Source organism: Cervus elaphus, chromosome 7 (assembly GCF_910594005.1).
Source record: "Cervus elaphus chromosome 7, mCerEla1.1, whole genome shotgun sequence".
Lineage (NCBI taxonomy): Eukaryota > Metazoa > Chordata > Mammalia > Artiodactyla > Cervidae > Cervus > Cervus elaphus.
Window position 1 is genome coordinate 37273041 of NC_057821.1, and position 1153433 is coordinate 38426473.

General features: G+C 40.5%; 3 protein-coding genes, 2 long non-coding RNA genes and 1 other non-coding gene across 18 annotated transcripts; 2 read left to right on the forward strand and 4 right to left on the reverse strand.

The window, feature by feature from the left end:
- Positions 1-46148: 46148 nt before the first annotated feature.
- LOC122697548 lies at positions 46149-79878 on the forward strand. Its single transcript, XR_006342105.1, has 6 exons — positions 46149-46284; positions 55865-56022; positions 57921-57966; positions 76140-76306; positions 79105-79232; positions 79628-79878. It is a non-coding gene; the product is annotated as an uncharacterized LOC122697548 (long non-coding RNA).
- Positions 72366-652468, reverse strand: CDKAL1 (CDK5 regulatory subunit associated protein 1 like 1). Of its 7 annotated transcripts, none has more exons than XM_043908415.1 (16): positions 652391-652467; positions 651521-651564; positions 643773-643947; positions 642462-642574; positions 554690-554774; positions 491361-491457; positions 472807-472855; positions 450000-450120; positions 388365-388468; positions 307159-307325; positions 267884-268029; positions 212890-213070; positions 183320-183382; positions 97335-97418; positions 93753-93917; positions 72366-73311 (listed from the first exon to the last, which is right to left on the reverse strand). In XM_043908415.1, exons 3-16 carry the CDS (start codon positions 643940-643942, stop codon positions 73120-73122), a joined length of 1737 nt encoding a protein of 578 aa, XP_043764350.1. In that variant the 5' UTR covers positions 643943-643947; positions 651521-651564; positions 652391-652467; the 3' UTR covers positions 72366-73119. The 7 variants fall into 7 exon arrangements, with proteins under 7 accessions (XP_043764350.1, XP_043764348.1, XP_043764353.1 ...); XM_043908413.1 differs by having other exon boundaries at positions 651521-651578; positions 652391-652457; XM_043908418.1 differs by lacking the exon at positions 652391-652467 and adding an exon at positions 652170-652188.
- Positions 315995-316101, reverse strand: LOC122697948. The gene has a single exon (XR_006342269.1). It is a non-coding gene; the product is annotated as a U6 spliceosomal RNA (small nuclear RNA).
- A 37423-nt stretch (positions 652469-689891) lies between the features above and the next one.
- On the reverse strand, positions 689892-773227 carry E2F3 (E2F transcription factor 3). Of its 4 annotated transcripts, none has more exons than XM_043908422.1 (7): positions 772715-773227; positions 703169-703280; positions 701743-701944; positions 700206-700364; positions 696757-696871; positions 694852-694987; positions 689892-693491 (listed from the first exon to the last, which is right to left on the reverse strand). In XM_043908422.1, the coding sequence occupies exons 1-7, from the start codon at positions 773093-773095 to the stop codon at positions 693229-693231; spliced, it is 1368 nt and encodes a 455-aa protein (XP_043764357.1). In that variant the 5' UTR covers positions 773096-773227; the 3' UTR covers positions 689892-693228. The 4 variants fall into 4 exon arrangements, with proteins under 4 accessions (XP_043764357.1, XP_043764356.1, XP_043764359.1 ...); XM_043908421.1 differs by having other exon boundaries at positions 701743-701962; XM_043908424.1 differs by lacking the exon at positions 772715-773227 and adding an exon at positions 771478-771874.
- A 154565-nt stretch (positions 773228-927792) lies between these two features.
- MBOAT1 (membrane bound O-acyltransferase domain containing 1) lies at positions 927793-1035651 on the forward strand. Of its 4 annotated transcripts, none has more exons than XM_043908425.1 (13): positions 927793-928089; positions 987516-987661; positions 988538-988615; positions 994469-994564; positions 1005479-1005534; positions 1008057-1008111; positions 1010083-1010266; positions 1012357-1012549; positions 1017845-1017948; positions 1020319-1020383; positions 1022334-1022466; positions 1025376-1025527; positions 1034135-1035651. In XM_043908425.1, exons 1-13 carry the CDS (start codon positions 927994-927996, stop codon positions 1034259-1034261), a joined length of 1485 nt encoding a protein of 494 aa, XP_043764360.1. In that variant the 5' UTR covers positions 927793-927993; the 3' UTR covers positions 1034262-1035651. The 4 variants fall into 4 exon arrangements, 3 of the variants coding, with proteins under 3 accessions (XP_043764360.1, XP_043764361.1, XP_043764362.1); XR_006342106.1 differs by having other exon boundaries at positions 927866-928089; positions 1025416-1025527; positions 1034135-1034269; XM_043908426.1 differs by lacking the exon at positions 1017845-1017948 and having other exon boundaries at positions 927866-928089; positions 1025416-1025527.
- A 93274-nt stretch (positions 1035652-1128925) lies between these two features.
- Positions 1128926-1143732, reverse strand: LOC122696780. Its single transcript, XR_006341860.1, has 3 exons — positions 1143660-1143732; positions 1143106-1143206; positions 1128926-1128991 (listed from the first exon to the last, which is right to left on the reverse strand). It is a non-coding gene; the product is annotated as an uncharacterized LOC122696780 (long non-coding RNA).
- Between the last annotated feature and the right edge of the window lie 9701 nt (positions 1143733-1153433).

A 1153433-nucleotide genomic window follows, 5' to 3' on the forward strand; every position in this document is an offset into this window, starting at 1 on the left:
TTGCTAGTGTGCAAGATGAGTGAAATTGTGTGGTAGTTTGAACATTCTTTGGCATTGCCTTTCTTTGGGATTGGAATGAAAACTGGCCTTTTCTAGTCCTGTGACCACTGCTGAGTGTTCCAAATTTGCTGGCATACTGAGTGCATCATTTTCATAGCATCATCTTTTAGGATTTGAAATAGCTCAACTGAAATTCCATCACCTCCACTAGCTTTGTTCATAGTGATGCTTCCTAAGGCCCACTTGACTTTGCGTTCCAGGATGTTTAGCTCTAGGTGAGTAATCACACCATCGTGGTTATCTGGGTCATGAAGATCTTTTTTGTATAGATCTTTTCTGTATGTCACCCTCACAAAGTGAATTTTATTCCAATGCATACAGTGTCCAAGATTTTTTTGTTGAGGAGGACCTACCTCCTTGCTTACATGCTTGATTCCATTTAAGAAACAGAAAAAAAAAAAAACAAAACTGTCTCCTTATACTGAAAAAGAGTTGTTATTACTTTTTTGTTTTTCAATGCTGATTAGAAATGTGGTCAAATTACAAAAACTACCACAATATTGTAAAGTAATTAGTATCCAATTAAAATAAATAAAATTAAAAATTAAAAAAAAGAAAATGTAAGAAAAAAACCACATTATTGAATCAGCATACACTCATTGAAACTTCAAAATAGTGCTGCTTTAAGGGTGTCTATCTCATGAGTTTCACTGCATGAACCTAAAGAAATAAAATGTTCTCTGCAACTCAAAAAAAAAGAAATGTGACCAAATTAAATATAATTTTGAGCTTTTCTGCCTAAAAAGATCTGGAGAAATTTTAATTTGCTGCGTCCCTGATGAGAGAAACGTTGAGTGAGACAGCGGGGTCTTCTCTTGCTCTGCAGCTGTGGTGACCAGTGCGATGGGGTGGGAGGGAGCCTGTTCTCACAGGCACCTTCCACTGGTCCTGCTTCCAGCCCGGGTCAGGGAGCAGAGCCTGGGTCAGCTGATCTCCTCCCAGCAAAAATGTAATTGCCCGTAGGGTTGCCAGATACAATACAGAACACTGGGCTGGATCTGAATTTCAGATAAACAACAAATGTTTTTTTTAGAATAAGTGTGTCCCAAATATTGCTCAATCTGGTAATCCCTAACTGTTGCCTGAGGCAGAAGAATTGTGGAATCATGTCTTTTTTTTTTTTCTTTAGAAGATGAAACATAGCCATCTTCTAGTTCAACCTCCTCGTTTCATGTATGAGAAAAAGGAAAGCTACTTGTCCTCATAAACACTATGAGAGTCAGGCTTAGAATCCCCCCAGAGTGCTAAGGTCCTACCAACAGCAATTCTGGCACAGCAATTTCTTCTTCTTTTTTATTGAAAAAGCTACTGAATTTACAGTACCTTCCATTTTTCTGAATATTTTTTCACATAAATACAGGAAATTATTGAGCTGCTGTTTTTCTCTGTGTGTATGTGTGTTAGTCGCTCAGTTGTGTCCGACTCTTTGCAACCCCATGGACTGTAGGCCGCCAGGCTCCTCTGCCCATGGAATTCTCCAGGCAAGAACACTGGAGTGGGTCAGCCGTTCTCTTCTCCAGGCAAACTTCCTGACCCAGAGGTCAAACCCAGGTCTCCTGCGTGGCACTGTTTTTGTACTGAAGCCTTTGTATGTCTGTGGCCAACAGAAACAGCCAGCACTAAACGGTTCGTTAATGATTACCTAGACCTGTGCGGACCACAGGAGGCGAGGACAGGAGCGGACTTTGTGTGAGGTCAGTTACTTCACGGGGCTTCCACCATGACTGAACTTGAGACAATGAGGTCATCAAGCCAGGAAGGTGTAGAATAAAAGGAAGAAGGAAGGAGGCCCATCTGGAAAAGGCTTTTACCTCAGAACTCAAAAGCAAAGTATGTGTTTTAGTCACAGTCTCATCCTTTGCCCCTTGTCCTCTGACCTTCGCCTACCTGCAGATTCAAGGCTGCCCTTGACTCCTTCCGCTTCCATAGCTGGGGCCCGTGAGGACGCAGCCATCTATCACAGTAGCTCCCTGTCTTCTCTCAGGAGAACTGGGCCTGGGCATGGGTTGGCAGCAGATTGCTACCTCAAGGTCAAAGCACACAACAAAAACATAATGCAGCACAATTAAAGCTGGATTCGAAAGAAGGCTGGGAGCCCTACCATGTTTTAGGTGCATACGGGGCAGGGGAGGTGGGGGGGGGGACGACATTCAAAGGCTTCAGTTTCATGAATATAAGGCAGGACTTCTCCCCCTTTCCTTGTCTTTTCAGATATTTTCCCCTTGTGGTATGAGACACTTTGTACCCACTGAACCTTCTGAAAAGAATGGTGGGGACAGGCTTTGTCTGGTCACTTTCTTCCCCCACCGTTCAGAGCTGGCCAGCACACTGCAGCTCTGCAACAGGCCAAGCCTTGATGCCTGCAGATTATCTTTGGAGCTGATATTCATCATGCCCTCTTCTGTGATTGGCACGCAAGGGACTTTCCCCTCTGTGCTCCCTAGTTAGTGCTGAATCTTCTTGGCAAGGCTGATGGTGACTGCACAACTTCACACCTGCCAGTGCTGGAAAGTTCTGGAAATATGAACTCTGTGCCAGACATTCCTCTGGAGCACTTCACCCCATCCAGTTCCTCATTCTCCCGGCCGTTAGCCCAGTCACCAATTTCTTGTACTTGGTTCAACTTTTTGCAGCGAAAAGTATGCAAAGAATGTAGCTGAGAACGAAGTGGCTGCCCAGCCCTCGGGCTCCAGCTCTGGTTCCCTGGCTGTTGTCAAGACCTCCCCTGGGCAGCAGGCCTCGCATTTTCCCAAGCGCCCTCACAGCTGTTCCTGCCTCACTATTTGGGCGACTTTCACTTCACTTCACTTCACTATGAGACTGAGTGGGCAGATTCAGATCAGGCAACATGTTGTGAGGATTTCCCTCATGACAGGTTCATACTGGGCCATTTCATCTATTTCACCTAGTGGTATCCTGCTGATCATCCTACAAAGTCAAGAGAAGTTACCCATCATACAGATGGAATGCTTGAGAAGCAGAGAGAGGAATGCCCCAGGACTGAAAGCTGACTCTTCTGCTGCATGACAGCTAACTTACTTTCAATTCTGTGCTCCAAACAGACATATGGATTGGTGAACAGAACAGAAGAGAGAGCCTAGAAATAAACCCACATACTCATAGTCAATCTTCGACAAAGGAGGCAAGAATATACAGTGGGAAAAAAGGCTCTTCAGCAAGTTGGGACAGTTGGACAGCTGCATGTAAAGCAACAAAGTTAGAACACACCCTAACAGCATGCACAAAAATAAACTCAAAATAAAACAAACATATGACACCATAAAACTCCTATAACAGGTCATAGGCAAAATGTTCTCTGATATAAATCATACCAATGTCTTCTTAGGTCAGTCTCCCAGGGAAATAGAAATAAAAACAAGAACAAGAAAAAACAAATGGAACCTAATCAAACTTACATACTTTGCACAGCAAAGCAAACTATAAACAAAATCAAAAGACAATCTACAGAACTGGAGAAAATATTTGCAAAAGATGCAACCAACAAGGGCTTAATTTCCAAAATATACAAACAGTTCATATAACTCACAACAAAAAAGCAAACAACCCAATTTAAAAATGAGGAGAGCAAGATAGACGTTTCTTCAAAGGAGAAATTTGTTGTTGTTGTTTAGTTACAAAGTTGTGTCTGACTCTTTTGCAACCCCATGACCTGTAGCCTGCCAGGCTCCTCTGTCCATGGGATTTCCCAGGCAAGAATACTGGAGTGATGCCATTTCCTTCTCCAGGGTATCTTTCCTGTATCCCAGGAAATTGACCCATGAAGTGAACCTGTATCTCCTGCATTGGCAGGTGGATTCTTTATCACTGAACTACCAGGGAAGTCCAAAGAACAAATGCAGATGGCTAATAGGCACTTAAAAAGATGTTCAACACTGCTAATTATTAGAGAAATGCAAGTCAAAACTACAGTAGGTACCACTTCATGCTGGTCAGAATGGCCATCATTAAAAAGTCTACAAATAACTGATGTTGGAGAAGGTGTGAAGAAAAGTGAACCCTCCTCCACTGTTGGTGGGAATATAAGCTGGTACAGCCACTGTGGAAAACAGTATGGAAGTTTCCCAGAAAACTTAAAATAGAACTACCATCTGACCCAGCATTTCCACTCCTGGGCGTACATCCAGACAAAACTATAATTAAAAAAGATACATGCACCCTTTATGTTCATAACAACACTATTTACAATAGCCAAGACACAGAAACATAGATGAGTGGATAAAGAAGATGTGGTACAAATATACAGTGAAATATTACTCAGCCATATAAAAGAATGAAAAAATGCCATTTGCACCAACATGGATGCAACTAGAGATTATCATACTAAATGAAGTGAGACAGAAAGACAGACAAATGCCATATGTTAACACTTATATATGGAATCTAAAATATGACACAAATGAACCTATCTATGAAACAGAAATAGAATCACAGATATAGAAAAGAGACTGATGGTTGCCAAGAGGGAGGGGTTTGGGGAAGGGATGGAATGGGGGATTAGGGTTAGCAGATGTAAGTTTTTGTATATTGAATGGATAAACAACAAGGTTCTACTGTATAGCATAAAGAACCATTGATGTATTCAATATTCCATGGTAAACCATAATAGAAAAGAATATTAAAAAAAGAATCGTGTGTGTGTGTGTATCAATTGCTTTGCTATACAGCAGAAATTAACACATTGTAAATCAACTATATTTCAATTAAAAAATTTGATAAATAAATTCTATTAAAATTCTTTCATTAACTGATCCTCTTCAAATGTATGTTCTTAAGTACTATTTCCATAGGAGTGCTGAGTTAAAGTATATGTGTATTTTATTTTTTTGTAAATGTGGCCAGGTTACTTTCCTAAAAAGTTGTGATAATAATTCACATTTCAGCCAGCAATGTGGGTCCAAGAGCACCCATCTCTTCCATATCCTGGCTGGCTTTTGGTGTTTGTTGGTTAGTTCTGTCATTCTAATAGGTGTAATGTGACAGCTTATTGATATTTTAATTTGCATTTCCCTTGCTATGGGAGGGGGGGTGGGGGGGAGGCTGCATATCTTTTTATGTTTGTTGACCATTTGAATTTGTTCTTCCTCAAATTCTCTGTAATTGTTTAATTATTTTTCATCCCCCTCTGGAGTGCAAGCTCCACTAGAGCAGACACCAAGTGTGTCTTATTATTCTGGTTGTTAGCTCTGGATCCTAAGACAGTTGCTGGCAAACAGTAAACACTCAATAATGAGTTGCTTAATGAATAAGTGAATATCCTTAACCCAGTCATTCTCCTCCAAGTAACAATATGAAAGAAATAACAATAGCTGTCTGTAATGACCTGTCCATGAAATTTTCAGAATTAAAACAGGTAATGATATTTGATACACAAAATAATAACTATGACAGTGAAGGTTTCTTTAGTGGATGTTAGTATGTTGTATGTTGAAACTTTTTTTTATAATTTACCCTGTTTAATCCTCACAATATATTGAGATTAAAAAAGCAATTATAATACTGTATACACAATATAATTCTCATTGTTTAAAGAAGTGGCTTTGAATGCATTGACAAATAACTGGAAAGATATATACCAAATTGTTAATAGTAGCTTATTTCTGTGATTTTAAAACAATAGATTATTTTTAGCTTCTTTTTTGCTTAAATCTACTTTGATCTCAGTCTTCTTCACCTTTTGAAACAAGAAAAAAATGGAAGAAAAGCAACTCACAAATAATATTCTATTATCTAGTGCTTTCTTCTTGTTTTTAATAAAGTATATATATGTATATAGAGTTAAAAATATACATACATATAAATATGTATATAAAAACCAAATAAAGTCTGACAATAAAGACTAAAGCTGATAAATACCTAACGAAACAGCTCATTGGCCACCTCATTTTTCCTAGATAATATATGTCCCGGGGCTTGTTTCCCCAGGAACGAGGTATATTTGTCTCCTCCGTCTTGGAGGGTTGACCTAAGGGGCTATTAATCATTCTGTCGGGAGCTCAGAGAGAACCCTCTGGAAACAGAGAGAGGAGTTACAAGCCTGTCCAGACTCAGCATCAATGATGGAGACGCCCGGCCACTGGCATGGAACCCAGCACAGGCACGGATAGAATGATGGAGAGTGTCATTTCCTTTCTCGCCACCCTGAGCCGCAGGTGAGACCCCCGCCAGCTCCACTCACACCCTCAAAGCAGTTCTTCCCCGTCATGTCGTATGAAATCGAATGAGATTTTTCTCTCAGTGGAAATCAAGACTGGAATCCCGAGGGCAGAGGTGAGAAGCGGTACAATGTGAAAACAAAGAAGCCATTGACCACAGAGCATAAGGAGGGTTTCCTCTGAGCATCAGAAACAACCCGCCACCCCAATCAAACAAGTAAATCAACAACTGAAATTTCAGAAAAACCTACTCTGCCACTCTGGTGTGTTTCACCCTAAATTCCCTTTCTGTATTGAGCAAACTCAATAGAAGCCACACAAATGAATCTCCCCATTCTCCGCTCTCAGAAAACTCAGGCCGATTCCAGTTTTGTGAATGGAAGCTATTTCTAAACACCCTGTGGACATCAAGCAAAGCCCAGGCCCAGTCCTGGGACTTGAGGAATGCTGGGTTAAGACACGATGTGAATGCCACAGGGTCAGGCCCCGAAGATGCACAGTAAGATCCTTGACATAAGTGTAGATTCAAGGTGTTTAAAAGAAGAAGCAAATGTAAAAGCACATGATGAATATTGTGGCTTCATCTGCTGGTCTCCCCTCAACACACATAAGTAGGAATGGAAAAAATGGAAGATGTTGGTAAGCTAACAGACTTCCCAAGTCCATCCAAGAAGCCGAATTCCTTCACAGCAATTATTCAGATGATGTTTTTGCTTCGATGTTTTCTGTTTACAACAACAACAACCACAAAAACAAAACCAACCTCCAAGAGCATTTAGCTCACAGATGTAGAAATCTCAGCAACTTCTCATGCTTTGCCAAGCTGCTGTTGGATCCAAGCATCCTTGTGAAGTGAGTGGTAACAATAAATATCTTTTTTTTTTTTTTCACACGAAGAAAGGTCTATTTTACCCAACACTTCACTCACCCAGGAAATCACAGTCAAGTATTCAAATCTGGATTTCTGTTTCCCACTTTGGTTTCTAGCACACTGGGCCCCCTGCCTTCTTTTGGACTCCGTGACTTCAGATATTTATCATTGCAGGGACAAACTTTGCCAAGAGCATCTTGGTTTCAGGCAGAAAACAAAAATAGATGCACTTCAAAAATGATCCAAGTGGCGCTCTGGTTTTGATTATTGTTTATCCCCTCAACCATTAAAAAACAAAAATCCTGCCGTTTGAAATAATCACCTGAATCCCCTGAGAAGCATGAAAGCACGTTAGACAATTAAACAGGTTCCCGGCATCACTAGGGCCAGCTGCGAGTGTGTGGGTAGCCGCAAGCAACACAGTGCAGCCGGAGGGACTGATCGGAGGACGCGCAGCAGGTGTAGGCAGCATCGTTTTTCCCTAGAAGAAACCACATCTCCAAGTCACTTTGATAATATCCCCAAGACTACTTGTCAGCAGGAGGCTTCTAGCACTGTTGTTGCGAGATGCCTTTTGTGCTGAGGAGACGACGTGGGCTTTGACCCCCATCTTGTTTTTTCACATTTAATAAATTAGCAGAAAACAGTTAGGGGACAGTACTCCAAAGACATGACTCCAGAACTTTCTTTTCTGTGATTATCCGCAGCGTAGCATGTGCCCGAGAACATGGACAGGCGGTACTGCTGCAGTGTGATAATCCTGCCACCAAGGAGCTAAAAGGAGGCTTCAGGTTCTGAGCATCTACCGCTATCCGGACAGGGTTCCTTGGTGGCACTGCCAGGGCAACACAGAAGCAGCGCCATAATGCAAGAAGAACTCTTCCGCCTCAAGTAGGTACAGTCTGCTCTGCGTAATCATGGGTTTGGTGTCACAGATGGAGGGCCAACTATACTACATCATTTTAGATAAGGGACTTGACCGTCCCCCAGTTTTGGTACCATGGTCCTGGAACCAATCCCCCATGGATACAGAGGGAGGACTCTACTGTGACTATAACTCTGTGTTCATAAAAAAGTTATGGGTATAGGAGCAAAGATGGGTATTGCATGTCAATATCAGACGGTCAGAATAAAAGGATGCAAATGTATAGAGACACCATGTATAGAGAAAGGTGAGCAGTTACAGGAATGAAGAGCAAATCCACCGCAGCTCTCGCAAGACCAGCCAGGAAATGAGTTTCAGGAAAGGCAGGGGCTGAAGGGTGTTGACAAGAAACATACATGACAGTAGACAAAAAACAAACAAACAAACCAGAGGTGGATGGAAATGGGGCAGAAATGAAGAGAATCTAAATGAAACTAGAGGATCTTCTAGAGTTCCCCAGGCGGAAGGATAATCTGCAGTTTGCTTGACCCAAGTTGGAAGTGAGAGATCAAGACAGTTCAAAAGAACTCAATGTTAGATCCCAGAGCAGCAAACTGCAAGCTAACTCAGATGCTTGCTGCATCCACGTGGGGAAGTCCTCTATCCACCCAAGTCAGTGGATAAAAGAAGAAAATCCACCTTAAAATCTACTTTTAAGCTAAGCCTAAAATTTCTTTCCAAACAGGTAAGTTAGATTTCCATATTCCTCCTTTCATAACACACAAGAGTTCTGAGATTATAAACTGAGGAAAATCCTTCGGAGGCCGGCACTGGAATCTACTAGGAAAAAAAAAAGGGTGGGGGGGGGGTTCTTCTAAATCCAGGCATAAACAGAAATGAAAATCTGTCCCACGGGATTGATGGCATGGATGGTATGGAAAAGAAAGTTTTCTCAGATTCTCAGAAAGATGCTTTTAGCTCCACAGAAGAGAAAATGTCCAGCGTGGACATTTCCTGTCCACATTGGATGTGGATGTTCCTGACAGCATCTTCCAGCTTTACTTGAAAGAATTTCAGCAGTGTTTTTGAAACCTGGAGAGTTTCCAAGCACATTGTATGGCTTTTTAAATAAGTCTATGTCCTATAGAACTAGAATATTCCTCTCGTACCTGATAGAAACACTCCCATTACACTTAGGCTGTAGTCGGTGCCAGGGGGGAGGGAAGGGCATCGGTGTTAGGTTTTGGGACCAGTTCCCAAATTTATTAGCATTGCAACATGGGGAAAATCACTGAAACTCTCTGACCTTTAGATTTCCATCTGTAACCTGCAAGTGATAATACTGTCTTATGAAAATCACTGGGAGGAATGTGCCTTGGGTTGCATGCAAGAATGTGTTCAATGGATTTCAGGATATAATACTGAATTTCCAGCAGCACGGCAGATGAACCTGATGCAGCCTCGATCCCTCCAGTTACAAAGATACTCAAATGTTGGATAAAGCAGAACACTTACAAATACAGAGGGAGAGCTGAGCTTGACGGAAAACAGGTGAAATGGCCAGGTGCCAGAAAGGAAAGAAGTCAGAGAAATGAGCAGAAGCTGATGCAGAAGCAGTCCCCTGGGTTTTCGCTGGGTTTCCCAAGTTCCTAGATGTCGACTTATGGGTTTCTGGTGTTCACGGAGATAAGAGGTAGAGCCTCTGCCTGTAGATGGTGATGGGAGAATACAGTCCACAGTGAAGAGCTACCCTGGCCATTAAAAAGAGCTGTACTCTCTGCTCAGGCTACCATAACAAAATACCACAGCCCGAGCGGCTCATGAGAAGTTTGCATTCACACACTGTTGGAGGCTGGAAGTGCAAGATTAAGGTATTGGCAGATTTGGTTTCTCCTGAGCCCTCTCTCCTTGGCTTGCAGATGGTCACCTGCTCCCTGTGACCTTTGCATGGTCTTTCCTCTGTGCATCCGTGGTGTCTCTTTCTCTTCTTATGCTGACATTTGTCATATTAGATTAGGGTCCCACCCATATAACCACACGTAACCTTAACTCCTCTTTAAAGATCTCTTCTCCAAATACAGTCACATTCTAAGGTTCTAGGGATTAGGGGCTGCACCATACGAATTTTAGGGGACACAGTTCAGTCCATAACAGAGGCTGACAAAAACCCTACACAGAGGCTCAGAGAGGCAGTAAGAAAGTTTAAGAAACTTCCTCACCATTTATAAGGGGCTTTGGATGAAAAGGGTGTGAAGATCACCAGAGAGAAAAGCCCTTGTAATATGTACAAGGTGTGGATGTACATATCCTCACTGGATGTTGTGAGAACTGTACACTAAGAAACTGATATAAAATGAAACTTCTCAAACACTACCAGAGACTTACCAAAAAAAAAAAAAGACTAATCAGAGCAAAACTGTTACAACCCAAGATATGACACATGTATGCTTTGATCCTGCTAAAAACTGATTAAACAACAACAACAAGCCACAAAAACTACAGAGAGAATCGTCAAATGGAACAGACCAATTGGGCTTCCCTTGTGGCTCAGCTGGTAAAGAATCCGCCAGCAATGCGGGAGACCTGGGTTTGATCCCTGGGTTGGGCAGATGCCCTGGAGAAGGGAAAGGCTACCCACTCCAGTGTCCTGGCCTGGAGAATTCCATGGACGAGAGTCCATGGGGTCGCAAAGAGTTGGGCACGACTTTCACTTTCTTTTTCAGTGGTTCTCAAAGTGTGTTCCCTGGACCAGCAGCATCAGAACTACCTGAGCAACCTGTTAGAAGTGCAGATCCTTGGGCCCCAGTTAGACCTTCTGAATCAGAAACTTTGGGAGTGGGGCCAAGAAATCTGTGTTCCAACAAACCCTCCAAGGGATTCTGATGAAATGTGGGAAGCCCTGCAACAGAGGAGTGCCGTGCCGCAGTAGCAGCAGTTGTTGGACGCATGGTGCTTCCAACAACAGCTCCCTTCCCCCGATGACACCACCAGCTTAGACACGCATGCCACCCCGGGCACTCCCCGCTGCCCTTCCCTGCTGGCCTGCTGTTCACAGCCCCAGGTCATTTCCTTTCGCTCCAGAATGCCTTTCCCCCTCGCTCATCAGCTCTCCCCGCAGTCCTAGGGCATAGTGCATAGTTGGTGCTCAGAACATTTTTTAATGGAAAGAATAAACAAGAGGTGCATGTGCTGTGGGGCTATGTTGTCTTAAAAGATGTTAGCCTTACCACATTTGATATTTCAGATGGGGGTGGTGGTCAGCTACCTCTGACATTGCTAAACCTAGACAGCATACCTCTGAGGCAAGGAAAGTAACTCTGTGGAAAGAGACTGTATCAGTCAGCAAGGGTTGCCCTAACAAAGCACCACAGACTGGGTGGCTTCAACCTCAGAAATAAATTCACTCATGAATTTGGAGGTCAGGAACCTGAGATCAAGAGGCTGAAGTAGAGGATGAAATGAATCTGGAGACCAAGATGGTGAGAATGACGAAAATGAAGATGATGGCAAGGAACAGGGCCATACCTAGCTGTAAAATCTCTAGGAATAATAGAGATTATATTGTAACTTTGAAGACAGAGTCTTAAGAGAGCACTTCAGTTTGCTTCTGCAGAGAATGATTTAGAAACCAAATGAAAAACATTCACTAATATGACTGTTAATGTATTTTTTAAAAAAATGATGCCACCCATGTTGATAATCCTATTACTCTAACTTTATGCAGAACACACATCTTTTACTTAAATTCATCTGAACTGTCCCAAAATATAATTTGCAAAGAGCTACAGACACCAAAAATATAACATTTTGAGGCATGTGGTGACAATGCTATTTGCCTTAGTTCATTGCTTGCTTATATAAGTTCTGTTTTTGTCTATTTTTACTTTTCAGAATTTGTGACTTTAAGTACTAACACATTTGATTTAATGTGTTGGAATCATTGTTTCTAAATTGGATACTGCAGTACTTGACTAATGGTTTCCTTTTAAAGAAATGGATTTACTTAAAGGCAAGATAGCATGGTCTGGGGGTAACACAGCATCAGCCCTCCACCCAGTGTGACTCCTAAGATGAGCAGGACAGCACAGTCTAGAATGTGCCTTGACACGTGATCTGGCTGCATCTGTACCTCGGTGAAGAGGCAGAAGGATGCTGACACAGGGCAGAGGACGGCGTTTCTCAGAAACTTCTGCAGCCGTGTATCACATGTGTTTGGTTTTATTTGGTTTTTGTTTGTTTTATCTGGGTTTATTTTAAGCTCAATATTGAAACGAACTATAAGTTAAAGGCTCATACATCTCAGGTTGAGTGTTACTGTTTGATTATTATTAAACAGATCATGTTCCTAGTTTTAAAAAGACCCAAACTATAGTTTATATGATTTATTGGCATTTTTTTGCTGAATAGGCTTAAGTCAGAAAGTAGGTTTTTAAAAAAGCAATAAAGCAACATGTCAACACTCAATGTTTTCATAATAAAAATAGACATTATGGTGCGCTTTTTAAAAAGGGGGGTGACATACTCTGGTTTCTCTTCAGATCGTATAAATCTTTCGCCTTTTAAAAAGGGGGGTGACAGGGTTCCCTCTGAGAGCTGGGATGACCTGCTCCCATACCTCGGGTATTCCTTGGCTTATTCAAGGTGTTCTCCTGTGTCTACACCCCATCTTCCCCCTGGAGGGCTTTCTATTCCCAGGATGTTCTGTTTGTAAAGACAGCAGTCACAGGGACTCACTCGACTTCAGTAGGGCCACACCATAACTCCACTAGTCTGCAAAAGTACTTTTTCCAAATAAGGCCAGCTTCTGAGGTCCTGGGGGTTAGGCCTTTAACAGAGGCCTTCAGGGAGACAAAGTTCAACCCATAACAGATACCATCCGCATACTGCACAAAATTTTAAGTTATATACAACCGTAAAACAAAAACCAAGGCGGATATAATGCATGGACACATAAATGCACAGTGAAAAGTATGAAAACACGTGCGGGAGGGAGAAGACGCGCTTCAGCACAGCGCTTCCCTCCAAGGGAGGAGGAAGGAAGCTGCGCTGAGGAGGGCTCAGGAAAGGAGCGTGACTGTCTGCACCCTGCAGCTTTTAAAGCCTGAAGCCGGCGCAGTTCAATGCCAATGTTTGTTTAGTGTTGATGGTGGGGTATTATTTTATCTCTTCATTTCCTCTCTCTCTTTTGTTGGCATGTCTGATATATTTCAAAGTATCTTGTTTGTTTATTTCAGAAGGTAGCATGAAGGAAGAAACACTGGGTTGGCCAAAAAGTTTGTTTGGGTTTTTGTACCATCTTATGGAAAACCGTGAATGGACTTTTCAGCCAATCCAATATTTCTTCCTATAGTGAACATGACATTAAGACAAGCCCCAGTGTACAACAATATGAACTTTGCACCGGTGATGACATCAGGGGGGTGCTCAGTGGCAGGTGGCTCTATGAAAGGACAAGGAATTGAAACCAAGGGCCAGGCCAGGCTGCAGGGGCATAGACACGTCCCATGTCAGGCCACAAGTCACAGGAGATGGGGGATCAGGCAAGTTAACATGTGCAAAACCCAGGGAACCCCATCCAATCAGTAGGGAAGGTGAGGCTGAGGCATAGATGTAGGTGAGATCCAGGTAAGCCAGGCCTGGAAATTCAGTCCAAAGAGACAAGCATCCAAGATGCAAACTTGCTGCAGGCAGTAAGCTCAGACTGGTGGCTGGAACAGGCACCTGGCAGGCAGGACTGGATTAGGAATTTTGCCTTAGAATACTAGTCAGGGAGTAGGGGTTAGATTCCTACAGTTTCACAAGAGATGCTTGGAAAGTGAATGGCAGAGATTTAGCAGTGGCCCCAAACCACCTGGTACCTGGGTGTTTAGGTTTCCCCACATCCTGAGGCAAAAGTTAGGCAACAGATCTAAGTGGGGCAGGGGCAGGGAGGGGAGATGTGATATTAACCCTGGCCCATCTCTGCCTCACTCCAAAGACTGAAATGTTGCCAGGCCCAGAGTTCAACACTGAGCCCAGATAACAAGCATTATCTCACTTAATCTTCACAACAACCCCATGGTACTATTACCCTCACTTTCCAGATGAAAAAGCTGAGGCTTAGAAGGATGTCATAACTTGCCAGTAGACACAAGGTGACACAAAATCAAGTAGATGGCAAGAGTGGGGATACAATCGCCGTCTGGATTCCAGAACTCACAGTCTCAGGCCTCCTTTCATTAACATCAGAAATACTGACCTGACCCCCGTTCAGCTGCTAGAGATACAACATTGAATAAGTCAGAGAGGGGCTCTGACTTCCTGGCTCTTATGTTCTAGAAAGTAGCTCAGCACCCCCATCTTAAATAGCAACCATAGCATTAGATGCTTTTTCAGAACATGCCCCAGTAAACTTCAGTCATTCAGTTCAGTCACTCAGTTGTGTCCGACTCTTTGTGACCCCATGGACTGAAGCACGCCAGGCTTCCCTGTCCATCACCAGCTCCTGAAGCTTGCTCAATTTCACGTCTGTCGAGTTGGTGATGCCATCCAACCATCTCATCCTCTGTTGTCCCCTTCTCCTCCTGCCTTCAATCTTGCCCAGATCAGGTTCTTTTCCAATGAGTCAGTTCTTTGCATCAGGTGGCCAAAGTATTGGAGTTTCAACTTCAGCATCAGTCCTTCCAATGAATATTTAGGAATGATTTCCTTAAGGATGGACTGGTTGGATCTCCTTGCACTCCAAGGGACTCTCAAGAGTCTTCGCCAACACCACAGTTCAAAAGCATTAAGTCTTCAGCGTTCAGCTTTCTTTTAGTCCAAGTCTCACATCCATACATGACTACTGGCAAACCATAGCTTTGACTAGATGGACCTTTGTTGGCAAAGTAATGTCTCTGATTTTTAATATGCTGTTTAGGTTGGTCATAACTTTCCTTCCAAGGAGCAAGCATCTTTTAATTTCATGGCTGCAGTCACCATCTGCAGTGATTTTGGAGCCCAAGAAAATAAAGTCTCTGTTTCCCCATCTGTTTGCCATGAAGTGATGGGACTGAATGCCATGATCTTAGTTTTCTGAAAGTTGAGTGTTAAGCCAACTTTTTCACCCTCCTCTCTCACTTTCATCAAGAGGCTCTTTAGTTCTTTGCTTTCTGCCATAAGGGTGGTATCATCTGCGTATCTGAGGTTATTGATATTTCTCCCAGCCAATAACCTTAGCCTGACTTTTCTTTTTTTTTTTAAGTGGAGAGGGTGGGGTCTGGGGAAAGGAAGTACAGGCAGGAGGACCTACTACACGGAAAGGCCAGGATTTCTAAAAGACACCTCTAATCATTTTTGATGTGACAAAACTGTAATGATGACCTTTGAGCTGAAAGGAGAAGGAGGAGGCTTGTATGGATGGAATGCCCACTGACAGGGAGCCCCTGGTCTGGCTGAGGTGCGCTGTGCTTATTATTCTGGCCTGGGGAGAAAAGAAGTCAATTCAAAAATTGCTTGTTCATGTCATGGTAAATCCTTAATGCTTTTAATGAAAATTCTTCTCCTTCATGAAATATTTTCTATTTTAAAGAAGAACGGCAAATTAATACAGCATTTCCAATAGCCTTTAAGTCAGGTTTAATTGGGGCAATTCCCTCCAGTGAATCGAAAGATGACATTCGTCTTCATTGCCTGGGTGGAATGTTAAACTGGAAGCAGGGGGGAAATGTCAACGTAAAATAATGCTAATAATTATTCTGAATGTTACATTCTCCTTGACCTTGGAATTTAAAGGGCCAAGATGAAGGCTTTTTGTCAAAAGTCAAGAAGTCATCTAGAGACGCTGCTGACATTTATGATTAATGTAATCTGGGATTATTAGGAGAGAAATGCAGAATATGATTAGCTTCATAGGCTCTCAGTAATTCATTTTTATATCATTATAGAAACCATATAGTATATGGACATAAAACAAGCTGACATGTTGTGGATAATCCTAATCTCTAGAAATTTAAAAAGGAAACCTCTAAAGATAAGTAAGACTTTTTAATTAAAGCTGCAGTGACCAAATAATTAAATTTATAGGTTGGTAGTAGAAAGAGAGAAGAAAATGACCCCAGTCTATGGAAAGATAATGATTTCTTATGCACAACACACATGTGCACACAAAAGAAGTCAAGCCTCTGTCTGTTGGGTCCTGTCGCTTCAGAGAATTTTCTGGTTCATTTGCGGTGACAAGAGAGAGTGTGGCTTCCTGGGCACTGAGCGAGCAAGTCAAGTGCTCCCTGAAAAAATGACACTAAGAGCAAAGCGCCTTTGTAATGGGGAAAGATGGCTTTCTGTTTTTGTTGAGGAAAATGAAGCTCCTGTTTTAAATAAAGCTTTTGGTCCAAAGCTCTAGCTGAGAAAAGTGCAAAGGGGAAGGGGCACCCCCTCTTTGGGACCTGGTTTCCTTGCCCCCAGCCCTGCCCCCCACAGCACATTTCATCCCATTCTTCTCCTCCTTTCTTCCTCAGCCAGAAAGCAGGAATGCAGGGGGGGGTGGGGCAGGCAAGGAAACTGATCCTTAGGAAGAAAAATAAGCTAATAAGAAAGACTCACATGTACATTACAAAGAAAAAAGAACAAATAACTGTTTTGAGAGAGAAAGAAATATAAACCGTTTTAACGCACCCATTTTAAAATTAAAAACTGGAAATTGGAAGCTTTACACCATACACTCAAGAAATATATATAATTCTGTTACAGGTACAAACAACATATACATATGTATCAGATGTGTGATACATGTATGGTAATTCTTCATCAACTGTTCCCAAAAAGGGGGCAGATGAGAGGTGGCAAGAAAACAGAGAAAGAAGAGGTAGGAAAAAGTGAGAAGGCATGTGCAGGAGAAAAAAATGTGGAAGGGAGAGGAAGCCAGAAGGAGGAAGCACAAAGAGAGACCCACATGGAGTGGTTTTCCTTGTATATCCTAGTCCATCCTTTATCGGAGGTGTTTTTGATAGCTTTGATTTCTCCCCGGTAACTGAGAACAGGCTCTCTGTTTTAAAGTCTCACTCTCATCATCTTGCCCCGAGTACGGGCAGATTTCTACGTTGGTGCACATATCGATCAATTCCATGTACAGAATCTGTGTAGGTCAAGAGAAGGGCTCGCTCTTCCAGGGGGTCTGCACTGCCTGCATGACCCTGCAGGTCTTCAGCATTGTAAGAAACAATTCAGGGGGAATTAAGAGAGGCATTATTTGAAAAGGGCATCAAATGAGCATTTCTTATGTTGTACTGAATGTACCTGTGAGAACAAATGAAAGGAACGTACTTGCAAAACCCCAATAAGGTTGAGAAAACTGTGTTTGAAAATGTCTCTGAGTCAGTATGGCTGATGAAGGACTTGAGCGGACTTGAAAGCATCTGGGATCAGAGATGTAATCACAGTTTGCTCTACTCATTCCAAGCCTCCCCTAACCCACCCCAGATGTTGCCATCTTAAACAAACACCCAATGGACACCATCAGTACCTTGAAAGGCACAACACAGATAGACATGGAAAAAGTCTCTAAAACCTGCCATTGCTGCGTGGCAGCTGGGAGGCGTAATGGTGACCACTGAAACCTGGAGAGGAGCTCCATTTGATTTGAACAAACATTCTTTGTGGACCACGTGCAGACACGGCGCTAGGCCCTGAAAGAGGGTGACAGGTAAGGTACAGGGTTTGTTGTTCTCATGGTCTAAGGGAGGAGACAGACATGAAACCAGCTGTGAGAAGACACTGGTCTGAGTGCACAAACGTAAATACTGAGCACCAGGGGAGGAGGAGGGGAGAGACACTCATCCAGTGTATCTCTGGGTAGGAGAAGGGGAGATAAGGCTTGTGAACAGGCAACTCTTGAGCTGAAGTTTTAAAGAAAAAGGAGTTGGCCAAATCAAGATGGAAGAGTAGGGTGTCTGAGCAGGAGCTGGGGTGGGTGGGCATGAATGGGGACTCCCACCCCAGGAAACTCTGCAGGAACATACAGCTGCCCTCTTCCCAACAAATGGCACCAGAGTCCATCCAGTGGCTCAAACTAGAACCTAGAAGTCACTCTGGATCCCGTTCTTTTCCTCACTGTTCACATCTAATCATTGATTCCTATTGAAAATTTCAAAGTGAGAAGACACTCATTTACCATTTAAAAAGACTACTCTCTGACTACCCTGGTAGTCCAGTAGCTAAGACTCCACATTCCCAATGCAGGGGATCCGGGTTCAATCCCTGGTCAGGGAACTAGATCCTACATATTGCAACTAAAAAAAAAAAAAGATCCCATGTGATGCAACTAAGACCTGGCACAGCCAAATAAATAAATATTGAAAAAAAGATTACTCTTGATACCAAATAGAAGATGGATTGGGGGGGGGGGGGGAGAAGAGGAACTTTAGCCTTATGTGTATAATTGAAGAAGTTCATCTAGTCAAAGCTATGGTTTTTCCCATAGTCACGTATGGATGTGAGAGTTGGACCATAAGGAAGGCTGAGCACCAAAGAATTGATGTTTTCAAGCTGTGGTGCTGGAGAAGACTCTTAAGAGTCCTTTGGATAGCAAGGAGATCAAACCAGTCAGTCCTAAAGGAAATCAACCCTGAATATTCATTGGAAGGACTGATATTGAAGCTGAAGCTCCAATACTTTGGCCACCTGATGTGAAGAACTGACTCATTGGAAAAGAACCTGATGCTGGAAAAGCTTGAGGGCAGGAAGAGAAGGGGGCAACAGAGGATGAGAAGGTTGGATGGCATCACTGACACAATGGACATGAGCCTGAGTACCCTCCGGGAGACAGTGAAGGACAGGGAAGCCTGTTGTGCTGTAGTCCATGGAGTCTCAGAGTCAGACATGATTAGTGATGAATGACAACAGTATAGTTGAGGAGCTGTGACCCTCCACAGCTGTTTAAGAATTCTGAAAATATAACCATAGTATCTAACTTTCAACTCAGTTTGACAACATGATTTTTATGATTCCCAAGAACTATATGGTAACTGCTGGACTAAAAGGTTTCTTCCATTCCACATAACTAGAAAATTCATCTCCATAAAAGAAATCAACAGCTACTTCCATTCCTTAAAAGAATTTATAAACCACAGAAGTAAAGATCTCAATACTTAATCAGGATATACTATTTTCAGTTAGAAATTATATTTCCAACCTGATAAACCATCTTAATCATCAAGTTTGACCCCAAAAGAATCCCAGTTGTTTTCAAACAAGCCACCCTCCTAGGGCAAAGGTTTGTCAACTTGACTGTTTTAAAAAATCTGAGACAAGTTCTAGCTGTATTTGTTTTAAATAGTCAAAACTGGTTTGAGCAAAAGAAACATTTGACCAACATTGTTTTAATAAGCTTTTAGTCTCAGAGTGATTAGGTGGTAGAAGCCATTGGGATAGAATTTCTAGCATGTGTATTTTTTAGAAATCAGATGTGACTTTCTTGTTAAATGATATGTTTGCATGTGTTGGGGTGATGGAGGGGCAAGGCAGAGAATTTATGTATATATTTCACGCATTCAGATCATCACCAAGATTCTAATGGAATACTCCTAGAATCTCATTATTCCTGAGGTTATGGGCCACACAAAATGTAATTAAAATACATGCAAACCAGCCACATTATAATCAACCTTCTGTTCAGTTTCCTTTTATAAAACAAAAGAAGTAATAGCATTCCTTTGGTTCAGTTTCTAAACTCGCACTGCTTTAAAAAATGACACTAATTTGGATACATTAATACACATTAATGTAAGATCCCATTAAGCAGTCATAGAGAAAAGCCAATTACTCTCGTTTCTGACAACACATCTTTTCCTGGCTAGCCCACACCAGCTTCAGCCAATTCAGAGAAGGAAGAGATAACAGTTACAGTCTACAGAGTTAATTCTCCTATTGCCCACTAAATACATTCTCCCACAAAAATTGCAAAAGGTTATCTCTAAAAACCACAGTGGAATTCATAATATATTGGAGGTAGATGATAAATATTCTGCACAAAAATTTACTTTTAGAACTAAATATATGTCATCGGCTTTGGTACCAATTACCCAATACTTTTGGAAACTGAGTTGGCCAACTGTACCACTTACTGCGGGGTTAAGGGTTGATGCCAGAACAAACTCCAGATATGTCAAATGTTTCAAAAACCAACTAAGAGATAAAGGAGATTTGAACACTTTTTCCCAGGTGTATTGAGATATAACCGACATAGAACACTGTGTAAGTTTAAGGTGTACAATGTGTTGATACACTTACCATAGCATTAGCCCACCCCTCTATCACATCACATATATGTAATTACAATTGTTGTTTTGTGATGCGAACATTTAAGATTTACTCGCTTAGCAACTTTCAAGTATACAGTACAGTATTAAGGATAGTCATCACACTGTACATTAGATCCTCAGAACTTACTCATCTTCTAATGAAAAGTTCATACCCTTTGACCCACATCACCCCATTTCCCCCATCTCCCAACTCCAGGGGATCTTCCTGATCCAGGGATCAAACTGGTGTCTCTTGCATCTGCTGCACTGGCAGGCAGATTCTTTACCTCTGTGCTACCTGGGAAACTCCTTATTATTTAATAGTAAGAGTTTAAAACAATATCCTCCAACTACAAGCCCTCTATTATATACACAAATACATGATTTACAGTGAGACATATATATAAGACATACTTATAAAATACTTGAGATTTATATAAGATATTTTATAAGGTATAGAGATATTTATCTATAAGATAGATATCATGTGTGTGTGTGTGTTCTGGATAGAAGTCTTTTATTAGTTTTGCAAGCATTATCTCTTAGTCTGTGACATGGCTTTTTATTTTCTTGTGTCTTTTGGAGGGCAAACATTTTTAATTTTGATGAAGTCTGATTTATCAACATTTTTAAATGGAAGGTAACTTTGGTGCCTAAGAAACCACTGGCTAACCCAAGATCACAAAGATTTTTCCCTAAGTTTACCTCTAGAGCATTAGCTCTTACATTTGAATCTGTAATCTATTTTATTTTTTTTGTGTAGTGTAAGGTCTAGGTGGAAATTCCTTTTTTACTTAAGGGAAAAAAAGTTGCTAATTGTTCCAAAACCATTTGTTGAAAAGATTGTTCTTTCTCCCACTGATCTGCTTTGCACTCTCGTCAAAAAAGACTATAAATGTAAAAGTTTATTTCTAGATGCTAAATTTCTTCCATGGATCTATATGATTATCCTATGCCAGTGCTATAGTCTTAGTTACTATGCCTCTACAGTGAGATTTAGAATTGGATAGTGTAAGTTGTCCAACTTTATTCTTCTTTTTCAGAAGTGTCTTGGCTATTCCTAGGTCTTTTAACTTTTACATACATGAAGGATCAGTTTGCCAATTCCTACCCCAAAAGGAAAAAACTGATGGGATTTTGATCTGGATAGTGTTTAATCTATAGATCACTTTGGGGGAGAATTGTCATCTTAACAATATTGAGTGTTCTAATTCATGACCATGGGATGTCTTCCTACTTATTTTGATTGTCTTAAATTCCTGACATCAATGTTTTACAATTTTAAGTTTTAGAGACATGCTCTTTTGATATTTTTTTCTGAAGTATTTTATTCTTTTGGAAGCTGTTATCAATGGAATTGTTTCCTAATTTCATTTTTAATTATATATTTCTAATACATAGAAAAAACAATTGATTTTTGTGTACTGACCTTTTACCTTGTTGTTGTTCAACAGTTGTGTCTAACTCTCTTATTTTGGAATCCTGCTAAACACTCTTGATTAGTTTTAGTAGCTTTTGTATAATTTCCTTAAGATTTTTTATACTGGATTCTGTTTCTGCAAATGAAGACACCTTTACTTCTTTCTGATTTAGACGCCACTGACTTTTTTTATTGCTTTATTTCACTAGCTAGAAACTTTGGTATGTGTTGAATAGGTATGGTAAAAGCATTCAGTTTACTATTAAGTATTACATTAACTATAGATTTTTTATACCTACCCTTTATTAAGTTAAGGAAGTTCCCTGTAATTCTTTGAGTTTTTATAATGATTGGGAGATGGATTTGCCAATGGCCTTTTCTGCATTTAGTGATTATCATTAATCATGTGGGGAAGTTGGTCCTTTATGTATTAATATGGTGAAAGCAAAAGTTGCTCAGTCATGTCCAACTTTTTGCAACCCCATGGACTATACAGTCCATGGAATTCTCCAGGCCCGAATACTGGAGTGGATAGCCTTTCCCTCCTCCAGGGGAATCTTTCCAACCCAGGGATCGAATCCAGGTCTCCCACATTGCAGGCGGATTCTTCACCAACTGAGCTATGAGGGAAGCCATTAATATGGTATGTTAATTGATTTTCAGACGTTACACCAACCTTGCATTTCAGACATGAATCTTACCCATCAATGAAGTATCATCATTTTTTAGATGTTGCTAGATTCAATTTGTTAACATAAAAAGATTTTTGCATCTAGGATATCTTTGATTGGCTTTGTTATCAAGGCTAATGTCTTCAAAGAATGAATTGGGAAGTGTTCCTTTCTCTTCTACTTTCTGAAAGCATCATCTAGAAATGGTATTATCTCATCTTTAAATAACTGATAGGATTCACCACTTGGGACTGGGGGTACTTTATTTGTAGCAAGATTTTTAGTTACTACTTTAGTTTCTCTTACTTCTTATCCTTCTATTCAGGTTCTCTATTTTCTTCTTAATTTTGGTAATTAATGCCTGTCTAGGAATCTGTCCATCTTTTAGGTTGTCTAGTTTATTAGCATAAAGTTCTATAATATTCCATTTATAGTTCTTTCCATTTCTGTGGGGCCAGTGATGTCCCTTCTTTCATTCCTGTTTTTAATGGTTTGTGTCTTCCCTCTTTCATTCCCGGTCAGGGTAGGTAACAGTTTACCAATTTCCTTCATCTCTTCAAAGAAGCAACTTCGATTTCTCTGGATTTCTTTATTGTGTTTTTGCTGTCCATTTCATTGAGTTCTACCCTTTATATTTCTTTCCTTTTGCCTGCTTTGGGTTCGATTTGCTCCTCTTTAGCTGGTTTATAGTAGAAGCTTAGATGATTTATTCTGAGAACTGCTTTTCTAACATAGGTATTTAAATCTGTAAATTCCCTTCCAAGTACTATTCTAGCTGTATTCATAACTATTGGTATGTTTTAATTTTCACTCAGTTCAAAATACTTCCCTTTTGATGTCTTCTTAGATCCATGTGTTATTTGTAATTCTGTTAATTCCCAAATAACAGGAAATTGCTAAATTTCTTCCTGTTAATGATTTCTACTTTAATTCCATTAGGGTTGAATAGTTCTAATCTCTTTATTCTTATGAGATAATATATGTTCTATCCTGGAAAATATTCCTTTTATATTTGAAAATAATATATATTAATTACTGTCTTTGGGTGGAGTGTTCTATAAATGTCATTAGGTCATTTAAGTTTAATAGTGTTGGTCAAATCTTCTATATCTTTGATCATGCTCTGTTTATTCTATTAATTATTGAAAGAAGAGTATTAAAATCTATGATTATTCAATTTGGCATTTTTTCTTTTCTTCTGTCAGTTTTTGGTCATGTATCTTGGAGTACTGTTGTTATATATATGTAAGCTTATATTGTCATATCTTTTTCATGTATTGATTCTTCTATCATTATATAATGTCCCTCTTTGTCCTTTGGTAATAATTTTTTATTAAGGACTACTTTGTCTTATAGTAATATGGTCAAACTCTCTTATGATTATTATTCGCATAGGATATCTTTTTCTACCATTTCACATTCAGTCTATTGTGCCTTTGACTCTAAAATGTATTTGCTGTAGACAGAATATTGTCAGCTTTTGTTCTTTAATCTATTCTGGCAATCTCTACCTTTTAATTGGAATGTTTAGTTCACTCAAATTTAATGTAATCATTAATCTGGTTGGACTTATATTTGTTGTTTTGCTGTTTTCCGTATTTCAAGCCTTCTTTATTTCTCTTTTACTTTATTTTGTGTGAAATAGATATTTTCTAATGTGCCATATTAATTCCTCTTTTTAATTTCTATTTTAAAGCTATTTTCATAGTGGTTTTCATAGCTCTAGGCATTACACTATGCATCTTAAATTAGAACAATATACTCCAGTTTAATTCCGGTAAAATATAGAAATTTTGCTTCAGTATATCTTCATTTCCTTCCTCTTTCTATATGTTATTACTGCCACACATATCATGTGTATATATATTATAAACCCATCAGTACAGTGCTGTAATTATTGCTTTATACAATTCTAAATGTCTTTTGAAGAACATAAAAAAATACATTTACACAGTCTTTTATATTTACCCATATACTTGCCACTTCCAACCCTTAGTTTTATTTTCTTCCCATGTGTTCTTTACCTCAACCCTCTCTTCTACTTCTTTCAATTAGCCCAGCCACAGAAAAACATGTTAGTAACCAACCAAAGAAAACATCCTGAAACAAAAGGCTGTCTAGAAGTCTCATGTTTGATGTAAGTCAGAAAAGAAGAAACTTTTCAAAAACGATTCAAGCGCCATCTTCCTAAATAGCCTCTTCCTAGAGGCAATCTTTCTGTATAAGATGAAAGAGCATTTTAGCCTTTGTTTCACATTCTTCTGTTTTGAGGGTAACTTGCAACAACTTATGAATCTCATCTTTGAATACTTGCTGATTTATTCCTTCCCACAGATATTCTTGGCAATCTCATTTGCTGAGCTTGCTGTTCATTTCTAAAATCCAGGTGTTTCCCTTTACCTCTCAATAAGCTGATTCATTTCCTAGGTGTGATTACTTGGACTATTCTTCCTAGATGTATTTGAATGACAGGGTTAGCAAGAGGATATCTTTCTGGCCTGCAGAGACCAAACCCAGACTTAAATCTATATTAAACACTACCCTGGAAAAAAATCCTTCCACTTTCAAACTCTTTCGACTGTAAGATAATTAATTGAACTCTTAGACTTCTAAGTTTGCATCCCAAACAGAACAGTAAAATAATTATTCTTGGACCTGTTAAAACTTGATGAAATGCTTCATTAAGATTATAATTATAGTTTCGAGACATCATTAAGGAAATATTCCAACATGTCATATCCGTGTAATTATATGTATAAACTTAAGTATGCAATTGATTCATAAACAAGCACATAGTTGCTTTCTATGTTTTCTTGTTGTTCTTGTTCTTGCTGTTACCCCAGTGGTTTGGGGTTCCTTAAAATACTGTCCATATATCTTTTTATCAGTTTATAATAGAAATATAATGTTTATAGGTGTAAGATTCCTATACCAATTCCTATACCTATACAGTAGGGTCTGCTTAATTCACAGTTGAAGGAGAAAGAAAGGAAGGAAGGAAGAAAGAGAGGAGGGAGGAGGGGGAGGGAAGGAAGGAGCGAAAAGAAGAAGAAAGAAAAATTGTAAGCAATGATATGTGTGAGAATTGGGGAGAAATAACCTGTGCCTGAATCCTTTCTTTGATCTAATTATACCTGAGAGAGTGAAACCTTGGAGCCTTGAAGAGAAGGAAGTAGAGAATTGGGGTCAGGGTAAAGTCTAAAGAAATTGTATACTAGTCACTGAGGTGCTTTAATTAAAAAAGGTAAAAAGGACATTCTTCTCCCTCTAAACAAAAGGCCTATTGAAATGGAAACTAATGATATTTTCAGGAAAATAGAAGGGGTTTGATGCGGAAAATAACTAACATCCTACACAGTAATATTTTGTTATTGGCAAACAGAAAGCAATAGTTCAAAATTTATCAAGCTTATCAGTTCCACCTAATTAAGGATATAGCCAGAGGGTATAGTAAACAAAACTCTAATAACTGACTTCTGAGCTACTGGCTCCAGTGAAATCTAATATCCTTCTTGAAATGTACTTGGTGGTCTCTGCTCATCTTGACCTTCGTCCAAGAGGCGACCACATGGAAACACTCTATTTCTGTTGAGGTCAAGGATGGAACTCTTTAGAGATTACATTTTTGTCCTCAATGGCAGACTCTTGTCTCCAGCCATAATTTTGCCAGGGGATGCATGAAATTTGTATGTGATCCTTCAAGGAAAAAGAAGGTCTATACAATCTGGAGGAGGATAATTTAATCTCTATCTCAATTATAGACACCATTTGTTTCAAAATGAAACCCAACATTTTCCCAGAAAACCTCCCCTCTGAACTGAAAAGATATTTCAATGTGAAAGTTAAAATGTTCATCAGAGTGTTTAGTCAAGTGTCTGGAAAGGGTCTCTAAAGTTACAAACACTGGAAATAATAGGTGAATGCAAATCTGAAGACCTCAGCTTCCTCACTTCTAATCCTCTTTCACCTCTGCCCTCAATTCTCTTTTTCATTTTTTTAAGACAAAATGGACTTTATTATTTTTTCTGAGTTAAAGAATTTTATTTTATTGAAAATATAGTTGATTTACAATGCTTCAGGTATACTCTGTCTTTTTCCTTGGAAGTCACTTCTTACCCTCTTTTCAATCTACAGTCAGAAAGGAGAAAATATTATAGACTAAACACTTGTGTCCCTCCCCAGTTTCTTTGTTGAAGCCCAACCCCGAATGTGATGGTGTTTGGGGATGCGGCCTTCAGGAAGTCATGAGTGTGGGACCTCCATGATGGGAGCAGTGTCTTTACAAGAAAAAGGTTTGACCAGAGCCTCCTTTCTCTCCACCGTTTGAGCACAGAGTGAGGAGGTGGCCATCTGCCAGCCAGGAAGAGAACTCTAGAGCTCTCACCAGAACCCAGAGGGCAATCTGCTCTCAGACTTCCAGCCTCCAGACTGTGAGAAATAAATGTATGTTGCTTAAGCCACCCAGTATATGGTATCTTCTATGGCAACCCAAGCAGACTAAGAAAGAGAGATGCCCTTAAGAAGGGCTGGTCGGCCTTAGACCACAGCATCTAAGTCACATGGAGATGTGGGCAGACACAGGAGCCAACAGCCCAGAGGGGCAGGGCAACTCAGTCAGGCAGGCAAGACATCTCTGCCCGATGTGGATACGATGACTGGAAGGACCAGGCTGATAAATGAACGAAAGGACAGCTTTGGAAACCAGCCTTTTTCTGTAGGTCGTAGTTTCTCATGTGAAAATGTTAGAGCCGCCTAAGATTAAATTAATAATTAAAGAGTGTAAGTGTGTGCATGCGTGCGTGTGTGCACACATTTTCCTGGGAAGAGTTTTTAAAAGATTCTCACAGAGGTAAAGAATAACTGCTGTGGGTAGAGAGGAGTCAAAGAACATTTTTTAACCTGGAGAAGGTCATGACCCAGAGTCTTTTCTCCTGTATTACAAAGAAGAGTTGGGAATCTGCCACTCAAGTATTACTTGTAACAACCATCCTCACTTCCTTTTAAGGAAGCTAGGATTTTTTTTTTTTTCTGTCAGTTTTACTCTCTCAAAGAGATACTGAGTTGGCCAAAAAGTTCTTTCAGATTTTTTTAAGATGGGCTTATACTTTACGAAGTATTAGAAATTCTTTATAAGCCAATACCTCTAGGAGTAAAATTCCCTTTGTTCTCCACTGGACCTAATATGCTCTCAAGATGAGGAATCCTGTTTGTTAGGCCCAGATATGCCTAGGAACGTGTTCCGGGCAGGTGGTGGAGAACCAAAAGTTCCCTCCTCCAGCTCAGAGTTCACTTGATGGTCCAAAGAAACCACATTCCAGGGGCCCATCTGCTACTCTGTCATCCTGCCTTTTCATCATGCAGGACATGGAAGTTTCCGGCTCCTAGTCCATCTGCAGGGCTCGCCCTCAGTGAAACTGAAAAGTAAGAAAAGCTTGCCTTCATTAGGTTCTGCAACCTTTCTGGCTTTGGGCTTCTAAAAATTGAGTCTGACAGCTAAGTAGTTTGTGGTTTTCAAATCCCATTGTCTGTCTCACTACAAAATCTTCCTTTTAACCAAGCTCTCCTTGTCTTCTGTTTTATGGGCATTTCCAGCTCCTCCTCTCTCTCATGTCCATGCTGAAAAGCAAATTCACCACCCGGTCTGGGACATGCATGCCTTTGGAAATGTGCTACTTCTCCCAAAAGTGCTGAAATAGAGAAAAGATTTATAGAAGTAGAACAAGAGACTCTATCAGAGGGTAATAGTATCATAAGCTATTTGGAGAGGTAGGACATTTTTTGACTGCCTAAAATCACACGAGAGGGTCCTGCCTATAGGCAAAATTTGACTTGGCCATAGGCACCTGTAACCTGGGAGAATTTTCCTTTAACATACAACACTGTTTGGGAAAAAAGTGGAGAACCCCGACTCCAAAACAGTTATACAGTCATCACCACAGGATCTCCTCAAATATGTATTCTAAATCTGTTGACAATTCTTCTCTGTGTACTAATATGTATATACAAAGAATCCATCTACTCTGTACTAAAAAAAAGGCTGAAATAGAAAATTTTAGTTCAACATGCAAAATGATTATTTTTTTAAAAAATGCAGATGTCATTAGACTCATAGTTCCAACCAGGCATGTAAAAGATCATTTTACACCAGGACTCCCACAAGGAACTCTGAGCCAGGAACTGTGGGCTCATTTTTCTTATAAGCCAGAGAACTGTTTTAAATCCCTTCCACACAATTTGCAGAAGTCTTGCTAATGCAAACCATATAGATGGTAAATGACACACACAGAATGACTAAGCCTTTTTAAAAATATTATTCCTTCAATATCCTTGAGAGCAGGAACCAAAAAACCATTCTGTACCTTGGAGAAGCCCAAAGTCAAGTCCTAGATCTTTCTCTTCAATCACCGGGGAAAGTTAATCTTCACCTTGATTATTTTGAAAAGAGTGGCAGTATTTAACCATCCCCACTTTAAATATGACATGGTTATTCCCACTCTGCTTCACTCTGGCCAGAAGAACATTGCCAAGTTTTTCTGTTTTTCCAAAGGCTGAACAAGTATGGCTTACAAAAATTCAGTTTGACAGTTAGGGAGTTTGAGGACTTCAAATCACATTGCATGTCTTGCAGTAGGATTCTAACACTGTAATCAAAACATGTCTCTGTGAAATCTAATTTTGACCAACCAGTTACAAGCAATGGGCATTATCAAACAGGAAATTCCATAATTCAAATAGACCATTTATCCATTTTCTGCATTTCAGAAAAACCCTTGATGGGATTTGAATTTTTTCCAATTTTCTTCTACATCATTGATCCTCTGTGGGACACACAAAGGCCGTCTTCTGGCTTTAAAGTCCATTATCTTCACAAGGGGCTCAAAATGTCTGGCCTTCCCACCAGGGTACTAGAAAAACATTCTCAAATGGTCTGAAGTGCTTTTGGCTCTAGATGGTAAACATGTTTGTGGCCCCCTTCTCTTGAAAAGAACCCCTCAAACCCCCTCAAAACAACAAGGATGTAGAAACACAAAGTTTTTGTTTAATGAAACCAGAAGATAACTGTAATGGAAACAACACCATATAAAGATAGATATATATGTACATATATATATATATACATATATATATATATATATATATAAAGATAGAAAAGGAAGGAACAGTAAATACTTTGCAGATAAGGGAGGATTCAAACTGAAGAGTTGGCAGAGATGACAATGCTGAGAAAGCAGCTACTTTGCATTACTTTGCATCTCAGAAACCCAGAAGAGCATACTGGAAACAGTTTCAGTCTGAAGGACATATATATGAGATATGAGATAAATACAGGGAAATTGTTTGGAATTCTGTATAGGAAACAAATTGACTCTTGCCGCCGCCTCAGCCTTTACTTTATTGAGGAAAACTTCCAAAATGGAGAAAACTATAAACATATAACTGCCCTCCCCCACAAAAGACTCAGGAAATAAAAATAACACAGAAAGTCAAAGAAAACTTAGACATTACATTCATGAAACAAGAATGAAAGTGAAAGTGAAGTCGCTCAGTCATGTCAGACTCTTTGCGACCCCATGGCCTGTAACCTGCACCAGGCTCCTCCGTCCAGGAGATTCTCCAGGCAAGAATACTGGAGTGGGTTGCCATTTCCTTCTCCAGGGGATCTTCCTGACCCAGGGATCGAACCCAGGTCTCCCACATTGCAGGCAGACACTTTACCCTCTGAGCCACCAGGGAAGCCCTGATAAGATATATTTAATAATCATAATAATAATCAGCATTTAAGAGCTGATTGGAAGCTAAAATATATGAGAGCCAGACTTACAACTTTAATAATACAATTAAAAGATAGGGAAGACTTTAAAAAAAAAGATAGCGAAGACTTTTTAAAAAAATGATAAAAATGGAGAATAGGAAGAAAAAGGCAAGAAAATTAAGGGTTGGACAATAATGTCCAATACCCAAATAATAGAAATTCCAAAAGAAGAAAGCAGAGAAGATCTTAGGGAGATATAATAATACAAGAGAAAAACTTCAAAATTGAAATAAATGAAGCTGAATCTCCAAATTGAAAATGTCTACTAAGTTCATATTTTTTAATGACCCACATCAAGATGCATTATCATATTTCAGAACATTAGAAACAATAGATCCTAAAGACCTCTAGAGAAGAAACTAAGGTTACCTGCAAAGGAGCAGAGGCAGAGCAGCGTGGGGTACTGGGTTAGTCTGTTTGAGTTGCCATAACAAAGCATCATAGACTGGGTAGCTTAAACAGTAGAAATCTCTCTTTTCCTCTTCTTATTAGGCCACCAACCCTACTGGATTAGGACCTCACTTTTATGACCTTATTTAAACTTAATTACCTCCTAAGAGCCATGTCTCCAAATATAATCACATTGGGGGTTAGGGCTTTCACATGTGAATTTGTGACAATTCACTCTCAATGGCAAAATTAGAAACTGGAAATTCTGCCTCAGGATGAATCTTACCTCAAGTCTCCCCCATATCTGGCTTAGGTGATCTTTAGGTGAGATTTTAGGTTTTAGACTTTGGAGTTGATCCAGGAATGAGTTAAGACTTTGGGGGCTTTGGGATGGAGTGAATGTATTTTTCACATTGAGAAGGACATGGATTTGGGGAGCAAGGAGCAGAATACTATAGATTGAATATTTGCATCTCCCCCCAGATTCACTGTGTTAAAGCCCTAACCCTCAGTGTGGCTGTATTTGGAAATGGGGTCCCTAAGGAAGTAAAGTTAAATTAAGTCATAAGAGCGGGGCCCTGATCCAAGAGGATTAGTGTTCTTATGAGAATTGGCACCAGAGTCCACTCTCTAACCATAAACATGTGCTTAACAAGAAAAGGCCATGTGAGGACCTAGAGAGGATGTGGCCATCTGCAAAGCCAAGAAGATGCTCACCAGAATCTGAATCAGCCAGAACCTTGATCTGAAACTTCTAGCCTCCTTATCTATTGTTTAAGCCACCCATTTTATGGTATTTTATTATGCCACTCTGAGCAGACTAATTCACAGTCCAATGCTCTAGTGTGTTTGTAGTTGAATATAAGGTTTTCTAAGTTTATCTTAACTATTTAAGAAGTGCTTTTAAAGTAGAAAATATATTGTGTCATGGATGGAGAGCAAATAAAACAAGAGCTTCCTTAATATAATACATAAGTACAACTTAAAATTGCTAGTGCTAAGTGAATATATCAAATAGCAGTGAAAAGAAGTGAAGCAAAAAGCAAAGGAGAAAAGGAAAGATATAAGCATCTGAGTGCAGAGTTCCAAAGAATAGCTAGGAGAGATAAGAAAGCCTTCCTCAGCGATCAGTACAAAGAAATAGAGGAAAACAATAGAATGGGAAAGACTAGTGATCTCTTCAAGAAAATTAGATACCAAGGGAACATTCGGAAAGAGATGGGAATACCAGACCACCTGACTCGCCTCTTGAGAAACCTATATGCAGGTCAGGAAGTAACAGTTAGAACTGGACATGGGGAAAAAAAAAAAAAAAAAGAACTGGACATGGAACAACAGACTGGTTCCAAATAGGAAAAGGAGTAAGTCAAGGCTGTATATTGTCACCCTGCTTATTTAACTTATATGCAGAGTAAATCATGAGAAATGCTGGGCTGGATGAAGCACAAACTGGAATCTAGATTGCCGGGAGAAATATCAATAACCTCAGATATGCAGATGACACCACCCTTATGGCAGAAAGTGAAGAAGAACTAAAGAGCCTCTTGATGAAAGTGAAAGAGGAGAGTGAAAAAGTTGGCTTAAAGCTCAACATTCAGAAAACTAAGATCATGGCATCCGGTCCCATCACTTCATGGCAAATAGATGGGGAAACAGTGGCTGACTTTATTTTTGGGGGGCTCCAAAATCACTGCAGATGGTGACCACAGCCATGAAATTAAAAGATGCTTACTCCTTGGAAGGAAAGTTACGACCAACATAGACAGCATATTAAAAAGCAGAGACATTACTTTGTCAACAAAGGTCCATCTAGTCAAGGCTATGGTTTTTCGAGTAGTCATGTATGGATGTGAGAGTTGGACTATAAGGAAAGCTGAGCACCGAAGAATTGATGCTTTTGAACTGTGGTGTTGGAGAAGACTCTTGAGAGTCCCTTGGACTGCAAGGAGATCCAAGCAGTCCATCCTAAAGGAGATCAGTCCTGGGTGTTCATTGGAAGGACTGAAGCTGAAACTCCAATACTTTGGCCACCTGATGTGAAGAGCTGACTCATTTGAAAAGACCCTGATGCTGGGGAAGATTGAAAGCAGGAGGAGAAGGGGATGACAGAGGATGAGATGGTTGGATGGCGTCACCGAGTCAATGGATGAGTTTGGGTCAACTCCGGGAGTTGGTGATGGACAGGGAGGCCTGGCTTGCTGCAGTCCATGGGGTCACAAAGAGTCGGACACGACTGAGTGACTGAACTGAACTGAACTGAACTGAGACTTTTGCCAGTGGTTTCAAAATGAAGGCTCATGATATGAAGCACTTAATATGCTCCAGATTCTATGTGAATGTCCTTGGTACACTGATACTCATATTTAATTGTGTGCATTTTTTCTAGGAATGTGCTACATTGTCATGACCAAGGTACTCTGATTAACACCCTTCTAGAAAGACAATGCAGCTTCCTTGAAAAGTTATCCTGCCCAGGTAGATAAATCATGTTCACAGTTCATGAATCACTTTGACCCACACAATGTTCACTTGCAGACAGGAGCCAGTTTGGGATCTTGTCCTAAGAACTGCAGGGACGGGCCAGGGAAAAAATGCCAGTCCTAGAAACTGGAGTGGAAGTGGCAGCTCACATCTGGATGTGTGATGGTGGAGGACGCAGGACATTAGTATTCAACACTGCTAAAACATTAGACTTTCCGGCAAGCACCACGCAAACAGATGCCATGCAGTGCACACAGTGATCTAATTAAGGGCATGGGCTATTTCTCCAAAAGGAAAGGCAATTACTATCCATTGTAGTTGTAACAGCTTGGCTTGTGCAGAACACTTTAGGAATTTGTTACAAAATCAGAGAGTATCTATGATTTTTTTTTTTTCATAAAATCTATAGAAGATATAAAGAATCAGGCAATAACCTGTGTTCTCACTTTCTCAGTTTAAGAAGAAGCTGGCATTTTTCTCCTCTGATGTAACTGCTGGAGTTTGAGAAGTGTCTTGAAAGATGACTCTGATGGGAGTCTCTTAATACACAAGGCTGAGTTGATTAAAACTGACCAACATGTGTGTGAACTACAGAACAAAATATGCTTCCATTCCTCTGGCCTGGGATGTTTATCTACCCTCAGAAGTTCCCAGATCATCTCATTTTTTAGACAGAAGGTGTCTGATTACACATCAGAATAGCTCTTGTCCTCACGTGAATATGGGTTAGAGATGCTTCTATCTATACCAGCCCAACCTCTCCATCTCAGACCTACTGCCAGGTTCTCTGGCTGTGGGTTCTCCCCTCCTATATTCTGTCCCATTTCCCAAACTCAACAGTGCCAATCATACTGGGAGTAATGGTGAGACCTTGGAGTAACAGAAACCCACACACAAGAATGTCTCTGCTAGGGGAAGATCATTTGCATGCCTGAGGCAGAATTGTTAATGAACATCGACAAAGCTCTAACCAGAAAGGCAATGGGACAGAGCCTCCACACACATACGTTACCTAAGAGAGATTTCCTGGACCCTTCTCCTAGAACCTTTCCAAAAGCAGTCCACAGTCATGCTACTGGGGACCAAGTTTTCCCCAGAGAAATGCCAATGCCAGAACCAGTAACAACATCTCGTGGCATTCAGTACATTCACTTTCAAGACAATCACATCTTTCAAACACCTTTTTGTCTCAGCATTTTAGAAGACGATTCAAAATCAAGAATCTTCCAGAACAAGGAGGTCATTCTTATGATGTGCTACTTGGTTTAGGACTCAGTTCAGTTCAGTCGCTTAGTCATGTCTGACTCTTTGCGACCCCACGGACTACAGCACGCCAGGCCTCCCTGTCCATCACCAACTCTCGGAGTTTGCCCAAACTCATGTCCATTGAGTCGGTGATGCCATCCAACCATCTCATCCTCTGCTGTCCCCTTCTCCTCCTGCCCTCAATCTTTCCCAGCATCAAGGTCTTTTCAAAAGAGTCAATTCTTCGCATCAGGTGGCCAAAGTATTGGAGTTTCAGCTTCAACATCAGTCCTTCCACTGAACACCCAGGACTGATCTCCTTTAGGATGGACTGGTTGGATCTCTTTGCAGTCCAAGAGACTCTCAAGAACTTAGGACTAAGTGGTCATTATTACTAATACAGTTATCTATTAATTGGTGGTAGATACTTAAAACACTTTCAGTTAATGTTGCTGTTAATCAATGTCAAAAGCACATAATCTGTGTCCATCACCTGATGAATGGATAAACTAAATGTGGTCCATCCATACCACACACTATTATTCAGCCATAGAAAGGAATGAAATACTGATAAGAGGCAGACCCGAAAGGCCACATATTATATGATTCCACTTATATGAAATATACAGAATAGGCCAATACACAGAGACAGAAAGCAGATTAGTGGTTGCCAAGAGCTGCAGGGAGAGGGAATGGGGAGTGTCTGCTTAGTGCATAAGGGTTTCCGCATCGGGTGATAAAAAGTTCTGAACCTAGATGGTGGGAGCAGATGTACACATTGTGAATGTACTTAATGCCATGAAACTGCAAACTTGAAGATGGTTAAAACTGCCAATTTCGTGTTCTATGTATTTTATCCCAAGTAAAAACAAAAAAGATTTAACCTCTGGGTTTCTGTTTCCTCAGTTATACCCTTAGATCTATTGTCTTTGGTACATTATGGGAGATATAACTCATTTTGTGAAAATCTTTGTGAATGGAAACTTTTGAAATTTTTTTTTTTTTTTTGGCTGCACAGCATGTAGGATCTTAGTTCCCTGGGCCTGAGTTCAGGGACTGAACCTGTGCCCCCTGCATTGGAAGCACAGAGGCTTGACCACTGGGGATGTCCTGCAAATGGAGACTTTTTTGGAAGAGAACTGTAAGACCTACCGTACTGAGCACATACTCAACGGCTGAAGAAATCCGTGACACCGGGCCACTGGGATGATACTGAAGCTGACAGCTGCACTCTCCCGGGCATGCTCCCCTCAGTGTCTCTCGTTCTCTCTCCACCCACCCCCAAGACAGACTGCTACTCACAGTCAGAACGCTATTTAGAAGCATCAACAGGCAGCTGTGCCCCTTCCTAACAGATTCTAAGCACATGATGTGCTGAGAGCACAGGATGATTTCTTTCACATGATTGAGCTCCACAGGGTCGGTCTTCTAGACCATTTTGTTGGTTTAAAATACATCAATGCTCAAGCATTGTGAAGTCCGCCCCTGTGGGGAAAGGGGGTCAGTTTGGCTCACTGTGCCGAGAATTTTCTTTTATTTAAATCACCTAAATTTCAAACCACATCTTCTATTTCTTTCAACATCAGGCATTAGCATGTCACTTGCCTCTCTGTTTCTAGGAATAAAGACTAGAAATCTTAATATAAAACATTAACTCAGTCGGCTGGACTGGCAGAGTAATAGATCTTTGGATCTGCAGTGGCAAAACCTTGCCGGGGCTTCCTCAAGTCACAGTAAAGCACTGTAATTCTTTTATTGAACCAAGAGCAGTTAAGTCACAAATGTATCTATGCAGAAAGCAATTGTGGCAGCAACTCAAATAGATGACTTCAGGAACCGTTCAGTACTGGCACTGAAGGGCCCTGATGGTACAGGTAAAAATAATAGATTGGATTAGAAACCACTGCTCAGACCCAGAGCAATCAACGACACCTCAGCACTCTTTTTATTTGAGCTCTGATCGCTCTTACTTCACATGCAAGGCACACTACATTAGCGACCAGATGGTATTTTCCTTTTCCTGCCGGACTTTCTAGGATTTCCAAAGACTCTTGCCTGAATTAGTTCACTTTCTCTGGCCAGCCTAATAAAGTTACAGCTGACAAGCCTGAATACAAGGGAAAATGAATCCCAACAGATAGCACAGCTATTTATTGGGCTTAATAAGAAAAAAGGCGAAAGAAAAGAAAAAAACACAGCTTAGATATCAATATAGTCAATACCTTTGGGTTTCATTTTTTTAACCTCTGAAAACTCATAGAACCCTACAGGTCTGGAAGCAATATCAGAGGTCAACTACTCAATGTGCCAAAGTAGTTATCTACTGCTACTTAACAAATCACTCCCAAACTCAATGACTTGAAACATTCATCATTTCACAGTTTCTATGGGTCAGGGATCCAGGTGCAGCTTATGTGAGTCTTCTGCTGTCAGAGACTCTCACAGGCTGCAGTCCCAGTGTTGGCAGGGCCTGTGGTCAGCTGAGGACTTGACAGAAGATACTGCCCTCGATCACTCAAGAGGTTGATGGCAGGAGGCATTTCCTCCTGGGCTGTTGGACTGAGGGCTTTGGTTCCCCATGAGCTGGTGGCCAGAGACCTTACTCTATTCCTTGCTTCCTCACATGGCAGCATGCAATATGGTGGTTGGCTTCATCAGGCAAGCAAAGGGGATGGCAAGAGAGAGAGTATGAAGACAACAAAAGTCATGGTCTTTTGCAAAGTAATACAGGCAGACCTTGAAGATATTGTGCATTTGGATCCAGACCACGGAAATAAAGGGAGTGTATCAATAAAGTGACTTACACGAATTTTTTTGGGTTCCCAATGCATATAAAAGTTATGCTTACATTATATTATAGTCTAATATATGGGCAATAGCATTATGCTTAAAAAAATGTACAGACCTTAATTTACAAATATTCTATTACCAAAAATTGCTAACCATCATCTGAGCCTTCAGAGAGTCATAGTAGTAATATCCAGATCATGGGTCACAGATCATCACAACAACTATAATAATGAAAAGGTTTGAAATATTGTGAGAATTAGCAAAATGTGTGTGGCTAAAATCTAACTCATCAACTTAAACAAAAACTTCTAATGAATTAGCAAGATAATAGACTCAGATAGACATGGGTGGCAAAAGGAAAATTGAAGCCTTTGTATCCCAAAGAGGTAGAATGCCCCCTGAATCAATCTGCTGGAAAGGTTATTTTTAATCAATACAATGGTCAGATTGTATTGTGGGAGTGTTAACCTGTTTCAGTCCCTTTCCTTTTTCAGTTTCTCTCTCTGCCATTTACACTCTTCCCAGACACAAACCATGAGCTCTCCCTTCTGTGTAGCTGTCCTCAGCTTCCAGGCTGATGGTCAGCACCCACCCAGCGGGAGTTCAATGTTTGTCTTTGGTTGAAGGGTAAGAATGAGAAACAAAAAACGCAATACCAACTCCTAACTCCAGTGCATTTTCAAACGCCCTGGAGCAAATTCAATATGCTCACTTACCCTCAAATCTGAGCCACTGGTAGATGATGAACACAAATCCCAACCAAAGGTAGAAATACCCTGACAAGACTGATGAGAGTGCATTTGGGTGTAGTTCTCCAAATATTCTGCTGAGGACCAACCAGCATTAGCCTTTCAGAGATACATAGATGACAGTGTGTGTGCGTGGGGATATAACAAACATGGATCCAAACTTGCATTCAGATTCCAGAAGTGCTTTAGGCAAATCTGAAGTTCTCTGGAGTATAGAAATATTTACAAGGCAAACCTAAATTAACACACAAGCTATAGGCTGACGACTTCCAGAATCCATGGGGCCTCTCAGTTCAGTTCACTCAGTCGTGTCCGACTCTTTGCGACCCCATGGACTGCAGCACACCAGACTTCCCTGTCCATCACCAGCTCCCAGAGCTTGCTTAACCTCATGTCCATCGAATCAGTGATACAATCCAACCATCTCATCCTCTGTTGTCCCCTTCTCCTCCTGCCTTCAATCCTTCCCAGCATCAGGGTCTTTTCAAATGAATCAGTTTTTCGCATCAGGTGGCCAAAGTATTGGAGCTTCAGCTTCAGCACCAATCCTTTCAATGAATATTCAGGATATCCTTGCAGTCCAAGGTATTGTCAAGAGTCTCCTCCAACACCACACTTCAAAGGCATCATTTGTTCAGTGCTCAGGTTTCTTTATGGTCCACCTCTCACATTCCTACATGACTACTGGAAAAACCATAGCTTTGACGATATGAACCTTTGTTGGCAAAGTAATGACCCTGCTTTCTAATATGCTGTCTAGGTTTGTCATAGCTTTTCTTCCAAGGAGCAAGTGTCTTTTAATTTCATGGCTGCAGTCACCATCTGCAGTGATTTTGGAGCCCAATCTTGGGCTCCAAGGAGCCTCTAGGCCAGTTCACAGGTAACTAAGTAATGATAAAGCATTTTAACTTTTTGAAAGATAGGTGCTTTAAAGAAAAACCTATTAGCCAATGAAGAAAAGAGGGTCAAAGAATGGTTTCCTCTCCTGTCTTTCTTTTCCCATTAGGAGGGAAAGCATGTTGGGCTTCTCCAAATGTGGGCTACATACATTCTCCACATGGTTTGTCAGCTGGCCTCTTTGTGAGACTCAAGATTACAATGAGGCCAATCCATGCCTGTCTCTGGCCTGACTTAATAACTTAACTAATTGTAATTGACTAAACTCCAGGCATCAACTCACACATGTCAAGACTCATTTCTATCACCATCTTGGATCTATTGTAGTCTATAGCGAAGCATGCTGGGAAATGTCCGATGGGTCACCCAAACATGGCAGATCCTAGGTCGATATCATGACCCAGAAGATGAAGCCAGATGGTCCCAAGGCCAGGGCATAGGAGCGGGGAGCTGAGGTCAAGCAGGCACTGTAGGCTGAGTGAATGAGGTCACTGAGCCCGGGCCACTGTGACTGCACGTGCTTAGTATGGGTGAGTAAACCCACATCAAGGGTTTTAAAATAGGGCTGATCGCACACTAGTGAAGCACACCACCCAAACCTTCTGAATGTCTTCAGATCCAGGTATCTCTGGTCTCTCTAACCCTCATACCTGGAATTCATTGCTTTGGGGGAGGAGGGGAGGAGGGGCCTGAGGCAGTCTTGTTTCAAAAATATGAATTTGTCTAGATCTAGGGGGTGATGAAGATGTAAAGGGGTAACACACCGCCCAGGGCAGTGGACAAGCCCATTAGCACCCTCCGTCACCATCAAATAGGATTGTCCTGAGAAACCGACATGGAAAGAGATCATGTATCTTGGCAAAAGAACTTTTGAATTTAAAAAGTACACTCCAACTCATTGGGACTTCTGATTCCTAATTCGATACTCTTTCTAAGGACCCAGCTATTTTTACTTGCAAATTATTAGGATGCAATGTGTCTCTCCATTGCCCTCCAGCAACAATTATGAGACTGTGTCATTTAGAGACTTCTACAAAACTAGGCCCATGAGATATTTCTTGAGTAAGAGTACTATGACCAGAGACTATTTAAAGAACTAGAAACAGGATGGCAAACAAGAGAGGGTTCCTCACCTCAAGAAGATTGCCCTGGGGGCTTGGAGCTACATTTTCATGCATATTCTCTACCACGTGAAATCTTCCCTTGGCTTCCTTTTCTTGAACTCCCTCAATGACAGGAAGCTCTGTTATATATGAGCTGAGGTATCTCTTCTCCACCCCCAGCCCTTCCCTCAGCTCACATGGAGGGACATTGAGCCCAGCCAACAACCTTTGCCTCAAATCTCTGCAAAATGGAAGAGCCTGTGAGCAGAGTCTGTCCCGAGCCCCGTGCGTTTGCTGGGACAGATTTCGCCTCTCAACACTGTATTTATTACTGGGGTGTGAAACACAAATCTACAGATGCCTGTTCCACTCGCCTGCTGTTGAAAGCCTGCTCAATAATTTAGCACTCCCTCCCTTAAGGACAGGATATTTGGTTTCTGTTGGCTGTTGCCTAAGACAGAAGATGATGTGGGATGGGTTCCGAGGTATCCAGACCCCTGCGTTCTCTCTCTGGACTCCCTTGTGGTTGGTTCTTGCAGACACTGGTTTGCAGCTGCAAAAGCAACAGCTCCTTAACTCTTGGCCAGACATTATGGCTGTTTCACAGATACCTTACTCTTCTGTCTCCCCATTCCATTATCACAGCGAATTGATGACTACTTAAAAAAAAAAAAAAAAAAAGCTGTCACAATAGGAGACCAAACACTGGCAACAGATAAAACAAAAGGAGGCACCGAGCTCTTTAATTAAGGTTTGCGAAGGCATGTGAATCCTCGCTCTTAGTTAGCCTGCTGTGTCTCTGCCTGATTAGAGACGATGCATCTGCTCGGTTTCCTGGTATCCATCTGTACTGCTACGAAGGAATGTATTCGGGTCGCCCTGATCCTCAATGAGATGGCTCAAAGGCATCAGCTGTAGATAGACTAATGGTTATGCGTGTTGACAGAGTGTTTCCTGCGCCCCTTGCTGTGCTGACATGCAAGATCGCACCACCTTACACGTACCTGAAGTTAACCCACATCTACACAGACAGCCCAAATGAAGTGCCTACTGCCGGGATACCTGAACAGTTTTAGGATGACCCATTTCTCTGCTGTAGTGTTCAAGACTGGAAATAGGCCTCAATCACACTTTTTTCAGAAGCTCCGCCTACCTGTTCTGCCTGGGCTCCTGCCATAGAATTTCTCCTTGAACAGATTAGAAGGACCAGGAGAACTGGGATCTTCCTGCATGTTACAATGGAAGGGACTTCTCATCTCAATGTGTCCTGAAGGTGTGTCTGTATATCTGAGGATTTTTTATCACCAAGAGAAGGGCAGCCAAGACCTAAGTGGCCACTAGTCAGAGGTGTCTGGGCAGAATATGCTGCACAACTGAAGTGATGTTGGCCCTGTATGATTTTTGTTCTCCCAGGGACTTTATTTCTCTCATTTCTAAAAATGTCGTAGCACTATGTGGATCTTAAAATTCTCTACTATACCATTCTGTGATTCAACATCATTAGCTTGGGTTCAGAACAGAACTTGAAACCACTGAACTGACCCATGTACACAGACTTAGACATCGGAGATTTGAAAATATTTTTCTAAAGCTGGTAAAACCCAAATAAAGTCTGGAGTTGCATTAATAGTGGCTATCAGTGGTTTTTTAGATTTGACAAATGTACCATAGTAATGTGAGATGCTAACAGTAGAGAGAACTCCGTGAGGGTTGTGTGGGAACACTGTAATATCTTTGCAACTTTTCTGCAAATCTAGAATTATTAAAAAATGAAGCATTTATTTAAAAACATTTTAAATATATACTTTCCTCACTTGGGTGTAAGTGAAAGAAACATTGAGTTTAAACTAAACAGGGGTATTACAAGATGACATTTTGTCAGCCCTTTCATTTCAGAAAAGACAGGTTAATTCTGCTATTGCCATGAATGCAATGTTTGCACCATCAGATCATGGTCACTTCTTGAAAACTTTGTACTCCCTCTCTTAATGTGGGGAGGGTCTCAGAATTTGAAGAATTCACATTCTTGGAAAACTCCAAATCGCATGCCTTGAACTATGACAGTAATTAGTATAAAATACAATAAAATATTAGGAGTAGGACAAACTCCAGGGGGAATTTCCCTTAGATAATGACCAAACCAGGGAACCTCAAGTGAAAAGCCTTCCAAATCCTGAGAGTTTATCGGCAGGTGTGGACCAAGCATTGTTGAGTCACTGTATACTGGAATTCCTACTACCTGTTCACACTAGCATGTCAGTTAGGCTTAAATTTGGTGCAATCATCATTAGGCTAGCCGTTTCTTTTCTTTCTCACTTAACCACCTTATTGAACTCATAGTGGTAGCTTCAGAAGAGACTTAGAATGGTCTGACCCATTCTCTTCCTGAGTCCCTCAGGCAGATTTCAAATGAAACAAGGACACATGGGCACAAATACTTTGAATAAATTGCTGCAAGATTATAAAGTAAAATTACTACTGATATCACGACCAGCCACTTGGCTAAGGTCATCCAGCTGCACAGACCATGGAAGATTCTGAACTCCAAAGAACCTGGCATGGACTCGTTGCACTTTAATTATGGATAGCAGTGAACCCCACGTGAGGAAGTGTTTAATAAACGAGCAACCCATCGGAATGGGAACTCTTCAGTCCCAAGCCAGTAGACAGGCTCGCTTTCCTCTTCAAAAAGGGCAAAACCTGAAGAGAGAGCATTTGTTTACCAATTTGAAAAGGGAGCAGAGAAAAGTCTGCATTTATTCCTGGGGGAGAATAATGTAACTGTTATAAGCTGCTGTGTTACATCAAATTAAAAGTAATTTTTCTGAATTAAGCTTCCTTTTGGAAATTTAATTCCCAACTGAGTATTTATATGCTGATAGTTTTCGCAAGTACATACACTGTAAACTGCTTCACGTGCCAATAGCATCAACCAGGACAGGAAAAGAGGCGTTCTTTAGATAGTCATTTTCCTCCCAGTCTTACCCTCTCCACACCCCCAACTTCTAGTCCTTGTGATCTCACGAAAGCCCAAGCCAGCTCCTTTAAAAACAGATTGGCACAAAATAATCAAGTTCCATGATGAATATCAACAAAATCCATGGCCATGAATGGGAATGAAGAACATTTCATTTCATATTTAAAATGTTAAATTGGGTACTTACAATTCCCCTGATTTAGCTTTTTTAATTAAAAAATTCAAGCTTTATTCAACATTTGCATATTCATGCCTCTATAATGTGCACTGATTGCATTAAAGGCGGAGAAAAAGCATGTAAGTGCAGTACAAATATAGTTACTCATCAAGTGCACCATCTATGTGTGCATAGATAAATATTTCCAAACAAATTAACATACACCCCAGCACAGGTGCCCTGGCCTCACAGCTCCCTCCAGCTATTTCAGTCCCACTTTCCTTCCCACCAAGTTTCCAGAGCCAGAGCACCAGTTTAAAATTTTTATAATTTGCTGATTTGTAGGCTTGGTGGGTCCCTTTGCCAAAGGCTCTGATCAGTGACTAACCCTTCTGATAAGTAATAGACAGGGAAGAAAACATTCAGCTGCACTTTTTACTGAAAAACCAAAAGTATGGCTTCCACGATTCAACAAAGACTCCCAATGTCTAGTTTGTGGCCTTCAGTCACAGGAAGGGGCATTTCCCATGCCTGAGAAGAGAATGCCCCTGACCAGGCATGGCTGGCCCTGTTAATGGCTCACCAATTGCTGGGGTCGCCTGCCTTCACGCTTACGGAATCATGACTGTCTGCAGCTCCAGTGTCCCCGGCGCTCAGAAGTAGGTCATGCTTTGTCTAAGCCAGAGGCTGGAAAACGACCCCTGGGTCAAATCCAGCCTACCACCTGGTTTTGTCCATAAAATTTTATGGGAACACAGACCTACCCACTCATTTACTTGCTGTCTGTGGCTGTTTTCACACTCCAAGGACAGATTTGGGCAGCTGCAACAGAGAGCATATGGCCTGCAAAGCCTCAAATATTTACTGCCTGGCCCTTCACAGAAAACACTTGCCAAGCCCTGGTCCAAGTCAACTCCAGCCCAATTTCCCAGCATCCCTTGCAGCTAGAAAGATGTTGAGTTATACTCAATAGATGAGGAATAAGACGTTACCAAGAGCTACCTTTGAAAACACAATAGATGATAGACACATTCATGGAAGTAAGAACCACAGAAGAGCATTTGAATTGGGGAGCTGAATGCAGGAAGGAGGATGTAAGTCCAGGACAGCTGAATATATGATTTGGGGTACTTTGGCAAAGTACAGTAACTACTTCAACATACAAGGCTAGAACTCAGAAAAGAGGTCTAGCCTGAAGACCTCTAAGGTCAACTGGTCCGTTAACTTTAACTCAAAGAGACTCTTTTTGGAGCTTATCCCCTGTGAAACATTACCTCCAATTAAAACCTTCTGACACTGCCTCCTCCTTATAACTCTGTCTTAACTTAGTTCCTCTGGCACCAGCCTGTCCTGCTCCTCTTCCCACCTCTCTCACTGTTCTTCCATCTTCTGTTAGTTGCTCAGTCATGTCCGAGTATTTGAGCTCCCGTGGACTGTAGTCCGCCAGGCTCCTTTGTCCATGGGATTTCCCAGGCAGGAATACTGGAGTGGGTTGCCATTTCCTTCTCCAGGGGATCTTCCCAACCCAGGGATCCAACTGGGTCTCCTGCACTGGGGTCAGATTCTTTACTGTCTGAGCCACAAGGGCATCTTTGTCTGCTCACATGTTGTCCTTCACTCCTTAAACTGGGAATTCCTTTAGGATTTATCATCAAGCTTTTTTTATTTCCTCAATATTCTCTTTCTGAACATTCTCACCAGCCTCCCAGCTCTCAAGCAAATGACTCTTCAAGTTGACATTTCCAGCCTGGACTTTTCCCTAGATCATGATCCACTGTTAACTGGTTGCATATCCCCAAATGGGTGCCATGTTGCCAACTCAAATGCTATGTACCTAAAATATTTATTGATGTTGCCGCAAACAGAGAAAAGACACTGGTCATGGAGTTGGAATTGCATGTTCTGAGTCCTGGCTTTGAGTCCTACTGTGTGAGCTTAGCAAGTTTCCTCATTTCTGAGCCTCAGTTTCACCATTTCCATAGGCTTCAAAAGAGGTATGAAGTTCCATTTATGGCTGTGGATGAGAATAAACGGTAAGAGAAACCTAGAAAGGGTGGGAGAAGAGGATGGTATTTCAGCTTGAAAAGCATGTGGGGAACTTCAGGAATCTACCTGTCCTCTTTTCATGGGGACTATGTGGTTTGATTTGAGTATACACGTGGGTAGAGCATACTTTGCCTTCTGGCCCCTTGTTGAGAAGAAGACAAAGACCTGAACACCACTTTTGCTTCTGTCCTCTGCTCCCAGCTTCATTTCATATGTGCTTAGTTGCAACCCAGTTCCAGCCTCAGCTCTGGTGTCCGTGACCTCTGCTAGCTGGTGTGTATCCAGCTCACCTTAACGAACCTCTGGCCCTTTCTGAAGCCTGTGCATCCACGTTAGCTCAAATGCGATCTCAGGTTTGCCTCTGCTTTTCTCAGGCTTAAACTTCCCAGATTTAAACCACCACCACCACCAACTGTAAATGAACTTTACAAAGAGGCAGACACTTAGAGTGGCTTTATACCAAATCAGAGAATACAGGCAAAATATCGGAAGCAACCTTCAGGGATGTTCTCTTACGCTGTGGTCAGCTGCATCCCGGCCCTTCCCAGCTGTGGCATAGTTCCCGCTGATCACCCTAAGATGCCCAACTGAAAATGTCATGGCAGTGAGCTTCTTTTGTCCCATTTCTATTTCCTATACTCCAGTTTTTATTTAGTGTTTGCTGAAAGATCAGCTTCTAGCCTTTACATGTGTCCTGAGAGGACTCCTTTGCCAAAGAAGGCATTTTCTGACTCCATAAGCACTCCAAGGGCAGGTTCAGAATACTTTATTCATTTCCCTTTGAAGATCTTTCCATGGGAGCCATCATTTCAGAGATCTACACCCTGGTCTCTCTGTTTCTACTCCCCGAGAACACGAGAAAGCAAACTTGACCTGAGAACAAGAAACAATTTCAAGCCAGGGTGGTTCCCAGCAACAGAAAGTAAAGATGGAATCCCGCATCGCTCTCTCTCAACTGTTGGTTGAGGACTGGGAGCTGCCCGGGAAGATGGAGTTAGCGTAGACGCCCCACTCCTCCGCGAGAGTCCAGGGGCAGAGTTCTTTCTTTGTAGTGATGACAAGATAGTTCTGCCAGTTAGTGCGAGGCTGCAGGCCTGGCATTTGAACAGGAAGTGAGGCCAACCCTAAATGAAATCACACTGTGAATAAAGGAGGATTCAAATAAAAATCGACAGCGTAGTTCACAGAGCTCGTGGGTGGCTTGGCTGCCTGGAAGTCACTGCAGTCGCTCGCCTTGGATGGGAGGCCTCTGGAGCGCTTGGCTGAGGAGGTTGTGTGAAGCGAGTTTGTCTGCACTTTGTCGTGCCTGTGACACGGAGAAGGTAAGAGGGGCTGGTGAGAAGGCTGACAGGCTGATAAGTTTCTCTGGAGACAGCCTGGAAAGGCTGCCAGGAATGCAGGAAGCGGAATGTTCTAATTTCAAAGCGCTACTCCACATGCTGTCTAACTGCAGCCATATGATTTTAAAATAACTATTTCAGATTAGTACTACAGAACTCTGGTCCCGCCTTTGCTAACTGGTTGTATAACCTTGACAAATTGCTTCACGTCTCCAGGCCCAGGTGTTTAAAGTGGGCATTTCCTACTGCAAGAAGAGAGAATAAGGGGGTTGGGGGTGAGTAGGAGATTGACAAGGGGGTGGTAGAGAGAGATGAGATTTGGCTCCTGGATTCCTGGGTCCAGTCTGGGGAGCCCTAAGCCCTGAAGAACAGAGAAAGTCAGAACAGGACTGAGCTGACACGGTTCCCAAGAGGTTTTAGCTTATGGGCCACCATCTCAGTGGAAACATTCCCACAAGCAGTGGGTTATGAACTTTCCAAACAAGAAGTCCAAGTCCTAAGCACCAGGATCTGTGAAGGTGATCTTATTTGGAAGAAAGATCTCTACAGATTAATTAAGGGTCTCAAAATCTGATCACCCCGGATTTGGGTGGGTCCTGCATAAAGTGACTAGTGAGTGTTCTCATAAGAAAAAAGACAGAGTAAGGGTTTGAGAGACTCAGACGCGCAGGGGAGAAGGCCACGTGAAGAGACAGGCAGGGATGGGATTCTATAGATCCAGGTCAGAGAAGGCCTGGAGCCACTGGAAGCTGGACAAGGCACGGAGGATGCACCCCTGGAGACCCCAGAGGGAGCGTGGCCCTGCTGCCAGCTTCATTTGAGCCTCCTGGCTACCAGGACTGGGGGAGACTATGTTTCTGTTGTTTTAAGCCACATGATTTGAGGTAATCTGTTACAGAAGCCCTGGGAAATAAATACAATATCCTTGAGAGTCCCACAGCCAAGCATCTCTTGAAACAGACTTCCTTCCTCCCCTTGGGATCCTAAAGATGTTCATTTAAACCAGATTTGAGTCCCAATTTAAACATGGGCAAGGGCAAAGAAACATGTTTCTCTTACACTATTAGTGGCTCAGTGGTAAATAATTCGCCGGCCAATGCAGGAGATGCAGGTTTGATCCCTGGGTTGGGAAGATCCCCTGGAGGAGGAAATGGCAACCCACTCCAGTATTCTTGCCTAAAGAATCCCATGGACAGAGGGGCCTGGCAGGCTACAGTCTGTGGGGTCACAAACAGTCAGACAGGACTTAGCACAGCACAACCCTACTAAAGTCTATGCTATTCCCAGGAGAAAAGAGACCCTGCTGCTTTAGTTTAACTCCAAGATGAACACCAAAGTGTCAGAGGTGTTGGAAGCTGTCTCCACCTCCCCTCTCTCCGCTAAAACCTTGCCACAGACTCCCGAAGGTGGCAGGGAGCCTGCTTCTCTTCTGCGTCCCTGTGGTTCTTAGTGTGCAGAGTCTGGCTTCTAGAAGCTGCCTGAGGAGCCAGCCTCCAGTTCTCGCCTCCACTCCCCAGCTTTCTCCCTCATGCCACTGACTGGGTTCATTAGGTGACTGTGGCTGTCTCTGATGGCTATGAGTCTTTGCTGCATACTAGCTCATCAAGAGGTGGGAACCAGCCTCCATCTTGCAGACGCAGGAGCGGGAAGCCCATTTGGGGTTTAGGTTTGGGCCTTTCGTTTCAGGGAGCACGTTGTCCAGTTTCCCAGGGGGCGTGTTTTGGCTAGTGAAACTGTTAACTCTGTTACTCATCTGACTGCTAGTGTTTGTTCTCAATTAACTGAATTGAGTCAACGAGGGGCACGTGGATACTCCAAACACTCCGGCAAGATCACATAGCTATTGAGGACTTGCCAGGCGCCAGGCACTCAGTTATCCATGTTTTTGGATTCTTGCCTCTTTTCCCTCAATGCAGATGGCTTTCTGAGACTATCTCCCTATGAACCAAAGAGAACCTTCCATCTTATCTTTCAAGCACATGTTTCAAATTGATCTCCTCCACAAAGCCTCTAGAAATAATTTCAAGGTCACAGACACTACATCTCTACTTTGAATTTCTTTATATTTATAAATGTCATATATTAATTTTTAATATGTCTAAACACCCTGGTTATTTCCTACATATTCATCATTCTACTCCATATCTGTTCAAAGTTATCCAATCAGGAATGATCTTTTCCCAACATCTCTCCTGTCCCTATGAACTTTCCCAAATCTCAGGTTCTCTGAATGGAGTTTCAATTTTGTGTCATTTTATCAACTTATTCAGCCAAACATCTACTGAAATCCTACAACAGGCAGGCACAATGCAGATAAAGATAAATAAAACATAGTTCTGGCCCTTGGTGCTCTCAAATTCCACTGGGAGGGAAGTGTCAATAGGAAGTATTGTTATAGGCTTTACTTTATATTTACTTTACTTTGGGAACAGAATCATGAAAACTGAAGACAGAACAACTCACTCTGCCTAACAGTCAGGAAGGCCTCACAGAGAGGGGATGTGCAAATAAGGCTCTTATGGATGGACAGGAATATACCCGACAGATTAAGAGGGAAAGGAATTCAAAATGGAAGAAATAGTATATGCAAAGGCATAGAGTCATCAGTGGACCAAGCACCACCCAGGAAACAATGAAAATCTCCAAGGAGCTGGAGTTGCCACGGAGATGACTGGCAAGGGATTAGGTTGGCAAGGCAATTGGCAGAATGAGGTGAGCCGAGCTAAGGTGTTCAGATGTTATCTGGTCAACAACTGGCAGCCAATGGCAATTCCTAAAATCACCTTTAGCTTTAAGATTTAAAAAACTAGAAATTGAGAATAAATTTCTGGTTTGAAAATTATGGCTAAGGTGTGCACAACACCCAGGATAATGCTAGACACACAGAAGGCACAAGATAAGTCTCTACAGAACTTGAATTCCTACAGAGCATGAGTTCAGAGTCAGAAGGGAGGAACCATGGAAAGAAATGCCGAGGCCATATTTATCACTTTTCCAAATCTTAGCTGCCATTGGTGATTCTACCACAGATAGGATGCTCCACAATGATACAAACAGAAGTCCTTTTCCTCGAAAGGACAACTCTGTGCTCACAGAACTGAGTACCTCTCCTCTGGTCCCACTGACACTCACTTTGTAGTGAGGAGATGGCAGAAACCACATTCACACACTCAGTTCACACTTGGGGAGGGCCTGTCATGACTCCCCCCGCCTCTTAACATGGTTGATGAAATGACTATCCTATGTCTAGAAATAAATCTGGAGGTGGAGTAATCAGATAAAAATATTTTGAAAAATTAGCCACAGATAGTTGAACATTTCTGTAACACTTTCTCAGATTTTTTTCTCTTTCTTTTTTCCTTCTCCTTCTTCTGTAAATAATGCAATTAAAGGAATTCCTTAAGGCATGGGTCCCCAACCTCTGGGATCTAATGCCTGGTGATCTGAGGTGCAGCTGATGTAATCATAATAGAAATAAAGTGCACAATAAATGTAACGTTCTTGAAACATCCTGAAACCATCCCCCCACTGCTGGTCTGGAAAAATCGTGTCCCATGAAACCAGTCCCTGGTGCCAAAAAAGTATGGGGAGTGCTGGCCTAAGGGGGGACTTGGTTTCAAACCTCCAGGCAAGAATACAGGAGTGGGTAGCCATTTCCTTCTCCAGGGGATCTTCCCTGACCCAGGGGTCAAACCGGGGTCTCCTGCATTGCAGACATATTCTTTAGTGCCTGAATCACCAGGGAAGCCCTCTGTAAAAAGGGCTATTGTAAGGATTAGATAATATGCAGAATAGACCTAGAAAAGCGTCCTGTACAAAATAGGTACTTAAAACCCGGTACCTATTATTATAACAAACTCATTTTGATACTCCAATCTCTCAAACCTTTGGATAAATTCTAAGACCAATATACATACAGTGTATCAGGGTGACATTATGGGGCATTATCCAAGAAACCTTCTTGATTTGGTTCCACTTTGACTCTGAGAGCCAGATCTATGTTTTCAATTTCAATACTGTCTTTTGTACTAATTATCAGTGAGACTCCAGTCTCAGGGCCTTCCCTGGTGGCTCAGGGGTAAAGAATCCAGTTGCAGTGGAGGAGATACAGGTTGGATCCTTGGGTTAGGAAGATCCCCCGAAGGAGGAAATGACACCCCACTCCAGTATTCCTGCCTGGAGAATCCTGTGAACAGAGAAGCCTGGTGGGCTATAGTTCATGGGGTCACAAAGAGTCAGACATGACTTAGGAACTAAACAACAACTCCGGTCTCATCTCCTTCATCTTTACTGTAGAACTGTGTTCCTCAAAAGGGGCTTTAGCTTACCTTCTCCCTAAAACAAACTTTTGGGCCACTGATCAAGCTCTGGAAATGGTTTAAAAGCATTTTAAAACCATGAATCAGGCCTCTGAAATAATGTATTCTGCCACAGGTGAAATCATCCAGCTCAAAGATAGATGAAACAAGTTCTATTAATTATAAGTGAGTGGGGAAAAAAAATCATCTCAAGCGCGTTCTGATTTCCATTCAAAATCAAAGCAGTCAGGTTTTGAACACAACACACTCTCACCCTTCCAGAATTGGCAGGATAGTATGACCATAGACAAGGACTCACTGAAAATAAAACCCCCAATAAGAGTTTGAACAACTCACAGGGCAGCCCCGGGCAGAAAATTCATTACCTCCAGAAGAGCTTCTCCCTCCTCCTCACAGCACCCTCCAACCCCATCATCCACAAATAAAAGGTATAATACTCACCTAGCTGCTGAGAGGGTCCTCAGAGAAGGAACTGAAGACCTAAAAATATCCAAGGATGAAAAAGTCCTTTGCAAATTTCTGCCGACAACTAGTGCTTTGTAAGCGTGTCATTTTTTAGTTGCTAAGCCGTGTCCAACTCTCTGCGACTCCGTGGACTGTAGCCCACCAGGCTTCTCTGTCCTTCACTGTCTCTCGGAATCTGCTCAAATTCATGTCCACTGAGTCGGACATGAATTGGACAATACAGGGCTGTAGAGACTGAATTATTCCTCTGTCTTAATCATTGTCTTTCAAAAGCATCCTCTCCATGGTCTGTCTACAGGCTCAAACGATACCAATGCTGAAATCCCAGTTTTTAAGAGCAGGAATGGTGATCCTCTGCAGCTCCCGACTCAGCACCCACGCGCTTTCTGCTGAGAAAGGAGCTGCCTTCACATCGTGGTTCTCGGGCGGGCTGCACATTGCCATCACCTGCGGAGCGCAAACAGCTACTGAGGGCCGGGCTTGCTGGGAGCATGGTGGTTCCCAGACGTTGCTAGGTATTAGAATCACCTGGGAGCGTTCACCCCAGAGCAATCACATGCTTTTCTCTGGAGGTGATACCAGGTTATTAGGAGTTCTTAACACTTCTCAGGTGATTCCAACGTGCAGTCAAGGCTAAAACCCACTGTGAGACATCAGTGGTCTGGGGTGAGACCTGGCAGTGGGATTTTAAAAAATACATATTTATTTAGTTTTGGCTGTGAATGGTCTTAGTTGCAATGTGTGGGCTCCTTCCTAGTTGTGTCTGGGGCACAGGCTTCAGTTGCCCCCAGGCATGTGGGAATCTTAATTTCGCGACTAGGGATTGAAGCCTCATTCCCTGCATTGGAAGGTGGATTCTTAACCACCAAACCACCAGGGAAGGCCCCCTGGCATGGGATTTTTAAATTCCATCTCCTTCATCCTTGCTTGATCTCACTGCTCACAGAATGTGCCCAGCTTTTAAACACTACATTTCCCAGCTTTTTGTCTGGATGGGAGGGGAGGCTGCAGAATGGATGTATGTATGTGTATGGCTGAGTCTCTTTGCTGTCCACTTGAAACTATCTGCTATACTCCAATATAAAATAAAAAGTAAAAAAAAAAAAAAATTACCCACTAATTTCCCAGCTTCTTGCAAGTATGACTGGATGGACATACGATATGTTTCTGACCAATGAGCTGTAAGCAGCAGTCACAAAGTGAGGATTCTGGGAAAACTCTTCAAAAAACAGCCAGATCCACAAGAAGTGCTTTTGGCCTTTGTCCTCCTTATTCTTGCCTGAAGCACAAAGGCGAGGCTACAGAATAGATGCCCATCTCACCACCCAGAGGACATCACCACCACACACTAAGAAGGTCTCAGTAGAGATCTGAAAAGAATCTGGGTTCCCGAAGCCATAGGGAGCCACTTTACCAGCCAATCCACAGACTTCTTGTATGTGAAAGTATTCCCCCCTCACTTGTTTAAGCTTTTTCTCCCTCATATTCCTGGACTGTGTGATACGCCCTCCGAAGAAGAAAGGGACCAGATGAACTAACAGGAGATTTCCACAGCAGAGGTAACAAGGCAGTCTAGGTGGAAAGTGTGAACTGAAGATAAAGTAGGAAGAGAGAGAAGCATCGTTAGCAGAGCACATTTATATTTTAGAGACAACCTTCTTGGAAAACACAGGTTTTTTTTCTATCCTCTTATCACCTGTTAGTTACATGACTCTTTTTGAAATTTTCTTGGATCTGGTTGCTTGTCAATTTTCATGGCTCCAGAATTAAAGACCATACATACCATTTTTTCATAATATAAGGTGGCTGAGATGGTAAAGAATTTACCTGCAACGCAGGAGACCTGGGTTTGATCCCTGGGTTGGGAAGATCTCCTGGAGAAGGGAATGGCTACTCACTCCAGTATTCTTGCCTGGAGCCAGGTTTTGGACAGAAGAACCTGGCGGGCTATAGTCCATGGGGTCATAAAGAGTCAGACATAACTGAGTAACTAATATTTTCACTTCTTTATCACACACACACACACACATAATGCAAAACAATGAAAGCATTATTTTTCTAGCATTTCTGAGCACAGATATTTCTTTAATACCCCCCAAAAGGCATGCTGCTAAATAAACACTATTAGCTCTTTGTGGATGAGAGCGTGTTTCTTTCACCTTCATATTCCCATCGTTTAATAGAACTTAGCACATAATAGATACCATTAAGTGTCTGGAAGAAAGAAAGGAGGAAGGATGTATATGTCAGGAGGAAAGAAGGAACCCATCCTTAGAGGGCTGGAAAGTAATGAGGAACAGTTTGTAAACAATTTCCCATGCTGGCCTCTGGTGGGGAGGCTGGTTTAAGGCAGTTTTGTTGTTATTCAGAGCCTATATAAAAGGATTTTAAGAGGACATTTTAAAAGTCAGGTCTTCATAAAAAAGTATTTTTTCATTACAAAGCTCAACTCCTCTCTACTTCTAGGTTTCTTCCCTGAGTTTTATCAAGTGTCCCTAGGTATTTCCTTAAAGAAAACATGACCATCTTCAACTTGTCTTTGTATCATATTATTCGCGGGTCCTGTCTCAATGCTATATGGACTAAACTATTTCCAAATTTTGAGAACTCTAAATACTATTAATTATGCTCAGTGAGACAACTCCTATAAAGTGCCTAGTGTGTGTCTGGCATAATGAAAGAAGCACATGCCGGCCTCCTTCCCCTTTCTTTTTTAACTAGTGACAAGAATCGGGACTTACAGAGATGCTCTTCTACACCTGCTGTGTGTTACTGAAAATGCTTTGAAAAATTATCAAAAGCATTTTTTGAAAATAAATTGTAAGTTGAGAAAATGTTTCTAATTGTCCAATATTTTCATTTTTCTCCTCCTTATTATCTCTTAATCTTTAATCTTTCCTGACAGTAATATGACTGGTTATAACTATACAGGTCATAGCATAGGGAGAAGGTGGTTGACAGCCACGAGGATGACAGTTTTGGAATATGAATGAAGGACAGTGAGCCAAGAGCCAAGGATTCATTCTCCTGGTGCTTTCCTCATATGAATGGGCAGTGGACTTATGACCTTTTCTTCCCTTAATTAATATTCTGTGGCTCATGACATCAGACATGTGCTGGTATTGAAATCTCTTAGGAAAAAGAACTAATAATGAATAGAAAAAGTAGATTCATTATTTTGTAAATGTCAGGAATAGTGATCACAGGAGGATACAAAGATCCAAGAACCTCAGGCACTTTTAGAAAGTAGGTGGGAGAATTCGTCTTAAATAAAGGACCTCACAGACAATTCTCTTCTCAAAAATCCATAGTTGTACAGTAATATAATAGCAAATGCTAATGTAAGTATTCTTTATAAAATACAAAGGCCAGTGTTTAAGAAAACTTACTTTGGAGGATATGGTTAATTTTAAGAGCTTATCGAAATAAATCTGCTCAGAGAAGTGAATCACAATTTAAAGCAAATGCCTTCAGTAATTTGAAAGTTATCCCCAAAGCTATTTAAAAGCTTTCCGTCAGTTCAAGCCCTGCATTCATACACAGAAGATGAATTATAAGATTGTTTGTTAAACAAAATTATTTGACCAAGTGATTTTAGATGGGGCAATGATTCAACAAATTAAAAAAGGAACAACAGTTGCTAGGCAATTAACACTACAGTTTTATAACAATAAATGTAGTTTTAAGATATTCCAAATAATGTTATAGAAGTACACATTACAATATCAATATTTACAATATTAAGACATGCATCCAAGGATATTAAATTCCCCAAATCCACTAAGAATTTATCCTTGCTAGTCACACTCAGAATAGAACATTGAATACATACCAATGTATAAAATAAGGCATTTGTTGTCCACAACAATTGCCATTATCTGTTTATTTATTGCTTGCCATTTATTAACATGGAATGAGAGAGAAAATTAGTCCATAAGGTTGGCCAGATGTTGCCTTAGCACTCTTTTCAGTGCTTTCTGACCTACTACCCACGGTCAGGACAAATACAAACATGACAAATATAGAAAAAAATACGTCTAAAATAGATAAAATATACAGCATCTGGGATATACTGAGACACCCCATCAGCTATCCCAGACCTCCCTTAGATACCTTACAGCTGAGGAAATCCACATTTTTCCAGGCCCAGGTGGGGACCTGAGTTTAGTCCTTTCCTTGGATAATGAAGTTGTGGGTAACTTGAGATGTCACTGAATCAGCCAGTGAGTGCTGGGTGGTCATTTCTAGTTTATCTAGGGTAGCATTAGAGTAGCAACATTCTTATTTATACTGGGTCAGTTAGTTGGCTACCGTCTATGGGGTCGCACAGAGTCGGACACGACTGATGTGACTTAGCAGCAGCAGCAGTTAGTTGGGTAACTGAAATGTATGGCTAAAGTGTGGAATAAGAAGTGACTTTAAAATATACACATGTCCAATCACACTGCACCATAAAGGTGAGGCTTCTACCTTGTAGCTAGAGACCACCTGCAACTAAATTGCCTGAGAAGCTTGCTTAAGATGCAGATTTCTGGTTTGTAACCCACACCTCCTCATTCAGACTCTGGGGAGCAGAGGGGAATATGAAGGGAGGGGCACAAGAGCCAAGAATCTGCATTAAAAAAAAAATCTCAGGTGATTCCTACTGTTGGTTTTAAAGTCTGAAAGAAGCTTTACATAAGAACTGACTACTGCAGGAATTGACTACTATATAAGAATTGACTCTTGTAAGAATTGACTATATCACTATTATAAACAAAGTATGTTTACCTTAACAGAGAACATCAACAATACCACGAGGAAGAAACTGGTTCATTCAAAACGAGAACCTTCTGTAAGACACCTGCGTGCTGCAGCTTAGTTGCTCAGTTGTGTCCTGCTCTTTGCAACCCTTTGGGATAGCCGGCCAGGCTCCTCTGCCCATGGGATTTTTCAGGTAAGAATACCGGAGTGGGCTGCCTGCCGTTTCTTCCTCCAGGGGATCTTCCCAACCCAGGATCACATTCGCATCTCCTGTATCTCCTGCATTGCAGGCAGATTCTTTACTTGCTGAGCCATCAGGGAAACCCTGAGCTGGTCTCTTTCACAAATCAATGACATGGATAAAAGGGAAAAAGATTTGGGAATTCCCTGGTTGTCCAGCAGTTAAGACTTGGCCCTTTAACTGCCATGGGCCCTGGTTGGATCCGTGTTGGGCCACTAAGATCCCACAGCCTCAAGGTGCAGTCAAAAGAAAAAAAAAAAAGGAAAGATGCTAAAACCAATTTACAGGGACACTTCAGATATATACCAATGAAATACAATGGATTTTGTTTGGATCCTGATTCAAATAGACCAAAGGCAATACAGTATTTTAAGACTATTGGGGAAGTGTAAATATAGACTATTAATTGGTTGTTATTGAAGAATTAATGTTAATTTGGTTATGGTGATAATGTAACAAGATTCTGCTCTTCATTTTTAGTAGTATACTTAAGTTTTGATTGGGGAATGGAGGGATTATATGATTCACGAACCCCAAATGAAGTAGTCTGTGCGGAGAAATAACGAAACAGCTGTAGCAGAAGGTTGACGGCTATTGCAGATAAGTTGTATCTGCATGGGACTTGTTGTATTTTAAATTTCTAGATATGTTAGGAAATTTTTAAAGCAAATTGTTAAGAAGATCTAAGGAAATGGAAATGCATACTCCAACAGAATGAGTTACCAGAAGCAGATTTGTAAGAAAACCGTTTGACAGTTCCTCAAAAAGTCAAACATAGAATTACAATATGACCCAGAAATTTCACTCCTAAGTATATACCCTAAAAGGGTAAAATAGGAAATAAAATAGGAACTAAAATACATATGCACACATATTCATAATACCACCAGTCAAAATAGCCAAAAGATGGAAACAGTCCAAACAACTACCAACAAGCGAGTGGACAAACAAAATGGTATATACATACCACTGAATATTATTTAACCATCAAAATTATGAAGTTCTGATACATGTTCCAATGTGGATTAAAAATATTATGTGAAGTGACATAAGTCAGACACAAAAGGACAATTATTATATGATGCCACTTAAACGCAGTATGTGTAATGGGCATAATTCATAGAGACAAAAAATAAAACCGAGGCTACAAAGAGAGGAGGGATGGGAAAATAAAGCTATTGCTTACTCCGTTCAGAGTTTGTCTCTGGTGATGAAAAAGTTTTGGAAATACAGTTGACCCTCAAATAACGCGGGTTTGAATTGTGCAGGTCCACTTAAATGCAACTGTTTTTCCAATCGTAAATACTATAGTTTTGATACTACAGGATTTGTGGCTGGCTGAACTGCGGATATGGAGGAAAATTACAGATATAGAGCAACCTCAGGCACTGGGAATCAACTCTAAGTTGTGTGTGGATTTTTGCGCTGAGGGTTGATAGCCCTAACCCCAAGCTGGTGAAGGGGTTCAACTGAACACAGAAGCGGAGGTTGTACAGCATTGCAAATATACTACATGTCACTGACACGTTCCTTTTAAAGTAATTTTATGTTATTTGAATTTCACTCAATTCAAAAACAAAAGGTGGAAGTCAGCCCCCCAAAAGCTGAGAAACAGGTGTCCTACCTCTGTACTCATGGAAAGCATTGGCTCCAGACACTGCCTGATGCTAAGTGATCATTCTACATAAAAGATGAATCCGAGGATTACTTTCCATCTGTTACTTAATCTTAGTAATTTCCTTGTCTTTGTATGCCTTCTTTCAGGTGAGCTTTATATTTTTCCCTCTAAAATGTAATTTTTATTCAATGTCATAATTATTTCCCCTCCTTTGCATAATTATTTCCCCTAGGTTCTTTTGAGATCAAATTGTGGACAACACGACTGAGAATGGACAGGTGAGGTTTTCCAAGGGGTTGGCCTTTGTTGGTTACCTGGGGTATGGGAGCTATTGGAGCATCCTGAGGGGTGATCACAGGAGCTAAGTAGAAAGGTTGCAGTAGAAATTTAAATTTCTCATCGTCTAACTCCTCTGTCCCAGAAATACTGATGTGGCCAGTCTGAGGCTAGCCATGGACTTTCACCTATAGACGACCTTTTCATTAAATACAGCTTTAAAAATGTAGCTGAAACAGGTCTTAATATCATTCCCAGAAGGTTTATGGGTTTGGTGTGGAAATTTTAGAAAAACTCTTTCAGAAGATAAAGATTAACTTGGAAAATAAGATGATAAAATCACATGGTTTGGTAGTTGTAGAGAAAAGACCTGCTTCATAATTTTTCCTTTGAAAAACTGATGAGATCAAAATGAACCAAGGGTATAACTGGATAATGTGAAAACAGTGAACAAAAAGTGTCCCTGCTCGGGGCTGTGTTGCTGAGTGGGGCACTCAGGAAGGAGGGAATGAAATCAGGGTGTGGGAGATACATCTCCCAGCTCTGCTCCATCAAGGTTCCTGACCACTGAGAAATTCTGTAGCAGAATGGGTGTTACTGGGTAACTGCCAGCTCTCATTGGCAGGTCTGCATGTTTCTTCATCAGAAAGAAAATGAGTTTTACCCGCGTGCTTCCGCTTGTAAACTGCATCAGGGTCTGGGGAGTAGAGTGAAAGAAAGACTCAGAGGGATTAACTCCCTTCTCTGCTATATGGTTGTCTATTTTCAAATGCAAGGAGGCTACAGAAAATGAAACAACAGGCTCATGGAAAATGATCAGATCCACAAACATCTGCAGGAGTGAGTAGCTGATGGGGAAGCAGGACTGAGACGTCGGTTCAGGGAAGACGCTCAGCCTGACGCAAGAATGCCCTGGATGCTTCTCTATCATTTCTCTTGTCTCCTCTTTTCCATTTTACTTTTTTTAATCAATTAGTGTAAGCCCCAAATCCAGAGCCTTCTTCACCAGTGCTAAGTAGAATTTATTAACACCTTTTATTTTTCATTTTTTAAATGGTAACTTTCTATGGATGGCAAGTGATAAAGGTTTCCCATTTGTAATAAATGTTTTCTTTTAAAATAGATAAACTTAAGTTTCCAAAGTAATTGATTAAAAGCAAACTATTTAGTAAGCAACTCTGTCAATGGTACTTGACTGTGACAGAAGTCCTGAGGTTTGGGAAACTTCATAACTGAGAAAAGCCTTTATGTTTGGTCATAAAAGCTAATATTTAATCAGCATCTACTATGGATAGGCCACTGTGTAGAGCACTTTTCACATCCGATCCATCACAAGTTGCTCAGTAGTGTCTGACTCATTGTGACCCCATGGACTGCAGCACACCAGGCTTCCCTGTCCTTCACTGTCTCCCAGATCTTGCTCAAATTCATGTTCATTGAGTTGGTTCATTCATGTTCGTCCAACCATTTCATCCTCTGTCACCCCCTTTCCCTACTCTCAATCTTTCCCAGCATCAGGGTCTTTTCCAATGATTCAGCTCTTCGCATCAGGCGACCAAAGTATTGGAGCTTAAGCTTCAGCAACAGTCCTTCCAATAAATATTCAGGGTTGATTTTCTTTAGGATTGACTGGTTTGATCTCCTTGCTGTCCAAGGGACTCTCAAGAGTCTTCTCCACCACCATAATTCAAAAGTTGGGAAAGTAATGCCTCTGCTTTTTATTATACTGTCTAGGTTTGTCACAGCTTTCCTTCCAAGGAGCAAGCGTCTTTTAATTTCAAGGCTGTAGTCACCATCTGCAGTGATTCTGGAGCCCAAGAAAATAAAATCTGTCACCCTTTCCCCTTTTCCCTTTCTATTTGCCATGAAGTGATGGGACCAGATGCCATGATCTTAGTTTTTGGAATGTTGAGTTTTAGCCAGCTTTTTCACTTTCCTCTTTCACTGTCATCAAGAGGCTCTTTAGTTCTTCTTCGCTTTCTGCCATCAGAATGGTATCATCTGCATGTCTGAGGTCGTTGATATTTCTTCCAGCAATCTTGACTCCAGCTTGTGATTCATCCAGCCCAGCATTTCTCATGACATACTCTGCATTTCCCCTTCAGATCACAGCCTTGCTGCGGTGAGGGGGCTTGCCTAACTCAACGAAGCTATGAGCCATGCCAGGCAGGGCTACCCAAGATGGACAGGTCATAGTAGAGAGTTCGGACAAAACATGGTCCACTGGAGGAGGGAATGGCAAACCACTGTGGTATTCTTGCTATGGGAACCCCATCAACAGTATGAAAAGGCAAAGAGATTGGTGTTATGAGCCCCATTTGACAGAAAAGGAACTTGAGCCTTGAAGTTAAATTTTGTTGTGAAAGATAACACAATATGAGGAGAAGCCAGGACTAGAACTCAAGTCTAATGCCCAAATGTCTGAGTTTTCTGTTAAAACACACTGCTGCTTTTCCCTTGCAGGGTTGGGGCAGAAGAGAACAATGAAGACCTTTTAGAGAACTGTGGTAAAGGCCATGTGCTTCTGTGTCCTTTCCCAGGTTAGGGCTCAGAACTTGTTCATGTTCTCATTTGGTTTATACAATAGCAAGGGCCCCTTTCTTTCTTCTTCTTTATTTTTGGCTGCATCACAGAGCATGTGGTATTTTAGCTCCCCAACCAGAGATCGAACTCACGGCCCCAGCAGCAGAAGCCCAGAGTCTTAACTGCCAGACCGCCAGGGAAGTTCCCCATTTGCATTCATTTTCTTCCTAGTCTGAACACTTCTTCCCCTCCCAAGCCCTCTTTCTGCTCCATCATTATGAAAACACCTGTCTTCCGCAATCTAGTGCTATAACAAGTTATGCTGGAAGGAGGCAGTGCCCGCTGACCTCAGAGTGAATTACAACATATCAAAGAGTCCGAACCTCTGTTTCCATGAGGAGGAACTCTGTTTTTGCACTCATACCCCAGCAAGAGATTAGCAGCCTGAAATCACTTTGACAGTGTCAGTTGCTCTATTGCAGACCACAGGGAATTTTAATTCCAGCCTGTGAAATTGTAATTGCTTCTCAAGGAGAAGTGAGGAATCCTGGGTAATGGCCACAGCCGAGCTCAATGTCAGAGTTGCCAGTTGCTGCCACATCACATATTACTTGCTGTTATTCAAAAATCACTCCAGTTTTCCATATGGGAAGTTGGACTGGGGAGTGAAAGTAAATTAACAGAAACTGTCAGCTGCTCAGAACAGCATGGACAGCAGTGTGACAGAGGGGACTGACCTCCCATCAAAAAGAGTAACTTCTTCTCTTTTTGGGGGGGTTAAGATAAAGAGTTTCACAAACAAATTTCATTACTTAAGGTATGCACCTAAATGGTATCATTATTAAGCAAAAAACTATCTCGTCTTTGGCATGATAAGATTAAAGCTGCCAATTTCTATTCACTTCTTCCAGGAAGGAGCTGGGGGCGGGGGTGGTGGTGCATGGGGGAAGTGGCCCAAAAGAGTAATTAAAATAATGAAGATAGCAAGTCCACGTCAGGTTGATGTTTGCAATGGATTAAAATTACCTGCTATCAAAGTTAAACTGTCTGAGAAATTGCTTCCTGCCTATGTTTGGAATAAAGGGAATTTAGAACTACCACATCTGATTACAAAACACTGAGAGATAGAGAAAATTATCAGCAAAGGAAAAGACTTGTCACCTGCCACCTTCTGAAGATGGGGGGGTTCTGACGAGTACTAAGTGGTTCCAGAATTAATTTTTTTTTCTACAGAGGGTCAGAAAGAAAAGAGAAGGGGCTAAATAAAATTGCTTAGGTAAATAGCTACAATCTGTGGCTTTTTTTGTTCTAGATGGTAGAAACAATTCATATATGGGCTTTACTTTTCCTCATTTGATCATTTTTAGGGTAAATTTTAGGCATGACATTTCACTCGTCCGATTATAGGAAACTTGCCCTTAGAAGGTCCATCAGCAGGGATACCTTCTGGGAAAGGTCCTGCTGCCCTACTCTCTGCTGGCCCTTGCCTTCAGTCTCTCCCAAACTCTACCCCGACCTCTCTGCCTGGCTAAATCCCCTCATTGTTTAGCAACCTGGTTTATACTCTGCTTGCCCCCTGATCTCATGACATCTGCCCTTTCATTGTACTTAGCATTTTTTTTTTTTTTAATTTTAATTTTTGGGCCATGCAGCATGTGGGATCTTAATTCCCCAACCAGGGATCAAACCTGTGTCCCCTGCATTGGAAGCACAGGTCTTCACCACTGGATCACCAGGGAAGTCCCTTAGCATTCCTTAGGAAGCCTTTGAGGGCCTCCCCAGTCCATATTTAGATGTCCCTCCTGTGCTCTGATGATTCCCTGTATTTTCTACCTTCAGCAGCTGGATTGCAACTGCCCCCCAGCTTCCCAAAGGTAGGGATGGCACTGTCCCGTTCACTTTTTGCAATTCCAGTGCCAAGCACAGTGCCCGGCACTCAGCACCAAACAACTGCCAAGCTGTCCTTCTCCTTCAGAAAGTCTTCAACCTGCATCCAGAAGGGATCCTGTTCCTCCCAGTGCCCTCAAGTTACCGTGAGCACCTCCCATGTTCATGGTCTCAATGCATCTGTGGGTGCCCTGCCCACCCTCTACTTCAGAGCAGTAAACTGGTTGAGAACAGGCTGTAGTACCAGGTTGCCTGGGCTGTCATCTTGGCTCTGCCATTTACCTGCTAACGACCTTGGGCAAGTCACACCTCTGTGCCTCAGTTTCCTCATCTAGAATAATTGCTTGGAGTGACTACGGGGATTAAATAACCTAATGTATTCAAAGTGCTGGGGAAATTGCCTGACTATGTAAATGATAGCTACAATGACGATGCTGTTCTTTACTTTTACTATTACTGCTACGTGCATCAGAGGTATTCTGGCTAAGCTTCCATTTGCCTTGATTCTTGTGCCAATCCAACCAATCCTTAAGCATCATTTCTAAAACTAAAAATGGCAGGGAGGAAATACACTCGAGCTTGAGGAATACACATTTTATAACTCCACTCAAGTTTCTTCTTTTAACTCAGCTTTTTATAAGCCCATTCCAGTGGAGAGATAAGTCAGTCTGGGTCGATTCAGCACAGGGCCCCCCACTGCCTCTTCTGGGGTTGGGAATAAGAACTGAGGGGATGGAGACAGGTGCAGGGGACATCTCTGGCCCCAGCTGGAATTGGGTTGCATAGCATTCTCTTAGCCATGAGGGGGGACCTCAAGAGACCCATTGTCTGGACACAGGTAAGTCCCAAAGCGTCTCAACACCAAAGAGAATACTTGGATTTCCTGTTCAGAAATGCTCCAGACTAGAGGGGTGGATCTTAGACAAGTCACCAAACTCCTCCTAAGCTCAGTTTTGCCATCTATAAGGTCAGGGGGTTCAACTCTATCGTTTTCATGAGCCCCTCTTATTTTAATTCCAGGCTGACCTGCAGGGTTCACCACCCCTACTTTTCCTGCAAGCCCAAATCATGGGTGAAGCAGAAAGACGTGCGGCAATCCCAGGCTTTTATCAAGCAATGAGAAAGGACAGTCTTTCTGCGTAACTTATTCAAATTTCCAATATGACTGGAGGAAAGCTTAAACTCCCTGACACGCTGCAAAGAAACAGACGCTGTTTGGGACTGATTACCAGAAGGCAGCCGCTGGTGACCTTCCAGGGGTTTACACTTCAGGTATAAGGGGTGACTTCAGTGTTGGGCTGCTACGAGTTTTGCTTCAAATATTAATTGGAGTTACTGCAGCTCCTCAGATAGACAGCTTGACTCTGCCACACAGCGTGAGGGAAAGCTGGTGTTAAATTGCTCCCCCCAACCCCCACTCTCCTTTCCATTTGTGTGTCCAAAGGCATTAAAAATTTTCTTCAACCTGAAATAACAACATTTTTAGTTAGTGAATGTTCTTGTAGTTGGTATAATTCTGACTGCCCAAGGCAAGCTGGTTTGGTAAGATTAATTTTTTTTCAGACTGGGATCCAACCAACGTGTGCTTTTTGTCAAACTGCTTTGGAACTTTCAACCTCTCTAACCTCAAAAATCTTGGAGGATGTTGTGTTAAAAGGGGAAAAGGAGAAGATGGATCTTAATTGGAGGCTTGTGAATCTTATCCTGCCTGAATAGGGTTAGAGATCTTACATGTGAAAGAAATGTATAAGAAGAAAACCTACTGGAAAATCAGAGACCAAAAAAGACATAAAAACAGGAAGGGTGAAAGACGGTCAAGGGCAACAGCTACAGCAGACCTTTTCAATGACACAAAACTCAACCCATCCCGAATGTCTCTTCATATAATACATTTAAAACTGAATTTTAAAGCTCCTTTACTTTCTCTTCAGGGGACCCAGACTCTACAAGTTCCATCTGCTTGTTAATTTTCTGTTTAACTTCCAATTTTATTATCAGGTATGGAACCAAATAAGACACGGCATTGACTATTCTCCATTGATTCCCGGGTGAGAGAAAGTGCTACAGTCGAGTTTCCTTCCTCAGGCCCAAAACATGGAGTTGAGACCAACTTGTAACCTAGTTTCTCCTTGTTCTGAGGACATGACAAGTGTTACCACTTCCATGGGCCAATAATAAAAAATCTGGAGTTTTTCTGTGGAGTTCGGAGTGGAGGGTAGTGGACCATGAAGCTTCTGTGGCAACAAAAACCCTTCCCTTGTATCTCAAATGACACCAGGTAAGGCTGCAGAAATCACACTGACGGAAACCTCCAAAAACAGAGAAACAAAAAACCCAGGAGCATCTGCTGTCTAAGGTCACAGCCTGCGATAGTTATCCCAGGTGGCTTTTTGGTTAAGGATTCTCATCCATGTGTTGAGAACAAAGCATGTGAATTCTTAACTGAACTGGTGTAGTAAGAGAATTTGAGATACAGGAGATCAAGACCAGAAAGCTGGAGTCACTGATTGGAATCGCTGCAGATAAGCAGAGTAAGTAGCAGGTGCTGGAGGAGCAGACGGTTGCTAGGTCCCCAGAAGCTCCTCGGTGTAGGGGTGCCAAAGCAAAGATTAAGGATCAAACACGCTGAACTACAAAGACAGGAGCTGGACTCTTACTGAGGCACTCTCTTAATTGAAATACTGATGGGATCCACACAACCAGCTCTAGTTACGTGTTACGGCACCAACTGTAAAATAAAGCCCCATATCAGCAGTACCAGTGTCAGGAAGAGCAACGATAAGAACTATCACCCACTGGCTAAGTGAGCCTTGGCAAATGGTTCTCTTGAAAATGGACAAATTTGAAGCTTGGCAGAAGATAAAAAACTTAAACCCAAGGACAGAGATTTAACCTTCCCTAAGTCTTGCTTTGTGGTCCCTGAAAAGTGATGCATGTTTTCAAAAGTGGCAGAATAGGGTGAGGTAAGGGGAGCCCATAGACCCGATCATCAACAGGAGAACAGGCCACCTTCCAGACTGCTAATCTTTCCAATCAGGAATCTCTTCAGAGCTTAGAAGCCCATTTAGAGTCCTACAGTGGCTCTTTGACTATCAAATAGCCTAAATTCTTCAGAATGGGATAAAAACTTGTCACCACCTGAGCTTCTTTTTAATGTAATTTCCAGGCACTTCTCTTATATACCTTTCACTCTAGCTACACTGTTTCTCAAACTCACCATACATACATTCGTAGACTACAATGACATTTTTATTTTGGTAAAATATGTATAACATACTATTGATCATTGTAACCATTCATAAGTGTAGAGTAGATAAACTCATAGAGACAGAAAGTAGAATAAAGGTTACCTTCCATATCTGGAAAAAAAAAAAAAAAGGCCGTTTCAAACCTGAATGTATTGAATCTGTAGCTTACTTTAGGTAGTACTGACATTTAAACAATGTTAAGTCTTACAATCCATGAACAGTGGATATTCTTCATTTTGATATGTAAAAATGTCTTTCAGCAATGTTTGGTAGTTTTCAGCACACAAATTTTTACCTCCTCTGTGAGATTTATTCCTCAGTATTTAGTTCTTTTAAATGCTGTCATAAATGGAATTGCTCTCTGAATTTCTCTTTAGATTGTTCACTGCTGTTGTGCAGAAACAACTGATTTTTGTGTTGATCTTGTCATCTACAATTTGGCTGAATTTGTTTATTAGCTCTAGCAAATTTCTTGTGGATTCTTCGGAATTCTCTATACATAGCATCATCATGTCATCAGCAAATATGGTTTTCCTCTTCCTTTTCTTCCTTTTCCTTAGCTAACAGTTCTGACTAGGATTACTAGCACGTGTCGAATAGCACCTGTGAAAGTGGGTGTTCTTGTCTTGTTCCTTATCTTAGGGGAAACCTTTTGGTCTTTCACCACTACATGGATATTTCATAAATATCATATTGAGGAATTTCCCCCATATTCTTAGTTTTCTAAGAAGTTTTTGTCATGAAAGGGTGTTGGATTTTGTCAAATGCCTTTGCTGGATCAGGGGAGATGATCACAGGAACCACCCCCCTCCAACCCCCGTTTTTTTAAAATTAATGTGATGTTACATTCATTAACCTTACATTGATTGGTTTTATATTGAACTTGTATTCTTGGAATTAGTCCCACTTGGTCATGGTAAACAATCCTTTTGATATGTCGTTGAAGTTAATTTGCTCATACTTTGCTGAGTATTTTGGCCTCTATATTCATCAGTTCAGTTCAGTCGCTCGGTTGTGTCTGACTCTTTGTGACCCCATGAATCGCAGCATGCCAGGCCTCCCTGTCCATCACCAACTCCGGGAGTTTACTCAAACTCATGTCCATTGAGTCTGTGATGCCATCCAGCCATTTCATTCTCTGTCGTCCCCTTCTCCTCCTGCCCCCAATTCCTCCCAGCATCAGGGTCTTTTCCAATGAGTCAGCTCTTTGCATGAGAAGGCCAAATACTGGAGTTTCAGCTTCAGCATCAGTCCTTCCAATGAACACCCAGGACTGATCTCCTTTAGGATGGACTGGTTGGTTCTCCTTGCAGTCCAAGGGACTCTCAAGAGTCTTCTCCAACACCACAGTTCAAAAGCATCAATTCTTTGGTGCTCAGCTTTCTTTATAGTCCAACTCTCAAATCCATACATGACCACTGGAAAAATCATAGCCTTGACTAGACAGACCTTTGTTGACAAACTAATGTCTCTGCTTTTTAATATGCTATCTAGGTTGGTCATAACTTTCCTTCCAAGGAATAAGTGTCTTTTAATTTCATGGCTGCAATCACCATCTGCAGTGATGTTGGAGCCCCCCAAAATAAAGTCAGCCACTGTTTCCGCTGTTTCCCCATCTATTTCCCATGAAGTGATGGGACCAGATGGCATGATCTTAGTTTTCTGAATGTTGAGCTTCAAACCAACTTTTTCATTCTCCTCTTTCAGTTTCATCAAGAGGCTTTTTAGTTCCTCTTCATTTTCAGCCATGAGGGTGGTGTTATCTGCATACCTGAGGTTATTGATATTTCTCCTGGCAATCTTGATTCCAGCTTGTGCTTCCTCCAGCCCAGCATTTCTCATGATGTACTCCGCATATAAGTTAAATAAGCAGGGTGACAACATACAGTCTTGACGTGTTCCTTTTCCTATTGGGAACCAGTCTGTTGCTCCATATCCAGTTCTAACTGTTGCTTCCTGACCTGCATATAGGTTTCTCAAGAGGCAGGTCAGGTGGTCTGGTATTCCCATCTCTTTCAGAATTCATAGGGGGATTTTAATTTGCAATTTTCTTTTAGTGTCTATCTGGCTGTAATATTAGGGTAATTCTGGCCTCATAGAATGAGTTAGGAAGTGTTCCTTCCTCTTCCGTTTTTTTGGGTAAGAGATTAAGAATTGATGTCAATTATCTTTAGATATTTGGTAGAACTCACCTGTGAAGCCATGTGCTCCTGGACTTTTCTTCGTCTATGCTAGTCAGGGATGAAGCTCTAGTGCTTAAAGAAAACAATTCCTCCTGCAAGGTATTTTCTCAAGAGAGCCAAAGCCCACAAAAGAATTTTCCCAGGAACCCCTACCAATACATTTAGTTCAGTCTTTTGCTTCACTGTTTAAATTACTTCTGGTTATTTCAAAATAAATTACACCTGCAAGAGTGAAAAATATATGAATTCCTATTGCAAGGGCAAAGATTCACAAGATAGCATGAGGAACTACTTTCAGGACTGATCATCAGAGTAATTCCAAAGTGACATTTTGAGGGAGATAGCAATTTAAAAGTAAGCTGCAGTGTGTAATTAGGTTCATTACTTCATTACTTATGTATACATTATGTGAATGGTGTGCTTCAGGTCATAAAGGCTGGGTTAGAGCATATCAAGTCATAAGTACACAACTTGCTTTATTATCCATTTGAAAATCTTGAGGTCTGTTTAAAAAACACATGTGTTATATAGCTCTTTATAGAAACTGGGAGTTAAAAATCAAAGGTAAAAGCTTGTCCTCAGAATTGGACGGTCTGGGATAACTCTCTAGTTATTATGATTAACCAGGCATATTAAAATCAGATTAGATAAACCCAAGAATTAAACTTCCTGGTTCTTCAGGCTTTTCTGAACTCACAGCTTTCCTTTACCTTGATCCAAGATTTTTGGGGGTTTTTTCCCTCCACAATTTTTCTAGGCACTTGCCTCATCAGTACTTATAAGTGTATTCAGATGCCCATAAATTAAGAAGACCATAAGAAACCAAAAGAAACTTTGCTTCAACTGCTGCAGCTGGGATATTTTGGCTATAGAGCTCTAGGAAACAGTACTGGTATGAAATAATTGACAGAAAACTAATGAAGAATAATAGTGTCTGCATTTCCTTTTATCCCCAAGGTAGGGTGGAGGAGGGCATGACTTCTAGACCTCCCTATTAATCTCTTTGCTCTTTTCATCTTTGGCCATGGAAAAATCTGCTTCTTGATCTTAGATTGGCCACCCAAATCTGTGTAGCATTCATTAATTTGATCTCCTCAAATACAGCTGCAACCCATTTTCTTTGAATTTTTCTTCCTCTGCTGCATTTGTTAAAATTAGACTGTAAGTCCCTTGAGGCAGAGATCTTTTTATTCCACATATAATTCTTTTGGCCATGTGTTAATATCAAAATTTAAAACACCTACCCTTATTTATAAAATCGATTTTCATGTTTAAACTGCTAAAGGAATCATGAAAGGGGAAGAAAGGATGTGTCCCAAGGACACGCTACTTGATAAATGTGATCTCATTTCATCTTTCGAAGACCCTGCAATGGAGTTTTGTTCCTATTTGACAGATGAGGCTCAGAAAAAAGAAGTGGTCTGGCTGCAAATGTAAACCAAACTTTGGTTGATGTCAAAAATCTCATGCTCTTTCCCTATACTGTCTTCCTCAGATTTGTACTGGAGACAACTGAGATCTGAATCCAGTCGATCCAGGCCCTTAACTCCTTCATGGTTCCTTAACTCAAATTCTACAGTTTCAACACTGCAGAAACCAAAGTAAAATAAGTAAAGTCGCTCAGTCATGTCCTACTCTTTGCGACCCCATGGACTGTAGCCTTCCAGGCTCCTCTGTCCATGGGATTTTCCAGGCAAGAGTACTGGAGTGAGTTGCCATTTCCTTCTCCAGGGGATCTTCCCGACCCAGGGACCAAGCTTAATGGTAAAGCAAGTGTAAGTTTATTAAACATGTGCTATTGATGACTTAGCTTTTAACAGCACTTTGAGAAGTGATTAGGACACCAGATTAAATATAAATTTGGCATGGATGCTATAGATTAGGCTGCATCGTAGAACAGAGGTGCCCAAGCTTTCTTAATTCAAGGTGCTCCTAGGCCAAAAGAAACAGCTCCATTTTCTTTCATTAAGTAGGTAGGGACTAACAACTTAATAAGTACTTCCATCTTAATATATTACAAAAAGTGTTTAAAAAAATATACGTGTAGATTGAAATAAAGATATCTTTATTTCATTCTAAAATTATAATTATCTGCATCTATTGGGCACTGCTCAACTTCTCAAAGTTTGAAATAAAATCACATTCATTTCTTGTTAAAGATTGATTTTTCACTTCATACCTGCTTTTTCTCACAGCAACCACCTAAAACCTAGTCTTAGAAAGATATTTTTGTTGTTGTTCTTTAGTCGCTAAGTCACGTCCAATTCTTTATGACCTCATGTACTGTAGCCCACCAGGCTCCTCTGTCCATGGGATTTTCCCAGGCAAGAATACTGTAGTGGGTTGTCATTTTCTTCTCTAGGGGATCTTCCTGATCCAGGGATCAAATCAGCATCTCCTGCTAGGCAGGTGGCTTCTTTACTATTGAGCCACCCGGGGAGCCCATGGTAACATCAAAAAATGTGCACTTTCATGTCGGAACTGTAAACTATTTTGAGCTATTATTCTACATGGAATCTGACAGATTCGCTCTGTTTCCTTCAAAAATTTAAAATATCCCATAGTTCTCACTACAGCACCTTGGGATGCCTAGGGTCAGGCGAGCCTTAAGAAAATCATTTACTTCCCTTCTTTTTTCTTCCTTCTCTCCCTCCTTTCTTCCCTTCTCTACCTTTCTCCCTTCCTACATTTTTTTCCTATGCTTGTTTTATAATGCTAAAGCCTCTTGAAGCTTCATTTGTAACTCTAATTCTTTCTCCATGACATCTTATATTTTACACTGAAATATGCAACCTGGAGTGAAATCAATGGAAAAGCCTATGTTTTGACTGAACGACATATGGAAATCTGATGTTTAGACACATTTCCCCAGCAACAAAGCAAAGTTTTCACCAAAGAATTTTTACATTATCTTATTGACAGTCTCACATTTGGTGCATCCAGCAAGACAGAAAGAGAGAGGGAGAGGGAAGGATGAAGGGAGAGAAAATAAACTTGCATGATACATCTTTTAAAAGTGCATCAAGTACCACACACATTCTTGGAGCAGGACAACACAGAGGGCAAGGTTGGGCTCCCACAGAACCCAGGCATCCACAGGGTCAATCCTAGATACACAGTTATCGGCTCAGGTCAAGTCCATATGGAAGATGGAGTCAAGGGAGTAGGAGGAGTATCCAGCCCAGGAGCATATAGGCTTTGGAGTCAAGCTGAGTTCTGGTTCTGCCTCTACAACTTAGTGGTTCTGTGTCCCTTGCAAGTTACTTAATCTCGTGGGCTTTAGTTTTTGTTTTCCCTCAGCAAAATGAGAATAACAATACCTATCTCAGGGCTGTGTTTTCAGGAGGAACACTTGTAAAGTCCACATCATTTTGTCTGATGCTTTTAAAGGCTAGATGGTTAATGATTATCAGTATTGTCATTATGATGAAAACAGGGCTAGGCATGATGAGAGACAACAGAGACAAGATCAGCTGAAGAAAGTCAAAGGTGCAGAAACAGTGGGGAGAATGGCAAGGTACACGTCAACAAGTGGACACATACAGAATTCTCAATGACTGCTGACGGGAATGGAGATTGGTACAACCCTTGCAAAGCACCATTTGATGGTGTGCACAAATGCAACACCACTTCTCGGTTTAAGTTCACACAAATGCATACATATGTGGACCCAAACATACGTTCACAGCATCATCATTCCAACAGCCACAAAATCAGAAACAACTCAAAAGTAGGATGGATAATTACAATGGGGTATATTCATACAATGGAATTGTATTCAGCAAGGAAAGTGAATGAACGACTGCCACACACAACCACCTGGATGTGTCTCACGTGCAAATGCTGAGCAAAAGAAGGCAGACACACAAGACAGCACACGCCATGTGATTCCATTTACATGAAACTCATGAACATGCAGACCAACCTATGATGTTAGAAATAAGGACTGTAAGCTTTTGGGGGTCAGAGCTAGTGACTGGGAAGGTGCACGGGCAGCCTCCTGTCTCCAGTGTCAGAGGTGACGCTTTTCTTCTGCCCTGGATAGTGTGACTCTAGGCTTTCGGTGGTATTTCCACGTCTGCAAGGTTTTCATTAAATCAGTACTATGCTGGAACCCACTGTTTATTAATAAAGAAATGACTGCACGTATCTCAAAAAGGAAGCACCCAGCAGCCTCCCTCCAATACTCGGCTAACACTTCCCCCTCTTCCTGCTGATGGAACAGGATGATCATAAGTGGCTGAGTCACTGCAGGGCTCCCAGAGGGTCAAGAGCAGATCCTTGCATTTTAAATGTGATCTCTTCTTAGAACCACATACCAGGTTTGGGAGGTATGTACTGAAGTCTTTGATTTTTTTTTTTTTAAACTCAATGACTGATGACATAATTTGAACTTAGATTCCTTAAAGACATAAAAGAGGCTAAAACATTTTGGGATAAAACCACAAACTGAAGAGGGTGGAGATTTAAAATGAAAACTGTCCTGTAACCACAGGGTGCCTGATGTTCCTGTGACTATACAATCCAAATAAATTATTTCAACGCTGATAGTCGTGAGACTTGTTCATCACACCAACTGCTTTTATTGTGACAGAAATCACTTCATTTAGTGAACACCAATGACATCAGGTAGAAATAAACAGTTGATGTAAATAGATTAAAAAAAAAAAATGCCAGAAAAGAGGCAGAGCTTGTTTTAGACAAATCCAGTTTTTGAAAGTTTGTGGGTTATTAAAGAAGGGGGTGATTCCTCAGATTTTTCAAAATGTTGTCACGATTCTTTCATTGGCAGGCTCTTCCTGTGCATTCCGAAAGGATTGAAGTTCCAAACACAGGTTTCCATATAAACTTTTCCGTAACACATCTGTTGTGGAAAATAAAAGCTTTGTAATATGGGGCCCTAAACAATGCATAAAGAGAAAGATAAGATTTTAAAATGTTTATTGAAAATGGAAAATTCTTCCTGCATGAGGAAGAGGTAACCAGACCCACCATACAAACAGGTTCTGACTTGAAGACTGGTGATTTAAAGAAAATGCAACCACTTGCATTTTTTTTTTCCTAAAAATAAACCCAAGGGCGCTTAATTGAAAAGATATGCTATGGCAGCCGTTATTAGATTTTAGGTCAAATAACCAATGGGTCCAACTCAATGTGAGACAGGGAAGCCTCATTAAAGACTGTGGCTGAAGAGCCATTAGTGAGGCCAGTATAAATCATTGCCCTTTGAAAACTGATGTGGTTGCTCTCCTTTTCTTTGAAGGTTTGAAATAGAAATTCATTCTTCTTCACAGATGCTTCAGCTGGTTGTGTTTTAATTATAGACCTTGACTAAAAGCGCAAAAAGAAGAGCAAGCAGAGCCAGGCCCACAGACATCTTCAGTGCAAAGTCCCGGTGCAGGCTTTGCAATCGTAGCACCATTCGGGAACTGGCCGAGTCTCGTTGGGTTGCAGCTGAGGTGTGGGATACTGAATTCAGGTGGTTCCCAAGCCTATTTCTGAATTCCTACGGAGAGAGAAACATAGAGGAAAGCGAAAGGTTTTAAAGACCAAAAAAGAAAAAAAAAAGAAAAAAAGCACTGATATTATATCAATTCAGGAAAAGATCCCTAGAAGGAACTAATTTTTTATTGTGATATAATTGACATATAACATTGTATCAGTTTCAGTTGTACAACATAAGGATTCAATATCTGTGTACACTGAAATGAGCATCACAGTCGATCTTGTTACAGCACACTTACAAAATTCTTCCCTAGTAATGAGAGCTTTTAAAGATCTATTCTCTAGAACTTCCAAATATACAACGCAGAATTGTTAACTATAGTTACCATGCTGTACTTACTTCCCAGGGATGTATTTCTAACTGTAAGTTTGTATCTTTTGACTCTCTTCACCCATGTCTCCCACCTGCCACGCCCCTGTCTCTGACAACCACTGATTGGTTCTCTGCATCTATACAATCGGTTTTGTTATTTTAGATTCCATGTCTTTCTCTGACGCATTTCACTTAGTACAATGCCCTCAAGGTTCACTCGTGCTGTTGTGAATGCCAAGACTTCCTTCTTTTTTATACCTGAGTAATATTCCATTGCATATATAGGCCACATCTTCCTTGTCCATTCATCCATTGATGGACATATGGGTTGCTTCCATGCCCATGTCTTGGCTACTGTAAAAAACACTGCAATGGACATGGGAATGCAGGTATCTTTCTGAGTTAGTGTTTTTGTTTCCTTTGGGCTAATACTCCAAGTAGAATTGCTGGATCAAACCATAGTCCTATTTTTAATTTGTTGAGGAAACTCCATACTGCTTTTCAGAGTGACTGCACCCGTCTACATTTCCACCCACAGTGCACGAGGGTGCCTGTTTCTCCATGTGCTCACCGGCATTTGTTAGTTCTCATCTCTTTTGATAATAGCCATTCTAACAGGTATGAGGTGATATCTCATTGTGCTTTTAATTTACATTTCCCTGATGACTAGTGCTGAAGAGCATCTTTGCACGCACATGTTGGCCATCTGTATGTCTTCTCTGATAAACTGTCTACAGTATTCAGATCCTCTGCCCATTTTTAAATTCACTTTTCTGTTTTGGTATTGAGCTACATGAGTTCTTTATATGTTTGGGGTATCAACCCCCCCATCAGATATCAAATATACAGTCTGCAAGTATTTTCTCGCATTCGGTTGGATGCCTTTTCCTTTTGTTGACGGCCTCCCTTGCACTGCAGAAGCGTTCTAGTTTGATGTAAGAAGCAGTTATCACTTACTCCTTCACCACAGACGCATTCAAACACCCACCACAGTCAGGTGGGCCAAGTCAGGTATAAGCGAGGGTTCCTTTCCTTTAAGGGTCAGACCAAGTTAATAAATTTCCAGGTTATACTCAAACTATATGGGAGAGACAAAGAGTGTTTATGGAGCATCAAGGCAGAATTCCTGAAGGGCAGAACTGATGTGGAGTTGCATCACAAAGGAGCTTAACTTTGCGGGATATAACTGTATTCACTCAGGCAAAGAACAATGACAAAGGAAAAACCAAGGAAGCAATTCTATTCAGCAAACACCCCGGTTGTAGGAGGGCTGCTTCTGACCCTTGGGGGCACCTGAAGGGGTCTGGGTGGCCAGAGGTATCCACCCCACACGCAGCCCTTCCTTTGACCCTGGGGTGCCATATAACCCTCTGGGTGACCCTCTGGGTACCACACATGGAAAGACTGGGAAACCCAGCTCGGTGGGGGCACAAGGAGCCAGGAGACCTGGCAGAATTTTGAGGTGGTGTCTGTTCCCTGAGGCATCTCTGCAGGTGGGGGGAGGACGGGGTCCCCTGGCCACTCTCAGGGTGGTTCTAGGGTTTCAAAGTGTAGTTCTGATTCCATGATGTAAGATTCCACCTGATGCCCGGGCCTTAGAACCAGTGCGTCCCCTGCTGAAACCTGAATAACATTTTGAGAGACAGAGGTGGGGTTGGGGGAAGGAGAATACTGGGTGGAAGGAATGAACCAGGGATGGGGAGGAGGGGGCGACCCAGGGGCATGACCGCGGAAGAACAAGAAATCTACGGACGCACCAAAGGTCTCTGAAGAGCCACTTCCCTTTGCTTATTCTTTCTTTCCACACTTTCAAACAATCCGCTGGTGACGGCTTCGGCCTCTGCGGGGGACGGCAGCCCCACTGTGTACATCAGAAGCGCTGCCACTGTGCTTCACAGAGGCGACTCTGGCAGGAAAGCAGGGTGGAGTGAGGGGAGGGCAGAGAACGCGGGTCGGGAATCCAGGGCAAGTTGTGGCGGGAGATGGGGTGGAGGGGGATGAGGACCTGTTAGGATGATGCTGGGAGGCATGGAAAGGAGGGAACGACAGACTTCTGATGTAGAATCAACAGTACTTGAGCTCAGCCGAGCGGGTAATGGAGGGTCGAAGAATAGGAAGGGGGAAATGAAAAGAACTTTCACAACCCAATTTCTACCAGCAAAGATTTCCATGTGAAAGATATGGAAGAATTTTCTTGCTTTGACTGCAGGAGACTAATTGCAAAATTTATACAGCTTTTGATCACACGGATAAATCTCTCAATTCCAATGGCAGTCACACCATCATTTCCTTCTGGGCTCCCTGGGGACCTGGGCTGACCCCCCTGCTGTCCCTGTGCCAGGGGGCCCAGACAAGGAGGCTCACAGCTGGTCAGATGGAGACACTGTCCCCACCGCAGAGACACCTGCACCTTGACACGCCCTGGGAATCACTCTCCTCTAAGATGGGTGTTCTGTGTGGTATTCTGGAGCTGGGAATATGATGACAAGCTTTCATTTCTGATTGGTTTGAAATAGCCCCAAGGTCTCGAGGACAGCACTCATATGGATAATGGCAGCCTTGGGAAAGAACGTGTACTTCTGCAGCTGAAATGACAGAAGCTCTGCAAGTTCCTCAAAAGCAGGGAGGTCGCCTAGTTCATCGCTGGGCTCTTGGAACCTCCACAGCTGCAGACACAGAGCAAGTATGCAGCAAGTGCTCAGAAATGAATGGATGGATGGATGGATGGATGGGTTTGAGGATGTATTGCAGATGAGATCTAGCTGGTCAAAAACAGGCTCAGCCATGTCTCTGGTGATCAATGGGCATAACTATACATGAGTCATGAGTTGTTGCCTCTAGCAATTAAAGCATCACTTTCTAAGCTTAGCTTTACAAGACCAGAACTAAGAGGCCGATTAATTTCTCCTAGGCCTGCGTCCTTTGACCTTTTTAAGTCGCAGATGGCTTTGAGAAGTCAATGAGGACTACAGACTGTTCCCCAGAAAAATGTGGAGGCGTCAGTGCACATACACACGCAGCCTGGCTCACACCTGGCAGATAACTCCAGGGGGTTCACAGATCCAGATTCCGTGGGGCCTGATGCTTTCTCTCAAAAAAAAATCAATTCAAAATTACGTACAGGCACTTGGAGCAGGCCCCTCAAAGTGTGAGGTCCTGAGTCTTAAGCTCTACTAGCTTCAGGGAAGATCTATCCCAACCCTCAGCTCTGAATGCTGGACCTTGGTTCTGTGTCCGCAATTCCAGAAGCTGCCACTCGGTGATCACTGGTGTTGCACCAGGGGTCAGGCTGCCCTGGGGCAGGACTAGGTGAGTCTCCAAGCTTTAATCATTTGTGTATGCTTAGTCACTCGGTTGTGCCCAACTCTTGGTGACCCCATGGACTGTAGCCCACCAGGCTCCTCTGTCCATGGGATTCTCCAGGCAAGAATACTGGAGGTGAGTTGCCATTTCCTTCTCCAGGGGATCTTCCTCATCCAAGGATCAAATCCACGTCTCTCATATCTCCTGTGCCGGCAGCTGGATACTTTACCACTGAGCCACCTGTTTCGTTGGTTTTATGAAGATCTGCTGGAGAAGGGATAGGCTACCCACTCCAGTATTCTCGGGCTTCCCTTGTGGCTCAGCTGGTAGAGAATCCGTCTGTAATCTGGGAAACCTGGGTTGGGAAGTCCCCTGGAGAAGGGAATGGCTACCCACTCCAGTATTCTGGGCCCTGGAGAATTCCATGGACTGTATAGTCCATGGGGTCACAAAGAGTTGGACACAACTGAGCGACTTTCACTTTGTAACACCTTCTGCTTCACAAAGCTACAAGAATAGGTAAAGTATTTGTGCTCCGAGTCTGAAAAAAAAAATCCCTTTGACTGTTAACAAGAGTTTCATAAAAATTTTTCCTCTGCTCCTTCCAACTCATTTGCCATAAAATTATGCTCAAAACAGAAATGGCACCTATTAAACTACTATTGTATATTACCTGGGGCTGGGTCTGCCTTAGTCATTCTTTCTCAGGCACCGATGTTTTTTTCCGCTCCCACGCAAACATTGAACACATTTGAACGTAACTGACCCTGTTATGTTCAGCACTCTCCTGTCCTGGAGGGACAGGCTGCGTCACAGGAGCATATGGAAGTGCAGTGGCATCCCTCCACAGCCACAAGAAGCCCCCTGACCTGCCACTCTCTCTGAGATCAAGGTGAGCTTGACAACAGGGCAGCAGAGAGAAAATGCAGCCTGTCTTTACCATGCTGTGCTTCTGTTATTATCTCTGCTCAGTCGTATCTGACCCTTTGTGACCCCATGGACTGTAGCCCGTCATGCTTCTCTGTCCATGGAATTCTCCAGGCAAGAATACTGGAATGGGTTGCCATTGCCTTCTCCAGGGGATCTTCCTGACCCCAGGATCAAACCCAGGTCTCCCGCATTGCAGGTGGATTCTTTACCATCTGAGCCTCCAAGTCTTCACTCTGTACCAATTCATGATCTTGATTAAAAGAATCTGATGATATGTTTTTAAATATGATTGAAAAAAATTTTCTCAGATGACAGAGTAATTGGTAGCCAATTACAGTGTAGCTTTGTACATTTCAATTGTCAATTACCACTCGGATACTGAAGGAAAAGTAATTTGGAAATAAAGGAAATATAAGGACTTTCTCATAAAGTCCAAGTTCCTCTAACATGCAAATGCACAACTATTGAAGTTTCCACAGTCAGAAGCAGCATTCACAGATAGAAAATAATGTATATAGTATTTCCATGCTGTACTGAAAAAAAGTGCTTATAGGTGAAGTGATGATAAATAACCAGTAGCAAGATAAAGTTTAAACACACACATGTGCATAGAATAACGCACATAACTGACTTTAGAGAAGAAAAACTCGGCATAGTCAATAGTTCTGGAAAGTAAACAGAAGGCTTGAACCTTCCATAAACCTCTTAAACATTTTCAGAGTTATTAACTCTTGAAATTCAAGACACACTTGTTTCTCTCAAGCTATATTATAACAAATACAAGAAATTTTATTATTTCCTATAACCAAACATCAATGCTCAGATTTATAATTCTTAAGAAGTCAAATTCCATTTAGAAGTGCCTTTACAAAACAGATAGAAACAAAGCAGGATATGACCTTTGCTCAGTCAAAAAGATTCATGTATTTATCTAGTCATAGTAGATTAAGGACATATTGAGAAAGTGTTAACTTTAATTAACATGATCTTTCCTCCTTGTAAATCTCACTGTTTCACTGATTAATTTCTAAACATACTTACATCCAAATTCTTAAACATATTCTACGAATTTTCAAAGGTGTAGCTTATCAAATCCTATTAAAGTAATAAATCTATTAGAATAGAACCATGAATATATACTAAAAAAAAAAAACTCAAGAAACCAAAACAATTTTGATGTTCAGAAACTTCAGGAACCAGATAACACTTTCCTCCAATATCTAATATTGTTGTGGTGCTATTTTCAAGGAAACTAAAAAGGAAGGAACCAAGTCACAGTCAACTCCAACTTCCTTCTCCTTTTCACCAAAAACATTTATAAAGTGAGACATGGATGCAGAACCAGAGGCATAAGGATCCAGCAAGACAGGCGGAAGGTAAGCTCTGCGTAAAAACACTAAGGAGAAGAAGCAGTGTTTCTGGAACGTTCCCCAAGTGTCCAGCACATGTTTTTATTCTCCAGGCCATCTCTCCTTTAATTCTCCCAACCAATCAGTGAAGAAGTTAACATGAGTTTCTCCCAACTTGAAGTACTTGCCCAGTTTATAGAGTAGGTGTAAATGGGGAACGAGGGGAGAGGCATGGCTTTAGTCATATTAAGTCTAGCTTGGTAGTTACACACCAGAGATGCACTTATAATGCAACGCAAAGAAATGAGAAAAATCAAGGCACTGCTTAATTATTAAAACAACCGCCAGTATCAAGATTCCTACCAAAGTGAGTCTGTCCACTTCACAGGGAGGTAATGGTGTTATTCTGTGTTTCCCTACAGAATGCCTTTCCGGGAAAACCAGCCTCAGGTCCGGTGATTTCACATGATCTGTCTTGCGGCTCTGAGCCACGCTGAGACTCCGTAAACGTGACCGGTGGATGGTCTGTCATTGGGTTTTCTCTGCACGGGTGACATGCACACGTCCCTAATCTGCTCACATTAGAACAAGTTGCAAAATGTGTTTTAATGAGGAACAGTTGGTCTGGTTCTGCGCAAATAAAAGACATCCCTGTAAGAGAGCTGCCACCTGTCTCCCCATCTTGCAGCGCAGCTTCTAAATGAATTCTTCAGCCCCTGCCACCTGCAGGTGCTGCCAGGGCCCAGAGACGGCATTCCATGTGCCAGTCCCCCTTCCTGGACAAACAGACAACCTCGTCCCTGTGTTTGTGTCATTATCTGATGCCAGGACAGACGGGATTACTGGGGCCAAGGTACCTTTCTCCACTATTCTTCGAGACATTTCTCTAATTGGGAGCATATTAATACCATGTCACTAAGAGGGTTCACTATCTCCAAACCAAACATGGGAGCATTTTCTAGCTCTTGCAGTCTCCGGAAAGAATGCTACACGTATAGTCCATTAGTGTTATAGGTACATCATCATGTAAGAGGGTCAACAAATGAAACTGGGACTCTATTACACCTGTTTATTTATTCTGGGAGAAAACTGACATTGGAAAACCTCTGTTGCAATTACAAGATGACAGCACGGTACTATCAGCCTTTGGGCGCCACTCTGGGGCATGAGCAATTCTAAATCAGCCATTCTTCATGTGTCATTTCCCCTCCCCCTCACCTCAAATGTGTACTTGCTATCAGATCATTAAAACTGCAAGGAAAATGTTTTCACCTGGACCACATACACACTTAAAAAACTCACTATGATCTTAGTTTTTTTCATCTTATTTTGGTGATCGAGTAAACACATGGCTTTGCTAATAAGGCCAAACGTAAATTATTAAACTATCTACCATAGGATCAAATGCATTTCAGATTCTACTCTGAATAATTCTAGCTTGACGTCCACCAAAGGAATAGATCTGATGTGCCCCTGTGTGGTCTCGGTGACCCCCCCTTGTTAGGTGCCCGACCTGCTGACTTGAGGGGCACCAAGTGAAAAAAAGATACATAATCATATCAAAACCCAAAGCTCGGCATCTGCCCATCACCTAATTATTTCCTGTAAGATCGCATTTCATCCTACTCAAGAGATCTGAAAACAACTCTTAAGCTCTGAACTTCTCTTAACGAATTCAAAATATTTCTTGTGTGTAAATCTTCTCATGGCCCAGAGGCACTGTTACAGCTTGAAGTGGAAGCTAACAGGGAGGAAGGAAAAATCGTTTGATATCTTATAACTCAAGATAAATTAGAGTTTAGAATGTTTTTTTAACTGAGCCTGAACATATGGCCTACACAGAAAATCTATCGAAACCAAATATGTGATCAATGCAAGGAAACTGTCTTAAAATATACATTATGCAGTGCAGTACACGATTGGAAAAGAAATTCAAGATCTCCTAATTTTGAAAAGTTTGCTTAGAAATATAAAATTATCTTCATAGCAGAAAATTATCTCTATCGTAACTGCATTTAATCCCCAAAATATAAACTTAGGGAGGCACGTCTTCACTCGAGCATCCCTAATGGGCACTCTGCTGAGAGAGTCCCAGGAAGAAGGGATGAATGGAGGTGACTACCGAGTCTCGCTGCCTTCTCAGCCCTCCATTGTGGCCTTCTCTTTGAACGCTTTCACCTTTTTTGACCTTCTTAATCTTAGCACCAAATGTCCATTCAAATAAACCTATACTTTCCTTATTTTCAACTTCTTACACTTACCAAAGTAAGGAGCAGGGTAGGGTAGAGAGTCAGATTCAAAATTAATAGTACAGTTCTCTCTTCTGCTTACTAAATATCAGCCACAGATGTGTACTCACACACACACACACACACACACACACCTCCACTCCAAGAGGCTCGCTTAGAACTATGAAGCCTGGGATTACAATGTTCATGACAGTAGCAGAAATCAGAACTCATCTATTCCAAATTATTGGCTGGAAATAAGCAAACTGCTCCACAGGTGTGGTAAAGTTAAAGAAAAAGAAGGGATGAATTGGGTCAAAATGCTTCGTTGACAATTAAGTCCTTTCCATAATCTCTTAAACCACAATCGAAACCATCCTCCTTCTTACATGGAGAAACTGGGGTGCAGATGAACATAACAATTGAGTGCCTTAAAGTTAATCTTTAATCAATTCAACTCAAAATAATTACTCTTAAGGATTTTGTCCAAATAGGTCACCATGAGAGTGTTTTGGCAGATGTTTGGGTTTTAAACAATAAGAACAACAAAAAAAATGGGTGATGTTACCTGCTGTCACAATCAACTCTGTCATCCTAAGTATTATCCTCAGTGCTGCTGGATATATGGTTTTAGAATCAATGAGGTAAGGGCTATCCTAACAGCACAAATATATTCATTCATTCATTCATTCAAGAGACACCGAGTGAGCAGGCACTATTTCAGAAATTCAGGCCAAAGGCGTGAACAAAGCAGAACAGCTCAGCCCTCATGGATGGGACTCCTGTTGTATTAGCTAGAGACAAACACGTAAATATTTGCTATGTCTGATGGTAAGGTGTACCATCAAGAAAAGCAGAGTAAGCACAGTGGGTACTAGGTCTGACGGAAGGTGGGGGAAACTATTTTACAGAGGGCTCCTCAGGAAGCCTCGTGGATAAGGTGCTATTTCAGCAGCGAGCTGAATGGAGGAGCCGACAGACATGTCACACAGGCATTTAAGAGAAGCATGCTCCACGTGGAGGGACAAGCAAGCGGAAAGGCCCTCCGGACGGAGCAAACTGGGTGTGCTCACATCCAAGGAGCGGCGTGAGCTGGGGGCTGGCTCAGCGGGTTCGACGGGGAAGAGGTCGATGATAATAAGGTGGAGAGACCAGCGGAGTGTGCAAGGCACAAGGCTTTGGAGGTCACAACAGGGCCTTTGGCTTCCATTCTGAGTGTCATGGGAAACCCTAGACTTTTTTTCTTTTTAATTTGTGATGAGATATATATATAACATAAAAATTACCATTTGAATCATTTATAAGTGTACAGATCAGTGGCAACTATGATTGCCATGGTGTACAACCATCCCCACTGTCTCTAAAACTTTTTCATCACTCCAAACAGAAACCCTACAACCATTAAGAAACAACTCTTGTACCCACAACCTCTGACAACCTCTAATCTACTTTCTGGCTCTACAGAGAGAGGCTCTGCTTATTCTAGATCTTGTATATAAGTGGAATCATGTAATATTTGGCTTTTTGTGTGTCTGACGGGTCATTTAGCATAATGTTTTCAAGGTTCATCCTTGTGGTAGCATGTATCAGAACTTCATTTCTTTTTATGGCTGAACAAAATTCCATTGCATGTATATATATCAACATATCAAACACATTCTGTTTAATTCATTTATTTGTTGATGGACACTTGGATTGTTTTCAGCTTTTGATTATAGTGAATAACGCTGCTATGAACACTGGTATACAATACAATTGGCATACAAACAGAACAAGTATTTATTTGGATGCCTGCTTTTAATTCTGTTGGGTACATATGTTAGGTCATGGAATCCTAGATGGTTTTGAGCAAAAGAGAGATGATCTGACTTTTATAGAGGGTAAAAACAGGGAGACCAATTAGGCAGATTGTTTGTGTTTATTATCAGATTATACAGTACAGAGCATGGAAAACCACCTCCTACAAGAATATTTTTTTAAAAAAAGCCTGTAGCAAGTAACACTATCCTACACCCTGGATGCTTTTTGACAGTTCAGAGGAACTGACATCATCTGAAGAAGAGCAGAAAAGAAATAGCACTCGAAGTCAATGAAAAGGGGAAACTTAGAAACATGATCACAAAGTATTTATTTTAGGTATTTAACTATACTTTTTTTTTTCTTTTTATAAAAATTTTTAAATTTTTTTTCATTTATTTTTATTAGTTGGAGGCTAATTACTTGACAATATTGTAGTGGTTTTTGTCATACATTGACATGAATTAGCCATGGATTTACATGTATTCCCCATCCCGCTCCCCCCTCCCACCTCCCTCTCTACCCGATGCCTATGGGTCTTCCCAGTGCACCAGGTCCGAGCACTTGTCTCATGCATCCAACCTGGGCTGGTGATCTGTTTCACCCTAGTTAACTGTACTTTTAAAAACGCATTTGCAGTTATAATTATTACTGAAAAGGCCAATGACCACCTCCTCTTCTCATGGTATATATGTCATGGATGTGATATTAGCGTCTCAGTTAACCGGGCCCAAATCAATCTCCAGTGATCATCAGCATGCCACCAGTCTTGTACCACGTAGTCACAGATCCCTCCTCCGTGCCAGCACCACTGGGACCCCCCATGCATTATCTCATTTCATTGCCAGAATTACTCTATTGAATAGACTCTATCACCCTCAATTTATAGAAGAGGAAACACCTTGAGATGGTAAGTAACCAGTCAATGATCACACAGTTATAAGGGACAGAACCCAAATCCCAAATCTCTGTAGACAGATCACAAAGTTAATGTGCTTGAGGGATATACTAGTCTTTCAGTGTAAATATCTGCAAGAAAGAATCCCCAGGAGCCAGAGGCCTCCAGAAGGAAAATGCTGACCTTGATTAAGTAAATCTCCAGTGTGTTTTTTGGCTTTTATTTTTTTGTCCTTTGGACTTCTTTCTCAAGTGGTGGCAAATTTGAAAGTTACCAGATCTTACTTTTACAAGTTGACTTCCTACCAGATAAATGTTGACTTGACACATGGCTTGTACATTTATGTTTCTCAGTAATTTTATACAATGGCATCGCAGAGGTTGAGGGACAGGAGAGAATTTCTTTCTCTGAAGCCCTTTAAATATAAAACGTGGCAAATTATGCTACAAAACAAAAGGTATTCATGGTTCTATTATTTTAGGCACAACTCAAAGTTAGTACTCTGAAGACAACAGGAGAAACTGGCTGAAAATTTATGGTTAGAAGCATGCCTGGCTGTAAGGTACTCATCGTTACAGTTTCCATGAAAAGAATTTAAACTCGCAAGATTATTATCAATTTAAAAGAGGCTTTTGCAATCTGCTTATCAAGATGTCAAATGACTTCAAAGAGCAGGTTGGGTGGCTTGACTGCGATTTTTTTTAGCCTTTGAAGAATATACTAATGTCCTAAGTTGAAGGAACTGAAGATTATCAACCTATCACGCACTGTTAACCTCCTGCCTCTGGTCAAGGAACCCTCCCTCCTACCATGCGTATCAGGGAGAGTCAAGTTCATTCAACAAATGTGTACAGAGCACCAGCTCTGAGTCAGGCTCCGTGCTATGACCCAAAGCTGGCGGTGAACGGAGCAGACAGGGCGGCCCTGCCCCTGTGAGCTTGGCTCACACAGGCAACCTTCACCATGACACTCGTGCTGAAAAACCTTCCAACGTGCATGGCAGAAACTTCCAGTACTCCTTCATATCTTATTCATGCAGAAGTGTGTATCTCCTAAACTCTAGGCCACGTGAATACTTCTGGCCAATGGACATAAACAGAAATACCCTACGCCCCTCCTGTGCTGAGGCAGTGAAGAGCTGGCTCTCCAGGCAGTTGATCCGGGTCCCTGAGTGCCTGTGTAGAGCAGACAAACCCTGATTCGAGATCATCCAATAAATGGTACTAGATGTGTTGCAGTGAAGAGTAGGAAATAAACCTTTTCTGTGTTAAGCCTGAGATTTCAGGGTTAATGTGTTACGGTAGCACAGCCTAACTTACATAGACTAATACGTGTGCTTTACTGCATTGGGTTGGCCAGAAAGTTCATTCAGGTTTTCCTGTAACATCTTATGAAAAACCCAAATGAGCTGTTTAGTCAACCCAGTGTAATATGCTGTTGTTATTGTTGTTTGGTCCTAAGTCATGTCTGACTCTTTTTTTGATCAGGCTCTTCTATCCATCAGATTTCCCAGGCAAAAATACTGGAGTGGGTTGCCATTTCCTTCTCCGCAGGATCTTCCCAACCCAAGGATCAAATCTGCATCTCCTGCATTGGCAGGTGGATTCTTTACCACTGAGCCCCCTGGTAAACCCAATATAATCTGCTACTTCACTTCAAAGCCCAGAGGCCCACTCTTTACAATGAACATTATTATACACTTGCGCCCAACTGCCCACGTCTACTTACAGATGCCCAAAGAAAGACAAATTCATTCCTGCTCATTCTGTCACTGACTTATGTTCCTTTGGCATTGAGAAGAATCTTCTCCTTCACTTGCCTGATTAAGTCCTTCTTACCTTCCAGTCCAGTTCTAATCCCATCAGACCCATGACACCCTCTGTGGTGAGAACTGTGTGAATACCCTCATCACACTGGTGTTCTCCACACTGTAAATTCCACCTCACTGATACAGATTCCGGGAAACACATTCCATCTTCCCATGCTCCTCTGTCCTTCTGGTGCAAATCTGAGGCCCTGGTTCTACACTCAGATGCAACAGGTCTGAGACCTGGATTGTGAAGCAAGCTTCGTGGGGCAGTAGACAGGAGCTTGGGGCTTCTGTCTTGCTGGGGCAAGAGGGGCAGAGGCAACATCTCTTACCAGCAGCTTCTATGTGGTTTGGGTCTTATTTCTGGAAAACTTAGCAAGGACTCTGCTCTGCAGCCCTTCTAATTATTCTGTGAACTGTTCAGTATCCCTTTTTAGACCCCTTTCTGTTTAACTGTTTTCTGCCGTCTTTAGAGAACCCTGATCCATATGTTCACTGATCCCTCAACTCTACAAAGGTCTCCCATCTTCCACTTTCTATGATCTGCCATCATCTCATTTGTCACCTTATATTTACAGGTTTTGTTCAAAAAGCACCTGCCTGCCTTTCCCAACTACACTTCCATCTCCTTGAGGGCAAGGATCACACCTTAGACTTCTGACCCCAAGCAGTGACTGGGATAGTGCTGGACTTACTTTACAGACTGATCGGAGGACCACTTAATTTATCATCCAAACGAGGACCCCTCAGAGAATGAAAAAAGGGCACTGTTATTAATTACACCAGGACTGTGGGTCTATGGGGTCGCACAGAGTCGGACGCGACTGCAGTGACTTAGCGGCAGCGGGTGTAAACCAGGACCGTCCCAGACAAACCGAGACGTGATCATACTCGGCACTGCTCACTGATGCCTGAGTAAAAAGCTCAAGACTTTTGAAAGGAAAGGAACATAGTCCAAACGAGAGCACCAAAGAGCAGCCCTGCACACCTTAGATCTGGTGAGCACCACCTATGAAACGGGCATCACCAGAGCAGTGACGGCACATTGGGGAGCTAGTGCACACCCACAGGACCCTCTCTCTCACTCCAATCCCCCAACAAGGGTCACAACAGAACACAGCGTTACCAGAAGAACATCCAGACTAAAATCTCCTCAGAAGCTAAGACCATATTTATTACTTCTATCTCCAATATGCAGTCCAGTGCTGGGATAACACGTTCAATAAGTGCTGAGACATATCCTAGGGCCAGGCATTACCTGTGGGTTGAACGTGTGAGTCATTCAGGCTCGGGAGCCTGCCCCCCGCCTTTGCCTCGAGCCCACTGCCCCTTGCACTTGCTTCCCCACATGTGGGCAGAGGATGCAGAGGACCCAGTCCCACCCTAGGATCCCTCTTCGTGAGTATGCACAGCCGTGTCAAGAACACTGTGAGTGTTCTTGCTGCTCCGATCCAGGCTGGAATAATAAGTAGAGGTAACACAGGTAAGAAGCCTCAACCCTCAGCACACAGTAGAGGCTCAGTAAATGGCAGCTATTATTATCATCACTGAGGTAGAGTCAGTTCCTTGATGCATGCAGTTCCCCTCACCATGCCCCGGCCACAAGCCTCGGGAGGGGGAATATGATCATGAGTGATTGCACAGTTAGTGATACAAGTGAAATGAAAGCTAATTGTTTAGCTTCTGCTTGCTCTGACCATACTGTGGATGGTACTCAAACTGGAGAGTGGAAGGCACTGCTAACATACTAAAGGCCTTTTGAACTGACATAGTCATATGAGTTAGGCTGTAATCCCCAAAAAAATTCAGCTCAAGAGCACAGAATAAAAGCTATATATCCAGACTGTGAAACCCAAATACGCCCTAACAGATCTACAAATGAAACTAAGTAGAAGCCACAAGAAAGGAAGAAATGGAATATTCAATGTGCTACAGTTTTCACTGTGACACCGACTTAACATGTGGGCAATGAAGAATTCAATTTTATATGAAGTTAAAAAGGAAAGGAAAAAAAAAAAAAGCTAGGGAAAACTGCTTTGGGATTAGAGCCAGCATCTTGGGGGATGGAAGGAAAAATAGGAAGGAACACGCCCTCATTTGCTTCTAACACGGTTAGCTGATCTGTTTGAAATTAGATCTACTTTCAACTGTTTTAACTTAATTATTAAGCCATTTCTTAACCTCATGAATGCAGTTTTCATGCACTTTCAAATCTGGCCCTGAACTAATAGACCCTTTTACTTCAGTGGTATTGGAAATGAATGTTAGATGGAGAGGAAAGCATTTTAACGATGCTTTTCTAAGGGTCAAAGCTCTGAAAATATAGTATAGTTTGTACATAAAACTCAGTACACCTGAGTATCCTGCTGGCCCTTTGTCTGGTAATGAGGCAAACCACGCCACCCTTTAAAACTCCCGCTTCCTCTCTGCGGGCAGTCGGCTGTGTTGGTGCTGGGCTATCTGACCGCTCAAGTGAATACATTACTAGGATCAAAGTCCCGGCAGATGAGAAACAGGCGACAGCCGGGGACCCTGGGGCAGCCTTGCCTTCCCTTGTGAGAAACAGGGCTGGTCCTGGTCTCCATTCTAGAATATTCTTCTTTAAAAGGCGGTGTAAGGAATAAGAGAAAGAAACGCCTGGCAGTAAGAACAGTCAGTGTTGTAAGATTGTTATGAGTCTCTCTCTGGGAATCTGTCATTCTCTCTGTGTGGAGGAACCCTTAAATCGATCTGGTTTCATCTGCCATTCTGTACGAGATCAATGGCTGATGAGCACAATGTTTGCGATGATACAAGACTGTGCAATTTTTAACTTCATTGCCTAAAGTAAAATGATGCCCTAGCATGTGCTGCAAATTATAATGATAATTATTATTAATTATCAGTGACCAACATTTACTGTGACAGGAGCTGACATTTATTGATTGCTGAATCATTTCTCTGGAAATCCTATGAAGTGGGGACTATTATTATTCCCCAGTTCTAGAGGCAAGAACTAAGTGGGAAAGAGGTTGAATAAGTGGCCCAAGCTGTGTTTCTTATGGTAAAACAGGGATTCAAATGCAGATGATCAGAATACAGAATCCATATTCTTATTTGCTATACTGTGCTGGGTGGCGGAGACCAATGGAAGCAATGTACCACTTAGAACAGTAAAGACATTAAAATAAAAGCCATTAAATCACTGATTTTTTAAGGAATACTTACTGCATCCCTTTATCGAATACTAACATACATATTATGCAGCGGGTATGTTGTCCACATTATCTAATTTAATCTTCTGCAAATCACTTATCTCCATTTTACAGATGGAGAGACTTGACTGAAGAAGGTGTGCTGTACACCATTGTGGGAATTGTGATCTGAATCCACACCTGACAGACTCCAAGTCTCAAGCTCTTTTCAGAAGTTACCCTGCCTCTTCTTTCTTTAAAGTGATTCTTTACAAATATAAAGAAACCTAAAAAGAGGAAAACTGCCTACTTCTAAGTTTAGAATTAGGAGAGAATTTTATTTTTTTCTCTCTTTTTCAAGGCACAAAATAGCTCTGACTTCTTGACTGTGGATCTAAGCAATGGGAGGATTCAAGTGGTGTGTGATAACAGGGGCCACAGAAGGAGGATGAACATCAGCAGTGAATCTGGCTCGTCTTAACAAGAAGCAGCAATGCTCACATCACCTGGTATTCCTAAGGCAGACTCACAGCTCAAACACCTCATAGAACAAGGGGAAGACGGCTAACACTGTACATTTTCTCATCCTTTTTTCCCTCTTTTTGTACCTAGTGTAAGCTCGCTCTGGTATATAAAAAGTCTGGTATTACTACATTAAAATAGTAAAACCGCTTTTACAAATATCAAACACTCCTCCCCCACTTCAGCACCATTTTCCTGGAAAAGTGGGTCTCAAACTTCAGTGTACATCTGTATTATCTAGACAGCCTCTGAAAAAAAAACAGAGGACTAGGTCCCTCTCCCAGAGTTTCTGGTTCAGTTTTGGGTTGTGGCCCATGAATTTGCATTATAACAAGTTCCCATATACCGCTGATGCTGCAAATCTGGGGACCACACTTGAGAATCATTATCATAGTCGTGTCCAACTTAGTCATGTCCAACTCTTTGTGACCCCATGATCTGTAGCCTACCAGGCTTTCCCGTCCATGGGATTTTCCAGGCAAGACTACGGAGTAGGTTGCCGTTTCCTTCTCCAACTATCATAGAACATCTATGAAAATGTACATTTCCTCTGCTTTCTCCCATCTCTTCTTCATCCTAAGAACAAAGCTGCCTGACAGTGTCCAGAGAAAAATGCACGATCTGTCCTTTATGTTTTTACCCCTTTGAGCCCTATAGTGCTTTCCGTAGGATAACTATTACATAGTTTTTTTTTGTTTGTTTTCCTGAAATTAATTATCCTTAAAGAATACTTATTCAAAAATGTTCCCTATTTGGTTAGAGGTAGCATTTTTGGCTCCCATCTTCTCTAAAAATAATCAGAGAAATTTGTCTCTCTATCCTAGTCTCCTCTTCTTCTTGTATTCCTCTAACCAAACTGAAAAGAGGAATAGCAATAACGATTAAAAAATGTTACTATATGCTGTTTTTATTAGAATATAATTTCTTAGAGGACAGTTACCTTTTGACTCTACAGACGCTTTCCTTTTCCACCATGCTATGGGTATTTATATAACTATCATTGTTTGAAAATAAGTAGGCCTTATTTCTATTAATATTTACAGAATTCAAAGTCCTGCCAAAGGGTAGGCATTCAATCTGTTTTTGTCAGATGAAATATTTCAAACACAGAGTCTTAGAGACAACAGAGGTCCAGAGAACCTAAGTGATGTACAGAAGGTCACAGAGTCTATTACTGCAGAGGCCAGAATCCCATGATCCAGATCTCGTAACTCCCACCTGGCCTGTGCATTCCCCCAGTCTGTTGTACCTCTCCCAGTTTTATCAGAAGTCAGTGGTGCCTAAAGTGAAACAAAATAAGGCCAAAGTAGCGTAGGACTAAAGACTTAAAGAATAATCATAATATTCTCAATTAAGGAAACACATTTACTATGGGAAACACTTTTTTTTTTTTTAACAGTATTTTGCTTTAGATGTTTTGGCTTTTCTAGATTTCTTTATAATGTGACGAGGAGGAAGCATTTACTGTAGAAAAACTCAGGAAGAGCCAAGAAAATTTAAGAAGATAGAAATTCTGATGGGATTAGTTTCTTTGGCACTGAATAGATTACCCTATCAGAGAAATTCACTCTGCGCTCAACCCCCCCCCCCCACCCCCAGATTATGTGCACTGCATAATCACAGCTAACTAATTAACAACCAAAGGTCATCTTCAGAGTCTGCTGTTTCTAAAGCAGCTAGATTTAGCAGAAAGGGGAGATAACCACTTAGTAACTACTTACTATGTCCCAAGCCTAGTTTTAGGTGGTTTACATACACTATTGAATGCATTCCTTTCAACAACCCCATGAAAGAAATGATTATCCCCATTTAACAGACTAAACCAAAGCTCAGAGGGGTAAATTGACAAGTCGAGATGCAAACTCAGGTCTATCTGACCCCAGGGTCACATTTCATCCACAGAGTGAAGCTCATTTTTTCACTGAAGAGTTCCAGCACCTTTATCAGAGCTCAAAATGTCTGAGGCAGGATTATAACCTCTATTGCCTTCCTCTAAATCCTATAAAAATGGAAGCTGTTCTTCTGTTTAATCTATTTTGGTTCATATCATCAGCAAAAACATTTGTAACACCAGGACAAATGCTTTTTTGAAGAAGGCTTTTTGAACCCCGAGTTTGGCATATCTTTAAAAGCAGACAAATAATGAAGCGGAAAGCTCTGTTCATTAATTTACATGAAGTCACAAATGGTGATAAAGGGCTTGCCGGATGTTCCCCTTAATGTAAATGCACAAATCAATATTCTGAACCCTTTGGCCTCATGCCTGAGATCAACCTATATTTCCTAGAGGGGCAGAAGGGCCAGCAGTCAAATGACCTTTATCCTCATCTCACATAGGACTTTAGGGTCAACCCAGCCCAGAGGAGGGCTGGTCGGGGAGCTGATGACACCATTTCCCAGGCTGGAGGGAGGCAGAGGAGAATAGAAAAGGCTGGCCCATGGCATTTAAATGGGGCTGCCCTCTTAGAAAGTAACATTCCAGTGAAGGAACCAATGAAAGGGTGCTGTTTTTCCTCATTTGTATATAATTATAATGTGATGTTTTAAAATACCAGCAATTTTGATAGGCATACATGAAGGAATTAAATCAGGCAGGTTTCTTTGAAATAACACTCTGGCCACTGCTGCTATTTGCCATAAAATCCTTTTCACTGTGGCAATTTAAAATCAACCTTGTAAAACAGACCATGAGGAAAAAGAGTTTTTTTTTTTTTTAAAGTCACTTGCTTGAAAAATTTCTGAAGTATTACCTAACATATCAAAAGCAATATAATTTAAATGCTGGATTTCATTGCTCCTTCCTGGTCATCCATCCAAACCCCCAGTATGATGTATGATTTTTTTCTAAACAACAGAAAGCATTAATTTCTATGCTTATCAAGTTGGAGAGTTCACTCCTGGTCAAGTAGGCTGACACAATTGGCAGGGTTTCGACAAAAGCTGGCCGACATCACTCGGTATCAGTTAGAGGGCTGCACCCACAGAGTCTTCACGTCCATCACTTGGTATCAGTCAGAGGGCTGCACCCACAGAGTCCTCAGTCAGAGGGCTGCACCCACAGAGTCCTCAGTCAGAGGCCTGCACCCACAGAGTCCTCAGTCAGAGGGCTGAACCCACAGAGTCCTCAGTCAGAGGGCTGCATCCCCAGAGTCTTCACGTCCTTGTCAAGCTTGTGAGAAGTGTCACTCACTTTCGGGTTTCAGAGACTGTCATCACAATAGGTAAGAATGTAGATAATACGACCTTCTTTGTCACTATTCCTAACATTTAATTAGCATGCCTTTGCCATCTCTTTGGGGTGGGGTGGGTGGGGGGCAGATAATACATCTACTAAAACAAAACTGGAGTTATACAGCCAGATAAATATCACTCATCATTTTTCTGAATGTTAAGTCATTGCTCTACTTTTTATTTTTTTTGGAGCACTTAACAATTGTGTTGAAGAAAGGACATCAAATGATGCTTAGAAACGTGATACACATTTTCATTTCACACTCCATCAGCTTTTACAGCTGTAGCTCAATGAAATGTAAGAGAGAGCCTGGCAAACAGCCATATTTACCAAGGTATAAAATAGGGGTCAGGTTACTTTTCTATACAAAGAAAAAAAAATGTTTAATTTTCACTCCACATGACTAAAGCAGATACTCAGCTAACACCCTAGAGAAAGGCACCATGACCACATACACTGACACGGTTTAATGCCTGTTTAACTGCAGGTAGGTGTTTTTTTTTTACTATATTATAATCATCTTCGCAAAGCATGAAAATGATCCTTTCCTTACCCGCTTCCACTCAGGATCTACTGACACAGAAACACACTGGATCAGATCATCTTTGGTGTTAAATCTTTCACCTGGAAATAATGGCTTCTGCCCTCTGCCTCTAGCCTAGAAGCAGAAAGAGCTTCCTCCCTCCGCAGGCAGAGAAGCAAAGCTATAGGCATCAGCAAAAAATGCATCTTTCTAATTCGGATTTCAATCTGTCAGAAAGGATTAAAGCCTCATGCATATATAAAATGGGAACTGTACAAGATAACAGAAACATGGTTGGAAATCGCAGAGATTCCACAGCTGCCTTTTTACTAGCTGGGCAGAGAGGAAGGCCACTTTTACCCACCTCTGTTAAACCCGAGACTTCTCCTCTTGCTAATGGTTTGCTGATGGATGGCGTGTATACTTTGGCGTCCGAAACTGGCTGCCCCTTCATAAAATGTTTTCCTGATTCATAAATGTCCACTTCGACCATTTTCCCCATGAATGTGGGGTTCTTTGGCACTAAAACCTGAAAAAAAAATGACAGAAGAGTTAGTTTTTAAAAATAAAATTTTATTTTAGAACAGTTTGAGATTTACAGAATTACTGTTAACATAGCACAGACAGCTCACACACCCCAGGCGCAATTTCCCTCTCATTAACATCTGACGTTGGTATGATACATTTGTCACGATTAATAAGCCAATAATGATGCATTGTTGTTGTTCAGTCACTAAGTTGTGTCTGACTCTTTGTGAACCCATGGATTGCAGCACGCCAGGCTTCCCCGACCTTCACGATCTCCCACAGCTTGCTCAAATGCATGTCCATTGAGTCAGTGATGCCATCCAACTATCTCATCCTCTGTCATCCCCTTCTCCTCCCGCTCTCAATCTTTCCCAGCATCAGGGTCTTTTCCTATGAGTCGGCTCTTGAGGTGGACAAAGTATTGATGTATTACTATTAACTAAACTCTATACTTTATGCAAATTTCCTCACTTGTCCCTTAATGTCCTTTTTCTCTTCGGAGATCCCATCTTAAGTGGGCTCTATCTTCCAGATGCTCAAAAATCTGGGTATCTAGCAGACAAGGAGGGCATTTCTGGGAGGGGTGGGCTGCAGACAGTGCTCACTCCTCAAAGGATGGCTGTGGTTCTAAGGCACGTGGAAGGCATGCTCGGAACCCCTCAGGCATCTGCCAGTTACTTTTGAACAGCCTTTGATATCCTGCTCTTGGCTGATCTCAGGCAATGAAGAAAACTGGGACAACACCGATGAAGCCCTCATACGTTTGGAACCTTCCAAGTTCACTGTCAGAGTCATGATTTAAGCAGCCACTTTTAAATTGAGGTCTCCACGTTTGGTTGCATGTGTGTGTGTGTGTGTGTGTGTGTGTGTGTGTGTGTATGTACATGCCTGCTGTCTTGGGGGGAGAAGAACATTTCACAGCCCCCTTTGCCAAAGTTCAAACCTTGGTGTTTGGAGCTAAATGACTTCTTTAACTGATGGTTTCCATCATTTCTTTCACTCTGTTATAAAATGCATGTTATTTGCTAGTTCTGCGTCCACACAGAACCAGCTCCTCTGAAGGGTACTTTGGCTGGCTCACAGGAACCTGTCAGATGGTCTCTTTCCACTAGAGACTGCAGATCAAGGTACTTGTTTACCTCCAGCAAATGTTTTCCCTCCTCTGGGACTTACGGGTAGCCCGTATGTATTCTGTTCTCCCTGACACTTCTATTTCAGAATTGGAGCTACCTGCCAATCTTTTCAAGTCAGAATCTAAAATAAACAGACTAATTCTGATCCAGCAGTCTACTCTGATATCTAGATACAATCTTCACTTCTGGAGGTCATCTTTTGTAGAAAAATAATTCCTATGAAATCTTTGATAGGCTTGGTTGTAGAGACCAAAAAAAAAAAAAAGTCAGATGAGAGCCAGAAATTCCACATCCAGTTTCTCCGAGAGGCTAAATTGGATCTTGGTCTTTCTGAGTTTGATTTTTTATGACCACTGAGTACACTGCTTCATCAAAGTATAGGAAAAAGGTCACCTGGGTGGTGGATTACTCATGGCAAGCTAATGAACTAAGAGAGCCTTAGTGTCAGGATATGAAAGCCCTTTTAAATCAGTTTTTATAAAACAAGAAAATCTCTAGAGTAAACTGTCCCTGGGAGATCTGGTACTATTCTGGGGGAAAATAACTCTCCTTGATCTGCTGCCTTGATCTGAATGAAGGGCTCAGTGTTTTTTTCCCCCTCCGGTTTTAATAATTGGAAAAAGCTCCACTGCTTTAAATTGGAGGAAACAGCTAATGAGGCATGCCATCGCCTTTAAAATGAAGGGGAAAAAAAGTTCCCTGCTGAGGCAAAAACCCAGATGGCAAGAGAAAGAAGAGGAAAGAGGCTACCAAAATATAATCCAGCTCCTCCAGAGAGCTGAGCAGAAGGCTGACCTGAAGAGGAAGAGGGTTCTCTGGAGTCAGTTACTGAGATGGAAAACGGGGAAGGCTCAGCTCAAACATGGAGGGCTGGGATCAGTCCTCAACTGGCTGGCTCAGAAGGTAAAGAATCTGTCTGCAATGCAGGAGACCTGGGTTCAGTCCCTGGGTCGGGAAGATCCTCTGGAGAAGAAATGGCAACCCAGTCCAGTATTCTTGCCTGAAGAATTCCACGGGCAGAGGAGCCTGGTGGGCTACAGTTCATGGGGTCGCAAAGAGTCAGATGCAACTTAGCAACTAAACCACCACCACCACCTCAAGTGTAGTCTCTACTGGGGCCTGAACAGGGCATGTTCAGCCTGGGCCTTGTAAAGCTCTCCCCTGTTCCCTGAGAACCCAGTGCCCGGTGTGAGATGAGTCCACATGGAACACCCATGCTGGAACCCCCTCCCACTCCTGCTTCCCTGCTTCTAACACAGGCGGTGGGCCTCACTTGCTCATCCCTTACTGGGGTGGCCCATACTGGCCTGAAGAGGCTTCCCAAGCCACGATCCTCAGGAAAAAAGTCCACTTCTCATTTGATGAGAGAAGAACAAAAAAGTAGGAAAACCCACCTGATATTAAGAAAATATAATCCAGGGATGACCCACAGAATCCCTCTCCCCTAGGAGTGTCTCTAACCCGGAGGGGCCTATGGCACTTCTGCCTTGCCAGGGCTAATGGCCCCTGAAGGAGGCATTGTTTGCTTTAGTCACTTCTGAATTGCTTTACCCCCTGGGGAAGTGCAATCCCAAACACTGAACTAGAAGTCTGGCTGCTGGCGCGGCAAAGCACGTTGCCTTAGACGGGCAGGGACTGAGGAGTCCCTTCAGGTGGGCCTAGAAGAAAACTCTCAAAGTGAAGCTAGCTTGATCCTCACTCTGGTCTCCAAAGTTGTTCACACAATGTGAGCTGAGTCCAAGGAACACACTCTTTTCCTTTTGCCCTCAGCACTTTTCATTATGATGGAAGTTAAAAAAAAAAAAAGGCAATACAAAAAAATAAAACCCTGAAACTAAAAAAGCCAACCAATAGACAACCAACCAAAAGCCTGTGTGAGCGCTGAGACAGGGAGAGGAAGTCCCCGCCCTTCCAGGCTGATGTCGCCGGTGCAGACATCCTTCCTGTCCCCTGGACAGAACTTTTCCCTCCATGGTGCCAGGCTGTGGGAGGCTGCGGTGGTCAGACCTGCCTGTTAAACTCCCCAACACCAGAGGCTGCTCCCATCAAAGACGAATCAGGACTAAAACACACTTACTCCTTTGGATAGAATGTTTTGTAGATTAAGCCACAAAGATAAGCCCCATGTTAGCTTGGCTGGCTTGATGCTATAAAATAGCCTTCCTGCCACAAAATGCTATCAACACGAATCTCTGCTACTTTAAGTCTCTTTTGCTTAAAGTGATTTACTTTCAGAACTCCTTCTCATTTTGGAGAAATCCTGAGAGCGTGGGAGTGTCTCTTACCTGCTCGTAGAATCGATTGTGCGCAACATAAAACTTGGAATCAAAAGATTCTTCGGTGACTAACACTTGTTGTCTCTGACCAATCTGCGGAAAGAGGGGAGGAAAAAAATAGGAGCCATCAGGCAAATGTCTGAGAAGCCAAAACAAACGCCAACCCAAAGAGTTATGGACCAGTAAGTCACGTCTTTTAAAATTGTTTCTGAAGATTTCTTTTTTTAAATGTTGGCCATTTTTAAAGTCTTTGTTGCACTTATTACAATATTGCTTCTATTTTATGTGTTGGTTTTCTGGCTGTGAGGGATGGGGGATCTCAGCTTCTCGACCAGGGATGAAACCCACACCCTGTGCACTGCAAGATGAAGTCCTAACCATTGGACCACTGGGGAAGTCCCAAGTCGTGTCTTCTTGAATTTAAAGCAGATCCAGATTGCTAGCTACTTAACAGCCAATACAAGAATCACTGATTCAAATTTCCAGAAAGGCATTATTACTTATGTAGTAATATGAAATTTGGGTAGAAAAAATTTTATTGTCTTAGAAAACTATGAAGCAAAACTTGGTCTTATGTCTTCCTTCAACAGAAGTTAGATAATTAAGGCTTCTGAGACATACAAAAATCTTCTAAATATCACTTTGTTTCTTGAAACAAAGTTGCAAAACAAGCCAGAACAAGCTGCCTCTAATCCAAATTCATGAAAATATTTTGGCAATATGAAAGACTGGTAATAAACACTAATTTGAGTTATGGGGGATGTAACACTATAGAAAACGCCTCAAAAACTAGTCATTAAGTCTTTGCACCTAAACACTTCATACACTGCATGCAATTCTGAAATTATTGATTAATTCAGTTATTTGCTTAATATATACATTTTCTCTCTCATGGGCAACTGTCTCTTTTTTTGCTGCAGCTGTGACTGCATATTCATTTTATTTTTTTAACAGGCTATTCTCTACAGGATCTGTATTTAAGATTTAAGTATGCATTTTTAATAACCAAGGAGTTAAATTAGCCAAAACGTTGGTTAAAGCAATGGGACCATTCTAAATTATTCTACCATTTCCAAGTTTATTCCACTGTGAAATGCAACATTTAAAGTATCAGTTATTTATTTTTTCTTTAAACAAGGTTGTCAAAATGGCTGATATAGCAAACCAGCTATATTAGATGATTATGCCTAGAATCATTTTTGCCACTGCTCCTTGATAAATACTACCCTCCATGTTAAAGTACACTGGCAAGATTTTTTGGGACAAAATCCCTTTTCTCATATGTAGGGACTTGTCACCATGTTCAGGCAGTTACCACTTAGGAAACATAAACACAGCTGCACTAAATAGACCACCTAACAATTAAAAAGAAAAAACTGAACACACCAAACTCCTCTCTCCATTATACAGTGTCAATACACTATAATTTGCTCTTTTTTTTTTAAACTCTATCATTCAAATGTAGCCACTTAGTAAGGTCTCCAAGACGACCCATCACAGACTGATGTAGCTCACTCCTTGAAAACCACTGAAAGTTCCCACAACATTAACCTCTTTTAAAAATCAAGTTACAACAAAAGGAAGTTCTCCTAACTTCTACTTTGAGCTTTAATGGCCCTGTTTATTAAAAAACAAAACAAAAAAACAAAAACCCAAAAACTGATGAATACTGGGTTTCACTGAAGTATATTCTTCTGGAAGGAAACTTAGGATGTTTGCACACATTTCACAGTGTGAGTTGCTTATGACTTAGGATAAGTATCTGTCAATGGTTCTTAAGGAAATCTGCAATCACACTTCATCTAACGTTAAGTTTTCAGGAAATTAACAACAGTACGAGACTGCAAAGCCACCAAAAACGAATGCTGAGGCTCTCCTCTTGTTAGAATCAATGTGGATGGTTGCAGTTATCATTTTGGGGGTTATTCCATTTTATCTGGAAGACTAACCATGACAGTAATACATACACATAGAGTTAGAAAAACTTGCTGTGTTTATACAGAACAGGGCAGGGCATTTGACCAACCATTAGAGAACAATTTGTATGGAGTATTTAACTATTTGCCAATGGGATTCAGGAAAATTGCGATGGGAAGTCATTTATAGTGGCAAACACCTCTCCAGGGACCCTTTTGGTCCCTTCAGCCATTGATTTTGTCTCATTGGCTCTTTAAGTTCCCCAAAAGCTACTGAGCAAAGATGAGCATGAGCAACCTAGGACTTTGACCAAAAATTGATGCCATCTATCCCCACCCCCTGAGACTGCCCTCCCTGCCACAAAAATAAATAATAAATGCTCTAATGCAGTACTTTTTAATGAGTGAACTGAACATCAAATATGACTTTTAAGAGAATCAATGATTTCAAATAACCTTAAAAACAACAAAGTTAAGGAAGTGTGTAGAGGTCCCTAGGACTACCATCACCCAGCTCTCTAATATACTAAAGGCAGAGGGATCCCCCAGGAGACGGATCAGCCTGGCTCACAGAAGGACAGGTGCACACGGAATCTTCTCTGAGATTCTGCAGCATCTACTCTCTGCTGACGTTCTGAGATTCTGTGAGGAGGAGGCCTCTTCCCTGGATTCTCACCCCCGCTGACAGAACCTCCCCTAGCAACTGCAATCTCTGACAGGAATGCAAGGCTACCTCACTGGCTTTGAGACAAGCCCCTCGAAGAGGAAGTTAACAGAATGACTGCTTGTGTGATTTAAAAAACGAACAAACACCTGAGTTTATAGAATATATGTACAAGTGTATATATATATATATATATATATATATATATATACATACAAGCATATACACGCCCATAGAGAGAGGAAGAGAATACTAAGGAGGTTGAAAATACTTTCAATACCCTCTGTGACTGGTAGCACAATATGGCTACTCAGCAGGAACGATTAAGATGCAAGTGGAACTGTAAACCCACAGAAGGATCCAGAGGGTGACTCCCAGATAACTGGAACTTTCAAGGACTGGATGGAAGGGGAAAGTGATGGAGGGAGAAGGAAGGGTCAGAAGCAGGAATGCACAGTTCCAGCAGAACCCTGGGGAGAGGACAAAGTGTTATTCAAAGACATCAAATGCCACATATTCAAACTGGAGAGTGGTGCCAGAGGACATGGGTCTGAGTAGATTATTTTTAAGATAAAAGAAATTTGGCTACATTTTGGGCCTTTGATTTCCTCACAGGATAAAAAAAAACGAGAGTTTGGTAGAAGTGACATGGAGGTGAGAGGCGAGCAGACCAAAGAGGAAGTGGATTCTGATTTTTAGAGGAGCTTTTGGTTCCAAAATTCTAAGTCGTCATTCATAGTAGATTTGATCTGCTGACAAGGTTTCAGATGAAGGAAATTTGTACTCTGAATCCAGGCTGTCCCTTTTCTCCCAGTCAATGCATGCTTAGAGCCGTCTGCAAACTAGAGTCACTTTCTTGCTGCCCTGAAAGGAACAACTTGATTTTAATACCCACCAGAGAAACATTGACCAAGTCTCTCATAAAGCTATCCAGTGACCTGTACCTGAAGAATCCTGTTAAAATCTTCCCAACAAAGTCCTTTTTAAAAATAATTTCTTTGCCTTTTGATTTGCTTTACCGGTACATAATCTATAGCTGATTTAATAAAATACTTCTTTAATTTCTAAAACATTTTAGATTTTAAGAAGTTGGGCTGGGAATACAGTCTCTTGCACTTCTCAGTTTCCATTTATAAAGTCTGACCTTCAGGACACGCGTCAGAACTTTTCAAAGTGGCTGTCAGACCTGGCACCTGCTGTAAGCAGCCAGACGTACTCTGTAATTTATTCATCAGATGTCAGTGAAGACAGTGGCTTTTCCTAGGACATACACAACTTCCTACAGTCCATGTGAACCTGACTTCAAAATTACATTTTATGAGAAATGAACTGCAGAAATGTTGCAGGGAGGAAGCCAATTCTGACTCCACGTTGGAAACTTTCCTTGACTTGCATTTTGTTGCTTTTATTATTATAATCAATACTCCATGGCTTATTATTATTGATACTCCATGGCGTGCCTGGAGGACCCTGCCCCTCTGTTTGACTGTAAACTAAAGTGCCTTTGTTCAGCTCTTGGAGAGACAGTTTCTTCCTGCCCACCTGTGAATAGATTAACACACCCCTTCCAAGGGGTGTGGCCATTCCCTTGGAGATGTTTGGCAAGATGGAAGACCCTGTCACTTGACTTCCCCAGTGCCTCTCCCTCTCTGTTCTGCCTTTTGACTTTAGTTCCTCATTGTTTCTTTCTCTCTGAGCTATTAAAGAATCTGGCATCCAGACCCCAATAAGATGGTTATTTTGAGGTGCTAGCCTGCCATCTTCTCTGTCTTCCAGCTCCTCGATTGAAGTCTCTTCCTTGCCTCAACACCTCAACACATCTCTGGGATCCACTGGAGCCTGTTGTAACAGAAACAGTCCTATGAAACCACCCCTCCATTTCACAGATGGGGTCACTGAACGTACAGAACAAGCCCACAGGATCCTGCATGACTGCTGATCTCACAGAGCTGATGGGAACCACGGTTCCTCCTATGAAGGGGGGAGGTGTAGGTGGGGGTAGAACTTTCCAGGCTTTGTTGGAAAGATGTGAAAAAAAAAAAAAAAAAAAAAAAAGCGCTTCTGCTTTTTTTCCCCCCCAAATACAAAGGCAGAAAATAAAGAATGCATTCCCTTGAATAGACAAAGAAGCTCAGAACCTGAAAGGGGCTTAGCAAACTCTGATTTCATGGAGAGGAGACTGAGGTTCAGCCAAATGCACTGATCGGTTCAGTGGCCGAGAGAAGTCTCAGAAGCATCCTTGCTACTAGATGTCTCCTATGGAATTCCTAGCTGCAGAAAACGTACAACATCATGGCTCTGATTCTGGAGTGTGCAGCTTTCCTTGAGCAGGGGAACATCTGTCCAACAAAAAGCAGCAAAGCAGTGGCTTTTTTTTTTTAATTCAATTTGGGGGCAGATTTTTCAGTCCGTTATATAATCAGCTGGCTGTGTTATTTGTGTCACATCTATGCTTCAAATTTCCCGAGTGCCTGAAGTGGTGAGAAACATCAGTTCTAACCATATGGGCAGATAACACACAGAAAACACACTCTTGCATGAAAAAAGCAGAGGTTTCCAACGGAACTGGGTTGCTGAATGAATGCTCATTCAAGTACATTCTCTTTCTCCACGGGTCCTAAAACAAACAACATTCTGCACGGCTATTTCAGGATGGAAAGAGAGATGTAAAAGAACTGCTTCAAGACAGGCAGATAATACTGAAATTTAACAAAGGCATTAAGAGTACTTGGGTTTTTACCTTTAACCCAGTAAGAATTGTGACTTGTATAAGCATTCCTTGAACTAGAAGAAGCAGAGTTTCTTTTAAGCCCATAATGTGGCTTTAAAATAGAAACTTTATGTAAATTTTACTTTTCTCAACTTTTTTTTTTTTCCTTCTCACTTTTGTTTTACTTAAACAGAAAACCTTACGTGTGGCTTTGGAAAATAATTGCAATTCACTTTCTAATCTTAAAGGGTCAGGTTACAGAGATTTCAATAATTCAATATAACTGCTCAGAGTACCCAAAAACATTCATAAAGGACAGATGTATATTAGACTTCTGTAAGAGAAATATTTATTTCTTGAAAAGAGTTATAAGAAGGTAGAGGAATTATTTTGCTTCCTCTGAAAAGTTTCTAGCAATTAATTTTTCTGTCCAGTTGCCTTAGGTGGAGAAATGGAGATTAAAACACATGTATCAAAAGCTCTCGTAATTATTTACTGCACATTTCTAATAAACTTGAATTTTATCTCTGCTTATCCTATATAATATTTTGACATGCTACTTTTGTAGCTAAGTTTTTTTTTTTTTTTTAATTGTAGATAATAAAATACAATTTTTCTACCTGACTGGTTTCTGAATGCATGACTCTGGGAAATGTCAAATGTCTTTCTTTAGCTCCAGTCAAATTAGTTTTTTTTTTTCCCCCTAAGCTGCCTGGAACATGTTAAACACAAGGCTGTGACCTTAAACTCTGAAATAATATTTCTAGTGTCTGCAAAAGCCTGCCCTCACATACACCTTTAGACTAATTACTGCAGTGTAATGTTGCCAGTGAACCACTGTAATTACACTTGGAGGAAAGTATGGTCTTGTTCTTTCCTAGCTAATGAAAATGATAACCTTTCCATTTTGATTCATCATTCACAACAGGCAGAGCATGCGATGCTGGGTCTCCAGGGCATACAGTAATTTTCCTGACTGTTTATGCACACTTCTGTTTTCTGGCCCTGCAGAAGCTGGAGTTAAAGAAGCAGGCATACTTAAGCTAAAAACAGTCAACAGTAATAATAGCAATAACATTAAAATTTAATATCATCCTTATCCACGATGCCATTCTATAAGAAAACAGGGCCGTGACATGGGAATGTGTGTCAACACGATGATAGCACAGAAGACAAGTAATGAGCCTCTAAGTCCAGTGTATTGAAAATGCCTGCCATCAGTTTGCTGGTCTGCTTAAGGATTCCCGAGAGACGATGGAGGACAGTTCACTGTGAAAGGGGCTGGACTTGTATCCGACTCTTAAACAATGATGGGAAATACATTCTATTAGATTTCTTTTTAATACTATCCTCTGTGTGAAAAAAACACATATTCGCTAGCTATTCTTACTATTAGAATTAAGTGTGTTCAAAGGGAAAGAACGCTCCTTTAATGCAGAATATCCATACCTCTAAAGTGTTTATATATCTAGTAATTGCCGTGAGTATCTTAGTGTCTCTATTATTCCTTCTTCACATTTCAGAAATAACCTAAACACACACAAAAAACAATCTGGCTTGCTCAAAGTCCTTCCTCCCAAAGCAGTGATGAAAGTTACAAAGACCAGACCCAAGGTGGTTCTGCTGAATCGAATCAGACAATGAAATTTCTTCTAATAACGGCCCTTGTGTTTTTGTCTTCAGTTGCTGGCTGATTTTCTTCTAGCTATGTGCCCATCCCAGTAAGAGAAAGGCAACCAAAGGGGTCTCTTCCCAGGTGGAGGCAATTTCATTCCTAACAAAGGTTTTTTTTTCTACTGTTGGTTGATCAGTTCAGTTCAGTTCAATCGCTCAGTTGTGTCCGACTCTTTGCGACCCCATGGACTGCAGCACGCCAGGCTTCCCTGTCCATCACCAACTCCCGGAGCTTACTCAAACTCATGTCCATCATGTTGGTGATGCCATCCAACCATCTTATCCTCTGTTGTCCCCTTCTTCTCCTGCCTTCAATCTTTCCCAGCATCAGGATCTTTTCCAATGAGTCGGTTCTTTGTATCATGTTGCCAAAATATTGGAGTTAGCCAACAATAATCAGTATAGTAACAGTGCTTTATTGATATAGTAATTCTCAACAGCAAATAGTTACATGACAAAGGTTGACCTGATTCCTTGGCTGCATTAGAAATCTGTACCTCAGCGCTGATTGAACTTCCAATTTGAAAACCAATCAAGTTTTAATTATCTGCCTGGAGATTTTTGGTAATCTAGAACGTTCTGAGGTATTATCTGCAATGCTTTTATAGAATGTTTTTTAATTGTGATAAGAACATACAACATGAGATCTATTCTCTTAACAAGTCCAAATAAATTGCCTTTCCTTATCACATATTTGGCACAAGTACATTACACGTATTTTTCCCAAACTAGGCAAGCTCTACAATGCCCATGTGGTATAGGAAAGAGCTCAACATTTAAAAACTATCAAAAGTGCTAAAACCAGATGTCGCCAGTAAAATCGATTCATGAGATCTTATTAATGGGATGACCAAGCGGGGGCCAACGTAGGATATGTATGTGGAACCCTTTTTTATTAAGATTTCAGTTCCAAGATTGAACACATTATCTCCATTTGCTTCTGCCTTCCCAATCTTTTCCCATTGGTCCCTATCAATCATTGCTCAGCATGTCTGGGCCACTGTTCTTTGATGAGCTTTTCACATAAGTGCAAAGGTGACCATACTTACATCTTAGAACTGTTGAACAGATTACCTCCTTGGAAAGCATCTTTAGAATTTTTTGCTTCATTGGTAACACAATAAATAATTCAGATTACAAAAAGAAAGGAAGGTAGGCAGCTGAGTTTTAGAGAGAGATTTAATGTTAACATATAACTCATCAAGTTTATCTGTAACTTTATTTTTTTTTTTTGGTGATTTTTTTTTTTTTTCCAGTGGGTTTGTCATACATTGATATGAATCAGCCATGGATTTACATGTATTCCCAATCCCGATCCCCCCTCCCACCTCCCTCTCCACCCGATTCCTCTGGGTCTTCCCAGTGCACCAGGCCCGAGCACTTGTCTCATGCATCCCACCTGGGCTGGTGATCTGTTTCACCATAGATAGTATACATGCTATTCTTTTGAAATATCCCACCCTCACATTCTCCCACAAAGTTCAAAAGTCTGTTCTGTATTTCTGTGTCTCTTTTTCTGTTTTGCATATAGGGTTATCGTTATCACCTTTCTAAATTCCATATATATGTGTTAGTATGCTGTAATGTTCTTTATCTTTCTGGCTTACTTCACTCTGTATAATGGGCTCCAGCTTCATCCATCTCATTAGGACTGGTTCAAATGAATTCTTTTTAATGGCTGAGTAATATTCCATGGTGTATATGTACCACAGCTTCCTTATCCATTCATCTGCTGATGGGCATCTAGGTTGCTCCCATGTCCTGGCTATTATAAACAGTGCTGCTATGAACATTGGGGTGCACGTGTCTCTTTCAGATCTGGTTTCCTCAGTGTGTATGCCCAGAAGTGGGATTGCTGGGTCATATGGCAGTTCTATTTCCAGTTTTTTAAGAAATCTCCACACTGTTTTCCATAGCGGCTGTACTAGTAAGTTTATCTGTAACTTTAAAATTGGATTTTATCCTGACAGGTGCTTTTAGGCGTGTGGTAAATTAAAGAAATAATCTAAAACTGCACTACCCGGTAGAGTGGCCACTAGCCACAGGTGACTGCGGAGCACCTGAATGTGGCAAACCTTCAATGAGATATGCGGGAAAACATACACCAGGACAAAAAACAGCAGTCTCAAAAATTTAACGTAATTAAAAGAGTGTGCAAACTAACTTATTAATTTTACATTGATTACAGGTTGAAGTCGTTAAAACTGATAAACAGAAACCTCAATTAAATTAGTCAAGAGGCCGGGAGGGGAAGCTCTGTGCTTTACGAGGATTGTACCACCCAAGAATAAAGAAGATTTCCTCTACTTTCCTGGCAAGAGCTCAGCCAATGTGAGACTGAAACAACGCAGCCAAAAAAAAAGTTACAATAGTGCTCTGAACTCTCAATTCCTCCAGGGAACTCTTCGCTTCCTATAGCCCTCCTGACTTCTTTTCGCCTTCTTTAAAACTGGAGCCCCTTATACAGAGTGAAGTAAGCCAGAAAGATAAAGAACATTACAGCATACTAACACATATATATGGAATTTAGAAAGATGGTAACGATAACCCTATATGCAAAACAGAAAAAGAGACACAGAAATACAGAACAGACTTTTGAACTCTGTGGGAGAAGGTGAGGGTGGGATGTTTTGAAAGAACAGCATGTATATTATCTATGGTGAAACAGATCACCAGCCCAGGTGGGATGCATGAGACAAGTGCTCCGGCCTGGTGCACTGGGAAGACCCAGAGGAATCGGGTGGAGAGGGAGGTGGGAGGGGATCGGGATGGGGAATACGTGTAAATCTATGGCTGATTCATATCAATGTATGACAAAACCCACTGAAATGTTGTGAAGTAATTAGCCTCCAACTAATTAAAAAATAAATAAATAAAAAATAAATAAATAAATAAAACAGTTCTCTTCTCCTTGCTTTGTGGAGACTTGCATGTGGCTCCATGGTTGTGGCTTCCCAGGTGGCGCAGAGGTAAAGAATCTTCCTGCCAATACAGGAGACCTAGGTTTGATCCCCTGGGTCAGCAAGATCCCCTGGAACAGGAAATGTCAACTCACTCCAGTATTCTTGCCGGGAAATCGCATGGGCAGAGGAGCCTGGAGGGCTACAGTCACAAAGAGTTGGACACAACTGAGTGACTAAGTACCCACACATGCACCACGGTTGTAGGCACCAAACTTGCAATTCTTTGTTGATCTGTAATAAATCTATTTTTTTGGAGAAACAAATGGCAATCTTATCTGTTGTATGGCAATGAAATAATGATTTCTGATATGCTGAGTTAAATAAAATATATTAAAATTTATTTCACCTAGTTTTAATTTTTTTAGTGTAACTACTAGAGAATTTAAAATAACATCTGTGATTCACATCCATTGGATAGTGCTGTTCTAAAACATTACTATGTGATTTTTAAAAATTTAGCAGAAATTCCCCCTTTCACTATTTAGAACCAGATTAATTTTTTTCCCGTGATTTTTAAAAATTTAGCAGAAATTCCCCTTTCACTATTTAGAATCAGATTAATTTTTTCCCCTTTAACTCACCCCAAACACCCTTATTTGCACTAATTATGTAAATACAATGCTTTAATTTTAAAAAAGAACACCTAAATATCTATAAATTTTAGTTAAACGCAGGGATTTCAAACTACTAAATTTCTCTTTTTGACCTTTAAATTAATCTTGTTTCCTTTTTTTCCTGGTCAACCCTAGCCTTTCCAAAAGCTTAAGGCATGATCAATTTGCTGGTTGTTTTCCAGGTAATCAGGGCAACCAAAGAAAGGCCATCTAAAATTTCCAATCTGTCATTTCCCATTCTGTGTGGCTGCAAGAGCAACCATATAAAAAACAATGATGTTTGGCAGAAATAGACCATTCTCAAATTCATTTTTTAAAAAGCCCAAATGAACATCCAAAATCCCTACCGCCTTTGGTAAGATCAATCTTTTGTTAGCAACCCTATTACCAAAGAACTCAGCATAGATGGGAGCAATAAATAACACGTGCGGCGCACCCACCATCTTTCAATCATATGCCAGTCAGGATGGAGGCAGAGGAAGCAGAAAGGATTAAGCAGAAATCAAAGACAGCCAAGCTCTAATGGTGTCTAATTAACATAACAAAAGACACGGCTACAATCTTTCAGCAGTGGGCAATACATCTCATTAAAGAAGCCTGAATAACAATTATTCTCTCCTGCTCCCTCCCAGCCCCACCCCCTTCGTGCTTCTTGGCTTAGCTCAGGGAGACCCTGAGAGCTGGGCTTGAGAGCTTCTGCCTTCTTGGCCAGGCATTATGGCTGCAGGCAAAGAGGCCACTTGTATTGCTTGTGCACCTGCATCTCAGTGCTTTATTCTGCTTTCCTCTTCTGCTGTGGAAATATAGCTTCTCCAAGCACATGGCAAGTCCTACTATAGGGCTGTTTATAGGTATACAATATTGAGAAGTGGCAATGGCAACTTAAAAAATAAATACCAGTTCCCTCCTGAAATATCTTTATTTAAAGACAATTGATCTGTTTCTCTTTCCTCATTCTGTTTTTCCCCTCCCTTTGATATCACTATCCTGTTTCAGAGTTAATGAAGCTAAATTGAAATTCGACCAAATTTATTGCAACCAGTAATTAGTCTGAGCATGTGTGCATGTGCACGGGCGCGCACACACACACACACCCACACCATGAAATTTAAATGTCTGGTTCAGACCTATCCCTTCTCCCCATCTTCTCTTGATCATAGACAACTGAGAAAATATATGAAATTCAACACAAGGAAATTGAGGTTGCAGGTGAACACGTGGGTAGTTTTTGTATAAATTTAAACCAAAAATAAAAGATTCTAGTTAAACCAAGGATAAAAAAATATTCTTCCAGGGTGATCACTAAGAAAGATGAAAGTGTCAAGTAATCCTATGTATTTTTTCATATCAATCTACTTTGGGGGAAGGACTGAGTATTGAGAGGGTAGGAAAGAGAAAATAATGCAGTTATTTAAATTGAACAATTTCCAATTCTGAGCTGTAATTTTTTGGTCAGTAACCTTTCAAAAAGGAATCTAGTTATGAGGGCTGCTTTGATTTTTTTAATGGCCTTTCCTGCCAAATACGAGAGTCTACTTAAACCCAAACACCACTCTAGGAAAAGCTGTTGATCCCAGGGGTGGACAGGGACCTCTATAAGTGTTACAGAGACTCAAGAACAGAAACTGAGCCAACGCATCAAGCAGCTGGGAAAACCTCCTCAGCCTGTGTAGTACATCTGGATTGTCCACACAGTGGTAAAGTCACTGCCGTGCAGGGACTGAGACCTTGAGAATATTCAGGTCGTTCACATCATGAATGGCAGACATGGAGTGAGATATTTTGATGCTACATGCAACTCTGCATGTGGCAGCATACAGTTAAAATAAAACTTGAGAAGTCACTTTAATCTTAAAAGACCCTTCTCCTTCTGGTGAACTACTCCACATTCAAGAGCCAGTTTCCACCTCCCACCCGTGAGGAAGAGTGAGTTTTTAAAAATCTTCTCTTCCACTCAATTTTTCCTGTTTAGTAGATCACCTTATAGCTTTAAAGAAAAAAACAAAACAAAACACCTTCTTGTCTATTTCTACCTTAAAGTTTTGCAAAAAAGTAGTATGCAAATATAACACGTTATTATGAAGTCTATCCTAATTTACATTTTAAAGCATAACAATTTGATGTTTTAATTCCCAGTCAGTAACTAGATCTCTGGAAACCATCACAGTCTGAATCTATGGTCTAATATCTTACAAAACTTTCTGGGTAGACTGGTAGAATTTCATTCTCTTTTAAGACAGAGCCCTGGCCAACAGAAAAGCTTGAAGAGTACTAAGCAGGGAATCAAGAATTCTTTTGTTTCCCACATGAAGGAACAAGATAAAACCCCAGAAGATCAACTAAGTGAAGTGGAGACAGGAAATCTACCCAACAAAGAGTTCAGAGTAATGATTGTAAAGATGATCCAAGAACTCAGGAAAAGAAAGGATGCACAGAGTGATAAATTACAAGAACATTTTAGCAAAGAGAAGATAAAACAATCAAACAGAACTGAAAAATACACTAGAAGAAATCAATAGCCAAATGAATGCAGCAGCAGAGCAGATCAGTGAGTTGGAAGGCAGAGTGGTGGAAATCGCTGTCATGGAACAGAATAAAGAATGAAAAGAAATGAGGACAGTTTAAGAGACCTCTGGGACGACATCAAAAGCACCAACTTTTGCATTATAGGAGTCCCAGGAGGAGAAGAGAGAGAGAAAGGGCCAGAGATAATAGCTGAAAACTTCTCTGACATGGAAAAGGAAACAGTCACACAAGTCCAGGAAGTGCAGAGTCATTCCAAATAAGATGAGCCCAAGGGGGAACACACCAAGACACATAATAATCAGACTGACCAGAAGCCTGTGGTTTGACCTCTGCCACTAACAAGCTGTTTGACTCCACAAATAAATGACTCTGGGGCCTCAGTTTCCTCATCTTAAAGGGGGTTTGAAACCAGTCAACTGAAAGGCTGCTTCTGGTTCACACATCCGTGGAGGCAGCAGTGCCGGCAAGGTGTCCTGCAGTGAGGGCTAAGCGCCCGCAGTGGGAACTGCACTTCAGCAGGCAGCGGTCGTGGGGGCGGCCGCAGGTTCGAGCATCCCCTGGACACAGGCGGGCTGGCCCTTGCTGCACACCTAGCACTAGGCTAATCACCACCGCTCCTTCCCTTCACTTCCAGGGCCGACAGGTAGCCTGGAGTTAATAAAACTTGCCAAAGGCAAGGTTGAACAGAAGAATGAATGGGAGTAACATTTCAGGTATTCAGTTTACCTGTCTGAAAGAAACAATTACAATAATTACCTGGTTTGAATCTTGAGTTGTCTTTAGATTAATGACCTAACTTGTGGGAGTCAGTATGTGTGCTGGAAAAGTTGGATGACTCCTGGCATTACAGCTGATGGGACTCCTGTTCCCGCCAGAAGTAAATTCCCAAATTTCATGCATCTTTCATTGGCTGTAGAAGGTAGATCTGTTAGCTGAAACATATTTATGAGTTCAACCTTACTCCTGGATATCTTGATTGAAGGAGTCAGGAGAAAAATTTAATTTTAAGTAGAAAATCATCTTGGGGCTCTATTCAATTACTGCTGCAGAATAGGCATAAGTTTTAGAAAGCAACGCCGTATGGATGCAGGACTATTTAGCGTCTATAAATGGTGGCTAAACAGGCTAACAAAACAGAAGGATGCAGGGGCAATTAGGACCCGGGCCTTAAGGACCCCAGGTCAGTGTCTTACTGGGCTTGTTGTTACCTTTCTTGAGGAAATCTGCCCCCAAAGCAGAGATAGCTCTGTACTTCCTTTTCAAAGCCATGACTCGAAAGGATTTCAGAGAAGACAGAACACATTTAATGGGAAAAATGGAAGAAGACTGTCCAATATTGATAAACCTACAATTTTTCAGTAGCTATTGGAAAGATGAATTATGCTAAAAAAAGAAAAAAAAAACAACACCCCAAGCAGCTTCTTGTCATTTCTAAAACATGATCCTGTGCTTCCTGAAAGAGTTAAGGCTATATAAATATTTATCATTCTTCTTTCAAAAGGATAAGAAAAATTCCTTCTGCATACATGAATTTCAGATTGCTAGGCAAACATCAGGATATGGTCAGAGGCCCATCATCTTAATGAGGATATGGTAGTGGTAATTTTTTTTTTTTAAAGCTTGCTTATATGTGATCAAAAATACCCTAGAGATTTTGATTTTATACTGGGGCATGCACAGACCCATGAGCAGTTAATGCTTTCAGAAGCATATGGGTGGGATAACAGGAATACCATCAAGGGCTTACAGTGGGACTAGGGTGAAAGATTCATTAAAAGTGATAAATAGGATATGCCTTGCTTAATGTCTTGCAACTGCAAATTTAATACAGCAGGCCAGTGACTATGCATTTTAACTGTCTTTATTTTTAAGAGAGCTGCCAGATTTTAATTACAGATTAAACAGTTATTTGCAAATGAGTACCTCTTCATTAACATATCAGAATCATAATAATAAACAATTCTGTTACCAAACAGTGCATAGGGCAGTGGGAAGTTTAAGAACAGTACATACACATGGCCCTATAGCAGGGCAAACTATCCTACTTACGGTAGGCGAGCTGATACCTTAAATTTTTTTTAGGGGAAGTAAATAACCTAGATGAAAGCTCACAAGATTCTACATTTTATGAGATCAGAGATTGTGCTTCTTTTATTTACAGCTATATCACTAGTGCCAACACCATGCCTGGTTCACTGTAGGTGCTTAATAAATGTTGAATGAATGAGTGAACTAGTTTAAAGAGTACATATTCGTATTTTGCAGTTACACTCAAGCACTGATATTTTGTAAAAATTTGCTAAACTGGAATCAAATTATCAGTGAGGTTATTCTCAAACAATTTAATTGTCTAGTTTATTCCAAGGAACATAGAAGAAATACATTTTTTCTGTTACCACCTTCATAACAAACTATTGCTGTGTGTGACTCAGTCATGTCCAACTCTTTTGTGACCCCATGGACTACAGCTTGCCAGGCTCCTCTGTCCATGGGATTTTCCAGGCGAGAATACGGGAGCAGGTTGCCATTTCCTCCTCCAGGGGATCTTCCCGACCCAGGGATCAAACCTGCTTCTCCTGTGTCTCCTGCACTGGCAGGCGGATTCTTTACCACCGCGCCACCTGGGAAGCCCAATAGCAGCTGCAATAATTTTGCTGACATAGCTTCTTATTTAATTTTATTAAAGACCTTATTTTTTTTAGGGCAGTTTTATGTGCATAGAAAAACTGAGCGGAGGATTCAGAGACTTTCTGTGTATCTCCTTGTCCGACAGAGGCACGGTGTCTATTGATGTAAAAACGTAGGCTCACAATGTGTAACAAACGCACTACTCTGGTGAAGGATGACAACAGCTCCCTGTTTCTCATTTTCACCAGTACTTTTGTTGTTTCTGACTCGGAGACCGAGAAACACAAAGTGGAGTAACTAGCTCAAGGCTAAGTGAGTCAGATACAGCTCCCCGGGCACCAAGCACCCCAGCCAAGTGTTTTCTGCAGTCTCCAACGCTGCACCATCCTTCTCCTTATTTTGAGTCTGGAAGAGAGCAGGAAACAAGGCCCTCGATAAGAGGTATAAGAAAGTCAAGGTCACAAAGTGTATGATGCTGAAGTGGAATAATTTCCTTTTTAGGGAGGCATAGTTCATAGGCTACGATATTCCGTCACAAAAGTTTTATCTCTGAGTTTTTAAAAATACAAAGTAATTTTTTATGAATAAACAATTACTTCCAAATTCTTCAGCTTGCCAGAAAGCTAGTAGGCAAGAAATAGGAAAAAAAAAAAAAGTTAAGGCTAATTACTGAAATATACCCACCCTAGAAAATACGGTTCTCATGCCCTCCCTCCCCCAAACTACTTGCTTTAACTAGGCAGCTTCATGTTCAGTATGTGACTTTGTTTAGATTAGTCCTGAGGTTAAATAAGGCCTCAGACTAATAAATGAAGGAAACATCTGACTATCAACAAGCACACCCATGATAAAGAACTGTTAGGCAACTGACTTTATAAGTCTATTTTGGGTTATGTTTCTATTATGGTCTCATTCATTCTCTCTCTCTCATTCTTTCTTCCCCTGCCCATCATGCCCCCACCCATGCACCCCACTTCCTCTTCCCTCTTTGAAATCCCAGACCTTCTTTGCAAAGATATTGGGGCCTTTTCACACCCTGAAAAGAGGTGAGGGAAGATATGCAGCCATACTTGACAGCATGGAAGTCACTTCCCTTCTAATGAGTCTCTCACTTGCTCTGTCCTAGGTTAAAAGATAATAGCAATGCTGGCGAGGAAGCTTCTAAACTTGTAAAACTCATTGTGACAGCTATCCTCTCACACTTTTTCAGCTGAAATGTTGTTTGTGTAAAAATTCAGAAAAATGTGGCAGGCTGGACTCACTCCCTAAGCTGTGTGCTCTGCAAGGGACCCAAGCGCTACAGAGAGAACATGGAACCTGGCTGGAGACCAGAGCTGAGCTCTCCTGTGTTTTAAAAAGTCCTCTCTGGTCCTCAATCAGAGGTAAGTACTGCCAGTTCACTCAACAAATGAGAGCAGATGTGCTTTCTTAAGATAGTGATGCCTGCTCCATGAAAATGAGTTGCTAGTGATGCTGGTATCACCATTACAACTACAGAGGACCAGGGATTGTACAAGTGAGGAAGTTATTTCTGGAAGCTGCCTAGGATTAGAAACTTTTTTGGGTACCATTTTTTATCAAACAATTCCTTCTGCAATGGCTTTTGACAGGATCATCTTTGACAATGTGATTCCTCCTTGCTTTCAATTAAAAAGCCTTATATACAACTTAGGGCTTCCCAGGTGGCACAGTGGTAAAGAATCTGCCTGCCAACACAGGAGACACAGGTTCAATCCCTGGGTCAGGAAGACCCCCTGGAGTAGGAAAGGGCAACCCATGCCGGTATTTCTTGTCTGGGAAGTTCCATGGACAAAGGAGTCTGGTGGGCTACAGCCCATGGGGATGCAAAGATCCGGACATGACTGAGCTGCTGCTGCTGCTAAGTCGCTTCAGTCGTGTCTGACTCTGCGACCCCATAGACGGCAGCCCACCAGGTTCCTCTGTCCCTGGGATTCTCCAGGCAAGAACACTGGAGTGAGTTGTCATTGCCTTCTCCACATGACTGAGCATGCACACACATATACAATTTAAAATTAACGCTAAAAGTGATTGTGAAAGTGTTAGTCACTCAGTCGTGTCTGCTCTTTGCGACCCCAGGGACTGTGTAGCCCACCAGGCTCCTCTGTCCATGGAATTCTTCAGGCAAGAATACTGGAGTGGATTGCCATTTCCTTCTCCAGATGAGCTTCCCAACCCAGGGATGGAACCCTGGTCTCCCGCCATGAAGGCGGATTCTTTACCATCTGAGCCATCAGGGAAGCCCTAAAATTAACACTAAAACCAAGTTTTTTTTTTTTAAAAAGCTAAAAAGTATAGCCTCTTCTTCATTATTTGAGCTCAGAATCTACACAGAGCACATCTATATTATTAGCACATTGATGTCTTTTCCACTATCAGTGCAATCGCAACATCGATGGTGAAGGATTTACAAAGAACAATAGGCACGGGCTTTGTGCAAGAATTTTATATTATTAAAAATCATAAATATATCACCCCTGTCATATGGTTTAGAATGATGATAAGAATGTAATTTCATGACAGTTTCCCATTCTCTCTCATCTTACTCTCTCCCCAGTAACTTGCCCTCACCTTGGATACTGTATGATGGCACCTTGAATCTTCATTTCTTATTTTTTTCTGCTGTTCTGTGCTTGCAGCACTGGCTACTCCTATCTTGTAAGTGACATTTCCTTACTTAGTTGACAGACTAGACGGAACATCAAGGGGTGACAAAACAGGTTGAGGTCAAGTGAGATTCTGACTTTTGTTTGGATAAGCCATTCACTTATGCTGCCTATAAAATGGGAAAAGCTTACATCCAACTACCTTAGAATTAAAGAAACATACACAAAAATAGCAGCTAAAATACTATGAAATATATTTTAAAATGTCACTCCTCATATTGGTTTATTCAACACTTCTAGTTAGGTTGCTAGGCTCTAAGAAAACTTTTTAATAAAAAATAAACTATCACTCTATGTGTTTGCTTTCATTATCTTTTTGGAAAATCATCAAATATCTCAGTAAATGATGATTCTCCAATTTCCTTATGGAACAAATGTTCGAGTAGATCCAGCAGTTATCTTTGAGGTAATGTATCATTGTCTTGCTACTAAAAGATGAAAATCTTAATACCTAGCTGGGCTGAAAATCATATCACACTCTTTAAATCAAGTCTTTGTTTTTGTAAGTCAAGTCTTCTGGTTTTGCTCAAAACATCTACTTTTTATATATTCACGTTTAGAAGTTAACCAAGAGAGTAGAAAAATAATTTAAAAAAAAGAAAAATAATCATATGAGGTTTCCAAACAGAATTACGCAAGCAAATCAAATCTATGAAAAATAAGTAATCGTTAGAAACTAGAACTAGTTCCTCTTTGTGTTTGATAACAGATATACTTTCTACAAAATAGGATTTATGAGTGTGTGTGTGAGGTGTGTTCAATTTAGCAAAACAGTAATTATCATGATATATACAAACAAAATATCCTAAAAATGGAAATAAGCCAGTGTATTAATATGGAGGAAAAAAAAACCCCAAAACCTCCACAGTAAAAGGCAAGAGACCTAGTTTTAAAAACAAGGCCCAGGGAACTCTGCACAATATTCTGTAATAACCTAAATGGGCAAAGAATTTGAAAAAGAATGTGTATATAAATAAGCGAATTGCTTTCCTGTACATCTGAAACTAACACAGCACTGTTAACTAATTATACTCCAATATAAAATGAAAATTAACAACAAATACATATTAAAGTGGAGCACAAAATAAATTTCTAATAAGAGTATTTTTTAGCTGTGTAACAACAGTTTCAAGCTCTGCCATACCACAGAGCCACCACTAATAATCAAATGGATTAACAGCCTCTATTTTCTGTCTCTCAGATCCATTTCCTATAATCCATCTAGAGAGATATTTTAAAAACTCAAGTCTGGTCATGTCGCACACCTCCATTAAAATCCTACAATGGTTCCCCAGTGCTCTCAGGAGAAAGCTATCACATAAAGCCATTTTTTATTTTTTAAATCAGTGCACAGGAGACCATGTAATAAAGATGTCATAATTTATTTGACTACTTCCCTATTAATAGACATTTGGCTTGTTTCCAGTTTTTGGCTATGAAAAACAGCAATGCATACCTTTCTGGACACATGGGTGAGCATTTCTCTAGGAGTGGAATCACCAGGTTGAAGGAAGAATATTTACAGTTATAATTTTCACATATACAACCAAATTGTCCTTCAAAATGGCTTTATCAATTATACCTTCCCATTTGGCATACAGGGCTTTCTTTCCTAGACCCAACAACATGGTATGTGCATGCTTGCTAAGTCACTTCAGTTGTGTCTGACTCTTTGCAAATCTATGGACTGTAGCCTGCTAGGCTCCTCTGTCCATGGGATTCTCCAGGTAAGAATACTGGAGTGGGTTGCCATGCCCTCCTCCAGGGATCTTCCCAGCCCAGGGGTCGAACCCAAGTCTCACATCACTGGCATTGGCAGGCAGGCTCTTTACCAGTAGTGCCACCTTTGTCGCATAAAAAGTAATGAACTATTTTTGGTGTAATTTTCATCTAGTTGCTAGTGAGATTGAATATCTCTCATACCTTTGTTGAATGCAATTTGCCCATTTGCCTATTAAGTTGCAATTACTAAAGTACAATGATTAAGTATGGATGTGAGAGATGGATCAAAAAGAAGGCTGATCACTGAAGAATTGATGCTTTTGAACTGTAATTCTGGAGAAGACTCTTAAGAGTCTTTTGGACACCAAGGAGATGAAACCAGTCAACCCTAAAGGAAATCAACCCTGAATATTCACTGGCAGGACTGATGCTGAAGCTGAAGCTTCAATACTTTGGCCAGCTGATGCAAAGAGTTGACTCAGTGGAAAAGACCTGATGTTGGGAAAGATTGAGGGTAGGAGAAGAAGTGGGCAGTAGAGGATGAGATTGGTGGGATGGCATCACCGACTCGATGAACATGAGTTTGAGCGAACTCTGAGAGACAGTGAAGGACAGGGACACCTGGCGTGCCACAGTCCACGGGCTCGCAGAGTTGGACACGACTTAGTGACTGAACAACAACAAAATATTAAAGATATTTTCCCCTGATTTCTTGCCTATCTTTTAATTTTATCATGTATTGTATAGAAATGCTTACTCTTTGGTAGCAAAATTTATCAAAAAGTCCTGTTGGCCTTTTGATTAAGATTATATTGACAATATAGAATAATATGGGGAAATCTGACAGTAGCATGATATTAAACTGTCTACAAAGGAAAGTGTTATGTTTTATAATTTAAATATACCTTCTATATTTTTCAAAAAAATCAGCTTTCATCCTAAAGATCTTATCATTTGTTACCGGATTTATCTGTTGGCATATGTATTGCTTACTTTCTATTGTGAATGGGATCTTTTTCCATTACTTTCATTTAAACAGTCTTTTTCTGTTACTTTTAGTTTTGATGGGATCTTGTACCTGGCTCACACCCCTTAGTTTTTCAATTAATTCTCCTGTACCTGTACACTTGTCTGTATGCTCTACCAGAGTAAAACTTTCCTGAGAAAGGAGATGACGTCTATCTTTTCACTGGCATGTTCCTACTATCTAGCATAGATCTTGGCACACAGTGGGGAATCAACAAACAGTAGTTGAACTGAACAGAATTTAAAATGTAAATTCACATATGAGTGTCAGTTCATGTTCATTCCTCTCCATGATGGTCAAACTTCTTAAATGGAATGAACTGAAGATTCTACTATCTTAAGACTTATTAACCTATTAAAATACATATGAAGATTAAAAACACTATGCTAATCAGTAGATCAAAGAGAAAAGAAAACCTCCAAATAAGTCAATTTAAGAATAAGATTAGAACACTACATACTAGACAGGGAAGAAGACAACAAATTGACAAATATGTAAGTTTGGCAATTAGAGAAATAAGAACAACAACAACCCCAAGGATGGCCACACACTATGAAATGCAGAATAAAGGAATACAATTAAAGCCAGAAATAGAAAACATAAAAATATGAACAATTAATCATTCAAGCATATTTTTGTTCATGTTGAGGGGGGAGGAGCTCACAACACTAAAATGAAACACAGCAACAAATCAATACTGAAGCAGACAAAATGTTAGCAAACCAGTCAAGATGGGGGAAAAAAGAAAAATGAGGAATGAAAAGGGCAAGAGAACATTATATACAACTCTGCTAAAAAAGGTGAAAAAGGAAATCAGTGTAGGACGGATTGTAGGACTGTATTACAAAAATTGACTCAAAATGAAAACTGATATGCATATAAGCAATTGAAAAGGTTATTACATAATTTCCTCTTAAAAGACTATGCAAAAAAAAAAAAAAAAGACTATGCAAAAAAGCTTTTTAGCAGTCAACTCAACCTTTTGAGAAACAGGTAACCTCATGCTAGAGAAACAGATCCAGAGCATCGAAAAATATGCCAAATCTCCCCATTAGATTTTTAGGAAGTCAGCATTACTATCACTAGAAAAAACCTGAGGAAATAATATGAAAAAGGAAGATGAAAGATGAGGTATCTTAATCTCAATACAATGTAATATGTTGGATAAAAGGGCAGGTTCTGGAGCTGGCATCCCAGTTGGCCACTCACAGCTGACCCTTGAGTAGCACAGGTATTAGGAGTACCGACCCTCCGTGCAGCTGAAAATCCTTGAGTAACTTTAGTCTTTCCTCCACATCTGTGGTTCTGTGTCTGCAGATTCAGCCAATTGTGAATCATGCAGTACTGCAGGATGGATTTATTGAAGGAAAAAAATCCACATAGAAGTGGACCTGTGCAACTTGAATGCATGTTGTTTGAGCATTAGCTGTGCTAGTTATGTCACTTTGAGTGAGTTATTTTCCTCTGTGATGCCCCAAACTGTGAGGATTAAATAAAATAATCCTCGTAAAGCATTTAGTATAATGGCAGCCACAATATTTTAAGGGGATGACTGCGGACAGTCCTCCCTTGAAAATATGTAAAATTATGCATTTTGTCGGTATGTCAATTTTTCTGAGTGGAAGGTTAATGGTTTTCATGAGATTTTCAAATGAATCATGACTTCCTCCAAATTAAGACCCACTGTTACACATTAATCTTACTTTAGAGTACAGATGTAGAAAATCTGGATGCAATATAAGCAAAATAAATACAACAGCACATTAGAAGAATCATTCTTCGGTACCCCCAAAATTAATCTTTGAAATTGAAGGCTATACTGGGTTGAGAATGTACAGTGGTCAGCTTTTCTAGAAAACAATTTCATAGCATCTATCAAGAACCCTTCACTGAGTAATATTTATGCTCTTTAGCCTAAAATTGTGCTTCCAGAAATACATTTACTGAAAATGGATATTGGGACCAAAAAATGTGTGTTATATGATGCTTATTATGGGGTAATTTATAATAACAAAACATGAGAAACAATCTGAGTGTCCAACAATAGATGAATAGCCAGCAAACTGAGGCATCCACTCCAGGTTTAGTGTGTAGCCATTCCTGACTTCACGAACTTCAAAGACACCAATGACGTTCACAATGTAATTTCTTAAAATTAACTTGAATACAGAGTATAATGCCAGCATCATAAAATAAAGGAACATAAGCTAAAGCAAGTAAATACACAAAAAAAGTGCTAATGGTTAACTCTGGGTGGCGGGATTATGAGTGACTCATCCTCTTCCTTCCTTCCCTTCCTCCCTCCTTTACAGATGCTCTACAACAGGCATTTTAAAAACAATCATATAAAGCTCATTTAATAAAAATATCTTACTCATAGGGGCTTCCCAGGTGGCTCAGTGGTAATGATTCACCTGGAACAGGAGAAGCAGGCTCGATCTCTGGGTCGGGAAGATCCCCTGGAGGAGGAAATGGCACCCCACTCCAGTATTCTTTCCTAGAAAGTCCCATGGACAGAGGAGCCTGGTGGGCTACAGACCATGGGGTCCCAAGAGTCAGATGTGACTGAGCAACTAGCAAACAAGCAACAGACAAGATGTGTATCGTACTAACAAAGGTGAGCAAACAAATGGATCATCAGAACACCCACTCCCCGTTTTGTAACTTTTGCTTATAAAATTGTTTGAGCTTTCTATTTAATATTATGATAATTAAAGAATACTGACAATGAATGACAGGAGCTGCAAACAAACCATTACCTTGCAACTCTCCTAAGCAGTGAATTAATGTTGGCTTTGCAATAGAGTCTGTTTTGGTAGATTGTGGTATCAATACTTTCTCAGCCTCTGTAAATGGCAGGAAGTTTTCCCTACCTTTCCTGTGAAAACCGTGAAACATATTCATGGCCTCAGAAATATTTTAGAAACTGGGTCATGATTTTTTGCTCCAAACTTCATGAAGTAGAAAGGAAACCTAAAAAAATCCTTAAGTAGGTAATACGTATGAAATAAGATGACTAATAAAACTATTAATTCTTTTGCAACCTTCCCTTGTAACTCTGGCCTTACTAATATTAAACGATTTCCTGGTCAACCAGCCCATCCTCCATGACAGTGCGGTACGCTCCTGATAATCGCCTCGGGTGATCGGGCATGCTTTCAGGCACCTGATCGGACACACTGAGCTTCACTGGCAAGTTCCACAGGTCATGGCTACTCTCATTATTACTTTTGTTCTCTCACTGGTAGGTATGTGTTCATCTACGTCCAGCAAAAACTTGATGGCTTTTCTATTTTCTTTCTTTTCTTCATCCTGTCAGAAGACTGACCAGGCCACGGAGGGTTAGGCTAGGTGTGATATGAGGTCTCGGTAGGGACACAGGTGCTCAACATTGGTATCAACATTATACTGTGATGGGGCGAACTCTGTGAAACATTCTAATCTCATATAGATTTTTAATGTTGAACTTGTAGACCGTCTTATTTTGTTTTTTCCTATATTCCTCTCATTGGGATAAAAACTGTCCTGTGTAGGTTCCTCCTTTCTCTAAATAAATAATTTATTGCCTCTCACATGGATTTCTCACAAGTCCTCACTGATTTGGAACTTTGTTTAATAGCCCAAGAGATCTAGTCACATCACATCAGCTCTTGTCTCAGATAGGAAAGAATACACTTACATATTTATGTTTTGGGGAAGGAGGATATTTGTAAAGAGGAAAAAGGAATCTCTGAGAAAAAGACGAGAGAAAGAGAGAGTGGGACGAACAGGAGTAGAAACCAAGATGGAGAGAGACAGAAAAATACTGGGATGGGATGGGGAGGGAGGAGGGAGGGGGTTCAGGATGGGGAACACATGTAAACCCGTGGCAGATTCATGTCAATGTATGGCAAAACCATTACAATAGGAAAAAAAAAATACTGTAAGTGCTCTTGGTTTGGGGTTAAATATATTACCTAAAAGAAAGCTTCTGAAAGCTTGCTATTTACCTGGGCTATGGAGACATTAGAAATTGTTTCTATAGCTCTTGGAAATCACCCTGATTTTCAGAATATTCCCTTTAGCCCTTAGAAACAGATGGTATGCATTTTTATTTTGAAATTACTCCTATCAACTTTCCCCAACTGTGGTGTATTACTTTCTGATTTGTAAGACAACAGCTTTGAGTCCAAGGAAATGTCTACTTACAAAAATGTCCTCGTGTGTAGCTCTGTCAGTTAAGCATTAAAGGTTCTTCCCCAAAGTGACTCAAAACGAGTCTCTCTGTAGCCTCCATGTTTGCCTGTAGAGCATCTGCTCAAACGAGTTGTCTTCCAGGCTGGCTGACACTTGACCACCCTGATCATGACCCCATCTTGCTTTAATCTCAAATGCCCTTTGTAAGCGTCACTGATGAAGCAGCTTGAGTGCCCGGATGTTACCCGCGTGGAATTCGGTTCTTCACTGAGAGTCGCAAGTTGAGTTCAGTGGTGTGAGAAGTTGTCTGTTATCTTCTCAAAGGATATACTGACGGACTTCATTTCATCTTCTGCTTCTGTTGTTCTCAAGCCACCAGTCAGCATGCTTCCTTCGGTCACCTGCAGTCTGTGGCCACAGACGGGCCACACCCCACACATACAGCCTGACAAAACCGCACCAGGCCTCAGGCTAACTGTCAAGCACTAATGTGCCGCCAACTGTGTGCAGCCATTTATAATCCAGCACACCTTCTAGGCATCTATCACACATGACAGAGTTGAGGGTTTCTGAAGACATCCGTAGAAGGCAATGCAAGAAGGCCTCAGAAACTCACACATGTACTCCGACATCAGCTTGTAGGCCCTTGTGTCTCCCTGAGTAAGGTGCATAATGCCTCATGGAAAATACAGTTTATTAAATTAAATCAAATAGAATCTCTAACAGTCCTGATTTACTTCAATGGCAGAGAAGAACATGTTAGATAAGGTCTGCCAACTGGCCATCCATGTAAACATACTCATGAGTTTGGTCCCTTAGTTTACAAGCTTTGCAGCAGTCATCTGAGAGGGTAAATTCACACTGTGTCAAAGGGAGGTCACAGAAACAGAGTATAGAGACCATAAAACTGTTGTGAGTAGTGCATATACTTTACCACAGTGAGGCCTAAGATTGTTAAATAATTCTAGTGACCTAGGCAGAATGATAAAGTTGAGTAGCCATTGCTAGGTAAGATCGTCATGTCTATTATAAACTAGCTGCTGTCTTTGTTTCCAAGCTAGTTAAATATTTTCTGGTATTTATTAAATAGCCCTTCATATGAATTAGTTATGGTTACTTTTAGTGGCATTTTCATTACAAGTGATTAAGTCAATCAACTGTCAGCTTTGACAGTGCATTTGGAAGAAACATTTTGGAAAAGCAATTCAAAAATTAAAACTGAACAGCATTACAACTCAATCTCCTCCCCTGGCTCAAAAACTCCACAAAAACTAAACCCAAATTCATAAGAACCAGAGGACAAACAGCTTAAAATAGCCCATAGGAGATGCATAGCTTGGCAAACCACAGCACCTCTGCTATTTTTCTGTTTCACATGACTCTCACCTACATTATCACATCTGTTTCTCATGACAACCATCTGAAGTTCAGATGGCCTTCTATATCTGTGGGTTCTGCATTAGCAGATTCAACCAACTGCAGGTCAAAAATATTTGGAAAAAGAATTACAGAAAGATCAAAAAAGCAAAACTTGAATTTTATGTATGCCTAGAAACTGTTAGATAGCAGCTGCATTGTATTTACAGTTATTTGCATTGCACTTACATTGTATTAGGTATTATTAAAATCTACAGACCACTTAAAGTATACAGGAGGATGTGTGTATTTTATATGAAAGTATGATGTCACTTTTATATAAGAGACTTGAGCACCCGCAGATTTTGGTGTGGGTATTATGTGTGTGTGTGTGTCTGCATGCATGTGCGCGTGCATTCTGTAATTCCCAAGGATACCAGGGCATGACTATATTATCTCCAGGAAACTGAAAAGGAAACCAAGTCTCTCACAGGTTAAGGGATATGCTCATAGTCACCCAGGGCTTACCCAATGGCTCAGCAGTAAAGAATCTGCCTGCAAATGCAGGAGCCATGGGCTTGATCCCTGGGTCAAGAAGATTCCCTGGAGAAAGAACTGGCAACCCACTCTAGTATTCTTGCCTTGACAATTCCATGGACAGAGGAGGCTGGCAGACTACAGTCCACGGGGCTGCAAAGAGTCAGAGACAACTAAGCATGCACACACGCATTGTCAGTTGTATGGGTTTTGTATCTTCCACCCTCACAATAGACCGGTACTGATGCAGACAATAAATAGATGTTTAGTAGCAACATATGAGATAGTCAAAGTGTGGTACCCATGTATTTATTAGCTCCTGCTTCAAAATCACTGTAGATAGTGATTGTAACCATGAAACTAAATGACACTTGCTCCTTGGAAGAAAAACTATGACAGCTTTTCTAGACACCGTATTAAAAAGCAGAGACAAAGGTCCAGCAAAGCTTTGCCAACAAAGGTCTATATGGTCAAAGCTATGGTTTTTCCAGTAGCCATGAACGGATGTGAGAGTTGGATCCTAAAGAAGGCTGAGCACCGAAGAATGGATGCTTTCAACTGTGGCGCTGGGGAAGAGTCGGTGGGAGGAGAAGGGGACAACAGAGGATGAGATGGTTGGATGGCATCACTGACTCAATGGACATGAGTGTGAGGAAACTCCAGGAGACAGTGAAGGTACAGGGAAGCCTGATATGCTGCAGTCCACGGGGTTGCAGGAGTTGGACACGACTTAGAGACTCAACAACAACCACCTTCACTGAAGTTATTTAATTATTCCTCTGTTTTAAAAACCCATACTCCCAATAGTTCACAGGTCTAAATTTTTCTTCTCCAATAATAATTTTTGACTATGTTCTCTTTGATTAGTCTATTGAAAGCTAAGCCGTTGTCCATCTGAAGATTTTTCAGTAGTTAAATTTGAAATGAGGACAGTATACTTGTAGTAGTGTTTGATTTGGCTGATGACTAGTGTATCAAAGGACGTGGCCCATCAAAAGGGATGAAAGCAATTAGCCTTTAACAAAACTTCCATGTGAGGAGTGGAGCACGCTCTCCTCTGCTGCTCCTGTGAGTCCACCCCGCTGCTTGTCTGCCATGTCATACTATCTGCTTTAACGTTATCCTCAATCTCCTTTTCCTGCCTTAAAACTGGCAGGAGGATATTCTTTACAAAGCCCAAACCCAGTCACCTAGAGCCTTTTAATGGGTGCCCCGTCACGTTATCACAGAGTAAAGTCCCAACTCCTCTGCTCAGTTTTCACCTCTCTTTACTCTTACGTGTAGCAGCTCCTTTGGGGGCAATACTGAAAAACTACACACAGTTCCCTGAACTTCGTAGGCTCTCTCACACTCTATACCCCCACATTGACTTCTTTTCCCTAATGCAACTGTCAGGTCAACTCCTAATGGTAGTTAAAGTTAATTCTGTGCCAGGCACTGTCCTAAGTGCTCAGTGAGTATCACATGAGTCATTTCAAATGTATAACACTTAGAAAAAATTGTAAGAGGTAAGGACTACATCTACCCTCCATTTACTTATGAGAAAGCTATCAGTGCAGGCAGGTTAAGTTACTTTCTGAAGGTCACGCAGGTGGTAAATGGAAGCACTAGGATATGAATCTGGGCAGTCTGCTTCCAGAATGTCCTCCTAAGCTCTGAACTCGACTTTAGGTTCAGCTCAGGTTTCTCTTCCCCTGCGAAAGGTCCCTTCAGTTGCCTGCCTGCCCCAGTCCTCAGGTAGCTAAGGCCCTTGCTCTTCACAGGTATCACCCTGACAGCGTTCTGTCCGCTCTTCGGTAAGTGTTCTGTGATATGCAGTGCTGACCCCACCAGCCTCCCTGTCTGGGACAGGGGCCAGTGTCCTCTTCACCCTCTCCTTGGTATCTGCCACAAGCCTGGGACATAGTCCATTCTGAAGAAACGCATTTTGCTTGAATAAAATGAAAAATGTTCTTACAATGAGAACAATACATCAACACAGCAGTTTATTGATCTAGTCTCTTCTGATGGTTCTCAAGATGGTTCTCAAATCTGAGTGTTTTTTAGTAGTTCCTTCTCCATAAGGCAATATCAAGAAATCTCATATAAATATGAAAATAAAAAGAACCTACTAGCTTATTTATCATGTCAGACCAAATAAAAACAATCTGATATTTTGATTAGCAATCAAGTATTTTTTGGCTCTTTTGTTTAGACCCCTAAACAATACTATTAATACTTCTTTTACTTTACCACCACACAAAAACTTGAGCACCAAATTTTAGGTGAGCTGGGCAACAGAGAAACTGATTTCAGGAGTGGAGTGATTGCTCAGACACTCTTAGAAGAGTTGAGTGATTTAAATAAGAAGGAGGCGGTCCCACTCCTCATGAAAGAGAAAGTGGAAGGGAAGGGATGTAAGAAGTGTTCCTTGTTGTTGCTAAAGCTATGGTCAGTAGCTTTGCAACAGGGTTTTAATCAGGAAGGAAGTTTGCTCCTCTGAAGGGTCACTTGGAGAAGGAAGAAAGAAAGTGCTTCCATCCTGCTTAGCCACATCTTAGCTGTCTGTTCCGTTCGTTTCAGTTCAAAAAATCTTCCGAGTGTGTGCAAAGGTTACAAAGATGAAGAAGTCAGACAGATTCCTTACCTTGTGGAACTTTCCAGCTTAGTGATGGAGACAGATGTAAAAAAAGATTCTTTCTGATATAATGTGCCCATGCTCTTGAGGAATGCAGTGAGCACTGGTGTGAAGCACAGAGACTGGTACACTGATGGTGAAGCTGGTAGTGAAGTGTCAAGGATGAATAAAAATTCATCAGATTTCAACACTGCTAATTATTAGAGAACTGCAAATCAAAACTACGAGGTATCACCTGATGCTGGTCAGAATGGCCATCATCAAAAGTCTATAAACAACAAATGCTGGAGAGCGTATGGAGAAAAAGGAACCCTCCTACACTGTTGGCAGGAATGTAAATTGGTGTAGCCACTATGAAAAACAGTAATTCAATTTTTAAAAAAAGAAAAACAAACCAAACCTCCCCAAATTAATCAGGTTTACAAAGGTGGGAGAGCTGGTTCAAGCAGAAAAGAAGCCATAGAAGAGGAAAAGGCATTCTGATCTAGTCTCAGGATTGAGAAAATTTTGACCCTGACTTTATGAATATAAGTTTCTCGGTTTATATTATACCATCATTGATGTATTTTTCCCCAGCCAGTACTTTTAGGAATGAATGCCATCCAGCCAATTGAGTTCTGAGACAGGAAATGGTAAGAGATGATGGAAAGTAGAGGGGGCCAGTTCAGGCCTTTGTGTTGTGGTGAAGCTTAGATACCAGTGGGTATTATAGGGTATTAGACAGAGCAGGAATACTAGGAAAGTTGGGGAAGCGGGCAGAGGAAGCTTCTAAAAAAAGAAAGAAAACCAGTTTGTTTATAAGGTTAACCATTTGGTTTTCTTACTTTACAAGTAGGGGCATACTTTTGTGAAGATTTAATATTTATGATCATAATCATTTCAAAATAGGAAGGCACTTTAAAAAGTATCTCTTCAACAGTGATTTTAAATTTACTGTATTGTACTATCCTTGTGTTAGATTGGTGAAAACATCACCCTGGACCAGCACTGAAGGTTTAAGAACACTGGGACAGACCATCCTGGGACTATAATTTAGACAGAGCTACAGAGGCAAGACTGCGAGCCGCAAGCCCAGCTAATTAAAACCACAGAATCACTATAAGACCACAAAGTTTATGATGATTTGCTTGAGAACTCAATTCCATATGCCTTTTCCTGATATTCATCTAACAAATGTCTGTGGCTTCCAAGCCTCCATGGAGTAAGGATTTTGGCATTTGGTTGGAGAACCATTAAGGGTTCAGAATGGTAGGGACTAAGGTGGAAGAGAAACAGCCAAGGAAAGAGCAAACAGTGGTGACTTGAAATCAAGGGCTACTCTGTCCCCAAACCACACAGGGTTCCTTCTGTGGCTCCACACTGGTGTTTGTTTCCTGTTATTGTGAAGACCGAGAGGCCAGGGTGCAGCTCAAAGAGGTGAGGAGTGTACGTGAGGCCTCTGCAGTGTGGAGAGGCGTGAAGCGGCACAGGGTACTAGAGAAACCCCGGAAGGAGCCAGACGCAACCCGGGCCAAGAGACCGCCACGCCCGCCTCTGCCACCTGGAGAGAGGCGTCTTTTTCACAAGGCGGGACCACCGAGGAGTAGAGAGGAGGGGGAAAGGGCCATTTGCTGGCTCTCTACATCGGGCAGGAATTTAAGGCCAAACTCCGTGTGTTTTGTGAGACAGATGTCCTGACTTCACTCTGTGGGTGTGGTGAGTCCACCCTGATGGGCCCAGGTGTGACATAGGAAATGCGACATCAGGAGTCTTATGCCAGGTCCATGAGAACAAACGGGCGGCACGGAAACTACAAATGTGATGCTCAGCCTGACTGATCCCTGGAGTTTTGTTTTCATTTTCAACATAAGAACAAAACCACCATTAAACAGAACTCATCCAACTTGAATCCTGGGCCAGGGCTGGCTGTACGCAAAACAGTAGAATGAACTTTACAGTTCTGAGCCCCATTTACTCCCTTCCCATGAAAACTTTTGGTTCCAGGGTCTCTTAAATTTTAAAATGTTGCCTCTCTTGGGGAAATATTTATTTTCATGACCCCAAAGAGATGCAGCTTTATGGGGAATGAGGAGTCTGTAAGGAGATAGGATGGGGGCTTCCCAGCTGGCTCCATGGTAAAGAGTCTGCCTACATTCAATGCAGGAGACTCAGGTTTCATTCCTGGGTAGGGAAGATCCCCTGGAAGAGGAAACAGCAACCCACTCCAGTATGCTTGCCTGGAAAACTCCATGGACAGAGGAGTCTGGTGGGCCACAGTCTATGGCATCATAAAAAGTTGGACACAACTAAGCATACATGTGGAGAAGGAAATGGCAACCCACTCCAGTATTCTTGCCTGGAGAATCCCATGGACAGAGGAGCCTGATGGACTGCTGTCTACGGGGTTGCACACAGTCAGACATGACTGAAGTGACTTAGCATGCATGCATGCATTGGAGAAGGAAATGGCAACTCACTCCAGTATTCTTGCCTGGAGAATCCCAGGGACAGAGGAGCCTGGTGGGATGCCATCTATGGGGTCGCACAGAGTCAGACACACAGCAGAGCACACATGACCACACACAAGGAGACAGGACAGGACAGGAAGTATCACCTATCTGTTGCCCTGACAACCATGCCACTAGGAAGGCTCTGGATGTTCTCTGGACTTCTGGGAGAAAACTGTAAATTAAGGCTCATAATCAGAGAGGCAAAATTTCAAGGAACTTTGTGAGGACAGTAAAGTTCAGTACCTTACAATATCCACAGAGAGAATTTCAGTACCAAATATATTAATATGCATGGGGAAAAAAGTCCTAAAAAATCAAAGATACCACACTCACTGACACTCTTCAGACAGAATTTTTAAAAACAAAGGTTGAAACTGCAAGGACAGAAGATGGCTGTTCAGTCTTCCAAACCATTCCCAAATTCACGCTGCCGAGTCCTGGGGCTGTTTCAGTGTGTTTCTTGAGTCAATAATCAAATTGAAAACCTTTCTAAGATTTTAAATTGGTCTGGCAAATTAGTCGCTCACATTTTTGGAATTTGAAACCAATCTCTCCCTTCACTACCAAGGCACATCTCCATCTCCAATGACGACTTGCTGCAATTAACACTGTTTCAAGAAAAATATCAGCATAAATTAGGGAACTCAGGCAAGCAGAGTCTTATTACTTATTAAAAGCCTCATGCTAGGCACAATAGGCACTCGCATTCAAGTGCTGAATTAATGAAAATGGCACTATGTACTTTCCATTCAAACACATCTTTTCCTTTGCGCCGCCATAGTTTAACTTCTTTCTAAATGTGGCTTTTAGTAGAAAATGACAACAATTATGAGCCCTTTGAGATTTAAAATCTGAAACTCAAATTATCCAGCCTTAATAAAAGCCTAATAAATTCCTTTATGTGTTATATTATGTCTGCTTAATTACTCCAATCCCATAATGGCAGCAATGGAGAAGCAGAGTTTATAGTCAGCTTTACAGAAGAGTGATTTTTGAGACTGTTTCCTCTAAATTTAATTTTTATGTGTACAATGAAAAACATATATTCAGAAACATTTTAAATCTGAAACTAAGATTCCTTCTATTAATATATTAAGTGGACAAATTCTCCTGAAAGGCAAAAGTGATTAAAACCACCCCAAAGTTCTTTATCACAAAACAGTATATTCTCAGTTTGGTGGGCAACTCTTCATTATTGCTAACGGTTTATCTCCTGCAGTGACTGGGAAGAGAGATATTGGTCCAACTTGCTTGCTGGAACTATCATTTCAATAGTGTTTTGCTACAGAACATAAATAATCTTTTAATGAAGCAGGAAGTCACTGTTACTTAGAAAATGGCCTCTGCTTATCTGCTGCTGTTTAGGAAAAAAATAGCAAGCAACATTATTTTCGTTCTGATAATGTCAATCTTATACAGTATCTTTGGAGGGGAGAAAAAAATGTAGCCTCGTCAAGCATGGGAGGAAGATGGGCCCATGTATATAAGGCTTCCATAATCTCTTAGCTCAGAGGAGTGGGGTATTTCATTATTCTGCACTTGTGACACGCAAATTGAGCTGGTGACACCGCAAGGTCATTCTCTGTCCATCTTGACCCCACCTCCACCACATCCCCTAGGCTTCCTATATTACAATTGACTCCTGTTTTTCCTAAACTTGCATTTTCTCATTAACAGCTATTTTCTTGACTGAATTAGCCACTGGTTAAGTAAAAATATATATGTATCAAAAACTACAGTGAATAAAAAAATCATTTTTTTTTCCTCCTTGAAACTAAAAGATGAAACAAAAATGAAAAGGTAGCATGCTTAGATGTCATTTTAAAGCCAAAAGATTCTTACTGATCTTTCCCTGGAACCCTCAAGCCTAGGTCTAAGTGTGGTTTAAAGTGGATCTACAAAACTATTTACAGACCACAAACATGCCACATACTGCCCAGATTGGCAAAGCAATCCCTGAGAGAACTGTCACAAACGGACAAAAAGCAAAAGGTAATCCAAAACTATAGGGACAGATCCTGTCCATCTGGTGTCACGGTGTCTTTTTCTTTTTTAACATCTCTTGTTCTGAAAATACACGATATGAAAATAAGCAGGTCTCACTGGAAGAATCTTTTCCAAGAGGTGCTAGGAAGTCAATGATCTCCCTCTCTTGTCTCTGATGGAAGCATATCCTCAAACGTGATCCTTTGCTTGAAACTAGAGGGAATTTTTTGATTCCCTCGTGGTTCTGACAGTAAAGAGTCTGCCTGCAATGCGGGAGGCCTGAGTTTGATCCTGGGGTTGGGAAGGTCCCCTGGAGAAGGAAATGGCAACCCACTCCAGTACTCTTGCCTGGAGAATCCCATGGACAGAGGAGCCTGACGGGCTACAGTCCATAGGATCTCAAAGAGTTGGACACAACTGAGTGACTTTACTTTCACTTTCTTCTTCAATTTCAAACCCTGCTTGGAGCAAGCTTTTTAATTTTTAAAAGGCTAGTCTATACTGCGGACTACAAAATGAATATACAAGGGAAGCAAGTTCTCAACAATGATAATTAAGTGAATTAGGTGTCACTGTTAAGAGTGATTGTGTGGGGGCGGGGGGAGGAGAGAGGGAGGGAGGGATGGGTTGGGAGTTTGGGGTTATAAGATGTAAACTATTATATACAGAATGGATGAACAACAAGGTCCTACTGTACAGAACAAGGAACCATAATGGAAAAGAATATAAAAAAATGTATACATACGTATAACTGAATTGCTTTGCTGTACCTCAGAAATGAACACAACATTGTAAACTGACTATACTTCAATTTATTTAAAAAAGGGTGCATATCTGTGAAAACTGTAAACCAGGGTGACTGAGGATATATTTTCACAAAACAGAAAATACTAAGATGTGGTTGTCTTCATTCCATTCTCCTGCAAGCTTCCACTGAGCACGTACCATATGCCAGGCTTTGGGCTGGGCTCTGCTGACATGGTGAGCAAAACCAGGTATGAGCCCTGTCCTTACGGAACTCAGTCTAGTGAGGGAGATGAACCATGATCAAACAATGACACAGGTATAAAACAGTAACTCGGATGCGTGTTTAAGAGGCGTGTCACCTGTTATTAACAAGGATGGTGATCTGGCCTTGGCAGACAGGTCTGGGAAAGGTCCTCTAAGGAAGCTCTGGGGTGAGATCACAAGGTAACCAGGAGCTAATGGTGTTAAAAAAAAAAAAAAGGGGGTGAGCAGAGCATTTTGGGCAGAGAAACAGCACAGAAGGAACAAGGTTTGCATGAAGGAGCAGAAGAAGGTGAGGTGTGCTCAGAGCAGAGAGCCAGGGGTGCACGGGAAGAGATTCAGCTTCATGTACAAGGGCTTTCCATGGAATGGAAAGTCCTCATAAAGTTTCAAGCAGAAAAGAGATATGATCAGATTTATTGGTATGCAAGATCATTCTAGTTTCCCTTCAGTGAAAAGATGTGAGAGGGAAACAAGAATGAATGCAGAGGGATGAGGAAGCAGGTGACTGCTGAAGTCCAGGTGAGAGAAGAGGGCTGCCCTGGTCAAAGATTTTAAGGAGAAATACACAAATGTTTCCCTGAATCAGGGTGGCATTTTTCACTACTGGCAGATTTCCTCTTACCTGAACAAGAGAAGTTGCATTCTATCCTAGCAATGAAAGCATCTTTTGGAAGCACAAAACTTCATCCCAGAAAGACAAGTCATATATAATTACATGTATGATTACAGCCATGTAAAACCAAAAATACATAATTATGTATACATGTGTCTAATTGAAAAAAAAGAAAGTCTAGAAGTTGAAGAGTTTAAACATCCAGTGGGAAATTCATGTGCGTATTTAGCTATTCTAGACTGAGTTTTAAAGGATACAAGATTCCTATTTATCCAAATTGAATCACTCGGATTACAGATTGTATACTTGTAGTTAGTGATGAAACGCACACTGAATTTCTAGACTTACACTGTCAATACTTTCATGAGTGCTATCACAGATGATTTGCTTTTAGTTATTCACTGCTCAGAAGAAGAGTGATGGAAATATGTTAAGAAACTACCAGCCAGCCAGAAAATGGAGCACACTTTTGCGGTCTGGTGAGGGAAACAGTGGGGCAGAAATCTGAGTATCAGCAAAAGGGTTAACCAGTGCCTACAGCCTTCATCTCGTGCATTTCAGAGTTTCCCCCAGAGTAAAGCAGGAACAGCATATCAGATCCCTGCAGATGCTGAGAGCTGAAGGTAACGGAAAGAAAAGCTTTGACATTCTGTCACTGGAATGACAGGACAAACTGGACTGTAATAAACAACAGTTTGAGCACAATAATTTGATGTATTGGGACCTTAAGCTTCTTCAGATGCTGAACTCGGCTTGGGCTGTGAGATAAGAGGACAGCATTTACCCTCTTGGGTAAAGCAAGGGTGGGTGAAACCAGAGAAAAGAAACCTCCTTGGGCAAACAGAAATCAGTTCACCAACATGCACAGCTTCATGTTCAATACAGCTTCGGTATTATATACACCAATTGACATAGAGACCACATACAATATCCACACATGTTACCAACACATGTAAGCCCTCACACTCATGCCTATGTATAAAATATAACTTGTCCCTTGTCCTAATAGGAAATGAGAGTTAAGCCAGAAAGAAAAATAAATGCTCATGAGGAATCTTCACATGGAAAGTGCACTATACCACTATTCAGCTCACCCACTCTCATGTTGCTCCATAACTATTACAAATAAAATGTCTCTGAATAACATTTCTTTTCCAAATAAACAAGCACATGCAGACACAGACTTCGACTGTGAAGATTTAATTCACAACAGAAGGATGTTGCTTATGGAGTGAGAAATGGAATCACAGTCCCTGTGGGCACATCCAGGTGTCTGCCAGTTTTCCATAACAAGGCTGAGTGATGTGCTTGCATTTCTCAAAGACTGTTTTGTTCTGGGAAGGCCAGTTTAGGTGACTGCTAGATGTCAGAATGAAACAGAAGTATCACCACACTATTGATTTTGGTTAGGATCACTCAGAATCAACAAAGCAGCTTGCTTTGACTGGGGAAGATTTGAACTTTTTAAAGATTTTGACTAGTTTTTCTTTACTTACGTAAAAAAATTTTTGAAAATGACAAACAAAACAAGACATCAACACAAGCATATGGTTTTGTAATTATAAGATACACTGTGCTTGTGTAAGCAAGAACAATGAGAAAAGACAATCTTAAGGACAATAGCTAACATTTATTAGCTTTCTATGACTGTGAAAGGCATTGAGCTAGTGACTTTATATACATCCATCCTGTTTAAAACCCTGCAAGGTACTTGTTATTAGCCTCATTTTAATACTCTTGGCTCAGGGCATGGAAACAAAATTGTCCAAGGTCATAGAGCTCAGAGTTGATAAAGCAGGGCTCGAGCTCCTGTCTGCTGCATTCGGCCAAGCTCAAAAGCCCACATCTTTCCACTCTACCCACTGTCTCTCAAAATATCACTGTAGAAACAAAGAACAAGGTGCAGAAAAAGAAAGCAATAACGCATATTAGAGTCAAAGGAATACATGGCTAATCCTACGCTTAAAAAAACCCACCCAGGCAGAATACAGACCCTTCCTCTAGACACAACTTACCAGGATTCTGTTTTCCACCTACTTCACATGGCTTAATATTCTTCAGAGGATTCCATGCCAAAGCAATGACAAAGGTGATGCATGCCAATCTTGCTCCTCAGGTCCCAGGGATCTCTCTGCACCAGGCTAGCTATCCGAGCTCTACTGACCCCACCAAACGCTTTGGTGGCTGCTCCTCTTGACCACTGAGACATCTGCATCTTGAGCACACACCATCTCCGTTCTTCACCATCCATTGCCCTTTCAATTCCTTTCTCATGCGTTTGTCCCACAAAGTGACACTGGAAAAACTTCCTTTCTTCCACCCTTCTACAAAAGTGCTATGTGTTTGTTTTAGAAATTTTCAAAAAATTCAGAAAGGCCACCAAAGGAGAAAATGGAAACCACCCAGGATTCTGTCACTTAGAGATAACTATTATTAACATTGTGGTATGTGTTAACAGTCTTATTTTTTTTTCTAAGCAAATGTGTAGTAATTATTATTTTAATAAAGTTGATATCAAAGATATTGTTTCTATTTTTGACACATCAATAAACATTCCCCCATCATTAAATATTCCTTTACATGGTTTTCACTGACCGCATGGCCTTATCTGTAAATGTAGAGTATCTATTAACTCATTACCTATTTTTGGATATTTAGGTTTTTTTTTTTTAACATTTCATTATTACAAACAGTTCTGTAATGAACATTCTCATAGATTTATGTTTACTCAGATTCACGACTATTTCTTTTAACATATTCCTCAATACACTTGGAAGGCCTTGATATGTCCTGGCAGGCTGTCCTTCTCACAGATTTTATGGATTTAATTCCCTGCCAGACTAAGTACTAAGACATGGGAAATGGGTCTTTTGAACACAGTGAATAACCACCAACTTGCAAAGTGACGTATAAGTGAATTCACTAATCCATTCAACACATACTCGTTAGCCTTCTAAATGCCCTAGGTACTGGGAATATAGCAGGCAGACACAGTCCTTGCTCCTAAAGAGCTCTCATTGTATCAAGACAGAAAATGAAGGAAGCAATAACAATAAGATGTAAAAAGTGCAAAAATGGGAGGGAGGTCTGAGAACAGAGAGGAAAGACCAGGTTGGAAAAGTGTCTGGAGGTAAAGGGGGAGGTATTGAGATTGGCCCAATGTCCTGAGCGTGGTCGGATTTCTCCATGTTCTTCTCAAGTCAGGTCCCTCATCCTTTCTGCCATCACGATTTCCCTTGTTCTCCCGTGTTTCCTATTTCTAACTTGTGTTGAGCTGAAACAGAATATTTTATTTCAAAAGTTCCCTCCCAACTATAAAAGAAATCACTATTAAATAGTGTATCTTTTTAAAGTTGCGCCCCTACAACACCCTGCCACCCTACATACACATTGATTAAAAGGCAGAATAATTCTGGAGAAAAATTAGGTAAAACAAACAGTTATTTAGGGGAAAAGGTTTTCTAGAAATTATTTAGATATAAATTATAGTTTTTCATGGCTAAGTTTCTAGATATATTGGAATCAATAGGGTAAAACAGTTTTTACGAACATAAATGGCTACCAAAATTGGTCAGTAGTAAATGGCCTAAAGGTTTAAAAGGAAGCAATCAAAACACACAGTAATTACATTCTCAAAATAACATCACCATCCCTGTAGTTTAATATTTTACACAGGACAGCATTTAGTAACCGCTGAAGCTAATAACTTCTACGAAGTAAGCTGCTTTTCCATTTTATGCAGACAAGGGCGCAATGATTAAAACTATAAAAGTTATGTCTAATGAGTCCTAGTTATCCCATTACTTTAGAAACAAAGCACTACTTCTGAAGAGCAAATATATGCGGATTGGAAAATGTATCAAGACTTTGATAAGATTTTGGTCTTATAAAATATATAATGAAGAAAAAAAGACGACATATGGAGCCAAATAATATACAGACAATATATATAGATTCTATATCTCAAGATATAGATCAACATATAGATATCTATATCTCAGTATATAGATATCAATATATATTCATACATAGATATCAACACATATTGATATACAGATTAATAAATTACTCATTTAAGTATAAACTACTTTTTTATATTTAAGAGAGAAATAAGGGTGTTAGAAAAAATGGATTTTGAATCAATTTTAACTACTTAAAATGGGTTTTATAGACTTCCCCAATGGCACAGCAAGTAAAGAATCTGCCTGCAATGTAGGGGATATAGGAGACACAGGTTTGATCTCAGGGTCAGGAGGAAAATGGCAACCCATTCCAGTATTCTTGCCTGAAAAACCCCATACAGAGAAGTCTGGTAGGCTACGGTCATAGGGGTCCCAAAAAGTTCGGGCATAGCTGAGCCACTCAGCAAGAGCTTGGCTTCTATATGTATCACTTCTTTGGAACTCAGTTTTAAGGGTATACATGGAAAGCAAACCCAAATGTTCTATCACATGCGTGCTTGCATGAGGACGGATGATGTATATGGCCACATCCAGTACAGAACTCTTCCAACCTCTTCACACGTATTAAATTATTTCACCAAGAGAACCCAGTTAAAAAAATATAGATATATTTTTATATATTTATATAAAACATATATTATATATAATATATATTTTATACATATATTTTATATATAATTATATTATATATAATATATATTATATTATATTATATAAATATAATATATTGATTTTGAATCAATTTTAACTACTTAAAATGGGTTTTATAGACTTCCCCAATGGCACAGCAAGTAAAGAATCTATATTTTTTTACACACATATACATGGACTTCCCAGGTGGCACTAGTGGTAAAGAACCCACCTGCCAATGCAGGAGACACAGAAGACTCAGGTTTGAGCCCTGGGTTGGGAAGATCCCCGGGAGGAGGGCATGGCAACCACTCCGGTATTCTGGCCTGGAGAATCCCTGTGGACAGAGGAGCCTGGTGGGCCATGGTCCATAGGGTTGCAAAGAGTCAGATACGACTGAAGTGACTTAGCATGCATGCACGTACATATACATACATACATATATATATATATATATATATATATATATATATATATATACACACACACATACACACACGTATATACTTTTATTATTTCTGTTTTGTGAATGAGGAAACTAAGGTACAGTGCAATTATATATCTTTCCGAAGGGTACACAGCTGGTAAAAAAGGCAGAGCTGAGAATCAAAGCCAGGCATGACTATATATGAAACACAGATGTCATCTGGGGTCTTCTTGCTCCTTTAGATCTAGGCTCCAATGTCCCACATCTTGTCTTATCAAAAAAAAAGGTACAGTTCCTTCTCCCCATGACTTTCAACATCTAGGGGTCCTGCATTCTCAAGGTCACATCTAATTTCCAATTTCTGGTCTTCTGACTCAGTTTTGTGATTAAGGGCACAGAGGAAAAAAAGTACAAATCACCTATTAATTATTTAATTGAACTGAATATTAATTATTTCCCCACTTCATTCCTCTCTTTAATCACTTTCTTCCATTTATACTGAAAGAAAAATTTCTTCTATTTTTCTACTGCCAAGCACTCAGTTCTATCTTTCACAGTCGTGTTTCCTTCTAATTCATGGCCTCAGGTTCTTTTTTCATCCATAAAACTGTTTCTCAAAGTAGTTTCCTAGATAAAGCTATTTCCTTTCCTAAGAGAAATTCTTTTCCAAGCTGAGAGAGTGATACCCTCCCCACCTTGCCCTATATATGCACACAAAGATAAAGGTGAGACATCTTAGATTTTGATTAATAGGAAATATTGCTATTGATGCCATACTGCTGCCATAACAGAAGAAACCTGACGTATGTTCACTGACATCAGAACAGAAGCAGAACCAACTCAAGTTTAAATGACATTACGTTAATTCTCTGAAGTCTTAAATCCATACAAGAGCAATCATTCTTCTTTGAGAGTCCATGGTTAGAAATGACAACCCTCAGTGACAAAAAGAAATCACATGCCTCCACCCTTCCAATGAGGTTGTCAATATGTATAACAAGTGTTACAAAGTCATGTCAAAACACCATTAGAAAACAACAGGTTAGGAATATAATTGGAGGCATACACAGATTACTAAACCATATGTATCTGATTCCTAAGAAAATGAATTTTCAAAACATCACCTACTTCTGAACCAGTGAGTGTGAATTATTTCCATGGCTTTATGTTCTAGAGGAAACTGAAGAGAGAAGGAGAAAGAAAGGATTTAAGGATACATTTTTGAAAACAAAACGATGTTTCATAAATCACTGGCATCCTAAGAGTCAAATATTTCTTGAGCACCAGGAGTCACTTAGATGGAGATGTGTTTGGTCCCCCAGGAGCTGAACAGACCACAGCTTGAGGGGCTGCAGGAGGCGGCCCTGTGCTTAGCGTCCCCTGTCAGGCAATGACCATGAAAGACAAAACGCAATTCAGTTTTGAAAAAACAGTCTTTGCCTTCAAAATGTTTCTACCAAAATTGAAGAAAAACCACATGAAGCATTCTGGATACATGTAAAATACACTTCAGAATTTGGGACAGGAAACAAAGGCAAGTTCAAAATGAGATGTGAGGCTGGCATGGGCTCATGGAATTGCAAACACTCTGCAATCCCCAAGCAAGCAGTGTCATTAGCCGTCACTGTGTCACTTGGATTTGACTCAGGAGGTGTTTGCTGAATGACTGTTTGTGGGGGTGATACACAGAACAGGTTACCTGTTGCATCGGTTTGACAGCTGTCAGCTACTGAAGACATTCTACCTTATTCGAAGCTATATATATATATATATATATAAGCTTATATATATATAGCTTCGTGGGTATATATATACCCACGTGGATTACTTGGCCCAACGCCTGGGACCCATTGAGTATTCATTCATGTTTAGTATTTAATGGTCATTAAAGAAGGTGGGCTTCCCAGGTGGCGCTAGTGGTAAAGAGGCCATGTGCCAATGCAGGAGATGCAAGCGTTCGATCCCGGGGTCAGAAAGATCCCTTGGAGTAGGAAATGGCACCCCACTCCAGTATTGTCGCCTGGAAAATTCCATGGGCAGAGGAGCCCGATGGGCTACCATCCAAGGGGCCACTAAGAGTCAGACATGACTGAGTGAGCAAGCACACAAAGAAGGCAGGTTAACCCGGGGATTAGTAGGCCCATCAGAAAGCAAAAAGGAAGGAGTCCCAGAATTGGGGAAACTAAAGGCTCCTGGGGACAAGCGAGAGAATTCCAGAAAGCCGGCAGAGACCTGACTGAGTCGAGGGGAAGGAGGAGAGGAACCTATTTGGGACAGGAAGGAAAGGAAAGCTCACGAACGAAGCGCAGGGTTACTTCCCGGGGGAGGCAAGAATACTTAGAAAGTCACAGTGGTCTCTGTCTTCTCAGTTAATGAAATAATGATACTTATTTTTAAAGTGCATAGGTCATGGTCAGCAAAGACAACATTATTATCTGACCAGGAATAAAGCTGGACTGAGTAGAATCTGAGCCTTGAAAATAGAGCCTGAAAGTGACTGCGTGTATGGGGAGGGGGTGGCATGCTAGCGAGAACTAAAACATCTAATAAATTAGATATGAACTGTATTTCCCAAACCAGTGCTGTAATTGTTCAATAATTTTATCAAGAACTGTGCTAGGTACTGCGGGGAATTGAGAGAAATGTAAGATACGGCTCTTGTCCCTGAGAAGTTAAATAACAACCCAGGGATACTTCATGGTAGAATGTGAACAGATGCCAAAAAAAAAAAAAAAAAAAAAAGTGAGAGAGATAAGGGCAAGAAGTTCCATAACAAGAACTACATTCATTACATGTTACTTCTTTTCACATTAAATTCTAATAATTATCTCTTCTGCCCTTTTTTCTTTTTTCATTTTTGCTGCTGCACATTTTGTTGTTTACAGTCAATAAGAAGTCATTTTCCGGCTTTCATCTTGGAATAGTTATTTTAGTACGCATTTGAGTTCTTTTGTTTGTGAAGAAATTGCTTCTCCTCAAGGTTCACTGAACAAAACAAGTCACAAAGCTTTGGTTGAAACAGGGTCATTTCTTAAGTAGACAGAACAGATTCTTTTAAGAAACATTCTGTGCAAACACAGGCCTGTTTCCAAGCTATACAACAAACAAAAGCCGTCATTAATGTCGGTCCACGCTGGGGCTGGGTCTGAGAGGGTTAAGGTAAAAAGCAAGTTATTGTTACTTCTCCTTCAGTTCGGTAAGGCTTTTCTGTAATTCTCCAGAGCTAGGCAGCTGACAGCATGGATTTTTATTGAAGAAATGCTATGACATTTGTTCTAAATGTCACATTTCTCCCCCACAACCTAAAAATAGCATGTCACCATACCCCTACCCCTAATAAAATTGTTGGCTTGGAAATGACATTGATAAGCAAAATGAAGCATATAACCTTTTCTCCCCTTTCCTATAAATGTTTTATTTATTCCTGAGTAACATTTGGTATCTTTTGGAGGCTGAGATCAAAGGGACAACGCAGTAAATTTTACTGCCGGAGTAGTCTTTACAGTACAGGGTTGTCATTTTTAAAGCTTGTTTCAGGCTGGGACTGCTGTCATTTGAGTAGTGATCTAGTGACTGACAGAAAATATCTGTAGAAATAATGTGTGCTCTCATAGTAATGTGACATTTTATGAGCAGTTTGACTGTTTTCATTACTCTGATTTCAGTCTGGTGAAGAGTGAGTGAGAAAGCCAGCAATGGAATATGGAAAGCCAGTCAGGATGAAGTTGATAGGATAACCTTGAAATCAGGCTGCTGTATTTAATAAGGCTCAGTGGCAATTATCTGAAAGCGTTTTACATATTAAGTTGGCAGGAGTACTTAATCTGATCAGTTCCAAGGTTACTGGTTTTATTGATAAGAATGTTTGGCTAGCTGACACTTGAGCCAGGTTTCAAGGAACTTTATGGAGGCTTTGACTATACTTGCCCTCATCATCTTAACTAGGTTTTAAGGGTGACAATTTGGTTATATAGAGAAATGCGCATTACAAAAAAATTCCTGTCTGAACCATTCCCTTCAGTGGTGGGATTCTGTTAAAAAGAACATATTGCTAGAAAATACAGTCCTGGACCAAAGCCATGTAAACAAGCTTCCACCAGATGCTTTCAAAGGCATCACTGGAAGTTTTGACTTTTAGTGTTGCAAATGAGGGATACCTGTGTACCTTGTTTATGAATACCCAAAAGCCATTTTCTCTTGCTCCTCAAAGTGTGTGCTGTTTGATAAATGTGCAAGTAGTGCAAGAACTCTTCAAATGAGTGTGAGATCCTTACTACTCCTTTGAACTGGGATGTTCAGGACAAATATCTCCTGGCTTTTTTGGTGACACACAATCTGGAATTTCCAACTTCAAGACCGGTGGATGGGAAGGACTTGCTTAAAGAATGAAGATAGCCAACTACCCAGTGTTTACATCTTTACATGGCTTCTTTACCACCAGTGTACACAGTCTCTTTCAGAAAGCCCTGAAGCTGCCAGCCCTTAATAAATTTTCAAATACTTTTATTAGCATAATGTAGGTGGTAATGATAAGCTGTAAGGTTGTTGGGGAATCTGTAGTTTCACAGAGGCTCTAGGATATATAGCTGGCAGAACGCCAAAAGGCCATTGTATATACAAATTACTGCAACCAGATCAGTGCTATTTTCATTGTATACTACCAAGATCATTTTATCATATAAATTCTCCTTAGAATGTTTTTTTGTATATAAATGACTACAATTTCTGTTTTGCTTTAACTGCTAGTCCCTCAAAACTGACACCATAAGCTCCTTGAAGGAGGCTATCTTTATCTTCCATATCCCTAAGCACACAGCAGACACTGGTGTTTCCTACACAGAACGAATGCTAATGTCTCTTCTGCCTCCAGATATAAAATTGCATCCGCGTATTCTCGGACTTAACCAAAAATTCAGTCTTCATATAGTTTTTAAGATTTTAGTCATGAGTGGCCATCTTTTCCATTTGCAAAGTATGTAGCCTTGGTTTTGGACAACAGTCTGCAACTCCAATTGTGTCTCATCTCTCCCCCCACCCTTCAACTTTATCCTCTATTCCTGTGGACATTTTATCAGTACACTACCGTTCTCTGAAATTATAATCAGATGCTTTAAAAACCTCTGATCATTCTCTGTAGCTGTGAAAACATAATCAAAGTGTTTGAAAAAGACTGCTGTGGTAGTTGCTAGCTAAAAAAGGAAATCATGTCCAGAAAATCTGTAATTTTTTCAAAAAAGGATAAAATAATTTATTGGGGGCTCAAAAGTATAGCACTGTGATTCTGTGCTTTGCTCAGAATATACAAAACACTGAACAATCAATGCTTCTGAGTTTCAGAAAATAAAGATCTATTCTTCTGTATATGTTCTGAATGAGGTTATCTAGGGTATTATTGTTGTTGTTGTTATTAGATGGTGATTATCTATGAGATCAGATTTTCTTGAAGGATGAATTAAGACTATTTCCCAATGTAAACGTTAGCAATAATGTGAAGCACAGAAGGGCAACACCAAAACCTCAGTCGTACATGTCTAGCATTTAACTTCATAACCCCTCAGTTAAGACACAGTCTCTTCCTTTGGTTCATTCATAAACATTCCCATCTTCTTGTCTGCCTCCCCATCCCCCTCCAAAACAAAACATTTATTAACTGAAGCTTCCAACTGTGACAGAAATTACAGTCGTGTTAATGGTACAGATGGTGTACAAAATGCAATCTAAAAACATGATTAAAAAACTCAGGAGTTAGGTAACCCAAGTTCATCTCGGATATGGCTGACCAGACAGCTCTCAGGAAGGAAATACACGTTTTTGGTTAATTAGTTTGCTTTTATCCATCCCTGTAATTAGAACATGCTTTCCCCCTACTTAATCCTCAAACAGTCATTAGATTTAATAAACCTTTCTCGATTGCCACAAATGAGAAAATGAATTAGTTAAAAAGTAAGCATTAAGCTGGTATTAGCAATATGATTGTAACATTATGTGAATAAAAATGTTTTTGTTTAATTATTCAAGATTAAATATATCATTTTATAGCTTGTTGCAAAAAAGTGTACCAGGCTTCCTGTTTCTTTTCTTTCTTCCTTATGTTGCTTTATAAGGTAGTAAAAGCATTAATACTGCCTCCACAGATTACATCCCACCAAATGGAAGTGATTATTAATCATTCTTTAAAAAAAAAATCAAGCCATAATTAACTTCTTCTCAAGTCAAAGTAGAGTCAGAATCCCACATGACTAAGGAGAGAGGGTGGTCCTGGTTGCAGGGCACTAACCAGGGAGCTTGGCTCAAATGACTTGCAAGGCTCCTGTGAACTGACAAGGGAAGTGGAGATGCAGTTTAGGCTTCTTTATTCCCACTAGTTTAGGCTCTAAGTCCTTGTGTGATGGTCTGATCTTTCCGAGGTCCAGACCGGTCCAGAGAGGCCTCCTAACTCCAAAGGTCCCATTAATCCCCACCTGGCTCTACTGGCCAGTTTGGTAAGAAAGTTACTCACTCACACGGTGCTACTTTCAGACGACTAAAGGTGAAAGTCATTTTTTAAAGTGAAAAACAATACACCATAAAGTTGAGGACCTAATTCCAGACTTTCATCTTGCTGAGCGTTCTCTGTACTGAATGAAGTCACTCTGTGTTATATGTCAAGAAGCATCTCAATAAAAATGACTTGATATTTAAAAAAGAAGCCAAGTTGGTCCTCACCTGTATCGTGTGATACAGTCACAGCGAAAACCAATCTGCTGAATGGGAGGTTCTAGGGCATCGACAGTCACCTCTCTGCCTGTACTGGCTGAAGAGCCTTTGGCCATGGTGCCCACAGCCATGACGGCTGATGGGCATGGACAAGTGTGGGCTCCCCGAAGTGTAGGTGTGGATCTAGAGCAGACAGGAGAGTGCAGGAGAAAGGAGGTTTATTTTCATCATAGGAAAACAGCAAAGACTTGAAGACACCTGGGTAGGAAAGTGAGTTCAAGAATGTCTTAGTGAGACCAGTCTATTCCAGGAACAATGCTAGACTCTCTAGAAATACGTCTACCTATTTTCCTTCTCACTTCAAAACTCACAATGTTAAGAGTGGAGGCAACTGAGTCCAGTCCAGTCTTTCCATATTTACTCTGAGTTGAACCTACCTTCAAATTTGTATGGTAGATTGGAGAGGTTAGGGTCTGAAATCAAAATCATTTGTTCCTCTGGGCTGTGGGACAACAACTGCAATATTTTGGGGTAATCTTAAAGGAAGAATGGTATGCTGTGGAGCTGATAGCTGGTCATGTCAGCTACCTGATCATGCTAAATTTCAGAGCAGGGGAAAAAAACCCAAGACCCAGAAAGTACATGCTGGCACTCAGGCACCTGCCTGGTCCCTGACTCCCAAAGCCATACCCGAGGATACGTTTTCTTTTACTGGGCGATTGTATTGCATACAGTCCAGACCCAGTAAGGACAGCAGGAAGACGTAATACTGAATACTAGTTTGGAAGTGCAAAGTCTCCAAGTCAGTTTTCACATGTATTTATTTTAATAAAAAACATTACATTTTAGTCCACCATAACCTTTAGGAAATATCACCCTTTATGCTGCCTAGTGTATCAAATTATAGAATCGGTCAGAAAGCAGCCACGTGATTTTAGACAGATACTCAGCTTCTCTGGGCTGTGGCAGCCTCAGTGCAAAATGAAGTGGTTAGATAAGACGATCTCTATGGTTCTTCTAATGCTAAAATTACTTGATTTCACCTATTCCCTAATACCACAGACTGCAAATCCAAATTACTATTCTTTGTTGAGATTAACTTGGAATGCTCCCTAAAAAGAGGTGAGGAATCAAGTTAAGAAAAAACTGCTCCTTTACAAATGAGGTAGAATAAGAGAGATGCATGTCAAGATGGATGCTTGACCTAGGGGTTAATAGAGAATTCCAGTTTTCTGGGATGTCGCAAACACAGGAGGAAAAAAGAAATCTCTTCTCATAATAATGTTACAAGCTTTTGGAATCTTTTTTGCTTTTTAAGGAGTTACTACAAAGGAGATGTTTATTCTGAACGTGAAAAGTTCAGTTCTGTAAATGAAGACATTGACATGATTACTTTAAAATTTTTATAGACTTTCTGCTCTTCATTGTTAAAAACAAATACGAAAATCTGCACACTTTTAACAGTCAAGACATTGTTCTGAGAAGGCAAACGTAACTGCCTGGGAAGAGAGGCTGTGACTCCAGTATGCGTATAGGAGTCCTGCACACGCAGCTCCGCAGACCTCACAGAAACACGTGGAGGATGTTAAAATCTTCAAGGCTCCAGGCAACTGACGGCGACGTGACCACCTAGCGCTCAAGCCTAGGGAAAGTGGAGAGCTAATGCTGGTCACTTCATGAGGTTGAAGCCACTGTGTGTAAATCTCTGATTGAGAGTAAGAATACTTGAAACAGAAAAGCCTCAGAAAATAATGTGAAGTGATGGCGGGCATTCTCCTGGGTTGCCTCCTCACTGGGGTCCCAGCTTGCCTGCACCCGTTTTCTTCATTTTGAAGAACTGACAGGTGATTCAGAGTGACCCGCCCCATCACAGAATCCATTCCTAGCGCCTGTGAGACACTGGGCTCTCCGCTCATGGCTCAGACCTTACCAGTGGGTGGTTGCTTAAAAACAGTTGTTAATGGATGTAGGCAACTTTACTTGAGCCAAGGGGAAGAGACCTGACACTTGCTTGACCGAACTCTACATCATTTGACCTTCACAGGTCGGTGGGATTAAGAAGACCAATTGCAACTTTATGCCCATTCTTTTTTTTTCCCCCATGGATAAGAAAACTGAGGTTCAAGGAAGTGAGAGATTGAAGAGAACAGGGCTTGGTGGTGCCTTGTGTAAAGTACTATACAAATGAAAGTAATTACTAGGATGATTTTGGCATATCTCTGTAAATGAAGACAAAATTAAAACTTCACCTAGAAGGGGTATGCTATTCTTTTCTGAATATGACTACTAAAATGTTGGTGTTTCCCACCTTCAAATTCCCTCTTCACTTAGCCACCCATGAAGAGGTGTGCCTCCTCTGTGGCAGACAGCAGGCCGGTCAGCATGGGGAAATGCACTCTTCTATGACCTGAGCTATTCCAGACGGCCTGTCACTGGGCATTCAACAGAAAGCAGCAAGACACACAATTACCCTCCTGACAAGGGTCCCTGGGGACACAGGCCTGGAGAATTATGGCATTAAGAAATGGGGTTTGGTACAATCAACAGTCTTTCAAAAGGGTTGACTCTGTGTGGAAAGAAAACAGTATTAAACAATTACGCTGCACATAAGCTTTCTCTAGAAGAGTTTATAGTTGATCATTTTTATGGTTTAATAAAAATGTATTTGCTTTCACTTATTACAACTGCACCAGGAAACTGAAACACCTAGCAAGACACCAGCTGAAAAAAAAATGAAAGCCTGGCAAATTTAAGAAGCAAAATATCAAGTTCTAATTTAAATAACATCAAGCCGATTTTGTTTAAAAACAAACACAAAGCTTTTGTGTGAGCTGTTAGTCACCCTCGTTTTTCTGCCATTGAAAAATGAACAGCAGGGCTTTGGGGAGGAAATACTAATATTAAAGGTTGACATGGTCCTACCTTGCACTCATGAGACATGAGTCATCCTTACAGACACACTTGCTTTGATGATACACATGAAAATAGAAAAAAACAACCCCTATAAAACAGAGATATGTTCAAAGAAAAACAAACTTTTAGAAATTTATTACTGTGTGTGTTTTTAACTTCCCCAACTAAGGGTATACTGACCTATCCTGGTTGCTCTTATTTTTGATGTCCTGGCAAAATTGTTTTGAGCTTCTAAAAAATAAAATATGACTAAATGAAATATGAACTTACAGATTATTGTTTCTTCATTGGAAAATAAGGATTAGGCCAAATCAGCAAATTAATTATGTTCCCAACATTTTCGGCCTGATGGAATGATTATTTGGTTGGCTACAGGCTGTCGGATCATGCATTCTTCTCTGTAACAAGGCAAATTAGATATTTATGCTGCTATTTCAAACAAAGCAGACATGTTGTCTGGCAGGAATTTTTTTTTTCTACACTAGTTAGAACTCTTGTGAGCAAAGCTTACGAGTTTTGTCATGTGGCACTTCTACCCCATCACGCATAAACAATCTTTATGAGGGTCATACTGTTTCTCATTTAACAGTCAATAAATGTACCACTGCCATTCCCGTCTCTGACTTTTTGCAAGAATTTTGTAAAAATAATGTTTTCTTGCTTTAATCTGCACACAAACTAGTTCATGTTTATTCTTGACGAATGTCTTACTACAATTTGTACTTCCTGTTTCTCTGAGAGAGTTCTGTGTTCAGGCCTATGCTTTGGCTCAAGTTGTCAACACAACTGTTCACCTCTGAACCTTCGTAATACCGGACACAGTGCTCCTCATATCCTCAGCATGTCAGCTTCCACCTCCCGTAACCTGCTCAGTTGTTGCCAATGAGAGTTCTCAGCTGATGAATCTAGCCAGTCTCACTTAGTTCTTGAGCTAAATCATTGTCAGCGTGGAGGGTACGTTGGTGGCCACTAGCTCACTAGGAGGTAGGAGCTGAAATTAGGTGTGCTAAACCCTGCTGCCTGAAGTGAAAATGGAGTATCCCAATTTCTGTGGAGTCTCAGCTCTCTGGAAACTCCTGACAGGTTGACTTGATCCACACAAATTCTTTCTTTCTTTCTTTTCTGTTGGTTTTCTGATTGGTGACCCCATGGACTATAGCCCGCCAGGCTCCTCTGTCCATGGGATTCTCCAGGCAAGAATACTGGAGTGGGTTGCCATGCCCTTCTCCAGGGGATCTTCCTGACCCAGGGATTGAACTCACATCTCCTGAATTGCAGGCAGATTCCTTACCGACTGAGCTATGAGGAAAGCCCTAGGTACGCAGAGAGGTCCCTAATTCTAACCCCGTGGCTCTGTCTCAAGTTCACTAGTCCCTTGCCAGCAGGGGAGGAAAGGAAGGTGAGAATTAGCAGGAAGTTCCTGCTTTGGCATCACCCAACTTGAAGTCTGGTGAGAAACAAATTCATCACTATTCCGGGATTGCCTGGACCAATGATGCTCAAATATCTGAGGTGAAGAACAGCTTAAAAAAATTTTCCCCTCTTTCCTCTCTTCCTTTCTGAAAAATATTTCAGATGCATCAGGAACCAATTAACTTATAAATTACTTTGTCAAATTCTTAAATGCTTATTCCCACCTCTGTACATTGCTCCTCTGAGATCAAAATGTTTGAGGATCTGCTGGATCTGATGACCTCACTTAGAACAGCATGGGCCAGGCTTCTTATGCTCTTGGGTCCCACGTACAGTCTCAGAGCTACTGAGTGAATCAAACCTGAGCTGGCCCCATTGGAAGGATAATTTTCCATCCTTTCTCCTGACCTCATCCCTTCCCTCGCCGTCCACAATGCCAACAGTGCTGATACCCTCATATGCCTCATGGCAAAGGCTCATCCTAGTTATGAAAGGTACACAATAAATATTTGCTGAATGAACTAATTCCTGTGTGAAAATTGCACTGATTGATTCACGCACTCAAAAAAGTCTTTATGAAGTGCTCAGTATGTGTCAGGCACTCGGTGAGATCTTGGGACATCCAACTTATTCTTAAGAAGATGTCAGTCTAATAAGAGAGACAGGAAACAAACCCATGACCACAATTTCATGGGGATACACGTCACGGCAGAAGGATGGACACATATGACAGTGCCACTTATGCCAGTCTGGGTTTGAAACAAGCAAAGGCTTCCTGGAAGAGCTGGTGCCTGAGCTGAGTCCCAGTGGGTTAGAAGGCATTCACCAGAGGAGAACGCAGGGCAAGAGCAGAGGAAACAGAACCTGCAAAGATAACGAAGCAGACGGAGCTTGGCATGACTGAGAATCAAGTAGGGGAGTAAAGCTTAGACACAGCGGGTAAGCGGCAAGGCGTGAACACAAGGTGTGAGTCGGCGGCAGGGAAAAATAGGGAATGCAGTGCTTCCTATGAGCTCATGACCACAAGTTTAAGCCGTGCAGGACTGGGCTGTGCAACACTCAGGATGCTGAGCATCCCTGACCCTGGGTACCATACGTCAGGACATCATCACAGTATGACAAGAACCCTGGTTGAGAACTTCGGGTAGACACATTATTTGGTCAAGAAGTGGCTAAGTCTCTTAAGAAGATGCAGTGGAACCAATTAGTCTGAATTAAAAGTGTGATCCTAAATCATGTGTTCAAGGAAGATCACATCAGTCACGTCCAGGTTTTTCCCAAGAAAAATCACATCAGATTCCTCCAGTGTTTTCATCTGGCCTCTACAAGGGGGGAATCTGTAAATAACTTTACCGTAAATCCAATTCCACTCATCAAGTATCTACTTAGAACCTATTAAATGTCAACCTCTGGCCTAGTTTCCTTTAAAGCATTTGAAAATGTAAGACATGGCCTCTACCCATGAGAAATTTATAATCTAGTTGCCAAGACATAATTAAGCATACACACAAGGCGGTATATAATCCCATGCTTGACAAGAGCATTATTCATATGTTTCATGGGAACATTTAGCAATTAAGTGGATTCCTCTTTACTCCTTCTCCTTGATCTTTCATATCTGACCACATCCTCTATCAGAGAAGCGTAACAAAGAAACAGAAAGTCGGCAGAAAGCAGAGATTACCACCAACTCCCTACCAGTCTTCCCAGTCTCTCCCTTACTAGGGATTTTGGAGAAGATGCAATCTTAATTTACCTAAGAGGAAACAAAGTTATTCTTGCCTGTAACATATATCCTAACAATTAACATGATTTTCCTATATTCTCCGTAAGTGATGATTTTAAGAAAAGACACACTACTACCGGTTTCGCGCTGAAGGTGGAGGTTGTTTTTCTCTGCCTTCTCCAGTGCTATTGTGTCCTTCTTAGGATATGCTGGTGACCAGAAATAACTCCTTCTGGTCATTGTGCTGCTGCTGCCATCCTCTCTTCACCCTAGTTCTCTTCCTCGATGACACTGTATTTTCCTGAACTACATGGTCACCAAGTGTTACGGGTTCTGCCTGAAAGGGATAGCTGCCAGTGATTTGTGCATCTCTTTGCTGGGATCATAGTCATCAAAAGTAACCTCCCACTGGGGAGAAGGCTAATTTCAAGTTATCATTTTTATAGATTGCTAACTGATCAGTTCCAGAAAGTCTGTTAGAAAATAAGAAGGTTCATTAACACAGGTGAGTGAACAATTAGTTATGAATACTTGGGCTTGAGTCCTTGTCTCTTCTATTAAAATGAAAGTAGCCAGGGAGATTCTCACATTGACCCTTTTCAATAATTTATACCTGGTAATGGACATGTTTAGCATATTCTTTCCTGCAAGTGGCTTGACTGTGAGAGGTGGAGGAGTTTGGGAGCAATGAGCAGGTCAGGCAGAGAGGAAAAGGGGAAGGTAACTGCCACAAGAGGCAAACTTGACTTCACAACCTTCTCCAGGTCTGGGCTGGACTTTGAATTTATGTATAAAAATGGCCTTGACTGAGTCAAGCCACGATGTGTGTGTATTTTCATTACGATGTATTTTTCTCAACTGCCATGGAAAGGCGTGAGAAATACAACATGAAAATATTCAATAATTCAGTATTTCTAAGTGTCTAGACTCCTGAGCATATTAAATAGTAATTGTTCAGCAGGAAGGGAAAGGAAATGGGTAAGAGGCTTTATGAGCACTTACGTACAATGAATCGGTTGTTTTGAGAGGTTCATTTCTCACAACAATTAGAAACTGTGCTCCTCTAGCTTACAGATGACCAATGAGAGGGTCAGACAGACTAGGAAATGCACCCAACGTTTCATAGCTAGTAAAAGGGAAAATGCACTTTTCAAGCTAGGTTCACCTAACCTTCAGATTACTTTTTGTCTCTCCTATTTGCTATGCTGTCCAGATGTTTTGCCAAATTTAGATTACAGAAATGGGGAAAAAATTATGTTCGCTAAAGGATGGGCATTTAAAAAGCTTTGGGTTGTGGTTGCCTGGGTTGAAATGTTAAGTAATGGTTTACTCCAAACTCACACACCCGCTGATAACACTGGTTACTATGCCGGAGCTACTGACTTTGGAGAAATTGTTTTCTTTTGCATGACAAAATCGAGATGGCAATAAAGTATCTACATAGATCTTCTGGGGTTAAGGGCATCAAGCATCATTTGAAATAAAAATATGGTCTTAGTAACACATTTGAAAGTGAATTGCTTTGCTAATGTTAAGGGAGAGAGAGGAAAATGAATAAAACAGCAAGAATGAAACTGAAATGAGGCTGAAAGGAGGGAGGAGGATCTGTGAGGAGAACAGGGCACACTTGTATGTTACATGGAGCTCTTCTAGGAATGTTTATAAACAATACATGTGGAATGAAAAGCTGAATAGCTCTGATATTAAGACTTTCCATTCTTAGGAAAAATAGGGACACCTTGACCTATATATTATTTGATTCTGACAAGCGACTTCCTATCTTGTCTAACCTTTCTATTAACCGTGCAAGAAGCTTTCCTTTCAGTATTTTTTCTGCCATCTGAAAAAAATGAGCTTTAACAGCCATCAAGCTGTCATTATGCCCTGTGAATAGATTCTTTTAATAAAGAATTCTAGTGAAATTACTGCTTAGGAAAAGAAAACCAATTCACAGTTTTATATGTGTCTTATTTTTTAAAAAACCCTACATCATAAAATGAAGACTCTTTCAAAAGATAAATATCCCATATATTTAGAAGACTTCAGTCTATTTACCATTTCAAGACTTTTTCATGCTTAAACTACCTTTTGAAAATAGTTTGAAAATAGGTAACAGATTGAAAAAGAAGGTAAGTTAAGAGTAGTTCCTTTCTTTAATATTATAAATCTACCTGTGGCAGTGAAGGTCAAGTGCAGGTTGTAAATAACTGAAATAACTCATAACTAATACACAGGTTGACCAACTATTATCGAAAACAGCTAGCTTTTTTTAATAGCAAGAATGTGTATTTTCAACATGAAACTAAATAATTACAGCAAACTAGGTTAACTATGACATGTAGAATTCTACAGAGCCAATGTTCTTTCCCTATTGTAAATGAGCCTTGATGACCTTTTGTTCACATTAATGCTGACAAACTCTGCATAATACATGACTGTCCCATCCTCTAGCTCCTCCCAATAGAGTTTTCTGCTTTTATTCCAGTCAGTGCACTTACTCCATGTCGATGGATGTGGCGCAGGGCACACATTAGTCAGGGGTCGGGGTGAGGGGGTGGAAATGGTAGACACGTCTGGACTATCAATAACCTTGGAGACCTTGGAGACCTTGGGGAAGATACAAGGGCAAATAATCTATTGTGGTAGAGAAGAGACAGCTAGGAAGCAATCCCCCAGTATTATCTTTATGATTTGAGATAGCATCAAAAGACGTAATACATGAGAGTATTTCCTCTATCAAGGAAAAAGCACTGGGAAGTTACCTGCACAGGCACATGCTGGTTCTTTGATTACAATTTAAGCTGGATGTAGAAACCCACAGAGGTACACTGGGACCATTACCCTCTTGGTGAATGAATACAAGGGCCATGACAATTTTAGATAAACTTCTAAATGTGAATTTTAGGGGGGAAATGTGGGTAATTTTAGGACTTGGGAGAATGAAGAATACATTGACCTGAATCAAATAATGAATGAGCCTTGATCCCCACAACTGTCTTCAGGTGTGAAGCTGGTACAGAGTTCCTTGTGCTTTCGAAGTTTCCTACGATGTGGTTCCTTTGAACTGTATCTGTAGCTTGCTATGAACAATGTTACTATAATAGAGTCACTGGTAACAGTGGTGTGAGTGGCACTGGGGTGTGGCTGTTAGAATTAAAATTAGCTGCTCACCTCTCTCCTCCTCACCACGTGTTGAGACCTTGGCCTACATGATTCTTTGTTTCCAGTGCCTTGCTTACAGCGACTGAATAAACAAATGCAAATTTTATAAAATTTCATATAATGATTTCTGAGTCCCGAGTTAAATGGGGACAAAGCTGGCATCAGGGCAAGACTTACTGTTTACAGACATTAAAATTCGCCCTGTGATATCAGGCTCAGCGCACAGAGGCACCTGATTTCATCCAAAGTCAGAGCAAACACAAAATCCAGCCTTGAATGGAATTTATTTTTTCCTGATTTGCAGAATGATACACGTTCCTCCAATAAGCTGGCAACATTAAAATGTGCCTAAAACTCAACAACAAGTAAATGTTTATATATTCATGATAATGCCAAATCAGGATAGTGTAGATTCATTAAAAAGTCACAGATTTAAAAGTCACTTGTGTTCTTGTATTTACTATTTGAAAGAGGTTTATTTGGCACTCTGGGACTTTATCGCCTTTTGAATCAAAGTCTAACGATGAGTCACGGAGGAAGGGGAAAGCTGTCTAGTTTGTAACTTGTCCATCTGTTCGTGCCCTCTCTCTGCGTGGCCCCGGTTCTCCGAAAGAGAAGTGAAGCACTGGGCTTAGAAAGCTGTCTTTCTGGCATTGCCTTCCTGAACCAATGAAATGTTTTGCTCAGAAGCCCTACCGTTTCAGTCCTGTCCAGGCTTCAGGATGAATGTCCTTCATTTTAAAGAAGCACGGTCCAGTAGTTTAGATGTTGCTTGAAGGAGTTAAATTAAGTTTTATTTCACTAGCATATGGTCCTTTACAGGAAAAGAAAAGTTTTCAACCTCTGCTGTAAACTCTAAAGGGATTTTATACAAGAGGAGGAACCCAGGCACCAGGAAACACATGTGTTCATCATTTCACTGGTTTTTAAATTTACTGTGATGTAGGACGGGTATGTATCACTGTGCAAACTCTCTCTCATGAATATAACAGATGAAATCCAGGGAAGTTTCATCGACACAAATTATAACACATATATTTCTCATGTATTTAAAAGTTAACATGTGCACATTATACCATTTGACCCTCACAAACCATGTTTAATAAATCAGGTTTGAATTAAAGATATTTCTTTTTTAGATAAAAAGCTCAGTGAGACTATTACGTATGAGAAGGATGATTATATATTTTCTACTCTCTAGTTTTTCAATGCAGTGTTCTTAATAGTTGAGTGTATTTTTAAAAATCAATTAATAGAATGAATTAAGAAATAATGGGATGTAAATTACTGGAAACAGGCTGGCCAGTTTGAACCCATTTTCAGTACTGTTCAGCTAGCCGAGTGGCACTGCCAAGATATGAATCCTGCCTTCCTTTAGCAAAATTAGAGTTTTTCACAAATTCCTAGAACTACATCGGTGTCCTCATGGTCATAGATCTGTTTATCACAGATTTTCTACTCTCTAGTTTTTCAATGCAGTATTCTTGGCAGTTGAGTGTATCTTTTGAAATCAATTAATGGAATGAATTAAGTAATAATGGGATGTAAATTGCTGGAAGAAATAGCTTAAAAGAGCTTTAAAATAAGAAACAGATGAGATGAATATTTTATGTTACTGTTTTAAGTTTTAAAAACTACTTTTTTCTAGCTTTATAGATAATGTTACCTCAATATCATAAACCCTTTGGATGTCCATTTGGACCCATGGATTACATTTTATACAATTTCTATTGGTATTACTCATAGTGCTCATGTGACACATTAAACCTCAATGAAATGACATTTCAAACAGAAATTGCAGTTTACGTCTTTCTCAACAAAAAAACACGGTATCAGCCTTGTGTCCCATGTATTCTTCCAGGACTGAGCCGTGTTAAGAGTTGGGGTGTATGCAAGGTTAAAGTGAAGCTTTAACCTTCACTCTTTCTTTAGGAGTAGGATTCATTAAAATACATCCTTAGAATTTAAGGCACACATTAAGAAGACGTAACCACTGAGGATTACTGTGCTGTTAGGATAAAATGTAATTAATAAAACACAAAATGTGTTTTAAAGTTATGGTTTTAATTTGCAACCTTAAGAAATATGCTCTTGCAACTGTGTACAAGGGAACTTCCCAAGAGAATTCAAATCCTCTTTTACCCTTCCTCTTCGAGGTGCTGAAACGATTATGATTAATGCATACTAAATCTCTCTTCACTGGAAAGGGTCTAGCAAATTTCTAAAACCAAATTTAAGCTACAGAGAAGTACGATAGTCTGGAATCTGGAACAACTTCCTCAGACTTGAGAATTTCTATCCTCTCTCTTCTTCCCTTCGATGTTATGACACAGCAGGAGACAGAATGTGTCAAAGGTGGGCCCAGCCGGAGGCAGCACAAAAGAGCGGGCCACATACAATCCCAGCGATCCCAGCAAATGGATGACCTACATTGGATGCAAGCAGTTCACAGGAGAAAAAGTGAATCTGTGTTGCAGCCTGCATTTAACCTGCATTTTAAGAAGCAGTTAGAGAGATATACAAAGTAAATACGGGCAAGATAAGTGCTATAAGCATGCAGTGCTCTAAATTCATAGGCGACATCAGCAAAACATATATATGTTCATGTAAATGTGCACATGGCCTTCTTTCTCTTAATTCCTCAATCTTCACAAACAAATGTACTAGTGGGAGGTTAGCACAAGTAAAAACAGCATTAATGGGTCGCATATTAATATTTATGCTTTACTATATAAAGACCTTGCATACATTATGACTCTGTTTTGCAAGCTGAATGAATAACTAATGTTACATTATGTATGGGTACATATTAAACAGACGTGTCTACACTTTCTTAGTTCAGAATATGATTAATGCAGCCTATCAGAAGCCAGATGGTGCAGAACTAGAACCATCAATCAAAATGAAAAGACCACTGCGTGCTCTCCACAATGAGGTTCTCACAAATGGAGATGCTGTTCACAGACCCTAACTGGTAATAGGCAGAAAATGCCAAGAACATAGCTGCACTGTCCCACTGGGATAAAAAGGCGCAGCTCAGGCTTGGCGGGATACAAAATCTGGCGTGAGCACTCGTCGCTGGAGCCCTTGAGCATCAGAGCTGGGAAAACCCCAACAACCAAACAGTCTGTCCTTAAGGTTAGCAAAAAAGAAATTCAAAAGTTTTTTCATGATTTTAATAATGTTTGCGCTGATGACAGTATCTGTCAAACAGCATCCACTTCCCATCTGATTTGGGATGGGCCGGTGCCATGTAGCAACACAGCAGCTGCCACTGTCTGCCGGACACATGAGCTGGCGTCTCGCTTCTCTCGCACAGGCTTTATTATAAATAACCCCAAATGCTTTAGCATTACTTTGCAGCCTTTCTCCATGGATCTATGGGAAACAATTTTAGTCTCTGTTATGTTTAATACTAATGACTATTTTGGGGGCAGCTGTAGGCAGAAAGGTGGTCGAAAGATGTTTCCTGTTCCTTTAACAGCTTTACATAAAAATAACTACAGAAAAAAAAATAACTACAGAAACACAAGGTGCTTTGTTTTTGTAAATGGATCATGTGTGCTTAGAAAATGTTAAATAATCCCCTCTCACTGCAGGACTAGGAGAAAAAATTTAAAACAAATATATATAATAGCCACTGAAATACCATCTCGGAATTCTAATTTTCTAGAAGTTAGAGGAGGTAGACAGATGTGCAGCCAAGAAGAAAATTCCAGGAAATGTATACTCCTTCCAGAAGAGTTATGCAGCAAAATGAGATATTTAAATTTGTTGAAAACCACAAATTTAAAAGGCTAATGGAAATAAAAATATTTGGAAAACTTAAATGTGTTATCTAAAGATATTTCCATCTAAAGATAAAAATTATATTATGACCTTCACAGCCTGACATGTGAGATAATTTGGAAAGAGAACAGCCTACTTTAACTTTTGTAGCAATAATGGAAAGAGAAGTGATTATGCATATTTACATAATTAAGACCCTGAATAGAATTGCAGTACTTAGGAGATTTTTTAACTTTTTATATTTCTATTTTCAATATTTTGTTGCTTTAACCCAGGACTAACATGCAAAGTTATGTAAAATTCTGTTACCATCTTTCCCTTAATAATATGACCATTTCTTACATTGTTATAAATTCTGTGTAAATAATAGTTATCAGCTGGGTATTATTCCACTGCACTTATATATTATGATTTACTTATATAATTAATTTTCTTAATGGCAAACATTTGAGTTTTTTTTCTCTCTCTTTCCTATTATCATTAATAATACAGTGAACATTTTTGTGAAAAGTGGTGTTTCTGTCTTAAGAAATATTTCCTTGGAATAGATTTTCAGAAGCAGAATTGCTGAGCTAAATGACATGAATTTTAGGGCTCTAAAATTTATATTCTCATTCAGCACTTGGTAGTCTCTATTTAAAAGTCTTCATAATTTTATGGTTGAAAATAATACTTTATTATAATTTAAACTTGTACTACTTTAATTACTGGCTAGGTTAAGAATTGTTCTGTGGTTAAATAACCACATTTCCTTTTTAAAGTCTTATTGATGTCTTAGAAAATGTGTCACTCTTATCTACTCATAAAATAAATCAAAGATACTCCTCCTTGGAATACTGAATTTGTCTAATTCTTTGAAATCAGTTGAGATTACTTGAAGGTAATAAGCTTTCAAGTTTATGTATTTATTATCCATATTATTTTAGTATAAACTAAATATTCCCTTATTTAAAAATAAACATTTTTCACTAATTTGGACCTTACATACATTATGACTGTTTTGCAGGCTGAATTAGTAACTAATGTAACATTATGTATGAGTACATGTTAAACAGACGTGTCTATACTTTCTTAGTTTAGGATATGACTAATGCAGTATCAAGTCTCCCTGGAAACTATCTCAAATCAATGAAACTTTAATGTAAAGAACTAAACAGTCTGAACTGATCAAAAACATTTTAGAGTAGCCATCTAGTTTTCATTAAAATTTTTCAGTGTCAGGAAAGTTGAACATTTACCTCTCTGAGTAATTCCCTCCCATGTAATGTTTCTCTGTTTGACGTCTACTAAAACTTGAATATTGGGTGGTTTGTCAAGCTCCTTTTGACTTATTTATGGTGACTTTCTCTTCTATACAGAACAGCATGGACCACACCAAAGTAATGAAGATGCATGGTAATAGCTGAATGGAAAATAGTTGTGACCTTTTTTAAGGTTAACTTATGCATATAGTGAATAAATTGCTCTCCATTAGGAAAAAAAAAAGAAAATTGTTGTGATCAACACATACAACATCACACCATCAAAAAGGCCAACAAGAAAGTGGAAATTAAACTGATACAGAAACGGTATATCCTTCTAGAACTACATGTTATTGAGATAAATGCCCTCAAAGATGGTGTCTGTCCTCCATTGGAAGTTCCAAAATTCAGTAGTGTTTATATTTAAAGCAGATAATACAGATAAAAAAATCAGAGTCTGAAAAATCTAGAGGCATCCAAATTTTCTCCAGCCCAGTCAAAGACTTCTGAAAGGAAAGGAATATTTACTCCTTTTACTCCTCTTAGAGAAATCATATTATATAAAAGGTAGACAATTCAGAAGCACAGATACCTAACATTGCATCATACTGAATATGCCATTTTGAAACTGCTTTTTGAACTCTGTACAGTCATAAGCGTGACTTTGTATGGCTAGGTAGTCTTTGAGAACACACTCTTTTTCAGTCCACTGTGGCAGGTAGCTATTGTAGAGGGCAAACCAGGGGGAAGAGGACTGATAGCTTATAACAGAGAAATCAAATTTACTTCTAAGTGGCAGGTCCTTGCTGTCTTGGCACTGGTGATTTCTGTCACACCGTCCTCTCTCAGCCGTAACCACTGTATTCCTTGGGCTATGGAGAGGTCTGCCAGGGAACCGAAGGCTTACCAACTAGCTTGGCCAATTCTGTGACCTTCTACCAGAAGAAAAGCCAAGAAGGCCACCACAGTTGCTTCCTTCCATACAAATCCCAAAGAGGCCTAGGTAACCCGAGAACAGTAGGTGTGCTGTGATACTGTACCACGAAAACTGATAAAAGGCTAAGTCACCTGCAAAGTCACATTCACACATCAACTGCACGTCGACCTGAAGGGCTTAAACTGTTAAGTCCAGTTTGCTACAATGTGGAGTTCACTGAAGGTCTGAATTCCAGAGTAACTGGAAATAAGGAAGCTCTTATTCTGTAGAATGCAAATATTGAAAATCAGTAATAGCTACAAACAAAAGTATACAATGATGCCCCCAAATCTCCAAAGCACCTTGTGGTAAGGTGAAAGGCCTCTCAGACCAGGAATTGGCAAATCTCACTGTAAGGTGTAGTCTTATCATTAATTAGCTAACTGCCAGGGCATGCAACCCCTGTGGGCCACAGCTTTCATATCTAAATTAAAAAGAAAGAAAAAAGAAGGAACTGCTTATTAATTTGACCTTAACAATTCCTCTCAGTGCTAACATTAATGCTTCGAAATATATACCCTATTACTTTGACTATTTAAGGGATAAAGGTAAAAACCATCTACTGCCAATGGATTAGCATGTAAAATAATCTAAGTAATCTTATTTTGGATTATATCTACAGTTATCAGTACAATTTATTTTTTTCTCCTTGCTCTTTTTTGGGGGTGGGGTGGGGGAAATGGTAAACTAGAGTTAGCATCCTGCAAGACAATACTGATTATACAGAGGAATGGCTGGACCACAACAACTAGGCTGTGATATGCTAATATGGCAACACACATCTAAGCAGCATTCTAAGGCAGGTACTGTCAGTGAAAGTGTGAATTATGAAGTCTACTTTAGGTTCACACATGTTAGTTAGCTCTTTGGCCCTTCACAGCACAGGCTTTTCACTGTTACGCTATCCCGGAGTGCCTCAGTGCTATACTAAAATGACTTACTTCAAAAATATACATATAACAGAAACTATCAGTTTACAGAGAGAATTGAACAATTATTTTCACTTCTCTCCTTTAGATTTCAAGCTGGTTAGATTTTTATCTAGTTGAAGGGCCCTGGTGATACTTTCTTGTATCCAATCACATGGATGCTTTAACTGCCATAAAATTACCTCACTGCTGATATTCTTTAAAAGATATCTAATTATAGCAATACAAGTTTACTGGTGGATTTATTTTTTAATGTTTATTAAGCACAACATTTGGAGCACTGTATCAATCTCTCCAACATACATTCTCTTTTTTATTTCTTGTAATAATCCCATGGGAGTAGGTATTATTTTTTTAATCTCCATTACAGAGATGAGAAAGTTGAGGCTCAGAGAAGTTTAGCAAACTGCTTATGTCACACAGCTAATAAACGGCCTATTAAAACCCAGGCTTCAGTGTTCTCTTTTGAAAACTGTCCAAAATAGTTTGAAAGCTTACTGGGTTTTATAAATTTGATGGTACAATAGCCCATTATGCTGTTCAATGCCCCTTAACAGGAAGATTGATGGGGTATATTCTATTTAGAGATTTGCCCTAAGAAAAGGTTGTCACTCCTCCTGAGTGATATACTTTCCGTTATTACAAAATGAAAGCTGTGCATTTAGCTGTTTATCTATTTGCCTTTGCTTCCCAGAAGCCCAGGCTCTTATTTTCAACTGGAGCAATGACTCAGACTTTATGGGCAAACAACACAACTCTTCTTATTCTGTTCTAAAATGTATTACGTACTTTTATATAAGCCATGCTGAAGCTTCAGATAAAGCCAAAAAATAAAAACAAAACAGGCTTTAAGTAATGAAGGCAATGTGTCAGTAAAAGAGAATAATATTTTAATTATAATGATACTTTCTTTGGTCAGGTAAACTCAACCTGATGAAACAGTGAAATAAATAACAATTAACTTTGTTTTTTATTATATGCTTTAACATGTATCACCTCATTTGATACAATAACTCTATGAGATAAATAAGACAAGTATTGCTTGTATCTACATCTAGCAGTTAACAAAAATAGTGATCAGACAAAATAATGTATCCAACATCACGTGATGAAGCACTGATTTGAAGTTGGTTCTACAGATTGAGGGCATGAGGAGAAGGGGATGACAGAGGATGAGATGGTTGGATGACATCACCAACTCAATGAACATGAGTTTGAGCAAGCTCTGGGAGACGGCGAAGGACAGGGAAGCCTGGCGTGCTGTAGTCCATGGGGTTGCAAAGAGTCAGACATGACTGACTGACTGAACAACAATAACTTCAGACTCTATTTTATCATAATTCTAATATTTAGTGGAGCAATTTTATTATTTGTAAAAAAATTAAACTTATAAATTCAAATGACAGAGTGATTTCCTATATTGCTTATAAAAACAGAGCATATTATAACTATGTTTTGGCATTCGCTTCACTAGAAAATCAAAATGGTCCAATATGACCCAGCAATTTTACTATATCCACATGTATGAAACTTCAAATTAAATATACATTGCTCAAATGTGGATGAAATCCTTATAGACAGACTATATTATGATAATGTAGGGACTGTGAACATTTGTTGTTTGCCCTAGCTGCATTCATTCTTTACTCCTTGGGGAATTCATTGCCCCTTCATCTCTCATGCTGCAGCCAATGTGGTCTGAGTGAGTCAACAACATCCCTTGCCGCCCGGGGTGAGAACACTGACTGGCTTCAGTCAATAAGCACACTGACCCCCAAGTCAGGGAAGTACATACAATTCAAACTGATCAGGTTTGGTGGCACTTCAGCTGGATGTTTCGGGACAGTGGCTTTCTCTCTCCCTTACATTAGGTGGTGTGAGGAGGGGGCCTGCCACAGCCACTTTGCTCACTCCAAGGCGGGGAGCTTGAGGATGGCTGATACATCAAACCCTGCCAAGTGACAGAGCAGAGATTGCTACTGGTGACTCCATGTGAGTTCTGAATCAAACCTGGCTTAATGCAAAAATCTACCTTGACAGTTCAATTAAGGAAGCCGATAAATTATACATATAAATTGTCTCTTCGTTTAAGTCAGCATGAGTTGAGTTACTCACAACATTACTTTAAATAAAATATCCAATAAGTCAATTAGGATCCTTAGGGATATGTCACATTATCAAATTAAGTACAATGTGGGTAAAACTAGCAAATCAAAATTGTAGACTTGGGTCTTCTGTTTGAGCAATATTAACAGAAGACCAGTTCGTGACTGGGCTCTGTGTGTGTGTGTGTGTGTGTGTGTGTGTGTGTGTGTGTGTGCATGTGTGTGCATGTTACAGGTAGTGGTGAGACAAGAGGACTCAGAAAAGTGATAAAGGTTTAGGATACGTGCCAAGAGAAATGAGAAAGGGAGCTGACTGCTGATGTAGAAAAGGATAAGACTGAGGGTTCAGCTGAGACGGGAACGCATAACTTTATAATGAAGCCAATTACGCTCATAGAGAACATTTGGAAGCAATGTAACACACACATACACACACACACAAGTTGTGCAGACATGTGGGATGCAAGCATCAGTACATTTTAAAGCACCCCCATTATTCTAATTTGCCATCAAATTTGTAAACCTTGGGTGTGGAAGAGGCAACACACCCTTGTACACTCCACTCAGCCACAGAAGAAAGCAAACCCTGCTTTCAAACCATTCTCCTTAATTTTATATAAAGGTAGCATAACTGGGAACAGAAAAGATAAATCTTAAATATGAAATACAGAAATCCAGTGGGATCACTGCTTGTCCATACAAGCTTACAAATTTCCCATGCGTGCACAGATACAGATGCTTCAGAGATACACAGCCAAGAGTATGAGACAATCAGACCTTGACAAAACATTATGTTCATCTCTTAAATTACCATTTATTAAATATCTTCTGTGTGTCAGCCATCCCTAGTCCTTCAGGGCTGCAGACCTCACAGACACAAACTCTGTCCTCAATAAGTTCAGTCATCCAGGGGAGACAGAAGGACCAAGAGTCTGGGGGAGCAGGTGGAGAGGGAAGAAGACAAGGATGGCTTCCTGGAGGAGGTGACTGGATTTGAGTTTGGAAGAGGAAAGATACAACAGGGAAATGAAAGAGGAGCAGCTCCCAGAAATTGAAAACAGGAAGTATAGAGACATGGGGGGCAGAAGGAGCGTGGGGTACTTGGGAGAGGCATGTAATTCTGTTGGCCCTGGGAGGGCTGGAGAATGAGGTAAAAGGAAGGAGCAACCAGCCAGAAAGGGCCTTAGCTATCTCTCTGGGGCTTTGTTCTGTAAGTGACTCAGGGCTGTGGAAGTATTTCATGCAGGGGATTAACACACTCTGAATTGTATTTCATAAATATCCCCATCAAATTGGGAACTACATACATACACTGTGTGCGTGTGTGTGCTCAGTCATGTCTGAGTGCTCAGTCGTGTCTGACTTTTTGGGATCCCATGCATGTAGCCACTAGATTCCTCTGTCCACGGGGTTTCCGAGGCAAGAATACTGGAGTGGGTTGCCATTTCCTTCTCCAGGGGATCTTCCCAACACAGGGATCAAACCTGCATCTCCTGTATCTCCTGCAGGCGAATTCTCTGCCACTGAGCCACCTGGGAAGCCCCATATATACATTGCTATATATAAAACAGATAACTAATAAGGACCTACTGTACAGTACAGGGAATTCTACTCAATACTTGTAATGACCTATATGGGAAAAGAATCTTAAAAAAAAAAAAAGTGTATGTATAACCGTTTCACTTTGCTCTATAGCAGAAACTAACATAACAACTATACAGCTATACAACTACAGTTACACAACTATAGTTGTAAACAACTACACTACGATAACAAAATAAACAATCTACTATTAAATTTAAAAAAAAACAACACACAATCAATCAACCAGGTGAAAAAAGAACGCAGTAGAAGAACAGACTGGGGTTTGGGAGCACAGTGAGAATGCAAACAGGGAAATCAGGCTGAGGCAAGTGAAGAAACTCAGGCGAGAACTGTCAGAGGCCCCCATGAGGGTGTCTGCAATGAAGACCATGGTCAGATCTAGAGAAAGCACAGGAGGAGATCTGGGAAAATCTGGCCAGGCAAAGGTGGCGGGTAAAGGGGGAGGGAAGAGGCCAGGGACTGCGGCTGAGGAGCCAGGATGACCTGTTGGCATTTGTCAAGGCGGTAAACACAGAGGAGGTGTGCTGGGTGTGGAGTGGAGGGAGGGGGTAAATGCAGTCCAGGATGTGGTGAGGTTAAGAGATGATTCAAAAGGAGATGGCTTGGAGCCTGCTGCATGGATGCTCAGGTTCCTGGGAGCATCCACGGGCACGCAAGGAACAGAACACTACTGTGAACGGGCGAGAGCTACCTTCGTCAGAGACACAAACGAGGAGCAGCCTGCAGGGGAGACCGGGGAGGTGAGGGGAAACCCTGGAAGAGATCAACAAACTAATGTGTGTGTATTACACTATGAACCTATTGCCTGAAAATCAGCAAATTATATCCTTAGATGAGGGTTTTGCAATTCTTAAGGGACGTTTTAAAATACATGTGTGTTCCATCTTCAGAATTTGTCATCATACTTAATCTGAAAAAGCTTCCTCATCCCTGAATTAAAACCATGTCTTAATTAAGATGAGTATATTTGCATATTACAACTGAAGTGAAGACTGGTGGATGTTTACACCTATGAAGTCCAAAAAGAGAAGCTGAACTCGGTCGTCAGGCAGAGAGGCATCACTGACCGACCTGAAGCCTCGGCAGCCGCTGACCTTCGGTGGCGCGAACTCAGTGACAACTCAGTAGCCGTTCTCTTCTGTTGTTCTAACCTCACTACAGATTGTGACAGCATTTCAGCAGGAGAAACCAGGTTTGCCTCAATTTTTCAGAGCAAACTTTCAGGTTTTGACCTTATCTTCTTCAAGTAAGTGAAAGGTAAGTGACTCTAAAGTCAGATAAACCCATCAGCAAATGGGACTGTGATAAAAAGGGACTTTTATAACCCGTGGGATTGACCTCCAGCTACACCGAGATGCTCATACAAGAGCAAGAGGCCCTCTTTCCTTCACTAAGGACCCGAGAGCAGGGCCAGGCTCTGCTGATTTAAGAGATAGCTGAATTTTCAACCCAACTGTCACTCAAACACTCAACTAAATTTAAGGTAAAAACATCCACATTTAATTTTTGAGTACGGTTGAAGCCAAACAATTTTAAGGTCACTTCTAAGGTGGGAACAATTACCCAGAAGTTGGCTATTTGCAGAGAATTAAGTTATTCAAGCTAACCTTGATATTGCTTGCGTGCTCAGTTGCATCTGACACTTTGTGACCCCATGGATTATAGCCCACCAGGCTGCTCTGTCCATGGGATTTTCCAGGCAAGAACACTGGAGGGGGCCATTTCCTTCTCTGTGGATCTTCCTGACCCAGGGATCGAACCCATGTCTCTTTGCATCTCCTACATTGGCAGGCAGATTCTCAACCACTGTGCCATCTGGGAAGCCCAACCTTGATATTAGCCAGAGCTTATATTTTTGTCATATCACACATGCACCTCTCTCTACACACTTAAATACACATACCCCACAAATATTTATAAGACACATACACACACTTGAAGTCTATATTTCATATCTCCTGTATTTCATAGGTGGTGCTAGTGGTAAAGAACCTGCCTGTCAACGCAGGAGATGTAAAAGATGAGGGTTCAATCCCTGGGTCAGGAAGATACCTGGAGAAGGAAATGGCAATCTGCTCCAGTAACCTTGCTCGGAAAATTCCATGGATGGAGAAGCCTGGCAGGCTACAGTCCATGGGGTTGCAAAGAGTTGGGCACAACTGAGCTCACACACACACAGAGCAACTATTTACATAGAATTTACACTGTATTAGGTATTATAACTTATATGCAGAGTACAGCATGTGAAATGCCAGGCTGCATGACTCACAAGCTGGAATGAAGACTGCCAGGAGAAATATCAATAACCTCAGATATGCAAATAATATCACTTCAATGGCAGAAAGTGAAGAGGAACTAAAGAGCCACTTGATGAAGGTGAAAAAGGAGAGTGAAAAAGCTGGCTTAAAACTCAATGTTCAAAAAACAAAGATCATGGCATCTGGTCCCATCACTTTAGGGCAAATAGATGGGGAAAAAGTGGAAACAGTAACAGATTTCATTTTCTTGGGATCCAGAATCATTGCAGACAGTGACTACAGTCATGAGATTAAAAGACGCTTGCTCCCTGGAAGAAAAGCTATAACAAACCTAGACAGGGTATTAAAAAGCAGAGGCATTACTTTGCCAAAAGAGGTCCATATAGTCAAAGCTATGTTTTTTCCACTAGTCATTTACAGATGTGAGAGTTGGAGTGAGAAGGCTGAGTGCTGAAGAATTGATGGTTTTGACCTCTGGTGCTGGAGAAGACTCTTGAAAGTCCCTGGGGCAGCAAGATCAAACCAGTCAATCTTAAAGGAAATCAAACCTGAATATTCATTGGAAGAACTGATGCTCCAGTACTTTGGCCACCAGATTGTGAAGAGCTGACTCACTGGAAAAGACCCCAACGCTGGGAAAGATTGAAGGCAAGAGGAAAAGGGGGCAACAGAGGATGAGATGGTTGTATGGCATCACTAACTCAATGGCCTTGACTTTGAGCAAACTCCAGGAGCTGGTGAAGGACAGGGAAGCCTGGCATGCTGCAGTTCATGGGGTCACAAAGAGTTGGACATCACTTAGCAACTGAACATCAAGGTATTATAAGCAACCTAGAGATGATTTAAAGTGCATGGGAGGATGTGTGTATGTTATATACAAATACTATTATCATCTTGTATCAGGGACTTGAGCATCTGTGAATTTTGGTACCCTTGGGCAAGGGGGCTGTCCTGGAACCAATCCCCCATGGAAACTGAAGGATGACTATACTGCAGTTTGACAATGCAAACTCTAAAAATGTAGGACTTACACAAACCTTGTTAGTTCTTATTAGAATCATGTATGTGCTAAATTGCTTCAGTTGTGTTTGACTCTTTCGCGACCCCATGGATTATAGCCTACCAGGCTCCTCTGTCCGTGGGATTCTCCAGGCAAGAACACTGCAGTGGGTTGCCATTTCCTTCTCCAGGGGATCTTCCCAACCCAGGGATCGAACCCACATCTCTTATGTCTCCTGCATTGGCAAGCAGGTTACCACTAGTGCCACCTGGGAAGCCCTAGAATCATGTACAGATTATATAAAACTACTTTTTTTTTCAACCGAACAATAGTCTGACTATTGTTTGGAAAAAAAAAATTATACTAACAATATTCTGAAGAATTCTTTCTATTCAAAGTTTTTAGCTTTATAAATATAGGTTTTTAAATGTTTACACTGAGCTCCATAGGGCTCTGCTATTTCTGGAACTAAAGCAGGTGTTTTTTAATAAAGTCTAGAAGTTTCAGTGAGTATGGAGGTGGCTGGGGGCGGGGGGGTGGAGTGCGGAGAGAAGAGCCCAAAACCACAGAACCCTAAGATCCCCAAACGCTGCTACTCAGAAAAAAATGAAGATTTCTACATACAATTCTGCTGAAGCTTTGGAGGAGGCAGCAGATTAATTTCTTCAATCAACACGCATTTATAGAGCACCCGCCATAGGCCAGCACTGTTTCCAATGGAGGAGAAACAGCATTGAACAAAACCAACAAAATCCCTGACTACATTCTAACAATAAATTTTGCATTAATACTAAAAATAATTACAGCAGCAGTTATTCATTGAGAATGTACTATATGCTTAGTACTAGTGGTGGAGCTGACATTCTGTTAATTATGATTTTACTGCAAGAACAATAATGGACATTTTTTGAGCACTTATTGTGTGCCTTCTGGGTGCTATTCCAAATGCTTTTCATTTCATCTTCAGGACAACCCTACGATGCAGGTACAAGCAAATTTCACTGATTCTTAACTGCACATTTCTCCTTTACATTTTAGCATTTCTCAGTTTGAGATGCATCTTCTAATGAATGGTGTCTCACTATTATAATAGCTAGAGTTTTTTCTTTTCTTAGGGTTATATACATTTTCATTTTGCATAGGAGAAAATGGAGATAAATACAGCTTCAGTTTCTTGGCAAAGATACACAGCTGGTACGTATTGGGTTGGCCAAAACGTTCTTTCAGGTTTTTCTGTAAGATGGTACACAAAAACCTGAATGAACATTTTTTTTTTTTTGCCAAGCCAACCTATGTGTCAGAATTTCAAGTTTTAAATGTGGAGACAGCTACATAAAATCAAAGATTCAATTATTCTATTTTTTGTGGCTATTTCTGACAACTGAGTCACTACACTCAAAAAAGAAATACAAATGAAAACTACAAGAAGATGTCTTTCTCTAACAGGAAAGGATTTTAAAAGTCAGTTGACAAAGTATGTCAGAGCGGGTGTGGGGGAGCGACCTTGTTGATGAGCATGTACATTGCAACATCTTGTCTAGTGGGTATTTGGCAATTCCTATCGTGATTTAAAATGCACACACCTATGATCCTGTCATTCCACTTGTAGAAATTTATCCTACAGTTAATATTCATACATGCGTGAAATGACATGTGAGATTATACACTGAAGCAATGAGTATAAGATCAAAAGATCAGAAGCTATCCGAAGATCTATCAGTAAGAGTCTACTTAAATAAATACAGTACACATCTGGAGCAGCACATATACATCAGTTTTTTTTATAAGAAGGAAAAAGGCAGCTCTTCACATACAGATTGAAATTATCTTCGAGACACATTATAAAGTGAAAAGGAGAAGCATTTGAGATGGGCGGGAAGGAGGCTCAAAAGGGAGGGGATATGTGTATACCGATGGCTGATTCGTGTTGAGGTTTGACAGAAAACAAAATTCCGTAAAGCAATTACCCTTCAATTAAAAAATAAATAAATTTTATTTTTTAAATAAATTAATTAAAAAAAAGAGTATATATATACATAAAGACACATAGGAAGGTATGTGTTTTTATATGCAGAAAGCAACTTAAGGTATACACAAAGAACTTAAAACAGTGGTTGCCTCTGGAGGGGAACAGGGATCTCTAATAACGGGTTAGGAGGGAGACTTTCTTTGAATATGGTATTAAGTGCATGTATTACCTACTCTATGATTAAAAACCAAGAACAAACAGTGCGTCCTCCTGCAGCGGTGGTCATTACTACTGGAACATTCCAACCACACAGTGTCACGGCCAGGGCACCAAACCGGCAGCTAGAAGGCTGCGTTTTCACCCTGTGTTTGCTGTGGGATAACGGGTAAGGGCTTGGTATGTTATGGTATGCAGAGCAAAAGAAGAACAAAATACACTTCATACACACAGCACATTCGATTCTAGTCCATCAGTCAGGGTCTTCCCCTGCAGGGGAAAGAAAAAGATAAGATATGATCTTTGTCCTGTTGACACTCATGGTGTAATAGGAGGAAACAGCTATGTCAGCAATAAATACATAACAGAACAAAATGACTCTAATGCAGCGTTTGTTGCCACCTCCTCCTCTTGCCCCCCTGGATTCTAAGCATTTTATCCCAGGTATTGTACCTATTGTTCCATGTATTGTTCCCTAAAAAACAAAGCAAGCAAACCTCATGGTTGTTGAATGGAGCTGAATTCTAAGAGCATGACAACTCAAATAATGAAGACACACGCCCGTCATAGAGGCAGCATGAGAACAGTTTCCCAGGTACATCAGAAAAGATGCAAAGATGGTAAAAGGAAACTGAGTTTTGAAGTAAGGGGAAGAATTCAATAGGACCAGAGAGACTTCCTTATGTGTACAAGAAGTGGAACGGGGAGGGTGGTGGGATTACAGGAGCTCTCTAGTTTAAGAAGGGGGAAGGGCTGGACACAGCGTTGATTTTTCATGTTTCTGTCTCCAAGGGAAGGGTAGCGAGTCCCAGAATACGTCACCATGTTGAAGATCCCAAGAATTATCACCCATACAGCTCCAAGCAGGAACATGTTAGAGGGTAAAAAGCAAAAACATCTAAGAAACTGTGTGGAGAGATGTAAAAGTAAGTGGGAATAGTAAGGAGATATAGTACAAACAATGGGTGAGGAAGATATTTAGCTCGCGGGGAGAGAGACAAGCTGAAGAATAACCAAAGGAAGCACCAGGCCCTGGAGGTGAGGGTGTATGTGCATGTATGTGCATGTTGGTTACTCAATCGTGTCCGACTCTTTGCCACGCCATGGCTGTTGCCTGGCAGGTTCCTCTGTCCAAGGGATTATCCAAGCAAGAATGGAGTGGGTTGCCATTTCCTTCTCCAGGGGAGGCTCCCAACCCAGGGATCAAACCCAAGTCTCTTGTGTCTCCTGCATTGGCAGGTGCATTATTTACTATTGTGCTACCTGGGAAGCTCCTAGAGGTGAGGGGAGGGAGGCAACTGTAGAAGTGTTAACTACATCATAGCTTTAAATTAGAAAAATAAATAGTTGATAAGAAATAAGAAGTGAGGGATATAGACAAACAAGCAACTTTAAAATTACCCCCTCAAAAAGAAAAAAAAGGGCCTAAGTTGAACGAGAGATCCATGTCAGATGATTATAGTTTACAGCAATTAAAAATGGAATAGTTTCCTTACTCACGTGTGTGCCATATAATGACAGAGCTACATTAAAAAGAACTTGAGTCTTCAAAACTCCTTTATTTTTATTTGACACACGTGCATTTAAAATACTTCTGGAATTCTGAAAAGCATCCAAAGCTAAAACGCTGAATAATGAAAAATATTAACAATCACGAGAAGAAGCTGGTTAACTCATTTTTTCCTCAGATGCTAAAATTCTCTAGATTTCCAATTTCAAGAGAAGAGTGTTAATATATATATTTTAAAAATGCCACCAATGCTAACCGTATTTTTTTTTTGTTTTGCTAACTGTTAATTATGTCTTCTTAATCTTGCACAGAAACCCGAGAGAGAATGAATTACTGGCCCACGGAAATACCTTCACTTCACTACTCTTTGTCAAGAGAATTCTGGAAAATGTGGAAGTCACAATCTGTATTGAAGGCTGGTGATCATAGGAGAGTGGTACACAGAATGAGGTCTGTACCTGTTGCTAAAAATGTGCTGAGGAAGATAGAGGCCAAGCCTGGGAAGAAAACTCTGCAAACAGCATCCACCCTCACACCACCAATGAAAAGATTCTCAACCAGTTGAAAACTTGAGCAGCAGAGCTGTAGATGAAAAAAAAATCAGGAGTAGCTTACCCGTTTCTCTAGTGGATGCCCGCATTACTTGCTTTAAGCATCACTGGCATTAATGCTTTTTAGTGTCAAAACATCTCAATAAAAAGAACTTCAGCTGCAGAGAAGTCATTAACATATTTTACAACAAAATGTATTGCTGGAGAAACAAGGTACTTTTCAGGGGGGATCTGAAAACTCTTCCTTGAAAATAAGCTATGAGCACTTTTTAATTTTAACTTCTGTGTCTTCCAAGCAATTTTCCAAACAAGTTTCCTAGGTTAAAACACAGTCACAAGATTTTAGAGAACAAAAGTTAAATGAGTAACTTGTTTTATCTTCTTCATTAAAACAGTAAATGTTTGAAAAACCATCTGACATTGGTGTCAGTCTTTGCAGGGAGGCCAGGCACATTATACAAGGATGGGGTTAAAAATAGGAAGAAACTTGCACATATCCTTCATATTATATATAGGGGAGGTTTTAAACTCATTTTTTAGTTCATTCTCTCTGGGATATTCTTTTCCATCTTTCTATCTCAATTTGCCAAAATGTAAAGTGTAATAACATACAACTGGGGTTGCCAAATAAAAACAAAACATCCACTTACATGTGAATTTCAAATGAACGAATAAATTTTTAGTACAAGTAAACTCCAAATATTGCATGAGACTTACTTATACTAAAAAAAAAAAAAAAAAAAGAAAAAGAAACAAACAAACAACAACAACTTGTTGTTTATCTGAAGTTCAAGTGTAACAGGCATCCTCTGTTTTCATTTGCTAACTGGCAACCTGACATGTTGCAAGGACTGATGCTGAAGTTGAAACTCCAGTATTTTGGTCATCTGATGCAAACAGCTGACTCACTGGAAAAGTCCCTGATGCTGGGAAAGATTGAGGGCAGGAGGAGAAGAGGGCGCCAGAGGATGAGATGGCTGGACAGCATCACCAAAGCAAAGGACATGAACTCGGGCAAACTTCAGGAGGTGGTGGGGGACAGAGAGGCCTGGTGTGCTGCAGTTCATGGGGTCAGAAAGGGTCAGACGTGACTGGGCGACTGAACGATGATGACAACCCAACATGCAACAGGCCTAATGCGTCAAGTGGAGGGCTGGCTAAGTATGTTGTTGGGCAAGGCTGGTAAGGGATAGTGCCCGCTGGTGGTCAGACACAGAGAAAAAGGCTGGGGCAGGGTGTGGATCGGGACAGAAAGAGGCTGGTGATACATCTTAGCTGCACGCAGAGGCTGACGGTAGAAGACCAGCCTGGGGGGTGACGGGTGGGGCAGAGGGAGGCGAGCAGCTCCGGGCTGGCCGGTACACGCACACACGCTGATGCAGGTCCTCTCCCCTCCTCTGCCGATTTCCTCCTCACGCTAGTGAATTTCACAGAGGCAGCACATAACAACGACAGTGGAAAACGAGATACCCTTAGACTTGATAAATAATTTAGAATATAGTAACTGCCACTTCTATGGAGATTTTATTTTTTTACTTGAGATATGATTGAAACACATTATGTTAGTTTCAGGCGTACAACATAACGATTCACTTTTTGTATATACTGCAAAATGATCAGAGTGGGTCCAGTTAACATATGTCCCCATACATGTAAGATGTTTTGCTTTTAATGAGAACTTTAAAGATTTACTCTTTTGGCGATTTTCAGATACACACTACAAAATTATTCACTCTAGTTGCCATACTGTACTTTGCATCTCCATGGACTATTTATGTTATAATCAAAAGTCCTATATTTTGACTCCCTTTATTCATTTCTCCCACCTACCACCACCACCTGCCTCCGGAAATCATCAATCTATTTTTTTGTTTGTTTTTTAATCTATGAGTTTATTTTGCTTTGTTTTAGATTTCACATTTAAGTGAGATCAGGCAGTATTTGTCTTTCTCTGCCTGACTTATTTCACTTAGAATAATGCCCTCAAGGTCCACTAGCAAGACTTCTTTTTATGGCTAAATAATATTCCATTGTGTGTGTGTATGTATACACACACACTTGTTTTCCTTATCTATTCATCCATCCATGAACACTCAGGTTGTTTTCATGTCTTGACTATTGTAAAGAAGGCTGCAATGAACAATGCAGTGTATATCTCTTGTAGAGTTAGTGTTCTTGTTTCCTTTGAATACATAACCAAAAGTGGACCTGTTGGATGACTTGGCAGTTCTGTTTTTGATTTTCTGAGGAATCACCATACTGTTTTCCACAGTGGCTGCACCAAGTGACAATAGTGTGCAAGGATGCTTTTTCTCCACGTCCTCACCAACACTTATGTCCTGACTTTTTGATAATGGCCATTCTAACAGTGTGAGTTAGTATCTCACTGTGGTTTTGATTTGCATTTCCCTGATGATTAGTGATGGATGATTAGTGATAAGGGCTTCCCTTATGGCTCAGCTGGTAAAGAATCTGCCTGCAATGTAGGAGACCCCGGTTCGATTCCTGGGTTGGGAAGATCCGCTGGAGAAGGGATAGGCTACCCCTCTCCAGTATTCTTGGGCTTCCCTTGTGGCTCAGCTGGTAAAGAATCCATCTGCAATGCCGGAGACCCTGGTTAGATCCCTGGGTTGGGAAGATCCCCTGCAGAAGGGATAGGCTACCCACTCCAGTATTCTGGCTGAGAGAATTCCATGGACTATATAGTCCATGGGCTCCCAAAGAGTTGAACACGACTGAGAGACTTTCACTTTGATTCCTCTGACTCTGATGATCAGTGATGCTGAGCATCTTTGCAGGTGTTTGTCGGCCATCTGTATACCTTCTTCTGTAAAATGTCTATTCAGATTCTCTGCCCATTTTTTAATTGAACTGTTTGTGAGTTACTTTGCTACTAAGTTGTATCAGTTCTTTATATATTTCAGAAGTTAATCTCTCATGAGATATAAGATTTGCAAATATCTTCTTCCATTTGGTAGGTTGCCTTTTCATTTTGTTGATGGTTTCCTTTGCTGTGCAGAAGCTTTTTAGCTTGATGTAGTCCCACTTGTTTATTTTTGCTTCTGTTGCCTTTTAGACTTTCTTTTGATTACTTTTTATCAATACTTTTACATTGAATGCTAGCAAAATATTTGATCAAGAACTTTGCTTCTCCTTATTCCTGATATTTCCTGGGAGCAGCTGGGCAAAGAGGTGTGAGGTAAGAGAGCATGCTATTAAATAAAACATTCTTAAATGAGGACCTGGGGAACTTTCTGACTTCTAATTTAGAGCCCCAGCTGCCTATAAAAGAAGTCAGAAATGCAGCGGGGGTCCTGATAAATGAAACAGGTTTCCAACCTGTCTTGCTGCCATTTTCCCATCTCCATGTGACTTCAGTTGATTCCCTCCTCAACCTTTCTCTGGGCTCGAGGCTTATAGGCTGGCTTGCCCTATTTCTCTGGCTTGGATATCTCCTGCTGTCTTGGCCCTAAACACTCCAACCTTTAGCTGAAACTTGTACCATACCCATCCTCACAGATGGGAGCTGAGAGGAGAGCAAGGTGAACAGGCTCTGCAAACAGAGTGCCCAACAGTGCTTAATAGTCATCTGTTAGTCTCTGATGGTAGAAGCCCTGATGTCCAGCTTACATTAAGTTTCCCTTGCCCCAGGCTGATGGTGGATTTATCAGACTGGGGAAGAGTGAGGTGAAGGCGGTAGTTCTCAGCATGTTTGTCTGCTCTACTGTCTGCTTTATGGGGAAGCAGTCTATGGAAGCCCTGATGCTTCTCCCCTGGACTATTTCTGTCCTCTCTTCTTATTCCTTCTCCTACCTCTGTGTCTACATAGAGTTTGCTTATTTAGATTTAGATTTGCAGGTGGAGGGTAAGAAGGCCCATTTTGACCTAGAACTTGAGTTGCGCTCATCAATCCACCTTTATTAGAACCTCTTAATCTGCAGATCTGCAGTGGCTTGTGGCGCAGGGATGCTAAGCGTGGACTCTGGAGCTAAACTGTCCTGTCACTTACTAGCTGCGTGACCTTGAGAAGTTTCTTAACCTATGTCTCAGTTCCATCATCTGTAAAACAAGGGATACTGCTGAGTTGGCCAGAAAATTTCTTAGCGTTTTCAGTAAGATGGTACAGAAAGCCCTGAATGAACTTTTTGGCCAATCCAATAACAGTACTGATAGAGTTGGTATGAAGATTAAACGTGTATATGCAAAGCTCTGAGACTAGTACCAGTTACATGGCGTGTGCTTTAAGTAATGTAATGATGATGATGATGATGATAAACCAATCAGATTCCAGTCTCCTTGCCAATCCTCAGAGAAACTGCCAGAGCAGAATTTCTGACATATATGGGTCCCTGGATATAGCATTTTAACACACCACTAAAATCTTCGTTATTTACATAACCTTCCATACAACCTATCCCTGAAGTTACAGTAATAAATCAATGTGTTAAAAAAAAAAAAGTTTAATTTTTAGAACAATGCCATGTTAGAAGGAAAAGAGAAAAATACAATGGTACAATATCAAAGTTAGGCTCCAGGAAACATGACCTGTTATTCAACTTGAATCACAAGCTGAGAAAAGCTAAAAATAAAGAAAATGCTTTTGGATCAGGTTGGCATGGATCAGGAAGCAAAATGGTGTCTAGAGATACCTATTCTTAAAGCCAGAAATAACAGAACTATATCTGCCTCTTTGGTAACAATCACATGGTTACCTTGAGCAGGAAGCACAAATTTTACACCAAAAGAGTTCTTTAGAATGTCCATTATTTTGAGACTGAGTTACTCATACGACTATAGTGTAGAGTTCCTGAGGCCAATGACATGAGTTTAATATTTACTGAAGTGCTCACTTCCCTGTGTTCCAAGGCCATAACCTGAGCATGGTTTTAGTATGCTCTATGCTTTTTAGTCTACTAAAACTAAAACTATGGTTTTAGTATGACATGTGACAAATGTAACAATAAGGGAACTTAATCAGACGTTTATCCAATTGTTCCTGCTATTTAGCAACATCCCCCAAATTACTTTTTAAACAACTTTTAGTCTTTGCCAAAGATGGGGACTAGAGTTAAGTGCACAAATGGCTTTGCCCAATCTGCTGCAGAGAACCATTTTAAGCATGGCATAAACATGGCAAATCAATAACTTGTCTCTTCCTCTGCATGTGCCATGAAAATCTGGCTATCAAAAAGTGCTGGATCCATTAAGAACTGAAGTTGCTATTTCCAGACAGCAGATAGCTCAAAGCCCAACAGGGCCAGCAGGCAATAATCCAAACTCGCGTCTCCTTCTCTAAATGTACAACCCAAGGCACTCTGATGCCACTTCACTCCAAGAACAGGGCACGATGAAGCTTTGACAGCTCTGTAGCTGCCTCCGGATTGAGTCAACTGGCTGTGACTCTTCAAACATAAAGAACTGGATAAAGTAACTTCTATCTTAAATTACTAGACAGATGTGATTAATGGAAAAATGTAAATCAGTAGATGATTTTCTGAAATGCAACTGTTCCTTTGGCTTAAGTTGTGATACGTGGATTTATGAAACTTGATGCCATAGAGATTGACTAGTCTCTTAAGGGAAGAAAGGACGGTATATAACCAAAGACTTCTTTCTCCCAAGACTTCTGAAATAGATTGGGCTTCTGCCCAAATGAAGCTGCAGAAAATGTAATTTTACACTTTCTGTTACATAGTTCATTATACACTAGTAGGTATGAATTCCAAGAAGTATTTGTGTTCACAACAGTTCTTAAGGTAATCTTAGGAAATGTGGATAAGGGAAATACATGTCAATTATTTTCGTATATTTAATACTGCAGGTAAAGATGCACTGTCCTGGACTTCCCTGGTAGCCCAGAGGTTGAGAATCAGCCTATCATGCAGGGCACATGGGTTCAATTCCTGGTCCTGGATTCCACATGCTTCAGGGCAATGCTACAATTACTCAGCCCGGCGCCTAGAGCCCGTGCTCTGCAACAAGAGAAGAAACCACACTGGGAAGCCCATGCACCATAAATAGAGGGAGTAGCCCCACTCACTGGAACTAGAGAAAGTCTGTGCACAGTAATAAAGACCCAGTGCCGCCCACAGTAATGAAGAAATTTAAAAAAATGCATTGTACTGATTCACTACTTACAAGTATTCACTCAAGTTATGCCTAGAATAAGCTTTAGGATAAAAATATAATGATTCTCAAAGGCTTTAATGAATTTAGAGTATCTAATTAAATAAATAAATAATTGGGGGGAAGACAGATTCTACCGTTCTCCCCTCTTATGCTCTCATATGTTTTCTGTCCCACCTGGTTAATTTCTTTACCCAATTACCAATACGTGTTCAACCACTCTTTGACTATTTCTCATTTATTAAACCACTCTCTATAGTAATACATACTTCATTTATCCAACGTGATTAACAACCAGCTCTTCCTAAGAGAGTTTTCAGGATAAAGACAATTTATTCTTAAAAGATCAATGTTTGCAAAAATAGATTATACACATCTCTACTATTTTTTAAAGAAAACATCTGTTTCCTGAGGTAATTTAGGTCCAATTATTTTACTCTGGGACTACAAAAAATGTATTATAGGGATATTTGGATTCATGTTAAGTGGCCTTGGGCAGCTGCACGTTTAGAATCCCTCTGTTAATGACTTAGAGCTTTTACAGCCGACCTTGTCCTTGCATTCATTTTGCATGCTGCCACTTCTTAATGGAGCTCTGACTTCTTGAAGCAATAACCACCCTCTTTTTAACTGCTGCTAGAGTTGACTGTGGTTTGGGAAATCAGGCATCTATGTTTGTTAGAACTTTTTTTTTTTTTTTTTAAAGTGGACCGTTTGTGAATGGAGAACTGAAGAACAAATGAGGCAGGGAGAGAGAGAATTAGATGATTGTGACAGTCTGGACCTAGGCTGGCTTACTTTCAGGTTCTGGGTTGTGTTTTTGACAGCTAAGATCACTACACAAAAGACCTCCAGTTGAGTGATTTTCTGTCTATTCATATGCTAACTTCTCAAGTGTATTCAATTCACAGGCAGCTGTTTTTTGGACACACATGAGTCTGTTTACAGTTCAAGCGATACATGTCTATGTTTGCAGAAAAAAATCATTAAAACAACCTGGTCACCAAAAGACAAAGAAAAGTTTACTTCACCAACACAAATATGTTTCTACTCATGTGTGTCCACTGATTTATGTAGAAAATTATTCAAACAACAACAGTCACTAAAAGAAAATGAGAAGCCCACTTCACAAAATACAGAAACTGTAACCATGACAATCTGTTAAAAAGACTCACTTTTAATGGTCGAGTATATATTAATTCATATAAATTATCTATGTTTAGGAAGTACTGAATTTTGCAGATGTAAAAACCACTACAGACCTAAACAGAATTGTGAACCTTTTCCTTTCCAAGTATGCTCATATTTTATAGTAGCATTTTACGATAGCAAATTATAAACATCTGTGTTTAGCTGATAAACCTAGACTTCCCCCAACACGTAATTCTGATAATATGTAACAAGAAAGAAAAGAAGGCAATAGGAAAGAGGGAGACATCTTATATATGCATGGCAATATTTTCTTCAGGTCAGAGACAAAAAGCATATGCGAATCTGCATAGCTTTAATAACAACGTTCTCATGATAACCTATTCCACTTATCTGTGACTTATCCAAAGGAAAAATGCAACTCCAGGCTGGCTGTCCTTGGCCTGGGAGACCTTTGGTCCTATAAGCTTGTGGTTAGCTGTGATGTGGTTTCAGAAATTCCAAGCTCTGTTTATTATGTGTTTATTAAAACAACAGAGGAAAGAATATAACGTACAAAACACAATTGGATTACCTGCAGCTACTGGATTTCCTTTACCAATCCCTTTTAACTAGGAGAGAGAAATGAGACTTAGGGTTTGGTCAAGCCTTTCTGTGTATGTTTACGAGAATTCCTAAAAGCAATTTTTAAAAAAGATGAACATAGGACTAGAGATAACAATCCAAAGCGAAATTTTTTCAGGCTCCAGCAAAATTTGACTAAGAATATAAAAAAAACAAATCGAATATTTTCCTCAAGACTCATTCTGAGTGCTCATTTTGCCCTAAGCTCTATTTGCTTTTTGCAACAGCACTTAGAGAAAACCAAGTGACCATTTACAACCTAAACAATGGCTTTCAAGTCTGATTAAGAAACGCACCTGGCTTCACTCAAATAACAAATTTGTTTAACCTGGTGACTTTCCTGTGTCTGGGGTCAGGCAGGCGCAGTCTGGGTTTGGTGGAGAAAAGGAGAGCAAACATAAGTGACTCACTGAGAACAAAATGGTGGGACTGACTCCCCTTTGTCATTACAACTCTTTTTAACAGTTTCTTGGAGGCAAGACTATCATTTAAGTGACCCACTATAATTTGGGATGAACCCCCAGAAAATTATGCCAACTTTAGAACAGGATTTGCATTTCTGAGTTTACTCAGCATTATGAACCTTCTGAAATGCTAAGTATTCCTTCTTTGGTACAAATTTACTTGATGTAAAAGGGAAAAATTAACAATTAAAAAAATCTAGCTAGAGAAGAACAGAATACCATAATACTCACTCCTAGGAGTAGACCATAGTGGGCTTTTTTTTTTTTTTTTAAACTTCTGGCATCATTTTTACTATGGAAAATTTCAATCATATAAAAAAAATACACAAACTAGAAGGATGAACTCCCACAAACCAATAATTTAGTTTTGATAATCATCAACACAAGGCCAACCTTATTTTTACTGTGCCCTACTCACGTCCCCCTTTTAATTCTTTTTTAAAGCAAATCCCAGACAGCCTATATTTTATTTTATATAAGCTTTCATTTACGACATATGTATATATTTAACCTGAAAGATCTTTCCAGAAAGCTCACTGAGCGTGAGATGTTTAAATCAATTTTAACCACATCTTACAAAACATTTTACACTAAAATCTATCTGCCTAGAAAACTAATTTGAATATAATTGGGTAATTAAAAAGACAAGGTAACTCAAATCACAATCTTCTATTATTTTATTTATGGAGAAAAAAGGAACATTCTAATATTGAGAAAACAGTGCACCTCACTCAATGCCCATGATTCAAGAGACATGGTTAAAACTAAAATGGTTAAACTTGCCTGGAAGGAGTTTAGAAAAACATGAGGAGGTGAGTAAGGGGAAGGAGAAATTTTCCTAGAAAATTTCCCCCTTTTTACTGCACATATAGAATAAAACAGAATGCCATCAGGCTAAACCTTGGGTGCTTCAAAAATCACTCATCAAGCCTTCCAGCTACTTAACAGTAATTTATGACTGACCTTAAAGCAAAGATCAAAGGGAACTCCATCTAGCATTTATGTTCAATTCCTCACTGCCTGATGACTAATTTGTAGAGGAATGAAGTCTTCACAGAGGAAGCCAAAATCATCTGAGGTGACTTTGATACAACGCCACAAAGGATATGAAGAGGAAGCCAGGAGAAGCTGTGAGTGGCTAAGCTCCATTAAGAGTTCTAATAAAAGAATAATGGAATTTCCCCTAACAGTGAATTCAAAAAATGTCAGAAGTGGGCAAAATTAGACAAGTCAGGCAAAACCTCTGGTTTGTCACAGTCTATTGCTGCTGCTGCCGTTAAATGTTAACTTCAGCCACTGTTGCATTTATGTTAATTAAATGACACTGTCTAAAAAAAAAAAAAGGCAACTTTCCCATCGGAAATCTGGCCAATCTCATTCTTCTGGCTGTTGTGTTACTTATCAGTCTGCACCTTCCGCCTGCATTGTCAGACACTCCTGGCTTGCTCAAGTTCTTTCCAACAAATTGCTATTCTGCAGTGATCGATTTCACTTGAAAAATTTAACTTGAAATGATAAATGTTTAGTCTTGTACATCACTGTGGTCACATGGAATACAAACATCTCTCTTAGATTTTTGATGCTTAAGTTAACTGGTCACTATAGAAAAACCAGGAGCTATTAAAATTCTTTCAACTTCTATGAACAACTGGCACATTTTTCCTCCTGAATCCAGACATCTCTGTATTCTCAAATGAAGAAAGTAGTTTTCACACTCCTTATTTTGGCTAGTTAAAAAATCCCTACCACATGTCTCTTTGTAAATTCATAGATAAAGATTTAAGTTTATATTAGCATTTCAACCATGCAAATGTTTTGTTTGCTTCTGAAATCACGTCAAATTAACAGATTTATCAGAACCTTACAAGATATAGAAGATTTGAACAAGTCTCAGGATATTTTCATATATTTCCCCATGAAGATGTGGTATTGCGCATTTTCTTTAAAATGTCAGTGGGCTTTTTTTTTTTTTTTTTTTTAAGGATTTATGTTTTACAAATATATAGTGAAATATGTGTCAGTGAGAAGAGGCTTAAGAATTCTTCAAAGACAGGGCGTGGAGAGTGTGGGGTATAAATGCAACAAGACTGGCTGTGGATCTGTGAAGTTACTGGATGGATGGAGGGCCAAGGTCATTAACCATGTGGTCTTCGGTACAGCAAAGCTCTCAGGAGTGAATATTTCAGTTATAATTCTAGGCACTGCTTTCTGTTAGAGGTTTTGTTTTTTTTTTTTTTTTTAAGAAATATAACTTTCTGTCAGGACCAGTGGTGAACCGAGAGTTGGCAGATAATACTTCAACTATCTTCATCAATTCAAAAGCCAAGTTCATTTACTACACTGTTTGGAAAGGAAAAAACCCACTAATCGAAAAACACGCCCAAATCTGTCTTTTCACAGTCTTTGAGGATTCAGTGACAATATGTAACCAGATTTTAATGTGAATACAGAAGAATATTTTAGTTCAGAAATACAAATTTTCTCTCTTCTTTACAAGAGATACAGAGTTAAAAATTAAAACGAAATATAAATGTAATTGGTAGAAATGTACTTCAAAATCACTGTGTACTGGTGAACGTTGTGCTCTATGTTCAGAAGGACTTATATTACCCAATTACACTAATAACATGCTTCTCTTACCTTGTGATCATATGGGTTGTATGAATGAAATATCCGAGAAAGCTCCTTTGTTCTTTGCTTTTTCTGTGGGAGAAAACACAAACCTTTGAGTTGACAGGTGGCAAAAATACACACACGTGTGTATATATCTAAATGTAGATCTCTAGCTCTCTCCCTCTATCTACTTTATGACATTATTTTGAGATTTTTCCTTTGCGCAGGCTGAGGACCTACACAGTTAATTTGGGATGAATGGATACAAGCAGAAACCAAGGCCACTTGATGGTCATGTGGATCACTGTCACAGACCAGCCAGGCAATCTCTTTCTGGAAAGTTTCATAATTACAACTCTACTTATTACAAATGCATAATTCAGACACTAAAATGAAAAAAACAAAACTATGAGAAGAAAGAAAATACATTTAGAACACTTTCAATTTCACAGCAACACCAACTTCTGTTACTCTGAGTTGGGCATGAGTGAGTCTTCCCTGGAGGCTCAGTGGCAAAAGAATCCGCCTGCAATGCGGAAGCTGAAGGAGACAAAGGTTGGAGCCCTGGATTGAGAAGATCCCCTGGAGAAGGGAAGAGCAACCCACTCCAGTATTCTTGCCTGGAGAAGACCACGGACAGAGAAGCCTGGTGGGCTAGAGTCCACAGGGTCACAAAGAGTCGGACACAACTCAAGTGACTTAGCATGCGTGCACGCATACATATATATGACTGCTATAGATATAATGGTGTCTCACACACAGTGGGCCCTCAATAAATATTTGCTGAACTAATGAATAAACGAATATACCTGAGATAAACAGGCACATACCAACTGTATCAGTAATGACAACATGTGACTCTCATACACAGTTACGAGAAGAAAAGCCCCCTTCCCTTCTCATGATGTTTTCTTCATTACAAGAAGCATCTCCATACTCCTTACTCCCAGCATCTGTGATAATGAAGGGTGCTGTTCTCTTAGGAGAGGTGACTGTAACAATCAGCTTGTTTACTTTTGTTTTACTGATTGTTTTGTTTACTAATTGTTTAATCAACGTGTTAACCCACTGTGATCTGTCCACCTTCCCATAACCACTGTGAGAAATTTTGTGGATGGTTCCAGACCTTCTGTGCATGTATCTTCACACACAACTGATAACTTTTACTTTCAAAGAAAAAGGATCATTCTGTACACATTCTTCTGAAATTTACTTTTTTCCCACTTCACTATTTATCCTTGCCAAACTTAAGTGCCTGTATATCCAGCACTGTGATCCCTTAAGAGTTCTAAAATCCAAAAACTCCTGAAATCTGAACTTTCTTCCTGCAATGCATTTCAATTTATAAATATAATGATAATCTTTGCACAAACATCTAGGCCAGCTTGTGAGTGTGTGTTTTTTAAAAGGATAAATTATGGAAGTCCAGTTGCAGGATCAAGGAGTAGGCATGTTTATTACCTTGATAGGAACAGCCAGGCAGACCCCTCCTCCAGAGAGTAGACCAACTTTCCTCTCACCAAGAGTGAATGAGAAAAGGGATTATGGATTAGGTTGGAAATTCTTAATTTCTCTTTGCCGTTTAAAGGTTAGAACATTGATAAATTTAGAGAAAAGACATTTTAAACAACAGGTATTAAACACCATCCCAGCTGTGGATTATAGAATGCATTCATTTCTTGTATTTAGATTTTGTGTATCACAGAGTTAGCCCATTTCAGTTCAGTTCAGTTCAGTTGCTCAGTCGTGTCCGACTCTGTGACCCCATGGACTACAGCATACCAGGCTTCCTTGTCCAGCACCAACTCCCAGAGCTTGCTCAAACTCATGTCCATTGAGTCGGTGATGCCATCCAACCATCTCATCTACAGCATTTTAAAATTCTGTCATGAGAGTGGCCAGTCTGTCCTTAAGACTACCCGCATCTGGCTTCTGGGTCTACTCTGATGTTGTTGATCCTTGCCTGGTAGCCATATTTCGTGGGGAAGGATTTCCTTCCTTTAAACTCCAGTCTCCTCCTGAGCACATACATTGCACCTCCCCAGGGTGAAATCCACGTAGATCTCCAGCATAGGTCCTGCGTGACCTTTGGCATCTACCTGGTTGAAGAGTCAGAGCTAGTATCAATGAGGTCCTTGTGTTAGAGTCATTTGTACACACTCACGGGTTTCGTACAGGTTAGTTCTTTACTTCGGAACTGTCTTTGGAGCCCAATTCAAGTAAGCAGTCCTTCAAATCACTTGGCCTGTTTCCACATTCTGACACTCACTAGCAGACATCCCTTCCTGCAGCTCAGCCAAAATTCCCACTTCCCCTGCCCACCTGCTGACCACCTGGCTGCCCAGTAGCCTAACTCCATTTCTCTGGAGAGCAGAGATGTATGTTTAACTGTATGGAAACAGTTTCATGGCTCTCCAAGCCCTCGCATCTGTTCTGAACAGGTCACCTGCCCGCCAGAGTTTTCATTAGCTTCTAATTTTCTCTTTCCTTTCCATACACCCACTTAGCTGGTTTAACAGTTTTTGGCTTATACTTCAATCAGAAGAGAAATGACGGATATTAACACTTCCTTTGGTAGGAGACAATATAAAACACTGGGGAATTTTCTTTTTTTTAAAAAGGAAATTATGCTAGAGAAGATAAAATAGGCGGCATATCAGTATTCAGCTTAGGAGGTGTCCCCAGGACTGATCAGTCCAAAAATGGTAAAGCTACCAGTTTGAGTCAGCAAGTGGATAAGAGATAGGCAGAGGTAGTTTGGTGTGGCCTTTTTATGTGGGTTTGGATTTTATATCTTTATTTTGATGCTAAAACCTAAATATACCTTCTATTATTTGGGGAACAAAGTAGGGTATAAATAAATAGCAAATAACACTATTCAGATTAAACCCCAAAAGAAGACAGTGAAGAAAGAATGCCCTTTTGTCTGACAACAAATTTACTATATACAACTACAGTGAAGTCTTGGCTGTGACTATGGAAGGTTATATATTATTAGTCTAGTTAACTGAATACCACTGCTGTTTTCCCAGTGAGGTCAGAGTCATGTAGCCCAGAGCTGCATCTTCTGGGATCTAGAATAGGGGTTGACAAATGATGGCCCCTGGGTCAATTCAGCCTATTGTCTGTTTCTGCAAATAAAATTTTAATGAAACACAGTCACACTCACTTGCTTATGTATTACCTATGGCTGCCTTCACACGATAACAGCAGAATTTGAGTGGTTACAACAGAGACTCTATAGCTCATAAATGCTGAAGTATTTACTCTCTGACCCTTTAGAAAAAAGTTACAGAAACAGCCATCTCTGATCTATTCATAGAATCTCTATCTTTGACCATGTCCATTTCTGGCAACAGTCCCATGACCCCAAACCAAATGAACAACTACTTGCCTAGCAAAATTCCTTGTTCCTTTTGCTCACTGAATGAAGACAGTTCAAGAATCAATCATAACCTATACCCTGACATATCGGGATGAACATATCAAGGAAAATATCAATCAGCTGTTTTTTCAGAATTGTGCATTCTGAGCATTCTACATTCAGACAGAGAATGTTACAATTGTTTTTCAGAGCATGCTTAAATAGATATAGTGCTTTTGGAGCTTTCTGTACCCACATTATAGCTGTTGGTGACAGAAACTTTGAGAAGAGACCCTTTACTAAGTTCTAGCACTGAAGTCAAGTAGAAGGTTTTGCGGACAAGTAACTAAAGTAAGCCAGTTGCTAGTGAGCCAGTTTCTCACATGCAGACCGTGTTAACAATACGAAGCTACAAGACCTGTTACGCCTTGCTATCAGCAGTTTTAACTGAAACTAAAAGCTGAGCCAAAAATGGAATAATTAGGTATTTTCCTATTGCATCACAGTGTGTGTCTAAATTACCTCCCACTTTTTCGCCTGTTAAAACAAACATCTCAGTCATGCAACCACCTGTTAATTCTCCAAGTGTTTAAAAAGTAAACATGTTAAACAAGTTGTGTGATGAACTTGGAATGAGGGTGGCCAAAGTACAATAAGTACGGCAAACACCTCCCCGAGAACTGGGTAAGGTGCCTTCAAGTCCACCTCATCACTAATCTCAAGGTCCAGGTCACAGAGATGTGCGTGCACGCTCAGTCGTGTCCGACTTTTTGCGACCCCATAGACTGTAGCCCACCAGGCTCCTCCGTCTGTGGGGTTCTCCATGCGAGAATACTGGAGTGGGTTGCCATGCCCTCCTCCATAGGAAGCCAGAATCTCACTCTGCAAGGACAGAAAACACCAATGACCCCTTTTATGTCCATGTTTAAACTCCCTTTCAGACAAAACCAAAAAAAATTAAAGGTCCTACGGGAGGATTTTTTTAACAGTTCAGGTTTGCAGATAATGTAATTATTTCAGTTTTCATCAAAGATAACAACAGAGCTCAGATCTGAAAGGCATTCCACGCGTGATGAGAACCTGTATTTCGAACAAGATCAAAATATAATCAATTGAGTTTTAACAGTATCCACCAATTTTACTTCTCCTGGTTCCCCAAACAAATTCAGTGCTTTCTGGGCCCATTCTCTATTTATAGATTAAAGTTTTCTAAAATAAAATAGTGCTGAGTATAAGGTAAAACTGTAATAACTCTACATATGGATTCTCAAAAACAAGAAAACCTACAAGCTTTCAAGGAGTTTTATGTGTTAAGGTATGTTCTAATAAAACACAAGTGTTTCAGCAGGTCTTCATCATACTTTGTGGTAAGAAGACAAAAGAACAAGTTTGAGTTTCAATGGATTGACTGCTGGTTTCTGGTTCTGTCTACAAGGAACTTGGAAGTTACTGTTCTGAAAAATCAGCAACTCGTCCTGGACCCAGACGAGAGCAAAGGACACACGGAACGCTGTTCCCCACCCTCCCACCCTCAACTGGAGAGACCAATTAGCAACCGGGCAGAGAGGTCCTTGCTGGGACCAGGGCTGGGGCAGGGAGACCCGAACAGTCACTACTGGAAGCTCAGTGCTCACAACTTTGGGAGTTAAGGACTCCAGTGGGATCCAGTTGTAGGGGGGCCCCACAAGACTATGAGATTTACCAGCAGAAGCCCCACAGAAAAATCAGAGAAAAATCCCCTTGGGCTTCTGGCAGGAGGAGGGGGAAAAGGAATCGTTTTGGAATACACCAGTGCATTTTGCTCTTCACAAAGTCTGCTCCCAGGAGAAGCTAGTTAACCAGAGCCTAACCCGCTAGGGTGTTACCAGAGCCTAACTGACCTCGGAAGGGAACACACAGCTCCAGCCCACCTCACCATCCTATCCCACCTAAAGAGAGACAAAAACACTGAGAAACACTTGTGAAGATCACAGTGCAGAGGCCTAGGCTAACTAAAAGACTGAGATGCAATCACAGGAATACAGAATACTTCCCCTCACACATATTTTGCCATATTATTAAAGGCAGTTCCTTTTAACCAGGACATCATATCTGATGATCAAGAAACATCACAAGGTATGTCAAAGGAAAAAAACACCCACGATTTGAAGAGACAGAGCAAATGTCACAACCAGACATGGCAGAGACGTTAGAATTATCATAAAGCAATTATGATTGATACACTAACATCTCTAATGGGTAAAGCAAACAGCCTGCAAGAACAAATGGACATTGGAAGCAGAGAGATAGAAATCCTAAGGAAAAAAAACAAAAGAAATGTTAGAGATCAAAAATCATGTAACAGAAATGAAGAATGCCTTTATGGGTTTATTAATAGAGTGAACACAGCTGGGGAAAGAATCTCTGAGCTAGGGGATATTTTGATAGAAACCTCTAAACTGCAAAGCAGAGGATAAACACTGAAAGACAAGAGAATTTCCAAAGACTGTGAGACAAAAGGTATCACACATATGCTATTGGACTTAGAGGAGGAGGAAAAAAGAGAAAGGGGAAAAGACAAAACACTTGAAGTTAGAATGACCAAGAATTTCCCCTAACTAAGGTCAAATTCTGGAAGATTCTGGAACTAAACCACAGATTCAGAAAGCTCAGAGAACATCAAGCAGGACATGTGCCAAGAAAACTACACCTTGGCATATCATTTTTAAATTACAGTAAATCAAAGATAAGAAAAAACATTGAAAGATGCCAGAAAGGAAAAAACACATGACCTGCAGAGGAGCAAAGGTGAGAGTTACATTAAACCTCTCCTCAGAAACCGTGCAGGGAAGGAGACAGCAGAATGGAACATTTGAAGTGTTGAGAGACAGAAACCCACCAACCCAGAATTCTGTACCCTGAACAACGATCCTTCAAAAATAAAGGGACAGTGAAGACCCATATCACACATGGGTGTGAGAGTTGGCCCATAAAGAAAGCTGAGTGCTCAAGAATTGATGCTTTTTAACTGTGGTGTTGGAGAAGAGTCTCGAGAGTCCTTTGGACAGCAAGGAGATCAAACCAGTCAATCTTAAAGGAAGTCAGTCCTGAATTGGAAGGAATGACATTGAAGCTCCAATACTTTGGCCACCTGATGCAAAGAACTGACTCATTGGAAAAGACCCTGATGCTGGGAAAGGTTGAAGGCAGGAGAAGGGGACGACAGAGAATGAGATGGTTGGACAGCATCACCTCCTCAATGTACATGAGTTTGAGCAGGCTCTGAGAGTTGATGATGGACAGGGAAGACTGGCATGCTGCAGTCCACGGGGTCACAAAGAGTCAGACACGACTTAGTGACTGAACTGAACTGAAGACTCTTTCAGACAAAGAAAAATTGACGGAATTGGTTAAAAGAAACTCTTTACAAAAAAGGAAAATAATATAGGTCAGAAATGAGAGCCTTAAATAAATGGATCTAATAGGCAACAGTTTGTTCAAAATAATAATAACAACAACGTTTTTGATTATGCATGCTCATGTATATGTGAAATAAGGCCTTACTCCTCCTGTAAGGGCACCATACAAGGGATGGGAGGAAGGAATGAGCATTATTTTGTTATTACAAAGTATTCACACTACCTGTGAAGTTTATCATCCTATGTGAAAGTGGATCTTTTTTGGGGAGGGATTAGTTAGAAATGGATGTTGCAAATTCTAGAGCAACCAATAAAATAAGTTAGTTGCTTTTCTAAGTATAACTGATACGCTAAGAAAGGAGAGTTGCAACACACTTTCGTTTTCCTGCTTCCCTTCTGGCAGCCAGTCTAAGAAGTGGTTTGCTGATTAACTGGCAAGTAGCAGCCACAAAGTCAGAGTGAGAGGACGGGAGCCGAGGAAACTCAGGCTCTGGACGGTCAGTTCTGAACTGCTGCCCTTTGAGTTGCACAGAGGCAGTGGTGACTATCGGGCAGTGATGGTGCCGAGGAGACTAGGAGAGTGCGGCTCTAAATTCAACTCACGGGCTGGAGTCAAAACTCCAGGGAATAAGGGCTAGGGAACAGGGACTGGTCAGTCACCACATGACACAGAAGCGGCAGGTGTTCCGCAGGAAAGCCAGGGAACCATGTCCTGAGACAAAAGGGTGGAGAGAGCCAAGAGTTGCAAGGTGATAACAAAGGACTGAGAATCCAAAGGGTTGTTGGTGAAGGACTAGGAACTGGGAGAACCCCCGTGAGAACAAGCACTCAGCAAAGAGTAGTCAGGGATGAGAAGAAGTGGCTGGGACCCCTGCAGAGGCCAGCGAAGGCCGTGACTCCCAGGGACGTGGTCTGGGGCTGAGGCGGGGCTTATGTTGACCATGGGATCCTCTATTATACTTTCTGCATCGGCAGGTTCCTCCGGTCAGGGTATGGGCAAAGTGGGGCCCATTAAACTCAGCTGAAATAGGACAACGTTTGGTTGAGGAGGGAAAATCGTATCGCCCTGGGGGGAGGTCAGTTTTTGATAAAAGCAGAAAGAAAAGAATTGAGTCTATAGATAGATTGTGCCATTTATAAACCATAAGAAAGTAGGTCGAGCACAGGCACGCAGAGACAGAGAAAAAAGGACGTGGCTTTGTTGAACCAAAGAAACGGCTAAATGATTCGAGCGCACGGTGTAAGAACTGTGACAAACGATCAGATGTGTGTCTCGGAGAGAGTTTTTGTCATGGTGTTAAAGATGGAGCATGGGAGCAAGGCTAGAGGCTGAAGACTGAGAGAGGAGGGTGCGGTGGTTCCAAAAGGTGACACCATCCCACAGGAAGCGAGGGGCAAGGAGAGGGGGTGAGTTGAATGGGAGAAACAGCCCAGGGGCAGGACGGGGGCACTTGGGTTAGGCAGCAGTACAAGGGGGAGGGCAGAGGAAGACACCGTGATTTCTGGCACAGACGGCTGACGGCAGAGGGGTGCCCTACGTTCAGATAAGGAACCTGGACTGACAACACCTCTCTGACCACTGCTCAGGGCATCTGCTCTGGACCTCAGTGTGAGATGAAGGAGTCGCGTTAGGTTCCACCCTGCCTGCAGGTCAGAATCACTGTGGAGCCTTTCAAGCAAACCTGTGCTCCAGTCTTCATCCCTGGTGATGCTGACTTCACTGGTGTGGTGGAACCTATGCAAGTGTGTGACTTAAATGCTCTTGAGTTTTCCAGTGAGCAGCCAAAGCCGAGAGCCACTATCTCAGGTGATCTCTAAGGTCTCCTCCAACTGGTAACCTCTGTTCCTCTATTTCAGTTCCCCCCTGTCTTTCAGCTGCTGCCATCCTGGGTTGTGAATTAGACCAGACATCCCCATTCTTAATCCCCATATTATGTCTGTGGCTTTGCCTTATTTCCTGACCTCTTCCTTTCCTTGAAAAGGGACTCCACGCAGGAATTCCTCTGGGGCACATTGAGGCTTTGACTGCAGAGAACAGACTGCTGTTATATATTTAGTTCCCTATGTGGTGAGAGCTTTTGAAAAAACAAGTCGAAAGCTAATTTAATAAACCTGAACCTTTACTTTGTTATCAATGTATAAAACGTCAGAAGCTTAATTAAAAGCACTTGACATTATCAGTGTTCAATCACAACCTCACTTTTACGTTGTATGTTTTTGGCTGGTGTCCCTAAAATGATGATAATCATTCAAGGTCACTGCAAAGAAGGAAAAACAAGTCCCTGGAATTTAAACAATGGACCCCCACATTTAGAAATTGGTGGGAAAAAAATTAGTGATGGGAAGTATGTTTGGTGATCAAAAACACCCCAAAACACTCAGGAAAACAGACAGACTCTTCAGAATATCATCTGCTTTTCCTTTATATGTTATGTTTACTACTTCTGTGTTCTTTGAGAAACAACTCTATTGTGAGGATGGTAGGAAGAATAAAGAAAAAGAAAACTGGTCTAACTTCATAGATTTTTTTTTTACCTCTTATTTTCTAGTAAGATCTGCAAGAAAATGGAAATGACCATGAACGCTGCTGGCTGTAGTCTTAAATCTCCTCTCCCTCCTGTAAGAGGAAATTCAAGGGGAGTGAGTGTGTTCTTTTGTTTCTCCAGTCTTCACAGTTGGGTGGGGTCAGGATAGGCATTTCTTGGAGAACACTGAGATGCAGACTTCTAAGAGTGAAAGTCAGGAAACAGGTAAGTGAATCCATTCACTCGACGTAATGGTGCTCAAATAAAATAACCAGGCCATCGTGGAAATGTACCACTGATTTTAAAGCACAGTAGGTATCAGTGGGAAACTTTCACCAGCATTATGTTTCCTAAAATAGTGAAAAGAAGGAGCAAGAATCAGCCTCTGGGTTTCATGGTAGGGGTGGTGGAGGAGCAGGGGCACCATTTACCCTGGCAGGTCCTTAACTAGGCAACAAATGCTGGAAGAAAATGTAGGGGGAATTCTGCATAAATTCAGTGGTATCTGATAAAATAAAATATAAGTAGCCCTATCTCCTTATATCAGGCTCACCTTGCTTTGTTTGCAAGGAAAGGTCATTCTTTGAAAACAAAGGCATGGCTGGCACATAAGAAAGGAAGGAGACTTGGCTCTTTGGAGGTGATGGGTGCTGCTGAATGAAAAGCCATCACAAGCAGTGGGAAAAGAAACAGCCTTTCAACGTAAAACAAATCCCCTCAAAGAGAACAAAGTCAAAGGGGAACTAAGCTCTACACACCACGAACAATGGTTCCTCCTTCCAGGTTCCTTTGTACACTAACCTCTGGGTGCTTGAAAGTAGTGCATGAGAACGTGAGTCGCTATAAATATCGACTCAATATCACTTATCTTCACTCTGCCCTTGCAATGAACCACAAAAGAGAGTTAACTTTACCTCTCATCTGAACTGCTGTAGAAATGTTTTCTTTCCTGGACTACCTGAGGCCAATTTTCACCCTCTAAATCAAGAACTGGCAAAATAGACTCTGAGGGCCAAATAATGACTGGCTGCTAGTTTTGTACAGTCTGCAGTGTGCTTTTATATTTGCGAACGGCTGTTAAACAAAAAAAAAATTCCAGAGAACAAGAATACTGGTGACCTGTGAACAGTATATGAAATTCAGATTTCCATAAAGTTTTATTAGCACACAGCCACACTCATTCATTCACATATTGTGTGTGGCTGCTTTTGTGGGCCAAGGCGGCCTGGGACGGCTCCAACAGAAACCCTGTGGCCCGTAAAGCCAAAAATACTATCTGGCTTTTGACAGAAAGAGTCTGCCAAGCCCTGTTCAAAATCATCGGTGTGCAGTCCTCGTTGCACGCTGGAATCGCTGGGGGCTTTAAAGAATACTGATGTCTGGGCACCACTGTTAGAGACTCTGGTGACTCAGATAGTAAAGAGTCTGCCTGCAATGTGGGAGACCTGGGTTGGGTCCCTGAGTTGGGAAGATCCCCTGGAGGAGGGCATGGCAACCCACTCCAGTATTCTTGCCTGGAGAATCCCATGGACAGAGGAGTCTGGTGGGCTGCAGTCTATGGGGCTGCAAATGACTGAGCGACTAAGCACACACAGCTGATTTAATTGATCTGGGGTTCAGCTTGGGATTTGCAATTTTAAATCTTTGCAGGTGAGGCTAACATAAAGCCAAGGTTGAGAACCACTGCTTAACCCAACTCTGTCCTGAGGCTGGAGTGAATTTTCTAAGACACGATCATCTGTCACACTCCTCTTTCAGAACCTGCAAGGGCTCCCATCACTCAGAGAATCAAGTTTCAAGTATTACATCAGGGCTTCATCCCACTTTCCCCACTAACACCAAAGACAATGTCCCATTGCTGGTAGACCCTGCCTTTTCCTGAGTCCATATCTTGCTAACGCTAGGTCCTTTGCCTGGAATGCTTTCCCTACCACCTCCATATATTATATCCATTTGAAAAGCCCAGTTCAAATTCGTGCTGGATCTCCGCCCCTCCCTAGCAAAACAGAAAGAACCTTTTAAACCATGGGCTTCCATAGATCTCTCCACCACCCTCCCTGTGTGTGTGGGGCAGAAGCCATGTCCTGGTCATCACTTCCGTCCACAATGTTTTATTAAAAAAAGTGACTTGCATGTGGGATCTGTCCAACAAATGCTGCCACCCCCATAATCCCACATCATTTTGGTTTAATATTCACTGATCCTTTGAAATTGAGTCTCAAACGACTAACCCAGGTCACCTTTTCCCCCAGGCTCTTGATTCATGAACACAACACTCAACTTGGTAACCTTGGCTTCCACATATTCCTTTGTCCTTCATTTTCCCTACCACTCCTGCTCCCCCATCTCATATTAATCCAATCACTTGCCCCCTGGGTAATTTGGGTACTATCTCTGAACCAAAGCCACTGCAGCATTCCTTGGTCATTCCTCAGAACTTCCTCAAGAGTTTTTCTGTCTTCACTCTCTTCCTCCAAGCTTTAAAATTTAGTTACTAAACCCCTATGTGCATCGCAGCATTATTTACAAAATCCAAGACATGGAAGAAGCCTAAATGTCCACTGACAGATAAATGGATAAAGAAGATGTGGTGCATATACACGATGGAATACTGCTCAGCCATAAAAAAGAATGAAATGATGCCATTTGCAGCAACATGGATGAGCCTAGAAATTATACTAAGTGAAGTCAGTCAGAAAGAGAAAGACAAATACCATATCACTTACATGTGGAATCTAAAATATGACACGAACTTATCTACAAAGCAGACTCACAGATCTAGAGAACAGACGTGTGGGTGCCAAGGGGAATGGGGGTTGGGGAGGGATGGAGTGGGAGTTCAAGATTAGCAGATGCACACTATTATATACAGAGTGGATACACAATAAGGTCCCAACTGCATAGCACAGGGATATATATTCAATGTCTTGTGATAAATCATAATGGAAAAGAGGATGAAAAAACAATGTATATGTACAACTGAATCACTTTGCTGCACAGCAGAAATTAATACAACGTTGTGAATCAACTATACTCCAGTAAAATAAATTAAAAGGAAACCCTCAGCTATTAATAGAATTGATTATTCATTCAATTGATGCACTGACTGTGTACCCAGGGGGTCATACTAATCACTGTTGAGATGGAAAGCAAGTCAGATGAGGCCACTGGACTCAAAAGAACTTACAAACGAGCAGGGAGAAATAATAACATTTAACCACAACCAGGAACACAGACAGCAAGTACTTAAATGTTTGCTAAACGAATCGCAAAAATTCTGGCTACTGACATTTTGGCATTAACACTGTTTATTAAGTGACTGTGCTAACAAATGACCTGTTTATGGTTTGTATACAGATTACTAAGTCAATGCAAATTAATTTTATGCTTGATAGTTATTTTTATAACCATAAAATGCTGCTTCAAGATGATAATCATAAAAACTCCAGAATTTGAAACTTATTTTCCAGAATTTGAAACTTATTTCCACAGGACTTTGCTTTTGAGTCAAGTTATATGTACACACAATTTTTTGTTAGCATGTCTACACTCTCATAAACCCTGCTCCTCTCTCTCACAAGTTATATACAGGATAGGGGAAGGACAGCACCAGTATCTTTTGCCAGGTAGAAAAAATATTAGGAAAGGACAAAATCAACAGCTATAAGTCATGCATTACCCACAAGGGCTTCCCTAGTGGCTCAGATGGTAAAGTCTGTCTGCAAAGTGAGAGACTCAGGTTTGATCCCTGGGTTGGGAAGATCCCATGGACAAGGAAATGGCAACCCACTCCAGTATTCCTGCCTGGAGAATCCCATGCATAGAGGGGCCTGGCAGGCTACAGTCCATGGGGCTGCAAAGAGTGAGACGTGACTGAACTACTAACATTTAAAATAAACAGGTAAATAAAATAACCAATAACAGTTCAGAATAGAACCAGATAACTGACTTGCTATCCATATATTCAGTACTAGCTTTTACAACATACCTCAAACACTTGCTGAGCAAGAATAAATATTACCTCCCCATGGAGGTTTTTCCACTCCCCCACCCAATCCCTTTGGTTACTCTTCATCTAAGCAGTTTGCCAAAGGAAAGAAAACTGTTCAGTTCAGTTCAGTCCAGTCACTCAGTCGTGTCCCACTCTTTGCAATCCCGGAAATGGGCTTAATCTCATTCCTGTAAAATTTGCTTTCACACAATTTGAGAATTTCTAGACCAATTCATATATATAAATATTACCAATACAAGAAGAGGTTTCACTGTTACTTTTAAAATTCCCTTTAACATGTGACAACTGTTCTCACTGTGGTATTTTAGAATGACCAGTTAGCAGTGCTAAAGCCCTCTGGAAGTCTGGCTCATCATCACAACCCAGTGAACAGGGTCAGGCAACAAATCCGCTGCCATCTATGCATTCATGGTCTTTATTTTTGTCTCCAAAGTTCGACTATGCTATGACCTGCTTGAAATTAGGGAGAGGGCAGGGACAAGTGATTTTATTTAACTTTTTCCTACTTGCTTAATAATAACATCTGATGTCTGTAAACCATTTTCGTAAGGACAAATCATATAACTGAAAAAAGGTAAAAATAGGAAGTCGTAACAGAGATTTAACTATGAGAGGATACTATTTTGCAAGTGGATAAAAATAAATGCAGGTTGGCTTTTTCTAATTAGTGCTCTGGAGTCCTAGGTCTTTCTGTATTGCCATTAAATACTTTCCTTCCTGTCCTTTACACAGAGATGGTAACATGCTTTTACTATATCTGACATTTGGTGAGTTTGGGGCCCAACATAGTGAAATGCACAGGGTTGTAGTCTGTATCTGCACAAACTCTATTAAGGCTCAGAGTCTCATTGTGGCTTCCAGAAGCTAACCCACCTCTCACCCAAGGGGAAAAATGATGACAAGAGAATGAAGGAAACTAAATTTCTCTGACCCACAAATAAGCTGCTCTACGTTTCTAAAAACTGATCAAAACCAATGTATCTCCTTCACGACCCCAAAGAACCCCTGGTATCACTCCATTCAAAGAGAAGCTCGAAAACGGCTCTGTGCCGGTTATTGCTGCATCTCAAGATAAGCCCACAACTCGTTTTTATTATGATTCCATGACTGGGACCTGGAAGGTCAGACATGACAATGTAGTTTTGATAACTCTTCTGCTTTCTACATCTAATTCAGCACCTACTGTTAAAAAATCACTTTTATCAGCAACGCGACCATCACCCATATCTCTCTCTGCCCCATCACATCAATAATAAGTCTAAAATTCATTTCAGGGGCGGCTGGGCTTTTTGACCTATTTTCTCCTCCAGTCCTACGTCAAAAATAGACTTATTTTTGTTCTGTGTATTAAACATACACATTTTCTTTTTTTTATCATTGGCCTTTGTGACAGAGGACTCTTTATTTGATAACCAGAAGACAATTTAATATATAGCTCAATCTTCTCCATTCTCTTGTCCTCCTCACTTCAGAAATCAGTTGATTCTTTTTCACGTTGCAGAACAAGGTTACTAGGCATCCAGCCAGTGGATGAAAATTTCTGAGGTTGGCTCTAAGACAAATAATATTTTCAGCCACTGTCAGGAAAGAGGCAGGTGGAGGTGGGTAGGTGGTTGAGGCCTGGGAAGTTAGACAAAGGGCAAGATAGGAGGAACATAAAGTGGCTGCGGGCTGCCCTGTGCCCATTCCAACACTTCAGACTACTCCAGCTAAATGTAACTCATGCTACGTAATAGCTTTTGGGGAAATTCACCCATGTTCACACAAGTAGGAAAAAAAAATCACCCAGAGAGGGCGGGTTTCTGTATCAAACGACAGGCCTGACTAAGGTAAGTAATGAGAAGACAGGCATGCTTCTACTAAGTCCAGGATTACAAACTTCCTTGGAGGTTGTACAACTGTTGACTTGTCAGCCAGGCTCCTGGTTCTTTGGGAGTCATCCCCTGAGGGGTCTCCTCGGGGCTCAGGGTAGGACTCCCTCCTCAGCCTCAGGGAATCACTCTCACATCCTCACACCCTCATCAATCTCTCATCTCTTACTGGTAATCTTTCTGTCTCCAAAGAGGAAGAGCTAAGGGAGAAGACCCTGATAGCTACTTATTGTGAATATTGTGTGCTTTCTGCTTTTTCACTGGGAGATGATCCTAAGGTGAAAAGAAAAGAAAAGGCCTGTAGGTAAACACACACGCACGTTTACAATGCAAAATTACAAGTGTCTTAGAAAAAGCTGCATAAACTAGCTGACTATGATGATTTTTAAGAGTTAGGCTTAAAGTAACTTTTATGTCAAAGTCCAAACACTATTTTTTGACATTTATATAGTGCATTATATATTTTCAAAGTGCTCATAACTGTACAATGATAAGTATTTATCCATTTACTCAAAGATTTACTGAATGCTCCAAGCATTTTATCAGCAATTGGGCTTCCCTGGTGGCTCAGCTGGTGAAGAATCGCCTGCAATGTGGGAGACCTGGGTTCGATTCCTGGGTTGGGAAGATCCCCTGGAGAAGGGAGCAACTACCCACTCCAGTATTCTGGCCTGGAGAATTCTACAGACTGTATAGTCCATGGGGTCACAAAGAGTCAGACACGACTAAGCAACTTTCAACCTCTGTCTCGTCACCCAGTGACTGGATAAACTGGTTTCCTCTATTACCAACAGCAAATGACCATAAGCTTCATTTTTTTTTTTTTTTTAATTTCAGAGCAATGTTGGAAGTTCTTTATGAACCTATTCGTTGTAGAGAGGGCTATAGATTCTTTATAACTCTTTTTCTTCTTCAACACCGCTGGCCTCTTCCTTGGCTTTTATGTGCACCTCGACAAGTTCCTAGGTTGGAGAGTTTGCAGTGATGGGGTAATCTCTTTTTTGTGTGTGTTGTTTGGTTTTAGCAACTCTCTCAATCCTAATCTCCCCATCATTTGCTTTTCTTTTCCGTTGTTTTCAAAAATCATTTATACCTGCATCTAATCTGAAAGAGTCAACCTCAACAAACTTCCCAGCTGCACTTTCCCAATTCTGCTTCCTCGGTAGTATTTACTCTATTTATCATCATATTGCTAAGTAACATGTCTTTATTACTATTCTTACTTTTTAGTCTTAAATACTATGTATGGATCTTTCACTATAGGACATAAGCTTTCACACCTTCCCTCCCCCTATTTACTTGTATGTTTCCTACCCCCACTTCCTGATATGATGATATCATACACATGCCATTCAGCATCTGGCTGTGTAACAACTATGATTACATTTCCTTTCATGTATATTTTCTTTTTCTGGAGTTAAAGTCATTTTTCTCACTTACTTAATCTTCTATGCATTTACTAATTCAATCCCCAATTCCCTTCCACTTATCTAAGTCTTCGTTCAAGAAATTCGTTCACATGAAGTAGTCTATCCTTTTAATCTTCTTGAAGTCTTTCCCTCAGACTAAATGTTTAGTCTGGTTGTTCTCCAAGCTCTTCTGATTCACGGCTCTCTCTTCAACCATAGTCTTGGAGATTCTGCTTGCCTCTCATCTGTGTTGAGTCTTCTGTTTCCTTTATCTTAAATCCTTTCTCAGTATACTCCGTTGTTTTGATGATGCCCAGAAACTCTCTAAAAGCCTTCTGAAAAAGAGGTAACTTGGAACCTGATTGATACTTTGGTGAGATAGTAAATTCTAGGATGGGAAGCATTTTACTTCAGAATTGAGGTGGCATCATTTGTTTTCTGGGTACCATTAAAAACTTTGAAGCCATTCTGATTAAAGATCCTTTTAATGTGACTTGGATCGTGTTTCTTGTCTTAGTATAGGTCTAGTCTTCATACATACTGCTGGGCTCGGGATGATGGCTTTCTGTTGGCAATTCATGTCCTATAGTCATAGGAAATGTCCCTGACTTATTTCATTGATAATTTTATCCTTCTCTGTTTACTTATTTTGGAATTCCTATTATTTGAATGTTAGCCTGTTCTGGATTGGTTCTTTAATTTTCCTTTCTTTCCTGAGTAAGTCTGCTATCTCATTTCCTTTTGCTCTACTTTCTGGAGATTTCCTCTACTTTATTTTCTAACTCTCCTGAATTTTTCACTTTGCTACCATGCTTTTAATGTCCAAGAATTATTCTTGTTCTCTAAATCTTTACTTTTGGCAGTCTGATCTTGTTTCAGGAATACAATACCTTCTTTCATTTCTCTGAGAATATCAAGGATTTTTTTTTTTAAAGCTTTCTTCCTTCTGCATAGTCCTGTGTCTATTTTTTTCCCTTTTTCTCATCCCACTTCTCTTTGTTTGCTTTAGCCCTATTCTTCATGTTAGTTAGTGGCGTTCCTCAGCTGTTTAGTAATCTTTGATTGCCTAAGTGTAAGATATAGGAACTGAACTGTGTCTCCCCCAAAATGCAGATGATGAAGTAAGTTGGTTGTTTGGAATCAGGCTGCACTGTTTTCATTATAAATGATGATTACATTCTGATAGAACTTCCACATCCCCTAAACCCAAAACAACAACAACAAAAATCCAACCAATCATTTAACCTACAGATCATGGGCGTTGTTTCAGTTACATTTAAGTGCCATTTATAAACTGCTTCAGTGGATTCTTTTCCAGTTTCAGGTCATATTTTATGACTCTTAGAGCGGTCTCTTTCTCATTCTATCTCAGACCTCTATAAACCCAGTTTCTAGAAGTGCTGTACTATCTTTGTTCTCGACTTGGTTTTCTCTGTCAGGTTTACATGAAGCATATTCACTAACCATATGTTCAAGTATGTTTTCCTCGTGAAAGAATCTAGATATCAAAGTTATTGTTTTTATGAGACTTCTTCAGCAATCATGTGGTTAGTCTACACTTAATCTTTTAATCCATTCAGCAAGCATTCACTGTTGGCACCTGCCATCTCTGAGGAAATGTCCAACTGTGGACAGGAAGTCAACAGACAACAGTAGGCCAGTCAGGTTACTCTGCACATTGGTCCTTATCATGGGTGGCTTAAGGATATCTATATACTCTAAAAACATTAAGATTTTTAGGAAAATTTGCTTTTTTTCTAGAAAGAATGCACATGTATGAATATATATGCATGTATGTATGTGTAGTAAATACTATATTTATATACATCATCAAATTCTCAAAAAATGTTAAGATCATTGACCTAGAATTAGAGACCTAGACTAACACTTTGACTTTTTTGACCCTAACTATAGTTTTAACTATATTTTTAAAAATAGCAGATCCAATTTCCAAAGGGATCAAGAGACTTAAATTACTCCCCGGCACCATGTTTTTGGTCGTTATGGGCACTCTGACTGCTGTGGTTACGTTATACTGGTACGAGGTGCCAGCAGAGAGCCTCTTTCCATCTTCCAATCTGTCCCTGTATAATTCTGGCCACTAATAGAAGATGAAATCAAATTAAACTACTTCACAGTGGTCTTTAAATTCTCTAATGGAATAGGATTTCAGGTACCTGACAAATTATCCATTTGGATAACCTTTCTAGACCTTTGAAGAACACTCTGATTTTCATTTTAATAGCATCTGAATAAAGAGGGCTGCTCCCTGGGGGGTCTTGGAGCTCCTGGGCTCTCTAAGACTTAATATCAAGTTAGTTGGGAAGAGATCCATCAATTACTGAATCTTTTCATTAACTCTGTAATGTCCCCAGTGATCTCAATCATGTTTCTGTGCTTGATTTCAAGTAGAACCAACAGTAACTGGATTCCGCCATGGAATTTACATACAGAATTCTCCCTCCACCTTTTTATATTTGTTTGTCTTAAAATAATAAGTTAAAATGACTCAGAAAGTAGTTTGAGAGGATACCTTTTCATTTCACCGATAATAAAGTTCAAGAGGAAAGACAGTAAAGGAATAAAAGATACATGGAAAATATTTCTTATTCCAACAGTTATAACTTTGACACTGAGTATATTCCAACAGAGTTGGTAACTATCACAGTATTTCAAGAGAAATATCTAACTCATGACCTATGAAATCCCTCCAAATGTTAAAGATCCATGAATTTTCCTAGCTCCTCTTGATCCACACAAGTTTTTGATATGCACAATTTTTAAGAATGAAAGTTCTACATGTGCTTATTTGCTGTGTAAATATACAGGCATGTCAATGAAACAATTTTTCTGCCTTTCCAATTTTAGTTTCCCCTCTCTGTCACTGCACACTCAATTTAAAGTGTCATGTTCAGGGGTGGGGAGGGATAAATTAGGAATTTGGGATTAACAGATATACACTACATTAAATAAAAAAACAGATGGACAACTAGGATTTGCTGCATAGCACCCATAACTATATTCAGTTTCTTGTAATACCCTACAATGGAATATAATCTGAGAAAATACACAAATATACACATTCACAAAACTGAATCACTCTGCTGTACACCTAAAACATTATAAAGCAACTATACTTCAATTAAAAGACAGAAAAAGTAGCTTGTTTAAAACAACTGTACTCTAAGGATTAAAAAACTGATAGAAAAAATCCAAAGATTTAGAATATATTAAAACTAAGAAATGAAAAATTGTTTTGATTACATCAGTATGGCAGTTCAAGCTATCATAAAATTGAAAGTGTGAATTAAACCACTAAAATTTTTGAGTTTTCAAGGCCTTTTCTTTTCTTATCCCAGTCTATGATCCTATTAAATACTTGAGATTAAACATTCTTTTGCTAAAAATAGGTAAGTATTCAGTGGAGAAAATCAGACTCCACCTTAACCGCATGATCACCAGCAAGGGACAGAAAGGCATTATGTGTCTCCGGATATGATACGCTGAGAAGGACATAACATCATTTATTTACTTAAACAGGGCCAAATATGTGACACGAATCTAAACAGGAGGAAAATTCACACCCCAATTGAGGGACATTCCATAAAATAACTGGCCATTATTCTTAAAAAGTGTCGACACACCATGAAATATAAAGAAAAGCTGAGAAACTATCTTGATTAAAGAGGGCTAAAGAGCTTAAATGTAAGATTCTGAACCAGGTCCCATATCAGAAAAATGACAGTTATGAAGGACAAAGTCGGGATCCTTGACAAAATTGGAATCTGAACTGTAGATTAAAGAAAGCACTGTATCACTGTTAAGTTTCCTGAATTTGATAAAAATATTGTGACCAAGAAACTGTTTTTAGGAAATGCACACTAAATATTAAGGGGCAAAGCAGCATGATGTCAGTTTTGTGAGTGTGTGTGTATATTTTCTCAGATTATATTCCATTGTAGGTTAGAGGGAAAAGCCAATGTCTAAATGTCTGTTTCTTGAGAAAAAGCAAATGTAGGGAAATGTTAAAAATTGATAAGTCTGGGTAAAGTCTATACTGGAGGTATACAACTTTTCTACCAGTTTAAAATCGTTTTTAAGAAATAAAAATTTTTAGAAATCACTGCTATGATAGAAAAACAACTTTGGGAACCAACACTTTTTGGTAAAAATATTCCTAAAATTATTTTGAATCTGTGGGATAAATACTTATTTTACTGTTTATAAGAGTATGGAGCCAAGAGTCAGAAAGAATGGAGTCTCAGACATGTCACTTATGTGTACGTGCATGCTCAGTCATGTACTCTGTAACCCCGTGGACTGCAGCCCGCCAGGCTCCTCTGTCCATGAGATACTTCAGGCAAGAACAGTGGAGTGGGTTGTCACTGTCTTCTCCAGGGGATCTTCCTGACCCAGGGACTGAAACTGCATCTCCTGAGCTGGCAGGTGCATTCTCTACCACTGAGCCATCAGGGAAGTCCATGGATGAGTTTATTTAACTTCTCTGAGTCTCACCTAACTCACCCCTAAAGTATGAAACAACACCTAAAAGTATTGTTGGAAGAATAACATGGGACAAAGTACATGAAAAATACAGACTATATGATTCAGGCACATATTAATATTCAAACAATCAAAGGTTCTTTTCCCTGCCAATATATCTTCTAATATTACATACCACTTCGCTAAAGGTATTTTATTATGAGTAGCAAAAATAAAGATAGTCCTTAATTATGAAATAAACATGATCCTAAGAGGCAGAAGTTAGAAAAGAGTGTCATATTAAATTGCCAAATATATTCTGTTGACCTAAATACACATTTAACATTAGCTCTAATACTTGGAACTACACATATAAATCCCTTGGAAGGTCATAATATGGAGTTATTAATGAACTATAGTTATCACAGAAAAAATAATATAAGATCAAAAAACAGGATAGATCCTAAGGTTCTTTATCTTTAGAAGTTACTTTGAAGCGTCTACTCAGCTCTAAAATTGTTATTAAGGTAATAAAAGTGAGTTCAAATTGAATATTACAATTTTAATAAATCAAATTCATATAAAAGGCATAAAAGAATTATGTAGATCTTTCCAACTTTTCTGAAACTTATATGAAACAAAGCATGTAATCATCACTGAAAAAAGTTAGACTAAAATATAATAAAGATGACTTTGCAAAGGATAGAATTTATATTCTCTTTATTTAATACAAAATCACTCAGTCCTTCTCAATCCGAAAACCCACAATTATTCAGCATCTGAGAGAAAACTTATAACCATATACCTTCCCACTATTTTGGTAATTCTAAATTCATAAAATAAGCAGACTAAAAATAAACGCCAAAATGAAAGCAACAAATCTTAAAAAAAATCATAAGAAACAAATGCATTTTTTTCTAAGAAAGGTTAAAAAAGAAGACTTTCTATGAGGTCACTATAAAGTACAAATTCAGACTGCTATCACTGAACTCAAGGCTCTCAAATCATATCCGACTTTTCACTGTCCTAAACTTGGGTTATCTTAGAAAACTTGAAATACTAAGATTTTCAAGACAAACTTATAGTTCTAAAGTATGGCCATCTCTAATTTTTTCTTACAATGGCTTGTATTTAACAGGAGAGTCATATGAAAGGGTTTCGGGTACTAACAAAAATCTGTGCTTTTTCTTACCTTTACCATCCTGAGCAAAACATGGCTCCATCCTGGAGCTGCAGTCTACGTATGTCTAGTCCTGTGGGCTTGACTGCATGAGAACTGATTTACATGACAATGGAATTCGTTCATTAACGTCACATCAGGACTTAAGAAGTTAGGCAGTGCTCTGTGGCAGGCAGGGAGGCAAAAGGACAGATTCAGAGTGCAGAAAGCAAGGCAGGGGCAGTGAGGAGTCACTGAGGGCGGGCTGGGATTGTTTGGAGAATGATTCAGGCTCAGAGGAATCAGGAGCAATCGCCTTAAAAAACAAAAGCCCACCTATGGCAGTAAAGATGAACAGTCTCACTCATGCTACCTCTTTCCCAGTTTCGGAGGTGAGAAGCCTACAACAGGTCTCATGGGCTGAGATCAAGGTGTTGGCAATGCTGTGTTCCTTCTGGAACATCTAGGGGAGGATCTGTTCCTGGCCTTTCCCAGTTTCTAGAGGCCATGTGCATCCCTTAGTTCATGGTCCTGTCCTTGATCTTCAAAGCATATTACTTGATCTCTGCTTCTGATCTTACATCTCCTCTCTCTAGGTTTAACCTTCTTGCCTTCCTCTTAGAAGAAGTCTTGAGATTACACCGAGCCCACTCATTTCACATGGTTTCACTTAATCACATCTTAAAAGCCCTTTTTATTCTATAAGCCAATGCATTCACAGGTTTGAGGATTAGCCTGTGGACATTTTTGGGAGCCAACTATTTTCTCTACCACAGTTGGTCTTACTGCTACCATTTCAAGTCCCCACAAAAAACTAATTATTATGTTTACTATTAGTAGTTTATAGGCAAGAAAAAGCCATTTAATTAACTGATTACACAAACAAAAAGTCATCAGATTTATAATAAAGGTGAAAGAACAGGGAAATGCAGAAAACATATTTAAGTGGATGATCTAGGAAACTAAAGCACCCAAATTTTCTAAATATTGGTTTGAATGGTGGCCTTAAACTCAAATGATAGAGAATCAAAGACGATTAGGAGTTTCAAGGGGCTTTAGAGACCATTCAAGTTGATTCTCCATTTGTTAAATGAATACCATCTGTATTAAAACTCATACAAGGTTGGTGATTCCCAACCACCTGCTACTGCTGCTAAGTCACTTCAGTCGTGTCCGACTCTGCAACCCCATAGACGGCAGCCCACCAGGCTCCCTCGTCCCTGGGATTCTCCAGGCGAGAAAACTGGAGTGGGTTGCCATTTCCTTCTTCAATGCATAAAAGTGAAAAGTGAAAGTGAAGTCGCTCAGTCGTGTCCAACTCTTCGCGACCCCATGGACTGCAGCCTACCAGGCTCCTCCATCCATGGGATTTTCCAGACAAGAGTACTGGAGTGGGGTGTCCCAACCACCGATATGGATGAAAATCTAGCTGATACTTCTCACTGTTACTATAGAGTCATCATAAAAGATTCTAAGTAATCTACTGAAATATATAAAAGCAAAACTATTGTCAGGCTAAAAACTCTATCAAAAATAGAAGGAGAAAGAGATATGACATGTCCAGAAAAAAGAAACTTAAAAGACCCACTGGAGGAACCAAATGCTATTAATTGCTTAAGAAACCCAAAATATTCCTTCTGAAAAGATAAATCAAATGAAAAAGACCATGAGAAAAAGGGCTTGCCTTGGGGTATGATTGGAAATTGGTTTAGAATAAAATACAATGAACAATCTAGAGTATAAAAACTCTGGAAATTACTTCTCCTTCTCCTCCCAAAGAAAAAAGTTTAATTTGAAAATCAGAAACTGTGTAAATAATGTAACTATGCTGTCAAGCAAGGTAAAAATATCAGAATTCCTTCCATTAAGGCAACTTGAGATTCTCTAAAATATTGAGCTGTTAAATTTTTACATCATATTCAGAAACAACGACAAGTTTTAAAAACATTTACAGAAAGTGACAAAGTTCTTTTCTATCTGCTTTATTTCTCCATTCTGCTTTTTGAAAGAATTCACAGGCAGCTAGATTTGGGAGAGCAGTTATATGTCACTGTTCTTAAATCTGCATATGATTTAAGAACATTTCTTATTTGACATCTATTCCAAGTGGTCACCTCGCCCTGATCTGAAATACCTCCAGCAAAATTTCACTCCCTCAGCGAAATCCACTAGGGACAGTTTCAGCGAAGCTACCTTCATCTACCCCAAGGATGGCCCTGCAGCTGTCTCAGAAACAAGCACCTACACTCTTCAGAGATGAGGAAGAAGTGTTCTCCCTAGGGTAAATGTACTAGAAACTGCACGTGAGTGAGTTATGAGTATTTTATGCTAACATAGATCGAAAGACATTATCTCTATCTCAGATTCCAAGATGTAAGACAAGCAAGCAGGTGGATTTAATATTACAAGGTAATGTTTTAAACCAACATGAACATTCCAAAGCTAGTCTTGTCACCTAAAAATTATTTTTTTCAAGTCATAGGCCTCTTAAAACACAGACTTCATTACAGTTTCATTATTTATTCTTCATCAAAATTTTCTTAAAAAGAAAGTCTGGAAATGATAGCTAAGAATCAAAGGACTTTTTCAACTTAAGTTACCTTTTCTAGTTAGACTAAGAACCTCAGCCCCAATTTTTAAACTACTAATAGAATTACTTAAGATTAATGAAGACTAATAAATGAAGACTCAATGAAATAGAAAATATAAACATGCAAATTTGACCTTTTGAAAGAACATTTGGGGAGTTTGATTTTAACGGAAATAAATATATTTAAGGCAACAACATATTTTCACCAAGAGGCATTCTAAAGACAGGATAAAAAGTGTTGTTTGAAAGTAACTGTTATTTTTTCTTTCAGTATGGGTTAGGGCCTATTTTCATCACTGATTTTTTAGATAAGGAAATGGGAAACAAATTAGAGAAGAATTTGCTATCTAAGTATTTGGTAGCAGTGTTTTACTTTAGTGAAGTCTAGTTACTAAGGAGTTTCATAAAGTACCTACTTTAGAGTAGACAATTGTTAATTTCTGATAAATTTAAGAAAACCAATGAGATTCAAGGCACATGATACATCCTCTCTTTGATGGAAAGTCTGAAGTTTCATCATTAGTACTTAATTCCCTTTATTTAAGATTCTGAATTTTATAAAGATGAAAGTCTTTCAGGCTACAGTTTTCACCTAGAGCATAATTACAGAAATTTAGAGAAGTGCTGTGGATTGTGTTGTATGTTGAAGTCATAACCCCTTAACCTCAGAACACAACCTTATTTGAAAAGGGGGTTACTGCAGATGTAAGAAGTTGAGATGAGAAGTGCGGTGGGTCCCAAGCCTGTTCTGACCGGAGCCCTTACAGGAAGACAGCCACATGAAGGCAAGAGACATGTAGGGACACCGCGTGAACACGAAGGCAGATCATTATCCATGAGCAAATGGAAGACGATCCGGAAACCACCCAAAGCCAGGAAGAGGCAAGGAAGGATTCTCCTGTGTGGTCCAGAGAAGCAGGGGCCTGCCTCTGGGCTTTAGTATCCAGAATTGTCAGACAATGACTTTCTGTTGTTTTAAAATGAAATGAGCTATTAAGTCATAAAAGGACATGGAGAAACTTTAACTGTGTATTACTAAGTGAAATAAGGCAATCTGAAAAGGCTACAATACTCTAGGATCTCGACTACATGACAGTCAAAAAGGCAGAATTATGAAGACAGTAAAAATAATCAGTGGTATTGAGGGGCAGGGGAACAATGAAAAGGGAGAGCACAGAGGATTTGTATAGAAGATCAAACTATTTTGTACAATACTATAATGGTAGTTACATGTCTGTACACATTTCCCCAAACCCACAGAATGTGGAGTGAAATGAAATATAAGCTCCTGACTTTGGGTGATAATGATGTAACCAACATACCACTCTGGCGTGCGATGCTGGTATCAGGAGAAGCTGCATGTGTATGTGGCAGCCTATATGGGAACTCTATGTCCCTCCTACTCAGTTTTGCTTTGAATCTAAAACTGCTCTAAAATATATAAAGTCATTAAAAAAAAAAAAAGGCTCTGCTATGCCCGGGCTGGATGACTGAAGTCTAATAATGTAAGGAAGATACTAAGGGGTTATGTGTAAAAGATGAAAGAACAAAATAAAAAGCATCTGAAAGCTGATTTTATGCAGAGTTCTGCTTCTGGCTAAGGCAAACCAGCTTGTATCAGACCAGTGATCTTGCCAACAAAAGTTAGAAAAGGTGAATAAAATTTATAATATGTACTGTTTCAACATCAAAAAGCTATCAAGGCAGTGAGAACCTGAGGAATTAAAATCCTAGAGAAAAGCTCAATATTGAATCTACTTTTCCCCTCTGGGTATTTATCAACTTGTAAGCAGTGGATGGGAGCCTGAGAAGACAAGTAAAAGCTAGGAGGCTGAGTAACTATGCAGAGCCTTAAGGGTTTTCATGAGCTTGCAGAGACAAAAATTAAAAGTTGAAAACCTGCCATAAAGAAAAGGCCCTGGTAACCACCACAGAATTTTGGTTTGCTCAGGCTTTTTACCAGTTCACAAGAGTTGATTATGTGTTTCTCTTTCCAATTTCATGTTGAGTGATATCACACTAGTGATTTGAAATTCACATATTGCTGAAGCCTGGCTTGGAGAATTTTGAGCATTACTTTACTAGCGTGTGAGATGAGTGCAACTGTGCGGTAGTTTGAGCATTCTTTGGCATTGCCTTTCTTTGGGATTGGAATGAAAACGGACCTTTTCCAGTCCTGTGGCCACAGCTGAGTTTTCCAAATTTGCTGGCATATTGAGTGCAGCACTTTAATAGCATCGTCTTTCAGGATTTGAAATAGCTCAACTGGAATTCCATCACCTCCACTAGCTTTGTTCGTAGTGATGCTTTCTAAGGCCCACTTGACTTCACATTCCAGGATGTCTGGCTCTAGGTCAGTGATCACAGCATTGTGATTATCTGGGTCATGAAGATCTTTTTTGTATAGTTCTTCTATGTATTCTTGCCACCTCTTCTTAATATTTTCTGCTTCTGTTAGGTCCATACCATTTCCGTCCTTTATTGAACCCATCTTTGCCATCTTTGTTCCCTTGATATCTATAATTTTATTGAAGAGATCTCTAGTCTTTCCCATTCTGTTGTTTTCCTCTCTTTCTTTGCATTGATCGCTGAGGAAGGCTTTCTTATCTCTCCTGGCTATTCTTTGGAACTCTGCATTCAAGTGGGAATATCTTTCCTTTCCTCCTTTGCTTTTCGCCTCTCTTCTTTTCACAGCTATTTGTAAGGCCTCCTCAGACAACCATTTTGCCTTTTTGCATTTCTTTTCCTGGGGATGGTCTTGATCCCTGTCTCCTGTACAATGTCACGAACCTCCGTCCATAGTTCATCAGGCACTCTGTCTATCAGATCTAGTCCCTTAAATCTATTTCCTACTTCCACTGTATAGTCATAAGGGATTTGATTTAGGTCATACCTGAATGGTCTAGTGGTTTTCCCTACTTTCTTCAGTTTAAGTCTGAATCTGGCAATAAGGAGTTCATGATCTGAGCCACAGTCAGCTTCTGGTCTTGTTTTTGCTGACTGTATAGAGCTTCTCCATCTTTGGCTGCACAGAATATAATCAGTCTGATTTCAGTGTTGACCATCTGGTGATGTCCATATGTAGAGTAAAGTAATGGTAAACTAGGATCAGTTCAGTTAAGTCGCTCAGGCGTATCTGACTCTTTGCGACTCTATGGACTGCAGCACGCCAGGCCTCCCTGTCCATCACCAACTCCTGGCGTTTACTCAAACTCATGTCCATTGGATCAGTGATGCCATCCAACCATCTCATCCTCCGTCATCCCCTTCTCCTCCCGCCCTCCATCTTTCCCAGCATCAGGGTCTTTTCCAATGAGTCAGTTCTTGGCATCAGGTGGCCAAAGTATTGGAGTTTCAGCTTCAGCATCAGTCTTTCCAATGAATATTCAGGACTGATTTCCTTTAGGATTGACTGGTTGGATCTCCTTGCAGTCCAAAGGACTCTCAACAGTCTTCTCCAAGACCACAATTTTAATGTACACACAAATCACTTGGAGAGGAAGACTGACTGGGGAGGTCTGCGGTGGGGTGGGGCTTCAGAGCCTGCATTTCCAGCAGCCCCATGGGTGGACAGCAGCTTTACTTTTGTGGGGACCAAAAATGCCCCTGCTGCTGTTCACCTCGCTCCTCGCTACCACAAACAGCAAGAAACCAGAAAAGAGGCGAACAGAAAACATCTAGAAACACATTTTTCTGCATGTATTTCATAGTTCAAAACCTTTTTTTTAATTTAAGAAATTTAAAAAAGAATGAATTAGACTATTTAAGGACAACAGAACAGTAGTTGCCAGGAGCTGGGGATGGAGAGAGTAGATGACTACAAAAAAGTAAAAGGGAATTTGAGGGGATCTGATGGAACTGTTTCGTATTTTGATGGTAGGTGCAGTTACAGTAGTGAATGCATTTATCAAAATTCAAAAAACCACATGCTGGAAGGAGGTAATTTTGTTGTATGCATATTATGTGTCAATAAAAATAATTAATTTAGATATAAAAAGCAAGGTTCATTTGATTTCTTTTTATGTTTATGAAAAATTAATGGTAGCACACAATTTGTTTTAGTTATCAAAAACAAAGCAGAAAATTTTCATTGAAAAAATTCTACTTCCTCTTAAGGCTTACTAATATTTTTTCATCTTGAGCCAATGAATTTAACTGAAATTGGCCTATTGTGTGAGAAATTGTGTGAGGCTATTAATTTCTGGGGCATTCTGGGAAACAGTTTGCCTTTCCTGGATCTCAAGCTCTTTCACATTTATTTCATGTCATCTTATTCTAATATATCAATGAACATGTAAGGATGAAATTGAGGTTCATTATGAAAGCAATACCACATCCAAAATAGAAAGACAGCATCAAATCTATCCTATGGAAAGGGAGAAAAACCAGGGGACTCCCCAGTAAGCAACACATTCTGAAAAGCAGCTCTTATGAAGCAGGGAAGCCTCCTTCACTCACAGATATTTAAATTTTGCCTTCTTTTCAAACATCCAAGGACTTATCTTGTAAATATAGTTAGTACTAAATATAAGTTTAAAAAAATTTTCCCAGTGTTATCTGACCCTCATTCCCCAAGAGGGAAAAAAAAAAAAAAAGGTAACATTTTAGTCACCTAAGGTCATTTAGTATACTAAGGTCTCCCTGCCCCTGACCCCAACTGGGAACAAACACTCCATAATTTGTAACTTAAGGGTCAAACCATGAGCTGGCTGTGTGAAGGTTGGCAACACAGCTGCATTGTTATAGCTTCTGGCTAAATTTAATATCTTACAAGAAAAGTGTCTTACCACTTGTGCTGGAACTTGTTCCATTTTTGCAGCAGGAGTTCCTGATCTTGGGTAAAACTGGTTAATAAAGAGACTTGGAAATTTGTACTCTTCAACAAGTTTCACTGTTTCTTGAAAATCTTGGTCTGTTTCTCCAGGAAAACCACAGATGATATCTGTAGCAATAGTTATTCCAGGAACTCTAGAAAATAATGAGACAAAAATGTACAAAGTTGACTACAATCCATAATTATTCTACTTCCTTGACATTTTAAATACCATTATTCCTTTAAAAAGTAAATTTTATTTTTAGGAAAGGGACGTTTGCAAAGAGTTTTAAAATTCCCTAAATAGCAAAATTTTATAAAAAACATGGCCCCCTACCATTCCCCAAAAGTACCTATATTTTTTTTAATAATTCAGATGTTTTTCTTTTCTTTTACATTTTATTACTGATGCTTATTCTGCTATTTCTAGATTTACTGATTGTTAGGCAGCATTTGTTGACTTCAACAAGGATTTAGCTCTTTAAATTACTATATCCTTCTCTTCCCAACATAATCAGTGCTCAACTTATAGTTAAATTAACAGTATTAATGGTATTTCCATTGGTATAATTGCTAAGATAGTGTTCACTCTACAGTCAACTGGTATACTATCAATAGGGTTTCTTTTGCACATTTAATTTTTTGTAGAATTAATAACTGCCTAATTTTTAAAAAAATGTTTAATATTCTATATACTTAATTAAATGTTTTCCAGATCCATCAGTTCTGTCAAAATCCAACATTATTTTCTAAATTCTCAAAGTACCATATAATTCACCGGTTCCATTTTTCTCTCTGGAAATGCCATTCCTAACTTTCTTGAAGCATGAGTTGCTTTCATAATGGACCAGCTCTCATTCTTGAATATGGCTCCTTGGTCTTTTCAATCACCTTTTTTTTCCTGGATCCTATGTCTTCCTAATACTTGACTATTCTGTTCTCCTTAACTCTGCTGGAGTATTCTTTCAAAAACTTCATCAAAAAGAGTGGCAGGGAAATTTTGTTGTTATTGTCTTAGCATCTCTGAACATCTTAATCCACACAACTGACCAATAGTGTGGCTGTGCATAGTACTCCAAAATAAAAAGTAATAGCCATCAGAATGCTGTGTTGTTCTTTTTTTTTTTTTTTTAACCAGCAAGATGCTGATGAGATTTCCAGATTTACTCTGATGCAAACTTTTTTACATGGGCCCCCCTAACTTTTTATGTTTTTAGGGTGTTCATTTTATTTTGAAAGTTTTAAAAATTTCACGTTAGCCTCTTGGCAGTCATTTCTCTTTGGCTATTGAGTTTCTCCATAAGTATGCTACAATATTGTGTGAAAGAAGGACAAATTCGTTTTTAAAAATGTTTCTTGCTTTCTGCTTAGTCTCACCCAGCTATTAATTTGGCTGAACTTTAATTAGTAAAAGTTCCAACGTCTGGAACTTTTCTATGCGCTGCTAGACAGAAAAAGAGACAAAATGTGCAGAGAAAAATGAAATAGCTTATTTGGAAAAAAAATTTTTTTTAATTTTTATTGTGACATAAAAATATTTTTTCTTTTAAGGGTAATTATAAAATTTATTTTTAAATATCATAAAAAACATATGCTTTAATAGTAAGTTGTAAATAAAAAGATGGTTTTCTAGACTTACTAAAGCATGTGAAATAAAATTATGTCAATAACTTCAATTAGCAATTTTTTTTACAGTTGACATAAAACTACTTCTGAACAAAAGAAATCCACAACTAAAAATAAAAGTAATAGATCACAGCAGAACTGACAGAGACGAGTCCATCTCCCTAGGAAATTAGAGGGAAAAAAATCTGAGAAATTGCCTGTGAAACACTGCAGTGACAAAGACAATTGGCTATTGTCCTAGGCTATGAATTGGAATGAACTTGGCACTAGACTGTGGGGCATTCCCAAAGGAAAGTACCTTACTGCTCCTCCCCCCTCACCCAGCATCCTTCTTGATCCCGTGTAATTCAGTTCAGTATGATGCAACACCTGCTTACTTTGGCCTTCAAGTCCATAGCCAAAAAGGAAAGACAAAGCTTTACAGTAGTTGTCATAAATGTTAAGGAAGAGGGTATTCAATGCATAAATACATTTGATAATCTACAAAAAAGCTGACCAATAACAGAGGTGAGGGTAGGACACTATGAATTAGTGAAAGACCTAAGTTAGTACTTAAAAGCAAATGCAATTTAAGTTTCAACGTATGTAACAACATAAACTGACTACCCATAAAATGTTTCAAACTAGAGACTACACCTTAATGTTGAAACTCATCTATACATTGATTTTGTATATGCAAATCATTCTACTTAGGTTTTTCAAAATAACTGGGCTCCTTAGGTGAACCAAAAATAAAAAATCTGATATTTACACTGTTAATTGCTTAGTAAATAATTCTCTTCAGTACATGAGAAAAATCAAACAAGTTTGAAGTGGACCAAATTCTAAATTAATTGCATATGATTTCAGAGTCTGTTAGGAAATTTTAAGGGGCGTAAAACAGAATATTAATGCAAATATTTAATGCTAATTGTGAGTAAATGCTGCTTTTTGAGACAGTATGAGTTTTAAAATACTAATATTTTTAAATGACCATTTCCACAAATTTATTGAAACTGTGAGTCTAATAAATATAATTACGCGCTGTTAAGCCTTTTTAAAATCTAGAAGACCTTCTGTATTTACATTTTCATATAGTATTAATTCTGAAAGAATGATGAAAATGTTCAATTAGCTTAAGTAAGAGAAATTTTGATGTATTTTTCCCAACTTACGCTAGTTATTCACTTGAAAAAAGGTTCATTAAATAACTTGGGAATGGAATTAATGAGAACATTTCAAACTATGCCTCTGCTCTGATCTTATGATTAGTTCTGAGAAATCAGTCAGGGACATGTGAAGAGAATACTACCTATGTAGTAGGTAGGCCAGCATTTAAGAAAACTCCAAATATTTTAAAATACTTATTATTTAGACTGACTGAAAATATGTACAAATATACACTCCATACTATATCTGAAATGCTACAAAAAATGTGGTGCTTTAATTCACTTCAATATTTTCACTTGTAATTTGGTGTTTTATTAGCAAAAGTATAAGAAGGATGATTCTATATCATTCTTTACGTCTCAATAAATTATGAGCTTCAAATTCCACATGTGAAAAAAGTAAGACTAACACACATGCTATTTATCAAAGTGGTAAAAAGGATTAGAAAAAGGATCAGACCTATTAAAATTATTAAGCATAAACAAAATACATGATTAAAAGAATTATTTTTTCGTCTTATGGAGATTCATTTTAGGACGATCAGTCCACACTTTCAGGAAACACTAACTTAGAAGTAGAAAGAGAAAAAAAATCTAGAATGAAAATAAAAATATAACATATCTAAATATATGGGATGCAGCTAAAGGAGTGCTTAGAAAGAAATTAATAAATTTAAATGTGTTAGAAAGAGGTAAACGATAATCTAACCTTCCATCTTAAGAGGTTTAAAAAGGAGCAAATCAAGCCCAAAGTAAGACAAATAAACTAATAAAGGTAATAGAAGGAAACAAAAAAATAGAAAAAAACAACAAAAGTAAGGGTGTATCTTTAAAAATAATAAAATTACTAAACTAGTAGTAGACTGAGAAGATAAAACACAAATAACCAACTTCAGGCATGATGAAGGAGACAGCACTATAGATGCTATCAATATTCAAAGGATACTAAGGGAATATCATGGGCTTCCCTGGTGCCTCAGAGGTTAAAGCGTCTGCCTGCAGTGCAGGAGACCTGGGTTCGATCCCTGAGTCGGGAAGATCCCCTGGAGAAGGAAATGGCAATCCACTCTGGTAGTCTTGCCTGGAGAATCCCATGGACGGAGGAGCCTGGTGGGCTACAGTCCACGGGGGTCGCAAAAAATCAGACACGACTGAGTGACTTAACTTTCACTAACTTTCACTTTCACTAAGGGAGTATTATAAACAATTTTGTATCAAGAAACTAAACACTTAGATGAAATGGGCAAATTCTTTTAAAGATGTGAGTTATAAAAATGGACTGAAAAAGACAGGAAAATCTGGACAGCCTTTTATCTACTACAAAAATCCAACCTGTAAGTTAAAATATTGTCAAAGAAAACAACACAAAACAACCCAGTCCAGATGACTTTATATTTAAGAGGGAATACAACCAATTCTACAGAGATTCTTTCTTTCTTTTTTTTTTTTTCTGGCCAGTTGGCATGCCACATCTTAGTTTCCTGACCAGGGATCAAACCTGGAGCCGTGGCAGTGAGAGCATTGAGTTCTAACCACTGGATAATCAGGAATTCCTAGACATGATTTCAAAAACAGATGAGAAATAAACTCATTTTACAAGTCCAGCAAATGGAGCCTATATGAAAAAACAGAGAAAGAGATGGAAATATTAATATTTTCAGACCAATAATCCTCATGAACTCAGAGACAAAAATCCTTAACAAAATATAAGCAAACCGAGTACTGAAATACATAAAAAGCATTCTATATCATGACTATGTTTTTAATCAGAAATGCAAGGGTTGGTATGACACGCAAATATTAACAAAATAAGCCATATGAAAAGAAAAAAGGATAAAAACCCCATGGTGATCTTAGTACGTGCAGAAAACTCAGTTTACAAAACCAACCCCGATTCATGATAAAAATTCTCAGCAAAGAAAGAACAGAAGGAAACTACTGCAACCTGATAAAGGTCTAGAGCTATTATCATATTTATTGGTAGAATACTAAATGCTGTTCCATTAAGAACAGCAACAAGGCAAAGAATTCTGTTCTTCTTCAATTCAGCATTTCAGTGGAGCAGAACATATATTCAGGGAAGGAAAGCAAGAGAAAGAAATTAAAACCATATAGATTGAAAAGGAAAAGGTTTTTTTGGGGGCAAGTGACATAATCTCATATGTAGAAAATTCAAGGAATCTAATGAGTCTACTAGAAAAAATGAGTTCACTAATGCTAAAGATTAACATACAAAAATCAATTGTAGTTTTACATATTAAATGAATAATGAGAAAATTAAATTAAGAAAAGAATTTCATTCACATTAGCGTAAAAATACTTAAGAAAACATTTGAGCATAAAAACAGATAACTTATAGAGAGTTTCTTAAAATTTGCTGCAATATTAAAGAATAGTTAAATAAACTGAAAAATATCATTTTCATGGATTGGAAGATTTTACTGTTGTTGAGATGGGTGGTCTCTTCAAATTGACGGAAGATTCAATGCAACCACCATCAAAATATTTCAGCATGTTTTTCCATAGAAAACATCAGCAAGCTGATTCTAAAATTTACATGAAAATGCAAAGGACTTAAGATAGCCAAACAATTTTGAAAAGGAACAAAGTTAGTGGAATGGATAAACCCAACTTAAAGACCTACTACAAAAGCTACAGTAATCAAGACAGCATGGTAGCAGTATAAGGACAGACCAGTGAGAGAAACAACACAGAGAGCCCAAAAATACACCCATAAATTTACAGTTCATTTTCAACAAAACAGCCAACGAAATTCAACAAGGGCAAGAGACAGTGTTTTTGGTAAATGGTGCTGGAGCAATTGCATACCATACGCCAAAAAAGAAAAAAAAAAAAAGAACTTATTAGACCCTTATCTTGCATTATACATAAAAAGTACTTCTATATGAATCATAGATATAGATCTAAGAGCTAGAATTACTAAATTTCCAGAAGAAACTTTTTGAGACTTGAGTAAGGCAAAGATCTATCAGCTATAACACCAATACCAAAAGCACAATCTATGAAGAAAAGCTGGATAAACTGACTGAAAAACACACTGTTAAGAAAACAAAAAAGAGAAGCTACAGACTGGGAAGAGCTTTACAAATCATATATCTGATAAAAAGATTTGTACAGTTTGTACACAAAATATATTAAGAACTCTTTTGGCTCATCCACACAGGAAGACAACACAACTGCACACCGGGCAAAGGGTTTTTAACACTTCACTAAAGAAGATACACAGACAGTACAAAAAAGTGCATTAAAAAATTGTCCAACATCATTAGTAATTTGGACAACCCAAGGTAAAACTGTGTAAGATGACACATACCCAGGAGAATGGCTATACTGAAAAGACACTGGAAAACGGCAGACATCAGTGTGCATATTGAGAAACTTACACCCTTAACCCACTGCAGGTGGGAATTTAACGTGACACACTTTGGAAAATGGTTTGGCAATTGTTTAAAAGCTAGAAACACACTTAGTGTTACTAGGAAAGTCTATTTCTAGTTATGCACCAAGAGAAATTAAAACATACGTCCACACACAAAGACTTGTACGTAGATTTTTACAGTAGCTTTCTTCATAATGGTTCCAACCTGGAAACAGTCCAAATGTCTATCAGCTGGTGAATGAATAAACAAATGGATATGCATACAATGAAAATTTACAAATAAAAGAGAACCAATTAATGATACATGCACCAACATGGATGAACCTTGAAAACATTCCTAAGTAAAAGAAGGGAGACAAAGGATTACTTATTGTTTCCACTTGTGTGAAATTTCTTCAAGAAGCAAACAGAGACAGAAAGCAAAAGAGACAGAAAACAGATCAGTGGGTGCCTGGGGCTGGGAGCAGGGATTCACTCCAAGTAGTCATTAAGAGAATCTTTGTCATAACTAAAGTGTTTTAAAACTGAGTTCTGATGACGGTTGCACAAATGTATACATATACTAAAAATCTTCAAACACACACTTACATTGGGTGCATACTGGATGGCATCCGAATTATACCCACAACAACCCTCTTAAAAGTGAAAAAATAACACCCAAGCAAAAATTATCTGTCTGAAGATAGACAGTTACGGAATTCTCCATAATATACTTTATTCTAAGAAGTCCTTAGCCACGCTCTGACAGAGCATAGCCCAAGAGTTAAATATGGTCAAATAGAGGAGAAAAGGCAAAGATAATAAAAGGTAAAGTTAAGGTTAAAAGGGAGTTATGTTCAGAGCCTGCTTTCACGAAGGACTAGAAGGAAGAAAACTTGAACTTATTTCCCAACTACTGATTTATGACAACAAGGAGTCATTCTCTTCATACTGAAAGAGGAAATTTAGGGAGAAACAGTATGACATCTTCAAATAAAGTTAAAAGAATTTTCAGCAGCTTTAAATTTGCTTTCATAAATTTACAAAAAAGTTCTTAAAGGACCTGGACTGAAAACAGAAAAATCCCTGACACATTTAGCTAAGGGCTGAAAAGCCAAAATGGGTCACTAGGACAAAGATAGAATAGAAGGTTTGGGAATCCATTCCTAATCTTTTAACATGGGTGACTAGGAGAAAAATCTTCCCTGAGGGGCTCTGCTACTAACTAGCTGCAAGCTTTTAGGCAAGTTACTTATTTAGTACTAGGATGCTTCAGTTTCCATTTCTATAAAATGAGGATAGTGAAAGTATTCCCAGATAAAAGGATTAATGAGTCAGTACATATACTAGCTGATTTAGGATAGTACATGCTGACGTTTTAACCAGTATTATTCTAATCCCGTCATAGAGACGTTAACAATAACCATCATATATCATATGATACTAAGTAATAGGCAATATGTGAACTTAAATATCTTGTTTAATATAACCTCCATGTAAGGTAGAGTCTATTTAGTCCCTATGAAAAGGAAAGTAACATGAGCGAAATAAAATTCAGAAAGGTAGAAGACACTGCCAACAGTCACAGAATCACTAAACGGTAGGACTTTCCTGGTAGCTCAGCTGAGAAAGAATCTGCCTGCAATGCAGGAGACCCCGGTTTGATTCCTGGGTCGGGAAGATCTGCTGAAGAAAGGATAGGCTACCCACTCCAGTATTGTTGGGCTTCCCTGGTAGCTCAGCTGGTAAAGAATCTGCCTGCAATGAGGGAGACCTGGGTTCAATCCCTGGGCTGGAAGATCCCCTGGAGAAGGGAATGGCTACCCACTCCAGTATTAGAAGGGAACAACTACCCACTCCACTATATGGCAAAGGAAGGGTCAGTCTTATCTCTTATCTGTGTCACTTAGGTACTGATCACACTTATGTACATATTTGAGCTAGCCTTACCAAACAGAAAATTGTGTACAGAACTGCTGGTTAAGTTACGTTCTAAGTAGAAACTTGGCTCAGATATTTTAAGTTCTACTTAATTTTGTTTTTAGTTATCAACTTCTATTGACCAGTTTTTATTTGTGCAATAGGTTTTAACATAATTAACTACAGAAACAAACTCAGCGCTGGTGTAATTCCTGTGTTAGATATTTTTGGACACTTGTCAGGTTGTGCTGAGGCCAGAAATTGTTAGTATTAAGAGTATTTTAGAATTTCTTATAGTTTAGTTCAGTTGCTCAGTAGTGTCCGACTTTTTGTGACCCCATGGACTGCAGCATGCCAGGCCTCCCTGTCCATCATCAACTCCCAGAGTTTACTCAAGCTCATGTCCATTGAGTCGGTGATGCTATCCAACCATCTGATTCTGTCGTCCCCTCTTCCCGCCTTCAATCTTTCCCAGCATCAGGGTCTTTTCAAGTGAGCCAGTTCTTCACATCAGGTGGCCAAAGTATTGGAGTTTCATCTTCAACATCAGTCCTTCCAATGAATACTCAGGACTGATCTCCTTTAGGATGGACTGGTTGGATCTCCATGCAGTCCAAGGGACTCTCAAGCGTCTTCTCCAACACCACAGTTCAAAAGCATCAATTCTTCAGCACTCAGTTTTCTTCATAGTCCAACTCTCACATCCATACATGACTACCGGAGAAACCATAACCTTGACTAGGCAGACTTTGTTGTTGTTGTTTTTTTTTTTTAAACGGTAAGAGAACACCTTTATTTTCAGTAGACGGAGCATTTGGAAAGGAAAGAAAGAGATCTTGAAAGTTAAAAATATTAATGAAAAATGTGACATAAGGGTTGGAAGACAAACCAGAAGAACTCCTTCCAAGTAAAGGAAAAACAAAAAAATGCAAAGAGATGGAAAAGAGAGAATAAAGTTGTGGAAGCGCCTACATGGTCCACCATCAAGACAGTAAGAGGTTTGGGGGGAAAAAAAAAAAGAACAGTAAATTCAAAAAAATACTTCAAGAAATCTCCTTGGAACTGATTGAAAGGGCCCCCCACGCAGACACAGTGGAGGAAGACGGACCCACACAAACTCCTGGCTGCGGGAACTCCACGATCCTTACACTTAAGGGAAGAAAAAGGAAGGAAAAATGGGTCTCGAGGTTTTGCACAAAAGAGCCACATCCCATTAGACATTCAATGAAAGGATGCCTAGAATTATGGAGGGAGATGACCTCCAGCCCAGAATTCTCCCCTAATCCCTAAGAGTCAAGTGCGATGGTTTAACAAAGGTGTTTTCAGACACACAGAAAATTTACCTGCCACCCTTTCTCAGGAAGCTGCTGAAACCAACCAGAATGAAGAAAATGGGGACCCAGCAAACAGAGGACTGAACACAAAAGAAAGATAGGTGGAGGGCCCCCACGGCGGGAGGGAGCTCCCCAGGGCCCCCAGTGCGGGCAGGGTCACTAGTGGCAGACGAAGGCCCACTCCCTAGACAACCGGCAGACGGAGAAAATACAGAGGCTGGTTCTCGGGCCATAAACAGCAAGCAATACAAGTCCACGACCCCTGAAAGAAGCGAAGCTCACGGAGCCGGCCTTGACCACCAGGGAACCTTCGCAGGGCTGTCCTGGCGGCTGACTGGCCGCAGGACAGGGGTGAGCGTCCAAGCAGAACACGGTGGTCCTGCTGAGCCCGGGAGGCAGAGCGCAGTGCCGAGCGGCTGACGTCACTGGGAGGAAGAGTGACTCGGGGGTGGGGGAGCCCAGAGCCTGTGTCGGGGGAGGGGCGTCCCTGGGGGGTCCTGGCCCGCGGCCCCGTGCACCGGCTCTAACCAGACAGCGGCTCCTCCAGGGGTAAAAACAGACCAGACGTGGAGGCTGAGCCGTGCTGGGGGGCCTTCCGACACAGCCACGGGGAGGCGGCCACCTTGGCCCCTCGGAGTGACCGAGGTATGAAGCTGAGAGGTCAGGAAGCCTGCAGCCGACGTGAGGACCACGGCGAGAGGCTGGCCTTCTGACGCCTGCCCAACAAAGGACTAGGCAGACTTTGTTAGAAAAGTAATGTCTCTGCTTTTTAATATGTTGTCTAGGTTGGTCATAACTTTTCTTCCAAGTTTACCCATATTCATACATATTTATACTTTAATCACATCACCATGTCAGTATCTTCTAATTTTTTGTGTGATGAAGAGTATCAAACTAATAATGGCATGTCAACTCTTAAAGTCTTTTATATTCTCATCATATACTACTGCTATAATTTTTTACTAACACTTACCCACACTATCCCGATAGCTCAGCTGGTAAAGAATCCGCCTGCAGTGCAGGAGACCCCGGTTCGATTCCTGGGTTGGGAAGATCCACTGGAGTAGGGATAGGCTACCCACTCCAGTATTCTTGGGCTTCCCTTGTGGCTCAGCTGGTAAAGAATCTGCCCTCAATGCGGGAGACCTGGGTTCGATCCTAGGGTTGGGAAGATCCCCTGGAGAAGGGAAAGGCTATCCATTCCAGTATTCTGGCCTGGAGAACTCCATGGACTGTATGTATAGTCTATGGGGTCGCAAAGAGTCGGACATGACTGAGCTACTTTCACTTTCACTACCCACACTATCAGATTCAGAAGAAACATGAGCAGAAATAGGGGCCCTAAGTGTAGCAGAAGGAGACGAGTCCACGTTCAAGGGAGTTGGCATGGTCTTGTTCCCCATTTCTGTTAGTCTCTTAAGGAACACAAAAGCAAGCTGGCATCTATTAAGCACGTATTGTACAACAGCTGCTATTATAAATGCTTCATACTCATCACTTTACTTGGTCGTCACAGCAGTCCAGGAAGGGATGTGTTGTCATCTCTATTTTGTGAAAGAAGGACCCAAGGCTCAGAAAACTAAGATAATCTATGACTGAGTGGCTAGATACTGGGGCTAGAGACCCAAATCTGTTTGGATTTAAAATATGATTTCTTTCTAGGGATATTATTACTGCTTCCTTTCTCGGAACCATCTGTTAATAGGAATAATTATATCTACCTATTTCTTGATGAGTGATGATAAAGATAAAAAAGTATATATTATCAGGTAACCATTTAGGCTTTAAATGCCTCTATAATCACCAGAGAAGAGCAGTGGAAAGAGCACTGATTAGGCTGAAATGTTTGGGTTTATTAAATATCCTCTGTTAGAAAAAGCTTGCAAAATTTTTCCGTATGGAAGGACACTGATCAAAACAATCAAACTCATCAAAGTTCATATTCTACTACCTTAATGAGATCACATTTACACAGACCACATTCCCTGAGGATAAAATTACAAATAAATGGTAAAAACATAGGTTTAGAAAAACTTAAACCCTGTTTTTTAAGAAGCTGAATACAGTAAGAACATAAATGTATTCCTACAAATAAATAGCTGTGATCTTTTTCAAAACAGAACATATAAAATTCCTGACCTTCAGAGAGCAGTTTAATCTGCTTGTTTGAAGAAATTACTTTCAATAGTAGCCAAAATCTACATGCTAATATATAATTCACATAGTAATTTTAAGTGATATTTATAATCAGGGATAGACTTTCAAGGTCTCTCTCTGAGAAAGAGCAGCTAGCAGTAATTAGTTTTTAAAATTATTCCTTCTCTTTGAAAGTAATAAAATCTTTTGATAAGCTTAAAAAAATTCAGATGTTTACTGTTGAAATTTGGTACAATTTTACTTTTTTGAAGTAAAAAAAGTAATATACATGAGACAAGCAAAGGAAGATGGATAAAATGACAGATAATCTGTTAAAGCTTTGCAAATTTCTAGAAATTCTAAGAAATCAGGATTTAAAATGGATTAAAATTTTTAAATCAGAATTTAAAAAGAAATGGGTTGGTGGAGGGATGGCATGGGAGGTTGGGGTTAGCAGATGTAAGCTTTTATATAAAGAGAGAGAATGGATAAAGAAGGTCCTACTGGATAGCACAGAGAACTATATTCCATATCTATGATAAACCACAATGAAAAAGAATATTTACAAAAAAGAAAGTACATATGTATAACTGAATCACTTTGCTGTACATATGTATAACAACATTGTAAATCAACTATACTTCAATTAAAAAATATTAAAAACTGAAAAAAAATTAAATGGTAAAAAAAAGACTACTAAATGTCGTGTAAAAACTAATCAGAAGTGTTTCTGAAACTCAGAAAGAAAAGTAGCTGGTAAATAGGGGGGAAAAAAAAAGATGGGGCTGTGCATATGCATAACACCAAATAATTTAGTGTCATCCATTACATTTCTAAACCTGGTTTAAATCCAGAATATACAGTTTGGCTTCAAGCAAAAAAATCAAATGAATCATCACAGTTAACTAAAAACTAAATAAATACTATGTTAAGTAAGTTTTTTATCCTGTAACACCATGCTTGCTTTCCACAGCAAATATGTAGGAGTAAGCACAAAGCCCTACATAAGACCAAAGATATTGCTTTAAAAATTAAAAGTAAGCAAACTGGATAATATTGTTATAATACTTAAAGGAACCATATTAAATTTCACACAAGTTTTACACATCTTTTATTAAAATCATTTTATGATATTGCTGGTTAAAGTGAAGGTATTTACTATCTATGCTACTGTTAACACAATTCTTATATGAGTTTTTCTGTTTCTATGGTAACGTGAATTATAAGGTTCAATGAAGCCAGATTCTGTAATGTGTATTTTTCTGTTACTCGAGGTGAAAAGGAAATGAAACATTTCTAACATTCATAAACTGCTGCAAATGTCTGAATTCCATTTAGAGATAAGACGATAATTACTAAAGTAATTAGAATTCTTCCTGGATGGAATTATTTTGCACACAGTGGAAATTTAGATTTGGGAATGAAAGCAGGGGCCAGGGTATATTCAGCATCGGTAATTAATTACAACCAGAACCAATACACTATTCTGATACCTTGGAACAGACTAAACCTTCTGTCTGCTTCTGACTACAATATGAAAGAAAACTGGTCCCCCACCCCCATCCCTTAAGTCAGAAAGATAAAGTGGGTAAAATCATTTTATTCAAGAGAAAATCCAATTACAGAAATAATCAACTTTTCTCTCTTGCTTTATTTTTTTCATATTTGAAAGGGTTTTCACATTAGCAGAACCAATTAAACAAATATCAGGACAGGGCAAAAACTACAAAGTTGGGCAAGTTGCTTAATTTTTTTTTAAATTAAACTTTGAAAAAAAAAAATCACTTATTGAAATTGCAGAGACTCAGAGCCAGAGCACAGTGTTCTCCAATAGGAGAGCATGACTGGAAGGTGACTGAGCACTGGGCTCAGGAGGAATGATTTATAAAATGCTTTAGTGATAGAACTGTGTTATCACTATGCTATCCCGTCAACTACAAATGAGAAATTAGACAAATGTCTACTTTTATTAGAAGTGTTGTGATCATCAAGAACTCAGAGGTGTCACATTTCAAGTCTATGCTATCCTAAACTGCAATCGGTACAGCATCTTAAGTAATACTGGAAAAATACAGACAGAGGGGGCATGCCAAAAGCCATCAAACCAAAACACAGAAGCAGTATTCACACTTTCCTTATCCCTCACTGGCTGAACTCCTGTTTTGTTTTGCTTACTCTCAAAATCAGATCAAGGGTTGGCAAACTATGGCCTGTGGGGCAAAATTGGCCACTGCCTATTTTTATAAATAAAGCTTTATTGGAACTTGGCCATACTCATTCATATCCATGTCAACTGTGGCTGCTTTGGCTACAAGAAGAGAGCAATTGTGACGGTTGCAATCACAAAGCCAAAAATATGTATTACTTGCAGCTACTGTAAACAACCAAACAAACTGATGAGTCTAATTGTTGGTAAGTACTCCCAGAGACACTCCAGGGTAACTGGCTGGGGGATGGGGTGGGGGCAGGGAGGAGGTGTCAGTGGGCATATGATGCTCTGCAAAATGTAGCCCAAATCAATCTTTTCATTATCACCAAAGTCCTCTTGATACAGTTCAAATCAGAATACTCTCTCCCTGAGGAATCCTGGTGCACAATCTATTAGCACCTATCTGTACAATTCATCCCTCATGACACATTTCTCAGACAAAATATTTTCTGATTTTCTCTCAGCATCTCGACTCCCTGGTTCCTATTTCGTACCTCTGTGAAGGCCAGATTATGATGGCACCTGGCATCTTTCACATTGGTTGTCTTGTCTTATGCGTTCCAGTAAATCATAAGCACCTGGTGGAATTAGGATGGGGTTAGAGTCACATTCTCATACTCTTCAGCAAGGTTGTAGCAGCTTTACCGATAGTTGAGGCTCAATAAAGGTGCCCATTGAATTAAAGGTGACGGGTAAGGGAGAATTGGGAAAAAAGACAGGGTTGATGAACAAAAAATTTCAATAAAGTAATAGGCTTTATTCATATGTGTGTGTGTGTGTGTGTGTGTGTGTGTGTGAGCATGCTCAGTCACTCAGTTGTGTTCAACTCTTTGCCACCCCATGGGTATAGCCTCCCAGGCCCCTCTGTCCAGTGGAATATTCCAGGCAACAATATTGGAGCAGGTTGCCATTTCCTACTCCAAGGGATGTTCCTGACCCAGGGATCAAACCCGTGTCTCTTGCGTCTCCTGCACAGGCAGATGAATCCTTTACCACTGCGCCACCTGGGAAGCCCCTTATTTATATGCACTAACGAGTAATCTCTGTTCTGACTAATATCAATCTCAGCATTCTACTTCAAAGTCCTAGAAGCCCACTTCTGGCCTTTATCTATCTGGCAAGGGAAGAGAAGGGGCGATTCTTAGGGCTTTTAAGTGACAAGCTTCTCTTTGGAGTAAAGGCTTCATGGACGCTGCCCAGACACTGGCCACCAGAGTTGATCTATCCTGCTTACAATGAGGGCAGTGATTCTCCAGTGAGTACTTTTAAAAATATGTATTAGTTCACTAACAGTTGCTTCACTCTTAATTCTTATTTCTAGAAATAAGTAAAACATTTACAAGGGGTCAAAGCTCATTTTAAATGACCTGCGTTTATTTGTAACTTTCAGTTTAAAATTTGGTGAAATGGGGTTTGAGCTGGAATGTTTGAAGTTGAAGCCAGATGTATGAGACTTGGGAGAGAAGTTTTCATTCTAATGCTGCATTAGAGTTGCTTCCTTGTGTTTTTGAGGGTGCTAAGTCCCATCATTCAAAAACTGCTTATTAAGTGGATGGTACGTTCTCAGTAAAGTGTGTGTACACTCAGTCCCTTCCGTTGCGTCCGACTCTTTGAGACACCACGGACTGAAGCCCATCAGGCTCCTCTGTCCATGGGATTCTCCAGGCAAGAATACTGCAGTGGGTTGCCTTGCCCTCCTCCAGGGGATCTTCCTGACTCATGGATCAAACCCGCATCTCCTGCGTCTAACACATTGAAGGCAGACTGTTTACCCAGTGAGCCTCTGGGGATGCCCCTCCCAGCAGCAGGATAGGGAACATCTCAAGGGGCTGCTGTGGCAGAGAGGCAGCAAGGGACCAGAGCTCTTTCCACACAAATATCCCATGAAATGGGCTTGTGTATGAAACACTGTAGATTTTACATGAAGGGCCCGTCACTCTTTATGACACTGCCTCTGGATCCCCCGTTTGTGCAAATCTCTCCCTCCAAAGGAGCAATTCTGCTCTGTCTCATACCACGCTAGGCTGGTCTGTCAGCAGCGGCTGTCCCCCAGCCCTCCACGGCACGGCCTAAGACATGCTTCTCCAAGCCTGAAGATGCTTGAGGCTCTCCCCGACGGTGAGTAATCCAGTTCCATTCTGACCACAGCAGCTGTGTGCAGGCGGCCTGTGCCTCATACGCTGGGTTTAGCGGGGCTGGGATACTGGGCCTCACTCTGAGGCTGGTGGAAGCCGATCCTAAACCAAGAAACATTCTAAAAGCCAGGAGCAAAGCCACTGCATAAGGGAACATCAGGCCACTATAACAAACTCCAAAGTCACCGTTAGGAGAAAAGACAGACACAGCTAGTCACACCTGAATTAGCTCAGCTCCAGGTTGGCTGTGTGGCGCTTTCTGACGCCAGCCTCTCTGAACCTTATTGAACACTTACCCTATTCCAGGCATTCTTCAAGTATTTTTCATATACTGACTCATTTAATCCTCACAGCAGTTAATGAGATAGGTAATATTTTCTCCATTTCATAGATGTGGCAGCAGAAGCACAGAGAGATTAAGCCTCTTGCCTAATGTCACACAGCAATGAGAAGTACAGCCTGGGTCTGTTTTCAGAGTCTGTGATTTTAAAGGACAAACTGCCTCCCTGCGATGGTGGGCAGTGCATGTCCAGGAGTGCTATATACAATTATTCCAAAAGACCTCCTTTTTCAGAAACACGAACTACCGGACGTCATTGTAGAGTGACTTGACTGAGACATTCATCCAGAAACACAAGTGCCATCTGATGAGACCACAACCATGAAATAACAAAAAGACCCACTTAACATTACCTGCTCAGTCTCTCCTCAGTTATGCAATTATTACTTTCATGCTAAAAAACAAGGTCACTGAGGACAAGGTCGCTTGTCCAGAGTCACACAGAGTGAGTTAACAGGACAGCAGGCCTGGGATTATGGTTTCTGACTCCCAGTCCTTTACTCAGATACTTACCCTTTCAGCCAAGGAAAAGAAATGTAGAAGAGAAAGCAAGGGAAAAAAAAATCCTCACCAGATACCCTATCTGTGCCAGTAGCTAGCAAAAAGATATTCATGAAAGTTCAGATCTTATCACACACATTTTCAGCAGTGCCCAAATCAGAAGAAGAGATAGGTTCCCAGGAGATTAGAAACATTAGCAGACAGAACTAGCTCTTGGCTCAGAGAGCCAGTGAGGAAGCAAAAAATCTTGATAATTTTTAACACTTCACAGCACGTCCCAAATTATGCAAGGTCTAGAAAGTAGCCCTGATTGTATCCTTTTTTGGTGAAACAATCTAAGGAATAGTCAGAAGATAACTGTGGTGGTGCTGGATTCCAAGTCCTGGACAGTTCACAGGCTGGCACAAAAACCAAAGTACCTCTGTCTCGCATACAGCTCAGAGACTACTAACTGCTCTAAAGAACCACAATGTATCACATGCTGATATTGCTGTCTCTGTGCTGTTTCAGACATCAAAGCAACCATCTCAGAAGGATGGGGTGAGATTCACAGAGGCTCTGAGAGGCAAAGCCTCTGCACAGAGGAACAGGACTACCTCTCAAACCTACTGAACTGGACAACTCTCAGGAACCACACTCCATCTAAAAGGTTTTTGTACTGTGATGTTAAGACCACCAAAAAATTTGGTGTGTGAGCACCAATGTAAACAGAGATGTGTAGTCTATCAGAAAGGCATTGGGGTGGTAAGAGCTACCAGATGAAAGCCTGATTTAAAGGCAATTTGATGCATTCCAACATACAACAACTGAAAGGTGTGGGCGTGCCCAGTCATGTCCAACTCTGTGACTCCAGGGACTGTAGCCCACCAAATACCTCTGTCCATGGGACTCTCCAGGCAAGAATACTGGACTGGGCTGCCATTTCCTCCTCCAGGGGATCTTCCTGACCCAGGGATTGAACCCAGGTCTCCTGCGTCTCCTGCATCGGCAGGCAGATTTTTTTTTTTTTATTGCTGAGACACCTGGGAAGCCCACAGTAACTGAATTTCACCTGCAAACCAAAGGACTGAGCAAATAGAATCAGAGTCCACTGGAGGGCTATGCACCAGCGGGGGTAACAGTAACGCGGCTGACGGGGCCAGATTCCATGCTTGGGAGAAGGTGGTGAGATAAATGGGATTATGAACCATAGAGAACATGAAATTAGGAATAATACGGGTTTGGAGATGGGGAGAGAAAGGACACAAGGAAAAACTGCAGAGGCTTGCTGGCATGATAACAAGAAGGCATGACAGGGTGCACAGGGCCCCACAGTGCCACCTTCTAACGTACAATCTCCTGAAATGAACCAAGTGTGACATCACTAGACTCTACATTCCACTTCAGTCTATGTATGTAGCGCCAATCATGAAGAATACTTCCAAACAGCTTTAACAAATCAATTTCTGATCAAAAAAGTAAAAGAAGAAACTCAAGGTGGTAAAACACAACCGATGGCTATCACATCATACCTAACGGGTAGATCTTTTTTAAAAGTCCTCATCGGATACGCACACACAATTTGTAACTCTGCATGAAGACAGATGTTAACTAGACCTATTGTGGCCATCACTGCATAATACATTCAAATATCGAATCATTATGTTGTACACCTGAAACTAACATAATGTCGTATGTCAATTGTAGACAGTGTTTGTTAGCACAGGAGCAGGGGTGGGTGGATGGTGGTAGTGGTGGTAGACTACATAGCAGGAAAGTTAAAAGGTAAAGTTGAAAGGTAAGCATAACGACCACATGATATGAAGCGCTGGAAAGGCAGGCGCACTCTCTCAAGATGGACTAAGACTTGACTCTACATTTACCATGTAGTTCAGAACATTAAGAGAATAAAAACAGAACCAAAGGAGAAAAACAAAACAAAACAAAACACTTTTACCAGAAAGCAAATTGCACTCTAGTATTATAGACGACTATTCCTTTATACAAAGCTAAAACTGTTATGCATGTAATTTATTGTATTAAAACAGATTGTGCTGATGAACATGAAGTAACAAGAAAATGAATCTTTGTACATCAACTATAATAAAGAGATGTTTACAAATCTGTATGCTACTCACCATAAAAATTACAACCAAGACAGACATTAAACATTAAGTCCCTAATAGTCAAATATTAGAAATTCTACAAAAACCATTATCATATTATGCAAAGGACACACCACATATGATAGGCAATTACTGTATATTGTGTGTTAAAGTATTTTCAAGGGGAAAGTATGAAATACCCAGAAATATGAATTTCAGAATAACAGTGAAAAATCTAAGATAAAAGGTAATTTGATGCAGAAACTCTATTTTATTAAATTGGAAATTCAGTTTAAAGGAGTTACATGATTTTAAGCCTGAGTTTTTTATTCAAACTTGGTCCAATTACTTTTTACAAATTTAAATCTGCTGATGGTGTGCATATTTCCAATAAATACAACAGCATGAGATTCCATACTAGCAGGACACCTGCTAACATCTTTTATTCATGTGCGTGTTCCCAGTGCAAAGCAATTATATTATTTCAAATATTTTAAAATGTTTTCTATTACTGCCTAACATAACTGCAGGTTACCTTACAAACCATGACTTTCTTTTTGCACTCCCTCTGTCTAAATCTCTGGGGGGGAGAGGGGGAGACTTATTTGTGGTGTTATTTGTAGAAGTCAGTAATAGCTCAAAAAATAATCTCAGTCTAGTTTACCTGCATCTGATTACAGATGCGAGAATATAGCTTCCCATTAAATGCAGGGGAAAGGCGTGCATATATAGATTTTGTTTCTTATCCTTGATTCAGCTCTTAGGGACTGGTTCCCAACATTATAAACTCTAGGACAGGAAATACGTGCTAAAAACTAGTTATTATAGCTCTGAAAACCTTTCAGTCCTCACTGTTCTCAAGGGCTCAGCATCTCATGAGCCACTGCAGTCTTGTCAGCTTCTCATCCACAGGAGCGGGCACAGAGATACGTGCGGGGGCACGACGCTTCAGACAGTGAGGGGTGCAAGGAATTAAGCAATGCACAATGTGTGTTTATATCATATTTTTCTACGTTTGTTGAAATAACAATTGTTTAGGCATATCTCACAACTGAAAATGGTAAATCTGAAAGGCAATGAGTTCCTTTATATTGATTTTAGATCATCTTTTTATAGATTATTATGTTAAATTAATTTACATTTATTTTAGATCATCCTTTTATAGATTATAATAATATTATTATAATAATCTATAACAATAGATTATTATAGCAAATAATATTATTTATTATAATAAATGACATTATATTATGTCATTTATTTTAGTACAAGTAGTTGTACTAAAAGTTACAAAGGTTGGCTTTGAAGATTAATACAGAAATCTCACTTTTAGCATTGAAGTAAGGACCCCAAAGTATTAATGTAACAATATTTTTAATAAATCTGAAACTCTTCATTGACATATGCCTAAAGTGGTAAAGATTTTTCAAGAAGCTATTCAATGTATATGGCTTGTAAAGTATTAATTATAGCTAGTAACTAACTTTTAACAGCCTACTATTTACTCTATCCCTTTTTTATCTAACTTTCTCAGCAATGGTGAGCCATCAACAAAAATATTTTTAATCTTGACAAAGAGACATTCATCTAAAACAGAACAGGCTCACACAAAGCTTTATCACAGGGGCACAGGACTTCAGACCATTATTGTTTTATGACTAAAAAATGAATGACTTAAGACAAAAAGCTCAACACCCTTAAACTTCATTTCTATTCATTCTCTAATAAATGCCATCTGTTGTGTACTTTAGGGATATAATACCCGTCAAGAACTCCATCGTATTATGAGAACCGGCACCAAGTTGATCTGAAATGCATATTTGAACAGATGTGTTTAAATTACATCTCCGTCAATCCACATGCATAAATTCAGAGCAAGCGTGTGTTGATTTAAAATGCATAAAAAAAGGGATTTGGAGATGCATCAAAAGTGAAGAGCATCTCAATGGATCAAGGCTCACATTACGAAAGGTCATTACTAAAAATAAAGTTTGCATTTATTAAGGGTTGCACCAAGGGGCTGTTCATGGGAACTGATTTAATGTTTGTTGCACAAAATCAGCCACTGAAACTACACTAATTTTTTATATAACTCCTCCATGTAAAACATTAAAATCATCATGCATGAATAGAAAAAAAATGTAATGGAAGACATCAAAATAGAGAAAATTATATGACAAGTCTACTGACTGACATTGGTTCATGTGGCTCAATTCCCCACATTTCAACCATACTTTGCAGTTATTCAAGGGAAAATATCTGAAGTGATTTCTATAGGCATAATACTGCTCTGATTTCATTTTTTACAGACATGCTTCCAAAAGTAAAAATTAATTAAATCCTCTTGGAATTATGAAGATTATGAAGTTCATCAATATTTAGCAAGAAATTAAACACACTAAAACACAAGTATGATGGTAGAGGCCCTAATTAAATAGTCCCTATATTCTACAAGGTGCTAATTTCTAAATAGGTTTCTCAGAAGTTTAGAGCAGGCGTGTATCAATGTAAAGCTTAATGGCGAGCTGTTGAAAATCGCACCCACTTCTCATTAGGTTAGTGATGTAAGAAGAAAACTATGCTGAGTGAAATGCCTAGTTATCAATATCATCATCAGACATTTAATTAATGTATACGATTTTACATGATATATATGTACAAATAGGTCCCATATATTCAGCTCTCAAGGAAGAAACTGAATATAAGAGTAAATATACTCATGCATGAGGTTTCATTCTTAGGCAGTGCTACTACCTACACCAATGCTAAATACACTAGGCAACTAATATTTTCTTTATTCATAGATGAGGAAAGTAAAGATTAAGCATAAAACTGATATGGGAGGGAGGAGAGAGAAATTGAGAAATAGGGATTTATTGACATATACATACTACTACATATAAAATAGATAATTATAATGAGAACCCACCCTATAGCACAGGGAACTCTACTCAGTACTCTGTGATAACCAATATGGGAACAGAATTTTAAAAAGAGTGGATACATGTATACGATTCACTCTGCTATACGAGAAAAGCTAACACAACACTGTAAAACAACTATACTGCAATAAAAGTTAACTTAAAAACTGATAATGGAGAAGCTTTATATACTGGCCATCTTTCAAGTGAAGCTTCTCAGGTGGCACAGTGGTAAAGAATCTACCTGCCAAAGCAGGAGATGCAGGTTTGATCCCTGGGTCAGGAAGACCCTTGGAGAAGGAAATGGCAATCCACTCCCATGTTCTTGCCCAGAAAATCCCATGGACAGAGAATTTTGATGGGCTACAGTCCATGGGGTTGCAAAGAGCTGGACATGACTGAGCACACACACACACGTATCTCTCGAATAAGCCTTTAAGGTACTATAATATGTTAAGGCAGTTTAAGAAAAATGACCATTTCAAGAGGAATTTCAGATTTGTACAAAAAGGATTTTTCTGAGGTGTAAGAGGAGAAGCATCTTTCTAAGAGTGTAGATTTACAGTTCTTACTGAGTGATCCCCCAAATTCTCTCAAGCTGGAATTAATTAATAAAGAATGGTAATGAAAGTAAGCATGCCTAGTAAGTGTAGTAATAAACAAAAAAAAAAAACCCCTGCTTTTTATTAAACCAAAACACCATCTAAGTTTTATAGTTTGTGCCAATTATTCTGTCCCCTGCCCCCTGCCAGCCCTTCCTAGCCTCTGTGCCCTGCCATGCGCCCCTAGGGAACTGAGCTGTATAGGACACGTCATCTGAACCTCGTATCCTGTCCCAGTCCACCCCACTGAACTTCCATCCCTTCTTTGCAGTCCCTGCTCTCTAGCTGAAGACGTCACAAACGACAGTCTCCTTACTGCTGCTCCACGTCTTCTTGGAAAAGCTAACCCTGCCTCATGATTCCGGTCTCTAACTAAAGGGCATGTTCTCTAGGAAAACTGCCCTGCACTTTGACTAACTCACTCCTTTTCCAAGCTGCCAAGTCCTCCATACTTTCTAATGTTCCAGTGTAATTGCTTGTTACGTCCACGTTTTCTCCACTGGGACTGCTAAGTTTCCAGACGACACTGACAGTCCTGATACCACTGCATTCCCAGGGTCCGGCTCAGGGCCTGGCACAAAGTGGGTGCTGACTAAACATTAATCAATCAGTGAAAGATCTACTCCTCCTGTTAAGGAGGAAAAATCAAATCCCATAAATGCTTTTTTATTGAGGCCTGATTGTCAGCTTTTTAGTTTAAATGAGTGAAATTAAATATTTATTGATACACATGACAAAATAGTCTAAGATAAATATAAATCACATAATAATCTTTCCAAGGAAATGAAAGTAAGAGGATCACTGGAGAACAAATCAGTTTGAATGAGACTGTTATTAGAGCTAAATTTTCACATATAGGAGATGCTATCTACCTATTTAAATGAAAGTGAATTAAAAGCAAATAAATTTAAGATTCAGTTCCTCAGTTACACCAGCCACCTTTCAGGTGGTTCAGTAGCCATACGCCTACTTTCTATCATATTTGACAGCACAGATAAAGAACCTTCGTTTGTAACTATCATTGTAAAAAGCTCTATTGAATAGCACTGTTCCTGAGAGCTGAGATTCTACAGATACTTAAAAACAAACAAACAAACAAACAAACAAAAAACACCTCTCTAACCATGAATTTGAAGTTTCTTTTTCCTCGTTTCACAAACTGGTGATATCTACTCATTATATTGCCATGAGTATTGAGATATTTTAAAAGACTTACTAGCTCAGTGTCTAATACATAACAGTGATTGGTTAAGTCTCTTCCCTCTTGCTCTGGTAATGCAATGGCACTTTGCTCAAAGGACATTTTATCACATGTTCCCCAGTCAAGCTAAAAACAGTGGTTTCAAATTGTTCTGCACGAAAGGCTAAGGGAACAGGGTTGAGTGGCACTTTAGGACCACAGGCTCTAGGTCTCCCACTTCCTGACTTTTCAACCAAAACAACTTCACATTTAACTCTTCCAGATTGGGTTTACCCTGGAGATATTTTTTTCCTCTCAATAAAGGCCTGTGAGGCTAAGCAAGCTAACAAACAAAAAATCGTGAAACTTTCAATGTCCTGGAAGATACATCTCTAGTATTATGAACAGCAAGCAGGTAACGCCTGTAACAACCTAAACTCCTCTGGCCTCATCTTTCCCCACAACCTCCTTCTTTTCAATGTTCTATCCACACAGTGTTGAGGATATTAGGACCAACGCCCATAATCAACTAGAAAACAAAGCGAATGATTATGACATGTAACCCTTGGCTCTGATGAATTAACAAATGTCACAAGTGCTGCAAAGTTATTTTTGTTTCTGGGTTAAGTAGAAGGTGCGTGTGTGCTCAGATGTGTTCAACTCTTTGCAACCCATGGACTGCAGCCCACCGGGCTCCTCTGTCCATGGGATTTCCCAGGCAAGAATACTGGAGTGGGTTGCCATTTCCTTCTCCAGGGGATCTTCCCAACCCAGAGATGGAATTATATCTCCTGTGGCTCCTCCACCGGCAGGCAGATTCTTTACCACTGAGCCACCTGGGAAGCATGTTTATGAGTGAAATCCATGCCAAAATTGAAGTAACTGAAAATTGGCCTCTGTGAATAATCTGCATGGCACACCTACAGGCAAAAATATTTTCAAAGGAGTTGAGAAAACGGCAATTCATTACAATCTGAAGTGGAATCTGCTACGACATAACTGATGGCAGGTAAAAATAATGAAACACAAAGAAAGCCTTAGGTGAACAAATTTATAAGTTTGTGAGAATGAAAGCCAATGATACTGATGAGCAGGTACTCGGTGGAAATATTTGAATCTTATATTATTGAGCCAGGAGTACCAACAATTCCACTTACTCTTGTGGACTTAACTTTCATCAATTCCTTGAATTTTTGTTAGAGACAGAAGTTGAATATTTGGCCTCACCCTACCACAAGCCACTTCAAAGGCTTAGCAGTGATAAAGTCATATAGTGATTTTTTTGAGATGGAGGTTGATAACTGAAATTTTTCTTGACAAGAAGAATCAACTCCAACCAATATTATCAAAAGGTCTTGAAGATTATACGTTGTTATAGATTTGATAATGTTTCTTAATGAATTCAACTCAATTATTCAATTTCTTAATGAATCAACCTATTAAACAGCAAGTTTAGCTTTTATGCAAAACTTATTATACTGCAGTAAAGTCATTTATGGGTTTCCCTGGTGGCTCAGGTGGTAAAGAATCTGTCTGCAATGTGGGAGACCCAGGTTTAATCCCTCGGTTGGGAAGATCCCCTGGAGAAGGGAATGGCGACCCACTCCAGTATTCTTGCCTGGAGAATTCCATGGACAGAGGAGCCTGAGGCCGGGTGGGCTATAGACCATGGGGTCGGAAAGAGTCTGACATGGCTGAGCAACTAACACACACAGACACAAACTCATTTATGACGACAACTAAGTTGTTTAAATCACAAGTGTTTACATCACAATGTTCATGTGCTTTGTGTATTTACTATGCTGTCAAAAGTGAAGCATGCTCTCCATTCCCACACAAATTTCCAGCAGATTTATTTTCTGAGTTCAAACTACAGTATAAGCAGCGTTTTTTCTGATCTTAATACAGGTGCTTGGGAAACATCCACATTCAACAATCATTTAATTGTATGACTTAGAGGAGTTTCCACTCAACCTTCAATTGGAAGTGACAGATTTGATAAAAGGAAAATATATATATAAAAAAAGGATCTAACAGAATTCTATAAATGCCAAGTGATAGAAATACTGAATTAAAGCCATGATATACTGATATCATGAAGTGATACCAATATTCAGCATTATGGATCTGTGTGAAAAGATATTTTCAAAAAAAGAAATACATAAAAAGTCTCATTAGATATCAACATTGACAAATGAATATTAGTGACTGAGTGATGGTAGGGAACATTAATTTTTTACTCCAATAAGTGAAATGTTATTTAAATAAATTAATTCCATCCTTCTTACTAGCAGGTCAATATTTTAAATACTATAGTACATTATTACTATATTTTTAATTTTAACAATAAAAATTTGTGAAGGCTGGTGTTCTTTAGAGATGGATGGTACATAAATCATCCTTGATTTTGTTTCTTGATCTACAAAATCTTAAAACACTATCCAGCCCTTTATCGAAAAATCTTGCTGATCCCTATAATAGATGCTTCTCTAAATACTCTGAATAGTTTAAAATATATATAAAAGTAAAGCATTCCTCTCAGATATGTTATGCTGAAAACAAAATCTATGGCAGCTATATCATTTAACAGTAAAGATAAGCACCAGAGCACGGGAGATTCCCAAGAAGGCACTAGGCAGGTGGACCTCGTCTCAGAGGCTGCCTGCACTTTAGTCTGAACAATTCTATAAAGAGAATTTCAACAGATTTGAAACAAGCCCAGTATCCAATCGAGGCTCTCAAAACCTTGCTTATTGAGAACTTGACTCTTTAGGCAATATTTGATGTTAATTAAATCTTATATGTTCCTGTGATATTTTCCTAAGACTGCCTAAGACTGCTGTTGATAAGGAGAGAAAGATGCTGAAATAAAATTTGTATTGAATCTCAAGCATAAACACCAACAAGCATAAACATTAACAGAATAAATATATCAACATGAAAAGTTCTCAGCATCCTGTAAAAAATGAGCACCAGTAAAAACACATTGTATCTCTACACATGCCATGCAGACAAATCCACTACACTGCAAAATTTATAGATTAAAAGATTTCAAAAGTAATTGAGTTTACAACTCACAAATAAAATTCTTAAAATGGAATTTTGTACCCTTGTCTCTTTTGTTTACATAGGGAAAATGTCATACATGAATTGCTCGTGTTTTATTTCTTCATATTTATCTTGAACCAAAATTGGTTCTTTAAAAAATAACAAAAATAATTTGCTGAGATTAGATTATCCATTTTTTGGTTGGATGAACAAACAGCTGCATTAAACTAACCCGATGTTCACATGAGCAAGTCTTTTATGCACTGGACTTGTAGGCAGTTTGTGTTGGCCTGATAACAAAGCAGATGTTTTCCTCAGTGATTTGGCTAACTTTGCTAGGTACAGGCCAGCCCTGAAATCAAACTACATGTGCGCTTTAAAAAACTGCATTCAGCTCTATAACATAAAGCCTATCGGACTAGCTCATCTATGAGCTGCTTTAACTGGCCACTTACTTAAAATTAAATAGGTGTAATTCCAAATGGTTTTTTCCTTTACATTTTTTTAAATTAAAAATACTTAGAGGATGTTAGAATCTCCAGAGATGAGACAAACACAGCTCAAAGGTAAAGAGTGGGGAACTCATAAGAGGACCAGCTGCAAACCCAACATGGTGAGAGAAAATAACACTGGCTCCTTGAGGACGATGGAGACCACCGGGCAGGACCAGCGTTTTGTTTTCATCCACACGTATCAGCATGGTTTGGTATCATTTTCTGTACCTTCCTTCCAGGTTCCTAGAAACACACTTACTGTTTTCTTTGTGCTCTGCATTCCATTTTGCTAGAGACCCTGATGGGCTTTCTTGTCCCTAATGCTTGCTCCTTCCTTTAGCAGCACCATGCTCTTCTCTATACGGTGGCTTGTCTACACTAAGTAAAAAATCTACCCAGCTGGTCTTGCCTGGGTCCTCCATCCCTTCTCCCTAACTGGCTCCAAATATTTCCCCTTTTTCCTTTCCCTTCCAGACTTCTGGAAGAACAGTCCATCATTGCTGCTTCTACTTCCTCATGATTAACTTCCTGGTAAACCTGCTATAACCTGGCTCCTGCCCCAGCACAGCGATGAAATGACCTCATCTCTGGCAAATCCATGGATGTTATTTTCTGCCCTGATTCCACTTGACCTACTTACCGTATTTGACGCTGTTCATCATCCTCCCCTTAATTGTGCATATGACCAATGATGTAACGGGGTGAGCTTTAAGGTCGGTGGGTTGTCAGTAAATAAAACAGTATCAGGATGGTAGAAAGAAGAAGCTGAAAAAGGTGCACTTCGTGGAAGCTAAATGATACAGATTATGTGTCTAAGCAATTTATCCTTCATACAAGCACAGGCACTGCGGAGTGAAATCATGGTGTTATTAATAAATATGCCAGGACAACAGGCATAAACCAGGAAGGTCCTAGGCAAACAAAGGAAAAGAAAAAGAAAAGTCACCACAGGTAATGCAGGAATAAAGGCCTAGATGACTCCACACTTTGGGGAACCCTGGGACATTGAAGCATTTTCCTAATAATATTCAAAGGTCATGCAAATAACACACTTGAAAGAGACTGGGCTTTGAGATGTCGTAATCTATCACTCAGTAATAAGAAATGAAGACAGAAAGACTGAACTAAGGCCAAGTCCTAGACTTGTACTAAAACCCCTGTCAGCTTCAATGAAAAGAGAGGATGGAACAAGAGAGTAATTAAATCAACTCCCTTCAATTAAAAATACCCCAGAAAAAAAGAAACTGACTGGCTGGAGTGAGAGACTTATTTTTGACTGTATCCCCTTTGTACTTTTTCTGAAATTTTTTCTCTATTACAAAAAAAATGAAAATGAAATTCATCATGACAAATCTGCAGATGATTTCAAGAAAGCAGCAGAAGACGGGATTTAGTGGAAACTGATGTTCATGTGTGGATCACAATAAACTGTGGAAAATTCTGAAAGAGATGGGAATACCAGACCACCTGACCTGCCTCTTGCAAAATCTGTATGCAGGTCAGGAAGCAACAGTTAGAACCGGACATGGAACAACACACTAGTTCCAAATAGGAAAAGGAGTACGTCAAGGCTGTATATTGTCACCCTGCTTATTTAACTTATATGCAGAGTACATCATGAGAAATGCTGGGCTGGACGAAGCACAAGCTGGAATCAAGATTGCTGGGAGAAATATCAATAACCTGAGATATGCAGATGACACCATCCTCATGGCAGAAAGTGAAGAACTAAAGAGCCTCTTGATGAAAGTGAAAGTGGAGAGTGAAAAAGTTGGCTTTAAAGCTCAACATTCAGAAAACGAAGATCATGGCATCCGGTCCCATCACTTCATGGGAAATACATGGGGAAACAGTGGAAACAGTGGCTGACTTTACTTTTTGGGGCTCCAAAATCACTGCAGATGGTGACTGAAGCCATGAAAATAAAAGACGCTTACTCCTTGGAAGGAAAGTTAAGACCAACCTAGACAGTATATTAAAAAGCAGAGACATTACTTTGCCAAGAAAGGTCTGTCTAATCAACACTATGGTTTTTCCAGTGGTCATGTATGGATGTGAGAGTTGGACTATAAAGAAAGCTGAGCACTGAAGAACTGATGCTTTTGAACTGTGGTGTTGGAGAAGATTCCTCAGAGTCCCTGGGACTGCAAGGAGATCCAACCAGTCCATCCTAAAGGGGATTAGTCCTGGGTGTTCACTGGAAGGACTGATGCTGAAGCTGAAACTCCAGTACTTTGGCCACCTGATGCGAAGAGTTGACTCATTTGAAAAGACCCTGATGCTGGGAAAGACTGAAGGTGGGAGGAGAAGGGGACAACAGAGGATGAGATGGTTGGATGGCATCACCGACTCAATGGACATGGGTTTGAGTAAACTTTGGGAGTTGGTGATGGACAGGGAGGCCTGGCATGCTGTGGTTCATGGGGTCGCAAAGAGTCGGACATGACTGAGTGACTGAACTGAACTGATGCTCATATACACATACAAACCTTAAAGTTAGAGCACTTAATCCACATATCAAAATGTATTTATCCTACAGAGAAGCTCTAAGTTTCATAGGAAATTTTATAGGAACACAGGGCTTCTCCATGACCACCTCCATCACTCTGACTTCCAATGATCTCCACTCTGACTTTCATCTAATTTTTTTCTCTTGTTCATTCAGAGAGTGATCAACATTATAAAAAAGAGAGAGAGAGTAGTGACAACCAGTTAATTGCTAGATGGGAGGGAGGAGGAGGAGAAGAGCATTAAGTTCAGTATCTCCAAATTTTAAGTTGTAGCAACTCTGAAAGCATAAGTACAGTGAAGAGAAACAATAAAGCTTTAAATCAGTGAGGCCAGCTTGAGGAAGGGAATACGATTTCCATTGGAAGCTGAATCTGAATCATCAATGGGACATTCAGGTTAAAAGGTCTAGCAAGTACTTGGTAAAGAGCTGTATGATCTTTAGCATCACCCCCCAGTTTTAGAGAAATTCTGAGCCTCTTTAAGGTTGTATGCTTTAGTCTACAAACTGAGGTAAAACCTAACTAGCCGAACGCTGGGAAGATCAAATGAGATTAACATTTATGTAGTTCTAAGATACTGCCTGGCACAGATCCTTAAAGGCTAACTATTATAATTTTTGGAAATGGGAGGTGAGTTAAGAGTCAGAAAAAAGGACCTACTTGAAAATTATTTCATAACCAAGGTATTTCATTGATTCAGATCCTGGGCTTACCTTCACCACAGTGACTCCATTCTTCCCAGATGACCCTGTCATACCAGCTTCCTTCAGATTCCCTAGAACCAGGGCCCATCTGTTCCTTTCTTGGCTTCCCTGACTCCTCCTCAGTTCCCGTGTTTCGTCCCTGGATTTCATCCTCTCCAGCCCTACTGAACACCCCAGGCCTAGTGATCTCCACCTCAGACTCCCAGCCCAAAGCCTTTGGCTGTAACTGCTTGGCTCTTCCCCACTGCGTTCTGTTTTCCAGAATGTGGTCCATGCCTCTCGTTTCTCTTTCCATTAGGATCTGCATCAGTTCGGCTGAAGAGAGAAGCAAGGAGCAACAGATTCTTAGGCAGGAAGGATGTGGAAACTGGAAGGGTACAACTACCTTCTGATCTCCACAAGGAGGGGAGGTAAGGTGGTACTTGCTGGGAGTCCCATCTCATTGCCAAATATGTTAGGTGGGGTATTACACTTGAAAGAGATGGTGGCGGGGCTGGGGGGGGTGGGGGGGGCGGAAAATGGATGTGGCTAATTTGAATATGGAAAGCAGACTGAAAAAGGAAACAGCGATGACCAGCAAAAAGGGCTAGATAAAGATTTAAAACATTTGACTCCTTTGGTAAGGTTTAAGCCAGACTCCTATAGGCATATTTAGCAATCTGGAGCAGGGAGAAGTGAACGCTAGGGGTAGGGGCAAGGCTAGTGGTAGGGTGGGATTAGAAGTAAAGGAATGTCAAAGCAGTTATCAAAGAATGTCACTAAGAGAGGACAATGGGGTCCAGGCCAGGTGGATACTAGGAGATCAGAGAATTAGGAGAGATCAAATGATGACAGTTCATGACAAGGATGAAGAACAGGAAAGAGAGAGCATAGGGAGGTTGAAGTTTACCCTCTGGCAGCCACTCATTATTGTAAACGGACAACATAATGTATAAAATCATGCCCAATAAGAGATGAAGTGTCTAGAAATGAGGCCATTTTTTTCTGACAACATCTTAGTTAACCACACATTTGTTTGTTTTCACACATTAGTATTTTCCACTTTTCTCCAAAATAAATTCCTGGAAAAAACATCATGAAAGTCTGCCTTTTCCCAAAGGAATAATAAAGATATTGGTTGCTGTCCTCCTGATTGTGACTCAACATTAAGTAAATCAGGGCCAAGAATATATCATAAAAAGCAAAGATATAATAATAATAATAATGTATAACAATTTAAAACAGCAAACCTGTGTTCCAAGTTTTAGAATGGTAGCATTTTTAGAGCAAAAGTGAACTTCAGAACATGATGAGTCTACTCTCTGCATTCAAAAGATAAGACTCAAATTGAAGTTACAACGATTAAATCAACTTTTCTAATTCAACAAACCTATTTTTTTTATTTCAAATAAATGTCTTCACAGCCTATTTCAAAAGAATCCCATAATATGAGCAAAATTATACTGTTTATTTTGAATATATATGGATATATAATCTACTTACAGTGAATCTACATAAATGAAAAATGCAACTTATAGTATCATAATTTTGTACTATCTAACATTAATACATTAGCTGTACATACAGTCGCCCATCCGTATCCAAGGATATGGAACCCATGAGAGCCGCAAGTACTAAGCCACTTTATGTAAGGGACTTGAGTCAATATGAATATGGAAAGCAGACTGAAAGAGAAAACCCATGGATTCTGACATGTACTGGGGCCCTGGAACCAATTCTCCGGGGATACCAAGAAACAACTATACAATGAATTTTAACTTCTATAGTCTCCACTTCAGGAAAAATGAAAAGGAATTCTTAGCCAACTCTTTACATGATAGTTGGGAGTTGAAAACAATTCAAATGTTCAACAATGAGGAATAACTAAGGAAACAAGTGAATGTTAACTTACTGAAATGTGATATAACCTCTAAAACTGATAAATACATGGACAACACTGAATCATGGAAATGTGTATTCAAGAGAATGATGTGAGAGAAATGGATACAAACTAATAGGTATTCAACTGTAAATTCAGTGAACAATAATAAATAGTTGAAAATTAACCGACATTATATTTCTTTTCTATAAAGTTCTTCCATGTCCATAATATAAACTAATGAAAAGCAAGCAGATGAATGAGCAAGCTGTCAGGCAAGTTTGGGATGAAGCTTTCTCTCTCTTGATATTAAGTTCCTCGGCAGCTAGAAAGAGCAGCAAGGGTTCACAAAATCAGTTTACTATTTATTTATTTCAAAGAGAATGATTACAGCACATATATATTCAAAGAATTCCCTTAAAGCTTTCGTTTCCAAGGCCCAGAGAAAACAATAGTTTGAATTCTTTTCATTCATCTCCATTTCACTGCTCATTTAACAGACCCAAATCTCTGTCTCCAAATGGAATAAGGAAGAAGTCAGAGGGGTGGCCTGAAAGTTCTAGAGGGAGACGGATGACAAGAACATTTATCTACCTTTGCATTTCTTTAAAACTTGCTTAAATTTATAACAAATATAAACAAGCAAAACCAAGTCAAGACAAAAAACTAGAGCAGACAAGTAAGTCTTTAAAACAAACAAACAAACAAACTGAAAGCATACAGAAAAACAACTAGATAAGAGCATGCTTAATCAGAAAAAGTGTGTCTGAGTGTTAATTACACTGATAAGAAATACTATCTTAGCCCATCTTAACAATCCACAAAGCAGAAGGAATTTGGGGGAAGAAGAAGGATGGGGTGACAAATGTACAAGTGACAATTAACCAGAACCAACTTGAAAAGTGCTCGACACTGGAGGATGTATATTTTTAATAATAACCTGACCATTGGCATCATCTTGCCAACATTGACTTTCTCCTTTTTCTTGATTTCTTCAACTGCATTAAAAAAAAAATACATTTCACATTTCTCTATAAACTACTCAATTCCTGAGTGTAGGTATAAATGAATAAATTTTGTTAATATATGTTAAAATTATATAAGCTCATGTCATGTATCAAACTGTTTCATACCTTGTCCCCTCAAAAATTTACTTCTAATATTGATGCTTTTTTTTTTCTTCTTTTTTTCTTTTCTTCTCTTCGCCCCCCCCCCCCCAAATATTGATGCTTTTTATCAAGTCATCTCTGTAAAGTAAAACCTAGCAGATTTAAAAATATGCATATTATTTTGTTGGCTAAAATAGAACTGTCATGTCTTGTTATTTTACTATCTCTATGATATATTTATTTACAAATTAATATAAAAGGAAATGTCACACACTAAAATTCATGACACATTCTTTGAGGACAGTTTCTTCTCATGTGAAGACATTATGTAAACCAAAGGAAAACAATTGTAACTTTCCTTTCCCATGTCACACCATGTGAGTAACTAATGTACCCCATTAAAGTGAATGACATAGAAAATGATTAAAGAGCCATGATGGATTTGTCCCCATTTTGCCAGGGAAAAGCGAAATGGCCATGATCAATGGTAAATAAAAATATATCATGCCATTCCATTGCTTCCATTCTCATGAAAATTTGCACTCTGTTCTAAGATAAATGAAAACGAAACAGAAAAGTAAAATAAAAACCAAGAGGGAGGTGGGAGGGGGGATCGGGATTGGGAATACATGTAAATCCATGGCTGATTCATATCAATGTATGACAAAACCCACTGGAAAAAAAAAATAATAAAAATTAAAAATTAAAAAAAAAAAAAAAAACAAAACCAAGGGAAATTTGTAGCAGATATTCTCTAGAAGGGGCTTTCCAGGTGGCACTAGTGGTAAAGAAGCTGCCTGCCAATGCAGGAGAGAGATGCTGGTTCGACCCTGAGTCAGGAAGATCCCCTGGAGAAGGAAATGGCAACCCACTCCAGTATTCTTGCCTGGAGAATCCCATGGACAGAGGAGCCTGGAGGGCTACAATCCATGGGGTCTCAAAGAGTCAGACACGACTGGAGCAACTTACACACACACACACACACACACTCTCTCTCTCTCTGTCTCCAAAAGATAAAATACTAGTCGTTAGAAAATGGAATCATTTATGATTGAGAAGCAAATCTTTTAAATGATTTGGAGACTTCCAAAATTGTAACAGGAAAGAGACAGGGAATAAAGTGTGATAAGGCAATAGAAGAAGAAAATCACTTGATTTATGTCCTTAAAGAGCTGCAGCTTTTTGGCTTTCCAAACCAAAAACTAATTCATAGAAAGAACATGAAGATAACCACATCAAAGCATGGTCCTCAAGGGTTGCTGAGACTCAAGAGTCAGGCACTAAGAGGAGGGTGTGAGGTCACAGCCACCTTGGCTCAGCCCCTGGGGTCCAGTTCCTCACAGGACCTCCCCATGAAATAAAAGTACCCTTTAAGAGGATCTACTGAAACAAACATACCTATAGATGGACATTCAGTCACTTCAGAGTAAATACACTTAAACCCATATCAAAGGGCTAACAAGTTTCCATTTGTCTGTGTGTCTCAATTTCGAATCACTACTTATCTTCAGGCTAATGGTAGAAAACAATTGAATACAAATTGAGAAACATTTACCTTCAAACTTAAAAAAAAAATCATACTGAACTGTTAATGTTTTGCCCATATTCATCCTCATGCTTTCAACCTTAGATCATTTTTCCAACCAGTATTTAACCCAAGTGATCTAATCATAAGGTAACAAGGATGATTAATGCTGATGCAATGTACTTCTCGCCCTGCCCTAGCCTAAAGTATATTGGACAGATATGATTCCCTACGAAAATCATGAAGTGCAACATAGATGCAGCACATGATAAAGTGAATACGAATGCACTTCTTATTAAACATCACTGACAGAAATAAATAGAAATCAGACAAAGCACACAGGACACTGGCTTAGTGACTTAGTGACTAAAACACAACAAAGAGTCAGACACGACTTGGCGACTACACCCCACCACCACACTGGCATCTCCCTGGGGCCGTGACTGGATAACCAGTGATGGGAACAAGTGGTGTGAAGAAGCCAAAGCCTGGGCAGATGAAAAGTCACTGAAAGAGCTTCGTGGCCAGGCTGGGAAGGCCACTGAGAGTGGGAGGAGGGGTAACATGACCAGAGGTCATCCCCTCCCTCCTCACACACAAAAGCAGCCTCCTTTACTGGTAATGGTTTACAGATAAGTCAGCTGATCCAAACTGGTGTTAGGTCTAAGTATGAGTCAAGCTCTCTTGACAACTTAAATCAACAGTTTGGGCGCAGTCACCCCGCCACTTACTGGAGTTCCCGCCACAATCTATTGTTTAGAATTAACTGAAACTGATTACATCTCCCAGGACTCTGGGCAGTAGCCAGGCCATGAGAGTTTTGAAGATAATCTACCCTAACCACTGCCTCTTCCATTTCTGCCCCCAGGTACAAAATGTAGTTTCATTTAGAAGCAGAATTAGTTCTGTCATCTCTGGGTAGTGTAACACATTACCCTGTTTCACTGTTTTATTTTTTTTTTCAATTATTTTTATTAGTTGGAGGCTAATTACTTCACAACATTGCAGTGGGTTTTGTCATACATTGACATGAATCAGGCATGTGTTCCATTGTTTTAAAATAAATACAGAAAAGTATTCTCCTGAGTTGTTGCACAGGTTTCTGCCTAGCCCAAGAGTTAATTTTGAGCATTATTGAAAGAGGGTAGATTATCTATCTTGCATATTGGCTCTTCAGAGTTCTTAACCTATTTTCTGTTATTTCTTCTTTTCCTTAAGTCAATAAAGACCCCAGCCAAATGTAAATTTTATTTAGGAAAGAAGTTTTCAGGCATTATCAATCAATGACATTTCAACAAGAATAACTTCATGCAAAATTAACTGCCAGTGACGAAGATTTTGAGGTGTTCCAGGAAAGCAAAGGTTTACAGTGAGGAGGCAATTTGATTTCTGGCTCCTCTGCCTTTTCTAAAACCAGCCTGTACATCTGTAAGTTCTCAGTTCATGTACTGCTGAAGCCTAGCTTGGAGAATTTTGAGCACTACCTTGACAGCATGTGAAATGAGCACAATTGTAAGGTAGTTTGAACATTCTTTAGCACTGCTTTTCTTTGGGATTGGAATGAAAATTAACCTTTTCCAGTACTCTGTGGACACTGCCGAGTTTTCCAAATTTGCCGACATACTGAGTGCAGCACTTTAACAGCATCATCTTTCAGGATTTGAAATAGCTCGGCTGGAATTCCATCACCTTCACTAGTTTTGTTCCCAATAAGGACAGGGGAGCCTGGTGTGTGGCAGTCCATGGGGTCGCAAAGGGTCAGACATGACTTAGTGACTGAACAACAACAATGAAGAAGAAAGACTGAAAGGTTTAGAGGACTGGCACAACTGCGGATTGAATGAGGCCATGGAGTAAACAAGGGAGAAAGGTCTTGAAATGGTGATGGAAATTCTAGTTCTCAAAAAAAAAAAAAAAAAAGTGACCCCAATTCAAAGCATGACCCTTAGAGACATTAGTAGACTTTAATTAGTAGGTGTTACACTTTCACCTTCTTCTCAATCTTTTGGATGAGTTCTGCCAAATAAACTACATTTTTAACCTAATGGGACACTTTCTAAGAATTTGCAGAAGAAAATAAAATAGAAAAATATTTTCAGTGAGTTTTTCTTCTTCCATACTGATTTTGTGTGTATCTTAGATTGCATGGGCCATGCGCATTGTATTTTTATTTCTTAGTTATCACCTAACAACTGTTCTGTGTAGTGGCTGTGCTGCTGTTGTTATTGCTATTAGAAGAAAAAGTAGAAGCAATAATTTAAAGAGTGCATACCAAGCACTGTACTAGGTATATCTCGCTGCATGTTAGCTCATCTGTCTTAGAACCTTAAAGAAAGGGTATTGCTATCCCCATTTTAGTAAGAAAACCAAGGCCAAAAAGGTTAAGCAATTGGGTCAATATTACAAAGATAGTCAGGATTTAAACCCAGCTTATCTGGCCTGTGCTCCAACATTCTGACTTTAACTATTTCTACACAAAAAAGTTCTTGTTCAGAATGAAGATATGCGGCCATCTCCAATACAACCAACTTACAGATTTCTGTCTGACATTTTCAGAAACGACCTTTTTTACGGCAGTCAAGAGGTGCCACAGAAAACCAGAGACTGATGTTGCCATTTGTTGGTATTTAGTTGCTAAGTCATGTCCGACTTTTTTTCAACCCTGTTAAATATACATAAAACAGAAAAAACAAAATCAAAGAAACCCCAAAACTTCTCTAGGCTTTGGTTGAAAATAAGGAAAGACAGACTATGTTTCTAGGCTTCCTTCTCATTCCTTACGTTCATGAGCATACTAATTAAACTGGCAAAACCACATATCTTTTCTTTTTTTTTTGGAGTAAAGGATAAAAGAAAAAGAGGAAGAAACATGTGTTTCTAATGAGGTTACCACCATAGCTCCTAAAACTTCTAAACAGTATCATTTAGGATGCTGGTGTTAAAGAAGCATTTTTAATTTGCAGATAAAAATATTTGGGGGGTGAAGATGGAAAGAGAAAATGACCACTGCATAAATAAAATGCTTTGAAAAAAGGTAAAGTGGAAAAAAAAAAAATATATATATATATATATATATATATATATAAGCCAGAAGCAACATTTCAGGTTCCTTCCTTCATGCTAGCTGATGTAAGTAAATTAAATGGCCATATTGTTATTTAGCATCTCCTAGTGGCCTGCCGGCATATGATACATTTTTAAGGATAGACTTAAATAGGTTATATTTTGCTTAATGCTGTATGGATGATGATCCTTATGTACATCCAATTAAGTAAGGAAAATTTTTTTTAAAAGATGCATGCCACACAAGACAGCAGTTCATTGTGAACAACAGCTGAAGCACAGGCTACTTACCACGATACTGAGTGACTTCTAAGGCGCTGGCAAAGCTATTATTTACATTTCATATATCCAATCATACCCAAAACCACTAAGACGTATGCCATTTAGACTCCAGTCTGTTTTTTTTTTTTTAATGCAAAGAACAACTCCTTTAGAAACTCTAATTCTGTACACAGTATTTGACACAGCAGTAGAAAGAATAACACATGGGATCTCAGTTAGGAAAAAAAATAATAATACATCTGCAGTATTGTAACTAACCGGCACCCAGAAATAGTTTCTTTTTAAGCTGAGACAGAGAGAAAAGAAAAAAGGAATAACTCAATGATGAGCACAATAGAAATCAATTATTATAGTTAAAAATGAAAACCAAACCAAAACAAGAAAACACCTAACAAATGAGACATATGACACATGACAAGGCAACAGAAATGAAATAAGGTAGGCGAGGTATAACCTCCCTTTTGCCACTAAGAAAACACACCTAGTTTATATATGGATGTAACTTAAACAACATGTGAGGGAATGCAGACCAAAAAGAGTTCACTTCCTACCTTCACAAAAGATACCCTGACCACAATAAGGAATGGAAAGTAGTGACTAGAAATGATAAAATAATGCAGAAACTTGTATTATTTCATTTTAGGCCATTAAAGGTTTGCTTGACTTAAGAGTTCACCTTTACCAAAAGCACTCAAAGTCACAATATTTGCAAAAGGGTAGACAATCCTTCTATTTTATATGTAAGTATAATTTCTATCACTTAAACACAAGCTTATTCCAATATTTCAATGACATTTTTATAAGAATACATTCTATTAAACCAATATGAAATAAACAGACACAATGAAAAATTGAACATATACATATTTATACTTGAAGGATCAACTTTGGTTTCTGCATTTTCTTTTAGGGAATCAGCACCAAATTAGTTCCTCTGAAATCAGTGTTTCTTTAGTTTTTCTCAACTGCTATTAGAGCAGAAACAGAAATGCTAAATCCTGTCTTGAAACATACAGTATGGACCAAACAGAGCCTGTCTGTGTACACTTGCCTGCATTGTTAGATTTATTTCTCTTGGCTTGGTATTATTTCTAGAAAAGTAATCTTGAGCCCTACATTTAGCTAAGTAAGAAATTCTATTAATCTACACCTATCTTAAGCAGTGAATATTCTAGCAATTTGTTTGAAGGAAGGCGTAAATTCACTCTGCCCTTTCTGCTGGTGCACCAAACACTGCAATGGCTTACCCACGGGAGAAAGTCGGAGGAAGGAGAGACTCCTGTTTGACTCCTGCTGGCAATCAATTTATGGCCGCAAGCACAGAGCTTGAGAGTCCTTGCAATTCTTTATTAACTTTTGTAACTCTTGGTATTATTCTTATTCATATAAATGTCAAATTCCTATTGGTAACCTGACCTAAAAGTGTTCACAAGCTCAGCTTACACCCTTTGAACACCTCAGAAATGGAAAAAAATTAAATTAAACTTTATATATTTTAAATTAAACACCCAAGAAAGGAAATTAAGAAGAACCGTTTCTGCTGCTAACCAGAGAATACCGTGTTGTGTGAAGGCTGATCATTTAGGAAATAAAAAACAGCTTGGAAGAGTCAGCTCTCTTATAGTAGCGATAACGAAATCACTGTCTTTCAGTGAAGGGGGTCGGCAGTGAAGAATGAGACAAACTGGAGCGAGGAAGGGAACCAAATTTCCAAGGCTATTTTCTACAGAATACAATTATTTTGCCTTAAAGTATGGTGCATGTGGGCATGAGGCTGCTAGTAGGAGGCTGTATGCACTGAATCAAAGCATAAAGACCATCGTTTTCACCCTTTCTGAGACCTGCTGCATCTAGGTGATGATGAAAGAGCCAGGGGCGCTGGGTTACAGGGCCTCTGGCTCCCTGAGCTGGGACAAGTATTCTGTCCTCACTAGCAAAAGCCTTTGTTGTCCTTACTGTAGGCTTTTCTACTACAGGTTTCTGAAGTCTCCACATCCCACAACACAAGTTAGTCCTATGTCAACAACAACAGAAACCCTTCATTCAGCAGAAATAGAATGGGTTTATGTTTCAGGCACTATAGCAGGTGCTGGAGAGAAATACATGAAGAGACTCATGAAGTTATACAGGATTGGGGGAGTGTCTATGGAGGGAAACACAAGCATAGAACCATGTGGGAAACACCACAATGGAGATAAACTATAAGCAGATTATGCAGGTGAAATCCTTTGCAGAATTTCTGGCATACACATCAGTGACTAGGAGTTGGTATAAGGGCTACTGTTGTCATTTCTGGTATTGAAGGCCAGAAATGGGGATCGAAGAATGATTTTTTTTTTTTTTTACTGGAATATAATTTTGTCTAAAAAATACAAGGTCAGTACATATTTTAGAAAGAACAATCTGGCAACGAAGATAAGAATGGGTTGGAGGGAATGAGCCTGGAGTTTCGGAAGAAGTTTAGGAGGCAACGCAACTCAGAGAACCTCCACGATGAAGGCAGTGACAGTGGGGATAAGGTGTGGGACACGAGTTGAGTGGAAGATCAAACTCATGAGACCTGGTGGGAGATGAGATTGAGTGGGAAAAGGTAAGAGGGAAGTCCAAAAAACCGTGCTTCTGACTTGGTGGATGAATGGGGGGCTTCTTAGTAAGATGAACAGAAGGGCAGGAAGAGTAAGCATGAAAGGTGAACACTTGAGGGACACCCAGGCGAAAGGCTCTCCTTGAAAAGCAGTCTGTAGATGGATGCACGTGTGTGAGGCCTGGGGAGGGAGGGGACAAGCCTGGACTAGACTGAGCCTGACTCACAGGAGGGAGCTGGCCAGCGTAAGAGAGGAGGAAACTGAGGCTGGAAGAAGACTGCCTGCCGGAGTCTGCAATGAGGAACTTGACAGGAGTGAAGCAGAGTGGGCAGAAACCAGACCCCAGAGGACTGAGGAGGGAGAGAAAGCTGAGGCTGGAGGCAGGCAGCGGAGGCGGCCACTCTTCAAGAGAAAGTGGGCGTGAGGAGGAATGAGTCACAGGTAAATGCAGGCTCCATGAGGGGTTTCTGGAGAATGGGAGTAACCGGAAAGAAGAAAAGACTAACATTCATCAGAAGAAAGCCAAGAAAAGGGTGGGGTGGGGGAGGGGGGGAAATGATACAAATCTTCAGTAAGACTGGAATTCAAAATAACTTAGCTCATCCTTTTGAAAGTTAAATGAAAAAAAAAAATTTTTTTTTTTTGGCAGTACTGCATAAGCATGTGGGAGCTTAGTTCCCCAACCAGGGATCAAACCCGTACCCACTTTGGTAGAAGCGCCACTACACCGCCAGGCAAGTCCCACACCCTTTCCATTTTATAGATGAGGAATCTGAGGAAATGCTACCTTATCCTCTACTGTTACCATAAGAAGATCTGAAGTCCTCATTCCAAGCAATATTTACTAGTAAGTGAAGGAACTACAGTTGTCAATAAACATTTGAAGAACTGCCTCTAAAAAATAAAAATAATATCTTACCAAAGTATTAATAAATGACCAGGTTGTATTAGTCTCTGTAGAGCTCAAGAATCTTTACATTTTTAAAAAATTCTTACTTTCTCAAAGTTCTCTTTTATGAAGATAACCGACAAAAGAAAAAAATATCTTGAAAGGCTTCAACAAATTTATATGTTTCAATATGAATGTCACCAGAGACAGAAGAATATGGTTTCTGTATTTTATAGAATAAAGAACAGGCTTTGAATTGTAGATCTATCACATATATATGTATATATATCTTCTCTGATCTTTAGTTTTTCAACCTAAAAAATAAGTGAATAGCACCATAAACTTCCAAGGTTATTGTGAGAACTGAATGAAATTATGAATTTAAATGCACCTAACAGCCATAAAAAGGCACTTTACTCAGAACAGCGCTTCTTGAACTATTTGTGGAGAACAACCAGTTTTCCTTCCAATTCATTATGGACTGATACATTTCTAAAATGTAAGTAAGATGAATTACTAAAAATATATATCATAAATTTGATGTCCTGGAAATGTTAAATGACTAGAAAATCTAAGTGCTTGCTTTCAGTTTCAGTAATAATCTTGTACATCAATGACAAAGAGTTTGCAAAGAGGCACTGGTCTATGAGCCAGTTTTTGAGCAGTACTTATTCACAGGAGAGCACATTCAATAGCAGAGCACAATAAACAGTTAAAAAGAACTGGCTCTGGTACCTGGCAACTAGGGCTCAAAGCTTTCTCTGTCGCTTACTATCTAGGTGACCTCCAGCTCTCCGTGCTTCAGTTTTCTTTGTCTCTAAAATGTGACTGTCAAAGATACCTGTTTCATATGGTTGTTTTAAGAATTAAATGAGTTCATACATATAAACCAATATGAAGAGTGACTGAGACATTTTTAAGTGCTCAATAAGTATTAGCTATTAATATAATTATTCAGTGAGTAATACATATACAAAAGGTCATGACACTAAGTGTAAATACTTTTATGCAAATGTTTTTCTATTTGTATATTTCTGCTGTTTATTTATGTGGGAAAAAACAGAGATTTATTTTAGCTTACAGAAAGGGAAAACATACATCTTTTATGCATGAAAATATTGCTTGAAAATGTTTTAAAATTGAATAGTTTTCTTAAAGCTTCCTATGTACCAGGATTCTTAATGTTATAAAGTGTTTCCCATTAAATTTAGTCTCTTTTATCACTAGAAGAAAAATTCAGGGAATTACACTGCTATAAAAGTTAAGATGAATTCTGACTTTCTTCTAAGTAGAAAAACTTTCTGCAAAATTTAATTATATCATGATTCTTGAAAGCACAAATTATTTCAAAAGAAGAAAAAAGAATGAAACCCAATTATAACTGTTGAAAGAGTCAGAACAAACTAGACAATGAAGCAACTTTTTTCAAGGAAAAACTGAAAAGAATAGTATTTTTTTCAAATGATACAATTAAAACACTGAATCACAATAAATTAGGGGAAAATATATGAAAAAGAGCCAATATTGGATGGTTAAATTAAAGCAGTATTTTCTAAACATATTTAATGCTTGGTCTTATTTACATTTTTAGACTAAAAACAATTTACTCCAAATAATAATTCAGGGAAGAGAAATATGCTCACTTTCAAGGATACTGGGCTTCCCTGGTGGCTTAGATGGTAAAGAATTTGCCTGCTATGTGGGAGACCCAGGATCAATCTCTAGGTTGGGAAGACCCCCTGGAGAAGGGAGTGGCAACCCACTCCAGTATTCTTCCCTGGAGAATTCCACGAACAGAGGAGTCTGGCAGGCTACAGTCCATGGGGTTGCAAAGAGTCAGACGTGACTGAGTGACCAACACACTCATTTTTAAAGTCTTTATTTGATTTGTTACAATATTGTGACAGATTGGCAGCTCCAGTGTACTGTCGTCTTGAATTGGAGATGGTAGCAGAAGAGATATACTTAAGACTTTGCATCTACTTTCTTATAACTAATTAATTAATTTATATTTGGCTGCACTGGGTCTTCACTGCTGGGTGCCATGCTTTCTCTAGTTGTGGTATGGAGGCTTCTTTTCGAGGTGGTTTCTCTTGTTGCAGAGCACAGGCTCTTCAATAGCTGTGGCACTCAGGCTTAGCTGCTTTGCAGCATGTGGAAGCTTCCTGGACCAGGGATGGAATCCCTGTCCCCTGCACTGGCAAGTGGACTCTTTACCACTAAGATATCGGCATCTACTTTCTGATCTAGCGTGACAGATACAAGCAGTGGGTAGAAGGATATGCCCTAGAAGTTACAGAACCACAAGAAGGGACTCACCATGACGCTGAGGCAATTAATAGTATACACAAAAAGGACATCAAGATAAGAAAAATTGAAGTTCACACTGATTTCTATTTGACATGAGAGCAAAAAAATATATATATAGATGTTAAATGTCTTCAAGTCTTCAAGTTTTAAATGACATTTTCTGACAATCACTCAAAATAGACAACTGATAATTTGCCAAAATATTATTTAGTTTGGGAGGTGGTTTCAGTATGTGTTTATTTTAAAAAATAAAATCGTCATCCCCACCAGCAACAATAAAAGAATAAAGAATATTTATTGGCTTATGTGCAAAAGGAGGTATGATATTGAGAAAAGATACCTAGATGCTTAGAATTATGATTACAAATACAATTCATTTTAGAGGCAGTTATCAAACTTTAACATAAGAACTTTTTAAAAAGTATATGTAGTAGTGGAGATTGTTGGTGACCCCTCCATATTCATTCCCACCATCTTCCATAGAAACATATCATTAGCTAGACACATGGATGCCTGGAAGGAAGTATTATTTCCCATCTTCCCTTGCAGCTAGGGCTGGCCATGTTATAATCAATGATATATAAGTGGAAGTGTCATATACAACTTCCAAGAAGCTAACTTTTAAGGTAAGGAGGAGTATGTGCCTGCTCAGTCGCGAAGTTGTGTTGAACTCTTTGCAAAACCATGGACTGTAGCCCACCAGGCTGGTCTGTCCATGGGATTTTTCAGGCAAGAATACTGAAGTGGGTTGCCATTTCCTTCTCCAAGGAATCTTCCTCACCCAGGGACTGAACTTGTATCTCCTGCATCGGCAGGTGAATTCCTTAACACTGAGCTACCCGCGAAGCCCTTTCTTCAATTCTTTCTCTTTTTTGTTAGCTGGAATGCAGACTTGATGGATGGATTTTAAGCAGTCATCACGGACCATGACACAGAAACTCACATTGAGGATAGCTGAGCAACAAGATCAAATCCTGAATCTTTGCTACTAGGGACCATCCCATCAGCTCAAGATCACTACCTCCTCAATTTTTTCTTTAGATGTGAGAGGGCAATATACATCCATCTTCTTTGAGATATTATTTTATGTTTTTGGCCATTCATAACCTTATCTAAGGTTGCCAAAGCCTTTGACAGTGTGGATCACAATAAACTGTGGAAAATTCTGAAAGAGATGGGCATACCAGACCACCTGACCTGCCTCTTGAGAAATCTGTATGCAAGTCAGGAAGCACAGTTAGAACCGGACATGGAACAACAGACTGGTTCCAAATAGGACAAGGAGTACGTCAAGGCTGTATATTGTCACCCTGCTTATTTAACTTATATGCAGAGTACATCAGGAGAAACGCTGGGCTGGAGGAAGCACAAGCTGGAATCAAGATTGCTGGGAGAAATATCAATAACCTCAGATATGCAGATGACACCATCCTCATGGCAGAAAGTGAAGAAGAACTAAAGAGCCTCTTGATGAAAGTGAAAGAGGAGACTGAAAGAGTTGGCTTAAAACTCAACATTAAGAAAGCAAAGATCATGGCATCCGGTCCCATCACTTCATGGCAAATAGATGGGCAAACAGTAGAGAACAGTGGCATTATTTGGGGGGCTCCAAAATCGCTGCAGATGGTGACTGCAGCCATGAAATTAAAAGACGCTTACTCCTTGGAAGGGAAGTTATGACCAACCTAGACAGCATATTAAAAAGCAGGGATGGGGAGGGAGGGGGGAGGGGGGATCGGGATGGGGAACACATGTAAATCCATGGCTGATTCATGTCAATGTATGGCAAAAACCACTACAATATTGTAAAGTAATTAGCCTCCAACTAATAAAAATAAATGGGAAAAAAAAAAAAGCAGAGACATTACTTTGCCAACAAAGGTCTGTCTAGTCAAGGCTATGGTTTTTCCAGTGATCATGTATGGATGTGAGAGTTGGACTATAAAGAAAGCTGAGCACTGAAGAATTGATGCTTTTGAACTGTGTTGTTGGAGAAGACTCTTGAGAGTCCCTTGGACTGCAAGGAGATCCAACCAGCCCATCCTAAAGGAGATCAGTCCTGGGTGTTCATTGGAAGGACTGATGTTGAAGCTGAAACTCCAATACTTTGGCCACCTGATGCGAAGAGCTGATTCATTTGAAAAGACCCTGATGCTGGGAAAGATTGAGGGCAGGAGGAGAAGGGGACGACAGAGGATGAGATGGTTGGATGGCATCACTGACTCAATGGACATGAGTTTGAGTAAACTCTAGGAGTTGGTGATGGACAGGGAGGCCTGGTGCGCTGCAGTCCATGGGGTCTCAAAGAGTTGGATATGACTGAGCTACTGAGCTGAACTGAACCTTATCTAAACTGGAGTGCTACATGCAACAGAACCAAAAAGTACAGCAGTTTAGCAGGGCAAGAGGTAGAAAGAGCTCACACTGCAGGCTGGAAAGCTAATTAATGTTACAAGTTGGCAAAATACTTGGTCAAATTGCCACCTGCTGAACCTTGGGAGACAAACCAAATGTTAACTAAGTCTGTGCAGTAGAATTGTTACAAATGCTGCAGCAGTAGAATTGTTACCAATGATTCAGAATGTTAAATACTATTTGGCTTCTCCTTGCTGTTCTTAGCCACAAGGAACAGACTTGGGCTAGCCAGCTGCAAGCTGAGATGGAAGAAAACAGAGCTTTTCTATGAAAATCTTTGTGAATTATAGTCTAATTGGACTGAGAATCCTGTGATTTTGAGGTCTGCAGGTCTGCAAAAGCCAAGGAAGACTCTGGCTACAATACCATGGAAGATGGAACTGGTGACCTGTCATACACTAGCCCCAGTTTACCGGCAGTGATGGGATTAAGAGTGTTTTAGATGGTCTGAAAGGAGTCATCAGTAAGTTCAGAGGAGGGAGATAAAGAGGCCAGAGGTCAATAAATAAGACAGCCTTCAGGTTCAAAACTGTGTCCAGACATGACTTTTGACTACACTTGTTCATGGAACTGACAAGAAACAAACAGACTGAAAGCATACTAAATTTTTGAGGGGATCAAATTGCTAAAGATACAGCAGGATGCCATGTATAGACTGGACAGCTCTTAAAGCAATTTCCACGTCTCTCAGCACCAGAAGGAAGCAGGGATGGGAGTGTTTGAACCCAGACAGACGATCACATTGCTTACTGTCTGTCTCAGATATGGCCATGAAGGCCTGTCAACTGGGGAGCTGCCCCCACAGAAGGAAATCAGGGCTTATCAGATGGGACAACTAAAGAATGTATTTCAGTACTAGGGCAGAAAATCTTCATGATTTCTACCAAGCAGGGTTTGTTAATTCCCACCAAATGGTAGCGGAAATGTGTTTCCCATTCTCCCGTTCTTCAAATGGGGACTTTAAAAGTTATAATACTCATCTTATTTTTATTCCATTTTAAACAAAGACTTTACACCACTCTTTAGTTTATAGCATCAGTCCATAGAAAGCCACATCTGGACCTTCTAAAAAGGAAGGAGCATCAACCACAAATCATGGTACAGTAGGACAGGGTAACTAGATGGGGCTTGGGTTATCTCTCAGATAAAGGATGAGCTCTGTACATAGTAAGAAGAGTGATCAAACGGGACAGGCTGAGACAGAGACCACTAGTTGTTCCCTACTATCTCACCTACTTTTACTTCCAACAGAGTTCTTCATTTACAAATGGGGACAAAGCCACTCAAAATAAAGGTTACCTTTCTTAGCCTTTCTTTCTGCCAAGTGCAGACACATGACTAGGTTCTGACCAACTGGATATAAACAAAGTAACATGTATGACTTTCAGAAAGCATTTAAAGAGAAGGAACACATACTCTTCTTTGCCTCTCACATTCCTACAGACTAGAAAGTAAATCTGACGGCTGGCACTCAATCTTGGACCATGAGATGAAAACTTTATCCTGCCTGCATCCCTGATATGCCCAAGCCTTATAAAGCCCTATTTGCTAGCTCTGGACTTCATTTACATGACTGAAAAATAAATACTTTCTTTATGCCATTATTATTTTTTTTTCCTGTCATTCACAGACAAGCTGAACCATGACTTTTATATTCATAAATATACGTGTTGTTTTTGTTCCAGTTATTATAGCGTTAGGCACAAAACAGATAAATAAAAAACTGAACCATTTAATTAACATTATTAGAATCAGATGGAAGACTGAAACAGTAGAAACTGAAGATCTAGTCCTATAATGAATTAAATCACTACGGGATTTCAATAAGTCTTTTTAACCATGTGAACCTTGACTTTCATCCTATAGTGCAGATTGAAAACACCTAACCTACATATTTGCCTAGGTTTCTGTGACAACATTATGACAATGTGTGAGCCTTATGAAATAAAAGAAGCACTCTGATAGGAAAAATGCTTACTATTGGTACATGACTTTACAGTCTCTAATGTTTACAAGAAAACACTTAGGTAGAGAAAACATACAATGGATTGAAGGAAGGTAACATCTCAGTTTCTACAAGAAATATTATATTACAATCATTTTACAAAAGAAGGTGGGAAGAAGTTAGGGGTGATGAGACTTTTCTCTTAACTGGGCTAGAAGGAAAATAGCTAAATCAATAGAAAAGTTAATTACCTTCAAACCAATGAGTCAAGTTTGGGGTAATCCACAAGTAAAATGGTATTTACTATATAATGTCAAAATCTTCCAAATATAATACCATGTTCAAAAAGAAAAAAGCAATTGCTTTTTGACCAGGTAACTTCTCCAATGATACGCATTCATTCTCTTGAAAAAATTTAAAAGCAGCAGGGGAGAGAAGGGAGAAGAGCAGAACTTTACTACCTCTGAAAAAAATCTGACAAAAGATAAAAGTGTGAAAAAGACCCTAGGGTCTCCCCAAAATAACAACCGAGTTAAAGATATTAAAGATGATGATAAAGAGCCAGAAAATATATTTGAGGGAAGTGTTTTGCCTAAGTTATTTTGGAGGTGGGTATTCAGTGAACAGAAACACATCTGGGAAGGCATCTGGAAGAAAACTTAATTACAGAATCCTTCTTGAATCACCCTTCTTCTTTTTTTTTTTTTTTGGCAATTTTCTTTTCTTCTATTCTGACAAATATTGCTAGTTTCCAAGCCACTAGGAATAAAACTAGATGGAGGTGGGAGGGGATGGAATAAAATACAAGTTTAATATAATCTGCCTTTTATCAGATTGTGCTCCAGTATGGGCACAGGAAAGGAAGAACTCAGCATGCTAAAGAGAGAGCAGTACTTTTTTTCAGCTAGATGGACAAAGCAGGGCACAGGACAGACTGGACGTGCTAACTCCATGACTCACTTAGAGAAACCAGCCTGCCCCGGTGACCCTGGCTTCGCGCCCTTGTGACCTTCGTTGTCGGAGTGGAGAGTGGAGAGATCAGAGGTCAGAACTTTCTCTGCAAAGCTGCCACTTCACCTCTGCTTTGTTTTCACCACTAGAAGATTCCTCTTTAACCCCTGAGTGCTCACTAGTTATTGGTTGTTGGCATTTCACTGGGAAATCTGAGTATAGAAAACTTAGGGGTATGTGAATGGATATCACAGGACGGAAGGGACAAATGATAAAGGTAAATTCTGAGACAGCAAATATCATAAAATTATAAGGCAACACAAAGATGCTATCATATGGTGTGACTTACTTTAGACCCATGCAACTTGCAAGTAAAAATAAACTGGTCATTAGTTCACTCAAATTTCATTTATTGAGTAAGGGCGATGAATCCTTTTTTTTTTTTTTAAGTCCACTGTGTATCTATAGGACTTTGCTGGTGGCTCAGATGGTAAAAGAATCCATCTGTAATGGGGGAGACCTCAGTTCGATCCCTGAGTTGGGAAGATCCTCTTGGGGAAGGTGTCATATCACATCTTCTCTTTTAAACTAATTAATTTATTCTAATTGGAAGATAATTACCTTACAATATTGTGATGGTTTCTGCCATACATCGACATGAATCAGCCATAGGTACACATGTGTTCCCTCATCCTGAACTCCCCTCCCACCTTCCTCCCTACGCCATCTCTCTGGGTTGTCCCAGAGTCCTGACTTTGGGTGCCCTGGTTCATGCATGGAACTTGCACTGGTCATCTTTTTTACATATGGTAATACACAGTTCAGTGCTATTCTCTCAAATCATCCCATCCTTGCCTAGGAGATGAATCTTGTCTCCCATGTTTAAGGTCTACTTAACATAAACCGCAAGGCCACTGGACTTTTAACAAAATAATTTGTATAAACAGTTAGGTCTTTTAATTCATAAACTATTTCATTTCTTAAGAGGCATCTATCAATAGGACATTCTTGCTTGTTCCGTTCACACATTCATGTGTAAATCTGAGGACTAAGCAGTTCTTTTACTTAGCATTAGAACACATGATTGAGAGGAGAACTCTGCATGTTATCATTTTTTAAACATGTATGACAATATGTAGTTTTCACTGGGGAGTGACTGTGTAAATTCAACACAGCTCAAATGGGGAAGGACTCAAAGTTTATATCTAAGGCCCCAAGGTCCTGGGAACCCTCATTACAATCTTCTCATATATCATGATGAAAAATTCTCTCATTGGGAGGTAACTCTTTAAAATTACACGAGAAAACAAAAGTAAATGATTCAAATTTTCTACTTTCTTAAATCCCAGTATTATCTTAAGAGGACAACAGAGAAACCAGTAAAGTGACAGGGAATGAAAGTAAATTTATGAGGTATTTACTAAAAATTATAAAAACACAAATCTCTTGAAAACTCGAATTGCATCTCATGCTTTGTTCTATATAGTTTCCTTCCATATCCCTATAAATCCCATTACATCTTTCAAGAAATCATCTTATTCATTTAAATAAAAACATCAAAGGACTACAGTTAATTTTCCAACTAGATTAATAAATTTGAATAGAATAATTTCAGTCATATGAGTGTCTGCTCATGACCAGCTGTTTTAAATTAGGACATTAAGTAATTCAGACACTCTTCTTTGCAAAGGTTGCATGATTTAATAAAGTCCCATATCCCTGCACACGTGCCAACACTGCTAGGTTATCTTCAATCCAGCTGCTGTTATGATAGTAGCTGCCAACTTTCAACCAACTGAAGAGAATAATGAATCAGCTTCAAGTTGGCTCATATGTAAACTTCTACTGCTCCTAGCTAAAACACGGGCCAATTTCAACTGTAAAGAAAATTAATTAAAAAGATTTCACCTCTGCTGTTTGAGAGACATGGCACCACAAATACTGCTGAATGAGGAGTTTAAGAGCGTGCAGCTTCAGGTAAAATCCCATAGTGTGGATTTCACTCTTAAATGCAGTAGGTTGTTTTAAAGATCGAATTTTTTGAAGAAACAGATTAGGAAATGCCTCGTCCCTAATTCATAACATGATTATTTGAGAAGCCTCACACTGCTGGAGAAAAAATGAATTAATGTGACTCTTCATTTGTTAAAGGTTCATTACAGAAAAGGCTTCAGAGGAAACAAGATGCAAATAAAAAGGGCCACATTTATACAGAAGCTAAAAAGCAAAAGAGGCAAGTACCAGACCTACCATTTTCAGTGAGCACCATTGTCAAGTATTTAGTATGAGGCACAAAACAGGGCAACATAGCATCCGGTCCTATCACTTCATGGCAAACAGAAGGGAAGTATTTTCTTGGGTTCCAAAATCACTGCAAACAGTGGCTGCAGCCATGAAATTAAAAGATGCTTCCTTTGTGGCAAGAAAGCTATAACAAATCAGGACAGCATATTAAAAAGCAGAGATATCACTTTGCTGACAAAAGGCCATATAGTGAAAGCTATGATTTTTCCAGTAGTCATGTACAGATGTGAGAGTTGGATCATAAAGAAGGCTGATCGTTGAAGAATTGACGCTGTAGAACTATGGTGCTGGAGAAGACTGGAGAGTCTCTTGGACTGCAAGGAAATCAAACCAGTCAATTAATCCTACAGGAAATCAACCCTGAAAATTCATTGGAAGGACTGAAGCTGAAGCTGAAGCTCCAACGCTTCAGCCACGGGATGCAAAGAGCTGATTCACCGGAAAAGACCCTGATGCTGGAAAAGACTGAAGGCAGGAGGAGAAGGGGACAAAAGAGGATGAGATGGTTGGATGGCATCGCTGATTCAATGGACAAGAGTGTGAGCAACCCCGGGAGATAGTGGAGGACAGGGGAACCTGGTGTGTTGCAGTCCATGGGATTGCAAAGTCAGATACGACTTATAGACTGAACAACAACACAGGAGCAACATGGTAGTATCAGACCTTCTTTCTAAGAATGACAACACTGTATTAAATTTTAATAAACACTGGATGAAACAACTATGTGCTGGATCAGTTACCCAGACTAGTGTTCTATAGAAGTCCATGAAACTTTGGTGTTTCCAAGAAGCAGGAATCTATTTCGCTTGAAGTTATGCTAGATTTTTATAGGGAAAAATAAGCAAATGTCAGAGCTTAAAATATTTCATTTATTCCTACATATCCATCATCACTGGAAATGATTCACTGGATAGATGGACTGAGAGGACAGGAAAAGTTTTCTACTAAAGAGTAAAGTTAGACTGGAGTCTGTACAAGAGTGAGCCTATACTAGTCTAAGCAAGAAGACAGTTTGGACAAAACATACAATTTTTTGCTTCTGATGAACTGTCTAAAACTATAAATAGTACAAGAGTTAATTTAAAAAAGAAGTTTGGATCCTAACTGGCTAGACTTGTATTTTCCAGTTCCAGTGATTCACAGCACCTGAAACTGAAACTGTGGATGGCTGGGTGGGATGGGCTATCTTCTCCAGGAATCTCTAATTCCCTCTTGTAGGGACCTCTGATATTTCTAGTGCTGGAAATCCTGGGTAGGTTCTGGAGTCTTCTAGACAGTTTGGGTAATTCTAGGAAACCTCTGTGGATGCCTCAGAGTAATTCAGAATCCAAAGAAAGAAAAATGAGCTCAGCACTATTTTCTAATACCTTGACGTCATCCATCTTTTGACCCCTATTTAGCTCATAGATGCTGCTGAAAGTGTTCAAGAGGCAACAGATTTAAAAGGTCCATCTTTGGAGTAGTATAAAAGGCTAGAACTTGTCAGGAGATTGTTGCCCAGTTAAGCAGCCACAGTAAGTCCCCAAACAACTGAGTCAGCACTCACCCAAATGGAGGCAAAGGAAGCTGTTGATTCCTTTACCTCACTGAATCACATTAATAAAACTATTTGGAAAGTGCTCTTGTCTATTTTGCACAATAGGCTACATGTCTGCTCTCGGCAAAATCTTGTGCAAACGTATGAACCATGTGCTTATCTGCTATTGCCACTGCATTACCTGCTACTGCTCTAGTAAGCAAGAGGCAAGAAATTTCACAGGTGTTAACAATTTATTTGAGGCTTCCTAGGTGGCCCAGTGGTACAGAATCCTCCTGCCAAAGCAGCAGACTCTGGTTCGATCCCCAGGTCAAGAAGATACCTTCAAAGAGGAAATGGCAACCCACTTCAGTATTCTTGCCTGGAGAATTCCATGGACAAAGGAGCCTGACGAGCTACAGTCCTTGGGGTCTCAGAAGAGTCAGACACGACCAAGCAACTGAGGACAGCACAAATCACAACAATTTATCTGTAATTCTGAAAACAAGACGTTCACCAATACTGGTGTGCCCAACTTGTCTGCACATGAGACAACTTCAGCTAGAATAAGCTAGAACAGATTCAAAGGAGGGACACAGGCCAGCAACAAACATCTAACATAAAAATCCTTATTCTTAAAACAAAAAAAAAAATCCTTATTCTTTAGCTTCGCCCTCAGTTCTCAAAATCAGGAAGTATTAGAGATTCATCATTATTCTGTTTTCTACTTTGAAAGTTGTATATACTTAATGATTATAATTATGAAATCCTAGAATAAGTGTACTTTCCATTCACTGATTTGAATATTTGAACAATTAGCTGGATTTGCTCGAATGCAAACCAAGTGTCTTTATTTCTGGTGGTTAGGGTAATCAAGAAACGCCTAGAGGTGAAAGAAAAAAATTAGACACATAAAGGGAAGATGAGAAAGGAAGGAGAAAGTAAACAGAAGAAAAAGGTTCATATGTAGTCAGGATAAGTGACTAATTGAAGGTGGAAAAAATAATTGCTTACAATTTGTATAAAGCAATCATATCCAGTAGTACTTGGTACAAAGGTACATAATTATAAACAAGATGGAAATAAAGAGTTGTATTTTAATTAAGAAAAACAACAGAGGAAAAATTATGGGAAAAAAATTATGGAAAGTAGAAAGACCCATGCCACAAATATGCCAAGATAAATGACATACTCCCCAAGGGGAGAATAGTGCCCTGGACTTGAGAACGTTCGAATGACCTTGGCCGGCACTATTTCCTGCCTTGTATAATCATAGAAGGCATTCAACCCTTGGTGATGATGAGAAGTAGGATTTTTAAGAATATAATTATAGGCTGCAAGTGTTTTCTGTGGAAGCAAAATTATCATTCATGTCTGAGATTGTGTAAATATGCCTTAATTTTGGTCAATGGCAATTTGAACTTTAAAAAAAACAGAATCTCAAAACCTCCTTATAAAGCTCCATTCTTCAAGAAAACTACAGGGGTAAGTGTGTAAAAGCAAAGACGTTCCCAGATACTCTTCCAAAAATGCTATTTCGTAGAAAATTATCTCTTTTGTAGTGACATGATTTGACCTATCTCCATGTCAGAAACAGTTGACAACTTCAAAAAGCCACATGAAAGGAGATGTAAGCAGAGCAAAGCTAAAGCAGTTTTCATCTTCTAGGTCAGGTACAGAAATGATCACAATGCACATTACCTTGGGAAGACTGGCAACCTCACACAAATTAATGGTGTGTGATGCACAGATGGAAGGTGGATAAAACTGAGAGGAAAGAAGAAACCACATCAAGGGTGTCTAAGGAAAACTTAAAGGCTTTGAAAGCTTCAAAAGTCTCACCTCTCTCTGGTGCCTTTAATTGTGGCTACCATAAGTGCATTTTTGCCACATGCTTTTAAAAGAAAAAAGAAACGGTGATTTTCTTAAGTGCTAACAGACTTACTTGTCTTTCAGAAAATCCACCACTCTTTTGAAGTCAGCCACGCAGTATTCTCTTTTCATTTCCATGAGCACAGTGTCAGAGGCGGACTGGACTGGTATGTGCAGAAAAGCATAGACTCGGGGGTGATGAAGGATTTTTGCCATTTCCTTGAGAAAGATGGAAGGAGAAAACATTAATCATTTTAACAAATCAGAGAAGGGTTTCCCTCAGATCAACTCTCACAAGTGCAAGTGAATAAGCACAGCTAAAAACAGACCAGTCCTCTAGGCTCCTCAAGTGAAGTCCACTGGCTGCACTCTCGGACGACATCTGGGAGTTTAACACGACTTCCAGAGGATTCAACAGAAGAGCTATTTCCCCATGGTCATTGCCTCTCTCAGGTGACGAAACAGAGATAAACTCATGCAAATCCTAGAGACTAAAAAGATTTCTGAGTTCTTCAAAATAAGCACCACTCCTCCCTTGCCTCAAGGCAGTGTTATATTCTGGCCTGTTACATTAGCAGCAGGCAAACAGTTGAAGCTGTAGAATCCTGAGTACTTGAATAAAGTTCCCAAATTTACAGCAAGCCAACACTTTTTTTTTTTTAATACTAAAGAAGAAAAAGAAATCTGTGCCTCACCTGTTTCTTTTTCAGCTAGTTAGCAAACACTTATTTTTGAGCATGCAAAAGGCACAGGATCAGACAACGAAGCCAGTCAATTCACCTCTGGTCACCTACTGGCATCTACCTATAAGCTGCAGTCTCAAAGAGGAGAAAGAAGGGAAGAGCAGGAAGAAGAATCTGTCTGGCAAAGTTAAAGAGAGCAGGTTTGAGTGAAATCATTAGGAAATACATAGATTGTTCTAAATTCCTCCAAGGATGTGAAGTGGGCAGGAAAAAGAATGGTAAAAGGAAAACTGAGGTAAGGAAACCATTTATGCGAGCAATAAGAAAAATATGACGAACTTATGGCCCACCAATGGTGGGGGAGGTGGGGGCAAGGGGGGAAGAGAGGGAGATGAGAGAGAGAGTGGTCACTAAGGGTCCGAAAGAGATAATGTCAAAACAGGAACTGCTCTTTAATAACTTGCATGTGTCCAGTGATTTTAGTTTTCAGAGTACCATACTGCACTCTCACATCAGCTGTCTAACTTTATCATTAGAAAAGCATTTTGAGGGATCTTGTGGAGTCAAAGAGCCACCTAATTCCATAGAGGTGACTGCCTCTTTGCTATTCGGGGCTCAGTCATATATATGTATCACCCATGCCCTTTGTCCCTTCATTTTCTTTCCACTGACTATGAATACTAGTATTTTGACGAAAGTGGAAGAAAAGAATGACAAACTCAAGCGACTTAGTTTCTTAGGAGCAGCTTAGTTGGTTTAAAAAAAATCCTTCTGATTAAGAAATTCAAATAACCAAATGATATTACTCATGGATATCCTTTATCGACCTTCTCTTTCGGGAATTAATTGGGATATACGACTGAGCGACTAACACACACAAACACGCTGTGTTAAACATAGATTACTAAATTGGAACTGAAGTTCAAGAATTTATTTGGCAGCAAAATAACTTGCTAGCACATTACCTGAAGTTCTCCTTCACAAAACCTACATTTCTTGGCTGGGTATTTAGTCAGAAGGCCCTTCACCTCCTTATTCAAGATTACCATTTATAAGGCTATGGGAGGCAGGGCTGAACATTTATCGTCACTACTGACTCTGAGTAAATACACTGGCCTCCTGCTATGATTCTCTCCGTCTTTCAGGTTTTTTACACCCGAGTATCAAGATTCTCGAACAGTGTGAAAAAAAAACAATTATACAAAAATCTCTGTTTTCTAAAGGGGCAGGACTCAGCTTTGGGTAACTTGCAATGTACATACTGTGGCAAAAAAAATTACACCTTTACAAGTAAAACAATTTGTGAATTAAAGTTCTCCTCTCAATCTCTGTGCACTGGTTTTCTTATCTGAAGAATGAAGACAGTGGTAATACCCACCTCATAGGGTTACTGGGCTATGGTAAGAATAAGACAACCCAGTAAAGTGCTTATGTGTTAGCATTTAAGACACAAATTATCTAACATTCTTCTTCTTCGGAGAATGTTTAAAACTCATAGTTACACATTTTCATACATGTTAATGAATCATCAATAAACAGAATAGCTTTTCAACAAGGTAGCTTCCTTAACTAGTAAGTGAAGGAGCGATAACTTGTACTGATTTGCAAAAAATAAATTTGGAAGGGGTTCCCAGTGAACATGACCTGGGGCCAGAAAGGGTGCAGTTTCTGTTGGAAACACTCAGGGTGGCCCTTCTAGTATAAACAGGATACTTCACTAGATGAAGCATTGCCCTATTACAGTATGACAATTTTCAAATTAAAACGTTAATAGAAAACAAGCAGGATAAATTTGGTGGGTTTTTTCCCCCTTTGGCTCTCAAAGTAAGATTTCCCAACAGTAATTATCTTCAGCTTCATGCTACAGACTTTGTAACTTCATAAAGGTAGATTCCAAAACATAAAATAAAAATAAGCTCACCCCTTGCATAAAGTCTATACTTTTACCACTAGAAGAACCACAACTTAATGTATATTAACATAACCCAAAGAGACAATTAGATATTTTTTGTATTGTTTTTCCTTCTGTCCCTCTTCTCACTTAATACTGTTGGTTACATACACTCCAATACTTTGGCCAACTGATGCAAAGAACTGACTCACTGGAAAAGACCCTGATGCTGGGAAAGATTGAGGGCAGGAGGAGAAGGGGACGACAGTGGATGAGATGGTTGGATGGCATCATTGACTCAATGGACTTCATTTGGAGTTTGAGCAAACTCCAGGAGATAGTGAAGGACAAGGAAGCCTGGTGTGCTGCACTCCATGCAGTCATAAAGAATTGGACACGACTGAGTGACTGAACAACAAATGAATAATCTTTGGGCTACTTCCCCTTTCAAAATTCTCTATTTTTAAGGTTTAGTTTGGAGTTCCAGATTCTCCGGTATAAGAGATGACTTCTTATTTCGTGATGCCTCAGCAACCTGTTCCTGCTATCACCAACGTATTTCCTTAAATCTACCATGCAACATGGCCATGCATCTCCCAAACAGAAGGTCTACAAGGGCAGTAATCAAGTCTTATTCCACTCGCTGGATTCTACAATGGCTAGGACTATGCCAAGTATACACCACCAAACATATAAATGGAGACTTAAGTCAAAACTACATCCACATACAAAGAGAAAGACTTAAAATATAATTGATGTTTGACAGTAAAACAAACTTTCCACTAGCTCCACTTGGCTAAAGCAGGTAGATAAGCACATAGGCAGGCAGGTATACAAGATAATTGGCCTGCCTTAATTGTAGATCTTTGGTCACCTGATACAGTCCAGTCACTGGAAAAGACCCTGAGGCTGAGAAAGGTTGAAGGCAAAAGGAGAAGAGGGCGGCAGAAGACGAGAGGAGAGTGTGAGGGACAGGGAGTCCTGGCGTGCTACAGTCCATAGGGTCACAGAGAGTCAGACACAACTTAGCGACTGAACAGCAGCAAACAATTTTAGAAGCCAAGATCAGGTACTTTCTAGGTAGCCCCACCATGGGTTATTGCTCTAAACATCTGCTGGAGCTTTGGATTAAAATCACAGTGTATATTCTTATGGAAGTAATTTACAAATGGTGCGCTCAAGAATAGCAATCAAGAGCAACCCTAAGCTCTGAGGTGGGTAATAGAGACTGAAAGCAGAGATATCACTCTGCCAACAAAGGTCTGTATATTAAAGGCTATGGTCTTCCCAGTGGTCACGTACAGTTGTGAGAGCTGAACTGTAAAGGTAGAATGCCAAAGAACTGATGCCTTTGAACTGTGGCGCTGGAGAAGACTCCTGAAAGTCCCTTGCACAGCAAGATCAAACCAGTTGATCTTAAGGGAGGATCAAACCTGAATATTCACTGGAAGGACTGATGCTGAAGTTGAAGCTCCAGTATTTTGGTCATCTGATGCAAACAGATGACTCATTGGAAAAGTCCCTGATGCTGGGAAAGATTGAGGGCAGGAGGAGAAGAGGGCATCAGAGGATGAGATGGTTAAATGGCATCACCAACTAAATGGACGTGAATTTGGGCAGACTCCAGAGATGGTGAAGGACAGTGAGACCTGGCGTATTGCTACAGTCCATGGGATCATAAAGAGTTGGACATGACTGGGTGACTGAACAACAATAAAACAGGCAAGTATGTGAGCAGGCATGTGTGGGTCTGTATGTGTGTGCACATGCCTGTGTGTGTTTGGAGGAGCCCTTGTAGCATCTAGCATAGAAACAGTATCTATTAATATTTTAATACAAGTTCGTTTTTAATGTGATGGTTGAAGTATCAAGGCTGCTTAAAATACAAATGCTGACTACTTTGTAGGTAAGGACCACAGAATGCCTAACAGATCAAGAAAATAGTATTTCTATCTGGTGTTTTCATATGGAATTTTCCTATTACAAGCTGGTAATCATCTCAGTGTTTGTGATTTTTTAATGAACTTAAAAAGCAAAGAAAAAAATAATGAATGAAAACAGGCTTAATTTTGAAAAGTAATTTATATATGATATATTTTTTAAAAACAATGTTAAGTCTCACATTTATTGCCCTGCAATTATCAAATTAGTCATCATTTTCTACCTGGGTACTGAATATACATACACTAGGAGCCAACAAAGTCACTCAGTATGTGAGAGTGTATAATATACATTAATACTTGCATTCAGATGCCCCTGCAGTTCATTCACAGGGAAAGCCCTCTCAGATTATAACTTTGTTAGGAAGTATATGCATACTTACAATGCAAAATTTAACATTGCTTTTTTTTTTTTTAGCTAACTTAAGATACATGAGCTAACCTAAGAAGCAAGCATACACAATATACATAAACTAACCTAAGAATACCTTAAAAAATAAAAAAGAAACTATGCCATTTACCCTTAGGAATTAAAAAATAGTTTATTTGATATATAAATACATACCATACCATTCACTCATAAAAAGTAAGCAATTATTAATAAATGTTTTTAGCATATTCACAGGATGGTGCAGTGTGCCTGGAAAATTCTTATCACTCAAAAGTAAACTCCACCCAGCAATCCCACTCCTAGATATACACCCTGAGGAAACAAAATTGGAAAAGACACATGTATCCCATCGTTCACTGCAGCACTATTTACAATAGCTAGAACATGGAAGCAACTTAGATGTTCATCGACAGATGAGTGGATAAAGAAGTTGTGGTACATATACACAATGGAATATTACTCAGCCATAAAGAAACCACATTTGAGTCAGTTCTAATGAGGTGGATGAACCTAGAGCCTATTATACAGAGTGAAGTAAGCCAAAAATAGATAGATAAATATTGCATACTAATGCATATATACGGAATCGAGAAAAATGGTACTGAAGAATTTATTTGCACGGCAGCAATGGAGAAATAGACATAAGAGAAAAGACTTATGGACATGGGGGGGAGGGTGAGATGAATGGAGAGGGCAACATGGAAACTTATATTACCGTATGTAAAATAGAGAGCCAGTGGGAATTGGCTGTATGGCTCAGGAAACTCAAACAGGGATTCTGAATCAACCTAGAGGGTGGGATGGGGAGGGAGGTGGGAGGGAGGTCCAAGAGGGAGGGGACAGATGTACACCTGTGGCTGACTCATGTTGAGGTTTGACAGAAAACAGCAAAATTCTGTAAAGCAACTATCCTTCAATTAAAAAATAAGTTTAAAAAATAAGTACACTCCATTTGGGGTGAAACTTTCTGTTGCCCATAAAACTACATTCCTCTGTCCCGTGTTCTAGTTTTGTAATTGATATACATTTCCATTCCAATGTGTATTGAAAAGTGGCTAAGAGAAAGGACTCAGCAATCTGAACAGGCTTAGGCTTTAAGTCTAGTTATTCCAGTTACTGTTCTTCACTGTGGACACATTATTTCAATGTCTCTGAATGCTTGTTTTCTTCATTCATAAAATGACAGTGTATCAGTAGGGACAGTATATGATCTCAAAACTCTTGGTGGCTTTTAACAACAAAAATGTAACTCTTCCTATTACAGGAATGTCATGGACAGGTTGAAGCTTTGCTTAAGTCACTTTCACTTCCAATGTGGAAGAGGGGGAAGCAAAGAGAGACACAAGAGAATCATCAACTTGAACCATATGCCCAGAAATCGAATCACGGAGAGGGAAACCAGAATGTCTGGTAAGCAGTGATACAATCTACCAGAGAAATAATAAAAAATACCTACACCAAAGAGGGAGGAGTCAGATGAGATATACATAAAGTACTCAGTGGAGTGCCTGACTCAAGTGAGCGCTCCTTCATCAAAGGAGGCTGTTACGTGTTCACATGTTTAGAAAACGCAAAGGAGGTTACTGCCTTCTTTGCATCCCTATCCCAGAGATGCAGTTTGCTGTTTAATAAACACTTGTTTTGCTGCATCATTTTACATACAAAGCATCCGTAACTAGAGCAGAGAAATCACCAGAACATACTTTCCACTCTATTCCATGTGACACATGAAACAAAAGTTATCTGAAATTAGCATCATTTGGGATAATTAGATCATAAATAAAGGAGAGCTGAATATTTCTAGACAGATCTTTAACATCTGCCTTCTGATTGGATTCTTTAATTGGGGCTTCCCGGGTGGTGCTAGTGGTAAAGAACCCACCTGTCAATGTTAATTATTTATTTACTTCATATTAAAGAGAAGCCAACTGAACTGTCTGAGTTGAATGCTCAGTCTAACTAGGTTGAATGTATCAATACTATCCCTATTAAATTGATCAGGTATTGATTTGTTCTTTTAGTGTTTGGTAGACATGGTCTTTTTTTAAGGGAAAAGTATATATACTTTTCAAAGTACACACACACACACACACACACACACACACATACTTGTTTTTTACCATATACTTGTTCATGTTATATAGTGTTTGAATCACAACAGATTTTGTTGTTAGCTTTCTTCTGTTTTATCTTATTTTAAAATTAGTACAGTAAACCTGACTTTTTTCCTATGTGTTCAGTTTCATGAATTTTAATATATGTGTAGGTTTATGTAACCATCACCACAATCCTGATACAAGAGCTCTCTCTTGATTTCTTGGCCTTAGCAGAATAGAATAATAATTTAAAAATAAAGCAAACCATTGATAATATCAGTTGAAAACAAATGTGTGTATAATTACAACTCTTAGCGTTTTGACATTTAGATTAACATATACTCTTATCTTCATAATGTAAAGTCTGATTACTGACTCTGACACTGAGGTGAAGTGGTAATGGTAAAGGAGCACCAATGTCCTGTTAACATTTCTGTGAAAGCTAATGAGGACAGACATTCTGTCTTCATTTATTTTAATGCAAATACTGAAAATGTTAACTCTCTGCAGTTTAGAAGTGAATTTCCTATTATAATTAAGTTACAGATCAAGTGTAAATTAGAATCTGTTCACAATATCAACTCCTTTTCATTTGGGATATAAGGATGGGAAATGTTCTCTTTTTATGCTCCCTAGTTCACTTTCTAATGCTATTAATGAGAATTTATCTTTAGATGGCTGACAAGAAGTTTGTGTGTGGGTGTGCTAAGTTGTTTGAGTCATGTCTGACTCTCTGCCACTCCATGGATTGTAGCTCGCCAGGCCCCTCTGTCCATGGGATTTTCCAGGTAAGAATACTGGAGTCAGTTGCCATGCTCCCCTCCAGGGGATCCTCTCAACCCAGAGATGGAACCCGAGTCTCCTAAAGCTCCTACACTGTAGACAGATTCTTTACCACTGAGCCACCAGGGAAGCCCCAACAATAAGTTTAGACACTGGGAATTGACTTAGTGACTGATACAGTGTCATTAATGACGTAATGGGTGAAATATAACTCTGGTCTTATTTTACGTTGACTTATATGACTTTAAGAGTCTTGAAGGGGACTCCGGAAATAGGATCTCCTAGAACACAGGCACTGATTTTGTCTTTAATGCAAATCTTCAAAGAGTTAACATTTTCAGTGTTTGAATTAAAATAAGTGAAGACAAATGTCTGTCCTAATCAAACATTTTACCTTTACCTAGAAACCTTTGTAGGACTTACTCCAAAATAGCCATGTTGATTATTCAACTGAATCATTCCATCATCCATTCATTCAACTATAAATTAATTGTTTAAGTGCCAGGCATTAAGCAAAGAAATGAGGAGATACAGAAAAACACAGTATTCTCTTGGGGTATGTGCATGGATGGTAAAATTGTAGGACAGAAGAGCTAAAGAAGTCTGTACAGAGTGCTCTGGCGGTGAGAATAAAACTACCCAAAAAAGAGATATTTAACATAACATAATGTTGCTACAACAGGGACGAACTTTGAAAACATTATGCTAAGTGAAATCAGCCAGACCAAAAGGAAAAATATTGCATGAGCTCACTTACATGAGGTACCCACAGTAGGCACACTCAAGAGAGACAAGCGGGAGAGAGGCACAGCGAGTATGTTGTTTAATGGGCACAGAATTTCAGTTTAGGAAAATGAACAAGTTCTAAAGATGGACTGTGGTTATGGGTGCATAATACTGTGAATGTACTTAATGTCAGTGAACTGTACACTCAACAACGGCCAACAGGTATACCAACACATAAGCTATAAGGCGGTACATCTTATAAAGTGATCCAGTGACCTGTCATACCAGTTCTGCTTTTTTTAATCGAATAATATCAATTCTATCTTTAAAAGTACATTTGGGAAAAGTAATAAGTAAGCTTGGAGACCACTTAATGATTCTCTACCTATTCACTCTTTTATCAAATACACTGACTGTAAAATTATTTGTTGAAATTACTTTAAAGAAAGAATCATTTAAGGGTTGGACTCACTGTTACTCACTTCTAAAATAAAGATGTACATGGTAATTAGTCAACATAAAATAATGAAAAAAACACACTATTCTGTTTTAAAAAATGAATGTCCTTATGTTATACAAAGGTAATAGATACTCATTTTTAAGGTTTTGGAAAAACAAAAAAAATAGAGAAAAACAAATCACAGTTAAAGCAAAGTTGTTACTATCATCATGAGACAATTATAAAATTATACTTGATACGATCTAGTGGGCTTAGAAAAACTAAAATGATTTTCAAAGACCAAATATCAAGTTAATAATATTTCTTGACAGTATATCATTCTGTGAGAGCTCTATTTCTTCAGAAATGAAAGAAGCAAAACTTTCTTCTAAGCAGGGTCCAAATCACCCAGCTTCTTACACTCAAGGGATTCCTAATGCTCCCACATTAGCATAAAAGGAGAGAGAAACTAGAATATGAAAACAACAAACAAAGGAGAATCAGAGATAAGAATCAGCAAAACAGCTCAGAATCATTCCTGGAGAAGTTATTACCATTGGAGCAGCGTTGCCCCTGGTGCTATGATGAGACAGTAGAAAAAAACAGACATGGAAGAAATTTCTTTGTTCAAAAAGAAGACAAAAATGAGAATGAAAGTAAAAGGAGAAGAGGGATAGGAAATTCTTCCCCACTCTCAAATTTATTCTAAGGGAATTCTTGCATGGAGAATCCCACTGACAGAGGAGCCTGGCAGGCTACAGTCCATGGGGTCCCAAAGAGTTGGATAAGACTGAAGCCAATTAGTACAAGGGAATTTTTAAAAAAAAAAAAAAAAAAGGACCATAAGCAGTCATTTAATTGGAATGATTATTAGAGGAAAGGAGAAAGATCTCAGCAGTCTCTGAATCACATACTATTAAGTGGTACAGTAGTAGTAAAAGTGAAAGTGAAAGTTGCTCAGTCGTGTCTGACTCTTTGTGACCCCATGGAAAGCGGCTGCTCTGTCCATGGAATGCCAGGCTCCTCTGTTCATGGAATTCTCCAGGCCAGAATCCTGGAGTAGGTGGCCTTTCCCTTCTCCAGGGGATGTTCGCAACCCAGGGACTGAACCCAAGTCTCACGCATTGCAGGTGGATTCTTTACCATCTGAGCCACCAGGGAAGGCCAACAGTCATAGTAATAACACCAGTGATGACAGACAGCCTCCTTAGGTGCCAGGGGGTGCCATTTGCTGATTCACACTGAGAGCTGAGGGGCAAGGGCTTTCAGGGGCGTTTTAGTCCCTTAGGCATCCCCCAAGTTCCAAAGAGCAGACTCAAAGTCTAATTATCCAAGTTAGAGAACGCAGATACAAAGGAAAAGTAGTGAAGCAAGAAAAGCACTAAAAGCTTAAACAATAGTTTAGGGATAAAAGAGAGTCCAAGCTCCTCCGCAAGGGGTATACATAACAAGGCGACACACACCTTTGAGAGGTTCTACAGAAACTTAAGACCCACACGTGGAAGATGGTAATTACATGCTGACCACAAGCTCTGGACTTCTGACTGTGGTACAATCACAGGTCTGTGAACCATAAGGTGGATGATTAAGATTTCTAGAACATCACCCTGTTACCTCACCACCAATGGATCACAGGAAGTCCATGAGCTGCAACCCTCACCCCAAATTCTGTCTTTAAAAATCCTTCCCTGAAAGTCATCAGGAAGCGCAGGTCTTTGGAGTGGGAGGAGCCATTTCTCCTTCCAAGGCACCCTGCAATGAATGCTATACTTTCCTTCATACAATTTAGTGCCAGCAGACTGGCTTTGGTGACTCAGGAAAGCAGACTCAAGTTTACTTTGATAACAACACTCAGTATCTCATTTAAATTTCTGCACAAACCTAGAGAGTAGTTTTACTGAATCTAAGATTCAGGGAAGTTAAAACCTTGTTCAAGGTCAATGGTACAGCTCTAATGTAAACACAGTCACCCTGACTAAAGTTACAATAGACCAATTCTCAAGTATGCCTCTTTCGCATACATGTTATTTTGAGCTAAAGGTGACTGAGAACCAGCAGGCCCAGGAAAAGTTCAAAAAACGGCGCCTTCATTTTCCTTTGGTAAAAGGAATTTCTACATATAAAATTTCCATTTTTAAAGGTAGAAATTTTGGGCAATAAAAGATGTAAACATGGAAATTCCACACTGAGAACAAAGTTTTAACAATTCCTATCAACAGTGGTGACAGAAGACTCTCCTTGACAGCAAGGAGATCAAACCAGTCAATCCTAAAGGAAATCAGTCTGGAATATTCATTGGAAAGACTGATACTGAGGCTGAATCTCCAATACCTTGGCTGAAGCTCCAATACTCTGGCCACCTGATGCAAAGAGCCAACTCATTGGAAAAGACCCTGATGCTGGGAAAGATGGAAGGCAAAAGGAGAAGGGGCTGGCAGAAGATGAAATGGTTAGATAGTATCACTGACTCAACAGACATGAATCTGAGCAAATTCTAGCATACAGTGAAGGACAGGGAAGCCTGGCATGCTGCAGTCCATGGGGTCACAAAGTCGGACATGACTGAGTGAATGGACAACAACAACAAATCAATGGTGAAGACAAGACTTAAATATGCATAAGAAACCTTTCTAAACAATCCCGGTTCACTATACATTTCCTAGTCACTTTCCCATAACTAGTTTTCCACACCCAGAAGCTACAAATACATTTTCTTTAGTTTTAGCACATGATGGTAAGTAAACCCAAGTTCTAATAACCCTTTAGGGTTACTGACTACTGGGTGCCTCCATGCATGTAGGCGGGAAGCACATGTTAATAACATTTTTTCTCTTACTAATCTATCTTTGGCTACTCTAACTTAGAGAAACCACCTGGAGAACCTTAGATAGGGAGAGAAAAAGATTTTTTACTCTCCTACACTCTGCTCCACCAAAATGTGTCTCACAAATGTGTCCTTACTAAATCTAAAATAATTTTTGAGGAACAGCATTAACTAATTCACATGACAATGTAAACAGTAAATCATTACCAGAAGCAGGGCTGCAAATAAACAGTGAAGAGTTTTCACTCCAAAACAACAACAAAACCACAAAGACAAATAAAAATGTTCAGTTTGCAAAATTCTCCTTTCGTTTGATTTATTAAAATGTGAATTTTTCCCAAATTGCATGAATTAAATGGCTCTTATTACAGTACTTGAAATTAAAAGGTAACAAATTAATAGACTCTTCTTACTCTATTGTTATCGAATAATATGGAATTTGAGTTCAAACTGATAAATGGGTATATGATTTTTACAAAGGAACAAAGAGGACTATTTCTTTTTTGTACTACTTTAATTGTTCTCACTTGGTAAAACTGGCTTCACATGTCAGTTCCTTAATTGGACCTGAAATGAAAGCATTTCCAGTTACTGCATGGTAGGCTAGCTTGTCTAAGAACACCTTAACAGAGTATTTTCTGAGATTTGAATCTGCTGCTTTTTTAAGCACCATGGTTCCAAAGTTATAGGATCAGATAGCTTGTCTAGAATTTAAAGAAATATCAGGAAAATTTTTCATTTGATGGCCAAATTTACCTGTTAAGATTTGAGCTACTAGGTTGGTGCAAGCATTAATTGCGGTTTTTGCATTGTTGAAATCTTCCCTCCGATATTGGAATAAACAAATGTGGTTATGTTAAACATCATTTGAATGGGGACTTCTCCTTTATGTTTTTTGCTAAAGATTTATTACTTGATGCTTATTTTATTTTAGACTAGGGAAATGATGTTAGACAAAAAACAAATTTGAGCGATTTTCTTATTTGAGTTCAAAATGGGTCATGAAACAGCAGAAACAACTCACAACATCAACAACGCATCTGGCCCAGGAACTGCTAATGAACGTGCAGTATAGTGATGGTTCAAGAAGTTTCACAAAGAAGATGAGAGCCTTAAAGATGCAGAGTGCAGTGGCTGGCCATTGGAAGCTGACAACGACCAATTGAGAGCAATCATTGAAACTGATCCTCTTACAGCTATACAAGAAGTGGCTGAAAAACTCAACATCAGCCATTCTATAGCAGTTTAGCATTTGAAGCAAACTGGGAAGGTGAAAAAGCTCATAAGTGGGTGCCTCATAAGCTGACCAAAAACAAAACATTGTTTTGAAGGGTCGCCTTCTCTTATTCTATGCAACAACGATCATTTCTTGATCAGGTTGTCATGTGCAATGAAAAGTGGATTTTATATGATAGCCAGCGATAACCATCTCAGTGCTGGGACCGAGAAGAAGCTCCAAAGCACTTCCCAAAGCCAAACCAGCACCCCAAAAAAGGTCATGGTCACTGTCTGGTGGTCTGCTGCCCATCTGATCCACTACAGCTTTCTGAATCCTGACGAAATCATTATACCTGAGAAATATGCTCAGCGAATCAATGAGATGCTTTGAAAATTGCAACACCTGCAGCCCCCCACTGGTCTACAGAAAGGGCCCAATTCTCCACAACACTACCCAACCACATGTCACACAACCAATGCTTCACAAGTTGAATGAACTGGGCTACAAAGTTTTGCCTCATCTGCCATATTCACCAGACTGCTCGCCAATGGACTACCACTTCAAGCATCTCGACAACTTTTTGCAGGGAAAATCCTTTCACAATCAACAGCAGGAGGAAAATGCTTTCCAAGAGTTTGTTGAATCCTAAAGTTGGGATTTTTATACTACAGGAGTAACCAAACTTATTGCTTGTTGGAAAAAATATGTTGACTGCAATGGTTCCAATTTTGATTAAAAAAGATGTGTTTGAGCCTAGTCATAATGATTTAAAATTCATGGTCCCAAACTGAAATTACTTTTGCACCAACCTAATATTTTTTTAAAGTGTTTTTTAATATAAAATTGAAGTTAAAATCCTATGCAATTAAAATAGATTTCCTCAGATTAGAGGGGAAAATGAAGATTTTTATTTTCCTTCTTTCTGTCAAAGTCTGTGGCCATTAAAAATATAAAAAACTAATGTACTTTTTTTCTGAAAGGATCTGCCTAATGAGAGAAGTGATCATTTGATACAAAAGTATTTTCAGATCTTACATGTTGCCATTTTTAGAGGATTTACCTATTTAGAAAATAAAGATACTAGAGTAGGACCTGAACTTCATCTTTCCAATGATCAAACATTATAAATATATATTATTCACATGTTTACTTGGCTTCAAAACTGGATAAATATAGGTCTAAATAACAATCATTAAGAGCTTCCCTGGTAGCTCAGCTGGTAAAGAATCTGCCTGCAACAGAGGATACCCTAGTTTGATTCCTGGGTTGGGAAGATTCTCTAGAGAAGGGATAGGCTACCCACTCCAGGATTCCTGGGCTTCCCTGGTGGCTTACCTGGTAAAGAATCCACCTGCAATGTGTGTTACAATATGGATTAACAATCATTAAGGAGATTTAAGACACCATATTACATGCTATGTATTTCCTTCTGTCTTAGGTGAGAAAAAGAATTTCCAAGTCAATTATTCTGTCTTTCTTAATATTTCAAAATTATCTAGTGATTGATAATCGAAAAGACAGGAAAACAGAGAGTCAAAGAGAGGCTAACAAAACATGCAATACATTGAAATGAACCCTGTGGAGCATGATGGTGCCATCCACAGTTGTCCATAGAATGTTCAGATCATCTCCTTTGTCCCATCTCCACAGGACTCTAAACAACCTCTCCACAGAACTACCTAAATGGGTACAGTTCATACAGGTGATCTATAAAGATCTGGGATTATATTGAAATAAGAATAATAATTTATTCTGAATAAACAATACTCAGTGCCCCTGAAGAAATGGTATTAAGAAGCAGGAGAACAAGGTCCAGATAAAGAACTTTCTCCCAAGAGGCTGCCCTGAGAACAATCAACACTGTGAAATGTTTCAGCTGAGTGAAATGAAGACAGGAAAATCCAATCCCTTAGAGGTTTAAACATTAGATATTAAAACTACTCATTAAAAATTAAAAACAAATGGGATACTCCCATCTGGGTGTTTATTTTCCCCTTAATAAACTATTGAAAGACCTTCCCAAGCACTGATTATATATATGACGTTTAAAAATGAACTCACTGTGGATGAATGGATAAAGGAAATGGGGTGTATGTATACAACAGTATACGTATTATTCAGACCAAAAAAAGAAGGAAATCCTGTCATTTGTGACAACTTGGATGGACCTTGAGGGTGTTATGCTACATGAAATAAATAAATCAGACAGAAAAGACAAATGCTCTATGATCTCACTTACATTCGAAATTTAAAAAAAGAAAGAGAATTCCTAAGACACAGAGAACAGACTGGTGGCTGCCTAGTCTTATCACCTACTGTGATCACTTCAGAATACATACAAGTAACAAATTTTTATGTTGTACATCTGACACTAGTAAGTAATATGTCAATTATAGCTAAGTTTTACAAAATGAACTCAGCATATCTTTGCCAAAGAATTACAACCTTTTCCTGATCAGTTTCAAAATCTCTGTGTTTCTCACCTTCATCCATTACACCCCATCAGCTACTGTGTGTTTCTTCTACCACTCAACCCTCAGAAGTCTCTGATATTTGGCCAAATCCACCTTCTGAACATGACTTTGCACTGTCTAGGTCATATACTTCTTTCTTATAAAGCATAGTGTAAGTGCAGCCCTTCAAATGGGCACAGAGTATTCCTAGAGCAAAACAAACCAGTAGGCGAGGGTCATTTAAAAATGAATCCATGTCCAGGTCTCTAATTTGCATTTGTACATTTTCATAAAACCAATTTGTCTGTGGTCAAGGCTTCATTCGGAGTTCTCCCGTCACACCTCCCTCTCACTTTTACTGAACACCTTCAGGTCACCACACAGGGACTTATGAAGCTGCCTTTTTCAAAGCAACATAAAGAGTTACCATGCCTGCTACCCTCAACATCCATTCATTCAAAGCAGAATTTATAATGCATTTCTATATTAATGCTTACTAAGTATTTACAGTTTCTGATGAATTGTATACTACTACTAATGACAATTTAATAAAACAGTGTTCTTTAAAAAGTACAAATAAGCCCATATGGGCTTAATTGCTCAGTTGTGTCTGACTCTTCATGACCCCATGGACTGTAGCCTGTCCAGCTTCTCTGTCCATGGGCATTCTCCAGGCAAGAATACTGGAGTGGGTTGCCATGTCCTCCTCCAGGAGATCTTCCCAACCCAGGGGTTGAACCCAGGTCTCCTGCACTGCATGCAGATTCTTTACTGTCTGAGCTACCAAGGAAGCCCATATATGTACATACACACACACACTAGAGTATTACTCAGCTGTTAAAAAGAATGAAACAATGACATTTGCAGTGACATGGATGGACCCAGAGATTGTCATGCTGAGTGAAGTCAGAGAAGGTGACATATCATATTTATATATTTTGATACAGAGAAGGATGATAGAATGATCAACAGATGACTTTCAAGCTTAAAAATACACTCTGTTAGGCCTCTGTAGTCAGAGAAGGCAATGGCACCCCACTCCAGTACTCTTGCCTGGCAAATCCCATGGATGGAGGAGCCTGGTAGGCTGCAGTCCATGGGGTCACTAAGAGTAGGACACGACTGAGTGATTTCACTTTCACTTTTCACTTTCATGCATTGGAGAAGGAAATGGCAACCCACTCCAGTGTTCTTGCCTGGAGAATCCCAGGGATGGCAGAGCCTGCTGGGCTGCCATCTATGGGGTCGCACAGAGTTGGACAGGACTGAAGCGACTTAGCAGCAGCAGGCTTCTATAGAGAAAATGGAGATTTAAATCCTGGGGAAAAAAGGATGATGTAAATTTTTCTAACTTTTAATATTTATTTGAATACATATGAGTGATAACAATTTAATTTGACTACAATTCTTTATTTAAACTATAGCAAATATTACATCTTTTGAAACTATTTAAACCTACCATGAAAAAACTTCAGTATCAATCAAAAAATGTATGAGGTGGCACATGATTATAAAAAATTATTTTGGAGTAATATCAAGCAAAAGTTTCAATACCACTCATGGGCTTCCCAGGTGGCACAGTGGTAAAGAACCCGCCTGCAACGCAAGAGATGTAAGAGATGCAGGTTTGATCCCTGGATCAGGAAGATCCCCTGGAGTAGGAAATGGCAACCCATGCCGGTATTCTTGCCTGGGAAGTTCCATGGACAGAGGAGTCTGGTGCGCTACAGTCCATGGGGTCACAAAGAGTCGGACAAGACTGATTAACTGAGCATGCACGGATCTGTAAAACCAAGTCCCAACATCTTAGTCTGGCATTCTGCTCTCTGAACAATCTTATTTCCCTGAAGGCTTTCTTTTCTCTTTCCAACATATACCAACTCCCTGGGAAGCCATTTCCAGTCAAAAGAGACCCATGGCATTTTGCCTGGAATGTGCTCAAGATTTTTCACCCTTGTTCATATGTCAGCCTCAGCCTAGAATGCAACTCCTCACTTGCAAGTTACTTCTCCCTATGAAAAACTACCCACATCTTATATATCAATTCTTCCTGTGTTTCACAAGGTACCCAAAGGGTCATTTCTTTTCAATATTCATTTAAAGCACTTTATATTTCAACCCCCCACCATATCAGAAGTAAAAAAATATTTGGTATCTTTTTGTTTGAGTTGAATAGCAGTTAATTTCATCATGGATCAATGTGTTTAAGTGAGACAAATTACAGACTCAGTATTCACAATTCTCAATTTGGCTTTTTCAATGATTCTGCATGTCCTTCCAAGGGAATCGTCAACTTTATAGGTAGCGTGTACCTAAGTTTCTGCACTTTAAGCTTGAAGATTATAGTGTTGCTTTTTTGTACAGTTTGAGTAACTTTGTATGGTGGTTCAACCAAAAGCAAAATTGGCATTCATTTTCTGAAACTGAGATATAATTGATATATAACATTATATTAGTCTCAGGTGTACTTCATGATTTGACACACACACACACACACACACACATATATATATATATATATATATAGCAAAACGATCACCACAAGTCAGGTTAACATCCCTCATGACACAAAATTCTTTTTTCTTGTGAAAATAACTTTTAAGATGGACTTTTTCAGCAATTCTCTAATATACAATATTATTAACTATAGTCACCATGCTGTACATTACTTTCCCAGGACTTGTCTATTTTATAACTGAAAGTTTGTACCTTTTGACTACCTTTAGCCATTTTGTCCACTTTCCTACCCCTGGCAGCCACCAATCTGTTCTGTTTTTGTAAGCTTTCTTTTTTCTTTTAATTTCACATATAAGTGAGATGATACAGTATTTGTCTTTCTCTGCCTATTTCACTTAACATAATGTCCTCAAGGTCCATTCAGGTTGTTGTTTTTTTTTTATGCATTCATTTCATCAATGGACATCTTACATTTTTTATACAGTAGAATTTTTAATGAAGTTAATAAAAAATAATTTGTCACCATTTGCAAATATGAGACCAATTATAAGTATTACTAAATTATAGGAACCTAAAATTAAAGCCATTTTTAAGATACAAGGAGGTCACAGGACAAGGCCAATCGGTTGAAGAGCAGACAATACTGCTCGAATGCTAAAATACTCAAACATATCTTAAATTTTTCCTGTTCAAAATATGAAATTTTCTAAGCAGAAAAACTACATTCCCAAAAAGCAAAAAAATTCATATTCATTATATTTTACTGTGTATGTCTCTCAAATAACAACCAATAACAAAATGACTAAACATTTTAATTTTTTTGCTCAACATTAAAATGTGCAGTGATAAATCCCCACGCCCATTTCAAACAGAATATATAACATGTCATCACTCAGTAATATAATTATTAACTTATAGCCCAAAGAGAATATGAAAACATGGTACTCTTCCGATACAGCTCAACTTTATAGTTATCTGTATGTCTAACTTAACATCTGTTTCCTGTTTATATTTTCACAAGGTATTCTGCATTGCTCAATGTAATTATATATTCTTCAGTAAGAAAAAGTACAATATAAGGCTTCCTTTAGTCCCATCTGGATGTAATAGAAGAATCAAATTCTGAAATGGCAAGACTGTGAAAGGAAATTTCTACCTTTAATCAGAACAGAAACAGCTATTGCCCTTTTCCTTACACTATGGCACTTACTAGTAACTGTAAGAAAAACACTAGCCACATGTGAAACTCGGAATCAGTGTAGGTAGGATCTGAAGGGCCACAGACGGATTGAATCTGTTTTAAGCTGACTTTACAAAACCCAGTCCAAAGCTGAACCTCTGCAATGTTATATGTGGAAATTCCTTTAGGATTCTGGTTATGTAGTAGCGGAGTAGACACATCTGTGACATATTACAAAACCAAAGTAGTTGCCAGAAAAGTTGCTAGCATTTTATTTTTTAAGAACTTAACATTTTTGGTTTACTAAATCCTACAGTCTCAGCAGTTGAAAATTTGAGAGTCACTTCCCATGTCCTTGAGTCTGTAACCACTTCTATTCTTTGAGTTAATGAAAAATAATGTTAGGTCATTAATTTATTATTTAGATATTAATTAGAATACAATATTAACTTTAACTGACATATTAAAAAATCATAGAATGAGGAAACTAAGCGATATATATATATATCAAACTCCCATTCTACCTCTACTACTTCTATAAGAAGATTTAAAGGAGTTACATGACTTGCCTAAGGTCAAACAGATATATAGTCCTAGAATTAGGGTTAGAACTAAGATCTTCAGATTTTCAGAGCAGTGTCCTCTCAAATATAAATCTAAATTGTATTGTATGATAGGAAGTTTAAACTAAATTATATCAAAAGGCATTCTAACGGAATATTTGGTTCAATTATTGAGTCTGCTATCATATAAACATATTTAACATAAATAAAACCTACACATTTAAATTTTTAAAAATTCTCTTGAATAGGTATTACATCAAGTACCTATTGAAGAAAACCAACTTGCAACCAATTCCAAACTACTAGCCTTACAGGGGGAATATTATACTAGGCCACCTGTTGAAGGGTCTTCTCATTCGAAAGTCTATTTAAGGGAATAGTGACAACTCTCACACAAGGCTGGCAATTTTATCAAAGCCAAACATTTGTCTACCCGATGGCCCAGCAATACCACTCCTAGAGAAATACCTCAGAGAAATGAATACACTGGTTCAGTAAAGGATGCATATGATAATATTCATGTAAGCTTTATTCACAATAATTGAAATCTGGAAATCACCCTAGTGTTCACCAGGAAAATAGCTGAACAAACTATGGAACACTTCACAACAATGGAACAGTAACAAATTCCCAATACAGAGAATAACATGGGGGACTCTTGTAGACATTCTGGTGGTCAGTGACAGAGAGCAGCATCACTGCAGAGCCCAGATAAACGATGGCATCCCTCCATCTCTGCTCATAGTTACCAGTTACCTAAAAGCCACTCTTCCCTCAGAGCCCTTGGAAAGTCTCTCACTTCCCAAAGGAGTCCTGCTTCACTCCCTCACTAGATCTCTTTCTCCTTCCCCATGAGGACCCTATACTTCAAGTTCATTCTATTAATTGTGAGATTTCTGATAAGCAAATGCATGTATGATCCAAAAGATACCTTTATACAGAAAAAGAACAAGTTATGTACTTTCTGATCTGATGCACTGGTTTAAGGTAAAGTTCCAAAACTCTGATATAATAATGGTAATATTAATAGCTAAAAACTATTAAGTACTTCTATATGTTAGATACTATTCTAAGATGTTCACTGTTCTGCCAATGTTACTCTAATCCAACTAAAACAAAATTTTACATTTATATAGCATCCCATAGAGCACTGGTGATACAGTTAATACTCTTTGTACAGGTAACTGCTATTATGCCCCGGCTGATACGTGAAAATATCAAAACCCAGAGAAATGTGAAAAATTTCCTCAGTGCCCCACACAAAGCAGCAGCACATCCAGGATATCAAAATAAGGAAGTGCAGAACTTCCCTGGTGGTCCAGTGGTTAAGACTCAGCGTTTCCACTGTAGGGGGTGCAGGTTTTGACGCCCTGGTTGAGGAACTAAGATCCCACATGCCATACAGCACAGCCTCCCCATCACCCAGCAAAAAAAGGACTCGAAGTATAGAAGAACAGAGAAACAGAAGTAGGTTATTGGTTTTCCTGCTCTATGTTGACAACTTCTTTACAGAAATGGTAAGGACCCTGAGGAATTAAGTTCTAGGAATCTAAAGCACAGCATGGCAATTATAGTTAACAATACTGTATTGTATCATGGAAATCTGCTCTGAGAACAGAGCTTTAATATTCTCACCATAACAAGAACAACAACAAAGTGGTAATTACGTGATGTGAAGAATGTGTCAGTTCACCTTGTTGTGGTGAATTTCACAACACGTATTTGAATCAAATCATCACATTGTACATCATAAACTTACACAATATTGTGTGTCAATTATATTATAACTCAAAGTTGGGGGGGAAGGGAAAAAGGGTGGGAAAAGTTATGTTTATATTTTACTGTAGTCTAGTAAGTGGGCAATAGCATTATGTCTAAAAAAGTGTACATACTTTAGTTAAAAAAAACTTTACTGCTAAAAAACGCTAATCAATCATCTGAGCCTACAGCAAGTCATAATCTTTTTGAAATAGATTTATCAAAGATCACAGATCACCATAACAAATAAAATAATGAAAAAGCTTTAAATATTGCAAGAATTACCACAATGTGACAAGAGACATGAAGTGACCAAATGATGTTGGAAAAATGGCACTGATAGGCGCCCAATGCAGGGTTGCCGCAAACCTTTTAAACCTGTATAAAGCACCATATTTGGTAAATGCAATTAATTGAGATAGGTTTGTATATAAAAGAAGAGTGGCTGGTGCCCTGGGAGACTTGTAAAAGAACACTAAGAGAACAGAGAGTGAAAGTGAAAGTCGCTCAGTCGGGTCTGACTCTTTGCAACCCCATGGGCTTCCCAAGTGGCTCAGCTGGTAAAGAATCTGCCCGCAATACAGGAGACCTGGGTTCAATCCCTGGGTTGGGAAGATCCCCTGGAGAAGGGACAGGCTACCCACTCTAGACTTTTGGCCTGGAGAATTCCATGGACTGTATAGTCCATGGGGTCAAGTGCTCCAAACCCAGGAAAACTGGGAGTGAACGCTGGCAACATGCCGAAGGGCTTATGGTGCCAGCCCCACAAAGGATCCCCAATTCCTCTCCAGGGTTGTAAGTGGGGAACCAGAATGGTCTATGGAACAATTATTCCTTCAATAAGAGAGAGCTTCTTGATATGGTTTTCTACAGATTCCATTTTTCTACTGTATCATTTGCAGCATGAAAAGCACTTGCAAGTGAGGAGCTCCATGTTACTTTCTCAGGTGTTAGGCAGAGGATACAAATTAAGTGATTCCCCACATTTAACTACAGAATCAGAAAGCTTTTGTGATCCAGGCCTCTCATTCACAGGCTTATATAAACATGATACAACTGTCAAAGAAAGTAATAGGATGATTATTTCATACCAAATATGGAATGATGAAATGACACAACATGTCTTTGGCTTTTTTTGTTTGTTTTTTTGTGGGTTTCTTTTTTTTTTTGGCTGCACTACACAGCTTGTGGGATCTTACTTTTCTGACCAGGGATTGAACCTGTGCCCTCATCAATAAAAGCATGAAGTCCTGACTACTGGACCACCAGGGAATTCCAGCAATTCTCTGAAATGCTATATTTTAAAGTTCTAGGTCACATCAAGTAAAATGAGTTTGCCAAGATTTTAGAAGGCTCAGAATTAAAGAGATCAAATGGAAAAATTTCAATCTATCTCATTCATCTCAATCCCTTCAAAATGACGTTCCCTTTTCAAAAAGACTGAAATGTAAATAGAGTGATCAAGATTCAACTAGTTTCCCAGATTAATGACAAACTGATTCAGACTCAGGTCTCCTACTTCTGTGAACATTTCAGTTCAGCCATGTCCCTTTCAGCTAGAAGGATAATAAAGAAAAACATCATAAAGATATTTTAACAAAAATTTTGGTAAACCTTAAAATCTATGTTTACTTTAAAAATCTGTTTATTTTTGTGACAGTAAAACAATGCACTGCAAATTTCAAAACGACTCTTTAATTTCAGGAGAAACCTATCTGCAAATTACCAATATTTTCCAGTGCTTCACTGCAAATTCTACAGCTTAACTCTAAGTTTGATATCTTCCTAGTTTAGTAAAGCAGCATCAACAGCCAACCTCTTTCTAATTAACAGATACCTAGTCAACTGATGCACAAAGCTTTCTGGAAGATGACCCAGAGGATGGGACACAGATGGAAATACCATGTATCAAGAAAATGAAGCATTTTCATGAGAAAAGATTTACAATAGCTTCAACAATACAGGACAGTGATTTGGAGGCTGATCTATTAGAATATATATAACAGAGTAATATTTGGTATGGTTTTTAGAAAAGGAATCAATAAAAAAAGACAGGGGAGCAACTATATATCTCAGGCAAGGTTCCATAGATGTAAGCGACATTATCCTGTTTGATGCCCACAGCTATGAGTATCTAATGAGGGATGCATTTTAGTTGCTAAATCTCGGTGCCTTCTATGAGGCTGTTGTTTGTTACAGGCCACTGAGAGACTCAATTAATAGTGATCTTTTGCAGTCAATAACCTACTGATAACATGACCTCCTCCTCACAAGCTTTACAAGGGTAGATGGAACCATAAGTGGCTGATGGCACCTTTGACGTGGAACACAAAAATTAAGGAAGAATACTGAGCCAACCCCATACACTCCTGGCCTGACAGACACAGAGGCAGCTCATTTTAAGGTATGAGGAATATTTATTGACATCAGCAGGGATGGCAGAGTAAACACCCCTGAAAAGCCTCTCTCCCATAAAAAGACGATGAGGACAGTGACAAAAATGGTCAGAATCAATTTTTTTCCACAACTCTGGAAATTAACTAAAGGCTTACAGCAACCTGAGGAGTGTTTATTCAGGAAAAGTGGAGGAGTCTCGGTAAGAACACAGACTTACCTGGCATTTTAAACTGGCTCTTTTCTCACCTCCCACTCCTCAGTTCTGTGGTGGCCTTAAAAACCAACCATCTTTAATCATGGTGAAAACCGGCAGCTGTGGCAGCCACTGGAGGGGGCAGAAGAGGGTTGGAGCTCCTTCAAAACTCCATTCCCAGAAAAACTGTCACTATTTGACCTGTGTCGTGGTTTCATGGAAGACTCCACTCACATGGATTTCTTATTTAACCTGACCTGGCACTCACCCAGTGAGAAAAGCCTTTTTCCCAGGGGCATTTGTCAAAAATAATCAGCTGCAATTGCTTAACATCATGGCTGCCTGGGGCTGCAAATAACAGAGCAAATAATAAGCAAATCAAAAAGCTTAAAAGGAAAAGCTAGGGAATGTGATGCCCAGAAGGGGTTTTGAAATACACTGACACATTCCTGGGACTCTAGAAGGCTGTGTGCAGGCACAAGGACGTGTGCGTGTCTCGCTATGCACCTACTCAGCAGACATGAGAAGGCCCTTAGCTCTCACCTCTGGCTAAGTCTGAGATTTTACACAAACAGGAATGGTAAGCAACCTGAGTGCCGAAGGATGCTCCAATATGCATAAAGGGCTCTTCTGCAAAGACAAAAACTTATTGGTTCTAGGCATTTAAGGAAATTTCTGTCCAATCATTAGTTGACTATTAAGCTTTTAATTTGATAGAGACTTCACTGGCCACATATAACAAAGTACTGACTTGACTGAATTTTAAAAAGTCACTAAACCATCACCAACAACAATAAATCCTGGGGAGTAAAGAGTATCTGATTTCCAGAGCTGCCACATTATATTTAAAAGTCTAGTTTTCAACAAAAAATTACAAAGCATGAAAAACACACAGAAAAAAAGCAATCAATAGTAATTCACCCAGCAAAAGCCCACATGGTGGACTTGCTAGACAATGACTTTAAATCATTATTTTAACTAGGTGGCTCAGGTGGTAAAGAATCTGCCTACAATGCAGGAGACCTGGGTTCAATCTTTGGGTTGGGACAAATCCCTGGAGAAGGGAATGGCTACCCATTCTAGTATTCTTGCCTGAAGAATTCCATGGACAGAGCAGCCTGATGGGCTATAGTCCACAGGGTCGCAAAGAGAGACACGATTGACTGATTAAGACTTTCAAAGAAGTAAAGAAAATCATGCTTAAAGAATTAAGGAAAAGCATGAGAACGATGTCTCACTGAATAAAGAATACCAATAATGAGAAGACATTCTGGTATGAAAAGTAAAAGAAATGAAATTTAAAAATTCACAGTAGGATCTCAGCAGATTTGAGCTGGCATAAGAAACAATCAGCAAAATTGAAGATAGGTTAATTGAGATTACTCGGTCTGAGGAACAGAAAGAAAAAAACCATGAGTAAAAATTAATAGTGTCTCAAATCTGTGGGATACCATCAGACATGTGAATACATACATAATATGAATTTTAGAAGGGAAGAAAAAAGTAGAAAAATATCTGAGACAATTATATCCCCAAACTCAGAAATTTGAGGAAAACCATTAATCTGCATAACCTTGAAGCTGTATGAATTCTTAATACGATAAACTCAAAGAGATCTATACCTAGCGATCTCACAAACCAGTGAAAGACAAAAAGGGAATCCTGATAACAGCAAGAGACAAGTATCTCATCATTAATAAGTGATTCTCAATAAGATTAACAGTTGCTATCAGAAATCAGAGGCCAGAAGGTAGTGGAAAGACAAATATAAACTGCTGAAAGACTGCTAACTAAGAATTCTCTCTCCAGAGAAGCCATCTTTCAAAAGTAAAGAAAAAGCTAAGCTATCCCAGGTAGCGATAGTAGTAAAGAACCCATCTGCCAAGGCAGGAGACACAAGAGATGCGGGTTTGATCCCTGGGTCAGGAAGATCCCCTAGAGGAAGGCATGGCAACCCACTCCAGTATTCTTGCCGGGAGAATCCCATAGACAGAGAAGTCTGGTGGGCTACAGTCCACAGGGTTGCAAAGAGTCAGACACGACTGAGGCAACTTAGCACATGCCTAGATAAACAAAAACTGAGAGAATACTTCACTAAGAACCTCAATTTAGAAATACTAAATAGAGTCCATCAAGGCCCAAATGAAACGACACTACATAGTAAACTCCAATCCACATGGAGAAATAAAGAACATGGGTAAAGGTAAATATACAAGATGATATAAATGTGGTTTCTGTTTGTAACTCTTATTTTTGTCTAACTTAAACAACTGCATGAAGCATTAATTATGAACATATAGTTATATGTACATTTTATAAAAATATGCTTGTGTATGATAACATCAGCATAAAGAAGGGGAGAGAGAATTGAGCTACATAATAGAAGCAAAAATTGTGCATCCTATCGCAAAGTTGATATTAGCCTAAACTAGACTACTATAGATTAAGATACCAAAGTAAGCACTGAGAAAGTTATTTTAAAGATTATAATATATAAATTCAAATGGCATATAGAGGATATGTATTTACCACAAATGAATGCTGTTGTGGGCTGAACTGTGAATCACAAAAAGACATTTTGGACATCATCATCCCCAGAACCTATGAAAATGAGCTTCTTTGGAAACAGGGTCTTTGCAGATGTAATCAAGGTTAAATGAAGTCACAGTGAGTTAGTGTGGGCTCTAATCCAATGACTGGTGCCCTTATAAAGGAAAGGAGGTTTAGTCACAGAGAGAGGAGAACACCATGTTACAGTGGAAACAGACTGCAGTGCTATGTCCACCTGCCCAGGCACGCCAAGGACTGTCAGCAATCAGCAGGAGCCGGGAGAGAGAACAGCTCAGAAGGAACTGACCCTGACAACACTTGGATTCAGGAACCTCTAGCCTCCCAAACTGCGAGCAGAGATTCCTGTTATTTTAGGACACCCGATCTGTGGTACTCTGTTACAGTGGCCTTAGGAAGCTAATACAAAGACAGTAATTGTCAGGCGGATGTATGCTCCTCAGTTCTCTGTCTCCTCACAACAAAGATTTGGAGCGAGGGACATTAAAGTCCGCGGCGCGTCACAGCTCTTGGGTCTTGGACAAACCGTGTTATAGCTCTTAGACAAATCAGTGTTACAGCTCTATTTTATTTAGAAGATAGCAGGAGAACCCATCTTCCAAGTGTGAGGGCATGCCAACCCAAAGACACTTACAGAAGGCAGTGGAGGAGTGCAGGCACGTGGGAGAGAGAGACAGAGAGAGAGAGAGTGCACGCACGTGGGGGGAGAGAGACAGAGAAAGTGCATGCACGCTTGGGGCGGGGGTAGAGACAGCACGCACACACGCGGGACAGAGAGAAAGAGTGCACCGCACTTGGGGGTAGAGAGAGCGAGCGAGTGCGGGAGGAGAGAGAGAGAGAGAGCGCATGCACACGTGGGGGGAGAGAGAGCGAACACACGCGGAAGAGAGAGACAGAGAGAGAGACAGTGCACGCACACGGCGGAAGAGAGAGAGAGAGAAAGAGAGAGAAAGCACATGCATGCGTGGGGGAGAGAGAGAGCACGCATGCACGCATGGGAGAGAGGGGGAGAGAGAGAGAAAGCGCATGCACACGTGGGGGGAGAGAGAGCGAACACACGCGGAAGAGAGAGACAGAGAGAGAATGCACGCACACGGCGGAAGAGAGAGAGAGAGAAAGAGAAAGCACATGCATGCGTGGGGGAGAGAGAGAGAGAGAAAGCGCATGCACACGTGGGGGGAGAGAGAGCGAACACATGCGGGAGAGAGAGACAGAGAGAGAATGCACGCACACGGCGGAAGAGAGAGAGAGAGAAAGAGAAAGCACATGCATGCGTGGGGGAGAGAGAGAGCACGCATGAACGCATGGGAGAGAGGGGGAGAGAGAGAGAAAGCGCATGCACACGTGGGGGGAGAGAGAGCGAACACATGCGGGAGAGAGAGACAGAGAGAGACAGTGCACGCACACGGCGGAAGAGCGAGAGAGAGAAAGAGAAAGCACATGCATGCGTGGGGGAGAGAGAGAGCACGCATGCACGCATGGGAGAAGGGGGAGAGACAGAGAGCGCGCACACACGCGGGAGAGAGAAAAGAGTGCACGCACGCGAGGGATGGGGAGAGAGAGAGCGCGCATGCACACGCGGGGGCGGGAAGCCCTTTGGCTCCTCTTTTTATATGTTTTCCCTCGCCCTGGGCCTGCCCTATGCAAATCGGGCTTGGCCAGGAGCGCTGTCCTCCCTGGAGTCCTCACGCCGGTCCTCGGACCTTCCTTGACCTTCCTCTGTTCTATTTTCGAGGGCTTTTCCCTTCCTTGTCTTTTCGCCACCGCCATTTTGGACTCCTGTTTCCTATGCTACCTACCTAACAGTAATAGAGCAATAGAGGAACAAAAAATAAGATCTACTGAGGTGGAAAAACGAAGTGTGAATATAGAGCACACAATGAAGGAAAAGATGAATGTCTGAAATTTCAAATGAGTAGCATTTAGGCTGCTAGTCCATATGACTATGTAATAAAAGGCTGATGTAAAGCTTGCTTTTTAGACATATTTTAACACTTAACTATGAAAGTTACTTCTTTGTTGCCACATATTATAGATAGATTTATCAACAATATTTTCTCTAATCAAACTAGGTTTTACGAGGAGCAAACTTTTCACAGCAATTTGAAAAACAGAGAAAAATACAAGCTATAAAGCTACAGAACAGATTTCTGACCCCCTAAACCAATGAACAACTGGAGAACTTTCAATATTACTCTAAACAGTTTGACTTATCTGGCCCACGTGCAGCACCCACTAATGCTAACAATGATTTATTATACATATACCACTCATGCTTATTATCTACTTGATAGTTCTGTTCAACACATTCAAATAAAGGCATTCTTAATAGTTTAAGAACCCTTATGTTTCCAATTTAAGACACAATCATCATTTACTGTTAAATGACATTGAAGAATTTTGGACTTAAAATGCGAAAGCCTAACATTTTCTTGTGTGTGTGTGTGTGTGTGTGTGTGTGTGTGTGTGTGTGTGTAATAAAGTTTTATTAAAGTATAAAGGAGATAGAGAAAGCTTCTGACATAGGCATCAGAAGGGGGCAAAAGAGTACCCCTTTGCTAGTATTAGCAATGGAGTTATATACTCTCCAATGAATCCAAAGAATGTCTGGAGGTTGTAAAGACCTCACCAGATCTACTCCCATAATTTAAATTTTAAGATAACAGAGTTGGCCAGAAGTAAACCATCATTTACTGTTAAATGACATTAAAGAATTTTGGACTTAAAATGTGAAAGCCTAACATTTTCATGTGGATTATTTTTGTGGTAGGCAAAGGAAGATATGGGAAACAGGACAGATGCACACTGGATCTAAAAACAACAAACAATTTATTAGATTAAAAATAAATAGAAGCAAACCAAGGAACTATTTCTGAAAAATATGCAGAATGTCTCTCAATTATTCTATGAACCATTAACTTCATTACCAACCTTTCTGTTCTACACCATGAATCATGTGAAAATTCCATTACCCACCTGATATAAAATATGAAGATTTCACTTTACTAAGTGCTGAATTAGCAATGGTGTACGGTAGCCTTTTGTAGGCTATCAGAGCAAAGAAATCAATACAGAAATGATCCTAGTATTCAAAGAAAGGTGTAAAGAAAAAATTACATCGAATGCCTTATGTGTTAGCCATGTTCTGTGCTGTTGAAGGAAAAGTCAGAGGCAGCTTTTCTCAATGGTTTGAGCATAACTGACTTCCTAAATTAATGAGGAAGATAAAGCCCACAGATGGTGTATTGTGGAGTTTGAACTATACTAATTTTGACAGGTGACATGGAAGCCTTCTCAGCTACTCCTGTGAAATTAAGGATTCAGGAAAATGGCAAAGTGAAATGCCTTTTAAGATGCAAATTAAAGCATATACATATCTAATGCCCTTCTTTAGAAACTGAGATGTACACCAGAATACTAAAAGATGAAACAGGATTATTTTGTATGCCACAATCAAAATATGTGAATTTCCAGACTTCTAGTATCCTAGAATTATATTTACAATTCTGATATATTAAAGTGTTCTGCTTTGTTAAAGGATATATAAATTATATATATATATAGAGAGAGAGAGAGAGAAAGATACACACATGCACACACACACACTCACATAATTCCAGATATTTGACTGTGACATAAGTTTCTTTATAAGGCATTTGCTGAGGCCTTTTCACTTATTATCTTGACCCACGTTTTATCTCCATGTTTTTTCCTCTCAGGAAAATGATCATCTCTTCGGGGAATGATTGTCAGTAAGTCACTAGATTTCTTAAGCAATACGTAAAAATTTAGGCCAATGGCAAGAGAAAAAATGTTATCAGTGGTTGCAAAGTTCAGATAATTTTATCACCAAGTGGATTAAACCATATTATGATAACCAAAACCAATCTATCTATATTCCTTTGCTGAGTCTACGCTCCTGTCCGTGCTATCTGGTCATTCAGAAACTGAGGGCAGCAGGGCGGCCCACAGGGTGAGTCGCTGTATAAATTACTGCCACATAAACAGAATCTTAAAACATGGATTTTCCACTGTTCTCCCCAAGAAGACAGAGATAAGGTTTTCAACATGAGAAACAGTCATGCACAAGATAGTTCATTCTCCCCCTGGGAAAAATATACCTGGTATGACAAACATAAAATTCCTGATGAAACTGATGAGTCTGTGGCTGTGAGGATAGCAACAGTTATTTGTTGAGAGCAAGTCTAACTCTTTATGAGCTCGTTTCTTTTCTGGGTCCTCTGGCCTGTGTGCTGTTATGAGACTTAGTCACTCAAACACTACTATAAGCAAAACAGATAACTAATAAGAGCCTGCTGTGTAACACAGGCAACTCTACTCAGTACTCTGTAATGACCTATGTGGGAACAGAATCTAAGAAAGACTGGGTGTATGGATGACTGACTTTGCTATACAGAAGAAACAACACAATATTGTAGAGCAGCTATATTCCAATAAAAATTAATTTAAAAAATACAAGCAGTGCTTTCATAAATAAATGAATTTATTTCGTGATTTTATCAGGATTCAAGTCATTCAGCAAACAGGACTGAGGCGCAAGCCCTGTTTATCTTCCTTTCTAGGGGGCGCTGCTCCCAGCTCTCAGAATTAGGCTTGACGAGCTCTTTATTAAAGATATAGAAATCCTTTTTGATGAAGGCCTCTTCCCCCTAAATTTTCAGAGGCACAAACTCTGGTTTCCAGTTTCAGAAGTTTCACTGATCTCTTGAAATCCAGTCAGAAATCAATGGCAGGTTAAGAATGAAGTAAAGTGCTGGTAATTCTAATTAGTAGAAAGCTGGGTGCCAACAGTCACATCAAACCACACTGACAAGACTCAAAAGCTATAGTGGACTGCAGAAATAAAAGATTTCTCCTTTTCATTTCCTTGCCCTTCTATTCACGGAAAGGGTGAGATAGTTTGCATACAACAGCACAAAATCTGTTTGCATATTTTTCTATTATGCTGCAAAGTACAAATCTCAAGGAAAAATCCAAAGCTTTAAAGACACATGTGAACTGTTCACTTCAATCTGAAAATTCTGTATTGCTTTGATGCAACATAAGCACAGCAGGTACTGAGTTTGCTATTATTTTGAAACTATGAGGCATTTTTCAGAAGTCGACCAAGCCAAACATACTGTTTATGTTCATAAATTACCATGCAGCGAAAGTCCTTGACAGATATCTACTGTTTTTCACCAGATAAATTAACTTTGCTAAATCAACAATTAGATTAAAATGTAAGGTCTTTTAAATAGAAGTAAGTAAATAAAATATACAAGAAATCAAGAGTAGCAGGAAACTATCTTATAGTAACTACAAGATTTCTCAATCAAAAACGGATGGAATACTTAAAATATCACTATGATTAAACTTGCATAATATTATATAACAAATATACTAAATATAAATCTTGTAAAAAACTATACATTTTAAATCAAGCTGATTAAAATGTAATAATGTAAATGTGAGTGGCAATACTTTTCAGCAATATTTTGCAGAGTAACATAAATTTAAAAGTAACCAATTTGCTTTATTCATAATTCGAACATAAGAAAAGTCCTTAATAAAAAGCATATGTACTCCAGATTAATCAACTCGCTCTCTCTGGACCAGGCTGGAAGTGGTACACCAAAATTCTAATATGACTCTAAGACATACAGGCATCTTCAAGGAAGATAAAAGTTATATTAAATTATTTGTAACACAAGGAGAACAGGATAGGTTAGATAAATCGAATTCACAGATAATCTGCATATCCCTTACAGGTCAACAGCTTTCATATCTTTTCCCTACCAGCCAACCCATAAAATAAAGAGCAAGACGAACTGCCTGGTTTTAATTTCTCCTCCTTGACCATCCACTGTTGATTTCTCTGATGGAGGTGATAAAAAGCAGTGAAAGCTGAGAGGCAGGAAAGAGAAGGAAGAAGCTAAAAACCTAAATAATCGACAAGTTCAGTAATCATATAATGAACTCATTAGCTCTAGGTAGTTCTAAAGAGAGGATCTGTCACCATGATATGTTAGCAGGGCAATTAACTAAAGCATACCACTTAGGTGGGTTTTCCCCCACCACCTAGTGCCTCCTCACACTAGGGTGACTCACAGCGAGAAGCATGTATGACAACCATCCACAAACTATTCCAAAACCAGATGCCCGGCCCAGATATGAAAGTGCCTCAATATGTGTAAGACATGCAGTCAAATAGCAGGTAACGTGAGAGCCAGCACATCATCCCACACACACTTCTCAAGTGCATGTTTTCCGTGGCGCCGAAATGCAAAGACAAACAATACAGCCTCTCCCTAAAGATGAGAACGCTTTTGTTGGATTTAGGTGTAAATAAGGAATCATGATGCCCCATGACGAATGCCAACACAGACATGGTGGGCAGAGTCTGACAAAACGAGGAAAGAAACTGGAAATTATTGGGGAAGGTCTTATGGAAGATGCAGGATTGTAGAAAATATTTCAGAATCAGAGGAGATTAGAGACCAGGCAGCTGCTAATCATTTATGTAATGCAGTCAATTATTAAAGCTTTCTAAGACTTGGCGTCTCTGTCAATGAAATGAAGATGCTGTTAACTCACCCAGTTGTGTCCGATTCTTTTGCAACCCCACGGACTAGCCCACCAGCCTCCTCTGCCCATGGAATCTTCCAGGCAAGAATAATGGAATAGGGTGCCATTTTCTACTCCAGGGGATCTTCCCAGCTCAGGGATTGAACCCACATCTCTTGCATCTCCTGCACTGGCAGGCAGATTCTTTACCACTAGCACCAACTGGTCAGTCTGAAGTAACATAATACCTTACCTGTGGACTACCCACAACACAGAGGGCAAAACCAAGCAATGTAGTTTCAAGAGTATTAAATTCACAAGCCACTCCATCTAGAAGGTCAGAGTTCACTGAAGAGGAATATGCCAGCATTATTATCTTAGCGGTATCAACAAGAAAGCAAAAATAAAGGGAAAATATCTCTTACTAGATGCTATAGGAGCATATATTAGGGGAATATATTAGTCAACGTATGCAGTAGCAAACATTAATTCTGATTAACTGATTACTACCCACTGTCATCATATGGTAAGTATGAAGTGTAAAAAAAAATTAAAGTAAAAATAGCAGGAGTATAAAATGGTTTTTAAAAATGCAGGTTATACAGGAGATATCATAGGACAGCAAAGGGAAGAACAAACAGGAATGTAATGAAAAAAGCATCTTAAGGACCCTGTCAGTCAGTTCAGACGCTCAGTCATGTCCAACTCTTTGCGACCCCATGGACGGCAGCACGCCAGGCTTCCCTGTCCATCACCAACTCCCAGAGCTTACTCAAACTCATGTCCATCGTGTTAGTGATGACATCCAACCATCTCATCCTCTGTCGTCCCCTTCTCCTCCTGCCTTCAATTCTTCCCAACATCAAGGTCTTTTCCAATGAGTCAGTTCTTCGCATCAGATGGCCAATGTATCAGAATTTCAACTTTAGCATCAGTCCTTTCAATGAATATTCAGGACTGACTTCCTTGGGATTGACTGGTTGGATCTCCATGCAATCCAAGGGACTCTCAAGAGTCTTCTCCAACACCACAGTCCAAAAGCATCAATTCTTTGGCACTCAACTTTCTTTATAGCTCAACTCTCACATCCATTCATGACCACTGGAAAAACCATAGCTTTGACTAGATGGACCTTTGTTGGCAAAGTAATGTCTCTGCTTTTTAATATGCTGTCTAGGTTGGTCATAGCTTTTCTTCCAAGGAGCAAGTGTCCTTTAATTTCATGGCGGCACTCACTATCTGCAGTGATTTTGAAACCCCCGAAAATAAAGTCTCTCACTGTTTCCATTGTTTCCCCATCTATTTGCCATGAAGTGATGGGACTGGATGCCATGATCTTTGTTTTCTGACTGTTGAGTTTTAAGCCAGCTTTCTCACTCTCCTCTTTCACTGTCATCAAGAGGCTCTTTAGTTCCTCTTCCCTTTCTGCCTTAAGGGTGGTATCATCTGTGTATCTGAGGTTATTGACATTTCTCCTGGCAATATTGTGCTTCATCCAGCCCGACATTTCTCACGATATACTCTGCATATAAGTTAAATAAGCAGGGCGACAATATACAGCCTTGACATACTCCTTGTCCAACTTGGAACCAGTCTGTTTTTCCATGTCCAGTTCTAACTGTTGCTTCTTGACCTGCATACAGATTTCTCAGGAGGCAGGTCAGGTGGTCTGATATTCCCATCTCTTTCAGAATTTTCCACAGTTTGTTGTGATCCACACAGTCAAAGGCTTTGGCATAGTCAATAAAGCAGATTTTTTCTAGAACTCTCTTGCTTTTTCGATGATCCAACGAAGGTTGGCAATTTGATCTCTGGTTCCTCTGACTTTTCTAAATCCAGCTTGAACATCTGGAAGTTCACGGTTCATGTACTGTTGAATTGGAGAATTTTGAGCAATACTTTGCTAGCCTGTGAGATGAGTGCAATTGTGTGGCAGTTTGAACATTCTTTGGCATTGCCTTTCTTTGGGATTGGAATGAAAACTGACCTTTTCTAGTCCTGTGGCCACTGAGGAGTTTTCCAAATTTGCTGGCAGGACCCTATAGGTCATGATAAAGAGTTTATCTTTACATGGTGAGTAATGAAGAGGCATCACAGATCTTACATGAGGTAAAATGCTTTTTAATCTATTATTTTATCAATAGTTCCTATTTCATATTCAAATTAATAATTATTACATAGATTATAATTATGTTACTTCAATTTCAGGACGTTTTCCCACCAAGCATTTTATACACACACACATGCATATATAGATTATATATACATATATATGTGTGTGTGTATAAATAAGATATCTTTGTCAGTTATGTCACCATTTAAAATGAATCCCCTATGGTTTTTTACAGCATCCATAAGTTAAAAATAGGGTTTTTAGGTGTTCCAATCAGATACTCAACTTTGACTGCCTGTTAGGGATTAAGAATTCTCCCTCCTTTCCTTTTATTCATTACACATTTATGCAATATCTGCTATATAAAGTGCCACACATAATGCTAGACTCTCAATAGAAACTTAAACCTACGTCCTATGTTAAGTGTGATATCTTCTGTTCCTAGGAAGATTTAATAAAATATATTTTCAACAGACCCATTTTTCCACACATTTAAATAATGATAGAAACTTTGGTATTTTCCTTTAAACTGTTCAATTTTATTTTATTTTTTGTTTTCCTTTATTTATTTATTTATTTTTTCAGTGGGTTCTGTCATACATTGATATGAATCAGCCATAGATTTACACGTATTCCCCATCCCGATCCCTCCTCCCACCTCCCTCTCCACCCGATTCCTCTGGGTCTTCCCAGTGCACCAGGCCCGAGCACTTGTCTCATGCATCCCGCCTGGGCTGGTGATCTGTTTCACCATAGATAATATACATGCTGTTCTTTCGAAACATCCCACCCTCACCTTCTCCCACAGAGTTCAAAAGTCTGTTCTGTACTTCTGTGTCTCTTTTTCTGTTTTGCATATAGGGTTGTCGTTACCATCTTTCTAAATTCCATATATATGTGTTAGTATGCTGTAATGTTCTTTTATCTTTCTGGCTTACTTCACTCTGTATAATGGGCTCCAGTTTCATCCATCTCATTAGAACTGGTTCAAATGAATTCTTTTTAATGGCTGAGTAATATTCCATGGTGTATATGTACCACAGCAACTGTTCAATTTTAAAAAAAGAAACTGTTAAAAGAGTTTAAGAAAAATCTCAAGAGTCAGGTAATGTGAAGTGAACAGAACCAAGAGGAAGTAAAGCCACCTACTAAAGCGCTCTGTAATTAAAGTCTGTAGCATGAAGCATCTTCCAGAAACAAAAAAGGCTGGGTCCTCCCTATATAATTTGCCAGGAATGCCCACCATAAAGGTATTAAAGCATCAGAGAAGTTATTCAAGAGTGGCTACCTTCTATCCTGACGGTTTAAAAAAAGTCGGTCATTCAGTGGAATTTTTTTTCCCCTCTATTTTCAGCTTTTCTTCTGTTTTCTTTCTTTCCTTATTGATGAACTCTCTTCAGCACTTTAGATAAATAAAGTAATTTCTTCAGAGTGGTCTAAGCTTAGTAAGAGGAAAATGGGTAAATACAATGCACTGTGGGTACGGGCTGAGGCTCCCTCGGGTTGGCTCCCTTCCCTAATGTCCTTTTTCACACATGGAAGCCCTTGAAGCTCATTTACTTTGTCATCTTGTGCTGCCTCTTCTGGCCAGAATGTTAAGACTTTGAAATTCAAAACTACAGCATGGGATCTACAATCTATTTTATGAAGAAAGCTCTTCTTTATTCACCCTTTGATGCACTCATTCATTGAGTCACTACTGGTTGGGGTATCAAGAGACAGATGATGACAATGCCGTCATGAAGATGAGAATGAAGGAGGGAAGGCCAACATTATAGATATCTTAAAGCAAGCATTTTTATAAAGGTAATGTTATGACCAATAATTTGGTCACCTAATGCAAACAGCCAACTCATTGGAAAAGACCCTGATGCTGGTAAAGATTGAAGGCAGGAGAAGAGGCTGACAGAGGATGGGATGGCTGAATGGCATCACCGATGCAATGGACATGAACTTGGGAAAACTCCAGGAGATAGTGAGGAGATAGTGAGGAACAGGGAGGCCTGGCGTGCTGCAGTCCATGAGATTGTGAAGTCAGACACAACTGGGTGACTGAACAACAACAACGTTATGACAAATGAAAGTTATTTTCAATCTAACTACAATCTATGAACTAAACACCTACTGTTTTTCCAGGTAAAGCATAAAGCTGCATTTGGCATCTTCTGTTGATTTAGTGGCTCTTCTGGAGCATCTATTTGGAGGTCAACAACTCTAGCACCATGCCAGGTGCTGAGCATTAGGGTTTGCTCTAACTGCAATATTAGCTTCTGCAATTTTGCAATTAATTAAAGGGCTGAATTTTTTCCAAGAGATATTAGGTTACTCATCTCAGAGCCAATACATTATTTTTTTCCCCTTGTGTTTATACCCACCTGAGCTTCTCTGACTGTAGCTACCAATGTTCCCTTGATCTTTAACGAGTTGTTGTTTTTTTTTAATCCAAAGAAAGTGGCCTGTTACCATCTGTATGCTGGCAGGGCTTACTTCTCTTCCTACCCACCAAAGACCCAACACATCTCCTGGTCTTCACGATGCCTCACATTTACTGCAGACACAGCAAGACCGCTCTTAGCAGATTTGAGTTTTTACAGAGAATCATCTTGGTTTTTCAAGTTCAAAGTCGAAGAGTTAAGTAAAAACAGACATGCCTGCAACTTATTTTTAAATAGCAAATCATAATTGTCCCACACTGCCCAAAGTACCACAGTTAACATATAAATCACACACAGTTACTAAAAAGATCTTGCTGGGAAAATGTAACAAAATTGCTAAATCTCTTCATTATATATTTATATTTAACAACCAGATTGTGATCAACTGTTTTCAGAATTTCTAAAATAGTTTGCTCATAGTAGCGTGACTTTTCAGAAACAACCTCGTGGTAAACGCCTCTAAACCAAACTAACAGAAGCAATTCAGGGATATTTATTTGCACTTACACATTTAATTTCAGCCACTATACTTGCTTTTAAAATTTTGCAAAGTCATTTTTCTGTGCAAACTTATTGCAAAGAACACAACTGATTAAAAATATAAGTGACTTGTTTCTACACTTTGTGCATGATTTTCCAAGAGTACTTGTCCTCAACTATGAGATTAATAGCATAATTTACTTCTCAAATAAAAATCATGGATCCCAGCACATACTTTTTCATTTAAATGGTTGCTCCCTTGTCCATATTCTTTGCTCATACTTATTGTATCATTTGTCATCAAGTACCACAGTTACTTGGGCTTCCCTGGAGGCTCAGTGGTAAAGAATCCACCTGTAACGTAGGAGACATGGGTTCAATCCCCGGGTTGGGAAGAGTTTGGAGGAGGAAATGGCAACCCACTCCAGTATTCTTGCTTGGAAAATCCCATGGACAGAGGAGCCTGGCAGGCAAACAGTCCATGGGGTCACAAAAGAGTTGGAGATAACTGAGTGACTAAACAATAACAACCACCATAGTTACTTGTACAAATGTCCATTTTCCTAATTTAACAGTAGGATACTTGAGGGTAAGCAACCTGATCCATGGAAGTTATAAAGATAAGACTCTGGATCTTGCATTATTATAACTCCTTTTTTCACACGGGTCACAAGAGAACCAAGTGGAAGAATATGAAGCTCTGTGTCTCTTTGATCTCAATTCACCCCTATCGCCAGACAAAGGGATGGAGTTTAAAAATTCTGCAGCACAGTATCCTTACTGGTAGGGCTAACGGCGGTTCAGATAATGCAATGTTCACAGTTGGTTGCAAAATCAATGCACCATATTATCTGTCCTGAAATAGACAAGGGTTAAAAATGGAGGGATTGAGGCAAATTTACACATTGGAAAACTGAAGGGTTGTAAGCAAGATACAAAGAACTGGGACAAGATGGCAAATGCTAAAAAACCGAGGCAACATTAACTAAGGGTGAGGAAACAGAAACAAGATGTGCAGAATGACAAAGAAGGGGACTTGAAATTCCCAAATCATTCTTGGTAACATGAGACCACAAAAGAAATGTGAAAAGTGGTCTTAAAGGAAACTCGTGGGATGGTGCTGAGGCTGCCACCACGCTGTCTGGGTTGGTTCAGGTCTGTGTCAGCATGGAAATAAGCTGCTTTTCCTTACCTCCAGGTGCTCTAAAATATAGGGTGGATTGGTCATGCCCAGCCTCAGCATCGCTCCCTCAGGAATCACTTCAACCAGCTTCCATAGCAGGGCTGGGAGGCTGGAGCCAATATCTCTGCCGTAAGCCCCCGTGTCTTCACTGGTCAACCATATCTCACAAACACCCTCTGTGAATCAAAGGAGATAATTAACAAATCTGTTGCAGAGCCGTCTCCTTCATCATACAGCTGCTCACTCTTTTTAATGCAGGTTTTTTCAACACCATTATGCAAGCAAGTCTGGGTATTCAATTGCAGAGAGAAAGCAGCTTATCCCATGGTGGCACCGGGTTATTAAGTTCATTTTATGAACACCAGAGAGTTACAACAATGCTGTAAATTATCAGTGCGTCCTATGGAGTGATTAACATTCACAGCCAATCAGTTCAACCATGCTTCCTCCAAAGCCCTTTGATCAAGACTGAGGCTTTAGTCCCATCACAGAGGATACCTAGTTGATTGAACAGCATAAGTCCCAGAACTGAAAGAGTCCCTCCACAGAATAGGTACCATCAGCAGTTAACTCACTAATCAGTCTGTCAGCGACCTAAGGAAAAATGTCAAGTGTAGTTAAAGTTGGACTCACAAATTATTCATCATGAGGTACCCACTTCTCCTGCAGTAACTATGCCAATTTGTTTTCTTTATTCAATTAAGAATAGAGTGCATTGTATTGCTGCATTCAAAGAAGCTGGTCGCTGTAGGAACCAACCATCTGTGTTGGAAAACCTGTTTACTAAAAATAGGACAGATTGCATCCTATTTTCTATCAGTTGGACTTTAGCAAAATGTATCTACGTTTTCTTGCTACTGTTGTTATAAAGAATCCTGACTTCAAACATTACTGCTTGCAATAACAGTCTTCCAAAAATTGAAAGGAAATACTTTGGGATCACCTAGTATTATTTAAAATAAATAAAGCAGAGTTAGCAAGAGCCACCCAAGTTTGTAGGGTGCACAGAATGTTTCTGAAGGCATATTCAATTAAAGGATTAGCCTGTTTTATAAGGCCAAATGATTCACAAGGCGAAAACAAATAGTGACAAGGGCCTGTGAAATTTGCTCAGGCTAATGTGGTTTGTTGCTTCCGAAGAAACTCGACACACACACAAGGCACACAAACAAATACGACAGCCTGAACCAAAAGAAGTTTCTAGGAAGAGACTTAAAAATTAAAATTTCAAATTGTCTTTGGTTGACAGAGAATCTAAAAAATACACTTAAATATTCCTAGTCAAGAGAGACAACAAACAAAACATACGGTTTCTATGTGAATGTGAACTTCAACAGAAAAAACAAGCAAAAAAGAAAGATATTCACTCTTTAATGTGTTGCACAGAGGAAAAATATACATGAAGATCTCCAAACACAGCTCTTGCCATTAGAAGAAGAGATATATTTACTTTATCAACAAACTAATCAGCCGACATAAAAACATTAATTCTTCCCCACTTGATTCTCTTTCTCAGACAAGCACATCCTCACTCACACCCAGACAACATGGAAAACAAGGATAGAAATAAAATTTAGTTTCCCCAAATTAAAGAAGACATTTAAAAAAAAAGTTCCATTTTAAAAGTTAGAGATTTTTTTAAACATTTCTAACACCTCATATTTGAAAATCTGTAATGTTACAAATATATGTCTTTTCTTAATTTAAATATGTTGTTTCAGAAACTAATAAACATTTGCTTAGTTTTAATCATTTAATAAAAAGTTTTATCCTCAAAGTAAATAATCTGGCATATAAACAGGCTATCTTTGTGGCTCTATAACTTTATAAATATCCTCTGTACACAGAGTGTTTTTCTGTTGAAAAAAACTGGTTGCAATTAGTGGTATCATCTGTATTTTAACATGACATATGCCATCAGACACTAGACTCATACAACCATTTTTTTTTTTTAAATCTTATCACAAAATCCACTCCAGGAAAAGAGATGGCTAAGTAACAACATAAACGGATTTTAAAACACTCTGAAAGAGGTTATAAAAACAGGACATTATCCATGATTTTCCAGTTACTGGCATTTGAGCAACACAATATGAATATTTTAAAATGAACAGAATAATTTTAATTTATAATTTTTCCATCCAAATGGTTCCATGTTATGCCTTATGTAGAGAGAGCAAGTTCCTGGAACAGTGCCTTGCTGTTTGCTAGATGAATATAGAAGGGGAAAAATCGCTATGAATAGGATGGAAATAATAGCCACGCGGAAAACAGCAGCCAGCTCTTCAGTCTGCATAGGTGGGGACCAACGGCCCCCTGGTGGGCTGAAGCTTCAAACTAAATCACAGAAAGAGGAAGCAGCTGTAGCACCAAGTCAGCAACAACAGGAATAATGGTCTCACTGCCTCCAAGATCAAGGCTGCTAAAATGCTTGATATAATGGCGACCTGGTGTAAAACACAAGGAAATGAGAAAACATGTGCAAAATGTGAAGTCCTTGGACTTGAGGAGAACTGTGCCTTGCTCATTCAATTCCCAACTTTGTCAAAGATGATTTTGCTCTTTACGTCAGAAAGTTCAGGTTTTGGAAGGCGACCTTTCAAGCGTTCATTCTAATAAGAGTGGATCCCTCCCACCGTTAGGACACAGAAAGCCATTTCATGGCACAGGTGAAGCTCTGTGGTGCGGAATCTCCGCCAGTGAAACCCTGCCCTCTGGGAAGCCTTGTGATTATTCATAGTGCAAGCGGTTCCTGTCAGGTCAGCCTGCATATGAATTCACCAGGGAAACCCAAGGCTGCAGTCTGTGATCACTAATGGATATCAGGACGCATGCATGCTTCGAGCTGCACACTTAATTGGCTATACTTATGGACAGAAGTGCTTGCCTAAACAGCTTCATTCCTCAAGGACTTCAGTTGTGAGCTCTATCCCTTTGCACATTCATTTCTTTATTTGTCCATCAAACATTTATGAGGCCCTTACCTACTATGTGCCCTGCAGCTCTTCCAGCTCATGACAGACATGGATTCATCATTAGACTTTTGTGATCTGAGGCTGGCTATTACTCAGGTGTCAGTGAGGGGACACTGACAGACGCCCTGGGAACTTCATATACATCCCTATCAGTGGTGATGGTGGACAGGGGTGGATGCTGGAGAACATAGCCTGAGAAACGGAAATCAAGGGCAATCTGAGGGGCCTGAAGTGCATATGAGGTAACCCCAGGGACCCAGAGCCAGTCTACACTGCAACACAGATTTTAACTAATACTGATACATCTTAGAAAAACAAACACATGGAAATGAAAAAGAGTCGGAGGCAGGAAGAACTGAGATAAGAGAAGTGAATCACCAATAAATCCTTCCATATTTATGATAATAAATACATGCAAAGTGGTGGGTAGAAACTCAGGAGACAGGAATTTTTTTAAGCATCCATGGAGACATCTTATTTTTTTCCTAAAAATGACTTTTGTTCATGTTCCTTACTGTCTATCTGACCTTTCTAATGAACACTAAGTTCATAAGATCATCTATCACACTTTGGTTGTGTTAATTTTGGTTTAAAAAAAAGCATATACCAGGAAGAAATGAAATGCATCTTACAAAGGAAAATTCTTTAAAAAGTTTAGTTATTGGAATTTATTATCATTTTACGCAAGTAATTACAGATCAGCCTATAGCTGAAATGCTCTTTTCCCTGAAGACAGAGCAACATCAACAGTGGGATTTTGATCTCTGCTCCACAGTAATTTGAGATGACAGGGGATGGAAAAAGTAGAAGACATAAAAGGTTAATAGTAAAAGAACGATAATATTCTCAGTAAAACAGTCTCAAAATAAAGAAAATCCTTTCTGAAAAACCAAACTTTGCCAAAACTCAATTCCAAAAGACTATGACTCACTATAAATTTTCCTGTGCATAAGCTTTATTGTAATAAATTAAAATATGGGTGATGATTGATTTCATCTGATCAGACAAGTGATATTTCTCTGGTAGCTCATGTTCTATCACTGGGAAAAATTTCCACCATCATGAGTTGTTTCAGTTATTCCATGTGAGTAGTCTCTAAAAATAGAGACTATACCAATGTAAAAACTACAAATTGTGATGTTTTCTTAGCACTATATGGTAAGAAAATCAATACCAACTAAACATAATCTCAAAAAACCCACCTCATGTGAAGAAAAGAGCATCCTCTTCCACTGTTGGTAGGGATGTAGATTGGTACAAAAACAAAGTTGCCATATGATCCAGCAATTTCACTTCTGGGCATATATATCCAGAAAAAACTATAATTTGAAAGATTCATGCACCCTTATGTTCACTGCAGCACTATTCACCACAGCCAAGACATGGAAACAACCTTCATGTGTTCATCAGCAGGTGCATGGATAAAGACGGGGTACATGTATACAATGGAATATTAATCATAAAAAAGAACAAAATGCCATCTGTAGTAACATGCATGGACCTAGAGATTATCATACTAAGTGAAGTAAGTCAGACAGAGAAAGACAAATATCATATGATATCACTTATACGTGGAATCTAAAGTAAGACACAAACGAACTTGTTTACAAAACAGACTCACAGACATAGAAAACAAACATACAGTTTCCAAAGGAGAAAGAGGCTGGAGGGAGGGATACAGCAGAAAGTTGGGACTAGTAGATACAAACTACTATACATAAAATAAACAACAAGGCCTCACTGTACAGCACAAGGAACTATATTCAATATACTGCTGTGAACCACAATGGAAAAGAATATGAAAAAGATACATACACACACACTCACACACACATAGGTATAACTGAATCACTTTGTTGTACACCAGAAACTAACACAGCACTGTAAATCAACTATACTTTTATACTAAAAAAAACCACCTCAAATCTGCGGCACCTTTCTTCCTGAGAAGACGCATTCTGCCTCCTGTCTCCTGTGCTTTCCACTACTGGCCCTGTCTTTCCCTTTCTCCTACAATTCCATTCCCGTCTTTCTCACCATCCGTCCCAGCCTTCATGCTCCCTTTTCTTCTCCAGATGGGGAATATAGGCCAGTAGGGAATAGGAATTAAATATACATTATTTGCTATCTTTATTTGGCTTCCCTGATGTTTCACCTGATAATGAATCAGCCTGCAATGCACGAGACACAGGTCAGGTTTGATCCCTGCATCGGGAAGATCCCCTGGAGAAGGAAATGACAACCCACTCTACCACTCTTGCCTGAAAAATCCCATGGACTAAAGAGTCTGCATTACATTCTCTGCTCTTAATTCCCCATTCTCTCTTTTAAGGGTCACAGTGTATATGCACTAGACTTTTATGGGCTCTTTCTTCTTAAAAAATTATCTTAAAGAAAATTCAGAATTGAATATGACCCTCTGTTTAATCATATAAAAGGTCACAAAAATTTCTTCAATGGCAATATTTCTAAATAATAATATACACAGGTAGCCTTCTATGTATTTAGCTAATTCATTTAAGAGTGAATTGGACAATATAACTCTTTGGTCCTTTCTAATCCTACTATTAGACACTCAGCGATCTTATGTTTCCATTGAGATAAAAAGGGCTTAAGTAACACTTTTATTAAAGATAGAATCACAGCAGATCCAATCAAGGCTATCTTTTATAGAACAATGATTTATCATGGACAAATACCCAAACAGGCCACCAAAGAAGATAGTTACTGATGAGCTAATTCTTCAATTATGTTTATACTATTTTTGTAAACTTAAAGTTTATTAGTGGCCTGAAGGTTTTTGCCCCGTTTTTATTTTGAACAGTGTTGAATTTCAAGAAAATTTTCAAGAGCAGTACAACAAATGCATGTACCTCTTTCACCCAGACTCAGGAATGACATCTTGTCACATTTGTCAACACTCTCTCCACATCCACAAATACAACTTTCTTTTTTTCCCCCCTGAACCATCTGAGAATTAGCTGCAGACATCAGGGTACTTTACCTCTAAATATGTCAGTATATGTCTTCTAAGATCAAGAACATTCTCCCTCACATTCTCACAATATAACCACTACTCCAGGCAAGGGGGACACTGGAGAACGCTGTGGTCAGAACTCAATGCTTTGGCACACACTGTTCTGTCTAAAAGACACCTCACTCTTCTTGCGTAATGAACACCTCTTCCAGGAAACTTTGTTGACCAACCAGGCTAATTGAGATGCTCCTCTCCTGTGCTTCCCAGCATCTTGTACAAAATTCCATACCACAATGCATTATAATTACTGGCTTAACTGCTTGTCTCTCCTGAGAGGATGGAAGAATCTTCCGGGGAGAGATGCAAGATCTTCCTAATACACTTATGCTGAGGACCTATTATGGTGCCTTAGCACACAGGAAGCCCTCGATAAACTGTGGTTCCAATCAATTTAATTAATAAGATTGTGTTCAGTAAAAATGACTAATTAAGTTGAATTCAGCTAACATTTGAAAGTGCCTCTTCCTTGCCCCCATATATGTATATGCACATGAATACACCCAGAGTGTACACATTAATGTACCAGGTTCTGCACTAGGCAATGAGAAAATATCAAAATCAATTTTCTTTGGACACTGAAAATGCAACTTAAATACTGCACGTTTGTTGCCTAGTTTCTTAACTTCTAAGCAATCCTTACTTACAGTTCTTTGTTAACAGATAGTAATTACAGGATACCAGGGCAAGTGAATAGAAACCATCTTTTTACTTAGAGGTAAAACTTCCCATGTACATGTAAATTCAGATGAATCAATTATCCATAAATTTACTAAACTTTAAAATGATCTTTTCAAGTGCTTTAACAATAAGAGTTAATAAAGAAACAGTATTTCCAGAGTACACTGACATCTGACTGCAGTCATACACAGAAAAAAAAAATTGTTGGAATAGACTGACGATGTTGCTGTTAAATAAAAACAACCTACTTAATTCCTTTTGAAAGGTCATAATCATATAAAAATTGTTTATTTCCACACTTTCGTAAGAATTTGGAAATAATGGAAAGCTAAACCAAACTAAACACCACAAAAGGATGACACGTTTTCTAAAAATAAGGCATCTGACTCTCCAGTCTCCAAAAATCTGCAATAAGCCTCAATGAGGCAGATTAAGTTTATCCTCTTAATACCAGTGTGTTCTGCTCCATACACCGGGCTTTTTAAATACCCCTAGAGAGAATACAGACAGTCGTGTCTATGAAAGGACCCTCTGGTGTTTCAATAGGATGTAGGGAGGGATGTTATTTTGTTTTTGTTTCTTTTTTAAATTACAGCAGGCTCCACTCCCAGCAGTCCAAACAGTATAGATAAAAAAGGAAGTAGGAGGAGGAAAGAACAGACACCTGTAATGCAGGACCTAGTCTCAGAGAAGATTAATATGAGCAGATCACAGTGATGGGCAGAAATTTATCTAAATTCCAAGACAAACTAGAACAGCTACAGAAGAGCTTAGAGGGTAAAGGAAACTAAAAAAGCAAAAAAGATTTGGTGTTATTTTGGCTACTGAACTCAATTACAGAATGAGGAACAAACATAACTTAAATTATTACAGAATAATTTTACCTAATTACTACAAATAATTATTATAAAAACATTTATAAACAGAACATTTTTATGACTAACATTTTCTGATCCTAAATGTCTTTCTCACAAGTGAACTCCACCAAACATACAGTCAAATAGGATCAGAAATTCTGTAGTTATAACCAGGGAACTTTGACTTTAGATATAAAGCTTATTAATATTTCAAGTATTTAAACAGCAAACACAGTTTTCTATTTTCTAGTACTTTTTTTTAACAGCTTTTTATTTTTTTATTTATTTTTTTTCCCATTTATTTTTATTAGTTGGAGGCTAATTACTTTACAGTATTGTAGTGGTTCTTGCCATACATTGACATGAATCAGCCATGGATTTACATGTGTTCCCCATCCCGATCCCTCCTCCCACCTCCTTCCCCATCCCATCCCTCTGGGTCTTCCCAGTGCACCAGCCCCGAGCACTTGTCTCATGCATCCAACCTGGGCTGGTGATCTGTTTCACCATAGATAGTGAAACTTGTTTCAATGCTGTTCTCTGAACATCCCACCCTCGCCTTCTCCCACAGAGTCCCAAAGTCTGTTCTGTACATCTGTGTCTCTCGTTCTGTTTTGCATATAGGGTTATCGTTACCATCTTTTGAAATTCCATATATATGTGTTAGTATACTGTATTGGTGTTCATCTTTCTGGCTTACTTCATTCTGTATAATGGGCTCCAGTTTCATCCATCTCATTAGAACTGATTCAAATAAATTCTTTTTCATGGCCGAGTAATATTCCATGCTGTATATGTACCACAGCTTCCTTATCCATTCGTCTGCTGATGGGCATCTAGGTTGCTTCCATGTCCTGGCTATTATAAACAGTGCTGCGATGAACATTGGGGTGCACGTGTCTCTTTCAGATCTGGTTTCCTTGGTGTGTATGCCCAGGAGTGGGACTGCTGGATCATATGGCAGTTCTATTTCCAGTTTTTTAAGGAATCTCCACACTGTTGTCCATAGTGGCTGTACTAGTTTGCCTTCCCACCAACAGTGTAAGAGGCTTCCCTTTTCTCCACACCCTCTCCAGCATTTATTGCTTGTAGACTTTTGAATAGCAGCCATTCTGACTGGTGTGTAGTGGTACCTCATTGAGGTTTTGATTTGCATTTCTCTGATAATGAGTGATGTTGAGCATCTTTTCATGTGTTTGTTAGCCATCTGTATGTCTTCTTTGGAGAAATGTCTGTTTAGATCTTTGGCCCATTTTTTGATTGGGTCATTTATTTTTCTGGAATTGAGCTGCAGGAGTAAAAATATGGAACGCTTCATGAATTTTCGTGTCATCCTTGCACAGGGGCCGTGCTAATCTTCTCTGTATCATTCCAATTTTAGTATATGTGCTGCCGAAGTGAGCACTGGTTACATTTTTTAATGCTTTAATTTACCTCTATTAAGTCTGCAAAATCTCTTCTAGGAAATCCAATCTCAATATTTCAAATGGGTTTACTTAAATATTCTTAAAAAAATAAAAAACCCTTTGTGTGTGTGTGTGGGGGGGATTTATTCTGTATTCTGAAATGTCCTAGTTCTTTGGTGTCATTTCATGTGACTTCAACTGGCTGAGGATTAAGCTGAGGTCCTAGAAAGGGTCTCTTTCACTATTTATTCTTAAGATCTCCAAAAGTATCCCTGGTAACTTGGTGAACAGGACAGGAGGGAAGAGCCAGCAGAAGGAAATATGGAGAAAAATGTCTAACACAGAATAGCTTACTTCTAATTATGTTTATAGTGTATTTTCGTTCTTACCTACCACCAACTAGGATGAAAACTACAATAAGACTGAGATTTTCACCTGTTTTCTTCACTAATGTATCTCCTGTAATAGACCACTGCCTGAGACTTCATGAGCATCCAATGTATATTTGTTGATTTAGTTACTCAATTAATTAAAAGACAGGAAGAAAGTGCTAGAGACGGAGACGACAACTCGGGGGTGAGAACATGGGGGACTAAACTAGGAGCCTACAAATGCAGTTCTTAGGTTTAAGTGTCAGGAAGAGAAGAAAGTCATAGAATTTCAGGCAGAATACAAAATATAAATATGGGAGGGGGCTGGGAAGAAGCTTCTAGAAGGAGGGGATATATATAGTTATGGTTGATTTGAGATGCTGTATGGCAGAAACCAACACAATACTGTAAAGCAATTATCCACCAATTAAAATTTTTAAAGTGTAAAAAAATGCTTTCCTCATTATAGTAGAAAACTGCACAATCAAAAAATACTTAAAATATACATTTAACAGAAAAAAATCAAAGACTATAAAATAATCATAATAAATTATTTGAGTTTCAGTTAATACATGTTTTCTATTTAGGAATTAATTTGTCATCTTTCATACATCCAGTCAAGTAAAGGCTAGACATCAAAACAATGAGAAAAAGTTCTCTGGAAAATACTGACAATTGAGATACTTCTATGAATTAAGTTAATATTTTCCTTTTGAAATGAAGAAAACAGCATTATTTTAATGGGAAAAAAAGTTCCACTAGAGAATCATTTGAAGATCATCACTTTATACAGAAGTGCACTTATTCAGTTCCATAGAACTCCACACATTTGAAATGTCAAAGATCAAGCCAGAAGATGATAAGCCAGAAGCAGACAGCACAATTAGTGACCTTGGGTGTAAACACCATTCCCCCATAAAAACAATGCAAATCAAGAACCCATTTCCTTTAGCAAAGAGTACAACTTCCTGATTTAAAGTAGCTAATGTCAGGATGCTTCTAAAAATTATCACCTTATTTTTTTAAAAAATACCATCAAATGAACCAAATTTGAAGAATTTGTCTTCAAATTAAAAGCTTCACACATAACATAAAGAAGAAAACTGTTATATACTTATTTGCTATTAGAAGTGAAAAGTCCGGCTTTTGAAACAGATCTTATTACTGCCATTAACATCACAAAGTAGTACTTATTAAGAAGTCACCACTGAGTCCTTTGTGACGTCTGCCAGTTTCTTAAGGCACTTATAAACAAAATGGATGACACGTTTATGAAACAGAATTTAAAAGTAAATGCACAGAATATTTTTAAGTTCCATATTTATGAGATATTATCTATCTTGTAAATAATCATAAGGAGTAGGCCAGGGAGATGTGAAAATGATAATGCCAACATGCAATGGAAAGAATATTTCATGTTTCTGAGGTATTAAGCTGAGATATACCTGGGTTCCATCACCGGGTCGGGAAGATCCCCTGGAGGAGGACCTGGCAACCCGCTCCAGCATTCTTGCCTGAAGAATCCCATGGGCAGAGGAGCCTGGGCGGCTACAGTCCCTGGGGTCGCAGAGTCGCACATGACTGAGCAACTCAGCACAGCACAGCAAGTAACAAAGATCAGCCATGTGACATCTATTTTATTATTACACAAGCACTAACACAGAGGAGATCTAGAGGACAAGAAACTGTGGTGTAAGGGAATCAACATAACACGTATGACTGATGAGGAGCAGGTCCCATCGCTGGGAAGGTGCGGACGCCCTCTTCCATAGAGAGGGCAGGCGAGGGTCTGGCGTGCAGCAGCAGGAGTCCAATTCCGCACGCACACAGGGCAACTTGAACAACTGGAGGAAAACCAGTGGGAAGGACAAGGGGGGAAAGTAGCTGGCTTTTTATCAAATGTATTACATTTCATCGTGAAACCATGACTTGAGTAACAGTTACCAGAGGAGACCAAAGGTAAAGAATATTCACTATAAATTACAAGGCTATTAATAGTCATTAGCAATAAAAAGGGGCTTTCCTCGATGATGGCTCAGTGGGTAAAGAATCTGTCTACAATGTAGGGGACCTGGGTTCAATCCCTGGGTCAAGACGATCTCATGGAGGAGGAAATGCCAACCCACTCCAGTATACTGCCTGGAGAATCCCATGGATAGAGAAGCCTAGTGGGCTACAGTCCATGGGGTCACAAAGAATCAGAACTTAGCGACCGAACAACATGCAAGAGATAGGATTCCGTCTTCTGTAAATCAGATATTCATGGGAAATCATTCTCTCAGTTAAATTCCATCCTTCTGAGATTTTCCATTTCACATCCTCTAGTTCCATTTTTGACTGAAATTCTTTCACACCACGTACTGACCCTTGGTCTTTTCAAACGATTGTGATCAGCACCACAGTGCACATGATGCTTTGAACATCACCAGTTTCAGCAAATAACAAACCAGCTTTACTATTAAAATAAATGAAAACGAACAATGAACCTAGATTGCAGAAATCTCTATTGACCACAGAATTGCCATCAGTGACCCTAACAGCTATTTTATTATAAAAGGCCCTCAAATGACAAAATATGCAAATTACCTTTATGCAAGAAATGTACCGAATATAGTCTAAGATTCAGTGCTTAAAAATATTCATCCAACTGGGATGATTTCAGATTAAAGAAAATAAGGACTGTGTAATTATATACACTTACCTTGACAAATAGAAAGCAATCTGTGATTAGAACATAGCAATTAGTTACAAAATGCTTCACATGGATTTAATTACCCATCAGGCTACATGTAGCTTAATTACTTTTATCTCATTGCATCAGTAAAAGATTTCTGCCTAAGGCAACTGCCAGTCATATATTTATAAGGCTTCTAGACTTTACAGTGAATACATTATAACATTCAGTCAAATGTGCTAAAGTTACAGTTGCAGAGACAATCTTGAGTCTCTAGTTTTAGTTCAGAAATGTCTCATCACTGTTTTAGAGTCAACTCTCATCCAGCTTTCACATGGACAGCGTCACCTATTTGGCTGTATAATATTGTTTACTAAAACATAACTTCTGTTTATTCTAAACCTGTAAGAGTCAAAAGGAAAGACCTCTAAAACCAAAACAAGTATCTTACTGTTCTGAGGCAAAGGACAGTATAGACACTATAGCCTCATGAGTAAGGTAAATACTTAAATTCAGAAAGAGGGTGACTTCTCTTCCAGGGGAGATGAAGAAAGTCCCTTCACTCAGTACTAATCTGCTGAGAAGCTTGGAAAGATGTTGGCTTCATCGGATGGGAATTTCTGTGTGTGGGGCTCAGAATGGGAAGTGCTGTCTTCCATTGTTCTTGCCTTAGGAAGAGGGTTGTGCAATTCAGCCAACCACAGTTTCATTCCTAAAATCTTCGCTGATTAACTTGGTATCTTTGGGCTAGTTATTTAACTAGGATGTAAGGATAAATAATAACCATCTCACCTAACTGTTCAATTCATTAACACAAAAATAACTAGTAGAGAGTCTGATCCCTAGCAAGGATATAACAAAAGAAGTTAACACTGTTTCCTGGGAGGGGTCTGTGGGGATTACATGAATTCATCAGAAAAAGAGGTCTCTTTGAAACTAAGTAGAAAAAAAATAAATTCTCCCTCCATTTTTTTTTTTAAGGGAATATTTTTGGTGTTGGTTAGGAAATTAGATTCTTTGAGAAGTGGGAGTTTTCAAAGCTCTGGAATCTGGTGTTACGGAATTCTGGCCTCCCCCTACTTAGAACCTTTGAAGAAAAGAGCATCTCATCTGTAAAGGAAGGCACAGCTTTGGGCCAGAAGGCATATGGACATCTAGTAAGGCTTTCTTTAGGGCTCACAAGTCACTAAGTATCCCTCTGTGATTTCTGTTTTACTCAAACCAGAGTTGCTTCTGCTTAAATACATACAAAATCAACAAGAAGAGAGATTTTAAGTGCTACTGTGCTTAAGAATCACTTACAAAGCATCTTAAAAATTCAAGCAGGGTGGGTAAAATTCTACCGAAGTACATCTGGGTGATGTCTATCTAAGTCTAGGTATTCTGCTGATATTGATAACCACACCTAGAGAAACACCAGGGGTTAGGCTTTGTGGGAGTATATAGCAACAACAATTAAATATATTATCAAAATTCTTTAAAAAAATCTTTTCAAGACTTTTAAAATTCCCTCCCTGAAATCAGTTAACACACTATGATTTCCTACTCTCCAATTATTGATTCCCAAAAGGATTACAGGCTCTCGATCCTTAACAAGAGTTTGCAAATCGTTCTTACGTCACCATGATGAACAGGTTTCCCACTACAGTTAAACACAGAACAGAGATAAGACAATGGCCAGATTTTATGGTTAGGTGTGGGAGCTAAAATACAGAATAAGATCTCAGTGTTTTGAGATGTATATTAAATATGTAAAGATAACCTATACTATAAAATCAATCCCCTGCAGATCTTATGGAGTTTTACTCCTTTACTTGTAAACCTCAAAGTAAGCAGTATCCAGTAGTTGCTCAAAAAGCACCTGGAAGTTCTTACAGGTCACACGGTGTGTTTCATTCACTTAGGTGCTCTCAGCTCTTCATACAATGACCATCAGTTCAGTTCAGTTCAGTTCAGTCGTTCAGTCGTGTCCGACTCTTTGCGATCCCATGAATCGCAGCACGCCAGGCCTCCCTGTCCATCACCAACTCCCGGAGCTTACTCAAACTCATGCCCATCGAGTCGGTGATGCCATCCAGCCATCTCATCCTCTGTCGCCCCCTTCTCCTCCTGCCCCCATAGCATGTAATAACTACTTAACTAATATTTGCTAAAGGAAGAAAAGCAATGGGGCAGAAAGCAGGGAAATGATTCAAATATTTAACCTTTGTGGAAAGGATGCATTCTTTTTTAATAACAAATTTTTCCAATATTTCTGTAGTTAGGAAACAATTTTTTAGAAAGTGTTCTGAAGATGATTAGATCCCACAAACAACCACCACACACTACAACAAAACAAACAAACAACCCCCCCCCACATCTGTACTTTAATCCTTTTGTGTAGCTTGTCCAATAGTACAGAAATAGAAAATAGTTTTTCTATTTTCTAAATAGAAAACCCAGAAATAGAAAAATAGTTTTGTTTGGAGAAAGAACAGGTTCTTTTTCTTTCTTAATTTTTACTTATATTGTAGCATAGTTGATTAACAATGCTGTGTTAGTTTCAGGTGTAGACAGAAGTGATTCAGTTATACATATACATGTATCTATTCATTTTCAAATTCTTCTCCAATTTAGGTTATTACAGATTATTGAGCAGAGTTGCCTGTGCTGTACAGTATAGGTCCTTGTTGACTATAAATTCTAATTATAGCAGTGTATACATGTCAATCCCAAACTTTCAACCTCCCCTTCCTCCCCATGCTTCCCTCCTGGTAACCATAAGTTCATTCTCTAAGTCTGTTTCTACTTTGTAAATAAGTTCTTTTTTTTTTTTTTAGATTTCACATACAAGTGACATCATATGATATTTATAAGAAAGACCAGGTTCTAATGCCCCACGATGGCCTTTTACTAGTCAGTGACAATGACCACATTAAAATCCTCTGTATTGTTTGTAAAGTTGGCACAGCAACGTTGGATTGTGACAAATCAACGATGGCAAATTTTCCAGTAAAGAACTCAACAGAGGACCTAAAGCCAGCAAGGCCAACTACTTTGTATAGTTACTCTTCTAAATTGAAGAGGCTTCAAAGATGAATTATCACTAGAAACACACAGACAAATATACATCCCTGGGTATCAGTACAGCATAGATGCTCAGTACGTTACAGGAGCTTTTGAGTCAGCCTGGTTTAGAATGCTGGCTCTACCATTTGCCAGCTGGGTAGGAGATGCAGGTTCGATCCCTGGGTTGGGAAGATTCCCTGGAGAAGGAAATGGCAACCCACTCTAGTATTCATGCCTCGAGAATCCCATGGACAAGGAGGAGCCTGGTGGGCTACAGTCGATGGGGTCACAAAGGAGTTGGGCATGACTTAGCAACTAAACAACAAGAAAGCCTTGGGTAAAGTCAACTCCATAACTCAGAGCACAAGTTTCCTCAGGTGTGAGATGAAGATAATTATACCCACACCTCACAGGGGAGATATAAAGATAAACAAAATAATCCATACAAAGCAATTCCCACTCTGGCTGCCACAGAGTAGACAACAAATACTAGAAACATTACTATTATGTGAAACACCAAAGTAACAAGGCCGTCTGGGTCCATTTCAGGTCTCAATGTGGGCTTTGTTTGCTGGATCAGGGGCCATTGCCTTTGGAAACTGGAAATGACAATATGTTTACGAAGGCATTTGAGTTACTCTGAATTTCCATTTGGAGAAGAAAACTACTTATTTGACAGTCAAGTTACAATAAAAAGGATAATTGTGGCACAGTCTGTTCAGACCTATATGCAGAAACGGCCCCATTTGCAAATGGAACTACCCAAGCACAGAAATAGAGCTTGATGCTGGGCTTTAAAAACAATAAAGTTAATTAAAAGAAAAAAAATACTTTTTATAGAGTTCAAAAGCAAGTTAATTTTTCTCAAGTTCACATTTATAGTGTTAACAGTCAAGGAGTTAAGAAAGCAATGAAATAAGTGCTTAGAACCACTTCAACTGACTTCTCTTAAATAGCTTTCATTAGTTTGGTTTGAGTCTGCTTTTTAACACATGAAGTGCTCTTAAAATTAGATTTGTTGTTTTAATGCAGCTTTTCTTGGCACTTTTTGGTCAAGAAAGAAGTCCAGAAATTACTGACACTTTTTTGATCTGGAAACTCCAAACCAACTTGATAAATTTTTTTGAAAATGAACTTTATGAAGACGAGTTAAAATTAGAGAAGAAAAGAAAATACAGTTTTAGAATATTTAAACAAGTACTTACATCATAAGCCAGGAGCTGACACCTTTTTTATTCTTTTTAAATAAAAGTGCACTAAATCTCTAGGCTTTCTTCCTTGTATATTTTCTGGTCCAAATGGGATGGGAGACACTGACATGAGTTGGTCCTTGAATGATGTGTGGGAAGGGGCCATCAGCAGCCCTCCTGCCCATGGAGAAGAACACAGGTGCCAGCAACTACTGAGGTGGACAGGGGTAGATTTTCAATGAGGGCTAGTGTGAGCCAGCAAAAATTAAAAATAATAAATCTAGCCCATGCCCTGCCTGCTACAAATCAAACCCCAAGACCCTATTTTGGTGATTAGGAATGTTAAAGAAAGGCCAAATACAAGGCAAAAATCACTGCTGCTGATATCAAAATATACAGAAAGACTATTAAAAAACAGGATTAAGATTAAACAGGAAACATCCAATCTGCTATCATTCCTTCCTTGTGAGTAACTGCCCCTGTCAGAACATCCCCATCCCACTGTCTTGACTGTATCTTACTTTCCCTACTGTGGCTCTGGATGAAGACCATTTCTGCTCCTTGGAACTCTCTCCTCCATATTCTCCTACACTGGTAACTAGTATCCTTGCCCTCAAGTTAGCCTTTAATACCAGAAAGAATGGGATAATATCTCTATGTGCCCTCACCCCAAGACGACCAGGAGTATCCCCAAAGAAAACCCAACAAATGAGCGGTTGCATGTATTAAAGCTATATGTTGTCACCATCCTCACAGGAAGGCCATTTCACTAAGCTGGGGCCTTTAAGTGAGGATCTTTCCAGGGTCTACTGGGAATCCTCCTTATTACCTGGGAACTAGCAAGATTTATTCAATAAATGTCAGAAGAAGGAGAAGCTAAATCTACACTGTATAAGGTTAAAATTAGGCAGAGGAGGAGGCATTACTTCCTCTTACAAAATGGAATCAATGCTGGCTATCTTCTGCAGATAATAACTTCAAGCTCAGATGCAACTGAAAACAGCATCTCAGATGTATTATAAGTCCAGGTCTCTAGCTCATATGTATCTTGGGTTGAATAGATTTTTGTATGGAAAAGGTCCATAATTTTTTTCAATTCCAGGTTTTGCACATGTAACTCTTAAAATAGGGAAACCTCAGGGACAGTATATGGTGGGAGAAAGGATTTTAAATGAAGTTCTTTCAATACTGTTTACCTTTAAATAAGTCACTTGACTTTGCTGGCTCTTACTTTCTTCATCTGGAAAATAAGGAAATTAAGATAGGCTACTTAGCTCAAATCTTCTGGGTTAGAGATTGCCTTTGACATGGTGGAAGTTATGGGTCCCTTTCCAGAAATAAGCCACATATTTAGCTTGCTATTTCAGGGGATTCAAAGATGACTGAAAGCACATGTGTGGAAGAATTCTTCAATTATGTATTAAAAATGTGATGCTAGAGACCATACACATAATAAACCATAAAAAAAATTAAGATACACAATTTTTACCACTAGAAAATCAGCTGCCTAACATCCACACTAAATAACTGTCAAGCAACTACTTGAAATATATAAATTTAAAAGAACTCTGAAATTACCAGACTGTCCATGGTACCCACACACACCCATACTTTCTGCTAGTTGTAAATAATCAGTTTATCAACCAAGGATGGCCACTAATGACTGGAAAGTGACTTAAGTAATACAAGAGTCATAACTTCTCACCAACTAGAAACTTTCAAAGCTCTCACCAAACATTAATGAAGTAGTTGGATGAACTAAAATAACTTGTTTTCAGAAATAGTCATTACCCTTTTACATCAAACGCAGGCTGTTCACTTAGAAAGAGAAAGAGTGGTTACGAAGACAGCATCTCAATTATCAACAGTCAGATGAGACAGTTAATAAATAACCTTCTAAGATTTTTTTAAAAATTCACAGAACTCATTTTTATATTCAGCAAAGCTCTTATTAAAGAGAACAAATTTTATCATGATTACTCAAGACAGTAATATAATTAAAGATAGACAGTTCTTTCAAGTTTAACCTAGAAGACATCATTCTCAAAGGCAAAAAAAAAATAAGTGTTATTCCTGGTTAAGTGTTATTGGATGGTTTCCAATAAATAACCATCATTCAGGCTTATCAGCTACCAAGGCAAATAGAAAATAGTAAAGCAAAAGGGCACATCCCTCCTTCAGGAAACCAAGGACGTGACTCCCAGAGTATCCTTTAAGTTGCAGAATTCTAGAGTTTAGGACATATCTTCTTGTACAACATAGGTTAAAAATTTGATTTTCCACTTATCTTTGTTACTGTGGATAAAAATCAATGAAAAAGTAATATTAATGCAAAATAGGTGTACTCCTATTGAATTATTAATAGGCAATACAACTGTAAATGTTTTTGTTCATCATTCTTCACTGCCCTTGCAAACAATTTCAAAATGGAAGGTGCTGAAGCATGAAGATTGTTTGCAGCCATTGCTTTTTGAAATCACAGTGCTGGGAATTGGTGGAATTCTAGCTTCCTTGGGTTATTATCAGACATTGTGAACTTTTCTTTGAAAGTAAACTATAAATTCACAAGGGGGTCCCTTGCCTTCAATCAAGGAAATGTTTAAAGCAACCCCCATCTGCCATTTTAATGTATTCTTCTCAAAGACTGACATAAATATTTAATATAAGAAAGGCACTGTTTAAACACAATGAATAGCTTATGAAATTAAAGTTGGCTGACAGATTACACTATGTACATAATACACTGTAAATAGTGACAAAGAAAATATAAGACGCATTACTAACCTTCTCTTGCTTCTCTTGACATTTCTTAAGGAATATGCAAAAGACACTTCAATATGAAGGTCAGTTTAATTGACATCAAAGAGTGACGAACTCTATAGAACCATCCTATTCTTGACTGTATGTAACAGTGATATATCACCTCATGGAATAGATACCACTCACGTTTTTCCATTTCTCAAGAAGTCTCACTTAGCTTGCTAACCACTTTCATGAATGAGAATTAGGAAGGGTACTGTGTATCTAGTCCTTAGTTTCCTGGCTTCAAACAGGAATCAATACCTAACATTAGACCTTCCTATGGAAGACACTCAATATTTATGAAATGAGTACATAGTCATTACCAGGTACAATTATGTGCTGTACTCAAAATTCCTAAGAATAGGTTCCTCTTTTTCTTTCTGGTACTAATACAGTGACCGCCTGCTCCCACTCTTACTGACACTCACTTATTCTTACTCTCTGTTCACAGAAATGGGGGACAGCTGGCACCTCTTCTCATAACTCAATCACTTGATGCTTCTTCTGTTTAAATCAGACCATTTGAATTTTTAAAAATTTTTCTCAGAGGTCTCTTTTTCTAACCCATTTTCCCTGAATTTCCCCAGAGACTAACAGAATTATTTCTCAATACTTATATATCAATAGTTTGCCCCAAAATAATATCCTTGACATAATCTAAATGAGCTGCCCAGACCCCCAACCCCCCAAGCAGGGTGAGTGCTAAACCTCAATTCTTTATGGAAACAATTATACAAGCTCAACATGCTAATACACCTATTGATGTTTTAGACCAAATCTTCTACAGTTAATTCAGAGTCTTCCATTCTGTTAACACCACCAGTTTCTCCCATACTCATGTCATACATCAATACCTTCTGTATGCTTTTCATTCTATTTACTAAATAAAGTGCAATAATGTTCCAGTTTAATGATATCATCTGTGGGAAACCATCCACAGGCTAAACATTAATAGACCATTGTAGGATATCTTTTAATATGTTTGAGTTCATCTTCCTAACATTCTTATGGAAAATATATATTGGAATTTGTCAAAATTTTTATTGATGTCTGGATAATCAACATTAATTTCTTTTCACATTTTCGGCTGGGCCATCCCTATCATAAAAGAGAGAAAATTAATTGGAAGTATTCCTCTCAAGATGCCATAGTATTTACCAACCCATATCACTGGTTTAACACTAGAACCTCAAAATTGGCTGAGGTTCTAGTATCTTTACAATTCTTATTTATTGATGTGTATACTCAAAAGATAATTACTATATATAATGGAATGTAAGACACCAACAATACAAAATACACTGTTTTTGTTATATGTCAATTGTGTATCAATAAAACTCGGAAAAAATAAAATACACTTTGTAAAATGTGGTTCTAAACGAAAAAGCTACCATAAAATGTTTCCAAATAATTACAAAATTTCCTCATTTATAAAATATATCTTTATTTAGGTGTAAAATGATATATAAATGCATCCTCACTTCAAAGTAAAAATCAATGTACCCTAAAATTTACTAAACAGGGTACTGTGGATTTTAACTCTTGCAACACTGTATTCTATAGTAAGTACATCTTAGAATATCACTAATGTAGTACTTATAATGTAAGCTTGAGAGTTAACTAATAAGTCAGTGTGCTGATAACCAACTTTCTCTATTAGAATTTTGAACACCTTAAATACCTAAGTTTATATGTTCATGCTTTTCTCCTCTAAATACCTTTTAAAAATGACAGTATCATTTTTATAAGTGCTACTTTGCATAATAAAATATTTTTGAGTCAAATACCATCCCACCTAATAAATATTCTGGTTCCTAATGCTTAAGACCTATACCTTAAACATAAGTTGTGCTACACATTATTTTTAATATATCAGCTCAAATGTATGCAGATGCAGCTGAACTTACAAACCATTTGATAAATGATGGAAATTTCTGTGCATTATTTAGACTTACTGAAATAACCTATTTTTGTAATGAACAAAAGCTTCCAAAGGGATAGTTTTTGGGTGAATAAAGTCAAGCCATAAAATTCAACTCCCATTTCTCTATTCTCATCCCAGTCTTCAGTCAGATCTTGCAAACTGCAGACTATTTTTCTGGGTGAAAAAGCTTGGAGCTGTTTGACTCAAATAATTAAAAAATAATATTGAATGCAATACATAGGGAAATGAAGGAACCCTCAGGTTAACCTCGCCACTTTTTCACTATGGACGTTTGCCTGTCATCCTTCCCAAAACAGTACATACATACACACGACTAGATGTTACTAGATTATTACGTAAGACTGAAAATCTTCATTTCCATACTGTCTCCTCTCTCTGACTCCAGTATTTCTCAGGTGAGATCATTGCCTTGTTAAGTTCTTCCTTCACCCCTACTCAGACATCCCAGAAATAAGAATACTGAAGAGGGTCAGGAAAGAAAAACTTCAAAACCACAATTTCTTTATAGCTGAAAACACACAAAAAAATTTACAGTGCTTCCTTTTATGTCTATATTTTGAGTATGTGATTCATTATGGAACATGAAGCCGATCCTTTGAACGTTGACGGGGTGATGATCTATTCAAATATAAAGTTTGTTCCCCAAACAGCACAGGAGGATTGACAGGAGGAGTTTGATGTGATTCTTCTCTCTGCGTTGGCTCAGAATGCATGCCCTTATCGCAAAACCAGGTGGAACTTTGCTCAAATGTCCTGTTATATTTTATTCAAAATATCCTATGCTTTTAAGTACTACAGCTCTGGAAAATCTATCTGAGGTACTTCATTCACAGTTAACAGCATACAAATAATATATTAAGGCTTCTAAAGTAAGTGCAAATCAGGCCTGGCATCTCCCAGGATAAGAGGAAACGTTTGACTTATTTTTCCTTCTTAGAACAAGAAAATAGTGGAGGTATCTGCAGATATTGAGAAACAAGTCAGAGGGTTTACATTCTCAACACAGCACACTCTCAACTCATTTTACTGTTTTGGCCATGCGTGAAGAATGGAAACTAGACAAAGTGAAGCTGAAATCTATGAGGAGTTACTTCAACAGGGAGTGAAATGAAATCATTCTCAGTAGTCACTGCTGGTTGTTACAAGATAATAACTTGTGACATCAAGACACAGATCTGGTCCACAGAGTAAGGACAACTCTTCTCTGAGTATAAAAGCTAGGATGGGCCACAGGGTCACTATACTTAACACTCTGAGATCAGGTTCAGGGTTAAGCAACACGTAAAGATTCCTAATAAAAGCACCTTTGTCTCCTTTCATTTAATTTAAAATTACTCTGAGAACTTCCCTAGCAGTCCAGTGGGTAAGACGCGGCGCTCCTGCTGCAGGGGGCACAGTACCATCCATGGTCGGGGAGGATCCTGCCTGCTGCTTGGCATGGCCAAAAGCAAACAAACAAAAAATTACTCTTAAGCATCAACTTTAAACAGACCTGGAGGGCTATGAGCAAGTCACTTAAGCTCTCTGAGCCTTAAATTCTTGATATTAATATGACAGGGTAACAACTTGTCTTGCTGGGTGTTGTTTAGATTAGAGATCATTTATGTAAACATATAACTCAGAGACTGGATCCAATCACCACTAAATAAATGGAGGCTATTTTTATTATTATCATTACACTTAATAAGAAAATTTTAAGAAGGAATCCTTCAGTTGTGTAGGTAAGGGAAGGATTTTAAGATAACCATCTGAATCTCAAGGAAGAGAGGCACTTAGCATTTGGTTTGTATTATTAAAATAACATTACCTCCTGACTGTCATAATCCCAAATTAAGAGTCAGTATTCATTTTAAGTAAAACTCTCAATATTGTAATAAATCTACTAAACTAAGAGTATACAAATGATAAATTCACAGGTCCACAATTTTTGAAGTGTATTTTCATTTTAAGTACTTTCTTGCACATACTGTTCACTAAAAATTGAAAAATTAGCATCATTATTTGAAAATCAACTAAAAAAAAAGAAAATCAACTAAACAGAAGTGTGGATGATAATATATAAAATAATCCTAAAGATAAAGATAATTTAGGCTTAGTTACTTCTGTATATAGTAGACAAAGAACCCAATTCTTTGAAACTTTTTAAGACTTCATATCTTGGAAATATGACAAAGGAAAGTCAGAATCAAAAAATGGTATTGACATCTAAAATTTTCTAAAACCAAGACAAAAATTACCCATATTTCAACATGCCAATCAAGCATGAATCTAACGTATTCCATTCACTTTATAGACTTTGATATCTACTGTCACCTCATGTTGGAGCTGTCTTTTCCCAGAGTGAACTCAAACCTTTACCTTGAATCCAGGCATCACTTCTCATTGACAGGCCTACCGTTCTAGGTCTAGTCCTAAAAATGGTATCACTCTTCAAGTTTTAAGTCTAGACCCTGCCTTTTGCCTTTATCTGTCACTGAAATACAGGCATGATAAGTTTAGTCTGGCACCCTAATGAGATGCTTCAGTGTTAATTGAGAATTGATACCTTTCAAGTTCCTAGTTGTAAGTAACAGCAGCGGATTAGGGAGAAAAGGGAGTTTATTAACAGTATACTGAGAATTAGGCTCAGTACTAAGCTTCCGGGAACAACATATGACACAAGACAAAACAGGCTGAAGGAGAATGTCAGTGCTTCCGCTGCACCAAGAATCCAAGCCTGCAAACATGGCCACCCCAAGCGCAGGCGGCTGCTCCACCTCTATGGCTAGCAAAAATGGACTACAGGTGGAGCCTCTGTCCTCAAGTTGCTCATTTCGGAATTTAGATTTCTTGGTGGAATCGAGGTCATGCTCTAGTGCCCTAGGGCACAGGAGGTTGGTTTTCTGAGCTCCATCCTGGGGAAGTGGTTCTCCAAGGTTGGAAACATCCCAGATTACACCCAAGAAAGTTCAAAAGGTACTGGGTGGCCAGCAAACACAACTAATGCTAACAGGATGAAGTTATAAATTGCTAAGACCAAATAAACAGCCTCACAAAGAAGAAAGTGAAGAGCTTTCCTCCCTACATCGTGGAAAAGAGAATGTTTTAAAACAAGTAATTATTTCAAATACAGCAAACAAATATGGTCTGGCTCAAGTAGTATCTTCAAGCATGATTTAAGTCCATTATAAACAGAGAGGAAGAAAATTTGCAGTGTTTCAAATTGTCTGGTGCCAACATTTCCAATTCATATTAGTCACCCTCACCCTTTCCAAATTGTACAGGCACAGCTGATGCTTCACGCCCTTTACTGATTTATGTCACACTTGGTGAATTCTGTTTGCTTTGATCCTCCTTTTCCTCTTGGCTTTTTCTTTTTACCTTTAGTAACCAATGACTACTGACATACTAGTTTTTGCTAAGTTCTCACAAAAAACCACTTTCATCATTAAACACATGTATTCACGTGGAGCCACCTCTGTAACATGACACTTTGTTCTGACTCATAAAGTGAAGGATTTCAGGATAAGATACGTACAAAACTGCTACTAGTCAATCCTAGAGGGTAGGATCATCCAGGAAAGCCAAGTGCTGGTGGCATTCTTGCTCACCTCAGCATCATGCACGGATAAACACAACAAAGATGGGTGGATCTCTGTTTCTTAATCCTCCATAAGACAGCATCACTTTATGGAGCCTCCCATGTGAAAAACTGTATTTAGGGGTAGGAATATAAGTGAGTAAATAGACTGAGAAGTAGATGTAAGAGGATTACAACCTCCAGGCTGAAGTCCTAAAACAAACACTGCATTTACAGTGGGTCTTCACTGCATCTGTGGACTCTGCATCCTGGAATTCAACCAATCCCTGGTCGAAACCAACCTACCATTGGTTGAATCAGTGAATGTAGAACCATAGATTCAGAAGGCCAACTGTACTGTTCAAATTTATATAAGGGACTTGGGCAATCTAGATTTTTGTGTCTCCAACAGTCCTGGAATCCCTTCCTGTAGTCAAGTAGAATGACTGTATAAGCCTTAAAAATAATTAGAAGCACACACAAAACTTCACAGTACTTAAATGTGGGCAGAATTATAGAATGAGCATGACTTACTCTTCTCTGTGGCTTTTCTCTGATGTGCAAGAAAGACCATGTGTCACAATTCTTCCACTAGGGAAAACAGGCAGATTCGTTAACTGAGTAAATAGTTCCAAAATCTAACTAACCTACAATGCTGTCTTCTAGAAAAATTCAAGATTATTATGATTTTCATTTTCTTTTTTTAAAATAACATTAGAAAATACTTTTAACAGAGAAAGTTTTGTGTGAAACATGGACTTTTTAAAAGTGAGTGACCTCGCATAAGGCAACGTGGAAAGTGAGATGCGCAGAAATTTCCCTGAATTAAAGTCGATTCTTAGATCAACTGTCTGACCGTGTGTGCCTCCAACTTAATCCGGCTTGCTGAGCTATCTGGTTTTTCACAAGATGCCTCTGATTTCACTTCTGATTACCCACCTCATTCAGCTATTCCTAAATTAGATCACTCCATTCCTCATGTATCTAGATTTCTGAATGCCCTACCCTTGGTAAGGAACTGAAGGCCAAAGTAATACACCACTTCCCTGATAAAACTATTCATCAGCAAAATCTAGGAGACCAACTTCACCTCAAGAGAAGGTGAAGCTGGTCTCCGAGTTGATGCCAGAACCCAATCCAGGAAAGTCTGCTGCTTCCCCACCAAGACAGGGAGTCAAATAGGTTTCACTGAACTCCACTTTAGATGAAGGAAAAACAAATAGTAGCTAAGGAGAAGCTGGGGGGTGGTTGGAGGGAAAAGAACATGGGAAATTTTTATGAATTTGAATGAAACAATAATAACAACAATAAAATCACCCAGTAGTTTCCTGGTAAAAATCAAGAGCAGAAACAGGGGCTTCTTCATATGCTTTCACTCCAAACAAAATGATAGTGGATCATGGGAACATCAATCACTGAGTGGTTAAAAAAAAAACAAAACAAGAACTATCAAACTATTGGGTGGTCCTTCTCAGAGGAAAGTTGTCAGATCCATCTGACTTTGATCTCTCATTCACAGAAATAGCCTGGAGAAACTTCTCCACCCCATAAAAATAATAAATCTCAGAAGCCACACACTCTGCATGCCAGAAATCACCTCTGGTGAGAAATCGTCCTTTCCAATGTTACCAGGCAAACATTAACTGTTAAAATGCTGGACTAGATACATTGCAGTGAAAACTCAAAGGAATAAATCTGTACCACAAATCTCAGATGCTGGGGAAGGCACAGGAGGAATACCGAAGTAAAATCTTAATATTTCCCTCATCAGAAAGATTTTACTGACAGCAATCCTATAGGGAAACTGCTGAGCATTAATAGGAATTTAAAACTCAGAAATTAAATTTGACAACATCTATTCTGGTCTAAAGGCAAAACAGAAACAGCATGAATAAAAGTACCTGTAATAATATGAAAACTTTACTTTTATCATGTTCTTCTAATTCTTGGTAAAAACTCATGAACAAACACATTGTGGGTGATCTTGCCCACATCAAAGATTACTGATTTATGTGCATATATGCAAAATGAAAACGTGAAGCAAAATACATACTTCTACAGCATAAAAAAAAAAGTCCAACTAAATAAATAACCTATTTTTCTCTCATCTATTCCTTTACAGGGCTACATAAGTGGTGAGCGTCTTTCTTGTCCAGAAGTAGTACAGAATAGAGCTTGGAACCAGAGGACTGGAACTTGATTCCTGGCCCCTCCTCTTGGAGGAGCACTACTTGACTGTGCCCAAACCCTTCATCTTCCTCAGCTTTGATTTTCATCCATATGAAAATCAAAAATGATTTTGATTTTTTTGAAAATGAAAAATTAACAGTCCCTAATCACTGGTTATCTTGAAGATTAAATAGATAATGTATATGAAGTGTTTGGCATAAGACAGTCGTCACTCAACAAAGGTTAGTACCTTTTACTTTACTGGCAATAAATATGATTCCTGTTTGTACGTTAATAAAAGTTGGTAAATATGAAACACTGTGATCAGTGGCTTGCTGTGTAAGCTGGTGTAAGTCATTTAACTACTCTGTGCTTCAGCTCTCACGTTTGTAAAATGGAGATCACGCCAGTTGTCAAGCCCACATTCTACAGATTTTCCACACCAAAGTGAGGAAAAAAGCTCATCAGCCCAATTTTTGTACCGCGCGTTTATTAGCTTGCTAGGGTTGCCCTAACAAAGCACCACAAGCTGAGTGCCTGAAACAGCAGAAATTCCTACTCTGGAGGCTAGAGTCTAAGACCCCAGAGTTGGAACAGCTGGTTCCTTATAACGGCTGAACCTGACGCCTGTCTCCTAGCCTCCTGTGGTCACTGGCCACCTTTGGTGTTCCCGGGCATCACCCTCGTAGCTGCCTTCAGCTTCACATTGCATTCTCCCTGTGTGAGTGCCTCTCAACAAGATTTCCCCTTTTGATAGGGACACCAGTCATAATGGGCTAAGGCCCATCTTAATGACTTCATTTAAACTTGATTATCTCTGTAACGACACTATCACCAAATAAGGTTAGGTACTGGGGCTTAGGACTTCAACATATGAATTTGGGAAAGGCGACACATTGAGGGTTTGAAGAGGCACCTCCATTTTATGTGAGAGAGCCTTCTCACTCTGGTTAGAATTTATCTGGCCCCCAAGCTATATAAGTTCAAACAGGCACGTCTACAGTAGAGATCTATTTTTTCCCAAAGGTAGGATTGCCAGATAAGACACCAAGTTAAGCTTGAACTTCAGATATACAATGAATAATTTGGGGCCTAAGTATGCTCCATGAGTCTCAGGTATTTTTCTCTGCCAAAGCTGGCATCCTACCCACATACGGATTTGCTGGTGCACTGCCACACGGAGGTCGAGGTCAGGCAGCGCCGCCGAAACCCTAAGAATCCCGAGGTGCTTGTTATACACGTGCGTTCCCAGGCTCCACCCAGAATCACAGAAGCACACCCTCCATGGGCAAAGGCTAGAAAGCTAGAAGCTTAACCAGTAGCCAAGATGACTCCTACCAAAGACATCTGGGAAACAGTGGGCTAGCTGAGGACAAAGAACAGCTGCTAGAATAAGAACAAAGAAGAATGATCAAGTGGAAACATCTAGAAATAAACCAGTTGAGAATAACAAGCCTTTTCTCATTTAAAGCATGAGAATAGAGGAAAGAGGACTTGATAACCACAAATAATTAATGCTTATCTTCTGGAGAGATAGGAGTGGGTGTGATGACTGAGTTACACTGCTCCCCGCTGGGCTCAGTCCACCAGGTTCAAGTTGTAAACTAGACTGCTCCGCCCCCAAGGGCCTCTCCTGCGGGAAGACAAGCCCTTGCTGTCTGCCTCTCTGGGCACCACAGCTTTGCTCCGCCTGAGGCCTGCCCAGGAGTCTGTTCTTCCTGCCTCCTGAGTCTCAGCCTCCTTCCTACGAGGGCATCATTTTTCTCCCTGTAAATGGAGAGTAAGGGCAGAGTTGCACCTAGTTGGTGGGTGGTCTGGGTGCAGCTCAACGTACTAATGTATGTTTCAAACACTGGAAAACAAAACCAAACCAGGGCAAATACTACATGAAAATAAAATCTGTGTTTTAAGTTGATTTTAAATGAAGCACCTAAAGCATTTAGATAAAACTTATTGACTGCCTATGCAGTAATAGTCTAGATGTGACTAGTGGCCTTTTAAGCAAAGTTATCAGTGGTTTACAAAACTAAATTATAGTGAATAAGTCAAGATTTGTTGGATTAATTCTAAGAGGAGCTGATCCGTGACACATTCTTGGGAAAATCTGACCCATTTTTGGCCCCTTCATCAATTCTGATTACCTAACCTCAATTTTCTTCTTGTATGAGATATTTAGAAAGATTTCTCAGCCCTGTGTAATTTGAACTCTGTCCTAGAGAGGCATAAATTCAACAAAACCATTGTATGTATCACATCATACACACAAATCACAGAGAGAAAATCATACATGGTTTTATCACATTACTGGTTTTTGGGTTTTAACATATACTGCTTGAGCTTTTATTGAGTGTAGTTTTGTATATGAGGAAAGGAGACAGCACCAAAGAGGAAACAACCACAAAACCTGACAAATCGTTCGAACAGATCAATGCCTAGTGCTCCTTCAGATGTGCTGCAGCAACAGCGCAAACAAGGATATAATTTCTAGGATGAAAATGAATAATTTTCATATTATTAAAGCTAACCCAGTACTTTCACTGAAAATACAGGTGAAGAATCCTCTTAGAACAACAATCAAGAAATATGCATACTTAAATTTTAATAAAAACATTCTGTCACATTACAATTGCTTGAAGACAGACTTCACTGGAGTCAGACTTTCTAGGTATTGCACATAGTCTATTCGTTAAAAGGTTGTTACTTCAAATAAAAACATTTACCAGTTAACCTTTTGTCGATTGGAGGGAACTTTTCCCCTGAAGACATAGTAATATCTGAAGATTGTATACTGTTTCTTAGTTTTCACATACATTATTTCTTTTAATCTCCATAAATAAAGAAGGTAAAGATGAAAAACATTAAATATTTATGCCAAGTCACAATCGAGAGAGAGTCATGCCAGGCCCAGTCTGTCTTTTCATATGCCTACCAACGAAGATTCAGGAAGGAATTCACTGTATTCACTCAATTAAATTTGAACTCATAATTCCTAACATTTTTAATCAATACTAAATATTTTCAAGCAATTACACTTAGGCCCATCTAAATCTGATAAACATATGCAGTATGTAATTTTAATAAGTTGACCTTACATATTCAAGACTTTTGTTTTCTAGTGAAAAATACTTTAACATTTCTTTTATCTCCATTCGATAATTCTGGTATTTAAAGTGGCTGAAAGCAAACATCAACTGTCAGGAGCCCTGTTGCTCAGATTCTGCACTGTGGCCGTCTATTTCTACTTTGCTCTGTCCTGAGTAAAAGCTGCCCAAGGAGGAGTTCACATCAGGCTTGGAAGCCAAAGTGACGCAACAGCCAACTCTGAATGAAACTCATTGTAATTAGGAGTGCTGACAAAACAGAAACGCCAGCAGATTCGAACTTACTCTCCTCCATTTGGTTTCCAGCGCGTGTGTCCAAGTTGACCCTGTGGATCAGCAGCAGCCTGAGGCCCTAGGCCAGTCCCCCGCCTGGACGTGCATCCTCAGTTTCTGCCCCACTGTGGAAGCTCCACCTCCTATCAGTTCAGTTCAGTTCAGTTGCTCAGTCGTGTCCGACTCTTACTGCAGCACGCCAGACTTCCCTATCCATCACCAACTCCCAGAGCTTTTTCAAACTCACGCCCATTGAGTCAGGGATGCCATCCAACCATCTCATTCTCTGTCGTCCCCTTCTCCCACCTTCAGTCTTTCCCAGCATCAGGGTCTTTTCCAATGAATCAGCTCTTCGAATCAGGTGGCCAAACTATTGGAGCTTCAGCTTAGCATCAGTCCTTCCAATGAATATTCAGGACTGATTTCCTTCAGGATTGACTGGTTTGACTTCCTTGCAGTAAAAGGGACTCTCAAGAGTCTTCTCCACAGTTCAAAAGCAACAAGTCTTCAGTGCTCAGCCTTCTTTATGGTCCAACTCTCACATCCATACATGACTACTGGAAAAACCATAGCTTTGAATAGATGGACCTTTGCTGGCAAAGTTATTCTCTGTTTTTTAATATGCTGTCTAGGCTGGTCATAGCTTTTCTTCCAAGGAGCAAGCATCTTTTAATTTCATGGCTGCAGTCACCATCTGTAGTCATCTTGCAGCCCAAGAAAATAAAGTCTGTCACTGTTTCCATTGTTTCCCCATCTATTTGCCATGAAGTGATGGGACCAGATGCCACGATCTTCATTTTCTGAATGTTGAGTTTTAAGCCAGCTTTTTCACTCTCACTTTCATCAAGAGGCTCTTTAGTTCTTCTTCACTTTCTACCATAAAGGTGGTGTCATCTGCATATCTGAGATTATTTCTATTTCTCCTGGCAATCTTGATTCCAGCTTGTGCTTCATCCAGCCCAGAATCTCGAATGATGTCCTCTGCAAATAAGTTAAATAAGCAGGGTGACAATATACAGCCTTGACGTAGTTCTTTCCCGATGTGGAACCAGTCTGTTGTTCCATGTCCGGTTCTAACCGTTGCTTCTTGACCTGCATACAGATTTCTCAGGAGGCAGGTCAGGTGGTCTGGTATTCCCATCACTTGAAGAATTTTCCACAGTTTGTCATGATCTACACAGTCAAAGGCTTTAGCCTACTCAATAAAGCAGATGTTTTTCTGGAACTCTCTTGCTTTTTCAATGATCCAACGGATGTTGGCAATTTGATCTCTGGTTCCTCTGTCTTTTCTAAATCCAGCTTGAACATCTGGAAGTTCTCAGTTCCTGTACTGTTGAAGCCTCGCTTGGAGAATTTGTCGCTTCTCCCACTTCCTATAGGGAATCCTTTATCCCATAACTCGCAGTGGCCCTGCTTCCCCTGACAGGCCTAACTGATCCATATACCTCCTAGACCACAGTGGTGAAAGGATCAGCTAACGGTTGTTATTTGTTTCCCTAATTACTAGGTTTTTTTCATAGTCACTTTTGAGACTACAATTTCTAATCCTAAAAGGATTTATGTCTACCATGACAAAACAAAGCAAGTCCAGCTCTGTTCTATGACAGGACTGCATAGAGATTTGAGTTTCATTTACTCCTTAGGGTTGGTTATACACACCTCCAAATAAAACACTTTCTATTTAAAAATAGCATGGTCGTTGCCAGAATTCTTTTATCTTCTATGTTACTATATGCTCTACATAGAAAATACAATCGTGACTGAACCATCGAACTAAAGCATGCAGGAGCAGAAAATCATCTGGTCTTTTCCAATAAATATATAAGGGCACGTAAGAGCAGTAAGGCTAAGAGAGGGAACATCAAGATTGATCTCTGCAGACTTCTAATGCTCAATTACAAAGTCTCAAAGGAACTTGGGCTGAGTCAAGTAATGAACATACACATTTACTAATTCCAACAGCACTTTATTCAAGAACACATCTCCAAATAATGATGCTTGGGAAGATTAAAGGAGCTAGTGTTTCAAAGACTAACATCCTCAGAAAAGCTTTGATATCAAAATTAAGATATTCAGCATTAAAGGTATGTGTGTGTGTGTGTGCGTGTGTATAAAGGGGAGGGGGGAAGGGAAGATTGCAGTTAAGCTTGGTTGTTCAGATATAGAAATTAGGCATAGACATTTTGTAAGCAGGACTGGCAAATATACATTAAAAATAGTCTGGCTTTTCCATCCACAACTTCAAACTTACCCATTTTCCCTCAAAAATCACCACTTACACTAATGCTGAAGCTCCTATACTTTGGCCACATGATGCAAAGAACTGACTCATGGGAAAAGACCCTGATGCTGGGAAAGATTGAAGGTAGGAGGAGAAGGGGATGGCAAAGGATGAGATGGTTGGATGGCATCACCTACACAATGGACATGAGTTTGAGCAAGCTCTGGGAGCTGGTGATGGACAGAGAAGCCTGGTATGCTGCAGTCCATGGGGTCACAAAGAGTCGGACATGATTGACTGAACTAACTTTTATAAGCTAAGTGCTATTTAGCCTATAGAATGCAGTGATAGCCACAGTATGACAGATGAATGACTCTTGGGCAAAAGCACTAAGGTCACAACCAAGCATATCACTGCTTTCCTGGGCTCCCAGGAGCTCTTTACCTCAACAGGCTCTTCATCCATCATCCGTGTGGATTGCCTGCCTAAATGACCTGCTGCCATCCACAACCAATGGCCATTCTTCAGTTATTGCCTTTTGGATCACATCTTCATTTCTCTGTCTCCCTTTTATGGTATCCCATGCCTTCTTAAATCATGTCCTTTAGCGATTCTCAAATTCAGATCTCCAGCTCAGCCTCTTTTTCTCAAACTTCAGATATAGCTATATATTTAACCACCTCCTTGATCATCCCCCTTTGACAGCTCAGTTATTTCAAAATAACATGCCCCACACGGACCTCCAGAGCTTCTGAGACAAATTTGTGCCTCTTCTGGTCCTTCTTATTCAGTACATTATATCACAACAATAAACCTGGAAAATATTAGTGCCTCCCTTGCTTCTTCCTCACATCTTACATCTCAATTCTGCTTACTTGACCTAGCCAACTGTGCAGGCAAGGGGTGTGTGTGTGTGTGTGTGTTTTCAATCTGTCCATTTCTTCTCACCTGCACTGCCAGGGCACTAGGTCAAACCGCCAGGTGATTTCATCAAACAGCCTCTTATCTGGTCCCTCCACTTCAATTCTGGACCTCTACTACTTGTTCTCAACACTGCAGCTACTGATCTTTTATGAATGCAAATCAGATGATGACACCTCTCTTCCTCCAAACTTTTGCTATGACTTCTTTCCATTGTTCTTAAATACAGTTCAAACCTATAATCTGGCCATTTACAAAGGCAAAACTAATCAATGTATTAGAAGTCAGGGAAGCAGTTACTCTGGTGGGTGACTGGGAGATGAGAAACTGGTTTCTGAGTTGCTGGGAATGTTCTGGTTCTTAATCTGGGTGCCATTAGATGTTACATTTTATGGTTTCAGTTTCCAAAAATCAAACTGTACACTTAAGATTCATATAATGTTTTGTATATATGTTATACCTGAATAGTGATATTAAACAAAATTCAAAGGAAAAAAACAGACTCTGTAAATAAAGGTAAGAGTCACAAATAAAGACTCCACCTTTATAACTGTATATCATCAACAAACTTGACATGCACGTGACAGACCACAGAACTGGGAGTGGAATAGAAGAAGGATTCTAGGATACTATGTTTTGTTGTGCTGAGTTCACTAGAACTAGTTAGATAATTATACAACATGGGCAAGTCACTTAGCTCCTTTTGCTCTCAATTTCCATACAAATAAAATATGCAATTTAGTAAGATGACATCCAAAATACTCATTAGCAATAAAATATTTTATATAGAGGGAACCTCTGGAAGTCATCAATCTTAGCAATAAGCTAGTTTGAGCAAACATAAATTAGGAGGGAACTGTTTTGCAAAAAGCTCCATCATAAGATTAACTACAGATTCTTACTGTTAGAGAATGAGATAATATATATGATTGACTTCATAGAACATTATTTTATTCAATAATTTTCATGGTGGTAGTATTCAAATGTTGGTCCATTTATCAGTACTCTCAATAAGTATTCCCAATCCTACTGAATTCATAGTATGTAGAAAACAGAATTGGTTTTCTGTTAGATTTCAGATGCCAAGAAAAATAGCCATTAGTCAAGAGTAGGCCACTTCAGAATAATGATAGCATTCCTACAAAAATGAGTTCACTTCTGAGAAGAAGCTAAAGAAAACTAGGCATGAAGCCACTCTTTGGATGACAGTCACATTTAGTGAGTCTGCTCCAGTCATTAAGGTCTAGCCTATCTAAATATCTCATCAGAATGCCCCAACTAGAGAGGGCTACAAATTGATCAGGAACAAGAAGAGAGACAAAAGGAGGGGGTTGGGGCAGAAAGACTGCACCCCTAAGGACCAAGAGAAGATCTAGAGGTACAGAGAAAGACAGGACGGTGTATGCTGAGATACACAGAGGCAAATGAAACAAAACTCAGACCAAGCAACAACAGTAAAACAGAGCCCAAGGAGTCCCCCATTACAGAACCCAGCTGTTATAAACTGTCACAAACTGAAATGTACCCAAGAGTCACTGGGATATCCCTCTCCACCCAGGCATGAATGAGTAAAAATCTGTTGATTAACAAGACTACACCCTGAAGAGTAACTACACTTTTCCTGGACTTTACTTAATTTCATCAATTCATCAGACCTTGACTGAGTCATTCATATAATCCAATCTTAAACAGATTGATTTATTAGTTGTAAAGACATTTAACTGAAAAAAAAAAAGAATAAATAAATGACACAAAAATCACAGCTGCCATATATCCTCCTACTTTCTATGCAGCATTAAAACCATTAAGTGCTTTAGCTATGTATTTTTTATTACTTTATAATGGGGGGGTGTGATTCACATTAATTGTGTGAAAAAAGATTTCACTGTAAAAATTCTATATAATATAAAATTAAAATAAGTTCCATTACTGAGAGATAACTACTTATTTAAATTCTCATCCACCCTTATATCTCAGTTGTTTTTGGTCTAAGAAGGTCATCTTTTCCATAAAGATAACCATGTCTCTAGCAGAACACTGGTTGTTGAACACACTAAGATAATTCTAGGACAATTTTGAATCTACATTAGTAGCACAGGAGTCCTGGAAACAATAAAACAATTAGTTTCCAAATTATTAGGTACATTTAGCCAAGACTGTCACACTTCTCAATACTCTACCTGGCAGCTCTTCATTTAAATATAAGTTTCATACAGAAATTCTTTTAAAATTCACTTTTACCAACAGAAGTTTCAAGCCCTTTTCATTTACTGTTGGAGACAGCAGGTCTAAGTAAAAAATAATTTCTGAGACCATTCTCTGAACTCAAGAACATTTTAACCCAACTGAGTTCTACGAACTACAGGGTTCCAAGGCCACAGCTCTCTCTGAGAAGACAGATTCACTTTGAGAAAGGCAGGGAGAGAGAGGGATGGAGTTTTCATCGTGGTGGTCCCTGCTGCCCTCCACACCTAATCTGTAACATCTAGCAGTCTCAGGCTCAAACAGTGGGGTGCAGAAACCTAATCAACATTGAAATGTTAACTGAAAAATGAAAGAACCACATTAATTTGATGAGTTCACAAATTAAACGCAACTAGACATACTTATTTTCTAAACCACAAAACCCAATCCTGGCTTTCATTATTGATTTAAAATATTCTTTACCTTTTTATTTCCATTCTCAGATGAGCAGAAGACACTCATACAAGCAATTTCCAAAATATGCATTTTTACATCAACTGGACGTAGATGGCTCAGTGAGGAAAGAATCTGCTCACAATGCAGGAGATACAGGAAAGGTGGGTTCGATCCCCAGGTAGCAAAGATCCCCTGGAGAAGGAAATAGTAACCCATTCCAGTATTCTTGCTTGAAGAATTCCAAGGACAGAGGAGCCTCATGGGCTACAGTCCATGGGGTCACAAAAGACTCGGACACAACTGAGCACACATACATAAAGGACATAATATATATGTCCTACTTAATATGCTTTTACCAAGACTTTGTTATCCAGCCTCCTGAATATCATTTCTAAATTTCATAAAGTGATTTCAAAAGAAAAAAAGCCATTTCCAAATCCCAATCTTTTAATTTTTATCTGTCAGTGTTCCCTTTTAGCCTATGTCCAGAATGCTAAGTTATTTTTGACATGCTGCCATGGTGCATGGGAAATCAGACTTTGAGCTTCTTCAAAAGGGGAAAAGAAAGCTGAGAAACAGAATTTTAAGGAGTGATTAAGAAACATGCATATTTCTACTGGGTAATCACGCACCTGAGTGTGGTTTGGACACAGCGGTGCTCGCACTAAGGCAGATTATCACGGAAATCCATTCCTGTTCTTTCTAGGAATGATTATAAACAGTGGAAGTTAAACAAAGCTAAAGAGACAAGAGACTTATCTGACCTTCTCACAACAGCCAATGTTAGATGTAACCTGCAAACTCTGAAATCTCCTAATGGAAATTATCGACACAATGATGGTAAATACCTACTGAACAAACGCACCTCTATCTGTTCACTGATCTATGTATCTGTCAGCTTACATCATTTTTCTGACAGAAATTTTAGATTCTGAATTCTAAAAAATGAATTGTATGGATGTGGGGAAACAAATACTTATATGCTTCTGGAAGGATTATATGAGAGCAGTAAAGCAATATCCAGTAAAGCTGAAAATAAACACATCCATTAACCCAAGATTTCACTTAGAGGTAAACCCTGAAGCCACTACCACACATGTATGCAGGGAAATAAGCATAAGGATATTCATTTTGATTTCAATATTTGTAATTGTGGTTTAGTTGCTAAGTCGTATCCAACTCTTGCAATCCCATGGACTGTAGCCTGCCAGGCTCCTCTGTCCATGGGATTCTCCAGGCGAGAATACTGGAGTGGGTTGCCATTTCCTTCTCCAGAGGATCTTCCCAACCCAGAAAGAATCCAAATGTTCATCACCAAATAAATGAATAAACTGTAAACTCGTAAAATGAAATACTATAGAACTGTTAAAATGAGTGAAACAGATATATGGACCAACATGGATAGCACTGTAAAAGAACATGTTGAGTGAAAAAAGAAAAGCTAAAAAATATTTTAGAGCATGAAACCATTTTTCAGTGTTATAAAGTTACAAAACATACACACATGATAAATACCAAATTCATGACAGCAGTTACTTTTGGTAGAAAAGTAGGAGAATAAAACCTGGTGGGAGATGATAGGGTATTTCAACTTTATAATATTTTATTTCTTAAAAAAACTAAGGAGCATGTGACAATACCAATATCTATTCATTCTCTTTGAAAAATTCTGTTTTTGCTATAATAGCTATGTATCTCACATGTTATTTTTGTTTGTCAAAACTAAAGTTAGAAAGTACACAGCTTAGTGAAAAATAAAAATAATGGTTATTTCTAAAAATCTGTGGTTCAGCTCTATAAATGTAGGGTCACTTATTATACCTGAAACAGTCAAACATGAAATAAAAGACCTTCTTCCAACTTTCCCAAATGGAAAATCTCTCATTTAGAAGAGCAGCCTTTACAAACAAGATTATCATTCAAAATTATTTTTAAAAACAGCTTAAATTTAAGGCTTTAAAATAATTTAAGGTGTTAATGTGCTTTCCCCTTGATACCACTTGAAGAATTATTTCCTATATGATCGAAAACACAGCAAAAATAGTTCACAATGCAAGATCAGAGGTCAATTCTCCCAAGTTCTAACACTAGTAAATTTATTACTGTCGATTTATTAAAACCATTTGAATGGTATGGTAAAAAATAAAAGGATTTTTGTTGAATATGTATACTAATTTACTAATTTACCATGTTTGACTCAAAAAATAGTTAAGCTGAATTTTTAAAAACCAAATAGTTGAGGTCAATAATACACTGAATTGAAAACCAGTGTATCAGACTGACTCCAAAATGACATTTTTAATATTTATTTGTATTTATTTGGCTGTGCCAGGTCTTAGTTGTGGCATGTGGGATCTTAGTTCCCTGACCAGGGATCCAATCCTGGTCCCCTGCATTGGGAGCCCAGAGTCTTAGCCATTGGACCACCAGGGAAGTTCCCAAAATGACATTTTTAGATACTAAGTATGCAGCCAATAAGCAAATGAACTACCAGTATCCTTGGCAGTAATTCCATTCTTGCCTTGATAAAAATGGGCTCAGTACACAATTATATGTCAAAAGCTTGCAACACTTTTTAATGTATTTATATGTCATTTATAATCACACCACTTGAATGCTTGAGCAAGCTCTGTTTTGTTAGCATGAAATAATGTTAATTTCTAAAAATGTTCAGTTATATACCCAACTCTTTGTTCACACACTACTATACTCCTACTCACTTCACCATCACCACCACCATCATCACCATCGCTTAAATAGCTATTCAAGCCCGATCCCTGCCAAGCCCTTTGCATACATTTCTTCATTTGATTCCCACTGCAACACATGAGGTTAGTTCTATCATTTTCCTCACTTTGTAGACAAGTAACTGAGGATAATTATGTTAAATAAGTTATTTAAAGTCATGGAGATTCAACAAATAGGAGAAGAGCAATTCATTTAACTGTGGTTAAGTTAATTACTTAACCATTATACATTCTATACTCTACCAGACAGAAAACCTTGAAAACTGTATAGATAAGTGCAACTCTTTACTACAAATAAAAATCATGTAATGAGACAAATACACCTTAAAATTTACATTAAGTGCCCTGCTGAGCCAGACCCTCCCCACTCAAACAATCCAGCTTTAACACATCATGTAACATGCCTTCGTGCACACAAGCTAAGTCACTTCAGTCATGTCTGACTCTCTATGACTCCATGGACTATAGCCCTCCAGGCTGCTCTGTCCGTGGGATTCTCCAGGCAAGAATCCTGGAGTGGGTTGCCATGCCTTCCTCCAGGGAGTCTTCCTGACCCAGGGATCAAACCTGCACTCTTACATCTCCTGCATTGGCAGGCAGGTTCTTCAGCACTAGAAACATTCCTGCACTTTCCTGCAATTATTAAACACTTGCCACAGGCCTGAGATCTACAGTGAATGTGCCAAGAACCATCGAGCCATACAGCAGGAAGGCAGGTGCACCGAGCCCTACTATCCTGTGGCTCTGAGACAAGGAAAAGGCCAGAAACACCTCTGGAAAGTAGGCTCTAGACTGCATTAGGGGCAGGCAGTGGAATGAAACACATTACTTGACTCCAATCAAAATCTCAAAGAATTTAGTACCTTATTCAGATGTCCTAATGTGTTTCTTCTGTGATGCCAAGTTAAAGCTTTCAGCTATTAAAAATGAGGCTGCAAAGAGAGCTGCCTATTTGATATCATTCCAGACCCACCACCTACAGAGTAATGCTATTCTGCTTTCCACAGCTGTTTCTCCTTACCTGAGGTAAGGCAGGTGCAGGACAAAAGCAGCCAAGGGCTCTGCACCTGCTCCCTCAAATACAGTTCAGGTAAAGCAGATAGCCTGACCTTTGTGAGCCTGTCACCATGAGCAGATGTTCGGTGGAGACCAGGAGGTTCTCATGCACTTGACTTTGCCTCAGTTGAATTCATTTAATTTAACCAATCTGATCAGACTACTGACAGATGCTAAGGGGAACTGCTTTCTAAAGGCTTGGTTTATCTCGAAGATCTTGTCAGAAAATACTGGAACAAAATCTTAGCAGTTCAAGGTAGAAGTGGATGGTTACTATAAGGTAAATGAAAACTCCTGATAAAGAATCCATTTTAAAGTAAGAACTGCTTCATTGACTCTGGAGGTTGATGCAGATAAATAAGGAGTATAAGCACGTATTTCATTTTAACTATTTATAATGAAAAATTGCAAATGTATATACAAGTAGATAGCATAGTATAATGAACCCTCACATACTTACCAATCAGCTTCAACAAATAGAACCCATAGAGACCCAGGACCACACACTCATACATGCCCTCCCTTCTGACCCCACCCAGAGATTTTTGTGGCAAATTGCAGATATATCACTTGACTACAGATATTTCATCACCACATTTAAAAAGTTTTAAAATATTTTTTAACTCATCAGTATTCAATTTTATAAGTGTTCATCTATTAAAAGTTTGAATGAATAACGATCCACACGCACTCCACACTCCACAATTTTCTTTTAAAATCCTTTCATCTATATGGCTCCCCTTCCATCTCTCTTCCTATCACTCTTTTTTTGATGAAGACACGTGTCTTTGATCCCATAAAGTTCCTCAGTCTGGAGTTTATTGACTGCATCGCTCAAGTACAGTTTCCCAGGTCCCTATGTCTTCGACATTGCCTTCATCAAATTTGAGTTCAACTTTAAGGTACCGATTCTTCATGGGGGGTGGTGTGGAAACACTTACTTTTACAGAGATACACAATAAGCAAAAGTCACAAAATGCTAAAGAAGAGGAGAGATACAAAACCAGAGCAGCTCTAAGGAAGCTACAGGAACTGAAAGAGTTGAGGAGAAAACACCCTGGAGATTAGACAAAAGGCCCTAAGTGGTAAAGAACCTACCTGCCAATGTAGGAGATGTTAGAGACTCGGATTTGACTTCTGGGTTAAGAAGGTCCCCTGGAAGAGGGCATTCCAGTATGCTTGACTGGAAAATCCCATGGACAGAGGAGCTGGTGGGCTGCAATCCATGGGGTCACAAAGAGTTGGACATGACTTAGTGACTAAACAGTAATAGCTAAAAAGAAAAACAGGCAACATCAAGAAAACTGGATGAGCCCCATATGCATAAAAGAGAACGAAGGTCAGCAAAGGGTGAAACGGCATGGGGTAGAGGACTGGTGACATACCCCTCGCATCCCCTGCCGTGATCCAGCCGCACAGGAAGCACTGTGAGCTCAAGGGAAGGACAGGCTGCAACACACCCACCATCCTGCTGCTAACAAGCGATCCTGCCACAGGTCAAGCCAAAGCCTTCCAACCCCTATGTGGTTCAGGGTCAAGAGTGCTAGAGAGTCAGTAAGGAGAAAAGAGAGGAAAGATCCAGGCACTGGATCATCGTTCTACCTCATCACACTTGTGGAGAAAAGTTCCTTCCACCCTTCAAAAGAAGATATTCTCGGGACTTCCCTGTTTGGTCCAGTGGCTAAGACTCTGAGCTCCCAATGCAAGGGGCCCCGGGTTCAATCCCTGGTCGGGGAACTAGATCCCACACGTGGAGACTAGGAGTTTGCATGCCCCAGTGAAGATGGAAGATGCCCCGATGTGCCAAATCTAAGATCTGAGGTAGCCAAGTAAATAAGTATTTTTTTTTTTAATTTTCTCAAGGTTTAAAAAAAAATTTTTTAAGAGGTTCTTTCCACAACCTATTTTTGTGGCCAAGCAAAGTGCTAGGTAAGGGATGGGATCTGCAGCCAGAATATCTAGGTTTAAAGCCTGATCCTGTCACCTTCTATCCTCGTGACCAAGGGCAAATTAAATATTTGTCCTCTCTGGGCCTATTTCCTCATTTGTAATATGATAATAATAGCACCTTCTTCTTGTGTGGAGGATTAAACAAGGCAATAAAAACAAGGCATTCAGAAGAGTGACTGGACGACATTAACAGTGCCATATTCACTAATATTGTATAATTATTATTGTCCTACTAATTAAGCTATTATTGGTCACCACTAAGAACTACCAGAGTACTTCATGTCTGATGTTTTTACATGCAATCTAAAGGCAGTGTCTCCCAAACAATTTGACATGAACTGCCTTATGTACTTGTTCAAAAGACATGTACCATGATTCCCATCCAGACACACTGGGGCAGAATGTCCAGGAGGGGAGTGTAGAAAACGTATTTTGAACCCACACTCCAGGTGATTCTTATTTTAAGCAATGTTAAAGAAACACCTGGAGAAGGAAATGGCAACTCACTCCAGTATTCTTGCCTGGAACATCACGTGGAAAGAGGAGCCTGGCGTGCTACAGGCCAGGGGGCTGTGAAGAGCTGGACATGACTGAGCGACAGCGCACCAAGAAATTAGGAGGGAAAAATCTGGATGTCACCAGAAGGTTCTTTGCCATCAGACTAAAATTAAAAGGGGCACAAACAGAAAAAGACGATTTTATAAATACTCTGTCATCCCCATATCGAATTATCTACTGCACACTTTCCTCCACTTTCATTGTTGAGCACCTTTTTTTTTTTTTTACAAATGCACACAGTGTTCAAATTTGGGCCCCAAAGACTTTATCACTAGACAGGAAGTTCTTGAGAAAGGAAAGCTTCCATAAACAGCATTTGTGCATCCTGCTCAGAGTCTACAAATTGATAATTAAGCAGTCAGAAACACCAAGATGTAGCTTAGAGCGCTTGTTTTTAAGATGCATGGTGAGTGCATTGTAAAACAGCAGGCTCTTGCTGCCCAAGGCCGTTGGTAACAGCCCCATAAGACATGCAGTTGTTTTATGCTTCTGAGCGACTGACTTCGAAGCTTAGAATTATTTTCCTCTTATAGCATGAACTAGAGTCTTTTTTTCATTTGATGCAAAATTTACATAAAAGGAAATGCACAGATTGTAAGCGAGTTTTGACAAATATACACACTTGTGGAACCCAAATGAGTCTCAAGATGCCATCAGCACTCCTCTGGAAAGTGATCCCCACACACCTGATCAATCAACCTCTACTACCTCCTCCCACGCCACATCCCAGAGGAAACAATACACTGAACATTCTCCCACCGTCTGTTAGTTTTGCCTGTTCTACAGACTCATGCAAATGGAAAACATACCTTGAGTATTTTTTGTGTAGTGCTTCCTTGACTTAGCACGTTTTGAGACAAATCCATGTTTGCTTCTATCAGTGGTTTCTTTTAATCTATAAATAATACTCTCCTGTGTGAATAAACTATCCTTGGTTTATCCATTTTCAACTGATGGACACATGAGATGTCTCCAATTTTTTTTTTTTTTGGCTACTGTCAACAAAATGGCTATGAACATTCCTGTACAAATCGTTTCTGACCACTTGCTTTTCTTTCTCTTCAGTAAATGAGTAGACTACCTGGATCATTAGAAAACTGTACATCCACTTTTGGGCTTCCCCGATAGCTCAGTAGGTAAAGAATCGCCTGCAATGCAAGGGACCCCGGTTCAATTTCTGGGTCAGGAAGATCCCCTGGAGAAGGGATAGGCTACCCACTCCAGTATTCTGGACTGGAGAATTCCATGGGCTATATATTCCATGACATTGCAAAGAGCTGGACACAACTGAGCGACTTTCACTTTCACTTTGACAAGAAACTGCAAGACCTTTTCCTAAGTGGTTCAGTTCAGTTCAGTTCAGTTGTTCAGTCGTGTCCGACTCTTTGCAACCCCATGAGCTGCAGCACGCCAGGCCTCCCTGTCCATCACCAACTCCCAGAGTTTAACCTAACTCCTGTCCATTGAGTCAATGATGCCATCCAGCCATCTCATCCTCTGTTGCCCCCTTCTCCTCCTGCCCCCAATCCCTCCCAGCATCAGGGTCTTTTCCAATGAGTCAACTCTTCGCATGAGGTGGCCAAAGTATTGGAGTTTCAGATTCAGCATCAGTCCTTCCAATGAGCACCCAGGACTGATCTCCTTTAGGATGGACTGGTTGGATCTCCTTGCAGTCCAAGGGACTCTCAAGAGTCTTCTCCAACAGCACAATTCAAAAGCATCAATTCTTCGGCACTCAGCTTTCTTTATAGTCCAACTCTCACATCCATACATGACCACTGGAAAAACCATAGTCTTGATTAGACAGACCTTTATTGGCAAAGTAATGTCTCTGCTTTTTAATATGCTATATAGGTTGGTCATAACTTTCCTTCCAAGGAGTAAGTGTCTTTTAATTGCATGGCTGCAGTCACCATCTGCAGTGATTTTGGAGCCCGGAAAAATAAAGTCAGCCACTGTGTCCACTGTTTCCCCATCTATTTGCCATGAAGTGATGGGACTGGATGCCATGATCTTACTTTTCTGAATGTTGAGCTTTAAGCCAACCTTTTCACTCTCCTCTTTCACTTTCATCAAGAGGCTCTTTAGGTCTTCTTCATTTTCTGCCATAAGGGTGGTATCATCTGCATATCTGAGGTTATTAATATTTCTCCCGGCAGTCTTTGATTCCAGCTTGTGCTTCCTCCAGCCCAGCATTTCTCATGATGTACTCTGCATATAAGTTAAATAAGCAGGGTGACAATATACAGCCTTGACGTACTCCTTGTCCTATTTGGAACCTGTCTTTTGTTCCATGTCCAGTTCTAACTGTTGCTTCCTGACCTGCATACAGGTTTCTCAAGAGGCAGGTCAGGTGGTCTGGTGGTCTGGAAATCACCTAAGTGGTTAGAAACTTCAATTCCCAACAACAATGAGTGAAATTCCAGTCCCTCAACATCCTTGCCAACAATTAGTGCTGTCAACCTTTTAAATTTTGATTATACTGAATGTACACCAGTGGTGGTGTACATTGCAGATGAGACGGTTGGATGGAATCACCGACTCAGGGAGGCCTGGCGTGCTGCAGTTAATGGGGTCGCAAAGAGTCGGACACGACTGAGCGACTGAACTGAAAATTTTGCTAGTGGAAAGGGGTGGGCTCCCAGATGTTAGCTAGGAACCAAGAGCAGCAAGATTGAATGTCCTTCTTACCTGTTACCTAATGAGCTTCTCCCTGTTTCCCCGAAGACTTTGATCTCCAGCACCCCTTTCTGTGCTCACCTCCCCTGCCCTCATTCCTACATAGAGCAGCTTTGCACTGTTGTTCTGCACTCATTCAATCGCTGAGCAAGTTGATGAACCTTTGAAGCCAACCATAACCACCCTATGTTTTTAAATAAATCTCTCTCATCAGAGATCTTTCCAGTACTAAGAGAACAGAGAAGTATTTTACAGTGTTAAGGCTGATGGTCATCTGGGCTTTCTTCCCATTTTTTGGACCCAGAAAGCCCATTAGTACCACTGACAAAGCTGAACTTTAGAAGTGAGAGGAAAGTGCAGTAAGAATCTCCATTCAGTTTTAAAGTACAGTATTGGTACACCCTGGTTAAGAGGAACAGAATACACCTCTTGGTTTAAAACAACTCATATACGCTTTAAAAAGCTCTCAATAAATAGTATTTCCTGCCAGTTATGTACAAGGTTTTTGAACAGTTCTTATGTCATTTAATCTTCAAAACAACTTTTTTGGGTAATTATCATTCCTGATTTTATATATGAAAAGCCTGAGATTCCAAGATACAGGAAGCAAAAATGTATGTCCTGGTGTCAGGCTTACTGCTGTCTCTGCCTGGTGTTTTGAAATTAATTTAAACTTCATTTTCCTTTCTATCAGCTAATTCCTTCTTATCCTTGCTGAATTTCTACACTTTTTGCCCCTGACCTCCTCTAGTTACTGTTACCTCTCTCGTTTCAGAAGTCATCCCTGATTTCCTGGACTTCCGGGTCTTTGTGCAACTATCCCTGCTATTAGCTGCCTGCATCCTGTAGTGATATTTAGTGAGAGAATCCAACCCATTAAAAGCAAGCAGTTGACCATGTTTCTTAAACAGGCTTTTCCTCATTGTCAATTAAAAAGTTCACCACGACTGCCCATTTCTTAATTACAGGCAGGACTGTGGTGCTGATTATCCTCTTGCTATTCCCAGCGTTCTTTCAATTTCTGTCTCACTGTGTTTTACATCCGCTTGCTCCTTTCTTCTTCTGTCTCAGGCTTCCTTGGCTGTTACGAGCAGGAATGTCTGCCATGTTCTTGCCACTGTTTCCCAGTGTTTGGTTCACCAGGAGAGTCATTTTAATTTTCTCAGAGGTTGTGACTTTAATAGTTCAATTATTATTTTTTTTAATTTTTATAAATAAATTCCATGTCTTCAACATAACAGGCAGAGAAGCACTCAGGAATATTATATTGGAATTGTTGTAAGTAATTTCCTGATGCATCAACACAAAGAAGTTTTGGTGAGGGCTCCAGAATATTTAAAATGGGAATGTGAAGTAAGGGTAAGAAGTTCTACATATTTTATGTTATGGGCTTCCCGCCCCCACTCCCCAATCAGAGAAATGAAATTCTTTCAGTTTTTACAATATTTTAATGTAAAATATGTAAATTTACATTACTGCTTTAATGTAAAAGATGCTATGTCATAATAGGTATTTCTGTTATTTATATAGTTCTCTGGTGACTCAGACAGTAAAGCATCTGCCTGCAATGCAGGAGACCTGGGTTTGATCTCTGGGCTGGGAAGATCCCCTGGAGAAGGAAATTGCAAACCATTCCAGTATTCTTGCCTGGAAAATTCCACAGACGGAGGAGCCTGGTCAGCTACAGTCCATGGGGTCGCAGAGTCGGACACGACTAAGCAACTTCACTTCACTATGACCTATATTATCTTATATGATCTGCAGAAAGTCTCCTGAATTTATAACGTAGATCTGAAAACATATTGGAAGGTTGACTATCTAGAAATTTGAGTTATATGTTATATAACTATATATATATTGAGTTAAATGTTATAAAGGGCAGAAATTTGCTAATTAAGTTCCCATAAGGCTTAAAGGACGATTATGAAATTTGTTATTACTGGTTCTTGGGACACCTGAGCAGTTTGGCAGGTGGAAGAACATCCACAGGTGACTTGGCTGGATGGGTTTGGGTGTTTCCTCGGCAAGGGGTCACCAGCTCTCTGAGGATGGGGCATTACCCAGGCATCGCCCTTAGCTACTCTTTTCCCATCTGGCACTTATGCTGGATAAAATCTGTTAATATATATATGAGAACATGTATGTGTGTGTGTGCTCAGTCGCTCAGTCATGTCTGACTCTTTGAGACCCCTTGAACTATAGTTCCTGAACGAGGCTCCTCTATCCATGGCATTTTCCAGGCAAGAATACTGAAGCGGGTTGCCATTTCCTCCTCCAGAGGATCTTCCCAACCCAGGGATTGAATCCACGTCTCTTGCATCTCCTGCATTGGCAAGGCGGGTTCTTTACCACTGCCCCACTTGGTACCCTTAAGTATAAATTGTGTATATATAATGAGAAATTAATGCGGTGTCCTTCCAGATATCTGCTAAGTCTTTGTTTCATCACTATTCCTTAAATAAACTACCAGTTCTCCGAGTATGATCCCAAAATCAGCATCAGCATCTTGGTTCTCAAGCTTTGAGGAACATCACAGTCACCTGGAAGGCTTATTAAAAACAGATCTCTGGGCCTCATCCCCAGAGTTTATGATTCAGTGGGTCTAGAGTAGAGCATGAGCACTTGCATTTCTTTCAGGTTTGAAGATGCTGCTGCTGGTGGTGGTCTGGGATTGTACTTCAGGGATCACTGGAAAGAGACCTTCCTTTCTCCACTGTATTATTCCTTCTTCACTATGCTGACTTCAAGTGCTCAGTCGTATCTGACTCTTTGCAACCGCATGGAGTGTAGCCCACCAGGCTCCTCTATCCATGAGATTTTCTAAATAAGAATATGGGAGTGGGTTGCATTTCCTTCTTCAGGAAATCTTCCTGACCCAGGGATCAAATCCAGGTCTCCTGAGTTGCTGCATTGGCAGGGATTCTTTACCACTAGCACCACCTGACACGCCCCTTCTTTAAATATTTATAAACATATATTCTATATATATGATATGTAACTCTAAAAACCTTAATTTTTTTCCTTTATTTGTTATGATTTTATTTTTAGCTTATTCTTGTGAATGGATTCTCTTATTTGGTTATGTCTTCTGACTTTATCACCTACAGATGGGCAAGCTATTGATTTTGCTATATTTAACCAGACATTTGATTAAGCTTCCTTATTAATTATTAATCCTGTAGATTTTTAGTTGCTTCTTTTGGGCTTTCTAGGTAAACACCCATATTATCTGATTTCCTGTTTGAACTCTGCTTATTCCAGAAATGGCTCTCTGCGAAATGTTTTTCCTATCTGCTACCATGTTGCTGTTATTTGTTTGTTAAGGTTTTATTTTTTTAAGTCTGTCCTTATTTATTTTTATGCAATCTGAAATCTCCTATATCTGCCTTCAAATTAAAAATTTTTTTCAAAATTTACATAGTTTAAAATTCATTCTGTTTGGAAATTGTAACTGCCATTACAATCAAGATATTAAACAGATGTGCGTGCTCAGTCACTTAGTCAGGTCAGCTTTTTGGGACCCTATGGGCTATAGCCCGCCAGGTGTCTGTCCATGGAATTTTCCATGTGAGAATACTAGAGCAAGTTGGCATTTCCTTTACCAGGGGAACTTCCCAACCCAGAGACTGAACCTGCATCTTCTGCATTGGCAGGCGGACTTTTCACCACTGAGCCACCTGATAAGCCCATTACACAGCTGTACCACCCATGAAAAATGTCCTCTTTGTTCTTTTCCTGTCCAACCCTCTTCTCACTGCAAGCCCTGGAAACCACAGATTTGTTTTTTGTCCCAGTAGTTTTGCCTTTTCCAGAATGTCTTGTGAATAGAATCATATAGTATATATGGTATGCAGACCTTTCAGACTGGCTTCTTTCACTTAGCATAGTGTAATTAAGATTCACCCATATTATTGCATATTTATTCCTTTTTATTGCTGAGCAGTATTCCATTGTATGAACATTCTATAAGTTGTTTTATCAGTTCACCAATTGGAGTACCTTTGCATTGTTTCCAAATTTTGGCAATTATCAATAAAGCCACTATAAAAATTTATGTATAGATTTTTGTGAAATAACATCCAAGGTAGTTTCTGACTTTCCTCACAAGTTTTTCTTTTTCAAGTAGTCTTTACTTACTGTGATGTCTTCTCTTCTCACCAGGGCTTCCTCTGATTTCTGGACTCAGTGTCTTGCGTGTTAAGAACAAGTTTCCAGAAAGTTCTTATATTAACATTTTGTACTGATGGAAACTTGTCTGTCTTTAGTACTTGATTTTTTTATTTTCTGTTTTTCTGCTGAAATTTTTGTTCAGTGTGAGTTTTTTAAAATTCATCCTTTGTAAGAGAGTGGTCTAAAGTCATTTGTGAGCCATAGATAAAACTGGATACTTTAAGGATTACCATGAGTTCTGTTATAGATTAGCCTAGGGCCCCAATTATTCTTTCAACAGGAGCTTCTCAGATCTATACTGAAGCATAATAAAACCCAATTCTTAATAGGTGACTGGATGGGAAACAGAGCATGAGGAACTGAACTTGAGCTCTTCTTACCTTCTCTGGCATGCTTCTTTTCACAGTTGTTGCACTGTCGTCAAGATCAGGATGTCTAATTCCAGGCAGCTGCCACTTTCCCACATGTGGTGAGCAGAACTGAAATATGGTCCCTAAGATTCTCGCCCTCTGCTGTACATGCCTTACATAACTCCCTCCCTTTGAATGTGGGTGGAATCTATGAGCGTGATGGGGTATTCCTCCAGTGATTTTGTAGCCACTAGGTACACTGGCAGTTTAACACTGAAATCTGGCTAATACAACTGAGCAACTGAATGTTTTTATTTACTTAATATTAACTAATTTAAAAATAAATAGCCACACGTGCTTGCTAAGTATTTAGAATGAATTGTACTGATGTCTGCATCTTACTTTGAAATGCATAAGAACATTAAGATGGATAGTTCAGTTCAGTTGCTCACTCGTATCCAACTCTTTGCGACTCCACGAACCACATCACGCCAGGCCTCCCTGTCCATCACCAACCCCCAGAGTTTACCCAAACTCTTGTCCATTGAGTCAGTGATGCCATCCAACCATCTCATCTTCTGTCGTCCCCTTCTCCTCCTGCCCCCAATCCCTCCCAGCATCAAGGTCTTTTCCAATGAGTCAACTCTTCGCATGAGGTGGCCAAAGTATTGGAGTTTCAGATTCAGCATCAGTCCTTCCAATGAACACCCAGGACTGATCTCCTTTAGGATGGACTGGTTGGATCTCCTTGTAGTCTAAGGGACTCTCAAGAGTCTTCTTCAACAGCACAATTCAAAAGCATCAATTCTTCGGCGCTCAGCTTTCTTTATTGTCCAACTCTCACATTCATACATGACCAGTGGAAAAACCATAGCCTTGACTAGACAGACCTTTGTTGGCAAAGTAATGTCTCTGCTTTTTAATATGCTGTATAGGTTGGTCATAGCTTTTCTTTCAAGGAGTAAGTGTCTTTTAATTTCATGGCTGCAGTCACCATCTGCAGTGATTTTGGAGCCCAGAAAAATAAAGTCAGCCACTGTGTCCACTGTTTCCCCATCTATTTGCCATGAAGTGATGGGACTGGATGCCATGATCTTACTTTTCTGAATGTTGAGCTTTAAGCCAACCTTTTCACTCTCCTCCTTCACTTTCATCAAGAGGCTCTTTAGTTCTTCTTCATTTTCTGCCATAAGGGTGGTATCATCTGCATATCTGAGGTTATTGATATTTCTCCTGGCAATCTTGATTCCAGCTTGTGCCTCCTCCAGCCCAGTGTTTCTCATGATACACTCTGCATATAAGTTAAATAAGCAGGGTGACAACATACAGCCTTGACGTACTCCTTGTCCTATTTGGAACCAGTCTTTTGTTCCATGTCCAGTTCTAACTGTTGCTTCCTGACCTGCATACAGGTTTCTCAAGAGGCAGGTCAGGTGGTCTGGTACTCCCATCTCTTTCAGAATTTTCCACAGTTTATTGTGATCCACACAGTCAGAGGCTTTGGCATAGTCAATAAAGCAGAAATAGATGTTTTTCTGGAACTCTCTTGCTTTTTTGATGATCCAGCAGATGTTGGCAATTTGATCTCTGGTTCCTCTGCCCTTTCTAAAACCAGTTTGAACATCTGGAAGTTCATGGTTCACGTACTACTGAAGCCTGGCTTGGAGAATTTTGAACATTACTAGTGTGTGAGACGAGTCCAATTGTGTTGTAGTTTGAGCATTCTTTGGCATTGCCTTTCTTTGGGATTGGAATGAAAACTGACCTTTTCCATTCCTGTTGTTTTCCTCTATTTCTTTGCATTGATCACTGAGGAAGGCTTTCTTGTCTCTCCTTGCTATTCTTTGAAACTCTGCATTCAAATGAGTATATCTTTCCTTTTCTCCTTTGCTTTTCGAGTCTCTTCTTTTCACAGCTATTTGTAAGGCCTCCTCACACAGCCATTTTGCTTTTTGGCATTTTTTTTCTTGGGGATGGTCTTGATCCCTGTCTCCTGTACAATGTCACAAACCTCCGTCCATAGTTCATCAGGCACGCTATCAGATCTAGTCCCTTAAGTGTATTTCTCACTTCCACTGTATAATCATAAGGGATTTGATTTAGGTCATATCTGAACGGTCTAGTGGTTTTCCCCACTTTCTACCTGAACGGTCGGGTCTAGTGGTTTTCCCCACTTTCTTCAATTTAAGCAAAATTTTACTTAGAACCTATATGTAAGAGACAGTACACATGTGCTCAGTTACTCAATCATGTCCAACTCTTTGTGATCCCATGGACTGGAGCCCACCAGACTCCTCTTTATTCATGGGATTCTCCAGGCAAGAATACCAGAGTGGGTTACCGTTTGCTTCTCCACGGGACATGGACAAAAACATCTTACGCTCTAGTAGAGGGGGTAAGGCATAAAACAAATAAACTACAATGCAAAGGAGAAAAAGGAAAGTATTACTAAATACAAGACAGTTTCAAATAGGGAGAAATTATTTCTGGTAGGAGAAATCACCTCAAATTTCAAAACCAATGTGGCAACTTCGAGCTTGACCTGAAGGAATGAAACAGGTCAGCAAAGATCCATCATCTTGGTGGGAAAGCTTGAAACACACGTGGAAAAGTCTAAGTAGGTGAGCTTGACAGGAGCAGCAGGAAGTGGGGTGGTTAGGCCACCGGCTGGAAATAGAGACCACAAGTAGCCTGAATTTCCAGGCTATGGAGCTAGGATTATAACCATACAAAGCCAAACACAGACACTTCAAACATTCAAAGGCTGAGTCAACACAGGGTAAGTACAGGATAAGAGATTCTGCTTCTAAGAGAAGGAAGGCTCAATTAAGAGTGACCCCAATGCACACGTTTAAAATGAGAGCCAAGCCATGAGTCATGCATGGATGAGTAACGGTGAGAAATGCACACAGAACTAATTTAGGGTCACAAAGAGGTTCTGAGTTCACACTGAACTCCCGCTGAGGAGGCAGTCAGGGCCAGTCAGAGTAACACAAGGTGAGTCACTAGTCAATCGATGACACAAGTCTGCGCGTCAGTGGGCTCAGGCAGGCCTGGTGGGTACTCTCAGGACTGGTCAACCTGGGAGGACACCTGAAGGTTCTGTGATGGTGGTAACAGGACAGAAATTTTAGACAAAGAGAGAGCTGAAAACTCCCAGGATACTTTCACTGTACTTACCTAAAAATTCTCTAAATTGTGGTCAGGTCTTAGACCACACAGGTTTGTATATGGCCTGCACAAATCTGTCAGAGTCAGAATCACTATGTTTATCGAACAACGGAGGCATTTTCATATCCCTGTCCTAACTGCTATTACAGACATTTTTGGGTAAAGTGTTGCAGATTTTGTACCACTGGCTACAGGAAAGCTCCCCTCACCATGCTAGTCTTCCCCATCACAGCACTGGCCAGATCACAGTACAAATGCTTGTCTTTTCTCAGACATTTGCAGCCATCCAAACCATCACCCCCTCCACTCCCATTAGAATGTCAGCTATGTGAGGCCAGGATTGTAACAGTCACAGCTAGGTCTTCCCATACCTAGCACACACAGTACACTAAAAACATTGTGTGCTGACTGAATATTGACTTTGAGCTGTTTCTGGCTAGCATGTAAATTCTAGAAGACTTACAATATCTAGAAGACTAACTGGGAAGAAGATCGACAGTCAAGAGGTAAGAGGGAAACACAGAGATGTGTGCATATGTGTGTGTCACACTGGGAACTGATCAATCTATTGCATAACTGTTTTCATTACTTAAAGGTGCTAAAAGCAAAACACTTAAAAGTGACTGTCCTCTTCAATATGAGGAAAAATAGCAAAATGTTTAATGATCACACACTGAATTCGAAATCTGTTCTAGAAGCAGAATGTATTGAGTTCTCATGATACTGCCAACGTAAGGATGTAGGACACCGATGTTTCAATTCTGAAGCAAACAAATTTTTAGTAAGCATTTGTCCTTTTGATAAGTCTACACCCAGGAATTGAAGAATCGAACCAGGGTCTCCTGCATTGCAGGTGGACTCTTTACCAGCTGAGCTACCAATGTAATCTCCTATCTGTGAAATGAATACAGCGCCGTTTTGGCACATTATTGCTCAGTGAAGCTTCACATCTGTGTCTTGGTTACTACTCACAGTATCACAGATCTTAACATGGTGGAGGAAATCAACAGATGACTGAGCTTATTCCCTCAGAAAGGCGTAATGACCAAACATAAGCCATTGTTGTTTTTCTCCCTCGATTTAAATATGTTGTTTTTCTCCCTCGATTTAAATATGTTCAGGGCTAAAGAAACAGTTATCAGAGTGAGGTGGCTTTCCAAGGTGTCAGAATCGTCCTGACAACTTCACCAGATAGATACCATCATTCTTTTATAGATGGGGAAACTGAGGCGCAGAAGGTTGAAGCAACTTCTTTGACAAGATCACATGCCTAAGAAACGACAGAGTCTGAATTTACTTCTAGGTATGTCTACTTCAAAGTTCAATTTCTTTCCAAGAAATCATTCTCTCTTCTAGGCTCAGAATAAAAGCTTTGGAAATAAAATGCAAGAGGAAAAAATATTGAGAATTTGGAGTATGAAATTTCATGGCAATATACAAATACTGCCATTTAGCCTAAAATGTACCTACTAGAAGGGCTGGAGCTGAAGCTGAAGCTCCAATACTTTGGCTACCTGATGCAAAGAACTGACTCATTGGAAAAGACCCTGATGCTGGGAAAGACTGAAGGCAGGAGGAAAAGCGGACGACAGAGGATGAGACACTTGGATGGCATCACCAACTTGATGGACGTAAGGTTGAGAAAGCTTCAGGAGTTGGTGATGGACAGCGAAGTCTGGCATGCTGCGGTCCATGGGGTCGCAAGGAATCTGACACGACCGAGTGACTGAACTGAGATAAAAGACGGGTGCCATTTTTTCTTTTTTTCCCCTGCAAGGACAACTCCTTGCTCAAATACTACTGCTGAAGAGTCAGAACAACATCCTGAATGTTCTGACTCCTTAGCAGCACGTAGCGGTACCCATCTTCCTCCTTTGTACTTAACATCTATACACAAAGTGGGCCCTTACTTCCTGCCTCAGATGGAAGAATCTCTGCTGCTTAAAACTGCAGTGACTTCTCTAATCACTGGTCCAGCCCTCCCTCAGTCTAAACTACAGGTTCTTATATCTATCAGTAGCAACCACCCCACCAGTGTGTTCAGATCCTGAGTTAGCTTCCAAACCCCAGCAGCAGCTGGTAAAATGGAATGCTAATTCATTACAGATGGCAAAACACTGCCTAACATTTTAATTTATTTATATTTTCAGAAATTTTGAATCTGTACTTAGATTGCCAAATTATTTTAACATGGAGGTTTAGCCTTTTTCAATTCAGTCTGTGCTCAATAAAAATTAATGTTTATATGTTAAAATCTCTTTCAATAAGCACAATTAGTCCTATATTCCCACAGTTTACATTTTAAAAGCCATTTAAGCTGGTGAGCTTTTTTTTTTTTTTAATTTCTTATTATACAAGCCGCACACAGAGATGAGGCAAAATTAGGCCAATCTCAAATCAAAAATTTTCAAATCAAACTACTACATAGAAGGATAATTCTTAGTACTTTCCACAATTGCTATGCTTAGTAGTATGAGACAAATTAATAAATTGTAAAACAAATTAAGTACCTTTATAGACTGTATTTTTTTCATTAGTTAAGGTAATAGGGACAGAAAACATTATTACTTAATTTTTAAAAGCCAAGTGAACAGAGGAAAGAAATATGTACCCAAATTAAATGCTTATAGCGCTGCTGCCCCCTCCTGGAATGAGTCTTCCAACCCCCACCAACACATCTCAGAAACAACAGTGAAGATAAAACGTTTTAAATACTGAAACATCTAAAAGCTTCTATTACTTTTTTCTCTTACTAATCTTAAAGGTCTACAGAAACATATAATTATCAGGTGATATACAACCATTCTCCTCAAATCCCCAATGAGTCCTGGGAGCCAACGACCTTGCGACCAACTTATTAAAAAAACTGGAGAACATTCATCTTGAAAGTCTCTAACCTTCCTTCTATCACTTCAAGATTTCTCTTTTTTTTTTTGACATGAACTCTCCTTTTTCCTTTTTGTGTCACAGTAACAAGTGTTCCTAGTTTTCTGCTTGTCTAACCTTGCTATCCTTTCCCATTTCCTTTGAAATTGCTCTCCCATTATGCAAGATCTGTCTCTTCAGTAAGACCAAAATCTTTATCTCTACTTTCTTTTTCCTTGTCATACCGACACATGCATAAATAGCCCCTAATGTAAAAATAGCAGTCCCTCCATACAATTTCATCATCTACCAAATCATTTTTGTTCTTCTGTCCATAGTTGGGGACACTGAAGTGTAGTTTTCAATGGGGCTTTAGCAATCTCCCCCTGACCCCAACTCCCAACCTCAATTATTTCCTTCTGTATCCCTGGCCCAATGCCCTAACCAAGTAGTACAAGTTAACATAACTCACTGTGGACTCACTGTGTTTGTTTTAAAGCCACAGCTTCCCCACCTCAGATGGTCTCCCGAAGTCCCTTCTACATAGACTTCTGAGCCAGGTGCTACTCCTTAACCCCCAAATCCCAGCTACTTTTGACTTCTCTGCCTCCCCTCACCTACTAATTTCACTGCAATCCAACGCCCTCTGCAATCACTTGCCTAGGGCCTCTGGAAGGTGAGAAGAAACCTAGTCACTTACATTTTTCAAGGCTCAAATAATATTAAAAAATTAAGCAAGGTCAAAACAGGGTTACAAGAATTATAACAGGAAACAAAGCAATGCCTTTTAAGACACCCATAGAAATAAATAAGTACAATGACTAAGGACATCGGTAGATGAAAGGCTGAGTCAATGGTCTCCCTTTAGCTGCCTTTGATGCCGGGTGTGCTAAGTTACTGATTCTCGGCACTCACTGGAAGCAATGCTGTGGTCAAGATCACAAGCTGTGGAGTCATCATTTCTTGGCTGTGTAAACTGGGGCAAGTTATTTAATCTCTTTGTGATTCAGTTTTCTCATTTGTAAAATAGAGCAATTATGGTACATACCTCATAGAGTTCTTATGACACTATGATTATAATCAACTTAAAACAGTGTCTAGTATATAATAAATCATATATATGTCTGTGTGTATATATATGTATATATGTATGTGTGTGTATATCAGCTACTTATAAACATCACCACCATCATCATCATCATCATCTGAGTAATTTTCAAAGCAGACTTCTAGGCCCTGCCCTAGTCCTAGAGACCGGTGATAAAGATTTAATAAACCTACATTTTAGACAAGCTTTCTAAGGCCATTCTAAAGTATGGGGCTGGCTACTATAATAGAATTGTTCTCTTCAGGTAATCAATGAGTTCCTAATTTTCACATCAATGATATCTTCTTAAATCTCATCCTAGTCAACCTCTGCAAAACAGATGGCACCTCTTTAGCTTTCTGCTTTAAAGTTTGACTCCCCAATCTTCTTTAAACTTGAGCTTCTTAGGACAGTGTCAGACGAGAATTTGCAATAGGCAGCTATATTTTTCTATGAAGAAAAGCTTCCAACACTACACTGAGCCTAAGCCTAAAACTGCCTTTTCCTCTAAAGCAAGCTCCTCCTTTTTCGATTTCCATTTCCTTTTCCAATCATGCAGGCTAAAATTCAGTTATTTGCAACTGTGTATGTTTTTCCCATCCTCTAATTTTTTAAAATCTGTATCCTAAGGTATCCCTTGGTTCTAACGCATCCTTTTCAAAATTCCCAATGCTAAGTTCAACTCTATCACCTGAAACATTCGAACAGCCTTTGACAATCTCATTCTCCAGTTTTTCCCTTTTCTCATCATCCTTCGTAACACAACCTGAATTATGTCCCTAAAACGTAGATTTGTTCCTATGTTTTTTCTGATTAAAAAAAGAAAAGTTTATTTCCTTCCAATAATTACAAAATAATGGTTAAGCTTCTTAGCTGTGGACATAAATCTTCAATAATTGGGCTTCTATAGAGTCCATCACACACTGATATGAACCTAGCTGTTCGGACTGCTCCTAATGAAAATATGTATGTCACTCTTCAGTATTTGATCATATTCTTTCTCCAGTCTAGAGCTGTCTTCCCCAGTGACTCAGCAGTAAAGAATCTGCCTGCAATGCAGGGGGCTAGGGTTCGATCACTTGGTCCGGAAGATCCCCTGGAGAAGGGAATGGCTACTCAGTCCAGTATTCTTGCCTGGAGAAGCCCATGGACAGAGGAGTCTGGCAGGCTACAGTCCAGTGACTAACACTTTCACTTTTACTTCTCATTACTTCCTCCAGCCTAGAAAGGCGTTTACCACATGACCATCTATCAAATCCCACATGTCCTTTGACATTCAGCTTACAGGTACCTCCTACATAATCCTGCATCCATCTTGAAAGCCAAAATTCATCTTTCTCTGCACTCTGATGACTCTCAGTAAATTACTTTTACTTAGCTCTGAGTACAATTTTGATAATTAAAACCCTAATCAGAAAAGCCCATATTAGGAAAAATAAGCTTTTCAGAGTTAAAAAAAAAAAAAGGAAGTACTGCTGCTTTAAAGTATGTACTTTAAATTAAATTGTTTTCAATAATATAAGTTGCTGAATATGTTTTTAAAAACATGGTATATTTTTGTGCCTACAATCTTCTATAATTAAAGATATACAAAACTATGCAACTACAATTTCTAAGAAACATGCTTGGATCTTTCCTGTTGCTCCATGTTTGGACAAAATAATCTGAAGATTTCAATTTAGGTATCTACTCAAGTTAACATCACATGGTTTGGGAACTCCAAGTCTACTGTGTTTCTGAATAATCTTTGCTCACAGGTAAAGGAATAGATATTTTCTTGTAAACTAAGTGAATGTTATAGACCTATGACAGACCTAACAAGAAGTTATATCAATTTCATGGAAAATCTGTATTCTAGTTCAAATAAAATAGTTAAGTGTATTTGTAAACATAATCAAATAACAAGGAACTATTGAGTATAAAACCGTGACGGGATGGACAGAGGTAGTATTGAAGAGTCCATTTATCAGGGATCTTGGTCAAGGGCTAATACAACAAAAAACCAGCTAGTCTGAATCATTTTTGGATTGTTTTGTTGATATTGATAAGTGTATATATTAGCTTCTGTCATTGTTGTATACATCTCTTCCTTCACTAAGAAAGCTAGTTGAAAGTTACCTATGCTCCACCTGGGGGTTTTATTTTGGGTACAAAAAATCTGAAGGTATGACAGATTTGAGGGGTGGAGGAAAGAATGCCTGAACTTGAATGAGAGGGGGAAAAAAAATCACAACTCTGCTTTCACTAATCTTGCCAAATTTTTGCATTTCTAGAATAACAGTACCAAGTTACAGGTATTTACAGTACCTATAATTTTTGTCCATAAAAATTATAGTTTTATATATTATAGTTGTTATAGATATTTTGATATATCACTATTAGGAAATTATTAAAATTATTAGATATGTAGCTGCATCTTGCTATTTAATATATTCATTAAAAACCCGTACCGCAAAAATGTCCTTTTTGCACATTGATGATATTTCAATATAATTGGTTTCTTTTATTCTTATGTATTTTATGTATTTTAAAATAATACATACATAATACATACATACATAATACCACAATGAGAAGGGATATACATGTAAGTATTTCTCCTAATTGATCAATACATGGCTGCTGCATTTCTAATCTATTAAATACCTTGGAACGATGAAGGTAAATGTCCACCTTTGCCTTTGAGAAACGTGTGGTGCTAGTCAGTATAGGATGACTTGCTCTTGCATTTTTCTGGGTAATGGTTTCTTTGAAGATAATCTAAACACTGGAATACAGGTTCTTAATCACACTTGTAAGTAAAAAACCATAACCGCAGCAACCGTCCACTGGGTGCCCATTCACAGGCCCTCTGCCAGGAATACCTTATCGAGAATTCTCATGATTTGTGTAAAGGATTCTTATTTCCAGGTTATAGATGAGAAGACTGAGGCTTCGGAAGGTTAAATCACTAGCTCAAAGTCACATATCTGGTTAGTGGCCAAGTCAGGATTCAAATGGTTTGACCTCTTGCCCAGACTTGGGCTAAGCTCACACCCTAGTAAACAGGTGATTTATCTAATATCCGTTGAATGTATGAGGGGGAAAAAAATCCTATTTAAATGCTCTGAACACAAATGAGTAAACTTTGAGGGAATAAAGTACTGAGGACATGTTTTCTGTACACTACCATACTACTCAGTAAGTAATAATCAAATAATTTCCCAAGAGATAACTTACAAGGAGTTTTCAACCTCTTCTCATCTGCTGCCTTAAATGAATTTATAGAAATAGAAAGGAGGGGAAATGAGATACATTAATGTTTTAGGAACCTTATTCAAAACAAATATGAAAAAAAAAATAGTTGGGTATTTTAAAGCAGTAAATTGCTTTTAACCCTCTCCTTCCATGCAGATGGGGGTATCTGGTACCAGGCTGGAGCCACTGAAGCGATGATCAGACGGCAGCACTGCCGCACCTAGAGAAGCCCACAGACAGATGCAGGGCCATCGCTGGGGGCGTGCCTAGAGTTTTTAGAAGAAGCTGATATAGTTTTCTTTCATTTTCCATTTTAGGAAAATTCATGGAAATGGAATGATAAAATGCATGGGGATTCCCTTGGTGGAAAATTTCAGTAGGGGTATTTTTATTATTTATAAAAAGCTCTTAGAGAACAATGCAAACCATACAAATATTATATTTGTATTTATTAAAGACTGTGAAATCACTAATCTCATGTCAGTTAAATGCAACCACAGACTCCAGAAGACTGTCCACATTATTCTGATATATCAAACTCTGATATAAAATATATGGTGTAAAATAGTCATCCAGTAGATGTTACTTGTGTTATTTTTTGTATTTATATGAATGTATACTACAGATTTCACTAAAACTTTTTAAGATATTAATATTTATATTAATAAATAAAGCAGTCATGAGAATTACCTACAGATGCTATTGCTAGGTGCCTTAGATTTATTTTTCTTAATATTATGTGAAAATATTTATAAAATTCATTTAGCAAATTTCAAGCATTTAACTTCCCTACAAAACATACATAACTTCAAATATCACTTTCTTTTTTTTTTTAAGAACCATTTTAATCATTCTTAAATGTACAGCTCAGGGCATTAAGTGTATTTATGCTGCTGCTGCTGCTGCTAAGTCACTTCAGTCGTGTCCGACTCTGGGAGACCCCATAGACGGCAGCCCACCAGGCTGCCCCGTCCCTGGGATTCTCCAGGCGAGAACACTGGAGTGGGCTTATATTGTTGTGCAAATAATTTATCCCTAAGCGTGGCTGTAAACTAAGTTTTTGTTATTATCTGAGACAAAAATTATATCACCCTGTAGAAATAAGACATATAATTAGTAATTACCAAAGAAAATGCACTTTTGTAAATTTTATAAATAAAATAATCTTGTGTTTCATAAAATGTTTTGGAGAACCATGTACATTTAGCCAATGTGAACAGCTATTCTACTTATGTTATTAAAAAATAACTATGAAAGTGGTGAATCGTTTATAATTAACCATGTGGATATTACCAAAGACAGTTAGCTTTACTGCAAAAACAAAACAATCACCTCGATGATTTGCTCTCATATATTTCACATAGCTGAGACTGTGAATTACATCATATCAATACCACTGCTGAAAGCAAGTCCCAACTAAGATGAGATGAGATACTGAACAGATGAAGCGCTGTTCCAAGTCAATGTAGCCCAGACTTAAGGGACAGAAGAATTAATGAGAAAATGAGAATCTACCAGATGGTTGCTGCAGGGTCCCTCGCTGCACATCCGCCACCTCAAGCAGAGTCTATACATGCAAAGCCCCAGGGCCCCACCTGGTAGCGGCATAATTACCCTAAATGTGCACTTATGTTTCATTACACCTTGGCCGTGACTATGTGCACTGATTACAAGTATCAATCCCTTTCATTTTCATATACCTCTGCAGTTCCACAGCGTTCAACTGTGAAAACCCAGCACTCTGGCTGCTGCTAACATGCGGCCCATGCTGATAAAACCGCAGAGGGTAAATTATTTGTCACTCTACAGGGTGCCAATTCAGTCTGATAAGGATGACATCATCCCCATTTTACCAATAACAATGGCACTAACAAGAACGTGTAATCAACAAACCTCAGTCCTCCACTAGCCCTGGCAGGTGCAACTCTTTTTATGCTAAAAATAAGCCAACATTAGCTTCCAGCTCAAAACTATTTCTTTTATCACAATGCTAAGCAGAAGTTGGCTTCCATAAGGCACTGCAGCTGCTGCCGCCGCCGCCGCTTCTGCAGATGCCTGCATTAATTGTATCAAGGACATACTGAAATAAGTGCTTATTCAGCACAATGGCTATTGGGGAGCAGCTGGAGGCATAAGACAAACTGTCTTGAAGAGAATGTACCAGCCCAGTGTGTGAATTACAATGATGAAGCACAAAGAGAGTCTCTAAGTTTAAGGGTCTACTATAACTGCAGAACAGCATGAAAATGTAATACTATCAATGGAGTCTAAACCCAAGTATTTTCAAAGGAACAGACCCTTTTGGATTTCACTAAAACCACTTTCAGAAAGGGGGTGATATTGAGTACCCCTTCAATAGAGCAGAAACAGAAAAGTTACCATTAAAAATATCAAACTGCAATACTGGTCTCCTTACATGTGTACCTCATAATTCCCCTCAGGTGTGTGTATATGCAGTGTGTACATTTCAAAGAAACAGTAATTTAATAGTAACACTGTTTATGACACAGAAGCCGCCTGTGACTGAAAAGGACTGACTTGTCTTTCTTCCTTATGCTCTTATTACAGACTCATGCCCCCTTTATTCATCACTTTTACGTTCTTCAGTCATTTCCCTCCTACTTTCTAACCTTTACATGAGAGGGCAAGAATGAATTAATGGTGATTAAAGGCTATTTCAGGTGATAGGGTACTGTGGAGCATTCAGTTGTGCCAGTTTGGGTGGGGATAGGGGAAATGGGTCCATAAAGGTACTGCTGGAGAGGAATGGAACGTGAAGTCAGAGAAGTCTAGGATCAGATCACAACATCTCATGATCCTTTGTCAGCCTGGTCCCCCTTTTCTAGAATGGACTAAGGATGGCCACACTCTTGTACTGGTTCTGAAACTGGCCTGAAAAGAAACAGTGGGCCTAAGAATCCATCAGTATATCTCATCTGACTTATATTTGAGATCACGACCAAGCTACTCTATATTTATATCACAGACATCACACCCATGCAGGTGTCAACCATTGACATGTTTTTTGAACTTCCACAAAATGATCTATACACCTGAAAAAGCACTTTTACAAATCAGAAATGACCTCAAATCAAACTAAGCTTTTTAAACTTTTCAAATATTCAATTATTAATACAGTAGCTCATTATCTACAGATCTCCAAATCCACAAAGGTTACACCACTAGTACTGGCTTTCCTTTACGTGACATCTTGGACACAGAAACGAAGATTTAGTCATTTACAACTAAAAAATTACAAGAGACTTACTCTACATCACATGAGACAAATGCTGAGCTGCTATCTAAACTCACTCATCAGATAAGTGACTTGATCTTCCACTTTAGCCTCAGAACACATCTGCTGCTGCTAAGTCACGTCAGTCGTGTCCGACTCTGTGTGACCCCATAGTTGGCAGCCCGCCAGGCTCCCCCGTCCCTGGGATTCTCCAGGCAAGAACACTGGAGTGGGTTGCCATGTCCCTCTCCAGTGCATGAAAGTAAAAAGTGAAAGTGAAGTCGCTCAGTCATGTCCGACTCTTCGCAACCCCATGGCCTGCAGCCTACCAGGCTCCTCCATCCATGGGATTTCCCAAGCAAGAGTACTGGAGTGGGGTGCCATTGCCTTTTCCATAGAACACAGCTACTCAAATACAAATTCAAGCTTCAGAAAATTCAAACTGCTCCTCTCCACAATTTCAAAGAATCAAAAGTAGTTAGACACATGAATGGTAAGTCTTGAACTCCAAAGATATGCCAAGTAAGTCACTAAAGTACGGCAGGAAGAGTTTCTTTTATTTTAGCTAAGCACACAAAGCGTACTTTACATAAATAGACTGGAGTGGATTTGCAGAAGCACTGCTCAAAGCACACAGAGACAGTAATAACTGTACTTGTAATCAGTGTGGGGAACCAACACCTCACTGAGTCAGGAATAATTTCCATCTCTACGTAGCATTTTCTAGCACAATTGCCACGATGCTAAAATGTTATTACAGCCATATTCAAACCATTATGTCATCTTCAATCCCATAAAATAAAAACTAACAGTATGTCTTCAAATGACAGACAGCTGAATTTTAAAGTTCCTAACCAATGTAATCACAATGGATACCATTCAAAGGATTTTATTCACTTACCCATAACCTTACACTCTATAAAACAGCATCCCTAAGAATATTTGAGGGGTTAGAAATGATACATTTAAAAAAGAATAAAAATAAAATTCCACTGTAAACCACAAAGCAGGATAGCCATGCTCCAAAGAGTCTTAATAGTTTTTTGTTTTTCTGAAATAGTGTTTTTTTTAATGTATTTGATATTTGACAGATATATAAGCTCTCAAGCATCACTTATCATGTTTATTTTTAATAGGGTTCCCTTAGAACAGCTGCCTAAGATGCTAATCTTTTCTTTTTTCTTGGGCCTTTTGTAAATATTTGAAATAGCTATTCATTAACAGTTGCACGTTTGTTCAGTCCTGTTGTATGGCTTATGAACTGGAATTAGCTTTTATTTTATTTTTTCTATCTGTTGGCCAGACTAGAGAAGCCCTGCTGTTTGGGTTCAGTCTGTCAAGGTTCAAATTATCCTCCAACTGAGAGCTAATCAAGGGCGTCCGACCTGGTTTGCAAATAAACTAGGAACAAAAGTGGGTTTATTTTTTCTTTCTTTAGAGCACTGGTTCTCAAAAAGTAAAGCCAAACAAGAGTGGGTCACAAATGCAATTGCCTAAAATTAAAAACAGACACAACTGGCAACTGAAGATGAACTGGATTTACTTGGCATTTCTGAGGTACCCGGTTTTCAAGCTATAAATCCATTTTTTAATAGAAATTGGTTTCCAAATACATTTCATATTAAAATTCACAGTTCATTTAGTGCAAGTCTGTGGTGTGAGGAGAACATAGATTTTAGGCAATCAAGCTACTCTGATGGGTACACTACAAAGTAAGGATCTTCACGGATCCGAAGTCTCAAGTTAATAGTTACATATAGAACTAATCTTTCTGCATCATTAACATCATTTCTATATTCGTTTCACGTACACTGAAATACACTTTTAAACATTTTTAAATCTCCAAACTTGAAAAGAACAGGTAATTTTACAATAAGGCAGAGTTTTAAATGTACCTTAGGCGCCGGGAGGGGAAAAAAAAAAAAAAAAAAAAAAAAATGTACCTTAATAAACTACTTAATGAACGGACTTAAATGTAAATACTTTCTCCTGGTGTACTAAGGTACCTAGAACCTAAAATTTCTGTGTGGGCCTGATTTTTCAGCATTCTGTTATTTTTCTAGGTATCTGATCTTTTGAAAGAGCGATGACCTAAGAAGCTGAACACCTGTGGAATGTGGCAGTGCCACCATTCGAGAACATGACGACTGCATCTCCACGAGGGGCGTCTCTCAAAACGATCCCAGCTGACGAAACGACCCCAGCTATCGCAACAGGTTAAAGTGCGCTACGGCAACCAATGCATTTGCAATATTCTCCCTAAGGAGCAGCAAGCTACAGTGCAAAGCACACGGGCCCATCCATCAGGAAATCTCTATCTTCACATTCTTCTTCAGACCTTCAGAGGAACCTGTGCGGCAGTAAAACAGGGCCAACAAGCACAGCAGCTATAATTCACTCCATGAACCTAAGGGTGAAGTGAAACGCTAGATGTAAAAGTACAAAGAACATTACTTGACACTCACATCCTACACAGTTTTATTAATTGAACGAGATTTACAATCGTACCTCTATTCATCATACACAAAAAATCAGTGTCACTAACATGAATAAAATAAAGCAAGGAAGAAAATTAGTGATGTGCAAAAATTCTATGCTGCTTGGTGGTAGAATATGATAAATACTATGCAGCGTACAAAATAATTTTTTCTTTGCTTAGGGATGGCAATTTGGCTTCCTGAAGTCCATGTTTAAAAATAATTAGCCATAGAGTTAACTCTATGGCTGATTCTTATCAATGTATGACAAAACCCACTGAAATGTTGTGAAGTAATTAGCCTCCAACTAATTAAAAAAAAAAAATTAAAAAAAAATAATTAGCAATGTAGGGGCTGAATATGTGATCAGATGTCAAGACTTAGCTAAAACCCAACTTGAGAAATATCCTGTCTTACCTAAAATATACTGATCCAAGTGTCCATTTACTTTTCCTTTGATATGAATTATTCTGAACAAGTCTGTCATTTTTAAGTAGCAACTTTTATTTTATCAAATTCTGTATTTTAGTGAAGAAAAATATATGTCTCATAACCTGCTATTAAGTCATACTTAAAAATTACAAATTGTTTCCTCTAGATGTCCCAAGATTCACTACAGAAAATGTAGAATGTAAGCAGGATTTCACTATCACATATCCCCACTTACTAGGTACTTGACAAATGTTTGTTAAATAAACAAATAATAATAACAATTAAGATTAAATCTAACACTAACCTTGGTCAAGGGTCTTAAAAAATGAAACAACATACACTTTCCTGTATGTACTCATTTCAAATCAAGAACTATTCAGCAAAATGTCAGTCAATCAGAGCAAAAAAATTTATAGGTTTTCAAAATTCACAGGGAGAGGTATATTTCCATGTGATTACAATATTTATGAATTTATAATAAGCACATACTATTTGAAAATTTAGGTGCAGAAATAATCCTGCTGGAAATATTCAAATACAGAGCTAATACATTTAGAGAAATTATTTTTAAAATCTTTATTCAATTATTCTCCACTTAACATAGTCCCAGGCTTCTCCTACTCACCTCCCCTTACTATTATTTTTTTTTTACTAAAACTAATTACACAGTGAATTGTATCTGAAAGTCAGTAACAACTGTAAATGAAGGTCAGACCATTGCATATAAATTATTTCTAGTTTAAAAAATAAAGCGCAGATGCAGCTGGAGTGAACAAATACAGATACAAAAGCAGAAATGAATTCACTTATACGTAATATGTAGCAACCCAATTTTTCAAAGAAAACAGATATTATCTTTTTAAATACAAGCTTTCTTTAACATTTCCTACCTAGAACATTAAATTTGCTTCAAGCATTCTAATTTTTTACTATTTGCTTATATGATATAGTATGGGTGTACATTAATATTCACAAAAAGAAACAGTTTGAACTGTGCCCAATCCCCATTATCCTCCCAAAATTATTCACATCTGTGAACAATCCATTCCTCTCTTATCCCCAAGCAAGGACACTAGCTGACTATTCCTTCAAACTCCAGGATTCACAGCCAGATATTGAGAAGGTTCATTCTCTGAACATTTACTATTTCTGATTAGTAAAATGGAAGATGAAGTTCCCAGTTCAGTTATGAGAATCATAAGGACATGCATCAAGACATTTATTGAACATTAATTGTGATAGCAAGAAAAGTGAGACCCAAGCAGTTCTTAACAGAGAGATCACAGCAGAGGTAATGCAGAAAAATATAAATATTTAAACAGATCACTTTAACTACACCTGGCAAGCGCTATCACAGACGTATGAGGAAAAACTTTTGAGTGAGTGAAGAACAAATTATGAATGGTGAAAGATGGTGGCTGAAGAGGGGATTCAGGACTAAAATATGAAAGGTCATGAGGACCAGCAGTTATCAGTATCAATAGAGAACTTAAAATGCAAATTCTCAGGCCTCACTCAAGACCCATCAGAAACAGAATCTGCATGCTAACAAAATCTCCAGATGATCTGTCTGCCCTTTAAAGTGTGAGAAGCACATCTACCAGCCAATGTTTCCTCTTAAAAATAGCCAGGCTTGGGCATGTTCCTATATGCACTAATACACACAGGGCAGATTTGGAAAGAAAAATAAAATGGCAACAACATTTTCCCTTTTCTCTTCCCCTTTCCCCTTCTTGTCCTTTTACTAAGTCATTAAGAACAAACACAATAATAATAGTGACCATTTATTAGAAGGAGAAAAAGTGGAAGCAGTGACAGATTTTATTTTCTTGGATTCCAAAATCACTGCAGACACGGACTGTAGCCAGGAGGTTAAGAGACTTCTTTGGAAGGAAGGCAATGACAAACAGCATATTACAAAGCAAAGATATCACTTTGCTGACAAAAGTCCATGTAGTCAAAGCTATGGTTTTTCTAGTAGTCACGTATAGATGTGAGAGCTGGACCATACAGAAGGCTGAGCATCAAAGAACTGATACTTTTGAATTGTGCTGGAGAAGACTCAAAAGTCCTTTGGACAACAAGGAGCTCAAACCAGTCAATCCAAAGGAAATCAACCCTGAGTATTCACTCAAAGGACTGATGCAGAAGCTGAAGTTCCAGTAGTTTGGTCACAGGAGGGAAGAGCTGACTCATTGGAAAAACCCTGATGCTAGGAAAGACTGAAATCAGAAGGAGAAGGGGACAAGAGGATGAGATGGTTGGATGGCATCACCGACTCAATGGACATGAGTTTGATTAAGCTCCGGAGTTGGTGATGGACAGGGAAGCCTGGCATGCTGCCGTTCATGGGGTCGCAAGGAGTTGGACATGACTTAGTGACTGAACAAAAACAACAGTTTTTAAGTATTCTCAAAGTATCATAGATTTAGTATTAACAGCATCTTGCTTAAAATCCATGCTGATTATCTAATGAGTATGCTTTATTTCTACTGCTCAGATAAAAAAACTGAACCTGAGAGAGAACAAACAGCTTTCTTAAGGTCACAGAATTTAACCCTTTCTGTTTATAACCAAAATGTAATCCTGAATCCATTTGGCTAAATGAACAGGTACTATAAATATAATGATGGCATTATTACATTTTAATTTAAAATACATTTTTAAAATAGCTAACACAATATACTTAATGCTGAAAAACAACTACACAAAAAGTTAGTGGCACAAAACAGTGATTTATTATTGTTCTAGCTCTGCGACGTGGATTAGGTTTTGTTTTTTTTGATCAGTGTGATAGTGAGAGCATTAAAGATGGCTTCCTCATTCACATCTCGAATCTCAGCTGCTACATTTGTGGGCTGAGTATGTCCATGCAGTAACTGCAGTAGGTTAGCTGGACCACTTTCAAGGAGACACAGGGATCCAAGCCACATTCCATAAGAACAAGCTTCAGTATACCAGTGTTTATAAAACTGCTTGCATCAGGCTTTCTCATGCTCCAACGGCCAAAGCAAGACACATGCCAAGCAGACGGCCAATGTAGAAGGGCCCTGTCTACACAAAAGCATGACTACCAGGGGAGTGAGTCAATGGTGGCCACTGAGTAATAGATTTTTCACTGTTCATCCACATGATATTTAGAGAGAAGAAAACAGGGATTATGATTCGCTGGGTTTGTTAAATCTTAGATTCTAAAATGCATTTATAAAATAAGTAATTAATTATGAAACATAAAATAAACTAAGCTTATGGGACTTTTTCGGTGGTCCAGTGGTTAGGACTCCATGTGTTCACTGCAGGGAGCACAGGTTGGTGCCCTGGTGAGAGAACTAAGATCCCACATGTCAAGCAGCACAGCCAAAACAAAAAAATAAAAAGCCTAAGCTTAAATATTTCAAACAGTTTATAATGCCAAAAGTGGGTTTTGTCCATTGCACACATTGCCTTTAAACCCTGAATTAGGTTCATCACTCTGCAAGCAGCAAGCAAGCAATATGGCCCATTCTAATTAATTAGTTAGGACTTTCACCAATTTATTCTCCAGGCACTTGGATTATATTTTCTCTCTGTCTTTTTGGTTTCAGACTCTAGTTTTAATCTCTGGCTCAGATCTCTGCTTTGATGCCTTTCCAGGCTACTTTTTTTGAGTTCGACCATATTTCTGGGCTCTAATCATGCCACATCAAATGTGCACGCATGCACACACACATTCTGTATCAGGCCTGACTCATGAAACACTGCTACTGTCCCACACCCACCACTGAAGCTTGTCACTTCACATCCATTGACAAACGTATTCAGAGAAACGAAAGATGTATTTTCCAATAAGATGAACATGTAGAAGACCATTTGTGTAGCTTACGTTGTTTATGCTGATATTCTTGACATAAACAGTACATTTCTTCTTCCCTTCAATATTCTGATCAAATGACTTGGTGTGTTTAATCAAGAAAATTCTCTAGACAAGTTTCTGGAAGTGTTCCTCACAACACCTGCATCTGGGTCATTAGGAGTGATTCATTTGAAAATATAAATTCCTGGGCCATGGCAGACCGACTGAATCGCAAATTTGGCCAGATCTGTTCAAGCTTGTTGAAACTCATGTCCATCAAGTCGGTGATGCCATCCAACCATCTCATCCTCTGTCGTCCCCTTCCCCTCCTACCTTCAATCTTTCCCAGCAACAGGGTCTTTTCAGTGAGTCGGTTCTTCCCATCAGGTGGAAACTCCCAAAGTATCGGAGTTTCAGCTTCAGCATTAGTTCTTCCAAAGAATATTCAAGACTGATTTCCTTTAGGATTGATTGGTTGGATCTCCGTGCAGTCCAAGGGACTCTCAAGAGTCCTCCAACACCACAGTTCAAAAACATCAATTCTTCAGCGCTCAGCTTTCTTTATAGTCCAACACTCACATCCATACATGACTACTGGAAAAACCACAGCTTTGACTAGACAGACCTTTCTCAGGAAAGTAATGTCTCTGCTTTTTAATAGGCTGTCTAGGTTGCTCATAGCTTTTCTTCCAAGGAGCAAGTGTCCTTTAATTTCATGGCTGCAGTCACCAGCTGCAGTCATTTTGGAGCCCAAGTAAACCTCTCAATGTTTCCATTTTTTCCCATCTATCTGACATGAAGTGATGGGACCAGATGCCATGATCTTCATTTTTTGAATGCTGAGTTTTAAGCCAGCTTTTTCACTCACCTCTTTCACTTTCATCAAGAGGCTCTTTAGTTCTTTTTCACTTTCTGCCATAAGGGTGGTATCTAGATGGCCAGATACTTGCATTTTAAACATACACCTCCAACGTCCAAAAATTAGTCTCAGAGACAGGAAAGTTTAAGAACCACTTTACTACCTGACCATCATTCCACCTTGCTTAACTAGAATTCTGCAATTCAAAAGGATCTATGTGTTATGTATGATCATCGATGGTGTAATCACTCACCTAGAGCCAGACATCCTGGAATGTGAAGTCAACTGGGCCTTAGGAAGAATCACCATGAACAAAGCTAGTGGAGGTGATGGAATTCCTGCTGAGCTATTTCAAATCCTAAAAGACAATGCTGTGGAAGTGCTGCACTCAATATGTCAGCAAATCTGGAAAACTCAGTAGTGGCCACAAGACGGGAAAAGGTCAGTTTTCATTCCAAGCTACCGCACAATTGCACTCATCTCACACACTAGTAAAGTAATGCTTAAAATTCTCCAAGGCAGGCTTCAGCAATACGTGAACCATGAACTTCCAGATGTTCAAGCTGGTTTTAGAAAAGGCAGAGGAACCAGAGATCAAATTGCCAACATCCACTGGATCATCAAAAAAGCAAGAGAGTTCCAGAAAAACATCTATTTTTGCTTTATTGACTAAGCCAAAGCCTTTGACTGTGTGGATCACAACAAACTGTGGAAAATTCTGAAAGAGATGGGAATACCAGACCCCGTGACCTGCCTCTTGAGAAACCTGTATGCAGGTCAGGAAGCAACAGTTAGAACTGGACATGGAACAACAGACTGGTTCCAAATAGGAAAAGGAGTATGTCAAGGCTGTATATTGTCACCCTGCTTATTTAACTTATATGCAGAGTACATCATGAAAAACGCTAGGCTGGAGGAAGCACAAGCACAATCAAGACTGCCGGAAGAAATATCAATAACCTCAGATATGCAGATGATACCACCCTTATGGTAGAAAGTGAAGAAGAACTAAAGAGCCTCTTGATGAAAGTGAAAGAGGAGAGTGAAAAGGTTGGCTTAAAGCTCAACATTCAGAAAAGTAAGATCATGGCATCTGGTTCCATCACTTCATGGCAAATAGATGGGCAAACAGTGGAAACAGTGGCCGACTTTATTTTTCTGGGCTCCAAAGCCACTGCAGATGGTGACTGCAGCCATGAAATTAAAAGACACTCTTTCCTTGGAAGGAAAGTTATGACCAACCTATACAGCATATTAAAAAGCAGAGACATTACTTTGTCAACAAAAGTCCGTCCAGTCAAGGCTATGGTTTTTCCAGTGGTCATGTATGAAAGTGAGAGTTGGACTATAAAGGAAGCTGAGCACCAAAGAATTGATGCTTTTGAACTGTGGTGTTGGAGAAGACTCTTGAGAGTCAGTTGGACTGCAAGGAGATCCAACCAGTCCATCCTAAGGGAGCTCATTCCTGGGTATTCATTGGAAGGACTGATGTTGAAGCTGAGACTCCAATACTTTGGCCACCTGATGCGAAGGGCTGACTCATTTGAAAAGACCCTGATGCTGGGAAAGATTGAGGGCAGGAGGAGAAGGGGACAACAGAGGATAAGATGGTTGGATGCCATCACCGACTCAACGGACACGAGTCTGGGTGAACTCCGGGAGTTGGTGATGGACAGGGAGGCCTGGCGTTCTGCAGTTCATGGGGTCGCAAAAAGTCAGACACGACTGAGCAATTGAACTGAACTGAATTGATGATCATCGAATTATTTATCCCTTCCCTTTTTCATTCAATTCATTCTTTCATCAGATCTTTCTCATTCTGTTCCAATCATATTTTTACTGGTTAAATCCTCTTACTCCCATCTTTTTCTTTTGACAAGACCAGAAATGAACTAAAGGGCATAGTTTTTAAAGTCAGCAGTCTAAATCAAACTTTTCTTTCTTATATTACAAATAACAAGAAACTTACCAAGAGAAATAAAAACCATAACTGAGAGTAACAAATAAAAAGAAATACAGAAATTTATAACCTGTGCTGAACCGCCAAGGTCCCACTAACAAACATTTTTTTCACGCAGAAAATTGTGCTTGCTGTACCTGACACTGTGCAAGCATGTTTACTGCAATTTAATATCCACACAAGCAGGAGAAGAAATTTAATAATTTTTCAGCTGGAATGAATTGACAGCCGGTGTTAGAAAACTGCAGACTCTGCAGAATCAATAAAAGCTGCTGGCATCACAAAATAGTACTTTTGCCCAGAAAACATCTCACAAAGGTCAGGTTTACAAACCACCAGGTAGCAGTATCACTTTCACATCTTTCAAGGGCTATTAAAATTCCATTAAACAACCTTCCAAAACTAACTTGCAGCCTTTAAAGTTCACCAAAATGATCCCAGAGACAGATTACCTTCAGTTCGAACTTCCGAAAGCAAACCCTCAGTTAACTTTGGTCCCCATGTCATCACAAATTGTTTGCTGAATTCTGTTTTGCAGAAGAGAAATGTCAAAGCAAATGTTTAATTGTAACTAGAAACATGGGACCTACATGGATATACTCATTTGGTAAAATGACAGGTACTGTTAACTACCAGGAGATACTTTCCGCAAGTAAATTAATTATCTTCTGCAAAGCTTAGAAAGCCACCACCACCAAATGTCTGATGTCATAAAATCAAGCCTGTGTTATGAGACAGAGTACTCAATTGTGAAGGAAGAGCAGCTGAAACTAAGCAATACCCCTTGCCCACTTTAGAAATATAGCTTTTCCAGGCTATATTTTCATTGCAGGTTCCAAGTCGCATATGGAATTTCATCGAGCATAATCAATTCAGGATCGGCCACCGATTCAACATTTACTGAGCACCTACTAAACTCAAATGTAGACTGTCACCGAGGCCTGACCCGACACCCTCCTGGCTCAGTCTTCCAGTGATCTGAAACCCAGATGGAAGCAGAGTGGAAACACATGTTGCCGAGGACTAAGAGCCTGCCTCTGAGCAGATGCTCGGCAAGAGTCTTCATTAAGTACTACGGGTTTCCTCCAAAGATCATCAACTTTATTCTTTGCTTATTTGATCTCAAAAGCAGATGGATTTGCCCTCAATCAAAACAGAATATGGACACCTTAGGACCCTGACAGAGAGCAAACCCTACTCAAACCAGATGCCTGGTGGAAAGAATTGGGTTTCTAGTGGTAAACGGGCAGGATATTTGTTCTCTGAATCAGTGGTCTCCATATTTTAGAAAATCACTCTCCTGAATGAATTTAAAAAAAGGTTTAATGAATCCCCATGGAGATGTACCTACTAATTATACTCAAGCACTAATGTGCTATTATATACAGTATAAAACATATACCAAAAAAGCTTTTAAGGAAGAGAAAATACAAATCAATACAAATCCTCATATCTTCTTCCTGCACTCTGACATATCATCTCCCAAAACAATCTCGGGTGTGCAAACCCTAAGCTATTAGCCTCTACAGCAGGATTCCTTTGTAGTACCCAAGGACCATGGGAGTGGAGCCAGATCACTAGCAAGTCCCAAACACTTGGAATGTATTCTCTTAGGCTCCCAAGAAATCCTGTCAGAGTGTTATGCTTTACAGGGCATGGCTGCAAGTCCTAACAAGGAATGCCAAAACATACAACTGTAAGAAACTTGGTATGTGGATCTGAGTGTTAAGGGGATGCTGTTGAGACCTAATGCATCTTTCCCATTCCCTACAAGAGCTCACAAGTGAAAATTTTCTTTCAAATCTAATGCCAAGCTGGTTTTTTTAGTCTTACAGAAAATAAGCTTTTAAGACAAGTTCAGAGTCGAAATAGCATATGTGACTATGGCCTACTTTCCCAAGTTCCAATTCCACACCAAGTCTTGACTTTTCCCATCTGTTTTGCAAAGGTCTTATCATATTACATATAATTTTTCATATCTAATTGCATACCTGCAGGTTGTTTTGTAGAACAAAACAGAGTGGAAAAGGTAAAACTCACCAGTAACAGTGGGGGATTGATTACACTCTAGTTTTCCTAGGGATAGACTTAAAATGATATTCCCAGAAGCTCCAAATTTTCTGTACTTATGGGTTATATGTACTCTGAACTATGAAAGTTTACAGAATTATAAACAGATGCTGTTTTGTAAAACAGCCCTGGGACTGCATCTCTCTTTCCCACAGCAGGGATAAGCAAACCTCACCACTGGTCTCCCTATCTTACTGGCAGAAGTAATCAAAGATTGATTATAATAATGCATTGTTATCACCACATATCTAAAGCACATACCTATCAGTAAAACTAGGAACTGTTTCTAATCAATGTTCCATAAGTATTTGTTGAATGAATGTCGAAACAACAACTATACCGTTCCAATAGTTACTGTGGTTTCTTCCGTCTACCTCCAGCCTAACACAAACTTTAAGATTCAGAATGGCAAGCAGAGTTTATCTAGAATACTAAGCAGTGGTGAATAGCACTCAGTATTGAGAGGGATTCCGAGGGGAAAGCTGGGCTGATCAGTGAAGGCTGCCTGGAGCTGGGAAGACAGATCATGGATCAAAATCCAAAGTTAAAAAAGCTCAATGTTTTTTGCCATCTGAACACTGTCTTTCCTGGCTCTGTGTTCTTTAATTTTCATTAGTCCAACTGGCTACTCTGTCCCCTGAATTAGGAGGAGCTCCTTGGAGACAAGCCTTTTCCATCTTTCTGATTTCCACAGAGCCCAGGAAACACTTGTAAAATACCAGCTGACCCTTCTGTGATACCTAGTGAAAACAAAAATCATTGAGCCTCTTCACCTAAGTAAGCACCATCAGGGGATTCTGAAGCCAGCCGTTAACCAGCAGGGTGGTATCTACAAATGAATAGTACTATGGGAGAAGGAAATGGCAACCCACTCCAGTATTCTTGCCTGGAAAATCCCATGGACAGAGGAGCCTGGTAGGCTACAATCCATAGGGTCGCAAAGAGTCAGACAAGACTGAGAGACTTCACTTTCACTTTTCATTCTGCCCCGCCACCCTCCCTAGCCTGGCTCATTCTTTACTAATCAACCAGGGTTTCCTCCTCACAGTCCCTCTCAGTAGAGATTGAGAGGGTCAGTTCACTTAATAACTTCAACCAAAAAAATCATTTAAACTAGTGGATCTCAATTCAAGTTCAAAACTCTGGCTTACACGTTAGAATCATCTATATTTTAGAAAATGCAGGGCCTCCCAATCCACAGAAATGATGATGCAGTTGTCAGCAAGGGGACACAGACATCAGTGTGGTTTTGGTTTTACAAAATTTACAACTGACTAAAATGAACAGCCAGACTGATAATACTAATCGATGCCAGAGGAACATTAGTTCCTAGAGACTACACCCTTTTCTTATGAATTTATGTGTACTAGCTAGCATATTAGAGACCATAAGATAGTTCTCAATAATCTTATTTAAGTTACCTTTCCCCAAAGCTGACCACTAAACCCTTATTTGAACACAGCCACACCCATTCTTTCATGTCTACAGGTAGCTGGTTTTATGCTACAAGGACAAAAATGAACAGATGTGACAGACCTTGTAGCTCATAGAGCCTAAAACACGTATGATGTGGCCCTTTAAGAAAACATCTGCCAGCCCTGGACTGGTGTATTTAAGGAATAGAGCAGGGAAACATTAATCAGTACCAGCCAGTTCAGGCTGAATCCTCAATGTTCTGAGGAAAGAAAGGCCTCAGCAGCAAAGGACTCGTATTAAACAGGACCCCACCTTCAATCCTTCAATCCTGGCAATTCTGCTTTTACTTTTCAAATTTCATTTGGAAAAAGAGTTGTCTTATTGCTAAGAAAACTTTGAACACCACTGACTTAGAAACTCAAAGGTCTGAAGAGGCAAGAACCAAGTCAGTTATACTCTGGTCTGCCGTAGATAACCTTTACTAACATTCTCTGACACCAAAGTGATTAATCTCAGCTTATTTAAACCAAATATCTGACAAACAGCTATTTAGGTATCAGATCCTCCTATCAAGTTATACATACTACGTAAATTTATTTAGCTCTGCCATTGAAATTTATTTTAAAAGTCACAGTTTAATGTTATATTGGGGGGTTTTGTAACAGTCAACAGAAGAAAAGGCCATGGAGAGACTATCTTGAAATTCTATATACATCACCGTGCTAAATCACTCAGTCGTGTCTGACTCTTTGTGACCCCCATGGACTGTAGCCCAACAGGCTTTTCCGTCCAAGAGATTCATAAGGCAAGAATACTGGAGTGGGTTGCCATTTCCTCATTACAGGCTAAAGGCATTTCTATTATATTTGTCGATGTCTCTTAGAAAAGGATGTAAGCAAATAACTCTTCTTAGTATTTACAGTCTAGAGATATGTGGATTTCTCTGATTAAAAACTGATTATCAAATTATATAAATCACCCTAACCCTCTATTCTTTGGGAGAGCCAAGATTCACGAGTTGGTATAATTATCTTTCCTCTTTTGAAACACAATACAGTATTTCATATAAAGGCTTTTATTTTGTTATGGTCTATTACATATAATCCTTTAATGTAAGCTGCCTAAAATCCTTTTGTGGAAGTTGACAATGTATAAGAAATATATATATTAATGTTATTAATCCTACAGAAGAAATAGATTTCTCAGTTTGAACACAGCACAAATGAAAAGATAAAAGAAAAAAAGAGACATTTAAACAACTGCCATATAAATTAATAGGATGCAATTATTGGTCTCTTTTTCATCTTAGATGAAAATCAATATACAGTATTAATTGCTAAAGGTTATAAGTCAAATGCGACTTCATGTAAACCATACAACTCAACAATTTCAAGTTTATACACCAGAAAATCAATTGTTGCTCATATTCTCTCCTATCCAAAAGGGCAGGAAGTAATGTTTTCCAGCTGCATTGCATAATTAACCTCATACACATTAGATGGTATCTTTGCAAGTCTTGAAATAAAACTGAATTCATCAAATTCCAACATAGACCTCTAAATTACTAAGCATCAAGAAATTTTCTCCTTGCTCTGAATATTTCATCTTAATTTATTCACCTTTCCATAACCAGTTTTTGCCACTTATCTTGTGGGGGGCTGTTCAGATTTATGAGGAAGAAAAAAAAGTAACAACACAGAAATGAGATCTAGAAAAGCACACCAGAGCTATGAAAACAGCCCATCCATCATCTCTACATTTTGATTCCAGAGACAGCAGAGAAAGGTGCTGTTTCCACACCACTTACCCAGCACACTTAAAAAGGTTTGCTCCATCACTTATACAACTGAAACTGATTGATTAGCTGCTGGAGAAAAATCAATACAAATATCCTAGAAAACACTAGCTTGTAAATTCATTCTGGTCCCAACAAAGTCCTGGTCATCGCTTGACATGTTTTTCCAGATATCTAAAATGCAACCATGTCAAACCCCAGTCCCCAAAGACTGTCATGGCTAGGAATTTTTAAAACCTAAAGCTCAGCACAGGTGAAGTGAGGGTGGGAGGTTTCCCAACGGTCTATTAGAACAAAGAGATGATACCCAGAAATTAACCTGGTAAATATCACACTCATATGCAGAACTGAAACAAAAATGAAAAACACATGAGAAGGTTAAAATAGTCAATGAAAATGTAAAAAAAAAAAGCTAGGAAACCAACAAAATATAAACTATATATATTTTTCATAAAAGGTAAAGTTTCTATTAAAAAATATAAAGTTTGTTTAATGATATCCATTCAAAAGTTAATGGGCTCCTTTTCCCATTCTTGGCAGCTGAATGTATAGTCAGTATATTTTTAGTACTTTAGGAAGCCACTTTATATTCAGAATGATTTCATGATTATTTCAGAATCTCTTCTGAATGTTCCCTTGCCTATGGGCTAGCACTAGTCTCTTCACTCATTAGATGTCTAAGAAATAAATGTTTATGAATATAAAATGTTCCATGAATATGCTATTCAGAAAGAAATTGTTACCTTATTGTATAGTCTATCACATGACAGGCAACCAGGGATGTAATCTTTATTCTACAACTGGTATAGAGATTTTCTAAAAACCATTTTGTATTTGTGACACATAGTCATTTAAAAATTTAAGAAAAAGTAAGAAAAGGAATGCAATTTTCAGCTGGGAAATTTAACTTGCACTGACATAACAACTTTAAAACACTAAAATTTAGTGACAGCATATTTAGACTTTTCTAATTAAATTCTCAAAGAACCATAATGTTTATTACTGATTATGGGAAAATTTAATAATGGAATAATGTAGAATTTAAGGGGCTCTATCCTCTAAATATTCCTAATTTCTTAATTATTAAAGAATGAGATATGCAAGAGTCACCAAAGAAGAAAAACGGGCTATTTCTAATATTACATTTAACTTCATAATTATTCTTTTCAATTTAAAAACTCACAGCAATTTTAAAAACTCATAGGAAGTCTATACAACCATTATGATACCAAGGCTTGTTGCAGAACAAAAGACGATGCTGCTAACTCAATGTCTTTAAAATGTGAGCTTATAGATTGCTATTTCCTCTTGTGAAATTATAAGGCCATCCTTAACATGATTTTGCATTTGTCGAACTGAGAAAGCAAAAGGTGACTGTCATACTCAATAGTTCCTATCTGTAAAGACATTCTTCATAAAACATATTTTAGAAGTAAAAGAAAATGTCTCATGGTTCTAATCATTAATGTTATAGATATTACAATATTCTCACTCAAAATTGGACTTCTCAAAAAAAAATTAGACTTCTCTTCTTCAATTTATTTTAAATTCCTCCAGTTTAAGTCACATGCCTTCTTTATGATAAGGGCACAACCAATGACTTCATGTAAGTTATCTCAAATTCAAACAACAAGCAACACTACATGTCATAGTAATGAGAAAACCATGACTTGTATACATCAAGTACCTTTGTCAGATCACGTGGCTGGAACCCAGCAGAGCGCTGTGAATTCAAACTATCCTATGGCAAAGAGCATCAGATACTCACAACTTAAAATTCCCTAAACACACTAGCTTACCTAGAAAGTTAAGACCTTGGTATTTTAGTAACAGTTCCATGTATCAACCCATTGAGCCCATCAGTTCAAATATTAACCTTCAATCAACAAGACAATAGAAAAACACTGTCCTGCACACATTTCATTGGCGGGGTGTGGGGGGTGGGGGGTGGGAAACGGGACTAACCAAGCACATATGTATCTGATCATGATGATGAAAGTAATATTAAATAAATCTCTTTTAATACTTCCTCTAGAAACAGCCACTAAGTCACTGTTAACCTCTGATATATTCTTTGAGCCACTCATCTTAATCAGCAAACCCACTTGTAATTTGTATGCCTTCTAATCACAGAGTTAGTGGATAGATCATACAGTTCTAATATCTCTGCTATTCAATAGATATAGAGAAAAACAAACACCAAGTAAGAATGCCAGCAAAGGATCATTTTTCAAACAAAGTAGGCTTCTGTATGAATTCATTCCCTTTCTAAAGAATCCTTAAAGTAGCCATATTGCAGAAAAGACAACCACTCAGACTTCTCTGATTAGCCAATTCAGCTGGTTCTGAAACAGGACAACTACAAGAGTCAATGAGTTTCCATTTATTTCTTTCAATACAAGTTGAATGTGAACAGAAAACGGGACTGTGCTAAGGATATAAAGTTAGAAAAAAAAATTGTCCAGAAGTGTTGAATTAATCAAGAGTATTTTTCTCTTTGTTTTAAAGAACAGTTCAAATTCATGTTGATAAAAGCTTTTGACTAAATACGTGTGTTTGTAACACATACTTTCTGAGATTTGGGGTGTGAAGTACTGGGAGTAGCACTCTAAGTTACTTGCTAAAAGGAAAAGCACATTGTCGATAAGTATTAACCCACAAGATTATGAGACAATAGATTATCTCACGTTGGTTATAAAAACACACCAATGTTATATATACATACTATAAACAAAGACAAAAGAGGAAACTTATGGTTATGTGTCAACACAATTGTGATTCATGTTGCAAATGTCTTACTGTATGCTGAGAGATATCAAGGCAATGACATTTTCCAGCAAGTGATGAATCAGAAGTAGCTGGCCACCCACACAAAGAATTATTCTTTTTAGGACTCTATACCATTACCAATCTTCCCAGCTCCAACAGTCCTATGGATGAGTAGGGGTTATCTTTACTTGCTCAAAGTAAAATCCACCTTCTCTTTCCAAGACTCTTGATAATCCTTATTAGTTCTGTTTTCTAAATGGCCCAAAAATTACCAAAGAAAGAGACAGAAATCTTTAAAAGATATTTCACTCAGTCCACAAAAGTCTAATTAACACACACCAGAAGGTCATGGCTTTCATTTTTATTTTTTTGTCTTTTCCATGAAATATAAAGACAGGTGATAAATTTCAAAGTATGTCACCTACCGTAGAGTCATAAGAAAACAGAAGAGTGTGAAAGAAAAGTCATGCAAATATCATAACCTGAATCTGACACCACCTTCTATTAGATAAGCTGAAACATTTGTAAACTCTTCAGAAAGCTAAACAAGCATAACCTAAAGTCAAGTTTTACTTAGAAGACTATTAAAATTTATTAAAGAGACTGAAATCACAGAATTCTAGAAACTCTTACCTTGAAAAGACTGTTTGGCTCTATCTACTAACTCATCAATTGGATAACTGGCCAAATTTCCTCTGGCGTGTTTAGTTTTGCAGTAGGTACAAGCATTGAGACACCTGTTCAAATGATAGCGATAAATACAGTTAAAACTCTTAAAGACACTTAACACGGGGGGAAAATATCCAAAATATACACCAAACTGCTGTTTTAGTATCATTTGCCAGTTTATATTAGAGATATGAAAAATGAGTATCTACCAAACTTCGTATTTATTTCCACCAGGCACAGAAATCTGCAATTTGTAATTCTTTTAAGTTTCAACTATTCAAGAATGGTTGTACAAACCACATATTAACTTAAAATGCACACATTAATATGGAACAAAATTTATAAATGCTTAAAATGGTCACTCAAAAGAAAAAAAAATTCCTGATTTTTAAACCAATGGAATTTATTTGGCAATTATAAAACTAAAATTTTAGTATCACTTATATATACTGCATTATTCATAAATGAAAAAGTTTTAACTTTTAACTAAAGAATAAATCAGCAACATAGAATTCTCATAAGAAAATACATTCTTAGTAATCTTCAGATAATATCTTTAACTCTTCAAAATCAGAAAGAAATATTAAAACAGGTCCAATGAATGCTCTTTGGGATTATATTAGTCAAAGAAACCGAATGACAACATTAGTTTTAAAAAATTAAAAAATAGAATTATCTCCCAAAATACATAAAGAGATGATAAAGAATTGTCTTTTAATAATGAAAATGTTGGTTCTACTCTTATAATTTAAAAATAGTTTAAATACATTTTATTATATTAAAAAAACCATTGCACATAATAAAATATCCTTTTGCCAAAAACATAAGTCTCAGCAACACTGAACAAAACAAAGAATAACATCTCTTCAAAGATTCAACTGCTATAATAAATAGCAAGGTTTTTAAAGACTATCACTAAGAAAATGCTTTAAAATTTCAAACTGAGAAAAATTAAACTTCTAATAATTACAAGTGGCCAATGTGTCATTTTGTCAATATATAATTTAAAAATACATATAAATCATATAAATCAGGAGGCAACAATGTAATGCTTAATTTATAATTATTTTTGCAGGGAACTCTTGAGTAAAACAACACATTTGTTTTGGCAAGGATTTGTAACTGTTTAACTGATTACATACTCTTAAAAATCTAACATCCCTTCTTTCTAAGCCATTTACGCACACACGCAAACTGTGGTCTCTCATATGAACACAGGCTCTGGTCCCCCCTGCTACATGTCTTCTCTTTTGAACTTTCATGTGTTCCATAATAAGGAAAAAAGTAAGCTTTTTTAAAAACTTCTCCTTGGAAGACTAGGGCTTCCCTTGTGCCTCAGCTGGTCAAGAATCCGCCTGCAATGCGGGAGATCTGGGTTCAATCCCTGGGTTGGGAAGATCCCCTGGAGAAGGGAAAGGCTACCCACTCCAGTATTCTGGCCTGGAGAAGTCCATGGACTGTATAGACCATGGGGTTGCAAAGAGTCGGATACAACTGAGCGACTTTCACTTTCACACTGTGGAAGACTAACTTCCTTTTGTTTAGCCCAGACTGAGCACCAGGCATGTTTCTAGACACTGTACTACATTATCCCATTCAACTCTTCTCAAATTGGGTGTTACTGTCTCCATCTTACAGATGCTTTGAGAAAGTTAGGTAATACAGTTGATTCCATAGAAACACAAAGGAGCATAAGATACTACCGTGGCAACAACTACACACCAACTAAACAACCTAGAATAAATAAAGCCTCCTAGAAACATAGAGGTTTCTATGTTTCTATGTTTCGCAGCCCACCAAGACTAAATCATGCTCCCATTTACAACAGCATCAAAAACAATGAAATAACTAGGAATGAATTTAACCAAGAAGGTTAAAGATCTGCAGAATGAAAAGTTAAACACATTGATGAAAGAAAAATTTTTAAAAAGAGCAAAGCCAAAGGCAGCTCAATACCTAATTTCAAGCTATATTACTAAGCTACAGTAATCAAAATAGTAGGTGCTAGTGAAAAAAACAGGCATATAGGCTAATGTAAAAGAATTGCGAGTCTAGGAATAAACTCATGAATATACAGTCAACTAACATTTGACAAAACAGCCAAGAATAAATACTCAATACAGAAAAGACAGTCTATTCAACAAATGGTGCTGGGAAAATTGAATATTCACTTGCAAAAGCACTTATTATATCACTGAGAAGAATTAATAGAAAATGAATTAAAGACTTAGATATAAAATCAGAAACCATATAAATTACAATTAAAATTAAATGTAAAACCAGAAACTCCTAGGAGAAAACACAAGGGAAAAGTTCCTTGACATTGTTCTGAGCAACGATTTTATTTTCGGATATGACACCCAAAGCACAAATAACAGGAGCAAAAATGAACGAGCTGGACTACATCAAACTGAAAAGCTTCTGCACAGCACAGGAAATCAATCAGTGAGATGAGAAGGCAAACGACAGAACGGGAGAAGACACTTGCAAACCACGTATCTGATTCAAAACAAGTGATTCATAATAGATGATTATTATTCCATAATTCCATTCCACTTAGTCGCCCAGTTGTGTTAGACTCTTTGCGACCCCATGGACTGCAGCATGCCAGCCTCCCTGTCCATCACCAACTCCCGGAATGTACCCAAACTCATGTCCATTGAGTCGGTGATGCCATCCAACCATCTCATCCTCTGATGTCCCCTTCTCCTCCTGCATTCTTTGGCACTGGAATGAAAACTGACCTTTTCCATAATAAGGGATTCATAATATCCAATTAGGGGTCAATATCCTAGATATAAAAATCCTCATACAGCTCAATAAATAATTGAATATTAAGATGGCCGAAGACTATGACTAGACGTTTCTCCAAAGAAAATATTCAAGTGGTCAACAGTCACAGGAAAAGATACTCAAGATTACTAATTTATCAAGGAAATGCAAATGAAAACCACAATGAGACAGCATCTCACCCCTGTTAGAATGGCTATTATCAAAAAAACCAAGAGTTAACAACACCTGACAAAAGGAAACTTGTGCACTATTGGTGGGAACATAAATTGGTATTGCTAGCATGAAAAACAGTATAGAGGTTCCTCAAAAAATTAAAAATAGAATTAATATGATCCAGCAGTTCCATTTCCGGGTATATCTCCAAAGGAGATGAAATCACTATCTCAAAGAGGTACCCACAACCTCATTTTCACTGCAGAATTACCTACAACAGCCAAACATGGAAAGCAACCTGTTTCTTCAACAAATACATGAATGAAGAAAATGTGATACGTTTATATAAGGGATATATCTCAGCCATTAAAAGAAGGAAAAACTGCCATTTGCACCAATATGAATGGATCTTGAGGACATTATGTGAAGTGAAATAAGTCAGAGAATGAAAAAAACTGTATGATCTCATTTTTATGTGGAATTCAAAATCAAACAAACAAAAGCAAAACAAAAAACAACTTCATAGAAACAAAGAAAAGATTGTTGGTTGCCAGAGGGTGGGATTTGTGAGAGGTGGGGAAAAAGAGTGAAGGTGGCTTAAAGGTACAAACTTCTAGTTATAAAATAAATTCTGGGGGTGTAATGTACAGCATGATGACTATAGTTACCAATACTGTATTGTATATCTGAACAGCAGTAAGAAAAGAGAATTGAGAAGTTCTCATTACAAGAAAAATCTGTAATTATATAAAAGGAGGAATATTAACTTAATGTGGCAAACATTTCCCAATATATACATGTATCAAATATTTATGCTTTATGTCTTAAGCTCATACAATATTATATGTCAATTACAATCTCAGTGAAACTGTGGTGGCAGTGCAGGGGGAGCAGAGTCAGATGAGTGGCTTGTTCAAGACATCTAACAACTAAAATTCAAAACACAAGTCCATCAGATTTCAAATTCCCTCCTATTGCCATAACAAGCTGCCTCCCCAGAGTAAATGTGTATCAAATATCTTGTGTGTGCGCGCTAAGTTGCTTTAGTCGTGTCCAACTCTTTGCAACCCTATAGACTGTAGACCCCCAGGCGCCTCTGTCCATGGGACTCTCCAGGCAATAATATAGGAATGGACTGCCATGACCTCCTCCAGGGGAGCGTCCTGATCCAGGGATCAGACCCTCATCTGTTACATCTTCCACATTGGCAGGTGGGTTCTTTACCATTAGTGCCACGTGGGAAGCCCATCAATACCTAGCTACAGACAAATGCAGATAAGATATAATAAGCAATCATCTGACATGAGATGTAAAGTGATGCAGCACGGATATTCAAAGACACAGCTGGTACTCATCATCTTGTGTATGGAAAAATAAAAGTGAAGTCACTCTGTTGTGTCCAACTCTTTGCGACCCTGTGGACTATAGCCTGCCAGGCTCCTCCGTCCAAGGGATTTTCCAAGCAACAGTACTGAAGTGGGTTGCCATTTCCTTCTCCAGCGGATCTTCCCGACCCAGGGTTCAAACCCAGGTCTCCCTCATTGTAGCAGACGCTTTACCATCTGAGCCACTAGGGAAGTCCTCTTGTGTATGGAATTATTTGTCTGAAACCCGTTTCTCTTTCATTCTTTGGAAATCTCAGTCTAGGCTTCCGGTCCACCCACTGGCCCAAACTAGTTATTTCACCCTTGTTGTTTACAAGAGTTCTATTTTCACCTTACAGCTGCTCTGTGGCAGAATGCGTCACTCTCTTGGTCTTGCCGTGGCTTTTAAATTCTACAGCTAAGGTCCTACAAGCTGAGTGCTCTCTCTGCCCCTCTCGCCAGTGGCTCCATGATGGTCTCGATGCAGCACACCCCATATTCATCCATCCAGGATCCCTCTGCCATTCACTCAAGTTGAACCAGCACCCTTCCAGGGAAAATGCTCTCTACCCCCTGATACTACTTCCCCTGATCTATTTTTCCTGACCCATTCTCTTATTTCTCCTACTCCCAAAGCAGACCTCCATAAATTAAGTAGACAATCTCAACAAAAGCTGATACTATTTCTAACTTGTGCTATTTCTTAGAAATAACTTTCTTAAGGGACACTAGCCTGGGGGTGGGGGGGAGGAAAACAGAAGGGAAAAATGCAACTTAAGTATATATAATATAAATGAATTAACACAAATAAAACACTTGGAATACTGCTGGCACCTAGTTAAGTGATCAGTAAGTACCGGACAGTGGTTGTTCACTATGACCATGCTCAACAATTCTGTAAGGAAATCATTATGCACCATCATGCTCCAGGAATACCTGACCTCTGGAACTGATGTGTTGCTGATAGGTTGACTTCAATCAACTATGGAAACCAAATCATGTTTTCCTACTGGCCACTTAATAAAGGTGGGAATGCACTCCCCATGGAAAACCAATCAGGAAAATGTACTAAATGTACCTTTAAATGTTTTAAATAAAACAAGGTGACTGATACACGGAAACGTTTATAATAATCACAACAAGGCAGTAAGTATAAATGTTACATTAAGAATTCAAAATATTCTTTACTAAACTGCTCCCTCCAGGTTAGAGTTGTTGATGTGATGCATTTTTGACATTCTAAACTCTCCATTGTATAAGATAGGTTCATCCCTATCTGCAGTTACCACAATAATACCTATTATTATTAAAATAAAGTGAAAATTTCTAAGGAGAGTATTTCTTAAGCATGTTAAAACAGCACTAATCAAGCACTAAGTCTGCTACATCTTACATTTAAAAAGGAGAGAGGTTTGTTACAATACACAAGAAAAACAGCCAATGAAAATCAGAAAAGAGTGAGCTTTTTGATGCTCTTTGGTTTAAAAACAATCTTCTCAATCACCAGGAATTATGATGACCAATCATTTCCACACATAAGCCTCCAACAAAACAGATTCATCACAGAAACCTTTCGTAGTTTCAGTTATCTGTAAACAATTAAGTAATTGTTTAAGAGTAAGAACACTTTAAAAAAAAAAAAAAAAGAGTAAGAACACTGAGCCTGTTTCTTTAACTGTCAGAAAACAAAAGATCTTTGAGGGTTGACTGTTGAAAGCCAAAACCAAAAAGAGATGGCTGTTGAACTGTAAGGAAGAAGCAAAATCCTGAACAGACATACCCTGTTGTCACAGAAGGGTAAAGCTAGCACACTCCACCTACCCATCTTTGGGCAGGTTGTTAGATGGCCACACGCCAAGAAATAACTGAAAACCTCAGTGAAGGCAGAGGCAGACCAGGCATTTAATTTAGCAGGATAACTCACGTCTTGAAAGACATCTGTGGTAGAATAGTTTTACATTATAGAAATGAAACAAAATAATGAATTTCCACAATTTTAAAATTATGAAAAAAATATTTCAAAGGGTTCAAATGCATAACATGCTAATTTGATACCTAAACCACATAGAGTGAATGAAAATTAAAAGTTTTGATACATTAGGCTTTTTCTCCTAAGGAGCATCTTCTGATATCACAAGCTTTAGAATGACTTAAAAATCAGAGTTATACTTTTAAAAATTCACCCATACTGATATCTCTTTTTTTAAGGGGAGAAAAAATTATGTGACTGAGGATTCTGTCTCTGCTTCCAGACAAAGATGATTTTAAATATGCAAAAACTATTGTTTTTAACAATAGCATTAACACTTCAAACTAACTTTCTGTGTCATTCACATACTCTAATCCTTATTTATTTTTAATCAGTTGACAGAGCATCATCTTTCTCAAAGCCTCAAATTTTACAAAATAAGTCCTTTGTAGACCAAAACCTTGGAGAAATCATATTGCGGCTTTCCATATGGAACCCTCATGAAGCAAAGAAAAAACAAAAGCTCAAGAAACAGAAAGGTTCACACCCTGCAGGCTGCGCCAGACTTGATTGTTAAATATAGTCCATTGTGAACCCTCATCATGGTTTTTAAAGTATTCAAGAGTACTTCCAGGAAAATTACAAACTTTTTGATCTTTTAAACAAATCCAAAGATACTCTTTATCAGCAAAATCTGACTGGAGCTTCAAATGATAATTTCTGTTTGCCAAGAACAAAATCCTGAACAAGCAGAGGAAAAATAACATACCTGAAAAACTAGAATATATCCTAAATTCTTTAAGCTTCCTATGGACATAGAACAACAGACTGGTTCCAAATCGGGAAAGGAGTACATCAAGGCTGTATATTGTTACCCTGCTTATTTAACTTATATGCAGAGTACATCATGAGAAACCCTGGGCTGGAAGAAGCACAAGCTGGAATCAAGATTGCTGGGAGAAATATCAATAACTTCAGATATGCAGATGACACCACCCTTATGACAGAAGGTGAAGAAGAACTAAAGAGCCTCTTGATGAAAGTGAAAGAGGAGAGTGAAAAAGTTGGCTTAAAACTCAACATTCAGAAAACTAACATCATGGCATCCAGTCCCATCATTTCATGGGAAATAGATGGGTAAAAAATGGAAACAGAGACTTAATTTTGGGGGGCTCCAAAATCACTGCAGATGGTGACTGCCGCCATGAAATTAAAAGACACTTGCTCCTTGGAAAAGCTATGACTAACCTCTATAGCATATTAAAAAGCAGAGACATTACTTTACTGACAAAGGTCCATCTAGTCAAAGCTATGGTTTTTCCAGTAGTCAGGTGAGAGTTGGACTATAAATAAAGCTGAGCACTGAAGAATTGATACTTTTGAACTGTGGTGTTGGAGAAGACTCTTGAGAGTTCCTTGGACTGCAAGGAAATCAAACCATTCAATCCCAAAGAAAATCAATCCTGAATATTCATTGAAGGACTGATGCTGAAGCTGAAACTCCAGTACTTTGGCCACCTGATGTGAAGAACCGACTCATTGGAAAAGACCCTGATGCTGGGAAAGACTGAAGGCGGGAGGAGAAGGGGATGACAGAGGATGAGATGGTTGGATGGCATCACTGACACAATGGACATGAGGTTTGAGTAGGCTCCGGAAGTTGGTGATGGGCAGGGAGGCCTAGATGAAAGAAGGCCTGCAGTCCATGGGATCGCGAAGAGTTGGACACGACTGAGCGACTGAACTGAGCTAATGGCCAGGGCTCCTCCCATGGAACAAATCTCTCCACTTGAGTTCCTGCCTCCATATCCAATCTCAATGTCCTACTCCAAAATTTCATTGTAATAACTGTTGCTTCTGTCTTTAACTGTAATTATGCCCTTTGCAATTGCAAGGGTTGGGATAGAAGGGTCTGGGAGCACAGCTGCTAACCTTTCTTTTATTTGTATTAAATTAAAAAACAACTGCAACTACATTTTTTCCTTATCCTACTCCCATTAATTGCTGTGCTACATCCTTTGCTTCAAGGAGTTGTGTCAATGTATTTAAACTCTGTTCCCTTATTTCTCATTTCCTTTACCTGAAAGATATCTTTATCATCATCATCAATCAATCTCCATAAAAGTCAACACAAGCTTTAAAGTCATCGGGGGTGGGGAAGTGCTAGTAAGAGTAAAAGATGTCTGTGGAATGCTTGCCAGGCACTCAGCTATACAATAATTTTATATTAATTGTTTCATTTATCCTTGCAACAATCTTGGTATAAGTATCATTATTCCTAACTTTCATACAGGAAACTGAGGCTGAAAAGGATTAAAGAATTTGTCCAAATTTGCACAGGTGGCCAAGTGAAAGATGCAATCGATCTTATTGGAAATTCCTGTATCATGGATTGTACTCTACTTCTCATAAAATACAATAAGTTACTCTAGGTAAGAATATATGATTGTTGGGGAGGATTATGGTGAGATGGCATAGTGGAAAGCTCTAGGAATCTGTCTCCCCACCTAGACAACAACTGCACTGGCAGAATCTGTCTGATGTAACTACTTTGGAATTCTGGAGTCTTCTGATGGCTAGCAACTTCCAGGGGGAGATCTGAATGCAAATTGCCCAATAACAACAGAATAAACATGGGACATTCTCCAGGACAGGCCAGATGTTAGACTGAAAGTTAAGACTCCAAATATTTTAAAAGACAGGTATCAAAGTTTCTTCTCAGATCACAAGAGAATGAAGTCAGAAGTGAGTAACAAAAAAGGAGAGGAAAATTCACAATATTGTGGAAATCAAACAACACATTTGTAAATAACCTATGAATCAAAAAAGAAACCACAAAAGAGAAATTAGAAAACAATTAGATATTAACAAGAACAAGCACTGCACACCAAAAGTTATGGGGTGCAGATAAAGGAGTACTATGGGGAAATTTCAAAGCTAGCTAAAAACATGTCAAAAAAAAAAAAAAAACTCATATCGATAGTCAACTTTACAATGTAAGTAAACAGAAAAAGAAGAATAAACTAAAAATCAAGACTAGAAGAAAGAAGAAAATAAAGATCTGAGAGAAGATAGAGAATAGAAAAAAGAGAAAAATCAACAAAACCAGAAGTTGATTCCTCAAAAAGATTAATAAAAATCACAAACCTTTATCTAGATAAAGAAAAAAAAAAAGAAGAGACTAATTATTATAATCAGAAATGAAAGTGGGCCATTATTACTAACTCTAAAGATATTCAAAGGATTATAAGATTGACATGAACAACTGTACACCAACAAATTGAATGACCCAGTTGATATGAAATCTGAAAATAAAAAAAACTATTCAGACAAAATAGGCTTCCCTGGTGGCTCAGACAGTGACGATCTGCCTGCAATGCAGGAAACTTGGGTTCGATCCCTGGTTTGGAAGATCGCCTGAAGGAGGATATGGCAAACCACTGTAGTATTTTTGCCTGGAGAATCCCATGGTCAGAGGAGCCTGGCAGGTTACAGTCCACGGGGTGCAAAAAGTCAGACATGACTAAGCACATACATATCCAGACTAAATCAGGAAGAAAGAGAAAATGTGAATATATCTGTAACTAGTCCAGAGCTTGAATCAGTAATCAAAAATCTCTCAACACATAAAAGCTTTGAAGCTGATTATTTCACTGGTGAATTCTATCAAACATTTAGAGAAGCACTAATAATAATTCCTCTCTAGCTTTTCCGAAAACTGAAGAAAAGGGAATATTTTCCAACTCATTCTGAGAGCAAAATTACCTTAATGCTCAAGTCACAGAAAGCCACTGAAAGAGAAGGAAATCACAGAAAAGGAGAAGGAAATCCCTTGTGAACATCCTCAATAAACAAGATGCTAGCAAACAGAATTCAGCACATTACAAGAATTATATAGTACAACCAACTGGGATGTATTGCTGAAATGCAAGGATGTTTCAACAATGTGAACTGATCAACATAATATGTTATATCAACAGAATGAAAGAGGAAAAAAAACATGATGTCAGTTGATGAAGAGAAAGCATTTGACAGAATTCAACATCTTCTCACTATAAAAACAATCAACACAATTAGAAACAGAAACTTCCTCAACATAATAAAAAAAAACCCATCTATGAAAAACTCACAAAGAACATCATGTGCAGTGATTAAACTGAAAGTTTTTCCTCTAAGATGAGCAACAAGGCATGGATGCCTACTTTCACCACTTCAAATCAACACAATACTTAAAGTTTTAGCCTGATCAATTAGGCAACTAAAAGAAAGAAGGGACATCGAAATTAGGAAAAAGAAGTAAAACGATCTCTGCAGATGATTCCATTTACAATAACATCAAAAAGAATAAAATACCTACAAATTAACTGAACCAAAGTGCTATAAAGTCTTTTGCATTGAAAACTACAGTACTGCTGTAAGAAATTGAAAACACAAAAATACATATAGACATCAATTTAGATTAGAAAACTTAATGTCATTAAAATGTCAATGTTACCCATAGAAAATAAATAAAACATAAATAAATGTGACTAGACCTCATGTTAGATTAGAAAACCTAATATCATTAAAATGTCAATGTTATCCACAATGATCTAAAGATTCAATGCAAATCCATTAAAAAAAAAAAAGACTCCGATGACATTTTTTGCAGGAATAGAAAAACCTTTCCCAAAATTTATATAAAATATCAAGGTAGCCCAAACAGCCAAAACAATCTTGAACAAAACAGAAAGACTGGAGGATTCACAGTTCCTGATTTCAAAACTTTCTATAAAGCTACATTAAAACAGTGTGGTACTGACATAAACAGACATGTAAAATAGTGGAATAAAATAGAGAGACCCAAAATAAACCCTCATGTATATGGTCAAAAGATTTTGACGAGAGTAAAAATCACTTTTTCAACAAATGATGCTCAGAAAACTATATAGCCATACGCAAAAGTGAAGTTGGACCCTTACCTGAAATGATATGCAAAAAAATAACTCAAATGGATCAAGGACCTATATGCAAGACCTAAAACAATAAACTTCTTAGAAAAAAGAACAAAGGACAAAAGCTTCACAACATTGGATTTGGCAATTATTTCTTGGATGCGACATCAAAGACACAGACAATGTAAGAAAACAGACAAAGGACTTCAGGAAAAGTTCTTAATTTTTTGCATCAAAAGACATTATCAACAGAGTAAAAGAGGAACCCACAGAACTAGAGATAATATCTGCCAAATAAATACCTGATAAAAGATAATGTCCAGAATATACAGAGAACTTCAAAAACTTAGTAAGAACAAAAACAACGACCCAATTCAAAAATGCGCAAAGGACTCGAACAGACATTTCTCCAGAGAAGACATATGAATGACTAATGCCTGTGCTTAGTCACTCAGCTGTGCTCAACTCTTCGCAACCGCATGGACTGTAGCCTGCCAGGGGGATTCTCCAGGCAAGAATACTGAAGTGGACCACCATGCTCTCCCCCAGGGGATCTTCCCAGCTGAGGATTGAAACTCAGCTCTCCTGCATTGCAGGTGGATTCTTTACCATTGGAGGCACCAGGGAAGCCCAAGAACACCACAATGGATAGCCTATCCCATCTCCAGGGGAACTTCCCGATCCAGAAGTCAAACCAGGGTCTCCCGCATTGCAGGCAGGTTCTTTACCAGCTGAGCTACCAAGGAAGCCCTACGAATGACCAAAAGAAGGACATGACAAGATACTCAAATCACTAGAGAAATAAAAGTCAAAACTCCAGTGAAATACTAATTCACACCAATTAAGATGGCTACTACCAAAATAACAAAACAAATCCAAAAAACAAGTGTTGGAGACTATGTGGAGAAACCAGGATCCCTGGGCACTGGTGGAAACGTAAAATGGTACAGCCACTGTGGAAAACAGTATGGTGCTTCCTCAGAAAAGTAAAAGTAGAATTACCATATGATCCAGCAATTCCAGTTCAGAGCTATACTGCAAAAAATTGGTAGTTCTATTTTTAGTTTTTTGAGGAACACAGATACTGTTCTCCATAGTAGATGTAACAATTTACATTCCCAACAACAGTATAGGAGGGTTCCCTTTTCTCCACAACCTCTCCAGCACTGACTGTAGACTTTTTGATGATGGCCATTCTGATTGGTGTTAGGTGATACCGCATTATGGTTTTGACTCACATGTCTCTGATAATTAGTGATGCTGAGCATCTTTTCATGAGTTTTTTGGCCATTTGCATGCCTTCTTTGGTCAATGATAGCCTTTAGAATTGAAGATGGATAGGTGAAAAAAGCAGAAAAAAAGATGATTTTTACTGAATATTAGCCTAAATCAAATAACATGCCAACTGATACAAACATAGAATATAATTCATAAGCAACAATAAAAATCACCAGTTGGATTTCCAAATGTGTTCTATTTGTAGCTAGTGGCTTACTCCTTGGGGGATACAGTTCCACACCCATAACAGCAACAACTGTTTTCTGAATGTATTTACCAAAACAGCATGGTGAAAGATGAGGAAATCCTGACATTCATAAAGCACATACTTTTCCAAAATATTCTTTTATTCCATCTGATTGTTATTTTTAATTTTATAGAACAATAACAGCAGTACAAACAACTAAGGTTAAGTGATTATCTCTCTCTCTCTCAGTGGAGATAGCTGTAGTCATCAAGTAATATTGACTAGTGAAGCAAACACACCCGATTGGCCAAAGTGACTATGTGCAGAAGATGTGAATTAACTTATTTATGTCCAAGCTGAAAAAGAAACAGGGACTCTGATGGCAACTATTTATCTGCTAACAGAGTAATAAGGCACTTTACTTACAAAGTGTGTGTAAATCATATATATATATGATAAGGTCAAAAAAGCAGTAATGAATACTCTTTTAAGGTAATATAATCAAGTAGATATATACCTATATGTAAAGCACAGATGTGCAAGTATACAGACATACACACAGAGAGTTCTGCCACTTTCACTCCTAAATATTCACTGCATCTCTGAGTTTGTTTTTAGTTTTGATTTTTTTTTTTTTTTTTTTTTAGATAGAGACAACTGGTTCCCTTTCCAAACATACTGAATCAGAATCTACAAGAACGGAACCAAGGCATATGCATTTGTAAAAAGTGGTACTGTTTTTATATGCCTGAGTTGAGGCCAAATTTACTTGGTGATATTAGAAATAACAATTTACTTCTTGTGGCTTAATAGTTAACATATTGCTAACGTTATCTGCTATTAAGGAAAACTGAAGCTTCACTTCCAAGTATTCTAATGAATAACATATGAGAACTAATCTCCAGCAACACTTATCTAAGGGTTAATCTCCTCAAAGTTTGATGAACCACACACTAATTACACCAAGAGAATAAAAACCTGAATAATTGACCCCAAAATCTCTTAAAAAGTAAGAGTATCAGCGAAGAGCTATTGTTTTTGCTTCCTCGGTGGCTCTGGAGGCAGACATCTGCCAGGGTCAAGTCTCACAGAAAATACTAGCAGGAATGAATTCTATAACATATAACAGGTACCATATTTGGTGCCTAGGATAAAAGGTATTGCTCCAACATGGGTCTAAACATTCTGTGGAAAGAAAAAAAAAAAAATCTTATATTCCAACTGTGTTAAAACTAGAAAGCTAAACTCAGATAATTTTCTAACCTGTGTAGGAAAATAGTTTGTGCCAAATAATGGTACAATTACATAATGAAGAGGAGGTGTTTTAAACTGAAATGTAAAAGTAACACCCAAGCATTTATGCAATTACTCACCATTTTAACTTCAACAAAACCTCCAAATTTGAGAAGTACAATTCTAATTAGAATTAAAATAACTGAATGAGTAAAATCCATCTACCTATTTCTTCCATTTGGCAATTATACCTAAAGCAGGGCCAAGACAAAATAGCACATATCAACGATAAAATGAGGGGACCAGCAGGTCCCTAATGTAAAGTCACTGCCCATGAAGCAAAACACCAAAACCTCCAAAACGTTGTCTGCACTCAAGTCTCAGCTGCACAAAGGTTTGTTTTGTGTACAGTGTTCTCCTCCTTCATACATATTACACCTATTTCCTTGAACAACTGCAAGAACCCCTAGTGATCCCCAAAAAGCTCTTTTTCTTCCCTTTTTGGGGGACAGGGAGAGGACTGATAAAAGCTATCCCAATTAAATACAGAATTTAATCCTTTTTAAAGAATCACGCTTGGGTAAAAACGTTTACCCAAATTTTGGAGATCAGACCAGGTAGCTGAGTGCCCACAACTCCCAAAGAATATAAAACAAATGATAGGAAATGCTATTTATTAGTCTCTTCCAGAGTAGATGTCTTACCTTCTGTTTGGTTTTTTTTTTTTTGGCTTTCAACAGATCTACCGGAAAATTTCAGTATCTCCTATTCAACTTTTCTTCTAGATAAAATAGGGGAAATCAGTTCATTTTCAGATTTTTCAAAATAAAATCATTCTAATTTGTCTTGGTAATTCCATTTCCAGGGTTCTCAAAGGTTGCTGATAAGGGTGCAAATTGGTCTAACTTTTCTGAAGACAAATCTGCTAATATGTGTTAAAAGCCTCACAATATTTCCCAATATCTCTATTTCCAACCTAATACTATTTTACTGCATTTTAAAACTGTACAATTTACAGCAGGATCCTCTATGATCCACCTCCCAGAATATTAAGCAAAAATAAACAAATGGGACCTAATGAAACTTAAAAGCTTTTGCACAACAAAGGAAACTATAAGTAAGGCGAAAAGACAGCCCTCAGATTGGGAGAAAATAATAGCAAATGAAGAAACAGACAAAGGATTAATCTCAAAAATATACAAGCAACTCCTACAGCTCAATTCCAGAAAAACAAACGACCCAATCAAAAAATGGGCCAAAGATCTAAACAGACATTTCTCCAAAGAAGACATACAGATGGCTAACAAACACATGAAAAGATGCTCAACATCACTCATTATCAGAGAAACGCAAATCAAAACCACAGTTAGGTACCATTACACCCCAATCAGAATGGCTGCTATCCAAAAGTCTACAAGCAATAAATGCTGGAGAGGGTGTGGAGAAAAGGGAACCCTCTTACACTGTTGGTGGGAATGCAAACTAGTATAGCCACTATGGAGAACAGTGTGGAGATTCCTTAAAAAACTGGAAATAGAACTGCCATATGACCCAGCAATTCCACTCCTGGGCATACACACCGAGGAAACCAGATCTGAGAGAGACACATTTACCCCAATGTTCATCACAGCACTGTCTATAATAGCCAGGACATGGAAGCAACCTAGATGCCCATCAGCAGACGAATGGATAAGGAAGGTGTGGTACATATACACCATGGAATATTACTCAACCATTAAAAAGAATTCATTTGAATCAGTTCTAATGAGATGGATGAAAATGGAGCCCATTAAACAGAGTGAAGTAAGCCAGAAAGATAAACACCAATACAGTATACTAACGCATATATATGGAATTTAAAAAGATGGTATTGATAACCCTATATGCAAAATAGAAAAAGAGACACAGATGTACAGAACAGACTTTTAGACTCTGTGGGAGAAGGCGAGGGTGGGATGTTCTGAGAGAATAGCATCGAAACAAGTATACTATCAGGGGTGAAACAGATCACCAGCCCAGGTTGGATGCATGAGACAGGTGCTCAGGGCTGATGCACTGGGAAGACCCAGAGGGATGGGATGGGGAGGGAGGTGGGAGGGGGGATCGGGATGGGGAATACATGTAAATCCATGGCTGATTCATGTCAATGTATGGCAAAAACCACTACAATATTGTAAAGTAATTAGCCTCCAATGAATAAAAATAAATAGGAAAAAAAACTGTACAATTTGTATACAGTTTAAAAAGAAATAATCTTTCAACTACAGATTCTTAAAAACAAAACACTACTGCTGGCATGATAATAAAGAGTCAGCTAATAGGGGCACAATGTTTACTGTGTGTGAGGTACTATTTTAAGCACTTTACACGTATCAAATCACTTTATTGGGCTTCCCTGGTGGCAGTGTTAAAGAATCCGACTGCCAATGCAGGAGATGCGCGTTTGACCCCCAGTCTGGGAAGATCCCCTGGAGAAGGAAAGGGCAACCCATTTTGGCCTGGGAAATCCCATGGATAGAGGAGCCTGGTGGGCTACAGTCCATGGGGTCAGACAAAACTTAGTGACTAAACAAAAAATCACTTTCGGTCCTTACAGCAACCTAGTGAGGTTCATGTTTTTATCGACCTTCTTTCACACATGAAAAAACAGGTTGAATGAGACTGGGTGTGTGTAAAATGGATGGCTAATGAGAATCAAGCACAGGGAACGCTACTCAATGCTCTGTGGTGACCTGATGGGAAGGACACCCAAAAGAGAAGGGATACACATGTATATGTATAGCTGACTCACTTTGCCATACAGCAGAAACTAGCAACACTGTAAAGCAACTATAGTCCAGTGAGTTCTTTTTTTAAAGGCTGCTAATGAGTGGTATGGCTGGGACTTGAACTTAAGAACCCCTAGGTCATCTGACTTCAAGATACATAGTCAAAATTAGCTAGATTAACAGACAAGATCCCATTAATGTTCTGATATCTATGACCAAATATCAATATCCTATGGCATTTAAATTTCAAGAAAAGTAGCTTGTAAGCTATACTAATGTTAACCTAGAACAGCGGCAGACCCTGCAAAGTCACCACTCCTCAGCCTGCCAGGCATCCCCCACTGCAATGTGCTACAGGAGCAGGAGCGTCTATTTCTTTCTAACTGTAAAGTCATTCAATTCACCACAGAAGGCAAGTTTAAGCTGAGTTTCTAGCTATGATTGCCTTGGTGGTGCTGCCTTTTTATTTCTAAGAGAAAATATTTGCAAAACATGCAAATTAATTACATGTACAGTGAGCTAATGAGCAAAATTCAGCAAATGAAACAGCCTTTGAAACACAAGAGACATTACTTTGCCAACAAAGGTCCGTCTAGTCAAAGCTACGGTTTTTTCCAGTGGTCATGTATGGATGTGAGAGTTGGACTATAAAAAGAAAGCTAAGGGTTGAAGAATTGATGCTTTTGAACTGTGGTGTTGGCGAATACTCTTGAGAGTCCTTTGGACTGCAAGGAGATCCAACCAGTCCATCCTAAAGGAGATCAGTCCTGAATGTTCATTGGAAGGACTGATGCTGAAGCCAAAACTTCAGTACTTTGGCCACCTGATACGAAGAACTGACTCATTTGAAAAGACCCTGATGCTAGGAAAGATTGAAGGCAGGAGGAGAAGGGGATGACAGAGGATGAGATGGTTGGATGGCATCACCAACTCAATGGACATGAGCTGAGTAAACCCTGGGAGTAGGTGATGGATAGGGACGCCTAGATCAAAGAAGGCCGGCAGTCCATGGGGTCGCAAAGAGTCAGACATGAATGAGTGACCGAACTGAACTGAAACACAATCATCAGTTTGATTCACTTGAAACCTTTTCCAACTGCCATTTCCAAACAAATGACACCAGGTACTCAGTCAATTCACAACTCAACAGTGCATGTGTGGGCGATATTACCTTTCCGTTACACAGGAGGAAAAGGAGGTCAAAGCTGGAACCCACAGGCTATTGCTCCAATGCTCAGAAGAAGGAAGGAGGGCGAGGAAGAGGGTTAATTTGAAGGACACAAGCGTTCTCTCTCTCTCAGCCTTTTTTGAGAGGCAACCCAAAAATGATGAGGCTAAAAGCAGAGAGGGGAAACAACAGATCTTTGCTACAAGAGGCTCTCTCTGCATCTAAAACCTAAATAACCTAAAAGTCTGGCCTTATGCGGACTCCAGCAGGGTTAAAACAAAAACCAAGCAAACAAAAAGGTAAGTTGTGAAAGCCAAACTAAGGTTTATGAAACAGTCTGGGAAGTCAGATTCCACAGGACAGGAGACTGCAGCCTAAAAGACACCTAACTCCCGCCCCCACAGCTGTCCTTTCCAGAGCACCTCCAGCTAATAGGCCTTGCCCTAGACTAACAAAGAAGACAATACACTTCATTGTGAAAATGTATTTGAAATGCAGCCTAAGGGTAAGGAGCAAGCAGAGGCCAAGACAGGGCAATGGCCTTTAAATTAAGGTCCCAGGGCCTGGGTGGAGGCTTCAGGTTCTAACAGGCTCAAGAAGAACAAGTCTGGGTACCTAGAATGGGAAGTGACCACAAATCGACCAGTAGTCTACTTGGGTTTTACGGGAGCTAATCTGCCAAAGAAACCATAAAACCTGCTAAATGTCTATGTCAACGGCTCGGAAACTCGAGAGTAGGTCCAGAGCTCTAGAAAGTGCTGTCAACAGACGGGTTGCTGGTGGCCCTATTCTGACTCAGCAGGTCTGGGGTGACACCTAAGAATTTGCTCTCTAGGTCATACTTGTGCTTCTGGTCCAGAGACCACACCGAAAACCACTGCTCTGAGGCGGCCTCCCATCCACTGTGGGAGAGTTACTAGAAGCTGCAGTTCCCAATGGACAGTCCTTCCCAAAGGCCACCCAGATGTGCCATGGAAGACAAGAAAAAGGAAACATTCTCAGAGGTAAAATTCACTTGCTGTCAAGTACACTGACTAAGATTGCAAGACTGAGAGGGGTCCCATCAGACCGGAGAAAGAAGACCTGGCCTTGGAACTGAATGAGGTATTGAAATGTCCCTGTTTGGAGAAGTGGTGAGGGTGTCTTGTTGAAGGGCAAATTTTAGTTAAGGACATGTATGAGAGGGGTCTGGGAGTGAAAAGTGAACTATAGGGCATGTCGTTAGGTTCCTGCCCTGGACTTAGTCCCATTCCCTTTTCTAAAAGAATATTGGCTTTGTTCAGGGATCGATTCCTCCCTCATGTCATCCATAAAGCTCACGAAAAACCAGCTCCAGCAGCAGTTGTAGAGTAGCGCATGATTACAGAGAAATCCCTTTCCCTTTTCCAATAAATGATTTCAGGAACTCAGAACTAAGCCAATCAGCACAGGGCATTCTTATGGAAACTGGAATTAGTTTTGAAGTGTGCAAGAATAAAATTCTTATCAACAAAATGCACTGACACTTTGGGGGAAATTTTTTGCTCTTAAAATATAGTCCCTCTCTTTTAGAGATTATAAAGTACAGGTTTGCACTCAAGACCATTTGATGTTCTGAAAGTCAGAGGAAGATTGCTGTAAATACCACAGAAAAATGCAAACAAAGCCACTGAAGTAAGGTATATCTCTTAACTTAGCATTATATAAATCATTATATTTCATTATCATTAGGTTATTGATGATCTGTAGTTGAAATATGTGAATGCTACCAACAATATATGCAGCAAAATCCATTAAGAGCTTCTAAGAAGCAATTAAATGCTGTCTGCCACAATAATTTTATACCTTCCTTAACTCGAACAGGGCTTCCCTGGTGGCTCAGATGGTAAAGAAATTTGCCTACAGTGTGGGAAACGTGGGTTCCTTCCCTGGGTCTGGAAGATTCCCTGGAGGAGGGCATGGCAACCCACTCCAGTATTCTTACCTAGAAAATCTCATGGACAGAGGAGCTTGTCAGACTACAGTCCATGGGCTCAAAGAGTCGGACACGACTGAGTGACTTCCACTTTCACTTTAACCTGGACAACTTTCTTTGCACTTGCATTCTTTCTAGGTGCCAACTTTGAAAAATGCCTTATATTGGGAGATATGAGGTTTACAAGACAGATCAGTCAGTTCAGTTCAGTTCAGTCGTTCAGTTGTGTCCGACTCTTTGCAACCCCATGAATTGCAGCACGCCAGGCCTCCCTGTCCATCACCGACTCCCGGAGTTAACTCAAATTCATGCCCATCGAGTCGGTGATGCCATCCAGCCATCTCATCCTCTGTCATCCCCTCCTCCTCCTGCCCCTAATCCCTCCCAGCATCAGGGTCTTTTCCAATGAGTCAACTCTTCGCATGAGGTGGCCGAAGTACTGGAGTTTCAGCTTCAGTACAAGACAGATAGACCCTTCAAATTAGGAAAGAATTATATCATAGACATATTATCAAGACTCCATAAAGATTACTTGGGTAATGTGCTAGGTTTCAGAATTTGGGGTGTTTCTAAAGAGAGTCCAGTATCATACTCCTTCCCGCCCCCCCCCCCCCCGGCCACACAGAAGAAAATCAGAGTTAGAAAAAACATCCTTCTAGTTCAATCCTCTCATTTTACCAGTAAGAAATGGAGACTGAGTGATTCAGCTAACTAATTTGAAGAAGAAAAGAAAAAAGCATGTTTTCTAAAATGCAGTTTAATGGTACTACTTGTTGTCTACCTTTTCTCCTGACCAAAGAAAATGCTGAGACAGGCCCCGGTCCCATCAACAAGAAGGATCCTTGACAGAAGAGGAGAAAAGAGGTGGGGTGAGATAGCATCACCTGCTTCTTTTAAAGCTTAGAGAATAAAAAACCTACTGTTAAAATACTTATGAAAAGTCATTATCATATTCACATTATCAGAGTCACATTGAAAACAGCTAACCCAAGTACTAAGAGGTACATGATACAGTCTCTTCTATGAATCTGAGAAATCAAAACTATAAATGTCAGATCTCTGCCATACCATCAGGACAGAAGGACCTGAGATAAATTACTTGAAGCTGTTTTTTGTGTTTTGTCATCTCAGTCTTTTGGTAAGCTTGAAAAAAAAAATTGTTTTTCAGGATGACTTGAACACAAGATTCTACTTAATCCTACAGCTACCTATTTTGATGTTAAGTCATAAGACTAAAGCTGAAAGGTAATGCAGTGCATTTCACCTTCCCAGGGAAGTTTCGGTAGAACAAGGAAACAAGTGGGTGGCTTAATAAAAATAATGCCTGGAATACAATATTCACTGTATTAGGTATGTAGGAACTAAAATGAACCTGATAAGGACTAAATACTAGAACAATGGCTCACTTTGAGACTTTGACCAAATCTCATAATTGATTCCCAAGAAAAATGTAGACAACGCAGAATTCTACAGACAGTAGAATATAGCCACTGCGGCGAACAGTAAGCTGGTTCCTGAAGAAATGAAACAAAGAATCACAATATGATCCAGCAATTCCACTTCTACGTATACACATAAAAGAATTGAAAGCAGAAACTTAAACAGCACATCAGTGTTTACAGCAGAATTATTCACAATAGTCAAAATGCAGAACAACCCAAATGTCTGTCAGCAGTTTAATCTGTAAACAAAATGTGGTCTATACATACAAAAGAATGTCACTCAGCCTTAAAAACATTAAACTCTGACCCATGTTGCAATGAGGATTAGCCAGGAGGACAAATGTATAATTCTAGTTATTTGAGGTATCTAGAGTAGTCAGGTTCCTAAAGACAGACATTTGAATGGTGGTTGCCAGGGGCCTGGGGTCGGGGACGGGATGGAGAGTCACTGATTAATGGGCACAGAGTTTCAGCTTGGGATGATGAAAAGTTCTAAGAGATGAACAATGCTGATGATTACACAAAAATATGAATGTATTTAATACCAATGAACTAACTGTACACTTAAAAATGGTTCAAATGGTTAATTTTGTTATATATATCTTACTATGTTTAAAAAAAAAAAAGTAAAAATTGATTAGTGAAAACAAATATCATAAAGTCTTCAAAAACAAAGTAAACTCCATAGATAATTTCCAGAGTTCACAGATCACCTAAAGATCCACAAGGAATCCCAAGTTATAAACTCCTGCTAAATTTCAACACAAATATAATGAAATGGGCACCATAGGACTTTTTATAGAAATTAGCCTTTCATGATCCCTATAATGATTGCCAAGAAAATCCCATGCCTAAATATAATAAAAATTTATTAAAAAGGCAGAAAGTTTTCTCCTTCTCTGAAGTTGTCTTTCCCACACAAAAATAGAGCACCAGCAATTCCACATTTGTTGTTAGTGTTTCATCACTGTTTTCAGACAGAACAAGAGATCTGCAGCCTACACACCATTTCTCAGCATCAACACCCATTTTCTTATGCAATTTTAAGTTCTCTTGGCAGGTTAAAGACATTTTTTCCAACCACAAACAAAAACTTCTTCTGATACTTTAAGTGAATGTTCAAGGAAATGTTCCCAATTAAAAAAAAGACTATTTAAAACAATAATGTGGAAGTGTATCAACAGTCAAGAAAACGTAGGTGGTAACTCAATGAAAACTGAAGTTTTAGATAGAAGACATAGAAGATTTGGTATCTACTTTCTGTAGAAAATCAGATGTTTTATGTCTTGAACTAGGAACTTAAGTAAATCTTAAAAGAACAAAGAATGCTAAAAATGGTAGAACCACATTCCTTGGTCTTTCATACAACTCCAGGTACAATTTTTTTTTTGAATGTTTAAAACACTACTTTGCAATTGTCTTTGGTAGCAAAAAGTGTTTTGCTTCAATTGTTCACTTCTTAAAGAGTTATGGGTAAAAAATGGTTTCTACAGGAAATTTTTAGCTTTAAAAACTATAAATCCAAGTACATACTTTTAATATAGAATAAATTCTTGTTATTAACAGTTTTATTCGTTAGTAACACTAGACAATCACAAAGATGATTAATGACAGCTAAGACTTACATAAACCTACCTGTTGTAAGCACTTTATATATATTAAGTTAATCCTGAAAACAACCTTCTGAGGTAGGTACTATTATTGTTCCTTATTTTTCTGAAGTACATAGAGACAAAGTGATTTGACAAATATTACAAACATCACAGAACCAGTTAACTGGTAGAGCTAGTTAGTATATAAGCCCAGACAGGGCAGGTTCCACATCCATTCTTTTAACCATTACACATACTATATTTGGGAAATAAAGGGGATCTTGATCATGCTGAACAGGTTTTTCAATAATATATGAAATATTTCAGTTGTCTTTTTGATAATTAGTATTGCTTTTTAAAACTATGAGCCACTCAACTAGAGAGTGTAACTCACAGGATTCAACACACAAATGAAATCTACATTTTTGGTACTGCATATGACTGAGAAGGCTGTAAGTCACAGAGATTGAGTGATACTTTTTTAACAAAGCTGGTGCCAACAGGACTGGTAGATACTCAACCAAGACAAAACTGCAGCAACCTATGAAGGAATAAAAAGTATAGATGAGTCAGCTATCCTTTATAAACAGACACACAGTTGAAAATTTTAACCTATTAGCTTCTAAATGCCTAGGTAAGTTGTTCAAAATAATTAGACGCTTGGAAGAAGGACACAGTTCATGATAAGTATGACTCACATGTGTCTCACAGAAAAACAAAAACCACCAGACGTTTATCTCTTAAAAACAAAAGGCACAGCGTCTGGCACCAGCCGGCCAAGCAAGAAACACCACGTGCGAGTCAGACACTCGTGTGCTGTTTAAAAATAAAAAAGGGAGATAGGCATGTGATGACTGATGACCTTTTCCAAAATACACAATTCCATTTATAACCTCCCTCCAAATCAAAACACCTGAAAATAGCAAGTTTCACCAAAGAAGCAAGAAAGAAAGACAAAAAAGAAACACTGTAAATCAGAGGATGAAATATGTCACAGTAAGAAATTATTATATTTAGGGAGCAAACAGTCACAGCTTTTTGTCGTAAGGACTTAATTCAGCAGGTCCCCTCCTTCCTGCATTTCCATGAAGTCCATGAGGACAACCATTCTTTCGTCAAGCCAACTGGCAGAGCCCACCAGGATGCGGGACTGGCTTCCCTTGAGAGCAATTCTCCCTCAAAACTCCACTTCTATCTCAAAAGAGAAAGGCTGCAGATAGACTGTGAGTTGCTACATCTACTTAAATGTGGATCCTCTATGAAGAGGACATTAAATAATTACATGTTGCAAAAACCTCTCTTCCAGGACCAAATTTACTCTGTGAATAAAAAGAAATTAATTTTCCCCTCAAATATAATGTAACATCGTAATCCCTCAAATTTTATTTTAAAAAAAAAAGTAGAATGGAGAGGAGATATAAATTCAAAAGAAATAACAGACCACAAGAGGTTTCGGGGCCTGTGGAGCCTGCCCATATTTGGAATCTGGCAATACCTTCATTAAGGCCCTTACAAATAACCAACTTGGGTCAGTATCTGTAAACTGGGATCACTTAAAAATTCATTTATTAGACATATTATCAGCAAAAGTTCTTAATAGTCTTGACAGTGCACACAGCGTGTCACCAAGGGACATGCCTTCATGTCACAAGTGCAGCCAAGAAGAATCGCATCACCCTCTAAAAGTTCACAAGAGCGGTCATAAAAGCACAGGAGTGACACAGTGAAACGTTACTTATATCCAAAATGGCCAAAAACAAAACAAACTTACAACCTGATGCAAAACTTCTCAACACTGACTATTTCTGTACGGACCTTGTCTTACACCAGTAACACATTCTTTACAAGGTTCATATTTTGAGCGTCTCAGTCCACAGAGCTAGAGCGCCCTACTGTTTTCCACAGTGGCGACCAATCCATACTCTCACCAACAAACAGAGCACAAGGGTTCCCCCTCCTCCTCCGCCACGGCCACGGCCATCACCCCGTTAAAGAACAGACCGGCTTCCAGACATGAAAACTTGACTCCAGCGAGACTAAATGTGTTGCCGTAACCACTGGCAGCAATAGGAGCTGAAATCAGAGTCAGAAGCCCACACTCTCTTCTTCCGGCACTATTACAATCCTCGTTTCTGAGGGGCTGTGAGCAGTGACAATACTGTCGACACATTTTAGGCCTAAGCACTTCTGCTTACTTTTGGGATTTCTGAGGCGCACCAATGGAAAGCAAGCCCCGACTTCTTGCAGAGAATCCACTGGTGCCCAGGGCAGGCTACACCCTAGACTTCAGCCCTTTGGAGTTCTCGGAGTGGAGGGAGCCAGGGCAACCACGGATACTAGGCAGCCTCCACATCAGCTCACAGCGTCACAGGCAGGAGTGAGCAAGGTTCTTGAGAAATCCTCTAAAATATTCACTCAGAACACTGGATGAGAGGTAACATTTTCTGGCATGGGATTTACTGCTACCTTCCTATCTCTGTAATAAAAATCCATTTGTAATGCAGGCTATAAGAAAAATATTCATATACCGTAAATAAATCTTTCAACTTAGCATTTTTTTCAAGTATAGAAAAGTCTCATGTGCTTAGTGATCAAAGATTTCAATGCATCAGAAGATGAACACTTAGATCATCTGTCACCACCGGGCCGTATCTAGTTAGTTGGTGTTTTCTGTCACCAAAGGGGTGAAGCAGAGTTCAGGTATTAGTTAGACCATCAGGAATATAGGAGATAGAGTTCTCAGTTCAGTTCAGTCACTCAGTCGTGTCCGACTCTTTGCAACCCCATGAACTGCAGCACGCCAGGCCTCCCTGTCCATCACCAACTCCCGGAGTCCACCCAAACCCATGTCCATTGAGTGGGTGATGCCATCCAACCATCTTAAGATAGAGTTCTAAATGAACCCAAAAGAAATACATTTGCCAGCAACAATGAAATATTCTGCCACTTCTTCAAAATACTCCAAATCACTGTATCCATAGAGACCTGGAGTCAGGAGAAATCTACAAGGCACGCCTATCACATTCTCATTCTTTTCCCAAGCAAATTAAAAAAGATGTTTGCTTATAACCCACATGAAACATTTTTGGACAGCCCAGTAGACTATCATCTTTGCCAAACTATCCATCAACATAGGTAAAAAAAATATATATATATGCAGATTCTTTGCCAGCTGAGCCACCAGGGAAGCCCAAGAATACTGAAGTGGGTGGTCCCAGGGAAGCCCAAGAATATTGAAGTGAGTCATCTATCGCTTCTCCAGTGCATCTTCCCCACCCAGGAATCAAACCTGGGTCTCCTGCATTGCAGGTGGCTTCTTTACCAATGAGCTACCAGGGAATCTCTATACTCTAAATCTTTTCCCAAGCAAATTTAGAAAGATGTTTGCTTATAACCCACCTGAAACATTTTTGGACAACCCAGCAGACTGCCATCTTTGCCAAACAATTCATCAATATAGGTAAAAAACACATACTCAAGATAAACACTTGAGCATACAAAACATGGGGAAATAAAACAGCAAACAGATAAAGTTTTGCAACAAGATACGCTGCCCACATGAGGGCTAAAAATATAGAAAACACCTTTGAAAATGGCACTATGAGAAACTGCTCAACAGTCAGATCAACTGAGTAACTCGCAAACATAATGAAGCCAAACGATTGTTTTAACAGAAAACATATATCAAGCTCTTGCATCATCTATGAACTGGAGAAACACATACTCCTGCCATCAGTTAATAACACATAGAGGTTGAAAAGACTTTTAAAACATTCTATAAGATGTGTCACAAGAGGCTGAACACTGAGCCACTCTCCTTTCTCCCCAGGGTACCTCAGCATCTCACTGTGACTTGACAAGGAACACTTTTAAAATATATATACCACACTGGTATAACATAATTCACTGATATGAATTTTACTATGAATTCTTAAATGTTTACATGATTTGAACACATCTGTTCTAACAAACCTTATTCTTTGATTCTGAATGAAGCCTTATTAAGGAGAAGCCCAGAATGAGCAATTATGTAGTTACTCTTCTTTATTTTCTGTGGTTAATACAGATCTACAATTCTTTGAAGTAACTGATTTCAATTATAGGAGGTAGAAAAGTAACACTGGCTCAATTTTCATGAGAAGAACCTTATCACTTTTCTTAAATACAAAACACTCAGACAAAAAAGATAATTAGTTGATACTGGCTTACTATCTATAACACTGACAACCCAATAATGTTATATAATAATTTGACTTTCTTGCTCCATTGTATGTGAGTAATGACTGAGGTACTAATCTGAGACACAGGGTATTACTATCAGAGAACAGTTTACAGGATTCAATCCTGAAACATCCCTCAGGTGAAGAAACAGTGCTTACTCCAACTCTGAGACATGTTATCAAAGACTGTAATCTACCCCTTGATTGTGACAGTGTAACATTTGGTTCCACAAGACCAAATGAGAGATTGTGAAAGCTCTGAAATAAGCCATCATCATAGAAATGACTCACTAGTTTGAGGGGAGCACCTTTGGGAAAAGTTGATACCACAGTATGAACCATAACGTAATGACCACTTGGTAAGTATTGACGGGGATGGGGTTGGGAATGGGAATGCAAAGCTTGGAAAAGGGTAAAAAGACCTTTTTTTTTAAGGAATAGGAAGTTTCTTTGAGAGCCAGGCACTTTAGGTTACACTCATATTCATCCAGTCTGCCATTATTTCTGCAAAGCATTCTGTAAAATCAAACCATTTTTTTCCCCACAAAAATTCTATGATAAAGTTCTTTGTTGACATAAACCATAAAAACTCTCAGTATAATGTAGTAAGTAGGCTTTCTCAGGTCACACCAAGCTGATTAGACAGTGGTGCATTTGTGTGCTTGCTGGAGATGGAGAGCAAATTTATATTATCATTACCCTTCAAAAAATATTAGTAATTTCTTGTTAGACAGGTTTGTTTTTTTTTAAGGCAGGTTTTCAAAATACCTAAAAAGTCCACTTTTATTTAATCCAACAACATAAAACAAGTCAGTAGCATAAAATAAAGGCAGTTTGACAATGACTTTCTCCGACCTTTTGACAAATAACTTGTTTTAAACCTATGATGATGATGAAGGGATAGTGTATGGCTGAGAATTTAAATGATTTAAATAAAAAACTAAGCAAAATTCCACTTCAGCTCTTAAATATGGGTTTCCTTATAGAAAACTTCATAGAGGATGCTTACACAAACACACACACACACACACACACACGTATCTCCTGTCTGTACACCGGGGCCTGTGTGTACATTTACTAATATGAACTACACACTTTCCTCAACTTCCAATGAGAGTAGGTCTTAAGATAGTCCTTCGAAATTGAGAATATGGCTATATCTAAAATGCATTTAATACAGTAAGCTTCCAAACCTCCTAGTTTAGCCTACCTCTCCTTACACACGCTTACATTATCCCACAGTTGGGTAAAACCACCTAACATAAAGCCTATTCGACAATAAAGTGCTGGACCTCTAGTGTACAGAATTCTGTACTGAAACTGAAAAACAACGGCTGTTCGGGTCAGGAATGTCTGCAAGTGTGCAGGTATTTACCCTCTCGGTGGACTGGCAGGTGGCGGGCTGCTCACCACTGCTGCCCAGCATGAAGGAGAAGCACTGCACCCCCTACCACCAGCCTGGGAAAAGATGAATGAAAAGTTTCAAGTGAGAATGCTGCTGAAGGCGCATCACTTTCACAATAATCTAAGGTGGAAAATCCTGTCTGCAGTGCTATAAGCAAAATTTTGACTACTAAGGCCTAAATTACATTTCCAGTTATACCAATAACAACTGATATAATTTTGTCTTCATGTTCCTAACACTGAAAATGGTGTTCAGTTCAGTCACTCAGTCATGTTCTACTCTTTGCGACCGCATGGAATGCAGCACGCCAGGCTTCCCTGTCCATCACCAACTCCGGAGTTTACTCACTCGTGTCAATTGACTCGGTGATGCCATCCAACCATCTCAGCCTCTGTCATCCCCTTCTCCTCCTACCTTCAATCTTTCCCAGCATCAGGGTCTTTTCCAATGAGTCAGTTCTTTGTCTCGGGGGGCCAAAGGACTGGAGTTTCAGCTTCAGTGTCAGTCCTTCCGATGAATATTCAGGACTGATTTTCTATAGGATGGACTAGTTGGATCTCCTTGCAGTCCAAGGGACTCTCAAGAGTCTTCTCCAACACCACAGTTCAAAAGCATCAATTCTTCAGCACTCAGCTTTCTCTATAGTCCAACTCTCACATCCATACATGACTATTGGAAAAACCATAGCTTTGACTAGACGGACCTTTGTCGGCAAAGTAATATCTCTGCTTTTTAATATGCTCTCTAGGTTGGTCATAGCTTTTCTTCCAAGGAGCAAATGTCTTTTAATTTCATGGCTGCAGTCACCATCTGCAGTGATTTTGGAGCAGACTCTCACTGTTTCCATTGTTTCCCCATCTATCTGCCGTGAAGTATCGGGACTAGATGCCATGATCTTAGTTTTCTGAATGTTGAGTTTTAAGCCAACTTTTTCACTCTCTTTCACTTTCATCAAGAGGCTCTTTAGTTCTTCTTCACTTTCTACCATAAGGGTGGTGTCATCTGCATATCTGAGGTTATTGATATTTCTCCCAGCAATCTTCATTCCAGCTTGTGCTTCATCAAGCCCGGCATCTCTCATGATGTACTCTGCAAATAAGTTAAATAAGCAGGGTGACAATATACAGCCTTGATGTACTTATTTCCCGATATGGAACCAGTCTGTTGTTCCATGTCCAATTCTAACTGTTGCTTCTAGACCGGCATACAGATTATTCAGGAGGCAGGTCAGGTGGTCTGGTATTCCCATTTCTTGAAGAATTTTCCACAGTTTGTTATGATCCATACAGTCAAAGGCTTCGGCATAGTCAATAAAGCAAAAGTAGATGTTTCTCTGGAAATCTCTTGCTTTCTCGATGATACAATGGATGCTGGCAATTTGATCTCTGGTTCCTCTGCCTTTTCTAAATCCAGCTTGAACATCTGGAAGTTCACGGTTCATGTACTATTGAAGCCTAGCTTGGCAGAATTTTGAGCATTACTTTACTAGCATGTGAGATGAGTACAATTGTGCACTAGTGTGAACATTCTTTGGCATTGCCTTTTTTGGGGATTGGAATGAAAAGTGACCTTTTCCACTCTTGTGGCTATTGCTGAGTTTTCCAGATTTGCTGGCATATTGAGTGCAGCACTTTCACAGGATCATCTTTTAGGATTTGAACTAGCTCAACTGGAATTCCATCTCCTCCACTAGATTTGTTCATAGTGATGCTTCCTAAGGCCCACTTGACTTCACATTCCAGGATGTCTGGCTCTAGGTGAGTGATCACACCATCCTGGTTATCTGGGTCATGAAGATCTTTTTTGTATAGTTCTTCTGTGTATTCTTGCCACCTCTTCTCAATATCATCTTCTTCTGTTAGGTCCCTACAATTTCTGTCCTTTATTGTGCTCATCCTTGCATGAAATGTTCCATTGGTATCTCTAATTTTCTTGACGAGATCTCTAGTCTTTCCCATTCTGTTGTTTTTCTCTTATTTCTTTGCATTGATTCCTGAGGAAGGCTTTCTTATCTCTCCTAGCTATTCCTTGGAACTCTGCATTCAAATGGGTACATCTTTCCTTTTCTCCTTTGTCTTTAGCTTCTTTTCTTCTCTCAGCTATTTGTAAGGCCTCCTCAGGCAACCATTTTGCCTTTTTGCATTTCTATTTCTTGGGGATGGTCTTGATCACTGCCTCCTGTACATTGTAAGGAACCTCTGTCCATAGTTCTTCAGGCACTCTGTCTATCAGATCTAATCCCTTGAATCTAATTCACAATTCCACTATATAATCGTAAGGGATTTGATTTAGGTCATACCTGAATGGTCTAATGGTTTTCCCCACTTTCTTCATTTTAAGTCTGAATTTGACAATAAGGAATTTATGACCTGAGCCACAGTTCCCGGTCTTGTTTTGCTGACTATATAGAGCTTCTCCATCTTTGACTGCAAAGAATATAATCAATCTGATTTCGGTACTGACCATCTGGTGATGTCCATTTGTAGAGTCTTCTCTTGTGTGGTATAATACTTACCTTTCAGTCAGTTTAAGGAAACAAGCAAAAACAACCGGATAGCACACAGTACATTACATGTAATATCCACAAAGAATGTCTGGGTCCTTGCCCATAGCCTGCCTTCTAGAATCCTGAATCCAGACTGATTAAAATGTAAAATGTTAAACAGCCACAACAGTAAGGACTTATTTATTATGTCATCACAATAAGGAAAAGCCATTGACTTTTGTGTTACAAAAACAGGAATGGAACTAGACCAATATTTGTTAAAGAAATGTTGACGATAACTAGATAATGTTACAGGGTACGTGAGGACCAGGATGGGTATCATGATAAAGGTCCAGGAAAAACCACCACCACCACCAACAATCAAAAAAACCACTCAAGCCACCCATTTTTTTTTTTTTTAAGTTTTCCAATGACACAATTTGATTAAATATTTGCTTTAATTTCGGTTTAAAAATATCAAATTCAGTCTCTGCACTTATATATGATACATTTAAATTATTTTCAAGAACATTCTCATCCTCTAAAATGAACCAGAATATAAGCTCTAAGGAAACATAATGCACCCTGCTCCTCTTTTCTATGAGGATGTTTTGTTAGGTAAAGACACAATTTGTGCCTGTGGGAAAACTGTAAATGTAGTTTGCTGCTAGCTCATCACAATGCTGATTAATTCTAGCACTGACAGTGCCAGCAGCAGATCCTAAAGTTCACCTATAAAAACAAAAGTACAAAGAAGGCCTTGTAATAAATAGAAGGGGAAGTAACAGAATATAGTATTTGGGTGAATGGTGAAAGACGCTCAGTCAAGTCCAACTCTTTGCAACCCCACGGACTGTATAGTCCATGGAATTCTCTAGGCCAGAATACTGGAGTGGGTAGCCTTTCCCTTCTCCAGGGGATCTTCCCAAACCAGGGATTGAACCCAGGTCTCCTGCACTGCAGGCGATTCTTTATCAGCTGAGCCACAAGGGAAGCCCTGGGTGAATGGTATACCCCCTTTATTCATGTCCACCCAAAACCTGTGACCTTATTTGAAACATAGTCTTAGCAGACATAATTAGGATGACCTAAAAAACTGGCTTCAGATGAGCCCTAACTCAGTGAATACAGTCCTTAAAAGAACGGGGAAGTACAAACACACAGAAAGAAAGCCACATGAAGAGGAACAGAGATTAGAGTTCTGTTTGGAAGGCGCATGGCCATGCCTACTCCTTGATTTTGGATTTCTGGCCTCTGGAACCATGAAAGAATAAATTTGTTATTTTAAGCCACCCAGTTTACTTTGTTATGGTTGCCCTAGGAGACTAATACGAATATGTGCACAGAAAACTGATCTCAATTGTGTTAAATTAACATGCAATTGATTACACACATAGGAACACATGAAATGTCACCAAACTGTTAACAAAGGTTATCTCTGAGTGGTAGACTAGCTGATTTTTATCCTGTTAGCTGTGCTTCTTCCAAATTTTGTGAATCATTTTTCAATAAACATGTTTACTTTTTAAATCAGAATAAAAGCCAATAAAGGATGACTCCATAAAAAAAGTGTACAAACACTAACCTAATCAGGAAGCAAGGCATAAAGGAAAAAACATGCAGAATCAGAAAGGCCAAGAAAGAAATAATCATCAAAACAGGCTAATTTTAAAAATCAGAAATTACTTTGCATAAACTTATGTAAATGATTTTAAGACTTTAGGTAAAATGAATTAACTTCTAGAAAAATACAAATTAGCAAAACTGATCCCAGAAAAGACATGAAGAAAAAGACCCAGTATCGGAGCAGATAATCTAAAGCATCCTTCCACCACTGAGTCTTGAGAGAGCAGATGATTCAAGTGCTACATAAACTCTTTCTAAACACAGAAAAACAAGGAAATTATCCAATACTTTTCTTCTTAAACAAACATGACAATAATTCAGAAATCTTACAATTAAACCAAAACTGCAACCATTCCCAAGAATATTGGAGCAAAAACGCTAAATAAAACACTGGCAAAAAGACTTTAGCTTCTGGCCAAGATGAAGCAATAGGAAATCATATTTATTATGCGGTTTTTAGAATATATAAAAAAGCAAAATGGAGGACAATTGAATAAAAGAAGAAAAGAGAATGCAATCATATACTGCTATAAAGTTCTTAATCTGTATCTAAAATGGTATGACTTGGACTTATAGTAAACATAAATACTGTAAACTGTGCAGAGCAACTGCTAAGAAAATGGAACCAAAATAAAGGATAGAATAAAAAAAGTTCACATTTCATGCAAAAGAAGGCATGAGAAGAGGACAAATGGAATCAAACCACATGTGATGACAGCAAATAGCAAAATGGGTGAATTAAATCCAGCACACCAATAACCACATTAAATATGAGTGGTTTAAACATACCAATAAAAAGATGGAGGTCAGCATTTCCCATATATAAAAGCTAGACTTCAAGAAAACTACAGACCAACATTTTACATGAAAATATGTTTTAAAATTCTTTGCAAACTTTAAGCAAATTGAATCCAAAAATACATAAAATAATAATATGTCTTAACCAAGTGGGATTTATACCAACCAGTAAAGCAAAGTTGGTTTACCATTTAAAAATCTTTTAATGTAGTTCACCATACTAAGACTAAAAATGAGTAAATATGCCCATGATCATCTCAATAAATGCAGAAAAAGCATTTGACAAAATTAAACATCCACTCATGATTAACATCCCTAGCCAATTTAGGAACAGAAGCAAATTCTCTCAAGAACATAAAATTTACAATTAACAACAAAATTTGAATGTTGAAATTCTAATCCCCAAAAGTGATGGTATTAGTAGGTGGGGCTTTGGGGAGGGGAATAGGTCATGAGGGTGGGGTCCTCATGAATGGAATTAACACCCTTATAATTTTTAGGCTCCAGAGATTGTGTGACCCTTTCACATGTGAGGACACAGCAAGGTGATGGCTCTGAACCAAGAGGAAGGCCCTCAGCAGAAGGTGACCATGCTAACACCTTGCTCTTAGACTGCCGAGCCTCAGGAGCTGTGAGCAATAAATTTTTGTTGTTTATAAACTATTCAGCGGTATTTTGTTACAGCAGCCCAAATAGGCTAAGTACAGCTTAACAAAAGTAAGGTAACTAAAAATAAGCCTCCTGATATGATGCAATAAGTAGTACATACCACTTGCTATGAAGTATTTTTGCCAAAATTCTAAATTCTGATCAAGCCTCCAGATCTAATTTCCAGTTCACAGCAGAAACTGGGAAATAAAGAAACATATTAAATATCATGGTGAGGATGTAATCAACAAAACCTAGAATGTGAGAAACTGGAGGACACATGAAATGATTTCCTAAGATCAAAAAGAAAGAAAAAAACTAAAAAATACTTAAAGAGAACAGGTGAATAAAGGGTTAATAATGGCCAGGGCTGACATCATGGGAATGATGTCAGTGTCCTTCTTCTCCCACTTGGAAATGTTGGGGTTATAAAATCAGAATGTTATGCCTGCTTCATCTGCAGTATGGAACTGCCCCTGGTACTCAGCAAAGCAGTACGCAGGGTGGGGCCTACTTAACAGAATGGTTTAAAAATTTAGGAAAAAACTGAGGCTGAAGCTTCACTGTGTCAATGTGGCATCCACAGCCTTGACCATGGCAGGCGAAATGCTCAACACAGGTGCAGGCTAAAATAAGCTGCATGTGGAGTAGGTAGGCCAGGCTTCCTGCTGAGACGAAAATGCTGTACCTGTTCTGTCTCCTGGCCTTGGTCCTTCTACGAACTGAAATAAAAGCAGTATTAGATTAAACTCACTTGAGTCTCATGAGTCTGACAGCCAACTTGGACACGTAACACCAGTGCTATGATGGTAGATATATCAACTAAAAGCATGTGTGGATCTCCTTCAGGACCTGATTCAAAAGAACCAACTGTAAAGATGGTTGGGGAGGAGGAGAAGAATGAGCAAGGGCATCAGTGGGAAGTTTTGAGACTGACTATGCATTTGTTGATAGTAAAGAAATTCATTAATTTTATTTTAGGTATAACAATGCTATTAGATTGGCCTCTCTTTCCCTTCCCCTCCACATACGGAAAAAGCATGAACAAGATCTTTTCTTCAGAGATATATAACTGATATACTTACCAATTAACTGATACAATGTCTGAAACTTGCTCCAAAATAACCAAGTTGAGCTAGGGCAGACAAGGGGCAGGGGGTGGTGGGAGGCACATGAAATAATACAGGTTGCCCATTAGCTGGTAGTCACTGCAGCCTAGTGAATACTTGAGGGTTCATTATATTACCCTTTTTTTTTTCTATATGCTTAAATTTTTCCAAAATGAAAAAAAAAAAAAATAAAGGAAATGTGGAAGAGTACAGGCAGAAAAATGGGACACAAAATAAAGGATAACTTTCAGTCTATAGTGATGTCTACCTATAAGTAAGTTTGTTGTTGTTTAGTTGCTAAGTCATGTCTGACTCTTTTGTGACCCCATGGACTGCAACCTGTCATGTTCCTCTGTCCGTGGAATTTTCCAGGTTGGAATAGGTACCATACTGGAGTAGGTAGCCATTTGCTTCCCAGGGACATTCCAGAGCCAGGGATGGAACCTGCATCTCCTGCTTGGCAGGCAGATTCTTTACCTCTGCGCCACTAGGGAAGCCCTGGAAGTTTAGATGCACCTTTAAACTGATTCACTGCATTCCCTTTCTTTTTGAATTTGTTAATTTTTTTCATATGACAAGATTGGAATATTAAACATGGTTGACATTGTTGAGTAATTTCTATTCATAAGACCTCAAAAATAAAATTACCTTTCTTCAGGGAGTTACAGTCTTAAAAGAAAAAAAAATCAGCTAAAAGGGACAAGCCAAACCAATCCCCAAATTTCTGTCACTCTTTAAGAACCAGAGCAACTCATCTGCAAGTGTCTCCTTTCTCATTTTCTAAAATGTATTTATTCTTCAATTGTTAATCCTCTATTTCACTGATTTTACTGAGTTCAACTGAACAAATATTTACTGAGTATTCACTAGAATGAGGCATTCTGATGAGAGCGGACAAGAACAAAAAGAAGTGTGTTGCCTCCTTGGGCCAGTGCTTGATCTCACATACTCCAGATACCAAAATATCAATACATTAAATTCTCTGCTCACAGTTGGCTATTGAAGAGATATTACTACTCAGCACACTGAATTTCTAATTTACTTTTTCAAAAAAAGGCAAAAATAAAAGTTAAAAATCACTTGTGATATGAAGTAAAACAACTTTTCGTAACATATTATTTTAAGTTAAAAAAAGCACAGCCCCCAGATGCTGACTAATAACTTGAAATACACGCCGTATTATGGAAGGAATGTGTGTATGTGTGTGGGGAGTATGTGAGGGGACTGTGTAAGGAATGGCCCTATGGGTGACGGCTGGGACTGGGAGCCCCAGCTTTAGCTGAATAGTCTTAATTAGGAAATACTGACCTTAGATGTCTGTTACAGTAAGTTGTTTTGGAAAGAGTCCTCAGGCAAAAAAGATCACAGATTTTGTTATGCTTTCCACTATAAACAAGTTTTTGCTTTACCCCTGATAAAAACACTGTGGTTTCTGCAAGCAACATTGGTGGAGCCAAAATGCATGTATGCCATTTGCCTTCAAAAAAGATCTTCTAGATGCTACTTCAAGCACTGTAGCTGAGAATTAAAGGTGTGTGTAGTGAAAGAGAATTCTATCATGTAGTCAAGAACATAATGTGAAATATTCCACTTAGTATAAAATCAAAGACCAGTAGTTACTTAGTGACCAGAATCTGTGTTTTAGGAAGTTCACGAAAAATAAGGCTTGTTTCAAAACAGAAAACATAGTAGAAAAACATACTTTTTTCCTAAAGGATTACAGAATACCTTTAAAACTATACCCTTGGTTTCTATCATCATGTTATGCTAGTGACAGCATATCTAGTCCTGGTTTCTCTCCTGAAACCCAGACCCAAATTTTCAACTGGCTCCTGAAAATCTCACCCAGGCACGCCAAACACAGGGCCAAAATTCAACTGCTCATCTTTGTCTCCCCACCAAACCTCTTCTCTTGACCTGTCTGCAAGAACATCACAGCAATGGCCCGCCAGAAACCATGGCTGCTCCTGCTACCACGGGTAGCATCATGTGTCCTGCCACCATTATTCCCTCTCCACATTCAATCAACTAACAAAGGCAGGGAACATTTTTTTTTAAATAAAGGGCCAGAGAACAAATATTTTTTCAGGCCAGGTTTTCCAGGCCAAAAGGCAATATCGAGGTCAATATGTAAGTGCTTATATAAAAAATTAATTCTGTTAATAAAATAACTGAACTAATCAATACATTAATATATTAATGTAATAAAGTATATTAATGAGAAGAGTGACATTCTTTCCTTATGAGAGAGAACATTTTACTTAATTTCAAAGTTAATGTTCCCTAATCATCAACTACAAATGTTCATTTGTTAAGACTGATACATGAAGAGACTTTTTTACCTTTGAAAACATCTATTTTACCTTTGAAAACATCTTTTCACACAGATAGGTAATGGCAAATATGAAGAGCCACACAAAAGGATGATTTTAATTGAGCATACTCATCACTTGGAAGGCATCTACAGAATTCTATTCTTGATATTTGCCTTTTAGTCTGTCATTTACAAGACAGATGAATCCTTTTCAATGAAGACCAGGTGGGAGCTCCTCACTGCACATTCAAATGGATTTTAAAGTATGGAAATTTCCTTTGCTCTGACACTGTGGTCCAAAAAAATGCTACTAGGATGGTGGTTGCAGATCAAAAGATGTATCTGCTACAAAACCTGTGGGGAATGGAGAGTGTGTTTCCTAGTTTAAGTTCTGATGGCACATGAAGCAGAGAGTAGGTGGAGGTTACTTGTGATGTGAACATTAGTTGCAAACAATGAATTTACTATAGTATAAGCTTTACATGTAAGTCCCATTTTACCATTTCAAGAAATATTATCAAATCTTTAGCAAAGATTTGTTATTTCCAAAGGTATTGAACATTCAGCAATAGTAGCTAGGAATGGTTCTCTCCATTCAAAAAATTTCAATTCCAGTCCCCATCTCAAAAAAAAAGTCACAGTACAACTTTGCCACTGCCAAGTAGCCAACTGCTGTGTAGTAAGGCAAGTCATTATATTTAGCTTCAGTTTCTGACAAAAATTCATGGAAATGAGAAAGACAGCCTGAGACAAAAAATGAAGTTCATCAATGACATCACTGGTGCAATAAGACATGCCAAGATTCAGATTATTTTCCTTAAATCTTATCTGCTGATGAATAAAACAATACATAACTATATGCTTTACACATCTTACAATTTCCCTTTGTAACTTCATCAAAAATTTGAACACATCTTCACAGATTCCATTCCAGCTCGTACTGAATTAGCGCTTTCTTACTTTCTTTGTAAAAATTCTCACCTTTAGATCATTCCACACAGTCTATTCAGAGAGGCTCATCCTTCCATCACCACAAATTCATCAGTGACTCCACTAATAAACCATAACCAGGCAGCATTAGCAACATCTGTTGACTAATAAAGACCCAGAGAAAACCACACAAAATCATTTGTCTTGCTTTTTAATTAACTCTTGATGTAGCATCCCACATCCTCAACTCTTTGAGCAACTGTTCTCACCTAACATTTAACAAGTTTATTTTCACTGGATACACTTCCTTAGCACTACAATCAAACATGATTTAATTAAGTCACTATTGATGAGCAGCTTTTCTTATTTGGCTAACAACAGTACTCATCAGAAACTTAATTTGCTTGCAAGCCTCACTTTCATTTTTTCACTTTTCTAAAGAAATTCTGCTGTGAATAGATATTTTATGTTAAAATGCCAATTTTTCTGATTGCTGCCATCCTGTGGATTGAGAAACCTGTGATGAGTGCTCACTCTAGTTACGTCAAAGAGTGTTGTATTCCTTCGGCACAGTGCCAGGGGATAATAACCACAACGCTCTGCCACTGAATCTGGTAACAAACTTATCCTCATTACACTATACCTTTAACAGTGAGACATTCAAAGTATACCTGTCTTTTGTTTGGGACGCTGACTATGCTCTGATCATCAAAAATATCAAAAATAAAATAAAAGCAGCAATACACATCTCAAAACACTGCTGAATTAGTTATAACTGCAAATTGTAACACGCTGAGCATCAGTGCAAAATCCCACAGTAAACTCCTGCTTTAGGAGACCCAAGACCATGCACAGACGTGGTGACTCACTATAAGGGAGACTGTTGCACTCAGGACTATAGTTGATTCTAGCAATCAGCAAGAGAAAAACAACTTATTACGTGAAGACTGGAGGCATCACACACAGGCTTCCTGTTTTCTCTCTCAGGAAGGGACGTACACAAAGTACTCCTTTCTCCAGCAGTGACACAGATAACATACATGGATGATATTTTGGTATGTAAGACACGCTACGACCATGACATACAAGCCCACCCAAGGAGTGACCAGTTTGACATTCAAGTAGTAAAGGCTTTACAGGAGAGAAATACAGAAACATGAGAACTCCATTACACAATTACTGCTGGTTCTTTGAAAAGAATAAGCCAATTTTCTGTAACTTATTCAGCAAAAAAGCAAACTTAGCAACCACCCTTAGTAAAAATTTAAGTCTACACAACGTAAGGGAATGTGGATTGGAAAAAAAAAAAAAACTGGTATCCAAATGAAGTCAATCAATGATGACACTTCTTAGAAAAGCAAGTTTTAAGAAGGGTATTAGAGGGTCAGATAAAGTGAATAAACCAGACTTTCTCAACCAGTGTGCCAAGATAAGTAAGTAGTAAAAAAAATAATCTAAGTGATCACTTTCTCACTTCTCCCAAGAATTGTACATGGCTATTTACCAATCCAGATGCCCATGAGAGAAGATAATCCACGAACCACAGTGAATGCCTACAACATTTGGGTTGTAAGTTTAGGCTTAATTCTTAGTCTAAGCACAAACTGAGAAAGGCTGGAGTACATGGCCAAGTCAGGAAACAGTGACACTTAAAAATGAAAATACACCACTACTGGGTCATAAAATCATTTTTGAGAGCATCTGCATGCTAGTTGCTATTAGCATACAGGTGCTAAGGATGCAAACACATAAACCAACAGAAATAAATGTAAGGTACTGATTATAACCAGAAATATTGACAGAAAAGGCAAATAGTGAGTCAATAAAAGAGCAACACAAGGATATGTGAGGTCTGGAGCTGCTGTGAAGGTTCTCACACATCAAACGAAAATCTTAGGTCTCAATAGCCTTGTTAATCCATGCAATCCAACTCACTTCATAGAGTCACTGTTTTCCATTGTTTATTGGCCAAACATTAATGGCCAAAGCGATAACACTTTCTGGAGTTTTGATCTATATTTAACTCAACACAAGCTAAAATAAAATATCATTTTTATGATGTCTTGCAGACTATAAATGCTTCTAATCCTCCCACCAACCTTCGAAATCCTAAAGGTGAGGATCTACCACCTGTCAAAGTGGTCTCTGTTTGTCATGAGCCAAATTCTCCAAAAGTGAGTGTGACAGGCAAGCCACCAGACCTCAGGCTGTTGAGTGTCCTGTGGGCCTCAGTTTCATCACCTGTGAAAAAAAGATTTTGAATCTCTAAAATCTTTTCTGGCTCTAACAGTCTCTGAATATATAAACCTGCCAAAAGGATTTTTAATTATCCAAGAATAGATTCATATTAAGAAGGTGTGTGGGCAGTTGGTATTTGCCATGGGGCTACAAATAATAAAGAAAATTTTAAATAGTTTGCAAAGTCTATCCCTAATTAAAAGGTTTTATTTTTTCCATCCCTTATTTAAAAGGAGGCCTCAGACCATTCTCATTAATTGGCAAAAGATCTTAGGCAGTATAACCCATTACTAAATAGCTTAAATGAAACTGCTGTTTAAAATGCAAACTATCGTATGTTACTCTATGACCCATCCAAACATTTGGCAAGGAAATGTTACAAAGGACAAATCCATATGTTTACAATAGACATTTTTAAGTTAGACTAGTTCTTTCTCATCTAGTATATCAAAATAAGAAGGCCATTAGTAAAACATCATAATTATATAAAAGCCAAAGATGTGGGTTCTAAGCTGGTTGGCTAACTGGCTGGCTTTCTTTCATGCACACAAACCATGGTTTGAATGGTTCAGTAATCTGATTACCCAAATGCCTATGTTGTTTTAGAAAGAATAATGGTGATAATGAATAACAATCTTTTATACAGCAATTATATTTACCAGATGCTTTTCTAAGCTATATATATAAAGGTATACTTAATCCTCACAATAATCCTATGAAACATACTATTTTCATTATTATTCCTACTTTAGAGATGAGAAAACTAACAATGAAACCTGCCCAGAATTACATAGTCAAGCACTGAAGCCAAGATTTAGTCCCAAGAAGTTTGGCTCCAGAATTATACTCCCAACACTAGGCCTAACAGGCCTCTTTAATAAAATGAGGCTGCAAATTTTAGCTGTATCTATACTAAGGTGGTAGTTCTGGGCACATTATTTAATCTCTCCAACCTCAGTTTCTCTAAAACAGGAATAATAATGAAGACTTTACACTGAAGTAAAACGTGTGCCTCTTGTTAGCATTGTAAATGACAATATTTTGGAAAGCAATTTGAGTTTATATTTCAAGATCCATAAAAGGTCCTTAACCTTGACATAACAATTCCATTTCTGTAAATTCACCCTAATGAATTTATGAATTTATTTGAAAATCTATGCTCTTCAATATGTAATAGTACAAGTTAGATGTGTCAGAGCTAACTGCCTTAAGACCAACAGTGTGCTCAGTCACTTCAGTCATGTCTGACTCTTTGTGATCCCATGGACTGTAGCCTGCCAATCTCCTCTGTCCACGGGATTCTCTAGGTAAGAATACTGGAGCGGGTTGCCATGTCCTCTTCCAGCGAATCTTCCCGACTCAGGTCTCCTGCATCCCCTGCATCGCAGGCAGATTCTTTACCCAGTAATCCACCTGGGAAGCCCATCAGAGCACCTGGGAAGCCCATCAGAGTAAAAGGACAAAGATAAATTTATAAAGTACTATGTTCTAAAAAGAAGAGATAATCGAATCTAGATCATAAAACCAACTTTCTGGCTGTTGTCACTATGTTCTCAATTCAGGAAAAAAGTTCTGCCAGGGTCCACTCTTCAGAAAAACCACAAAAACAAAAGACAAACAAACAAAATACTAATAATTCCATATCAGATGTAGAGAAGAAAACAGTACATTAGTGATTTCTTAAGACCAAACTATTCTAGTAGTCAAAGCACCTTCACGGTAATGATACCTCACACGAAAAGACAGAAGACATAAAAGGTGGAAGAATGGGAATGGGAAGGGAACAAAGAAATAATTTAAAGAAAATAAAGAGACTATAAGACAAATCAGAAAATACAGACATGACAGGATCAACTAAATAAAGCTGTCTAGGATATATTTTTAAGATACAAGCAAAAAAGACAATGAAACTAAAAAATAAGGCAAGTCACAGTGATGCTGCTTCAAATAAGCATTTTTAAAATATATCAGGAAAGTACTCTAAATATGAGTTTTACCCACATTTGGATTCTGAATTAGGGTATACAAAAATAAGATAACCAAATTAAAACTTTATAAAAAGAAGAAACCCTGAAATATCTGTATTATTCTTATTTTCATCATTCACCTTTGAAAAACTATCACAGAATTTAAAGTTAGTGGAGTATTAAATTATGTTAGTCATATTGCAAATAGAAAATTTAACACCAAAATCACAATAAAATTGAGGAGTTATTATTCAAAATATTAGTGTAAAAAGCAAAATATGTAAGTATAAGTCAACTCAGTTACACATAAGACTTGCAGTATGCCAATCATCATGTAGCAACCATCAGATGTCGCTAAATATTACTAAAATTTGCTTTTGGCACCAATAGAACCTCATTCTCACTCTCTCTTCGTAGGCATTGGACACAGAGATATTTTTTTAAATATGAAAAAAATTGGGGGAATTCCCTGGTGGCCTAATGGTTAGGCCTTGGAGCTTTCATTGCCAGGGCTTGGGTTCGATCCCTGGTCAGGGAACTAAGATCCTACAAGCCGTGAGATGCACCAAAAGAAAAATACGTGAAAATTTTTCAAAATTTTGTTTGCTTTTACTGTTATTGTCTTGCTTCTTTGCATGTTATTGACAATTATGGTATTAAAATGGAAAAGTAAACATAATAGTAGAAATAAGAATGAGAGAGAAGTTGGAGAAAGCAAAAAGGTGTCTTAACAGTTTCATTCTTTAGAAAGGAAATCAGGTGTTTCAGAGAGTAGGCAGAGGATCACATTCAAAAGATCATGGGTTTCCTGAATTCCAGAGTGAAAACAGTATGTGACAATGGATGATGTAATTCTCAACAGTAATCGATTTACCAAGGAGGCCTACCCAGTTGACTTGTTACAAAAGTGATATCCTACTGTTGTACAAGTCCATTTTCAGCCATCATATATGAGACAAGTTCTGTTCTATACATTCTTTATATTTGTGGCCATTTCTAGGCACATAGCTCTATGTCTCACATATTAAAAAAAAAAAATCTGATGATTATTATATTAAATGAAGATTAAAACAGGGTTACTTACCAGTTAACTAAACTACATTAGTAATAAAAGACTCATGGGGCAGTGATAAAATAGGTAAACCTTGTTTCTTTCACTGCATTTAGTAGAGGATTTGATACATACAGACACCTGTAAATGTTTGCTGAATAACTGAACAACTGAAGAATAAACAAACGAATATGTGAACAAACCAATAAATAAAGTATATGATCATCAATAATGACTAGGGACATTGTTCAGTCAGAAGGGTTATCGGTCCTAAATAAATTGATCCATCTGTACATACCTCGTTCCCAAAAATTTATAGAAGGGGTAGAAAAGAGAAACAGAGATGGGGAAAAGGAAGTGGGGGAGGAGGAGAACAGACTAAAAATCTCATTTCAGACAGTTTGTTTTCCCCAAGAGCGGTAATGGAACAATACATAAAAGGTACTCTTCAAGGTACAAAGATTTTCCTAAATCTGTATTATCTCTCACCATCAATATTTTAAGGACAACCTAAAAAGAACCACAAAAATACACATTACAAATCACAGAACTATATACATTGTTTAAAAATAGAAAACCAGGATTTTAAGAGATGACCTCGTCTTAAATCCCGTTTCCTTAGTGGATTTACAGAAAAATAAACATTCCTCAGAGATGACTTCATCAGATGAAGTAAAGGAAGTCTTAACTACACGCACTATTGCCTTTTTAAAAAGCCAAACAAAACATTCTGCTTTGTTAGGGTTAGCAAAAATAAAACAACTGGTGTACTACCCCACTGAGATGTAGCAGAATAAAAACAAAGTGGTTTCAGAAATAAATATAAAATATGTATTATTTTTGTATTAAAAAACTGAGAGGCTTTTACTACATGTGTGTCCAATTATACTTAATTAATTTTATTATTATTATTTTTTTTTTTTTACCAATTATACTTAATTACAGTTGAGCAACACAAGTATTGGGGTTTTTCTCCCCTTCCTGACAAGACTGGAAAACAAGTTTTCTTGAAGCAACAGGAAAAGTGACAAATGGCAGTGCTTTGGGAACATCCATTCATCCACTCCTACTGTGCCCTTCTAAGTGCAGCCTGGACTGCCCAGGTGGCTCAGTGATAACAAATATGCCTGCCGATGCAGGAGAAGCAGGTTCAAGCCCTGTGTGGGGAAGATCCCTTGGAAAAGGAAATGGCAACCCACTCCAGTATTCTTGCCTGGGAAATCCTACGGACAGAAGATCCTGGTGGGCTACGGTCCATGGGGTCGCAAAGAGTCGTCCACAACTTAGCAACTAAACAACAACAACGAAGAGCGCCCTAACTCAAGCACTGGTTGAAAAACACACGAAACAAAAAGCCGAACAAACAACCAGAGAGGAGTGCATGCTGATCACCTATCTCTAAATCTCTATGACTGAGCAGTCCTAGACTTTAAACATCGGAATAGGAATCTCAGATTCTATCCCACTAGATAAACTTAATGTATCTTAAGAGGTAGCTGACCCTGTACAACCTAACAGCAGAAATTCTCCCAGTCCAGCTTCACTTGACAGCCCATGTTTTCCATTCTCCTCATAAAATCACAGGGCCCAGAGCATCTTTTCTGAGTTTAGTTGACTATCCTATAGACTAGCTTCACTTTCTGCTAACTAAACAGCTATGGTTCCAATGCAAGGAAAAACAGATAACTCTGCTAGAAGCCAGTGAGTCTGTGGTTTACTGGGAAAAGAACTGGTTAGATGATGTGGTTTAAGTTAGGACTCTGTCACTTACTCCTCCATGGTCTTAAGGAAACTGCAATCTAGTGAAGCCTGAGGTCTAGCTTCAATCAACACAGTTGATTGTTGTCGCTGTTCACTCACTAAGTCATGCCCAACTCTGCCACCATGGACTGCAGCACGCAGGCTTCCCTGTCCTTCACTATCTCCCAGAGTTTGCTTAAACTCATGTCTATTAAGTTGGTGATGCCATCCAACCATCTCATCCTCTGTCACCCCTTTCTCCTCTTGCCTTTAATCTTTCCCAGCATCAGGATCTTTTCCAATAAGTCATCAGGTAGCCAAAGTATTGGAGCTTCAGCATCAGTCGTTTCAATGAATATTCAGGGTTGATTTCCTTGAGGGTCAACTGGTTTGATCTCCTTGCAGTCCAAGAGACTTTCAAGAGTCTTCTCCAGAACCACAGTTTGGAAGCATCAATTCCTCCAACAGCAGTAAACAATTATCGTTGCATGAACAGATACTACATGCTATGTATTGTGTTAATTACTTTAAACAGACGATCTCTTTAAATTCTCACAACACAGTCACTACCCCCTTTTATAGGTGAGCCTATGGACTGCGTGCTGCAGTCCATGGGGTCCCAAAGAGTTGGACACGACTGAGCGACTGAACTGAACTGACAGATGAGAAAATTGAGATCTAGAGAGGAGCTGAATAACCTACAATATCACAAAGCAAATGATAAAATGATGAGGCCAAATTTGAACCCAAGGAAACTCAAGCTCTCTCTTCCCAGCCTTTCTCCTACCATTCCCTTATTCCCAATACCACCACACTGATCCACTCATCACTCTCTGCGTGACACACTGCCTTTCACAAGTCAATACCACTGTTCATGGCAGTGGGAGGGGGGGCTGCTTAAACTGCCTCTGCACCCATCTATGAGATACACGCTGAGAGAGAGGATTCACTTTTCAGTGAAGCTCCTTCTAACTCACCCAAACAATCCGTCATGCTCATAAACAACTCTGTTCACTCCTGTACTACTGCACTTACAACATTACCATTTAAGTGTTTGTGCTTGTTTTACTTTCTCTCCTGTGGAATTCTTAAGGGCAGGCAACAAACTAACACACCTTTCAGCTCTCTGCACTTAACAAATGTTCAGCCATGTTCATTGAATAAATCAATGTCCAAAAACAGGGTTCTTCAGTTGTCTTAAAGAACAAATATAAAAGACTTCTATACACGAAATAAAATAATAAACTTTCTAAGCTATAAAAGCATTTGTAAGTATCTATAACTAATGTATATCCTCACTATACAATCTCCAAAACTGAAAAAAAATGTGAACCATTCTATTCAATTAACTTTAAGGTTGCTTTAATGATACGATGAAATTTGTTGTTCTTCAGTTGCTCAGTCATGTTTGATTCTTTGTGACCCTGTGGACTGCAGCACGCCAGGCTTCCCTGTTCTTCACTCTCTCTCAGAGTTTGCTCAAACCCATGTCCACTGAGTCGGTGATGCCATCCAGCCATCTCATCCTCTGTCGTCCCCTACTCCTCCTGTCTTCAGTCTTTCCCAGCATCAGGGTCTTTTCCAGCGAGCCAGCTGTTCGTGTCAGGTGGCCAAAGTATCGGAGCTTCAGCTTCAGCATCAGTCTTTATAATGAATATCCAGGGTTGATTTCCTTTATGTCTTGATCTCCTTGGGGTCTAATCTCCATGCTGAAATTTGAGTACTTTTAAATTTTGCTTTTTTATACAAATTCAGAGTTCTTCTAGCTTCATCAAACTAAACAATTTTGTTGATCAGAGAAATATAGTAAGGAAGATGCACTTTTTAGTTACAACGATGTTATAGACTATAACATGATAGAACTTGAAATGGCTTTTAAAAATCAGCCATTATATATAATTACTAAAAGTTATATATTCATTTCAAAGTTTATGTAAAATAATGATACATAAAAAACAAGTTACAAAATTTAAGAATAAATATCCACCCTAACACTGCCTAAAATGTTTAACTGGGCCACATAAAGCCATTTATTAAACCTTGCATTTCAAAGTTCTGCAACTTAATGATAATTACTTCACAGGTATGAGCCAATAGTGCCATCAACTGTTCTTATAAATGATCTTGCCCAAATACAGTTGTTATGATGCATTAAAAATAAGATTACTTTAAAATTTTACTTGCACAATAGTTAAGTGGAGATAAGGTATCTGGAGATTTCACTGAAGATATAAAAAAAGCTGTAAGTTTCAGGAAACTAGTTCTGGGATAAAAGCAAGTTCAAAATTGACATGAATGCTTCAATTTCAAACATTTAATTTTTTGAGATAAGTTTCACTTCATTCATGGTCCAAATTAACATTTTTTTCTCTACAAAACAATCATCTATAGCCAGAGAGAAGTAATTAGAATTATATTCCAGCTCAGCCAGAGAACTTCCTGCATTTAAGTAACCTGCTGTCACTGAAATACTAAAATGCTTATGAAGTGAATATGTTGAGTAAGACTGCTATGCAAGCTATGGGTGAGACTAAGATTAATTTTTTTTCCATTTATTTATCAAACATTCACTTAAAACTCAACAAGTGAAATAGGAAGTTGAAGAGCTGATGATTCTCAGATATACTCCTAACCTTAAATTCTAGTACCAGCACGTTTCCAGCCGAAAAAGTGCAAAGGGTGAAGAGAAAGGATAGCAGAGGTGGCTGGGGGAATGCTGGTAGAGGACAGGATACAGCAAGACCACAATGCTGTGGAAAGCACTTACGGAAATGCCCACGATGGGTCTGGCTACGTCTACAGCAGGTGGTGTGTGTCCGACGTACAAGACATCTGCTCTTAGAAGTTACCCAACTTATCTGAGTCATGGAGCTAGAGAATAACAGCGTCTATGACTCCAGTGCGAAAGGGCAAAATGGTTGTCTGAGGAGGCCTTACAAATAGCTGTGAAAAGAGGAGAAGCGAAAAGCAAAGGAGAAAAGGAAAGATATTCCCATTTGAATGCAGAGTTCCAAAGAATAGCAAGAAGAGATATGAAAGCCTTCCTCAGTGATCAATGCAAAGAAATAGAGGAAAACAACAGAATGGGAAAGACTAGAGATCTCGTCAAGAAAATTAGAGATACCAATGGAACATTCCATGCGAAGATGGGCTCAATAAAGGACAGGAATGGTATGGACCTAACAGAAGCAGAAGATATTAAGAAGAGGTGGCAAGAATACACAGAAGAACTACACAAAAAAGATCTTCATGACCAAGATATTCATGATGGTGTGATCACTCATCTAGAGCCAGACATCCTGGAATGTGAAGTCAAGTGGGCCTTAGAAAGCATCACTACGAACAAAGCTGGAGGTGACGGAATTTCAGTTGAGCTATTTCAAATCCTGAAAGGTGATGCTGTGAAGGTGCTGTACTCAATATGCCAGTACATTTGGAAAACTCAGCACTGGCCACAGGACTGGAAAAGGTCAGTTTTCATTCCAATCCCAAAGAAAGGCAACACCAAAGAATGCTCAAACTACCGCACAATTGTACTCATCTCACATGCTAGTAAAGTAATGCTTAAAATTCTCCAAGGCAGGCTTCAGCAATACGTGAACCATGAACTTCCAGATGTTCAAGCTGGTTTTAGAAAAGGCAGAGGAACCAGAGATCAAATTGCCAACATCCACTGGATCATCAAAAAAGCAAGAGAGTTCCAGAAAAACATCTATTTCTGCTTTATTGACTATGCCAAAGCCTTTGACTGTGAGGATCACAATAAACTGTGGAAAATTCTGAAAGAGATGGGAATACCAGACCACCTGACCTGCCTCTTGAGAAACCTGTATGCAGGTCAGGAAGCAACAGTTAGAACTGGACATGGAACAACAGACTGGTTCCAAATAGGAAAAGGAGTATGTCAAGGCTGTATATTGTCACCCTGCTTGTTTAACTTATATGCAGAGTACATCATGATAAACGCTGGACTGGAAGAAACACAAGCTGTAATCAAGATTCAGGCAGAAATATCAATAACCTCAGATAGCAGATGACACCACCTTTATGGCAGAAAGTGAAGAGGAACCAAAAAGCCTCTTGATGAAAGTGGAGGAGAGTGAAAAAGTTGGCTTAAAGGTCAGCATTCAGAAAACTAAGATCATGGCATCTGGTCCCATCACTTCATGGGAAATAGGGAAACAGTGGAAACAATGTCAGACTTTATTTTTGGGGGCTCCAAAATCACTGCAGATGGTGACTGCAGCCATGAAATTAAAAGACACTTACTCTTTGGAAGAAAAGTTATGACCAACCTAGGCAGCATTAAAAAGCAGAGACATTACTTTGCCAACAAAGGTCCGTCTAGTCAAGGCTATGCTTTTTCCAGTGGTCATATATGGATGTGAGAGTTGGACTGTGAAGAAAGCTGAGCGCCAAAAAATTGATGCTTTTGAACTGTGGTGTTGGAGAAGACTCTTGAGAGTCCCTTGAACTGCAAGGAGATCCAATCAGTCCATCCTAAAGGAGATCAGTCCTCGGTGTTCATTAGAAGGACTGATGCTGAAGCTGAAACTCCAATACTTTGGCCACCTCATGAGAAGAGTTGACTCATTGGAAAAGACCTTGATGCTGGGAGGGATTGGGGGCAGGAGGAGAAGGGGACGACAGAAGATGAGATGGCTGGATGGCATCACCGACTCGATGGACATGAGTTTGAGTTAATTCCGGGAGTTGGTGATGGACAGGGAGGCCTGGCATGCTGCAATACTTGGGGTCACAAAGAGTCGCACACGACTGAGCGACTGAACTGAACTGATGACTCTAAACCCCAAGCACAGAGGTCCCTTCGATGAACCATAAATTCTATCTTCTCTGGACTACACTGGAGCCACATTCCAGCCTCATTACTAAGAGATATTTCCTGTCTTCCATAAGCTTGCAGAAGCACAAGAATATTAACAGTTATCTACTGACTTTAGGGATGTGCCAAAAGAATAGTTATAACCTTCAGTTTCAAGATTCACGTGGCCCTGTTAGGACTTCTTTAAGTTACTTTCCAAAACCCTAAAGTCAAGGGTGTAACATAAAACTGTGTTATTTTAAGCTACAACTAAGAACAGACTCCTTTTGCTAGTACTTAATTAGAAAGATTACCTTCCAGAGATAATTGATACATTTTAGCTGTCTTTTATCTTTGGTCAACAGCAGAGGCTTTTCAAATTAGCATAATAAATGACAGAAATAAATTTTTATTTCTGAAAGTAATGGCTGACTCCTAAACACAAGTGCTTACTGATCAGCATAAAAGATAGTAGAAATGGATTCTCATTATGGAAATCAGTGACTCTCAAGATGAGTTGATTGGCTGGAACATTTGCTGGAAGAGGGTAAAAAATCTTGCAACACCCTAACTGAGACTGATATTTCTCAAACTGTAGTGACAGACCAGGAATTTTGTTTCCAACCTCTTGTAAACCAGTATTTTTGTAAAATACAATGAAAAAGAATTATAAGACATCACAGCAACGTTAAACCATCTTAAAAGTTTCTAAGGTGCTTGCTCTCAATTTCTATACTTGTCACAGACAAGCCATCCACAGTTGTTAATGAGCTGGCACTAGTCCACAGATCACACTTCAGGTAGCACTATCTTGGACCATTCAGTCCAGTCCAGTCCAGTCCAGTTCACTCACTCACTCACATCCAATTCTTTGCGACCCCGTGGACTGCAGCATGCCAGGCTTTCCTGTCCATCATCAACTCCTGGAGCTTGCTCAAACTCATGTCCATTCAGTCAGTGATGCCATCCAACCATCTCATCCCTGTCGTCCCCTTCTCCTTCTGCCTTCAACCTTTCCCAGCATCAGGGTCTTTTCAAATGAGTCAGTTCTTCGCATCAGATGGCCAAAGTATTGGAGTTTCAGCATCAGGATCAGTCCTTTCAATGAATATTCAGGACTGTTTTCCTTTAGGACGGATTGGTTGGATCTCCTTGCAGTCCAAGGGACTCTCAAGAGTCTTCTCCAACACCACAGTTCAAAAGCATCAATTCTTCGACGCTCAGCTTTCTTTATAGTCCAACCCTCACATCCATAACATGACTACTGGAAAAATCACAGCTTTGATGAGATGGACCTATATTAGCAGAGTAATGTCTCTGCTTTTTAATATGCTGTCTAGTTTGGTCATAGCTTTTCTTCCAGGAGCAAGTGTCTTTTAACTTCATGGCTGCTGTCACCAGCTGCAGGAAGACCTTTTAAAGGGGGTCACCATTATCTTCATCACCTTCACCATAGTTTGGTCTCAGGTCAAACAATGGGGAGAGAACACAGTCCTGCCCATTAACAGAAAATTGGACTAAAGATTTACTGAGAATGGCCCTGCCCATCAGAGCAAGATGCAGTTTCCCCCTCAGTCAGTCTCTCCCATCAGGAAGCTTCCATAAGCCTCTTGTCCTTATCCCTCAGAGGGCAGAAAGAATGAAAACCACAAAGAAAACTAATCAAACTGATCACAGGGACCACAGCCTTGTCTGACTCAATGAAACTATGATTCATGCCGCGTAGGGCCACCCAAGATGGACAGGTCATGGTGGAGAATTCTGACAAAACATGGTCCACTGGAGAAGGGATTGGCAAACCACTTCAGCATTCTTGCCTTGAGAACCCCATAAACAGTACAAAAAGGCAAAAAGATCTGACACCAAAAGATGAACTCTCCAGGCCAGTAAGGGCCCAATATGCCGCTGGAGAAGAGCACAAAAGTTAACTCCAGAAAGAATGAAGAGACAGAACCAAAGCAAAAACAACGCCAAGTTGTGGATGCCACTGGTGATGGAAGTAAAGTCCGATGCTGTAAAGAACAATACTGCATAGGAACCTAAAATGTTAGGTCCATGAATCAAGGTAAATTGGAAGTGGTTAAAGAGGAGATGGCAAGAGTGAACATCGACATCTTAGGAATCAGTGAACTAAAATGGACTGGAACGGGCGAGTTTAGTTCAGATGACCATTATATCTACTATTGTGGGCAAGAATCCCTTAGAAGAAATGGAGTAGCCCTCATAGTCAACAAGAGTCCGAAATGCAGTACTTGAGTACAATTTCAAAAATGACAGAATGATCTCTGTTTGTTTCCAAGGCAAACCATTCAATATCACATTAATCCAAGTCTATGCCCAAACCAGTAATGCTGAAGAAGCTGAATTTGAATGGTTTTATGAAGACATATAAGACCTTCTAGAACTAATACCCAAAAAACATGTCCTTTTCATTACAGGGGACTGAAATGCAAAAGTAGGAAGCCAAGCCAATGCAAAAGAGATACTGGGAATAACAGGCAAATTTAGCCTTGGAGTACAGAATGAAACAGGTCAAAGGCTAACAGTTTTGCCAAGAGAACACACTGATCATAGTAAACACCCTCTTCCAACAACACAAGAGATGACACTACACATGGACATCATCAGATGGTCAACACTGAAATCAGATTGATTATATTCTTTGCAGTCAAAGATGAAGAAGCTCTATAAAGTCAGCAAAAACAACACCAGGAGTTGACTGTGGCTCAGATCATGAACTCCTTATTGGCAAATTCAGACTTAAAGTGAAGAAAGTAGGGAAAACCATTAGACCATTCAGGTATGACTTAAATCAAATCCCTTATGATTATACACTGGAAGTGACAAATAGATTCAAGGGATCAGATCTGATAGACAGAGTGCCTGAAGAACAATGGACGGAGGTTTGTGATATTGTGCAAGAGGAGACGATCCCCAAGAAAAAGAAATGCAAAAAGGCAAAATGGTTGTCTGAGGAGGCCTTACAAATAGCTGAGAAAAGAAGAGAAGCTAAAGACAAAGGAGAAAAGGAAAGATATACCCATTTGAATGCAGAATTCCAAAGAACAGCAAGGAGAGATAAGAAAGCCTTCCTCAGTGACCAGTGCAAAGAAATAAAGGAAAACAATAGAATGGGAAAGGTTAGAGATCTCTTCAAGAAAATCAGAGATATGAAAGGAATATTTCATGCAAAGATGGGCACAATAAAGGACAGAAATGGTATGGACCTAACAGAAGCAGAAGATATTGAGAAGAGGTAGCAAGAATACACAGAACAACTATGCAAAAAAGATCTTCAGATCTTCATGACCCAGATAACCACATGGTGTGATCACTCACCTAGAGCCAGACATTCTTGAGTGTGAAGTGAAGTGCACCTTAAGAAGCATAACTATGAACAAAGCTAGTGAAGGTGATGGAATTCCAGCTGAGCTATTTCAAATCCTAAAAGATGATGCTGTGAAAGTGATATACTAATATGCCAGCAAATTTGGAAAATTCAGCAATGGCCACAGGACTGGAAAAGGTCAGTTTTCATTCCAATCCCAAAGAAAGGCAATGCCAAAGTATGTTCAAACTACCACACAACTGCAGTCATCTCACAAGCTAGCAAAGTAATGCTCAAATTCTCCAAGCCAGGCTTCAACAGTACATGAACTGTGAACTTCAGATGTTCAAGCTATTTTTAGAAAAGGCAGAGGAACCAGACATCAAATTGCCAACATCCACCATATCATCAAAAAAGCAATAGAGTTCCAGAAAAATATCTGCTTCTGTTTTATTAACTACTTCAAAGCCTTTGACTCTGCGGATCACAACAGACTGTGGAAAATTCTTCAAGAGATGGGAATACCAGACCACCAGATCTGACTCCTAAGAAATCTGTATGCAGGTCAAGGAGCAACAGTTAGAACTGGACATGGAACAACAAACTGGCTCCAAATAGGGAAAGCAGTATGTCAAGGCTGTATATGTCACCCTGCTTATTTAACTTATATGCAGAGTACATAATGTGAAATGCTGGGCTGGATGAAGCACAAGCTGGAATCAAGACTGTGAGGAGAAATATCAATAACCTCAGATACACAGATAACACCATCCTTATGGCAGAAAGCAAAAAATTAACGAACCTATTGATGAAAGTGAAAGAGGAAAGTGAAAAAGTTGGCTTAAAGCTCAACATTCAGAAAACAAAGATCATGGTATCCAGTCCCATCACTTCATGGCAAAGAGATGGGGAAACAGTGGAAACAGTTCGACCCTTAAGGACACTATTCTGTCTTGGTCCCTCCTTTACCCTCACTCTTGACACTGGGTAGAGGATTCTGGCTGCCTGAGGCTAATCATACTGTCATCTGACTCAAGTGACCCTTTCCTGCAAGGTCTGATTTAATCACCCAGAACAGGTAGAAGGTGGCAGTTTACTTAAACTCTCAATGCAGATTTTGTGCTGGGACTTGCTTTCATTATAATCTGACAGCTGGGTTGTAGAAAGCAAACTAATCCTCATTGGTAGCTACTACTGTCGATCAAAAAACCTCTAGAGTTATACATGACAAAATTGACTTACATTAATTTATAGTCAATCAGTGGTCTATATGTAAAAAAATGATACTGACCATAAATTTTAAGTAAATGAGTGACTATTAAGTCTGCTGAATTCTTTTTGGAACATGTTTTATCTTGAGATACTGTCTCCTAGAGAAAGGTGTCAGGACCTGGATGTCTCTGAGGATGGCACCAGGCTTAGGGAACTTTTCTCAGGAGAGCAGATTCAGAATAGGAACATGGTTAATACAATCAAGACATGTGAACAGAACAGTACAGTATAACTGAGCAGAAAAGAACATCTTATTTATCGACACCATGCTAAGATATAACAACTTACAAAATATTAGAAAGATTCAGTGTGAATCTGCATATATTCAGCCCTCTATGGATCTCTTTGAAACCTTAATTCAAACTTTATAAGAACACTTACAATTAAATACCTCCAAAAACTTCTTTTAACAGAACATTATTTTCTGAAAACATTATTTTCTGAAAGCTATAATTTAAAAGTAACATTAAAAAATAGCATTTGAGGTTTATATTTTCCACGTATGTACTGATAAGGGCAGTAGTCTTGTTTGATGACAAAGGTCAAGGAAAAGACGACCATTTTTCTGTGTGGCTGTCCATCTCATAGAAGGGCAATAAGAGGATAACTGAGTGTCTCACATCTCTTACCTTCTGAGGTCTCAGGAGTCACTGCTGTGTATCCTCACCTCTAGACGAGGGTCATGCTAGAACCTATGAGCATTCATTCCCCAGAATACGGAACAGAATAAGCTCCCCACACAGGAGCTGCTATTTACTCTGCATTTAGAGCCGCATGTTTTAATTAGATTATTTCAGTCAGTGTTGGCCACCTGTTGACTCCGGAAATGTTTATCTTTGTATATGTCATAATATCTAACACAATACCTGGTAATGTGGAAAGCAATAATAATTGTATTTTCAAATGCATTGTGATTATATCAAGTTAATAGCTACTTCATGTTTTACCATTAGAACCAGAAAGATAACCAAATGTTATTAGTAATTCTGTTTCTCTAAAAATAACATCACTTATATGTGAGAAATTTGCATTTTTGCTCTCTCATTCCTTCAGTCACCTACCTATCTAGCTCTGGAATAGGGACTTATAAATTCTGGACATTACAGAAAAAAAGTTAAAACATCCAAATTAGTTTATTTTCCCAAAGCTAAAATGTCATGGGGCGGGGAGGAGAAGTAACATAGATACTTTAAAAATGATAATAAATTCAAGTATGTAATCTCAAAAAAATTATATTCCCCTTAAAAGTTCCCATATACCATCATTTTATGTCTGGCAGATGGCAAATAACAAGAAAGACAAGATAAATTTTAAAAGAGAAAGTATCAGTAAAGTATTACAGGGTCAGAGGGTATTTTCTAAGATGTGTTTAGCCCTGGGGAGGATTATCCCTTCAAATTGGGGATAATCTGATAGTAGTGTCTAAAAAATGACATACCTCATATCAGAACCGCTAAGCAGCATCCAACTCCTGGCTTCGGAAGAATGAAAATTGCCAAGGGATTGTCAAAAATGATGACTTTAATAATGACAGAGAAGGAAAAATGAACCAGAGATTTTCTTTATGGCCCAACTTCTGATTTTTAACTTTTGTCCCCAGCACTACCTTCTATCCCCACACTCCATTCTCACTACTAAAAAAAAAAATAAACAAATCAAGCAATCACACAAAGGGGTCCCTGGACAAAACACTGAGCTTTTCAACCTCAGCATACTTCCTTTTCTGCACATGTTGACTCCCCATTATATTGACCAGAACACTTGGTTGATACGCTTTACATAAATACCCACAGATTTCCCACTCTCTTGTGTGTCAGAACCATGACCTCACTCCATGAATTTAATGAAGGAAAAAAAAAATCAGAAACAAAAAAACACTCTGGATGAATCTTCAAACTTCATTAACTATATCCTCAGAAAAAAGATTATTTCTGGCCAAATATTTAATTAGAATCTCAGACTGCATATGGCTTCCGGTTTATAGAAAATGCCAAGGGTAGAATATCAGCTGAACACTACCATCAAAGGCAAAAAAGGGGGGGAGAAGAAAAGTGATAAATCCTAGAAGGTGAGGGTTATTCTGATCAAGCACTGGCTGTATCTGAAGTCAGTGGCATCAAAGAGAGACCACGGCATTAATATATCAACCAAAGCTTAAAGGGAGGTGACACATAACCTCCACCTTCCATCTTGCCTGACAGCATGGAGGGACTTAACATCTTTCTCTAAATCAGTGAAAATCTTTAAGAAAAATGAAGTGATAAGTTCTGCAATTAAACTTACGTCCTTAAATCCTATCTCTAAGGAATTATGAAAGCATCTTTCTCCCCAGCACTTACCTGTCTACCTATGTTCACAACTGTTCCTCTTCAGTTTCTCCTGTCAATATATTTCTAATCCTTACCTCTCTGCCTCTATAAACAAGCTCAGAAAAATCTTTCTAAAGACTATCTCTCTCATTTTATAGCTGAACTCCTCCAAAGAGGAGTTTAGCAAAGTCTACTAATTTCTAACAAGATTTCTAATTTTCCCACTCTTTCAAAGTGGTTCACCTATGAAATTAAGACACTTTGCCCCTTGGAAGGAAAGCTATGACAAACCTAGACAGCATGTTAAAAAGCAAAGACCTTACTCTGCTGACAAAGGTCTGTTTAGTCAAAGTTATGGTTTTTCCAGTAGTCATGTACAGATGTGAGAATTGGACCATAAAGAAGGCTGGGCATTGAAGAACTGATGTCTTTGAACTGTGGTGATGGAGAAGACTCTTAAGAGTTGCTTGGGCAGCAAAGAGATCAAACCAGTCAATCCTAAAGGAAATCCACCCTAAATATTCATTGAAAGGACTGATGCTGAAGCTCCAATACTTTATTCACCTGATGTGAAGAGCTAATTCACTGGAAAATACCCTGATGCTGGGGAAGATTGAGGGCAGGAAGAGAAGGGGGCGACAGAGGATGAGATGGTTGGATGGCATCACCGACTCAGTGAACATGAGTTTGAGCAGTCCAGGAGATGGTGAAGGGCAGGGGAGCCTGGTGCGCTGCAGTTCATAGGTTTGCAAAGAGTTGGACAGGACTTAGCAATTGAAGAGCAACAACAATCCCAGTACTGCTTCTCCTTAAGGAATCAGAAGCAATAGATATTTAGACATTACACATTCATAAAACTTTCACCTCTGACTAGTTCTACCTCATAAATAACTCCTCTCTCTTCTTTTATCTTCTGTACACAGGCACTGACCATTCACCTTCAATGACCTCAACTCTCACCCCTCCAACTAAGGCTTCTTTTCAGCCTTGTACTTCTGCCTCCAACCACTCTTTAGAACTTCTGACTCCATGGTAACAAACAAATCCACTGAAGAATGCCAAAGCCCATCTTCTTAACCATTTCACAGTTCTGCCACCCTAGCCTTTCATTCCCGACACTACCACCCAAGCACTTGTTCCTTCCTGGCTGGGTTGCTATCAGAACCACGGGCAAGAAACATGGGTGGCCTACAGACACTGATGTGTAGCATATATATATATATATATATATGTATATATATAGCATTTCAAATGTTATTATAATGCAAAGATTATCCTGTCCCCTCACTTGATATGACCCCTGGTTCCTATGAACCCACAAAAATATCTGACGGGAACAGTAGATAAGTCACAGTCTTGGCCACCTACTAAGCTGCAGGACAAAGTGAAGTCATCAAACTTCTCTGTAACCTAGTTTCCTCATCTACTAAAAAAATCTCCTGGGCTGTTGTGAGGATTAAATACAGGAGAAAATATGCGTTTCACAGAATTGTGTCTGGCACATATTAAGCACTTAACATACATTTGTTGTTATTGTTCAGTCATACTCCTTTCCCAATTTGGAACCAGTCTGCTGTTCCATGTCTGGTTCTAACTATTACTTCTTGACCCGCATACAGATTTCTCAGGAGACAGGTAAGTTGGTCTGGTATTCCCATCTCTTTAAGAATTTTCCACAGTTTGTTGTGACCCACACAGTCAAAGGCTTTAGTGTAGTCAATGAAGCAGATGTTTTTCTGGAAATCCCTTGTTTTCTCTATGATCCAATGAATGTTGGCAATTTGATCTCTGGTTCCTCTGTCTTTTCTAAAGCCAGCTTGTACATCTGGAAGTTCTCGGTTCATGTACTGCTAAAGTTTATTAGTTTGAAGGATTTTTGAGCATTACCTTGCTAGCATGTGAAATGAGCACAGTTGTATGGTAGTTTGAATATTCTTTGGCATTGATATATACATTAGCAATGATTAATTTTACTCTCATTTGTATTGAGTCATATCCAAATAGCTTTATCATCCTATTAGAAAATATGTGCCTATTTATGTCTACAAGGAGTCTAGAAATAAGAATGACATTGGACAGGGGCAGCTAACCTCAAAAGGTTCATCTCAAAAACAAAAAAGAACATTGTAAATTGGGACAAGGAACAGAGTGGACCAAATTTATACAGGCAATATAGCAAACATGAGCAGGATGAATACTTGAACATGAAATTGGGAGAGTACAGAAGGAAAAGATAAGTGTTATTTAAGAAATAAAGGTACTCATACACTATATGATCAAATAAATAGTCGTCTCAACTCATCCACAATCTAGCATGATCTTAGAGTTTCAATCTGTTTCTTGGCTAAAGCAACTAATATACTCCTTTTACATTTTAAGTTAGAACTGTAAAACTGTAGAGTTTAACAGTCACTTTGATAATTTACCAACACATGGAATGAAATTTGTTATGAATAGAATCCTTTCCCTAACTGATAAATACATTTAAATGAAACTTGTATATCCATATTTAATTTGAAAGCCATAAAACTTTGAAAAGTTTAAGATTTTAATGGAGATGATCATTTTCACTTGAAAGAAATAACTACCCACAGAACTCTTAAAATATTTAAATGTAAATGAAAAAAAAAGTTATGAGTTCTATCAGATGTTTAAAAAGAAAAAAAATCAAGGTAAAGATGTTAAGAGTGATATCACTGACAAACACTCACAGAGATACTTTCATCTGGGAACAAGTGATAGGGCTCCAATTCACTCTGAAGAATGATTAGCAGTCGGAGAAGTTTAGAAACTCTTACCTCAATGAGTGACAATATGAACTGAATCTTCTTAATAGCAGAAGAATGTTTGCTAATTTACTAAGGGGCAATCCTATACAGTAATAAGAGAGATGTAAGAGGATGAGAGAGTGAAAGGAAATATCCAGCAAGCTTTAAAAAGTCCACAGCCTCATTTTAGGAAACACTAAGTCCAAGAAAAGAAAACGTTGAATTATAATATAGGGAAGAAATTTAACTTAATGCATTTACAATGGCTACCTAGGGGAAATTTTGAAAAATGTATGGCCAAATAAATTAGAAATAATTTAAAAATACAACATTAATTCAACATTAATTGAGTACTCACTTTGTACTACACACTGAAGTCAGAGGTAGTAACAGGGATAACTGAAATACTTCCTAAACTGACGATGCTCATGATATAGTAGAAAATATAGATTATACATTCTGAGAAGTGCCACAATCAAGGCAAACAGGGGGGAATGCTGTAGGTGCAGAGGAAGGTATTCAGCCTGGTGGTGAGGGAGGAACCAGCAGCCACCCACAGAAAGGGGCACCAACTGTCAGCAGGACGGCCCACGAGTGAGTGGGGGAGGAGCAAGACTTGCTTGGGGCGGGGGCGGGGGGCTCTGAATCTTCCACACTGAGAGCCGGAGTCAGTCCTGGACAAGTTCACAAAGTCAGCTAAAAGTCCCCCAGGGCTTTTAGGGAAAAATCAAACGTCTTCAACGTTCCCTGTTCTTTGGCCGCGGTGGCGGGATGAACCAGAAGGTGATGAGACAAGAGCAAAGATGACCAGTGACAAGACAGTTGCCATAGTGTAGGGGGAAAGGATGGCATGGGCTGGGAGAGAGGCAGGAAGATGCTGAAGCAGGAAAGATAAGTTCACCTGTTCTCAATGGGAAAGAGCATGAAGAAAGCAAAGGGCAAGTAAAGAACAATTTTTTAAAAGAGGGAAGGAAGACAAAATTTTAAAGGAGCAGGAAGGCTTAAATCTGTGGGAAATGTGAGGCAGCTGCATAAATGGAGGGACCCCTTGAGGTTTAAGTTTATTATCAGCCTATGATAATGTAGATCAAAGTGGGAAATAAGTAACTTTATCAGAGGCAGTCATAATTTAAACAAAAGGAAATAAAACCAAGCATGACTGGTTATCCCAGGAGTTAGAGTCAGGCAGAACTTCAGATCAACATGGAACTCAGAGTACTTGATATCCAGTCACAACGTGTATTTATTTGCAGTTTAAGGCTCATAAAAGTAACACTGAAAAACCTTCATTTCAGATAGTTAAGAATCAGAATATGGTTAGGATCTTGGACAATATTTACTATAAAATCCACTGAAAATAGTCAAAGATGATGGGTATAGTAACCATTTTACAGAATGAAATACACTTCTTAAAAAGATTTTATCCAAGGGCAGAGCTGAAAAATAAAATCCATGTTTATAACCAAAAAGGAGAAGTTAGAATAATGTTAATTTTTTTTATTTTTTATCTTTATAAAGACAAAAACCCTTGCTGCAAATATAAGCGTAACTGTGTACAGGAAACATCTTAGAGGGAATGATATACAGGTATGATTCTTTAAAAAATTCATTTTTTATTTTTCTTTCCCATGGAAACGTTCCATTACTTTCCTATATCATATAGCCAGGAAAACAAACAAACAAAAAAAACTAGAGTTACTGAATATTTAATGAGTAAGTGCAAGAGAAGCTTACCCAGTATTGATGGAAATGATTTCTATGAGTGGATTCTTCCTAATCTTCGGCAAATCCAATCGTGCTCCCCCCAAACGTTTTCCATTATCCTTTTTCTGACCCAACAGTCTCACAGAGTGACCTTCAAATAAAGCACATAAATATATGTAAGCATGAGTCAAATAACATCACTTTAATTTACTGCTTTCAACAAATGTGTTGATATTCGCATTTAACTTTTTCTTTTATGAAAACAAACAAAAATGACCCAGAGAAGAGTGTAGATATGATCATTGACCCTAAGTAATACTACCAAAGGGAAAGGCAGCTGTGGCCAAGTTCTCCAATCATAAGCGCCTTGCTTAGAATATTTGCGCATTTATACTGCACAGATGAGAGAAATAGGAAAATCTTCAGAGTGTCATTCCACAGGTCTGAGTGGTCTCTAACACACACCAGATATGTACAGGAAGTAGGAAGGGTTCACTTGGGCACTGGTCCTGAAGGCCAAGTGCAAAAGCAGATCATCTGCTCAAGGCAAACTGTCAATCAAAGAAGTAAAAAATAAAAAGCTGAGATAAAATGACACGTGAGGTTTGGATTTTTAAGAAAAAAAGTTTTAAAACAATTTTTCAAAAATATTACAAAAGAATTAGAACACTAAGACCCATTAAAATTCTGAATTAACTGTAGACTTATAGATAAGTTGGAAGAACTGAACAAAGAATTTCCATCTGCTTGATATATCCTGATTATTATTTTCTGTATTTACTTTGCCATTTTATTTATATACATACATATGATTTTTTAATAATATCACTGAGGTACTCCTATATAACTCACCCATTGTACATACACAATTCAACAGTTTTAAATAAACTTACACAGCTGTACAGTCATCATGATCCATTTTTAGAACATCACCTCCAAAATTCCCTCAAGCTTATTTATAGTCTATCCCTGCTCCCATACCAAAGATACTACATTTTGTTAATCTATCAACCAGCTGATGAACATTTGGACTGTTTTATAATAGTGCTTTTTATAATAGTGCTTTTATAATAATGCTTCTATGAATATCTGAATACACATCTTCATGCAGATATATGTGTTCATTTCTCTTGGATAGATATCCAGGAAAATTGTGGGTTATGCTGTAAATTTAAATTTTATAAGAAAAAACTGTTTTTGAAAGAAGTGCTACCATTTTATATTCCACCAGCAATGTACGAGGGTTTGAGTTTCTGCACATCACCAAGACCTCATACTCTAACTTCTGAGAACAGCTATTCAAGTGGGCATGTAGTGGTATATTGTTGTGCTTCGAGTGACTCTGCACTCCATGATGATAATGATACTGAGCACCTTTTCATGTGACTAGCCAACTGCATTCCCAATTGGAAACATGTTGTGATGGTTAATTTTATACGTCAAGTTGACTGGGCCACAGGGTGCCCGGACATGTAGCCAAACACTATTTTGGGGGTGTTTGTGTCTTTGGGGGTGTTTCTGCATGAGACTGATATTTGAATTAGTAGATTTGAGTAAAGCAGATTGCTCAGCCTAACACTGGTAGGCATAATGCAATTAATCAAAGATTTGAATAGAACAAAAAGGCTGAGTAAGAGGGAGCTCTTCCCACCTGACTACTGAGCTGAGTAATCGGTCTTTGCCAGCCTTCAGACTCAGATTGAAATATTAGACCTTTTGGGGTCTCATGCCTTCCCAGTTTCCTACCAGAACTTACACCGTCAACTCTCCTGAATCTCTGGCCTTTGGGCTTGGACCAGAACTTGGATCAGGTCTCTGGAGTCTTCACCTTGTTGACTATAGACACTGGGAATGCTCAGCCTCCTTGATGGTGGGAGCAAGTAACGTAATAATACATGCGTTTTTATACACACACCCACACACACACCCACCCACCCACCCTACTGGGCTCTCTTTCTCTGCGGAACCCTCACCAATACACACACACACACACCCACACACACCCCTACTGGGCTCTCTTTATCTGGGGAACCCTCACCAGCGCAGGTATCTACTCTAGTATTTTGCCTATATTTTAGTTGTAGTGTTTGTATAATTACTGAATTATAAGAATTCTTTACATATTCTGGTTATATGACCTTTATGACATATATGATTTGTAAATATTTTCTCAGTCTGTGGCTTACAGTTTCACTTTCATGATAGCATATTTTGAAAACTGAAGCTTTTTTAAATTTAATGAAGTTCAACTCACCTATATTTTATTTTATAGCTCATGCTTTGGGTGTCATATCTAAGAACTCTTTGACTAGCCCAAGAGCCCAAAGATTTCTCCTACATTTTCTTCTACAAGTTTTATCATTTTCACTCTAATAATTAGGTCTAGGGCCCACTGTGTTACTTTGTTTTAATAAAGGTCTAACTTTATTTTTGCACACAGATATTCAACTGTCCCAGCTTCATTTCTTTTCCTTCTTCCTCCTTTGTGCTACTGTCATCACATATGTTAACATACACTGCTGTCAAAGTGTTAGTTGCTCAGTCGTGTCCGACTCTTTGTGACCCCATGGGCTGTAGCCCACCAAGTTTCTCTGTCCATGGAATTCTCCAAGCAAGAATACTGGAGACAGTAGCCAGTCATTCCCTTCTCTAAGGGATCTTCCCAACCCAGGGATCGAAGCTGGGTCCCCTGCATTGCAGGCAGATTCTTTACCATTTGAGGCACCAGGGAAGCCCTCAAATAGTTGTATAAACCCAAAAATATAATGCTAGAACATACAATTGCATGTTTTTTAAAATGTTAAAAATATCTATGTACAGAGTACAATATATTTACCCACATAATCACCACTTCTAGCACTCTTCATTTCCTCCTGGGAATTTCCATTTGGCACCATTTTCTGCCTGAAAAATCATCTTTAATATTTCTTGTAAACCAAAAAAAATTGTTATTTGGAAATGTCTTTAGTTTGCTGTTATTTGCGCAGGATACTTTTGTTAGATATAGAAATCTTAGTTGACAGTTTTGTTCTCTGAGCACCAAATGCATCACTCCACTGTCTTTGACCTCTGTTGCTTCTGATGAGAAGTCAACCATTAATCTTGTTGTTCTCTCACACATAGCATTAATATGTCATTTGTCTTATGCAATAAAGATTTTCCCTCTCTTTCAACAATGACTATGATGTGCATAGGTGCAGATCTCTGGGATTTTTCCACATGGAACTCACTTAGCTTTTTGGATCCAAAAGTAACAGTTTTCATCAACTTTGGGAAGTTTTCACCCAGTACTGTTAAAAAATGTTGTTGTTGTTGTTATTGCTTTTTTTACTGGATTCTTTTGTGACTCCCATGATGATACATCTGTTGGTGTGCCAGATGTCCCACTGGTCTCTGAAGCCTTTTTCATTTTTCATCTGCTCTCCTACCCAAGTCAGGTCTTTCTTTTAGTCTATCCACAAGTGTTCTTCTTCTGCCATCTCAAATCTGCAGTTGAGTCTCTCTAATACATATTCCACTTCAGGTACTGTACTCTTCAACTCCAGATTTCCTACTGGTTCTCATATAATTTCCATTATTTTCTGATTCTTTATTCAAGTCACTGTCATCATTCTTTTCTTAAGACTTTTAACATCACTTCACTTAGTTCTATCAAGTCTCTGTCTTCTAAATCCAACATTTCTGGCCAAAGACAACTGATACTTCTGCTTGTCCCACCTTTATTATGATTATACTTGGTTTTGTTTTCATTTCACTGAAGCATAGTTGATTTACAAAGTTGTGTTTAATGTCTGCTACATAGCAAAGTGGCTCAGTTACATGTATATTTGGTTTCTTTGTATCCATTATAATATTTTATTAAATATTAGAAATTTTAGGTAATATATTGCAGCAATTCTCAATTCAGATTTATCCCCTAAAGGTTGCTGCTGTCTTTGTTTAGTAATTCATCTGGACTAAATCTATGAATTCTATGTCTCCACAATGAATGGCCATTGATCTCCCTTCTTGGTTTTCTTGTTTTTGGTTTTTTTTTTTGGCTTTTATGCCCCCAAACATAACTTTCTAGCAATCAATTCTGTATCTGCATAGCAAAGCTAAGGGAAGGACTAGTCAACATAGGCTCAAACACCTTAAGCCAGTAAAATTCCTAACTATGTGTTGTTGACTAGTCTGTGTGTGAGTTGAGAGCATTCAATGTTAGGGCCATTTTCAAGTCTGCCCCACCTTTTACCTTCTCCTGGACTTTTTTGGGTCCTCTCCCATCTTCTCAGGGTGTGCATGCAAGCTCCAGCAGACAGGTAAGTTTAAGTGGCTTGGGTCCACTCTGGTCCCTGCTGGGCATATGCACCCTCTAATCAACTTACAGTTTGTGAAGAGTTATCAAGCATCCTCTCTGTCTCACTTCCCAGAAGTCTCTGCTAAATCTGTGGCTAGTCTGTCTACTATTTCTGCTGAACAAGCTACAACTTCAGGTATATAGAGTCAGAGACACTCGATCCCCTACCTACCCTACCCCAACCTACTCACCACTAGTCACTTGCCATTAAAGTCTAAACAGTTTTCCAAGTCAACTAAGCCTTCTTGGTGTAGCAGTGAAGCTGCTGGTTTTCACAGCCTGCTCTGCCCTAGGTGAACAACCTTTCCTATGGAGCTGAGGAAAGAAAATAACAGTACCACCTTAGACTCACACTGTTCTTACCCAAAGCACAAACACCTTAGACTCACACTGTTTTTACCCAAAGTTCAGTTGTTTGCACAAAGAAACACTTCTCAGTTTGCTGACTGCTATTGGTCAATTTCCACAGTGCCAGAATAGATTGTTTTAGACCATTTGTCCAGTTTTATTGCTGCTTGTGGGAAGATTTGTTGACCTTCACATATGGTCATGCCACAAACTAATCAAAGCCAAATTTTTTAAAGCAATTATTTAAAATAACTTCAAATACATAATTAGCACAGATATAAGATTCATATAAGCAATTATATATATGTTTCATCATCCCTCAATTCAGAAAGATATATTGCTTAAACATCTCCTGTACAGACAGCTTTTCAGGACTAGAAGTAATAAAACCATTAGTCATAGCCTTTTTGTACTAATCACTTTAATAAGAAACATTAAGTACTTCATTTACTCTGAAAATTCTTGCTCTGGTGGAGAAACATAGCTCGACTCAGGCAAGCATTTGGCATACCAGATTTCACAGATTTCCAAGATAAGTTCAACTCTTCCATCACAAGTCCAGTTAATGAAGAGGTGAGCAAGATTGGCATGATAACATAATAGTTCTGAGAGATGCCAAAAGTTCGATAATGACTATGCAAAGGCATGCTATTTTCATACTAGCATGAGACAAATTTCATTATATCCTGCTGAGACTTCAGCAATATGAGCCCGTACTAATAACATTTGATAAATTATTCATCTCCACTATCTACATGCAAATAAAGGAACATATCTCTGCCTGATGATATAATGAGTTATTTTCCAATCCAATGATTCATTAAAGAGTGGCAGACCTAATAGTCTGGGTTTTTTTTTTAATTGAAAAAATATACTACACCAAAAATAAAGTAGGAAATAATATAAAAGCCCTTCATTATATCTGGCCAAAGATGAAAGAAAGGAAATTCAATCACATAATGATTACTAAAAATAAAAACAGGCTAGCAGTATAAAACTTTTATACCTGTTATATACCATCTCTTTTAAAAATCTTTTTGCAAACAGAATTGCTGCATCAAATTAACTCCTTATATCTACAGACCACAGAATAAAAACATATACTCTTAATATTAATACAAATCATTACCCATTATATGAGTAGGTATCAATACTACCCTCTAAAACAAACTGAAATTTGGCAAAATAAAGAATAAAACTGAAGATGTCTTAAACAAGGTTTTTCTGTAGGACAGAAAGATAGGAAAAAAGGACTCAGGAAAGGGAAACATGCTCAAGGAATAAAAATGTGGAAGGCAAAAAGGAAACTCTGAGAGCAAATTTATATTGAAAATGAACATGCTGTACTTCTGAAGGGACCAAGCCACATGGACCACCATTAGACACTCACACATGGCTTCTCTGTTCAATTCCTTCTGGATGATCACTGATGCCTAGCACTGTAACAGAAAGAGAATGCTGTTCAATGAATACTGATTTATTTTGTGACTACTGTGAAATTCATCACCCTTTGTGGCTAAATAGGAGGAGAGGAAGAAAAGAAAACAGGACAACAGAATTTGAAAGAAAAGCTGAGTGAAAATATTAATTTTTACATCATTTCAATGGGCTTCCCTGACAGCTCGGGTGATAAAGCATCCGCCTGCAATGCAAGAGACCGCAGTTCAATTCCTGGGTCGGGAAGATCCCCTGGGGAAGGGATAGGCTACGCACTCCAGTATTGTTGGGCTTCCCTCGTGGCCTAGCTGGTAAAGAATCCACCTGCACTGTGGGAGACCTGGGTTCGATCCCCGGGTTGGAAAGGTTCTCTGGAGAAGGGAACAGCTACCCACTCCAATATTCTGGCCTGAAGAATTCCATGGACTATATAGTCCATGGGGTCACAGAGTCGGACACAACTGAACAACTTTCACTTTCTCAATCACACATAGTAAGAGGAGGAAGTATTAACAGGAACAGTTGGAAACAATTATGCTCAGGGTGACCAGGTCAACTGATAATAATATAAGACCACTGAGGAGACAGAAATAAAGACATAAGTGATTAAAACAGAAATGTATGATTTTAATGCAAGGATGAAAAAAGAAGATTGCCTTATATGTAGAATGGGACACACTCAAATGTTCTATTTCCAGAGATCTTTTATCTTTCCAATTTTCAACGTAAATTCACATTTCATCTCCTTTAAATAATGGTCAAATATGTCTCAGTGGGCTTATTAACCATCTTTAATAAACATCTAAGTTGTTATTTACAAATGCCACATAAAATTCGTCCTGTTAAACCAAATTTAATTTTAAGCCTGCAGCTTTCAGCAGTTATTTATAAATCAGCTACAAAACCCTGATTCTGTGCTGGTTTTTACATTTGATCTAATTCAGTAAAGAAAGTTACTAAACCATTAGCTAAAATTATTACACATTACAAAGTATGGAACCTAAAGCTAATTTGCTTTTATAATTCACTATTTATGCATACTTGTGAATTCATAATACTGATAAACCTATATGAAAAAAGGCATGTTTTTTAAACAATAATTGCTATACTTGTTGAATCAACATTCAATGTTGTTTATGGCTTTTTCAAGAGCAAATAATCTTTTCCAAATCTCACAGGGCTAACTGCATTGAACGTTATTAGAGCTGAGGAAAAACATCCACCCATACATACTAGAAAACCCAATCTGTCGACATATCAGGAAGCAAATTATAATGGTCATTTACAAGCAGAAACGTACCAACCCCTGGAATATAAGTGTATATATAAACAGACACACACACAGTGATAGAAATAGAATTACCTACAAAATACAATTTATTAGTGAAACTATGTTTCCATATAAAAATCAAACTTCCCCCTCTGATTCTTCAAACTAAAGTGAATTGTACAAAAGCTTTAGAATATCATTACACATTAGAGAAGCACTGGTAATCTGGCAACTTGTATTTCAATTGTTTATTTCTTTTCCCTTTAATTTCTTTTTCTTCTAAAGGCTCTATAAACAGCCAGACTTTCCTTCAATATTTCATTCATTCCACCAAATCTTAAAGGTCATTCACCATTTCCTTAATATGTGACCACCCACCTCCACCACCACCAGAGAGGCCTCATGCCAAATTTTTTTCATCCCTTACTAACTGCTCTCACTTCACACATATTCAGTCCTATTAATAGACACTCAGAAGACCTATGTGAACCCTAAGCTCTGGGTCAGCCCACTGGAAAACTTCCAAATAAAGCAATCCAACACGATGCTGGGGACAGAGGGTAAGAGAAGACAGATATATACTCAAGCAAAAATTTCTAAAAACGAGTAAATGCGCTACAAACACAACTCTCACCTAAGTAAATACAGTCCCATCAACTTGAATATGGTTTAAGAAGATTAGAAAGCCAATGATCAATTTACTCTGTTTTTCTACAGTACGCTTGGTGTTGTTTCTTGGCATAGACTCCAAAGGCTTTTTAACTACTTAATTACATAGAAAAACAAAAATTTGGCCAGAAGTTTGTCTCTACTCCAACCAATGTCATTCTTTAGAATGTAGGCTCCTCCCAAGAAAGCCAGCATTCTCCAATAGTAACACTTAGTAACTCTCTTGAAATACCATCATCTTAAGAGAGCAAAGTAAAACAAAGAAGTTGGGTTAAGTGAGAGAAGCAGCTAATCTAAGCTGGAAATTTTTACCTGAAATTCCAGAAATGACGCAAAAACATAAGATCAGTACAATTCAAGCGCCAATTTTAACTACTAAGATTTCAGCAATCATGAAAATTTTTAATATTAACTAGAACAATGACACTTAGGAAAAAAGACAATAAGAGAAGAATAGTAAGAATCAACTGTCCAAAAAGACAGAATTCAAAGCATGGATCAAAGTAAAAGTGAAGAAAGCCTACTAAGGTTCTGATGTTACCAGCATGCATTTTCAGAGTTTGGGGTTGGAGAGGAAGACAGGACAAGAGCAGAGTACAAAGTCTAACTCCCTCCCCACAAAGTTTGAGGGTTACTTAAGTATCAAAACTCTTGTTGCACAAAACTGTATTTATACTGTAATTATCATGATGTGAAACTAATGTATGATCTGGAACTATGGGGAGAAGGCAATGGCAACCCACTCCAGTACTCTTGTCTGGAAAATCCCAAGGACAGAGGAGCCTGGTAGGCTGCAGTCCATGGGGTCGCACAGAGTCGGACATGACTGAAGTGACTTAGCAGCAGCAGCATCTGGAACTATGGAAGATGTAAAGAGGAAAACATGTTGGAATGTAATGTTCTAAGGCAATTTTTTCTTTTATTTGCACACAGTTACTGGTATAACTAATGGCAACTATTTTAAAGTGATCACACTGGACAAAGAATACTTATAATAAACAATCTGCATAAGCAAGATATCTTCATTAATGGAGATACCCTCTGGAGGCAAACTACCAAAAGCACTTAATTGTATGTTTTAATTACCTCTTTTCCAGGTGGATGTATCTTTCATGACAGTGAGAGGTGACTTGTATGGTGCCAACTTATTTTTCACAATCTAAACCAAGTGTACATCAAAATACTCAAATGTCCAAGCAGTCCCATGTCAGTAACTCCACCTTAGTACTGACTCTTAAAAGAACTCAGGTCATTGGCTACAGTAGGCCCTCCTGAATTCCAAAGTAGCTCCAAGACTTTAATGTTTATGGCAGTAAAGCTACTGAACACTTCAGTTTCAATAAGTAAAGCACCCATGGCAGCAATGCAAAAACTTAATCATTGCTCATGCTCAAACCCATATTCCCCAAATTACTGTACCAGTAATGGAAAGCAGAGATAACAGACCTAATAACAGATGGCATTCAAGGTCCTTTAAAAAAAGGGAGAACGATATTATACAAGAATAGAGAACCTGAGAGCCACATTTACCTTTCAAAAACTGAAGCTCCAATCCCCAAGTCCAGTCACAAATGAACATGTCAAGTTCCTCCTGCTATTATTCAAATCATTATAAAATATGACAGAGGAGAGGTGGGAACAGTATAAAAGCAGCCTCAAAGGAAGGAAGGTAGGAAATGGGGCATCTGGCACTTGCTTATTGGCTTTAAATTCACACTTGTGGTCCTCAGCCCCTTGTGACAGGCATTATCACTGCCTTTCTGCAGGAATGTGGACAGTGAAACAAGTATAGAAATGTAAGGAAAACAAAGAGGAAGCACATTTTATATCACAACACACTACACTAATGCACATGCATAACTGAAAAAAGTTCCAAAATGGTACAGATGAGTAAAAAAATGCAGTATGTTTGAAATATTGTATCCGTATTTAGTACAACATAAAGACTCCCCAAATGCAAACACCCCAACCCCCAAAAACTAGTCTGTCCTGAGCCAGCACAGTGACTTCTGCCCTACAGGGACTTAAAGTCTTGAGGGAAACAACTTGTAAACAAATAACTGGAATGAAGAGCCAGAGGTGATCAACGTCTTTAAGCACGTTTTTAAGTGGTTCACCATGAGAGAGTGGTCAGCTTTCCTTAAAAAAGAAAAAAGATCAAGAAAGGCTTCAAGGAGAAATGACATGGTAGTGTGGGAGGCCAAGCAAGACAGGCGCCAAGTTACATACACTACTGCATGCATTTCCCAGCACATCTGGACCCCACACCACTAACACAGCGAGCACAGATCTTTGCTACAATTCCTGCTTGTTCACTTTCCACTTCTTAAAACCAGCCTATCACTAAAATCAGAATTCACTGAAAAGACTTATTAAGACTTGGCATAAAGGAGCTCCACTGTGAAAAACCACACCTTCAAAAATTAAATGTGTCTAAACATAGTTTACGAGGTAGAAATTATGTGGGTTTGAGATGCATTCTTAGTTCTAATCAGAAGACTGGCCAAACATTATTTTTAAAGCTTAATTCAAACCTTGAGTCTTGAATACTGGAGGGAAAAGAAAAACAACCTTAATTAAAGAAATTACAATTAATACTGATTATGAAATGTTAAAGACTGAAAGCTATCTACATCAAAATCCTCTGGTTACAGCTTCAATACTTATCTGGCCTAAACACAAAACTAGAATTTAGAACATAGGCTGTATCCTTAAAAAACATAGGAGGATTTTCTTGACCTAGTCATTTGACAGTAAAAACTATACAAACTGTGTTTAACTTTAAAACCCTCAAAATTACCCTTAAAAAAACACCCAAGAGAATGTTCTGCACAATCTCTTAGCCTTTTTTTTTTTTTTTGGTTAGATTAACTTTTTATTGGTTGCTTACAGTTAACAAATATGTGTACTCACTCATTTCCTAAATTAAATACCTTTACAACAAGATTAAGACTAAAATATGCTTTTCAGAATTTTTTAAAAAGATACAGCAAATCTTTATTGAAGTGAAGTGAAAGTCGCTCAGTCATTCCAACTCTTTGTGACCCCATGGACTATACATTCCATGGAATTCTCCAGGCTGGAATACTGAAGTGGGTATTCCCTTCTCCAGGGAATCTTCCCAACCCATGGATTGAATCCAGGTCTCCCACATTGCAGGTGGACTCTTTACCAGCTGAGCAACCAGCAAATCTTTATTAACTCCTTACCAAAAAGTTTTTTATGTTGGCACAAAATAAAATCACGTGCAAAACTGAGAAGGAGCGAGAAAAAGAAATCAAAGAGGGGAACAAGAGACGTAAAGGAACAAAATATGTGAGAGAATATGACAGGGAACTAGAGATAGGTGAGCCAGGACCTCAGTCAATAGTCAGGAGGGATGGAGATAATAAATAGGTCTCACTTTCTCACTTCTCTCCATTCAAGGTAAGCAGCTTAACAGAACTTGAGATTACAGGACTAGGTTTCAAATTATGGTACACTGCAATGTACCATAATTACGGTATAATCAGCAATGCCAGGGTTCCTGTGGAGTACAAATGAATTAACGTGTATGAAAGGGTAAGCTACAAAGAGCCAGAAAGAAGTTAATTACAGTTGCTACTGTAATTAATGCAATTGTAATCCTATCAAGACCTATAATGCAAACGACGTTTCTCAAAAGGAAGAAAGCAGCGAGATTTTTACAACTTTAAAGCACTGTAAGTTAAAGTCAGATTCCATTTATCTTTAAACCTCTGGAGGGCTAGGATATAGGTCACAAATAATTGCATTGATAATGATAATCAGGTTTTCAAATTTTTTTTTTAATGTATAAATCAAAGTAGATTCAAGGTCATCCCTCTCAGATCACTCACTAGCATTCTGATACAATTTCTTGGATATGAAGGAAGAGAAAGAAGCCAGAAGGAGGGCTCCAGGAACTGCACCTGGCCCTGGGTAACTCTAAGCATGGGTGCCCGGACAGTCACCGCTATCTTCCCACCCCAGGACACCTGAGTGACAGGATCCTTAGCATCATACCAGTGACTCACAAGGCAATGAATCCAGGTGAGAGGCCACGTGGCAGAGTCTCCAGCAGCCCCTGGCTTCCCCAGGTTCAGATAAAAGACCCTACCATCTTGCCATTCTGGCAAAGGGTCCCCCTCCCAGCAAACACTCTAGAGAATCACTGCTGCAAGTGATGTTCATGCCTTACATTAAATCCTCTCAAATTACTTTTCCCCCCCAGCAATCCCAGCCACCAAGATGCAAAATACCTGTCTCAAAGCCCCAAAATAAACACGCCCCAGGGTAGAACTGAAGTTGCTTTAGAGAAGCACGAAACTCTTAGGCAACACTGGGAAGTACACAGCCTGTCATCACCTAGGAGGGCGATACCAGGGAATGAAATAAGGGCAAAGGCCTGTGGGAACTGTCTTTACTCAAGACCCTTTTCACTGGAGAATATGAAGACACAGAGAAGAAAAATGCACAGTGTGTCTGCCACAAATGCCTTCAGATTCATTTTGTAAGTAAGACGACATAGGGGAAAAAAAGGAAAATCTGGCATGTGGAGATTAGTCTGCGAGAAAAAGCTACTGACATTACAGTAACTTTTGTTAGAGATCACTGTCCAAAATGTCACCATTGCCTTCTAATGACAGGCTCGGAAGCTCAGTTTTATATTGTAGACTCCCAACACTCCTAAAATTTCCGAGTTGAAGGGACCTACCATGTCCTACAATTTACAGCCCAGGAAATGGAGAACCAAGGAGCTTGTGTGGGTTGTTAAACACGAGACTGTGAGCAGCAGAGCCAAGTATTTCAGCATAACCCTGCATAGTCTCAATCAATGATTCTCACCCATTACAGCACCAGACTTCAGGGCAGCTTAAAGAAATGGTGCACTTGAATTTTCAGAGTTACAATAAAGATTTCATGTGTTAGAAAGCATCTTTTATGAAGACATTTCAATTACTATTTCTTTCTTACTCAATACAGCATATGCTTTGTTATAGTAGTACTGATTAAGTTTCTGCTTAAAAACCCATCCATAGTTGATCTCCTAACTGGAGATTCTGCAAATGAATTTTTCCATCCTCTAACTAGTAAGTAAGTGAAATTGGTCTTTATTCTTGCAGTCTCCAAAGTAATGGCTGCACATATGCTGTATGCTTTGTAGAGGGTTATGGGATGAAGTTTTCAAAGAAAATATGTGCATCTCCAAACATTAGATACAAAACTTTAAACTGTTCAAGAAAAAGAGAGGATCAGATTTCAATTTCTTGTCCAGTAACATCTGAGCCATCAAATTACTCTATGTGGCCAATTTTCTCACTTGTCTGTGATATATGATTTTGCTGGCAATAAAATGTTTTTAAGAAATTTTTCAAAGATGTCAAAATTTCATGTATAGTTTTGCTACTGGAGTTTTAGATAGTGCACCTCTAACATGACCTGGTTTTTCACTTTGTATTTCTATTTTTATAGAACTCAGCAATAAAGTACTAAAGAAGAATTACCAATACAATTTACTATTTTGTTGACAGTCATATTGGAACAGACAACACCACAATCAACCTACAATTTTACTCTCTATTTAAAAAATGTAATAAAGCTGATAGAATTATTCAATAGTCTCAACTATTCTTGCCACATTTTACTAAACAAAAATAGTAGAGTCTTTAAATGAAGACAAACTTTTCCAAATAGTAAGAAAGCACATATACACATGCAGAGTATAAAAGCAGTGTACCGCCTGCTAATTCTCTAAAAAGATAGTTACAATAAAAAAACCTAAGTACACTGAAGTTTTCTTAATTATATTAATTTTAAGGACTTCTATGAGACCCTCAAAATAGGATTAATTGATCTACTTGGCATTACTGAAGAAAGTAGCGAAGTGAAGTGAAGTCGTTTAGTCGTGTCTGACTCTTTGCGACCCCATGGACTGTAGCCTACCAGGCTACTCCGTCCATGGGATTTTCCAGGCAAAAGTACTGGAGTGGGTTGCCATTTCCTTCTCCATAAAGTAAACAGAAATTGGAACTACAGGACTCAGAAACCTTTATATCTGAGAATACCAAATACTTGAAAAGAAAATTATTAATCTACAGACATGAATAATGTGACTGATGTTCACACTTTATAAACTGTTTTAAGGTGAACAGCACTCACAAAAGTTTAGGCTACAATAATGCATTTTTAGAGAATTCAACAATTTGCAATCTGCCAAGTCAGTATCAAACTTTGCAGAGTTAACATGTAAGCCTAATTTTCACAGCAGGCAAGTCCTTGTTAATATTTAAACAAGGAAGGATGGAGCTGCTTTACCAGACAGATCACTGAGACCACAAACACATGGGCTGGGTCATGGGAAGCCTGAGAAGTTCAAACTTAAAGTAATTTCCTTTCCTTGTTTTGAACAATCAAATCCAGTGAACCATTATAATAGTTATGTGAAAACTACGTTACAATCATCAACCTAACGAACTAATCAACACTATGCACCCACCCCACTCCCACTCTGGAATAAAGAAATCAAAGTTAATGAAACACCCAAGTCTTCGTATCAATAAATCCCATTATCAGTGAAAGAAAGTGAAAGAAAAGTGAAACTGAAGTCGCTCAGTCGTATCCGACTCTTTGCGAACCCATGGATTGTAGCCCACCAGGCTCCTCTCTCCATGGAATTCTCCAGGCAAGAATACTGGAGTGGGTTGCCATTTCCTTCTCCAGGGGATCTTCCCAACCCAGGGGTCGAACCCAGGTCTCCCGCACTGTGGATAGACACTTTAACCTCTGAGCCACCGTACCACAAACCTTTATAAAGGTTTATAAACATTCACAAATTATCAGTGAAGGTAGCTGCAAACCATAAGAACATGCATCTCTGAATAGAAAATATAAGTGATGAACATACAAAAGGAGTGTAATTTAATTAACACACCCAAAACATACAAAACACTGAAGTTAGCATAGCAGAATTCACCTGGGAAACATACTTATGCATTTGAGTTTTAAAAGCTTTAATGGCAGAAAAGTATTTGACCAACTTAAAGTTCTTTACCTACTTTTATTTTCAAAAATAAACATGACTATTTCCCATGTTTAAAGAAGACTCTTGGGAGAGCATCTATTGGCTATTTTTGAAGCAGATAAATAATACTGGGACTGCTTATCATTTCTGTGGCTAGAAACAGGATTGATAATTTATAAAGTTATAGATATCCAGACAAGACATGCTAGCTTCCTCTCACAAACAGTCCTATCCAGTCATTATTCCAAACCATCTATTACAGAATAAAGTGATGTGAAGAAATCAACTTACAGTCTTATGGGAGAACTTTGCTGTTTGGGGCCATAAAGAAATTTGCTTGGTCTTATTTCTAAAACTACTATGATTTGAAAAATGCTATCTAAAAGACATATGATGAATAAAAAGTTCATTCTAGGACATACAAGAAATATAGAGGACAAATAAGTAAAGGTAGAGGACTATGGTTATTCGGGGAAACTAAAGGAGAGGAGAGAAAGGAAAGAGGATGGAAAGAACATTAACTGACACATCTAAGGAGGTAAAAATGCAATGCTTACCAACCTGTAATCACAGGTTAATACAGAACATACAGGTAAAACAAATAGGCTCATGAAAAAAAGAAAGACTGCAATAAATTTCTGGCTCCTTTAGTTCTCAAAAGGCAGAAGTTATCACCTATCTCATTGCACCAGTGAGACTGGAAAGTGTTCACAACATGTAGAACCAACATCCACCTTTTTCCACTATATTCAGATTATAGTAACTACATCAGAGATAACATAGAACGATAGGCTGTGTAGGAGTGTCCTTTCAAAGCATATTTTGAAAAATCAAGAAAATTATTTTACTGAAAAGCAAATACTGAAAAAGCAGCTGTGATCCAATTCTATGTGTGATCCAATACTATCCCAGGTGTATGAGGCTACTTATCCAAGCTCAGGTCACTTGCTTATTAAGTTTGAAACATCTTCAAGAAAATCTCCACTGGACTTTGTAGGGAGGTTACTCAGTCATTAACACTGGTAAAACCATACCTGAGACAGTTCCGTCTTGCAGTTTCAATTTACAAAAAGTTTATATTCTAAATCAGTAACAAATGCAAAGTACAGTTCTGACAGAGTAAAGATTAATAGCAATGTGTTAAATAAGAAAGAACTATTTGGTGAAGTACCCTGGGAATTCAGGTCAGTCTAATCCAGGACCACATCAATTACCAAGAAGTCAGAAGAAATGGAAAATCAATTAAACTTGCAGATTGTACCGTACTGGAAAGCTTTGAATTACTAACACTGGAGGCATCTGGAATTAGACTAAATAAAATACCAGCAAAACATATAAAACAACAGAGGCCTCTTTTACTAGAGACTGATGAGGGAAGAAATACGACATAACAGCAAAAACATTTTTTCTATTTTCAATATGTAATATTTATTTGCAATCATTTATCTTAAGCTACCTGGTTAGGCTATCTTTTACAAAAATGAGAACATTTTTAAAAGATTTTTTTTGTTTAGAGGACTTCATATATCAGAAAAAATGCTTAGATTTGTGTTTCCTCCAAAGCTTTTGTACCAAAAAGGGGGTGGGGTGCTTTAATGATCATGTGAAACATGACTAAGGTGCAATGAGTATTTTTTTAAAGAAATGTAAATCCTTTAAATACTATACTCCTTCTGATAGCTTCAGCTGCATATTTTGTTGAACTGTGAAGATGACACAGAAGAAAATCCTAAAGTCATCATAATCTGGTCTCTCCTAAAGCAAATGATATATAGGATGGTATTTTCAGGCCACTAGTGTTAAACATTGTAAGTCTTTAAGCGTTAACTTAAATTCTCCATTTTCCTCCAACCAAGAGAGACATAAAAGGAATATGCTTTATATGGTTTTACTATAATTATTTGGGTTGGCCAAAATATTCATTTGGGTTTTTCTATAACATCTTACAGAAAATCCTGAATGAACATTTTGGCCAACCCAATACAATAGATTTAAATATCTGTCACCAAAGTGTCTTATTAATATGTTTTTTAAAAAATTATTTCCTATAATGTAAAAACAATGCAAACAGGCTGTGGTAGGAGCTGTGTGTCCAAACCCCCATCAAGGAAGACATATGAAGGGAGCCCTACAGGAATCAAATGTGGAAACAAGACAGTTACAGCAGAATCCCCTAGTCAGCCTATATTCCATCTGGCCCTTCTGGGCAGAGCCTTCTTCTCCACGGAGCATTTATCAACCAGGGTCCCAGCAAAGCAGATGGCACACTGCATAATGGAAGAGATTTTAATAAAGGCGCTAATTACTAAAGTTTGGCAAGGTTAGGAAGACCAACAAGAGACAATGCAAGAGTCTCAGGCAAGCAACAACAGGGTGCTGTTTCCAGCCTTGGGCCTGAAAAAGCAGAGGAAAGGAAGAGTTACAGGAACCAGGAGAAAAACAGATGACTAGAGAGGGCCACCTGATAGGAGGTATGACCTTCGGGTTAGGATGAGCAGGAAAGAAGGAACTGAGAGAAGGGAATGAATCCTCCCATCTCACACTTCTAACAAGAGAAATGCAACTAGACAGTGGGTAGCAAGGATCCTACCAATGTAGTCCACACAGGTCTGCCTCCATGGACAGATGTCGAGGTGGGGAAGGGCAGGGAATGGGTCTGGCCAGCAAACAGAACTTCTCTGCTTATGTGTAAGTTCCTAAAATGAACGTAGAGCAAATTGAAAATAATATACAAGACACATCAAACACTGCAGTTGTCTGGAGCAAAAGGTTTAGTGTGAAAGTAATGGAAGAAACAGTGGAAATGGTGGAAGAGGCAGAAGTCACCAGTTAACTTGGTAGGTAACAGGCAACCACGGAAGGTACACGTGCAGAAGAGGAAAATATTTCCAGAACATGAAGGCCATATACACAGTCCAATTGAAAGGAGCATCTCTGCTATTGAAGGTCAGTTAGATTATTCCAGCAGCCTGAGTATTAGGGAGGTAGAAATAAATACACAAGAATTTTCCCCTAGTATACCCCAGGTATCGTAAAAGTCTTATCCATTTAATCCTCTCCATTTTAAACTGAGCCTCAGAGAAATAACTTACTGAAAGACAGACAGGAAATAGTTAACTGTTACAAGGACCACATTATTTCACTAACTTGTGCTGTCTTAAGGAAAGTAAGGATTGGCAGAAGAAATAGCGAAGAATGGAAAAATCAGGCCCAGATTTCCATTCACCAGAAGATCTCAGATGAGTCACATAACTTCTTCCTAGATCAGCTTCCTGATCTGCAAACTAAGGACGTCTACCAAAATTATTTCTTCTGTCTCTAAAATTCTTTTGTTGTATTCAGTTCAGTTCAGTCACTCAGTCGTGTCCAACTCTGCAACCCCATGGACTGCAGCATGCCAGGCCTCCCGGTCCATCACCAACTCCCAGAGTTTACTCAAACTCAAGTCCATTGAGTCAGTGATGCCATCCCAACCATCTCATTCTCTGTCAGCCCCTTCTCCTCCTGCCTTCAATCTTGCCCAGCATCAGGGTCTTTTCCAATGAGTCAGTTCTTCACATCAGGTGGCCAAAGTACTGGAGTTTCAGCTTCAACATCAGTCCTTCCAATGAATATTCAGGACTGATTTCCTTTAGAATGGACTGGTTGGATCTCCTTGCAGTCCAAGGGACTCTCAGGAGTCTTCTCCAACACCACAGTTCAAAAGCATCAATTCATCGGCACTCATCTTTCTTTATAGTCCAACTCTCACATCCATACATGACTACTAGAAAAACCATAGCTTTGACTAGACAGACCTTTGTTGGCAAAGTAATGTCTCTGTTTTTTAATAAGCTGTCTAGGTTGGTCATAGCTTTTCTTCCAAGGAGCAAATATCTTTTAATTTCATGGCTGCAATCACCATCTGCAGTGATTTTGGAGTCCCAAAAAATAACATCTGTCACTATTTTGACTGTTTCCCCATCTATTTGCCATTAAGTGATGGGACTGGATGCCATGATCTTACTTTTCTGAATGCTGAGTTTAAAGTCAGCTTTTTCACTCTCCTCTTTCACTTTCAAGAGGCTCTTTAGTTCTTCTTCGCTTTCTGCCATAAGGGTGGTGTCATCTGCGTATCTGAGGTTACTGATATTTCTCCCAGCAATCCTGATTCCAGCTTGTGCTTCATCCAGTCTAGCATTTCTCATGATGTACTCTGCATTTAAGTTAAATAAGCAGGGTGACATTGTACAGCCTTGACGTACTCCTTTCCCGATCTGTATTACTAAGATTTAAATCCTCAGCCTTCCCATCCTCAAACCAACCTGCCAGTGAATACCCACATCAACTCCACATCAACTTCATCTTCAACTCAACTCTTGCTGTAGACTATCAAAAACTCAACTACAATCTCTCCAATAAATCTTTAGCAAAACTCTTCAGTGACAGGCTATCCCTAATTAAACCAACCTGGAAGTGATAAGCCTTCTGTGATTCTGTGATACAGAAATATATAACCATCCCTCATTCCTGGTACCAATTTCCTAAAACTCTTATTATTTCCTGAGTGACAGCAGTGGGAGGGGCATCTTTTGTTATTCATAATAAGCTCCTTTCAAGCAAATCTGAATCTGTACTAATGAGTTAACTCCTGGAGCAAAGAGGCTGGTTGGTATCATCCCTGATGACATATTATGTGAAGTATCTTTTCATATGGTTATTTTCCACCTGTGTATCATTGGGGACGTTTCTGATATAGTCACTGGCCCATTTCTTCATCAGGTTGTTTATTTTTCAACTGCTGGGTTTTAAGAGGTATTCTGTGTAATTAAGCTTACAGTTAATCAGGTATGTCTTTTGCAAAAGTCTATGGATCATCTTCCCATTCTCTCAATGCTATCTTTTGCAGAGCAGAAGTTTTTAATTTTATCGAGGTTCAACTCATCAATTATCTTTCACAAACAGTCCCTCTTTGGTATATCATCTAAAAAGTCATTGCCACAACCATAGTCTGCTAGATTTTTCTCCTGTCTTCACTGTCATTTAGTTTTTTTAAAATATAATTTAGGGACTAGTATATGCTTGGTGGGCTTCCAAGATGTTTCAGCGGTAAAGAACCTGCCTGCTAATGCAGCAGAAGTAGGTTCGAGCCCTCGGTTGGGAATATTCCCTGGACAAGGAAATGGCAACCAACTCCAGTGTTCTTGCCTGGGAAATCCCATGGACAGAGGAGCTTGGTGGGTTACAGTCCACAGGGTCACAAAGAGTCAGACACAGCTGAGTGACTAAACAACAACAACAGTATATGCCAGGTACTCAAGACAAACAATAGAATCCTCAAGCATCCTGAAACACTACTTTCAGGAGTTCAATTGAACAACTGTTAAGGTAGTGATTCTCAACCAGGAGAGAGCAGAGCAGTCATAGTATAGTGTGAATGGAGTGGCAAATTTAAGAGCAGGGGCATCACAGTCATAATGCTTAGATTCAGATTCCAACTCCGTCATTTACTACCTGTATACCCCTGTGTCCAAACTTTCTCTTCTGAAAAATGAGGAAAAACAGATGTACCCACTTCACAGCACTGTTGCAAAATACTGAAATGGCTTACTCCATGCTTAGTACAGTGCCTGTCATTCTGTAAGTGGAAGCTATGGTACATATACACAATGGAATATTACTCAGCCATTAAAAAGAATTCATTTCAATCAGTTCTAATGAGATGGATGAAACTGGAGCCCATTATACAGAATGAAGTAAGCCAGAAAGATAAAGACCATTACAGTATACTAACACATATATATGGAATTTAGAAAGATGGTAATGATAACCCTATATGCAAAACAGAAAGAGAGACACAGATGTACAGAACAGACTTTTGGACTCTGTGGGAGAAGGTGAGGGTGGGATGTTTCGAGAGAACAGCATCGAAACATGTATATTATCTAGGGTGAAACAGATCACCAGCCCAGGTTGGATGCATGAGACAAGTGCTCGGGCCTGGTGCACTGGGACGACCTAGAGGGATCAGGTAGAGAGGGAGGTGGGAGGGGGGATCGGGATGGGGAATACATGTAGATCCATGTCTGATTCATGTCAATGTATGACAAAACCCACTACAATATTGTAAAGTAATTAACCTCCAACTAATAAAAATAAATGGGAAAAAAATAAATAAATAAACCTTAAAAGATTGCGTTGAGGTATGGTTTGAAAAAAAGTTTCAACATTATCACTGCCTCAAAGTTTTAATCCTGACACTTCATTTTATCTCAGAATTTCAAGGAAGACTAATATATAAGTCTAAAATTCTCATATTCTGTGGGCACCTAATAAATTATATAAATCTGGACCATAAAGAAGGCTGAGTGCCCAAGAATTGATGCCTTGGAATTGTGGTGCTGGAGAAGACTTTTATGAGTTCCTTGGACAGCAAGGAGATTAAACCAGTTAATCCTAAAGGCAAACAACCCTGAATATTCTTTGGAAAGACTGTTGATGAAGCTGAAGCTTCAATACTTTGGCCACCTGATACAGACAGGCAACTCAATGGAAAAGACCCTGATGCTGAGAAAGATCAAAGACAAAGAAGGGGCCAGCAGAGGATGAGATGGTTAAATAGCATCACTGACTCAATGGAGATGAATTTGAGCAAACTCCAGGAGACCGTGGGGGATAGAGGAGCCTGGCATGCTGCGGTCGGTCAACAAGGTCGCAAAGAGTAAGACACAACTTAGCAACTCAACAGCAACAGTAAATTAAAGATTCAAAATTAATGAATAACAGCATGTGGAAGGTAGTAAATACAATCCATCAGGAAAAGTATGTGGTTAAAAATCTCAACTTTGTGGAAGCAGACTTTAAAAAAAAAAAAAAACCACAAAATTTGCATTTATTAGAAAAATGGTTAAAATGTTAAGTGAGAGCCTCAATTCACTTAATATTTTAATATCATATTATCAGTTTTCATTTGTACTAATCTAACAGAAGTAGACTATAAATATTTACAAATTAATCCACAGAATTAAGAATGGTTTATTCCTCAGTGGCTTCAATAAGAATCTATTTCAAAGAATACTGGCTAATAAAACAATCAAAGGATAATCCCATTTTCTGGTGTAACTACAAAAATTACATACAGAAGAGAAATCAAAATTGAGTACTACATTTAACAGTACTTTCAGAAGAAATAACTACAACTAATTACATGATATAAAAACAAACAATGTCAATTGTACCTCAATAAAACTGAAAAAAGAGCAAATAAAGCCATTTCCTTAATTTAAGATTAAATCCTGTCTTCCTGATTCCAGATTCAAATTAAGTCTATTTTACACTAAAATAAAAACATGATTTATAAGCCAACCAAACATATGCCTCCCATATTGGACTGGTCAATGCATGAAGCAGGCAAGGACAAAATTTTATGATATTTGTCCAATAACTTTCATAAAAATGCTTAACAAGTGTTAACTAAGTATAGTACCTTCATGATATATTTCAAACATATACATTACCCCACTCATAACACCCCCTAGTACTACTCCTCAGATGAAATCACTTTATGGTTTGATGAGTAGATACCAAGTGTTAGCCATTTATCCATAGTTGTTCCATAGTGTTTTTTTCCCCCTTACAAACTATGAGATAGGTGACAGATAAAGTAACAGACCTGTCTCTTGATTTTTTTCTATACATCATCAATTCACTTAGATCTACTTCATCTATGATACAGTTCAAACAATATACACATTATCTCACTTTCAACATTTACCTTTAATTGTTTCCTCCACAACTTCTACTACACGATCTATCTGTTGAACCTAAAAAGAAAACAAGCTGTCAGGCAAGCAATATACATGCAAAAGAAACATTAATTTTTGTTTATCCTTCTGCTTGGGTCAAGAGAACACATTTTGAAACACATAAATGCAGGTCTTCTTTAATTAAAGCATTTGAAGATAGTATAAAAATACTCTATATTGTTTTGTGTTACAATGAAGTATAAAATTATCACTCACCACCCTACAATTATAATTAAAGAAATCATATTACATTTAAATAAACTGCCTGGAGTTCAATTAGAATAGCCTATCAAATATAAACTCAGCACATCCTGAGATATAAACTGCAGTTTAATTAAAACATGTATCTTCACACAGAGCTTCAAGGAAAATAGCATAATATGACAACCTACAAAAAAGGACTTGCTGGTATTAAGAAGATCTCCTTCAAATCTGATGCTTTATTATTTTAACACGGAAACCCCTTTTAATGAATTTCTACCATGTGATGAGCACTCCGCTCAGGTCCGTGGAATACAAAATCAAATAACGGCTCCTGCTCCAGACACCAGTGACTAAAGATTTCCCAGGGTGCCATGGGAACACAGAGGGAAGGCATTAATAATAAAAGATGTCTGAGTAATCCAGCAGTGCTTAGTGGGAACCAAAGGTGACTCTTGCGGGATAAACAGGATTAAGATAGAAGCCCACTAAGGGGATTCAGAAGAGTGGCTAGAGTTTGGAAGGAAAATGAAAACAAGCAAAGATTGTAGCCCAAGAAGCAAGAAGGAGAGCAAGACAAGTAAGTAAGAATAGGTCATAAGCTGATATTTTTTTCTACATTTAAAATCCTCAAAATCATTATTGTTCTATTACAAAACAGAAATATTAAAGAGAAATAAAGTAATTTGTAACACTCTCCATTTCCACTCCTTAGATGAAATCACTCAAAATGGTCTGATGAGTAGATACCAACTGTTAAACATTTATACATAGTTCTGTTCCATAGTGTTTTTTCCCCTTACAAATTATGAGAGAGATGACAGATAAAGTAACAGAACTGCACCTTGACTTTTTTTCTAGACATCATCAATACACCTAGATCTACTTCATTCATTTTTCTAGTGCCTATTATCTTATGTATGGATATAAAATAATGTGGAAAGCAAAGAGGAACTAGAGCCTCTTGATGAGGGTGAAACAGGAGAGTGAAAAAGCTGGCTTAAAAGTCAACATTCAAAAAAGGAAGATCATGGCATCTGGTCTCATCACTTTGTGGCCAATAGATGTCCTGGATGTGGAAACAGTAACAGATTTCATTCCCTTGGGCTCCAAAATCACCGCAAACGGTGACTGCAGCCATGAAATTAAAAGACGCTTGCTCCTTGGAAGAAAAGTTACGACAAACCTAGACAGCGTACTAAAAACCAGAGACATTACTTTTCCAACAAAGGTCTGTATAGTCAAAGCTATGGTTTTTGTAGTAGTCATGTACGGATGTGAGAGATGGACCATAAAGAAGGCTCAGTGCTGAAGAAATGATGCTTTGAACTGTGGTGCTAGAGAAGACTCTAGAGAGTCCCTTGGACAGCAAGGAGATCAAACCAGTCAATCCTAAAGGCAAACAACCCTAAATGTTCATTGGAAGGACTGATGCTGAAGCTGAGGCTCCGAATACTTTGGCCATCTGATGTAGAGAGTCGACTCACTGGAAAAAACCTCGATGCTGGGCAAGATAGAGGGTAAGAAGACAAGGGGGCAACAGAGGATGAGATGGCTGGATGGCATCACCGACTCGATGGACATGAGCTTGGGCAAACTCAGGGAGACAGTGAAGGACAAGGAAGTGTGGCGTGCTGCCATCCATGGGGTCACAAAGAGTCAGACGTGGTTTAGCAACTGGACAACAGCAACAATCCACACATTCCCCTACTGATGAACATTTCCGTTATTCATCTTTCATTATTATACAAAAACGTCACAATAAACCCAACTGAAACAAGAAGAACCTTTTAAAAACACTTTATTAAATCTCTTTGAAACATTCTTCTGGCCTCAGTGCCTTATAGGAAATAAGGGAAGACGTGTGAGAACACACTGAAGCCAGCCCCACCTGTGATCACTCAGCCTAGCATGATGGCGGTGCTAACAATAATTGCTGGGAAACTGTCAAAGGCAAAGTAAATCTCAAAGTTAGATCTTCACTCGTCAACAAACCTACCTAACTGGAGATGGATGTGTCCACCTAGAACCACTGGAACCATCAAGCTTGGTTATAAAAGAAATCCACATGGCTTCCTTATACTAATAGACTGTGATCAAAGCTGAGATAGCAGAGAGTTCAAAAAGGAAGAAGTAGCCAACAGTGTCAAATGTTTCAGAGGTAACAAGTAACATAAAGAGTAAAGTGAGTATGTCTGATTTAACAATAAGGGTGTCAATTAACCTAGGAGAAACAGTTCATTAATCATGGATCATAAGAAAATGGTGACAGCTAATTTAGATGATGCTTACTAAAAGCCAAGTAGAAAAAAAGAGAAAGAGGACACCTGTAGCTAAAAAAAAAATAATTGAGTATATACGTGTTAGTGTATTAATCCTTTTTTTCCTTCTTTCTTTCCTTTTTTAAAGTATACATGCTAAGTAGAGAAGGGGCATAGGGAAAAAAGAAATGGAGGCAGAAGAAATAACTAACAGAGCTAGGTCCTTCAGGAGGCAGAGAGAGTAAGATCCAAAACACCAGTAGAGACACAAGCCCAGCATGGGAGAGGGGCCAAGTCATCCTCCTCGGAAACAGGGGGTTAGGAGGGAAGCATGAAAACAGATGCTATTATTCTTGTAGAAGCCAGAAAATACTAAGCAAGATTCCCATCTGTTGGCCTCAACTTCCTACATGAAATAGAAGTTCATCTGCTATGAGAGAGAAAGAATATTGTTAAATAAAAACACAGTGGATGTTTAAAATACGTGTTAAAAGGTTTAGTACCTGTTAAAAGAAGTAAAGACTAGAAATACATAAAAATTGCCAAAGTACTGAGACCCCAGTTGAAACACGGTACTGAAACACCATGAACTTCTAACAGGGACTCCTTGTATAGGTGTCATTTTTCCCAGGGCCCAGCAATTCTTCTGCAGGAACTGAACAGTTAAATTAACTGATCCAAGGTTTGTTCATTCTATCATTCATTCATTCACTCATCATTTATTGAACATCTAACATATGTGATGAACAATGAGTCCGAGCAAACTCTGGGAGACAGTGAAGGACAGGGAAGCCTGGCGTGCTGCGGTTCATGGGGTTGCAGACAACTTAGTAACTGAGCAACAACAACATGTGTGAGGAAGGTTCAAAAGGCTGAGGAAAGAGCATGGAGAGATTTACAGGATGGACATGAAGGATACAGAAAAAAGGGAACTAACTATGCCTGTGGAGAAGATGATACTTCAAGTACAGGGTGCAGAGCAGAGCCAGGAAGGAGAAACAAAGTGGCTGGGCATTAGAGAAACCAAAGAAAGAAAGGAGGATGGGTAAGAGGGAGAGAGGACAGAGAGAGAGAAGAAAAAGAGAACAGGAGGTGATAATAGAGGACAGGTATAAGCATTTAGCATTTTTGAAGAATAGCAAGATCTTGTCATGAGAACAATTTGCTGGAAAAGGATAAAAGTGATAACCACTGGAGTTGAGAAGTAAGGAAGGTTAGAATGTTGGCAAGACATTCCATATGGATACTCAGATTGCCCACAATATTAGAAACACGGGTAGGACAAGGAAGGAAGAGTTGGTCACCTTTCCCAGCCAGTGTAGGTGAACAACCGACACATCAGTTGAGGATGAAGGCAGCATAAAAGAAGCACAATATGAAATAATTCAATGATGGAACCAAAACAAAAATTCTTTCTTATGCACTTGGAGTATAGCAGTTCAAACGGAGTACTGCACCCAATCTCGCAGCTCATGGACTCAATAAGAAGCAGGATCTCTAGAGAAGAGTCAGAATAGCATGTGGGAGGAACAGCTGAAAAGTTGGAGGTAAGCTAAAACTGTAAAATTTAGAAGAAGACACAGCCATAAAGCTAAATGAACTGTGTATAAGACAACGGTTTCTTACTATTAAATCAAAAGTATGAGCGACAAAAGGAAAAAGGCAAACTGAATATGGAAATTAAAACCTCTTGGTATATCAAAAGACACTACCCAGAAAATAACAAAACATAGAAAATGGAAGAAAATTTTTGTAAATCATATACCTGAAAAGAGACTTGAATCTAGACTATATAAAGCACTATTCCAATGCAGTAAAAAGATAAATAAGCCACTTAAAAATGGGCAAAAGATCTGAACAGACACTTCTCCAAGAAGATATACACATGGCCAATAAACACATGAAAGGACGTTCAACATCATTAGCCAACCAAAGAATGCAAATCAAAACCACAATGGAGGAAGTGGAAAGTTATTGTTTAATGTGCACGGATTTTCAGTTTGGAAAGATGAAAACGTTCTGGAGATGGACGGTGGTGATGGTCACACAGCAGAGTGAATGCACTTAACACCACTGAACTACACACTTAAAACTGGTTAAGATAATAAATTTTATGTTACACATATTTTATCATAATGAAATACTACTTCATACTCCTTAGGATGGCTATTATAAAAAAGACAGACAGTAACAAGTGTGGGCAAGGATATGGAGAAATTGGAACCCTCATCACATGCTTCTAGTAGGAATGTAATAAAAATCATGCTGCTGCTTTGGAAACCAGTCTAGCAGATCCTCAAACCACTGAACAATATGATCCAGCAATTCCAATTCTAGGTGGATACCCAAGAGAAATGAAAACATATGTCCACACAAAAAACTTGTACACAGTCACAGCATTATTCATAATACACAGAAGGTAGAAACAACCCAACTCCCAGTTTCTGATGAACAGATAAACAAAATCTGGTATTATGCATACAACAAAGTATCATTAAACCATAAAAGGGAATGAAGTATTAATAATGTTAAAAACATTATGTAAAGGAAAGAGGCCAGAGGAAGAAAAAATATTGTCTGATTCCATGCAAACGAAATAACCATAACAGGGAAACCTTGAGAGTCAAAGTCCATGAGTGATTGCCTACAGATGGGTGGGGGAACAGAGAGGCGGGCACTGTAAGGAGTATTCTGTTTCTTTTTGAAATGATGAAAATATTTTAAAAACTGATTGTGGTGATGGGCACATAACTCTGGGAATATACTAAAAACCACGGAATTACACACTTCAAATGGAAGGTAGTATGATGTTCCAATTGTATCTTTAAAAAGCTGTTGCATGTATCTTTAAGGAAAAGGGGGGAGGAAGCATTTGGTTACAAAAAAAGCAGGGGAGAAGCTTTAAAGTGAATATTGTGTCATTTCCATTTCTAGTAAGGAGGTTACTGGAGGAAGCAGTGGGAGAAAAAAAGAAAGAAGAGGAGCCAGTGAAGAAAGAGAGTCAGGGGAGGGGGAATTAAATGGAAGAAGGAAAGGTCAAGAGGCAAAAAGCACAGGGTGGGAGGCAGGGAGAGAAGAAAAAACAACCATGAATGAAAACAAACTCAAGATTCACATATAATAATGAAGAATATATTGAATTCATTCTGGGGAGAAAGCTGTTCTTAATTAATACTATAAATTGTAGCCCTGAATACACAAGAGCTTAGTCTCAGGCATATAATTCAAATAAAATAAATAAAACAGTATCTTGTGTCCTTCAGGCACTTCGTTATAAATATACAAGGGGAAAAAAAAGACATGCAGTATGTTCTATTACTGACTCCATATGTTCTTGACAATGAAGAAAAGAGTTGGTGAATAAACAATTCATAAATAACATTAATGAGTCATTCTGCTCCAGAACTTTTAAAAGAAGCCCATAAAAATATTTTTTCAGCTATTATGAACTATTCCAAATTTATAATGCAACATATATTCAAGAAATAAAACTATACAAAGTTACCCAAAGCAAATAAAAGAGCTAGTCTGTTTCCTAATTCTTTTGATGAGCAGTGCTCTCTAATAGACCTTTCTACAAAGAGGGAAATGTTTACATGTGGGGCTGTCCAACATGGCAGCCACTAGTCACATGTAGTTACTGCCTGCTTGAAACCTGGCTAACTGTGACTGAGGAACTGAATTCTAATTTTATTTCATTCAAATATACACCTGTGGTTATTGGCAACTGCAGTATGGCTAAGACAGCCACCCAGTTTGCCTTGATAAAGGCGGCCCCAGGAAACTAACACACACCTCAAACACAATTTTGCCAACCTGGCTAAAATAAAAGCACAGACCAGGAAGAGGTTGAAACCGTCCTACAGTCAGAGATACAGCTTTAGTATGTGCATGAAGCATCCTTTGTTCTCAACAACCAGCAACTAGATAAATTAATGACTAGTAATAATGAGCAATTACCTTGCCCCAGGCTCTGTACTAACATGCCACATGCACCATCACTTTTAACCCTCACAACATCCCTCGGCAGTAGATACTTACTGCTATTTCCTAGGCTGAGGGAACTAAGGCATGAAGGTATCCTGCTAAATTCTTACCAAGTAGTCTTGAAAAGACCCTGATGCTGGGAAAGATTGAAGGCAGGAGAAGAAGGGGATGACAGAGGATGAGATGGTTGGATGGCATCACCAACTCAATAGACATGAGTTTGAGCAAGCTCCGGGAGTGGGTGATGGACAGGGAAGCCTGGCGTGCTGCAGTCCACAGGGTCACAGAATCAGACACAACTGAGCGACTGAACTGAACTGAGTCTTAGTAAATCTTATCTAGAAACGGCACCGAGGGGGGCAGGTTTCTCGAATTTCCCTTTTCCTTTATATGCAGACGTCATTACTAAATACTAAATCAGTTCACAACTGAACTTGGACTTTCAAGTGAACCCGGGCAACAACTATCCCCCCAAATGCTCATCCGCAAATCACCTCTGCTGTGCATGTGTTCATTCAACACGTATCTATTAAGCACCAACCAAGCACAATGACTGTTCTAGGAACCCAGGAACTAATGGCGAAAAACACCAAGTCCTTGCTTCTGGTTGGGGGAGATAAACAGCTAAACAACACAACACGTTCATTTCCTATCATGCAGACCCTATGAAGAAAGCAAAATGTGGGAGTGACTGGAGGAGGAGAGGGCAGTTTTTTACAGCGGGCCAGGCCAACTTCTGGACAGGCACTATTAATGCTGGGACCTGAGCAAAAAGCCAGGAACACCAGTCTGAACCTCCAGGGGGAAGATCACACACAGACACAGAGGAAGAGAGACGGAAGACACGGCGAAGGAGGGGCGCCGTGGTAGGTAATGAAGTGAGATAATCACAGGAGGGAGCCTATGGAAGTCCTTGCAACTCATGATGTGCCGATCAGATTTTATTCTACCTGCTGAAGAAGTCACTGAAGGATTAACAGAACAATCTCAACAGCATCGCTCAGGTTAATACTATCGAAAATGTGCAAAGACTACTCTTCATCCATATTTCTCTATTACTTGGTGTGGGTCTTTTTATACCTGCATGAATCTGGCTGGGGTTTCACTATCTCTTGATTTTATCCCAAGACACTTCAGATCCTTTCAGGAGTAACAAAGGTTATACACTATAGATACACATCAACATAAAGACTCTCTCTCATTAGCACTCCTAACCCTGCCTGTACACAAATAAACTAGGACAATCTGCCATTTCATTCTAATTAAGCAATATCAGACCAAAACTTTAAAACCACCTAAAAATTCTATCAACCTTTGAAAGGAAAAAAAAAAAAAAAGCTTTTCTTTTTCTGTGAGTAACTATACTATGAAAAGCCTTTTCCATTAAGTGTATATTCAGATTTTTCACTCTTACCATAATGGGAGTTTGATCCAATAATCAGCACAGGTTAAAATTCAATACTGACTTTATGGTTAAAAACAAAAATTTTTCTCTTTAAAAAAATTTTTCTTTAAGCTGTTAAGGAAAGTCCCTATCTCTATAAATGCTATTGGAAGAGAACTCAATTTCCAAATCTCTTAAATTTGGGGAAGTCCAGAGTAGTCACTAGTTAACTCTACTGGAGTAAAATTTTTTGAATTCACAAGTCCCTGAACAAGTTTACTCATGAATTACACAAAAGAGCATTTGACGCTACATGTGGTTTAACTTTAAAAAAAAAAAAAAACAACTCTCTCATCTGCCAGTACATGATCTCCTTTCATCTCTTCATTGAGAAAAATTCTTCCCAGTGGTAGAAATTGCCCTTTCATCAAAAGTTATGTGACAACACATTCCACACACCACTGAAAGCGTACTTTCTACCTGAATGGTACCAGTGAGTGACGAACACGGAGTAAGAGATAAAAATTACTAAGTGAAAGATGAAGCCAGCCTAGATGGATGCCAGCAAAATGGGGATCGGTACCAGGAACTTTTCCCTCTTAAATCCAATTAAAATACCTATAAAACTTTCTGGGGGCAAGAGGGAGAAACCTTAAGCAGCTAATCAACACACTAAACTCAATTATATAAAGAAGCATTCCCTGGAACATTAGAATATTATGGCCATGTTAAATAATAGGACATGTTATAAAGTAAAAAATTATTTTTAAAGTAATACTAAAGTTGAAGAAAACAGTACTATTAGAATTCAAACAGACATATACATTAGGGATGTAAATCATCAATAAATAATTTGCATGCAATAGGCAGAATAATGGTCTCTCAAACATGTTCCAGTCATGATCCATAGCAGGGAGAGTAAGTTACCTTCCAAGGCAAAAGGACTTTGCAGGTATGATTAAAGACCTTGAGATGATGAGATTAACCTGGATTAGGCAAAGGGACCCAATCTAGTCCCTAAAAAGCGAAGTCCTTAAAAGCAAAGAATCTTTCCCATCTCAGGAGATGCGAGGCAATGCTAGAGGAAGGTGCAGAGAGAAAGACAGCATTGCTGGCTGTAATGATGGAAGAAGGGGCCACAAGTCAAGGAATGTGGTGCTGCTAAAAGTTGGAGAGACCAAGGAAGAAGACCCCCAGCTAGAGACTCCAGGAAAGAATGCAAGCCTATCAACACCTTGTGTTTAGCCCAGCAAAACCCAAGTCCAACTCATCTCCAGAAGCATAAGATAATAAAAGTGTTATTTTAAGCAACCATGTTTATGGTAATTTGTTAAGGGACATACAAAACTCATACATTAATTAAGAAACAAACATGATAAGAGTTAGCATCAAAGGAGGAAAAGAAATTTTAAAAATAAATGCTGCTGACAAAACTGAGAACAATACGGAAAAACATAAATGCATACTTGATATTTAACAAACATCCACTCAACAAATATATACTGAGCCAGGCACTAAGTACAGAAAATAATGTAAAATATGTAAAGCTGTAAAATAACAGCAAAAAAATCCCTGACTTTCTGGACCTTGTAAGTGTTCACGATGGTAAACTGCAAACAGATTGAGGAGTTGAACAAATCCCTTCCATTCTTTAAAAAAAAAAAAGGGTGGGGGGAGGTTAAAAGAGAAAAATATACATATTTTATCAGACCTGTTCCTAGATTCTGGAAACATAAATTTTAAATTTTGAAACCACAGGAGATATTACCCACTCATTCCCTTCTCCCTCAAATTCCAAGCTTCCACGATATCAATATTTTAAAAGGCAATAAAAAATAATGATTAAAAGACACACACACACATTTTCCCCCATGTTAAAATAAGGTTGATTCCCTGCTGTTGAGTTGTAGGAGTCCTTCATATATTCTGGATATAAACCCTTTAGGAGATATATGTTTTGGAAATATTTTCTCCAGTTTGTGGCTTATCTTTTCATCTTAACAGTACCTTTGAAAAGTCCGATTTATTCATTTCTTTTCCTTCCTGTCCTAAAAAACAGTGCTCTGTGTGTGTGTGTCTGTGTGTCTGTGTGTCTGTGTCCTATCTAAGAAACACTTCCCTAACTCAAGGTCACCAAAAGAGAAGGTGATTAAAAAAAAAAAATTCGAATGTTCTATTAAAGATATATGGATAGCAAATAATCACAAAAAATACGGTCAGCATCACTAGCCAACAGAGAAAAGCAAATTAAAGCCACAATGAGACACTATTAATACCAATCTCCTGCTACAACTGCTAAAATTAAACTGGCAGTTCCAACTCTGGTCAGGAGGTGAAGGAGCTGAACTGCTGGTAGAAATGCAAAACAGTACAGCTGTTTTGGAAAACACTTTGGCAATTTTTAAAAGGCTGAGCAAATGCTAACTACATGACCAACCAGTATCATTCCAAGGTATTCACCCAAGAGAATGCAAACACACACAGACTGTGCACAAATGTTGACGGCAGCTTTATTCTTCAGAGCCCCAAACTGCAAACAACACAACTTTTCCATCAACTAGCTGAACGGATAGACAAACTGTGGTCCATCCATATAGTGAAGTAACTCCATACAATAAAAGGTAAAAGAACTATTGAGGACAACATGTATGAACACAATGAATTATGCTAAGTGAAAACACAAAGTAACATATACAAAGGCACAGCGTGTACTATCACACTTTCCAAATACTGAGGGTTTTAAATTGAAGGTTTATGGAAACTGTATTGAAAACGTCTTTGGCACTATTTTTCCTCCAGCATTTGCTCACTTTCTATCTCTGTGTCACATTTAGGTAATCCTCACCATATTTTCAACTTTTTCACTATTATATTTGTTATGGTGATCTGAGATAAGTGACCTTTAATGTCACTCCTGTAACTATTTTTGGGCACCATGAACTGTGCCCATGTAAGACAGAAAACTTAACTGACTACTGAAATGACAAAAAAAAAAAAAGGCTTTAGAATACTACATAAACTTAGCTGATAAAGCAGCAGCAGGATCTGACAGAACTGACTAATTTTGAGAGTTCTTCTTGTAGGCAAAATGCTATCAAATAGCATTGCAGGCTAAAGAGAAATCATTCATGGAAAGGAGAATCAATCAATGAGGCAAACTTCATTGCTGCCTTATTTTAAGAAATTGCCATAGCCACCCCAACCTTCAGCCACCACCACCCTGATTAGTCAGCAGCCATCAACACTGAGGTTAAGACCTCCACTCCCTAAAAGATTATGACTCACTGAAGACTCAGATCACAGCATTTTTAGCAATAAAGCATTTAAAATTAAGGTATGAATATATTTCTTAGATACAGTGCTATTGCACACTTAAGAGACTATGGTGGTGGTGGTTTAGTCACTAAGTCATGTCCCACTCTTGCAACCCCATGGACTGCAGCCTGCCAGGTTACTCTGTCCATGGGATTCTCCAGGCAAGAATACCGGAGCAGGTTGCCATTTCCTTCTCCAGGGCATCTTCCCAACCCAGGGATCAAACCCAGGTCTCCTGCATTGCAGGCAGATTCATTACCAACTGAGCTACAAGGAACTATAATATGGTGTAAACATAACATTTATATGCATTTGAAAAGCAAAAAAAAAAAAAAAAATCACGTGACTTGCTTTATTGTGATGTTTGCCTTATTGGAGTAGTCTAGAATCAAACCCATTCTATCTCTGAGGTATGCTTATAATTTTATTTATGTGACATTCTGAAAAAGGCAAAACTGTAGGGACAGAAATCCGAAATATGTTTTCCAGGGACCCTGTTTACATTTGTTGAGGGTGGGGGGTGGAGGATATAAGAGAACTTTCCAGTGCAATGGAAATGTTCCACATAAAATTCAATGGTGATTTCATTACACGTTAATTCTATCTCAATAAATCTTACTTAAAAGAGAAAAGTTAGTACCAATAACATAGAAGAAGAGTTTAAAATAATGAACAAAGGGTATATAGAAATAGCCACCAGATTATACTGCTTGTAACACCTTTTCATACTATCTTACTCCTACCCCCATCTTTCACCCAGTCATGCTGATTCTGACTTAAGCACTACATTGAACTCCTTCTTTCCACTCTATTTATCACTAGTCTGCAATACTTCAAACCACACCTCTTAAAGCTAGTGGCTCCAAGTTATACTCAAATCAGGATACACTTCTTGATATTCCTTCTACCTCCACGGTACTCTTAAGCACACATGCCTTTCCTTAGATATGAGCCTTCTGCTCAAAAGCCCTCACTCCTTCCTACATTCATCAAACCACTACTCAACCTTTGAAACTCAAGTCAAGAATGACTTTAACCTTTGTGTGGCCACCAGACTGTATCCTTTTGTGTATTTATCATGATTACTTGTGGCTTTCTTCAGATTTCACTGTCTTTAGGGAACAAATTTTATTCAGCTCTGTATCTCTAGCAAATAGCTTCATTCCAGGCACATAGCTGTACTCAGTGTTAATCCTCCTAGTAAGAGAATTAAATAATTTTAAAAAGCTAATACAGAGCACTAATGATGTGCCAGGGACCATGCTAAGCACAGTACATTTATTAAATACTTTAACCCTTAGAAAATTCAGAGTTAGGTTCTATTATTATTCTCCATGCTACAGATGAAGAAATTGAGGCACAGAGAGGTTGAGTAACTTGAACAAGGTCACACAGCTAACAAGCAGTGGGCCAGGGACATGAGCCTGAATCGTAATATGCTAGACCTCCTCTTACATAATTCAGTAGGTGAAAAATATGTACACATATACACAGAGGCCCAAAAAAAGTAAAGACAATAGATCTAGGAAGGCACACAAATGAACGGGCTTTTAAATCTACATGTCATTCTGTTCCAATGCTGTCATTTTGATAATTAAAGGTTAAAAAAAGAAGAAGAAGGAGTATGACAAGAAGAAATATTAAATGACATGAAGTAGAAAAAAATAGAATAGTTTCTCAAGTTTTGCCCTCAATATCGATGCCACTGTTACTGGGACATTGTTTCATTTCATGAATTCACCTGTTGGAATACAGTATATCATAGAAATATTCTAAAACATATCCTCTTTCAAATGCTCCTTTATTTACACACATAATTTTCAAAATTAGCATTCATATATGAAACAATCATCATGCTGTCTGGCTCTTCAGGATTAGAGTAGCCTGCCTGAAAAAATGTTTAAACCACTGCAAATCAACCTGGTAATAGTCCCTGAGATAAGTGGACACCTGTGTTAAAGCACATTTTTGTTCATTTCTCCAAAGAAAATATGCACCTGCCTGCAGGGCTCACAGCTGGCACATCAGGAAGTTCTATAACAAATTTTCAACATCCAACTGTATATTCCATTTTGAACTGCATGTTTTAAAATGTTACAACCTGTTTTATTAATTGAGTTATTTAGTATTTCTAGAGATGTTATACAAAGACAAGGCTAATGAGCCAATACCTAGCCAAGTTCAGATGCAAGTCTTTGTCTACGAGCACAAAAAACTACACAAAATGTATAGTTCTGTAAGCCCGCTTTCTCGTAACAGAATAAAAACCAACCTGCTTAATAAACATCATGCCTGTCAATAATGACTGCTCTAAGAATTGAGGAATAACACCACCTCAGGAAGAGCTCAAGTAAATAAATACTATTTCAGCTGTCTTTTCTAACAGAACTCTCAGCTGATGGACACAATGTGTGTTTGCATCTGACCCCTACAAAGAAATTCCCACCTCATCAATCTCCCTGTTGCCTGGGCACCCATCCCACCAAATCCTCCAGGAGGCTGAAGATGTTCTGGGCTCAAACCAGATTTCTCTCCCCAAGAACTGGAATGTAAGCTCTGTGGGGACAAGGATCTCTGTTGATTTTATAAACCACTGCATCCCTTGCACCTGGAACAGTAGCTAGCACTCAGTAGGTACTTGGTAAGTACTAGCTGAATAGAAGAAAGAATGATGTGGCAACCCTGGGATTTAAAGTCTATTTCAGAGCTCTGATGTCTGCTATTCTTTCCTGCTACCAAACTTTAAAAGAGAACATCCTTTCTGGCTGACTAATTTAAAAGCAACTTTCATGCCAAAAAATGAACAAAGAGAAGAAAAATAGCATTCAATAGAGCAGTCACACAGTCTTGGAACTACCTACAGCTAGGCACAGAGTAACCAATGTAAACAATTAAGAGCAGGGATTAAAAAAAAAAATGGTGGCATTGCATGAAAACTAATTGCAAGGTGAATAGTTAACTATAAGTATTTGTCAAAAGAGAAGTAACAGTTTTCATGGTAAGGTAAAATGTTTCAAGAGCCCTTAAAAATGGAAAAGATCTTGATTCTTCACTGATTACCTATAAATTTATTATAAATTTATATTCTACATATAAACTTCATTTAATCACATTAGGGAAAGAGTTTTGGTTAAAAAAGATCTTTTTATCCAACACACATATGTTTTCAAATCTGTCCTTTCTCTTTTCCTACTACAAGGAAAAAACCAGGATGGCAGAAGTCTAAAGATTACTGCCACTGAAGCCAGTACTTCTGGACCCAGAGGTTGATAGGTATTACCTCTGGTTTTGATATTCTGTCCTCTTTCTCTATCCCACACAGATAATATTAATCACAACTGGATTCAGAGGGCATGCAAGACATGGTATTATAAAGCGCAGGCGTCAAATCACCAATTACTATGTGCCCCCACCACATTGCCATCTCTGATTATGGAAACAAATTAAATGCCACATTTCTTTTTTTTTTGCAATTAAAAATAAATGTTTATTTATTTATTTTTTTTATTGTAGTGGTTTTTGCCATACACTGACAAGAATCAGCCATGGATTTACATGTGTTCCCCATCCTGATCCCCCTCCCACCTCCCTCTCCATCCCATCCCTCTGGGTCTTCCCAGTGCACCAGCCCTGAGCACTTGTCTCAGGCATCCAACCTGGGCTGGTGATCTGTTTCACCCTTGATAGTATACTTGTTTCAATGCTATTCTCTCAAAACATCCCACCCTCGTCTTCTCCCACAGAGTCCAAAAGTCTGTTCTCTACATCTGTGTCTCTTTTTCTGTTTTGCATATAGGGTTATAATTACCATCTTTTTAAATTCCATGTATATGTGTTAGTATACTGTATTGGTGTTTATCTTTCTGGCTTACTTCACTCTGTTTAATGGGCTCCAGTTTCATCCATCTCATTAGAACTGATTCAAATGAATTCTTTTTAATGGCTGAGTAATATTCCATTGTGTATATGTACCATAGCTTCCTTATCCATTCGTCTGCTGATGTAAAAGCCCCATTTCTAAAGGCTATGGGTGGAAATTAGCACGTCCCAACGGTAACAAATATCATCCCTCCTTAGTAAACATCCTCTTAAATGCTTACTCCAGGAGCACTTGCAAACATGGGACAGAATGTCTTTTTAACCCCGGGGTTGTCATAAGTACCTTGCTCACGATCTAAAGCTTTTTTATTTCAATCATTTGGTCAACAGAGCAGACCACCCTCCCTGGATTGTGGGGCAACAAAGATAAATCTTAGCAGGAGGTGGAAGCACAGGACATAGTTGCAGCTGGTCTTCCTTCCGTCTCTATCAATGCCTCCATCACAGAAACACTGTGAGGGAAATACTGAGCAGGAATGACAGTTTTCACACAGTCTGTAAATCAACTGTTTAACACAACTCTAAATATCCTCCTAAAAATAGTTTCCCAAATCACTGAATTTAAACATCTTCATATTGTTTTACACTTCAGAATTGGTAAACCAATATAATTTGTTTCTTTACTTGACTATAACTCACAATATTTCAGAGGGTTTTTTATTTTGTAGCAGTTCAACAATTCAATTCAGAAACTACTGTTTCTGTTCTATTCAACAACTACTGCTGTTGGTTTTTAGTCGCTAAGTTGTATCTGACTCTTTGCAGCCCCATGGACTGTAGCCTGCCAGGCTCCTCTGTCCATGGGATTTTCCAGGCAAGAATATGGAGTAGGTTGCTATCTCCTTCTCCAGGAATCTTCCTCACCCAGGGATCAAACCAGCATCTCCTGCTTGGTAGGCGGATTCTCTACCACTGAGCCATCAGGGAAGCCCTATTCAGAAACGGATCTCTCCAAATGCCAATTATAAATGATACTCGTTTCCTTCTCCAGTTTTTTTTTTTTTTTTTTTTAAGATTTCCATTCTCCTGGACACGGTTTTTACACATAGTCAGTTATGACAAATGTCATATAGCTGCCACAATATACAAATGCTGTGTAAAAGGATGTTGACAGAGAACAATCTTATACTTTAGTAGTATTACTGAAGATATAATTATATTACAACTCTGAAATGTTGTTATTGATAGAGCAATTCTACTTTTGGAAACTTTTCACAATATGCTGATCTTAAGATAGAAAGCCCTTGATGAGCATTATTGTATTATGTATATTTCCTAAAAATTAGAAAACTAGTTATATCCAACAATTAAGAACAATTAAGTAACTTGTGGTATATCCTTCAGTAGAATATTAACACAGGACTTAAAATGGTTAAAGAGTTCACGGGATAAAATCTCATAGAAAAACAGGGACACAAAATAGTTCTGACACTGCAATTAAGTAAACTATGCAGAGGTTAAAAAAAGTCTGAAGAGGATGAAAGTAAAAGTGTTAGTCGCTCAGTCATGTCTGACTCTATGCAACCCCATGGACTGCAGCCCACCAGGTTCCTCTATCCATGGAATTCTCCAGGCAAGAATACTAGAGTGAGTAGTCATTCCCTTCTCCAGGGGATCTTCCCAACCCAGAGACTGAACCCAGGTCTCCCACATTGCAGGCATATTCTTTACCGTCTGAGCCATTAGGGAAGCCCCTGAAGAGAATAAGCAAAGTTATAACTATTGTGTTAGGGTGAGAGGACCATGAACTTTCTTTCTATTCACTTCTTTCAAACATATTATTTCTCTAATTATAAAGAAACTAAATAAATCTAAAGAATTTTAAAGGTAATAAAATGAGACAAGGAGACAGAATACAAAGCATGCTAGGTTAAATGGGGAAAAATTTTTACTGCCACATCCTTGAGTTACATCATCTCTGAAAATTGTCTCCCGTATCACCAGCACTGGCATCCTCTCTTACAACATCTTGAGAATCTCTCCAAGATCCTCACATACACTGAACTCTTCATAACACATAGTAGAGTTCTGGGGAATGTTCCTATAATGCAAACAGGGATGAGGCTTCTGCCATACTGCAGAAATTCTACTATTCTGGGAAGTTAGTTCCTTGAGATAAACTCAAAAATGAATTCCAAGCTTTTACCACACTTTGCCTCTAAAACAGCATTCTGACTAGTTTTCTATTTCCCTAACACAGCAGGATCATGTTTATGGAGAAAGCTAGTTTGACATGAAAAGATAGCTCAGGAGTCCATATTCAGTTCATTCCTTAAACCAAGAGAAATCAAAACGTAAACAGACAAGTGGTAAAAACAAACTAAAGTTCCCAAACATTCAGGTTCTGTTTGTTTAACAGGAGAATGTTTGTTCAAAGATTATTAAATTTGCCAGTGGGGCAAGAACTTCGCAGTAGAAAACAAGTTCATTACACTGAGAATACAGTATAAGAACCTATCAACAGTACATCAAAGGAAAAAAAAAAATCCAATGAGTCTCAATCCAGATGGCGATTTTATACATAGTCTTTTCTATCAGCATGTAATATTTTTATATATTTTTTAAACTATGAAACCTCTTTAAAAGAAGATCATCACTGAGTACAGTGAGTACAGCTGTAGTAGAATGGTGGAAAGGATGAAGCCCCAACATTTGGTCAACAAATACCATCCGAATGCTCACTACCTCTGGGCATGTGTGAATAGTGATGGCCACAGAGATAGTAGGTCGTCGTCTCCCGACTTTAGAGAGCTTACTGCCCAACAGGGAGAGCAGCACACCAACCATCAAAGTACAACGGGAAAACTTCTTTCACTCAGTCACCAAATGCTGACTGAAAGACTGCCTACTGTATCTCTGGCACCGTGGGAAAGGCTGGAGAAACACGGTCAGAGTTAAAAAAAAAAAAAGACAGAAAAGCTGCTGGCGTGGAGCTAATAATTCAAAGAGAGGTGGGCTGTATTCAAAACATCATACAAGTTAACTCCAAACTTACGACTCTGTGAAATGCTGAGAGAGTAAATGAAAGGTAACTGCATAATAAGTAAGGGAAACCAAGAGACAGGATTGTCGAGGCTGGTACAGAGCGGTCAGCACAGACTGAGACAGCGCAACGGTGAAGCCAAGATTCGGGGGACAACTATGACGGAAGTGGGACATTCCGCAAGAGGCATCTGTTTACTATGAAACAGCAAGAGACAGTGCTAGACAGGCAGACATAGACCAGGTTATAATTAACGAAGTTAAATTCCATACCATGGCTTTTTATTGTGTTGGGTTTTTTTTTGTTTTTTTTTTTAATGAGAGAACCTAGAACCTGTTTCCATGTTAGGTTCAATGTTACAAAGACATGACAAAATTTTCACAGCAATAGGGAAAGTGTGTGAAGGACAGCGAGGAGTGTAACCAAACTTGTAAATAACCTGGAAACAGAAAATAAGGGGCCACGACAAGTTTTAACAGTGTGGGACTATATTCCCCTCAGGCGCGAGCTTACCCCGATGATGCTCAGCCCTTTGAGGTAATCCTGACGAGGCTGGGCTTGAGGAACACAACCAGCAAGCACTATTTTCTTGTTCTCCTCTTGAGCTTTTCTAAAAGATAGAAGAGAAAACAGTGTTAATTCTTTTCCTCACAAGTGTACCCTGGGACACTGATGTTAGTGCACATAAGTTCCCTAGAACTCAACAAGCCCATCTAGCACAAAACAGGATTTTCTTACAGCTGCTTCAAGAAAGTATAGTTTATCATATGACTTCTGAACTAGGCGCCTATTTATCACACTGTAAAGGACACCATGGCAGTTCAATCTGGTGAGATCATTCATTACCACCTCATTCTAAAACAAAAAAATTTTACTTATGTGGAATTCTCAAGGATATAAATCATTCTTGAAAGCCACATTTTCCAGACAGACATTAGCCATTCAAATAAGTTATATTTATTTTAAATATTAATGAAAATATTCCTAAAACATACTATATGATTTCCTAGTCTTTTTGTCTAGTATAAAAGTAAAATATACATTTAAAAAGTTGAACAGAAAAGAAACAAAAGGTATAATATCCGCCTCTCTTTGGAGAATTCACACAGCTTCTCACTTCTGTTCCTCAGAGATGTCTACAAGTTACAGATTATTTATGCTTATGTCTAGACAATGCCTCTCAATGAAGGTATGATGTGTAAATACACCTGTGTTCACTATAAATACACAAAGATGAAACAATATTTCAATACTTTATTTTACAACTTCCATTCAATACACCTTGTTTATCATTTATGTCTTTACCTAAAGATTAGCCTCATCCCTTTTTTTGTATTCTACTTTTTTTTAATAGAAGTACATTTGATAATACAGTTGATAGTACAGTACAATATTATATGTTACAGGTGCACAACACAGTGATTCAGTTTTTAAAGGTTATACTCCACTTATAGTTATTATAAAATATTGGCTATATTTCCCATGTTGTATAATATATCTTCATAACTTACTTATTTTATACTTAAGTTTGTATCTCTTGATCCCTTACCCTGATATTCCTTCTTCCCACTGGTAACCACTAGTTTGTTTTCACTGTGAGCCTATTATTTTTTGTTAAATTCACTAGCTTTTTTATATTTTAGATTCCCCATACAAGTGGTATCATAAAGTACCTGTCTTCCTCTGTCTTACTTCATCAAGCACAATGCCCTCCAAATCCACTCCTGTTGTTGCAAATGGCACAATTCTGTTCTTTTTTATGGCTGAATAAAATTCCATTGTGTATATAGTGAATATATACCACATCTCCTCTATCCATTTATCTGTTGATGGACACTTAGGTTGCTTCCTAATCTTCACAATTGTAAATAATGCTGCTAAGAACATTGGGGATGCATGTATTTTTTTTGAATTAGTATTTACATATCCTGGATATACACCCAGGAGTGGAATCTCATCCTTTTAAAACATAACAATGTAGGTATACTATAGCTTAACTAACCTTGTTCTGATAGGCATTTAGGGTATTTCCAATTTTTCACTATTACAAATTATCTTACAATAAACATGCATATAGATATGTGCACACATATACGTGCACAAACACATGTGGATGGATAGATAGATAATCTTTGAATATTTGAGAAAGTATTCCTGGATTATAAACACCTAGGTGCGGCAGCTATGCCAAGTTGTCTATTTCCCTAACATAAATTCTAAGAAGTGGAAATGCTGGTTCAAAGGTATATATGTCTGGTTATTGTATTAGGCATTTCTTTACTTAGGAGGAAGCTGGTACATATTTGATGTGGGTGAGAGTTAGGGTGTCAGTCATTTGTTTAGGTATGCGTGCATTCAGCAAACCCTGGTGCTTTGCTAGAAGACAGTGGTAAACCAAGCAGAGCTAACAACTCTTCCTGGAAATTATCCATATTCTTTGCTTATTTTACATTAAAATTTTAAATCTTCAATTCTTTTTCAAGTATGTGGGTTTTGGACCTGTGATACTCTGTATATTATTTTCCACAGGTTGCTCGGGTACGGTGATTTAAACACCCAAATGTGCTTCTGACTGTCTGCTCCAGGCAATGCGCAGGGCTCTGAAACCAACTAAGAAAGCTAAGGGAATCAGCAGCCCCGTTTCCAGACGCGGAAAGTTTAGGCTACGCACTGTGAAGTGAAAAGTCTATACCTGGCTCCCCTTGTTTCTGTCAGCTTTCTCAAGTATGCAGATTCAGAACTGAAAGCCTAAAAAAAGGTGGGGGCGGGGCAAGGAGTGGATTAACAGAGCCAGCTATGTGAGACCAGCAGCCAGCACCAAAACCTGCTGGGAAGCATGCAGAGAATGATAAGTGAATGAACAGGCAGAGGGCAAAATACTAGTTTATCAGCACCTCTAAGCATTTCGCTTCCATAACTTCTTAGAATATTCTGGTACAACTTCTCCACTTGGAATCATGAAAAAACTTGTTAACATAATCAAGGAAATGTGACTGTGGTAAATTGATTAACATAACCAAGAGAATTACCGCCTGGCTCTGCCACTTAGTTTTACTTTTTTTAAAAAAAAAATCAGTACCAATCATATCATTGCACACAAATAGCTTTCTTGTAGTAAATGCGAAATACATTATCAAACAAACGAACAAAAAAATCAATCCATTGTAACAAAATTCTTTACATTAATAACACATACAATGGAATAATATCTGGTTTCTTCAAAAATTTCAGCTCTGCACCTAGATTCACTGCCAAATGTGTAAGGGTCTGACTGGTCACCAAAAATTAAACCCTCCCCAAAAAAAAGCTGGCTTCCAATAATGTGATTCAATTACTTAATTATTAAGTACATCTAAGACATGATGGAGAAGAAAATGGCAACCCACTCCAGTAATCTTGCCTAAACAATTCCATGAACAGAAGAGCCCGGCAGGCTACAGTCCATAGGGTCGCAAAAAGTCAGACACGACTGAGGAGTATCCACACAAGTCATGACAGTGAGTGTTTAAGGGGCCACAGTAAGAGGAAGACACGCACTTTGTACTTGACACGGTTCTGGTTTATAACAGATAAGAAGTAAAAGAACAACAACATCACAGCATTAAGCAAAAGAAAGATATACAAGCAACATATGGTGGAGGGAAAAAGAATATGCACACAGGAAAAGACAGAAAAAAACTTTATGAAAAAATCTGAGAGGATTTTAAAGCAAGAAAACAGTGGAGAGGGCTTGCCAGGTGGCACAGTGGTAAAGAATCTGCCTGCCGATGTAAGAGATGCAAGAGAAGCGGTTCAATCCCTGGGTCAGGAAGATCCCCTAGAGAAGGAAACGGCAACCCACTGCAGTCTTGCTGCCTGGAGAATCCCAGGGACAGAGGAGCCTGGTGGGCTACAGTCCACAGGGTCGCCAAGAGTCAGACACAACTGAGCATGCACTCATGGAGTGGAGAGGGTGAAATGGAGGCAGAAAAAGCTTCAGGCAGTTGTTACAGCATGGACAAAGGCAAGAAGAGAGAAAGCTGGGGGAAAGCATTTCATTACAGAGAAAGTTTCTGTGTAAAGGAGATGAATAGGGCTTATACTGTGGAAGGAGCCTCACAAAAAAAGGCTGTGCAGGCTCCAACTTAGTGGGCAGTGGGGAAATTTTTTAAGTTTTGGTGGCAGAGTGGACACCAAGTGGAGCCAAACTCAGTAAAGGACCCTGGTGGCAAGGTGCAAAATGAACTGCACGGGGACAAGAAGCCAAGGGGTGGTGAAATGCATTGAATACCCCAGGCAAAAGGACATGAGGACCTGAACACACAGGGAGGATCCAAAAAAGAAAGAAAAGAAAAGAAGTTAAAAGGAGACGCGTTCTCTTGGGAAAGCTTAACGATGAATCAAAGGTGGTGCCAAGGTTTTGAGACTAAGGCAAGGATTAACATTTTCAGTGAATTAATTTAGGCTTTGGTGACCACAGGTTTCCGATGCAACTGCTTAGCTCTGTCATCTTAGAGTAAAAGTAGATAGACGCGGTACTTAAATGGATGTGTTTGTTTCAATAAAACTTTATTAGCAACAAGCAGCAGGTGAGATTTGGCCCAAAGGCCAGAGACTGCAAATCCCTCCTCTAAGAAAATACAAAAGAACAGGGTGCCACCAGCTATCAGCAGAAGCTGAGTCATAAGGATAGAAAGTGAAAGTGTTAGTCGCTCAGCCCAGTCGGACTCTGACTGTAGCCCGCCAGGCTCCTCTGTCAGTGGGATGTTCCAGGCAAGACTACTGCAGTAGGTTGCCATTTCCTTCTCCTGGGGATCTTCCTGATCTAGGGATCAAACCTGGGTCTCCTGCACTGCAGGCAGACTCTTTACCATCTGAGCCACCCGGGAAGCCCCAGTAAGGACAGAAGGAAATTCAAATAGGACAAATCAGATCTGAGGTGACACTAATGCCCAGCAAGTCTCTGGAAATGCAACTCGGCTGGCTGGCTGGGAATAAAATCAGGGGTAGGTTTTAGAAATGCATTCCAAAGTGATGGTTGGTGATAATGGATGTGACAGTCTCTAAAGATGTGGAGTACAAAACTGTAAGGTTCTTTAGCAATGTATAAAACTCCCATAGGCTAAAAAATATTAGTGTGAAAAACAAAAAAGATAAAATCACTACCAACAATTCTATAACAGCAGTAATAATCATGGTTAGCATTTATATGCACTTCCTCAAGGTCTTCATTATGTACTTTTGAAAACAGTACAGCCAACATACAACAACCCAGGGAAAGTGTTCTGCCGACATTATCAACACTAGACCAGGTCAAGAAACAACAGTCCAAGACTGATTTTAGGGCGTAAGCAGAACATCAGAAAATTAGGAGGAAAAGTTCAAAATAGAGATGCTTAAATAATTTATTTAAAATATTATTTCATGCTTTTTGTTGAATTTGGCTTTAAAATGCTAGGGCAGACCAGAACTATAAGCCAAAAATCATACCCCAGCTATGGAATATTGATGCTACACTCTGTGACCAAAAGTTTTAATGCAATTTCTCAAAGAGTGTTCTTGTTCTAAATATTCCTTTCTTACATCCTGTTCTTTTTGCTTAGTGAATTTTGTTCAGGTTAATAAGCCTGAAATAAAGCCTAAAATTTCTTTTATTTAGAAATGTACCTAGCACAGACATATTTTTTAAAGCCTTATCCTTCAAAATATGAATGCTGACAAGAATAATACTTTAAGAAATTCTAAAATACTATAAATTTTAGATAGCCTTGAAATGTCAATTAAAATGAAAATTGAAAAGTTAATTCAATATAATCGTTCATATTTCTGAAGCCTATTTCTAAATTGAAATAGAGATATATCCTTGTCTAAAGCATTAGTCTGAATAATACAGAAGACAAAGAAACCTTTTCTTCTTTTCTGCCAAGCATAAAAAGACAATTCGTACAGAATCTTAAAACTCATAGCATCATAGAAAATAAGGGGCTTCCCAGCAAGGTAAAGAATCCTCCTACCAATGCAGGAGACCAAAGAGATGACCCTGAAGCAAAGAGCTGACTCGTTGGAAAAGACCCTGATGCTGGGAAAGCGTGAGGGCAGGGGGAGAAGGGGGCGACAGAGGATGAGATGGTTGGATGGCATCACTGACTTAATGGACATGAGTTTGAGCAAACTCTGGGAGATAGTGAAGGACAGGGAAGCCTGGTGTGCTGCAGTCCATGGCGGTAGCAAAAAGTCAGACAAGACTTAGTGACCGAACAACAACAGAAGATAAAGATGACATAATATCATTATTTCACAAATGAGACTCAAGAAGATGCAATGGTCAAGGCCCAGAGTTCCACACTTTGTGGGGTTAGTGCTGGAGCTGGGATGAGTGCCCAGGATCTCCTGGGTCCTTGAGTCTCACATTTCAGAACATAACTTAAACTTGAGTTTTGGCTGTATAATAAACATTGGAGCAAAGTTTCTTGATTAAAACAACACAGAAAGACAAAGATTAAATTATGTTGAACATCTTCAAAGTAGAAACACTATTTAATACTTCACAGTTCTTGTTTTCCTGAGTCTCGTGAACAAAATCATAGACTAATAGAAGAGTAATAAATTCATGGATCTATCAAGAAAAGCAAAGTTCTCTAAAAGTAGCAGATAAGGAGGAAATGTTGCTTCTTCTCCATGTTCATTTCTCTTATTCCTTATATCCTTTCTGCAAATTGACACTTAATCTATATAAAAATAGTCATAGAATATCTAAGCCTTCAATCAAAATTCTTTCATGAAAAAGTATTCTTAAATGTACATCTGATTTTTTTTATTTCTAAATGTCTACTGATAACACTCCTAAAAACTCTTATTCACAGCAGTACTGGAAAAAGGGTCAAAACCAGCTGCTTCTATGCAAAGCAAGCAGCCTAAACTACTCTGCACATGAGTATTGTCTCCATTCAAATACTCAAGTGAGAGGATGCTATTTTAAGTATTTACATGCAGGCCTACAGCCCTCTGAAACTCATAAAAATATCTCAGCAAATAATCTAAGACAAAACAACTAAGGATCTAAGTTTGTGATCTGCGTCAATAACGACAATGTCCTTCCTAAGTTTTGGAACAACCAGTCAAAGAGGAAAGTTTATGCCAACAGTGCCACTGTCTCCAGACATGACTGCTATTGGGACTTGCAGAGTTAGGCCAGGAGCTGCCAAAGGTTGAAAATAAAGTTACTCTTCAGGCTTGATAGGATTTATCAACCTAAAAAATAATCCAGATATATTCAAATATGTAACTGGGGGTATCGGGAGACATTCAAATCCAAAGTAACTGGAGTATAATCTCAGGATCACAAGACTGAATGTGATTTTAACCAACAAAGCTAAAAACATGGCTGCACACTGGACAATCCACGAGAGTCAAGAATGCTGCCGCAAGGCAAGTGGTCCTCACTGCATAGAACGGAGGAGTCCGAGGGGTTAAAGCTTCTCCACACTTTATACAGTGGCAAACAAAGCAGGCCGATCACCACAGTGGTTAATCCCTTGACACAGCAGGCATGTCTTCAAGGTGTGTCTGGATATAACAAGCTACCATTCCCTGATGAACTGGCCATATAAATCCAGTCAGGCAATCTGTACTTAATTTCAGGTTCAACAGGTTTCCTTTACTCTGCTTATTGCCAATACAAGGTTCCTGGGTTCACCTCTAAGAACTATTACTTACTGAAAAGTCATTAATTCAGCATTTCATGTTTCCATTCTACCACCAGCCAGTCACCACATGCTAAACACAGGAAAATGAAAAAATAAGAGGATAATCTCTACTCTTCAAGATGTTTACAATCTAATGAGAGGAGGAAGAAACAGGCCTTAGAACCCAGGTTTTTGGATAAAAGGGGAGAACAGAGATGTCAAGGTCGCAAGGAGAGCTACGAACATCTCTGTGGGAGAAGCGGCACGTGCCCATGGACAGAGACCCAAGGGAATCCAGGTATGAAGGAGAGGTGGGTTCTCTGACAGCCAGAGTCTTCCTCTTCCTCCTGCAGTCTGTTACTGTGCTTTCATCTGCTCTACGTACCAAGAATCTATGAAACATTTTGTTTGACCAAAGGATTCTGTGACTTTAAGAAAGACCGTGAGAATAGGGCATGGACGTTTTTTTCTTCCCAGTGTCACTGAGGTATAATTGACAAGGACATAGACCACTGTGGAGAAGTTAACAGGGTAAGGAAGGCTGGTTCATTATAGGAAAGGGAATTACAATGAGAAGTATAAAAAAGTTTTTTAAAAAAAGCTACAGGGGAAAAGTGATGGGGGATGGGGAAGAGACCCAAGACAGGAAGTTTGGGAAGAAGCTACAGTCATCAAGACTGGTACTGGCACAAAGACAGAAATGCAGACCAATGGAACAAGATAGAAACCCCGAAGTAAACCCATGCACCTACGGGTACCTTATTTTTGACAAAGGAGACAAGAATATACAATGGGGCAAAGACAGCCTCTTCAATAAATGGTGCTGGGAAAACTGGACAGCTACATTGACAAGGATGAAATTAGAACACGTCCTAACACCATACACAAAGATAAACTTAAAATGGACTAAAGACCTAAATGTAAGACCAGAAACTATAAAACTCTTAGAGGAAAACATAGGCAGAACACTTGATGACATAAATCAAAGCAAGATCCTCTATGACTCACCTCCTAGAGTAATGGAAATAAAAACAAAAGTAAACAAGTGGGACCTGATTAAACTTAAAAGTTTTTGCACAGCAAAGGAAACTATAAGCAAGGTGAAAAGACAACCCTCAGAATGGGAGAAAATAATAGCAAATGAAACAACTGACAAAAGATTAATTTCCAAAAAATACAAGCAGCCCATACAACTCAATACCAGAAAAACAAACAACCCAATCAAAAAGTGGGAAAAAGACCTAAACAGACATTTCTCCAAAGAAGACATACAGAGGGCTAACAAACACATGAAAAGATGCTCCACATTGCTCATTATTAGAGAAATGCAAATCAAAACTACAATGAGATATCATCTCACACCGGTCAAAATGGCCATCATCAAAAAGTCTGTTGGGAATGTAGATTGACATAGCCACTAAGGAAGATGGTATGGAGATTCCTTAAAAAATTAGGAATAAAAGCACCATATGACCCAGCAATCCCACTCCTAGGCATACACCCTGAGGAAACCAAAACTGAACAAGACACATGTATCCCATTGTTCATTGCAGCACTATTTACAATAGCTAGAACATGGAAGCAGCCTAGATGTCCATCGACAGATGAATGGATAAAGAAGTTGTGGTATATATACACAACGTAATACTACTCAGTCATAAAAAAGAATGTCTTTGAATCAGTTCTAATGAGGTGGATAAACCTAGAACCTGTTATACAGAGTGAAGTAAGTCAAAAAGAGAAAGATAAATATTGTATTCTAATGCATATATACAGAATATAGAAAAATGGTACTGAAGAATTGATTTACAGAGAAGCAACGGAGAAACAGACAGAGAGAATAGACTTATGGACATGGGGAGAGGGGAGGAGAGGGTGAGACGTGTTAAAAAAAAAAAAAGAAAAAGAAAATAAGAAAGAAAGAAACAGGACTTCTGAAAAGAGTCCAGATCAAAGTCCTTTTTGAACAGCAGGCGTAGGATGGCCTTGGCAGGGGCTTTCTCAGATGATGTCTCATCATTATCCATATACTGTCAAAGTATTAGTGGACTTAATGATAATTTTAGTATTGAACTGAAATCCTATGACGAGGCCAAGTGTTGATAGGGCTGAAGGAGCTCTTATAACGGATCAGGGACTAGGATTTCTTCTGTGACATGCAGGGGTTTGGTGGGTCATTGTCTGTTGTCATGAAAGTAGAGACTTACAGAAAGTCCCCTACATATGAACCTGCAAAAATAAAAATAGAAGTTTTTTTTAAAAAGCTATAGGGTAAAAGTGGTGGGGGATGGGGAAGAGACCAATGACAGGAAGTCTGGGGGGGAGGAGGAGGAGGAAGGGCCTCCCTCACGAATCAGAAAATGGGTGAGCGGTGCGTGCACGCCGGGGAGACGGTAAGAAACGTGGCTACAGGGCACTGGGCGGCCTAAGCGACCTCAAGCTCCAAGGGGAGTCAAGGGCAGAGAGAGAGAATGATCCCTCAGGCTTAGGGGAAGACGCTTCTCTCTGCATCCCACTAGGGATTCTGAAAGAAAATATCCCAAATTGTAAATAATAGTCACCTCTATTGGATAAGGAATTAAGAAAAATAAAGCGGACACTCATAACACTGTTTTTAGAAGCCTGACACTCACACAGGGCAAGGGAACAATTCTCCAATGTCTGAAGTAAGGCAGGTTGACCAACTTCTTGGAGACATCACCTTGGAATAAAGACCAACCTAAGAGGACGGATGTGCCATATACCTCTCTATCTACATCCCTAACTTACTTCAGTTCAGTTCAGTTCAGTCGCTCAGTCATGTCCAACTCCTTGCGACCCCATGAATCGCAGCACGCCAGGCCTCCCTGTCCATCAACAACTCCCAGAGTTTACCCAAACTCATGTCCATCGAGTCAGTGATGCCATCCAGCCATCTCATCCTCTGTCGTCCCTTTCTCCTCCTGCCCCCAATCCCTCCCAGCATCAGGGTCCTTTCCAATGAGTCAACTCTTCACATCAGGTGGCCAAAGTACTGGAGTTTCAGCTTCAGCATCAGTCCTTCCAATGAACACCTAGGACTGATCTCCTTTAGGATGGATTGGTTGGGTCTCCTTGCAGTCCAAGGGACTCTCAAGAGTCTTCTCTAACACCACAGTTCAAAAGCATCAATTCTTTGGCGCTCAGCTTTCTTCACAGTCCAACTCTCACACCCATACATGACCACTGGAAAAACCATAGCCTTGACTAGACAGACCTTTGGTGGCAAAGTAATGTTTTTGCTTTTTAATATGCTGTCTAGGTCAGTCATAACTTTCCTTCCAAGGAGTAAGCGTCTTTTAATTTCATGGCTGCAATCACCATCTGCAGTGATTTTGGAGCCCCCAAAAATAAAGTCTGACACTGTTTCTACTGTTTACCCATCTATTTCCTATGAAGTGATGGGACCAGATGCCATGATTTTAGTTTTCTGAATGTTGACCTTTAAGCCAACTTTTTCACTCTCCTCTTTCACTTTCATCAAGGGGCTTTTTAGTTCCTCTTCACTTTCTGCCATAAGGGTGGTGTCATCTGCATATCTGAGGTTATTGATTAGTTAGGTAACCTCAAAATGGTCCCCAACATTCCCAGACCTCCTAGTGGACAGGAAGGTTGCCAAGATTTTACTCAAATGGTTAATATTTTCTACAATAGCCCTTGTAAGTGGACGTGTAGCTTCGGCTTTACTTCCTCAAAGGAACCAAGTTTATTACTTCAAAATTTCCTGTTTAGTCACCACATACCTGTTTTTGTCCATATGTTTGTATTATTAAACTCTAACTCTAGATAGCTTCCAGTTAGTCATTCTCATTTGCCTTCTTTCACCTCCCAAAGTTTTATCCTCTACACACTGGCCTACATCCCAGGCAAAATATATGTAACCGTTTCAAGGAAATATTTCCAAAATACGTGACATGCCTACACTTCTTATTACATAAGGTACTGTGAACCTAATTGAACCTGTATTTGACTGCCTTAGGTAATCACTGTAGATAGACTTTCACATCTGTAAGATACATCTAAAACTTTCCAACCCTGTCATTTCACTTTTAAGAAAGGAAACAGAGGACCACAAAGATTAAATAGATTGCCCAAGATCAGATTAAAGACAGTACTGGTGGTCATGCATCACTACTCTTTGCTTTGATATAATGATGTCCTAACCAGGGAGGGTAACAAGATTCATAAGGTTGGTGGCCCCATAATAAACAATCTCAGTAAGCCATATACATTGATTCTTCTTTTTCCTGTGTGTCAGCTATTACTTCAAGATACTTCTAACTTTTCTATCCAAATCTACCACCATTTCTAACTGCCATGCAATGAATCTACAAAAATTTCTGGAGTAATTTTGAAACAATCAAAAGCTTCATTTTAAATTATTTTCACAAATTCATTAATGAAATATTGTGTGTCTGTTATCTGTACAATATATGCTTAGAGGTCTGCCAGATACCAAAAGGAATTTGCGCCTCCAGGAATACACATGAAGTTAAAAAGATCAAAACAAAAGTGTGAAATATGCAAACTGAACAGAAATATAAAAGCAATATATTTTAAGCACAAGGTTAGAACCTGAATAAATACAATTAAGTTTACAGACAAATAGCAACCAAACTTTTTAATCAAGGAACCCACCAGTTAATAAAAGTGATGGCTCAGTGGTAAGAGCCCACCTGCCAATGCATGAGATGTGAGTTTGATCCCTGGATTGCGAAGATTTCCTGGAGAAGGAAATGGCAACCTACTCCAGTATTCTTGCCTGGGAAATCCCATAGACAGAGGAGCCTGGCAGGCAAGAATCCATGAAGTTGCAAAAGAGTCAGACATGACTTTGCGACTAAACAACAACAAATAAGGCCTCATAAAATCTAGTGTAATGTTATCAGTCACCTAGGACCCTTTCTCATTGAAGGGTTGGAATATGCCAACCCCAAACATGCCATATGAACTATTTTGGGCTGAAGGCAATTAAGAAACAGCAGACTCAGGACATAGACTTTTTTTATCTGTAAAAAGTCTGCTTTTTACATAGATTTCCATTTGTAAAGGTTCTCCCTCTCTAGTCCTAGGAAGAGAACTACTCCAGAGACAGCTCTTATCACCAGACTCTTATCTGCATAATAAGTTTTACTAAAAAGCCTTTCTTATTGTATATCTTCTAATTACCTTCTCATAATTTATACCTCCCCAATAAGCCCCAAACCCTAAATTCTTCTCAATTCTTTACCCACTTTGTTAAGAGGGTAATAATCTCCAAATTCTAACTCCTGCATACTTACATAATTACGTCTGTTTTGTTTTTCTGATTAGTTTGTCTTTTATCACTTTAATTTACATGCCCCAGTTGCTAAACCTAAGAGAGTACATACAAAGAGGTTCCCCGGAATCCTATATCATGACGTTTAAGGTTTAGTGAATTTACATAACTTCAAGGCAAAGTAAGATGAAAGAAGCTAATGAACATCAGACCACTGTATACATGATAGCTCACTACAAACAGACTTTTTAAAATATTTTTTAAAACTGCATTTAGAACTTGCATAGCACTTAATATTTCCATAAAATGAAAAGCAAATCTGTAACTAGTTCACCTCCCTACAATCAATACACTGATACTCCAGTCATAGCAAACACTTGAGAATATCCTTCAACAGAGAAAAGGAACAAAGAAAGGAAAAAGAAAAAGTTGTTAAAAAAAAAACTCAAAAAATATCAGTATATAGGGGACCTTAATAAGATGACATTGAAAGGAAGTGTCCTGATCAGCTGTTACACTTATTCAATTTGCCATCCAATTTGCACATTTAATTATAATTTACTCTAATTATCGCATACACCAAGAGAGACCAAAATTAATTTACGATAGGAATCTATATTTTGAGGAAGGAACGAAGAAAATTCAGAGTTCTTGTTCCAACTAAACATGATATTACAGGGATAAAAGTTCTGAAGGAAAACACATACTTGGTCTTTTTCACCCGTATTTAGAGTTCCAACCTGAGTACAATTTGAGCTAGAGTACAATTAGATCCCAACCTGATTTCTGGTGGGAGACCCAGGCAAAATTAGAATTTACAGTTGGCTTAGTCTGAATAAAAAGCTGTTGTACAGTGTGGAGATTTCTTAAAAACCTGGAAATAGAACTGCCATATGACCCAGCAATACCACTTCTGGGCATACACACTGAGGAAACCAGATCTGAAAGAGACACGTGCACCCCAATGTTCATCGCAGCACTGTTTATAATAGCCAGGACATGGAAGCAACCTAGATGCCCATCAGCAGAAGAATGGATAAGGAAGCTGTGGTACATATACACCATGGAATATTACTCAGCTGTTACAAAGAATTCATTTGAATCAGTTCTAATGAGATGGATGAAACTGGAGCCCATTATACAGAATGAAGTAAGCCAGAAAGATAAAGAACATTACAGTATACTAACACATATATATGTAATTTAGAAAGATGGTAATGATAACTCTACATGCAAAACAGAAAAAGAGACACAGAAGTACAGAACAGATTTTTGAACTCTGTGGGAGAAGGTGAGGGTGGGATGTTTCGAAAGAACAGCATGTATACTATCTACGGTGAAACAGATCACCAGCCCAGGTGGGATGCATGAGACAAGTGCTCGGGCCTGGTGCACTGGGAAGACCCAGAGGAAGCGGGTAGAGAGGGAGGTGGGAGGGGGGATCGGGATGGGGAATACATGTAACTCCATGGCTGATTCATGTCAATGTATGACATAACCCACTGAAATGTTGTGAAGTAATTAGCCTCCAACTAATAAAAAAATTTTTTTAAATTTTTAAAAAAGAAGAAAAAAAAGCTGTTGTAAAAGCTTATAAAAGGTTCCTAAACGAAAGTTTCAGTTTTTTTTACATCTTTTCAAAATAACTTTTCCAAAGAGGCGTTAATGGAAAAACCGATGCTCTGGTGGCAGTACCAGAAACGTGCTTTGTTTAAACTGGCCAAGCAGGAAACACTTTGCCCTGGGAAAGGTGAAAACCTGCAGTTGTCATCTCTTTGGCTACTTTACACAGTCATGGAATCCCCAACGCACAGGACTGAGGCAACAGAAGAGATTTAGTGAAACTGCCCTAACTGGGCTTCAGGCAGCTCTAACTCCTGCATGATCAAGAGGTTGCATTAGAGGGGAAGAGACAGAGAATATCAGCATTTTACAGTGCTATTTTTAAAAATATTTATTTACTTATTTGGCTGTATTGGGTCTTCACTGTGGCAAGTGGGATCTAGTTCCGCAAACAGGGATCGAACCCAGGCCCCCTGCATTGGAAGCACAAGTCCTAGCAGTGGACCACCAGAGAAGTCCCTAGGGTGCTATTACAAAACTCATTTTTAACATACTCTAGTCAAACTAGCTAATTCAGAAGAAGTCATTGTCTTAAATAATCAATACTGTTCAGGCAGATGATTTCCAATCTTTAGCACTGATCTAGGTAGTACTATGCCTTTCAATAGATATCTCTGCCCTACAAGACTGTCAGTTCCCTGAGGAAAATTCTGAAAGAGATGGAAATACCAGAGCACCTGGCCTGCCTCTTGAGAAACCTATATGCAGGTCAGAAGCAACAGTTAGAACTGGACATGGAACAACAGACTAGTTCCAAACAGGAAAAGGAGTACGTCAAGGCTGTATATTGTCACCCTGCTTGTTTAACTTATATGCAGAGTACATCATGAGAAACACTGGGCTGGAAGAAACACAAGCTGGAATCAAGACTGCCGGGAGAAATATCAATAACCTCAGATATGCAGATGACACCACCCTTGTGGCAGAAAGTGAAGAGGAACTAAAAAGCCTCTTGATGAAACTGAAAGAGGAGAGTGAAGAAGTTGGCTTAAAGCTCAACATTCAGAAAACTAAGATCATGGCATCTGGTCCCATCACTTCATAGGAAATAGATGGGGAAACAGTAGAAACAGTGTCAGACTTTATTTTTGGGGGCTCCAAAATCACTGCAGATGGTGATTGCAGCCATGAAATTAAAAGACGCTTACTCCTTGGAAGGAAAGTTATGATCAACCTAGATAGCATATTAAAAAGCAGAGACACTTTGTCAACAAAGGTCCATCTAATCAAGGCTATGGTTTTTCCAGTGGTCATATATGGGTGTGAGAGTTGGACTGTGAAGAAAGCTGAGTGCCAAAGAATTGATGCTTTTGAACTGTGGTGTTAGAGAAGACTCTTGAGGGTCCCTTGGACTGCAAGGAGATCCAACCAGTCCATCCTAAAGGAGATCAGTCCTGGGTGTTCATTGGAAGGACTGATGCTGAAGCTGAAACTCCAATACTCTGGCCACTTCATGCGAAGAGTTGACTCATTGGAAAAGACCCTGATGCTGGGAGTGACTGGGGGCAGGAGGAGAAGGGAATGACAGAGGATGAGATGGCTGGATGGCATCACTGACTCGATGGACATGAGTTTGGGTAAACTCCGGGAGTTGTTGATGGACAGGGAGGCCTGGAGTGCTGCAATTCATGGGGTTGCAAGGAGTTGGACATGACTGAGCGACTGAACTGAACTGAATACCTAGATGATTCTCTTTACACACCTCAGTACATTTTCAAGAAACTTCTTGCAATATAATAAACCAATGAAAAAGCAATTAGCAGGAAATAACACTAGAATCAAGTATTCACTAAAGTTGTGATTAAGAGCCATGTGTATATCCCTTACAATTTAATAAAGCCAACACTAAGCAGGAATCCATCTTTTTCATCACCAGGAATATAGATAATCCTATCATAGGAACTACCTTTGATTAGTATCAATACCATTTATGTACTCTGAATTCTCTGGTAAGTCCTTAAAGGTCTCTGACTTTCAGAAATCAAATAAACAGTTTATAAGAATTACTATCATATTCAGAACTATTTTCATAGGGTTTAAACAGCACCATTTTCCTTTCAACTCTCTCCTTTGTCCCCTCCATTACTCCTTCTTTAAACTCTTATCTTCAGAAAAGTAATATAGCTATTAGTTATAATTACTCTGACCTCAGATGAGAAAGGTATCGATCACAAACACCTTTTTTTTTTTAACCTCACAGACAAACCTTGGAAGCAAAGCAATTTCAGCAAAACAAACCACTGCCTTCTATGTGAAAATGCCCCATTACCAAAATCCACTTTGGGGCGGGGGAGGCTGTCAAGGTTTTCCTGCTTGCAACACCAGCCAAAGGGTAAACTTCATCACCTTGACACCAATTCAAATTATCAACTGAAATAACCAAGCAAATGACATTTACCATTTAGAAAAATGATTCAAACTAAAGTATACCATAATAAACTAAAGAGAAGATTTCTTCATCATTATTTCATCATTATCAGCAGAATCACATAGAAAGGGACTACAGGCTCCCACTGAGACATGTAAAATGACATGTGTGTGTATATATATATACACACACACAAAGAACAACATATAGGACTGCAGCAATTTAAAAAATTTTACTTAATCAACAAATACTTATCAAACAATTGCTATATAGCAAGCATGCAATATCTGGAGTCAAAAACTATATATGTTAAGAATGAAGGGAACGATTTGGTTTACTTTAACTGTATAACCTGACTAATTATCCATTGCCCTTTATCTATACAAACAAAGCATCTTGTGGTTTTCTTTTTTTAATTATTAAGGCTAGCTGACATCCATGGTTAATTTAAAGTTTCCATTTTCCTCTGGAGACTCTTCTCTGAAATTAATCAATTAATTGGTCCTATAAGTAACTATATTTTACTAATGCACAGAAGTAACACACACATATCTATATACATGAGAAAAAGAGAGAACCAACAGTATTAGACTCATATTCCTTCATTTTTATCTCAGGACTAATAAACATGGTACTTCATATTATCTATAATTAACAGCTAACATGTTTTCTCCATAAGGTGAGAAATAAGGCAAGGATGCCCATTCTTATCACTTTTATTCAGTATTATAATAGAGGGCCTAGCTATAAGGAAAGAAAAGGCATACAACCATAGGGGAAAGGAATTAAAAAGATTTCTTCACAAATGAAATAATTGAGTATGTATAAAATTCTAAAGGAATAAAAAACTACCAGAACTAACAAGTTAGTTGAGCAAGACCACGGGATTCCAGAGAAAGTAGCAGTTAATAGAGAGGCAAAGACAAGCTATCATATGAATAAGAGGAGCTCTTAAGAGAGAAAAAGAAACCTGAAGGCAATGGAGCGGTGTACTAAAAATTATAATTAAAGAAAAGCCACGTAAAAACATTTTAAATGATTCGTCTATATGTTGGAAGATTATACTATATACCTGAGAACATCACCCCAGAACAACAAAAACAACCAACACCAAGACACACTCTAATAAAATTACTGGACTCTAAGAAAACAATTCCTTTGAGCTTCTAGGCAAAGACAACACGCGATTTTTAAAAAGGGGAAAACTTCCGCTGTCATCAGACTTTGAAACAGACTTTGAACATGTGACCCAGAACTTTATATCCTACAAAACTGATTATCAAGTAAAAAGAGCACTATTTTCAACATACCATGACTAGGAGGCTGCTGTTCCCAGGAATCCTATCTAAGAAACCTACTCAAACGCACTTCAAACCACCAAAAATAACCAGAAAGATATTTACATGGGATGGTGTGGCAGGCATTAAACACACAGTCATTTATGGAATGAATGCCAAATAAGGGTAGAAAATGAGAGATTATATAATAACGACATGATGATAGAGAATTCCCATGGAAAATAATTGGGAGGAGAATGGGATGATAGTATTAGCAAAAAAAAAAAATCTTTTTAACATTGTCAGTAATCATAATTGGTGATGTACAAGTAGTATTATCCTGAAACTACCATAAGGGCTTCTCTGGTGGCTCAGACAGTAAAGAATCCACCTGTCAATGAAGGAGACCCAGGTCTAGTCCCTGGGTCGGGAAGATCCCCGGGAGAAGGGGATCTCACCACGCCAGTATTCTTGCCTGGAGAATGCCATGGACAGAGGAGACTGGTGGGCTGTAATCCATGGGGTCACTAAGAGTCGGACACAACTGAGTATCTAAATCTAACATTTTCACCATATGTAGAAAGTGGGAAAAACTAATGACAACTATGAAAGTGAAAGTGAAGTCACTCAGTCGTATTCGACTTTTTGAAACCCCATGGACTGGAGCCCGTCAGGCTCCTCCATCCACTGGATTTTCCAGGCAAGAATACCGGAGTGGGTTGCCATTTCCTTCTCCAAGGGATCCTCCCAACCCAGGAATCGAACTCAGGTCTCCCACACTGCAGGCAGACTCTTTACCGTCTGAGCCACCAGGGTACCCAATGACAACAATGGGATAATTCTAATTCTATCAACCTCAATGCACTTGAGAACTAGGATTCTTGATGAAGAAGGAAATATATATATGCAATATATGAGATTAAGGTGAAAACCGTATAATCTTAAGCATAAATTGGAAATGTCAATATGAACTCGTGATCTATTTTATCTTAAAAGTTGTGTTTTTGTCCACTGAAAAGGCCTAGAAATAATAACCAACACAGAAGCAAAGCACCCAGATGTGATGATGAACTCCATTTCCCATTAAAATAACCAAGGCGTCTCGGAGAAATGGTTGATTGCATATCTGGGACAAGAAATGTACACGATGAGCTTGGAACATCTTATCAAACTACCTGAGAGCAAGGAAGCTATCAGAGGGCACCAGGATCATGTCAAAGGGCCTCAGAAGCCAACCCGAGGGCAACACAGAGGCCAGACAGGACAGGTTGAACCTGGGCAAGAATCGCAACTGAGTAAAGCCCAAATATGTTTCAACTCATGAGTTTCTAACTATGGTTTCTAAAAAATGGATTATCAGTCACCTTCTGAGAATGACAGAAAACCAAGTTATTATCTAGGCAACCTGGTAAACAAGAAGAATCTAAAATTTAATCTGCTTTCCTCTATAAACTCTACCAACAAGTAAATAGCAGATAAGGAGAAACATGTCCTTATAACATCATTACAGCAAATTTCTGACAACAGGATGATATGGTTGGATGCCACCATTTTCCAAACTCCACAGAAATACAGACTCTAGGCATTATGCATCAAAGGCTGGTAACACTGCAGACAGACAAACCACCAAACATTACTAGCCTCCTGATGAGAGCATACAATTCACCCTAAAATCCCGCCAAGGCACTGCAGCAAGGGGCCAATCCGCAGCAAAAGCCGGACAGGGGAACGTACTGAACCGCACTGGAATAAGCAGTTCAGCAAAATCTAGACTATGAAGAATTCGCAGGTCGAAAGGCCCAGGTTCTTCAACAGGTAAATTTTCAACAGATAAGGAAAGAGATAGAAGGGGAACCTACTGATTAAGAGAGATTTTAAAATACACTTCAGGTTTTTTCTCCTAAATGGGTTATTTCTTGGACTGAGGGGATAGTGACAGGGGCGTTTGCTTTAAAATAATTCCCTAACCTCTACACTGTTTGGCATATAATTTTTATATATTATAAAATTATAATAAATTTTAAAATTCATTATTGGAGAGTTTAAAATTTATTATTGGAGAGTTAAAATAAAATAAATCTCTAACAACAAAAAAAAATACTCTAGAACTAAATAACCACAGATTTCCCAGTAAACAAAAAGGGGAACAGAAGTAAAAGTGTGGTAGCTGTCTCTAAAGTCTTTTCAACCTCCCTATATATCTCAGAACCCACACGAAAGCGGTTTGAACCCATGGTATGTAAACAGGATGTCACAGTTAGCTGGAAGAACCCCAGTGCATGCTTGTAGAAACAAGACTGTATTTTGTTCTCTGCCCATCTCTGGAGGAGGTGACTGGAATGGCACCGAAAGAGACCAAGCAAGTCAGAATTACTACTAAAGAGATTCCAAGAGAACATCACAAAAAAACTTGCTTATTTTCTACATTTTGTGGCAACTGGTTGCTGTTTACACCCCTGAAAGGGCAGGAAAATGAAAAAGCATGAAGAGTGAACAGAATTGCACTCTGTCTGCTCTTCTGTACTGCGGACAGGGAACTTCGCTCGCTCTTTCTGAGAACACAGCTGAGAGCTTTAAGAGGCAGGCGGTGCAGGAAGGAGATCCTAAGTGTCCATTTGGGTTCTGGCTGTGTCACAAATCATCAGCAAGACAAGCTGCCTTCGTCTCTGAGTCTTTGTTTTCTCACATACACATGAAAATGATTCAACAAGATGAACACTGACACTTATTCCAGCACCAAAAATCTTGGTTGAGAAGTATTTGCCCCCAAAAGGTAATAATTGCCACGAGAATTCACCAAGATTAAGCAAATAATACCACAGTAGCAAAGATCATTAGACATTTTTTTCTTTCCCATTTAGGAAGTTTTATTTAACTAGAAAAAAATTAAATTTCTTTGAAAATTCCCCCTAAAAAGCTGTGATGGATGCTCAATCTTTTTACACCCCACTGAGCTCCAGTAGAGTTGAAAATCAGCAAATGAAAACAGAAGAAATTCCATTTTGAATATTTTAAATTCTGGTTTATGGTTTCACAAATTCATTTGTAAAACTGTCATGATCATCACGACTACAGAATATTCCTTTTTACATCACGTTAGGCTTTTTCAGGACGATTTTCACAGACATTACATGCTGCCTCATGCAAGCTTCATGAAGAACCTGTGAGTTAAAGGATGGATTATTACTTTGCAAATAAGGAAAATGAAGGTTAGAGAAGCAAGCTAAAAAAAATGGAATAAAAGAATAAGAGAGGAAATTAACATTAGGCTCCAGAACTTAAAACAAAAGGGATACGTCAAAATACTCAGGAAAAAAAAAAAAAAACAACAGAATATATGGAAGAGATTGCTACCTGCTGAAGAAGAAAGATGAGACTTCACTTAAAACCTGGGTTTCAAAAGCATCTCTCTACTTGGGTCACCCTTACTAGAGGGTACCGAGGCCACTAGAGCTTCAGAAGTTGGAACACTTCACTGTAGGAGGAATGTGTTTTCAACTACTCGCAAGTCTTGTAAGCAAGCGGATGCTGCAGAAAGTAACTGAACTCGGTGAATCCATCTTCCCTCTCTACCACTGAAAAATTAAAGAACTAGAATACAGAGAAAACCCCAAACCTTTCCTACAGTTACAGAATTTCAAATCCCCATATTCTAAAGGCAGTGGGAGGAGAGAAGGTTGAGTCTGATTTATGATGTACGAGCCCTAATGAAATTCAACTCTCCCTGTTTAAATAAAATGCATTTGGGCATAGACTGCTAACCATCATAGCAACAACAAAACCCAACAGCTAAGGGGAGAATATATTTCTAAAATACTGTTTAGAAAATAAGACATTTTTTATTGCTCTGACATGGCCTCTCTCCTCTAAGGTTCTCAGCAGATGATCTCACTTCTTGTTTCACTGAAAATCAGAAGCAACCAGAAGAGAACTGGTTTCCTTCCACCACTGTGTCCATCCAACTACTTGCTCTGTGTCCACATCTGTTAAAATAAACCGACTGTCCTCGCTGCCACGTAAGCCCGATACTTCTGTTCGTATGCTGGACTCCAGTCCTTCGTGCACACTGCTCCCATGTGTGTGCTCAGATGCTCAGTCATGTCCAACTCTTTGTGACCCCATGGACTGCAGCCCCGCCAGGCTCCTTTGCCCGTGGAAATTTTCCAGGCAAGAATACTGGAGTGGGTTGCCATGCCCTCCTCCTGGGGATCTTCCCAACCCAGGGATCAAACCCATGTCTCCCGCACTGCAGGCAGATTCTTTACCGTCTGAGCCACCAGGGAAGCCCATGAATACTGGAGTGGGTAGCCTATCCCTTCTCCAGGGGATCTTCCCGACCCAGGAACTGAAGTCGGGTCTCCTGCATTGCAGGCGGATTCTTCACCAGCTGGGCCATCCTGTGCGCTGCAACTTAAGATCCCATGAGCCGCGTCTGGGACCTGGTGCAGCCAAAGAGATTGCTTCTTTTCTTTTCTTAAATAAAAATACAAAGCAAAAACTCTCTTTGACTCTAAACTTTTCCCCACTCAGCTCTAGCTCCATTTCTGCTTCCCTGTATAGACCAAGCCTCCTATAAGTTGCAATCTGTACTCTGTCTTACTCTTTCATTCTGTTTTAAATTCACACACATCGGTCCTATATCCATCCCCACCTCTCCACTGCAACTGCTCAGCAAGAATCACCACCAGCCCGCTCCCTGTTGACAAACTCAGCAGATCAATTCTTGGTCTGCAACTGACTCAATCTCTCGGCAGCACTTACACAGCGGACTGCTCTCTCTTCTTGAAACGTATCCTTCACTTGGCTTCTGAGACAGAACACTCCTGGTTTCTTCCACCTGGACTGAGACCCCTCTGCTGGCTCCTAGTCCTTGGTCTTCTCCTCCTCTGTCTACCCTAATTCCCTAAGCAAACTTCTTCGGGCTCGTGGCTTTATATACGAGAATGAGGATTCCCAAACACTTCTCTCAAATCTCAACCTCATCTATACAAACAGCTGTCCAGTAACCATCTCAAATGAGGCATGATCCAATCAGAATTCCTGGTCTCCCTTCTGTGAAACAAGTGGGAAAATCCATCTCTTTTCTATCAAAAAGGGCCACCTGCACATGCTTTGCGTCCTAATCAAAAGGAAAGGTCTCTCATCTGTGCCTCCTGAATAATGGACGTCATCCTAGGTTTTGTTCCACTCAACACTTTGCTCACTACAAGGTGTCAGGTAAGTAAGAGCTGCTTCGTACAGGAGTTACAAATATCGCAATTACAGTTCTCTGATTCTTAGACTCCTATATAAGAGTTTCATACTTGGACTCTATGGGAGAAGGCGAGGGTGGGATGTTCTGAGAGAATAGCATTGAAACAAGTATACTATCAGGGGTGAAACAGATCACCAGCCCAGGTTGGATGCCTGAGACAAGTGCTCAGGGCTGGTGCACTGGGAAGACCCAGAGGGATGGAATGGGGAGGGAGGAGGGAGGGGGGATCGGGATGGGGAACACATGTAAATCCATGGCTGATTCATGTCAATGTATGGCAAAAACCACTACAATATTGTAATTAGCCTCCAACTAATAAAAATAAATGGAAAAAAATTTTTAAAAAAGAGTTTCATACTAAAAAGATATGGCCCTTGGAAAGTTATTATTTAACTTTTACTTGAATAAGAAACATTCTGAACATTAATTGTTATAGCTATAGGTAATGGGGCTTAAATCTGTTGGGTATTGAATCCAAAACTTTTGCCCTAAAACTCTTCTTAAAATAGTCTCAGATACACCATCATGACGTTTTGACCACTTACAAATGTGGGGAAAAGAAGCGCAGCCCCATGACTAATAATTGCCTGATTTCCACTCATTCTTCAAGTAACAACTTAGATGTCATTTCCTCCAGAAAAGTCTTTTCTAACCACTGCAACTTTAGGTCTGAGGTTTTTTTTGTGTATTCTTCTGTAGTGCCTGATACATTTCCCTAGCATAGATTGTATCATATTCTATTATCGCAGTCTCTTGGTTTATGTGCATCTCCTATTAGATTCTGAGAAAGCTGGAGTGTTCACTATTGCTTGCCAACTCATATCTCTTCTCCCAACTTATACCTTTTTTCTTACTAACAGAAACTTGATTTTGTTTGTTGTCAATCCTTTGAGGCACTGTGCTTGGGAATGTCTCCCAAAATCCCAGGTCAGGTTAAAAAAAGTAGTCTAAAGAAGTCAGTGAAGATGTCTCCATTCTCCTTGCTAGTAACTTTTAGGTCTGACTTTGGGATCCAATTCTAGCCAGAGGTATGCAGTTGGAGTTTTGAGGAACGATTCTCCTCTCTGCTAAAAAAGAGAATGATGAGGGTAGTATCCCTCTTCACTGGCTGTGCACCATAAGTGCACATAATACTGGAAACTACTGCTCCTATAGCAATATTGCCACAAAGAAAGAAGAGCAGCATCAGAAGGACCATGTATCGTAGAAGATACTGCTGCCACGAAATTAATCAAACCAGAACTATGACCTCCAGGCTTTTTGCTATGTGAGATGATAAAACCCTCATGGTTCACGCTACTTTTGGCTGAGTCTTTTGCTACTTATAGCCAAAGGTAGCCAAGCTGAAATGTCTTGGTTCATCATAATATATTAATGTAGAGGTAAAACCAAACAAATCCCAGTGTCCATATTATTCTACTGTACTACCAGGCTTTCTTCTTACCTGGCTAAGCCAGAATTTGAACTTTTTTTTTTTTTTTTTTTTTTTGCCTTAGCGCAGGACTTGCCACAACCAGACATGACAGCGACAGTCACTACGAGATGCTCCTGCCTAACAGCCGACAGAGTTGCCCTCAACGGCGCCACTTCACCCTTTCATAGACTAAACGGTGATTGTCTATTTCAACCAGCTTATGACTCCAAACCCAGACCTCTTTTTACTGAATTACAGTTGATCTAGGAAATCTAGGCATCTGCATTTTATTTACAAACTTACTAGCCTGACATTATTCCAGATGCCAGACATCACTAGAAGCTCATTTTGGCAAATGAGGTACAAGAAGTGTTGGGAAAATGTAAGACTCTTATACCTACAAAATACTGCCTTTCTGATGAGTTAATATGTATGTTTCAGAACATAAAAACTCTTTTCTGTAAGTATGATATGCACTAAAGACCAAACACCTATCTATCTCACCACCAGGACTCACTTTTTATCTGTCCCTCCTAGTTCAAATAAACTTAAAGTACATACAATGTTAATTACACTAAAAACTACACCTCTAAAGGAAAGAGATATGTCACTGAACTCCAAGGAAAGGAATGGTTTCAACCAATGAAGTGCACATTTTTAGGAAACTAAAGGGAAACTCTTTTACAGATAAAGAAATGAGGGCTTACAGTGGCCGTTTCACTAGAAATCAGTTAGGGCCAGAATCAGAACTAGAAATCTGGATTCAAATTCCTAACTCAGTGCTTTCCCCACAATATCACAGTGCTTCCAAGTTGTGCATTAAATATTTACTCATAATTCTTGGCCAAACAAAAATAATCCATTACTGTATGTTCAAGTAAAGCAAAAACCTTTTAGTAAGTTAAGGTGACAGATGCACGTTGCCTTGTATATTGACTTTTTATTTTTTAAAGTAAGCTTCACTATGTCCTATTTATCTTTTTCACTTTTCAAGTCAACAAGATTTAGTTTTATTTAAATAATTTAAACACACCAATTGTTAACAGTGCAAATACACTTAAGGGGGAGTTATGGTTCTGCCTTTTACATATCTACTTTCTACTTTATAAAAACACTGCAGCATGTCATATTTATTAGACTTTCACAAGACATACCAAAATTGTCACATTTTTTAAAACACTATAATTTCCCTAATGAAGCAATTATCATGATAACATTGACTTCACTCAGCATCCTCTTGGTTATGAACCTAATTCCTTTGGGAAGTACTAACCTGGAACTCAGGAAATCAACAGTCTTTAGAAATTTATTTTAAAAGGTTAATTTATATGAGATCTTAGTGTTGTACCCGATTCCAAAATCTATTTCACTAGAGATGATGAGTCCAAGTCAATTGCTATACTTCCGTCTTCTTTGCCAGTGCTCAGGAGTAGTCTGACGTCAGTTTGGGCCAGTGATACGTGCAGGAAGTCTTGCTTAGGTCTTCAGAGAAGGAAAAGCCAGTCTCTTCCCCACTTTTAGTAAAATAGGGACTCAGCTGTTGCTCCTGTCCTTATAACCACAAAAAGGACCAGGCTTAAGGACGAAGGTAAGAATGTAAAAGGAAAAGGAAAAAGAATAAATGAACCTAGATCTCTTATGACAACAGTTAAATTCAGACAACCCACCTTGAAGCTTCCCAAGGCTTCCTGTTGTGACGATAATCCACCTCCTTATTGTGTAAGTGAAATTCAGCTGAGATTTCTATTACTTGCAGCAAAAAGTATCTTAACTGATGAAATAGTAAAATCAAGTCTAGGGACAAAAAGCACTAGAAAAGGAAGAGGCTGTAAGCCTATATTATTACAACAAGAATCACTACAAAGAACTTCCCCCCTCAAGAGATGGTTCAAATACCAGCCAAGCCTCAGGTTTTCTCTAGAGCAAGGGAACTCCAAGACTCTCCCTAATTAATATCTTGACTTAATAAACTATCAGGAAACTAAAGCATTTCTATTCATTTTTTCACATAGTTATTAGCCACCAAGCATACTTCTAGGCTCTGGGAATACAGCTATAAACAAGACAGAATGCCTGCCCTGGAAGCTTCCACTGCAAAGAGGGAAAGATAATTAACAAGCACATAAAAATCTCCCTCATGGATTTAGTTCCACTGTATAAAAATCAGGAAGCACTGAGCAAGTTCTATCATGATCAGTATCTGAAAATTATGAACCATTAGGGTAAAAATAAACAAGAAAACTGCATGAACTCTCACTAACATGAAGAAAAAGTCAGAGAAACACGACCTGAGAACAGTAAGAAAAAAAATGAAAGAGGAGAAAAAAAGTCAGGTCAGAGTTATTGAAAAGAAGGGAAAGATGGAGAAAGATCAAGACTATGAAATCATCAAGACACAGACACAATGAATAAAGAAATGGGAATTTAACATCTATTTCAATTCTTTTTCACATTAGAAAGAAAGAGACTAGGACAAATGGTGTGTCAGACCAATTAACAAGGTCTAGAACCCCAAATCTTCTAATACCTCTCTTTAAAAAATTTTTTAAAAACCTATCTCAGACCAGAAAAAAACACTGAAGTTCCCAGCCCACATCGCAGACTACCTCTAAACCACAACTGACTTTTCAAAACCCACCACACTGTAACCCACATTCCAGGGTACAAAATCCACCTCATGAGATGGCCACATGAGAAAGAGACACCACTTGATTATCTCATATAGAAAAAGAGAGAAATTCCTGCACCCTTTGCTATGTCTTATATGTAAAAAATAAAGGCTAATAGAGAAAATTCAAATCAAAGAAAAATTTTAAAATGATAAACACAAACTTAAAGCTCTGCATAAAAATTATCCAGAACTGCAGTGCTCCCACACTATGAATTTCTCTGACTGGGTACTATCAGATGACTAAACTGAATAACTTGGTGTCCTACTTTTATCAAAAGAAATTTAAGGAATCACTAAGTATCCAATGAATTGTTTAACAACTTCAAGTAACAAGGTAAAGTAAGTTACTAGGCTAAGTCATAAGCACTTGACTAAATGGTTCACTCTTTTAATATGCATTTTAAATTATTTTAGACAGAACCATAGGCAATTGCAATTTTCTTATCCTACCTTTATAGTAAATTACATAATGAAATGGTTTCAGAGTTCACATCATAAGCCAATGGGAACTATCACTATGGGGCAGCCTGAGACTAGGCCCAAATATCGGGAAAATATACAGAGGATTTTTAACCCAAAGTTGCTTATAAATGTACATTTTTTAAATAGCAGGAAACTTTAAACATTTTAAAAATATAAACATTTATTCAAATTGCAAATACTGAATGCCTACTCTGTATGGGGTACCATACCAGCCACAATTAATGCAATTTATATAAAGAAATTATCCTTAAATGCATATGGAATATTTGGTTATTCCTGATCACAGGGGAGGATAAAAATGCCCATGCTTTATACACACAGGACTCATATGTCCTCATCTATGCCTCTAACCCCAGTATAATTTTTAGTGGTTCTCTTTCACTCTCAGAGGGTACCAGGTTGGTCAACTGAATTACAGGCTTACTCTACCACAGTGGGTAAGCAGACAGGTGCTATATGGTAGCTAGTTACCATAACGCCAAATATTGCTACTAGATTTTTGTTACTGTGTTGTAGGTAAGAATAACCCAACCTCAGATAAAATGTAAGGACTCAGATGTTATATCAACAAGATAAAAGCATTCTGTGATTGCTGAATAACAACTTTAAAAGGGATTTGTTTTCTTAATTCAAACACCCAGTAGTCAAATATTCCATCGTTCTGTGCTACCAGATTAATGGTTTGCAACTAAACCCGGCAGATCTCCACGGCCACGTGACCAAGGAAAGAACCAAAACACTGGGGCCACTTGCCAGACTGCCACAAGAACAAAGGCCTAGCAGGTGGCCATCCGCTGCTCCAAATTAAATCACGCTGCCCAGAACATTATCTCCAGCATTGTATGATGTTGTTTTTGTGTCATGTTACTCCTCATATCCAATTTTCAAAATTAAGACAAAATTGGTTTTAACGATGGGCAAACCACAATAGGAGATAACAATGATCTAAATAACATTGTTCAAGACTCAGTGAAAAGGGCCCCTCCCAAGTTGCAGAAGTAATCACCAAACCCTACCCAGCCCTCACCCCAATATTTGTTCAATGAAGCAGTGCTGTATCTGGAACAAATCCCGGGGCCTAGTTAAACACCAGGTGGTACACCAGGGTAAAATTTTTTTTTTTTTTAAGTAACAGATGGCTCAAACTTTTCATCTTTATGACAGGCAGCAAAGGACTTAGGCAAGTGAAACTGTCTTCCGAGTACTCTGTACAAGTTATACAATTACTCATGTGACTCATCCCTTCACATCATAAAGAGAGCAGCAGGTGAGAGACAGATGCTGTGCTCCTGGATTATTTATTACTCTGTATAACAGACGTACAAATGATACACGTAAACACAGATATGCAGTTCTGTACTTAAATATGCTTCTGTACTTAAATATGGTTATATACTTGATGGTATTCTGCTTCCTCTGTTATAAAATTAGGGGGCTCAATTAAACGAACACGCCTGTTTCAGTAAATAAAGGTGAGAGGTTACAAATCTGAAATAGAGTCAAGAGAAGCAGAAATGTGTGGCCAGCTTCCTTGAATTTGACTTGCAGGATATTTTTAATAGAAATTTAAGAGTGGGAAGTAGGCAAAAGCTGGATGGGTCAGCCTACAGGCATCTTATCACTACTTCAGATTTGCCAAAAAGGACCAGGAAAGCCTAATGTAAAGTAAAAGGAGTTAGGCTGGGTGATTTTTTTCTTCTTTCCTCCCACCACACAATTACCCTCCAGCCAATGCCCCAGCACAAACAACCCTGCACCCCCACATCAGGCAAAGTTAGTGAAAGGGGTGGGTATCCCCTCATTAGAGTCAAGTTAAGTCAATGGACTCGTCGCAGGACGCACCTTGGGCCATTAGGTAGAAAGAAGGCAAGGTGCTCAGCCTTCACCCCCTCCTACTGTGGGACATGGCGAGAGGCACAAGGTGGGGTCAGGGGCTGCCCTGCCCATCGCCTCAGCTTTCTTGTGGCTGAGAATCAAGGGACGGTGACCCATGGGTAAGAACTGCTGACCCGGGGAAGAGCTAGTGACAGGTTAACTGTTTGGTGACATCAATAACAGCCTCAGCTATAGACCCAATACATGAAGCAATCCTATGAACACAGACTTCCTTACCCATCACAGGGGACAAAGCAACACAGGCAGCAGACAAGTGACTCTAAACAGAGGAGGAGTGTGCTGCTGAAACACGTGCACCAGGGAAAGAAAAGCTACAGGTTTTTCCTGGAAATTAGATCTGCTCAAAATTGCACCAGAGTTGTCTCTAAAATCCATCTGAATAGATTCCTAATACATTTTGAGCTTGGCTGAAAATCAAATACCATATATATTATTACTCCTAAGTAAAAACGAATCCTGAATTCTGCCAAGTTTTTGCAAAAGAACTTTTTTTAAACACAATCTGTTTACATGTAGAAGACTTCTTGGTGAAATACTTCTCTGAATGGTACAGATCTAATCAGTCTTACCTTTGTATGGCATTTCAACAATCATCACTGAGTTTCAAAAACCTGCACTATTTTAAATATGGTAGCTTTATAATAGTTGATTATTTTCTTTATAAATATTTTGTGAATAAACTGAAGTAATAATATTATGCCTGAAACAAAATTTCATTTATTGATACCTGTGTCAAAATTGAAAATCACCAAAAAAAAAAAAAAAAAAAGTGCTCAGTGATATTACAATAAATTAAAACTCCACAAATATTTTCTTTGGTAAATGAAAAAAAGCAATTATTTTTAAATATCTGCTTTTACTAAAGCATATTACACAAGCCCTGAGTTAATTAGTTCACACTTGAGGTCAGCTACCTAGCATGCCTGTCAATTACAAACACTAAGATCTGAGTTTCTACAATTTCTGGAACTTGACCATTTTGCACAACACTTCCAGGAAAAATTAACACTTGGAATAAAGCTGACTTTTAAATTTACAACTATTAATTATCATTCTACTTCTGGTCTCCCCTTAACCCTACTACAATGAAAAATTATTGCAGGCTGTGCACATTTTAATTGAATGTGAATTGTTATTCTCATCTCAGTCAGGCTTTCTGACCCATTTATTCCAACCCTCATATTCTTTGTTGCAATTAACCGGATGGCCACTCTGTAATGGGTATTGGCACACCATAAATTCAACAATTTATACAGACCTCAGGGCATGGACTAGACCATGTAGAATTCCACTTTGAAAGAGTAAATCGCCAAGAGAGGCACAGAAGTGAGATTTAATTTCAGGAACAATGAGCAGATTGACTCTGTTATTTGCTGGTCCGGTCTAGGGACATCCCCCACAGACCCTCATTCTCTTGTTTTACCCACTGTCACTTCATGCAGGACTTGGCTCGGCCCCGCGTGACTTCACTCCTGGTATGCAAGCACAGCCATTCCTTAGGCAGAAAACACACTCATCTCCTGCCCTCCTTCCGCTGGCTCCTTCTCCACCTCCACACTGGCCTGTCCTGGCTGTTCACTGAACCACCTAGCACGTCCCACCCCAGCACTTTCTCACCACTATTCCATTTGCTGGGAATAGTCTTTCCTCAAATATCTCCACTGCGAGCGCTGCATTTCATTCAGGTCTCAGCTCAAACGTCACCTGGTCAGAGAAATCTTCATCTTTCCCAACCATTCTATCCAAACTAGAATCCCCAATCTCTCCCAAGACTTTGCTTTCATTTTCTTCATAACATATGTCACCAGAATTACCCATTACATCTCTTCTCCAACTACAATGTAAACTATATGAAAGACACATAAGAGACTGCATAAAAGATCTGCTTTAATCACTACGATGTCCTCAGGACTTAAGAGTATTTGGTATACCTCAATAAATAACTTATCAATGCATATTTATTTCTCTCTGTGCCCATGTAAGCTAAGTGTTTTTTTTATTCAATGAAGCCCCAGTGCCTAGAACAGTGCTTAATTCCTGAGACACTTTGAACATCATGCTGACCGAATCTCACAATATAGGCCTGTTACTTTCAAATGTTCTCAAAATAAACAATAAACAAATTAACAATAAAGATCTTTAATTCATGTTTAAATTGATCATAAATTAAACTTCACTATTTCCCTAATAATTGAAACTTTTAGCTGTTTTCAAAGTTTAAATTAATACCACAATGAACCCTATGTGCACATTTAAGCATTAAATATATTCCTGAAAATATATTACATGTAAAACTGGTTACATAATGTCATGCTTACATACTTACTGCCATTATATTCTTCCCTCCAAAAGAGTTGCAGCCCAAAACATAACAGAAGCTTTATTTCACTAGTTTTTACTACTATGATTTTACTAACTATATTACTCCATGCTTTCCTGTTTATTATTATTATAATCTTCCCCAGCAATAACAACATGGTGCATGAAGGGGGAAACAAACCTGGCAATTTTAAAATGGGGAACTGCCTAATGGAACCTGAAGGTAATAAAACCCCATTCCATTAAAAATTTGCATTATTTTCTAAGAAAATCAAAAAAAGTACAATTCAGGTATTCCCAAGTATAACCAAAATTGCTTTCTTCTTTAAAACAAGCCACTATGCTCCAAAGACTGAAAATCAAGATGTTTTAGAAACAGACAATATAAAAAGTATTTTTTAAGAAAAAAGTCCAGACCACCCTTCTCCTTGGGTGCTGAGTGATTTATTTCAGTCAACATGTAAATCAATTTAAAAACTCATCTATAAAAATTCCATCTGGTTCTGAAGTCACACAAAAGGTGACTCAATGGACAGTTTCCTTTCTCAGTATTCTGTGTATGTTTCTCCCTTTGCAGCTGGTATCTAGTCTCAGTCACTGAAGTCTTATAGCAGAAGGTGAATTTTGTGCTATAAAACAAATCTGAGCTTGCCATGAAATCTAGGCTACTTCACTCAGGTCAGACCTGTCACAGGTCAGGCCTGCCAGCTGCTCTGCCACTGCTGTTCTAGTTTCTGCCCAGGCCTGTAATTATTTACAGCTCTGCACCTGTCAAAGTCTTGAAACAATGACTCCCCTTGTTTCTCAGGATTTATAGACAGTTAAATGTACTGAGTTTCAAACCTGAACACTTAAGGCACACATGTGAAAAGGTGGTCATTAACATTTAAGTTTTTAAAATTTTATTTAAACAGAAGTAAAATAGAAATGAGGGGGAAAACATAAACTCAGGTTTGATGGTTAATAAATAAAACATTAAACGTAGGTATTCTCCAACTTCATGAATAAGGAAATTAACCCACAAGTTGTTTTTTAAAAAATGCTTAATCCAAGGCTAGATCTCCAAAATCAGAATGTAGAAATAGAGAAAGTAGATATACCTTTACCTTGTGGCCTAGAAAACATGGTTTTTAAAATACTGAGTACAAATAATAAACCATAACCATCATATTAAAAGTTTGATCAGTCTTTACTGTTGAGTATACAGTTGGGGGTGGGGGTTATTTGCTTAATCAGTAGGCAGGTAAAATAAAAATACTAAGTAAGTCAAAAGAAGGAAAGGTAAATAATAACTGAAAGTGGTTCTTTCAACTAATGTGACCACTCATGAAGACACAGAAATCAGTGTCCTTCTCAGGACAGCTGATTTTGCAACCGAGGACGGGAGCGCTCTGGCTGGCGGAGCTTTTATTCCTCCTCCTAAGTTATGCAACTCTGTCCAGAAGGTGTCTACTCCTTTAAGAAGTCAGCAGCACTGGGTAAACAGACTGCATCTGGTGCACACATGTCCACGTGCAGGTAAACACATGATTCCAGTAATTACTTCCAACACCATCTGTCAGGCAGGTAGTTCAAAAGCTACTCAACAGGAAAGGCGGTTTGAAGTAATTTTTAAGTAAGTACACTTCTCGTCGGCCTAAATGAAAGTAAAGATCAAAATACAAACCTGGAAGCCTGTCTGCTCCATCCTGAATTTATCCAGGGCAGAAGCAGGCAGGTTCATTCTTGCCGCTAAAAAAGATGACAACCCAACACTGGTTGGGAAATATACGAATCTGATTAATTATCCTCAAAAGAAATTTTCTTCTGATTAAAAATGGCAGTAATTTATTCCTCACTAATCAATAACTAACAAGACTAGTCTCTGCAACAGATTAAAGTGTGCCACCCGTCTGCAAAACCACTTCACCATTAATTAAGGGATAAACTACTCTGGTGTCAAATGCTTTGAAATGTTTCTCAATATCATTAACTCGGCCTGAAAAATATCAACCCTAACGCAGAAGAACACAGGGAAAGCAAAACACAGAGCCGCAAAGGAAAAAAAAATACCATGAAGAATGTTTCTGACTTCAAAAAATTGGTTATTTGAGAGACTTTTTATAGATCACTGCAGTACTACCTTGATGTGTATCACCTATTATACCACTGGCCTTTTCATTGCACTGATTTGTATCACTCAAGCATTTAAATAAAGTAAATACTACCAACTCTCCAACATACAGCACAATGCATGACATGAGTATCAAGGACTGAATTCCCCCAGATAAGTTTACGTTTTTCTTTAAGATTCAGAGTCCTTGCCTTATCCTTACCACAGTTTTTAGCACGGAAAACGGATTTAAAATTTCACCGTCTTGCTCTCTCCACCTCTCCACTCTGAGATTGAAATATTAAAACTTTGTTTAGTATGTACTCTTGATAAGTGGCACTTCATCTCTGATCTTCCTCCCTCAAACCATAACCCCACTCTAAATATGAGGAAAAATAACAGACAAATGCAAACTGAAGGACATTGTACAGAACAGCTGACATTCTTCAAGACAGTATTCCTCAAAATTGTCAAAAACAAGGATAGTCTGAGGAACTGTCACTGACTAGAAACTAAGAAGACATGAGCATCAAATGCAATCCTGGAACAGAGAAAAGGAAACTCAAATGCAGTCCTGGGACAGAGAAAAGGAAACTCGTGAAATCTGAATAAATCACGGTGTTTACTTAATAGTAATGTACCAAGGTGAATTTCTCAGTTGTAACAAAAGCACTGCAGTGATGTAAGAGGTCAACAGTGAGGAATGGGTAAAAACAAGACTTCACAGCAATACTGGGTGAAGGGTATACAGGAACTCTACATTATCTTCACAACTTTTGTGTAAATCTAAAATTCTTCCAAATTTAAAATGCCATCTGACATTTTATTCAGCGGGCATTTTGACTGTCCATTATTCAGTCAGTCACAACTCATTCAGGAGCCACTGTATTATGGCCACACACAAGGAAACGTACTGGAGAGCACACCATGAGACAGGGACCACGTGCACACACATGCTGGAACACTTCACACGTGGGACTGAAATCAACCCTGATAGGAAAATGATTACAAGCAGGTGGATGTGAAACAAGGGTCTCACTGAGAGAAAGCATCCAAGTATCTGTTGTTACAATGTCTGTCAGCTAATTTAAATACTTGAGCATAAAAAAGGAAGTTTCCGTAGTTCAAACCTGGAGTCTAGGGACATTCAGGGTGCTCTAACCAGAATCCTTTCACTTTTCACTTTCATGCACTGGAGAAGGAAATGGCAACCCACTCCAGTGTTCTTGCCTGGAGAATCCCAGGGACGGGGGAGCCTGGTGGGCTGCCGTCTATGGGGCTGCACAGAGTTGGACTCGGCTGAAGAGACTTAGCAGCAGCAGCAGCAACCAGAATCCTAATTCCAGACACAACAAGTATAGATATTTCTATTATCAATATCTCAAGTACAACTTTGTGTTTGCTAATTGGTACATTAAATGTCAGAAATGAGGGTTTTTGTTTTTGTTTTTGTGTGTGTGTGTAAAAACAGTAGCTTGTTGATGTGCAGGATTCTTGCCAGAAATGGGTTTCACTTACTGAAAGTAACGGGATGCAAGACACGTGAACTGACTGAACAATTCAGAGGTAAGACACACTCTGAGCCAACAGGGCAGACAAGTTAGTGAGGTCCGTGGCTCTTTCCCTTAGAGACAGCTCCCAAAATTTCATCTCCAGAAGGTCCTGTGTCCAGTTTTGGGTGTAGAAGGATTCTCTGTCAATGCTGAATATAATGGTAACTGAATCCTACTCCTAAAATGTCACTGCATCTGCCTGGATGAAACTTCCAGACAAAGGTGCCAGCTGAGGCACCAAAGAGAACAGAGATCTGAAACTTCAGTCAAGCTTATATAACAAACTGCATTAACTGTTCTGAGCCTGCTTCACTAAAGACTGACTAACACATACGGTGTATTAATGTGGTGGGAGACCAGTAGAGAAGAAGTCCCCCTGCCTCAAACTCATTTGACAAAAACTAAGTGTCGTGAAGGACAAACCCAACTCACGCCCATTCACTACCGTCTCTACAGAGAGACCTGGCGTCCGTGTATGTTCTAACCTCACCCCCACGGATGGCCTTCCAGAAATCCAACTGAAATGGTATGAAAACTTCTCACATGTTTGTGAATGTGCTTCTTTTCGACAGGGAAGGAATGTCCTTAGCTTGTACCAGATTATTAAAATGATTTGTGTCTCAAAAATCATATAAGTCAACCAACAACTACTGTTTCTTTCCATTAAAATCAGTCGTCTTTTAAATTACACAATTTACATTTTCCCCAAAACAAATGGGCGTTCTCGTTTGATCTACATGATCACTCCATCCCTTCCAAAAACAGATAAGATCTTAACTATTAGGAAATACAATTTACTTGACATTCCAAACATCTCACCCTAAGTAGAAATCAAAACTTTCAAGAAGTCATTATTTTTCAATCAATGATGCATTTTGGATTTCAAACCATTTTATCCAAAGGTGTGAATGATCTGCACAGCTCAGTGGGGTTTAGTTTGGCTTGTTTTTTGTTGCTATTGTTCGTTTTAAACAAAATCAGTTTACTTCAGCTATGTTTTACACTAGTTGCACCTCTCTCATCTTTTTCATCCTGAATGAGCTGATATAGAAAAATAACTTTCTATGTAGTCACCAGAAATGCTGCTAAACATTAGATCATCATCTAAGCAGTCAAGTGTCTGATAAAACAGCATACGGGATTTTTTTTTTCCAATCCTCATGAGCAAATGTGGGAAAATGCTAAAATTTATTACAAATGAACACTATGAAAAGTGAGTGTCAAGTACCAACATCACACTAATATCCTTCAGCATGTACTATTTTGGATCAAATCCTACCCGGGGAAAGCTGGAAGGAAAATGAGCAGTGGATGCGGTCATGGACTTACTTTCATAAAGTTAACAAAAGGATAAAACAGCATGGACTCAAATGCTATATAACCATCAGCTGTGATACTTCTTCCATCATAGTATATTTCAATTTCATACATTTTATATTAAAAATAACTTCAGAGATATTTGGCTAAAATACACTTTTGTCAAAATATTTACTGTAAAAAATCATAAAAAAATAAAAACAAATTTCTCTAATCCAAGCATGAAATGAGAGCTAGAGATAAAAAGGAGTTCCAAATTTAAATGTCCATATGCTAGTGTTAGAGAGGAAAAAGCTAGCCGAAGGAAAATGTCTTTGCTGAATCGCTAGGCAAAATTCTAATTTTTGTTTTCTAAGAATGGACTTTATTTCGTTCACTAATTTGAGATGCCTTTAGCTACCCAATTTCTTAAAGAATTCACAGTTTAACCTTAAAATCTTTGGAGACTAAGTAAAGCCTGAGTAAACTGCAGTTTGTTCTGTTTTGCAGTACTACAACATCGCTGTCACTGAGGGCTATAAAACATATGGGAAAGAACTCTCACTTTTCGATAACTTCTCAGGATTAGTTTTTATTAAAAGGAAGAAGGCCCATCATCTCTAGGGTCTCCCTGCATGTTTTCCTCTCTTGCTTCTAGCTGGCCAGTCACTGCAGAATGCCTTTTGGGGCCACAGGCTAAGAGAAGATGAAATGTAAACTTAACTGGTGATTTAAGCCAGGCATTCAAGAACCATGGCAGTGATCTTTTCAGATCTATGTTTTACATTTCAGTGACTCCACTTATGTGAGGTACCTGGAACAAATTCATGAAGACAGAGTGTAGAATGGGGGTTACCAGGGACTGGGGGGAAGGAAGAAAGAAGTTATTGTTTAATGGGTAGAGTTTCAATTTGGGAAGATGAAAAAGTTCTGGAGTGGACAGTGGTGAGCATTACATAGCAATCTGAATGTACTTCATGCCACCTGAACTTTATATTTAAGGGTTTAAAATGGTAAATTTTATGTTATGTATATTTCTTCATGATAAAAAATAAAATCAGCAAAACCCAGACTGGCTGCATACAGCATCTTGCAGAATGAGTGGCAATCAAGGGTATACCTGCATGGCCAGAGAATACGTGAACAAAAGAAGGATGGAAGTAGCAGGAACAGGTATCAGGAAGCCAGGTGGCAACTGAATCAGCAGATATGAAGACCCAAAGCTCCCTCGTGGTACAGAAATACCACTTCCTCCAAGGATAACCTGACATCTGGGCTCGGCTCTAAAAGAGAAAACTGTGTGTTTAAGAACATCTGGATAGACCTATAACCTGAACAGCCCTAGGGGATGAGTTTTACAACAAGCCCTCCATCAGAGAGATAAAGGATTATTGGATGGTGGGCCAAATGTCCTACATACCCTTTTAGAAACAATTCTGGACAAACCCTATCAGGATCAAGTTTCATCTAGAAGTATGAGAACATCGAGTTCTGAAAGTGCTAAACAACTCAATTTTTCCCAGGAAGACAACATCCTAAAAAACAGTCCTGCATCTACTTTCAAATTTACAAGCTGGCAGAGAGGCAGCTATGCATTATACAGAGACTTAAAACATTTGTACTTCTTCTCTAGAGGTGAAATGGAGTGACAGAGGTCTTCAGGACATTTTTTATGTATTTCAGTATGTGAGTGATGACATGCTTCATTACCTTCTTGGGCTGTACGGGGAAAGACAGAAAGGGCCTTCTTTAGCCCTGGCATCAGCGTAACTGTGGTTCCTGTTAGCTCTGCTGGATGCCTCCTAACAAATTAACGTGCCAACTACGGAGAAGATGGGGGCAGAGAGCACTCTGCACAACTCAAAGAATGGCATCCTGATGCACAGGTACAGATGTCCTTTCTTCTCCTTCTGTGGAAGGAAAGGGGTTCCTCCTGTATCAAGAGCAAAAACTGACTCCTACACATTTAGCTTATAGGTTCTGAACTCCAAGTTAATTAAACCAAAAATTTTTTAAGTCAAGTAACCTCAAGTTCAAGTATAACTAGGTCTTATGAAAAGCTTTTACTATTAAGACTTTAATCATCCACATTAAATGGATGAGACATGACAAGAGAAGGCAAAAGTATTTCTGTGGTCTTGACCTTTTAGGAAGCCACAGGCAAGAAAGTAAGGCTGTTGTTGTGTGTGGTACTAGGTGTACATTAATATGAAGTCTATCAAATTAAAAAAAAAAATAACAAGATCAGAATATTCATCCCTGGAAGAAACTCGTCTATCTGGAAAGATAATTTGGTCATCTGTCCTGTTCTTCACTCCTGGGTTTCTAGGAAACAAGAAAATGACTGCTCTTCTTCTTCTGATTTAAAAAAAAAAAAAGTTCTAATAGCTGATAATTCTACAAGTTTTAGTTTGAAAAGAATTTCAGTGATGTGCAAGCAACAAGAATTATCTTATCTCAAGTTGGGTAAATTATGACAAATGGTTAGTATTCCTGACTAACAAGAAAAGCCAGTAAGTATTTGCACATTTAAAACATACGTCAAGGAAATGAGAATGTAGGAAGAAAAGTGAGTCTCCCTTAGAACTGGAAGGGCCACCTCCCTCAAAAGACCAGCTGAGATCTGATCCCTTCCAAGTTCTGACTTCTTCTTAACTTCTTGCCACTATTGGCAGCTCCTATTTTCTCTTAACTGTGACCCCTCAAAATACAGGTTTTCCAAATTTATCCAAGTGGTTTGGTTATTCTTTCTCATATTTGGGGCTGCGGAAAAACAACAACTAAAACTAAAAATGAAGCACTGATAAATTATTTATTCTAAGGGCAAAAAAATGCAAAAATGAGAATTACTATAAATTCTCACAGCTGATATTCCCCATCAATAAGCTTTCTACAATGGTTTCACTGTAAGTTTCATGATTTTCAAACCACAAGAATAATAAAATATCAGAGTTCCCAAAAATAACTAACCCCTCAGTGACCCATACAGAAACTCTGTGCAATACACCAAATTAAAAGGCCAGAATGGTTTCAACATCATAAACAAACACTTAAAAGAAGTAAAGATGAAGAAAACCAGAGACAAATTACCATCATTACACCTATTTATTAGCTGTAGACAGAATTCACAAGAGCTCACAATGATTGGGGCTCCAAACAGAAAGCTGCCTAAAACAGTTATAAAACTCCAGATGAACTCTGAGGTTAAACAACAAACCGAGAATACATCCACACTAGCCATCTCTAAAGTCTTTCCTCTTCTTGACATTTTTAAATTCAGAATGCAATCCTGGCAAAGAAACAGTGAGAACTGTCCTCAACCTCATGGCCTTCATACATACTCTATTAAGCCTGATTTACTCTGAGGGGGAAAAAAAAGTAGAACAAAAAAACTCTTAATAGGTAGACAGTAATCTTATGTAAATATCCCAATGACAGGGATAGAGTAGGATAATGAAATAGTTACTTTCAAAGTCCCACTAAGGGATTAAAGACAGAAAGGGAATTTTAAGGGAGTTTGGGAGACTATCCTAAGCTAATGAGCACTCAAGAAAAGAATCCAGTAACCCAGCAACAATCTACACTACCTTGAAGCAAGAGCAGGCGCATTGGAGCTCGTGGCACACCCAAGCCACAAGTCCTGAGAGTTGGAACACAAGACAGTAGATTTGGGGTCTGGATCTTGTTACATGACGACAGGCAGTTAATAGTCCTTGAAGAGTTGCATTTCTGCTTTTGCCCAAGACAGGAATATAGGTGAAGGGGGAAGAAACTAGGTGAAAGGGGGAAAAAACTAGGTGAAAGGGGACACTATACCGAAACCTGAGATGAGTTACCGTATTTCAGTGCATGCTACCACTCTTTTGCTAATATACACGTGACTTAAGCAGCACCGTGATAGCTCCAGTTTGGGACGGTCATGGACACACTGCTGTGTTTAAAACAGACAAGCAACGAGGACCTGCTGTGGAGCACAAGGAACTCTGCTCCATGTTACGTGGCAGCCGGGACAGCAGGGGGCTTTGGGGAGAACGGGTACGTGTATATGTATGACTAAGTCCCCTCACTGTTCACCTGAAACTATCACAATATCGTCAATCAGCGATACTTCAATGTAAAATAAAAAGTTTTAAAGAAATAAAGAATAAAAAAAAAAAAAAAGACAGTGGGTTTGAGTCCCACTGTCACGGATACTCAGGGATCATGGATTCAAGTCCCATCCAAGAAGGACTGTGGCTTCACCAATGTCCTAGTATTAATACACAAAAGTTACCAGACCTATACAACAAATCCCAGAAGACAAAGTCCTACAAAATTTAAAAGCTGCATGCTATGAAAACACAGTCAAAACTAAAAGGCTTCTGAGCATACCACCCCAATTAATAAATGTTTATTTATAAACTATATACTTCTTCAGGTGGCACTAATGATAAAGAACCTGCATGTCAATGCAGGAGACATAAGAGAGATGGGTTTGACTCCTGGTTGGGAAGATACCCTGGAGGAGGGCATGGCAACCCACTCCAGTATTCCTGCCTGGAGAATCCCATGGACAGAGGAGCCTGGAGAGCTACAGTCGATGGGGTCACAAAGAGTCAGACACAACTGAAGTGACTTAGCATGCACACATGCAACTCACTGTGCAAATTGTGTACTTTATAAAAATATACAGAAACAAAAAATTTAAAGAATGAGATAAAAATGAAGCTTTTACTATTTTCTTCCTATCCAACTCCCAATGTACTGTTTTATCTACCCTATGGGTATGTGGACTCTATTTTGGAAATACCTACAAGACAAGACAGAAACCATACTGAGGCACATAATGAGCTGCCTTTACACTGCCTTGGAGTCCATTCAAATTATGAGAGCACCGATGACTGAATATCTTCTGCAACTCAAGATGTTTGCTTTCTACCCTTTCTGAAACCTTAAGTATCACCTCCATCAGAAGATACAGGGCAAGAGACGGACAAGGAGGCAAAACAGCATGTACAGAGGCTACTGCTTAAGAGCACTAATGAGGAAGTCTAATAAAATTCAGATTAAATTAAGTGTGCATGTTTGCCCTGCCACTGCTGACTTTCACCTACCCTGGTACGCTTGCTGCCCTTGCTTCAGACCATCATGCAGGGCAAGCAGTGTGATCAATCACCTCCAGCACCACCCAGCAGAAGGCAGGCTGGCCCCACCACACCATCTGCACACGCACCTGCTCTCAGCAGCACTGGCTGCTCGGGGTCTGCTGGCCCAGAGATGCCCTGGCCCGGAGGGCCAGCACTGTGAACTCATATTTTCAGCAGAAACAAGTCCAAAGATGAAGGAAGAAAGCTGGAGAGAGCGAAAGACAAGAGACGGGATAATGAATGGCAGCTTACAAATGAGAGCTACAAAATCTCTCGGAAGCTAGATCATACAGCATTTTACCCACCCACAGTCACTAAAGATTTTTTTAAGCAGTACTGCCCATTCCCTTGAATATTTCCTACTTTTAAAAAAGTCTAGTAATACAGTGTTTGTTGCATGAAGCATATATTTCATCTTATTTGAAAAATATATTTATCATTATGTATGAGAAAAATGGTTATTAATATAACATACCATAATCTCTATCTCCTGTTTCTGTACACTGATGAAAGTGCTCAAGCAAACCACAGTGGATACATAGGAAAAATAGCAAAAAATGATATGCAAAACCTTCTCCCAAGATCTGAATGTTAAATTCACTGTCTTGATTACTGTCTAAATGGGCTCCCCTGGTAGCTCAGATGGTAAAGAATCTGCCTGCAATTCAAGAGACCCAGGTTCAATCCTTGGGTCTGGAAGATCCCCTGGAGGACTCACTCCAGTATTCTTGCCCAGAGAATTCCAAGGACATAGGTACCTGATGGACTACAGTCCATGAGATCACAGAGAGACACGACTGAGCAGCTAACGCTTTCACTTTCACTGTCTTTAAGAGCACAGTAAAGCAACCCTGACTTTAAAAGTTCTCCTATGGCTGATTCTCAATATAAAAGCAGCTCCCATGAGCATACGTGAAAAACAAAGTCTGTACTTAAAGACAAAGTAAATGGTAACTAATCCAAATCCATTAAAAATAGTCGATTCCACTCATAATCAATGAAACACATACTAAAACAAGGAACTATCATTTGAATTCCCATTAAATTAGCAAAGTCAAAAGGTGTAATTCTAAAAGAACATGAGGGAGAAGTGTGTCTCTTTCACTGTTGGACAGGAAACTAATTCATACACCTTTTCCAGAGAACAATGTGACAAAATGTACCTGAGTTTTTGAAATGCTGTTTCACCCAAAATTATACCTTTGCAAATATAAGCTACATTAAAAAATATATACACAGCACTGTTTATAATAGCCAGGACATGGAAGCAACCTAGATGCCCATCAGCAGAAGAATGGATAAGGAAGCTGCAGTACATATACACCATGGAATATTACTCAGCTGTTAAAAAGAATTCATTTGAATCAGTTCTAATGGGATGGATGAAACTGGAGCCCATTATACAGAGTGAAGTAAGCCAGAAAGATAAAGAACATTACAGCATACTAACACATATATATGGAATTTAGAAAGATGGTAATGATAACCCTATATGCAAAACAAAAAGAGAGACACAGATGTACAGAACAGACTTTTGGACTCTGTGGGAGAAGGTGAGGGTGGGATGTTTCGAGAGAACAGCATGTATATTATCTATAGTGAAACAGATCACCAGCCCAGGTGGGATGCATGAGACAAGTGCTCGGGCCTGGTGCACTGGGAAGACCCAGAGGAATCGGGTGGAGAGGGAGGTGGGAGGGGGGATCAGGATGGGGAATACATGTAACTCCATGGCTGATTCATGTCAATGTATGACAAAACCCACTGCAATGTTGTGAAGTAATTAGCCTCCAACTAATAAAAATAAATGGGAAAAAAAAAATATATATATATATATACAATAGCCAGCAATGAACCCAAAGACTTACACCCGAGATGTTCATTTCTTTCATGTTTATAATACATGTATTGTAGTGAATGACAAATTGGATGAAATTTAAGCATCAGCCAATATAATATATATATAATGTATATTATAGTTTTAGTTTAGTATACACAAACTATAATATATCCATAACATGAAATATTACAAAGCCACTGAAAATTAATATTAATCAAGTAATAAACTTGAGTGTATAAGTAGGACACAAAAATAGCACAAAACAATTTCATCTGTATGAAAGAGGAACCCATGCAGATAAAAACTGGAGAGTCACAGAGCAGCACGCTAACTGCACAAAGGAATACAAGCAACTCTGAAATTGCATTTTCCAAACATTCTACAATCTGCTGCTCCCTTATTTTTTAAATAATTGGGAAGAAAAATAGCTTTAAAAGTCTAAGGATCAACATGATATTGGAAGATCATAAAGGTACAGATGGTATGGTACAGCCGGGCCCAGAGGTGCCTGAGGGAGGTGGCCTGCAGTATCATCATCACTGGGGAGGGTCTGTACTGCCCACTCCAGCCTCGCCAGGCCTGCTAGGCACCTGGCCTGGCTCTGCGGTGAAGGAGAAAGGAAGGCGGCCTAGAATCCAGAGAAGTGCTTTCCTGCTCCTACGGCCCTGCAACTTCCCACCAGCACCCTCTACTGACTGCAGTAGCTAACAAGAGAACTATTATCACCAGGTCCAGTTCCAGTTCCACAAAGCCAGACAGAGAAGGCTGGACTAGGGGCTGAGAGACGGTAAACTGAGAGCTGGCACAGTCTACAAATAAAGACAGGACTCTCCCGTATTCATTTTTGGGTCCTTGGCCCCTAGTAGGAATTTAAGACATGGAAAGAAAACAATCCAGACCCGGGCAAATACTTGTTTCAGGAGAAGGACACAGCAACCCACTCCAGTGTTCTTGCCTGGAGAATGCCAGGGACGGAGGAGCCTGGTGGGCTGCCGTCTGTGGGGTCGCACAGAGTCAGACACGACTGAAGCGACTTAGCAGCAGAGGCAGCAGCAGCAAATACTTGCTTCAAGCCTGTCGAGCCAAAGGCCAGGGACAACACATAACTCAGCAGCAGAAAAGCACTGATTTCCCCGATCCAGCGAGCACAGGACTGGCTGCCTAGAAACATTTCTGACTCCAGGTCACACTTAGGAGTTACTGTAACAACTTCCTATGTTCTTTATAGGGATTCATCTACAAGAGAGAGGCCATTCTGCAAAAGAACTGTAAGTGCATTCATGACAACACTGAACAATTGAGGCAAGGCGGCCAACAGGAAAGAGGTTTGATCTGAAGATCCCCACCTAAAGTGACGCAACAAGCAAAACTGAAACCACGGATCCTTCCCAACCTGTTTCTCAGTTTTCATGAAATGCTGATTGTTCATCTCGGATATTAAAAACTTTAGTATCATTGATATCTAAAACTTACTTTTTTTCGTCTTAAAATCACATCCTGATGTCAGAAAACTTAGATGATAAAACAAAATACCTCTTTACAAGCAAGCAAATAAGAAATATGGGTTTATGTTTTGCCCTATTATCAAAAGCCTCACCTTGCTGAACAGAACCATCATTAAGTTGTCTTTTTCAAGGTTTTTTAAAGCTCAAGATTTGATCCAACAGCGCCCTGTCCAGCCAGATTTCTATGTAAAGCTACACGTGTGTGTGCTCAGCGGCTCTGTCACATTCGACTCATTGTAACCCCAGGGACTGCAGTCTGCCAGGCTCTTTTTTGTCCATGGGATTTTCCAGGCAAGAATACTGAAGTGGGTAGCCATTTCCTCCTCCAGGGGATCTCCCTGACCCAAGGATCGAACCTGAGTCTTCTGCATCTTCTGCATTAGCAGGTGGAACTAACATTGAGCCACCTGGAAGCCCCACATAAAGCTACATGCAGAAAGTAAAGATTTTCTTTCAATCAGAATAAAGAAAACCGCAGATATAGACAGTGACAGGCAACAGTCTTGCTTACTGAGAGAACAATTCGAGGCAAGTGACAACTTGTCTAGTCTTAACCATCTTATAAAAAAAAAAAAAAAGACTAGTCCGAGAGTAGTAGTGCTTTGAGGAACAAAGATAAAAAAATCAAACACCGCTAACAGCACTGTCAGGAAATTCACTCCCAGTTTTCCTTAATTTGGTACATGCTCACAACAAAACTAACTTCAAATATAACGTTATAGCTTTAAAAACTACTAACACATGGGAGTCTACAATCATTACAAAATAAAGCTTTTCTTAAAATAGAAACATAACTGATAATGTCCTTGTATCCTAAGATGTTCTTCCAATAAATTTCAGAAGGAACATTCATTCATCTTTCAGAAACTATACAATTATGCCAGAACCTCCCTTTAAAACCATTCAACACAAAAGAGACTTAGACTCAAAGCTCTCCCCTAAAGAGGCTTATCTATAGCTGAGGACAGGGTCCATGCTCCAGTTTCCAGAACACTGTCCAATGTGTAAGACATAAGGGATGATGGTATTTGCTGGAGAAATAGCTAAAAGGGTCTCTCCACATAGAAGTCTAACACACAGGCTGGCCCAGGTTGTGGATAACAATGCCACTCATTTTATCACATAGTCACTATTACTAATTAAAAATTAATTCGATTTATTCTATTCACTGCTACTGGTCATAATGAACCCTTTGTCAGCTGGTTCCAAGCAGAACAAAATACTACCCACATATAATTTCCATTCCTACTAATAATCTAGGTCTCACCTAAGAAGGGCTGGAAATGGAATGGCAGAAATAGCAATGGCAATGGCAATTTAACACACAGGTTTTTTTTAGTGTTTTTCTGCTATGTTTGAAATGGTCTTCTCTTACTATAAATAAATATTCTAGAATTCATTTAAGATCTAGATTAAAAGCTATTCTTTCAAAAGCCTTCCCAACTAGTTCACCCCAAAATGATCCCACCTAACTATAAAGAACCATTCTAAAACTAATAAAAATGCAATAGGGAGTAATTAAGAAATGCAGTAAATCAATCAGCACCAAAAAAAAAAAAAAAAGAGATAAAGAAGCTAAAAAAAAAAAGCAAGTCGAAGAGAAAGTGATAGAATTAGAGAACAGGAAATGTGAATAACATTCATAATACTGGATTATTAAAAAAAAAAAAAAGGAATACAGCCAATATTTAAAATTAGAACCCAAGAAAACTTTCCAGAAATAAACAATGATCTGAGTCTACATATTCTTCCAATACCCTAGGAGAGTTAACATGGAAGAATCCCCTGGATAAACCTTAGTAAACTCTTAGGCTTTAAAATAAAGATACTCAAGGCCCACAGGCAAAAAAAAAAAAAAAACAATGAACAAAGGCAAGCAAGTCTGACTGACATCAGAGTTTCTAAAACACCATGCACGGCAAAGCAGAGCAGCTTTTTGTTTTTGTTTTTATAGAAATTCATTGCAAGAAAGTATGAATAATGGATTTTATATCCAATCAAGCTGTCCTTCAAATATCAATGCTATATCAAAAGTCTTAAACATATAGGAATTCATAATCCTTTCTTGAAGAATCTACTACAAAATAAGCTTATTAATGCAATCAACCAATGACTAGGGAAATTTCAGAGAAACAGAGTGGTAAGTCCATTCATACAAATAACTGTAAATCTGAGACTAAAATAAAAGTGAGAACATTAATCTTTGAAAACTGAAGATTAACATACAAACGTTGTAAGTTGTAACAAAGTACAAATGGTGAAAAAAAAAAAAATCTGAAGAAAAGGGAGAGGAAGTGAGAAAGAAAACTAAGTTCATTGGTTGGCAAAATGTCAGAAGTTAAACTCTAACAATGAATAGATGGTAAATGATTAAATAGGTAAAAGAGGAATGCAATCATTTAAACAGTACAAAGACAAACGTAACTACTAAAATAAAAATACAAATGTTCCTAATTACAATTTAGTTAATCTAAGGAAAAAAGTATATCTCATAGAGAAACATAACAAATATAAAACAATATATATATAAAGAGAATCACAAAATATCATCACGGAGATGAGACACAAATATATCAGTCATATCAACAAATACAAAGGAGCTTGGCTTTCTTTATTAAAAGAAAAAGATTTTAAATTTGGCTTACAAAGTTAAGATCCAACTCTGTTCTATACACAAGTGACAAAGTAAAGCAAAGTAGTTCAGAATGGCTAAATTAAAGGGATAGAAAAAAGTATAAAAAGAGTACAAAAAAGAGCAAAGTAGAATTCAAGCCACAAGGGTTAAATACGAAAAGAACACTTTAATTCTAAAGCCACAACTGACAACAGAATTCTAAGACTTAGAAATATTCATGGATAGTGCTGGAACCACACTTATAAAATAAAGAAGTTGAGTCTGAAAGGATTTTAATCTCAATGGAACTAGAGGATATGAAATGGAGAATCTCACAAATGTGCCATCAGAAGAAAGAACCTTAAAAACAAAGAGACTGTCCTTTTTTTTTTGGAGAGTACTTTGGTAACTAATATCTATGTATGCACTTACCTTTCAACCTAGTCATGTCTACTCGAGAAATTAATCGTGAAGATACACTTCCAATAATACGAAAATATATATGCAAAAGTTTAGTCACTGCAGCACTATTTGGAGCTACGAAATATTAGAAACAACCTAAATGTGCACATGTATGAAAGTAGCTGAAAATACAGCCACTTAAAGTACTATTCGGCCTTAAGAAAGGATGATCTCTATCAACTAAAGCAGAGTTTCCAGCCTCTATTACCAAAAAAGGGTAAAGAATAAAGAAATATCTAGAATATGCTATCATTTAAATTAGAGGGAGACTTCTAAAGCTTACATGGATTCTGCATACAGAATTCTGTATATTTATTATGTGGAATAATGACCCACAGAGAAAATGACCATGAGTGAAAACTGATATAAATAAATGATTAAATAGATGGGGGAGAAAACTGTTACCCTCATAGTAAAAGTCCAATTAATAAATGTAAAAGACATGATGGAAATAGAAAAATCAAGACTTGACTTGCACTTATATGTACCAAAAAAAAAAGGAGAAACCAGAAGCTAATGGAGACAGGTGGGAACAGGATGGAAAGAAGAGAAGAATGGGGATGATAAACAGCATAAGTTGCCAGTGATACTTCTGAGTAAACCGTTCAGTACAGTTTTGACTTTGAGAACCATGCTAATGTTTCACATACTCAAAAAGAAAAAAAAAAAAAATTAAACCAGATAGGAAGTGGGCAGAGTTCACAATGAAATGCTAAAGTAACAAATTAACCCAAGTAAATTACAAATTAATAAGATAACCACACTGAATGGGGTGGCAAAGGAAAGAACTAACCATAGTCACTTTGGAAAGCAGAAGTCTGACTACATGATGTAAGGCTAAAGACATAAAGGACTTAAACCTTATATTCTAGTTAGTAAGATGTCTTTCTTGTAGGATGAGTAATTATGAAACTGTATGTTTAACAGGACTGAACAAATAACATAAATATATTGTTAAAATAAGAGTTGTATTTCTCACTCGGATGGAATGCAGTTACACAGAATAAAGAAGCCTAGAAATAAATCCTATGCAGTTGAAATAGAATCAAAGGGTATATAGCATGACCATATACTTTTTAATACACATACAGATACTGGATTTAGAAAAGGCAGAAGAACCAGAGATCAAACTGCCAACATCCTCTGGATCATCGAAAAAGCAAGAGAGTTCCAGAAAAAAATATCTATTTCTGTTTTTTTGACTATGCCAAAGCCTTTGACTGTGTGGATCATAACAAACTGTGGAAAATTCTTAAAGAGAAGGGAATACCAGACCACCTGACCTGCCTCTTGAGAAATCTGTATGCAGTTCAGGAAGCAACAGTTACAACTGGACATGGAACAACAGACTGGTTCCAAACAGGAAAAGGAACACGTCAAGGCTGTATACTGTCACCCTGCTTATTTAACTTACATGCAGAGTACATCATGAGAAACGCTGGGCTGGAGGAAGCACAAGCTGGAATCGAGGTTGCTGGGAGAAATACCAATAACCTCAGATATGCAGATGACACCACCCTTATGGCCGAAAGTGAGGAGGAACTAAAAAGCCTCTTGATGAAAGTGAAAGAGGAGAGTGAAAAAGTTCAACATTCAGAAAACTAAGATCATGGCATCTGGTCCCATCACTTCATGGCAAATAGATGGGGAAACAATGGAAACGGTGACAGACTTTATTTTTGAGGGGCTCCAAAATCACTGCAGATGGTGATTGCAGCCATGAAATTAAAAGACGCTTGCTCCCTGGAAGAAAAGCTACGACCAACCTAGACAGCATATTAAAAAGTAGAGACATAACTTTGCCAACAAAGATCCATCTAGTCAAAGCTATGGTTTCTCCAGTAGTCATGGATGGATGTGAGAGTTGGACTATAAAGAAAGCTGAGTACCGAAGAATTGATGCTTTTGAACTGTAGTGTTGGAGAATACTCTTGAGAATCCCTTGGACTGCAAGAAGATCCAACCAGTCCATCCTAAAGGAGATCAGTCCTGGGTGTTCACTGGAATGACTGATGCTGAAGCTGAAACTCCAATACTTTGGCCACCTGATGCGAAGAACTGACTCATTTGAAAAGACCCTTTTGCTGGGAAAGATTGAAGGCAGGAGGAGAAGGGGACAACAGAGGATGAGATGGTTGGATGGCATCACCGACTCAATGGACATGAGTTTGAGTAAACTCTGGGAGTTGTGATGGACAGGGAGGCCTGGCGTGCTGCAGTCCATGGGGTCGCAAAGAGTTGGACATGACTGAGCAACTGAACTGGACAGATACACAGATATAAATATGTGTGTACAAATATACTTTCCTAGGCCTGTCCACAATTAACAGTACCTAATTGCCATGGTAACAAGGAGCATACCTATTTCTCAGAGGTTTCTTTATACCCTTCACCAATGAAAGAAACCAGAGCTCCTTGGAGAAATGGCTCAAATCAAGACCAAAGCAAGAAAAGCACAAGAGAAGACTAGACTCTCATGGTACTGGGAAGTAGCCAACTTGGAGGAGTGTCCATTGGCCAAATCCAGAACAATCTGAGCAGCAAAATAATGACAGCAAGGAATTTTGTCTAAGATTAAAATAAATAACCTTTCAATCATGTCCGACTCCTTGTGATCCACAGACTGTAGCCCACCAGGCTCCTCTGTCCATGAGATTTTCCAGGCAAGAATACTGGAGTGGGTTGCCATTTCCTCCTCCAAGGGATCTTCTTGATTCAGGGATTGAACCTGCATTTCCTGTGTCTCCTGCATTGCAGGTGGATTCTTTACCGCTTGAGCCATTGATAGATAGATGGAAGGGGGAAAGAGTCAGCTGTTTCTTACAGCAAGATTCCTATTAATTAACACAGAATGCATGATGGTGACAGAAAAAAATCACTTGAAAAATAACACAGTATTAATTGTTATATGCAAAAGTAATCAATGAAGACAAAAATTAATGGTGAAAACATAAGAAACAGGATACATGCATAATACCAAAGTATCACAAAATATTCATTCATTCCAAAGGTGAAGATAGTAACTACAGTGCAGAAAGGTGAAAGCCACCACCTTAAGCAGATAAATTTAATACCCAGCTACTATATGTCAATGGTGAAGGAAATGGCCACCCACTCCAGTACTCTTGCCTGGAAAATCCCATGGACGGAGGAGCCTGGTAGGCTACAGTCCGTGGGGGTCGCAAAGAGTCGGACACAACTGAGCGACTTCACTTCACTTCACTATATGCCAAAGTTAACAACAACAAAAAAACATTTCACAACACCCTGAATCTTCTCAGTATGACACCCTGAGAAGGACACAACCTATCACTTTCTGTGTTCTCGATAAAATGCCTAACGTCTGAATCCAATCATGAGGAAGTATCAGAAAAGCTCCAATTAGGCAATATTCCACACCAAAGGTCACAGGTACTCTTCAAAAGTGTCAATGTCGTAAAAGACAAAGACAGGCTGAGGAACTGTCCTAGATCGGAAGAGACTGACATGACAGCTAAATGCAATGTAGGGTCCTAAACTGAATCCTGAACCAGAAAAACACAAAACTTTGAATGAAGTCTATACAACAGTTCATAGTATTGTATCAGTATTAATTTCCTGGTTTGATCACTGCATTATGGTAATGTAAGGTATTTAAACATTACAGGAAGCTGAGTAAAAGGTCCATAGGAAGTCTCTGCACCATTGTGAAACTTTTCAGTATGACATTATTTCACGATGCAAATTAATACAAAAGTTTAATACTCTATAAAATTCCTATCAAAGCATGTTTATAAATATTTCTAATAGCCAGTTATTTGGAAAAAACCTAAATGTCCATTAACAGAAGAGTAAACAATATTTCATGTATATAAAATAGAACATTAATGAATCCATAAATAAACAAGAGCACAAAGAAGTATTCTATGAATCTCTTCAGGGACACAAAGATGCTGTTGCAGAATGTTCAAGTCACAATCTGAAATGAGAACTGGATATTCAACTTTCCTCTAATAATATCCAATGGCACCTACAGAAATCCAACAAGTATTTTAGGACTCTTCCCTTTGGTTAGCTTTTCACTGGTTGTATCTAATTCTCCATTTTCAAATTAAACACAAAACACTAAACTTCCATCTGAGAGCAAGAAGCATTGCTCTCAGATGAAACAAACTTTTTAGAATTATATAAAAATACTGTTTTCTAGCAGTTAGTTATAGAATGGATTTAAGTCTCAACCTGTCTTCCGATTGTTTAAGACCTTCTGTGATAAATTTTAAACTCTGCTTTTATTTTCTGTCTAAACTGTTCTAAAACTTTTCTAAACCAGGTTTACTTGTTATCACAAAATGAAGTATCAGAAACAATGAGATACATACTTTCCTTATAAATTCCATTTCAAATATGGTCACTGCAGTTCTTAAGAGTAGAAAGTATGTGAAAATTCCCATTTTGCTATTATTATTTCTGAAATAGTGCAGGGTAACCAAAAAGGAGAAAAGTTCTCAAACGTCAACTATGCTGTTTCTTACATATTTTGAATAAAGAGGAGGGAGAAGGACCATCGGTTCACAAATGTGCTAACAACGTCACCCAACATTCTAGATGTGACAAATGAGGAAGATAAATAAAACACATATCTTGCCTCAAAGACTACAACCTGTAGCAGAGGTATCAAGACACAGTAAGTATTCTCCCTTTCTTCAGTACTAACAATTCTGCTGGGAGCAAAAACAAGACTGAAGTGTAGTAAAAGTGTTAGCCGCACAGTCGTGTCTGACTCTTGGCGACCCCATGGACTGTAACCCGCCGCGCTCCTCTGTCCATGGAATTCTCCAGGCAAGAACTAGTCTAAATCGAATGAAAATATACTGCATTTCCTAGCCTCCCTTACAAATAGAGGTGGTCATGTGATATGGCTCCAGCCAAGAGATGCAGACACAAGGTTTTTCATGAGACTTCCTATGAAGCTCCTTTAAAAAAGGGACAAACTCAGCTGGCATTGTCCCTTTACGTAGTTCCTCCTCTCTGTAAAGTACATACAATGCCTGAAGAGCAGCAACCATTTTACATCATAATGGAAAGATCAACAGAACTTTAGGGACTCAGCCCTCAACATCCGTGAGTTGGTAAACCAAAGCCAGCAACTTCCTAACTATGAACTTTGTATTATATAAAGAAAAATAAACCCCAGAACTTACTTAAGCTTCTATTTTTAGGGTCTTCTATGACATGCACCTGAACTTAATTTCTAAGTAATGCAATCTAATAGGAAAGACATACAGAAAAAGTTCTATGAAAAGCTACAAAGGAAGACATTTGTTCTGACAGAGGCAGGGAGTAGAGTAGGTCAGGAGAAAAAGGAAAAAAAAAGCCAACATACCAAGAAAGCGAACACATGGGTTGGTTCATTCATTTGTTCAACTATTATTGTCAACCACTGTATGAGGTGCTGGGATACAGATAAAAGACATAGTGGCTGTCCTTAAGAACTTCAAAATAGGTTACAGACAAAGATATGATTAAAATTCGAGGCTATTTATAGGGGGCAGCCACACACAGCTGTGTTAGATTGTGTCTACAAAGATTGACATATTTTTCTAATACCCTCAATGGTACCATCCACTCAAAGTCTGTGCTCAAAGGTCTGCCTTAAGCTCTGCCCTCAGCCCTAGGGCTATAAAAACAGTAATAGAGAAGCTAAACATAGGGTACTTTGGATAGAATGTGCATCCACAGATAAGACCACTCATTAAAGGCAGAGTTGCACTTAACCTGATGATTTTATGTATCCTTCACTGCACCCCTATCCAGTTTTCCATGATCACCGACGACCAAGTCTTAATGTAGTCTAAAATTCAAAGTAACTATTTTAATATGACCCAGAGGACACCTAAACCTAATTGTAACCACAAGTAAGGGACAGAAACAGTTAACATTTAATATTTTAGTATCTTGTCCTATGCGTTTAAAGGTCATACTTCTTTTTTTATTATCAGCTAATAGGCAACACTACGAGTCACCAAAACTTCAGAAGGATGATGTTTTTCACATTTAGAGCATAAAAGAAGGGGAAGAAAAAAAAAACACAAGCATCTTTTTTTCTCTCCAAGAATAAGTAGAATGTCTTTCAAACCAAAACAATAGGAAATCACTCTTGGCTGAAAGCACAGGCTTAGATCATGTTGATTTCATCTTTAATCCTGCTGAAGCAAGTTTCTGCATGCTTTCTGGGCCTCCACCTACAGAGATGTTAGGACAACAGCCAACACATATATTTAATTACGTAAGTATTCAACGCTATCAGCCAGCTGTTGCCAGTACATAATACACTGACCTCTTTCACTTACTCTCCTGTTTAAAACAGCAAATACAAAGCAACTGTTGATGTAACAGTAATCATGAAATATGCAAAATACTATTCTCCAAAAACATTTTAGGTAACTATGAAACTCAGCTTTGCATTTTAAAATGATTTACTACATCTAAACTGCTTTTTTTGTTCCTGATTTGCAAATTAAGTAACTAATCTTTCAACTGTAAATTTAACTATTCCTTTTCTGTTTGTTTGAAGTTAACCAGGACTTCAATCCTAAAATATACTTTCTCCTTTACTCCCCATCAAACTTCTCACTGGGATTTGTCATGTACCAATCTCCCCTCACTCCCATTCATTTCCATGCTTTTCCATGGATAGGGTACATGCAAATGAAGCCTGTAACAGGAAATGGGTCAATATCTGTTCTGAATTATTTAAGTCTCACCCTTCACTTTAGGAATCAACAGAGAGTTCTTCATTTATGTTTCCAGAAAGCATGTTCCTCCAATACCATCATTAACCCCAGACTAGCTGATGGGGGAGAAAAACAATACAAAGTCCTAGGAACAACAGAAAGTAGACTAAACAGACCCATGACTTAAGACTTGAATAATATGAATTCACATATGGTAGACAGTAAGAAGATCTAACACATAAACAGCAACTTTTCCAGAGAAATTTGGCCTGCATCAAACCAGCTTTCAATTAGATGAAAAACTCAGTGCCAAATACTTACCAGGCACCATTCTAGAAACTAAAGATCCCTCAGTAAACAAGACAACATCACTGTCTGCATAGATCTTACTGTTCCACTCCTCTCACAAAGATCCTGTATCAAGTCAACCTCCCCAAAACATCTACTTCTTCCCCCACAACAGTCATGTTGATTTTTTTTTCTCCCACTTTGGGGTTTTTAATATTTTGTTCATTCATTGAAACTGGACAACTTGATACTCAAATATAAAGTTATATAATTAATAATATACTTAACATAACACATAATAATATATTAGTATATGACTTGTTGATGCCCTGACAGGAGAATGATGCCAAGCACTCTTCCCTCAAAAGGAAGAATCCATCAATTTAACCTAATTGTACAAATATATGTGGAGTACAACTTTGTGTCTAAAACAAGGTCAAATACTACCTGTTTTTTATCTACCCATTTCTATCCTCTGACTTGAGATGAGAAGCTCAATTAATCCAGTGGCCAAGATTCTGAAGCAGGCCCAGCTTGCTTCACGTGGCAGGAAGAAGAGGGTCCTGCCGCTCAGAGCTGAGCTTCTGCCAACATGACCAAGCGAAACTCCAAGAGGGAAGAATCCTCACTCCTTTCACTACCTCCCTCTGGGAAGAATTGTGGACTCATTGTGACAAGCACGTTTCTTATCTCATTTAGGACAACAAGGGAGCAGGTTTCTTCCTAGTTTATAAGCAAAACATAAGCAAAATGCCATGATTCCTTAAAAAGAGAGCCTCTTTGTACAGTTTTGCAACTTAGAAAGTTCTTCCCCCTTTTAGCAAATAAAAGCCTGTGTCTACAAGGGAGTCACAGTGGTCTTGGGAGTCTCCAAACAGCTGACAAGCAAGTCTTACTCTATTGATGGTATCTGTTTCCTAAGAAAAAGAAAATCATTATATGATGGGGGCAGAGGGTCAAAGACTTCATGAAAAAGGATTTTCCTGAGGTCAATAACCTGACTTAAAGACCACAATCTAGTAGAGAGCCAAATATGTAAACAAATAATAAAATGTAATATGCAACAATAGATGTTTGTCTGGGATGAAGCAGCAGCACAGAGCAGAAGGTGATTACCTCTGTGGACCCTGGAAGATAACCTTACACAGAATTATCTCTGATAGTAGCGCCACAAGATGACTAGGTTGCCAAGTAGGATTGTGTGGGGTGCATAAGAGAACAGAAGAGAGAGTATTCACATGCATGCATTTGCGGGGGAAGAAGAGAATACTCCAAGGAAGAGGAAAAATATATGCAAACACATTATGTGTCTAGAAAATCATACAATTTTGGCAGGAAGTAAAATTCTATGGAGGAGTAGAGAGAAAAGAGGCAATGGAGGCAGGCAAGGAACAGATTATTTCAAAATACCTTGTTAAACTAAGAAATTCTATCTTTATTCTGTAGCTGAGAAGGAACTGTTACAGAGTGGGAAGGACAGGAAAGCATGAACTGGAACAGAAAAGAAGCTGAGAACAGGCTCAACTTCTGCTGTAATGTTAAGAGCAAGAAACACGGAGGACCGTTACCAAGACATTAGCAACAGGAATAGAGAGAAAACAATGAATTTAAAAAGTATGTGTCCAGTCCATGGCAATTTGGTGAAACATGAGAACATAGCGGTTTACTGCAAATTCCAAGAAGCAATAAACACTAATAGCAATGGGCAAAAGCAAAGAGAAGGAAGAAGCTGAAGGGAGGAAGGAAAGGGTATTTAAGGAGGAGACTCAATTCTAAAGGATAGGGAAACCTGGGGAGGGAGAGAGTGAGTCAAAGAAAACTCCCAGACTCTGTGGTCGGTGACTTGTAACCCACCAAGACAGGTAATCGGAACGTTGCTGGAGAAAAGTGAGGCAGATAATGGAGAGGTTCTGACACAATGATTTAAAGTGTCAACGGGGCATCTAAATGAAGAAGTCCAGAAAGGAGCTGGACCTACAAGCTTGGTTCCTGGAAGGGGAGACCAGGGTCAGGAACAGAAATTTGGGAGTAATCAGCACACAGATAGTATCTATGAGAAATGGTAGGAGGAAATGTAAGCTCATGTTAAAAATAGCACTGCTTTGAGAAAAACAGTCGCATTAGACAAAACTTGAGCAACAATACATATTAGGTCAAACAGTACAATATTTTGAACTAACACTCCATATTGAGGGAGACCTTTAAGGTGGGAAAGCAGAGCTAGAACCATGATACTGTGACTGGTACAAGCAATGATTCGCCTTCTGTGGCTGACACTTGAAACAATAACATAAAACTGATACTGAACTAAAGCCACTTCATACAATCAGAAAAGCCAAAATTAAAATATCTCAGTTTAAAGAAGAAAAAATCCATAACCTACAGCATTAAAAAAAAAAAAAAGTTTAACAAAACTGTTATTTAACCTGTTTCTTGCGAAAGGCCAAACTAAAAGCTAGTATTTTTATCTCCCAATGCCAATTTTTTTTAATTAAAAAAAGATTGCCTTATTACTAACAAATCTAGTTAAAAATAGAACCTGTTGAGTTTTTTTTCTTTCTTTAAACTGTGTAAGTACTAACTGAAAACGAAAGCATTTCTCTGTTCTTAATAAGTCAGCTTTTTTGAAGGCAATTTATTTTACAAATTCAAGTTGAAATAATATTCTGATGTGTCCCCCATGAGGAAGTTCACTAAATCCACATAAAACCAAAAATATTTTCATAATAGGAATGAAGTTCCAATAATTTGTTTGATCATCAGGATGCTGTTTCTAAAAAGAGCTCTCCTTTAAACTGAAGATATCATACAAAGCAGGTTACCCTCTGTCTCAACACACACTTTCATCTTGGTCCATTTGTCCTTATATTTCCATGGTTCTTTCCAGTAATTTCACTTAGATATCTAAACCACCCCTTTAACATTACCATTTATTTCTTCAGGCAAAGGTGGTTCAAAGAACTCATGACTTGTCTATCTACTATCAGTATGGCTAAACCACAGTGCCCATTTGGGTTAATAATGCACAAGGTCAAACAGAGGTTGACAGTCCATGATCAAAGCAAGCTGGCTATTCTTTCTGTCATTTATATATAACACACAAGATGTGTTTATTTCCACCAGCCTCTGAATGACCTCCTTTAGGTGGCATGGAAAAGATCCCACATTTCTATAAAGCACGAACCAAAGGAGTTTTCTTATTTGATACTCTCATTAAGAGGAAATTCTATATTTTTTTTAAACTTTTGATCTTTTTCGTTTATTCAAGAACCCCTCAAGTTAAAGGCCATATTGTCTAAATCAAATTGGTATATTGGATAAAAACAAGGACGGGGCAACTGGCAAGGGCTCAAGAAGAAAGAATATGCATGCAACAGCCTGCCATCACAAAACATGGGGATCATTAGCGATTTTTTTTAAATTAGTAAAGGCAATAAGCATTTAAGATTTCAGAGTTCAAAAGCAGACAAAAAAATCATTCTTAACTCCTTTTTTACTACTTAAAACTCCTACTCTTTTATCAATCTGAGTATCAATAATATAAACACTGCAAAACCTCAGTGATGAGATCAACTAGTGGAAAGTCCTGAGCGGCAGAGCCTACCGATGAACAGACACGCATTTTCATCCCAACTATGTTATTTTGACTAGGTTAAGAAATTACTTAAGGATACAATGATTTATTATCAGCACCAGTGTATAAAATGAAAACTTCCTAATAATTTTAAGCCAATGTGCTCTGCAACAAAGGTTAAATAATACTCCCAATATTTTTTATACTGTGATGCTGCAAACCTAATACTTTTGACCACCACCACAAAGAGAAAAGAAAAAGGCCATGGCTGCCTTGTCACAAGATTTACAGTTCTGAGATCTTAATCAAGACTGCATTAATCACATAAAAGATAGTAAATCTCTCAGAGTTTTCTTTCTTTTCTCCTGTTAAAACAAGAGGGTCAAGAGATAGCTCAAGAGATAAAATGATTTGATAGCAGACAACCTACTCTTAAATATCAAGATTACATCAGGAGAGAAACAAAAGCAGATGATCAGAAATGATGACAAACAGCCAGACATAAATGGCAGTGAAGCAATCATCATTTGTAGGGCTCTCAGACTAGAGAAATATGGCCCCCAGCCCATTCAATAAAGGGTGAGTTTGAGCGTAAGGGATTAGGTGCAGCTGCACAAGGAGAAATGCGACACCCTCGCAGGTACTGTGCTGAGCTGAGTCGCTCAGTAGTGACCGTGAGCAACTCAGCGCAGCACAGCCCCTGGCAGGGCGTCGCAACCCTCGTGGTGACCAACCCCATGGACTGTAGCCCACCAGGCTCCTCTCTCCATGGGCATCTCCAGGCAGGAGTGCTGGAGTGGGTAGCCATTCCCTCCCCCAGGGGATCTTCCCCACCCAGGGATAAAACTCAGGTCTCCCACATTGCAGGTGGGTTTTTTTTTAACTGTCTGAGCCACCAGTGAAGCCCCGATATGCTCTCCTTGCATTTAAATGTTGCCTCACTACCATGAGAAGAAAAAAATCCATCTAGTGAGCAGGCTGAAGGGAAAGGATGGAGCCAGAGGTAGAGAGAAGACAAACATGTCGCATAATAAAGTTTATGAACTATTCATCTTTGTTTTGCTTTGTTAGGAGACAGTGATGAAAGAGGGGAAAACATTTAAATAAAGTGAAATGCTTGACAAGAGTAGGTAATCTTTCACTAAAAGTCTTTACATATATAAATGTCACTTGAAATGGATGTTTTCTCAATGTTAATTGTTAATGTGCCTTCTACAGGATTATATTTATTCTGGAAACAAATCCACGGTTAGCTTAGGTGTTACGTTAACAAGAGCTAGTTGTGATTATCAAAAGCCTTCAAAGCCATTAAAAAAAAATACTTAATCACCTATAATACTACTTTTAAATTTTCTCTTAATCAAGCAGAACAGCGCATTAAAGGAACCTGCACTCGCTACCACTAGCTTTGCAGTATTAAAATGACAAACACATCTTAAGTGATTACCTCACTTAATCAAACACCGTATCATTATCTTGAACCACTTTCACAACAGTTTATATAAGAAAACCCACTGACACAAGTTATATTTGAGTTTTTAAGTAAACTTGTAGAAAGAGTCTAGAAGTGTAACCATTAATTAATTATAACATTGATAATCACAGAAAATAAGTTCTCTGGGTTTTGAGTTTAGAGGCTATCAGTAGCACTAAAATATCTTTGTATCTTACGCCTTTCCCGTGGGGAAAAAAGTAGATAATGTGGAACACGACAGACTTCTCACAAAATAAAAAGCATTCTTTGAAAATAAGCAGCACCTGGCAAATTTCATGCTCTGCTCTTGTTTTAACTCTCCCTTCTTCTGGTCCTAGCCACAGGCCTAACTCCCCAGTTCCTTCCCACATCACCACCACCCTCCTAAGCCTCCCACCATCATTCAGGTAGCAAGTCTTCTCTGCTCCTTCCATAGTTACTGAGTTGAGAACACCATCACATTCAAAGGTCACTTCTATGGAAATAAAAAAGCTGTATCTCAAGTGTTGTCTCATAATCTGCCCCAAATCTACAACTGGGTACCTGACATCTTTACCTGGAAAGCATAGTATTAAATTGAACAACGCACAGACTGTAGTGAGACTGCCTACTTTAACATCCCACCTCCACCATTTATGAACTCAAGGGTTTTAGAGAACTTTAGCAACTGCAAAACAGATGCTGCTTCCTCTGTAAAACAGAAATAAAAGTGAAAACTACAATTCATTGGAAGACTGCAACAATTAAATAATATCCAATTGATGTAAAGCACCTTGAACAGTGCCTGCCATACAGAAGACACTTGATAAAGATCAAATATTATCCATTACTTTATTATAATATTTAGCTGTAACTTTGCATTTTCAAAACTAAAACATGTCTTCCTTCAAATTGAAGAACAAAAAGGCACTAGTGCTATCAAACATTTAGGCCTGTTATAAATCTATACTAATTATGACTATGTAGAATAAGCACCAAAACAAAGAAATAGATCCATGAAACTGAACATTGTGCCAAGGGACAGGCCCAAATATCTACAGACAATGAGCCTATGACAAAGCGGGTAATAAATAAATAAAAGGAGAAAGGGCAGGCTTTTTTAAAAAATAATAGATGATACTGGAAAAGTTGGTGTTTATGCAAAAGATAAATAAAATGGAACCCCCGTCCTGGTACCACACCAAGAGAAAAAAATCAATTCCAGATGAATTATAAATATGAATGTAAAAATTAAAAACCACAAAATTTTTAGAAGAAAATACACAGAATATCTTTAGAGTAAGGAAAGACATCTTAAAGAATACAAGCACAGACCCAAAAGCAAAGATTGAAAATTTTAAGCCAGAATTTCTCTTCAGCCTGAGATACCGTTAAAGAAAGTGAAAGATAAGCCACAGCTGATAGCTGCAACAAATGTAATGAATGTGTAAGGGTTAGTACACAGAATGCATTGAATGTATTCCCACAAATAAAAAGACAAGTATCAGAAAAAAATACTTTAAAAGCATTTCACAAAAAAAAAATACAAAATTCAAATGGCAAACATACAAAAAGATGCTCAACATCACTAGTAAACATAGAAATGCAAATTAAGACCACATTGAGATACCATCTCTACCACCAGATTGGCAGAAATTTACAACCCTGACCATATCAAGTACTGGCTAGAATGGAGAACAACCACACACATCCTTGACTGGTGGGAATGAGGTTCGGTACACCCATCAGGGAAAAAGTTCAGCATCACCTAGAAGTTTGAATATGCATGCACCTGTGACCCAATAATTCGACTCCCAGGTACATATCCTAAAATAATTTTAGCACGGCTGCACTGGAAAATGTTCAAATATTCAGAGCACCAATGCTCATAAAAGCAAAACATGGGGAAAACTAAAAACTCCTTCTATAATAAAATGAATACATTATGACATATTCATTCAGTAAGATACTACAAATGGCCAGAGTTATTTTACATCCATCAACGTGGATAAATCTAAAAGCAAAATGGTAGAGAAAAGAAGCAATTCTCAGAACACAAACAGTGTAAGTCCAATAAATAAAGTTTACAACAGGGCAAAACTAATTAAACACATTGTTTACAGATGTATTTAGCAGACGATAAATAAAAGGAAGGGAATGACTCACACAAGTCAGGATAAAGATTACATCTTGAGGATATGACTAAAAGAGGGACACGGGGCAGTTACCTAAGGTCTTGGTAATGCCTTATTTCTTATGCTTGGTGGTGGATGCATAAGTGTTACATTTGTTACCCTTATTTAAACTGTACATGTTTCATAAACTCATTTATGTATGACATATTTCACAATAAAACCAATGTGGTGGGGATTGAATTTGAGAGTGAAGCCAGGAAATGAAGAATCTTAGCAAGTTTCTCAGGAAAGGCAAGAAGAAAAATAGGATCACAGCTAAAAGGGGTGCATGGAGCTGAGAAGACCTGAGTGTGTTTATAGGTCAATGAAAAGGCACCAATGGGGTTGGAGAGGTTGAAAATAGAGGTGAATGAGAATATAAATTTAGAGAACGAAGGGTCTAAGAAGGTGGGTGGAATAAGATTCAGAGACGTGAAAAAAGAATACTTCTTTCACTGTAAGTTGAAGAACAATTCAATAACCATGGATTACATGCCTACTCCCCCAGTAAACTGCAATTTCCTTGATGGCCAGGACTTATTAGCACCTAGAACAGCACTAACTAACAGGCAGGCAAGAGAGAAGAGGTAAGGACTGCTTTGGATAGTTTCAAAAAGTAGGGACTGGATTCCCTGAGAAAACTGTTATTAATACTTAACAGATACTCAAAACACTTATTAGCCACCTTTATAAATACTCAAACATCTATTAGGAAAGTCTACATTCAAGTTTCGCTCTTTATCAGATAAAAGTCAAACAGTATAATTACAAAAGTCCAACTCATACTTTTATTGATAACATCCTGAGTATTTGTAATGTTAGGAATCTTTTAAAAGCTATTTTCCCAAAATTCTTACAACACTTAGAAAAGATGAGGGGAAAAAAAAAAATCAGCTTTCACTTACTTAATTGAATTTCTAAAGTGGTCTTCAGCCGGATTTTTTACAGTACAACTATTCAGGAGCCATAAGTCTGCATCTGATGCATTTTCTATTAAAAACAAATATGAAACAGGAAAGTAAGTATCACATTTAATCAGCCAAAAACATCCAAGTGCTCACTCAGATGGCACTGGGACTGCGGGGGTTGGGGGGTTGGGGGGAAGAGCTAGTGGATGAGTCAAGTCAATGGGCCATTACAATACAATATGTAGCTGCTTCAATATGGAAACACTGGTGAGAGATAAATATTAAAAATATATAAACTGTGCTCTTATCTTCTCATTTAAACTATAAAGAGGATAAGCATTTTCTTCCTACATTGTCAATACCTGCAAGTATTTAATAACATCCAAAAGATAAAGTAAAACTGGCCTAATCTTACCTCTGAATATGAAATTAATTGCTTGTCTGGGGACTGTGTGTTAACATTATTCAAGCACATGTATTATACACTGAATATTCTTCAGCTTGAGATGTTACTAAAAATATGGTTTGTCCTCTTTGAAAAAGTTAATGATTTACATCAAAGTGAGACTTTTATTCCTCTCACTAATTCGATTAGATAGTTATATACAATAATAAACTCACTAGCAATGCAACAAATCACATAAACTCAAGTTAACTGAAATGAATTTATAAATGCCTGAAGTGCTTGATGCTATTCCAACAACCTTACTGCCTAAAAGGACTTAAACAGTAAAATAGGATTACCACGATGAAAGGAAAACCAAAATTGAAAACTGCAGCACCTTCACTGGTATTTCATTAAGAACAGAAGCAAAGGTCAAAAGAAATGAAGAACCAAGGACACTGATGTCTGTGTGTGCATTCTCTACCTGGGAACGGAACTTCCAGTGAGAACACATGAAAGGGAGGGTGAGCATGTTCAAGCTTCCAATAAAACTTAGCAAAACCTTCCCCAGCATCTTTTATAAAAATGGTAAATTTCTTTTTACAAAGAGGCAAGATACACAGCTATCTGAAAAGAAAAGCTCCTCATTACTATACATCAGCTGAATACTAAGACTCCTGCTAGCTTGTCCTTCCATTCACACACCTCACTCACACCCCAGAGTCTATCTTCCCTCCCAGAAGCCAAAGGGGCTGTCCGTAAAACACTGATCTCAGAGATTACGAGTATTCACCCACCTTTTCTAGTTCCTCCCAAATTAACCCCAGAGATACAACCTAAAAGACAATCTTCTTGTAGCAATCTGATCAGATGCCTTTTCAATCTTCCAGTGAATTCCAGTTGGTATTCAAAAATCTCCACCTCCTTAACTTCAATATTCATTTCTCCCTATATTCATTATCCTTCCAGCCACACCAAAGCAAATTCCTCAAGTTTGCACCAGTCCATCTGAGGAGCACACTTGATTTTCTTCACAGAAAAAGCTCATGCCCCTTTCATCTGCCTACCCACTTGGCTAACTCCTATTTGCCCTTCAGTTTCCCCTTGATGTTGGTTCGACGCCTCCTCTCTGCACTCCCATAGTAGACTGTGTTGAGACTATCCTTGTACTTTATAATTCTGCATTAAAATAATACATTTTCCCAGTCTGTCTATATTACTATTAAGGAGATATTGAAGACAACATTTTTTTCTGCTGTTATCTGAATGTCCAGGGCCTAACAAAGTGATGGGTGAAGAACAGACATGCAAATAACCATGGAAAACAAAACAATGCACAAGCAGAAACAAAGATTCTAGAGGGATAACATGTGGGACATTAGATGCCTTCTACCAACTTCCTAAAGCTCTGAAGGCCACACCAATCCTCTGAAATAAGCTTCAAGAAGCTCACCAATTTATTTAACAAATATTTAGGACTGGGATTTTACCTTATTCACAGCCAGATCCCCAGCACTTATCACAAAGCCTCATACAGAGTAGATACTCACTGAATACCTATTTACTGAATGAATGTTGAATCTTGAAAGACAAAGCAGTACTATGAGCTATGTATTATGCACATAAGAAAAAGTCATGGGTGTCTGTTAGCTAATGATGAAGAATGTAGACACTATGGACTTACTTCAAACAAACAAAAGTCAAAAGACAGAACCATATGTGGCAGATGCCAACTCTATATCCTGGCACATTCTTTTCTTTGGTCACCTTCAAGTCATCAGACCACTTTCCCCATACTTCAACAAAAGACTTCTCAAGGAGAACTCCATTAATAAATAAGGCACATTATTCTACTTTGTCTGGAATTCTGCCAATGTTGAAATGTACTGCCTTTCAAAATAAAGTGAATACTATGCTTGGTGATCCAGTACTCGTGATCAACAGGAATCCTGTGACTATACCAATACGCCCACAATGTTATCTAACTTTTTTGGTGTCTGTGTGTTAGTTGCTCAGTTGTGTCCGACTCTTTAGACTCCATGGACTGTAGCCCACCAGGCTCCTCTGTCCATGGAATTCTCCAGGCAAGAATACTGCAGTGGGTTGCCATGCCCTTCTCCAGGGGTTCTTCCCAAACCAGGGATTGAACCTGGATCTCCTGCGTTGCAGGCAGATTCTTTACCATCTGAGCCACCAAGGAAGACAAACTTTTTGGTAACTACCTCCAAAAAGACAATGTCCTTTCTCCAATAAACACATGAATTTCTTACCCAGTTATTTGTGAACTGAGTTTTGAGCTAACATATCTTATTTAATATTGTCAAAAAGATCATTCTACTTAGAAGTGAAAAAGATTGTTCTACTCAGAAGTATAAATCAACCAACAATCAAAACACAATGAGGAAAAAAAAAAAAAAAAAACACAATGAGGTTGTACTGTGTGTCAGGCTCTGTCCTAAGTGCTGGGGATGTGGCTGTGAAGAGAGATTCCAACCTCAAGGAGTTCACAGTCTTAAAGAGGAAATCTGATCAAAACAAAAGAAACAAGCAAGGTAATTTCAGGCACTGGTCAATATTAAAATGATTAAAGAGGGTAATGAACACAGAATAACTGTGGGGTTGCTGGTCAAAGTAAGTCTCCCTTAGAAGTTTAAATCTGAGTTGAGATTGACACAATGGGAAGGAATCCGCCAAGCAAAGATCAGAAGAAAGAGCACTCCAAGAGGAAAATACCACAAGTGCAAAGGCCATGAAAAAGGCCCAAGCTTGTCAAGTTCCAGTAACAGAGATAATCGGCGTGACTGGACACAGGGAGAGAAAGGTCAGAGAAGCAGGCAGGAAGCAGATGATGTTGGCAACTTAAGAGCTTTCAGTTCAGTTTAGCCACTCTGTCATGTCCAACGACTCTTTGTGACCACATAGACTGCAGCACACCAGGCTTCCCTGTCCATCACCAACTCCCAGAGCTTGCTCAAACTCATGTCTATTGAGTCCGTGATGCCATCCAACCATCTCATCCTCTGTCATCCCCTTCTCCTTCTGCCCTCAATCTTGCCCAGCATCAGTCTTTTCCAATGAGTCAACTCTTTGCATGAGGTGACCAAAGTACTGGAGTTTCAGCTTCAGCATCAGTCCTGCCAATGAATATTTAGGACTGATCTCCTTTAGGATGGACTGGTTTGATCTCCTAGCAGTCCAAGGGACTCGCAAGAATCTTCTGCAACACCACAGTTCAAGACCATAAATTCTTCAACACTCAACTTTCTCTATAAGCCAGCTCTCACATCCATACATGACTACTGGAAAAAACATAGCTTTGACTAGATGGACCTTTGTCAGCAAAGTAATACCTCTGCTTTTTAATATGTAAGAGCTTTACATTTATTCTGAGAGTAAGGGGAAGTCACCATTGGATTTCAAACATATAAACTAATTTCTACTTCAGTAATCCCCTTCTGTAATCACTGTGAAGAAAAGTCTGTAGATAGGGTAAAAGTAAAAACAAGTGGGAGAAAAAAGTAAAGGCAAGAAAACCAGTTGGAAGCTGATGCAATGCAATGGTCTAAGAGTAATGGAAAGGTGATGGAAACCTGGACTGGGGTCAGAACAATGACATGAATCAGAGAAGTGAAGACAGGCATGTTTCGGAAGTAGAATCAAAAAAAAAAACTGATAGCGTAGGTATGTGTTGTGCAAGAAGCAATCAAATAGGATCCCTAAGCACATGGCAAAGATTCTGGCCTGAGTATCAGTTGCCTGTGGTGCCATTTACTGAGATGAGGAAGGTTTAGAAAGACATGATTTGGGGAACAGAGAATCCAAAGTTTTGTTGTGGCCATGTTATATTCGAGATCCTGATTAAACATTTAACTAGAAATACTGTTAAGTCATTTGATCTCAGGAGTCTTCCAGGCTGGAGATACAAATGGGAGACTCAAAAACCCCAAAAAATAACTGAATTCATAGGAATGGATGCACCCACCTAAGGAAAGAACATAGTGGGGAAGGAGAGAGAAAAGTAGAAGACAGAACACTGGTGCTTTTACGGTCTGATGGAGAAGCAGAGGTGAGAAAAGGCCATCGAGAAGAAAGAGCCAGTAAGATAAGAGGATAAAAACCAGGGACCATGGCGTCACAGAAATCCAAGAAGAGAGTATTTTTAAAAGGAGTAATCCACTGTACTAAATACTTAGAGTTCAAAGAAAGATATCTGTATAGTTACTAAAAAATTAAGATGATCCTCCACCCTTTATCATTTTCCTTTCTCAATTTTGAGTATTTGCTTGCTCTGTGCCAACCCACACACACTCAGCAAAGGCCTTTTTCTAAGGTTTTTAAATAACACAGAACAATTCATTACAAAAGGGGAGTGACGAGAAAGATTATATATGGCTACTTGCCATTAAGAAATGTTGATTCCACATGTTCTGTTCCCTTATGAACCCATTTTCTGGGTTTTAAAATGCCATCAACCATAAGAAACACAAGTCAACTTTGTAATAGCTCTTCAAGAGCTATTACACTGAACACTATATTCAGTTCTTTTAAGTTTTAAGATACATCCCAACTTCAAACATTACTATAGGAGGCAGGGTGAGAGTGACATGCATTTGAAATGGAAGAAATAAGCTAGTTTTTGGTACATCTACCTTAGAGCAGCACCATCTAGAACAATCAGGAAATAACAGAACACCTGCAGTGTCTAGAACCTCATCACCCAAAACAAAACACATGTTCAAACATCCTACTGCTAGAAGGTAAGTTTTATTGGACTAAGTACCTGCTAAAAGAAGGTTAACACCTCATGGTCTTGCCTTAATCCATGGCAGCTTCTCCAGTCCTGAGAGGAGCAGAATTAGAGCAAGAATGGACCAAGGAAGGGAAAGCAGGGAGAAGGCACCAACACGGGAGGCACAGGCTTTGAGAAGCCGAGGGACTGAATTCTACCCACCCTCAACCTGTCCTCTAGCGCTTGTCAACCCCTGATCTGCAGCTGAAAATCATCTGGACATAAGCCAAATATTGCCAATGCCAGAGCTGGGATATCAGGACTGGTGTGAAAAGCTACCTGCTTGAGGCTGGCCAGATGGAATCTAGAGCCCAAGATTTGATTATTCACAGCCCTTCATTATTACAAATGGTGTTGCAATGAATAGCACTGTGCATGTATCATTTTGTACTTTTCTCATATTACCTTTGGAATCAAGTCCAAGTAGGGCTGTTCAGTCAAAGGATAAATTCCCATCTGTAAGGGGTACACAGCTTTGCACTCCCATAAGCAATGCATGAGATTACCTACTTATCCACAGCATCACCCATGGAGTGTGCTATCAAACCTCTGTACTTTTGCCAATGCAATGAGAAATAGGAAGCCAGTAGGATTTGAATATGTACACCTCTCTTATGAAGAATGAGTTGAGCATCTTTTCACGTGTTTAAGGATCATTTGCAGAGTCATTCCCCACCCCCACCCCCATTTTCTGTCTGTTCAGATCTTTTGACCACTTTTCTACTGGGCTGAAGAGTCATTTTAATCTCACGTTTTAATTTACTCATACATACAAATACACACACAAAGAGGATGTTAATCTTTTGTCTGTGATAGAAGTTACAATATTTTCTCCTGGCTTGTTATTTTACTTTTTATAGTTTCCTCATGCTTTTTAATTTTCAGGATATCATATTTATCAAACTCTTCTTTTAATTTTATTGAAGTATAGTTGATTTACAGTGTTAATTTCTACTATAAAGCAAAATGACTCAGTTATACATATATATATATTGTTTTTCATATTTTTATTATGGTTTATCACAGGATATTAAATATAGTTCCCTGAGCTACACAGTAGGACTTTGTTGTTTATCTCTCCTACATGTAACAGCTTGCATTGGCTAATCTATCAAATATTTCTTTTACTGTTTCCAAATTCTGAGTCATAATTAGAAAGCTTCCTCTACTCCCAGATTACTAAGGAATTCACCCATATTTTAATATACTCAGGGTTTTACATTTAGATTTTGGCTCTATTAGAACTGTATCCCAATGTACATTGTTCGCACTGAATTTTTTTCATGCAAACCAAAATAAGATCCTTTGTTCTCATACCAAATTGAAAAATATTAAAAAGTATGGAACTACCTAGTGATAGCAAAAGAATGAGGAAGCTGCCAAGCTCTACTCTATCGATGGAGCCTCTACTGATGAAGCTGTTTGGAATACAACATAGGAATAGCTATCAGATAGTTAAACTTGCCCTAGAATCTCTCCTACACATGCTTGTAGGATACTTGCACCACACACATATTTATATACAAACACACACATATACATGTATGTGTATATATGTACACACACACAAACTTTAAAGTTCACATGGAAGATTGACAAAGAACTCAGAAAGCTTATATATTTATTATAAGGAGACATTAAATAAACAATGGGACTGCAGCTACAAAGCCATTTAGCTGTGAAAAAAGCAAGATATATCTATAAGTGCTTATTTATAATAATCTTTGTTATATCATCAGTGAAAGCAAGGTAAAGAGTAGGTCTTGTACTTCCCCTGTGTTTTAAAAAAGGAAAAGGAGAAAAGAGGAAATTCTAAGTAAAAAACAAAATTTCTTGAAGCATAAATATGAAAGTGTTTGAGGTGTTTACCCTTGGAAATAAGACGAAGGCTCAGCTGGCCTCCAATATGGTCTAATGTGCACCTTTTATAGTCTCACCCTCTCTTCTTTGTTTAAACTTGCATGGATATTACTTTTATAATTTTATGGAGTTTAACCCTGAGAAGGGACACGTTAATATTTAATTTATATCCATCTGCATTGTTTGAATTTCTAAAAGCATTTCAACTAAAAATACTAATCCAGTCTTTTTAAAAAAATCATTTTTAATTTCCTTTTTTTGTAGAGCTCAAAATCAATAGCATTCTTTCATTTTTAAGGTAAGAACATAAACTGTGCTCCTGCTGTGATCCATCATGAAAACAGTGACCTGATAAACATTTTCTGGGACTCTTCTTCACACTGCTAAAAGCTTTTGTACTCACTGAACCAAGAAAATGATGGCCATTGACACACCACCCACTTTGAGTATGAGGATAGAGAAACAAACTATTATTTAATAGAAATACATTTACTTTCCGAACTATTTCTTTATGTACACAAGATAAATTGCTTCCAAATCCAAAGTAATAAAAATCTGATTAGCAATAATGATAATAGCTAACATTACTGAGTATATATTATGCACCCAGCAATGAGCCAAGCATGTCATATTCCTTTTCTTTTTATCCATCTAATCCTCCAAATTGAGGTGGGTTCAACTTTTACTCCGGTTTTACAGAGGAGGACTCTAAAGGATAGCAAGGAAAAGTAACCTGCCTAAAATCAGAGTAAGACAGTGGGGGCAGGATTAGAAATCCAGACAAACTGACTCCAAAACTGTAAACTTAAGGAAATCAGAATGCCTCATTAGTGGTTCTTTGCCTCCTGATCAAAAATAACAGCCAATACCTAAAAACAAAATAAAGCAGCATTCCATGACCATGAGACTGCCTCATGATACTATTTCTAAAAAGGCAAATAACCAGGCTTCAAAAGGAGCTGTTAGGCTATTTCCAAAATTTCCAAGACCATGAACACGTCAGTTCTTGGCCTTCCATAAGCAGTGGGAAACTGGCAAGTGAAGAAAAGCTTACTACTGAATAGAGGAGCATCACTGGAAAGCACAGGCTGACTCTCAAAGCAGCCCACCTTTCCATCTGCCTGCAGCCTTCTGCATAAAGGTGGCATTGCAGAAGAGACGGGCATGGTTCACGGCAGCACTGCTCACAACGAGACATTTACCTTAGCGAGCCGCTCCACGGTGAAGTGCACAGAGCAACACCCTCAAACAGTACGAGGAGCCTTAAAAGACTTAAATTCATAGATGTAAGTAAGGAAGCTAGCAAGCTGATACCAATAAAAATCCATTAAGAACACAAAGAAGGGGGACAAATGGTCCTGACTGTTTTAGACCCAGCAGCATCTGGGGGCAATTTCTTTACCACCAAACTCTGGAAGACAAATCATGTCCCAACAGTTTCAATATCCATTACGTTTAATCCAGCTGGGGAATTTCTTTATGTAAGACAAACCACTGGATGCCTACGAAAAACTCAGAGAATGGGGCATGCTTTAATAAGAAAATTTTAAAGCACTTTTAAGGAACATATTGAAAAATAATATCTTCAAACCAATGAAAGGCAAAAAATAAAAATTCCAGTCAATGCATTCATATTTTCCTTCCACATTTTATTGTTCTTTATAGGGAATGTATAAATGCATGAAAGCATGGAATATCCATGCTTTCAAGATCTATTTTATAAAAGCAAAGTGATCCTGACAAAGTACACTCTCTTTAACCAGTCAGGCTTGGAGGGCTGGGAGGCTGGGGATAAGACAAGAAAGAAAAAGGAGTAGGAAAAATGAAGAGAAGAAACGAAGGGGGGAGAGAGGGACAGACTGACGGAAAGTTATCTCCAGCTCCCAGGCTGAAATGCTTGGAGCCAGAACTGACCCTCCCTCTCACTGGACAGTGCTGGTGACTGTTTGGCATGTTTCTGAGTGAAGCAGAATACAACATCTCCCGAGGAAGCACTTATGCTTGGAGATTACATGCATAATGAGTTTGTTCTTTTAAAATACTCCTGCTGAGCATTTTGTAGAAATACGAAGAGGAAGCCAAGGGTCAGCTTGAACCCTGTTTACTGTATGAAGGGAAAAAGAACATTTTTTTTTTCTTCTTCTAAATGACAAATAAGAGTTGGCAAAACTCTACCAATAACCACTGAAAATTAATTATATACCTAAATAGACCTGGTCATAATCAAAATCAGAATGCTAGACAGACCTTTTACAGAACACTGCTAATATTCCTCCATCCTCTTTCCAGGTTAAACTGTTCTGCTGATCCTGACACAAAATTACTTCAGAAGTAACTGTGTCCAAAGAACCCCTATTTCAAATTTGTTAAACAGGCTTCTAAACTAAGAAGCAATATACACACCAAATGGACTTTACGGGGCACTGCATGATCGGGTCCCCATCCCTCTGTCCAAAGCCCACCTTATATGCTATGTTCTACCACTGAGCTTTTAGGCCCTCAGGCCTAGCAAGTAAAATTCAAATGTTGAGACAACCAAAATCTAATTGGATTAAAAAAGGGGTATAGAATATGAACAGAGTTTATGAAAGAAGAAACATATAAGGCTCTTGAACAAAGACATTCAACCTCATTCTTAATCAATGAAAACTAAAACTGCACCAAAAACAAAACAAAACTACACCTGTACCGTTTTTCTTCACTTCCTATATTGTCAAAAGCCCCAAAGCTTGATAAAACACTGAGGTGGTGTAACGATGAGGAGACAGGAACTCTCGTGCATAGTAGGGGTTACAAACTAGACCATCATCCATGGAGGCAACTTGACATTACCTCCAAAAATGGAAAACGCATATCCTGGGACAGAGAAGTTCCATGAATTTAGCCTATGACAAACATATTTGCACGGGTGCAAAGTCATTCATTGCAGCATTATTTGTAACAGCAAAAGGTGACCAGCTAAAGACATATTAGTATATTCAGAATTGAAACTCCTATAAAGCTGCTTTAAAAAAGGGAAAAAAAGAATACCCTCAAGGTCCTAAAGTAAAAAGATGTCCAGAACATATGGTTCAAAGAAAATAAGAAACTAAATAATAACGATACTATGCCACCACTGGAAATTAAGAATATATATTCATACTTGCTTGCATTTGCATCAGAAGTTTGGGGGCATGTATACAAGAAATGAATAGCAATGGCTGGGACTGGAAGAGGAAGTGGAATGGGATTGATGGGAGACAAGAGGAAGATATTTTCCTTGTATAACGTTCTAAAATTTTTGAGCCTATTCAAAACTTCAGCATTTTAAAAGTTAAAAAAAAAAAAAGCAATTTTACAAAATGTAGCTTGTCTTAATCATCCCACCATCTTCCCATTTCTTACACTCCCTTCCACAGTCAAATACCTGGAAAGAACTTCCTCTCTGCATCAGCTATACTCTGTTACCTCCCAGTCACTCTTCCACCACTTCATTTTGATGAAGAGCTTCAACCACTCTCAATTTCCTGCAAACTTCTTTCATCAAGGAAATGGATAACCAAACGCAACAAGACAGCACACCATGCAGTCGAAATTCCTTTCTTTCCGTTGTCCAGAGCATCACTCTCCTGTTTCCCTCTTACCTCCTTGGCCTCTCTACTTTATCCATCCCCATCTGTCCTCCACGAAGTAGACTTAAAGCCTAGATTTTGGTTCCCTTGTCATCCGTTCACTGGATGCTTCCAACTGTATTTCTCACAGTATTAAACACTACCGGCACACTGAGAGTGGTACCCACATTTACATTCCCAGTTCAGACATCCATCTGAACTCATCATTCAACTCATCTAGCAACATCTCCACTGGAACGTACCGAAAAAATATTAAATTCAACACCGACCATTTCCAAAATTGAACTCTCAAATTTTCACCCTCGTATTCTTAAGGTTCTAGTTAGGAAAACAGAAACCACTCTAGGCATTAAGATAAGGAATAATTAATACCGAAGTGTGGTTACATGGGCAATGAAGAAGCCAAGGCACCAAATGGAGAAGGTTAAGTAACCAGGAGCTGAGTAACATCAGGAAACCATTACCAGCCCAAGGGCTAGAGGGACCCACTGGAAGAACCCAGAAGCTGCCTCTGACCACTGGCAGCAACAAGAGCAACAACAGGAGCTGCCCATCGCAAACTAGGACTGCAAGCAAAGGAAGAGCCCTCTGATAGGAACTGAAGCCACAGGAATGAAACCGCCACTTCCTGGGACCTGACCCAGAGTGAAAAGAGAGAGAGGAACAACCCTATCTCATCCCTACTCCCATCTGCTAGGCTTACATCAGTGCCCACTTCGTGCCAAATCTGACCACAAACGCCAAAAGGCAGGGAGACTGTGAAATGCAGTTCCCTGCAATACAGAGGACAGAAGTCAGGAAACTGAATCTGAGAGCCAAGAGGCAAAAGACTGACCCCACCCTCTTCCAGAATTCCCCATCTCTATAAACGGCACATGTTGTTCAGCTGCTAAGTCATGTCCAACTCTCTGCGATCCCAAGGACTGTAGCAGGCCAGGCTTCCCTGTCCTTCACTATCTCTCAGAGTTTGCTCAAACTCATGTCCATTGAGCCAGTGATGCCATCCAACCATCTCATCCTGTAACCCCCTTCTCCGCCTGCCTTCAGTCTTTCCCAGCATCAGGGTCTTTTCCAATGAGTCAGTTCTTCCTATCAGGTGGCCAAAGCATCAGAGCTTCAGCTTCAGCATCAGTCCTTTCAATGACTATTCAGGCTTGATTTCCTTTTAAGATTGACGAGCCTGATCTCCTTGCAGTCCAAGGGACTCTCAAGAGTCTTCAGCACCACAGTTTGAAAGCATCAATTCTTCAGCGCTCAGTTTTCTTTACAGTCCAACTCTCACATTCATACATGACTACTGGAAAAACCATAACTTTGACTACACAGACCTTTGTCGGCAAAGTCATGTCTCTGCTTTTTAATAAGCTGTCTAGGTTTGTCACAGCTTTTCTTCCAAAGAGCAAGCATCTTGCAATTTCATGGCTTATGTACTCAGATACTGAAACCAGAAACCTGGAAATCATCACCGATCCTTCTTTCACCTCATCATCTCCCACAGCAAATCCAACAACTTCCAAAGGATTTCACCTCCAAAACAATGTGTCTGCTCTTTATCTCCACAGCCAACACTCTTGTTTAAGTCACCTGGACCACAGCACAGGCTCACCCCTCCCTATGGCTGCCATTAAGGTAACTATGAAAATTAGCAATGAACCACAGGGAAGCAAGAGCTGTTTTCGTCTTCACTAGATTATCATGGATAATCTATATATGTGGACAGTGAAAACTGGGTGAACAAGATACATACTATCGGCAGCTATTTGCAACTATATTTTGGTAAGGAGAAAATAAGTCATTATTGAAAACTTGCTGCAAATCAGAAAATAGAGTTAAAAAAAAAAACTATGTTTTTTTAAAAAATGACTCAGTAAAATATATTTCAGTTTATTTTTGAACAACAATGCTTCACACAAACAAGAAAAAAAATAAACAACTTCATAGACAAAAAAAAGTGGAAAAAATAAACCTTTTATCTTTGACCTTTATAATCATCTCATAAAACTACTTAGAGTACAGTTAAGTACATACACAGAAAAGGTTACCAGCATCCTGGGAATAAGACTGCTTTTGCTGTTGCTTTTGTGTTTTTTTTAAAACCAAGTTGTTTTTTTTTTTCTCCTTTGAAATTATATGAATATGGTCAGTCAACAAGTCAAGTCAGAAATAGGAAGGAGAACACTCCAAAGGCTGGTCTGGTCACTCACAATCATTAAAAATGGCTAAACTCTAACAGTATGTTTAAAAATAAAAATCCAAATTAAAAATACAAACAAATCTTCCTTTCAAAAGTAGTTTTGTTAAACTGGAGTATAGCTGATTTACAACAATGTGTTAGTTTCAGGTGGATAGCAAAGTGACTCAGTTATACAAATATATATGTTGTTCACTTTCTAAGTCGTGTCTGACTCTCTTGAGACCTCATGAACTGCAGCATGCCAGGCTTCCCTATCCTTCACTATCTCCTGGAGTTTGCTCAAAATCATGTCTATTGAGTTAGTGATGCCACCCAACCATCTCATCCTCCATCACCTCCTTCTCCTTTTGCCCTCAGTCTTTCCCAGCATCAGGTCTTTTCCAATGAGTTGACTCTTCACATCAGGTGGCCAAACTATTGGAACTGCACCTTCAGCATCAGTCCTTCCAATGAATATTCAGGGTTGAAATAAATATAAACCTATTCTTTTTCAGATTCTTTTCCATTTTGGTTATTACGAGATACTGAATATAGCTCCTTGTGCTATACAGTAGGCCCTTGCTGATTATCTACTGCACATATAGTAGTGTGTATACATTAATCTCCAGTTCCTAATTTACCCCTCCCACCCTGGTTTTCCTCCTTGGTAACCATAAGCTTGTCTTCTATGTCGCTTTTAAGAAGGACATGCCTAGAAACCTTGGGGTTTTTTTCCTTCTCTTATTGCAAATTCGTGCTGTGAGTTTGTTGGGTGGTGGAGAGCATGCATCACCTTTGGGTGGGCTCTGCCTGCAGTGGGCAGCCTGGACAGCCTCACCCCTCCAAGGTAATCATGTTATTGAGATCCTAAGAAAGGAAGTAGACAATGAATGGCTCAGGGTGGCCTTTTTTTTCCTCTTTTTTTCTTTTTTGTTGTCTAGTTATCCTCATCTGTCTTCTTCTTGTGTCAATATCGTCATCCCTCTTTCCTTCAGCTGCCCTTTTGCCAGTAGCTGCCTCAGTTTCCTCATCTTCATTTCACCCTCTTCCTCACCAACACCTCCTTCCTCTTCCACCACTTCCTCCGGGCCTTCTTCTACCTCACTGGCAGCCTCCTGGCCCCCACCTTCCTCACCAGCCTTCCCACTGCGGGTACACCTCTGCCACGTTTCATCTCCTCCACAGCTTCCTTCCTCTCCTTTAGGTCCTTGGCGGTGATCTCAGAGCTGGTGTCCACAGCGGTGTCTGACATGGTGGGGCGCCCTGGATATCCGATGCAGCAGACTGAAGAGAAAGCCCAGTTCCCGGACTCTGGCAGCACAGTCCCGAGTCCACATCTGATGAGGAGGTGTGCAGACCTACGGCCGCGGTGCGCAGGGAGCTAGGCTCAGGGACAAGAAAAGATGGCTTTTCGGGGCCACCAGCTGGTCCGATTATATCTTTACAGTCATGTATTCCAGGAAAAACTTTCTTCCTGATTCAAATATTTTTAAAGTGGTATACTGAAGAGAGTTCTATTCAGCTGAGGAATAAATCTTAACGACCTAAAGAAACCACTCATGAGCAAATTCGCAAAACCAAAAAATTTGGTTTCCACTCAAATTATATACAATCCTCAACTGGTTAGCAATTGATAACTCTGCTTGGAATAGTACACTTCCATGACCAATTTTAGAACGCAGAAGTATCTTCTTGAAGGAAAGTTTACTATATCTGCTGAATATTATTATCTCTAATACAAGAGTTACCTCTGATTTTAACACCCAGCAAACTTACTGGGCCAAAACAGTTATCAATTTGGCAATCAAAAGAGAAATACATGAAACTACCAAAGGAGGAAAGATCCACATTAAAAAAAAAAAAAAAAAAAAAGCTATGACTAGGCATAGGTTCGCTAGATTTCAAAATACAAAGATTAATAATATAAAGGATCTGTGACTAAAATAATGAAACTGTGAGTGAAGTACTTTAGAGTCAGTCTCCATTTTGATTTGCTAATGTCCACACAACACCAATGTTAGATATTTTGAGTATGACCCCCGAAGAGAAACAAAGTGAGTCAACCATATACCTAAGCAGGCATCCAATAACTGCTGTTCAACTGACTGACAGATATGCATAAATAATATCCCCAAATCACAGTATCACTTTCCGAAGTTACAAATGTGTTTGACCAACTTGAGATAAAGAGATGAAAAACAATTGCCTTAAAGGACTATTTGGGCAAGAAGAGCTATTAGAAAATGTTGCCCATTTGTCACAGCAGCTGGGGACTCTCTGAGAGAAGTCTTTAATTCTCTGACACCAGTGCACATCAGTGGGGCTTCCCAGGTGGTGCGGTAGTAAAGAAGCCAATGCAGGAGGATGCAGGTTCGATCCCTGGGTCAGGAAAATCCCCAGGAGGAGGGCATGGCAACCCACTCCAGTGTTCTTGCCTGGAGAATCCCAGGGACAGGGGAGCCTAGCGGGCTACAGTCCATGGAGTTGCAAAGTCATACACAACTGAGAAGCTGAGCTGGCAAGGCAGTGCACATAAACAGGGAGAACAAGCTTGATAAAACAAGTATGATCACTTAATAGCATTTGACTTGTGGAACCTACGAATATTTTTTTTGAAAATTAGTATTGATACCCCCATCTCCAAATCTATTTTTCAGATTTAAATTCTTTCTTTTTAGGCGGTTCAAAATTTTGATTGAATCATTTTCTACTTAAAAGTCAAAAGCAAAGTAGTATTAATTTTGCTTCAAAACACTTAAGACAATAAAAAATCACTATAATTCAATGATAAAAAGGCAAATAATCTGATTTAGAAATAGGCAAAAGATCTGAATAAGACGTTTATCCAAATATATACAAATAACTCATCACATGAAAAGATGGTCAACATCAATAGTCATCAGGAAAATGCAAGTCAAAATTACAAGGAGTTACTTCTCATCTAATAGGATGACTATAATAAAAATAAGTACAAGCCTTGGTGAGGATGTAGAGAAATTAGAACCATGATATACTGCTGATCAGAATGGAAAACTGTACAGCTAATTTGAAAACAGTCTGGAAATTCCTCAAATTGTTAAGTATAGAGCTATTATATGATCCAGAAATTCCTTTCTTGGGTGTAGATCTCAAAGAAATAAAAATATATGTCCACACAAAAATATGTACATCAATGTCCACAGCAGCATTATCTATAATAGACAAAAAGCACGAAAACCCCAAATATCCACCAGGTGATAGAGAAATAAAATGTGGTATATCCACATTGAATTATTAGGCAATAAAAAGAAATGAAGTACTAACACATGTTAGAACATGGATGGACCCTGAAAACCTGAAAAGTGAAAGAGGTCAGTCACAAGGGAGCACATGTCATATGATTCTACTTAAATGAAATGTCTAAAGAGACTACTGGTTACCCAGGGCTGGGAAAGCAGGGGGACTGAGGGGTGACCGCTGAAGGAGTTTCTATTTCAGGCAATGAAAATGTTTTTAACTGACTGGTGATGAATGCACAACTCAGAATACACTCAGAACTACTTAATATAGTACACTTTAAATGGTGTATGGTAGGAAAATCATTATCTCAATAAAACTGCTTTTAAAAAATAACAATAACAAAGTACTACAGATAAGCTAGAGCCACACCATCACCACTGTTCTCATTTCTCTGCCTACTGCCTAAATACCTCTTCCACCCACCTGCCCTAGCAAAATCCTCCTCACCTTTCACAGTTCAGGTACAAGTCACCGCCCCAGGAAGCCTTCTCTACCCTCTTCAGAAACAGTAAGGCACTGCTCCCCATGTGCACCCAAATGAGCCTGGGACACAACCTGGCAAAGAATCATAAACGTGTCTCTCCCTTGGTAGAAGTCCCTCAATTGTCTATTCATCTTTAAATCCCCAGAGCCAAGCTCAGGACTTAGAAGAGAACATGCTCTTATTGTAGATGGATGGATGGAAAGAAGGGAGGAGGGGAAGGGAGTGGTAAAGGAAGGAGGGAGTGAGAGGCAAAGAGGTGAAGGTGGGGCGGGGAGAGAAAGAGAGAAAAGGAGAGGGGAAGGGAAAACATGTGGATGAACAAATAAGCAAAGTAGCAAAGGTCAAGACAGTTAATGAATTTGCATCAAGACCAAACTTTGGAGGCAAAAAGAGTAGCTTTTGTCAGCAATCAAAAGTTAAATCTAGAGAAATACTGCTTTCAACAGAAGCTGGGGTCAGGCTCTGACAGACAATCCAGTATTTCTTCCAGGAAGAAAGACAGCAGCAACTTTTCATTCTGTGGAACACTATGCACCAATCATTTTTTTCAGTTGCACTTGCAAAAATACCATGGAAAATGTTTTCCATTTAATAGACATTATGCAATTTATACATACAATTATATAAAAAGTTTTTAAAAAAAAAAACTATGCATTAAAAATAGATTGGAAGGAAACATGCCAAAATGTTAACTGGAGCTGCATCCAGATAATGCTGCTCATGTTCTAAAGATGAGCTCTTCCTAAATTCTAGAGGCTTTCAGATAGGAGTCTGAGCCTGACAAGGCAGAGCTTCTTCCCCAAGTCTGATCTCAACTAAGGTCTCTGGAGACGTGTTCTATACCATCCTACTGACGCATCTGCAAGGGCTGGCCCCTCTGAGACCTGGCTTTGGCCCCAAGGTTCCTCTTCATCCAGTTATTCAACAGAGGCCCAGGCTGGGACCTGTCAAGTCAACATTCTGACACTAGCCTTGAAGAAGGCTATTTTGATAGCTCAGAGATTAGGTAATAAGGGTCAGAGATAGGCTGTTAATTACAGGAAGAGGAAGACTCAGGTGGGAAAGAGGTTTCTGCAAAAACAAAATAACTTAGTGAATGATGATGTGATAGGAGGTGGACGGGTGCCACCAGAGTAGAGCAACCGGAGATTCGTTCCCTGTGGATCTGAGAACGGGAGGACGGCTGAGGGAGGAGGCTGGGTCCTGCCCAGATGGGAGATAAGAGACCACATATTCCTCATCCTTGAAGTCAGGAGACCTCCCTGACCACACAAGCACACAAAGGCTCCTTGGAGGTCAAAACGGGAGTGAGTGATGCTAACTGATGTTCTACCCATAAGCCTCTTTGGTATGGAATCGATCCTGGCTAAGAGATGCGTGTACACACATGGGAGGTATCTTAAGATATCAAATGTGGACTCTGAACCAGGCAAATCAAAATGACTGGCCATAGGAAACCTGGAAGAAATGCCCCATAAAAGTAAATCAAACTACCACAATGGCGCAATTCAGCAACTCTGAGTCTGCCTGTGTTTCTATCCACACTTACTGTACTCTTTTTCCTCCTGATAAATACTTTACTTGTTTCACTACCTTCCTTCTTTCGGGGAGTTATTTTTCTGCAAAGCTGAAGGGTCAAGGCCTTGTCACTGAACACTGATCTAGTGGCTAGGATTTGGTGCTCTCAATCGCCAGCAGGAAACCAAAGCCCTGCTTTTCAAGCCACTGCAGGCCCAGGCCACCCGAGATCAATTAGATAGTAGGAAACAACAGAAGGTTTAAGGTTTCTAACCTAGAAGGCGCATGCAGAGCGTGACAGCAGTAACACAAATGGAAGCTGCAGGGAGGAGCAGGTCACAGGAAAGGCGTGTGACTGCAGCGTCAGACACACTGACTTAAAGCTCCTCTCCAGTGATCTCGAGAACACAACTGCACCACAAACAACTCATGTAAGGTCAAACCCAGAACTCACATAAGGTCGATGATGCAGACGTCACCACGGACAACAGACGGCAGGCACCGTGGTGAAGAGGACTACTGTACACCTGGGGTAAAAGTCATCAAGGAGGTGGAAATGTGTCACAAAGGCAGAATGGGTGGGCAGGACTTCAAAAGAAGAGTGTTTGCCTGATTGAGTAACGGTGACAGAACAATAGATTTAAAGTGGTAGCGAAAAGCAAAATCTATGCTGACCTCTTTCCTGCCTTATGAATCAGAGGGAATTTGCCTAGAAATCACAAGTGTAATTTAAATGCTTGACTTAATTTCCTGTAGATTCCCATTTGACTCTGCAATAAATTAGAACTGAAGAACTACATCTGCATGGCATTTTACCCTCTGCACAGCACTTTCAAGTACATTATCTCATCTGAGCTCCAACAGCTCAGGTAAGGATTTATGATCCCCAGGTTGTGGATAAGGAAACAGGAATAGAAAGATGTCATGACTTGTGGACTAGCGTCCTAAGCTGGAAGCCAGGAGGCAGGACCAGGATGGATGTGTCTCTCTAACAGGTGAACTGAAGCCCTTGTGTTCTGAACTATCGCTTTTCCTTTTGAGGGAAATAGTGATGTTGCCTTAAGGCCCATGTAGGGAGATTATTTTTTTCATGACACTTAAAACAGCTAAGATTTGCACACTGACTCACAGATTATAGTCATCTACTTTTCTCCAAAGAAAGTAAATTTAGCACTTTGAATGTTATAAATTATCTCTAACTACTCCTCATAAAAAAGAGCTACGAAGTAGAGAGAGGAGATGAGGAAGCAACAACGTGGGGGCTGGATAAGAGAGTAACAAGAGGAAACCTGGGCGCCACTCACCCTCCCCACCTTCCATACAATTTCCTACAGGGCGATGAGGGGCGCTGAACAAAGCGGGCACTGGGGAAGGTGGGTGGTGGCCATGAACTGGTACCAGAGCCCAACCGAGCGGGTGGGGGTGGGGCCGGGAGTGTCAGAGCACAAGCAGGAGGATGAGAGTGACTGGCATGGGGTATCAGCGGCCAAGAAAGGAAGACGGTAGGGACAGTCTAAAGGAGTGTGGCCTGACCCCAAGTGCCAGAGTCTGAGCAAAGCGGTAACACCCACTAAGGCGGAAGAACAAGAAGGGCATCCCAGCTGGGGCATGGGGGGCAGCCCAGCGGGGTGTCGGAGCTGGAGCACAGTAAGAGGGGCGTGTGCACAGAGGGCAGCCTGGTCTGGGGGGTGCAGAGGCTGCCAGAGGAGGCAGCTGTCCGCTGTCGGAGCATGAACAGGGTGAGGTGACTATGCACACAGGAGGACGGCCTTGTGAGCTGTGAGGAGGGTGTGCTCGCAGGACACCAGGATACAAGAGGGCTGAGGAGGCCACCCCCGTAGGACGCAGCAAGGTGCAGAGTACAGGAGTTCGAGAGAGGTGAAAAGTTTTAAGAAGAAATTCACATAGCTCAAAGAACCTTCTCACAAAATACATTATTAACTATAACAGGGAAAAAATAGCCCTCCAGCACCTTAATCAACTGATCAAAGTTAACGTCATTGATAATGAGACAAATCCAAGTCAGGTGTCACCTGACAGGATACACTAAGAGGATCGACTTTCAAGACAGCCCTTCCAAAGACGCCTAACGTGAACCTACTCACGAGCAACATCAGACAAACACAAATCACAGGATGAACATTCAAATAACCGCCTGTACTCCTCAAAAATGACAAAAAGAAAAGGGCAAGGAAAGAGAAATCGGTCCAGAGTAACACAGTCTTAAGGAGATGCGACACCTCAACACTAAATGTGATTCCACTTTTCCCAGCACCACTTACTGAAAAGACCAACTTTTCTGTGTTACGTTCTTGCCGCCTCTGTCAAAGGTAAGGTGCCCACAGGTGTGTGGGTTTATCTCTGCACTTTCTATCTCGTCCTATTGATCTACACTTCTGTTTCTGTGCCAGTACCATGCTGTCTTGGTTATTGTAGCTTTGTAGTACAGTCTGAAGTCAGGAAGGTTGACGCCTCCAGCTCCACTATTCTTAAAATTGCTTTGGCTATTTGGGATCTTTTGTGTTTCCATAAAAATTGTGAAATTGTTTGTTCTAATTCTGTGAAAAATGTCATTAGTCATTTGATAGGGATTGCACTAAATCTGCAGATTGCTTTGGGTAGTATAGTTTCTTCCAACCCAGCAGTGTGGAATATCTCTCCATCTGTTTCTGTCTTTCATTTCTTTCATCAGTGTTTTCTGTAAACAGGTCTTTTGTCTCCTTAGGTTTATTCCCAGGTATTTTATTCTTCTTTTTGCAATGGTGATTGGGATTATTTCCTTAATTTCTCTTTCTGATTTTTCACTGTTAGTACATAGGAATACAACGGGACAGCTACATGTAAAAGAACAAAATTAGAACACTTCCTAACTACATACACAAACTCAAAATGGATTAAAGACCTAAATGTAAGGCTAGAAACTATAAAACTCTTACAGGAAAAGATAGGCAAACACTCTTTGACATAAATCACAGCAATATCCTCTTTGACCCACGTCTTACAGAGTAGTGGAAACAAAAAATAAATAAGTGGGACCTAACTAAACTTAAAAGCTTTTGCACAGCAAATGAAACTATAAACGAGATGAAAAGACAACCTTCAGAATGGGAGAAAATGATTCAAATGAAACTGACAAAGGATTAATATCCAAAATATACAAGCAGCTCATGGAGCTCAATACCAAGAGGAAAAAAATAAAAAAATTAAAAAGTGAGCAGAAGACTTACACAGACATTTCTCCAAAGAAGACATACAGATGGCCAACAAACACATGACCACACGCTCAGTATCGCTCATCATTAGAGAAACGCAAATCAAAACTATAATGAGATATCACCTCATACTGCTCAGAACGGCCGTCATCAAAAACTCTACAAATAATATATGCTGGAGAGTGTAGAGAGAAGGGAACTCTCTTGTGCTGTTGGTGGGAATGTAAACTGATAAACCACCAAGGAGAACAGTACGGAAATTCCTTAAAAGACTAGGACCAAAACCACTGTATGACCCGGCAATCCCACTACTGGGCACATGCTATAAGAAAATCGTAACTGAAAAAGACACATGTACCCCAAGGTTCACACAAGTACTGTTTACAATAGCTAGGACAAGGAAGCAATCCAGATGTCCACAGGCAGATGAACAAACAAAGCAGCTGTGATACATATATACAATAGAATACAACTCAGCCATAAAGAGGAATGAATTTGAGTCAGTTCCAATGAAGTGAATAAACCTAAAGCCTGTTACAGAGAGTGAAGTAAGTCAGAAACACAAAAACAAATACATTAACAGATGTATATACATGGAATCTAGAAAACTAGTACTGATGAACCGAACTGCAGGGCAGGAACAGAGAACAGACTTTGGACAGAGCAGGGGAAGGAGAGGGTGGGATGAGCCGAGAGAGTAGCATTTAAACACATACATCGCTGTATGTAAAACAGCTAATGAGAAGGCGCTGTGTAACACACCAGGAGTTCAACGCGGTGAACGCGGTGCTCGGTGACAGCCTAGAAGGGTGGGATGGGGTGGGGCGGGGGAGGCTCAAGGAGGGGGGTACATATGTATACTTACAACTGACTCACACTGTTGTATGACAGAAGACGACACAATATTGTAAAGCAATTATCCTTCACTTAATAATAGATTTTTTAAAAATAAAAATTCCCAAGCAGATCCTCCTGCTATAAAGGACATTATGGGGATAACCTGTATGAGGGCCAAGGAGGAGGTGAGGGTGAGGTCTAAGAGTCAATTCCCTGTTTTAGATGGAGGTATTTTGACTTTTCTTGGACAATAAATTTACAGGAAACAGACACTCAGCATTTGGGGGTGACAAGGCATCAAGCTTACTATCAAATGGCTTAGAAAAAGAAACGGATTTTCTACAGTGCTACTACAACTTTTCTACAAACATTATTTTTTATTTTTCAAATGAAGTAACTAAGAAAACAGACTGTTCCACAACATAAACACAAGCTCAGCTCAGATCAGCTCAGCCGCTCAGTCGTGTCCGACTCTTTGCGACCCCATGAATCGCAGCATGCCAGGCCTCCCTGTCCATCACAAACTCCCGAAGTTTACCCAAACCCATGTCCATTGAGTCCATGATGCCATCCAACCATCTCATCCTCTGTCATCCCCTTCTCCTCCTGCCCTCAATCTTTCCCAGCATCAGGTCTTTTCCAATGAGTCAGCTCTTCGCATCAGGTGGCCAAAGTATTGGAGTTTCAACTTCAACATTGGTCCTTCCAATGAACACCCAGGACTGATCTCCTTTAGGATGGACTGGCTGGATCTCCTTGCAGTCCAAGGGACTCTCAAGAGTCTTCTCCAACACCGTAGTTCAAAAGCATCAATTTTTCAGCACTCAGCGTTCTTCACAGTCCAACTCTCACATCCAAACATGACCACTGAAAAAACTATAGCCTTGACTAGACGGATCTTTGTTGGCCAAGTTATGTCTCTGCTTTTTAATATGTTATCTAGGTTGGTCATAACTTTCCTTCCAAGCAGTAAGCGTCTTTTAATTTCATGGCTGCAATCACCATCTGCAGTGATTTTGGAGCCCAGAAAAATAAAGTCAGCCACTGTTTCCCCATCTATTTGCCATGAAGTGATGGGACCAGATGCCATGATCTTAGTTTTCTGAATGTTGAGCTTTAAGCCAACTTTTTCACTCTCCTCTTTCACTTTCATCAAGAGGCTTTTTAGTTCCTCCTCACTTTCTGCCATAAGAGTGGTGTCATCTGCATATCTGAGGTTATTGATATTTCTCCCGGCAATCTTGATTCCAGCTTGTGCTTCCTCCAGCCCAGGGTTTCTCATGATATACTCTGCATATAAGTTAAATAAGCAGGGTGACAATATACAGCCTTGACGTACTCCTTTTCCTATTTGGAACCAGTCTGTTGTTCCATGTCCAGTTCTAACTGTGCTTCCTGACTTGCATACAGATTTCTCAAGAGGCAGGTCAGGTGGTCTGGTATTCCCATCTCTTTCAGAATTTTCCACAGTTTATTGTGATCCACACTGTCAAAGGCTTTGGCATAGTCAATAAAGCAGAAATAGATGTTTTTCTGGAACTCTCTTGCTTTTTTGATGATCCAGCGGATGTTGGCAATTTGATCTCTTATTCCTCTGCCTTTCGTAAAACCAGCTTGAACATCTGGAAGTTCACGGTTCACGTATTGCTGAAGCCTGGCTTGGAGAATTTTAAGCATTACTTTACTAGCGTGTGAGATCAGTGCAATTGCCCGGTAGTGTGAGCATTCTTTGGGATTGAAATGAAAACTGACCTTTTACAGTCCTGTGGCCACTGCTGAGTTTTCCATGTTTACTAGCATATTGAGTGCAGGACTTTCACAGCGTCACCTTTCAGGATTTGAAATAGCTCAACTGGAATTCACACAAGACTGCCATGAAAAAAATTGCAAGAGAATGAAAGGCACTAAAAATCATGGAACATGACTATCCAAAAGAAGCATTTTTCCTCTGACAGGTAAATAGGCACCATTTTTATGGGAACAATGTCTGGCAGGACCAACGAATATACTGACAAAGTAGGTTTTTTGTAAATCTCTTTATTAAGGGAATAACTATTTTAAAAGCTAAAGAGAAAAATATTCACATGTAATTATATTCATAAATCTTTCTGTAAATATGGAGAAATAAGTGAAGTTGCTCCAGAGCCAGATCCTTATGTCTTTGGTGTCTTAAGTACTATATGTATTAGGTAAGAGACTTTATCATTCTGCTATTCATGCAGTAACATGCTTCCAAGTAAAAAATAATTCAGTTTCCCTCACAGCATTTTTAAGTATCTATAATTCATCCACACCCTTTCCTGATAAAAACACTCAGAAAACTAGGAAAAGAAAGTATTTTCCTCAAATAGATAATGAATATCTACCAAAACTTCTACAGCTCACATCACTTAATGGTGAAAGACAATTCTTTCCCCCTAAGATCAAAAATCCAGGTAACTGCCCCATCTCATCCCTCAAATCCAGCAAACACAAGGTGGTCCAGACAGCACAATGAAGGGGAAAAAAAGTGAAATGCAAACAAATTGGAAAGGAAGCCTTCTGTTTTTGCAGATAATATGATTATCAATATAGAACATCCCAAGAAATTTACAAAAGAAACTTAATAATCGAGTTCTGTGAGGTCGCAGAATATAAAATCAACAAACAAAAAGCAAGTGCACATGTATATTCTAGCAACTAACAAGTGAAAAAAAAGAAGTCAATAAAAAGAATAACACTTAAAAGTGCTTCAACAAAAATGAAATAGGTATAAATATAAGAAAAGAAACATATGTACCAGATCTGTATGCTGAAAATTATAAAATTTCATTGAAATAAATTAAAATAGAGAGACTTACCATGTTCATGGATTAGAAGACTCAACATAGTAAAGATGTCAATACTCCCCAAATTGATCTATAAGTTTAATGCAATTCCCATCAAACCCCAGTAAGATTTTTGGTAGAAATAGATAAATTTACTCCAAAATTTAAATGAAAAGAGAAAGTCCCTAAAATAGCATAAACAATTCTGCAAAGGAAGAGGAGAGTGGGAGGAGTCAGTCTTCCTGATAGCTACAGGAAACAAGACCTTTAATGACTGAGGAGATTCTCCCAGGAAACATAAAATGGGGCAGCAGATAGATTAACTCAGGAAGTTAAATTCACAGCCAGAACAGAAACCTTTGATATTCATATCCTCCAGAGTATGCTGTGTTTGTGGACCAGTGAGTTTCTAATTCCCCACTCTCCTAAGTGGGAGGATTTGTTATCTTGTTCCTTAATCCACTGTAGTATACTAGGATGCAGATTTTCTCCTTTAGTTTTAGGTCACCAGAAGACAACAGGCTACAACCAGAGCTGATGGAGAAAACTACATATCAAGCAGACATCCTGGTCTATGAGGTAGATGTATGTCATCTCCCCAGAGAGGAGGTGACTGCAGTCGTGAGAAGGCTGCATTTTAACTCTGGCTAGCCAAAGTGACATACTTTGCAAATACTATAGATGAAGCACAAGCTGGAATCAAGATTGCCGGGAGAAATATCAATAACCTCAGATGCACAGATGACACCAGCCTTATGGCAGAAAGTGAAGAAGAACTAAAAAGCCTTTTGAAAGTGAAAGAGGAGAGCAAAAAAGTTGGTTTAAAACTCAACATTTGGAAAACGAAGATCATGGCATCTGGTCCTATCACTTCATGGCAAATAGACGGGGCATAGTGAAAACAGTGACAGTCTATTTTGGGGGGCTCCAAAATCACTGCAGATGGTGACTGCAGCCATGAAATTAAAAGACACTTACTCTTTGGAAGGAAAGTTATGACCAACCTGGACAGCATATTAAAAAGCAGAGACATTACTTTGCCAACAAAGGTCTGTCTAGTCAAAGCTATGGTTTTTCCAGTAGTCATATATGGATGTGAGAGTTGGACCATAAAGAAAGCTGAGCACCAAAGAAATCATGTTTTTGAACTGTGGTGTTGGAGAAGACTCTTGAGAATCCCTTGGACTGCAAGGAGATCCCACCAGTCCATCCTAAAGGAGATCAGTCCTGAATATTCGTTGAAGGACTGATGCTGAAGCTGAAACTACAGTACTTTGGCCACCTGATGCGAAGAACTGACTCACTGGAAAAGACCCTGATACTGGGCAAAGATTGAAGGCAGGAGGAGTAGGGGACAACACAGGATGAGATGGCTGGATGGTATCACCGATTTGATGGGCATGAGTTTGAGCAAGCTCCGGGAGTTAATGATGGGCAGGGAAGCCTGGCATGTTGCAGTACATGGAGTCACAAAGAGTTGGACATGACTGAGCGACTGAAGTGAACTGATGGTTAATAAGGGGCTTCCTGGTGGCTCAGTGGTAAAGAATCTACCTGCCAATACAGGAGATGTGGGTTCAATCCCTGGGTTGGGAAGATCCCCTGGAGAAGGAAATGACAACCCACGCCAGAATTCTTGCCTGGGAAATCCCATGGACAGAGGAGACTGGTGGGCTACAGTCCAAAGAATCACCCAAGAGTCAGACATGACTTAGAGACCAAGCAAAAACAACAGTTAACAAACTCAATATCTATTTCCAAACTTTCTCCCTTCCTCCCTCTTTACCAAAGGCTGGAAAAGCTTTTTCAGCCTTCCTTTCAGTCAGGAGAGACCACTTGAAACAGTTTTGGCAATAACACTTAGGGCAAAGTCAGCTGTGCTACACGGTTTCCAAGACAGCTTCTGGTTTCCTAGTGAAATGAAGAGAGATGTCTCACAAAGGCTTTTGGCTTCCTGACAGATACTTCTGTCAATCCATACCCTTTTCTTGACACCCCTCACAGAAAGGTGATACCTAGAGCAGGAGCAACCATCTTGCAACCATGAAGGAAGGGCCGAGAACATTACAGAACAGACCTGACACTGTTGAGCAGCTCAGCCAATGTCAGCAAGATACCTGCCTCCAAACTTCTCCTCAGGTAAGAAAAATAAATCCTCATGAGTTTAAGCCACTGCTGATTAGGTGTTTTGTTATATACAATATAAAGCATCCCTACCTAGAAACAAGGTATGTTATCTAGTAATAGATTCTTTTAAAATATGAATAATGATTTACTACTGCATGAATATCACACATAATAACTCATCTTTCTAAAGCCTTCTGGAGCACTTTTATAAGGGATATTGATTTGATAGTATGTGTTATAATATACACTCTCCACCTATGTTCACTTAGCCTCTCTGGGATCTCATTCCTTTCCTTCATTCAACAGGTATCCTGAGGAGCCTACTATGTGTTAAGCACTCTACCAGGTGCTGAGAAAACAAAGTGATCAAGATTTTGTCAAAGCCTGTTTCCAGTCAGCTTACATTCTAGCAGGAAGCTGATTTGTAAAATGAGACACATGGAAAATGGTATCTCCCAATACCCACACTTACAAAGCAATGTATACAATACAGGCATCAGGAAAAAAAACAATAAAGGGAGGGGGCTTCTCAAAGAGACTACTCCAACTCCCTGAGTCTGGGAGGGGAAAAAAAGGTAGTAACTATGAAGTTAGAAGTTAAATAATTACAAAATAAAAGAAACAGAAAAAAAAAAAAAAAAGCAGCACTCAATTCACATTCTCAACCCCACTCTGCACAAAGGAACTGCAGTAAAGAAAACAGATCCTAAATCAGACTGTAACAGTTGGGTAATAGGAAACGCGATTAAGGTAGGTCTGGGAGACAGTGCTATGGCTTTAAGCCTAAACCAAAAAAAAAAAAAAAAAAAAACCAAAAAAAGCAGGATTTGTCAAACGAGGGTAGAGTCTCTCAATTTTGATTTTATAAAATCTCACAATTTTTCTTAACTTTACCAGTCAACATTTTCTTCTACGATGTTATTTTATAACCTTCACTACAGCCAAATCTGTTTGTTCTGTTCTACCCAGAAGCAATTCATTGATTGTTAAATGCCTTACTTCTACTTAACCTCATGGGGCAAATAGATCTAAATATTACAAATCACTTAAGAGAGTTAAAATACACAGAGTGCATTTAAGTCAAATGTGTCTAAACACTTATTAAAATGTACCTTAGAGCAATATATTGACTTCTTACACACTACTTATATAACTTGACTCATTAGAAAGCCCCAATTTTCAGCAATTTGTCATGAGTCACAAAGACATTAAAAACTTTTCATTAATTGAGTGAAATTCACACATTTCCCTGGTGAGAAACCGTGGGTAACATTCTAGACTAATACAGACACCCTGGAATTCTTGTCTAACTAACCAATGCAGGAAAAGTAAAATGAATGCACACTGACTACACACTAGCTTAATTAACCAATAAAATTTTCTCTAACAGCCATTCTTACATTTGATAGATAAGAGAACTTACGTAAATAAAAGTTTTACAACATATTTAAAAGAAGTTTGCCAAAGTGGAATAGAAAATGGAACTATTTCTAGATTAGTTATTAAAACAGATACCAATCATATCTATGACTTTATTCTTACAAAAAGCTTTAAAAGAAATAAAATAATTTTTTCTAGGAATTAACTGTCCATAATATCTTTATCCAGAATGCGTCAGTGTTTTATGTCACTGCAACCACAGAAAAGACAAATATTGTCTTTTTGAATTAAGTGTGCTAACTATTCTGAGAAATCATGCTACTACTCAGAAAACAGATGAAAAAGAAGGTGAGACTATTTTTACAAACCATAATGGTAGGATCTATGCAAAAAGCATATAAGCATTAGAGACAGAATTTTGTTGCAATAAAATCATTGTTACAAAGAAACTTTCTATTCTACAGCCTACTCTAATACCAGTTGTTGGTGTGAATAAAACAAAGTCAATTAAACAAAAACTGGCTTCCATCAACTCTGCAAAAATGTTACACTACACAGCATTTTAAACATAGAAGTTTATGTACATATTTTAGTACTAAGTCATCTTATAATTTGAAATACTTTTCAGATTTTCATGTCTCTTTTTTCCCCCTACTACTCCCTTCGTTTGTGGAAATGGATGCTTTTAAATTAAGTCTGGCCCTCGGTTCTCATCTGAAATGACAGCCCAGTTTCATGTGAGTTTGGGGAGTTTAGGGTGGTGGTGAGTTGTTGACACAGAATAAAGATGAAAAGAAGTAGGGATCCAAGTGTATCACAGTCAGGACTTTCATATTTTATATACAAGACACCCTATTACCTGCCTGGCAGCTGGATACCCTATTACCTGCCTAGCCTACTCCTGAGTCAGAGGATAACAATAAGCATCTTCAAAAGAGAAGGAAAGTCTTACAAAAACAGACAAAATACTATGAGTTTTTCCTAATGAGTCGTCCTCACTGACTGAAGAGAAAAGACCATCTCCATGGGTCTCACCTCTTAACTACTACTCCTCCACTCCTAAACCAAGAGCTGACCAGCCCCTCGCCCTAGCAGTCACCCCAAATCACCAAATGCTTTCTCATTAACTTTGAAAACAAACCCCTTGAATTAGGTAGTAATTACTTGAATTAGGTAAGAACTACTACCTTGAATTAGGTAGTAAACTCTCCCAAACTTCATAGGATCTAGTTTCAAGAAAAGAATTCCACAATAAGCTGCAAATAAAAGGTTCTACAATCTCCCAAAGAAAGCACATGAATAAACCAATATGCCTTTTTAAAATGAGATGTAAACAAAATAACAAATCATAACTATTACTTACTCAGCACATTCTTGTGCCAGATTCTCAGAGTTCTACATGCATAAATTCATTCAATCCTTACAACAGTTCCACAAGACGGAACATGGTTGTTTCCACTTTACAGATGAGGAACCTGGGCGTAAGTAACTTGGCCAAGGTTACACATTGCCAAATGATAAAACAAGGATTTGAATTGAGTAATCTGGCTCAAAACTCTCAACTTTAATCACCACTTATACACTCCTGCTGTCAAATGTATTTAAAAGCACTTCAAAATATATCAGGAATAATATAAGGGTCTATTACATAGCACTATTTTTCTTTATGTCAGGCACTATGACTTAGAAATCAGCAAAACCTCCCTATTAATTACTAACTTCCATCTTGATTTACATTGTAAAAACACATACAGTAAGCATCTTGCACTTGATAAAAAAATTTCTGAATCAGTATACCTCTCTTTCTGTAAATTACAGTAATAAGACTTTATTTTAACAAGATCTGAACACAACATAGCAATTTCCCCTTCCTGTGGAGTTTGGGAAAGTATATTGTAAAGGATCCCATTTTAAAACCTTTAATACAGTAAATAACTTAAGTGTTACAAAACAAGTGAGTTGGCTGGCTGTTATAATATTGTATCATCTCCCCACTGTCCACAGTCCAAATGGATCACTACATAAACTTACCAGCTTTCTTGGCTTAAAAAGTTAGCTTGTATACTGATTATCTTCAGATCTTTCAAAATTTATTCCACTAAAGTCAGGGTATATATTTCACTGGAATGTTAAAACTCTTTGTTACTAAAAAAATGAATGGGACTTCAGCAATAACAAAACTTGTCTACAACTGTTTATTTGAAGAGAAGTTAGTTTTGCTCTGGAAATCTACAGCTTGATTTATATTTCACTGCTCAATAACCAACAAAACAACTTTAATACACATTTTTCTTCACCAAAAAGCCATATAAAAACAATACAATTAATCCCCACAAAGATGCTTAGGAACAAAAACAGTTTATTGAAAAAGCCTGGCAAATCCAAGTGGTCTCCTTTCTGTTTCAGATTAGTATAAAAAAATCAATTTGTCAGTTTCTAATGAAAATGACAGCTGATTAAGTTCTTTAAAAACTGAGAGTTGTACTAGATAACAGCTAAGATTAATAATTAGATGACACAATAGTACTGAAATGAAAATAGTAAATTTGAGGAAGCAGTAAGCCAGAGTAGGAAGGCTTTCAGGAAAAAGTGTGCTGGTGAAAGGAAAAGATGGCAGATTAACACAGAATCACTGAACCTGTCTTTTTCAAACCCCAATGAACTAAACAGAAAAAATAAAATTAACAAAGAAAAAAAAAATACCATCGGCATTCTAATCTGAGAAAGGACCAAACTTAATCAATAAATTTTTTTTAATGTCATCTGGAAGCAGAGTAAACACATAAAACTGAAAACAAAATATTTTAATCATCATCTCAGAGTTATCCTTCACTCTTTTGCCCCCATTATCCATTCAAAATCAGAAACTATGAGGGAATTTCCTGATGGCCCAGTGGTTATAAGACTCCACACTTCCACTCTAAGGGGTGTGGATTCGACCCCTAGTCAGGAAACTAAGATCTCTCATGCCTCATGGCCAAAAAATAAATAAATAAATGTAGAAATAAAAGAAATATCATGAGGATGAAAGGTGAATGGATAAAATTTTCGAATATCTCACTGATAGAACTTAATTTTTTTTTAATTTTTATTTAAAATACAATTTCAAATTGTAAGAGCTTAGGAAATACAGTTATCCACAAACACTGGGGAAGGAGGAGGCAGCAACTTGAGTATAAAAAAGCTATACAGTCCATAGAAGAATGAAGATGACACAGGAATGGAAAAGTCCTTACAGGAAACAAGTGGGAGGGAACAATGAATCTACCTAATATAGCTAAACAAGCAAGACTGAATAACAGAAGAGGGTATCTATTATGGGATAGGATAAAATTGCCATAAATTTGTAAAAAAAAAAAAAAAAATTTTTTTTAATTACTTAAAAAATTAAAGTTATACTGAACTAGAGTTGGAGACACAAGTAAGAACTCATGTTAAACCCAACATAGATACAGACAGAAATATTTATACATATGTACATATACTTGGGTTGGAGAATTACTAAAGTGAAGTCACTCAGTCATGTCCGACTCTTTGCAACCCCATGGGCTATAGCCCACCAGGCTCCTCCATCCATGGGATTTTCCAAGCAAGAGTATTGGAGTGGGTTGCCATTTCCTTCTCCAGTGGATCTTCCCCACCCAGGGATGGAACCTGGGTCTCCCACATTGCAAGCAGATGATCTTACCATCTGAGCCAGGAGGGAAGCTCCAGACATGGGTTAGAGTACCTATATATATTTCCTTGATCTGCCATCAGAGATGGTCTAAAAGAAATGACAAGCACTGGCAACCAGTATACCCAGCACCCCAACCTTGGTTTCAAACACCTCTCTCCAGTAAAAGGAACCAGGGCTCCCTGGAGAAATGGCTGCTTCTGGGGATGAACACAGAAGAACAAAGGGTGTTGCCCACCACCCTGTTGCACAATGGTGAAGTGGGAAGTCAATGCAGCTGCTGACTCACAGGCACCCTAGAGCAATTTAGGATGAAAAAGAAAAAAAGAGGATAAGGCACTTTGTTTCTGATGAACTAGCTCCATAGATAGTTAGAAGCTTAGCTCGGAAGAATTTCAATGATCCCAGATTTCGCATCTTCCCATACACAGAAAAACACTAAAATCATTAACTTGAGATAAAGAAAGCTGAGCACCAAAAAACTGATGCCTTTGAACTGTGGTGTTGGAGAAGACTCTTGAGAGTCCCTTGGACTGCAAGGACATCCAACCAGTCCATCCTAAATAAATCAGTCCTGAATATTCACTGGAAGGACTGATGTTGAAGCTGGAAACTCCAATACTTTGGCCACCTATTACGAAGAACTGACTCATTTGAAAAGACCCTGAGCTGGGAAAGATTGAGGGCAGGAGGAGAAGGGGATGACACAGGATGAGATGGTTGGATGGCATCACCGACTCAATGGACATGAGTTGGAGTAAACTCCAGGAGTTGGTGATGGACAGGGAGGCCTGGCATGCTGCAGTCCATGGGGTCACAGAGAGTCAGACATGACTGAGCGACTGAACTGAACTGAACTGAAATACTCATTTTTTGTGTTTAGCAGTAATCTCTCACCAAGAAGAATGCTTTGCTGCATATATTTCCTAGCCAAAAATCATATATAGACTGGCTTATGCTCTACCTCTTCAGAGCAGTTTCCTCAGAGATGAGTGGCGGCCTCTTGGTCTGAAGAGGAGGAGCCTGGCAACCTACATCTGGATTTAGTAAAAAATGCATCAATATTGGCTCTCTAATTGTAATAAATAAACCATATTAATATGTTAATAATAAGGGAATGCATGGGGGAGTAGGGGCATATATATGAACTCTGTACCATATGTTTAACCTTTAAGTCTAAAACTGTCCACCAAAAAAGCACAGTAAGAAAAAATATTCACTATTTTAAAGTTTAAAGTTCTCCAATCTACCCTGCAAAAATAAGAGTTAGATAGACAGGGAATAAAAGTACAATAAATGTCAGAGTGCTATCGATAGTTTTTTCATCTTCATGAATTCAATAGAAACCATCAAATGTTGAAAAGTTAAGAACTTTGCATTCAGAAATGTAGCTTTGAATCTTCACTCTGCATATACTAGTAGTGTGAATGGCAATGATAACCTCTAGAGCTTCAGTTTCTTCATCTAACGGGGATAATATTCAGTTTGTGGATTTGTTCTCAAAATTAAAGATGATATACACAAAGTTGTTACTAGGACAAGATAGAGCAAATTGTGAAGCAAACTGTTGAAGCTTAAGAGATGGTACAAATATTTAAAGTCTTTAAGGATCTGGATTAATAATTATTTTCAATAATTCTGAATTTAGTAGTTCTGAAAGAAGTTTAAATTTATAAAAACTGAAAAGCTATCTTGTTAAGTACACAATGCCTAGATCCTACTTTGAGATTTTTACCATTTCCCTCAAACAGATTGAGGTTTTGTGTTTGTTTTTTCCTCAAAGTATGGTTTTTTAATATGTAGAAAAGTAAGGTTTTCAGCCCACATTCTGTTTTATCTACTTAGCCAGCACATATGTTTTAATAAGAGACAAAAACCTACCAGAAGGAAACTAAGAAATTCTGTCTAACATGGAAAAATGGAGTCCATTTGCCATAGATAATTTTGCCACAGGGTGAAAAGACTATTTCAAACAGTTTATTCAAGTCAAATAAGAGAGGTGTGATTAGACTTCCACTAAATTATTCATTAAGAGATTGTGCTATAACCTTTCCAAGTCAGCTGAACACACACCAGAAGTTAAGGGGATATTTAAAAGCTTAAGAATATGGATAGTTTATTTCAATTCAATCAAATGACTAAATAGTAAAAATCAATGACATAAACGAAAAAGTGCCTCCACAGATCATTTCTGGGAGTTGTAGGGCTCTGGAAGACCTAACTAGTCAAATATCTATGAGACTCACTAGACAATAACAGATTTTAACAAGGCATATACAACACTGTGAAACTGAAGAAAATCAAGGAATGGTAAAATTCTTTAAAAAAAAAGGAAGAATTCCTAGTCAAATTGGATATATGAAATGTGCAAATGCTAACTAAATTCCAAACTCATTTTATATCACAGTAAGATATTTGGTGAATCATAGTGAGTATCAGGGCTATTTGATGAAAATGGCTTATCATTTCCAAAAGTTTTATAGTGTGAGACATGTTTTAAGTTTCTGAAGCTGCCTTTGGAAGTAAATCTGAGGATATAATTGAATTATTATGAACAAGCTCTATGAAGTTAGCTCAGTTTTAAGATTAAAGTGAAAGGAAATGTACTAGCCATGAAATCTGACAAATATAAGTTAAACTGAAATTTATAGTTATGTAAAACATTTGTACCCATCTGGCATCGTGGACGTGTAATTTCTCATATGAAACTGACACACCTGAAACTGAGCACTAACGTTAGTGATAGAACTCTAGAAACAAACGGGACACACAATCTGAAGCCCTGGTTCTCAAGCACGATTTCTAGCCTCCTCCACAGTGTCAGAAATAGATTAAGACGTAGCTTAACTGCTTATGTATCACTCCCTTGCTCTCATCCATACATTTGGCTATATTTAACCGCCACTTACAATTTTATTATTCACATACCCTACACACAGACTGGTCATTATGCAGCCCACTAGTGAAATCATCTGAACACCTCTACACTAATAAAAACTTCTCAAAACCCATGGTACACAGATCCAGGCTCCTCAAAAAAAAAAAAAAAACAGTGCAGGAGGAGAACTTCATGATGATTCAACACTAAACAACCGAAGGGCTAATATGACATCACCCTCTAAAGCAACGGATGACTAATAAAAGCACAGAGACACCAAATGTTAGCCTCAAATGTTTTTTCTTTTGAATTTGAAATTAAAAAGTCAAATATTTAACTTATCTTTTAAAATATGTGTATTTTTAGAGTTGCAGGCAAAAGTTATATAAGGGTCAAATAACATATCTGGGACTGCTTTAAAATTCCTAAGCGGAAACAAATAATGAAAGAAAGATAAATTTTAATTACTGAACCTGCTGATAGGTGTAGAGGGTTCACTCAACTATACCCTCTACTTGTGTGGATATTTGCACTTTTACAATAAACAAACATAACTCCTAATATGGAAAAAACTACAAATGCATATACAAAATTAGTGTATGGTAAAGGTACCATTTCAAATTAAAGGAGAAAAGATAAATGACTCAGTTAATAGTGTCAGGAGAACTGGTTAGTCAACTGGGGAGAGGGGGAGGGTTGGATCCACATGTCACACATAAATCAAAATGAATTCCAGGCAGCTCAAAGATTTAAATGTAGGAAAATGAAACCATTAAAGTCACAACAGAAGCGATGAGAGAATTATGATGATCATCTAGGTATAAAAGAAAACACTGATAAGGTCAACTGTATAAAAAAACAATTACTTTCTTCATGGCAAAAGCAACCATAAACAAAAGTACAATAAAGAGGGGACAATCTGGAAATCATTTCACAAAGGAACACTTTCCCAAACAGCGATGGCCTACCAATTAGTAAGCATCACCCAGTGGAAAAAGGATAAAGGGATATGGACAGGTCACAAGAGATAAAAATAGCTCTTCTGAGAAATGCAAATTAAAAGACATTGAAATACCATGCTTCATTCATCACATTAGCAAAAAAAGCAACTTGGCAGCAACCAAAATTATAAATGCATACACTGTTTGACCCAATAATTACACTTCCAGATATTCATTCAACATATATATGTGCAAAATAACACACAAACACAAGGATGTGTGTATCCCTGCAGTGCTGTTGGTAACAGTAACAGACAACAGAAGCAGTGTGAATGTCTAGAACAAACAGTCCAATTTAAAAAAAAAAAAAGATCCTATACCTATACAGTAGAATACAATACTAGTTCAAAAAATAAGGAAATTTGCAAATGAAATGGTAAAAACAATCACTAAGTCATACTGTTAAATAAAAAGGGTGCAAAACCATGTGTATTATATGCCAGCTTTTAGGTAAAAGGAAGCAAAAAACACGTATGTTTACACATGTGAGTGTGATTATGTATGCACATTTATCATTATAATTCCAAGTCCTTCTTTATAAAGAGAAAGAAATTTTAAAACCAGATTTCTTCAGGAAGATTTAGTAACTAAAGCGGATGGAGACATTACTGTACACCCTTTCATTCCTTTTGAATTTTGTGCCATGTGAATAAATTATCCATTCAAAAACTTTTTTTTTTTTTAAATATTCTCCATCTGATTCAAAAGCATGATGGCAATAGTAAACACCAGAGTCTTGGTTACATACACTATTAATGTAAAACTGAAAGACGTAACTGGGGAAACAGTGGAAACAGTGGCTGACTTTATTTTTCTGGGCTCCAAAATCACTGCAGATGGTGACTGCAGCCATGAAATTAAAAGACACTTACTCTTTGGAAGGAAAGTTATGACCAACCTAGACAGCTTATTAAAAAGCAGAGACATTACTTTGCCAACAAAGGTCCGTCTAGTCAAGGCTATGATTTTTCCAGTGGTCATGTATGGATGTGAGAGTTGGACTATAAAGAAAGCTGAGCGCCAAAGAATTGATGCTTTTGAACTGTGGTGTTGGAGAAGACTCTTAAGAGTCCCTTGGACTGCAAAGAGATCCAACCAGTCCATCCTAAAGGAGATCAGTCCTGGGTGTTCATTGGAAGGACTAATGTTGAAGCTGAAACTCCAACACTTTGGCTACCTGATGTGAAGAGCTGACTCATAGAAAGGGACCCTGATGCTGGGAAAGATTGAGGGCAGGAGGAGAAGGGGACAACAGAGGATAAGATGGTTGGATGGCATCACTGACTCAATGGACATGGGTTTGGGTGGACTCTGGGAGTTGGTGATGGCCAGGGAGGCCTGGCATGCTGCAGTTCATGGGGTCGCAAAGAGTTGGACACGACTGAGCTACTGAACTGAACTGAACTGAAAGACATAACAAATGCTTTGGTCCTGAGTCACAAAAAGTCCTCCCTACTCAAAATATGCTGATAAAAAAGTTAAGATGCCAGACAATGATACTATCACTTAAAAATAATCTCTAATTTGTTCTCAATCAGACTATTAGAATTCCTCCTACATCCACAGAAGTAGCAGGCACAACTAACTGCTCATTATGATTACTAGTCTATCATCAAGGCACAATGTCTGGTTTGCCTGCCATCTTTCCCTGCACTAAAGAAGTAAGATGATGAAATGGTCACAACTAGAAGAAAATTATTCTGGGGTGGGTAGATGGGCACTTACACACTTTCTCAGGCTAGGAAAGAGGCAGCAGAAGCAAAAGATGGCTGAGTAGTTAAAAGAAAGTAACCTACAGCAGAGAACTGAGAGAAAATTCCAGAGAGGCATGAAAGATGAGCCCAGAAGTCACTGTTGATAAAGAGGTGGTCATCCTAGCACACAAAATTAACACTGTTTATGTATATATAAATTTGAGAATATATTAACAATCTGCATGAAAATATGGAATATGGAAAACTTATTTCTTTAGATATAGTTATTGCACATATGAATTTTTAAATATGCACTAAAGTTAACTGCTACCAGGTATCTTTTTGTGTACCACTGGAAAGCAAAAAGATAAACAGAAAATAAGTTAAAAGGCAAAGAAGTTCGGTCCACAACATCTATAAGAAGACTGGCAGAAAAAGACAAAGGAAATAAGGTATGGAAATAAAGAATAAAATTGAAAATTTCCTGGAGATAAGACTTTGGAACCTTCTGACTGATAATAGAGTGCTAAGTATGGTAACGGAAAGATCATCCACACCTGGAAATACCCTTTTGCTATTTCAGACTGAGGCTTTCTGAAGATAAAGTCCTAAATGTTTTCTAAAAAGGAAAGATAAGAAAAGATAAGATACCTACAGAGAGAAAGCCAGACTGTCATCAGACTTCTAATCTATTAGACTGAACTCTAAAAGGAAAGAATGCCTCAAAGATCCGAGGGAAAATCATTTTCGGTCTAGAAAACTATGTCCATTCCAACGAGTATGAATCATGTTTGGTCAAGGAGGAACAGACAGTGTACTACCGCAGACCTCTTCAGACACAATGACTCAGGACAGATTCTAAGCCAAAGGTGAATTTTGTTGCCATATCTCCCTACCTTTTATATTTTGTTAATTTTTTGGTTTCGTCACCTGGATAAGATTTACTCATGGAAGGGAGAAAGTGGGAAAGGAGGGGGAGAGAGAGGGAAGGCAAATCCTAATCTGATATTGGTTATTGGTCCTTGAATTAGTTTGGGCAGGAAGGGTGAGTTAAGAGGACACCAGACAAAAGCACAACCGTAAGTAATTTCAAAGTCAAATCTATTTAAAAAATAATAAAACTGTTCCAGGAGCCCAGTGGGAGAGACCAGAAGAGTGACAGCATGCACATTTACTACCCCCACAACCCAGCAATGTGTATACTCCCACCCCCCAACAAGGCCTCTAAGTGTGCTAGTGCCCCATACAGGCAATGCAAACTTTTATTTCACAACAGAGTCAAAGCCATGAAAAGGAGCAAATCATAAATGTCTAATAATTTTCTTAAGATTTATTTTACTGTACAAACTTGTCCTAAATCCAAGTCTATAAAAATCATTCTTGTAAAAGTTTCTGCCTCATTGTATGAACACCTTTTTGAATCCTCAGCATATTAGCTGCAATCACAAACCACAAACACCTGTAGTTCGAGAGCATTAAAAACAAAGCATATCATGCACATCTTTTAAAATAACTTAATCAAGTGTTATTTACTTTTTATAACACATTACCCTTTTGCTAAGAGTAAATAAAGATGCTAAATCATGTTCTTCCCTGATCTGGTTTCCCAAGGTAGCACTAGTACCAACTGTTTGACTAAATCCATTGTAAAGTACTTGACTGCAGGCAACTTCATACATACTCTCGTTTACTCCATGCTTACAAACTAAATAAATAATTGGCTTCCTCTCTACTGGTATCAGTCATAGTTTTAACAGATGGTGCCATTAAATGAGGAAGGTATGGTACTGAATACAACTAATGACTAACCATATGCCAGCAACAAAATAGTGTTCTTGTCAAGGATATAACAATGAATTTTATTTACTTTTTGGTTTTGGCTAGAGTAAAACACAGTACAAAGCAGTTATAAAAACTGATACCGATTTGGAACCAGGAACCTAAAAAGTACTAAAAAGATCTTCAATTTCTTAAATTTTTCAATTTCCTCAAATATCAAGTATATGGGCTTCCAGTGTGGTGCAGAAGTAAAGAATCCGCCTACCAATGCATGAGACACAAGAGACACTGGCTCGATCCCTGGGTCGGGAAGATCCCTGGAGTAGAAAATAGCAACCCACTCCAGTATTCTTACCTGGAAAACTCCATAGACAGATGAGCCTGGTAGGCTACAGTCCTGTGGGGTTGCAAAGAGTCAGACATGACAGAGCATACACACACACACAGAGTACACCAAGGAAAACAAAAGTAGACAAAGTGCCAATTTCACTGTCACAATCACACAATTATTTTTATTAGTGCAAGAATCTTCTCAACTTTGGCCACAGGCTTTAATACATTACTAAAAGCAGAAATATCTTTTATATGATGAGCACTAAACTGCCTTCCTCAGTAAACTTCCATCTGTCCACATGGTGATATCTCAGAATCTACTACTCATATGTTATTTTAGGAACTACAGAACATACCCAGACTTAAAGTAACACAAGCTATCTAAGTACACCACTGTTTAACATTCTTAATAATGCAACAGGCTTTAACAAAAGAATACAAGCTGGCATTGAATGTGTTCAACTCTATTCTTACACCGCCTTCAAGAAAAGGTATAGCCACCACCCCCCCCAGTCATAACAACTATGCTTTTATAGTATTATTCAATTGTGCTTCAAGATCAGATTATTTTATTTGGAAAATGGACCCTGAATCTTCATGAGATACTAAAATTATGACTCCAAGTGCTATCTGATGCAAAAACTTACTTTAACCCTTGGATCATTTACAAGAATGCATGATTAGCTAGTTTAAAAAATGCATTAAAAAAAATGTGACTATTTTATTTAGAAACATATATGTCCACTTCAACACAGTGACTCTGGGCATTTCAACAAAATGTACGTTAAGTCAGAACAGGGAAAACACAAAACTTGGGTGTTAGACAGGCTACTCGGTCTATACTTCCCTTTTTCTGTTAATTTGGTGGCCAGAAGAAACTGAGATAACCTAAGAAGTACTTTCGGTTCAGTTTTTGCTCTTTACCCACGGAAAGAAACCTTTATCTATTACCTTCAGAAGGAAGGTATAAACACACAACCCATGTATGTGATCAAGTATAAAGAATATCGTCTATGAAGTCAAAACCCCAGCACAATCCTTGCTCACTAACCAGCAGTGACCTTAAATAAACTACCTAAAACCCTTATAAGCCTCAAAAATCTCCATTTTAAAAATGAGATTAACACCAAATACTTCACAGGATTTGTCAAGGAAAAAAAAAGATGAAATAATATATGTAAAGCACCTGGCATGAAATGAAAAAAGTTAGTTGTTCAGTCGTGTCCAACTCTTGGTGACTCCATGGACTGTAGCCCACCAGGCTCCTCTGTACATGGAATTCTCCAGGCAAGAGTCCTGGAGTAGGTAGTCATTCCCTTCTCCAGGGAAAGCACCTGACATACAGTAAGGCAAAAAGAAGTTAAAAAGAATAAAAACCTCACTTCATAAAGACTCAAACCAACAACCAAAATAGCCTTCAAAACCACAGTGGGAGCCACAAGGTTTTGCCATTTTCTCCCTTAATTGAGATCGATTCTATGAAAAGTTACAAAGTTAGCTCTTTGCTCTCCCATTTCTTACCCAGCTTTTCTGCAGCGTGTTTGGATCAACTCCTTCAGCCTGATAAATTCTCCAACGTACGCAAAGCTGATCTCAAATCAATAAACAACAAACACAGAAACATATACTGAAGACAAGACCTTAGGAATACTGGGCATTAAAAGCTTCTCTTTTGATTCTTCGTTTTCATCGCACATTTATTTACAAATGATTCTTTGGTGCTCAGAAACTCTCCTCTCAACTTCTCTATCACCTTGAAATTCTACATTGAACTGCTCTGCAAACACAAACCTACAGAGGCAATCAGGTCAATCTTATCTGCATTCTCTCTTCTCTGTGTTCTACTGATAGAATTTATGAAAAAAAACTCTGGAGACACACAAATCTTCAATAAAAATACATCTCGCCAAGATTAAGAAGTGGATAATAATGGCTAAAAACAGGTTCCCATGATGCAGAAAGGTTTTCTTTTGACTTTTGAAGTAATCAATATGTTTTGTTCTGTTTAATCTTAGCCTATTAAATGTCACATGAATATGTGGCCTCAAACACTATACTAAAAGCTCCTACCTGAAACAACCAAAAAAAGACATGTAAAATATATAAAACAACAGTTTAAGATACTGAACATCACACTGTGATGGACAATGAGCCTTGCAAGATGGGATACAAAGGAGGTGGGCTCTCAACTGCCTCAGCTTACTGCCTTCACAGTTTCCAGTCTGAGATGTATTTGACCAAGACAGTCTAGAGGAATCTAAATTGAGACGAGTTAAGGGTCTGGAGAAACCAAGGTTTCCTATGGTTTGCAGGACAGAGTACCGGAAACAAGAGAACTACAAAGAGAATTCCAGAGATCTGTGGAAGAAACTCTTCAAATATTCGGCTGAGCATTAATCAGTGCAAACATGTGAGGAAAACAAGCCAAAGTCAGAAAAAGAATGACCTCAAAAGAATGGAGGCGACAGTGCCCAAAGCTCACCCAGGGTTGGAATAATGCCCATTCTGTCTAGCCAGACGGAAAAGCCTTACGATTCACGGGACACTGTGGCGAGTACACAGAAAGGTCTTGCCTCAGTAGCAGCCCCTGATCAAGCATGGCTCTGGTCACGCTCCAGAGCACCAAACTGCTTCCAAGTAACTTAGCCAGATCCCAGAACAAAGCTTGAGAATATTTACAGGAATACAAAAATACCACATCCAACAAGGCAAAGTCAGCAATGTCTAGCATCTAATCAAAAATTACCAGCCATGCAAAAAGGAAGGAAAATAAAATCCCATAATGAGGAGAAAAATTAGTACATCAAAACTGACCAAGAATTAACACAGACATTAAAACTGGCCAATAAAAACATTTAAAAGTTATTATAACTATACTACATACGTTCAAGAAATTAAGCATAGACCTGAGAGACTAAAAAAAACAAAAATTGAATCTCTAGAGATTAAACTATCTCAGCTGCTCTGAGTTCTTCAACTGGCAGAGTGAACCCAAACCTTCATTTTTAAAAGACGAGTCATTAATCACTGTCCTTTTTTGACTGATACAGTTTTCCAGTGACCTTTATTACTATGAATAAAAATACTCAGTGGAATGCCCCAAAACCCTTTGGGTTCCAGATTTTGTCTCCTTGACTCCATAAAATAACAGTAACCCAAATTCCCCTTAGTAATCAACATCAATCACTCCAGTGCATAAGTTAGCCTCATTTTTCACCACATGTTGGTTCAATGGCACAACGTCTCTAAAATAGCCAAATGGTATCTTCATCTTCCAATTCAGCAGAGCCACCATCATTACCCCGAGTGGAAACATTCTCCCTTGGAGACTAAGATCTCCAAAACCACAAAGCTTAGTATTCCCAAGACAGGTAGCAAAAGTTCTACAAGTGGATTATTAGGTAAAACAGTGAGAAACGCCACTCTCACTTCAATCCTTAATTCCCAGAGCCATGAATTCTAACTGTGGAAGAGAGAGAACTATATAATTCAAAGTCTAGACTGCATCCTATAATGCAGAACTTATCCTCTCGTGGTATTGAAAGGATGCTACTGTAATGGAGTATTCAGTAAGCCACTCCACCTTTCAGTCAGGCTAGCCACTTTCAGGTAACAGGGTACGTGGCAAGACCAGTTAATTCCAAGGACAGGAGCCTATTTTACACCTTTGCTGCTGTGAAATGAATGCCCTGACCAGAAGCAATACAATATAGACTGCCATGTTGCTGTTGTCTAGCCGCTAAGTAGTGCTCAACTCTTTGCAACCCAATGGACTGTAGGCCACAAGGCTCCTTTGTCCATGGGACTTTCCAGGCAAGAATACTGGAGTGGGTTGCCATTTCCCTTTTCCGGGGGATCTTTCCAACCCAGGGATCAAACCTGCATCTCCTGCATTGGCAGGAGATTCTTTACGGGTAAGCCACCAGGGAACCCACAGGATGCCAGACAGTGGATGAAATATTCTATGAACCCAGATGGTGGGGCTGGCAGAAGCATTAGAGGTGAGAATGCAAATTCATATGCAGAGTATGTGACTATTCCAGTGAAGGTTTAAACCTCTGTTCTCTCCATGATAGAAGAGGTCCAATATAATCAACTACTGGCAGGCAGATGACTGGTTCCCTTAGAAAACAGGGTCCTGTCAGGGACTCAATGTTGGACCTGCTGCTGGCAAATTAGGCACTCAGCAATAGCATAAGTCTGGTCAGTCTTGTTAAGACAAAGTCCACACTGTTGAACGATGAGCACCCCTCCAGCCCTACCAACAGTCACTTTTTCATAGGCCAACTGAACAAGACCTAGGGAAGCTGGAGAAAGAAGCTAACTGACATCCACAGAATACATCATTTTGTCTAACTCATTTGCTGTAATGCCCTTTAGTGGGCATTCACAAGGGAAACAATCTTCACAGCCTGAATATTCAGAGTGGTCCATCCATACACCTCTTCCCTAGACTTCCTTGTCACCAATCTTCAGACTGTGTTCCTTCTACACAAAACATCTGCAACTGCCTGTTAATCAATCTAGGTCTTTCTCTCTGGTCATCTGCCACTCCAAGAATAGCAGACAACAAAATATACTGCTCAAAGTTTGCCCACTGTAGGGATTCTCCTTCACCATTGTCATGTGTGGTTAATCTTGAGTGGGGCTTTAGTGCTATAGTGTCTGCTTTTGAGTGATAACCAACATATCACACAGACTCATCTGTAAACCAGGCTCAAGTCGTTTTCTTCTTTGCTCAACTGATCATAAGGAACTCCGAAGAGGCCACAGACACAGACTGAGAAAGAAGAAGCAATGCAACAAAAGCTGGCATTGAAGGCGTTGGACACCCCCCCGCCCCACTCACACAACCAACTTACACATTCCACACCTGCCCATATCTCACATACCATTCCCATCTGATAACAGACTGCTGCTGTTCACTCCCAATCTCTGGCCAAATGGGTTAGACAATACCCAGTGCCCAGGAAGTTCAGGTCACATGGTCACCTGGTATCTCATGACTGCATATTCAGTCTCCAGTAAGGCCCAATATAGGCCAGCAGCTATTTCTCAAAAGAATCATTATCTGCAGAAGAGGCCATAGATTTGCCTCTAAATCCTTGACGTCTGCACTGTGAGTCTTACTGGTGTTTGCCAGAGGCAAATAGTCACAAGAAAAAGGAAAAAGTAGGAGGGGGAGAAAATCACAGAATACAACTTTTGCTCCCAAAAGGGAACAAGCAAATGTTGCTCCCTAAATCTATCCCCTTGTGATTTCATCAGTGTGCCAGGACTACAGTTCCAAGCAAGAAAGGAGACCCAGAGAAAAGATGATTAGAGTTTTTTTCTTGCCTTGAGAAACTGGATGTGACCCTTTTCTTCAGATCAGAGAAGAAAACAATGAATGTGACAAAAAGGAAATAGCTGTGAAGATGAGGAAGAATAAAGTGTCTCTGCTCTAAATCCAGCCCAGGTGATTGATATCTCAGGTAATGAGAGAACAAGCAGGTGAGGCTGCTGAATCCATCACTAATCTCTGAAGTTTTGGAGAAATAAGGAAACATGGGAAGACAAAAAGGTAGGTAAATATTCCAATTTTCAAAGATCAAGTACACTGGGCAACTTGTCCATTTGCCATTAATCCTCAGAGGACTGTAAAGAAACCATTTTAAAGATGGTTTCAAACCACTTCAGAAAGTAATCGCTAACCAGTCAGGGGAAGGCTGAAATCTTGAGGACCAAAATTACATATTTATTTGCTTATCTGTGATCAACCTAACCTCACTGCTCCCTTTCTAAGGGTTATCAGACCATCCAGCACGAGCTCTATCACATGAAGGAGTCTACTCACTTAGAAGTTAGAGTGAGCTCCAATAAGCTAACTTTCCCATTATAACTGAAAAACAGAAGAAAAGATACTAAAATTCCGTGGTCACTAGATGTTAAGAGCTAGAAAGGGCTTTGGGTTTTTTCAAAGGCCTTCCCTTAGACGTTGACCGACATACAATGGAGAGCAGAATGGGATATGACAGGAGTTCAGATCTGCGCTCCTACACTCAGCAGATACTTATCTTTAGATTACTTCATCTCTTTAAGACTTACCTTTTGCATCTACAAAATAGAATAACAATGCTCTCTAGTTCCCAGATCTCTTTCGAGGATTACAGGCAAGTACATGGAAAGCTCTCTGCACCATGGCTCTTAGCCAGCAAGCCCTCGATGCTACAGTGGCTACTATGCTTGTCAGCCACCCTGGTCCTCGGTAGAACTGTGAAAAAAGGAGGTCTTCCCACCTCCTTTCTCAATCACACCTAACCATCTGATAGCCCAATAATTATTCCATATAACCAACAAACAAGTAAGGATAGTAGCAAAAGAAAAGGTGCTGGGCTAAACAAGTAAGACCTGGAATCCAAGTGGTCACTTATGAGTTCAATAACTCGGCACAAGTTCCCTATTCTCTATGGGCCTCAGTTTTCCTATTAATACAATACATGTGTGAGTTAAGTAAGCTGGCAAGAGTTTCTTCCTCCACTACAATTCTACAATTCTATAATCACAAAGCAAACTTTTAAGTTCTGTGTTATTAGTGTACCTGTGCTTGATCCTCCCAGGTTTTTACTCATATCATCACCTTCATCACCATCACACACCAGCTCACTACCAGGGATGCTCTGAGTACTCCCATTCCTCCAAGGACAAATTTAAATAAATTCTCGGGGCTTCTCTTTTCCTTCCACTTATTAAACTCAAAACTTTAATCACTACTTACCCTTCTCCCAGGAAAAGTTTGCTCAAGCTTAATAAAAGTTTGCTATACTCAAACATTAATTTATCTAAAAGGAAAACTAAGAATCATTTATTAGACAGACCCCATATCCCCAAGTGGTCAAGGGCATGGGATTAACCTACATTAACTCAAAATTAAACAAGTTACTACCATTTGCATTTAATTACATCTCTCCTCTTTCTCAGAGGTCCTGAGACTTCTGTAATTGTGTGCAAAGCATTCGTCAGTAACACTGAATGTCTCAGCAATCTGACCTCAATGTGGGCCACAGGGAGAACAGGTCAGGAAGAAACTAGAAATTTAGAAATGCCATTCAAGGGAAATTACCAGTTCCCTCAGGGGATCCAGGATCAACCTGACTAAGAACATGACTGTTTATCACTCAGTACACACAACACAGAATTTGGGAACAAAAAAACTTGCCAGGTTTCATAGAGGCATTTGCCTGGCTTTACGTAACACACATAAAGCCTGGCTTTATGTAACACATGTCCTAAACTAATATTGTATATAAAGTGAATTTTACAAATCTAATACTTTAAATACACTAAGGAGTGCACATTAGCCAGAAACAACTTATAAATAATGCTACAAAATATTTTATATTTATATATCTATAATTCAAGGCTTTTTTGGACATCATTAGATTTGTTCAAGGCAGCCAAAACTTTACAAGTATCTTGAGTATTACTCAATTACCATCTTATTAAAAACTTACTTTAGAAGGCATAGAGACTATTCATAATAAAAGGAGAAATTTAATTGAAATTGTGCTACTTAAGGACTGATGTTTGTTCAGCCACTACCTCGAACCTGATATCATCCTGAGGTCGTACAGAGAATAACGACCTCAGTGGAATTGATAGAATCAAACTGTTCAAATACAGCCGCCCAGTCAATGGCCTAACACCCTTACCAATATATTTACAGTAGGTTTAACAGATGGAGAAAGGTAAAGTAAGAGGTGTGAGTTTCCTCTGCCTTCGCAAATCTCAGGCAATCACTGTTTCAAAAGTAATCAACCTTTGTAAATAACCAGGAACTTTATCTGAAAAGATTTATATAAGCTCACTGCCTCCAGTGAGGGTTTCCCTAGTAGCTCAGATGGTAAAGAGTCTGCCTACAATGTGGGACACCCGGGTTCGATTCCTGGGTTGGGAAGATCCCCTGAAGAAGGAATGGCAACCCACTCCAGTATTCTTGCCTGAAAAATCCTATGGATGGAGGAGCCTGGTGGGCTACAGCCCATGGGGTCACAAAGAGTCAGACACGACTGGGCGACTCTCACTCACTCACTCACTGCCTCCAGTAGATCATCACACACACATACACTCACACAGTATTTAATAAAAAAGAATCCCTTCTAAAAACAATAACAAAAAAGATGAGATGACTGGGAAGTTATCAGTTAACACCAGAAATAAAGCCTACAATGAAACAAGAGCCAACATGAAGTAAACAAAATTAGTGCAATTTCTTTCAAAATTATAAAATACACCCTTCTCCTGAAAGATCCATATAGAGAGGATTTAACACGGCACAGCTTCTAGGATTTGAAACATGCCATCCACCATCTCCTGTGTGAAAAGGCAAACCTGTCAGACATGTGTCTGACACTGTGACATGATACCACAGCTAATTTCCAGAAAAAATTATCAGTAAACTAAATGTGCTTAGATTAGCTTTTCATCATGACAGTCAGTCAGAGCTGCACATGCTACATAAATAAGGAGTTAAAATTTTGCTCACTATACCATAAGCTATCAAGCAGGCCAATTTTATGCAAATCTTCATCAACTGTAAATGGAGTTGGGTTAATAATCATAGGTCTAGATTCAATATGCAAATTAAAATTTGAATATCTGAGACAGAGTTATCCTGAGAACGTTGCCTGTCACAGAACTTTTCTATTTGGTACACACTATAATGTTTCATATCCACAGCATTTGAACTCCTAACAATATACAAAACTAGATGAGCTGAATCACTATGCAAATTTTACCAAAAACTTCTTTGAGAAACACAAATAAAAAATACAGGTGGTAATATTTGTATAAAGCACTCAGTGTTTGCATGACTGAGTAAGTTTGCATAGGATGGGTCCAACAGAAACAGTTCCAGATAGGGTAGATCTTCACCAGGAACTTTCTATTCTGAAGATGAAGCAAACACGTACACCAACCTGCAATAATAGGGGAGCGGGTAATACACACAACTGAATGATTTCCAAGAATAACAATACTTTGACTTTGTTCTTTCCAAGGTATTATCTAACATTTGCTATCTATTACCTTATATGCCTGGATCGCTATACTTTTTTTTTTTAATTTGACAATGTATTTGTTTGCATTTTTTAAACTATGGAAGGATACACAGAAACTAATCAATGTTTTTCACAAGGAGAGGATATGAGAACAGAGCAAATAAGGAATGAATTCGGACAGGAACATATCTTTGTCTGTGAATCTTTTCATGTCTTGGGTATTTTAAACCATGTGAAGACATAAGCCACACTAGAGACTAAGAAAAATGTAAATAAAATGATTTGACAATACACCACAGTAGCAGAAAATACCTTTTCATTAACTGCAGAAGTTAAAGAAGGAATTTTAACATTTCAACAGACTGTAATTGAACTTAGGTAGACTAAAAAAGCATTAAATATATTTTACAATTATAGTTTTATAATTTAGAAAACTCAGTAAGTTCTTTTGTTATATATAAAGGCCCCAGAGAATAAAAGCAAAAATGCCAATATTTAAGTGTATGAAAAATAAATGTCCTCTTTCATCTTCCTGAGGCAGAAATCTTATAGCATGGAGTAAATCTATTTTAATTACCTTTATTCTTAGTGCTAAAAACTAATTAATTATTAAGAGTTGATAAAATGAGCTGTTTGAAATGTTTAATTTGATTCCAGCTTCATACATATACTTTAATGAACACAGTAGACATTTCTCAGTGGGCCACCATTTGTGAATTTAAAGCATGTGTCTGCGCTCATGACAGGAGGTCACGTCATTACCAACTTGCTTCAGCTAGATGTGTCAGACACACAGCACATGCCATTCTTAGTGCAGAAGTTCAAACACATTCTCGCTTCAAAAATGGCTGTAACCTATTTTTCAGTCATCACTATACAGCCCTCAAAATCAATATTAAGCTCAGTAAGCTGAGGTTTCAGTTTAGAAACAATTTTGCCTTCCAGAGAAAAGAAAATCAGCATGTGACATTAGCAAAAGCAAATTCTGACACAAAACTAGCCCATGCCACAGCCTTCCCTAGGTTCCAGATTATTCCCATGCTTTCTGTAACTATAACCATGACAAATGTAAGAATTTAAGGAAATGCAACTTCATCTTTCTAACAGTGCCTCTGAAACTCATTTAATCCTTTAATGCCTTTACAGTTTTATGTGGCCCCATGCCGACACTCTAAAAGGACTGTGATTCATATCATAGCGTCTGCACCGTAACTCCAGGCACTGTAACAACCTCACAACAGATACAATAACGGGCAAAGAGGAGGGCCTGTCTGCAGACAGACAGGAGATAAAGGAGAGGGGAAATGTCGGCCCAGCACTCACATCCTCACCACTGCGTCAGTGGTGAAACCATAATGGTCCCCACCATGTTTCTCCCACAGCCAGCAATTAAGCAACATTTATTTCAATTCCATCTGAAGTCCTGAATTTCAAAAGCGTTCCTCTCTTTTGGAAACTCTCTAGCTGTTCATTTAGCAGGATACAGTGAAACATTACAACAGGTTAAAGAAAAAGGAAAATGGGTATCAGGCAGGATTTTCAAGAGAAAAAATTACTAAATAATACGACTGCTAGTAATAAAGTTATGATGACCACTCTGCTTGAAGATCAGTGTAGCAGATCATCTGGATATGCGTCTATGCCTCCTAATGACTTTTATTAGGTACAACATAATATAATCTTCATTTTAAAGATGAAAACTTAGACGTGAAGTAAAGTAAGCTGGGAGAGTCGCATAAATATTCAATGACAAAGCAAGAACCCAGGCACAGAACTGTTAACACTGACAAGGACAAGAATAACAGGAGTAGCAGCTGCATTACTATCGGACTGTTTCTCCTCAGTGTACTTTAGTGCCTTTCTAAGTGTCTGAAATGTTTTCATCTAAGTTCATTTATTATTCATAACAACCACACAGAATAGGTACTATTATCCTCCTAACAGATGAGAAAACTGTGTACAGAGAGGTTAAACAGCTTATTCAAGGTGACAAAGAAAATAAGTAACGAAGTGGCTCTTGGACTTAGGCAGCCTGGTGCCTGCTTTCCTACACCATCCCTCTAAGGTCCAAAGTAACAGAATGCGGTTCTACAGTCAATGAGTCACTCTGTAAACCTCTGAAACGTAAATTTGAGCTTCATAAAATTTCACCGAAATAAGAGAAAACTCACCTAACAAAATAATTTTTAAGTATTTTTGTGCAATATGTTCTTTTTCTGAAATTCAGTCTCATTGATGTGAACAGGGTGGCTCTCTACTTTCCTAAAGAACTGAGAGACAGGTCATGGATAATTTTCTAATCAAACAAGAAGTATTATAGGATCCTGGAATGTTCCATGAGAATACCTACCAAAGGAAACTTGAGAAACAATAATTATTAAGTATAGAATTAAAGAAACAAAAACTCTCTTACAAAGTTAAGCCTTTCAATTTCACTGACTTTCAGTAAGTATTAACAACATCTAAAATCAAGTAGCAAGCGATCTGAAACGAGAAGGGGTGTGTGTATGTGTGTGTACGAAGTATAAAGGAGAAAGCAGAGGCAAAGCCATCACCAAGGCATTACGATACACGTAGTACAACAGCTCTGACTAACGCTATTTACCCTGGACATTCATAACGTGTGAATCTGATAACGAAAAGCAAAGCACATTTCTCACTGTAGGAGAGTAGACATGAGACAAAAAGACTACCAATAATCCCACTCAGGGCTACCTGAATGGAAAAACAAGATACCTTCTTTTTTATAGTGAGAGTTTTCATATTATTCCCTGGCCCAAGACTCTGATTCATGTAAAACCACAAAATAAAATCTCACATTGTAAGTTTTCAGATTTTTCATTTCAAAACTTATGTGTATAATCCTATTAAACAGAAATGGATAGTAGCTAGACTAGACTCAAGACATCTTGATTAACTGAATTTTCTAGTCTAGACAAGGAAAACAACAGCTTGTTCTTAGGACTATTATACCTACAAGAGAAGCAGCAATAACATGTAAAATAGATTTTAAAAAACACTTTAAAAGGAGATCTAACTCAAGCAATAATCTTGGTAGAGAGGTGGAGTCTGAAAACAATAAACAAAGTTCAAAGCCTAATTTTACTAATTTTGCCTCTGAACTTCTGAAAGACTGCCAAAGAGACCTAAGTGAAACGGGAAAAAAAAAATGTTTTAATGAAAAAAACCCACCTCTGAGCCACTGAATGGAGGAGTGCTAGAGGGAAAAACTGCAACAGAAAGAAAACTTCAAAGAGATTCCATAATCGAAGATGCCTGACTCTTGACTGCCTCATCTCAGAGATTAAAGAAGATTTTTAAAGCTGTTCCATGGACTTAGAGATCAAACATTTACAAATGTTTATAATTTTACAAGTCCAAAATTCAAAGGTGGGCTCAAAGAATTAAGAGGAACATAGGCAGCTAGGAGGAAAGATGAGTTTTCTTGGGTGAGGGAGGGATGTTGAAGGTGACTTTGAAGAATATACTCTTTGGGTTGAAGAAAAGGAAGTAGTTTTGAAAAGCTCATTTGTCACCCAGGACATCTAAATGAACCATAACACACTGGGAAATGGGTACTAAGACATTGCCTCAGTTTATATTTACTAGAATTTAAAAAGCATTAAATTTATCAAGTATTTACATAGTATCTACTCTGCAGCAATCCAAGATTATCATATCAACCTAGCTAGTGCTCCTCTTTTACAATGAAAATCTTAACAATTCAGATTTGTAATTTTTGAAAGTTCATAGACAACTGATGAGTTTTATTGGCCTGGTTAGATTTCTACAGAACCCGATCTCACAATGAGAAGAGGAGGGAGGTAGGAAAAAAAAAAAAAGAAAAAAAATTTGATCCCCATCAACAACAGCTTGGAGCAAATCAACCATGAGGAGGAATGGTCATTATCGGTACTAATGGAATCAAACAGACATTTCTCAATATATTTTTATATGTCAATCTCTTAATTATTAAATAATCCATATATCACTTAAATGCTAATAGAAAGAGCTGAACTTAAACTTTTCACTACTTTCCAATCAGTAAATATCACTATATCACATACAATGAGTTCCTGGAAGGAAGCAAGAACATCATATTAATCTTCTTTATCTCACTAGGACCCAGCACAGAGTCCACCACACAACAGAACTTGTGTATTCATTTGAGTTGCCTAAATGTCACCATTGTTGAAAACGAGGTAAAAACAAAATATAAATTAAGTCACATTAATTTTATCTCTCCTAAAATAAGACAATTTTCTATTAAGGCCTAATTCGAGTTTCAGTGTTCCATGAAGACAGTCCTAGTCCTGAATCTGAAGTCATTACTAATTCCTCCATAACGACAAGACGCCTTCACTCATCAGTCAACAAGAGTGTATCATCACCTTGACTCTAATCACTTACTCATTAACTAGTTACTGACTGCCAACAACTGCTCTGGCTCTGGAGCTACAAACAGGCTCGCAACCCCAGGCCCCTGCTCTCTCAGCACTTACACACTAGTGAGGAAGACACAGATCACAAACAAATAAGTCTACCAGCTGGTGACCATTACTCAAAGGAAATACAGAAAATTAGACAGAGAGAGAAGGGAAAGAGGCCATTTCATATAATGGAGTCATGGAAAGGCTCTCTGAGAAGGTAACATTTGAACAAAGTCTGAAATGTGAGACCAGAACAAGTAGATACCTGAAAGGAGAACAGTCCAGGCCACGGGAACAGTAAGTGTGAGCACATACTTCCTGTGTTCAAGGAACAGCAAGAACATTAAGGTGACAGTGGTGGTAGATGAAGTCAGAAACAAAAAGGGTGTTCATCCAACACCTCAACAGTCACGATAAAAACTGGCTTTTACTCACATGGCTATTTATATTTAAATTCATTAAAATTAAATAAAATTTAAAATTCAGGTTTTTGGTTACACTAACCAATTTTCAAGTGCTGAACAGCCACCTATGGTCAATGGGTATCATATTGCATGCATGTATGCTCAGCTGTGTCTGACTCTTTGTGACCCTATGGACTGTAGCCTGCCAGGCTCCTCTGTCCATGGGATTATCCCAGCAAGAATACTGGAGTGGGTGGCCATTTCCTCCTCCAGAGGATCTTCCCAACCCAGGGATCGAACCCACATCTCTTGTACCGGCAGGCAGATACTTTACCATGGAGCCATCTGGGAAGCCCCAGCTACCACATTAGACAATGTAAAACAGAACATTCCCATCACTTAGAAAGTTTTATTGGAAAGTGCTATGATTTTTTAGCTGAACAGCAAAATATGGTATTCAAAGAATCTCTTGACTGCGGGGTGGAAAACAGACTGTAGGAGTGAAAACAAGGAAATAAGTCGGGCAACTATTATACTCTAGGCAACAAGATGCTGCTGACTCAGTGTAAGATGGTAGCCTAGGTGTGGGTGATAAAACTAGCAGGACTCCAGATGTCAAGACAGAGCCACTAGGATCTGCTGACAGATTCAGTGTGGGGTGTGAAAACCAGAGGTGTTATCCTTGACGCCAAAATTTTGCGCCCAAGCAACTGAAAAGTGGACTCCTCTTACTGAGATAAGAAGACAATGAAGGAACAGATTTATTGGAGAGATCAGAACTTTTAGATATGTTAGATAGACAGGCCTATTAAAGATCCATGATCAAATAATACATAACCAGAGAACTTAGGGTCCAAAGGAGAGATTAAATTCAGAAAAATATATTTGAGAATGCCAGCATATAGTTATTTAAAAGCTGTGGAGCTCTATAAAATTCCAAATCAGTGAGTATAGGCAAGAAGATAAACAAAGAAGTACCCTGGAGACTCTCTGACATTCAGATATCATAATAATGAGAAGAAATCAACAAATATGACTCAAGGAGCAGCCGGTTAAATGGGAAGAGAACCAGTAACCAAGAGGGAGTGGTGTCCAGGAAGTCCAGTGAGTGCATTTCGAGAAGGAAAGAGCTATGACAAATGCAAACAGATAAAAACTAAGAGGACAAAGACGTACTGATTGCATTTGGTCACTGGTGAACTTGACAAGAGCATTTTAGTAAAGGGGTACGACTGGAGTAAGCTGGGGGCAGAAGGGGAAGCAGTAGGTATAAACAACTGCTTACAAGTTTTTGCCACCTATAAAAAGACATGGAACAGTTGGAGAGAAATATGGTACCAAGGAAGGAGATTATTTTAAGATGACATGTTTGATGATAGGAATAATCCAATAAAGAGGGGAAATAGTTCAATAGAGGAAGGAGAAAACAGCAGGAACGTCCTTGAGCAGATGAGAGGAGGTGAGTTCACAGTGATAAAGCTGGCCTCAGTTCATTTTAGTTCAGTCACTCAGTCATGTCCAACTCTTTGCAACCCCATGGACTGCAGTATGCCAGGCTTTCCTGTATATCACCAACTCCTGGAGCTTACTCAAACTCATGTCCATTGAGTCAGTAATGCCATCCAACCATCTCACCAGAAGGGTGCATAGACCATTCATCAAGGGCCATGGAGGGGCCAGGGTAGGCTGGTGAAATAAATTCATGCAGACAGGAGGATTTGGTATTGGGAACGTGTGACTATTCTCTTCTGATGGTTCTAAACATTTATGTGCCTCGTTAGACATTGCTTTTCAAAGGAATCAACTGTGTTTCAGTCATCATTGTATTCCTAACACCAGCAAGCTGGCACACAATAAATTATTCAAGAGTTCTATCCAACAAACATATTCTTGGAACTACCTGACTACACAGGGACCTCAGCTTAAGCCCTGACTTGTGCAGGACTTACCAATCCATTCTGTATGGAGAACACTCAGCATGCCACAGAAGAAAAGGTGTCAGTCATCACCAACCACAGTGCGCCGCCTTGCCCTCCCCACACAGCGCTGTTACTCCAGGATGGGGTGGGAGGATGATACATATATCCAGCTTCCCTGTGCAGAAAGTGTCTCCTGCCTGTTGAATTAAAATCCCCAAGTGGCAACAACCCACTTTTATTTTGACTGATGCCCCCCATCAGACAGTGGTCTGTTTACTCAGGACAGACCAAGTGGTTCTACTTTCTTAGACTATACTGAGCCTCTTTGCCTTTAAGCATACCATATAGAGTGCCTTTCTCATTGTGATCAAACCCAGCTCCTGTGTGGTCTTTCCCTTCCTAGCCTCCTGAACTTGCAAACACTACAGACCCCTGTTTACAAAGAGCTTTCAGAAATTATACAAAACTTGAACAATATTAGAAATTAACTATATAAAATATAATTCAATTTCCTGAGCCCTTTTCTAAGAGTAAGGGCATTGAAAACAAATCAAATGTGAAATAGGAGTAGTAACATTAGAAAAAAAAAAAGCAGTCAACATTACTGATGTTCATGAAAGGGCCAAAGTCCCCTCTAATCTGGACTACATCTAGTTTGCTTCCTATACTTGCTTTCCTAGCTTAACGTAGTATTTTTCTAACCAAATAAATTTAGGCTTATTAAATCTGTTAAAACTTGACAAAGATAAAATAATATCCTCAGCCTTTCAAAAATTTTGTAAGTAGTTCAAATTGTTGAGAGGAATCATTCTCTGCAATAAGCATGCTGAAACTAAATGGGGGGGGACGCTTTGACTAACAAAAGTGTCTGATTAGATAAGATAATGCAATACATCTATTATATCTAGTGTAACAATACCATTCACTATAGCTAAGACTCTTAGCATTTCCATTATAAAAAACCTGTTTTTCAACTCTGCCACCTGCCATCCATTAAAATAATTTCCTTTTTCTTCTACAGCACTCAAGTGTTGATCCTGGAAACATTCTACCACCACTCCCACTAAATGTTTTTGTTCTTTAGATTATCATGCAAATATTTTAAAAGCGTCTTTTGTCTTTCTGCACTACACAGGTCTGAATTCAAATATTAAACTTCTGATGTGCAAGGATGGAACACAGGAACATTCATTCCAGAAATACATCAACATGTACTAGAGGTCAAGTTGGTAGAATCTTAGCCAATAGAACATTATTCTAATGCCCCAAATAAGAGTTACAGATATTTATGATCCTGAAGACATCAATAGTGATAAATGGTTCTTCACCTGACGAGGGAAAAAAATCTAACAAGGTAATATGAAACCGAAAAACATAAAAATAAAAATCAGGTAAAAAGAACTAAATTCATGGCAAGGAAAAGCAAGTATGCAATGGTGACAGTACAGTAAGAAAAAAGTGGGCTAAAATACAACTATCCACTCTCTCCACGAGGTGTTAGGTAGCTATTAAAAAAAAAAAAAGCCCAAATGCAAAGGTACTGTTTATTTTTCCTAGAACAATTATCCCTCAGAAGAGAAAATTGTTTCACATTCCTATTAAGTCCACATCAAGTCTTTCTTTTTTACCGCAGCTCTTACTCTCTCCATCCCCTTACTGTGAGTTACAGTACCACTTCAAGTTACCCCAAGTAACAGGATCGCTGGAAGCCTAGGGAAGTTGCCTGAATCAGTCACCTGAATCGGTCAGAAGGGCTGTAAAGGATTTAAGCCTGATTTAACTCCGAAGGATACAACCTGACACTGGCAAGTATTTGATTTCACTGTAAACAAGTCCTTCCAAAGACAAATTTTTACAAAGCATTATAATAAGTGGTTACACTTTAGAGATCAACATATATGCTTCTCCAAGAGGAAAGACAAAACCAACTGTCCTTTAATTATAAGAACGGGCACCAGGGAGACAATTTCCAGGGACCTCAAAGACTCAAAATGTGTTGGATTTCAAACAAGTCAAATGGAAGTAAAGTCTTGAAAACTGTCAGGTAATTCAAAGTGATTTAAGGAGGGAGAAAAAAACCCTTATGTTCAAGATGCCCTCGAAGTGTTTAAATCACTTCACGAAAAGCCAGGGGAGCAAAGCAACATTTAAAAACTACTTCATATGATGCAACTTTAAAGCACACCTGTATAACTTAATATAAGGATATGTGACAATTTCATCTGCATTCCTAAACTTTATATATTCCAGTTAGTCAAAACACTTTACTTAACCTACTCACTGGGAAAACAAGGGCACCACTTTATATCAGAATCATACATATTTGCCACCTGCAATAATTGAAAAAAATAATGACAAAGACCGAATCTTTTCATTTTTAAAATCATTTCTCTCAACCCGCAGCAGTGTATCTCACAGATTCGTTCAATAGCTAAGCAACATGTTAAAACTGACTTCACATAAATGAAAAGGTTGATATAAAATGTCTTGTGAAAGAAATAGCATTTTATGCATTAGATACATGAATTGGAAAATTGCAGTAGGTCTTCTTTTGAAAATATATTTATACATCTGTAAGCACTTTTTTTTTTCCCCTAAAAAAAGGAGTTGGGGATACAGTGCTAGGCTTTTCAAACCCAGGTTCTGCAAGACAGCTTTGTTCTATTTTCCCAGAAAGATTTAGTATTACTTTTTGGAAAACCATGCTTAACATGAAGCTAATATACGTAAAGCATTCAGAGTAATGCCTAGCATACAGTAAAAGCTAAGTACATTTTCAATATTACCAGGAATAGCTAAACCAAAACTAGGGTGTTAAAGGTTGTTTACTGACTTGTACTTTACTGAAAAAGGCAAAACCTGCCTTTTTCATGATATTTAGTATAAATCGTAAGTAAAATAATACCCAAACTGGAAACTGTACTTCAAGACCACTGCAGGCACTTCGCACTGGTCGTAAATCTGCTCAGTTCTGAAGGCGCCACCATTGCTGACTGCCACACTGCGTGGGCCACTTTAATACCTACACTGCATTAATGCAGGAAAAGCATTAAAGGAATAAGGAACAGCATTAAAAACGAGGGTTGATGAAATTTGTGAAAAATTAATGATTATGTATAGAATTGTTCTTCAAAATTTTACCCATACTCTAACAAAAGGAATTTATATTTGGTTTGCCCAAAACATTAACACCTTTCACCTTTTAAAAAAGGATGAATGTTTTGTAAGAAGGGAAGACAAGGTTTCATCTCCAAGTCCCCCAAACACAAACCTCAGTATCTTTTACACAGTTCAGTACACACTGCACAGATGCTACGAAAACGACTCCTAAGAATTTCAGAGAATTGTAAGCTGGCCTGTTTACCGAACCAAACACAGGCAGTATACCTCATGAGTCAGTACAGGAAAAAATATTCTTTTACAAAAGAATTCGGAATTTGAAATAATCTCTACCAGACAGGACATATGGTATATTTGTTAAGATATAAATGTGAGATAACCTTTTATCCCCAAATTACAGTACAGTGAAATTTAAGTATGACTTTGAAAAAAAAGAAAAATTTGTTATTATAATAACCCCATTCCAGGTTTCCACAAGGTCCGAAGTTCCAAGTTAGTAGGAAGCAAAGAAATGATCTACTGCATCAAGGCACTACTAAGGTTCTGAAGGCCGTGCTGAAAAAACATCTGGGCTCCTCTTGCAAACATTAATAATGTATTTTAAGATGAAAAAAATTAGAGAGAGAAAAAAACGTCAGTGAAGCCAACCTAACCATGAGTTGAGGGAGAGATCCAAGAGTTACAGCAGAGTGAAAAAGGGAAAATACTATCCAGAATGCTTGAACCCACAGCTAAGAAAGGTGGCAGCCATAAACAGTCTGTGTTACAACCTGGAGAGGGGAGACAGACAATAAATGATAAAGGGATTTCATCCTGAAAGACCAAACAGGAGTAAAAAGGAACTGCTCCGTAAGTGACAAGGGGGCGAAAGTTACATTGAGGGCCTAAATCCAGGGAAGAAATTTGTGCCGGTATGGACCAGAGTGACAGTGCCTCCTTGACACGGCAAATGGATGAATTCTGAGATCCTCCCAAATTCATGAACATCAAAAGGCAGATGGGAACCTCAGCTGGGGTCACTGGCTAACAAAAGGACTAGAAATTGTAATCCCACCTCCTGACAGCTAACTCCTACAACTACCAAACTGATAGTATTCTCATAACAAACTACCAAATGTCATAGACTTTCTGGGTGCTTGAAAACAATTGAAACCCCGAAGGCTAAGCTCACAAATGTCAAGGACCTAGTGCAGATGTGTCCAATCCTTCTAAGCACAAGACCCCACACGGTGATATACTACTTTCAAATGCCAGTGACTAAGAAAACACACACATACATATATTCAGAGACCTTCCCTACAACGAATCTGCTGAGCCTCTCACCCTCAGGGTGTACAGACAACTAGCTGAGAAGCATCAATCCTCTGTGCATAAAGGCTTGGAGAAGCACCATTTCATGGACTACACAAGTCTTCATTTAAGTCCCAATCACTACCTCTGTGTAAATACTGTCAATCCTCCCTAACCCAATACTCAGCCAGTATCACCACCAAGATCAAGCAAAAGGAAGAAGTTGGTTGGGGGACTGTGGCTTATACTGTAGTGACTAAACGCAGCGTGGGTTCTGAAACCAGCCAGCCAGGGTAAGAATCCCAGCTCACCTTTATGACTCACGTGACTTTGGTCCAGGCTTTTAGCCTCACGTGCAAAACAGGAATTAAGAACAAAAAGTTCCCACTTTGCACATTTGTGAGAATACACGTAAATCAGTTAGGACAGTGTCTGGCACACAGCAGGAATTACATAAGTGCAAGCAAAACAAAACCGACATGAAAACTCAAAGTTGGATGGAAAATCCTTTACAAAAAGAAGGGCTCTGTATTATTACAAGCATCTTTAAAAAGTCTTAACACAACAACTTTTCATATATACAAAGGCTATTTCCTTGCAGTCACGTCAGGGGAATCTAAGCAGAGCTACCGCACAGCTTTCTTCCCTACCAGGTGCCACTCTTCCATGGCCCTCTTATGCTCCTGCTCTTGGTTCATGCTTTAGCTCATCAATACCTGCCATAAACATGGCTCGGTCCTGAGGAAAACAATTAGAATTTTACAACACAAGACAGTCCTTCATCAGATGTCAAGACTTTCACCAAACAGGTCTTCCACAGAGGACTAAATAAACACATAACCACAGAACTCAACTAAATAAGATAATGTGTGCAAAGAGCTTAGCATAAGGGCTGGCACTCCATCAGTGTGAGCTGTCGTCTTTACTTCTATTAACAATGCTCCTGAAAAAGCACTGCTCAATCTCTCGGCTTTAGGTAAAAATACATTTTTATTTGGTTGTGAGTGTACACATTTTGTTATCAGAAGCAAATAGAATTTGCATATGCAACAATATGAATTTCAGAAACATTATTTTTGAGTAAAAGAAGCCATACACAAAAGGGTACATACCGTATGATTTTGCTCATGTCTCCCAAGAACAAGCAGAGATGGTATCAGAAACTGGCTGCTAAGGATGGGAAGGAAAAGGGAGGATGGATGGAAAAGAAGCACAACAAAGTTTTCTGGGATGATGGAAATGGTCTCCATCTTCTTTGGGTGGTTGGACCATGGATACACAAAATGGGAAATATTTATCAAACTGAACACTTAAGACCTGTATATTTTATTGGATATAAATTATACCTGAATTTTTTACTAAAAAAGCAAATACCTCTTTTTAAATGAGAGTTAGGGATGTTATATAGGTGATTTAGGGGAAGGAAGACTAGAAGAATTGTGAAATTTAGGGTCAAAACTTAATGAGTTATAGTCTACGGAGAACAAATATATGCATCTGTGCTTTCTAGTAACAGCATACGTCCTATTTATATCCACCTCATCCATCTCCTCTTGTCTCTCTCAGTTCTGATCACTGGCTCATTCTTCCACTCAAGGCAGAGAGTTTGCTGTCTCTGCTTATACCACGATGCTAACAGAGTTAACAGAAAGAAAGACTATGAATACTCAATCAAAACAGCAATGTTTTTATTAAATAGGCGAGCAGCTGTGTGAGCAGAGACTTGTAAATGCATCTGTTCTACAGGATTTTATGTTTAATTCAATTTGTTCAAATCAGAGCGGCAAGGCCCTATAACTATGGCCTAGACAAGGAAACAGTTTTGCAGAACAGAACAGAATCCTACATTAAAATGGTGTTTGTTAGGAAAGAATTGCACCTATTCATTCATTCGTTCACGCAACAAGCACTTACTGAGCACCTATTCCATCCCGGTGACTGGGTGCGGTGCTGGGAACACAAAGGTGAGGCCCAGCCTGGCAGAGCTGACAGACATCTGAACAGATGGCCATAATATATTGGGTTCAGAGGCCTGGAGGATAGTACTCTGAAAGCACAGAGGAGGGGGAAGGTTTCCTTTGAAGGCTAGAGCTTTTCTGGAGAAAACAGGCAGAAAGAAAGAATGAAAAATAGACTCCCACCTAATCTCCACCCTATACCTAAGGGAGCTGCAACTGTACCGAGAGCATTTGTTTCTAAATCTGGGTTGGGGGAAGTACATGGCTGTTCTGTGCCTTATTCTTTTAACTCTTTTTCTCTGTCGAGTATTTTGTAATCAAAAAATTTAATGCAACCCGCCAAGTAGTGGCTGTAGACTTTGAAAACGTTCCCCACCAGCAGCTGCTTCTCCCACAACAGACAACTTAGAGATGCCAGGGTTAGCTGGTCAGAAGTGGAAGTGAATGGGAGAGGAGACAGGCTAAGATTTCTCTAGTGACGGCTATGTGTTAGGCCTGGGGTGTAGGACATATTTCAACTTCATTTTATATATCCACAGAAAAAAAAAATGGGACTATATATACCTTTGCCATAGGAAAAAAAATAGTTTATCATAAACAACTAACTCCATTCATTCTGATCTCTATTCTCTAAGCAAATGTTAATTGAACACTTGCTCCACGCAACCTTCACCCAGAGAAAAACAAGCTCCTGCCTCCTAAGTGCCTGCCATCCAAATAGGAGGGATAGTCAGGGGTGCCAACTGCAGGAATACAGCGGGTAGACTCTACAGTCAGGACTGGAGAAGACACAGCACAAGTCTGCAACAGGGGGTGCGTAATGATTCAGAATGATTCAACACCCATTATCCTCCTATTCCATAAACAAGTGGTAATCACATCATCTCACTAGCTCCTCCCAACAGGGGGAAAATAAAAACTGACAAAATTCTGGAACTCACTGTGAAGTTCAAGTGCTACTCTCATGCTGAAACAAAACTGCCTTAAGCCGAAATGACGGATGAGAATGTGCTAGAGCCTTTAAGCAAAGGTAGACTTTTCTTGACTGGAGTGACTAATATGTTTACATGGATAATACAACTCAGTTACTTTTTCTTCTTTTGCTGTTCTCATAGACACTAAATGACCAGTCTCAAATTAGTTTTTTGGAAACTTCATTTTTCCATCCTAAAAAAAAAAAATGTTTGGTTCAAAATAAAGTCAACCATACACACACACATAGCACATGTGTATAACAAAGTAAATTTAAAGTACTTTTGAGATTAATTTTTTTAATTGACTTTCCTCTCCTTCCTCCAACCCTTCTGTAATCCAATATGCTCTAAGAATAATGCCACTGCTTACACATCTCCTTCTTCCTGCACTTGAGACTTTAAAGGTAAGGGACAAGACAGATTTGCCATGTTTTGATAGTGTGTTACCATGGAAATGACTGGCTTATTCCTTATGAAGCACCATGACTTCATGGCAAATGAGAAAGGAATAGGATGATTTCTGGCGATTCAACTCTGAGAAACATTAACAGCTAGGGGGAAAAAAAAATCCAAAAACTGAACAATCTGGAAAATACTGCAATGTCAAGAGTTATAGTGAAATATTTTCAAAGAACTTATACAAGCCTGACCTCCAAAACAGGAACCCTGCAATCAAAAAGGAAGATATAATATTAACGTGAAGATAAACCATTCAAATAACATGGACCTGTGGTTTCTAAATAAATACATTACACCCTCAATCCTGATAGACTATGAGCAAAATCCTACGACTTTCTGTGGATACATTATAAAATTAAACCTACACCATACTTCTCCCTTCCTGAAAACAGCCTGCTTTTTTTTTCTTTTTCTTTTTTTTGGCTGCCCCTGTTTATACAGCTTATGCCTTATCACACTGACGAGACTGGGAACCACAGCAGATGGTCCCCTCAGACATAATTCTAACAGGTTTTTTGTGCAAACAAAAGATAAAGAAGGCTACAGCAATGATTTACTGATATCTAAAGTTGAAAACTGACAAAACACAAACTGCTTTTTTCTTACTGTTTGAACTGTTTATCCTTTAAACTTCTAAGATAGATACGGCCAAAATTAAATATGATTTCAAGCTACAAAACCAAATACCCAGCCATTAAGTCTTGTCTTTTGAGTCACCAAAATGTCCTAAATCACATTTTTTAAAAACACTATTTACCATTCCTTTTGTACTGGCAAAAGGGGAAAATATTTGTAAATTTCTGACTTATAAATTCAACCCAGTTGCTAGTTGTGAAATAAACTACTCATCTGGAATTTTCTTAAGCAAGGAAAATGCATTTGAATTGAAAACTCCAAAATATTTTCCCCAAGAAGAGTTAAGAAAGAATTAACTGAATCAATTATGGAATCTTGGTTGTAGAACTAAAGTCTGTTCTATTTGAAAATAATCTACCAAGTGAATATAACACAAAACCAAATGAAAAACGTCCTCCAAATTACTCATCCTTCAAGATTAAAGAGTGTTTACATACCATAAAACAGAAGCTCCCTCATGACAATCTAATTGCAAAGAGCACTGTTTTTATGGTATACCTGAAAACCTAGCAAGAGCCACAAACAATAATATATAATGAAACTGACAAGCATCTGAAATAAACTACCCAGACATCAAGCAAAAATACACCAGACAGACCCACAGGGCTCTTGTAATGTAGGTCATGATTGTCAGACCATGGCGAAAACATGGTGACCCTTGATAAAAATTAACCTTGATTATACATAATCATGCACATATTTTGCTCTCAGTAACCAGCCCTCTGAAGTAAGTCCATAAAGCTGCAAGAGGTGGATATCAGAGTCTGTTGTGAACTACTTTTCACCAAAGAAAATATCTGCCTCATCATCTGTCGATGGAGGCATAAGGTAGCTTCCAACAAAATTGTCCAAGACTTCTGTGGCCTCCATACCTCTTACTTCTGAGAGATCTTACTACTTCAACAAAATGCACTTCCTCTATAATGTGTTTGTACAGATGTCTAACCCTCCATAAAAATCTACATGTACATATATTCCAGCTAAACTCATCCTTTCTAGAGGTAAAATATGGCTGGGTTGCTTGGGATTTTTTTTGGTAGAAAATTATAAAATAAGCAAATAAAAAGTCAGATCAGGAATAATAGGCCTGACCATATAATCTTATATGGTCTCTTTTTTGTGGAAGTTACTCACAAAGTCTCTGGCTGGAAAAGAGGTGGTGTTAAAATACTGATTTTTCAATGACTCCAAACTCAGACACAAAACCTCTTACAAAACCTTACGGAGGGACAAAAATTCCCCATGCAGCAGAACAAAAAGATATTGAGCATGTTCATATGGTATAAGGCAATTTATCCACAGCTAGTTTTAGCTCAGGTAGTGCCAGCATAATACTCACCAAGCCAGTGCTGTAAATCTGAAGCCAGGATAAGCCAGCTAGCCACCCTGCCTTCCATAGCCACAAGGCAGATGTTTAACTCTGCCAGCCAGCTGTCACACAGGAGAGCTGAAAACAGGACCCAGCAAAAGACTGTGCTTGCATCAGGGCAGACCCATGAGCACTGGAAGAGCGGTGGGTCACAAAGGTCAAAGGTCAGGTCTGGAGGGCACACATCACTCACAGGAAACAATAGAGTGTTCTCCATACAATGATTCCAAATCCGATCTAAACCCACTGGATCATGGGTAAAAGTACATAATTTTCTGATGGAGGAATATCCAAGATCCAGGACACTAAAACTGTACTAAAAAAAGTATTGTCTAACAGCTGTTATTTGATGGTCTATATCCTAAACCAGATGATTTATTTCTGAACAGAAAATTCTATCAGACAGAGCAGAAACCTAATTTTGATATTTGCAGCAAAAGTATGCCATTTATTACAACTCTAAGACAAAATAAAAAGCATGAGGCTGATTCTAAAAAATAGAATTTAAAACAAATGCAGTGTATTTTCTTTAAACACATATTAGGTTCACTTCCATCTGCCATCTTTCTAAAGGATGAAAAGCTTGCTAACTGAAATATGTTTGCTAATAAATATAACTTGAGATTCTTCTTTGAAATTAAACTGTAAAACTGTTATGAAAACTGTCTTGTTTGCAGACGGCGCCAATCACATACTATTCCCATTATGGTCACTACGTGTGCTTATCTATGTCTTATTTCACCTTGCTTGTCAGCGTTTCTTACTTATGTATTAAGAATGTGTGTATAGTAAATGTGTATATATAGTCACATATATACAGACACACACATTTGTTACTTGTGTGTAAATATGTATACACATATTCTTAATACATAAGCACCAAACAGTGACAAGCAAGGTAAAATAAGAATATTGTATTCCACAATGGAAAGTTTCCATCTGAGAAGGCAGATCTAACATACTTTTTTAAAAAGGCAAACAGGAAATGTGTAACAATGAGTTGCACAACGTGGTCCTTAAAATCCTAAACTCACTAAATGTCATCATATTAGTAGGAGACTGGCTACAGGCTAATTTAATACTTAAATGTTAATATAATTTTCCCATTACTACATCTGCCATGAATGTTTCTTTAACCAATACAAGCAAGGTTGGAAAATGGTACATAAGGAAAAGAAAAATCCTCCAACAATATCCTTATTACATAAATAGTCACAAATAGGCATTATTTCCAGGCCTAGTTTGTTAGAAATTACTATACTTTCAAAAATGTGTGATTTGAGCAGAAATAAAGGAAGGAATTAGCTTAGTTTAAAAAAAAAAATCTGAAAATAATATAACTGAAATTAGACTACTTGTCTTGCCAGGAATATCTTTAAAAATAGTGTAATTTTATTTAAAACATGCAAAGACTAAAATCTAAAATAATTAATTTCTTTAGCCACCTCAAGACGAGTCACAAAAAATAGCACTGGACAAATCTTGTTACAAATACAGCAATGTGGACACATACATATGATAAATAAAGTATAAGAAAGCACTCAGCGTTTCTGTGTAAACTGCTTCTGAAGGATTATTATGGAATGCACACACTGGCTGAACTTAAAGTGTTCACGTTTTAAACATTAATTTACTTTGACTATGTGCATGTCAAAATGAAAGATTGCTGTCTGGATCCAGACATGCCATATTAATATTGAACACAAGCATTCACTTCAGGTCAGCAGTCACTCCAAGTCGACTTCAGCAGGTGGTAAAAGTAATGTACTCATTAAAATGTATGTGTTACAGGGTTATCTCCCCAAAACAGCTCTCAAATAGAGGGAGCCTTGAAACTGAAGCATTAGATATGCTAGAACCGACCTCTAATTGTCACAAGTCTGGAGAAAATTGAACTTACTCTCACTCCCTAATAACCAATAAATTTAGCTGCTTTCGTCAGTATCTCAGGAAAAGCCAGAGTTTTAAATTCTATGAAGCTAACCTGGTGGCCTCCAAGAGAGTAAAATGCTCTTGAACCAATCTACACAGACTAGAGGATCACTTCAGATGCAGAAGCCAAATATAGGAGTTTCCTTCATTTTGGATGCCTCAGTGTATTTCTTAATTAAGTAAAAATTTACTCCATTCATTTCAATTAGCTCCATTCAAATTGTTTTCCCCTTTTCTGAGATAAATTCAGTTCTCCGACTAAAGGCATAAAGCTCAAGATATTAGAGCTGATTCAACCAAGGAGATCCCCCCACCCCTCTGCCACCCCAAAAAATTACATCTGACCTTCAGCATGAGTAAATATTACAAAAACTCACTTCTTAAACTACTTTTCAAGACCAGGGATAAATCTATTCCATTTATAACTGGCACACCTAAACTCAAACAAGATCATTCTCTAGCCGTCTTTCAGTTCTCACTCCTAAGTCACCCTATCATTTCCACTAGCAGATAACTCACTTCATTTTAATAACCTTTTTAATATATACAAACTATGTTCTTTACAAGTTGTTCCCCCACCAAAAAAAAAAAAAAAAAAACACTGATCCATTCTGTACATAAATAAGCAGGGCCTCCAAATTTGTAACTAATCACCTCACATTGCTTCATTGCTTCATTATCCACCCAATTGCTAGATAAGCGAAGAACAGGCAGAAAGACAGGTCAGCAGAGACAGGAGAAATAGAAGTCTTCTTACAAGAAAGAGACTGTATCTGCCTTGTTCACTGATGAATACACAGCACCATAGGCACACGATGAATATCTAATGAATAAATGAATTTATAAAGAACCAGACAACACTGGAGTTCAACTCACTCATTTTAGATATAAGTAGACTGAAACCCAAAAAGATTAAATGGCTTGGCTAAGATCACAAGGCAAGTTGGTCAGCCCTGCAGAGTCTAACACAATAGATGCTGCTTTAACATCGAGTTTTTTCTTGTTCTCCCACCTTTAATACTTATTCTTTAAGCTCAACATAGATCTTTCTAGAGATTAAGAAATACAGATGCAAAGTAGACCCTCCCCAATCAGGGGGCTAATGTTTCTAAAGATTCCCATAGCAGGAGAATAATATATTTGGAAGGAATTTAAGATCTAACTGGAAGACAGGACAGGGAAACCAAAGGTAGAAAAAGAACCCACAGAAGCCCCTATCAATATCTGTAAAATTTACTACAATCTAATGAAGATATCACAGTAAAAGAAAAGAACAGTGACATTTTACTTTTAGTTCGTAATGACGAAGACTGCACTTTTCAGGTTCTCTAACCTCCCCTGCTCCCGAGAAAATTCAGGATTTCCTTTGTATAGTTTAATTCAAATATGAGTAAACTTCTTTTGACTTGCAGCAGATTAAACGCATACTCAGGATGTATCCAAACATTTATGAGTCCAATAGATTCTTTCTAGGAATTCCAACAGATTCCCATTTGCAGGGAGGGGTCCCAAGAGGTCCCAGGGACCCTCCAGCACCTATCTCAGCTTCCTCCCATCTCTCAGATAAAAGATGATAAGCACTAGGGCCCCAAAGTATCTCTCTCTTCCAGTGTGAAAGGTTAAAGTCTCTACCAACGATCTAGGAGCCATTTTTCTTCCTTTTTAATCACTAACCCTCAGTGTCCCCTTTTCTAAATTATCTTAAAAAGGGGTGATTTAAATATACCTGAGGAAACAACTTCTAACAATCCTGAAGGATTATACAAAAGTAAGTATAATCTATAGGAACTTCACACAATGTAAAAACCATACTGGGAGTGGGGTAAAGTATTCAAACTTGGTAGCTAGTTTCATACTCCGATAAAGGATTTTTCCATCCTCCATAACACCTTTAGGTTTAAAAAGCAAAACACCAGAATTAAGCATTCTAGTGGCTGCCAGTCAAGGCTAATTAGCATAACATGCTTAGATTTCTCAGGTGCTCCATAACCTACACCATAATGAAATCTAACTCGCCCCAGATGTTCTTGACCAAAGTAAAAGCATATCTTTGGCAGGTGGCAGAAGAAATGATGAGTCAGGAAGAAATACTCAGCACTGGCCAGATGCCTTAAGGTATCACCAGTAGGAACAGGAAAATTAAAAGAACCAATTCAGGAAACTAACAAAGAACAATGTGTCTATTCTGTTCAGTCATTTCAGGCAGGAAATCTATGCTTAAGGTGCCCATGAATCACAGCATTTGTAATGCACCAAGAAGGCCCCTTACTATGGTCAGGCTCATTAAATGATCTGAAAAACTTAAGACTACTTGATCTAAAAAAAAAATGCTAAATTTAATTCTTTCAGGTGGTTAAGAAACCCTCGGTGGTTTACACCTAATAGTAAAAGAAAGGACAACGAAAATGAGAAACCACCTCAGTACTTCATGGTATCACTCGGTAAATTTGATCCATTTCTCATGAGCGACATGAATATTGATATAAATTCATTCAACAAACATGAACTGAGTGTTTATTATAGGCCAAATAGGGTAATGGGTACCAAGAATACAAGAAACAAGGGCTATCTCTGTACTCAAGTTCAGTTTTATAAGAGAAAGATATGTAAACAAATAACTCTAGAGTCTAATGAGTGCTATAAGCAAAGATAAAGATGATCTTGGTGGTAACAGTGTGTTAAGGAAAAAGCCTGATTTGGGAGGTGTGGTGAGGGAGATGGGATAAGGAGGAATGGAATTAGCAAGATTTCACACCTGGTACCTAACCTGGAGCTTTACCTCTTTCAAAGTGAGACAAAGTACGTGAAAAAACATGATCTGTCCACTCGCCCCTCACATTTCCACACTGTCAAAATGTGTTACTTCACAAATGAGAATTAAAAAGTCAAAAACAAGATGCGTGTGTATGTGTAATGAGACTAACACTGTGGGCATCTGTTCAGTGGCTCCAGTCGTGTCCAACTCTGCGAGCCTGTGGACTGTGGCCCGCCAGGCTCCTCTGTCTGTAGAATTCTCCGGGCAAGAATACTGGAGTGGGTTGCCATGCCATCCTTCAGGGGATCTTCCTAACCCACGGATTGAACCCAATGATCGAATCCATGTCTCTTACATCTCTGCACTGGCAAGAAAGTTCTTTACCACTAGCAACTTCTGGGAAGCCTATGTAATGTATACACTATCAACTACAGTTCAATGACAGCAAGGAGATCAAACCAGTCAATCCTCAAGGAAATCAACCCTGAATAGTCATTGGAAGGACTGATGCTGAAGCTGAAGCTCTAATTCTTTGGCCACCTGATGTGATGAGCTGACTCACTGGAAAACACCCTGACGCTGGGAAAGATTGAAGGCAGGAGAAAGGGATGACAGAGGGTGAGATGGTTGGATGGCATCAACAATTCAATGGACATGAGTTTGAACAAACTCCAGGAGCTAGTAAAGGACAGGGAAGCCCAGCAAGCTGCAGTCCATGGGGTTGCAGAGTCAGACACTACTGAGCGATTGAACAACAAAATCACAGTCCAACGTAAAAAAAATTTAAAAAAAAACAGGTGGGGAAGCCAAAGAAAAGATAAATAAATTCCCTGATAATCCATGTCATCTTAGAAGCAAGACCTCCAATCTCCCAACTTCTAATCTCTTATTCCTTCTATGAAATCACTCCACTCTGCCTCGCTGGTTCCCTGAAGAAGTCATACATTACTTCAATATACTAGCCTCATGTCCTAATTAACACTCACCATAAGAAAAAGATGTGCAAGAGAAATACTTTAAGAGATATTTAAATAGATTACAGTAAATTAAACACATGTTTAAATTAAATTTCATTAAGTTACCAGTTCATTGCAGAGACTCAAATTTAAAACATAATGGTGAATTTTCTTTATTAAATACTTAACAAAAGCTAACATTTTATCAACCATTTACTAATTTTTGCAACAACCCCATAACCCATTTTAGAGACAAGGAATCACAGGCTCAGAGAGGTATGAGAAATACTTACTCAGTGATGCTAAGTATGCATATTTAAAAATTACCCCATGTTGTTCAAGCATCTGAGTTGATCAGTGTCTTTCAGATTATGACAAGAACCAAAACTGGGGAACAAAAATTCCAAGACAGAGCTACAGGGGCATTACACTTTCAGATAAAGGGCTGAATAATAGAAGGATAAATAATCCCCCCCAGACTATTTTTCATAGAAAGAATAGAAAGACTAAAGATACCTTGTAATTCTCATTGGATGAAGAAGAATGGGTAAGTTGAATTACTTATGTTTAAGTCATATACATTGTTCTCTATGAAATTTTTATTTTAACACGTTTTTAAAAATATTTTAGTCACCCATATTTTAAGCCTTGGTCATCCTCATCGCATATTCATCATAAGGTCTTGCAATTTTCAACCACAGGTAGTATTTTTCTACTGTTGGGGTTTGGGGATACATGACCCTCAAAGTTCACAGAATAGGTAAGAAGCATAATAAAATGGTTGACTTCTTAGAAACTGTCTATGATGTCTGTTTCTCTTGAGATATTTTCTCATTGACATTTTTAAAAATTAAAAAATAAAAAGATGTTGATAAGCCTCTGCTTAATAAAACCAATGATCCAATTCCCTTTCCTAATTAAAAGCTGACAGTACTTGGAGTACTTACTATTTTCAATGAATGTTCAGATGTAACAGTCTTATTAAAATTATGTCTATTTTGTAATTTCCTTCATTACTAATGCATGCTTAAAGAAACTGATTCTGAGATTCATTTTTCTTGTTCTTTTCCAGTCCCTGACATAGACTGGTGAGTGGTACGGTGGACGAACAAGCATATTCAACCAACACAGATGACTGAAATTAAAAAGCTATAACAGATTTACATATCTAGGCCACAGAGAAGGGTCATATCGTTAGACCAGCAGCATAAATTAGCACATTATGAAGGCATCTAAAGGAGCCAAACAAAATTTGTATGATGGATCTTTTTTTTCCATACAAATATATAATGCTGATTGACTGGATTTCTTTTAATCACAAGCATTATTTAGGGAAAAAAACTGCTTGTATAATATCACATTTTATTACTTCAGCTCTTATCTTGAGAAGCACATCTGAAGCTATGGGGAGCCTGGGGAAGGGCTGGTAGGTGGCAACCTATTGAAAGCATTTTGAGGACACTTAGCTGTCTCTCAGTTTCATGTACAGAAACAATTTTTTTAAGTTATTATGAGTGCATTTTTGCTCTAACTTACAACCAATCTGTAAACCCAAAGTCATTTAGGAAAATAATCTTTTATTTACCAAACCCACAAGTTTTACATATATTAAAAGACTAGGTTAAAAAACATATCTGCTTTGACCTCTCGGGTAATTTTTTTCATCTTTAGATGAAAACTTGGAATCATTTCAGTAATTGGAGTTTTGCTTTTGAGAGGCCTTACAATGGAACTAGGACCCACTGTTCTGACGGAACTCTGGATATTACATCTGTTTGGTCCTTACACAATTTAAACTTGGACAAATTTATTCTAGTTAAGCCATAAGTGTCAACATGTAAACTTGTTTTGATTAAAGAATTTTTCTATCAAAAAAAAAAAAAAAAAAAAATATCTGTCTCTTGCTGAATAATTAAGACACTATTAACCTCTACAATAAGAATTTCCTAAGAGTATGGGCTCTGAAGTATTAAAGTGTCATAATACTTTCCTTTAATTTTTCATACTATTCCATAGCTCACGGAAAAATTGTCAACCACTGGAAGAAAATGTCTAAATGATAGTTTTTAGCTACTGAAACAGTTGCTGAATAGTCAAATCCTCCTTTAATTATGCATTTTTTAAATAATTCAGACAAATCACACATGTATCATATTAGTAACACCAGCAAGAGCAGCAATAAGAGTGAACATTTAGATATAAGCACATACACTCTCATAAACATAATGAACCCCTCTAACTGCCAAGTATGTCTTCACTTCCCCCAAGCTACATACATTTAGTAACTGAGACAATCACGTCAGCGCTGTAAAGATGAGTTTTTAATAGAGCAAGATGTTAACCATTTCTAAGGATTAGTACCTTAAAAAGAGATATTTAAGAAAATAACATAAACTGAAATATACAAGCTATGTTGGCTGGAAACATTTTCTACTCTTAAGTAAAGGAAACAGGGGAACCACACCTGAAGTTGTCTTAGATTTCTTAATCTTACCCCCAAACAAAAGTCAAGCATTTTATAATACTAGTCACAGAAGCATTCTGTGCTAGTCTACATCCAGCAAAAATCACTGGCAAATTCTATTTATATTAAAAAAAAAAAAAAAACTACAGATAGCTTTGATTGGACATTAAAAATATAACATTAATAGTTGTATTATCTTATTGGGTCATAAACTACTTGGATGTAATACGCTCCATGAATTTAAAAAAAAAAAAAATCAGGAGGTTTTCACCTAATAGCATGGGAAATGTATTCACCACATCCTATTATATAAATAATCCTCACTCCGAGTCAAATTCACTTTATTTAATTTTTGCATTCTTCACCTAGAGAAGCTATTCATAGAATCTAGAGTCTCCTTTCATCACACTACTGCCAGTAGGAAATTCAAGCAATGAAAGATCTTGGTAAATTTTCAAAGGTATTTTTACCATAAAATAACACTGCAGAATGGATAACCTATGTGGTATGACCTAAAAGCCACACAAATCATTTATTTATAGCTGTTATGTTTTAATCACTGGATAGTTTTTAGAGGCTTAAAAAAAATTAATGGTTTTTGCTACACAAAAGCAACTGTGTTTTCCATGAAACATCAGGCTGTCACATTAATACAAGGTTTTATCATTAATTATACCGGATTATACAGGAGTTTATGTCTACAAGATGATTGTTAAATATCTGAATTTCCAAACCATTTCCAAATAAAAATGAAACCTGGTCCTAGCAAACTTCACATGAATTAAAAATCCATTTACAAAACAGAAAATTAAATGTAAAAAATATAACCTCAATTTAATACATTTGCAGATAAAACAGGCAACATTTTTTTCCATCAAAAAGCAGAGTATACATATGTAAACAGTGCCACCTTTTGGTATATTTAGGAACTGAGCTTCTAAATTGTACAAAAATACCTTTAAATATACACAGATGAAAGAGAAATTTTAAAAACACCAGTTTACAATTTAATAACATTAAAGTGTAATAAATGAGCTGTTTGTTTTAAAACTTAAAAATATTTTCAAAAACTGAAGCATTATCTCATGTGTATATGCTTCCATTTCATTTTCATGAGGTTGGCGGACCACCATGTCATTTCAAAGAAAACTGAGGTTCAGAAAATGTTAATGCCTGACACAAATAATCCCTCAGTTAAGAATGGCTGAGTCCTCAATATCTTGAAACTGCTAGTTTTTAAATTTCAACATTAATTCCTTAATCAGTCAAATCCCATAAGTTACAATAATGCACTGTACTGAACTGAACAATAATGCACACATTTCCACTCTACATAAGATTTTGCAAAATAACGATTATTTGTACAATGTTTTTTGTATACACTTTCAAAGAAAAGATATTTATGTCTAAATCATAACATGAAGAACATGCACTGACTACTTTCACACAGCTGTTTACATTTTACAAGCACAAAAACCCTTCATCTAACACAGTATTCTTCCTGCCTCTATGCTAACAGAGAAAACCTTCACTGAAAACTAAAAAACCTTCTCTCATTTTTTTTCTCTCAGGGTAAAAAAGCCCTTGTTTATGGCTTGCACGTGATTTGCAACTTACCTAAGACACAAGATAAAAAGCTGCTTACAGATGAGATGGAAATGATAAGCTTCAAATACTCTCCCTAAAGCTTCTCTGTCTTAATTTGATCTCATATTTAGACGTCTGTAGAGCATTTTCAATGTCTTCTATTTTTAATCTCTTTCATTGATTTCCTGAATAATTTTTATGAGACTGTAATATATTTATTCTAAAACACCTTCACAACTCCCTTATTTTTGTAAGCTCACTAAGAATTCAGCTCTCACGTGGAAAAAAGAAAATATTCAACAGTCTTTTATCTTTGATTCATTTGTTACTATGAATTTTACTCAAAGTGCAGTCATTGATAGTAATTTATGGAAATTTCAGAAATAGTTAATATATGTAATGAGTCCTTAAATTACTGTATACTGCCACTCAATTCAAAAGAAAGAAGAGCTGGTAAGATGGTAACTAAAATGGTTCCTGAAAATACTGAAAGAGTAAAAGCAAAGAGCAAGCCAGAGGAAAGAGTCAGAAGTACTACATCTTCTGGGAAACCAAACTCCACAATCAAATGCAATTATCAGACATTAACTAGAAATGTTCATTAAGTAGCCTCACCTCTTGTTCCTAATATATTCAAGAACAAGCACAGTGAGACATAAAAGCTGGTAAAGCTAGCCATTTCTAAAAATAACTTAGTGGGAAAGATTGAATATAAACATACTAAATACATTTTTGAAGGATTCCATTTCACCCTCACAGTTCTTTTTTCATCCCTGGGAGGGCTGAATGCACCCCCACCCCTCAAGAGTAAATAACATAGAAATCTTCTCTAGATACTCTCAATTTCCCTCCACTATTTCTGAATGAATGAAAATCCCATTTTGAAGGCCCTTAATTTTATTTCTTTTGCTTTTTACCCTAGGTAGGAAGGGTAAAAAAGGAGAAAAGGTCACTTTCGTTGACATCCTGTATTATATGCCCCCTTACCAATTCCTGCAAATAACTCATTTGACTACAAGCAATGCTCCAAGGTCACTTCTCTCTGCAAATGTACAGGCACACACATAGATACATGAAAATATATATGTAACTAAATTTTACTGCATTTGAAGGAACATCAAGATTTCTAATGCTGAATTCAATCCCACTAAATTGAAAGCAATTACTTCCAATTTATAAGAATGGATTAAATTAGATTGCTGATTCAATATAATTTGCCGTGTCCATGCCAGGCAAAGTGATAATATGAGGATCTTACCAAGATATGTCAGGACCATGCAGTCTGGATTTGACAGCCACTAAATAGGATTTTACTGAAAAAACTCAAGGGACTCACACACACACACCACACACATTTATTGAACCTTTAGAATATACTTTTAATTTGTATATTTTACAAATATTCTTTAGAGCATAAAGAATAAAGTTAACTTCATTATAGTCAAAAAGTAGTTTTCATTTGTTCACTAACACACACAAAAAAACACCTGAATTCTTATTGTGTGCCAGGTACTGAATTTGATTATAATGATGAAACCACACACTGAACACTTCTGTATATACTAACATTTAATGTTTAGAAAGGATTGCTATTGTCATCTTCATTAAATAAATAAGAATACTGAAGCACAGAGGTACTGTCCTTTGCCCAAAGTCATAAAGCTAATACACTGCGGTAGCTGGTTTCACAGTCTGGCTCAATATTAATAGCTGGCTACAGTCTGCTCTTAATCACTAAGCTACAATGTCTCGGAGATGCCAAACAAAGGCAAAGATGATTAAGACAGAAGGAACTCATACACCATGGGGGAGAAAAGGTAAAAAAAAAGAAAAAACACGATAAATCATCCTAAGACAGGAAGTAGCTGAGTTACTACGTTAAGTCAAGGGAAGTAAGCCAAACTGTAGCAGAGCAAGTGGAGACACAGCTGTAAAAGGAATTAAAATGGATCTAAAATGATCAGATCAGGTGATCAAAAGAATAACCACACCACACACACACAGCCCTTAAATCACCCATATACATGAATCGGTGTATACAACACGACACAAAAATTCATAGACACTCTTCAATTTGAGAATCACCATGCTACGATGAAGAAAGGACCAAACGGAAAGTCTCTGAAAATGCCTGGACATTCAAACCATCTTGAATTAACCAAACACATGTTGGTAAAGCAGGAATGAGGGGGAAATTTTAAAGTGCTATAATTCACTCTATTCTCCTTTAATATGGAACATCGTTAACCTCAATATTTGTTAGCAGATTTGGGGAGTAATGAGATACTCAAGATGTACCTTACACAAAGGTTAGTTTTTAGTTAAGCATGAAAGCAATATAATGGCAAAAGGAATCAAATGTGTGTCCTCAGATTCAAAATCTCCCACTTTAGCACAGCAAAAGGACAATAACCACATTCTAGAAGAACCACAGTCAGGGCAACAGAGCAACAAGGATGTCAAGTAGTACGCAATGAAAGAGTAATTTCACATGCAGTGTCCAGCGTACACATGGTGGGCTGTATCCAAGCTGAATCATGCTGCCTCTGAAAAGGTCAATTTGTCCAATTCTTACACAAGTCCTACTAAAAAGTTTAAAAAGCAGTAAGTCAGAATAAAATAGAGTTAACAAACGTAACGACTTCTCATAATTTTATTAGAAGACTATTTGTAACATGAAATTCACGTTTCCTAGTAATGATACAGCTGCAGTGATCATGTAATGTAACACTGCCATCTATTGTCCAAGAGCTAAAAACACATGTCTCTCTAATCCAAGCCCACTGAAATTTAAAGGCCAAAAAAAGCCAACATTATTTTACACCTTCTGGTGTCAATATCTCAAAAAAGTGTTTTCCCCAAAATCAGAGAAAACAATGCCTAGAAAGATTTTGAAGTGAAGCCTTCGTGGTAATTACTCATCTGCCCATTTTCTTAAAAAATAAATAAAATTTTAAAACAGCCTATTTCTAAATTATCCAAAAAAAAGTTTTATAAAATCCCAAAGGGCATATGAATTATTAAGCAATAAGCAAAAGTTTTTGAAAATCTATCAGTCTATGTCAATTTGTCACTCATAAAAATTCTAAAATACTGAATCTAGAAACTATTTTAAGTTGTTCAGTACCAGAATGCTAGCAATTCTGTAAAGACGTTATCTTAATACAACTCAGCACTCCACAGCAGTTTATTCACAAAAATTAATGAAACTATGTGTGAGTTGAATACTAGCACTTACATGCTACATGGCAAAAACCACCACAATACTGTAAAGTAATTCGCCTCCAATCAAAATTAATTAATTAAAAAAAATGCAAACAAGAAGTTTAAGTGACTTGAAAAGGTCAGGCCAAAAGTGGAGCAGGATGAAAAATGATCTTCACGTTTTCAAAGAAAGACGATTAAAAAAAAAAAAAAAAAGGTAAAGCTTCCCCACACCTATTAGTGAGAAAATTAAGAAAAAGAACACAGACCTTTTATCCAAATAATTTGATTACCATGCACAGTATTAACTATTACTGGGCATTCACAAACTGGAGCCAAAATATTTTAGAACTCACAAGAGTAAACTAGATTTTCTCTGTATCGCTGAAAAAGGTGAGGATTCTAATCAACCATGCAGGTTCACTCTCAGATACAAGGAGACACTGCTCAGGATGTAAACAATGACAAAGCTGACACTACTTAACCCGCATGGACAACAGAACAATCAAAACCAGTGCCACTCATTGGCTGCTGTCTGAAACACATGTAGTTTTGTGCTTCTTATTATGATAGGAGGACATTCCTGTTGAGACAAAAAGAGGAGAAATAACAAACTAAATATTCAATACCATGCTCTATTTAAAGAAGAAAAAACTAGAATGTAAAGATAAAAAAAAACCCAGCATGTATCCCGATCTCTATCCCAGTAACAGAGTCCCAACACACCTTTTTGAGATGTTTCATTCCACTTAAAGCATTGCAGGATTTAAGTAAACTTTTAGTATACAGAATTTAAATTTTAGGCACTTGAATAGAGAAAGCTATTCACTTTTAACAATATAGAGCATACGATTATTCCTTATGTAACAAAAAGCAATTTTCTCCTATTTTCTCAGTCATCTCAGGCTCATTTTAAAATAAAGACAATTTCCTTACAAGACTTTAGAGGGAAAATAGGTAAATTTTAAGGGTAAATATAATCTAAATTATGCATCAATAAAGTTGCTTAAAAGTAAAAAAAAAAAAAAAAGAAAGAAAACTTACAGGAAAACCATTCATCACAATATGCCAATTAAGATATGCAATATCTTTATTACAACACTTATGAAACGTACATGTTCAGTTCCATTTTCAGGTAACCGAACAATGTTATAACACTTCTATGAAGTCTACTTACTCCCTGAGCTCACAAAGGCAACAGCTGATAGTCTTCCAGAAAGTGATGCACAACATATGGCAATTAATTATATGTATCAATGGCCTCCCAAAAGGAAGCACTTTAAGACCCAATTATAAAAATGATTTCTCAATTACATTTGTCCACATTCTTTCAAATGATGGAGTCTTTCATTAATATACATTCACACCCTCGGCTAATTAATTCTCCTACACTGACTTTCATTTCAGTCTTTAGTTTTATTTAGGAAATCAAATCTGTAGGCTGCAACTTCCACTTTAAAAATCATACTTTAGCCCCCTGAAATAGCTGCTCATCTTCCACACTTCAACCATTGCATCTTTTACTTTGTCACCATTCCTAATCAACTTTCTTCAACAAAAGAGGGATGTGGCTGAAGACTGTCTTGACTTGATTCCTTCTGAGATCACAAAAGGATGTTCTTGTTTCAGGTAAGCCACTCCAGAACTCCAAGTACAGGATGCCAAAGTCTCACCCACCCAGGACAGGAAATCATATCCGACTCTTTGCGACCCCGTGGACTAAACAGTCCATGGAATTCTCCAGGCCAGAATACTGGAGTGGGTAACCATTCCCTCCTCTAGGGGATTTTCCTGATCCAGGGATCGAACCAGGGTCTCCTTATTGCAGGCAGATTCTTTACCAGCTGAGCTACCAGGGAAGCGCTACCCAGAACAGGAGGTCTAATCAAAAAGAAAGTGGTTTGACTTTCTGGTTTGACTGTTTCAATCCCAATAAATAAAAGTAAATAATATATATTTAGATTTAAGATATAGATATCACCAAATTACCTTCTGCCTACAAATTCTAACATTGTTGAGTTGTTTTGGTTTTTCTTCTGTCTGAGCAGATAAAAAGGGTCTTTAAGACTTCTCTTTAAGACCTCTATCCTTAAAAGCTGAATCTGTTGGAGAGAGACTCCATAGAAAGAACAGAGCTCAGTGATCCAATACCAACTGTCATCCCTGCCACAACTGGTTCATCCCTTTTATTTTGTTGAAAAAATGTTTACTCTTACTACCCCTGCACCATCAGTTCTTCATACAAGACCAGCTTTTAATAAAATTCTCAATTTTCTAGGTGATTTAATAGTGGCAAAAAGTAACCATTTAATAGTGATTTAATAGTGGCAAAAAGTAACCATAAAAATTTTATGACTTATGAAGAATATTCTTACAATATTACATGAAAAGCACCTAATATAGTATTTCCACAATAACCAGGGAGAGAAAATGAAAGTAAATTACTGGGAAGTTAGTAAGAAGTATTTTCTTAAAAGTACTTTCTTACTTAAAACAAAGTACTTTTAAATAAGAGTCTAGTTTTCTAGAACATATGATATACATAAAAAGTTAAAGCTTATAATATTAGCCTGAAATGCCCACATGAGGACGTTTTACAGATCAGATACAGCTTCTATTTTAGTGGAGGAAAGGCTTTGTTTCCCTTTATATAATCCTTTCTATGTTTAACTTCTGGGCTTTAAAATAACGCTAAGATTCAACAATCTATAAGCTGCAGTCCCCTCTGCATTACAAGCACTCTGCAAATGATCACAGTAAAATTTACTTTCACTGTAATTCCAGACAGACTTCAAAACCTTCAGATAAAAGCACTATCTCTGGCTACACAATAAAGAGTTTCTGCAAGGAAATTCTGTATTACATTAAGAAAATGTTCTACTCAGCACACAACCAAACCTTTCATTGTAAACATTAATGACTAATATATATAATTTAAGTCAGCCACCTATATGTCAGGATATTTTTAAATAACTTTTCCAAAGCCTAGGTCAACAAAGTCTTTGTTCTGTCTTTATCCCGAAGCTACATAAAACTAACAATTAGATATGAATGCATTTTACAAACTGTAAGACACTACCCACATGTAAATAATTGTGGAGATGGTGAAGGGGCAAGAAGGCTAAATTACAGAGGTCCATGGAAGGCAAGCTAAGAGCTCTGCACTAAGATGGCTGATGATTCTTTCAATGAATTGCACTAGAACTTCAAGAATACAAAAGTCAAGAAGATGGGAAATGACCTTATAATCAAGGAGGTAGGAATGGACCAGGAAGCTCTCAGCTGACACCACTGTCTGTAACTAAACAGTGAATCCCAACTCCTCACTCAGAACAGAAAAAGCTGTGCACATCCCTGCAGCATGGAGTCCAGTGGTATATATCCCTCTCGCCCACCACTCCAGGAGAAAAATGGCTTCTAATAAGGATTACATAGAAGAGACTACTACATACAAAAGAAGAAATTCCAAAATGAGGGACAGCAAAAAACAACTACTCTAATCATTAAAGCCATTAATATTATTAAATGTCCATACTAGATCACCCTTAAAATGTCATGAAATTAAAAGATGCTTACTCCTTGGAAGGAAAGTTATGACCAACCTAGACAGCATATTAAAAAGCAGAGACATTACTTTGCCAACAAAGGTCCGTCTAGTCAAGGCTATGGTTTTTCCAGTGGTCATGTATGGATGTGACAGTTGGACTATAAAGAAAACTGAGCGCCAAGGAATTGATGCTTTTGAACTGTGGTGTTGGAGAAGACTCCTGAGAGTCCCTTGGACTGCAAGGAGATCCAATCGGTCCATCCTAAAGGAGATCAGTCCTGGGTGTTCATTGGAAGGACTGATGTTGAAGCTGAAACTCCAATACTTTGGCCACCTGATGCGAAGAACTGACTCATGTGAAAAGACCCTGATGCTGGGAAAGATTGAGGGCAGGAAGAGAAGGGAACACAGAGGATGAGATGGTTGGATGGCATCACCGACTCAATGGACATGAGTTTGGGTCAACTCCGGGAGTTGGTGATGGACAGGGAGGCCTGACATCCTGCAGTCCATGGCATCACGAAGAGTCAGACAGGCCTGAGTGACTGAACTGAACTGAACGAATGAGGACACTGAAAATAATTTAACAACTTTCCAAAAGAAATAATCCAAAACCAATAACCAAAGGAAGCATTATGGTGAGGAGGGGAGGACATTTTCTAGTTAGTCTATAAGAAATCGCTCATTTGAAGAATACACTCATGAAATGTATGCGTTCAAATCATACTTCTTTTAAAAGCCACTGTACCTACCAGGACAGTTTGACTGCTTTCCATGATACTAATTTAATTGTATCATGTAAACAGGTGTCCGAGCTTTGGGGAATGACATCATTTTTCCCTCAGCAGGGCAGAAAATGAAATGAAAAGCAAGCAGGAATTATTTTCTAAGGTTTAAATCACCTTCTCCTCAAAATAAAAAGGGTTTGAAAGAGTCAACAAACAAGCACTTACTACTCTGAACAAGCCTCTGTGCAGTGTTACTGTGGAGTAATTATATTCCTAGATTTACACAAAAGCAGCCAGTTCAAGTATATACTGACATAATCTCTCTTCTTTCCTCAAATACTAAAAAATACCCACTTTCCTCAAATAGTAAAAATATCCACCATTGGTAACTGAGAATTCTGAATTTCTCTGTATTGTTTTCAATAACCTCTGTGTACATTATACATAAACTATTTTATACCTCATTCTTATCAATTATAGAGTTAAATGAAAATATTTTAGGTCTGTGCAATGCTTAGATGCTCAGTCATGTCCAACTCTTTGTAACCCCATGGACTGTAGCCCAACAGGCTCCTCAGCCCATGGGATTCTCCAGGCAAGAATCCTGGAGTGGGTTGTTAATGCCCTTCTCCAGGGGATCTTCCCAACACAGGAATCAAAACGCAGTCTCCTGCATTGCAGGTGGATTCTTTACCAGCTGAGCTACCAGAGAAGCCCATTTTAGGTCTACATTTGATTAGTTATAAGCTATTAAGCAATAATATTTTTTATAAACTCCCATTATTTCACAATAACAAAAGAGACCACTGGCATAGGCATCCAGAAATCATTGATATATCTAACTTAAATGAGAGATTTCTTCTAGAGATTTCCTTATTAAATGTCCTACTGAAGATAATGCTTATATTTTCTGGGCCTACAGCATCCAGACAAGTATGAAAAGTGGTCCTAGTGTCTACTGCATGCAAGCCATACTAAACTGAAATCGATTATGATTTCTGAAGTGGGTAAAATCAACAGCATATAAAATTAATACAAATATGTATGAGTAACACAGGCATATAAAATAAACCACATGAAGAAAAATAAATTTCATATGCAAGTGATTAGTTCCTTAATGCTCCCTTTTTAGTAGTCCCAAATGAGAAGCCAAAATTAGGTGGGCATAACAAAGCTTAACGTTCTTGTGTAAACACATTAAGACTGTTACTTTACATAGAAGAGTACTGTTATAAGATTTTTAAAAAATGCTAATAGACAAAAACATTAAAATATGTTGGATATTTAATATCACCTAGGATAATGGCAACCCACTCTAGTGTTCTTGCCTGGAGAATCCCAGGGACAGAGGAGCCTGGTGGGCTGCCGTCTGTGGGGCCGCACAGAGTCGGACACGACTTGACGTGACTCAGCAGCAGCAGCAGCAGGATAACGGCGACCCACTGCAGTCTTCGTGCCTGGAGGATCTCAGGGACAGAGGAGCCTGGTGGGCTACAGTCCATGGGGTCACAGAGAGTCGGACACGACCGAGCGACTAACACACACACACAGGATAAATCAAACTTTGAATTTTTTTAATGTTTCAGGAAATTACCTTTCAAGTGATTTCCTTAATTTTCAAATGCACCATCAGAAGGTATTAGACAAGTCTAGGCTAAATTATACAAAAATTACTAATGAACCCAGAAAAGTGATTCTAAAAGCAGATTTTGAGGGTTTTTTTTTTACCTGTTTTAAGATTGATTTTGCTCTCTAAACCATGTTATCAAAAACAAAATTAATGATATATGATCATTTGCTTATTGAAGGAAAGAAAGCTATAAAGGAGTTAACTTTGCAATCCTCCCTACTCCTAACATCCGCATTGAACCTAGGACCAGCCAATTACACATGCAAAAGCAAGTTGCTATGTGACATAGACTAGCGGTCAAAAGCAGTGTTTGGAGTAATGGACTTCAGTGCCCATGAGGTTTAAAGAAACAACCTCTCTGCATTCTCACTTATAAAGGTGGGAATACTAGTAAGTCCTTATCTCACAAGGACTAAAGGTGGTGCTAGTGGTAAAGAATCCGCCGGCCAATGCAGGAGACTCAGGTTTGATTCCTGGGCTGCGTAGGTCTCCTGGAGAAGGAAATGGCAAGCCACTCCAGTATTCCTGTCTCTGTCCATGCCCATGGTCAGAGGAGCCTGGAGGGCTACAGTCCATGGGGTCCCAAAGAGGTGGACACGACTGAGCAGAGCACAAGCATGATGACACAGATAAGGCGCTGGGCCACTGCCGGTCACAAAGCACTCAAACTCTGTTCCCACCCCACACACACAGCAGAAACAGAGATGCGTGTGCGCCAGTCTGCACACCACGTATTTCCCAGCTCTGTCTGCGGACAGGACCTAGAAGCACTGGGACTTCGTGGTGGAATGAGCACACCTACTGCCCAGGTCTTCGGTCCGGTTCTAAACACGAGTCTCCTAACGAAAAGCGTCAGGATTCCTCGCAAAAGTGGTTGCTTCTGAGGCTGGGAAAGGGACAATACAAGACCAGAACCTCTTGTGGTGCCAGAAAATAAGGACGTGCTCAGAAAGCAAGGCGGGCCTGTCTGAAAGACACAGGCGCCAGCCTGATGAGGTCCTGTGGCCAAAGCTGGAACAAGACAAGCAACACCATGATGACAGCACTCAACTGTACCCTGCAGAGGAAATATCCGTGAGTTCATACTGATGCAAACAGGTAAAACGGTGGCCAAAGGCCAGCGCTTCCTTAGAGGAGAATGTGTGCAAGCCTAGCTGCCCAGTTGTGTCCGACTCTTTGTGACCCCACGGACCTCCTGGACTGCAGCCCACGAGGCTCCCCCGTCCATGGGATTCTCCAGGCACGAACACTGGAGTGGGTTGCCATTTTCTTCTCCAGAGGATCAGAAGAATCCAAACGATTAAATGTGGAAGGAAAGAAAATAGAAAACCACCACTACGCAACTATCATAGTAACAACTGTTGCAGACAAGATCCACCAACAGATACTAAAATTAGTATGCAAAAGGTTGAGGAAACACAGGAGATTTATTGGCTACAATGAGAAAAATAACTCAGAGGAGAAATCTGGCAGATAAGGGTTAGTGTATTAACATCATGAAGCCCCTTACGCGATGAGCTGAGAAGGATACAATATCACTTGTATGCTCCTCTTGCCAGAAATGCATTCATTACCTTATTCTAACCATGAGAAACTACCAGACAAACCTAAGGTGATGGACATTCTACAAAATGATTAATTCTCTTTCAGAAGTGTCAAGGTCACAAAAAGTGAGAAAAAAACTGAGAAACTGGCACAGATGGGAGGAGATTAAGGAGACATTCCAAATAAATGTAAGGTGAGATCTTAGACTGGATCCTGAAACATAAAAAGGATGTAAGTGGGAAACCTGGCAAAATCCAAACAAGCTCTGTCATTTAGACAATAGTATTGCACTAATGCTCACTTCCCAATGAATTATACCATAACCACGTAAGATATAAAAGGCATACACAAACTTAATTTTCCCACTTTTCTGTCAGTCCAAACTTATTTCAAAATGAGGGGTTTTTTTTTTTTCTTTTTTTAAATGAGATATATACAGTCATCCCTCAGTGCTTGCAGGGGATGGGTTCCCAGACCTGCGGCCAATACCACAATTGACACAAAACCAGTGCCATAGCTGGCTCTCCTATTGGAGAGCTCCACATTCTAGGACTCAGCCAGCCCCAGACTGTAAGTCCAGTAGCATATGCACTGGAAAAGGTTCCCAGATGAGTGGCACACAGCTCAAAGCCACGTTGCTCAAGAGTCTAGACAACATATTAGCATTTTATTTTCTCCTAAAATCATTAAGTCACCCACCTCATAGAATATTGGAAATAAAAGCAAAAATAAACAAATGGGACCTAATTAAACTCAAAAGCTTTTGCACAACAAAGGAAACTATAAGCAAGGTGAAAAGACAGCCCTCAGAATGGGAGAAAATAATAGCAAATGAAGAAACAGACAAAGGATTAATCTCAAAAATATACTAGCAACTCCTGCAGCTCAATTCCAGAAAAATAAATGACCTAATCAAAAAATAGGCCAAAGAACTAAACAGACATTTCTCCAAAGACGACATACAGATGGCTAACAAACACATGAAAAGATGCTCAACATCACTCATTATCAGAGAAATGCAAATCAAAACCACAATGAGGTACCATTACACGCCAGTCAGGATGGCTGCTATCCAAAAGTCTACAAGCAATAAATGCTGGAGAGGGTGTGGAGAAAAGGGAACCCTCTTACACTGTTGGTGGGAATGCAAACTAGTACAGCCACTATGGAGAACAGTGTGGAGATTCCTTAAAAAACTGGAAATAGAACTGCCATATGACCCAGCAATCCCACCCCTGGGCATACACACCCAGGAAACCAGATCTGAAAGAGACACGTGCACCCCAATGTTCATCGCAGCACTGTTTATAATTGCCAGGACATGGAAGCAACCTAGATGCCCATCAGCAGACGAATGGATAAGGAAGCTATGGTACATATACACAATGGAATATTAAAAAGAATTCATTTGAATCAGTTCTAATGAGATATGGATGAAAATGGAGCCCATTAAACAGAGTGAAGTAAGCCAGAAAGATGAAAGATAAAGACCAATACAGTATACCAACGCATATATATGAAATTTAAAAAGATGGTAACGATAACCCTATATGCAAAACAGAAAAAGAGACACAGATGTACAGAACAGACTTTTGGACTCTGTGGGAGAAGGCGAGGGTAGGATGTTCTGAGAGAATAGCATTGAAACAAGCATACTATCAAGGGTGAAACAGATCACCAGCCCAGGTTGGATGCACGAGACAAGTGCTCGGGGCTGGTGCACTGCGAAGACCCAAAGGGATGGGATGGGATGGGGAGGGAGGAGGGAGCGGGAATCGGGATGGGGAACACATGTAAATCCATGGCTGATTCATGTCAATGTATGGCAAAAACCACTACAATATTGTAAAGTAATTGGCCTCCAACTAATAAAAATAAACACACAAAAAAATCGTTAAGTCATGCTAAAATATTCCTTAGGTGCTAAAGCTAGAACTTCTATCTCTAAAAACCTTGGCTTTAAAAAATGTAATCAATAAAACACATTACAGATCTCATTACCTGTAATTTTATATCCATAAGCAGCCAGTTGTCCAGCCATGTATTCTCCATCTGAATTATTATGAGAACAACCCCAAGTTCGTATCCAAATTTTCTGTATGCCTGGAATAGTGCTGTTAATCAATTTTAAAAAATAAGTCTCATTAAGGGATTTTTTAAAATAAAAAGCACTAGTTAATTTCTAGGCATATTATGCAAAAACACTCACTGCATTCTATTCATAAGTTATTCATTAAAAGTACCAACTTAATACATAATCTGCTATTACATCAAAAGTCTAAAATCAAGATAAAATAACAGTATAAAATTCTAAGACTCTCTTTCTATGTGAAGAATATCTTTTCTCTAAGTTGTATTTTAAGTTCAATACTACTAAATACTACCAGTAAGTTCAACTCCTGGAAAGGTACAAACAACAATAGCACAGAAAATGGTTCTAGCAGCAACAGCAAATAAAGAAAACCTAAACACATCTAAAGACTACTGTATACTAACCACAATCTTTATAACTTAGAGATAAATAACTGAATCAAAATGAAAATCTGTCACCGTACAGCACTATTAATAATAAAAGTATTCCACATATAGAGTTCTAAAAAATGTAATTTTTAGGAAGGGAATAAAAGGACTTTCAACTTGTATTGCCCTAAATAATTAACAACTAAGTAGACATTACATTTAATGGTATGTTCAAGACAAATTTAATAAATTTCAGGTATTAAAATAAGTAAATTTAAATTCATTGACTTTATGACTCTGTTCCAAATAACCAAATGTATTAAAATGTTCAAGTTTACTAGATATACAAATATAAGCATATTAAAACTATATAACTGCCTAATCCTTTCTGGCTAGGTTGCATTAGAATTTCACTAGACACCTAATAGTGCAAACAGCACAAGAATTTGTGTCCAAAGCCTTTAGTTAATTCATAAGTACTTTAAATGTTGCTAAGAAAAACCACATGCCCAAACCACCACTATCTCGTAAGAATCACAAATTCCAATAAAAATATTAATGCGGAAGTAACAAGAACATACCAACCACAGTGATATCAAAGAGATCTGGCCAGAGGAGGGTGGGAGGCAGGGAGATCTATCTTTGTGCCAAATACTGCCCTAGGCCAATATGCAATTCGACACCTTTAATTAATGACTTTGCTAAATATAACCATTCAAATTTTTAAAAACCCTACATATTTCCTTTCAAAACTTCAAAGATTCTTTTAAAAGATACATTATGTATATCACATACAGTAGTGACAGCCTCTCCCAAGGTATGATGCTGAATATAATTTCAAAAAAAGCTTACCTATCGCTTGGTGGACTGTTTTCCTCTTGCAAATATTTTTGGGTATTTCGCCTTCGCACCTTTGGAACAACGTGCTTTCTCGAAAAATGCCTATCTTGTGGCTTTGAATCTTCTTGGGACACGATATCTTCTATGTCATCCAGGAATGTATCACAGGATGCAGAAGGCATCTTCTCTATCGTATAAACAAGTTATAAATGATACAGGCATGAGTCCTCAGAACATCTGTTTAACATAGCACCTATGAAATAGTCTTGCCAAACTTGAATCTAATAAAGCCTTTAGATTTTTACTTCAACTTTTACAGAAAATACAAGAGATACTGAAAAACAAGAAACATCGGATAAATCAGACAAATCTTACTGAGTGGGACATGAAGCACATGGAAAGAGATTTAACGTTATCAGCAATCAAAGAAATACAAACTAAACCACAATGAGATATCACTACAAACCTGTAACACACCACAGCACGCATACCACCGGTCAATTACAGGCGTCCTCCCTCCCCAGGCGCGGCAATGGCGCACGTGACCCACACCTGCCAGAGTAACTCACCCTGAGCCATAAAGACCGGCTCAGGGTTGGACGTAACACGCCCAGTCAGTCACAATCATCACGAGGACTTCCACGCCAGTGCTAACTTCTCTTTCACTGAAGTGGCTCAGTTAGGAGGATGCCAACTTGAGGCTACTGGGGGGCCATCCTCCCTACCACAAAGCAGAAGAATACCCAAGGCAGGAAGTCTCATAAGAGCTGGAGAGATAAGATACTTGAGCAGCTGGATCCAACCAATGCCTGAAGCCAGACATAGCCCTGCTCTGCCCATTCATGTGAGCTCAGGAATTCCCCGAGGCTTAAATTCATTTGAGGTGGGCTTTCTGCTCTTGCCAACAAGAGCCCTGGCTGACTCAGCACACTAGGGAAGGTGAGATGAACTAAGTTTCTTCCAAACTGGTTCTATGAGCCAGCAGTGAAAAACTAGTTCTGTGGTCAAATGAATTTGGAAAATTCTGCCTCTCGCAGACTCCCAGGATGTGTGTGCATGCATGTATGTATATACTATGAGAGCAAGACTGGGAAGAACTACAGTAAAGAAACAAACTCATTTATCTTAGAAAGTTTCTGAAAATTAATTTCTCATGGATTGCCTCTTCATGAGGCTGTAGATGGTACTGAAAACAGGAGGCCTGAGTGAAGCCCACCCTCAGATCACATCCTACATTCCGCAGACAGAAGACTGCATTCTCTAACAGGAAATGGTTCTTTGCCCACATACCAACCTGTTACTAGGAACTACCCACCCTCTAAGAACCACCCCTCTACTCTAACCTGCTTGAGCACAGAATTCTAGTCATGCTCCTCCCTACCTAATCACTAATTGTATACAGATACTGTTATTTCTCCCATTTAAAAAAAACAAAAACCTTATCGTGGCCTCACTTTCTCTACCTACTGTCTTCATCACATTTCTATCCTTTAAAACTCCTTGCAAGAACTGTCTTGTTTCCCCCTTCCAGTCTCTCATATGCCAGGCTTTCACCCCCACCACCCCAAAATTGCCAACCTGATTCAATGACTCGCAGCAACGTACGGAACAGTCAGCTCTCAGCCATCTCACGTGATCCTACCGGCGGCACTTAACACTACTGACCCTTCATTCCCTCAAGGTATCTTCTTCCCTGGCTTTTGGGGTCCCACATGCTGAGTTCTCCTCCTACCGCATTAGCCCCTCCCCAAGTCTCCGTGGCCCGTGCCTCATCTCTCCAACTTCTCAAGGTCAGAACACCCCCAGGGCTCCGTTACAGGCGCACCCTAGGTGATCTCATCCAGCCTTGTGGCCTTGAAATACTAGCTATATGCTTATATAACCAGTCCCAGGCCTCCCTTGAACTTCAGGCTCAGATGTCCCTCCAATTGCCTACTCAACACCCTGCTTGAATGGCTAAGAGTTACTTCAAACTTAAAATCAAGAACAGAACTCCTGATTCTCACCCCACCTGCAGCCAGGAGGAACACACAGATCCTCCCACGACTTTCTCCATCTCACTGAAAGGCAATACCAACCCTTCTAACCTCTCAGGCCCAAAATCCTGGCATCATCCCCGACTCCTCTTTCCTTCACCCTAAGTCCAATACATCAGCAAAATCCCATTGGCCTGAGCTTCCAAATATATTCAGAATCTAACCATTTCCGACCATACCCACTGTTATATTCTTGGTCCCAACATTAACTCTTGCCTGGATTACTGTCATAGTCACCTTGCTTCTACCCTCAATTCCCAAAGGAATCTTGTTGCACATAAGCCAGGGATCCCTCTAAAACCTAAGTTCATCTCAGGTTTCTGATCAAAACCTTCCACTGGTATTCCATCTCCGAGTAAAAAGCCCAGAGTTAAAACTGCTACTAAGTTCTACAAGGACAAGGGGCTTCCCTGGTGGTTCAGTGGTAAAAATCCAGAATCCACCTGCCAATACAGGAGACACGGGTTTGATCCCTTCTTGTCCAAAAAGATTTCACAAGATTGCCATGGAGCAACCAAGTCCATGTGCCACAAATACTGATACTGTGTTCTAGAGCCGGGGAGCCGCAACTACTGACGGCCGTGCACCCTAGAGCCCATTCTCTGTAACAAGAGAAGCCACAGCAGTGAGAAGCCCGTGCACTGCAACAAAGAGTAAGCCCCACTCTCTGCAACTAGAGAAAAATCCATGGAGTAACAAAGACCCATCACAGCCAAAAATAAATAAAATTATATTTAAAAAAAATTCTACAAGGACATAATCAGCTTCCTGCCTCAGAAAAGTGAAAGTGACAGGACACCACTCCCACGCTCCTGCCTCACTCTAAAACAGGAGGGAAGGCGGCAGGGCACAGCCTTGGAAAGAATGACTTAGCCACAGGACACACTGCTAAGAACCAACTAGGTCCGAGGTGGCAGAAGACTCAGCTCCCACTGGGCCCTGGGCCTCACAGGCTCCCTGGACTCCCAGCACACTAAGCAACACAGCCCCCAGAGGGCAGCTCAGAGCCACCCGTGAAAGGCTGAAAAGCAGCCCAGCTCCTGGAAATCCCCACCCCTTCCCCAGAATAAGTGGAATAATCCTCTTGCTCATTAGCCCATGAAATTAGAGGCTGGTGGTTGAGTCGCTATGTCGTGTCCAACTCTTGCGACTCCATGTAGCCTGCCAGGTCCCTCTGTGCATGGGGTTTCCCAGGCAAGAATACTGGAGTGGGTTGCCATTTCCTTCTCCAGGGAATCTTCCCAACTCAGGAATCAAACACAGATCTCCTGCATTACAGGCAGATTCTTTACCAACTGAGCTACAAGGGAAGCCCATGAAATTAGCCTATGAAATTACCCAGACATAAACACTAACCACACCATATTTTGGGGCCTCTTACCTTCTGATAAGGCCCACATTCTGTGGAGTGTGTTTCTCTCTAAATAAACCCACTTCTTACCTATTACTATGTCTCTCACTGAATTCTTTTGATAAGAAGAACATGAGCTTCTTAAGAGTCCTGAGACCAGGTATGTGTTACGAGCTAATCGCTTGGTCGTGTCTGACTCTTTGCAACTCCATGGACTGTAGCCCACCAGGCTCCTCTGTCCATGGAATTCTCCAGGCCACAGTACTGGAGTTGGTTGCAATTCCCTTCTCCAGGGGATCTTCCCAACCCAGGGGTCGAACCCCGATCTCCTGCATTGCAGACAGATTCTTTACCATATGAGCCATTGGGGAAGCCCTGAGACCAGGTGCATGATCTCAATTAAGACTGTGGGTTCAAGTCCCAGTCTGGGTTCTGGCCAGGTCTGGGTCCCAGCCCGTGGATTCAAGTCCCATCTGAGGTGTACAGTTTCAACTCCACTCAGACACATGGGCTTTCTGGCTAGTTCACACCCACCAGGCACACACTAATCTCAAGGTCTTGGTCATGCCTGGAATGCCTTCAAGCCCTTTGGAACTCTGTCCAAATGTCACCAGCGAGGTCTTTCTGAACAACCCCCACCTCATCACGTACACACACCTCCTGTCCCCCTCCCCCCAGCCTTGCTTTCGTACCATAGCACTTCCCCACATGCTTAGATACTAAACAGGAGCAAACCTGCCACCCGAAAATGTCTCTTTGCCATGTGGATTATTTTCAGCTGAAGACAAATTAAGACCAGGAAGAAACTTTGACCCTCCTTCTAATTGCTAAAAGAATGTAAAGAAAGACATGTTTCAGGAAGGGATGCGATCCCATAGATAACTATAGTATGAACTATGTGCACAGATGGGGAGGAACCAGGCAAAGTCTGTCTGTTAAAACTGTTACCAAACATTTGCTTTTCCATCTCACGGCAACAGCCTTCCTCCCCTTTGAGGTCCCAAACCACTACCCCCAAGATCTTTTGTCTTTAGCTGAAGACAATATTTAAGGTAAGAGTTTCAGCCATTTTGGCAAGTTACTCAGTTTCCCCGGGTCTGTCCCATGTATGTGAAAGTGTTAGTTGCTCAGTCATGTCCCACTCTTTGCAATCCCATGGACTATAGCCTGCCAGGCTCCTCCGTCCATGGAGGAGAGGAGTAGGTATCCACTCATTCTTCTCCAAGCCAGAATACTGGAATGAGTAGCCATTCTCTTCTCTAGGGAATCTTCCCAATCAGGGATCAAACCCAGGTCTCCCACATTACAGGCAGATCCTTTACCCCCTGAGTCACTAGGGAAGTTCATGTATACATGCCACATGCTACTAAACTTTTGTTTGATTTTCTCCTATTAATCTGTCAATTTAATTCTTAGACCAACCAGAAGAACTGAGAACTGTAGAGGAAAATTTCTTCCTCCATGACAGTATCTTCATCATCTTATTACTCTCTTTCTACTAGGATATATACTCTGGGGGTGGGGAGGTTTTTGAGTGTTTTGTTCACTGCTTTATCCCAGGTGGTGCCTACAACTACCTAGCGTACTGCAACTTCTCAAAAAAAAAATTTTTTTAAGTGTCCACAACCCAGTCTACAAAATATGGTCCCTCTGCCACCTCCCACTCTGCCCCAACTATAATAACCTTTCTGACATTCTCCAAGCAGACCAAGCTAGTTTCTGACTCAGGGCCTTCACACTTGCTCTTCCTCTGTCTGGAATATCATCCCCAGATATTTGGATGGCTTGCCGCCTACTCCTTTACTCAAATAACACCTCCGTGGAGAGGGCTTTTCCTAATGACCTTATCTAAAATAACCACACACTGATCAGGCATCCCACACACTCTCACCAACCTCTAACTCCACTTTATGCTTCATTTCCCTTCATCACACTTACCTGACTCCAAGTATATAACTGCTTGTGTCTTTTCACTAGAGTGTAAGCTTCAGAACAGAAGTGCCCTGTCTTTTTCACCACTATAACTACCAACACTTTTAACAATGCCTAGCACACAGCAAGTGCAGAATATTTGCTGAACGAAAGGATGAATAAATCCTTGTTTAAGCTGAATTTAGCTAGTCTTTCTATAACACAGAAGGAAATTCTTACACTAGATGGAAGAAGTCCAGAGGAGTTAGAAGATTTGTCCACTGACAGAGCTAAAACTGGACCCTCTCTCAACACCAAGATCTCCCCAGATGACTCCGTTTCATTGGCAAAGCACAAACAATGCAAGAGTCTGAGATGACCCTAAGGAAGAAAAACATCCCAGAAAAAAATGGGCAAAGGAAAAACTGGCAACACACTTAAGCAAGTCAATAGCCATTAAGCATAGGAAAGAATGCTCAAACACACTAAGGGCATGAGCTTAAACAAGAAATTATTTTCCATCTACTCCACTGATGACAAAGACTGACAAAAACCCAACTGTTAGCTAAAAGCATGGTAGGACTGCCATATCCTTTCTGAAGGGCAATCTAGCAATACATATCAAACTTTAACACATATATATCCTTTAGCCCAGCAATTCCATTTCTAGAAATTCACTCTAGGGAGACGAAAGAGACAAATATAAAACGCAGAGATTCCTAAACCTGGCCGCATATCATAAACACCTGAATAAACTCACCTATCACTATTAACAAGCTTTTTACTTCCAACAAACCGGTAAAGCGAATTGTTAGCCTTCAGAAAATATTAAATAAGTGAATAATAATGAAAGTGTGAGAATAGAAGGAAAGTAAGATAGTAGTTAAGTGCTACAGAATGAATCATATAAAGTTCTCTCTTAAAAGTAGAGAAAATCAAGCTTGATAAAGGAAATAAAAACAAAGTGAAAAAGGAGACATGGAAAATGATGAAGAATAGATTGAGTACAGAGTACTGGCTATTCACAGAGGTGATTTATTAGGAGAGGTATTATAACAGCAAATACCGAGGCCCCATTTTGAATTAGAATCTCCAGAGTGGAATTTAAGGGTGGGTATGTAAAACCTGTCCAGGTGATTCCACTATACATCCCACTAAGAACCACTGTTCTACAAAGGTTCTCAGCTGATGTTCATTATAGTCACCTGAGGAGCTATAGAAATTATCAACAACAAAATTATCAACTAGAGCCTTGCTCTAGTTGTATCAATCTCTAGAACTCAGCCTAGCCATCAATATTTTTTAGAACTTTCCAGTAAGTCTCATGTGCTGCCACAGTTGGGAACCAAAGTTCTACACCCGTAGTTTTTATAGTATGGTTCCCACACCAGCACAATTAAGTGTCACTAGAGAACTTCCTAGAAATGAAGTCTTGGTCCCCCTCCAAACCAACTGAATCAGATACCTGGAGTAAAGCTCAGCAGTCTTTAACAAACCCTCTAGGTGATTTTGACATGCACTTACAGTTTGAAAATAATTGTCCTGGAGTTGTTGTTTGTTTTTTTTCATAAAAATCATCTAGAATGCCTGTCAAAAACACATCACCTAGTCAGCTGATTTTCTAAAAGGGTGCCAAGAATATTCAATGAGGAAGAGTATGCTTTCCAAAAATGGTGTTGGAACAACTTGATGGCTACATGCAAAGAATAAAGCTGGATTCCAACTTCACATCATAAACAAAAATTAAATTGATTACAGACCTAAATTTAAGAAATACTATAAAACCCTTACAAGAAATCATAGGTGTACATTTTTATGACATCTTTCTTATGACACCAAAAGAAAAGCAACAAAGGAAAAAAGACTGGACTTCAAAGAACACCATCAAGAAGATACATATTTGCAAATATGTATCTTCTCCAAAGAAGATATACAAAGGGCCAGTAACATGAGATGTCAACATCATTAGCTATCAAGGAAATACAAATCAAAACCACAAGACACTTCTCACACACTAGGATGGCTAAAATAAAAAAGAATAGTGTTGCTGAAGAAGCAGATTAGATCAACCAGAGAGAAAAAGAATAGAATTTCTTCTAATTGGAAAAGGTGATGGACCAAGCCTTAAGGAACTCCAAATTTACCTACCAAACAGAAGAGAAACCTCCTATAATGGAGATCAAGAAGCAGTCACCAAAGGACCAAAATCAGTGGGTCACAGAAGGAAAATGAAGACAGTATGTCAAACAGGTGGACATGATCAGTGCTGCTTGTGATGCAAGTGATGAAAGCTTGAGTAAAATGAGTGAAAATGTTTCTTGGATTTAGTGATACGGAGATCTTGGCGTTTCCATATAATGACAGCGACAAAATCACTAAGAAATTAAAGTTAGGCTACCTCTTTGCATGTTACATTGGGTAAATATCACTCCCAACATAAAAGTTTTAAAATAAACGAGTACCTTGATTATTTGCAATTAGCCTCAAATCGTCTTGAAAGATGAGTCTGGAAAATAAAAACTGTTTAGAAAAAAAGTTCGCAACAAGTTTACAAAACCACAGTAAGGCCTCTAAAACTACCTAAAAGGGATTAAATTCTATAAAAGGCTGTTTTATACAGCAAGGTTAACGGTGTTCCGTACTACTCCCAATTTCTTACTGATTAGGACAGGTATGTTGACATCTGCCACATTTGCTATGACTGAGATACAGCATATGGCCTTAGTTATAAATACTATGCGGCACTAGACTACTGCGTGGTGATCCAGTAGTAAGAACACTACAAAACAGAGCAAAGAAGTAGGTGTCCATATCACCAGACACCCGAAAGACACGTGTCGTCCCGAGATTCAGAGACAGGTTTCACCAGCAAACACGAAAGAAAAGTGAAAAATCAAGACACCTACTCTTCAAACTAACTTCAGTTTAAATTTTTATTGAGATGCAGCCTTGTGAAAGCATGGTAACTGTAAAAAGCCTTATCCCGTCCCACGAACTCACTAACGCAGAAAGTGGGAGAACGGAGGAAATTAAATTTGACAGTAAGCAACGAGATCTCTTAAGTACTCCTAACAGTCCTGCAGCACCTACGGCCAACGTCCCGGTCCTCACTTCAGGCAACGCTGCTTCCCAATGCTCCCAACCCGGCTGGTAAGTTTCCTTTCAATTTCGAGAAACAAACCAGAGAACGGCCACGAGAAGGACTGAAACTGGGGGGGACACGACTCTGCCGTAAAAGGAGCTCTGGCCAAACTCTGCCCCACACTGATCCACCCGCCACCCTTACCCAGCAGTCGGGAAATAACAAGCCAACCAAAAGTAACAGAACCTACACGCCACTCTCCGGAAACTGCAGAGACTTTAGCTGGAGCTCGCCATGACACGTACGTTCCGCCACGTTTATATACGCATGCTCGCAGACGGCGGCCCGGAGAGGTCAAACTACATCGGCGCCGAACGTGCGCGTTCAGGTTTAACCGATTACACTTAACAGTTCCTTTGACGCCAGCAGGGAGAAGACGACCTTCAAGACACCGAGTTCTTTAGAATCGTTTGATAGCTAACCTCCCCAAGCTCTTCCCTGCAGAAGGAAACGGCAGCCCACTCCAACATTCTTGCCTGGGGAATTCCTTGGACAGAGAAGCCTGGCGGGCTACATACAGTCTTATGGGGTTGCAGAGGGGGACACGACTGAGCCACTGAGCATGCATACGTGCCCGAGCTCTTACTACTGTGGGACAGTGTTCGACGCTTTATATAAACATTGTCTCCCCATTTATTCATTGTTATTTTACAGAAGAGGAAGCTAGGAGTTTAATTACTTGTCCAAAATAACTGTGCTAGTAGTGACTGTCCTCCATACCCAATCCAATTCTGCCGGACTCCCAAAGAACCTGTTCTTTTCATTACATTTTCCCAGCTTCCTCAGCCTTTTGTGATAAGAGGTTGTGTTAACGAACATGGAAAAGGGTAAAGCAAGAACAGCGGCATTAAACTTAATATAGATCGTTTAACACCAAGCAAGGGTTTTTGTTGGTTTTTGTTTTTGTTTTTTAACGGTCAGAAGATAGTTTAGGAGTAGAAGTTTAGAGTAAAAAGAGAATTTTAATAAGGGGTATGTACAGATTCTGACCTGGTTACCTTTTACATGAGTTATCTCACCTTATTCTTTACTCTAGACATCAATCGTATTTGACCTTCTTTACCAGAAAAGCATCTCCACTATATAAGACAGTAGGCCACAAACAGGAATTCAGAATTATGCCTGACTCTGGGTTTCACACTGATTTGGGGTTATTGGGGTTATATTTGTTTTGTAAATACATTTCTTAGTGCAACTCCCTCCAGTTAAAATGCCATACTTTGTTCATCATTATCTATAAAAAAATTCTAAATTGTGACATAAGGTCCATGGCAGTGTTTACCCAAATGAATTAGAATTGTGTGTTACATTGCCCCACCTCTTTCTGTAGACCAAAAGTAGGCCCTGGTTCTTCTTCTTCTTGGTGGTAATCCCACTGCTTAATACATAATCTTGCACTTAATAACCTCCAAATAAACATGTGAGGTGAAGAAATGAGTGCACCCCTTCTCTACAAGATCTGATTTAAGTTCAATCAAAGAAAGTGTATGGAGTGCATGCCGTGTGACCTCAAGCAAGATGATGCTGGATGATAGGGTTAGAAAGGAAAAATGACAACTCCCTACCACTCTTTGAGGCTACTTCAAGGATATAGCTTCAGTAGAGAAGAGCAGTCCCTATGGAAGACGGATGCAAGGGGCCTGTGGGCACAACAGGGGGGTTCCTTCTCTTACCTGAGGAAATCAGTACTTCCCCCTGGGGTGCCGTGAGGGTATTCCAGACTCAGAAGACAGTGAGGGCAAATAGATGGGGGCCTAAAACTATAAACTGTTATATATTATAAAAGCAAAAAGAGTAAAGTTGGGTGAGAGCAGAAAAGGCTGAAATGGAAGGTGCAGGGACCAGATTAAGGTGAGCTTTGTTTGCTAAAATTAAGACATTAGACTTAATCCTGGTTGTATTGGGTAGCATGAAAGGACCTGAGCAGGAGGCTGGGTTTGAAGACATTTCAAACATGAACAAACAGCGAAAAGCCTAAATGAAGTTGTTGGCTGTGAGCAATGGGAAAATGAAATGAGAAGACAGAAGAGATATTGAGAAGGTAAAATGAGCAAGCCTTAGAGATTGATAGGTGTAAAAGAGAGGATACAAGGATGTTTCCAAGTTTGGGAATAAAGCAGCTGACACTAGCACTTCTTTGGTGAAATCTGTCTCTTTAAGGCACTCAATCTGAATAATTTGAAAAGCCAGTGACACTACTTCTAGGAATTTCACTTATGGAAATGCTCACGGTTACACAAAATGACATATGTGCCAGATTAGTCTTTGAAAGATTGCTTTCAAAAGCAAAAGACTGAAAACTCTCTGGCTTCTCAGTAGGGAATAGGTTAAATATCTTTATAGTATCTATACAGTTCTTGAAAAAGAACAAGGTTATTTTTAATGCACTATCTATTCTTTTTTAAATTTATTTTTAATTGAAGGATAATTTCTTTATGCACTATTCTTAAGTGGAAAAGGAGTGTGTGAATACAGCTATAACTACAGTTTTATACATGTATAAAATCTCTGGTAGGATGTATAAATAATTGGTAATATAATCATGTCTCTAGGAAAAGATACTGAATGGCTAAAAGAAGATTTGCTTTTCCATGTATGTCATTTTGAACCTTTCATTTTTGGACCATGCAGATGTATTATTTATTCAAAAAGTAAATGGATGCATTTTATAAATAAAATTAAATATTTGATAATTTATTTGATAATTTATTATTTACTGGTTTATCTGTCTACACTGTATTTTTTTCTTATGAACATTTAAATTTCAAATCTTTTTATTATGTTAAGAGGTACATAACATAAAATTTACCATTTTAACCATTTTTAACTATACAGCTCAGTAAGTAGCATTCAGTACCTTCACATTTTTAGACAACCATTTATCTCCAGAACTGTTTTATCTTCCCATACTGAGACTCTCTACCTATTAAACAATGGCCCCCTAATCCCCATTTTTCCCAAACCCTGATGGCAACCATCCTATAGAATTTTTTTGTATGAATCTGACTACTATAGTTTCCTCATATAAGTGGAACCATGCAATATTTGTCCTTTTGTAGCTGGCTTATTTCACTTAGTATAATGTCTTCAAGGTTCATCCATATGGCAGCATGTCAGAATGTCCTTTCATTTTAAGGGTAAATAATATTCCATTTATGTATATAGCACATTTTGTTTATAAATTTAAATATTCATGCTTTGTTTCTCAAATTAGCTTTTAAACTTGCTAAGAATAGACACTCCATATTGTTATTGTTTTTCCAGCCAACAATATAATATTAAAATATTATATTTTTAATGCTTTATAAATGATTGGTGGTAGACAAACCAGTTGGTGTATAAAAAGATACATTTAAACATGCAACTGAGCCTATAAAATAATTGTAAAAGCTAACATATTTTGAGAATTTACACGTGCCAGTAACCACCCTAAGTCCTTTATGTGAATTATCAAATGTATTCATTACAACGACTCTGTAAGTAACCCTATAAATTAGCAGTACTAGTATTAGTCTCATTATCCCCTTTTTACAGAGAAAACCGAAGGTTAGGCAGTCTGACTTTAGGTTTTTGTGCTTGTTTCAACTCTATATAAATAACTCAGAAGAAAGAAATCGTATACTTTCATTTAAAATGCAAAATTTCAAATAAAGAAAATCACTGGAGAAAAAAGGAAAAGAATGAAAAGGGAAATATGGAGTAAAATTATAAACTTTCAGAGTGATTAACTCAATCTTTTAATGTTATTCTTCACAGTGAAAATTGAAGAGAAAATGTGGGCAAGAATGAAGTTAGAGAATTCTTACTATCTCAGCCACTAACGAAGAAAGAAAGAATAAAATATGAAAGTTATAAAAATTTAGGAGCCGTATTTAACATTTAGTTTATGATTTGGGCAATTAGCTGGCATACTTATAAATTTGCTCCAATCAGTATCTCTTTATGATAAATCATGCATTTAATTCACTCTTGAAAAATGATAATAAATATATATGAAATTTTCTGTGTAGAATATTAGATAAGTTTAGTAGAATGAAATTTAAAATGAATTAATCTATTTATATATATGTTCTCAATTTTTAAGGTTCAGAAGGTCAACATGTATTATGTAAATATATTGTTACATATGCTACCTTCCCACCATAGTTAGTTAGTAGAAAGCTAACTATGATTTCTCAACTACAGAAGAATGAGGGGACACATGAAAATTAATTCTAGACCCAGGGATTTTGATTGGGTTTGATAAATTGTTAGGTAAATTTCCCAGCTGAATGCCATACAAGTAAAGCAGTTTTTTAGTAAGAGTTTCAGGTGTTTGTTTTCATAAAGGATAAAAAATAAGGATATTATCACTATAGTCTAAATGTGAAACCAAGATGATAGCAGAAACAGAGAATTAAGAAAGGATACAAGAATAGTCAAAAGAACATTCGTTTGGAACATTTGTTCCAAATCGGTGAATGTTTCAATGTAGAGGATAAAAAAGGACACTGGTGTCCTTAAATAAATTGAAAAAGTGAGTGAGTGAAAGTTGCTCAGTTGTGTCTGACTCTGCGACCACAATGACTGTAGCCTGCCAGGATCCTCTATCCAGGGAATTCTCCAGGCCAGAATACTGGAGTGGGCAGCCGTTCCCTTCTCCAGGGAGTCTTCCCAACCAAGGGATCGAACCCAGGTCTCCTGCATTGCAGGAGGATTCTTTATCATCTGAGACACCTCATGTTAAAAACATGATGTGAAATAAATTAACCTGCTATTGTCTTTGGGCTCATGATGAATTTTCTCAGTGTAATCTAACCACTAGGGGTCAGAGTGCTATACTTCTAGTATCAGCTATCCTGTTCTATCAATTTACACAAATTGGTTTAGCTCAATTTTATAATTAATCTTATCTTTCCCTTCTTCCACTCTCACTGTGGGTGGTTGGGGGCTGTTCTTATGGCCCAGGCCAGAGTAATGAGATCACCACACTGCCTTGCCCCAGGACAGGTAACCCATGCCAAGCCAAAGAGGATTCTGGGCTCTCAGTCAGAGGGAGAATCTACGGCTGGAACTTCCAGGGCCACCACGTGGACAACACCTGCCTGAGACCTGGGCTATTTCAGAGGAAAGTAGAGCTGAGTGATGTAGGGAGACATCAAGAAGTTCTAAAGACAGCTGTAAGCCCCCTACTTCCACATGCCTGGAGCTAGGTTTACTTCTGAGTTCTTCAGTTCTATGAACAAATAAATTCCCCTTTTCATCCCTAAAACTACTTTGAGCAGATGTCTTTCAATTGCAACCAAAAGAGTCCTGGCTAATCTTTTTTTTTTTTCCCCTGGCTTCCCTGGTGGCTTAGATGGTAAAGAATCTACCTGCAGTGCAGGCTACCCAGGTTCGATCCCTGGGTCAGGAAGATCCCCTCGAGAAGGGAATGGTAACCCACTCCAGTATTCTTGCCTGGAAAATCCCATGGACAGAGGAGCCTGGACAATCCTTGAGGTTGCAAACAGTCAGACACGACTGAGCAACTAACACTTTCATGATCTTATTTTTACATATTCTCTTAGCTTTTAAACAATTGATATTGGTTGTCTAACTCCCTGATTGGAGAAGAGACATATGATATTTTCTCTATCCTTCTCTATCCTTTCTTATCCTTCAGTAATATATGACTCAAATAACAAATTTATTGAGCTATATAATAATGTATTTATTGAGTATGTACAGTACACCAAGAACTGTTTTAACACTCAGGGGAAATAGTACAGACCAATATCTCATCCCTCTTCAGAGTCTATATGACAGCAGGTAAGAGGCAGACAATACATAATAAATATGATATAAATTAAAATTATATAGTATGTTCAGAGGTGATAAAATAACCTCAAAATTGCTGCAGATTAAGGAGAACCAAGAGTGAGCACTGCAATTTTTAAAGATGGACTTGCAATTTTTAAGCCTACATTGGTTGGGTTGTTGAGAAAAAGACCTTTAGGCAAAGACTTCAAAAAGATAAGGAGGTTAGCAAAAAAATGTGTGTGAAAGAGCATTCAAATAAAAGGTACCAGCCAGGGGAAAATCTCTAAGGAAAGAGCACACCTGTCATGTTCAAAAGATAGCAGGGTCCATCAACAGATGAATGGATAAAGAGGATGTGATACCCACTCAGGCATAAAAAAGAGTGAAGTTTTGCCATTTCCAACAACATAGATAAACTTGAAGAGTATTATGCTTGGTGAAATAAGTCACACAGAGAAAGACAAATACTATACATTATCACCTACATATGAAATCTAAAAAATAAAACAAACGAGCAAATATAAAGAAACAGACACAGATATAGAGAACAAACTAGTGGTTACCAGTGGGAGAGGGAAGTGGGGGGACAAGACAGGATTAGGGGATTAAGAGGTGTAAACTGTTATGTATAAAATAAATAAGCTTCAAAGATATATTGTACAACACAAGGAATATAGCCAATATTTTATAATAACTATAAACAGTATGACCTTGAAAGACTGTAAATTGAAATTTTTCTATGTTGTACCCTTATAGCTTACATAGTACTGTAAGTCAACTATACTTCAATAAAAATAAATAAATAAACAATCTTTTTGAAAAGAGATGGAAGATAAGCATGGTTGGAACAGAGTAAGTAATAAGATGTCAGAGATTGAACAAAACCAAACTACCAGTGTCTTCAGACCTTTGACTTTTCAAGAAACGGGAGACTTTAGAGAGTCCCAAGAGGAGGGGCAGATGAAGAAGTTTGGTTAGAAAGCTGTTGAAATAAACCAGGGAGTCACTGATGGAATCCTGGACTAAGGGGGCATGAGTAGGGGGTGATAAAAAGTGGTTAGATTCTGGACATATTTGAGGACACAGTCCTTAGAATTTCCTGTGGATTGATTTAGGGTATCAGGAGAAAAAAGAAATAAAGGATGATGACTTCCAAGTCTGGGGCCTAGACTACAAGAACAATGAAATTGCTATCAATGGAAATGGAACAGACTACTGAAGGGGGAGATCAGGAACTTAGGGTATTTTTGAATCTTACTTTTTTTTAATTTTGAAAAATTTTTAGATTTTTTAAAGTTGTAAAATTATTATAATTATTTCATGTATAACCTTCACCTAGCTTCCCCAGAGGATAGCATTTTGTATAACCAAAGTATAATCCCTGGTGGCTCAGACTATAAGCAATCTGCCTGTAATGCAGGAGACCCCTGTTTGATTCCTGGGCTGAGAAGATCCCCTGGAGAAGGGAATGGCAATCCACTCCAGTATTCTTGCCTGGAGAATTCCATGGACAGAGAAGCCTGACAAGTCATAGTCCGTGGGATCGCAAAGTGTCTGATACAACTGAGCAACTAACACATACCCACACAAAGTATAATTATCAACACCAGGAAATTAACATTGATACAATACTATTAACATTGATATGATATCCAGCCTAGGGCAGTTCTTCATTCTCCGTTTGTCTTTGGTGACTTTGACACTTTTGAAGAATATGGATCAGATGTTTTGTAAAATGTCCCTCAATATGAGCTGGTCTGATGTTTGCTGATGACCAAATTCAGGTTACAAATTTTTGGCAACACTCTCCAGCAGTGATGCTGTGCCCCTCTCGGTCCATCATATCAAGGAGGTACTCGATATTGATAGGTCTCACTTACCAGTGATGTACTCTGAACATGGCTTCTGCAATGTAAGGTTACTATATTTCCCATTGTTATTAGTAAGTGTCTTGTGGGAAGATACTTTAAGAGTATATAAATATTGTTTCCCACCATGTATTTGCCTCCGTTTTAGTATCCTTTAATGATCTAGGAATGTAGACAACAGCTATTATTATGCTGTTTGACAAAGGTCATTTTCCATTTCCATTATTCCTTCTAGTTTTACTATTAAATGGGCTGTCCCTATTCAATTATTTATATTAGTATGGCTTCACAGATACTTACTTTATTCTCTGGTTTATAATCCACTACCAGAATTAATTTGATGCTCATGTTATTCCAGGTTTGACCATTGGCCTTCAGGTCAGCTTCTGTGCTCTTTTGACACATCCGCATTGTTTTTTCTTTTATGGCCATGTCGAGCAGCCTGTGGGATCTTTGTTCCCTCACCAGGAATTGAACCCCTGCCCTTGACAGCAAGAGCACAGAGTCCTAACCACTTGACTGCCAGATAATTACTCCTTTCCCCCCTCCCCCTGCACCTCATTTTCTGGCAGCACAACATGCCCTAGGCTCATCTTGCACTTGCTCTGTCCTATGCCTGGAACCAGCCAGTTCTCCAAGGAGTTGTGGTTCCTTTCAGGGGGAAATGGTATTTAGAAACTAGATGTGAGCTCACTGCTATTGGGTGCATTCACTGCTATCAAGTGGCATTGCTTCTGGAGCTCGGTTTTAAAACCATTTAGCTTGTGATGCCTACTAGACATCCAATTGGGTTGTTAACTTGGCAGTTAGAATTGTGATTCTGAGGTTTGGGTGAGAAATTTAGATGATATTTAAGCCAAAATATTAAATGAGATTAGAATTGACATAAGAAGTGAAGAGGATCAAAGACTGAGACACCTGGGGCACTCCAATACTAAGATAAGAGGAAAGAAGAACCAGCAAAGAAAACTGATAAGGAGTAACCAGTGAGGTAGGAAGAAAATTAGGAGGGTTGTATCCCAGAAGTCAAATGATAACAGTATATTATGGAGGAGTGAGTGATCAGCTGTGTCCAATTACGTGGACAGGTCAAGCAAGAGGAAGCCTGAGAAAAAGTTACTGAATTGAGCAACTTGGAAGGGTAGTTTTGGTAGATGGGAGTGGGTAAAAGTTGAATGAAGTGGATTCAAAGGGGAAGAAGGGACGATAACTGGAGGTAGGACTTAGAGACAACTTTGAAGTTTTACCACAAAGAAGAGCAAAGATCAGTCGGGTGCTCGTGAAGACCTACGAGGCAGGGGTGGGTGTGGTGGGAAGGAGACTCAGGAAGGAGGGGACATATGTACACCTATGGCTAATTCATATTGATGTATGGCAAAAATCAAACCAATAATGTAAAGCAATTATCTTTCAATTATAATAAATAAATGTTAAAAATAAATTTTTTTAAAAGAGGAGCAAAGATACAGGACTATAAAAGTGGAGAAAGTGGGTTCAAAAGGAGGGAAATTTTGTCCAGATAGGAAAAACAAGAGCATCATTATGTGTTGAATGAGAATGATCCTTTGGAGATGGGAAAATTCATGGTACTGTACAAAGACGGAAAAACTACTGAAGTCATACTTCTGAGAAAGGACAGTGACGATTTTCTAAGCATTATATGATAGTACCTGAGATGTAAATATTTGGAGACTAAATAAAGGTTGTTCACCTAGTTTTAAAAAATCAAATACATTTGCCTGATGTTATTTTAAAAAGCATATTTAAAGAAATGTGACTTTTTAATAACTAGAACTTTCTGTGAAATAGTAAGACCTTAGCAGTGATCATCAAGAGTCAACTAATATATTATATTGGAGATGTATTTCACTGGAAAATAGCAGAATGTGATCATTGCCAGGAAAATGTAGAGACAGAAAATCCTTTTTTCTTTTTTTCTCCTTAACCATTGGATACTCATGGCTTGTATGTGTGTGTGTTTGATGCATTCATTAAATGCTCTCTATTAGTCATATCTCTCACTGGCTTCTTTCCAAGTACTTTCTAACAAGTGATAAATCTGTAGGGGAAATTCAGAGATTTGCAATTCCACTGAGAGAAAATCTCTTTGAGAGTGAGTGGTGAGAATGATAAAGTCTGTGGAGGACAGTACTAGTCAGAATCTCTATGCCAGAGAACAGAACAACTCTTACAACCCAACCCTATCAACACATAGCTGATATCATGAGAATTTATTCCCTGAAGTTACAGAGAAATCAGGTTTAAACTGCAACAGCAGGGACTTTCCTGGTAGTCTAGTGGCTAAGTCTCTGTACTCCCAATGCAGGGGGCCCAGGTTGGATCCCTGCTCAGGGAACTAGATCCCACATGCTGCAACTAAGACCTGGTACAGCCAAATAAATAAAATAAGTAAATAAGCTGCAATAGTTAGGAGGGGAGGAAGTAGAGTGTCCAGTTATGGTTAATTTGATTATTCTAAATTTCTCAAAGACCCCCTTTAGTTTGTTGTCCATTCAACCAGAAAGTAAGAACAAAGATCAAAAGGAAAAGCAAGGAAAATGAAGGAAACAAGACATTTTGTCTTCTTTTTGTTGTATTCTTATATTTACCCACTTTAATTTCTCAATAAATAATTTGTAAGGAGGCAAAAAAGTCTGTTTAAAAAAAGACACTCACTGAATAATTAAAGCATTTATTTTCAAAGGATATATTTATGTTATGTGTAAATATGGGCAAAATTCATATCCTAAATGAATTTGCTCAAAACAAAACTGTATCCCCTGAAGTTGACTTGTTTTGACAAAATTATGATGTATTATTAGACAAATGACATATAAGTTTATTTAGTTGATTGTTGATTATCTTGGCTAATGGAGGGAAACAATGATGTGGTTAATCCAAAATAATCTAAGGTCATTTATATTTGACTTTGAAAAAAGTGTTTGATATTTGGCAATGAATGTGGATATTTTTAACATGCTAAGATCTTTTTAAAAACTTCAAATAAAGCAACAAAAACATACTGAGTAAAAACTTAGATCATAGCTTAGCCCTGCATATGAAAAAATTTCCAATAAACAGATGTACCAGGAAGTTTCTCAGCTTCATTATCTGTCATTTAGCAACTACATCAGATGGTCATTGTTCTTCTCTGTCCAGAAGAACCTACTCTATTTCTGTGTGGTTCAGGCAGCCATGGACTACTTTCAGCCTCTATTAGTGGGAAAGTGACTAAGACCAGTTCAATCAGAACACAGAATTCCTCCAACCACAGTACTGGATTTTACATATAACTGGGAAAGCCCCATCAGCATATCTTATCCTCCCTGGCCATAAGTTCATGGATGAGCACATGGTAACACAATCCCTTGGTAACAAGAGTCCCCAGCTGCCATTTTTATAAAACATGACCATGGGACTTCCCTGGTGGTCCCGTGGCTAAGCATCTGCCTGTCAATGCAGGGGACATGGGTTCAATCCCAGGTCCGGAAAGATCCCACATGCTATGCAACAGCAAAGCCCATGCACCACAATTACTGAGGTCACATACCCTAGAGATCATGCGCCACAAGAGAAGACACCTCAATGACAAGCCTGCGTATCGCAACTAGAGAAAGCCCATGTGCAGCAACAAAGACCCAGTGCAAACAAAAATAAATAATTAAAACAAACAAACAAACAAACAAAACAACAAAAAAACATGACCATGCCCTTCTGGCCCTAATAGATTAATCTAGAGTTGACCTCTGACCAAAATTGGCCCAATCAAAGGTCTTCCCCTATGAAGTCAAAATTGAGACTAAGAGTCCAATATCAGTTTTGACATCTAACAGAAGAGTTGTTTGTAAAGAAGAATCCATGTGACTATGGGAGATGAGAAAGCTGATCCAAAGAGAGAGAATGAGAGAAGAAAGAAGCATTCAGGCAGACAGAAACAGAGATAAAAATGAAGAGAGAAGTCCTGAGCGGGTGCAAATGTGAATATTCATGATAATTTCCTTTGAAGCTAGCTCCAGTTAACTTCTCATTGTCAATAAAGAATCCTTACTGATTCTGCAACCCCTGAACGTAGTTGAATGAGTGTATTGACAGAGAAGGCAGATGAACATCTTGACCCAATGTTGGGGATCTGTAGGATAGATAGAATAGAAGGACCAAGAAGAAAAGGAAATTCAAGGTACCAGTGAAAACGAAATTCAAGGTACCAGTGAAAACGAAGCTGCAGTGGTTGAAAATGAGAGTCAAATTGGAATGAGAATCCCAAATGGGATCAATCCAACTGGAAGAAGGAAAAGAGCTGAGAGGCTATAGGACATGGTTAGATTAATTTGTTGCTTTGTGGGAGTCAGGAATCAAGAAGAAAGATGTGGTCTTAGAGAGCAATGTCATAAGCGGAGGAGCCCCAAACCGTAATAAAGTCCAGGATATGGTGAGGGGAGTGAGCTGTTGAAAGGAAGTAAGAGTTGGAGTGAGACTAAGAAACTCTGACAGTAAGAAATGGAATGTGTAATTTATGTGCAGAAGTGGCAGAAATTAGGTAGAGAACGTGACCCAAGTGTCAAAACCCTGGTGTATATGTGTTTGTTAGAAATACAGGCAAGTGACAGACTCAAAATTATGCTGGAGATTTTAATTCTCCATTGTCAATATGAGAGAATGAGTGAATGAAGTATTATATAAAAGGTCCTGACATCTTCAAATACAGAATTAATTGATGTTTGTAATAAATTAAATGAGGTGCAGGAATTCTATTTATAGTGCATACATAATGTTCTCCAGGCCATCAGTTGTGATAAAAACAGAAATTAATAACAAAAATATTAAACCAAAAAAAGCCTAGTTACATACAAAAAAATTTAATTCTCCTAAATATTAGACTTATCAAGCAGAAAGAACACAATAACAACTTAATTTAAAAAATAAAGTACTTCTCAAAAACTGTAAAAGGGAAGTAAATTCAATACACTGGGAATTCCTTGGCAGTGCAGTGATTAGGACTCCATGCCTCCACTGTGGGGGCAGAAGATGTTGGGGACCCATATTTGAATCCTGATTGGGGAACTAAAATCCCACAAGCCATGCGATGTCACCAAAAAAAAAAAAAATTAAAAAAAGAGAAGATATTCCTCTAAATTATTTGGTTACTAATAATTAAATAAACATTAAATTAAGATCTTAGGTAAGATTTTTAAACCTTGGGTGAAAAAATAATAAAAGCATAATAAAATAAATTAGAAATTAAAAACACATGACAAAATCAACAGCTGATTTTTCTAAAAGAGACTACTACAACAAGTGACAGATATAACACAGTAAAGAGAAAAAACAATAATTAGAAGCTAGAACATAGACATGGCAAGCAAATAAAAAATAATGTAAAACTATACATGAAAATAATTAGTATCAAAAGAATTTTTGTAGAAATCAGGAAATGTTCATAAACTTCATTTTTTCAAATACCAGAAAAACCTGAAAGCAACCCAATGTCTTTCAACTACTAAATAGTTGAACTTTAGTACAGACATTTAATGGAATATTATTCAGGAAGAGAAATGAATTCCTTAATACATATAAATATTCTGCATGAAAAACACATAAATGGTTACATACTTACATGATACTATTTGTATAAAATTCTGGAGGTTAAACTATAAAAACAGAAAACATCAACTGACAGGAATTGGGAATAAAGGAAAGGGTTACTGTAAACAGTGAGAGAACATATTAAGGTGTTAAAAAATGTTCAATATCTTAATAATGGTTGTTATATGATTCTGTGCATTTGTCAAAATTCTTAGAATTGCACACCAAAAATGTTGAACTTTATTGTATGCATATTATACCTCAATAAAACTGGATTACCCTGATGCTGGGAAAGATTGAGGGCAGGAGGAGAAGGGGATGACAGAGGATGAGATGGTTGGATGGCATCACCGACTCTATGGACATGGGTTTGGGTAGACTCCAGCAGTTGGTAATGGACAGGGAGGCCTGACGTGCTGTGGTTCATGGGGTTGCAAAGAGTCAGACACGACTGAGCGACTGAACTGAACTGAACTGAAAACTGGATTTTTAAAAATTTTAATGGACAAAATATTGAAGAATAATTCTGAAAAGAATAGATAAAAAAGTGCTCTTGGGCTTCCCAGGTGGTGCTAGTGATAAAAGACCTCCCTGTCAATGCAGGAAACAAGAGATTCCCTGGGTGGGGAAAATACCCTGGAGGAGGGCATGACAACCCACTTCAGTATTCTTGCCTGCAGAATACCATGGACAGAGGAGCTTGACGCGCTATAGTCCATAGGGTCACAAAGAGTCGGAATGACTGAAGAGACAGCATGCATGCACATGCAAAACAATGCTCTTATAAAAGAACATTCTATAGACTAAAATTAAAATGATATGTTAGTAGCATGAAAACAGAAATCCAGAGCAAAAGAAAAAAATTAAAGAAAGCAGCTGTGTTTTGCTGTTGAATCTCTAAGCCGTGTCTGACTCTTTGTGACCATTTGGACTACAGCCGTCATGCTCCTCTGTCCATAGACTTCTCCAGGCAAGAATACTGGGAGTGGATTGCAATTTCCTTCTCCAGGGGGGTCTTACTGACCCAAGGATCAAAAGCTTGTCTCCTGCTTGACAGGCAAATTCTTTAGCACTGAGCCACCTGGGAAGCCCAAAGAAACCAGACATAGACATAGACTTAACTATAGGTGATAGTTTACAACTATCTCTTCCCTTTCCTCTTTTCCTTCCCTTCCCTTGTTTTCCCTGCTTTGCTCTGCTCTGCCTGAACAATTTAGTGAAAAAGTCATTAGACTAGGAGAAGGTAATGGGGTAGAACCACTCTGGAAAAGAACTTCGTGGTTTCTTTAAAAACTAAACATCAGATGATCTATAAATTACATTTCTGGACATTGATTCCGAAGAAATGAAGACCCATGTTAACACAGAAACATGCTGCTGTCCACAGCAGCTTTATTTGTAATACCACACACTATTACTGGAAATAACTAACACATCCTTCAACAGGTAAATGGTTCCATGAACAATGGTATCTCCATACTATGGACACTACCTGCCAGGGATGACCCAGGATATCTGTATGGGACAGCACCTGTACCAACCTGGCGCAAAGTATCAGAACTCAGACCGAGTAAGAAGAGTATCTGCCAAGGGTGAGGGTGGGATTCCAAGGGTGAGAGGGTGTCTATGACAGGGGAAGAGGCATGGTGGCCACAATGGGAGATTAGTTACATATAAGAGGATCAAGCAAATAATTTATTGAGGATAATGGGAGCCAAGTTTCTCACTAGCAAGAGAATGAGAAATATGAAAACAGACAAAATAAGGAGGAACCCTGTGGTACTGTATTTAAATTAGAGATGTCACTGTGAACTCATTTTTAATATAGAAGTAGATATAGAAGAAAATATAAACAGAACAGCATGTGTATATATGAGTGTATATACATTTTAGGTCTGTGGGGAATGATGTGTGTGTGAATACACATTAACCAGATTTTCTTAAGTAAAACTGGATGTTGAAATCTTTGGAAGGTTCATGCTCCAGGCAAAAAATAGATTTAGAGCCTCTAATAATTTCACCCACAACCAATTTCTCCCTCCATGTCTTGACTCTGTCATTCATTTTGACCTCATTTTCACTCTCAGATTCTGTCATTAGTTTCCAGGCCAATTTCCAGATTCAAATCCAGAAGAAAAGAAGAAAAAGTTACTTTTCACTAAATAATCTAAAAACAAAAGTCTCGTTGGAGAGCGTCGGCTCTGACTGGGTATTGTGCCTCTCTTTGAAGAGTTGCTATGGCATGGGGGCTGCAGTACAATGACTGAGTGGCACTCACCCCTGGATGCAAGTGTGGAACAAGCTCGTTCTAAACCACCCGCACTGGTGTGGGATAGGGGGCCTCCATAGAGGAAAATTGGAATGATGACCAAGTACTAGGTAGAAAAATGGATTTTCACTAGTCGTTTCATTCCTTTCAGCAACTCAACATTCCAACATACCCTTCTTTCCATATGCACACCTGAAAACATGCCCACACTTGTATACAGGAATACCATATGCAACCAAAACACAACCACTCCATTCTTAAGACAACTCAAAGGCCTGTCTAGTTGCTCCATTGAAATACATGTCTAAGTCCTCTAAGTGATTCCATATAATCTAGCAAAGTCCAAATTAAATGATAAAAATAACTCGTGTGCATGTGCATGCACACACACACACACACACCAACATATGCAATATATATTATTGGTAATGAGAGACACAAGCTGCTCAGATGGTCAAATCAACTGGTCACCACCCTGTGGCAGTCATGGAAGTGCAACCAGCAGGGCTGCTCTCAAGAAAGCTGTGAAGAGTGCAATTAGCTACCAGCTTCAGCAGCAGCGCCTTCAGGATCCACCCCAGCCTCTCAGCTGAGGCCATGCTCTTCCTGAGCAACCGCCCCCAGGTAATGATGAAACTTGATAGACTTATTCATATGTAGCCATTACTCTGACTTCAGTTTTTGCTACAAAACTGCCCACGGCACTGACCTAGACTTCATTTGATTGCTGTTGTCAACTGAAGGTTTTCCCTACCCAACTTGCTCCCCCTCTATCTTTTACAGACGTTTGTTGTTGTTGTTGTTTAGTCTCTAAGTCATGTCCAACTCTTTGTGACCTCATGGACAGTAGCCCGCCAGGCTCCTCTGTGCATGGGATTTCCCAGGCAAGAATACTGGCGTGGGTTGCATTTCCTTCTCCAGGGGGTCTTCCTGACTCAGGGATCAAACCTGTGTCTCCTGTATTGGCAGGTGGATTCTTTACCACTGAGCCACCAGGGAAGCCCTTATAGACATTACTCCCAATAAATTTTTTTAAAGTAGTATAAAGCTCTCCCCACCCGCACTCTCCATTCCTCCCACCCCACAACCCCTGGCCAATACACCTTTTTGCACTTCTGACTTCATCAGCATTTGCTTCCTGATAGGCTAGAACCAACACTACACTCTAAACCGAATTTCAAGTTATCTGGGGAAGAGAATCAGAAATAAAAGTGAAGTCATGATCTGTCTTTGTTACCAAGCTTCCATCAACCCTTTTTTTGAAAAAGGAAAAGGTATGGAAAAACACACAGTGGTCCCCAGTTCATATAGATCATACACTGCTGAATAGGAATAGCAAGGTCCCCAATCATAGCAGTGGAGTCTGTTTCTTAATTGGTCAAAATGGTCCCTGTTCTCCATGGCTATTTTGGAGGTGGACTTTGGGGAGGCTGTCCCTCCATATCTCTTTAGCTACTAATAGTGTGGCAAGAGATTCAGATGTGAGATAATCACTAGTCTTTGTTTGCCAGACTTGGAGTTTAGTTGGCTCTTGCTTCTTTGCAACTCTCTGGGCTAACAGCCAAAGCCAGACTACTAGTTGAGTCTAGAACAGGATCTATGGACTTCTGTTTCCTAGCAGCGGGTTTCAGTGCCCTGTTGTTCTTCTATAGCCCTTAGTTTAGTGACCTTTCTTTCTACATCTGTCTTGAAGAGTTCAAAATGATGTGCTGGGCTAGGTAGGTGAGGTTCTTCTGCTCCAGCCACTCTTTTGTAAACAGTATTTGCTCAGTTTCTCAGGCAGAAGTGCTTTTTGCAAGGTGGTTAGACTGAATCTGTGGGGTTAGGAGTGTTTTTAAAATGTTGATGCTGGCTCTTCGATTTCATAATGAATCACTTACAACCTAAGCCCTCCTTTTTGGAGCACAAGAACATAGGCCACAAGAAATAGCCAGTATACTCTAAAATTCTGACATCATTCTACTTTGTCCTCTGATGTTCCATCCTTCTGTCAATAAACAGTCTGAGTCCCAAGATAAAATACATGATAGTCATTTGATCAGTTATTTACCACTTTACATGAAAGGTTAAGAGTTACCAACTTTCTAGCCCAGGAGAAAGGATTCTTCACTCTTCTTGAAACTACCCTACCCTAGATTGTTCTACAGTCTAGTGTCCTTCTAGTATGCATTTCTTCATCATTTAGAACTTCTTTGTCATTGCAAATAACAGAAACTATAATCCACATTGGATTAAATAAAGATAGGTTATTGGCTTGTTAGTGAACTCTTGATTAAGATCCCACTTCAATCAAGGTTGGATTGGGAGAAAAGAGAAACAAAATGTCATCAGGAAACACCATTTCAATTTCTTGTCTTGAGAAGCCTGGGCTTATTCTCTGGCTCCATGAGGTAATGAGATGGCTACCTGTAGAAACATCTTCCTAGATTCAATTCAATTAAAAAAAATTATTTTTAAGTGTGCCTTTCAACAATCCCAGCAAAAGTCTCATTTCTTTTTATTAGCTTGATTAAGTTGCATAACTGTCCCTGAACAAATTTACTGTGGCCAGGAAAATGTAATGTTTTAATTTGCCAGTCTAAGTTGCATGAATTCTACTTTTTAAATAACAGCTTTATTGAGATAAAGTTCACACGCCATAAAGTTTATCCCACACCAACTCTTTGGAAGTGGGACATGGAATAAATGCCACCTATAGCACCTGGACTGAAGGTTGGGGAGGCAAGGTTTCACAGAATAAAATGAGCGTTCTTTTTAAAAGACGGGTGAATGGATGCTATCCATCAGAAACAGTTTAGGAAGAATGAACTGATTTTCTAAGACTTTCCCCTAATATGTTGACCCTTTGTCCAGTTAACAATGATCCTCTGGGTTGCCTCCAAGATGCAGCACCCTGTGAAATTTGGCCTAAAATACTTTAATCACTGCTTTTCTACAGATGTTGAAAAGGTCTTAGTTACAGTTTATACTCACAGCTCTGTCTGGCTTTGTGTTTTGCACTAAATTGACACAAAAGAAACGTTTTCTGAATTTCCATATTTAAAACAGTTTGAGTCATAGTATTAATTCTGTTGTTCTCCAGCAACATCCTGAAAAGACTGTGGGGCTGATCGAGAAACGACTCTATCAGTGCTTCTCAGCCAGAGCTCAGTGACACAGCATGGTTCACAGGTGCACTTAATGTAAGATAAAGATCAAGAGCCCACAAATGGAACCAGACAGGCTGGCTTCAAATCCTAGTTATTCCACTTCCTATCTCAGTGAGTTTGAGAAAATGGCTTAAACTCCTTGAACTTCAATTTCCTAATTGGTAAACTGAGATAATAATATCCCAAATGACAGCCATGGTATAAGACATGACCTATGAATAAAGAGAGAGGAGATAATGTTCTCTTGAATTCCTCTTATGACCTAGCACATTTGACTTTAGAAGAAATACTTTGGTGACTAAGATCCCAAGAGTCAAGCTATGCCAACAAAATATACTGCCATATGAGAAAGAAATGGCAACCCACTCCAGTATTCTTGCCTGGAAAATCTCAAGGGCAAAGGAGCCTAGTGGGCTACAGTCTTTGGGATTTCAAAAGAGTCAGACACGGCTTCACAACTAAACAACAACAACCTCCACACATGGCAGAGTGAGCTCTGGAAAACAAACCTAAGCATCTAACTGTCCTCCTGCCGATTCTTCAGTAGTTTCCAGCTGCTTTTGGAATAAAGTCCTACATCCAAAGACCTTGTGTAAATCAGCCTCTGCCTGGCATCACCCACTCTTTGTTCCCCATGTTCCAGTCACACTGGCTGGCTTTCTGTTCACTGTCTTCCTGTCTCAGAGCCGGCACACAGGCTGTTCTCTCTGCTTGCAACACTCTTCCATTTCCCACCTTGCTAATCCTAAGTGTTTCTTCCTCACAGAGACCTTGTCTGATTTCTCAATGAAGGTCAAGACGTACTGTTAAAACTTTAGTACCAGGCCTATTTCAGAGCATTTATTATAATAGTAATGTTAAAATTATGGATGTAATTGGCTGGCTGGCTGCTAGATTATAAGCTCATGAGGACAGAAAGCTTGTCCTCCTTGTTCACTGCTGTATTCCAAGGTTTGGGCACATAGTTGCAGTTCAATAATTTTGATCAAATAAAAAATATATATACTGCCTTTTAGGAAGGTTGAATCTTATTGACTGAGGCCCTTTGTTTTTCTGAGTAGGGTTTAGATATGGGATGTTTGATAGTCAGGAGCTGAGAGAGAAGTTAAATCTGTGAGGAAGAAGAAAAGAATCGATGTGGTTGGTGCTAAGGGGATAGTAGGGTGCTCTAGTTGGCTCTTCTTGGCTCCCAAGGGCTGATGATTGGCATTTCTTCATAACTCCATGTTCAGTGATATCATGTTGATAGTGTTAAATCAACTATGGTGAGAATATTTACACCACAGCAGTTGGCAACTCTACAAATAAGTCCTTTCTACCCCTGAAAGAGCTGGTTGGTAAACATTTAACACTAGATAAAATATACCAAAGCAGCAAAGAAAGTTGCTTAGAAACGGAGATATATTTGCAGATTATTTTCTTCTCATTCTTCCCATGACATCTTTAGTAAAGTCCCTTTTATTCACTCTTGTTTTTATGAATTCTTAAAAGAGACGAGGACAAGGGTACAACTGCTCTCTAAGTACTGACAAATAGTAGCAGTAATTTTATCATCCTTCATAATAACTGTAAAAATGGTGCCATTTCTTCCCCATGTGGGTGTTAATGGAGCTGCGTTCCTCAATCAGAGCAGAGTTCTTTTCACCTGCTTCATGGCAAGATGTCAGTTTCAGGGCCCCCCAGTTATGAGAGGCCATTACTCGTTTGAATCTCATATGAAGAGGAAAGTACTCTCTGAAGTAGTGCTATGTAAACTGAAGCCTAGAATAAGAAATCAGAGGAGAGAGAATATGTGAGGAAGCAAGGAAAAAAATTCTAGGCAGAGGGGTCTGCAGATTCAAAGGCTCTGAAGTGGAAAAAAGGGCCAATGAAACTGGAATATATGAATGGGAAGAGAGTGGCCTGACAGGAGGTAGACAGAGACCCACTATGCTAGTCCTTCTATACTGTCAGCCACCAAGAAAGCTTCATTGGTCTCAAGGAACCAGTCAGTGATTACCATGTCAAATTTTCTGATACTCAACATTGACTAAAGCTCAGTTGACAGGTTCAATATTAGTAAAAGATTGCCTTATGGGTATGGAGTGCATGCTTGTCCCCTGCCTGCCAATGCAGGAAACTTAAGAGTCACAGGTTCGATCCCTGGGTCAGAAAGATCCTTGGAGAAGGGCATGGCAACCCACTCCAGTATTCTTGCCTGGAGAATCCTGTGGACAGAGAAGTCTGGTGGGCTACAGAGTCGGATATGACTGAGGCAACTTAGCGCGCGCGCGCACACACACACACACACACACACCCACGTGGATTAAGTCAGATGAGCTGAGAGCTAGATTACACTGTTGAAAGGTTTCATGACTTAATGCCACAAGGTGAGGTTAGGGGACATACGGCAGCCAGTGTCCAAGATGATCCCAAGAGGCTCAACTTTATATATTCCTCTTTCACACCAAATCTGGCTGACTTTGAGAACCACTAGGATATTGAGGAAATGACTGTGTGTGACTTGGAAGGCTAGGACATAAAAAACAGTGTAGCTTCCATCTTTTTCTTTCTCAGAGCATTCACCCTGGGAAAGTCAGTGGCCATGCGCTGAGGACAGTCAAGTAGACCTATGAGGGGGTCCACATGGGATGGACTGAGGCCTCCTGCCAAAAGCCCACACCAACATACTGACCACGAGTGAACCAACATGAAGGGGATACTCCCGTCTCAGTCCAGCCTTCAGAAGACTGCTGCCCTGGCTGACGACTGGAGCATCATGAGACCCTCAAGCCAGGACCACCTAACAAAGCCGCTCCCCAATTTCTGACCCATGGAAACTGTATGAGATAATAAATGTTTATTGTCATTTTGAGCCAATAGCTTTTGGTATTTTGCTATGCAGTGATAGATTAAAGCAGACATTAAAAGAAATGACCCTAATAAACTATTGCTAAAATACCAGTAACACTGTTCGTTAAGGGTATTGTCTGTGAGTTTTGGCAGGTTATTTAACCTTACTATCCTGTTTTCTCATCTGTCAAAAGGGACTAATGAATAGTACCCATTTTTCAGAATGTCTGTAACATCAACTAGAATAATAGATGCAGCTATTTCAAAGAATAAAACAATTATAGAGACATAGTAGAAGTTCCAACTCACTCCAGTATTTTTGCCTGTAGAATCCCATGGGCAAAGAAGCCAGCAGGCTACAGTCCAAAGGGTTGCAAGGAGTCAGACACAATTGTATGACTACACACACACACAGTGGAAACTCATGAGATGTCATCTATATTATTATTTGTGGTTATTGTTGTGACTATTTTTTTAATTTTAATTTTAACCAAATCTGTTTCCCCTCCTCTGTCGTCTTTTTTAAAGTCAGTAAGACAATGATCCAGACAGTCAAAATACCAGAAAACTGGATATTATCCTTGACTGCTTTCATTCTTCCTCTTTACATCCAATCAGTCATTATGCTCTAATAATAATATCTGTAAGGACTTTCAGATAATTTTCTTTATTCCTACTCTCACTGCCTAGTTCAGGCCTCCATCTATCAACTCCCATCTAGACTGTTAAATAGTTTCCTAAATTATTTCCTGCCTCTAATCTTATTCCCCTGGAACTTGTTTTTCACACTGCAGCCTGTGACCTGTCTACAACACAAATATGATAAAGGCATTCCCTGATGAAACCTTTCCTGGCCTTCTGACAGCTGTACACCATCCAGTCTCCTTAGCATGACCAGAAAGGCCTGTCAGGACCCGGCTGTTGTCTGTCTCTCCTCTAATGAACACAATCTAACCAAGAATTAATTCTCTTACTTGCTGCACTTGATGCCGCTCTTTCAAAGGGTTGATCTTCCCCAGATGTTTGGTGGATCTTGCTTTTTTTTCATTTTTTTCTTTCTTGTTAATGTTTGCTGTGTAAACCTAAATTAAACATCTTGTTTCCACACTCCAATGAGCATGCATGTGTGCTATCACCTCAGTCATGTCTGACTCGTTGCAACCCTATGGACTGTAGCCCATCAGGCCCCTCTGTCCATGGGATTCTCCAGGCAAGAATACTGGAGTGGGTTGCCATGCCCTCCTCCAGGGGATTTTCCCGACCCCAGGATGGAACCCACATCTTGTCCCCTGCATTGACAGAGTGGGTCTTTACCACTAGCGCCACCTGGGAAGACTCAAATGAGACTCTCTGGTTACCTATCAGTGGATTCAAGTTTGCTTGTTTGTTTTTTAAACAGAAGGTCCTGCCTTTTTTTTTGTTTTTTTTTAACTTATTTTTGGCTGCACTGGGTCTTTGTTGCTGCACGTGGGTTTTCTCTGGTTTCAGCAAGCAGACTCAGTAATTGTGGCGCATGGGCTTAGTTGCCTCGCAGAATGTGGAATCTTCAAGCCCAGGGATCAAACCTGTGTCCTCTGCACTGGCAGGTGGATTCTTAACCACTGGCCCACCAGGGAAGTCCAGTGGGCTTAAGTTTTGATCATGGAAACCTATTTCTGATGATGGCAAGTGAGAGCTGGGTCATGGGGCAACAGGAGCATTCACACTCTGACACTTGGGCATGAAAGACTCTGCACAGAAATAAATTATTAAAGAGAACACAGGTGCCTTTTCTACTCAGGACAGGGACTCAGTCCTGGCACATTGAGATCTGCATCCCTAAACAACGGCTGTCATGCCAGTACCTTCCCTCAAGTCTGACACCTTGAAATGGAAAAAAAAGCAATCCTGTCCAAAGGCCCTGAACATTTGTTAGCTGTGTTCTGTCAATTTCAGAAATGGGTATTGTTTCAGCAGGGAGGTTTCAAGAGGCAGAAACACTGAAGAGAGAGAAAATACAAAATAATACTTGTAACAAATCCTTCCTCTCAAGGTGAATGCAGTAGATTCTTGCATAATGAAGGATTATTCTCTAAGAGGGCTCAGCATCCATTTTTCTTGCCTGCCTTTGTGAATCTGAAGATTCTTTTACATTAGCTCAACATTTGTAACAATTGTACAGGTGAATAAAATTTCCCAATATTATCATTCATATTACTCTTAAATTTGCATATATACATGTACATGTTTAGACATAATAGGCATGTCACATGATGCTGATTCTATTGACAACCAGATGGATAATAAAAACTAAATATGTGACTAGCTTTTAATGTATTTTATTTTAAAATTATTAACATTTAAATAAAATTTTTAAAATAAGATTAAATTTCAGTTTTAAAAGTAATTTGATTTGAAAATTCAATATGCATTAACTTAAATTTATAGTTTGTCATTTTAATGATTTAAAACTAGAAAAAATAACACTTGAAACCTTATATAAGAAACAATTTTCATATTTTCAAACACATTTTCATTAAAATAATAAAATGTTTATATTTTTAATCCCTCAGATAATAACTGCCAGTAGAGCATGAGTTTTGTGAAAATATTGATATAATAATAGTTTGCTGGTATGGTCAAGAAAAAGAAATGCTATGGATTAAATACATAATCATTTATTAATTACAGATTTTTTTTTTTGCACATTTAAGCATGATTGGTCCCTAAACTGACCATCCAGACAGATGCAATACTTTTAAAGTCAGACATCTTGAATATTTTGCAAACCATGGCTTTGAATATAATACTTAAAAAATTTTTATTATGAAGGAGTATTTGTCAAAGTAGAAAGATGATATATACATAATATACATGCGTGTATGTATGTACTTGTTTATATACAGAGAGAGAGAGGAAGAAAGATTGAGGATGATTTTTGGAGGCACCTTCCTCTTACCTGAGGCCTCTACCTATCTTTTGAAATACAATTCTCTTTAGAGAGCAGTGCTCCTGACTTTAATTTGGAATTGTTCACCCTCCATAGTCTTGGCCAAAGTCTAGAGTTACCTCTGGCACCTCCCTGCTTTGCTCTCTGACCCAAATATCATGATAATTCTAACCCTAATCATGCCTTGCCACGCTTAGAAAAAACATTCCCAGGCCTTTATTCTGGGAGCAAACTGTTGGCAAGTACATAGGGAGGGGAGGGAGATCCAACAGATCCTGCTGTCCCAAGTCAGACTTTTCAGTAATTCCATTTTGATGTATCCAGGCTCTTTTCTTTTTTTTCTATGCATGGACAACGGAACTTGGGGTTTCCTTAGGAAAATTCATTCTTACTCTTGAGATATTCCTGAAGTGACTTTCTCCTATTTGTGTTTTGCCTATAGTTTCTCCATTTTGTTGCTTTGCTAATGTGATGCTATAAATGTTCTATTTTCCATGAATCTCTCAACTCTTCTATCTGCTGCCTACAGCCCTTCTACATTTCTTGTGTCATTATGAATTACATTTTTAAAAATATCTTTCCTGACATTCCAATAGGCGCACACACAGACAGAAAACCATCATGTTTAGTGTATTATCTGAATCCCTGAACATTCACTGACATTTTAAATCTCCTTGCCTGCACTGGGGAGCTTTGGTGATAGCAAAATGCTTGTGTTCCCCTCTCACACACTGCCGTGTCGTGCCTCTATGCCTTTAGTCCTGTTATTTTCTCTCTCTCACTCAAATACACTTCCTGCCTTTCTTCCCCTGGTGAACTCACACTTGTCCTTTAAAACTCAACCCAAGTGATCTTTTTCCAGAACTAACCAAGCAGATATAAAAATAAATAAGATTTCTGAGACAACATAGTTTGAATTAAGTACCCCCCTCCTCTGACAGCACTTCCCAGGTGGTGCAGTTGGTAAAGAATCCGCCAGACAATTCAGAAGACACAAGAGATACGGGTTTGGTCCCTCGATCTGGAAGATCCCCTGGAGGAGGACAACCCACTCTAGTATTCTTGCCTGGAAAATTCCATGGACAGAGGAACCTCATGGGCTACAGTCCATGGGGTTGCAAAGAGTCAGACATGCTTGAGCACGTGCACGCACACACATACACACACACACACACACACACATTTCTCTAACATCCGTCTGTGGTTTATCCTTTCATTGGGGTTGCCAGATAAAATATTTGGGAATCACTTATACTAAAATGTCTTCATTGTTTATCTGAAATTCAAATTTCACCAGGCATCCTGCTTTTGTTTTTGTTTTCTAAATCTGGCAACACAATGTATCTCCTCACTTAGTATACTGTATAGACTTTATCTGCTTACATGTGTACCTCTCCCTTGGGTACTGGAAGTTCCCTGCAGGAAGGGACCACGTCTTTTTTTTTTTTTTTTTTGGTGGAGAGTTGTGGGCTGGTGGGATAAGAACAATATCTTTTTTTTTTTTAATCTCCATATCCCTACTGGCTGATAAACTATCTGACACACTAGGTTATTAAATTAGTTAAGCGGTTTTGGTTGCCAGTAATACAAAAAACTCAAGCCCAAGTAAGCAGTGAAGAATTTATTATAAGAAGAATTTCAGGGCTGGAGGGCTGCTGGCCTCAGGAAACATGTGGAACTCACAGCTCTCTTACTTCAGTTTCTCTTAACTTCTGGAGTTCCTTTTTCTTTAATTGCCATGGCTTCCTCTGCTACTCACTTCATGTGAAAAATGGCTACACAACACTCCTGAATCGTTTGCTCTCCTCTATTCAAGAAATAGATATGAATTTCTCTTAACTTTAATTCCAATTCCTAGAGAAGAGACTTCGTTCAATCAGCTGAGTCTAGGAAATGAGGGTCATGTAATATTAATCAGAGGGCCCACCAGTTTTGACTCAATGGTTTGACTTTGGAGGAGGTGCAGACACAATTTCTTACTATATAGATGCTACATTAGTCAAGTTCTCCAGAAAACAGAACCCATAGGATATCCATATAACAGACCAGTCTTTTTTTTTTTAAAGTCATCATGTTACTGAGCCCAAGCTTGTTCTGCTTACCTCACAACAGGCCAATAAATTGGGAGATGAGTTCTCAGAACAAGGAATAATGATTTTATTCCTTGAAAGCTAGCAGACTGAGAAGTCGGCAGACTAGCCTCTCAAAAAACCAACTTCTCTCTTGCAGAATTCAGGCTCCTTTTATATACAAGAGGCGGGAGGGGGAGCCCCGTGGCACCGACCAATGGCTGAGCAGGAGCGCTAACGGTCAGTAGTTGACAGTTGCTCACTACTGGTCGCTCGCTTGGGGGAGGGGCGATGTGAACACCAACCAACGGCCTCTATAACTCGTACCCGCCATTACTGGAGCCCGTCTCGTCACCACAGCACACTGAGCTGAAAGGTGTGACTCCAGAAAGCTGCCAGGTCCGAAGAAGTAACCGCCACTCCAGCAACGTCATCCTCCAGCCCTCAGTGGAGTGAGGCTTGCAGGCGGCAGAGATCGTGAAGGCCACGCAGAGGCAGTTGACACACCCGTTAACCAGGATCACTGCCTGAGGCAGCGGGAACCGTGGGCTCAGCCCTTCGCTGGCCCCACCAGTCACCTCGCGACCAACAAGGTGGTCTGGGAGCTGGCACCTCCAGAGTGGAGCTCCCGTCTGCCAGTTTGTACAGCGGTGGGTGGTGGGAGCAGCGGCCTAGTGGGCTAGGCGCAACTGGGCTAAGAAAGGGGCGATGGATCAGCCCCAGCCTCAAACAGAGAGCACTAGCCAGTCCAGGGAGGGAAGAGGGAAGGGATCATCACACCTCGGATTTGGGCTGGGGAGCCACCGCTACAATCATGTGATTTGATTCTCACATCCATTCCATTCCAGCCTTCCTGTTAAGAGTTTCAAAAGAAATAGCACATATCATCAATCTCTCACCATTAAGCATAAGGAAAGCCAAGTGCTCAATGATGCAATGTGTTGTCAAAACAGCTCCAGGCATTTTTTTTTTAATTGAAGTATAGTTGATTTAAATATGGTGTACCTTTCAGGTGGAGAAGACCACAATTCAAAAAGATACAGGCACCTTCATGTTCATTGCAGCACTATTTACAATAGCCAAGACATAGAAGCAACCTAAATGTCTATTGTAAATAGTCATTGACAGATAGATGGATAAAGATGTGGTATATGTATACAGGAGCTTCCAAGGTGGCGCTAGTGACAAAGAATCCACCTGCTAATGTAGGAGACTTAAGAGAGGAGAATTCGATCCGTGGGTCAGAAAGATCCCCTGGAAGAGGGCATGGCAACCCACTCCAATATTCTTGCCTGGAGAATCCCATAGACAGAGGAGCTTGGCAGGCAACTGTACATAGGGTCGCACAGAGTCGGACACATCTGAAACAACAACACACATGCGTATATATACTGGCTTTTTTTTAAACCGGCTTAAACTGTTCTCCATAAAACCATCTTAAAACACATGCTATGGGACTTCTCTGGTGGTCAGGTGGTTAAGAATCTGCCTGCCAATGCAGGGTACGTGGGTTCGATCCCTGGTCCAGGAAGGTCAGACATCCTGAAGAGCAACTAAGACCAAGCACCACAACTATTGAAGCCTGAGTGCTCTAGAGCTCTGCAACGAGAGAAGTCACTGCAATGAGAAGTCCATGACCCACAACTAGAGAGTAGCCCCCAGGTCGCCACAACAGAAAAAGCTCATGCACAGCAACAAAGACCTGGCACAGTCCCCCCGCCCTCCAAAAACTGCTGTTTTCCTCAGATCTACAAACGTAATGGTTTCTAGAAGAAGCTCTTTGTTTGGGGGTATATTGTATAGTGTGTTAGTCACTCAGTCGTGTCTGACTCTTTGCAACCCCGTGGACTCTAGCCGTCCAGGCTTCTCTGTCCATGGAATTCTCCAGGCAAGAACACTGGAGTGGATTGCCATTCCGTTCTTCAGGGGATCTTCCCAACCCAGTGATCGAACCTGTGTCTTCTGCATTGGAGTCAGATTCTTCACTGTCTAAGCCACCAGGGAAGCCTTGTTTGGCGGTGGCAGGGCTAAAAAGTGAGTTAAAGTAAGAGAGAGTTGCTGAGATCAAGACGAGAACTGAGAAAAGGGTCTTTGTAATTATAACTTAATCTGTTCAATAAACATGGATGGCACTAGAATTTTCCTGAACCATCTGGAAAATCTCCTTAACTACACAGCTATATAATTAAGTTTAGGAGGTTACATTGAAACCACTATATTTTAGATAACTGAAGCAATAGGAACTTTATTATGTACGTAACACTAAGAGTTGAGGCTTTCTATGTGATGTTTGTTCAGCATCTCCCAGGCATCTCCAGAGTAGCAGCTCTAAGTGGTACATAACAAAATGGGGAGAGGCCAGAGAGTGGTCCCCATTTCCTTTTTTTTTTTTTAATCTTTATTGAATTTGTTACAATGTCGCTTCTGTTTTATATTTTGGTTTTTTGGCTCTGAGACATGTGGGATCTTAGCTCCCTGACCAGGGATTGAACCTGCAACCCCTGCATTGGAAGGCAAAGTCTTAACCACTACCAGGGAGGTAGCCCCCATTTCTTTTTCTATTATCATATCACCTTTTTACCCTACAAAGAAAAATAGTCATCCTAAAACAAAAGTTTTCATAAATGACATAGCATTAGTACTATTTCAGTTATGTCAAATAATCATGTATATATATATGAAGACCAAATTGTGATTTCACCAGAAACAAAATACCTTTGTGATTTTCAGAAGCTAGATAGCTGGGGCGGTGGAGGAGCCTGGCTAGTCTGGTTTCAAGCTGGAGCTGGGTTTTCTCCATCTCTGTTTCCAGGTACACGGGGCTGCACAGGGCAGGGAGTCGGCTCAGCAGAACCTTGGATTTGGTTCTAAGGGTCCTGGGTTGAGAAAGGGTGAGCAGAAAAGACCTTGGGATGGTCAGAAGCTAGGCATGGCTGGAAGTGAGAGAGAAGATCCCAGGAGGGAGAGGGCTTCCAGTCTGAAGGGGGCAAGAAAAGGTGCGAAAGTCGCCTGAGAGCACCGGGTAGGTGGCAGGCAGGTCACTGTCACTGGTCTGTTTGGGAAGCACAAGCTTATGGGGAGAGCCAGCAAGGGGGACGTGGGGAGTCCAGGGTGCTTCCAGATGATCAGGAAGACTTAAGCCAAAGGGACCTCGCACAGCTGTAGAGAACTGGGAAGAGAAATTTTTAAGGTCAGTGCAGCCAAGAGCCAGGAGCCAAAGGGTGCAGGCAGTGCGGGTCGGACTTAGGCGTGGCTGGCCGGTACTAGGTGGGAGATATTGATTTGGAATTTTCTAGTCTTGCCCTCCTTGGGGAGAATCACAGAAGGAAGGAGCCAGGATGGCCTGGGCTCTGCAGCTGCCTCTGGTGGATAAGGTGACTGAATATGGCTGGTGTAGGACTTTGATGCTAGTCTCTCCTGGATCCACCAGGAACTGGGTGCTGGTGCCTGTAGCAGAGGTGAAGGAGACCCTGAACCTTCTAAATTACAAAGGTAGGGTACAGAATAAGGGGGTATAAAAAAAGGTGTAAAGAGTTAGGTTTTTTTCCGCATCTAGGGAATAGGAACTTGTTTCTTTTGTTGTTTTGAGTATTGTGGGAGAAATGGAAAAAACAGCTAGTAGGCAGTGTCAAGAAGAATGACTCGTAATTAGCAACCAGATGAGTGTTGACTATTGTGTGTTGTGGGTGACTTGGAGACTCTTAATGTGTGTATATGTGGGTAGTTTGCACTGGACTAAAGAAGAGGCCACATTGAACTTGCAGGTGGTAGGGAATTGGGCTTGATGATGAATATTGGTTGACTGCTTAGGAGGAAACGTGAGACTTCCGTGACAAAATCCACACAACTGCAGCTTTACTCAATATAGGGTTTCTGAGTTTTGAAACATAAGCAGCTAAATGAAAAAATGTCAAAAATAACTTTTAGATGCTTCTAGACCTTCATGTGTTAAGCCAAATGTTGATAATACCTAAAAATCTATTTTGAAAGCAAAGAAGAGGAAGAAACTAAACAATTAAAGGATAAAAGTATATAGATTATATAGAATTTTCCCTCAAAGTACAATAAGTGGGGGGAAAAAAAGATCAGCGAACCAAAGAAGGTTGTAAAATGAGTTGAATGGCTCTTTCCAGAGAATAGTTAATGCAATATTGTTTGATTGTCTCTGCTCTTTCATTAGTGCATACGGTGAGAGTCAGAATTGGAATATTAAGGTCTAAGATGTGAAATGTTAACTCTGGGTGGTAAAAGGGGATTTGAGCTCAGGGGTGGGAAGTCAGTGCTGGGTCAGTATGCCTCTGAATCAAGTTCACACTGGTTGTGATCTTCTGACAAAGAGCAGGCCTGAAGGAAGAAAGAAGTAAGATAAGGCAAAGATGATATGATATGAGCTGTGAAATTTGGAGGTGAGACAGAGGCAAGAGAGAATAAATCAGCAAGAATGGCTTAAAAAATCCTTTCTTACTCCAGTTTTTGTGGAGTGTTTTCATGAAATTACTACAAAAGGGGCAAGGCACACAGTTCAGTATCAGTGATGGTTCCTCCTCTCACCGACCTCTACCCTGTTGGCACCCATCCACAAGCAGGTTGTGCCTGGGGCCTTTGAAAAGGTAACTGAACCCAGCTGGACAAGGGGCCTGGAGGAAAAGCAGTTTTAATCGAGGGCAGTTCGTGGAACTCTGTCTGCACACATCAGCGCTTCAAAGAAGGGCTAGGCAGAGCATGCCGTCGTCCTGCTGAGGTGAAACTAATTTTTTCTGTCTACTTGTTTCTCTTCTAAGCATTCTGTTTCTGATTTAACTCTTGGCTTTAAAAAAAATAATGAATTGTAAAGCTTTGCCTTTCTCTTAATTCTACCCAATTCCTTATTTTTATCTATCAGAAGGCTTTATTGTAGTGTGCAGCACAGAAAAAAAAAAAAAAAAAAAGATAAATCAATCTCTGGTGGGTTGGCAATATATCAGGTATTTATCATATCTGGTTCCCAGGTGGCTCAGCTGGTAAAGAATCCGCCTGCATTGCAGGAGACCGGGGTTTGATCCCTGGGTGGGGAAGATCCCCTGGAGAAGGAAATGGCAACCCACTCCAGTCTTCTTGCCGGAAGAATCCCATGAACAGAGAAGCCTGGCAGGCTGCAGTCCATGGGGTGGCAAAAGAGTCAGACATGACTTAGCGAATAAACCACCATAAAGATCAGTTGGTTGTTGCGGAACATGCCAATCCATTACCTTTATCCTTCTGACATTTTGAGGCCCAACCTCAAAATTTAAGAAAAAAATTGTGTAATTATTTTACAAAGTATTATGTGCAGGGTGAATGTAAGATTCATGCTTAATAATAAATGAGTACCTATGAACTCACTACCTACTTTTAAGAATAAAGGACCATGACTATCGTATCAAACTGACTAACTTATCAAAACAGTTTTCACAAATCATGCTTTTGGTGTTGTATCTCAAGCCCATAACCAAACCAAAGGGGTCCTAGATTTTCTTCTATCTTCTAAAAGCTTTATGGATTTGTGTTTTACGTTAGGCCTATGATTAATTTGGAGTTAATCTCTGTGAAAAGGGTAAAAACTGTGTCTAGTTTTGTTTTTTTTTTTGCATGTAGATGTCCAATTGTTGTAGCACCACTTGTTGAAAAGATTGTCCTTTTTCCATTGAATTGCCTTTGTTACTTTCTCAGTGATCACTTGACTACATTTTTGTGGTTCTACTTCTGGACTCTCTTTTCTGTTCCACAGATGAGTTTGTCTATTCTTTCACCAGTGTCATACTGACTTAATCACTACGGCTTTATAGTATTCTTCAAGTTGGGAAGTATCAGTCTTCCAACTGTGTTCTCCAGTTTTGGGTTGGCTATGCTGGGGATTTTCTCTTTTCATATAAAATTTAGAATCTCTTTGTTGATATCCACAAAATAACTTGCTGAAATTTTAATTTGGGATTGAATCTATAGGTCAAATAGGAGACAACTGATCCCTTAACAATTTTTAGTCTTCCTATCCATGGACACGGAATAGCTTTCTATCTATATAGATCTTTGACTTCTTTCATTAGAGCCTCACAGTTCTCCTCATGTAGATCTCATACATATTTTATTAGGTTTATGCCTAAGTATTTGTTTCTGGGGGGCACTAATTCAAATGGTGTTGCTGTATCTGAAATTAATATAGCGAATCCACTTGGCTTTGGTTAGTATTTTCATGGCATATCTTTCTCCATTCTTTTACATTTAATTTAGCTGTCTTTATATTTAAAGTAGATATCTTATAAATAACATACAGTTGGCTGTCTTTTTTTTTTTTTTTTTTAGTGTTTTAAAGGCCAGATTTGGAGGTGATAGCCAGTGCTTTCATTCATTCCATTCCATTGCATAGAAGGCAGCCATGTGCCGTGTCTCACTGCAAGGGCAGCTGGGAAGTGCAGTCCAACTGTGTGGCCAGGAAGCAGGGAGGTACAGGTTGTGATATGTGTCTGTGTCACAAAGGGTTGAGACATATTGTGAGAGACAATGTGTGAGAATATTCTGGAAGTAAGTGAGGTCAGCAAGGGCTTGGTCTTTTATACGGAAGTCATCTTTTTGTTTAAAAAATGTGTTAAAAAACTCTGCACCTCCCCTGTGTAGTGTCAGCGTCTCCAGATAAGACTAGCATGATCTATTTTGCCCACCTGTGTTAGTTGCTTCTGGAGGTGGTATGGCAGAGTGAAAAAACATTGGAGTCAAGTGTCCTTGGGTTCACATCTCCAGTTTGCCATTTACTAACCCTGTGAATTTGAGCAAATCACCTAAGCTCTTGGGGTCTCGGGTTCTTTATTGTTAAATGGGGGGCAGAAAGAAACTAGGTAAAGCAGTCAACATTCATGGAGGTGCTCCTATGTGACACGTTCTGTGGTCCATTGGGAAACAGTGGAGAGCTGCTAGTGTTGGAGGGTTTCTTGTGAAGACGTGGGTCGCAGTGTCTCACCGTGGGGGCGGGGGCACTGGCAGCAGCAGTCCTGGGAGGTGCCCCTTGGTCTGAGCCCTCCTTGAGTTTGTAATGCACTCTGACGGTTGTTGATTTTCACATTGTTCAGTCTGTTCCTTGTTTTGCGGACAGGCGTGACAGCTTCCACACTCTACATGTTGGACCGGAAACCACCCACCACCTCTTTTTGTACAACCTGTGAGCTAAAAACAGTTTTTACATTCTTAAAATGGTTGAGAGAAGTCAAAAGAATATTATTTCATGACAAGTGAGAAATACATGAAAATCAAATTTTAGCATCCCTAATTCTTATTGGAGCACAGCCATGCTCATTTATTTACTGACTGTTTATGGCTGCTTTCATGCTACAGAGTTAAGTAGTTTTGACAGAGACCTTATGGCCCACAATGCCTAAAATATTTATTATCTGGATCTCTCAAAATGTATTTATATTTTCTGTTTCCTTTTCTCTCTGTGCTACACTTTGGGTAATTTTGTCATACCAATTCATTTTGATCTCTTTAGCTGTATCTAAACTGCTGGTTTAGCCATCATTTCTTTTCTTCAACAATTATATTTTTAATTCCTAACATTTTATTCTTTTCCAAGTCTCTGCGGCAGGTTTTGATCATTTCTTCTTGGTCACTCGTTTTTGTAGTACTGTTTCTTAAACACTTCTTACATATTTATCTTACATACTATATCTGATAATTCCATTATTTGAATTTTTTGAGGTCTAAATCTGATATTTTCTGCTTCTGCTATCAATGCTGGTTTGTTTCCTTTTGTATTTGTTGACCTTTCACTGTGATCTTATATTAGGGGCTTCCCTGGTGGCTCAGATGGTAAAGACTCTGCCTGCAAGGCAGGAGACCCAGGTTTGATCTCTGGGTTGGGAAGATCCCCTGGAGAAGGAAACGACACCCCATTCCAGTATTCTTGCCTAGAGAATTCCATGGAAAGAGGAGCCTGGGGGGGGCTACAGTCAATGGAGTCACAAAGAATCGGACACGACTGAGTGAACAACACTCTATTTGGCAGATACAGTCTGTGGTCCTATGTGGTCTTGTCCAGAATATGGGTGAGTTTGCTCTGCTGAAAGCCAGAGAGATGACTCTGAGCTGGAGCACTAGAGCCTTCTTCCAGTTTATCTGGTTTAATCTGAATCTTAAGTTAGTTCTTCAGGCTTTCTTTGTTGACCTGAGACATTTTTTCCTCAATTCCAGCAACAGTATTAGAAATGCAACTGGTAGCCAACCTTAGGCTTATCTATCTTTATTGTTTACATGCTTTTCAATCTTTCTTTTTAGCTCAGTTCTTTTTTATTCTTCTGGCTCATGGGAATTCCTTGTAATCTCAGCAGTATAATTTTTTTCTGTGCAGTCTAGATGTTGTGTAACAGGAGGGTTTCCTGGCCATTTAATCTGCCATACTGCCAGAGCAGGAGTCCTATCCAATTCTTTCTTCTTCACTGAGAAATTACTTTGCCCCCCTGTTGCTGGTTTAGCTCCTTCTCAGGATCAGGTAAGGGAATCATTTCTACACTTCTATTGTCGCCTTTTCTTTGTTGCACCCCTATGCCTCTCCCCGTCTTTAGTACTCACTTTATTCCTTTGATAGATAACCAAACTTTGAGTCAATGGTGATGGTACCGTCTCTTTGACTAAAGAACAGCTGTACTTTGGTGTCTTGCCAAGGGTAGGATTTGGCTGTGGCTCTTTTCAAGCATCTTGGGTCTCGTTCTGCTTCCTCCCATTTCTCAGCACATACAACCTCTCTTCCCTTCCCTAACCCATTGAAACATGCTCTCTTTGTTGACATGGTTTAATTTTTACTTACTGATGTCTTTATTTCAGATCTCTCCCGTGGAATCACAGTGTTCTTTCTTGTTCCTTGGGTCTCCAGAATATGGCTTAATGCTAACTGCTTTTCGTCCTTTCTTCATATCACTGCCCACATACTGTTCTGTCATTTTTAGATTGATTAGTTACTTCTGCAGCTAATGCCATCAGTTACAAATGGCTTTAGATGCAGAGATAAGGCAGATGAAAATGCATTGTAAACTGTAAAGCCCTGTACAATGCTAAGGGTTGTTCAAGGCTGAGAGATATAGTATAATTTAGGTTTCAGCTGAGGCAACTATTCCTGAATTTGATTATGCAGAAAAAAAGTCTTAAAGGCTTCTGGAGCTGCAAAGTAGTCTGTACAGGAACAGAAGTTTGCGTCTTTCAAGGGGGAAATGGAACATCCTATTTAGAAGCTGTTGTGGATTCAATTCTTCCTCTGTTTAAATACAGCAAATCCATTTTTATCAAAGACTGAGGACAAAAGAACCACTGAGGTGTCCTTCGACTTAGCCTTCCAATGGTTCCCATCTCTCTGTTTGTAACTGTGCACAGAAGGCAGTGATAGCATCCATGAGACATGATGGGGAGGAGTACAAGGAATTAGTGCCAGTGGACAGGATGGTCACAGATCTTCCAGAAGGTGATGTTAACTCAGAAGGATGAATTAACCACATCAGCCAGGCTGTGGTTCCAAGAGTAAAACTGGGAAGAGGCAGGTTTCTGATATGTGTGTCTGTGGAGGAGGAACTAGGAGACTTTAAAATATTGCAGAAAAAGCACTGGATTAGGATTCTGGAGATGGTTTTTTTGATGAAAAAAAAAAAAGTGATGGTTGAATTGTCACATGATGAAACCAGCTCCTTGTTCAGGATCAGGTTGCTTTCCAACTCAAATCCTGTGACTCTCTGGTCATTATCAGTTGACATGGTTTTGTTCAAGTTGAAAAAAGTAGACCTTAATTAATGTTTTTGGTTTATCTGAGTTCCCTGCTTAAATTAAAACATGGTTCTGATCCCCTTGTTTCTGTATTCCTGATGTGTGCAGGCAGCTACTGAAATTGATGTAGGAAAGAGAAAACACACACATCCTCCCTTTTCCCTAGGAACTAACTCTGTCTTTTCTGTTGTATATACTCAAGTCCTAAAACAGCCCAACAGAAGCCCAACATGCCAGGATTTCCAGTTTTGTTTCTAAGGCACGTAATAACATGGGACTTTGTCCCTTCTGTTTCCCACACTTTTCAGACACCCCAGCATAAGGAATTCCAGAACTTTTTGATAGTACTCTTTGCACAACAAAGTATAATAGTAATTCCTAGTGTTATAAACATTCCAGAATATTTTAAGAAACTGTTCTATTTGCCTTTCAGTCTTCAAGTCCCAGATTTAAGGGCACAACAGAAAGCTTGCTCTTTGCATTCTGTGGATCACTGCAACTTCCTGCTGTTAATGGTATTTCGGTTAACTTCTGACTGACTCCTGGCTGATTAATTCTAAGTAAGCAGGGCAGGGATTCTCATTTGTATCTCAAGGCATGACCTACCATTTAATCTTTCCATTTTCTTTCATGGATTGTAGTCTAGATTGGATTCAGGTGCTCCCCAGCTCCCCAGATCCTAGATGAATCCATTGGCTATTCAAGTTTGAGTTGTGCCCACCCAGGCAGTCTCCTGCATCCAATGCATAGCCCCCTAAAGTTCTCTGGATCAGAATCTCTCCTCCTTGTACAGCTCTCCAATAGCAAGGCTTTATCTTCCCTTCATTTCCATTTTTGCCTCAAAGCATCTATCCTTAAGTCTTCCAAATATGGCTTCAGAAGAAAAAAATCACTTAAGAGCCTGTCCTCAGAATTTAATTCTCCTAATTAAAACTTATTTCTCTCCCTACTAGACTGTAAGCTTCTTCATGCTGATAAAAATCGATGTCTTTTTCTATTTGGACTCCAGCACTTACAACTTATCTGGCATATAGTAATCACTTCATGCTTATTCAAAGAATGACTGAATGAATAAATGAACAACTACTTCTCTTAATGAACATGGAGTGAATCTAGAACAAAGGAGGCAATTACCAGTATTGAGAAATAATCTACTGGCTTCAAGCTCCTTATGAGGAAGACGACTTGGTGTTTTTTCGGTGTACAAATCCTCCTTCCATACCTGGGGTGGCTTCTCCAAGTGATCAGACATGGCAAGTTCTTTTGCTTCCTAAAGTGGCAAACACTCACAAGTGGTCAAAAAACTTTTTGCTTAACGTCCCCCAGATCCCAAATAAATGGTAAGGCGTATGATGTTTTGAATTTTTTTTTCAAACTTTCCCCTTAACTTAAGCACGTTTTTAGAAATATAATGTAGGAGCATAAGACAATGGTAAGAAACCATCCACAAGGCTGAACTCTTAAAAAAAAAAATCATTTTATTGATCCTTTACCATACAAAATTTATTCAAATTACACCCATTTGAAGTGGTAAGATCACAGCTAGAGAACAGGTTACCCTGTAACAAATCTATTTACAAAATCCATCATAAAAGCTTTTTTTTTTTTTTTTACATTATATTACATATTTTCTTTTTTAAACTAGCATACAACACAAAGCTAAACTGATTAGTAGTTTGCATACTCCCAATTCTGGGAGAAATACTTCTTTTGACAAAATCTCGTACCCCACAGGAAAAGAAATTCCCACAATCGGACAGTTGCCACCCGACTCACTCTGCAAGGCATCTTCCTTCAAATCCCTCATTTCGTACACACAAGTTGTCATGCACACACTGAGTTCTTACTTTCTTTTTCCTGAAAGCTAAAGCTTTAAATACTGCAATTGTATTTACAGATCTACACTTACAACAAAAATGAACACAAGAACCACCACAACAACAAGAACAACAAGAAAAAAAAACAAAATAACACTCTTAAAAAATTACAAACCAGCTAGAAAATATTCTGGCAGTGTTTACAAATTAATTGCTATTTTTGTACAAAATTGCTAGATAATGAAAATATGAGGAGACTGCGTAACAACTTAAATAAAATGATTACTACGCACAAATCTGTACATATAAACACACACCTAACACTGTTTGACAGCTCATGTGTTGCTCTTTATACAATTTACTCTCTAAGGCTCACGCAGTCATAATTCGCACACTTGTAACTTTTAGCCATTTCATGTGTGAGCTTTAATAGCAGCAACTCAATGGTACCAGGAAACCTGCATACTCAGTACTTAAAGTAACACAAATACTGTAGTACTAACCCACTTCGTGTGCCAGAAACTTCTGTCAAAAAGAAAAATGACTAATGCAAACAGAATACAGCATGGACGTCTAATTACTGTACACCAGTTAAGCCCATTAACTGGGAAAGCCTTATGCATGAAGGAACTTTTAAGACTTATTAGGATTCCTTTCGTTTTTTAAAACAATAAATACGGCATCACGTTACGAAAAGGTTTAACAAGAAACTCAAGCAAACACACAACCACCTAGCCAGGTGAGCTCAGTCTTTAGACTTTGGAAAGAAATCAGCTTTGTGCAGCTGGCAAAGAGAAGGACACAAAGCTGGAAGCAGAGGCAGCTAACCAGATGAGATAAATATGGGAAATAGGGAAAAGCTTGGCATAAATGGTTTCCCATACAGGAAAAAAACCCCACAGTGCATTTCCAGTAGGCACTTGACACGAAGCTCCCCCTCCCTCCCCCACCCAATGCTTCATCTCGGACCATGTCCAGTGTGTGTCCAGGGGAGGAGGGTGGGGGTGGAGGCCGAAGAAAAAGGAGGGTAAACTGCACCTTTGTTTTTCTTCTCAAACACACACCCATGCATACCTACACAAATAGTTTAAAGTGCTGGTGTCACTTGTGTTGACCCCACCACCACTTTGCATATTGTGGAAATCTACCTAGAGTAAATTGGCTGGGGCTTTCATGGGTTTTGTTTTGTACTTTTCCTAAGGGATATAAGTAAGGAATATTCCGTAAGATGGTATGGAAAAGCCCAAATGAACTTTTTGGTCAACCCAGTATTTTTTTTTTTTTCCCATCCCGTTGAATCGAGTGCCTACCATGCGCCTCCCACTGTGTCAGGCAGAACAGCAATTCAACTCAACCGTTCTTGGTGTTGAGGTTTAATTTATTTATTAGATGACTCCTCATTCCCACAGTCATTAGCATCCAAGGAATGGACGTGAGGTACTCTGCCACATTCCCAGTGGGAGATGGCCATCTGCCCCCTGGCCAATGGACAAAGCCATTCTTGGACTCAACTGGTAGGATTTTGCTGCTATCAGGAAGCCTCCGACCTGGGACGCTATTCCCGAAGAGTTAAGTGCGAGATGCCCTGGCATCCTGCCCTGCCTTTTTTCTACAGCCCCAGCTTTCCTTGGTCCAACCTTCTCCTTCACAGTGGAAGGGGGAACAGGGGTTCTGGCCAGGACTCCTGTAGCCCCCGACACAGTGGGAGCTCCCTGCTCTCAACGGCTGAAGCAAAGTGCCACTGATAGCATGCTACTCATGACGGGGGATGTCCTTCTACCCAGAGGCCTCTCCATCCGACCCCATCCTGAGAAGTGGTCTCCCTGAGTGCAGTGTAAGAGCCCTTTCCCCGGTCACAGGGGGCCTGGGAAGCCCAAGGGACGGAGGGATCCATCCATACCTGCTGCTCTTGGGGTCTGACCTGGTTCTCTCCAATGGGCCGCCCCCGTCAGCGAGCTCCACTCGCTCCGAGCACCCCCTCCTGGGGAAGGAAGCGAGATGGGGCAAAGCTTCTCACCAAGGCTATTAAGCCTTAGATCACACATGCTCTGATCAGTAGAGGTTCTCTACCTCTGCTTAAAATAATTTGAATTAGCAAAAACTGCTTCAAAGTAAACAATTAAATTGAAATGGTTGATGGGTGCCACAGGAATGCTTAAATGGCAGCTAAAAAAAGGAAAAAAAAAAAAAATCCACAAAGAACTCCTAAGTAGGCATTTGCTATAAACTTCAAACTTACAAATACGTTGGGGGCAAGAGAGTGGGAGTGGTTTATGGAGACAGGATAATCCACAACAGCTTAGAGGGGCAGAACTCGACTGTTCTTCTGTATCTGTGATGAATATTGGAGAACAGTTTCTTCATCCGAAAGGCTGTGGAAGATCTCTTGGCCTCCGAGTGGGACACGCGGTCCATAGCTTAAACTGAATTATGACAGTAATTTAAATATTCCTAAGAAGAGCTGAAGAAATCCATTTCATACTCTTGCATGACTTCAAGCTTACAGTTCCTGCAGTTTCCATCCCAAATTAGCAGACCCCAAAGACATGCATTCTGCGGAGAAGGCACGGCTTGAAATGCTATTAAGGAAGATTGCTGTTTTCGAGTGGGCCAGGTGGCCAGACCCCATTCTACAGCCCATCCGTCAGGCACAGCAAGCCAATCCGGGAGGGAGGGAGGGAGGAAGAGGATGGGTGAGAGACACCTGATTGCACATTTTCTCACTTGCTGACTCATCCAGGAGATTTTGGAGCCTGGGGCAAGGCAGGGCTTTCCCAAGGGAGCCTGCAACTGTGCGTTGATAGACAGTTTTGTTTTTTTTAATTCATTAAAATGTCAGCTTTGTTCTGAAGTCTGTAGTTTACTTCATGATACTACCTTGGAGGAAGAAGGGAGGAAGGGACAACACTGCATGACACATGTTCTGGTTCCATAATAAAAAAATATTGGTTTATAAGGGGAGTTCACACAAAGCATAATCAACTACACATAAAGTCTTCCACCAGCGGGAGCTTTTCCAAATCGTAAGCATCAAAGAGATCGCTGATGCCTTCTTCCTCCCCGAGGCTTAGGAGATAGTCTTCTTGGAGCAGGGGAGGCAGTAAGTTCACAAATGGTCCTTCTAGGTTGGAAGGAATTTGGTCCTCAGTCTGCTGTAAAAGGTTGGCCGGGGAGGCCAGAGGAGAAAGGTTTGCCATAGAAATTGAGCAATCACTATGTCCTGAGTTGGTTGAAGCCAAGTCTGAGAAGAAAGAAAAAGGTGGTGGAAACAAGAAAATAAGTCAGGCGAAAATCTAATTTGGAGGAAGCATATACTTGTTGCTTTTATAGACGCATGCACTCTTTTGCTAAGGGCAATTAGACGACATTACAACATTGTTGTTGTTTACTCTGTAAGTCATGTCTGACTTGTGTCTCCATGGACTGTAGCCTGCCAGGCTCCTCTGTCCATGGGATTTCTCAGGCAAGAATACTGGAGTGGGCTGCCACTTCCTTCTCCAGGGGAACTTCACACCACAGGGATGGAACCCATGTCTCCTGTATTGGCAGGCAGATTCTTTACCACTGAGCCACTAGTGAAGCCTGACATTATGGTATAGATCACCTCTTATACTAATGGGCATTGTTAAGTAGGGACTCTGGTCAGCCTTTTTTTGCTCTTGTCTACTCACTCATCTTTTAAAATATCAACTGTTAGCAAACAAGAATACAGGTAGCTTCAAAGATTAGAGACTAACGAGTTCAAAAACAAGTTCCTGATACCAGTTAGTCATCCTTTAGGAAAAACAAAAGAAAACAAAACACGCAGACTGAAAAGTTGGCTCCCAAGTAGAGATCACTGATTTTTACTTAGTCTTTTTTTGAACAACTAGCTTATTAAAGATAATTCTAAAAATACAAATAAAAGGACACATCCACTTTGAAGTTCTAGGGTGGGGGAAAAAAGTGGTCTTTGGTTTTACCATTTGAGGTAACTTTTTTTTGTTTTTTTTGCTCAATATTGAGTGAGATCTGATTACTTAAATCACTTCTTGCTGCTATCTTGGGAGGGAGAAAAAAATTAAGTACATATCTCCAATCTGAGACAACAAAAAGACTATAAAGAGCTTCCTTTGCTGTGGAGACAATGAAGGGAAGAATTATATTTATTTTTTCTTCTCTTCCCTTATTCTCTCCCCACCACACTGGGGGGGTGGAATTAAGATAAAAGTTCTTGGGCAAAAGGCTTCCTTCTCCCAACTTTTTTCCAGTTCCCTCTCCAATGATCTCTGTGATATCACTCGGAGGTATGCAGCCAAGTATAGCTGGTGATTCAGCTGGACAGCTCACACCTTCACTCTTCACTTTGATTTTCCAAAACACTGCAAAGAAATGGTTTCTGCCGATAGCAAAAGCCTGAAGGGACTCCATTTAGTGGGTGGAGGAGCCGTTTGCCCAAGGTCATTATTTTCTTCTGCAAATTATTTGGAATTTTTTTTTTTAATGCAACATTAATGATAGAAATTTTTGTTTCTTGCCAAGACTTGTGATTCTGATAAAGGATCCTTCTAGTTACCTTCATTTTTAACATAGTTTCCAAATGACAAAAGTGGAATTTTTACCTTTGGAAGTGGGTTTAGGGATATTCCCATTGTGGTCTTGGTTGCTTGTTTTCATTGGACTGTGTGTTTCAGTCTCTTCTGGACACAAATAAACCTCAATGGGTCCTTGGGTACTTGCCAAATGTATCTGTAGGCTCTATGAATAGAAGTGAGAAAAGTTCAAACTGGAAGCTGTTTTGTAATTTTCATGGAAAAATGGGAAGTCAGGGTAATTTTCATTGTTGCTTTTGCTTCTCCACTGGTAGTCTATCTCAGTCAATGACTGTCAACCTCTAGAGCAGGGGTCAGCAAACTACAGCCTAAAGGTCAACCCTGTCCACCAACTGGCTTTGTAAATAAAGTTTTATTGGGAAAAGTCACACCCATTCTCATTGTTTACATGTTGCCTCTGGCTTCTTTTTTTTTTCTCTAAATGCTATAACGGTATGGCTGTGCAGTTTAGTAGTCCCAACAGACTATAGGGATCACACAGCCAACAATATTTACTGTCTGGCTCTTTATAAAGAAAAACTTTGCTGATCCCTGCCAAGAGGAGGTGAATCTTTTAAAAAAAAATTATTTCTTTTATGCAAACTATTAAAAGGTCTTTTAAATGTTCCAAATACCATATTTCCATGTTACTCATTCCTGAAGAGTAGGGTTTTTTAATATTGAACTTTAATCGCCACTGCATGAATAGTAAGTAGTCTTAAGTGCTAGGAACTGAGTTTAATAAAAGAATACAGCACACTAATATTTAAAATTCTTCTTCATCTAGGGCATAAACCTATTATGATCATTTAAGGTGAGAACTCTACCCTAGATGGGAGTTTATAAATTTCATTCTTTTCATTTTGTGTGCATTCTTTTACTACATTTCTTTATCTTATAGTCTAAGCTTATATTATCAAAGTATATCTGAAAACAATCACAAAAATATGCTCCTTATTTTCTTATAATATTCTCATCTATCAACAAACCCAAAGTCTCATTTGATTTTGTAAATGTTCATGTGTTATAAATGAATAAATTCTTTAAATGAGCTAAGATAAAGTAAGGAGCTACTTTAAAACATCTATATCTCTATTCATGGTGGAGACCATATCCAGGGTAATCAACATAAAAGTCCCCACTGGTTCAAATCAATCAGAACCACCAGATAACAAATTATGAAAAAGGGTAATCCACAAGAGGCACAGGGCCCCATATACCACTTTGCAAACTATCAACCACTTTGAGTTGAAGGCCCTGCTATGTTAAAATTAGACTTTTTGGACATTCAATACATAGCAAGCTGTTGATATGCTTTTAAGGTTAGGATTAAGTAAAACAGATGGGGAAGAACTCTCAAGCTTTCAGGAAAATAAGGATATTAACTGACGTCAATGATTCTTTAAACACTAGGCATTCCAATTTGCAGCAACATGGACGGACCCCGAACAGTGTCATACTGAGTGAAGTCAGTCAGGGAGAGAAGGAAAAATATCGTATGACATCCCTTATGTGGGGAATCTAAGAAGAAATGGTACAAATGAGCTTACTTACAACTTACAAAACAGAGACTCACAGACTTAGAAAACGAACTTGTGGTTGTGGGGGTCGCGGGGTTGCGGGGGAAGGACAGCTGGGAGTTTGGAATGGTCAGGTACACACTGCTATATTTAAAATGGATAACCGACAAGGACCTACCACACAGCACATGGAACTCTGCTCAGTGCTATGCGGCGGCCTGGATGGGAGGGGAGTTTGGGGGAGGATGGACACATATCTATGCGTGGCTGAGTCCCTTCACTGTTTACCTGAAACTATCAGGACATAATCAGCTATACTCCAACACAAAATAAAAAGTTTATAAGGAGAAAACCAAAAAAACACCGGGAATTCCAAAAAGATCTCTGCAGATGAGCAGAGATATTATCTCCTTACCTCTATTGGGTCAGGCACTTCAAGTCTTGTTTCTGGAGGGGCTTTCACAACTATAACAGTTTGGTCTTTAAGGCCACTAATTTTTCGAATATCTTGATATGTAACATAAGCTAACGTGATGAGCGTTAAGGAACTCTTCCAACTAATTGTCTCAGATGTAACCATTATGAACAGAACAAAATAGATGCATGGAAAAAATTTTAAGTGTTTTATGTCTTATAAGAAGATAGTGATATCTTCTTCTAGATCTTCCAAACAACAAATCAAATATATAGCTTTTTTCCTGCCCATTTCTAAAAAGTCCATGGCTACTTAAGATATTAACATAAACACAGAAACAGAATAGTTAAACTCTCAAAAGAAAACTAAAACTCAGTTTGGTCAGGGCTTTTCAAACCAGATTCCGAGTGTTCTGTCACTCAAGTTGAATGACGGCAGAATCCCAATTTACAGAAAAAAATTTGAGCTCTATTAGCCATAATTTTGTTTAAACTGCAGTAACTTCTATCTGCTACTCTGCTATTAGAAAGTGTCAGCAGCCACCCAAAATGAATGAATGAGTAGCAAATACATTTATCCGTGGAAGAACTCCAAGTCCCACTCAGGCAGACAGCTTGTTTTCTTAAGTGCACCTGGGCTGGTTGTGTTATAGACTGCTTGCTGATAAGAGTGTCATTATTTCTCTGTTAGGAAAACTGTCCTTTGTATAATATTATTAACTACAATATTTCAGTGCTCACAAGGAGGAAAGCAGCTTCCAGATGCTCTGCAAACTAAATGACTGAGGAAAAGAGAGTAAAATCATATTCAGTACTCTCGGTAGCTACTTCTGGGCACTGAACAATTCTTTAAAGTGCCCCGACTGACAGTCAAACCTAAGAGGATATTATGAAAGAATATGGTTATTTATTATATGATAAAAGTATTTGTGCAAGCTTGCTTAGAGAGACAGGCTTTGACTTGGTGCCACTAGAGGATAGGTCACATAGCTTTCTTTTACAAGGGACATGGAATAACATAATTAATCTACAATGACTTTAGCCAGTTGCTTTTTTATATTAACTTACCAAAAAATGCCTAGGATGAAACAGCAAATCATAAGCCAATGAAGGCATTCCCAAAGGTAACATAGTGAAAGGAGTCTGTGATCTAATATGTTCGATATAGTCATAGGACTTAGCCTAGAGGAAATGATGTCCCTCAGATTAGTAGCTTTTTATTAGAAATTAAAGGAAGCTATGAACCTACTGTCCAGAAAAAACACCTTCACCCATAATCTGCATGCACATTTAAAAAAATTTTCCTGACCACGCTGTGTGGCATGTGGGATCATAGTTTCCTGACCAGGGATCAAACCTGTCCCTGCAGTGGAAGGACAGAGGCTTAACTACTGGACCCCCAGGGAAGTCCCTGCATGCACATTTAGGGGCATCTCTCACAGACTATTGGAGTAGGAAACGGCAACCCACTCCAGGCTTCTTGCCTGGAGAATCACATGAACAGAGGAGCCTGGTGGGCTATAGTCCACGGGGTCACAAAGAGCTGGGACACAACTAAAGCGACTGGGCAGCCAGCATCTCACAGACTATCATGTTAAGTCTCAGAAGTTCAGACAACAGCTAATATACTGTTGAGCTTGACAGAACAGCTCATGCAGGATTCCGGGTTTTAGGTCATCATCGGTCTCATCACGGAAGCCAATTTCTATCTTAATGGGAGACTTGACGGTTGTGGATTTTTACTGAGAACAGTGGGGAAACTGATAACTAGGTACTTGCCCCACAGCCCACTGTCAGAAAGCTATCTGACAACAACTTATTAAAATAAAAGCTCATCTACAATTACCCAACATGCTGCAGGAAGGAAAATTTCAACACATCTGTGAACAAGCTGTACCACGTTCGGAACTGAATGGCAAATTGAAATAAATTGTGCAAACATATTCTCTACTCTTACAAACTTAAAAGTGCTTCCACTGTGGCTCCCTCCTGAATTTGTTTCTTGGGATAGCAGCCCACTACAAGGAAGCTTTCACCTTCTGCATCAAAGGCCCCAGAGAAAGCTAATGTAGGTGATAAGGCTCCAAGCTGCCAATCATGTGTAAAAACCACATCTCCTCCTCTAAGGGGCTCCTGACTACACAATGGAGGAAACAGCCCAGCTACAGCTATTCTTATTTCTTCCCCTGTAAACCCACCCTGGCCACAGAGGGAGGGGGGATGGGCGTCAAATCATCACACCTCTTCTCCAGCTCACTAACCATGAGCTGACAGGGTTAATCCTTGGGCCAACAGGAAATGAACAACTGAGTTTTTAAAAAAACTGCTTGAATTGGAAAATAAACGTCTCCATAACTTTAAGGGAAAGGCTACTTTAGATGAGACACTACAAACTGGGCAGGTCACATTTTGGTTTTTGTCTAACAAGGATAAATGTGGAGCTAAAACTAGAGATAGGATTATTTAAAATACTGGTTTTGTTTTCTACTAATAACTGAGAAGATTGCAAAATCTTCTTGTCAACACAATGAAGTAATCACTCTCCCCTATGGTCTGACGTGAAGTGATGACCAGTAAATTTCCTTCAGGTAGTCAACAGATTGTCAGCCAGTTAAGAAAAAGAGTTGGCTTTTTAATACTTTTACTTCCAAGGATTAGAAGAATGGATAAACTGAGATTTCTTAAGCCTTAGGGTGCTTCTGAAATCAGTCTTCAGTGCTATGATTCAGCGCTGTTGTTTAGTCGATCGGCCGTGTCTGACTCTGTGACCGCATGGACTGTAGACCACAAGGCTCGTCTGTCCACGAGATTCTCCAGGCCAGAATACTAGAGCGGGTTGTCATTTCCTTCTGCAGGGGACCTTCGCCACCCAGGAATCTGACCCGCCTCTCCTGCATTGGCAGGCAGATTCTTTACCGCTGAGCCACCATAATGTGCTTTAAAAATTATAGAACAATTCTTACACTCTTTCAATTCCTTCAACTATAGTTCAGTCACACAGAGTCAATAAATTCCAATTGCTTCCAATATCTGATGAAAAGAAAATAGAATATGAGAACCCCAACAATGACAGCTAATACCCATCCAAAATCTGGGAAGCCTAAGATGAATCTGCTGAATGTTATCAGTAATATGAATACTGATACCTTATGGATCTCATTAATAGTGTTGCCCTATGCTATGAATGTACCCGTATGTCCCAACCACACGTGAATAAAACGCTTTAAAAAACAGTTCCTACCTGGTTATCAAAAGAGAGGTGATAGGATGCAGTCTAATAACTATCATTTCATAAATACTGAATACACATACATGCGCCTCCTCCCACCCCCCCACTTACTTGGACAAAACTAGGGTAAAATTCTCCCTTGCACATAAAAGTCAGATGGTCAACTCTGGAAACAGTCTAGAAAGCACTGACCCCCACTGAACAGGAGGCACAAAGGATATCTTTGATTCTCTGAATCCTCGGTTAACAGTTTGAGGTCCAGGGTGCAGCTTTGGATCAGTTCATCTAATTTCTTCTCTTCCTGACTGAGCTCGGTCACTTCTTTTGACAGGCCTTGACACTGGGCCAGCATGCCCCCGTCCTCAGACAGACTGCAGCCCCTGGAAATCCAAACACAGACTCTGCCTGGCTGTTCAGCAGGCCAAAGGTGGGGGGATGTTGGGGGGGGGGCAGTGAAAGGGAGGGCTGGGAGAAATGGTCCTTCGGGTAAATGTCCCCTCTTGATGCAGGAGGTCACATTGCTTGTTAGCCAAGTGTTAAAATTAGAACATTTATACATATTTTTTTTATACATACGGTCCTTCACTTTTCACACCATAGAAATTAAGTGAAGAAACACTGCTATTTTCAGGTTTCTTTCCTCCATAGGAGGCCTGTTTCTTTAGAAGACTCAAATTCAAAAGGCAGAAGGAGGCAGCTCTTCTTCCCGCCACGTGCCTCCCAGCGGGGAAAAGAAATGGGAGGGGGAAAGGCAAGAAACAGCAAAGTAGAAAGACTGGAAGGAAAAGACGGAATGGTTCAAAAATTCAACCAAACATCATCCCAAAAAAGCATGAAAAACCTAGGTAATTTCTGAGGGTCTTATACCAACAACTAAAAAGAAAAAGGAGGTTAAGGAAACACAGATGTGGTGGATGCAAGAACAAAGACCAATCCCCAATAGGTCTGTCTCAACCGCTGGCTAAAATGGGTTACTGAATCGTCACAAAATTCCAAAAAGTACAAAAAAACTACCTGTTCGTTTTATTATGTTCGAAGTAGTATTTTTTCAAAGTCAACCCATAACAGACTTATTCCCTCTAATAATGCTTTGGAAGTTGCTTCTCAAATACTGGGTGTTCAGATTCTCTGTCCATAATTCACAAATGACATGATCACACATTTAATCATGTGTGTGGGTGTGTAGGTGACAAGTATTATCATCTCAGCTTTCCAGAAGGAACCAAGGCATTTAAGTCTTGACTTAACTTACACAGAAAGTGAGTTAACCTGCAGTGAGAACCATGGATAAAGATACTGTGTATATACACGTATGTGTTAAAACACAGCCATAGATAGTTTCTAAATTCCTATTAGAGACAAGCCAGAGACCTGTGTAAGCATCTATTAGATTACATGGGAGCACACATGCTGATATCATGGTGATAGTTGAACAGCGTGTTACTATACATCTGCAGAGCCCTATTTAATCCCAGGATCCCCTTGCTTGAGGTTAATTGAATATAAATCCTGTTATCTATGACATCATCTAAACAGAAGGTCTCTTTGTAAAGAGACTTTGAACTTCTGGCTATGGAACTGAGGAGGGAAGAGAGGAGAGAGAAGAAGAGAGTAGAAGAAAAAAGGAATGAAGTGTGGGCATGAGTGTGAAAGCTGGGGCTGGGAGAAACCCTGCTGCAGTTTGCAAAGAACCCCATCCCCAACCCCAGCCCAGAGCCAGCGAACTGGGGGGTGTGTGGGCGGGTGACCCATACTCACATCCACTGCACGTTGTTTTTAGACTTCTTCTTAATGAGGTGGATGCCTTCCAGGACGTTGGTGATGTCATAAATCCTTCTCTTTTGCACCTTCAGCACCTCTGCTGCCTTGTTCAAATCCAAGACCCCATCAGGGGATTGGCTCAGTAGCTGAATGAACTTCTTGGTGAGCAGACCAAGGGATGTATCATACCGTGTTTTTTCTGAGGGAGATTTTGGAGCTTAAAGAAAAACAAAAACCGAGCGGGTGGGGGGGATACGGGGAAAGGTAAAGAAATGAAGGGTTTCTTTGCAGTCAAGCAAGCCCCCGCTCCCCCAGCAGCCCAGCCATTAGCGTCAGAAGCAAAGCTGTTGTTGCTGATGTTTTCGGTGAGTCATAGAAAGCTATGAACTGCTTTATTAGAAAGGGAAGGGATGTAAAAATTCCTGTTTGATGAAAGTGTTTCACTGTGAATTTCTCGGTAATTTCTATTTTGACTAGTCCCTTGGACTAGTGAAGTATCTCACACATGGTAGGTGTTCAAAACTATCTGCTGAATGAATGAAAAGTGCTGTAGCCTCATGGAATCAGCACACAGGGAGCCTAACTCAACGGGTTCAGACTGTGAACCTCTCCAGCCTTTGAGGACAGACCCATCCTAACTGGCTTTTCAGACTCCTTTATCTGTTTGCATATAACTTGCTCACCAACTTTTCAAATAATGTAGATGAAGAATGCCTAGGAAAGTCTTTCAATCCCATCTCCCCATCCCTCTGGTATGAAATATATCCCCATTTAATATTGTATTTATTCTCTTATAGGTATACAGGTCAAGGGTTTAACTGAGTGTGACACACAATTTGTGGACTGCCTAATTCATAAACTACAGGTTAGGAGGGGATGAAGTCTAAATTAATTTAGCCTCCACATTAAATGCCAGAGACATAAAGGACGATTTAGCTATTTACAACCTCCTTTTCTCTCAAAGAAACAATGATCGTGTCGATGGAAATGCAAACTAGCTGCAATTCATTGGTCTCCATCAATTCTTATGCTGCCATATGCTGAGCTAGAGATTTAGGCCAACAGAGGTAACACCTAACGCCCAGCTGGCCTTGGTCCCTCAAGTAAGGTCCATGAAGGAAAGTTAAAAGTTAGCTTTGACTACAGAATGGTGCCAAAGAGTTTGCATTCGGAGTTGAAAAATGAAACTGTGCACATCAGCAGAGGCCTCCCCTGAAGTCAGCACACAGGTAACAGGACTCACTCTGTAAACCTTTCACTGGGTGTCTGCAGACATTATATTTATTTTTTTGGACAGGCAAAGACAGAAATGAAAAAGGACCAAACATGCCAAAATTGTCCACACCTCGGCGTCCCTTCAGCCACAAGCTCTGAAAGTCGGGAAGCTCCCACCTGGGAGAGGGAGAGAGGACAGAATCCTTACTTTTTGGGCTGTCTGGACTTCGGAGTGCAGCTCGTCCTTTGCCCTTGGGGGTTTTTAAACCATCTGAGAGGTACTGCTGACCGCTTTCTCCTAGCTCCAGCCTGCGCTTTGCCTGGAATAAGACAGCACAGTTGTTGGTCGCGGGTCACATGGACGGTCACAAGTGAGGCTGCGGCCTGGCTCCTGCCAAATGCAGCAGGCTCGCACCAGCCCTACCCTGGGCCCCTCAGCCTCCTCTGGGGCTCAGTTCCCTGCAGCCTGGGCTCCCCGGAACCCTCTGAGGCGGGGCTCTCGCCTCCCGTGCACAGATGGACAAATCCAACGATCCTTCAGGCTCAGGCTCTGCAGCCACTTTGTTCATTTACTCATGGATTCAACACATGTGCCAGGCGTGGGGCTGGAGGCTGAGAATACCGCAGGCACCGTGGAACTTTAATTCACTTTCCCCCAGCAAACCTCGGCTGCTACACCTCCATCTCTGACCTGGACTGAAGCCCCTTCCATGTGCTCCCCCAAACACTCTTGTGTTTGTTGGTATCATAACACTTGCTGGATATAAGAGTTATTTTACTTATCTGTTTCTCATTTCCTTTAAGGCAGGGACTGTTTCCCATTTATCTCTGCATACCTAGGGCTTGGCACAGAGCCTAGGTTTCTGTAAGTATTCAATCACACACACAGTCTCTCTCTCTATATATACATATATTGATATATTCAATGAACGAAAGAGTGATTGAATAGGAACACAACTAGTCACAGACTACAAATGGTCATTCATCAGAATAAAAAACACCACAAACACTCAATCTTGGGCTTCCACTAGGATTACTTTCTGCATTTTGTTACCAACCTAGGCAAACGAGTAAGTTCTCACCCAACTTTTTCATCTGATTTTCACTTTAAAAAATATCCACTTTGGGTCTTCTGTGTACTGGGCTCTGGGCTTAGGGAACAGAGCTAAGCAAGACAGATAGAGAGTCCCTTGGTTCCCAGTGTGTAGAGACCAGGAGAGAAGCCAGGTAATTAAGTAAGTAATTGCTGAGTGCTGACTGCATGGGTGTGAAGGGCATTCAGACAGGGGTGGTACCAACTAGACACCCACACGGCAATCTGCATTTAGGCTCATTTCAGGGCGGATTCTTCTAATGAGGAGATTCACAATTTCAAAATAATTCCCCATGACATAGACACCGAAGTAACAACTTATCAGCTGATGACACATACCCAGCTTCTCTACGGAAAAGTTATCAGCTAAATTCATTCTGTTCACTACAGTGGCCGTGAGCCACAGGAGGCTCGTGTGAACTGACATGTGCTGTCCATTTAAGACACACACTGGATTTCAAAAACTATGGGTGAAAGAGCTCATGAATCATTTTTTATATTGATTACATGTTAAAATGGTGCGGTTTTGGCTTTATAAATTATTAAATAATTTACTATTAATCATTTTACCTGTTTCCATATCTATATACATACACACATGTATATCTTTTTATAGCGTGGCCTGCGTTTGTGGCACACATTATCTTTCCACTGAGCAGTGTTGAGCTAAACATCATCACTCCAAAGGCCCAGAAATGACAATTAGCAAATTAACCTTGTGTGAGTGCTAAGCAGCTGCAGTCGTATCCGACTCTGTATGACCCTGTGGACTAGCAAAGCCTGCCAGGCTCCTCTGTCCATGGGATTCTCCAGGCAAGAATACTGGAGTAGGTTGCCATGACCTCCTCCAGGGGATCTTCCGGACTCAGGGATTGAACACCGCACCCCTCCACCCCTGTCTCATGCCTTCTGCCTTGGCAGGCGGGTTCTTTACCACTAGCGCCACCTGGGAAACCCTCTGCATGTCATCATCTGCTCCCAAATAGTCCGTCAAATCCTTGTATGGGCCTGTTGCTTTGGTTGGCCCAGCAAACATTCCCTCTTCATCGGGCAAGTTCCCTGATTGTTCTTTGGGGAGCATCTCTTACCATAGGCAGGTGTATCCGTGCACACAGGTGACCCTGACTGGGCTGGTCTTTCTTTCCATCCCCACCCTCCCCGACAGTGAATCGAGTCAGATGACCTAGGACCAAACCTGGGTGAACAAGGCAACCCAAGGAAGTTTTCTGGAACTACTGCTAGGAAGGAGTATGGCTTGTTAGTAAGGTTAAATTATTAGCTGGAAGCGGCCTGAAAATGAGGCCTCCCCAGGGGAAAGTGGAGTGCGGAAAAGGAGCCTGAGGTCATCCTTCAGAACTCTGGGTCAGGACATGAGGTTGGTCTTCCCCAGACTTTTCAGTTACACTAGCCAATAAAGCCTCTTTTTTTCCTCAGAGCACTTTGAGCTGGGCTCCTGAAGGTCTCGCGAGGGCCTTCTGAAGGAAGGACTTCCTGAAGGAAGGTGAGGTGGGCAGAATGGCTGAGTCACAACGGTCTCCAGCACAAAAAGGGGCAGGGTGTGGGGGCCACTTCTTGTGGTCTTCAGGAAATTACTACTGGGAGAGACAAGCTTCATTTGAGGCTTACCTAAAAGTAGAGAAGGAGAAAAGCTCTACAGCTCTGCTCTAGAGATGCTTTCTCTCTGTAAAAATGAATCCAAGAACTTAAGAGGGCTGTATGCTCTGCCTGGGCTAGCACCCACAGAAGGAAAGTAAAATGGGAAAAGAGCTTGGGATCCTAAACTCCTGCACCCTACAGGCTGCATCCTCCTTGACTCCTCAATGAAGAACCATCCACTGGCCAGCAGCCTAGGGACATACTCGTTTTTGCTTCCCTATCCTAGGCTGTTGTTTCTAGTTGCTCTGAGGCTAAGGTCCATGGAAGCAGTAGGCTGCGGGCTGGGGGAAATTCTGAGATCTGTTGCTAAGAAACTCAGATTCAACTTCAAGGACCAGAACTAGTCAGGCTGTGTGACTTTGGTAACCAAGCGCCAAACCAGAGTGGACCAAATCTCAATACTAGATAGAAAATCGACTCAATTTGAAAGGCACCCCAAGAAAGCAATGGCCTATGAGACCTCCGTCTCTAAGGGAATCAATCACTAAGCCTGTGAATGAGCTATGAAAGAAGGGCACCCTCAGAAAAATCCTCCCAAAGGATAGAAATCAGAGTGGCCATTTTGGCCCCACAAGCAGGTCACATCTCCAGAAAGCCTTCTGCTGTGGGGAGGACATGATACCCTTCGGGAGGTGACCTCCGTGTGTGATCTCCCCTTTTTCAAATGGAAGTTTCCGGTTATTCTGTTACCTTTCTTCCACTATGCAGTGAGTAGGGACTCAACTGAACCAACACACATAACTTGTGCAAGTCCTAGATCTTAAGACAGGCACAATAACTAGACTCTTTTGGGGGAAGGGCTCCACATTTTGATATATGATGCAGCAACATTACTTTAATGGTTACCTTAGCAAGTTCGAGCACACATGCTTGCTGAAACAAACAAGAAGCCAGATGGGAGGATTTAAACAGGGCAGGTAGCCTCCACCTACCCTGGGCAGAGCATCAGTGCAGAGGAAAATCTCCTCTTGGTTATCTCAGTATTTATTTGCTCTTAGTGTGAACGTCTTGCCGAACGGAGAGCTATCCTGTTTATAAAGGGATCTTCATATTACATGCCCCCTACCAGTAAAGCAACTAATACATCTGGTACTTAACAGAAGGCCCAGCCATTTGGTCCTGAGGAGGAGTAAATGCTGACCATGAGACATGCAGCATCTTCCTGAGCTGTTATTATCAAGGGTGGTTTTTACTGGAAAGGAAGTATGTGCTAACTTCAGGACCTCAGCCCCAACTATGGTGACATGACTCTGTATGGAAGAGTTGCACCATCAAGCGTTTCAGAAAATATACACATGAAAACAACAGGAGTAACTGTCAGGCAGCCAAGCAGTGGGCTGAGGGGAACATCCATGCTTTCTGTCTACCTTGGTATTTGTTGCTCCTATTTTTTCATCTGGGGAACTTCTTCACAGTTCTTAGTTTAGGTGGTTTCTTTGTCTCCAAGCTTGAGAACAAAATGCCTGACACTGCTCAGCATCTTAGGCGGGCTCTTCCCATTAAGGTTGCAGAGGTGGGTGGCCTTAATCTGGGCCCACCCATCAGCATGGTCCAGTCAGCTGGCTAACCTGACTGGTTGATGAATGGGCCCATGACCGAAGCAGGATGAAACAGACAGTAACGGGATTTCTGTTGGAAAGTACTGGGTTCTTTTCACTGTGAGTTATTAGGCTGGTAGGACGTGAGCCTGGAGCTCCCTAGGAGATGAGCCAACAGAGAAGAAAGCAGAGTTAAGAGCTGAAGGGAGACTGAGTCCCTTCAAAGGGGTTGCTAGATGTCACCAGTCCCAAAGACAGAGCTACCCTGGACCTTCATTTGTGTGAGCTGACAAATGTCCCTTTTTGGTAAATGCCAACAGTTAGATTACTATCACTTGCAACCAAGAGTCCTAGATACAGCCTTTCAGTATTAACTATAGCACACTCAACATTTGAGTGCTTACAATATATCATATAACAGGTTCATCGCTTTCCACTCGACTATGTATCTTATTTTTACAACAACCCCATAAAATGGTTAATATAATTTCCTACTTTACAGGAGAAAATGGAGATTTAGATTTCTTAAATAACTTTTCCAATATCCCCACAGTCAGTAAATATGTACTCCAAAGTCTGTGTCTATAACCATTCCATAAAATGATAGTGAAAGATTAGCATATAAAAATATTTGAAGTTATATTAAACTGATACCATCTTTATGATAAACCTGTTTTATTTTATTCATAATTTTAAAAAACTTTCCTTTACATAATAAATGCACAAGATAATTCAAGCAGCAAAAATAGATATACCTGGACAGCTAATCTTTCTCCCATTCTTTTCTGTTCCTTTTAAAATTTTTATTGAGGATAGTTGATTTTCAATGTTGGGTCTTTCTCCCATTCTCGATCCCCAATTCCCTTCCTCAAAGGCAAGCATTACTAAGTTACTTAGATATCCTTTTAGATAAGCTGTGTAAATATAAGTACATATAATTTTAAACCATCACACCTTATAAAAATTTTTTTTTACACAAATGGTACCAAACCACACACTGTTAATAATGTCTTGGAGTTTGGTCCCTATCAGTATACATAGAATGACTTTATTTTTTAGAGCTGCATAATAGTGTATCCATCAAAATATATCATGATTTGTTTCCTTAAGACAGACACCTACTAATGGGCATTCAACACTCCTATGCTATAACCACTTCCCCAATAAATATTCATGACAGCATCGTGGGCTAGGCATTCCTAAACCCATCTTGCACCGAGGCAGAGAAGTTAAGGATTTACCTAAAATCTCAGTTAATAAATCACAGAAACCAGCACTGAACTCAAATCTGTTCAAATAGCTTGTCAGTGACCATGACTTCCCTGGACTGATTGACATGTCCCTCTTTTGCTGCCATAGTGGTTTCTGAGCTGTCGGGGCATGATTTCACTATCATAACACATAGACTCTCCAGGTTTCCACACTGGACCATGAGCTCAGATCTTAAGTAGCTTAGTTTCCCCAAAGCCTTGCATATGGTATGCACTCAATCAAACTGACGTATTTATTTTCAATGACTTGAGGAATAAATTCCCAAAGTTTCTTGGCAGGTAAATCACAAAGCTCCAACATTACCAACCTATAGAAGAGATAAATATATACATATATATACATACACACACACACATATACATACATCTACATGTTTGGAAATATTTTTTTAAGACATATTTATAAACGGGGAAAATTAAGGTTATACAAGGATATGTATAGTATTATCTCATGGGGGTAAAAAACTATAAAACTATAGACCTCAATATGAAATTTCCCATGTATCCACAGAGGAGAGAAGTCTGAAAAGATCCACATCCAATGTTAATGGAGATTATGTCTAAGAAGTAAAATTAAATATGAGGTAATGATTTCATGTTTATAGTTCTATAATATTTGGTTGGATTTCACAAAGTGAGGTGTCTGTATACACATTAAATTTATATCTTTCAAACTAACACTTCCACTTTTCAGAGTATATTCTGAGAACATTTATGTTGTTTCTACAGTTTGTCTATTAAAAACAGCACACCCAGTTTCTTGAATATTTATACTTTTCCACATATGTCCAACATAAATGCCCAATCTCAGAAGAAAAATTCAGGAAGTTATTCTACATTTATATAATGGAATGTTACGCAATTAATAATGTACATTTATGCATGTAATTTTTTTTTTTTTAAGCAGTAACCAGTAAGATTTACTACTTCTGTGGGAAAACTATATCCATAGAAAGAAAGTATCTAAGGATACATAATAACAAAACAATTTAAGAGTATTCATCTTTGGGTGGTAGGATTACAGTGATTTTATTTTCTTAACTTTTTTTACTTTTTTTTTAAAAAAAGGGTTTATTTATTTATTGGCCTCACTGTTCCCTGACCAGGGACAGAACTCATGCCCCCTGCAGTGGAAGCACAGAGTCTTAACCACTGGACTTCCAGGGAAGTCCTCTTCTTAACTTTTAATATTACTAAGTCACTTTAAAGTGACTGTGGGTTTCTTGCATAAAAAGAAAAATAAAAATCACTTCCATTTGGAGTTCAACAAAAGAAGTCTAGTGGTTTATACCCACTCAATGTGTATGGGTACTGTACTGGTTCAAAACAAAAATGGGGGTGTGCTACCAGAACAGGCATCCCATTTTCATAGTGGGAAGGGAAGGGGTACTCTTATCTAGCGTTCAACTGAGTCATAGGGAAAAAAAGATAAATCAAGAAAAAAATCATGCTGTGAACATTAAGATAAACTCCCTTTACCCTGGTTAACAGATCTGAGCAAAGGAAAGAATTTAGAGATATTTTGTCTCAAAGTCAAGGGCAAGACAGGGCATTCTGAACAGAGGGAGGGAAATAAGAGGAAAACAGACTTTAAATAAATAGCATGAGGACCAGATTCAATGCAACAGTGAAATAACCCGAAGGAGGCGATCTCCAGCTTGAGACCAGATCACACTCGAAACTCACTTGGATTCTGGCCATCAGGTCAGTGGGTTAGGGCAGGGGGATTTTAAGAAAAGAATACCTAGTTTCCAGCTGTGACTACATATTAACTCAACCTGGTTAACCATTTAAAAAGGGAGTGGGAGCTGGAGGCCTTAAGCAGGCTGTCCAAGCACCAGAAGTTCAGTGACTTGCAAGGGCCCTCGTTTGGGGGGCTGGTGGGTGAGGAGGGGAGCTTGGGTTCAGAGGATGAAAAAAGGGCCGGATCATCGTCCCTGAAGTACCAGACTAATAACCACACTGCCAGCATCCATCTTTCATTGAACATGAGGTTACCTAAGAGCAAGAACTCTGGTCTTCCCAGGAGTTTTTTCCAGCAACAGGTTAGGTTTAGAATCTATCAAGAGTAGCTGTTAGATGAGAAGCCTACTCAGAAACCATATCTCCGAGGGCTGATGAACAGCGCACAGGAAGCTCACATGTGAGCACCTGGCACTGGCAGTAGCCAGTGTGCCTTTTTCTCGGTGGAGATGCCGCCTCACGTCCCACATTCCAGCCACGCGCGTCTGGTGGGAAGAATAGTCTCTTTTCTTTTTCAGGTGTCCCCCTCCACGCCTGCTTCACGGCCCCAGCCAAATCCTTTCATCATTTCTCACTGGACTACTAGAATGGACCCCAAAATTGACCATGTTGCTTCTTTTGATTTGTAAACAGCAGATCTAGGCATTTTAAAGTTCACTCTAACTTGTACTCGTGGACTAGTTTGGGAATCTAACCAGGTACACAAGAGTGTTTCTAGAGGAAAAGAGATCTTAAACTGATGTACAACTCTTGGAACAGAAGTCAGTTACTTATGAACTGGTGACTACCTTCCTTTCTATATTTAGAAACTTTGAATTAAAGTTACTTGACTGTTACAACCTAGAGAGGTGGGATGAGGTGGGAGGTGGGAAGGAGTCTCAAGAGGGAGGGGACATACGCATGGACACTTATGGCTGATTGATGTGGGTATATAGCAGAAACCAATACAATACTATAAAGCAGTTATTCCCCAATTAAAAATAAATTTAAGTTAAAAAATAAAGTTACTTGGGGAAATAGATGGGAAAAAATATATTAAAAAAAAAACAAACCCTATCTGTCCCCCCAACCCCCACCCCATTCCCCATTAAAGTGGGAAATACTCTCTCATATGAAGGTATAGAAAGCCTCCTTATCATCAGAATTAGGGAATTCAAGGGTAAAGAAGCCGTATAAACAACCTTTGTTACTTCTTCATCAGGTTGTTACCCCAAGCACAAGCCCCTTTGTGGTTAAATTTTCACAAGAAATTGGTTCTTCGTCTAAAATGATAAACAGCCTGCTTTGGTCACTTTGGGGACCTTAGTCCTCTGAGACCTTGTGCATATGAATTGCTTTTTTTTTTCTCCCCACCCCCCCCCCCTCTGTTAATCTGTTTTGTGTCAATTAAATCATTACACTAGCCAAAGGAACTCAAGAGGGGTAGGGGAGAAATTCCCCCCTCTTGAATCAACCACAGAAACTGAAGACTCCCAGTCCTCTCTCCCAGTTTCCCGAGAACCTGGGCTAGGGTTCCCTGGGCTGGGACAGGCAGATACACCTTCTCTGGATCTGGAATCTGGAGTTGCTCCAGCACAATAGCAGATCGGCGGCTGATGGCTGCGGTGAAATGTTTTAGCTGTGGTTCTGGCTACAGATCCTTCCTTGTTTCTGCCTGTTTGCCAAGCCTGGTTCTCTAATCTTCCTGACAATTCAGTGGAGTTATCCAATATCCTTTCAATAAACATCTTTTCTGCTTAATCTGGCCAGAGTTGAGTACTATTGCTTGTAACAGAGTCAGTTTCCTGGTCCCGCTGTTAATCCGTTGTTTTCCTGGAACACCTTCCAACAGTAGCATGGAAGAGAAAATCTGAGCCCTTATGTACCTGAAACGTATGTTCCACCCTCACACTTGATAGTTTGTCTAAGCTAAGAATTGAAGGTTGACCTTCAGCAGCCCTCGGGACTCTGAAGTCACTGCTCCCAGGCTTTTGATGTCCAGAGTAGATGATGAGAAACCTGCGGTCACAGATTCTCATTTCTTTGAAGCTCTTCGATTTTTAACTTCCTGAAAGCTTCCAGGCCTGTCTCACACTTGTAAAATTTCACAACACATAGGTGTGCATCTTTTTTTCACTTACTGTGGGCTTCTAGAAACTACATGTTTGGCCTTCAGCTGTGAGGAATATTTATGCTGTAAGCCATTCCCTCTCATTGTGGTCTAATCTTTCTGGAATTCCTATTGCTCTTGGATTGATCCTCTAAAGCTTTTATCTTCTATTTTCCATGTCTTTTTGTTGTTGTTGTTCTACTCACTAACATCAAATTTACTTACTTGCTTACACCAAATTTAGCTTTTATTTGACTTAAAAAAAAAAAGGGCAACTAGATTTTTAATTTCCAGGGACATTTGTTTCGTTCCCTCAACCTATTTTCATAGCATGTTGTTCTTGTTTCATGAATAGCAAAGCCTAATACCACTAATTATTTTTAAGGTGTTTTTTTTTAATTGTGGTGAAAGTCACATAACAGAAAACATACTATTTTAACCATATTTAACACTATAGTTCAGTGGCACTAAGTACATTCACTAACGCCTGAATATGGAATCCAGAAAAATGGTACCAATGAACCTATTTGCAAAGCAGAAATAGAGACACAAATGTAGAGGACGTATGGACACTGAGCGAGGCGGGGAGAGCAGGCGCAGGGAATTGGGGAATGGGATATGTTGGGAGGTTGGGATTGACACATACACTATTGTGTCTCTAAGTATAAGGCACTGTGCTTGGCACTTTGTATCAGTAAACGGACCCACATAATAAAGGCAACTGTTTCTTTTGCAAATAGGAGCTGAAGCTCTAATGTCTTTCTACCCCTAATAATATGCTGTTCTTAAAAAGTGAAGACCTCTGAAAACCTTTAACAGATTAATTCTGTCAATCTGTCTGTCTGGTTATATATCTCAAACTAAGAGTAAATGGGTAAGAAGTTTAAGACAAAGTAATGATTAATAAGTTATATAGACCTAATGCTACTCAGATGAAATAAGAAAAAGTGAGTAATACTTTTAATAATAAACACTATGATGACCCTTTTTATCTGTGAGTCATAGAGGTCTCTAAATCAGAGTGGGCAAAAAATTTTTATCCCCTCTGCAATGCTTAAGCTTTATTGCTCCCTTCAAAGTCTGAATTTTCTATGCTCTTACAGAAAAATAAATGACAGGGAAAATTGTGCAATTAAATTGCTAACTTAAAAGACAGTTTTACATTTATTCATATTACCAAATTCATAATGTGTTCTTCTTTAATTTAAATGATTGCTAGACTTGAATATGTAGTTATTGCCCATAAAATGGAATTCAAGAATTCTTCTCTTCAGACACCTGAATTTCCAATTTGGAGGTTGGCAAAAGTATTTAAAATATATTCAGTGATGGGCAGTTAGAAAACAGGCTCTCATTCTGCTGCTCTCACTGGAGTACTATTTAATCTCTACTTCCCTTTCCAATTCCTAGTTTTTTTCCTTCAGATTTTACCTCCTTTCATCAGCAGTGGAATAAACCAGGAAGACCAGGCAGTAAATATTTCAGGCCTTGTGGGACACAGCTCTGCTGTGACTGCACAAATCTGCTGTTGTAACAAGAGAGCAACCAGAGCACATACATATACAGGCCTGACTCTATTCCAACAAAACTTTATTTAAAAACAGGCAGTGGAACAGATATGGCCTTGGGCCACAGTCTATGGACTCACAGGATAAATCATTATCATCCTAACAAATTTTCATTATGTTTTACCAAAGGACATCTATGTTGCTCATACCAAACACTAAAATTTTATGAAGTGACAAAGCCAATCATCTTTTGGGTTAATGAAATTACATCTCTATCGTGCTTAATGTTATCTGTGAGGACTCAAAACAAGTACTAAAAATAAAAGCAACTCTGAGCCATCCATTTGAATAGTTGGACCTCATCCCATCCATGGAAAACAATGATAATTAAACACACAAAGGTACTTCTTTTTATGTCCTCAACCATTCACCTCTAAAAAGATAGTTTATAGATGTAATAAAGAGATAATAAACAAATTCTTACCATGGGTTTGATGGATCAATTTTAGAGAGCAGTAATTCACTGTTTCATTACTAGCACCAAAAAATGTCAGCAATCTTTCTCCCATTGAGTTACTGTTAACACATGAGGGTAATTGTTCTGAATCTAGACTGGTGAGTTCACAGAAGCTTGCTTCAAAACATAGTTGCTAAAATAGCTTGCAGCACAGTGCTGGTACCTTAAATCTCAGAAAAACAGCATGTGTTTAATTATCACCCAGGGTTCAAGGGACAGGGCGCTTGGCTCTGGAGGACATAGATTCACAAACTATCTCCTGGTACAGAAGCAAGATATTAATAAATGGACTTCAAGAAGTAAGAATGGTTTTGGAAGATTCATGACCCTAAGAACTAATTGAAGAACTCCTTCTTAAAGTAGTAAAGTGTTACTTCAAGAAATACAAAGAACATAAAGCTAACATCTGCTAGTGTCGAATCATGTCAGCAATAGTCTGTACAATTGACTTGATGGCCAAAAAGTGCTGCTTTCCTACTCACTCAACTTTCATTTTGTGGCAAACTCAATTCCTATATTTGAGGGCTGGGAGTTTCCAGGCTGCAGTAGTACAGCAGGAAGGAACCCAGGTGAAGGCTGAGTTGAGAAGATGTTGCTTAGAGTCTGGGAGTTCAAAATAGCTACAATTTGGACAAAGGACCAAAAAGGAAAGAACTATTTAAAGACTGAATCTTGGAAATCTGCAGAAGGTCCCTTGAATTCAGCAGACCCCTGATCCGTTGATACATGTGAAGACACGAATCAAGTCTAGGAAAAACAAACACCCAAAAGGGATGGAAAACACTGTTGAGAATTCCCACAGGGCCTGAAACCATAGACACATTGTTCCTACAACTGTTCTCAGGCTGGAAGAAAACAACAACAACAACAACAAAACTACCCATAATTCATGAGGTATAGGGTAGAAAACTCAGAAGAGTGTTGTCTCATTGCTGAGGCAAAAGTAGCCCTTGAATAAAGATTGCTCTTGTCCCACCCAAAAAAGCAAGACCTGAAAGATCAAACTGTTTCTAAGAAACTAAACTGCATTTCAAAACAAAACTCAAGAATAGCTACAGAAATACAAAAATGTCTAGCACCCAACAATGACTGTTATCCAACCAGAGATTATCAGGCTTCCAAGAAAGCATGAAAATCCCACCCTATACTTAAGAGAAAAAAAAAAAAATCAATCAACAGAAATGAGCCTAGAACCAACACAAATGTTAGAAATAGTAGACAAAGACATATGTAAAAGTTAATGTAACTATATTCCATATGTTCAAAAAGTTAAGTAGAGACATGAGTGACATAAACATACAGATTCAAGAAGTCCAGAATCTCAAACACATAAAGAAAACTGTATCAAGGCACATCACAATCAAATTGCTCAAAACTCAATGACAGAGCGAGAAAATCCAAAAAGCAGCCAGAGGGATTAAAAAAAAAGGACAAGTTAAAAAAGGAAATAAAAATGATGGGAACTTTCCCATTTCTAACTATGTAGTCAGAAGATAGTGGAGCAACATCTTTAAAAGCACTGAAAGAAAAGAAACTGTCAAACCAGAATTCCATACCAAGCAAAAATATCTTTCAAAATCCAAAGGCAAAACAGATTTTTTTTTCTGAGACACAAAAGCTGAAAAAAACTTTAACCAGTATACGTGCACTAAAAGAAATATTAAATGAAGTCTTTCGAGTGAAAAGAAATTATGCCAGATGGAATTATTTGTTGTTCAATAGCTCGGTCAGGTCAGATTCTTTGTGACTCCATGGACTGCAGCACGCCAGGCTTCCCTGTCTTCACCATCTCCCGGAGCTTGCGCAAACTCACGTTCATTGAGTTGGTGATGCCATCCAACCATCTCATCCTCTGTCATACCCTTCTCTTCATGCCTTCAAGCTTTCCCAACATCAGGGTCTTTTCAAATGAGTCGGCTCTTTGCATCAGGTGGCTAAAGTACTGGAGTTTCAGCTTCAGCATCAGTCCTTCCAATGAATATTCAGGGTTGATTTCCTTTAGGATTGACTGCTTTGATCTCTTTGCTATCCAAAGGAGTCAAGAGTCTTCTCCAACAACAGAGTTCAAAAGTATCAATTCTTCAGTGCGATGCCTTCTTTATGGGGGAATTCTCACATCCATACATGACTACTGGAAAAACCATAGCTTTGACTATATGGACCTTTGTTGGCAAAGTAATGTCTCTGCTTTTTAATACCTTGCCTAGGTTGGTCATAGCTTTTCTTCCAAGGAGCAAGCGTCTTTTAATTTCATGTTTGCAGCCACTGTCTGCAGTGATTTTGGAGCACAAGAAAATAAAGTCTGTCACTGTTTCCATTGTCTCCACATCTATTTTCCATGAAGCGATGGGATCAGACGCCATGATCTTTGTTTTTCGAATGTTGAATTTTAAGCCAGCTTTTACACTCTCCTCTTTCACCTTCATCAAGAGGTCCTTTAAGTTCCTCTTTGCTTTCTGCCATTAGAATGATATCATCTATATATCTGAGGTTGTTGATATTTCTTCCAGCAATCTTGATTCCAGCTTGTGCTTCAACGAGCCCAGCATTTCGCATGATGTACTTTGCATATAAGTTAAACAAGCAGGTGACAATATACAGTCTTGACATACTCCTTTCCCAACTTGGAACCAGTCCATTGTTCCATGTCTGGTTCTAACTGTTGCTTCCTGACCTGCATACAGGTTTCTCAGGAGGCAGGTAAGGTGGTGTGGTACTTCCATCTCTTGAAGAATTTTCCTCAGTTTATTGTGTTCCACACAGTCAAAGGTTCCAGCGTAGTCAACGGAAATGTTTTTCTGGAATTCTCTTGCTTTTTTTTCATTGATGTTGGCAATTTGATCTCTGGTTCCTCTGCCTTTTCTAAATCCAGCTTGAATATCTGGAAGTTCTCAGTTCATGTACTGTTGAAGACTCACATGGAGAATTTTGAATATCACTTTGCTAGCATGTGAGATGAGTGCAACTGTGTGGTAGTTTGAACATTCTTTGGCATTGCCCTTCTTTGGGATTGGAATGAAAACTGACCTTTCCCAGTCTTGTGGCCACTGCCGAGTTTTCCAAATTTGTTGGCATATTGAGTGCAGCACTTTCACAGCATCATCTTTTAGGATTTGAAAAAACTCAACTGGAATTCCATCACCTCCACTAGCTTTGTTCATAGTGATGCACTTGCCTTCACACTCCAGAATGTCTGGCTCTAGGTGAGTGATCACACCATCCTGGTTATTTGAGTCATTAAGATCTTTTTTGTACAGTTCTTCTGTGTATTCTTGCCACCTCTTCTTATATCTTCTGCGCCTGTTAGGTCTGTACTTTATTATGTCCATCTTTGCATGAAATGGGAATCCCTGACTTTATTATGCCCATCTTTGCATGAAATGGGAATCCTTTGCATAAAAGAATCTGCCTGCAATGCAGGAGCCCACAGTTTGATTCCTGGGTCGGGAAGATCTGCTGGAGAAGGAATAGGCTACCCACTCTAGTATTCTTGGGCTTCCCTTGTGGCTCAGCTGGTAAAGAATCCACCTGCAATATCGGAGCCCTAGGTTTGATCCCTGGGTTGGGAAGATCACCTGGAGAAGGGAAATACTGGAATACTCACTCCAGTATTCTGGCCTGGAGAATTCCAAGGACTGTATAGTCCATGGGGTCGTAAAGAGTCAGACATGACTGAGCAACTTCCACTTTGCAAGAAATATTCCCTTGATATCTCTAATTTTCTTGAAGAGATCTCTAGTCTTTCCCATTATGTTTTCCTCTATTTCTTTGCATTGATCACTTAGGAAGGCTTTCTCATCTCTCCTTGGTATTCTTTGAAACTCTGCATTCAGATGGATATATCTTTCCTTTTCTTCTTTGCCTTTAGCTTCTTTTCTCAGCTATGTGTAAGGCCTCCTCAGGCCATTTTGCCTTTTTCCATTTCTTTTTCTTAGGGATGGTCTTAATCACTGCCTCCTGTACAATGTCATGAACTTCTGTTCATAGTTCTTCAGGCACTCTGTCTACTGGATCTAATCCCTTCAATCTATTTGTCACTTCCACTGTATAATTGTAAGGGATTTGATTTAGGTCATACCTGAATGGTCCAGTGGTTTTCCCTACTTTCTTCAATTTAAGTCTGAATTTGAAAATAAGGAGTTCATGATCTGAGCCATAGTCTGCTCCTGGTCTTGTTTTTGCTGACTGTATAGAGTGTCCCCATCTTTGGTCACAAAGAATATCATCAATCTGATTTTGGTATTGACCGTCTTGTGATCTCCATTGTAGAGTAAACTCCTGTGTTGTTCGAAGAGGGTGTTTGCTATGACTAGTGTGTTCTGTTGGCAAAATTCTGTTAGCCTTTGCCCTGCTTCATTTTGTACTCTGAGGCCAAACTTTCCTGTTACTCAGGTATCTCTTGACTTCCTACTTTTGCATTCTAGTCCCCTATGATGAAAAGGACATCTTATTTTGGTGTTAGTTCTAGAAGGTTTTGTAGGTCATCATAGAACCATTCAACTTCAGCTTCTTTGGCATTAGAAGACCCCCATTATTATTCTAATTGGTTTTTCTCCAATAAGTTCCATGGAGGCTTCCTGTTTCTGGGAAAGATTATTTTAAATGTATTACCCACTCACAAAAAAAATGCCAGTTTATCTGCTTTATAATGACAGAATTTTACCAACAGGCCTACCTATTCTTGAGAAACTTCCCAGAGTTTAAAAGATAGAATGGATTCACTGGAAAGTGAACAAAATAATACTGCTAAGTCACATATTGGCTCTATGATGAGAATTCAGCACTCTTAAAATGTTCATGTTATTACATGGGGCTATTTTTTTGTACCCTTTGTACCTGAAACATTTTACAGTAAATTTTAAAAAATTACACAATGAACAGGAGTTGGCTACTAAAAGAGTAGGTACATGCCCAAGAATTTGGAAGGTAATCTGGCTGTGATCAACATTTTAGACACGCACATCATTTTGACCCTACAATTGCACTTCTGAGAACCAATTTATCCTAGAGATATACTAAAAACATATGCACAGGGAGGTAAGTACAAGGATTTAAATACAGCAATGTATTTAACTGTGGGGGGGGGAAGCTAAAAAAACAAACAAGCGAAAAAAAAACCCTAAATGTCTGTTGTTCATTAATTGAGGAATGGTTAGGTAAAACGTTACATTATACACCCACATTATGTAGCTGCAGTATTTTATGGTGAAATCCACCTTTGTCTTCATCTAGTTAGAGAAAAATAAAAAGCAAGTCAGAACAGTATTTGCCCTATGGTATCCTATGTAAAAGCAAAAACCACCACCATTGAAAATACACAGAAAAGGCCTAAGTGGAAGTCCATCGACGAGGAGGAAGGTGAGGGGTGAAGGAAGGCAGTAGGATCTATAGACTTCTGCTAGAAGGTGTATCATAATACTCTACCTTGTGATTCACTTTAAAAACTGATTAAAAAAGAATATTAATAGAGGAAACGTTAAAAACAAAAATGCCTAGGGACCAGGAATTTGTAAATGACAAATGTGAGGAGCTAGAAATTAAAGATGAGAAGTGTGAGGGAGAGCCAGCCCTGGCCCTTATGATGATGAGGTTTTGGGATGGCTGGGCTTCTGGGAGGTAGGGTGGGCGGAAGCTCCGTGAAGACTGACAAAGAATCAAGTCTATGAAAAGGATGGAAGGATAAGAGAGAGAAAGGAAGAAAAAAGGGGATGAGAGCCTTCAGGTTTTAGGATTATTGACCATTTCTATAATATCACTTCTCTGCTTCCCTATAATTAGGTAACTTTCAAATTTTCAGAAAGGAAATTGATTATCCAATGCCTACTGTGTACTTTCATATAGATTATTTTAACTAAGGAAAGGTGGGTCCTCTGACAAATTTTTCACTTGTTAAGATGAAAATTTATTTTTATTAAAAAAAAACAAAACCAATGTAAACATAGTGATGTCAATTCTCACATACACTGACTATTTAGAAGCACAATATTAAACATAATACAGTAGTAACTGGAGAATTTCGGAATTCCTTTGTCCTTCATTGTCCACAGGGAGATTTGTTCCAGGACTGCCTCCCCACCCTTCTGCTCCTCAACCAGGATACCAAAATCAAAGGACCCTCAATTTTTTTGTATAAAATGTCATAGTATTTGCATGTAATCTATGTACATTCCTCCCATATACTCTAAATCATCTCTAGATCACTTATAAAATCTGATATGCTTTGTAAATACGATGTAAATGCTATGTAAATAGTTGCTGGTGTGCATGGCAAATTCAAGTTTTGCTGTTTGGAACTTTCTGGAATTTTTTCCCAGAATATTTTTTCAATCTGAGGTTGGTTAAATCTGTAAATGGAGGACCTGTGGATAGGAAGGGCTGATTGTAGTCTCTCCATAAAATGGTAATAAGGGAGTCTTGGTTTTTATAGGTTATCCTGGGATTAGTGAGTCTCTTCAGATAATCCCTGTAAATTCATTTCGCCCACTGGTGTTCTTCGTGGCAAGATCACTGAAGAGCAAACACTTATGGAAAATTTAACATAGATCCCAATTCATATGATCCCCAACAAAGTAAACATGGGATTAAACAACTTTTGAGATGGGAGAATCACCCTAAAACACCCAGACAGGGAGCACATGATAGAAGACCCTCATTATTCTGTTTCCTCCCCAATAACTTTTACAGAAACTTCCTGTTTCTGGGGAACAAATTATTTTAAATGAACTACCCACTTGCAAAGAAATGCAAGTTTACCTGCTTTATAATGACAGAATTTTACCAACAGGCCTACCTATTCTTGAGAAACTTCCCAGAGTTTAAAAGACAGAATGGATTCATTGGAAAATGAATAAAATAATACCCATAAGACATGTATCGGCTCTAAGATGAGAATTCAACACTCTTAAAATGTTGAATTTTCAATGTTAAATTTCTATTCTTTAAACATTAAATTTTTATTCTTTAAATAATAAAGAATAGAAATTTCTCAGCAAGTAGGACAGCTAGTGAATTTTCTAAAGCTGAAGAAATGGAGAAATGGTCTGAGGCAAGGGAGGAGAGGAGTCGGCTGGCTGAGTGGGGGCCCTGGTTTAGCTGCGGAGCAATTCCTGAAGAGTAGGTGCTGCCTGACCTAGGTTTTAAACAGCCCTCAGTCTGGGGAACACAAAGCATGGATCCTCTCTTTTTAGATTTGCAGGGCAAAACAAAACAACCATCAAGATAGAAAAAGATATAACCCTTTGAAAGGAGTCAAATTCTCTCACTCACTTTTGCAGTTTTGACTTCTCAGGTTCTGACACACGAAATGGACTTTAATTCCCTGTTATATTAACATGAGTAAACATTTTGATAGAGATTATAATTCAGAATCCTTTCACTTACCCAGGAAAGGTTCAGAACAAGGTCTTAGCTTTTTCTACTTCATAATGAGCCACTACCTTTGAGGTCCAGAAGAAAATCAAACAGAAAGGCCTATGGCAGTGATGGCTAATGAATACATATGAAATCGGTTCATTTCCCAAACGCACATAAAAAGATCTTGCAAACATACTAGGAATAAATGCTATGAAAAACGTGGGACTGAACACTGGTGCTACAATAGCTCTAAAAGCGTACAAACTTGATAATACTGAATTCAAAGAGCATGTGGGCAAAGATGTTTCTTATCTCAACGAGTTAAAAAAAAAAAGCTACTGCGTTGTATAGGAGATGATGATAAATGTTAACCTTTAGTAATGATGAAAATCAATAACAAACTGTAAAGCTTATCAAGGACCTGGCTCTATTCAGCAGCTTGGTAATTACAGGAAAAGCAGCGATTTATCTGAACAGCGCTTAAGCTCAGTCGTGGAATAAATCAGGTTCTTTTTTAGGGGCCAATGGAGCTTGTCTCCTTTTTTACAAGTGAGTTTTTTTTAATAACCCCTTTTATCTTTTTACTTCCTCTAGCCTATGTACCTTATTCGGAGCCCTGGATGTTATCTCGATAGATATTATGTTAATTGGGAGAAAAAAGAGAGATCACGAAAATGACTCAAGTTGAACCTGACAACTTGGAGAACAATTTCTCCCTTAGTCTGTATACAGTCCGCCCTCTGGCTCAGTGGGTTCCGCATCCAGGGATTTTGGTATACGCAAGGGTCCTGGACCCAATCTCCCGGGGAAACCGAGGAACGACTGAACTTACTTCCAGATGCCGGCATGGTGGAAGCACGAATCACAAGCACGCTCCTCATCGCTGAAGTGGTACCTGCATCGCGACCTCTCACCAATCCTCCTCCTGCGCCTTCTCGGCCAGGAAATCTCGCGGTGAGCAACGTGAGGTCACAAACCGGAAATGCATAGCTTTTCTTGACCTAGGACCTCTGGCGAACATTAAAGAATGGCCGGAGGTCTCACTTCAGAGTTCATCTAGGGACTCCTATAACTTGTGTTAAACTTTTCCACAATTAGTTATTATAAAGGTGCAGTAAGTACCTAGTTATTAAAAATAACAACTTATCTGTGTGATAAGTCAAATTTCCTGATCTCTGCAAACCAGTTACGTTCACTGACCTGAGGATGTTAAGATTTTTATAGAATAAACGGAACCAATCGAAAGAAAAAAAACCTGGATAGTTTTTATTAAACATATTATTAATGAATCCTGTAATTTGGTACTTTTTTCAACTCATGAACTGACACTGAGTTTTCACAAAAATCTCTATTTGTACTCACAATTGCATTTGCTCACTGAAAGACATGTGCAGTGTAGGCAGCCACTTCATAAAAAGCAGAGAGGAAAAGAGGGCTATTTGAGTCACATTCCAATTTTGGAGAACGTTCTTTATTTTGATATTCTCAGAGTGGTTTATAAAGGGGAATAAAATAAGAAGCTACAGGAACATATACATTACTGTTATTTCTACCACAGTAGTATATCATTCTTTTTGTCAGTTCACAAAATATAACTTTAAAAAAAGGTTTTTCTTTTAACAGTGAGACTGTGGAGGAAGGGCAAGAAACGTTGGCCAAGCAGCAGAGCTTTCTGGGCCTCAGTTTCCTTGTTTGTACACAGTGAAGAGAGGACTAGAAAGATCCCTATAATACTGTTCCAGAGCCTTAATGCCTGTGAACATCTCTGAAACTTCATCTACTAATAAAGTTCAGTTGTATTTACATTTCTGAGCAAGATCCCTTCCATAAGAGGGTTCTAACCAGACCCTGGGAAGTGCTAAATTCACCAGAAATTTTTACTAGATTAGTTATGAAAATAAAGACACTTCAAAAGCTGTATAGATCCTGAAGCAGAAATTTAAGAAGAGCAAAAGTCTCTTGATTTGTGACTGACTTTGTAGCCAAACACAGTTGTGCCCTCTCCCCAGCTGCTTCAACCGTTAAACTTGAATGGCCAACGTGTGTGTGGGGGTATGTAAGCAACCTCTGGATCATTTCCCAAGCTCTTTCCCTGGGTTCCTCAGGGTTTGGTGCTAGACTTGTCTGGAGATGTAAAAGGCATGAGAGAATTTCATTTCTGTCCCCACCCTGTTATCACACTGTTTATGACCAAATGGCACCCTTGTCAAAGCATTTGGGACACCCTTGCCTCAGGGCTTGTGCAAAAGAATGTTTGCTTTATTATGAACAGTGCCCTGTCTTCAGGGAATGCAGAATGTTCAGAAAGTTTGCACTCAATCTTTACCTTCCCTTTCGGCCAACTATGATTCTCTACAGAGAAAATTATATGGCAGTCAGTTAATAAAGTCACAGACTTCTAGGCGTTGATTATCTACTTCTGCTGTAGAGAAAGCAGTATCTGATGGGCAAAAGGCAGGAAAAGATCTGAAAGGGACCACGGCTTTCCCAGAGGCGCTCAGATAGCAGAACCTTCGGGAGTTCAAAGTTTCCAAAGAGGGTTGGAATCAACCCACTAAATGCATGAAAGCAGAGCCAATGGCAAAGTCCAATAATGACCCACCTGGCACTTTGTCACTTTCTCTGCAGCCAACCAAATCAGCAAGACTGTTACCACGAAATACAGGGGGTTTGGAGAGAAACACATGCTACCACCTGGAATCGTCAAAAGATGAGAAAGTCATCCCCAAAGCAGGTGATTTAAGTTTCAAGCCAGTTGCTGTTTCAACTACAAGTTTCTTGTTCTGATTGTATTTAGCATTTTCAGGACCCTTTTCTTGCATGTGATGTCTGGTCACTGTTAAGAGTCTTTGTTGTAATATCCGGGAAGACGGTAAAATAAACACCCAAGTCCTGGTTCCCAAACTTGGACATACATTGCAATCAACTGGGACATTTAAATAATTCTGATGCCTGGGCTCCACCCCTGAGATACTGATTAGGTATATGGGTGTGGTTTGGGTGGCAAAATTGTTTTTCATATTCATTTATTTAAGCCTTTTAAAATGAAGTATCGTTAATTTGGGCTTCCCTGGTGGCTTAATAGTAAAGAATCCTCCTGTTAATGAAGGAGACGCAAGTTTGTTCCCTGGGTCAGGAAGTTCCCCTGGAGGAGGAAATGACAACCCACTTCAGTATTCTTGCCTGGAAAATCCCATGGACAGAGGAGCCTGGCAGGCTATAGTCTATGGGGTCGCGAAAGAGTCAGACATGACTTAGTGACTAAACAACAACAACATAGTTAATTTACAATGCTGTGTTAGTTTCAGGTGTACAAAATATATATATGAATATATATATTCTGAAAAGGAATATATATTCTTTTTCAGATTCTTTCCCATGATAGGTTATTACAAGATATTGAATATAGTTCCCTGGGCTATCCCGTAGGTCCTTGTTGTTTATGTTTTATATATAGTAGTGTGTTTATGGTAATTCCCAACTCCTAATTTATCCCCACCTCACCATCCCCTTTGGTAACTCTAAGTTTGTTTTCTATGTCTGAGTCTATTTTTGTCTTGTAAATAAGCTCATTTGCATCATTTTCTAGCTTCTACATATAAGTGATATCATATTTTCTTTGTCTTTCTCTGTCTGACTTACTTCACTTAATATGATCATCTCGAGGTCCATCCATGTGGCTGCATGGGTAGGAAGAGTTTCTAAAGCCTTGCAACTGAGTCTCACGCCTAGCAAAGTTTCAGAACTATGGCTCTAAGGTAAACCCTGGTTGGCAATTAGGCTCAGAAGGTACTGCTGTTTATGGGAAGTCTGCCTTAACCTGCCAAATAGAAGCACAATTTTGGTACAGTGAACACTCATCGGAGGGAAATATGTATTCTGTTCTGATACCAAATTATTTTTAAAGGCAGAAGGGCAACAGACAGAAGGAACAGTGATGCTTTTGTAGGAGTAAGGCAGGTCTTCAATGCTACAAAACTTCCTAGCGTGTGATAGAAACCAGTTTTGCTGGTTTTTTATTATATGACAAAGGGAAGCACTGACCCAATCAGCTGAATTCTGGATGGAAGATGTACTAGTCCAAAGCACTAATGACATTATCTCTGTGACTTCTGGGAGAATCCAGAAAGATGTCTATTCTAAGACTACTACTGCTAAAGTGCAGATATTGTCATTTCTTACCAGTCTTTAATTTTCCCATGGCAAGAAGATAAGGATCAAACCTATCCACCCTAAAGGCAGTGCACTAAGGTTGCAATTTTCCATTCATAGATTGAACATAATTTCTAAGGCCATGGGTCCCAAACTTAAGCACGCTGAGAATCACCCACAAGGCTTGTTAAACGCAAATTGTTGGACCCTGCAGCACAGATCTGTGATTCTAGAGGCTGAGGATGTGAAGTTGCATTTCCAAGTTCTCGGGTGCCACAGATGCTGCTGGTGTGGGGACCACATGTTGAGGACCCCTGTCCCCAGGGCTCACAGATGGCATGCTCTGAAGTAACAAGAAATGCTTCTGTCTTGCTTCAGGCTTTGTGATAAAGAGAAAACTCACTTTGACTGAAACGAGATATTAAGATAAATCTTGAGATTTATGTCAAGAGGCAAAACTGTATCATCCCCCTAGAAACGTACAGATGGGTTAACTTCATTCATTCACTTGTGAGTAAATGTTACCCTCAGAGGAGAAAATGAAAGAGATGTCTCAAGTTAAAAGAGGAAGACCTTAAAAAATTTGCCCTCACAAAAACACCGACTCATGATTTCTTTTTTTCCCCCCATGGTTTCCTGTTTCAGAAAAAAATAGTGGCTATTTTTCATACACAAAATGCTCATTTCATAATGTGGCATTTCTGCTGTGTGTGCTAAGTCGCTCAGTTGTGTTCAACTCTTTGCAATCCTATGGACTGTAGCCAGCCAGTCTCCTGTGTACATGGGATTCTCCAGGCAAGAATACTGGAGTGGATTGCCACGCCCTCCTCCAGGGGATCTTCCCAATACAGGGATCGAATCCACATCTCCTGCATCTTTACCACTAGTGCCACCTGGGAAGCATTTAATTGGGTGTAAATGTAGGCTTTTTAACTAAGTGGTCAGGATCATTGAGTAGTATCTGGAAAACAACAACAACAACAACAAAGTTGAGTCTGTGCTTTATAAAAGAGCAGGAAAAACCTCAAATGAAGCAAATATTGAAATGTTAAAAAAAAAAAACAAACCCTACATAATTCTGCAAAAAAAAGGCACTCAACTTTGTATGTGTATGTGGAAGGGGGATAGTGGAGGATGCTTTTTGTGACTCAAAATCTGGAAGTCAACAAAGAAAGAATGGAAGAAAATATGCTTTATAAAAATTGACTTCCAAGTGTGGCAAATCAAAACCTTAAAGACTAAAGAAAATGATAAACTGAGAAAAATATTTGGAGATCATATCATGGTCTCAGAGCTAATTAATCTCCCTATTAGATAAAGCGCTCTATAAATTAATAACAAAAGACCAGCAACTCAGTAGAAAAGTAAGTTAAGCACAGGAAGATACAGTTTGCAAACAAAGAAATACAAATGGCCTTTAAATGGATAAGATGTCTCATCTCACACTCTTTAAAAAAGGCATGCAATGAGACAAGTGCTCGGGCCTGGTGCACTGGGAAGACCCAGAGGAGTCGGGTGAAGAGGGAGGTGGGAGGGGGGATCGGGATGGGGAATAAGTGTAAATCTATGGCTGATTCATATCAATGTATGACAAAACCCACTGAAATGTTGTGAAGTAATTAGCCTCCAACTAATAAAAAAATTAAAAAAAAAAAAAAAGGCATGCAAATGTAAAATATATATTGAGATATGGTTTGCATATCAGACTGGCAAAATTTCAACAGTGTGAAAACTCACTCCGTTGGTAAAACTCTTCTATGTTGTAGGAAAGAGAGCAAAATAAAACAATCCCTAGGAAGCGCAATCAACAACATCAAGTATGTGTGAACATATTCTCTGATCAAAATTTTGACCCTTTCTTCAGGAAACTGCTCTGTAGTTACAGTTGCAAGTGGGTGAAGCTGATATACCTGCAACTTTGTAATAAAAGAATGACAGAATCTATAAGACTATTCACAGAAGCTTGGTTTAGTAACTGACACTTCCATGCAGCGGAATATTATTTACCTCTAAAAATCATGAGGTGGCTCTGTATGTTCTGACATGGAAGGCGCATTAAAGTATCTCATTAAGGGACCTACTGTATTGCCCAGGGAGCTCTACTCGCTACTCTGAGTATATGAGAAAACAATCTATAGTAACAAAGACTGGATATATGTCCATGTATAACTGATTCACTTTGCTATACACCTGAAACAGCATTATAAATCAACTATACGCCAACAGAAATTTTAAGTTATTTCATTAAATGTAAATACAAAGTGCAGAATAACAACAGCTGTCATCTTTTATAAGAAAAGGAGGAAAATTAAAATATTCAGTTTTTTCAGTTTGCACAAACAGTGGAAGAATTCACAAGACACTAATGGAAATGAAGACCATTATATCTACTACTGTGCACAGGAATCCCTTAGAAGAAATGGAGTAGCCATCATAGTCAACAAAAGAGTCCAAAATGCAGTTCTTGGATGCAATCTCAAAAACGACAGAATGATCTCGGTTCGTTTCCAAGGCAAACCATTCAATATCACCGTAATCCAAGCCTATGCTCCAACGAGTAGTGCTGAAGAAGCTGAAATTGAACGCTTCTATGAAGACCTACATGACCTTTTAGAACTGACACCCAAAAAAGATGTCCTTTTCATTATAGGGGACTGGAATGCAAAAGTAGGAAGTCAAGAAATACCTGGAGTAACGCAAATTTGGCCTTGGAGTACAGAATGGAGCAGGGCAAAGGCTAATAGAGTTTTGCCAAGAGAACACACTGGTCATAGCAAACACCCTCTCCCAACAACACAAGAGAAGACTCTACACATGGACATCACCAGATGGTCAACACCGAAATCAGACTGATTATATTCTTTGCAGCCAAAGATGGAGAAGCTCTATCCAGTCAGCAAAAACAACACTGGGAGCTGACTGTGGCTCAGATCATGAACTCCTTATTGCCAAATTCAGACTTAAATTGAAGAAAGTAGGGAAAACCACTAGACCATTCAGGTATGACCTAAATCAAATCCCTTATGACTATACAGTGGAAGTGAGAAATAGATTTAAGGGACTAGATCTGATAGACAGAGTGCCTGATGAACAATGGACGGAGGTTTGTGACATTGTACAGGAGACAGGGATCAAGACCATCCCCAAGGAAAAGGAAGGCAAAAAGGCAAAATGGTTGTCTGAGGAGGCCTTACAAATTGCTGTGAGAAGAAGAGAAGCGAAAAGCAAAGGAGAAAAGGAAAGATATTCCCATTTGAATGTAGAGTTCCAAAGAATAGCAAGGAGAGATAAGAAAGCCTTCCTCAGCGATCAATGCAAAGAAAGAGAGGAAAACAACAGAATGGGAAAGACTAGAGATCTCTTCAAGAAAATTAGAGATACCAAAGGAACATTCCATGCACAGATGGGTTCGATAAAGGACAGAAATGGTATGGACCTAAGAGAAGCAGGAGATATTAAGAAGAGGTGGCAAGAATACACAGAAGAACTGTAAAAAAAGGTCTTCATGACCCAGATACTCATGATGGTGTGATCACTCACCTAGAGCCAGACATCCTGGAATGTGAAATCAAGTGGGCCTTAGAAAGCATCACTGTGAACAAAGCTAGTGGAGGTGATGGAATTCCAGTTGAGCTAGTTCAAATCCTGAAAGATGATGCTGTGAAAGTGCTGCCCTCAATATGCCAGCAAATTTGGAAAACTCATCAGTGGCCACAAGACTGGAAAAGGTCAGTTTTCATTCCAGTCCCAAAGAAAGGCAATCCCAAAGAATTCTCAAACTACCGTACGATTGCACTCATCTCACATCCTAGTAAAGTAATGCTCAAAATTCTCCAAGCCAGGCTTCAGCAATATGTGAACTGTGAACTTCCAGATGTTCAAGCTGGTTTTAGAAAAGGCAGAGGAACCAGAGATCAAACTGCCAACATCCCCTGGATCATCGAAAAAGCAAGAGAGTTCCAGAAAAACATCTATTTCTGCTTTATTGACTATGCCAAAGCCTTTGACTGTGTAGATCACAATAAACTGTGGAAAATTCTGAAAGAGATAGGAATACCAGACCACCTGACCTGCCTCTTGAGAAACCTATATGCAGGTCAGGAAGCAACAGTTAGAACTGGACATGGACCAACAGACTGGTTCCAAGTAGGAAAAGGAGTATGTCAAGGCTGTATATTGTCACCCTGCTTATTTAACTTATATGCAGAGTACATCATGAGAAACGCTGGGCTGGAAGAAGCACAAGCTGGAATCAAGATTGCCAGAAGAAATATCAATAACCTCAGATATGCAGATGACACCACCCTTATGGCAGAAAGTGAAGAAGAACTAAAGAGCCTCTTGATGAAAGTGAAAGAGGAGAGTGAAAAAGTTGGCTTAAAGCTCAACATTCAGAAAACTAAGATCATGGCATCTGGTCCCATCACTTCATGGGAAATAGATGGGGAAACAGTGGAAACAGTGTCAGACTTTAATTTTTGGGGCTCCAAAATCACTGCAGATGGTGATTGCAGCCATGAAATTAAAAGACCCTTACTCCTTGGAAGGAAAGTTATGACCAACTTAGATAGCATACTAAAAAGCAGAGACATTAGTTTGCCAACAAAGGTCCATCTAGTCAAGGCTATAGTTTTTCCAGTGGTCATGTATGGATGTGAGAGTTGGATGGTGAAGAAAGCTGAGCACCGAAGAATTGATGCTTTTGAACTGTGGTGTTGGAGACGACTCTTGGGAGTCCCTTGGGCTGCAAGGAGATCCATCCAGTCCATCGTAAAGGAGATCAGTCCTGGGTGCTCATTGGAAGGGCTGATGCTGAAGCTCGAACTCCAATACTTTGGCCACCTCATGGGAAGAGTTGACTCATTGGAAAAGACCCTGATGCTGGGATGGACTGGGGGCAGGAGGCAAAGGGGATGACAGAGGATGAGATGGTTGTATGGCATCACTGACTCAATGGGCATGAGTTTGAGTAAACTCTGGGAGTTGGTGATGGACAGGGAGGCCTGGCGTGCTGTGATTCATGGGGTCGCAAAGAGTCGGACACGACTGAGCGACTGACCTGAACTGAATGGAAACAGGAGGGCAGGGTGGTGAATGGGAACAGGCCTGAGAGTAAGATTTGCAAACACACCTTCTCATAAGATATCCTCTGTAATAGTGACTGAAATCAAAGTGTGCTGTGCTAAGCTGTTTCAGTCGTGGCCGACTCTGTGTGACCCTGTGGACTGTAGCCCACCAGGCTCCACTGTCCATGCGATTCTCCAGGCAAGAATACTGGAGTGAGTTGCCATGCCCTCCTCTAGGAGATCTTCCTGACCCAGGGATCAAAGCTGCGTTGCTTCGTTTCTTTACCATCTGCGTTATTACCAGGGAAGCCCCAATCAAAGTGTAGTACTATTTAAAACATGAGAAAACTTTGGTGTGCGTGAGTACTTTTCCTTTACATGTTTTCAGCACCTTTCAAAGCTCTGCACCCTGCCCCCATTAAAAAAAAGGGCTTAGCAAATACAAGTCAAGTGATAGGGTTGGGCCAAAATCACTGACCTCTAGGAGGCCAGACATTAGATGGCAAAGTCCACTCCGCAAGCAAGGGCTTTTCAGAAGAGCATTTACTACAACAGGTCTCTGAAGATGAAAGAAGCCAGGCTTTTAATTTTACTGGATCATTCAATTGCTATAAATATTCTCTTCCAATTAAGTCAATGAATTTCCATTTCTTTGCAGCCCATGCTTTTAAGCCACACTCAGATGTTTACCATCCAGTGTTTTTCACTCCGTGGCACTCTCCCCCCACTTTTGCTTTAATAAATAAACAATCAACAGAAGCGCCTAATTATAGACTTCAGGAACATAAAATTCCCTAGATCAGATCAAGAATGACAGCCTCTCCCCACCCCCCAGACCTGTCTTTTCTCTAATTCAAAACCAGGAAACATCTTTTGATACTGCACCAAGTACAATACATAGAATACACAAATAAGTCACAGTAACCAAATTTTTAATACCTCCATGCCTCCCTGAAGAGATGCCAGTGTTTACATAATCCTTGGAGTATCTTATTTTAAAATCATCCTCTATGTTCAGACTGTTGCCGCATAAAATTTATAAGGTAAATATAAACTTAAATTCGTAGTTACCTGAGATGAGGGGTGGGGGGAGGAGGAATTGGATGAAGGCAGTCAAAAGGTACAAACTTCCAGTTATAAATAAATACTAAGGATATAATGTACAATAAGAGAAATATAATTAACACTGCTGTATGTTAAATATGAAAGTTATGAGTGTACATCCTGAGTTCTCCTCATTTGCCAAGGGTGCTAACTTGCTTCAGTTGTGTCCTACTCTTTGCGACCCTATGGACCACAGCCCGCCACTGTCCGTGGGGTTCTCCAGACAAGAATACTGGAGTGGGTTGCCATTTCCTTCTCCAGCAGATCTTCCTGACCCAGGGATCAAACCCACATCTCTTATGTCTCCTGCATTGGCAGGCAGGTTCTTTACCAGTAGCTCCAGAAACACTTTTTTTTCTTTTCTTCTATTTTGCACATATATGAGATGACAGATGTTCACTAAACTTGTGGTAATTATTTGATGATGTAAGTAAGTCAAATCACTATACTGTATACCTTAAACTTACATAGGGCTGCATGTCAATAACATTTCTATAAAATTGGAAGAAAAACAAAAACTAAAGTTAATATAAACCTTATATATATAAATGTTATATAAATTTTTTTTTAAAATAAAAACAAACACATTTAACTTACTCTGGGAACATGTCAAGGCACTAGAGTTACAGTTCCATGACTCTGTGTCACATATCAATGAAAGAAAAGAAGTCAGCTGACCTTTCCTGAATGGACTCTCAGCGGCAGGAACCTACAAAAGGGCGTTTATCAGCAAGCAGAGACCCGGCCACTGCACAGCACTCCCTGGAGAACCAACGATCATTTCCCGGGAGGTGTTTCTAGGCTGTGCACTGAGAGTGCTCCTGACAACCAAACCAAAAAACAAAGAAACAGAAAACCACCTACTCCACAAACTAGCTTTCCAGCATCTCTTGCTCAATTTCTACAATTGCTACCTGTAACCTACTTGGAAAAACAGAATGGGGTTGGACAAGTGAAAGACCTTTCACTTCAACCCTAAAGAAGGAAATCTGAGCAAAATCCTATCCACTGTGTCATCAGGAAATGGATTAGAAAGACCCAAGGACAGTATCAAGAACTACCCATTTCCTAACCCTCGATACGGCCCTGAATTGCTGCGTGACCCTGGGCAAGTCACTGCTCCTCTCTGGGCCTCTCTGTGCTCATCTCCGGAAGGCGGTGGTGGTACTTGAGGTCTCACAGAGGTCTTCCCCAGCTTTCTCCAGCAGAGACGGGAACTCCAAGTTGCTTAATTCCGCGAGCTTACTCTGTCACGAATAAATTATGGCAACGACAGTGGCTTCTGTTGCTTTACAATGAATGAGTGTGTTATAACCCAGCTCGTGGGCAGAGTGACTTCACGGCCTAATCCTTTCGATTTCCGACTCCCGATTATGTAGCAGTCTCTGCACGAGATGACATAATATAAAAATAAATTCTCTATTTCATCCTGTCCCCTTCCCCTTGGAGGCTGGATCAGTACAAATCACTGACACTCAGGAAAAACTATCCCAGAAGATCGCCGTGGGTCTCTGTCGGGGGCAGTGGGGGAACTGCCTCCTTGAGAGGCCCAAGCAGAGAAGGCAGTGGCTTGGCTGGTCAGATGTAAAGCAAAATGGCAGGACCTATTCAGCTCTGCCACTATGAGCTTCTCTCTCTCTCTCTCACACACACAACCAATAATGCGGTACTGCTTAGCTCATTTGTCCCATGGGCGAAAAACCTCACAAGAGAGCCTGGGCCCTTCCCCCAAGTTTGTGAAAAGCTGCAGAACACCAAGGCAGTGGCTGGTCCTATTCCCCTTCCAAGGGCATTCAAGACGGCATGGAGGGTCCTCTCGCCTCTGTGCTGAGGACCTCCCTGTTTTCTCTGAAGCCACAGCTAAGATAATACGTTAATCTAACTTATCATACTATATCCTGATATTAGCCAAGGAAGAAACTTTTAAAAACTAATGTCTTCTGGGTCCAAGGTGCTGCGTTTCTTTATACAGATGCAGTAAACTAGTGACATTTTATAAAGCTGCTTTTATGGCATGAAGGTTTATTTGTTCTTAAACTTTCTAGGTTCTATATATATATATATAGAGAGAGAGTTGTCTATTCTGTCAAAAATGAGACAAAGGGTGGGTTACAAACCTCACTTTTCGTTTTCTAATCCAGAAACAGGTGTTTTACATCAGGGGTCAGTAATGTGTCCAGCTTAAGCACTGCCCGTGGTATTACCCAACCCCTGTATGTTCGTCAAGAGGGTGTTCCTTGAACTTTCAGGAGTAAGTCCCTAAACTTTTGGTGAAATAATTATAGTTAGCATGCAATGAGCCTCTGCTGAAAGTTGGATTGGGGTGCTCAAAATTATTATTTCATCTTTCCTGAACTCCTGTGGCACAGATGAGGAAACGATGGCAAAGCGAGCAGCCACTTGAACCTGTCTTTTAAGTCCCAGAACCTGCCTCTCTAATACCCAATTCCCCACCAAGAGTGGATGAGAAAACAAAGTCCTTGGCTCTGAGAAGCCCAGATTGCAAGATGTACCATCGTTTCATTAATGAATGGAGAGATCAATGCTAAGAGGCAAATGACATCCACCAAAAAATGTCATGTCTTGGAAAATGGAGAAAATACACTGATTCTTATACAAAAGAATGGATTGGAGTGGGTAGCTTTTCCCTTCTTCAGGGGATCTTCCCAACTCAGGGATCGAACCCAGGTCTCCCACATTGCAGGCAGATTCTTTACCAGCTGAGCCACCAGGGAAGCCCAAGAATATTGGAGTGGGTAGTCTATCCCTTCTCCAGTGAATCTTCCTGGCCTGGGAATCAAACCAGGGTTTCCTGTACTGCAGGCAGATTCTTTATCAACTGAGCTATCAAGGAAGCCCCTATATTAGTATACACACAGTCAAATAATTTCCATAGGCAATAAAGCCATGGGAATTCACACAGGCTCAGACAGCATCTGAAGCACTACAGTTTTCAAAAAACATTATCCCAAATCCCTGGGGATAATGGGGATTATCTCCATACTGGGGATTCCAGATGAAGAAAGTGTGTATTTTGTAAAGTGTGAGGGTATGGGGAGACGACAACTTGTGATGTGGGACAGTTATGTCCATATCCAGCATAGTAATTCAGGAAGAGAAAAAGAATGAGGACCCAAAAAGTATAAGGCTACAGAGAGAGACAGAAATGAAAGCAGATGTCTCTGCCCCCACTTGTGTCTACACAGCTCCCACCACAGATGGTGGTACCCAGTCTACACTGGCCTTTCCCACATCATACCCCAAGGGAATGCAGGCAGGTCCAGCTTTCCTCATTGCTCACTTCTTCATCTGCCAAAAAAATGGTGCCCAAGCTACCTACTTCATACAAATGTTTCGAAGGTGACAATATAAAAGCTTTCATAGGTTTACGATAGCTAGGACATGGAAGCAACCTAGATGTCCAACAGCAGATGAATGGATAAGGAAGTTGTGGTACATATACACAGTGGAATATTACTCAGCCGTGAAAAAGAACTCACTTGAATCAGTTCTAATGAGGTGGATGAAACTGGACCCTAATATACGGAGTGAAGTAAGTCAGAAACAGAAACACCAATACAGTATATTAATGCATATATATGCAATTTAGAAAGAAATGATGACCCTATATGCAAGACAGCAAAAAAGACATAGATGTGAAGAACTAACTGACTTTTGGACTATGTGGGAGAAGGTGAGGGTGGAAAGATTTGAGAGAATAGCATTGAGACATGTACATTACCAAATGTAAAACAGATGACCAGTGCAAGTTCAATTCATGAAGCAGGGCACCCCGAGCTGGTGCTCTGAGACAACCCAGAGGGATGGGGTGGAGAGGGAGATAGGGAGGGCGTTTGGGCCCGGGGGACACATGTACACCCATGGCTGATTCATGTTGATGTACGGCAAAAACCTCTACAATATTGTAAAGTAACTAGCCTCCAATTAAATCAATTAATTTTAAAAATTAATTTAAAATTTAATTAAATTAACTAATTTTTAAAAATCTTAGATTTCCATAAAAATGATTATTTGGCAAACCTACATGAAAGGCTTTATATGCATTGATGAAGGAAAAGAATCATGTCCAAATATAAGCACACACTCACAGACACAAACATATATGCAGTTGAAGGTGTCATAGCATTTCAAATAATTCTAAAGTTTGCTTAGTTTACTGTTACTAATTATAAAAAGGTGCAGAAAGTTGAAGGTTATGGAGGCTCAAATAATTCTAACCTTTGCTTGAAGAAATGAAAAGTACAGAAGTTACCAAGATAATTGGTAAAATAATATCTGACATGTGAGGAGCCTTTCCTTTGGGTGAGCAGCACTAGATAAATTTTTCATTTAGACGACCCAGCAGCTATTAAGACGGTTACCGAGAGAATGAAAAGACGGAAAGTAGACTGCTTCTGGAGGGAGGGTGAGCCTTTGCCATGCGGCTTCCCTTACAGTGGAGAACCCAGAGACCACAGCACCCTCAGCCAGGCCTCAGGAAGCCTTCCTACCCTTCATCAACAGGCTGCCATGTCCAACCAGGTAACAACACAACAAAAACGCTCCTTTCCCCAACCACAGCCAGCTCACCAGATAGTGAAAAACAGTTACTCATGGGAAACCCAGTGAGGAATGAGGCCTGGTGAGCAAATCAGAGTTAGGTGACATTCAGAGGGGTCAAAACAAGGATTCCCAGCCTTGTGCAAGGCTGGTGGGAATGTGGAAAACAACCTCTGTGGAAAACAGTTCAGAGGTTCCTCTAAAAAGTTCAACATGGAAATGCCATATGATCCAGCAATCCCACTGCTGGATCTATACCCCAAGGAATTGAAAGCAGGAACTAAGATGTTTCTACACCAGTGTTCATAGCAGGATTATTCACAGTAACTCAAAGATGCAAACAACTTAAGAGTCCATTGAAAGATGAACAGATAAACAAACGGGTGTATTATGTACACAATGGAATATTATTCAGCCATAAAAAGGAGTGAAATTTTGATATATGTTACAACATGGATGTACCTCAAAGACACTAGGCAAAGTGAAATAAGGCAGACACAGAAGGACAAATAGTCTACCATTCCACTTGTATGAGGCACTCACAGTTGTCAAGTTCAAAGACAGTAAGTACAACAGTGGTTACGAGGGACTGGGGGGTGGGGGATGTGGGGAATTACTGTGTGGCAGGTAGCAAGTTTCTATTAGGGATGCTGAAAAAAATCCTGGAAATAGTGGTGAAGGTTGTACAACGTTATAAACGTACTTAATGCCACTGAATTATACACCTAAAAATGACAAATGTTATGTTATATATATCTTACCACAATAAAACAAACTAACTAAACAAAGATTCCTAAAGGATATGCTCACCCCTGCAGGTCCTTCCCCGGTGTGGGCTCCACTGGATTGCTGGGTCTCCCCACCCCTACCCCTGGCCACTTTCCCTCTCCTTGACCATCTGTACTCAGTGAGATATCCACTGAAATTACTCCTGGCAGAAGTAGGCTGAAATAAATTTGAGAGTTAAAGCAGCTTTGTGATCCTCCGGCCTGTTGTTCCACTGTGAGCTCCAGCCTGTGACTTCCCAGTCCAGAGGAAAAGAACTCATTCCTAACGAGTTTTCACAGAGACGGTAACTACCAACACTTCAGATCATTATGGAAAGAAAACTTCAGTGTCTCCACTGGTTTCCAGAGAGCAGACCAAATCCTAAGTAAGAAAAACGGCCTTTTTGTACTGGTGTCACTGACTTCCTACCAAGAACCCTGAGAGACAGAGGCGAAGCCTCGAGGTATGTAGATGGTTTTTGCTCTCCCTGATGGACACAAGAGGGGGGCTAAATTTTCTCCTCTTTTTTGGACAAATGGATATATAACTCTCATGACAGGAAGTAAGCTAGGGCTAAGGTAAAAATTCGCAGCAAAAAAAAAAAAAATAATAATAATAATAATCACAGCAACCACTTGTTTCCACTGAATAACTCTACAGTAAAGTTCAATGTAAGAGAATGGTGACACTATTAACCTACGTTATTATAATTAAATAAAAATAATTCATTATTACCATTTCTTTGGTAGTAATATCTCTGCCACAAAATATGCATTGGTTAAGTGTCTGTGGAATGATGAATACAACTCCTTCCAATGAAAGATGAGTTCAAAATCTCTGAAGCCTATAGTTCAATAATGTGACTACATCCTTGATGTATAGTGACGGGAGTTCAGAAAGTGCGACGAAGGGTCCTGATAGCACAAGACGTGTTTTTGTTGTTGTTGTTTTTTTTAATTTTATTTCTTTATATTTATTCTGCTTATTTTATCATTATAACTGAGTTTCATTCTACTTATTTGACTGCACCAGGTCTTAGTTATAGCATGCAGGACCTTCAGTCTTCATTGGGGCATAAGTGCGGTGTGTGGAATCTAGTTCCTTGACCGAGGATTGAACCCAGGCCCCCTGCAATGGGAGCTTGGAGTCTCAACCACTGGACCACTTACAGAAGTCCCCATATAATGTTTTGGTAAGGGGATTTCACAGCAACAGGTGAAGTACTGGGCAGAGAACACCCTGGCACCCTGATGGCTCACTGCTTTCTCCACTGGAATTTATAAACAAAATACAAATATACAGAAAGCATGGGTCATAAAGTATTTTCATTACATATGCTTAAGTAGGATGAGGTTGGTGAGGTCAGTGAAAGGTGAATTTTTTAAAGTCTTTTTTTTTGATGTGGACCATTTTTAAAGTTTTTATTGAATTTGTTACCATATTGCTTCTGTTTTTTGTTTTGCTTTGGTTTGAGTGTTTTGGTCCTGAGGCACGCGGGGTCTTAGCTCCCTGACTAGGGATTGAACCTGCACCCCTCCACACTGGAAGGAGAAGTCTTAACCACTGGGCCACCAAGGAAGTCCCTCTTTCTTTCTTTCTTTTGTTTTTTTTTTAAAGAAAAAAAATAGGAGGAAAAAAGATGGGTACAGACAGACACATCGCTGCACTGGTAATCAGTTAAAAGTATGTGGAAAGAACGGCAGGATTAAAATCAGATCCAACAGAGAAATGAGCAAATAAATTAAGAATAAACATACATACAAACAAAATGAAACATGTGAGTAAGCATCTTCCTCCCTCTTGTTAGGAGAGCTTGCTTTGTCAACCCATGTGGAAGGGTGGTGTCTACATTCTAGAATTCAGTTCAAAATTTCAGCCATTTTACATTTGTTTTCACATTGACAAAGCAGCGCTTTGCTGCTACTTATTTATAATTTAATTCCCCTGATGGTTCTAAAAACAAGGGAAGAAATATTTTCAAACAAAAATCATTATTTATACAGCTGGAGTTTCCATTTAGTTAGGAAAATTAGTAGAAAAATATTTGGTCAGAATGTGAGATAAGTTTTGAATATTTCACAAAATCTCAGACCATCAACTTCCAAATCTCTTATTGTATGTAAGTCTTTCCTGGAGTCAACAAGGGAGCCCCCCAAATCAACTAAATTCATGAGTTCTCATCTGGGTAACTCCTTTGGCAAGAGATGGGGGGCCTTTGAATCAGTGGCAAAAATAGCTCAATTAAAATACCATTCTAGTATGTAGTTTGGTTTTGTTTGAAAATGGAAACCAGCAACTTGCTTGCATGAGTAAACAAGACAATTACTCAGGCCGGGGTCTACAGAACAGAGCGCAGAGGAGACAGCTGGCAATTATCTGGCTAACTTAACCAGATAACTCATGCCTAAAAATTCACTCTGGTGCCCAAATTGCCCAGATTGGCTATATTCATAGAAGAACAAAAGAGTGTGATTACCAGATCTCCTTCCAATCTGCATTGCCTAGGTGGGCTGTTTTAAAGCGATGATCTTATCACAAACCATACTCCGTTCTCCACTTCCCCAGTGGAGAGCAAGCTAGGATTTTCACAATGTAAGTTTGAACATTTGCCTCACGTCAAATGAAACAAAAATTTAAGACAGATCAAAGGACTGACAAATTGCACCAGAGGTACTACTTTGAGTGTATACACCTTGAGACAAAGGCCAGATCAAGAGAGATGCTATCATTCCTGGCATCTAGAAATTCTAATGGGAAAAGATACTCAGTAAAAAACAGAGAAAAAGCATTTGTATTGATTATGCAAATTCAGTTCAGTTCAGTTCAGTCGCTCAGTCGTGTCCGACTCTTTGCGACCCCATGAATCGCAGCATGCCAGGCCTCGCTGTCCATCACCAACTCCCGCAGTTTACTCAAACTCATGCCCACTGAATTGGTGATGCCATCCAGCCATCTCATGCAAATTAGGGTGAGCGAAATTTGAAAACATGAATACCCTTATGCTTATTTACTACTTTATACTTTACAAAGCTTTTCACAACTAATGCTCACACTGTGGAGGGTACATTGGGTATTATTATCCCCATTTTATGGATTAAGAATACAGGGCTCTCAGATTTGCTGAAGAGAAGCTAAGGTCGAAGCTGAAACTTGAACTCAAGTCTTCTGGATCCAAGTTTAGTGCCCTTTCCAACATGCTAAGGGCTAAAGTTAACTTAAAGCAAATAAAAAGGATCACATTACCCGGTCAAATCTGTGGTATTCACCATCACAAATAATCCTAGGTCAACACATGTCGTTAAATAAATCTTATAACCAAGCTCGGCGGGAGAATACAGATGGTACGGGGAAGGTGGTAATGAAGAAGGCAGCATTCCCACTGGCTTTCTCTGACCCCGGACAATCGATTTCTCTGACTCAGTTCCTAAATAGTAAAGCAGAAGTACTAAGTAGAGAATCTCCAAAGTCCTTTCAAGAGCAAGTTGGTTACACAACTGAGTGGCTTCACTTTTTTTCTGTTCATGCCTACTCAGAATTCCGTGTTGAATTTCTTCCCCTTCTGGATATTAGCTGCTTCTCCAAGTCAATCACTCTCCGTCCTCCCCAACTAAACAGAACGTAGTTGTTGCTGTTGATCAGTTGCTAAGTCCTGTCTGACTCTCTGGGACCCCATGGACTGTAGCCCACCAGGCTCCTCTGTCCATGGGGTTTTCCAGGCAAGAATACTGAACTGCGTTGCCATTTCCTTCTCCAGGGGATCTTCCTGGACCAGGGATCAAAACAGAAACTGGGTTATGAAATGCATTTTGCCAACTTTTGGCCAACCTAAGTAAAGCAATATGTGAACAAACTGCAGAACCAACATTTTGAGAATCATCTAATGTTTTCTGTAGATTAGAATACTGTTTCTTTTCCAAATTGGATTTGCATCAGCCAATTTTTATACTCTTCTGATAGATCAAGGGCATCAGAAGCCAGAATAAGAACGGTCTTGCCCTAGAGAGAAACATTGTTCCTTTAAAACTGATGCCATTTCAAAAGCTGATAAATTCTACTCAAAATAACCGGTCACCTGTAATTGGCAATGACTGATGTTTCTTTCACTTTCCATTATCAGTTAGGTCCAACCAAGAGACTTCATTTTCTCAGTAGTACATCCCACCTGGGAATGTTGATTTTTGATGTTTTAAAGGTATGAAAGATTTCCTTGCTCCCTAAATGGACTTAATGGCTACAATTTTATGTAAGTCCATATTAGAACTTTACTGGAATTCAAGGGCTTGAATTACAGTCACTGTGATCTCTTTACCTTCATGCTTTCCTACTCCTGCCTGGTACTTTTGTTTAAGGGAGGGGGGAAAGGGCTGCTAATGAGAGAAAGCTTCTCATGTACAGAGAGAGGAAGAAAATCTAGAATTTCCATTCTACTGTAAATGTTCTAAGAGAAAACGCAAATATTCCTTTTTCACAAAGGCAATTCTTTGGTGTATGATCTTAGTTTTGATAAAGTTCTCTTCTTCCCCAGGGGAGGTTGAGAGGAACAAGAAAGCAAGGAAAGAAGGAGCTGTAATAACAATTGCTGACACCTGAGTTCAATCCCTTGGTTGGGAAGATCCCCTGGAGAAAGGAATGGCAACCCACTCCAGTATTCTAGTATTCTTGCCTGGAGAATTCCATGGACAGAGGAGCCTTTGGGGCTATAGCCCATGGGGTTGCAGAGTCAGACATGATTGAGGGACTAACAACAACGCTTTTTTTATTCTGGAATAACAAAAGGAGCTCGTTCTTCTTACGTCCGGTATCCCTTTAATCACGGTATTCAGCCAGTGTAAAGAATTTTAGTAACGCATATTGTTCCCTCTTTTTTTTAAGTTAACAAACCAACTTAGTAAACTTTTACAACTTTTACTATGCTAAAGCAGTCTGGTCTTGTTATCAAGCCAAAAAGCCCAAGCAATATTCAAGTCGCCACATGTTCAGGGTGGACTATTAGGTTTTTACATGACTTTGGGCAAGTTATAACCAACCTAGGTCTCAAGTTCGTCCTCTGTAAAATGGACCCACTAGTAAACTACTTCAAAGAGCTGTTGCTGGGAAGAGCACATAAAAACCATCATGAAATATTCTGAAATAATCCAGTGGGACCTCACTCATCCACGGCGACACCCACCAGCACATCAGTGCTGTACCGAGGGCGGGGGGCAGATGCCAACTGTCCTGGCTCTGGCGCCGCACTCCAGGGCCTTTCTCCATGGAGTATGCCTGGAACGGGTCACCCTCTAGGTTGCCCACCTCCTCTCCATGTGCCAGGCTCTGACTGTGTGCATGTGCCTCTGCTGATTTTGAAGGGGAGAAGCTACTCGCTCTGCCCAGTATGGTGCAAGGCTGGTCCCCAGTGCTCAGTCATTCCGAGGATGCCCAGAGGCGTTCAAAAGCTTGCAGCAGTGAATGGGGTGTCCGGGCAGGGAAAGGATATTCAGCTACCTGGCCCCCTTCCGGTCCCAAATGAGACCAAGAAGTGAAGCTTCCAAGGTATGACAGTTAAACTGAATAAAAGGACATTTTGGAAGAAACCCGCATTGCTCTATTTATCGTCTAGAAAAGGACAAGCAGAACACTTTTGTTAACACTGAAGAATCCACTGATGCGTTGAGACGCTTTTTGTGGGTCTAAGAGGTGTCTTGCATGAGAAGTGAAACTGAGATCTTTCACTGGTAAATTGTTCTTCTAATACCTTGACATCACAGTTTAAACTATACATAAATATGTCACAGATCATCGTGTCTTCAGGTTCAGAGACTCTCAGATCTTAGTGACCAAACCACCCCCTAATTATATGGATCACAAACTGTTAAGTGACCTGTCCGAGGTTTCTTGGGTACTCTGCACCAGGTTCACCAGGATTCAAGCCTCCTGACCACTGCTGGCATGCTCCTTTCTTTAGACCACAACAGACTTACTCATGGTTATTTTCCTTTAATAAATTCTTGCCACAAGTGAATTTAGGCTGTTTTTTAATTAAGGTCTTAAACCAAAAGATCATTTGAAAGCCCTGTCCCTCCCACAAGGCAGGACAAGCTTGTTTTGACCAGCTGTCCTAAGATTTTTCTGCTCTATCATCAAAGCTTGCAATATCCTCTTACAGTCCTGTCAAGGTGAGTACATCTTCCAATCAAACTGTGAGAAAAAAAGAATCTTTCACACAAGGTCCATCTCAAAATTACAAAAGATCCTGGGGGCTGGAAGAAGACTCAAAAAGAATCAGTAAGCCCAGAGCAGGGGGCCATTTTTGATAGGAATTACTAACTATCCTAATTTAAGATAACGTGATAGGACCCGGGTATTTTTTGTTTGTTTTACATAATTCCACTAAGGCTCTTAACTTCTTTTGTGCCATGAGCTTCCTTTGGTCTTCTGGGGAAGCCCACGAAAGCTTGCTCAGACTAATGTTTTTATATGCCTAAGATAAAATAACACACGCTTATAAAGGAAACACTTGTATTGAGATAGATACAGCTACTCAAAATATTAAAAAGACATTTATGATACAGTAATCTGTGTGTTTTACTAAGCATTCAATAAAATATCCAGTAGCAGGTCCAAAAATCACTGTCATTTTGAAGCTGTGATGAGCATTTCAAGATATCTGCCAACAAGTGTAATGTGATATGAGAATATCTGTGATTTCTATAGGTGATGAAGTCACAGGTACTGTCAGTACTGCTCTGATTTATTGCCTACATTCATAATGAAAGGAAAGGCTAAATTTCAGTCATTGCAGTTGTTGTTTAGTTGCTAAGTCATGTGTCACTCTTTTGCAACCCCATAGGTCGCCAGTCTCCTCTGTCCATGGGATTCCCCAGGCAAGAATACTGGAGTGGGTTGCCATTTCCTTCTCCAGGGGATCTTCCCAACCCAGGGATGCAACCTGCATCTCCTGCATTGTCAGGCAGATTCTTTATCACTGAGCCTTCTGGGAAGCCCCAAATTTCAGTTAGAGGCTAGTAAAAATAAAGAAAGAAAATCTAGAATTCAATTTGGGGACTCGTCAAGAACCATATACACTGGGGCCTTCCCTGGTGGTTCAGTGGTCAAGAATCCACCTGCCAATGCAGGAGACGTGGATTCAATCCCTGACCCGGGAAGACCCCATATGCCACGGAGCCACTGAGCCGGTGTGCCGCAATGATTGAACCTGTGCCCTAGAGCCCAGGAACCACAGTTACGGAGCCCGCTACGGAATCTCAAGCACCCTAGAGCCCGTGCTCTGCAACAAGAGAAACTACCACGAGGAGAAGCCCGTGAACCTCAACTAGAGCATAGCCCCTGCTCTCCGCAACTAGCGAAAAGCCAGCGTGGCAACGAAGACCCAGAACAGCCAAAAATAAATAAATAAAATTGTTGAATGAAAAACAAGTTACTGCAAACTTAAAAAAAAGAAAAAAAAAAGAAGGATCATACACTGACCTGTGATCTCCTTGAGGTCTTATTTGCTCTGTGATTCCTGAGACCTATTTCACAGTAAGCTTAATGCACAGCCTGGAGGAGGGCATGGCAACCCACTCTAGCATCCTTGCCTGGAGAATCCCATGAGCAGAGGAGCCTGGTGGGCTCCGATACCATCGGGCAACTAAGCAGAGGACAGCACAACACACAGCAACAAGACAGGCACTCAGTAAATGTTTGAACTAGGCTAAGTAAATATGACCTTCAACAAAAAAAGTAAGATGCTGAGGAAACTCTCAGTGACCTTCAACCTCCCAAATCTCAGCTAGTCCACCCACTGCCAGCAAATGAAAAGAAATGTATCCTTAATACACTGCAATAGACTCACAAACCCGGTGCATGGGACCTGGAAGCCAAGTCCACGAGGACAGCTGGTCAACTGGGTGGTCCAGGCCCTGGAGCCCAATCGAGTTCTTTCATTTAGCAAATATTCACCAGGCACCTGGTAAGTGGCGGGCGACATTCTAAGAACTGGGTGAAGAGCCCGGGTCCAGGTGGAGGTTCAGTTTAGTTCAGTCGCTCAGTCGTGTCCGACTCTTTGCGACCCCATGAATCGCAGCACGCCAGGCCTCCCTGTCCATCACCAACTCCCAGAGTTTACTCAAACACATGTCCATTGAGTCAGTGATGCCATCCAGCCATCTCATCCTGTCGTCCCCTTCTCCTCCTGCCCCAATCCCTCCCAGCATCAGGGTCTTTTCCAATGAGTCAACTCTTCACATGAGGTGGCCAAAGTATTGGAGTTTCAGCTTCAGCATCAGTCCTTCCAATGGACACCCAGGACTGATCTCCTTCAGGATGGACTGGTTGATGTGACACAAATAAAACACAAGAAGAGGAGAGAGTGGCTGGTGGGAGAGGGGAATTTTTAGACTGGCTGGTGGCAGGGCCCTTTCTGAAGGGACGGCTGAGTCAGTCACGACCAGGAACCACGGCCACGTGGGAAGACGTGAGCGAGGCCATTCCAGGCAGAGGGAACACCAAGTACCAAGGCCCTGAGGCAGGAAGAAGTTTGGCTCAGGCCTTTCTTACTTCCTAACTTATTTCCCTCTAAAAAGCTGCTCTACTCCCTAGACCCCCCTTCCCTCCCACAAGACACCCAGAGCATCTTCCTTTGTGCTGTGGGACCCTCGAGAAAACACATAAAAAGGTCCTTCTCCTTCCACACACCTGACTGCACCATGACCTGTCAGCGTTTCCTCTCACAGACCCTCAGGTCTCTTCCAAGACCCCAAAAGATGCTCTGTTCATCTCTGCCGTAACCGTCCCTTCTTCCCTCCATCTATCACACGTGTTCACACACTCCAGGCCACACTGATCTCTCAGTCAGGGAATCTCAGGGTAGGAATTCCACAAATCACCCAATTCAACCATGACCTGTCATAATCTGATCATTCTTTCAGGGATAAGAAATTCAACCCCACCAAAGCAGCCCGTCTCCCCTAAACTTCTAAGTTCATGGACTGTACCATATAGTCAGTTGTATCTCAAACAGTTTTCTGCTGATGTATGTCTATTGATCTCTTTTTCTTCTTTAAGACACTAAGCTCCTTCAGGCTCAGGCTAAGAGGCAGCCTTGCCTGGCATGACTGATCCAGAATATAGGGGGCGGGAGTGGACTCATAAAGGCTGCTCGCTAAATTTAAAGCAAGATAGCCAACTACTGTAGTTTTTTTCCACTCCAAGTTCCTAGACCTAACTCTCCAAGGTTCTAGGATAGACAAGATGGAAAATTTTTGTGGAAACAGCCACAAACTTGGGACCAAATATTTATGGTGAGGCAGGCTTCTCTGGTGGCTCAGACGGTGAAGAATCTCCCTGCAACTCCAGAGACTTGGGTTTGATCCCTGGGTTGGGAAGATCCCCTGGAGAAGAGAACGGCTACCTGCTCCAGTATTCTTGCCTGGAGAACCTCATGGACAGAGGATCCTGGCAGGCTATAGTCCATGGGGTTGCAATGAGTCGGACACGACTGAGTGACTAACTTTCACAATAGTTTGTTTTCTACATCAACCTTTTCTTCTTCACAGGTGTTCTGGGCTGAAGAGTCCACCTCAGAATTCACAGGTTGAAGCCCTAGCCCCCAGTACCTCAAAGTGAGTCTTTCAAGAGATGACAAGTGAAAAAGAGGCCGTTAATGTGAGCCCTAGCACAATGACTGGTGTCCCTATTAGAAGAAGAGATCTGGACACAGAGAGACACCGGGATCCACATGCCCAGGGTCCATGAGAAGAGGCAGCAAGAGGGTGGCCATCTGCAAGCCAAGATGTGCGGGGCCTCAGGAGAAACCAGCCCTGCTGGCCTGAACTGAACCTCACCTTGATCTTGGACTTGCCAGCCTCCAGAACTCTGTAAAATAAATTCCTGTTGCTGAAGCCACCCAGTCAGTGATAGTTCATTATGACAGCCCTAGCAACTAATGCAACAGGTGTCTTAACATTAGACATTTCCAAAAGCAAAAACCGAGACAAGGATTTGGGTGCAAACAGTTTATTTGGAAGTGTTCCCAGGGAGAAGTGGGCAGCAGGGGGCAGGAGGCAGGTGTATTGTTTAAGAGTGTGTGGCCCAGTTCACAGCCATGGGTAACAGAATACCCCCTAAAATTGTTCTGGGAGGCAGGGCCATTTAACTGATGGCTTCCTTCCTTTCCCAGGGAGTGGAGGGTTGCCTCTAGGGGTGTTAGCTCCCTTGACTTGTAGGCTGCAGTGCGTGTGGCACTAGAGAAGCTCCTCGGGAGAAAGCAAAAAGTAGTTCTGCCGGCACCGGAGGTTGCTGAAAACAGGGTGGACCGTAGGGAGAAGATATGGGACCCGAGGGAACGTGCAGTTAGGTGACGACAGTTGACACAGCTGGCTCTTCCTCCAGAGGCAAAAACATCCTTAAGACAGTAACGTTCTGCGATGGACCCATTTCCAGGCCACAAAGACGTAAAAGATGTTGGCATCCATGACAGCTGCTTTCCTCCCAAAGGGTAAATATGGGTATCAGTAGATAATTGAGAGGAAGGTTACAGAAGACTCACTTGGGCATGCTGGCTTTCAGTAGACTCTTGCAAATCCTTTTATTGTTTAAGATTCTTTTTTTAATGTGGACCATTTTTAAAGTCTTTATTGAGTGTTAAAATATTGCTTCTGTTTTACGTTTTATGGTTGGTTGGCATGTGGGATCGATCTTAGCTTCTCAGCTGCCTAACCAGGGATCAAATCCGCACCCCCTGCGTTGGAAGGCGAAAAGTCTCAACCACTGGACCACCAGTGAAGTCCCACAAAAACTTCTGTCTTTCAGAGAAGAATTTCGGTTGGCTTTTTTTTGTTTGTTTTGCTATTTTCCAAAGCCAGTCTAAAGTCGTTTACAATCTACCTGTTCCATTTGATGTAACTGGCCCTTCAGCACTGAAAGGAATTCTACCGCTTAACGAGCAGCAGAAAGAGTTTAGAGATTATTAAGTCCTCATTTAAGTTTCAGGTAATCTCTGGAAGGCAAACCATAGAAAGGATTCTCTCCCATCCAGGTTTAATCTCTGAAGCTGGGTTTTAAGGTCAGATATATGGCACTTCTGAACTTCAGATGAGATTACTTCTAGTTTATTCAAGCTATCCTTAAAGACCGATGAATGGGATCACAGAACGAATTTTCTAAATTGCCTTCAGAAAATTATTTCCATATTTTTGGCAAATAATCGTCTGAAACGTAGTATTTAACAGTTTTGTAAAGTACAGCATCCAATGCATGAGACAAGTGCTCCGGCCTGGTGCACTGGGAAGACCCAGAGGAATCGGGTGGAGAGGGAGGTGGGAGGGGGGATCGGGATTGGGAATACATGTAAATCCATGGCTGATTCATATCAATGTATGACAAAACCCACTGGAAAAAAAAAAAAAATTAAAAAAAAAAAAAAAAGTACAGCATCCAAGATGAAGTTATGCAGGGAGATGCCAGACATGAGTGGTATTTCCTGGTATTTTCCAATACTCTGAGTTCTATCACTAGAGTTGCCAGATTTAGCAAATAAAAATGCAGAACACTCAGCTGAATTAGTTTCACACAAACAGCAAATAATTTATTATAAGTATATCCTAAATATTGCATGGGACATACTTAAACTAAAAGTACTTATTTATCTGAAGTTCAAATTGAACATGGCATCTTTTATTTTATATGGCAATCCTACCTACCTTAATATCCCAGAATGGAAAATTATCAAAATTAGGATTTAAAAGTAAGATTTCTTTTTAGAATTTAAACTTACTATTTTAACTTCTATAAACCACATGCTCAAAAGCGTGACTAGTTCAAATAAGCTGCTATTCTAATAGACAGGATTCCCGTTAGAACTGACGGTTCATTCTAACAATTATGGCCATTCAATTTGAAAGAAATAAAAAAGTTTAAGAATAAGCATTAAAATTCCCCTGAAATCCATGTGTAGGAACAAAAAGTCATAAACTACCTGTACAAAAAAAGAGCGATTAAAATGTAGTAAGAAAAAAAAAGTACTAAGAACCCATTTTATTTGTATAGCTTGCCACTGTTTACCTAGTGCTTACAAAAACTAAAATATTAATGTAGGCTATATGACCCTGGGGGGAAAAGAAACAAAAAAAAGAAAGTTGTTGAGAAAATATGACTGGATTTGAATGCTTTACACACCTCGAGGAAGAGCTGAACAATTTCCTCTCCTGTCTCCTCCTTCCCTTACGGTCCAAGACATGGTCCAAGGTTTTCAGGACTTTAGAAGACCGCTTACATGGAAAACACTATACCTTAGGAAATGAGTACACCTTGTTTGGAAAGATTTGAATGATTCTGCAATAACGGAAGAAAGTCTGAATGCAGTAGAAGTAGGATTACCTGAGAGCACGACCTCTCAACCTCAGCAATGCTAACACTGGACTTCCCAGGTGGGAGATGCAAGAGACATGGGTTCAATCCCTGGGTCAGGAAGATATCCTAGAGAAGGAAATGGCAACCCACCCCAATATTCTTACCTAGACAGAGAAGCCTGGTGGGCTGCAGTCCATGGGGTCTCAAAAGTGTCAGACACAACTTAGCGACTAAACAACAACAATCCTTTGCTGCAAGGAGGGCTGCCCCTGTGCATTTTGGGGTGCTTAACATCCCCGGCCTCTGCCCACCAGATGCCCATAGCAGCCTCCTACCTGCAGTTATGACAACCCAAAATGTCTCCAGACATTGTCAAATATCCATCCCCAGGAGGGCAGAACTGCTCCAGTTGAGAACCACTGGCCTAGGAGAACCTTTAGTGTCTTGGTTCTCTCTCTAGTCCTGAGCTCCCGGCAATTTTTAAAAGTATCATTGCAGGGCAGCTTGGAATAACAGAGAGAAGGCGGGAAGAAAAGCTATAACAAAATATGCACCAAATCCATGATGATCAAAATTGCTCTAAACATATTTATAGTATAATTAAATGCAACAGGTCTATCTATCTAAAGACACCTCTAATTCTCTTTATATGAGGAAGTGGAGTGCTAATACAAGGTTTAGACTGGAGACCTGTTTTCAGCCCCATCTCTCCTACTTACTCACCACATCTAGGAAGACCTAACCTTCTGGTCACTTTATATGATGTACCTTCTCGTCTGTCTCTCCATCAACCTGGAGATGCAGGCCATGAATTGTCCCACCTTATGGATGAGTAAACTGAGGTCTATAAAAGCGAAATAACTTTGCTGAGCCCCCGCAGCTCGAGAGATATTAAAACTAAGTAACTGCAAAGTTCTAACCTCTTAACCTCAAGGTGGGGGAAAAACAAGTCACTAAATGTCTCTGACCTTCATTCCGTTTCCTCACCTGCAACCCAGAAATAACATTTCTCAGTATTTCTCAGAATCGCTGCAAGAATTTAAATTTCAGTTCAGCGAGTTGTTAGACAGATGGCAGGGATCAAAGTCCCGGGTGCGGGCAGGCGGTGATCTTCAGCGATTTCTGAATGACTGTGGCATTCTCTAGGCCTGCTGCACTTGAACTGTGCCCATCTCAAAGGCCAGAAGAACCACACCCTGCTTCTGAGATCTACTTAGACTAGAAAATGAACTGGAGCCAACTCACGGTGAAAGCGCACAATCAGGAATGCAAATGCAAACAGTAAACAGCATAATTAACCCTTAGGACTTGAAAAGAGGAGAAGTGAGCGACACCAAGTCTGGCTGGGAAAGGGTGTGGTAACTGACGGGAGGACCCCGCCCTCAGTGGTTTCCCCTCCTTGCCAGGGGCCCAGTCACCTCCAGTGGAACACCCAATGCATGGGTGCAGCTGAGTGGCTACCCTGAGTCCCTAAGTCCTCCCATAGCTTAGTGGACAAAGTCACAGGGGATCTGAGCAGAAGGAGGCCATAAAGATCGCTCAAACCTGACAGATCGGAAATGAGCCAATGTGTGAAAGAACTGATCTGGCCCTTCCAAGCTGTGAGCCCCACCAGGCCTCAGGTCCCCACGAGAACCCTGACCCCCCAGCAAACCCCTCTGCAGGCTGGGCCCTGGCCCATCCTTCTTTCCTAAGCAGCCTCCCAAGAAATCACCGCGCAGTCTGGCCCGCCTCCAACAGTCATATTTGTCACATACCTATCTTTGCAGGAGTAGATTCGGGACCCAATTATTGTTTTGAACTTCTAAAGGAAAACGCCATTTGGGCAGCACGTTCCCTAAAGCACAAGTGAAACGTTTCATCTCTGGGTTATAAAGTCCCACTGGGGTAAGAAGCAGCTGTGGGTGTGAATACAGGGAAGGCTCTCGATTCCTATCACAGGATAAGAAATGCAATGAGGTTGAAGTCCATTCAATATGCTTGAGGGGAAGGAGCAGTTAGCAATGGTGGGCAACACCCCGCTGCTTTATTATGGAGGCAAAACCAGCTAACGCAGTGCCTTATACAGAACTTTTAATTCTATTTCCCTATTTCCCCCTACCCCCCCCCCCCCCCCCCCCCAGTTATCATAGTGGGGAAGGTACAGATAGGTGGTTTGGAGTAGCAGTAGATCACACAGGCTGTTCGAAGAAAAAATGTCTCACCCATCGTTCCATGAAGCCGCATTTAGATTCTAGGTCTAATTTCAACAGATATCAGCACAACGGAGCTACGGTTACAGCGGACAGATCATTTGTCAAGAATGGAAAAAGCCAGGATGCCGGGGCAGTTGTACTGGGGGTGGTGGGGGCATGGATGGAAAGGAAAAAGTGAAAGTATATTTTAAAAGAAAGATGGAGAAGAACGGCTAATAGAGTGGGCAGAGTTAAAACTTCAGCGCCAGGAGCGAGGGAAAGCCCAGGTCAGCAGAGGTGAAGCCAGGGCGTTAGAGTTCCTGGCACCACGTGGTCACCGCCAGAGCAACCCCACGGCCCACCTGGGGGTCACAGTCCCGGGACAGTAGGTGGTGACTGGAAAGATTTGCCCAGTGGGCAGGTGGGACTGAAACGGATGTACCAGCCATCACTGCAGACCTAAAATCAAGGCCGGGCAGCCAGTGCTAAATAGGTAATAAAGTAATCATACATTTACCTTTCAGTCTGGAAGGAAACCTTGCAAGTTTTCACAAAATTAAGAGTGCAGTCATGTAGCAAAAGAATTCTTTGATGAAGTGCCTTGTGTTTTATGGTAAAGTGGGCTGATCAAACAAGTGAACAACAAAACACAACTATATATTATTGTTTTTATAGAGGTCCCTGAGATTTAATAGCTACGCCTCTATCCTTACACCTGTGACTGTTGAAGAAAAGGGAAAAAAATGAAAGAATTTAGGACATTAAAAAACAAAATTTGACCTGCTGATTGCCAATTTACTGCACACGAGAAATTCACTAAGCATCTAGTAATTTACATTCGGGGGGTAGTAGTTCTTCCCCGGCTATTCTGTTAGGTATTTTAAATTATAATTTCAAGTGGACTCATTGTCACAGGCCTCTGGGTCCATTTTACACACAAAATCAATATACTACTACTAATAAATAGGATTACTTTTCCACGGCTCCTGGGGGGAGCTCAGCTGGACTTGTTTGGGAGGCAGTTTCAAAGTTCTCAGAAGAAAATTACTTTCCTGATGTTCACCCTTAAAAACCCACAGAAGACACCCGAGAGAAACTGAATCCAGAGGCAACCAGCAGTGGGATGGCAAGTCTTAGACTGGTGCTCGGGTGCTCAGGCGTGACCGACTCTTTGCGGCCCCGTGGACTGTAGCCCGCCGGCTCCTCTGTCTGGGGAATTTTCCAGGCAAGAATACTGAACTGGGTTGTCATTTCCTACTCCAGGAGATCTTCCCAGTCCAGGGATTGAACCCGCGACTCTTGTGTCTCCTGCATTGGCAGGTGAATTCTTTGCCACTGCACCTCCTGGGAAGCCCCATAGACTGGTAGGAAGATGGATTTAGACACAGAGAGAAAGCGTCCCTGTTTAAACCCTCCTCTTAGGATCTCTGCAGGCCTTTGTTCCTCCAACCCGTGCTGCCCTTTCTCTGAAAATGTAGAAGCTCCCAGGGTCCTGTCTGTGGCCTCTTCCATCAAAATTGCCCCTCCTTTAACATCCAGGGCTGTGTATGCCTCACCTCTGTATGATCCATGCCCTGACCCAAAGATACTGTCAGAGCCGAGGACGAGTTAAATCAGTATCCTGGTTGCCTATCCAGATGCCTAAGAAGCATCTGCTAAGTGATTTTTCTCCTCTCACTTTCTATATTTTACACGGTGGCCCCCCCTTGACTCATCCTAAATTGGAAAAACTACTCTTGGCAAAGCCGGGTCTTTCAACTCTTCCTGCCCCACTGTGTGAGATCTTGTTAGGTCTTCTTCGCACAATAAAGACTGCTTAAGTGCCATCAACTGCCCCACAGAACATAGAAACAGTTGATAACTCACCCCAGACAAAGGCCTGTAGGTATCCCATGAAGACACTCCACGTGTCTGGGGGTGGGCAGGGACCATCAGAGTTAAGGGAGAGGTTTGAAATCCTTTCTCGTCTGGAAGTGTAGCTGAGGACAAACAGCTTAACCAATGAGCCTCACCTTCCCCCTTTACAGATGAGGGACGGTTGCTTTACAAGATGAAATAATATATATAAGACATTCATTGCCATTCCTGGTGTACAAAACTATTCAATCAGGTTGTTGTGGGGGTGGTTTAGTCACAATAAAATAGGCAACTGTTATCTTTCTTATGGCCCCAAATTGACAGTGGATAGGGGAGAGAGAACCCCAGTCTGTACAATTGCAAGAATGTATAAAAAAGAATGAATAATGAAAACCAGTAAGGAACCAATAATGAAAAGCAATTTTAATGAAAAAACCAAGTATAAGATGAAAGGGGATGGGATTTTTCCAATTTATAGCACAATATAGCATAAAGTTACTGTATTTAGAGGGATGGTATTTCCTTAGAAAGAGACAAAGGTATCAGTAGAGCAGAGTAGAAGGTCCAGGTACTGATCAACACAGATCCATGCATGAGGCTGCACATGCACACACACACACACACACACACACACACCAAAAGTGGCATTTCAAATTCATGGGTAAAGGCTGAACCACTCAATAAATGTCACTAGTATAACTGGCTATCCATTTGGGAAAAATACAGGGTCAGATCTTTAACACCTACACATAACCCCTTCCAAAGAGGTTAAGCATCAAAATAATAAAATTATAAGATCAGAAGAACACAGAGAATAGTTTATAATTTGAGGATTAGGAAGGGCCGCCAAACTGACAAAAGCAAAGACTATAATTTTATATATTAAAAAATGAGCAAAATTTCTGTACAGAGAAATACATCTCACAGATAAAAGAAAAATGACAAACTGGCAAAAAAAATATTTAGTACACACACGTATGCACACACATACATACAGAGAAAGTGCAGTATCTGAGAAGCTCCAATAAATCAGTAAGAAAACTATAAATAGCTGTATAAACACAAACGATAAAGGATTCAAAGAAGCAACTCACAGAAATACATTGGGCAGAGATGCTTAAATTGACTAATTCCTCTCTCTTTCATCATTTGTAAAATCACAACAATAATCATACCAAACTCACAGGGATGTTGAACTTTAAATTAGTAAATTTCATTTAAAGTGCTTAAAACAATCATGTCACATAAAACATCCAACAAATATTATTAACCAGCAGCAGTAATAATAGCTGCAGTGGTGGTGATGACAGTCGTATAATTAAAGAAACACAAAACAAGAATCAGGAGATAGCATCTAGCATTTCTAGCAAAACCATCATGAGCAAAACTGCAAAACAACTAAGGTGATCTCAAATTGTAAAGAGTACGAGAAAAGAAGCATTCTCCAAACTGGTGAGAGGAAGAAGAACAGCTTTGGCTTTTAGTGGGGGGCAATTTGGCCTTATCTACCCAGCATTTTGGGTTTCCAGGTAGCTCAGTGGTAAAGAATCCACCTGCCAATGCAGGAGACATAAGTTCAATCCTTGGGTGGAGAAGATCCCCTGGAGAAGGACATGGCAACCCATTCCAGTAGTCTACCCTAGAAAAATCCCATGGACAGAGGAGCCTGGCAGGCTATAGTCCATGAGGTTGCAAAAGAGCCGGACGTGGCTTAGTGACTAAACAACAACAATCCAGCATTTTACTATATGTGTCCTGTGACAGAAATTCAATATATGTATAGAAATCTACATATTCAATACAATATATGAATATGTATTCATAGATATGAATGTGTCTACATATTCAATATAATATATACAATCTACAAATTCAATATATGTATAGAAGTCTACATATAAGAACTTCAAATGGAGTGTTAGCTATAAAAAATTCGAATCGCCATGTTGTACACCTGAAACTAATATAATATTGTAAATCAACTATACCTGAAATAAAAAAATTTTAAAGAAATCTAGCCTTCAGAAATACATGCATACACAAAAACATATGTACAAGGATAAGCAGTGTAGAACTATTTATAAAATTCAAATAGGAAGGATTATAAAAATCAAATAGGAAAAAAAAAATCAAATAGGAAGAGTTAACTACATTCTGGCATATCCCATATAATGGGCAGCAGTTCCTTGGTGGCTCAACTGGTAAAGAATCCGCCTGCAATGCAAGAGACCTGGGTTCAATCCCTGGGTTGGGAAGATCCCCTGGAGAAGGAAACAGCTACCCACTGCAGTATTCTGGCCTGGAGAATTCCAAGGACTGTATAGTCCATGGTGCCGCAAAGAGTCGGACACGACTGAGCGACTTTCACATACAAGGTGTAATGGACATCAAGATGGAAATACATCTAATACCTGTTAAGTACAAACTGCAAGCTGCAATTTGCATCTGCATATAAGATATATATTTGCAAGTGGATATAAAAGGGACAAACCAAGCTGTGGTAGTCACCTCTGGAAAGTGAAGCAGGATTAGGAGGGAGTGGAGAGGGTATTTCAAATTTTACTTCACTGACTTAGATCATCTTTGATTTCTTTAAATAACAAACCTGGACTAAAAACAAGTATTTTCCCTTTAAAAAAAAAAAAAAAAAAGGCAACTAAGTCAGTGTTATCCTAACAGACACCACTGGATGCCTGAGTAAATGACAGTGTCCATTATGTTCTTCCAGCAGAAGGCAGACTCCCGACCCTGCAGGTGAGCTCCAGAGGGGAGCCGGCACAGTGGGAAGATGCTAACAGGATGAGTCAAACCCCTGTGTTCTGACTCAGCTAATAACCTTCTGATCGCAAACCCAAGGCAAGACCAATTTCTGCAACTGTCCACTTGGCAGTTAAGTTTCTCAGAGTAAATTAGTAAGTTTGCATTCCAGTTCATCAACCTCTAGAACTCTGATTTACACCAAGTAGTCCCCAGGGCAATAAATAAATAAAGTCCTTAATCTTGCCAAGTTGGGGTCTATGTCTAGTCTGATTGAGTGCCCTTCTCCAAGGTGCAAAGAGCTGGAGATTTAGCTGACTTGAGGGGGGCAGCCCACAACCTGACCACTGTAACTTTATTCTTCCATTACAGCAAAACTCCAGCACTTGGTAACTTGTTACTGTCAAATGTCACAATGCGAGTTTAGATCCGCCTAAAAATTATTTATCAAACTCAACTATGCACCCAGCATGGCTCCAGTCTTTTGCTTCTAGTCTAGATACTTCTTTGACTCTGCACGGCACAGGGGAGGCCCACACCCTGGTCCCCAGACCTGGTTTTGGACAGGGTGGGGGGCGCCAAGTCAGGACAGATGTTCAGAGGTGGCGGCACTGCAGGGCCACACCCTGGCCACCCTCGCCGTATACAGGAGCCCACGTCGAAAGTCAAGGACTGAGAAAAGCCGATCCTTATTCTCAAGCGAGGCAGGAAGCAAGAAATGAGTACTGCTCGCCTTATTTTCCCAACCTCTATAATACAATCAACCACAAATGATAAACTGGAAACCATCACTGTAACCAGAAGCTGTTTTGGCTGAAGGTGGGCAGATGGAAGGGCGGTGGGGTGCAGGAAAGGCCCACCAATGGCCGGAGAGACACTTGTAGAAGAGGACAGCAACAGGATCAAGCTGGACCACAGTAAAGCTTTATAACCTTCCATGTGCATTTTCAAGACACAACCTTTTATCAAAAGGAACCATCAGTCCACCTCAAGCACGCCTTTTAACATAATCAACATAATAGTAATTAATTAGCATTTGTAAACTGCAGATGGCTGCTATATTAACAGATTCCCTATAAGCAGAACCAGGTTTGGGTAAGTGAAGCAAAGAATTTCTGTTAATCTGATTAGGGCTTTAAAAAAATAAAAATCCATCTTTGGGACTTCCCTGGCAGTACAGTGGTTAAGATGCCACGCTTCCAACGCAGGCGGTGCATGTTCAAACCCTGGGCAGGGAACTAAGATCCCACATCTCTTTCAGACAAAGAAAAAAAAATCCATTTTCATGAAAAAAAAAAAAAAGAAAAAGAAAAATCAGGTAACATCTACTTCTTTTAGGTCTCTAAGTTTATTTAATTACATACATATTTAATACAAGTTTTAACAGATCAAAACTTCTGATTCCATGATTTTGGTTATAATTTATATGATGGTTATTCATACTCAAACTGTCTATAGTCAAAAGCTTTTCACATAAATAACTGTGGTATCTATTTAATGCCTTTATTGGTTTTCATAATGAGTTGGGAACAGGGGCGGGAATTTATCAAGTGGCTGGACACTCTGTGCCCAGCTCCAGGCTGGATGCTGGCCCAGGGTCTCTCATTTCATTTACTCCTCACGGTATCTTTAAATACCCAAATTACCAGACATGTAAGGAGAGCTACCATTTCATCTCCAGGGAAGCCTGGTCCATCTAGCTGGCTTATGATGTGAGGGTTTTTTTTTTTCTTCTGGTGCTAGATAGAAAAGAATGGGATTCCCTGGTGGCTCAGATGGTAGATACCTGCAGTGCAGGAGACCTGAGTTCGATCCCTGGGTCGGGAAGATCCCCTGGAGAAGGAAATTACAACCCACTCCAGTATTCTTTCCAGGAAAATCCCGTGGACAGAGGAACCTGGTGGGCTACAGCCCAGAGGGTTGCAAAGAGTCAGGACACGACTGAGCGACTTCATTTTCACTTTCACTTTCAGATAGATAAGAGGGCGATTAAAAGAGAAGACATTAAAAGAAGGAGCATAACTGTCAAACACATACATCACAAGCCTCTGGAGAAAAGGGAAGGAAGCAGTTTTCCCATTCACGGGATGCGGAAAAGTCCAAAGAAGGCTAAGAATGTCTGTGACTGAGTTCTGCGCTGTGGCTTGCAGGATCCTCCTATTTTAAGGAGGGAGGCCAGGCCCAAAAGAGATCAAAGCACACTGCCAGTTTTGAACTGTCTCCATACATCTAAGACTGTCTTTCGTAAGCTCTGCTGTTTTGGGAAATGTACTATATGGGGCAGGGCTTTCCTGGTGGCTCCGAAAGCAAAGAATGTGCCTCCAACGGGGGAGACCCCGGTATGGTCCCTGGGTCAGGAAGGTCCCCTGGAGAAGACGGAATGGCAACCCACTCTGTATTCTTGCCTGCAGAATTCCAAGGACAGAGGAGTCTGGTGGGCTACAGTCCATGGTGTTGCTAAGAGTCAGACACAACTGAGCGGTTCACACACACACACACACACACACACACTATGGGCAACTCCCTCTCTGATGGTAGCAGTCTGGTGGGCTACAGTCCATGGTGTTGCTAAGAGTCAGACACAACTGAGCGGTACACACACACACACTATATGGGTTCACACACACACACACACACTATATGGGTTCACACACACACACACACATATATGGGTTCACACACACACACACACACACACTATGGGTTCACACACACATACACACACTATGGGCAACTCCCTCTCTGATGGTAGCACGTAACACAGCCCAACCCAGACCTTGGTTTCCCCTAGTCTTTTTTGTTGAGAGGCATCTTTCCCCAAACCACACCTCTCAAACTTGATGCTTCAGAATGACCTGGGCTGGGGGTACCAGTCAAACCCCAAGCTGCTGGCCACACCCAGAATTTCTGAGTCAGTAGGTCTAGGGTATAAATCCAAAATTTGCATTTCTAACAGCCTAAGTGCTGCTGCTGATCTAGAACCACAGATTTAAGAAACAACATTGTAAAAAAAAAGAAAAAAAACATAAAACAGGATCCATCTAACACAGGGACGGGTGCTCTGGGACAACCCAGAGGGATGGGGCGGGGAGGGAGGTGGAAGGAGCGGGGTGTCAGGCTGGAGGGGGCACATGTGCACCCATGGCTGATTCATGTTGACGTATGGCAAAAGCCACCACAATACTGTAAAGTAATTGTCCTCCAATTAAAAAAAAAAAAAATGACAGGAACGGTGGGAGGTGGGTATTTTGCCAAAATGTGGCAAGATTTTCATCAATTGTGATCCAAGCCACATGAAGACAGGGGATTTTTGTGTCTACACTGCTGCATCCCCAGAACTCAGAACAGGGGCTGGCATATATACTCGGTGCCCCAAACATACCTGCTAAGTAAGTCAAATGGATCAGTTTGCCCCGTGGTGGAAACTGGGGCCGGCACGGGGATGGAGGTGCGAGGGAAGTGCTTGTGGAAACACCAGCAACAAAGGGAAAGGCTTTTAATAGCTGAACTGCTCTGAGAGGGAAGCTCAGCTTGATAGCAATGATTGCAACAACAGCAATAACGATACACATGATGACCACAAACATGTCAGAGTATATAGTTCGCGGCTAGCGCTGGAGCCAGCACTTAACATGCATTAGGGCGTTCAATCTGTACAACTACCTATGAGATGGGAAACTTGATTCTCCTCATTTAATGGGTGAGGAAACAGGTTAGAAAGTAAGTGATATGACCAAGTCCTTAGTCTATCTATGGAGAAGCTGGTCCTGAGCAGAAGGTCCCTGTTTTTTCAGAAAGTCTTAATTACCGAGTTGAGTCAATGATAAATGCAAAACTTCTTTGGCCTTCGTGGAACTGCAGACTTTGATCCCTTCTTCTCCAGGTTAGGGAGGGGCTTCGAGTGGCCCATTCCTAGTACGCCTGCCTGATTGGTAAACAGACAGGGCTTTGCTAGCTACACAGAGCCTGTCTTCTCTATATCATCTCTCAGTGGTGGACAGTGATCCCAGCACTGGGATCCATGTGGTTCCATGTGGGCTTGGGCATGCCCAAGTTAAAGAGCTAGTTCAGTGGTTCATCAACAGGCCGGGGGAGGGGGCCAGGCGGAGGTGCAGGCTGATTTTGCCCTCAGGGGATCCTGAGGCAACGTCCAGAGATATTTTAACTGGAAGGTGCTACTGGTATCCAGTGGGTGGAGGCCAGTGACACTGCTCAATACCCCACGATGCACCGGACTGCCTGCCCACCACACAGGAGTCTGGCCAAAACGTCAATGGTGCCGAAACGCTGCTCCTGTTTTGACCCTCCAAAAGCCTGCTCCATCCTCACCGCTAGGGTTGGATCCCTGAGAAACTTCATCGATACTCACTTAGGGCCCTCACCATTTTTGTCTCATCTTAGTTACTGAAAAACTTGTTTCATCTCCCCTATCTCCTGATGAACTTGAAGGCAAGAGTATCTTAGTCACTGGAGCACCCAGAATACTGGGAACCCAGTCAGCTCAAAGTGGGTGTTCAGTATCTGTCCTGTAGTTTGTTTTCCCTCAAATGGGTAAAAACACTGAGAATTCAGATGTAATCAATTCTCAAGAGCTCCTACCACGGAGGAGGGGTGGTGGGGTGTATACACTAAGTTAGGAATGCACAGTACACTTCCTATAAACGTAGCTCATTGAATCCTTTCAATTACTGAAGGAGACAGGAACACTATTTTCGGTAGTTACAGCTCATAGATGGAATTTGTGAAGGATCACATGCTGGTAACTGACAGGGCCCATTTCTGGAGCCAGATCGCCAAGCCCTCTGCTCCTTCCGTACCCCACAACCAATGCCATGGGTCCCCAGAGTTGAAAACCTCCCTCCTAAAGACCAGTCCCAGGATTAGAGTGTCTGAGATGCTGGCAAGGAAAACAGGAATATAAAAGGTTGAAAACTTTACCACATTATTAGTGGAATCATCACAAGTTTGGGTATCCACCACACCAACAAAAATCGGTCAATTCAAGGGTTATTGCAAATAGGCTTAAACACAAGTTACCTATTTAAAAATCAATAACAAAGAATTTACACGGCTCTTTCATTTTTAAACTTTAATATGCTAGGACTTAAGAAAATAAATCCAAGATTTTTTTTTTTTTAACCTGTAAAATCAGAGAGCCTAGGAAATCATGGTCAAAAAAGCCATCTTAGTTCAAGACATAATTATGTGACCTTTCTCTATGCATAGCTCTCTCCAGCTGGCTCCTCTTTGCTTTGAGAGCCTGCAAACTGTGGGCTTTCTCAGAGCAGCCAGGAGCCAGGCCCAGACCTGGGAAAGCACGTCATAAATAACAACTGATGGCTCGTCTCTGGGAGCCCTGACAGTATTGATCTCCCCCCCACCCCAAATCAACCTGATGAATCTGTCTCGTTTTCATATTATAAAGGGAGAAGTGAAAATGAAAGGTTTTATGTGGCACCACGTTAATTTTTTTTTTTTTAAAGTTAGGGAGATCAGTTCTTGGCTGGCTGTTGTTCATCAAGCCTTCCCCTCTAACCTCTGTGCCAAAGCCATATTTCTAGTGCTGGGTCCCAGCCTCTTAGAAAGCTGGGTGGCCCCTGGCATCCCTCACAGCCAACACATTCCAAACTCATCATTCCCTCCACGTGGTGCAAAACCCTGATGGAGGAAAAACTCAGTTCCATTCTTTCAGCCCCATAAGCTAACCATGTTGGGAGCCAAGGTCATGTATTTCTTCTCTCTTCCACCTTGCCTTTCACACCATCCCTGTTGCTGTCCTGCGTCTAGATTCATTGACACTGTAGCACTCAGGCTCTAAATGGTATGCCCCAATTCTCTTTCCAGGGGGATTTCTGGCTTTTTGTCCACTTGGTAACCTGTTCCAGGCAGGCCCAGACCCAACAGAATGGAAAGCCTTCCTACTATCAGGCAAAGCAAATCCCTCAAGGGCAGGGTGTCCAGTGAACTGCCATGGTTCCCAGCGGTGTTGGGTCAGGCAACAATGCTCACTTGGACCCCCTAAGATTATTGGCCTTTTGGGAGGTCCTTGTTTCACCTCCTTTGGGTTTTGGGTCACATTTCTTTGGATGGTTTGCTTTTGGCAATGAGCTAGAAATACAGAAGTTGGGAAAAGGGGAGGTATGGGATACCGGTGCACCTGGCCCATGTTTCTGGGGTCTGCGAGGAAGGACTTGGGATGAATGGAATGTGCGCTGATTCTGGAGGCAGCTCCTGATTCTGCAGCTCATTCCAGCTGCAAGAACCTTTGCTTGTGCTCAACCACCTGCAGCGGTGTTTCCCAAATGTTCCAGAAGGCCAGGGCACTTCTCTGACTGAGGGTAAAGTGCCTGGACACCTGCATCTGGAACACTGCAGGCAATTCCTAGTCTCGAGTAGCCTGGAATAAACACGGATCCCTTCTTTGTGACAGGTATCCGGGTCCGTACTATGGAATCATTACTGCAACGGAGACCATAGAGGATAAAGACAAAAAATAAGCAGAGACCTCGGAGCGAGGCTCCTTGGGTTCAATTTCACCTGCCTCACTCCTCAGTGAAACCCAGAGCTAGCCTCTTAACCCCTCACTGTCTGCTTCTTCCTGTGAAGAATAAGCATGATAATGATACCCACTTCACAGGTTATATGGATAATGTGCTAATGCACGTAGAGCACTTAGTTTAGTGCCCTCCACGCGCGGGCACTTGATAAACATTAGCTATTATTATCCCATAGACCAGAGACTGCTGAGAGGCCGCGCTGAAGCCAGGATCTGGCCTAGAGACCTATTTTGTTTGGCTTGCACATTTTCCTTTTTAATTGAGCCAACATTTAAAAACTGGTAGATTCCTGGCCATTTTAAGACACTTGAAGACCTGGCAACAAACGCAGCCTGCTTTCCCCTCTGGCAACCATCACCTGGGGCGGGGTCCCTTGGCACTCTTCAGAAAGGGCATTTCTTCTCTGTTCAAGACCAACCCCCATGCTACTTATTCTCACCTTCCCATACCCGCCCCTCCCCACCCCTGGTGGCTCAGACAGTAAAGAATCCGCCTGCAGTGCGGGAGCTCTGAGTTTGATCCCTGGGTCAGGAAGAGCCCCTGGAGAAGGGAATGGCTACCAACTCCAGTATTCTTCCCTGGAGAATCCCATGGACAGAGGAGCCTGGCGGGCTATCGTCTGTGGGGCCGCGAAGAGTCGGACACTGAGGGACTAACACTTTCACTTTCCCATACCCCCAGCCCTTGCAGCAAGGCAATCTCTATTCTAGACGAGTCATCCCAATGTATCCAGTGTCAGGTCTGAATATTTCCCTGTACGGACGCTGCTCCAGCTGGTCTCCTTATGCCTACTTCCTGCCTCCCTATTTGGCCTGGTGATGTCTCCCCAGCCATGATCAGCCTCCCCAGCCCTCCTTGTCCACCTAGTCCAGAGGCTCCAACTGAATGCACATTAAAATGACCTGGGACACTTTCAAAATCTCATGTCTAGAAGGGGGTACTTCTCCAAAGTGCCCAGGTGATCCAGAAGTACACCTGCATGTGCTCTAAGGTTGGTGACCACGGGAGCCATGGCCTCCCCATTCTGCTGGCCCAGCAGGCACCTCCTGTCGACACTGTACATCCGAGGACGAGATGAGTCGTGTTTTCATCCTGACTCCTGTTTAGTCTTGCCTGCGACTCAGCTTGTGTTTAAAGCCTGGCTCCCCAAACAGACTGTAAACTCAGAGTGGGTGGATCGCACACCTCATACTTCTTTTGCGTCCTCGACAGGAAGACTGGGGTGCCAATCACATTATGGTTGCCTGATGAAAAGGCCTCTTCTCAAATAATTGAGCATCCACGATGGAGAAGCCAAAGCAAGGACAACATGAAGACAAACCACAGGCCGGTTTTCTTGAAGCTTGTGGGTTTGGAGGAAGAGCGAGTCAAGGGCACGGCTGATAGGGATGGAAGGAGAACTAAGAAGTGCTACAGGAAGGAAGGAAGCAGGAACTCGAGGAAGGGGAGGCAGCCCGAGGCCCCGGGAATCAGTGGAGTCTCTGTGCAGGACGTGTCCTTGATAGGCCACTGGGAAGAGCAGAGAAGAGCGAGCAAATACATGCACTAGAGCCAAAGCTCCTAGCGAGCTGCAGTCCACGGGGTCACAGAGTTGGACATGAGTGAGCGACCGAACAACAAAGAAGGAAAGCAGCAGCACCTTAAACGCTGTGCCCGCCAGCATCCCAGCTGGGAAGAAGAACGGGAAGGGTGAGATTTCCCGGGACCTCAAACGGTAGGGAGGAGGTTGTAATTAATTTGATAAGTCATTCGAGCATCCTTCTATAAACGCCAGGCAGAGGGAGAGGTGAGGGGATAAGTGGCAGGAACAGGCATAACACACCAAACCACCGGGCACCGCCAGCCAGTGATGAGAAAGGAGTGGGGGTGGGGTCCACCCAGAGACAGACCCCCTCCCCCACACTGACGTGGGGACTTCCCCATCCTGCTGGGGCCCAGAGACCTCAGACATCCTGATCTCCGCCATTCTGTCTTAAGCCCTTGTTTACTGTACAGAGGTGACAGCACGTTAATAGTTGCAACTTTCGTAGCACAAATAATCACAGAAATAAAAATTCTAGTCATGAAACTATCACTACTGAGAGGGCTATTATAATAAAGAGCTTATTTTTCTGCTCTTTCTCCCAAGTCCATGCACAATTTATAAAGACATACAAAAATCCTAAAGAATACGTTTAGGAGAACCCGCCTCGTGGTTCACTGCTCCTCCCCATCACCGTCATTTTTAGAGGCATCACTGGGTTTGGATGAACGCTGGGGCTGGTTCTGAAAATAAACCACCGGAGGAAGGGCCTGAGACAGCATGAATGGAAAGAGCAATTTCATCAAGAATCCACAGAATTCTTCCCATGGGCCAGGCACTGGTCTAGACACCTTACGATATGAACTCACTTAATCTTCCGGATCCCATGAGGTAGGTATGATGATGCCCCCATTTTACAGGGGAGGAAATGAAGATGCAGAAGTTAGGCGGATTTGCCCAAAGTGACACAGCTGGTGAGAAAATAAGAACCCAGACACTGGCTTCACGCTCCATCGTCTGAATCTTCTACTTGGCTGCCGTTTACTTTGCCCTTTAGGTGGAGGGTATGGGTTGGGTACGTAGAAGCTTTCACCTCTCCTAAGGGCCGCCAAACCTAGAAAGGCTCAGAAGGGATGGGGCCACAGCATGGCTGCTCGGGTTCTATTTCTGGAGCCTCAAAGCATCAGACACAGAAAAGGAGCAAAGGAGGGGTGAAGTCTACAGGCTCTGAGTGGACCTCCCGTGACCCCCAGTGTCCAGAGCTGCAACATTCAGGATCATAAAAACCAGAGCTCAGAGAAGCCTTTCTCAGCAGTCAGGCTGGAAGAGCCAACGGGATCTCCTGGGTAGCCAGGCATGAGCTGGCTGGGAGCACCAAGGGTGGTTAGCTCCCCCGCTTCCTGAGAGATGGACTCCATCCTCCATAGAGCCCTCCAGGGGAAATCAGCTTCACTGTTGACCACAGGTCTCACCAACAGTTGCCCTGATCTAGACTGTACCTGCATGCGGCACCTTTCCGGTCTGTGGATTATAGACCAGCCATATATCCCCGCCTCCTAACTAGTCAGTGGACTACCGCCACACTGGATTATGTTTCACTTTTTGGCTTCAGGGCTTGAAGTGATTCTATTTTTAAGCTTTCTCAATTTCAGGAGTAAAAGAAGACGTTTTAAGGAAATTAATTCTGGCTTTTAGGGGATGAGGACTTCCTCTGAAAGAGTTAAACTGACCGGCCATTCTGTTTAGCCAGCAATCTTCAAAGACGGCAGGGCACCTGGTCTAAGGTCACTAGGCAAGGGCCCCTGACCTCTAAAAAACACAGCAGTCACCCAGGATGTAGACGGCCCAGACAGATCTCCAACACCAGAGCGACGGCGTGCCCCTCTCCCAAAGAGGATGGCAAAAATCTTTCCAGGTTCTATTCTCAGTGAAGTATATGTTTCACTTTCCGAGCACCGGAAGTGTCATATCCACAGAAGTCTGCAAATAACACATAAAGCTTTAAACATGCTACTATCACGTTTCTATGAGTCAGTCATTCCTTCTGTTTTGTTTTTTTTTAAAATTCCCTTTCACTGAACATCTAAAGGAGCTTCACTTATTTTGTATCTTTGAGAATGAGCTGTTACTCTAAAGCCAACTGTTCAAAGGACACTTTTGTATGTGTCTATTTTCAAAAAGTGTAACCATTCCTGAAGGCAATCTGAAATGTATTCTACTCATCCCAATTTTCCCATACAGGGCACATGGGACACAGTTAACTTTCTCTTGGCGCATGAGGCTTCTAAGAATTCAAGTCTCCGGTTTCAGTTCTGGCTTTGTCGCTAGTTAGCTTATGACCTTGGGTAAGTAACTCAACTGCACTGGGTCTTAATTCCTCACCTGTGAAATGAAGGGTATTGGGTCACATGATGATTCTTCTTTTACAGCCCTCACATGTTATGATTCAAAGACCATCAAGAATATCAATTATTGCCTGTGCTAATTATAAGAATTGTTATAAGAATGCTGCCGGGACACTAGAAATGGCCCCAGATGGTTGGGCTAAAGTAATAGAAAGCAGACGGAAGTCAATTACTTTTATTCTTCCTACCTCCTCTGAAGTCCTCTCTATTCCATCAGCTGTCTGTTCTATCAACCTCCGCTGACCTAAACCTAAGCAGTGGTCTGTTTCACCCAGGTTCTCCAGCAAAGCAAGGTACATAGGCTTTGTGATTACAATCTGGTGACCAGAGGGTTTACCTCTTTGATCCAGGAGCTTGGGCACCCCTACTGTAGATAACCGTAGCCGCCACAGCAACAAGATTGATCCCCAGGTAAAGTTGGAGGCGGCCTGAGAATACATTCTTGTAACTCACACATTCTTTGAGTTCTAAAAATGCATTGCTTTGGGGGAAGAGCGTTTGAAGCAAAAGTGCCAACAGAAAATAAACCGATTTCCTTTTTACTGATGCAGAAGCTATATGTATGATCCCTCTCTATTATCCCGTGCCCTTTGTGGACTCCTTGACCCCATCCCAGTTGCCGCTTTTTTCTCTTCTGCTGTACAACTTGTCCTTGTGTAAGATACATTTTCCAAGTCACTCTTGGAAGCCAAAGAGGGGGTCAGGGTAGGAGGAAGGAGATACCATTGGTGGTTTCCTAAACTCACTACTTTCCCAGTGAGCTGGACTTCTTACTCCCCTGAAAAATGATTAGTTAAAAAAAAAAAAAGCGTCTTAGCCATTGTAAATACAGTACCCGAAACACTATTTTTAAGCTGCTAACAAGCATGAAAAATATGCATTAAGCCACATGCCTAGTACTTCAAAGAATTCAGGGAAGTTCCTCTATTTAAAAACTAAAATGAAACAGCATCTGATAAGAATTGCAATCTACCTTCTTTGCCATGCACTATTTGCGGTGGTTTCATGTGCATCTAGGAGGGACATGATTTAGTGAACACAGGCAGTGGTTGATTTTTCACTCATCCTAGTTTAAAATGTTAGTAGAAAGTAGGTGGTTAAAAAAGAATTGGGAGTTGGTCAGCCTAGGAAAGTGGATGAAAATTGGACATACAAATGGAATATATGTAACTCATGTCAAATTAGAAAAGCAGTCAGAAAATCAACTATGAATAGTTGAAGCCTTGCCAAATGGGTCCAGGTCCTTTGGAAAGAGGCTAAAGGTATGGATGGTGTATCACTGGGAGTGGCAATAAAAGACAACTATGCATTATACCTGTAAGAAATGAGAATAAAAGCCACTTTTCTCTACAACCTTTCAATCTCCAGGTGCTGTTATTTATTCATGTCTAAGCTTAGAGTATTATTTTCTGTTTTCAAGTTAGCTTTTACACAACACAACATTAATCTCAGAATCTACTCTTCCAAGTATTATACAAGGTGACGATTTATAGAAAAACAGAAAAAAAAAAAATCCTTTCCTGTTCGCAAGCTTGGGTTCCTTAGCTCACAGAGCCACATTTAAGAGTGCTTTGTTTCAGAGGATGATTAGAGTGGCACCATGGGTACTGATTATAGTGGAGCTATTTGTACTGCCCGAGTCTGGGCACTGCATTATATTAAAACTTCCATTTTGGGGTATGTAGTGACTAAAAATTCTCTCCTAGCTTAAACTTGGCACCAACCATCTATCTCAGCAGAAGCAAGATTATTGAGTACAGAACCACAGGAACCCAGCATTTTTCTTCTTTTATACTCATACAGGAAAAAAAAAAAAAAAGACTCAGCTGTAGCACCTATGGTTTCTCCATTCTTACAGGGAAATTTCAAGCATTGTGGGTTCCTTCCCAAAGTCTAATCAGCGGGTTGCTGTGACTGGATCAAATTAAATCAGATGTGACAGGTCATTGTCTCTTGCATTAATAGATCCCAAACTTTCTAGAAGTGGGATGAAATCATTCAGCTGCTTTTTAGCAGAGGTAGAAAATGATGAAGCCCCTTCTGTTCTAGAAAACAGCACTTGTTGACTGTGGTTTCCCTAGACCGCTTCTGTGCCCAACAGCTCACCATCTGAAACTGCATTTACCTGGTGCCTATCCCTGACATGGCAATGATGAAGAGCTCAGTTCTACAAAAGCTACACAGCACAGGCTGCACCCAAGGGTGGTAGGTCCCTGGGATCAAGAGAGGAGCAAGGCCAGAAAGTGAGGGTGAGTTGATCTAGATTTGTCACAACTCAAGGCACAAGCTCATGCTTGGGCAGTACATCACCGCCATCTCTAACACAGGCCTGTCCTAGTGATGTGTCCCTATTTTAACCATTCTTGAAGATCGCCGTGACATATGGATTTAAACACTCAAGTTAATCAGGTATAAATAGTTATGTTACCACTTTAGAAGAGTTTTAGCCATTTTACTCACACATGTCAACAAAGGGGCAGTGTGCACATGTTCTTACATTATTTCTCTAAGTTAAAAAAAAACACAAACATTTCTGGATATTCATTTTATTAGGCATCTACTATTTGCCTGGTTCAGTGCTAAGTTTTACTTGCACTGTCATATTTAACCCTAAAAAAAACTTTCATGTTCATATTTCTTATTGCCCCCTTTTTACAGTGGTGTTGTGAGAGAGATTATTATTTGCCTAAGATCTGATGACTTGTAAATGACACAGGCAACTGCAGCTAGTAAGACCGTACTAAATGTGTATATATATATAATATATATATTATATATATACAAATAATAGATACACACATATATATGGACTTTTCCCCCACATTAATTAAAAAAAAAAAAAAAGGTGAAGAGTATGCTCTTAGTTTTAAATTCCAAAGACAGAACATGGAAATCAGAACCAGGTAGGTCTGCAACTCTGGCAACCTCAACAGGATTTCTCAACCTGTTTTGGATGGAAAGTGTTTAAATGATCTCTTTGCTCAGCCAATCACTTAGCTCTCCCTGTGCTGTCTCTCCTGCTTAGGGAAAGAATATCAACAAAAGTTCAAGACTTAAATAGAGGGCTAATACAATTTTGATAAGAAAAAAAAAAGAAACCAAACTTTATATACAGTTTTCGTGTCTTTACAATAATAATCTCATGAAAAGGAGGATAAAGTTTTGAAATAGCTTGGAAGGTGGTGAGGGTAATTTTCTATACTTAAATACAAGGAACTACAGAGAAGTTTGGATACACAGTTTCAAAGACTCAGCCCAAGTGGGCTAAAATTCAAAAGTTAAAAAAAAACAACAACAAAAAAAACCGGTGGTCTCAATTTCCCATGATCAAAACTACCCTCCCATAAATCTGAATCCAATCCCAGAAGTATGTCAATAGCTGGTTGTTTCAGATTAGGTTTATGATATAGGCGCAGAACCGAGTAGGGGGCATATATGCTTGAAATATATCCAAGCATGTTTAGTTCAAGTCAGTAATAGTATTTAATGCCAGTAAAAGCGTGGCATATTCCTGTGACTGAGAATCCGGCACAGTGGATACTGTATGTGTGAGCAGGTCCTATACTCTTTTCCCCCCTGCTGGCAGACCCTAGTCACTAAACGCGAGGAGAGCTTCTTTGACTGAGAAGGTATCACACATCCCTAGCAAGTATCTCCGGGGCTGAAAAGCACTTAAGACCCAACTCTAGGAGAAATTGAGAAGAGTCAGGAAATAAAATATTTCATTCTTCCCAGACGCATCTCTTGCCCCCGAAGTGCTGCCTGGGTGCTGCTGCTCTTAAAGACCTCTGCAGAATCTTGAGTCTCCCCAAATTTCAGACCATTCGGAGCCGAGACAAGGTGAGGTCAACGACGGGTACGACCAACCCACCATTTATCTAAACTGGGTCTGGTTTGTTCCTAGCCTCGTGGGGGCCAAGCCTCACCACGCGGGAGAAGACTGGAGGCATGGAGGAAGGGAATGCGGGAGAGAAAAGGAGAAAGGGGGAAGACCTCCCGGCCACACTTCTTTCTAGTATCAACAAAAAAAGAAGCCGCATACTGACCTAAATCATCTCTCAAAGGCGCTTTATAAATTACAGGGACAAAGGGAGGGGGTGGCGGGTGGCCTGGGAATCCTACAGACACCCTACCCTCTGACCCGCCCCCCTCCCCCTCCAGCACAAGGGAAGGAAGACAGAAAACAGAGCTCAACTCGGCCATCGGCGAGAAGCCCCCCTCCGATCGCCCATCCCTCGGCCCCCCTAGGAAAAAATCCACGTAAACGCCATACCTACCCCCTGGGGCGGACACTCCTGCCCCCCGGGTTCCTAGAACCGGAGGCCGGGGCATTTACTTAGTTACATTTTTCTTGCTTACTCATTTCCCTCGAGCACCCAACCCCCCGTTCCCACTCCAAAACCCCGCTCAACCGCCTACCCTCACGGCTCCAGCCCCCCAACAGAATCCGGTGCCCCCGCGGCCGCGGCGGCCCCCCGAGCCGTCCCGGTCACTAACCTGCTGCTGTAAGGGCATTTCCGAAACCAGCCTGGCTCCGGGGGGGAGGTGGGGGGTGCCGGCTGGAGAGGGGGCCCGGAGGGCCGAGCGGACCGGCGGCGCCGGGCGAGGGCGGGCGCCCGTGGAGGGGGGGGGTGCCGGGGAGAGGAGAGGGAGGGTGGCCGCGCCGGGGGCGGGTGCGAGGGCGCCGGGACGGTCCCAGGCCAGGGAGCCGGCGAGCAGGAGGAAGTGGGTGCCCCCTCTCCCCCTCCAGCGCCCCCTCCCGCCGCCGCCGCCTCCTCCCCAGTCACAGGCGCGTCCTCCGCGCACGTGTGCGAAACGTCACCGGCGGGTCCCGGGGAGAGGGACAGACCCAGGCGGCGGGACGGGAACACGGCTGCCCCCGCCCTCCGTCGCCGGGGGGCGGAGAGGGGGACAGGGCGGGGGGAAGGAAGGGGCAAGGGGAGAGGCGGGTCAAGGGCAGGCCCGGGGCCCGGCGAGGAAGGCCCGGGCGCTCGGGCCACGCGGGCGCCGCCGCGGCCACCGCCAGGATGCGCCCAGGCCGGGGCCGCCAGCCCGCGAGCCCCTCACCCCCCAGACAGCCCACGCCCGGGCCCGCACCCGGCTCCCTGCTCCACCGCCCCCCTCCACTCCCCCCAGGCCCTTTGTTGCCGGGAGTTAACAGATCCCCAAATGTGTCAAAACGCAACCTGGCAAGAGCCCCTGCACTCCGAGCATGCCTTAGGGACCCCCGGCTGCCAACGGGCCTCGGAGGCCGGAAGGGGGGGCCATCAGCCCCAGGACCCCCACCCCAGTTTCCACCCCCCGGAGTCTCCCACTCCCCAGTTCCCTACTCCCTCCTCCACCCCCTTCTCCATCCGGGGCGTGACCCCTTCCTACGCCCGAGAAAGAGGAAGCTTCGAGTTGGAGGGGAGGGGAGAGTGGGGGTAGGGAAAAGTGCAGGAAAAGAAGAGTAGGGGGGGCCACGAAAAGTTTCGGAGTGTTTGATGTGGTTCGCGCCTAGGCGATCCCCGCCGCCCCGCGCTCGCGGCGGAGCCCCCCGACCCTCCGGGCGCTGGCGGGGGGCAACACACGAGTCTTTAACAATAAACCCTCGCTGGAGGGGCAGCCGCCGAAGCCCGAGACGCTCGGCCCCGCGCTCCCCACCAAGGGCCGCCCGCAGCGCGCCCACCACCCCGCGCGATGCGAGCCCACCTCCCGCCCGGGCTGGGGACGGTGGGGACGGGAGGGCATTTACCGGAGGGCCGCCGCCGCCGCTGCCGCCGCGTCCCAGTGCTGGTGGCTGCTGCAGCAGCCCGGCTCTGCCGGAGGGTCCGTGCGGCGTGGTGTAGATGAGGCTGCCAGCGGTCTGCTCCACGCCGGGGGCACTGGGGAGGAGGGGGCCGGCGGCGACGGCGCCGCTTTGGAGGGAAGAGGAACAGGAGGTGGTGGAAGTGTTCGTGGTGAGGATCTGGATGTACGCGCTCGGGGCGGCGGCGGCGGCGGGGAAGCCGGGGCTGGCTAGCAGTGCCCTTTTGTCCATGGAGGCTGCAGCGGCCGCGGCGACGACAGCCGCCCCCTCCCCACCCCCGGCGGTCACCAGGTACTGCTCCAGGGCGGGCTGGATCCCCTTTCTCATCTCTCGCTCCTGCTCTTTTTATTGCTATGGTAATATTAACGTATTGTTTGCAATTTCTTTTATTATTTGCAGTCGGAGTTTCCAAGTCTCTCCTCCTTCTCTCCTCCCCGCCCGGCGCTTCCGAGCCCCTTCTCTCTCTTTTCTTTTTATTTTTCCGCACCGCACGGGCCCCGGGGGCCAAAAATAATCGGGGCCCTGGAGAGAGGAGGGTCCCGGCCGCACGGATATCGGGCCCCGAGGGGGGATGAAGGCGTCGGGGGCGGCCGATGCAATGGATTGCGAGGCGGCGGCGGCAGCCCGAGTGCTGCGGCCGGCAGCTGAAAAATGGCTCCAGGAAGCTGCTGCTGACAATGAATGAAGGGATACGGTTTACGCGCCAAGGTCCTCCCGCGAAACTCAGATTTCCCGCCGGCTTTTCAAACCATATTTGCATATCCCCGCCCCTCAACCCGCCGAGGACCGTTCCCACAGCCCATTGGGCCTCTGTCTCATCCCTTCCGTCCCAATCGTGGAGCAGGGCCGCAACTTACCGGTTTCAATTGGCTGCCGCGCATCATGGTTGCCGGGGCGACAGGGCCCCTATTTGCATAGGCTTCCTTGATTGGCTGGGATGGAGTGTGGGTTTTAGAAGGTGGGGGGTAAAGTCTGCCTTCTCTCCCACGGAAGACCACGCCTTGTACAGGCTCCTCCCCCGTACCCGCCCTCCAGCCGGGCGGGCGCTGCTGACCTGGGCAGGGACTCCGCGCCCCGCAGACTCAGTATGGATTTAACCTAGAGCGCAAGTTTCGCTTTTAGAAATTGTCAAGGTGACCAAGGGGACACTTTTCGGGGCCTCGCTTTCGCCTGACCAGTAATCGTAATAGGTGAACGACAGCGAGAGATTCTCCCAAGTATGTGCCAAAGGCAAGTTGGACCTTGCAAGTGACGCCTGGCAGGTGGAAACTGAGCCCTTTAAATCGTGGGTTTCCCCCTTCCTGAAATCCAACCAATGCGGCAAGAGCTGATCCCGAGGCCGAGGCTGACAGACAGAAGCATGTGGGCAGACAGAATCGTGGGGGCAGAAGGTTCGACTGACGTGGTTGCGGGCACCATTTAGTTACCATTCCAGATCATTTCTGGTAGTTTCATTATTAGCCTGATGGGATTTAAGTAAAAATTAACTCCAAATGTTTTGCCAAGTGAAATCTTATAACGAATTTCGAGTTCAGCAGATACCTCCTACCCCTCACCCTCTGGCCCAGAAGCACCCAGGGCAGTTAATCTGGGCTAACCTAGGACTGCTCGGCGGGTTTCTAATCCGCCGAACGGTAATCCGAAGAAGTACATGCTTCCCACGATGACGTCTTGCTCCAAACAAACGCTGCACGCCTGGCACCAGCACTTTACAATTTTGGTTTCCTAGCAAGTTCTCAGACAGGACGACCCAAACCTATTCCAAAATATTTTCAAAGAACTTTTTAAAGTAAACTAGACATTGCCACCAGAAAAAATATTAAATTGTTGTCAAACTGACTTTTGTACTGCTACAAGTATTCATGGATTTTTAAATTGAAGATTGTGCCTTTGAGACTGAGCAGGAAAAGGACCCCAAGCAGGTTGAGAGAAAAGGTGTACATAGGTCAGGTCATCATTTACAGTTCCAGTCACTGAGAATTGTACAAAATAACTGCTGATCTGGTTCACTGGGTGATGAACATTGCAATACCTCCAGCCCTTTTGCAAGACTATTATTAATTTCCAAAACTCATATACTCAGTCCTATGAAAAGCCTGACAAGATATATCAGTCTTATTACCTGAAATAGGGTGAGCTAAAGGATTGTTAAAACTTGCACCAGGCTCAGGAAAATTTTAGTTTTTGCATTCAAGCTGTTTGAGGATCCAAGGCCCAGTACCCAAACCTTTATTAACATAAATGATACGTGTCATCAAACTGACACTATCTTTAGGACAGATTAGGTGGTATTTGTAGGGCATCAATGCCTCATTGGGCTAGAGGCATAAGGTATTAGCGACTTCCTTGGTCTTGATCATCAATGTTACATTCCACTGTGGGTCACTGTGGAAGAAACTAGTAACTACTTGGATATCACCAGCTGTAGAATGTCACTGGGCTTCACTGTGGGCTCAGCAGTGAAGAATCCTCTATTGTAGGAGACATGAGTTTGATCCCTGAGTCAGGAAGAACCCTTGGAGTAGGAAATGGCAACCCACTCCAGTATTCTTGGCTGGAAAATTCCATGGACAGAGGAGCCTGGCAAGGCAACAGTCCATGGGATTGCAAAGAGTCGGACACGACTGAACAGCAATAACAACGTCACTGGCAGCATGAATTGGGTGAATATTGTGGGGATTGTGGAAGGAGTGATGGGCAACAGGCACTCTCATTATAGACCTGATTTTAAGATGAGAGACAAGCTTAGGACTTGGGACTGTGCACAGGATCTCTGCCTGAACTCCTCACGCTCCTCCTTACTGCCCACAGTAAGATGGATAGGACATAGTCACAGGTATCAAGTGTTCACCACCTAGACCCACCCCTGTGGTTCTAGTTTAGAAAGCTTTGAAATATTTACCGTTCTACCTTAGCCAAGTTACATTTTTTAATGTAAGGTATTTGGTGGAAAAAGACATGTTTTGACATGTTATGCTTAGTGAACCCCAGGATGGGGTGGGAAGGGTTCAAAGAGAGAAGAGGAAGGACTGGAAGTTAATTTGTGGAGAGGTAGCATGTTTTAGTAGAAAGAAAATGGGATTTGGAGCCAGAGTGATCTGGGTTTAAATTCTGTCTCTTCTACTTACTGGCTATCTAACTTTCATCTTTAAAAGCTTGTGTTCTTGTATGTTAAATGAGATCCCGTATTGTTAATACTGATATCACAAGATTATGATGAAAAGGGGCAATAATAATAGCACTTTAATTAATAGGTATTTATGATTCTGGGCTTCTCCAGTGGCTCAGCAGTAAAGAATCTGCCTGCCTGTTCAGGACAGTTGGTTTCAATCCCTGGGTCAGGAAGATCCCCTGGAGAAGGAAATGGCAACCCACTCCTGTGCGCTTGCCTGGGATATCCCACGGACCATGAGCCTGGCTACACTCCATGGGGTCACATAAGAGTTGGACGTGAATTGGTGACTAAACAACAAACAACAATTTATGATTCTGCTAATTTGTGCAATTGCTCTTTTTGGTCCAGTTCTGACTCAGCCTCTAATCTTCCCACTGCCACTGGATGTCCACTTGCCGTGGCAGCTTAGCTTTGTTCAAGGGCAGGAGCACAGTCGAGTCCTGGTTAGGGGAGATTATAGAATCCTGACTCAGAAGTTCAAGGTAACAAGGTCAACTTTGCAGCTCCTACTCCAACCCGCTCATCTGTCAGTGGCCAGCTTCTGACTGGTCCCTAAATCTGAGCCCCAAGACCTTCCCTCAAAGGTCAGGCTGCTCTAGCACTGGAGCCAGACTGTTCTTGCCAATCACCCCCACGCTCTCCCTTGCTCTGACAGTGACTCAAGGCAACTAATTGTCCCAGAATTGGCCCCTGATTCCATTTGAATGGTGTCAGTGCTCCCAAAACACATTTTCGTACTAATCTCTAGAACCTGTGATTGTGACTTTATTTGGAAGAAGGGTCTTTGCAGATATAATTAAGCTAAGAATCTTGAAACAAGATCATTCCGGATTATCTGAATGGGCCCTAAATCCAATGACAAGTATTCTTAGACACCCAGAAGGGAAACGTGTAGAGAGGGCGGGATGGCCATGCAAAGACAGCAGCAGAGGTTGGAATGAGGAGCAGAATTTGAAGAATGCCAGCAGCCACCCGAAGCTGGAGGAGGCAAGGACCAGAATCTCCTCTAGAGCCTCTGGAGGGAGGAGAGCCTTGCCAACACTTTGATTTCGGACTTCTGGCTTCTAGACCTGCAACAGAGTAGGTTTCTGTTGTTTTCAGCTCCCCCGTTTATGGTCATTTATTATGGTAATCCTGGGTCGGTTAACCTACCTACCTGAGCCTCAGACCTCTTAGCTGCTACTCATCCTGTTTTGAATTGTTGCCAAGATACCATTCCCTACTATACACGGATGATATTCATTGCCAGCCTGGGTGATAGCTCCTGTTGAAAATTCTTCAAAGTATGACTTGCTGACCACCTGGTGTAGACTTAACCTAGGAGATTATAAAAGTGCAGATTCCTGAGCTCTACCCCAGCCAATCAGAATCCCTGAGACAGGGCCTGAGAATATCATTTAACGAGTCTCTCCAGGTAAGTCCTTTATGCTCTAGAGTTGATGGCCAGGATCAAATAGTCTGGCCATTATTTCCCATTGCTACAGCCAGCCTTGCCACCCCCATGTCTAATACCCTGATGGGTGCTTCCAGTCTCTTACTGCACCTTCTTATCCTGCCATTTATTCTAACAAGTTCTTTATTCACACACACACACACACACACACACACACACACACGTATTTATAGGCTTCCCAGGTGGCACTAGTGGTAAAGAATCCACCTGCCAATGCAGGAGACAAGGGTTTGATCCCTGGGTCAGGAAGATCCCCTGGAGAAGGCATGGCAACTCACTCCAGTATTCTTGCCTGAATCCCCAGTCCATAGGGTTGCAAAGAGTGGGACATGACTGAAGCAACGTAATATGCATATGTATGTATATATATATATATATATACACACACACGCACACACATACACACTACTGGTATAAAGTTTGACATTACAGTTTTCTCTAAAAGCCTTCATTTTTCAGTGTCAAATACAATTTGGCCAACATCCATAAGATCTATATAAGTAACTCCCAAGAAATAATACTATTCAATATTAAATGGTTGTCTTGGAATTCAATGTTAAATCTTCAGATGGAAAAATTATGGGTTTCCAAGATTAAGGAAACTGCTCACAAACCCAGATAGTCTTTGGAACATCTAAAGTTTAAATTGTGCCTCTAATTTAGTTTAGCCAAATCTGGTTGCTGCATTAGATTGAGAGTATAGAGTTTTGAATCTAAAGATTTGAATGTAAGGGTTTTCTATTGCAATCCAGTTGGTTGCCCACATAGAAATAGCATTCTGTTTTTTTTATCTTCCTGGTTAGGAGAGAAAAGGAGCATGTCCTTAAGCCAGTACCATAGCAAACACTAGTAACAAAATTTCTAGGTGCTCATCCTTGAAAATTGACCATTATAGTTGTTACAGATAGTTTAGGTGCCAGTGTAGAGTTTCTTGTCTTCAGTTCTTTGACCAGACCAGGAAGGTACTGTTTAGATAGAACTTTTGTGTTTTTAAACAAATCTCAGATGAACTTCCTGCATTAGAGCATTAGTCTCCATTTCATCTACTGAATCTGAAGTTCTGGTTGGACTCCAGGAATCCACATCATAAACAGGATAATTGTGATGCAGGTGGTCCACAGAATACACTTTGGGAAACGCTGCCACACAGGCATACATGCCCCAGCAGTCTCTGCTCTATGCATTGGCTTCCTAGGCAATGATGACATAGACAATTCTCTTGTATATAGAATCTTTGAGCAACTAATGTTAACCATTGTTAGTGTAACTATTTATTTAGACTGTACTGTGATTGCAGATTGCCTTTTCTACTAAAGCTCTTGCTGCTCAGTTAACAATTTAGATACAATATACTGGATGGGGGAAAAAATGGTATTATCTCAAAGTTGTGTGTTTCCTTGCTGTCTCGAAGCAGATTTTAATCTTTTTAAAATTTTTGACAACTTTTAGTTGTCTCCTTATTCACCTTAGCTCACTGAAAATGTACTTACTTTAAAGATCCTATAAATAGAGTGACCACCCACTAGTGTGGGATATAAGTAAGTCACCCCTCTCAGCGTGGTATTTTTATCTTTAAAAAGCCGAATTTCTTAGAAGAATCTTATGGATCACACAGTAGTTACCAGGCTTTTATTGAAACAAAAAAATACAGATACAGAAAACTAAACAAAACAAATCACAGATTATTGAATTATTATAAGGTGAACACTCTTGTAAGCACCATTCAAGTCAGAAAGTAGAACTTGATCGGCACCCCTGAAGTCCTTTGCATTCCCCAAATCCTGATCACAGCCCCTTCCCTCCCAATAAAAGTACCATTAGCCTGGTAGTTTTAAGTCTTCACTTCTTTGTTTTTAAAAAAGTTTGTCACCCAAATATGCATCTCCAGGAAATATAATTTAGTCATGCCCATTAAAAATGTTGATATGCCTTACTGTATGCTCAGTCATATCTAACTCTATGCGGCCCCACAGACTGTAGCCCACCAGGCTCCTGTCCATGGGATTTCCCAGGCAAGAATTCTGGAGTGGGTTGCCATTTCCTTCTCCAGGGGATCTTCCCAACCCAAGGATCAAAGCTGCATTTCTTGAGTCTCCTGCATTGGCAAGTGACTTCTTTACCACTAGTGTCCACTGGGAAGCCCTGATATAAAGTTTATTTTTTTTTAATTTATTGAAATATAGTTGATTTATAATGTTGCATCAGTTTCAGGTAAACAGCAAAGAGATTCAGTTATATATATGTATATATTTTTTCATATAGTCTCTTCCATTATGGGTAGTTACAAGATTCTGAATGTAGTTCTCTGTGCTTGTTGGTTATCTGTCATATATATACTAGTGTGTATCTGTTAATCCCAAACTCATAATTTATCCTTCTTCCCCTTTGTTAACCAGAAATTTGTTTTCAATGTCTGTAAGTCTATTTCTATTTTGTAAATAAGTTCATTTGAACCATTTTACATACAACATATAAGTAATATCATATGATATTTCTCTTTCTCTACCTGACTTACTTAGAATGACAGTCTCTAGGTCCATCCATGTTGCTGCGAATGGCATTATTTCATTCCTTTTCATGACTAAGTAGTATTCCACTATATATATCTAGATACACACACCACATCTTTGTCCATCTGTCAGTGGACACTTAAGTTGATTCCATGCTGTCCTGATCAATTTTCATTCCACTCCCAGCAGTTCCTCCTTGGTCTTCCTCTCTGTCTTAAAAGGGAGCCCTGAGGTCGGTTTTGAGGGGAGTTGGGTGAGACTGCTGTGGTCCCTCTAGACTTTCCTACTGCAGCCCCTTGCTCTTATGTGCTCCTGGGAAGCAAAACCACTGTCTGTTCCAGCCACCATTACCCCATCAGTCCATTCACATCCCAGTGAAGATCTGGGTCTCTTGGAGGGGTGGGTGTTCTCCTGTCCTTAGGTCCAGCAGGCACCAAGTGCCATGCAGGTCTTCCCTCCTCCCTCACATACAGGGGCTGACACCACACAGCTCTTAGGGCAGCTGGTGGCTGCTTCGCCTTCATTTGCATTTTGGGCTTCCCGGGGTAACAGTGCCACCAAGTCTTGTAGCCCATGGGTTTCGGTTTTCCTATCTAGATGTCTCTCTGTTCTCATGTGGGAGTAAGGAGAGATGGAAAAATGATGCTGCTTCATCCTCTTGTTCAGATTTACCTTTCCTTTTCTTTTTTAAATGTTTGTTTTGAGACTGCCACATTGAAGTGTCATTGAAACAATGCCACATAAGCAAAAAATGTTTCCAACAAATGTTAAGGGAGGGACTTCCCTGATGGTCCAGGAGTTAAGGCTCTGTTCTCTCAATGCAGGGGGCCTAGGTTCGATCCCAGCAGGAAACTAGATCCCACATGCTGCAACTAAAGATCCTGGAAGACCTTACACAGTCAAATACATATGTGTGGGTGTATATATATGTATATGTAAAGTGATGAGCTGTTTTCTTTTCAGTTTCTCAGAGAGAACTTGAAAAAATGAAGAAGAAAAGTGGAGTCAAGGTCCTTAATCCCCTTAGGTAATGGCTAGAATGAGATCTGGGATGGGAGGAAGCAGAAGGATGCAAGCTACCTTTTCAGACTTGGTAATCTGGGCGTACTTCTTTCTTGTGGGTTTTAAATAGGGAACGTGGTTGGCAGCATGTCACAAATGGACCTGTGGGCAGAAAAGCGCTTTTTATTCTCCACCTTCATTTCCTTGACAGCACTACCTCTGGTTTCTCATTGTAGCCCTCTGACCTTCTGGATCTCCTTGATGGCTTCATTTTCTTCTTTATTTCCTTACAAATCTCTTTCTCCTCTTCCTTCTCTCTTCATTCTCTCTGGGTAATCTTTTATACTATTATTAGTATAAAATCTGTATAACGTAGTAGATATCATTTTAACCATTTGTGAGGGTAAAACTCAGTGGTATTAAATACATATTGTATAACCATTGCCACTATCTATACAGCAAACTTTTTTTTTCATCCCCAACAAAAACTCTGTATCCACTAAACTATCTCCCCATCCTCCTCTTCCCTCAGTTCTTGGTAATCATTATTCTACTTTTTTCTTTATGAATTTGACTACTCTAGGTAGCTCATTTAAGTGGAATCAGATAATTTGTCCTTTTGTGTCTGGATTATTTCACTTAGCATAGTACCTTTGAGGTTCATCCACATTGTTGCATGTCAGAATGTCTTTTAAGGATGAATAATATTCTATTATATGTATACACGTTGTGTTTGTCCATTCATCTGCTGGTGGACTCAGGTTTCTTCCACCTTTTGGCTATTGTGAATAATGTTGCTATGAATATTAATACGCAAATATCTGTTCAAGTACCTGCTTTCAATTCTTTTGGATATATAGGTATACCTTGGAGATATTGAGGGTTAGATTCCAGACCACACAACAAAGTAAATATCACAATGAAGTGAGCCACACACATTTTCTGTTTTCCCAGTGCATATAGGATATGTTTATACTGTCCTGTAGTTTATTAAATGTGCAATAGCATTATGCTAAAGCAACAATATACATACTTTAAAAATGTTTCATTGATAAAACCTGCTAACTGTCATCTGATCCTTAAGTGATTCATAATATTTTTGTTGGTGGAAGGCTTGAAGTATTGAAGGAATTACCAAAATGTGACACAGAGCCATGAAATGAACAAATGCTGCTGGAAAAACTGTGCTGCTAGACTTTGTTGGTGCAGAATTGCCACACAACTTCAATTTGTAAAAAACTACAATGTCTGCAAAATACAGTAAACCAAAGCATAATAACATGAAGTATGCTTGTATACCCAGCAGTGGAACTTCTGGGTCATATGGTAGTTTTATATTTAACTTTTTGAGGAACTCCTGGGACAATCTTGACATATGCTACAATGTCAGCAACAATCTGTGTAGTTTTGTCCCATAGAACTTTATACAATAATGGAAATGTTCTATAATTTTGCATGTCCAATACAATAGCCATTAACCACACGTGGCTAATGATCACATGAAATGTAGCTAATTTGACAAATGAGCTGAGTTTTTAATCCTCTGTCCATGGGATTTTCCAGGCAAGAATTCTGGGTTGCCATTTCCTTCTCCAGGGGATCTTCCCAACCCAGGGATTGAACCCAGGTCTCCTGCAATGCAGACAGATTCCTTACCATTTTGAGCCACCAGAGAAGCCCCTTATATAATTTTAATCAACTTAATTTAAATAGCCACATGTGGGCTAGTAAATCAGACATTGTTATTGACAGGCTGTGACTTCTCCTAATTCTGTATTTCCAATCCGGCCATTTTTCCTGTTTTAAATACACACTTCCACTAACTTTCCACTGACATTTCCTTTAATCACATGGACCTTATTGCTTACATACATTGTCACTGCAGACTCCAATATTATTTCCTAAGGAGGCTGGCATCAAAGTCCAGTTACCTCTACTGCCAGAATGATCATGTCTACTTTATCCTAGGCACTTTCATTGTATCTAGACTATCTCCATGTGCAATGAAATCTAAGTGAAATTTCTCAAATGTAAATCCAACAAACTGTCCTTCTGAGGCTCTTCATTACCTGAAAAGTTAAGACTAAAGTCATTATCTTCACCTACAAGTTCTCCAGTTATCTCTCTAGCCTTATTTCCCATCATTTTCCAGTAGGCAACAAGAACTCCAAGCTGTACTCACACTTGAGTATCTCAAATGGTCTCTCCCACTTCCATGTCTAATATAACTGTCACTCTACTTTAAAAATGCCTACCACTCCTTGTCAAACTTTTCAAAATATTTATTTATTTATTTGGCTGAGCCAGGTCCTACTTCTGGCATGTGGAATCTTTGATCTTCGTCTTAGCATGAGGGATCTTTACTTGCAGCATGAGGGATCTAGTTCTCTGACCAGGGATCGAGCCCCATTCCCCTGCATTGGGGATGCAGAAACTTAGCAATTGGACCACCAGGGAAGTCACCCTGTCAAATTTATAAACTCTTACTCATCTATTAAAACTCTCCCCAGGGAACATCTTCTCTGCAAAGTCTCCTAAGATAGCTCTCCTCATATTACTTATTCATCAAATAAATGTTTGTTGAACATCATCTTTGTGCCAGACCCCAATTCAGAAACTGCGATATAAGTGAGAAACAGATAGACTTAAGGATGTCTTCATCCAGCTTGAAGATACAGGCTGGCAAACAGGAAATGATAATAACATGGTCATTGTAATTACATATTATGATGTTAATGATATCATATTTAATAGGTGCTGTGAGGTGAGCACTACACAGTGCTATCAAAACACTAAGGACACCTAACCCAGGCTTGGGGAAGAATTTAAGGAAGTTTTCCTGGAGGAAAAAAGTAGGTAGAAGAATGAGTAGGGATTATTTCAGTATTGTGGAGTCGGAGCAGGGAATATGGGATGCATGACTTGTTGGAGGAAATGAAAGCGTTTCAGCAAGAAATTGTGAAGAAACTTACCATTAACAAGAGATGTGGAATTTATTCTGGCGGCAATGAAAGGTCACTGAGACAGGTGTGTAACATGATGAGACTTGGTCTTAGAAGGATTCCTCTGGTGGCAGGATGGGGAACGTATTGGAGGGGCCAGGACCGTGGCAATGATCTAGGTCAGAGATGGGCAGTCTGGCTTCTGGACCAAATCTGGCCATTGCGTGCTTTTGTACAACCTACAATCTAAGAGCAATTTTTAGACTTTTTACTCTTTTGAATGACTGAAAAAAAAAATCAAAAGAAGAATATATCCCATGATGTGAAAAATTAAATGAAATTCAAATGTGGCCTGGTCCTGGCCATTAAGTCTTTCCTAAGCCTTAGATTTTCCTGCTTCAGAGCTCAGAGGTCCACTTTCCCTTCCGTTGATTTTGCCTAGAGTTGACCTTACTTTCATTCTACCCAAAACTGGAGAGCTATCCATGAGTAAAATTGAAAGATTTATCCCTGTAGGGATAGGAACAGGGCTCGCTTGTCCTGTGCTTGTGTGATACCAAAAATAATATGATAGATAAGATCAGTTCAGTTCAGTCACTCAGTCATGTCTGACACTTAGCGACCCCATGGACTGTAGCATACCAGGCTTCCCTGTCCTTCACCATGTCCTGGATCTTGTTCAAACTTGTGTCCATTGAGTTGGTGATGACATCCAACCATCTTGTCCTCTTTCGTCTCCTTCTCCTGCCTTCAGTCTTTCCCAGCATCAGGGTCTTTTCCAATGATCCAGTTCTTTGCATCAGGTGGCCAAAGTATTAGAGTTTCAGCTCCAGCATCAGTCCTTCCAATGAATCTTCAGGGTTGATTTCCTTTAGGATTGACTAGTTTGATCTCTTTGCAGTCCAAGGGACTCTCTAGAGTCTTCTCCAACACCACAGTTCAAAAGTATCAATTCCTCGGTGCTCAGTTTTCTTTATGGTCCAACTCTCACATCCATACATGACTACTTAAAACCATAGCTTTGGCTAGAAGGGCATTTGTCGGCAAAGTGGGGTTTCTGCTTTTTAATACGCTGTCTAGTTTTGTCATAGCTTTTCTTCCAAGAAGCAAGCGTCTTTTAAATTCAAGGCTGCAGTCACTATCCGCAGTTATTTTGGAGCCCAGGAAAATAAAGTCTGTCAGTGTTTCCATTGTTTCCCCATCTATTTGACATGAACTGATGGGACTGGATGCCATGATCTTAGTTTTTTGAATGTTGAGTTTCAAGCCAGGTTTTTCACTCTCCTCTTTCACCTTTATCAAGAGGCTATTTAGTTCCTCTTTGCTTTCTGCCATTAGGGTGGTGTCATTTGCATATCTGAAGTTATTGATATTTCTCCCAGAAATCTTGATTCCAGCTTGAGCTTCACCCAGCCCAACATTTCACATGAGATACGCTGCATATAAGTTAAATAAGCAGGGTGACAATATACAGCCTTGATGTTCTCCTTTCCCAATTTGGAACCAGTCTGTTGTTCCATGTCTGGTTCTAACTGTTGCTTCTTGATCTGCGTACAGGTTTCTTAGGAGGCAGGTAAGGTGATCTGGTATTCCCATCTCTAAGAATTTTCCATAGTTTGTTGTGATCCACACAGTCAAAATGTTTAGCATAGTCAAAGAAGCAGAAGTAGATATTTTTCTGGAATTCTCTTGCTTTTTCTATGATCCCACGGGTGTTGGTAATTTGATCTCTGGTTCCTCTGCCTTTTCTAAATCCAGCTTGAATGTCTGGAAGTTCTCAATTCACATACTGTTGAAGCCTGGCTTGGAGAATTTTGAGCCTTACCTTGCTAGCGTGTGAGATGAATGCAATTGTGCAGTAGTTTGAACATTCTTTGGCATTGCCTGTCTTTGGGACTAAAATGAAAACTCACCTTTTCCAGTCTTGTGGCCACTGCTGAGTTTTCCAAATTTGCTGGCATATTGGATGTGGCACTTTCACAGCATCATCTTTTGGGATTTGAAATAGTTCAGCTGGAATACCATCACTTCTACTGGCTTTGTTTGTAGCGATGCTTCCTAAGGCCCACTTGACTTCACATTCCAGGATGTCTGGCTCTAGGTGAGTCATCACACCATTGTGGTTATCCGTGATTATTAAGATCTTTTTTGTACGGTTCTTCTGTGTATTCTTGCCACCTCTTCTTAATGTCTTCTGCTTCTGTTAGGTCCATACCATTTCTGTCCTGTATTGTGCCCATCTTTTCATGAAATGTTCCCTTGGTATCTCTAATTTTCTTGAAAAGATCTCTAGTCTTTCCCATTCTATCATTTTCCTCTGTTTCTTAGCATTGTCCACTTAGGAAGCCTTTCTTATCATTCCTTGCTATTCTTTGGAACTCTGTATTCAGATGGATATATCTTTCCTTTTCTCCTTTTGCCTTTCGTTTCTTTTCTTAAGGTAAGATGAGGTAGAACTGAGTGTCATCGGTGGGCATATGGCTTAAACCAAGCCAGTGAAACTCCACTCAGGATTTTTTTTTCTATATCTATTGGAACAGAGGAATTTTTTCTACTGTATTCTAAACTGGGAAGGTATGTGTCTAAATCATCTAGAGACCACCATTTAGAGAGAGACTGCCTGAGAATGAAGTCAGTGCAAAGGACAATGCAAGTGAAAAATAAAAAGAAAAGAATTCAAGTACTAACAATACAACTAGAGTCCCTAGGCCTAGGTGTACTTTCAGTTATGAGTTGGACCCTCTTTGCTTAATCTAGTGTGAGTTGGATTTCTATTATTGCAAATGGAACAATTCATATCTAAAGACTTATGGAGTTGAAGTCTATGAGATGTTGTCTCTTTATTTTTTTAATATCAGATGTTGTCTTAGTTTGAGCTCCATAGCCAGAGATAAGGAGTAGGGTGTGGGTGGCCTATTTGGGCGAAGAAAGCAAGGGTGAAGAAGCAGTGACAGTGAAAGAGCAAAATCCAATAAAGAGGGGTTGTTGATGACCTGGGGACCCTCTGGGTAGACCGTCTCAGACTCACCCCTCCCAAGGAAGGGAGACGAAGGCATCTACCCAGCGTCTCTGATCCCTCGTGTGTCAGAATTTAGGGCTGCTGGTGCACCCAGTTGAGTAGGCTTCCTCACCTTGGGAGAAAACTTCAAGCAGAACTGTAGGGAGGTGCTGGGCTCACACGCGAGGGGCAGCAGCCTTGGGGAGCACTCCAGCACAGTTGCTCTGCAGTCACAGGCGAGCAGTAAGTATAACGTAGTGAACTGAGTGGGCAGGCCACACCCTTACCCATTCCGTGTTAGTGGGCAGCTGCTTCTGTTAATCCTGAATGCCCTCGAGCGGAGAAGCAACCCTGAAGCAACCCTGAAAGAAGCAATAGAGAAAAGGCAGAAAAAGAACAAATGGGAAAGGTGAAAGGCAAAAAGAAGAAAAAGAGGTGGAATTGTAGGAGTGCTGTGGACAAAACTGCGTCAAATGCCATTTACTTGCACGAGTGATGTCTAAGATAAATGGCAGGTGCTATGGAAAGAATATTAATATTTTTAAGACCTTGGGTTTGATGAGCACCAAAGAATTGATGCTTTTGAATTGTGGTGTTGGAGAAGACTCTTGAGAGTCCCTTGGATGGTCCTTTAGGACCAGTCCATCCTAAAGGAGATCAGTCCTGAATATTCATTGGAAGGACTGATGCTGAAGTTGAAACTCCAATACTTTGGCCACCTGATAGGAATAACTGACTCATTTGAAAAGGCCCTGGTGCTGGGAAAGACTGAAGGTGAGAGGAGAAGGAGAGGATGAGATGGTTGGATGTCATCATCAACTCAATGGACATGAGTCTGAATAAACTCCAGGATTTGGTGATGGACAGGGAGGCCTGGTATGCTGCAGTCCATGGGGGTCACAAAGAGTCGGACATGACTGAGCAACTGAACTGAACTGACTGATGATTTCTTAAGTGTAATAATATCTTAATTTGGGAGTGCTTTACAGATTATAAAGCCTTAAGCTTTTTAATGTAGGTATTTTAATCTATGAATACAGTCTTGTTTTGAACAATTTAAAATATTCCCAATAACCCACTCGGCTAGGTGCTTTTGCCTCTTGAGATACATAGGTGTGTCTAATCCTCTGAAAAACCTAGGTATTTTTACCCTCTGTAACACAAGAGATTACAGATATCAAATGTATAGCCCCAAATCATACACTTGCTAGGTGGCAGAGCTAAATTTCTTTTTTTTTTTAATTGTTAAAAAAAGAACTTTTTGTTTTATATTGGAGGATAGCTGATTAGCAGCATTGTGGTAGTTCTAGGTGGACAGCAAAGGGACTCATCCATACACATACATGTATCCATTCTCCTCCAAACTCCCCTGGCAGAGCTGAATTTCAAACTCCAATGTTCCTACACTTGATTCAGTGACACTTCTACAACTCATACCATCTAAATGGGAGCCCAGTGACCTATAAATAACAGAGCTCTGAAAATGGATCTCTGGTCTAGACCGAGTACCCAGCTCCTCCAGAGAGCCTTACCTGGTTTCCAAGTCATTCTCAAATAAAACTGCAGATTCTGGATGTTATGGCTTGAGTCATGTCCCCCCCCCCCCCAAAAGATACAGTGAAGTCCTAGCCCTCAGGAGGATAAGAAGATGACAGAGGATGAGATAGTTGAATGGCATCACTGGCTCAATGGACTTAAGTTTGAGCAAACTCCAGGAGATGGTGAGGACAGGGAATCCTGGTGCGCTACAGTCCGTGGGATCACAAAGAGTCAGACACGACTTAACAACTGAATAACAACAACTGACAGTGCTGCACAAGGTCATCTTATTTGGAAATAGAGTCATAGTTAAGTTAAACAAGGTCATAATGGAATAGGGTGGGCTTTTAATCCAGTAAGACTGGTGTTTGCATAAAAAGATGGCCTTGTGAAGACACAGGCAGGGAAAATGCCGTGTGATGATGAAGGCAGAGATTGGGGTGTGTAGATACAAGCTGAGAAAGCCCACAATTGCCAGAAAACTACCAGGAACTGGAAGAGGCAAGGAAGGGTTCTTCTACAACTCTCAGACGGAGTATGGTCCTGCTGACACCATGATTTCAGACTTCTAGCCCCCAGGACTATGAGACAATAAATTTCATTGGTTTTACATACCTACATGACAGCAACCTAGGATACTAACACAGCAGGTAAATTTGTTTCTAATAAATTCTACAAAGGTAAATGTCTTTGCTAACATCTTATTTGCCAAAGGAAAAAAAAATCACTTTCTTTTCTCCAGGATAGTATTTTCTGTTTATATGTTAAGTTTCTCAACACAAAACGAAAGCACTCATAAAAAGCCAGAAACAATATGATTTTTATCTTTCAGTTACTCAATGATGGTTTCAGAGTTCAAAGAAAAATGATGTGTTCTTGGTTTAAGAGCAAGTAGTTGATATTTAATCCCTATGATTGTTTCTCCCAACATTTATTACAAAAACATTTCTTTTTAAATTCTGAGGTTATTTTTTTGGCAGGGGGGGGGGAATGTATAGAGAGCTACTTACACATTATGGTTGTGTGAAAACATTTTAAATTTAAACTATGGCAGAAAGTGTATAAAGCATGTAGACGGCAGCCCACCAGGCTCCCCCATCCCTGGGATTCTCCAGGCAAGAATACTGGAGTGGGTTGCCATTTCATGCTCCTCCAGTGCATGAAAGTGAAAAGTGAACATGAAGTCGCTCAGTCTACCCTAGCCTAAAATTCCTTCTCTTACAGTCAATTCTTTGGGTTAAGTGAACAAAGGTCAGGACATCATTATTTTGAGAGATTGTAATAATTCACAGATGACATCTGAGAGAGAGGTAACTGATAAGTGTTTAGATTCTCCATGGCTCTTCTCCCATGAGCTGAATAGCCTGGAATGATTTACTTGATCTGCTAAAGTTTGCCAGCAATGTCAAAGAATCTGGATCAGAGAGGCTAAATTTGGTAGTGGAGAAGCACAATAACTTGAGCTTGGAGGATGTTGGAGAGACCAGTAGACTCTTTATATGGACAACAGCCCTTCTCTGTCTGGGAAGGTCATCCTCTTCTTTGGCCAGTCAGCTTTAACGGATGGGGAGGGGGACGGTGCTCTCAAGCAGGGAGGAAGGGAGGTCCATCCACCGGAAGAGTTGGACCTCCTCTGTTGATGAATGAAGGAGGGGCCTGGATAGAATGCTGCATCCTCATACCCTAGTGAGGAGGCAAGACAAACAGTAGGACCGTGGGTAGCAGTGTCTGGGAGCAGAAAGATAGGAGGGGTGCTGATGAGGCGATGGTGATGAGAAAGCCCACTTGAGGGTAAAGCAGGAGGAACAAAGGAGGAGAGGATGCTCCCAGGGCTACCTTCCTATTTTTCCTTTTGTTGGTTTTATCAAGAAGTGACCTTATTTTCATTCTGCCCAAAGCTGGTAAGATATTCAGTGAAAAGGTCATCCCTTTAGGTACCCATGAACTGAACTGAACTGATTCCTGTTTTTGCATCTCTCATTTACTCTGTGTCTCTCTCTCATACACACACACACACACACACACACACACACACACACACACACACACACACACACACAAATAGTACCTAATGTGAAACTGTTCAGTACAAGGCAATTAGTATTTTGACTTTGGACTGTTAATTCAACAGGAGGTAATTTGCCTGCCACCTTTAAAATCCCTCCTCTCCTCCACTCACCTTACTGAAGGGAGAGGGTAGGTCTCTGTTACCTTGACTGTGTTGTCCCTCATAGGAAGCTTGGCACACTTCTTGAGAATGAGAATACTGTTTTGTATGTTCAGGAATGTCTCGTAAGTCTTTGTCGGTTGATTATGTCTACATTGCCCATCAAATTGTATCTACCCAAGCTCCGTACATGTAAACATCCTGCTCCAAGACGTCTTTCCCACATGTCATCCTGAATATAGAACAGAAGAAAATGAAGCAAGGAGCAAGCACGTGTTACCCAGATGCACTTGTTTTACTGCACTGCCTAGTACAGAATCAAGGGCAGAAATATGCAGAGACTAATAGACTTCAGATGAGCAAATGTTAAAACCTGTGTTTGCGAATAAATAGAAATGACTTTCTGGAGGGAAGAAAGGGTGGCAGAAAGGGGGTAGGGTGAGAAGGAATGTTTGGAATTATGGGAAGAACATCTGGTTCAGTTAAAGAATCAAACCTGACAAAACAAAAGCTGGGGGCCTGGATACCCAGTTTATGTTGGTGAGAGCTTCCTCAGAGCTGGGACTTTGTCCTTTTCACTGTTGAGACCCTAGTGCTGCAAGAGACATACAAGAAATATTTGTTGAAGGCATGAAGGATGAATGAATGAATGAATCTCTAGAAATAATCTTCTGTCCAGGAGAATGCCCATTAGATCTATGGTGTTTCAAAATCAAAGTTTAATTTAATTTTATTTTATTTTAGATGATGAATTCTCTGTTCAACCAGGATCTTGCTGAATAGAATAAGAGCAGAGCCTCAGTGATGCGAATTTGGATGAGAAGTCCAGGACGTCATCTAATCACCTCTCTACCTGTTACATCCCTCTTCATTCCTGATGCTCCAGTTCACTGGATGTGGGGAGAGGCACCCAGGGATTGTGTTCGTAGGATGCTTCCCAGGTGAATGTAATGGAGACACTCCAGGCTTAGACACTGCATCTCCAGGGTTCCCCTGGACACTAGGCTGGATGCTCCATAGGAGCAGGGAATATATAGGTTGCATCTCCTACAACTGGAGGGCCATCTTCACCCTGGACCACTGTGCTATTTTCTCTACTTCTATTTCTGCAGTTGCCTGTTTGTGGTCCTCTAAGCTTCCCTTGGAGCTGATTTGGAGTTATCATAGATGCTCAGCGAGTGTTCATTTGTCTAGCTTTTTCAGAAAATTTGGGACTAGGACAGACAGATATTTTCCTCTCTTCATCTAAGACAGAGCTTTCCCCTCTTTGAAATGTCCCTTTCTGTCATTTTTCTTCACAGCATCCCAGTGGGTGGAGAAAGACAGGTTTTTGTTTTCGTTTTGGCTGTGCTGGGTCTTCATTGCAGTATGTGGGATCTTTAGTTGTGGCATGTGGGTATAGTTCCCTGACCACGGATCCAATCCAGGCCCCCTCCATTGGGAGCCTAGAGTCTTAACCCCTGGACCACCAGGGAAATCCCGAAAGATAGGTATTTTAATTTTTATTTCATAGATGAGGAAACAAAGGACTAGAATAGATATTCATTTCACTCTTTGCCAAAAGAAGAATACCAAGTGGAGCTGGGATTGGCTTCCATGGACATATGTACAGTAATTGGTTTTCCTTAAGCACTAACAAAACAGAACTTTTCTTGGGAGAGTACATTAGAATAAGCCCTTATATGAATGTCTCCTACTTAGCAGAAAACTGGTAACATATGATTACAATACAATCTGATGGTTTTGTTGAGCAACAAATATGATCTTATATTTTATTTCAAAGATTATATATTTTGCAATTAGTTGATATTGTTGTATGCACTTTGGGTCCCTCAGTTCATTTCAAAGTACTGCTTAGTATCTTTCTCATCACCAATATTTATACATTGCATTTCCCATTGATTTTCAAGTTTGTTCTCTTGAAGTTTCTAATAAGCTTCCTTTGTAACTGAATTCCTCTTCTTCCTCCCCGGTATGCATTAAAAAACAGACCTCCTCTGAAAGGCACAATGTTTAATGTATTATCTTGCAGTCTAATTCTCAGACTTTTTGAGATAACCTTGAAAAGGCATCAACTCCATGGCATTCTGTAATGAATATCACAGGGACGTGCGTGTTTTGACCCAGACGATGAGAGGAGTTCCTTTGGCAGCAATCCCAGAATTTGGGTCTGTAGATCATAAGAATGAGTTTATTTATGGACAGTGATGATGTGAAATCTTCTGTAGAAATACAGAAAATTCTAATCATTGCCTTACTTTCGAGCATCTCTCCTCAATCTGAGCATAATTTCTTTCAGTTTTGATCAGGATGTGTGATGCATAACTAATGGGCTTCCCACAGCCATCTGGCAGAGTGTGTGAGTTTGCAGCTCATGCTATGGCAGAAGCGAGACCACGAATCAAATTTAAAATGAAAGTGAGCTACAGGACACTTGAACCTGTAAGAATGAGTTCTTGTTTTGCTCCGTAAATTCTTTCTGGTGGGACTGTCACCTTTAAACGTTGGCAAATCTCTGTAGTCTTCCCCCTGGTCCCCTTTACCTGTGCTGACAAAGGTAAATCTGAGTTTCTCAATGGTTTTGTTCCCAAAGAAAGTTTGCTTATTTGTAAAGTTTTAAAGCTTTCTTTAAAAAAGTTAATTTTTACTGGTTCTCAAACCAGTCAGTCCTAAAGGAAATCAATCCTGAATATTCATTGGAAGGACTGATGCTAAAGCTGAAGTTCCAATGCTTTGGCCATCTGATGCAAAGAGTCAACTCACTGGAACAGACCGTGATGCTGGGAAAGACTGAGGGCAAGAGAAGAGGGCAGCAGAGGATGAGATGGTTGGATGACATCATCACCTCAATAGACATGAACTTGAGCAAACTCCAGGAGATGGTGGAGGACAGGGAAGCCTGGAGTGCTACAGTCCATTGGGTCGCCAATAGCTGGACACGACTTAGCAACTGGACAACAACAAAGCTTTCTTTAGTTTGAATTATTCTCTCATCACTAATTGTTAGAATATGATTTATTATATAAAGAGGCTGGATTCTGAGGACTTTCTCACTCTTGAGAAGATGCTTATGTGTATGAACCAATATCCAAAATTGTGTTTGTTTTATAATTATAAGAAAACAGCTTAATTGACTTGCTTGAAACTATTGTTACCGTCATTAGTTCTTCACCTCAAGATGGGGCACCAGAGTGCTTCCAAGTAATACTGGGGCAAATGAGGACACTGGCACTCACGCTTACTTTCAGGGTAATTTATGCTGTTTATAATTCTTGCATGAAATATTTTTTCCCTTAAGAAATACTTACTGCCGTGTGTTTTTCACATTATCCTACTCCCAGGTCGGAACTTTTTTCTGCATCATTCACATATGTAAGTCTATAATATATTAGTTATTCTTGTCATTGTAATTCATGGCAAGCCAACTTGAATTTGCTTAGATGCCAAGGAAGAGCTGAATAACTACTCTATCTCATTGATTCTAAAATTTGCATTACAATTTTAAAAATAACTCTGAAATGAGTCTGATAATTGATGGAACATTACTGTTTTATTACAAGTATATTTACATAAAATACATACATAACATGTGGTGCAACTTTTTATGATGGTGTCCGAAACTTCATCAGGTATGGTAAGTCACAGAGGCCTGTAATGCAGGTACATCCTGGGAACGACTTGAACCAGTAGCTCAAGTACTACTGGAACTCTGTCTATGGCCATGGCTTCCCTCGTTTGGGTTGGCTTTATTTCTTTCACTGCAGACTAGTAAGAGACAGGGCTACCAATAGCTCTCTTGGGTCAGATCTTATGGGTTCCGCCACTAAGTCACAAATTCAAAACCACCAGTAAAGGTAGACATTATTTTGGTTTGGATCCAGTTGCCACCCCTTCGCTCAGCCACATTTGACTGGGAGATGTAATCATGCAAGAATGACAAAGAGCATAGATGAACAAGGGAAGTTCTGAAGTAGCCATGTATTGAATAGATGGGAGTAGGGATGCGGAGGGCACTTCTCAGGAGCAGAGAAGTCAGTGCTGGGGGCGGGGAGGGGGAACAATGCCATGGATGTCCATTACTGTCATATCTGTATTATTAGGTGATCAGTTATCCTGGTTTGGGAATGTTGAATCTTCACCGGTTTCCAGTTCTCACCTTGTTCTTTTATTTATTTATTTATTTACTTTGGGCTACGTTGGGTCTTAGCTGTGGCACAGTCTCTCGAGTTGAGGCCCAACGGCTCAGTAGTTGCAGTCCTTGGGCTTAGTTGCCCCATAGCATGTGGGATCTTAGTTCCTCGACCACGGATCAAAACCACATCATCAGCATTGCAAGGTGGATTCCTAACCACCAAACCACCAGGGAAGTCCCCTTACCTTGTTCTTATAGCTGGAGCCACTAATTCTCTCTCACAGCCCTGCACTCATGTATAGGACACATTGTAAGAGAGCCAATTCAGCAAAAATAAAGATATTTCTAAATCATATCTCTTTTCACCCCCTCATTCACAGAAGACAAAACTTTATTGAATCTTTAGGGAGAAAAAGTATGTTTCCTTGTAGTGAAATCTGTTGATTGTATAGCTGCTCCTGCTGCTGCTAAGTCGCTTCAGTTGTGTCCGACTCTGTGCGACCCCATAGACGGCAGTGCACCAGGCTTCCCCGTCCCTGGGATTCTCCAGGCAAGAACACTGGAGTGGGTTGCCATTTCCTTCTCCAATGCATGAAAGTGAAAAGTGAAAGTGAAGTCGCTCAGTCATGTCCGACTCTTAGCAACCCCAAGGACTGCAGCCCACCAGGCTCCTCCATCCATGGGATTTTCCAGGCCAGAGTACTGGAGTGGGGTGCCATTGCCTTCTCCAGTTGATTGTGTAGAGCTCACTCCAAGCCCTTCTGGATTGTACTTCGGAGACTAGAAAGCTTAAAATCCACTTTGCAAACTCATTTGTAAGTAGCTTCTGCCACTCAGAAGGTGGAGCAAATGACATGAGCTGGCAGCCCATGGGGAGAGAGAATTCTGTGGTGGAGACTATGATCCCTCCAGGGCCACCTGATGGTGGCACAACTGTCTGGTGTCCAGTGGTCCTAGCGGCAGCTGAGTGGGTGTTAGACAGGGTCCTGGTGCGGTTGGGTGTTTATCCTGAAGGTATTGTTCCTGGCCCTGTGGCCGCCAAACCTGGTCCCGGCCCTTTTGGAAATTCCTTAAGCTTATATAGCAGTGATAAATCCATTTCTATCATGGTTGGCTAGAGTGATTCTGTTGTCTCTGACTCAGATCCCTCACTAATACCCTTATGCTGCCTGCAAGAACTTCAGTACTTTTCATTTAGTCACAAAAATATTAAAAAATGCATTCTGGTGGCTCAGATGGTAAACAATCTGCCTGCAATGTGGGAGACCTGGGTTTGATCCCTGGGTTGGGAAGATCCCCTGGAGGAGGGCATGGCAACCTACTCCAATATTCTTGCTTGGAGAATCCCCATGGACAGAGGAACCTGGCAGGCTACAGTCCATGGATTGCAAGAGTTGGACATGACTGAATGACTAAGCACAACACAGCATTTTAGGGCTTTGCTTTTGATACATACCATCAAGAATTAGGAACTGAGAATACTTTTATATCAGGTCACTGGAATCGAAAACTTTGGCCATGAGTGACCTTGATTCCTATGCTGCCCTGGCTTCACAGTCCTGTTTTCATGGTGTGTGTGTGTGTGTGTGTGTGTGTGTGTGTGTGTGTGTAGGGTCTATAGGGTGTATGACTAAATGAGTTATCACATAAAAAAGAATTACAAAAAAAAAAGAAAGGAAAACAAATATCAAAGACAAAATCACCCTGATTAATATATCAACATATTATTTCCCCACACACAGAAGAAAATTTGGGAAACCGCCCCAGTTATTAGTGGGGTTTACCGCTAAGGAATGGAGGGGAACTGAAAGTGAGGGGAGAGCAGACTTTCTGTTTTTACTTTGTAAATCCTCTTTTGGCTTCTTTGAATTATTTACAGACATGTTTTAATGATAACTTTTGTAATTAAAGCAAATCATAGACAACAAATTTTTCCAAGCAGCCCCTGGTATTTGGATCTTCGGTCTGGAGTTGAGTGTATGAGCCCTGGGTTTCTACCCCACTGACTTCCTCACTCTCTCATACACTGCTCACTGTACTTACTACAAGTCTGGGCTGCTCTTCTTCACCTGGCTGACTCTTTGAGGACACTGCCTCAGGAAGTCTTCCTGGATTTCTTTCCCATCCTCTCTTCCAAGCTGGCTTGATAACCCTTCCTATGTCCTTTGGTGCTCCCCACAGACCGGCCTTACCAAGTGGCCCTGAAATGATCTGTTTTTGTATTTGTCTTCTCTACTATTCTTTTTCTATCTGAATATAGAAATCACATCTCATTCATTACTATGTCTCCAGATTATACCCTAACGCCTGACCCATGGGAGTACTCAACACAGTGTTTATTTGGATTCCATCCCCCTATTTACATTAGAGAGTCACTACCCTGGCATACTATAGAAATGTGCAAATATAAACAATTACTAATGCCAACTCAGCTTTCCCTGATAATTGATAGTTCTTTTTTCTGTATCTACCATATCTCCTTCTTCACATTAGTAGTTCCAACCTTCTTTACATTCCAAATGTAAACTTCTTTTCTCTTAAATTTACCAGGAAGATCAAGACCATCCCTGCTTTCTCTAACAGATTATGAGTCCCTCTGTTGGGACTACTCCCCTTCCTTGGCTTTTGATAGTATTTCTATTTCCTCTTAATGGCAACCCACTCCAATACTCTTGCCTGGAGAACCCCACAGACGGAGGAGCCTAGTAGGCTACAGTCCATGGGGTCGCAAAGAGTCGGACACGACTTCACTTTCACTTTCAGTTTCACTTTCTATTTCCTCTTGAACCAAGTTAGTTACTTTGTTAATTATCACTCTTGCCTCAGTCATAGTTGTGACTTGATGAACTTCAGCAGGATGACGTATTTATTCATGCAGTCATTATTGAGCACCTACTGTCTGCCAAGCACACTGCTAGATGGGAATATCCAGAAATACTATCCTGTACCAGTTAGGATTCCAGTAGAAAATGGATGGTATTTAAAACTTGGTAAGTTGAAGAGAATGTGGGGTGTGGCGGTGGGTGGGAGGAATTGGGCAATTGGAATTGACATATGTACACTATTGATACTGTGTATAAAATGGACAACTAATGAGAACGTACTATATGGCACAGGGAATTCTAATATACCGTGGTGACCTGATATGGAAAGAAAATCCAAAAAAGGGGGGATGTATGTATATGTATGACTGATTCATTTTGCTATACAGTAGAAACTAACACAACATCACAAGGCAACTATACTCCAATAAAAACTAATCTAAAAAAAAAGAGATGGTGGAAAGACAGTTAAAAAATTAAGAGAACGCAGACAGAGTGTAGGAAAACATACGGGATAGTGTAGTCCTCTAAGACTAGTAACAGCAGCAATCCCTTACCATTGTTTGGCATGAAATTGGGGGAGATGGGGAGCAGAGCTACTGGAACATGGGAGGTGAAGGAGAAAGAGGACCAGGAAGGTAAGCAGAGATGCTTCCTGCCTAGGTGTGGTTGTCAGTCAAGAGTGCCATTCAACCAAGGACAAACTAGCAAGCAGGGAGCTGGGGAATAAATACCCTGACCTCCTCACCCTGATGGGTCCCTTTCAAACCGATTGGAAGCCAGTGAAGGAGGAACCCAGCTGATGCTTCCGTACATCAGCCTCCTCAAGCAGAACAAGAAGAAGTAGGGTGAAGTGAATCTGGATGCACAGATGAAAGGAATCCTGCAAGTCCTCAAGTATCTAAGTATCTAAGCTCAGTATCTAAGACAAATAAGCACAGGAACTATTAATACGATGTGGGATGCAATAGAGTAGCTATGTAGTGTACTGGAGTTATTACTCTAGGCCGCGTGTTAGGTACAGTTCTGAGTGTTTTATTGCATGAACTAAAAAACGTACAAGGTACTTGGAGGAAAAATAGCCTGGAAGGACCAGATAAGCTTTTTGGAGAAAGTTATGAGTCTTAAAGTATGAATGGTCAGGGTGAGCTGGGTTCAGGGAAGAGGTATGAGCAGAGAAATAGAGGAATAAGTAGCATCTCATGTAACTAGAACCTCATAAATTTCATTATTGTTGGAGTTTGGGGAAGAGTGCATTGGGAGGAGATGGAAGAGGGAGACAGGGGCTGGATGATGGAGGGACGTGGAACTTTTATCCAATGCATGATGGGAAGCAAGTGAAGTTTTTTTTCAACTGAGATATAATAGACATATAACATTATATCAGTTTCAGATATACAGTGTAATGATTTGATAGTTGCATATATTGCAAAGTGATCACCATAGTAAGTCTAATTAACGTCTGTCATCATACATAGCAAATATTTTCCTGTGATGATAACTTTTAAGATCTACCTTCTTAGCAAGTTTCTAATATGCAACACAGTATTATTAACTATGGGCTTCTCTGGAGGTTCAGATGGTAAAGAATCTGCCTGCAATTCAGGAGACCTGGGTTTGATCCCTGGATTGGGAAGATCCCCTGGAGAATGGAATGGCAACCCACTCCAGTAGTCTTGCTTGGAGAATCCCATGGACAGAGGAGCCTGGCGGGTTATAGTCCATGGGGTCTTAAAGAGTCAGACATGACTGAGTGACTAACACACACACGTGTTATTAACTGTAATTTCCATGCTGTACATTACATTCCATGACTTATTTTTTTTATAACTGGAAGTTTGTATCTTTTAACCACTTTCACCCATTTCGCCCACACCCACCTCTTGCCTCTGGCAGCCACCAATATGTTCTCTTTATTGAGGAGGGTTTGTTGTTGTTATTGTTTTAAGATTCCACATATAAGAGAGATCACATAATATTTCTTTCTCTGACTTATTTCACTTGGCATAATGCCCTCAAGATTCATCCATTTTGATGCAAATGACAAAATTTCTCTTTTATGGCTGAATGGTCTTCCATTGTATGTTGATACCACATTTCCTTTATCCTTTCATCCATCGATGGACACTTAAGTTGTTTACATAGTGTCCATGGGTGATGGCAGCAATTGAAAAGTTGGGTTTTTTGGTATTTGTTTATTTATTTGGCTGCATCGGTTCTTCAGTGCCACACGTGGGATCTTCATTGCGGCATGCGAGATCTTTTGTTACCCCTGTGTGTGCTTCTCTTGTTGTGGGCTCCATGCATGCAGGCCCAGTAGCCTCACACTGTGTAGGGTCTTAGTTCTCCCACCAAGGTTGGAACCCGCATCCCCTGCATTGGAAGGCAGATTCTTAACCCCTGGACCACCAGGGAAGTCCCAGAGAAGTTTGAAAGAGGAGAGTGAAATGGTGAGCTTTGCCATCAGCTGCCCTTGAGAATGTGGGAAGGATGGCTTTGAGGGAGGCAAGACTAGAGAAGAGGAGACCAGTAATAGGAGATCATCGTGGTGGTGGCTTCCCAGGTAGCTCAGTGGTAAAGAATCTGCCTGCCAATGCAGGAAACGCGGGTTCAATCCCTGGGTAGGGAAGATCCCCTGGAGAAGGAAATGGCAACCCACTCCAGTAGTCTTGCCTGGGAAATCCCATGGACAGAGGAGCCTGGCAGGCTACAGTCCATGCGGTTGCAAAGAATCGGACTTGACTGAGTGTGCACATGTGTATGCATAGTGGTGGTGGAGGGGAGAGATGAAGTGGCAGGAAGCACTCAGGCTGGAGAGGGGATAATGAATCTGAGAAATGTTTAGAATTCAAAAGAGGCAGTTCTCAGGGATCAGAAATGAGGGTTGGCGGCAAGGAATTGTAAAAGACGCCTTTCAGGTTTCCAGCTTCGGTAGTGGTCAGATGGTAGTGCGTCTAGCTGAAAGCTACAGACAGGGAGAATTGTTCACTTGGGTCAGTAGGACATCCTGGTGAAATTGTTTAGCAAGTAGTTGAAAAAGAAAAAAAATTGCCTAAACTTCAGGGAGAGATCGAGAGAGGTGGGATTAATCTGGGAGTCTGAACATGTAGACCAGAGGTGTCTAAAATAAGGGAAATGTCACCAAACTAAGCTTGGATCTGCTCACCCACGTGCAGTAAAGTCAGTCTGATTGTGGTGAAGGAAAGTGCAGTATTTACTGCAGGGCACCAAGCAAGGGATCCAGGACAGCTAGTGCTCAAAAAGCTCAAACTCCTCCAAAGGTTTCAGCAACGCATTTTTAAAGGCCAGGTAAGTGGGGCAGGAGTGGGAGGGATGTGTTCCAGGGTAAGACTCATGCCCCATCCTCTGATTGGTTCGTGGTGAGGTAACAGATGTCACAGGTATTAACCTGATCACCTTAGGCTTCAGCAGGCGTGGGGACTACCTGCTCATGATTATCAAGTAGTTATTTCTTCCATTTGGTTAGGGTTTTCTCATCTATAAATTAACTCAGAAAATGTGCATCAGATACTGTGACCTGGGTACTTGAACGAGGAGGTACAAGAGTGGATGGAATTACTCAGAAGCAGGGTGGAGAGTGACGAAAGGACAGTGGGCTTCTCTTGAGGAAGAGCGTGGTTGGACAGTACCTGGGAGAGAGCACAGGGAGATGTGTAGGGTTCAGAAAGGACTTTTTTTTAAAAGACATAAACGTTTCAAGACACCTACTATTTGGACACTTTTAACTTTCTTCTTGAAACTCCCTACCTTCTTGGCTTCCGTGTAATTGCTTTTCACTGGTCCCCTTTTTTCCCTCTTCTCACTCTTCCCGATTCTTCCACTGATGCACTTTGTTCTTCTGTCCCCCACACTCATACCAGTGCAAGTACTTAAATATCCTTGATGATTCTAAATAGTAGTGGTTCTTGCCGACTTGTTCTAACTTACAGTCTAAACACTCCTGGTTGCTTCAGGGAGGGCCCCAGAGTCTCCCTAGATGTGAGATCATTTCCTAAAGCACTCCCTCATTGCTGGAGGGGGAAGTTTTACTGGTGCCAACACCGCTTTCAGCCACTACCCTCCTTTTGACGTCACTTGATCTCTCTTCCTCCTTATCTTCCTAACAACTTTACATGTGCCAACAGTTGGGTGTACTATAGAGAAAGGAATAATAATGATATTTTATAGAGAATAGGTCACGGAGGATAGGGCCGCCAATGACTTTTTTTTTTTTTTTGCTGCGCCAGGCAGCATGCAGGTATCTTAGTTCCCCAACAATGAATCGAACCCACACCCCCTTGCAGTGGACGTATGTATTCTTAATCACTGGACCATCAGGGAAGTCCCCAACGATCTATTTTTTACAGTCAACTTCTTATAATCAGGTCTCCAATAATCAGCTCCTTCTACCCTTCCTATTCTCACAAGTTTTCCATACACTCGTACACCAAAAACTTTAGAGAAGGATCAAGGAGCAAATAAAACAGAGAGGAGGGTACAGCATTTGGGTCAAATGCTTTTGCAGCCTCACAGGCTATAGGTATTTCCTGTGTCCCTCACGCTTCTGAGCTGAGAACCCGGGCTTTGTCCTTCTCTCCTATTCTGGATTTGAGAAGTTTGATATAATTTAGGTACTTTCCAGGAGATATCAAAAAGAAACCATCATCATTCACATGTGGGAATTATTTAAGGGTAATCAACTCTAGAACACGAAATATTGAGTCAGAGTCACTGGTTTGGAGACCAAATTCCTCTCTGGAAGAAACGTTTGGGCTTATCGCTGAGTTTATTGTTAATTGCTGAAATATTACGCTCCCCGCAGTGGACTAGTGATTACAAGACAGTTCCCCCCTCCCCCGCCCCGTTTCAAGAATTCATTACAATAAATGGCCTATTCTGCCTTCTGTTAATTGAATCTCCAACCCACGATGCATCATGTTAGTACTGCTCTAGTAGAAAATGGATGTCATCCATGCTTATGTAACTTCTGGTTGAGTGCTTTATGCTCCAGCCATGGTTATCTGTGAGTCATAATTATGTCTGTGTTAAAACACGGCTGCAAGCTGTGTGTGCCTTTGTGGGTGTTTTATGTATGGGTGTAGTCTGCAGCCTGGGAAGCCAAACCTGTTGGTGGAGGGATTTTCATTTACCCAAGAGAAAGCTCTTAACACGTAACAGAGATCAGATTAATTTCACCTGGTTTTTTACATGGACAATAAGGTTTGTTAGCAAAAGTGTAACCAAGTGGGTGGCTGATGCTTTCCTTCTTTACCTGTTTCTGAGGATAGGAGTGGGAAGGAAAAGAAAATCAAAGAAAACTCTTAACTTCTCTCAGGATAGGCAGGCTGTGTTTAGTTCTCCTGTCTGTCCAGTAGATCTAATGGGTTCCCCTAGCTCTAGAAGAAGATTCTTTTTTTTTTTTTTGAGTAAAGGGGACCCAGGGGAGTATAATGGCTAAGAGGGTAGATTCTGAATGCACCTCTCCAGCCCCTGGGTAAATTTCTTTATCTGTAAAATGGGATGATAATAGTATAATCTCATAGGATTGCTGTAAAGATTCAATGATTTACTGCAGAAAAAGAGCTTAGTACCTAATACATTATGGTACTCAAATAGCTGTCTTTTTTCTGCAGGGTTCAGTGTGTGTGTATGTGTGTGTGTGTGCGCGCGCACGTGTGAGTGAATGCATGCTCAGTTGTGTCCAACTCTTTGTGACCCCATGGACTGTAGCACACCAGGCTTTTCTGTCCATGGGATTTTCCAGGCAAGAATACTGGAGTGGCCTGCCATTTCCTCCCCTAGTCGATCTTCCTGACCCAGGGATGGAACGCGAGTCTCCTGCGTCTCCTGTGATTGCAGGCATATTCTTTATCACTGCGCCACCTGGGAAGCCCTTGATGGGTTCAATATTAGTCCTAGAGCTGGAGCTGGCTCACTTCCTTGAATTGCATGAAGGAATAAGGTCTCAAGCATCCCCAGCTGGGTCTTCAGCGTTGTCTCAGGTGGACACATTCTGACTGGTTCTCCTCTCCTCCATTCTCTCCTCTCTCAAAGGTCCCGCTGCCTTGTCCTAGACTCTGGTAAGGTCAAGCTTTCTTTTCCTTGAGTTCCATCTTCACGCCAGCTGCAGTGTATTTGTCTTTTGTTCCACTTGCTTCCTTCCACCCCCACTCCGCCCGCAGCCCCACGGCACGGTGCGTCCTCACCAGTGCTGAGGCTTTTCATCTTGCTCAAGTTCGGGCAGCTCTGTCAGCCCCCCAGTTTGCTCTGATGGTGTGTGGGTGACTCTGTGACTGTCTTCCCACCTTATCTGAAACCAGTTTGTTTTCGGCGTGGTGGGGTAATTGGAGGGCTCAGTGTGTTTCCTGTTTTTCTGCACCCTCTGACCTTGGTAGGGGGGCTCTGCTGAGGCTGGAGCCCTCTTGGAAAACCTGGGCTTTGTGCTTCTCTCTGAGTTCATTCCACATTTTGCATTTCTACAGGCTTTGGATCCCTTCTCCAGTTTAGAGCAGTGGTCCCCAATTTTTTGGCACCAGGGACCAGTTTCATGGAAGACAATTTTTCAGTGGATGGTGGTGGTTGTGTGATGGATCGGGGCAAGTGCATTGCATTTATTTATTTATATAATTTTTTGCTTGGATTGCTCTGGGTCTTCGTTGCTGTGCTCAGGTCTTCTATAGTTGCATGGAATGGGGGCTACTCTTCCTTTTCAGGGCAGAGGCTTCTTATTGTGATGGCTTCTCTTGTGGAGCTTGGGCTCTAGGGCACAGGCTCAGTAGTTGTGGCAGGTGGAATCTTCCCAAGCCAGGGATCAAATCCGTGTCCCATGCATTGGCAGTCTGATTCTTTATCACTCTGCCACCAGGGGAGTACTCAAGAACATTATATTTATTGTGCACTTTATTTCTATTATTATTACATCAGCTCCACCCCAGAATATCAGGCATTAGGCCCTGGAGGTTGGGGACCCCTGGTTTAGAGGGTAGCCTGGAAGCTTCCCCGTCCAGGTTATTCCAATTGACTATTTCACCCAATTTACCTCAGCAGCCATTTCCATTCCCTGCAATCCAGAAAGCAGAAAAAAATAAGGGTAATCACATGGATTTTCAGATATGAAGTTTTGATGAGAAGGTTTAGAGTTTGGTAACTTGGGATCCAAGGAACTGGGGTTGGCAACCCTGCTTGACCCTGAGTCTGTGTTCTTTCTGGACCATCGTTTGAAGGTTTATGGCAGTGGAATAGGCTCCTTTCCTCACTGGATTTCTGCTGATGAATTTTTGGAGGACTTGCTTCTACTTTTTCCCATTATTTCCCTAGGAGCACAATAAGATTCAGCTTCATTCTACCATATTAATCCAGAAGTTGTATTTTTTCCTTTTAGCATAAAAAGACCTATTTCATATGCAGTAGAAACCCTGACTTCATGAGCCTATAACACAATTGTCTTTTTTTCTAGCCTGGCTTTTTTGTTTACAAGGCTCCACACAAACAAGGAATACTTCTACTTGAGCCACCTCATCAAATGGTGCTGTATCTATCTTCAACCTTGAAATATCTTCCTAGTAACTGGGATGATGGTGGATTAGAGGATCAGTGCAGTGTGCCATACAAACTAATTTGCTATAACCAACCACAAAATTTAGGCTTCCTCAAGACCAGTGAAGTAGGAGAGTGATGATCAGCCTGGGCTTCGGAGCCAAATTGCTTGGGTTCCATTTCTGTCTCTACCACTTCCTAGTTAGCTATGCAAACTTGAACAGGTTAGTTTTCTGTGTCCTGTGTCCTCATCTGTAAAATGGGATGATGATAATTAATTTGACCTACCTCTTAGAATTCCTAAGAGGCATAAATAAGTAGTTACATGTGATACAATAGTGCCTTGCTTGTTGTAACTATTTCATATGTAGTATTTGACATGTATTTAGCAATCTCCTTACTCCATTGTTTATTGTTTAATGAAGCTATTTCTGGCAAGTCTTGGTCTTCATTGACTACAGGAGCAAATATGTCTTTATTTAAGAAGAATAATGTATAAATATAACAGCTCTGCTGGTAGAAAGAAGAAATGGGAGTAGGAAGGGGCAGAGATGTAAGAGTGGGAATTATTGGTGCTAGCTGATGGGTACTTGGTCGTTCATATATTAGTTCCTCATTTTGTGAATGTTCATTTCCCATAGTTAAAACTTTAAAGATAAAACAAGAAATGAAGTCTGTAATACGTCAGTGTGGATCAGTGCAGTGCAATGGGCGGTTTCATGTACTCTAGGTGGGAGGCCAAATTGCCATAAGCTGCCTAGAAAACAAATTGACAGGATAAAACAAGGACCCTGAAAATGTTTGACCCAGTTACTATTGCTACATGAAAAATTACCCAGAAACTTGGCTTAAAACATCATTTTATTAAGTTCACAGATTCTGGGAATCAGGAATTCAAACAGTGGGTTTGTCATTCGAGCAGATGGTTTGTCTGCTCTATGACATGTGGAGGCTTCAGCTAGTGAGACCTGAAGGTTGGGGGTGACTCAGTGGCCAGGGGCTGGAAATTTCACAAGGTTTGCTCACTCACAAGTTTGGTTTCTCAACCAGTGATGCACAGGCCAGCCATGTCCCCTGAAGTCCTCACTTGGCTTCCATGTGGGTTGGCTTCCTCACAGCATGGTAGCCGTAGGGTAGTCATGTTGTGTATATGAGAGCTCAGAGATTCAGGTGTGAGTGCTCCAGCCATCAAATTTCAGAGACCACACAGCATCAGTTCTGCTTACTCTGTTGGTTGAAGTTTTCCCAAACCTGCCGAGATTCAAGAAGAAGGGATATAGACCCCCAGTCATCCCTAGAAAGAGTGTCAGAGAATTTCAGGATCATGTTTCAAAACTACTTCAATGTTTGTCTTCTGACTCTGGGATTTCACTTCTCAGAATTTACCTTCAAGAAACAATTCAAAATGTGGACAAAGTTATATGCTTATATATATGTATAATATAATATACTTATATTTAATACATATTTATGTTTTTAAATTATACTGAAATGTATTTATGAATGCTTTTCAGTATAGCTTATAATAATGAAATGTTGCACTCACAATATTGGACTAACAATAGGAAAATGAATAAATGCTAGTGAACCACTAAGATGATGTAAAGCTATTAAAATAGTGTTAGAGTTTTCCAACACATAGAATTCATATTTTATTTAAAATTGACAAATATAGTGTCCAAACTATGTAAAATATAATTTTAAATGTTTTTGCAAGTCTAGATTGTTAAAAATTGCAAAGAGAAAGATGAGAAGGAACTATTTTAAACATTAACAATAGCCATCTCCTGGCAGTGAGCTTATGGTTACTTTAAATTTTTTTCTTTACAGTTTTCTGCTTTTCCAAAAATATTTGAAATTTTCAGATATTAATTTTATAATTACAAAATATTTTTTCAAAATTCCAGTATATTTGATGCACTAAAAAAGATAGCTCAACCATTTTGCTTATTATATTGGACTGAAAAAATTCTTGCTGGCTTGATTGAAACTTGCATGTATATCACCAAACATACACCTTCTGGACTCTAAAAGAAGGGTGGACTAACTGGGCTGTAGCAGAATTGGCAGCATTTTTCTGAATCCAGTTTCGCCTCATCTTTCCCTCTTCCCTCAGCCTGTCCCTTCCGTTTTTAGGACTGGCAGACCCTCACTTCTCTGCTCAGGGTAGCCGAGGTCTGGCAAGAAGTGTGCGTGTGACAGAGGCCAGTTTCACCATCCCTAACCTGCTCAGGGACCAGAAGGCAGGGACCAGGAAGTGAAAACCAAGGCCTCAACCCCCAGCTCGGAATTTTCCTCTGCAGCAAGCTTTGGTTCTTCAGGGTCTTCATGAATTTTTTCTAGGAAGCATCCTCCTCTGCTATCCCAGGTGCAGAAGTCCTTTCCTGCCCACATCCCAGTAAGACTTGCCCTGGGCCTCAGGGAGTCCTCTGTGTGCCCACTGCTGGCTCGGTTCCCCATTCCAAGGGCTGCCAATTGTCATCCCATCATCTCTCCTTTTCCTGCCCTTTACCAGTGAGTTGACGAGATTGGTTAGAAAGGGCATTTGTGTCTAGTCTCATCAGAGGTCATCCCTGGAACCTGTCTGCCTCAAATCCATAGTTTCTAGTATGACTCAATCAGCTACCTTTGCCTCCATCTCTGCAGCCACCTAACTCAGAGGGCTGTATACTTTGGTACCCAACTTGTCCTAGACTCAGATCGCCTCTTAAGATGACCTTGTCCATCTTTCTCTTCCCCAAGACTGTACCCTTTGGGATCTGCCAATGAAAGTTACAGTTAGATATATCTTAGTTGCATCATACAATGGCTAAAGATGTTGCTTTCCCATATTCTGTGTAATATATCTGCATGCGTGCTCAAGTCATTCAGTCGTGTCTGACTCTTTGAGACTGCATGGACTGTAGCCCACCTGACTTCTATGTCCATGGGATTCCCCAGGCAAGAATACTGGAATGGATTGTCATTTCCTTCTCAGGGTATTGTCCCAACCCAGGAATCAAACCATGTCTCCTGCATTGTCAGGCGGGTTCTTAACCACTGAGCCACCAGGAAAGCCATATAATATATCACTTCTTTAAAAAACACTTTAAACATTAATCAGTTAATATATTTGGTAGGCAACCCTTGAAATAAACTGGTCCCTGAGCTGCCTACTATTATAGGTCGTATTTTCATAATAGTTTCCTGGTCTGAATCACTGATGATAGTACTCTAATATTAATATTCTATTCCTCGGGTTAGTTTTTAAAGCAGTTTAAATAATCAAAACTATTCAGGATTTGTTTTAGATCACCTAGAATGAATAACTCTGGGCTTTTTACTTAATAGCATATCACAAAGTCATCTTCTGTGCGAGTTACTGACACCAGCTGTCCACATCCTTACTTTCTTGTTCATTTGGTAATAGAGGAACAGAGGAATTAGGGCAAGGGAAAAATACAGTTTGAGATAGAAATGGAAATGATTTATGATGCACACTCTGAATAATACAGTTAAATCATTTGATCCTCTTAGAGGATTTGCAAATTGGGAAAGATTTTATTCTCCATTCCAAACCTAATTTCTACTACTAAATTGTTTATAAACTCCAAAAAACAAAATGTCATCTCTGCCACTTGCCACTCACAAATATTTTCATTCTTCTGAGGACATGGCAGGGTCACATGGCAGGACTGCTGCCGTAGGGTTAGCTTGGCCATGAGACTTGCTTTGGTGAATGAGTTATGATTGGAAGTAAAAAGATGTATCACTTCTGGGTGAGGCTTTGAGAACTAGAATGTGCTTTGCCATATTCGGTGTCCCTGCTGGGTTGAATGGAAATTTTATTACCTTGGTTCCCAGGTACTTAGGTGAACAGAATCTCCCCAACCTAGATTGGACATGTGGTTGGATGAAGCAATACATGTATTAAGCCACAGAGATTTCATGGGTGTTTGTTACTGGAGCATAAGTTAGTCCATCATGACTGATATAGTAGGTCGCTAGTCAGATGATGAATAGGTATGTATGTAGGTAGAAAGATACATAGACAAAGAGATGGAAATTCAGATATACTGGTAGTAGTTGTTCTTGGGTAGGAATATAGATCTGGAAAGCATAGCTGTAAATTTTTACTCTAATGTTGATTAGTCTAGTGGTCACTATCTTTGATTACAATTCATTTGATTCTCCTCACTCTGAGTTAAAAACTATATTTCGATCTTGTTGCTATTTATATAGAGTTTTCACAAGGTGTTAGGTTGGTCCAAAAGTTCCTTTGGGTTTTCCCATGACACGTTACAGAAAACTCAAAGGAACTTTTTGGCCAACTGAACATTTTAAGTGAAAAAAAAGCAAATTATAATGCAGGATATACAGTATGACTCAAATTTTGCAAGGAAAAGAAATATATGATTGGAGAAGTGTCTGAAAGGCTATATACCAGAATATAAACTTCTTGGGAATATAGGTGATTGAAAGTTTCTTTCTGTATATTTATTTTTATTTTAAAAGTATAAGCACATGTCATAAACAGCTATTACTTTTTTCCTAATCGGTGTTCATTCTGTTGAGTAACTACCCTGTTTTCCATCCGTGTGATTCTGTTTACCATCTTCTATCCCACCCAACAGAAAAGCAGATAGATATCACCTAAAGTTAGCCAATCTGGTACTTCCCTGGAATCTAAATCTTGATACAGATAATGTAGGGAAAGATGGGTTTTAGAGTCGAATTTCCTGTTGGCCGTGTTAAAAGAGAGACCTGAAACTTCCTTGGTTTCTATCTTTCTTGAGGATTTAGGAATTTCTTTGATTTTAGGGTTACCCAGCTTCTTCTATTTGTTTTGTCTTTGGTTTTTAAGTTACCCGAAATTGATTTGGCAGTTTGCAACAAAATTATCTTTTTACTGACACAACATGTATTGCTTGTTTAGTTTAAAAGGTTAATGAGCTCAAACATAAAGAATAAATCAATCTTGTCCTCTTGCCTATGAAAAATTAAATCATGGAAACTTTTTGAGCTTTTAAAATTCTTTTTTCAAGGTGATGGTAATTATTACCAAGCCTTTAAAAAAATGAAAAAGACATTTATAACCAGCTAGTGCTGGGTGTATGTATATGTGTGTTGATGTGTCCATGTAGCATTATGAGGTAATTGGAATTTAAACTGATACACATGTGAACTCAGAGGCACTTAGAGTGTGTGTATGAGTTAAGGTGATATGAGTCTGAGTGTGTGATGATGAGAATAGTGGGTCAATATCCTTCCATCCTAGCCAGCTATCCACCATTTCACTCATGCCTCCTAGTTATATAAACTTGTTATTTCTGGCTCTTTTCATGCAGTGAATTGAAATGTCCCAAGCAGGCAGTCACCCTTCTTAGCATTCTGTTCCTCTGCTCTCCATCCTCCAGCACTTTTTATATAAGAGCAATTCCCTCTCTCATCCCTCATTCAATTAATATTTGCTGAGTAATTGCCAGGAGATGTGCCAGGTGTTGGGGATCGAAAGCAAATGAGACAAGATTGTATCTTAAGGAGATGGCAGGTTCATAAGGACAATGGAAAACAAACCTAAAAGCCCTTAGAAAACCAACCAAGATGACTCTGAAGTTTCCTAAAATCTGAAGTGCATTCCCCATCCCCTACATCCCTGGGAATGAGTCTGATCATCATTAGTGCTGTTCTCCAGTGTTTCTGGTTCCCCTCCTTCACGGGTCATGGTAGAATTTCACGTCTCCTCCCCCTTGAAATGAAGTCTAGCCGTATGACTTTCTTTGGTCCATGCAATCCGAGTGGAAGTCACATGTCACTTTTTTTTTTTTTAGAGACAACATTCTTTATTGTGTGGGGAGGGAGGCAGGAGGGGGTTTCAGGATGGGGAACACATGTACATGTCACTTTTTAAATGTATTATTTATTTTTGGCTGTCCTGAGTTGCTTTGATTGGGCTTTCTCCAGTTGAGGCGAAGGGAAGCTGCTCTTCATCACGCTGGCTTCTTTCCTCGTGGGGCCTGGGCTCTCAGTGCGTGGGCTTCAGTAGTTGCGGCTCCAGGGCTCTAGAGCACAGGTTCAATAGTTGTGGCGCCTAGGTTTAGCTGTTCCGAGGCATGCGGAGTCCTCCCAGACCAGGGATCAAACCTATGTCCCCTATGTTGGCAGGTGGATTCTTATCCACCGTGCCACCAGGGAGGTCCCCACACGTCACTTCTGAGAAAAACCTTTTGTGAGCAAGTACATGATTTGCTGTGTTAGGGGCTGGCCATGTTCCGCATGGTCAGGCTCTATTAGACATGGTCTCGTGCTAAGACGGGCGTGGAGTAGAGCCCGCTACTCCTAAATGGTCCCAAGATAGACAGTGGTGTAAGCGTGAAAAAGTTTTGTTGTTTTAAGCCACTGAAATTCAGAAGGGTTTGTTACCTCGGCATAACAGATACTTTTGAACATCTCCCAGACCTGGCAGCGATTTTTGTGGTCCTGGATCAGGCTCTCAGTTAGGACTGGGAGTCCTGGGTGACTGGTAACATTAAAGGAACAAAGATAACACTGAACTTAGTTTACCTGGAATTCCTGGGAGGAACAGACCTTTTAAGTTCTGAGGAATTCAGCCCTAGCCTCAAAGGAGCTGCCTCACCATGCCATGAAGTCTTTGAAATAGTAAAACCCGTGGGTACCTACTTGGTAACGGTAGATCCATACCTGGTAAAAAAAAAAGGGCCACTCCTGAGAGTGCACTTGCCTCTGCCTTTCGAATCTCAGAAGCCACTTCTGAGATGTATTTCACCAGAAAAATAAATGTTACAGATATCATCAGAAATTAGGAAAATGCAAAATAAAATAGCATGATGATCATTTTCTTGAGTTATTAATTTGGCAGGATATTTGAATTGTCCTGTGTTGGCACAAGAGAGGAAAATATAAATAGCTACAGTCTTTCTGCAGATCAATAAGGTAGTTTATATCAAACACCTTAAAAATATGTATGTTGTTAACCCCTTCTTCTATGGAAATGGAATTTTTAGCCAGGTTACTCAGGATAAAGATCATATTCCCAGCTTCCCCTGCAGCAAAGAATGGGTACATGAGTAAGTTCGGGCCAATGGGATGAGAGAAGAAGTGATGTGTGTAACATCAGGATTGCACCCTAAAAGGGCAGGAGTGTAGGGGTGCAGTGTCTTGTTCCCCCTTTTCCTTGCCAGGCATTCACGTGTGTCTTTCACTCACATAGCTAAGAGAAATGTCTAAGGATGGCAGAGCCACAAGATGGAAAGAACCTGGATCTTGGATGTCATGATGCAGAATCACCATCCCAACTCTGATTTTATCCCAGATATAAATACACTCTTATGTTATCTAAGCTACCATTATGTCACACATGTGGCCCAAAATATCCTAAGTAATGCCTCTGGATTTGTACTTTTGGATATTTACCCTAAGTCAGTAATTGAGGATATGTGCAAAGATTTAAAAACCAATGAAGTTTATTATAGACCTTATGTGAAAGTTGCAAATAAATTAAATAACGGCTTGGTTAAATAAACTATAGTTTCTCTGTACAATGGAATACAATGAAGCCAGTCAAAATTATGACATAGAATATTGATCGATGTAGAAAAGCATTCTTTTTTTTTTTTTTAATGCACATATAAGATGATGACCAGAACATGAGCTCGACTTTCCCCTCTCTCCACTTGCAAAGGAGAATTCTAACTGCCTGAGAGGTTTATTTTCTCTCCCTCAAACTCTGTGGAAGAGACTGTCTTGCCAGATGAACTCCTTTGGGCTCTTTGTGATGAGTATTACGAGGAAAGGCATATTGGCTAGGGCGAGGAGGATATTTTCTGAAGGGTTTTGAGAATCGAGAAGTGAGCTGTTGAGTGTAGAACAGCGGGTGAGAGAAGAAAAAGATTTTTAAAAGGATGTCATAATGGCTTGTCAAGATATTTGGGCTGAAGTGATTTCAGGCTGCTATGATATGCAAGCATTAGACCACGGGGCTCTCTACTGTGGGCACAGAAATGAGTCTTGAAGACATTTATCAACCACCCACGGTTTTTACCAGTTTTTCCTCTTCCCTGGTGGCTTAGATGGTAAAGAATCTGCATGCAATGCAGAAGACTCAGGTTTGATCCCTGGGTGGGGAAGATCCCCTGGAGAAAGGGATGGCAACCCACCCCAATATTCTTGGTTGGAAAATCCCATGGACAGAGGAGCCTGTCGGGCTATAGTCCATGGGGGTCGCAAAGAGTTGGACACAACTGAGTGACTAAACACAGCACCTCTAAGTGAGTAGCATTCTGTTTTCTGCCTTTTTGCTAGTGTTTGTTATTAAAAACGAGTGTTAAAATTTATTTTTTTTAATGGTTGCTGAGTCCTGCATAAAGGGCTATGGAGGCATAAATTCATCTCAGCCTTTTCCGTTAGCACAGAGAGAAGGAAGGGGAGAGGAGGGAAGTTCCTGCTTTCACCGCCCTCATCTCACAGGCACACTCACCCCCATCTGCTAGAGATGACCATCTGCTTCCCTGAACCAGTTAGAGTCAGGGCAGGTGGTGTATGTCAGCGGCTCTCTGCCCACTGGTGGGGAGGATGAGGGAGCTTGGGAAAAGTCTGCTGCTTTCTTTCTGGAAAATGGGGCCATAGACACCCTCATGGACATGCAGACCCTGGTTCTTATCAAACCCTTATCATCTGTGGGCCACACCCCCAGCAGACCTCCCACCCCCTTGCTTGGTTTCCATTCTCAGTAGGACTAAAGCTCAGCCCAGCAGGCTGGAGACCTGGTCACCGTGTCTTTATCTAGAATGGGAATGAGCTCTGCATCTGGGATTCCTGATCCACAATTATGGCATATGCCTTGTTGTTCAGTCACTCAGTCATGTCTGACTCTGCGACCCCATGGACTGCAGCATGCCAGGCTTCCCTGTCCTTTACTATCTCCCAGAGTTTGCTCAAATTCATGTCCTTTGAATCGGTGATGCCATCCAACCATCTCATCCTCTGTCATCCCCTTCTCCTCCTGCCCTCAGTCTTTCCAAGCATCAGGATCTTTTCCAATGAGTCAGCTCTTCACACTCTTGGCCAAAGTGTTAGACCTTGAGTTTCAGCATCATTCTTTCCAGTGAATATTCAGGGTTGGTTTCTTTTAGGATTGACTGGTTTGATCTCCTTGCTGTCCAAGGGACTCTCAAGAGTCTTCTCCAACACCACAGTTTGAAAGCATCAGTTCTTTGGCACTCAGCATTCTTTACAGTCCAACTCTCAAATCCGTATATGACTACTGGAAAAACCATAGCTTTGACCATATGGACCTTTGTTGGCAAAATGATGTCTCTGCTGTTTAATACACCTGACAGCTCGTAAATGACAGCTTCGCAAAACACTCTGTTGTCCCCTTTGCCCCACCTTAAAGGTGTCTATGGGGAGCAATGGGTGAAGTCCCAGCTTCTGGTAATCTTAAACATAGAAAGGAAAAAGAGAACAGTGTTTTGTTCATCTACATCAGTAAGAGTGGATGGATCAGATCACTTGCTTAACTATTTTTAGCTCTCCACGTCCTCAGAGAGACATCCTGAGGTCTTCTGAACAGCTAGAGAGATAAAATATAATGAGTATGGCAACCAAGGTCATTGCATCCATATAGAATCCCCTTTAATCAGCTGCATTCTTTTTCAAAGACTTCATACCATGCCTTTGCCCCATGAAGTGTGTCCTAGAGACTGACCAGGAGCTCATCCTGTGGATGCAGTTGTAGTCATGGGCTGGATGGACCAGAGAATTCATAATTACTGTGGGAAGAATATTTCAGCTGGTCACATAGAAGGTATTAGTCAGCCATGGGCCACTCAACTGCCCAATTATCAGGGTATAATGGGGTATAGCTCTTGAGGAGTTAATTCATAGGTCTGCTCGCACATTTGACATTGTGATGCAGATGTTGGGCAAGAGATTCTTGGGCTCGAATGAATGGTCTGAATATGGAAGTACAAGAGTCTCACTTCCCTTGTGGTCATCTGGCCCAAGACTCGTGGGAACTGGAAAATTTCCTAGATGGAAAAGGCCACTTTCTTTTCTTTTTTTTTTTTTAGAGGCCACTTTCTTGATGGCCATCTGGGGATCTGTTTATATGACACCCTGTGCCACATTATTTAAAGCCAGGGGAATATAGTACCCTTAAGACAAAAATCCATTAGTAATAAAAGTCCAAGTTGTTTCTTAGTACCTCACATATGTGGGTAGTAGGAGCAAGAAACTTTTAGGCAGGACTGTCTACATGGTCTGTAGGACTCTGCAAAATGAAAACAGGGGGCCCTTATTCAAAAATCAAGACATTCAAGACAGAGCAGAGCGTTACTTCACACGTGAGGTCCTTCTCAGCACAAAACTCTGGGCAGCTGTACAGGTTGCATGCCCTGGAAGCTGGCCCTGTTTTTTTAAAGATGATTTTATTTATTTATTTATTTTTGGCTGTGCTGGGCCGTCTGCCTTTTGTTCCTCTGTGTGGGCTTTCTCTGCTTGTGGCAAACAGGGCTACTTTCTAGTTGCAGTGTGTGGGCTTCTCATTGCGGTGGCTTCTCTTGTTGTGGAGCACAGGCTTTAGGGTGCGTGGGCCTCAGTAGTTGGGAGCACATGGGCTTAGTTGCTCTGCAGCACGTGGGATCTTCCTGGACCAGGGATCAAACCCATGTCCCCTGCATTGGCAGGCAGATTCTTATCCAGTCTACTACCGGGAAAGTCCTGGCTCTGTTTTTAACAATTCCAAGGGAGTCTCTGAGACTGGCTGGTCTACGGCCACACCACCCTGAACGTGCCCGATCTTGTCTGATGTCAGAAGCTAAGCAGGGTCGGACCTCATTAGTACTTGGATGGGAGGCTGGCTGAAGACAGAGAGAACCAAAGGAAGATTGAGCTGTGCCAAGAATTGCTGAGGTCATCCTTTTTCCAGTTTTTAATCTCTCAGGCTTCGTTAGATAGTGCCTCATGGATTATAAAATTTTCCCATAGGATCCCCCACCCCTAGCCCAGCTACCACTTCATGTTCTTATTTTCTTCAGAGTCAAATTTCTCAGAAGAGTAGATTACAACTGCTACCTCCACTTTCTGATTAGACAGTCACTAATATTTTAAAATCAAATTTTATCCCTCCAAAATCCACCAGATCTCACCAGGCTAACTGTAAGTAACAGATAATCTGGTATAAATAGCAGCATAAACAAACAAGAGTGTGTTAATTTTTTCCCCATTTCAAGAGGTTTGGAGAGAGATAGTTGTGGGTGTTGGTTCAGCAGCTCAACTGGTATCAAGGCCAAGATCGTGCTTTTACCACATGGTTGTAAGATTTCTGCTGCTCCCACTCTGCTCAGCTCCTAGAATCAAGGTTGGAAGAAGAAAGAAAGGGTCAGGCCAGCTATATCTACACTCCAGATGTGAACAAATCACCCCAAAGCTAAGTAACATAAAAGGAGCTACTTTATTTTAAAAAAATTTTTTATTGGAGGGTAGTTGCTTAACCATATTGTATAAGTTTTTGCTGTACAGTGAAGTGAATCAGTTATATGTATACGTACATCCCTTCTTTTTTGGGTTTCCTTCCCGTTTAAGTCATTACAGAGCAATGAGTAGAGCTCCCTGTGATATATATTTGGTTCTCATTAGTTATCTAGTTATCCCTGAAGAACCATTTTATTTTGCTTGTAGATTCTATAGGAATTTGTACAGAGCACAGGGGGGAAAGATAGTTTCTGTTCCACCATGTCTTGGGCCTCAGCTAGGATGAAGGCCAGGTACAATTCCCTGGAAGGGGCTACAGTCACTGAGAGATGTCCTCATGCACACATCTTGTAGTTGGTGCAGTGGGCTGTCTTGTCCAAAACACCGAAGCATGGTCTCTCCCTGTGGTCTCCCAGCACAGTCTGGACCTCCTTGCAACATGGTGGCTGGCTTCCAGAAGCAAATATCCCAACAGAGCAAGATGGAAACACATGGCAATTTCATGATCTCGCCTCAAATGTCACAGTGCTTCTACTGCACTCTGTTGCCTAAGACAGTCAATGCTCACTCCAGGATCAAGGGAATGGGACCTTGACCCCATCTCTGAATGGGAGAAGCTTTAAGATCACATTGTAAGAAGAGCATAGGACTGAGAGCCATGGTTGTGGCCACCTTTATTTACTTATTTTTTTGAGTATAATTGCTGTACAATGTTATGTTAGTTTCTCCTGTATAGTAAAGTGAGTCAGCCACACGTGCACATATAACCCCTCTTCCTTGGATTTCCTTCCCGTTTTGGTCACCAGAGGGCATGGACTAGAGTTCCCTGCTCTCTACAGTAGGTTCTCAATAGTTCTATTTTATACACAGTAGTGTATTTGTTAATCCCAACCCTTTTCCACCATTGATGTTCATATATTTGTCCTCTACACCTGTATCTCTATTTGTGCTCTGTAAATGAGTTCATCTATACCATTTGTTGTGGCCATCTTTGAAAAATACAATCTTCCATGAATGCTTTTATTAAGAAAGCAATGCTAGTAAATTTATTCTTGTGTCTCACTGAACACATCTGTGTCACATGCATGTTTAGTTGCTTTGGGAGAGCGAGAAAAGGAATATTTGACCTTCAAGTCTGTGCAGTGGGTAGCAGAGTTGGGGAAGGGGAAAGGGTGACTGTTAGCTCGGCAGTCAGCAAAATTTATCACCCCCCAACTCCCAACCAATGCTGGACTCAACCACTCCCTCCTGAGTGCTGTTTCTTCTCCATACAAGCTTCTATATACCAACAATAAAATTTTATTGCATTTATCTGTTTCTTTCATTCATATTCCAAACCCTTTATAGGCAGGAATTCAGAATTATTTGTCTTAGCATCTCCAAGGTCTATTGCTGTGCCTGGCACAGAGGAACATTTAATAACACACAATACTGAATAATTGACAGGGTGGCTCAGATGGTAAAGAATTTGCCTGCAATGCAGGAGACCTGGGTTCATTCCCTGGGTTGGGAAGATTCCCTGGAGGGCATGGGAACCCATTCCAGTATTCTTGCCTAGAGAATCCCCATGGACAGAGGAGCCTGGCGGGCTATAGTCCATGGGGTCACAAAGAATCAGACATGACTGAGCAGCTAAGCACAGCACACAAGTTTCTGAATTTTCTGAGTTGAATACCTTCTAGTCTTAGATGTTTGGGGTTCAAGATTATAAGTAATTTTAATGGAAAGACACAAAGAAGTCCACCTTTAATGCCCACAATAGCTAGGTTGCCAAGTGGTCTACAGAGAGCAAAGAACCCAAAGGTCTAGAAAACACTTTTGAATCATTATCATCACAATCCCTTTGTTTCATATAAGGTGGTCTTACCAATATGGTTCTATTTGTTCCTCATAATCACTTTAAAGTTCAAAAGGGCAGATATCATCATTTTCATTTTATAAAAAGGTGGCTAAGATTTAGGTTAAGTGACTTGTTCAAGCTACTATGTATAGGAAAAGCATGGTAATTTCTTTCTAAATTAACCACCCATACATTTGCAGTCTGGAAGTCTGTGAGATGCAATCAATGCACTTAATGCCCAGTCATAGGCTGCTCTAATTACAGCTATCATTTTTGAAAGTAACCATGAAGTTCAAAGTTACAAGTTTGCACATAGATTATCTATCTATCTATATGAACACACACACATAAGCAAGCACCACTTACCTTGAAGTTTAATGTAAAATAATATTCTAGAGAAATAGCTATGATTTTCCACAAACATAATTTTCTATCAAAATTTAGGGTACAGAATTGCCTGCTTGAAGATTTGGATTCATCCACTTCTTGAGTGCCTGTCTTGGAGTGTTGGCAGTGGTGGAGATATGTCAGAATGTTAGCCACTCCCAGAAAGAAGGAGTGAGAAGGAATTGTGAAGGATGTTAACTCAGCATCAATAGTCTTTGCTAAGATACCAGGGAGAGTCCCACAGAGAGGAGAGTCCACACACAACTGTTGAAACTTAGCTCTCAAATGTTTCCAGGTAACATGGTGTTGAGCCACCAGAACTGGAAATCAAGTAATGAGAATGTGATAAAAGGACTGTGCAGCTAAAGAAAGAAAGCTGGGGAGTAGAAGGAGGCTCAGGAGGGAGGGGATATATGTATACATGTAGCTGATTCATGTTGTTGCACAGCAGAAACTAACGCAGCATGATACTCCAATTTGAAAAAAATAAAAAGATAAGTAATAACTTTAAAAAGCTAGGAATGGTTTTAAGATGTCAAGAGCAAAATAAAAAATAACCATTTCCCCTCAGAAATTTAAAATTGATTTCATGGGTGTATGATAATTTGCAAAAAAAAGAAATAAAGAAAAATAAAGAAACAGGGCTTCCTCAGTGGCTTAGTGGTAAAGAATCTGCCTGCCAATGCAGGGGACGCGGGTTTGATCCCTAATCTGGGAAGATCCCACATGCTGCGGAGCAACTAAGCCTGATGCCACAACTATTTAGCCTGTGCTCTAGAGCCCAGGATCCACAACTCCTGAAGCCTGTGAGCCTAGAGCCCATGCTTTGCAACAAGAGAAGCCACCACGATGAGAAACCCAAACATGCTAACTCTAGAGCAGTTCCCACTCACTGCAACTAAAGAAACGCCTGCACAGCAACGAAGATCCAGCACAGTCAGTCAGTTCAGTCGCTCAGTCGTGTCTGACTCTTTGCAACCCCATGGACCACAGCACGCCAGGCCTCCCTGTCCATCACCAACTCCCGGAGTTTACTCAAACTCATGTCCATTGAGTCGGTGATGCCATCCAACCATCTCGTCCTCTGTCATCCCCTTCTCCTCCTGCCCTCAATCTTTCCCAGCATCAGGGTCTTTTCAAATGAGTCAGTCCTTCACATCAGGTGGCCAAAGAAATTGGAACTTCAGCTTCAGCATCAGTCCTTTCAGTGAATATTCAGGACTGATTTCCTTTAGGATGGACTGTTTGGATCTCTTTGCAGTCCAAGGGACTCTCAAGAGTCTTTTCCAACACCACAGTTCAAAAGCATCAATTCTTTGGCACTCAGCTTTCTTTATGGTCCATCTCTCACATCCATACATGACTACTGGAAAAACCATAGCTTTGACTAGACAGACCTTTGTCAGCAAAGTAATGTCTCTGTTTTTTAATATGCTGTCTAGATTGGTCATAGCTTTTCTTCCAAGGAGCAAGCATCTTTTAATTTCATGGCTGCAATCACTGTCCACAGTGATTTTGGAGCCCCCCCAAAATAAAGTCTGTCACTGTTTCCATTGTTTCCCCATCTATTTGCCATGAAGTGATGGGACTGGGTGCCATAATCTTAGCCTTTTCACTTCTCTTTCACTTTCATAAAGAGGCTCTTCAGTTCCTCTTCTCTTTCTGTCAGAAGGGTGGTATCATCTGCATATCTGAGGTTATTGATATTTCTCCTGGCAATCTTGATTCCAGCTTGTGCTTCATCCACACAGCATTTCGCATGATGTACTCTACATATAAGTTTAAAAAGTGGGGTGACAATATACAGCATTGACATACTCCTTTCCCAATTTGGAACCAGTCCATTGTTCCATGTTTGGTTCTGACTGTTGCTTCTTGACCTGCATACAGATTTCTCAGGAGGCAAGTAAGGTGGTCTGTTATTCCCATCTCTTTCAGAATTTTCAACAGTTTGTTGTGATCTACATGGTTAAAGGTTTTGGCATAGTCAATAAAGCAGAAGTAGATGTTTTTCTGGAAGTCTCTTGCTGTTTTGATCCAATGAACATTGGTGATTTGATCTCTGGTTCCTCTGCCTTTTCTAAATCCAGGTTGAACATCTGGAAGTTCTCAGTTCACATACGGTTGAAGCCTTGCTTGGAGAATTTTGAGCATTACTTTGCTAGCATGTGAGATGAGTGCAATTGTGCGATAGTTTAAACATTCTTTGGCATTTCCTTTCTTTGGGATTGGAATGTAAACTGAACTTTTCCAGTCTTGTGGCCACTGCTGAGTTTTCCAAATTTGCTGGCATACTGAGTGCAGCACTTTCACAGCATCATCGTTTAGGATTTGAAATAACTCAACTGGAATTCCATCACCTCTACTAGCTTTGTTCATAGTGATGCTTCCTAAGGCCCACTTGACCTTGCATTCCAGGATGTCTGGCTCTAGGTGAATGACCACATCATCGTGGTTATCTGGGTCATGAAGACCTTTTTTGTATAGTTCTTCCATGTATTCTTGCCACCTCTTCTTAATATCTTCTGCTTCTGTTAGGTCCATACCATTACTGTCCTATATTGTGCCCATCTTTGCATGAAATGTTCCCTTGGTATCTCTAATTTTCTTGAAGAGATCTCTAGACTTTCCCATTGTATTGTCTTCCTCTATTTCTATGCATTTATCACTGAGAAAGGTCTTGTTAACTCCTTGCTATTCTTTGGACTCTCCATTCAGGTGGGTATAGCTTTCCTTTTCTTGTTTGCCTTTAGCTTCTCTTCTTTTCTCAGTTATTTGTAAGGCCTCCTCAAACATCCATCTTGCCAACACAGCCAGAGAAAAACAAATAAATAAAATTATTTAAAAAAATAAAGAAACAAAGCCCTCCAAGGTCATCCTAAAAATGTTCCTGCATTTTCCTAGGACATAATCCCACACCTTTTTGTGTCTGTCTAAACATGGGCTCCGGAATCAGAGGAGCAACGGAGGTGGTTACCAGAAGAATGTGTCTGGGTTAATCGTGAAGAAAGTGATTGAGGTACATAATACCACATGAGTCAGTATTCCTTATCCTCTGTTTCAGGAACAAGTGCATACAAATCTGTGGGCAGGGTCATTACTATTTCCAACAAGTAATTCAGATCTTTACCATTTCAACCCAGTAACTTTGTGAAAAAGGTTGATCCCTCTACACTGCTTTTGCAGTACTTTACCTTAGTTTTCCTGGGTTAGAGTATATGCATACAAACCCTAATTGTTCTGAGACCATGGTCTGCCAGACAATAGGGACTGTGTCTTATTTATTTTGTGTCCAGCCCAGAGCTTTGTACTTATTAGTAGCTTAGTAAATGTTGTTTGAATTGAATAGCTCTGTGCAGAGGCTGTGAAGGCAGATAATAGTAAGCAAATTCTTGACTTAATTAGGTTCAATCAATATATCATAAAATGCCCAAGGAAATCTAATGATAGATCCAGGCTATGAAGGTAAAAGCAGTATCTGAAACAGCCAGGATTATTATCTGAATCTTTTGGCATTCAGAGGAAGTTGACCCCCATATCCGGATATCTATAGGAGGTACAAAAAGGATCTGGCTGGGAATTTAAGAATGAGCATTTTCCAGTAGTGCCTGAAATGCATTTTAGAGAATACTCCATACCTTTGGCAGCTTTTTAGGAGCAGAACTATCCAACAAAGAAAGTATACTGCTTGTAGAGCTTCCTGCTCTGACTAGATCTTTGATATGGCATAAAATATAATTACGAGTCCCCAGAAGTCAGGCACATCACATAAAGAATATCTTTATGCCTCTGACAGCAGCTTATTATAAGATTGCATGACAACAGGGATAAGGGTGAGTGAACCTTGACCTGCCTGGCTAGTGAAAAATTACTTTTAGTTTCGTGAAAGCTCTGGATGGATGATAATGTCTCAGACTCCTGTCTTCTTCCTTTTATTTGATTATTGTGATCCCTGACACCTGAATATTGGGTCAAAGTTTACAAATCTACTTACCTAGAACTACCTCCTGTTGTTATAGAACCCGACTGATGACAAGCTGTCATCTGTTTCAACTGTGCTATTTTTCATGGCTTCACTGCTTACCGATGAAAGTGGGCTATTAACTCCAAGACTTTGGCTGAAGCCTGAACATCTTGTCTGAGGGTCATCTCATTCGTTAATTCATTGAAAATTTATTTATTGAGATTTTATTAGGTGCTGGATAGTGTATTTGGTGCTGGAAATATAAGAAGACACCATTTTTCCCCTAAGGAATTCACAGGCGGTTAGGGAGACAATTGTTGCTGAGTTGCTAAGTTGTGTCCAACTCTTTTGTGACCCCACAGACTGTAGCCTCCACCAGGCTCCTTTGTTCATGGGATTTCCCAGGCAAGAATACTGGAGTGGGTTGCCATTTCCTTCTCCAGAGGATCTTCCTGACCCAGGGATCAAACTTATGTCTCCTGCATTGGCTGGTGGATTCTTTACCACTGAGCCACCTGGGAAGCCCATTATGGAGACAGAAAAGCCAGTAATCATGCTTTAGGGTCATCAGGGCTACAATTAACGCATAACCAGAGGATTCTGAAAGCACCAAAGGTGAGGAGGAACCCTCTCATAGGGGATGACCTTTCAAGTGTCCATTTCCATTTACCTAAGACTCAACATTTCAAATAAAAAATTTATAATTTTCTCTCCCCAGCTCTCATTGCATCCTGATATTTCCCTTTCTGTAAATAGTACTACTATTTATCTTCCCAGTGATTCAGGTTTAAAACCTTGTGTTTCTATTTTATTTACCCCCTGGAGCCATTCAGCTATTGTTTTGCTAGTTCTTCCCTTTCCTTTCAGGTCATCAAGTCCCTGGGTACAATAAAGCCTGCAGCCTTTGTTATCTGCCTCTAGTCATCACAATTCTAGGCGCCCAGTATTATCAAAATAAAAAAAAAAAAAGAAAACCCAACTAGCTCAAACCACCTACTAGTCCACACCCCATGGATGACTGAACTAGCCTCTAGACCTGCTGAGTACACTCTATCCTGGATTCTGCCACCCGCATCATAAAGATAATGATTTGCCTGGAGTCTGACTAGCTAGGACATGGGGATTTCAGATGAAGATTGCAAGAGGGAGAACATCCATGCAGAAAACTGTGAAATTAGGATGCAACAAACATGAGTGGGCATCACATCAAGAAGCCTAAGAATAGGAATTATCTAGCAATTCACCAGGAAAGCCAGCAGCAAGGTGCTGTGACCTCCCAAAGGGACAAGACGCTAAGTGAAAGAGCAGTGTAATTGTGCTCATTTCTCATGGCTATTGTGACAAATTACCATAAACTTGGTGACTTCGAACAACAGAACTTAATTCTTTCACAGTTCTGGAGGCCCAGATAACTGAAGTCAAAATCACTTGGCTGAAACCACGTGTCATATGGCCACCCTCTCCAGAGGTTCTAGGGGAGGATACAGGATACATTTCTTGCCGCTTCCAGTTTCAGGTGGCTGCTGGCATCCCTGGGCTTGTGGCTGCATCATTTCCATCTTTGTTTCTATGGTTACACTGCCTTTCCCCTTTTGGTCTGTGTTTTTTTTCCCCTCTACTGTTCTTTAATAAAAATCCCTGTGATGGCATTTAGGATGGGCCCAGACAGTGGACTATACTCTCCCCATGCCAAGATCTTTCATTTAGACCCATGTGCAAAGTCCTGTTTTAGCCACGGGAAATAACATTGACAGGCTCCAGAGATTAGGATATCTAACCTCTGAAGAGAGATTAGGTATCTGGGGAGACAGCAGTAGGAGGGGACATTTATTCAGGCTTCTGTGCTAGTAAATGTAAAATCATGAGCCAGGCCTATAAGTCAGATATTCTGGTTGTCTCAGGATTAGAGTTGGGTTTTGGAGATGTGGGTGAGGCCAGGGTATTTCTTTGCAGGGAAACAGCATAAGCAATGGCCTAGGGAGACAGCCAAGAGGATGTAAACAAGATAATAGGGACCAGACCAACTGGACTGAAGATGTCATGTGATATATTGTTGTGGTGGGAGAAGAAACTGGCTACATAAATATAGAGGGACCAAACAAGAGAACAGCTGGAGCAGCTGGGGACTGGTTCCCATAGAGAGAGGATGCCATTTCTGCCTGCATGGAAAATGGCATCTTGGCAGTTCTGTTGTAGGAGGACCAGTCTGCACTCTCCTTGCGAAGACCACCTCATTCCTAACTAAGAAACTTAAGGAAATAGGCCAGAAATCCATGCTCCATCTCTGGACACCATCTCTGATATTCCTTTCAACTTGCTGCTAACAAATCTTGCCTTAGAATGGTGAATAGAATCTAAACTTTACTATAGTCTATCAGGTCCTCTTCAACATCATCTCTTGTCATTTTTTTCCTTTACTATGGGTACCCTTTCAATACTTTGAAGATGTCAAACTCATTTCCACTTCAAGGTCTTTGAATGTGTTATTATTTTTTTTCCTTCCAGAATGGTCTTCCCCCCTACTTTGCAGGGCTGGCCCTATCTCATTCTTCTAATCCTAAACATCATTTCTTTCCCAAGATCCCTTTTGACCATCCTATTTAAAGTGGTTTCTCCATCACTGTACCTGTTAGCTTCCTCACAGCACTCATCTTAACTTGTAATTATATGTGTTTATTCTTTTCTTGTTTATTGTCTGCCCCTTACAATGATTATCTTCATGAAGGAAACCATTTCTTTGCCTCTGTGGATTCAACAAATATTGAACAAGCATTTACAACAATGCTTCACCAGGCTTCCCTGTTGGCTCAAAGGGTAAAGCATCTGCCTGCAATGAGGGAGACCTGGGTTCGATCCCTGGGTTGGGAAGATCTCCTGGAGAAGGAAAAGGCAACCCACTCTGGTACACTTGCCTAGAAAATCCCATGGATGGAGAAGCCTGGTAGGCTACAGTCCATGGGGTCACAAAGAATCGGACACGACTGAGTGACTTCACTTTCACTTTCAGGTGCTATACCTGATACTGGGAGACAGTAGTGAACAAAAAGATACACTCCCTATTGTCAGAGAATTCACATCCTAATAGGAGGCAGGTGATAAACACAAAAGTGAGGGATTTCCCTGGTGGTCCAGTGGTTAAGACTCTGCTCTTCCAATGCAAGGGGTGTGGGTTGATCCCTGGTCAGGGGACTAAGATCCAACATGCTGCATGGTGTAGCCAAAACACAAAACACAAAAAAACATGGAAGTGAATATACAACAGGTACTGATGAGCATCAGGGAAAAAAAATCAAACAGAAGAAGGGGATAGCAAGGAATAGAGTGCTACTTTATAAGAGGTGGTTTGGGAAGGCCTCTTGGAGAAAGTCGTCTGAGTAGAGACTTGAAGGAAGTAAGGAAGCAAGCCATGAAAATGTCTAGGAGAAGAGTTTTCTAGGGAGAGGCAATAGCAAATTGAAAGCCTCTGAAGTGTGAGCATCTTGGCGGGTATGTCTGAAGAAAGCAAAGATACCAGGGACCAGGGTGGCTGGATTGGAGAGAACAGGGGGACTATGGTAGGCCTGGTCGATACAGTAAACACTGGATTTCACTTAGAGAGAGGAAGGCTGGAGTGTTCTGAGAATGATAATGCTATAGCTTACATTTTTTTAAGGCTTGCTCTGGCCCTTTGACTTAATAATAGACCATATAGGAAGGCAAGGATACTAGTAGGAAGACTGATTAGGAAACAACTGTAATATTCCTCCCTATTCCCCCATAGGAGATGACTGTGGCTTGACCCAAGGGAGTAGAGGTCACCATGGAGAGAATGATCAGAAAATGAATATATTTTGAAATAGAGCTGGTAGGATTTGCTGACAGATTAGAAATGGGATGTGAGAGAAGGAGGAGTCAGGACAATGCCAAGATTTTTTTTTTTCCTATTTTATTTTATTTATTTTTTTATTTAATTTTTCATTCTAGGCAGGAGGACTGCTCCATGTCTTTTTAAATTTTTTATTTCATATTTGAGTATGGCTAATTAACAATGTTGTGATAGTTTCAGATGCAGAACGAAGGGACTCAGCCATACACATATATCTATCCATTCTCCCCCAAACTCCCCTCCCACGCAGGCTGCCACAAAACATTGAGCAGAGTTGTTTTCAGACCTAAACAGCTGGAAGAATGGGTTTTCAATATATCAAGTTGGAGTAGATTTTAGAGGAGAAAGCAGAAGTTCACTTTAGATGTGTTCCATTTGAGATGGTTACTGCACATCCAAGTGGAAATGTTGAAAACGAAGCTGGATATATGAGTCTGGGTCCAAGGGGGAGGTGGGACCAGGTGTTTGGTCATGGAGATGAGATGTTGCTGCAGCATAGATTGAATTTGCAGGCATTGGAAGATAGTTATAACTTGGGGAGTTTGTGACGGTAAATAATGAGGTATGAAGACTGAGGGAGCTCCAGGATTAAAAGATTGGGGCAGTTAGGAACTAGTTCAGAGATGGAGGACTGGACAGTTAAGTAGGAATAACTAAGAAAAAGGGATGTCTAGGGGCGACAAGGAGCAAGTTTTTCAGGAAGGAAATTTCAAGGTGGACTCATCAAATTCTGCTGGTAGAGCCAGATGCCTGTTCTGATAGCTCTCCTATTCAATGCTGGGCATAGAATAGACATTGCAGAAATATTTGTTGAATGAATAAAGAAATGAGGTAAGGTCTGTGTCCTTAGTAATCTAATCAAGGACTAATTCTTCTAGTTTCAGAGGTGTAGCTAGAACAGGTTTTGGGATCTAGGTGAGAGGGTGCTAGCAGAGTCAAGAGCTCTGGCAAGATATTTTAATGGAGGTTGTGTCCTCCAAGGTACCAGCTGGTGAAATAGAGAGTTAAGAATTTCTGTTTCTACACACACAGGCAGGAACGATAAGGGGCTGATGGTGGGGAAAGGGTAGGAGTGGTTCTCCTGCTGCCTGAGTGTCCTGTGTGTATGACAAGAAGCAAGATGGCACTTCCTCAACAGATCCCAACAGCAGGGATAAAAGGAAAGTCAGTTATTTTTTAAAGTCTATTTTTTTTAGGTTTGGTTGATTTATAATATTATATGAGTTTCTATAAGCTTATATATATGTGTGTTCAACATAGTGTCAACATACTGACTCATAATTTTTAAAGGTTATACTCCATTAGTGGTTATTATAAAATATTGACTACATTTCCTGTGCTTACACTATATCCTTTTTTTTTTTTTTACACTATATCCTTGTAGCTTATTTAGACATATTTTATACATAGTAGTTTCCATGCTTAATCCCCTACCCCATGTTGCTCCTTCCACCTTTCTTTTCCCTGCTTGTTTGTTCTCTGTATTTGTGAGTCTATTTGTTTTTGTTTTTTACATTCCACATATAAGTGAGCTCAGATGGAGTTCACCTTTCTCTGTCTGATTTATTTCACTTTTAGCATAATACCCCCTAGGTCCATCCATGTTGTTACAAATGGTAAGATTTCATTCTTTTTCATGACTGAGTAGTATCCTATTATGTGTGTATATATATATATATATATATATATATATATATATATATATATTGTGTGTGTGTATACACACACACTCTCATCTTCTGAATCCATTCACCTGTTTTTTGGGGTTTTTTGTTTGTTTTTGGCTGTGCCATGCAGCTTGTGGAATCTTAGTTCCTTGACCAGGGATTGAACCCTGGCCCTCTGCAATGAAAGTGCAGACTCCTAAGCCCCTAAGTCAGGGAATTCCCCATTCATCTGTTGATGGACATTTAGTTTGCTTCCATATCTTTGCTATTGTAAATAATGCTGCTATGAACATTGAAGGGCATCTATCTTTTCAAATTAATGTTTTCATTTTCTTCAAATATATACCCAGAAGTGGAATTACTGGGTCACATGGTAGTTCAATTTTTAATTTTGTTAGAAAACTCCATGCTGCTTTTCATGGTTGCTGTATAAATTTAACTTCCACCAACAGTGCACAAAGTTTCCCTTTTCTCCACATTCGTACCAACACTTATTTCTTTTTGATTAAACCCTTCTAACAGCAGATCAGGAAGCAACAGTTAGAACTGGACATGGAACAACAGACTGGTTCCAAATAGGAAAAGGAGTACATCAAGGCTGTATATTGTCACCCTGCTTATTTAACTTATATGCAGAGTACATCATGAGAAACGCTGGGCTGGAAGAAGAAAGCTGGAATCAAGATTGCCGGGAGAAATATCAACACCACCTTATGGCAGAAAGTGAAGAGGAACTAAAAAGCCTCTTGATGAAAGTGAAGGAGAGTGAAAAAGTTGGCTTAAAGCTCAACATTCAGAAAACTAAGATCATGGCATCTGGTCCCATCACTTCATGGGAAATAGATGGGGAAACAGTGGAAACAGTGTCAGACTTTATTTTGGGGGGCTCCAAAATCACTGCAGATAGTGATAGCAGCCATGAAATTAAAAGACTCTTGCTCCTTGGAAGGAAAGTTATGACCAACCTGGATAGCATATTTAAAAGCAGAGACATTACTTTACCAACAAGGGTCCATCTAGTCAAGGCTATGGTTTTTCCAGTGGTCATGTATGGATGTGAGAGTTGGACGGTGAAGAAAGCTGAGCACTGAAGAATTGATGCTTTTGAACTGTGGTGTTGGAGAAGACTCTTGAGAGTCCCTTGGACTGCAAGGGGATCCAACCAGTCCATCCTAAAGGAGATCAGCCCTGGGTGTTCATTGGAAGGACTGATGTTGAATGTCCAATACTGATGTCCAATACTTTGGCCACCTCATGGGAAGAGTTGACTCATTGGAAAAGACCCTGATACTGGGAGGGATTGGGGGCAGGAGGAGAAGGGGATGACAGAGGATGAGATGGCTGGATGACATCACTGACTCAATGGACATGGGTTTGGATAAACTCTGGGAGTTGGTGATGGACAGGGAGGCCGGGCGTGCTGCGATTCATGGGGTCGCAGAGAGTCAGACACGACTGAGTGACTGAACTGAACTGAATAAGTGTAAGGTGATAGTCTATTCCAGTCTTCTCATTTTTTAATGGGTCAGTTCTTTTGATACTGAGTTGTATGAGCTGTTTATATATTTTGGATATTAACTCCTTATTAGTTATATCATTTACAAATATTTTCTCCCACCCAGGTTGTCTTTTCATTTTGTTGACAGCTTCCCTTGTTGTAGGGAATGTTCAGTTATCTTTGCCTACCTGGAGTCACTGCCTCCCTCTCACCAGAGGAGCTGCCCCTCTGTGATTGGCCAGAGGTCAGGTACCCACCTGACTGACCAGTCACCGTGGGGGTGGCCAGACCTTTGGGGGCTGGGGTTCTTTGGACAAAACTAAGTCATCAATTTATCTGAAACAGTACTGTCCAATAGGAACATAATGCAAGCCACATGTGAAATTAAAAAAATTTAGTAGTCACATTAAAAAAACCTAAGAAAAGTGGAATTAAATTCCAATAATATATTTTATTTAATCCAGCATATTCCAAATCTTATTATTTCCACATGTAATCAATGTATAAAATTATTAAAGAGGCATTTTACATTCTTTTGGTAATAAGTCTTTGAAATCTGGTATGTAACTCACATTTATAACACATCTCGGTTTGAACCAGCCACATTTCGAGGGCTCAGGAGCCACACAGGCTACAGGTCAGAAACTTACCTTTGCAAGCCAACCACACATACATTTCTCATGTAGCTTTGGGGCCTAAATTCAAAGCTGCCTCAGCCAGATTGTGTCCAAGTATTAGCTTCGTCAGGGGAAGTCTGGAGAATGAAGGAAAGTCTCATCAGGGTTTAGACAACAAAAAAAAGAAGTGGTAGAGACAATGTTCCTCTACTTACCTTTCCAGGCCATTTTCCCTATGACCAGATGCTTGTAGTCCTTACGTTGAGAACTGAATCTAGAAAATAGACCCCATGAAACCCCGAGGTGAGGAGGAAGAAGAGAACAAATGCTGTGTGAACTTCCGTCTTTTCTCACTTTCTTCCCAAGTCTTCCTAAAGATGCTTCCTCATCTCCTCTGGTGCTGGCTGCTCCAGGTCTGGGGAAGGTCAGTGTCCACGTGAATCCTCTGGGAGGGTTGCAGGTATCTCAGCAGATTGAGGTCTGGTTACACAAATTATGAGTGCCTCAGTGTGTTCCACATCTTCCAAGGCCTATGTTTTAAACAATTACGCCCAGGGAGAACATCTAACTCAAAGAAATGAACATGTAATGATGGAATTTTAGGTACCAATGGTCCTGAATTAAGGTGAGGGGGTATTTTTTGGATGGCAGGGTCCACTGGCTCTCAAGGTGATGAGCTGTTTATTTGCTGAATCCCACATCCCTTCCCTGTTTCTGCAAGGGTTGTCTGGACCTTGCTTATAGGCTCGGAGCTCCTTGAGCTGGAAACAGGCCAGTGAGTCAGCACCCCATGACTGGTTCTTCTCTGAACCTGAACTCCTATTTTAAGAAACACAGCCCTTGCTTTCTCCAGAGGACCAAGCCCACTCCTGGTCCCTCTGTCTCAGCACCATCCAGCCTCCAGGCTAGGCATCATCCATTTCCTTTGTTGATCTGGACCAACCTGGCAGCGTATGAAAGGCTCCATCCGCCTTCCTCCCTGTAGGTGTGGTTTGGATTTAGTCTTAATGATAGTAATAGCTCTGTTTACAGAGTATCTAGCATGGCGCCAGGCACCAGGCTTAGGGCTTCACACACGTCCCGTCACATAATCTTCACAGCCACCGTGTGCCAAGTCCATGTTGTTATCCTCATCTTCAGGATGAGACAACCGCAACTCAGAGATGTTAATTAACCCGTCGACAGACTCACAGCCAGCTCACGGTAGAATCAGGGCAAAAACCCCAATTAGTCTGAGTCCAGAGCGGACGCCAGCTTCCACCCCCCTGCAGTCCTGCTGCCCACGGCCAGGATCTGTGGACCTGGGCGGGTGCAACATGCTCTGGCTTCACATCTCTCCTCACTGCCTTGTGCCTCGTCCGTGTGCCTGTGCTTCTGTCCTCGATTCTGACGTTTCCTCCTAGCCCGAAGCTCCAGCCTGACTCCCGGTCTGCTTTGCTGAAGCCCTCGCATCCTGCCTCGTTCCTTCCCTACCCTCCTCTTTTGCACCTGTTCCCTCAGCTGCCTGGTGCGACCTTGTGCTCAGCTGACCAGGCTCTCATTGAACCAGGAGCCCCCCTCCTGCTTGACTGCTTGCCTGACCTTTATCTGCAGGTGCTTGTTGCCATGTGCTGTTGGCTCCTCTCTCAGGGGCTCAAGCGCATCTATGTCATTCCCTCTTGGGACCGCTACATATAAAGACCACTCTAGGGGCTCAGATTTTGTCATGAAATTGCCCCAGAAGCTGTCCTGGGTGCCTTGCTCTCCTCACCCCTTTCCCCTAGTTTCCTGATCTCCCAGTGGGCTCTTTAACTCAAAAACTTTTCTCAATCAAACCCTTGCTATATGACCTAGTTTTATTTGTTTTTCCCAGCAGAATGAATTTATTGGGAATCAGCAGAGAATTGCAATCTGGGGTTTGCAACCATGGTGAGCCATGTTAAGTCTCCCTACAGCAAGAGAGAGAGGACGCTTTTATGGAGCAGAAGAGGAAGTTGGGAGGGTTATATTGGTAGTAAACAAGGAGTTCATGGCTTTTCATTGACTGAGTATGACCTAGTTTTAGATTTGCCATCTAAGATTTTTTGTTGAAATTTATTACTTTTTACTTTTTTATTGAGGTACAGTTAATAGACAGTATTATATTAGTTGCAGGTGTACAACATAGTGATTCAAAAATTTTACAGATTATACTCCATTAGTTATTATAAAATATTGGCTCTGTTCCCTGTGCTATACAATAATATTCTTGCAGCTTATTTATTGTATAGATAGTAGTCTGCACCTCTTAACTTGCTACTCCTATTGTATCCCTCCCTCCTTCCCTTTCCCCACTGGTAGCTACTAGTTTGATCTCTATACCTGTGAATCTATTTCTGTTTCATTATGTTCATTTGTTTTATTGTTTAGATTCCACAAGCAAGTGATATCATATACAGTATTTGCTTTCTTTGTCTGACTTATTTCACTTAGCGTAATACCCTCCAGGTCCATCCATGTTGTCGCAAATGGAAACATTTTCATTCTTTGTAATGACTGGGTAGTATTCCATCCTATGTGTATATACCACATTTTCTCTAGCCTTTCATCTGTTGATGGACACTTAGGTCGTTTTCATATCTTGGCTGTTGTAAGCAGTGCTGCTGTGAACATTATAAAGATTTGTCTTTACTAAGAGTGCTGTTAGTCTTTCCTAGTAACAATAGAGCTGAAGAGATTATGTCAACAGATATTATTCATTCATTTGTCTTAAGAAGCTATTCATGCCACAGAGATTGAATTGTAGGTGCATAAGAGTGAAAATACTTCTTTATAGGATTATTAGAGTCTAGGAGCACATTTCTACTGGCCACCTAATATTTTATTATATCTAATTCCTGTGAAATATTTTTTTTTTGTATATACTATACTATACTAAGTCATGTCAGTCGTGTCCAACTCTTTGTGACCCTATGGACTGTAGCCCACCAGGCTCTGTCCATGGGATTCTCCAGGCAAGAATACTGGAGTGGGTTGCCACTTCCTCCTCCAGGGGATCTTCCTGACCCAGGGATCAAACCCATGCTTCCTGCAGCTCCTTCATTGCAGGCAGATTCTTTACTGCTGAGCCACCAGGGAAGCTCAATGAAGTCAAATACAAAGTCAGTTTTAAAATACATCCAGTGTAAATATTAAAATTTATATTAAAAAAGTCTCTCCCTTCAGCCTCACCCACTGCAATGCTTACCCTGGGGAAATCGTGCTATGCCCAGGGTGCCATTATATCTGGTGGGATTAGCCCCAGTGGTTTTGCCTGGTTCTGTCTAACAGGAGGCAGAGACTGGGCTTCTGCTGCCAGATTTGAACACTGGTGCTAACCCACGTCAGACCCTAGTTTGTGGTTTGGACATCCGGCTTCTCTCCCTGGGGCCATGCCTAAAACCACATTAATCCCACTTCTTGGTCTCTGCCAACTTTCAGCTCATTCTTTCAGTTCTCAGCCACCATTGAGATCCAAGCACGTCCCTTGGCCAAATCAGCCCAAATTAGAGCATCCACTTTCCCCCAACATGCCTTGTTCTTTTCCAGGGTTTGGCAGCTGCATGGGGTTGCCTGGACCCAAGGCCTGGCTTGCCCTTACCGCGTTAACCCCACTGCTGTTGGCCTATTCACACAAGGTCCTGACTGACACCGCTGCCTGCCTGGATTGCTGTCAATTGTCTCACTCTGTGAGTGCTACCAGCCAGCCAGCCAGCTAGCCAGCTAACCAGGCCCACACTGTGCCTCCCTGATACTCACTACCTTGAAATCCCTGTGGCCCCAGTCACGGTTCCTACTTGGTGGTCTGCCGTGTCTGGGTCCTGGCCATTGCTCAGCTGGCTTCTCTCACTGGCTCTGATGTTCAGAATCTCACTTGCTGTGATGGGAAGGACCACCTGTGGTCCTGAGCACGTGGGATCTGCCTGCAGGCCTTCTCGTGTGTCTTGCAATTTACCAGCCCTCCCTGGACACTGGTTTGTACTGATTTCCAGAGGCTTCATACATGTAAGTCATCTCCTCAGCTAGGTTTTGAGTCCCTTTAGGTTAATAATTATGTCTTACCATGAATTAATTTAATATACATTGAGTCCTTATTATGTCCTAAGCCCAGTGCTGGATCCTAGGGTGTGTGTGTCTACGTGTTAGGGTGTGTGAATGTGTAGATGAGGCACCAGCATGCAACTGTTAGTTGCTCAGCTGTGTCTGACTCTTTGCCACCCCATGGACTTTAGCCTGCCAGGCTCTTCTGTCCATGGAATTCTCCAGGCAAGAACACTAGAGTGGATTGCCATTCTCTTCTTCAGAGGATCTTCCCGACCCAGGGATTGAACCTGGGTCTCCGACCTTGCCAACAGATTCTTTACCATCTGAGCCATCAGGGAAGACTGTAGGACCAGCACAGCATCATGAATCAAACAGAGGCCATGGGACTTGCCTGGTGATACACGCTCCCAAGGCAGGGGTCCTGGGTGTCATCCCTGGCCAAAGGAACTGGATCCCACATGCTGCAACTAAGTAAGGGGTCACATACCACAACTAAAGATACTGCATGCCACAGTAAGACCTGGCACAGCCCAAAAAATTAAAATACATAAATAAATATTTTTTTAAAAAATTAAAAAGAAGCCTTAAAGAGAGAAGTCATATGACTATCATCCCAAACCGGGAGACTTCTGAGAGTGAGTGCTAAGTCACTTCAGTTGTGTCCAACTCTTTGCGACCCTATGGAATGTAGCCTGCAAGTCTCCTCTGCCCATAGGATATTTTTAGGGCTCCTTTCACTCCCAGAAAGGAGCCCTAAAAATAATTAAGTCGTTGATCTACAGCACACGGAAACCAAGACTATCATGGGATACTGGGAATTAGGGTCACATGTCTTATGTGCTATCCAGTTTGGTCTTCGAAGGCCCAGCACACTGAGTGGACGCATATGCAAGGCCTGATGCCTGGCAATGTCAGGCCCAGAACTTCCATCTTCTGGCTCCTAGCCCTTGCTATTTCTGCTCTTGTCATTTGAATCTTTGCCCTTTAGAAACTTGTAATCAAGTTGGCAAACCTACAAGAATCAGGGGGAAGCATAAGACAGTGTATGCCAATTAACTGCCAAGTAAATGATCAGTTCAGTTCAGTCGCTCAGTCGTGTCTGACTCTTTGCAACCCCATGCACTGCAGCACGCCAGGCCTCCCCATCCATCACCAACTCCCGGAGTTTACTCAAACTCATGTCCATTGAGTTGGCGATGCCATCCAACCATCTCATCTTCTGTCATCCCCTTCTCCTCCTGCCCTCAATCTTTCCCAGCATCAGATCTTTTCCAATAAGTCAGCTCTTTGCATCAAGTGGCCATGGTATTGGAGCTTCAGCATCAGTCCTTCCAATGAATATTCAGGATTGATTTCCTTTAGGATTGACTGGTTTGATCTCCTTGCTATCCAAGGAGCTCCCAAGAGTCTTCTCCAGCACCACAATTCAAAAGCATAAATTCTTTGGTGCTCAGCCTTCTTTATGGTCCAACTCTCATATCCATACATGACTACTGGAAAAACAATAGCTTTGACTAGATGGACCTTTGTCAACAAAGTGAGGTCTCTGCTTTTTAATACACTCTCTAGGTTTGTCATAGCTTTTCTTCCAAGGAGCAAGTATCTTTTAATTTCATGGCTGTAGTCACCATTCACAGTGATTTTGCAGCCCAAGAAAATAAAATATGCCACTGTTTCCACTTTTTCCCCATCTATTTGCCATGAAGTGCTGGAATGGAATATTACTCAACTATAAAAATGAATGAACATGTGCCAATTATAGAAACATGGATAAACCTAGAGAGTATCATACAGAGTGAAGTCAGAAAAACAAATATTGTATATTAACGCATATATGTAGAATCTAGAAAAAAATTAGTACAGATGAGCCTATTTTGAAAGCAGAAATAGAGACTCAGACATAGAGAATAAATGTATGGACACCAAGGGTGGAAAGCAAGGGTGGGGGATAAATTGGGAGATTAGGAGATATATATATATATATATATATATATATATATATATATGTATGTATGTATGTGTATATGTATATATATATATATACACACACACACACACACACAAATACTGTGTATAAAATAGATACTTAATGAGAACCCACTGTATAGCACAGGGGAAAAAAAAACAAGGTAAAAATAAAGTTTGAAAACTTCTGGCAGACAAGAAATAGAAGTTCAGAGGATTCTTCTTGGTAGGTTTTTTAGAAGCTGTGGTACTTAAGTTAGGCCTTAAAAGATGGGTGGAATTCAGGTACTTCTAATGTGCTTCCAACCACATCCAACTCAATATTGTGATCAACGTTGTTGCTTAATGGATACTAGTTGACTTTTTTGGGGCCCTCATGTACACCCAAGTACATTCTGTGGTTTTGTTTTTTTTTAAGTGCCATAATAATAGCTAACCAATATGACCTCATGCTTATCTCTGATTCCTGCTTCCTGAATCATTCCAATCCTTACTCTTCCTACCTTGTTCCTACAATACACTTTGCATTGCTGTTCCCAGTAATGATGGTATGAGGATCGTCCTTGGGTAGGACTGTCCACTTTCCCCAAAACGAAGGAGTCCTTGGTCTTTCTTCCTAGTTAGTAGCGGCGTTGACCTTGTGATGGGGATGTGATGCGGCTGTTTATCCACAGGTCGGGCAGCTGGTGATGGGTGTGAGTGTGTGTGTGTGCGTGTGTGTGTGAGAGAGAGAGAGAAAGAGAGAGAGACAGTGACTTTATAGGTGGTAATTGGTCTGACTGTGGCTAACTAACTCCCACCAATCGAACACCAAGGCAGTGGTCCCAACACATTTCACAGGAAAAGTGCTAATGAGCTCCGTGCATGCCATGACCAGTGATCTGATCAGCAGGGATTCTGCCGGGCTTTATACACCTGTATCAGAGTGAACCGAAAGCAATGACCTAGAAACCCCTGCATAAAGTTCTGCTAGTGGCAGCTGCTGGTAATTCCAGATGCCGCGTTGGTTGTAAAAAGGTGCAGGGGGGCCAAAGCATTCTCCTAAGCATTTGCAGAATACACCCGACAGAGCAAGAGATGGAAGAGAAATTGAGTTTGGGTTACATCCAGGTCCTCATGGCTCAGCTGCCTTACGGCCACGGGGGTGTCAAAGGACACATCATAAGCTCCAATTCTAATTCAGTTCTTAGTAAAGAAGAGATTTTTCCCTCTTAACCTCAGAGCTTCAAATTAGATCATCTGCAAAAATAAAATTCAATTCCATCACATCTACAAAGATTTTCTACTTGCAAAAGGGTAACCAGCTGGGTTTTCTAATCTTCAAGGATACACCACTACCTTTCTGTGACCCTAGGGAAGTGGAAGGAACTCTGTCTCCCTCCTCTTAGAAAAGATCGGAAATCAATGCTCTTATTTCTTACAGAAACTGAAAGCTCTACCACTTGCCTGTGAGACAACTGGACCATCTGCACTCATTCAAATTATAAATGGACACACAGTGACTTTGCTACCTTGTGTCTGAGACATACAACTGTATACAAGATGAACAGAAAAGGATGCAAAGTTCAGGTTAGCACCAATCATCAGGGACAAACCGCCTTGAATATTCTCATACACACTAGTGCAATTAACAGCCTCTTAAAATGTTTAAGCATACTCTCAAACAGTTGCTATCCACTGAGTATTACAAGGATGCTTTACATGCTCACTTCGGCTCGGTTTGGATGCTAGGAACTGGGTACCATCAACATCGTTTAAAAGTGAGGAGACAGGCACAGGAAATCAACTATCTATCCCAAGGCAGCAGAGAGCTAAGCTCTGAGTCCACAGCTCTCTGCAGCCCATTGCTGTTAATCAACACACTCTATCCTCCTATTAAAAGCCTACTCGAATATTGATTCTTTATTCTCTCTACTTCATTTTCACTGATACATTTTCGATTAGGGAAACAGTGTCTAGAAGACCCTGACACCTAGAAGGCGATTCATGCTAAATAAAAGCTTCCCCTCCTGGAATCTGCAATATGTTTAAGAATAAGTGATGTGATCCAGGAAGAGTTTGGTGTTTAGCGTAAGCCCTTGGACACTTTCTGAACGTTTGCTGTCAAATGCCTATTTAAAAACCAAAGATTCAACTTTTCTGTCACCTAACCATGGAAATGACAAGGACATTTGACTACAACCCCTAAGGAAAGTTATACCCCCTGGGAAATTAATTGTTATTTAACCCTGGTTGGAAAAAAATCAATTTGTCAAATTTAGCCCTCCATCAGCGAAGGGCAGACACATGCCTCCTGGAAATGAAGGCTGAATAGCATAAGGCCTGTACTCTCTGCACCCACAAACCATTGTATTTTTATTGTACAACATTTTGTGCTCCACTTAACAACTCAGCTGCATTTCAATGTATGTCACAAGGATTTTGGTTCATGTCTTTTAGCTGGTAAAAATAAATGCACTCGTGAGCTTTAGGAACACAAACAGGAAATCAATTCATACTCAGAGACAACCAAGGATTAGGGGACAAAAAAGATTCTGGTGTCAGGAAGAGAATTGATACCTGAGAAGAAAATCAAGGGAGACAGAAAGAACGGCAGTGTGCAGAATAAAGGTTCATAACCAAGCTGGGTGGGTTTTTGCTTTGAAAAATATGAGTTGTTTCTAGACTGGCTGATAATTAAGAGTGGATTTTATTCCCAGCGTTATCTCTAATGTATGTGACTTTGGGAAACTCAATTATTCTGTACCTCAATTTCTTTATCTGTAGAATGGAATCATTGACCGCCTACTCAACTCCCCTTGTGGTTATAAAGATGACTGAGATAAGGATTACAACATTCTGTGAGGAAATGCATGGTACAGACATAGACTATGTCTCTTATCATAAGCTACGCTATATTTCACTTTCGGTTTCCTCTAACTGTAAAGTAATACTTGAAGACAAATCCTCAAGCACCCATTAAAATCCACTGTTCTGGGTAACTGCTTCCCCATTCTCCTTTTCAAGTTCTTATTTGGAATGCATAAGAAATGAAAAGTTTATTTGTTCCTCCAGGTTCTTCTACCATGCCTGAACTAGAATGCATTTCTATAATTAATGTCTTAAATGTCAGGCCTATTTAAAAATAATATGGGTGGTAAAAATAAGGGAATTGGATATTTTACCTTCTGGAACACAATTTTCATGATAAAGGTCAATAGCTGTTCTATACAATGTAAATTTTTTAAATGAGTGCATCAATTTGGCATCACCGACTCGACGGATATGAGTTTGAGTAAGCTCCGGGTGATGATGATGGACAGGGAAGCCTGGTGTGCTACAGTCCATGGGATCACAAAGAGTTGGACACGACTGAGTGACTGAACTGAACTGATCAATTAGGAAGACATCTAGAGGAAAAAAAATTAATTATTGTGGGAAGAAAAAGAATATTACTAACATTCTGTTAGGCTAACTTAGTGTGTGAGAGTTATAATTCAGGACGATTCGGTCAACTTTAAGTTCTTTGGGGATCACCTCTAAAATGACAACAGTCAGGAAATGAGTGTGTCTTCTTACAGATGCTAGACAGGGTTTAGCTTTTGACTATTTCAAGGGTACAATATTTCCTGGCCAGTGAGTAAAACACTCTGAGGTGGAAATTTACCAGTGTAGTTATACTTCTTAGACACTAACTGCTGCCATCTTGGAAGATCACCGGACTTATTCTCAGGATACAAACCAGATAAACTGTGGAAAGGAGGCCCTGGGTGGCTCAGAAAAAGGATGCAATGAAGGAGCTAGAGAACAGAACCCCCGTTCTGGCATCTTTTTACTCCCTGTCCTTCATCCCGGTGTAGCAATGCACTCATCCCAATTTGTGTCTCACCACCCAGAACAGCTCAGGCCAGCTGAGTTCTGAAGACCAGGGAGGGAGGCAACTTGGACTTTGCCTTCTAAAGAGCTGGACCTCAGGGGAAAGAGGGTTGACTGGTTACGACTAGGAAATGGAAGGTATGCTGTGAAGCAGAGCAGATTATGCAGGATCAAGTGAGAATCAAGTCAGAACTCAGAGGATAGGGGCTGAGAGTAAAGAAAGCCAAGAGGGGCATCTCTTACCAACACCACTGGGTGCTAGAGTCAAGGCACTCCTCCAAGCACAGATCTGCACCAGGAAGACCTCTCACTGCAATAATAAACTGAATAAAGACTTATGAGCTCCTACTATGTGCCAAACACTGTGTTAGGCAGTGGGACTATTGCAGGAATATGTGGGGTTTTTGGGGGTTTCCCAGGTGGAGCAATGGTAAAGAATCCACCTGCCAATACAGGAGACCCAGGTTCGATCAGTGGAGAAGGAAATGGCAACCCACTCCAGTATTCTTGCCTGGAAAATTTCATGGACAGAGAGGAACGTGGTGGGCTACAGTCCATGGGGTCACAAAGAGTAACATTTTGATCACTTACTATCCCTTCCACCTTTTCTTCCAGTAAAAGCTCCACAGGTTTCTTTTAGGGAACTACTCCCATCCAACCTTGCTCAGTCCCAACGGTTTAGAGTCTCCATCCCCCACTTCAGAGATGAAGCATGAGCCTCAAGACCGACCAATAGCAGCACTGAATTCTCCTGGCTAGTGATTGGTTCAGAAATGGCTGAGCCGCTCAGGTTTCCCCAATCAGATTGAACCCAGAACTTAGGAGGGAAGCACTAGCACTACATTAATATCTTCTCGGGTTGATAATAGTAAGAATGAAGTGAACCTGACCTTGCCAGCAGTCAGCTCATAGCGTTTAACCCCCACCATGGGAAGCAGAGCTGAGATGGAGAAAAATGGAATTCTGAAGATAACTATTTGAGCCTCTGGGTCCAGGCTTTATCAATCTGGTACTAACCTTGAACTTTTCAGTTTCATGAGCCAATAGATTTCCTTTAAAAAAAAAAAAAAAAAAACAAACCACACTTCCTCTTAGCTTATGTCAGTTTGAATTAACTTTTTGTCTTTTGCCACCAACAACTCAAGAGTTTTGACACAGAGACATAAATGACGCCATTCCTGATACTGAGGAGGCAGGTGTGTGCTAAGTACAAATTTAGAGATACCTTCCCCTGTGATGGGAGCAGAGCCACTGACTCTGTCTGGAGGAGTAAGTTTCCTCAGCCTGGAGAGGGTAACAGTCGGTGACTAACCTACACTCCTACTGACCACGAGACATATAATCTCTCTTCCTCCATGCCTCGAGCTAATTAGTTCTAGGAGGAGCCAGTGGTCTGGAAAAAAAGTTTCTGGTAACTCCTTTTCTTCTCCAATTTCCCCTCGTCTGTGCATTTTCATTAACCGGTGGGTATTTCTGAAGACCCAACAGCGTTAATCAAAGACTGAGCAGGTGAAATGGTGAGAAAAAAAATATTTTTCTGTCTTTTGGGCAGCAGTAACTGGCCTTAAGCCCTCATCCAGAAAGAATAGGTCATGTAAATTACCGAAAAAAAAAAAAAGAAAAAAAAGGCAGCAATTTATTGTTCTGTCAAATATTTCTTATGGCTGGATATACTCTTGAGAGGGATAATTATTGAAAAACACTGAATTCTTGGATTCATATGGTTCCAGTGCTCTCCTCCAAGCTGGGCAGCCCACTTGCAGCTTCAGCATCAGTTCTTGTGGGGTGATTGTTGTGGCTGTGTTTTCAATTTGTATGATTTCCTTGGCAAAACTTAAACGGGCTGTTTGTCCAGGATCCAAGGTCTTGAATTGCAGGCTGGCATGAAGGAGGCAGAACGGTGAAGTGACCTTAGAGCCTGATGGATCAATTTTGATTTCTTACTGCACCCAATCAAGATAATGAACTTCTCTGAGCGCTGATCTCATTTGTAAAATGAAGATAATAGTGTATCACTCTCTGGGTTTCTGTGACGACTGAGTAAGATCAAGTGCCTTGGACATGGCAGGCCATGGTCTGTGTTCATTATAAAATAAATGGTTATAATCAGTGTGTATATTGTATTAGAAACCTGTCTTTAAAAACCAAGATTTAATAACTACCTAACCAGACCTCTGCCCCTCCTTCTCTAAGCTCACTGTACCCCAGCTTCCTCTCCTATTCCTAGAACATGAGGGCTAGAGTTCCTATCCATAATTTACAAAGGAACAGGGAAGCTAGTGAGCCGTGGGTCCAGCTGGGATCACGGTGGGGAGGGCAGATTAGAGAGCGACAGCTGGCCTGAGAGAGAAACCCTCCCTTAAAGGGCAAGGGGGCTCTGTCCCAGGCTGCAGAGCCATCATGGGCAGAGATTTCTTCTCCATTTTCACCCACGCAGTCACCTCCTCTTGGCTGATTCTATAACTCAGCTCGGCTTCCCAGCAGCGTCCCCACCAGAGTGCCCGCTCCCTGAGGGTAGACCCTGATCTTTCATTCCTTGTTGACACTTACTGCCCAGACTGTGTCTGGCACACACAGTGTTTGTGTGGGACACACAAGGAGGAGTTAGGAAGCCCTGAATAAACAAATGAATCCAAAGTCAGGCTCTCCACAGGGCTTAGTCTGGATAAAGGGCTGATGACAGGGAGTCCCCTTGCAGGAAGGATGGAGGGAAGGGATAGTCTGGGAGTTTGGGATGGACAGGTACACACTGCTCTATTTAAAATGGGTAACCAACAAGGACCTGTACAACACAGGGAACTCTGCTCAGGGTTATGTGGCAGCCTGGATGGGAGGGGAGTTTGACGGAAAAAGGATACAGGTATATGTACGGCTGAGTCCCTTGGCTGTCCACCCGGAACTCTCACAACCCTGCTAATCGGCTATACTCCAATATACTAGAAAAAGTTTAAAGGAAAAAAAAACTCCACACAAAAAAATAAATAATTTTTATTTTTAAAAAGAAAGAATTCCCTTGCCAGATAATAGGGCAGTCTTTCATCGTCTCAACCTTGACCACCTGGGTGAACATCCAGACCTTAAACTGGCTCTGAAGATGGAGGGAGACCCTCTTGACTGCTGGAAGGAGATTAGCCTGGGCAGGTGAAAAGGCCAAGCTGACTTTCTAGTTCCACTTTTCTCTAGAGCAAAAATCACTCAAAAAGTTTCATTTCCAGCTGGATATTTTATTGCATTATGTTTATATTATGAAGGAACTGCTTTAAATGCCTAGGAAAGGAGAAACCCCCCTCCCCACCCTGCCCTCATAATAGTAGCTTTAACAAGATCCGTTTGTTGCTCACATAACAAGAAGGCTGGAGGCAGGCAGTCGAGGGCTGGTGTGATAGCACCGTTGTGGCATCAGTATCCAGCCTCCTCCTCCTGGCTTTCTTCTCTGCCATCCTTAGCACATGGCTTCCATCTTCACAAGAGCTGGTGTTAAAAACATCTCGTCCAAGTTGGAGGATGGTCTGTGGACAAATGAATGCTTGCCAGCAAGTACAGGCACACTTCGTTTTATGGAGATTCTTTTCATTGTCCTTCACAGATACTGAACTCTTTTTTTTTCTTTTTAAACAAATTGCAGGTTTGTGGCAAGTCTATTGGTGCCATTTTCCCAACAGCATTTGCTCACTTCTTACCTCTGAGCAGGATTTCAAGCTTGTCCATGATGATTATATGGGTGATGGTGATTTGTGATCAGCAATCTCTGATATGACTATTATAAAAAGATTATGACTTGCTTAAGGCTCAGCAAGATGAGCTGATGATGGTTAACTCATGTTTTTAAGCAATAAAGTATTTTAAAATTAAGGTCTGTATATTTTTTAAGACATAGTGCTACTTAGCAGACTACAGTATAGACTTAACAGACTGCACGCTTAATAGACTACACTTAAGAGACTACAGTATAGTGTAAACATAATTTTAGATGCACTGGGAAACCCCAAAATTGGTGTGACTGGCTTTATTGTACTATACACTTGCTTACAGTGGTCTGGAACCGACCCTGCAGTATCTCTGAGGTCTTGCCTCTAGATCTTTCCCAAAAGTGCTGTCCAAACTCTTCCATTTCATCTCCTTGGCCATTCATTCTGTGAAGGGATATGGAGATGGAGCATATGTTTTCAAAGCAGGACATATTTACACCTCCCAAATATAGAAGTTAGTGAAGAAGAGAATAGATACGGGGTAGGCAATTTGCAGTTTCAGACCAATTATTCTATCACTCAAGAGGAATAAATGAAGATGACAGAATCCAGGCTGTAAATTTAGGGAGAAATTGTTGGGAAGATGCAAGAATAGATCGAGGAGGCTGTGTTTAGGGGAACAGCTCCCAGAAGCACACTGAGGACTGGCCGGCTCCGTTGGCTGCTGCTTCCAGGCCCCAATCAGGTCCGCCGGTCTCTGAATAACCAAATGTTTCTCCATTACTGTACTGGCCAGAAAAACCGCTCTCCCTATGCCCAGCTTTCTCCTCATGTGGCTTCATGCCTCCTTCCAAGATGGGTAAAGTAAGTTTGTCAGGACCACCCTTCCCAGAGTTGCTGTGTAGGAGTCTAGGAAATGTAGTTGTAACTAGAATAAAAATTATTGTCTGTTGTTATAGAAAATGCTATGGATGGAAAAGCCTGACGGGCTATAGTCCATGGGGTCACAAGAGTCGGACATGACTTAGCGACTAAACCGCCACCACATTTGCAATAATTCTCTACATCTCACATTGTTCTAGAATAAACAGTTTATTAAAGGGACTTACCTGGTGGTCCACTGGTTAAGATGCCCCATTCCCAATGCAGGGGACAAGGGTTTTGATCCTTGGTCAGGAAACTAAGATCTTGCATGCTGCGTGGCATGGTAAGAAAAAAAAAAAGTTTATTAAAAACAAGCACTGATGTGTTTGCACTAAATTAAGGTGGAATTGCTCAGAGGGTAGGGCTCAGACACTGACATGTTTTGAAAGTTTTCTGGGTGATTTTAATGTGCATTTGGGGGTGAGAATCAGTGCTTTACCTTTGGCAACCCGTTCGTATATTTTAAAACCACTGTGATGGTAAAACAAAACATCTGTGGGACCATATGCAGCCCTTTGCCACCAGTTTGGGAATTCTGTTCTGTACTTTCAAGAAACTTATACTTAGAGAAATGCAGAGAATCAGATACAGGAGCAGTGGCTGAAATTTGTACAGCAGATAAGAAGCAGGAGGATTCCAGTGGGAGAGGAAAAGGTGGTGGACTGAGATAATATTGGCGGAACACCCTCTAAGACATTTTCCCGTTGAGTGCCTTTTTTCTTTCTCTGAGCCATCTCTGCTATTCCCAGGGAAGTGGAGTGGGGGGAAACAAATACAATCCAGTGAACGAGGATGGATCAGCCTGGTTCCTGAAAAAGTGGTGGTTGACGAGCCTGCTTGGTGTCACCTGGTAACTCGTAAGAAATGCAGACCCTCAGGTCCCACTCCAGAACTATCGACTTAGAAATCTGCATTTTAATAGCATTCCCAGGGGATTTATATTCACATCAACGTTTGAGAAGCACTGATGTAAGTAATTCCTATTAAGTTGGGAAGGGACATCAGAAACCCATTCCAGCACTAAGAGAAGGCACTCAGGAGAGAGGAGGTGAAGGGCAAGAGTTGAGTTATAACTGTTGAACTTCATCTTCAGGGTTGGGAAAAGATGTAGAAACAGTCTGGTATTATATTGGGGCAGATCCCTTGTTTCTTTGGGTATTATTTGGGGGCAGTTCATCACATCAACGCACCCTGTATCTCTCAAGAACAATAGGATGGCATTGGCAGAGGGTGGACCATGGATGAGCCTGATTGCAGAGTACCAGGTGCCGGAAGCCTGCATATGGCATGAGGTTTCCAGAAGCTCCACATACACGTCGGAGCAGGACTGTTCAGCCAGGAGACTGGAAAGACTCCTGGGCTCAGACTGAGGAGGCTTTAGAGTATAGGCATGATGCCAAAGGTCGTGGATTTCTTATTACAATGTCCTCAGACAAGGTCGACACCATATCTCAGCAGCTACTAGTTCGTTGTGTTCAGAGAACCCACAAGGCAGGTGCCATCTCAGCAAAGCCAGGAAGGAGACTGGTGTCTTCAGACTCCTATCTTCAGACACATCATGGTGAAGATATGGGATGTCCCTGCAGGCAGTGTTGGGTGGGGTGGTGGGGGTGCATAAGTTTCTTTGAAAAAGAAGAATTTTGACTCCTGAGATGTTGGAACCTCCCCCATCTTCCTGAAAGTTAACAGTTTTAAACCCCAAGAGCTGGAATTATCAATACATTTTGGTACTGCCCCTATCCCTAGCAGGAGTAATACAACAGAGGGGAAATCAATGGAGGAATGCATTTTTGCCTATCTGAGACAAAAGTGCATACATTTTACCCCTGCTATGTGACGGAGGACTTATAAGGAAGTAAAGCTTGAGTGAAGGTTAAAAGGTGAGGCGTGTTTGTCAGGAGGACAAGAAGGGAGGGGAGAGCATTCCGGGCAAAGGAAACAGCATTGTAAATTGTCAACAGCGTGATGAACTTGCTGAACTGAAAATGGTCCAGATGGTTAGAGAACAGGGTTGTATGTGTGTGTGTGTGTAGGGAGCGGGGGATGGGGAGCAGTGTGAAGAAATAAACCGGCTAGGTAGGGTCAGGTCTGGGAGAACTTTGGATGCCATGCTGTTTGGATTTTAATTTTATGGGCGATTGGGGAGAGGGGGATGGGCGCTATAGGACTTTCAAGTAGACTCAAGTTTCAGAATTAGCACTCTGGCACTGTTGCGGAAAATGACCTGGAGGAGTCTGAGATTGGAGGCCCAGACCAGTCAGGAAGCTAACAGATGGGGGGAGGGCTGGGATATGGTAAAGAGAGAAGTCTTAGGTTTCTCTGTTGGGTTCCTGTGTGGGAGGCGCTGTCATTCACTGAGAGAGGGGGTGAAGGGGAAAAGCAAGCACTTCACGCAGCACTTGCCTTCATCTGCTTAAGCATCTACTCCTGGTTGGGCATTTAAGCTGTTTATGATAGCTTGCTATTAAACTGCTGCCCTGAACATTCTTATGTAAACTATTATTCCTAAAATTTGGAGCTTGGAGAATGAGAATAGATTTGTCAACATACAGAAGAGTTTGATGATGTTTTTAAATATTGTCAGAGTGCTTTCTGGAGAGACATGTTTCTAGGTAGCTGTTAGTATGCCCTTCTGCATGCAATCCCAGTGTATTGGATTTTTGCTATATAAATAAATTTTAGCTGATTTAAAAGGTGGATCCTAGAGTTATTCAATTTTGATTTTCATAATGAATGGTAAGCCTGTGAATTTTGTATGCTTTGTCTTGTTGTATTTTCTCATCCTACCCGTTCATCTCTTTTGAAATCTTATCTTTGACAACAGTGATGACCAGCCATCCATAGCTGTAATACTCTTATAGCTTCTAGTTTTTAAAATAGGCTTTATTTCATTGTATGACATAATGTAATAATCCACATAATTTTTGATATGGATAGCTAGTTATCCCAATAATACTCATTAACAAGTGACTCTTCCTGATTTGTATTCTTTTTGGTTAATCATTGTTTCCTGGTTTCTAGAACAAACATCTAGTACCATTTCATTGGTTGTTTTTTTAAGGCATGTCACTAATTTATGACAATCCAATTAAGATGCATGGATCTTCCTTATAACCTGCTTCTTCATGCAACTCATATATAACATTTTGTAAAAAGTCATAGATTATTTTTTCCTTTGTCTGTATTTGCATCTCTTTTATTTAGAATAACAATGGACAATTTTTCTAGTACAATATTAAGTAGGATTAATGACAAAGGGAAATTTGTCATCTTCCTATTTTGAAGCTGAACATTTCTAATGCTAAGTTCTATGCTATGTGTGATAGTTACTATTGGTTTTAAGTATGTTCTCTTTATCAGATTAAGAAAGAAAAATTCCTAGAGTTTTAATCAAGAAAATATTTTGTATTTAATGAAATACTTCCTTTGTACCCATTCATATAATTATATGATCTTTACTCTTTCCTGTTAATATAATGATGGTCTTGATCATGTTTTATGTTATATTAACCTTGCATTCCTGAAATAAACCTAACTCAGTCATCAGTGATTATTTGTATTTAGATGTTTGGAACAATCTCATTCTCCTCCTTCCTGCTACCTCACTTCCTCCCTCACCTTTTCCCCTTCCTCCCTTTTGCCCTTTCTTCCTTTGCATATATGCTGATAATTATAGTTTTCTTTGTTACCGGCCCTAGGTTTGGGCCATAAATCCACGTTTAACTTATAAAGTCAGGTCAGAAACGTATTGTTTTTTTCCATTTTTGAAACAACATGTGACAGAATTATTTATTATTGGAAAGATCCGCAAATTTAGCAGGGTCAGTTGCCTTTTCTCCTTTTTTTTTTTTCATTGTAAAAGCTTTTCCTTTTTATCCCCCTTCTATTTAATTCTGTTGGGGCGTTTTTTTCTCTGCTATTGGTTTGGCCAAAAAGTTTGCCTTGGTTTTTCTGTAACATCTCACAGAAAAGTTGAATGTAATTTTTGGCCAACCCAATATAGTAAGTGTTATAATAAATCATCTCCTGTTGTTAATTTTTCACTCTAAGTTGGAATAACAAAGGTATTTGGTGCTTGGAGATTAATTTTTAAAGACATTCTCAGAAAACCTCGTGAGATATTCTTTAGGACACTACAGTAATCAAAATGAGACCTTTTATTTCTGTAAGTTCTGTTAGCTTTTATATTTTTGAAAACTCATCCATTTTGTTTTGGTTATCAAGTATTTTAACATACAATTGAAAATAATAGTCCTCCATCTTACTGAAATAAAAAAATTTTGGTTTGAATTGTGATAGCTATTTTTTTTTTTGGACTGAATATTATTAATCCGGGTTTTCTTTTTATTTCATTGATTAACACTTTTTAAGAAATTGTCAAAGAACCTCCTGTTACTCATTCTATACCTTTTGCTTCTTTATTTATGCTTAGTTTATTAGTTCTCCTTTTCCTAGTTTTTTTAATGATTTTCTTTTTTTTTTTAAAAACTGATAATTTAGAAAATTCACTAAATAAGGAAAATCAGGGCTGAGTCTGACAACCCAAAGACAACTATGTTTATTTTGATGCATTCACTTGCATTTGCAAAATTTTGTGACAGTCATGTATAAGCTTTATCAAACACATGTGGGTGTTAGACCAAATGGATGTGTTGTTTAAAACATACTGTATTATATAGTGGATTTCCTCTCTGATGTAGATTATTATTTAAAATTTTAATCAGCTCTACTATTGTTTATTCTTTCAAGTTGCACTATTTTTTACTTTGGGAACGTGGTGTGTAGAATCTCTTTTTTTGTTGTTATTCAAGTGAAGAAAATTTTTTGTGCTTTATTTGATTGATATTTTTGATGACCCATCATACTTAAACAAAGTTTAACTTCTGTGTTCTATGTCTGTTAATTATACCTAATTTATAATAATAATCAACCCCACACTTTCTTTGTTCAATCTCGATCCTTCAGATTTGTCATGTGGAATACCATCATTTCAAAGTACAATTCTATTTCTGTCTATATTTTCCTTGCATGGTCTGCTGGTATTCTTAGACTTTTGCTGTTTACTATAACTTTGATTATTCTTTGATGACTTTATTTCACTTTGAAATCAAGCAGTGAGATAGCAACTCTTAGTTTCCTTTCTTTTTTGACTTGGACCATTTAAAAAGTCTGTTGAATTTGTTGCATTATTGCTTCTGTTTTATGTTTCAAATTTTTGGCCGTGAGGTCTGTGGGACTCTTAACTCCCCGACCAGGGATCGAAACTGCCCCCACTGCATTGGAAGCTGAAGCCTTAACCACTAGACCTCCAGAGAAGTCCCACAACTCTTAGTTTTCCTATAATCAAACAGGCAAAGCCTTGTCAACCCCTCCCTCAGTGTTTTCCCCAAACATGATCCTTGGCACATGTATTGGTTTCCTGGGACTACCTTAACAAAGTACCACAGACCAGGTGGTTTACACAACAAAGCTTTGTTGAGTCACAGTTCTCCGGGCTGAGTCCAAGATCATGGTGTTGGCAGACTCAGTTGCTGCTAAGAGCTGTGAGGGAAGGAGTGGTTCCTGGCTTCCCTCCTTGGCTTGCAGACATGCGTCTTCTCCCAATCTCTCTTTGTATTGTCTTACTTCTATGTGTCTATGTCCACATTTCCCCCTTTATAGGGTCACCAGCAATGCTGGATCAGGGCCCGCCCTAATGATCTCATTTTAACTTGATTATCTCTGTGGAGACCTGTCTCCTGATAAGGTCACATTCTGAGATACTGGGGGTTAAGACTTCAACAAATGAATTTAAAGCATTAAACATTCAGAGGATGATGTTTTGGGGAGATACTCAATTCAACCATTCAATTCAGCAAATCTTTATTAAGTACCCAGTGTGGATTGGGTTCAATAATCGAACTAGTCACACACTTTTCTTGCACCTCCTTGTAAAATTATCTTTATTTTTGCTATTCTTTCTTCTTTCATTCATCGGGTTTTTAGAATGTGCTTTAAGCTCTTTATATCTTGAGATGATGATCATCTTACCTAATGTGGTTACTTTTCTCACATTTTTAAACATTAGGTATTTAAACACAATATTTACTATTTACTCCTGTAGGCGTCTCATACAAACTGGTGAGCTTTCTCTCCTTCTGGGGGTGACAAGGAGTCAAAAAGTTTTCGGTGAAGGTGTCATGCATCAGCAGTGTATGTGAGCATGTGTTTTCTTTTACATACACTGGGCTTCCTGATAAGATCTTGTTTGAAGAAAGCCATGAGTTCCCTATCTAGGTTACCTTTCCCAGGTAATCTAGGGGGATGGATGCACCCATCCCCTCACTGCAGGGAACGTTGACTGTTTATGACCCACTGCTGCCCCTCCGGGTCCAAAAAATTGCCCTCGGCATGGAGCTGCCTGGAGGTTATACCCCTCTCAGCCACCCCCAGTCAGTGACCAACTGGTGGGATACAAAAGGCTGACCCCTTGCCTAACGCACAATTGACTCTGGTGTAAATAGGCTCCCAGGCTCCCTGGGGATCAAACTGAAGCTAGGCTCCAACTGAGACAGCATCCTTGTCCTTGTTCAGTTTTTTCATCCTGCCCTGTCCTTCTCTTATTCCTCCTCTCCAAGAGCATTTCCTTCATAAATCACTTGTGCAAGAATCTCCATCTCAGCTTCTATGCTAGGGAACTTCTATTCTAGGGAAACTTTCTTTAGACAAAAGGGTTCCACAACTAGATATTGTGTAAAAATCATAGCTCTAATATAAATATGTTGTGAGATATCTACCAGGGTAGTTGAAATCCCAGGTGGTTCTAGGAAAGAAGTTAAAACTCATATTTCAGTGATCGTCTTGCTGTCTTCTGAGAAAGAAGCCACTGGAGACCACTTTTAATCAACAGATATGAGATGAACCATATAACTAACCATTATTGTGGGGACGTTCCAGACCAGTGAATACCATCCAATCAATGGACGCAGATGCTACAGACTCTGATATGAAATTGTCACATCTTCTCTAGGGAGAATTAATTATGAGTCCTTCTCGTAAATATGTTTTTATTTTTGTTTCCTCTGATGGGAATTCAAAGACCTGAGGTTGGGAGGCCTTAAACTCAGGAGAGAAAGAGAACAAGTGGAGAAAGGAAGCAGGTCAGAGGTGCACGGCGGGAGGTGGGCAGCCGAGAAGGTGAGGTACAAGCTTTCTCCAACTGGGCATCTCATGGTTCCATCAAACACATGTGCAAAGCGGAAGCATCTTGTCCCTAAATCAACCCGTTCTTCTTCCCTAGCTCACTAGATAACGTGACCATCTATCCACTCCTTGTCTTCTCCCAGGCTGTTATCCTCTTTTCACTGTAGTCTTTCCCATGCCTTCTTATTCTCAGAAACCAATCTAACATTGTGTCAATTGTACCTTTTAAATATTTCTCTGGTCCATTCACTCTTCTCTACCATTTCTACCGATCCTGTCTTGGCTACCATTACATCATGCCCAGACTATGCAATAGATTCCTAACAGGTCCATTCTCCCGTTAGACATAGCCACCATGTCTTCTGAAACACAAATCTGACTTCTGCTACTGTCCTGCTTAAAACCCCATAGGAGGTCTCCATTTCCCTCAGGATGAAGTCCAAAATATATATCGTAACCCACATGACCTTGCTTTATTTGGACTCAGACTATGAAAATACTTTAAAAATCATTTTAAATTGAAGTTTATTTATAACGTTCTGTTAGTTTCTGATATACAGCAAAGTGATTCAGTGATATACAGATATACATAACTTTCTTTTCAGATTCTTTTCCATTATAGGTTATTATAAGATATTGAATATAGTTCCCCATAATATACAATGAGACCTTGTTGTTTATTTTATGTTTTGTATACTGGTATGTTTCTATTAATCCCAAACTCCTGTCTTATCACTGTCTATTTTTCCTCTTTGATAGCCATACACTTGTTTTCTATATCTGTCAGTCTGTTTCTGTTTTACAAAACTATCTGTTTTGTAAAACTTATCTAGTTCATTTGTATCATTTTTTAGAGTTTGCATGTCAGTGATATCCTATGATATTTGTCTTTGTCTGACTTACTTCACTTAGTGTGATAATCTGTAGGTACATCCAGGTTGCTGTAAATAGCATTATTTCTTTCTTTTCTACGGCTGAATAATAGTCCATTTTATATATATACATATATATATATATATATTTATTTATTTATTTATACACACACACACACACACACACCCCCCACATCTTCACATCTTCTTTATCCATTCATCTGTCAACGGACATTTAGGTTGCTTCCAGGTCTTGGTTATTATAAACAGTGCTGCTAAGAATACTGGAGTACATGTATTTTTATTGTTTATTGCACTACTTTAAAGTTTTTTTAAGTTGGACTATAATTAGTCTATAATGTGCTAGTTTCTGCTATACAACAACATATGCACCATTATTGTTCATAGAATTCACATGGATACATGCTGTGCTGTGCTTACTTGCTCAGTCGTGTCTGACTCTTTGCGACCCCGTGGACTGTAGCCCACCAGGCCACTCTGTCCATAGGGATTCTCCAGGCAATAATACTGGGGTGGGTTGCCTTGCCCTCCTCCAGGGAATCTCCCCAACTCAGGGATCGAACCCAGGTCTCCTGTATTGCAGGCAGATTCTTCTCTGTCTAAGCCACTAGGGAAGCCCAGGAATACTGGAGTGGGTAGCCTGTCTCCAGGGGATCTTCCTGATGCAGGAATCCATCCAGATTCTGCATTGCAGGTGGATTCTTTACCAGCTGAGCTACCATAACATAGAATAATTATGTAAAAGCATATGGATGTCTAAGGAAAGACTGAATCTTCAGTTCTTTCTCTTTCTCTCTCATGTATTATCCATTATGTGAATTAAAAAGATTGTGTTTCTTACTACAGTTTTTATCTTTTATTAATCATTCTCTGGAGCAGGAATTGGCAAAGTATAGCCTGTGGACAAAATCTGGCTCATGACTTGTTTTCATGAGTAAACTTTTATGGGAACACAGCCATGTCCATTCATTTCAACATTATCTTTGGCTGCTTTTTTGTGACCAGGACAGAACTGAATAGTTGTGACAAAGACCTCAAGGCCTGCAAAGTCTAAAATATTTATTATCTTACCCTGTTACAAAAAGTTTACTGACCCCTGTAGTAGAGTCTCATTTAATTCTACAGCAGTCTTGTAAGACATGTATCATGGTTCCCTTTAAGCTATAATGGTGCTGGAATACATAGCAAGGTCAAGGTCACATAACAATGCCAGGATCCAATCCCAAGTCGAAAACTCCAGTATTTGTGCTCAGCCTCTTTTATATACACAATGCCACAAATCTTACAAAAAATGCTCTCATTCCTCTTTTTGAGATGAGGAAACCAAGGCTTTGTGACCTGTCCAAGTTATGTAGCTGATGAGTAGAAGAGACGGAACGTGAATCTACGTTAGTCTAAAGCTTCATTTCTTGGCCTCTATGTACTTCCAGGTAACCCTGCCTCTTGCCTGGAGAATTCCATGGACAGAGGAGCCTGGCAGACTACGATCCATGGGGTCACAAAGAGTTGGACATAACTCTGCAACTTTCACAACCCTGCCTCTAAAAATGTATTTTTCTCAAAGTTTTTCGAAGAGCCATGATTTGATCCTAGCTTTAGAAAAAAATTGTCATGAAATTAATACTGAATTCCATTCCCTCCAGATGCAAAGGTAAGAAAAACAGCTGACAGGGTTGGCATTGTTTGACAGATGTGTTTTTGTACCTCCAGTGCTGGGATTTTCTAATCCTTAAACATTTGAGGATATCATTTACCTAACAAAACTTGTTAAAACTGAGCTAATTCATTGCACAATAGTCCTATTCTTCCCCCTATTTTTTTTTTTTGCAGATTAGCAGGCAATAGATGCAAAATTACTTCTTATACAAGTTCACTATGTAATCCCATCAGATTGACTGGAAGCATACAGTTTACAAAGGAAATTGGGGACTTGCTTGGTGGTCCAGTGGCTAGGACTTTGTGCTTCCAAAGCAAGGAGCACAGGTTTGATTTCTGGTCAGGGAACTAAAATCCTGTGCGGTGTGGTCAAAAAGAAAAAATTAAAAAAATAAGAAACTAGAAAGGACTCTCCCTCCTGTATTTCTTTCGGACCTTCGAACATGTAACACTACAAAGTAATTATCACTTTATGATGTCCAAAGAGTCTCCTTTTATCAAAGTACAGCTAAGATGTATGGGACACGGAGGAAATCCACATTTGAACGGTGCAGTGTTGGGTTGTAATTCCAGCTGGCTTTGTGGGAATGAACTGGCTGCCAGATGGAAGTGTGTAGAACTAGAGAGACTGTGTCAACAGTGGGAATAGAAAAAGAGGCTGTGATAAAGACAGAGAAAGAAACAGAGATTCCCCTTGCAGATTTTCATGGGGGTTTTGCGGGCACAGGCGAGGAAAGTGACACAGATGTAGACGGGGGCGTGACTGTGAGCCCAGTCCTCACGGAGGTACCTGGTGTGTGAGGTTATCATCGTGCTTGTTTCACACCTGGGAGGGCAGAGGCTTCGTGTGATGTCTCACCCAGGGAAGTAGGGGGAGAGAAGGGCATACACAGCGGGGTTGGTTAACAGAACTGGTGCCGTCGAGCACCTGCCCATCACGACAGAAACAGCCTCTGAGATGAAATCTTCCACCCATGGGCTCGTACGCCTCGTAATGCATTTTGTCTCCGTGTTGGTTTGTTTTTATCCCAGTGAGAGTGAGCAGTGTTGGGCTTGCTTTCCATCATAGACGAGAATGCGTTTGCCTGTTGCTTGTTATGCTTCTTCTAAGAAGTAGCATTTTTAGACCTGGAGCCCATACTGCAGAGGGCAGGAAAAAAAGAGAAAAATACTCCTGGGACAAAGGGTTCCCTTCTAATTATGTTGTGAGGAGTCTCCTGTTGATTCCCCTGGCTGCCCTGAATCAAGCCTTGGGATCCTTAACAAATGACAGGTGAAATTCACACCACGCAGTCTGTCGGAGCTGAAAACTGACACCAATAATTCCCAGTGGACTATTTTTGCAAAGGTGTAAAGTTTGTTTTCTTAAATTACTTTGAACACAATTCCCATGATTTTAGAGGCTCTTTTAACAGGACCTAAATGATCTGGCAGAAGGTAGGAGAGAAGCTTATGATGATCAGAAGGACTTTTGAAATTAGTTACGACATCAACCTTAAGTACCGAAAACATTGCTCTTGTAATTGTCATGCTTTTTTCTTCATAAGCCACTGCAGCAAGACAAATAACAGGTCGCTTATTCTGCCAGCTTTCACACACCACTGAAAAAAATAATTTGCAGAGCTAGTGGGGGAGTTGATGCTGCATTGAATGAGAGAAAAATCAGGTGATGTTTCATTTGTATTAACTAGAAAAAACAAAGAAATTAATTCATGAAACAAAAATATAGACTATGAATTCAACATTGAATATTCATTAGCAGAACTGATGCTGAAGCTGAAAGTCCAATACTTTGGCCACCTGATGTGAAGAGCTGACTCACTGGAAAAGACTCTGATGCTGGGAACGATTGAAGGCAGGAGGAGAAAGGGATCACAGAGGATGAGATGGTTGGATGGCATCACCGACTCAATGGACATGAGTTTGAGCAAACTGTGGGAGATAGTGAAGGACAGGGACGCCTGGCAGGCTGCAGTCCATGGGGTCGCAAAGAGTCAGACACAACTGAGCGACTGAACAACAACAACGTCACAATAGGGAACATTCATTAGAGAGACCGACCAGATGACTCTTAGTGGTCGCTGGAAAATGCTGCTAATGTGAAGGAAAGTGACCCAATGGGCTGTTTTTCTGCCTTGCTTGGACAAGTTTTGCCTGTGTGTGGTTACAACAGTGTAGTGTACCTAGAGGTTGGCTAGTTTGGTGAGCTTCCAGGATTTCCAGCAAACATTGACACTGTTTTACAACTCCTATGATTAGTGAAAAAGATGACTTGATTTAAGAAATAGTTGATAGTAGAAAGAGGACACATAAAACATGTGCAGGTTGTATTTATTTTTATTTTGCTATTTTTCAGTGCTAGAGGAATCAAAATGTCTGACAAAAGTGAGAATGCAGAGGCTTCTAATGAAGGCAGGCTGGATCTAGACATGCTTGGGGTAGCTGCTGCTGAAGAATGTCTCCCAGCAGCCTGTCAACTGGTGCCTGAAATACTACCACCCAATTCATGCTTTTGGATTTGGGGTGGTTCTTAACGAACCAGTGCCCACATGGCATACAACCCACGAAGGGCCTCTCTCCCCAGTGTGGCAAGTGATTGGCTGGGGACACCTGTGTGTAGAGTTTCCAGGGAAGGGTACTGGCTGGGCAGAGAGTCATCAGGTGGCAGCTGGGAGAAGAAGAAGCTCTGAGGGTGCCAGCAGGTGTCCTAACAGAGCCAGGGTGGGCTGACTTCACCCATTTCGGTGTTTCTTAGCCTGGTGGTCAAATCGAGGATGACAACGTAATGCTGAGACACGTGCTCAGCTGTTACCTGCAAAGTCAGAGAACCAAGAAAATGCCTCTGGATTTCAAAGGCCTCCTACCCTTGTTATTTGTAGAACTGGGTGGAAAACCCCCAAGGACCTAAGAAAAAAATCCATTGTTGGCAAGATCTTGACTTCTGGGGTGACTAGCATTGTCAATCAGGGAGCTTCGGCCCCCCGTGTGGAAGAACAGATTGAACCGTGATCTTCGCAGAGTGATGGAGGCAGGGAAAGCCAGCAGATGGTTGGCAGTGATGTGGCCAAGGTGTTGATAGCAACAGAGTCCGGGGCTCGCAGTTCCTTAGTCAGCGGAGGCCCCGCGTACTGCACAGACGAGGGGGTGGGCTGTCACAGGGTCATGTCAGGACACGCGTGGAGCCCGCGTCCCAGGCTGAGCAAAGCAGATTTTCCCTAATCTCTTCAGCACATGGTCCTGGGGGTGCAGCCCTAGAGAGCTTCACAAATGGCCTAAGATGATCTCTAATGGTTTGTACAATTTCATGCTCCTAGGATATTTTCTGAAATTTTAGGGGCAATTTTCAGTCTTTAACAAATTAGGAAAGTTTCCCTGTGTATGAAAGCTGTCTTCGGATATTGACTTTCTAGGTCATTTTTTAAAATTTTTAAATTTTATTTTGATGCTTGATTATGGTGGTATAAAAGGATAAAACTGGAAGACAATCTTATGCACTAATAATTCCCAACTGAGAGAGAAGGTGTTGGCGGCTATATACACACACACACATATACACACACACACACAAACTTATAATGTGTACACTCATATACACACTAGCTTCCAACTACAAATATTCTGATAGATCCTACCCCCGTCCCCAACCCTTTCAACTTGAGTTGTTTCATTAGTGTTTTGGGTATAATCCTATTTATTTATAATTTATTTATTTTTAAAAATTAAAATAATAAAACTTACTTAAACTAAAAGAATCCAATTCTCTAATTTCTTCTATCACTTCACCACCTCCCCATAATTAGATTGAATAATCTAATATAATTGCATTTAGATGTGGGAAACAGAAAATACATCTACACTGGCTTAAACAAAAAGAGAATAATTTTTCTCACTCGAGAGATCTGGCATTGGTGGGTTTTGGTTCAGCAGTGAGACAATGGGAGGGCCCCTATTGTGTGATTCGCTTGGCCCTTTTCTTCATAAAAAGGGAAATGGGAACAGGATCACGCCAACGACCAGCATCTGCCTGGGGCTTATGTCTCATGGATCTGAATTGGGTCCCTTGGCTATCTGCACTTCAGATAGCTTCAGGAATTTGTAGTAGGAAGGTCTGAGAAGTGGGGGAGGCTTGGGGTAACCATTTAAAGAGTTTGCGGCAGTTACAGCCTGGATGGGAGGAGAGTTTGGGGGAGAATGGATACATATACATGCATGGGTGAGTTTCTTTGCTCTTCACCTGAAACTATCACAACATTGTTAATCAGTTACACCCCAATACAAAACAAAAAGTTCAAAAAAAATGTTGATTGCCTTCGTAATCACACATGTGATAAAAGAGTCTTCCATAATTAGTTTCCACTATGGTCAGAAAATGACCAGCTCTGATTGAGTGACCCTTACAATTGAGATGGTTCTTTATTCTGCTTCTAAAGTAAGGTTTCATTGCTAGATGTGGGCACTGAACTTTGATCCTTAGGGACATCATCTAAAAATGTATTTCCATGAAGTAAGAAACACATTGGAGAAGAGGCCTGGAGTCGTTGCAAAGTCCAGACTTTAAATCAAGAAGGCAGAAATGCCTTGCCCTTTTTAGTAATGTGAAATCCTGAGCATGTCTTGGAGGCCATATCTCTATTTTCAAGCAATTCTTGTACATATTCGCCTTTGCAGAAAAAGTAATAAAGAGTGAAGACTTGGTGTCTAACAATGCTTCCCTGGGTGGGACAGCTGGTAACCGCAGGATCTCTGGGTAGCTTTGGTCTTGGCAAACCATATACGGTCGCGATGAGCAGTTTTGAAGAAATCCTCCAAAGATACACTGAAACGGAAATCAAAACAGTGTGCCCACAATTATGAGCTACTGAGAAATAGTACGAGCTCTGGATTCCAGTTCTATTTTGTTACATCTACCTGTGTGAGTTGGGCTTTCCTGCTGGCTCAGTGGCAAAGAATTGGCCTGCAATGCAGGAGATGCTGGTTCTATCCCTGGGTCAAAGAAGGAGGCAATGGCAACCCTCTTCAGTATTCTTGCCTGGGAAATCAATCCTATGGACAGAGGAGCCTGGCAGGCTACAGTCTCTGGGGTCACCAACAGTCAGATATGACTGAGCAACTAACACTTTCACTTTCAGATGGGTGGATCACTAACATCCAAAGGATATTATTTCCACATAAGTGAAATGATGGAGTTGAATTAGGAGCCATTTTTAAAATATAAAGGATAATAATGTTCCCATAAAGGCCAAACATTAATCTGTATTTTTAATTAGGTGAATTATAGAATATATGGTTTAAGGATTGGATATCATCCATTAAAATTGACCCAGTTACAATTAAAAAAAAGAGTAGCATTACCCCAATTTTTTTAAAATAAAAGTTTCATTTCCTGCATTCCTTACAGTTTAAAAAATATGACCAGCTTGGCTGACTGTGAGAGCACATGAGTCTGTTTAATTGGCAACAGTGAATATGTACATTTAAATACTTATTCAAACAGTATAACCTCCAACTAACTGCTGCTCAACAGTTATCAAAATTTCCACTGAGATTATATTTATGAACTGCCAAATCTGCATTTCTAACCCAGATTTCTCCATTGAAGAAATTGAACTGCCCACTGAATATTTCTATGAAGAAAGTCCACTCTGAGTTGAAGACGGAGTTCACTTCTGCAAACCTGCTCCTCTTTCTGACTCTTCTACTTCTTTGAATGAACCCTCCGTCCCGCTGCTTGATTCACTCTTCTAAATATCTGTCTCCCCAAATCTCCTTGTGCACCACCCCCACCATCATCCATCCTGGCTGTCTCAACACTTGTGTGATTAAGAAGCAGCCACCCAACCCGGTTTCTCCCATTCGAGTCCCCACTGCAATCCATCCTCATAATCGTGCTGTAACAGAACTATCTTCATTCTTTCATTCACCAGATATTTATTGAACGTTTCCTGTATGACTGCCTCTGTTTCAATGACTGGGATTCAGTAGCACCCAAAACTAAGTCCTAGTCATCATGGAACTTAATATTGCAAGAGAGACAGACAAGAAATTAACAAACGGATATTTACTAAAATGATGGGTGGGTTGAGTGCTAGAAAGGAAAGCAAGGGAGCCATATTTTTAGGTAAGGAGGTCAAGAAAGGTGTTTGAAGGGTAATATTACCTTCAGAATGAAGTAAAAAAGCAAACTAGGTGGGAACATCAGAGGAAAGGATGTTCCAGAATGAGAAAGACCTAAAGTAAAAGAGCTTTCTTGATAAGCGCAAAGAGACTAGTGAGGTTGGAGTGGAGTCAGCCTTTGGAAAGTAGAGGAAGGGCGGCCACGGAGGTGATAAGGGACCAGATATCTAGAGGCTGTCCAGCCACTGAAAACTGTTCAGCCAGAAAGGAGGTGACCTGACTCATGTTTCATCCATCACTTGCTCTATTGAGTTGAAAATAAACTTTGTATAAGGGATCAAGAATGGTCACAAGGAGATCAGTAAGGAGGGTTTTACATAGTTTGTGCAAGAAATAATGAAGAGTTTATTTAATTTTATTCATTTATTATTAGGATAAAATATGCATAGCAGATAATTTACCATTTTAACCACGTCTAAGTATACAGTTCACTGGCATTAAATATGTTCCTATTTGTTATGCAACCATCACCACCATCCATCTCTGGAACAGTTTGCATCTTCCCAAACTGAAACTCTGTACCCATTAAACAATAACTTCCCATTCCCTCCTCTCTCCAGTCCCTGGTAACCACCATTTTCCTCTCTGTCTCTATGAATCTGACTGTTCTAGTTACCTCATATAAGTGGAATCATATACTACCTCTCTTTTTGTCTCTAATCTGTTCACTTAGCATGATGTCTTTAAGATTCATCCATATAGTAGCATGTGTCAGAATTTCCTTCTTTTTTAAGACCAAATAATATTCCACAGTATGTATAGACCATGTTTTATTTATCCACTCATCTGTTGATGGACACTTGGATTGTTTCCATCTTTTGGCTATTGTGAATAGTGGTGCTATGAACATGGGCATATAAATGCCTATTCAAGACTGTGCTTTCTTCTTTTTTTTTTTGGTATCTATAGAAGTGGAATTAGTGGATCACATGGTAATTCTTGTGGGTTTTTTGAATGTAGAGATCATAAGAATCTACTTCTCTGTGTAAAATGTTTCAGTGGTTCTCCGTTGCTTTCAGGACAAAGTCCAAAGTCAGGTCAAACATCCTGCATGATCTCACCCTTTGACAATCTTTCACAATCCTCTACCTCCACATTCTAAATTCTAGTGAATTTCTTTGAATCTGTAGAGGAGGCCATGCTGTTTCCTCTTCTGAAAACTGCTCCTCCCCACAGCTGATTTACACTTATTCCTAGTTCTCCCTTACAGAGCATCTCCATCCTGTGTGACCTCCAAGGACCTTGCTTTTCCCCCAACACACACATCACCCATCCTTGCAGGGCTGTCATAGATGGATTTGTCTGTGCTGACCCCCGGGATGGTCAGTGCTCTGTTGCCTGGACCTGATATATGTAGAAAGAGTATTGAATAAATGAACAAAAGCGGATATGCAATAAAATGACGATCTGTCCTTCCTCAAAATGTGGTGCTTTACAACATGAGTGACACACAAAATACCTCTGTTGTGGAGTAATTAGCCTCCAACTAATAAAAATAAATGAAAAAAAAAATACCTCTAGGGGCCAGACAGCCTAAACGTGTGATGTGGAGGGTGGGAGGTTTAATAGAGTAGAAAATGGTGGGACCTGCGGTCTTCTAGAGCTGTACTGCCCAGCAGGGTCACCACGAGACACACATGACTATTCATATTAAAATGAAATTAAATTTAAATTCTGTTCTTCTACTAAACCAGCCACATTTCACATACTTAGTAAGTTGCTGCATGGGATTGTCAGCTCCCACACTGCACAGTGCGGGTAACAGAGCATGTTCATCACCGCAGAGTTTTTAGCAAGGCTCCTCCAAGGAGTGTATGTCCCATCTGAAGGCATTCAAATCAAAAAATGTTAAACACCATGCTGGCCAAGCAAAGCACCCAGTTTCTAACCCCTGCTCTCGAAAATGAATATTCTGACAAAGCCAGACTCTTGAAGACTGAAGCACGGGGATGTGTCTTTGTGGAAATGAGGGTCTCTTATGAATGAAAGATTGACACCAAGGATGCTAATTACTCACCTTCCATGGTGGTTGTCTCTTTCTGAAAACCCTGGGGGAAGTTTCCCTTGGATCTGAGTGTCAGGAAGAGTTGTGTGTTTTTCCATCACGGTCTGATTCTGTGATTGATCAAATTTCCTTTTTTTGCATTGACTGCTAAAGGTTCCCTAGTGAATCTAATTTATTTTAGTGCTATACGGTATTCTGTTGTAAACATGTACTACAATTTAATTCCCCATCCCATTATTGATAGATCGTTCAGTTGTTTCCTTTTTTCCCTATTACAAACGATGCTAATGGATGTCCCTGTCTATATATCTTCACGCTGCTGTGTGAGTGTGCTGAGAAATGAAACGGAAGTGCCAGGTGGGAGGGTATTCTTATCTTTAACTTTGAGATGTTGCCAAATCGCCCTCTGAAGCTCTTGTACCAATTTACATTCCCACCAGCTGTGTGGGAAAGTGAGAATTTCACTTTCACATCCTGATATCATTTGGAATTGTTACCGTTTTTGCCAATATAATGGGCTTACCTATCTCCTTGTTGTTTGCCCTCTGCATTTACCCCAGTCCTTTGTGGGGGGAAACCACTTATTCATCTAATTCTGGTTCCTCTTCTGAGAGTTCCCAATACATATCCTTTGCTCATTTTCTATTGGGTTATTTATTATCCTCTTACTGTTGGATGGGAACCATGTACATGTTAAAAATAACAGCTTTATTGGGATATGATGCACAAAGCCATAACATTCCCCCTTTCACAGTGTACAGTACAGTGGTTTTCAGTCTATGCACAGAGTTGGGCAACCATCACCACTATCTGGTTTCAGAACATTTTCATCTTCTCCAAAAGAAGTCTTGCACCCCGAGCAGCCTCTCCCTATTTCCCCCCATCTCCACCCTCCAGACCTAGGCAACTGCCAGTCTCCTTTCTGACTCTAGAGATATGCTTATGGTGGATATTTCATATGAATGGAATCACATAATAAAATTAAGGGCTTCCTGGGTGGCTCCGTGGTAAAGAATCCACCTACAGTTCAGGAGTCAAAAGAGACTTTGGTTCGATCCCCAGATCGGGAAGATCCCCAGGAGGAGAGCATGGCAACCTACTCCAGTATTCTTGCCTGGAAATCCCATGAACAGAGGAGCCTCGTGGGCCACAGACCATGGGGTCACAAGAGTCGGACACGACCGAGTGACTGAGCACCATAATAAAATTCATTTTGAAATAATATGGAGGTATAAGTAAACAGTTATTTTAATGGTTAATAGTTCTGTATTTTTTAATTACGACAGTGTCTGTTCATGCTTAGATGCTTTTTACTTGCATCTAAATCTTGTTTTTCCACTTCTAACATAAGAATGATGAACAAATATATATATATATATATAAAATTTTAATTTTGCCTTCCCAATCCTTGTCATCATTCACCTTCAAGGATTCCCAGAGATCAAAATCTCCTCCTTTGGAAAGCATTGGCCTGAAGTAAATCACAATCTAAACACAGCCCTGTAAGAGCAGGGCTAAAATTCAGTTCTGTTTACATTTGGCTGAACTAAAAGGGGTCATTTCAAGAAAGAGTCAAAGACTAGAAAAGGAAATGGTCTGGAATGAGTCTAAAAGACTTAATGTTTAAAAATTGGGGAACTCTAAGGGAACTTCCAGCTATTATCAACTGCATGATTGAAAAGGAATCAAGTGCTAGGGTAACCATCCACATCAGTTCTGTAAGGGTGAACAGCACAGAGTACATGCTTACGTGTATGCATGATACAGTATGCACTGCAGGAATGAGAACACAGACCATAAAATTCCTCTAGGAAATACATTCCTTGAGAGCTCAAGTTGGGGGTGGGGAGAAGAAAGGATGGTCTGTATTGAATGAGAAACAGAATTTTTCAGCTCATGAGGCAAAAAGGATTGGGTTAAATGGCACTTAAAGTTAAATCTAATCGTAAGTCAAATATAATATTCACATATTTTGTTTTTCCAATCGTTCCAAAGCAAACAATGACTGGTGGTTATTCGTTTTCTTTGCATATTCTGATAGGAAAAGTGGAATGTTTAATTGCGTGGATTTAAAGTTCAAAAGCATGTTCTTTTCAGTGGGAGTCGTCTTCCTAATTTTCTACTGGGTTTTAGGAATCCAAGTTATTCCAACGTTCAACGTTAACATGAAGGGTTTTTTTACCCCTAGAATGTAAACACTTATAGAAGAATTATAACTCAGCATTCACACACGCCCACAGGGCTTAACAAATGTGATCTGCTACCAGACACAGATAATGACTGCAGATATTGTTATATAGGCTGGCATCTCCTCCAAAGGAAATAAATGTATATCAAGGTCTTCTGGGCATGCACTGGATCTAAATATAAATGGGATTATAAAATAAATGCAATAGACTTGAAATTTCTACTTATTTCTCCTTGGTTCACCTCTTCTGTTTATCCTGTTTTTAACAAGAAAATTGACAAATCCTCCAGGGGTTTGCTGAAGTAAGAATGCAGAGATTCACAAAACATAGACTGTAACACTTCAATAACCTCAACAAAGTGTGTGAGTACAATCTAAACTTGAGAATAGTTTTAAAGAACAGTGGTTTGTGACTTTCTGGCTCATACGTGAACTAAAGCTTCAGGCAAGGTATTTCCAAGTTAAGGGTCTCCTGGTCTGTGTTTATGTCCATCTGCAGGCTTCCCTGGTGGCTTAGTGGTAAAGAACCTGCCTGCCAGTGCAGGAGACACGAGTTCAATCCCTGGCCTGGGGAGATCCTGCCTGCCTCGGGGCACCTAAGCCCATGCACCTTGCCTATTGAGTCTGTGCTCTGGAGCCCAGGAGCCACAACTACTGAAGCCGGAGCACCCTAGAGCCTGTGCTCCGCAACAAGAGAAACTACTGCAATGTGAAGCCAGTGCTTGCCACAAAGAAGCATAGCCTCCGCTTGCTGCAACTAGAGAAAAACCCAAGAAACAAGGAAGACCTATAATAGCAAGAAACAAATAAGTAAAATAAAAAAGCCCCGGTGGCTCAGCTGGTAAAGAATCTGCCTGCAATGGGGGAGACCTGGGTTCAATTCCTGGGTTAGGAAGATCCTCTGGAGAAGGGAACAGCGACCCACTCCAATATTCTGGCCTGGAGAAATCCATGGAGTGTATAGTTCATGGGGTTGCAGAGAGTTGGACACGACTGAGCAACTTTCACAAAAAAATTTATGTCCCATTTGTGATGGGTGGTGCAGACACTAACATATAGTGTGCTAACATGCTTACAGCTGATAGCTTGGGCAAATAGAAGTGAAAATATGATCAACCTCATTTTTTAAAAAATTCAAGTGTTTATCGAGACTTTTTTTTTCAAGAGATGATCTATAGTACGGCTTCTTTGGTAGACTTACACACTTCAAAGTATTTAAATTGCCAAGGTTCAGTCAATAATATTGAAGGTTTGCACCCCAGGCACTTACCAAAGAACTCAGCACTTAATTGGCTGCCAAAAGCACAGTGGAAGCAATTAATATTGAGAGATGGTTTAAAGGGCATGTTATTTAATTATTCATTTTCCCAAATCCTTCCATTTCTGTTTCTGCATGCTACGGGACCTAAAAGTAGCCATATTTTTTAATCGGGGTGGTTTTTCAAACTTAATTGTACCAGGTTCCTGGGCGCTGTCTACTCCAATTTTGAATGAGTTTTTCCAGGATGGGGTTTAGGAATTTGTATGTGTATCAACTAACACCAGCTTCCCCAGTGGCTCAGCTGGTAAAGAATCTGCCTGCAATGCAGGAGACCTGGGTTCAATCCCTGGGTTGGGAAGATCCCCTGGAGACAGGAATGGCAACCCACTCCAGTATTCTTGCCTGGAGAAATCTATAGTCAGAGGAGCATGGGAGGCTAGAGTCTGTGGGGTGGAAAAGAGTCAGATACAACTGAGTGACTAACACACACACACAAATAATAACACCAGGGGTTTTTGACCCACATGTACCAGAGACCATGTTTGAGAGACTGGATATGAATACATTGACTTTTCCTACACTCTGTGTTCTGATAGATTATTTGGAAGGTGGAATGCAATGCAATTTCCTACGAAGAAATTTTTGCATCTCTTGCAAAACTGGTTTTCATGATGCTAGTCAATATTTCTTATGGATCTTTTATATAAGAAATTATGTGACAAATTTGTCTGAGAATTAGTGAAGGAAAATGTTTTCCTCTCATGAAAAAAATTATTTTCCTCCAATTAACAGCCAAAAGAATTTTTTTTTTTTTTTGCTCTGGAAGATAATATAGGAAGCTCAGAGAACAAATAAGCATCTCATTGCAAGTTTGCAGCTGAATTTTTTCCTTGCTTCTCCCTTAATATGGCTTCTGAACATTCTATCTGATCTAGGTTTTAGTTGTTTTGGTGTATATGTTGTAATAGTTGTTGTTTAGTTGCTGAGTTGTGTCTGACTCTTTTGCGACCCCAGGAACTGTAGCCCGCCAGGCTCCTCTGTCCATGGGATTCTCCAGGCAAGAATACTGGAGTGGGTTGCCATGCGCTTCTCCAGGGGATCTTCCTGACCCAGGAATCGAACCTGTATCTCCTGTCTTACGGGCATATATATATATTTTTTAACCATCTGAGCTACCAGGGAAGCCCAATCATAAAACAAGCAAAGTAATTAAAAATAACAAAAGATTTGAATAGACATTTCACCAAGGAACTTATACGGATGGAAGCAAGCATGTGAAAAGATGCTCAACATTGTCACTAGGAAAATATGTATTAAAACCACAATGAAATAAGCCTACCAGAACTGGGAAAATAACAATAATAAAGAAAAAACTGATAATACCAAGTGCTGTTGAGGATGTAGAACAACTATCCTATATTGTGGCAGGGATGTAAAACGGTGACCGTCCCTTTGGAAGACAGTTTGGCATTTCCTTAAAAAGTTAAATACACTATCTGCTCCAACAATTTATGTTCCAACAATATGCTCTGTATGTTTATCCAAGAAAAATGAACATATAACATTCACATGAAAACCTGAAGATGACCGATTTCAACGGCTTTGTTCATAATTGCCCGAAACTGAAAACAGTTTAAATGCTCTACACACTGCTGGTTCACCCATACAACAGAAAAAGGAACAGACTACTAGTATATGCAACAAAATGGATGAATCTCAAATACGTTATGCTAAGTGAAAGAAGCCAGGCTCAAAAGATCACATAATGGATGATTTCATTTATACGACATGCTAGAAAAGCAAAACCTATAGGAACAGAGACAGATCAATGATTGCCGTGGGCAGAGAGAGAGGCTGACCACACAGGGAGACACAGAATGTTTCAGTAGAGTGCCCTCACTATTCTGTATCTCGATGACAGTGGCAACGTAACCACATGCATTTGTCAAAGCTCGGAGAACTGTACACCGTGCAGAGAAAATCTTGCGTGTTTGCGTGCTAAGTAGCTTCATTCACGTCCAACTCTGTGTGACCCTATGGACGGTAGCCCGCCAGACTCCTGTGTCCAAGGGATTCTCCAGGCAAGAGTACTGGAGTGGGTTGCCATGCGCTCCTCCAGGGGATCTTCCTGACTCAGGGATCGAACCAGCATCTCTTAAGTCTCCTGCCTTGGCACGCAGTTCTTTATCATTAGCGCTACTTGGCCACAAGTTTTCTTTTCCGTGACTCTGGTTACCTTCTTCCTTTCTAGCATATGTTACTTATAATGCCTGTTGTTGACTGACTGCCTTCCTTTGATAGACTACAAACTCCCAATGGCAGGGATCACTTGTATTTTTGTTCATGGATGTATCCCAAGCACTCAGAATATACCTGGCACAGCAAAGACAATCAATAAATATTTGTGAGTAAATGAATTCTAATAATTAACATTTATTGGGCACAGTTTTGGACTAAGCACCTTACTATATTCTTTATATCATTTAATCTCATTGAGTCCTTACAATTGTTCTGTACTCTGTTAGTTTTTAAATTGAAGTATACTTGATGAATATTATATAAGTTTCTGTGCTGCAGTCCGTGAGGTCGCAAAAAATCAGACACGACTGAGCGACTGAACTGAACAGAACTGATGTAAGTTTCAGGTGTACAACATAGTGATTCACAATTTTTAAAGTTATACTCTGTGTATAGTTATTATAAATGGTTGACTATATTCCCTGTGTTGTACAATATATCTTTATAGCTTATTTATTTTACAGATGGTAGTTTAGACCTCCAATTCCCAATCCTTATCTATGCTGTATTATTATTTGTATTTTACAGATGAGAAAACAGGTTGAGGCATATTAAAAGACTAACCCGAAGTTACAAGTATCTGGTAAGAAGTAGTGCCAGCAATCAAACACGGAAATGCCTGACCCAAGAGCTTGTTCTGGCCTGTAGGACACACACCACTTCTTGGCTGCTGGGCACCTGGAAACCTAACAGATTCCTGGTTGACAGATTAGATCTATAGGATGGATTTGTTGGGCTTTCCAGGTGGCTCAGTGGTAATCTTCCTGCCAAGCGAGATAAGCTGGTTCGATTCCTGGGTCAGGAAGATCCCCTAGAGAAGGAAATGGCAACCCACTCCAGTAAAATTGCCTGGGCAATCCCATGGTCCGAGGAACCTGATGGGCTACAGTCCATGGGGTCTCAAAAGAATTGGACAGGACTGAGTGACTGAACAACAACGGCTTTATTAGTGGAAGTCATTTGAAGGAGAGTCATCCAAGACAAACCCTGTACCAATGATATGGAGATCAGTGAGGCTGAGACAGCTGCGAACAACATGTTTGGAAGATAAAACTGGAATTTGAACTCAAGTTTTTCACTCTTCAAGAGTTTATAAGAAATTAAAATTTAAATTCACATCTTCCCTCCCTCCCTTTCTAAAAGGGAAATGCAGGCAGAATCCCTTTTATTCCCCCTCCCCCCTTTTTTTTACTAAGTCTACCTAAAGTAACATTCACTTAATGCTGACTCTTACTGTAATTATTTTATGTGAGCAGTTTATTTGATTTCTGTTTTGCCATACAGACAGGAAACTGTTTTCATTCTTTATAGAATGTCTCTTAGAATTCATTACAGAAATGGGATTGACGACACAAAAATAGTATTGGAAGGGGAAAAAAAAATCTTAATTTGGATCATTGTTTTACCAAGCCATCTAGCAGCAGCGCCTGATGATAAAAATATTCTCAGGCTTTTCGGACAGGGATTTACTCTTCCGGTGCATATTTAGGGCAGGATGACCTTTCACTCCCTTTTGATGAGCACCCTCTTGTGGTGGATTCTGAGTATGCACGTCTCCATCTTGCTCCAGGGTTCTTTGTGACACGAGATGAGCCGTGGTTTGTCTTGAGCATCCTCTGCCATCCCTGGGGAAGAGAAACAGGCCCCGCCTTGAGAGGTCTCTGGTTCTTGAAACATAAGGACAACTATGTTGTTTTTATTTCTAGACTTTATTTTTCTCTGTTTCTTTTTTTCTGCCAACTGCTGTTACTGTCACCGGTTTTAGTTTTCATTTTCTCTTTCTGTTTGATGGAGGATAATTGGTGAATGAAAGCAGAAAATCCATTTCAAACAGGTTTTAAAAGGCTTTACATTTTAAACTATGAATTCATTCCTAACCCAAACAACTCTGCATTTTTGTGTTACAGGGATAATGTGATTTTAAGGCTGAGAAATCTCAGAATGTCTTGGGATTGTGAGTTCAGCTCATTTCAAAGCTATCTGAAGGTCAGGGAGAAAATGACATGATTTGGGGAGCTGTAGGAGGATGATGATTGTACAAGACTTTAGAAGGTGTCTCCTGTGCGTGGACTCCTGATAATATGCCTCTTGGAAAAATGACAGATATTATGTATAGGTCGCTAGTGTCAATTGCAATTCTTCTATACAATGACTGCCATTTTAATCTCGCTAACTCAGGGGATGGTAACCCAGGTGCTGCAAGTGGTAAAGAATTCTGCATTTAATGCTGGGGACCCAAGAGAAGCAGATTCGATCTCTGGGTTGGGAAGATCCCCTGGAGAAGGAAATGGCAACCCACTCCAGTATTCCTGCCTGGGAAATCACATGGACAGAGGAGCCTGGTGGGCTACAGTCCATGGGGTTGCAAAGAGTTGGACACGACTGAGCAGGCACGTGCGTGCGTGCAAAGGCAATGATGTCTTATGCTTATTTCAGGATCCACTGTAAAGGTCTTGGCTCTTTGGAGTCAAACAGAACTAAATTTAAATCCAAACTCTGATACTTAGCAGTGCGATTTTGGACAGATTACTTTATCTCCTTTGTTGCAGCAAGGGCACACCATTCCTACTGCATGGGGGCATGAAGCTCAAAGGAGGTCGGGAGTACAAAGGGCCTTTCACTGGGAAGGAAAACACCCACTCATCGCTGATTTATTGCAATCTAGTTGGGGTGACAATACACATATTGAAATACTGAACAGAATATATCATACGTTGAAATTATTTTATGTGTTCACCAAAGTTTCCTTTTTGTCCTATTAGTTTTTCTTTGTGTTTGGAGGCTCTCTCAATAAGAATATATACATTTAGAGTTGTTATACCCTCCTGGTGGACAGAAGCTTCTAGAAATATTATTTGGTAAGCCCTAATAGAATTATTTGCCTTAGAACTTCTTTGGTTTGCTATTACCTTAGGAATACCAGTTCTTTTGCCTAATACTTGCCTGCTTCAAGTCTGTAATATCCCTATCTGCAGTTCTGAAGATCAAAAAGCTCTGGAAAAAGGTTTTTTCCATGATTCATTTGGCAACAAAACCTGATCTGTGCTGATGTGAAGTTCTTTGGTCTTTATTCCACTTAGTGTGAATATTCATGTTTCTTTCAGAAATATTATTGTGCTTGATTAAAAGGTGCTGCATCGAACTCCTCCACTGGGGGTGTTATGTAGGTATAACACATACCTCTATTAATTTCTTAAAATAAATTAAAATTAATATGAATTTGGAAACATTTTATCCTACGGTTTGGATCAAAGACTTGTGTGTGTGTGTGTACACATTTTTATATGATATAAAATACTTATATAAAATATATAAAACTATATAATATATAAAATATGTAATACACATTATATGTTATCTAACAAATACAATATAAAATAAGCATATTTATAAATTATATGATATATAGTATATATTTTATATAGTTGCATATATAATTAAATACATAAAATATATGTTTTATATGTATATTTTCCCCCATGTTCTTGTTTTAGAAATGTATCTTTAGGTGGCATTTAGCTAGATTTAATTTTTTAAGAATATTTTTATGATATATTGGGTAGATGCAAAGCAATGTTTATAAAATTTATGAAAAAATACACATAGCTGGATTTGTTTTTAATCTAATATAACAACCTGTCTTTTAAATGAAAGGCTTAGTCCACTTACATCTATTTCTGATGCATGTGGAATTTTTTCTGCCCTGTCTGTTTTGCTTTCTAATTGTCCCACATTATTTGTTCTTTCCTCCTTTCCAACATTCCATTGGATTAACTGAGCTTCCTTTCTCTTTTTTTTAAAGTTTTTGCTCAATTAGCTAGGAAGTTATACCCTCTTTATTCTCGTAATGGTTCCTTTTGAAATATTTTCATGCTTATTTCATTTATAAAATCTGTCATCCATCAGTTGCTTTAACCCATGCCTCAAAAATGCCAAGGCATTTCATTGTTCTAACTGATCATATTCTCCCAGCTTACATGCTATTGTCCACTATTTTTGTTTTATCTTCTTTTTTGGTTTAACCATAAAAGTTAGAATTTATTGTTTAATGAAAATGTTTATTTAGATTTATGTGCCCATTTACCAGTTTGTTTGCTCATCAGCCATTTCTCCAATATGCAATTTTTTTAAAAAATATTTATTTATTTAATTATTTGGCTACAACAGGTCTTAGTTACAGCATGTGAGACCTTCGATCTTTGTTGCAGTATGCAGGATCTTTAGTTATAGCGTGTGGGAGTTTTAGTTTCGACATGCGAACTCTTAGTGGCAGCGGCATCTAGTTCCTTGATCAGGAATTGTCTGGGGCCCCCTGCATTGGGAGCACGGAATCCTAGCCCCTGGACCACGAGAGAAGTTCCCCAATGTATAATTTTTGAACATCAACTATAAACTTAGGGACTCAGCCAGTAAATAAAACAAAATCTCTGACCTTCAGGGACTTAACTTCCAACTTTCCTACACTTCTTATCTTTTTCCTGGGATCATTTTTCTTCTTCTTCCTATACATCTTTTAGAAGTTCCATTACTGGAAGTTTGTTGAATCTTAATCTTTTTGCTTCTTAAGATAGTTTTTATTTTTGAGATATAATTCACATCCCATACAGTTCTCTCATTTAATGTATGTGGTTAAGTGGTTTTTAATATATTCGTAGATTAGTGCAGTCATCACCATAGTCAATTTTAGGACATTTTCATGACTTGTAAAAGAAACCCTATATCTGTTTAGCAGTCATTTCCTATAGTGGGTTAAATAGTATCTCCTCAAACTTCACCTCTACCTGGACCCTTGGAATGTGACCCTATTTGGAAATAGTCTTTGCATATGTACTTAGTTAAGATGGCATCAATGTAATAACCTCCACTTAATCTGTGTAATAGCAATTAAAATGGGGATATCTAGAGGGATGACAATGTGAGTATTATACATATGTGTCTGAAAGCTAAACTTTGAGAACTGTAGGTATAAATGACTGAGCTCTCCTCTGCAGTCCACGGATCGGATTGCATAGGGTGTGGTGTGGACAGATGCGAATCAGCGTAGGAGGTGGACCGCCATGGGCTGTGGTCCACTGGAGAAGCACCTCAGCTGATGAAGAAACAGGATGTGATGATGGAGATGCAAAATGAGAGAAGAGTCTTCAGCCAGGACACTTTGAACAGCAAGGGACAGAAAACCAATCCAAACTAGGCTAAACAAAACAAGCAATTTATCAGAAGAGCATAGAAGTAGCTCAAAGGACCGTCACAAGACCTGCAGCCATTTTGGAGTGTCATGGACTAGAACCCAAATGTTGTTCCCTCGCCGGTTCTCTCTCTCTCATATGTTCCACTTAAGCTTCCTTCTCTGTTAATAGAGATGGACATTCTCTGCCCAGTAGGAAAAAATGGCCTTCAGCAACTGTCAAAGTCACATCCTGAAAGATCTGCAGCTAGAGATGTCTCTTCATCTTTGAATTTCAGTTGCAAAGATCCTGTGGAAGGATTCAGACAGTTCATATGGGATTCTGACGCTTGGACTACTGGACCATACTGTAGCCAAGACGTGGGCTATCTGTTAACCTAGAGGGGGTCACAAACCCTTCTTGGGGTTGGAGTGAGCAGCTTCTGTAGTGGATGTTGGCTTAGCACAGACACGACCACTGGTGCATTTGTCTGTGTGGGACGGCCCCTACAGTGCACCCTGACAGTCACCACCCTGGTCATTCCCAGCACCCCTTGGAGGAGGATGGCTGGATAGTTACCATGAAACCTTCACCCTGGGGGTACACGTGCACAGACCAACTAGATTCCAGTGACTACTCTCTCCATCACTTACTTGCCAAGAGATCTTTCAAGAGATGTATCAGTTTCTTCATTTTTAAAATGAAAATCATGAGTACAAACTCCACGGGGTTGTTAATAGGATTAAATGACTTCTATGTAAAACCCCTTGAACAAGCCTGGAGTATGAAAGCTGAGTTGTCACTCTCCCTAAGGATAAAGCCAGAAAGACAATGGACTAAATAAGGACACTTTTCAGGATCACGTCCATGCCCCTTACAGACCGTGAGGTCCGCGGAGTCCCTTTCCATTCATCCTCGTTTGCTCACCAGCAGCTGCGCGAGCTGTCCTGCCAGACGCTCAGCGGGGCTCTGAGGCTCCTCTGTGTCTTTCTGGGCCTCCATCCCAGAGCGAATGTCTTTCTCATTTTATGATCCCAGACAGTTTACTTCTCAAATAAATAAACTTTTATTGTAGGATCCCTATGAGGCCGCAGAGATAATCACTGAAAGCTGGCAGTGAGCAGAGCTGTATCAGCCTTGCTCAGCTTCCTTGACCCCCAACAGGCCCGTGTTGCTCAGCAGCCTGCCTGACTTTGCAGCCAGCCTTCCTGCAGCCCTTGGTGGCTTCGTGTCAATCAATTTGCCATCAGATCCTCCTTTACCCATCGAAGGCTTCTCATTCCTAGTAGTGTGTTTCTAAAGCCTGCATTTACTTTCCCTCAGCTTTTTTTTTTTAATGTATCTTTCTCTTCACTTTATTACATAAACCTCAATGTCCTTATCTTGATCCAACTCAAGTCAGCAAATATTATATACCAATAATCACCCTTGTGGGCTTCCCAGGTGGTGCTGGTGGTAAAGAACTTGCCTGCCAATGCAGGAGGTGTAAGACATGGGTTCAAGCCCTGGGTTGGGAAAATCCCCTGGAAGAGGTCATGGCAAACCACTCCAGTATTCTTGCCTGGAAAATTTCATGGACAAAGGAGCCTGGTGGGCTACAATCCATAGGATTGCACACAGTTGGACACAACTGAAGCGACTTAGCATGCATGCAATGATGCTTATATCACTCATTTTACTTCCTTTTTTTCTGCCTTTAATTCTTTTTCAATTTCCTTCATAGAGGGAATCACAACTTTTAATACACATTTTTTTTAATATTTGAAGTAAAACTCTCTTTTTTGTTGAAAATATATTGGAAAATAAATCTTCACATATCAGGACTTGATGTGAGAGAAAATTCCAATTGGGAAAAGGTTACATACACCTGGCTCTTTTATCTATAATATATACCTGTAGTTAGTAAATTGCATGTTGTTCATTCCACATAGTGGGTTCATTAGTCTTGGTTAATCTTTTTGTTGAATTTATATATTCCTGAGTTTTGAAGTTGTTCTTCATATACTCTTAAGAGAGGTACCTGAATCAGATTGAGCAACATTTATGGTCTCTAATTAGCTGGTGTGTGTGTGTGTGTGTGTGTGTGTGTGTGTGTGTGTGTGTGTGTGTGTGTGTGTGTGTGTGTGTGCACACGTGCATGCTTAGTTGCCCAGTCGTGTCCAACCCTTTGCAACCCCATGAACTGCAACCTGCAGGCTCCTCTGTTCATGGGGATTCTCCAGGGAAGAATACTGTAGTGGGCTGCAGAGCCCTCCTCCAGGGGATCGTCCCAATCCAGGGATCAACCCCAGGTCTCCCACATTGCAGGTGGATTCTTTACCATCTGAGCCATGGGGGAAGCCCAAGAATAGTGGAGTGGATAGCCTACCCCTTCTCCAGGGGATCTTCCCGACCCAGGAATCGAATTGGGGTCTCCTGCATTGCAGGCAGATTCTTTCCCATCTGAGCTACCAGGGAAGCCCCTAATTGGTTGTTGAAGGTGGATCAATCAGTCAAGATCTTTAGACCGATGGATGCCTGAAGGGGGTTTCCTCTCATGTGGGTGTGGCTTCTTACACTTTCATGCCTCTTAAAGTGAAAATAGTAATACCTCACACATGGAACAGGTAGAAGATAACAGGTTAATGGAATGTCAGTAAAACTCCTTGAATATGTAACTATGTAATTAGAGAAAAACAGGTTTTAAATAACTTAATCATATAATCATAATCCATGGGAAGGCAAGGATAGAGAGATAGGTACTATGTTTGGAGACATTTACCTAGTTTCATTGCATCTTACTCTTTTCAGAGGAAGCATTAGAATTCTGGGTTGACTTCTATAAAATGGTACCTATTGGTTAAATAGTTATTTTCTTGGAAGGCATTCTAGGTCTCCTGCAGAAGCAGAAGAGAGGATTGAGGAAAAGGGGAAGGGTCCGTAACCCGAGGGCTTCCCAGGGGGCACTACGTGTAGTTCGATCCCTGGGTCGGGAAGATCTCCTGGAGGAGGGCATGGCAACCCACTCCAGTATTCTTGCCTGGAGAATCCCATGGACAGAGGAGCCTGGTGGGCTACAGTCTGTAGGGTCGAAAAAAGTTAGACATGACTGAAGCGATTAAGCACGCATGCATGCCACAACCTGAATCTTCTATTTTAAAAATCAGATTTATGATTTATTCATTAATTCCAAAATCATTTTTCCAGCATATATGTGTCAAATCCCCTGCTTTGAAAATGAATGGCATAGGGACTTTCCTGGTGGTCCAGTGGTTGAGACTCCATGCTTCCACTGCCGGGGGTGCAGGTTCGATCCCTGGTTGGGGAACTAAGATCCCACATGCTGCATGGCATGGCCAAAAAGTAAAATAAAATAAATAGAAAAGAATGGAATAAAGTGATTCTCTTGGGAAAGTTGATTCTCTACTGGTGAGGGTGAGGGAGGGGGATCCAGACCTATAAATAAATTGTAACACAGAAAGGTTAGTACTAATAGACAGATGTACCAAGTGTTGTGCGAGAAAGAAGGAATGAATGAATGACTAACTGTTCAGTGAGGAGTCAGAAACATCTTCATTCATTTATGTGATTAATGGCTTACTGAGAAGATAGGGGCCCAGAGAAGAGCATTTCTGGAAATACGTGCAAAGACCACAGTGGTCTGAAAGAATACGGAATGTTCAGAGGGTGGAGGGGATCTCAGTGAGACCTGAAGGTAGGGTGTGTTTGAGGAAAACCTAGGAGTGAAGCTGGAAAGATGAGTAACAGATTGGGGAGGCCTGCATTTTGAGCTAAGAATTTCAGACTTTCTCTTGGAAGGAACAATTTACTAATATTAAATGGGGAAATGATTTGATCAGACTGCAATAAGAAATTATAGAAACACTTAGTGAATAAGGTGATGAACCTCCAGAGATAGTTGAGTAATTGCCCTCCAAATTAACTTTTTGGGGATGTTCACTTTAAACACGAATTTCTGTTAAGTTTGAGAAAAACTGCACATTCAGTTCCCTCTCAGAGAAATATTATTTACCAGAATCTATTTAGTGGCTCTGTGAAGATTAGCATTTAAATATATTTGTTTAACTTAAGTCAGTATTTTATAAGGCTATAATATAGATTTGACACATGAAATTCTGAACATTCAATTTAAAGTTGAATTTTAGATAAACAAGGAATTAAGGGATATTACAGGGGACATAGTATGTGAAATTAAAATTCTGCGGGACACTTGTCCAGCTCTGTAAACTTCAAAGGTACTTTCTGCTGTGTTTCTAAGGAGACATGAAAAGGACCCCACTCCCCAGAACTCCTTGCACCCTTAAGAGATCTGTTTGATGGAATCTAAATCTTTTTTATATTAATTGTGGTAGGTACTGTACGTTTGTTGTCTTTTTTGTGTGTGTAGTAAGAACTTTAAAGTCTACTCTTTTAGCAGCTTTCAAACATGCAATATAGTATTGTTAACTACAGTTGCCATACACCACGTTATATCTCCATGATGTTTATTTTTTAACTGAAAGTCTGTACCTTTGATCACCTTCACTCACTTCTGCCCCCCTCCCCAATTTCTCTGTATCAATGAGTTTGGTTTTTTGATTCCACATATATGCAAGATTATATGGTATTTATGGTTCTCTGTCTGGCTTATTTAACTTAGCATAATGTCCTCAAGGTCCTTCGGTGTTATTGCAGATGGCAAGATAATCCTTCTTTTTTGTGGCTGAATAATACTCCGTTGTGTATATATGCCTTTTCTTCATCCATTCATCCATTAGTGAAGACTTAAATTGTTTTCATGTCTTGGCTGTTGTAAATGCAGTTGACCCTTGAAGAGCATGAGTTTGAACTTCATGGATTCACCTGTACTGGATTTCTTTTCAACAAATATGTACTATAGTACTACAAGATCATCAGTTTGTTGAATCTGCTGTTGTAGAAGCTTGGATGTGGAGGGTTAACTCTAAAGTTATAATGTAAAGTTTTGACTGAGCAGAGGCCAGTGCCCCAACACTTAAGTAGCTCAAGGGTCAACTGTGATGCTACATTGAACATGGGGGTGCCAGAGTCTTTTCAAGTTAGTGTTTTTTTCCTTTGGCTAAACACCCATAAATGGGACTGCTGGATCATATGGTAGTTCTATTTTTAATTCTGTGTGGCACCTCCATACTGCTTTCCATCGTGGCTGCACCAATTTAATTCCCACAAACAGTGCAAAAAGTTTCCCTTTTCTCCACTTTCTTAGCAACATGGTTTTTTTTTTTTTTTTGAGTATAGCTTTCTAACAGGTGTAAGGTGTTATCTCATTGTTTTATTTACATTTCTCTGATGATTTGTGATTTTGAGCATCTTTTCATGTAAATGTTGGACATCTACCTGTCTACTTAAGGAAAATGTCTATTCACTTAAGAACAACTCATTGTCTTGAAAGCTTTTTCTTTAATCATAAACACATGTTGAATTTGTAAAATGTTTTTTTTCAACATCCATTGAGACGATCATATTTGTATCCTTCATTTTGTTAATGTAGTCCATCACATTGATTGATTTGTGGATGTCAGACCATCCTTGCACCCCTGTATAATATCCCACTTGATCGTGGTGTATAATCCTTTTACTGTATTGTTGATTTTTGCTTACCAAGATTTTGTTGATAATTTTTGAATCTATGGTCATCAGGGATATCAGCGTATAATTTTCCTTTCTTGTGGAGACCTAGTCTGGTTTTGGTAATTGGCCTTATAAAATGAGTTCAAAAGTGTCCCCTCCTCTTCAATTTTTTGAGAAAGATTGGCATTAATTTTTCTTTAAATGCTTGATGGCTTCTCAGGTGGTGTTAGCAGTAAAGAATCTGCCTGTGCAGGAGCTACAGGAGATGTGGGTCTAATCCCTGGGTCGGGAACATCCCCGGGAGGAAGCCACGGCAACCCACTCCAGTATTCTTGCTTGGAAAATTCCATGGACAGAGGAGCCTGGTGGACTACAGTCCATGGGGTTGCAAAGAGTTGGACGTGACTGAGCAACTGAGCACACACACACAAATATTGGATAGAATTCAACAGTGAAGACTTCAGCTCTTAGACTTTTGTTTGGGGGGAGGTTTTTTAAAATAATAATTTTATTGATTTATTTTTGACGGTGTTGGGTTTTCACTGCTGCACTGTCTTTTCTCTGTGCACTGTGTGAGGAGAGCAGGGGCTACTCTCTGGTTGTGGTGCATGGGCTTTTCTCGTTGAAGTGGCTTCTTTTACTGGGGAGCACGGGCTCTAGGGTGTACAGGCCTCAGGAGTCGTGGCTCTTGGGCCCAAGAGTGCAAGCTCAGTAGTTGTGGTGCTTGGGCTTAGTTGCTCAGAGGTATGTGGGATCTTCCCAGATCAAGGATCGAACCCGTGTCTCCTGCATTGGCAGGTGGATTCTTTACCACTAAGCCACCAGGGAAGCCCTTGGGGAAGGTTTTGGATTACTGAGCCAATCTCCTTACTGATAATTCTCTGTTTCCTCATAATTCAGTTTGGTAGGTTGTGTATCTTCCAGGAATGTACCCATTTCTTCTAGGTTGTCCAATCTGTTGGTATCTAGTTATTCATAGTAGTTTCCTATGATCTTTGTACTTTTGTGGTATCAGTTATAGTGTCTCCTCTTCCATTTCTGATTTTATTTATTTGAATTCTCTCTTTTTCTTGGTGAGTCTAGCTTCTTCCCAATTTTATCTTTATTTTCAAAAAACAAAAAAAAAATTGTTTACCTTTAGCTGAAAGTATCTGTTGTATTTTACATTTTTAAAAAATTTTGCAGTAACTGTATGCTAATATAAATAAAAGTTGTCCTTCCCTGTAATTGATTTAAAAACTCTTCTCCTTCCAATAAATAATTAATCTAATTTAATTTAAAAGCTGTACTTGATTGAAACACTCTTCTCCTTCCAATAAATAAATTAATCTAATTGTCCAGCACACACCTATTGAGAGTCTATCCCATTCTAGGCACTGAGGCTACAGCAATGTACAAGGAAGATCTGTTCTCTGCCCTATGTAGTATTGACAGTAGAGGAAACAGCCTGAGCCAGTCTGTGGTCCTCTAAACTGAGCTTAGCACAGTGGCTATGGCATGATCTGGCTCCGCCTGACTTATGTAGCACCACCTCCCACTATCCTGCAACCCACCGTTATCTCTAGCCATATTTATGGTTCCCAGGACATACCAAGATGTGGCACCTCCATGCTGTTGCATGTACTAAGGCCTCTCCCCAGAATGCCCCTGCTTTTTCCTCCCTCCTCCTTGTCTTTCCTCCTTTCTCCATGTCATACTTGGCTTTCAAGATTCATTTTAAACATCAACCTTGGAAGCATTTCTTAATACCACTCCCCCCAGTCTGATTGGAGGTCCTGTTTTTTTTTTTTTTTTTTTTTGGTATTCCAAATACTAATCAGGAGACAGGGAAGATGAAACAAGTTATTCAATAACTAAAACGAGCTAAAATATGGTGAGGGTCGTAAGAGAGTATCAGCGAAGTTTCTCCGGCATCCAACCTGGGCGTGAGGAAAACTGAGAAAGTCTTTGGAAGTTCAAAACTCGAGCAGAGTTTCAGGACCATTGACATTTTGGCCAGACACTTCTTTGTGGTAGGCAGGCAGTCCTGTGCCCTATAGGGTGTTGAGCAGGGTCACTGGCCTATGCTCACTAGATGCCTTCCAGTTATGAGGAGCAAAATTGCCTCTGGACATTGTCCAATGTCCCCTGAGGGCAAAATCAACCCCCATCCCTCCCCAGCCCTCTTCCCCTTCCGCACCTGTTGATGAACCACTGACCTAGCCCTTTAACTTGGGCATGCCTAATCCGCACATGGAACCCCACCACTGTGATCACTGTCCACCCTTGAGAGATGCTACAGAGAAAATGGGCTCTGTGCAGCCAGCAAAGCCCTGACTGTTTTGCAATCAGGCATACTAGGAATGGGCTTCCCTGATGGCTCCGTGGTAAAGAACCCACCTGACAATGTAAGAGACACGGCTTTGATCCCTGGGTGGGGAAGATCCTTTGGAGAAGGAAATGGCAACCCACTCCAATATTCTTCCCTGAGAAATCCCTTGGACAGAGGAGCCTGGCGGGCTACAGTCCATATGGTCGTAAAGAGTCAGACACGACTTAGCGACTAAATAAACAAGCCCAAATATAACTCTATCATAACATTTACTGAATAAACTGGCTGTAATTGCTATAAGCCAATTGTGCAACTTTATACAGAATAAAAAGTTAAAAAAGAAATATCTCCTGTTAGAGGAAAATGAAGTTGTAATTTAATTAATTGTGACTTTATTGGGCTAAGAATGAACATGGAAGCACACCTTTTCTATATTATGTTCTTCTATTCCATTTCTATATGCCTGATCTCATTTCACCAACCAAGACAGGTGGGCAGACATGGTGGGGCTGTGGTTCGAAGGCTGAAACGCTTTCAGTGGAGAGTCTGGCTTCCCCAGCAGGGAGATTATGCAGTGTCCTTTGCAGATCTAAACAGAAAGGTGCTTTCCCCTCCTCTCCTAGTCACTAGTCACACCCCTAATTTTGAGTAGGTGTTTTGAAACCTCAGTCACTGAGACAAAACTTCACCCCAACCATCTAGAATAATATAGCCCAGCATATGCCCTGGGTGGGACCCCCCAGGACAGATAAGACCCCACAGAAAAGGTGTTTCCTCTTTGATCAAAATTTGTGATTGTTGAGCTGGGAAGGGGCATAATGGCTGGAAAAGAAGTTCTGGAGATACACGCTTTCATGTTGAAAGATGCCCATGCAGTTTTTGCCCTAAGTTTCTGAGGTTCAGTTCAGTTTAAGGAAGATTTATGGGGTGCGGGAGGACCAGGTGCTAGAAATGTAACAGTTTGCAAGGTAGATGCAGTCCTGCCCATATTGCACCAGTGGACAAGTGAACGCAAAGAGATACAGACAAGTGTTGTGATAAGGGACATACAAGAGGGTAAAAGGCCAGCCTGAAGGAGAGGATATTATACATCTGCTAATCAAAGAACATGAATGAAACTGTCTGACCTACCTGTGTGAAAGAATAGGTAGTTGGCCTGACTCATACCTCTTCAGAGAAAGAGCAATGTCGAGGATCTGCATTGGGCAACAGAATGTCTACAGCCGAGATGTCCCTTCTGTTCTCAGCTTCTCAAGGAACTAATATGAGAGAGCCAACAGAGCCAGTGATGACAGAGTCGGTGATGGCTGGCAGGGCACAATGAGAAATGCCACTGGCAGGGGGATGTCTGTGAGGCTAGCTGTCACAGCCGTGACTGGGTTCCAGTGGTCAGGAAGTAAGTGCCAGCTTGGTGGTTGACAGGGCAGGGTGACTGGCAGCCAAGAGGGCCCGCAGAGAGAGTGGAAGCCACATGGCACTTGAGTGCAATGAAGAGAAACCTGATCAATAAAACCTGGGGTTGGTAAAAGGGTTTACCTGGGGTCCATGCATTCCTCTGGAAGGGGAGAAATGAGGAAGAATCTGACCCCTTTTCCTGAAGACTTCTGATTGAGTTATGGGCGTTTGTTACTTGAAAGGGAACGATCCTTACAGGGTTCGGTTTCATCTGGGTGGTGAGTGAACTTACTGGGTTGACCAGAACATTCATTTGGGTTTCCCACATGTTACAGAAAAACCTGAGTGAACTCTTTGGCCAATGGAGTATATTCTCTTCAGGACATTCTTTTACCACTGTATGTTGTGTGACCAAACCAATAAGAGGATGGAATTTAATACTTATATCAAATCTTTAATTAAATACCCAAAGCCTAATAATATGGAGAGGGAGCTAAGAAAAGTTAAAAAACAAAACAAAACAAAAAATCCTGTCCCCTTTTCACAAAGACTTTGAAAACTTCTGTATTCATGGTAATTGGCAGTTTACAACCATGCTGTTGCCCGAGATGGCTGTTAGGGCCAGGGAACAGATAAGATCCCCTGATAATGAGGTTCCCTGGCAACTTAGTCACTTAAACAGTGTTAGAGACAGACTGTAAAACAGGATTCTGTACTTTTTCAGGATGCATTTAACAAGACTTTGGTGTCTATTTGGTATTTTTATGAGTGGAGCAGCAAGGCAAGTGATCCCGGCCCCCAAGCTAGTTACTATAGTAATAACCAGTGCAAATTCTGAGAGCTACTAAACAGTTTTTAGAATTAAAGATGTTTAAATATTTTGATAGTGCTCTCTCTAAAATAAACTAAAACAAAAATTCAGTAATTTACTAAATACTCAAACCTCGAAAAGTCCTTTTGTAAAGACATCTAGGAAGAAAGTGTCTAGAAATTTAAATAAATTGAGCAGCTATCACTAGAAACTTCTCGAAACCATAATCCAAACTGACACCTTCATTTTCCTTTACATTAAAAACCATAGCCCCTCTTCTGGTATTGTCATGAATTATTGACAAAAGTTATAGACTGCTCTAGGGTATAGAGCATACCAATCTCCTTAACAGAATGATAAGTTGACACATTTCAAAGAAACAGCCATATACTACTGACCAAATTCAAATCCTTGTCATCATGAAAGCAATAAATAACCAACCTTTTATTGAAGTGCATGGTATACTCAGCCCACTTCCAACACTTGCATGGCCCAGGCAAAAGCAACAATACAAACCCACATGGCATAGCTTTAAACAGCAGTCCCCAACATTTTTGGTCCAGAGACCAGTTTCTTGGAAGACACTTTTTTCATGGATGGGGAGGCAGGGATGGTTTCTGGATGATTCAATCACATTACATTTATTGTTCACTTTATTTCTATTATTATTACATCAGTTATACCTCCAGATCATCAGGCATTGGATCCCAGAGGTTGGGGATCCCTAGAAAGGTTAAACCAAGCTAACGACTTGCTAAACAAAACATGTTCTATCCTCCTATATCGATGGATGTACTTTCATGATTGGAAATCAAGGTCAGATTTAGAATTCTTAGACCACTTCGTGTTGAATGTATACAGCCCCTGACATCCCTCTTGTCTTCCCATCACCAGCTCCATCCAGTACTGTGGGCGCTTTGTGGCATTTGGCACATGTGGGCACCCTAGTCTCGCACAGAATCTCTGTCCACATTCTGCCTCCTCCTTAACAGCTGTCCCATGGGCTGGGAGTGGGTATTCTGGCTGTTCTGTCTGCCCTTACACCAAGACCCAGAGAAGAGACCAGGGCAAGCTTTGGAAGAGGGCTCGGGGTCATTTGGGAAGGGAACACCAAGGTCTTCAGAGAGAGGTCATGAGTTCCAGGTTGGTGTGTCCTTTTGCCCATGAAGGTGGGGGTGATGGACATAGAAGAGCCAGAGGGAGCTTTCTATGCATGGAGTCCAGGGCAGGAAACTTTCTTGCCCACATCGTAACCCACAGGTAACTTCCGGGTACTTGCCGAAGGGCTTAAACCACCCCACTCCTATTTAACAGTATTACTAAAATATATACTCTCCAGTGCATCTTGTTTATTTTCCTAAGATAATTGCTTTTATAAGCTTCTGGACAAACACGAGGATATGCCATTATTCATGGGAATATATAGGCCAGGAGAAGGCAAAGGAGCTTCCAGATATTACCGGAAGTTTGAGCTGCAGAGAGGATGTCGAAAACGGAACTGAAACCACCCTTTCACCTTTGAGGATCCTCCTTCAAACATGGCAGACTTTCTGAAACAAGCAAGTGCCTGGACTCCTTTGGTCAGGCAGACCCCCTTCCCAGTGGCCCCTGTGTTGCTGGCTCTCTGCCATCTCTTCCCTTTTCAAGGATGTCAGCAGGCGACCTGTGCTCAACCATCATCACCTCTCTCTGGTACTCATCTCTAGCTCTTGCCACCTGTATCTTTCTGTGTGACATCAGCGACTTCTGTGTGGGTCAAGACCTGACCTGGTATGCGCCTTTTCTCTGGCAGAAGTGTTGATTCATCTTCCTCTGCTTACCTCCTATTGAGTGACTCATCTGGGGGAGGAGTGGGAAGACCAACCGCATCTGAAAAAAAAAAAAAGGTGCCTAGACATTTAATTGCTCTGTATTTCATATTGGAGTTTACTATTTCAACCAGTGTGATCAGAGAGATGAGAATCAGGCTACATGCTGACATGTCGTCATCTCATTTTGGGAACTAGAAAATAAAAAAAGAACTCATCTTTTTTTACTGGTTGGGGGCGGGGGGGCGGATGGCATCTCTCTTTCACCTGGACTGTGTTTTTTAAGCTCATTTCCTGCCTGCCAGGGCAATTTCAGGTTCAACCTGTTTTTTTTTTTTTTTTTTTTTTTTTTTTATGTTGTGAATCATATCAGTGACTCAAAGCCAATTTGGGGAGAAAAAAAAAAACAGTTAAGCTGGCTGTTTATAAAGAGTTAAGCCTAGTTGGGAACCTGAATTATTATTCTTGGAACTTTTGGCAAACACCCACTAAAGTATTATTCATTCCTTCATTCAGCAAAACTATGTTGAAGCAAAAATATGCTCAATGGATGGTGTCATATGTAAAGGCAATTAAATATTCTTTTCTGAAAGATGCATAGGTTTTTTTTTTTTTAAGTTGGATTCTTAACTCTTCTCACAAGGGGAACAAAATTTAGAAGTGGTGGTTACTATAAATTTGTCAACTGTGTTGTTTAAAAAGAGAATTATGGAGTTCCTCAACCCAGACATACTGTGATAAGGAGCTGATACATTAAACACTTATTTTCTAAGTCATAGAGCTGGAAGACATCTCAAGGATTATATGTACTTTTCAATTTCACAAATGAGGAAAGGGAATCCCAGACAGGGTGATGACTGCCTCAAGGTTGCACAGCTGGCCAGCCTGTGTTAGAGCTGGGTGGGAAACATCTTCCATCCTTCTATGAGCAAGCTCCCTCTCCAGGAACAACCATGTATAATTATTGTTTATTTATTATGAGAGCAAGGCACTTTCACTTACACTGTGTTACTTAATATTCATACATCGTTACAAAATAGGTGTTATTCTCTTTACTTTAGAGAAAGAGAAAGCAAGTCTAAGCCTAAATATCATTTAACCAACAATTTCCTGATGGGCTAGGAACAGAGCTAGAATTGGAGAAGGCCAGAATCTGATTCCCAAGGTCATATTTTTCCATATTTCAACACCACTCTACCCTACACCATGCTTCCAGAACGTGTCTTCTTATGCTTGTCATCTTTTCTTATATACCCAAGACAGAATGGGGCTGAATGAGATTCTGTCCCAAAATTGATGTGTTTGTTTATGGGGTCATTCATTGTTTTATTCATTATTCTCTCTGTAAAGCACAGTTAGGTGTTATGCAAGATAAGAAGACTGGGTAACGTATATACCTGCCCCTTAAGATATTCAGTGTCTGTAAGGGGACATGAGAGTTGTTCACAAATAACTACTGTATAGGGTAGAATGTAGGAACAAATTAAAAGTGGTAGAAGGTGTTACAGGAATTCCCATGGTGGAGGAAAATAAGATAATTTTGTACAGTTAAGAAGGTTTAAGAACCTGGGGTGGAAATATCTTGGAAAGATTATGAGTTGTTTTACTCTTTGACCTCTAGGTGGGAAAAGAGAGGGAGTACATGTGTGTGGAGATTTCCTTCCAGGAGAATGGGCACAAAGTTTTATAGGAAAAATAATTAGAATGAATGAAATTGAGGGGAAGATAAGGAAGTTTGGATTTTCCAAATGGGTCCTTGGAAGATAACCCAAAAAAGCTTCTAAACTTCTAGATAGTCTAGTCTTCTAGAATGTGAAAATTTCAATATTAACTAAAATTTAATTAATAACTAAAAATACATATTTATTACATTTGCTGGGCTCTCACCCTGAGTTATGTAATTGATGGATAAGTTACCATTCAGACTTTGATGGAAAAAAGTAAGAAGTTGAATAGGAAGAGATTCAGTTGGGCAAGAGGAGATATCAGTTATTTTTGCAGGAAATTTTGCAATTTTAAATGGCTACTCTGTAGGGAAATAAAATAAAAAATCAAATATCTTAACTTGTGAAATTATACAAGATTTTTATGATATTTTTGGGCATCTTAAACTTTAATAACTTAGATTGAAGGCAGAGAAAATTTTCAAAGCACATTCAGATCTGTTTTTTATTTATAGCCTAGTAGCACAATGAATTCTAATTCTGGGTATGAGATTCTTTGGAAAAGAATGGAAAAAAGGCCTATAAATGACAAGGAAAGCATGCCCTAAGACTTGTTAAATTAAAGCCCATAGTAACAGGAGAAGAAAAATTTCACTTTGCCTTTGAATGTTATTTTCAGATTTATTACTACCATGCTCACAACCTAGTGTTTATAAAGTTTGAAGAATAATAATAACTGCAACTTCCAAAAGAGGTGTAAAGAGGACTTCAACTGCATCTGTGATATTTTATTTCCTCAGAAACATCTGAAATAAACATGGGGAAAATGAGAAAAATCTGGATGGTGGTGACTAAGAGCCTATTATTTTGTTCTCCCTGGTTTATTGTCTGTTTGAAATACCTCATAATAAAACACCTGTACACAGGCTTTCTGAAGCCATGATCACTTTTAAAGTCATCAAATTATTCTGTACACCCACTCTTTTTATCAGTGTTTTGATTTACCACTGGGGAAATTATACCACCAGAATGACAGGCTAGAGGGATGAGAACTTCCAACCAGTTAGTGGAGGTAGGGAAAGTGATTGGAAGAGGGGTGGGGAATTTGGAGGGGCAGTTCAGTTTAGTTGCTCAGTCATGTCTGACTCTTTGCGACCCCAAGAACCACCGCACTCCAGGCCTCACTGTCCATCACCAACTCCCAGAGTCCACCCAAACACATGTCCATTGAGTCAGTGATGCCATTCAACCATCTCATCCTCTGTTGTTCCCTTCTCCTCCTGCCCTCAATCTTTCCCAGCATCAGGATCTTTTCAAATGAGTCAGCTCTTCACATCAGGTGGCCGAAGTATTGGAGTTTCAGCTTCAGCATCAGTCCTTCCAATGAACACCCAGGGCTGATCTCCTTTAGGATGGACTGGTTGGATCTCCTTGCAGTCCAAGGGACTCTCAAGAGTCTTCTCCAACACCACAGTTCAAAAGCACCAATTCTTAGGTGCTCAGCTTTCTTCACAGTCCAACTCTCAAATCCATACACGACTACTGGAAAAACCATAGCCTTGACTAGACGGACCTTTGTTGACAAGGTAATGTCTCTGCTTTTTAATATGTTGTCTAGGTTGGTCATAATTTTCCTTCCAAAGAGTAAGCGTCTTTTAATTTCATGGCTGCAATCACCATCTGCAGTGATTTTGGAGCCCCCCAAAATAATGTCAGCCACTGTTTCCACTGTTTCCCCAGTGATGGGACCAGATGCCATGATCTTAGTTTTCTGAGTGTTGAGTTTTAAGCCAACTTTTTCACTCTCCTCTTTCACTTTCATCAAGAGGCTCTTTAGTTCTTCTTCACTTTCTGCCATAAGGGTGGTGTCATCTGCACATCTGAGGTTATTGATATTTCTTCCAGCAATCTTGATTCCAGCTTGTGCTTCTTCCAGCCCAGCATTTCTCATGATGTGCTCTGCGTATAAGTTAAATAAGCAGGGTGACAATATACAGCCTTGATGTACTCCTTTTGCTATTTGGAACCAGTCTGTTGTTCCATGTCTGGTTCTAACTGTTGCTTCCTGACCTGCATACAGATTTCTCAAGAGGCAGGTCAGGTGGTCTGGTATTCCCATCTCTTTCAGAATTTTCCACAGTTTATTGTGATCCACTCAGTCAAAGGCTTTAGCATAGTCAATAAAGCAAAAATAGATGTTTTTCTGGAACTCTCTTGCTTTCTTGATGATCCAGTGGATGTTGGCAATTTGATCTCTGGTTCCTCTGCCTTTTCTAAAACCAGCTTGAACAGTTTAAACCAGCTTGGAAGTTCATGGTTCATGTATTGCTGAAGTCTGACTTGGAGAATTTTGAGCATTACTTTACTAGCATGTGAGATGAGTGCAACTGTCCAGTAGTTTGAGCATTCTTTGGTATTGCCTTTCCTAGGGATGGGAAAGAAAACTGAACCTTTTCCAGTCCTGTGGCCACTGCTGAGTTTTCCAAATTTGCTGACATATTGAGTGCAGCACTTTTACAGCATTCATCTTTTAGGATTTTAAATAGCTCACCTGGAATTCCATCACTTCCACTAGCTTTGTTCATAGGGATTCTTTCTAAGGCCCACTTGACTTCACATTCCAGAATGTCTAGCTCTAGGTGAGTGTTCACACCATCATGAATATCTGGGTCATGAAGATCTTTTTTGTACAGTTCTTCAAGAACTTGTCTATTCTTAGCATCACCAAAACTTGTTGATGTCGTTGTGCACAGTGGGAGTGGGGCGGGGAGGAATCTGCATGGTTTTCTCTCTGAGTCCCTTCCCCTTGGCGGTAGGTGTTGGTTAGGTTCCTTCTGAGATTATCTGGCTACTGGAGGACTAAAGAATGTCTTTTCAAGAGCCTAGGAAAGGTTTTCTACCCACAAAATTGGGAGAAACCTCTTAAATATTTTGTGAAATGTCATGTCACATTTAGGTTGTCAGAGATACAGGGAAGAAGGGCCAAGTGTATGATACCCAGCTAGGTATCACCAAGGTATCAACTTGGTCATCTTTTACTACTACCTTATCTTCCTCTGTCTCATAGTATGCTTTGAATGAGAGGGCAGGAGGTTTAGCTGCAGAAGGCCTCACGGAAAAGGATGGTGTTTATGGGAAAGTACTTTAGAAAATGTCCAGATTTCTCACTAGTATTCTTTGATTTGCCTGACCTGGGGTTCCCCACAGCTATCAGATACAGTCTCAGGCAGAAATAGGTGAAAGGTGTTCTTACTACCTGTTGTGAAAGATTGAGTGCTTCTAATGAGGTGGGTACCACATGAAACATTTCTTTGTGTGCATTACCTTGTTTGATTCTCACACCATTCTTGAAGACAGGAAGTGTCCCTATCTTAATTATAAGAAAACAGGCTCAGCACTATGGAGAAGAGTATGGAAGTTTCTTAAAAAACTAAGACTAGAGCTACCATATGATCCAGCAATCTCACTCCTGGGCATATATCAAAAAGATGAAAACTCTAATTTGAAAAGATGCATCCAAGTGTTCATAGCTGCACTATTTAGTCAAGACATGGAAACAACCCAAATGCATATCAACAGGTGACTGATTTAAGGAGATGTATATGTGTATACACACACGCACATACACACAAAATGGAATACTATTCAACCATAAAAGAATGAAATATTGCCATTTGCAGCATCATGGATACACCTAGAGAATATAATACTAAGTGAAATAAGTCAGACAGAGATAAAGCAAACATTATATGATATTACTTAAATGTGGAATCTAAAAAATAATGCAAATGCAAATGAATCTGTATACAAAACAGAAACAGACTCACAGACATAGAAAACAAACATGTTTATCAAAGGGAACATTTGGGGGAGGGATAGCTTAGGAATTTGGAATGAACAGACACACACTACCGTATTTAAAATAGATAAGCAGCAAGGATTTGTATATAACACAGGGAATGATATTGAACATCTTGTAATAACCTGTAATGAAATATAATCTGAAATATATATATATATAACTGAATCACTTTGCTGTGCGCCTGAAACTAATACAATATTGTAAGTCAACTATACTTCAATTAAAAAAAGAAGAAGAAAACTGTCTAAGAAGTTTAAATGACTTGACAAAAGTCACTTAGTAAATGATAGAGTCAGGATTTGAACCCAGATCTGTTTGATGCCACAGATTATGTTCTTTTTAAAAGCCCTTCCTTTACAATCATCTTCAGAGGCTCTAAACTTCCTTTATGTACTGTTCTTAGAGTGGTAGGGATGGGGTACATGGAGATGGAGTATGAGGGTCTAGAAGTAGTTTCAGAGCTGAAGTAATATGTTCCTCCTCTTCAAGTCTGGTCTCTCTGGATCCTACATCCTCATGTCTCCTTGGGGACCTTGTCCATCATTGTGAGGCACCCACTCGCCCTCTCCAATCAGCAGCATCCCTTCCATGTACAAAGTGTGCAAGTCTCTCTTTTCTGTTGAGACGCTTTCCCATGACCCTGCATTTCCTTTCACTATTGCCAATATGGTAACTATTAGTCACATGTGTTTGGTGAGTACTTGAAATATGGCCAGAGTAACCGAGGAACTATATTTCACATTTTATTTCATTTTAACTTAGAAACCTAAAGCAGTGTGAAACACTTTCCCATTAAACACAACTCTACCATTCTGGTAGAGCTGTATTTCATGTCAACCATTGCATCACATAGTAATGTAGTACACGTGTAGAGTGTGTGTCATCTAGTGTTACTCATAAACACATCACCTATCTAATTGGTCAATGGATTGACTCAGTGTGAGTTTTTTTTTTAAACATATACCAGTATAACACTGTAGAGTGTTTATTTGAATATTTTCGGCAGAGAGCACAAATTAAACTCATACCTGTTGAATCATAATTTATAAATACATTTAAATATGATTATTTTTATTTTTATTATAATATCTCTAAGTCATTTTCTAGTTATCTGTCATAGTTATTTGAGTGTCTTATATCTTCTATTAAACACTGAAACTCTTCAGAAGTAGATCTATAAGTGCAGAAAAATTTGAAATTTAAAATGAAGGTACGCCCCTGATGCAGAGTAGAGATGTAGAAGGTGGTACTACAAATGGACCAGTGATGAAAAAGACTGAAAAGAGATACAGATTTCACAATAAATGGTAATTTCAATTTGCTTCAGCAGAGCAAAATGGAGAAGTTGTTATGTGAAACAAAAATGCACTTGTGTTGTTTTCATCATATAACTATTGAACGGCACGTCTTAAAGCGAGTTCCACGAAACATTAATCAGGAGAGATGTTCACAAAAGAAAAGCAAGGAGGTCTGTGGTCAACTAAGTTTTGGATGTAGTGACTATTTTAGTTCTTTACTGGAATTCACAGTGTAACTTAGCACGATAAAAGCATTACAATATCTGGTTTAAAAAAGAGAGAGAGATTTAAAAAACCTGATTTAATCTAGTGTTCCCTAAAGCTATTTGCACTTTAAAGCTTATGTTTTATTTTGATTGATCTATTCAGATCATGTATTACAGCATGACACTACTACTGCCGGAAAACTGACTCTCGTTCTCACCCAGTAGATAAACCTTTGGGCAGGAAGGTCTTGGCTAGTGGTCTGGCCCCCTTCCCCATCATGCAGGCAGAATTCTCTGGCCTGTGATGTGATGTGCACAGAAGAATAAATATAATTCAAACTGATCAAATAAGACTCCAGGAAGGGGACTTCCCTGGTGGTCCAGTGGCTAAGACACTGCGTTCCCATTGCAGGGGACCCCGGTTCCACCCCTGGTCAGGGAACGAGATCCCACACGCTGCAGCTAAAACTCAATGCAGTCAAATAAATGAAAAAATCCAGGAAGTGTGGTCAGGAGCTTGGAAGGGAGTGGCCTGGAAGTTTGGTGACAAACAGGTCTGGATTAGAGGCCTATGGTTGGGTGTATGAATATGGGTACAAAATGTGAAGATATTTGTGTCACTATAACCATCAGAAAGTATGGGTCATGGGAGATGCCATCTAGCCAGTTGACATGAGCAAGGCCCCCTGTCATTGGCCATTCAGGAACTGGGCACTTGAATGGAGTAGCCACAGTAGCAGAGATATAGATTGATTTGAGAAGAAGTGATCGCTTCGTGGAAAATAGATGGCGAAACAGTAGAAACAGTGTCAGACTTTATTTTTTGGGGCTCTAAAATCACTGCAGGTGGTGATTGCAGCCATGAAATTAAAAGACGCTTACTCTTTGGAAGGAAAGTTATGACCAACCTAGACAACATATTAAAAAGCAGAGACATTACCTTGTCAACAAAGGTCCGTCTAGTCAAGGCTATGGTTTTTCCAGTAGTCGTGTATGGATTTGAGAGTTGGACTGTGAAGAAAGCTGAGCACCTAAGAATTGGTGCTTTTGAACTGTGGTGTTGGAGAAGACTCTTGAGAGTCCCTTGGACTGCAAGGAGATCCAACCAGTCCATCCTAAAGGAGATCAGCCCTGGGTGTTCATTGGAAGGACTGATGTTGAAGCTGAAACTCCAATACTTTGGCCACCTGATGCAAAGAGTTGACTCATTGGAAAAGACCCTGATGCTGAGAGGGATTAGGGGCAGGAGGAGAAGGGTATGACAGAGGATGAGATGGCTGGATGGCATCACCGACTTGATGGACATGAGTTTGAGTAAACTCTGGGAGTTAGTGATGGACAGGGAGGCCTGGTGTGCTGCGATTCATGGGGTTGCCATGAGTCGGACACGACTGAGTGACTGAACTGAACTGTCATGTTGGCAAATATTGAGTCTTCTAATCCGAAGTATAATCTTGGATGAATGAGGTATAAGCTCTCCATTTTGTGGTTGTCGCTCAGTCGCTAAGTCATCTTGGATGCTTTGTGACCCCCTGGACGGCAGCATGCCAGGCTCCCCTGTCCTTCACCATCTCCTGGAGTTTGCTCAGATTCCTGTCCGTTGAATTGGTGATGCTGTCTAACAGTCTCATCCTCTACTGCTCCCCCACCGTTGCTTCAATCTTTCCCAGTATCAGGGTCTTTTCCAATGAGTTGGTTCTTTGCATCAGGTGGCCAAAGTGTTGGAACTTTAGCATCAGTCCTTCCAATGAATATTCAGGGTTGATTTCCTTTAAGGTCAACTAGTTTGATCTCTTTGCCATCCAAGGGACTCTCAAGAGTCTTCTCCAGCACCACAAATTCCTTTTGTTTTGACCTCCTTTAATTTTTCTCTGTTTTTATGTGTTTTGTGATTTTCAGTGTAAAGATCTCAATTTTAATTTTATATACATCATTTCTCTTCATTTTTTTTCCTTGTAGATAACTGAAAAAATTCTCAGAAAAATAATTGAGTGTGTCTGTAGCCCACAAAGTGTCATTCCCACAAGTAAAATGCTATGAGCAGAGCAAAGCCAGTAAGAACTTAAGTAGAAAATAAGAATATAAAAATATTTTTTAATTTAAGAAATTTATTAATCAAAAGTTTTGTACACCAACTAATAAAAAAATTAAAAAAAATTAAAAAATTAAAATAAAAAAAAAAAGTTTTGTACAAAAATTTGAACAAAATTTTAAAAAATTAACTTGGATGATAATTTCATCATTCACTAATTTATTTTACAAATGTTTCTTTTTTAAAATTTAGCATTTTTTAATTGAGGTATAGATAAGGTAAGCAAATTCTTAATACAGGTAGGCAGAGTGATGTATTTTCCTAGCCACTGTAGGAAAAAGGATTTGTTTTGAATTCGGCCATGTTTTCTTACTGAGTTCTCACTGGAAGTCTTCCCGATGTCTGACTGCTCAATATCTTTGCAAAACATACAGCAATCTCTACCGGGTTAGAGACAAATTATGTAGATAATTCTTCCTGCAAGAAAAAACCTCTTGTGTATATGTACCATAGCTTTCTAATCCATTCGTCTGCTGATGGGCATCTAGGTTGGTTCCATGTCCTGGTAATTGTAAACAGTGTTGTGATGAACACTGGGGTGCATGTGTCTCTTTCAGATCTAGTTTCCTCGGTGTGTATGCCCAGGAGTGGGATTGCTGGGTTATATGGCAGTTCTATTTACAGTTTTTTAAGAAATCTCCACAGTGTTCTCCATAGTGACTGTACTAGTTTGCATTCCCACCAACAGTGTAAGAGGGTTCCCTTTTCTCCACACCCTCTCCAGCATTTATTGCTTGTAGACGTTTGGATAGCAGCCATTCTGATTGGCGTGTAATGGTACCTCATTGTGGTTTTGATTTGCATTTCTCTGATAATGAGTGATGTTGAGCATCTTTTCATGTATTACTCAGCCACTAAAAAGAATTCATTTAAATCAGTTCTAATGAGATGGATGAAACTGGAGCCCATTATACAGAGTGAAGTAAGCCAGAAAGATAAAGACCAATACAATATACTAACGCATATATATGGAATTTAAAAAGATGGTAACGATACAGAGGAGGAGCCAAGATGGTGGAAGAATAGGACAGGGAGACCACTTTCTCCCCTACAAACTAATCGAAAGAACAATTGAATGCAGAGCAAATGTCACAAAACAACTTCTGATCGCTAGCTGAGGACATCAGGTGCCCAGAAAAGCAGGCCATTGTCTTCGAAAGGAGGTAGGACAAAATATAAAAGATAAAAAGAGAGACAAAAGAGCTAGGGACGGATCCGTCCTGGGAAGGAGTCTTAATAGAGGAAGTTTCCAAACACCAGGAAACCCTCGCACTGGTGGGTCTGGGGGAAGTTTTTGAATCTCGGAGGGCAACCTAACTTGGAGGGAAAAATAAATAAAACCCACAGATTACGTGCCTAAAAGCAACTCCCAGCAGAAAAGTACCCCAGACGCCCGCACCCGCCACCAGCAAGTGGGGGCGGAACGGGGAGCAGGCGGCATTGCTTAGGGTAAGGACCGGGCCTGAGTGCCCTGAGAGTAATTGGAGGGAGCTTTTGTGAGTTACCAACTTAAACTGTGGGACAGCAAAAGAGAGAGAGAAAATTAACCAGCCCGAACACACTGCCGGCCGTTCACAGAACAAAGGGACCGAGCAAGTCCAGAGGAGCTAGCCGGCTGCGGACTGGCCCAGCCCCGCTGGAGACAGGAGGCAGGGGGGAGGGGAAAGGGGCAGGCTCGGCCCTAAGAACCGCATCCCCTACCACACTGCAAGCAGGCCTCCAGTTTCTAATAAAAGACCTCCTGAGATTCTGGATGGTCGACATCCGCCAGGAGGGTCGCAGCTAGACACAGGGCGCACGCACCCCACTGGCGCCTGCGGAAACTGAGACTGGGACCGCGGAGGGAGAAGGCGCGCCGCACCCGGGGAGAGTGCGCCCGTCAAGCTCCTGGCTGCCTGAGCCGCTCTGACGGGGAAGGCACAAAAAGCAGGCGCAGCTTTTTGCTCCGCGCTTTTGTGGAACACCCGAGGGCTGGAACCGCGCGCAGCGCAGAGCACGCTCCATATAGAGCAGCCGGGAGCCTGAGCAGCATAGACGGGGAAAGCAGCGCCCGTCCCTCCCCGAAGCGCGACGGAACTAGCGACCTGAATAAGAGACCACCTCCGCCCGCCTGTGTCAGGGCGGCAATTAGGCACTGAGGAGACCGGGAAACAGAAGCCAAATAAACAAAGGGAACCGCTTCAGAAGGGACAGGTGCAACAGATTAAAATCCCTGTAGATAACACTGACTACACCGGAAGGGGCCTGTAGATACCGAGAAGTGTAAGCTGGAAGGAGGAGCTATCTGAAACTGAGCCAAACCCACACTGACCGCAACAGCCCCAGAGAAATTCCTAGATATATTTTTACTTTTTTTTTAATTAAAAAAATTTATTTTCTTTTTTCTTTTTTTTTTATTTTTTCTCTTTTATTTTCTTTTAAAATTCTCTATTGCTCCCCCATTACTCCTTAACTTTCATTTTCATATATTTTTATGATTTTTTTAATTAGGAAAAGAATTTTTTTCTTGTTTTTTTTCTTTTTTCTTTTCTTTTTCTCTTATTTCCTTTTAGAGTCCTCTATTACTCCTCTACTACTCCTTAATTTTCATTTTCATTTCACTATAACCCTGCAAAAAAAAAAAAAAAAGAGAGAGAGAAGCCCTATTTTTAACCAAACTTCATATATATTTCTAAAATTTTTTGTGTTTGTGTTTTTGTATTTTTAAGAGTCTAACCTCTACTCTAGATTTTTAATCTTTGTTTTTCAGTATGTGATATAAATTTTGGACATTTAAGAATCCAATATTCAGTACCCATTTTTATTCAGGAGTGTGTTGATTATTCTCTCCCAATTTTGACTCTCTGTTTGCTAGCTCAGAACACCTCTATTTCCTCCTTTCCCCTTCTCTTCCCAATCCAATTCTGTGAATCTCTGTGGGTGTCTGGGCTACGGAGAACACTCTGGGAACAGACAACTGTGTAGATCTGTCTCTCTCCTCTTGAGTCCCCCTTTTTCTCCTCCTGCTCATCTCTATCTCCCTCTTCCCTCTCCTCTTTTTCATGTAACTCTGTGAACCTCTCTGGGTGTCCCTCACGGGGGAGAATCTTTTCACCATTAACCTAGAAGATTTATTATCAGTGCTGTATAGTTGGAGAAGTCTTGAGACTACTGGAAGAATAAAACAGAAATCCAGAGGCAGGAGACTTAAGTCCAAAACCTGAGAACACCAGAAAACTCCTGACTACAAGGAACATTAAGTAATAAGAGACCGTCCAAAAGCCTCCATACCTACACTGAAACCAACCACCACCCAAGAGCCAGTAAGTTTCAGAGCAAGACATACCACGCAGATTCTCCAGCAACGCAGGAACATAGCCCTGAGTGTCAACATACAGGCTGCCATAGCCACACCTAACACATAGACCCATCTCAAAACTCATTACTGGGCACTCCATTGCACTCCAGAGAGAAGAAATCTAGTTCTACGCACCAGAACACCGACGCAAGCTTCCCTAACCAGGAAACCTTGGCAAGCCAATCGTCCAACCCCACCCACTGGGTGAAACCTCCACAATAAAAAGGAACCACAGACCTCCAGAATACAGAAAGCCCACTCCAGACACAGCAATCTAAACAAGATGGAAAGGCAGAGAAATACCCAACAGGTAAAGGAACGTGAAAAATGCCCACCAAGTCAAACAAAAGAGGAGGAGATAGGGAATCTACCTGAAAAAGAATTTAGAATAATGGTAATAAAAATGATCCCAAATCTTGAAAACAAAATGGAGTTACAGATAAATAGCTTGGAGACAAAGATTGAGAAGATGCAAGAAATGTTTAATAAAGACTAGAAGAAATAAAAAAAGTCAATTAAAAATATATAATGCAATAAGTGAGATCAAAAACACTCTGGAGGGAACCAAGAGTAGAATAACAGAGACAGAAGATAGGATAAGTGAGGTAGAAGATAAAATGGTGGAAATAAATGAAGCAGAGAGGAAAAAAGATAAAAGAATCAAAAGAAATGAGGACAACCTCAGGGACCTCTGGGACAATGTGAAATGCCCCAACATTCGAATCATAGGAGTCCCAGAAGAAGAAGACAAAAAGAAAGGCCATGAGAAAATACTCGAGGAGATAATAGCTGAAAACTTCCCTAAAATGGGGAAGGAAATAGCCACCCAAGTCCAAGAAACCCAGAGAGTCCCAAACAGGATAAACCTAAGGCGAAACACCCCAAGACACATATTAATCAAATTAACAAAGATCAAACACAAAGAACAAATATTAAAAGCAGCAAGGGAGAAACAACAAATAACACACAAAGGGATTCCCATAAGGATAACAGCTGATCTATCAATAGAAACCCTCCAGGCCAGAAAGGAATGGCAGGATATACTTAAAGTAATGAAAGAGAATAACCTACAACCTAGATTACTGTACCCAATAAGGATCTCATTCAGATATGAAGGAGAATTCAAAAGCTTTACAGATAAGCAAAAGCTGAGAGAATTCAGCACCACCAAACCAGCTCTTCAACAAATGCTAAAGGATCTTCTCTAGACAGGAAATGCAGAAAGGTTGTATAAACGTGAACCCAAAACAACAAAGTAAATGGCAACGGGACCACACCTATCAATAATTACCTTAAATGTAAATGGGTTGAATGCCCCAACCAAAAGACAAAGACTGGCTGAATGGATGCAAAAACAAGACCCCTATATATGCTGTCTACAAGAGACCCACTTCAAAACAAGAGACACATACAGACTAAAAGTGAAGGGCTGGAAAAAAATATTTCACACAAACGGAGACCAAAAGAAAGCAGGAGTCGCAATACTCATATCAGATAAAATAGACTTTCAAATAAAGGATGTGAAAAGAGACAAAGAAGGACACTACATAATGATCAAAGGATCAATCCAAGAAGAAGATATAATAATTATAAATATATATGCACCCAACATAGGAGCACTGCAATATGTAAGGCAAACACTAACGAGTATGAAAGAGGAAATTAATAGTAACACAATAATAGTGGGAGATTTTAATACTCCACTCACAACTATGGATAGATCAACTAAACAGAAAATTAACAAGGAAACACAAACTTTAAATGACACAATGGACCAGCTAGACCTAATTGATATCTATAGGACATTTCACCCCAAAACAACCAACTTCACCTTTTTCTCAAGTGCACACGGAACCTTCTCCAGAATAGATCACATCCTGGGCCATAAATCTGGTCTTGGAAAATTCAAAAAAATTGAAATCATTCCAGTCATCTTTTCTGACCACAGTGCAGTAAGATTAGATCTCAATTACAGGAAAAAAATTGTTAAAAATTCAAACATATGGAGGCTAAATAACACGCTTCTGAATAACCAACAAATCATAGAAGAAATCAAAAAAGAAATCAAAATATGCATAGAAATGAATGAAAATGAAAACACAACAACCCAAAACCTATGGAACACTGTAAAAGCAGTGCTAAGGGGAAGGTTCATAGCATTACAGGCTTACATCAAGAAACAAGAAAAAACTGAAATAAATAACCTAACTCTACACCTAAAGCAATTAGACAAGGAAGAAATGAAGAACCCCAGGGTTAGTAGAAGGAAAGAAATCTTAAAAATTAGGGCAGAAATAAATGCAAAAGAAACCAAAGAGACCATAGCAAAAATCAACAAAGCTAAAAGCTGTTTTTTTGAAAAAATAAACAAAATTGACAAACCATTAGCAAGACTGATTAAGAAACAAAGAGAGAAGAACCAAATTAACAAAATTAGAAATGAAAATGGAGAGATCACAACAGACAACACTGAAATACAAAGGCTCATAAGAGACTACTACCAGCAGCTCTAGGCCAATAAAATGGACAACTTGGATGAAATGGACAAATTCTTAGAAAAGTATAACTTTCCAAAACTGAACCAGGAAGAAATAGAAGATCTTAATAGACCCATCACAAGCAAGGAAATCGAAACTGTAATCAAAAATCTTCCAGCAAACAAAAGCCCAGGACCAGATGGCTTCACAGCTGAATTCTACCAAAAATTTAGAGAAGAACTAACACCTATCTTACTCAAACTCTTCCAGAAAATTGCAGAAGAAGGTAAACTTCCAAACTCATTCTATAAGGCCACCATCACCCTAATTCCAAAACCAGACAAAGATGCCACAAAAAAAGAAAGCTACAGGCCAATATCACTGATGAACATAGATGCAAAAATCCTTAACAAAATTCTAGCAAACAGAACCCAACAACATATTAAAAAGATCATACACCATGACCAAGTGGGCTTTATCCCAGGAATGCAAGGATTCTTTAATATCCACAAATCAATCAATGTAATACACCACATTAACAAATTGAAAGATAAAAACCATATGATTATCTCAATAGATGCAGAGAAAGCCTTTGACAAAATTCAACACTCATTTATGATTAAAACTCTCCAGAAAGCAGGAATAGAAGGAACATACCTCAACATAATAAAAACTATGTATGACAAACCCACAGCAAGCATTACCCTCAATGGTGAAAAATTGAAAACATTTCCCCTGAAATCAGGAACAAGACAAGGGTGCCCACTCTCACCACTACTATTCAACATAGTTTTGGAAGTGTTGGCCACAGCAATCAGAGCAGAAAAAGAAGTAAAAGGAATCCAGATAGGAAAAGAAGAAGTGAAACTCTCACTGTTTGCAGATGACATGATCATCTACATAGAAAACCCTAAAGACTCTACCAGAAAATTACTAGAGCTAATCAACGAATATAGTAAAGTTGCAGGATATAAAATTAACACACAGAAATCCCTTGCATTCCTATACACTAACAATGAGAAAACAGAAAGAAAAATTAAGGAAACAATACCATTCACCATTGTAACAAAAAGAATAAAATACTTAGGCATATATCTACCTAAAGAAACAAAAGACCTATACATATAAAACTATAAAACACTGATGAAAGAAATCAAAGAGGACACAAACAGATGGATAAACATACCGTGTTCATGGATTGGAAGAATCAATATTGTCAAAATGGCTATACTACCCAAAGCAATCTATAGATTCAAGGCAATCCCTATTAAACTACCAACGGTATTTTTCACAGAACTAGAACAAATACTTTCACAATTTGTATGGAAATACAAAAAACCTCGAATAGCCAAAGTAATCCTGAGAAATAAGAATGGAACTGGAGGAATCAACCTGCCTGACTTCAGACTATACTACAAAGCCACAGTCATCAAGACAGTATGGTACTGGCACAAAGACAGAAATATAGATCAATGGAACAGAATAGAAAGCCCAGAGATAAATCCACGAACCTATGGACACCGTATCTTTGACAAAGGAGGCAAGGATATACAATGGAAAAAAGACAACCTCTTTAACAAGTGGTGCTGGGAAAACTGGTCAACCACTTGTAAAAGAATGAAACTAGAACACTTTCTAACACCATACACAAAAATAAACTCAAAATGGATTAAAGATCTAAATGTAAGACCAGAAACTCCTAGAGAAGAACATAGGCAAAACACTCTCCGACATGAATCACAGCAGGATCCTCTATGACCCACCTCCCAGAATATTGGAAATAAAAGCAAAAATAAACAAATGGGACCTAATGAAACTTAAAAGCTTTTGCACAACAAAGGAAACTATAAGCAAGGTGAAAAGACAGCCCTCAGATTGGGAGAAAATAATAGCAAATGAAACAACAGACAAAGGATTAATCTCAAAAATATACTAGCAACTCCTGCAGCTCAATTCCAGAAAAATAAATGACCCAATCAAAAAATGGGCCAAAGAACTAAACAGACATTTCTCCAAAGAAGACATACAGATGGCTAACAAACATGAAAAGATGCTCAACATCACTCATTATCAGGGAAATGCAAATCAAAACCACAATGAGGTACCATTACACGCCAGTCAGGATGGCTGCTATCCAAAAGTCTACAAGCAATAAATGCTGGAGAGGGTGTGGAGAAAAGGGAACCCTCTTACACTGTTGGTGGGAATGCAAACTAGTACAGCCACTATGGAAAACAGTGTGGAGATTTCTTAAAAAACTGGAAATAGAACTGCCGTATGACCCAGCAATACCACTTCTGGGCATACACACCGAGGAAACCAGATCTGAAAGAGACACGTGCACCCCAATGTTCATCGCAGCACTGTTTGTAACTGCCAGGACATGGAAGCAACCTAGATGCCCATCAACAGATGAATGGATAAGGAAGCTGTGGTACATATATACCATGAAATATTACTCAGCCGTTAAAAAGAATTCATTTGAATCAGTTCTAATGAGATGGATGAAACTGGAGCCCATTATACAGAGTGAAGTAAGCCAAAAAGATAAAGAACATTACAGCATACTAGCACATATATATGGAATTTAGAAAGATGGTAATGATAACCCTATATGCAATGCAGAAAAAGAGACAGATGTACAGAACAGACTTTTGGACTCTGTGGGAGAAGGCGAGGGTGGGATGTTTCGAGAGAACAGCATCAAAACATGTATATTATCTATAGTGAAACAGATCTCCAGCCCAGGTTGGATGCATGAGACAAGTGCTCCGGCCTGGTGCACTGGGAAGACCCAGAGGAATCGGGTCGAGAGGGAGGTGGGAGGGGGGATCGGGATGGAGAATACATGTAACTCCATGGCTGATTCATGTCAATGTATGTCAAAACCCACTACAATATTGTAAAGTAATTAGCCTCCAAGTAATAAAAATAAAGGGAAAAAAAAAGATTGTGATGATAACCCTATATGCAAAACAGAAAAAGAGACACAGATATACAGAACAGACTTTGGGACTCTTTGGGAGAAGGCGAGGGTGGGATGTCATGAGAGAAGAGCATTGAAACAAATATGCTATCAAGGGTGAAACAGATCACCAGCCCAGGTTGGATGCATGAGACAAGTGCTCAGGGCTGGTGCACTGGGAAGACCCAAAGGGATGGGATGGGGAGGGAGGTGGGAGGAGGGTTCGGGATGGGGAACACATGTAAATCCATGGCTGATTCATGTCAATGTATGGCAAAAACCACTACAATATTGTAAAGTAATTAGCCTCCAACTAATAAAAATAAAATAAAAAAAAAAAGAAATAACCTCTTGTCTATGTCTTTCAGAAGTTACTGGTAGAGAGAGAAAAACATTAAAATAAGGATAACTAGAGTTGCATTTCCTGATGCCTGTAAAAATCCACAACCCAGAGATAAAGAATTGACATTTTATTGTAAAAAGACAGTTGGCTAAAAGGTAGACACAAGTACTTCAGTTAGAAGCAGGGGTTAGAGAGGGAAAAGGGGAACCAGAACCATCACTGTCTCCTGCTGGCTCTGCAGCTCCTGCGTGCTTCATTAGCCATGGGAGAGAGAGTTCTTTGAATTAAGAAATCATTGAAAGTAATTTGCAGAGAGCAGGGATATGTCAAGTGCGAGAAGTTCTTCATAGAGGAGCACTTCAGGGCTAAAGATGAGGAGGCTGACAGCAGTCTGGGATCTCAGGATCTTATTCTGGCAGCTTGAAAGAGCGCCCAATTAGCACCAATGGTTATGTTAAAAATAAAATGAGGGAATCAAGATACTGTATGGTCTTGGGCCAGGACATTGTCAGTGGCAAGAAACCTTTATGTACTCAAGGAATTTGGCCAGTCCTGTTTGTTTTCTTTGGGGAGCGGGCTAACAGCATCACAGGTTTTTTCCTCCCAGTTTTACTGAGAATTTTTCTCCTCGTGATGAGAACCCTTAGGATTTCCTCTCAACAATTTTCTTATATAGCAAATGGCTGTGTTAACTATAGTCTTCATGTTGTACCTTACATCCCTGAAAGTGAAAGTGCTAGTTGCTCTGTAGTGTCTGACTCCTTGCAACACAATGGACTGTAGTTTGCCAGCCTCCTCTGCCCATGGAATTCTCCAGGCCAGAAAACTGGAGTTTTTTCTTTCTGCCTTTTCCTTCTCCAGGGAATCTTCCCGACCCAGGGATCAAACCTGGGTCTCCTGCATTGCAGTCAGATTCTTTACTGACTGAGCCACCAGGGAAGCCCCCATTACATCCCTAATGCTTGTTTATCTTAAAACTTTGTACTTTTTGACCACCTTCTTCCAATTCCTTCTCCCATAAATCTGATCTCTTTTTCTATGAGGTGTTGTAGGACATGACTTCAAGGTCCATTATGTTGTCATAAATGGTAGAATTTCCTTGTTTTTTTAAATACTATATTGTATTCCATTGTATGTATGTGTGTGTGTGTGTGTGTGTGTGTCTGTCTGTCTGTAAATGGATTAGTGGATAAAAAAGTTGTGGTATATACAATATATATATTTCAGTAAACATTATATATATATATATGTATACACACACACACACAAACACAGTGGAATACAATATATGGGGATACCTATATCTTTTTAAGTTAATGTTTTCGTTATCTTTGGATACATTCCCTGAAGTGGAATTTCTGGTAAGGTAGCTCTAATTTCAGTTTTTTTTTGAGGAACTTCAATACTGTTTTGCATAGTGGCTGCACCAATTTGCAATTTCTCCACCAGTGGACAAGGGTTCCCTTTTCTTCACATCCATGCCAGCATTTGTTTTCTCTTGTCTCTTATTGATGGCCATTTAAATAGGTGTGAGGTGATATCTCTTTTTAATTTGCATTCCCCTAAAGACTAGTGATGTTGACGTTTGTGTATCTTCTTTGAAGAAATGTCTATTCAGGTCCTCCTATTTTTCAGTTGAGTTATTTGGTTTTTGCTATTGAGTTGTATGAATTCTTTATACATTTTGGATATTAAGCTTTTATTAGATATGTGATTTGAAAACATTCTTCCCTTTCCATAGATGTTCTTTTCACTGTGCTGATGGTTAGAATATACAATTTTTAGGTATATATATATTTTGACCATAATTATGTGAAATAGTGTTTAGCAAAAAATGATAGAAATAATGCAGAGGGGGAGATGTCAGCAGTGGCAAAGTGTTTCAATCTTTCTGAATCCACAGCCTGGTGGTCCAATCATTTAGACTCTGTGTTCCCAATGCAGGGGGCATTCGGTCGATCCCCAGTGGTGGGGGGGCTAAGATCCCATAATGTGGTGTAGCCCAAAAAACTCCACCCCCAAACAAACGAAAAACAGAACTAAAAACAAACAAAAGACCAGACAGAGAACACAAGAGCTTTCTGAGCCTCACTTGGGTTTTGCCAGGTGCTCCTGGGACCTGGGTTCGATCCCTGGGTTGGGAAGATCCTCTGGAGAAGGAAATGGCAAACCACTCCAGTATTCTTGCCTGGAAAATCCCATGGATGGAGGAGCGTGGCAGGCTACAGTCCATGGGGTCGCAAAGAGTCGGACACAACTGAGCGACTTCACTTCACTTCACCTTCTGAGTTTGCAATATATGATTTAAAAATGACATGACATGGAACAAACAAATCAGTGTTTTGATTTGGTAACACTTTACCGTGAGAATCTACACAGATGGTCCAGGGATGTTGCCACTGTTCTAACTGTTCTGGATTCCTCTTCTGAGTCTCTGGCATATCCTTTGGAGATCTTCAGACGATAAAAGACCATCGTTTGTGAACAGGCATAATTTTTAGAGCAAAAGTTACCTTGATCCCAGGATGGTACATGAAGTTGGTTATCAAGTGGGTCACATGCACAACTGAGATAGAAACAATCAAATGAGACATTTTATGGGATGTGCACCAAACTGACCTTAGTCTGGGTAAGAGGAGCCCAGATATTGGGCCCATGATTGAGAGCGCCCTGTACTATGTACTAACAAATGTACTAAAAATGTACTATGTACTAACAAATGTACTAAAAATGTACTACAAATGTAGTAAAAATCCATATTGGACCCATGATTGAGAGCGTCCTGTACTATGTACTAACAAATGTACTAAAAATGTACTATGTACTAACAAATGTACTAAAAATGTACTACAAATGTAGTAAAAATCCATGGGGCCTCTATTCTCAGGGTCTAGTGCTGGTCCAGTAAAACTCATATCCTTAAGACATCTGCCCTCTATGAACACTGTTGAGACCCCAGGAGCTGCTTCTTAACCTCTGCTGAGATTCTTAAAACAAAAGGTAAGTGAATGTTGTGAATTGAGACTTGGAAAGTTATTGAGGCTTTGGAAATTGAGGCTTTGGAAAGCCCAGCAGTTTCAAGCAGTAGACATTAAGATAAATTAATAAACTAGTTAAACACATGTTCTCAGAGAGTTGAAGGCAATGGATTTTTAAAAATATTGAAGTATGTTGATTTACAATGTTGTGTTAGTTTCCAGTATCAGTTCAATTCAGTTCAGCTCAGTCGCTCAGTCGTGTCCAACTCTTTGCGACCCCATGAATCGCAGCAGCACGCCAGGCCTCCCTGTCCATCACAAACTCCCAGAGTTTACTCAAACTCATGCCCATTGAGTCGGTGATGCCATCCAGCCATCTCATCCTCTGTCGTCCCCTTCTCCTCCTGCCCCCAATTCTTCCCAGCATCAGGGTCTTTTCCAATGAGTCAACTCTTCGCATGAGGTGGCCAAAGTATTGGAGTTTCAGCTTCAGCATCAGTCCTTCCAATGAACACCCAGGACTTATACCACCCTGCAAAACCTAGATGAGGCTCAGAACACTCCTGTGTTTCCTGGGTTTTGTTTGTTTTTGGTTCTGTTTTTTTGTTTATTTGTTTTTGGCTGCACAGCACAGCATGTGGACTTTTTCAGATTCTTTTCCATTATAGATTATCATGGGGTATTGAATATAGTTCCCTGTGCTATATAGTGGGTCCTTCTTGGTTATTTATTTTTTGCATAGTACTGTTTGTAGGTTAACCCCAACCTCCTTTTCCGCCTTTCCCTCTTGGTAACCCTTAGTTTGTTTTCTATGTCTGTAGGTCTATTTCTGTTTTGTGTATAAGTTGGTTTGCATAATGTTTTTTAGACTGCACATATAAGTGATGTCATATATTTGTCTTTGTCTGTCTGACTTACTTCACATAGTATGATAATCTCTAGGTCTACTCATGTTGTTGGAAATGGCATTATTTCATTCTTTTTCATGGCCGAGTAATACTCCATTGCTTATATACCACATCTTCTGTCTTCATTCATCCTTCACTCATCTGTCCATGAATATCTAGGTTGCTTCCATGTCTTGGCTCTTGTAAATAGTGCTGCTATGAACAGAGGGGTGCATGTGTGTTTTCAATTTATGGTTTTTCTCTCTTTAGCAATAGCTCCTATCACTGCCCACATGTTTCAGCATGAACATTACATATATGTGTTCCTAAAAGGTAACATGTAAATTAGATTTCCTAAGTGATTTAAAGGGCTCACTTCTTGAAATATTGCTTATGATTAATTTAGTATTGTAAGCAAAGATTTTTAATAAAGCAAGTTATCATTTTTGCAATTTGCATATTTTTGGAAATCCATACTTGCCTAAAGCAGTAGTTCAACCCTGAATGCACACTAGAATAATCTGGAGAGAGTTTAAAAAGTATTAATGGTCTGTCTTACCCCAGGAAATTTTCACCTAATTTGTCTGGAATAGGGCCCAAACATCAGCATTTTATTAATGTATTTTTTTGGCTTAAAAGTTTTACTTTGAAATAATTTAAATTCACAGGAAATTGGAAGAAATGTACAGGGAGATTCTTTGTGCTCTTCATCCCGTTCCCCCCAGTGATAAGTATATATTGCATTAAGTATAGTGAAATGTCAACTCCAGGAAAACAACATTGGTACAGTCTTCAAGAGTTTATTCAGATGTCACCAGTGTTAATATGTTTGTGTGAATGAATGTGTTTCTATGCAATTTTAGCACATGTGTAGAATTGTGTAACCACCACCACAACCAACAAAGAGAACTGTGCCATCACTGCAAGGCTCCCTCATGCTGCTCTCCCACCTCTCACCCCTGGCAACTTATCTGATCTCCATCCTGACAATTTAATTTAGTATTTCAAGAATGCTATGTTGATGGGATCATGTGGCATGTGATGTTTTGGGTTGGGCTTTTTTTTCACTCAGCATAATTCCCTTGAGATCCTTCTAAGTTGTTGATGTATCAACAGTTGGTTGCCTTTTATTGTTGTGTAGTATCCACGGAGGGCTTGCCTGGAGGCTTAGATGGTAAAGAATCTGCCTGCAATGCAGGAGACCCAGGTTCAATCCCTGGGTTGGGAAGATCCCCTAGAGAAGGAAGAATACCCACTCCAGTATTCTTGCCTGGAGAATTCCACAGACAGGGCTACAGTCCATGGGCTCGCAAAGAGTTGGACATGAGTGAGTGACTAACACTTCATCCATGGAATGGGTGTTTCAGTCTGTTTTACTATTCACCCACTGAAGGATGTTTGAGTTGTTTTCAGTTTGGGACTGTTATAAATAAAGCTGCTATAAACAATCATGTAGAGGTTTTTGTGTGAACCTAAGTTTTTACTTCTCTGAATAAACGACCAAGTGTGGAACTGCAGGGTCATATGGTCTGTGTATTCAAAGCTATGGTTTTTCTAGTAGTCATGTATGGAGGTGAGAGTTGGACCATAAAGATGGCTGAGTCCCAAAGAACTGATGCTTTTGAATTGTGGTGCTGGAGAAGACTCTTGAGTCCCTTGGACTGCAAGGAGATCAAACCAGTCAATCCTAAAGGAAATCAACCCTGAATATTTATTGGAAGGACTGATGCTGAAGCTCCAGTACTTTGGTCACCTGATGCGAAAAGCTGATTCATTAGAAAAGACCCTGATGCTGGGAAAGACTGAGGCAGGAGGAGAAGGGGATGACAGAGGATGAGATGTTTGGATAGAGTCACTAACTCAATGGACATGAGTTTGAACAAGCTCTGAGAGACAGTGAAGGACAGGGAAGGCTGGCGTGCTGCAGGTCATGGGGTTGCAAAGAGTCAGACATAACTTAGCAACTGAACAACAATGGAACTACAAGCTTAGTTTTATAAGAAACTGTCAAACTATTTTCCAGAGTAGCTGTACCATTTTGCATACCTACCACCAATGTATGAGTGGTCCAGTTTCTCTCCATTCTTAGCAGCATTTGATGGTGATACTTTTTTTTTTTTTTTAAAGTAGCCATTCTAGTAAGGATATAGTGATATTTCATGATTTTAATTTACTGTTCCCCAATTGTTAATGACGTTGAACATCTTTTCATGTGTTCTGTTCACTGTCTGTATATCCTCTTAGGTGAAATGCCCCTTCATGACTTTTGCCCATTTAAAAATTGGATTGTTGGCTTTTAACCATGAGTCTTGAGTTCTTTATATTTTTCTAGAAACAACTCTTTTGTAGGATATAGGGTTTCTATGTATATTCTCTCACTCTGTAGTGTCTTTTGATTTTCTTAGACGCGTCTTTCACAAAGTAAAGAAATTTAATTTCATTGAGATCCATTTTCTTCAGTTCTTTTAATGGATCATGCTAAGATTTCTTCATCTAACCCTTGGTCCTGAAGATTTTCTCTTATGTCTTTTCTAAAAGGCTTGTAGTTTTATAGCTTACATTTAAGTCTGCGACCCATTTTGAGTTAATTTTTGTGTAAGACATGAAGTTTACTCTGAAATTCATTTTTTTTTGCCTATGTATATATCCAATTGTTTCAGCATGATCTCTCGAAAAGGTTTTTCTTCCCCACTAGAATTACTCTTCCATCTTTGTCCAAAAGTAAGCTGGGCATATTTATGTGGATCTATTCATAGGTCTTCTTTTCTGTTCCATTGATCTAGGTATCAATATCTATCTTTCCATTGTACCACACTATGCTGATCACTGTGGTTATATAAGCCTTAATAAATGTAGTGATTCCTTCCATTTTATACCTCTTTTTCAAAATTGCCTTAGTTATTCTAAGTCCTTTGCCTTTCCATATCAATTTTAGAACACGTTTGTCTATGTCTGACTGGGAATCACCTCACCTTAATTGTCCTGGAATAGAGCCCTGGCATCAGTAATTTATACTCCCACCCCCAGGGGATTCTGATGTATAGCCAAGGTTGTGAACTTTGGTTTAAAGCTAAACACACCTAAACAAAAATTGCCCGTAGAGAGTAGATGACTCAAATCTTGGCTTGAAAGTTTAAAGAACAGGTGGGATCTTCTAAGAAGGAGACTATGAAATGAAATTTAAAGAAGTGAAAGAAATAGAAATTTCTTTACAGCCCTCCAGATCACCTCCATTATATGCCCATCTGAATAGGAGGAAGCCTAGGTTTGAAAAAGTAGCTCAACTAATCTTGACAAAGTTCCAAAAATGGAAATGGTTGGCCTCCAGCCACAGTATTCTCACTTGGCTTGAACACAAAAAGACTGGCCAAGACCATACCTGTTATAGGCATAATACTCGATAGGTGTGGTACAAGTTAGTAATGTGAAAGCATTTTTCCTCTATGTGGATGGTGCAACCAAGAAGTGTTGAAACTTTAAAGGATTCAGAAGACCTTCTGAATCCTGCTCATGCACGTGCTCAGTCGCTAAGTTGTATCTGACTCTGTGACCCCATGTAGCCCACGAGACTCCTCTGTCCATGCAATTTCCCAGGCAAGAATACTGGAGTGGATTGCCATTTCCTTCTCCAGGGGATCTTCCCAACCCAGGGATAGAACCTGTGTCTCCTGCATTGCATTCGGATTCCTGGGCCACATTCAAAAGCTCATCTGGACTGAAATAACAAATGGCAGACATAGTCTTACATTTGTTGTCCTTTTTGTTTTCTTTTAACTGAAAGCCTTTTTAGTTGTATCCAGTGAGCATCGATGTTATTACTTTTCTGACAATGTGCCTGTGATTTATAGTTGCTGTTGGTGAATAAATGACAATATGCTTGAGGGGATCTCTCTCCTTTTAAATACCGTTGACAGATAGTCTTCCCCTAACTGCAATTAATACAGATTTCCCCCATAGTTATAGAAGAGACAGAATGATTGAAGCAAAATACAGTTCTTTTTCTACTTTTAAAATTACCAAGTAGTTGGCACCACAGAAATTTGGGTCTGAGAAGAGATACCTAAGGAGGTTGAATATCTCTTAGTGATGCCATTTATGTTTCTCAAGGCTGCTTTCTGCAGCGACCACAGTACCAGGAAACAGAAAGTTTTTCTCTCCATCTTCTTCCTGTTGGCTCAGTTCATTGACCTTCACCTGGGGGTGAGGTGTTAATCTGCTTTCAATGATCTCACTCACAGGGAAGGAGTTGGGTCACCTGCCTCCCTGGCTTTCAACTCCATCTCCTTGGGGAATTTTGTTCAAAAGGAAGATTCCTGATTCCTGGTCCCCCAGCACTAGCCACTCTGCTCTGCAAGGTCTGCCACGAAGCTCTCAAGTCGGCACTTTTGACAAGTACCTTTGAAGGTGCTGATACTGGCAGGGTCTGAGCCTGCTTCGGGGTTTGGAGTCGCAGAGGGCTGGTTGGGATAAAGATGCTTTTCAAGCACACCTGCCTGGGGATGAAGGTGGTGGCCATGGCTGGAGGAGCCCTCTGGGAGAGGCTCTCCTGAGTGCCCACCTGCCTCTCCAGACCCTTTTCTCTGAAGTTGCTTCTGCCCTGAACTGCTCCGTCTCAGCGGCCACAGGAACAATCCTCTGTTTCAGTTCTCACCACTTCACCAAGAATTTGACTATTTCGGTCCCCATGGCTCTCCCCCGTCTCTAGACTTGCTGTCATCACAATGAATGAAGTGGAGGCATTCTGAGGGGGCACTTCTTGTGCAAAAGCTCATGAGGAAGCATCCAGGCTCTGGCCAGCTCATGAGACTCCTGTCCTTACAGCGGTTTCTCCCTGACCCAACCCTTCTTGCTGACTCCTGCACTCCGTCCACAGGGCCTCTCCTTCAGCCTGCCCTCCCTGGGTCTTCACTGCTATTGTGACTTCACCCCAGCACATGCCGCTGCTTCCTTTGCTTTTGGGGACATCATTTTTTCCATGGTGTCCAACACCCCAAACAGTTCCATGCCCGCCCCACTTGTGTGCAGGAAATTAGGAAGTTATTCTCATGACTAAACGTTAGCAGTAGGTTTCCACAGCCAGAGACTTCGTAAGCTGAAGTATAACCATAGTGTCTATTATGGGCTTTGCTATTTGCCAACCCAAATTGAGTGCAATAGTTGACATTTCTTCTTCCACCCCAACTCCCCTGGAAGCTCCTTAACCACAGGGTACATGTCTTCTTTGTCCCCCACATTTTCCATAAGCTTCATTGAGAACTGGAAAGGATGTTGGAGAGAAAGAGAGAAGGGAGTATGATGTAAGAAAAGAGAATGGGCTTTGGAATCTGTGTGGGTAGAATCACGATCCCCCAATGACACAACCTGTAAAATTGGTAAAAATAATTGTCTTAATTGTATAGCTAAAGCCACTGAAGTTCCAATTGTTTAATACATGCCAAAGATCACATTTACAAAGAACACAAAGCTGACAAAGGTCCATCTAGTCAAAGCTATGGCTTTTCCAGTGGTTGTATACGGATCTGAGACTTGGACCATAAAGAAAGTTGAGTGCTGAAGAATTGATGTTTTTGAACTACGGTGTTGGAGAAGACTCTTGAGATTTCCTTGGACTGCAAGGAGGTCAAACCAGTCCATCCTAAAGGAAATCAGTCCTGAATATTCTTTGAAAGGACTGATGCTGAAGCTGAAGCTCCAATACTTTGGCCACCTGATGTGAAGAACTGACTCATTGGAAAAGACCCTGATGCTGGGAAAGACTGAAGGCAGGAGGAGAAGGGGATGACAGAGGATGAGATGGTTGGATGGCATCGCCGACTTGATGGATGTGAGTTTGAGCAGGCTCTGGGGGTTGGTGATGGACAGGGAAGCCTGGCGTGTTGCAGTCCATGGGGTTGCAAAGAGTCAGACATGACTGAGCAACTGAACTGACTAACTGAAAGATCACATAGCAAGTTAGCGTGAAATCTTTTTGAATATCAACTTTCATTTAATATAATTCCTGTGTTTCCTGGGTGGCACTAGTGGTAAAGAACCCGCCTGCGGTGCAGGAGATGTATGAGACGTGGGTTGGATTCCTGGCTCAGGAAGATCCCCTGGAAGAGGACACGGCAACCCAGTCCAGTATTCTTGACTGGAGAATCCCATGGACGAAAGATCCTGGTGGGCTACAGTCCACAGGGTCGCAAAGAGTTGGACACGACTGAAGAGCATGTTTTGAATGACTCCTTGGGACTGAAATTTACCTGCATAATCTCATTTTCCTGAGCTCCGTTGCTTCTGTCATGTCCAACTCTTTGCATCCCCACAGGCTGTAGCCCGTCAGGCTCCTCTGTCCATGGGATTTTCCCGGCAAGAATACTGGAGTGAGTTGCCATGCCCTCCTCCAGAGGATCTTCCCTACCCAAGGATTCTCTTGAGGAAAAGTCATTATATCCATTTTACAGATAAGGGAATAGATGGGATAGTTAAGTTGCTCAAATTCCCAAAGGCAGTAAATAGTAAGTACGGAAGTGGCCTTTATCCCCAGTTCTGTCTGAGTTCAAGGTCCCTGGTGCCTTTCCTTAAACCAGGCCACATCTCAGAAGGCAAGCCTCAGATGGTTCTGGATTTTGCACTTCCTGTTATTTCTTACAGGTCAATATCATATTTTGCTTGTGCTTGGTCATCTCCCTCTGACCACCCTTCCCAAATATCATTTTAAAAATCTGACTTAAATAGAGCCTGCAACTGTAACTATTTTTAAAGATACCCAACTCCCCTACCCACTTTGGTGAACATTTGCAATTACGAAATCAGAATCCCTCTCTTGAATACTTCCCAAGAGTCTTTTTCCATTTAGAGGAGTACTTGCTGATTAATTGATGGTAGGCACTCAATGAAGGTTTTTAGAATTTAATTTAAGGATTCCCATGGAGCTTGCATACTTGATAAACCTTACAGCCACAGGAATTTTAATTTTATCATTGCTTACATTTGAGAGGATATTTTTTAATTTTTAATTTTAGTTTTTGTCTTTTTTTATTGAGGTATACTTGACTTACAATATTATTATATATTCATTTTAGATGTACAGCATAGTGATTCAGTATTTTTATAGATTATACTATGTTAAAAGTTATTACAAGATAATGGCTATAATTCCTTGTGCTGTAAATGGTAGCCCTGCTGCTTATCTGTTTTATACATAGTTTGTATCTCTTAATCCCATACCCCTAATTTGCCCCACCCCCTTCCCTCTCCCCATTGGTAACCACTAATTTTTCTTTTATATCTGTGAGTCTCTTTCTGTTTTGCTATATGCATTCATTTGTATTATTTTTTAGGTTCTACATATAAGTGATAATGTATAGTATTCGTTTTTCTCTGTCTGACTTTTTTCACTGAGCATTAATATTCTCTAGGCCCATCTACATTGCTGCAGATAGCAGACTTTCACATTTGAGAATACTTTTTAAAGTCCTGTTTCCTGCACTCAACACACATATCATGGAATGAGGGAATTAAAAGCGGAAATAGCTTTAGTGATTATTTCACCACCTTTTCTTTTTCATTTTACAATGAGTACTCCAAGGGATTAACTGATTAAACCAAAACAGTGCAGCTAGTTACTAAAGGCATCCACATCAGAATATAGAAATATAGGTTCAGTTTAATAGGGATAAATATATCTGAGCTTTAGAGCTAAAACGGATGATTGGTTTTTTTGAAAACCTAAAATCCATGTCTCCTTGTTTTGATAACAGAACTCTATTTTTTTTTTCTTAGAAAATTACTCCTCCTCCACTTTCAGTTAAAAGGTTGTATTGTGCAAATTCAGCCTCCATTTCTATAGATGGGCATATGATAATGATCTGGCCAATCAGAGTGGTACATTCTTTATTTGGTTCAGAGATGGGCACGTGACACATTTAGGGCCAATGAGATTCAGTCCTGGGATTCCTGCCGGGAGGACTGCATCCTCTGGTTACTGAGAGGACAGGAAACTAGCCTGGAGCTGCAGGCTGCAGGCGTTCATCTTGCCGAGTGTAGCAGAGAACGGAACATCATAGAGGAAAGCAAAAACCAGAGATAGTAAAAGACCAATCCTGAAAACCTTGAGATCCTGGATCTAGATGTATCTGAAGTGCAAATACTCTGGACTTTTCAATTATTTGACTAATTAATGTTGATAGCCAATAAATCACCACCTTGTTTTATTTTTTAATTGCCTAAGGATGCTTAAAATGACATGTCTGTCATTTGCAACTAAAAACAAAACAAAACAATGAAAATATGATCAAAAAGTTAATTGACAAGGATAGGATTGGGGAGACATGGCCTAACAATTATTTGTGTGAAAGAGGCTCTTTGGAGAATTTTTTTTAGTTGAAGTATAGTTGATTTGCAATGTTGTGTTAGTTTTAGGTATACAGCAAAGTGATTCAGTTTTACATACATATATATTTTTCAGATTCTTTTCCCTTATAGGTTATTACAGACTATTGAGTATAGTTCCTTGTTGGTTATCTAAAGAAATTCTTATTCATATTAGTTTGAAATCTGATTTCTTGAAATGTATGACAATAAGTCTGGGTACTATACTGAAAAATGAAAAGAAAGAATGTACATTTACTTAAGTGTGGCAGAGATTTTTTTTTTTTGCTTGGCTTCACTGGGTTTTTGTTTCTATATGTGTCCTTTCTTGAACTGCAGAGTAGGGACCATCCTCTAGTTGTGGTGTGTGGGCTTCTCATTGCAGTGGCTTCTCCTGTTTCAGAGCACAGGCTCTAGAGTGGCTTCAGGGCTTGTGGCTCATGGGCTCCAGAGTGCAGGCTCAGTAATTGTGGCGAACGGGCTTAGTTGCACCATGGCATGTGGGGTCTTCCTGGACTAAGGATCAAACCGGTGTCCCTTGCATTGCAAGGTAGATTTTCAACCACTGAACCACTGGGGAAGCCATGGGCAGGGATATTTTTAACTTCTAGAAACAGCGGATAATAGTCTCCATCTATACTGCATTCGTCATCTCTTGCTTGGAAGCCTGTTTTCAGCTTTCTGTAATGGTTTTTAAGACAGACAGGGACAAACTGCAGAATCTCAGGAACAGGGTAATCAGAATAGTATGAGATCTTAAGATTACACCATTATTGAAGGAACAGTTTAGCTATGGAAATGGAGGCTTATAAGAGGGGGGAAGAGAGACTCTATCAGTCTTTAACTGCTCTCAAGTGCAAGAAAATATTTTTTTATTTTATTTGGCAGAACTAGAAAGAGTGGTTAAGAGTTTCAGGACAGCAGGTTTTAATGCAATATGATCGAAATTTTTAACCAATATGCTGTTTCCACAATGTCTGTCATGGGTTACATATAAGCCCCATATGTTTGTTATTTTCTTGGAAGAACCAATTGACACAAAAATGTTTCACTGTTTAAACAGAGTCCCTCCCCTTATCCAAGTTAATAACTAAGAGCAGACTGTGTTTGTCTGTACATCAGTATGCTGTAGGGTCTGGGACAATGTTGAGTAAAAGTGTTATAAATATGTATTCAACATATGTATGAACAAAATTATTATTTTTAAAAATATATCTTCTCACGTCAAAAACAATGTTCTACCTGTCTGAAGTCTTTGTGAATGATTATATATTTGATTTCAGTTAGCAAAACATTAATGTATATATTTAAGCTACAGTGATTAGTGTAGGATTGGTCTCTGTCTTCTACAACGGAATTAAATGTAGCTTACTCAATTTCCATATACTCTATACAGCCTATTCCTATGTCCTGTCATGATGTAACATACTGATTACTTCCCTGAATAAAGCACTTCAAGGAGAAGGACTGTGTCCTATCAAATTCCGTATGAAAGTCCTGGAGATTTAAGCCAGCTCAATAGAATAAGAAAAAGAAATAGAAATACAAGGATTAGAGAGGAGGGAATAAACTGTAACTTTGTAAAGAAGATGATATGATTTTCTACTTAGAAAATTTGAATCTATATACAAATAAGTAAAATTCATAAATATTTTAAAGGGTGCTACATACATATAAGATGATAGATCAATTTCAAAAGTAAATTGCAACAAACAGAATATGTAATGTATAAAACAAAAGAGAGAACGTTTACTAGTGCAAAAGAAAATATTAAGTACCTGAAATAAATCTAATCAAAATGATCAAGGCATTTATATAGATAGTAATAAAAACTTAATCAGAAACTTCAAGGTCTGAGTAAGCAGAGAGAAATACTATACTCATGGGACGAAAACTCTACATATCATAAAGATTTCGGTTCTCTGCAGACTGAAATTTTCTCTACAAATTGAGAAAGTGACTCAACACAATTCTAATCAAAACTCAGTGGGGTCTTTCATGAAACTAACAAACTGGTTCTAAAATTTACATGGAAGAAGAAGGTCCCAGATTGTCCAGATGCTCCTGAAGAACAATATGATGGAACATCTCATTCCAGGTTCCAAGACTTTAACACATCGATTGTAATTATGACATTGTGGTACTGGTCCACAGTAGACACATAGAGCAGTGGAATGAAATAGTGAGCTTAAAACAGATCAACACAAAAATGATAACTTGATATATGACAGAGCATGATCAGCAGGAAAAAGGGGAACAGGTTGATAAAAGGTTCTGAAACATCTACTAATCCATATGGGAAAAAAAATGAAACCTGAATTCTATCTCATATCATACCCAGGAATTAATTCTAGATGAGACAGACTTAAATATAAAGCAAAATTAAAAAAAAAATCAACCAAGATATTCTTTGGTAGTTGAATAAACAATGTGAGGGTGGCTTCCCTGGTCGCTCGGTGGTAAACTCTTTGAGAAATATTTCTATTCTACTCCCTCTACAAGTTTTTGTCCTAACATGATTGAAAGTCTTCTATTAATTATCCTATCATACTTATTCAAAACAAAATATGCATATAAATGTAATCTTAACATTTATCTCATTTTCTGGTCATAAGGCTCTAAGACTAAAATTAATTCTTCTAAAAAAATAATTCTTCTAGATTGAGTTATCTTTGTAATTATTATTGTGCTAGGTTGCTTCAGTCCTGTCCAACTCTCTGTGATCCATGGAACGTAGCCAGTCAGGCTCCTCCGTCCATGGGATTTTCCTGGCAAGAACGCTGGAGTGGGTTGCCATTTCCTTCTCCAGGGGATCTTCCCAACCTAGGGACTGAATCCCCCTCTCCTGCATTGCAAGCGGATTCTTTACCACTGAGTCACCGGGGAAGCCCTTCTTAAATATATTTATAAATGTTGATATTGTTAAATATAAAAAGTAAAATTTATTGGAAAGAAATCCTTTTTTGCTTTTTATTTAAATTTGAAGTATAGAAGATTTTAGAAATAAATCATTTTATAAGAAGAATCATGCTCTTTTTCTATGCTTTTAATAAAGAGAACAGTTTATACTGGTAAGAACTGTTGGGACTAGCAGTTATTTTCTATATTGTTTTTATTGAAAGGAGATAGAAAATAATAAACACTTCAAAGGATAAAATAATAGGAATCACTGTAATTACAAAAAAATGTATAGTATAATTGATAAAATAGGTTTTAATTATCACACTGAGTACTACATACAAAAACGGGGAAAAAAAGTTTTATTTTTGGATCTCACCCAAAGTTATCCTGAAAATTTTGGCAGACCCAGGAAACATTCCAGTAACATTGAAAAGAATCACAGTCATTCTGCTTCTTCAGCCGATCAACATGTTTTTATTTCCAGCAAATGACACACCCTAGGAAAGAGTATCGAAAATAGCTGAAAAGAAATTCTTGTCTTTAAATATATGAAAAAACCCCTCAGGTTTTCACTGTTGAGTCTTTCTTTTTCTCTCTCTCCCTCCTTTCTTTCCTTCTTTATTTGGGCACCCCATGCACCATGTGGGATCTTAGTTCTCCAACAAGGAATCAAATCCATGCGCCACACAGTGGAAGCACAGAGTCTTAACCACTGGGTCTGCAGGGAAGCCCTGGTGTTGAGTATTTCTTACCCATCCTTTCTTTGTTTTTCTCTCCCAGGACTCTTCCTCACTCTTTGAAAATAAGCTGGGGAAGAAAGAGGTGGAAAATTATCATTGCCACCTTCAATTCTCATTACTACCATAGATCTGATGTGAGTACATCTTGACATAGTTAACTCTAAAATTCATGCTCTGCCATTAACAGAAATATGCATAAAATGGGAACAAAGAAAGCCCTGTGGGTTTATGGAGCCTTACTTAATCCTCAGGAGACCTGGCCCATTTGGTGATAAGGGTTCACACCCAGGACCCTGGTACACTGTGAAATTTGCAGTGGATGCTTTGATCAAGTGGGAGAAGGACTGTTGTGAACTTGAGACTTCTCAGGCAAATTTGGTTTAGCAAGAGTATATATGAAATTTGGGTATCTAGAAGTAATTTACATTAACTGGTAGATGGTTAGGTACTCACAAAAGTCCTTATGTACCTGAGTAGGGGTGGGAAGGTGAGAGGCATGCAAGCCTTGGTTTGGAGAGCCCTGCTGATGATGTTTCTGATGTTCTCTTTCTTTTTTTTTTTGTTCTATTTCTTATAAGAGTTGTGATAACACGCATTTATCTTTTATTGGTCTGTTTTTAGTTAAATTATAATTGTATAGATTTATATTGGGTTGGCCAAAAAGTTCATTCGGTGCTTCCTATAAGATCTTATGCAAAACCCCAAACTTTTTGGCCAGCTCAATATATATACATACATACACATAATAATAGCAATATATTATTATACTTACATATATGATGTATCTTTCAATAAATACAGTTTAAAAAAATCTATAATGTTTGCAGGGCAGTTTTATTCCTCAAACGCATACATGGAAACTGTAGCCAAGGAAGACTGGGTTTGTAGGTGTGACAGTTGAGGGAAAATCTAAAATTTTTACAACTGGTAGAAGAATCTCTTTCAGGGGGAAAAATGTCTTCATGTAGGAAAATAATAAGCCCTTTTATAGGCTGGATTTTAATGAGGATGGTAAGCAAAGAAATAGTTCCATTGTTTTACATTTAAAATGAGGGAACTCAGATGAACTCTCACAGATATGATCAAATGATCTTTGACATGGGTGTTAAGACCACTCAGTGGGAAAAGGACAATCTAAGACTGTTGACAAGCTGGAAATCCATATGCCAAAAAACTGAAGTTAGACTTTTATCTTATATTATATCCAAAAAGTAACTCAAAATGAGTAAAAACATAAACAGAAGACCTAAAACTATTAGTAGAGAACTAGAGGAAAACATAGGGGAAAAACTTTATGACATTGGATGTGGCAATGATTTTTTAGATACAACAAAAAAGTGCGAGCAACAAAATTAAAAAGAGAAAAATGGGACTACATCAGGCTTCAAAACTTTCGTGCATCAGAGGACACAATCAACAGAATGAAAAGACAACTGATTGGATAGGAGAAAATATTTGCAAGTCATATATCTGATAAGAGGGTTAATATCCAGAATAAATAAAGAAGTCTTACGTCTCAACAATGAAAAAATCAAATAACCTCACCAAAAAATGGGTAAAGGACTTGAACAGACATCTCTCTAAAGATGATGTAAAATGGTTAACAAGCATATGAAAAGATGCTCAACGTTACTATCAGAGAAATGTGAGTCCAAACCACAATGAGATTATTTCACATCCATTTGGATGACTACTATTGAATAAAAATGAAATAGAATAAAAAGAGTTGGCAAGAATGGAGAAAAATTGGAAGCCTTGTGCAGTATGCATAGGGTTGTAAAGTGGCAGAGCTGCTATGGAAAATAGTATGATGGTTTCTCAAAAAATTAAAAATAGAATTGCCATATGATCCATCAACCCTGGAGAAGGCAATGGCAACCCATTCCAGTATTCTTGCCTAGTGAATCCCATGGACAGAGGAACATGGTAGGCTGCATTGCATGGAATGGCAAAGAGTCAGGCATGACTGAGTGACTAACCCACATACACATACATGATCCAGCAATCCCATTTCTGAGTACATATCTAAAAGACTGAAAGTAGGGTCTCGAATGTTTTTGTTATGTCTTCACCTTTTAGAGTATAAGCTCCAGTCAGTTCAGTTCAGTTGCTCAGTCATGTCCGACTCTTTACAACCCCATGAATCGCAGCACGCCAGGCCTCGCTGTCCATCACAAACTCTCGGAGTTTACTCAAACTCATGTCCATCAAGTCGGTGATGCCATCCAGCCATCTCATCCTCTGTTGTCCCCTTCTCCTTCTGCCCCCGATCCTTCCCAGCATTAGGGTTTTTTCCAATGAGTCAACTCTTCTCATGAGGTGGCCAAAGTATTGGAGTTTCAGCTTCAATATCAGTCCTTCCAATGAACACTCAGGACTGATCTTTAGGATGGACTGGTTGGATCTCCTTGCAGTCCAAGGGAGTCTCAAGAGTCTTCTCCAACACCACAGTTCAAAAGCATCAATTCTTCAGCACTCAGCTTTCTTCACCGTCCAACTCTCACATCCATACATGACCAATGGAAAAACCATAGCCTTGACTAGACGGACCTTTGTTGGCAAAATAATGTTTCTGCTTTTAAATATGCTATCTAGGTTAGGGGAGGGATTTTTGTCCGTTTATAGTTGATGTGTATCCCAAGCACCTAGAATGGTGCTTTATTAAATAATATTTATATTAAATAATAGTAGTTTATTATAAACAATAAACATGTGCTGAATGTCGACTCAGTCTTCGCAAGCAAAAGCGCTGTTTCCCCAAGTGAGTCTGGGGAAAGTTAGGTCTGAAGGATGCACTGGGAACACATAAAATGTCCTATGGTGAGTGGAGCCTGATGTTCCTTTCTTGGAGATCACCGACATGAGCACCTGTTAGTATGTGGTTGAGATAGACTATCTGAAGTAATTGACCAGTAGTGATGGAAATTGTTTTGAAGAGAATGGAAGCTGCAGAAATGGCACAATCGGAGTATAGGGAAGGCTTAGGGAATAGAGACAAATACCTACTTTAGTTCTATAAAGAAGAGATTACACTGCACAGTCAGCATTTAGGGCTGGCCAACACATCAGATGTGCTGACACTGATGGCCACATAGGCTCTGAACAAGCTGGATCATGGGGATTTAAGTGAGAAGTCATGGGTACCATTGGCTGCATGATGGCCGGGAAAACAGCTATCTCTTCATTCAAAAGCACCGTTGTGCTTGGTATTGTCCCTGGGCCCAGGAATCAGGCAATAGAATGAGGAGAGAAGTGCTCAGTCACTCAGTTGTGCCCAACTCTTTGCGACCCCGTGGATTGCAGCCCACCAGGCTCCTCCATTCATAGGATTCTCCAGGCAAGAGTACTGGAGTGGGTTGCCCTTTCCTTCTCCAGGCCCTAACTCATAGTAGAACCAAAATCGCTGTCAAGGAAGCAACAGCTGAACTATTGAGAGGAAGTTGAAAAACTAGGAAGTAGACACAGTAACTGAAAAAGTTTATCTCTTTGGGTGTAATTTACTGCCTGGACAAACTCTTGACAAGTCAGTGGACTCTAAGATGTCATCACTGTATTGCAGGAGGGGGTTCTTGATTCATCAGTAAAAAATTCAGTTATGATCACTAACTATTTAAGTAAGCAGGGACACATGTGATCCATTTTAGAAACCTCTTCTTCCCAAAAGACTAGAGTTAAAACTAAAATGTTAGCTTGTAGAGGGTAAGCTTCCACTGAGCAGTTTTAGCTTTTTTTTTTTTTAAACCTGTTACTTGGTAGCAGTTTAGTTCACATACACTCTTTCCTTCAGTCCTTACACCAGTGAGAAGAGACCGTAGTTCTTATTTCCATGTTGTAGAGCAGGAAGCTGAGATATGATGATAACTAACCTGCTCAGTCACAAAACCAGTAAAAAGTAGTTCTGGTTTTCACGTCCAGTTTCGTTTTGCTCTAAAGGCTGGGTTCTTTAGACTTTCATTACCTATTCCTTTTCTGTGTTTTAGGCTCTAGTCCTGCCTACTCAGGAATTGTACAAAATCATATTTATTGCTCTGTGAACTTTTAGTTAATGGCATTTTGTAGCAGGTTTTATTTCTGCATTTGCTTATCAGTGACTAACTTCTGCTTTGTATTTCTCATAACTGGTTTCTCTCAGAGGCTGGCATATTATTTTGGATTCTTTTGTCTTTACAGCATCTCCCTGATGTAAGTACAGAGATTAGCAGGCTGGGAGGATTTGTGTTGATTTATTTTGAATGACTAAATGATACTACTATTCTCAGGGGAAAATGCTATGTTATGAAACAGTAAGAGAAAATTCTGGCATGTGTTCAGTTATATTAACTTCTTAATTTTCTGAACATGTACAAATATGAAAATAATGTTTAACTGTGATTGCAACTCAGAAAATAAGTTAGACAGGTAGGTAGCAATAGATGCTTCAAGCCAATGCAGAATGGTTGAGCTAAAAACGTGAAGTGAAGCACTGATTTCAAAATCTAAATTCCCTGCAATTTTCTGTGGATGATGCTTAAGGAAGCAGCTTAAAAAGCAAGAGCGGTACCCATCATGGGTCACTCTAGACCATTCTCCCGATCAGATCTCAAATATTAAGGCATGGAGTTTAATGCCCTTGGCAGGCAACAATTTCTGCTGTTTTCCTGAAGGTGGACTCCTAGTATAATAAAAAAGATTTCTGTGTGATAAAAAAGAACAATGGAATAGCTAAGTTTGAATCCTACTTTTGCAGGTTACTAGGTGGATAAGCTAGCTGCAAGTTACCAGAAACTTCATATTTTCAAGAACAAAAATGGAGATGATGATGACATAATAATAAAGGTGGTAACACCTTCCTTTTCAACCTCCTAGAGTTGGTGGGAGGATCAAAGGGGATGATATAAATGAATGTTCTCTGTGAATACAGAATGTCATTACACAAATATGTGGTATTATTAGCATGGTAATTTATTTTTATGTGGGTTATATCTTTTAGATGGCTCAATTAGTTTTTGTGATGATTATTTTTAATTGAATCATGAGAATCTATCTTCTTGAGGGGGTTATACCTTCATAAATTTTGAGAATGATTTTAATTTTGTTGTTTATAGTTGGCTGGGTCTGAGTTGGCATGAGACCGGTGTTGGATTTTCATCAGTCAATAGCATCAAGCTGCCTCCCTGAAACATGCCAGATTCTTTTTCAGGTCTTTCTTGTCTGGCCTTTAATTTTAGACCAGTCATCAGGATAAGCACTGGGTCTTCTGGATGACTTCACATTCTGAGCATAGCTTCCTAAAGGAGATTAAAAACTTGACCTTGATATCAAGCCTCATTTTACTGCAGAAAGAAAACAGGTGAGACAAAGTGCCTATAGCATCTCCCCAGCAACCTCATTTTTGAACAGTAAATGCAATGTTTTGCCCATAGGAATGACAGGCCTGTGGGTATGTGAGCAGGCCTCCTGATAGAGAAATGCTTTGTTTTAAAAGAGGCAAATGGCATAATGACTGAGAGCCCAGGCTCTGGAATCTGACAGGCATGTTTTATTCAACCTCCCTTAACACTCAAAATCCCCAAACTTCAGTTTTCTCATTTCTAAAATAGAGATTATAATAACTACCACATGTGATATTGTCACTGGTAAATGAGAGTGCTTTTGTAGAGGTATATCTAACGTATAATAATGACTATGATGAATGTATGATTCACAGAGGATGGAAACAAAGGGGAAGGAAAAAAGTGATAAGTCCATGGTGCATCTTAGAATCATAGCCCATCCTCCAGAACCCAATTGAATTAACCTGTAGTATAACTGGGGCTTCCCCGGTGCCTCAGACGGTAAAGAATCTGCCTGCAATGCAGGAGACGCGGGTTCAATCCCTGGGTCAGGAAGATCCCGTGGAGAAGGGCATGGCAACCCACTCCAGTGTTCTGGCCTGGAGAACCCCACGGACAGAGGAGCCTGGCTTGCTACAGTCCACGGGGTCGCAAAGAGCTGGACACAACTGAGCGACCAACAACAACAGTGTAACTGATCCCTTCTCTTGATGCTGCGTCTCATACGAGTTCTTTAAGCATTAATTGTACTACAGTTATCAGTAGGACAGGATTATTAAGATTTAAGTTCTGTGATGTTTTCTTTTCAAGATCTAAGCATAGTTCCTGCCTTTTTAAGGGTAAATTTTAGACTAGATGATGATCTGTGTTTTGTTGAGAAGAAAATCCAGGTAAGGCTAATCTTCTGTTTTTAAACCTATACCAATGTGAGGACTATTTTTTGAAGTCTGAAGAATATAGCTTTGTGGAGAACTATGAGTGGTCTGAGCGTTTTCTTCATAAACACCACCCAAATTGGCCTACTTTTTCTTTCTAGCAGTTCACAGTTAAGTGATTTTTTTTTTTTTTTTTTTTGGATTGAGGTTTCAAACTCTTTCTGCCCTCAGACACCTCATGTAAGCTGTCATCTTGCTGAAGATAAAAGGAACATTGTTTCAATTCTGGTCAGTTTCTAGAACTGTGTGATATTTAATAAGCCTGTCTAGCCTCATTGAGGCAGTAATGGTAAAGAATCCACCTGCAATGCAGGAGACTCAGGTTCAATCCCTGGGTGGGGAAGATCCCCTGGAGGAGGGCGTGGCAACCCACTCCAGTATTCTTGCCTGGAGAATCCCATGGACAGAGGAGCCTGGTGGGCTACAGTCCATAGGGTCAGACACGGCTGAAGCGACTTAGCACGCAGACACACTGCCTCATTGCTCCTCAAGCATATGCCTGTGTGTGTGTGTGTGTGAACCGTGTGAGTAAAGCTGAGTGGTGATAGCAGCCTCCTATAACATCTTCATGGGGACCAGGAGTGGTGGTTGGGGCATTTTTTTTGCTCCTCAATAGAGGACAAGAGTTGAGAAACCCTGGCCTGACCATCTAAAATTCTGTGCAGCTTTTGGGTGATGAAACTCTTCCAGAAGCCCAGGGTGAGGCTGAGCCTTGGAGGGAAAGGTGTTAGGAGTGTCTGACAGGCCTTCAGTTGGATTTGAAGCTGAAGGTCACATTGAGGACAGTTAGTTCTGCTCTAGAGGGACTGCCCCCCTGTTTGGTTGGTTTCTCCACCAACTAATCCTTGGGTGGGTGGCTCAGGGCCCGTTCCCAGGTAAACTGCTAATGCAAAGTACTGAGCTTGGGTACCTGGTGAAGCCTGGGGATTGACACCAACTCACTTTTTTTTCCCCTACCCATTTGATTTCAACACTGCTTTCCTGAAAGTCTTCTTCATCAGCAAGCATTACAGCAGTTCCTGGAAAGAGCAAGACTTCTATGATTCTCAAAACCTCTGTATCAACTGAAAAATTTTCCTAAGGACCAGTGATACACTTTTGGGGACAAAGAAGTGAAGAGGCCAGGTACCCCCTTTTAGAACCGGTGCTGGCAAAAAAAGTGATCAGAAAGCACACACCATCACAGTAGCATCGTTCCTCGTTTCTTACAGGAGTGAAAAGAATTTACAGTTCACGGGGGCGAGGGGGCGGACATCCAAGGTCAGAAGCTAGCAGTCCTAGTGTCTGAGCTTCTGCTACACAAACCCAGGGTGCAGGAAACTATCCGTGCCCACAGGAATGTAAGGAGAGAGGGAGAGAAGTGGTGGGTGATGGGGCGCTGGCTGGGAGCATCGGGGTGTCCGGGGTGTCCTTGGGTTTCCAGCCCCGGGCAGATGAACTCTTGGCCGCAGGGAAAGCGCAGGAAACCTTCACCCGAGCGGGAACCGGGAGGGCGGGGGTGCTGAGACTGCGGCGGAACCAAAACAGGGTGTGGCCAGGGTGCTCCCGAGAGCTCGGCGCCCGCCTGGGTGACCCGGGAGGAGGTCGTTTTTGGGTGGCGGGGAGAGAGGACGAGGAGATCGGGAGAAGGAAGAGCATTGGCTCCTCCCCGCCCCGGGGGCTGCGCAACGCCGGGCGCGGGGCAAGGCGGCGGCGCCCGTGCCGGCGCTCTCCCGCCCCGCGCGGCCCGGGCAGGGCGGGCCGGGTGGCGCTCGGGGGGCCGGGCTCCGGTCCCCACTCAACCCTCCCTCCCTCCGCCTCCGGGGCCGTGGGGCGGCCGGGCCAATGAGCGGCGAGAGGAGGGGAGCGGGAAGCCGAGCGCGCTGGGCCGCGGCCCTCCTACCGCGCCCGAAGCCGCAGCGCCAAACACCAAGTTTTGCGCCCGGAGACTTTGCGCCGCGTCTGTCCTCCGGCTCGCAGCTCGCTCCCCGGGAGCCCGGCGGCCGCGCGCGGCCCTCGGGACGGCCGCCCGCGCGCACTCGGGCGGGAGGACGCCGAGCCGGGGGCCGGGGTTGGGGGCGGCTCCTCCCGAAGATGCAGGATGGCAGCGGAGCCGCGGTCCAGCCTGTCCTACCGCACGACGGGCTCCACCTGTCTGCACCCGCTCAGTGAGCTCCTGGGCATCCCGCTGGACCAGGTAACTGCGGGCGGGCCGCCGGGCCGCGGCTGGGGCGTAGCGCAGGCACCCTCCCCGAGCCGGAGCGGGAGGGACGCGGGGAGGGGGATGTTGTCTACCTCCGTCCCCACCCCCATGCAGATTTCCCTGCTTCAGACTAGGCAGGTGGAGTTTTGTTTTGTTTGAGGTGATGTTTTTCTCCTGTAAGTATGGGGGCGGGCGGCGGGAAGGGTATACCCTGCGCAGCAGGTTCGAATAAACTTTTTTTTTTGTCTTGTTTGAAGTTTGGGGTTGCCTCCTTTCCTGTAAGTCTTCTGATAAATGAAATCGTGTTCCTTCCGTCGATGCACTCAAGTCTTCATTATTTTTAAGTTAGTTGAGCCTACTTAGAAAGTAAGCCTGAGTGATGTCTAAGCAGCAGCCTACCCTTTGGGGATGAGAGACCCGGGTTTTTCGGGCAGCGAGGCTTGGAAAATCGGCTTGACAGTTATTTTGTACCATGTGCGATCTCCACCCGCAAGGGAGGAGGGACTTTCCGAGGGCCCTGGTTTATTCAGTCCGTCCGTCCTGGAGGGTCCAGGCTCCCTAGTAGGACAGGTTATTGGGAGGAGAGAGAGGCTGCTGCAGGTGTTTGAACTGAGACTGAAAATGGCAACAGTCAGTCATTCCAGGTAAGAAATCTTCCTAAACGTTGAGGTTCTTAACCCATTTTTTTTTTTTTTTGGTCTCTCTAGATGCTACAGGCTAGATCTGCCCTGTGTTTAGTAGTGAGTCAGTGAATACACAGTTGACCCTTGAATAACACAAGTTTGAATTGCATGGATTCACTTATATGTGGATATTTTTCAATAGTAAGGACTACAGCGCTGTACCAGTACTGAAGCTGCTTAAATCTGCAGAGTCTAGGAACGGCCGATACAAGGGGCTGTCTGTAAATTATAGGCAGATGAACACCTGTGTGGCTGAAGGGTCAGCTATATGTTATTTAAATGGAATTGGGTGAGGCGTCCTGGAAGAGGGCCCACATACTCCTGTTTCACCCTGTTTTCTTCCTCTGCCTGTTCCCTAGTGAACTTTAAAAAAGAAATTCTTTCCTTCACACAAGAGCGTACCTGCTGCACTTTCCACTCCCATTCCTTCAGCAATGAGGAAGTGAGAGCTGGATGTTTGCCTTACTCAGACACTGTTTTCTGAGCCACCCTTACCTGGCCCCCTTTGAGGCTCTGATTCAGAACTCCGCCTGGTCGGACAGTTGCCTTCTCATCAGTTGTGAAATCCCGAAGGTCAAGAGAGGTTTTTTTCAGCTGCCAGTGCCTGTTCTTGTAGTGAGGATGTAGTGACTGCCAGGGGCCTGCAAAGGCAGCAATAATAGCAAATTCTCTAGCCCTGAAATGAAATCTAACTCAGAGCCGAATTTCCTTTCCTGGGAGTTTGTTTGATACTTAACCCCTCTACCCTTCATCACAATTTATTTTAATTGCACTTTCCATTTGCAGTGGTGCAGCACAACTAGAGAGAGGAGGAATCCAAGGAGAGTTTGTTTGGTTTTTTCTTTTTATGGAAAAAGATAGATTGTTAATAGATCCTGGAGATTGATGGCTAAGAGGTACCTAGGATGGATGTTATTAAGTGCCCTATAACTGCCTCCACCCTCATCCCCAGTGTCCTGGATTTCTGGCAAAGGAATCCTGGTTTTATTTTTTATTTTTTTTGAATCCTGGTTTTAATTTATAAGAAAGAACAAAAGACTGACAGGGGAGGGATTTGGGGGTACACTGAAGGAAATATGTGGGCTATAGACAAGGAAGGCGCACCTGTGATCTCTTAGATCTTAGGGAGCCCTACTGCCCTTCAGCTGGGTCCAATCACAGTGACTCTCGGTGGAAGATACACGTAAAGGGCAATACCCCAGCTGGCTTATTTAGGCCGAGGGGGAATCCCAAACCATAAACAATGTGGCTTGAGGCGAAACTGTGGCTTGAGGGTTTGGAAGCTTGATGTGTTTTTCTCCCTTACACTTTCAAGGGCCTTTTAGATATTAGACTGACTTGCGGATAGTTCCTGGTCTGCCAGAAAACTTCCTTTGTGACCGTCAGCTGGTATTCTACCAACCTGGAGCCTCAGGGTCCTCACATGTAACGTGGGAGATGGCAAAGGACCTTTGGGAGTCGAGACATTTTATGTAGATATAAAATGCCGTATGGTCCTTGTATCAGACTGGGGCCTGGCAGGATACAATTCAACTCAATGGCTCGTAAGGAAGAAACTTCCCTGAATTGCTCAAGAGTTGTGGGTGGCACTATAGGAACCAATAAAGAATATTCAGGTACCAAGACCGGGTGCTGAAGGGGAAAGGGGAGAAAGTCCTGTTGCCTGGATGCAGGGGCAAAGGAGAGAGAAAACTTGGCCCCTTTTGCTCCCCATTCCCTGACCTCTGCATCTCTTGCCGTGGCCCCTGGTGGGTGGCTGGCCTAGAGCGCCTGGGTGAAGTGGTCTGAGGGGCTTCTCCTGGGCCACAGAAGGGGGACGAGAAACGTGGAGCCAGCTCTGGAGGACAGTCCTAGGCTCAGAGCCCAGCCCTTGATATACATTTGCTCCTGGCCCATTAAAGAGTGCCTTTTTATTGGCCTGCAATTTGCCAAAAATGATAAAACATATCTCAAGTTGCCCAAGTAGTACCTCACATACCACTTAAAGACAACAGTGAATCCTCTCCTTAATGTTTTAGCATGTCACATGTGTGTTTGTAATTTCTGAATTGATTGTACTTGTGAGAATGTATTTGGCTTCTAGGTCTCCCTGGGCCAAGTCGTTTATTATTTGCGACACCTGAAATATCTGCTGAGCATTCTGCTATGTGAGTGAAGAACTCTGGTTTTCATCCAGTTCTTCCATTTATCTGTTCTGTTAGCCCCTCAGGGGAGCCCTATGCACTGTGACTATACTCAGGAAAAGTCTCTGGTTTTAGTTTCTGGGGACTTTGACTAGCCTGGACTCCTCTGAAGAGGTTAAATGCAAAGTCATCTTATTTAATTAGAGACTTGGAGCCCAGCAGTTCAGATCCAGAGTATAGGAAATGGAGGATGTAGGGGCCTTCACAGGTGCCGCACAGATGAGTTTGTTGAAAACTGTGTTTCTAGAATAAGCTCCTTTCTGTTGAGCAGATGTGGAGCTTGGGCAGGGAGTGGAGGATGACTGATTTGCTTTTCTGTTTAAATCATCTGTTCATGCCCTTTCCACTCTGTTTAGGTTGTGGGCTGTGGCATGATCTGTCTTTAAACTGTCCCAGCCTTCCTATGGACTAGGACTCAACTAGTCCTAAATGGACTCGGCTACCAGAATGCTGACATTCCTAACCTGTGTGTCACTTGATCATATCCGAGGAGCAGTGCAAGAGGAGGAATTCCTGGCTTTAAGAACTTTGCAGTTTGATGGTGGGGAACTCTTGAGTGCCAAGACTGTTTTTACCAACTGAAATCCCCCCAAATTTGTCTGTATTTGCATAAAGTATCAATTCAGTATTAAATTAGGATTCTTTGTCTGGATTTCAGTTTTTCCCCCTCATGTGGCATCAGCAGAAAAAAGGGGCAAAGGAAAAATAAATCAGGAGATAAGAAACTAGGAAGTGATTTCTGAGATTAAAGCAGTCAAGGCTTAGGCCTCTTCCTGTAGGCTTATATTGTTGTTTAAAAGGCTAGAGGAGTGAAGACCAGCTCTCAAGGCCTGGCCTTCTCAACTCATGGTGATACTAGCCCTGGGGTTTGATGATCCCACCCATGCCTCTGGTGGCTCAGATGGAAAAGAATCTGCCTACAGGGCAGGAGACCCAGGTTCGACCCCTGGGTTGGGAAGATCCCCTGGAGAAGGGAATGACTACCCACTCAGTTTTCTTGCCTGGGAAATACCACGGACAGAGGAGCCTGGCGGGTTACAATCCGTGGGGTCTCAAAGAGTCTGACATGACTGAAGCGACGAACACACAGCGGGGCCTCTGATCATCAAGTTTCTCTGCCTGCCTGGAGTTTTCAGTTCCCTGGTTCCCTTGCCTGTTTGTGGAAAGCCCAACCCTCAATTCTCATCTTATCTAAGCCTTGCCCTTGGTTAAAAGCTTAACTCACATTCCACAGTTATTATTAAATCAGTTAAATATTTATTTCACACTTGTAATGCCAGGGACTTGGTCAGGTCATAGAAATATAAGGATTAAAAAAAGAAATCAAGGTTTCTGTCCTAGAAGAGCTTATACACCTATAAAGGAGACAAAAGACCCACATAAATATTGATATACAAGTACTATGTCCTCATGAACCTGTGTTGGTGCCGATAGAGGTTTGCTGTTGTGCAACTGCTCAATCAAGTCTGACTCTTTGCGGCCTCGTGAATTGCAGCACATCAGGCTTCTCTGTCCTTCACTATCTCCTGGAGTTTGCTCACATTCATCTCCATCTCATCCTCTGTCACCCCCTTCTCCTCCTGCCTTCAATCTTTCCCAGCATCAGGGTCTTTTCCAGAGTCAGCTCTTTGCATTGGGTGGCCAGTTGGAGCTTCAGCTTCAGCATCAGTCCTTCCAATGAATATTCAGGGTTGATTTCCTTTAGGATTGAGGTTTACATGTGGCACCTTAGTGGAATGGAGATGGGAAAGCCACAGGACACCTTGGACTCCTGTAGAATTTACTGTTTACCTTTGACACCATTTGTATTTGACACTTAGTAAATGTTACCTTATTTTGTTAGCTGTCCTACATTTATATGCTGAGTTTCAAGCTAAAGTTTTGTTGAGGCTGGTTTTATCTTCCTTTGTATTCTAAGCAGGTGGTAAGTGTTCAACAAATGTTTTATCGTTAGTAACAGTATTGGTTCAATCAGTTCAGTCACTCAGTTGTGTCCGACTCTTTGCGACCCCATGAATTGCAGCACGCCAGGCCTCCCTGTCCATCATGCCAAGAGTAACAGTATAGGCCCATGCTAATGATGTACATGATCAGATGTTGATATAGAGAATCTTGTTTTTCAAGTGACAGTGGATGGGCCTTTGTGGGGAAGGGGCCCGCCACTGAACATAGCTCCTGTTGGTGCTGCCTCCAGGCTGTACTCTTGGGTTTCTGACTTAAACTATCTGCTCTCCACTCTAGGGCTTTCCAGTTGATCCCAGCTCAGGATGCATTTGGCAGGCCAGAAAATGTTGGTCCTGCAGAGAGCCACTTCCATTTATTTCTTTGGCCTCACTGATTCCTGCAAGGCCAGATCACCTCTCCCCACTTAATTTCCCTTTCATTGTCCAAGAGTGACAGTCATTGACTTCCAGGAGGAAGCTCATTCGGTTAGACCACAGATAGCAAATCCTGAGTTTCTGCCGTATTCCAGGAATTCCTGGAACCAAGTGAGGCTGGGATGAATCAAACATGAATAAAATTGGGCCCTTCCTCAAAAAATTCACTGGCGATTGGGGCAGGGGACACAGAAGTCAACTGGTGTTGCTTCTGTGCGGTGCCTGGGCCAGCAGCATCGGCCTTGACACTTGTTAGAAATGTCCAGTCTCTCTGCCTGGCACCCTGTCCACCGCTCTGGGGGGCGGACCCAGCCAGAGGGTGATCTCATGAGCCCTCCTGGTGGTGGTGGGAGCAAGAAGTTTGAGAATCACTGCCGTATATAGATAATTGGGATACAGATGAGTTTAGTGCAGTGGGGGGTCAGGTGAGGTCTGGTTGTCAGAGGGCATCTCACGGGTGGGGAGGAACATGAATTGGGTCTTGGAAGGGTGAAGAAGTGTTTGTGTGGCGAGGTGGGTGGAAAGAACAGCACATACAGAAGCGGAGAAGTGTGAAACTGTGCGCTTCACTTAAGGCAGTGACCCACTGAAGTGGCCGCTGGGGCTGCGCTTGTGAAGTCTGTGGGACTGTAGGTTGGGGATGCAGGTGGGGGTTACATCACAGAAGCTAGAAGGCTCTGGTGAGGTGTCGGCACGTCATCCTGCGGACCAGGGGGCGGCAAGCTTTTTCTGCAAAGGACCGGACAGCAAATATTTTCAGCTTTGCAGACTGTCTTTGTTGCATCCATGTCACTGTACCTTTGTGACTTCAGAGCAGCTGTAGACAGTATGTAAATCACTGGGCCTGGCTGTGTTCTCCTGAAGCTTTATTTATGGACACTGGAATTTGAATTTTATGTCATTTACATGGGTTGTGGCATTCCCTTCTTTTTTTTTTTTTTTTTTTAAATTATTTTTGGCCGTGCTGGGTCTTCGTTCCTTCCTGTAGGCTTTTCTCTAGTTGGGGGGTACTCACTGCCGTGACTTCTCTTGTGGAGCCGGGCCCGAGGGCATTTGGCCTTCAGTAGTTGCAGCCCACAGGCTCAGTGGTCGTGGTTCTGGATTCCTGAGCACAGGTTCAGTAGTTGAATTGCACAGGCGTAGTTGTTCCGCGTGATGTGGAATCTTCCCTGACCAGGGAATCAAACCTGTGTCCCCTGCATTGACAGGAAGATTCTTACCTACTGTGCCACAAGGGAAAGTCCAAAATTCTCTTCTTTTGATTTTTTTTTTCCAACCCTTAAAAAAATATAGAAACACATAGTTAACACGCAGGCCACACAAAAACAGGCAGGGGTTGGATTTGGCCCGAGGGCTGGAGTTTGAGATCCATGTCCTAGACTGATTTTCTCCAATCTGATGGATGGGCACCAGAATCTACTGACATGTATGCTTCTGGGATTCGATTCAGGCCTAGTGAGTCCAAATACCTGTCTGAGTGAAGGGGCTGCCCAGGCGACTCTCCTGACAACAGAAGTTTAGAGGCAGTGCTCACATCAAAGGGAAAATGTTGAAGGGTTTAATGTGAATGGATTTTCATCTCGTGAAGTGGGGTGGGAGGTCATGGCTGAAGGATGAAGGGATGGAAGTGAAGCCGGGGTTTTGAGGATGAGAGGATGTTTCGGGTGGTCTTTATGGGGGAGCAGAGAAGGAGCTGCCTGGGGTCAGTTGAATGGGTTGCTGGGTATAATCAACCCGCTGAAAGTAAAAAATGTCAGGATTTGTGCCAGTCTGTGATTTTTCTCTTTCTTCAGCGCCTTCTCAGAGCAAAAGTGAAATAGACAGTTGGAAGGGAAAGTTGTTGAGACGTTAAGAAGTAAGGGTGTTGAGAGATGCTGACAAGTAGCTAGAGGTGGTGACAGTGAAAAGGGAAACATTAGGAGATTGGAGAGACTTTGAGGAGCAGGTACTGGGGGATTGAGAGAGCCAGGCGCTGGGTATTAAAATTGAAGATCCCTAGCAATGCTTCCCTGGGTGAGGATGCGAGTGAGGGCGTGGACCTGGGAGAAGGGATGGAAGTCGATTCAGTTTAGCAAGCCCAGGAACTAGGGGGGTTTGAGGGATTGTCCTCTTAAACACTGAAGCTCCCCAGGTGACTGGGGATGTGAGGTATGGTGCCTAAGCTCTCCGGGAAGGTGGAGGTTGGTGAATGCTGACAACTAGGAGGGACCAGAGAGGGCATGACCGGCTCTGCTATCAGGCTCTCGGCCAGCTGCTCTGCAGGGTGCAGCCTATCCAGTGTTAGGAGGAGCCAGACCTGGGTCTGCAGGGGAGGTACTTTCTGGCTGGAAGGATGGTGCCTCTCTTGAAGGGTGTTAGGAGGTCTCCTAACCCCTTTATAGAAGGAGGCAGCAGCTGAGCCCGATGAGGGGAGCAGAACATGCCTGCTGTGTTCTTTTGGTGTGTGCCACCCCCGTTCCCTCCAACAGCCCCATCCTAGGGGCCCGGTTCATAATTGGTGCTAATTAAATACTTTAAGAATTGATGCTTTCAAATTGTGGTGCTGGAAAACACTCTTGAGAGTCCCTTGGAAAGCCAGGAGATCAAACCAGTCAATCCTAAGAAAAATCAACCCTGGATACTCATTGCATGGACTGATGCTGTAGCTCTAATACTTTGGCCACCTGATGCGAAGAGTTGACTCATCAGAAAAGACCCTGACGCTGAGAAAGATTGAAGGCAAAAGGAGAAGAGGGTGGCAGAGGATGAGATGCTTGGATGGCATCACTGATTCAATGGAAATGAACTTGGGCAAATCCAGGAGATAGTGAGGGACAGGGACAGGGAAGTCTGGTGTGTTGCAGTCCATGGGGTCATGAAGAGTCAGACACGACTTAGCGACCGAACAACAACAAAATGCTTCATTGAATACAAGACCAAACAAAATGCATTCAAATGCTTTCTAAAAAAAGTCCATTTTAGAGGTCTCTCTATTCAGGCTAATAAATAAAGACAGAGATGCTTCTTTCACATGATTGGCTTATTTTACACAGCACTTAGAGCTTTTAGTCCACAAGTGTATTACTAAATGACAGAGGATGGTGGAAAAAAAATGGTCCAGAGCAGCACTGGGGGAGTCTGGACAAGCTGTGACTTTCTTCTCTCTCTTCGGCCATGTGGTGGTAAAATGGGAAAGCAGATGCTGGGGGCAGACAGCTCTCCCACCAGGCTGAGAGCTGAGGGAGGGAGCTGGGAAGACTCTGAGGTTTCCGGAGCAGAGCAGAGGTCAAAAGTGGGAGGGAGGTCAGTGGTGGGAATGTGAATCTTGGAAGCAGAGGAAGAAGGCCGTGGTTGCAAGCCTGCATGCCCGACAGGAGGCTGGGGATGAGAGGCAGGGGGCTCTGCAAGGCCGGGAGAGGTGCCCCTTGGGGGCCCAGGGGCCTGGTAAGGCCATGGCCAGCAACTGACCCTGAGCCTTGCGGTATTTCCTGGAGCTGCTCACAAAGAGAGTGGAAAGATCCTTTGTGCTTCTGAAGAGACTGCTTTTGGGAGATGGAAGGCAGCTTTTAAAATAGCCAGAGGCTCAGCGGCAAAGAATCTGCCTGCAATGCGGGAACCACAGGAGATGTAGGTTCAATCCCGGGGTGGAGAAGATCCCCTGGAGGAGGGCATGGCAACCCACTCCAGTACTGTTGCCTGGAGAATCCCATGGTCGGAGGAGCCTAGCGGGATACAGTCCGTGGGGTCGCAAAGAGTTGGACATGACTGAGTCGACTTAGCATGGGCATAATGAAACAGTGAGATGTATGAGACTGTTATTATTATATGTTATTATTATATTATAAACCTCAAATTCCATATAATAAAGAGGACAGGGTGGGTGGCGTTGGGCAGTGTCCCTTAGTCTAGCCCTGTGTGGGGGAAGGATGACAACTCCATCCTAAGGGACTCGGGTGGGTCCAGGGGGTGCTGGCTGGAATGGCCAGTGCTGGCTGGTGTCACAGTCCGGTGGCCGGATTTGACCACAGTTGAAGCGGGGTGTGGCTGTATGCTTTCTGGCATTTCAGGCAGAGGCCTGGTGGGTCCTGGAGCTTTTGCCTGCCTGTCATGCAACAAGACGTGTTTCTTCTCGACTTGGCCTCAGTTTACCTGTCTGCCCTAAAGACACCAGCAACTCCATATGCTGGATGCTTAAACAGGCTTACAGGTCTTCAGTGGGACTTCCCAGTGGCTCAGTGGAAAAGAATCCTCCTGCAATGCAGGAGACTCAGGCTCAATCCCGGGATCAGGAAGATCCCCTGGAGAGAGAAATGGCACCCCACTCCAGTATTCTTGCCTGGAGACTCCCATGGACAGAGGAGCCTGGCGGGCTACAGTCCATAGCATCTTAAAGAGACACCACTGATGCGACTATAAACACACAGGACTTCAGTAACCTGCCTGCAGCCCTAGGGCTGGGTGAGAGCAGAGGCAGGACTTGAACCTGGGACTCTGCCGTCTTTGCTGTAGTCACTGCCTTGCATCCCAGCACGCTTTCCTGGGTTCTGTGTAGTCAGCGCAGCAGACAGTTCTTTCCTGTGGCTCAGATCCTCTGTGTCTTTTACACCTTCCAGCTTCTGTTCACACTTGCCCCTCTCCCAGGCATCAGCCCTCATCCTGATCCTCATTTCCTGTTTCACCCCCTGCTGTCTGCTTTCTGTGACCCTGGCCTTGCTCTCCCCTCTTCCCTTATAGACTCCCCCTCCCCCAGGGCCAAATGGACCCCCTTTTATTTTCTTTGTTTCCCCACAGCACTCTCTCATATCACATGTACCTCTTTTTTTGGGGGGGAAGGATTATGACAGTAATCCAAAGGGTTATGTTTATTGACTTTGTATATGCATATCTAAAGGAAACCAACCCTGAATGTTCATTTGGAGGACTGATGCTAAACTGAAACTCCAGTACTTTGGCCACCTGATGCTCAGAGCCAATTCATTAGGAAAGACCCTGATGCTGGGAAAGATTGAGGGCAGGAGAAGAAGGAGGCGACAGAGGATGAAATGGTTAGATGGCATCATCAACTCAATGGATGTGAGTTTGAGCAAACTCCGGGAGATAGTGAAGAACAGAGAAGCCTGGAGTGCTGCAGTCCATGGGGTTGCAAAGAGTGGGATGTGACTGAACGACTGAACAACAATATATGTATCTACTTGGTTCTGTGTGTGTGTTTCTGTCTTTTTTAAGTTGAAAATATGTAGTTGATTTACAATATTGTATTAGTTTCAGCTGTACAACAAAGTGACTCAGTTATATATATCTTTCAGATTCTATTCCATTATAGGTTATTACAAGATACTGAATATGTTCCCTGTATTGTATAGTACATCCTTATTTCTTATCTATTTTATGTATAGTTGTTTGTATCTGTTAATCTCATAATTTATCCCTCCCCACCCTTTCCCCTTTGGTAACCATAAATGTTTTTTATGTCTGTGAGTCTGTTCTATTTTTCATATGTAAATTCATTGGTACTATTTTTTAGATTCCACATATAAATGATATTATGTAATATTTGTCTTTGACTTCATTTAGCAGGATATAGTGTAGGTCCATCCAAGTGGCTGCAAATGGCAATATTTCATTCTTTCTTTACCACATGGTGCCTCTTACCTTGTGTCTTCAGATGTTTATTGGTCTTTCTGCCCTGTCTCTTTCTGAGAGGCTTCTTTCTATAGTTGTTTATTGAACACCGGGTACAACATACTGGGCTGGAAGGGGGATACAGAGATGAACTAGGGTCTGTGCCTTCTAGCAGACAAACCTATAAGCAAGTGTAAACTCTAATAATGCAGTATGCTTAATGCTCCAGAAAATGTGTGCACCCAGGCCTCAGCACCCCTGGGCCTCTTCTGGGGAATTGTGTGTGGGGGGAGTGTTCTTCCTGGGAGTTCCTGCTTTAGAAGGAGGAGAGAAAGCGCAGGGATGGGGCCCCGGGGGGGAAAGGCAGAATATGCCAGGAAGAGGAAACTGTTTGAGCAAAGGTTCTGAGAAAAGATGAACTTTCTCTGTGGGCAGTGACTAAGGCTGAATTTACGTGGCTATCTTGGTATGGTTAGTAGTATGAAGTAAAAACTAAATAAACTCGGTTCCATTGTAGTGGAATTTTATTTACATATTTGCATTGAAATGGGTGACTAAGTGATGAGAAACTTAGGAGCCAGTTCTTTTTACCACTGGGTTAGGCCCACCTATTTCTTATTTGGACCCTGCATTTCCGATTGAATAGGCCTAATTTCTGATCGAAAGTTAATTAACAGCCAGTTGCTGATAGTGAAATGTGAATCTTGGATTGTTTAAGTATAAAATTCTCCAGTCCTGTTTTCATTGTGTGAAGTTGGAAGATCTGTTACTCGACATCATAAATGCAGATATCATCATCATCTTTTGGGGGGGTCAGAATGTCTCATGTTTGTGTGGACAATATGTAGAAATGCCTTTCCCAGTCTGAAATCAAGTCACTTATACGAAAAGTACAGTATACCCCAGTACTCTCAAGTATTTTTGAAGCATGGCCTCTGAATTACATTCATAAAGAAAAATTTCATGAAAAGATTATATCTAAGGAGATATACAATCTGGAAATATCTTTTTGTGGCAGCAACTTATTAAAAAAATTAAGAATTCGGTCTGTGTAATTTAATCGCAGTATTTGGTTGTGTGCTTTTCAGAAGCTTTCAGTTTTAAGTAAGTCAACTCTTTCAGTAAATAAGACAAAGGAAAAACCTGCTGCAGACTTATTAATGACAATTTTTAGTAGTTTTGCCAGAAGCGCAGAAGGAGAGAGAATAATCAGTGGGAAAAGTACCCTCACATAGTTTATACTGGTTAAAAATGGGCTTTATTAAAAGACCACTATCCCTTAGGGTTCAGTTACGTGACCATGTGCCACAAGATGAACTCATTAACCCATTTGTAATGGGTTTTTAGTTGGCCAAAAAATATGTACTTGTGAATCATTTACCAACTTCCTTATAATAGAAGGGCTCTGCTTATAACTGTTGTCAGTGGTTAATCTTCTTTGAAGCGTGTTTTTGAAAGTCCACATGGCATTAAAGCATCTCTAAGTGTTGAACTGGGATTTCTGGGGGGTGGGAAAGGGGGTTGGTGCTGAGGGTTTCCCAACCATCCTATTATTAAAAATATTCCATACCCCAGCTTATTTACCAAAACAACAACACAAAGCTTGGGTTCTTGTCTCATTTGAAAAAAAAAGAGCAGGGTTATACTGGAAAAGTTTTCTTCAGTTCTAAATTTGTATTTCAAACAAGTAATTAAAAAATCCTGTGGTTTGTCCCCCCTCACTTTTGTCTCATTCCTCATTCTGTGCTTCTTATCTGAAACAGAGTCAGCAGAGGTATATACAACATAAAGTTGCTAAGGCCTAGAGGAAGTTGCTAAATTCAAGTCATCTTGTGAAATGTCACGAAGTGGTTTAAGTGTGTGTCATTGGGTTGAGATGTCTTTCCTCCGAAGACCTCCCCCACCCACCCCACCCCTGCATTATTTGTTGCTCTGTCTTTCTAAAAATTTAATTTCACTTATTTTAAATATTTATCTGTTTTAATTAAACATGACTTGTGTTTGATTAGCTCATTTTTTGGGCTTTTACTTTGTGTAAATACAGATTTTAAGAAATGAGTTTTCTGACTAGGTAGCTTGTGTATTTAGTGTCAAAATCACAAGGCAGAAAATGGGGGTAGGATGAAAGGTCAGTCCCAGTGGTGTTCCCCCCCTTATCTCCCATCCCCCTAGTTTGAAACTGCTCAGATTCCCTCCCCACTGGCAGCCAGTGGCATCCTTTGAGAGGTAGGCGAGACATCCATGTACACGGAATCTTTTTTCTTTTCTGATAACAAATGAGAGTGTACGGTTCCTCCACTCTTCTCCTTAAAAAAAAAAAAAAAACAAACCAAAAACAGTGTCTCCCAGGAATTGATTCATATCTGTGTCTACAGAGCTCTTGCAATGCTGACTTCCTTTCTGCCTTTTCTGAGAGTTCTGTTTCTGTGCTTCCAGGAGTGACCTCATCCTTTAGCCAAAACTGAAAAATGCTGCTGGGGGTGGGTGATGGAATTGGGGCAGGGTCCTCCACATGGGCACGATCCCCAGGAATATGGAGAGTGTGGGGACCACCTACAGTGGGACAGGCTGGGGGGTTGAGCACTTAGCTCAAGAGAGGGGGCAGAAGATGGGGTTTGCCTCCAGTTTCCGCTGGGAGGGAGCGAGATCCGCACTGGACTTAGGCTTGAGGACATTGAAGATCCTCTGCCCCTCGTGGCCCAGGGATTCAAATGGCTCTGCCTCTCACAGACCTGGTGTCCATGGCCTGTCTCCAGAATTTCTGATCTCTCTGTCTGCCAGAAACGATACCCTTGAAGTCCAGTGCAGCTCTAAAATTCTGTGATTCTGAGATCTTCAACAGTCGAGGGAAGGCTTGGTTTCAGGTTGTAAAGAAAGTCTTCTTGAGGGTGAAGACCCCCTTTCCTTTTCCTTTCCAGTGGATGTAACTCAAAGGATTGCACCTGTATATGTTCCTTTCTTATTTCTCTCAATGAAATGTGCGCATTTCCATGCGTGTTGCCTGAAGCGAATAGAACTTCAGGGCTCTGGAAGTGCTTTGCTTCCACCTCCTTGTTAGAGTCTGGTCGGAATGCCTTAGAAATTTGTGTGCTTTGCTCTGGAAATAAGAGTAATTTATTTGAAAAGAGCTTCTATTTCTTGTTCACATGTTTGAGGAGAGAAATGTTTGTCTTACTAAACAATTAATTGTTCAAGAAAATCACCTGATGTGGAGCCTGAGGATTCAGGATGAACCAAAGGTCCTTTGTATCTTTACTGAAAGTGACTTAGATGCATGCAATGATTTTAATAAATCTGACTTTAAAGTAAAAGTGAATCTAAAGCACAAACACATACTGGTGTAATTGTGTGTGAAAAAGAGCTTCTATTTCTTGTTTACTAGGGATGTTGAGCTGGTTTTTCTCCCTTCTCTATCCCAAAAGAAAATTGCCCATTCATCTCCAAACACTAAGTGTTAACTTGCCTGCAGATTACTGAGCCAAAAGGAAGCAAATCAAATTGGATTTGAAATTGTATTCAGAGGTCCACTTTCTCTACCCTTTTGGAGGGAAGAAAAAAATTTTTTTTATGTTTTTTTTTCTTAATGACTGGGGTCTGGAGGTGGAGTTTACAAAAAGGGTATAATGAAAGGCTGTTTTGTAATCTCAGCCTTATTGAGTTATCATTTACCTCAGTTTCATAGTGATCTTGACCTAGTTGCAAATCTTGAGTTACGTGTTTTATCTTTCCATAGAGGTATTTAGAGTGTCTTTATAGATACCTTTTCCAATACTTTGGCCACCTCATGCGAAGAGTTGACTCATTGGAAAAGACCCTGATGCTGGGAAGGATTGGGGGCAGGAGGAGAAGGGGACGACAGAGGATGAGATGGCTAGATGGCATCACCGCCTCGATGGGCATGAGTTTGAGTAAACTCCGGAGTTGGTGATGGACAGGGAGGCCTGGCGTGCTGCGATTCATGGGGTCGCAAAGAGTTGGACACAACTGAGTGACTGAACTGAACTGAATTGATAGATACCTTTATCTGATGGCTAGTTTGTTATCTTAATTTAAAAGAAGGCTGAAAGGAGGCTATAACCTAAAAGTAATCTTTTCATCAGAGTACAAGGTGGGGCCCAATTTCACTGTCTTGAGCAATGATGGATTATGACTGTGCACCTTAGCTATCTGAAACTTTGAGAGACTCTGAAGGACGATAGTAAGCTGTCAACGTGATTTAGAAATTGACCACTTTTTTTTTTTTTTTTTTAATGAGAACCGGAACACCGTCTGTGTATGCTTGGCAACCCCCAAGTATTTATTAGAGTTATATGTATCAAGATTGGTCCTCTATTGCAAAGTTTCTAGAGGATATGGTGCAGTTAGAAAGGAGCAGGAAAAACTGTTATAAGGACAACTGAATTGAAGGTTCCTAAACGAAAGAAAGTGAACTTGAGTAGAGTTGACTAAAGGCCAAAGCCGCAGACTGTGGAATGGTGATCAAGGAGGACGTAAAATGCTGGTTTGGTAATCTTAGGCGGGGTGTGCCACTGATGCACATTATTTCCTGAAGAAGACCTTGAACTTGATGGCCTCAGAGAACTCCTTTGTCGTGTCATTTTATAGGTATCCTCTCTTTAGCTTGAGTGAAAATACTAAGGGTCTCACCAGTATTTCAAGAAGCAACTGGCATACCATCTAAGATTTGCTCTTTGCTTCATAATAATAGATCACGTTCTATGGTAATTTTAAAAAAAAATCCCAAGTTTATTTTGGAATAATTTTAAATGTACAGAAAATTTGTAATGATAGTACAAAGAGTTTTTGTATATGCCTTCCCCAATTTTCCTCGTTAGGTACCCTTGTCAGAAGTAAAACATCAACACTGATAACTGTTAAATGCATTCCAGACTTTTTGAATTCCACCAGGTTTTCAACTAATGTCCTCTTTCTAATCTGAGATTCTGTACCTTACAATTCACCCATTTCAGGTGTTCGGTTCAATGTTTTTTAGTATCTTCACAAGGCTGTGTGACCATTTTAATAACCAGGATGAGTCTCAGGAGACAGAACAACTAATGTATGTTGTGTCCTGGGGCAGACAAAGAACATTAGGCAAGTCTAAGGAAATCTGAATAAAGAACAGGCTTCAGTTAATACTAATGTATGGATATTGGTTCATTACCTGTGACCTATGAAACCTTTGTATGTGAGATGCTAATAATAAAGGAAATAGGGTTAGGCCATATGAGAAATCTCTGTACTATCTTTGCGATTTTTCTTTAAATCTAAAGCTGTTCTGAAAAATAATTTTTACTTAAAACATAATGCTATTTAATTAAAAATTTTTTTAATTAAAAAGTATTTATTTTCAGCTATGCCAGGTCTTGGTGGGATCTTTAGTTGCAGCGTGTAGACTTCTTAGTTGGGGCATGCACGTGGGATCTAGTTCTGTGACCAGGGGTAGAACTCACACCTCTTGCATGAGGATAGTGGCGTCTTACCCACTCGACCACCAGGGAAGTCCCTGCCTTTTTGTTTTTAATCAAGGATCATTACTTGTGCCGTGTCTGTGGACACTGGGACCAGTGTGGTTTTAGAGTATTTTCTAGCCAGAAGAATGAAGAGGAAACACACGGTTACCCTGGTATGTGTGTGTTCTTTACATTCACTTTTGCTTTAAAGTCAGATTTATTAAAATCATCTCATGCATCTAAGTCACTTTCAGTAAAGACACAAAGAAATGTGGTTCATCCTGATCCTCCAGCTCCTCATCAGGTGATTTTCATGAACAAATAATTGTTTAGTAAGATAAGTATTTCTCTTCTTGTAACATAAAACAGCAGGACCCCCTTCCCCCCACCCCCCACCTCCACCTCCGAACGAAACTCTCCGGGCATTAGCCTTTGCTCACTGGGGCTATTTCCTCATTAAGTTTTGACCTTGGACGTGCTATTCTGCATATCAGTTGTCCTTTCAGCAGGATCATTCTAAGTGTCTATTGCTTAAGCCAAAAGAATTCATGCAAAAAACTCTTCTCAAGTAATTATGGAGGGCAAGCTGTAAAAAGCCGACCACATTTTAGCCCCAGGCTGTGTAATTGATATTTGTGTTTCCTTCTGACTTCTGTCCGGGGAACTCACCTTGCTCTATTGTAGTAGGAACAATGGTGCAGTAAACTTCTGGGTTTTAGGCTTAGAGCGTCTTTTGTAGGTGTGTAACCTTTTGGGGCTTCCCAGGGGGCGCTAGTAGTAAAGAATCCACCTGCCAACGGCGGCTTTGATCCCCTGGAGAAGAGACTGGCAAACCACTTAAGTACTCTTGCCTGGAAAATTCCGTGGAGAGAGGAGCCTGGCAGTTGCAAAGAGTCGGACTTGATGGAGCACAGGACCTTGGCCAACCTTTTTAAGCTTTCTGAGCTTGATCCCTTATTTGTAAAATGAGCTGTTATCGGTACATTAAGAGTGGTTTGAATTTCAAATGAGGCAGGTGATCCATGGGGAAGATTTTAGTAAACTGTTCATCAATTATGCCCATGTTGTTTGCTGTCACTTCCCCATCACCACTTCCATCACATTTTTGAAGCTCAGAGGGAACAATACACGCTCAGTGCTCACGTCACAGCACTGAGCTTAAGTGAGGTGGGTGTAGGTGGTGTTTGGAGGGGAAATTGAGTTTTCAGTTAGTATCTGGTGATGAGTAAGAAAAGACTCGATTTTGAGGATTCTAGGGGATGAAGAAATTTAGTACTTCAAGACAGAAAAATGGGGCAGAAGAAGGCAGCGAGTAAAGATAAGGATGACAGCTGGTTGGGGGGGGAAAGCAAACTTTTTTTTTTTGGACTGTAGTGAAATGGGAAAGGTTGGATCCAAGCTGAAATATAAGTAAATTTAGTGTACCCAGGAAGTGAGAAAGAGACTCTCATAGGAACCATTCTTTATCAGATAAACATTACCTCTTATCAATGAAAAGGCAGGGTTAGTTAGTTAGTGTGGCTGTACCTGTGGGATATTAGGAAAAATCAACTGTCTTTGAAACTGACACCGAAGCTCAGGTATTTACTTATTTATTAGCCACTTGGATATACGAGACAAGACTTCTGTCTCTTCCAAAGAAGAGGAAAATACAGCTTAATTCCTCAGGAGGTATGGGCCACATGTATATTTATTCTGTCATATGGCAGTAATTCTACTTTCAACTTCTGGTCTCTGTGCTAGTCTAGCTATGAATGCATGCTAAGTTGCTTCAGTCTTTTCCGACTCTCTGTGACCCTATGGACTGCAGCCCGCCAGGCTCCTCTGTCCATGGAATTCTTAAGCTTTTTGCAATGATTGCTTCCTACTTACTGTGCTAAACATTCCGTATGAATTCTCTAAGTCACACAACCACCCTATGTGGACTTGTTTTAGGTCCCATGGCTGGCCTACAGTAGAGCCAGGATTGGGACTCAGCAACTTTGGATTCCAACCCTGGGTTCTTATCCACTCTTGTGTTTTATGCCTAAGGACATCAAATGCAGCCTCAAAGCAGGGCTGATTAGAGAATATTCAAAAGAGAGTATTTGGTAAATCTGGGAATGAGTTAGAATACACAGCAAGTTTTTCAGCTGTCCTTTTTGACTTTGGCCACCTGATGTGAAGAACTGACTCATTGGAAAAGACCCTGATGGCTGGGAAGGATTGAAGGTGGGAGGAGAAGGGGCAATAGAGAATAAGATGGTTGGATGGCATGTCACGACAGACATGAGTTTGAGTAAGCTCCAGGAGTTGGTGATGGACAGGGAAGCTGGAGTGCTGTGGTCCATGGGGTTGCAGAGTCGGACACGACTGAGCGACTGAACTGAACTGAACTCTTTGGCTTGTGGCCTGTGGTAAAATGACCCAGAGGATGTGTTACACTCTCCTGTCCATAGCAGGTGATGCTGGGGAGGGATGGATGGTCACAGCAGTTCACTCTGTGCTGGCTGAGTCACAAGCCCCTCAGGTGTTTAGTGCCCTGTTAGCTTTTGAGAGCAACATTGGAGGGACTTCCCTGGTGGTCCAGTGGTTAAGACTTTGCCTTCCAGTGCAGGGGATGAAGATTTGATCCTTGGTTGGGGAGCAAAGATCCCACATGCCTTGTGATCAAAAAAGCAAAACATAAAACAGAAGCAACATTGTACCAAATGCAACAGAGACTCATAAAAGAGAGATGTTGCAAAACAGGAAGAGCTGAAGGAAGGTGAGAGGCCAGGTGAGAGCCCTGGAACCTAGTTCCTGGGAAGAGGATTATTGAAGGAAGAGGAGGTGTTTAATTTAGAGAAGAAAAGCCTTAGATAGGATCCCATAGTCATGTTCAGATATTTGATGAATGTAATTATGCTGTGTCCTCAGCAGAATTGAACTCAAGGGATGGAAACTTCAGGGAAGTAGACTTCGATTTGTCACAAAGTTTCCTATTGATGAGATTTGTGTCAATAAAAGAATTGGTCATCATTGAAGTTCATGAGTCCCCCATCCCTGGCAGTTTTTAAGTATTCAAGCAGAGGCTGTGTGGTGATGATACGCCTACCATCAGGATCTACTCCCTCCCTTCCTGAAAGCCCTCCCTGCTTGCCCTGAGTTCTTTGTTTATCCAGCTGTCAGTCCTCAGTGGTTCTAGTTTTAGTATCAGCTAAAAAATAAGCCAGTGGTTTAAGGAGCGTCTTTTCTCAGTGGATATTTAAAGATAGAAAGATCCCTAAATGATAAGTAATAGCGGAATAGTTAGATTGAATTATATAGTATACTTAAGCTATGAAATTAGATACACGTATTAGAGAAAATGAGGTCAGGTTGAAAGATAGTCGTCTATTGAGTGAAAAGAGCAAATTGCAGAAGGGTATGTGTATTATGATCTCATGTCCTGATTAAAAAATAAAAATGCCATCTCTTCCATCTATTCATCTGTCTGGTTTGGGAATGAGAGTCACCAACATGTGGCTAAGCCATCGCAGTGACCTCTGAAGATGTTCATGTCCCTGTGTGGGTGCCAAAGAAGAGGAGCAGGCGATCTGCATAGTCATTGTCCCAAAGAAGACATACAGATGGCCAACAGATACACGACAAGATGTTCAACATCACTAATCACCAGGGAAATGCAAATCAAAACCACAATGAGATGCCACCTCACACCTGCCAGAATGGCTATTTCAAAAGGATAACAAATACTGACAAGGATGTAGAGAAAAGGGAACCCTTACGTGTTGTTGACGGGAGTATAAACGGGTACAGCCACTGTGGGAAACAGTATGGAGATTCCTCAAACAATTGAAAAAATACAACTGTCATGTAATTCAGCAGCTCCTCTCCTGGATATTTACTCAGGAAAACAAAAACACTGATTAGAAAAAAAGATACATGTACCTTGATGTTCTCTGAAGCATTGTTTACAGTAGCCAACATAGAGAAGCAGTCTAAGGTGCCCATCAATAGATGAATGGATAAAGAAGATATGGTATATAAATCCAGTAGAATACTTTTCAGCCATAAAAAGAATGAAATCTTGCTATTTCTGATGACATGGGTGGACCCAGAGGGTATTATGCTAAGTGAAATGAATCAGAGAAAGACAAATACTATTTGATGTCACTTATATGTGCAATCTAAAACAGAAGACAGAACAAGAGTTATAGATACAGAGAACAAACAGGTGGTTGCCAGTGGGGAGAGGGGAAAGTAATAGGTGAGGGAAATTAAGAAATACAAACTTCCAGTTCTAAAATGAGTGAGTACAGGTATAAAATGTACAGAGTGGGGAATATAGTCAATAGCTATGTCATATTGATGTATGGTGATGTATTGTAACTAGACTCATTGTGATCTTTTTGAAATGTATAGAAATATGGAATTATTATGGTGTAAATGAAACTTACATAGTGTTGTAGGTCAATTATGCTTCAAAAGCAAGCCAACAGTCTCATAGAAAAAGAGATCGAAATTGTTACCAGAGGTGGGGAGTGGGTGAAGCTAGTCAAAGGGTACACACTTGCAGTTGTAAGATAAATAAATACTAGGGATGAAATGTACACCATGCTAAATATAATCAACACTGCTGTATGTTATATATGAAAGTTGTTTGCTGAGTAAATCCTAAGGGTTTAGGATTCATCACAAGGAAAAAAAAATTTTTTTTTCTGCTTATTTCATTATGTATCTCTAAGAGGTGATGGATAGTCACCAAACGTACTGTGATAACTGTTTCTTGATGTATGTCCATCATATCATTATGCCGTACACCTGAAACTTACACAGTGCTATATATGTGTATATTGACATATATATATATGTCAATAACATCTCAATAGAACTGGAAGGAGAAAAAATAAGGACTTAACATACCCCTCAGGAGCTGCCTGGGGTGCTGGGAGTCCTAAAGAGGAAGAATGCCTTTCTGGAGGAGAAAAATACTCTGTGTATTGTCTATAGGTTTGTCTGAGCATTTACTCCTTTGGGGACTTGTTCTAAATTTTGCTCACTTGGGGATGTCAGGTCTCCCATGGTGATCAGACACCTTGCTATTTCTAAGGCTGAGCATTTGTAGATGTGGATATCTGTGGTGGTGTTTCCTGTTCTTAGTCTGCCATGTCTGTTTTCACAGAGACTCAGGCCTCTCTGAGCACCCTGGCGTCATTTTCTCTAGGTGCTCTTCCAGTTCACAGGGTTGCCTCTTAACGCCCCACACGGGCAGACCTTGGAGATATTGGGGCTCCAATTCCAGACCACTGCAATAAAGCAAGTATTGCATTTTGATTTCCCAGTGCATACAAAAGTTATGTTTACACTATATTGTAGTCTGTTAAATGTGCAATCGCATTGTGTCTAAAAAACCAATATGCACACCTTAATTAAAGAATGCCTTATTGCTAAAAATTGCCAACCATCATCTGACTACACAGGGTTGTCACAAACCTTCAGTTCATAAAAAACATTACCTGTGAAGCACAGAGACGTGAGTTGTAACCAAGAGGTATGCCTGTATAGTGCTCCCATTTCACTCTTAAACTTAGGTAGAAATCCAGTGTGCCAAGTTTCTTCGTTTCTTCACCTGACTTAAGGAAATTCTTTTTTTTTTTCTCTTTTATTCTTTCATATTAATTAATCCAGGAGCCTAACTCTTAGTGTCATGACTCTTTTTTATTCCTTCTCTCCTTTGCTGAAGATAGAGGTTGTTGACCCCTTCTGGCTTTGTAAATTGTTTTGAATTTGTAGAATAAGAAGTTGGAACTGTTTTTGTAGGGGAAGTAGGAAGAAGAAAGTGAGGCTCTATAGAACCACAGTAAAAATTTGCCCTGGAGAACACTCCCCATAAGTTGTGGGAGAGCCCTTTAGATGCTTGTACTAGATGTATCCATATATTTTGTTTTGGAAATTTCAGAATTACCCTAACAGTTATCTTTCCCGCTTCCTCATTTTACAGACAGGAAGGGCTAGGTTCCTCAAGATTACAGCAGTGTCCAAGGACACCCTAGGTAACTCATGGCAGAACTGGCTGTCAGACGCCAAAGTCCATGCTCTTTCCTATATGACATGTTTACTGTTTTGCTCGTATCTTCAGAATTAGTAAAACATGACCATGGTGGAAAGACTAGATCCCTGGATTACATGGTTATTGCACATGGAGTTGCCATTGTGGCTCTTAGTCACTATATGTGTCTGACTCTTTACGACCCCATGGACTGTAGCCCGCCAGGCTCCTCTGTCCATGGGATTCTCCAGGCACGAATACTGGAGTGGGTTGCCACTCCCTTCTCCACGGGATCTTCCTGATCCAGGGATGGAAGCCAGGTCTCCTACATTGCAGACGGATTCTCTACCACCTGAGCTACCAGGGAAGCCCAGAGTTGCCGTTGGTCGGTGTTTAAATATTCCAGGAATCTTGAGAATCCTCTCTTATGTTCTGGGAAGGACTTTATATTCACATCTGAGTGAGCAAGTTGTGATGTTCAAAGATGACTTAGCGGAATAAACATAGGAAGTTATTTTTATCCTGAAGATGTTTAAGTTTGAAATAAATGTTTCCTACCAACTTGGTAAATAGTTTTATAACCATATTTACAGGCTGCAGGTTTTGCTTAAAACTGAATGGCTTACGCTCTGCTTTCCATTTGTTGGAGTGTGGAACTTGTTTAATTACCTGGAAAGTAGTTAATTGGGAATTACTCAAGGCACTATGGTTTTTCTCCTGACTTTCTGGTTAGTTTATTTACTTTTGGAAATAGATGCTTGCTTTCTCTTGTGGCTTTCTTAAGTCCCCTACTCAGAGTTTAAACTCCTTTACATTGTTCAAAGTGTACTTTGATAGAATATTCTAATTTGTGCTACTTCTTCAAAGATTTCTCCAGGGCTCTACTTCAAAGTGATGATGTTTCAGGCTGACCTCATTGACCCTCCAGATTCAGACCCAGCAAACAACCAGGGAAGAACTTGCCCCGTAAACTTGCTTCCAAGAAGCAGGTGCTTACTTATCCATTCCCCACAGGGTCACAGTGTTGCTTCTCCTATTTCTCATTCTCTTACTCTGGGCTGCAGAAAGGGTGGTGACACTCAGGACACATGGATTTGTAGTTGCTTGGACCTGGAGAATGCAGGCAGCAGGAAGAGGTATGTTGGAAGCATCATTGGAGATGGAAGACTTACTGGTACAGCCACTATGGAAAACAGTGTGGCGATTCCTCAGAAAACTAAAAATAGAATTACTGTATAATTGACCAATCCCACTTCTCAGTATATTTACAAAGGAAATGAGATCACTGTTAAAGAAATATCTGCATCCACATCCCCCTGTTCAGCCCCTCCCCCCAACCCCCTCCACTAAGAAAAAGGAAGTCTTGCCATTTGTCAGGAGTGGATGAACCTTGAGGTCATTATGCGAAGTGGAATGAGTCAGTCAAACAACTGTATGATCAGACAGACAAACACTGTATGATCTCACTTACGTGTGGAATCTAGAAGAGCTGGCTTCATGTTGAAATACCCCTGATCATATTGAAAAGTCTTGTTCTTATTGAAGACTGTTGTTCCCTGGGGCAGTGAGCCTGGTGGGAGGGAGGAGCTAGATTACCTACAGATGAAGACAGAGCTGAAGCTTTCAGCAAACTCCAGGCCTCACACCTTCCCACCCCACCGTCTTCCTTCCCCTCAATCATTTATGGATGTGAAACAGTACAAAGACAGGGAGTCAGAACTGGTATTAACTCTCTGTGAGGACAAGTAGCCAACCCTCCCTGTTTTTTTCAGTTTTTATTTTTATTTTATTTATTTATTTATTTATTTTTATATATCACAAATTCTGTTATCACTTTTTTTAAAAAATATTTATTTGATTGTGTCAAGTCTTAGTTGCTGCATGTGGGATCTAGTTCCCTGACCAGGGCTCGAACTCAGGGCCTCTGCATTGGGAGTGTGGAGTCCTAGCCACTGGACCACCACGGACGTCCCTTTTTCAGTTTTTATAAGTGAAAGTGAAAAACTGAAAATTGCCCAGTCATGTCTGACTCTTTGCGACCCCGCGGACTATACAGTCCAAGGAATTCTCCAGGCCAGAATCCTGGAGTGGGTAGCCTTTCCCTCCTCCAGTGGATCTTCCCAGCCCAGGAATCGAACCGGGGTCTCCTGCATTGCAGGCGGATTCTTTACTTACTGAGCCCAGTTTTTATATTGGGGCATAGTTGATTAACAGTGTTGTGTTAGTTTCAGGTGTACAACAAACTGACTCAGTTATCCGTGTATCTATTATTTTTCAAATTCCTTTCCCATTTAGGTTATTACAGAATGCTGAGTAGAGTTCCTTGTGCTATACAGTAGGTCCTTGTCCTTGTTGGTTATCTGTTTTAAATATAGCAGTGCGCACATGTTAATCCCAAACTCCCAGCCTATCCTCCACCCTCTCCGTCCCACCTCCTGGTAACCGTAAATTCATTCTCTAAGTCTGGAGTCTATTTCTGTTTTGTAAAAAAGTTCATTTGTATCATTTTTTTTTTAAGATTCTGCATATAAGTGATACCATATGATATTTGCCTTTTTTGCTGACTTCATTTAGTTTGATAATCCTTAGGTCCATCCAGGTTGCAGCAAATGGCATTATTTCATTCTTTTTAATGACTGAGTAATAGTCCATTGTATATATATATACCACATCTTTATCCATTCGTCGATGTACATTTAGGTTGCTTCCCTATCTTGGCTATTATAAATAGCACTGCGATGAAATTGGGGTGCATGTATCCTTTTGAACCGTGTTTTTCTCTGGATATATGCCCAGGAGTGGGATTGTGGGCTTATTTGGTAGCTCCACTTTTAGTTTTTAAAGGAACCTCCGTATTCTTCTCCACTATGTTTGTGCCAATTCATATTCCCATCAACAGTATAGAGGTGTTCCCTTTTCTCCACACCCTCTCCCGCATTTATTGTTTGTAGATTTTTTGATGATGGCCATTCTGACTGGTGCAAGGTGATATCTTATTGTAGTTTTGTATTCTAGTATTTCTCTAATAATTAGCCATGTTGAGCATCTTTTCATGTGCCTCTTGGCCATCTGTCCTCCCTGCCTTTTAAGACTTTTCATCTGTTGAATGGAAATAATAATGGACCTGCCTCATAGTTTTGTTAAGGGAATGAAATGAAAAAATAGGGAAAATGCTAAGACTCTGGAGAGTATAATTTTGATTATCATGTGTTGGGCTCTGACTTAGGTGCTGGGCTTACAGAGATGAGTAAAACTTGTCCCTTGCCTACAGAGAACTCAAACATAGCTAGAATATAGATTCACACACAAATTGCCATTATGTTAAAATATTAGATACCTAGAGTAGTACAGGGGCTTTCCTGGTGGCTCAGACAGTAAAGAATCTGCCTGCAATATGGGAAACACAGGTTCGACCCCTGGGTTGAGAAGATCCCCTGGAAAAGGGAATGGCTACCCGCTCCAGTATTCTTGCCTGGAGAATTCCTTGGACAGAGGAGCCTGGCGGGCTATAGTCCATGGGGTCACAGAGTCAGACACGACTGAGCATACACACACAATATAACTGGTACGCAGAACAGAAATACTGATATTGGGTAGTCATTCTCTTTATCTCCTACATAGGAGACTTTCTCTGCAAATTCAGAATCGAATCAGAAATAAATGGATAAAAAAAAAAAAAAAAGAAATGAGTCCGCTGATGGACATCATGGTCATGGTGATTGAGCCAGGCTGACCAGATAGGCCCAGTTGCATCATTTGTCTGTATCTGGATGGGCTTGTTGTAGTACCTCTTTACCTATTTGGTGCTCATGTAGTCAACTCTTTTGTCTTTTATCCTTTGTTTAATAAAATCCTGGCAGACTTCTCCTTTCTGTAAACACATTGTCTAGATCACAGTACCGCGGACTACAGTGTAAGCTACTCAGTCATGTCCAACTCTTGGTGACCACATGGACTATACAGTCCATGGAATTCTCCAGGTCAGGATACTTGAGTGGGTAGCCTTTTTCCTTCTCTAGGGACTCTTCCCAACCCAGGGATCGAACCCAGGTCTCCTGCATTGCAGGCAGATTTTTTACCAGCTGAACCACAAGGGAAGCCAAGCTGTGGACTAGATTACGGTTTATTTTAGTTACATTCCATCCTGGAGGACAGGACCGCCTGGCAGGCCCCTTGAGTGAGAGAGTGACAGAGGGGTCCAGAGGAAGGGATTTCTCTCTGGCTCAGTCATACCCTCGGCTCTTTGCAGAGGGGTGGGAGGTAAGGTCAGGGGGGTTTTCAGTGTCTGGAGAGCGCTGTGTGTCAACTTGATCTTTTTTGTAAATATAATACCAACTGTTTCCATTGTGTTATCTGAGTTTTTCTCCAGCAGTGAAAAATTCTCCATCATTTCCCATAATAAATATTGGGGTGTGAGCGTTCCATTTTAACCCCCTCCAGTGCATTGTGAATCAGTTGAGACATGTGCATAGGTATCAGCTAGGGTGCTTGATAGTGTCTTTGATAGTGAGAGAGCTCAAACAGAGCTGGGGACTGTAAATGTGAGAGCTCTTGCAGCCTGAATTGAGCTGATTTATCCTGATGGTAGATGTGTGTGTTGTTAATCCCGTCCTTACATTTGTGTAGGTGTGACATAGTCTCTCATGGTCTGAGGCACTGTAAACTGTGCCCTTGAGTCGTGCACTGTGTTGGAAGCACGGTCTTCACTTTGGATGGCCCCTCCTTCATCGCCTGGTCCCCATGGAGACGTGAGCTCTCTCCTCTGGATGCCCGTGGGCTTCCTGTCTCCTGTGTGTGAGGACCGGTGATGCCTTATGCTTTAGGGGCTTCCTGGGTAGTGCTGGTGGTAAAGAATCCACCTGCCAATGCAGGAGACATAAGAGACATGGATTCGATCCCTGGGTCTTGAAGATTCCTCTGGAGAAGGAAATGGCAACCCACTCCAGTATTCTTGCCTGGGAAATCCCATGGACTGAGGAGCCTGGTGGGTTACAGTCCAGGGGGTCTCAGAGAGTCAGACTTAGCATGCATGCACGCATATGTGCTTTTTGGTCTGATGTATTGATACTTGCTTTACCCCTTTCTCTAGAAGATGGGAACCAGAGCGCCTGTCCTTTTTCTACCATGGCATCATGTGGCACAATGCCTGAACTCTGGGACTAGTTATTTAATTGAATACATTTAAGTGACGACTTTTCATCCAATTTAGAGTTCAAGAGAGAAGAAAGTAAGATGGAGAGAAAAGGCCAGCAGCTGAAAATAGAATAAAATGGGAGCAGGGATTTCCCTGGTGGTCCAGTGGGTTAAGACTCCATGTGCTTCCAGTGCAGGGGTTATGGGTTCCATCCCTGGTCAGGGAACTAGGGTCCCACGTGCCTTGCAGTGTGGCCCTCTGCTAAAGAATAAAGTCGGAGCAGGAAGAAGGAAGACAGAGGGAACCTGATAATAAAGAGGTGAAAGGAAAGAAATGTTTAACAAAGAAAGAGGTGGCACAGGGCTGGGACCGTGCGCTTCCTCCTGCACTGAGCTGGTCCTGCCCCCTTTCAGTGGCTCTGATCACTCCTGTGTGGGGGCAGCGGGGTGCTTACCGCGGAGGGTCACCACAGCACTGACCAGAGTGTTACCCCCAATTCAAACCTCTCTGCTACAGCCACCAAATGGGAAATAGCCACAATGGGCTGGTCTTTGGCAGCTGTGAAGCAGACAAGATTAAATTATCTGGTTTCTATTTTCAGCCTGCCGTTAACACTGCCTAAAACTGATCACTTCAAGGCAATCATTTGCTACTATTTCTGTTTTCATTATAAGTCTCCTTAGGCTCACTGCTTCTCAGCTGGTGCTAGTGGTATGCAGGAGACATAAGAGATGAGGGTTCGATCCCTGGATTGGGAAGATTCCCTGAAGGAGGGCACAGCAACTCACTCCAGTATTCTTACCTGGAGAATCCCATGCATGGCCAGAGGAGCCTGGTGGGCTACAGTCTGTGGGGTTGCCAAGAGTCGGACATGACTGAATCGACTTAGCAGGCACAAGCACAGGCTCAGTTTGGGTGACATCAGACTGGTTTCTGATCATTTCAGTTTCTTTCATTCTTAAATTTTAAGTTCTGTTGATGAAGTCTTCCTAAGCCTCCAGTTGGAAAACACAAGTTTACATAAGCAATGCCATTTGTTAAATAGAAGTTTTCATTAAATTCACTTGTCTGTGGATACACTGTATGTTTTTAAGTTAGAAGATGAACAGTAACAAATAATTCGTATTTGTTGGATGGTAGAAAGAAGAGTCAGAGAAGGCAATGGCACCCCACTCCAGTACTCCTGCCTGGAAAATCCCATGGACGGAGGAGCCTGGTGGGCTGAAGTCCATGGGGTCGCTAAGAGTCGGACACGACTGAGCGACTTCACGTTCACTTTTCACTTTCATGCATTGGAGAAGGAAATGGCAACCCACTCCAGTGTTCTTGCCTGGAGAATCCCAGGGACGGGGGAGCCTGGTGGGCTGGCGTCTATGGGGTCGCACAGAGTTGGACACGACTGAAGCGACGCAGCAGCAGCAGCAGAAAGAAGAGTTGGTGTCCTATTTAAAGGCTAGAAATTTAAATAAAGTTTAGCATAGCTCAGAGTGGAACTTTGTGGGCAGATTCATCAAGTGCAGATGATTTTTGAGTTTAGTTAGCAAAATATCAGAGCAGCTGATTTTGTGTTGGGGGGAGCAGAATGTGGGGTGTAGGAGATCCAGGGCCACTGGTGGTTATTGGAACAAGCAAGGGGTTCGTTAGCTGCCCATGAGGCCTGAGAGTCCACACTGGGAGGCCCTGGAGAGATGACCAGAAGGGGGAAAAGGTGGAAAATGGCAGGACATTTTCATGGGGAAAGACAGGAGAGTCAGGGAACGTATGAAGATGGCCAGTAGTGAGAGCATGGAGGGATTGGAAGTGATTGGAAAAAGGAGTGAGGGGGAAATTAAAGCAGGTTCAGTGACTTTAAACTACATCAGAGTTTTATTGAAAGGAGTCTGAGAAGTGTCTTCTTTTTGAGCAGTGCCACGACTATCCAGATAAGGATCCACTCTTCAAGGAAGAAACAGTCTAGTAGTGGAGGTGGCATGAACACAGACTCTTAGGGGACCAGACAGGATGTGATGGGTGCAATGTGCTGGCGTGAGGCAACTGCAGAGGCTGCCAAAGGGAGGGAGAGAGATACAGTGCTTGGCTTCTCTGATTTGTTGAAGGAAGCTGTTGGTTTTTTCTTTTCTTTTTTTTTTTTTTTTTAAATCCAACTCTTGGGGCTTTGCTGGCAGTCCAGTGGTTAGGAAGCTGTGCCCCAGGGGCCATGGGTTCAGCCCCTGGTTGGGGAGCTAGGATCCCACATGCTGTGCAGTGTGGCCAAGAAAAAAAAAAAAAGTAAAATCTAACTCTTAGCAAAATCCCTGGTAGAAACCAGGCACCCACTGTAGGTGGTGAGCTACACTTTTAAGAAGACTGGCCGTTCAATGGGATGACCTTGCTTCACTCATTGTCTTGCTGTCAGTACAATGAATTTATTTCCTGTGCTGTGGGTGTAGTCTGTACATGAAGTGGATCGGTTTACGTGAAGTGGATCAGTTCATCATCACCTGTCAGATGTCAGTCAGCCTTAGGCTGAGTCAGTCCCCTTATCCAACCAAAGCACAGAAAGCATTTATAAGTATTTTCAAGTTAGAAAGGATACTATGGATCATAAATATGATCTCCTGATTTTTCCAGTTGGAAAGCTTAGGACCTCAGGGGCTAATGATTAATGTTCTGTACATAGTCGTCGTCAGCCCACGATGAGCCTATCTCAGACCTAGTCTGTGTCTGGTCCAAGATTAGGCAATGGGGATCTGCACTCTGACACCAGGTGTATTTGGCAGGGACATCACGTTTAGAACAGCAGCTGCTACTTTTTAAACATTTCGCAGAATCCTGTGGTCCTTTTCTAACATGTCCTTTTCCTGGCATGTTTTTGTGGCCGAGTATTGCAACCGTGGAATCTTCATGGTGTTAACAGTAGGTAGCCATGGCCGGCTCAGCTTTTGCTCTAAAGAAAAATGGTGTCCTGTGGGGGTGGCCTTAGAAGTCCATTCATTGTATACCCAGTAATGACTGGGTGTACATTACCTACATGCTGGAGGGACTTTCCTGGTCATTCTGTGCTGGTGCCTCTTGCCTGCCTCCTCCTCTTCCCCTTAGAATTTACATCCCTGGAAAACTGGTAACAGGAGGCAGGAACTTCTCCCTTGTACCCTGGAATGGTCCGACTTCAATGTAAAACAAATAGAAAAACCACAATAGGAGACAGGAAGTTGCATCTTGGCTTAATAGGCTTTTGAGGTGAGTAACTTCTTTATGTTTACACCACTGAAAAATTATAGACTCTAGAGCAGCGGTCCCCAACTTTTTGGCACCAGGGACCAGCTTCATGGAAGACGATTTTTCCACAGACCGAAAGTAAGGGGTGGGTGGGAATGGTTTCAAGATGGTTCAAGCACTTTACACTTATTGTGCATAGAAAAAGCAAGAGAGTTCCAGAAAAGCATCTACTTCTTCTTCGTTGACTATGCTAAAGCCTTTGACTTTGTGGATCACAATAAATTGTGGAAAATTCTTAAAGAGATGGGAATACCAGACTACCTTACTTGCCTCCTAAGAAATCTGTATGCAGGTCAAAAAGCAACAATTAGAACCATACATGGAACAACAGACTGGTTCCAAATTGAGAAAGGAGTATGTCAAGGCTGTATATTGTCACCCTGTGTATTAACTTGTATGCAGAGTACATCATGTGAAATGCCGGGCTGTATGAAACACAAGCTGGAATCAAGATTGCCAGGAGAAATATCAATAACCTGAAGTGACGGCATACAGAAACTTCAGAAAAGGAACTAAAGAGTCTCTTGATGAAGGTGAAAGAGGAGAGTGAAAAAGTTGGCTTAAAACTCAGCATTCAAAAAACTAAGATCATGGCATCTGATCCTGTCACTTCGCTTCATGGCAAATAAATGGGGAAACAATGGAAACAGTGAGGGCTTTTATTTTCTTGGACTCCAAAATCACTGCAGATGGTAACTGCAGCCACGAAATTAAAAGATGCTCCTTGGAAGAAAAACTATGACCAACTTAGACAGCATATTAAAATGCAGAGACATCACTTTGCTGACAAAGGTCTGTCTAGTCAAAGCTTTGGTTTTTCCAATAGTCATGTATGGGAAATGAGAGACCATAAAAAAAGCTGAGCACTGAAGAATTGATGCTATTGAACTGTGGTGCTGGAGAGGACTCTTGAGAGTCCCTTGGACTGCAAGGAGATCAAACCAGTCCATCCTAAAGGAGATCAGTCCTGGGTGTTCATTGGAAGGGCTGATGCTAAAGCTGAAACTCTAGTACTTTGGCCACCAATGTGAAGAACTGACTCATTGCAAAAGACCCTGATGCTGGGAAAGATTGAAGGCAGGAGAAGGGGACGACAGAGGATGAGATGCTTGGATGGCATCACTGACTGGATGGACATGAGTTTGAGCAAGTTCCAGGAGTTAGTGAAGCCTGGCGTGCTGCCGTCCATGGGGTCGAAGAGTCGGACAGGATTGAATTGAACTGACTGATACTTACTGTGCACTTTGTTTCTATTACATCAGCTCCACCTCAGATCATCCAGCATTGGATCCAGGAGATTGGGAACCCCTCCTCTAGAGGATGAATGGATTACATGTGAAATCCAAATGACTTTCCCCTCCACGCTGAGAGAAAGTAGCTTTAATGCTCAGCAGCACCTTTAGAATCTTTTAGACAACTGCATGACGTGAGTCTTGTGAGTGACGCCTGATGCCCGCTAATCTGCTCTGTTGCCATTGAACCTGCTGCCAGGGACTTAAGAAGCTGGCATCAGAGTGACGGGAAGGAGGGAAGCAAGGTGGTAGAGGTGGCGACAGGTAGGCTGGAGCTTTGGGCAGAGGGGAACAAAGTGAGAAGATAAGCAGAAAGTTTTAGAGAAAGCTGACATTTTAGGATGATGTCTCAGAAACATTTGCCAAGTTTCATGAGAAATTCCAGTGTTGTGCTTTGCTGTATAGTCCATATCAACATATCTTGGGTTTTTTTTAATAGGCATTTTTGTTATTATAATGTCCCCAAGGCAGGTCTGAACCCTTCTGTTTGCTGCTTAATAAGCTCATGAAGCAAGAGAGAAGGTGACTGCCTGAAGATCACAGGCCAACTCACGGGCAAAAGGTGACTGAGCACCAGCCTATTGTCAACTGTCGAAATACCAACAGCTGGGTCTTTATTAGTATCTTCACCCAGGTAGTGACTAAGGACAGGTCATTCTTGATGACAGGCTAGACTGTCAAAATTTTCAGTGTTTCTAATATGTGTGAAAACTGAAAGTTTGTCGCACGGTCCTGTCCGACTCTGTGTAATCCCATGGGCTGTATACCCTGCCAGGCTCCTCTGTCCGTGGAAGTCTCCAGGCAGGAGTACTGGAGTGGGTTGCCATTTCCTTCTCCAGGGGGTTTTCCCGACCCTGGGCTCAAACCCGGATCTCCTGCGTTGCAGGCAGATTCTTTACCAACTGAGCTACTAGCAGATAGCTTTATGAACTATCCGATTCTATGCATTTTTTATAGTTAACAATTACGAGGTTATAGGACTTCAGTGTCCAGTGGTAAAGGCTTTGCCTTCCAGGGCAAAGGGTGTAGGTTCCATCACTGGTTGAGGTGCTAAGACCCCACATGCTTGGGGCTCAAAACCAAAATGTAAAATAGAGACAATATTATAACAAATTCCATAAAGACTTTAAAAACGGTCCACATCCCCCCCAAAAAATCTTAAAAAAATTTATAACACTAGACTTTATCATATTTGAAATGGAAAAAATATTGATGGTAAATGCCAGTATCTCTTCTGCATCTTACTTTGGGACTGCTTAAAGCTTCAACTTAAAAAAAAAAAGTTAGCTTTTAACCACACCACTGCATTGTATTAATCCTAAAACAAACAAAATATAAAATGCAAACACCCCCATAGTCAAGTTTCAAATAGCTCTTTGCCAACAGCGCTTATGAGGCTGTTGTCTACTCAGCATGTGTTGCAAATGCATGGATCATTTTCAACAGGTAACATTTTTTTTTTTTCTTGAATTTCAAGAAAAGATGAATTTCTCTTAAGAACCCTAAACTTAAAATTCTCCATTTGAGAGAAAGCAGTATCTCTGCTACAGATAATTTCTCTCCTATGGCCTTTCTGGCTGTGTTATTTTTGTTAATTAAAAGCCTGTTTTTGTGGGCTTTTAAAGGGGATCAACTTTTAGGGGAGGGACGGGTTTTTGGATATGTCTCTGTTTCCACTCCTGGCCCACAGACATCTTTACTCTGCATCCTGAACTTACCAAGGTGTGGCTTTGCTGGGAACTCTCTTTCTTGACTGTCTTATTAAATGATACATCCAGGATGAATTAAGTTGCTGCTTGTGATGTCACTGCCCTTCTTCTGGCATATCCCCATCATGTCAGACATGAAATAGAAATCAAAGGAATTTAAAAGGAGTAACTAACTTTTTGCTTTGAGGATTCCTCTTCATCATTGGCTTGTTGTTGTTGTCCAGTTGCTAAGTTGGGTCCAGCTCTTTTGTGACCCCGTGGACTGTAGTCCACCAGGCTCCTCTGCCTATGAGATTCTCCAGGCAAGAATACTGGAGTGGGTTGCCATTTCCTCCTCCAGGGGACCTTCCCAGATTAGGGCTGGAACCCACTTCTCCTGCACTGGCAGGCAAGTTCTTTGCCACTGAACCACCTGGAAAGCCCTCCATCACTGGCTGCTTGGTATTATTTTTATTTAGCATGGATCCCATGACTGGAACTGTTTTCAAGTACTCTTGATTTCCTCAAGATACTCGGAAGAAGCATCTCTTTCTTCTTGAGCCCTGAGTCACCCCCCGTGTTGCATACAGCAGGGCACTGGTGCTGTGAGTGGCGTCAGGAGGGCCCACCTGGAGGTGATGGGTGAGGCCGTGCAGCCCACCCTTTATAGATGGGTGGCTTGGGTTCCTTGACTCCTGATGCTTTTTTCCCCATTTCTCTCTCAGATGTCTTAATTTTCCTCTCTCAAGCATACAAAACAGCACGAACCATATTCTGAGGCTCAGCCTTTAATCTTAAGAACAAGTGTGTCCTTACCACCTGGAAGAGGTGGTCCACTGACATCCGTGTACAGTGTGTGTGCGCACGTGCTCTGCTGCTGGTGCTCACTCGTGTCCGCTCTTTGTGACCCCACGGACTGTAGCCCACCGGGCTCCTCTGTCCATGGGATTTCCCACGTGAGAATACTGGAGTGGGTTGCCATTTCCTGCTCCAGAGGATCGTCCCCACCCAGGCATCAAACCCAGGTCTGTTAAGTCTGCTGCATTGGCAGGTGGATTCTTCACCACTGTGCCACCTGGAAGTGTGTGTGTATGTGTATATACATCTATAGAAATGACATATATAAGAAATACATATGTGTGTATATATATGTGTGTGTATATGTGTGTGTATATATATGTATTTAAATATATGTAGATGTGTGTGCATGTATGTCTGTATCTTTCTTGGACCATGATGGATCTGGAGGGCACCATACGTATTTCAGCTTGTATCATCACAGATTTGTTTAGTTAGCGTGCTATCATTTCTAAGATTCCTTCAATTGCTTCTCGGCCTTTTGGCTAAGATCAAGTGTAAGATTCTTTCAAACCCTTTTGCTTTTTGTAAAACATGCAAATCTCTGCAGAAGTCCTGACAGATATTTTTAATCCCATTTTTCATTTGAGTAAGAGAGTGGCCCCAGGTTATTGGGACCAACCGGGTAGCCTGTGGAGCTTGGCCCACAGGATGGAGAGAGAGCTACTCCCCACTCCCCCCAACTCAGTTCAGTTCAGTTGCTCAGTCGTGTCTGACTCTTTGCATCCCCATGGACTGCAGCATGCCAGGCCTCCCTGTCCATCACCAACTCCTGGAGCTTGCTCAAACTCACGTCCACTGAGTCTGTGATGCCATCCAACCATCTCATCCTCTGTCATCCCCTTCTCCTCCCGCCTTCAGTCTTGCCCAGCATCAGGGTCTTTTCCAGTGAGTCAGTTCTTTACATCAGGTGGCCAAAGTATTGGAGTTTCAGCTTTAGCATGCCCACTTTCTCCCCACTTGGTCTGGTGTATATCGATGTGTAGGACAGGTTCCTTGGGCATTGAGAAGAGGTGGGTGGAATGTGAGAACATCAGGGTAGATTGGCCTTTGATTTTCAACTCAAGAGAAAAAACAAATCAAGCATTCTTCTAATTAACAAAGCCTGGATTTAATTTTCGTTTTACTCACATAGCTGTGATCTACTATAAAACCAAGAAGAGACACTAGAGTCGTTGTTTGGAACCACCAGTTGTGGGCACCACTGACTGATACCCTTTGCGGCCATCTTAGTGTTCCTCCTTTCTCTCCTAGATTTTCTTTAGCTTTCTTTTATGGGCCTTTTCTCATTTATTCATTTGTTCTACAGAGATTAAATACTTACCACGTGCCAGGGACTGTGCTAGGTGCCAGGGATCCAAAGAGTAATAAGTCATTAAGTTTCTGCCCATGAGACCCTCACATTCTACTGGGAAAGTAGACTTTATCTAGCATTTGAATTGTTTATTCTGCCAATTCTAGGACCTCATCTGAGTTTTAGAACTGTCTTGTAAGACAGCGGTCCCCAACATTTTTGGCACCAGGAACCCGTTTCATGGAAGACAAGTTTTCCATGGATGGGGATGGTGGTTTCGGGATGATTAAAGTTCATTACATTTATTATGCACTTTATTTCTGTTGTATTTCTTACTACATCAGCTACACCTCAGGTCATCAAGCATTAGATCCCAGAGGCTGGGGACCCGTGTTGTAAGAAGCAGCAGTTAAACCATGTTCTCTTTGTCGTTTATTTATTTCCCTACCTCAACATTTTTGTCTTTCTCCTTTCTCTGTGTTTTAAACCCTCTGTCCCTAAATATTTACTGGCATTGCCTAGTTCTTCATGTAATACTCAGATTTAAAGATTTGCCCAGTTTCTGGTCTATCTCTTCCTAAGTCAAACACAATTTTTAATCTCCTTTGTGTCCTCCTGTATATGAACAGCCAAATGTATTTTGACTCTATTTCAGGTATTTTCCAAAATAAATCATTAATCATTTTTGATTAAATGTTTCCACTCAATTGTGGTGTCTTTTAAAAACCAGTTTGACTCTCTACGATTATTTTATGGAATTTAAAGATTCAGATCCTGGATTAACTTTCAGAAGACATTTTTCTTGTACAGGAATGGAGATCTAGAAAAGACCAGCTTCTACTACTCAGAGACCACAAAATTCCAATTTTGTGTGACATGGAGAACTTACCTTTTCTTCATAGAGTCCATTTTGGAAACCAAAGCATATTTATACGTTGCTACACTTTTAGCCTTTTTTTCCATATGTTTTTGTGCATCCTATCATATTGAAGTGTTTATTAAGTATATGATTATAGATGTGCATCAAGATTTTATACATATGCACACACGTATCTTTCATTTATGTGTTTGCAGGACTTTGCAATTTAGTTCTCCTGGGAACTTACTTTTCTTGGAACAAGGAATCGAGGCATTTGCTAACTACAGATTTGGAAAGGCAAAAGAGCCAAATTCACCTCCTTTTTGGTTTTAAGAGCAAGAGTTGAAAAAGCAAGGCAGCAGATCCTCCTTTGATTCTACAGGTATAGTGTCAGAAAATTGAGGCATCCCTAGGAATCAATTTTTCGTAGCAGTTTATACCACAGCATCTTTATTACCTTCTGTTTTGTTTTCCTTCTGTAAGAATGTAGAATTCCCTGCTGCCAGCAGTGCCCCTGGGGATTGTGTTGATGGAGTTAGTTGTTGTTCAGTCACTGAGTCATGTCCAACTCTTAACAACTCCATGGACTGCAGCATGCCAGGCTTCCCAGTCCTTTACTATCTCCCGGAGTGTGCTCAAACTTATGTCCGTTGAATTGGTGATGCCATCCAACCATCTCATCCTCTGTCGTCCCCTTCTCCTCCCGCCTGTCCCCTTCTCCTCCCGCCTTCAATCTTTCCCAGCATCAGGGCTTTTCCGGTGAGTCAGCTCTTCCCATCAGGTGGCCAAAGTATTGGAGTTTCAGCTTCAACATCAGTCCTTCCAATGAATATTCAGAATTGATTTCCTTTAGGATTGACTGGTTTAATCTCCTTGCTCTCCAAGGGTCTCTCAAGAGTCTTCTCCAACACCACAGTTTTAAAGTATCAGTTCTTTAATGCTCAGCCTTCTTTATGGTCCAGCTCTCACATCTGTACATGACTATTGGAGAAACCATCGCTTTGAATAGATGGACCTTTGTCAGCAAAGTAATGTTTCTGCTTTTTAATATGCTGTTTAGGTTGATCATAGCTTTTCTTCCAAGGAGCAAGCGTCTTTTAATTTCATGGCTGCAGCCACCATCTACAGTGATTTTGGAGCCCAAGAAAATAAAGTCTGTTACTGTTTCCATTGTTTCCCCATCCATTTGTCATGAAGTGATGGGACCGGATGCCATGAACTTTGTGGATTTTTTTTTTTTTTTGAGTTTTAAGCCAACTTTTTCACTGTCCTCTTTCACTTTCATCAAGAGGCCCTTTAGTTCCTCTTCACTTTCTGCCATAAGGGTGGTGTCATCTGCATATCTGAGGGTTTTGATATTTCTCCCAGCAATCTTGATTCCAGCTTGAGCTTTGTCCAGCCCAGCATTTAGCATGATGCACTCTGCATGTAAGTTGAACAAGCAAGGTGACAACATACAGCCTTGACGTACTCCTTTCCCAATTTGGAACCATTCCATTGTTCCATGTCTGGTCCTAACTGTTGCTTCTTGACCTGCATACAGGTTTCTCAAGAGGCAGGTAAGATGGTCTGATATTCCCATCTCTTTAAGAATTTTCCACAGTTTGTTATTGATGGGGTTAACTGTAATGTTTTCTGTTGAAGTTGAGAGGAAGGATTAGATTGGAAAGAGATTATCAGGTTTGTTTTGTATTAACTACATATAAATAGCTGAATAAGAAATAACATTGGTCATTTAAAAAAGTGACACCTGTAACTCAAAAGATACTTCTGGCAAAGTCACCCATGGCCCCAAAACAGTTCATTCTTGTATATCAGCCTTTTAGCAAACTGTTTATGAATACCTGGTAGAAGCCTGGAACTGTATTCTTTACAGAATAAAGAGGGAGCATGATCTCCAGATTCTTTTATTACTTGTTTTCTGCTTTCCTTTTCCTTTATCTGTCTTTTCTTATCCCCTTAACATGCTGGCTAACCTCCCTTGCTCCTGAGCCTACCATTCATTCATTCCAATATTGAGAACCCAATATAGACCAGGCACCATGGATGCATTGAATATTCATTGGAAGGACTGATGCTGAAGCTAAAGCTGCAATACTTTGGTCACCTGATGCGAAGAGCTGACCCATTGGAAAAGATCCTGATGCTGGGAAAGATTGAAGGCAGGAGGAGAAGGGGACGACAGAGGTTTAGATGGTTGGATTGCATCAGTGACTCAATGGACATAAGTTTGAGCACACTCCGGGAGACAGTGAAGGTCAGGGAACCTGGCATGTTGCTGTCTGTGGGGTCACAAAGAGTTGGACATGACTGAACGACTGAATAACAACAAAATGGATACTTTGATCAAAAGTAAAGACACGACCTTTGCCTTCTTGAAGCTGTTTGCCCAGGTAATGAGGTCAACACAGTTCAAGAAGTGCTGTGACTACAGAAGCTTAGAATACTACGGGAATGTCAAAAGAGAAGCCTTCCTGGAGGAAGTGACTTCTAAGCCGTGATTAAAAGGTTGGAGGAAGAGGGGAGAAGGAAGTGGGCATGGTCTGAGGCAATAGATGAGTTCAATGGCTGTTGAAATTGTCCAGGTGAAATGAAGTGTGACCTGAATTAAGGTAGAAGTAGTGAGGGAAGCAGATGGCTTTAAGAGACTGAGGTAGAATGAACAGAGTCAGGAGGTTGATTCAATTTATGGGATTTAAGGGCGAAGGACACGTTCTCTGGTTTCTGGCCTAACCAGCTGGGTGGTTGAAGGGCCCACCCTAAGAGAGGAGGCTGAGGTGAAGGGGAAAGTGATAAGCTCTTATGGACCTCATGAAATTGAGGTGTCTGTGGTTTATCCAAGTGAGGATTCCAGTAGGCACCAGGGTGTATGCCTGGGGATTCAGGAGGGACAATTGGGCTGAAGAAAGGAGATCTGGAAATCGTCTGCTGGTCATCAGAGGCATGGGAGTACAAGAGATCCTGCGATGTATATCTCGGCCTGGAAAGTGAAGCTGGCTTGGGATGGCCCCCCAGAGGGCACCGTCTCAGGCGGAGCGGCAGGAGAACAGCTCTCCAAGGTGAAGACCACCACGGAATGTCAGGGAGTCAAGCAGAAAGAGAAGAGAATAGTGCTCTGCGTCAAATGTTCCTGAAAGCTCATGGCAGCTCCTGGGTCCCATTTGCCGGCTTTGGCCGACGGGATGGTTGGTGACTTGGTCACAGTAGTTATTTTAGAGAAGGTGATTTACCTAATAGGAATTGTAAATAGCTTAGGACTTAGTGACCAGGCAGAATCACAGGTATTCCCATTTTGATGTTCCCTGGTTGCATAGTGACCACTAGGGCTTGGGTCTCTCCACTCTTGGAATTGTGACATTTATGTTATATCCCACCTGTCCCCACAAGAGCTCTATTTTATGAAAGCTAAATGGTGCTATGTTTTATTTTCAACTGGAAGTGAAAATTAATTCTGTTTTGAGACATTTGAGAATTTCGTAACTGTGTGAGATAATTGGTCACACCCTAGGGAAGTTGCGTAAGAAAATATAGCTCCGAGTTCTGCATTTTCGTTTTCTCTAAAGATCTTACTCACAGTAATGTCTTAAATAGTAAATAGTATTATGGGTGATGGGAAAGTGGATCTACCTGTAGAGGGCACTTTCTTTGGCATGGTGAAGGGTTTACAGCCCACCACAAAAGAAATTGTTTCAGTCAGGCTTTTTGTTCAGGAGGCAGCAATAGGTTATTGGGGATAGAGGTGACTTGGGAGTCTGTTTTCCTCTCTCTCGTTAAATACACCTTATTTAACCTCTCCATTTTACCCACTGGGAAACCACTGACAATATTTGTACTTACTGCCTCCCTAGTGACATGAAGCAGCCAAACACAGTGTGTGGATATGTGTGTGTGTGTGTGTGTGTGTGTGTGTGTGTTTGGGTAGTTACTTTTTTTTTAAATAAAATGACAAAGTAGGGTCACAGTATAATTGATTCATGCTCAATGCTGATTGGATTCATATTTCTTGATTGATTGTACTATTTCAAATGTGTAATGTCTCAGAATTTTAAATAATGAGATGTTTTAAAAATGTTAGGATAATGAATGTGGCCTCTTTAAAGCACCATCGTCAACTCAATTGAATCTCATTTGGGTGAAGATGGGCTAATTTCATTTTACATCTAGGACAGGTGCCAAATATGCCTACGGGCTTCCCTGGTAGCTCCGTGGGTAAAGAATCTGCCTGCAGTGCCGGAGACCTATGTTTGATTACTGGATCCAGAAGATCTTCTGAAGAAGGAAATGGCAACCCACTCCAGTATTCTTGCCTGGAAAATCCCATGGATGGAGGAGCCTGGCATTTTGCAGTCCATGGGGTCGCAAAGAGTCGGGTACAACTGAATGACTAACACACTTGCCAACTATGTAGGAACTTATTATGCATTTGGTAGACCATCAGCGTGCTAAGTCACTTCAATCGTGTCTGCCTCTGTGATCCTATCGACCATAGCCCGCCAGGCTCCTCTGTCCATGGGATTCTCCAGGCAAGAATATGGGAGTGGGTTACCATGCCCTTCTTCAGGGGATCTTCCCAACCCAGGGATCCAACCTGTCTCTTACATCTCCTGCACTGGCAGGAGGATTCTTTACCAAGAGCGCCACCTGGAAAGTCCTCAGAGATGGAGTGGGGAGTGGTCATCATTTATATGTTTTTTTTACTGAAGGATGTACAGAGGAATTGATCAACTCTAACGAATATATTTGTGCTTTTCTCCTTGTTGCTGTATTGCGTAGACAGCCTGATGGAAAATAAAAGAGGTGCCATTTAGCACACACTCAGTATTTCATGCTGGGCAGGCACCATGCTAATCACTTTACAAGTATTAGGTCATTAAATCTATGGCTCAGTTAATATTAAGTATTAATTCTCTGAGGGTAGCTATATTATTATCCCCATTTTACAGAAGAATTGGGGGTAGAGGTTAGATAACTAGCCAAAGTTGTACAGCTATGGGGTGAGTTAGGGTGGGATTCAAGTCTCAGCAGTCTGGCTCCAGAGCCTGTGGTCTTAACTCTTTACACCACTAGCTTTCATTACAGTCTGCTGCATTGTCTACAGATCTGCAGTTTGTTGAATCCACGGACAGAAACTGAGAATAAGGAGGACTGGCAGTACTTGGCTATTTTCTATAAGAGACTTGAGCATCCACAGATTTTGGTATCTGTTGGGGTCCTAGAACCAGTCCCCACAGATTCCAAGGGACACTGTCTTATTGATCAAATCTGAATGCTTTAACTCATCTGCATGACACTCTTTTTACAGTAATGAAAATGAGTCTTGTGGCTAATAAATTCATTGGCCGAAGGCCAATAATAAATGAAAAGATGCTCAACCAGTAGTCAGGAAAATGCAATTGAAATGAATATACCACTAGTTCTTTACCTGATTGGAAAAATTGAACAGATTCATAGCATCCAAGTGTGAGGGATAAGGACATATACTCATATGTAACTGGTGGGGAGGGTGGAAGTAAAAAATTGCTTCGAATTTTTATTTAAAATTTTAAATAAACATTTCTTTTGACTGAACTCCTAGGGATTTATCTTGTAGACATAAAATCACCAGTACATAAGGATGCATGAACAAGGATTTTTTTTTTTTTTATCATGCTATCTGTAATGACCCTAAACTGGAAACCACTTAGCAGCTGGAAAATGCTGGCATAAATTATGCTGCATACCAAATATTGGAGTTTGGGGAAACTAAGCAACAATTCCTCCCCTAGCATGCATGCAATGCTCAGTTGTTCAGTTGTGTCTGATTCTTTGCGACTCTGTGCACCGTAGCCCTCCAGGCTCCTCTGTCCACGGGGTTCTTCAGGCATGAATACTGGAGTGGATTGTGTTTCCTCCTCCAGAGGATCTTCCCAACCCAGAAATCCAACCTGAATCTCTTGCATTGCCTGCATTGCAGGCAGGTTTTTTTTTTTTAAACCACTGAGCCACCTGGGAAGCCCTCTCCTTCTAGTTATGGAACCAGTTAGGAAATAAGACCCAAGGGACAGAGGGAGATCAAAATATTGTCTTTATTAGTGATAAAGCTGACTGTGTTTCTCATTTGAATTCTTATCTTGAATGAGATGGACTTATGCCCTCAACTACTGGTAGTGAAGGACTGATGCTGAAGTTGAAACTCCAATCCTTTGGCCACCTAATACAAAGAGTTGACTCATTGGAAAAGACTGATGCTGGGAGGGATTAGGGGCAGGAGGAGAAGGGGACGATAGAGGATGAGATGGCTGGACGGCATCACCGACTCGATGGACATGAGTTTAAGTAAACTCCGGGAGTTGGTAATGGACAGGGAAGCCTGGCGTGCTGCGATTCATGGAGTGGCAAAGAGTCGGACACAACTGAGTGACTGAACTGCACTGGTAGTGATACAGGAAGGACAGCAGGGGAGGGAGCACAGATCAGAGAATGTCCTTGTCTAAGTGCAGACTGGCCATCAAAGACCGCAGTCCCTGAGTGAGTCCAGCATGCCCAGTGTCTCCTCTCAGATTCACCAGTTGGGCTAGTCATTTCCTCCCTCCCTGGAGAGGAGGAAGTGCAGAGTCATAGTGGAGAGAAGGTGGAAATTCTCCTTTTATATTTTCCCTCCTAGGGAAGGGAGTGGAGATTATTCTTCCTTATGGAAATCTACGAAGTGGGGAGTGTTCCCCTCTCCTCCAACACAATGTTTTGGAATATCATGCAGTGTTAAACAGTATAACTTAGCTCAGTGTGAGCAGACTTGGGAAGATGTCTGTCATATTTTAAGTGAAAAATTGAGCTATAGGTGATTTTTATACCATGATTATATTAAAAGGAGAAACCACGTATATGGGTATATTTTTGTAAATATAGAAAAAAGTATTTAAACATGTATTGTAGTTGCTGAGAAGAATGGTGTATGGAAGGTTTTGGTGATGGGGAAACTGAGCTTTTTCCTTGCATTTCTCTGTATTGTTCAGTTGTTCAAATGAATGTTTATTAATTTTATAAGAAAATGTCTAGTTGAGAATAGTTATGAGATACATATGGGCTTCCCTGGTGGCTCAGATGGTAAAGAATCTGCCTGCAGTGCAGGAGACCCTGGTTAGATCCCTGGGTCGGGGAGGTCCTCTGGAGAAGGGAATGACAACTCACTCCAGTATTCTTGCCTGGAAAATTCCATGGACAGAGGAGCCTGACAGGCATCAGTCCATGAGGTCACAAAGGAGTCAGACATGACTGAGCAACTAACACTTCATACTTCACTTCATGATACACACACACACACACACACACACACTCACGTATGTATATATACATATTTTCAGATTATTTTTCCATTATAGGTTATTACAGGATATTGAATATTGTTCCCTGTCTTATACAGTAACTACAGGATAGATCTTGAAATTTTTCATTACAAGAAAAAAAAAGTTGTAACTGTATGGTGATGGATATCAACTAGACTTACTCTGTTGATCATTTTACAATATATGCAAATACTGAATCATTATGTTGTACACCTATAAGGGAGCCTTAGTGGCTTAGCTGATAAAGAGCCTGCCTGCCAATGCAGGAGACGCAAGAGATGCAGGTTCGATCCCTGGGTCAGGAAGATCCCCTGCAGAAGGAAGGGGCAGTCTACTTCAGTATTCTTGCCTAGAGAAGCCCATGGACAGAGGAACCTGGTGGGCTGAAGCCCATGGGGTCACAAAGAGTTGGACACGACTGAGCTACTGACATACATTGTACACTGAAACTAATATAATGTTATATGTTAATTGTATCTCAATTAAAAATATAAAGTTGTCTGCAAATATTGCATTGTATGTTCAGTGGTGTTGCCTTCAGCAGCTGGTGTCCCCTCTTCCCTTTGGCAGTTCAGGGGTCTTCAGTGAGAACTTATTTCTAGATGGGCCTAACGCGTCCCCTGCACCTTGCTTTATTTCTCCCCCACGCCCAAGTGTGCATGTACGTGATCAGTCTCTTCATTCGTGTCCGACTCTTTGTGATCCTGTGGACTATAGCCCGCCAGGCTCCTCTGTCCATGGGATTCTCCAGGCAGGAATACTGGAGTGGGTTGCCATGCCCTCCAGGGCATATTCCTGACCCAGAGATCAAACCTGCGTCTCCTGCATCTTTTGTGATGCAAGCAGATTCTGTACCACCAAGCCACCAGGGAAGCCCCTACACCCAAGGCTGGTGGGGAATTTCGGGAGGGTGCGCTGGACTGGAGTCAGGGTGGTCTATTGCTTGGTGACGGTGAACCTGGCTGAGTGAGTGATTGGCCATCTCTGGGCTCCGCTTTTCTTATCTGAAAAATGAGATGTTGGAATTACATGAGAATATTGAACTAAATGAATCATTCTTGGGGGCTGAGCAGATGGACTCTGAACCCTGTATCCCCAAGTTTAAATTCCCATATTGCCACTTACTAGGTGTGTGATACTTAGGAAACTTTTGTAACCTCTCTGACTTACAGGCAGAAGGATTAGAGCAGTGCTAGAATATATGGGGTTGGTCAAAAGTTCATCTGGGTTTTTCTGTAAGATGTGATGGAAAAAACCGAATGAAGCTTTTGGCCATCCCAATAGTTAGCACTCTAAATACTGATAGTGTTAGTCACTCAGTCAGGTCCAACTCTTTGTGATCCCATGGATTGTAGCCCAACAGGCTTCTCTGTGGAATTCTCCAGGCCAGAATACCAGAGTGGGTTGCCTTTCCCTTCTCTAGGGGATCTTCCCGACCCTGGGATTGAACCCAGGTCTCCCGCACTGCAGGTGGACTCTCTACCGTCTGACCCACCAGCGAAGACTACTCTAAATACTAGCTATTATTAACTAACAATGAAATTAATTGTAATGGGGAAATGGTATCTCCAGAGAGGTAGGTGCCAGCATGCTTATGGACAAGGTTTTCCAGGATTCCTCAAATATTCCTCCTGAATTCTATCCAGTCTTCCCTGTCTACTTGGCCAGTGATTATAAGGATATGGTTTATGGGGTGGGAGGCAAGCTAGAGGGATATCCTTAAAAGATACTACCCACCTATATTAAGGTTTTTCTTTGCCATGGCTAAACAGACGGCTTAAGTATTTTCCCCCTTTTGTATACACTGGAGTCAGTTTCTAAAGGGTTTTCATTGTAAATTATAATAAATACATGGTATGATATTTACAGAATAAGGTCAGCCATGAGTCTTCCTGTACCATTTAAACTCTAAACAAGTATATAGGATTCTGTTCTGAAAAGGTGTTTAGCTGCTAAGTTGTGTCCGACTCTTCTGCGACCCTATGGACTGTATCCTGTCCAGCTCATCTGTCGATGGGATTTCCCGGGCAACTATACTGGAGTGGGTGGCCATTTCTTTCTCCAGAGGATCTTCCTGGGTCAGGGATCCAACCTGCGTCTCCTGCATTGCAGGTGGATTCTTTACTGCTGAACCATCAGGGAGGATTATCTCATTCCAGAAGGACTGGATGACTTACTCTGAACTAGTGGAGAGAGGATTGTTAAGTGAGTATAAAAAGTCAGAGAAGGGGACTTCCCTGATGGTCCAGTGGTTAAGACTTTGCCTTCCGATGCAGAGGGTGTGGGTTTAATCCCTGGTTGGAGAGCTGAGATCCCACATGTTTAGGGCCAAAAAAACCAAAACATAAAACAGAAGCAATATTGTAACAAATTCAATAAAAAACGTTAAAAATAGTCCATATTAAACGAAATTTTTTTTTAAAAAGCTCAGAAAGTTTGCACAATTTGAAGAGTTGGAAATGACTTCGAGCAGCTTAATTAAAGCCTCCCCCTGGACAAGCCTGAGGCCTTGGGAGACAACCACAGGCAATGACTAAGCATCTCGATTTAATTCCTGGAGCTGCCCTGCAGCTGAGTGTTTGGGGGCCATTTACTTTACATCTTAGTTTGCTCAATAGTCCTTGAGGGTTGTTGGGAAGATTGAGTGAGGAGATAGATGTGAAGTGGTAAAGAATCTCCTTGCCGATGCAGGAGATGAGGGTTCAAACCCAAATCAGGAAGATCCCCTGGAGGAGGAAATGGTAACCTGCTCCAGTGTTCTTGCCTGGGAAATTCCATGGACAGAGGAGCCTGACAGGCTACGGTCCTTGGGGTTGCAAAAGAGTCAGAGGCAACTGAGGGACTGAGCACATACATTTAGAAAAACAGCCAGTATTTGTGTTGCTCAGTACACATACATGCTCAATCAGTGCTGACGGTTATTACTTACACGTGTGTGTTTGAAACAAAAGGCTGAGGGATCATGAACTTTCTCGACAAGTGTAAACCCTTTGTAGGCTAATGAGCTTGTGACCTAAGTAGGAGCAGGGAGGCCAGGGCACTGCTGGGAAGCCTCTCAGTAGCTGTTTGCAGTGGGCTGAGAGGCACCTCCAGGCAAGGAAGGGGCCCCAGCTTATGCTGAGCCTCACGGCATCCCTCACAGATTGGGTTGGGTGTTGCCAACTTCCCACCTGCAGGCTCCAGGAAAATGAGGTCTGTTTCATTCCTTGTCTTTGAGTCGAGGGTTCTTTATTGGGAAGTGTTACAGGCCAAATTATGTTCCTGCAAAACCCAGTTCTGAAGTCCTAACTCCCAGATGGTTGGATGGCATCACTGACTCAATGGAGGTGAGTTTGAGCAAACTCCGGGAGGTGGTGAAGGACAGGGAATTCTGGCGTGTTGCAGTCTGTGGGGTTGCAAATATTCAGACACGACTGAATGACTGAACAACAAAAAACCTCCTCCAGTATCTTAGAACGTGACTGTATTTGAAGATAGTTCCTTTCAAGAGGTTACTGAGTGAAATGAGGTCTTTCTTTTGGGTCCTAATCCGATGACGATGTCCTTATAAAAAGGAGGAAATTTGAGAAGACCCTCTGGGAGGGAGATGTTGGCCGCCTACAAGCCAAGGAGAGAGGCCTCAGGAGAAACCAACCCTGCTGCCATCTTGAACTCGGGGCCTCCAGAATTGTGAAGCAACAAAGTTCTGTTGTTGAAGCCCTCCTGTCTGTGATACTTCGACATGGCAGCCCGACCAAACTAATACAGGCAGCTACTAAATTCTCCCCCGATTGATAGTGTTTCTGGGCAGACTATTTGAAGGTGAAGGAAGTGATACAATATCTTCAGTAGGGACTCAGGCTAGGTTTTAAACTCTGGTTCTGTTGCTCACTGGCTTTGTGAATTCAGCCTTTGTTTTTTCTTTTCCTCCTGTGTAAAGTGGGAGTAAGCTACTTCATAAAGTTGTGAAGCTGAAAGGACTTCATCTATATAAAGTTTATCACTGTGCCTGACACTTGGTAAGCAGTCAAAAAAATAAGTGTTGATTGTTACAATGAGATGGAATATCAGTTAGGAGTTTGGTTATAAATTTGCACGTTGATTATCACTTTTAAGTACTGTTTGCTTACCTACAAGCTTGGAAAATGGCTTATCACAGATTTGAAGGCTTTTCTTGCTGACCTCCCAAGGAGCTTGGAATTAAAGTATGACAAGGATGTCTTTGAAAGTGCAAAGTAGCTAAACAGTATGGTACAGCCACTTTTTGTTTTGTGGTACAGAAAGGAATTGCATTTTTTGTTCTCGTCCCCAGCCACATTCATTTGTAGGAGGCAATGCAAAAGAGCACTGTTTGTAAAATAGGGACGCCTTGCCTTTAAATAAGGAATTGTTTAATTAGGTTGGTTTCGTCTTGGGGCATATAAGGCAGCGCTGCTGAGAAAAACATTCCAGGCCTGAACAGCTGCCTTTGTCTCATTGGTGAGCCGCCGGTAAATCACTGTGGTAGGGAAATAATTTTGGATTGTTAATATTTGCTGTTTGTTAAAAATAGCCAGCTTGCATCTCTTCATTAGGAGGCAGGCAATGTTTTGCGCTCCTGGCAAAGTTTGGGTTTTTTTTTTTTTTTTTTGGAACGTAAATCCCCAAGAAATGCCTTTGCAACACATGAGAGCAGAAAGATCGAAAACTTCCATTGGAAGATTGCAGCTCACTGTGACTGGGCTTCCCTGTGGCTCAGATGGTAAAGAATCCGCCTGCAATGCAGGAGACCCTGGTTCCATCCCTGGGGTGGGAAGATCCCCTGGAGGAAGACATGCAACCCACTCCAGTATTCTTGCCTGGAGAATCCCCATGGACAGAGGAGCCTGGTGGGCTACAGTCCATGGAGTTGCAAAGAGTCAGACACGACTGAGCGACTAAGCACTGAGTGATGGCCCTTTGGTGAATTAAGTCAGACCCTTGGGCACATATTTTTTGGTTTTTTGTTTTTTTTTTTTTTAATGGGAGGATAATTGCTTTACAATATTGTGTTAGTTTCTGCCATACATGAATCAGCCATAGATGTACATATGTCCCCTCCTTGTTGGAACTCCCTCCCACCTCCCTGGGCACATGTTTTATCTCCTTGCCGTGACTTTGAAATCTTGCGAGAGTGGTGGAAATTGAGCTCTTGCTGAATCCGAGTTGTGTTTGATCAAAACAGCTGTGCTATACCATTTCCTTCTGCAGAAGGGCCTGGGCAATCCTTTCATTGTGAAGGGCGTGTTGTTGGACACCATGAATGGAAATGCAGCTTGCTTTCCTGCTCTAGAGGGAGGGCATCAGTAGAAAAATAAAAACTTGGCACATCTTCCTTTTAAATATGAAAGTGTGAAAGTCTTAGTTGCTTGGTCGTGTCTGACTGTTTGCTACCCCACGGACTGTAGCCCGCCAGGCTCCTCTGTCCACGGGATTTCCCAGGCAAGAATACTGGAGTGGGCTGCCATCCCCTTCTCCAGGGGATCTTCCCAATCCAGGGATCAAACCTGTGTCTCCTGCATTGCAGGCAGATTCTTTTGTGTCTGAAACCACCAGGGAAGGGTTTATTAAAAGTAAAACTACCTATTTTCATCTTCTTTGCCCATCTACATGGTTAACTCCTGACATTTTGCTGCCTGTAAAAAGCACATTTTTCTTTAAGATGAAGCTTTTTTCAAGTTAACGTCTGTTTATGCCTAATTCCTCCCTCAACTTGATTTATATAGTAAGTGCTAATAAATGTAGCCCTGAGGATAGAGTGAGTAGAATTAAATAAGAATTGTTAGGAGTTTCTTAAATGCCCTGATTGTGTGTGGTGCGTGTGTATGAGAAATTCCATATGGAAATTGCAATTATAAATTGGAAAAAAATTTACAAAGAACTTGCCAAGATTCCTGCCATCCTGATAAAAGAGCCATATTCAATTTTACATGTCTTTGCCTTTTCACATGCTACTATGTTTTAAAATATAGTTGTACATATCTATATAGTTTTATCTTCTGCTTTTTATTAGTTATAGCAAATGTTTTTCATTTTATTATAGGTGCTTTGTAAGGCCCATTTTTAATACTGTTATACTGAACAGGTTTACCATTAATTACTGTCCCTCTATTATCCTATATGTAGGTAGATTTTGCTTCATTTTGTCTTGTAAATAATATCTTGACTTTTGTTTGGCATTAAGCTTTTTATCATTCCAATGAATAAATTTCCAGGAATTGGTCAAAAGTGTTACTCGTAGTAAATACTATCTACCATATTCCTTTTGAAAGGATTATAGTGCCAGGTGCGTCCTTTTTTTCACGTGTTAACCAATGTCTTTACTAATTGTTGAACTTTTAGTTTGCTTCTTTTTGCCATTAGAAATAATATTGAGGTGTCTTTTTTTGTGTATGTGTATTAAAAATTTGGTGCACATTTCTAATAGGAAATTGTGGTTTTAAAATTTACAGTCACAGACTGGCTAGGAGGGGAGTTTGGGGGAGAATGGATGCATGTTTATGATGTATAGTTGAGTCCCTTTGCTATTTACCTGAAATTATCAAAACATTGTTAATCATCTATATTCCAATATAAAGCAAAATATATAAAAAAAAGATTTACAGCCACAGACAGATAATGCAAAAAATAGAACTTTAAGCATTTTTCCCTATTAAACTTAGTTTTCAAGCTGAATTGCCAGTTTTAGGCAGCTCACCTCCTGTTTAAGGCTGTGAAGGTTTGCCTCCCTCTGCACCTGGGAATCGGAGAAGGCAATGGCACCCCACTCCAGTACTCTTGCCTGGAAAATCCCATGGATGGAGGAGCCTGGTCGGCTCCAGTCCATGGGGTCGCTAGAAGTCAGACACGACTGAGTGACTTCACTTTCACTTTTCACTTTCATGCATTGGAGAAGGAAATGGCAACCCACTCCAGTGTTCTTGCCTGGAGAATCCCAGGGATGGCGGAGTCTGGTGGGCTGCTGTCTATGGGGTCACACAGAGTCAGACACGACTGAAGCGACTTAGCAGCAGCAGCAGCACCTGGGAATGAGTTGCAGACTTTTGTGCTCTTGGTGGGCATCGGGTCCCGGTGCCATTGGGACTTTGCTGGCCTCTCCATCTTTGTGTTCCTCTAGAGTGCTTCTTTATACAGTTGGCCATCTCCCCCGGCTGCATTCTGAGAAGCCAGGCAACCATCTCGTCTACTGTGATATCTGCATCCTTCCTCTAGACTTTTCTAGGCATCCCATCCACTTAATGGTCTGAGCATCTTTCCTTTTACCCTTTTGTCCCGGTGTCTTAAGTGCTGGTCTTGTGTGGTTCTGTGCTAAGTCACTTCAGTCGTGTCCAACTCTGTGGACTGTAGCCCACCAGGCTCCTCTGCCCATGGGATTCTTCAGGCGAGAATACTGGAGCGCGTTGACATGCCCTCCTCCATGGGATCTTCTTGACCCGGGGATTGAACCTGAAGCTCCTGCATTACAGGCAGATTCTTTACTGCTGAGCCACTGGGGAAGCCCCAAGTGCTAGTTCTACCCCATGGAATCTCTCCTTCAGTCTGCTGGCCAAACATTTTTATCAACTTTTGTGCCGAAAAATAGCTCTCATATCATTAAAGAGCTTTTCTCTCCTCTGGGATTAGGGTGAAACTCCATGCTTTAAATTCTTCACTTTTGCTCTTGAGCTATGAAGATAAGCTTTCAGAATTAAAAAGGAAAAAGAAAAACTTTCCTATGTTTCTGGAGACTGCTTTGACTTTCAGATTTATCTCTGCTTTAGGTTTAGAAAACTCTACTCAGGAACTGGAAAACCCAGGGATTGCCTCTCTCACCCTAGGCTGCATGGCCTGTCCCTGGGGAAGAAAGGAATGTGGAGGACTTGGGCAGCTGCTTGAATGATGGGTGGGAAAGGGAATCAGTCCAAGGGCAACAGTGAGGAGACTGGGGAAGCCAGTTCTTAACAACACAGCAGTTAAGTGCTGTGACTTAACTGGTGACTGCGTATTAAGTTTATCGAACACACAGTTTGTGTGCTGTCATTGTTGTTCACTCGCTAAGGTGTGTCTAGCTCTTTGTGATGCCATGGACTGCAGGGCACCAGGCTTCCCTGTCCTTCACTGTCTCCTGGAGTTTGCTCAAACTCATGTCTATTGAGTCAGTAATGCCATCCAACCATCTCATTCTCTGTTGCCTCCTTCTCCTCCTGTGTTAATTTAGTGGATATAGAATAATATTAAGAGCAAGTACTTGTCAGTGCCAGGACTGTTTTGAGTGATCTTCTAAATTAACTTATTTAGTCCATAAAACAACTTGAGAAGGACTACCACTATTCTTTTTTTTTTTTTTTGTCCATACCACATGGCATGAGGGATCTTAGTTCCCTGACCAGGGATTGAACCCTGCATTGGGAGCTTGGAGTTTTAACCACTGGACCAATGGAGAAGTCCCTAGTACTGCTGTTATTACCTCTACCACACGCACTAGGAGCCAAGACGAAATGAGCTTTGTAACTCTTCAACCTGTGAGTGGTGAAGCCAGGTCTTGCAGCCCAGTAGACTGTTGTTGAGTCTCTAAGTCATGTTTGACTCTTGTGACCCCATGGACTGTAGCCCACAAACCCACCAGGCTCCTTTGTCCGTGGAATTCTCCAGGCAAGAATACTGGAGTGGGTTGCCATTTCCTAGTCCAGGAGATCTTCCCAACCCAAGGATCAAACTCGTGTCTCCATTGGCAGGTGGATTCTTTACCACTGAGCCATCAGGGAAGGAAGCCCTGGTTCTATTTCTGGTCAGGGACTGGGAGGTGATAAGTACTTAATTTGATTATAATTGAAGGGGAATCCTTTTCTCTTGTATTTGTGACAATTTTGGCTTTCTTCTTTCAGGAGTTTGATCATTTCATAAAAGGTGGTTCTTTTCCTATTTAGGAAGGCATCATCCCTTTACTGTTTTGGTTTGTTCCTATATTAATATGTATTTCCTCACTAACTTAGCTGTTCCTCTGATGAGGATAAAGAAACCTTCATTTCAACTACTTGGAATCACTAGGGTTTAAAATTTGTATTATCTCAGGTCAGTGACTTGTCTTCCAGAGTTGTGTTATTTTTTAAAATATTTTTTTAATTTATTTGGCTGTGACGGATCTTGGTTGCAACACACAGGGTCTTCATTGTGGGATGTGGGGTCTAGCTCCCTGACCAGGGGTTGAACCCAGACCCCCTGCACTGGGAGCACAGCGTTTTAGCCACTGGATCACCAGGGAAGTCCCAGAGCTGTGTCATTTTAAAAACATATTTATTATGAAAAAGGTTAAACATAAAGGTGAATGTGGAGATAACAGGAGAGCAAACTTTTCATGTGCCTAACACGCTGCCTCAGTGGTTTTAAACTCATGGCCAGCCTTGTTTCATCAATACCAGGGGTTCTTCACCTTGGCGGTGTTGACATTTTAGACTGGAAGAGTCTTTGGATGGGAGGCTGTCCTGTGACTTGTAGGATATTTAGCAGGATCCCTGGCCTCCACCTACTATGCCAGTAGCACTACACCCCTCCCCACTTTCTGGTTATGACAACAGGAAGTGTCCCCTGGGGACACACCATCCCGAGTTGGGGGCCACTGACTTATACTCACTCCATTCTCCCTCCCTTTAAGATTATTTGGAAGTAGATCCCATAGATTAAGTCAAACCCCTTTGTGGATTTATTTCTGAAATGTAACATATATATATGTAAAATATAATGTCCAGTTTTGTTAGCCCTTCAGAGAGGAAAGGAGCAGAGATCTAATAATGTTTGTATATCAGTTGCTGTCAGATAGCTACTCTTGGCTGCAGAAATACCAACTACCAAATACCTACCAACTACCAGTATTAATATAAACTAGGAAACACAAAGAAATGGATATCGTGCTCCAGCCTGTGTATATTTTTAAAACTGTAGTAAAGTATACAAGATACAAGGTTTCCCTTTTTAAAGCATGTAGTACAATTTAGCGGCAGTAAGTACACTCACTCTTGTCATGCAACTATTACCAAATCATCCGTCTCCAGAACTCTCTTCATCTTGTAAAACTGAAACTCCATACCCATTGAGTAATAATCCTATTCTCTCCACCCCTCAGTCCCTGGCAAGCACCACTCTGCTTTCAGTCTTGATAAACTTTATTTTTCTAGGTACCTCATATGAAGTGAAGTGAAAGTCGCTCAGTCATGTCCAACTCTTTACGACCCCATGGACTACACAGTCCATGGCATTCTCCAGGCTAGAATACTGGAGTGGGTAGCCTTTCCCTTCTCCAGGGCATCTTCCCAACCTAGGGATCAAAGCCAGGTCTCACGCATTGCAGGTGGATTCTTTCTCAGCTGATCTATGAGGGAAGCCTGGTACCTTATATAAGTGGAATCAGATATTTGTCCTTCTGTGTCTGGATTATTTCACCTAGGATAATATCTTCAGGGTTCATCTGTGTTGTAGCATGTGTCAGAATTTCCCCCATTTCAAGGTTGAACAATATTCCATTGTGTGTATTTATACCACATTTTGCTTATCCATTCATCTGTTGATAAACATTTGGGTTGTTTCTGTCTTTTGACTGTTGTGAATAATGCTGCTCTAAACCTAGTGGGCAGATATCTCTTCAGGACCCTGCTTTCAGTTCTTTTGGGTATACACCCAAAAGTGGAATTGCTGTATTATAATTTTTTGAAGAACCACCATACTGTTTTCCATAGCAACGGTACCATTTTCGATTCCCACCAGCAGTGTACAAGGGTTCTAATTTCTCTAAATCCTTGCCAATGCTCATTATTTTGTTTTTAAAATAATCACCATCCTAATGGGTGTGAAGTGGTATCTAATTGTGGTTCAGCATGTACCTTTTAGGATGTACCTCTAGTAATTGAAAAGCAATTCTGCTAGAACCTTCCTGCTAGAACTAAGTGCTGCCATTGTGTGTTTTCAGTTTCGCCTTAGAATAGTTCGCCCTGGAACCCTCAGCTAGCCATCTGAGGGTTGGCTAGAGACTCACTGCTGGGAAGAAGGTGGAGGGGTGGGTTGTGTTTGTGTCCAGGGGGGAAACTTTTAATCCATAGTGAAGTGTTGCATTTGGGCACCAACAGTTCAGGGAAAAGATTCTGGTTAGATGTGGAATCAGAATCCATTAGGCATGGAAGACCACTTCAAAAGGAATTGAAACCCAGAGCATGAAAGTTTCCTCTTCTTGACTTGAGGGTAGTGACAATGTCTTGCTCACTGTCCCCAGTATCCTATGTATGGAGTCAATCAGTAAATGTTTGTGAAATTAACCCATGAATTACCTAAGTCCACCCAGTTGACCTTTTAGTGGCAGAACGAGGGCATTCTGTTGGTTACACATGATATTATGGTGACTATTATAAAAAAATAGCAGATTGCTCCCATGGCCAAGTGAGTCGTCTTTTTCTCATTTTCAGTCCCTAGGGTAACAAAGTCAGATGTGATTTTCCTAAAGTGAGGCCCGCTGTTCCTTGACGATAGGTTTAGAGGGGTCTTGAAGACAACCAGCCCAGCTCAGGAGACTTGGGGTTGGCTGAGTGATGGATGCAGGCTTTGATCACTATTAAATCTATTTCACTTCATCCTTGCCCATAACTTGCACAGTCCAACCTCCCTATCCTGTGTTTTTCATTCTGGAAAAGTCGAGCTCATAATGGGTGCCTCTGTAGGACTCTATTCTTCTAAACCAAGTTGTATCCATCCTGCCTGCATAGAAGAATCACCTGAATGCTTTGAAAAGTCCTGTTGCCAGGCCAGTTACATCAGAATGCTTGAGGAGAGGGCCTAGGCAACAGTATTTTTAAATGTTCCTAACATTCCTCAATTTTCATTTATTTCCTGATTGTCCGTCTGAGTCTCATCCCTCCTTAACCGTGAACTTCTCATTTACTTTGGGTGTAAAGGGCACACAGCGTTAATGTCATTTTACAATTACTTGTGGGTTATCTGTGTTCTGTTGCCAGGTAGACTATAAGCTCCTGCAGGCAGAGATCATGCCTCCTTTCTCCTCTAGCCCAGTGGCTCTTAAGCTTGAGTGTGCAGTCTCTCGGGGGGTGTGATAAATGCAGATTGCTGGGCCCACCCTGGACATAGCTAATAGGCCAGGGGTGGGGCCCGAGAGTGTGTGCTTCTAACACAGGTGAGGCTGCTGGGCTGAAGCCATACTTGTGAGAACTGCTGTTCTAGCCCCTGAGTGTGAGTGAAAGTCACTCAGTCGTGTCCGACTCTCTGCGACCCCATGGACTATACGGTCCATGGAATTCTCTGGGCCAGAATACTGGAGTGGGTAGCCTTTCTGAATCACTCCTCATGGCCAGGGATGCTCAGTGATTACTGGCCAGCCAGAAAGAATAGAGCAGATTTCTCCTTGTTTGCACTTCTGAGTCACTACGTTCCACTGTGGGCTGGTCCCTGGACTGAGAGAAGGAAGGAACGTGTGATTGACCACCTACAGATGATCGTAACTTTGACTTTCTAGTTGCTAGTTCCTTTATATTCAGAACTTTGCTGAGACAGTTATTTTTCTATTTGTGTGTGCATGAGGTTTTTTTCTTTAAAGATTTTTTTTTTTTTTGATGTGGACCATTTTTTAAAGTCTTTATTGAATTTGTTATAATATTGCTTCTGTTTTATGTTTTGGGTTTTTGGCCCTGAGGCATGTGGGATCTTAGCTCTCTGACCAGGGAGCAAACCCGCACCCCCTGCATTGGAAGGTGAAATCTTAACACTGGTCTGCCTGGAAGTCCCTATGTGTGAGATGCTAGCTGTACATTTAGTCTATAAAGAGATACGACCAGATCACACAAGAGAGGATCAAACTTCACCTCATCTCTGTCTTTCAAGGTAGAGAGTAAGGGTGGGACGGTAGTGGGAACATGTTTTTGGAAAGACTTGTGGAGAGCGATCTCCAAATAGAGGGGAAAATCAGCACAGTCAATTCTTCAAAATAAAATTCTTAAGAGTATTTCCTATGAATTATAAGGAGCATTCTTGTTTTCTTTTATTACCAAAATAGTTAAGCTGGAGTAGAGCTGATGTCGCCTACCTCCAGCCCTACCATGGAGCATAATAACCCTGATGAATTTCACTAACAGCCACAGTTTTTTTGTACCATGAAAAACTGTCAAGGCTGAAGTTGAGGATTTATTCAGATACTATATCCTTGATCCCTTCTAAAAGCAAACTTCTAAACAGAAAACTGAAAACTTCAGTTTTCATTCTGAATACTCTGAAAAGGCTAAATTACTTTTCTAGGGTTAATTTAATGGTTAAACCTTTCAATATATTTTGTGTTAAGTCCCTTGCTCTTTCCTAAGGGTATCATCAGTTCAGTTTAGTTTAGTTGCTCAGTTGTGTCCGACTCTTTGTGACCCCATGGACCGCAGCACGCCAGGCCTCCCTGTCCATCACCAACTCCCGGAGTTTACTCAGACCATTGAGTTGGTGACGCCATTCAACCATCTCATCCTCTGTCGTCCCCTTCTCCTCCTGCCTTCAGTCTTTCCCAGCATCAGGGTCTTTTCCAATGAGTCAGTTCTTCACATAGGTGGCCAAAGTATTGGAGTTTCAGCATCAGTCCTTCCAGTGAATATTCAGGGCTGATTTCCTTTACAATGGACTGGTTGGATCTCCTTGTAGTCCAAGGGATTCTCAAGAGTCTTCTTCAGTACCACAGTTCAAAAGCATCAATTCTTCAGCACTCAGCTTTCTTCATAGTCCAACTCTCACATCCATACATGACTGCTGGAAAAACCATAGCTTTGACTGGACGGACCCTTGTTGGCAAAGTAATGTCTCTGCTTTTTAATATGCTGTCTAGGTTGGTCATAACTTTCCTTCCAAGGAGTAAGCGTCTTTTAATTTCATGGCTGCAGTCATCATCTGCAGTGATTTTGGAGCCCCCCCAAAATAAAGTCTCTCACTGTTTCCACTGTTTCCCCATCTATTTGCCATGAAGTGATTGGACTAGATGCCACGATCTTAGTTTTCTGAATGTTGAGTTTTAAGCTGACTTTTTCACTCTCCTCTTTCACTTTCATCAAGAGGCTCTTTAGTTCTTCTTCACTTTCTGCCATAAGGGTGGTGTCATCTGCATATCTGAGGTTATTGATATTTTTCCTGGCAATCTTGATTGCAGCTTGTGCTTCGTCCAGCCCAGTGTTTCTCATGATGTACTCTGAATACCTAAGGATATCAGGAAATTATAAATATTTTATAGTTTCTTTCAGGTAAAATATTTTTGAGAGAGAGGTCATTGAGATTTTTCTGAGGAAATATGGTACCTATTTTGCATAACTAGAGAGTTTTGATATTAAAAGTTTAATGCAGGGCTATCTCTTTTTCTGAGGGTCTTTGGGGTACCCCCCTTGGATTTGGGCAATGCTCTTATTTGTTGTTAATTTAAAATGAGAAAAATTAGAGTCAAAAAACAGCTGATGAGGGACTTCTCTGGTTAAGACTTCACTCCCTGCAGCGGGTTGCAGGTTCGATCCCTGGTTGGGGAGCTAAGATCCCACATACCTCAGGGCCAAAAAACCAAAACATAAAGCAGAAGCAATATTATCATAAGTTCAATAAATACTTAAAAAAAATGGTCCATATTAAAAAAAACTTAAAAAAAGCCCCCCCAGACCAGCTGATGATTGTTTTGGAGAAGCATTTGATTTCTTAGGTATCAGTGAGGGAAAGGGCTTCCCTTGATAGTTCAATTGGTAAAGAATCTGCCTGCAATGCAGGAGACCCTGGTTCAATTCTTGGGTCAGGAAGATCCGCTGAAGAAAGGATAGGCTACCCACTCCAGTATTCTTGGGCTTCCCTTATGGCTCAACTGGTAAAGAATCCACCTGCAATGCGGGAGACCTGGGTTCGATCCCTGGGTTGGGAAGATCCCCTGGGGAAGGGAAAGGCTACCCACTCCAGTATTCTGGCCTGGAGAATTCCATGGCCTGTGTAGTCCACGGGGTCGCAAAGAGTTGGACACAACTGAGCGACTTTCACTTCACAGTGAGGGAAGCCTCAAGGATTTGATTCATCTGCCTCTCGAAAAGAATATGTTCTTTATCTTAGGATAATGCTAAGGGCTGGGGGTAAGGGAAGACGCTCAGCAAAGTGACCTCACAGTCAACTAAGGCTCTTTCCGGTAAAAAAAAATCTCCAGTTTGTCGGTGGGAAAGCAACTTTGCCTCATCTCAAAGGATTGGAGAAGAAACTTTTGGGTTTATCACTTCTTCTACCAGATGAGGGTATGGTTATCTTTTAACCTTCTCCAAACGAATGCTCTACTGAGCAAAACATCCGTGTCTGAGAGGCATCTTGATGTAGAATCTGAAAGAAGGAGGGAAAGAAAATTCACACACAGGCCAAACAGTAAAGGTTCTGATTCTCATTTCCCCTTATAGGTGAATTTTGTGGCCTGCCAGCTCTTTGCGTTGTTTGCTGCTTTCTGGTTCCGCCTCTACTTGAGTCCTGGTAAAACCAGTCCTGATGTCCGGCATGCGTTTGCCACCATTTTTGGCATCTATTTTGTCATCTTTTGTTTTGGCTGGTGAGTATGAACCTCCTACATTCTAAATGTTTATCATTTGAGTGTTTTTGTGGAGATACTCTTGGCATTTCCCAGACACTAAGGAAGAAAAAATATGACATTTACTATTATTGTAAAATAATGGGTATATTGCAGGAATTTCCAGAAACTGAAACCAATAAATTGACTCTAATAGAAGTTAATTCAGTGAGTTTTTCTTAAAATTAGACTTCTGCTGATCTCACCCAGGGTCATGTAAATGGAATGCTCTAAGGTTAAATTTTCCCAGCAAGGAACTTGTCCTAAGTGTTATAGCTATTGGTGTTTTTCTTGTATCACTGCTAGAGATGCTGGCATTAATTCTGCACTTAGAGTAGAAGAATAGTTTTAGGGCCCGTCTATGGGAATGTGTCTTTCTTTAGCAGGGAAAGCCTTTTCTCTACTAGGTAAGCTGGGCAGGTTCCCTGGAAGGGACACTTCTTAGGAAAGAAGTTCCAGGAATGAACATTTCTAGAAGTCCAACTTGAGGGAATTTGTTCAGAGTAGTAGCTTATGGCTCCTCTTCCTCCAATGAAAATTTGAGAAAGGATGATGAGTATTTTGAATCACCCCCTGGTCAAAGTGATGGTGTCTGGGGCAGCTCAGTTTTGGTCTTGATACTTTGAAGTTAGAAAGAACTCTCTTCTCTGCAGTTGGAGGTCTATGTCATGACTTCCTAGTGTCTTATCAAGGTATCTTACTTGCATAGAATGAAAATACTTGATTTATTTTCTCTTAAATAAACATGAGTTGACTGATCACTTGCTTTTTGGTGGGAGTGGAGGTGGAGACCGCCAAGAGGTATGATAATAGGAAATACATTCGGTGTCCTCCCTTTCTCCCCACGATATCCTGCAGGTATTCTGTGCATCTTTTTGTGCTGGTGTTAATGTGCTATGGAATCATGGTCACTGCAAGCATATCCAATATTCACAGGTAAGACCCTGAGGATGAACAACCCAAGGTGAGGTTTTTCATGATCTTTAAAATCTGTTTCCAGGATGAAGGGATGCCTTCTCCATTAGCCACATGTGGTATATCCTAAGTTCTCCGGGGTATCTGAAGGGAGGGATGGAAAACCTTAAATGCTGGGGGTCTTCGGAGATGATGCAAACTGTGATGCAAACTGGGACTCAGGGGAAAGAGAGTTTATCAGAATTAGGCAGCCTCATTTGTCATGGCACCAACCTGGAAAGTGGTCACATTATGGAATACTACTCAGCCATGAAAAGGAATGAATGATTGCTACACACAATGTCATGGATGAATCTCAACATCAATGTGCTGGATGAAGGAGATCTCATGAATTCTGTTCTCAAAAAAGCAAACTAATCTGTAGTGACAGAAATCAGATTGGGGTAACTGGCAGTGAGATGGCTCGGGGAGATGTGAAAGGGATCACAAAAGGTGTGAAGCAGCCTGGGGAGGGGTGATGAATATGTCTGTTATCTTGAACTTGGCTCTGATTTTCTGAGTGTGACATGTGTCAAAACTTTGGATACTTTAAATATGCCCAAAGAAGTGTTAAAAAAGGAAGAAATATTCTTTACTATATTTTGACTTCAAAGTGAAGAAGTAATTTAATTTTACCTTGAAGCCTGCATGCTTGGACAATCCAGGAAAATACCTGGAGTGGCTGTCTTGCACTGTCTCTGATTCCTGTGGTTTTTCTGAAACCTCAGAATTAATTCACCCTCTCAGTAACACTGGAATGTGAGCTCTGTGAAAACAAAGACTTTTCTCTCCACTTTTGTAGCCTCAGAGCCTAGAACAATACCTGGCACAAGTAAAGACTCAGTAAATATTTATGGAATGAATGACTGAATATACTTGAAAAGACATTCACCCTTCGTTGGCTTCCTTTTTGGTGACTTCTCTGGGAAAGCAGACGCCTTATTTCAACCTCGGAAAACTCTTTGATTAAGACTATTAGCACAATAGTTTTCTTTCTTAAAAGCATTGGAATTTAATTTTTTAGTGTATCGTCTTGTAATTACTTCCAGTAAATTTCTGGTTTGCAAGGGAAAATATTTTTGCCTGCTTTTAACTTGGATAGTCATTGAACTTCGTATTCAAATGAACTTGGGAAATTTGAATTCTAGTCATCTCTCTGCTAAGTGTCTTCCTTAAAGGAGATAGTCATTCCTTCAGAAGGGAAATAGGAAATCTGTATTTCTATAATTTGTTGAGAATGGATTTGGGAAATGCTTCATATTATGACAAAATGCCTTTTTTTCAGTGGGAGGTAAAAATGTGTGGCTTTTCCTCCACTTGACACTGGAAGCTATTAAATGATGAATAAAAGTGTCGCATCTCTAAAGCAGGTTTCCAGCTACCTCACAAACTGTAATTTGTCAGTTCTCCCTGCATCTGTGTGATGCTGGTGAGGTGGGGTCCACCTTTCAGAGGGTCCAGCTGTATTTCCAGGCTTGCTGTGTTAGTCTCCAGCCAGAAGTGGGATCCTCCAGCCTTGGTAGGGAGATCCCTTCACAGGCAGGCTCCGACTGTTTCTTCACGATAACGTTGTGGTGGCAGAGGGCCGTGTCATAAGACTGGAGAGAAAAAAAAGCCAGAACAAGTTCGTCTCCTCCTCCTGTGCGTGTGTGGTTGCCAGTCCTGCCGAAGGCAGGAGTGGTTCACATTTCCCCGTGGAGGGGAGTTGTTTCCTCTTGCTGCTGGGAAAGAACAGTAGGCAGGAGTCAGTCAGGAAACCTGGCTGTTTCCAGCAGCATGAGGTTGGAAAAGCCAGGCGGCTTCTTTGCATGTCGGGCTTCCCGCCTATGCGATGTGGGGTTTGTTGTGGTATTTGTTGTTTAGTTGCTGAGTCTTGTCTGATTCTTTGCGACCTCATGGACCGTAGCCTGCCAAGCTCCTCTGTCCATGGAACTTCCCAGCAAGAACACTGGAGTGGGTTGCCATTTCCTACTCCAGGGGATTTTCCCGATCCAGGGATTGAACCCACATCTCCTGCATTGGCAGGAGGATTCCTTACCACTGAGCCACCAGGGGATGGTTTGAGCATAAGTTCGCTTCAAGATTGCTGGGTTCTTTGTGAATTGTTTTCCTCTGCCTTCCCCTGAGTTATGAGTTGTGTTCTACGCACAGCTGGGAATAGGAGGGGAAAGACTGGTACTTGCTGACGTGTGGACCTAACCCACTGCAGAGCTGCCTGTTATTCAGGATTTATCTAGAGAGTTCGTGGAGTACCGATTCTGTTTCCTTCCCAGGCCACTCTGTTGGGCAAAAATCACGGGTGTTCACTTACCTTATATGAACCCACTGGAACAGAATACAGTACCTCCTGGGATGGAAGGCCTCGTGTGGGAACTTGGCGATGCAGTTAACCAACTTTTGAGGCCAAGCTCTCTTAAATATGTTTCATTATTTTGATACATTAACTCTTATTGAGTACATCAATATACAGTTACATTTAGTATTTCCTATCATTATGGCAAATATATTCTTTCTAGGACAACTCTATAGGATATAGATTTTTTTTTTCCCCTGAGATGAAATCTGATGAAAGTTCAGAGAGGTGAATGGGTATACGTGCTCTGTCATTCAGTCGTGTCTGGCTCCTTAGTTAGCCCTCCAGGCTCCTCTGTCCATGAAATTTCCCAGGCAAGAATACTGGAGTTGGTTGCCATTTCCTACTCCAGGGTATCTTTCCAACCCAGGGATCAAACCCGCATGGCTTGTGTCTCCTGCAGGTGGATTCTTTCCACCTGGAAAGCCTCAGGTGTACAAATATCTCTGCAGTTCAGTGAGTTTTCACAAAGTGAATACGCCCCTGCAACTGCCACGAAGGTCAGTGAGGATTGTGTTACCGTCACTCATGTTCCAATCTCTACCACACCCTTCCTTCCTAAAATAACGACTAGCTTGACTTCTCACACCTGCAGATGAGTTTGGCCAGTGCTCGGATTTGAACTCATGTTGGTCTGTGCCCAGAATACATGCTCTGTCTGCTGCTCCTGGATTCAGACTTCTCAGGGGAAATGAATGTATTACTCTATTGTTTGGGGACTCAGTACTTGGCCCCACCCTTGGTAGGTGGGTTGTATTATAATAATTGAATTGAACTTGGTTTTCTCTCTGGGTGAGGGGTCCTGGGAAGGCGTGGGTGTAGCTCCTTTTGATTTGAAAGGATTCTGGAAAAGTCTCTCGAATCTTCTTTCTGTTACTGCCTTGACCCTTGTGAACTGGCTTGGGAAGGGGAACAGATACTGGAGGGAAAAGGTCTAACTCCATTCTAGTGCTTCAGCTCATAAGGGAGTTTTTTCTTAAACATTTGCTTTGTGCACCATCTTCTTGGTCTGGAAAGGGTTACGGTTGAACCCAAGGGAGGGAAAAATCATTTCTGTGTGGTAACATCTTTGCTTGCAAATAATGAGGAGAGCTAAAGTCGTGGAATGCTTTACTGTATCTGGCTCAGCATCCTGCTTTCCCTTGCTACCAAATGAATGTTTATTATCCCTTCTTTACTATTCCTGAGGTTGATCCAGGCTTCATGAGTTATTTTAATGTGAATTTGTGAATTTCAACATCATTCGGTATTAGAATATACATCTCCCCAGTTTTATTACATTTGCTTGAAAATCATCCTTGTGAATTTATGTCTGTTTTTGATGGGCTCCTGAACCATTCAGTTCAGTTCTGTTCAGTCGCTCAGTCGTGCCTGACTCTTCGTGACCCCATGGACTGCAGCACGCCGGGCTTCCCTGTCCATCACCAACTTCCAGAGCTTGCTCAGACTTATGTCCAGCGAGTCGATGATGCCATCCAACCATCTCATCCTCTGTCATCCCCTTCTCCTCCTGCCTTCAATCTTTCCCAGCATGAGGGTCTTTTTCAGTGAGTCAGTTCTTCGCATCAAGTGGCCAAAGTATTGGAGTTTCAGCTTCAACATCAGTCCTTCCAATGATTTCCTTTAGGATTGACTGGTTGGATCTCTTTGCAGTCCAAGGGACTCTCAAGAGTCTTCTTCAACACCACAGTTCAGAAGCATCAATTCTTTGGCACTCAGCTTTCTTTATGGTCCAGCTCTCACATCCATGCATGACTACGGCAAAAACCATAGGTTTGACTGTATGGATCTTTATCAGCAAAGTAATGTCTCTGCTTTTTAATATGCTGTCTAGATTGGCCATAACTTTTCTTCCAAGATGTTTAATGTTCTCAGTTTAGTTCATTTCAACTAATAGTTAAGTGAATCACTCGGTGGCCAAGAGTTTGGGTGCTCAAGGTCACAATGAATTGGGGAAACAGATACAGACGTGTAATTTTAATGTTATGATGATATATGTTAGCATGTGGCACTGGGGAAACACAGGCAGTTGAGTAGTGAATTGTGTTAGGAGTTGGGGTGGGGTGGATGGAGCAAGACTATGCTAGGTAACATTAGAGCTCAGCCATATCAGATAATTTGTGTCCAGACAGACCACAGGAGGGAGCAAAGAGTTGCAGGCAGAGGAAGGAGAAAGAAATCTGGCCTGAAAATTCAGGATTTAATTGTGGGAAGGGAGCAGTCTGGTGTGGTTTAGCACATGATGGACATGGAACATGATCCAGAAAGTTCGGAACTGCTAAGGTAGAGCTTAGCATGTGAAGCACCTTGAATGCTGTATTCAGGAGTTTTGATGTGATTAGACAGTAGGGAGTAGGGATGGGGTGGGTGAGCGAGAATTTTTTTTTTAAACGGCTCTATTTATTTATCTATGGCTGTGCTGGGTCTTTGTTGCTGTGCCCAGGCTTTCTCTCGTTGCAGACAGTGAGGGCTGCTCTCTAGTTGTGGTACATTTGGCTTCTCTTGCTATGGAGCATGTGCTCTAGGGCACGTGGGCTTCAGTAGTTGTGGTGCTTGGGCTTAGTTGTCCAGTGGCATGTGGGATCTTCCTGAATCAGGGATTGACCCCTGCGACTTTTAAGTCAAAAAACATTCATTTATTGTGTGTTCATTCAACACTGGCAACAGTAGCAGCTAGTGGTGAATGAAACACACATGACCATCCTTACTTTCATGGGACTTTCAGGCTTGTAAGGGAGACGGTGGTTAATCAGATTATCACATATCTTTATATGTTCAAGTTGATGAATGTTTTTAATGGCATGCGTGTGTGTGTGTGTGTGTGTGTGTGTGTACCTTGCTGGTTTATGCTATAGGATGATCCTCTGAAGGAGGCCGGGGAGTGAACAGGAGAAAGTGGAAATTGGAGCCTCGGGCATCAGCAGGGAGGGTCCTGGGCGGAGCACTGGGACTGCTGAGACCTAAGGAGTAGGGGGGAGGAAGATTCGCTGAGCAAGAGCCTGGGAAGGAAACAAGGAGCATGGAAGCCAAGGGAACAAAGTGTTTCAGGAAGGGAGTGGTTGGCAATAGGACGATTTGTATTTTAGGAAGATCGTTGTGTAAACAGGATGGTTTGGGAAGAGGAGGATCTGAGTGCAGGACCTTACAGGTCCGTGGTTCGCAGCGCTGGCTGCATGTTGGAGCTGACACCTGCCAGATGCACCCTTATCAATGAAATCAGAACATCCGGGGGTGGGGCCAGTTACTCCCCAGGTGATTCCGTCTTGCTGCCCGAGTTGAGAACGGCTGCAGTGGCCCAGATGAGAAAAGATGAAGGGCCGAGAGCCGTGGGTGTGCAAGTGAGGAGCAGGGATGTGCTGGGGAGGGAGGTGGGCCGGATAGGACTTTGTGGCCAATCGCATGTGGGGGGTGAGGGAGAGAAAGAAGAGAAAGTCGACTGAGTGCATGCACAATGATCTGATCCTCGGTGTTTTTGGTTGCAGATACTCCTTTTTTGTAGCGATGGGCTACCTTACAATCTGCCACATCAGTCGAATCTACATCTTCCACTACGGAATTCTCACTACAGATTTTTCTGGGTGAGTATCTTCATTTGTGTTGCGGTGCTTGGATGGCTGACTTTGACTCAGTCCCTTGGAGGTCTGTAAAGATCAAGAGCACGGGTACGAATCATCAGTGACTTGATTACATCATTTGGTAAGACTGTGCTCATGAGGTTGAGGTTGGAGATTTGATTGCTCCATAGGATGGTGAGCTCTGCCATTGTTGTAAGGCAGGGGTCGCCAACCACATACCGTAAGCTCTGTCCGGGCTGCCACTTGTTTCTGCAGTTATACTGGAACATGCCCAGACACTTACTCATGTATTTGTTATCTGCGGCTGATTTTCACACTACGGTGGTAGCGCTGAGTAGTTATGACAGAAACCATATGACCTTACAGAAGCCAAAATACTTCCTATCTTGCTCTGTACAGAAAAGTCTGCCAACCCCTATTCTAAGGTCCCAAACACAGGGTTGGTGTTTTATCTCTTACTAGTTAATAACACAAAATTCTTCCATAGTAGCTGATAAACATTGGGTTGGCCCAAAAGTTCGCTCGGATTTTTCCATGTGATGTTGCGGAAAAGCCAGATGAACTTTTTGGGCCAGTCCAACAGCTGCTACATGAGCCCCACTGAGTGCCCCCAGCTGCTCTGGCCTTCTCCCCAGGCCCCCTCCCCAGCTCCCCCAGACTTCTGGCAACCAGAAGGGTAACGTCTGGCATAGCAGGGGTCTCCATACTTCTTGTAAAGTTTTGTCTGTCACTGTGGCCTTCACCCGGGGGCCACCCCTGTCCTAGTGGGTCACCTAGTGAAGCTGACGGTGAATCAGTGAAAAATTTGTGCTCTGTTGATGTTCTTTCAGGAACAGCTTTTTGTGAATCTGGAGGAACAGGCACTATAGCAGAGACACTCCTCCTCACACGTCTTATATTATCCACGTCACTTCCTTAGGAGTTCGGTTCTCTTCTGTGCAGGCAGTCTGAGGTCAGGGAGAGCCTGGGTTCTCCCCTCAGGTTGACCTGCCTTTCATGGGCTGAGTTGGTAGAGAGTAATCAATGAAATAAGGACTACAGCTTACCACTCATTTGTAGGAACTTCCCAAGTTGTGCAGCTAAACTGTTGCACTGTGATGAGGCTTCAGGAGGCGAAGTGTTGCTTGGAACACAAAAACTGTTGTGTTGAAATATCCACAACCCTGGTTTGGTCTCAGACTGGCTTTCTGGGCAAGGTTCCTCTTACCCTCAGGCCTCTGGGTTTTGCCTGTTTCTCTTTGAGTTGCATCCTTTCTTTATTTCTTTCCTTCCAGATTGTGGACCACTATTTTTCAGTTTTCCTGAAGCAAGTTCACAAACTGCTATTTGTTGTTTTTTTTTTTAAATGATGTGTATGGCTAACAAAATATGGAAAATATGCGAGCAACAAAGATTAGCAAAGTTGTAGCATTAAAAGTAATTTCAAAATTGTGGTCATAACTCTCCTTAGAGAGTTTAATCAACAAACTTCAGTTTTTTTTGGTTTAACCCCAGAACTGTGTCTCCCTGTTCCCCACACTTAGAAGAACTCCGGGCACATCATAGTGAAAGTAAAGTCGCTCAGTCGTGTCCAACTGTTTACAACCCCATGGACTGCAGCCTACCAGGTTCCTCCGTCCGTGGGATTTTCCAGGCAAGAATACTGGAGTGGGTTGCCATTTCCTTCCCCAGGAGAGCTTCCTGACTCAGAGATTGAACCCGGGTCTTCCCGCATTGTAGGCAGACGCTTTACTGTCTGAGCCACCATGGAAGAACAGCCGGCACGTCATAGGTGCTCACTAAATGGATGAGTTAAATACTCTCGTATTTGAGAACGCCAGAAGGGTGTGGGGCAGGATTATAAAAATGAAAATCCTGCATTACGATTGCTTTGCAAGCATCTTTGCTTCCCCTTACCGTCTCAATCTGTGTTGGAGAAAACCACTCCGGAGATAGTGGGTGGGGATTGTGTAACAACATAGCCATCCCTGATCAGATCCACACTCCAGGGAAGCGGTTGGGTCCTGCCTTGGAAGATACCTTCATTCATCATTCAGCAGACCTGACTGAGAGCCTGTAGATGGCAGGCACAGTTATAGGAGACAGAGGTGAGGAAAGACTGAGGAAGAATGAATGGGCAGTGACCCATTTCAGGTTTGCATATAGGAAGGTTGCATGTGAGCGCGCCATCACGTACTGGTTTGACGAGTGTTCCCCTAATTCGTGTCCACTTGGAGCCTTGGAATATGTCCTTTATTTAGAAACAGGACCTTTGCAGGTGTAACTAGTTAATGTGAGGGCATGCTAGATTAGGATGAGCCCTAAATTCACATGGTGGGTGTCCTATAAGAGATCCACGAGAGAGAGGCAGAGGCGCACAGAGGGAGGGGTGGCCACGTGAAGACGGAGGCAGAGAGAAGAATGATGCGGCCACAAGCCAAGGGACTCCAGGGGTTGCCGTCCACCCCGAGGAGCTAGGAAGAAGCATGGAACATTCTCCCTCAGAGCTTTCAGAAAAACCCAACTCTGCCACCACCTTGCTTTTGGCCTTTCTGACCTCCAGAACTGTGAGACAGTAAGGTTTTTTGGTTTTAAGGCACCCATTGTGTTATGGTGGCTCTAGGAGATGAATATCCATTGTTCTGATTTCATATATATCTGCTGAGCGCGGTCCCCGGCTCCTGGTCACACAGGTCACAGTGCCTGCCCCTCCACATTCCTCCCTGCCCTCGTGACATGTCCTCCAGTGGTTTTGTCCATAAAACTCTCGAACGATTGTTACGTCATTTTTAGTATAATTGCAATTGTGGAAAGTTGCCAAAAGGGAAGGATAGAGGGCAAATTATGGGAAGACAGTCATGGGTTTTTGAAACAGGGTGGATCTGGGGTTTGACAGCGGGGGAGGATGGGAGTTCCTGTCCACTCCACCGTCAGTGGCGTAGGCGACATCGTGCTACATTTCCTTACGTGGTGTTTGTCCTCTGGCATTTTTTGGGTCTGCTTGTGTTAAGAAATCTCTGACTTTACAAAAGTGCAGACTGTTTGAACGAGAAAGGACGCTTCTGTTAGGGAAAGGAGACAACGAAAATGTGTCTGCTCCTGTACATTGAAAGTGATTTAGATCCCTAATTGGCAAGTGACCATACTATGTTCAGTTCTTGGAAGGTATGTGTCTTTTTTTTTTAAATTATAGGGCATTCTTAGGCAGCAGCATTATTTTTCCCCTGTCACCATAAATGCACAGTGCCTCACTGATATAAATCCATCTTCTTGGTTAATGTCCGAAATATAAATGGAGAGGTAGAAACTAACCAGAAATTGACAAGATGTTTTACATCACAAATGGTCAATAACAGAGATTCTTTCCCAGTGTCTGTTCTCATTGTGTTGGTTGCTCAGTCATGTCCAACTCTTTGTGACCTCATGGACAGTAGCCCACCAGGCTCCTCTGTCCATGGAATTTTCCAGGCAAGAATATAGGAATGGGTTGCCATTCGCTTCTCCAGGGGATCTTCCCAACCCAGAGATCAAACCCGCATCAGATTCTTTACCATCTGAGCCATCAGGGAAGCCCCAGTAGGAAACAGTCCTCATTATGAACATACAAGCAACCAGCAGTTCTCTTTCAGAATGGAATTTGTTTATGTTGGTCTAAGAATCTTATTTAGGATTTTGTTGAGGAATCAAGCAGTGATTTGAAGTTACACTTGGTGTTTTTAAGGCAGCAGCCTGATGTGATAGCTTTTCTCTTCTGAGCATGCGTGCCAACCTATGTGCCTAACACTGGTGTGTAGAGCAAGAGCACATACTGGAGTTGACCAGAAATGGATTATGTTAGGGTTGTTACAGTGATGTATGTGTGTGAGTTACTCAGTTGTGTCTGACTCTTTGCAACCCCACGGACTGTAGCCTGCCAGGCTCCTCTGTCCATGGAATTCTCCAGGCAAGAATACTGGAGTAGATTGCCATTCCCTTCTCCAACAATGATGTATATATGTTTCTAATTTGGGGGAGCACATAAACTTGTACTTCAGATTATTCTGGGGCTTGAAATGTTGTCATTCTGAAAATAATCAAAACTGGTGTGAACGGTGAGGGTAACACACAAGATTCACTTTTATTAGTGGTGCTGATTTCACTTGTATCAGTACACACAGAGGTCAGTGTGCTCGATGTTTTCTCTGTGAATGCAGGTTATTAAAAATATGGGAAGACTTAACTGTTCTCCCCGGGGAAGCTCAACAATTGCTTGTAATAAAGCTGATACTTGATTCCTTTTAAGTCTGTGATAGTGAACTGGTTGTTTTTTGCTCACAGAAGGGTGCAAATCGAGTTTTCTTCTGAGGGAAACAACAAGAAGGAACCTTAATCCTTTTGCAGAGAGGGCCAGATTCAGGCAGATGATTGCTCTGTCATCAGGATGGCAATTTGAGTTGCTCATGCTTTTTTGAAAACATCATGAAATGAGAACTTTTATACGCCGCTAGTGGGACTATAAATTGGTACAACTGTTCTGGAAGGCAACTTAGCCACAGATTTTAAGCAAGAATGTTTTTAAAAGTTTATATCCTATTGTACATTCCTAGGAACTGAATTACCTGAAGGAAATCAAATTTATTCATAGGTGTGTTCAACTATTGTCAATAATAGTTCAAAATTGGAAACATCCTAACTGGTCCAAAAGAGGTGAATGGTTAAATTATGATACTAAATGGGAATTCCTTAGTTGTCCAGTGGTTCAGACTCCACGCTGTCACTGCTAAGGTCATAGGTTCAATCCCTGGTTGGGAAACTAAGACCCCACAAGCCACATGGTGTAGCCAAGAAAGTTAAATAAATTCTGGTAGTAATATGCATCCATTAAAATGATGTCTTCAAAGAATATCTAATAACACTGGAAATGCTTACAATAAAATGGAAAATCAGTTCAGTTCAGTCGCTCAGCCGTGTCCGACTCTTTGAGACCCTACGAATCACAGCACGGCAGGCCTCCCTGTCCATCACCAACTCCCGGAGCTTACTCAAACTCATGTCCATCGAGTCAGTGATGCCACCCAGCCATCTCATCCTCTGTCGTCCCCTTCTCCTCCTGCCCCCAATCCCTCCCAGCATCAGGGTCTTTTCCAATGAGTCAACTCTTCGCATGAAGTGGTCAAAGTATTGGATCAAAACCACACACACAAAAATACATGTATTGAGATTCCATTTTCATGAATGTGGACTTGGCGGGGGGAAAGAGTGGAGGGAAATAAATGCTAAGACAGTAATTCTGTCTAGGGTTGGGGAGTGGTCTTTACTGGTGATTTCAATAATAGTTTTTAAAACTTTTATATAATAAGTTCTAAATGTCATTTAAATATAATACAATTGAATGCATACTGTGCATGCTTATCATGGTGAACTGCAGCCTACACCGTGGAACAATAGCCATTTGTGTTCCCGGTTATCCTGTTGGGCATTCTAGAAATACCACTCACTCACACCCCTTGGGGTAGTAGAGCTCATTTGCCCTGTTGTTCTATGGGAGATGTTTTCCTCTGATGGTTTATTATAATCCCGATCACTGCACTGACCAGCCCAGTATGTGCAAATAGGTGGGGGTCTGTGACTTGGATTATATTACTTTTTGATTGAAATGCAACATGGATGGTATTATGGTATTTGAATTTTATCCTGAGTCAGTAACTCTGAAGTCTCAGTAAGCTGTGCTGTCTGAGTTTGGCATCTGATCTACCCATTGGTTTAAATAAACTGATGAATGAAAAAGTGTTCAGAATGGACACCCTCTGAGCAGAAGCGTATGGCACTGTTCCTTACACCCACAGGAAAGTAAGAATGTAGGAAGAGTCTAACTCCATTTCCTTTCCTATAGGTTGGCAGTGTGTGTTTTATAAGCCCATGATTCCATGTGTGAGTTGTTTCTTAAGTTGCTAGAACTTTCTTCAGATATTTCAAACAGAAACACTGTATTATTGAAAGTATAGTCTGGGTGATGAGTAACACTATTTGACCCATGGCTTCTTTCTTTTGCCCCCCAGAAGGGAGATTTTTTTCATCAAGAATGATAACAATATGATTCTTACATAGACCTAAAGGTACAGATTTCATATGGAATAATTGTTACTCATTTACATTGATCCAGATATTTACTATTATACATTTTGTTAGTCTGGGTTCTGTGAGAAGTGGATGCCAAGGTGGGAACAGAAGTATGAGATGTGCTGGGTGAAATACCTGTGAGGGAAAACGCGGAGGCAGCTAAACAGAGAGGCTCTTCCATCTGGGAGAGCCGTCAGATGGAAATGCCCGTCTGGCCCCTGAGACGGAGAGGAAAGGATGGGGCTGAGGTCTTGGACTGCAGTGCAGTTCTATAATATTTCAGCGAGTTCAGTGATAAGTCCTAGAGCTCGAATCCCCAGCAGAGGAGCACCATACCGGGCCTGGAGGGTCCTGCTGGGTACCTAGCTGTGCTCAGCCATTGCCTGGACACAGCCTCAGGAGGTGTGGGCTCAGCACCAGCAAGGCGGTGGGACCAGAGGATGTGGCTGGAGCCGGTCAGTCACGCATCCCCAGCAGCCAATCAGAGAGCTGCCTTCTCACGCCCATTGTTTCTGTGAATAGATACTAAACGCTTTGCTGAATGTGTGTCTCATTGTGGAATACATCGAATCTAACCCCAGGTAAAGGAAAACAAATGTTACATTTCTTTAAAAATTTTTTTTTAAATTTTATATTAGAGAATGGTTGATGGGCAATGTTGTTAGTTTCAGGCGTACAGCAAAGTGATTCAATGATAAATATGTATCCTTTTTTCAAATTCTTTTCCCATTTAGGTTATTACAAAATAGTGTTCCCTGTGCGATACAGTAGGTCCTTGTTGGTTTCTATTTTAATTACAGCATTGTGTACCTGTCCATCCCAAACTCCCAATCTATCCTCCCCACCCCATACCTCATTTTTCCCCACTGGTAACCATATGCATTTTCTAAGCCTGTGAATCTGTTTCTGTTTTGTAAATAAGTTCATTTGTATCAATTTTTTAAGATTCTACATATAAGTGATATGATATTTGTTTCTCTGACTTAATTCATTTAGTTTGATCATGTCCATGTTCTTCCATGTTGTTGCAAATGGCATAATTTCATTCTTTTTAATGGCTGAGTAATATTCCATTGTATATATGTACCATATGTTCTTTATCCATCCATCTGTCTTAGGTAGAGAGAGAAGGGCAAGCTAATTCTGTGACACATTTTCTTTATGGATATATCAATATTATAAGCCCTTTAAAAATGAAGTTATAAACTAAATGTAGAAACTCGGTTTGCAGATTGCATGGTCATCAGAATGTGTGTCTCAGAATACAAAAATAATTGTGCTGGGCCCTGGTGGCTCAGAGGTTAAGGCGTCTGCCTCCAATGCGGGAGACCCAGGGTCGGGAAGACCCCCTGGAGAAGGAAATGGTAACCCACTCCAGTATTCTTGCCTGGAGAATCCCATGGACGGAGGAGCCTGGTAGGCTACAGTCCACAGGGTCGCAAAGAGTCGGACACGACTGAGCGACTTCACTCCACTTCACCTGTGTAAAGAAGGCTGGGAGCTTAGGTCCTATTCCCGATTCCTCAGACTTACAGTCTCACAGGACAAAAAGGCTTTGGGGAAAAAAAGGACATGTTTGGCAACTACTTGGAATGTGATGCTTAGGGTGAGTCCCTTTCAAGATAAATGGCCCTTGGCATCTGTTATACATTCTGGGTTAGAAGTCTGGTAGAATATCAAGAAGACGAGCTGTGAGGTTATATTGGTCTATAAGGCCAAATTGCTCTTATAGAAAGTTTTGATATAGTCCTTACTTTTAGGACCCAAACCTCCATGTTCTGGAAGCAGTTATTTTTTTTTTCACTGTATAACAGTGTGATCAAAATCAGTGTCAGCTGTGAGCTGTCTTGCTACCCTAGAGTGACCACTCCGGGGGCCCCCTGTCCACCACTCCCATTTCGCCCCAGTCCCCGGAGAGCAAGCCGCCCCTCCCTCCCACAGGCAGACCACTCACTTCCCCTGCTCCTCACCTTTCACAGTTTGAGGACCCTTGTTTCAAATGTTGGCGGTGGGGCTTTTGCAAATAAGATATAAAGTTGGGTGTAGGTGTTAAGATTTCAAAGGGCCTTTGTTGACACACTCTTTAAAATAGTGTATTTTCTTAGTTTATACAGGTAGTTTAAAATATTACATGCTTACTCTTTTAAAGAGATGGAAAATGGAAATGGGAACCAGAGGAGTTAAGAAAATGACCTCACAGAGAGGTGGCTGAGTACAGCGGACACATCAGCTTTGGCCTAAGGATGCTTTGTGTCCAGTCGCATCCTCCCACACCTGGGCCTGGCCTGAGCTCGGGGCCCAGAGGCTGTGCTGCATCTCACGGATGCAGTCATAGAACATTGACCAAACCTCAGCTTTGTATGTAAATGAGCCCTCAGAACATATCTGTTAGAGATGGCAAGTTCAGTAAGAAGCCATGAGGATGGAGATCAGAAAACCAGGCTAAACTTACAAGGTTTAGCGGAAGGTATGGTAGTTGGGCGGTAAGATTTTATCTTGTCTTATGGGGCAAGAATAGAGCTATTAAAGGTACTGAGCTAGGCCAGATGATTAGAAAAACCAAACTGCAGCTTTATTGAGATACAATTCACGTACCATACAATTCACCCATTTAAAGGACACAATTCAGCAGGGTTTAGCATATACACAGAGTGAATTTAGAGTGTAATCATTTACAGTAGTTAATTTTACATTTTCATCACCCTCCTACCCAAAGAAACTTGTGTGCATTAACTATCACTGCTCATTTCCTCCCTTTCCCCAGTCTTAGACAACCAGAAGCCTATTTCATTTCTCTATGGATTTGCCTGTTCTAGGCATTTTATATAAATGGAATCATATAATATGTGGCCATTGAGGTCTGGCTTCTTTCACTTAGCATAATGGTTTCAAGGTCTATCCATGCTGTAGCATGTAGCAGTGCTTCATTGTTTTTATTGAATTATTGAATGTTCTGTTGGATGGACACGTGTGTGTGTGTGTGTGTGACTGTGTGCTGTGCACAGCATGTCCGACTCTTTGTGACCCCATGGACTGTAGCCCGCCAGGCTCCTCTGTCTAGCGAATTTTACAGGCAAGAATACTGGAGTGGGTTGCTATTTCCTCCTCCAGGGGATTTTCCCGGCCCAGGGATCAAACCCACATCTCCTGCATTGTAGGCAGATTCTTTACTGCTGAGCCTACCGGGGAAGCCCTGGATGGACATATCCCATTTTATTTGTCCATCAGTTGATGAGAAAGAAAAATATGTCTACACATAGACTTGTACATACATGTTCAGAACAACACTATTCAAAACAGCCTGAAAGGAATAATCCAAACACCCATCAACTAATGAATGGATAAATAAAATGTATTTATATAACATTTGGGTTATTTGGGTTGTTCCTTTTGGGCTCTTTTGAATAATGTTGCTCTGAACGTGTATGTACAAGTTTATGTGTAGACACATCATGGGTATATACCTAGGAGTGGAATTGCTTGGTCATATGGTAATTCTATGTCTAACCTTTTGAGAAACTGGCAGACTGCTTTTCAAGCAGCTACTCCATTAAATATTCCCACCAGTAACGTATGGGGGTTCCAGTTCTCCGCCTTGTGGCCAGAACAACCTGTCTTTTTGATTCTGGTCATCCTAGTGCTTGCCAAGTGGTGTCTCGTGGTTTTGATTTGCGTTTCTCTGATGGTTGATGACAGTGGAACATCTTTTCGTGTGCTTATTCACCACTTGTATATCTTTTCTTCAAGATCAATGTCCATTCAGAGCCTTTGGCCATTTTAAACTGGTTATTTTTGTCTTTTTATTTTTAATTTGGAAGAGTTCTTTGTGTAGTCTAGTACAGGTTCTTTAGCAGATATATGATTTTCACATACGTTTGTATATTCTGTGAAATGTCTTTTCACTGTTTTTGATGGTGTGTGTCCTTTGAAGCACAAAAAATTCAGGTTTTAATGACATCGGTTTGATCTGTTTTCTTTCTCTTTTGTGACTTGTGCTTTTGGTGTTATATCTAAAAGGCTGTTGCCACATTGAAGGTCATGAAGATTTATGCCCGTGTTTTCTTGTAAGAGTTTTGTAGTTTTAGCTCTTACCATTTAGACCTTTGAACCATTTTTAGTTACTTTCAGTATGCTTTTTATGTGGCTGTCTAGTTGCCCCATCACTATTTGTTGAAAGACTATTCTTGCCTCCATTGAACTATCTTGGCACCCTTGTTGATATGGTTGTCACTTCTTAAGATTTTTTTTTCCCTCAAATTAAGATTGTTGCTATTTTAGGTCACTAAATGCTTTATTTACAGGAAGCTCCATTTTACAAATGTATTTTTTTTTTCTTTACTATGTGTGCATGGAAGCATTGCCTTTAAATAGAACAAACCATGTTAGACCATATTAGGATGAAGCAGCCAAAAAATATACCTATCCAGGTGGAACCAGGGCACTGGATTGGGTGTTTCCCAGACTAGTGCTGCTTACACTTAAACGTGTATTTGAATTCCATGGAGATCTTGTTAAAATTCAGGTTCTCATTTTCTGGTCGGGGTTGGAGCATGAGCTTCAGCGTTTCAGACAAGCTCCAGGAGATGCTGGCAGTGTTGGTCCTGGAGCTTAGCTTTGAGTAAAAAGGCAAGAGAGACTTTTCAGGGTGATCTTGCTGTTCACTTGTTCTCTGTGCTTATTTAAGGTGATTTGAAAGGGGAAAAAATGTTTTGAATTCCATGGTTTTTGTATTTTACTTAATAACCTTCAAGATGAGAAACTACCAGGACCAGAGATGGAATAAACATTTTCTCCCGCGGCGATGTGGCCAGTCTTCATTATTTTCTATCTTCCTTTTAGGCCTCTGATGATTGTTACTCAGAAGATCACAACCTTGGCATTCCAAGTTCATGATGGTAAGAACAGCAGCCCTCCTTTTGGGTCTAAGAGTGAGCTTGACCTTCAGAGTTCTTCTTTTCCACTGTATACACAGCCTAAAGTTTAGACAAAGGGCTGGCAGATCTTGTTATATGTTGTGAAAAAAAAATTTGTTTTTGCAACTCAGATTAATCATAGCTTTTTAGTTTCCCAGCCGTGACCTACCACTCCATTGCTGAATCTGTAGCCTTTGCTGAAACATTTGCATCGAGAACAGTGGGTTTTCAGTTTAGCTTTATGATGTTTTAAATTTCAGTTAATTTTGTGGTACTCTCTGCCCTTGATTTCCAAATCTGTCAAGAAGAAATGGCATCCTTTTTCCTTTGGGTTCATCTCTGAGAAGCTCAGAAGGTTATAAAAGATGAAACAGCATTGGCTAGTTAAGTTACCTTTTTTTTTTGGCTTGGAGAATTATCTAATGAGATGGGCCCAAACCTGTAAAAAGCTGGCAAGAGGAAGAATCTTCTGTTTGTCTAAAAACTGAACATTTTCTTCACTTGGACCTTTCTTGATAATGGCCAGAAAGTATGATTATTTCCAGTGTTAATACTGGGTTCCAGGAAAGGAGGGTGGTGCTTCCAGCCAGGAGGGTTTCAATATGGGCTTAAGAGATGCAGGTGCAATTAGTAAGGATGTCTTCTTTGGGTTTGTAGGGCTCTAACAAATGCTTTCCGATTGTTGAAACTTCTTTATGTGTTGACAGATTGGGAAAATTTAGTCCCCACTAGTGAGTCTTCTTGTTTTTCCTTAAAGCTTGAGAACTGATTTAATTTCATTTTGACCCTGTTTATTCCCAGTTCATACTTGGTGATTAGTCATTCATAGTCATTCACTAGAGAACCGAACAATTTTATTCTGAGGATGGAGTCTTTCTACACTGACCAGCTATCCGGGTTTGCTCAGAACCCAGGGGTTTCCCAGGACAGGAGATATTTAGTGCCCCAATTGGCAAAGTCCTGGGCAAAATGGAGTGAGTTGGTCAGTATTTTTGTATCTGAAAACCATTTGATCGTGGTTATAGGCTCATACTAGCACCATAAGTCAATAAGCTAAAATCAATTTAATTCCTGAGATTGCTGGAGTGGGTAGCCTATCCCTTCTCCAGCAGATCTTCCCAACCCAGGAATTGAACCTGGGTCTCCTGCATTACACGCAGATTCTTTACCAACTGAACTATCAGGGAAGCCCTCCTTAGATTGCCAGAGCTGGACTATTTGATGAGATCTTAGAAAAAAGTGAGTGTGATTTTGTTTAACCAACATTCTTTCTTGTTTTTGTTTTTAATACATAAGCTTTTTGCCTGAATTTACTTTTTAAAGTGTTCTCAGTTTACCCTGTTTTTTGTTTTTAGAATATCCCTTACATGCAGCAAAATGTTTATTTGCCTTTTTTTCTTTCTTGTGTGTGGGAGGAACAAGTAAATTCCAGAAACACTCTGCCTTCTCTTAGGCATGTTTTTGAGTTGTGTTGGTGGTTGTTGACCATAATCTGTCTTAGCTAAATATACAGTTTTAAAGTTGAATTCTTTTGCTTTTAAGATGACAGTTTGGTTTCCTTGACTGTAAGTTAACATACGCATTTTCTAGGAGGCACAAGAGTGATTTCGTTGGGAGCTCTGGCATGGGTGCGTTTTAAAAGAAGAAAAACCTCCTGATAATTCTTTGGTGTTTTCCCTGCATTCAGGGCTACATTTCCTGTTTTTTTTCCTTTGGAAGAGGAAAGTCCCCTATTTGTTTCCTACTCCATTCCATTCTCAGTGTCTACCAGGTGTCCGTACCCAGCATAATCTGGTTGGCGTTTAGCAAACTCAGGCAGCAAAGGGAGGCTGTGTCTCATGTAGCAATGAAAACCTTAGCGTGGTAAGGAGCATATGCAGTGTAGATCCCTGTTCATACTGGCGAATTAAATAAGGGTAACCTCCGATCCTCCCCTCTTCCTAAGAACCTATAAAAACTTTCCTCCTCACTCATGTACTTATAGGCAGCCCAATGCATATATATGGAATTTAGAAAGATGGTAACGATAGCCCTATATGCAAGACAGCAAAAGAGACACAGATGTATAGAACAGTCTTTTGGACTCTGTGGGAGAAGGCGAGGGTGGGATGATTTGAGAGAATAGCATTGAAACATGTGTATTATCCTATGTGAAACAGATCGCCAGTCCAGGTTCGATGCATGAGACAGGGTACTCGGGGCTGGTGCACTGGGATGACCCTGAGGGATGGGATGGGGAGGGAGGTGGGAGGGGGGTTCAGGATGGGGAGCACATGTACACCCATGGCTGATTCATGTCAATATATGGCAAAACCAATACAATATTGTGAAGTACTTAGCCTTTAATTAAATAAATTAAAAAAAAAAAAGGAAAACAAAGACTCTTTATGACTGATGAAATAAAAATGAATCATTTCTTTCAAATGAGTTTTTATCAGCCTCTTTTAGGATGTAGTGATCTACTTCACTCAAAACCTCTTATTTCTAAATGTTTCTTTTCATAGGATTAGGTCGAAGGGCTGCAGATCTTTCCAGCGAGCAACATCGACTTGCTGTAAAGTAAGTTTGACGATATAGTCTTGAGCCCTTTGGGCATCAGTATTCAGAGCTCTTCCTTGTTTAAATGGATGTAATAGTGTTTATGGAATGAAGCTACTGTTGATGGACAATCAATAGACTGGGTTGTCTACCAGTCTTTGGCTTTTATAAATGGTAAACCATGATAACCTTGTTCATAGGTCATTTTAAAATGGATTTCGGTGTAGTTGTGGGATAGGTTTCCTCGATTAAAGGGTCAGTGGCTCTGTAATTTTCTTAGTTTCCCAGTATTCTCCTTCACTGCAATTGTTCTGTTTATTCCAGGATTATTTTTATTGGGCATGTATCTAGAGTTGGGGGGCGTCCTCAAGAAACAGTCACTTATCTGTGCCCATCAGTATGATTATGCTGGCATGAAAAAAGATAGGATATAGGGTTGGAGAGAGAAATGTGGGCTGGGCAAGTGGAGGAAGGAGGAAGCTAAAGTTTGAAGGTGGATTTTGGCCAGTGTTGATGGTGAAGTAGAGAGGGGGTGGGTGTCAGAGAGGAAGGGAGGCCGTGAAAAGAGGAGAATAGCACTGATAAGGCAGTTGAAATGGCACGTGGGGGAGGGTGGTGCAGCCACGGCGGAGAGTTCCTACCAGAGAGTTCAGTTCAGTCGCTCAGTCGTGTCCGACTCTTTGCGACCCCATCGACTGCAGCACACCAGGCTTCCGTGTCCATCACCAGCTCCTGGGGCTTGCTCAAACTCATGTCCATCGAGTCGGTGATGCCATCCAACCATCTCATCCTCTGTCATCCCCTTCTCCTCCTGCCTTCAATCTTTCCCACCATCAGGGTCTTTTCCAGTGAGTCAGGTCTTCACATCAGGTGGCCAAAGTTTTGGGAGTTTCAGCTTCAGCATCAGTCCTTCCAATGAACACCAGAATACCAGACCATAGCAGGAGATAACTGGGATGTATGAGAGAGCATCCCAGCTACATTTCTTTGTTAAGGAATCGGGACTTGGAAGTGATGGAAAAAGAACCACCGCAAGAGTCTCATGAACTAACTTCTTTGCTAAGCATCATAGAGGTGTAAACGCTAGAGGGCATAATTCCCATGACTGGTGAGCCATGCCCCATGAGGAACCCTTTCCCCACAGCTCTGTCGTTAGAAGAACATGCCCTTTGGTTCTTATTTTTGCTTTCCAACATTACGATTTTTAATGAAACTCTACTCAGACAATATCACAGCATTTCATTTATTTTTGGTTGCGAGACATATGGGATGTTAGTTCCCAGACCAGGGATCAGACATGCATCCCCTGCATTGGAAGTGCAGTGTCTTAACCACTGGACCACCAAGGGGATCTGAGCCTGCCCTTTAAAATGCCATTAACACACGAGACACAACTGGTCTCTGCACAGTGTTTTCCTGCCACAACCCTTGTCTGTTGGCCAGGACGTCATGCCTGGAGGCCAAAGCAGACAGGAGACTGCTGCCGCAGTAGTTTTGTGTGGCCTCTTCAAGTGGAAACCAGTTCCACCCATCATTTGTTTTGTATTTATTTTGGCAGTTGGGAGGGAGTTTTCCCATCTCACACCATCTCGACCAAGTCACATTAGGCCGGGCTCCCACCCTGCCTGATGTTTATTACCTTCATTTTCTCGGGTGGACATGGACAGGCAGCTGAGTTTGCCCAGAAAGAATGTTTGTTCCCCAGCCTCAAGGCTGCCTTTGTCCTGGCCTGGCCCTCCGCGTGTAGAGCTGCAGTTGGCCAGCAGAGGGCGCCATGCAGTGCTGTGCCGTCTCTGAGCCACTCACCTCCTTAACTTCCTTTCAACTTCATTTCTCTCTTAGGTGGGTTTTTAAAGAAACAGAACAAAGAAGGAGCGTGTAGCATTTAACTAGCTACAGAGACAACACCTGTCTTTACAACGGGCACATTTGCAGATATGAAAGAAAAATCTAAGACTGAAGACTCTTCAACTTCTCACTTTATTTTCGCAGAGCAAAACCCTCCTTTTTGGAATACGTGAGCTACCTTCTCAACTTCATGAGTATCATAGCGGGCCCTTGTAACAATTTCAAGGATTATATAGCCTTCATTGAGGGGAGACACACACACATGAAGTTGCTGGAAGTCAACTGGAAGGAAAAAGGCTTCCACAGTCTGCCAGAACCTTCTCCCACTGTAAGTTTTTTTTTAGTGCCAAGTATTTATCCAGAGGTCTAGAAAATAGAGCTTTGCTGCCAGGGCTGACGGTCACTTTTAATTGTTCTAATTAAAAAGCCAAACAGTAAAAAAAAAAAAAAAAAAAAGCCAAACAGTTTACCAGAAAGCTTGGCCCATAACTTTTCCCCCCTGTTTAAAATATCAACATTGGTATTTATTTTCAGGAGTTCTCCCTGTTGGAGCAACAGGAGTTTATTTCCAGAGAAGCTCATTGGCTGGAAATATTACAGCAAGTAATCTACTTGCCAACCAGCCAGTATTTACTGCCTATGATGTACCTACAATGGTGCTAGTTAACACCTTCAAATGTGTTTTTATGAATAGAAATTCATAGACAGCCAGAGGATACTATATCATAAACGGTGAAGGGGGAAAGAGTGGGAACCAAAATAAATGTACTTTTTATTGCAGAGTCTTACTATGGCAAGGGAAACCAGCTTTATACCAGCATGCCTTATAGCCAGTAAGTTTCATCTTATTGATTTGTAGACAGTTGAAGGTGTTTCTTAGAAATAATGTTTTAATTTGAAGTGTATTAATCTCAAATTAGTCAACATGAGGATAACTCATTGAACTTTGCAAATCTGCTGAACGTATCCAGACCAGATATCCTATATTTAAGGAAAATTTGTAATTAATGGAAGGAATGAGAAACATTGGAAAGGGGGAGATTGAGGATAATTTAAATATTTATAAACTGCCAGTCAGGCACCATTAAGTATTTGAAAATTTAAATGACTGATGAAACATGTTTTCTGAGAGTTTTGACACAGTCAGGTCCTCTGCAGTTTATGGTGAATCAGACACCTTTATGGACAGAATCTAGGAGGGAGGTCCCTGGCTGGGCATCATCTGAGTAACCACAGGTGCTTATATGCAGGGTCTGTCGGAGGAGTTCTGTGTCACATTATTTGGAAAATAATATTATCAGAGAGTCTTCAGGTCACCCTCCAAGGAGACTCTTGCATTTTTGGGCACAGAGAACATGAAGCTCTGAACTTGCATTTTGGCCAAAGACACATGGATGTGAGGGGCTGGCGCGCCCTGGTGGTGAACAGTTAGTTAAGTGAGTGAGTTAGTAACTAACAGTTAGTTAGTTACTGCGAGATGCCGGGAATCCGGCACTGTTCTCAGGCCCTAGTAAACATTCCTGCGCTGAAACCCCAAGCCGCCCTGTGAGGCAGGCGCTGTTACAAATAAAGGTAGTCTCTTTTATAAAGTTGGGGACTATAATTCTTTGGGTGTTAGCTGACGTCTCCTGGATGTCAGGGCATCTGGGCAAAATGACTCCATCCAAGGGAATTGAAAACCTCAGTACATCTCAACCCCAGAGCAGACTGCATGGAGACCATCCAGAAAGGGTTTGTAAGGCTACCTGCCCACGTCCTGGCTCAGACATGTACCCACGTGCCCAGAATCCTTCCTAACTAAGCCTCTGTGCTCCTTGCTGGTGACTTAGACCCATTTCCTTGGCTCTGCCGGCTACAGGACCAGCAGGCCAGTGGTTCTTTCTTTCTGATGGAAGAGTGCCACCCTGTAATGTTACTGATTTTGCATATGTTTGGGGGCTTCCCTAATGGCTCAGACGGTAAAGAATCTGCCTGCAACACAGGAGACCCAGGGTCGATCCCTGGGTCAGAAAGATCCCCTGGAGAAGGAAATTGCAACCCACTCCAGTATTCTTGCCTGGAGAACCCCATGGACAGAAGAGCCTGGTGGGCTTGCAAAGAGTCAGACCCAACTGAGCAAGTGGTCACTCACTTGGGTAACAGAACCACCTGACCTTTGATGGTAGAATGTGCTGGTAAGAGTTTTCTTTTTTTTTTAGATCCATCCCTTCCTGGGGTGTCAGAGGCGTATCCTGCATCTAAATATAGCATGTATGCCCATCATCTGAAACTGTGCCCTGAGGAAGAATGCCCTTCATCTAGAGACTATTACCGCAGAGGCCATGGAGCAGCTTTATTCTTAGCATGCCTTTGCTGAAATTGTTTTCCACGCACCAGTGTCTCCTGAATAGTTACTTCATTCTTCTCCCCCATTTCCAGGGAGCCGTGATGCACAAGCTGTGCGTGACCTTGGTATCTCTCCTTTTGTTTCTGACGCTGACGAAGACCTTCCCTGTCACCTCCCTGGCTGACGACTGGTTTGTTCATGAAGCAAACTTTCTGACCCGACTCTGCTATTTATACGTTGTCATGCAAGCCTCCAAGCCCAAGTATTACTTTGCCTGGACATTAGGTGAGTTTGCTGGAGGGCGCTGAATACTTGAGGAAAAAGTGCTACTCCTTGGAGGGCTTCGCCAGAGTAACATTTGGATCACTTAATCCAAAAAAGAAAAAGTCTGGTGTGTAATGGAAGGCAGTTGAGCCAGGAATCCTGACTCTATACTTTCCAGGGTAACCCTCCTCTCAATTATCTGTGATAAGGAGAAAAGAAGTCCTGGCTATTGTTTAAACCCAGTGCTATTAACAGATGTCAAACCTTGGAAGTTGCTGTGCCTACCCATCAAACTTGGCTATTTAGGGCAATGGAAAGTTAGGGGAAAATTCCAGAATGATCTGGCTTTCTTGTAATTTTTCTGGGTTGTCTGTAATACAGGATACATGCCGAATTTTACCCATAAGTGTGGTCATTTGGGTTGAACTTTTTAAGAAATGGTTGGTTAAGCTTTATGCCTTAGAAAGAAGCTGATTTCAAGTGATTTTTTTTTTAAGGTAGAAAGTTCCACTTAATTGGGTATTATCACACTCTTCTTTTTCCCCTGTGAGGTAACTTTAGTCAATATTAAGCGTTTATATCTTTCCTTTTAAAGAGTTTTACACCAGAAAAGTTTAAACCTTTGCTAAGGTGAGCAATAAACCTTCTATTTACATACCAAGAATGGTAAAGTATTTTGATAAAGCATGGTAACCATAGGGAATATCTATTTTACATTCGAAAGACTTTCAGGAAGGGAAGTTTAACACCTTAGCTGCAAGTGACGTGGGGCCTGATGTCAGGAGCAGTGACTTGGTTTATGAGGTCAAGTAGATTATCAAACTCCATCCGTAGTAAGTAGTTAGACCATATTGCATAAGGGTGCAGCCCTTCACTGAATTCTCTCATTTCATACTGTTAAGTTTTTATCACCTGAATCAAGTTTGTAACTATTGATTTATTCATTTATCATTTTTTATTGTGGTAAAATATACATAATGTAAAATTTGCCATTTTAACCACCTATAGTGTGTAACTTAATGGCATTAAGTTTGCTCACAATAATGCAATCATCACCACCATCCGTCTCCAGAACTTTCTCCATCACCTGAAACAGAAGCTCTGTCCTTTCAACAAAGCAGTAACCCCCCATTCCTCTTTCCTCCCTGCTCCTGGTCCAGATGATTTTTTAAAGGTCACAGTGTTCAGAGACAAGTGCAGTCCAGTGCAGGATATATGTCACACTTGACCAGAGAGAGACGTAAGAGCTTTTCCAAAATTTGCTGTGTGGGAAAGTTTGTTCCCGGTCCCATTCAGTTGAATGCAAGGAGTTTTTGTTGAGTACTGGACTCTGTGCTATGAGGAACTCAAAGGAAGGACATCTCAGCCCTCAAGGTCATTGCACTCGGTGGGGCCACAGACACGTATACCCACCAGGCAATACACCCCCAGAGCTGTGACAGGATGACAGAGGAGACGATGTGTATGGACTGGTCCTTGGGCAAGGCCCCCAGAGTCTCCTTGTATCTGATTGCCTTTCCTGCAGATGCTTTATTACTGAAGAGTCATTTCCGTAGTAGGTAGGCATTATGCCTCCTATGGATGGAGCTCTCCTGGGAACACTGGGCGTGTTTTTCTATGTGAAGTAGACTTTTCGCTTTGCTCCAACTTGGAGAGGGTGTGTGATAGAATCTCTCACTTCTGTCCTAACTTCTGCTTCTTCGCTTTTCTTCCCTTTCTTTCCCGCTTCTTCCTCCCATTCCTGCTCCCATATTCTGTACCCCAGGGCTTATGGGCTGGCTTCTGGACTAAATCAGCTCCTGATTTAAGGAGGAAAGAAAGGCCATTCCATGGCCTCGTAGGGCAAGTCTAACACGAGGTGGGTTGTGCTGGCGGGAATCTGGGTGGGGAGGCGGTTACAGGGCACAGGGGTGTCCAGCCTCACTCTGTCCTTTGTGGAGTGACCCCAGATATTTAGAGAAGAGAAATAACCCTTCCCACGGCTTGCTTTCGCTGTGGACTTACCTCTTTGTCTTTTCTTCCCCACCACCCTTTCTTCATTGTTTTTGGTAGCTTCAGTAGAAACGCTTCCTTAATTTGCATGGCCTCAATTTGAAGTTTGTAATAGTTTAGATTGCATGGGCTGGTCTGAAATTAACCTTTGTATTATTTATGAGTAAAGATGCAATGAATAGTGTAACAGGGAATATTTAAACTGCTTAACCGAATAATTGTTTTATCCAGCTCCTTCAAACACCATTTCCATATAATTGATGTACTAATTATACACAATTATAAATTTTATCCTTAAAGCTGGCCTCTTGATGAATCTCAGCCGACTTGCACTGTGTACGTCTAGATGTAGTTACCATTTCTATCGAAAGAATAGAGCTATTTTCTTTGGACTTAGGATTTGAGGCTAGTGTTTTTTCTCTTACTAATGAGTACTAATTAGTGAGGCTCAATTATAGCCCAGGCTGTGTTCTAAAGATCAAAGATGCCCAAATAGGGGTGTCCAGCGAATTTATCTTCCGTTACATGTTAGGGCCGTGTAGAATGCAAGTGAAGCCAGTTTTGGGTTGGTGAACTTAGACATTCTAACTGCTCTAAGGCAAGAACAGTCTTGGATAAAAGGTGGCAGGATGCACTAAGGGGAGCAGGGAATTCCAACCACATCTAAATGCGGCAGTTCTGAGAGTCACCTCTTCTGGTTCTTACATTTATCTTTCAGATGGCTCCTAGCCAACATCAGCCTGGTGGAATCAGAATTTTGCCACCTGAGTGATCTTTTCTTTTTCTTTTTTTTTTTGATGTGGACCGTTTTTATAGTTTTTATTGCATTTGTTACAGTATTGCATCGGATTTATGTTTTGGTTTTTTGACCCGAAGGCATGTGGGATCTTGGCTCCCCACCTAGGGAATCGAACCTGCATTGGAAGGCGAAGTCTTAACCACTGGCCCACCAGGGAAGTCCTGCACGCCTGGCGGGACTGAATGATCTTAATGTTAACGTCACTCAGCTTTAGCCGCCTTACTAACAAGATGGGGGTGGCAGTAATAATAATGATGATGATGGTGGCAGCTAACCATTCTTAAATGTTGACTTGGGCCAGGCCCTGTATTATGCACTCTACATATATTCAATTTGGTTTAACCCTTTCAACATCCCTTTAAAATAGGTACAGCGTGGTACAATGGTAAAATAGGTACAATGTGGTACAATGTTATGACATCCACTCAAGAGAACAGTTTCCTAGAAGTTAGACAGCTCTCCCAAGGCTGTGAATTAACCCCGCTCCCAAGTGGAGAAAGGAACCCAAGAGATCACCATTCCCACGACGATGGTAGTGTGAGTCACCATCTTCACACCATTGTGAGCATTAAATGAGAAATGTCTGTGGAATGCTTTTCAGAATCCTGGGGAAATATTTAAGGACCAAAAAAAAAAAAGTTGTTATTCTTCTGTGTGTGTTAGATCTGAGGCTGGAGCCTGGACAGGGCATGCCTGGATTGCTGTGCTGGTCCCAGCACCGTCAGCCCAGCCCTCGGGAGCGCGTCCTCCCCTGGTTTTGTTTAATTCTGTGCTTCGCTGTCCGTGCCCACACAGTGTAAATTCATGGTCTCTTAGCTGCTGCACCCTGGCTGTGTCCTCCTTTTCCACCGAATTTCCCTCCAGTCGGCATGGGAGGAAGAGATTTCAGGACTCCTTTCTTTCCTCCCTTCTCTGAAAGAAACCAGATATTTTACAGTAAAGCTAAGCGTAAGATAAGCAGTTTTAAGTCATCAACAATGCCAAAGGGAAAGCAGGCCAACTTCGAGGGGGTTGTTTTTCTTCCCACTGGCCCTTCAGAAGTCCAACGTGAGTTGGACTTGAACTCCCCTAGAAACGGAATGACCAAAACTATGGGAAGGGTTTCTCTGACATCTCCCCCAGATCTCAGGCTCTACAACTTCATTAGTTTGATTTTTTATGTTTATAGCAGCTTTATTCATAACTGTCAAAAGTTGGAAGCAGGCATCAAGTAAGTACATTTGCTGCTTTTTTACTTGTTCTCTGTAGATTGCTTTATTAAGTTAAACAAGCTCTCTTCTCTGCAAAGCTTTAGGGGTTTTGATGAGGGGATGTTGTTTTTCATTAGGAAAAGATGAATTCTATGGAATGTCATCTCTGTATCTGTTAATATGACCATATTTTTCCTTTTAATCTGTTAAAAAGCTCATTTGATTATTTTTAAGGAAATATTCTAACAGAGTAAACTTGAAAGAAGATATCTTGGCCATCATAATACAAGTGTGTTGATTTCATCAGGTCTCTCTTTGAGTGTGAAAAATATCATTAAGGAACTGATTAGAAATGAAATACAGCAGGGGGATGGTTTCACAGAGTTCAGTGAAGTGAAGTAAAGGTGGACACAGGAGCTTTTAGACTGACTTTGTGGGTAGGGTGGCTTTGGTCATTGCATCCACGTGTGGCCTCTTTGGCGGGCTTCCCAGGTGGAGCTCGTGGTAAAGAACCCGCCTACCCATGCAGAAGACATGAGAGATGTGGGTTTGATCCCTGGGTCAGGAAGATCCCCTGGAGAAGGGCATGGCAACCCACTCCAGTATTCTTGCCTGGAGGATCCCACGGACAGAGGAGCCTGGCGGGCTACAGTCCATGGGGTCGCAAAGAGTCATACATGACTGAAGTGACTTAGCATGTATGCATGTGGCCTTTATGGCAGCTGCCTCCAAATTCACAGCTCTGGTACTATTCTTTGTCGTAAGTTCTAAATTGTTCTAACTGTATCTTGGCCATCCCAACTGATATCCCTACTGACGTGTCATGCTTAACATGTCCAGAATGAGCTTCAGTTTCTCTTTCAGAGCTGATTCTCTTCCAGATGTGATGCTATTGATAGCCTGTCTCCTGCCATCTTTAATGACAGCTCTTGGAGTTCCCTCTCTTCTGAGCTTATATGTAAATAATTCCACCTTTTTCCCTTTCCCCCCTTATATCTAGTTGGCCTCTAAATCTTGCTATTTCTTTGTTTTGTTTCTTCATCTCTCTTTTTCTCATTCTGCACATTCTGTGAGCATCTTCCTTCTTACTTAGCAGGTGCTCACGAAATGCTAGGGAATGAATAGAAATGAATGAGTAAAAGTTGACGTCACCCAAGAGCCAAAACTCTGACTTTTAGTAGTACCAGGAGATCCTGTAAATTTATTTTGGTTTCTTACTCAAGGAAACTGCAGCCATCTCTCTTCCTCTTAAAGCTAGACAGACATTTAGTTATCTTTGAAAGCAGCAATGTGACTTTTGTCCCACATCCTAATGTGTTGTTTTAAAAACCATAGCTGATGCAGTGAATAATGCAGCTGGCTTTGGGTTCAGCGGAGTGGATAAGAATGGAAATTTCTCTTGGGATCTGCTTTCTAACCTAAACATCTGGAAAATTGAGGTGAGTGTACCATGCTTTTGAATGACGCTGCCATTGTGAATACAGCAAACGGTGTGCTGTGAGTGTGATATACATGGGAGGTCCTCGTTAGTGTCCAGGAAAAAGCCACAATCAGGGAATGCTGGCTCCAGCAGTCTCTGAAACATTCTGTATCTCAGAACTCTTTTCCTTATGTATATATATATATTTTTTTTAAGGTACCTACTTTCTTGGCATTATTAATGGTTCTAGTAATAATGACACATGGAAAGCCTGCCAAAGAGCCAGGAAAATCTTTTTGTTGTATCAACTAGAAAGTACATTTTCATGTCATTTTCTCTTGGTGACATTTTCCTTTCCTCAAAGATACAGACTAGCATTGTATTGACAGTGTTCTCTGTGGCTCCTTTGGAAACATTTATAATGCATCTGCTTTTAAGAATTGCAACAGTGCACAGCTTTTAGGCCTCTAGAATTAGAGTGGTGTTTTCTCTTTCGCTGGCTTTGTTCTTGGACCACTGTTCTCGGTATTATCATTTCCATCTCTAGAGGTGATCTCTGTGGGGCCCCATCCTTCTTGATATGCTCAGCGTTGTCATTCCTCAGCGCTGAAGGGAATGCCAAGCCTCTGGCTGTTTTCCTCCTTGCAGCCGGAGGGCATGATTCTCAACACACAGAAGTGCTGGTTCTCCAGCCAAGAGACCCCTGGTTGCTGTTGGCTGTGCCACTGGAGAGTCTAGGCAGACAGAGGATGTCCGTGTGGGGCAGGAAACCCCGGAGGTGGAGACTGACCCCTTGCCAGCCACATTCGGTGGGAACAAGGCCACAGGGAGGCCTGGGGGACAGCCTCCACCTTCTTGATACCTGGGGCTTCTCTTCATTTGAATGGACACGATCCAGCCTCCAGAACAACCTCTCTCTTTTGTTTTTCTATATAGATGATGTCAGAGAGCAACGTGTTATGACTTTCCTCCCCTTTCCCACTAAAATTCTCGTCACCCTCAAAACTCTCGGACCCCGGCTGGCTGCTTTGGCGTGCTGAGGGTAAATGGGCCTTCAGGGTGGGTCCCCTGGACCTCCGGCTGCCCACCAACCCCTCCACTGCGGCCCTGAGGACAGAGCCCTCTCACTGTGCGTGTGTGTTCTGGGGGATACTGAGTCATGTATTTATTATGATAGAACACCAGGAGGAGAAAGTTTGTATTTCCGGTGAAGCTGATATACAGCCAGGAGCTAAGTAGGACCACCAAGGAAGTCTGATTGAATTTAGGCACTTTTAGATCTGTGTGGATAGCATTTTATTAGCCATGGAAGATGGCTAAATGGATAAATAAAACTCCTTAGGGCAGCAGACCTCACCAGGGACCAGTTTCGTGGAAGACACTTTTTTCCTGGACCAGGGGCAGGGAATGGTTTTAGGGTGATTCAAGCTCATTACGTCTATTGTGTGCCTCATATCTATTGTTATTACATCAGCTCCACCTCAGATCATCCGGCATTAGATCCTGGAGGTTGGAGACCCCTGCCTTAGGGTTTTGAAACTAAAAGCTCGTAGTAGACAAATCTGTCTGTCCATCCTTGATGCATTCTCCCTCTTCCTCCATTCCTTCTAAACATATTACGTTAGGCCAATGTGTGGCCTAAAATTTTCTTATGGTTGAAACAGAAAACAGTGACATCTACATTTTCCAACTTCATTAGGAATTCTAGTTCTTAAATGTTTGCTATCTGCTTTCTACACCCAGCCTTTATTATTATTATTTTTTTTTTTGGAATTAGGAAACCCAATTTATGACTTATTTCGGAATCTTTCTGCATGGTTGACCTACCTGCGTCATGCCGGCGGGGTGATATTTTCTTGTTTCCTTTTCTGTATTGTGACTCCTTCATGCGTGAAATCTCCTTACTATTCTAGATACAATTGGAAGCATTTGAACCTGTGTAGCTCCTTGCAGAATAACTGCACCAGACTGACCTAGTTTACAGCTGGCCCCAGAGTGAAACGATGACAATTGAATTCAAGGTGTCTCCGGAAGGGCCCTAAATTCACAGGATGAAGCTTTTCCTGTGGCAAATCCCATTTTAGAGAGTTTGGTTTTAAAATTCAGATGACTTGGGTTTTGTGTTTAACCGGAATGGAAGGAAAACCCACAAAACATTCTTTCGGTCATCCTAAAATTTGAAAATAGATTTTGAGAGAAATTGAGACTCTGAGAGCCAAGTTTTAGTTGCAAAGGAAATCTTGTGAAGCCCATAAAGTCTGACTGTGTACACTGAGTCAATCACCGTGGAAATAGCACCTCTAGCCTGCCGCCAGGGAAATTCTGGGGAGGACTTTCCGTTTCTGGGGATATTTAAAGCTAATGATAGGTGTTATTTTCTCCTTTCTAGACTGCCACAAGTTTCAAAATGTACGTAGAGAACTGGAATATTCAGACAGCTACTTGGCTAAAGCGGTAAGGAAAACAAAAATGACCTTGTTACTCATGGCACTGGGATATGTTTAGATGGGCAGCATTAGATGAACAGCCGTAGTCTGCCGGGTCATGTCAGCTGGCACTTTTGTTTGGTATTAACATCTATGCTGTGTCAACGAAAAAGTAGGAATAATTTGAGAAGGTCACAATGTAGTATATTTATTTCACTGTACCAAATACTTGCTAATGCCATTCCTGTGTACCAGGTACTCATTTAATCCTCATAGCAATCCCATGAAGTGTTGGTACTTACTATCTCCGTTTTACTGATGAGGAAAGTGAGGCACAGAGAGCTTGTGTAACTTGCCCAAAGTCACACAGCTAAGGAGTAATAAGCATGAGTCCAGCACATCTCCAGAGCCAGGCTCTTAACCTCTGTGATGTGCGGCTGCTTACCTAGAGGAGAGGCCATTGCTCAGATGTCAAGGAGGGGCAGTGTCAGCATCGCGTCACAGAGGACTGCTGTTTATTTTATCTGTAGCATTGAAAACTTTATGGTACCCCCCACATGTTGATGCTTTTTAACTTTGTATTTTTGGTATTTCTCTGTCCTTTTGTTTTTCCACCCATTCCAAAATTAGAACTATTACTGCTTATGGAACTAATGACATGCTATCCTTGAAGCAACAGACGCTAGCTCATGAATATTCCTAATACATGAATGCAGAGAGAGTATAAAAATATTAAACTGTCAGTTCTACTGTTTTTGATAAGTAGCATTTTTCATCTTGTTAAAACATTGGGGTCAAAGAAGAGACAGTGTATAACAGTTCTACCAGAGTAAACTCATGCAATTAATCTGAACATGCACGTTTTGAAAATTTGCCCTTAAGGTACTGCTATTAATTTTGTGAATCATTTTAGCATAAACCTCTATTTCTGTGTATTGAATGACCCCAATGTATTGAGAATCCTATAGTCTCCGCTAGGAGCTTGTTCTCCATAAACATTTTTTATGTGAACATATATAAAAAAATATTTTTAAAAAATCATTTTAGAAAATGGAATATTTCATTCATACATGAAGATACAGAGAAGTAAGAAATAAACATCCATGAAAAGTACTGCTCGTTTAAGAAGAAATATCACACGTGGAATTCCATCCTTGTTTCTTTCCTCAAATGCATTCCCTCTCTTCCCATAAAGAGAAAGCCGTGATCCTTTGGTTTTAACTCAGTTACTTTTGACTGTTGGGATTTATTTTTCATCTGCGCTGTCTCATTTAGGAAGCCATGAAGTTGCTCCCCAGGGTACCACTGTCAATCTCTAGACTGGATTTGGGAGGAAGTCCCCTGTCACTTTGTTTTAATAAACTACCAAGAAGCTGGAGCTCCCCAGGGTATTTCCTGGCAGTTCCTGGACTCTCATAACGCTCTCACTCTTGAAGGCAAATTCATGGATTGGAATCCGATGGACACTGAGAACTGAAGAGGTCCTGTAACGGACGTGTTGATTTTGTGCTGGAGTCATGGCCAAGAGAGATGAGAAGGCTGCAGTATTGTTTGTTGTTGTTGTTTAAGGTGGCATTGGGGCCAGTGTGGAAAGTAAATTATTTCCACTAAATGAGGACCCTTATCTGGTTCTAAATGTTTTTAAAGCCAATGGCACTTTTCCAGTCTGGAAGATCCCCTAGAGAAGGAAATGGCAACCCACTCCAGTATTCTTTCCTGGGAAATCCCATGGATAGAGGAGCTTGGCGGGCTATAGTCCTTGGGGTTACAAGAGAGTCAGACATGACTCTTAGTGTTTAAGAAAACTAGAGTTCAAGGCTGCTTGGACTACACTGAAAGTCCCTGACGAGGGTTAGGCAGGCATGCCGTCAATGGATCATCAAGTGATTTCTGCATGATTGGATCCAACAAGATGCAGGTGGCGGTGAAAATTCCTGACATGTTTGACCTGAGGCTCATTGTACTTTCCTGTCTCCAGTGTGTGCTACGAGCGGGTTCCCTGGTACCCCACAGTGCTGACCTTCATCCTGTCTGCATTATGGCACGGTGTCTACCCTGGGTACTACTTCACTTTCTTAACTGGAATCCTTGTCACTCTAGCAGCCAGAACGGTAAGCTTCCTTCGGATATGGGGTGTTCTCCTTAGTAATCAGATGCCTGTGTGTGTGTGTTGTCTTTTAGGTCGCAGCAGGTTGGGGACCATGGTGGGAGTGATGTTTTGAGAATTCAACAGAAGTCTTCCTATTAGAGAAATATTTCAGTATATAGGAACTTATGGTCATAAAATGGTTAACTTTTATTTTCATATTACTTACAGGGAGTGTTTGCAAAACAAAAGGACTCTTAGGAACAATGTTTAGTACCTTAAGAGATGAAAATATTTTTAATCATTAAAGGCTACTAATTACAGGTGACTAACATTATTCATAGAAGAGAAGGAAATGGCAACCCACTCCAGTATTCTTGCCTAGAGAATCCCGTGGGCTGTTGCCCATAGGGTCACACAGAGTCGGACACCACTGAAGCGACTTAGCATGCATAGCATCATTATTCATTCATGGAGATTCCATAAAACTTCGTTTTGCTTATACTATACATAATGTCTCTCTCCCTAATCCTACACCTAAAAATAATTTGATCTCTGAGCAACTGTAAAAATTGCAGCCACAGGAACTGTTCTCTTAAAGATTACACAAACTTAAACATGAGAGGTTAGAGAAAAGTCCTTTGTGAATTTTATAAATTTAGTTCTCTAGGTTTTAGGAGTAGCCTTCAGTTTGTCCTAGACTGTTCATATGATTTGCTGGCTGCAGAGCAAAAATAATGACAGAATTAAAAAAAACAAACATGACTCCTCAAAAATGACGTGAACATGTACAAAAGTAATGACAAGTCTGTGTATTCTGTCAGATACAGAGCTTTGAATTTTATTTCACTTCAGTACCTGATACTGATTCAGGTGCCAAGAGCTTTCAATGAGATTTGTTGAGCTGGTATGTTAGATGTGGGTTTAGGAGCCCTAATAAAGCTATTCACTGATTCTTTTATTTTTTAAAAATATGTTTATTGAGTGCCTCCTACATGCCAAGTGCTGTGATGGTTACTGGAGGAAAAAATGGAGAACAGAAGGGATATGGTCCCTATTCCTGGTCTGCTGCTGAGTATAGAGACATAACATCTATTATAAACGGGAAACAGCTCATATAAACGCATCACATCTTCCTGTTTGTTCAGTGGAGAAAGTGGTTAGAGTAGGATTTCTTTCCCATTTCTTTTAGCTACTGACTCATTGTTGAATTCATCTGTTCGATTAATATTTCAGGAGCCCTTTTATATGTTAGTAGGTGCTGGGCTACTGCAGTGAACAAGAGTTCTTCACCCATGGAATTTTTATTAGATTGGCCAAAAAGTTCACTCGTGTTTCTCCTTAAGCACTTGTAGAAAAATTTGTATGAAACTTTTTAGCTGACCCAATGTTTTATTTATATAAATGTTTGTTGTGTGAACATAGGTAATTGATTATTCTGATTAGCACAGTTTAAAGTTTCATAGCAACCCAGTTCAGTATTGTTGCCTGGGAAATCCCATGGACAGAGGAGCCTGGCTGGGCTACAGTCCATGGGGGTCACAAGAGAGTCAGACATGACTTAGTGATTACACAAGAACAATAAAAGTGTATATTGTACATATTTGTGCAGTGAAAGCAAGCATTTTCTTTTTTCCCATTCATATACCAACTTAGGTCATATAACTAAAAACAGATGGAAGGACAAAGGCTAGAATTTTGTTAATACATTCAGAGTATTATTTCTTAAAATTGTCTTTCGTTCAGTTGATCTTAATTGCTATAAAAGCATTGATTTATTGGGTTGGGCCAAAAATTTGTTCAAGTTTTTCTGTAACATCTTTTGCAAAAGCCCAATGAACTTTTGGGCCAACCCAGTATGTAAAGCCTCTCAGGTGACCTTGGAACGTCTTCCACAAATGAGCCAGATAAGTGATGGAGAGAGGGTTGACAGAACAGTGTTTCCATTTTTCTCCCCTGAAGGGAGAATGAACTCAAACAGTCATGAAGTGTCTCAGGCCTAGGAAGTTACTTAATGAAATCTCTTACATGGTTCTCAGTACTGCCCATGGATGGACCTCCAGCCTCTGTCTAGAGGACCTTAGAGCCAAGGAAGAGTCCTTACCCTCCTAGGCAGCCCTGGGATGCCTTTCGTGCTTTGGGGCTGACCTGCCTTTAAACCAGCCATTGTTTCAAATCTGTCTTTGGTTCTGGCATCTGGAAATTGGGTGTCTTTCTGGAAACAACTCTGTGTCCAAAGACCTACAAATCCTTTGACACCCAGCATTTTTCATCTCAAAGAGTTTTGTTTCCTTGTCTGTAAAATGGGCATAATGATGTTTACCTGATAGATTTGTTGGGAGAATCAGAGATGATACCCATAAAGAATTTGCACAGGCTTGGCATGCTGTAAGCACTCAATAAATGGTATTGTGTCATTTATTAAAAAAAGTGTCATTATGACACTATTATATTATCACCATTATTCAAAGGAAGTAAGTAAGACACAGTGCAGAGACTTTTCTACAAGGATATACATCACAAAATTGTTTACAAAGTTTCCCATAATTAAAATTGTGTCAGATTAGTATTTACTGACATGGAAAAAAGTTCATGCTATGTTGCTAAGTGAAAAAAACAGGCTAACCATCTAGTGATGCCATTGGAAATGTAAGTATGAATATGTATGAATAGAAAAGAGACTTGAAAGGGTTTTTCAACAATGCTTTTCTCTGGGAGATGTTTAAAAAAAAATATGACTCTGCTTAGTTGTTCTTTAAACACTTTTCCACAGTGAATGGATGTGTACTTTTTAATGGTATTTTTGGTTGAAAATAGAACTCAGATGGTTTGGTAGTTTTTATCTCCTGTGATCCTGAGGTGAACTACCTGCATGCATGGAATAAAAGTTTTTATTTTTTGCACCCCGCCCCCCACGGCTTCCTTGGCGAGCAGGTGAGGAAAAAGTACAGACATTACTTCCTTTCTTCAAAAGCCCTCAAGGTTGCTTATGACATAGTCACCTGGGCTGCCACTCAGCTGGCTGTCTCTTACACGGTGGCCCCCTTCGTTATGCTGGCCGTGGAACCCACCATCAGCTTGTACAAGTAAGTTTCCCTCGTTCTCAACTGCTCTGTAGAAAACTCGTCTGGTAACCTCTGTGTTTGACTTAGGAGCTGGTAAACTGAATCAGCCAGTACTGACAGTTTCTGTGTACGTTCTTGATGGGAAAATGTCTTAGAGAAGGCTTTAGGAGGAAGGATGCCAACAAATAGTAATGCAGATGGAGCAGAGTGGCCCTTGAGCCATTCCTAATATAAGTAAGGGATGCTTATGGTAGTGAATCCCTATGGGATGGGTCTGGATTACAAGCTCAGAGGGTGAGTTCACTGCCCTTACCTCTTTTTTCCAGGGGCTAGGCTCTTTTGGAGGCCTTGGGGCACCCCAGGAGGGACAGAACGCAGGCAGGAGCTGGATTCACCCCACAGACGAGGCCTTTAGGGAACGGGTGTCAGCCCCGTGTATTCAAACACCAGCCCTCCAGCTGAACCGCAAACCTCTTCTTGATTACTTTTATTGTTTCACTCCTCTGTTGAATTAGTCATATTTCTCTACTCTCAGAGAAATGGTTATGTGACCTCTGGCAAGTTATTAACCTCTTTTACCTGTGTTTTCTCAACTGTAAAATGAAGGTAAGAATAGAATTAATCTCAAAACACCTTTGTCAGGATTGAATGAGGCAGACGTACAAAGAACCCAGCCCAGTGTCGGACGCTGTAGGCTGTGCTCGGTAAATACTGACTTGTATTGTTTACTGATTTGCAGGGACTTCTGTAGATTAAGTTTGGGCCATAGCTACAGTCAGAAAAGTGGCTTGGAAATAGACATGCAAACATGCCTTACTGTACATCAGAGACTGGATACACTGGTTAGAAATGATCAAAGATACTCACTGCTCAGTATAGGTATCAGAGTCTAGAGGTGGGATTTTTTTTTTTCCTTTTCAGGTTGAAGTCTGTTTCTATAATTCCAGTTAGGTCATAGGAGTTATGTCCAGATAACATGGAAGTTGAACTGGTTTATATACAGCTTTTTCTAGACAAGGGATGCCAGATTAGTGGAAAAAGAATTATAATCTTCAGCCAAAAAAACCCCTCAGTTCAGCTGCCACAGAGGTAGAAGCCATGAGCTGTCCCGCCTGCACGAGGCTCCCTCTTCCCAGAGGTACCTGCCCCCCCGAGCCTGCACCATCTTGGTTTTACCGCCTATGTCCCCTCCCTCCGAGCAGCCCAACATGCTCACAGCTCCATTTTCCTTTCCCTTTCCTAGTGCCCTCCAACCAGCATTTGCCCTTTATTATCTTGTACATTTTAACACTCTCTGAAGCAGCCTTTAAGTCCAGCTGAGCTATCCTCCTGGAGTTTGGGGCTTAGGTGCTAATTGTCTTTGTTAGTGATCTGGTTACAAAAAGTCTCATAGGTTTTGAGGTGTCTGCTTGTAACTTGTAACCCTCGGTCCTTTTGCCCCTTTTCTTTGGAGAGAGGAAAGAGGAGAGAGCTGCCGGAGAGGAGATGACCTTTTATAAAGAAGTGGAACCGTGAAATAAACAAGGAGTTACGTTAAACAGTTTTTTTTTTTCTTTAACAGGCGTTGAGACAGATTGATTTGCATTCCTAAATCAGATGGCTGAGGGTTCCCCCAGTGTCTGGAAAATCTAAGTCACTATGCAGATAAAGAAACAGGAACTGGAGAGGCGAAACATACCCACCCCAGTCCTGGTATTTTAAGCACGTGATGTTGCTAGATGCAATATTTTTTTTCCAGGAATATGTGTGTCATATTATAGCAGAAGTGCCTGTATTTAACTCAATATCATTTAATCGATCCCTGGGTCGGAAAGATGCTCTGGAGAAGGGCAACTCACTTCAGTGTTCTTGCCTGGAGGACCCCATGGACAGAAGAGCCTGGCAGGCTGTAGGCCATAGGGTTGCACAGCATGGCATGCTAGGCACCGCTCTAGAAGCTGGGACTGGGATGGTGAGCAAAAGATAGAGCTCATTCCTTCTTCCGTGGAGGAGATAGCTTGATCACTTCTAAGTGATAGGAAATAATTGACAGATTTATAAATACACACTAAGATCAGACCCTTGAATGAATGGTACAAAGATTTTGTACCATGTACATGGTGCACGTAACAGGAATCCGACTCTTGAGAGAAAGCAGCATTGAGCTTTCTTTCCTGGAGGCTGCACCAGGTATAGAGTGTGTGGGGGTGCTGAGGGGGCGGCTGGAGCACTGCGGGTTGGGCTGCAAACCCTGGGAGCAGCACAGATAGGCTCCACTGTAAGAGGAAGAAGCCATGAGCGTGGGGCGACTCTAGAACCAATCCAAGGTCGAGCAGTGAGCTGAGGAGAGAGAATGGTAGGTGTCACTGTCCCTGTTTATTATTTATGGCCATGGAGGCTCAGAGAGGGTGAGTGATTTAACAGATGTCACACTTGCAAAGTTTTTGGAAGAATGTTATCACTTGGGAGTCACACACCAGTGGTGATTTGTTTGTGATCACATGCATTTAACCAACTAAGTATGCTAAAGTCTGCATTTAGGCAGGAGCTTTAGGGAAAGAAATGATTATCAGTCCAGATCACTCTCAGGAGGTTTCCATTTCTTTTTAAAAACAACCTAATTTACTTAAAAGGCACATAGACCTCTGTTTAGAGTGAAATTGACATTTGTGTCACTTTCGTCAGTTTCAAGTAATTCAGCCTAAGTGGTGTGTTGCTTTCCTCTCTGCTTATGTATACCATTTAAATCCCTACCTAGGTCAGCTCTCTCCAGGAGAAGCTTCTACAGTGACGGAAATGCCATCCAGTAGGTTGGCCGTCAGCACATGTGGCCACTGAGCTTTTGAAATGTGTCTAGTGTGACTGAGAAACAGTTTTCAACTTAATCTAATTTTAATTAATTTGAATTTTAACAGCTGCATGGCTGTTGCCAATGGCTATTATAGATTGCCTCTCAAAAGTGTTTTTAAAACAATTCTTTTTCAGAAACTCTTAGGGGACTCTCTGAATCTGGCAGAAGAAATTAATGGAGATGGGTCTGGCCAGATCTGTTCCTCTCTAGTGGGTAATTTCAGTAACTGGAGATGATTGGCAGTCGTATGCAAATCCACTTCTCACGGTACCCTTCCTTGATTGACATTTAAGTGTCAGACGGGCTTTGTTTTTCTGTCTTGTCACTTTTCAATCTGTAGTGACTAAAAATCCTGCTTTAAATTTCGTAGTCTACTTTTTTCCCTTGTAGTTGTGAGACCCAGTGAACATCTGAATGTATCGTGAAAGAACTTGTGTTTCCAAAAACGTGGCAGAGTAGAAGGATTGAGCTCACTTCCTCTCAGGAAATCACAAAACTCACACCTAAGTGCTGAACAGCCATCGACCAAGAAGACTGGAGCCTACCCCAAATGATATTTTATATTCAAAGAGAAAGAAGAAGCCACACGAGACGGCAGGAGGGGTGCTTTCACAGCACAGTCAAATCCTATGTCCACCAGGTGGGCAGCCCGTAGACTGGAAAAGAATGATATCACAGCGGTTCTCTCACAAGATCTCCCACATCATGCTCCCCAGCATGAAGGTCCAGCCCTGAGAGGAGGGACCCCAGAGCATCTGGCCTTGGAGGTCAGTGGGGCTTGAGTACAGGACTGGGGGAGACAGAGTCCACTCTTGGAGGGCACAGACAAGGTTTTGTACACACTGGGAGCCAGCCCAGAGTAGTCAATTCCCTAGGAGCTGGGGTTGGACCTATGGGTCCTGGAGGATCTCCTGTGGGTTGGCTGTGGCCCATTGGGGGAGGGGTAAGGACAGTGGTGGCAGCCATTTTTGCATCCAGACCCGGCTCTAACCAACAGCCTACAGCTCCAGTGCTGGAACACCTCAGACAGAACAATCCGCAGGAACGCAGCCACACTGAGGTCACCTGGTCCTTGTGTTAGTTTCTCAGTAGCCCGCCAAGGTTAGAGTTGCTCTGTCCATGGGATTCTCCAGGCAACAATACTGGAGTGGGTGGCCATTCCCTTGTCCAGGGGATCTTCATGACCCAGGGATGTAACCCCATTCTCCTGAACTGCAGGCAGATTCTTTGCCGTCTGAGCCACCAGGGAAGTCTCAGCCACCTGTAAAGACACCCCTTGACACAATCCTGACCAATGCCAGAGCACCTTACCTGCCTCCTGAGAAACCTGTATGCAAATCAAGAAGCAACAGTTAGAACCAGACATGGAACAACAGACTGGTTCCCAACTGGGAAAGGAGCATGTCAAGACTTTATATTGTCACCCTGCTTATTTAACTTATATCAGGGGGACATCATGTGAAATACCAGGCTGGATGAACCACAAGCTGGAATCTAGATTTCCAGGAGAAATATCAATAACCTCAGATATGCAGATGATACCACACTTATGGCAGAAGGCGAGGAGGAACTAAAGAGCCTGTTGATGAAAGTGAAAGAGGAGACTGAAAAAGTTGGCTTAAAACTCAACATTCAAAAAACGAAGATCACGGTATCTGGTTCCATCACTTCATGGCAAATAGATGGGGAAACAATGGAAACAGTGACAGACTTTATTGTCTTTGGCTCCAAAATGACTGCAGATGGTGACTGCAGCCATGAAATTAAGACACACGCTCCTTGGAAGAAGAGCTATGACCAACTTAGACATCATATTAAAAACCAGAGACATCCACATAGTCAAAGCTATGGTTTTTCCAGCAGTCATGTATGGATGTGAGAGTTGGACTATAAAGAAAGCTGAGCACTAAAGAACTGATACTTTTAAACTGTGGTGCAAGAGAAGACTCTTGAGAGTCCCTTAGATTGCAAGGATATCCAACCAGTCCATGCTAAAGGAAATCAGTCCTGAATCTTCATTGGAAGGACTCATGTTGAAGCTGAAGCTCCAGTACTTTGGCCACCTGATGTGAAGAATTGACTCATTGGGAAAGACCCTGATGCTGGGAAAGATTGAAGGCAGGAGGAGAAGGGGATGCCAGAGGATGCCATCCAGTGATGAGTTGGATGGCATCCCTGACCTGACCTGATGGACATGAGTTTGAGCAAGCCCTGGGAGTTGGTGATGGACATGGAAGCCTGGCGTGCTGCCGTCCACGGGGTCACAAAGAGTCACACACAACTGAACTGAACTGACAAGATCCTGACCACCTGAATGACAAGACCCAGCTCCTGGTGGGCGGGCACCAGTTCCAACCACAAGGAAACCTGCACAAACCTCAGGACCAATGTCAGCCACTAGAGGGCAGACATGTGAAGCAAGAGAAGCTATGATTCTCAGGCCTAAAGCAAAGGAAAGAAAGACGACAAACGAAATCCAAAGTTAGTAGAAGGAAAGAAATAGATCAGAGCAGAAATAGAGATGAATAATGGAAAAAAAATCAAACTAAAAGCTTTTTAAGAATGTAAACAAGATTGATAAATTTAACCAGACTCATCAAGGATAAAAGGGAGAGAACTCAAATCAATAAAATGAGGAATGAAAAAGAAGTTAAACTGACACCACAGAAATATAAAGAGTTTTAAAAGACTACTACAAACAACTATATGCCAATAAAATGGACAACCTAGAAGAAATGGCTAAATTCTTAGAAAGGTACAACCCTCCAAGACTGAACCAGGAAGAAATAGAACAGACCTGTTCAATTTCAGGTGCTGAAGTTGAAACTGATTAAAAATCTTCCAACAAATATAAGTTCAGGACCAGATGACCTCACAGGCAAACTCTATCAAACATTTAGAGAGGCGTTAACACCAATCCTTCTGAAACTCTTCCAAAAAATTGCAGAGGAAGGAACCCTAATGTGTATTGCAGCACTGTTTACAATAGCCAAGACACGGAAGCAACCTAAACGTCCATCAACAGATGAATGGATAAAGAAGATGTGGTATATATATATATATATATATATACAGTGGGTTCCTTGGAGGAGGGCATGGCAGCCCACTCTAGTGTTCTTGCCTGGAGAATCCCCATGGACAGAGGAGCCTGGTGGACTATAGTCCACGGGGTGGCAGAGAGTCAGACATGACAAGTGACTAAGCACATTACTCAACCATAAAAAGGATGGAATAATGCCATTTGCAGCGACATGGATAGACCTAGAGATTGTCATACTAAGTGAAATAAGCCAGACGAAGGCAAATACCATATCACCCACATGTGGAATTTGATTTTTAAAAAATGATACAAATGAACTCATGGACTTATTATGAAGTCGAAACAGACTTACAGATACTGAAAACACACTTTTGGTTACCAGAGGGGAAATGTGGGGGTATGGAGGATAAATCAGGGGCTTGAGGTTAACGTACACACACTACTATATATAAGATAGGTAACCAACAAGGACCTGCTGTGTGGCACAAGGAACTCTACGCAATATTCTCTGACAAGCTATATAAGGACAGAATAAAAATGAATATATGTATAACTGAATCACTTCTTCACACATTTGAAACTAACACATTGTAAATCAACTATAATCCAATAAAAGAAGAAAAAGAATGAAATTGTCTTAGTTCAGGCTTCTGTGATTAAATACTATAGGCTGGGTGACTTAAACAGCAGACTTTGTTTTTTTTCCTTTGCAGTGGTAGAAGTTGGGAAGGTCAAGATCAAGGTGCCAGCAGATTTGGTTTCCAATGAGAGCTCTTTCAGGCTTGCAGAAGTTTGCCTTCTTGCTGTGTCCTCACATAGCAGAGAGAGACTGATGGAGACAGGGATAGCAAAAAAGATGGGTTGAGGGACAGTGAGAAGGACAGAGAGACAGCTCACACTCTGATTTCCTGTTATTTTCTAATAAATGCACTAATACTGTCATGGGGACCCCACCCTCATGGCCTCTTCTAAACCAAATCACTCCCTAAGGCTACTTCTTCCAATACCATCACATTGGAAGTCAGGGTTTCAGCGTATGTATTCGAGGAGGACAGAAATATTTAGTCTAGAGCAGAACACTTCTCTGAAACCATTTTCAAAAGGAAAATCTCCTAAGTTGTCTTTAACTAGATAACACTTACTAAATTCAGTGTATAAGAATGTTAGAATTTGTGTAGGAGTTTTTGTAGATAGCAAACTCCTTGAGAGTAGAACTATGTCCTATTCATCTGTATATCTGGACACCTACTTTAGTGCTAGAACACTATATAAATGTTAACTGAGTTCTTCCATAATAAAAAAAGATGAAGGGTTCTTTAACACTGGAGAGAAGTATGGAGTGTCAGAATAGGTTACTAAACCTTCCTGGGAGGTTGAAAAGAAAATTTTAACCCCTTGACTTCCAGAATATTTGATTGTAATCTAACATAACTGCTCCAGGGTAGATTTGACCACATGTAAATGATTCAGGCAAAAGGCAAAAACAGTCTGTTTTAGGAGAGCAGCTTTGGAAGCTGGAATTCCCTACGCCTTGGATGTGCCTATGAGAATCCCAGTCTATACTTGCAGAGCCAATGTGCTTCCCTGTTGAACTGTTTTTCACGCTCAATAATGTCCTGGTTTAAATACTAAATCAGATGACCACTCACCTGTGGCTGTTCACCCCTCTGCTGGCTAAATTGCTACTGCTTTGTCTGTACTGGTCTTTTCCATTCCCAAAAGAAGGGGTGTAGTCTTTATCTTTTTGTAGATCCCAGTTTAATCCTTCCTACATTCTAGGTGGGCTTCCTAGGTGGCTCAGTGGTAAAGAATCCCCTGTGATGTAGGAGATGTGGGTTCGATTCCTGGGTCGGGAAGATCCCTGGAGGAGGAAATGGCAACCCACTCCAGTATTCTTGCCTGAAAAACTCCACGGACAGAGGAGCCTGGTGGGCTACAGTCCATGGGGTCACAAGGATGACTGAGCAGCAGCGCGCACACACACACACGTACATACTTACTGAAAGAAGAAAAGGTATGCTTGCTTCTGCTGGAGCTCTTGACTCTTCTGTAGACCTGACCTTATGATCACAGAAGCTGGGGGATGAGATGTAAATGCCCCTTAACATTATTTTCTTCTGCTCTTCAAAAAGCATTGAAGAAACTCTAAGTTCAGTTTTTCCAAAGGAATATATAGCAATCATATAAAAGCTGTTCCTAATTACTTCATTCATTGATGTATACAGATTTACTGAACATCTATACTGTGCCCAGTACCACACTTAGGCTGTAAGTCCACAAACCTCAAAAGCAAAATGTGTTCTAGTTTGGATGAAAATTATTGAGTCATGGGGTAGGCTTTTGAAATCTGGACTCTTGGGGCTCATAATGCCTACAAGAACCCTTGACACTTAGTGGAGCACATTGGCTAAAGTGTCAGTTGCTTTTGTGTTTGGGGAACATAGGGTAGGGCTTGAATTTCATGCATCCTTATACTTTTAATATGGTGAGTTTCTAGCTGTGGGGTTAATGCTCTTGATCTGCTTAGAACATCAGTGGGATAGTACCATGTGTCCGTCTGCAGATGGGCTGGTTGGTTTGCTCTGCCCAGCTCTGAGGTTTTGGTCCATCCTTGGCCCACTCACCCACTGTATGGAGTAGATCAAGGCAAGCACGAGGGCGGTCAGGTCCGCCCGTGCCAAAGGATGATGTACTTGCTTCATGTGACATTTCCCTTGTATATCCTCATTTGAAATACAGTGTGTATGTTTCTTCCTAGGTCTATGTACTTTTACTTACACATCATCAGTCTCCTGATCATTCTGTTCCTGCCAATCAAACCACAAGCTCATAATCAAAGGCGGCCTCAGACTCTGAACTCTGTTAATAAGAAAAAAATGGATTGATACCTCCACCAAAAAAAAAAAAAAATGCTGAACACTTAAGACTGCAAATCATTGGACAAAGACTCCAGAGTTCTCCAGTGACTTAGAGGCGATGTTTACATGCATTTTTTTTTTCTTGTTTGTTTTTTACGTGCAGGGAGTATTTTTGTAAGCCTTTTTGTACCATTAAATCAGCCATGCCCAGTTGATTTAATATTTCATAGGACATTTGAGTGGCATGGAGGTATGTGGAGAAAGTGCCAGAACTTGCAGAGACAGTGCATTCTGGGCATCTGGGTTTTTGTTTCTCTGGCATGATCTCCAGCCCCTGAAATCTGAATATTGGGAACCTGAGTGTCTGCTCCTGAAGTGAGAAGGGGAAGCTGAGATGAGTTGTCTTCCAGAATACACCCAAGATGGCTGTGCCTTGGGAAGCCCCCAGTCCTTTGACTGGTGACATTACTGTTCTCAAACACATTAACTACACTCAGAAGACTTCCGGGGAGGGACCGTGTGAAGGGAGGTCTGCAGAATACTGAAAACTCGATGAGCCAAGATCACCAACCGTGAACGGACACCTGTATGGACTTGAAGTCAGGCATGTGCCCTGAAGGTGGCTGTGTCCCCCCCACACCCCCCTCCCCCCAAGGGGTGTAACCCTTCTTTCTTCTGCAATGAGCCAAGATTGAAAATCAGAAAGTCTCCTGTCCAGGTACAAAGAGGTCTCAGAGGGGTTACTGTTCCCCATTGCACAAGTACATGCCTTCCACTTGCCCACACGTGGTCCTGAGAAAACACCCAAATTTCACACTATGAAGGCAGGAGGATACCTTTTTATAATTTTTTAAAAAATAAAATTACATTGAAGTTTGGGAAGAAGAGGCAGACATTTCTCTTCTCTTCCCTCACATCTTGGGAGTGTTCATGATCATGGCCATGGTGTTCACTTGGGCTGGTTTCCATTTTTCAGTTTCTTCGTTGATTAAATTTGACATTATTTGAGTTGAATCATCCTGCCTGAAAGCAGAAATTGAAAAACGGTTTTCTTTTCTGTCTTTGTCATGAATGTGCTGTGTCTCCTTTGGGAAACTTCTACGGGGTGATATTCTATGTGGGAAAAGGAAATGTGGCATTAAATGCTACGGAAAATAACAAAAATGACAATAAAACATGCTATCATGTTGTATTTTCAATCAAAAACCTTGGGAGGAGAGGATTTGTTCAAATAAGAGGGTAAAAAGTTAGTTTCTTACTAAATGAATACTGTGTTTCTATATAAAGGAAATATTTCTGAAAAGCATTGTTTATTGTGTCAGTAGCATCTTGCCATTCTGAAGCACGTGTGTGCATTTTGTGTGTCTGTGTTAACAAATGTGTACAAACTTAAAGGTCTTACTTGCTTAAAATTTGAGCATGGTGTCCTCACTCTATACTTTATGTCAGGCGCTTGGATGGTTTTGGTTTTTGGTTGGATTTCTGATCTTCATCCCCCTAAGTGCAGATAGGATTAACTTCCTTTTACAGATGAGGAAAGAGAGTCAGGAAGATGGTTGCTAACTGCCCCACAGTCACAGACTTCGTGGTTGAGCTAAGATTGGAATTCACGGTGGTCCCAGGAAGGCTGCTGGCCATGGGATCTTCCCATGCTGGTGCTTCTCTTTGGACAATGAAATGTGAAATGATGTCCTTGTCCCTTAAAGAGTCAGGGTGGCCCTGTGCTGCTCAAAACCTAAGCTCTAGTCCTGACGTGAGACAGTGGAAGTTAAGAAGTAGCACATTTGGGCCAGGGTAGGAGGCTCACCCCAATTTAATCAGGTAACCTTCTGGGACTTCCCCAATCCGCCTGCAATGCAGGAGACCCGGGTTTGGTCCCTGGATCAGGAAGATCCCCTGGCAAAGGGAATGGCTACCCACCCCAGTGTTCTTGCCTGGAGAATCCCATGCACAGAGGAGCCTGGTGGGCTACACTGGGGTTGCAAAGAGTCAGACACGACTGAGTGACTAACACTTCTTTCAATCTCCTAGCAACCCTTCTTAGTGTCCTGAAAGGAATCTTAGTGGATGCAGGGGGAAAAGGTAGGTGCCTAACATCCGTCAGAGTCTGCCTCCAGCAGGAATATTTTGAGGTACAAGACCAAAATACATAATCTTGTACACTAGCAAAAAATGGTGTATATCACCATTGGCATGGAGTGTGTGGAATAATCCATTTAACAATGAAATCCTTGAACTTGCAACATGATTTATGTCTGGGTTTCACTGTATTTTAAGTGTCTTCATTTCTGAGAGAGAAACTTTGGTGGCGAGAGGAGAGTTTATCATCGCTTTGCTTTGCAGGGACTCTGCCAACCCCTGAGTCCTGGGCAAGTGGGGACCACTGGTCCCCTAAGTGACCACCAGAATCAACTATTCATTATGGAATAAAGTCAAGCCTATGGCATCTGGGCTTACAGATTGCCTGTGTCAGACAGTGCTAGGTCCTGGGACACATTTTTGATACTACGAGGCTTTACCCAGTAATAAACGGATAACACATTGAAGAGCGATTCGTACCTTTCTCCCCCTGAGAACATTTACCCGTAGAAAAAAATTTCAATTTAGGACCCATATTTAGATAGAAGATGGGGACTATTTCTATCACCGTAGATTTCGTAGTTTTTAGGTATGACCTAAATCAAATCCTTTGTGATTATACAAATGGAAATGACAAATAGATTCAAGGGATTAGATCTGATCCAGTGCCTGAAAAACTATGGATAGAGGTTCGTAACATTGTACAGGAGGCAGTGACCATAACCATCTTCAAGAAAAAGAAATGCAACAAGGCAAAATGTTTGTCTGAGGAGGCCTTACAAATAGCTGTGAAAAGAAGAGAAGTGAAAGGCAAAGGAGAGATAAGAAAGCCTTCTTAAATGAACAATGCAAAGAAACAGAAGAAAACAACAGAACTGGAAAGACTAGAGAGCTCTTCAAGAAAATTAGAGATACCAAGGAAACATTTCATGCAAAGATGGGCACAATAAAGAACAGAAATGGTATGGACCTAACACAAGCAGAAGATGTTAAGAAGAGGTGGGAAGAATACACAGAAGAACTACACAAAAAGATCTTCATGACCCAGATAACTACAATGGTGTGACCACTCACCTAGAGCCAGGACATTCTGGAGTGTGAAGTCAAGTGGACCTTAGGAAGCATCACTATGAACAAAGTTAGTGGAGGTGATGGAATTCCAGCTGAGTTATTTCAAATCCTAAAACACGATTCTGTTAAAGTGCTGCACTCAATATGCCTCAAGAAGTAAGTTAGAAGCAGACATGGAACAACAGACTGGTTCCAAATTGGGAAAGGAGAATGTCAAGGCTGTATATTGTCACCCTGCTTATTTAACTTATATGCAGAGTACATCATGTGAAATGCCAGGCTGGATGAACTCAATCTGGAGTCAAGATTGCCAAAGAAATATCAATAACCTCAGGTATGCAGATGACACCACCTTTATGCCAAAAATGGAAGAGGAACTAAAGAGCCTCTTGATGAAAGTGAAAGAGGAGAGTGAAAACTGGCTTAAAACTCAACATTGTTCTCCTTAAGGGCCAGTCACCCTCTCGTTTACCCTCTAACAAATTTCTTTTTCTTGCCCGAAAGAAAAAATTCAGCATTCATAAAATGAAGATCATGACATCTGGTCCCATCACTTCATGGCAAATGGATGGGGAAGCAATGGAAACAGTGAGAGACTTTCTTTTTTTGGGCTCCAAAATCACTGCAGATGGTAACTGCAGCCATGAAATTAAAAGACGCTTGCTTCTTGGATGAAAAGGTATGACAAACCTAAGCAGTGTATTAAAAAGCAAAGACACCACTTTTGCCAAAAAAGTTTCATATAGTCAAAGCTATGCTTTTTCCAGTAGTCATGTATGGATGTGAGAGTTGGACCATAAAGAAAACTGAGCACCGAAGAATTGATGCCTTTAAACTGTAGTGCTGGAGAAGACTCTTGAGAGTCCCTTGGACTGCAAGGATATCCAACCAGTCAATCCTAGAGGAAATCAACTCTGAATATTCATTGGAAGGACCGATGGTGAAGCTCCAACACTTCGGCCACCTGATGCAAAGAACCGACTCATTAGAAAAAACCCTGATGCTGGGGAAGATTGAGGGCAGGAGGAGAAGGGGGTTACAGAGGATGAGATGGTTGGATGGCATCACTGACTCAATGGACATGAGTCTGAGCAAAATCCAGGAGATAGTGAAAGATAAGGAAGCCTGGTGCGCTGCAGTCCTTGGGATCACAGGAAGTCAGGCATGATGGAGTAACTTAACAAACAGTTTTGAGTTACCCTAAATGTATTATACATTTAATAAATATGTGTTGAGTTGATGAGCTTTAGGTTTAAAAGAAATACATTTTAGGGTTTTGTTTTGTTTTTTTAAAGGCCAGGTCTAGTCATCAGTGAAATGAAAATGAAAACCACAGTGAGATAATCAACCTCATGCTAGTCAGAATGGCTGTCATCAAAAAGAATAACAAATGTTGGTAAGAATGTGAAGATAAGGGAGCCCTCATATACCGTTGGTAGGAATGTAAATTGGAGAAGCTTCTGTGGAAAACAGTATGAAGATTCCTCTAAAGACTAAAAATAAAACTACCATATGATCTAATAATTCCACTCCTGGATATATATTAAAAAAAAAAAACCCAAAATGCTAATTCATAAAGAAACATGCAATCCTTTGTTCCTAGCAACCTTACTTATAATTGCTAAGGTATGGTAGCAAACTGAGTGTCCATTATCAGATGAATGGAGAGAGAAGATACAGTGTACACACACCTACATATAGAATATGCATACACACAATGGAATACTACTCAGCCATAGAAAGAACGAAAAATTTTGCCATTTGTAGTACCGTGGAGGGACTTGGCATTATGTGAAGGGAAATAAGTCAGAGAAAGATAAATACTGAATGATATCCCTTATACATGGAACCTAAAAAATACAACAAGCTACTGAATAAAACAGAAAAGCAGCAGACTCACAGAGAACAGACTAGTGATTACCAGTGAGGAGAGGGAAGGGAGAGTCAACACAAGAACAGGGTGGAAAAGGGGTTATTATGGGATTATATGAAGTCATGTGTGTGAAACTTTTTTAAATTATAAAACTTTAGAGAATCTTTCAGTTAAAAATTTTTTAAGGTTACCGTACAGAAAAGAAACATTAGTAGTTGCAAAGACTCAATATTTCAGCCTGAGATTTTGACAGGCTAAGAGAAAGAGGCAGAAATTGGGAGAAGAAAAGAGGAATTGAGGAATTGGTGGGTGGTCGCAGAACAGGTGTGGATGTGCCCCCCGGACTGTGCAGGCTGAGGCAGAGAGCCCTTCTCCACGCTGGCCACACATTACAACCGCAATAGGAAGTTTATAAAAAGTGATCGATGCCCAGCTTTATGAGAGACTGTATCTTATTTCTCTTCTTGTCTCCAGACCTTGGCATAGTGCCTGGCATGTAATGAAGATTCAGTAAATGTTTGTTGAATGAAGGAAGGATTGAATGCATTAGTTTAATGCATCATTGGGTTTGACAGTTTTGATGGAGTCACTTTTGTGCTGGGAAACATCTTTTATACTTTTCAGAATTAGTTTTTGAAATAAGGGCATGTGTTTTCAGGGAATTCTGAAAGCACATTATGTGAAATAATCACTCAGGTAGGCAGTATACATAGTCTGAACCCACCATCACCACCCCCCACCATCCATTAACTAATGCGTTTGCTTATTTATCAAATGTCAGGTCTGGCCACATAAAGGATGCAGGTAAAAGACGCCGAAGACCCATTCTCTGCCCTCGAAGAGCTCACAGTGGGACCAGACAGACAAGATCCAGAGCATGTGCTGCAGGTTGGAGGCATCCCAGCATTCTGAAAGGCACAGTGACGTGCTGTGTCCTTGTTTTCCTGTAAGTTCGGAGCCACCTCATCTCTTGGAGCCTGAAGGTTACCCAGGAGAGCAACATCACCACTCAGCAGCCTCTTGTCTGGGTGAAGTGAAGCCTGCCCTTGTTCTGAAACTGGATGCTGCCTTTGCAACAAACCAGTACCAGTTATTGCAGAGACGGCCCAAAGGAGCAGACTGTGCGTTCCCAGTTGCCCATAGAGGTAGTGGAGTGGCTAATCCAGCCCCCAACACCGAAAGATCTTTAGTGAAAGTTCCAGGCTCAGCGAGTGAGGTGATGAGGCCCGGGAGGAAGGGTGTTTGCCGAGAGAAGGCTCAGCCCACCTGAGCTTTGCCTAATCCCTAAACTTACGTTAGGCTAGGAGCTCCAGGAATGATTGCAAGCTGCTACCCCTGCCACCCCCTCAGGCTCCCGGAGAGGAGCTACTGCTGACCCCATCACATGCTCTGCGGGCATGCATGGGCTACCCCTGCCTCTGAGAACCCCAGGACAGGGGACGAGTTGCCTCATCTGCATACCCCCTATTCAAGGGGAGGATGACCAGCATATGCCAAGAAAAGAGGAGGCAAGCATCCCCACTAAAAACAGCCCTTGCACCAAATATATGAAACCGTCACAAGCTACATAGGCACGTTCCCACATATAAATAGCTTCCTAAGACCACAGTAGATAGTTGTTTCTCCTAAACTCACAGAGTAAGAGAAATGTAAGCAAAATGAAGAAACAGAAGAGCCACTCCCAGCTGAAAGACCAAGAGAATTCCCCTGAAAGAACAATGAAACAGACCTCTTCAGACTAATAGACACAGATTTTGAAAAGGAGATAATGAAGATACTGACGGAGTTAAGAAAGACGACTGACAGAAATGCAGAGGAACGGTAAAGTGAAACTGGACACTCTAAAGAGGAACCAAGGAAAATTAGAAAATTCATTTGCCAAGATGAAAGCTGAACTAAAGGCCATGAATAGCAGGATGATGAATGCAGAAGAATAAATAAGTGACCTGGAAGATAGAATATTGGAAGTCACCCATTCAGGACGGTAGACAGAAAGCCAAATGAAAAAAGAAAAAAAAAAGAAAGCAAAATTATGTAAATCAACTTATTTACAAAACGGACTTAGAGAACAAATTATGGTTACCAGACGGGAAGGTGAAGGAAAGAGAGATACTGGGAGTTTGAGATTGACACGTATACACTGCTACATTTAAAATGGATAAATATGGACCTACTGTATAGCACAGGGAACTCTGCTCAATATTCTGTAATACCCTAAATGGGAGAAGAATCTGAAAAATAATAAGACACTTGTCTGTATAATTGAATCACTTTGCTGCCTTAAACTAACACAACATTGTTAAGCAATGATGCTCCAATATAAAATAAAATTTTTTTTTAAATGCACGCAATATAAGACACCTATGGGATAAAGTGTGCCCAACTGTACATAAGAGGCATTCCAGTATGTGAAGAAAGAGAAAAGGGTATTGAGAATATATCTGAAAAAATTATGGCTGAAAACTTCCCAAACCTAAAGGAAAAAAACATATCCAGATACAAGAAGCACAGAGGGTCCCAAACAAGATAAGCCCAAACAGACCTACACCAAGACATATTATAATAAAAATGGCAAATGTTAAAGAGAGGATGCTAAAGGCAGAAGAGAAAAATAAAGAGTTAATTACAAGGTAACCCCCCCCACATAAGGCTGTCAGCTGGTTTCTCTACAGAAACAGTTGCAGGCCAGAAAGGGAGTGGCAAGATATATTCAAAGCCCCAAAAGGGAAAAATATACAGCCTAGGATACTCGACTTAGCAAGATTATAATTTAGAATAGAAGGAGAGAGAGAATTTCTCGGATATGCAAGAACTAAAAGAATATAGCAATAGTTCAGTTCAGTCACTCAGTCGTGTCTGACTCTTTGTGACCCCATGGACTGCAGCACGCCAGGCCTCCCTGTCCATCACCAACTCCCAGAGCTTACTCAAACTCATGTCCATTGAGTCGGTGATGCCATCCAGCCATCTCATCCTCTCCTCATCCCCTTCTCCTCTCACCTTTAATATTTCCCAGCATCATGGTCTTTTCCAATGAATCAGTTTTTTGCATCACGTGGCCAAAGTATTGGAGTTTCAGCTTCAGCATCAGTCCTTCCAATGAATATTCAGGATATCATTTAGGATGGACTGGTGGGATCTCCTTGCAGTCCAAGGGACTCTTAAGAGTCTTCTCCAACATCACAGTTCAAAAGCATCAGTTCTTCGGCGCTCAGCTTTCTTCATAGTCCAACTCTCACATCCATACATGACTACTGGAAAAACCATAGCTTTGACTAGACAGACCCTTGTTGACAAAGTAATGTCTCTGTTTTTTAATATGCTGGTTAGGTTGGTAATAGTTTTTCTTCCAAGGAGCAAGCGTCTTTTCATTTCATGGCTGCAGTCACTATTTGCAGTGATTTTGGAGCCCCCCCCAAATAAAGTCTCTGTTTCCATTGTTTCTCCATCTATTTGCCATGAAGTGATGGGACAGCAATACTAAAACTATCCTAAAAGAAATATTGAAAGTGTTTCTCTAAATAGAAAAGAAGCAAGCATCTGTTAGGAAGAGAACATCACAATTGGAAAGCAAGTCCCCTGAATGACCCAGAGTGTGCTACGTTGCTGCAGTAGTGCCTGACTCTTTACAGCCCTGTGGACTGTAGCCCACCAGGCTCCTCTGTCCACGCAGTTCTCCAGGCAAGAATACTGAAGTGGGTTGCCTTGCCCTCCCCTCCAGGGGATCTTCCCACCCAGAGATCAAACCCGCATCTCTTACGTCTCTTGCATTGGCAGGTGGGTTCTTTACCACTAGTGTCATCTGGGAAGCCCAAATAAGCCAGTAACCAGATTAAAAAAGATTATGTGAAAGTGATGATAACCACAATGAACAGCAAAAAGATGAATGTGAAGATGTAAAATAGGACATCAAAATCATGAAGTGCGGGAGAGGAGAGTAAGAAAATGTAGACTTTTTTTTTCATTTCCTAGAACGAGTTTGAGCCTATGTGACTACCAAGTAGATATAGGAAGGGGTTCACATGCCTGAAAAACAAAGTAACCGCAAATCAAAAACATAGATTCAGAAAATAACCAAAAAGAAGAGAACGTAAGACAAAAGAAAATCATCAAGCCACAAAAGGAAAAATAAAGGGACAAAAAATAAATATAAAATCAAGGGGAAAACAAGGTTTAAAACTGCAATAAATACATATCTATCAATAGTTACCTTATGTGTCAATGGACTAAATGGTTCAATCAAAAGACATGAGTGGAGATTGGATAAAAAAGAAACAGCCAACAAGAAACTCATTTTAGGGCAAAGGGTGCACATAGATTGAAAGCGAGGGGATGGAAAAAGATATTTCATGCAAACGGAAATGACGAGAAAGCAGGGGTTGCGATACTTAAACAAAATAGACTTTAAAACAAAGATCCTAAAGATAAAGGACACTATAGAGTGATGAAAGGATCAATACGAGAAGAGAATTTTACACTTATCAACACATATGTACCCAATATAGGAGCACTCAATTACATAAAACAAATACTAACAGACATAAATGGAGAAATTGACAGGACTACTATAATAGTAGGAGATTTTTACACCCCACTCACATCAATGGGCAGATCTTCTAGACTGAAAATCAGTAGTGTAACAGAGATCCCAAACAGTACAATAGAACAGTTAGACTTAAATGATATATTCATGACATTACATCCAAAAGCAATACCCAGAATACATATTCAAGTGCACATGGAACATTCTCTAGGATTGACCACATATTAGGGCAGAAAACAAGCCTCAACAAATTTAAAATTATAGAAATTATCTCAAGCATCTTTGCTAACAATGACATGAAACTAAAAATTAACCACAGGAAAAGAAATAAGAAAATAGTGATTACTTGGAGACTAGTAATATATGTCACTAAAATATCAGTGGTCAGTGATGAAATCAAAGAGGAAATTTAAAAATACCCTGAGATAAGTGACAATGAAAACACAACCATACAAAATTTACAAGTTGCAGTAAAAGCAATTCTTAGAGGGAAGTTCACAGTGATATAGGCCTTCCTCAAAAAACAAGAAAAATCTCAAGCAACCTAACCTACCACCTAAAAGAATTAGCGAATGAACAAACAAAACCTAAAGTCAGCAGAAGGAAGGAAATAGATCAGAGAGGAAATAAATAGAGATTTAAAAAGCAATAGAAAAAAAATTAAAAAATCAATAAATCCAAGAGCTAGTTCTTTGAAAGGGTAAATAAGATTGACAAACCTCTCACTACATTTGCTGAGAAGAAATGAGAACCCAAATAAACAAAACAAGAAATGAAAAGAGGACATAAACCACCAATATCACAGATACACAAAGAGCTGTAAGGGAATGCTATGAACAAATATTTAACAATACTATGCCAACAAATTTGACAGCCTAGAAGAAATGGATAAGTTTCTAGAAACCTACAACCCACCAAAACTGAATCAAGAAGAAATAGATAATTTGAACAGACCAATCACGAAGTGAAATAGAATCTGTAATTTTAAAACTCCATACAAACAAAAGTCTGGGACCAGATGGCTTCACATATGAAGTCTACCAAACACACAAACTGACCCTTCTCAAATCCTTCCAAAAAACTGAAGAGGGTAAACTCCCAAAGACACCCTATGAAGCCGCCATCACCCTGATACAAATACCAGACAAAGAGAACCAAAAGAGAAAATTTCCGGCTGATATCTTTGATGAATATAGATTGAAAAATTCTCAAAATATTATCAAACTGAATCCAGTAACACATAAAAAAGATCATACACCACGATCAAGTGGAATTCAGCCCAAATTCACAAGGTTGCTTCAACATACACAGATCAGTCAATGTGCTACACCATAGACAAAAGAAAAGATAAAACCTACATGATCATCTCAATAGATGCATAAAAAGCACTTGACAAAATTCAGCATCCATTAATGATAAAACTCTTACCAAATTGGGAACAGATGGAACATATCTCAACATAATAAAAGCTACTTATGACAAATGCACAGCCAATACAATATTCAACAGTGAAAAGCTGAAAGCCTTCCCACTAGTCCTAGACACAGCTATCAGGAAAAAGAAACTAAAGATCCAAATTGGAAGAGAAGTGGTAAAATTGTCATTATTTGCAGATGATATACAATATAGAGAAAACCTTAAAGACACCACATAAAAACTACTAGAACTGAAATGAATTCAGCAAGGTAGCAGGATACAAGATTAACATATGGAAATCAGTTGTATTTCTTTAACAATGAAATATCAGAGAATGTTTAAAAAAAAAAAAAAAAAAAAACCTTTTTAAAATCACACCCCCCAAAAGTAAAATAGTTAGGAATAAACCTGACAGAGGAGGTGAAAGACGTACAGGCTGAAAACTATAAAACATTAATAAAGGAAACTGAAGATGATTCAAAAAAATGAAAAGCTGTCTCATGCTCTCGGATGAGAAGAATTAGTATTGTTAAAATGACCATACTACCCAAGCAATCTGCAGAATTAATGTGAGCCCTATCAAGTTAACCATGCCATTTTTTACAGATCTAGAACAAATAATCCTAAAATTTATATGAAGCCATAAAAGACACAGACTTGCTACAGCAATCCTGAAGAAAAAGAATAAGGTAGGAAGCATAACCTCCCAGACTTCAGAAACTACAAAGCCACAGTGACCAAAACAGCATAGTATTGATGCAAAACAGAGACACTGAATAGAAACAGTATTTTCTATTTTCTCTATAAGAGAACAGAATAGAAAGCCCAGAACTAAACCCACATGCCCACAGTCAATCTTCAACAAAGAAGGCAAGACTATATGATGGGAAAAGACAATCTCTTCATCTAGTAGTGTTAGGAAAGTTGAACAGCCACATATAAATCAGTGACATTCAAACACTCTCACCTACAAAAATAAACTCAAAATGGCTGAAAGACTTAAACATAAGACATGACACCATAAAATTTCTGGAAGATATCATAGGCAAGACATTTTCTCACACAAATCATACAATGTTTTCTTAGGTTGGTCTCCAAAGGCAATAGACAAAAATAAACAAATGAGATCTAACCAAACTTATAAGCTTTTGCACAGCAAAGGAAACCATGAGGAAAACAAAAGACAACCTACAGAATGGGACAAAATATTTGCAAATGATGTGACTGACAAAGGTTTAATTTCCCAATATACACACAGTTCATACAATTCAACAACAGCAACAAAATAACCATTAAGAAAAGGGTTCAGAAGACCTAGACAGATATTTATCCAAAGAAGAAATACATATGGCCAATAGGCATGTGAAAAGATGCTCAACATCTCTAATTATTAGAGAAATGCAAGCAAAACTGCTATGAGGTGCCACTTCATACCAGTCAAAGTGGCCATCATTAAAAACCCTACAGGGACCGCCCTGGTGGTCCAGTGGTTAAGACTCCATGCTCCCAATGCAGAGGGCACTGGTTTGATCCCTGGTTAGGGAACTAAGATCCCACCTACCATGTGGTGCAGTCAAAAATAAATGTAACTCCCACCCCTAAACCAAAAAACTACAAATAGCAAATACGGGAGAGGATGCGGAGAAAAGGGAACCTCCTACCCTGTTGGTGGGAATTTTAGTTGGTACAGCCACTATGGAAAACAGTATGGAGGCCCATCAGAAAACTAAAAACAGAGCTACCATGTGATCCAGCAATCCCACTTCTGAGCATATATCCAGACAAACCTCTAATTCAAAAACAACGTTCATCCTATATGCACAGCAGCACGATTCACAATAACCAAGACATGGAAACAACTTAAACGTCCATTGACAGAGGGATGGGTAAAGAAGATGTGGTGTGGATATACAACGGAATACCTCTCACCCATAAAAAAGAAGGAAATAACGGCATCTGCAGCAACACGCATGCAACCAGAGGTTATCATACGAACTGAAGTAAGTCAGAAAGAGAGAGACAAATACTGTATCGTATCACTTACATGTGGAATCTACAATATGACAAATGAAGCTATCTACACAACAGAAACAGACTCATAAACAGAGAGGACAGATTTGTGGTTGCTAGAGGAGAGGGGGTTGCACAGGGGTGGAGTGGGAGGCTAGGATTAGCAGCTGTAACATACAGAATGGATAAACAAGGTCCTACTGAATAGCACAGAGAACTATATTCAATATCCTTTGATAAGCCATAATGGGAAACAATATCAAAAAAGAATGCTTAAATATGTAAAAATCAATTGGCTGTACAGAAATTAAGATGACATTATAAATCAAATTCATTACTTTATACAGCCTGGAAACTTGCCATTAATATCCTCAGCAAATGTGGAAGCCAGGGCTCAGAGACTAAGTAACTTGCGCCAGGTCACCCAGCTTGTTCAAGTGGGTGAGCTGGGGCTTGGATCCTGGTGCAGGTAACTCTGAAGTCATCTTGCCTCCTTGTGAACAAGCCCCTTAACAAGAAAATGTATTGCTTAGAAGTGACTCTACAAGTCACCTGGCCCAGCGGTTCCTGGATGCAGGCGGGCTGGCCCTGTCTCCTGGAGACCCTGCTGAAGAGGCAGGGTGGGAAGGATGGGTCTGCTGTTGACAGAGAAACACCGACTGCCACCGTCTAAGGGAGCAGCAGAAGTCCTGTCAACGGAGGCTAAAGGGAACCCTGCTCTGCTCTCAGGCTCTGTGGGTCAGAAAAGTGAGTCACTCAGTCCTGTCTGACTCTTTGCGACCCCATAGACTATACAGTCCATGGAATTCTCCAGGCCAGAATACTGGAGTGGATAGCCTTTCCCTTCTCCAGCAGATCTTCCCAACCCAGGGATCGAACCCAGGTCTCCCACGTTACAGACAGATTCTTTACCAGCTGAGCCACAAGGGAAGCCCCTGTGGGTTAGAAGGGAAGGAGTAAACTGGTAGGGTGGGAACCACACCAAATCACTGGACTCTGGTCAAGAGAAGGCACACTGAGGGACTTCCCTGGTGGTCCAGCGCCTAAGACTCGTGCTTCCAGTGCCGGGGGCCCAAGTTCGATCCCTGGTCGGGCAACTAGATCCCACGTGCCGCACAATATTGAAGACTGAAGATCCCACGTCCTGCAACTAAGATCCGGCACAACTATATACTGATTGCACGACTCTAGGCAAGCTGCTTAACCTCTCTGGGCTTCAGGTTACTTATCTATCAAATAGGAATAGTAACTGGATCTACTTACTAGGTTATCACGCTTTTGAATTGTGTTGGAGAAGACTCTTGAAAGTCCCTTGGACTGCAAGGAGATCAAACCAGTCAATCCTAAGAGAAATCAACCCTGAATACTCATCGGAAGGACTGATGCTGAAGCTCCAATACTTTGGCCACCTGATGCAAATAGCCGACTCATTAAAAAATACCGTGTTGCTGGGAAAGATTGAGGGCAGGAGGAGAAGGGGGCAAGAGAGGATGAGATGGCTGGATGGCATCACCAACTCAATGGACATGAGTTTGTGTAAACTCTAGAATGTAGTGAAGGTCTGGGAAGTCTGGTGTGCTTCAGTCTATGGGGTCTCATGGAGTCAGATACAACTTAGCAACTGAACAACAACTAGGGTATCATGAAATAAAATAAGAGAATATATAATAATGCTCTGAATAGTGGCTAGTGTTTAGTAAGTACTTAGTAAAAATTAGTGACTAGTATTAGTGACATGTTTATTAAAATAATTCATGGATTTAAAAAATAATTTGCAATATTATAATAAAGAGACTCTACCCTGAAAAAAAAAATGATCTGGCACAGCCAAATAAATAAATATTAAAGAGAGAGAGGAGGCACTTTGAAGCTTGTCTGTGCTTGTGCTGCTATAAGACCTTTTGTTTAACATGATATTCAGCACACTTTTGAAATATGCAAAGGTTGGCCTAGACCTTCGGGACCTGATGTATGTTGTGGGAAAAAAAACTACTTTGCTGGAGAAATGAACAGGACTTTGGGGGGATCAGCTGTCCCCACTTGGGAGCAGAAGAATGAGGCAGCAAACGTTTGGGACCTGAGAAGAGGAATTCCCAGAGGGTCGACTGATCAGGGTGACGTTTAAGAACAGGAAGGGGCAGAATTTCTGGGCTGTTCTGGAAGGTTCCTCTCTTACTGCCATAGCTAGGGACACTTTCCAGTTTAAAGAAAGGGGTAATCCCACGTGCTTCACCTGGGGCTGGCGCTGGGAGGAGAGAAGAGGACAGACTGAGAGAGAAAATGTAATAGACACTAGAGCTTGGAGCAAGAAAAGCCCAGAAGTGACCTCAGTCCATGAGGACCCCCTAAATTACTGGCCAACAGTGGGGCAGGGGTGCTTCCCATTATCCTTGTACTTAGAAACTCATGTTTCTTATAAAGTGAGAGATCCTCAGGGATATGCAGGAAATAACGCCCTAACAGACACTTGGCGACTAACAGACTCCAGGAGGAGCCCCCAGATCTTTTGGTTCAGTTGGTTTGGAGGTATGCTCAGGAAAACAGTACTCCTGGGTTAGGAGTTACTGGTTTATCATGACTATTACATCCGAGGTAACTCCCAGGGAGTTTCATGACCTGCCCGAGGCATCGGGAAGCTCTTCTGTAGCAGATTTGAGGATAGAAGCAAATTCTCTTGTTCCAGCAGAGCTTGTAAGTCCCACAACTACGCAGTTCCTCTCTCCTAACAAACACCCAGCTCTGCGCACTGCATGGACAAATGGGGCTTAGAGGAGCTATCTTAGTTTTCTACGACCATTCCTCTGATGAGCACGTGCCCCTGTAAGGCCTAACATAGTACAGGTGAGCATTGGTCGTGCTTCTGCAGACCTGAACATCTGCATCTTCTGGGTACCAGGTGGCCCTCTGCATGCCGTGGCCTAGGGTCAGCTTCTGAGCCTCCTCACAGTCTTCCCAGAACTGCTGACCCAACCAATGGAGGCAGATGGGAAGCACTTTTCTAGACAGTACAGCACTTTTTTTTTTCTATGCCCTTCCAGATCCACATAGCCCAACGGATCAAATGGCCTCTTTTATTCACAAAGCAAATTCATCTGGAGTAAGCACTTTTGACATTCAAATATACACAGTCTAAGCAGTTGCCAGCTATAATCATCCATTCATTGCAGGCCTCCTTTCTGTCCATTGTCTTGTGTTTCACAGGCAAAACGACCTTTCAGCATTTCCAGCTGCAGTCCCGGGGGGCAACTGTCTGTGGGTGCACTGGCCCAGAAAAACCTCAGAAGCTGGGGCAACTTCCCTGCCGGCTCATCAGCCTTCTTCTCCCTCCCATCCTTCTCCAGGCTTCTCCCTGGAGAAACTTCGTGGATGGACCATGAGGCCCGTTCTCTGCAGAAAACTGTCTGTCGTCTCCTACTGTGGACACAGAAAATCCATCTCTTCCCCAGTGACCTGATCCGTATCTTGTACTGTCACTGCCTGAGGACCTGCCCTTTTTGAGTGGGCACTTCCCAAGGCAAAAAATGACAGGCCTTTCCAGCCGAAAAAACAGATGCTGGTGACTGCTTTCACTGGTTGTCACCCTCCATGGGCTTCTGGATTCTTCTTAGAGACACTCAATGATACTCCGTGTCCCGAGTGACCTGGTTTCCTTTGTCTGTTCTCCAACCTGACTGCCCGCTGCCTGACACTCCGTGTTGTGTTTATGTCTTCCTACCTAGCAAGGCGCTAACTCACAGGGTCTGGAGTCAATGGTTCATTGAACTAATGAGGGAAGGAATAGATTCCACTCCCTGTGACAGGATTGATTCCCTGGGGTGAGAGGGCTGCCTGGGGAGGTGGGCTGGGCTTGGGGCTCTGGCCCCTGCGTTTAGAGATCAGCCCTAGAAACGGCCCTTCGAGATAGGGTTTGATCCCTGGATTGGGAAGATCCCCTGGAGAAGGGAATGGCAACCCACTCCAGTATTCCTCCCTGGAGAATTCCATGGACAGAAGAGCCTGGCAGGCTACAGTCCATGGGGCGGCAAAGAGTCAGACATGACTAATGACTACTTTTCACTTTCCTATAAACAGCACTAGTCACAACCAAAGGCAACAAGTTCCCTTGTCTTGGAGCGCCCAGGCTTCCCCTTGAATAGGGTGCCAGACCAAGCTTTTCTGGCCTCTGGGGTGCCTGTGGGGGGTAAGGTCACCATGGCTGCAACCAAGCCCCTGGGGGCTGTCCACTCACTGGGCTCCATGTTGCTGGGATCTTCATCTTTTACAATTTGAGTGGTTAGTGCTTTTGTTTTCTGCGTAACCAAGTCTTCATGTATCCATCCGTTGCTGATGGGCTTCGCCTTTAGCTGCTTGGGCCGCCATCAGAGTCCCACCGTCTCGGTGGCTTAAACAACAGAGTGTGTGTCTCACAGTCTGGAGGCCAGAAGTTTGAGATCAGGGTGTCGGCAGAGCGGACCTTCTGCGGTCTCCCACTCTTCCTGGCAGACAGCCGTCTTCTCCCTCATCGTCACAAGGATTTCTCTCTCTGTGTGTGTCTGTTCCGTTGCTGTTGTTCAGTCACTCAGTTGTGCCTGACTCTTTGCAACCCTGGGGACTGCAGCACGCCAGGCCTCCCTGTCCATCACCAACTGCCGGAGTTTGCTCAAACTCACGCCCATTGAGTCGGTGATGCCATCCAACCATCTCATCCTCTGTCACCCCCTTCTCCTCCTGCCCTCAATCTTTCCCAACATCAGGGTCTTTTCCAATGAGTTGGCTCATTGCAATCAGGTGGCCAAAGTATTAGAGCTTCAACTTCAGCATCGGTCTGTGTTCTAATCCCCTCTTAAGGACAACAATCATATTGGATTAGAGCCCAGCCACAATAACTTCAACTTAACTATTAATACCTCTTTAAGGACCCTATTTCCAAATACAGTAAATTACATTCTGAGGTGCTGGGGTTAGAACTTTACTTAAGAATTTGGGGAGGCCATGATTCAGCCCATCACAGATCTTCAGGCTCTTCTCAGTGTTTCCATGGTAATAAACCAAGCTGGGGTGACCACCCTTTTGTAGTTCTCTGTGTACACGGGGGTGATAAGGTAGATGAAGGGAAATGGAATTGCAAGAACAAACGGACTCATAGCTTGCCTGTATGTTATTGGTCTCCAAATAGTTACAGGAATTTCCCCCTCACCCTGCAGTCCATCCCAAAGGAGATCAGTCCTGAGTGTTCATTGGAAGGACTGATGTTGAAGCTGAAACTCCAATACTTTGGCCACCTGATGTGAAGAGCTGACTCATTGGAAAAGACCCTGATGCTGGGAAAGATTGAAGGCAGGAAGAGAAGGGGATGTCAGAGGATGAGATGGTTGGATGGCATCACCAACTCAATGGACATGGCTTTGGGTGGACTCCGGGAGTTGGTGATGGACAGGGAGGCCTGGCATGCTGCGGTCCATGGAGTCACAAAAGGTCGGACACGACTGAGCGACTGAACTGAACTGCAGGGTCTGGCAGTTCTTTGTCCACGTTCTCATCAGACTTGGTGTCACCAGATTTTTGTTTTGTGGCAATCTGATCATTGTGAAAAAAATATTCTCCCTCCTAGGTCTGTCCTCAGCACTCCTGTTCCAGTCTCTGGAGGTAGCCACTATTATCTTCTGTACACAGCCCTTCAGAGTAATTCAATGCTCAAACATCTGACTTTTCAGAAATATCTGGACATATCTCACATATCTCCATATTATTAAAGAAACTTCTTAAAAGTTGTTTTTAATGGCTGCGTACTCTTCTGTGGGTGAATGTGTCATAGTTTTGAAAAACAGCCTAATTGTTGGCCATTGGTTGTTGCTTTGTTAAAAATATTCCTCCCAGAATTTTTTAAATTCATAAAAAAAATAAAGCAGGCATAAATCCCAGTACGTGTTGACATTTTATTATATTCCTATTTTATTCTGTAGTTATAAAATGCTTTTCTTATTATTCTTCTTATAGGCACTGATTTGTACAAAAGCCTAAGACTTCTTATGGAGCTTGGAATTCTGGATATTATTTAACTTTACAATGTGAGCATGTCCACAGGCCGCTAAGTCCTCCATGCCTCCCTCCTCTGCTCCGGTAAACACTTTGAGGAATGAAAACCAGTGAGGCCATAATGGGGATGGGCTTGAACTTGGCTCATAAACTAGTTAATTTTCTAAAAGGTAAATTAACTACTAACTGAACTCTCAATTATCATTAGTCTGAAATTACTTTGACTTATCCCACAACCCATCAGCCCACGGAGGCTGAGGCCAACTTCTCCGAGACTTTTAACCCTCTGCCTGCCAAGTGACCCCACTGACCTCCTCAATAACTAGGATGTATTTGTGGAGGAAATATGGGCCTTTAAAGCAAAACAGCTTTCTTGTTCTAGAAAGTGGAACCCTCTTCTGAACACGACCAAGCAGAGAGGGTTTTTTGTTTTTTTGTTTTTTTTTAATGGAATTGAGTTCATGCCTTTCAGGGTGGCCAGACATGAACTGCCATTAGTGAAGATTTGGTGTTTAGTCACTAAGTCGTGTCCAACTCTTTTGCGACCCCAGGGACTGTAGCCCTCCAGGCTCCTCTGTCCACGGGATTTTCCAGGCAAGAATACTGGAGTGGGTTGCCATTCCTGTCTCCAGGGGATCTTCCCAACCCAGGGATCTAACCTGTGTCTCCTGCCTTACCAGGCAGATTCTTTACTACTGAGCCACCAGGGAAGCCCCCATTAGTGAAGATTATTCATCTCAATTTCAGTTTTAAAAGAGAGAGAGATTAGGAGAAAGAGTCTCAGTAGTGAGCATTAATGAAGTACACAAACTTTGAAACATGCTGGGACCATCTGCAAGCACTTTGCGCATCAATAAATCTCATATGAATAATAAAGTATTTAAAATAAACTGAAGGTTTGTCGATGCTCAGTATAGCTGAAGTGGAAACTGTGAGCCTGGTTAACATATTTGGGGTCTTTTTAAAACTTGTAAAGACTTGAAATTATGATTTGCAAACTGGATTCTAATTATATGGGGGGAAAAAACCCCAGTGAACACAGGACAACTCTGATCTGAATTATGAGTGTGCTGTATGAATAGATGACAATATAAACTCACTAGTCATTGGAACTTCAGTCCCAGGAAAGGAAAGTATGGGGAATATTTCAAGAAGGAAGCACAATTTAAAACCCCAAGATGCCATCTTTTGGATGTTGCTAAATCACTGTTTCCGTGAGTCCAAAGGACTGAGGCTGGTAGAATTACAAAAAAGTGCTGATGAGAGCCTTGCAGCTGAGCAGATGAAGGGCTTGGTGCAAGGTCCCCAGTCCTGCAGCAGCCTGGGAACCTCCTGACAGGGTGAAACTTCTTGGTTAAAGATTCCCAGCACTAGCCCATTCAGTCTCAGGCCTCAATTAACATCTACATTTTTGCAGACTCTTTCATAGTAGATTTAAGAGAAAACAGGAAGCAGTCAAAAGATACTTGAAATGACGGAGCTTCTTTTGATTATAAGAGATAAATCATCTGTGTCCACAAGATCAAAAATTCTTGAATGTGGATGGCTTTTCTGAAGTGGGGTGAAGCAGTGACATCTTGTGGACAGTTCAGGTAATTGCAAGCAACTCAGCTTTAAAAATTCAAGCATTGGTTCATGGATTCTTCAGTTCTTTAAGGTTCATTCATACATTCTTTCACTCACTGTGTGACTACATAGCAATTTCCGCTTTAACCTCTAATGTTCCTTTTAAACAGTAAATGACAATCTCAGAGTAAAGGTCAGATTTTTAATGACTCTTCCAGTAGGGTCAAATACTACCCTGACTTCTGCTTATCTTAAACAAAAACAGGACGATGTATGGACTCAAAGAAGCTTAGATGTTGTGGGCAAATGGCTTTAAGACATGTTTCTGCTTTTTATTTACTGTGTGAACGTGGAAGGAGTGGGCCAACTCAGGACTTTTCCTCTTATGTAGAGCACCAGTCAGATTGTGGAGATTAAACATGAGTTCAGTAATAATGTGAATTATTAAGCTGGCTGATTTCTGAAATGATGGTATAGTGGAAATAAGTCATTGGGACATGGGGCTATCTAAGCTCTTCAGCTGTCAATTTTCTCATCTGTACAAGATGAGTGTTAAACGAACTGATTAGGAAGATTGCTTCTGACGGTCTACAATTTGATATTTTCCTTTACACCCTAATGAGTCCCTATTTTGAGGATACAAGCTCTCCAGCCTGTGGTTGTGCTGGTCTGACCTAACTTATTTTTGGCCTATAACTTGGGAGTATTTTGTTTCCTGGATAATAAGTTGTAGGTGGCCAGTCTCGAAAGGAAAATATTAAGAGAAGCATTTTATGTATTCTTTCGTCATTGATATTCCAGTATTATAATGAGGGCAGTTAGGCAAGTTTCTTAAATTAGAAAGAAACAGGTAAATATTTTGGCAGGCATTTAAATCTCCTCTGTGTCCGTTAGACCTGTTCACACAGGTAAGTCAGTGGCACCTGCCCCTTCTGGCCCAAGATTACTAGGACGAGCAATGCAGCAGATGGATCTTTCTTTCTAGATCTCCCTTCCCACCTCATTCGTTTCTCAACAATCCAAGGCCCTTGGATAAAATTCCCAAATCAAGTTTATGCCTCACTGTCAGAGGGAGAAATATCAGGAAACAACATATCTTTTGGGAAAATTTGCTCTTTCCTTCCCCCACCTGTTTCCCACTTTTTCTTTCTTGCAATTAGTTTTTTAAACATTACCAGAATACTTTCAGTCCCTCATGAGAAGAGACAACAATTCCATTTTATTTCATGTATTATTTGTAACTGACAGTTCATAAAAACCCATTCCCATACATTCTCTCCTTTGCTTCTCAAACCAAGAATGCGAGGTTACTGGAACGAGTTGTTACGATCCATTTTCAAGTTAGGAACCTGAGATCTGAAAAAACTGAGTGACCTTCCTGTGGGCAAACAGGCAGGGAGTGATGGGGTTGACACTGGAACCCTGGGCCGTCCTCCTGGGCTTAGGTCTGGAGTCGCCAGACTGTGTCGGTTCATTTCACAAATTGTCTCAGAAACTCTTCTTGTGCTATTATTAGCTTGAATTAACTGTTGCTAGAATCTGTTTTTGAAACCTTGTAAATTTCCAAATGAGGATGATCCCTTTAGAAAGGCAGAAAGGCCACAGATGGCCTTGGGGTGTGTCTTCCCAGAAGCAGATCTTCCTTGAGCCAGGGATGTCACGTTGAGCAACAGTAGTTTGTTTGGGAAGTGATACCAGGAAGGATTTGGAATGGGGAAGTGAGAAAGGGTAGGGACAGAATCTAGTATCAGGGGCACTAATTAGTGGATGAGCCCTGTGGGCAACTGGAGCTCAGACTGCTGGGGCGCCTGGAGACAGTGGAAAACACACCCCAGAGTTCTCCTACCCAAGAACAGGAGATTGAAGTATTGATGGACTAACTCTCATTTGTTGTTGGGACCACTCCCCAGCAGCATGGCAGGTCCTGCGAACTGGCCAGGCAAGCTCGGCAGGGAGAGCGGGCCTGCAGCAGAGATGCAGGGGGGTTGCAACAAGCAGCAGTTGCACTCCCAGGAAAGGTGAGTGCTGGGAGCACATGGGTGGGCCTCGGCCACGCCCCTGTCAGTTACACCGGCTCTTCCTGTATCTGGTGTTAGGACTGAGTCGCATGTCTAGCACCATGCAGTGTGGTAAGGGAAACACAAGATGCATGTAAAGATCTAGAATCTTTACCTATCACAACAACAGACTAATTTAAAACACACACTTGAAACAACTAACACTGGAAGATACTTATTAGCAAGTGTCAAAATGAGTAAGATGGAGATTGAATACTGTAAGAATTCAGAGAAAGGAGAGACTGGAAAATCCTGCTGAAAAATAACTCCAAGGGCTTGGATTTGGGTAGGAGAGTGAGACTGAAGTTGTGATCAAAGGAAAAACACAGGCAGGTATGCACCTATTTCTCCTCTGTCCTCTAGATAACGGGAAGTGGAAAGGCTTTCACCCCGTGTTTATTAAATGACTATGTGGATATAGCTTAAAAGAAAAGAAATCATTTAGAGACTTATGATGCGATGTAAATAAAAGTAGATCCAACATTTTTAAAATAAGTGATAAAATACAGGCTTATGCATACAGTTACAAAGGCACCACTGCTACAACAGATGAGGGGAATGCAGTGAAAACCATGCCCCAAGTCTGTAGCTTTAAATGAAAAGAAGATCTGAAAATAAATGACCTAAGAATTCATCTCAACAAGTCAGAATAAAAAAAGCTTAAAGAGCAGCACTCCCCCACCCCCACCAAAAAAAAAAAAAATTGGAAGAAGGAAATAGAAAGAGAAAAAAAAATTGATGAAACAGAAAACAATCATAAAAAGAAGATCAGGGCTTCCCTGGTTTCTCAGCAGTAAAGAATTCACCCGCCAATGTAGGAGACATGAGTTCGATCCCTGGTCCATGAAGATCCCACGTGCTAATGAAGATCCCAACGTGCCATGGGCAGCTAAGCCCATGGGCCACCACTATTGTGACTGGGCTCTGGAGCCTGAGAGCCGCAACTGCGGAGCCTACGTGCTGCAACTACCGAAGCCTGACTGTTCTGGAGTCCGTGCTCTGCGGCAAGAGAAACCAGCGCAGTGAGAAGCCCGCGCACCTCAACTAGAGAGCAGCCCCCACTCACCCAACTAGAGAAAAGCCCACACAGCAAGAAAGACCCAGCACAACCGAAAACAAATACGCAAATAAAAAATGTTCAAATGTCCCCATTATTTAAAAAAGGTCAATAAAGCCAAAAGTGGGTTCTGGGAAAGGACTGATACCAATTCATAAGCTCTACCATAGACTGATTAAAAGAAAACAGGCAGAAAACTCAACTAATATCAGGAATCAAAAAGGAAACAATACTATAGATCCTGCTGTAAGACTTTATGTGTGTTGTGAACAAACAGCTTTAAACTTATCTATTAAAGTTAGGTAAGTTAGGTAAGATCGACACATTCCTTACTGTTAGTGGTGACTTCCCTCAATACATTATTAGTGGTGACTGACTAAACTGGATCCAAGAAGAAACAGAAATATCAGAACAATGCTGTAACTATTTGTCCAGCTCTTTGAGACCCAGGACTATAACAGTCCATGGAATTCGCCAGGCCAGAATAATGGAGTGGGTAGCCTCTCCCTTCCCCAGGGGATCTTCCCAACCCAGGGATCAAACCCAGGTCTCCCACATTGCAGGTGGATTCTTTACCAGCTGAGCCACAAGGAAATCCTATATAATTAACAAGCTTCCCATAAAGAAAATTTATGCTCAGAATTCTCACTGCTGAATTTTACCAAACATTTAAAAAGGAGCTAGTGGTAAACTTTAAAAACTCTTAAGATTAGGAAATGACAAAAAAGTAATTTCCAATGCCTAAATAATCTTGATTCCAAAACATAACAAACATTATAGGAAAAACTATAGTTGAATCCACTCAAAAATCCTTAATGAAATACTAATACAGTGCATTGAACAATATACAAAAAGATAATAAATCTTGCTCATATTGTTATATTTGAGAATGTTGAGAATGTTGATTTGGTCCAGTATTCAATAACTAATCAGTGTGATTAACATGCTTACAGAATAAAGGAGAAAAAAATTACTGGTCATTTTAACAGATGCATAAAAAGCCACTGGAAACATTCCATATCTTGTGACTTAAAAAAGCCACACAAGTACAAAGGATCATTAGAGACCACTATGAAAAGTGTATGCCAACAAAGTGGACAATCTAGAAGAAATGGATACATTCCTAGAAACATTCAGCCTACCAAGACTCAATCAGGAAGAAACAGAAAATCTGAACAAACTGATTACTGATTAAATCTCCTTACTAGTAATCAAAACCTTTCAACAAATGAAATTCTAGGTCCTGATGGCTTCACTGGTGAAATCTACCAAATACTTAAAGAAGAATTAATACCAATCCTTCTCAAACTCCTCCAGAAAATGGAAAAGGAGGGGACACTCCCAAATATAATATAAAAGACCAGCATTATCCTGATACCAAAACCAGAAGGGAGGCCGACAAGGAAAATTACAGGCTAATATCCCTGATGAACATGGGTGCAAAAATCCTCAAAAAGTATTAGCAAACCTAATTCAATAATACATTAAAAGAATTAGACATCATGATCAAATGGAATTTATCCCAGGGCTCTTCAAGGCAGGTTCAGCAACTATAAATTAGTCAATGTTAACACAATGAAGGATAAAAGTCATGATCATCTCAGCAGGTGCAGAAAAAGCATTTGATAAAATTTAACAAACAATCATGATAAAAACTCCCAACAAACAGAGTTATAGAGGGAATGCACCTCCACATGATAAAGGCCATGTATGACAAGCCCACAGCTAATATCGTACTTAATGGTACAAAGCTGAAAGCTTTCTTCTAACATCAGGAATAAGACAAAGATGCCCACTCTCCCCACTTTTATTAAAGTTCATATTAGAAGTTCTAGCCAGAGCAATTAGGCAAGGAAAATAAATAAAATCATCCAAATTAGAAAGGCAGAAGTGAAACTGTCACTATTTGCATAAAACATGATATTATACATAGAAAACCCTAAAGACTCCACCAAAAAAGCTCTTAGAACTAAAAAACAAATTCAATAAAGTTGAAGGATACAAAATCAATGTATAAAAAGGTATGTTTCTATACACTAAAAATGAATTTTCAGATAAGGAAATTAAGAAAACACCCCCATTTACAACTGCATCAAAAAGGAGAAAATATAAGAATAAATTTAACCAAGGAGGTGAAAGACCTGTACACTGAAAATTCTAAGATATTGATGAAAGAAACTGAAGAAGACACAAATAAATGGAAAGAATTCCATACTCAAAGATTGAAAAGTTTAACACTGTTAAAATGTCTATACTACCCAAAGCAATATACAGATTCAATGCAAATTCCAATGGCATTTTTCATAGAAACAGAACAAATGGTCCTAAAATTCATATGGAATCACAAAAGACCCCCAAGAGCCAAAGTTATCTTGAGAAAAAAGAACAAAGCTGGAGGCATCACACTTCATCATACTCATCAAAACAGTATGCTATTGTCATATAAACAAACACACATATCAAATGAAGCAGAATAGAGAGACCCTCAAGTAAACTTATGCATATATGGTCAAGAAATTTATAACAAAGAGACCAAGAATATGCAATGGGGAAAGAATTCTCTCTCCAATAAATGGTGTTGGGAAAAGTATACAGCCACGTGTAAAAGAATGAAATGGAATGAGTGATGATGAATGAAAAGAATCTCTCTCATACTTCACACAGAAATTAACTCAAAATGCATTAAAGACATGAATATAAGGTCTGAAACCATAAACTTCCTGAAGGAATTTTGAGTGTAAGCTCCTTGACATTGGCCTTGGTAAGGGTCTTTTAGAGTTAACACCAAAAATAAAGACAATAAAAGCAAAAATAAACAAGTAGGACAATATTAAACTAAAAGCTTCTGCATAGCAAAGGAAATCATCAATCAAACGAAAAGGCAACCCATGGAATGGGAGAAAATATTTGCAAATCATATATCTGATAAAGGGTTAATATCCAAATAAATAAAGAACAAGTTAACAGCATCAAAGTAAGCAATATGAGTTACAAAATGGCCAGAGGAATTAGACTTTTTTTTCAAAGAAGACATACAAATTGCCAACAGGTATGTAAAAATATACTCAACATTACTAATCACCAGAGAAATGCAAATCAAGAAAGATAGCAATGAGATATCACTTCTACTTGTTTGAATGTCACTTAAAAAAAAAAAAAACAGGAGATTGCAAGTGTTGGCAGAAATGTCAAGAGAAGGGAATCCTTGTGCACTCTCGGTAGAAATGCAAGTTGGCTCAGTCACTGTGGAAAACAGTATGGAGGTTTCTAAAAATCTTAAAAGTAGAGCTACCATCAGTTCAGCCTCTCAGTCATGTCCGACTCTTTGCGACCCCATGGACTACAGCATGCCAGGCCTCCCTGTCCATCATCAACTCCCAGAGTCTACCCAAATTCATGTCCATTGAGTCGGTGATGCCATCCAAACATCTGATCCTCTATCGTCCCCTTATCCTCCTGCCTTCAGTCTTTCCCAGCATCAGGGTCTTTTCCAATGAGTCAGCTCTTTGCATCACGTGGACAAAGTATTGGAGTTTCAGTTTCAACATCGGTCCTTCCAATGAACACTCAGGACTGATCTCCTTTAGGATGGACTGGTTGGATCTCCTTGCAGTCCAAGGGACTCTCAAGAGTCTTCTCCAACACCACAGTTCAAAAGCATCAATTCTTCGGCACTCAGCTTTCTTTATGGTCCAACTTTCACATCCATACATGATTACTGGAAAAACCACAACCTTGACTATCCAGACCTTTGTTGGCAAAGTAATGTCTCTGCTTTTTAATATGCTGTCTAGGTTGGTTATAACTTTCTTTCCAAGGAGTAAGCGGTCTTTTAATTTCATGCCTGCAGTGATCTTTTAATTTCATCTGCAGTGATTTTGGAGCCGAAAAAAATAAAGTCAGCCACTGTTTCCCCATCTATTTCCCATGAGGTGATGGGACCAGATGCCATGATCTTAGTTTTCTGAATGTTAAGCTTTAAGCCAACTTTTTCACTCTCCTCTTTCACTTTCATCAAGAGGCTCTTTAGTTCTTCTTCACTTTCTGCCATAAGGTGGTGTCATCTGCATATTGATATTTCTCAATATCAATAGGTTATCCATATTTCTCCCAGCAATCTTTTTTTTATCATTTTTTTCATTTATTTTTATCAGTTGGAGGCTAATTACTTTACAATATTGTAGTGATTTTTGCCATACATTGATATGAATCAGCTATGGATTTACATGTGTTCCCCCATCCCGATTCCCCCCTCCCCCCTCCCTCCCCATCCCATCCCTCTGGGTCTTCCCAGTGCACCAGCCCTGAGCACTTGTCTCAGGCATCCAACCTGGGCTGGTGATCTGTTTCACCCTTGATAGTATACTTGTTTCAATGCTATTCTCTCAGAATATCCCACCCTCGCCTTCTCCCACAGAGTCCAAAAGTCTGTTCTGTATTTCTGTGTCTCTTTTTCTGTTTTGCATATAGGGTTATCGTTACCATCTTTTAAAATTCCATATATATGCGTTAGTATACTGTATTGGTCTTTATCTTTCTGGCTTACTTCACTCTGTATAATGGGCTCCAGTTTCATCCATCTCATTAGAACTGATTCAAATGAATTCTTTTTAATGGCTGAGTAATATTCCATTGTTCAAGATGTTCAAGCTGGTTTTAGAAAAGGCAGAGGAACCAGAGATCAAATTGCCAACAGCTGCTGAATCATTGAAAAAGCAAGAGAGTTCCAGAAAAACATCTATTTCTGCTTTATTGACTATGCCAAAGCCTTTGACTGTGTGGATCACAATAAACTGTGGAAAATTCTGAAAGAGATGGGAATACCAGACCACCTGACCTGCCTCTTGAGAAACCTGTATGCAGGTCAGGAAGCAACAGTTAGAACTGGACATGGAACAACAGACTGGTTCCAAATAGGAAAAGGAGTACGTCAAGGCTGTTTATTGTCACCCTGCTTATTTAACTTATATGCAGAGTACATCATGAGAAGTGCTGGGGTGGAAGAAGCACAGGCTGGAATCAAGATTGCTGGGAGAAATATCAATAACCTCAGATATGCAGATGACACCACCCTTATGGCAGAGAGTGAAGAGGAACTGAAAAGCCTCTTGATGAAAGTGAAAGAGGAGAGTGAAAAAGTTGGCTTAAAGCTTAACATTCAGAAAACTAAGATCATGGCATCTGGTCCCATTACCTCATGGGAAATAGATGGGGAAACAGTGGAAGCAGTGTCAGACTTTATTTTTTTGGGCTCCAAAATCACTGCAGATGGTGACTGCAGCCATGAAACTAAAAGACGCTTACTCTTTGGAAGGAAAGTTATGACCAACATAGACAGCATGGTAAAAAGCAGAGACATTACTTTGCCAACAAAGGTCTGTCTGGTCAAGGCTATGGTTTTTCCAGTGGTCATGTATGGATGTGAGAGTTGGACAATAAACAAAGCTGAGCACAGAAGAATTGATGCTTTTGAACTGTGGTGCTGGAGAAGACTCTTGAGAGTCCCTTGGACTGCAAGGAGATCCAACCAGTCCATCCTAAAGGAGATCAGTCCTGGGTGTTCATTGGAAGGACTGATGCTGAAGCTGAAACTCCAATACTTTGGCCACCTCATGCGAAGAGTTGACTCATTGGAAAAGACCCTGATGCTGGGAGGGATTGAGGGCAGGAGGATAAGGGGACGACAGAGGATGAGATGGCTGGATGGCATCACTGACTCGATGGGCATGAGCTTGAGTAAACTCCAGGAGTTGGTGATGGACAGGGAGGCCTGGTGTGCTGCGATTCATGGGGTTGCAAAGAGTTGGACACGACTGAGCGACTAAACTGAATTGAACTGAATATTCCATTGTGTATATGTACCACAGCTTCCTTATCCATTCATCTGCTGATGGGCATCTAGGTTGCTTCCATGTCCTGGCAATTATAAACAGTGCTGCGATGAACATTGGGGTGCATGTGTCTCTTTCAGATCTGGTTTCCTCAGTGTGTATGCCCAGCAGTGGGATTGCTGGGTCATATTGCAGTTCTAGTTCCAGTTTTTTAAGAAATCTCCACATTGTTCTCCATAGTGGCTGTACTAGCTTGCATTCCCACCAACAGTGTAAGAGGGTTCCCTTTTCTCCACACCCTCTCCAGCATTTATTGCTTGTAGACTTTTGGATAGCAGCCATCCTGACTGGCGTGTAATGGTACCTCATTGTGGTTTTGATTTGCATTTCTCTAATAATGAGTGATGTTGAGCATCTTTTCATGTGTTTGTCCCAGCAATCTTGATTCCAGCTTGTGCTTCTTCTAGCCCAGCGTTTCTCATGATGTACTCTGCATTTAAGTTAAATAAGCAGGGTGACACTATACAGCCTTGACGTACTCCTTTTCCTATTTGGAACCAGTCTGTGGTTCCATGTCCAGAGCTGCCATATAATACAGCAATTCCACTTCTGGGTATATAATTAAAGGAAACAAAATCACTATTCCAAAGAGATATCTGTACTTCCTTATTCACTGAAGCATTATTTCTAATAGTCAACACATGGAAACAAGCTAAATGTTATTGACAGACGAATGGACAGAGAAAATGTATGTGTATATATAATATGTATGTATATACACATGTATCATGGAGTATTATTCTGTCAAAAAATAAATCTTTCTATTTGTGACCAGATGAATGGACCTTGAGGGCATTATACTAAGTATTGAAATAAGTCAGGCAGAGAAAAACAAATATCATATGAGCTTGCTTATATGCAGAATCGAAAAAAAAAAAAAAACACTACAAACTTATAGAAACAAAGAACAGAGTGGTGGCTGCCAGAGGTGGGAGATGAGGGGTGAGGAAATGGGTGAAGGGTAGTCAAAAGGCACAGACTCCTTAAGTGAGATAAGTTCTGGGTATGCAGAGTACAACATAGTGACTAGTTATTAACATTGCTTTGTATATTTGAAAGTTGCTAAGAGAGTGAATCTTAAAAGTTCTCATCACAAGAAAAATAGCTATAAATATGTAAGGTGATGGATATTTACTAGACTTGTGATAATCATTTGACAATGAACACATCAGATAATTATGTTATACGTCTTAAATAAGGTGTTATGTATAAATTATTAAAACTAGAATAAAAGAATTATATCAGTCCAGTTTTCAACCCCTTCAAAAAAAAACAGTCTTGAGAAATTAGAAATGAACTAATAAACTTATAAAAAAAATCTGTAGTATTTGTCATACTTAGTAATGAAAGGTTAAAGGCTTTCCTCTTGAAATTGGAGAAAATGTGTACAGGAGTTCCTACGCTATTCAATAAAGTAATAAAAAGAAACAAAATATGTAAGGGTTGAAAGAAGAAGTAAATCTTTTATTAAATGCAGATGCTATACGTTTATAAACAGAAAATCTTTAGGAAATACATATAGATAAATTTTAGGATCGATAAAGAAGGTTAGCAAAGTCATGTCATACAAGGTCTATATACAAAAGTATTTCTATGATAACAGAAGAGCAAAAGCAAATGAAAGACACAAAAGGAAAGGAAATAGCTAGACACAAATAAATACATATTATAGAATCCCATTTTGTAAATAGTTCAAAAAGCAAAAATGCCGCAAGTATATTATTAGAAGTCATGGTAATTACTTTTAGGAAGGATGCAGGGACACTACAGGTCCTTACAGAGAGCTGGCAACACTATTTCTTGCTCTACATGGTAGTCACACAGATGTTCATGATATAATTGAGTTGTACCTTTGTTATTTTCACTTCACATATAAATTTTAAAATTTAAAAACCCAGATGAGTCAGTTTAATAAGCAATGGTATCTATAAATATATGTATCATAATTTTGGTTTCAGAAACAGTAAATGGTTTGAATGTAACTGGAAGAAAACAAACCAGAATTAATTTATAATCACAGAATTCCACCATCATATCGTGTCAAAAAAAAAAAAAAACCCCAACACAACAACATCAGGAGACAGTAATGCAAGATTGTATAAACCTAATGTGGACACAGACGTAGACGTAGACAGTGCCAGGGGTGGCATCATCAAGATGGTGACGTAGGTCTTTCCCGACTTTGCTTCCCATCACAAGAAATAATAGTTGTTACTATTTACAGACAAGACACCATGGAGAGAATTCTAGAATGTGGGAGTGAGTTTGAAATACCCCTGCAACATAGCGACCAGAACAGACTTCGTGAGGAGGGTAAGAGGAATGGCGAGCAGCTAAACACAGTGCCCTCCTCCAGGCCATTGTAGCATGAAGATGAGAGGTCTCCCCTGAGCCCAAGGTTCCTCTACTGGAAAGAGAGACACTGGGGTGACATGTAGCACCGAGGGTTGTTCTGTAGGAGCCCCTACTCTGGTTTTGCCCTATAGGGACTGCAAGGGACTCTGCTGGGCTTCCAACAACATCACTCAGATCCTGGCAGGCCGTGTTCCCACCTGCACAGCCCAGGGGTGGCCCCAACCAGTGCGTTTGCTGGTCTGTAGAACCAAGTCAGGAGCGGAGTCTGACCAGGGAACTCGGTGGGTTCCAACCCTGTCTGATTTCAGTGTTCAATGAGGAGATTTGCTGGCCCTAAACATGGTCTGCCCCTGCTCAGGCAGAATTGCTGAGTCACAGCTAAACCCATTGTAGAGTAAGCATGGCTTCAGGCCCCTGTTGACCAGAAAGACTATTTGGGAAAACTTGGCAACTGCCAGAAGCGGGTCCTCCAATCCTGCCTAGGCAGGAGAGCTAAGTCCTAGCCTCATCTGCTACAAAACTCGGCTCCCAGCCCCACGTGACATGAGGGCTGCAGAGAAGGCCTGACGATGCATAAACCAGCAATGCGTGAGCAGAGACGAGGGCAGGCAGAGCTGATCCCCCACAAAGCAAAGCCAGTACCAAGGACGGAGGCTTCATCTGCTACACCCAGATGGAGCTTCGCTGGTGGCTCATGGTAAAGAATCCACCTGCAACACAGGAGACCGAGGTTCCGTCCCTGGGTTGGGAAGATCCCACGGAGAAGGGAATGGCTACCCACTCCAGTCTTCCAGCCTGGAGAATACCTCAAGCTTATATTATTAATACTAATTTTGGGGCTTCCCTAGTGGCTCAGATGGTTAAAAAAAAAAAAAAAATCTGCCTGCAAGGCAGGAGACCTGGGTTCGCTCTCTGGTTCAGGAGGATCCCCTGGAGAAGGGAATGGCAACCCACTCCAGCATTCTTGCCTGGAGAATCCCATAGACAGAGGGGTTGCACAAGAGTCAGACACAACTGAGCGATGAACACTTTCACGCTACACCCAGGTCAGGAAGTTAATTCACAGCCCCACCTACTGTGGAGTATGGTGCCCAGTGCTATGTGATGGGAAGGGCTCCATGAAAATGCCCGGAAGCCACTACATAACCCAGCAACGCTTGAGCTGAGAGACACGTAGACAGAGGTGATCGCCCCCAGAGCCAAGCCCGTGGCCCTGTTTGGCCAAGAAACTTGGGGGGAGGGTCAGCTTGGGTCAAGAGCACAAAGAGCCTGAGTATAGCTTTGGAGCTACTTTTCTTGTTGCGCTCAGACAGGGAGACTGATTCATAGCCCCATCTGTTGCTGAATACGAACTTCAGCCCACCTGGCCAGGGAAGTCTGCCCGGGGCACATGGGTGGCTGAAGCCCACCCAGCAGCTGTGTTTACAAGGGAGGACAGGCAGAGCAGCTTGTGGCCTTTCCCTGTCTGCAGAGCGGAACCAGGGACCTCACCTGACCGGGATGCTCAGTGTTTGCTCCTGTAGGGCTCTGGGGCTCATCCTCCCACCCCCCAGGATGGGAAAGCTAATTCATTGTCCCACCTACTGCTGATTATAGCACCCAGTTCTGGCCACCCAGTGAGCCAGATGAGAGAATTCAGGCAGCTGCTAAGGCCATCCGACAGCCTTACTCTGGCCGGGAACCAAGCCAGAAGTTCTCTACAGCTTTTCATAGCAAGTGGCACCTTCCATCCCTGATCTCAGAGCTTGAACAGTTTCCTCACAAAAATAGACCCTAACGGCAAGGCCCCTGTGCCCAAGGATGCTAGCCAGAAGACATGTCTGGAAACTCAAACTGAGCTGACTGGTGAAGAACTATCTCTATCAAAGCAAACCTTCAGAGCCTGAAGGAAGAGATCACTTAAGTGTGCAGATACCATGTAAGGAATAAAACAGCATGAAACATCAGATAAATATAACACCACCAAGGTAACTAATAAACTTCTAATAACTGACTCTAAAGATGTGCAGATCTATGAACTGCCAGAAAAAGAATTCAGAATAATCCTTTTAAAGAAGTTTAGTGAACTATAACAACACACACAGAAGAAATTAGGAAAACAATGCATGAACAAAACAAGAAGTTCAACAACAACAACAAAATAGAATCTATAAGAACAAAGAAATCCTGGAGTTAAAAGTACAATCATGGAACTGAAGAATTCAATAGGGAGCTTCAAAGCAGACTTGGCCATGTATTAATAGAAGAAAGAATCTGAAATTACTCAGAGGAGTAAAAACTAAACAGAAAGAAAAAGTGGAGAAAGCTTACAGTAGTTACGGGACAGGATTAAAAGAAATGTTATTTGCATTATGGAAGTTCCAGAAGGAGGGGGACAGAAAGTATATTTAAAGCAGTAATGGCTGGAAACTTCACAGACATGAGAAGAGAAACAGACATCTAGATCCAAGAGGCCCAAAGGACCCCACCTTGGTTGCACCAGAATAAGGCTATATCAAGACACATTGTAAATAAATTGTCAAAAGTCAAAGAATTTTGAAAGAAGCAAGAGGAAAGAGAGAAGTTACACACAAGGGAACCACCGTACAACCATTAGAGGATTTGTCAACGTAAACATTCAGGACAGAATGGGGTCATACATCAAAATATTGAAAGAAAGAACATTAAAGGCAAAGTGAAACAGTATCTTGAGACAAATGAAAATGGAAATGGAAACAAATGAAAATGGAAACCCAATACACCAAAACTTGTGGGATGCAAACACATTTTTAAGAGGGAAGTTTATAGAAATAAATGCCTATATTGATGCATGCATATGGAAGCTAAAAAGAGGGCTAGGTACTGAGGAACCTATTTGCAGGGCAGCAGTGGAGACGCAGACATAGAGGACAGGCTTCCAGACGCAGTGTGGGCAGGAGGGGTGGGACAAAGAGAGAGGGGAGCATGGAAACACACACACTACCGTAAGTAAAACAGAGAGCCCGGGGGAATCTGCTGTGGGAGCCCAACCCAGCGCTCCGTGACAACACGGAGGGTGGGGAGGAGGTTCAAGAGGGAGGGGACATACGTACACCTGTGGCTTACTCACGCTGGTGTACGGCAGAAACCAGCACAGTACTATAAAGCAACTATCCTCCAATAAAAAAATTAAAAAAAAAAAAAAGGAAAGAAACAAAGATCCCAAATAAGCAACTTAATTCTATGCCTTAAAGAATGAGAGAAAGAACAAATTCAGCCCGAATTTAGTAAGAGGAAATAATATTGGAACAGAAATAAATGATATAGAGAACAGAAAAACAAAAACTAACCAAAACCAAGAGTTGGCTTTTTGAGACCTAACAAAAATTTGGACACTTTTAGCTAGACTAATCAAGGGGAAAAGCAGTGAGGATCCAAATAAACAAGGCTGTAAATGAAAAAGGAGACATTACCCAGATACCACAGAAATACAAAGGATCACATGAGGCTACAATAAAACTATACACCAAGAACACTGTGTATGTATACACACACACACACAATGCAATATGACTCAGTCATAAAAGAACAAAATTTTTTCATCTGCAGCAACATGGGATGGACGTGGAGGACATTATACTAAGTGAAATAAATCAGAAGAGAAATATAAATGCTGTACGATATCACTTATATGTGGAATCTAAAAAATGCAACAAATACTATAATAAGAAGGAAGCAGACACAAATATAGAGGACAAACTCGGGGTTACCCGTGGAGGAGGAGGGGCTCTACAGGGGTGGGTGAGTGGGCAGTGCAAACTGCCGGGTGTGAGACAGGCTCAAGGATATTATTGTACAATACAGGAAACACAGCCAATAGCCTGTAATAAGTATAAATGGAAAGTCACCTCTAAACACTGCATGAAAAAATTTAATTAAAAATAATTCACAGAAAAATTAATAAAATGTGTTATCACCAAAAGATAGCAATAATTATCCAAAGCCCAAGTTCAGACTTGTGGAATTTTGTGATCTAACTGATAAAGAACTCAAAATGATGGTTTGGAAGAAACTCAATGAACTACCAGAAAACTCAGAAAGACAATTCAATGAAATCAGGAAAAACATACACGAACAAAATGAGATATTTACCGAAGAGATGGGAATCATAAAAATAGATATTCTAAAGTTGAGGAATTCAATGAGCTAAATGAAAAATGCAATAGAGAAAAACTGCAGTGGAGTAGAGCAAATGGAAGACAGAATAAGTGAACTAACTAAAGAAAAGGAATTTAAAAATAACCTAGTCGGAATAGAACAAAGAAAAAAAAATGAGAACGTGAAAAAAGCATACATGATCCAAAGGATTCCATTAAAACCCCATGAATATTAGAATAATAGGGTTTCCATAAGGAGAGGAGCAGGAGAGAGGGGCAGAAACCTTATTTAAAACTCAGAAATAACAGCTCAGAACTTCCCAAACATGGGGAAAGTCTTGGACATCCAAGTTCACTAAGCTAGTGGCTCGCCTTACTATCTCCATGCAATAAGAGTTTCTCTAAGACACATTATGGTGAAACTGTCAAAAATCAAAGAAAGTGAGAATTTGAAAACAGTCAGGGAAAAAAATGATTATAACCTACAAAGGAGCCCCATTAGGCTAACCACAGATTTTTTTTTTTTTTTTCAGCAGAAACCTTACAGGACAGGAAAGGGTCAAATGACACATTCAAAGTATTGAAGGAAAAAAATTGCCAGTCAAGAATACTCTGCCTGGCTAAATTACCTTCCAGATATCAAGGGGAAATAGAAACTCTCTCAAAGAAAAGCTGAGGGAGTCTGTCGTCACTAGCCCTGCCTTGCAAAAAATTTTGCCTTGCAAAGAATATTTCATCTCAAGCTGAAATGAAAAGAAGCTAATTAGGGACATGAAAAAGATGAAAGTAGACAACACACTTGTAAAGGTAAATACACAGACTTAGAAAACTCTAATTCTATAACAAGACGGTGTGTTAACCACTTATCCGTAGTACAAAGATTCCAGGAGAAGAGTGTCAAAAATAATTATAACTACTAAATTTGTTAATGAATACACAGTATAAACAGCAGTAACAAATGATATCAAAAAGATAAAAGATGAGGAGTAAAAACGTGAAATGTTAGTAGGCAATAAAAATCAGGTTTCTATCAGCTTAAAATACACTGCATCACTTATGAGATATTCTAAGTAAGCCTCATGGCAACCACAAAGCAAAAACCTAGAGTAGATTCACAAAAGAGTTTTAAAAACTCTTTTAAAGGGGATGAGGGTGTCATCAGCAAGATGGAAAGCTAGGAGGTCCCAACACCGGTCTCCCCGTCTAACATACACACACACAAAACAGGAACAGTATATAAGCAACTACAAACGGAAGTAAACAGGGAAATCTCTGGACTACAAAGAACCAGCATTCTCCCTGTGGATTCAAAAACCAAGGACGGCAGCATAGAAGAGTACAGAACATCCTTGGCTTGTGTCATCCCATGCCCTAGTCAAGAGCAGCTCAGCAACAGGAGGGACCCCTTGGGGGAAGCTCACCACAGGGGGCGTAGAGCAGGAGAACCCCAGCAAGCCCCCCCCACGTGGACGTTCGCAGCCTTTGCTGCAGGGGTCTCCCACCATCCTCGCTGCCACTGACCCCAGCTGACGGAGCAGCCGCAGAGTGCCTCCTTCTGCACCAGCTCCAGAAGCCGGAGCTGCTGCTGAGACGAGATCCGCCCTGGGGGACCCTGGTTTCTGCTGTGTCCCTGGTCTCGGGTGTCACATGCAGCACCTCCCCACAGATGTCACCAGAGCTGGCCCTGCCCACCCCGTGAGGTCTGCGATTGTCACTTTGGTTAACCAGTTAACTATTTTGTTAGTCACTGTTTCACAGTGCCCTGTGATCCTATATGACCAAATATTTTGAAATCTTTTGATATATTTGACAAACTTCTCACCCCCCTGCAAATCCAATTCTATACGAAGTCTTTTTCACCTCAAACTAACTTTGGGAATTTTCAGAGGGTCCTTGGAACATTTCAAAAGATTTGTTCTCTCTCCTTCTAAAACGATGTTCCACTAAAGTAGGGCTTATCTGATATGTTAAATCACATAGAAAGCATTATCAAATAAGTGATGCAAAGCTTTTCTTAGATTATACTTATGAAGATTATGTTTTTATTATAAGTATTCCAGAAATTGTATGGAATTCCTAGAAATCTGATATGTCCTGATATGTTATCATTTGTAATTATAGTTATTATCTTGAAGTGTTACGTGGCACAGAAATAATTAAATTCTTTATTAATTGCAGCCCTCATTAGATTTTTAACTATGGCCATTTTAAAGTCTTGTCATTTACAAGACAATATTTTACTCTAATGATTTTACAAAAGTGTCCCTTCAAAAGTGCTTTATCTGTAGGTATTCATGGAGGATTCTGACAAGTACTCTATAATACAGGTTTCTGATAACTTCTCAGACATTATCACTGAACTTAATAACAATTTACAGAATCCTAATGGAGAAACTGATGGCTTTGTAAAACTTCTAGCAAAAAATCAACAAGCATTAATTACATAGGACTAAATGAACTAAGATGATTATAACTTATTACGGCTTTCTAACTTAGAGTACTGCTGTTTTTTAAACGTGTTTATGTTTTCCAGATTTAAGAAAACTTTTTCTTAAGTGATATGATTTACAGCAATTTGATGAAATGTAACTCTGTAAACAAAGGTGAAACACTACTTTTCTCTCTGCCTAAACCCTCCAGCATTCAGAAACTCTCAGTTAACATTATTTTCATGGCAATACAATTGTCTGCATGAGTTCAATAAGAATCTGTTCTCTTTGTAAGCTGCTTGCTCCTTGAAAGAAAAGCTATGACAAACCTAGACAGCATATTAAAAAGCAGAGACATCACTTTGCTGACAAACCATCAAAGCTATGGTTTTTCCAGTGGTCATGTACAGATGTGAGAGTTGGATGATAAAGAAGGCTGGGCACACAAGAATTGATGCTTTCGAACTGTGGTGCTGCAGAAGAGTCTTGAGAGTCCCTTGGGCAGCAAGGAGATCAAACCAGTCAATCCTAAAGGAAATCAACCCTGAATATTGATTGGAAGGACTGATGCTAAAGCTCCAATACTTTGGCTACCTGATGCGAAGAGCTGACTCACTGGGAAAGACCCTGATACTGGGAAAGATTGAAGGCAGGAGGAGAAGCGGTTGACAGAGGATAAGATGGATGGATGGCATCACCATCCAGCACTCAATGGACATGAGTCTGAGAAAATTCCAGGAGACAGTGAAGGACAGGGAAGCCTGGCGTGCTGCAGTCCATGGGGTCGCAAACAGTTGAACAAGACTGAGCGACTGAGCAACTCCTTGTAACAGGAAACAATGGAAAATGTTGGTCATGTTACCAAGGTTTTGACTGAAATGTCATTACTTAAGATTTTTCATTGACTTAAATGTGACTAGACAGCTTTCAGGAACTAAAATTGAGTTTATGGAGCCAATAAACCCCTTGGGAAAAAAGCCTGGTATGTTGCTTAAAGGGTTTCTAAGAGCCTTGCCATGTAAGGAAGGTTACTTTTTGTTAGGTACAAGAACCTCAGGATATTTGGAGGGCCTTGAGGAGAGAGACTCACTCATAAAGATAGATATTGCAGGGGAAGTCTTTTTACCCTCAAGAGGCTTTTACAAGTTCAGTCTGCAATTCCTTATGAGAAGTTCCAGGAAAGCAAATTAAAATATGGTCATCTGATATATTTGATGTGCTTATGTAAATAATCAAGACAAGTTTAATAAAACTTGATTGAATAAAACTTGATTGAATTTGCAAGCAAATTAATCTTACTGTGGTTTATCTTTGATAGAAATGGGGGAGACTGTAGAGAAAAATTGTTTCAGTAATATACCTTTATGGATATTGAATTCTAGTTCCCTGGTGGTTCAGATGATAAAGAATCTGCCTGCAATGTGGGAGACCCAGGTTCAATCCCTGGGTAGGGAAGATCTCCTGGAGAAGGGAATGGCTACCCACTCCAGTATTCTTGCCTGGAGAATTCCATGAAGAGAGGAGTCTGGCAGGCTACAGTCTGCGGGGTCTCAAAGATTCAAACACAACTAAGCAACTAACCTTTTCACTTTCTATTAATTATCTCTGAGGTTTTGTTTTCTACCTGTAAACTGGACAAGAACCTGAATTCTTCTAGTTTGCTTAAATTTGGCTACAGCTCTCCAAACTAATATTTCCAATTTTTCTTCTACCCTTTCGATTTGAAATCATTAAGAACTAAAACTGCCCTTTTACTAAAGCTATGCAAACTAAAGTTGGACAACTTGATAGAAACTTCAGAGAAATCACCACAACTCACATACAGACACTCTTCATACCTGTTGCTGTCTGGGCTATTTAGAAGATCAACTGAGAGGCATTCAATTGCAAACTGGGAAAACCCATCAAGTCCTCACTGTCTGTCCTCATTCTGGGGAATGCTTTGAGTCCAATATCTGATCATTTTCTCTACTGTCCAACCCCTCGATCTCAGAAACTGGTTTATGGTTTGCTATAATCATTAACCATTGCTTTTCTGTGGTTTCCACACAAGTGCCCAGGTGGCACTAGCAGTAAAGAACCCACCTGCCAATGCAGGAGACAGAAGGGACACAGGTTCCATCCCTGGGGCAGGAAGCTCCCCCGGAGGAGGGCATGGCAACCCACTCCAGTGTTCTTGCCTGGAGAATCCCATGGACAGAGGAGCCTGGCGGCTACAGTTCCAGAGGGTCACAAAGAATTGGACGTGACTGAAGCTACTGATCATGCAGCATGCACACCTTTATTAAATACCTGATTTGTTTTTAAATATTTTTTTTTTGATGCAGACCATTTTTAAAGTCTTTATTTGTTACAATGTTGTTTCTGTTTTATGTTTTGGTTTTCTGACTGTGAGGCATGTGGATCTTAGCTCCCCAACCAGGGATCAAATCCACATCCCCTGCATTCCAAGATGAAGTCTTAACCACTGGGCCTCCAGGGAAAAGTCACGATACCCGATTTCTTGCACAACACAGGCCTAACTTCGGGAGCCCAGCTGCATCATTACCTCCTAGAATGAGACATTCCTGTTTAACTGAACTGACCTATTTTTAAGATGAAGAAATTAATTAAATGAGATAACTGAGCGATATACCACCTCAGTTTCTATCATGTGAAGCTCCCAGAGGAGGGAACGGATGGGGTTCAAGGATGAGCTGCCCCGAATATGCCAAAGTAGCATATTGCTTTGAATAAAAGTTACTTGAGAAACAACCAATACAAAAAGAACACTCTGACTCTCCTTTGCTCCCCTGAAAACAGGAAACAAACTCCCATCGGAAAGTTTCCTCCCTATGCCAAGGGGATGGAGGGCATCCTAGTCCCCAGAGATAGAGAAATGGAGATGGTTGAAGAAACAAACTTTGCTACTTCTGCATTAGCTTGCTATTCCAAGCAATAACCCCTTTGTTTTGTCAAAACTTTACAAATAATTGGTTCTTTGTCTAAAATGGTGTATAAACATCCTGTTTCAGTCACTTTTTTGGTTCCATATCTATGGAACCTCCATAAGTATGAAATTAAATTTTTCCATTAATAAGTCTTATGTTAATTTTCATTAAAACAGCCAAAACAACTGGAAAAATGTTCTTTCCCCTACAAAATAAACATGGAACGTTCTTTGGAATAGATCACATGTTAAGCCACAAAACAAGTCTCAATACATTTAAGAATGCTGAAATCATATTAAGCATCTTTTCTAATCACAATGGCATGATGATAGAAGTCGATAAAGGATATATATGACAAACCCACAGCTAACATCACACTCAATAACAAAAGGTGAAAGCTTTTTCTCTAAGATCAGAAACAAAACAAGGGTGCCCACTTTTGTTGCTTTTATTAAACAGAGTATTTAGGGTCTCAGTTGGATCAGTTACACAGGAAAAAGAAATAAAAGGCAACGAAATTGGAAAGAAAGAAGTAAAAATGTCACTATTTGCAGGTGACACGATGCCACACATCAATTGTATAGGAAACCCTAACAACTCCACCAAAACACTATTAGAATAAATGAATTCAGTAGAGTTGCAAGATACAAAATACATACACAGAAACTGACACATTTCTATATATTAATAACAAGCTACCAGAAGAAAAATTAGGAAAACAACTGCACTTATAATTGCATTAAAAAGAAAAAAATACCTAAGAATAAATTTACTAAGGAAGTGATAGACATGTACCCTGAAAACAATAAGATGTTCATCAAAGAAGATAAAGATGACATAAATGTTGGAAAGATACACCATGCTCAGGCATTGGAAGAATTAATATTGTCAAAATCTATACTATGCAAAGCAATATATAAAGCCAATGCAGTTCCTATCAAAATACGAATAGCATTTTTTCACAGAACTAGAATAATCTTAAAATTTGCATGGAACCACAAAAGACTCCAAATAGTCAAAACAATTCTGAGAAAGAACAAAACTGGAAATATGCTCCTGACTTTAAACTACGCTATGTTGTTGTAACACAACCCATGTGAAAATTCCAATGGGATTTTTCACAGAAACAGAACAACCCACCCCCAAATTTGTGTGGAGTCACAAAAGACTCCAGGCAACCAAAGAAACCATGAGAAAGAAGAAGTCACACATTCTGATTTCACACTATGTGTGTTAGTTACTTAGTCATGTCTGACTCTTTGTGACCCCATGGACAGTTGTCCACCAGACTCCTCTGTCCATGGAATTCTCCAGGCAAGAACACTGGAGTGGATTGCCATTACCTTCTTGAGGGGATCTTCCTGACCCAGGGATCAAACCCAGGTCTCCTACATTGCAGACAGATTCTTTACCATCTGAGTTACTTGGGAGGCCCGATTTCACACTATATTCCGAAGTTATACTTGTTAAGACAGTAGGGTACTGGCGTGAAAGCATGCCCATAGAACAATGGAACAGAACAGAGAACCGAGAAATAAACCCACACATATATGATCAATTAGTTTACAGCAAATGAACCAAGAATATACAATGGGGAATATACAAATTTAAAAAATGGGAATATACAAAGAATATACAAAAGACTTTCCTGGTGGCTCAGATGGTGAAGCATCTGTCTACAATGTGGGAGATCCGGGCTCGATCCCTGGGTTGGGAAGATCCCCTGGAGAAGGAAATGGCAACCCACTCCAGTACTATTGCCTGGAAAATCCCATGGATGGAGGAGCCTGGTAGGCTACAGTCCATGGGGTTGCAACGAGTCGGACATGACTGAGCGACTTCACTTTTCATACAAAAGATAGTCTCTTTAGTAAACTGTACTGGGAAAACTGGACAGCTACATACAAAAGAATGAATCTGGACCACTATTTTACACCATACACAAAAATCAACTCAAAATGTACGAAGACTTGAATGTTAGACCTGAAACCATAAAACTCCCAGAAGAAAACACGGGGGTAAACTTGACATTGTATTGTCTTGTATGCTATTTTGGATTTGACCTGAAAAGAAAAGGTAGTATAAGCAAAATAAACAAGTGGGACTACATCAAACTAACATATACACCATGGAATATTACTCAGCCGTTAAAGAGAATTCATTTGAATCATTCCTAATGAGATGGATGAAACTGGAGCCCATTATACAGGGTGAAGTAAGCCAGAAAGATAAAGAACATTACAGCATACTAACACATATATATGGAATTTAGAAAGATGGTAATGATAACCCTATATGCAAAACAGAAAAAGAGACACAGAAATACAGAACAGACTTTTGAACTCTGTGGGAGAAGGTGAGGGTGGGATGTTTCGAAAGAACAGCATGTATACTATCTATGGTGAAACAGATCAACAGCCCAGGTGGGATGCATGAGACAAGTGCTCGGGCCTGGTGCACTGGGAAGACCCAGAGGAGTCGGGTGAAGAGGGAGGTGGGAGGGGGGATCGGGATGGGGAATACGTGTAAATCTATGGCTGATTCATATCAATGTATGACAAAACCCACTGAAATGCTGTGAAGTAATTAGCCTCCAACTAATAAAAATAAATAAATAAATAAATAAATAAATTTAAAAAAAATAAAATAAAAAAAATAAAAAACTTCTGTACAGCAAAGGAAACCATCCAAAAAGGAAAAAAACTCAACCCATGGGATGGGAAAATGTTTACAAATCATATCTGATAAAATGTGAATATCAAAATATTTTTAAAAACTTACATAGCTTAAGGGAAAAGTCCAATTAAAAAATGGGCAGTGGATCTGAGCAGATATTTACCCCAAAACATAGACATGACCAACAGTTGTAAGAAAAGGTGCTCAAAATCAGTAACCAACAGGGAAATGCAAGTCAAAACCATACTAGAATGGCTCTTATTAAAAAAGACAAGAAATAAGTGTTGGCTAAGATGTGGAAAAAAGGGAACCCTTGTGCATGCTTGTTGGGAATGTAAATTGGTAAAGCCAATATGAAAAACAATATGAAGTTTCCTCAAAAAATTTGAAAAATCAAACTATTAATAGCATGGGATCTAGCAATTCCACTTCTGGGTATTTACCTGAAGGAGACAAAATCACTATCTTGCATTCTTATGTTCAAGCTGCCTTGTTCACAATAACTACAACATGGAAATAATCTGTGTCCATCAACAGAGGCATGGATAAAGAAAATGTGGTGTATATGTACAATGAATGTTATTCAGCCACAAAAAGAAGATAATCCTGCCATTTGTATCAACATGGTGGACTGTGAGGGTATTATGCTAAGTGAAATAAATCAGAGAAAGACAAATACCATATGATCTCACCTATATATGAATCTGAAAAAGAAAAAAAAATCAGAATTAAAAAAAAAACACAAAAAAACCATGAGCTCAAATATATAGAGCAGATTGGCCGTCGCCTAGAGGTGGGTTATGTGGGCTTGGGGAAGTGAGTGAAGCGGATCTTAGGTACAAACTTCCAGTTATAAGAGAAATAAGCTATGGAGATATCATATACAGCATGGTGACTACAGTTAAACATTCCGTATGGTATATCTGAAAGTTGCTAAGAGTGTAGACTTCTAACTACACGTGAATGATGTTAACTTACTGTAATCATTTTGTAACATATTGAATCACTATGTTGTACATCTGAAACTAATATGTTACATGTCAATTATATGTTAATTAAAAGATAAAGTAAAAGCAGGCATACAAAGGAAAGAGCAAACGAATTTCCAGCTTCTGACATAAAAAAATAGATTACAGAGCAGGAGAGTAAACAGGTTGTTGTTCTCAGCTTTCTAGGTAACTTGATTCCTTCCCTCCCATGAATCAAAGGGCCTGGCCATCCCAATACTGGAAACTTGTAAGCAAAAGAAGGATGTTGCAGGGAAAGTAGAAGGAAGACAATTTTTTCCAGCCCTGGATGATGGTGGGAAGGAAACTTAAGGGAGATAAAAGGAGAAAATTAAGACTCTGACCACTTTGTCCTGATGTCCGTGGATCAGGGCCCTGGGATGGAGAGATGTGTTCCATAAGCAAGGGTAAAAGGCAGAAAGAGGTCCTTGTCCTGACTCCTGGTTCAGGGCTCTGGGAAGGGATCCCCTCTCAGTCAGCCCTGACCCAGCCTGGATACATCTGCAGCATCACAAAAGTGGGTACAGTCAGACCAAGGGAGGCCTGAAGTTTGTTTCCTGATCTCCGAGCTTCCACATGGGATGGACAGTGGATGCAGCTCCAGTGGGCCTGCTTTGGGAGTTTCCCCAGGAAGGGCCCAATGACTCAGCTGCAGAGGCTCGGGTGGGCCATGAGACCTGCAGATTGGATGGAGACCTTGGTGCAGACCTGGGTCTGAGGCCCATGAAGTTTAGGTGAATCCAATTTGGGCAGGAAGGAGCTCTGGTTCCGGGAAAGCTGAGAAAGAGATCAGCAGCCCCTGAAGCTGGCTTAGGATCTGGCAGGAAAAGGGGATAGGGCCCCATTCTGAAAAGACCTGGCTCTTCCCTGTGTCATCACACACAGCCCTCAGGCCACACACCTGGGTACCACCTGGGGAAGAGAAGTGGGCAAAGGAAGTTTACTACTAAGGATTCTCCAGAGAAGCAGAACCAATAAGAGATATTTCTACATCCATCCATTGATCCATCCACCCACCCACGGAATTTGCTCCCATGATTATGGATGCTGAGAAGTCCCAAGGTCTACAGCTGGCAAAGTGAAGACCCAAGAGAGACCATGGTATAATTCTAGTCTGCAAGCAGATGCAGATTGATGCTCTGCTCAAACACAGCAGAGAGAGAGAGAATTTTCTGTTATTCAACCTTTATGTTCTTGTCAGGACTTCATCACATTGGATGAAGCCCACCCACTGGGGAGGGTAACCTACTTAGCTCAGTCTACCATGTAAGATGTTAACCTCATCTAGAAACACCCTCACAGACACACCCACAATAACATTTGGCCAAATATCTGGGCCCCTGTGGCCCCATCAAGTTGACACATGAAATCATCACAGGGAGCCTTCTAGAAACAGAAGTTTTTCTAAAAGAGTATGAGCTGAAAGGACTGTTTACATGATCAGACTGGACTAAGTTTAACTAAGATTAGAGACTTAATGATTTTTTTCTTTTTATCCCACTCGCTGCTAAATGGGAGATTATGAGAAGGAATAGATGAGCTCCAAGGGAAAATAAAAATCACATTTTCTCTGCATATTCAGCCACAGATAATGATATACTATGTCAGATCACACTGTTTCACTAGTATGTAATCTGTTTCTCCCATACAAACGTACATTCTGGACAGCTTTCTGGATTAATAAAGCTTTCTGGATCTCCCTAAAAGTTGTATTTAATATTTGCTTAGTATTTTATTGTCTAAAAAACATCACAATTGAAATACTCAGACTCCTGTTGATGGATATTTAGGTTGTTTCTAATTTGTTACTCTTGTAATAAACAAGGAGAGTTTAAATGTACAGTTCACCCCCCACCAGAGAAAAATAATTTATATTTGTTCTTTTTACATGGAGTATGGAAAGAGAAAAAGGAGAATAGTTGTTTGACAAGGAGCTTGTAGATGGCCGGGGGATGCCCAGGGATGGGCCCTGTGTGGGCCCAGTTGCTTGTCCCTTCCCGACAGTGACCACACGGGAGAGATAACAGACCACGGGGTGGTGATGGCTCCTGCCACACTCACACTTTCCACCCCATGCTTGCCATCGCAGACTCACAGGGCGCTCCTGGGACTCAGAGGGGAAGAGGGTTAAAGCTGGGTAGGAAGGAGCCTTCCGGCCGAGATAATGAGCCAGTGGAGGCAGGAGAAGCCGGACCACCTGAAGGATGGCCGGCAGCTCTATCTGCGCGGTCCAGAGCGTGGGCTGCTGTGGGCCAGCCCTGTTTATCAGGAGCCGCTTGCTCCCGATTACAGGCTACTGCATGGCTTCAATTAGACTTTTTGACTGATGGCCAGTTTAATGAGCCTATTTACAGAGGGTCATTCAACATGGCAATTACACCTATAAATCTATTTGCAGCAGGACTCGAATAACCTTCTGCACACAGCCCTGTATAAAACTGCTGTCTGATTAATTAACATTAATTTCCCCGCCGTATGGAAGCAGCTGCAGTTGGTGTGAATGCTTCCAGCTCCTCTCTGCAGGCCCTGGGCGAATGGCAGGGGTTTTCTGGGTTGGGGGGAGCACGTCACGGGGCTGGGAGGGTGGGCGAGGACCCAAGAAGTAGTTGCTATTCCAAAGAAGCGCTTCATGTTTCTTCCGTCCCTCTGTTCTTTCTGTGGTCCCGTTTGATTGATGTTTCAGGGCAGTGTCATATATAGGGGCCAAAATTCAATTAACTGGATATGAAATATTTATAACCCTGCTGTATGTGTCTATCAGAGAAGAGCCCTTTAATAGATCTTCTCATTAGTATGAGCTGGTGACTCATTTCTCTGCTTTCACAGTCATTCGGAATTAAAATCCAATTAATCTAATATCCCTGTGAATGTTATTAAATTATTGGAAAAACTGCACTGAGGAGATAGGGTGAGGGGAACAAGCCAGCCTCATGGGTACTCATTTCCTCTCTGCAAAGCACACAATGTTGGGGGGGCGGTTACCAGCTCCCCCCTCCTGTGGGCTCCTCTAGCTTCGGGTTATGTCTACACTTGGCAAATGAAGCGCAGGACTGTGAATCAGGGGCTCTCAGCTGCCAGTGCCGACACTGCCAAAGCTCACAGCACAACCATCACCACCAAACCCAGAAAACTGGACGTTGAAACCGCCAAAGCACGTGCCAGACTGTAATGAAGTGAAAAGGTAAGGTGGGCACTGTCTTAAAGCAGCTTTCAATGAACTTCTTAAGGCAGAAATAGTATTAAGAACGAAGGCTGAATGGGAAGCTCCCAGGCTCCAATGCATTTCTAAAATGTTGTGGTTTATGAATTCTCAATCTGGGTGCCCTATTAAAAAAAAAAAAGGGTCAGCAAATGAGACCATCTGGACCATTTTTCTAGATTTTACATATGTGCATTAGTATACAGTATTTCTTTCTGACTTGATTCTCTCTGTATGACACTTCTTAGGTCCACCCATGCCTCAACAAATGACCCAATTTCATTTCTTTTTATTTCAGATGATCTTATTTGCAAAGCAGAAATAGAGGCACAGACATAGAGAACAGATATATGCATACCAAGGGGGAAAGTGGGGGGGTGGGAGGGAGGAACTGGGAGATTGGGATTAACACACATATGCTACTGATACTATGTATAAGATGGATAACTAATGAGAACATGCTATATATCATGGGAAACTCTAATGCCCTGTGGTGACCTGATGGGAAGGAAGTTCAAAAGAAAGGGGATACAGGTATATGCGTGGCTGATTCATTTTGCTATAAAGCAGAAACACAGCATTGTAAAGCAACTATATTCCGATAAAAATTAATTTTAAAAAGTCAGCAATAATGGTCTAGGATTTCATAGGAATGATGAGAAGAACAAAAAGACAAAGGCTCTTGCCTGCATTTGGAAAGACAGGGACTATTGTGGTAATTAATTTTCATATCACAGGGCATTTCATTTGTCCAGCGGTCTATGGAGACACTTGAAGTGTTTGCATTTGTGGGACAGGGGAGAGGAAAAAGATGCTACAAGAATGGTGAACAATGATGTGAAATTTTGCCAACTGACTGAAATGATAAAATCCTGATGCAGTGTCTGGAAATCTCCAGCTCCAGACTTCAGTTATAACTAAATGACATAATGAAATAATAGTGACATAATAATCCTAGATACTGGTGACAAAGGCTCTCAAATTCCTCTCTCCTTCTCAAATCTAACACTGAGATTCAACAAACACTGATTGAGTTCCTACTACATGTCAGGTATTACAGTGCTAGGTATTACTTGTTTAGTTGCTTAGTTGTGTCCGACTCTTTGTGACCCTTCAGACTGTAGCCCATCAGGCTCCTCTGTCCATGGGATTTCTGAGGCAAGAAAACTGGAGTGGGTTGCCACTTCCTTCTCCATGGGATTCTCCCGACCCTGGGATTGAACCCACATCTCTGGCATTGGCAGGCAGATTCTTTACCACTGAGCCATCAGGGAAGCCCACAATTTTATCACCTGAAATGTTCCCCCAAGGATGAAGTGGTGAAAAAGACTTGGCCCCTGACTCTGAGAGGCTTCTAGATATGAAGACAGATCATTAAAAATATGATGGGTTGAAAGACTTTGCTACAGGCGCACAGTAGGGAGACCTGGAAGTCAGGGAGAGCTTCCTGGAAGAGGTGAGTGATGGAGATATATTCCTGCATTGGCTTAGGCTATTCTGAGTTATGACATCTTCCCCCTCTTTCTTCCTCACCTTCCATCCTTTTCAAGTACTGTCTTTTTTAGGATGCCTTCCTTACTAGTGCAATCCTGTACTGGACCTGTCCATCACTTGTCTTTGTCACTCATTCAGCCACTAAGTCAGAGATTGCATCTATTGTTAATGGGTTTCTGTGTGTACTCATTGCCCTACATTATAAATCGTTTGAGGGACAGGACTGTTTCTTACATCATACATTGCCTCTCATCAAGAGTAAGCACTCTGCTAAGAACATAGTTGACACTCAAAATTCACTGAACAAAAGGTTACCCAGCATTTGGTTTCTGTAATAAGGACTTTCCCAAATTTAATGCACATAGAACTCTGCTCAGTGTTATGTGGCAGCCTGGATGGGAGGGGAGTTTGGGGGAGAATGGGTACATTTATATGTATGGCTGAGTCCCTCTGCTGTCCACCTGAAACTATCACAACATTGTTAATTGGCTATACCCCAATACAAACAAAAGTATAGAAGTATAAGCATCCCAACCCCCTCTTAGAATAAATGTGAATTAAGTCTCAATATCTTTAAATGAAAACACACACACACACAAGCTTATCAAAGCAAGGCATAAATCAAACCAATGCTAAGTAGCAAGCAGCTTCCCACAAAGTTTATCCAAATGACCAAGAAGAAGCGACAACTTTCTAGTGGGTTTTGCGAGGTGGGAAAGGTCAGCCTGTTGCTAAACCTGCTTTATAGAAAGGATTTTGATAAACTGTTTATACCAAAGTTTAATAACCTACAATTGGACCTTATAACAAGGAGGCAGTGAGTCCTAGATGCCCTGAGAATCTGGTTAAATGGGTCATCCTCAAAAGTTACAGCACAAGTAGGAAGCCTCAGGAAGAGTCTATAACCAGTGTCAGAAGGCAGCAGCCCTGAAGTCAGTAAGCACCTCCTCCCAGAAACAGCCAGCATTTGTGAAGCAGAGACTTAGCTCATTCCAGCCACGTCCTTCAGACTCCAACACTATTCACTACCAGCTGAGTTAAATCTATTTCAAGCATACTAACGGTAGGCTTTTTTTTTTTTTTAAGGAATTCTAGTAGTTCCTATGTCACATCAGATTAACAAAGTCTGCAGGTTTTATGGTTTATCTCAAACATCCTTGCCAATAATAGAGAACTGTATAGTAATACAAAGAAAACAAAGGAGTAGGCATGAGACAGAGAGATGTGGTGATGCACATCAGCATGCTGAATGTTCAACATCATTTCGGATTTGAAAGTCAGAAAGTCTGGTTAAAAAAACAAGACAAACCTCTTCCTGCTATAGTCATCACCACCACCAGATGATGACAAAGCCATTTGACAGATGTCAGTTTCCACCACGAACTTGTTTCCAGAACGAAGCAAGATGCCTCCTTTGCTTTAAGCTATTTATCAGAATAATTCCAAGATATATTAGCATCTTTTTGAGAAAAACAAATGTCATATACTAACTCTCTATATATGGAGTCTATAAAAGATGGTACTGATGGACGTCTTTGCAGGGCAGCAATGGGGATGCAGACACAGAGAACAGACTTGTGGATATTGATGCGGGGGAAGGAGAGGGTGGGATGGATGGAGAGAGTAGCAGGGAAACATATACACTACCATATGTAAAACGAATGACCAGTGGGAATTTGCTGTCTGACTCAAGGAACTCAAACCACGCCTCTGTAACAACCTAGAGGGCTGGGATGGGGTGGGAGGGAGGGGACATATGTATACCTATGGGTGATTCATGTTGATGTATGGCAGAAACCAACACAATATTGTAAAGCAATTATCCTTCACTTAAAAATAAAGTTATCAGTACCTTTTAGGCCTAAGAAGTAAAAACATTTGGAAGTCTATCCACACATGCAAAAAAAAGGTTCTGTTGATCTCTTGTCAATTTTGAGTGACATGATAAAGGTTGAATAATGTGAATGATGGTGTCTGTGTCAAAGAAAAATGATAAGCAATAGTATATATAACGAAGAAAATTTTTTTCACTCAAGTGGTTATTAACTCCATAGCCAACAGGAACCATCACTGCCAAGGACCTCCTTTCTCTTAGTGATTGATCTGTTATGTTGACAGGAGTAGTTGCTTAAGCAGTTACTGAAGTTTTATGTGGTTTAACTATGTTTTACTGTATGTGTGCTATTTTATGGATGGTATTGGAACAAAAGGACCTCTTTCGTGTAGGGAAAGATCTAAAAGGAACACCTTCACGTAAAAAGAAGGACAGCAACTTGGCGGCACATACTTGAGACTACAGGGATCAAGGGCTTCCCCAGTACCCTGGAAAAGTCAGCATGACACCATCTGAGGGTAATAACAGCTTTATCACATGTAAAAACAAATGCCATCTTTATATCTAACCAGCGGGGCTCTATTTAGTGGGAAAGAATCAGGCAGGTGAAATGTCTAAGTCTAAACACACTGAATTGGGTGCCTGGTCTTAGGGCAAATGCTTATTGAAGTCAAGCACTGATTCAGTTAATTTGATAAATGTGGCTTTGTTCTAATCACAGTTAACTAGAAAGAAATTTAATAAAATCTTCCCCAGGCATGTATTTCCATGACTTCTTCAATGCGTGTCTAACTAATGCCTTCACCTTTCCTTCCTCGTGGACATCATCATTGAGAACCACACTCAAACCCCCAAAGACTCTGGGGGTCCACTGGGAGTGGGCTTTTTCAGGAAAGAGGCCAGAACGGGGCCTCACTTTTCCATGTCTCTGCTCGGGCAGGATGTGGGACGGCAGCGTCTCCTCTCCCCTCTCCCTCAATGTGGCGGCCTCCTGCCCCCTGAGAACAGTTAGTTCTACTCTGGACTGAAAATTTGATGATGATTTGTTACCTTAATGCCCCGAGACCAGTCCCTCTTCACTCAGAGGCATTGCTAGGGGGAGTTTCTCAAACATCTGTGACTAATACACATTAAGAACCTCCTGTTTCCATGCCCATCCAAGAAAAAAAAAAACTGGTATGACCTTAAATACCACTTTCTATAACTCTTTAATATATGACAAAAATGTTAAGGAGAAAAGATGTTAATATTGTAAGAAAACAACTATTTAATATAATTTTAATCAGTTCACTGATAACTGTCATGCCCAACATGGTGGAAAAGGCAATCAGGCTAAGCTTGTTTCGGCAAGCAAAAGGCAAGCAGCTTCTGAGTAACATCCCAGACGCTGGCATGCCGGACCACCTTCAGACCCGCACTTGAGGTGTGTCCCCAGGATGATTTACATGAGAAAATGTTTTTCTCCTTGCTGGGACTTCTGGTTGGCCTTGCTGAGGCCAGCCAGTGAGGGCTGCCTTCCTCCCAGCTTCGGAATCCTTTAGCTGGTACATTTTTCCTCTTTCATCAACTCAGCCCCTTCTCACCTTCTATGGATAACCTGGGGCCTTTCTGGGTATCTGTCTTGCCCCCTTACTCCCCAAAACTGCCTTGGAAATTATCTGGCTGGCCTTTTTTTTTTTAAAACCCTACTCTTCTGGTTAACATCTCCGCCCCCTGGTGAGAAGGTGACTTCCTTTCTGTTCCCCACCCCATGCCCCAGCTTACACCTGCTGATGAGGTGCTGTGCAGAAAGTGGGCAGGACTTCTCTATGGCTTAACCACACTCCAGAGTTAGCCTGTGATTTCAAAACGCCTCTGGTGCTCTGCCTTATATGCTGCTTATGAGCCTTAATTGACATTATCATGGAGCCTTAGACAAGATTTACTTTTGTGGCTCATTTTTTATAATAATTAATTGAAAAAAGAAACTTAGCAAGTATATAATATCACTTCTATGTGGAATCTAAAAAAAAAGATAAAAATGAACTTATTTGCAAAGCAGAAAGAGACTCACAGACATAGGACAAAATTTACAGTTACCAAAGGGTAAAAGAGGTAGGTGAGGCATCAACTTGGAGTTTGGAATTTGCAGATACAAACTATTGCCTATTAAAACAGATGAGCAGCAGCCCCTACTGTATAGCTCAGGGAACTCTATTCAAAATCTTGTAATAAAACATAACGAAAAAGAATCTGCAAAAGTAAATGTAGATCTAAATCACCTTGTTGTACACCCGAAACTAACATTGTAAATCAATAAAAATTAAAAAACAGAAACACCATTATTAACATACAAATGTGTAGTGTATAAAAAGCAGGATATTAAACTTGTTTTCTTTATAACTTGCTCTTCCACATACTCATGCACATATATTTTTTCCCATGTTATCAGATAAATTAGCCATCTGTTGGCATGTCATAAATTAGCCCAAAGCTTAGCGGCTTCAAACAACAAGCACTTGGTATTGCACAGTTTCTGAGGGTCAGAAAAGCACCTTCATTGGGGGTTCTGGTTCATGGTTTTTCATGAGGTTGCAGTCAAGACGTTAACCAGGGCTACAATTGTTTGAAGACTGACCAGGGCTGAAGCATTTCCTCCCAAGCTCGCTCACAAGGCCTCAGATTGTTGTGGGGATCTTCACGGGATGCTTTAACGCATGGCAGCTGGCTTACCCTAGGGTAGTGATCTGAGAAGCAAAGCTGTAACGTCTTTTATAACCTACGCTCAGAAATGACATACCATTGCTCGGTCACCATTGATTACACAGACCCATTCTGGCAGTGTGTGAAGCGATTACCCCAAAGTATGAATCCCGGGAGGTGGGAACCTCCCACCCTGAAGTCTAGCTACCATTACGTGTGTGTATTTCATCTGTAACAACTCGAAGGTCTCCCCGCACCCTCAGCCTTCCTTAGTCCACACAGCACACAGGGCTGCACAAGCTCCTGCCATCACAGCCTCTCTTCTTCCCCCTTCACTGTCCAACCTTCAGTTATGAGTTTGCAGAATGGCTTGTACTTTCACCCTTAGGCTTTTGTGCATCCTGCATCCACACCTCTCTCTTTCCCTGTCTAGTTTTCATCTGGGTATCAGCTCCTCTTAAAAGCCTCTCCTAAACCCCCTCCTTGGGGGTTTAAGCACACTAAAGAGGATTAAGCGCCCTCTTGAGTGTTCTCCCAGCACCCCTTTCTTCCTCTGCTGAATACTTTCACAAACTATCTAATAATTATGTGTTGATAGTCCCGTCTCTTTCAGACTGGCAGCTTCATCAACAGGGGGTCTGAGGTCTTATTATGGACTTCAGATGGTGCCAGTTCATACTACGTGGTCCTCAACTTGTGTTGAATGAATAAATGAACACACTGCGAATGAGCCTCAGGGAACGGTGGTCCATGAGAGCTTGGCTAAGACTCTTCTCCACCATCCTCACCGCCACTGTAACTGTTGTTGATTCCCCCAAGCTGGCTTTGGCAATCTGTTCAGAGCCCTACTGTGCGAGCTCTTCCAGATCCAGATAGCGCCAGCCAGCACTGCCATCGAGCTTTGTTTTCATTATGCAGGCTTCCTGGGAAGTTTCAAATTAATTTTCATCCTCTTCTCACTTTGAAGGCCTCTAAAAAGGACTGCGTTCCTGCCTTCCTTGGTGAACCAGGGCCCTTCCTGTTCCCTAGGACAGCGCTCAGCCTGGTGGGGTCTGCATGGCCACACGTCCCTGGGCCTCCCCTACACCAGGCTGGGGCCTTCCAGGCCACTCTTCACTTGGGCCCTGGGAAAGCCAACCCTGTTCACGGCAGCTGGGCCAGCGCCCAGCTGGATCTGATGGAAACTGAGCATTTCGTTTTTAAATCCACCCCACAACATGCACTATTTTATTGCTTGTTTTTACCCCCTGTTAAAAGTAGACAAGATGAAAACAATGATTTCACTGAGCTTTAAACTTGAAAAACCACCACCACGTTTCCTCTGAAGTGGACTACGGTACTGAGTAATATGTTCACTGCTGTTAATGTCTTTTTTTCTGCTTGATGCAGATTTCCATTTCTTGCCGAAAATCACTCCAGTTATCCACAGACCCACTCAGGAAAATGAACATGGAGAAATGATAGCTACTCACCAACTACTGGTCTGGGCTTGGTGTAGTCTTCATAGCCTTGGTCTCACTGGAACCTCTTACCGTCCTCTGTGGTAGATCCTAACACCCCCATTTTGCAGCAGTTCAGGGGTTGACATAGCGTGCCCATGGTCATGGAGCTCCCATGTGATGGCATTGAGATCTGGTGGTGGTTTTTTTTTTTTTTTTTCCGATTCTAGAGGTCACTCTCTCATCACCAACTTCCCCCAACCCCAGTCCCCTGCACCCCTTCCTCAGCTTTCCAGCTATCAATCTGCAGGGATTGCCTAAAGACTCATTTTTTTTCCACCGAGGCAGACAAGTTTAGCAATTTGAGAAGTTCTGGCAAGGGAACGTGGTAGAATATGTTACCCATTTGCTGCTGGGCTTTCAAAGGGAGATGTGAGAAACGCAGGCTGCCCAAGCCTTGGAAGCCGGACCCTGGGAAGGGCGTTTCTGGGGTACGGAGACAGCAGCCAGAGACCAGGAGTCCTGAGGTAGAGAACCCTCCCCGCTCCCCTGCAGGAGTCATTCTCCCCCTCCATCCATTCGGACTCTCTCTCTGTAATATTTTCCCCAACAATGTTTCCAGTATCCCGAGACTAGTGGGTGGTAGGGAGGGCTTGATCTCACACCGGCTGATGCTGCTTACATTGTAAACTGCGGGGTGCCTCAGTTTCCCCAATCAGCAGGCTTTCTGAAGAATTGGGGAGCAAGCTGGTGGTTCCTCCAGGTACCCATTGCCAGGTTCCCACCGTCAGCTGCCCACGTAAGAGTCCTAGATTAATCTCAGGCTCGGGCCTCCTGTGTGGCAGCTGAGCCATCAGCCTGGCTGTGAAACGCCTTATTTTATTTTCTGCCTAACATCAGGCCGCAAATGAAAATACCTTTTCAACCCCAGTATTATTACCCCTATGGATGGCACCTTTAATGCGCGCTATTCATTGTTATAATGGCCGCACCTGTGTAGGACGCGCACATTGGAACCGCAGCAGCTGTGGACCGTAATTGCTAAACATTATTTTCTGTTTCTCCCTGAAAGCTTTTGTGCATGTGTGCATGTGTGTGTGTGCGTGTCTGTGTTTGGGAGTGTGTGTGTGTGTGTTTTATCTGTAACGACTCTGGTCCAAAGATTCCACCCTCCTCCTCTTTGAAAACATAAAGCGAAGTGTAAATACATTTATTTCTAAATGCATGTTTTCAGAGAAAGTCAGACGGAACCCCCTCCACCACCTCCCCGCCACATACACACACACTTAGTAATGAGACTTCAGAGAGCGTCTCCGGCGCGTGTGGTCTGTGGCGAGGTCCCCACGCTCCCCGCCGCGGGGAGCACAGTCTTTATTGCGCCTTGGCACACGGGCCCTGCCATGATGAATGCATTTGTTCCCTGATGCTCAGCCCCCGGGTGTCTGCAGGACAGTGAATCAATTTAGCGCCTGCAGGCCCAGATTATCACCCGCACCAAAGACATCTCTGCACCAGGAACTTCCCAATTCAAAACAGGCTTTCTAAGAACACCATCCCACCCCCGTTCATTCCTTTGTGCTTTTCCGAGCAGTCACTCGAGGCCCCCACGAGAGCTGCTGCCACTGAAAGGCTGCAAGTCGCCCTTTGAGACAGTGCTTTTAAAGTCAGCAGTGCAGCTAGTCATTTGAGATTTACACGAGGCAGGCGGCAGCCGCCTCTCTGTGCCCGTCTTAGCACCCCCAGGGGACCTGTCATGACACACAGCCTGACCATTGGCTTTGCAGGTGACATTTACTGTAGTTATCGCAGGCAAGGTCTGGTGGGCGGCAAACAGAAGCGCCTGCTCGGGGGTCACACAAATTCACCTTCTCTCCTCCCCTTGCACTTACCTCCTTGACAAAGAGGACCCTGCTGCTGCCTCCAGCCAAAGGGTGAGCTCAGAAGAGACTTGCTTGCACAGGACTGCCGCGCTGGGGTGAGGGGACCTGGCTCCTGGCCACTGTCCCGGAGCTTTAGGGGAGAGAGGATCAGGAGACGCTCCGCCAGTCGCCTGCGGGACGTGCTCAGGCAGTGAGACCCGGCCTCCCCACAGGTGTTGCCCTGGGATAAATACGAGACATCGTCGATGCAGGTGTGCGGGGTTGTCAATCACCATCAATCATGGGCTCACAGAAATGAGCAGAGTTTCTCAGAGAAATGGCATCTCGTTTCCCTAACCCCTCTGGCAGTTCTGCACGAAGCGGATATTGGCCTTACCATAGAAGCCTGCAGTTACAGGGCTTAGACAAGAACGTGGGTCCTTTCTGCTGTGGTCACTCAGCTGAGGAATAAGCTTTCCGGGCTTGCCGGCTTCTTCAACTTCGAGACTTCAACAGCAGAAAGATGACTTTCTGCTTTTGGGGTGGTGGCGTCCCTGGGCAGGGTGCTGGTTCCTTCTTTGATTTTGATCTTTCTTTAGAGGGGCAAACACATAGGTGGTCAAATAGAAAAACATGTGCATTCAATTGCCTTGTGTATTGACAACACATTTGCTAGTGAGTAGTGACTGCCAGAAGGGGCACGCTATAAAGGTAAAGCATGAACATCTTATAACTCGGGTCAGGGTATCAGCTTTGGCATTTCATTTTTTTTTTATGCTCCAAGTAAATGACTTTAAAATACTAAAATCTATTGAAAAAATAAAATTCAAGGTTATTTAGCTAGGCAAACCTGAACCCATTTCTTTCCATCTTTTTAAATTGGAGTATAGTTGCTTTACAATGCCACATTAATTTCCGGGGTACAGCAAAGTGATTCAGTTATCCATGCATATATATGTCAATTCTTTTTCAGATTATTTTCGCTTATAGGTTACTACAAAGTACTGAGCAGAGTTCTCTGTGCTGCACAGTAGGTCTTTGTTGGCTATCTGTTATATACACAATAGTGTGTCTGTGTTAATCCCAAACTCCTAATTTGAACCCCTTTTTGAAAGAGAATAAGTATTAATTTTAAAGCTAAATAATAAAATAAACAATAAAAGATAAATGAAAACTTGATTGGAAATCTATCCACCTCTCCTCAAGTCCTATAGGAGGAGGTAAGGAGGCTGTGAATGAGATTGAAAAAAATCTGGTAAACTTTGTCAGCGTGATTATTCCTTTTCGAAGAATCTGTCTAATTGGTAAAATGGGCTTCCTGATCTCTTATGAATATGATTCGTGCTTGTATAGTGACTTTTAAAAAGTGAATTAGTGTAGTGCAGGCATAGTAACAGAAAAGACACCAGAGCAAAACCCTTCCTGACTAGCCCGGGTAGATGAATTTATAAACAGGTTGGAGAGCAAGGCTGTGGTGACTGTCTATTGTACTTTTTGTCCAGAAGGGGGCAACATTTCCTTAAGAATTTGTAAGAAAACTGGAGCTTCCGAAGATGACAATTTATCTCTGGACATTGTGTTTTGTTCTCTTTTCAAAAGCACAGCACAGAACGCGTGGTCCCTCTCACCCATCCTTCCTGATTATTCTCACCAGATTAAAGGGAGGAATATTGTTTCTTTCTCCCATCCTCTCTCCCCCGCTGGAGAACAAATTTGCATTGTCAAGATTTTCAGGCTGAAATGAGTTAATGCTGATAAGAAATTACATAGCTGACCATTTTAGATGGTTAGTCCTTCTACTCCACCTCATGTCCCAGAGAGGGGATGTCTTTCTGGAGAGAGCGTTCTGTAGGAAAAACCACCTTTACCTACAGCAGGTAAATCAGACGTCCACTCACAACCATGGCATCCCTTACTTTCTGAAAACCCTAGTGAACCCCACAGGAATTCTTTGCAATGAAAGCTCTTCTCTTTGCTCCATTTGGCTGCTTGCTTGTCTCTTGATACTTGATCACGCTGAGATTCAGGAGCAAGAAGAAAGATAGTGGACACACTTGTTTGGGCCAAGGTAGCAAAATCAACCAGCGGAGTCGGTTGTCTAGACACAAACATTCATCCTGCAAGTGGTCCAGTGTCTCACTGGCAAGTTGGGGACTATTATTCAGGAACTGAAAATATTGCCACATTCTTCCTCACCCCACCCTACTCCATACTCCCCCATTTCCGGTGTATTTTACTTTGCGGGGGGCGGGGGGAGCATGGCTGTTGTAAACGCACACACATCCATACAGGCAAATGGCTCTGGTCTAAAGTAACTTTGAAAATTTTTACTATTTTCTGTTTCTGACCAGCAGTTATCTTTGTGGCATACACTTTGTTTCCCTATTAGAAAAGAAAGCGGGAGTTAAATATTACTTAGGTGTGGGAATTGCTCCAAATTATAATAAAAGATTAACATTTTAAATATGTATTTGCAGGGATTCTTTGAGTAGTGTAAACTTGTGACCTTGCCTTTCACGTTGGGAAGAGGGATAGTATGTCCTTTCCCAGGAAATACCTGACTAGTCAGTCTTACTGCTTCTCTCTCTCTCTCTACACACACGCACACACACAGTATCCGGTAGGACGTATACTACAGGCTCATGCAATCCATAATTCCCCTTGCTCAGAGACTAGGCAGAGGCTTCTAGAGTATTCAGGTGGCTTTTCCCGCTCCCCACGCACACACAGGCACATTCACTGTTTCTTCCTGCGGCCACCTGCAAGGCTGCCTCCCTTCCTGACCTCAGGAAAAGAGTCTTCATCCTGAACAGGCTCCGTCTTCCCTCCCTCGCCCTCAGGTCTAAGTGCCCCCTTCTCTTTGTGGCCTTCTCTTACCCCGTCTCCAGTGATTCTATTCCTGCCTCTTCCTGGGTAGCCAAGGATCTCTTCTCTGACCTGCCCCAGGGCGGGTACGTGTCTGGATGATCTAGGCACGGCAGGAAGAAGGAGGAGACAAAACGTCCTGCTACATGTGCTTGTCAACTTGAAAATTTTGTAAATGTAAAAGATATCTAGATTACACATGAACATGTAACACAGTATAAAACGAATACCACAATACAAAATAACACTGTTAAAGAATGAACTGTTATGCTCTTGAAATCAGTGATGTCGACTTTTCCCAAAGCTCAGAACTTCCATTTATAGGTGTAGCTGACGTTGACTTTTCTTGAAGCCAGTGGAACCGAATCGCAAATTGTGGAGCTCCCACTACACAAAGGAAAGGTGGCCTCTCTGCGGTCCTTATTGTGTCTCGAGGCCCTGTCTGCTGGGTGGCGCAGGCAGGGAGAGCAGGGGACTCTCCTTTCAGTAAGAGTCTCGGAGCTGTTTGATGTTTAGGTTGACCTCTGCCTCTCCGGGTCTCTCAGATTTCCCATCCCTGACTCTGCTCCTCCCCCAGATAGCGTGTGACCTCCTGGAAGAGAGGTCTTCTGTAGCCCAGCTGTCTTCCAAGACAGAGTGGCTGGCCTTTCCTGCTCCTGGTTTGATGACGAGTGAGTTGTGGCTGTTTGCAGCCAGCTCAGGGCAGGGGGGCTGATGTGCTAGTATCTACCACAGGTTTGGGCCATTTGGCCCTTTCTTAAGGTGCCCTGAGAGCCTGTGCTGGTCCCCTCTGCATCTTCGCACATGCACCAAGCTCCTCCGGGATCCCCATGTACACCACCGGGCAGGGGGATGTTAGAAGACCTGTCCTGCCCTTTCCACTGATGACAGTGTCCTGTCCCCTGGGGTGAGGGGGACAGCGCTCCCTGCTACACCCTGGGAGCTGACCACTAGCTCAGAGTCAACTGGATTTCCCACACCGTTCTCATTTCAAGAGATTTCCCCCATTCTAAGGATAACGAGTAGGATCTTGATGTTGAAACTTGCTTTCTTGGGGTCTCTCAACAATTCCCATGAGTCCCTCTGAGAAAATCCAACCTCCAGATTTTTCTTACAAGCTCAGAATCTTCCATCTACATGTTTCCCGCTATGGCATACCCTCTTTTCTACTTTAGGGCAACAAATGTAATGGCCCGATGATCATAGCAGAGGGGGAATCTTATCTATGTTATGAGAAAAAAATACAAGATTTAAGCCCTTGGGCTTGGTTCCTAGTATACTAAAACAATTTAGAAAATTTGCTTTCTCTCTCCCCCTTCTCTACCAAGTCCATTTTTCACTCTATTGTGTTTCTCAATTTTGAATGCCGAAGGCTAAATACACTTTCTCTTTGAATTTCTGCTTGAATAAACTTGATGTTTTCTATCCTACCCCTACCCTTCGGTAGAAACTTCCAAATCAAAGTATGTATACAGAAACACAGAAGAGAAAAGTGCATTAATATTTATAGTCCCCTTCATACTAATCTCACTCATGCCTATAAAGGAGACCATTTCCTCCTCACCCGCTACCGAAGCTCCATGCAGAGGAAATGCTACTTTCTAGTAGTCCTGTCTGTGCAAATACCTCAGCTGATTTGTCTTGGTGGATGGTGATGAAGGGTAACATGGCAAAATGTGAGCTTGCTTTTATTGATTTTTAAAGTTGCTGCCTGACTTACTCTAGTTCCCTCACAAAGAGTATTCTGTAAATTGTTTCCATCTGGTAAATTATGAAATAGTTTATGTGTGTGTGTGTGGTGGGGGGTGTTGGGTGTGGCAAAGTACTTTAAGGAGTCCATGTGTACATCCAATCCGTCTTTGATTTCCTACTGAACATGAGGAACATGTTTGGACTGGAACCAATCTCAGTTTGGCACTTCAGTTCTTACCAGATTTGGATGACATCTAGATAGATGTATTTTTGGTCATTCTAGGGACAAGAGAGTCTCCTAAAGGAAAAGCTACTACTTCTCTTTACCTCTAGGGAAATGCCCAGGGGTGAAACTGGGTGTATCACAGGCCCACGGAAATGTCTTGGAGCGCCTAGCCTCCCAAACTCCTCCTGGTACTTTGTGAGGCTAAATCAGAGAGAGGACTTTCCCCATGTAGGAGTCCTAAAAGTCCCCGAATGATGAAGAAATACCAGAAGTTTCATGCAAAATGCCCAGGTTGTGTGTAAAATGTAGAAAAAAGTGACTACAAGATGTATTGACCTAGGATCATGCCTGCACTCCCAGCATCAATGCAGCCAGTTGTTTGTTTGGACTGAGAGGTCCCAGTTTAGTTCATTACTGTTGGTTGGTGGGAGATGATAAACTTGAATTTCCACGGCCTGCGCGAGGCTCAGCCTTAGTCAATATTTACACATAATGATAGTTCTCATCAAGGCACAAGGACTTAGATAGTTATGAAATGATTATACATCACAACCCATCTATAAACAGGATTTTAATTATCGTCGGCAGCAGCGACAACCAGCATTTATTGAGGAGCTACCCTATGCCATCATTGAATTAATGAATTTGTTCATCGCAGCCTCCTGTTCCCATAAATATTTGCTTAAGTTCAATCTCAGTAAATCACAGAGGCACCAGATCCAGATACCTGGTCATTTAAGAAGATTATCTGGCTTTTGTTTTACAGTATGAAGAGGTTTTTACTTGTGTTTGAAAGTGCAACTGGAGTTTTCTTGGCAACATCAGACTCCAAGGGCCCAGTCTGAGAGGACTCTGCTCCCAGGGCCCAATGCAGTAGACGTGGGCTTTTCTAGAACCTCCAGCAGTGGGGGCCCTGGATGGGGGGCCCCAGTTCCCTGGCAGAGTCTCTGAGCTTTGGGTGTGATCGCCTGGCTTGTCCTCCTTTCCCACTGCCCCGCTGTCTGTGTGTCTCCTGCAGGTCTCTAGGTAGCCCGGGAGAAACCTGATTTCTTCTGTCCTGCCTGGGCCTCAGGGCCCCTTCAAGCTGGCTCTGGGCAGTGACTGAGCTCTGGGCAATTCTGAGCCCACGTTCAGCCCAGGCCACACCTCTTGGCCTGGATGTGGTCATTCCTTTGGCCACTGATGCAGTGACCCCTTTCCAAATATCCAGTTGGGTTTCAGGTTCAAAGGTAGGATGGCCTTGTGTTTGCAGACACCTGCCGCACTTTTGGTATTGGGACTCCTTCATTTCATCTTCCCACTTCTGTTGAGTCCACTCCTCCTCCTAACACGTGTGAACCTCTGCCCAGAAACACTGGTGGGATGGGAGGGAAGTACCCAGGGTGCTGCCCTGAAACACCCATGGGTATTTCTCAGTTCTCGCCCTCAGCCAGTGTCCCTGGAGCTGGGGCATATAAGTGTGGCTCCAATTACTTTTCTACCAGGAACATTCGGTCCTACGCAGTTCCCAGGCCAAGCAGCCAAGGGTAACTCGTGTCTGCTGCTTGACCATGAGGCTGACAGGATAGGATAACTTCCCGAGGTCTCGGTCTTGCTCTTTCCAGGTCACGTCTGCCCTTCCCATTTTGAACAGAAACCTGGTTTGTCATTCTCTTTCCTCCGCAGTAGCGGCCCTTCCTCTTTTTTTGTAGAAGCCTAATCTCAGGTGAAACTAGGAGTCCCCAGAGAAGATGGGGTGATCCGGCAGGGCCTCTAGGAGCACCAGCAGGGAAGGCAGGAGATGGTTCACCTGGACTGCACGGAGGTTGGAGGCTGGTGAGTTTCAGCGGTAATGGGGAGCATGGACCCCAGTGGCAGCTGCTTACGCAAGTACTATCAGAAGGCTGTCTGCCGATGCACACAGCAGGACTCGGGGTGGAGTGTTCCAGGTCATCAAAGATTTTCTCAGCCCTGTGAGTGGACCAGAAGCAAGCGAGCGGCCATATCCCAAGGGGCTGGGACCATGGAGCCCCCAGGGGTATTCTGTCCCCCAGCGTCTCACGGCCAGTGGGGCCTTGCTCCTACTTAAGATCCACTGGGGTTTCCCAGGGGCACCCTGGTAAAGACTCCACCTGCCAGTACAGGGGATGCAGGAGATGTGGGTTCGATCCCTGGGTTGGGAAGATCCTCTGGAGTAGGAAATGGCAACCCACTCCAGTCTTCTTGTCTGCAGAATCCCATGGACAGAGGAGCCTGGTGGGCTACAGCCCACAGGGTCGCAGAGCGTCGGACACGGCTGACTGACTAAGCACACAGACAATATCCACAGACTTCAGGCCACCAGCTGTGTGGCCTGAAGGTGGGGCACTCCCACAGTGACTGAATCTGACTTCTCTATTCCTCAGAATCTGGAACTTAAAATCTGACTTGAGTTCATTTAAAGAGAAAGGAGGAAAAAAAAAAAAAAAATAAAGAGAAAGGAGGAAATGCAGGAATCCTTGCATGCTCTGTCCTGGTGATTGGTTATTGGCTACATTCTATCCAATCTCCCCCCCTACCCCACTCCCACCCCAGGAAGGCTTGTCAGAAATGAAACCACTGCTTGTTCACCTTGACAGGTGAATTTCATGCTGTGAGCGTCTTCAGTGGACAGCCTTGTGGGACCCTCACAACTTAAGAATTACCAAATATTCAGGATCTGGGTTCCATATTCTTACTACTGCAGAATTTCTCATTGTGATGCTAAGACTAGGTTAGACTAAGAAGCAGGTTGAACTTGTTATGTGTGATAGGTTTGCAGCTTATGAACAGAAAAGTAGGACAGATGGTGAGAAGCAGAACAAGTGGGTGAACAATGGTTTGGATTGTGAAACCAAGTTAGACTTTCCATCTGACGGCCTGGTTTGGGAGTAAACCTTTATTCATTATTCATTAGTATTCACTAATTTTATGCTGCATTCTAAAGGCTGCCCACGTCACCCTGGACAGAATATACAGAAATGCCACAGTGAGAACTCTCTGTTACCTTAAAATGCCGACGTTGATCTGAGAATATCAGCATAGTGGTGGCAGGTCTCTATATTTTACCTGGAGGTCTTCTGTACATAATAAGTGATTATTGTCACTGGAAGTATAGGAAGCCTGGAGACCCTTCCTTTAGGAGTTTCTAATAGTTAGGCATGAGTGATGAAATCCTAGTAGCACAGTGGGAATTTATTAATCCCCATCCATTTCTTTCTTTACTAAGAAAATTTAGGTGATAAGATATGATGGAGATTAGCATACACGTTCTGTAATACATACATTTAGGCACTATGCCTTCCTCTGTATCATTTATCCTGTTAGGAGGGTATAGACTTTCACTGACCACCACTCATCCCAGTAATAATTACCACACATATAACAATAAAAATATACAAATAATCTTCCTTTCTGATGATCAACTAAGCACATTTGCATGCTTGATCTCCCACCCCTTTTACTAATTAGCCTTTGCAGAAATGAAAGACATAAATTTGCTGCTTCTGCACTGTGCTTTGACCATGTGAATTAACGAGCCACAGTCTGGTAAATGAAACAAACAAACAACACTAACAAAACACTATTCTCAATGCAGAGGAAACAAGTGATCCCATTTGAGAGCAGGGAAACATCAAAGTGATGAATTAAGTGGTCTGCCTGTACCAGGCATTTCATACATGCTATTTCATTTAAGGTTCACCACAATTTTACAAGAGGGCTTTCCAGGTGGTGCTAGTGGTAAAGAACCCACCTGCCAATGCAGGAGGCATAAGAGATATGGGTTCCATCCCTGGGTCAGGAAGATCCTCTGGAACAGGGCATGGCAACTTACTCCAGTATTCTTGTCTGGAGAATGCCATGGACAGAGGAGCCTGGTGGGCTACAGTCCACAGGATTGAGGATTCAGAAACGGCTGAAGTGACTGAGCATGCATGCACACAACTTTACAAGACGGGCATTAGTGTAACCATTTTACAGACAGAGAAACTGAGTCTTAAGGGGGTTAACATATTGCTTAGGGACTCATACAGGCAATTCCATGGATCCAGAATTCAAATGTGTGTCTATTTGAACAGAAAGTCCACCCTCTTGTAAACTCGGAAATTACAATAGAGAGTAGAGTTGTGCAGAAAGAGAAGGGTTGAGAAGAAACCTGGAACTACAGGGTTGAACAGAATTGGGAAGGAAATGGAAACTACAGAGTAACTGGCCAATTATCTGATCATGTTTTGAGACAGAGATCTGACAGCTCATCCCGAGCCTGGTCTAAATTGTTGGGTTTAGATTAAACTGTTTAAGAAATGCACAAGAGGGTTAAAGTATAATCACTTTCATTGCTTTATTTAAGTCATAAAAAAGATTAACATGTACTGAGCTGAACTGAAATTACAGGGGCAAAGCTAACAAGAAGTAATTTTGCTTTTGACAGATTCCCTTCCTTATCCCTCTACTTGCTCCAGACGGAGGATAATGTAAACTTTATATCACAGGAATAAATGCCTATTGATTGATTAAACATTGATGATGGCACTCTGTCTCCATCTGTATAGGAAAGTGGCTGTTTTCAAAATTAACCCTTTTATGGGTCTGACACATGCTATCAAGATGCATCCTGAATTTTGGAAGCCAGACTGCCCACAGCTGTGCAATTATGTAAACTAGGCTAGTTTCCAGACATCATTTGCATGCAATGGTAAAAAGCTACTTTTGTAGTTTAGTTTAGATACAACACACATTGGAATACTGTTATTGACTTCCTCTCTTCCCCTGTGCAGGACGCTTCCTCATTATTTGGGACGTTCCATTTATTTCACAATAAACAGATTTTCCCTGAGTACAAGTTCACCATCAAGGAGTTCCCCATATAGTTGCAAAGAACATCCTTCCCTTAAGACTTCTATTTCTTACCCATGTAGTCTTTTGGCTTGAGGAGAAATACATGGATCCTCTTCCTTGAAGTCAGAATAGAAACTAACTGAAGAATTTGTATCTATTTTCTTTTTAAGTTCCAATAGCAGTTTTTCTCTTATGTACAACCCCTCATTTGGTCTGTAATTGTGAAGGGTGAGAATTGTGCCTGGTTTCCACCTGCAATTCCTCCCACCCATGGCTCTGACCTAGGATTTAGTTTATGGGCAGGTCTGGTTCTAAGGGCTTCCCTGGCAGCTCAGCTGGTAAAGAATCCGCCTGCAATGCAGGAGTTCCCTGTTTGATTTCTGGGTCAGAAAGATCCGCTGGAGAAGGGATAGGCTACCCACTCCAGTATTCTTGGGCTTACCTGGCAGCTCAGCTGGTAAAGAATCTGCCTGCAATGTGTAACCTGGGCTTGATCCCTGGGTTGGGAAGATCCTCTGGAGAAGGGAACAACTACCCACTCCAGTTTTCTGGCCTGGAGAATTCCATGGACTGTATAGTCCATGGGGTCCCAAAGAGTTGCGCATGACTGAATGGCTTTCACCAGTTCTACAGGATGTGAATCAGGTTACTGATGTAATCCAAAGTATTCTTTTCTTTTCTTTATTTAACACCATCTTATGAGCAGCTATCATGAGCAAGGCATTGTTACGTACCACGGAGGACAAACAACATATGAGACACAATCACTGCCTTTAGAATTTAGTAGGGAAAATAAAATGTGCATGTTTGTGTGTGTTCAGTCACATCCAACTCTTTGTGACCCCCATGGAATGTAGCCCGCCAGGCTCCTCTGTCCATGGGATTTTTTTCCAGCAAGAATACTGGAGTGGGTTGCCATTTCCTCCTCCATGGTATCACGGACCTAAATGTAAAGTAGTCAATTATAATTGCTATGAGAAAAGATAAATTAAATTGGGGGAGGGATGTTCAACCAAGATTTTTAATATAAGATCATAAATTATGGATATATTGTGCATAAATTTAATCTAAGTCCTTGGACATTTTCCTTTCCATCCCCTTCAAAACCAGGCTTTCCTTTTATTGGCATGTGGTCCATTGGATGACAAGTCATAAGTTATGCCGTCCTCAAAGACAAAGTTTCAAGCCTGATCCCCCCTTATTTTTACAATGAAACGATTTAACCTAATACACAGCTAGGAGCTGACTGACTACAGAGTCCTAAAAGGTCGGCACACAGGATGTCACCAGCCATGAGTCAGAAACAGATTAGCGTGCAAACAGGCACCTCTAGGTTACCAGGAAGTATGCTTACACAGGTAGGATGAATTACTGGTGTTATTTCCAATTCTGCCCCTTGTTCACTGGGTAGTCACTTAACTGCTCTATATTTTAGCTTTCCTAGCAATAAAATGCAGATAATAAGATGTTAGCAGCCATTATAGGAAATAAACAGTAGAAAGGTCTTTGAAATCCTAGTATTTATAATTAAAAAAAGCATCATTTGGTCAATGCCCAGGTATAATATATAGCGAGAGAATGTCAAGTTCCTTCAAAGCAACAATATGACCATTTCACAAACGTATAAAGATATTTTAAAAAGTAGATGACTGGTGTTTAGTTATTGCTGTGTTATTTAATTTACACTGTCTTCTTCCTTTTTCAAGCATTTAATTTTCTTTGAAAGTTCATATTATTTTAAGACTATAAAAAATGGCCTCTGGACATCCCACCTTCAGCTGCCCCCATCTCTGTTGACCACTGATGTCATCTGAACTCAGACTCGCCTTTAAGGCAGGAGGAGAAGACCCACCTGAAACGAAGCCCAGTAGTCTTTATGATGAACAGATTGTTTTCAAGGTGACCTGCTTGCAACACTGCGGAGGACTCCTGAGCCAAAATCAGGTTTAATAGCTGTCTGGCTTTGAAGTAGGGGGTGTGGTGTACTTTTCTTCCCCCCTCTAGTTCATGCTTTTGTCACAAAGCAAACTTTATGGGCTGATTGAGGTCGGCAGGTAGGAAGAAAAAAATCTATCAAGTGAATGCCTATAAACTGTACCACCTTAGGGGCTATAATCAATATTTGATTGCCTGGAGCATGGTTCTTCCTCAAGCTAGGAAACAAACCCTCCTGGCAATCTGCTTAGATACTATGTTTCCCAAGAGTTAAAAAAACCAAATAGCCAAGGTGGCATTGATTCCTTTAAGTGGATTTCCACCCAATCTGTCTGAACAGTATGAAAAGGCAAAAAGATAGGACACTGACAGATGAACTCCCTAGGTCGGTAGGTGCCCAATATGCTGCTGGAGATCAGTGGAGAAATAACTCCAGAAAGAATGAAGGGATGGAGCCAAAGTAAAAACAATACCCAGCTGTGAATGGGACTGGTGATGGAAGCAGGGTTTGATGCTGTAAAGAGCAATATTGCATAGGAACCTGGAATGTTAAGTCCGTGAATCAAGGCAAATTGGAAGTGGTCAAACAGGAGATGACAAGAGTGAACATCGACATTCTAGGAATCAGTGAACTAAGATGGACTGGGAGGGGTGAATTTAACTCAGATGACCATTATATCTACTACTGTGGGCAGGAATCCCTTAGAAGAAATGGAGTAGCCATCATAGTCAACAAGAGTCTGAAATGCAGTACTTGGATGCACTCTCAAAAGACATGGGTTTGGGTGGACTCCGGGGGTTGGTGATGGACAGGGAGGCCTGGTGTGCTGCGGTTCATGGGGTCGCAGAGAGTTGGACACAACTGAGCGACTGCACTGAACTGAACTGTCTGAGCAAATAACTTTGGCTTTTTCATGTTTCACCAAGAATATAGAGGCTGTCAGGCTCTTCTACCCACAGACCTGGGCAAGAGGGGCCCTGCTTTGCACCTGTGTTTTAAAGAGTACCACGCTGGCCTCTGCTGCCTGGGCTCCTCATTTTAGGGCCAAGGGTATGTGAAGCTAAGGTGACACATCCATCCAGAGCATACACTTTACTTTCCTGTTTCATCTCTCATTTCCTCATGGAGGCTGACCCTAAAAATAACCTATCAAAGCTGGTTTTCTGTTCCGATCTCTGGACTTGTCACTTACTGTTTGACCTTGGCAGATTACTCAACCTCTCTGAGTTTCAGTTATTCATTTCTTAAAAATGAGAGCATTGATACTCAAAATACCTTAAAGACTTAAATATAACATATGACAACCATAAACCTAGAAGAGAACATAGGCAAAACTTTCTCCAACATAAATTGTACCAGTGTTTCTCAGGTCAGTCTCACAAGGCAATCGAAATAAAAGCAAAAATAAACAGATGGAACCTAATGAAACTTATATGCTTTTGCACAGCAAAGGAAACCATCAACAAAACAAAAAGACAACTTGTGGGCTGGGAGGAAATATTTGCAAATGACACTGCCAACAAGTGCTTAATTTCTGAAATATACTATCAGCTCATACAACTCAATAACAAAAAAACAAACAATGCAATTAAAAAATAAGCAGAAGACATAAAATAGACATTTCTCCAAAGAAGAAATACAGATGACCAATCAGCACATGAAAAGATGCTCAACACCACTAATTATTAGAGAAATGCAAATCAAAATGATAATGAGGTACCCCTTCACACCGGTCAAAAAAGACATCATTTAAGTCTACAAAAAACAAATACTGGAGATGGCATGGAGAAAAGGAACCGCTACACTGCTGGTGAGAAGGTATATCGGCATAGCCACTACGGAAACAGTATGGAGATTCCTCGAAAATCTAAAAACAGAGTTACCATATGATCCAGCAATCCCACTTTTGTGCATATATCCTGAGAAAAATCTAATTAGAAAAGACACATATACCCCAACATTCACAGTAGTGCTGTTTACAACAGTTAAGACATGGAAACAACTTAAATGTCCATTGACAGATGAATGGATAAACAGGATGAGGTAAACACACACACACACACACACAACGGAATACTACTCAGCCATAAAGATGAATGAAGCAAGACCACTTGCAGCAACCTGGACGCAACTAGGGATTATTATACTAAGTGAAGTTAAGTCAGAAAGAGAAAGACAAATATCATGATATCACTAATATGCGGAATCTAAAATATGACCCAGATGAACTTATTTATGAAACAGAAACAGACATAGCAAACAAATTTATGGTTTACCAAAGGGGAAAGGGGGTGGGGAAGGAATAAATTAGGAGTTTGGGATTAGCAGACAGAAACTACTATAAATAAAATAAACAACAAGGTACTACTGTATAGCACAGGGAACTATATTCAATATCTTATAATAAACCATAATGAAAAAAGAATATATATACATTATATATATATATATGAATCATTTTGTTGTACACCAGAAACTAACACAACATTGTAAATCAACTAAACTTCAGTTGAAACAATGAAGGATATTTCATAATACCTACCTCCCAGGCTGTGGATGATATTAAAGAAACAATGCACGTGAAGTACTTAGCCCATGCCTAGAAAACAGTGGCACTTAATAAAGAGTGTGGTGGTGGGTCTCAGGCTGAGAATCACCTCTGGAATCATTTTTAGCTTCTGGGCTCTAGGGAAATACTGACGCACTGGCATACATTTTGAGGAAAGAGATGTGAGTGACTCTTAAAATACTAATTACCTTACAATGAGGACAGCTAAGCATCATTTACATTGATGGTCTTCAGGCCCTCCAGTGGACTTGGGTCTGGATGAAAATGGCTCTTCTTATTAAGAAGCCCTGGTCTGGTGTGGGGTTATAATTCTACCATTACAGGCCTGGTCATCTCCTTCTATTTGCGCGATTCTTGTCCTACACTGAACAGGAGAGCCCAGGCAAGATAATGCCCTCATTTGTATCAGTTAGGGGCTCAACCTGCTCTGAGATGTTCTTCATTAGGCTTGTAAGCTGTATTTATTTTCATTAGCCTTGTACTTGCAGACCTGTTTGCCGCTGCCTTTTTCTGGACATTTCTCCCTGCGGTGCTCATTCTCCGTGTGAGAAACACATCTTACTTCTTCCTGTGCCATGCGTTCTGTTTTTAGAAACCACATGGCTCTTCTCATCGCTTACACACATATTCCCTGGATTCACGTCCGTCCTTAAAGAGGCTGGGCCAAGACTTCTCTAAGATCTCTGTGACCCTTGAGATTCCCTCCTTCCAGCATCTGTCTTCCCACCTGTTTTAGTGCCCTGACCTAGCTGGCATCTTCCTTGAATTGTGCACACAGATCGCCGAAGGTTTGAATTTTGGGGGATGAGGGGGAGTGGGGGGGTGGTGGGAGGAGAGGATATAAGGGGGGGTACACACATAGGTAATCAAGGATTTACCAGTAAGTATCCTGAGACAGGAACTGGGGTACCAGAACTGCGGGTGCTCAGGGCCTCAGGTGTAACTGGGCCCAGGGCTCCAAACCCAGAGACTGGGTGGTATGTCTCCAGGGTCAGCAAAGGTAACCTGTTTTCTTCTTTTTCTGATTGAAGTGTCGTTGATTTATCAGGGTTTGAATCTTTCAAGGGCTTTATGCTATGGGGAGGAGAACCCAGTCAAGCACAGTGAATAAAGAGAAAACATCGAAATGGAAAACACACTGGCTTTCCCTTCCCAAAGCCATCAGACAACCAATCAACCAGAAGGAAGGTCTTCTCATTTCAAGGTCTGCGGGGAATCTCCAAGGAGAGGGACCTCAGCACCAAAGGCATGAACGCCAAGGGCATGGCTGTGGAGGAGATGTGACGTCACTTGGTGGAAAGAAGTTTGAGACCCAGACAGTGCTGAATGCAGACTGGAAAAGTGAGACCTTTCCAAGGCCCTGGTTGGGAGCAGTGATGCTGGCATGTCCCATCTCTGTAGAAGGTCTCTGAGTTCCTGCTGGTCACCAAAGGCGCCACTCAGAGAGGCAGCATCACAGAAAACCGCTGATGAGGAAACAGAACTCTTTTCCAAGGTGCCACTGCCGAAAGTAGAAACATTACTTGGTATTTACTACAGCCCTCGCTGCCACGTGGTCCTCTCACAGTAACAAATGTAATTCTGCTAGTAACTGTTTTGGTAAATGAGTCATATTGTAGCAATCTTCATGAATCAAAGCTAATTATATTTTTACTCAGCTAGCACTGGTTAAGAAAACTCCCTCATTCTTCAATTAGCTGCCTTTTCACTCTGCTATTTATCTAGAGGGTCTTCCGCATAATTTTAACCTAGTTCCTTGCTCCCTTTTCCCTATCAGTTGATGTCTTTTTTATTTCCATGCCTCCCCATGTTTTCTTGCATATTCTTTGTCATTGTGCTTCTTTTTACATTTGTAGGAAACCACAGCGGTGAATTTAACTAGGCTTGCCTGGAGGAGACAGAGATAATAGTCTTTTATAGCCAGGGGAGTTATTTATAAACCACAACGTTAGTTTTTCATTCTGTAAATAGAGGATTATTATTCACATTTCATCTGTCTTTAGCTTTAAAAAGTCTTCCTCAAAATGACTGTGGAGCTGAATTGAATTACCACTAATGATAGCTACTGTTTTTGCACATGAGTACCCCAAACTGTCAATAGCTTTGTAGATTTAGCTCCTGACAGGTCACAATGGCTCCATGAATGAACTGCTATTGTCTCCATTTTATAGATGATCAAACTGAGGCGTGGAGGTTAAATAATTTGCCCAAGGCCACAGAGCTGCCGCAGAGCTAGTTTTGACTCTAGCAGCTATTCCATCCTGCCTACCTCCTTCTCCTTCCTTACGTACCCAGGGTGGTGCATGGAGATTTCAGAGCCATCTTGCCGCTCTTGCCCTGTGTCAAAGTGAGCCCAGAATCATCACCCTTCCGGTCGAGATCATGGGCATCCGCTGTGACTGGCTCCAGGTCATAAAGTTGCCAGAGGATGAGATGGTTGGATGGCATCACTGACTCAATGGAGATGAGTTTGAGCAAAGTCCGGGAGACAGTGGAGGACAGAGGAGCCTGGTGCACTGCAGTCCATGGGGTCACAAGGAGTCGGACACAACTGAACAACAACATAAAGTTGAGCTGAGCTGAACCAGCTCTCTGGGCTCCACTTCCTCACCCACATTTCCTTTTCCTGAAGACGCCTGGGCCTTTGCAAAATTGGAATACAGATGAACACATCTTTGAGGCTCTTGAACTTACATTTTGTGCCCTGCAGTCCTCTCTGAGGTCTTCACCTCTCTAAAAAAACCACTCATGGCAGGCCTTGACCCTCAGAGACTATAAATGTTTTGGCCTGGACTGTGGCCTGGGCATCAGGTGGTTCCAACATGTAGCCCAAACACGCTTCTTAAGTCTTGGCATGCACGGGAATCACCCAGATTCTGACGCCATTGGATGGCAGGGTGGGCGTGGGGTGGGGGCTGGCTGAGAGTCTGCATTTCTAACAAGCTCACAGAGACTGAAAGGCCTGAGAGATTTGAATTCAAGTTGTCAGAGGTGTGATCCAGTCTTTAGCATTAAAAAAAAAAAAAAAAAAAACCCTCAAATGACTATAATGAGCAGCCCAAGTTGGGCCCGTCCTGTTGTGGGGTCAGCACTCTCTCTCCGTCAGAACTTGTTCTCAGATGCGCTGTGTTTCCAGGTCAAAACTTGGAACAACCTGAGTTAGGAGGATTTTTCTGGGTATCTCATGGGCTTTAGACAACTCTCTGCTCCCACTAACACTGCTGCCTCGGATTTCACTTCTGCCATACCTCGACCACAGCATGGACCCAAAACGCTCCGCTATATCCCCGCTGGGTGACGGTGGCCAAATCTGTTTACTACTCTGAGCCTCAGTTTCTTCACTAAGAGAGAATTGAGCCAAATGTGCAAGAAAATGTGTGATTCCCCAAGAAGCTTGAAAGTGAAAGTGTTAGTGGCTCAGTCCTGTCTGATTCTTTGCAACCTCATGGGCTGTAGCCAGCTAGGTTCCTCTGTCCGTGGGATTCCAGGCCAGAATACTGGAGTGGGTAGCCATTCCCTTCTCCAGGGGATCTTCCCGACCCAGGGATCGAACACATGTCTCCTGCATTGCAGGCAGATTCTTCCATTGCAGGCTTCCCTGGTGGTTCAGACGGTCAAGAATCTGCCTACAATGCATCTGCCTGCAGTTCAGGAGACCCCAGTTCCATCCCTGATCCCCTGGAGAAGGGAATGGCTACCCACTCCAGTGTTCTTGCCTGGACAATTTCAAGGACAGAGGAGCCTGGCAAGGCTACAGACCATAGAGTCTCAAAGTCGTACACGACTGAGCGGCTGACAAGACAGTTGTACTAGGACAGGGCTGTCCTTCATCTCAGGAGGAAGATCTGTGATCGGTGGGTCTTGGGGACAGGGTGTGGGGGCTCCCTGCGAGGATGGGAAGGAAGGTGGGAAGAACAGGAGATGGCTGAGGGCTGATGGAGATCCTTGACCCAGCACACTGTCACTCCCAGACCTGTCATTTGGGCCTCAAGGAATATCTGCCATGAAATGCGACTGAAAAAGACCTGGGGGCCCCTCAGCCCTTTTCCAAGGTGATATTCACACGGGGGAGGCGAGATGCGTCTGCGACGGCGGGTTTCTCCATCCGAGAGCTAGCCCCAACAGCACATCGGCACATTGATTCCTCCTCGTGAACCGAGCGCGCCCATGGAGGGATGGGACTGCAGGCTTTTCCAGGGAATTCGCTGAGTATCTCTCCTGTCAGTGATATCTGGGAGAAACAGGAAACTGTTTTCCCATTTCATTCACATAATAGATAAGATGAGAAATGAGCTGCAGGATGAGCAACCTGGGGGCTGTTCATTTTATCACAATAAAGAAGACTGCTGCTGCGGGTGCCGCCTGTGAGCGTGCCTCTGGGAGCGCGGGAATGCATCACATTTCTCGTTTGGGGGTCTCCCTCCCCCAGCTGCACCCCCTCGGATGCTTCCTTTTGTGTTTCCCCCTCTGACCCTACTGAAGGTTTTTCTGGCCCAGAGACATCGGAATCTGCGGAGGTTTGTGGGCACTGAAAGCTTTGCCTCTGGGCCACCAGGAAGGACCACCCCTGTTCCCAGCCCCTTTCCCACACCTCCACCTTGTGAGTGCACCCCAATGCAACCTGCACCCCAGGCGTGGTCCGCGCGCCAGCATCATGGGCATCACCCTGGCGCTTGTTGGTAAAGCACCTTTGAGCGGGCCCCACCCCATACTTAACTGAGTCAGAGCCGGTATTTCAACAGGATCCTGGGTGAGTCACTCCTACACAGGCATGTTCAAGTTGGAAGATCGCGGATCTGAAAGTACGCAAATGCAAATCCAGGAGCTGAGGACCTGGAGATACAGCATCCTGCCTGATTGTTCGGGGCTTCCAAGCAGCAGTCCCCTTCCCGGGTCCCTCTCGAGGATGGGCCCTGGGTGGCTGCTCTGCGCTCGCACCAACCAGGGACCACAGAGGGGAAGCGGCTGCGTGTGTGTACGTGTGCAAGGGCCCTGGTCTAGGCACCCGGTACCCATAAATGCCCCGAGTGCTAGGTGGGAGGGCTCCGATCCTCTCATACCCTCAGAAGCGGGGATAGCGCCGGGCCTTCAGGGTTTTCTTTCCCTTCTTTGCCTTCCTAAAGCGATGAGAAACCGCGGGGGGTGTGGGGGGGTGCGGTGGGGATGTGAAGATATTGAGGGGAATTGGATTAAGGAGACATTCGGGGTAGAAGTGAGGGTTCCTTGCTGCCTGGGTGTATTGGAGGTAGACGCTGGGTTCGTTTGCTAGGACAGTCCTAACAAAGCATCACCGACGGGGTGGCTTAAACAACAGAAATGTATTCTCGCACAGTCCTGGCGACCAGAAGTCTGCGATCAAGCTGTTGGCAGGGTTGGTCTTTGAGGCTGAGGGAGGAGCTGCCCCCTGCCTCTCTCCTGGCCGCTGCAGTTTGTCCATTACCATGGAGTTTCCCGGCATCCGGATGCCGCCCACCCATCTATGCCTTCATCTCCAGGTGGCATTCTCCCCTTGGACCTGTGTCTGGGTCTACCGTTCCCTTTTTACAAGGATAGCAGGCAGATTGGATTAGGGTGCACCCTCACGACCTCATTTTACCTTGATAACCTCTGCAAAGCTGCTCTTTCCAAATAAGGGCACATTCTGAGGGCAAGGACTCCAGCATCTTTTCTGAGAGGAGAGGCGCAGGTCAGACCCTGACGGACATGAATGTGAGGATTCATGTAAATGGCACCTCGAGTCTCCTGCTCCTTTGTGGAAGCTTTCGGGATGAAGAAGGTGGACCCGGTCCTGAGGATGGCATTGGCAGTGCAGCTGGAAGAAAGAAAGTGTAGCCAAGTCAGGCTCGTTGTTGTTGTTTAATGTTTAGAAAACTAAAGAAAGGGAAATCAATTATGGGGCCTACCTGAATTTTATTTCCTCACCAAAAACCAAATTACTCAGCAAACTTATCGCTTGCTATTGCAGGCTTTGGTATTAAAGAAAACAATCAGGCGGGCAGGATTAATCTCTGACAGCTGCCTTATCTTTAACTTCCACCTTTGTTATTTTCTGATGAGCTTCTCCTTTTTTGCTGCCACGTTGTACCATACCTCACTGGTTCCTTTCATTTTATCATCAGGCAAGAGCGGAGGACCTTTCAGTTTATTAAAAAACCTTTATTTGTGAAGAACAAAGAGGGGGGGAAAAGGCAAACAATGAGGTCAGACAATCTCCTTCCAGCCAGGAGTCACTCACCTGTTATTTAGAGTGTTATCAGTTAGAGGAGACTTGCCTTGTGGAAAATGAGGCTGTGACAGGCTATTCGGTTACACACACACACACACACACACACACACACACGCACCCAAATCTGACTGACGTACATCAACCTCCACAAAAGGTCCTTGACTGGCAGAGCAGCAATACTTTCTTTTGTTTCTAAGCTTTTTTTAAAAAAATATAAAAAGCCTAACAAGCCTGTCCCTGGTTCTCCCCACTTTCTCTTTCAATGCAGTTGAGGCTTCCTGGAAAGGATAAAGCCCTCGGCATTTTAGTGACCATTTAACGATGTCCTGACTGTGAGCTGGAGCAACCTGGGTGTCAGAGGAGTTGGAGGGTCTCTTTTGCATCTTATTGCTGTTTATTAATTTGGGGCTCAGTTGTGGGCACACGCCATGGACTTCCATTTGGAAGGGCAGTGGCACACGCACCATTATTTGTTAGGTGGCAGAACCTGTGCTTTGTCACAGCTTCCTGAACCGGAAAGAATGTTGCAAACCCCCTAATCTCTCCAGGCCTCAGTTTCCTCCTGTCTCAAATGCAGGGGGCCTCACCCAGATGATGTTGAAGACTCTTGCAGTTTCTAATACTCTGCATCCTTGACCCATTTGGCAGCAGAACTTTCTAGGTAAGGGCATGTTGAAGTCCAACCACTGCAGTTGCCACTCACTTGCAGAGTGGCCTTGAGCGTCATCCAAGCCTCTCTGAGAGCTGGAAATGATGGTCTCTGTGGCCTCACATGACTCTGTGAGGCTATGAAGTGAGTACTGATCTGTTGTCCTGCATGACAAGGACTGAATCAAAGACACTCAGGGTTCTGATTACACCTACTACTTATGTCCTCCATCCAATAGGCAAGGTGCATTCAGGCTTTACTGCTGCGAAATCTGACCATGGTTTCTCAGGGTCAGAAGCTCAGGCATGGGTGAGCTGGGTCCTCTGCTCTGGGTGAAAAGCAAGGTGTCAGCCAGGACTGTGATCCCATCGGAGGCCTGGGTCGTCCTACAGGCTTGTCCGGGTCGTGGGCAGCATTCACTCCCTTGGGATGTAACACCGAGGCTCCCATCTTGCTGGCTGTCAGTGCCCAGAGACCGCCTGTAACGCCTGGCCGTGTGGCCCCCTCGAGGCAGTTCACAACACGGTGCTCACCTCCCTCCAGGCCATGGCAAGAAGATCTCTCCGATGCTTCCTCTTCTTTTAAAGGCTCCTCTGATTAGGTCAGGCCCACCCCGGACATCCCCCTTTTGTCTTAGGGTGATAGCCCGTCATGTTCCCTGGTCCCAACCCCTGCTCAAGGGGAGAGGTTTATGTATGCACATCAGGAGGTGGGCATCTTAGAATCCCACCTACCACCCAAGCCTCCAGATTGTCCGCTGGCTTTTCTCTAGGATCCTTCGCCCCACAGCTAGCTTTAACCTCTTTCTCTGGTGTGTCTAGTGGTAGGGGCAGGTCCATTCTGACCAGGGCGAGAACTCTTTCCTGTGCGCTCTGTTCACGCCACTGCAGAAATGAGAAATATATGTCATGGTTTGCTTAACAGCTTTTTGGAATAACCGCAAGGGTGTTAGCTCCCTCCAGCAAGAGCAGGGGCTTCCCAGGTGGCACAGTGGTAAAGAACCCAGCGACCCATGCAGGTAGACGCAAGAGATGTGAGTTTGATCCCTGGGTGGGGAAGATCCCCTGCAGCAGGAAATGGCAACCTGCTGCAATATTCTTGCCTGGGAAATCCCGTGGAGAGAGGAGCCAGGCAGGCTACAGTCCATGGGGTTGCAAAGCATCAGACATGACTGAGCTGCTGAGCAGAGGGACAGAAGATGAGCTCATGGGAATAGCTGTCACCTGGGTGGAAGAAGACCCACCACCACGCACAGCCAGGGAGTTGGGGGACCTCAGGGCCATGTTGGAAATCTGCTTCTCTGCGCTTAACAGGTCTTCGTCAGTGACCTTGAACCCTACTACCTCCTCATTTTATTTTTCCTGCCTCTAATTTCCTGTGTAACTGATCCCAATTTAGAAGCTCAAATTGGACCTTCTGGTTTTTTGACCTTGTTTCCTGTTATTTTGCCTCTACTTTAATCCGGATCCTAATCTCTGAGGTTTTGACCTCTCCGGTAACCTTACCCGGATTCTTGATTTCTCCCGTTAGTATTTGATTCTATCTTGGAGTTTGAGCTGGACCCTGCCTGTCCTATAATTAGCTCCAGCAGCTCAGCGAGAGGACCCAATCCCGTGTCCTAGTAAAGACTCTCGTGGGCCTGTGTGTCCCTCTGCTGGGCCATACCGGCCTCTGATATATGATCTTGCTCCTTCTGTCTCCTCTTCCCTACACACCCCACTCCCTCTCCCTCCATCCCATTCCCTCTCCCTCCAAGTTTCTGAAGAATCTTTAGGAAGTGAGTCTGAAAAGATATGGAAAGATGCCAGCGCCTCAGCCTAACATGCTTGTGAACTTGCTCAGCCTTTGGGCTGAGATCAAGAGCTATGTCCTTCCTCTGGGGACTGCTGTCCTGGCCTTACTGAGAGCACGGGGCTTGGAATCTAATGACAGAGGTCTTTTCCGGCCCCAAGAGAGGAAGCCACTCTCTTTCCATCTTTAGCAAGTCACACACACACAGAGGCAATCAAAACCTTGTAGTGAGATAGATACCACTTTGCATCCATTAAGATGATAATTATTAAAAACAAAAAGCAAAAAAAAAAAAAAATCCAAAACAGAATGAAATATGCCAAGTGTTGGTGAGGATATGGAGAAAGTAGAACCGTTGAATCTTGGTGGGAATGTGAAGTGGTGCAGCCGCTGTGGAAAGTAGTGTGGAGTTTCCTCGGGAAGTTAAGCTTGGAATCACCATTTGGCCAGCAGTTTCCACTTCTGGGTGTACACCCAAATGAACTGAAAGCACAGACTCAAGCAGATACGTGGACTTCAACAGTTATTGCGTTATTCACAATAGCCCAAGGGTAGAAGCAACCCAAGAGTCCATCCACAGATGTATGGATAAACAAAATGTGGTCTGTACATATGATGGAATAGTATTCAAGCTTTAAAAAGGAAGGAAATTCTGACATGTTGTAACATGGTTGAACCTTGAGGACATTATGTTAAATAAGCCATACACGAAGGACAAATATTCTAGGAAGTCCTGAGAGTAGTTAAGACTGATGGAGACAGGAGGCAGAATGGTGGTAGCCAGGGATGAGGAGAGGCGAGATGGAGAGTTACTGTTTAATGGATACAGAGTTTCTATCTGGGGAAAATGAAAAAGTTCTGGAGATGGGTGATGGTGATGGTTGTACACAGTTCTCTTGTCAATGTATTTAAGTGCCTCTGAATTGTACATTTTAAAATGGATAAAATGGTACATTTTATTTGTATGTACATTTTTACCACAATAAAAATAAACACTACTTAACCATATTTGTGTTCTCTGAAACCATACAAGATGCAGATTATGTAGTATTTTAGAGATATAGAATTCTTCTGGAGAAATGCTGTACTTTAGCTCATGACACCCTGCCAAGAGGATAAAAGTCAAAAGGAGAGCATCAATGTGTGTGTGTTCTTTCCAGCAAGGTGACATCACATGCAGTTCTATTTATTTCATATTTAATAATCAAACACAGCAGCAACATGCTAAGTAAAGCATGGTGTTCTTATGATCAATTTTTTGAACATGGGAAAGGTTTATTTTGAATGTCAAGAATTACCTACTCTGCTCTTCTCTTACAGAAGATGTTTAAGAGGATATAAAAATGACCCTAAAATAAAAGATAAAATAAATTGGCCATATTAGCTCAGAGAAGAAAAGGCCAAGTGCAGACCAAAGAGCTCTGGCAGGGTGGGGTCGGGGGAGGGCTGAGCCCACCAAAGGGTGGGCTTTGGTCAAACGCTAATCAGTTCTATGACTTTTAACAACTCCTTTAACTCCTGGGGGCCTCAGTTTCCTCTTATATAAAATAAGTGGGTTGTACTAGAGTCACTTGGGCTTTCCTGATGGCACAGTGGTAAAGAATCTGCCAGCCTGTAGGAGATGCAGGGCACACAGGTTCAATCCCTGGGTTGGGAAGATTCCCTGGAGAAGGAAATGGTTACCCACCCCAGTAGTCTTGCCCGGATGACCCCATGGACAGAGGAGCCTGGCAGGTTAAAGTTCATGGGGTCGCAGAGTCAGATATGACTGAGCGAGTGAGCGCTAATCACACTCTAGAGTCAGTTACTCATTCCACGTGCATTAAAGTTAACTGAGCATCTACTTTGGGCAAGAAAATCTGCTTGGGTCTCAGAGCACTGGGCAGCACATGGAGGACACAGGGCTCGGCATGCTGGGCTCTCAGTCTAAGGCTCATCCTCTCTGGTCTCTGAGCCTCGTCCCGTCTCCGGTTTATTCATTTTTGAATCTTATGTTTGCAGGCATTGCTTCCTTCCCTCCTCATGGCGCTCCCCACATTTCACTTGCACACTCCATGCACACTTGTTCAGCAGCTCCACTAGACCCCGAGGCCCTTGGTGGCACAGAGCCATCTCGTGAACCATCTTGTCCAGTTTCTAGTGCCTGATCGTACATGACACAAAATACACACTCAATCCATGTTTTCATGGCTGGCTTTTCTAATTATGAAAGCCAGCCAATGAGCAGGTGAGAAAGAGCGGCTACAGGAAAAGTCAGGCTGCTGAGGAGGTGACTGCCATAGTCCTGGAGGAACGATGGGGTTTCAACAAAGGGAGTGGCCGTGGGAGATGAGGAAGCTGGTGGAACGACATCCAGCAGGTGGAAGTGGTCTGACCTGGTGCCCTAAGTCCTTTGAATTGCAGGATGAGGATATCTCTGGCCAAACCACTGGCCACACCCAAGAGTGCCAGGCTGCAGGGAGCATGCAGGCTGGCAGGCGGGGCTGGCTGTGCAGGAATCCAGAGGCAGGTGGCATGTGGAAGCAGAGGCAGCTGGTGGGCGTTGGGAAGGGGCAGGGCGGGAGCGGGTGGGGTGAAGCACAGGAAGCGAGGGGCAGCTCCCTGGACTGGCTGTTAGTGGGAGGGCCCCCTGGGTGGGCCCGGCAGGCGTGAGGCAAGGACCAGGCTTGAGAGAACAGGGTAGGTCTTCAGGGCAGAGACCCAGACGTGGGGGTGTCAGACAATGAGCCGGGTACAGGGTGGGGACTTGATTACGGAGAAAAAGCAGAGGCAAGAATGAAACAGGGTTTGATGTTTATCCAGTCATTCCCTCATTCCATAAATGTGAGCTGGGTACCTGGCATGTGCCAGATACCCTGCCGGGCTGGGGGGCGGTAATGGGGAGGGCTGATAAGACAAGAAAGACCCCCAACTTCATGGACCCCTGACATGCTAGCAAAAGGAGGCATAAGGCAGAAAAATCAATGACTGAGAAAATATCAGCCAAATCAAAACATCACATTGTATACCTAAAATACATACAACTTCTACTTGTTAACTGTATCCCGATAAAGCTGAAAAACAGAAAAATATCGGATGGTGGTGAGCACTGTTAAAAGTTAACACTGAATGACGAACATGGGTAAGCAAGGCCTAGCAGAAGTACCCTTGGTGTTGCCCCTGGATGGATGGGACCTGGCCGTCTGTATGGAGATTTGAGGTCCAGGCAGAGGAAACGGGCCAAGGCCCAGAGGCCAGTGAGAAATAGGAAGGAGACTGGTGGGGGAGGTGGGCTATAGTGTCTGTGCTGGACTGGAGGGTGACCCAGGGGACGGGAGCCAGGTCTCAGCTGTGGGACGTGGCCAGGGATTTGAATTTTATTCTAAGAAAATTGGAATGTCATTGAAGTATGGGGCATCTTTTGGTACCAAGAGTGATTCTAGAAGAATAGATATTTATTTCTCACAGTTCTGGAGGCCGGAAACCTGAGATCAGAGTGCCAACCTTTGGGTTCTGGTGAGGACCCTCTGCCCGGCCTATGGACGGCTTCCTTTTGTCCTGTCTTCACATTTCTTTTCCTCTTATAAGGACACTGATCCCATCTAAATATAATTACCTCCTGAGAGCCCTACCTCTGAAAAGCATCATGTCAGGGGTTAGGGCTTTGAGTTTAAGGGGTGACACTGACATTCGGTCCATAGTGGGGTGACTTGACACTTGGAGCTGCCCAGCTGTGTGCTGTGTGTGAACGGAGTGTGTGTGTGTGTGTGTGTGTGTGTGTGTGTGTAGGTAGGGTGACAGGAGTTGCTAAGGGTCTGAGATATGGAGTCACTTAAATTTTTGCAATAAATTCCTTTTGCAAAGGACAGGAAAATCTTCCATAGTATGAGTTTCAGCAAATGAGAGCTGGAAACAAGTTTGATCAGTTGTGGATACAGGCTGCAGATGGATCATGACAGTGAGTGACTGCGAGACCTGTGTGTGTGTGTCTGTGTGTGTGTGTGCGCGTGTGCACACGCACATGCACGCACGTGCACTTCTGCAGGGGTGCAGTCAGAAAGGAAGGAGGAGGCAACGGAGGGGGAAAAAAGTGCCAACTGACCTCCAGACCCTGGCATTTGAATCACAGCCATCACAGGAGAGGAACAGGGCAATGTCAAATCTCAGCAGAATTTCCACAGAACCTGAATAAAACATAAGGCATAGACAGAAGAGTGTGTCCATCTTATGAGTGCAGTTCAATGTGTTTTCACAAGGTAAACACACCTGGGTAGCCAGTATCAGATCAATACCAGACCTTCCAACACCCTTCACACTCCCTTTTAGTCACCACTCCTCCCATCCCCAAAGGTTACCACTGCCCTCATTTCCGACAGCCTGGATTGTTTTTGCCTGTTTGTGTACTTAAAATAAATGCTATTGCTGGATGCTATTTTAAATTTGTTTTCAAAGCTGTTCTGAAGCTTTTCCCAAAAGGACGCACTAACTTGGAAAGAGGGAAACCAGGGGTAAATGAGACATGCTGTTGAAATCCACAAGTTATCTATACACAGGGCTCTGGTTTCAAAGTGTCTTTAACTGGAGACAGTAGTCTACCATGGATCTCTAACTCCTAAGGCATGTTTTGGCTTTAGAAACTCTGTTCTGTGTCCTGCTCAATTGAAAATCTGCCCACTCAGCTGTCAAGAGAAGCAGAATACAATAGCGGGTCTCTAAACACTGACCAGTTGAACTGGTCCCCTTGAGCATATTATGGTGCAGAGTTAAACACTTGGTCTTTGCAAAGCCAAATATAAGAAGATAATAAAAGGAATGGGAACCAATCAGTTTTTATTTCATAGGTAACTTATTTAGTCTTTATAGCAATATTTTGAAGTTGGCATTATTACAATTTTACGGTTGAAGAAATTGAGGCTCAGAGAGATTAAATAGTTTGCTCAAGATCACATAGCTGGAAAATGCCCGAGTCATTTTCCTGCTTTTTAATCTATTTGCCTTTAGTTAAACCAGGATATCTCAGTGTGACTTTCTCCCTTTCCCTTTATCAATTATGATTTTTAAAATACAGAGAATAATTATATTTAATATATTCACTCGTTCATTCAACAAATGAGGTGTCTCATGTAACTGAGGTTCTCCTATGCTCTGGGCAGCATTCCTGGTATTAGAACAAATACAGACATGATTTCCATCTTTGTTGGTCTTAAAGCTTAGTGGCAGAGACGTAAAAATAGAATAGCTGTGAAACAAATGTAGATATTGTGAAAAGCGCAAAGAAGATGAGAGATACAGGTGCTAGGAGAAACTATTCTTTCCCTACTCTTTCCATCCACAAACCCTACAGAAGTACACACACACACACACACACACACACACACACACACACTTACACTTTCACATCAGGGATATCAGAGAAATCTTCCTGGAGACCAGCTTTTGAGTTGAGTTCTTAGGGGATTTAACAGGGTGAAATGGGAGAAGGAAGGGCATTCCAGGTAAAGTGAAGAGCACATGTGAAGGCCCTGAGGTAGGAGGGACACTCTAAACATGAGGGGAGGAGAAAACTGGTGTGGCTAGAGTGAAGAGGGCTCAACGGAGTAAATAAACAGGGAAATGCAGGGTAATGACCCATAGAGACCAGACCAGCCAGGGCTCTGAGTCCAGAAAAGAGCCTGAAGCACATCTCACTGTGAGCTTTTACAGAGTGACAGGAAAAAGGAATGCAAATTTTCAGTGTCCTTTATCATCTCATATTTTAGAGAACGGTTTGCTATTGAGTGTGAAGTCCCTTGGAATTAACATCATTTGTTGCCTTTTGGGAAATATGTTCGCCCCACAGTGCTCTATAGAACCAAATTAAAAATAAATATCTAAACCAAATCAGGCTGCCTAGAGACACTGATAATAAGAGCCAAATTGAAACTGAGTTGAGATGCTGAGTTCGTGTCAGGTTAACATCACTGTGAATCGACTGGCAATTTATCATATTTAATTTTTAAAAAATGCTCGCTGTGTCCATTACTCACGAAGGCTTGTGTTACTTGCTCTGCACAGTGAGGGAGGCAGCACCACCATTCCCAGCACACTGTCGTTAAAGGCTTGGTTCCGTGAGGTGGATGCTTTTGTGATTATGTAAATTGACTACATTTTGTCCTATTTAGTCTTACTCAGCAGAGAACAAAAGTATAACTGCTCTCCTGGAGGTGGTCCTTACAAACTGTTGATACTTTGAAGGAGGCCTCATGATCAGAATGCTTCCCAAGTGGCTCAATGGTAAAGAACCCGCTGGCCAATGCAGGAGACATTAAGTGACGTGGCTTCAAGTCCTGGGTCAGGAAGATCCCCTGGAGGAGGAAATGGCAACCTGCTCCAGTATTCTTGCCTGGACAAATCCTTGGACAGAGGATCCTGGGAGGCTACAGTCCCCTGGGTGTCAGAGAGTCAGACACAACTGAGCGCACACACATGCTCATGATCGGAAAGTATATGAAGCCCTTGCCTGTTGAAGGAATGGGAATATCTGTACTTGACAAATATCTGGTGAGTAATCAGATTACTCATCCTCACAAGAGGTCAGGGATGCTGGTCTCAGGGACCAGCAAAGTGATCTGGGTTACAGCCATGGTAGGCAGCAGTAGATGAAGTAACATCATTTGTAGGGATCTGGTGAGAGAGATGCTTATGCAACTCAATCATTGCTAAGATTTACCTATGGAAGCTGCGCAATGTAAGTGCCTTTATCCATGACTAAGTCCCTGTCTTAATGCACATGTAAAAAATGCACATCCATACGTGTGCAGAGTTGGCGGTGAGGCTGAAATTGGGTAACCTCACAAGCATTCCCAGAGATAGGTTGAAGTCAAATTCTAGATTCATTTTCTGCCAAAACACCTCCAGGACCCTAGGTGGGCAACTTAAGATCTGGCTTGTCTTCCTCCTCCTTTGGGTGGGGTGGTGAGTAGCCTGTGGTACTAGTGGGTCCTCAACCTCAACTAGAGAAGTGTTTTTTATTACCAGCCCTCCAACCACATGTACTTTGCATTAAGCCATTGCCTTTTGAAAGAAAGACTGATTTTTTTTTTTTTTTCACCTTCTTGGTTGGCAAAGCAGAACCGAGGTATTTCACTCCTATTTCCAAGAGAAAAATGAAGATCCTGGGGTCATGAGGATCCTGCCGTCTGCTCAGGCAGTCCCCAGAGCATGGTTATCCAAGGGGTAACTTAGGAGAGGTTGGGAAGGGGCAAGGAAGGTAGCTAATAATTGAGTGTCCTCTGCATACCTAGCTTTTTCTGTGCTTGGCCTCATGCAATTCTCACATCTCAACAAGCTGGTGCTATCTGTGCATTTTATAGTTGAAAAGACTGAAGCACAGAGAAACTATGTAATTTGCTCAAGGTCTTATAGCAAAGAGAAAGAGCAGGGATCTGAAGCTGGGTCTGCTCAGCCCTGGTCTGTGCTGTTTTGTGAACACCTTGCTGCCCCCACTCACTCTCAAGCAAAGGGAAATCTGGAAATTTCTGTCCCCAAAGCCCCGGTCTGAATGTTTCAGCTTATGCCCAAGAACGTGGTAGGACATCCTTATCTCAAATGTCCTTCCCCCACCAAGCCTGCCTGTCCCGTCGGCCAGATTGTGGTGGTAAAACCCTGGCTGGGTCACTAGCAACAAAATTAATTTCAATTCCCATTAATTTTAATGTGTGTGTACATATGTCACCCAGTCTTTTTTCCCCTTGGGTGATTTTCAAAACTCTGTTGCAAAAACAAACAAAAACAAGGAATGACAAGCCCAAACAGGTTGAGAATCACCAGGGTATGGATGAAATTAGGTTTTCTTATTGGCAATCTCAATGCCTCCTGCTTCAGCATAGATTTATTTCACTTTTTGATTTTCTATCTTTTCTGTGGTTGGTGGAAATGAAGACTTATCTCCTTGGGTAACTGAAGACTATTATTATGCCATTTCCTCACCATTCTTTCCCAGATACAATAATCCACTTAATCTTTCCTCCGAGGTCCAGTTTTCACCTCTCTAATCAATGTCAGGAAAGCTCTGTTGATTCATGTAAATCTTCTGGCAGACGGTAGTCTTTAGGTATTTGGCTGCCATGTGTGGGCTGGCCCTTTCCCATCTGTAATTCTTTTCTAGGTCCTTTTCCTTCAGTTCAGTTCAGTTGCTCAGTCGTGTCTGACTCTTTGCAACCCCATGGACTGCAGTATGCCAGGCTTCCCTGTCCACCACCAACTCCCAGGTCTTGCTCACACTCATGTCTATCGATTCGGTGATGTCATCCAACCATCTCAACCTCTGTCTTCCCCTTATCCTCCTGCCTTCAATCTTTCCCAGCATCAGGGTCTTTTCCGAGGAATCAGTTCTTTGCATCAGGTGGCCAAAGTATTGGAGTTTCAGCTTCAGCATCAGTCCTTCCAATGAATAGTCAGGACTGATTTCCTTTAGGATTAACTGGTTGGATCTCCATGCTATCCAAGGGACGCTCAAGAGTCTTTTCCAACACCACAGTTCAAAAGCATCCTTTTCCTTACTGCCTCCTGATTTCTTCCCAAATAATCTTGTAAGTGTGAAAGCAATCAGAAATATCTCCAGCAGGGATTTTGCTCAATCTGAACTTGATCATAATACTAACAAGGCCTCAGAGGCTCAGGGAGGTAAATACCCTGACGCCACACTGGTTTCAGAGCAGCAAGGATGCTGGTGGGGCCATCAGCATCTCTCCTCCTAAGAATATTCACAGAGCGTACAACAGCTCCTATAATGGTGCCCATTACTCGAGGGGAAGGACTTCCCAGGTGGTGCTGGTGGTAAAGAATCCACCTGCCAACGTAGAAGCTGCAAGAGACTTGGGTTCAATCTCTGGGTCGGGAAGATCCCCCGGAGGAGGAAATGGCAACCTGCTCCAGTATTCCTCACTGGGAAATTCCATGAACAGAGGAGCCTGGTGGGCTACAGTCCACAGGGCCACAGAGAGTCACACGCAACTGAGCGACGAAGCACACCTGAGGTGAATATCTGCTATTAACTCCCACCAAGGCAAGTATCGCATGTCAGTGAGGACAATTCATGTGAGGATTCGGATCTCACTTGGGGGTTGGCATTTTGAAGAAAGATTGTCACGTGTCATTAATTGCAGTTTTGGCTGCTCTTTTTTATGGCTGTTGTGAATGGGCTTTCTCTAGTTGCAGTGAACAGGGGCTACTCTTTGTAGGCTTGTGTGGGCTTCTCATTGCAGTGGCTTCTCTTGTTGCAGAGCACGGGCTCGAGGCACATGGGTTTCAGTAGTTGTAGCACATGGGCTCAGTAGTTATGGCTCATGGGCTCAGTTGCCTCGAGGCAGGTGAGATCTTCCTGAACCAGGGATCAAACCCATTTCCCCTGCATTAGCAGGCAGATTCTTACCCTCGGTAGTGCCAGGGAAGTCCGTCTCACTACTTACTGACTGGCTGTGTGACTAATTACATTTAACTGTTTGAACTTGTTTATCTATAAAATGGAGATAAAAACCATCTACTTAAAGCCTTATGAGTATGAAATGAGATAAATGATTACTGACCTCCTAGTGAAGTGACTGGTTCTTTAAGCATCCCACCAGGGGTTGGATCTGCAAGGTTAGCCCCCAGCTTCATGAAGCATGCAGTGCAGAGAGGGTACCAGTGAGCACATACCTGGTCTAAGGAAGCTGTTTCACACATGCTTCTAAAATTGGATGTCACTGTTTTAAAGTCAAACCAACCATAAGTTCTGTAAAATGAAAATTTATCAAAGTATCTACTTTGTTAAAAAGTTGTAAATCTGAACATCGTGTGTGTGTGTATATATATATATTCAGTGTTATTATCATTTTTGGACTGACTGAAGGGTTATAGAATAGTCTTATCTCGTTTTTACCATTTTAATAAGTGTGATTTCATTCTGGAGATTTGTGGGAAATACTTAGTTTCAGTATAGTTAAACCACGAAATACACACACACACACACCAACTGCACATTTCTTACTAATAGGAAAAGAAAACTCACTGCAATAAAAAGATATACCTCCTGCAGCCAGCGACAGGTTATCCATCGCCTGCCTGGTTCCATTTGAGGGTCTGATCGCCTCACCAAGCAGTGTGTATCAGCAAAGCAAATGCCCGGTGCGTTTCCAGTTCTAACTGGAAGGAGAGGGTCAAGGCGGCCTGAAGGATGCTCTGGCTTGAAAGAGGCTGGGCATTGCTCATTCTGCTGCCGGCTGGGCCTTTTGGGGTAAAAAGAGTTGTTTCTAGTGCTGGAGCCAGGAACCAGACAGCTGGAAAACAGGTATTTCACTTCATCTCTGACTTATTCCATACCTCCTGGAAGGCTTGTTTGGTGCTGCTATGCTTTTTCCCAGTCCTGTTTCACCTATGACTCTCAGAAGGTGGCTTAGGGAATATTTTATTCTCATTAACGTTATGTGCTGGGCAGTTTACATCCTATAAATTCAGCATCAAAGCCTGCCATCAAACAGCTTATGCTTTCTGTTTTCCACATCTTTTTGTTGCTGTCATTGTCAAAATTCCTCCATATTAATGATTTTAGCCTCAACTCATTTTACATATTTCCATTTTCTTACTCTGCTTCGAATTCCAGATCTCCCTTCAGAAACTGAATCTTGATTTGGGGGAAATATTTTAGTTTTGGATACTGAAGACAGTTTTAGGCCAAAATTGTCTCAAGAGTAGTAAAGATCTGTGTACATTCTCATGAATTTCTTATAAAGATACAAGATGTCTCAACTAATAATCTACGAAAGTACATACCATGTGTATATTTTACATCCTCTATGGCATCTAGATTTATAAGAGCATTATGGCAAAGAAAAAATGGTAGTTTTTTTCATTTTAAAATTTTAATAAAGTAAATAACCAAATGAATAATGAATAAGTATGCCATTTGTCTCTGTTTAAAAATTAATGAATTGCTTTAGTGACTATTTCTAAACGTATATATCTGAAAAATGAACTTTATAAATATTGCACTGATATACTATGAGCTGGATTTCCAGAAATATAAAGGACATGATAGTTAGCAAAAATTTTTCACTAACTTTGCAGAAAACAGAAAAACAGGCAAGGAATGTGATTTATTCATCCTACTTCTACTTGGTATTTATAGGAATTCTCCTATCTGATAAACTCAAAGCCCAGCAGGTGGGCCCCTGGTTGTCCTTACGGCGCTCCTGAGTGGCTGTTAGGCCATTGGCACGAAGCAGGCAGTTGAATCCAGGTCAGCAGGCTGGGGTTCTGGGCCTTGCAGATCATTACTGCTCATGCCTTGCACCGAAAAGGAGCAAAAGGAGATCAGTTCAGTGTCCTTTTCTCTGGGCATTTCTTTAACCCCAGCCCCCAAACCAACGGTTCCTTCCCGGGGTCCCTGTTACTACAGGGGTAGCACCTGCGACATCTCACCCTATCAGTGTCTCGCCTGTTCCCTCACTTGACTCATGGGCTCCCTGACGGCAGGGCTTCTCTCTTAGTCGTCCTTCTGCCCCAGCACTAGCCCAGCACCTGGCACACGAATCAGAGATGTTGAATAAATGCAATTAGTTGCCTAAAGTGTTAGTTAGGTTTCTCCAGAGAAACGGTCAACAGGGGAGAGTTTGAGGGGTGGGGTTTGGAATTGGTTCATGGGATTGTGAGGCATAGCAAGTGCAAAATCTGATGGAAGAGACTGGCAGGCTGGAGACTCAGGAAAGACTTGCATTTCATATCCAAAGGCAGTTGGCTGGCAGAACTCTCTTTAGCTTGGGGGAGGCTAGTCTCTGTTCTGTTCAGGTTACCCACCCTCATTATGGAGAGCAACCTGATTTACTCAAAGTCCACTGGTTTAAATGTAAATCTCATTCAAAAATACCCTTGTAGGGACTTTCCTGGTGGCCCACTGGTTAAGAATCTACCCTCCTAGTGCAGGGGGCCTAGGTTCAATCACTGGTCAGGGAACTAGATCCCACATGCTGTGACAAAGATCCCAACAGCCACAACTAAGACTTGGGACAGAAAAAAAAAAAAAAAACTCTTATAGAAACATCCAGAACAATGACCAAATGTCTGAGCACTGTGGTCCAGACAAATTGACACATAAAATTAAATCATCGCATAAAATGAAATCATCGCACTTGATTTAACTATAGCCTAATAGGCACTGACATTACTTTCTAGGCAACCTTGAAAATATTGCTTTCATTGAGGAAATATTTATCTAGCTGCAATATATTTTACCTAGGCGAATACTCTGGCAAAAATAAGACTGGCAAATTTTGATATCACGGAAATAATAGATTTCCGTTTCAATTCTAATTCTAAAAAGGACATGCTATGTAAAATCAGACTGTATGCAAGAAGTAGGCAATTATTTTATTTAGGGTGTTCATAACAACAAGAGGAAAAAGTGTGGTTACTTAGTTTGACATTTCTATTTCATTTTTTGAACACATTTATATAGTTTGATAATTAAATATTATAAAGAATTTAGCAGAACTTCCCTGGTGGTACAGTGGATAAGAATCTGCCTGCCAATACAGAGGATATGAGTTTGATCCCTGGTCTGAGAAAATTCCACATGCTGGGGAGCAGCTAAGCCTGGGTACCTAGAGTCTTTGCTCCACAAGAGAAGCCACCACAATAAGAAGCCCGCACATGGCTACTAGAGAGTAGCTCCCACTCTCCATGATAGAGAAAAGCCAGCCCGGCAACAAAGACCCAGCACACCCAAAAAAATAAATAAAATTTTTAGTGGAAACTCTTGCGTCCATTTCTCTGCCACATGTGCTTAGTTTTCCATCCTGCCCACTGTAGTTGGATTTCCAGATTAATTTTTAAGGTATATTTGTAGTTTCTTTGTGCAATTATAAACAAAAACAAACCTATGCTTTTATTTTTCACCCGTTAAAATTTTAACTTGTTAAAATTAACTTGTTAAAGAAGAAAATCACTTATTCATTAAGATCAGACTACGTAAATTGTAGTCACTAAGTGCAATCAATTAAAATTTTAGGTTAAATTTCAGTTCTCCTAAAAAGTTCAAGATTGAGGAAAGAAAAAGGAAGAAAATGGAGTAGAGAAAGAGTGTCTCAGGAAAAGTAAAGAGAGACAGGAAAAGAGAAAGCCTGAGTCACAGAGAAGACATGAGAGGCTGCATCTATATCCATCACAGAGCAAAACACACCAGCGGAGCCACATCCTGAGACAAATAAAGCTTTCATGGGTCCTTTGGACCTTCAGGGACCTTTGTGAACTTTCTGTTCATCTTTGTGGACTAATGGCCTCATATTCTGTTTTTCTAAGGCATTACCACGAAATAACTTTAAACAAGCCCATCACATTTTTCCATCATTAGGTATGCTGCTGCTGCTGCTAAGTCGCTTCAGTCGTGTCCGACTCTGTGCAACCCCATAGACGGCAGCCCACCAGGCTCCCCCATCCCTGGGATTCTCCAGCCAAAAACACTGGAGTGGGTTGCCATTTCCTTCTCCAATGCATGAAAGTGAAAAGTGAAAGTGAAGTCGCTCAGTCGTGTCCGACTCTTAGCAACCCCATGGACTGCAGCCTACCAGGCTCCTCCGTCCATGGGATTTTCCAGGCAAGAGTACTGGAGTGGGGCGCCATTGCCTTCTCCAACCATTAGGTATAAATGCTGCTATTCTTTTTTGGTACTACGTATGCAGGCTGTTGGGCTTCCCCCGTGGCTCAGTGGATAAAAAGAACACGCCTGCAATGCAGGAGATGGCAGGTGATGTGGGTTTGATCCCTGGGTTGGGGAGGACCCTAGAGGAGGGCATGACAACACACTTCAATATTCTTGCCTGGAGAATCCCAGGGACAGTGGGACCTGGTGGGCTACAGTCCATGGGGTCACAAAGAGTCAGACACAACTGAGCATGCATGCACATGCAGGCTCTTATGTGGGAGAAAGACGATGCCTATTTTTCACCCCTAGGTGGCTCAGCAGTAAATACTCCTGCGTTGTGGGAGACAGGTTCAATCCCTGGGGCAGAAAGATCCCCTGGAGAAAGAAATGGCAACACTTCCCAGCATTCTTGCCTGGGAAACCCCAAGGACAGAGAAACCTGGCGGGCTCCAGTCCATGGGGTCGCAAAGAGCTAGACATGACTCAGCGACTGAACAACAACAACAGGAGTACAAGAAGGTAAACAGTAACTCACTAAACTGTGAAAATAACGAGATAATAAATTCTCTGTCACTAGAAGAATTCAAGCCCACCTGAAGAAGAGACCACCTCTCCAAAGATCTACAGAGAGGATTTCAGGATCAGAAGGGAAAATGCAGAGTGGATTCCATCAAGAAAGCAGTCATTCGTTTATTTCAGGTTCTGGTATGAAATGTAACACTTGAAATTCACACCTGAAATGCAAACAACAATGTCATTTTCTACAGGCCTGTGACGTGAGGATAGTAACTTTATTGGTTTGGTTATTGCTTATTATTATCATTCAAGTCAGTTTTTTATTACTTGTAAGGTTCACTAGTATGTATACTTAGCTTTATTACAAATTAAAAAATAATAAGTCTAGAGCTTGCCTGGTGGTTTGGTGGTATAGAATCTGCCTGCTGGTGCATGAGACACAGGTTCAGTCCCTGATCTAGGAAGATCCCACAGCTAAGCATGTGCCCCATGTCTACTGAACCTGTGCGTGAGAGTCTGGGAACTGCAACTACTGAAGCCTGCAAGCCCTCGAGACTGAGCTTGCAATGAGACAAGCCTGTGCACTACAACCAGAGAGTAGCTCCTGCTCTCCCCAACTAGAGAAAAGCCCGTGCGGCAAGGAAGACCCAGCACGGCCAAAAGTAAATAAATAAGTAAAATTATACATTTAGAAAAAAATGGGGCCAGAAAAGACATTCCTTTGAATGTTTGTGCCAATTGCCTAGAGAAGGCCTGGCAGTCACTGGGCCTGTCCTTGAGGTGTAAGGGTCATGCTCATGGACTTGCCGGGCATGTCCCTTCTGATCAGTTCAGTTCAGTTCAGTCGCTCAGTCGTATCCGACTCTGTGACTGCATGAATCGCAGCACGCCAGGCCTCCCTGTCCATCACTAGCTCCCAGAGTTTACCCAAACTCATGTCCATCGAGTCGGTGATACCATCCAGCCATCTCCTCCTCTGTTGTCCCCTTCTCCTTCTGCCTCCAATCCCTCCCAGCATCAGGGTCTTTTCCAATGAGTCAACTCTTCACAGAGGTGGCCAAAGTACTGGGGTTTCAGCTACAGCATCAGTCCCTTCCAATTAACACCCAGGACTGATCTCCTTTAGGATGGACTGGTTGGATCTCCTTGCAGTCCAAGGGACTATAAAGAGTCTTCTCCAACACCATAGTTCAAAAGCATCAATTCTTCGGTGCTCAGCTTTCTTCACAGTCCAACTCTCCCATCCATACATGACCACTGGAAAAACTATAGCCTTGACCCGACAGACCTTTGTTGGCAAGGCATCAGATAAAAAGCCATGGGGCCATTATGCATGGAGTGGGATTTTTTTTTCCCCCAAGTCTAAGGGAATCCGTATTGAATGCAGACAATGTAAGTCCAAGGTTTCAGTTTTGACTGCTTTCATTCCAAAGTTCTTAGAATTGTTGGAATTTGTTCAGAACAACCGAACTTTTGGATGTGAAAATATGGGTGTAAATTCCAGTTTGTTCAAGTTCTCATGTAAAACCATTTAATGTGCTTCCACTGGGAATTTTCAAATATTTGTTTATGAATTTTTGTGTAAGACTCTAGATAAGTAGAAAGAAAAAAGGACATTTAGTGATAAAGAGATGTGAAAACTATTCTACTTGAGATTATGAGATTTTTAAAAAAATGAGTGCATCCTGATTGCACGCATTTATAGAATTAACTCTGCAATACTTGTTATGTGAGAAGGGTAGCTTCTTGAAAGGCTCAGTATTTTTTACAAAATTATCTTAACTAGCTAAGTATGAAGGAAATCCAGATGATGGATTAATGTCTCATTCAGGTAAGACTTTATCCTCCAGTTTTGCTACTTGTGAAATAAAATGTTTTCTGGGAAATCATGCCAGTGAAAAGATAGCACTTTTGCCTAAGCGGCCACCAGGGAAATAAATATTACTTAGTCATACAGCACTATCATGATCAAAAACATTTCTTAGGTGCACGGGGAGGTAGCTTTTGACCATGTAGGGCAGAGGCACCAGGCTCTGGAACCAAAACTTGAGCTCTGTGAGGGGAGAGGAAGAAACAGCAGAGGGGTTTCATGGCACGTGAGCGGGGCAACTTAGAGACAGGAGGCAGTGAGCAGTCCTGGATGAGCCAGGGTCTCTTGCTTGGGTGGCAGATGAGGGTGCAATGCTGCTCCCTTGGGCGAGGAAGCTGGTTGCCAAGAGAGGCTGATGTCTGCCTTTGCCAGGTTCCTTTTAGATGATAATCAGAGCATTCTCCAGCTTTGCGAGTTGGGAGAGTGTACAGGCCTGGCTCAGAGCAGTTTCTGGAATCAGGCTGACTTAGGTTTGAATTTTTTTTTCCCCGCCACTTATTACCTATGTGCCCCGACACTGGATCTGTGCCTTGGGTTTCTTAGCTGAAAGATGGAGATAATGCTAGTGCCTACATGATACGGATGTTGTGAGAATAAATGAGACAATACATGTAAAGCACTGGCTGATCCAAGGCACGTGGTGGGTTGTCAGCAAATAGCAAAAATCAACTCATGACACATGTAAGACACACACAGGGAAGAACTGTACAAACAACACTGCCAGCAGCAGCCCCTGGGGATAAGTGGAAAAGCAGGGTGTCCAGGAAAGGGTCAGACGGAAACGAAGAAAACGGTGGATTCCAAGTCAAAAACGTGGAAGAGGCAGGATGACAGAGAAATGAAGATTCTGGAACCCTACTGTCTGAGTTCAAGTCTCTGTTCTATTATTTAACAGATGTGTGGCTGGGACAAGTCACTTTGCCTCGCTGTACTGCAATTCTATCTACCTCACTGGGCTGTGGTGAAAATTAAAGATTATCCATCTCCTGGGTTTTTGTGTATTTAGAATAGTACCTGGAACTAGTGCTTTGAAAGAAAAGATGAGCATATATTGGATTATCTTTACTTATAAGACAAAAGAAAGGCAAATGATAGATTACATGCTGTGAAAAACATAACACAGGGTTAACATCCATAATATGTAAGTGCTCATACTCACTTGTAAAAAAATTTAATATCTCAATAGAAAATGGAAAAAGGGCATGCATGAGTGCACAATTCATAGGGAAGTCCAAATGGCCAATAAATTTGTGAAAAGATGAGCCATCTTCTTAGCAATCAGGAAAATGCTAATTGATGTGCCAGTGTAATTACAATTTTTTTCACTCAACTATTTGCCAAAAGTTAAGAAATAGCACTGAAACTCAGTGCTGGTAAGAAAATGGGGAAAGGGGCATTCCATTTATTGCTGGTGGGAGTGGGAAACACCATAGCCTTTTTGGAAAACAATCTAACAACATTTATTTCGATTACAATTACATGTATTTAAAAATACATTATTTTAAATATACCTACTATAATCAGTTCAGTCGCTCAGTTGTGTCCAACTCTTTGTGAACCCATGAACCACAGCATGCCAGGCCTCCCTGTCCATCACCAACTCCCGGAGTCCACCCAAACCCATGTCCATTGAGTCGGTGATGCCATCCAACCATCTCATCCTCTGTTGTCTCCTTCTCCTGCCCTCAAGCTTTCCCAGCATCAGGGTCTTTTCAAATGGGTCAGCTCTTCACATCAGGTGGCCAAAGTATTGGAGTTTCAGCTTCAACATCAGTCCTTCCAATGAACACCCAGGACTGATCTCCTTTAGGATGGACTGGTTGGATCTCCTTGCAGTCCAAGGGACTCTCAAGAGTCTTCTCCAACACCACAGTTCAAAAGCATCAATTCTTCAGCATTCAGCTTTCTTTATAGTCCAACTCTCACATCCATACATGACCACTGGAAAAACCATAGACTTGACTAGATGGACCTTTGTTGACAAATTAATGTCTCTGCTTTTTAATATGCTGTCTATGTTGGTCATAACTTTCCTTCCAAGGAGTAAGCGTCTTTTAATGTCATGGCTGCAATCACCATCTGCAGTGATTTTGGAGCCCCCCAAATAAAGTCAGCCACTGTTTCCCCATCTATTTGCCATGAAGTGATGGGACTGGATGCCATGATCTTAGTTTTCTGAATATGGGTTTTAAGCCAACTTTTTCACTCTCCTCTTTCACTTTCATCAAGAGGCTCATTAGTTCTTCTTCTTTTTCTGCCATAAGGGTGGTGTCATCTGCATATCTGAGGTTATTGATATTTCTCCCAGCAATCTTGATTCCAGCTTGTGCGTCTTCCAGCCCAGCATTTCTCATGATGTACTCTGCATATAAGTTAAATAAGCAGGGTGACAATATACAGCCTTGACGTACTCCTTTTCCTATTTGGAGCCAGTCTGTTGTTCCATGTCCAGTTCTAACTGTTGCTTCCTGACCTGCATACAGGGTTCTCAAGAGGCAGGTCAGGTGGTCTGGTATTCCTATCTCTTTCCGAATTTTCTACAGTTTATTGTGATCCACACAGTCAAAGGCTTTGGCTTAGTCATTAAAGCAGAAATAGATGTTTTTCTGGAACTCTCTTGCTTTTTTGATGATCAAGCAGATGTTGGCAATTTGATCTTTGGTTCCTCTGCCTTTTCTAAAACCAGCTTCAATATCTGGAAGTTCACGGTTCACGTATTGCTGAAGCCTGGCTTGGACAATTTTGAGCATTACTTTACTAGTGTGTGAGATGAGTGCAGTTGTGTAGTAGTTTGAGCATTCTTTGGGATTGCCTTTCTTTGGGGTTGGAATGAAAACTGACCTTTTCTATTCCTGTGGCCACTGCTGAGTTTTCCAAATTTGCTGACATATTGAGTGCAGCACTTTCACAGCATCATCTTCTGGGATTTGAAATAGCTCAACTGGAATTCCATCACCTCCACTAGCTTTCTTCATAGTGATGCTTCCTAATGCCCATTTGACTTCACATTCCAGGATGTCTGGCTCTAGGTGACTTATCACACCATCGTGATTATCTGGGTTGTGAAGATCTTTTTTGTACATTTCTTCTGTGTATTCTTGCCACTTCTTAATATCTTCTGCTTCTGTTATGTCCATACCATTTCTGTCCTTTATTGAGCCCATCTTTGCAAGAAATGTTCCCTTGGCATCTCTAATTTTCTTGAAGAGATCTCTTTTACTTTAAAACACATGTAATTGGCCTAGGAATGCCATTCTTAGGAAGCTATTCTGTAGAAATAAAATTCAGATTTTAAGGACACGGAAACAAAGATTTTTCAGCAACACTGTTCATAGTGGTATTTTTTTGTAGTGCATGAATGCATGCTCATTCGCTTTGGTCATGTCTGGCTCTTTGTAACCCCATGGACTGTAGCCTGCCAGGCTCCTCTGTCCATGCAATTCTCCAGGCAAGAATACAGAAGTGGGTTGCTATGCCTTCCTCCAGGGAATCTTCTGGATCCAGGGATCGAGCCCATGTGTCCTCTGTCTCCTATGTAGACGGATTCTTTACTGCTGAGTGACTGGAAGCCCTTTTGTAGTGCAAGCAACCTCGGTGATCGTTAGTAGAGAAATGATTCAATGAGTTGACAAACACATAACCATAGAATACAATGTGTCTATTGAAAAGAATGAGAACTATATCCATTCACCAGGGAGAATGTTTATCATGCACTGCTAAGTGAGAAATCAAATAGCAAGGAAACTAACCTAGTATGAATTCATTTCTGTAAAAAAAAATACAAAAAGGAAAATTCTTACGTATCCTTATAAACATTTGTATGTGTTCATATGACTATGAATAAAGATGTGTCTTTAATGCTGAAACCTGGGAGGCAGTGATGCTAGAGAGAAGGAGGAGGTGAGAGGGAATATAAATCAATAAAAAGAGGGAATTCACCAAAATTCCAACAACCAAATAAATACCAAGTAGACTCTAGGCAGATCTCAACTATACATACTGGAGTGGTTAGGTGGTAAAAACAGTTTCCCCTGCAGGCTGAAGGCAATGACCCCCTTCAGAAAGATGCCTGCTGGTGGTACCTGGTGATTAGATACTTTCATTTACACAAGATTTCTGGACGTTGTTACTTGGAAATCCTACCATGACTCAAAGTTCCCATTCTCTTTATCCTGTTTCTCTCAGGACTCAGCAGAGTGCTGTGCCCAGGTGGATCTCTGTAAATGGGACACTATTGTGGCAGAGGACAAGGATGCAAAGCAAGAGATGAATGCGGATTGGGGGGGAGGGCAGTCTCCCTGTGTCCTGGTTCTCCCTGTCTGGGGCTCAGCTCACAAAACAGTCTGCTGGGCTTTCTGCCTGGAGGCAGCAGAAGGAAAGGCCATTCCTGGACATGCTCTCAATAGGTGTATTGAGTCTTTGCACAAAAAGTGAGTTTGGAGCTGGCAAGTGCTCTGTCCAGCGGCCTGAACAGAATGAGATGGGTGATCAGGCAGCGTTTTTTTCAGGCTGTGCTTTGGCCACAGGATGCAACAGCCTTGGACTTGTTTCCAGGGTAGGGAATCCTCGAGTCTGGTATGCTGGAATGCCTTTCATGTGCTTTGTTGGATTCAGCCCCAGGACGGAGGTGGAGGGCTGACAAAAATGTCTATCAGGTGAGGCAAAAACCATCTTTGTGAGGACAGCAGCACTGTGTGGAGAATCTCTGCCTATGGCAACAAAGCTGGAGCCAAACCCTCTGACTTCTATAGTCTTGGTCCCTATAGAGACCCCCCTCTTCTCATCGCCCCCCTCCTGCACGCCCTCCTTTGTGCAGTGGTCTGAGTTCATTTGCCTGGCTTCTTTTCATTGCAGATTTCAATTCAGCCAACCAACAGAATTCTGCTTGAAGAGGAGGGAAGGAAGAGTGCTTCCATTTCTTGTGGTCTAACTGTGGAAATAAGACCCATGTACAGCAGCACTGCCCTTCCCAAGGACCATGTGTAATTCTTGGGACCCAATAACAAGCTAGGAACCTGGGGGGGGTGGGGGGCGGGCAGGGTGGGAGAATTTCTGAACAATCTCAAAGATGCGAGTTTGTTTTTGATCGTATTGTGGAACAGCCAGAGAAGGACTGCACCACATCGTAGGTGCTGTAGGGATGTCTGGTCCACCTGGACCTCCAAGTGCTGAGGGAAAGGAGAACAGTGGAGAGTGTGGGGAGGTGTGCTGGTCACTAGGTAACCTGGGGGGGGGGGGTGGTAAGAGCATTCTGTCTAGGGGGATCTCCACCCTGGACAGGTGTGACCTTAGGCAACTCGTTTCTCCTCGTTGGACTTCAGTTTCCTTCTCTGAAAAATAAGGGGGTCAGGTTTTATGGTTTCCAAGGTTCTTCTCAATTCTCAATCCTCTGAGTTATTGTGAGATAGTAGGAAATGGTTAAATCAAGGAAAGAACAAGGGTAGAAAACGAGCAAAATACGTAAAAACAAGGAGGAGCTACAGAAGCTAGTTATTGCTTTTCTTGCCCCATTCCTACTCCTTCCTCCAGAAACAACTTCCAAAGAAAAGGCAGATTTGTGCCTATTTGGACAAACTGTAGCAGAAGACGGTGAAGCAAAAGAGGCTTAAACTGAAAATAATCTTGCCATTAAACACAAGATTCGTGACATCCAGGAGCTCCTGAGCCTGTGGTATCTTCAAGGAGACCCAGCATGCTTGGAAAATTGCCTGATAAATATGCTACGTCCCTCTGCACAGGTTCAGACGCATCCCTAGTCATGTCAGTTTTTTGATGCTTCCTGGAGCCCTTCTCTTATGCATTAGCATTTTCAGAAGGTTACAGGACTCAGATCCGTTAGTCAGATACCCCCTGCCCTCACCAAGTTGTGAGGGGCCGGAGAGAGAGAGGACACAGGGCAATGAACTCAAAGGAGACTCACACCCCTGCCCCACATTCTTCTGGGAGCTGGAAAAAGTCCGTGTCTTTCGTGGTGAGAGAATGGGTTATGACCCCTTCAGACACTGTCTCCGGAGAAACAAAGTTCACAGGCTGCAGAGGAGGGGGCCCGCAGTCTGAGGGACCCGGGCAGCTGATTCCACCTCTGTCCTTGAAGAGACTTTTTTCTTGCTTCTCTAGACACTTGCAGGCACCCTGGTGAGTTGACCCCAGGGACTCACATCTCATTGCGCGACCAGCTCTCCGGCTGTCACATTCACTTCAACTTAAGCCCCTCCTTTCATGAGAATGACCTAGAGATGACCCTCTGAAGGAGACAGTGTGTCTCTCGTGTTTGGCGAAACAGATAACTATGGTCTGTTCTCAAGAGTAGCGAGGAGGGATGAGGGGGAATCACAGACACATGGGTGCCTCTGTCTAGCTATTCAGGAGTTAAACTAAAACACTGATTTGAGAAAAGAGTAGCTCAGAGCAGAGCAAGGCTCCCATGCTGTCTGAGGGAAAGTGATCAGGAAACAAAAGGTTTTATGTGCTCAGCCGCATCCGACTCTGTGACCCCAAGGACTGTAGCCTGCCAGGCTCCTCTGTCCATGGGATTCTCCAGGCAAGAAAGCTGGATGGGGTTGCCATTTCCTTCTCCAGGGGATCTTCCCCACCCAGGGATCAAACCCATACCTCTGAGTCTCCTGCATTGGAGGCAGATTCTTTACTGCTGAGTCACGGGGGAAGCCCAAAAGGTTTAAGTCAGGAGCAAATTTGACTTGATAGGAACTGGTAACTTCTTTGGACCAGACAATAAGTGGATTTGGAAATAAAGGCAGATTAAAAAAAAAAAAAATCTGCTTAAAATAACCCTGGGAGGAGAATAGCCTGGATGTGAGTCCTTAATAGAGGTATCCAGAAGAAATTAAGTAATTATCATTTTCTGATCTGGATAAGGCTAGGGAAGGTATTGATTCTCTCTCTAGGCAAATGCAGGTTCATCAGCATGAACTCATTTACACTGCGTGCAAGCAAGTTCTTTCCTTTCACATGTATAATGATTCAGAACAGGTTTTAGGATGAGAAACCTGGTGCTCTCTAGCAGGATGGGTTTGGAAGGAGAAGTGTGGAAGAGGAAGGAGGTCATTATAAGACTCGTGCTACTTAATATTAAGATCACGAGAGCCTGGACCTGCCACGGTAGCACTGGGACTGGAGAAGAATTTGTTACAAATCAAAAAGTATAGAATTACTGGCCTTGCAGAAAAGCTCCTCAGTGAGAAAGAAAAAACAGGCAAAATGTGGGGGAAAACTTGCCATAAATATGATGGAAAAAAATGAATATTCTAAATATAAGTGACAAATAGATTCAAGGGATTAGATCTGATAGACAGAGTGCCTGAAGAACTATGGATGGAGGTTCATGATATTGTACAGGAGGCAGGAATCAAGACTATCCCCAAGATAAAGAAATGCAAAAAGGCAAAATGGTTGTCTAAGAAGGCCTTACAAATAGCTGAGAAAAGAAGAGAAGTGAAAGGCAAAGGAGAAAAGGAAAGATATTCCCATTTGAATGCAGAGTTCCAAAGAATAGCATGGAGAGATAAGAAAACCTTCCTCAGTGATGACTGCAAAGAAATAGAGGAAAACAATAGAATGGGAAAGACTAGAGATCTCTTCAAGAAAATTAGTGATACGAAGGGAATATTTCATGCAAAGATGAGCACAATAAAGGACAGAAATGGTATGGACCTAATAGAAACAGAAGATATTAAGAATCGGTGGCAGGAACACACAGAAGAACAATACAAAGAAGATTTTAATGACCCAGATAAACACGATGGTGTGATCACTCACCTAGAGCCAGACATCTTGGAAAGGGAAGTCAAGTGGGCCTTAGGAAGCATCACTACAAACAAAGCTAATGGAGGTGATGGAATTCCAGTTGAGCTATTTCAAATCCCAGAAGATGATGCTGTGAAGGTGCTGCACTCAATATGCCAGTAAATTTGGAAAACTCAGCAGTGGCCACAGGACTGGAGAAGCTCAGTTTTCATTCCAATCTCAATGAAAGGCAATTCCAAAGAATGTTCAAACTACCACACAATTGCCCTCATCTCACACGCTAGTAAAGTAATGCTCAAAATTTTCCAACCCAGGCTTCAACAGTACGTGAACCGTGAAATTCCAGATGTTCAAGCTGGTTTTAGAAAAGGCAGAGGAACCAGAGATCAAATTGCCAACATCTGCTGGATCATCGAAAAAGCAAGAGAGTTCCAGATAAACATCTACTTCTGCTTTAATGACTAAGCCAAAGCCTTTGACTGTGTGGATCACAATAAACTGTAGAAAATTCTAAAAGAGATGGGAATACCAGACCACCTGACCTGCCTCCTGAGAAATATGTATGCAGGTCAAGAAGTAACAGTTAGAACCAGACATGGAACAACAGATTGGTTCCAAACAGGGAAAGGAGTACGTCAAGCCTATATACTGTCACCCTGCTTATTTAACTTATATGCAGAGTATATTATGAAAAATGCTGGGCTGGATGAAGCACAAGCTAGAATCAAGATTGCTGGGAGAAATATCAATAACCTCAGATACGCAGATGACACCACCCTTATGGCAGAAAGTGAAGAACTCATGAGCCTCTTGAAAGTGAAAGAGCAGAGTGAAAAAGTTGGCTTAAAGCTCAACATTCAGAAAACTAAGATCATGGCATCTGGTCCCATCACTTCATGGCAAACAGGTGGGGAAACAATGGAAATAGTGACAGACTTTATTTTTGGGGGTTCAAAAATCACTGTAAATGGTGACTGCAGCCATGAAATTAAAAGATGCTTGCTCCTTGGAAGAAAAGCTATGACCAACCTAGACAGCATGTTAAAAAGTAGAGACATTACTTTGCCAACAAAGGTCCGTCTAGTCAAAGCTATGGTTTTTCCAGGAGTCATGTACAGATGTGAGAGTTGGACTACAAAGAAAGCTAAGTGCTGAAGAATTGATGCTTTTGAACTGTGATGTTGGAGAAGACTCTTGAGAGTCCCTTGGACTGCGAGGAGATCCAACCAGTCCATCCTAAAGGAGGTCAGTCCTGAATATTCATTGTAATGAATATTCATTCATTCAAACTCCAATACTCTGGTCACCTGATGTGAAGAACTGACTGATTTGAAAAGACTCTGATGCTGGGAAAGATTGAAGGCAGGAGGAGAAGGGGACGACAGAGGATGAGATGGTTGGATGGCATCATCGACTCGATGGACATGAGTTTGAGCAAGCTTTGGGAATTGGTGATGGACAGGGAGGCCTGGTGTGCTGCAGTCCATGGGGTCGCAAAGAGTCAGACACGACTGAGCGACTGAACTGAACTGATACAGGCAAAAAAAGACACTGAGACCCAACCCCCATAAGGGCCGAGGAAGTGGATGGAAATTTTTCATAGACAGAACATAAATCGATTAATAAACCTCAAAAAATGTTTAGCCTCACTTGTGGTTAACAAACTAAACATTTAAACAGCAATTTCTTTTTTTTAGTAATCATATTATTCATTTAAAAACACAATATTGATAACACAAATAGTGTGTGCCTTAACTGGCATAATCTTTCTGGATAGGAATTTGCTGACATGTATCAAAAGATTTAAAACTATGTCAGCCCTTTGATTCACACTCTACTTTTCAGTTACTCTCCCAAAGAAATAATAACCAAATTGTTAACAGATTTACTTGTTTGTCAAGATGGTTTTTAGACTAGCATAAGCAAGGAAGAGGGGGAAACAACCAATCATTCAATTCTGGGAACATGATGAATAAATTACAACATATTCCGCCATATGATGGTCCATTAAGGAATCATTAAAACTGTATTTTCTTACTAGTGAAAAAAAATTTCTTTTGGCCACAAAGCTTGTGGGATGTTAGTTCCCCAACCAGCAATCGAACCCAGGCCCTTGGCAGTGAAAACTCAGAATCCTAGTCACTGGACTGCCACAGAATTCCCTGAAAGTATTTTTACTTAATGTTAATACATATTTTTATGTAATGTTTTATATAGTTGTTTCATTATATGATCTCAGTTGTTTATATATGTACATATATCCATGAATATACATAGAAAGATATGATCAAAACAAAATTGAATTCTATATTTTCATCATCTATTAGAGAAAGCACTGATGTCATTTCCAACAATGATAAATGGGATAGAATGGTAAGTCTGTTATGGATTGCAGCATGCCACTGAAATTTTTAACTCTAACATCTCTTATCTCCAAAGCTAAACTGCCAGCTAGGAGGCCACTGTTCTAAACAGTTACTACAAGTAGGTAATTTTGGGCAAATTGTTTCACGTTTCTGGGCATCTGTTTCCTCATCTTTAAGTTGGAATCTATGATAAAATATACCTATTTTTGGAGCTGTACTGCCTTAAAGTTAACAATGACAGCTTATAAAATGCCAAAAAGCACTGTTTTAAATTTTTGACAACTGCGTGAAGATAAAATATCTCATGTGGTTTCAATCTGCATTTCCTTCCTTACTAGAAGGTTGATGCAACTTCACATGTTTATTGCTAAATTGTAACTCTTCTGTGATTTCAATCTTTTCTTATGATTCCAAGGAGTCCTTCATTTATTGTGAACAGGAAACTTTGTTATATATGTTGGAAATGTGCTATCAGTTTCTTTACTGTCCTTGGCTTCATCATACAGAAGTATTTGTTATATAGAAGTTTAAATTTTTATGCATTAAACCTAATTGCCTTTTTCTTTAAACCTACTATGGGAAGAAACTCTGACCTTCCAATTAAAAAACTATTCTCCTACATTTTTCTAATACTTTGTGTAGTCACATTTTTATAGATTTAGAAATAAAGATTTAGAATCTTGCTACTTAAACTGTTCCATAAATCAGCAGCATCAACATTACCTTAGAGCTTTTCATACAGAGTGCAGAATCTCAGGACCCATTGCAGCCCCTGCAAGTGTTAGGCTGTTAGCATAACTACTGCCATCCTGGGCCAGCACAGTCCCTTCCGTCATTCCACTCACCTGACCCAGGACCATACTGTGTAGCAAATCACTTCTCTGTCCTGAAGGGCTTTGTAGTCAATAGACATTATTTAGTGATTGTTAGGGCCAGGTGGCCTCAATGCTCTGTTAGTCCCCAAACAACGATGAAGACCTTTGCTGAGATATTTGCAGCACCCACGAGACTACTCATTCATAAATCTTGACTCAGGAATGCAATACTGTTTCCAAGCACATACCTTATACCCTAGGTTAACTATAAAATTGCCCCTGTGGACACTTGTTGGTGCGGGTGCAGCTGTGGATGCTTCTGAATCCTTGCCCTCCCCACCCTACCCTGCGAGTCCATTGCTCTACAATAAATGGATCCATTGATTACATGGAACGGCCTCCCTCAATTTTTGGTCTCAAGGTAAGTTCTCAGTTTGGTAAGCACTTTTGCATCCTCCAACAGCAATTTTCAACACCTTCCTATGAACGTTAATGTTTAAGAGGTGCTGGTCTAGAAAATAATTTTGTTTGTGAGATAAAGATGTATTATGTTTTGCTTTTTCTGTATCACCGTTAAGTTCTGCATTTCTTTGGATTTGATTGCCATTTTGTTCAACACCACCAGAGCCAGTGTAGGGGAGGAGAAAATGAGTCTGAAAAAGTGGAAATCTTTGAGTACCCAGGAAATCAAATAGCAAACTCCAAAACATGGGTCTACCATGTGCATTCATTCTGAAAGAGCAATCAGAAGAGAGAGGGAAGATAACTTGTTTGGGACGCCTATAATTTGGGGGTGGCAAAACTTTTGAGTGCAGTTGACCATTGAGCAACTTGGAGATTAGATGCATTGATGACCACCCCATACATTTGAAAATCTGGGTATAACTTTATAGTCAGCCCTCTGGATCTGTGGTTCCTCCTTATCCAAGGTTCCATGTGTATGGATTAAACCAATCACAGATCATCTAGTCCTATGATATATATTTAGTGAGAAAATAAATCCACGTATATGTAGACCTGCTGTGGTTCAAACTGGTGTTGTTCAAGGGTCAGCTGTACACTAGTATAAGTGGAACCAAAGTGTTTCAGACAGAAGTGACAACTGATACATTTTCCAAGTCATGTATTATGTTGCCTTTTGGATACAATTAAGAGTTGTACATGGGGCTTCCACGGTGGCTCAGCTGTAAAGAATCTGCTTGCAATGCATGAGATCTGGGTTTCATCCCTGGGTCAGGAAGATCCTCTGAAGGAGGAAATGACAACCCAGTCTAGTATTCTTGCCTGGGAAATCCCATGGACAGAGGAGCCTCGTGGGCTGCAGTCCATGAGGTTGCAAGAGTTGCACACGACTTAGTGACTAAACCAACACCACCAGAGTTGTGTATGTGTAGAGTTTTGAGGGTACCCTCTTGTTTTCATACTGTCTTTTTGATACTGACAAAGACTGAAGATCATAATAATTCGCTAGGTAAACTCTAAAGTGTAGAAATCAGTTATGCTGACTCTAAACTTACAAATACGTTAAAAGCAACACGACAAAGAGTGTACCGCCAACTATTCCACAACGGCTCCAAACTGCCCGGTCTCACACCGTCAGACGCTATGTAAACAATCCCTAGAAATAGAGAATCAAACATTGAATGGAATGCAAAATATTTCTGTATGATTAATACAAAGCAATTTAGAAATATTTTTTATTCCTACATAATGCAGATATTTTGCTTTCCTGGAGATCAGAGTAAAAGAGAGCATGGACTGCTCTTGTTGGTCTTGGTCCACAATAGGGTTTCATTTGTTGAAACCACACATTTATGTGCAAAATTACCTTGTATATATAGAGTAAATTTAGTTTGGATCAAATTATTCAAAATACAAAGTGAAAACTATCTCAGAATTTTTGTTCATGCTTTGGAGGGGGGGTTTGTTTTTTTTTTGGACCACCTTGGGATGTAGGGATGGGACTCGTCTGACCTCAGTTAACAGTGACCAGAGGAGAGGGGGCGCTGTATTAGTTTGTTAGGGCTGCTCTGTGAAACAGACTGGATGGTTTAAATAGAATTTATCTCACAGTGCTGGAGGCGAGAAGTCCAACGTGGAGGTGTGGGTCTCCTCCTGCAGCCGCTCTGACTTGCTGATGGCTTTCTCCCTGTGTCCTCACAGTCCTCCGTGTGCTTCTGTGTCCGGGTCTCTTCTTCTCATAAGAACAATAGTCATTGGATTAGGGCTTCCCTAGTGGCTCAGTGGGGAGAAAATCTGCCTGCAAAGCAGGAGACGCAGGAGACGTGGATTCAACCCCTGGGTCGGGAAGATCCCCTGGAGGAGGGCACGGTAACCCACTCCAGTATTCTTGTCTGGAAAATCCCATGGACAGGGAAGGCTGGCAGTTTACAGTCCATGGGGACGCCGAGTCGGACAAGACTGAAGCAACTTAGCATGAGCATGAGGCATGGATTAGGGTCCACTCTAATAACCTCATTTTACTTTAATTACCTGTTTAAAGAACCTATCTTCAAATACAGTTCCATTCGGGAGTACTGGGGGCTAGGATTTCAATATATAAAGTTTGGGAGGACAGAATTCAGCCCATAACAGACGATGCTCTGGGAAGGGCTGTGACCAGAGAGGCAGATCACTGAGTTAATCCCAGCCTTGCCGCTAGCTCTGTTCCTTACTTTTAGCCTTAGATCTCCTGGCTCTGTTCCTGCATAATGTCTTTCACTTCATGCTAAGACTCAAAAACTAATATCAGCCTTATTAGTGAGCTATTTTATATTATGTTTATGCATTCCTGACATCTCTCATTTCTGAAAAATTCTGTGGCCATCCTTTACTATGCAGATAACATAGTTTGAGTCTCTATCTCACAGGTTGCAGAAGGATTCTCTGATGTGCCTGCCTTTTCTGAGGGGCTTCACTCTCTAGGGCTCCCAAGGCTGCAACTGGTCACTGGTCTTGGCTCTGACACCTCTCTCTTCTTGGATCAGCTTGCTAATGCAGGACTCAAACTCAGTCCCTTCTCTCCAGTGTCCCAGCAAGGACGGTGGAGCAGATTCTGACCCAAGGTTTTAGGGAAAGGGGAAGGGATGGGGTGGGTGGTAACATTAGAGGGCGCTGCAAGTAAAAACCTTTTTTTTTTTTTTTTTTTTAAAGTAAAAACCTTTAAAGTGCATGGTAGACCTGCCTGACTTAAGGTTCCATGGTCTTTTCTTAATTCAGGGCATTTCTTACTGGGCCAGCATCTCCCATTTTGACTTCAACTATGGATGCCACTCAAACCCCTTTCTTTTCCTCAAGATCTTCCTTCTATTTACCTCTTTCCTCCTTCCTGGTTTCCACATCTACTTCACCCCAGTTTCTCTCAAGTCATCAATGAACAGCTCCTAATTCTGTTATTTTCTTAACAAGAAACACAGCTCTTGTCCAGTTTCATCTTTTCTTTTAGTTGGCCCCTGGGGGTGGGGCTCACTTTCCTCAACCAACGACCCATCAAGAAATATTTCTGACACAGTCATCTCCTCTGCTGTGAACTACGCCTCTAGCGTGTGAGAGCTGTTCAGTCTCTTTAAGGTCAGATCCTCATCTTTTTCCCCCCTATCTCCTCTTACAGATTCTCTACAGTGGCTTTAGGAGTCACTCTCCCTTCTGTAGTGTAGAAAACAGTTGATACTGTAACCACTTCAGATGCATTTTGGTGCTTATGTGTCACATGAATGTTAACGGTAAGAGAAAAGAAGACATAACTTGTTGTCCTGGTTATGTAGTACCGGTGATTATTTCAAATAGAAAAGCATTATGGGGTAATCTATTTGATTCCCTCCTCATCAAGAATTAAGTGGATCAAGGAAGAAATAGTCCATTTCATAGTTACTACTGGTGCAAGGTGCCAACTCTTTTTTTCTTGGTCTGCTTATTTAAAAAAAAAACAAAAAACAACAACAGCCCTAAAACCCCTGAAAACTCTCAGCAGCCATGCTCATGTTTCAGCATCTTCACCTTGACCAATCCTTCTGCAACCAGTGCTTTTTATCTCAATGGATCGAAGGGGCACAGAGCATAGATTCAGGAGGCAGAAGGTTTGCGTTTCGGCACTTAGTCTATGAGTTGTAGATTCTGAGATTGTGGGGAAGTGCTGAAGATTTCTGAATCCATTTCCCCTGTCTGTAGCATAGGGAAGACTACCACCCATAAACTCACAAGATTGAATGGGATTTTATTACTTGGAAGTGCGTCTTGGCTAGAAAGACTGAAAGTCAAGTATCCGAGCTGGGTATCATGGCTGTGACCAGACATGTTTGGGCAGGTCTGGAAGGTTAATTGGCACGCTGGCCAGGTTTGGGCTTGCCTGACAGCTCAGGGCAGCCATGGTGGCTGGTTTTTATTAAATCTGACAATTGGCCCCCAGAGCATCGCCTGGCGCCGTGTCTGATGGGGAGCTAGAACACAGGTGCTCATGCTGCACCCAGGAAAGCTGGTCAGAGGGGAGGGCTGATCCCTGCGAGCAAAGATGAAGAGGAGCCTCTGCGCTGGCTGGCTGTGCAGCCTCAGAGAACCTGGCTCACATCATCCGAGAGAGGGAACTGGTGTGAGAGTGGGCCAAGGGAAACAGGTTCCTCCCCGGAGATGCCCTAGGCTACTGAGATCGCCAGCATGTCCCTCTCGAGACGCAGTGAGCCGGGTGGCACTTGAAGGTGGTCCGTCAGTAGAATAGTGCTCGATGCTGTGTCAGGGCTGGACTCAGTGGGGCCTGAGGTTATAAAATGTTGGGGGCTCTTTAAGAAAAGAATACACAGTTACAAATATAAAACTGGGCACAAAAGGGACTATTTTTTTTAGAATAACTAGGTCAATCCCAATAACTTATACTTTTAAAAAGCTTATTTCCAAAATAGAAATAGAGTTACAGATGTTGAAAACAAACCTATGGTTACCGAAGGGGAAAGGGGGGATAAACTGGGAGACTGGGACTGACATGTTAATATACACGCCAGTATATATAAAACGGGGCTTCCCAGGTGGCTCGGTGGCAAAGAACTTGCCTGCCAATGCAGAAGATGCAAGAGATGTGGGTTCAATCCCTGGGTTGGGAAGATTCCCTGGAGAAGGAATGGCAACCCATTCCAGTATTCTTGCCTGGGAAATCGCAAGGATAGAGGAGCCTGGTGGGCTACAGCCCATGAGGTTGCAAGAGTCAGACAGGGCTTAGTGACTAAAACAACAAATACATAAAATAGATAACTAATAGGGACCTATTGTATAGCACAGGGAACGCTACGCAGTACTCTGCAGTGACCTAGATGGGAACAGAATCTAAAACTGGTGGATGTGTGTATGTGTAACTGATTCACTTTGTTGTACACCACAAACTAACACAATGTTGTAAATCAACTGTAGTCCAAAGAATAATAATTTTTAAAAAGCTGATAAATAGTACCAAGCCCAGAAATGTAACAGTATACTTTTACTAGTTGCCTGACACATCTCTTTAAGACTTTTTTCCCTTAGTCTCTTGGGTGGCATACTTTTTGATCACTTCTTCATCTCACGATGATTTTGTAATATCACTTTCTACAGAGAGAATGAAAACATAATTTGGTCTTTTTTTCTAGAATGGTTAATCAGAATTAATTCTCAATTATTGATTGTTAGGGTGAATAAAAGAATGAAGACAATGCAAATGATGCACTCTTTGTAATATTCCTACCAGCTTGTGCTCAACAAACAAGAATTCTGAAAGATTTTATTTTGAGTGATTTCTATAATAAAAGGAGGGGAATGTATGGCACATTTATAATTGCATACACTCACCAAAGACAATCTCTGTTTTGACTAGGTGTTGTTGAGAAGCAAATTGTCTGCTTACACATTTACTTGCCTAATGATTAGAAGGAATTCCCACAGAGAAGCTTCTGACAGGGCACATTTCAAACCTCATGCTCTATCACCTGTGGCTCTGATGCCGGGCGTCACAGAACCCACACATGCTGCGCTAGAGCCTCTGGTCCTGCTCTTTCATGTTTGGACACCAGGCAGGTTGGCAGAGAGGGCACTAGGAGAATTCCTGGAAAACCATTTCTATACTGGTTCAGCCAGCAATAACTTCAATATACCTGGAAGTGAGTTTGAACCAGATAAATGATCCCACAAAATCCAAAATAAACTTCCTTTAGCCACATTCCAAAAATGCCCCCTGGACACTCCCATGCCATTGGAGACAAAGTGACGTATAATGGAGGGGAAATTAAAGAGGAAAAAGAATGTGGGCTTTACCACTTGTAACTAAAACATTTTACTTCTGCAAATTTTAGGAAAAAAACAAAAATGACCACATGAAATCATTGCCAGGGAACTTTCTTGGTTCTTTGAAGGGGACCATGAATGTGAGGGGTCCCCAGACTTAAACTTCCGTTACCTTTCCAGGAAATATACCCCAGGCTGAAATAGAAAAAATTCCGAGTTTCATGGCTTCATGAAATAAGTCTTAGTTTGTTGACACAAAGACCAGTTGGTAGGCGGTGGTGGTGAATCTGACCTGAGTGGTGTGTGAGGGAAGAGGTAGGGAAGACCCTGTTCCATGCAGTCATTCAGGGATCCAGGCCAATAGAGGCTCTGGCATCTTCCGCAAGTTCTGTGTACATCAATAACTAGCTGCCAGACATGGCAGGGAGTGAGAGGCAGAGAGCAGGAGATCATGAGGGAGGTTTCACTGGCCAGGCCAGGACGTGGTGCTTCACTTCTTCTCATAGCCTACTGGCTGGAACTCAATTCCAGGGCCATGCACCTGCAAAGGAGGCTGGGAAATGCAGTATACCTGTGCCGGGGGAAGAGGAAACACATTTTGGTAGTTCACAGTAGTCTCTGACATGAGAAGAGATGGGACTTGCCCTCAGGTGGGGTTGGAGTGACAAATATACGGCAAGACGACTCTGCTGAAGCCACAGGAGGCGCTGGGAAGCCAGCAGGAGCTTCTGTGTGCGCTCAGTCACCTTAGTCGTGTCCAACCCTGTGTGACCCCATGGACCGCAGCCCGCCAGGCTTCTCTGTCCAGGGGGTTCTCCAGGCAAGAATACTGCAGCGGGTTGCCATTTCCTTCTCCAAGGATCTTCCCGACCCAGGGATCCAACCTGCATCTCCTGCATTAGCAGGCAGGTTCTTTACCACTAGGACCACCTGGGAAGCCCCCAGGAGCTTCTGGGAATTCCCAACATCCTCTTTTTTTTTTGGTCCCTCAGGTGTCATGGTAGCAGGATGGAAGTAATGGACTTTTCCTACAAATGTATTTACATAATTGTAAAGTCTTTGCTTCTTCTATTACATATGCTGTCCAGTTTTTGATGTAAGATATATAAGCTCTATTTTCTTCCTCCACTCTCCCCCCACCCCATCCAATATCCCCTTGAACCAGGGAAAATGTCCGGGGCTGCGGCACTGCAGGACAAGAGATGTACTGTTGCCTTGTGGGTGTTCACGGAAACGATCCTTTTGTTACTAGTAGTTTTACTCTTTGTACCTCCCATCCCACTATGATTTAAGGAAACCTGCCTGGAAATCAGTCTAAGGGATGATGATAATAATGTAGTCAACACTGAGTAAAAAGAGATTTTTAGGGAGACGTTTGCAAAGTCACATTACTCAGTTCTACCTACCGCCATTTACTGAAGGGCTCCTCAATCCCTGATTTATTAGACTGTTCCCTCTTAGGAGAAAACATGTTTCATTTACTTTGGGGTCCCAGTGATGAGCTGGGTGCTTTACTGGATTGTCAGAATTTTCCTTTTACTTTCCTAAATACAAGCATTAAACATTTTTTGATCTGTAGCACTGTTAGGAGCCTTGTCAGAATAAGACACTAATGCCCAGGTTCAACGAATATGTTAATTTTGATCCACAATTCGTGGATATTCCATAATTAATTGAACTTGGGGTCTTGCTTTGAGATTCTTTCCATCTGACCTTTTCTACAACAATTAAAGAAAACATAAGGCTTATGTGTAGAAATTATTTTTAGATTTCTTAGAATGTGGAAAGTCTCTAAATCAGTTGGAAAAGGTAAGTTCTTCATTTCTTCTGGCAGATGGAAAAATTACTTTTCCCTTAAAGCTTTTCTCTCCACGTAGGTTAAAAATCCATTAGCGAATTAGGCTTAGCTGGGTCCATTCATTGATATTTGATCCTTGGAACCTCTCAAGGAAAATCAATGTGTGGCTTTTCAGCTAATTAACATAATGTTAATAGAATGCATAATACCAGCAGAGCTGGAATCCTCGCACTTAAGTCTTCGGCTCAGGCTGAGTGAGCAGAAATGCCTGATCGATATTTCTGAGAAGAGAGCATATTTGTACCACTCCAGGGAAGACAGACACAAGGAGACTCAGGTTAAAGCGGTACCTGTCTGCATGGCCCTGCGTACTTGCTTGAACAGGCTTGCCAAAGCAGGAAGTGAGAGCCAGAATAAAGCTAAAATGAGAAGGCTTGAAATTCTATCCATATACGGGCGATTGTGTCAGCAATGAAATCTGAACGACGGATTCAAATTCAGCCTTCTGAGACATCAAGTTTGAGGAAGGATGTAATGAGAATGTGGGGGCTAGTGCGTGAATTTCTTATATGGTTTCTCTGGTTAGAGACTGTAACCACGAAAAATAGCCTCACAGTACAAATAGCAAACACAGCCCTGATCCCAAGGTATTTAGATATTTCCCTACTTTTCCTGCCCCCACTTAAAAAAAATTAAATTGTGGTGAAATACACATCATATAAAATTTACCATTTTAATCATGGGAGGGGGGCAGTGTCAACTTATTTTTTACTAACTGGAAGAAACAATTCAAAGAGAGGAAAAAGCTGAAGGGAGAAAAACCCTGCTCTGCATACTTTTAAACTGGTATCGTTGTTGCAATGATAAAAAATTAAGCTGTGATATAGTGGTCTTCATAAAAGCATATTGACACGCTAGGCTTTGGAAGGAGTTCTAGGCCTCCCTGCTGGCTCAGATGGTAAAGAATCTGCCAACGATGTGGGAGACCCAGGTTCGATCCCTAGGTCGGGAAGATCCCCTGGAAAAGGAAATGGAAACCCACTCTAATACTCTTGCCTGGAGAATCCCATGGACAGAAGAGCCTTGTGGGCTACAATCCATTGGGGTCGCAAAGAGTCAGACACGACTGAGCGGGTAACACGAGCTGGCCCAGCAGGCAGCTTACCGGAGACGCTAGACTGAGTACCCTGGGCAGCCCTTTTCATTTTCAAGTGTATTAACTACATTCATGGTTGTGCAGCCACTACTATCATTCATCTCCAGAACTCATTTTATCTTGCAACACTGAAACTCTGAGCCTGTTAAACAATAACTCTCCTCTCCCTCTTCCTCCAGCCCCTGGAAACCATCTCTCTACTTTCTGTCTCCATGAATTTGACTACTCTGAAGTATCACGTATCAGAAAAATCATACAGTATTTTTGTGATTGGCTTACTTCACTTAGCATAATGTCCTCAAGGTTTATTCTTACTGTAGCACATGACAGTATTTCCTCCATTTTTAATGTGAAATAGTGTTTCCATGGTATGTATATACCCCATTTTGTTTATCCATTCTTCTGTCAGTGGACTTGGGTTTCTTCCGCTTTTTGGCTATTGTGAATAATGCTGCTATGAACAGGGGTGTACAAATATTTCCTTGACTCCCTAGTTTCATTCTTTTGGGTGTATGCTCAGAAGTGGAATTGCTGGATCACATGATGATTTTATTCTTGAGTTCTGAAAAACTGCCATACTGTTTTCCATAGTGGGTGCACCATTTTACATCCTCATCAATAGTGCATCAGGGTTCCAATTTGTCCTCATCCCTACCAACCCCTTTTTCCTTATTTTTTTTCTCCTTTCTTAAAAAAAATTTTATAGTAGCCATCCTAATGGCTTGGAGGGTGGTATTGCATTGTGGTTTCAAGGTCAGAGGCTCCATCCAGAGATCACTTGCTGACCATTTTCTTTCCCCACCAGCCCTTCTCCTAAACCCTGTCTGTCTCCGCACCCCGACAGCCTTCCCTTTTCCCCTCTCTCTTTTCCAAATCTCCCAAACCATCTGTTGTGACTAGTGTTCTCATTCACCTTTTCCTGCTTATCTCCTCTTCAGCAGGAAAGTGCTTCCGAGGCTGACAGCCTAATCTCCCCGCTGATCCTGCGTTTCTGAATTCATCATCCCACCCCTCGGCCTGCTGCCCCTGCTCTGCTGCCCAGGCTGGGCAGGAAGACGGCAGAGAAGGCCGAAGCAGACCAAAAAAATACAAAATGTGGGGGAGTGATCTGGGTACAGGGAATGATGCTGTTGAACCCCAGAGGGCTCCGTGGTTCTGAAGGGGGTTTTTTATTTTTCCTTCTTTTGGTCATTGTAGATTGTTTACTAAAACATGAAACAATAGGCAGTGAAACACACCCTGATTTTTTCCCCCACTCTTCGGTGGCAGTGTGGTGGGGCATGGTGGAGGTAGTGACGGATGGTTGCAGAAGGGAAGACAGCTCTGTCCACCCCCTACCGTTTTCCCCCTCAGCTATGCTCAAAGCCCTCACTCAATTCTCACAGTGGCAACAGATAGCGGGTTGGTTTGGCCCCTGCAGCAGGAGGATGGACATCTAGAGTAGGAGTTACAAGGACCACTGAGAACGTGATGCTCTTCTCCAGAACTGGTAGAGAGTAGCACAGCCAGGCCCGATCTGGGGTGCGGTGGAGGGGAGGGGGGCTGCTGGTTTCCGACAAGCCAGGTTAGATCCAGGAGAGGCTGCCCTGAGGGCTGGATGGGCAGCTGCTCCTCACTTGGGAGAACTTGGTGGAAGGACAATCCAAGGAGGGAACTAATCCAGGGTCAACTTTCTTTTCCATCCCTGAATCAAACATGACACACCAGGGAAAATCATTTCTGGACTGGCCATAATGTTTCTCCCTGTCAATTCTCTCCTCCCACCTGGCAGTTCCTCTCTGTTCCTGAATACTGTGCTTTGAAAGGATGGAAGGAGCATTTCAGTTTACTGTTGTTTTTCCTTGTACTGAAATAAACCCCAAAGCTCACAGCAGAGGTAGGATTGGAATTGCTCTTCCCTTAGTGCTGTGTTCCCTCATCTTGATATTTGATGTACTGTGTGAGATGTGCCATGTAATTGCCAATGTATACATCAGTTATATATATTGTATATGTTATTTCATATATATACATATTGTTTTATTATACATATTCTTCTTACCTATCTGACTATCTGTCTCTCTTCTCTCTGCTTCCAGGAAGGAAGCTACTCATGGCTACTGAAGCTCTGAGATCTGCCCTTTTTTGCTCTGCAATTCATACCTTAAGCAAGGTCACTAGCTTTCTGTATTGCTATCCAGAAGGCAGCTGTAAATCATTTTTTCCTTTTTGTCTTAACTGGGAGAAGCTGAGACTCATCACCTAGGGAAGAGGGCAGGAAACTGAATTGCAAAAAAGCTACTTTAAAACATAGACCTATAAAGTGAGGCCATATATGGTGCTACTACAGATTTTCCTTGAATGCTCATTTTTTCTTTTCTGTTCTACTTCAGCTCATCCATTCCCCCTCTCCCACTTCCCCTGCTCACCCCCTCCCTGCCCCCATACCATGGAGGATGCAGACTCTGCTTCATATACATTATTAACATCTCACAATTATAAGATCATTTAATATTTCCAGAACATTCTCCTTTTCTCTTTGACATGTATGCACAAATTCTTCCTATATTCCTCCTTCCCTTCCAACTCTGACAGATGGGCTAGACCTTTTTTTTTTCTTTTTTGGCTCATTTGTGTATGCTCAAATGAATAGTGTAAAGTAAGTATGCTTT

Excerpts from the sequence above, each read along its gene's own strand:
- MBOAT1 (XM_043908425.1), top strand. The coding sequence starts at position 927,994 with ATGGCAGCGGAGCCGCGGTCCAGCCTGTCCTACCGCACGACGGGCTCC. Across the intron at positions 988,616-994,468 it reads AGCATATCCAATATTCACAG|ATACTCCTTTTTTGTAGCGA; the intron begins GTAAGACCCTGA and ends TTTTGGTTGCAG. Across the intron at positions 1,012,550-1,017,844 it reads TTACTTTGCCTGGACATTAG|CTGATGCAGTGAATAATGCA; the intron begins GTGAGTTTGCTG and ends TAAAAACCATAG.
- CDKAL1 (XM_043908414.1), bottom strand. The coding sequence starts at position 643,942 with ATGCCTTCTGCATCCTGTGATACATTCCTGGATGACATAGAAGATATC. Across the intron at positions 183,383-212,889 it reads AACAAGTTCCAGCACAAGTG|AAAAAGCAAAGAACAAAGGA; the intron begins GTAAGACACTTT and ends TTTCTCCCACAG. Across the intron at positions 93,918-97,334 it reads ACAATCGATTCTACGAGCAG|GTTTTAGTGCCAAAGAACCC; the intron begins GTAAGAGACACT and ends TTTTTTTTTCAG.
- E2F3 (XM_043908421.1), bottom strand. The coding sequence starts at position 773,095 with ATGAGAAAGGGGATCCAGCCCGCCCTGGAGCAGTACCTGGTGACCGCC. Across the intron at positions 701,963-703,168 it reads AAGTCCAGACAGCCCAAAAA|CTCCAAAATCTCCCTCAGAA; the intron begins GTAAGGATTCTG and ends TTTTTCTTTAAG. Across the intron at positions 700,365-701,742 it reads AAAAACAACGTGCAGTGGAT|GGGCTGCAGTCTGTCTGAGG; the intron begins GTGAGTATGGGT and ends TTGGATTTCCAG.